The following is a 1,146,495-nucleotide window of genomic DNA, read 5'->3' on the forward strand; positions in this document are numbered from 1 at the left end:
GAAGGAGAGAAGGAGGAGATGACTGTTCTAATGTGGATTAGGATGACATCAGAAAAACTGTCTGTGCATTGATGCTGACACAGCAACCAGTTCGCCCAGGCTAGAAATAGATAATTGATACCATCCTTTGGGAGCTGCCATTCATCAAAGCCCTTTAGTATAACCCTAGAAACCACCAGTCTCTCCTTGCCCTTAATTTGTTTTAATGGAACACTTTTCCTGTCTCTTCCTGTATTTTTTAGCAACTCCTTGCAACCTTTCTTTATCCTCAGCACTTTAATAAGCTGCTGGTAACCTTGTTTGCAATTTGCAGTTCATTAGAAGTTTAGATGAAGGCCAGGGCAGCACTTGTGTGCGGGGTGAATTGAGCAGATATGTTTGATCTGAGCCTTGTCTCTGCCAGCCACTTATAGGTGCCACCTAATCCTGATGAGTCAGCACTCAAAGGGGTTTCTTGCTCTGCAACACTGGTGTCAGTGATGATAACCATCAAAATGTGGGGAAAAACCAAGTATTAGCTGCACAAACAGTACAAAGTTAAACATAACTGAGAAAAACAAGGGGCAGGATAAGACGAGGTAGGAACAAGACAAGTGAGCATTAGGGATGTACTTACCACACCCATCAGTTGTCACCAAGTTGCAGGTTGCCAGACTGAGTCCCAACTCCCTTGTTTCACATTCACCAAAATGCCCCTCAGTGAAGGTGATGATTTTTGGTGCTCCACTTCTTCTCTCTGACCTGCAGACTGTTCAATGCCAGGAGGCCTGCAGACCCAGAAATGTGCCCCTCTTCCCTAGAGCTTGGACCACACACCCAATCCTGCAACTGGGCTGGGAACCAAAAATGGAGGTGCATGAGCAATAAGATTGAGAGATTTATAGTTAAAAACACAGGGAAGCCTATCTTCACTGGGTACGGTACCCTTATCCTCTATACAGTGCCCAAATCGTATATACAGTGCAATGCAACTCCAGGCAGAAACCTAACACCCTTCTCAGCCTTTCTGGTTTCCACTGTTGTACCCCAAAGAGAACCTTTAATCACTGCGAGGAGGCTCAAAAGTGTGCCAGAAGGAACAGGGGCAGCTCGCACATACCCTGGAAGAGATATAGTATTTAAGCCTGTCACATGGGAAATGTCCTCTAATCTCTAGCGTTTCTAGAAAAGCTGTGGCTCAGCAGTTCAACTCCTTACCCATAACATCTGCTTTTACTTGGCAAAGGAGAAACTTGACTCCCCAGTCCATATGGTCAGAGCCCATTTTATTTGCCTGTGTCTTCTTACCCTGTTACAGTATTTCAAGGATCTCCAAGGTTCTTGCCCAGATCTTATCCAGCATCTCTTCTGATGAGGTTTCACAATGTAATTTCTGTTTTACAGTCCAAGACTGCTCCATTAAGATAGCACTTTCTGAGAGTTTGCGCTCTTGTTCATCTTTGTGCAGGTCCAGAGCTTTATGCTAACACAGGGGCTTCCTGTGCTTATACATAGACGAGTGCTGAGGACTGCAGCTTTGTACATTGAAACAGTTAATATCTTTATCAATGATCTGGATGAGGCGATTGAGTGCACCCTCAGTAAGTTTGCAGAAGACACCAAGCTGGGAAGAAGTGTCGATCTGCTCAGGGGTAGGAAGGCTCTGCAGAGGTATCTGGACAGGCTGGATCGATTGGCCAAGGTCAATTGTATGAGGTTTAACAAGGCCAAGTGCTGGGTCCTGCACTTAAGTCACAACAACCCCATGCAACGCTACAGGCTTGGGGAAGAGTGGCTGGAGAGCTGCCCAGCAGAGGAGGACCTGGGGGTGCTCGTTGACAGCTGGCTGAACATGAGTCAGTGGTGTGCCCAGGTGGCCAAGAAGGCCAACAGCATCCTGGCTTGTATCAGGAAGAGTGTGGCCAGCAGGAGCAGGGCAATGATCGTGTCCCTGTGCTCGGCACTGGTGAGGCCGCGCCTCGAATGCTGGGCTCAGTTGTGGGCCCCTCAGAACAAGAAGGACACTGAGGTGCTGGAGCGTGTCCAGAGAAGGGCAACAAAGCTGGTGAAGGGTCTGAAAAAAAAGTCTTCTGAGGCCTGGCTGAGGGAACTGGCGTTGTTTAGTGTGGAGAAGAGGAGGCTGAGGGGAGACCTTGTCGCTCTCTACAACTACCTGAAAGGAGGTTGTAGTGAGGTGGGTGTTCGTCTCTTCTCCCAAGTTACTAGCAATAGGACGAGAGGAAATGGCTTTAAGCTGTGTCAGGGGAGGTTTTGATCGGATATTAGGAAAAATGTCTTTACTGAAAGAGTGGTGAGGCATTGGAACAGGCTGCCCAGAGAGGTGGTGGAGTTGCCATCCCTGGAGGTATTTAAAAGACATGTAGACTTGGCACTTCAGGGTATGGTTTAGGAGACATGGTAGTGTTGGATTGATGGTTGGACCTGATGATCCTAGAGGTCTTTTCCAACCTTAATGATTCTATGATTCTATGATAAGATCTGAAATAAAGTTAATAATTGGGAAGGGATTCCTTTTTCTCCCACTGCTGCTCATAATGTTCATGCAACAGATGTACCAAACAAACTAAGCAGCTCCTATAATGTCAGCCATTACACGCTTTAGAGTCTTGTATCTCCACAATTTGCACTTCTTTTTTCTTTAATCTGCTGCACGGAAGTAACAAAGATTTAAGTACTAGGTGTAAACCTATCTGTCCTGGCAGAGTGGCTGGAGTTGTGCAGAGCCTCAGAGTTGAGGATCGCTGTAATCCACTCAATGGGTGGTTCTGCCTGTGGCCAAATGGATTCCAGATGTGAGATCATCTGTCATGCAGAGGGCACCCTTATTAGCTCCTTTTATAAGAAGTCCTTCTGCTCTCCTAGATGAAATACACTGTCATTTACCCCAGCATGTTGACTTGCCATTATGGTGTCGGTATGGAGCGAGCTCTTCTTTGGTAACTTTCAAAATTACAATGCCCCTGTTCATATATTTTTTTGGACTGCAGACAGATAATGTTGCTATTTTATTTATTTTATTTATTTTATTCATGATGCGTTTTTAAGCCTCTGCATGAAGATAATTTCAGTGTCCAAATACCTTTGAGAAACATCATCTTGGGTGAGGAGAGTTGTCTGGATTGAAGATATGCCATACCTGTGCTTTTAATTTTAGGCTTAGACCATTTATCAAAGAGCAACAAGCTGCCACTCTGCATATCTGTGTAACATGCTGGACAATCAATCTATTGCAGCCAACACCTTCATCCTCATTTCTCTTTTTATAAGGAAGGTAGGTTCTCATGCCCAGAGTTCCTCAGAGAATCTTATGTTACAGTGGGCAAGGTAGCTGTGGAAAGGGAAAACGTAAACTGCTTTCCATGTCCCCTGGGGGGGTCAGGTGTAACAAGTTTAAACTGAAACAGAAGAGTTAAGTTAGAGATGTCAGAAACCTGTTTGATAGAGGAGGGGACAGTGGATGGATGCCTACAAAGACTGTGAAACCTCTAGCACTGGCAGTTTGTCCAATCTGTTTCTCATCTCCCAGGAATTAGTTGGAGGCTAGCTCATCTGGATTTTCTACCAGGCAGTTTTTCAACTCTGCTTTCTGCTGTTATGTAGCAGCAGATGTTCAGATTCTGAATATTTTCCAAAGCTACCCAATTATTAGGTATAATTAACACCAGAATCCTTCGTCCATAAGCCTGCTTTAGGTTGGACCCAGTCCTATTCTGTGTTTACAAAATAAAATCTCAACGTGAAGATCATCTCTTGAAAAAGCAAGAAGCAATCCTAGCTCCCAGTCTCTCCCTGTGAGGTAGAGAAATACTTGTAGAATGCAGAAAGCAAGGAATATTACTAGAACAGGTAGCTGTTTGCATAACAGTAGCACAACTTAACACTTATAAACTCTTCAAATTTATCAGTGCTGAATTAATTACCAAGCCATATATCTAAACTCAAATGTTCAGGGAAGTGATTAATATTACTCAGAACTACCAGTTTATGGATCATTGTCTGTAATCGGGTTGTGGTAGTTCAGCAAGATCCACATTTCCTGTGGTTGACAATGGATTATTCACATAGGATGTGCGGCATAATTGAGTTAAGGTTATGGAAGCAAACATACCTTCTGGGATTTGCCCGGTCTGAGTCACATAGTTTGGTAAAGATAAAGTCACATAATTCAGGGTTATTTTTATGCACTTGTACTAAACAAACAGTATGGTCATGTGTTCTGAAGAACAACAACAATGTGATAGGAACAGTCTTGGTTCATACTAGGATCTGGTTAAATAAATCAGAAGTACAGTGCAGTGTTTGGGAGGTTTCAGTTTTAAAGCTGTTTCAAGAAACCCAAGAGGATTTCACTAAACTCTGCAGCTGCAAAGTGTGCAGGCAAACAGGATGCTGTTCTATCACCAAAGGAATAACAAACAATTCCAAAAGAGGGGGTAATTTAGTTAAATATAGCACTTGAAATAATATACTAAGAATTCACATCTTTTGTGGTCATTCTACCTTTTTTATGCAGTGGATAGCAACAAAATCCTCAAACTCCTAATGACTGCAAATGGTGTTCCCGTAAGAGAAGAAGCGAAAATTTGGAGATAACAGGCTGAAGGACGGCGAGGTGAGCACAGGCTCTAGGAAATAAGATAAAAATTTAAAAAGCACCCAAATGTCTGAGATCATTGCTTTGTCTGCTTCCTAGGCCAGATCCCTGAGGTCTTAAAAGCACAGCAACACTGAGAAAAATGTGCAAGACTCTGAGCACTGTGAAGGTGTTGATGGTCAGCGCATGAGCTTATTCCCTGGTTTAGTGCAGCCCGAGGACCAATCTCTGTTGTATCTAAGAATCCTTCTCTGACATCAACCAAAGCAGATGCTTCAGGAAGAGGGTAAGGACTGGACAAAGCAGACTCAGTTTGCAATCATTTACAGTTCAGGGACTTCCTGAAACAGTGGGCTCAGTATATTAATAACCCTCAATCTCTGTCTTCCGTGAAGAGGCTGCTTGAAGGGATGCTTTTGAAGCCGCATCAGCTTTTAGTTCCCACAACGCACTGTGGCAGGAAGTTCCAAAGTTTAACTACAGGCATGAAGAGTCACTTCCTTCTGTTGCTTTGAGCTTGTCCTCTCCTACTTAAAATTGCTGCTTCCCTATTCTTTTATTGGAAAATGCAATGAAAAATAAATATCCTCACCTTCTCCATGATATTCATTATGTTATAGATTTATCCTGGTCATGTCTTAGATTGAAGAACCTATCTAGTTCTTCCTTATGTCTAGTACTTCTGTACTCCTATCATCCCTGTTATTCTCATCTGAATATTTTTAGCTCTATTATTTCCTTTTAAGTGAGAGGACCAGAGCTGCACACAGGATTCAAGCTAGAAGAGCCATAAATTTATACAGTTGCATAACAGCGTTCTCAGTTTTGTTCTCTGTCCCTTTCCTGGTGATTCCTAACATCTGATTTGCTTTATTGACTGCTACTAAATGTTTAGCTGATGTTTTCATAGAACTATCTATTATAGCCCCAAGTTTTCGCTCCTGGCTGGTAATGGCCAGCTCAGGGCCACATGTGAGCTGAGGGCTGCTTTTCCCCTTGTGCGTCATTTCACTGTCCAGTCACTGAGGTTCTACAATTCTTCACAGTCTATCCTCATCTTTAATATCGAGAGTAGTTTTGTGTCGTGAGTAAACCTTGTCACTTCACTGTTTACTGCCTTCTAGCTCATGTATGAGTTTGCTGAGCAAACAGCACGTATCTCCAGGGGACGCCACTGCTGATCAACCTCTACCACAAGACCTGCCCATGAGCTCCCACTCTCTGTTTCCTAGGTTTTTTATTCATTCATTTTTTTATTCACCCAGGGACCTTCCCATTTACGCCTTGACTTTCCTTAAAAGCCTTTGGTGAGAGATGCTGTCTGCAGCTCTCAGGAAATAAAAGCTGGTTATATCAACAGGATATCCTTTATCCAAAGGCTTGTTGACACCTTCAGAGAACTCCAGTGGGACCATATGGCAGAACTTCCCTTTATAAAAGCCATGCTGACTCTTCCACTGCACATCATGTTTACCCATGTGTCTGCTAATTCAATTTTTTTAGCTAGTTTCTACAAAGCAGCAGTGCAATACCAATCTGCACTTAGCTTCTTACACTGCTGGAAGAGCTGAGACCTCACGGTAATCTGAAAGGCTGGGACAAAACGGCCCCCACTGGATCTGTATTTCCCAGACTGCAACGTTCAGGTGCCAGAAGAGCAGGAGTTGGGCTATTTTTTCTACAATTTCCTCTTGGTGTTTATTGTTGTTTTAGGTCAGATATACAAGTGAGTGCACGACACTCACAAAGCAGCATCATTTCCCTGTGTCAGGATTCCTCTACCTACCCAAAAATATTACAAGCAAAATTCCCTGCTGCGGTCAGTCCTCTCCACATTGTCAGAACTCTAAGATGAGCACTCCTCCCTTCAGTTACATCTCTAAGGGGCAGGAAATGCCTGTTTCTCACCGCGTCCCCTAAAAACCTGGGGGTGGGAGTCCTGCCAAATGAGGGGAGGAAGCGCCAGACAAGTTAGTTGCTGCCAGCCACCAGTTACAGTCAGTCCCCAAGGGAAAGTGCTTATTTAGCGTGTGCTGAAACGATTCTGTGCGGTGAATCAGGAACATGTTTATAGCTCCCAGACAGCCAAACCTCCCCCTCCCTTTTAAGAGGGAAGTTCACGCAGACAACGATCCGGCTTCCTCAAATAAGCCAATGTGAATTATTTCCTGATAATTTCAATGATGGTTTTTGGTTTTGAGGGTGCAGATTCATCAATCAATTTATCTGTGCACTGATTGCCTGGGAACGCAGGGGACTGGCTAAATCATCTAACCAGTCTCATACAGTTCTTCTTCTTGGGGTGGTGGAGTTATGACTTCTTTAAATTTTGGAAAATACTGAAAGCAAAATAAATTATGGAAAAAGAGCAGCTGCTAAACAGCTCAAGAAGGGCCTTGTGGTCATTTCCTCAAAAATAAACCACTGAAAGGTAAACAAGCATGCTTCCCTCTCATGAGGAGTACATTCATCCTTTTCTAGGTTTTAACAACTTTTGAATGACATGAAACACCAGCACTTTTGAGACTTGCATTGACTGCAGAAATCTCTCTGGAGCCCTGAGCTACCCCAAGGAACATATTTCTTTGACTCTTTTCACCAGACACATATTCCATTCATACAGATTCATAAAACCCATTCCCATATATTGCGCTGGGCTCACAGCACAAAGCTGACCTCTCTGGGAAGCTTGAAGAGGTGTAAGGGGTTTAGCAGACACCGGTAGGAACGAGCAGAGTGACTCATGTTACAGAGTGCTGCTGGCAGGAACACAGATGTGCAGGAAGCAAACCTTCGTCAGACTGAGTAATTCAGGTGAGCCTAAGCGCGACACCTGAAGGCACGTACATGCTGGGTGTCATGCATAAGGATGTGTAACCCAGTGTGTCCTTACATAGATGACCTGGGAAGCAATATTATGGCTTCCCAGTACTTTGAGTGCAAACCACGCTGTTCCCTGTCATAGAGAAGAGCTTCTACTTGCCTGAACCAAGGGAATCAGGGATGCTTGCCTGCCATGCCTCCTGCCTCTCTCCCAGCAGCCCTGGGATGCTCTTATACTACCAGATCAAGAAGCCTCTGGTTTTCTTCAGAAGGTTCCTGAGATCACCCACTGTGAGGGAAGATGGGATCTGTAGGCTGGCAGACCTCAGGATTCACTTTACTCTGCTGCTTCTCTTATTCCCTTAGGAAAGGCAGAGCTAGTCTAAATCCCATCTGATTTATCAAGACTTTGGACACCTAATTCCTCTTAACTTCATTAAAGAGTATCCATATCCTCTAGGAAGCTTTGAACACACATTTTGATTCAACCCATTCCCAACACATCAAGTAAAGAAGTGACCATGAAGGGAAAATAAAGGACTTAGGAAAATCTTAAACAAAAACCCCAAGCCTTCAAGCCTTATGAATTCAGAAGACCAAGATCCACCTACAACTTTGACTGTAGGTGAACAATGATGAGAATAAAATAAGTCATTTCCATGCTTTTTTTGAATAAATGGAAAAGCCATTAAAATAACATGGATCACAGTCTGAACAGGCACAGAATATCTGCCATGAAGATGCCACAGTAAATGGTCAAGGAATCTGAAATGTGAGTTGTCAGCAAAATTGCATCCGATACAGATTGCAATTGATACAGAATCTCCTTTTGGTCATTTATTCATACTCCACCTCCAGAGAAACAGGAGCAATGCAAAGTCTTTAGTCTCTTCTAAGCACTCTTCTCAAGCAGTCTTCCCAAAGTTAGTATAAAGGTACCAGTTATAAAGTGACACCTAAGAGAATTTGGTGCCTTGCCCGTTTGTTCCAGAAGATGCCCATGCAGGACAACCTCCTCCAAAATGTCCTAAAAGAACTTTCCAGTAGGTAAAAACCGAGGTAGTTTTGATAAGGAGGTTGATAAATGAATGAACTGCCTTATAAATCATTACGGTCCTACTTAGGAGAATATTGGATTAATTTGGTTTCCAATTTTAGACTTTTCTACTCCTGTGTTACTCAGTTTATGCTGGACCTGTACAAAGCATGCATTAGATGCACCAGCATATTGACAGCAAAGGAGAAAGGAGAATTTGAAATATAGCTGCTATGATAATCTCCTGTGCCCAGTCTGCTCTGTTCTTCCAGATACCTATTGAGATTAATTCCAATACGCAGAACAGTCTCTCCTCTTTGCGGTGCAAAGAGTTGTCCTTGTTCACTCATGCATAGAAATCTACCCTGAAAGCCAGAGGCAGCAAAGGAAGTTCTCTTATGGAAAACTCAATGTGTTTTCTTAAGATGCCATCTTCTGTCCAGCTGCAGGGCTTGTTGCACATCAATGGGAGCAACGCAGAGATGAAAACAAACAACCATGTGAAAACAAGCAGCAGTAGCAGGGGATAGATGGAAAATCCTGGAGCTGCCACTTAAATCCCTGTGTCATCAGGCTGTGATTCATCTCAGTTACACAGGGTTTGCTGTAGGAAAATCTGGAATATACTAGGCTGCACTGACTCTCCTCATGAACCTTGTGCAGCTGTAGACGATGAAGAGTACCTGAACAGCCATCACTTGGTCTCTGCTTCCAGCTCATGTTTGCTACTTTTTGCCTTTTGCTCAGTTCACAGTGAGGAATGTTCATATAAACACAAATTTGAAGGAAATGCCTAGGAAGTCGCTGCCTATGGAAATGCTTGTGGAAGTCATTTGTGAATATCCACAAAGGAGAGCTAGTTTTGGATTAACTTTGCCAGCCAGAGAAGATAAAGTTGACCTGTGATTCATGTGTCCAGTCAAAACTGACAGCACAATTCAGTTTAACCCATCTGCCATGAGCTGCTAATGGATAATTGGTAAGGCATGACTTACTGAAAAAAAACCTATGTGAGAAATACAAAATAAATGTGATGATAATAATAATAACCTGCTCTGTTAGCTCCTGAAGAAGAAAAGATATTGCATTTCTTGAACAAGTTTCAATACATCACTTCTCACACTGGTACTGAAGAGCAGCCATTACAGGATACACAGCTCCATAGGGGTCTGGGTAACTGTGATTTTATTATACAGTGGAGCCAACCTACCTTTAACCACTGCCAAGAAGGATGTCCGGCTCCCTGATGCTGTCCCTGACCCCAGCATGCATCCTGCAACTTCCATTTCACTGCACTGCTGTGTCCCTGACCCACACTGTGCCAGTCCAGGGAGCTAAACCAGCATAGAGCCCTCCCATGTTTATGCCACAGTGGAGTTCCCAGCGCCAACTAGCAGCCGGATTGGCACAACGGATGTAGCCTGGTGAGCCTGACCATCCTTTCCAACAACAGCTACCCATTAATTAGGATCAAAAATATGATCAAATCTCATTCTCAGCCTCCTAGTACCACCATGCCATGCAGAGAACAACAGTGGATGCCAGGGAAGAAGCAAAAGGCTGAAAGCGGAAGAAACATGCAGTCATGAATGACCGTGAGAATTAATTTCTGCCATAAAATATGGATCATAATATGAAATGTCTGAGAACCATCTCAAAATCTTGTCCTCTAGCGGTTAAAGTATTAGTTATGGCTTAACATCACCTGAAAGTATGTGAATGCCTCACAGCACAGGCTGACAAGTAGGGCTGCAGAGGTGGGGAACTTGCAACCTAGTTAACACTTGACAACACGAGGGCCACCATCAATAAAAGAGAACTGGGAGGGCACCAGGTGAAGCTCTTGATTGCAACAAGTACCAGCATGTGGCTTAGTCACAGGCATAATGTAGTGGTTTGCTAGACAGGAAGGAGAGAGGGCCTCCAGTGTCTGGCAGTGAAGGGACAGGGGGAATATCTGGCCAATCCTGTTTTAAAGTTTTCTGGAAGTTTTTCCTGCTGATTCGCTCCATGTAGATACGTGAGGAAAGAGCAGTTTCCAGGGAGGAGTCTGAAGGAAAAGGGGCTGCAACGCTCTCCCTGTTCTCAGCATGGACTTGCACTGCTGCAGGCTTTGATGCAGAAAGCAAGCGTACTGAATTAGTGTGCAGAAGTAGGGGGTGACAGGGAGACATCTGCTGCCTGAAAAACTGACCTGGAGGGACAGGGAGGGATGTGAGCAGCTGGATATGCAAGCATGTATCATATCGATTAGTGAATGGGCTCCTATAACTGTCAGAATTACACGCGGTGTCAATACAAGTTACAGAGAAGCACTTCAATTAAGAGAAAAACCAATAACAAAAAGACCTTTCTGTTCCTTAGAAATACTGGCAGGAGAGGGTTATTTCTAAATCGCTGCCCATACTGAGTCATATTGTTCACATAAATTTGCTTGGTCTGAAACAGAAAGTTCAGGAGCTGCCAACGGCAAAGCCAGCCATGGGTATGAGCTCATGAGAGGTTACTAGTCCCATGGAGTTAGGCTGGTCCCATCACAGATGGGAAAGGTCTAAAGAAAAGCTGGGGTGTGGGAAGAAGGTGCGTTGGGTGACCTGCTTCCATCAGACACAGTGCTGAGCCAGGGGCTTTTTGTGGTGATAAAGAACACCTCAGGGGGAGCAACGCAGCCTAATTATATATATAACAGACATGGTGCATCCTTTAAATGCTGCATCTCCCTCTCCAGCTTGCTGAATCAATGGTGTTATTCTGCTCCAAGCAGTACAGCAGGAGACCACTCGATGCAGATACACTTCTACATTCAAGACATCCCACAAAATAGGAGGCTTGCTGTCATTTCCAGAGATGACACTAAAATTCCATTAAACCCCCTAACCCATGCTTAAAGAGAAACTATTTAGGTTTCTCCTGTCTACTGTTAGGGATTAGTGTTAGGAATAATCATTGCTTCACACTTGCATCTCTCTACTCATACAGCATTCCCAAGGTGTATGCGTTTTTCATAGTCACCCAGTCTATGTTCATCCATTTTGGCTCTTAAATAAGCTGTTATATACTGACATCCTCTAAACTGAACCCAGAAGTGTTTACTGGACTGAAAAAGACATCACCAGATGGCTCCCATATCAGCCTAGAAGGATTTCTGTTCTTCAACAGGCGCTAAATGTGGCTGAAAAATCAGCAGGCTGTAGAGTGTCTGCATAGTCAAATCACCTCTAAGAGGCTTTGTAATTGCATTCAGTTCTGCTGTGCTGGAAAATGAGGATAATAAGCTCAATGTATTACATTTAAACTGGGGCTAGACTCCGTATAGAGTGGTAATAAGAAACACAGGCTGAGGATTTAAAGGCAGCTAGTGGGGCTTAGCACTTTTCTCAGTAGAAAAGGAGATGCCAAGCTGCCTTAGTTCACTTGAGAGTCATGGCCATGAACTCCTAAGTTTCCAGAAGTCCCCAGTGATGGGGAATCACCTATTTCAGATGGTGTAAAAGGGCTCAGTTCTGAGAAGTCAAGTCTTATATTCTTTCTAAAAGTCAGGCTTACATAGTGATCTTAGGGTGAGAATCTAACAAACTACAGACAAAAATCTGTAGGCATTTTCTGGACATTCAGATAAAAAAATTTTATTTTATTAGTCACTACCTTTAAGGCTACAATATTTTTTCTGATACTGAAGCTTTACTAATCATTAAGGCATCTAGTTTTGCCTTGCTTTGCTTCACTTTGATTTCTAGCTTTCACTTTCAGGCTCTGTGCACATGAATTACACTGAGGAGTGTCCTAACAGTTGGCCATACCACCTACCAAAAAGTCTTGAACATGTTTCCATGACCATCTTCTCTGTGTATCAAATTCTTTTCAACAAAACCTAAAAAAGACCAGGCCTTCTACTATCTTTTGTCCTTTTTTACCTCACTGGGGATGGTGCACTGGGTAGATAAGTCAGTAGTAGATAAGTCAGTGAGGAGATAAGTCACTCCACTGGGTTTCACTTTAAAAGAGTACTTTCCCTTTATGCCATAGGCTTGCAAACATTTTTTCTAGCTACCATGCCAGTTCAAGCAATCCCAACGTCTCTTGTGCTGCCCATTCAGTTGTGCTAGTACAACCTTCTGTGAGTTGCCCAATAAATCCTGCAGGGATCGATCTGGGATAATCATAACCTGACCAAACATTACTCCCTTTTTTCCTTAAAGCCCTTTTAACCTTTGTTGGGTCTTCTTAGCATGCCAGACTGCATCAAAAGGAGAAGGGAATAAATTTGAAAGTTAGTTTCAAACTACTTTTGCAAGTCTACCAGCTGCATTGTTGTATAGAAATTCAGTGCAAAGTCTAATGTACTCATTTGTCATCAAGCTTAGATCAGAGAACATGCAGCCCCAGAAACCCTCACTCTGTAGTTGCAGCCATGCTTCAGGCACTAAACAATTTTTAGGTGTCAGAGCAAAGACTCACAAAACCCTCAGTAAAATTGGTCCCGCCATGGATTCAAAAGCCCAGGAAGGGATGCTGAAGTCCTGCTGTCCCTGGGGAGGGCAAGGCATTTTGTATGGACAGCATGACACCACTAACACTGACCAGGGGGTGGATGGAATGAACCAACAGTAAAAACAAAGCACGTGGGTGCACCAGAACATCTCCCCTCTGTGCAGCCCACAGGCTGCAAAATGGGCCTCTTCTGTCAGCCTGGCTTTCAAAGCCTTATTCTGGGGCTCAGCACCATGGGGAGGAGTATGGTATTCACTAAACCTATCCTTAGCTGGTTTGTCACACTAAGCGCCCTCTCTGATCTTCAGTTAGGGACAGTCAGAGGAATTTTGAAGACAACTTTTCAGATCTGACGATGACACTTAGGATATGATTCGTCTCACCTCACTTTAGAAGTCCACAAAATGCAGGGTTGGGATTCAATTGCCTATCTAGGTACTAGCTACCTAGTTCCATATGTCTGTGTCACCCAAACCTCTATACAGGGCTGGGAGATGTGACACTGAACATACAGGAGACCTGCACATTCTGCAATGGCAGCCAGCATTGCTCTTGTCACCTTTGTTAATGCAACTAAATGCCACCCAAGAAGTCTACACTACTGGTCTGGGTACTTATTGTGGTTAGAAGAGGTCTAACCATTGGCATTAAGTGTAGGGTGTCATTCACCCAAATAAATGCAGGTGTCTTCTTCAGGAGATAATTACACCCTGTGTTCAACTGACTGGTGCCTCTTACCCTACTGATTACAAAGGTGACCTGAGTTCTCAGGACCCACACTGTAGATCCTCGTATAGTCAAACGAATCCCATGCCCAGGAGTTTTCAGGATGTGGTAGCTGCTTATGCAGGGTTTGCAGGACTGCAGCTGTACCAGGATCATTTCTTTAACCAGGAAGAATATGTTGGCTCAATCCTTTGGACCTTTCAGGTCACAGACTTTCACCAGCTGTGAAGGCAATAAAGATGGATGCTTCTTGTAATGGCCTTCAAAGCACTTGACAAAGATCAAAAAAAAGACTGTGCCTTGATCTAAAATAGTTGACTGAACTGGTTGCAAGTTACTGGGCCCAGTGTAGGACACTCTGAGGCCTTTCCTCCTTGGATGTCAGTGTAGAAGGTCTTCTTGGCCCTTTATGACTGCTGGTGGTTGTTACCTGACTGCTGCTAGCCCAGTCCCCTTAAAAAACTATGGGCCATAGGAGGTCAGGGTTCCTTCTGACAACCTTTGTCAGCTTCAACAGGACCAACTTCTGACTCATGTCAGTCAAACTTTGGCATTGGTGCTCTCGGTGGTTTTCACCTTTTCACATCTCCTTATATACTCATTTTCTCATCTGTACCATGTAAAACATTACAGGATCTCCCAATGCTCAGAAGCTACCTTTCCATCACAATTAACTGGATCTGAACTCTGACCATTAGCTCTTAACTGCAGGGTTTCCAGACACTCAGCTTTCTGTTGCCTAACACTTCCTTCAAGCTAGGTAGACATTTCTCTGTAAACCAGACTGTAAGTCCTTGCCCAGAACAAGTTGACTATTATTACACAGCCTGCATCATTCGTTTGCTTGGCTCATTCAAGACAAATCAAATAACTGGGTACTGGCTCATGCTGCTTGCAACTTAAATTAGAAAGAATAGACCTCAAGAACAACTGCAGTGGTAGGAAAAGTGACTATAAATAAGGAAAGGAAAATGTTTTTCTTAGAAACCTTTGTTCCACAGAGGGAATTTGTAGAAGCAGCCCAGGATATTTTTGTTGCTGCTTTTTAGCTTGAAATTTCATCTCTTGAAGCATTTACAGACATAGAGTGTTGTCCAATGTTTTTGCTGCAGTATGGTGATTGCTAAGATTAGCACAGTAACAGATCTTTTCAGAGTAAATTGCATATAATTAATAGGAAGCGGGAGGAAAAAGGAATAACTGTACTTTAAATGCAAGTTCATTTCTCCCAGAATCATAGAATGTCCTGAGTTGGAAGGGACCCACAAGGATCATCGAGTCCAGCTCCTGTGCCTGCATAGGACAGCCCTAAAATTCACACCATGTGTCTGAGGGCGTTGTCCAAGTGCTTCCTGAATATCGTCAGGCTTGGCACCATGACTGCCTCCCTGGAGCCTGTTCCAGTGCTCCACCACCCCCTGGGTGAAGAACCTGTTCCTAATACCCAGCCTAAACCTCCCCTGGCACATATTCCTGCCATTGCCTCAAGTCCTGTCATTGGTCACCAGAGAGAAGAGATCAGCACCTGCCCCTCCTCATCCCCTTGTGAGGAAGCTGTAGACCGTGATGAGGGCTGCCCTCAGTCTCCTCTGCTCCAGGCTGAACAAACCAAGTGACTTCAGCCAATCCTCGTACAGTTTCCTCTCTAAACCCTTCACCAACTTCATGGCCCTCCTCTGGACACTCTCTAGTAGCTTTATATCCTTAACATACTGTGGCACCCAAAACTGCACACATTGCTCAAGGTGAGGCCGCACCAGCACAGAGCAGAACGGGACAATCACCTCCCTCGACCGGCTGCAATGCAGTGCTTCATGCACCCCAGGACACAGCTGGCCCTCTTGGCTGCCAGGGCACACTGTTGGCTCATGTTCAACTTGCCATCAACCAGAACCCCCAGGTCCCTCTCTGCAGAGCTGCTCTCCAGCCTCTCATTCCCCAGTCTGTATGTACATCTGAGGTTGCCATGCCCCAGGTGCAAAATCCAGCACTTGCCCTTGTTGAACTTTATATAGCTGGTGATTGCCCAGCTCTCTAGTTTGTCTAGATCTCTCTGCAGGGCCTCTCTGCCCTTGAGAGTGTCAGCAGGTCCTCCCTGTTTTGTTTTGTGTCATCAGCAATCTTAATTAGTATTCCCTGAAGGCCCGCATCCAAGTCATTTATGAAGAGATTAAAGAGTACAGGCCCTAAGATGGATCCCTGTGGAACCCCACTAGCAACTGGCTGCCAGCCTGGTGTAACCCCATTTACTGTGACCCTTTGAGCCTGACCCGTCACCCATTGCTCACCATTGTATTACATGTTTATCCAGCTGTATGCTGGATATTTTGTCCAGTAGGAGACTGTGAGAGACAGTATTGAAAGCTTTACTGAAATCCAAAAAGATTACATCGACTGGCTTCTCTTGATCAGCTAGGTGGGTAACCTTGTCATAGAAGGAAATCAAATTTGTTAAGCAGGACTTTCCCCTCGTGAACCAGTGCTGGCTGGGACCAATGACTGCCTTGCCTTTCAGGTGTTTTTCAATAACTCCCAGAATAATCTCCATAATTTTGCCAGGCACAGAAGCGAGACTGACAGGCCTGTAGTTACTGGAGTCATTCCTGTTGCCCTTCTTGAAGATTGGGACAATGTTTGCCAGCTTCCAGTCAACTGGGACCTCTCCAGATTCCCAAAAGCTTTGAAAAATCATTGAGAGAAGTCTTGCTATGACATCAGCCAGCTCTTTAAGTACTCTTGGATGAATCCCATCAGGCCCCATCAACTTATAGGGATCCAGCTGGAGCAGTAAGTCCCACACAAGTTCGGGGTTAATTGAGAGTTTACCATTCCCACAGTCACAGTTCTCTAGCCCAGGGCTCTGGGGGTCCCAGAGCCCATCATCAGTGTTGAAGACCAAGGTGAAGAAAGCATTAAACTTCTCTGCTTTGTCTATGTCCTTATTTGTGGGGTTACCATACTCATCAAGTAACAGGCCAATGGTATTTCTGGACTGCCTTTTCCCATTAACATATTTTTAAAAGCCCTTTTTGTTGTCCCACACAGTACTAGCCAGCTTCAAATGGCCAGCTTCAACAGGCAGCTCAGACTCAGCATGGGCAGGGACAAGAGTGAAGGCACAGTTTAAAACCCAGAGTACCCACAACTTCAGCGAAGCCACTGAGGTGAAGGGCTCTGGAGTGGAGGATTGTGCCGGGGACTCTTCCTAAACCGGCAAAACCATGAAGGCAAAAGCACAAGGAGAGAGGGCACCCCACCCCCACCCCAGAGCACGAACGAGTGAGATCCTGATGAGCTGCAGCTCTGACTCACCGTGGGTCAGAACACAAGTGATGGGGCCAAACCCCCTCACATACAAGAGCAGCCCCCAGGGAGCACAGCCAAGAGGGCATGGCGCACAGTTCACCTGGGCAGGGTGCAGTCCCGCTCCTGGCTATAAAGGGTAACTCAGCTAGTGGTCATCGCCCCCCAGGAGAGGACCCAGCTATGGTTTCCACTCGCCCAAAAGCCATCGCCAGAAAGAATGTGGCGACCCAGGCGGAGCCCCCACACAACCATGCAGCTGTCCAGGTCTCCGGCTGCAGGGCGGGCCTGAGCCTGGCATTCGTACCGGAGGGCAGCAGAGACCACAGCTGCTTGCGGTGTAGCAGGCAAATCCCCTCCTGGCCTCCCTCATCTTCCCAGCTGCCCTTACACACCAGATATGGGGCTCTGGAACCTGAGGGCCAGGCAAATGAGGATGTAGGTGAAGGTCCGTCCAGGGGGTTGCCTAGGGAGAGCTGGTCAGCCCCACGCATTATGACTACCTCTGTTAAGAAGAAAAGGAGGGTAACTGTCATAGGCAATTCCCTTCTGAGAGGGACAGAAGGCCCAAGGTGCGGACCAGACCCATCCCACAGGGAAGACTGCTGCCTCCCTGGGGCTTGGGTCAGAGATGTTACCAGGAAACGCCCTGGTCTGGTAGGGCCCTCTGATTATCACCTGCCCTTGGTTATGCAGGTAGGCAGTGATGAGGTTGTGGAGCGAAGTCCAAGAGCAATCAAAAGGGACTTCAGGGCACTGGGGCGACTGGTTGAAGGATCAGGAGCACAGGTAGTGTTTTCCTCACTCCTGTCAGTGACAGGGAAGAACAATACCGAAATGAACAGGAAAACTCACCTGATTAACACATGGCTCAGAGGCTGGTACCATCAGTGCAATTTTGATTTTTTTGAACATGGGGAGGTTTACACTGCACCGGGTCTGCTGGCGGCAGATGGAGTTCACCTGTCTCAAAGGGGGAAGAGGATTCTTGCACATGAGTTGGCGGGGCTCATTGAGAGGGTTTTAAACTAGGTTTGGAGGGGGGAGGTGATATAGCCAGGACCACTAGAGAGGAGCTTAAGGGTGGCATGCCAGGGTTGGGGGTGAAACTGATAGCCAAGCTCAAGTGCATCTACACCAATGCATGCAGCATGGGTGACAAACGGGGGAGCTGGAAGCCATTGTGCAGCATAATAGCTATGACTTAGTCACCATCACAGAGATATGGCGGGATGACTCTTACAACTGGAGTGCTGCAATGGATGGCTATAAGCTCTGCAGAAGGCATTGGCAAGGAAAGCGAGGTGGTGAGGTGGCTGTGTATGTTAGGGAGTGCTTAGATTGTGTGGAGCCTAATGACGCTGATGATAAGGTTGAGTGTTTATGGGTAAAGATGAGGGGGAAGGCCAACAAGGCAGATATCCTGCTGGGGTTCTGTTATAGAGCATCCAACCAGGATGAAGAGGTAGATGAAGCGTTCTACAAGTGGCTGGCAGAAGTCTCACTATGAGTAGCTGTTGTTCTCATGGGGGACTTCAACTTACCAGATGTCTGCTGGAAATACAACACAGCAGAGAACAAACAGTCTAGGTGGTTCCAGGAGTGTGTAGAAGATAACTTCTTAACACAGCTGGTGAGTGAGCCTACCAGGGGAGGTGCCCTGCTTGACCTCCTGTTTACAGACAGAGAAGGACTGGTGGGAGGTCTGGTGGTTGGAGGCCATATAGGGCTTAGTGGCGATGAAAGAATAGAGTTCTCAATTCCTGGTGATGTGAGGAGGGGGGTCAGCAAAACCACTACCATGACTTCCAGAGTTCAGACTTGGGCCTGTTCAGGGCACTGGTTGGGAGAGTCCCTTGGGAGCCAGTCCTGAAGGGTAAAGGGGTCCAGGAAGGCTGGGCATTCTTCAAGGAGGAAGTCTTGCAGGCACAGGAGCAGGCTGTTCCCAAGTGCTGCAAGATGAACCAGCGGGGAAGGTAACCAGCCTGGCTGAACAGGGAGCTTTTGCTGGGACTCAGGAAAAAAAAGAGTTTACCTCTTTAGGAAGAAGGGGCAGGCAACTCAAGAACAGTACAGGGATCTCCTAGGTCATGCAGAGAGAAAATTAGAAAGGCAAAAGCCCAGCTAGAACTCAGCCTGGCCACTGCTGTAAGGGATTACAAAAAATGTTTTTACAAATATATCACAACAAAAAGAGAGCTAAGGGCAATCTCCATCCTCTATTGGATGCAGAGGGGAACATTGCCACTGAGGATGAGGAGAAGGCTGAGGTACTTAAAGCCTTCTTTGCCTCAGTATTTAACTGTCAGACCAGTTATCCCCAGGGTATTCAGCCCCTGAGCTGGAAGGCAGGGAAGGATCGCAGAATAAACCCCCCATGATCCAGGAGGATTCCAACATGAGTAATTACAGCCTTCTCCCCAAACCCTTTTGATGCTTATGGTCAATAGGGGACCTGTGCTAAAGCTGCACAGCATGTTGCATGATGAGCTTCCCTCTTCCATCCCGCTGAATCAACCACATTTCCCAGTGAGTCACTGTGTGTAGCAATAAGGAGGTATGAGACTTCACACCTGCTTCACTCAAAGCGTTTCTCAGCTTTTCACTTCCCCACACAGACATTCCTCCCTGAAGATGGTAGAGCATCACAGTATTGCCAGATGCACAACTCAGTAAAAGTACCGAAATAAATCATTGCAGCCAAGGTTTTGCTTAGCTGTTATTAATCATTAGCAATAGCTATTGCTAATTAATGTCATTACACATCATGACTATTAATCATAATCTGCTGATGCAAGACATATTGTGGCTCATAGATAAGAAAGAGGAAATAAGCAAGCAAGCAATAACCAAACCTGGAAATTATGATGGGCAGTGTCTGCAAATTCACATTGCAAACTTCATGCTACAAGCAAGCCAACATCCCTGCTTCAGTGGCTGCCTCTGAACTGTGTTTAAGCAGTTCTGCTCGTACAAAACCACACAGCACCAAACTGGGCATACAGCTTTAAAATATTATTTATTATATGACATCTTTTGATGATACAAGCTCTTAACCATGTGGGAATGAGATTTCAATTAAACTAATTGTCTCTTCCGTAGCGCTCCACTGCTCCCCCCACACCAAGAACACCCCCATGCTGCTCTCTTTACATCAAGGTCTTTCAAAAAGAGTTAAGCTGTTCAGTTCAGATACAAGCAGTTAGGCTATATGCAAAAATCACTGAGAAAATGAGCATGACCTTTGTTAGGTAGAAGGTACGCTTAGCTGACCCTAAAGATCCTTGGGTCCATGAAGTCTACAAAGTGCTACAGTGCAGCAAATTATTTGACATCAGAAGCACTGGGTCATTAGGATTTGTTTGTCATTAGGATTTAAACCCTCATTAATCACTTTTTTTTTTTTGCCTCATAAGGAAAGAAGGGGAGATTTCCTTCATTTTATGTTTTAATCTCAAGTGGAAAATTAAACGCAGGTGTCTGAAGGTGAAATGCAAGAGTGGAATCAATTCTGTAGCTCACAAAATTGATTTGCCTCAGACTTGAATTTGTAATATACCCCCTTAAGCAGGCAGGCAGGAGCTGCAAGCACTCCAGCACGCCTGCTTTCCCTGCGGCACAGGAGAGCTCACGTACAGCTTTCAGCTACCTGCCTTCATACTGATAAATGCAGACACTGCCTGCTCAGAAACAAAATCTCAAAGCACGGAGTTACTGGCAGTGGTTTAAACTGAAATTCACTGTGAGAGCAATCTCACAAAGGCTCGGTGCAAAGAACACGACGTATCTGCTAGCTTTGGGTCGGCAGACTCAGGGGTACCAGGGTGCCAAGGACAGTTGTATGGAGGAGAAGGTGTCAGTCCTCTGAAACAGAAGTATTTCTGCCGCACGTTCAGATGGTCACATCTCCATCTGCTATGGGAGAAAGGGCTGTTGGTCACAGTGGTGAGCTCATTAAAATGAGATCAATAGAGATTTAATCTAATGCTGAGGATTATTCGAAGTGGAATGCTCAATTAAGTGTGGAGAGAAAAAATGTTACACATCAAATGAATTGCCAGCTGATTCCCCTGCTTTATTTGGAATTTAGCCCAGTATTGAGAGGGGCTGACAAGAACTGTGAAAAACAGCTGATGCTGGGGGGGGTAGTGGTCAGCAAACACAACTTCAACGTGCCTCATCATTACTCAAAAATTTTGCAGCAAACTCCACAGGTACATAGTATTTGGCTAGGATTGTATACCTGCCAATTTCCACTTCTATTCACACCAGTGGCTCTAAGAATATTCGACAGCTGCTAAGGTGAGGATTTGCATAAATAGGATTTACCATGGCTCTTGGAAAATTGGAAGAGTTAAGTGCAATAAGCACTACAAAACTTGTCTTTTCTTTGCAGTTCTTCTGTAATCCTGGCCATTCCTCCCTCCTCCTCCACCCCCAAAATTGAAACAGCTGCCACCTCCCTCACCTCTCCAAGCAGTGGCCACACACAGGGACAAAGAGGATTCTGTTTTGAATGAAACATTTTATTCTCGAGGCATGAAAACGCAGTACCAGGCAGTAAGCCAAGAAGCAAGAAAAGAGAAACATATTCATTAATTAAAACAAGTATTGCTTGCTTTGAACTAATAAAATCATGTTAAAAAAATTGGAGCCATGAGTTCTCGGCCTCTTGAAGAGAACATGCTCCAGCCCGACCAGAGGCAGCGGCACAGCAAGCGCCTGCATTGCTGCAGGAGAGGAGAAGCAGCACAAGATGCATTCCCCAAACTTGCTAATTGGCAGGCACAGAGCCCTGTGCCACTTACAGAGAGAAGAATTAATCTTAACATGAACAGCTATGTGGCCTGTTGGCACAATATCACAGCATATTTTTTTCCCAGCAAGTAGCATTTAATCTTTGCCCAGACATTTCAAGGCAGAGCTGTCTTATTTCTCCCATTATGGCAGGACACCATCCCACGCCATTCCCTACAGTCAGAATGTTTGGGAGCCCAGCAGGATGAGGTCCAACCAACCACAACCTCCCTCATGCATCTTCCCTGCCTCTAAGAGCCTCACCATCCCTAAGGCTTATAATTGCCTCTAAGAAGTTCAGCAATTTACCATTCTGACTATTTCACCCAAGCTCCCACACTCTGGCCCCCTCTTCACAACCAGAGAGGCTAAAAACATCCCGAGGCTACACATTATTAACGGTGTATGAAGCAATGCTGCCTCTGAGGCTCTCCATGTTCTCTGCATCCTGGACCGAGAAAGGTCAAGCACAGAGTTATCTTCTGCAGCCTGTTACCACCTACCCATGGCCCTGTTTCTTTGCTATTTTCACTATTGTTATTACTATTTATCATTCTTATTATCATCCCTAATTATCTGTGGTCCAGGGTATGCAGCAGGAGTCTTCCTCCCACTCCCTCCATGCTGTTCAACACACTAAAGAGGGGATATGTTTTATACAGTGGTTCAAGATTGGCTGTGGAGTGTGGGAAACCATGAGCCAAATGAGTTAAAAGACCGAGCGGCACCTATGGCCATAGATTTCTCAAAACAACTGAGTTTGCTATGTTTTGTTGCAATTACCCACCAAGTGGGAACAGCAGTTTTACAGGGCCCCCAGCAGCAACCCCTCTGCTTTCTGTTCTTCTGCGAAGTTTTTCCAGGGCTTTTTGCAAAGCTTTTTGAACTCAGAGGGACAGGAGCCACCCTGTCACTGCAGCGGTTGCGTTACCCCATCTGGTCCCAAACTGGGGCAAATGCTTGTGGTATTTATAACGTCTCCTGTCATTGCCCTCAGGAGCCTCCCAACTGATCCCACAGACAACAAACTATATTGTTCTGTGCTTATAACACAGAAGACCGCTCTGACGGTCACTCCACATCCATGCCTCTGTAGCAAACTGGCAGAACAGCACAAAAAAAGAGCTGCTTTAAGATGAAACAGAGAGATTCAATGGAAATTTCCTACAAAATCTTCTCATATATTTATACAGAGGAAGAGCATCCTGCAGAACATACTGTGGGATGTGGGGCTCAGCATTCTGGCTTGCCCCAGGACTGCCTATGTCTGTGGGACCTGCTGGGCCTCAAAGAGAGCCAGCAGGGACTGTGCATCTAGCAGAAGAGCCTCTTATCTCCCCAACGGAGGCAAAACATCTCCCCACCAATGCTTCTGGTGTTGGCACATTGTCAATAGCTTGTAAAGCCTGGGCTATAAGCTCCAAATAAGAGCAGCATTTGAAATGCAAAAAAATCCTACATTGTGGAGTCAAAGCTCCTTAACCCCACGACAAACACACTCCAGATGTCACAGGTGTGATACTGTCTGTGGCTTGAATAGACGTGCAAAGGGAGTTTGGCAGGACCTACCATGGGGTGCAAAGAAACATTTGAGGGACTCGCTATGCTAGTGATGGTGAGTACAAAACCCAGAAGTGCTTTGGCTTTGTACAAATACAGCAGTTAAATACAAAGCAAACAGCATTCACTGGAGAAAAGGGTAAATGATGAGGAAAAAAAACCCCACATGATTTATATGTAGCATAGATCTGTATGCTTGGTGTTCTTACAGTCATAAATCCTACAAGACTTTCTATAATGCTCTGGCAATGTTTTGTCTCAAGGTTATTTTGAGGCTATTAGAAGAGACAGAGTGTGCCCAACTTCAGTGAAATTTGAAGCGGAAGACATAGAGTTGCTGGTGCAATTCCACCCCAACCACACCGTCACCTTGCGGCGGCCAAAGGGAAATGGCAGCAGCCCCAGTGTCGGCGTGCAGTCTGTCAAGTGGCAGGATCGATAGCATCATAAAGAAAAACCATTGTGACTGAACACTCCTGTCAAGCAGCCGAGCTGCAGCTAATGCTTCTGCTCGCTGTGTCCTTGCTATACCCAACATCAGGAGAAGCTTTAGAAGATGAAGACAAATGCCCAGGCCAGACATTTTCAAGGAGAAGAGTAAGAAGCAGAATTCAATCTGGAATTGGTGCAGAATCTGGCATGTCTGTGCAGCCCCAAGCACCCTGTGTTGTCTCTAGTCATGTAATTCTTTAAAAACAAGCAACTTTTTGCAATCATTTGCTGGCACTCCATGAAAAACAATGCCCCCTTCAATTCTTTCTTTCTGGACTTTTTATTGAAACCAGGCAGTCAAAAAAATGCAATTCTATTGGAAACAGGACATGAGGACAGTTTTCGCCTGTGTGGCAATTTTCTCCTTGCGATTTGCTCCCAGCGACAGCCTATTCTTCTCCAGGGCTTGAACAATTAAGGTCTCAAACAAAGGTGGGTCACACAGCTGGAGAAAGGATGCTTGAGGTCAGGGCTCCTTCCTTCCGGTAAGGTTGGTAAGATGGTTGTGTGGGTCGCGTGTTCCTGGGTGAGGCTCACCACAGCCTGTGGGAGCAGCTTCACCAAGCTCTGGAGGTGAAGGAAATACAAGGTCTCCTGCAAGGTGGGGTTCACAGTGCTCTTAGGCTTTTGGGGTTCGGCCTCTTGGGCTGCAGAGAGTCTGTCTCCACCAAGGTCCATGCCAATCCCAGGCTGACAGGCTCCCTCCATCACTCTAATCTGACTCCTCTACTTAAAAGGGTAATTTTGTCAGCTGCAGTCATTTTTAACTAACAATTTTAGACTGTGGTTTTTTTAAACAACATTTTCTAAACCCGTTCCATCCATTTAGGAAAACACACATACAGAAATACACAAATATATATTTTGCATGCAGCCCTGTACCACTCAATAACACTCTTTTTTTTCCCTCTGTGGACTCCATGCCCCTCTGTAACCTGAAAAACCCATTTGCCTACCTCGCTGGATACTGAGTGGATAAATACATTGAATACTTTGAAGCACGTCGGCCTGTTTTTTCCCTAGTCAAGGCTTAAACATCTCTGTACCACAGCTAGACTGAGGGAAACCAGTGAACCATGTAAGCTGAAACACTGTGGGGAGATTCAACTGAGCTAATACTCAATTCATTCAAAACATGTGGTTATTCAAAACTCAGGATTGAAAAGCAATTGATGATGGAACCAGGTAAAATTGGCACAATCCAGTGTATCTGTTTAGTTAAACTCCTATTTTCCCTGGCAAGGCAAGACACAAATGGCAGGGACTATCTTTGCTCTCTGTTTTTATTCCCTCCCTCCACTCAGTACCAAAAAGCTTTTTATTTTTGTTGGAAATCTTGTCTTGTCCTCCCCAGAGGCAGTGCTTGGTGCCTTCCTGCTGCCTCCTCCAGCTGCTCTGGAGCCTTTCTGCCTCCATCTCACAGGCGCAGACATTTTCATAAAATAGTAGCGAGCAAAACCCCAAACCAGCCCCCACAAGCAGAGGCATCTTCTGCCACGTAACTTGTACGTGTGAAGTTTCCCTTCTGCAAACCTTGCCACTCAAGGCTGATTCGCTCCGACCACAGCTTCCCATCCTGTGTGCTCTGCCTCCGCTTTCAGCAGTGACATGCGTTTACAAAGCTGAGAGAGACACTTTCCTTGGACATAAGTTTGAATTAATTATAGAGGAACTTTTCTTCTAATGCCAGCACAAGCCTTACTCTACAATTGACACGGTGGGACTCTGACTTGCAGATCTAATTCACTCTGAGCATTAAATCACAAAACAGTTTGGGTTGGAAGGGACCTTTAAAAGGTCTAGTCCAACCCCCCTGCAGTGAGCAGGGACATCTTTCACTAGATCAGGTTGCTCAGAGCCCCGTCCAACCTGACCTTGAACAATCTGAATGTTCAAACACTTCCAAATCAAAAGATACTTCTCTTCCCTGTGAGGGATGCAAACACAGCCTGAAAACTAAGGGATCCAGCTGTTCCTTACGCTTCTCTCACCATCACCAGCAGCAAAAACCCGGAAGCTGACACTCTGCAAATAGCCAGCCTCATGGCCCCACCAGCAGCCAAGAGCCTGGCAATATTTGCTTGTAGGGTGAAACATGTTTTCAGTCAGTAAAGCCAACAGACCTAGCACAAAACCAGACACACTGAGCAAGAAGATGCGCTTTTACTTCGCCACTGTTCTGCCTACACCAGCACTTCAAGGCACCAATGGCAGAAACGTGATACAGTAGAAAAAGCATGAATTTACAAACTTACACTTTCAGGACTATCATTTCAGTCCCTGGAAATGGGACTGAAATGGTGGGAATTCACCACTGACACGGTGGGAATTCAGCACGAGCCGAAGGCATTTCTCCTTACAAAGAGCATTGCAAGCCATTTCTCTTTTCCCCCACATTTATGGTAGAGCTCCCAGTTTCTTTTTCTTATGACGATCTTTTAACCCCACTTTTGCACGTCTCCAGCCCTTGCAAGAAAAATTGCCCGTGCCCTTGCACCACGCAGCATCTGGCTGTTGACACCCAAATGCTGTTAGCATCTCATTCATGGTGCAGCCTTGCTTGAAGGTTTGTCAAGGACCTTTCCAGATCTAAGACCTGTTATTGGTAAAATTGTCATTTTGAACTCAAATGGCAACGTGTATCTTCCCCAATGGAAGCTTAGTAATGAATTTGGCTTTTTGCTTTTGAGTTGTTGGGTTTGTTGAGAAAACAGACACAGGTTTTTAATTTCCCCGTTAATATTCTTTAACAACCTTTAAAATCTTTAAAGGTACCTTTAAAACAGGAACTTACAAGGGTTTCTTTAGGAGTTGAGAGATAGTTGGCTACTTCAGTTCTGTCATTTTGTAAGATGACGTGGTTCAGATGTGCATCGGAGCAGATTCTTGTGGATTCGTTTGGCATCAGCGTACTCTGAAGTCTGGATGTTGATAACCTACAGAGGAGATTTTGGCTAAAGGAATGGCCCAACATTAGGTGTCACTTTAGCTGTGGGTGGCTATGCCATTATTTGTAGATAAAACCCCGGACGCTTTCAGCTTGCACTCAAGGGGAGTCAGGCCAGATAACAGAAGTCCAAATGGTAGGAAAAAAAGAGATTTTAAGACTTTAATAGAAGAAGAATTTTTACCCCAGTCTCCATGTGTGCAAGCATGTGGGTATGCTTTAATGCTACCAACATCTAGTGGAAAATGCCCCAGTAATGGTAGCAATAAAGACTCCTTTGTGCTGATACACCAAGAAATCTCAGTGCACTGGTCATTAAAAAGAGCATCTCTGGAGCATCATCCTTCAGTTCAGGCCGGGAGGGATATGGAGGTGCCCACGTCTTTGCCCCTGGGAAAGAGGCAGGTCAGACTCCTCACCTGCAGCACTATTTGATATAAATATCCATTTTTTGGCAGCCACCTACAAGCGCAGAAGTGGCTCCATCCCGGCTTGGGACTCCCTCCTCTCCTCTTACACTTGCGTACAGCTGGAGACCAAACCGTGGGTATCCCATTCCCAGGGAACTGCTACCACAAAGCCATGTTTATTTTTCTTCCACTATGTTTGCAAGTGGGATGTTTTGGTTCTTTCCTAATTTGGAATATTTAACATATTTTTATTCTGATGAGAGAAAGCAGTTAGCTATTGCCATTACATCAAAAAACAAGTCAGCACCTGGCAGTTTTGGCCCGTGTTAGTATGTACTAGTAAATTGGCTGAAGAGTTGAAGAGAAATACTGAGCCACTGAGCAAAAAATCCTCCTTGCCTGCAAGGATGTCTTCCCCCATGCCTCTTTTTGATTGTAATAGCCCCAAAGCAGGTGGCCACTGAGAGGGCAAGACAGGGCTTCGCTTCTTTTTACAAAACAGAATGTAAAATGTAGTCACTTATGCTGGTTGGGGGCCGTCTGGTACTGTTAAATTTTTTAATAACCTTCTTGGCTGGAGCCAGCTTTCCCTTTGATGTGATGCTGGTTTCATTGATCAGCTATGGGGAGCTGAAGGGTTTTTTCTTTCCCTTTTTGTTTTGACTTTTGTGATACTACAGACAAAGAGCACCCATGCATTTCCCATGTCAGAAATATAACAAGTGGTGTTAGGCCAGAATAAGCGACCTTGGGTGTGTTTGGCAGTTCAGATGAGCTGATTCACGCAGCCACAGCTGAGATTTTTGTGCCAGCTATTTCCATGCTGCACTTCATGGTGTTTTCAGTCTTTTGGGGCTCTTCTCTCTTTCAAACCCAGGGTATCTGCAGAATGGCTTGTAACAAATCTTTCACTACCCCTCACCACAGTGGTTCTTCTGCACAATGATCATGAGGGATTTCTGAGCACACGACGTCCTACTGTGGGTCTGATTTCTACACCTGTAGAAGTAGAGGTGTGCAGTACTTTCAGCAAGATCAAGGCTTTCTTCCAGTTTTCTGCTGAAATAGATCTATTGACCCATTTGGAAATAGTCCTTCTGAAATGCTGGATAAGTCCTAAATGTCTTTTTATCCCTTCTTTCCCCGGGAAAGCACCATAATAACAGACAGATTATCCAGTATTATGTGTGAGATCAAGAAAAGGGCTGCAATTTGGGGGAAAAAAGACAAGAAAACTTTGGTTACCTGAGGACTCCTAAGAAATAAATTCATCTGACCACTTGCAAAAACTTTACAGATTTCTCTCTTTGATTTCCTTCATGATTTTGAAGACAGAAGACACAGTAATAAGTGCTCAGAAGGCTTCCCAGAGATGCTACAAGCTGTCGACTGAATTTCAGGCCAGTTTAGACATCACTCCTGCTCCCTTTCCAGAGCCCATCAATGTGTCATTCTTGGATAAGTTCAATTATTGGTGCAAAGGGAAAGAAACTACTTTCTCCCACTTTGGAATAATAATAAAATCCTAACAGTGAGCACTTAAAAAGCCGTTCTCCACGGGAGATGCCAATGTGCTCTGCAAAAGATTGTTTTATGGCCAGGGCAATGAAGACATGGGAAGGTAGTGACTTGCCTGTTGCCATTCAGCAGAGCTGAGACAAGGACATGGGTCCCCTGAGGAGGATGTAGTGGCATAGCTAAAGTCAGCTTCGCATAAAACCTGCAGCCTTTTCCACAATATTTTGCCTTTACACAGTATTTATGATTTTGTATTTATTTTTTCCCATTCTCCTCGCCTTCCCTTCCTATCTTCCTCCCCTCATTCGGCAAGTAGTTTCTTCAAATTATGTCTCCACGGAGAACAGACGTTTACTCACACTTCATGCCATATTTTGGGGTAGATCTAAATGTGCTCCACTTTCTCTTCAGGTGTCTGGGGCACCTTGGCAGAACTGACCATTTTTTCGCTCCCTGCCAGGATGCGTCTGTGCTCTCCAGGCAGAGCAGGAATGCAAGGACCGCACAGCTGCCAGGGTCAGTCAACACGTGGTCCCCGTCTACCTAGAAAACAGCAATCAGGAAACAACAGCAACCAAAGCAATGCTCTCTTGGCCCAACATCCTCATTACACATTTTCTCTTTCTCTAGTAGCATGACAGGGGTCCAGGACACAGAATTCCCATCTACTGACTCCAGCCTGGGTTTTGCTAGATCATGAGGCTCAACACAAAGGCAGAGAGCCTTTGAATAACGTTCCTCAAGCATATCTTGCTGGAACCAGTCTCTCCTGGCACCCTATCGAGTCTGCCGCCTGTGAAAGACAATGCTGTGTCACTCCAGAAAGCTGCATGGAACATTGAATAGACTGTACAATAAAACATCACCAGTGTCCTTACCAGCTTCTCACAGATTCAGAGGGTTTTTTAAAGGCAGGAACAACCACAGGCTCAGTTCCCGAGAGCACGTAGCACAGTCTCCTCCTCTAGCTCTGTTTTCAGCCCAGGAACCTACTCTTTAATTCACCACACTGTGCAGAACGATGCTGCATTTTAATCCAAAGCTATCAAGAGATGGAGAGCCCATGACTGGCCAGCTATCGTGTTCCCGTGTTTAAGGAAACTCTTATTTAACCTCCCAGCACTGGCTGCTGTCACACCTTTCTGCCCAAGATTAAAGAACCTCCAGTTACCTGGTGCTCCCCCCCACAAAGTGCATAAGCAGAGATACCAAGTCATCCCTTGGTGTTCTTTTGGATAAACTAAACAGGCGGAACTCCTAAATCTGGCTATGAAGCGTTTTCGGTGGGCCTCAGGCTGTCTCTAGCTTCTTCCGCCCACCTACACCAGCTCAGCCCAGCCTTCAATATTTTCTAAATCTGAACATGAAACCAGATGCAGCATTCCAGCCACAACAAGCAAATGCTCACCCCGCACTGCCCTCCAGCGTGCCCTGGCAGCGCGGCTGCTGTCACGTCTAACTTTGTGTCTGTCTGCTTTAAGGTAGATTTCATTTGTCCCAATCAGTTTATTAAGTCATTTATCTCATACTATGTGACATTCTCCCTTTTTAGCGGGATGGGTTTTTAATCAAAATTTGCCCTCTCACATCACTGTGAAACCGAGGTGGTTGGTCAGCTGGTAAAATCCTCTTAGAGAGCCCAACCTTCATTCTTTCATATTCTGCTTCAGCACTGGGAAATTATCCCTTTTGAATGACCCAATATATTCATTACCGCGTTGGTCCATCCTCTGCCTCTATTGAAACGGAGTCCCAGCCATATGTTCCTAAGATACCGTCAGCTTCCAACGCACAGACCAATCTGTCAGAATGAAATCTGAAATACTGTTATCTCATGTTGGGTGTAATATCTTCTGGGCTAGAAAATGATCACACATCATTTGAGAAACTTCAAAGAGATTTATTTCTGGTTATATGAGACTTCCAGCATACATCTTTATGACTGAAATCTCCCATTACCCGATATTTCTTACCATTTATTACAGATAAAAGCTCCAGGAGCAACTCACCTCTTAATGTGAACCCGTGGTCTCTAATCCCCTTTACAGGCACACACACACTCACCCCTCACTACACCCCCTAACTTCTTTAATGTCTCTATATTTAACAGCTAAACGGGTCACAGTCTCCTTCCCACTCAGCCTGTTCTCTTGGGCACACACTACTGTTCATATACAGGTTGTAGTCAGCAATTTTAACGCTCCAGTCAGATAAGTCAGCCTCTTCTCCCTCCATTTTGGCAATTATATCAAATTTCTTTTAATTACCAACTATTTGCAGTTCCTGTCATTGCCCACATTCCCCAGAAATGTGAAGAATAAAGGAGGAAAGTGCTTATAAAGCCACCGAATTTCAAGCCCCGATAACGGAAATCGGGCAGTTTGCTTGGGCACACTATCCGCCTCGATGGATAAAACAAATCTGCCAGTCACGTTTTGGTAGGTGCTTTTAGGCAAATAACTGCGCCAGCCCTGCTACGGCAGGCGGAGTGATTGAGGGATGCTGTTAAGCACTGTCAGTCAGTCATCTGGGGGATAGTAAATAAAATTCATAGAAGAAAAAGGACAAAGGCAGAGAGCAGCAGGGGACTCTATAGCATCTGCAGAAGTCATTCAAAGTCAACCTTACAGTGTTCTGCTCGGAGGAAGGCCCTTTGCCTTTGTTTGGACCTCCGCAGGAAAGGATGTTTACAGGTTGTGTCTTTTAAAGTACACCATGACTGAGGCAGAGGGCGTGTTTACATTTGGTTGTCGAGTGTTTTTAATAGCAGCACAAAGACCAAAAAATAAATTGCTGTAATGAGAAAATAAGGTAATGTCACTTTTTACTGATGCAACGAATTTTAGTGCTGCAAAGCTAATGGGTAACAGGGCAAGTCTGTCCCTGTTGAATTATACCTGGTGCAGTGCGTCTGCAGTGGTATTTGCTCACAAAGCTGAGTGCTGGCAGGTCCGCAGGATTTTGAGATGGAAAGACACACATGGTGGTACAAAACACCGCCTTACTGATGGCAGCGTTTTAGTCCAGGCACATGTAAGCAGGCCAGGGAGGAAGTGTAGCAGTAATTACTCCAGGAGTAGGAGGCAACCATTCCTGAAATAATAAAAAATCCTCAAAGTCTCCGAAAACACTATTCATACCCAGAGCAAGAGGAAAATGGGACCAGTTCAAAACAGCACTGCACCGTGTACTGGGATTCCTCTCCCTGGTGGGGAGCAGTTCCCCTTTGGGAGAGCAAAACATCTTAGAGACCCTCAGCCAGCCCAGGAAGGGTTAAAATCTCACTGCATTTATTTAGCCCAGAACTAAAGAAAATAAACTTTTTCATATCAAGCCACAAAACTCAGCACAAACAGATGCTGAGAGGGACACAGAACACCCTCCAACCATCACAACATGGTGTTATTCTAGAGTAGGTGGTTCCAGGACATTTTGGACTGTGGAGGCTAACTCCCCAAAGCGAACCTCAATGCAGGCAGGAAGAACATCTCCATTTTCCCCAATCAGCTACTAAGAGCCTGGGCTCAGCTCAAAAGAAATTGGTCTCGACTTAGTGAAGAGGCTTGTACGTGTATGAAACCCAAATGAATGGGCAGCAGGAACAGGTAAGAGGATTGGCAGTGAGGACTTTAAACAAGCCATCCCAGTGTTTTCATCGGGAGGGGCTTGTGTTCTGTTCAAAATTATTTCCTTCTCTTACATTTGTTTTATTCTCTATTTTTATACACCACTGATATGGTGGAGTCCTGCCAAAACTGGGCGTTAAAATGCCAAAATAAGGAGAGGCTCTGCCGGAGCCTTCCAGAGTCAGTAGGAGCCAGGAAGCAGGGAAGCCACAGGCACTTCTGCTTGTACACAAGTTCCAGGCCCAAAGTCCCAGCTCTGGAAGCTGGATTTTCGCTGATCATCTGAATTAAACCCATAATGGTCCATCACAGCTTGTAAAGCAGGTGCACTTTTACCAAGGATACTAATTGCCCTGGAAATAAGACCGAGAGAGCTGCAGCCCAAAAGTCCAAGAGAGTCTGAATCCCTGTGTGAGGATCCAACAGTATTAATATCACACAGAAGACCTTTTTTTGTTTGTTTTTAACATGAATACTGTCCTTGGCATCCTATAACACATGCTACATTCCCATGGGGATAAATGGAGGTTTGTTGCAGCTTTGACTAGTCTGTTATCAGACACACAACATCTAATTCACTGCGGTATTTCTACTTGTCCCGCTCCACTTGGACACACGTACTCCCACCATTACACCACTACTTTTAGCTGGGAGGGTTCCTATCTTCTTTGATTGCCTTATTTCCTGTAAAGCAAAAGAAAAGGGGATGATCTTGGTGATCGGTGTGTGGCTCAGCCCCAAGGTCGAGGCAACATATCTTGAGGTACCTTTCCATTTCGACAGGATGTTATGGTGGGGTTTGCCCACAGTAGCACCCAGTCTCTCTCCCTGGGTGCTCCTCTCATCCCAACCTGCGACAGCCAAATTCAACTCACCTGAAATGTCTACATCTGGATTCATTTTATGATTTGCTCTTTTAATCAGAGGAGAGAAGCAGGTTCACGAAGGATGTGGTTCACCTCATCTCAAATTCAGTGTCTGAACCAGCTTGGGGGAACTGCCGCCAGGATGAGTCTTTGCCCTCATCAGTGAACAGGGGAGTCCAGATACTCGGCTGGGGCTGTTCTCAGTGTAGAGGCCCACTTTTAGGTTAGGCCTGAGGAAAAATGTAGAGACCTTCTGCCCTCCAATCATCCTTGCTGAGCTGGGAAAAAAAGAATCTCAGACACAGGGTATGAAACATTTCCCTTCCCACAGCCTTTTCCTCTCTTGTCATTGAGAAGATGATATTTATATTCGCATAGCTTTTAGCACAAGGGACCCCCACTCTCCTTTCATCCTTGGGCGCTGCTATAGTAAAAATAATAAACAGTTGAATGTGGCAGTGGGGTTTGGGAATGATTCCAGCTAACATTTAAAGGATGGGCACGGTTATTTCTTGATGAATAACAGCATTTACAGAAGGCCTTTCACCCCGAGGTGCTTCACAAATTATAAACATACATCACCACATCACAGAACGGGCAACACAGCCAACTTCAAAGTTTCGGCTGGGAAAATCCCACACACAGCCCACTGCAGGGAGCGAGTCACCTGCCAGATACCAAAAGGCAAGGCAGTCCTGTGCAGAATGGAGGGTTTGCTGCTAGGCTAAAGGCACGTCCAAGCTGCAAAGCAGATCATAGGATCATCTTTCTCCTCTCTGGAAATTATTTGGATGGTCTTTGAGTGTCTGTATTTAAATGACGTTACTCCCTCACCGCCAAAGTTGAAACCATCTATGTTTTATTGTGTTTCAACATGTTTGCGAGGTCCATGTGACTGTTCGCCTTCATTTCCTCTCTGAACAAGTGTTCCTCTGTTTTCTTCACACGTGCTCGTGCCAGCCATCCCTTCCTTGCAACCAGCAGTCCTGCAACACCACACCAGTGCAAAGACTCAAAGGAGAAACTAAAAAGATGCATGTCTGTATAAAAATGACAGCTAAAGCAACCTTAAAAAGGATGATTCAGGAGTTTTAGCTGAGAGTCTGTCAGGGAAATTCAGCTGCTGGGACTTGCTTTTACACTTTCTGAAACCTTAGAGAGTACAAGAGCCTGAAACTGAGTGTGGAGGCGAGGAGCACGCCCTGAACGTGGGTCTGGAAGGACTTTGAGCTACCTGCCCTCGGTGTGCAGCCACCTTCCCTCTGACAGCAGATGCAGGAGCGAAACAGGAGCATGCCATACGCAAGCTGCATCACGGACATCTCACAGCATCACTGACCACCTGGCTGTTCTTCTGTCCATCTTCAGGGGCCTAGATGGGGACTGGCAAATCAAACCTCCTGCTCCAGTTAAATGACACTTTTAAAGAGGAATCACAGGATATAAAGTACACAATGTGTGTAAAAAGCCAATGGTCCAGAGAGAAACTTCAGCGTCTAACTGGCATCCTTTAATTTGCATTCACCAGTTTACACTGGGACTCTCTGCTTTCTGCAGTGCTCCCTGCCTGTCCCAGTGAAGATCAAGATGCTCCAGTGCTGGAGGTGAGGGCGGAGACTTTACAACCAGGAATTTTCTTCTGTAATAGGTAGCGCAATGCAGGTCCATTCACTCTCGGCTGGGGCAGACTGAATCAGCAGGTAGACGGGACAGTAGAAGGACACCATTACAGTCAGAAGTGAGCAGGGAATAATAAATTCAAGTATTTGAATGTAATTGTCTAAAGAAAAATGCAGATTGTGCAAAAAGAAAAGCTGCTCAGCAGCATAATTTATGAGACTACAAAGTAATCACACAAGCGAAATATGGGAAACCCCAAATTAGAGACATCTGAGCATCTAGAAACCATCTGAATACTTTCTCCCGCTCCCTAATTTCCCCAGTGCTCTGATTGCACAGTTAGTTCTGCAAGACCAGGTTTGTTTTCAGAGTGATTAACGATTAGCAGCAGCAACAATTTTTTTCAACCCCTTCTGCTGATCGAGGGAGGAAAAAAATGCAGCTCAGACAGAATTTCTGCCTCACGCTTCCTGCTCTCAGCAGGGCTGAACTCTCCGAACAGCAAAGGCAGCTACAGGTGGTCGCTGTGAGAATATTACCAGCAGAGGATTTGCACCATCTCACAACTGACCCACCCACTCATCCTTTCAGAGCTGATGTTTCTTTTCTTTTATTTATATTAATGGACTCCACCCCAAATAGTTTGCTGCATGATAAGAACTCCGATAATCTATTAACCACCTCGTGTCCGGTGGCTGCCCCTGTTGGAGTGAGGCTTTCCTGTCTTCAGGCACGCATTCCTGCAATTCAGAGCCTCCCCTAATTGCATTCTCGGGCATATTAGCATGAATTAAAGCCTGGTTGCAGAGATCTTCCTTTCTTATTTTGTTCCTGTAATGGTTTTTGTTCTGGCTGTTGCTGCTGAGTAATCCCTGCTCTGGCAGTCAAACTGAACCTGAAAGCATTATTGGACTTCACAGCAAACGAGTCCATTTTAGGCAGCAGATAAAGTTTCCAGTGGAACAGCATTGCCCTTGATGAGTTAACCTCCCTCTGCTCCAGTGTTTCCTGTTTTGTCATTGTCCTTTACGCTTTATATTTAAGTTATTTATAAGCATTAAATCTGAATTTAAGCTTTATATTTATTTATAAGCATTAAATTGGAATTTATGTACACTAAGAAATATTGACATTATAAATAATTTAATCCTAATAAATGAATAGAAATAAATAGGTATGGAATACTGAAAAGGTATCATTAGAGTCTGTCCTTTTAAATAGACAGCATAGAAGACATTATTACGCATTCTTATGCCAAGAAGTGAGACCATATCATGCCCAGACATTATCTCATTAACAACCTGTTCATTACCAAATCTAAATCCAGATTACAATTATTTAATTTTCTGTGTATATATAACTTGTGGGTTGTCTATCTTTTGGAGAAGGCAAGAGATCCAAGGCTACTGCAAATGCATGAATTTCCGCTGCCCCAGAAGACTAGCATATTCCACGGGTCCCTTCTCTGAGTTCAGAAGGTGTCTTTGAAAAGGACAACTCTGAATTACCCTCTTTGTATCAAAGGAAATGACTAAATTTGTACTGGCCATACTACTTCAGGGTAACCAAAGACATGTATCAGGACCTAAGCCCTACTCCATGCACCTCTAGCAAGGCAAATACCTTCGGAGCATATCATGTAAGATGCTGCTATAGCTGGAAAAAAGAAAGACAGTCTGATCAACCTTGTTCCTTGATAAAAATCACACCAAACACTCTGGGAGAAGAGGATAAACATCCTGCCTCAAAGTTTCATTCCGCCTGTGTTGCCCTCCAAGTGCCTGAGAAACCAGAGAGGTGCCGCACTTTGTCAATAGCTGCACGGAAGGCTGAGGTTACTTCCAACACGCTGGACTTTTTTTTAAACACCTTCAGCTTACAAGTCCTTTGTGAAATTATAAACAAGAGAGTCTCTGGTTACAAAGGGGTGGCATTAGTCCTGGGAAAACAGACTCTTGCTCAGGATGTTGCTCAGTGGATCGTATAACCGGCTTCTGAAGCGAGAGCCTGAAACACCAGCACTGTCTGCAGCAGCTTTTCACCTCGCCAAGAGCAAGGCTGCAGGGGACAGCAGGGGGCAAAGATAGAGCGCTGTACTGGTGTGCCCACCTTGCTGCAGCTACCCAAACAAGGCAGTGTAAGGCTGTGATGGGTCTCCCTGCACTACGCTGCTGGGTAGTGGGGCAGGTATCTCCCATTACCCCATTTTCTAATGCAGCTCAGAGGAAGTTCGCATTACAAGTTTGGCTGCTTGAATTGATGTTAGGCTTCTGTAAATGTGCCTTGTAACAGGACAGCATGTTGAAGTAACCAAAGCAAAACAAAACCACTGTAAAACACATTAAATCGATTAAGACTTGGATAACTTCAGGTCTCAACTATAATTATAACCAGAGAATTTTCTTTGCGTGGGTGTGTGTTTGGGGAGATCCCATGGGGACTGGTTCTTGGCTCTACACTATTGTATTTTATCAACGACTTAGGAAAAAAAACCCTTTAAATTATTATCAACAGATTTTTCAGATGAAAAAGGCTGGGAAAATGGTAAAAAGAAGGACTACAGGTGTCACTGATACAAATGGGTAATTGGTAATCTGAAGGTAAGCAAGTACAACCGGGTTAAGTCACAAGATTGGAGAAAGAAGATATTTGCCTGGTGGGGGCTGCAGCAGTTGCACGTTGGCAAGCCATGACCAAAAAAGGGTTGCAAGTCATAGTGAGTAAATCAGCTGTCCATGAGTTGACCCAATCTGTATATGTATAAGCAGAGGAAATCCAGGGAGGAGGATTACATTGTCTGCATATTCCCCCTTTCCCAAAACCACTGCCGATGCATTGTGCCCTGTTCTTGCGTCCGCAAAGCAAGCGGGAGGTTGAAAAGCTGGAGACAATTCAAGAAAGAGACACAAGAATGTACACAAGTCTGAGAAAGATGACTTGCAGGGAGAGATTTAAGGAGCTTAGACTATTTTTCTAGTCAAAAGAAAGCTAAGGGGTGGCTGGACACTGATCCAAGACCTCCAGGGAGAAATCCAATATCAGAAGTTGTCTTCAGTCTAGGCAACAGAAACGCCCCATGCCACCAGACTCAGGCTGAGTTCCCATACCATGTGCACACCTTGGCCATGTCCTGCCACCACAGGTGGGGAACACCCTGGCCTTTCTCTCAAAGAGAAATCCAGGTGTCTGGTCCAACCAAGACCTACGGCATGCTCTGTCAGCTCCTCCTATCTAGGCAAGCCAGGGACTGGGAGCCTGTTGCGCACCAGATTTCGAGTGTGAATGTGGCCAAAGAATTTGGGTCCGGGATCCTCCAGCTCTGTTTTCATTCTGTGGTTTTTGTCTCTGTTCTGATCCTGGTGCCAAAGAAATGTTGCATTGTTTGAGAGATGTAAATCTGGTGGCATAGCCCGTCTCAGAACAAGCACTTTCAGAGTTCTCATCTGATCTCTTATGAGAGAAGCTAAACCAAGAGGCAAAGATAGCAAGCTCACGCAAGAACACCGCTGTGTCCTTTCCCCCCAAATGAAGGAAGGATTATGCATTGACCAGTTTGAGCAAGAGCAAAATGGCAAGGCTGGAGAGCAGCAACACTTCGGAACGTTGTACATGACAAAGACATTAAAAATAACGGTTATTTACTGGGCCTGTATCTTGGCAGCATTTATTCCCATCATCCTACCTGCCCCTCTTGGAGACCTCTTATCCCATCACTTCAAAAGCCAGTAGCCAAATGTGACAGTTAAACAAAGGTCAGAAAGGGGTGGCTAACATCCGACTGACTCCGTCTGGCTGCACATACTGCCTTGAGTGCAGTCCCTCCCTTTTCACGTGTGTGGGTTTTCTTCTTCAGCTCTACTGGGAGATGGCTGGAAGCACAAAGAGGGGAAAATAACCGGTGCATATGTAGCAGGAACGATTTGTTCTTGGATTTAGAGCTGTCTGTGGACAATATGTCAGCCAGTGTTTTGAGTGAAATATTTGACTAATGATCCCTATGAGGAGTAAGGGATAATTAATGCCTGGGAGTGAAATACAGGGATATGGGGAAGCTGGAAGAGGGTGTAACAGAGTACTGTATTGCATGGCAGTGTTTGAAAAAAGCCCACACCATTGGAGGTAGCGTTTCTTGGGGGAACAAGCTGTGAAAAAAGTACACAATGAAGAAGAAGCTGGATGCTTTCGCACACTTTTAAAGTGTCTTTAACACATACAGGAATGTGTTAAAAACAACGTTCCTGTATTTTGCGAGCAATCACAATGCTAGCTGCATATTTTTAATTGCAGCAAATTATTGACTTGCACAAGCTTTACAAAACGTTGCTGAAACTCAGGGCATTCTACTTAAGAATAATTGCATGAACTACTTAAATATTCAAACACTGGTGAGTAAACAAGTATTTTTCTGTTTTAAGTTCTCAACAAATTGTTGCTTCCTCTGGCTGAAACTTGTGTTCACTGTAAAGACTACTTTCTTGTGGCACTTCTAAAAGCTTATGTGCAAGTGCAAGTGCAACATATAATTTGAGGTCCTTTTACTTAATTGCCCACACAGCTGAATTCTACATAACTCCTAAATTCCAAAACAGCAAAATCCGAGCCGTTTATTTTCTCTTCAGTGGGAACTAAGCTTTCTACTAATCAGTGACTGCAGCTGAAATGAATTCATCATCACAATAGTAAAACAAGAAGTGCATTCATTTAACAGCACGTTAAACTGTGCATGCATTTTAGCCCCTTTGCAATGTGGTTGCTATGGCATTTGTGGGTGGTGGTGAAGATGACAGGAGATTCTCAACATAAATGCCGAACCACGCTCTAATATATGTCATACTGACCTGCTATTAATTCGGTGGCTGCTCTTTTATCATAAAAAAAAAGATCAGCTCAACTTTCACTTCAAGAATGGATGCGAAATTCAGAACAGCGGTGGCTATTAAGAGTGTAAAGCACATGACAGAAACTTTAAAGGGTGGGGTTTTGTGTTGCTGGGGCTTTCTGAAACCACTGAAGGATTATAAGGAAATGGGAAGAAGTTGACAGTCACACTAAGAAGCTGGTCGGTGCATCGGCACATGGATTTAGTTCTAGCAATTTCATCTTGTCATAAAATGCAATGATTGTCAGAACCATATATGAACTTAAATATGAGGTTTTAGTTCCCTGTGATTTTTTTCTAGGTGGATGGGAAACCTTTAGCAGAGCTGGGTATTTCTTTCGTCCCATGCTCTTTATTTACAAAGAATTTGGAAGTTTGTTTTCCTTAACCTCAAGAAGAATCAAAAATGTCTTTTGTGGTCCTTTTCCTTGGGACTGTGCTTATCATCCTTGTGCCAGGGTCTGGGGCTTCTTTTTCAGCTGCAAGGAAGCTGTTCTCCATGCACGTGTCCTGCACATGCCTTTGTTTGGGCAGCGACAGATAACTGCTTTGTGCAATTGCCACTATTTCTTCAATTATAGAATCACAGAGTGGTTTGGGTTGGAAGGGATCTTTAGAGGTCATCTATTCCAACCTCCCTGCTGTGAGCAGGGAAATCAATGCCTTTAGAGAAGATTACTGGATATTTACACTTATATTAACTCTAACATGACTCTAAGACAGTCTTTTGAAATAAAATGTAATTATATAGGAAGCAGAAGGTATGGATTTGTGGTTTCTACTCCAGATTAGCAACCCCATGAGTGTCCTGTCTGGACCATCCCAGTGGCTGGTGGCTTCTTGTTCATAGGAAGGTGACACCCTTCCTGCAGGCACACATTTCTGAAGCCGCCCTGGAGGCTGGGGATCCATGGCCATTTAGAGAGTGCTGGCACTGGGCTCTTCCAGGGAGAGCAGCCTGCCTTCGACCTGAGCTTCTCTGATGGTCGCAACTGGCTGTCATATGGTGAGAAAGGTGGCGATTAAGACATTGCCTGCTGCTTGCATTGGCAAGAAAAATACTGCCAGAAATAAGTTCAGCAGAGGATGTGAAACTGGCTTGTAGGTGCCAAGGCTTGTCCTCTTCTCTTTCCCTGCATTGTTTTCTGCCCTGCAGATCCTGACTAAGGTCACAGCTGGCGATATGCCCGTTTCCATCAGCCCCCGACCGTAGAGCAAGTCTGAGCGGTGAATACTAGGACTATTCACAGAGAACATGCAGGCTCTCTGCACAGAGGCAGCCAGAGTTTCTCTTGTTCTCTATAAGCATTTCAGCTCATCTGGCATTTTTCATTCAGGAGCATTAACCCACAGTCCAATATAATAATGTACTATATGCTCTTAAATTTTTAATTAGTTACACGCACTCGAGAGCAAATGGTCTCTTTTTTTCCCCCTGATATACACATACAACACCTCTCAGCGTTAATGGGATTTACATGGGTTTATCAAGTGATAATAAAAGCCTAAATGTCAGCTTCTGCTAACATTTACTATGTAACTTCCTGCTCTCTCAACACACAGGGAGTATAACTATGCACTATTAAGTGCAACATAACAAGGAGAAAAAACATTTAAGGTTAATGCTCGGCTTTATCCATATCATTGCTGGAAACCCGTTACTTGCACAGTTCTTTTTGAAGTGTTATGACAAATCACACAGAACGAAGCAAATCAAAGCGAAAACTGATACAAAAGTCACGGATGGGTCTTTTCTCCCCTGCAAAAGGGCATGTCTGTACTTTGAAACACCTGGGTGAGCAGAAGTCTCTGTAGGAGTCTGCGTGCTGGAGGTTGCAGCAGCAGAAGGACTGTAGGATCCATGCGGCACCTTGCTCTTGCACTAAGGGGAATATATGAAAAAGACAACAGCAGCTGGGCTGATTTAATCTATTCTTATGTGCCTCCAGTCTCCCGTCAGGCAGGCGTGAAACAACAAGTCCTTCAGTGCTACTTTAGCATTCTTTGAGGCTGGAAACAAGGTTTAGTCCCAAAGGGTGGAACTCATCTCTCCCAACTTCAGCTGTTGGCAGCGTAGGTGTCTCCCATAGCTTCTTGTCCCTAAAGTGCCTACACCTTTCCCCCAAATATTAAGGAATAAAACCAGCACACCTGCAGTTTGGTGACAGCAATTCCACCAGAACCGTGCATGAATGGCCCTGGCTTCTCCATGATTTCTCACTACAAAGCTGTGGCCTGTTCCTTCCCCTGCAAGTGCCCTGGTCTTTAATGATGAGAAGAAACCACTACAAATGGGTGTGCACAAGGGCTTCTCTCACCCCTGCTCCATCCAGGCAGCTTTAGGGTAGAAAGGGCTACTTTACAAAATGGATTATTGAGCCACAGCCATTTCCACAGCTGTTCAAAACAAACAATTTTAAAATCTCTTCATAATGCCAGTATATTTTAATGCTTTGAGGGCTGAATTTTGCATTACGAACTTTCTGTCTGTGAAGGCTTCTCATGCAGCACGCAGAAACACACAGCCTGGATACATTTTTCTATGCAGTTTCAGTGTAAAGTCTCAATATTGTTCTTCCAGCCATTTCTTACGTGCCACAGCAGAGGTGACCTGTAAAGAGGAAACTGAATGGGAAGGGAGTACAGAAACACAAGCCATTTTAGTAACTGCTAATACAAATTCTAGCCACATGCTTAGCCGCCTCCCAAAGAAAATCAGATTAGCCTTAGCAATAACACCATGCAGATCTGTTTATTGGAAAAAATCAAAAAGGAAAACCTCGGTAGAGGGTGACCGCTCCAGGCTGAACTTCTGTTGGACAGATGCTGAGAACTGATCGCCCCTGGCACCCTGCAGCCAGAAGGAGTGACACGCACTTATTGTGCCACCATAACACGGCTTGATGGAATAGCCACGCGATTTGCTGCTGTTTATTTAGTGACCAAAGTAAAATAGGAGAGAGGGTTGGGTTTTTTTAAACTTCCATGTTGGAAAACTTGCCTGTTCTAAGGGGAATGTTGTGCGGGCTCAGCTGCAGGCAAATACAGCCAGAGGCATCCCACACACATACCAAGGCATACATAGGGAGCCATACACAATATGCAAACACCCTGAAATCCCAAATAAATATCTTGAAAATCAGTTGTGCTCCAGGGAAAACAAGGGGCCTGCCCACACACAGAATTAAGAAGTTAATTAGCGTTTAAATATTTCCTTGCGAGCTTTGGCACTATTACTGCTTCAATGAGTATAAAACTAGCAAGAACAAGTGACTATATGGCAGAAGAATGATTCTGGTTTTCAGTATGCGAAGATAAATGCTAAACAAAAATTATGCATGTAAACAGTACATGTTTTTCATTACAGCTTTTATACAGCATGATTGGGAACTGAGGGAAATACCTTTTTTTAAAAAGCATATTCATTTTGATCTAGCAGTGACCTTTTAATATGTTTAGGTCCCTGCAGGGGAGACAAAACTACTTGTGGTCTTCTGTTGAAAGGGTGAAGCAAAAAGGCACTTGAAGACCACATAAAAACAAGGATCAGCCATGGGGAAATATGTTTTCACCCTCTTAATATTTCACCAGACTTGATGATCTATTCATTTCAATACATTCCCCTGTATGACCTCAAGTTGGGACAGGGTTTGTTAGGTCTGCCAAGAAGACTCATCTGTCACCTCTAGTTAGAGAAGAATGGGGCACCTCTACTACAGCTGGCAGTGGACAGTGGGATGGAAGCTATGATTTTGTTTTGTTATCTCTTTTGAGTGCCACCAGTAGATAGCTTATATAGTGCTGGGGGAATGGAAGATGTCTAAGGCACCTCGCTGAGGAGAGGAGAGGAGAGAAGAAGAGAAGAACATTTCAGTTGGAAGGGACCTACAACCATCATCTAGTCCAACTCCCTGACCACTCCAAGGCTGTCCAAAAGTTAAAGCATATATTAAGGGCAATGTCCAAAGTTTTTTAACTTACTGGTTTTTAATTTACCTATAATCCAACTTTGCACGCTGCTTCTAACGGCACAGCAATTTCAGTGCAGGTATTGGAGCTATAAATTTCTCTCTTCAGGCCTAAAGGGACGTAGTTGTAAGCTAGGTGCTTCTACTTCCAGAAACATGACTAGCATATCAAAATGGAAAGATCCTTGAATACTAAATTTAAAAAAAAAAGCATGAGTGGTGGAAGGGTTTTCAGGCTGAAGTACTCCATGACCAGAATATGTGCTTACCAAGCTAAGAGTCTAGCAAATAGTTTTATGTAGGACCAAAGCTTTAAGGAACCATGCATCAAGGATGGAGAGGAAAATCATCACCACTTTAGCACTTACTAATTGCTGCGTGCAGTACAGTTGTGGCAGCCTAACATTTTACAGCTTGCTTCTCTAAACAGCTGATAAATGGTTTTGGTTTATGTGGATTCTTTGTCTAGAGAAGTTCACTCATATCAACAAGAATAAGATCAATGTTCCCCGAGCACAGCTGCAGCAATGCAGCTGGCTGCCATCAGTACGTATTAAACTCACCTCTCAAAGCTCTCTTTCAGCTTTGCCACTGACTCATTTTTCTGACCTTGAGCGAGAAGTTTTATCTGTTGAGGTACCACCTGGCACGCCTGCAGGTGGGAATCCTTCTTACCTTTCAGAGACTGACATCAATTTAGCTAAATGTCTACCTATAATGTGCTTTGAGCTCTTCAGACAAAACATCACAGAAGCACAGGTATTATTGAAACACACAGGTAGATGCCATGGATAAAACAGTCTTTCTGGAGACGACTCTCATGGTCTCGAGTGCCTGTATGCATTGTTTGCCCTTGGCACATTCTGGACACAAAGGTCTGTATGTGCTTTTTTCTTTCAGACGTGAAGAGGTGGATCATCAATGAGAATAATCCTTTGTTTCATTAGAAACTGGTGCTTCTATTTAGCTCTGAGTAAGAGGAAAAGTACATAAATGGAAGTAAATCTCAAAGTTTTTTCCTCCCTTCTGGCTTCTGCAACTGATATGCATGTTTGTGTGTATTTAGCTTACAACTTTTACCTATATTTAAGAAAACTGTATAATGGTTGAAAGCTGCAACATAGTTTTTTAAGCCAGAAAAGCTCCACAGCCCAGTTCCCAACGCAGCCCCTCAAGCATCTTTACTGATACGGTTATAGTAGCGCAGGGCTGGAGTGAAAAGCATGGAAAAAGAGCTACTAGAGAGCGTCCAGAGGAGGGCCACAAAGTTGGTGAAGGGTTTAGAGGGGAAACTGTATGAGGAGCAGCTAAAGTCACTTGGTTTGTTCAGCCTGGAGCAGGGGAGACTATAAGCAGACCTCATTGCGGTCTGCAGCTTCCTCACAAGGGGAGGAGGAGGGGCAGGCACTGATCTCTTCTCTCTGGTGACCAATGACAGGACCCGAGGGAATGGCAGGAAGATGTGCCAGGGGAGGTTTAGGTTGGGTATTAGGAACAGGTTCTTCAGCCAGGGGGTGGTGGAGCACTAGAACAGGCTCCCCAGGGAGGCAGTCACAGCACTGATACTATTAAAGAAGCACTTGGACAATGCCCTCAGAGACATGGTGTGAATTTGGAGTTGTCCTGTGCAGGGACAGGAGTTGGACTCGATGATCCTTGTGGGTCCCTTCCAACATTCTATGATTCTATGAATGAGAATACTTTGAGTATTCCTCTTGAGGACTCAGCATCTTAAAACACCGACCCAAAGGACTCTCCTTCATCAGGGAAACTGCAAGCCTGAGAATACTAAGGATGCTAAATCTATCTGCCAGAATGAACAATCCCCGTTCCCTGCGCAGTGCAGTGCAAAGCAGTGATGTGCTTTGCCCCATCATGGGAAGTGTTCAAGGTTGAGTTGGCCAGGGCTTTGAGCAATCTGGTCTAGTTGAAGACCCATGGTGGGGGTTGGACTAGTTGATCTTTAAAGGTCTCTTCCAATCCAAACTGTTGTGGGATGTGCACAGTCTTCAGGGCTAAACTATCTCTAGAGCAGACTGACACGCCTTCTTAGGGCTCTTCCCTGTTGCCATAAGGTCTAAATGAATTTTTTTTGAAGCTATAAAGCCTTTTAGCATGGTGTCAGAGGGCTGTATAGGACAAAGGGAGATAAACCTATAGAACTGCTTGCACAGTCCCCTGGGAGTGGTGTTTGAAGTGAACAAACCCAAACACTACAGCTAGTTTTTACTTCAGAGGGAAGTCTCTGAGTGACTCCCAAAGACAGCTGGGACTGGACTAGTGCTTTCGCATTGCAGATGCTCAAGGGAGAGGACCCAAAAGTGAATGGGGAACTAAGTTGTTTCAGAGGGGTGGAGACACCTTAAAGGGAGAGAGGGGAAGTGGCTGCTGTCTGCGGATACAGAGCAGGAGAAAAGAAGGCAAAGGAAAGAAAAGAACTGTTTAACCTATGGTACAACCTGGGGAAAAAGGAAAACACACATACCATCACAGACAAACGTACGGTGGAGTCTGAAAGAAGGTTTCTCACTTGTGACTGATTTACTACATACCCTTGAGTAGGACTGGAAAGTTAACTGTTTTGTGGTTGAATTTAACCAGTCGAGGATCAGGCTTGTGCCAGAGGGTGGCTGGTGATAGCAGGGCTCCACGCCGATGACTCACAAGCTTGCTTTCACTCCCAGCCTCACTCTTTGCAGGATGGTCCCAATCTATGTGCTGCTGTACTTTTCTCAGGATAGGTTCCCCAGGCCCGAGTATTTCCTTTCACAGAAATAATAATGAATGTTAAATAGCAGCATTTATTTTAAAATAAATAATAAATATGAATAAAAGCATAAGATAAAAGGCTTAGTCCTCAGTTGGGATGAATAGGGGCACTTCTGCTCACTTCTGTGGCCACATTATGGCAATGAAGGATTTAGTTCAGATAAAATCAATCACCAAAAAAGGACTTGATCTTCTTTTGGACTAGGAGTATCACTAGCTCCTTCCTTAGTCTGCTCTTCCAAAATACTGCTGAACAAGAGAGGAAAAAGGATGAATCATTGCAAAACTGCAAATATTTGGCTGGTTTAACAGTAGTAAAAGCCATTCTCCTATAGTAATCTCTTCCTCTGTGGGCTCACTTGGGTTTATTTTAGCTCATGAATGAATGTATCAAGTATGTCTCTTGAAATTCAAGACAAATACTTTAATTTAGAGCAAAAGGCAAAATAATGAAGGATTGTTCATCTATGTACCTAAAAATAAACACCACCGAGCCTGTATTGAAGGATGTCAAATATGCCACAGGTGACTTTGCAGTAATTTTAACACTTGACACTACAGCTGCAGTGTAAGACAGACAATGGAAGCCTAATGGACTCTAAAACAGTCCTCATTTATTGTGCTCAGTAGTCTAGTATTTGTATTATTTTTACTGAGGGGACATTGTTCAGCACAGTACCTTAAAAATAACACTACTATTGCTATTGAATTTGTCTTTTTAATTTTTGTTTCCCATGGCGTATTTCTCAGGCAGAGACTGACTGAAGCGGTGCAGGGACTGGATCTATCCACAGAAAAACTAGGGCTGTGACCTTTCTCATAATTTCCGCTAGATGTAAATAAAACTGCTCCAACTCTTCACCAGCCCTAGAGAAAGGGTGTTTTCATCTCTGCAGGGAAATTACAGATAAACTTGAAATTCCAGAAGCTCTATTGCCAAACTTCATGTAATATTTTATCTAAACATTTCTAGCTTTTCCACATGCACAGTGACTCTGCTTTCAAACAGTTCAGTGGTTAAACCTCTCAGGTACCGTATTAAAGGAAGCCTCGTAAGATAGTAATTCTGTGCACAAAACATTGGAAGTTAGCTTTTTTTTGTAACAGAGTATATTTAGAAGAAGTTAAATAATTGTTTTGAAACTTTTCAACTCACAAAGAAAATCTAACTGTAAGACTGAACACATGCATTTGAGATCAAAATAGCAACAACTGTAAAACTAATAACTACTTTTATTAAAAGATAAAGTTTTGTAAAAGAAGAGTACTAATTTATACCATGATTCAGTGGTACTTAAAAGACACTAGCATGTCGTACTGTATTACAGTTAGCTACAATTTGTCTTCAACAAAACAAAAACTTCAGCATTAATTTAATAAACCTCCAAGTAAAACAGGGCATGGCTTAGCAAACTGAAAATGGAACTGGAAGCTGGGTACTCTGAGGGGATTTTCAGTAAGTTGATTCTCTTCACCTATGAATTCTGGAATTCTTTAGAAATCTAGTTAGTTAGCCATCTTAAAACATGCTAAATTCAAAACTTCCCTAAAATGTGCTGTTGTTTTAATTTACAGCTAATAATACTACAGGCAAAGCCCACTTTCCGTACTAGCTACATACACTCTTTACATTTTCCATATGCATTTTTTTCCCCTCCCGGTAGCACGCTAAAATCATGTGTACATGCATGTAAGAACGTTATTGCAACATGCATATTATATTTGTGCACAAACCATATTATATTGCGGCAGTTGGTATAATCTGGTCCTTAACAAAGACAGTTGCTTTTCAGTGTATTAGAAAGCTTCTAATTATTCTCGAACTCTCATTTCTGAAACATTATAAAGATTAACAGAGACTGACAGACACCCTTTCAAGTATACGGGTAACCATATAAAACTAAAGCCTACAAGTGGTCTCTCGCTGTAGGAAGGGTGGGAGAGGTATATGTGCCAAGTAGCCCAGATGCTAATATCAGGAAGAAACACTGCAAACAGCACATGCCTCTTTGTTTGCCTACCCAGGCGTCTCAGCTGGTGGCTCTGCAGCTGCTTCCGAGTTCCTGAGCTAGTCACTGGCATACCTTGATATGCTCAAGCAGCTTTTTTTCCTTACTAAATCATAATAATGACAAAATACATAAATATTCCCAAAATATGTTTCCCAGGATATTTACATATGATTTCAATGTGAACTTAAGGAAAACAGCATTCTCTGCAGATACTAAGATTTTCCTTGGCACCTGGTTAGAAGGGATGGGCTTTATTTCTATTCCTGACATCAACATCTGTGAGTTTCTGGTTTCAGGCAAATTGCAGGGCTCCTCTCCTTACAGCAAAGGGGACCAATACATACTCCTACAAAGAATTTGCTTTTTAAGTATGAAATATCTCAAATGTCTTAATGGTCTTTTTTATTACATAGTTATTACTTATTTTTATTACAGTTTGGTTGCATTATCTGATTTAAATCATAGTGAAAGACAGCATCGAGCTAACTATCAGGAGACTGAAAAATCTTGACACCTGTTGCACATGCTTGGTAAATAAACAAAGCAGCTCAGACTGTAACTACCTTAACATAAACAGTTTAAAAAAAATAAGTCCGATACAGGAGCTGATCTAGCAACATCAAACCAAAATGGTACAGAAATCTTTGCTTCCCCGTTACACACAACTCCAGTCCTTCACTGAAACTGTAGGAGGTTTCTTCCAAGATACAGATAAGAGGATTGGGAAAACAACAACTGTATGAAGAAAGAAAAGAAACCCTGACTTACACGTTTTGTCTTCAGTGTTCAGGCAGCTTCAACCTCTTTTCTGAACCACTCTTAACTGTAACTTCCACTATCTTCCCTGAGCTATCAAGTTATTATGCCTATTTTACGAACTATAACTGGAGGTATTGAAAAACCAAATGACATTAAGCCCCGCAAAAGTTCATAGCAGAAAAAAAGCCCAAACACTGCACTGCTTCTTCTAACTTGTGAACTATTTGGCAGTTAAATATCCTGTATATGTATTCTGCGGATAAGTAATACTCTTACAAAGTTAGTATTGTGCTCTGCAAAAAGTATGATTCTAAATAAATAATAAGAAACAATTCACATCTGATTTACCAGGCTCTCTCCCTTCCTGCACGCCAAAGCAGCCAGGTAGCTTTCTAGAGAGGCAGACATCTGTAAGAATGAAATGTCTGACTCTTTCTAAGAGAAAACTATAATTTGGTACACTCATCTCTTGCTGTTCCTGAAGCCTTTTTCAATGCAGTAATTCTGTTATAAAGCTAAATAGTCATACTTTTTAAACCGGTTCAATAAAAATTGCTTTTACAGTTTTCTCTTTTTGGGGGGAGAGTAACATTTGCGAGAACAAATTCTGATTAAAAGCTGAATTATAGATGATTCAGCTGCTGTCAATTCACTTTTCTATAACTAATAGTGCCTTGATGAAAGAATGTCGGATTGCCACAAAGAACAAAAACCTTTGTGCAAACTGAAATGCATCTGGCTGCAATCCTTCTGCTATAGCAATTGTTTTCAGAATAAAGCAACCCAAGAGAAATATTTCTGTTTTTCAGTGCTTGCTACATCAAACCGAAATGGCAGACAACATGAGGATATATAAGAATAGAATTAAGGAATGTGATCTATTCTTCAGAGGTTATTGTAAAGTATGAACACATTCCTACATGTGCCACAATCAACCCATTTAGTCCTCCAAAGCAAAACACACTGATTTAAGTCAAACCACAGGTCTTCTCCCTTACCTTGATTTTTGTGTGTAACATTCTTCCTACAAAGTAAAGAAACTCAAGTGTGGTATTGAGGTAGTCAGATACAAAGGCACTTCACAGAACACCTCCAAAAGACACAAAGTCGTCGTGCCTGTACTGAGAAAACTAGCAGACAGAATTGTGTGTGTAACAGGAAAAAGAAGACAATATAGAAAATCTCTCTCCTTTTATACTGCAAATGCATACATGCCCGTGAATGTCAGCCAGCGTACTGAAGGCATAAAGAAGAGGATATCCACGAGTTTGACAACCCTGCAAAGAAAGTATTTTCCAGTCCATCACTGTCTTCTAAACATACGTGCTGTGATAATTAGCTCCATATTTTATCCATTGCAGAGGTTCTCTTCAAAAACTTTGTCCAAGAGCTGTATCTCTTCTCTGCAGAATCCTGAGTGAAAACAAATGATCAATTTTTAATTAGGCAACTGAAGAGCAAGGACCCGAACTCAAGAAAATTACAATCCTCTTTTATTCCATTTTTATTACAGCTTTTGAAGCAGCACAGGATGAAAAAATTAGAGGAACGACAGAAGCCTTCTACCTCCTGGCTGACTGAAATTTATGAGGTGACTTACTCAGTGGTTCCCAAGTAATGACTGCACGTAGACAATGGGGACTCTATGCAGCCACCCTAAAATGGATTCATACAGGTCAGCAATATCTTGCCTCTAACTTAAAGTCACTCTTTTTAACAAGATGAAAATAAGATAATAAGAGTAATGCAAGGGGATTGCCCCTGAAGCAAGATACAGGATAGGAGGATTTGCCCCACCCCAGAAGTAAGTGCTAGAGCATGTCTTGTTCTCTGTGTCCCATGGTGCAACACAGCTCTCCAAGCCAATGACACCTGGCCCAGTGGAGCGATTGGAGCCCCTATCCCCCACGCTTCTCTCAGAGAGGAGACAAGGAGTAAATTTCCAGGGCCACAACTTTAGCAAACTTGAGGAGAGCCCTGTAACTCAGAGGAAAGGCATATGGAACAAGTACCTGTCCTGTATCCCACTCCTAAAATCAGACCAAAGCCATATCAAAGTCTCCATGATTCTGGGGCAGATTCCAAGTTGACTGGTCACATTGTCTCGTCAGAACTCCTTCCACCTAAAATTAAAAATTAGGTTGATAATAAAATTGTAGATACTAGAGAGGAATTATAAAAATAAATAAATAAATAAATTACATAAAATAACTAAAAAATGCCCCAGAGACTGGAAAATAAAGAAAACATTAGAAGAATGAATATTCACATACAATCAAAATCATTCACTGAATATGAGACTGCTCACCAATGACGATTAATACACACAGAAAACAGTTTCCCTACTTAAGTATTTGGTTGTGTTTGAAAATAAATCTACAGAAAATTATTCTCTGATGTCGAAAATGCCATTTGAAGTGGCCGAAAGGATTGCAGAAAGGAGATAGGGCTTGCCATTTGCTTAGATGTTGGAAAAAAAGGTGAAAGAAAAAAAGACAAGTTTTCCTAAATGTGGTCACTGTAACCTTTTAGACAACAGGTGTTCAGAACATTAGCTAATCTTATCATACATGGATAAAGCTTAACACAGCCTTAAAATAAAATAAAGAAGTTAAAATATTCCTCACCAACCATCCCTGCCCTCCTCGCTAGCTGGACTGATGTCCCCTGGGCCCAGTGTCACTCTGTGGAGATCAGGAGGATTAGATCTATACATTCACATCTGACTGCTGTAAGGGTGTTGAAATTTGCATTAAGTACAAGAACTCCTTTGATCAAAACATTGCATACATTTTACACATCAAGGGGCTCTACAGAAAAAGTGTAAGCTTACCAAAGCAGCTGAAGGGATTTTGGGGGGGGGATTTGACAGAGATCAGAGTGATGACGCTACTGTCACAGTTCCTGCAAAAAGCTGACTTGATCTGATTAATGACAAAGAACCAGAACTGCGTAAGGCCAAAATTTAAAAAAAAAATCAGTTTTTTTAATACCAGTTTGACTAAATGAAAATATAAGGATTGTGGGTTGGCTCAGAACTGGAAGAGATGGAAGGCTCTATCTTTACTGGGAAAGCCACGCTCCTGGAATATAAGCACGGCAGCTCAGGCCTGGCTGCCCCACAAGCTAGCCCTGCTGATAGCGCATACTCCTGAACACCCTCCTTCTCTCCTGGCCTTTCTGAGAAAAGTGGGTAACACAGCTCAAGGCATCAAACTGGTTGAAAACCGCAGAGGACAGAGGATAAGTCAAAGAATTCAAGTGTTTCTAAATGTCCAGAAGAACTCCATCCCTTTATGCTGCTTGGTCTCAACAGAATGCAGTTTTAAATTATATGGTTTGGGTTGGCTCATCTACAAGTTTGTCTGAGGTGTGGTTGGCAAAAAAAAAAACACCAAAAAAAAAAAGAAAAAGAAAAATATATTTCTATCATGGAAGCCAAAATAAAATGAGAAAAAAAGAATCTCTGATGAGAAGAATGGCCCTTTAGGATAGATCATGAATTTTACTTCCCATGCCAACACACTAGGGTTGCGTCTGAGAGAATCCTGACTCTCGTGCTTTTGTACTGACCAGACACAGAATGAATCTCTCCTCTAATTTCCATTTCTTACTTGGAACCCATCTAACTAAGCCAACGTGGGACCTTTCCCTTCTTTCTGGAAATCAAAGCCACCACTCAGGGCAGAGATTTTGTTTGATTTTCTAGAAAGATAAATAAACTTCTTGATCCCATGCTTCCACCTAGTCACCGTGCTGAAAGGCCAGGCAAGGCAGCCTACGTTACCGTTAGGGTGGCAACGCTGCAAACGCACATCAGAAAATGAAGAAGCAGGTCTGGGAGGTTCCCCTGCTGCCATGTTTGTTTTTAGCCAGTAATAGCAAGGCAAAAATTGTCTTGTTTTTGTTTTGTTTTGGGTATTTTTGTTTCCTACTGGGAAATCTAGGAGGTTATTACCCTGCTTCTAATTAACACATTAACATTTGCTTTGGAGGTTTTAGTTAATAACAACTCATCAAGTGGGTCACCCAGCTGCTAATTAGTTTTTTCCACATCAAATTTTCTACCTGAAATTTTCTTCCTGATCCTGTGTAATTTTGCCTATTTTCCTTGGAGCTTTTCTTAAGAATTTCTTTGTGGTTTGCTTTGGTTTTTATTTTAGTGAATTAGAAAAACCTCCACTGGTAACTTTCCATTCAGCTTCTACTCCAGATGCTGCACAGAAATGCTAATGTAATGGTTTGCCTCTATTCTTTTTTTTAAAGCCAGAGTGAAGCAGAGATGTGTATATTAACATTGTTAACATTTTGGTGCCTTTAATTGTTCAAGTCTGTACATGCTAACCATGAGGCTGCACAATGTGGCATTATTCACTGTTAAACGTAAGACCTGATCCCTCGAGGTAAACCATGCCACTGACCTCACTGATTAAATAGGAAAACTCCCACTCGAGGAAATCTTGCAGCATAAGGTTTGCAGCAGATTGTAACTCTGACACAACAGGCATTGTCATTTTATTTCTATCTACTTATAAAATAGGTATTTACTACATACTACATACATGCACCAGTGTCAAAGGACTTTGTAGACTCCTTATGTACGCGGTGGAAGATCTCTTCATCTGGGGTTGACTGAAATTATTTAAAAAAAAAATTTCCTCTTACGATAAAGAATGTTTCTGTATATTTTGTGAAATATTTAACATCTTGCCATTTTCTCCCTTTTTTCCAAATCCCCCCACATTTGCTTGTCACAGTCTGAAACAGCTCCGCTGTTCAGAGCTACCTGTCTCTCATAAACCTGATCTCTGGTTGCTTTAATGAATTTTTACCATCCAGCAGAAAAGCTGAAGATGCCTGACTGCAGCTGTGCTCCAAAACACTGGACAGAGCTAGTTCGCTTTAGAGCCATTACCCCCAGCTCCATCACTTAATAAAAGGAAAGACAATAAATGCTACACTATAATGAAGTTTCCTACATTTTTGTTTGTACCAATGCAGCACAGGTTTAATAACCACTGTAAATTAAATGAGATAATGGCATGGACTGGACAAATAATACCATTACTATTAAACTAAATGTCTTACCTCAATATTAATAATTTGACAATAAATTATAGGGGAGAATCTTTTTTCCACCTACCAACAACTTCCATGTAGACTAAGCGAGCAAGAAAATTATTTTACTTTCCTGCGCAAGTTCTCAAGAATCAGAAGAAAACAAGAATCTTAGAAGACAAAGGTGCAAGTCATGAGTTATAAAAGTTTAGCTATATAAAGATTTAGGCTAATTACCTAGGCTCTCCCATAGTCAAGTGAGAAAAATAGGAGTAATCAGAGAGCGATTCACTGTATTCTCAGTAGGTAGGATGGATGAGCTTCTGGAAGTGCCTTTCTCACAGGCAATTAGTTTGGATGAAACCCTGAAGTTGGAGGGGAAAAAAAGGCAGCACCTAGAGACAGAGCAGAGATTTGAATCTGGATGCTTTATAGTCCCAACAGGAGACACGACTACCATCCTACTCACGTCTCATGAGTTTCTGCTGAAACTATAATTTTGGATGATCACGTAGCTTCTCATTTGACATCAACACAGCTCCCCTCTCCCAGCTGAAAGCTTGAGTCACCAGCTTTTATGGAACTTCCTCTACATTTGACTAAAAATTGCCTTCTGTAACGTGAGATTTCCCAGCAAGTGTTTTATCAAAATCAGTACGTCATTGAAGGCTTCTGTTTTTACAAGCATTTTGCAGCTGAAAGAAAGCAACAAGAAACCAACAAAAGAATTCTCACCAGGACCCGAAACAGAGATTTTTCAGGAAATGCTACAAACCATCAATGTGATATATTATTTTGGGCTTGCCTTCATCCTGTTAAAACCAACGGGAAAGCTCCCAAGGATTTCAGACAGCGTATTTCTTTTCCAGATGAAAAAGTGTAAATATTAAAAGACAGAGCAGAAATATAAGAATCAGAATATAAAAATAAAGCTCTGGCTTTATTCTGCTCCTCCATAAAGCATCCACATATCTCTTAATAGTTTTTCCACCTGCAAAATGGAGAGAATTGGTACATTGATGCTGCCCAGAGAACCTGCAGAGGATAAAGTTATAAAAACACAGGAATAGTGATTATTTATTAAAGCAAGGACATTTGAAAAAATCTAAATGAAACCTGTATATGAAATCAATAGGTTATACTACGCATGACAGAAAGTAGGTATTGCTACTTTCTTGTATGCGTAGGATATAGCCCTGGAGAGGAGCTATTTGCTTTTAGGCCTGTTCATCCAGTGAATAATGTGTGAATTTGAAAGCTCAAATACTGTCTCAGCTTTCCAGTATAAAAAACAGGGATGAACAAAAGCTGAGACAAAGGGGAAATTATTAATAATTGGGATCAAATGCTTGGAAGGGTGATTTAGTGCAATTCCCTCCATTGCTAACAACCATGTCATAAAGAATTGTGAAGTTCCATTTTCCCTTTCATTTTCCCTTTCCAGTATTTACACCACCCTTCCCTGTGTTTTAATCAGAAAATATACTCCTGTTTTACTCATCCATTTCCATCCATTTTTACTGTCCCAGTCCACAGAGGCATTCAATTTTTCCTGTGTATTACTGTGAACATCCTCTTTATTGATGTCTCCCAATGTTCTGTCATCAGTAATTTTAATTAGCACATTTCTACCTTTTCTGGCAAGAACTTCAATAGTCATCCCAAGACCAATAATTATAAAATAACTGAAAGCATTCTTCCTTCCTTCCTTCCTTTCTACATAGTGGTCCAGCTTCAGTAGAAAGGGTAGAGCGTACTTGCTATCCTGTCTAGCCTACAACCTGCTGGTTAACAGACTCTCCCAGGAGACTGACAGATTCAGGTATGAATCTCTTGGGCTAAGGAGGTCACCGAGTCTCCCATTTGTTAGTAACTACTGTAATGGCCAAGCATTTCTGTAAAAGATGGATAGGAATGCTGTACTGCTGTTGAGTTTCTAGGATTTTTATATGGTGCTCAATGGATTTGTATCATGTACAGAGCTTACCTGATGGATTGGCTCCTTTAGGGGCTTGGGACATTTTAGGTGGGATACACCTGAAAAACTGTATTTACAGTCACATAAATAAACATGTATTTACACGTTTAGCATCTCTCCCTTGAGTTTCCTTGTAGTGTCAGGAAAATTAATAAACATATGCAAGTTTAAGAGTGCAACTTGTCTTACCCTAAAGTCAACTACCCATGTTTGATCAGATGAATCGCATCCCAAATGCCATTGACTATATTGACTAGTTCTCCATCAACTACAAAGGCAGCCCAGCCAGCTCAGCTGCAGGTACGCTTAAACCAAAGCAAAATGTATCCCACCTCCAGTTTCCAGACACGCTGGCAACTTCCAGAGGTGGAGGTTCGGGATCTGCTCAAGCTCAGCCTGCCTGGGGCACGCAGAAGAGCAAAAACTGAGTTTAACTGCCACTAGAGGTAAGCAATGGATTGATAGGGACTTTTAAAATTACTAATTCAGACTTAGGTTATTAAATATACTCAATGACTGACAGGCGTGCGAACACTCTGGTCATGTGGTCATATGTAAGTTAATATGAAAGTATTTCCCTGAAAGAGAGTATCCCAGTCTTGAAAGAAGAGAACAACTGGGGCAACCGCTGCCACCGTGGAAATGGAGCAAGGCCAGAGGTCCCAGAAAAGGCTCAAAGCAAGCTCGTCTGAGGAGTTTCTGCGCCTCCAAGCAGCTGGAGGCCATACATGAAGAGGCAGACACCGAGGACGCGAGTTCGACCGCCGAGAGCCGCTTCTGAAAAGCGGGGTGAGGACAAGGGGTTAAACCTCCCCTCCTCCCGAGGCAACCCCCACCCTCCACCGGCCCTTTGGGATCTGCGTTGCCTCGGGGAAGGCGGGAGGAAAGAGCCGCTGCGGCCGCCGAAGGGACAGAATGCACCCCTCCGCCATCGTCGCGCCTGCCCCTGACAGGATTCGAGGCAGCGGCGGAGACTAACGGGCTCTCGCCACCTGAGGCCCGCACGCCGCGCCTGCGCAGGCGGGACGGGGCGGCTCCCCCACACACCCCCCCTCGGTTTGAGGGGCGGCAGCCTGACCCCCCCCCCCTCCATCCCCCGCAGCCATGTTAGTGTGGGGAGCGAACCGGGGAGGGAGGGAGAGGGCAGCCGCGCATCCCATGGTGCAGCGCGCCGGGAGGGCGGGGGAGCGGCCTGGAGTGGCCGGGGCGGGCGGGCAGGCAGGGAAGCAGCTGCCCGCGCCGCCGCGCAGACCCAGCTAGAGCGGGGCGGCAGCCGGGCGGGCGGGCGGCTTCAGCAGCCGGCGCTGGCGGGACAACTCCGCTGCTTCCGTTCCCCTCGCCCCAGCCCCTCCGCCCGCCGGGGTCGGCCGGCCGGAGGCGGCTGCTTGCAGCGCGGTGAGTGCGGGCGGCAGGGGCTGCCTGAGGAGACGAGGAGGAGGGGACGGAAGGGGGGACAGGCGGAGGGAGGCGCAGCGGCCCCAACGGCCCTAACTTACATAACGGGGTAGGGGGAAAGAGGAGGGGGGGCAGCGGCTCCTCCGTCCGTGCGTGTCCGTGTCTCCCCCCGGCTAGGGGTGCGGCGGCGGCCCCGGCTCCTCAGGGGAAGAGCTGCCCGTTTCTTCTGTATCATCGGGAGGGGCTGCCTTGGACAGCGGGGAGGGGGCACAGGAGACACCCTCCCCACGGGGCACGCGTGGGCGCACACACGTACACGCGCACCGGAGCCGCGCTCCGTGGGTGCCCGCGGCTGGGGAAGCCTCCCGCGGCTGAGGGCGCCCCGTGGCCGGGGTGTGAGCGAGGGGCTCCGGCCGGCCAAGGGGGGAGGCGGGGTGATGCTTGGGGGGGGGGGGTCCGAGCAGAGCCGCTGCCCTCCCCCGCGGAGGGAGCTCGGTTGGGCGGTGTTGGCGGAGGACGGGCAGGATGGGAAGGGGATGGGAGAAGAGGCGGCTGCGGGGAGAGGTCGTCTGGTGCACCGCCTTCCACCCCTCCGCCCTGCCCGCCGGGGAGGCTCGGCCCGCCGCCGGCCCTCCCTGCGCCCCGGGGCCGCGGCGGTCCGGTCCCACCGGATGTGGCGGGAGGCGGCTCGGGGTGGCGGGGCCGCGGCTCGGCGAGGCGGAGCGGGACGGTCCGCAAAGTAAACAAAGGGAAAGGAAAGGGAGGAGGAGGAGGTGTCCCCTCGCTGCCGGGGCCGGGCTGCCTGCCTTGCCCCTGCCTCTCTCCAGGCGTGCTGGTAAATCTGCGGTTGCCTCTTAGAGCCGGGGTGGGAGCGCAGGGGAAGTGGTTGAGGTTTCTTCTTTTTGTGCGTGTTGTGGTTTGGGGGGTGTGTGTGTGTGTTGGTTTTGTTTTTGGTTTTTTGTGGGTTTGGGTTTTTTTTTGGTTTGTTCTATTACTGCTCTCACTGGAGAGTGGGCTTGTTCGATCCCAAGAGAAGCCGAGCTCTCTGGTCACACACCCGTTTTAACCCGGGGACAGCCTCCTAAATTTGCGGGTAAGGGGGGGGCAAGTGTTCCTCAGCGTGGCTTTTCAGCGACCCGGCTGGTGCCACAGAAGTTGGATTAAATAGAGGAGCCTTTGCACCGCTTGAAGAAATGTGATATATTTTTTCGGTTGTAAACCCGATTTTGGAGTTTAGTGAGAATTGTACTTCTGCAGCTGTAACAATATCTTTCTCAAATCCCTGGGACTAATTTTGAAGCATATGCTGTATATTGCCAATTTTCACGTCCATTCTCCTTCCAAACCTCCTTTACTCGGATGATGATTTTCTGGAACAAGGGGTAGACTTTCTTTGATTTCCCTTTCTTTTTTTTTTCCTTGGCTGAAAGACTGTTCGCTATATTGTTTCTGTGTTAGTTGACTCGCAGTCAGTCTTATTTAAGTGCTCTAAAAGCAGACTGTATCCTGTAGGCCCTCACGCTCTTGCAGCGTCAGCCTGGAGCTCAGTTTTTGGTAGTTCGACTAGGATAATAGTAGTGCTGTAGTAAATGCATTGAACAAAAAGCTCACTTGAAAGGAGAAACACTTGGGGGTTCATATTGAAGGATTTCAAGTAAATGTTAGCTTAAAAGTGAAGCAGTACTGCCATGTCCCTTAAATTCAGACTCCTTTGGTTGTTTAATATATTCCACCCCCCCCCCCCCCGTGTTAATTGGGAAACTCCCACATTCCTCAAAGCTAATCTGTCTTTATCATCTCTGATTCTATTAAACCTGGGTAAGGTCAGGAGCATAACTAGTTTGGGGCCAGGAAATATTAAATGTTACGTAGTTATTTAGAACAGCTTGTTATCTTACTGATGTTGTCCATGTCCAAAATTCCACCACTTCCTTTCTCCACCTGGCTTCTTTTTGTTACCTCTGAAATCAGGCTGTTACCCTACCTCATATCTTTGTTGGAACACCTTTGCCTGTGTGCTGCGATCTGCAGATGGGGGCCACAGCCTTTGGATTCCTTAAAGCAAGGTTTATGGCTGAGATTATGTAAAGAATGTATCTGTGTACCTTTGAGATCGGAGCCCCTGCAATAAATTAATGGACCTAAAATCTGGGGTACTGTTAATAAAACAAAAAAACCAAAAGAGGGAGGAGACACTAGTTGCTGGGAAACATTTTCTCTCACATGACTGCAAACTCTACAGGCTGTTCAGCAAGAACAGCTCTGAAATAAATTTGTCTTTTGTGCTATTATGTCTTAGATCCAGTTTTTGTAGAACATGGCTTGGATTGATGTTTGTGTTGGTCGACCTTTTATTTTTCAGGAAAGGTAAAATGTGCACGTAAAAGGAAGATGGCGTAGTACTTACTTGTCAAAAGCTCTAAGCTTTATTCGGCTTCAGCCTTAGGTGTTGTTAAAAGTACTACGCATGTGTAGTTGACATAGCAATCAACTAGTAGTGTATTGGAGTACTTAATCCAGAAATGAATATTCTTATAATAGCACTCCTGTGTCTTAGATGCATAATTTGCTGAAATAGCTTTAAAAATTGTTTCAACCTCTAGATAGCTAGTGATGTACTTTTCCTTCAAAGTGTGTTACGTGTTGTTGAAAGGGCTTCTTTTTTTTTAATATAGTGGTTTACCATTAATGACTAATAGTTGAATAAGGGAGTCTTGGTTTTGTGAATTCCATGATGCTAATAGATGAAAGGGTGAAGAAAAGTAGGAGTGCTTTTTGGAGATTAAGCAGTAAACCCGGTGGCTTTGATGGTTTAGGAGATTGTCTTCTATTTTTTTAATGCACCTATAAATGTGGGTTTTTTTCACTAAGAGGGTAACTCTGGAAACAAGAAGTTATTTCTTGCCATTTGTAGAACAAAATGATGTGGTTTTTCTTGCCCTGGTAGGCATTGCTGTGTGTGGCAGTACGGTCTTTTGTATGGTATAACATTCATGGTAACACCACAGGCTATTCCCATTCCATTTATATCTCTTAGGATTTGTGGAAAAGTCTTTTTCACTATGAGAGAGAACTTTCTGTGTTCTCAAAGTGTAGTTTTGAAGTACATTGTCTTGCTGGTTGTTCTTAAATATACGTATATGTGTATTCACCTACAGGTTTTTGACAGCTACCTGCTGTGGTGTTTAAACAATAGTCACGTTTTGCAGGATATTGGTAACTATAAGTAGGTTGTAATTTTGCTGTAAAATCTGTATATTCAAATCTTATGTTTTTAGTCTTCCATAAGTGTTTGTCTTAAATTGGACATTCATGGCTTTACATTTGATGTATGTTATCGCATAAAGTACCTCTGTATTGTCATGTTCTGAACAAATTTCGATAAATTGGTAGAAGGTATTTAAAAAGGACACACTTGTGCTAGAATTCATACACCAGATCTTTTTTTCTTGTGTTACAACTACCACTCTTGGATGCCAGCAGTGAAAATATGGGGCTTATTTACTTCTTACCAGTAAGCTTTTGAGTCCTCATTTCACCAGCTGTCAGTGGACACTCAAGTGTGGGACTGATATTTAGGTCCATCAGATGAGGTTTCCAGACTAGAATAGAATCATAGAATGTCCTGAGTTGGAAGGGACGTACAAGGATGATCAAGTCCAACTCCTTTCCCTGCAGCAGACAACCCCAAATTCGGATTAAATCTGGTTTTCCTCTCATCTTGTGTTAGTGTAATTCTGAAGTTTCAGGTACCATTGCTGAGTGGCATGAAAACATGGGCATATTGACTTAATGTCTTGAAAAGGTTTTAATTAGAGGTCAGGATTTTGAAAACTGCAACAAACAAACCCTTACTCTATCACTTTGAGCTCTTGTGTGGAATGACAGCAGAAATGTAGGATCACTCTAAAACTTGTATTTTGAATGTACTTATTTAGCACCTGAGCTACAGTGATTCTTTTCTCCCTGAATGGTAACTTCTCCAGGATAGTTATTTTGTACTAAAAGCTGTCTTTTTTTTTTTTAAGTGTTTGAAAAAAACCCTAGAACTTAATGCAGATTAATGCAAGGTTAGAGTTTGTAAATTGTTAGCAATTTCAAGTGAGTAGTGTGATTTGTATATGACTGCCACTTGGGAACCTCGGAAGTCCAATGTGTTCTACCACAGCGTTCAATGAATGTGGTTTATTATGTCTGTTAGAAAGATGTGAAGTTGAAAGTATGGGAAATGAAATGGAAAACATGATATCCAGATAGATATCTCATTTTAAATAGTCTTTTTAGTGTAGGAGGGGAAGAACTTTGTGGAGATGATCAAGTAGATCTTTCAAAAAGCTCTTGTTTTTCATGTCTTGCTTTCCATATTCAGGCAGCTGTTCAAGGCTAATCAGATGAACTGTTGAAGAAGGTGGCTATTTAGGGACTGAACAGCTGAAAAACCTGCAGGTTTTGTGTTGTAGGCTTGAATTTTTATTTTCCTTATCCCATTCCTTTGTAACTTTGTGTTCTTTCTACCATGTACGCTTCCTCAGGTGGGAGTTTGTTGCTAGCACAGCATTTAGTGTTCCTGACACTGGGATGCAAGGCTTGCAAACAGGGGAACTTTTGAGTGTTAGGTCTTCATGAATAGAAAATGATTTTAAAAATCCCCAACAGCACATAAAAACCCCACAAATAGAACAACCAAAAGCACAAAAAACTTCAGATGGCTTGATCTGATTGTCTCTATTTGTATTAAAGCAGACACAAGAGAGACAGTTGTGATTACCCAGGTGGGTTGTGCTGAAAGGTGCATGAACTTTGAAAATATGCAAGGGGATGTTTTGAAAGCTACGTCAGAGGGATGTGTTGTTGGAGGGAGCTGACACAGGGAATCATGTATATGGAAGAAATGGTTTCAGAGATGACAGGAGAACCACGGAAACCGAATGCTCTCTGGCTCTGACAGTACTTGAAATTTGGAGATGCAGATCACTGGTGGTGTCGGTGGTTTGTAGATTAAGAAGAAATTGGAGAATAATTTCTGAAGTCTGATTTTTACAAGATTTGAATGCAGTCTCTGTCAAGTAAAAATCGGAATGGAAGAGGTAAATAACAAAAGCTCAAGGCAGCAGGCTTTTTTTGAGGACATCTGATGACTCATTTGCATCAGTGTTAATTGTGGGTACATCCAAATTTTCTTCAGATCTGCAGCAGTCCACAGCTGAACTGGTAAAATTCTCCTGTATTGGATTTCCTTTGTCCTCTGTGACTTGAAGACTTTTTTTTTCCCCACTCTCTAACTCTCTCTGCATTGGTCCTCTGCCTTTTTTTTATTATGTTCAGTGCAGAAAGGGCATATAGAAAAAGTTTAAGTAGTTTTTGGTAGCTTCCTATTGTGCTGAAATATAACTTCCCCCCCTCCCCGGGAAGGGTAACTGACAAGCAGTCAGCTCAGTTTCATTTTGCTTCAGGGTTCCAACTTCATACAGTGTAATATAGGTCAGTTTAGAGCATAATGCTTAAGATTAATCTTGACCCTTTCCCTGCCCATGGAACTGTAATTTAAATACTTTTAAGACCCTGGACTAATTTTCTTCCTTTTGACCTAAAATGTATAAGCAAGACATGTGTATTGGTTGTCCTGGAGACAGTAATGGGAGATTACCTATTCTTTGCCACTGCTATCATTCTAGATATGTCAATTAACAATAAATTCAGAAGCATTTAGACAGCGTGTATGTTAAGAGTCCTTAAATGAGGCACTTCTCATTGCCTTTGCAGAGATTGTAGTGACAAAGCCAAAGCTGTTCTCGCTGTTCGGGACAGCGAGATGAAGGTCAGAGGGCTTTACTGACTGCTAACTACCCCTGCTTCCTGCTGCCATACTTGGGGTTTTTCATTGTTTATCCGCACATGAAAATGTGCAGTTCCTGCTTTTGTTTTATTTCATTTTGGGGGGAGGGGAGAGGGAGCAGACCATCTGAGGCTATAACATATCTTTGGAAGACAGAGATCATTTTTCCTTTAGTCCCGTTAAAGTTCCTGGGAAGGATTCGAAGCATCAGATAATTTTATTTTGTTTATTTTTTTAAATATGGGAACAAGGAGCTGCTACTCTTTCCTGTTTTCTTGCTGCTAGGATAGCAAATAATTTGGTTGCAGAAGGGTAGCAGAAGTCTAGTTTAGCACAAGCTCGAAATGAGCTGAATGATATATTTTGAAGACCTGAATGCACCTCTTTAACCAGGTACATAACTTTTTTTCCCAGGCCTTTCTTAATGCTGCCAGGAGTGTTTACTGATATAATCCACAGGATTACAGTAGCCAGCATGAACAGTGGTTCATCTACATTTGATACTTAATTTCCTAGCATTGCCTTCAAGATCACTGCTACTGAGGATACTAGTAAGAGACTTGTAAATCCCAGTGTCTGAGTTACACCCAGGGGTGGGGATTTACATCAATCGATACCTGTTTCATTCTGTCTGTTGTAGGTTTTCCGTTCAGTGTGAATGCTGAGGCAAGTTTGTCCTCAGTAATACTCTGTAGCACTGAGATTCAGAGACTCTGTGATCTTTAAAAGAGAATATCCTCTTACTGATTTTAGGCAATCTTTTAAGTTCTTTTCCTATGAAAGATAGTGTAAAAGCATAAAATCTATTGCTACTTTTTTTATTTTTACCCGGGTATCTGTTCTTAATTTCCTTTTTTGGACCAGGCAGTCGTAATCTTTCTGTCCTTTGAGGGAAAATTTGTCTATGTTCTGGTTTAGAATATTGGAATTTCTATTGCCCACTTTTCTCAAGTAAAGGTTAATACAGAAAGGAGAAAAATAAAATTAGCGTTTAAAAGAGTACAGTTCCTTTTTATTTTTGGTTAATTAACTAGGGTGTTCCCCAACTACTTTTTCCCCTGCTATTTCTAACACACTTCAAGCAGAAATTCCTTTTGCTGGTGGCTGAGTGCTCTTGTGGTTCTTTTATACCTGCTTATACCTCAGGTTTTAGCAGTCTCCTCCTTCAGCCCCTTTGTTCCTTTACTGGTGCTCTTCTGTTGTGGAAGCTGTCCAAAGGCAGGGTTACTTCTTCATAACTGAGTTTACAGTCTAGGCAGCAGCACACAAAATATGTTTAACAGGTACTTTTATAGTTCAGTTGCTTGAATTTATTCTTTGTAGAGAGTTAAACTTCATGGTTCTTTATTTTATGTTAGTCCTTATCACCCTTTCTTCACTCTTTCCCCCAGCGAGTTCCAGAACTTGACAGGTATTCTTGTATTTTTGCCACTGCCTGGGACCTCTCGTGCCTGATACCACTGGTTTTGTTAACCGGTGGCGGAGAGAGGAAACAGTGATACAGCCACGGTATTGGAAGTCAGGAGGCAAAAATGTTATTTCTACCTCTTCTGTGGCTTATTTTTTTTTCTCCTTTGATGGCTAAGCTAATTTACCTGCTGTGCTATTGTTTATTCCCTTTTCAGATAAAGACAGTGCTTTACTCAGGCTTCATCCACTGGCATATAAACACATGGCCATTCTGAAGTGCTTTCTGTAGAGGGGCTTGAAGTACCCCTTGAGAGGGAAAGTAGAAGCCATGATGTTGGATCCAAGCTGTTCATATAAGCTGCCATCTTACTGCTTGGAATGAACCTAGGGATGGCCATCGTGATTAATTTGTGCTTGTCAGTGTGCTTGTTAACCTTTCGTGATGCAGGACTCCGCACTGCATTTGCATTTACTTAACAAAATGCAATTGCATTTTATTTTGTGAGTGGGAACAAAAGCTGGTTGATAATATGTATATAAAAATGCACATCCCTCTGAAATGAGCCACAAGTTGGAGGGTTTCTAAGTTCCATTTTTAATTGTATTGAAGACTTTAATTTTGCTACATTTTTAACTAGTTTTCTATTGCCAGCCTTCACCCAGGAAACCTTTTCATGCTGCTGATGTGTAAGGGTCTCTTCCTCACAGTGAAGCTTTCTGAAAATGTTACAAATTAAAGTTTCTGTTCTTACTCCTGTATTAGCAGCATCATTATGGGAATTCTATTAATTAAATTAATTAATGGCTAAAGAAGTAATTCTGAAGTTTTATCAGCTCTCATTTTCTATTTCAGGCTTAAGCACTATATCCTAGAGGCTTCTAGATTCCAGTTGGTTTATTAATTATCTTGTAATTTTCACTTTAGTTTGTATAAATCACAAAGCTGGCTATTTTCTGTACTACTTCTCGTGCCTCTCAAGTCCACAGCCTCTTCCTACGCCATATTCAGGGCATTTTGAATTTTGTTGTTCAAACGTCTGCTCAAAACGTACTTTTCAAGTTCTGCAAGAGCTGAGTAAGCAGCGATGTGCAGGTTATTGATTGACTGGCACTCAGTTTGCGATTAACCTTATTCTGCTGCTGCAGAAAAAGAAATGCTCTACTGTGGGTGTAGCAAGGGAGTAAATACTTGGAGTAATTGTTTTACTGAGTTCGGTGCTGGTGGGATTCAGTTAAAATGCTCTTTTCACTTTTGGGCATGGTACATTGAGAAAGGATTTTCTTCTCTTGGATGCTATTAGTAGCAGATCGGATACCCGGGCATATGACACACAAGAACTGAACAAATTAAGATGTTAACCTTATATCTCCTCATGGTCTTAAGTTATTCACATGCATTAGGCTTCTACATGAACGAAGAAGATAAAGGCTTATGGGGGCTAAAACAAGAAATAGTTGACTCAAATAATGGGACTGAAGACTTGGGTGGGTTGCTTGGGGAGGAAGACTTCTACTGTGAAGAAAAACAAACCATTGGACTGGATTAGGGAGGGGACTCTTGTCATTGACAGTCTCTAAGAACAAATAAGTCATCTGCAGAGAGGAAATGCTACATCTCCCTACCTCAGGAGTGGCAGATTGACAAGAGGACGTCGAGTCCTGTCCAGCAGTGATTTTAGTGATGCTAACAGGTGAAGAATGTGGGAGTATTATTTTCAGGTTTACACCTATAGTCAAAAGGTGGTTGACAGTAACCCCAGCAACTGATAGTTTTCCCTGAGCTCTTGTAAGCAAGTCCTCTCTATTTTCTTGTCAGCTACTGCCTGAGACTGTACAGCTTAGATGTAAATCTCTTGCAGGCAAAGCATCTTGTATTTTCTTTGTGGAATGCTATTCTCGGTTATGGCTGTAAAGGTCACGGGGGGGAAGATCCTTTCCATAAATGAAACTGTCATGCTGTTCTATAAATGCAGATGTTACCTAGGTATGGCTTGAAAAACAGAATTATAAGCTGGCTACTGATATTGGAACACTTAGCTTAGTTGCCATTTTGTTGTACACTTAGAAATTTAATGGAAAAAAACATGCAGGACTTCTAAATTGTGCAAGCAAGTTAATAAAGTGGCCTTAAAGGATGACTTTTCTTATTCCTTTTGGTATTGCCCTTTAATGACTATATTTTATTACATATTAATAAACTGAGCTTTGTTTTGGGAATAATAGGAACTTTTGGTGGATCTATAATTTATGTGTATTTTTCACTCTTTAATATGTTAGCTTGTATTTTGATGTACCAGTAGGCTTCCTCTTAACTGTAACTCAAATTAATCTGTTTTAAAGCAAGTGAAAATGTTTCTCAGCATTTTGTCATGGAAGGAGTAAGTCACTACTGAGACTGGGAAACAGAAGTAATATTTAGTGAAAATGTATATGGAGAGAAATGAAAATGTGGTCTGTATGCCTTTCTGTACTCAGTACAGCCTCTGCTGGAAGCTGGTATTAATGGTGCACCCTGCATTTGAGATGTTCCTTATGAAAGAGTAAAATCATTGATCGCTTTTTAAACACTATGTTAAAATTTAGAGGCAGAAGCTGCTGGAATGAACATTTTAGTGCTACATCTGGGCTTTCAGGGAGCCTCTAAATTGAAAGGTGGAGCTAAGAGTGTACATTTGTGCAATCTGCATGAACTCTTGTAAGCTGTTTGGAGCTGGGGAAGTAAGTCTTAAAAAAACCCCAAACAAACAAAAAACCCCTATGTGGTGTGGAGGCAAAGGGAAGCCTCTTGCTCATCATTTGTACTGAATTCTGTTTAATCAGTTACAAAAGCACCCAGTCAGACTAGATACTAGATCATCATTACCAGGATAATAGAATAATTCCAGATTTACATGGATTTCTTGTTTAGCATTGCCTTTGTAAATTGTGTGTTTTTTGCCTAGCAGGGGATCTCCTCCAAGGGGGAGGATAGCATTATTATTATATACCTTAGTGCATATATATATAAAAAATTGTTTTGGACATTTTAATTAATCAATGGTTATGAGAAAAGGTGAATAATCCTTTTATTTTGCCTGTGTATTCTGATGTACAGTTTAAGGATTGAAGTGTATTAGAGAAATGGGGGGGCAAAATATATGACATGAACTTCTCTTGTGGGAATATTCTGACTGTTTCTTCTCGAACATGTTGTGAATAGAGGATTGAATTTTTTACCTGTATTTCTCAGATTGTGGATGGAAACAAAACTAACATAGAGCCCCTGTAAAACTTAGTCAAGGAGCGGAATCAAAAGAAGAAGTGGGATCTAACACCAAAACTGCTGCTTTTTCTGTCTTCTGCCTAGTTTGTGTCAATATTTCATTTTTATAAGAAATCGAGTTTGTTCTCTGCATTTCATTCCCTTGTTCCTGGAAACTTGTTACCTACATCAAATTAATGAACAACCAAGTGGATTTCTTGAGTTGATTAGGCACCTTTAGTAGATGATGGTGTGCAGCATAGGCGATTAATTCTTAGATGGGGATTTAAATGAAGTGAAAGTTTAGTTGTGTCATAGGCTACAAAGCCACTGCTTATTCAGCCTTAGTAGAAGGGGGAGAGTTTCTTTGTGTGATGGCAGTACTGCTTGTCTCATGCTGTTTCAGTGCTTTAAACAGCTAGTTTCATGCCTTGCTGTCTTTTCATCAAAAGAGGAGAGGGAATTCTTAGATAGGGGTTATCATTGGGTTCATTTTACAACCAAGTCAGCTTTTTCTTCTCTTGAAGGCAAACAAAACCTTTAAACTGTTTCATAATCTGAAAAGAGTATTGAACACAGAAATTTCCCTTACTAGGAAACAAATTTTGGAGTTCTGTATTTATCTGTGTGGCTCTTGGGAGATAAATGTGGATTGCATTGAAGTTCATTCTTTCAAAAGTCTGTTACTTCTGTTGAGTACTACAGTACTCTCAAGTGGGAGTAGGAACATTGATCTCTTGCTTGCTGTAATATGACCAGAGAGTGGAACTGTGGGAAGGGTGAGGACTAGCAGCAAGTTGTGAAAATTAAATGTTCATAAAGCACACTTACTCTTGAAGTTGACAGAAGTGGTAAAATAAGGCAAGACCTTGTGGGTTGCTGAGTTGAGATCAGTTTTAGAAAGGCAAGATCAAAGATGAGATCAAGATAAGTCTTGACAAAGGATTTGAAGCATAGTCAAAACGAAATGGGTAGGGGCAAGCTGTGGTTCCCATGTGCATGTATTGTGAGTACCTAATACACAACTGCCACTTGAAATACATGATAGTTTTTTGGACTGAGTCTGTGTTACAGCAGTTTTAAGTGTTGAACTTGTGTTCCATGTTGTTGAATCTTTGTCTTTATAGCTGATTTTGTATGATGGCCCTCATGAGTAGGAGGTGAAAGTATGTATAGACTCCTTAATTTTGGGGGTATTTTTTAAACATGATATGGAAGTGAGATCTTACTGAAGTTTGCCTTTCTTCTCCCAGTGAATTTATAACAACCTGGTTGAAAGTTTCTGTAGAACTGCTACTGGTGCGGCTGGCAGTGGCCATATGGATATTTTGTGATGACATGCTTAGGATTTATGCTTAGAATCATAGAATGGTTTGGATTGGAAGGGACCTTAAAGATCATCTTGTTCCAACCCCCCCCGCCATGGGCAGGGACACCTTCCACTAGACCAGGTTGCTCAAAGCCCCATCCAGCCTGACCTTGAACACTTCCAAGGATGGGGCATCCACAACTTGTCTCGGCAACCTGTCCCAATGCCTTACCACCCTCAGAGTGAAGAATTTCTTACATTGAACCTGAATCTACCTTCTTTCCGTTTAACGCCATCACCCCTTGTTCTAGGGACCAGTGAGTCTATTTCAAATTCTGCTTTATGGACTGTGTTCTTCTGGTGTCCAAGCCACTAAGCAAAGTTAAGATAAAGTTAGTACTTTTATACCAATTATCCTGAAACACTAAGGGTGTCAAGACTACTAAATCTTCACAGCATTGTATCCATGTGTCATGTTTTAACCCCAGCTGGCAGCTAAGCCCCACACAGCTGCTTGCGGGATGGGGGAGAGAATTGGAACAGCAAAAGTGAGGAAACTCATGGGTTAAGATAAAGACAGTTTAATAGGTAAAGCAAAAGATGTGCACACAAGCAAAGCAAAACAGATAATTAATGCACTCCTTCCCACCAGCAGGCAGGTGTTCAGCCATCACCAGGAAAGCAGGGCTCCATCATGTGTAATGGCTGGGAAGTGAAACGCTATAAGTCCAAACATTTCCCCCCTTCCTTCTTTTTCCCCCAGCTTTATATGCTAATCATGATGTCATATGGTATGGAATATCCTTCTGGTCAGTTGGGATCAGCTCTCCCAGCTGTGTCCCCTCCCAGCTCCTTGTGCACCCCCAGCCCAGGTGCTGGTGGGGTGGGGTGAGAAGCAGAAGAGGCCTTGACTCTGTGTAAGCCCTGCTCAGCAGTAACAAAAACATCCCTGTGTTATCAACGCTGTTTCGAGCACAAATCCAAAACACAGCCCTGTACTAGGTACTGCAAAGAAAATTAACTCTATCCCAGCCAAACCCAGCACACCATGCAAATGGCGCCTTTGAGTTGGTCTTGAATTCAGTAACTGCTTTCACTGTTCTGGGCCTTTTCCTGAAGGCCATAGGCCGTTTGGTAGTAGTCTGTGCTCAGGGCTGTGTTGTGCTGTTCTTCTGCACAGGTTTCTTCTTGGTGCTGCTTCTGACAGTGCTTCAGGCCCATCTGTTACCCTCATTGCTCGAGGTGTAGAGAAACTGTATATACAGTTGTTTATGCAAGATACAGACGAGTACCTGAAAACCTATACGTGCTGTATATCTAGCAGGAACAATGTCGTCGCAGGTAACTTAGGTATAATTGTCTCATCTCTGCTAAAGAAAATATTACCTGGGTTCAGAAATTGCTGTTACTGTTCTTTGCCTGCACTAGCAGAGCTCTTGAAGTCTTTCCTGTCTACCATGATCTTTCGTGGAGTTTTCCTGTGACTTACTGTAGTGCCAAAGGGACATCATTGGAGACCGGAGTTGATCACATTAAATGCTTCATAAGGATAAAAATATTGCATTGCACTAAACTGTTTATTCTCTTTGCTGCTGCAGATCAGAGGTAGAAGAGGGAAGTGAAAAAAGTAATGCTGATATTTAGTGGCCCATCTTTAGCTTTATAAGGCTTGACGTGATGAACGGCTGTATTGAAATGGAGTGGAGGATCTGGGAGAGGGTTAGGAGAGGAATTTGTGAAGAGTAAATTGATGGAGTGGTGAGAAAAGAGCAAAGAGGACATTTTCTTGCAGAAGAGGATCAAAGAGCATTAAAGGTAGCTGAAAACCTAAGGAGGCTGAGGAATGAGCTCCACACCTAGAAGGTATTTTAAGATTTTTTTTTTTTGGATACTAGTAATTGGCATGTGTCTTCAGCGGTATGCTTGGTGAAGGAGGCAAACTGGAGAGGGAATGGAAATGATACTGGAAGACAAAACTTAGTTTCAGAGTGTGTGTGGAGGTTTAGATCTACAAGTAAGATGCTCTGTCTTTTAATTGAAAAACAGGATTATGTGTGATTTTTAAGAGGAAAATAAGGTAAGACAGTGTGATAGATAAAACTGAGTGAAAGATAAGGAAACAAAACTGGACCAAATAGGTGACTTAGAGATGGAAAAAGTCTAAAAAGGCATAGTTTACTACCACAAAGAAGTGCTAAACTTAATGTTTAAATAGTGTCAGTTCACTGAAAATCTTTCCCTGGTGAATAAAGGCAGAGAAATTTCAAAAGCTATGAGAAATTCCACTTCCTTTTTTGTTTCCAAGTAGATGTATTTGGGATTTTTTACTTCAAAGAAATAATTCTGTAAGATATATAGATAACTTTTTAAAATGAGAAGTTGAAATCAAAGCACAGTATTTTGCTTAGCCCAAACCACTTTTTAAGTTTAATGTCCTTTTGACCACTTTCAAAGCTTTCAGCATTTGTCCCAATTAGAATGATGTTTTAAGAAGCATTATGAGTTGTCAAATTTCAGTTGAGCATAGGAGAGTTCTTGTCACCGCTTGCTTCCAAAGTAATTGATGAATGAATTCAATCAGTAAGTAATCTGTGAGAACAAATCTTGGGAAGGTACGCCTGGAAATGGCCATCAGTGTAAGGGAGATGAAGTGATCCTGTGTTTGGATCGTCTGTGGCTGCATTATTCTCGTAATAGCTAATGACCAAAAGAGAGGCCCTTTATCTGTGCTCCAGGGTTGCCGTCCAACATCGAGTCACAGTAGCATGAGTTTGTACACTGAATTTTGCACACATGGGTTGTTCTATTGAAAAATCAGTGGGATAACTTGTGTGGAAAATTCAGTACGCTTGTAAATGTTTGCATTATTGATGCCTAAGCAATTAAAAGAATATTTTTCTAGTATTTGTTTGGTGCATTTTTGATGTTGCGTGTAAGTCCCGTGGTATAACACATGCAGTTATTTTAACAAATGCATCAAGGGTGCTATTGACTTAACTTCACAGAGTGAGGAAAAGTCATTACCGTCAGCCTTGGAAATTAAACATAGCTTTTTGCCATATCAGAAAATATCTTTAAGTCAGTAAACTGCGCAGGTTTCTCAATCTGAGAAACAGTCTAATGAGCTAGTTCCCTTTTCATAAAGGACTTGTCTTGATGCCGTTCCCATTGTGTTAATCATTGGTGTGTTCACAAATTGTCCCAAGTCATTGCTCTGAATATTTTTAGGGATTTAGTAGCCATGATTCTGGGGAAAGCTGCTGTTTGCCACTCAGTCCAGTGGAGCTAATGGGAGAGCCAGTTGAGTTAACAGGTTCTGTGTTAACTTTAGTATTTTAAGGCAGTGCCATTCCTCTTACCTGCCACCATAAAAGCAGTTCAAGTTCTCAGTGATGTTTTTCCCGATGGTATGGATGGGTGTTTCAGGTACATCTGTGGCTTGTTTCTGCAGTTTACATGTAGAAATTTAAGTATTTTGGTTTTCTTATTTTTCAGTTTATTATAGCTTAGATGAACACTTTAAGTAGGATTTGAGTGTTCTGTTTTCTATTAAAAAAATCTCTGCGGAGTTTCTATTTTTTGTGTTACTTTATCTCATCAGATTCTCTTGTGGAAATCTTTTGGTGGCCTTTGTGTGTGGGGAAAAACCTAAGTAGCTAAGGTGAACAAAGGTTCAGAAACAGTTCTTAAGAATGGACTTCTAAGTGCAAGCTCAGGCTTTCTACTGGTACCGCCTTTATGTCCGTACTATGTATTTGAGACGGAAAAGAGCAAAACCAACTGCAAAATCAACTCTATGGATTGCTGAGCTCTGGAGTTTTCAGTTAAATCATTTTCTTTAAGGAAAAAAAGCTACAACTCTTTCTGGACAGTGTATTATGTGTGTGTTTTGAGCTGTATCTGTGTGTGTTTGGTACTTCAACTAAAAACTGGCTTGGCTGTCCTGTAATGCACGTACCCTGAGGAAATAAATGCTTTTAACTAGTTCTTCCCACGCACATTTTTTTTTCCCAGGGAAGCACTCTTTCTAATTCTAGATCTGGATGCTGCTAACATTTTGAATCACTCGTCACGATTTTCAATACTCAATGAATTGTTCTTTCTATTAAATGTATGTTAGCTGTATGAAAGGTTCATGTCAGAATTCTTCTTTAACCCTCCTTTACCCTCCTTTCCAAAATATCAAAACTATACAACTTGTGAAATTTTTAGTTTACCTACAGGATTTCTGGCAACTTGCTTTTTAAAGTATCTGTTTTGAGTTCAAATGCAAGCCCCTGGCTTCTACTTCTACAAACTTCTTTTGTGTGTAGTGGTTTTTTTCTTCCTAAGGACTTGCAGCTAAATAATCTGCACTTCTAGGGTATGTACTGCTGCTCATTGCTTTGGAAGGTTATCTTGTCTTCGTTATAAGAATATCAGTTATTTGCTTTTAAGTTTTTGGATATTTGATTACTTTGTTAGGTCAAGCAAACATCCTAATCAATTCTAAATGTTTATTTCAGATTTCATGTTTCATCCTGTATTGAGCACCTGCTGCTGAGAGCTGGAAAGTCTACTTAAGGTATGTGGAGTAGCTAGTGATTTCACTTCCACATAGCATTTTATTCTGGCTAAAATGGTTCCTGTTGAAAATTTTTTTTGTTGTTCTTTCCTTGCAATTATTGTTGAAAATCCTGATTTTTAAACAGTAAGTGTTAAAACGGAATTTCTTGGGTTGTCTTTTTCCCTGAGTCTCCTAGAACTGGCCTTTCTCTGACATCCTATTTATGGCCCTTCCATTCAGCCTGAGGGGTACAGAGGTGAGTCGGCCTCTGCAGCAAGTAATTTCTTGTGCATAGGAGGAATTTGAAAGGTCTTTTCTCACCGACCAAAAATACTTAGCTGGAAATTGTCTGAACCAGACCTAGGCGCTGGCTTTGGAGCGAAATATTAATGATTCTCAATTTTCACATTCTGCTTTTCTGTAGTACGTAAAACTTGCCTTAAGCGAAATCTTTACTGTAGGGGCTCAAAAGTAGTTTTGCTATAAAAGCAGGAGTAGAGAAGTTGGGTAACCACCATATTCTTTGTATTACAGGAATCTATTTCTGGTCTCCTATTTTTTTGATTTCTTGTGAGCCCCCAGGGTTAGTGGTTATATTTGCAAACTTCAGTTTTATTTCTCAGTACACTTAGTATTTCTGACTTCTGCTTTTATTGCTGCTGACGTATATGGATGTTTGGAATACTCTCACATCAAGTGTGGCTAGGATTACTTGTTGGATCCTTTTTTTTCTGGTTTGGTGATAGGTTTTTCTTCCTTTTTCTTTCTACAGCCTTCTATGTGACTGGTGGTTTGAGAGCCTGTATTAGGTTATTTTTTTCTATTTCTAAGGCTCTGGCAGGTAACAAAATCATCTTTTGCTACTCCAAGAGCACTTTTGCATCTAACTTGCTAATGTAGAAAGCCTTATTTAAAACTTCCATATCACCACCTGTTTTAGATTACGTTCATGTTCTCCTCGCCTGGGCTGTGTAATGCACTTGAGAACAAAGGAGATGTGCCTGCTAGCATTTCACGTGCACTAGGCCCCTAATGGGATTTCGGACTGCTGTTGTGCAGTTCGACTTCAGAGTATTGCCTCTCCATGATCTCTCCATATTTTCACCTTTGGAAAGCAGCAGAGGGGCATTTAGTGTCTCCTGACTATCTAAATTTGCAGAGGTAGATGTCTTTATTCTTCATTAGCTTTTTTGCTTAATTACTTACTCATGAGCGGTCTGAATGTTACTCAGCCTTTCTTAAACCTCAGTTTTCAAGTTTAGAGTGACTAATTGCATCTCCTCTCTGATTTCTCCCTTCCCTTTTCTGGTATGGGGTGATGTTTGTTTGTATTGTGCAATTCAGTTTTTTTTTTTTCAAAGGAATTCCATCTGCTTTCACTACTTCGAAGAGTAAGTTGAATGGTTTAAAAAATAGTAGTCTTCATTTTGTCACCTAAACTGGAAAAACCCCAAAGTACTTCAATTTGAATGAAAACCACCTGAATTATAATTCAGATGGAAACCCAGACATTTTAAAAATATTTTCTGAACATGGAAAATGAGTAGTGTGGGAAATCTAGAAAACAAGGCAGAGGGCGGGGCCAAAACAGCCCCCCCCTTCAGTTTATCGTATGTAAAGGCCTACAAATTAGACCTGTAATTTCAGGTTTTTTATGCTTCCTTTAATTTTGTTTGACCTTTTAAAAGGAACAGCTATGATTGTCATGATGTCATAGGCAAGGAAAGCACACTTGCATGTTTTTTGAACTGAAGCCATTTGTTTTTTGGAATACATGGTTTGTGAAAGGTTGAGCTGAGTCATATCCTGGTAGAACTGTGACAACTAAGTATTTATTAGTCTGTTAGGTAAATATGTTGCAGTACCTTCCTAGATAAGACTTTATAGACAACCAGCCCTGTGAATAACAAGGCTGTGAAATACGATGGCAAGTAAGAAGAAACAGCAAAAGATCTTAAATGTAAATTGCAAGTACTTCTGACTTGTCAGGTGTACATTGAAGTATGTGTGTTTTCTGGCTAGGGATTTGGTAGGAGGGAGAGAAGTGCTACGTACTCTCTGAAACAGGTATTATATATGCAAATACTGAAATGACAGTTCCAGTGGAAATGATAGAGAAATGTACTGAATCTCTTGCTTACCCAGCTGCTTTATAAACTTGTTATTTGTAAGTTTTGTATTCATATTGCAAAAATTTAAGCTCTTATGTGTATCCTGATAGTCTTTTCTTTACGTGATCACATACTTTGTTCCACAGAATCACTATTTTTTTGGTACCAAAAAATACACTTGTCCATTCACTGTACTCTTCAAGCCCATCTCTTACAGAATGGATTTTTCCTGTTAAGTTTGCCCTGGTAGTGCTAGCTTTGCCCGTTCATCTTACAGGATTATTAATATGTGTTGGATGGAGTTGCAGAATTTAGGATCAAAGGTTTCAGTTGTAAGTCCCAGCTCAGACATGCCACTTTTCTGTTGTACACTTAAAATTTGCACTCAAAGCAGATCTCTCGCTGATTTGGGTAGCACCTGAAAGTACTTAGCAGTTCTGTATTTAACCCCCCAGATATCAAGGCATGTGTCCATGAAAGAGAACAGCATGGTGATTGCAGAAAGCTTGACTAAATGACTCTGCTAACATCATCCAGAAACCCTGAATGCATAGATGATGTTTAATTGCTTCAGCTCATAAAGCATTCTTTGTCTTCTTCCTGATGCTAATTATTTACTCTGATTAATTATTAGCGAATGCAGAAGATGTGTATCAATTGGCAGGGATTATGAGTAACAGTTCTGTTTAACTTTAATTCTGACTTATTCCTTAGGCCAGTCTTTATGCACTGAATTGGTGCAGGGGTTCTTGAGGTAAAATTACATGTAATTGTATGGATATTTATTGTGTTTTCAAAGATGTCGGACAGCCGTTGACAGTAGGTGGTGCTAGCACTTCCACCTAGGAAGCAGCTTCCAAAAGATGTTCTTCTGATTGTGTCCCTAGTGCAAGTGACATCAGATGCTTTCCAACTTTACAGCTTCACTTCAGTTGAAATTAAACTAGTATTTGATGAGCAACCCGCTTGTATCCAGCATAGCACTCATTGATCTGCCATACTGTTTTTAAATAATGTTCCTTTTTATCTCTTACAGTAAGAAACGCTTGCTTAATGAAGTCTTTAAAGATCCATGATTTCTGTATATTTTGGATGTTATGCTTGTAATCTTGTTTTAATACATTCAGGGCTCTTTCCTTCTTGATACAAAATCTGTTTGCACTTAAAACTGTAAAGAATAACCACTCTGTTCCCAAGTGTCAAGATAATTAAGGTATATGGCTGCTTGCCAGCAACACCTATGTGCTTATAGCTCCTCCTGGCTTCTGGAAGTGGAATTTTGCTGGGTTTGCTCTCTGATTTATTATTCTGGACTTTTGGGGCATTGGAGAAAGATTTACTTTTCCACCAAGGTTATGGTAAACTTCAACTTCTAACAGGGAGGCTGGGCTCATGAGTCCGTGCAAGTTCACCAGCAGTTCAGTCCGGAGCATGCTCTTCTCTCTGGCTGGGTTCTTGCCTGGAAGGGCTCTGTGCTGTGTCTGTGTTGGCAGGCATCACAAGAGTTTTAAAAGCAACAAACTTGAATGTAATGAACACAAACCATGCCACGTGGTGCCTAATGCCTTCCTGAACTCTGTCCTGGCCTTTGCTCAGCATAGTTGTTCCTCAGCCTGACCCCAGAGCAACTCTTGTCTTCTACATAGAAGTAACTGGGTTGGGGGAGAGAAACTTTAGTGCTTGTGAAATTCTCCTTAGTTGTCTCATCCCTCAGTTGAGTTTAATAAAACTGTTCAGAATATCTTGGAATATGTTACCAAGGTAGAATGAAGTAGGGTTTTAGACTTCCCTTTGGAGGTGCCAGAGGTCATCTGTACACCAAACCAAAAATTTGTTTTGGTTGCTAGCCCTTCTGGTAGATGTGAATAGGGAAATACAAAAGAGAAAACAAAGTTTGACTCTGTAAATAGTACTCCTTTTGTAATAAAAATCCTTGGATGGATCTGCAGTCATGCATTCTGATAATGCTAGGCATAGCCATGTAATGCTGCTGCTACCTTCCAGACTGTTTAAATCGCAGATTTCTGAACGATTGACTTCGGTTACGCATCCATGAAGCTTTTTCTGGTGCATCAGGGCATTAGCCTCTACATTGCAGCATTGTTTCAGCTTGGAAGTGTTAAGACCTTTTCACAGAATACATTCTTCTTGTCTTGGGGCAACTAATTTTTTTTTCTTCATCCCAGCCCTGCAACCACATACCTGTTCAAATCGGTGCAACCAAGTTGACATGTTCAAATCAGTAGAAGTAGTTCTTGTGTCTGAAGCCAAGCGTGCCTATTCGTGTGTTTTAGCTATTATGGTCATAGGCTCTTCTATATAGCTGTAATAAAGGTGGATGCAACCCATTTTATTGGTCTAAAAAGCACAACAAATTCTGCCTTGCTGTGGCTGTTCTGTTCCATCCCACTAGTGTGTATTTATCACTTCTCTAAAAATAGACTTTGAGCTCTTGGGAATGCAGGGTTATATTTGCAGTGAAGTTTGCTGTAAGCTCTGTTTCTATGAGAACACTTGACTTGCTCGCTGGTAATATATAATCATACTTTGATCCTGTATTTTGGTTAATGGGTTAAGATCTGTACTGCCTGTTATTCGCTGCAGGAAATACACAAGATAGTTTAATGCTGGCCTAGGAAGGTCTCTAAAAGCACCAGGTTATTTTGAATCATTCACCAAGAATACACAAATAATACCAAGAATTACACAAAATAATCAATGATAATGTGCATCTCACTGCTAGGTGGTACACTTTTTTAACTTTCCACTATGCCCAAATCTCAGGCGCTTGGTGCATCAACTCTGCATTGGTCTTGCACTTTGAAAAGTGTGTTACCTTCCTGCTTTTTTAAAAGAACACTTGAAGAATTTTCTGAGAGTGTCAAAAAGACAAATTTCAACCAGACCATAATCTTTTCAAGGCTTGAAAAGTTCAATTTGTACCTTGAGTTAGGCTTGCCAGGCTTCCTGTTATCCTTTGCGATAGTGTTTGTTATTGGTGTAGCATCTTCAGTTGTAATTGTAGACCAGGTGGTAATGAGTGTCCTTAAAGGGAATATTAATGGTTACAAACCTACTGACAAGTCATAAAATACTGTGGAAAAAATATTGGCCAGCTTGACAGGCAGCAGTACCAGCAAGTGACAACCCAGTGGTTGCCAAGGTTGGTTTATGTGTGCCGTAGTAAAGGAAAGATCTGAGTTATTTCCTGGCAGACGTTCATGGAGAACTTCCTCTGAAGAGAAGCAGTCTCAAGTGCACTTCCTGAAATGTGTTTTAATTAGCTGCACCTGAGATGCAGGAATTTCACTCCTCAGGACTTATAAATACTGTGCTGTGCTCAAAAGAGGACCTAATATTCTAGCTTAACCCTGATCAGCATTGTATAAAGTGAAAAGATTACTAGTCTCCCTTATGTTGGCACCCCTTGTTCACGAGTCCAACATTAATATTAAGTTTTTATTTATTTTTCCCATCCCTCAGCAGTCTGCGTAGTTCTTGTTCGCTTTTGATTCACAGATTTTCGATGGTGGTGTTATCTTGCTAGTAATCTCATTTTTGTATATGTGTGATTGGTTATTCTTACCTAGTTGTAAAGCTGGTAGAAAATCATATTAGAAGCATCTGATGTGATATTTTTTGCTTCTTATGTGTTTGTAAGACACATCGCTGGTTGTATGTGAACAGCCAGTATAAACGCCTTCAAATTGGCTGGACTCCTGTATGTCTAAATGCTTGTGGATAATCTGCTTTGCTTAGCCTCTTATTTCTTTGGGACCTTGAGTTGCCTAAGTGTTCCTAATGCATCATAGTTCTTTCGGTGCCAACATCTTTTGAAACTATTAAGTTTTGGAACTAATGCTGTGTTTTCATGTACTTGAATTTCATTAAATCCATTAACAGTAGCAGGAATCAGCAGAAATAGTGGATTATTTTTTATTATATTGTAACTGTTCACACATACTGCTATCTTGGGTATAGAGTAGATGGCTATCAGAAGTGTTGTGATTCCTTTTGTTTCTTTCTTACTGGTAGCTATGGATCAGTACTTTTTTTCTGCGGCAAGAAGTAAAACAGGCAACTTGAATTCCCGGGGTAAGATTCTGGACAAAGGCAGCTTGGACAGTGTTCTCTTACTATGGAGGATGAAGAGGACATGAGAAGGCAATGAGAGTCTATAACTGCACCCATAAATGAATGCATTAAATGAGATATAATGGTCTGTACCAAGAGGGAGCCTTGGTCGCTTAGCAGAAGTTATTAATAGTTGTTTAGGAACCGCTGAAATACTGCCCTTTAACAACATGTGGAAGGTATATTGTAACGCAGTCCGCTCCCAGCTGTATTGTGGAAGGCGCAGTCTTTAAATTGCTAACCAAGACTCCCATTAAAAAAAAAAAAGTCATTCCTTATTTTAGTGAAATAGTATTTAGAATCTGGAATGGAAAACGGCACTGAAAGTCAGGGTGGTCAACAGCACTCCAAGGTTGGCGTTCTAGGATATACTTGTATGTATTGTTAGCAGGTGGTCGTGTTGTCATTTCCCTCTTCCAGGATCAGTCTACTCGGTTTAACTTTCAGGATAGGATGATAAAAGCTTGGCAGAATCATAGTAGGTGTTAAGGTCCAAAGGAATTGAGGCAGCTGTGGTCATGTAGTACTTCCTTTCAGCCTGTTCCTTTATTCTAAATGATCTCTAAAAGAATTATGTCCAAAAGAAATGGTAGGCTTTTTCTCATAGTAAAATACTCGATGTATTTTAACTTTCTCCTCTTTCTGGAAGTTGTTCTGTGTTGTTTTGCGAGCAGTAATATTGCTGGGAGCCTGAACCCTATTGCATCATAATTATTTTAAGCAGAACAATTCAGGTTGCACTGCTCTGCCTCTAATGTATGCTAACTCTTACAAATCACCTTACATATGAATTTGAGTTGGACTCTTATTATGGTAATTTACTTTAGAAGCCTCTGTATAATAATTTCCATTTTTGAAAAACAGACAAGCAAACAGGATGTTAACTTGCGCCTCCTTTTTGCATGGTGTTAGGGGCTAAGTAGTAATCTTTCTTTGATAGCCTAAAAAGATTCCTGGGCATAGGATATATTTGTATCCAGCCTGAGTCCTTGTGCTTCTAGTTCCATGCTAAATCCTAAACAGTAGTGACCCTAAATTAAGGTGGTCCTTAAACAATGCCCTCTACGTCTTTCTTTAGGGAGGCTTTTTTGGGTGGCTCTTCTTCTTTTTTTTTTTTCTTTTTAATTTTGAGGCCTACTTTCTCCAGGATATCTTGCATAGATGTAGGTAGTCAATGAAGAATAGGACACTTGGTGGTGGTGGTGAAATCTGGGCATTAGTTCGGAGGTTTCCTGTTCATAAGGTTTGAAGAGAAGCCAAGCCAAAGCTACCTGGAAGGCTTGCTTTGAGGTGTGGATAAACATCTGTATGTGGTGTGAACAGGATAAGAGTTAGAGCTCTATACTAAATCCAGAGTCCTAGTGACATAAAAATTACTGAATCCTGATACTAATGCAAGGAATTAATGTTTTGATGTTGCTTTTGGTAACAAACACTTCGATTTGGAGACATAACATAAATGCAGCTCTCCCCTGGGAAGGAGAAAGAATGACACAAGGAAAACAGTAAGTTACATTGCTTAATATACTGATGATCTCTGTATCCATAGTGATGACAGCAGAAAAGCCTGCATAGAATGCTGCTGCCATTACTGCAATAAAGTTATACAAGAAGTATGACTAATATGGGTCAGAAGATGCTGTTTTAGCTTTTCTAACCAAAACTTCCACTTGAAGGTGTCGTCATACAAAGACAGTTTGTGACAGCTGTGTTCAGAGGACAATCACAGATCTAAAAATTAGCTGAAATGCACAATACAGAGTTAATTGTTCTTTTAGCCTCTAGTACCTTTCTAACGCAAGTTTTGCATCCCCATATTCTTAGTAGGCAAAGTGTGGAAGTATGAAGGTGGAGAGGGAGCGTTGCGATCAATCAGAAGGCTCATCTGATTTTAAGTACAAGGCTACGTAATCCCTTCTTCAATCAAGTTCCTCACCTGGTTTGTATTTTGAAAGAAAGTACTTAATCCCTAAATTTGCATTTGAACTGTAAAATACTTCTGTCAGGAAAAAATAATTTCTGTGGTATTTGGTTGAGTTGAGTGGACTTCAGATTTGTTACTTTAGCATGAAGTTCTTTTTTCCTTTCTGCAAAATAATTTTTCAAGATAAATGAGTGGGAACCTGCGAGCATTTGAAAAGCAGTTTGTAGGAAGCATCCAAAGTTTGGCCTCATGTTTAAAATTTTTGCTTTCCTAGAAGTTGTCGTTAATTATAGACGATTATAGAAGCTGAACAAAAGACTCGTTGCTTTTGGGGTTGGCCCAACTGTTTTTCTCAGCTCTGTTAAGTGGCAGCAATGCAGAATTTCTGCAGATTGGCACACTTCAGTTAATATTGGTTTTCATCTCTGCAGCATCCATGTTTTCTGTATAGCTGCTCTGATGACTGACTGAGGTCACATGCGGGTTCAGGAAATCCTGGTAACTTGTTGCCATTTCTTATTTTTACTTGTCTCTTGTATCGTTAAAATTGCCTAAAATGTGTTTTGAAGCAAGGACATGTCTTGATTTGTCTGCAATATCTCAGATTTCTGAAGAATGCATAAATCTGAAGGAGGGAAGCAGTTAGGGATGTGAGCAGCCAGGGACAAAGAAACCTCTTCAAGCCTACTTCATTCCCTGTGGTAGAAGGAGAAATACGTGGAAAAAATTTGCTTTTGGGTTTTCAGATTATTTAAATAATGACACATGTGCCATTTGTAGCTTAAATGGGGTGGTTATTATGAAATTGTTGTTAAAAGCAGGGGATATTACAATTATGTTGAAATATTCATAGTATATAGTATGGTATTTATTTCACTTTATGGTTTATAATATACACTTCGTAGCTAACTTCTGTTACATTTTTAACTCTTACGTGGACTGCAAATTAAATATTGATTTGTGCATTGCTGTTTTTTTAAGCTTCAAGGCAATTCTGAGTTGTGGTTAATTGATCTCCAACTCCATGCTTTAACACACAGTGGTGGTTCTGAAAGCAAGGCATCTGAATTGCAAATTACTGTATGTTTTACGCATGCAGTTCACATATTTAACCAATTTCACGAACTTGAGAGTAGCCTCTTTTGCCATGCAAGTAACTCTTTGAAGTGCTTGTACATTTGAAGGGAAAATAAGGAATAGAACAAAATAGGGAAGAAGATACTGCTAACAAGTTTTCTAATGTGAAAGTAATGTTATTTGCATGTGAAACATTGGGAAATTCCACACCCTTATCATTCACACTGTCCGACGTGTGGCATTCAATTTCCCCAAAACCCAAACATCAGACCTCAGTTTTCTGGAGCTTTCGGTCACAAACGCCAGTATTTAGCCAGTAATCAGGGCTGTAATCCAGTCCATGAATGCTGCCAACATAGGCTTCTGCTAGCTTATTCTCACAATTTATACATGTGAATTAAATAATTTCCATCATCTTTCATGACTTTCTTGAATGAGAGGATTTTTCCCTAAAAATAAATTTTCGTTGCTGTTGTATGAGGCCATACGAGTTATTTTTAATATTTTATGCTTCTTAAAAGCATTTGGATGCATGTTCGTTTGGTTCTTAATGAATGTTACAATTGATTGCCTTTCATTTGAATAACGTACCTACGTTTAAAGGGTGTTGGGGCGGAGGTCCACCAGGTCCTTAGTCTTGGTCATAATTTAAAAGCCCATCAGGAATTCTGTTTCATAGAAGGCAGCTGTTGAGTTCAGGAGTTGAAAAGAGCTGCTTAGTGCCTGGAAGACTTGTCTCTGGATGAAGATGAGCTGATAAAAGTTAACATAACACAGTGAGATTGTCTTAACTCTTCAGCAGGTAGAGTGAGGGTTCCTTGTTTGTTTGTTTGTCTTTGAGATGTCATTGAAAAAGCTGATGACAGGAGGGAGAGTCATGTTGGCCGTAGGTCATCAGATGTAGTAGGTTGGCTCCATCAACTAGCAGTTTATAAGAAGACAAGGTGTGTGTTAATGGTCTGCACAGAAGGGAGCACAGGTCACTGGAACAATTTTGTGCCAAAACTACTATATTGATTTATCCCAACTGCAAAAGCAACATATTTGCATTTCGAATGGCCTTAAGTTTAGGGTTTGGGATGGAGGCTGAGGAGACGATGGGGAGTGAAGTTCTGTGGAGACTAAATCTTGGAAGTCTAAACAGAGGTAAGATCCGTAGTTTCTCATTCTAACTTGTTTTTGTTGTTTGGTTGGTGTGGTGTTTTTGTTCTTCGGGGGAGAGATGGCGGACTTGGAACTTTATATTCTTGAAGTTTATATTCTTTAACTTCTTAAAAAGTCCAACAAGATAGCATTTTTATTCAAATTTTTCAGGAAGATATGTTCTAGATGTAGGACAGGTCAGAAAGGTAAAACTTAGGTGTACTTCCATTCACGTTAGTGCTTTGGAAAGAGGCCTCAGGATGAGTTGTGGCAAGTCACTGCTGTCTGCCCAACCTCAAAACTGCGCTTCATGATTTTTGGAACAGCGTCTAATCTGTAGACTTTGAATTTCAGGTTTTAAATTTTAGGGTTTAGGTAATTGCCAAATCTGTTGACATTTTCTACTGTCTAAAGACAGATGTGAAGATGTCTTCATTAGAAAAGGCTGTGTGTCAAAAACCTGAAGTCTTTCTTTTTTGGTCTTGCTTTTTCTGAGGTGACCTAAATCAGTTTTAGTATATTGTAATTGTACATCATCAGGATAAGCCTTTTTGTGTATATTGTCTGTAAGAGGTAATTCGGACCAGATGATGCCCTTCTTACCTGCATAGAAACTCCCTTGAACAGAAAAACCATTAGAAGTCACCACCCCTGACATCACACTTCCCCGCTCTCTACGGTCACGTTATTAGCAGTACTGTCTGTCATTACCTTGATTTCCTAATTATTTAGACTTGTGCTGCATACCATCTCTGTTATCCCCTCCCACACCCTTTTTGCCATAAGCTGGTTCCTACCAATTCAGCACAGAGGCAGAAGCTTCAAAACACAGCTGAAAGGAGCTGCCGAGTTCAGTGTACGTGCGTGATGCCCCTGAAACAGGTGCGCTTGGAGATTTGAACCATCCAGAGCACTAAGATGCTTCTTGCCAACTGGTAGCAAGGAGGTGGAGTTGGAGCTTGGGGGCGAGCCAGAATGGCTGTCAGGAGGCAGGTAAGGGCAGGTCGAGTGAGTGCCGTGAAAAGTTCACTGGTGTACAAGTACACTGGGATGGAGGGGCTGCACTGGTGGTGGTTGTGCTTTCTGCTTGCTCAGGGGTGTTCGGAATACTCTGACAGTGAGTATATGGGTGTTCGGGAAAGAATGCTTTATTAATATAATCAGAAAAGTTTCTCAATTTTTAATTTTTTAATTTGGTATTTCAAAAATGACATATTTGAGTATTTTAGTATTTTTAAGAAGGTAAAATTGTGTTGGAAGTGTCTTGTGATCTTGGATATCCTGTTAGACACGATGCTGTGCCACTCACGTCTTAGCCTTGCTTTTTAAATTCGGAAGCTTTCTGGCATTGCTTTCAGTTTTCCTTTGCACTGTAAAAACGAAGTGACCTTTACGGCTGCTGAGGCAAAAGTAAGTTTGAAAACTTAAAACCATCCGATTAGGGTATGGGATTCATATGGTTAAATGGGACAGCAGGAGGAACAGAATTGCCTGGTTTACCCCAAATTCTTCTAGGGGATTTCTGTGGTTTTTCTCTGCTCTATAGAAATAAAGACACACTCCTTTAGGTTTCTTCCTGGCCACATGACTTTTGTCACTGCTCTGTGATTTAGGAATTGGGAGAAAGGAGATAAATGGACTTACTAAAATTGCGTTCATGTGGCAGCAGGGTTAACATCCCTGTCGTTCAGGCTGAAAATAACTGTTTCGTTCTTTGAGCTTCCTCTGGTTTGCTCTGAGCTTTCAGTATCCCATTATTAAGAACTTGCACATTTCTTCTTATGTGGGGCCGCAGCAGAGAAATACAAAGTAGAAATTATTTCAGCATCAATGCTGTGACATGTTGTTAGCATATGCAGCCTGGAATTCCTGTGTACTGTCACAAATTCTTAATTTGCAGAATGATGAAATATTAACTGTACCAGAGCTGACACTGGAATAAGTATGTGCTACAGTTCTTTAATCTGATCTCTTTCTGCATATCAGCAGATGATGTATGTGTTCAGAAGTTCCTGAAATACTGGCATCCTCGTGCAATAGCTGGATGATTTTGTGCCAGAATTACTTTAATATTTTTGAGGAAATTCAAGTTCACGTGCACTCTGAACCTGTTTAGATCTTGAAACAGCTTGCACTGAAAATTAGTCTCTTTGTAATCATTATTGGAAATTTGAATAAGGTTTTTAATTTGGACCTTAAGCCATTTTCTTCTTATTTATAAGCTGGAACGCAAATGATTTTTTTGAGGGTTAGTTTTAAGACACCTTCACCAGCAATTTGAAAAGGGCAGATTGGGGAAAAGAGATCTTGATGAACTCAGTGTTGTTTCAGTATTTTGATTCATTTTTTTAATAAGCATTGCATATGTATTCTGCATGTTGTGGGAGATAGAAGATATTGTTACAATGTATACTAAATAACTTGGTGTGCTAAGGGGTACCTGGTGCTACATTATGTCATAATTTCAAAATTAGATCATAGTGTAATTAAAAAATATTCACCTTCTTAATGTTACTGCGTGAAACAGCCGTCAGTTCTGTTCTTCATAATCATTGTGACAACGTTTAATTCTTTCTTCTTACTCTTGTGGGATTCAGTGGCATCTGACTTTGTCTAAGTTGGCTCAGGAGCAGAGAAAGCTGGATGGCTTTTCTTCCCTTCTTTTGTGCCCAATAAATGATCAGGAAAGGAAAAGCCTTGTGGTTTTTATTTATTTTTTTTAGAGAATAGTCCTCAAATAATTTATCCTTGTTTGAAATAACAAAAGAGGTGAGTTGCCATTGTGTTTTTCAGGCATGCAGAATGGTGGGGTAGTGAATAAACTACAATATCAGTGAAGAATTTAAAAAGCTTACCAGTGTGTTTTCTTGGTTTAGGCTTTATTATTCTCGTTGCCATAATTTCCAACAGGTTATATTGTGGTATAAAACGCGTAGGTTTTACTGCCTTCCAGCACTCGCTGCTGCTGAGACAGAAGCACACATTTCTGTACGCTTCTTTGTGGCCTTGAATACTTATCTTTGTGCAGAAAATACTTGTTCGGAGTCCAACCTAGACAGGGCTGTACCAAATATGCTTATACAATTGGGACCTTTGTAGCCCTTTTATGTAGTCCTTTAAGACTAAACAGAATGATTTTCTTTATCTCTGCCAATGCATATTACAGCTAACTTGCTTGCTGGTAAGGAACCATTCTACATCAACAGTGTATGTATTCACCATTAGTGTTGTATTTTATAAATCAACAAGTAAGGTATAGCTGTACAAGTGTATACAATATGTGATCCCTCTGCATAAACAGAAAGCTGTTACTGGAATATTTTACTATGTAATTTTCAAGTGAAACAGCACTGTTTCTTAACATCAGGAGAAATAATAAATTTCAGACTTTTTTTAGTAGTGTAGATGCATTTTGTATTGGAAACTTTTTTTTTCTAGGAAGTCATATCTGGATACAAGACTATGGTAGACTTAAATTCCATTTAAAATAGACCTATGATACTCGGTAGTACTTAAATACTTATCAGTATAAGGTAAGTCAGAGTTCCTAAGGGACTTAGTGGTTTTTTGTTAAGCTAAGAAAGTAATGAGTGTGTTTTGTGAACAGCACTCCCATCAGGATTCCTTTCCCTGCTGCTGCCCTTAAAATTGGTCTGTTAATTATTTGCAAGGAAAATCGGTTTGACAGCCCTGAAGGCAGAATCGTTCGCTTCACAGTACAAATAGTGCCGTCGTGCTGTAGCCTTGGTGTTGCAGTGATGAGCTGCTTGTTGAAGAACCAGCTCCAGTTCCATTTGGATACCTCCAGCTCTGGGGCTGCCGGGCAGAGCTGACTAGTAGATGTCTCCTGTAATGTGTTAACTTATAGCTCCTGTATGGACCTCCAAATGTTCTTATACGGCAGCTTTCTGTCATTGTCTTCTGATATTTCTGTGGATAATGCATTAGCTTAAATAGAATCTTGATAAACATTGGGTAGGATTGTAAGGTGCTTTTATCTCTTCTGAGACAGCAGGGACCTGGACCCAGAACTCGTTCCGTTCTGACACATGCATTTATCCAACCTGATTTTGGGCAGGAACCTACACAGGACATGTAAAGTGTATAAAAATTGAGAGTTGTCTTTGCTGTCCTTCTTTCTCCCTAATACCTGTAGAGTTTGTCATTATTGTATGAAATAATATTTTTCTGAGATTTTACTTTAAAAACGGCATTTGTGGCTTGCGTAGGAGGCACAACTTGGGTTAGCAGCTGGGGAGGTAATTGCTGTGTTAACTAAAAAAACCACAGCTCTTAGACACAGTATTGAGTCTACAGACTGTAGAATTTGTAGCATATCTAATGTTTATCTGCCACCTAAGATGTAATGAATCTTAAATCTTACTGCAAGTATTTCTGGTGGTCTTAATCTGTTTCATGCCAGAGGCAAAGAGAAATAATGCATTCAATTTTGTAAAATTAAGTTTTTACTGTGCATTAAATTGATTAAATAGAGCAGCAGATTAAGGCAAAAATACTATCATAAATTGCAATTCAGGACCGATAGAATCTTAATGATGCCAAGCTGAAGTTTTTCAGCAGGTTTGTGGATATGAGAACCCGTTAATCATATTTGCTTGACTTTGTGTGCTACTGTATTAGAAGCAATCTATGTGACTTGCTGACTGTGCTGATACGGGTAATGGCTGTGTTTGGAAGTCTCAGCAAACAGAATATGGAAGTTGCACGCGTGTTGTGTTCTGTCAAGTCAACTGGGTCTCCTGTTTGATCATGTTCTTGAAGAGCACAGATGTGCTGGGGGTTTTCCTTTTACACAAACGACACTGTCTTTTGAGAGTCGCTCTCCGATGGCTACATGACAGAACCAATTAGGAGAAGAAAGCCTGTCTCATGTTGTGTACTGAAATTCTTCTGTCTACAGTCTTGTTCCCCCGTTCCCCCCCTTTTTCCTTTCATAATCTAGTTTTTGTCAGTCATCTCTCGGCTTCTTTGTCACTGTGTATGTGTGTGTTTTCTTTTGCTGTTTTTTCCTGCCTGTGGTTCTTCCCCACCTCACTTGTCAGCTTTTTTGCTGTCTTAATTCGTCCTCCGTTTCTTTTCCATCTGGAAAACTATAAAAGGGGGCAGAAGCAGAGGAGAAGCTGGGGGAAAGATTTTTCTTTTTCTGCTGGTGCATCTGCTTTGTGGGGGGGGCAGGGGGGAGGGAATGGACCTAACACAAATACTGCTATCCTGAAACAGAACAAGAAAAATTAGTTATGTCAGTTTAGATGAATGCATAATATATAGCTCTCTAACGACTCTTTTGCCCTTCACTGTTTTGTTGTTCTTATTTCTGTTACCCTTGAATTCCTATTTGAGACCTTGAGGTCTGAAACCTCTGTGTCTTTTTGGCTTAAAAATAATTACGTATGCTTCCACAATAGAAATAACAATGTTTGTTTTTATCTCCTTGCTAATTCTCACTGCCCTGTCTGCTCTGTTCTTTGACAAATAATTCATGATGGTTCTTGAAACAACATTCCTTTGTGATCTAGGTTTTGGAAAGCTTTTTTTGACTTAAAAGAAAAAAAAAAGGAAAAAAACCTCCACAACCCACCAGAATTACACATTGCAGCGTGTTGTGCCTCCAAAGAGTGCAGTAGTTGGAAGCGTTGTTATCTGTGTCTCCTGTAGGACATGTAAGAGTTGCTGAAATGCCAAGGTTACATTAAAGGAGTTTTCTCTGTGCCTGTGGTGGTACATCTACTGGAAGTTTGTCTAGCACACTGAGCGTGCTGTCCTCAGTTTTCTGTTATTTCTTACATCGTTAATATCTAAAACTGTCGTGTCTCGCTGGAGAACTGATTTCAGACTGTAGCTCTTGCTGCAAATGCCCCAAGCCATATGCTTGTGGCAGTGCCCATTTGCTGTAAAGGGATGTTATGCTTTGCTTTGAGAACAAGCCCTAACTGCAGAAAAATTTTTCTCCATCCATACCATCACTATTAGACTAAGAAAACACCACTATTCTTGTTAAAAATAGATTTTTCTCTTGTTTATTGGGGTAGATTTCGGTACGGCACAAAACTTCTGCAGCTGCTGTCAAGCTTGCTTTGAATGCCTTGCGCTAATCCCAATGAGGTCAATAAAATGTTTTATTTTTTAGGCACTAAGTCTTTAAATGCATGCAAGTGTTAAATAGCAATGGACCTTTTTAAAATGAAGTACAATATATGTGCAAAGATTATAATCTTCTGTTAAACTTTCGACAAACTACTTTGTGTTCTTTACTGGAAAGCTGTCCCTTAAATTCTTCCTCCCTCCCTCCGTGCTGGTTACACTGATTATCTTCAGCCTTCTTTCACTCAACTTGAATGTTCTGTAACATCAAATGAAAAAACTTAAAGCACTAATTCTAGCTTCTGAAAAACTGCTGTAACAATGGAATCCATGTGTGGGCCATAACCATGGAAACGGCATAATTTTACAGTGGTGGAACATGAAGGGAATGACTCTCCCAACTTTCTAAGAATTTGTCTTAAAAAAAAAAAAATCCATCCCCCAAAAAACTTGCAAAATACATTTTTCGTATTTAAACAAAGAAACTGAAAGGTTTTTGTTACATTGTTAGCCTGTTAATCTTTTTAACTAGTTATCCTTTTAAAAACAAAACCCCCTTTAAAAAAAAACCCACCCAGGAAAGCATTTTTCTCTTACATTGTGTTCTGGGATCTCCTTCTGAGCTATTTTTTAGTATTTTGCCTGAGGTACTTTCTTCTGGCTCTCTCCTGTTCTTGGTTGTATCCTTGGTGTTCATTTCTGTACCTGGAAAAATGTTTATATTTGGAAACGTCTACATTGTCTTGCTGAATTCCTGTCATACCTAGAGTGCAAACCAGCTTTCCTGTGTGCCGTGCTAATTTGCGTTTGAGTACAGGAACTATAAAATTGTCACCTTTTGGAAACGTGGGTGACTTGTGGTGGCACACTGTGTGTCACAAGTCTGTCATGGAAAATGACAAGGGAAATGCAATGACAGCAAGTAGTGGCGAGACAATGGGCATTTTCTGGAGGGGGGGAGGAAATTCTACTAAACCTATCACTTTTAAGAACAAGAACTCTAGTACGAATGAGGGAGTAGCTAGATGTGTGTAGAGTGCGTGTCTCAGCTTTCCCTAAGCTTGCCTGAGGGCCTGAATTGTCAGGTTCATAAAATGTCACAGTATTTCCATCAGGATTACATGATCACAGGTCAGAGTGCTGGAGATATTCCTGCTAGATCTGAACCACTGCCAGCACACAGATGTCCCTCCTTAAACATCTGAAGCAGTTTTAAAGTTTCCTGGGCTTGTTCAGAGTTAAACACGTCTCCTTTTGCTTATAAGACATTAAAGGATAAGAACATTCCTGTGATGTAGCTGCCATATTCTTAAAACCGCACTTCTGATTGAGTAGGTATTCTTATAGGTCATGTCTAAAGCCCATGACTGTCCTACATCTTCACAGAGCCATGACGGGGAGTTTAAGAACAGTAGAGATGCTGCTGGGTGAGACCAGTGATCCTCCAGCCCAGCAGTGTGCCTCGGTGGCAGCAGAAGGTGGTGTTAGCATTTGTGTGCCTGGCCCTGTGTTTTCTCAGCATCCCTGTTGTATCAGGGATGCCAGCTGGTACCTCCCTGACTAGTCTTTGTCATCTTTCCTTGTCAACCTGCTGTGAATCTGACAACTGCCTTTGAATGTGCTGATGGTACCTGCCTGCACACCCTTCTCTAGCAGGAGCTTCAGGAAGCTCACTGCCAGCTGTGAAGAGAGGCACTCTTAACCAGTTTAAGGCTGATTTCCAGTAGTTTCCTCAAATGCCTGCTACTACTCATACTGGCAGGATTTGATGAACAGTAATGATTTGTTCCCCCCCCCCCCCCCAGTTGTAAGCTGTGGTCATTCACTGTGAGCCTAATGCTCTCCCAGCTGAGGGGTCCCAGATTTTGTAGTCTGGCCTTCTGTGGCAGCTGCTCCATCCGTCGAACGCTTCAGCTGTCCTGCTCTAGACATTCTCGAGCTGCTGAGTATGCCTTAACGTGCAGAGACCAGAACTGAACACAAGATATGGATGCGTTATTATTTTGTACAGTAACATGTTTGTATGTACCATGTTTTCAGTACCCTTCCTAACAATACACAATGTTTTATTGCCTTTTTTGGGTCAGCTACTGCGCTTTGAGCTGATGATTTCAGAGAAAAGAGTGACTCAGGCTTCCTCCCACAGTTGGAACTGGAAAAAGTGCAAGTGTTAAGTGGTTAAGGAGGTATTGCTCAGAATATTTTTTCCCCTAGATGCATTACATCATGTCTATCTACGTTGAAGTGTATCCACTGTCTTTTAGCAACTTCCTTCATATTGTGAAGTCCTTCTGGATTTTTTTCCCCCATTGGCATGGCGTTTGTCTACCCATAAAAGCCTAATATCACCTGCAGACTTGGAAGATTTCACTCCCCCATTTTGTGATACTGAATAAAACCAGTTTTTCGAGACCTTACTCCAGGCTCTTCTCTATCTATACCTCTCTTCCCCATAGGCAAAAGGTTTACATAGAACTTGTGTAGCTATTGAAAATTAATTCTGTTATCTGAGTTGCTCGGATGCTGCATGTTCTGTAACGCAGTGTGTAATGAGACTGAGCCCACCTGCGCTGAGTAATGATTGAGTAATTTCTTTTGCTCTTCTAAACCTCTTTGAATGTAGCTTCCACCAAGACTTCTTCATTTAATATCGTACTCTTCAGTATGCCTGCTCTAAAATTTGGCTACTGGTGGCTTGATAGCTTTGTGGACATGCTCAATGATGTGGTGTAAATGAAGTTAAAATTTCCAGGTGCATGCTCTTTTAGTTCAGGGCAGAATTCAGCTGAGATGAAGGAAAGGACATGTGGATTACTCCTAGCATCTTAATCAGAATTCGGGTTTTTTTCTTCAATTTCAAAAACTAGTATTTAAGAACTAAGAGTGCTTTAGGAGGAGTTTCTCTTGGTGGGAGAGGGGAAATTGTGACTGGAAACTGCTGAAAGACTTTTTTGTACGTGCTATAAGCTAAGGAGACTAAACACTGCTTTTGATTTTAAATCACGGTGGATGGGAAGCAGAAGGCAGGTGTGAACAGCAGATTGAGGGCAGTGAGAAGAATGCAGCAGTTAGTTAACTACTGATTTGTCAATTTGCTGTCAGTTATGGAAGCAAATATAACCTGAACATGTTGCTGAGGTACAGGATGAGTTAGCTGACGCTGACACTTATATTGCTATAATAACATTATGCTCATGCATGTTTAAAGCTATTTGAGGTATGTCAGGTAAGGCGGTAATCGCATTGTAAATGTGCCTTGTATATATTTTGTCAAACATATAAATCTGGGGGGTTGGGGGAGTGTTTAGTGTCCTGTGCAGTACTTCAGTTGGTCATCTGGTTTTCCTTGCCTTAATTTTATGCTTCTTTTGTGTTGCAGAGGCAGCAGTTTGCATTAAAACTAATAATGGGTTAAACAGAACTTCTCAAAAAATAGAATATAGTCTGCGCACGTTTCCTGAGGAGGGTCTTGTAGCAGTTCATTCTTGGCTGTTTGCTAGTTAACCTTTTCAACAGACATAAATGAAAGCATTAAATCATTACTGCTGATACTTGCAGTTGGAGCAAAGATTTAAACAAAGATGATAAAGGACTACAGTGCAACATGGGTCTCCTACAAGATGGGGTTGTAAACAAAAGGTATGTGGTTTTTGGACACTGAATTTCTTCTGATCTGGCCAAAGCACAAAAAAACACCAGCAAGTTTTGTGGATGGAGGTGTCTGTCCTATAATGATCCCATCCCATCCTCAATTTCTTGTGACAGTAACAGATGAAAATTTACAGTTAATGGGGAATATTCAGCTGCTGCTGCGCCGAAGGCAAATGCGATAAGTATGTCAATAAGGGAAAAAACTTTGTTTAAGTAACAAAGTGGTATTTTTAGCGCTGTTATAATTGACTTACAAATATTGTGTCAGGTATTGGTGGCTGCAGATTGGGGAAGCTACTAAAAGCAAAAATAGTTTGAGCATCCAAAGACACGTAAGGGTGATCAATGGTTTAGGAAAAATGGGCCTTTACAGTGAGCCACTTCTGCCTCTCATTCTACAGAACTAATATTGGAAAGATTTGAGTCACCCTTCAAAATTGCCCTAAAATTGCCTTAATGGCAAATGATATAATAAAGGGCTGTTAATTTACAGCTCTGCAGACTGCTAAATTAGAAGCAGGTTAGGTTTAGGTTAGAAATAAAGGATGCACTTTTAATGATAAAGGAAAAAAATATATATGTGGAACAACATAACTTGTGGTTCTTGTAATCTTATAATCATATTAAACTCTTAAACAGCTTTTTCTTAGCGGGTGTGCTGTCAGAATGAATCCATTGTATCTCCAAGGTCTTTGCCCGATAGATTAGATGGTCATGGATAAATCCGTGAGTTTCTCAACAAATGTAATTTTAGAAAGCAGTGTTTTTGAAAGGTGCCTTGTGTTCTCTGCTTAATAATTTGCTTTTTAAAAAATAATTTAAAATTTTGACATAGACGATGAGATCTCAACTTGATTAAAGATTAGAGGACCATAATTTTGTTCTGCCTTTTTAGCGGAAAAGCTGCCTTTTTAGCCAGTCAGAGAATAGGAAGGGAGACTTCCAGGCTGTTGAATCCAAACTCAGAGACAACATCCTTCAGCATCAGTCACACAAAGGCTAAAAGCTGAATACGTGCCTGTATTCCTAACTGATTTTGGTACTGGTAGATAAATTAGAAAATTGCATCTTCTGTTGTGCCTGTGATACTTGTCATTCAGTTGGAAGGTTTGTTGTTGAACGACATGTGCTACTCTGCTTCCTGGAGACTGTGGTCTGTGGTTCCTCGTGTGCTGTGAGCCTTTTCACTGGGATAAGAGACCGGATCGTGAGCTGAGTGTCTGAATTCATTTCAAGGGAATACTGTTAGGTTAGAGTCAGTTCCTGCTACAGGAGAACAGGATTAAGTTTCTTGTGGTCCGCTGCCTACCACAGCTCTGGAAAGAGATCAGTGCTGCAGATGGGGTGAGAGTCTGAGCCTCTGTAGTTGTCCATGGAGCTGTACTCTCATTTTACCTTGAGGTAGGAACATGAAGCTCACAAAATATTCCTGTTTTTGATGATTAGATGTACTCTTGGAAAGAAGATGGTAAAGTCATGGCTCCATTTCCAAGAAAACATTTGAGGAAACTGCAATGCAAAGTGCATAGTTTCATAAAAACAAACACAGCATTAGAGATCTGCTAGCAAAGCATCCATAAATCACAGAAAAAAAAACCTATTTGTGTTGGGATCCACAAAGCTATTTGAGGACTATACTGCCCCAAAGCATCTCAATGGGTATAGAAGCAATAGTAGTATTCTTTCTTTAAAATATGTTCTTTTTTTGTTGTTGTTCCTCAGCGAATTCATGTAGGTAACTGACTTGGCAAGTTTTTTTTTTGGCTAAGGAACTTTCTTATTTTGTGGCACCTCTAATGTTGTTTCAACTTCTTTCCTGTTACTGTCATCTGTGTATGGTATTACAGAAACCTTGGTTGGAAAGGACCTCTTGAGGCCATCTGCTCCATCCTTCCAATATCTATTTGGGATAAAACCAGTTTTCCTTGAGAACTGGTCAACCTTTACAAAGTATGTAAAAGTTTGTAAAGAATATGGTCCAAAAATGATTTTTTCTTTCTGCCTATTTGAACTGACAGTTTTCTCCCTGCCTAGTAGCATGGTAAGACATGTAAGAATATAAACGCTGAACATGACAAATCTCTTGAAAGTATCAGTAGGAGAAGTGGTGTGTGAAATCTGATTTATTTTTAATTTCACTTTGAAGAACTACTTTGGAGCAGATAGGAAATGTTAAGGTTGGTTCATGTTGTACAGCTGTAAATGTTGTTTGTGTGACAGCCTTCACATGTGTTCAGGAAACTAGTTACAGGAGAAAGGTCAGTCCAGATCTGTCGCATGAGGGAATCCGTAGCAACAGGACAGCTACCCCAAATGCTCATAAGTGTCTCCTTACAGTCACAAACCAGATTAGGAGCCTAGCTTTTGGTGTTTTCTCTTCAAATCTCAGCATTGAATGACTTTCCTGTATAGAGATCTGAATGCTATGAAGTGCTTCAAAAAATGGGAAGGCTTTGCACAGTGAAAAAGGCACATTTGTAAGTGAAACCTGAAATAAGTAGCTACCTAAGTGTCTTAGTTTAATTCTCAGTGAATGAAGTTTTTAAAATGTTGCCAGAATCCCCTAATCTTTTTTTCAGTGTTAGATGTTAAATGAAAAACAGTATTTGGAGAATAAAGCTAAGAAGTTTCAAGCCAGGGAAGATTTGAGAGCACTGAGGAGACAGGGTAAATCTGAGGGTAAGAAATACCATCAAAGTTCCTGATGTGACTCTGCAGCTAATAAAAATACATGAAGGTGATGAACGCTTACTTGCTGTTGTGGTGTCTGGATACACAAACACACACAGAAGAGTGGATTTGATACTTTCATCTTTGCAATCGTGACAGTTTGCCTTATTTATGCTGTTATGAATTGGTATTTCTGTAGTGGCTGGTGCTTGCCGGAATTAAGATGCATTAGCCTATAGAGGACCTTGTGCTTAATGGAAATCTTTGAAAAATATGATACAAGTAACTTGCTAAGTGCGTTTACACAATTTTGAGTAGACTGATATGACCTTCAGGGTTCAATTTCTTTTGTCCTACTTGTTTTTAAATCTAGTGTGTGTCAATTAATCGTAGAAAACAGCCTCTCTTACACTAAATTGTATTAGAAGAATGTGTACTTGCAGGAAGCTGTTTGGTATAATTGTCCCAGAGGTGTAGCATCTCTTCAGTTAATGCACTTACGGAACTAATTTGCAGTGGAACATGGAAGTAAGAAATCATTACAGGGTTTGACTTCAATATAGTAACGGTGCTGATCTCGTAGGCAGCCCGTTTGCTTAGGCCCCGGTGGGGTAATGGGATCTATGTGAATACCAGCGCCTGTATGGGGAGAGATCACAGCCGAAACAGTGGCTCGGGTGTTGGGGACAGAAGCTAGAATACAATCAGGTCTGTCTTCAGTTAAAAATGTGTGTGTCTTAGCCGCAGAGCTTTCCCTGGAGGCGTTTGAAATTGCATGGCTAAATTCCTGGAATATAAATTAATGTTTTCTCCCGATCTATGTGTATACAATAATGTATTTTTCTTGTGGTGATGTTTACTGTTATTTTCTTGAAATCTGTTGTGTAGTCACACTTAACCAACTAGTCTGCTTCAGGGGTAATAAATGCTGTGATAAAACTTTCCCAGTACATCAAGAATTAGAAGAACATTTTAATGCAGCTTGTAATTTTTTGTAGCGACTTAAGTTCCATTTACACTTAAATAACACTGAAAATTTAAGAGATTAGTTTCCATCACTGTAGAAAGGTTAAAATCAAATGTAGTATTTTCTGCTCTGTGATTTTTAGTGTTTGTTTTTTTTTTTAACTCAAGTGGCTACAGTTGTTTGTATTGTATACCCTAGTGACAAGCAGGAATTTTTCTGCAACTTCATAAAAAAGTGTGCAAGAACTATCAAACACCTGTAAATACACAAAAAGTTGCAACATTTCTCTTTATTTAACTTTCCAAGTTAATTGTCACTGCAAAGTACTTTTCTGCCGGAAGAAAGCTCCATTCCTTATGCGCTGATCTGGATTCTGCGCAGAAGCTGTTGCAGGAGGAGACTTGAGGCTTTTCCTTCCTGCAGTTTATGCAGCTTCTTCCTGTCTGGTTTTTGCCTTTCTTATGTAAGAAGCTGGTTTGGTGGTGGTGGCTTTTTTTTTTTATAAAATGTACCTTAATAACTTTTTAAAATCCATATGCTCTCCCAGAACAAAGCATGCAGTGTTTTCTCTGCTGGGGTGTCCTATTGCTATTTTCATTTTGCATTTTAAGTGTGTGTTAAATTTATTCTGCAGTTTCATTGTCTCCTCGGAGAGTACCACAGTTCAGTTTTGAAAGTTTTAGCAGGCTGCCTTTAAATATCAGGTGTAACTCTCTTTGGTAGTCAAGTTTTATCATGTTTTGCAGCCACAAACATGGATTATAAATGAAAGCAAGCATGATGTTAAAACTTTCTTGATGAGAGCAGGGCTAATAAATGTATTAAGCCTTGTTATTTCTTCTAAGAGGTAGCAAAGTAGTGGCCATCTGCCCGCATAATCTATGCATCTGTTCCAGTTGCTACACCTATGGTTAAAGTTCAGTTTCCATGTGGATTTTGTACCCAATCCAACAATTTTATTACTCAACCAAGTAACTGCAGAATTTTTTTCTTAGGCTCAGTTCAGTTTCTTACTAATTTCTTCTACTAGTTCCCCTTTCTCATCTCCCCATACTTGTATTTGTTTCAGCTTTCGTTAGCCCCTTGATGTGCCCCCATGATTTGTCTCCAGTTGTCGTCCTTACAGACTTTTGAGTAATTTTTGCTTTCTGGTTCTGGTCTCTGTTCCGAACTCTGATCAGCACCTCCAGTCCCAGTTATGATCGTGTGTGCTCAGGTGACAAGTCGGTGTATGAAAAGCAGGCAGAAGGAATATAATGAGTTATAGTTTATATAATTGCCTATTCAGGAAAATTTAATGTATATGCATTTACACTCATCTTCCTTTAGGGTATAATTTTTAATATGATCTATTTAGACTCTGAGGCAGTGGTTCTTGTAAAGTTTATTGCAGCTCAAGACAGCCTTGGCATTTACTATAAAAAATGTTCAGCAAACGTGCCTCGAGCCTCAGGACAAAAATCACTCTCCTTTCTTTTAATATTATTTCTTGTGTTCCATACTTACCCATTCGTAAGCTTGGCTACCGTTTCTCTAAAGGTTTAAAAATAAAGAAAAACATACAATAATGTGCTTTTCATATGCAAAGACTAACTGACACTTTCAGCTTTGAAATTCCGTAGGTGATGATGGTGAAATCCGTATGCAACACTTAATTTGCACGTAGTGACCTGTATTCTGCTGTAGTAATGACACTCATTGCCTAGCAGTATAATCTTTGTCCTTCAGTTAGGTGGGTAGAATGTAATCTTGTTAATGAACAGGGTGAGACAAGGAAGATGCTTGCGATTTGCATGTGGCATGCCTAGCAGCTAGTAAATTGCTTCAAATAGTGTTTTACTAAACAAGTACAGCCTTGCAGAAAAATGATTAGGCCAATGCAATTTTCGAGCTATTTTTCTTTCTCTTTCTGAATGTATTCCTTTATCGTTACAGATATTTCAAGACCTTCCTTGCCAGCAGGTAAGTTCTCTTTCATTTATATCTTGATGTGGCAGCAGGCAGCTTTTAAGGGCTTGCTTGCAAGATTGTCATGCTTTTATATAATCAGAATATTGGTTCTTATTGGCACTGTCATGGTACTTAATCATGTGGGGATCTGAGGTCAAAAAACCTGTTGAGGTACAGGTTTTTTTGTTTTACATTTAAGAGTATTTTGACAAGGGGAGGAGGTAACCGAGATACAAGTATATGCAATTGTTATGTGTGTGAAAAGGTTAATGCTTGAAACGACTCAGCGCAGCTGTCAGAAGAACAGATTAGCAGCAGCCACAAATAGTGTTAGTAGTGAATCAGAGGGACAATGTGCAAGGAAATGCGGATGGGTGGTTTATGGGTGGAAGGAATCTCCCCAGATGTTATTGGGGAAAGTGATGGACACGGTCACTTGCCTGAGGGGTCACAGGTGACTTGTGCCAGAGCTGGAAATATCTCTCTGCTCTGTTGGACCCTGTGTCTCCTGTCGATGGTGTTTAGAGATGAAAAAAACCCCTAAACCCTAAACCAAAAGCAGCAAAAACCCCAAACTCCAAAAGACCTGATTTTTTTTAAAAATAGCATTTTTTTTGTTCATTGTTTGATACATTTGGTCTTTAACCAAGTATTAAGCTTTATAAATTCACTTGTGCTGTGGGCTCAAGTTGTGCTGTAGAGCTCAGAATGACTGTCTTCTGTTCCCCAGCTTTTTGTCCATCTATTCACCTTTGTAATGTGAATTCCAGAGTCATAACCATAGTGTGCTTTTACTCCTGGTTGAGCAAGTTTGGGTTTACATGTTTGTTTGTCAGGCCTGCTGCCTTTGTCCTCGCTGTGTGGGGGTGATTTCACTTATGTTTCATTCTTTTATTTCTTCTTACTGAGATATGCTTCATGTCTGTCCACAAAATATCTTTTCACAAATGAGTATCTGAAGTATAATGGTACTTAGTCAATATGAATCTGCTTCAGAGGTGGTTGCTCTTTGTTTGAATCAGATGGCAATTTCAGTTAAAAGTGTGGTAGTTGGTATGTTGTCTTTCCGCAAGTGGCTGTTCTGGAAAAATACAATGTTTGCTTGAAGCAGTGAAAAGAACTTTAAATGTGGAAAAACTTGGTGGTTTTTTTTCTTTTAAGGAAGGCATCTTAAAAATGATTTTGAGTGCTGAGAGTGGTTGTCAGGAAGGCAAATACTGTGGAGAATATTGGAAAAATTAAATGTCTGGTCTTTAGTCAGGCTGATGGGAAGATAAGGGGTGTCGTGGTTTTTCTGCGGCTCCTAAAAGAAGTGTGTGTGGTGAAACTTCTTCAGAGTTTCCATTTGGGACTTGAAGAGTTTGTCTGATACTGTGAATCTGAGTCACAATGAGATTATTCTTTTTAATCTGGGTATGTGGCGGGGGTGTCCTAATTGTATTTTTCAGCTGTGTTATTGAAGCATTGATAGAGGGTAAAAATTTGGCCAGGATTTTGAAATGGTAACCTTTTTACATGGTAAGGCAAGAGGCCTTTATAGAGGGTAGAAAATCTATATATCACAGGTTGCCTGTATAGCAGGAATTTGAGCATATTCACTGATAAGCTAACTAAGGAAATATGTTTTTAAAACATGCTTAAAGTACTGTCAAAAGAGAGGGGTGTGTCAAGTGGAGTCCCACAGAGGTCTGACTTGTCCTGTGGTATTACAGTATTTTCATTAATGACCATGATGACAGGCTTTATGTGCCTATTCAATCTGCCAGTAACACCAATATGAAAAGAGTTATGGGTACATTGGATTATGGGATTAAAATTCAGAAGAAATTTGATGAATTGGAGAAATGGCCAGGATAGGAGATATATTGCATTTGAATAAAGATGAGGTTCTGCATTCAGATGGGAAGTCTTAATCATCAGAACTTGCATTTGCAATAAGTAGTATTTTCTTATTTCAAGTTTTGAAAAACTTCTGATCTTTCTTCTGGTGCCACTTTTAGCAATAAACAATAGATGTCACTAGAAGTGCACTCACTTTTGCCACCTGGTTTTAGTACTCTAAATTTGCATAATACAGTGGGGGGTTTTGCAGTTGGGAGAAGACTACTTAAAATGGTCTTTATTACAGTGTCTTGTTTGAGGTTATATTGCATGTATACCACTGACTATAGCAAATTTACCAAGGTCATCCAGGACATTGCCTTTTCACTTTGATTTCACAGCAAAATCTTAATGTGAAGAAGGATTATTTGTGCACTGTTGGACCCATTAGTTGATTAGGTTGTTAGTTAAATCATTACTCAGGAGAGTTATCCTACATTAATCTGTATCACTGCTTTGAAGTCTAGGGGTAACTTGGTTTTTCACTACCTTATATCCATGGCCTCAATTACAAGCATAGAGAATTTTTGGAATGTGAAGCAGTAGGGACTTGGAGGGCAACTTGCTAAAATATTATCATTTCAAAGCCAAATAGAGAACACAGTATTTCTCTCTATACGTGAAGTTATCTTGGAACACCAGTGTGTTCACAGTATGCCTGGAGGAGTGAAGACTAATTTCCTTTGGTAGATGCAGTTAAATTTTGTCTGTTGGCACTGTTGGGATTAAAAACAACCCCTCCTGGATTTTGTCGCTTGCTGAATTTAAAACAGGTATGGCATCTGTGTGGTGCAGGTGACTTTTCTTTAGACTTGGTCCTCTGGTCTTAATCCTGTAGTACAAATAGGTATTCGTTATCACAATCAAGAAATAGCGAGAAAGCAAAAAGCTATACCAAACAACTATACCAGGTAGCTAGAAGAGAATAAAGAGAAATAAGAAATGAGCATGTAGTGGATTTTTGGTTAAGAATGGAATGAAACATTCCCCCAGAATGGAATCTTAGGCATGGACACTTGTTCCTGATGACTCTGTCCTTCAGAGACCATCTGGTGAGTCCAGTAAAATCTTGCTGTCCTAGCATAAGGTATCAAAAAATTGATAGGAAACCAGCATCCTTTGAGTATCTTAACTCCAGATACGCAGTACATTTTAAGTCCGCCTGATGTTTGTGTGCGTTTTTTTGACATACAATGTAAAACTTAGGTAAGCACCAGCCACACACAGTCATTGTTACCTTGAAATATTAGATGGCTTTGGAACTAGTTTAAAAAGTTGTTACACAATTTCAGCTTGGCGTAAAGAAGCTGTTCTTTCTGAAATTAAAAACACATCCCTATTCAGTCTTTCGTTAGGGTGTATGGCCTTGCTTCTTACATAAGGCCTGCTAGTGTTCCATGTAATTAAACCAGATTAATCTATTGGCACCTTCCACAGAAGCACACTGCCTCAAAACAACCTGCTGCTGCCTTTTTCTCTTACCTCCCGGATACGAGGTGGGGTGTTTAATGCTGTGATGTATAATTAGATCTTCCTTATCCTAGATCTACACCTGGCTGTGTGATGAACTTAAATATAGCAACTTGAAATGCAACATAGCTTTTCAGACTAGAATTAATAGAAAGTATCCACCCCATTGGGTTTCTTTAATGATGTTAAAAGATGGAGAATTAAAAATCAGTTGAGAAATTGCAGTAGGAAGAGTTGACAGAATTGAGGATATACAGAATTCTTAAAATAAACGTTCACATATATTACGAGGGTAATATCTTCTGCAGTGATTGTTCATGTAGCTGAGAACAAACTCAATAACATGAGCAGAGAACTGTTAGAGTTTCTGCTTAAAGGGGGGGAAGTAACCAACTGTGTAGTCAAAAGTAAAAAAGTACAAAATAGTGGCTTTTTGATTTGTCACTTCAATTTTAAATAAGTATGTACATGTTGCACTAAGATTGGAAACAGTTCCTCACATGTCAGAATGCATGATATGGTGCTTAAGGGATTACACAAGGGAACCTGCACTGTCTTTTTCACTTAAAAGTAGTATTTTCAGTAATCCTTTTGAAAATCACAATTTCTTTTTTGTAGGAATCTTTGCGAATTTTGTTAAGAATTCTGATTTTATTCAACAGTAAACTTAATGCTCACATATTTGTGATGGTTTCAGTTGTAAATTTTTTATTTGCACTTAAATTAGGAGGTCCTTTTACAAATGAATGAGGATGGAACTGAAAACTTTACAGTTTATGAAATGGTAGTGCTATGAAGCTAAAATAGCTGTCTACATGCCTCTTATGGCTCAGAAGATGTGAGAAGGCTTTACTACTTTTGATGAAAATATGCCTTATAATTTTAAATCTTTTCACTATCTGCGAGGTACGTGCTATTTCTAGACTTAAATACTGTATCACAAAACTTGTGTTACTACTGGATGAGATTATTGCTGACCAAGCTTAAATGTCACTTTGAGGAAGTTTCCCTTGCTAATTCTCTGCTAAAACTTTCTATTTTAAAATTTTATTGAGTAGGTTTAACAATCTAACCATCTGTACCTCATAAAATGCATTTTCCCATTGTCCTATACATCTGATACTTGGAAAAGCAATATATTTATCCTTTGTGAGCTATTGCTGTTAAGTATCGGGGCGGGTGTCTGTGTGTTTTGGGGTTTTTTGCATTGAACACTTTGGGGATGTGGGGAGATGACAGCTAAGGTCTTGACATTAGATCTATCTATTTGCAAGCCTTTCTAGTGAAAATTTCTATGCTTATTTTGGCTGCACTTTTGGCACTGCCTTCTTCCCTGCACTCCCATCCATATTTTACAGCTGATGTCCACACAGTTCAATAGCAACAGCATGGTTTGGTAAGAAGAAGGTAACATTTTTATCAGTGATCTTTGTGGTAGTGTTGAGGTGATAAGACCTATTAACCACCTCACTAAAATTTAGGTAACTTAAAATTTTTGTCTTTTTCCTTTAGAAATTGGTGTTCTTATTAATCTTTTGCTTGTAGTGGCTGGCCTTCACCTGGACTTCAAGCTGCTGATCACAACCCTTTGAGCCTGACAGTCCAGACAGTTTCCAGGTCATTTCACTGTCCATTTATTTAGTCCATACTTAATCAGTTTGTCTATTAGGATATTGTCATGGGAGACAGTGTTGAAAGCCTTGCTGAAGTGAAGGGAAGCAAAGTCCACCAAGCTAGTACTTTCACCATAGAAGTCTGTCAGGTAGATCAGGCATAAATCCCCTTCATAAATCCAGGCTGACTATTTCTGATCACCTTTTTGTCCTCATATGTTTAGAAATGGCTTCCAGAGTTATTTGCTCCATCATCTTTTCAGGAATGGAGATAAGGCTAATGAGTCTGTAGTTATCCAGGCCCTCCCTCCTTGCCCTTCTTGAAGACAGGAGTTCCATTTGCATTCTTCCAGCTGTCAGGAGCCTCCCCCGTTTGCCATGACAGCCTGTAAAATGGTTTATAGTTAAGAAGCTTGCCCTGGCTGCAGACCATTGTTTTTGTGGGAGTGTGTATAGGGATAGAGGAAAAAGGAGGAGATGGGGTAGAAGGAAAGAAGTTTCAATATAGAGTCTTGAAAGTAGGATTAAAAAAAATCAGGAGTATTGGGAATGATGTGGCACCCATAAGAACTGCTTTAGTCTGTTTTGATGCTCAAAGAAGGTGAAATTTGATATATTTATCACTTAATGGGGCTATGACATGATTGCATGAGGAAGTAAGGAGTAGGAGTTGAGGACATGAAAAGTCTTTCAAGTCCTATGTCTTATGCTCTTATAAATGTTGACAAGCTGGGTTAATAGTCTGTGAGTTTAAAACAAACAAATAAACAAAAAAGGCAATTCAGCACATTCCTCTGCTGTTTCCTGTTTGTAGTTCTGGCACCCAAGGTTTTGGGGACGTACACGCTGCTGTGAGGACTGTTTGTGCTTATTCCTATGCAGTCAACTTGAAGTGGAAGTGTTCCACTAGTCAAGGGTGCATCATATACAAACTGTATTACTTAAATATGTAGTATGTAACATTTTTTCATCTTTGTTCTAATTCATTGCTATTTTAGGTTAATTTGGAATTTTTTATCTGCTTCCTTAGAAATTAATATTGTAAATGATGTCTTCAGAATAGGAATTTTGCAGTTCAGAGGGATAAGGATACTTTTCCTAGGGAAAATTGTTCAACTTATTTTTTCAAGTGACAGAAGGTGGTGTGGGTGAGAACCAGTGCTGCTCCGCTCCAGATAATTCAAAGCTGAACTACATAACTGAAATCAGGCTATTTCAAGTTAAGTAATCTGCACATTTTCTCCATTCTTTTAGCTAGTGTACTTGATTTTATTCCTAGTTTGGAAAGTTTGTTTTAGACATGCTAAGATTGCATATATTCTCTCATTGAGGATGATGGACAAGAAATTTGAGCTTCAGTGTCATACGGGCACCTGTTGACACTCCTCAGCCAGGTTTTCCAGGAAGGTGTTTGTACTCTTCCATTTGAGAGGTGGGTAATTTATACCTCGCATAGTTAGGGGTGCAGGGAAGGGGGGTTGTCCAACACTTTATTTTAAACATACTAAGAGTTGGCATTCTTTCTTCTGGACGGGGGGGGGGGGGGGGAAGGCAAGGTTTTGGCAGAGCTTCTGGACAAAACATAAAAGAAGAAAACCCTGGAAATTGTTTGGGGGGAAGAAACCTCATAGGGCAGAAGCTATTGAATTTTATGGATTTTGATCAGTAGTAATATCAGAGGAATTTTAGGAAGACTTAGAACTCTGTACTACCTGCTGTCAAAAAATAACTTGTAGTAATGCTTTGCTTAGAACAGGATGCTTACTTGCTATGAGAAAAAGTTTACCTGTTTTGGAGTTGAAGGAACACAGACTGAAAATGGTTATTTGTGGGTTCTGTGCCATTAAATTTTTTCTTCCCTTCTGTTGAAACAAAAGGGGTGTCTAGGAACTGGCAGCTCAAGTTAAACTGAGGCAGTCTATAAATGCTCTTCTATGACTGAAGTGAAGAAGGTTCATTCCAGTGGCTGGCAGTTGGCAGGAAAAGCCGAAAGGGCATCGATGAGGGTTATTCAAGTAGTGTAGTTGATCTAGATCTAAAGTATAATGTTGTTTGGACTCCACCACGGTTATAGAAATGTGACATTTCTCATGTTTCTGCGGGAGAAACTAATTCTTGGCCTTGGGGAGTAGCTGTATGATGAATGCTGTTGCACTTCTCAAAGTGGAGGTTGCTGCTGGCTTGCAGTAGAGTGGTGGAGTGGATGCACTCATTTCAGCGGGTACGTTTGTAAAGAGCTGAGCGAGTGTCCCTGTTCTAGCCCAATATAGCAAAACCTGCTGGAATGAGTCATCCTTTTTAGCCAGGCCTGTTGTGACAGGACTTGGGGGAATGGTTTTAAACTAAAGGAGGGTAGATTTAGACTAGATCTAAGGAAGAAATTCTTTACAATGAGAGTGATGAAACACTGGCACAGGTTGCCCAGAGAGGTGGTAGATGCCCCATCCCTGGAAACAATCAAGGTCAGGTTGGATGGGGCTCTGAGCAACCTGATCTAGGTGAAGATGTCCCAGCTCACTGCAGGGAGGCTGGGCTAGATGACCTCTGAAGGTCCGTTCCCACCTAAACCATTCTATGATCCTGATAGTAGCAGAGTATGCAAAACCTGCTCTCTGTTCAGGTCACTGTTTGTACACAATAAGTATAAATTTCCAGTGCTGTAGTTGCGCATCAGCGGGAGAGGGTTGTTTTTACATTGTAAGACTGTGGCTGTACTTGCTTTAAGCGTGCACCTGCTGAGTTACCCGGGGACATTGTGTGGTTGCAAATTTTAGAAAAACTTCTGGAAGGGTATTTGGAAGTTCCTAATCGCTTATCAGGATATTTTTTTTTTAGTGGCGGTTTTTTTTAGTTTATAAAAGTTTTTGTGACAGGCAAGGTAAGGGGTGGGTATCTGCTAAGAGGACTGGAGAATGCATCTATCTTCTTTTACAGGAGAAAAGAAAAAAATCCAAGAGCAGAGCTAGCCTCGCAAATGGAGGACAGTGAGCTATAATCAGGGCATCAGGATGTTGTGAATGAGAGATTCTGTTGCTGCTTTGCAACACCAAACTGTCAGTGGCAGTCACTGAAAGTATCTTGTTCTGGTGCAGAATTACTTAAGGAAAACACAAAACTTTGAAGTAGTGCATAATTATGGTACAAAAATATGTTCTTTACCTTGTCCTGTGAGCAATATTCTGCTTATGCCCATGATGCATTCACTCTGTGTTTGACTGCTCCACAGAAAGTACAGTTTCTCCTAATTTCTGTAACTCCTTCAACTCTTGCCGTTCTTTCAACGTAGATGCATGATGCACTTCACAGCTTTCTGGGCAAGCTTCTGTTAAATTCACACACCACATTGGTCTCCTATTCAGTTAAATTTGCATCCCATAGTGTAGTGTCCTCAGTGTGGAAGCAACCTAAATGGAGCAATAACTGACTGAGCCTTGACGAGTTTTTCAAGATTTTTACCCCTTTTTGTTGTTGGTGGTGGTTTTTGTTTTTGTTTCTCCCTGTTGATAAAACACAAAAGGTATTGGAGAGAAAGGCTTTCCCCATCCCTCCGTTTTGTCAAGAAGTTAATAATTCTACAGTAGGTTTTGATGAGACTTGAAGCTTTTTTGGATGAGTGCCTTGGAGGTGCTTGCAGTAGTGTCCGAGTATGTTAGTACCTAAGGTTTTCATAGCAACTATGAAGTAAAGGAAGGGTGGGGATGACAGTGTTACTGAAAGAAAGATTCTGAAAATCAAGTTGGGTCTTGTGTAGCTGGTTTATATAAAATGTTAGTTGTTAGAGTGTGTTTTTTGTTCTGAGACCTGGGTTGGGAGTGGCTTGGGATCTTCTCCCAAAATACACATGAACTTGTTTGAAGTAGAACGTCACAGGCCACAGTGAACCAAGAGAAAAAACATTGCATGGCTGAACTTTTATCAACAACTTTAAGTTATGCCTAAAATGACCCTAAATAAAAGATATGAGCTTTCTTTTACTCTAGTTTTTACATCCTTGACAGCTCTTAATGTCAAGGATGAGCTCCGCTACTTTGCTTGTGTAGTTGGCTAACAACTTCATATTTGTGCAGGTTTTCTTTGCTCAGCAGATGACTAGAAAAAGGAAGTATTAAGGAAAATTGTAGATATTGTACCTAACTCTCTATTTTTTTAATTTTCAGAAGGTGAGGAATATATTTAAGAAAATACCCAAACAGCTTATATCTGTTTCCTCCAGGCCTTTCCCTCGTTGGTTGATAGCTGGGGATCAATAATTTGTACAGGAAAAACTGCAGAAGTTTTGTCAGACATACGGAAGGGTCAAACTTAAAAAAAAAGAAAAAAATCTGTTCTTGTAGCAGGCACGTTTTTTTCAGAATTTTATTTTAATGAGGGGCCAGAATAACAGAAATGGTGTGTTTAAACGCCTGTGCTTCCATTTGTGGGCTGGAATTACCCTTGAGTTGGATGTGAAACCTTTTAAAAATTCTGATGAAATTGTTTAACTCTGCCACAAAGATGTGTGTGAGATTGTCTTCATTTACTAATTATCCCTTTAAAAAGATCTTTAAAGTTTCTAGGTAGTCTTCATTCAGATTACTTGCTGGAATAGTTTCACATGGTTTTATTTTTATTGTTAGGTTTTTTCACAGCAATGTGAGAAAACTCTTTCTGTGAAAGTCTTAATATGGAGAAATACTGGATTAATAGGCTTTATGTTGTGATCCAGATTTATCTGCTTTTCAAATTAAAGCTATAAAGGCTGGCTGGGCCAGGGTGTAAGCACACATGGTTGTGGTTGGAAGTTTGCTCCACTAAGACACAAAGCCATTTTGCTGGAGCTTTTTGTGAAGTCCCTGCAGGATAAGGAGAAAACCAGCCACAGCCATGTGTGCTGAACTGCTAATGAAAACGTAGAATGCAACTAAGGCTTCTAGTCTCAGTAACACATTACTGATTAGCATTAAAATTGCTGCTGTCTGTTCCATGGTCAACTATGCATCCTCCAAGAGGAGGAGTAGAAGGTGTTATTGAAACTTGAGGCCTTATGATAGAGAAAATAAATGATAGAGAAGGGTGGGGGAGCCAAATGGTACAATGACATGTTAGAGGTAGTTGTGATTGTTGAGGTTTAGGAAGCATCAGTAACTGAATTATTGGTATTTTTATATAGAATTTATTAAGGAAGGGTTTTAAGTAGAAATTTGAAGGACAGTGATCAGGCTTTGTCTAATGAGCTATGTCCCTCAAAACTTGAGGGGGTGGAAAGGAAGTCTGTTCTTATACCCCAAGGCAGAATTGACTGGACTGAAGTAATTCCTCAAAGATATTTAACCTATTAAGATGGCAGTTTCACAGCTCCTTCTGCAATTTAAAATTTTTTTACTATGCTTTCATTTCAGGGTGCTTGAACTTCTCTGCCACCAGTTTTTAGTTTAATATGCTTTGCTCTCCATGTCGTGGTGGCAGGATAAGGCTTACAGTAAGGCTTACAGTTTTCCTCTGTTCATGCATTCACTGGTTTTTGTGTCTGATTGTCTTTAATACTGTGTCTTGGTTGAAATGCATCAAATGGGATTGTGGAGACCAATACCACAGGTTTTTTGGAAGTGGTACTTGACAGCTCAGTACCACGCAAGAGATGAGCTCTTGGCTCTGTCAGATGCTGTTACGTGCTGACAATGTTGTTCCTGTGATGTCTGGTAATGTAGGTCATTCAGGCTGCTGTCAGAAAGGGGTTTTTATAATGTTCTATCACTGCAAGACATTGGATATTTATTTAATACCTCTTCTCCTGGATTGGAAGAAGGGCTGTGCCCAAAGAGTCAGCCGTATCAGTTGATCTTGTAGATTTTGGTCTTGCCTAGTTTAATTTTTATAGGAGTATTCAAGAATGTGTCTTCAGCTTCAGCACAGCACTGCATTTTGTGCTTACGTTGTCCTCAAGTCAACAGATGAAGTTTAGCGTTCTTAAAGTTCAGCTGAATTTGGAGCTACAATGAAGAGGATGTATTTGTCCGCTCACAAATTCAAGTATTATAAAAGGGTGTGGACTGGGGATATTTGCAGTCTTTGAAATACTGAGTGCTGTTTCATGTAGTTTCACAGCTGACTAGATAAACTAACTTGAGCTTTATTTGGTGGTGAGCTCCTAGAAGCTTTTTTAAAACTAAGCAACATGTGCTTGTGTTTTGTGAGTGCTTTGATACCACCCTGCAGGTATGTTCATAGGTAAACATAACTTGTTCAACAGCACTGTGCTGACAACAAACTGTCTTCTGTAATTGGGAGAACAAATGAGGCTATTTAAGGTGGTGGATTTGGCGTCAAATAAAAGGTTTTGTGTTACCTGAAGATAACCTTTGATTCCCCATAATGGAGCATAAAATGATTGCCTGAGGAACTGCTCCTTGAAAGTTTATTGCTGTTCTCCTGAAGCAGTAATATAGGTGAAAGCTCCTGTAAAGTGAACATCCCTTCTTGGTATAAAATTGGGGGAGGGATTGATTAAAGTCACAGGAGTTGAACTTTCTATGGTTTAGAGGCTCAGCTACACCTGGACTCTAACAGAGGTTCTCCTAAACAAAACATCAAACTCTGTTTGAAATTTCTCATGCAACAGTTCTTAATCCAAATTACACGAATCAGAGAAGGAAAGGGGGATTTGTGTCTAACAACATTTTCTTGTTTTTTAAATACAGTAGTCTTTGATAGGCTAGGCATGGAATTTGTTTGGTTAATACAGCAGCCTTAATGCTTGTATTATAAAACTTTTAAAAGATGTTATGTAAAAATTAAATTTTAATTTTGGACTTCTTAGACATGAAAGGTATCAGCGCTGGCTTGTTGATTTGTTCTGTAACAGTGGAACTTTAAAATTAGTGATTTGTTTTTGCCTATAAATATTTATTTATAGGTAGGGGATTTATGCTACGCTCATCCTTCACTAAGAAACACACTGGTGGAACAGTTAACATTGTGTTTTTAAATATAAATAGAATATTGTTGCATTATTGTGAGCTCATGGATTATTTTTTAAGTTTGTAATTGCATTTAATGGTTTGGGAGTCTGAGGAATTGCTAATGTTATATTTGTGTTTTGTTATATTGTGTTTTATGTAACACTGGGAGTCTGAAAATGATGTGTGTTCTTCTGAGGTGCAGTGATACATAAATCAGGTGCAACTTAGTTGTAAATGTCTCTTCAGCACAAAGTTTTTTGGTAAGCTGTTGTTCTAACTTTGTATTTCACATATGGAAGAGAAGCAGGACAAGGGAGATATGTCCAGACTACATAATTTCTGGTAAATTAAGTGGATCCTCTGTGGCTGCAGACCTTTCTTACTCCTGTGTAACTGGTTATTAGGTAATGAGAGAGAAAGCAGCCCAGATATGAACAGACACTTAAGAGATTTGCTTGACCCATAAGCAACTTCATTTTCCTATATCCTTCTTAGAAGATGTGACTAATTATTTCGGGGGGTGGTGGGGTGGTTAAAGAAGCATCTGTGAGGTCAACTGATCCACTCAGGGATCCCTTCCACAGTACAAAAGTAGTCCTTGCAGAATGCATTATCTTTAAACAGCATCAAAGGGGTGGGGTCCTCCCCCTTCACATACCTTCTACTGTGTTTACCTCATAAACAGAACATTTTCCTCATAAATAGAGGAAGATTGATAAGGTCCGGAAAGGTTCTGGTGACCATTTTGGGATAGCTTTGTCTCACTCCTCCTGTCAGACCTCTTCTTTCTCCCCACTTGAAAGTTGAAGAGAAGCCGTGCAAACTGATAAGCACAGTGAGCCTGTCACAGAGCAAAATTATCAACCTTTATTTTGCAGTAAAACAAGGAGCAGGATGTGTAGGGTTCACTTTTTCTTCTCTTAGTTTTCCAGGTCTCCATGAAGCAGATTTTTGCCTTAAGCAAAAATTGTGGAATTTTGGAATTGTGAAGGAACTTCTTTGAGAAGTCTTGAGGATAGCAACAGTTTTGTTGTTTGTTTGGGGTTGGGTTTTTTTGTAAATAGCATAGAACAAGAAGAGGCAGAAGATTGGAATCAGTGCCCTAAGGAAGGAGTAATTTTAAACCATTCTCAGCTTCCATGGCGCTGACTTTATACTTTGCTGCAGTAAGCCTTCAAAAAGTAAATGGAAGGAAGTGGGAGAAAATGAGCGGGTTAGTCCACCCACAAGAAAATCTGCTACAACTTTCATGCCTGAAAATTAATAAAACCCATGTGGGTTTAAAAAATGGCTAGTCTTTATTTATGAAATAATAAAAATAAAGTGAACTTAGTGGTCCTTCTGCCATCTGTTGTCTTGCCTGCAGGGGCTAGGAGGCTGCATGCTGTCTGGTCTGCTGCTCAATGTCAGAGGATCCTTTGGGAAGGGGAAGTATGGGAAATTTCATTAACACTCCGTTCCTCCTTCTCTCCCCAACATGCTGCTGTGTTTCCCTTCCCCACTGCAATACTACGAATAGGTTGAGATTTGAAAATAAAAGCAGTGAATTCTGTCAACTACTATCTTATAATGTAGTTCAGAGGATAATAAGGCTAATTAGGTGACCGTGGCCCAGAAGGTGAGAAAGAGTTGCTTTAAATCTCTGCATATTTCAGGAGTACCTTAGATATATGGTACTAATAATGCTCACCAAATGGAGGAAGATAACAAATCCAGTATTGTATTGAATTTATGCCAGAAGAATGTCTTGAGCAGAGATCCAAAGTGGTTTATATTCTAGAATGAGTTCATGGTGGGATACTGGCATTGTCTTCTGGTCAGCTGAAGCACTGTAGTATGAATCTTGTGATGTATTTTCTTCTTTTCCTGGCTATCAGCTGCCCTGGGTTGAATCTAGGAAGTGTGAGCTCCACTCTGTCATACTCGTTCAAATCTCAAGCATTCTCTGAGCAAGAAATCTTAACACAGGCACCATTAGAAGTTCAAAATGAGGTCTAAATTCATAAATCCAAATTTTTCATGTGATTGATGGGAACCTCACAAAAGAACACTTAGCTTTACAGTGAAGGGATGTTTCTAGTAGTTTGCTTTGTGCCTTTTTAAAAAATGGATTCTCTAAGGTTTACTTCCTAAGTCCTCATTACCTTTTTCCTTCAGGAAAAAAATGGGCTCATCTAGTCTAGAGCATGGAATTAGAGTTTGTCCATATTGCAGAGAGTCAATTGAATTCATGGAGATGTTGCTTCTCAGTTGTGCTGAATTATTTCTGTCGGAGGACTGGGCTTTGGGTTTTGATCCTCAAAATAATATGGCATTTGCCTTTAAGCATTCTGATAGATAAAACTGATAGTTAAATTAGAACATCTCTGGTGGCAGTATAATGATGACAGAACTTCTCAGTCTTCAGAGATCCTTTGAGTTCATGAAACCTGTCATCCTTGTTCTCTGTTGTGCCCTTTGGTAAAGGGTGTTCAGGAGAAGACTGTATGCTAGAGGAGATGTGGGCAGAGGGGCGAGGATAGGTGTAGAGACCAGGTGATCAAAGGTAGGTTTCCAAGTCAGCCTTAGAAAACTTGAGCTTAGTGTAAGGTAGACTTCAGGAGCCACAATTCCAGGTTTGATGTCATGGCGATGCACTATTTTTCAATAGTTCCTGCGAACAAAGGAGATGATGTTTGTTTGACTCTGGCTGAAGGGAAACTTAGAGATAATCTTTTCCACTCTTAAGTATTACGCACACAAAATAATTATAGTAATTAAAAAAAAAAAACACCCATAAGGAACAAGCTGGAGAAAACGAAGATTAATGAAGATTACAGAGCAGTTCTAATGTTTCAAGAGCATCTTCGCAGAGTTCTGGATACAAACATGGAAAAGCAAATTAATTAAGATTCAGAAGATGGTCACATGAGCAATAAACATGTTCTAAAAATTAAAACAGTCATCAGGCACTCTTAGCTTTACAGGATGCTCTGCAGTTGTCTCGGTAAAAAGCATTTGTGGCTTTAAAAAAAAATAATTCTCCACTTTTCCTGAGGGCAAACTTGGTTTGGGAGCTCTCAGTTTTTATTGGCAGAATGAATGCAATGAAGAAATGTTCTTCTTCCATCTCTTATATCAATATGCAGATCTTAAAAGAAATGTGCTTGTTCTTCAGCATCTAGTAACTACTAGAGGGATAAACAGTAGCCCATGAAGTGGGCTAAGCCTATGAGTAATCAAGTCCAAAATAATAATGATGATGATGATGATGTTGCTCTGCTCTAGGCTGTAGTGCTTCGTTTTTGTCTTAACAAGCAAATGGGCTGCTGCCTTCTCTCTGTTGGAAGGAGATCTCTGCTGCTATGTTCATCTGGTAGCTGAGATGTTGCAGAAGAGGAACTGAAAATCATTTTATTCTACTGTCAAATGCTGCTTCAATACAGATCTGCCTGCTTTCTTCATAAAGTTTCCCAACGCTGAGTTTAGTTTGGTTTCTCAGGGGAACGAAACACAAGCAAGGGTCCTCTGGCTCTGCCCTGTTGCCCTTCCTAACACTGCATGAACTTGCCAGCCAGTTCGATCAAAATCTGATGAATAGAGATATTAACTGATGTGAAAATAATTGGTTGAATAGTGGAGAGATTCTGTGATGCTGTTCACTGGGGGAGAAACTGTAGTTAGCGCTCTGCTGATGAGATATGTGAGACACCCCACAGGACCTCAGTCTCCAGACATAACCCTAGAGAAAGCCAAGCTTCATCTGATAGGTATTTTAGATCTTTATTCTTGTTTGGATAAGCTTGAGTGGAAAAAATTATACAGCCTTTTATGTGCCTCCCAGTTGTACAAAACTGTTGTTTAACCCTTTATTCCACAAGGCTTTGTGATTTTTGCAGTTGAGGGCACAAGAGACAGGATCAGCCCTGCAGGCAAAATTAAAACAAAACCTAAATGCCTTGATACAATTCAAAAGCTTGTGACTCTTTTTTTTTTTTTTCTCCCCTCTCCCTTGCTTTCAAAAAACTGGTGCTGATATTCAGTAGCTTTTAAAACCAGGCTGAAATTGAGCAACCAAAGTCATACTCTCAGTGGAAAAGTCTTGATTTGAATTACCTTGGAGACAAAAATGCCATTTTTTAGCTGAGAACCTTGGCCTATCTGCTGTTACTGGGGTAGTTGGAGTGTTTTCTGGTTAGAATGTGTATTGTAGGGAAAAGGCCAGTACTTCTGCATGTACTTAGTATAAACTACTGCATTCATTTTTTAAAAAATAAATATTTTTAGTGTTGTATTTGATAGCTGTTAGCATCACTACTTACACAGTGAGCGCCGTGCAGATGTTATCAGTGTGTGTCAGCGTATGCATCTTACACAAGAACGAATGTTCCTGTTCCACAGTCCTAATTTCTGGCGGATGTTCTTTACCTCAGTAAGTGTTGTTATAATCTGATTGGCATTGCTTAAAACAGGCTCTTTGACATAAATGGTACTCAGCTACTTGATGAGCAGTATTTATAAAATGTTACAAATACTTGGTATTGAGCGTATTAGAGAGAGAACACTGGAAAAGTTACATATTTTGGGGGGTTGGGGTTTTTTTTTTACTTTGTGCCTTTTCCTCTGGTCTGTCCTTGCCCCTCTTTCCCCCTGGAACTGAAAGTTTGGGGTTTCTGACTTTCTCCAGAACACTAACTTCATGCTTTTGGCTTTTTTGTGCAGAAAAACTGATCGTGTTACTTGAAAGAAGAGAACAAGCATATGTGTGAGGGTTACTTTTTACAGCAACAAATAGAAATTCAGTAATTAACAAAAAAAAATAATCTCAGCATCAAAGAAGCACAGTTTATTTTGAAACAACCTACAGTCAATGTGTAAAATACTGGATAACTTCTAAAACTGAATTAAAAGAATTCTCATGCTATGTAGTACTTTTAGGCTACAAAATGAAGGTGAAATATTACAACAAGAAGGTATGTCCTTGAGAATGATTGTAATATTCATATCATCGATAAGGATGGTTGTAATGAGCAGGCAGTATCCCTTGACACTTGGACTGATAATCTATATTAGTCAAATCTGTTAAAAGTATAAAGAAAAATGTGAGTCCACGCATTCTGTTTATTAAAATTCTCCGTGGTGACGCACTTCGCAGTTGATACTTCAAGGATTTTGTTTGCACGCATAAAACTTAATTTAGGCCCTACCACTTAAACCTCTTGAATTTTTGTTTTAGCTAGTTTTCTGCAAAACACTTTATTTTTATGGCAGACGTGCAGGCTTTTTATATTTTACACCCTAAGGCACAGACCAAACCAACTCAGGGAAAACTAAAGAAGCATCTGCAGCTTTCCAGTTTGTAAGGAAACAAGACTTGCTCAAGGTCATCATGGAAGCCCGGGGCAGAGCTGGATGTGTAAAAGCAGCTTTCCTGCGCTGCGAGCCGCAGCTTGAAGGAGAAAGGCACCTATCCTGTGTCCGTGCATCTTCTGTAGGCACACAACTAAAATAATCTGTGTGGTAAATACTACTATACTGTGTTTTGCTGTATTATTGTAGGTATGTCTAATCGACCTTGTTGCTGGAAGTATTTGTCTGGCTGTGTAACACTTGGGCTTTGAAAATTTCAGGGTGGCGGGGGGGGGGGGAAGGGGGGAAGGCATCCAGGCATGTCTTCAGTTCCCTTTGGCTTTCTTCAGCCCCAGAAAGAGCTTTGTGCCTGAGCAGTGATGCAGAACATCTGATGGGCCTGGTTGTGGCCTAATCTCTCTCTTTTTTTTTAACCCAGTGAATACTTTTTCTCCTTCAAACATAAAAGAAAGGAATACTCTTTAAAAAAAAAAAAAAGGCAGCAACTGTATTTGTCAAGAGTTTTGACATACACCGCTGCAGTTCTGCAGCACCAGTGTATTGAGAAATGAAGATGGCAGTATTAGAGTCAAGAATAGTAATTAAACATATGCTATAGACGAGTGCGTGCTGCTACAAGTAGGCAGATAGGTTAAGTTGGAGGCTGCTAGCTTTAGATTAATTCCCTTTTGGTTATAGTCTTGGATAAGCCTTATGCCTTACTGCTGAGGGCTGGGAGTGAGAAAAGATTACTGTGGAATATATAAAGAGCTTTAATGATCTGTGTGTGAGTCTTGTTCCTGTTGATTTTTAATGCATATTTTAGCTGAATCAGTGGTTTATGATTTTTATGCAACCTTTTGCTAAGGAGTAAAATGAATATTTTCTGTATTTCTATATAATGTGCTGCCTGAATGTGTGTGTATAAACATTTTGTAATGTTTATCCTCACATTTCTAAAAGAAAAAACATCAAAATGACTTACAACCATTCTATGTGTGGCAAAGTTAAGAAACAAATGCCGTGTGGTGTGTGTGTGGATGGTGACCTTTGCCTTTTGGCTAGAAGTATATGAAGTAGCCCTGGTTTTAGAGGAAGGCTAGACCTGGTACTGAGTCATTAGTGGCATGGGCTGTGATACTTGCTCTTTTTGTAAGGCAGAGGAATGTTACTGGGGTTCTGTCGTTCATAATCCTGTAGCTGTGAAGTCAAGCAGGTGGAGTGACACGGGGCCTCACCCCAGTTCCTGCTGCAGCTGATGGAAGTTCTTGTGTGCTTTTAGGGTGGTGGGTGGTTCTTTCGGCACAGCCGTATGCAATGATAATATATTTTTGTGTATATATACAAGCAATGGCGGCAGTTGGGGTGCTTGGTTGGGCAAGAGTGATGTGGGGGGAGCAGCCGGGGGCGCTCGGCCGGGGCCGGGAGCCTGAGCCTAAGCCTGAGCCTGGGGCGAGAGCGACGAGGAACGGTCGGGGGAAGCACATCTCCGGCCCCGGCCCGGGTCAGGCTTGATTTGCAGCTCAGAGGCGTCTGTCAGTTTGGTAAACAGGAGGCTGCCGGGTGAATTGAACAGAAGGGGGAGATTAGCATATTAATGCCGCGCTCGCTAATCGCCTCCCCTCCCTCCTCCCCGCCTCCCTCCCTCCCTCCCGAGTGAAGGCCGGGGGACGGGCACCCGCGCTCACTCCCCTGCCTGCTTTCGCCCTCCTCGCCAGCTCACACCCCCGGGGAAAGGATGGTCCGCGCTTCCAGTCGCCGAGGCGTGAGAAGATGAAGCAGCGGCGCGGCCTCCCCCGCTCCCCCCCGCCGCTGCCGCCCGCGGTCCCGCGTCCCCGCCGCCCCCGCCGCCAGGTGAAGCCGGCCCGGCCCGCCCGGGGAAGGGTAGCGCTTCTCCTCCTTCCTCCCGGATCCAGTGCGTTCAAGCGGCTCCCAGCACCCTCCCCCGCCGCCCCGCAGGACGGCGTGCTGCCGGAGCACTGAATCGGGACATTGTATGCCGAGCCTTGGCGTGAACCTCTGTGCGGTCGTGTGTATGTGGTTGCTGGAAGTGGCAGGCCAGCAGGCCCCGAGGCGAGCAGGTGCTATCTATATGGAGAAAAGCGGCTGTAGCCCATTCCCGATATGCTGGGCTAAAGGTACATCTACCTTCTTTATATATATATATATCTATTCTTCCCTCCCAGTTTAATGGCTTACCACCTGTGGGTCTATAGGGTTTTTTTTCCTATCAACACAAAAAGTAAAGCTAGAAAATAAAATATTTTCATTCTCATCATGGGCTCGTAACGTGAAGCAAGTCTGCAGGACCTTCTTTCACCTGACAGCTGTAATGCTTCCCCCCTCCCTTTGCTTTTCAGAATTATCTGAAATGAAAGCGCACTTGAGCTGTTTGGTTTTTACATCCCCTGATGTGGGGATCTGAGGGCTTTGTGTTTGATCTTTGTATGTTTGAAACCACTGCGAGTGTAATTCTGCTTTCGCTTACCTTTTGGAAGAAGTAGTTTTTAAGTGGCTGATCATAGGTAGCGTTTACAGTGGACAACTTAACATCTTTTTACTTGATGTCTTCGAAGTTGCCACCCCTATTCACCCCCCAAAGAGACAATAACTATCCACAAAGCGTGCATTTATTACAATGAGAGGGTTTGACTTGAGATTGAGGCTTAACAATAATTAGATGGAAATGCGAAACTCATTCATGGGATTATCTTAAATTGCATCCCAGGACATTTATAATGTTATAAATTCCCCAAAGCTATCTACCCTGTTATAATCTAGAAGGTTTTTATGTGTTAGTGTTGTGGGTGAGAGTGTGTATATGAAGATATGGTACGGGGATAAAGCTCGAAATTCTGTTAGTAGCCAAAGAATCAAATCTTCCTTAGATGGAAAGCAACTGTAAAAGGTTGAGTGTTGCTGATTGTAAGCATAACTTTCCTCGTGTTCACTTTCATTTCAACGTACTTTCTTTTTTGGAAGAGAAACTGGCAGTGAAGTATTGCGTCACCATAATCTTGGATTACAGACAGAGGCAGTTACTTCAGAAGTTCAGGGGAAACGTAGCTGAGCTAAGGAGTTGGTAGGCATGGCTGATGTTGAGTAGTCTTGGAAAAATAACAGTGAATTTATTTAGAATTTCTGTTGTGTCGTTATTTGGCGGAGACACGAAGGAGCATTTAACACTGGCTTTGTCTTGTATGCTTTCTGTACCTTGCTAAACGGTTCAGGCTAAACTAGCATTTGCCGAACAATGACATACTACAGGAACAGACGCAGTAGAAATAACTTTAAAAAGAAGAAATCGCAGAAGTTGAACACCACAGCCTGGTAATGTCTCCTGAAGTTGCAAATCTGTCAGCTCACTTCGGAATAATAGTTAATAGATCAGTGAGTTACAGTAGCTGGAAACAAAGCTAAAACAAAGCTTTGCTTTGCCTTTAGGAAAACTTGTTTACCAGGAAGAGGTAATAGCGATGCCTACTCCTCCTGTGTGCCACAAATTGGATAACAGAAGTATTAGGTGAAATTGGGATTCATCCCCTTGGACTATTTTGAGGGTTCGAATGAAGGTACTTCTCAGAGAGTAACTTTGAAAAGTGGGGAAGAAAAATCTTTTCAAAGGAAAAGCAAGTTGTTCCCATCTGTTGTTAAGGCTGGTTAGTATTGGGGATATCGGTTTTCTCCCTCCTGCTGCAGCACCAGAGGATGACTACAGCAGGGCTAGCTGCTTCTTGCAGAGGATGGCTGCATTGGGCCAGCATAAAAGGTATCGATTACCCCCCACCCGCTCCAGCAACTAAAATGAGTGAAAAACAATCCCTTCCTCTCCCCTTGGTCGCCTGTGAAGTGTTCTCAGAATGTAACTTCGGGGAAGGTTGCTTATCCATCCTCCTCTGCCCTGAAATGGATAACAGCTATGTAATCTCTTTTTATTCCCCTGGGGGGGAGAAGGGGGACACCAGGAGTTGCATAAGAGGACAAAGGCATCAGCATCTTCGAGGCTGCCAATTGTGGTGACTTCGAGAAAGAGCTACATCTCAGCCTCCAGAAAATATAGGACAAATGAGAAATAGCTTGTGCTATATTTGGCGTTGAATGGTGGCTATTCCTTAGTTGATGAATACTCTGTATACTGTTCACCAGCTTAACCTTAGGGAAATGAAACGGATCTGGCCTACTTTGATAAGGGCTGTGAGATACCTGCAATCAAAGAAAGGTAATCTATTAACGAGAAACATTTAATTTGGATAGCTTTATTCTGGCACCTTGGCTTTTCTGTTAAAGCTTCAGGTTACCTGCAGCAGAGATCGAGAAAACATTTAAGTATTTTATAATATCTTAAAATGTGATCTTGATGTATATGTTTCATCATCCGTAACTTCTTTCTGAATAGTCCGTTCTCTATTTGAATGTGACAGATTGAGCTTTCAGTGTCTTATGTGTGATCTCATAGCAAATGTTTGTTCTTTGAAAATGCGTTGAAATATTTTCAGCGAGTCTGTTCAGAGAGTGTGCTTCTGCTTTTTTTTTTTGTTCTTAAATCTAAAGTCTTCAGTTGTCTTAGTGATGCTGTGTGCTGACCTAATTGTGGCCAATTCTGCATGCTCTGCCTGTAGGGCTGCATTGAACAATAAGATAATATTTGGGTTTCTTATAAAGTATTTGTGTAATCTGTATTGCCAGGTTTTGACTGCTTTCTACACTGAAGTCAGATCTAAGTAATGTTACTGAATTCAAGAATTTAGTCTGGATCTGCATACTCCAGATTTGAGGCTATTTTGATGGGCAAACAAAGAGAAAGTGTGTGTATTCTTTACCGGCATATTTATTCTCTGCTAGCAAGTCTGTATTTCTGTATTACTTCAGTAGCAATTGGCTGTTCCCCATGCGCCCCACCCCCCTTCTTACTAGGTAACTTAAATCATAAAATCTCTGGTTTAGTGGAATAAACAGCTTCAAGCTCGGTTACAACTTTGGGGGACACTGAAGTGGGTTTCTTGGTCCCTGAGGAGGCAGTACTTTTCTTCCAGCTAAGTACTGAAAATTTGTGCCAGTATCATACAGGGATGTTTTCTTTCTTACTGTAACAGTAGACCAGAAAGTAGTCACAGATCATTAAAAACTCTTCACTAACATCTCCAATCTTTGGTAAGATTATTAATGATATAATGTGTTGTACTTTGGTTTAGATGCTTTTACTACTGACTGACCTTTTTTCCTGAGTTTCACGTGGAATGTCACTTTAAGCTTAGAAAATAACTCTGTGAAATAAATGTAACAGTTAAGGTTAGTTGGATAGCTCTGCTCTATAGCTGTAAATTATCCACCCTCAGGAGGAAGTTTCTTGAATAGCTTTCATGTGAAGAGCTCTGTTTAATAATTTATGAACAATAAATTGATGTGATGTCGTTAAGTGTATGTCATGTGAGTAGTTAGTGAAGGGTGATCACAGTTGAATTCAGCTGTTCAGACTAACATGAAAAGGTCTATAGTGTCTTAGGATAATCAAGCCCAATTCACTCAAAACCTTGTCTTGATTTTAAAAAAAAAATTTAAGCCAGCTATGTTGTGAAATGTATTTAATCACCTGGGAAGGAGTTTTACCCTATTTATTGCAATCTGTTAGTGTTGCAATCTTTTTTTAAAGTGATAAGCTATTCCAAGTTAAATGTTTTTCCTTCTTTTTTTCCCCCCGATGAACCCCACTGTTTCAGGAGGCATGTTCAGGTGGAACCTGCTGGTGATCTGTTGAGTATAAGCAGGATAAGTTGAGTGTAAGCAACATAAGAGTTCCGTGCTCTTTCTCCTTCATCTCAGTCTCATAAGTCTCTACTGTTTTGCTAACACAAATACTTGGGTGATAACTTTCAGTCCAACAGACACTTAGATTTTTAGGTAACGGGTAGTCACTAAAAGAGACATGGTGGTAGAAACAGCATAAGGAAAGTTGTTGATACCATGAAAGGTAGGCAGGTAAATAGTCTCTAAAACAAGATTTGTTACTTTTTGACAGAGACACTGTGTATATAACATATACACAATGCTATTTTATGTCTTAGGAAATACAGAAAGCCCCTGTGCTAGCATGAGTGTTCTGGTGCATCTTTGTAGTGACTTTCGGTTGAGGTGACTGGAGGGAAGCACCCTCTCTTGCACTTTTTGTGGATCTTTAGATGTAGTTCAGGAATGCAGTGAAGTGCTTTTTTCTTGTTTTCTGAGGGTATAACAACTGGGGAAAGAGTCTAGTCTGTCATTTGACAGTCTGTTGTTCACTTACTACGTTGGCTGCATCAGCTGATGTGACACATCAACCATTTCCTTCCAAACCATAAATTTGTCTAAACTTTTGTTAAGAAGCCACAAGTGAATAAAGTTTAAGCTGTGAGATTTTCAAACTGTTAAGGCATCTGTTATTTCAATTCATATGTGCCTGTTCTTTTGTTGGAAATCTTTGTAGAGGAGAGAAAAACAGCGTTAATCTCAAACCACTAATTTTCAAAGGCAGTTTAAAAACAATTCCTGAAATGACTGTGTATATTTAAAAGTGGAAAATAGTCTGGAAAAGCAGGGGGGTTTCTTCCGTTCAGTGTTGCAGTACAGCGTGGGGAAGCATTGGTATTCTTCAAAATGTATGGGAAGTACGCAGCTATGAGAGTAACGATGCATTTCCATTAGGGTGATTTGTTTCTTAGTCAAAGACTACTGGAATAGAAGATGGAGCTGGAGATACTTTTTCAAAAAAAGGAAAGTGATTACAAAAAAGGTGAGCCCTGGGGGAGCATTTGGTGTTCCCCGTGTAATGGGCATGTATGATCTTATCAGTTGTAGCACCCAGTAATGAACCAGTGAACCAGCCTGGAGTTAAATTCTGAGCTGCCTGAGAAAAACTAAAACCTAGGCAAGGAAAACGAAATGTTTTAAAATATCCTTTTGAAGATGCATTGAAAAAGCTGAAGAATGAAGTCTGGAAGTTGGCATTTAAGAGAATGGTGCATTGATTGAAACAATGCATTTTTGCTGAAAAGTCAAACAGGAGTTTGTGGTCTTAATAGCTTTCTTATTCAGTTTATATTTGAAAGTCTTTTATCACAAGTCACATTGTGTGTGTGTATCTATGTATTTATTTTCTATATGGCATATATACACACAAGTACACACAGACTCACCATCATTTTCCTTACACAGTTAGTCTGGCAACAATTGGAGTATTTTGGAATTAGCATCCTTAGATACCGAAGACGGTCTCTTACCTGTTTTTGATGCGTTTTTATCGAATGCAATTCATTGGGCAACTGATCTTCATGCGTGGCTTTTATTGGAAGGACCATTGTAATGAAATAAGCTTTTCTGACTGCTGTTACATTTATAAGAAATAAATCAGCTTGTCTCAGTCCTTCTGCTTGCTGAAGTGTTGCTTAAATGGAATAGTTGCAAATTCATGTCTTGTAAAAAATTCGGTGTGGCAGCAAAGAGTATGTAGTTTTAATTAATTATCACTACGAAAAAAAACCCTCACTAGTTTCCTTAAACTCAGTACCTGATTACAATGAGCAAATTTGTATCTATTAAAAACTGGAGACATCTTAACATATACTGTCGCATTACCATAGGCAAGCCTGTACAAGCTGCTGAGTTGTAAACTAGCACAGCAAACAAAAGACAGACATAAGGAAATGTCTTTGTAAATGTTACATGAAAACAAGCCTAAGTACAGCACATCATAAATGTATTTGATTAGAGCAGTTATAAAAGTATTGCAGGATCGTTAAGACTTCACCTTGCAAAATAAATGAGATCATTGCAATATCTACTGTTGATCCATGTTTAGAATTATGCCAATTTTTTCTGGTCGGTTGTAAGGGACAGGGATTGCTGGGGTTATGGAGTTAACTGGTGATTGCCCAGCATTTGCCATGACTCTTTATTTACTGGCATACAGGGAGAGGCTTGGATTTTCCTCTTCTGATATTGAACGTAGCTTAGCAAAGAGGTTACAAAAAGTATTTCTGGGTGGAATTCGATCTGCTGAGTCATTTCGTTTAAAATAATCTGCAAACAAACTCCTTTCCCTGCTCCATTTGATAACCAAGGTTTGCTTCTTTGCCAGAAGAGAGATTGCTTACTACTTTTCCCAAGGACCATCACTGCTTTCCAAAATCATGTTTCCCCTGCCAATGTTTTGAGATCCATAAAACTAGGCACTAGGTTTGTCTTTTTTATTTAAATTGGACTCACTCTGTGAATTAAGTGTTGTCCATTGCTTTGTTGAGGAAGTGGCCTAAGTCTCCTCATCTTGAGTAAGTACAGCAAGAAAGTCAGTGTGTGACCTTCAGTTCTGCCATTACTTGGTACAACAGCAACTGAAGACACTTCAATGAAGAGCTGTAGAAGGTGTCATATCAACAGATGAAGAGCATAATAAACTGAAGCGTGGCATTTTGAGACTGAAAGCTGAACTTTAACTTCAGTTTGATGTGCTATAGAACTAAAATCTCTTTTTGTCAGAGGAAATCGAATAGTCTTAACCTCTTCTCTGCATACAGTGTTTGACAGTTCACCTTACGTTAGCTGAATGGGTGGCCCACAGGAATGTGGCAGTTTCCTTTCAGATTTGGAAGAGGTGCGGATACAATAACTTTAAACATGTCCAAAACAATGATGGAAAGCTTTTGCTTCTCAGCCTTGTTAGATGATCATCTTCACTGTCATGTTCCTTACAGTATATGACACCTTGGGGTTATCTGACTAATGATCAAAGAATGGTAATGCCTTCCTTTCATTGTATGCTTTTTTCCTAGTTCCTTTAAGAATTTGACCTAAGCCAATTCTACTTAAAATTTTCAGTAAAACCAGCCTTTTCTTCATTTAAACAGCACTACTTGTTGATTGAAGCTAGTCTAATTACTTCTTTGCTAGTATTTGGTCATGGATCCCCATACCGGTTTGAGTTTTCTCCTTTAATAAGCATATAAAGGTTGTTGTAGCAAAGAACTTTTTCATCACAAGTAGTTGCAGAATGAGTAATGGTCTGCAGTCCTGTTAAATCTTTATTCCTAGGGAGGAGAATGGTAAGGAACTGGATATATTCCTGAAGCTTCTCGGCTGTCTCCTGAAGATAAGGGTCAATAAGATGCAAGCTCTTCTCATAGGCTTTCTGCTGTTATGTTTGCAACTCAGCAATGCTCAGTCGTCCTTGCTGTTATGGGGAGATACTAGAAGGAACTGTATTCCTGAAATCCTAGTGTGTTCAACTCAAAGGGGGTTTTGTCTAGTCTGTGGCGTGATGGTTGGTGAAGATAAACTGAAGAATTGCGGCAATGATAGAGTAGAGCAACCGTTTCAATTTGATCACAACAGGTGATTCCCATACAACAACTTGTGTTGCCAGTTGACTTGAACAGCAGCTCTTTGTCCATTCAGGTGTCTGATTACAGTGGTCTTGAATCATACCCGCTGAATTAAAAGGTCTCTGGTTTATGGTAGTATATAGCTGTACCTGTCAAAATGGAAGCTTGTGTGTTGTAGGTATCCATCCCAACCCTTTACCAGAGGGTAAAGGTGCCTCTTGGATGGCTGGGAGTTGTGAATCTGTTCTTCACCCAATGGCATTGGCAGTGCAGTGCTAATTAGTGTGCCGCTTTTATCATGTGAGTGGCAAAGAAATCAATGCTTTGCACCCTAACCTGCTCAGCTGTTCAGAGCACAAGGCCCGCTGGCACAGAGGTGGGATGGGCAGACAGCAGTGGTGCCTGTCAGTTCAATACGTTAATGCCTTGTCAACTAACTGTAGGTTTTAGCAGAAGGTAGGCTTTTTTGTATGTGTTTCTAAATGCTTTCTGGTATTAAGGGTGTTTTTTGCTCTAGTTATAATGGGAGGACTTAATGCCTGGCGTTTTCTTATACAGAGGTAGGAGGATGTCACTGCACTGCTCCAGTTCTGCCTTTGAAATGAGGGATTTGCCCCTTTGTACTTTGCTACTAAGTTCTGTCAGCCACACTGCTTTTACTTTTATGTTTTTTCTATATGTATACACACTCTATAGAGTATATAATATAAAATACAAACTAAATAAATGGATACAAGGCATAATCAGTGCTTGGATAGGAAAACGTCCATTACTGATTCTTTCTTCCAGAGTCATTTTGGGAGTTGTTTGTGTTCTGGTTTGATCTGATATTGAACAAACTACTTGCTGGTTTTGGATGCACTTACTTAGTTTTCCTGAAACAAGCTGTGTGACCTGCGTCGGCCAGTAGTGTTGGGCATGATGCCTGAAGCACCAAGTTTGTACATCTAAACATAATTTTAAGTATCTTTTATCAATATGGAGATGCAGTAAGAATTTATTTGGAATATTGCTCTCACCTGTCACATCTCACTTCTTTTCAGAACTCTGGATGTGATATGTTTGTATAGTTTACGCTATAATTCAGTGATGAAAAACAAGGTATTACAGTCAGAACAGCAGTGCTTGCTATAGCTGTGGCTACCTAATACTTTCTGTGATAAACCCTCATTCAGGTTGTTTTCTGAACTTGGAGTTTTCAAAGTTCTTACTGTTTGTGCTGAAATCAAACTCTGGGATCTCTCTTCTCCAAAAAGGCTCATTTCCTAAAATTGGAAGAGAAAGTAGTTAATGCAATTTGTGTCCAGTGAGTTCTGCAAGGGAGCAGTGACTGTTAGGGCTGTGAGTGGGGATGAGCTGGTAATAAAGTAAGAATAATCTGACTTCAGAAACGAGCACTCTCATTACGTTTCTGTCCATCACCTTATCCATTAGTTAAAGTACTGTATGGAACAAGGTCATGCTTGCTATTCCCATTTCATGCTGTAGGAAAAGCAGAGCAAGTTACTTGGTTTGGCCAGAGGCGTGAGTAAACTATGCGGCACCTTGTGCCTTGTGGGAAGCAGTGGGCCAGGCTGTGTTATCGCTCAGCGGCACTGCCATTCCTGCCTCTGAGCAGTGTTATAATGGGCCCTTTCTAGCAAAATCTCCTACAAGAGAGGAAGGGGTGGGGGAGTAATGTATATTTAGTGTTTCTGTAAATACAGTGTATCTAATTAGAATTTTTTAAAATTAATACTGCTTTTTTTGTTTTACTACCCGATTTTTTTACTCTAAGATTTCATCTAGCTGCATTGCTGTTTTTGCTCCTCTACTCCAGTTAACAACCTCACTGAAAATGTATACTGTGAAGGACTGTTATGTAAGAGAGATTATTTTCTAACTGTTACCATTTTATTTTTGTTTCCTGGTTAGATGCTAAGTAGGAAATAGTCCTGGTTGCTAAACATTGACTGGAAAGTAGCAACAGATTTGAGAAAGTTGACATTGTAGTGCAGGGCAATGATGAAAATAGCTGTAAGCATCTGCTCAGTACTTCTTGCAGGGTGTTAGTTCAACGATTTAAAGAAAAGCATAGAGGGTTCCTTAGAAAATAGTGAGGAAGGAGGAAAAAAGTATGTTAAGCGCTTCTGTAATGCTGTGTCACTAGGCACCGTCATCTTTTAAGTGATGAATGTCATATACTGGCATAAGCCAGTGAAGATCGCAGCCTGTGCCTCATCCAGTCATGCATGTCCTTAACCTGAATGGTGATACCCAGCTCACTTCTGTTTAGAGAGAACAATGAAGTAGAGTTGCTTTTCTAAACCATGAGTGTTTCAGCAATTAAAGACAAAGCAGAAATGAGTATGTGTTGATCGCCAGCCCAGAGTGAAGTTCCTTAAAACCTGATGGCTGCTTATTTTGCTGATAGAAATGAATTTGAGGACTTGTTGCGTAGAAAGTCTGCAGCAATTCAAATATGTTATTTTAAAAAACTTTATCCAGTGTAGAGAAGCAATGGCAGACAATCCTGTTTAATCTAGCTTTATCTCCACTTTGGTTTTTTATGTTAAAATCACAGTTCAGCCAAAATATAACAGGCTGCCCAGGGAGGTTGTGGAGTCCCTTCCCTGGAGACATTCAATCCCTGCCTGGACACGTTCCTGTGCCCCCTGCTCTGGGTGTGCCTGTTCAAGCAGGGGGGTTGGACAAGATGATCTCCAGAGGTCCCTTCCAACTCCTGCCACTCTGTGATTCTTTGAAAATAAACCGGGATGGGCTTAAGAGTTTCAGGAACGAGTAAAATTCATCAAAAAAGGAGGAAACATACATGTTTGAAACTGGTTATAAGATGGGATCATATTTGGGCACATATTTATGAATACAGGAGACGCCTACCACTCAGAGGTTCCCAAAATATTAACTTGAGGATGACTACCTTCAGTATCTCCAGTTTTGGTATGCATTTGCAAAGCCACGATGGCTTGTGCATCTTCAGGAGACTGAGAAATAAGTCAGCTTTGAAACTTAAACTCACATCTTCTGCCTTTCTTCAGTATGATATTCAGCAATTCAGATAAGTTTAGTATGAACACGTGGTAATTGGAGATGTGAAAACAAGAGGTCAGGCCAGAAGTAGAAAGTCAAACCTCAACTTAAAATGGCTTTACTTGGCTGTTACGTGTGCTTGCCCATAGTGTGTGTTTGTGGATCTATGTTAGCTGTTGAAATGATGTAATGACTTATCTTAATGCTTCTTTTTTTAAGAATCAGTCACTTATGCTTTAAGCCAGTCAGTATTTTCCTGTTCAACGATAAGAACATAAACCAGAAGTTGAGTAAACTTCAATTTTATTTTTTTTTAATAACACTACATTTTGGGGAGCGGGAGCTGTTTCCTTTCACCAGCGTGGGTGGTACCTGGGCAGAGGATGTGACAGTTACCATTAATTTTAGTTTTGTTTCTGTTTCTATGGTATATGTCATGCTTCAGCACTGGAATAATCATATGAAGCAGGAGTTTATCTATAACTTTTTGAAACTTATTACCATAAAATTATTGGAGGGAATTTTTTTCTTTCTTTTTATTAGACTTTACTCGCTCTTTATATCTAGCCTCCACTCAGGTTATTAATATTGCTCCAGTTCTGTTGGAAATGGAAATAAAAATACTGTCTTGTTCCTTTCATCCATTGGGAAAAATATTTCTCAGAGCAGGCAGTAGGTAGGATGTAAGCTATTACCCTTCTGTTCTTGCAAGGACAGTCAACCTACTGTAATGCAATAAACTTGCTCATAAAATGTGTTCTTTGTGACCAAGTTTGCAGCTTTCAATAGGTTTGTAGGGCCAGGTCCTTTCAGGTGTTGAACGCTTCCTCCTTCCTTATCCGTGTGCTTATAAGCACATATTCCAGTCCTTATCACCTGAACATAAATATACTTGGGTATTCAAACCTGCTGTTCTCCCGGAAATCCATAGGTATGGCCATTGCTTTGCAAAATGAAGGCCATACTGAGGAAGGGTGGATCCTGAATGCCTTAGGTTGTTGATTTGGTAATCATGGCATGTTTTCTTTGACATTGGTGGCACAGTGTAATTTGGCACTGAATTTCCAGATGGACTATTATTTCTGGCTGTAAATACTACTTCTTTGTGTTCTTTCCCTTTTCTTCTTGCTCTGTCCAGGCCACAGCGGTGCTGTTTGTTTTATCGCTCTGAACTGTTTTGTTTAGCATGTAAGAGTAGATTATATAAATGTTATAATAACTTGATTTATAAGTTCAGAGCTTTCTGTCAAAACAAAATGTTCTTAAGAATATTCCCAAAGTAATTGGCTATATCTATCTTTAATCTTAATATTGTTTCATTAAAACAAACAAATAAGGAATTTAAGCCTCTCCTGTGAGATGTCCTGGAAGAATTGACGAACCCTAACCAAAAGATTTTCTTTGTAAATACTGTATATTGGTGTATACCTCTGTTTAATGCCTTATAAAATAAAACATCAACGTGAATCTGTAAGTTTAAGATGGAATTCATGCTGTGCAGCATTGTATTATCTTCTTTAAATTAAACTCTGAAAGAACAAATCTAGTTCTAAAATTACATCTTACTTTATTCTTCATTTTCCAGATGTATTTGGTTTTTTTTTTCCTGGAAACTTATCTGATTTATCAAAACTCTAATGTCAGATTCTTTTTATTTTATATCAAGGTTTTTGCAGGTGACAGAAAATTAAACCATTGGAAGACAGACACACAGGGAAAATAGTTGGAAAAAATTTTTAAGTCCTCTCCTTTTAAGTACTGTTAAAATGACTGAATTGCTGTGTGTAAGGGAAAATGGATGAAAGATGTTTTTAACAAATAATGTAGTACATCATAAATGTGAAGTAAATAGAAACTGCACCAAGTTTTTATTTAGTTTTGGTATTAGTTGTCTTTGTCTCTAAAATCTTTGAGGTGCAAGTTTCTTTTGATTCCTTAGAAAAAGAGGAGAATCTTCAGTTGTTTAAAAAATACCGGTCTCAGGTTTGGGGTGAAGAAGGTCTTGAACAGTTCAAGTTGGCCATAGAAACCTCAATGGAGAAATCTTGAAAGAAATGCAGTTTTCTGCCCTTTGGCAAGAACTTGGTAGGGGATAGTTTAGTGAGTAAATGGGGGAAGGCTGTGCTGCCACTTTTGCAGTGAAGGGTTTGTTCTTACACCAACAGCCTTTTTTGTATATCGCACTTTTGCAACGAAGAGCGGCAGTGAAAGTCTGTGCAGCTCAAGTTCTTGCTGTGAAAAAGACATTTTCCCCAAGAAGGGTGGAACAGTAGTGTTTTCAGTCTCTATTAACTGACATCTTAAATGAACAATTAGTGTTGTGCATTAACGAAGCAGAATTTACTTTTACTTCTTAATGCCATGCCTTGCAGTTAGTGAAAGATGGTGCCTTGGGGGTGTTTGTTTGGGGGGGGGTGGTCTTTTTTGGTATTTGAAGGGGTAGAGTAAAACCACCAGGTCTCATCAAGTATGCTGCTCTGTACTCCTGGCTGTATTAGTGAAATATTCTTCTATTTACTCTTCAAAGCGGGAAAACTAATTTCATTCTGGAGTGTGAAAATAATCAGCAGTTTATTTCTTCGGAGCAAATCTTATTAACCCTAAATGACTGAGATTTTACCTTTGTGTAGAAGGAATGCTGGCACTGGAGCGACAAAGCCCAGCAGCCAAGCGGTGTGTACGCTGTGTCCCACAGGGACAGTTCCTCATCATCCAGGTGGAACAAAAATGGTCTCAAAGCCTGACAAGCTCTGCTTTTGGCTCTTTGCTTCTCTCATCACCTCTTTTTGGTGTTTGTCATTCCTCTGAGTAGTGTTGTCTTTGATGGAAGAATATAGCTGTGTTTTAAGCGAGCTTTTTTTCTTTGAATGCCTGTCATCTATGAAACTCGTTTCACTTGCTCAGTGAAATATTCTGCAGCTGATTAAAAAGTAATGGACTCGTGTTTCAGACAAATGGTGAGCATCTTTAAAAACCATACTCCAACATTTACAAAATATTGGGAAATAATTAGAGGTTAGATGTGCTTAGGCTGCCGTCGACTGTGCCAGGCATATTTCACATTAACCTTTTTCCTCTACACTTCATTGTAGTTACTTGTTCTATCAGGTGCTCGAATGGATCTGGCCAAAAAGTTACTTTTAAGAGGTCAAGTGATGCAGTCTCCCTCCTCTTCAAATTCTGGTCCCCGGCTGAAGATCTGTAGATGGTGCCATGATAGTCGACTATCAGATGGTTTGTTGATTTTGGTGCAAATTGCAGATGCTCATCGCTGTCTGCCTTGTATCAGATGCAAACAAGCCTGACTTGTCTATCCTGTTCCCCAGGAATTTCATCAATTTCTGCCTATCCAAATTATTGGAATTAAGAACTTCATTGGTAAGAATGTATCAAATGACAAAACCTGCTCTGGAGCTAGAACTACTTTCTAAACTGTTAGTAAATGTTCTGCTCCTAAAACAATTACAGTTTTCCTTTGTTTGAGTAAACTAGGTGATTAGACTATTCTTTTTTTCCTTTCAGATTGTGCCTTCGAGGCTGTCAGTCAGCTCAAACACTGTCATCTGAACCCAAAGTCAGGAGCTGCCTCAACTTTTAATAGTAAAAGTTGCTAGAGATACGAAGTACTGATACACTTTTGCAAATGTATTTGGTATTTCACAAATATAGTTTCTATATCTTGTCATTCTTCATTCGCATGCATTTTTTAATACCATCAAAGTGCATGTTGCAAAACAGGGCATAAGATTTTTTGGATCTTTTTTTTTAGAAGATAGCTGTATAGGAGAAGAACATCGGATACTACAGCAGCTGTAATTGTCTAGTTTACAAACACTTCAAACTGAGAAATCACAACAAGATAAACTTCTTGTATTGCTCCGCTGTCAGGAAATAAAAGAATAATGCTAAGCAGCTCATGTATGTCTGAGGCCTTACATTTGGTCTATTATATACAATATTTTTAAGTCTGTTATAGAAACAAAACTTAAGTTCAGCAAAGCCATTACTGTAAAAACTTTATTTTTCGCGATGTGACAAATCTGCAGTTTCTGTTCTTTTTTTATTTAGTATGCAGGGTAAGGAGTAGAGATGACATAAGTCTGTTGGTGACCTAAAGAACCGCTCACCTTTGTTACTAAGGAGATGTACTAAGGCGCTTTGTAGATCAGCAAGGTCCTCCCTGGTGAGGTAGGTGAGGCACAGGAAGGTGAGCATTATTTCGACCAGGAAACTGGACTCTCATTTTTGAACCTGCTGCTGAACACCATAAAAGTTCAGTGACTCTGCCTTGAGCATGTTACTTGTTTTTCTCAGCAGCTCCTCTCTATTCTGTCTTCATGTTTGTTCCTCCTTCTGTCCACTCTGGCACTTTCTTGATATTTTTCTGTGCTATTTCAGTGTGTTACTGTTAAAGATTCTTGGTCTCTTCTTTCAAATCTGCCTGTTTAGTTTGTCAGACTTATCTGGGTACCAGCTAATAGATGGTAAATGGCTTTAGAGGAAGAGGAAAATGTGAGGTTGAAGTTGAAAATGACACTTGAATTTTTAAGATTGGTATTTTAAACAAATAATTTTTGCCTTCTGTAATTATTACAGTGGAAGATTCCTCTTCCTCTCCTAGCAGTTCTCTGCCCTCCTTCCTTCTCACTGCCTCCCCCTTGCCCAGGTATTGAAAAATCAGTAAATGCTATTTAATATTTTAGCATCGGAGGCTCAGAGCAGTCAGATTTGGACTGCAAATGGTCAGTGCTCAGTGCTGTACTGAAAAAGACCATTTCACCAACACAAAACTCACTCATTTCTCTAACCCTTTTGCGAGTGCAGAGGAAGATGGTTTCTATCTCCCATTGATGTGTTTATTCCCCCCCAAGATGTAGTCCAAGAAGAGCTGTGAGCCGACATAGCAGCTTGTAGCTGCCAAAAATGGGAAGCCTGCTCATCCCTACTACTGGCCATGTGCTTTTGCTGTTTACTTTGTGCTGGCTCTGGAGCTTTTTAGAGCTTTTCTGTGCCACTTCACCTCAGTTAAATGGACACCGCCCCACACACCCCAAACAAAACCAAACCAAACCCCCACCAAAACCAGGAAAAAAAGCTTGAACTGATTTCTTCTCTCTTAGTAAGTAAAAGCAGCTCAAAACTATTTAAGAAGCAGCAGGAGGCCACAGAAGGGAAGCAAGTGCTTGCATAGTCAGGAAGAGTGGATGAAGAAACACTTGGCAGGGAGGAAAGGGGTATCAAGCTCTGCAGCTTTGGCAGCAGCAAGGACAAGTTGGTTATATTAAGTTGGTTCAGCAGCCTGTGGTGACAACTTACTTGCCTTTGAAAAATTAACTCAAACTTCTGTACAAATATATTCTTCAGAAATAATATATCAATTCTGTAGCTTCTTACAGAGGCAGATTTGAGAAACCAGACTTAAATTCCTTTAATGATATTTGAACATTAAACTCTACATGAGAACTTGAACTGTGTGCAATAAAGTATTTAACACTTAAAAAACCCAAACCTCTAAAAATATTGCAGGAGTGATGGGCCATCTTTACATTTGGTTTTTTAAAACATACTTATAGGAACCCTTATAAGGATTGCAATACACAGTGTAGACTTTTCTAATGTATTCATAGATGTGGGGTCTTTTTCTAGGATTATTTGGTTTTCTGATTTCTTCTATGCAAGAAAATTGTCAAAATGTTGTTTGACTTCTTTTAGTTTTCTGACTTAATGCCCATCTTTTCCAAGCCTGGAAATCATCATCTTCCCCTGGCAACTATTGATTTGATAAATGTAGTCTATAAAACATAAAGCATGAGAAAGCTCACAGAGGTGATATGTCTGTATTTTCATCTGAACTTTCTGGAAGCATTATGGGTCATATTTCAGCTTCAACAGTAGAAGGAAAAGTTTAAAGTTTTATGGATGTTTTATTGTGTAAAAAAAAAAATAAATCGCATCCACTGTCTTCGACAGCATCTTCTGTTTCTGACTTTCAGGAGACCACATGAGCATGGCTGTTGCCTCCATTCCATCCTTGTGTTTCTTCAGCACCCGTTGCATTAAAGACTTTTAAAAAGTCTTTTACTCAGTATGGTGATGTGACACCATTCCTGCCAAAAAGACAGTTATCGCTGGCCTTTCCTGAGGTGAACAGGCTGCCTGTACTTAACCTGGAAAAGGAACATGTATGTCATTATATACGTTTGATAAGTACCCATTCATGTGCCTGTTGCCCATACCTTTCTAAATTTGCTGCTACCATCTGCCTCCATAGTCTCCTGTCCGCTATTCCTGTTAAGATCTTTTACCTTAAACTAACAGGGGATTCATTTTATGGTTCTGTTTATCTATCATTGTGGATTTTGTAAATATTGATCAAGTTCTTGGCTGGAGTCCCAGCTTTTTTAAGTTCCTCTCATATGGCTGCTGCTCTGCTCCTTAATTTTAGTTGCACTTCTCTGGACTTTCTGGACAGTACTCACGATGTGGTGGAAGTCTCATTGACTTTTCTACTCTACTGCACCTTGGGGTTAAAATTGAATAAACTTAATCCATAGTTCTCTGCTGGCAAGGGATTGACTGATTGATGCTGAAGATACTGGACACCCACCCCTTGCCTTTAGTAAGCAATGACAGGACCTCTTCCAAGTTACAAAGATCCTGAAGACCCAATTTCAGGCTAAAAATAATAATGCATTAAAATCCTGTATCCGTCGGTTGAAATAATTAATAATCTTTATCCCTTTGTGTTGTTTTCCCTAAAGCAAGCTCCTGTGCCAGTTTGCATGGGGGTTTGAGTGACAGTAGGTACCTCTGCCCTGTGAAATACTGCTGTGTGGAGAAAAGGAGTTGTCTGTAGTGTGGAGGGTGTATTGTCACAACAATATTCTGGTTTTGTGTGGAAATGTGTGTGTTTCCATACATATTAAAGCACACACAGTCCTTGTTGAAAGACATTGTTTTCCTATTTTCTCTCTAGCTACTATGAAGTACTTATTTTAAAATAAACCTAAACATATTAAGAGCACAGATTGCAAACATATAAAAACCCTTTGCTTCCTGAAGCTCATGTGCAAAGTTGTTTTAATTACCAGATCCTCTTGTAAGAGGTTGTGCTTTCAGGCCAAGTACAACTCAGCATTTAAAAAACTGTACATGTTTAAGTAGCCCCTCAGATTAATATTTCTGTATGTTGTAATAGGGACTGAAGGAAGGTCGGACTGATAGCTCTGATTGTATTGTTGGCTTATGGAGGTGTCTTGATTGTGCAACTCCAACTTAATTTATTACCACCTGCTGTTTCTGCACATGGTCAGATTGTTGTACACAAATTGCATATTTCATCACTGTGATGTGGTGGTGAATTGATTTATTGTTCCCAGACAAATAATTGAATAGAATAAAAATGCACTATAAAGTAACAGTTTCATCTTTATGAGTCATCTTAATACTTACCTGTGATCGAATATATTATAAAAAGATGTAATAAATTCTTGTGGAGGTAGTGAATTCTCCTTACTTAATTTCTTCAGGTTTTTCATAGTTTCTTGACCGTGAAGGTCTTCCAGTTATCGCACGTGTCCTTTGATACCTTGTCATGATGAGGGGCAGCATGTGCTGGTGATTTTGGATCTAAGTGAGTGCAGATAGATCTGTCATTACATCTGTGCTCATTAGCTAGTTGATGGCTGTCAAAGAATGTGTGATGACTGAATTTTACTAATGATTTTTTTCAAAATGTGCAGTGATTTGATTAGTTGATACTTCTGACTCCATTCCAAGTTGTTTGAAGTTAGATAACTGTCAGGAACTAATAAATACCTGGATTTGCTTAGGTGGAATGAGATAGGGTAGATAAAACAATGCGATTACTTTTAATGGAAGAGGCTGAAGCTGCTTGTGGCAAAAACTGTGTTGTAGTTGTTGCCCATTCATTGAAAAGCATGGTATAGCTTTGACCCAGATGACCCCTATCATGGGAGGGCAGAGGGGAGAGGAACACACACAGAGCCACATATACTGTGATCGAGTATTCTTGAGATGTTCCTGCATGATTTCTTCCAAAATCTGAAGTGACGAAAATGATGAAGCTTAATTGTAACAAAACCTGTCTTGCTGTAGGCGATTGAACCCAGCTCTTCTGGATTCCAATTAATTTTTTTACCACAGACCAATATCTTATCCTTCAAAGTATTAAGTTTCTCTTTCAGAGAACTTTGTTGAAGGAAGCCCTAAAGTAAACATGTTTCAGCTGGTTAATACCCAGTTTAAGAATGGCTTTTCCCTCCCTTGTTTCAAAACTCAGGGAAATAGCAGCTCAGTTGGAAATAGAATGTCTAATTGCAGCTCTTAAGGTTCAACTCTGAAGTCTCAACCTTTTTGATGACTTGTGTCTTATGCAAAGCTAAATCTTCGGCTGATCTGACATACGTATTGGAGATCGTTATAGAAGAAAAAAAAACCACCAAAATAGTTTTTCTAAAATCAGTTATTTTGTAAACAGTTATCAGTCTTCTTTCCCCATTTACTGAACCTTCAGGAAACACGGGTTCCGAACTTACTTCCTCTTCTTGTCAAGTTACCTGAGTGACAGCTTTCCTTTAAAATTGTGAATTCCGTATTTATCATTGCAATGCAAATGTTGAACCTCAGAACCTCTACTGTATTAAAGGTGCTTCTTTTTTCTAACTAATTAAACTCAAAGGTTCAGTAGCCCTGTGTGAGTAGAGATGAAAAGCCTTTGAGGGCCAAGGGTGTTTTCTTGGAGGCACGGGTTTTCAGAGCTTTTCAGTGTTGACGGTTCTATTCAAAGACTTAATGGAGTGTTCACTGGAACAATCCACGAGAGTCAGTAGCATACTTCATCGGTATTAAAAAGAACAAAGACAGTGAATGACCCTCCCAGTAGACGTAGACATGCAATGCACAGGACAGAAGTCCCTAGTTTTGTGGTGACAGGGACTATGCCCAAGAGAGGATTCCAGCTACAGTGGGATAGTGAGTGAAAGGGCAGAGAGAGGTCCTGGGTTTAGATTCAGCCCTATTATAGCAGGTCAAGGGGATCCACCTAGAATGAAAGCACTGGCAGAGAATCCATAACTCTTATTCTGCCACAAAGCAATATGGAATCATTGGTAGCAACTCCAGAAGTCTGGAGAGGGCCCTAGTGTACTGTTTTGAGTGGATTAAGTGTTTTAAATTGCCTTTTTAAGGCTATATCAAGTTGGTTTTTAAAAAAAAAAAAAAAAATCTTGAGCATCTATCTGCTCCTAGTTTGACGTCAGCAGAGTACTGGGACTTGGTGGTCGTCATAGTAGAGGCTTGCACTTGTGCCTGTGTCATGATCATGTCAGTACATGAATCCTGGAGGCCACCAACTGATTTCTCATTTCTTTGACCGTTAAATGCCAAATTTGAAGAAGGTATTGCTTCTGTTCTTTGACTAATTAAGCTAATTGTGCTTACTTTTCTGTCTTTGGGTGCAGTAGATGGAGACTTCAGGAGAAATGGATGCCTAGCTAAAGAATGATGTGGCTGGTGTTTAGGTCCTCAAACACAGCATAGAGCCTTGAGCTCTCAAAGAGCAAAGAGCTTTGATTCCTAGGGGGATCCAAGGGAATATCACAACTTACTCTGCTCTTCAGGAACTTATGTGAGGATGCTAGGAGGCACGTGGTACATGCCCAGTTCCAACAACCCCCAACTGTGAAAAACACTGGTGGGTTTTTTTTGTATGTGTGTGTGGAGATACACAGAAGCATCATCTCAAAAAGCTTGTAATTAGGAGAATTATTATGGTCAGCCTACATTGAACTTCCATTCAATCACTTCTACTTGTCTTGGAAAACACTTGAGCCAGAATAGGCTTAAGTAAAACTTTTTACAGGTCATTGATTTTTGTAATAGGCCATTGTCATGCAACATAACAATGTGACTGTTGTCATGCTCTGTTCCTCTTGAGCACTTAAGTGCCTTTGATCTAATGCATGGTTCTGGTTTTCATGAAAAAGTGGGATAACACAATGACAGTTAAAACTGTTAAAGGGGATGAAAAATTAAAAGCTTATAAAGTTCAATGTTTTGAAGTACAGGGCTGGGATGATATAATCGTTCAGTAATGTAAAACTAGGAAAGGGAGGCTTAAAGTCAAATGGTAGCCAAAGCCAAATGTGTTAAGCTGTGATGGTACATAATCAGAATACCTTACTTTCCATAACTGCCTCTCGTTCAGGTGTTTCTAGCTCTTAATTTCTGAGAAGCACACTTGCTTTATCACTAATTCTAATTTATTTTTTGCTTTTTAGTATTCTAGAAAGACAGTATACACTCAGTGTTTCTACTTACTTCCTGTAGTCCTGTTTAGAAGACCTTGTGCTATGGAGGGTCTCCATAGAGCAGTGTTTCAGTAAGTGGTATTAAAAAAAGATGACTTAAATTTGGACGGCTTACTTCACCCTCCTGTTTTGATGTTCATAGCTAGGGCTGCTGCCAGCCAGTGGTGCAACTTCAAAATAGAATTTTACCCTGATTTTTAGAAATGCAGAATTTTGACTCACTTCCGTGGCGCCTCTTTTTAAGAAAAATGCATCACTCTTGTTCTCAACAACTTGCTTGAGAAATTAAAAAGATCAGCAACAGAAGGCATAAGGGGAGATTAGTGTTTACTTGTTTCAGTGGTACTGAGGGACCACGGTGAAGGTTCAGAGTGCTAAGGAGAAGTGAAGCAAGCATCTAGCTGCATACCATCTTCTAATTAAAGCATATACAGACATTGATGTTCTTGTATTCCTAGCACAACTGATGTTTCCTCATTACTAATTTTTGTATATTAAGAATAGAAATCGGTGCCACCTCCAAAGGGAATCGCTGGCAGTGCAGATTATGCAATGCTACAATAAAATTGGGTTAAACTGAGTGTTTAAGGTATGTCAGGACTTAATCCTGTGGGATTCTTAGTGAGAATAATGGTACCATTTTGAATGTCACAGGATGGACAGTGCATGACATCTTGGAAAGTTTGAATTTCTTCTTGACAGTTCAGCCGGTTGTCAGTACTCTTTGAAACTTTTCCCTATTTCTTCATCCCAAGGTGCAGTGCTACCAGATTAAAAGGTTACTGCTTCTGTAGCACTTGTAAAGCACTTTTAAAAAAGTCCTTAAAACATCCTGCATCAGTGGCAGCCATACATGGAAAATGCCCTTGTTTCAGTTACTTCAGGTGAAGTGTGTATTTATTGATTGATTTTTTTTTTACTGAGATATGCTTGCTTCCTGTTAACAGGCTGAAGGTTCTGATAGAATCATAAAACAGTTTGGGTTGGAAGGGACCTTGAAAGGTCATCTAGTCCAGCTCTCCTGCAGTGAGCAGGGACGTCTTCAGCTAGATCAGGTTGCTCAGAGCACTGTATTGCTTTGGTTTGCATGGGCCTTGTAGTTCATGCTTTCTCCAAATTCCTCCTTCATGCTCCCCTGAATGTTTAATCTCCTAAAACACTGATATAATTGAAATACATTTTGCCGTGTTGGAAGCTGGCCTTGCAAATTTGTTTTGACTTTGGTCTGTATTATCTTGTTCATTTTCTAGTGTGTTTCTAAAATACTTAACTCTGCAAAGAAAGCAAAACTGTGCTTATCTCCTTTGAACTGTATTGAGACACAGGGTTAGTAACTGTTTAGGCAATATTTGCTGGGCGGAAAAAATGTTCAGAGAAACTGTCAGTACCAGGTTGTTCTTCCATTTCATATTGATAGAGCGAAATATTTGGTGTGTCAATTTAGACTAAAATAAAATCTAAGAACTCACTATTTAAATTTTTGTAATGTGGCTGGCCAGGCTGCTTTATACTTTGACCTGGAGCCCTTGATAAATGCTTTCGACTACAAGTAATGTACTTAAGAATACATATATATCTTGAGGAGAGGGGAGAGAGCAGTGACCAGGAAGGGATCAGAGAGGAGGCAGCAAGAGAAATAAATGCATTCTTAGATGTGGTCATAGCAAGTATTACCAAGTAGAGTGAATGTAGCTGAGGGTGTCTGAGGTGGAACAAGAGAGTACTGCTTTTTTTCTTTTGCTTTTCAACATCAGCGTTAGCTGAAAGAAAGAGAACAAGAAAAATAAACTCAGGAGAAAATAAACAGGGACTTTCCAATGTGGCTTATGGAAATAGCTAAAGTTATTGACACTTTCTGAAGGCAAAAGTGATGATAATAGATAAAAATACTCTTGCTCCTCTCTTCCTATGTTGGTCCCTAATTTGAAGTGTGTGTTCCGGAGGTGTCAGGAGATGGCATACAAAAAGTGAGGAACATGCTGACACTTAACACGGACTCCTGAAAATACAAGCTTTGTCATGGGGAACAGAGTTAAAATTGTACTTAACATCCTTGCTTTCTGTGAGGTTGAGATAGACAAGTTAATATTTGCAAGGTGAGCTACAGCAGGATTTAATATAAACTGTGAAAATGGATTGAGCTTGAAATTCATGAGATGTTTAGTGTCTGATGTGAGATGCATTATGGATAATTCTAAGGAGTTTAGAGTGTGGAGGAAATTCTTAATCACAAAATCGCTGAGGTTGGAAGGGAGCTGTGGAGGTAGTTTTGTCCAGCCCCCTTGCAGAGAGCAGAGTCAGCTAGAGCAGATTGTTCAGGGTTGTCTCCAGTCATGTTTTGGTTATCTCCATGGATGGAGACTCCACAACTCTACTGCAGTGTTCACCCGCCCAAGCAGTGCAAAAGCCTTCTGTTATGTTTAAACGGGCATTTGTCACTTTGTGCCCATTGCCTCGCATCCTCACAGTGCATCACTGGGAAGAGTCTGGCTCCATCTTTACTGTTCCCCAACAGATTCTTATACACATAGGTAAGATTTCTTCACATTGATTGGATATTAGGAAAAAATTTCTTTACTGAAAGAATGGTCAGGCATTGGACCAGACTGCCTAGAGACATGGTGGAGTCACCAACTCTGGAGGTATTAAAAGACATTTAGACGCGGCACTTCAGGGGATTGTTTAGGAGACTCAGTAGTGTTGGGTTGACAGTTGGACTTGATCTTAGAGGTCTTTTTCCAACTTTAATGATTCGATGATTCTATGATTCCCCTGAGCCTTCCCTGTTCTAGGCCAAACCATCCCAGCTCTCAGCCTCTCCTCGTGCGACAGATGCTCAAGTGCCTGAATTTTCTTTGTGGCCCTTTGCTGGACTTTATCCATCATGTTCGTGTGTCTCTTGCATTGGGGAGCCCAGCACTGGGCCCAGCGCTCCCGATGCCCCTCACCAGGGCTCAGTTAAAGGGAAGGATCACCTCCCTTGACCTGCTGGCAATGCTCTAACACAGCCCAGGAGACTGGTGGCTGCCTTTGCTGTGACGGCATGCTGCCAACTCATGGTCAGCTTGTTGTCCACCAAGACCTCCAGGTCCTCCTCTGCAAAGCTGCTTTCCAACCAGTCACTCTGGTAAAGCTGCATTGTTTATTAAGGATGCAAGTAACGTAAAGGTTTTTATTTCTTTTAATAACTTCAGTATTTTAAAGTATTTTAAGTCTTGTAGAATTTTTACACCAGGATCAGAGAAAGAAACAAACTCTGAATTTTTATTGTATTTTTTTATATTCTTGTATTTTAAACTAGATTTATATAGATTTTTATAGGTTTGAGTTGAGGTGGACCAGGTTATTTTGTGGAATTGTAACCTAGAAGGGGCTTATTTCATAGATGTCAATGCCTTCAATCCTGAGATGGGGATCAGAATACGGAGGTTGGGCAACATTTTAAACTTTCATCATACCTACAAAGGACAAAATGAAGTCACGGTGTGAACAATTACAGCTTGGTTCCTTGTCACACGGACTTGTTAACACAAGTGTTGTGAGCCATCTGCCAATGCCAGTATGAGGAATAGGGTGGTTTTTTTAATATACATTATCAAACTGTTAATGTTGAAGACATTATTTGCATTGAAAAGATTTCCCTGATGAGACTACTTAAACTTTTCCATCAGTTTATTAATCAGTTTTCAGTTAACTGATTTATTTTTTTATGATTTTCTTGACTCTAAATAGTGGAAATTATTTAGTTTCGAAGTACTTGGAGTTGGTAGTGAAATGTGACTTTGCACCACTAAAAGCCATAATACTGACTTTGCTAACTACATCAGGATCAAATATGGGGAACGCATGGTGCTCATAAGATGTCTCAGCAGGAGTCACAATGAGCAGCAAATGACTTGCAAAGAGAATTCTAGAAGGATTCAATTTGTTATCTCATCATTTTGTGGGGTTTTTTAGAAAATAAACCAGCATTTGTTATACATTCCTAACATAACTGGTACCGAAGTAATGAAAACGGCAGGTATTCAAACCCAAGTTGTATAAAGACAGAAAGGGACACAAAAAAGGTCAACAGTGCTTTTTTTGTTCTTGAGAAGCTATGAAGTGCAGTGTTGTTGGGTCTTGCTTTGGGTTTTGGTGTGGTTTTTAAATTTTTTTTGAATGAGATTAGATGACAAAGCTTTTTAAACTTTGTCCCATATACTTTCTTAAACCTCAGGTATTCCAGCACAGTAGAGCAAATCGTCTAAACGATAACAAGTATCATAGTTTGAACAACTGTAATATCTTAGCAGAGCTCCTTAATCTCAGCAGGCCAGGCTTGGCTACTCCACTCCACTCCACTCCCTAAGCTTAGAGTAAGTCTTTACAGTACTGAGAAACGTGTTTTTTGTAAAACCCGAGCATTTGGGGAACAATAATCTTTGCTCTCAAAAGCTTAAAGGGATGGCTGGCACATGGCTTCATGTACAAGCAAGTTTGAGCAGACTGGATTTTTAGACCATTAGTCCTCAGGGACATGTTTCACTAGATGAGGTTGCTTAAAGGCCCGTCCAGCCTAACCTTGAACACTTCCAGTGATGGGCCATCTAAAACTTCTCTGGGCAACCTGTGCCAGTGTCTTATCACCCTCATCATAAAAACATTTCTTCCTTAGATCTAGTCTAAACCTATCCTCTTTTAGTTGACTGTAGCTTGTTTCGGCTTCATAATAGCATACTACTAGTCTGTTTAATACCAAGAGGACTATAGCTGCTCTTTTAAACTGAGATCTGTAATGGCAGGATTACAAACCAATCAGGTTTCAGTTTAGAAGAACCCAAATAAGCATCCTAGATCTTGTAAAATAGTTGTTTAACTACTCTTGCATCAAGAGCAGCTACACTTTACAGAGTTTTGTCCTGGGGCAGAGTTTTACAGTCACATTATAAACTCAAACTGCAGGGGTAGTTTTAGTGGGAATGTTAATAGGTCCATAACCAGAGATAGAACATATGTTTCTGTACCCTGAGCTATCAATTTTATTGCTGTTTTGGTACCTCATAAAATAGGCATTGGGATTTTGTAAAGAAGTTGTAATGAGCTCAGAGATGATCAAATATTGAAGGAAAATGGCTTTTCTAATTTTGCGTAGTTTCCCCCCCCCCTTTAAAAACCTCTGACCCACAAAACCTTGTGAAAACTGACAATAGCCTGTATCTTGTACAGTCTGATGTTTGATTCCACATTATCCCTTCGATGTGATGAATATGAAAAAATTGTAATGTTTTGCCCCAAATTATGCTGCCTAAGAGCACTCCCGTGTATAGGAACTGATGTTTTCAGTTGCTCTTCTGTTTGCTGCTCCCAAGGGATGTAGGTTGTCCACATTAAGTCTGTGGTCAGACATCTTCTAAATGCTTGTTTCTATGTTTTCCTGTAGCCTTTCTCCCTGTTCTTTCTGCCAGATAAAGCCTGATGAATGTGTATGTTCAAGTTATATGCAAATTAATACTAAAGCAGGCTTTCTTTTAGTTCTCCTTTACTAAAAATCACTCATCTCGCTTTGGTTTGTAGCAAATTTTCTTGCCATTTGTGTGCATAAGCTTGAAATAAAGCTTAGCATTTTTACTAGTGCCTTTGAGGTAGAGTAAGTCGTTCCAAAAGAGACAGAACATAATGCAGAAGGGTTAAAAGTGACCCAAGTCTGAGCCTGAAAACTGCCATTTCCTTCCTAGCAGTTGCACTAAGTGAAAGGGCTTAGTCTGTGCCAGTTGTCCTAATGAAACTCCCTACCCTGCGGACATGTGGAGTTTCATGGTGGCTATTTTGACCTTACAGGAGAGGAGCCCTGCAGTTAGGAGCACGTACGGTCATGTTGGCTTGGTATTAGTGTGCCACAGGGTAGATTTTTATACCTGCTTCTGCTTTCAAGTCAAGGTTTATATGAAAACAGCTTGCAAGTTCCTTTGGTGAGGCTAAGTCCAGGGGGGTTCCTGGTGTTTTTGGGACCTGTATCTGTTAGTGTAGGCTGGATAGGAGGAAAGGTTTTAATGTGGGACTAAGGTTGGCTTGGTACATTTGTACTGATTGCCAGGAAAGAGAACAATAAAGGAAGGTACAAAAGCTATAATGGTTTCTTGAGTTTTCAGACAGAGGCAAGAGGGACATGAAACCAAGCTGGTGTTTGGGGGAAGGTCTCTCGAGGGTCAGGCACTGAGGGGATGTTTGGGAGAAGTGTCTCCTGGGCCTGCTCTTACCATCTTCCCTGAGGGCAGGACATTAGAGGCCTTTTGTCTGACCCAGTAGTGTCAATTTTAAGTTCTTAAAAGTTCTGTTAGATGAATGCAATTCAACCATTTATTCAAGAGATAAAGACATACTGCACAGATGGGCTGTTATCTTGTGGGTCTGAGTTAGGTAGATGCTTAAGATCATTATGTTAGACTTCAAGTCCTGTTTTTTACCCCCTAGCAAATGTCGTTATCTACAGTCTGAAGATTTTAAGCCTTGATATTGCCGCAGCTGGATTCCTGTTAGCTGAGCTCACAGTGTGGTTTGACACTACTGGTGAACTGGTATAATGGCTCCCCTCCTGCCCCTGACTACAGCTGCTTCTGTTTCTCTTCCTCTGTGCTTGTCTAACATCTGTGGTCACCTACTTCAGGCAACTGTGGTATAAAACTAAGCTAACCCTGAACACCAAATCACTTCTACCCCCAGAGAGTTTCCTGAACTGATTGTCAGGGAGGTCAGCAGAGCACTGTGGCAGGCGGCAGGTTGGTGGCTGAAGCTCTGCTGAGGGACAGCCAGGCCTTAGGGGAGCTCAGCTGGGAGCATGGAGTCTCTTCTGCCTTGCAGTGGAGTAAACTAAGGCTCCAGGCATTCAGTAGCAGTACTGAAGCAGTTTCACTCTCTTCCAGACCCCATTCACAGGCCAGCTTTACTACCAGAAAGGCGTTCAGAGTATTATGCCAAAAAGATCAATTTTATTTTATTTTTATAATCTCCAGTTTTTGAAAACTGCCTCTTCACTGGCTGCTTGCTGTGAGGAGGAGGTACAGAAATCTCAGTGCACTTGTCCAAGCCCTGGAGCAAAGCCCTGCAGTTCTTCACTCTTTCCAGCCAGCAGACTGGAATGATGCTTGAGACTGTCAGGCGAAGGGAGGAGGTATTGTTTGCTCTTTTTCTCTTGTACTGCATTGATTTCTCAGACACCATCTGCTTGTGGCTGACTAATTTGCAGCAGTAGCCAAGAGGTATTTTTTTTCCTTTGAGATGAAGGCTTATACCATGGTCCGTGCCTTTTGCCACCAGACTTGGAAATCACTTGGAAACCAGGCTAGTCGATGAGAAAACTTAGCCACTTATTTTTAGTAGTTGATGAGAGGAGGGACAGTGATGTTCTTAATGAATGATGAATTTAGCTCTGGATGGTTTTGAGTCGCGCTGGTTCCCAAAATAGCACAAAACAAGTGATGTGGCAATGACTTAGCATTAAACAGGAGAGCCTAGTGTTAGTGTGTGGCTTCTTAGTGGAAAGCCTCCAGTTCAGCAGCTTGGCTGTCAGGGTTTCCCTGTGCTGATCTTTAGAGGCTTGTTGCAGGACCAGACTTGGGAGACTTTAGAAATGGGAACTCTGTTAAAACTGGAAGGTGTTATTTGGTGTTGACAGCTTTGGAGGCCTGTGTCAAGTCACTGAGAAACCAAAAGAAGGTAGCCTTGCCAAAGATACTGCTTTTGTTAACTATTGTGTTGTTCAAATTTGGATCGCTTGCTCTGAGGGGCTTGCATTTTCTCTGGTAGTCATCTGGGTAGGTTTTTTATGTTTGTAGATGGTATAACTATTTTAGGAGAGGACTCCAAAAAAGGCGACTAAATGTCTTTTAAAAAATGAGTCTTTATGGATTTACGGTAAACACTTTGTATTAATCGGTGTAAGATTCAGGTATAACTAAAATTAATTTATTTTTGTTTCTCTTTCCTAGAATATGACAGATACCTAGCATCTAGCAAAACCATGGCAGCAGCTTACCTTGATCCAAACCTGAATCATACACCAAGTTCAAGTGCAAAGACACACCTCAGTACTGGGATGGAGCGTTCCCCAGGGACCATGGAACGAGTCTTAAAGGTTTTTCACTACTTTGAAAATAGCAGTGAACCAACAACGTGGGCCAGCATTATCCGGCATGGAGATGCTACTGATGTCCGAGTAAGTCTGTTTTTAGCATTCTCATGCCATCTTTAAGTTAAGTGTTAACTTCATGCTCAAAAAATGGGAGGTGAAAGTCTGGAAGAAAACAAACACAGAAGTTTAGTGGTTTATTTTAAATGAATCTTTACTTGTAACTTCAGAAAAAATCTGATATATGATTGTGTATTAAAGAAATAAGAACTCGTCTTATTTTTGCAGAATAGAAACTTGAAATTTAAAGCAGTGGTTGTCAGTCTAGATACCACTACTGATGTATGCCAGTTGACTTTTACCACTTTACACTCCCCAAAAGCTTGTGTGACACCTCATGGCAGGATGGAAGGGATGAGAGCTGGGATGAAGGTGACATGAAATGACACTTAACATATTTTTTTAAAAATGTATTAATGTATTAAATACAAAATGTGTGCATTTACATGTTTAAAATGTTTACGTCTAATGTCTTGTTTGGAAACTCATTCACCCACAGTGTGGGGAAAATTGAGCTGAAGTGTCTTTTCTCCCCCCAATAAGCCCCTCTGTTCCCTTCCAGCCCCGTAGTCACCTGCTGCTTGTATTTGTACAGTGTTGTCCTTCAGTTAGTCTATGCAAAAAAACAGGAGGATGGTATTTTTTGAAGAATAAATATCTGTATTCTTAGAGGTATGTGGAAAACTTATGTATGCATGAAAACCCAGTGTTTATTCTGAAGCATGCATTCCCTTTAATACTTGAGACCTTTACCTACCATTTGCTACATGTATTCTTTCAGTTTTTGAGGTGTTGTGGTATTTAAACTGAAATCAAGCTCAATTTAACATGTCAAATGCTTTTAAAACTTTGTGGTTTGCTTTTTTTATATTATCCTCCAAGAGCAAAATCTTGCATGGTGGTAGGTGGTGTGCGGGGTTGTTTTCTTCTGTGAGCTTCTTACTGTAGAAGCAGGTTCCCATCTGCTCATTCCTTCCCACATTTGTATTCTCTGCACAGTTCTTCAAATTTCACGATAAAGACACGATTGCAATCTGCTGAAGGGAGAGAGTTGTCAGAGTTAAGAAGACCTGTTGTCTCCTCTGCCTACTATTAAGTTTCCTTTGTGCAAGGGAAAACTAAGTAAAAAAAGGCTAAAGAGTTTTGAATATTTTCTCTTCCTTTCCTACCGTTTATTTTCTAGCATGGCTGCGTTTGACTAGACCTAAGAGCATTCCTAAGTGGAGGAGGTCTTGTGACAGTGATCATTGACCTGTGAAATCATTGAATTTTCATTGATGATGATCAGAAAATCTGTCTTAGCAATGTAATAAGCACATATCTGTGTTTAGGGATAACTTGGTGAGCGGACAGATTAGAGGTACATCATTATTGTCAATAGCATATGCTTATTTTACATGGAATAGGGTTTTTTGAGGGCCGCTTGAAACATCTTTGCCCCCAGCTCAAGTATAGTGGTTTGATGTATATCTAATGTGATTGATTCATTTCATGAAGTGTATTACTTGGTACAAGAGAAGAAAAACTATGTCTCGGAATGTTTTTAACCTTTGCAAGCCTCTCCTGTGGACAAATGTCTAGGGTTCTTTATATGGTACTTGAAATCAAGGTTATCTTTCCAAAGAAGTATGTAGAAACTTGAAAAACAAAAGCAAGAGATTACATCTCTGGTTTCTCCAGCTCAGAAATACCTGTGGTTATGGTCTTTAAGGATCTAAAACTTTACAGTCCCTGTAAGAAATTCAGTGTTGAGTTCAATTTTGAGTTACATGTCCTTGTTTTAAGCAAAAATATCTCTCTTCTTATAAAAAGTAGGATCAAAAGAACAGGCAAGTAGCAGTTCCTTAAAGCTTGCGTCAATTTTTAGTTTTCTAATATGCATGTTTAATTGAATGTTGTTTTTTTTTTTTTAAGTAATGGGACTTCCGTATTCTCCTTTCCTAATGAAGAAGAATGTGATGGGTTGCTGTTAAACTTGGTTCTTTTAACAAATGTGATTCCTTTCTTTATTTTGTTAAACTGGGACAATGACTGTTGAATGTGCAGGTACTCCATAGTAAAGATCTGGCACTGAAGTATTACCATGTCCTGACATTTATTTTAGAAACAGTAAACCCTTGTTGGAGTACAAGCCTGCATTCCATTGGAATGACTGCTGTTCGACCAGATTAAAATAGCCTTTAAGGTTTTTATGCCTTAGTTTTACCACCCCCCTCCCCTTTGTGGAGGAGACAGTCTTCAACAGAGCTTCCATTTCTTCTGAATTACAAACTGAGGAGGAGACTGGCACTGGGTTTGGCCTTTGGCTTGTTTCCAGGGAGCTCTTTAAGAATATTCAGAGGTAGATGTCTTTGAGACAGCTGTGCAATTAAAAGGAAAAGAAAAAAAGGTTTTTCACGACTACTCCCTGGTTAGCACAGCTTCTGGGATGATAGCCGAGGAACCTTTCCAGTATTCAAAGGAAGTTGGACCAAGTCGTCTCCAGAAGAGCCAATTAAGGGTATTTCTGCTGGTGAAGTGGAGGACTTTGTGGGATGTGTTAATACTAAGGGAAAGTAAGAGTGCAATTTTCTTTCCTGATTTGTGATTTCTAACATCTTGTGTTTCTAACAAAGTCGAGTTGGCCTTTGTCAATGGAAAGGATGTTTGACACTCAAAGAAGCGAGGAAAGGCCCTTTTTCCTCTTTTTTTTAATCTTTTGTGATTTCCAAAGAGTGGAAACAGTGCTTTAGCTGTATACATTATACACAAATCCTTGGTTGTGAGAGTTAACCCTTTTCATTAAAAAACTCATTTTGTTAACTCAGATGAGCAGAACTTTGCTTTCTGCAAGAGTCTCTTAAGTGGCCAGACTAAAGGTACGATTTCCTTGCTATTTGACTTGAAATATCTTTAACCGTGACAACACTGTGACTAGATGTAGGCTTTACTTTGAGGAGAACTTCTGTCTGTGGACCTCTGTTTATTCTGGATGGATTTAGTCCCTCAAAGACAGATGTTTCCTTTCAGGGATGAGTCTGTATTCTGCAAAGGATTCAAGAGCAGCATTTCAATTCTTGGAAATGCTTTCTTGGATTTCAAAGAACTGGCACGCTCCCTTTACCCCTTTTTTCCTCAGCATAATACTAAAGACATGCTTCACTTCCAAAAAAAAAAAGGAGGTTTTTATGAACGTGCTAACAGTGGTCTCCTACTGCGAAATGCGTATATAGCCGTGCCTTTGCCAGAGAAAGGAAGGTTGTTTATCTTCCCTGTTTATCTTGGTATGTCTTCATTTGGATGTGTTGTCTACGTGCATATTCACAGAGAGGGTTTTCCAGGGCTTTGGGGTTGGAGAGGATGCAGGGCATGCTCTGCCCTGTTCACAGCCTCAGGTGTGGCATGCAAGTAGGTAGGTGTTGCTGAGATGGAATTTCTTTGGTCTCAAGTGCATCCTGAAAGTAAACACTAGCATACCACCGGATCCTGATCAGCACTTCCAAGTAAATCACCTTTTTGTTTTCAGAAGATGGGGTTGAAGCAGAATTGTAACAGCCATATTTGATAGAGAAATGAATGCACTGCATTTAGCAGATTGAGGGAGTAGGGAAGGGTTGGGTTTTTTAGAAAACAGACATTTGGAAACCTTGCGTGAGCCCTTAGAGATGGCTTTCAGTGAAGTGCAGTTCTGCTCTGTGGTCTGCATTCCCACCCTAAAGGTGCCCAGCTTGCATCCATTACACCTTCTTTTAAACTTCTAACCTTTAAAGCTTATCCTTGATTCCTGAATAGTAGGTGTGAGGAGTAAAGATGGCATTATTTCTGTGGAAATAACATTAACATTAATAGCATTAAAACTTCTGGCTGTCAGCTTTGTCCTCATTTTTTGAGCTAGAGAGAAGCACAGTTAGAAGTCTGACAAATACCATGTTCAAGGCTGTTTTAGCCTGTTCATCATTCAGATGTCTTTCTCTCCCTTTTTTTATGCAGTATCTCCTCAAAATGTCAGCTTCTTTAATGTTGACAGAATAAGAACTCAAAGTTGAAGAAAACAAGAACATGATTAGCTAAGGATGAGGATATATCTAATTTAATGGGCCCAAAAATTTTTGAAGGCAAGGGGCACGCCTTGGCTGTGTCCTGTCCTTACATCAGGGAAAAAGACCAGGTCGAAGGCATGGCTGCAGGGTTGGAAGACTGGGTATTCCAGCCAGTTCCCTAATTTGAGATTTTTAGAAGCAGATAAGGGCTGCAGCACGTTCAGCTGAGACATTACTAAAGCAGTTTAAACTGCATTGCTCTGTTAGTATTTGTTGCTTGCTTTTTTCCTGTTTGATTCTCCCCTTCTGTGCATATCCAGTTTTTATCTTCCCAAACTGCTTGCAGTTTGCTTGTCTTAGTCCATCCTGTAGTGTCTGTATTTTATCCTGGGTTGGCTACCTGTTCTTGCAGTATTTCTGTTCCTTCCAGGTTTGTCTACATTAGGCTCTTGAGTTTTTGCAGGTATTTCCATGCTGTATGAATCATTGCTGTATTTTTACCCACTAATACAGGACACCTGAGTATTTGATTGGAGTTTGTGGTGGAGGAATGGAAAGAGCCTCTAGTGCAAAGGTCTACAACTCAAATGATGCCCTAGTTAGACAAGTATTTCTTCTGGCAGCAGTGCCAGCTTCCTTCTCGTTGTTTGTTTCCTCATGCTGCCACCTTAGTTGTGTTGGCATAGGTGTTGTGACTGGTTCGTGAACTCAGTCCAAGTTAAAATGAATGATTGTTGTAGCATTGTTTTTAATCCAGATCAGTTCTGCAGTCTTGTTAGCTGCATCGTCTTGCAGAGAATGACAAAATCAAGAAAACTGGAGGAAGAAAGGAAATGCCTGCTTATGCTGGCACTGCTCAGACCTGCAGTGTTACTGCACCACCAAAGAATAGCCTATTAAAAGGCTTATTTATGAGCATCCCTCATCATCCACTGCAGCATTCCTGGTTTCCAAACACTTCTGAAAGATATTGCCTGTCTTGAAAAAGGGCAAGAGGCGTGTCAGTCTGACCCTTGGTCACTGAGAAGACTAACTTCTAGCCACAATTCTATCCATTCAGCTTCATCTCTGTCTTCCAAGTCTTCCCCCTTTTCAAACCTGCCTTATTTTGATCCAATATCTGGATGAAGGTAGTGGATGCTGTGGCTAGTCTGGGGCAGAACTGTTATACACAATACTGATTCTGATTGACTACCAGGTAGCCAGAAGTTGAATGTGCTGCCTTCCACCTGTGGAATGGGCCAGATAAACCGCATTGCTTCCTGGTTCCTCCTAAACCAAGCAGATAGCTTGAAGAGTTATAGGGGATTGGGCATGTGGTAGGGGTGTTCTAATGTATCAACTGCTATCTGTAAAGGAGAAGGCAAACTTACTGTACAGGAAATTTTTTTGTCTACTAGGTTTCTCTTCCTTATGATTCATGTGATAATATGGTACAGGGATTCCAGGTTGTTCACATGAAGTTCTTTGACGTTCAGTGCGAAGAGCCTGTGAACACTAGCAGAACTCAAAACCATGCCAGATAATTATTTCTGGTGTTACAGAAATCTGCTGTATACAGCAATGGTTACATATCCAAATCTACTTTCTATATGTATAAAACAATATCTATGCTTTGAGGCAGTAGAATTTTTTGATGTGCAGAAGCAGACTGGCGTGCACATAAGTCTAACATCAATTAGATACATGTAGAAATGTATAAAATCAATCATGATCTAGCACGAGACCTAGAAAATAGGTACCATTTACCTTTTCCCCCCCCCTTTCCTTTTTTACGCTGCATGCCTACATGCCTTATAACAGGTGACAAGGGATGGTTGTATTTTTAGTTAATACATGCCTTCCTTCTGCAAACTTGAAAAAAGCCCCAAGAACTCAAAACTATGGACTTGCTAATATGAGCAGTATAAAAAAGACGGTAGACTGTGATATCCAGACTAATTGTAGCAGACAGAAATACCCTTGGTCTTTAGAATGCCCGTTGTGCTTGTGCAGAATACTCTTTATATCCTTGGATGAGACACACCTGTAAAATAACTTTTTAAGAACAATATAAACAGCTCTTTGACATTTTTCTGAAAACACCTAGGTCCACAGGTGGCTTTGAGTCACTTAGAATCATCAAATATCTCAAGTTGGCAGGGACCCATAAGGATCATCGAGCCTAACTCCCTGCTCCTCACAGTACTACCAAAAACTGAACCATATGACTAAGAGCATCATCCAGCTGCTCCTTGAACTCTGACAGGCCTGGTGCCATGACCACTTCCCTGGGGGGCCTGTTCCAGTGACTGTCCACCCTCTCAGTGAAGAACCTTTCCTAATGTCTAGTCTGAACTTCCCCTGCAGCAGCTTCATTCCTGTTACCAGAGAGAGATCAGCACTTCCCCCTCAAGTGAAGAGCACATCCTGCATTAGAGTTTACAGGCCTGGATCCAAGGAAACTCCTAGACTTCGCAAGTGCAACTGAGGATAGGGGATAGTGAGTTCTGTATGTTAAGCTGCTGGAAAACTAAACTTACTGCCAACATTTAAAATACTGTTATGTTTATTTAGGAAGCTATACCAGTGTGCAGTAGGATCAGAAGTGTGCTGGTTCAGCCAAGGAGACTGGAAAGCACAGCTATACGGGCTGTGTGTTTGTCAGTGCTGTCGGCGTGAGCTCAGAGGTTCCCTGTGGAATGACGTGCAGATGTGGGGAGGCACTGTGGGTGACTACCTGAGTATGGCTTAAGTGTGAAAGCTGCTGAGGCATATACGTGTGTGTTTTCCTTAGTTGATGGTGTCTGTCGGCTTGCACGGTGACAAAATCCTAGGCACCCGAACAACGTGTTTTCAGGCCATAGTGTCAATACATACTTGTTGCTGGGCTTCTGTGGCGGTGTTCTCGTTCAGCTGGATCAGTTCCCCAATCTAGTTTATCATGTGCTGCACAAATGTGTTTGCGGGGTCAGTACAGGAGAGAAACAGCAGCATGATAATGAGAAAAAGGGGGATGTGGGCTTTTCTCTTTCAATGTCAGCCATAGTGTCACCAGAGGACAACCTGTGTTTTGGTGTTGTGAGGGCATGGAGTTTTCTTTTATGGAAATTTTAAATTAATTTCCATCAGAGTTTTGTAGTTTGCTTTTGTCCAACTCTTCATTTAAGTTCTCCATATAAATCTCTCATCGGGAGTTATAATGCTCGATATATAAATAGCAAATGACATATTTGAAGTGCTTCACGAACATTAACACCATGTTCCTATGTCAGAGGTGCTACTTCGAGACTTTTTCTAGTGCAAGACACTTTCTCCTTCCTACTAAAAAGGGAAATTAGGTTTGTAGTCACACTGGGAGTATATTATTCCAACTTCAATTTATTCATAGTAGCACATCAGCTTTGTTAATTTACAAGCAAGCAATTAATTTTCACTAATTTACAGAAGCACAAGGTATTATTGATAGATACTGGGGGAGCCTAGAGTATCCTTCGCCTTTTGACATTTCTCTGGTCTGTTCTTGATTTTTCAGCAGCCTCCTACACACACAGTACTGTAAATTCTATTTCTGGACACATTCTTCTAATTTAGGACAAATACTAATCTATTTTTCAAATTAGCTATGTTGAATATCTGTGGTTTCTGTAGACAAATTAGTAAAAATGAGTGCTATCCAGTTTTCTAGCAACTGAAAAAGCTTTTTTTTTCTTCCCTCTGGGTTAAAGGGAGTGAAAAGTGACCTATCACTTAGCTATAATTGATGAAATTTCTCTAAGGGCTTACCATTCTTTTTTGCTCAGCTGTACTAGCTTATGTTCAGATGTATATGATAGAATCATAGAATGGTTTGGGTTGTAAGGGACCTTAAAGATCGTCTTGTGCCTCTGTAGTCGGCATTGGTGAGGCCATATCTAGAATACTGTGTTCAGTTTTGGGCCCCTCACTACAAGAAGGACATTGAGTTGTTGGAGCATGTCCAGAGAAGGGCAGTGAAGCTGATGAAGGGTCTGGAGAGCAGCTCTTATGAGGAGTGACTGAGGGAACTGGGGTTGTTTTTCCTGGAGAAGAGGAGGCTGAGGGGAGACCTCTACAACTCATTGAAAGGATCTTGTAGCGAGGTGGGTGTTGGTCTCTTCTCTCAAGTCATTAGCAATAGGACAAGAGGAAATGGCCTCAAGCTGCATCAGGGGAGGTTTAGATTGGATATTAGGAAAAATGTTTTCACTGCAAGAGTGGTCAGGCATTGGAACAGGCTGCCCGGAGAGGTGGTGGAGTCACCATCCCTGGAGGCGTTCAAAAAACATGTAGGCATGGCACTTCAGGGCATGGTTTAGGAGACATGGTAGTGTTGGGTTGAGGGTTGGACTTGATGATCTTAGGGGTCTTTTCCAACCTTAATAATTCTAGGATTCTATGATTCGTTCCAATCCCCCTGCTATGGGCAGGGACACCTTCCACTAGATCAGGTTACTCAAAGCCCCATCCAACCTGGCCTTGAACACTTCCAGGGATGGGGCATCCACACCTTCTCTGGGCAACCTCACAGTACAGAATTTCTTCCTTATATTGAATCTATATCTACCCTCTTTCAGTGTAATGCCATTACCCCTTGCCCTGTCATAATAGGCCCTGCTAAACTGTTTGTCCTCATTTTTCTTATAAGCCCCCTTTGAGCACTGAAAGGCTGCAGTAAGGTCTCCCAGAACCGCCTTTTCTCCAGGCTGAACAACCCCAAATCTGTGAACCTGTCTTCAAAGAAGCAGTGCTCCAGCCCTCGGATCATATTCAAATGTTAGCTCTGGAAGCCTAACTAAAGTCAAGGTGATTACAGTAAACAGCATTCAACTGGCATATAGTTGTGTGACTTCCTTACGGTTGTAGGTATTTATGAAAATTACAATAGACACATGAAATCTCCTTGTAGAAATTTATATTCATGTAGGTATCCTGTGTACACTCGAAGTGAAATCTTGTTCTGGAGTAGGCTTCTCCTGGAGTCAAGCTCTCCTGTCAGTAATTCCAGCTGTATTAATTTGAGGTCATAAGTTCGTAATCGTATTGAAACTGTGGTGTTACTTACCTGTGTTTTCCACTCAAGAATGCATCTGAGGGGGTTCATGAGCTAAGAGGGTGGTTGTAGTCACGTCTGAGAGATTTCAGATGTCTTTGGCTATGCTTCCAGTTAAAAGATTGCCATGACGTACCTCAGCGGGATGTCTTAGTCACTATTGTGCAGTGGTTAAGCAGTTAAATTGTTTGTCTGGAAACTTCTGATTAAGCATTCTGATCACTACCACGAAGGACATCAGGCGTGCTTCTGGCAAGGCCCCTCACGTTGCGACCATGAAAAACAGAGAAGCTGTCACCCATCCTGGAACGATGGCAGTGGCTTTGTTTGACACTCCAAATGTCTCCACTTGGTCTGTGGAGGCTGTCCAGAACCTGAGGAGATTCTACGTGTTGTTTACTACCCGACTGGAGTTAAATACACTGACCCGATTATGGCTGCAGTGCCAGTGTGAGTCTTGGAGATTAATCTTGTACTGTTTGGAAGTAGCAGCCAGATAAAACAAACCCTGTCCTGCTTTATGGGAACTTACTATACTGTTTATATGCTGTGCTTCCCCTGGTGAGAGTTCGTGTGGCTGAGTGAACCGCGCTGTTGTGGTGCTGGTTTATGTTGAGTGCAGGTGTGGCTCTAAATATTTAAAATTCACCTTCTCTGGTTTATTAATAAAACAGTAAATAAGCAAATAGATGTTTTACTTGTGAGTCTTCCCCTGCAGACAAGCCATTTTGTGTGTCTTAATTGCCACATCTCCTTATTTCTCCGTATTCTTTTTTTTTTATTCTGTGGTTTGTTAGCATCTGGAATGAGCTCTGTGGCATTCCTAAAAACAAAAAAGAAAGTGTTTCTTTTGCATAAAACATCACGTCTTCCTTCCTGGGTATACATCAGTTTTTAGAATGTATTTTCAAACACTTGCATTTTACCTCCTTTGCACCAATGCTGCTGTCTCCTTAATGTTTATGTTGAATTTTTTTTTCTTGAGTTGCAGTATGTGCTAATTATTTTCTTGGGGTGACACCAACTACCTGGCCAGAAGGAAGAGGGTACCTTTCATAAATAAGTTAGAGAATACATTTACTTTTTAATTAGTCATTACTTCTGGTTCTGTGGTAGGTTTAGAATTGAATGATGGTACAAAAGGGATAGAGGCTTAAAAATCTCATTTGCTTTTGGTGGCAATTAAGACGTCTGACTTGTTCAGTCCTTTTGAAATCCCAACCTGAAAATCAGAGCGATTGAGGAAAGAATCAAGCTGGACATCTCAGAGTAAATACTAATGGTTTCAGCTGAGCCTTATGCATCAGTATTCTTGGTGGTTCATGGTCACAGATAATTTTGCCTGAATGTTTTTTTTCTTTCCAAAGCCATTTTTTATCACAGCAGGCATAACTTGTTTAAGAACATGTACCCCAATTTTCATTATTAACCAACAGCATCAGAGATGGGGGAATGGATGGGTTTCCAAAAATGACCACTGCATGTCGTGGATGCTATGCAGGGTGCAGAAAGAGGTGAAAAAGAATGAACCTCCCCTGTTTGCACGCATATAGAAAAGCTGGCGGTTCCCTTCAGAGGAGAGCATGCCTGCCAAAATGTTAGGACAATCTCTGCTTAGTTAGTAAAGCCTTTGGGTGAAGAAGAGGGTTAAATGTGCCTCTGCCACTTCTGAGAGTACTTGGTGGTGGTTATGTGTTTCCCAGGATACAGGCAACTTCTTTGCAGTAGTTGATACAAAGACCTTTAAATACAGGCAAGAAACAAACTTAACAAATTTCTGTATGCTGTGGTCAATATGCTTAATTCAGATTTGAAGCTGTTCGCTGACCTGATAAGAGATCGTTGTCACTCACTGGGGAAGGTTGCAAAAAGTTAACTGCTTTAAGAGGAGACAGGATGAGTAACTGGAAGAGTTTCATTGAAGGTTGATGAATGACAGAAACAATGCTTGGCTCAGGAAATCCACTCAGCTAAAAATAGTCAGCGGCTGGGAGAGCACTTAGGGGAAGTGTCTATGTGCTTGCCTGGTGTCGCCTCTTCCCCTGGCATCCAACTGTGGCCACTGGGGTTCTTCCTTCAGTTGTTTTACCAATGCACCTGCAGCAGGGAGGTTACCTTCATTTGCGTCAGACGTTTGTCCCAGCAACTTGGGCACATTCTGGCTGCCAGGACTCAGCAGCCTCTGCTTGGTCTGTGTGGTGCTGCCAGCTGGTAATGCCACTTGAAAACTTTGAGTTGCCAGTGTGTTTTGAAGTCTTACTCCCACATGATATGGTCCTCCGCAAGCATCTTGCATGCTTTGTCATTTGTGTCCACCTTCCTTTAAGCGCAGGGCTTGTCATCCTCTCAGCAGGGGATTTCGGGCTCATGGGCATGGAAGGCGACGAGGGTGTTGGGAGGCACTGCTGGTACTGAAGTAAATGATGCTTCTGAGGATGCTCATACTGCTGCTGTTGGAGACAGGGTGCTGAGCTTGATGGAACCTCGTCTGAGTCAGGCTCTGTGAACTTACTAAACATGGCTTCTGTTTCCTTCTTGTAGGCTTGATTTTTTTTTTTGTATGTTTAACAATCCACTGTATTGCTTCTGGAAGATTATTTAAAGGTTTCAGTTTGAGAAGATCTAACAGCTGATCTAACAGCTCACTATCACCTCACCAAAAGCATGATTCCACTCCTACGTGTGTTATCTTCCCCCTCTATTCATATTTAGTGCTTCATTCTCTTTCTGCAGTTAGTTTTCTGCTTGCTTAATTTGCAGAATGAGGGTCTTAAACAATTTCCTTGGAACATAAAATAATAGATTTTAGGAAACTATGTTATCCTGTAAAAATACCTTTTGCCTGACTCACTCCAGTAGCCCACCTCTGGCTCTTGTAGAACGTATTGTTGGCTACATGTTGGTATTTTCTGAAATTCTGGGTGAGAATCAGCAGCTTGTGTATCTATGTATGTATACAAGTGTGTGCATATGTATATGTATGTGTGCATATATATGTCTGTGTATACACACACTCACACATGAGCATTTTTAGTAGCAAATTTCCAGACAGTGACAGGGTCAGAAGCAAATTACTATGAATTCCTGGAAGAAGTGTCTGGGAGCAGTGATAGCCTGTGCTCCTGCTGAGCCATAAACTCTGTACTGGCAGGGATCTGCCGCCTTGCAGAGAGACAAGCCTTACCTTCTACTGGGTTGTGAGGCTTTGCTGTGCTCTCTGTGTGATCTCCTGCTGACTTTCTAATCTAGATAAGAGAGGGACAGCCTGGTGTGCTGCACATGAGACGTTGCTAATCCATGGTCTACTAACATATAGCATTTTAGTTAGACCTTTAGGTTGTGATTTTTTTGTTTGAAAGGTTCCTTTCTTGGGCAAGAGATTCTCAAACTATAAAATTTACCTCAGGACAAACAAGTAGGACGTTTGTTTTGCTTGAGAACCTTCCCATATAACTGTCTCTTTCATCATTTTATAAGGGATCTGTGTGGAATCTCAGGATAAAATGAGTGGGGGGAGGAGGGAGAAGGAAACCAAGGGACTGTGACGTGACCTACCAAATCCTGGCTACTGGGGCAGTAAATAGGATGAAAGTCTTGAGGCAATTTTCCAACTGTAGATGAAGTGACTTTTAAAGGCCGGTAGTTGGGGTTGTTTTGGTTTGTGGTTTTTTTTTTTTGAACAAATATTCTTGCTTTCATCCACAAATCTGCTTTCTATATTTTGGCTTTTGTGTTATTCTGTTTTACATAGAGGAAATAGTGGCTTGATTCTGATAAGATGCATGGAAACATATTTGCTGGTGTTTTGGAAGCCATGCAGGTAAAACTTCAGAAATTGTAAATGTCTGAAACAGCTTACAGCTGAACATGTTAGGTATTCTTAATAAAGGTGGTATCTGATTTATTGCTTAGTATTCTGTATAGGGTATGACACTGTTACATTTTAAAGCCTTACTGTAGCATTTTTAGAAAAAAATATATTGTTTTTTACAGCTTGTAAGTGTATGTTTCTCTGTTTTAGGGCATAATTCAGAAGATTGTGGACAGTCACAAAGTGAAAAATGTGGCCTGCTATGGATTACGGCTCAGTCATCTGCAGTCTGAGGAGATTCACTGGCTACATCTGGACATGGGGGTGTCCAACGTGAGAGAGAAATTTGAACTAGCCCACCCTCCAGAAGAATGGAAGTAAGAGTATAAAGCTGTTCAGTGTCAAAATCGAGTCATATAAGTCTCTTTGCCTTGTCATAAAAAACAACTCTATAATTTGCTTTACTAAGAAAGATCCTCTTGTGGTGGAATAGAGACCCACAACTTTTCACATCAAAGAGCTGTAAGCGGTGAAGAATGCTTTTTGTTGTTGTAAGGGGTTTCCTGCAAGCTGAGAACAGATAAGTGTAACCCAGAACTTTGAGGAGGCATAAAATAGGAGCAGAAATCTCCTAGTCGTTTGTATCACACGTTTTGCAGGTTTTTGAGGACATCTAGTGAACCAGCCCCACCTCAGGTTTTGTCTCTCTTAAAAGTTTTAGGACAGGAATCCTATTCCTATTTGCGGTATACACACACTGCTGAAAATTCTAAAGGATGTATCTTGTTATTTAAATGAAAACAAGAAAATATTGTTAAGTACTGGTTACATTTAGATGCAGACTGAGTAGGAGAAATATAATTTGAAAAGAGTGAAATGCAGTTAATAGATCAGTTTTTCACTCCGCAGCTGTAAAACTTCTCAGTTGTAAAACTATTGGATAATGAGTTGAGGCCCGGAGTGATGAGTGAAATCTGCTTTCCTTCTAACTGGGATCTTCGGTTATTCTAGGAGCAGTGAACAATCGAAGGGTAACTGCAGAACTTGCTTTTTTTTTCATAGCCTTAACTATATTTGCTGAGATATTTTCATGGTACCAGTTAGTTGATTAAAAGTAGTAGTTGATGACCTGTGCTCTGTTGCAAGTTGAGTTTTCTTCAGCTTTTTAGCAGAGGAAGCTGATGGTGTACGCTTGGGAGAGGATGTAGGCTGGAGAAGAGGAAGGAGGAAGGGAAAGATTGTCCACTTTCCTGGTGAAAAGACAAGAGGAAGCTAAAATTTATTTGCAGAAAGACACAATAGTCTACTAGAGAAGATGGGCAGCTCAGATTTTTAAAACACCATTAAACCAAATATAGTACTAAACTCACGTGGGACGCCAGAAAAATAGATTACTCTGGCTACTAGTTCATTGTAGGGGATTTGTGCATGTTTTTCTGTGGTTTATGTTCGTAACTGCAATTTGTGCAAAAGTTGCTGCTTATTTTAAAGGCGTACACATATCATCTGCAGAATTACTGTAATAGTTCATACTTAATTTCTTGCAAATGGAGTTGTTACGTACTAGCAGATGTCACGGTTGGCATTCTTCAGTTTATAAATTCTCTTTAGAGGCCTGATTTTAGCAAATGCAACAAATTTGAATAAATCAGGAGTGCTTAAAACTTGTTTCAGATATGTTGCACGTTCTCTTCTGTGCATGTTATACTTTATTGTTTCTGGGACGTACATCAATATTTTTCCTTCCATACCATACAAGGAGTTTTTCATTGATAATACCACGAAATCACAGCTTAGGAAGCAGGGGATTCCTGAATCCTTTCCGTGATAGTAGTGCTGCGTATACGAGGCGAATAACTTATGCTACGGAAATTTGTTACACAGTGTACAAGTGTCAGTTCCAATTTTATTAGGCGGTGCAGCTTGCATTGTACACGTCGCAGAACAAAGTTAATCAGTTGTAAAAGCAAAGTTAGATGATTGTTTTTGAAGTTTGTGGAAAGGAATTATATAAAATGCTCGTGAAAGAGCTGTGGCAAGATGTAAATTATTCAATACCTTTCCAGAGTGTCATTTAATGTTTTATCAAACACATGCAGCCTGACATACCTTTTAAACCCATGGAGATTTACTGTGCATAATAAAAACACTGCTGTCATATTTGTAATACCATAACACAGAGTGTTTAAGATCATATGACAGTACTTGTAAAAATAGTTAGATTAGTAAAGGGAGAGAAGGCTTGGAATGGTTCTTATATTAAAAGCTTCCTACAGTGTTAATAAACGAATAACTTATCCTCATGTGAATTTTTTAAAAATAATCTAAACTAAAAGGTCTGTATATTCAGTGTTCAGAAATTAGATCTCAGGCATTCTATTCTCCTGGACTAATCCAAATACTAAGAGTTACACTGATTGTCAGTAGGTTGTACACAAAAGTTGCCAGAATAAAATCTGTCTCCCATCTATGCGGCTTCTGTTTGGTGGTGTGCTGTTTATAATCCTGCAGAGGATGGGCTAGTGAAGGGGAGAAATAGGGATATGACTCTGCTTCAGATGACATAGCTGTAATTAGAGCCTAGGAAGAGTAAATAATAGCAGACTGCAGGGTAACAAGGTCACCCAAAATTCTGTCACTTCAAATTTTCTTCCCTCTTCCTACGTCGAACAGTTCAGTTGCAGGAGCACACACAATTTAGCTTTGCCAAACTGCCAGTGGATAACCTCAACCATGTCGCAAATGATGAACAGGAAATCACTGCTTACTGGAAGTCTTCCTTTCTTCCCCCCCGCCCCCCCCATGTTTGCTTTATATACTACTTTGATCACCTTCTTGCTATAAAAAGGTTTGTATTTGAACTACCTTGGGTGGGGTTTTTGATTATTTGTTTTAAATAGAAATCAGTGAAGACCTAATACTTCATTTTTTCCTACAAACAAGAAAGATCGGTGCTAAAAGTCACATAGGAGCCTTTTATTGAGTGCGCTTGCATCTTCACTGTACATTTACTTTGGGAACGTTTGCGCTAGTTAACTGTATCAAACCAAATATCCTTCTTCCATTTTATTTTATTCTCTGGCAAAAAAAGGATAATTCTGTCCAGCATCAGAAAATTCCAAATGCGTATAAATCATGGTGCCAAAAATGATCAGAGTTCTCATTATTGGAACTGCTTGCTCATTTGTTTGAGGTAGTTTGTTCAGGAAATAAGTATTCTGGAGTCTGCTGTGTTGTATGTCACATTGGGTAACACTGTCTTATTTGTTTGAGTTATGCAGGATTTAGCACTACAGAAGCACTGTATGATTTGACTCTAGTTCCATGCAGTTGCTTTAGAATAACTGTAGTCTTCCAAATGCAGTCTGAGATAGCACTGCTGCTGTTAGGTTTATCTTGCAGTAGCATAAATGGCTAATTCTTCCTTAAGCATTTGCTTTTGTGAAGGCCTGTATACATGTGCATGCCAGATGATGCCAGATGACAAGTGAAATACAAACAAAATCCCAGGGTTTTTTTTACGGGAAGGCATGTAGAAGAAAAGACTGGCATGGATTTGCTTGCTTCGGGTTTCCTCGTACTGCTTGTGCTAGCTAGGCAGACATGGGCATGCGTTAAACTCACTTTTCAATGAAGACGTTAATCTTCACTTGTAGTATTACTGTTTTAATGATTTAATGTTTCCAAGGGCACGAGGGTGAAAGATTACAGAGCCTTGCTCCCTTAACCTTCATCTTTACCCTGTACAGCTGGGTGAACTAGGGTTAGTAGGACGTGGGACTCTTAAATCATAGCATCGACCCTGGTCACTTTTGATAATACTGAACCTTCAACAGCAGTCACAGCAGCTGTCCTTTCTGTCTCTTAAAAATGCTCTGTCAAAGCATTCTTCTGTCTGCTGGTCTTTTTTTGTCTCACAAGGGGAGAATCAAGAGGTTTAAGTAACAAATTGTTTCTCACTGGGTAGACATCTTCTGGTGCTATACTCAGGGTCTGTAGGTAAAGCAGGTCCTTGTAAGCAGGTGCCATTCATACTTTGGCTCTAACGGGCAGAAGATGCCCCAGTGCTTAGCAGTCCTGCACTAAAGTTTTGTAGCCGCGATACCAATGCCTTGGCACTGACAAAGGCCAGACCGCCTGCAGAATGATGTAACGAGTTGACGAAGTTGATCTAAAACCTCTGTACCTTTACTCTCCACAGTCCGTCTTCTCTCCCTTGCTTCTAGCTATCCAGTCCTTTCCCTTTTCTTCTCTGCACCTTAAGGCTTGTCTAATCCTTCAGCAAGCTGATTCAGTTTGTTGAATTCACACAAGGTTCCTCCTTTATGTGCCCTTTTGAATCTCATCTCCTTTCTGCTGACGTGAACTGCATCAGAACTTGCTGGAAGCAACTCGAGTGGTTTGGACTGGAGAGGTTATTTCTTTCAGTGCCACAAAATATTAAGAGTTGGATAACCCTTTTTTTTTTTTTTTGGCTCCACCAACTGCCCAGGTAGTGCTTGTTACTGAAGGGGAAGCTCCTAGAATCCCTCAGTAGTGTATGTTATGCTGTGGACACGTCACATCACCATACAACTTGTTAACTCTATTGATGCCTACCTTTCTGCAGGTCTGAGTGGAGGCCCATAATATGTGTCAGTGTGTGCATGGTAGTATCTATACTGCAGAATAGATGCAAAGCAGAAAGTAGAATAGTAGTGTCCTGGTTTTATCAAACATAAGGGAAGTGATCATTAGCTGGAATACTTGTTCAAAACGCGGACCTAGCTTGTGAGAAAGGGACTTGTCATCCCCATCAGTTGGCTGCATTTCAAAGACAGTAGATTTAGATGATATTGAAAATCAAGCCCATTCCTGAGTTGGCCTTTGGAAGTCAGCTGCTTTATCCCCATCGGCGTAGTCAGAGATTAGGTTATAAATAGGTAATGAAGGTCACTTCTCAATGACTGTCCCTTACCTGATTTTCTCATGAGAACCTGTTGCAATAAGCAGTACTTCTCATGGCTTCTCAGTTAAGACGACAAGTCTCTGGGAAAGAGAGAAATTGCATTTTTCTATATGTGGGTTTTTTTATTCCCAGAGCGTAAAGGTATACTGCATCCTTGTCTAGATCAGGGTGATTGAGACAATATTTATACTGCTGAAGGTCTGAGATCAGTTCCATGTGCATTTCTTCTGGCTTGAATGGTCTCTGTTGGCTTGTCGGATTTATGAAAAATTGGGAAAAAAGGTGGTGTGGAGTGGCTACTGGTATTCAGGCAACATTTGCTCTTAGTACATTGGGAGGCCAAATAAAGGATTCTTTTCATTTGTATAGTATGGAAATTCAACCCCATCTTTAGCATCCATTATTAAATAAGATATCTGAAACACATGCATTGAATCATAATACTTCCCTTTCAGGATTTAGAAGGTCCCCTTGGTCAGGCACTTGATACCCCTGTGGTGGGTTCACTGTGGCTGACTGCTGAGAGAGGGAGGAAATAGGATGACAAAAATTGTGCATCAAGAATAAAGACAGATCATTTACCAAGTATGGTCACAAGCAAAACACGCTCAAATTCAAGAAAATAAATTTAACTTATTGCCAGTTAAAATAGTTTCAGGTAGTGAGAAACAAAGACAAACATTAAAACACCTTCCTACCATTCCCTTTGCCCCAGACCCACCCCTTCACCCTTCCCTCCCGACTCCTCTCCCCACCCCGAGGGGCGCAGGGGTGGGCATGGGGGCTGCGGTCAGCCCATCCCAGCCCCTCTCGGCCGCCCCTCCCTGCTCCCGCGCGGGCCCTTCCCCGGGCTGCAGCCCTTCAGGGACCCCCTGCTCCCGCCTGGGCTCTCCACGGCCGCAGCCCCCGCAGGAAACATCCCCCGGCTGCGGCGTGGGGCCCTCCCCGGGCTGCAGGCGGGGTCTCTGCTCCGGCGGGGCCTCTGCAGGGCTGCGGGGGGTCCCTGCTCCGAGCCTGCACCGCCTCCTGCCCTCCTCCCCCTCCTCCTCCGACCTGGGGGTGCCTCTGCTGCTGCTCCCTCCTCGGCTTCCTCCTCCTGTGCCATGTTTTGCCTTTGGCCCTTTCTGAAGCCCGTTTCCCCCCGGTGCCCCCAGCTCGGCTGAGGGGCTCAGCTGTGCCCTGCCGTGGGGCTGCTGGAGCCGGCCGGGACCGGCTGTGCCTGGCACGGGGCAGCCCCGGCCTCTCCTCACAGTGAGGCCCTGCAGCCCCACTGCCAGCACCTGGGCACCCAATACAACTTCTTAGGGCAGGTACACTTCCTAACTTCTTATTCTTTGCCTTGAGATAACTGAAATAATTGAAAATCCCTTGCCCATTAACTGTTCCCCAGAAGTCCTGTCTTTTACACAAACCAAGTATGCAGAAGTCACAGAATCATAGAATGGTGGGAGTTAGAAGGGACCTCTGGAGATCATCTCGTCCAACCCCCTGCTTGAGCAGGCACACCCAGAGCAGGGGGCACAGGACTGCATCCAGGCAGGGTTTGAATGTCTCCAGGGAAGGGACCCCACAGCCTCTCAGGGCAGCCTGTGCCACTGCTCTGGCACCCACACAGGGAAGGAGTGTTTTCTCATGTTTAGGTGGAACTTCCTGTGTTCCAACTTGTGCCCATTGCCCCTTGGCCTGTCGTTGGGCACTATTGAAAAGTGCCTAGTCCCATCGTCCTGACACCCACCCTTTAGATATTTATAGGTGTTGATGAGATTCCCCCCTCAGCCTTCTCTTCTCCAGGCTGTATAAACCCAAGCGTCTCAGCCTTTCCTCATAAGGGAGATGCTCCAGCCCCCTCATCATCTTGGTAGCTCTCTGCTGGACTTGCTCAAGGAGTTCCACGTCCTTCTTGAACTTCTTAGAATATAGAAAGACAACTAAAATGCACTGGGTTATAGAGCCCAAAAAACTGCAAACAAGTAATTTTTTACACAGATTTGTTGTATTTCATATCAGTCTCTGCAGTGGCATTCAACAGTAGAGTTGAGGAGATATGGCAGAAGCAGGTGATAGGGAAGGCTTTGCTTTTCTGCTTCTGGACAGCGTGCTCAGGCTGCTTTCTCTCCCTAGCACTTAAACGCTTGCAGGGACAATTTGGTTTCTGTCTAAAATTTTACTGAATAACTGGCTATCTGCTATGTATTGTGAAATGTAAGCAGTGATCAGCAATAGAAGGTGGTTCTGTGTGCCTTCGAGTAATTTCTGAGAGCTTACTTTCAGTACTTAAAGGAGGACTGTAGGAAGGATGGGGACAATCTCTTTGGCAAGGCCTGTTGTGACTGGACAAGGGGTAATGAATATAAACTAAATGAGGGTAGATTTAGACTGGATAGAAGGAAAAAGTTTTTTACAATGCAGGTGGTGAAACACTGGTCCAGGCTGCTCAGAGGGGTTGTGGAGGTCCCATCCCTGGAAACATTCCAGGTCAGGTTGGACAGGGCTCTGAGCAACCTGATCTAGTTGAGGATGTCCCTGCTCACTGCAGGGGGGTTGGACTAGATGGCCTCTGAAGGTCCCTTCCAACCTAAACCATTCTATGATTCCAGTTAACTGTGACTTTGATTCTTTTTTTTGTTTATACTTCTCTGTGTTGTCGTATCAGAGAGTGGTTTGGTTTGAGAAGGACCTTTAAAGATCATCTCATTCCAACCACCCTACCACAGGAGGCAAAATCTTTCACTAGACCAGATTGCTCAAAGCCCCATCCCAACCTGGCCTTGAACTCTTCCAGGGATGGGGCATCCACACCTTCTCTGGGCAACCTGTTCCAGTGTCTCACCACTCTCACAGTAAAGAATTTCTTCCCTACATCCAATCTAAATCTACTCTTTTATAGGTGTCCTCCACCTCTCTTTTATATTCTACAGTCTGAAGACTTTTTAGTTTAAGAACATGTTTTCTGTGCACAAGAAGACTGAGCATGCATTTTCCTTTATGAAATAAACTTGCCACATTATGAAAAAGCTTCATTCCAAGTATTCCTAGTTTGTATAGTCTGTGTACACACATTTACAGTTTCTAAATGGTTTCCGTATTTTAATGTTTTCTGACAGGACGGTGTATTTTCAATGATTTTAAAGCAAAGAAGAATACTGCTGCTTCTGTTTGCGGTGGAATCTGAAGCAGCAGTAACTCCTAGTACCTCTTTATTAAACCCCTGTATAAATCTCAATTGCAGGCAGCCAAATCACTTGCTGAAAAGAAGCTCTTGTCCTGCTGAAACCAACAGATTGAAAATTTGCATTATTTGCTCTTACCACCACGAGTAGATTGTTAAATATACTTACTCTGGGGAAGGACTGTAAAGGGTTTTGTACTTGGGATGTGCTGTATTGGTACACCCAAAGGGATGAGGACATGTATTATCAGAATTTCATTGCAGGAGTGGGTTTGAGGAGGAAGCATGCACTGTGTCAAACAGCGTGGGCTCTGTTGTCTCAGAACAAGCAATAACAGCAAATGTAGGGACTGGATGCAGAAGTTTAGGGGTTGAGAAGGGGTACAGATTTGGTATAGGTCATGGATCAATGTTAATTTTGAATCTCCCACACTCCATGGTCTACTATTAACTTGAAAGATATGACTGTCATGTTGAAAGCTGGTTCGTTCAGCTTTTGCATTCATCTTGATAATGAAGGAGGAAGCAGGAAACCTTTTTACAGAGAAATGCCTTCAAAACCTTTTGAACAATTTAAAGGTGAATATTGCAGCACTTGATCAGAGAAGGAGGGGAGTCATGTCCCTTGAGTAAGCCCTTGTTTTGTTCATAGGATGTGGCTCCCTGGTGAGTAACACTGGTTGCCACTCTTACTTGGAGCAGTGGGATCTGTGTTTTAAGTACCATGCTTGTGATAAAAGCTGTTGTCTGGGTGTCATGTCAGTGATGATGGCAGCTCATCTGCCGCTGTCACCTAATTGGGGTCGTCCTTTCCATGCATTTAGACCGATAGCTTATCTGCTGCGAGTCTGATGCTTCAGTCCTCACTGAAGCTTTGAGAGGGCAGCAGGGTTTTATGTTTGCTTCTGTTACAGAGGTCCTTCGTAAACATCTGTATGAAATGTCAGGTACTGCATTCCAGTTTAGTTCTTTGCATAGTTGGAAAAGGAAATTTTCCCTTAGTTTTCTGAGTTTGTTTCAATTTTTTTCATTGCTTTTAAGAATCTTTGAAGACTTCTTTTATTTGTGAGGAAATCTTGATTATTATTTTTGTCTCACCAGTTTAATTCTCTTTTTCTTGATTTTCAGATATGAATTGAGAATTCGATATTTACCAAAAGGATTTCTAAACCAGTTCACTGAGGACAAACCAACTCTAAATTTTTTCTATCAGCAGGTATGTTCAGTTCAACTATGTTTTCTTTTGCTGGCATCAGTTTGGAAAATTCTGGCTTTGTTTATGTGGATAACATGTTACTGCAGAAACAGAAATTAGTAAAATTTAAGGTTGCATATATAAAGCAGAAGGGGCATGAAGCCCATGGTGTCTTTCTCCTTGAGAAGTGGTGAGGAATATTTTCCAAAGACAAGGTAATTCTGCAGTTGTCGTCTTAAGTCGGACAAAATTTACTGTTGTTCAGCTGGCTTTTTAGAATTATTTCACTCTTCATTGCTGAATTGATTTTTGTAAGTGCAAATAAGCCGGCAGTTTTGCTACAACCACGGAATGGTTTTTTTTTCCACTTACTAGGTAATTTTATTGATTTGAGTATCTCTTACTGATCAGTAAAACTGACTAATAGTAAAGGTTTCTATAAATTAAACACTTAAATCTTCATTTGTTCACTTAAATAATTTAATTTGCTTTTGGACTGTCAAGCTCAACATAAAACTTCATGGGGATATCTTTTAGAGGAGTCTGGGCTAGGTATCTTTTAGAGGAGTCTGGGTTAAGGTATCTCCTAACTTTAGGAATCCATGCATCTTAAACCTGAAATGCCTTGTTTGCTACACATTAGGTGGATCTTTTCCAGTGTCTGGATGGTGTGATGTCTGTGTTCCCATACTGAAATACTGTTAGTGCTTACCAAGCAGTTTGTGTTGCTAATGGTGACAAGTTTGTGAACCAGACATGTTTTTATGTCATAGATTTAAGCAATAGTTTATACTACTATATGGAGGATTAGTTTTAATCTAGATTATTTAAAGGAGTCATTTTATGGAGTACTTTCATGATAGAGATGGGGTAAGGTGGGAGTGAGGGGTAAGGGAGGAGGGCTTGTGAAGGCAGCTGAAATGGCAGAGCTCAAGAGCTACACCAGGAAAGCTCAGTTTTGTTTTTGAAATAGGACTTTTTTTTACCTGATGCATTTTGTTGCGTCAAAGGATGTTACTGAAACTCCAAAGGATTCTACCAAGGAAAACTATTTCAGTGGACTACTGTTCTTTTTGTTGTGTCTCTGCCCCATGCAAAAATATCCTGATCTTAGGGGGGCATACCATACTTCTTGAGCAACATCCCTTAAAATTAGCGTATAGCTGGAGCTGATCCAAAGCGTGGCACTCTTGTGCCCTTGTGAACAGGCACGTTTGCAGATGAGGAACCAGGAAACAGTAATTCTGATTAAATTTTCTTTTTAAGTTTCTAAAAAGATGAAAACATAATTCTCCACTCTGTCCAATATTTCAGCTGAAAGCAGAATACAGAATTAAAATGCTCACACTAATTTCTTAAGTGTCTTATATCTTTATTGTACACACACGTTCCTGCCTTTGGTAAATGCCTTTTAATTTTTTTAATGTGTGATGAAATTCTTGTATTGGTATATGATGGAGCTGACTTCTTAGAAGACAATTCTAGTGCAGTGCTTATCTGGACTTAGCGTTCTAGTTTAACTAATCTGTGCGACATGCTTGTTTCAGCCTAAAAATGTCTGGGTGTTGGTAACTTTTTAGTACTGCCAGGGGTTCTTCTAGAAACAACAAAATCATGTTCCTTCTTACTTTATCAGCAAATTGCTTTCTTTGTATTGGCTTTAAACATAGGAGATTTGTGTTTTCCATGGTGCAAATGTGGGGGTGAGCTCTGAAATAATTTCCTGAACTCTATCATTTACTTATCCAAGAGCTGGGAAGCCTGCAGTATCCTCATTTGTGCCTCAGAATGACTTCTTTCAAGCAAGGAATTTAAAATGCCAGAGGAATGTGGGTTTTTTTAGCATTTTCTGAGAAATAAGTTATTACTAAATTTGTGGAAGTCATTAGAAAAAGATACAAATGGCTCAGAACAGCAAGAAGGCTTATGAAGGTCAGCAGGAACTGATATGCAAAGATGACAGCTGCGTGTATCTGACGATGCCCTGAATCCTAGTTCTGTCATAAAATGAAAACCAAAGGTTCTTGTCTCCTCCTCCGCACACCATACCATTTTTTTCCTCTTCCCCTTGTCACCTTATAACGAGGTATTTAGAAAAATCCAGTTCTTCCGAAGTCACTGCTCTTCATTCTGGAGTGCTGCAAGGTATTTGGGTCTCTGTTGTCATGGAAATGAGGTGCACAACTTTTCAGAGCTGTCATTCTGGGTCCATGGTTCTGTTTTGCTGTAGAAGTGTCTCTTGGCCTTGTAAATAAATTAGGACAATTTCTTTTATCTGGTAAAGTGTTAAGGGATTCTCACTGACTTATGAAAAGAAGTCAGGAAAGAATTTGAGCAATAGCCCTGCATCATAAAACAGACCTAAAACATTAGGGGGATGTAGGAAAACAAGGAAAGATGATTTTTCACATCCTGTTCCTCTCTCATTGTCTATTCCTGCAGCATTTTAACATCCACTTTTGATAACCACACCTCACCTTCACAACCAGATTCATCATGTTGCATATAGGTGAGAACAACAGAATGTACATAAATCATACATGCACACAGAGTTATCTGGAGCTTTCTGCGCAGAAATAACTATGTTAGAGATAATGAATGTAGGACCCAGTTACAGAATTTTTTTAAAAATCCAGTGGAATAACACTTCTGTAATCAAATTGGGCTTTTGTAGATCTAAAACTCAAATACATTGCTGTCTTGTGTGTTACAAATGAGGAAAAAAGACTTTTGAGGACCAGATGCTGCCTGTGACTAAATCTGTCTTTTCAAGATGAGGCTGAGAACCTATTACTAACTTGGTGACATCTAAACACCTGTTGTCTGGCTTATTAAAAATATATAATGTCAAATTAAAAAGTTCATGGAGAAGGAAAAGAAACAAAATGACCTCTGTCACCCAATCATTATCCATGGATTTTGGAAAATGGAATTATTTTCTTGAATTTGAGTTGCAGAGCAGCAGTATTGTTGAAAAAGAAGATAAAAGTTTGAGTAAGGTACTGAATCCTCAAGTGATCTTCATCTTTCAGAAAAGCACTGAACATTTGTAAAGATAACAAAATGCTACCTTAATCGCTGTCAACAGACACAGTTTATTCACACAGTTAACCCAAACCACAATTGCCAGGCTGTTAAACTGAAAACTGGCACAGGGTTGTGACTTCACATGCATGACTACTCCCATTCACTTCAATGAGTGCATTGCCCTGTATAAATTGGTGCAAGCATTTAAGTCTTCTCAGCTTGGCCTTAATACATGAAATCTTTTCTTCTTAATTCTATTTTAAGGATGCTGTGACCTTTGTTTTGGATATTCTTTATTTTCGAGAGTCTTGAACAAATCAAGAACCTATGACCAGAACTGTTTGTAGGTTGACGTACAGCCGTTTGTAATCGGTGGCGGTCATTCTGCCATCTGCAGCGGGCGTAGGCTGTTCTAATTGGAACTATAAAAGCAGGGCACTTAATGAGACTTTTCATAAGAGTGCCCCTGGTTTGCAATCTGTACAGCAAAGATTAAAATTAGTGTGTGAGAGGGAAGGGAGCCACGCAACTTGTTTGTAATGTCAGAATTAGTCATAGTAATATTGATGCCATGCAGTTTGTTTAAGCATCTGTGTTCCAGGCTGCGCTTCAGCTTTGAGACTTGAGATGGGGGAGAGGCTGACGCTTAGGCCATTCCTCTTGACTGGAGGAGTTGTGTGGTCATGACATGTCAGTTTACATCCCAGTTGAGAGCTCTGATCAACAGACTTATGCTAGAACTGTATTTTTTTTTTTTAACTGGTCTGTTTGGAAGGTGTCAAAGGTAGTGAATGGCAGGTCTTCAGAGATGTAGTCTTCTTTTTTTTTTTTTTTTTCTTTCATTAGGTGGTGATACGTCATCAACTGTATTATTATTCCCCTGGGCCCAACTGCTTACAATTTCAGCTGAATTAGGCAAATTGGATCCCGCCCAGTGTTGTTGGAATTCTGAGGTTAAAGTATTAAGAAATCGGGAAATGCCAGATTTATGGTTGTCTGCACAGTTGGCAAACGCTTGCTGCACAGGTTTTATGTGCCAGCCTTCAGTTGTGTCCTGTTGTGTCGTACACCCAAATCTGAACCAAAGTGAACTCTAACCCCACTCCTAAAACCTTAAACATGGAGTGCTCAAGATAGCTGGGTAAAAATACTGTAAGTTAATCTTTATCAGTAAGTAACCTAATTTTTTTTTCTCTTTTTGTTCAGTGGACTGTTCTGTAAACCTCAAGAATAAAGATATCTCTCTCGTATGACTTTTTACCATTTTGCAAGAAAAAATCAGTAGAAAGAAGCATAAGGGTATAAAAGGAAAATTTAAAATTGGAGATTTTCAAGGAATTAAAATTAGACTTCCTATTTTTCTTGTACTTTTTGGGAGCATTTCCAGTTGCTTTAAATAAGTACTGGTGAAATTCATTGCGAGTGTCTTCCTTTCCCTCTGTTCTAGTGACAAGGCTGTTGGGAGGTAGAAATAAAGGAGACAGGCTTCTCTCTTTTCCCTTAATAGCTGAGTGAGGAGCGAAAGCCATATCAAGATAGAATACAGCTTTTAAAAACATTCATATAATGAGAATCAGACGTAAGCTACTTGAATTGCCTTCCTTTTATTGTGGGACAAGAGCCTGCACACATTTATCCTTGAATAACATGTTAGCCCCTGGTAATTGGAGATGGTTTATCCCTTGATGAAAAGGGAATAAGCATCTGTATGAGAGTGGGGGGGAAACCAGCTCTTAGGCATCAGCTGTTCCATTGTTGCTGTCCTTGTGCTTCAAACAGAATACTGTTAAAGAAACTTTTGGGGTTTTTAGTTCCTGCAGAACAAGAAAAAGTCATTTTTATCACCACAAAATTTTTCTCTGTGCTGCCTCATTTAGCCTTCAGCATGGAACTGCCCTGGAGGTGTACATGTATATAATAAAGGAAGACCATGGGACTGGACCGTGTTTTGGTTTTGCTTTTTAAAATGAGCCGAAGTCTGTGTAATGCATGAGAGAAGGAACTGCAAGCAGAGAGAGGGTGATCTCAAAGTTAGGGCAGGTAAATGATGTTCTGCAAAAATCCAGCTGAACTCCATGCCACAGGGGTTCTGTGTTTCACCAGGCAAATACAATGCAGGTTCATTTTCATAAGAAAACTTTTTAAAAAGAAACGAGGAAAAAAGTAACATTTGTTTTCTTCTTACAAAACAGCTTCTCTAATGGAGGAGGCAAAGTTTCCTGTGGACGAATGGTACTCTTTTGCTATCTCTGCAGTGTCAGTGAAGACAATGTTAATGCTAAAAATGTATTTCCTTAAATTAAGATTCTCTTTTATAATGTGGCAGAAAAATGCATCATGCAAAATAAATTCGTTTTATAGCACTGTCTCCCAACATGTAGGAAATTTGAAGTCCAGGCAATTACTGTAATAACTTAAATGATTAAAGTTTTATAAGGCTTAGGTGCATGAGATATAATTTCAAGCACAGGCTGGGAATTAGACTCTTTAACCTAATTAAATAACAACATCTCTTACACCCTAATAAAAATAGGAGACCTAAAGCAAGTGACTTTGACAGGAAAAGCTTTGAAGAATATCAAGGACATAGGGAGAAAACCTGGCATTGTTCCTGGTATTGGCAGCCTGATTAAAACAACAAATATAACAAAAAAAAAAATAATCTTTCAGGAAGAGTTAATGGTTGACACATAAACTGTGCCCTAAAGGGAAGTGGTACTAAGCATAAGAATTGCAGCTGCTTAGAAAGATATTTAAAAAATATATTTAAAAGGAAAAAAAAAGATAAAAATATAAATCAAACTGAACATCAACTGTCTGCTCATTACAGCTTGTAAAAGTAATTGAGATAATCCTTTACAGGGGTTAGTTTCTTGAAATTGCTGAAATTCATAATTCCTCATAAAGTACTAATTTTTTAACTATAAAAGTTACACACTCCCAAAACTATGCTGGCATTCTTGTTGTAGATCTTGCTGTGTGTCCTTGTGTAGCTGCTTTGGTATCGTCCAAATGTTCTGTGTCAAATGTCTGCTTTCTGTTAGCAGTGCTGTATGATAGGAATGTAAAACATACTTGTATTCCTAAATCCCTCTTAAATAGTCAGCAGAGCTCAGTCTGAAGAAGAATGCCTGCTTTGATTTAAAATTTCCACCTGTCAACCAGAGCGGTGAAAATAGTGCTTGTGGGCTTTCTTGCAGTCGTATGTGAATTAATCTTACTTCAAGATAATACATTTAAAATGCTTGGGACAGGTTTCCATGTACTGATGCGTGTGTATGTCTTTGTTAGTAATCTTGAACAAAATGTTATTCTGATGAGTGTATTAGGTTGTATATAACATGCATCAGACACACACACAAAAATTAATTCATGTCAATCCTTGGACTCATTTGTTCTGGAAAAGCAAAATTCTGTGTTGGGGAGGAGAAGTATAGAATTAGCTGTTAGCAAGGCATGCTTAGTAGGTTGAGTACTATATGGCTCCCAAGAGTACAGTCCTACTTTATCGAAGATCTGAGAGGCAGTAGCGTATATTGCAGTGACATCTGGAGATCAGCCCACTCGGACAGAAGGGATCGTTTTTAGCCATTCTGTCCCTAACAATGCCTCGTCAGAAGTTGATTCCCCCCCCACCCGATCTCTAATGCCCTTATTATTAACAGAGGAGCTTCCAAAACTAGTTAGAGATGTCAAAGTTCACCTCTAGATAATACAGAGACTGTGACCTTGGAAGGCGAAGAGGAGGAGCAGCTGAGGGCAGATGGCAAATGAATGTTATCCTGATACTGAATCAGTGCTTTTAACTCAACTAGAAAAGGCCAAAGCCTTAATTTTCCCTAATGTAGACTTATCTCCTGTAATAAGTCTAACACTATCAGATGGGTAAATAGGGCTGGAAACACATATGTGTTTCCCTCCTGTGCATATTTTAAAAACTACCATTATGATCATTAAGGTGGCTCCTAAAAACCCTGATGACATTAGAAGCATGCTTTGGGCTTTTGTGCATATGGTACTTCATTCAGAGCAGATGAGGCACGAATCTTTGAGGGTTAATTTTGCATAAGATTTCTGAAGCTGTAGTAATGTGGGTTGGGACCTTACTCTTTCAAGCTGATTGTTCTGTTTCTGTAGTGAAGAAAATTCATTGTCCTGCAGGAACCTGCTGTTGGTAAATGAGGATGGACTCTGCTGTGAAAAGCTGGAGGAGCCGTCTCCTTTTGCAGTTACAGATATAAGCAGTTATGTTGGGTGACTGTTCGGCATTCATCTAATAATGTCTCTGTCCCAGGGTATGCTACAGCATTTCTGTGGTGCATTTAACACTACAAGACAAAATATTTGAGATAATTATGTCTGAGAGGGTACCATGGAAGAGCTGTGTTGTGGATTGTGGTGGATTAGCATGTGGTACCCGCTGCAAGTGCGGAACAAAATGCAGTCTGGACAGGAGTACTCTGAGCACAGAGCAACCTTGTTCATTTTGAATGTGAAATTGTGGGGAAAACAGACGTGGGTGTATGCTTCAGTTGTTGTCTTGGTCATGTAAGTAGTTACTGAAGATCAGCTTTTCCCATGGATATATTGAGGTGTTCCGGACTTCCGAGTTACAGAGGTTGGTAAATTACAGGAATAATTTCACTAGACTTTTGTAGAACCGATGACACCAGAAGTGGTGTGTCTCAAATGAAGATCCTGATGAGCAGTTTCTGTGGTAGCTGAGAGTGAGCTGTTACATATAAAAACCAGACACCAAAATACCTTCAGGTTTTAGAAACTTGACTGTTTAAAAGCAGGTGTTAGAACACACCTGAGCTCTTAAGAAGGAAAATATATGAATAATTCTTGCAGATACAGGAAGGTTAAAAGGAAGGTTGTGTTTGTTAATATAAATGCCACTAAGTATGAGTACATAGCTTCTGAATAGAAAAAACACCAGCCAAAAAGTATCTGGATAGAGGAAATGATGTAAAGTGTATCTTTATTTTCCTGCTTCGTCAAACTATTATAACTAGGATTTTTATGCTCCTTACTAAATGGAGTACTAAAGACAGCTTGTTTCTTCGTTTGCTTAGCTAAATATCTTGTATGTTGCGGTCGTGATTTTTTTTGATTATGCACTTAACTTTTTAGGAGGTACTTTATCACTGCAGTGCTGTTTAAATGAAGATTTCAAAGCAATGCCAATTTGAAAAAAAAAACAGACTAAGTTGTGTAAGTAGGTCATAGACCTTGAAAGTAAAGCAAGAGAAATAGATTGCTTATTTTTAAACTGTCCTCCTGAAAAATTGGAGATTATCCTGTGGGAAATTTCTTGGTAATATTAAATGAGCTGGGAAAGCCAGTGTAGTGACTAATTATTGGTTTTGCCCTTTTTGAGACACCATTTGATAGTAATGTTGCTAAAGAATTTCCACAGTAGTTAGGCTTGAAAAGAAAGCTCAATAGAAAGTTTGATATTCTTATTTAATAATTTCTAAGGGTATAAACAAATTCAAACCTAAAAATGTATTTTTTAAGGCACAGCAAGTAGGTTTTTTTAAATCTGTAAACTCCTGGAGAGCATTCAGTACTGAGTTGAGAATTTTTTTATTCTTGTTCTTAATAAAGAAATTTAAATCCAGCATGGTGTTTTCATGAACTGCACTGGCAAGATGGCTTGTCAGCCTGAGTGAACATTTTTCTGAAATACTGCAGCTGCATAAAAAAAATCGTGTGCAGAAAAATGAAGCAGATGGCTTTTGAAAGTAGCAGCTGGTATATAAAATACGAGGCCTGTGATAGATTTCTTCTTAAATCATGTGTGCTACCGTAGGACTATTCTCTAATTTCTCCATCTTCACAAACATGGGCTTTCCTCTGTCTCCAATTTTTATTTTAAATTATACCAGCTGGGATTTGCTAGCCGTTAGCTAGGAAAGTGCCCGTTAGCTCCTAGTACATGTTGATAAGTTAGAAGTTACACCATTGGTAGTTTGCCCATTCAAGTGAAAAACCAAATACTTTCAAAATCTGGCATCAGGAGTGAAACCGGGCTTTTGTTTATGTGCCCGTCTTCCTTGTGGAAAAAGCTTATTAGTTCATGGTTTGGTGTTCAGCTCCTTCTTTTTTTTTTAAAAAAAAAAAGACTTAAGAGTATTTTTGAACTTTTAATGCTCAGAAGAGTAGAGACATAAGAGATTTTTGTTCTGGCTAACCAGTGAAGAATAGTGATGAAAAAGTGTTTTAAGATATTGGTGAGCATAGAAAGTAAAAAAACAAAGTGAATTGTCACTGAGTGTCAGGACATTAATATGTCAAGCAACGCATTGTGGCATAGGATTGTGTTGAACTTCGAAATTCTTCTTTGTTATAAATACTGGTGCCCTCTCTAAGCAGGTATTCATTGAACACAGGTTGGGCATGCTGGGGGGGCGGCAGTTTTATTTCGCCTCTTATTTTATCAGGATGTGTAAAAGACACTTTTTTCCTACCTGAGAGGTACCTTTATGCTTGGCATTCATGTTTTCCACATACTGCATCCCTTTCCCTGTAGCAGATTGTTCGTAGCTGTCATGACCAAGGTGTTAGCTACAAATGTGAAGCCTAGGTCACGTGTTGCTTCTTATTTGCCAGCCTGTGAATGAGCAAGGGCAAGTACAGTATTTCTTCTAACACTGATGTAGTGCTCATCCAGAAGCCTGAAGTAGTTTGTACTTCCATTATACCATCTTTAATAGAACTTAGACTAATCTTTCCCTCCCCCAAAGCATACACCTGCTTGACTGTAAAACTGATTTAAACTTATTAGAAGATGTACCAAAAAAAACACCCAAGGGAAAAGGTGCTTGAAATCTACACCACAGTTTGCAGCAAGAAATTATTTTTGTCTCTGTCCTCCTTTAAAATTTTTTTCCAATATATTTTTCTCTGGAAGTTCAGATGAGCACATACTTCTAGAATGCAAAATGGGTGAGCGAGTGTTGCAAGCGGTGTAAACCAAAGGGATCCACTTAAGACGTATTTTTGAGGTTTGTCACCAGATAAAACTTACATATGCTTTAAGCAGTATAACACTTGCATTCATAATACTAGTGTAAATCTAAGTGTTTGCCTTGTTAATTTTGTGCATTTTCATTGCTAAAACGTTGTGATCGAGAAGTATTTCAGATGACTGCAGGCTTCACATAGTCTTCATCGCTGCCAGAGCATCTGGTCTAGTATATGGTGTAACTGCAGTAATGCCACACAGGTTCAGCAGGGGTACTTTAAAGGCTTCGTGGGGTTGGTGGAAACCGGTAAGGGCTGCTGCTTTGCAGTTTCTTGTTTGGCTGGTTGGTTTTTTTGGGGTGGCTCTTTCAAAACCAGGTTTGTGTGACAAGTTTATATAAATCAGTGTTCTCTTACAAACTAGGTAAAATTAAGTAGCATCCTACAACTTTTTCCTGAATTTAGCCTTTGGAGATACCTCATTCTGAACAATTAAAATGGGCATCAGAACAGAAGCAGTGGTACTTGGTCTGCTTGAAGAATATATATATATCTTGATGAGACACTCTTCAGCCTTCCTCCAGGCATTGCATACTGTTAACTGAACTCCCAAGCTGGAAGTAAAGGTCTGCACATGCCACCAAGGAGGGCAGTTCTGCAGGTGTAACACAGGGTCACAGATAACAGTACCTCCAAAACCCACAGATTAGGATTCAGCCTCCCTCTTAACATACTCCTTCTGAACTCGTAGTAAACAGGAGAAACTGGTAGAATTCTTTAAATTTGTGTTTTTGTACATATGTAGGCTTTATGATCTCAAAAGATAGGACCTTTTTTCTCTTAAACAGACAAAAAATATTTCTCTCATTTAACTATATTAATAATAAGTAATTGCACAAACACAACAGACTTGTAGGAAAACTATCCAAGCAAGCACACTATTGCCCTGTGGCAGTGTGCTTAATTACCTTTAAATTATCTCTTGTGTCTCTTCCATTTAATATTTGTTCAGGCTTTTTCCTTAGGAGGTTATGCAGCCCGTGCTGAACCTCTTGCAAAACTCGTACCTAATCTTTGCACGAGCATTAGCTCATGCATTGATCTAATGCCATCTCAAAGAGAATAGTCAAGAAAAATTAAAGGTGATAAGAGAAGTTCTCATTAGTATTCTGGGAGTAGAAATTGAATCTGCCTCTCCCCCCACCCACCGACTTGCTGAAATTTAAAGAATAATGCACAGACAAGTTTCTGAAAAAAGCAAGATAAAATTAATTCCTTCTATCAACTTATTACCTCTGCAATCCATACAAGGACACTGCTGAATTTAATTAGACAACCAGATTATGGCCATAGGCCTCCTGAATCTCTTTGTATACCTTCCAAAGTTTAAACTCAAAAATAAATAGGTGTATATAATGTGTATGCAGTGCTTTATGATAATCAAGTGCAGCTATTAATTTTGAGGGAGGGTGTTATGCCTGATTTTATGAACACTGCTGTTAGTCACTTGTGGATACTGAAGGAGGGTGTTTTTTCTATGTTGCCCATCTCATTTCTTAGGTAGGTAAAGGCATTTTTATCCCACTCTTCAGGTTGAATAATGCAGTGAATTTGAAATACTTAAAACTCCATGTTACTGTACCAAGGAGCGTCAGAAACAACTCCTGAAACACCCCATACACACAATAAATCAGGAAGGCAGAGTCTCTGTTGGCTGAATATATGTAGCTGGAGCTGGAAAGAATATATGTAATTTACTCCACCTTTTTGAAATATCTGTGTTTATTCATCTCCTCTGGTCTGGGATGTGCCAAAGAACCCCATTTTTTCTGCTTGTCTCACTAACAAAATTATGCAGTCAAGTAGGCAACTGTCTGCTGGCAGCATTATGGTGAAAATGTCTCACTTTTGTCTTGCAAATAAGCTGAGAATTTGCACAATACATTTTTTTCTTCCAAATTGTTGGGATCAGGAGGGTTTTTAAAATTTTCATAGTCAAGTTCTGGTGCCTGTAGTTGCAGAATCAAACTGGGAAAACATGACCAGAATCTGTGAAAGCTCACAAGCCAGAGGGCAAGAGGAAAGAAGCTCCAAACTTCGCATGTTTGGGTAATGTTGCTTATTTATTTATGGAGTAGTAGTTACTTGAGGCTAGCAGCATTTTAAAATATGTTTGCATGAAACTGAAGATGTTCTTAAGCTGTTTAGTTTAACAAATGAAGTACTTCAGTACTGGGATCTACAAGGCAATGCGCTGTGAAAATAAATGAATACAAATTGGATCATGATATACCAGTAGCCTCAATTTAGCATAGTTTCTTCACTAGGAAGTTTTATATGTCAGGATTGGAAAGAGTACTTTGCTACAGTCAGTTCATCTCGGTGTCTGAATGCCTCAAGCAATCGGTGGATAAAAGCTCTGAAATTTCCTGGTGACGCAAAGTTCTTGAAATGGTTCAAAAAACTGAATTGCCTAGTTTTGAAAGAAAAAGGTTTAATTAAATATAAGAGAACTATCCAGTGGGTATTTGATTTGGGTGGATCTAAGGCAGGCTAGCTAATGGATTTTGTGAACGGGTGTATTAGTGTTTTAGGTACAGTAACTTGGCTATACATGAAACATGAAGGTGAATTCTCAGAAAAAAGGGTAGGAGAATGAAATTAAAGCTTGTATTGTAAAGTACAATTCACGTTCATTAAACCTCAGTACGGATGATAAAAACAAAAAGTAAATTGATTATAGTTTCTTTTTAACTTGCTACATTTCTGGAATACGGGCATCCATGTAAGAACTGAACTCACGTAGAATTTGCATTTTCAGTTTGTTTCTTACTTTTCAAATACCCCCCGTGTAGACCTGGAGACAGAGAGTACTGTTCCGTTGTTTGCTGTTATGGGTGCTTGTGCTGGTTTTGGCTGAGAAGAGGTTAATTCTCCTCACTGTGGGGGTCGGCTGCCTTTCCAGCTTCCCGCGCTCTGCCGCGTGGTGGTGGGGGCTGGGAGGGGCAGGGCCGTGGTGGGGGCGGCTGACCCCGACTGGCCAATGGCAGGTTCATTCCATACCATGTGACACCATGACCAGTGTATGGAGGGGGGGCAGCGGCAGCGCGGAGGCGGCGCGGCGTCGGGTCGGCGGGTGGCTGCGGCGCGTGCGGTTCGTTTCGGCGGTTCGTTCCCCCTCCCCCCTCCCCCGGGGCTTTGCGCCTCTCGTTGTTCTCCTTTACATTGCATTTCTGTTGTTGTTTCTTTTAATTTTAATTATTAAACTGTTCTTATCCCAACCCACGAGCGTTACCCTTCTGATTCTCTCCCCCATCTCACCGGTGGGGGAGTGGGCGAGCGACTGTGTGGGGCTGAGCTGCCGGCTAAACCACGACAGTGCTGCAGAAGTATTTTATGGAAATAACATGGCGGCCTGGAAATTACATTACTGATTTAAATGCTCTGAGCTTGGGTCTGACAGGTTTCATATCGCTACTGATGAATAGAAGCTCTAATCCTCTGTTTAAGTTACTACGTTGTGCCATTTATGGAGGCATCTAGACAGTAGTTCTGATTTAAAGTTAAACAAAACTTCGGTTATAGAAGGTTTTCTCTTAGAGGACTGCTATACCGATACTAACAGGTGCAGTTCTGCAGTGAAATGAAGAGTAGTTGTAAACGGACGCTAGTAGAGATTCTCAGAATCTCTGCATTTCTTGTCCAGTTGCCAGAAGTGCCCTTTCCAGGGAAACTTCTTCCTATTTTGGCACTTGGTGATACTGAGCAGCACAGGCTGGTCAGAAATGCCCAAACTTCTGGATTGCCAAATTTTGTAAAAATGCCTCCAGGTGTTGTAATGACTTTTGAGCACGAGAGAGATCAGGCTTCTGCAGAGAGTCCAGTGAAGGGTCACGAAGATGATGAAGGGCCTGGAGTATCTCTTCTCTGAGGAAAGGCTGAGACGTGGGACTGTTTAGCCTGGAGAAGAGAAGGCTCAAGGGGGATCTTACCAGCGTCTGTAAATACCTGAGGGGAGGGAGGATGGAGCCAGGCTTTGTTCATTGATGCCTGGTGCCAGGACCAGAGGCAGTGGGCACAAACTGAAATGCTGGAGGTTCCCTCTGAACATCAGGAAACACTCTTTTACTGTGAGGGTGACCAAGCGCTCGTACAGGTTGCCCAGAGAGGTTGTTGGAGTCTCCATCCCTGCAGATACTCAAAATCCATCTGGACGTAGTCCTGGGCATCTGGCTTTAGGTGGCCCTCCTTGAACCAGGGGGTTGGAGCATATGACCTCCAGAGGTTCCTTCCCTGTGTGATTCTGGGTGATTCAGGTGGGAGAACTCTTCAGTACCTTTGTAACATGAGGCAGTGTTTTACACCTGATGCTGAAGAATTAGACCTTAAATTCCCCCTGCAGAAAATATTTCTGCAATGCCGCCTTTGTCGAGTCTTACATTCCACTCATCTGAATCTGCTGTATCTTATAAATAAACAGATACTGTAGATATGCATAATGTGTGGTCATACAACTGACAGTTTTCTCTAATTTATACATGGTTGTTGCTAAAAAATTTCATAAATTAGAAGACATTTCATCCAGTAGAGCAGTGACCGTTTGCTTGGTTAAAACACAGAACTCTGCGGTTAGGGACCTTCATGGTTTTGAATGAAAATACAGAATAAAAACATTGTGACTTCCTGGAAGATGCATATATCTCTGTTTTTATCACTTAGAGCCATTGTAATTACCAAATCTATGGTGTCTGTGGGGTGGGGGTGGGGGGTTGGGAAGGGTGGCTCTTTTTTAACCTTTAATCAGATAAATCTTTGTAAATGTTACCAGAAAAACCCAAATAGAATGTTGTTTCATATAAGGAAGTTTGTTTTAATTGTAAGCATAATGAAGACAGACAATTATTAATTCTACATATTTTAATTTGTGTATTACTACCATGGGGATAGATGATGACTGCTTCTGTATGTGTATACAAATTGAAAACTACATGGTGGTGAAGGACAGTTATTTCTTCTCCTGTCTCTCTCATTAGTATTTGTAGGAGTTGAACTGAGAAGAGTTAAAAAGCTTCTTGTTTTGTTGAGTACCTGGATGAGTCCAAATGCAAGAAGCTTTCTCCTGATGTTGCAGCTATTGTAATAATTTATATTCTCACTCTTTCACAGTTTCTCAATTTTGTTCTTTCACATCTTTCAGTAACAAAATTTTTCATGCATTTCAGAACTAGGAATGTCTCAGGTATTTGTTGCTTTGTAGTCAGCTGTCATATTGATGGGGAGGGGATGCTGCGGTGCCTGCTCATGTGTTACGGGGAGGATACTGGAGAGGGCCTCCAGCTGTTGGAACTCCTGCTGTATTTCCTTATCTTTTAAATTATTAATTTCGTAGCTGTAGCAATAGCTTTTGTTACTTGTCATCACTCAAAAACATTTTGTGAAGTGTATTTCTTCCATAATGTGTGATTTTGAGTCAGGGATTTTTCTGATATTTCAGGACTTTCTGCAACTTTAGAATCTTAGGCTTTAGGATCTTAGTGGCAAGTTTATGATTGTGTAAAATAGAGGATAATGTGAGTAGTTAAAAGTTGTACTTCTGTAGAGATATGTCACTGGTAAAAAATGCCTGTTGCATAGAAGACAGGATTTGCATACTTAAGTTCTTGGGCACTAGTTCTGTTCTTTTGTATCGTCTTTTTTTTTTTTTGTAATAACTGTATAAATTGCTTACTTTGGTGTGGTGAAAGTATTACCTAAAAAGTAGGCATCAATGTTAGTAAATAAAACAGGCCCAGGTCACATGAGGAAGCTTTGACCCACCACAGTCCATCTTGTTGACTATTTCACATGCTCTGCGGCACAGCATTTGCACCACGTGCCACATTACCACTCCTCTAGCCTGCGCCCGAGCACAGCTGGGGCTTGTTGCATGGCAGCAGTGGTCGAGATACGCTGTTTTGGCCCAACTGTCCTCTTCAGGAGGGATGGCCACTTGGCCATAGCATTTGCCTTCAAGGTCAGAGCACACTCCTTGGCCTGTCTTATTTCCTACTGTAGATGGTAACCATCTAGTTACTCTTGTTTCTTCTTCTTGCTAGTTCAAACATTATTTTAAGTAAGTATGTAATATGATTTTCACATACTACTCTTTTTGCTTAGTGATATTTTTATTTTCACTGTAATGCATGGGCATTTGTCTTCTATATGCATGATTATACGCACCTACAAAATTAAAAACTATTGACCAAGATGGTTCAAGAATACAGCATACGTTTACAGATCTTGAATGCAGCTGTGACCATCTGCTCAGCCTCCTGTGAAGATTTTTATTATATTTAATAAAACATAGGCAATATTAATGTAGATAAGGAAATTTTTTTGAATCAAATTCATCGCAGTTGAAATGGGTTTCTTACAAAAGCACAGCTCATTTGTGGAGAATATGAACGTAACCTTTTTTTTTTTCTCTTTATGCACTGAAATTAGTCATTCCAAAAAATTAAACATAAGATGTACTTACTCTGTAGTTCTTTGGGCAGTATTTTAGTCTGTATGGACACTGAACTGATCTTTCTGTGATGCGTACCTACTTCTTTTGCTGTAGGTGAAAAATGACTATATGTTAGAAATAGCAGATCAAGTGGACCAGGAAATTGCTTTGAAACTAGGTTGCCTTGAAATCCGGTAAGCTGATAATTTCATTTATTATTCAACATGTTTCTGACAGAATATATACATTAATTTTGAACCTGCTTATAGTTCATCGATTTCTGACCAGCATAGCTGAAATAAACATAAGACTCTGTTGCTACACGGTAGTTTGAAGGAAAACTGAATAGACTGTATTGTAACCAATTTCTAGTGATTTTTAAATTAGCATTAATTTTAAAATTTTAATTAATTACATCTTGATACTGCCTTTTGGGTGAATTCTTCGTCTGAATAATTCAAAGGCCTGTAGAGTACAGCAAAGTATACTTAAAAAAATGCATCTGTGGTCTTATTTAGCGAATAGTCTTGTCATTGTGCATATATAAATCCTTCAGCTAAAGAGTAATTAAAGATAAATTGTACTACCTTTCCTCTCAGCATTTAGTCAATTTTTAATGTGCTATTTTCAAGTGATTAAATCTTAAGGATTCTTTTGGGTGTTTTTGGTGTTCCTGTCAACTGTATAGACAGCTGGAAAATAAAGATAAAGTTATCAGATTAAGTGATCCTTGAGAGAGCTCCCAGCACAGCTTTTGAAATGCATGTTTTGGTTTTTGCTAATTTATGGAGCGTTTCCAGCCTGAAACATTTGCTTTAGTTATGCTGTTGCCTTGCACAAGGAGACTAGGGGAGAAGTAAAATTGATAAGAAATTAATGGCAAATGTAAACTTGTTCGCAGAGAATGAAAGTGTCCTTTGAACAGTACTTTCCAAAACAAAATTTAGGCTTATGAAATTGCCTAGTTAGCGTAGGAGAACTGGATGTCCTTTCTGTAAGTCTTGCCAGTAGCCCCAGAGGAAACAAAAATTCTTTGTGTAACTGCAGACTCCTTACACACTTACAAAATTGTTGGTGCTGTATTTCAAAACATGTAATGAGTATGATAATCCATGATTGTTGAGTCCTGCTTTCCATGATGCTCATGTCGGGGCTCTTCAGAGCATTTTCATGAGATATTACTAGTAGGTGGCTACTGAGACCGTCTTCCCGTAACATTACTAGTCCACTTCCTCAGTGAAAGCAATGATCCCAGCCCTCTCCCAACAGCAGCTACTCATTTGTGATTCATTTATTAATTTGGCTTTTTTTTAAATGTGAACGTGTCTGAATTGAAAGTGTTAGTTTTCATCACTCCTTGCTTCCTCTGGTTCTCCCTGTTGCACGCACAGACATGAGTGCTGATATGAAGGAGGGAGATACTGTTGGAAGTAGAAGGGAGCTGCTGAAGGGCAGGTTAGATCACTTCTTTTGGTAGCACTGTAGTTAAGCTGGTTCAAAGTGGTTCTAAAAATGCAGTACTGCTGTAGTCCTGTGTAATGTTCCATAGATGAAATTATTTTGTAAATTACAACTTGATCTGTTGAAGTAGGAGAATAAAGTACTAATATTTCTATTTGAATTCATTCTGCCAAAGTTTTCTAATGTTAAGTCTGTGAAAGATTTGACTACATTGATGTTGTAGTTTTAGGCTGGATCATCCAATAATTGTTGCTTTCAAATATTTTTCCTGACTTCAGGAGATCCTACGGAGAGATGAGAGGCAATGCATTAGAAAAGAAGTCCAACTATGAAGTGTTAGAGTAAGTATTGTGCTCTAGCTTGAGGTTTGAACTGTTTCTTAATCAGGAACATTATATTCAGTTCAATCACAGAATGTTTCTGTTGTAATTTTTTTTTATTCCACCAAGTTTGTTGAGATCTTTGAGTACTTCAATATAAGCAAAGGATGATGAAACCTACCAAGGTATAGAAGTAGAAAGAGCACCTTTAACTCTGGTCCAGGGAAACAGGGTTGAAGCTGTTTGAACTTGATCATGAGGCTGCTCGTGATTTTTTTTTGCAATTTTGCTAATGTTTATGGGTTCATCAAGTCTAATAGGTGATTTTGTTTCTAAATGGTTTTCTGTGCATAGTTGCATTCTTCAGTTGTGACTCATCTGTGGTAAAGTTTGAGTTACTTACAAATGTTTGCGGTATTGTTTTTTCTTCTGATTGCTCAGTATGTGGATTTCCTGAATTCTGACCTTGAAGTTAGCAAGTTTATTATCTGTCTACGTATCACAAATTTTAAGAGCACCAAGATGCAGCCTTATACTGAAAGTATTTTGGTTACTTAATCCTGTTGTACAGTAGATGGATTCAGTCCAAACAATCAAGTCCTTTAGAAGCTTCAGGGGTTGAAAACTGGTTTTATTTGTATTAATTTAGTGGATCAATGGTTCATACATACATAAACCAATGATCTGCTCTTCATTACTGAATATCTCTGTGAAAAGATGCTGTACAGTTTAACATAAAATTGGGATGAAAGATTGGTGTAGCAGTGAAGTCTCCTATTTTTAATAACACGTGCTAACTTTTAGCAGTGTGAAATTAAAGAATTTGGAGGTGGAAGGTAGGATTTTTTTGTCACAATGAAGAAATTCACAAGGATTTTTGAGGATGTTACATGATTTTAATAGGTAAAGGTAACTTTAATGAATTGCCTGCTTATTAGTGTAGTGCTCCTCTATCTGTGCAGAATTTTTAAAGCTTTGTTTTCATTTGAACTTTTTTTTTTTAAGGACTTCATCCTTTCTGTCGGTAGCCACTAGTAGAAATATCCTGGTTGAGGAAATACATAACAAAATGAGAAAGGCCTAATAAAGATGAACAGGATGAGCAGATAGGCTGAAAGGTTGATAGGCCTTTATCAAGTTGGCTGATCAAGGTCTAAGTTGAGTCCAGCTGAGTTGATCAAGGCTAAAAGGTGATTTTAAAGAAGATTTGAAAGTACTGTGACCTGGAGGAATTCAGATCTCATGTCATCCTCTTTGGGAAAAGGGAACTTATGAGTTACACTGGTTGCAGTTTATGTATGTTCCAGCAAGAACTTGAGAAAGGTATTTTTAAGTCAGCAACTCATAAGCCACAACATTAGTTATTAGGTCAACAACTTTGGAAACTAGGAGCCAAAAGAAACACGGGTCATAACAGATGGCACAAAGTATTAATTAATAATTGGAACAGGTGAGAGTTCCTGGAGGACTTGGTATGAGGTTGCTTCCAGTTGAACAGTGACTTGCTTCTTTCAGTGCCTGTGTTTTTACAAGAAGTAACTGTTTTGGTAGGAAATAACTGTTGCTGTGAAAGACTGAGTGAAGCAAAACCCTGATATGCAAAATTTAACAGCTTACTGCCGTGCAAAATTGGACATGTAGAATTGTGCACTTCAAGATTATTTTTAGGGTGGTGATGTTTTTGATTTGGTTTTGGGGTTGTTGTGGGTTTTGTTGTGGTTGTGTTTGGGTTTTTTTGAGGAGCAAAATGTGGTTTTTATGGGATTTAGCTGGGAGAGATGAAGGGTAAAAGCACCTTAACGTGGCTATAGATAATTATAAGCTAGTAAAAGTCTGCAAAACGTGCCAGCAATCCCCAGAATGTACTTACTCAATCTTGCCACCTTAATACCCTATAAAGGTTTATCTACACAAGTAATATTTATTTCTCAAGTGAGGCCTTTTGTTTGTTTGGGGGGGGGTTGCTCATTTTAGTACATCATGAGGCACTTAAACAGCTGAGTGCAATTTTTAAATGGCAGTTTTTTGCATGTGGTGTGATTGCCTCTTGCCTGTCTTTGTCAGCTGTCTATTTGATGTATATTTGTCTTTGATCAGATTTTCATACAAGAGCAAATCTGGATGGGAAATAGTAGATAGAATCAAACTGTTAAGTAGCCTTCAATAGTTGGGCCTTCATGTGATGAAAGAAGAATTTTTTCATAATAAATGTGAAGCCTGTTAGCATAAAACAGGGATAATTACAAGTACAAAAATGGGAGCTATATGAAGGAACAGCTGCAGCCACAATTTCGTAAGAAGCATGTTAAAAGTCTATTATGTTAATCTAACATTACTTTTTTGTTGTAACTTCAATTGAGATGAAAAATAGAAATAAAGATATATGTTGCCTAAAGCTGCTTATCATTATATGACAAACTATCATCTATCTGTAGTTGGTATTTTATTAATCCTATTGAAGTTTCTACATTAAAAAAAAAAAATTTACATTTAAGCCCACAACTAGGATGGAGTAGATGAGGTTAAATACAAAGCTGTAGTAGAACTGTATGAACCAGGATCTCGTTACTAATTATCTCTTACTGGCAATCAGAAAACATGTCTGAGTTCTTAATCTGGAGGACTGAGCTGGTGTGTATCCCAGGTTGGCCGTTTTGCTCCCACATAGTGCAGCCTGCAAGGGGAGGGAAAGAGTCTGTAGGGTGGTGTGTTAAAACTTGGTATGTTCCAATTGCCAATGCTTATTCTCTTATTTATAGGTACCCATAGTTTGTTATTGAGCATGGCATTAAATCTGTATGCTGCTATGTTAAATTCTCCTTCAGTAAATGAATTTGCTGTCTCAGTTAAACACAGGATGTGCTTTATTAACAAGTTTTATTGAGAGTTGTGAAGAGTTGAAGAGTTGTGAATAAGAATTTACTCTGAATTTGTTACACACAGATCTGTACAAAAAGGCTACTCTACAACTCTTTTTAGGAATGAATTGAACCAGGTTGTCACAGCCATGTGCTGCAGTACTGTTAAAACGAGTAATACTGGAGTGATGTAGGGTACTTCATTTTTGAAAACACCATTTCTCTCTCAAATGCTTAATGCTAAACTAATATATTCCTTGTCAAAATGTCTTTGCATGTTATTTAGATGGTAATAGTGTGTTAGATTTATTTAACCGTGTGGGATGATAAACCGCATATAATTTGCATTTGAGAAGAAATGCATCAGAGGAATTAACATTTATGAAAGTTTTATAATTTTTCAGCTTACTGTCATCGCACAGATGCCAGTGTTCGCTGCTGCACATCAATGTTCTGCTCCTCTTAATTGAGGATGCTTTTAGTATGTTTTGTGAAATTTTATAGTACTTGTCGTTAGAGAGCTTTAACAAAATAACCTGTTTTATTGTTTTGAGTAAGCGTTTTGCGTTAATTTTAATATTGCCTTCCATCTTGTGCCGTTAGATAGCAGTGAATACATACAGCATATCTCAGGCTTGCTAACAGCTTTTCTGTTTATGTTCAAAGCATGCAGTCATGGAAAGCTTTCTTTCATATTCATTTCAGAAGCAGATAAGGGTTTGTATTTAAAAGAGGTTGTGACCTCTTAAATTTAAAGGAAAAAAGTCAGTAACACCTTTGAGAGGCAAGGATATAAGTCCTTTATCAATTTACATTTTTCTTTTAGTTTTTCCTTTTTCTCATGCAAATTTTTTGCTAATTCTATACAACTAGTTCACAGTCATGCAACTTTTTATGTACCTGCTTGTGTAATGATCTCCTGCTGCACTAAGAGATCTCTGGCAACTTCTCAGGCATCTTTCCTGAAGCTGATGTGTAGTTGTAATGACACACTAACATGCCATGGCTGACACATGTCAGACATAAGCTAGGTGAAGCACATCTGAGCCAGAAAAATACTTGATACTTATGGCTCTGAGTTTCAAACTAGGGCTGCAACCCTATCTCTGAGTATTGAGGTACTTGAGCTTGAGGTAATTCAGTTTGCAAAATCTGAGCTCACAAGGCAGGAGTATGACCTTGATTTACAGATGCAAAAATTGAAATTGCTTGCAATAAAAAGCTGGAATTTTAATGTTGGATGCTTACTATGAGGAAAAAGCGACCGTAGAAATGACAAAAGCTTCAATTATAGTGCTGTAATAGGTAGAACAGTAGTGGAATGGTAGTCAACATGCTAAGATGATATGATAAGTCCTTTCACAGAATCACGGAATGGCAGGGGTTGGAAGGGACCTCTGGAGATCATCTTGTCCAACCCCCTGCTTGAGCAGGCACACCCAGAGCAGGGGGCACAGGAACGCGTCCAGGCGGGGGTGTGAATGTCTCCAGGGAAGGGACTCCACAGCCTCCCTGGGCAGCCTGTTCCACTGCTCTGGCACCCACACAGGAAAGAAGTGTTTTCTCATGTTTAGGTGGAACTTCCTGTGTTCCAACTTGTGCCCATTGCCCCTTGGCCTGTCGTTGGGCACTATTGGAAAGAGCCTAGTCCCATCGTCCTGACACCCACCCTTTAGATATTTATAGGTGTTGATGAGATTCCCCCCTCATCCTTCTCTTCTCCAGGCTGTATAAACCCAAGCGTCTCAGCCTTTCCTCATAAGGGAGATGCTCCAGCCCCCTCATCATCTTGGTAGCTCTCCGCTGGACTTGCTCAAGGAGTTCCCTTGAACTTCTTAAACTGGGGAGCCCAGAACTGGATGCAGGACTCCAGATGTTGCCTCACTAGGGCAGAGTAGAGGGGGAGGATAACCTCCCTTGACCTACTGGCCACACTCCTTTTAATGCACCCCAGGATACTGTTGGCCTTGGCCCCAAGGGCACAGTGCTGCCTCAGGGTTAACTTGTCCATGCTTCCTTTATGTTGTATCTTCTATTCAATTGCAATAGTTGTGTATTAGAATTTGCCGTTTTCATGTTGTTGCCATCTCACCTGACTACACTCTGTAAGAATATTTTTTCAATATTCTTTAATTTATTAAAACATGTACAAAGAACACTTTTTCTTCTCCAGACTTCTCTGTGCCCAAGCCAGCGTTTCAAATAATACACTTACCACAGCAGGTGCCTGTTGGAAATGCGATGACCTTTTGAGTTTAAACTGAAGATGCTGCTATCCTGCATTTGCTGTGGAGTGGCTGTGGTTAGAATTTAATGGTGCTGTGTTTGTTACTCTGAAGTTGTCCAGGACCTTACTCTGAAAATCATTTACTATATTGCATGTGCTAGTTAATAAACTGAACAAAACAAAACCAAACTCAAAACGTGACCTTGAAAAAGAGTGATATAATATTGTGTAATGTTTTTTATATTAATGCTGTGTGTGTTTTTGTTTCAGGAAAGATGTTGGTTTAAGACGTTTTTTTCCGAAGAGTTTACTAGATTCAGTGAAGGTAATTATAGTTCCAGTCTGTTGTATACTACTTTAAAAAAATGTGTCAGAAATCAAAAGATTGCATTATCACTTTCCCCATATAGTTATAAGGGAATTGCTGTGCAATTGTGCTGTCTTGGAGAAAAAATATTGAATTGGTAAGATATAAATCCCCATAGTACAACTGTGCAACTGGCAGAACTGAGGTAGTAGGAATTTACGTGGCCTCGCTGAGCTACTGTGAGAGAGAAACACCTCTATCTGTCAAACTTTATGGCCAAAAGTTCAAAATAAATCCTCAGATCCTCCAGTATCAAATAACTTCCCCACCACCAAAAGAAAAAAGAGAGATGAGACTTCTGGAGAAAGCGGAAGGGGACTTGTAAGAAAACAGCATTTTAGCAGCTCGATAAACCAAATTCTGCTTTCCCTGTTCAAGACTATCAGACTCATTCAAGGAAGATTTGCAGTAATTTCTGCTTATGTTAATCCTAATTAAGGCTATAAATGTTAGCCGAATCTCGCTTCCATTGAAGCCCATATGTTCCCACAGTAAAAAAAAAAAAAAAATGCAAATTTTCCCCATCACATTTTGAAAAGGGGGATTAAGAATGGTCACTAAGTATTTTCACAGCTATAGCTGTATTGATATCAATGTCCTGGTGAAATATCTCCTACCATTCATGTGTGAACGTATAAATCATAAATTTCTATTTTGGAGCTGGTTTTGGTAAGCAGTGATGGTTTTATAGAAATAACAGAATTCAACTTCAGATTTAGAAATTTTCTACACTGTGATTTAAGATAAACAGAAAAGGTCTGTCATGAAGAGGTTTTGTTTCAAAAGACTTTCAAAAATCAGAAGCTAATGAAGTCAAGTGGATTTAAGTAATCCCTCTGCATTTTAATTTAAGCAATTATCTGAAACTGTATTCTCTGCTAAAGGGAGAAACTGTGGTGGCTCCAGACGTAAAAGAATGAATAACTACTCAAAAATTATATTATGGAGCCAGAAAACTGACCAACAAAGAAAACTCTTCTTTATAAATCATGAAATGGAGAGAATAGCAGGAAGAAATAGCAAGAATTGCCAGAAGGTGAAGCTGAGCAGAACCTTGCAAAGACACAAAAAAAATGTTGGGACATATGAAGAGGAAAAACAAGGGAAGGAAAAATGGGTCTGCTTTTTAATGAACATGAAATTCTTATTGTAAACAACCTAGGATTGGTTCAAATTATGAAATTACTCTTTTACTTTGTGAAGACCAATGGTTTTGAACTGGCAGGCAAAGGAGGGCTCCTGAGGGCCATGAAATACAGAATTATTACTCTCTATGAGTGAGGTAAAACTTAGAGTTTAGTGCAGTGATAATCAAGTTTGTTGATGTTACACATTTAGGAGATGCTAGCTATACAGAGGATATCACTCTATGTATAGGAAGACCAGAAGATTAGAAAAATGAAAATCAAAATATTTAACAGTGCAAAAGATGAGGTGATATACAGGGGTATAAAACCAGAAAGTTCAGCTTTATTTGGGGAGCTCATTCAAAAAATTCTAAGAAGTCAGGAGTTCAAAGACATCTATATATTAGCTCATCAGAGTGTCTGTAAGACATAAGATTGTAAAAGAAAGTGAGTGCTGTCCCAGGAGGTGTCTAGGGAGGTTTCTTCAGGAGGAAACGTTAAAGTCATTGGACAATGTACTATATTCATATACGCTGCAAAAAGTTCTGTTTATCCATGTCCAAGAAAAGATTAAGTCAGCCTAATTCAAGTCTAGAGGAAAAGTTATTGAGTCAACAGGCCTTCCATTTTCATAACTTCACTAGAGGAGAATAAGAAATGTTCTTGCATTTAGCTTAGTAAAGTAGTAAATGGTGCCTCTGAGGTGACATGATTGTAAGCTATGCTCTCTGTATGTAGGTATATCAAGTATATACATAATATACATAAGTATACATAGGACGAGAGGAAATGGCCTCAAGCTGCAGCAGGGGCAGTTTAGGTTGGATATTAGGAAAAACTTCTTCACCGAAAGGGTTGTCAAACATTGGAACAGGCTGCCCAGGGAGGTGGTGGAGTCTCCATCCCTGGAGGTATTTAAAAGAAGGGTAGACATGGTGCTTGAGGATATAGTTTAGTGGTGGACTTGGCAGTGATGGGTTAGCGGTTGGACTCGATGATCTTAAAGGTCTTTTCCAACCTTAACAATTCTATGATTCTATGCAAATGGCATGGGAGAAGAAAACCTGCTTACACTAAACCAATAATTGGGGGCCGAAAGGATGTGGGGAAATAGATATGTGCCAGATTGTGTTTACTTTGCAAATTAGAAGGCTTCCCTGTTACTCTAGAGCATGCCTGGAGCAAAAGTGGAGGAAAAACCCTGTTCTTAAGAAATATTTTAAGAGGAAATTCTCCGTGCATTTCCTTTGAAGTTGTCATTTACAGATATTTGTCATGAATGGCTCCCTTCTGTTACAGAAGTAGTGTGTTTTTCTAACTGGCTTTCTATGTTTGCACCGTATTAATGATCTCAAAGTGAAGAGTAAGTCTTCATTGTGGACTTACAAGCCAAATAACGTATACCGCTATGCATGGAAGTCGAGATGATGCTGAAACAGGCCAGGAGAACAAACCATGGGCAGAATAAAGTATATTTCAACAACTGAGTGGTTGAAATACTTGGGACAACTTGAGGTAGTAGATTTTCTTCTTTTTGTAGTGTCTTGCTCCTGGTATTTGGCAGGTGTTCAATTAAGGCTAAGGCCTTCAGTTCCTCTAATGTTGGTTTTCTCTGTGAAAAGGAATGTAACAGAAAGGTCCAGTGTAGTATGTCTGAGTCCTGACAGAGCCTGAGGCAGCTCTGGGAGGTCTCCTGACTGCCAGATGCTTTCTTTATCCTACCCAAGTATCTGCAACCTGTTAGAGTAATGATCCACCTGATAGTTGGTAAAAGGTTCTGTCAAAGTGACACAGTAATTTGAAATTACACTAAAATGGCACTGAAGGTCTTTGTTAACTTTATAACATAAAGTTTTTGTGCTGAGCTGAGGTTTTTTTTTTTCTTTGAACCCATATACGTGTAGTTGCAAATCATCATCATTTAGTATGTGGCTACGCACCACTCTTGGATCCCTGCTATTAAAGTAACTCTGTTCTGAACACTCATTTTTAAAAAAGTCTGGCTATTCAGAGTTCTTTAAAGGCTTACTAAAAATGAATGCCTAATCTGACTGGGAGTGCTAATGACGAAAGGAAGTTTCTATTTGTGTAGAGCCTGGACCTGTTAACAGGCAGCATGAAAGAATTAAGAGTTTTAATCCTGTTACAATAGGACATTCAGATATGTTTTGGTAGAGGAACAATGGTAATTCCTGTCTTGACCGTGACATAATGCAAAAATAAGCATGCTTTTGCCTTCTATCATTGTTGTTAGCTGGAAGATATATTAGAAATGGGTATTACTAAGGTTTTTTAAACCCGTTCAGTCACTTCTGACACGGGTCAAGCTTGGACAAAGGGAAAAATAATAGGATATGTTTGTGGTTTTGACAGTTTGGCACTATGGAATATAAACAGTGGGTCAGCTGGCCCTACGCTATTCACAGAGCATACCTGTGCTCTTAGGTCTCTTTCAATTGAAATGATTCTGTGATTCGTAGGACAGATGAGGAGAAGGCACTGCACTTTTGTCTAGATGAATTCTAGTGTTTAGAAACAGATGATTTTATTCAGGATTTTTCGTTGTTTAGTTTTGGGGCATGTTGAAGAGATTGCTTCTCAGATTCTGTTCTTATTTTCATATGTGTGGCACCCTTCCCAGGGGTTATACATTATATACAGGCAGATTGTTCACTTTTCATGTCTTACTTTAGGTATGCTTGCTTTTTTCAGGATATGTAATTAGGTATCTTCTTCTGTCCCACTTGTCCCAGATGTTGGGAGGATGATTTGTGCTGCTGTGGTTATTCCTACCCTGAAAAGAGTTAATAAAATGATATGCAATATAGTTAAAATAGTTTAGTTTAAATGTTTTATTTACTTTTTACATTAATTTTTTTATTTACTATTTAATCTTTCTATATGGAAGTTATTTTGCATGTTATCAGACTTAAAGCATTCACTATATTATGGATAATCTAAGATATTGCGTGCAGAGATTAAGGTACAGCTACAGCTGGCTTGTTACTACCAGATAAGAGAATGGTGTTTTAAGTTTAAAACCTAGTATGAAGGTGTAGGCTGCTGTGTTTTTGTGTTGGCACACAGTTAAGAAGTTGGGAGAAATGAGGAATATGAAAAAAAATAGTTCCTGCAAATGTTAACGTTTTCTTTTCTTATAATTTATTCTCAAAACATTATTAGTTAGATATTCCTTCTATAACATGTAGCAGAAATAATTTTGTTCCCAAGCAGAAGTTAGAAGGCAGAACTGTTACTTATAATTAGAAGTTTATTTTTTGTCTCGAGAATTGTCTGCATCTCATTGGTAAAGAAACTGTTGGTAAGTGACTGAAACTCTTAAAATGCACTGTCACTGATTAGATTTAAAATAATTGATCTTTAAACATTTTAATACACAGGCCAAAACACTACGAAAATTGATCCAACAAACATTTCGACAATTTGCCAACCTCAATAGAGAAGAAAGTATTTTGAAATTCTTTGAGATCCTCTCTCCCGTGTACAGATTTGACAAGGAATACTTCAAGTGTGCTCTCGGTGTAAGTAGAGGACTGTGACAGTCACCAGAATACATGCTGTAGTTATGACTCTAATTTTGCTTACTTTTGCAACTAATTGCTTGCTTAGTTCCTGTTTTGATGTAGAGAATATTTTATTTCATTAACAACAAAATATAGTAATTGATTTTATTTAGAACTTTCTTAGCTGACTGTTAAAAAAGGACCATTCATTACTAGGGTAAGAATTCTGCATTAATAAATGTTTTTATTGGTGCTTTGTTTGTGAATGTCAAGCAGTTTTTAAGTCGGTTTTGTGAGGAAGGGAGACTTCTCAGCTTCTTCCGTTTGTAAGTTTTCCTCTAATGCCTTTTAATCTCTACCACTTTTGAATAAATTTTGAGAAAGGGCCTTAAGTCTGCAAGCTTTGTGAAAATACACACTCAAGTAGAAATTAGAACGTCAATGTCCATGTGAAGAGAAGAGGAAATATAGGAAGTATGCAGTTCTCATGTAGACCTAAGATAAAACATATGGAAACGCATTTTGACTAGCAGGGATCCCCAGGAAACCAGTCATGAGGAGTTTTGCTACTTATAGAATTACTCGATTTTAATATATTGTTCAGAGAGTTTAAAAACTTCTAGAGATTAATTACTAAAAACTGTAATTGTAACAATGGAGGATAGTATTCCATAGCAAGGTCTTGTCTTACTGTTGAAATTTTGCCCTGTCTTTCTCCTTTGATTCTGAAGTCAAGCTGGATTATTTCAGTGGAACTGGCCATTGGCCCGGAAGAAGGAATCAGTTACCTTACAGACAAGGGTGCAAATGTAAGTCTATTTTTGTTTTCTTTTCTCGGTTACTGCCTTAACAACCATGACCTGTCGTGAACTGAACTTCATACAAATGACAAGTCTAATCTTTGACTTAAACACAGAGAACTGGGAGATTCAGCGTATACAGCTGTTACATATTAACTCATGATTTGGGATTGGAGAAAAATGCAGTTGAGAGACAGTGTCAGCCTTAGCACTGAACTTGGTGGCTGTTGTACCCAGTGAAGTGCTCACCTGCAGAATTTGAAGCATTAATGGTGACTTTTTAACAATGAAACATGCAAATTATTCTAAATCAGATGATCCCTGAGGTCCCTTCCAACCTGTGATTCTGTGATCCTCTTTCTTAGGAATGTATAAATGAAGAACTTGTTTCATTGTTTAGTGTTAAGCATTTGTGCGGTCATTACTGGCTTATTTGTTTACTTCGTACCCTTAATAGCCTTCTCGTTACCTGATATTGACTGTATTACAGTATTTCCTGGATGTTGTTCCATGGCACAAGGAAGTTATGTTCAGACAGGTTATTCTAGCAAAATGTTTGGGATCTTTACGTTCATAAGTTGAATGAGTGTCCAACTTACATTGAAATTAATTCAAAGGTAGTGAAAAGGTTTGGAGGTCAGGAACACATAGCCAGCTAAGAACGTACCTTTTACAGCAGTCTGGAGGTACGTTAAGTATGCTGTGAGTGCAGGTTCTTCGTGGGTAACCTGTTGAGTTTTCTGTCTTGGCCACCAAGATTGTTTCCACGAGGTACTTCAGTGTGTGCCTGGAGTTACTCAAGAGTGACCTCTGTAGGCGAACTTGGTGCTTGCTTTCATTTCACAAATACTGTGGGTATTGTACATGTTGTTAATCGAAGCCTAATGAAAGAAAGCAACAGAGGAAAAGATTTCTACAAGTGTAATTTAGAGATCGAAGTCTACACGTGTTTTTACAAGATCAGGGATAAAGGCAAAGTATTTTGCTGTAATTTTGAAATTTCCCCCATTTTTTCCATTGCCTTTCTGCAGCCAACACATCTAGCAGACTTCAATCAAGTGCAAACTATTCAGTATTCAAACAGTGAAGACAAGGACAGAAAAGGGATGTTGCAACTCAAGATAGCAGGTGCACCTGAGGTACGATACTGACAGTTGTGATAGACTTACTAGCTTTGGATTTCTTGGGAAAGGGTGGAGATTAGTGTACTCCTAATGAATATATTCTCTATATTGTGCTCTGGTTCTGGTTTGTAAATGAAAGTCTAATTCACTTTTGCATGTGCATGCGTAAGCTGGGGACTGCCTGTCTGTGTATGTGTACAAAGACTTCAGTTATTTTTAAACTGTCTTGCTCCTCCTGTAGGTACAGCCAGTGCATTATATTTTAACATTTTGCATTCTGGGCATTCTGCAGATGTTTTACATTTCTTGTTCTTTAAGGAGAAAGGGAAGTTGAGTATAAGCAGTCATCATTATACTAGTCTAATATTTTTGGGTTTAAAATAGATTTAGAGCTCACTACATGTTTTAGGCTTTGCATCAGGTGCTTTATATATTTTGATATTTATAAAAGTTTAATTTTAAAATGCTACACCCTAAAGAGGAAACGGAGTAATTTCACTTTTGTGAGAAGGGGAAATACGAAAGAGGGAAATTTTTTTCCCACATATTACAGGGAGGCAGAGCTGGAACTGAAATAAAATCTTTTCCTTGGTTCTATGCACTGGAAGAGTCACTGTAGTAGAGAAAGATTGAGGGCGGGTTGGCAAATTCATGCAGAATATGATAAATGTTGGTAGTATTAAAATTGTTAGTTTATCTGTATGTCTTTTATCTCCTTTTCCACTGTCTATTTTTTTATTAGTAGTATTATTATCTTTTTTGAAATTGGGAAGGTTTCTTTTTAGGGCAAAGAATAAGTTGCTGCAAAAGGGTGGGAAAAAGATACCACCTGTAAGAGTTTTAAGGAATAAGGAGCTACTTCAAAATTGTCATAGTTATAACCATAAAAATGATAGCAGTTGCAATGAGCAGTGGTTGACCGAAAGTTTAGCTAGCAAGCTACCTGATAACCCAGATTAGTATTACATTTGGGCGGGGTTTACCATCTGTGCTTTCTGAACCTCGTGTTTTAAATTCGCTACTGCATAAAAGGTAAAGCAAGAATCTGATCGTTCTTTGCTCATCCACATTTTTCTGTTTACTGTTTGCAAGCATGCTTAAAGTCCAGATGCAGTGACACAGCCGTTGTACTCAGTGTTTGCAACTACAATAAAACCTCTTTGTTGGTGCCTTGTTTTTTTTCCTTCTTTAGCCTCTGACAGTGACAGCACCATCCTTAACCATTGCAGAGAATATGGCTGACTTGATAGACGGGTACTGCCGACTGGTGAATGGAGCTACGCAATCTTTTATTATCAGGCCACAGAAAGGTAAGGAGGAGTTTCATCCTGGTAGTTGCTAGAATCATATCTACTGATAGATTATTTTGCATTTGAATAGAAGACACAAGTTATCAGCAAAAGCCTTACTTGGAGGCTCTTGTCTTTCAGTGAGGAACCAGCAAGTATTTTTGTTACGAGAAATGCTGATAGTAAATGTCACACCATCAAAAATTACTTAATGACTGATAATTTAGACTACTTTTCAGTGATCACTGCTTTATGCTATTCTAAACTTAAATAGCATAGGTAAATAATTGGTAATTAGAGGCACTCCTAACAAGTATGTGTTACCTTGAAATGTGATTCCCTAATATACAAGTGGAAATTCAGAGAGTTAGAGTGCATTTGAATAAGGTTCTGGCTAGTGATCATTTTTTAAGATTTCTGCATTCCTCCTAGATACCCAAAACTTGGGAGAAGTCTCCTGGGCTTTTCTCATAAAATAGAACTAAAGAGCAGAGACACATTTTGTAGTGTTGATCAGTCGTTTTTGTAGCAACCCACGAACTGGAAGCAGTGAGACCAGGGTGCAGGTACACCTTGCTTCGAAGAGAGAATTTTAATTAAATTTCATGAGATTTTTTTTCTAATTTCAGCCAGCTTTAATTATTGAAAAATGTCCAAGCAAAGCTGCTTGAGAGTGGAAATTTCTGTCCACCTGTACTTATCTTTACTTGTGGAAATTCATCCAACATTTTTGGTTTCTATAACAATGAATAAACTATTTCCTTCTTCCTTATTTGTAATAGAAGAAAGTACACAAACTATCCCAGAAGCTCTCCAATCTGAAGCTGAGTCCCTTGTTAGGCATGTTTTTGCTTTTTTTGTGCCACTAATTTTCCCTGGTCTGTAGTGGTTCAAATGGGTAATGTTATTAACATAGTTCGGGTCTTCTCCAGGTCCATATAGAGCATCCTGCCTGTGCATGACAGAAGAAAACCCACCTGAAACTTGGTTATTCGGTAGTGAAGAAATGTGATTGTAGGGTGTTAGATGTTTTGACAGCACTTAGTAATTGTTCAAATTACTCTTAAATTTGCACATTTGTTATTTCTGACCCTTAGCATGTGTGGCTACCCTTTAGCCCCAACACAAGCAGCTTTGTTAGAATTTGCATTAGTCATGCAACCTTATCTCCATGCAAAGGAAATCTTCCCTCGACAGAAATTCAGCTCCTCTGGCCAACTCAGTGCGCATCTCAGTGATGATGAACCGAAAGGATAAGCTAGCATCAGTGATAATGCTAGTTTATTGTTCTAAAAACAAAATAGTCATCACAAACCAAGATTTTTGTTGCACTGGTCTAGTCTATACCTGTGGGCGATTGTCTTCTGTGCCTCTTCTTTTCTGAAAAGTCATAGTTCAGAGTTTGTTAAAATCCTTGTTATTCACTCCCAAAACTTTCCATCTTTCCCAGTGGATTGGGTGGTTTTTAGCCTGAACTATAGTAGCCAAAGCTGAGCTTTTAAAATTGATCATATCTTAACACATTACCTCTCCCCACCTCTCAGTCACGCTAAGTTGATGGATAGCTCTGACACTATCCTTTGCTTTTTCTTTAGAGGCACACATGTAGAGTATGTCCAGTTCTTGCCACTTATGCCCTGGTGGTATTTCAGAAATGGGGTCTATTCAGTCTACGTTGCCAGTGTTATTACAGGCTTGCTCCTCTGCTATTAGAATGGCTTTCCTTTTCTTACCTTGACATAAATGCTCTTAACGCTGTAAAATACCACTGCCTGATGGTTTCCAGTTCTGTCATTCACAGCAGTAACTGTGAGCAGTCAAGGCCTTCACCAAGCCCTAGCTCTGTTCATCGAGCTCGCAAGCTTCCAGTGCTGTGCATTGTGGCACTGATCGTGCTCCAGTCACATGTGTTTCTGTTTCTCAGCCAAACCCTGCTCTGCTGCCCTCTGTGCTGGTCTCACCCAAGCAAGGGAGCAGCTCCCAGTCAAAATCCCTACCAGATTTACCATTTACTTCAGTACTTACTTGTTTCATGATGCATATGAACCTCTAAGATCAGCAGGGCACGTGGATCCTGACTTACTGCTGCTGTATGTGGCAGTAAAAGTTGAGCTACTCTGTTCGCACTTTTCCATCCTAATTGTTGCCTTCCTCTGACCTCACTTCCTTATCATTTAACTGTTACATCTTCTGTAATCACTAAGCTCTGTTAAGGGCAAGACCTCTGATTTTTCTATGTGTTGTACAGTACTAGGCACAGCTGTGCTCTGTGTGGTGGCTTGCCGGTAGGTGTGAATGCAGAATAAATAAATGCATTTAATGGAGTGTGTTTATTTGTGTGATAGTCTTATTGGTGTATTTGAACACAGAGCAAATGAGCAGTGATTGAGTTAAAGGGACATTATATAGCGCGTTGGGAGCACTCCTCTTTATGCAAACATTAAGAATCCCTCCAGTTAAAATAAATTGTGGGGTTCTTTTGATGAGGTTTCGTTTTTTGAAGTTCATCGCAATAGTCAATGTATTAATTAAACATTTTGTGGGAGAGCTGTGCCCACTATGATGTGCATTCCCAGATCCCTCCCACAGTGAGCTTTGATTATACAAGGCACATCAGAAACAAATCATGTAGTGACTCTTGATCCAGCAGATGTGTTTTCTCCCCTCTTCGAGCTTTCCCAAAGAGGAAAGAGTTTCTCCCTTTGTGGTAAATTTACATGTTTATTGCAAGTCTCCTCATAAAATATCCTTCTTGATTACTAAAAGAACCTGTGTTTTTGTGGTATCTGTCTCACTATCCATTAATGATCCAGTTTCTCTTAATTTGGTGAGAGCACTTGGTAATGGTTAAGACCTGGACAGTCTTTGGTATATTTCCATTCAGTTTGTTTTAATTTTCATAGATATTATGGTATACAGGTCCCTTTAGACCAATGTGGAATCTTTAAAATTAATATTTGTGTCTCCATTATCACACTTAACTCTTACAGTACAAATGAAGCAACTGATAAAAATGTAAACTGATAGTAAGCGGCTATTGACTGATTGGACTATGCTTAAGTAGCTTTCCTGTGACCTTATGTCTGGTGGCTGAATTTTTTATCTATTAATCTCTTTAAACAAGCTTTGGAGGTAATGAAAAATTCTCAAAACTCTTATAAAAAGGCTAAAAATAATTTCAAGCAGATGAGGACTGTATGTGTTGTGGTAAATCAAAATACTTGAGAGTTCTTTTCACATCTGGAGCCAGGGGTTATAGGAGTGGTGGAAGGTACTGGGCATACGTGTCAAGGTTTTGGTGGTAGCGGGGCAGCAGGGGTGGCTGCTGGGGGAACAGACTGGGGCTGCGCCGCGCACAGCTGCCTCCACATCATTCCACCCCTTGCCTCTGACACACACACACACACTTGATAATTATCATTGAAATACACATTCATCACACATTCTTTACGACTGTCACTTACATCAACAAAAAGTCCCAGCATTGAAAGATAAAGTATCATCGTCACAAAAGAGAAAAAAAGAAAAAAAAAAAAAAAACAAAACAAACCCACAAACCAAACCAATAAAACTCCTCCTTGTCCCATCAGCACTTTATGACAATGAATTCCCAACACCAGCATCCAGGCTCCCCGCAATTATTACAATTATTGCACTCCCTGGTATTCTCCAGTCTGACTTACGGCTGCTACCTCTTTCAATTACTGTTGCTGCCTTGACCTTCTGACACCCCACGATGGGCACCAAAAATGTGGGTTAGCCGTGGCCAGCAGCCAACCTCAGCTGCTTCTGCAGCAGTACAGAGGGAGAAAATAGGATGAGAAAATTAATGGGTGGAGATAAAGGCAGGTAGGTCTCTTACTAATGACCATCAAGGGCAAAACAGATTCAAATTGGGGAAAATTAACTATTACCAGTTAGATTAATTTGGGTAGTGAGAACCAAAGACAAAACTAGAGGAACAGCTTCCACACACACACACTTCTGCCCCATTCCCACCTTCACCCCTTCCCTCCCGACCCCTCTCCCCACCCCGAGGGGCGCAGGGGTGGGCTCGGGGGCTGCGGTCAGCCCATCCCAGCCCCTCTCGGCCGCCCCTCCCTCCTCACACCCCTCACTGCTCCCGCGCGGGCCCTTCCCCGGGCTGCAGCCCTTCAGGGACCCCCTGCTCCCGCCTGGGCTCTCCATGGCCGCAGCCCCCGCAGGAAATATCCCCCGGCTGCGGCGTGGGGCCCTCCCCGGGCTGCAGGCGGGGTCTCTGCAGGGCTGCGGGGGGTCCCTGCTCCGGGCCTGCACCACCTCCTGCCCTCCTCCCCCTCCTCCGGCCTGGGGGTGCCTCTGCTGCTGCTCCCTCCTCGGCTTCCTCCTCCTGTGCCATGTTTTGCCTTTGGCCCTTTCTGAAGCCCGTTTCCCCCCGGCGCCCCCAGCTCGGCTGAGGGGCCCAGCTGTGCCCTGCCGTGGGGCCGCTGGAGCCGGCCGGGACCGGCTGTGCCCGGCACGGGGCAGCCCCGGCCTCCTCACAGAGGCTGCCCTGCAACCCACTGCCAGCATCTGGGCACAGCCACACCAATATGATCATGCGTATCTTTTTTTAACTGAACATAAAATTGGGCAAAATGCTGTGGGTTTCAAATTGTGAAAAACAACATATGCTTTTACTGGGATGCTGTTAGTAACGAATTTTGACTTCAGACCTGCAAGGGTACTAATGAATGTTTTGTATTTTATTTGGAATATAAGCTGTAAACGGATAAGCACCAACTTGGGAAACACTGCCTGGAGTGAGCATTTTGTATCAAGAGAGCATGTAGACGCCTATAAAATAGGCTTTGATATGCCATTTCAACAGTAGCTCCATGCAGGTGGATTTTTCTTGAATTTTCTCCAGTGAAAGGGGAGGTGTCTCTAATACTACTTGATAGTTGGTTTTTATTTCTGGCTACTTTTTTTTTTTTTCCTTCCTTAAATTAAGCTTAATTTCCCAGTTTCCGCTGTCCATATCTGGCCCTCCACTTGACCCTGTGTCAATGGATATATCAGATTGTGGCTTAGGAGTGGTGCTGTGTGATGTTTCCTTCTCCACAAGGCTAAGCATGCATTGTCCACCTCTGCCACCCCCATCATCCCAGAGGACAGGGGCCCAGTTCTGGTCAGTGCATGACAGCATGTTGCTCTGCTGCTAATGAGAACAAAATCAGTCATGCCTTATGGAATTTGGCAAAGGACACTGAAAAGGAAGATGATGAGAAATAATGGGTTTATTTACATTGGACCCATGCATGCTGCCTGTTTTTCCAACCAATCTTGAAACAAACATTCATTTAACTTGGATTAGGATCTTTGCTTTTCTCTGTTGATCCCCATAATCTCCTCTTACCATTTTCTAGCCATCTTCAATTCTTTGAACCTTTGTCACACTCTGCTCATTAACTATATCATATTACTAATCCTCAGTTAACTACGTAATGCCACTTCAATTCACATTCTCCTACAAAAGGTGTAGAATAGGTTTAATATTAAGATGGAATCATGATTTTGTTGTGAAAGAGTATTTTTATGATGATCCTTGCTTTATATTTCGCACCAATAGGAAGCTGTTCAGTTAAGTAGGGACTTGGAATCATAGAGTCGTTGAGTTATAGACTGGTTTGGGTTGGAAGGGACCTTAAAGGTCACCTCATTTCAACCCCCTTGCCATGGGTAGGGGTATCTCAAACCAGGTTACTTAAAAGCCACATCCAATCTGACCTTGAACACTTCCAGGGATGGGACATTCACAACCACTCTGGGCAGCCGGTTCCATTGTCTCACCACCCTCACAATGAAGAAGGACTTGCAGGAACAGAACAGGAATCTTATGGTTAAGGAAATTTAATACTGCACTGGAATGGAACGTTAGATTCTACCTTTATCTCTCTTACATCCTTTTTGATAGGTAGCAATTAACTTCAGCATATGCTAGCAGTTGTCTCCTGTGATATTTCTCACTTGCTTAAGAATTTGGGGTCTATATTTGCAGGGGAGCAAAACAATCTGATCTGCAGCTGAGGTCAGTACTTCGAACGGATGAATCATTGTGGCCATGCAAATGTTATGAAATCATTCACTGATGTTTCTGAAGTCCCCAAATGTAATATTGATGTGCTCCATACACGCAAAAAAAAAAAAAGAAAAGAGTCCCTAGAGGAAATTAAATGTTCTATCTTTAGAATACAGTTTGAATAGTGTGCAGTTAATATGTGATAGAGTCACCAAGGGGAGCTGCTCTGGAGCCAGCCCGGTCTGCAGTGGAGTGGCAGATCTTGGCACACAGGGGTTTTCCTGAGGCAGGGAAGCACCAGAGCAGCGAAGAGGTCTGCCAGGAGGCGGTAGCTCTCATGGGAGATGCTGATAAGGTGAGGCGAGGGCATTGGCAAAGCAACGGTGGCCCATCCCACACCTTACAAAAAGCAGCGTCTGTAACGTGAGCGACCAGGAGTGCTGCCAGAAGAGTAAGGCGCATCAGCCAGGGCGTGGTGCAGCAGATTGTGTGGAAGGGCACACAGGAAGGGAGTAGTCACCCTACCAGCCAAGGGGTGAGTTCATTTGGTAGTCATCATCTTTTCAGTAGGAACTTAGCCATGGTATCCACTGTGTGGAAACATACGCCCTCTGTACTCACCGGAATGGATGTGGCAACCCAGACAGAGCTCCCAGGAAAATGTGCAGCTGTCCAGGCCTCAGGCTACAGGAAGTGCCAGAGCCTTTCACTGATAATGATTGGCAGCCATGAGAACAGCTATGTGAGGTGTGATCAGGTAGATGATCTGCTCAGCCTGTTGGCAGAGCTACAGGAGGAAGTAGAAAGGTTAAAGACCATCAGGGAATCTGAGAAGGAGATAGGCCAGTGGTGCCATGCTCTGCCCTCCCTGAGACAGGAACAGTAGCAGCCACCAGAAAAAAACCAAGATCAAGGAGATCCTGTATCCTCCTCCTGCCAGGCTGAAGGCAGTAGCTCAAAGGAAAAGAGTGAATGGAGGCAAGTCTAAGCTCAGGGCAGCAGGTGAACCCCCTCCTTGCCTACCTCGCCTTCCCAGATGCCTCTGTACAAGAGGTATGAGGCTCTGCAGGTGGAAGGCCAGTCAATGGAAGATATGGATAGCAGTCCATCTATACCAGTAGTGTTGCCAAGGTCAGAAGGGCCTATCCCCCTCCCTGTCAAAACTGCCTCCACAAGGAAGAAATAGACAGGTAATCATTGTAGGAGACTCCCTTCTGAGGATGACAGAGGGTCCAATATGCTGGATGGACCCTCTTCTTAGGGAAGTCTGCTGCCTCCCTGGAGTCCAGCTTAAGGACGTTGCTGGAAACTTCCTAGCCTAGTACGGCCCTCTGACTATTACCTATTACTGCTCTTCCATGTGGGAGGTGATGCAGCTGCAACGTGTAGTCCAAGGGCCATCAAAAGAGACTTCAGGGCCTTTGGAGGGCTAGTAAGGGGCTCTGAAGCACAGGTAATTTTTTCCACTCTTTCCAGTTGCAGGCAGCGACAATGGAAGGAACAGATGCACCCAGCCTATTGACACATGGCTCTGTGGCTGGTGTCATCACCACAATTTTGGATCTTTTTGATAATGGGATGGCCTACGCAGCTCCAAGCCCACTGGCATCTGATGGGATTCACCTTTCTCAAAGGGGAAGGAGGGTCTTTGCTCATGAGCTTGCAGGGCACATTGACAGAGCTTTGGCCTAGACTTGAAAGGGGAGGGGCTTAATATGAGGCTTGCCCAAGACAAGCTGTGGGATGACACGCCAAGGTTAGAGGGACAGGGTGCTAGCAAGGGCCCTCAGTCTGTGTCTCTGAGATTTGCTCGGTTCACTGGAGTACAGTTGTACAGAGATGAGCCAGGGGCTACTGAGGTAATAGGAGCCAAGTAGGGAACACCAGTGAAATGCCTCAAAGGAATTAAGGGGTGTTGCTCTAAGGAGGTGATATGGGCGACAACCCAGCTGAAGTCCCTCTACAGAAATGCATGCAGCATGGGCAGGAAATGGGAGGAGCTGGAGGCCGTTATACAGCAGGAAAACTGATAGAGTTGCCATGGGAGCTTGTTGGGATGACTTGCACAACTGGAGTGCTGCAATGGATGACTATAAACTCTTCAGAAGGGATAGGCAAAGCAGGACAGGCAGTGGGGTAGCCCTGTATGTTAGGGAGCATATGGATTATCTAGAGCTTAATGATAGTGACGATAGGGTTGAGTGTTTATGCGTAAGAATGAGGGGGAAGGCCAACAAGGCAGATATCATGGTGGGAGTCTGTTACAGACCACCCAGCCAGGATGAAGAGACAGATGAAATATTCTACAAGCTGCTGGAAGAATCCTCACAATCACTAGCCCTTGTTCTCATGGGGGACTTCAATCTACTGGATGTCTGCTGGAAATAAAAAACAGCAGAGAGGAAACAGTCTAGGAAGTTCCAGAGTGTGTGGAAGAAGACTTCCTGACAGAGTTGGTGAGTGGGCCAACTAGGGACGGTGACCTGCTGGATCTGTTGTTTGTGAACAGAGAAGGACCTGTGGGTGATGTGACAGTTGGAGGCTGCCTTGGGCACAGAGATCACAAAATAATAGAAGTTTTGATTCTTGGAGAAGGACAGGGGTCAGCAGAACTGCTACTTTGGACATCCAGAGAGCAGACTTCGGCCTGTTTAGTGACCTGGTTGACAGAGCCTATGGGGAGGCAGTCCTAAGGGCAAAGTAGTGCAGGAAGGCTGGGCATTCTTCAAGGAGGAAATCTTAAAGGCGCAGGCCATCCCCATGTGCCAAAAGATGAGCCAGTGGGGAAGATGACTGGTCTGGCTGAACAGAGAGCTTTGGCTGGAGCTCAGGAAAAAAAAGAGAGTTGATGTCCTTTAGAAGAAGGGGCAGGAAACTCAGGAGTGCTAGAAGTACATTGTCAGGTTATGCAGAGGGAGAAAATTAGAAGGGCGAATGAGAACTTAATCTGATTACTGCTATAAAAGACAATTAAAAATGTTTCTATAAACACATTCACAACAAAAGGAGGCCTAAGGAGAATCTCAGTCCTTTATTGGATGTGGGGGAAACATAGTGACAAAGGCTGAGGTAAAGGCTGAGGCACTTAATGCCGCCTTTGCCACAGTCTTTAATAGTAAGACCATCTGTCCTCCAGGTACCCAGCCCCTTGAGCTTGAAGACAAGGAGCAGAATGGAGCTCTCATAATCCAAGAGGAAATGGTTAGCAACTGCCATGCCATCTACACAAATACAAGTCTATGGGGCCGGATGGGATCTACCCGAGAGTACTGGAAGAACTGGCAGACGTGCTCACCAAGCCACTTACTATCCTTTATCAGCAGTCCTGGCTAACTGGGGAGGTCCCATTTGTCTGGAGGTTAGCAAATGTGACATCTATCTTCAAGAAGAGTCGGAAGGAGGATCTGGGGAACTACAGGCCTGTCAGCCTGACCTCAGTACCAGGGAAGGTTATGGAGCAGATCATCTGAGTGCCATCATGTGGTGCATAGGGGATAACCAAGTGATCAGGCCCAGCCAGCCAGCATGGGTTTATGAAAGGCAGGTCCTGCTTGAGTAACCTGATTGCCTTCTGTGGCAAGGTGACTGCCTTAGTGGATGAGAGAAAGGCTGTGGATATTGTCTACCTAGACTTTAGTAAAGCATTCTCCTGGAGAAACTGGCTGCTCATGGCTCGGACAGGTGTACTGTTTGCTGGGTAAAAGACTGGCTGGTGGCTGAGCCCAAAGAGTTGTGGTGAATGGAATTAGATTCAGTTAGTGACCAATCACAAATGGTGTTCCCCAGGGCTCAGTGTTGTGGATGGTTCTGTTTAATACCTATATCAATGATCTGGATGAGGTGATCAAGTGCACCCTCAGTAAATTTACCGATGACACCAAATTGGGTGGGAGTGTTGATCTGCTCAAGCACAGGAAGGCTCTGCAGAGGCATCTGGACAGGCTGGATTGATGGTTGAGGTCAATTTTATGAGGTTTAACAAGGCCAAGTGCTGGGTCCTGCACCTGGGTCACAACAATCCCAGGCAATGCTGCAGGCTTGGGGAAGAGTGGCTGGAAAGCTGCCCAGTGGAGAAGGACCTGGGGGTGTTGGTTGACAGCTGGCTGAACATGAGCCAGGAGTGTGCCCAGGTGGCCAAGAAGGCCAACAGCATCCTGGCTTGTGTCAGCAATAGTGTGGCCAGCAGGAGCAGGGCAGTGATCGTGTCCCTGTGCTCGGCACTGGTGAGGCCACACATTGAGGTGCTAGAGTGTGTCCAGAGAAGGGCAACGAAGCTGGTGAAGGGTCTGGAGAGCAGGTCTTATGAGGAGAGGTTGAGGGAACTGGGGTTGTTTAGCCTGGAGAAGAGAGGCTGAGGGGAGACCTTGTCGCTCTCTACAACTCATTGAGAGGATCTTGTAGCAAGGTGTGTGTTGGTCTCTTCTCCCAAGTAACGAGTGACAGGACAAGAGGAAATGGCTTCAGGTTGCACCAGGGGAGGTTTAGATTGGCAAGTAGGAACTATTACTTCACTGAAAGGGTTGTCGAGCGCTGGACCACGCTGCTGAGGGAAGTGGTGGAGTCACCATCCTGGAGGTATTTAAAAGACAGTTTGGATGTGGTGCTCAGGGACATGGTTTAGTGGTGGACTGGCAGCGTTAGTTTTACAGTTGGACTTGATGATCTTAAAGGTCTTTTCCAACCTATACAATTCTCTGTGCGATTCTGTGTGTAATTAAACAGCAAGGAAAATAATTTTGAATAGCTGCTCATTAATTTTGCACCAGTTATCTCAATTTAAAAGTATCAAATGATGAAGTTAACTTCGCAGTTTAATAAAGTTCTTTTACCAGAGGTTTGTAGTTTGTATCATTTCCTAAGTGTTTAAGCACAGCAAGCTACAAGTATCTTTTACCAGTAACACACAATTAATCAGCAGCATCTAAACCATTACATCCATTGCCAAATGTAGGAGCGGTGTTGGAATAACTAACAGTAGTATCATAGCTTGTTATGATTTAGAACATGGGATGCTCTCACACATAATGATGACAGCTGGTGTAGATTACAGCTGTAAGTTAAAGTTCTTGAGTCTCATTCACAACCCTAGGGAGGTCTGCACAGTAGTGGGCAGGACTCTTCCACCTGTTTCTCTAAGCTTGATGTCTTTTGCCCAGTTCCATGCAGCATGAATTCTTTAGTGTCATTCCAGTTGCTTTTTTGGGTACCTTCCTCCCCCAGTCCTTTTATTGCAGGCTGTCACCTTCAAGCATCTGATCTGATACTTGCCGGTCTACACTACCCTTCAGGATCTTTGTCTTTTGTTTCCATTCCCAAAAGGTATCATTTACCCTAACATCACAAAACCTTTATTTCCCACCTCATGCTTCTTGTATAATCTTGCTGTCCTTACTCTGCCCTCCAGTTTCAGGTGTTTGCTGTAGTCCCTTTGCCGAGCTGCTCTAGGTCACCTCCCAAACCTCAGGTCTTTGTTTCTCTTTCCTTCTTTTCTTTTCAACACCCCCATCAGACCCTGAGGTGCATGCCTCTTACTCTTTCTGCACTTAAGGTGGACCCACTTGTTCTTCAGTACTTTTAAGTTCCATTGAGCCCATCTTTTTATTCCTGTGTCCAAAACCACTGGGAAAGATCTGACTTTGTTTCTCTGGGCTTGACTTGGAGCATGTGCAGCCAAGTCTAGTGCTGGAGTCTCCTCACTGAGGAGGAATTTAGCCTTGAGGCCATATAAGAGCTCTGCTGAGCATGGCTGCACTGCAGTGGGGTTCCTTCCCCGCAAAAAACCCTGATAGCTTGACTAAAATTAGGCACACTTTCATTGAGATGGTGAAAGGAAACACCCATCTCATAGCAAATTACAGTGCATCCAGGCTCAAAACTATAGAGGCCTAGGCAACTTCCAAAGGGGTCTTTTGTTTTTCTTAAATATAAAAGGTCCCGTAAAAGGCAGCCAGGCAGCCTGTAGCAGAAATATAGCATGGAAGCAATAGACCTGGGCAGTGAAAGTACAGCTAAATTGTAGGGAACGGAAAATGGATCTCTGAACTTAACAGGCCATGAGTTGTTTATGACTAAATATTGTTTCAAATAAACTTAAAATCGTACTTAGGTTGGTGAGCCAAGCTGTGGTGTTCTACCTTTAGACAGCAAAAAAATTGTGACAAATACTGTAGTTTGGCATGCTGAGTGTGGCATCTGGGTATTTGGGCATTTCTCTACTCAGTCCTGTAATACACAAAGGTGAAACTGTAGTTTTCTTTTGTAAGGTCTGGAAATTTAAGGTATTTTAACATAGGATAAGAACAAACTGGAATTTATTTGATTTTTGTGTGATCAGTATATATCGCCATTTTTTGAAAGTGTGGCTTTTCCATTTTCTTTCAGGCCACTTTATCAGTACTACAGCAATTTAGAGAGTGATACCCATTTTAATTGCCCAGTTTCTCTCCTTCCCTTCATACTTCAATCTACTGTAAATTGTTGCTGTTTTACTGAAGGATTAGTGACTACCACATCATCCTTCCCCACCTGGATACCAACTGTCTTATCAAATCCAATAGGGAAAAAAAAGCTTGATTATGTACATCCAGGCTTTTGTTACACAGTACCATTATGAAAGGAAGATTGGCAAGTATTTAAAAAATAGTTTACAAAAAGCCAACTTCTTCTCTGGCTACTAAGCATTAATATTGTATAATCTCAACTAAATGTGAAATCAATATGATACGTTATGTGCTTTAATGGTTTTTTTCAGTTACCTTGCTTGGAAGTCCAAGTTGGCTTCAATTGTTTTATTTATATGTTGGCACTTAGCACATCTTGGAGATAAAAGAAAAGCTTTTATTTCTAGAGAGATGAGATACTGTCAGGTGATTTATCGTCGTTACTTGTTCAGAATAAAAAGAACTTTTATATTCTGTATCCATTATTCTCGCAGACAAGAGTTTGCTAAAAGGTCTGTGTCACTGGTTAGGAGTTGTGTTGATACGTTGCTCTAAATATATGTAAAGAACAGTCTTTTGAATCAACATAAGTTTCCCTGAGAGGTTGTGATGATTATAGTTTCAGCCATGTATGTATTGCACATTGAGAGGTTATTTGGAAACTTGAGAAAAATTTAATCCTGTTTTCTTCTTGTTTACACAGAAGGTGAACGAGCTTTACCATCGATACCAAAGTAAGTTTTATGCTTTCTTTTCTGATGTATTTAAAAAATGTTCTGGAAAATACTTTTGCTTAAGTGGCGCTTAAGGACTTTTTATACATGCTTAATTTTTATTGTTGCTTTTGGATTCTAGGACAAATAGCAGGCAGTCATTTAGGACCATGGGGCATAACCGACTGACAGCAGCATTAAGCTACAAATATGTGAGAAATAAAATCTGAGGAAAAAAAATGTAATGCATTGATCATATTTGACAGTAACAAAAGAAGGATGTTTTGGAAAATACTTGATTGGGATTCAGGCTATTTATTTTGAGTCCATGAGTAAATTTAATTATAGGGGTGGTGCTAAAAAGTTTTTGAATTGTGGTTTCAATCTGTGAGTCAGTCTATGCTCTTCCTATTTGTCCCCTTTTCTGCTTACATGAAGTACAGAAAGTATTTTTTTCACTTATCATAAATCTGTCACAACACCTTTATCTAATAAAATTTCCATACCGGGGCCAGTCTGAGTTGGGATCTCTAGGTTCAATGTAATAGAGAATACCATTTAATTAGTAAATACTTCTAAATCTATTTTTTAAAATAGACTAACGTAGAATAATTCTTCTCCAATAGTAATTGTGTATTTGTAGAAAATGCTAATCTATGTCAGGCAAATAGAGTTGCATTTTTTTCTCTTGCTAGTTTTATGGTGATATTGTATCTGAGGTATGCTGAGACGTGTTGTCTTCATCTAATAATTCTAATATAAAATATGCTAAGACACCTCTCTGCATTCTTCTCCTTCCCAAGCTTTAAGGTAAATAAGGAAAGATTTCTCATTTAACCCTGTTTGAACCAAGAATACTTCTTACCTTGGTGGAGTTGGTAGTCTGTAACGCAGTGGTACGCAAGGCCGTTAACTCTTCCTGCTGATTCTCTGTCAGTGGCTAGGTAGGTCTCCATCCTATCTGGCAAGTTGTGGCTGTTTCCCCTTCCCATGTGCAGTTTCTTATTGTGGCCTCCTAAACTCTTAAACTTCAGTCCTTTAACCAAGCCACTTTTCTTTTTTCCCTTTGCAATCTGACTGCTTTCTCTGTAGCCACATCCAGCCCCAGTTTATAGCCATGTCTCATCAGATTATTTTCCTTGAACCTTATCGGGCAGCGTCACCAGTATCCAGTAGCAAGAGATAATTGTTGAAAGACCAAATAAATTTAGCAGTTTATAGTGTCTTAGCTCTTCCTTTTTCCTTTGGGACACGGAGTGTGCCTACTTCAACCCAGCCACCTTATTCTGTTTCTTCCTTGGTTCCTGGAAGGAGTCCAGAATTATTATTACTACTTTTTAACTGTGGAACAGAATTCGTTCCTGAATCTGTAAGAAACCAGCCGCTTAGATACTAGTGGTTGCTCTTCCTTCACAGGTCGTGCTGCAGTCCTCGCTAGCCAGGTGGCTTTCTCATGGTGCAGAAAGAGGAGTTAAAATGCAAGGAGGAAAAGGAAATGAAAGCTAAGGCTGGAAGCTGTAAAATTGGTTAACTTAGTGTGCACTCGTATGGAAGAGGAAAGTCAGTTTTTACTTAAATAGATACAACTGAGAAACACAGAATAACTTCCTAATTACATAAAGTTTATCCTTTTTTTTTTTATTTGGAGGGATTTCTGGGATAAAATAAAGTTTGAAGGTAAAGCTTCTCCCCATCTTTGGGACAGTGCACCAAAACTGAATTTGTACGCTTGAGTCTGTTTAAACAAGGGCACCACGTATGCTTTTAGTCTGGTGGCAGAGGAGTGGGCTTTTTTCTAATATATAAAACGACTAGCCAATACCATCTTGCATCTGGAAAGATTTGTGTTTGCCAGATGAAATTCCAGGTTTCTGAAAGCATGAAGTGCAGTACTCTCTAACCATTAAAATCGTGTTTATATAATAATGAAAAAAATTTGGAATAATTCATTTCAGTTGCTGATACTAATGAACGTTTATACCTAACTGCATTTAATTAATTTAAAATTGTTGTACAGGCTAAATCATCTTACAGACAAAAACCCAATTCATACTTTATTTCCAATAGATAATACAGGAAGTAGAAGCACCGTCAGATTACATACACTGACAATATTTAGACATGTGTGGATTGATCTTAAAAGTTTGTAAAGCTTAGGTTTTGTTTTTTCCTTGAAGTTTGCTTGGTCTTTGTGAATCAATATGGTCATTAAAACGGTAACGCATTCTTTCCGCTCTTACTCCCCCAGATGGGTTTGAAATGGTAGATTCCTTTCTGACTTTTCTCCCCCTCAAAATCTGTCACTGTGGGAAATGGATTGGCCCTGCTAATTACAGTAGGTGCCCTGTTAGGGTGAATTCCCAGTGTATGTGACCGTGAAGAATGTACAGCATTCAGCGATTCCAACCTCTGTTTTACAGGCTGGCCAACAATGAGAAGCAAGGAGTAAGGTCACACACGGTCTCTGTGTCAGGTAAGGCTCATTAAAAAAAAAAAAAGCAAGTTTATTTATAAAGCTAGCAGATGTTTAGGCAGATTTTTCACTTGTGCTTAGCTTGCTTCTTGCTACATGGCGATTGACTTTCCCAAGACCGTAGCTGTGCTGCCTTTGTAGTGCAGTTTCTAAAGAGAAACTTTCTGCAGCTATCCTGTGTAGCGTCACTTGTGAGAGCAGGCAGATCCGCGCAGTAACGCAGGGCCAGAATCCTTCAAAGCAAGGCTGCTTGTCAGTATTTTCACTTGGCTTTGTCATGAAGTAGAGTGTTGTGGGCTAGAATTCAAATTACCTGAGTATGTGTTAATTATGAAGGAGCAGCTTTGAAAAGTGAAAATAGGCAATTAAATATTAATCATCACTTTTCAGAAAGAAGAAACTTAATAGCTATTTTTGGTAGCTGCTGTTTAGATCAAAGTACTTAATTTTTGCTGTCGAAAATCACAAATTAATTGAAGCATGAGCATGTGAGGTAATACATGTTGTTTCTAAAGTTTATAGGCTTCTAAGATTTCTGTTAGTTACTGTGGGGGTTTTTTAAGCTTTTATACTTGAGAGAAATTTTTCTTTTATGAAATCTTAAAACATCCTTCTGAGGGATTGATTCAGTGTCTTCATAGAAAATACATTTCTAAATCCTTATACATAACATTTATTAAGGAGATTTTCAGTGCAAAAGCATATTAATATTATGATATATTCCTATGGATTTCTGGTATTTGGCCACAAACTTCAGGAACCAATATTGTGACCCATTGGAGTGGAGTGTGTACCCCTGACTTGCAAGGAAGCTACAGCCCCACTTCAACATGTACATGAGTGCTTGGGGGCACATATTCAAAAAATTGATATGTTTCCTACAAGAAGGAGGAAGGATACGTAGATATTTACTTGATTTCCTACTTCTCAGATTTCTTTCCCTACCCTTAGCCTTTTTTTAAAGATGTTTGAGATTCGCCCTTTGGTATAGGAAGCCCAAGTAAACAGACCTTGTGCAAGGTAATAGATGAGAGGAACTGGAATTAAAACGTGTTTCAAGCTGCAGAGGTGTAATAGAGCTTCATCAGTTACTGTTACCCCTCAGAGTCAAATAGCAGCTCTTCTTCCTTCCGTACCTATCGAGCAGGCATGGTAGATAAGGTAGATAAGCATGATGCATGGTCAGCGTGGCTGTCTTGATTCTTACCTGTGTGGCTTATTTTAGCTGTTAGAAAAAGCTGAAATTTGAAGTGATTATTGCTGTGCTTTTTAGTCACTCCACACACACACAGAAAAAGCTAATCTTCAGGACAAAATAGTCGTATTCCCCTGCCACCTCAGATTTTCACCCTTTCAGTTTTTGTAAGAATGCCGATATACTTTTACTAGTAAAAGCAGTAATAAATACTTACTTCATGATCCTTTATTGCTGTCACTTTGACTTTGCTAATTTAGGTGTCCTTTGTTTGATGCATTTTATCTGAAGTAGTTTGTGTCTCAGAGCACAAACTTGTCTCTTCTCTACTCTTTTGAAGTAGTAGTTTGATATTAATGGTGACTTCAGTTGTAATACCACATAACTCTAGAGGTTAGGGTGTCACATAAAGGTGGATGATGGGCGAATGAGAGGTTTGCAGGTAGCACCACAGAAGTGACAGAAGTAACAGTGCTGGAGGTGATCTGGCTGGTCCAAGTAGATGTCAAGGAAGCTGTAAGGTGCAAAGTTGGCTCCAGTTGGTATCAGTTGGATACCAGAAGCAAAACAATAAAATTAGACAAGCAGATGCCACTCCCTTTCTTTCCAATACTGAAATCAAAACCAATTAGGTATTTTTCTTGTATTGTAGTAAGGTTTTGTATCTTTCCACAATGAAATAGTTGTGCTTGATTCTTGATTTTTGTACTGTGTTACAAACCACTGGAAACACTGACATAATACTGGAATGATTCAAGCCATTGCATTTATTATTCATTATCAAGGCTTATTCTTTTTAATAGCGATACACAGAACACTGATGTACTTTTTGGTGGTGGTGGTTTGGGTTTTTTGCCCCAAAATTATTTGCAATACATTGAGTGTGGCATGGATGTCAGTATATTAACTTTAAACCACAGACAGATTGTTGAGATGGAGCTGCGTGATAAGTGTTTTTTTCTCGGGAGGTGCTTTCTTTAAGAATCTTGGAGTCCCCAATGGAATCAACTTGTTATAAATTAAGTAGGTACTTCATGTAGATGTGAGGGAGTGTCACTGCTGTTGTCACTTGTAACTGATCCATCGGTATGGAACAACGGAGGCAACAGATGTACATAATGTTCAGTTAACCCGAGAGTTACAGGTCAGCAGAGTCTGACAGCTGACAGCATCCAGTGCAAAGCCAGCTGTGGATGATGCTATCTTGGTTTGCAGAATAAGAGCTTTTCTCTGGTGACATTTAAATGACTTAGAGCTAAAGGCTTCAAATAAGACGAGCTTTTAGAACTTACTGACAGCTGTAACGTCCTTCATGCCTTTGGTGGTTTAAATCATAAATTAACTGTGCTGTTTGTTTTCAGTGACATTGCTATCCTTTGTTTAAAGCTCTTCCAATGCTAAAGCTGAACAGCAAAAATCTGAGACACGTACTCGGCAGGAAAATTAAGCAGACAGACATATTTATAGTATTAGTACCCTTAGTTCTAAAGAAAAGTTTCACAGTGAGTTCCCCACCACACTTTGGGGAAACCAGCAATAGCCAAAAACCAGTGCAGAACATGATCTGGTGGTCTAAAGTTCAGGTATTTGTCTTGAAATTTTGTAGGTTTAAAAATAAGCCTGTTAATGAAAGACACCTTGTCTTTCTTTTTGAAATATTTATTAACATACCTTGAAATATTTCTGGTCTAGTGAAATGAAAACTTGTTCTTTCCAAGTGTTTCAATATTCCAAAGCAGACAAAGGTAGAAGGTTTTGAATACCATTTTTTTTTTGCCCGTGCTCTAAATAAAGGCATTTTCAAATTAGTGAAGGGTGAAGTTGGTTTCAGGAATCCAAAGCAGCAGATTGCTGGACCTGGGAGCCAAGAAGTGTTCTCTTACAGCTGTGTGTCACTGAACCAGGTTTCACCACACACCTCTTACTGCGTGCTTCTGTTTCTGTTTCTTCTGGTATTACTTGTTTGCCTCGCTTCTTCAAATTATATGTTCCTTGCAGTGGGCACTGTCTTTCACTGTGTGCAAGTAAGATGGCTGCCAGATTTCCCCATTTTTTTAAAGTATAGCAATAATTTCATCTTCAAATTTTACATTTGTGTGTGTGTAGGATTATGAATAAATACAAATAAGAAGCCAAATTAAATTAGCTCAATTTCAGATTTCTTTGGTATACCTATGATGTTTTCATTTCAGTTACTGTGATTCACCAGAAGCAATGAGTGCTTTAGCTACTAGATAGGTGGTTCCAACTTTCATCTCCTTCTCCCTCTACTTCTGTCTTTACATTAGAAAAGAATTCTTTGTACTTGGCCAAGAGTGTACGCTCAGGAAGCGGTAAGGCTGTTTCAAGGCTGTGTGCAAATAGTATATCAAATTTGTAAGAAGCAGCATACCAGTTTACTATCATTTTATTTACTAGATTTCCTCCTGTTCTGCTTGGAGTCACCTTATTAAAATGCTCTACTCCAGCCTAAAGGAACTTATTTTGGCCAGGAGTTTGTTTTGATATAGCAAACGCTAGCCTTAGCAAGGGGATGCACGTATTTCCTGATACACATATTTCCAAAAATAATAATTTACCTAGTCAATTATATATTATAAAAAGTTCTTCATAAAATGAAATCAATGAAGTCTTAGTTGACTTGCTCCCTTTTTACATAAATTCTAACACAGACGACTTTGGTTTCTCCTGCCCCATCCTCGCTTATATAAATACATCTAGAAAGAATAAATATGCTTTTGCATCCTTTGGCTAATAGTTGTGCCTCCTTTGCACTAGAAAATTCTGTGGACGTAAATAATTTTAATTGTAGCTCAAACGTTACTATACATGCAGTGCTACAGAGTATGACATTTCAGGCCCACTTGTTTCAGCGAGTATTGAACAAGCAGAGTATTGAACGAATCTTGGCAGTGTTAGGAGGTTTATGGTTGGACTCGATCTTAAGGGTCTTTTCAACCTAAATGATTCTGTGATTCTCAGCAGTCACTCTTGGCATATGGATATTCAGGTACTGCTGAATAAAGTAACATGCTTGTGGGAAGCTGTAACTGGAAAGATAACAGTAAGGAAGAAGATGAACAGGAGCCAGCACCAGGCATGTGCATGAAGGAGCTTTTTAGGGCTCGCTGCAGGGTTGGTCTTGGTTCAAAGCGAGTGCTGGCTTTGCAGCTTTAGTATGTGCTTATTTGGTGAAGGAAATTGAAAGGTGTTTAAAAATACGATTGCTCTTTCAGATGGTAAGGCAGGCTGTTCAAGCCATCTAAGTAACAGACCCCAGGACACGTGCCTTTAATAGGGAAATAGGCATCTTAAAGAGAAATGTGTTTGTCATCTCGTTCCCTAGCTGGCGCGGCTGTTGTTACTAACACAAATAGCATTTTAAAAGTCAAGAGGGTGTAGCTGTAAGTGCATGGCAATATGATGGCGTAAGTTTCTAATAATGCTGGTGTGCCATTGCCTCTCTGTAGAGGAAAAAAAGAAAAATTGTTTGCTTATAGTGACTCTGTAAGAAATTCTGACTGCACCCCATGGTTTAGGTATATCGCAGTAACATGCCCTGCAAAGGAGAAATCGGGTCTCTTGGAGAGAGCTTTCTTTCTGAAGGACCTGAAGGATTTTAGCATCCTGAAAGAGGGGCTTCTCAGAAAGTTTCCAGGTTCTGCCTTAGAATCACAGGTTTATAGTATGATACAATTACACTTAAATCACATACTGTGGTTCATTCCTGATCATGGCAGTGAAGTGGCATGAGAGTTCTTCTCTAAGGTGCTACTCATGTTTGAAATAGTTTGATCCTGTTGGAGATAGTTGCCAATTCAGTCATACCATTTAGCTGGAATATCAATTCGAATGAAAAAATTCCTCTTTTGAAGGCGATAAGCATGATTTAAGTGAGATTTTAGCATGCAGAAAAAAAATTACATGGTATAGTTTACCTGCGAGAGACACTTCCAGTAGATTACCTAGAACAAACTGAAATATAGCAGGAGCCAAATGTTAAAACGCAGCAAACAGGAGGGAAAAAAATAATAAATATATTCACCTGATTTCAGTATTAGAACACTCAAAAAAGTTCTTAATGAAGGAGACGTCGGCATATGAAAGGACCTGATGTATGGGTGAACGATACAGGCTAATCCCAAGCAAAGCTGTGAGCAAGGATGGAAAGACAAATACAATTTTATTTAATCGCTTCTGCTTGCAAAGCACAGTGCATGCTCTGTTTCATGATTCTTGAGCTCAAAATGAAGGTCTGCCCTGTGCTCAACTGTGAAAGAGTTTCTTGTGTAGGACTTCTGTTTCCTAGTTCCACTTGAATTAGTCAGTAGGGGAAAAAGGTGTTCTTTGCATGAGGTTGTAAAGTTGGGGAGTTTTTAATGTACTTTTTATCAAGTCACTGCAAACAGAGTAAATTTTTAAGACAAAAAATTGTGTCTTGTGTGCTTATGACTGTGACTGCTAGCTCAGTTATGTCGTACTCTGTAGCTCGCTTCTGGAAAGAAAGACTAACAGTCTTCACATAAGTTACACAGTTATACATTCAAATTAGTAAGTAATTGGAAGAATATAAAGGCTCTGAAGAGCTGTAGCTCTGCCATATGGTCACAGGACTGGGAGACATTCAAGCCTAAGGCTTACTGCAGGTTAATATTACAAACTGTGAGGAAGTCATTAGTCTCCAAGTTCACAAAGGGAGTTACTTGCTTCTTAACTCACCCAGCTATTCGGCTGATTAATAAGGTAATATAGTCTAAAACACCCTTAATGCTAATAAATTACAATATTTCAGATTCCCATCACAGTTTAAGAGACTGGTGGTGTTATCTTTTTGTATTTTAGACTAACTGAAATGCTTCTTTTCATGCATAAGAAGACCAGAATGAACTGGTGACAGCCGAAACAGATTTCTTCCATGCCAGTGCCTAGGAAGTTACTGCACTGATTTCATCAGTCTGTGTTGTTGGTAAAAGAGTTCTTACCCTCCTACGCTCCTCCTTTGTGAGCCGTTCATTTGATTTGAGCAGACACTTTTGCTTTGCTAGTAATAACAAAGTGGTATGACTAAAATGTTTCATGCAGTATTAGGTTTGGGGTTTTGTTGTTTATGTATAAACATACTTGATGTGACAACTGCATAGTGCTCATTTTATTTCAAAAGCCTGAAAACAAATAGATGTGTTCCTTCTGCAGATCTTTTTTTCAGGGTTTTTGCTCAAACTGGTTCAGGAATGGATGACTAAAATAGGATGGGACATTATCAGTTTCAGCCTTCCAGTAGTGGTTATCTGCTCACACAGTCCTAACCAGGAGCTCCAGTAGTAACTGCCCTCTAGCCTGGTCACTTCCTTTCTAACATAGTCTGTTGCACAGCAAGTGATTTGTTCTTTTTTATTTTTTTTTTTTTAACACAATACTTAGTATCGAGAAAAGGAACTAAATAAAAAAAGAAGTCCAGTGCAGTTTTCAGCAGCATTTCTGAGCTTTATGGTCATTGAGGTAGATGCCAGTGATATCCTGGCTGGAAGCCAGTGTAGAATGGTAGAAATCCTTTTAAGTAGTATTGATTTCAAGCAGGTACTCTTTAAGCTCCTGAAAAAGTGTTGGAACTTCTTTTTTTAACTTAGAATCAACTCTTTACCTAAATAAACTTTCGTTCGTAGCTAGCCTTGAAGATGCAGTAAGTTTAAGACAAAGCAGTCTTCTGTGTAGTCTGGCAGAAAAGTTGAACAAACTTTAGACAGTAGATCATAAAGGCAAAGTGTGAAATGCAGAAGACAAGTCGCACCGAGTATCACGGGCTATCAGGACATGTACATGATGAATTAAAACCACCTTTGTCATTTCGATGTGCTCTTCATATGAAATAGCTTTGTCAGGTTTCAGTCAGCTTCTGCTACCGATGTATCAATGTAAGCGTGAACAGCTTTTCTGCATTTCAAGCTTAAATTAGCTTTGTAGCCTGAGCAGACAGGTCAGGAGTTGAAACATCTCTTGCCTTTTAGATAGGTTGTGTTGCTTCCAGTGACTCTGTATCTGTTCTTCTGTTTCAGTACAGAGTATTGGATACCTTTATTCTCATTTCAGTACCTTTCAGTAGTCTCTTAAAATAGCTGTAGTATTTTTTTCTTTTCTTTCATACTATGAAGGTTTTTATGAATGTTACCTCACATTTTGTGGTAGAATGATAGCACTGAAATTTGTGCTACATGATGGTAGGAAGAGAAGTCCCTAGGACTGCAGTAACACGGTATACATGGAAATACTGATCCACTACCTTTGCACCTCTTTTAGCTTTTAGCTTTGAATCTGATAAATGTTCTGTCATTTTCAGTGACTTGTACATTTTCACAATCAATGAATGATTTCTGTTTGTTTAATCACCCCGGCAGTATTTTTTTTGTTGTTTAGGATTCTATGATAAATCTCATCCACTTGTTTTAACTTTGGATTAAAATTGCCATCTTAGCAAAGAATGAGTTGTACATAGTAGTGCGTTACCCATTGGATTTGCATGCATGAAATTCAACATGCAGCCTCCAGACCAGACAGTGATTGAACACACTTTGTACACCTTTTAAAAAAAATCCTGCATGTTATCCCTCAAAATCTGGCCACTAAAAATTGCGGGCCTGTGTATAAGGTGGTGCTTTTGTGTAAGTATGGCTGTTTTGCTGGTTCTTAAGTTTCCAGAATCTATGAAAAATGTGAAGTTTTTTTTCTGTTAAAAGGCAATTCTCCTTTGCTACCCTTCCTCCACTCCTCCCACCGCTGTCTAGTATGCTGTGCCAGTGTGCTGCTTCTGCAGTACCGGGCTCCTCTTTTACCACCTCTGCCTCCAGCCTGTATTACTCATGGTGGCTGGACCTTGCTCTTGAGTTTTGACAGGGAAGGACTACCAGCAACAAGATGCAGGTTTTTAGTTGATTGGCTTTTAAAACCACCTCTCACATTTCCTGAGATAAGAGAGAGGGAAAAGAGGAAAGCAGAGAGGAGCAAACAGATAACAAGAGAAACAAAAGGAGCAGCTATCCACAGGTTCTTAGGGTCCTCTTGTGTCCTTCTTTCTCACCTTGTGAAATCAGTTGTGGCTTCTTTGTATTTTCTCCTACTCTAAATCTCCCCTCCCGATAAGCGCTTCGCTAATGAAATGCAGCAGGGCAACTAGGAAAGGGGGCAGTGAGGACAGTACCATGGGGCGTTCGCCCAGAGCCCCTTGGTGAGCTAGAATATCAACTGGTAAGGCAGGTCTGTACTGGGGCTCAAACTCCAGTGGCAGATTTCAGATCATAAAATACCTCAGTACTGTATTTCAGTGGGACAGAGAAACTGTGTTTTTCCTTGTTCTATGTAACCCTGCTTGTGAAATACTTGTTTTGTGTTAAGTTCTTTTAAGGGTCCAGAAAGTCAATACGCCCATGTTTAAGTCTGATGAGTGCCACTTAAACCAGAATTTAGCCATAGAACAGTTTAGTAGAACTTAGATGGGGAGCTTGCAAAAGCGGGTTACCTTTCTGGGGTAGCAAATGTTCTTTGCGTTGTGAATGGATGGTATATACAGTTGGCAAAAGCTGTCTTTTTAATAGATTATAGTCTCACTTCTCAAAATGGAAAAAATAATAACTTTGCTGTAGAAAGGAATTTGAAGGAAAATACTAAATATGCTTTAGAGTTTCAACAACATTCGTATAACCATTCGCATATACAGAATTGTAATGTAAACCTTTATGTTCATTCATTGTAGATGTTTTCTCCAGTCTCTTTTATTTTATTTCCAAATAATTTGTTTCTGTTTTTCTCTTCCCTTTTCTTGCCTCTTTGTAAAGGAGTCAATCACTGTCAGCATAAAGTAAAGAAAGCTAGACGCTTTCTCCCTTTCGTCTTCTGTTCCCATGAGCCGCCGCCTAAGGGTACTGCACTGCTCTTTGTATAGGCTGCCTTATTAACCCAAAAGCTGAATATACTAATGCAGTTACTGGTTTTTTTTACTACTTTAGCCTCAGGTAAACAGAGTTCCAAGAATAATTTCGTGAAATTTCTGCTACCCCTTTCCTCCAATTGAATTGGATTTTCATTTCACAAACTTGCTTGTCCCCATCTTTATGGGGGATTTAGTTTTAAACATCATGTTCTACAATGACAAACATGTTAATAATTTCATTTGCGTAGCTGTGCAGCCCCTGTATACCCATGGGGGTTTTGGTTACTATATTTTTACTTCATTCTTGGACCCCTGATACAGCATGCTTATGAATGAAATAGAATAGCAACAATAAGCATCAGCTAAGATCACTTCAAATTAAATATTGAATACAGTGATGCTTTTGGCTGCATACTGGTTCAGCATTTGGTCTCGACCAGTTTGGCTTTGTTAGGGGTAAGAAGAATTGGAGTAATAGGTGCATTATTTTTACAACATTAATGCTCATTTTTCTTTTACTTACAAATAATGTCTAAAGTGCATCAGCTTGGGCTGTGGGTATTGGTGTGGAATAGGGTTGCTACTGTAAATGCGGAGTATGGTGCTCATTTGAACAGCTTCCCAGTAGAGTTGCTCCATTTGCCGCTGGTTTAGATTTCAGCTTTGTATAACTGCAGTATGCGCTGTGTGATTAATCCTCAGCTGGTTCTGTTCTTTACTCATGTTGTAGTGGTAGCGCAGGAGCGCATTTCCTTTGAAAGGGTGAACACCAGCTCTAGTTATCCAAAGTCATCAGTGTGTGTGAAAAGTCAAATTGAACTGACTCATCTGGCTGTAGGAGATATATTTTGTAGCGAAGTATTGACTTAAACCAGAAATTGGCATTTCTTAACAATGCATCAAAATAGTTCCGCTCCCAAATTTAATTTTTGTGTAAATTTGTGTTTGAAAGTCATTAACTCTGTTTCATCGTACAAGCTTCTTAGAACATATATTAGTCCCTTGGGTTTTAGGTGAGAAGTCTTAAATTCTGCTGCTTTTCTGGTTTCTCTTGAGTCAGGTATATAATATAACTGCAGTCTGAATACTTTTGGATTACTCATGAATTTAATAGTATATTTTCCCCTCCCCCTTCTCTGTCCCTTCTCTCTCCCCCTGTTTTTCTCTTTCCTTGCATGCCACCTGGATCTGCAGATGAAATTAGTGGGGACGGTAATATGTTTTCTAGTCTGTGTGTTACTAACGTGCAATATGCAACTCTTATATCCATATACCACTTAATGCACATTTCAGTAATAAATTTTATATGGATTTTAGTATTAAAAAGCAGTCTGCTTTGGACATTAGCCAGTAAATATTGTACTTCACAGGCTGTGCAACTAACACTTTCTGCTAAACTGCAATTGAAAAGGGAAACACTATTTCAAACACACAGGGATGTGGTATTGCATGCATTTGCAATGGGAATTCTGGCATGATGCAAAGAAGGTTTATAGGCTTGCAAGAGTGTCCATTCAGTTTGATTGAAATGGTTGTATCACAGCATTTTTTTGGTCGGGGTGAGATCAATGGATGTTACGTAAGAAGTGAATCTACTAAGTGATGCTTTGAAGGCATGGTAGCATCAAAGTGCTCTGTAGTCCACTACTGCTCCTTGCGTACAAACAAGCTGTACAAGATAAAGTAGACTGGATAAATGGATAAATTAATCAGGTTTCAGCTACTCAAACTGCTAATTTTAAAGACAGATTTTAATGTTTTTCTATAAAACTTTGAAATTAGTACAAAATATTTAACTTCTCCAGACTTCTTAGAAGTCTTTTTTTCTAGAAAATATTCACTTGCTATCCTCTGAAAACAAGTTGGGTTTTGTTTTTGGTGTTTTAAAGAGATTTTTTAGCTATTTTTCTAAACGATTCCATCTGATGTTGGAAAAAAATCAAAACTGCTACTGATAGTGTATGTATCTTTGTTCTTGTAAGTAGGAGGTACTAAAAGCACATAAAAGTATGCAAAGTAAGACGATAAGAAGAAAAAAAGATAACGTCTTGTGGCCTTCCTCTCAGTAAAATGTGAAGGGGGTGTATAACTTTTCATCTCCTTTCTCTCCTTCAGATCTAATCAAAGATAATACTACCCCAATTTTATTTTCTTAAACATTAAAAACTCAAAGGACATTTTTTTCTGTCATAAATTCAGAAGTTGTATTTTAGATATTAACCCTACATAGCTTTTTATCAGTGCTTATCTTTTATAAATTACAGGCTCTGATAAATGGGAAAAAATCATGAAAAGGGAAATTTCAAACAAGTGTTTAAGATCGTGGATTAGCTATTACGGATTTAATATCCTAAGATGTTTTTTTTTGTACTGTTTAATAAATGCATTCAGATTTAGTAAAGCTAAAATTGGCTCATTCACCTGTACCACCAACACTGTATCTTTGTCCAGAAGCAACCTATTTGTGTTTCCATCTAGAAGAATCTGGGGTTGACCAACAGGTGAAAAGGTTCAGTGCTGGTTTTAAAATGTGCAAGAGCGTAGCAGTAATGAGCCCTGTTTTTAAATCTTAGTATTTCTAGACTTATCAAGGGCCTTGAAGATAGAACATCTCCTGGAATCACTGCTTTGTTGTCAGTGTTTAGCTCTTGAGACTCCTAGGGCACATCCTTCTTGCGAAGCAGCCTGGAGAGCCTTGCCGAGCTGAGTTTTGCTTTAGACTCCACGTGGGTTCTGGAATATCTCTTAGCAGACGTAGTCATAGTCTCAGCAGACTTGGTAATAGTCTCATACTACACGACTCTAATCGTGGGGCAGAGACTCCATGTGAGAGAGGTCAGTCATCTTTGTTGAAGAACACTTTGAGCACATCACTGGTAATGCCTTGATTGAATTTTCCTCTAATTCCCAGAAACAACGCAGACATGTATAGGAATTATTTTCATATTCTTATAATAAATTCCTCTCCAGAGTGTTAAACGTGTAACAAAAAATATTTGTTTAGTTAATTGCATACATTTAATTTATTTGGATTAGCTACTGAAGACCTTTTTAGTTTCAGGACAGTTTGAGGCAAGATATCAAAAATATGTAAAGTGCTCTGCGGTGTTCTGATAATGCTTTTATTATGAATTAACTTCATTAATTTAAAACAGATGAACAAGCCAAGTCATTTATCACATTTTGTAAGCACTGTTCCATAATCTAATATGACAAATGTTTTTGTTTTTTTAACGACCAGTGTGGCACCAGTTCTAGTTTCCAAACTTCTTAAATTCTTTGCAAATATGTTTATAATATCTTTTGTTCAGTACATTTTTTTTTTACATAGATTAAGAACTTTCTGGTATCCTCAAATATTAGCTTGTAACAGTAGTTGGTATCTGTCACGCGTAACAAAAGGTAAAAACATCTTACCACAGTCTTTACAAGGAAGCAAAGTGATTTATCCCGGTCACATTGGTGTGACACTAATGATTTCTATCAAAAATACGCTTATTTTTCAGATCAAACTGGGCTTGTTTTCTACAAAAAAATTTAGTTTCTAATGCAGGGAGGAATAAACTACCAAGTAAGAGATTAGTGCCTCTGGATTATTCTGCCTTTTTAGAATTGTGCACTGTCTTTATAATTACTTGAATTTTCATTAGGTGACTCTGGTTTGCTCTGCCCTAAATAGAAATTGCCTAGCAAAAATTTAAATGGCGTAGAATTTCCTGGTTTTGTTTTTACAAGACATGGTGTATTCCTACAGGAGTTTGAAAGAAAAATAGCTTTAATTTTATTTAAGTAGTACAAAGTTAGGATCATAAAACTACATTTACTCACTGAAGTGTGTTGAACTTCAAAGGTTACAGGCAACCTGTAGTTTCCTAATGGTTGAACGTTCAGTTTGTATTAAAATTAAGCCTTTTGTTTGTGTATAATATTTGTAAGCCTTGCTCTGGTTTCAGAGCTGGCTTAAGTTGGTTGAACTGAGGGCTGCTGCCAAAAGGGATCACCCCATCCTTCTTTCCAGTTTCACTGTGGCTTTGTCTCATTCATTGTTCAGAAATCATACCTCTAGAGGTGATGCCAGGGAGTCGTAGGGATGTACATATGCTCCAGGGCAGATGGGGAAAAGGGGGAGTAAATAATGCCTTGCAAAGGTGGTCCAGTATGCGATCACCTGAAACTAACCATGAAAACTGGATTTGAAATTATTCAATTTTGAGAACCTCTCTATGCTTTTGAAGTTGGTGAGTAGAATTTAACAGCCTTGCAGTGAAAAATTATCTCACTGTTGTGGACTGGTTTTGTAACCCCCCAGAGGAATTTATCTGACCTTTAGGAAATGACCTACACACACTGGAAGTTCTTTAGAGCAAGAGAAGGACCTTCTGATGTTACTTGACACCACTTAAAGCATTTTGAGAACAGATGATGTAAAAGTCCTAAGTTTTAAACAGAGGAAGAAATACATTGTTTTTCAGAAAAATTTGAGAACTGGTTGTTTTCCAGCACTGTCCGTGAGAGGAAAATTGAGACTAATGCAAGAAAAATGGGCGTAAGGCGAGAGTGTGGCTGAAAAGATCTTTATACTCTAGATGACTATGGAAAATAACTTACTTTGCCACACTGACAGTAGGTAGATGCTGCCCTGGAACATCTTTACTGTCTGTTCTGCCTGTTTGACATAAAAAACTAGCAAACTAATATTCACACTTTATTGAAGGTAAAGCAATTTAATCCATTAATAATGTTTTCTCTTTACTGCAGTGGAATTTGCCATTAAAAAGATTTTCTTTTTAAGCCAACAGTTTAGATGGGTTTCAATTACAGAGCTTGAACTTTTTTGAATACAAATGAATCTTCCTTTTATTCCTTGTTGAATGCATCTATGTGACGTAGTATAATTGGCACTGAGGTCATTATCATACCATAAATTATGCATGAGCAAGTTTTATTCATGCTATTGTAAATGCGTCCCAGCAATGTTGAAGTTGGGGGTTGTGACATATCAGTCCTGATAAATTGGAGATATTGTTCTGGAGAATTGTTTTCATCTGCTTTTCCCGAAACTCTTCAATTCCTCCCTTTACAGAGACAGATGACTACGCAGAGATTATAGATGAAGAAGATACTTATACAATGCCGTCAAGTAAGTATGGTAGTTAACTTAGGAAGTTTTCTATCCGAAGGCTTCTCTGGTTTAGCAGGGACTGAATCTTTTGTTTCAGCTCTAAGTAATATGTATGCAAAGAAAATGTTCTTTATGATGTTGTGAAAACTCATAGATTCAGTGTTTTTCAGGTTCAGGTTTTGAAGCAAATAAAACCAAATTCTGTTTTGCTGCTGTCAGTGACTTCACAGTGAAATTTCTTTTACGTCTCAAAATGTAGATTTTATTTTTTTGATTGTGATGCTGAACACAACACTTAAAGAAAGAATGGATAAGATTTCTGTGCTAAGAGCAAACAATTTGGAAAGTTTCTGTGTATTGCTGTCTAACTGTCTCACCCTTGCTCTGTGACAGCCTCTCGAATTCCTTGATAGTCATCTGTACCACATGCAATTTTGTTAAAGATGAAAGACTTCAGGAACAAAAACAAAAATTCAAAGTTCTTCCGAGTCTTCATCTTTGAAGTCAAAAAAATTATGCATTAGCCACCACAAGGATTTTGTCTTATGGTATATTTGAATTATAACCTTAAACAGTTGAGGGTAACAAATTTAACATGAAAGTCTAATATTCTGATTTTAAAAGTTGCGTTTGTGAAATTACAGTCATGTTTTGGCAACCAAGGATTTCTCAAGATGTAGACAATCCGTTGATACACAGACCTGCAAAAACGTCGGGTTTTGTTAGTGTAAGAGGGGACGATGGTCCTAAACTGGTGCCGTGTTCTGCTGAAGAACCATGAATGGATGTAAGGGTTTCCAGAGTTTACCATGTGGCAGGAATGTTTCGTGGTCACTTCAGTGTTTACTACATCATTTCCACTACTGTGGAAAATATTTGAAAAACAAGAATATATGTTTTGAAAAACATATATATTTGAACATAAATATTTGAAAAGCAAGAATATATGTTTTCCAGAAATAAACAATGTGTTTTGAATGTCTTGCAGTAAGTCACTACATGATTCTACTAAAATAATTGCAGGATCAAAAAGTACTGTGATAAATTATATCCTTTGTATTTTTTAACATACTAACATTGTGTAGTTTTGGTTTTGGGTTTTTTTTTTCCTAATCTTTTCATTTAAATTCTCATGGAAGTAATTACTTGTGGGCCCAGCCCTGGATGATGCTGAACACTTAAGTATGCCTTCAATTCAAAGCCCAAGAGATGGGCTGTTGAAGTGAAATTCATTAAGTGCTTTGCTAGATTGAAGTGGACTCAAGTGTTCAGCTCTCAAAGGACTGAGTAAAGATCACAAGAACAGACCTGTGACTTCTGCTAATGTAAACTTAAAATTGCATCAGTATATTTCTTCATTTTTAAAAACAATGTTAAAAAATGTTTGTCCGTGTCTTAAGAAGCTATATTTAAGTAAGCATTTGATTTTTCTCTTAATTGCACTGCAGAAAGCTATGGAATAGATGAAGGTAACAGGAGACCCTTTACCCATCCCTGTATGCTTGCAATTTGGAATGATGTGGAATTTTTAAGTTTACTATTCACTTTCATTTAATATACATTATTTATTTATAGTTAAACCAGTTAGCTTTGGGATTTTAAAGAGGAAAATGCAGTACTTAAAGTAATTAAAAAGGCGTTTACCACCTTGTTATCCAGCTCTAGATGGCATTATTTCTGTAGTGTTAATGAAGTCAAAACCATTGGTCACGAAGTCCTAAGCTGGTTGATCACATTTTTTTTCTCTGAATAATACAAGTAGAGGTGAAAACATATACTGTACATGCTTTTCTGCTATTCCTGAAATATTTTTCCATGTCCACTAGAAAGTAAATTGCAAATGAAGTAATTCAATTGCAATTGATAAATGTTTTGCTGAAGTATTGATCCATTTTAATCAGTATATTCTCAGTCTGTTAAACAACCGACTTAACAAAATTGCATACGTCCACAAAACATCAATTTTACTTCAATTACACACTGTTAGAGGTGTAGTGCACTCAAAATTTTACTCTTTTATTTTATCTTTATTTGCCATGCTCTTCTTTCTGTATTTTTTCTTGCAGTTACCTCTTTAAAAGTTCTCCAGGCACATTTGATGGTTCCAAAATCTAAAATACCGCATAGTGGAGTTCTCTTAAACATACAAAAGGATGCGTGCTGAGGCTGTACTCAATATCATTGGTATTGCCCAAGGCTATTTGTGTTCTTTGTCTTTTACTACCTATAATTAAGGAGGATTCAATTATGTCTATTGCATTGAAATAAATAATGCATAGCAGTTAATTTAGCAAATTAGATTTCACAATTCCTTTTTCATTGCTTTGATTCAAACATTTGTTTAAGAGGTTTCCACTGTGTATATACAGCATTTGTATAGGTTGGTGTGAAACAAATGTTAATCTTAGCTATTCATATGTGAGACATTTGAGTGACTTACTTTGACTTTCGTATCTTGTGGAATATTTCTTTGCCCTTCATCCGAAATTTGGTGTTTTAAGTGCATTATATTCTTATAGCCAGAGATTATGAAATTCAAAGGGAGAGAATTGAACTGGGGCGCTGCATTGGTGAAGGACAGTTTGGAGATGTACACCAAGGAGTTTACATGAGTCCGGTAAGCCTCACTTCTGGAATGAAAATGAACAAACAATAAAGCTTCTAGTTAAATGAAAAAAAAATAATTTATTTCTTAGATGCCTTGGTCTAAGTCTTCCAGAACAAATAAAAATTGACTTTGTCATTTATTTTTCAGAATAATCAACATGTAAAGAATATTCCCCATATTTCAGATGAATAGAAAACTAGCTCAAGAGTAGTTTGTCTGCTCCTGTTTCCCCATTTTTTTAATACATCGGGAAGGGCATCAAAAGAGCCAAGTAAACTATTCAGGACTGAACCAAAGCCACTGGCTGAGTCGGAATTAGAAGTCATTGCTTTTAACACCAACCATACAATTTCCTCTTTTTTGAGTGTGTCCAAGCATGGTGAGCACACATCCCTTTGTCCATACTCCCCTACTGAGCGTTGAGTGCTTCAGAACATTTTCCAAAGTTTAAAACAGTGTTTATGAGTGTTCAGTGTGACTTGGGCTTAGGATGTGTTCAGTCCTGCTGCCAACTGTGTCAGGGTAAGCTAATCTAACTTCTGTGCTGAAATACAGAGCAAAAAATTGTAGTCTGTTATACTGGAAGGGCAGTAGCCTACAAGAGAGGGACAATAATGTTAAACAAATGTGTCTGTTTCTCCAGTGAGGATGTCACTATATTTATCATAGAATCATTAAGGTTGAAAAAGACCTTAAGATTATCAAGTCCAACCCTCAACCCAACACCGCCATGCCTCCTAAACCATGTCCCTAAGTACCACATCTACATGTTTTTTGAACACCCCCAGGGATGGCAACTCCACCACCTCTCTGGGCAGCCTGTTCCAATGCCTGACCACTCTTTCAGTAAAGACATTTTCCCTAATATCCAGTCTAAACTTCCCCTGGTGCAGTTTGAAGCCATTTCCTCTTGTCCTGTCACTCGATACTTGGGAGAAGAAACCAACACACACCTCACTACAAGACCCTTTCAGTGAGTTGTAGAGAGTGACAAGGTCTCCCCTCAGCCTCCTCTTCTCCAGGCTAAACAACCCCAGTTCCCTCAGCAGCTCCTCGTCAGACTTGTTCTCCAGACCCTTCACCAGCTTCTTTGCCCTTCTCTGGACACGCTCCAGCACCTCAATGTCCTTCTTGGACTGAGGGGCCCAAAACTGAACACAGGATTTGAAGTGTGGCCTCACCAGTGCCGAGCACAGGGACACGATCACTGCCCTGCTCCTGCTGGCCACACTATTGCTGACACAAGCCAGGATGCTGTTGGCCTTCTTGGCCACCTGGGCACACTCCTGGCTCATGTTCAGCCAGCTGTCAACCAACACCCCCAGGTCCTTCTCCACCGGGCAGCTTTCCAGCCACTCTTCCCCAAGCCTGTAGTATTGCCTGGGATTGTTGTGCAGGACCCAGTGCTTGGCATTGTTAAACCTCATACAGTTGACCTTGGCCAATCAATCCAGTCTGTCCAGATCACAGTTTCTCACAGGGAAGATTTCTCACAAAGAAGCTTGTGTTAATAAAGTTGCTACTTTCTCCTGAAAGAAAAGATGCAGAAAACTTTGGGCACTGATCCAGCAAAACCCCAATGCACAAGAGCCATCTCAATGAAACCAGTGAGGTTGGCGGGACTTGGCATAATATAGGCTGGTTCTTATGTGTTTTTCTACACTGCTGCCACAAAGATTAAGATTGCAATTTAAATGGATGAAAAGTTAAGTTTGTGGAAAAAAGCAAGAGAAAGCTGGAAAATTACTTAATTTCAACCAATTTCAAGCTAACAATAAACTAGTAATGCAAGTGTAAAATGAAGATTTATTTCTCATTTGAAGAAATTAAGTCTCTGGATTTTCGATAGATGAAGTAATAATTCATGTGGACAACAATCTAGTTCTAACTTCAGAAACAGTATTTCCCACAAAGAACTGGTTAGCGTCCTGGGCTCAGTGGGTTAAGTAAGTACTTCTTCAATGCAATTTTTAAGTAAATAAATACGGATAAATGTTATATATTTCAGACAGGTTTGAAGCCTCTTCTGATACCTTCATTTAGAAAAGCAGCTCTGATATATTTTGCATTAAGGGAGATCCTTGCCTTCCATTTAATCCTGTCCAAGTTGACAGGAGTACTTGAGGAGTGGTGTTTCACTGAACTTGGAGCACGGTGGATAAATCTAGTGGTCTGTAAAACCAATTAAAGACCCTTTTTCTTAGGGACTATTGTTTTGAAAATGCTGTCTCTGTTCTTTTTCTTGAATTGGAAAACAGATTTCATTCAATCATCCTGTGTCTAGTATAAGTTTTTTAAATGGCAATCTGCGGATTACTTTTATTAATAAAATGTTACTACATTTAAGACACTTGAATATGTGAAGGGAAGACAGAAAGGTGGTTTTATAATTATGTTTTAATGTATAAGTCACACAGTAACTTAAACTTTTGGAAGAAATCTTACAATAGATCAGTTACAATAACACAATAGTGTTTCCATCCTTGTATATATTCAGCTTGTGTGCAAAAATATAGGGGAGATTTCTGGCCTCTTGTTCTGCTAGCTCAGATCTGAATCTGAAATATCTCATCCCTGTTCATTGCATTTGGAAAGTTTCTATTCTAGTGACTGTGCAGCATCCATCTCTTCTTGAATGCGCTTACTACTAGGTATTCCTGAAATATCACAACCAGCCTGTATTTGTAGGGTAATGAATGTAAAATGTATGTAAAATATATGTATAAATACAGGATCCTATTGCTCAGATGTAAGGAATTCAAATAAGACTGTCTTTAAAGGCTGATATACTGTGGGATTAATCCAAAAGGGTCATTTAAAATAGTGTTTGCTGCTCAGTACACAAACTGTTACCAGTTTGCGGTATTCACTGTTTTATCTCCTTACCTGAAAACCAAAGATCAGCAAAACCCTGATATCAGGCCCTTTCCTATATTTATTTGCAAAATGTCTGGAGTCTCTGCTGGTTGCAGACACTGAAACTCTTCCTTTTGATGCTAATATTGGTTATGAGATTTTTCAGAAACTCTCTGTAGAGCACCAGGAGAGGGATTGGTCTGGCTGCCCTCCAGAGGTCTCATCCAGTACTGATTACTGAATCCTGATTTCAGAAGGGAATAAAATCATCTTAATTTACCACCATTTTTTCAGTCAGTTTATGGGCATTTTTATGTGTGAGAGAAGGTTTTAATTAGTATTTTCTGGCAAAGTCAACTTGAAGAGCAAATAGACATTTAAGCCTGAAAAATATAAATATTATTCTAATTCCGATAATGTTTTTCTGTAAAAATAGATTTAAAATAGAGCAAGCGTGAGCAGACATAGAACATAACTCTATGAATCTTCAGCTCTCACTGGCCTTAAAAACTAGGTGAGGACGTCCGTCAACACTGCGTAGCCTTTCGGGGAAAGGTTCATTTGTAATCTTCCCATTAAACAATGCACAATTCCCAGTTTACCAGTAGGAAGGAAGGCATACTAGTCCTTGAGCAGGCCTCCAGCTGCTTTCAGCCCATTAAGAACTTGTATGAAGGATATCATCTGAGTATTGTAGATTACTGTGAGGATACACTGTGTTGTAAAAATACCATTTTCTAAGTCAGTCATGGCGTTTTCAATATTAGCGAAGCTTGAACACCTAAAGCTTCTTTTCAGGAGAAAAACGCTTGCAGCTTCTCTGTGCTGTCTGCAATTTGTGGGAAGGGTATTTGTAAAACACACCAAAGCAAGAGAAGATGAAAGATGCCACCTGACCCAAGAGGCCTCCTTTGCGCTGTCTCAGTGCTTCTCATTTTTCAGTATTCAGAGGATAAGCCATCAGATGGTAAAATCTGTTTCCGATTTTGAATACGTGTTCTGTTCAGCTCTGTTTTAAGCCCTTGATATAACTGATTGTGAAGCTAATATGTAAAAATCTTTATTTTACTTGCCTTTGTAGTTTAAGTTCAAAATTATAGCCAGTCTTTGTTCTGCAAAAGCCACAAGAAGTCCTTTATTTGGCTTTCCAGGTTGCTTGCTTGCGTAAGTCAAGTGTGGGTTTTTTAGGTGTATATCTACTTGTTTCCTCTGCTTTTGCTAAATATTGTCAAGAGTTTACCATCCTCAATAACACAAAAAGTTTACAGTACTATTCAGTTAAACTTGCTGTCTTTTGTCATAATTTTTGTACAATTTAACATAGGAAATATTTGATGTTTTAAACTAGGTGCATTAGATGTAAATGTTGTACACTAGGTGTATTGATTATGATAATATTTTAATATTCAAGCTTTCAAAATGTAATTTCTTAACTGAAGATATTTTAGCTAATAGTAATTCCCTCTAAAGTAAAGCAGCTTTGCTAGAATTTTAAAGGATGTAGCTTTTGGTGGGCTGTATTTGGTGGGTGGTATTTCAGTTGTTTCTCAATAATGTCTTTCAGGAAAATCCAGCTATGGCTGTTGCAATCAAAACATGTAAAAACTGCACCTCAGACAGCGTTAGAGAAAAATTCTTACAAGAAGCCTGTGAGTATTAAAATACTTCTTTTGGGGTAGCTTCTGTAACTGCTCCTTGCAAAGACTGCAGCCATCTGTGCCAGAAACTTCTGATGCTAATGTGAATCTTTTATTAATACATTGCATGACCTTCTCCTCTTCTGCAATATGTGCCAGGAAGAGTGCTTTACATCCTTGCATTGCCTGTGGATATGATTGTATGGGGGTTCTTTGACTTCTCTGAGTTGAACAGGGATGTCTGACTCCTGTAAGACTTCAGAACCAGTTTTGGAATATTAAAGATCATAGAATCACAGAATCATAGAATGGTTTGGGTTGGAAGGGACTTTTAGAGGCCATCTAGTCCAACCCCCCTGCAGTGAGCAGGGACATCTTCCACTATATCGGGTTGCTCAGAGCCCCGTCCAACCTGCCCTGGAATGTTTCCAGGAATTGGGCATTGACCGCCTCTCTGTTCGTCTATTTCCTTCTTCCTCCTCAGTGAATTAAAAAACCCATAGCACTTGTTTCAGTGTATTACTTTAGAATGGTGGTTGTCTTTATTTTGCTAAAAATGTAATATCTAAGATCTGTTTTGAAAATTCAGATTTAAAAATGATGATAGAATGAACCAACTTTCTAAATAATTGCCCCCAAATATTGCATTCCCCAAAGGGTGCACTTCACACATGGAGGGAGTCTTTTTGTTGAGATGGATACTAACAGAAAACTTCTGTGTGTTGTAGTTATTGATTTCTCTACTGTTTGGTATGGCAAGCAAATTAAGATGCAAGACTTAGGCCTTAATTCTTGCCTATTATTGTCTGCTATTGTATATCTATAAACCTCGTAAAGGTATTGTATTATATCAATGAATTATTTGGTTATGGCCAGATGTTACAGTACACTTTTATTCCCTATTCCTTTGTTCAAGGATTTTTTTTTCTCCAGTTATTCAAATAATCTGTGTTCATAGCTAATGGCTTCTTATTTTTGGATGTCAGGTTTTTCTTAAATTACTATAATTTTTTCCATTACATTTCTAGCTGTTGGAAAAGTAAATACCATTGCTTATAGTAATAACTTAGCAGTCAAAGGTAGGCTGCTGTCTCTTAACAATGTAGAAAATAATTGCTCATTGAATGCTCCTTATTATGCTGTGAACTTGACAGATTAGGAAATGCCAGCGTAGCAGACAGATAAATAGTGCTTTTCAATTTTGATTTAATAGTTTTGTCATGTCTTCTTTCTTTTTTTTATTCTAATTCCCATCTGTTACCTTCCTCTTGTTTGCGTTCAGATTGCAAACTTTCTCAGAAGACACTGCCTCCTGGTTTTTAAGAGCACTCTTCAAAAGGCCCAGATCTGACATCTGGAGAGGCAGAGTTGGTTATGTCACTGAATTAAGAAATTTATTTCCTAATATTTTAATATTAGGAGCATTAAAATGTTTGTGGGCTTTAGTTGTTTGTTGTGGTGTAGTTTTCAATGCTGAAAAGACTTAGTATTGAATCTTGCAAGGAGGAACACCTCAGTATAGAAAGTAGGTGGAAGAAAATGTTTTTACAAGCAGCGCCTGTCTCTTCATTCCTGTCTGCTTTTGTGCGGCAGTGTGTAACTATTAATGCATTTGTATATGCTAAAATACAAACCACCTGGTTTGGGGAGATGTTTATTGCTCTTCCAATGGCTTGGGTTCATTCATCTTACCTCTAGAAGCTGGGTGGCAAAATGATGTAACAACTCTACTACCTTTTTTCCAACAATGGAGGATTTAATGTTTAAAACTGATAAGACCATATGATATGAAACTATTTGTGTTAATTGCCTCTCCATTGCTTTGATAATTAAAACTGTATTCCTGCTTCACTTTTACATCAATGAAGCAACTTTTCCATGTTATAAAGCATTGTAAATTGCATTGAGACAGGTTAGCACAAGAGAACCCTTAACCTAAATCTTTGGGGTTTGTTTGGAATATACACTCTATTTACCAAGTTTTTAATACTAACATTGGGTTCAGATAAACTAGTTTAGCAGTAGATACTTTTTCGAGGAGTCAGAAACAGCTTCCCTCTGTGAAGTTCCATTTACGTCAAAAGGGAAGAGAGGAATTTAATGATTTAGGAATCTAACATCAATTCTGTGTAGTATTTTAGCAGTTATTATTGCCCATTTGACATTTCACCACATTATTTATTACTTTTTATTAATGTGTTAAGCTGTGGCATTGATAGGGATGTTTGTTTTACTGATTTTTTTTCTGTATTTTTCATAACACATTAATATTTTAAAGAATATGTTCTCTTAAGTTTGCCCACATAAGTTTCTTCACAGGAGAATATGTTACTGAACTGTTATACACTAGGTCTTAGAAATATCATTGTCCAAGGATTTTTCTTGGGATTTGTGGTGTTGCAAGATGCTTGGTTAGACAGCTGCTGTGTACCAGTGGACAGAAGTAGAATTCAGAGGTCATCAGAATAGGAATCCAAAAACACCTGCTGCTTTTAGCTTGTGATTGATTAAAAGCCAAAAGATAGCATTTTTTATTCTTCTCCAATTTTAGGCAAATGAAGCAGACTTTCCAGTTTGGTAATTACCATGTATTTCTGTTGACACCACAAACTGTAAATGTAAAAGAGAGACTACTTCAAGATTAAATTAAGGGTGTTTCTCATCCATGTGTTGGAAGAGAAGAACTTAATCAGAGGACTGATGCTTCATTTCACCTACCAAATACACATCCCCAAAACATTATAAGCATTGAGTCAGTTGCCAAGGCGAGCAGCTTTGGTGCCAGCACAATCCACGGCAGAACGGAGGATAGTGGTGTACAGGGGGAATTCCTGACCTCGGGCAACACCAGGGTCACGGAGAGAGCCTCCAGGAGCTGGCAGCTGTCTTGAGAGTGGTTGATGAGGCTTGGGCAGGGCCAGGAGCAACCTTGGCCAACCCCCACATCCGTAAAAGGCAGTCCCTAGGGAGCACTTGCGACCAGGGCAGGCAAACAGTGTGGTGCTGCAGTTTCTGTGGAAGGGCACAAAGGGAGGGTGGCCTCCGGCAAATAGGCTGTTTCCTTCTGGGAGCCAGACAGAAATAGCCTCCTGTTGAAACAAAACAGTTTCCACCTGCTACAACTGCAAATCTGTGACTGAAACCCAGATGGAAGTGGTAAAGCCTCCTGATGTGGACACCTACACCCAGACTGACCCCCCAAGAACTGAAAGACCTGCCCAGAGCCAAAGTTGCATGGAACTCCAGAACCTCAAAGTCCCCCTAGGATCCGAAGGCAGAGGTGGATGTCATGGGTGCAAGTGTGCCCAGCTGGGAGAACTCCTCAAGCAAGTAGCCATGTCACAAGAGGAACTTAACAGGCAGCGTATTGTCCGGATATCTGAGCAAGAGACTGATATGTGGTATTGTGCACTGTCACAAGCTGAGTGACAGCACTGCCTTCAGACTCTGCAAAGGAAAGGTAAGCTTGTTTCCAACCCTGAGGTGACAGACTCAACCAACTAATGAGACAAAGGAGGCTGGACTCTCGTCTCTGCTCGGGGCAGGAGGAGGAATCTTCCCCTTCCCCTTGGAGTACCCCAATGGAGGTATGATGCCCTGGGGCTGCAGAATGAAGAGACAGGAACAGGCAAGACCCAGGAAAGGCCAACTACACAAAGTTGGTCCAACCACCCACCCGCATTAGAACCGGTGCCAGCAGAAAAGTGTGTAGAGCGTTAGTAGCAGAGACTTCTTGCTGAGAGGCACCAAAGGGCTCATTTGTCACCTAGACAGAATCTCCAGAGAAGTTTGCTGCCTGCTGGCAGCTCGCATCCGTGATGTCACAGAGATGCTGCCGAGCCTTGTAAACCCTGTGGACTATCACCCATTCCTACTGTTCCAAGTAAGGTCAGAAATGCTGCAATGAGGCGACTCAGAAATATCAAAAGAGACTTTTATGTCACTCGGAATGATGTTCAAGGGATCAGGAGCACAGGTGGTGTTCTCCTCTATCCTCCCAGCTGGAGAAGAGAACTTGAGAAGAAGGAGACAAATTGAACAGGTGAAAGACTGGCTGCGTAGCTGATGCCACGCTCAAGGTCTTGGCTTCTACAATCTTTGACATAACCTTTGAGAAACCGGGCCTGTTGACAGCTGACAGGGCTCAAGTGACCAAAGTGGGGCACGAGTGTCCTGAGCAATAAGCTGGTTGGACTTATAAACAGAGCTTTAAACTAGATTTAGCAGTGGGAGGGGGTGGTGTTCTATGTACTCAAGAGGCAGGGGCTGCTGAAGCATTAGGAAGCAACAGGGAAACACCTGTGAATTGCCTCAAGGGAATTAGGGCAAGCTCCTCTAGAAAGGGTATGTGGCTGACAGCCCAGCTTGAAGTGCCTCTAAACCAATGCACACAGCATGGGAAACAAACAGGAGGAGCTGGTAGCCACTGCCCAGATGGAAAACTATGACCTGATTGCTATCACAGAAACTTGATGGGGTGAATCGCATAATTGGAGTGCTGTGATTGACAACTATAAACTATGCAGAAGGGACAGGCAAGGAAGGAGAGGTGAGGGAGTTGCCTTCTGTGCCAAAAATGGGATTGATTGCACAGAGCTATCTTTGAAGAATAGCAATGCACAGGTCAAGAGCTTATGAGTGAAAGTTAGAGACAAAGCCAACAACGGAAACTTTGTAGTTGGTGTCCACTACAGGCCACCCAATCAAGAAGAGGAGGTTGATGAAGAGTTCTTTCTTCAACTGCAGGAAACATCACACTTGTAGGTCTGGTTCCTGATAGGGGACTTCAGCCAGCTGGACATCTGGAAAAGTGGCACAGCGAACTGCAAGCAGTCCAGGAAACTACTGGAGTACATTGAGGACAACTTCCTAGTACCAAGTGATGGAGAGCCCGTCCAGAGGAGAGGCATTTCTGGACTTGTTGCTCATTAATGCAGAAGAACTTAACAGAGGCGTCAAGATTGGAGGTAGCCTGGGCTGCAGTGATCACGTCCTGGTGGAATTCTCAAACTTGAGGGGTACAGGATGGGTAAAATTAGAGTAAGGACACTAAACCTCAAAAAGGCAAACTTCTGGCCATTTAGGGCACTAGTGCATCAATTCCTTTGGGAAACTGCCCTCAGAGGCAAAGGAGTGAATGAGAGCTGGGAGATACTTAAAGACATTTTTCATAGGGTCCAAGAGCTCTCAATCCTGATGTGTAAGGAGTTGGGCAGGGGAGGCAGGAGGCCAGCTTGGCTAAGTCAAGACCTCTTAGACAAACTAAAACACAAAACCAAAATGCATGGGCAGTGGAGCCAGGGATATACATCCTGGGGAGATTGTAGGGATATGGCCTGAGAGTGCAGGGAGAGGATCAGGAAAGCCAAGGCACAGCTGGAGCTGAACTTGGCTAGGAATGTGAGGAATAACAAGAAGGGTTTCTTCAGATACAAAGGACAAAAAGGGAAGATGAAAGAAACTGTACATCCCACCAACAGCAACCACCCCTACCCCGCCTGCCCATATGAGCAAAATGCAAGACCTGGCTACAGTTGACATGGAGAAGGCTGAGGCAATCAACAACTTTTTTGCCTTGGTCTTTACTGGCAAGTGCTCTAGCCATGCTGCCATTCACAGAATCCAAAGGCGGGGACTGGGAGAATGAAGTACTACCCACTGTCGGCGAAGAGCAGGTTTGAGACCATCTAAGGAACCTGAAGGTGCACAGGTCCATGGGACCTGATGAGATGCACCTGTGAGTCCTGAGGGAACTGGCAGATGAGGCTGCTAAGCCACTATCCATCAGATCTGAGAAGTCATGGCAGTCCAGTGAAGTTCTCAGTGACTGGAAAAGGGGAGACATAATCCCCATTTTTTAAAAGGGAAAAAAAGAAGACCTGGGGAACCACAGGCCGGTCAGTCTCACCTCTGTGCCCAGCAAGATCATGGAGCGGATCCTCCTGGCAACTATGCTAAGGCACATGGAAAATAAGGAGGTGATCAGTGACAGCCAACATGGCTTCACTAAGTCCAAATCATGCCTGATAATTTTAGTGGCTTTCTATCACAGGGTTAAAGCATTGGTGAATAAGGGAGGAGCAACTAGTGTCATCTACCTGAACCTTCAGCAAAGCATTTGGTACTGTCCTGCACAACATCTTTGTCTCTAAAAAGAGAGGTGGATTCTATGGATGGAGCACTTGGTGGATAAGGAATTGGCTGGATTGTCACACTCAGAAGAGTTGCAGTCAATGGCTCAATGTCTGGGTGGAGATCAGTGATGGAGTGGTGTCCCTTAGGGGTCCATATTGGGACTGTAGAATCATAGAATTGATTAGGTTGGAAAAGAGCCTCAAGATCATCAAGTCCAACGATTAACCTAACACTGCCAAGTCCACCAGTAAACCATTTCCCTAAGTACCACATCTACATGTTTTTTGAACACCTCCAGGAATGGTGACTCTACCACCTCTCTGGGCAGCCTGTTCCAATGCCTGATGACTCTTTCAGTAAAGACATTTTCCCTAATATCCAATCTAAACCTGCCCTAGCACAACCTGAGGCCACCATTTCCTCTTGTCCTACCACTTGTTACCTGGGAAAAGAAACCTACAGTCACCTGAGGTGATTCTCCCTCTCTACTTGGCTCTCCTGAGATCCCACCTGGAGTACTGCGTTCAGCTTTGGGGCCCCCAGCATAAGACAGGCATGGACCTGCTCGAGCAGGTTGAGAGGAGGGCCATGAAGATGACTGGGGACTAGAGTACCTCCCCTACGAGGACAGGCTGAGAGAATTGGGGTTGTTCAGTCTGGAGAAGAGAAGGCAGCCTTCCAGTACTTAAAGGGAGCCTACAGGAAGGATGGGGAAGGGACTCTTTATCAGGGAGTGTTGTGATGGGACAAGGGGTGAAGATCTTAAACTGAAAGAGGGTTATTTAAATTAGATATTAGGAAGAAATTCTTTACTGTGGGGGTGGTGAGGCGCTGGAACAGGTTTCCAGAGAAGTTGTGGCTGCCCCTTCCCTGGAAGTGTTCAAGGCCAGGCTGGATGGGGCTTTGAGCAACCTGATCTAGTGAAAGGTGTTGCAGCCCATGGCAGGGAGGTTGGAACAATATGATCTTTAAGGTCCTTTGCAACCCAAACCATTTGATGATTCTATGATCTCTATGTCTTATTGCATAAAATATATAGTGAATGCACTGCTGAGACTGAAAAGTTAATTAAGTCCCTGGAAAATAAAATGGGATGTGAACATAATAATTACATGAGATTTTTGTCTATGTCATAAACTGACACACATTTTTTCCACTCATTGAATTATACATACTGTTTTTTCCTTCCTCCTCTTCTAGTAGAAAGGCACAGGTTAATTGGTCATGCATTGATAGGTCGTTATGTTAATTTATGTTATGCTCAACTAGGGCAGAAAAGACAGAGCGCCTCACATGACTTGCACCTTCCACAGCAGTTCACTTTTTGCGAGCGAAGAATAGTAAAGCACTAGAACACTTAAAGCAAGCAGTGTTTCATACTGCCTGCAGAACATTAAATGACCAGATGTTATCGATTGCAAGCAGTTGTTTCAAGTCCTGCAGAACTGTGATTATATTTTCTGGTCATAGGCAAAATGCTTCTTAACCAACTTTTTTATTTTTATTTAAAAAAAATTAATTACATAACACACCAACTTGTTTCTTTTCCTTTTAGTAACAATGCGTCAGTTTGATCATCCTCACATTGTGAAGCTCATTGGTGTTATTACAGAAAACCCAGTTTGGATAATCATGGAGCTCTGTACACTTGGAGAGGTATGAAAATTCCTCGTGCAACTTTGGTCTTCTCTCTTTCAGCTCACAGATACCTTTACAAAAGACTGAGAAAATCACTTCTCGGCACTAACGCAAAGGCACTCTCCTCAAACATGATATCATACTTGTTTGTAGAATCATGGACTCAGAAACAGGAATGGCAGAATTTGACCTAACTCCTCCATGGCGGGAACTGCATCAGCTCATACCAGAGTGGTTTAGTCAGAGTTTTCAGAGAACTTCAATTGCTGTTCCAGAGTGAGAGCATGACCTGTGTCAGGATGATGATAATGCAATATCATTTAAACAGCATTTGCAAACATACCTTCTAGAAGTGAAATTATGTGGTAGATCTTTTGTTCTTCCTGAGTAATACTGCAGTTTCCCTGGGAACACTGAATTGGTTAGGGTTTTTTTCTGTACAGGTTTGCTTAGGGTTTTTTTCTGCAGCAGAGATCCTAGATAAGATGACTTTCCTCATTATTATGTCTTTCGGATGAAGGGTTTCAATAAATCTAGATCTCAGTTTTTATAATCAGTTTGTTTTCTTCAAGCTACATGTTTCTGAAAACGTGAGATGAAATGGTATTTCATACTGCATTGAAAGATAGTTGTTGTAATTATTAAACTGCAATATCTTGTAAAAGAAAAAAAGGGCAGAAAAACCTGTAGCGGAGAAGTAATTTTCTGTCAAAAAATGACAGACTTCCTTCCCAGTGCCCAAATCACTTTTCAAATTATAAGGAGTCTCTAGTGCCACCTTCCATTAGGTCTTAACTGCCTTATGCTAGGACTATAGCTTCTAAAAATTCTGCATTGATATTGGCGACTCTGAGCAAAATGCAATTGTTTTAGCAAATGTAGAATAAAATTAATGCTTCCGTCTGATCCGTGGTCAGACTGGCCACGTACTGTTTTGGTCTGATTTTATTTAGGCTGAAAACATGTGCAGTTCTTAAGAGAAGAATGCATAAAAAGTCAAGGAGTTCTTTACTCTGGAATGGGAGCAGCACGTGCTCTCAGTCTTCAAAAGGAGCCTGAAAGCAATGCACTAATTTGTTTGTTGGTTTGGTTTGGTTTTTTGTTTGGCTAACAGTTTTCATGTAGAAATAACTGCTTGAATTTAACCCAAAGCCAAATTTCTTCATAGCAAGTGATTTTTTTTTCCTCATCCAGCCTTAAGGGAAAGCATAGCCATTGATTCTCACATAAACTTTACAATTTGAGATGTGCCTTCTTCAAATTTATTACTTTTTTGTCCTAACTTCTTTCCTTTTTTTCCTTCTTTGTGCAAAAAGTTGAGATCGTTTTTGCAAGTAAGAAAATACAGCTTGGATCTGGCCTCTCTGATACTCTACGCTTACCAGCTTAGCACAGCACTTGCATACTTAGAGAGCAAAAGATTTGTACATAGGTAAGATTTTGTACGCATATATGTGTACGTGTGTGTTTTTATATGTAACTACTTGGAATCTGAGGGCATACGAGGTGTCCTACATTACCAGATTTTTGACTGGCAGTATTCTGGCTATTAGATACACTTGCTCAAGGGAAGGCAAAACACTTACAACACACAGTTTGATTCTTTGAAGCCTTCCTTTTGTGTGTCTTTTCCTTGACTTATGATGAATGTGTAGCAGCATTAGTTTGAAACTCCTGAAACCCACTTACTTATTTTATGGCAGGCTCTATACCAGTATGTCATTTTTTCAGATGCTGCCACCAAAATTACACCCTTTTCAAGAGTGACACCTGCTGGCCCACTCCGGCATTGAGTTGGAGAGGGTGCTGGGTTTTAATCATAGTAGCTTGCAGCTGAGTTGTTGCTCTGTGGTTACAATATTTTTGAAGCTGTAATATTCCAAATACAGAAAAGCAAAGCAAGGGCCAGCTGGCTTCTTAAGTAAAGAACAGGGAGAACAAAGTATTTATAATATACAAGCACTTGCTTAACCAGAAAGTGAATGTAAATTTACTTCTAGGTGTATTTTGAATTTCATTCCCTTGAATTTGAGCATGAGCCTCCTAGGGAGAGGAGACTGGCTTTAGCCTCTTATTGCATACAGTTAAAAGTTCACAGCACTCCAGTTATCATATACCATTTCATTTTGAACTTGAATGTCTTACTTGTGTTATGTTCAAATTCTGTATATGTGTTGTAGATATTGTATATATGAACACATGTATATGTAAGTACTAGGTATGTATATATACACAGATATGTCTATTGAAACACTGTAAATAACAGTCCCTTACAGTTGTTACAGATACTTGAATTTTGGCCAAGCAGCTGTTTATTTTAACTTTAGCAATCAAATTTCAAAATACAACTTATACTGTACTGAAATGGGAGAAAGTAGCACCACTACGTTTGCTGTACTTAACTGCTCAAAGCTAAACCTGTCAATACTTAGTCAAGCCTGCTGAAATCCAGAACGGACAGACACATAAGGTGGGTTGTCTCACCTGGGAAACTGCAAGAGAAAAATGCCCAGGTCTTTTCATAATCCCTGTGGCATCACTGAAAACCAAGCTCCTTCTTAGGAAGCCTCTTACAGGACTGAGACCTTAACCCGATAACTTCCCTTTGCAGGGTCAGGAGGCAGATTTTCTTCTTTCCTAATTGCCAGAAATTGTTAGCCTGTGATTTTTAAATAGATGAAGAATAAAACTGTTCCCTCTGATGTTGACATTGATGGTTATACTTTCAGATGACCGCTATTACTCATAAGGATCAAACATACTGCAGCATTTCTGCAAGCTTCTCAGAATCAATAGACAAATATGTAGTCATCTTTTTCTGTACATACACACCCAAACCATGACCAGAAAAATAATTCAGTCCTCTCAAAGGCATTTGATACTTCTGGGCTTTAATAATTTCTTTCAAATATTTCACCACTTTAAATTTTTAAACATCTCCTCTGTTCGGCAGGGATATTGCTGCTAGAAACGTGCTGGTATCTGCCACTGACTGTGTAAAATTGGGTGACTTTGGTTTATCCAGATACATGGAAGACAGTACTTACTATAAAGGTAAGTTGACACTGGATCCTTCTTGCAGGTCAGTTAGAGCACAGTTGCTTCTCACAATATTGAGTTTGTTCTCAAAAGGAATTAACCAGGTTTTCTTAGTCTAGCTGTTGTAATTGTATAAAAAGGCATGCTATTCAACAATTTAATAGATGGCAGTAAATTCCTGCATGTATGCCTAAGAAGAAGAATGACAAGGTCCCATTTCAGTTACAAAAAGTTGAAATTCATGTGTCAGTAAAATTCCACTTTTTAGGGCAAGCTTATAATGCTTTCTTTGCAATTTTTAGAAGATTATCCACATTTGGGGCTTGTTTGAGATAATATGTTGTTGGAGATATATTCATGGCATAATGTAGGTAACCTACAATGAGTTCAAGGTTACCTACAGATAAATTTTGAGTTTGTGCTGTCATTGTATGCCGCATATTTCAGATGCCGCTGGACTAAGGAGGTTCAGTACAAAAAAGTCTTTGAAGCCTACTTTTTTCCCCTCTTTGGATGGATTACTGATCTTAAGTGGCTCCAGCAGCTGTGAGATGTCCTGCAGTGCCTGGTAGATGGGAAATACAGCAGGAGAGTAGAGATTGCCTGTAGGGTGCCAAACAGTAGCATTTGAAATGTGGGGTATATTATGAAACCATGTATTCATAAATCTAATCTTCAATATATTTCTAGTTTCAGTCATATATTTTAAAATATCCTTTATCTGTCCCCTTACGCTACATTATGTTTCCGTGTTTCATGTGTCTTGCATCACTGTGAGCTACATATCGTTGTTTTAATTGCTGAGAGGAGAAGGGTAATATTTTTGACATGATCATTTCTTGTTGTGCTTTTGGGGGCTTTTTTGGGAGGTTTGGGGGATTATTTTGGGTTTTGTGGGTTCTTTATTCTGTTTTATGTAAGGCTGAACAACCTACCTTTTTTTTATGAATCATTTAAAAACACCTACTCCCTTGCTGAGGTTCTGTGACAGCTTCAGATTTGGTGCCAGTACCTTCTGAGCTGCAATAGTTGCATCTTGAAATAAAAATTAACTTAAAGGAGGTTGATCAGTCTGAATATTTAGGAAAAGTGCTGCTTTTCTCTCTAGATAGAGCTGACTACCAGCAGAACTGGTCAGACAGTGCAGAAATCTCTTGTTGATAGTCAAAGTGCTTCACTGGAGATGGGGTTTGCCTATGAATTATTTCACTGAGAACAAAATCTATGTTTAAACTCAGTAACAGGAATAAAAGCCTGCCTTGTCTTGCCTTCCCTGTAGCTTCCAAAGGAAAATTACCTATCAAATGGATGGCTCCAGAGTCAATCAACTTCCGACGGTTTACCTCAGCTAGCGATGTGTGGATGTTTGGTAAGTGAATACCAAATGGTGGGGTTTCTTAAGTGTTCTGTTGGAGAAGTTCAATGTTTCATTTTAACTACTGTAGATGAATCATTTCCAGATATTTGGCACTGTTGTTACTGTACTTTCTGAAAATACAGTTTCTTCCGGCACATTTTCCATCTCTGTGTTTTTCTTTCCTTTTTCTACTCAGTAAGCTTAAAGTTTCCTGTGGTTTTTTGGCCTCTGGTAAGAAGCTGACAGAAATGAAGGTACAAGGAAATTAGATCATAGTCATAACGGAGATTATTTTTTTACTGTTGCTTTTCCTTCTGATTTCTTTTCGTTATAACATCGTTATTGGCTGTTCTATTTTATATTTTCACTTTTTCTTTTCTTTTATGGTGATACATGTGCATCCTTGCTTAGTGCATAGATCAGCCTACATGATGTCCTGTTTCCAGATCTTGAATGCTGAATTCCCATTTAATTTGTCTTTCATAGCTCCTGCTAGCTTACAAAATATGACCAGAAGCTGAGTAAAAATAAGAGTAAATGGGAATATCCTGAAGCCTTGATCTTTTTTCCTAAATATGCAAGTTTTTACATGAATCTGATCACCTGTGCTCAAACTGGTACAAACAGCTGGTCTGGACAGACAGAACAAATATAGGCTGTATAAAGGAACAAAGATGATGAGACTTGAAATAAGAGCAGGGCAGACAAGTAAGCGTTCACCCTCCTTATAAAATAAAATTTGAATGTTTTTAAGTGAAGGGTATATGAACTTTAGCAGGTTTATAATAGTTTGAAGAAAACTCTAGTACAGTCAGAGTTAGAAAAATGAAGTGTGGAACATTCTGGCCAATCCTAAACTGACAGACCATTTTTCCCTTTGTGCTTTTAACATAGTTTCAACAGAAACTGTTTTATTACAGCTCCAGCACAAAAAATTTGGATCAATGCCAGTGCTAGAGCACCCTCAAAGTGAAAGTACACTCTACGTGTCGAAACAAGCCAGTTGGAACTAGTCAAAGGGAAAAGCAAACATAGCTCATTCTACCTCATAAAAAAGTAGATTTGAATATGAGCAACCATTCTGATTTAAATAGATAAAAGGTAGCTAAATGTGAAGCCAGGCTCCTGTGAGCCAGCTGTGGGTCATGCTTCCTCATAAATAGTTCAGTTTGATACTGCGTGTGTAATCCTACTGCACATTGCTCCTCTCTGCTGCCAGCCGGTAAGTCAAAACGGATTCCCCAGCTATACATTTCAGAAGAAATTGCATTGTTTGGCTGTACAAAATTGGGGTTTGTTTCTTTTTTTAATAGGTTTAGTTGACTGCTGACACTGGGGACAATTTTTTTGTGTGTCTTTCTCAGGTGTGTGTATGTGGGAGATCCTAATGCATGGGGTAAAGCCCTTCCAGGGAGTGAAGAACAATGATGTGATTGGGCGAATTGAGAACGGTGAGCGGCTCCCAATGCCTCCAAACTGCCCTCCTACCCTCTACAGCCTTATGACCAAGTGCTGGGCATACGACCCTAGCAGACGACCCAGGTTTACTGAACTTAAAGCACAACTCAGGTAGGGTTATAATTCTGAAAGGTTGTTTCCTTGTTCAGAAATATTTCTTTTCTCTGTATCTTTTCTTACAGTATTTTCTTTCCATGGAAAATGCAAGACGTAGGGTGTTAAGTTTTATCTTCAGAAAGCCAGGTTGTTGGCACTCTTGGAAATCTGGACCTTATCTGTTGGAGGAAATTAGACTAGGCAATAAATTCAAATAACCAGAAATACCTTTCTTTCCCAAGAAAAACTTAAGATTTTACTAGGAATTTGTTTATAATTTCAGCTATGTATGCTACAATCCTTGGGGAGGGGAGTAGAAGGAATTTAGAATGATTACTTAGTCGAAGATGCAGTGTACAGTTTTGGGGCAGAAATGTATTGTTTCTTAAATAAACGAACCATCAGGTGAGTGCTTTTGAAAATTATTTTCATAACGTATGGAGCACACTAGTTGCCCTGTGGCAGCTGTGTCTGTGCAGTTACAGAGCCTGCAAAAAACGCAGCGTCATTAACTAGAAATTCCTTTGCCCTTTGCAAACCAGGATATAGACTTATCTTGGAATAAATACGAGCACACACTTCTGAGACCAGTCTAAATTCACACCCTAGTTTATTCTGCAATAATTTATTTCAGTGTCCATATCTTCATTTCACCAGCCACAAAATGGGAGTGATATTTAAACTTTGAAACACTGCTGAGATATTTTGTAGACAAATTTGATATTTTTTGACCACCTTTGGGATTTTATGAGTGCTCAGTATCTATTTTGCCTAAGTCAGTATAAGCTTCAAACAATGTGTAGGTATTGTACACTGTAAATCCACTCTTGGATTTGTTGTAATTCATTGTGAAATTCTTCCGTTTTATCTTACGTCTTGTTTCAAAGTTGTGCTTTGTGGCACGTTTTATTGTCATAATACCATTTTGTGCTGTCACTGGATGTTCATAGTACAAGATAATTCATAAGTCGTTAAAAAAAGAGACGATTTTAATGTAATTGTGATGCTGTTTCAGAGTCGCTGTATAGATAACTTAGCTACCTTTAAGTTTTTTCCTGTTTCTTAAAGTCATACAGTTCTGCCGTCTGTTACTCTGGGAGCTCCTGTGTAGACTAAGAATTTACACAGCTAGAGGAAGATGTAACCCTTCTCACAAAGAGCTTCTGCTATTGACTGTGTGGAGTTAACTGCAGAGGAAGGAATAGTAAAGCTTGGTAGGGATTGCAAGGAGGAGATATGACACGGCTGTGCGATTTGGGTAATAGGTGGAAAATGGCAATTCACTTTGCTTTTCTTTTTTTTTTTCCTCTGGAAGAATAGGATTCTTTTTAATTTCCAGTCAGATTGTGCTGGTAACTTACAGCTGACTGGCATGGAGGAGAATGAAGTCCTGAAAAAATGAGGCTAGGAAGATGGCTATGGTGTGTAAACCCAGGCAGGGAGAGTATCTCAGGAGCAAGGGGAGAGTAAATCCAGAGTACAAGTAATTGTGTTGGGGGGTGAAATAAATGTAGGCTGTACCCAGAGAGGGAGTGATGGCAGCAACACTTGTAACAGCATGAGGCTGGAGGAGGAGAGGGCAAAAAAGTGAAAGACATGGAATGGTATTGCCAGATAAACGGGATAGACCAGTGCCCAAGACCCTGGCCCTCCTCAGAAACACACAGCCAAAGGGCGAGAACAAACACTCACAACATGCAGCAAGGCAAATTCTCGTTAGTTACAAACCAAAATGTTTCCGTGTGGGGGGGGGTAAGCTCTGAAACAGGTCACCCAGAAAAACTCTGGAATTTCCATGCTGGGAGGCTTTCGAACCTTGACTGGGAAAGGCTCTGAGCAGCCTGACCTCTCAGTGCATGGAGCCTAGCTTTACCAGGGGATTGGACTCCAGACCTGAGTCCCTTCCAACCTAAATGGTTCTCTGGTTCTAGATGAAAAATGCATTGAGGTGGGTGTTTTTTTGCTGCTGTAGTCACTGGAAGATTTGAAGCATTGTTTAGAGGACAGGCTCTCCTGGGGCCACAGCAACCTGAAATCCAGTTTTTACTCTCTTCTCACCAAAGCAGAGAGTTTTCTGTCACTCCAGACTGGTGACCTTTATCTCCTGGAAGTTAGGCAGCACAGTCGTCCTTAGGGCTTCTTTGTGCTGCTCACAGACAGAGTCAGCCTCTCGTTGGAGAGGTTGCCAATTCCCTTATGATGAGGCAATCTCAGGCAGCTAGGAAAGATTGTGTTTCAAAACTCAAATTCCCATGAACTTGCAAAAACAAGCCATTTCCCTGGTGGCCTTTTCTGTGTGGTGTTGCTGCTGCTCGTTCTGGATCCTATCCAGGGTAGTCCTCTCAAGCTGAGAGCAGACTCGTCGTTTGCTTGAAGCCAATGATACAGTACTGCAGCGTTCCTCTCTGGTTTAATGAGAAAAAGTCCATGGCTTTGGGAAAAAACTTCTTTTCCGCATCTGAAATAGCACTGATGGGAGCACTTCATGGGTTCTCTGTTTGTTATTTCATGCTTTTCCCATTTCATCTTTTAACAGCTTTTAGCATCTGTTTTGCACAAACTTTATTTGCAGCTGCTTGTGCAATGTGAAATTGCTGATTTTGGTAGAATTTATGTAGTGTTGTTAGGGTAGTAATAAGGCCTGATATTTTACAGTATTTGATCTGTCCAAAATGGATAGGGATGAGTTAGTCTTCACAGCATACACAGAAACAGATGGGTGGATTATGGCTTTCCAAATTCAATTCCTCCTCACACCCTAGGTCCTTTTTTCAATTTTGGGGGGTGGTAAAAGTGAGATTAAGTCAGGGAAGCGAGGTGCTACACTGCTGCTCTTGCAGCTCTGTCACTGACTGGGCCAGAATGATGATCTGTGGTATTTTAATCAGGATGCACGTGTTGCCTTGCTGATTTTGTGTAGAAGAGATTTTTAGTCTTGCACTACATGGTAAATGTAAGAGTCTCTTTGCAAAGAGTTTAATGTACCCAAATCATGCAGTGTCACTTTTCCAGCATTTCTCCTCAGAATGACTCCTAGCCACTTACTAGAACCATACATTTACTATACTGTATTTGTACACTCACTATAACCACAGAGGATCTCATACATGCATGTATTATTAAATTTAATTTATATTTTGCTGTATTCAATGTGCTGCAGGTGTGCCTTGCTAAGGTAGCACCAGCGTACTCAGGCTTTCCTATAAGTTGGCTTTCAGGCTTGTGCTTGTGAGCTGTGGTCCTGACTGTCCCTTTGGTTGGTAATTCTGTTAAAACTGGGGGTTTTTGCGTTGGAGGTTAAGTTGGATTTTCATTTTGAGCTGTCAGACTAATGTAATTGCATGACATTTTTACTGCATCATTGAATGAATTTTATATAAAGTACCTACCGCTAATGCTTTCTCTCTACTAAAAATAGCAAAATAAAGAGCAGTTGTATCACTGCTGTGGTAAGAGTGTGAGTCCGGCCCTCTGTTGATGCTGGTGAACCTGATGAAGCAGCACATGTTTTAACAGAGCGGATGACCCCACTAGCATCCCAGTGCTGCAGGTCACATTAAATACAGCTCTAAAAATGAAAGAAAAAAAAAAAGAAATAAATACTTATTCATGCTTTTAAAGTCTGTTTTTATGACAACAGTAAGATAATAGACTGGTGAGAACTGAACTTTTTGTGACTGCATTTGATGTAGGTCCTGAACCGTTACAAACAAAAGAAACAAAACCAATAAGGGCAAGGGTAGTTTGAGTCCTCTCCTTTTGTGGCATCCTGCCAAGAAAATATTTTAGCACATACCTGGAATACATGATGGAGGCTGCAAAACATTTCATTAGCCTTTTGGTCTTTGACAGTGACCATTAGGAATAATCTATGATCCATATGAAAGTGCTTTTAAATTAAAGCAGTATGCAAAAATATGTTCATCTGCATCCAGCTTTGCATTTCTGATGCCTGGAGACCACAGAGAGAAAAAAAGCTGCTGCTTGTTCAGGGTCAGCACTTACTGTAGGTTCCCACACCACCATAGCAGCAAACACTGGTATTGCTGTGCCTTTTGAAATGTAAGGATACCTTTTAGTATTTCAGATATTGCTACACTGAAGCTCCCAGTAAATGTAAAATTTGGTAAAATGTGAATTTCGGTAAAAAGATTCTTTGTAAATTAAAGAAGTTTATCAATTATGCAAACTTTTAATAGCTGAGATTCTTCATCAGACTTAACCTAGCCAAGAAGATGGTTTAAGTTTGACTGTACTACCTCAAGTTTTTCTAGGGAAACCATATGAATAGAAATACTTCTCCGCTTGCTCCTCTTTGCTGCTAAAAATATGTGCAGTTTGGGAAAATATGCCTAGATCTGACTTCCCTGACCTTCTGCAAATTCTAATAAACTATTCAGAGTACTTAAGCCAGCTGCACTGAGAAAAGGTCAAAAATATCTCTTGGCACGCTTTTACTCTCTCTATGGATTGGTCTTCCCTTTGTAAAAACAAAGATGTTTCTGTGAGCCATTTATACGCTTTGTGTTTTTTTTTCAAGTAATGCTTCTTTGAGGCATTTCTATTCTATATTCGTGTCAGCAGTACTCAAGGGCATCCAAGTACAAATTCTGCTGCAGCTGATCAGCCTTTGACCGGGCTACTTACTGGGTTGCTGGGGAAGGGGCCTCCTGGTGACACAGGCAACGAAAGAGCAGGGTGGGATGAATGAGAGGTGTAAGGCAAAAAGCTGAGCCTACGTTAGAAAAAACAAGTTGTTTCAGTAGAAATTTCTCATTTCCAGTGATATGACTGAAATTAATGGTATTGTATTGAATACCATGACACCACAGATAAAATGGCTCTGATAGCAAGGCAGATAGGTATTGGCATTTTGTTCCTTTTTATGGAAAAACAGGACCATGCTGTGATAAATTATACCCATAGCCCCAGATTGTCAATAAGCCATCTCTAAATTTAGTCAGCTGCTTTTAGCCAACTCCTGTCCTGTTCTTTTGCTCAGATTAGAGCAACTGCTGTATCAACAGCTTTGTTAAAAAAAATCTATATTTTATTCATGCAATGTCCGGGCAGATATTTTTGTGTTGTTTTGTTGTGGTTTTTTTAAATGGAGGTATTTCTTGAATGCATGTTGACTGATTCTCGTGCTACATAAAAATGCATGCTGAATATCTGAAGTGTGACCTAGCTGTAAAGCAGTGGTTTTTTGCTAGTTCTTCATGGGTTCAAGTAGGAAATCCTTCATTTTCCTTATTCTGAAGGAAAAGAGAGGTAAAATAGGAAGATTTTTCTCTCTCTTGTTCCCTCCATTAGACTGTAGCCGTGTTTCCGTGGTAGTTATATCAGGATGAGTTTTGCAAATAACTTGCCTGATTTTGTTTTTGTTCCACATTCTTGTGTTACTTCAGCAATGATGGATTGGAATTGCAGCAATACTTATAAACTTGGTTTAGTTGCAGTGAGACGAGATGACTTCTCTGCTTTTTAGAAGTGGCATAGATTTTTTCTTCTTTTTTTGGCTGAGTAAGGAAAATCAAAGTTCTTGTCTCCAACCCAGCAGGAATTTATTCTTGAAATAAGCAGTAAAGTTCCAAGATTAGAATAGATTGCTGTAGTTGATCTCATCCCCTGCATGAGTAATTCTGGATGGTTATTTAGCAGACTGAACAGGAGATGATAAACTCAGAACCTAGCTTTGTTTCTCAAAACTCCTGAGTGATAAAGAAGCTGAAATAGCTCCTTTTCAGGATTATCTTTACACTGGGGATATCAATATGTAAATAATCTGCCCTACTGACATCTCCAGAATATCTGTGAGGCATGCAGCTCCAACAAATTTGCAGTTCCCTATTTCAAAGCTTCATTCTGAGTATTTCTCAAATGGCAAATATCCAACATTAATAATCCGCACGGCAGAACTGGGAGGAGGCTGCTGTGGGGGCAGCAGTATCGCGCTGAACTTCAAACAGTCTTTTTAATAGTCAGAACAGTGGTAAGTAGTGAACTAGTTTTACTACTGTCTCGTACGTTGTTGAAAATGTAGCCTTTTGACCTGCATGTTGAGAAGCTGAGTGAATACTGTCAGGTATTTCTGTTTTGCTAAATTTGTTTGCTGAACGTGTTCCTGGTTAGACTAAAATGTAGGCGCTGAAGACATAGTATTTAAAATGCTTTTTGACTGCTTTGTTTAAAAAAGAAAAAAAGATCCCAGTGATCCGAAGCTCTGTTGAGTTTCAGTAAAGAACATTTTCGGTTTGTTTTGAACCTTTGCAGCAGTTCAGTAGGATATTTTCTTGTGAAAAATAAGTTTTCGTGCAAGTAACTGCTCGATTTATTGTCTTTGAGGATTGCTCTGTGTAATTACACATCAAAAGAACTCTTAACGTGTAAAAAAATTTTTGTACGAGATCAACCACAGCTTTCTAAAAACTTGATGCTGTTTCTGTTGTTAAAAGCATGCTGGTAATCCTACAGAAGTATTTCTTCCTGATACTGATTTTCAGAAGCCTAATAAGTAAAAGAAGTTTGTGTTTCAGTTCCAAATCACTTTGTCGAATAGTATTCATTAGTCTGAAAAATGTGGGAGTTCTGGGGAGAGGTTTGTTAGACACTGAACTGGAGTTTTACTTAAATATAATATGTTTTTCTTAGTACAATACTGGAGGAAGAGAAGCTGCAGCAAGAAGAACGAATGAGAATGGAATCCAGGCGACAAGTCACAGTATCGTGGGACTCAGGAGGATCAGATGAAGCTCCTCCCAAGGTAGCTAAGACTGCAAATTATATGTGTTTTAAAAACAAACAAAAAAAAAACTTTTTATTCCATTTATTTCTTCAAAGCCTCCTTTGACGGGTTAGTTCAAACAACGCCTTCTGGCCAATTTTGTCCTCATCTGGTAATACTTGCCTGAAATGACCCAGCTCTACTTGAACTGTTACTAGAACTGATCCATGCTGTAATATCACACTAACGATTTTCTGTTTCTTGTTGTTTAACTTGCAAAAGGCTACCACTGTTGCCACAGAATTGTTTCCTGGGCTTTTCTTTATCCTTCTTTCTTGTAGTACTCCTATGAAACGTTAGCTAGTGAGCTTTCACAGCACCGTGAAGTTGATTTATAACACATCAGTGAGGGGATAGAAATCAATTAATTGCATTTTCCTTTTTTGGACAGAAAATTAGGGGTTTGCTTCCAAGGACCTTATGTGTTTTAGTTTACACTTCATTTTGTTTCATTACATGTCTGTCCTGTTCGGATGTTGATGATGTATTCTGCAGCTCCGGTAGTCTAACCCCAGCAGTTGCTGAGCACTCTTTATATCTTGTCTGCTTCTCGTAGGAGTTATTTTGCACTTGGAATTTGTATGGATTTTGAAACTTTTGAAGAATTTTGTTTTTGTGCAGTCACCACTGTAATGTGGAATATTATCTGCGTCCTGATCAGTTTGTGATGAATTCCTGCAGCTGTATACACAAGCTCTGGTGCTGATAACAATTTCAGTAGTACTCATGTGGCACCTTCTGCTGCCCAGATCCCCCAACAGTCATAGGAAGGCAACTTACTTTTATTTTGTTTAGTTTCCCCATATCCAGGTTTTGCCTGATCGATTTCCGAGGTTGGTTCTACGTTTTGATAGCTTTATGCAACCAAAAAATATGGACAGTGTAATTGTTCCTTTCATTTTAGAGTTAAAAACAGCAAACAACTCATCAGCCTATTTAGTCACCTGAGATTAACTAGCAGGATTTGGTGTAGGTATAAACAGATGATGTTCTGAGTTACAGAACCAGATAAACTGCATAAATAGGAACAATATGCTCCTTAATTATGAAAACCTGTTTGAAGAATGCGTTTAGTCTTGGAGCTTTGGCGCTGATCCAACTAGAATAAACACCTTTTACTAATGTAATATATGAACTACACCGTATTAGAAATTACCATCATTAAAGCTTTGGGTGCGATGTATAAACTGAAACACTTGACAAAAGATGTGTTACGATTGAAATTGATTGAACCCCTGCATATCTTTTTTGAGGGGGTCAGTATGTCCTCACTGTATATGCGATACAGTTGTTCGGGGTTTTTTTTATACAGTCTTTTTCTGTAAAATATGGATGCGGATGGTAATGACATTTGAACAAGTTGAATTTCATAGATAAGGGGGTTTATGTATCTCTTTATTATCTAGTTTTCTAACGATGATAACTGATTTTTTTCTTCCAGCAATTCATGATGCAAGTTTCGGGTTTTCATAGGGCTTAAACTCCATTTTATTTATAAACTTAAACTTCTACATGTTCTCAAGTAATTCGCAGATGAAATTACTTGTATCTCACAGTGACTTCAGTTAGAACTGTAAGATAGAAAAAATGATGATAAAATACTGCAATCTCAAAGTAATGTGGTGGTCGCCTTTAACTGCCAGAAGGACTGAAGGAGCCCATTTGGAGAATGATGACATTTGGGGGGGGGTTTCCCCTCTTGGGTTAATTTTTCTCCTCCTGAAACACCCAGAAGCACTATTCCTTATTAAAAAAAAACAAATATACCTTTGGAGGTAAATACAAAAAAAAAAAAAAGGGACACTTCTGCTTGGAAGGTAAAAATATATTGTTCTGAGCAACATTTTCCAACATTACTTCTTTGAGTAGTGTGAAATCTCTGTAACTATTCTGGCAAAAGGATGATCTGTTCAATGTGTGCAGAAAAATGGACACCTTTTCATGCAATTCTTTATAATAGTGCTGTCCAGATTTCCGGGGACTTTTCTCATGTATTCCTGTGATTATACATCTTGTTTGTTTACATGTAAAGTATGGCCCTTCTCCTGAACGGAATAAAGCAAGATAGTCAGATAAAGACTGTCTGTAGCTGTTCTTAACCTCTCCTTTCTAATAGGAGCTAGTTCTGTCTTGTTTTTTCTTGGCTGGGAACGGGTTGCAAAACAAAGCACGGATAATGAAGCGACCATGGAGTTCAGAATATGATCAAAAGCACCTTCCATGTTCAGGCAATTAGTTACACAGAAGTTAATTATCAGAACTAACTTTAGTCATCAGAATAACACATGGAAATATTCATGCTAAACAAACCAGCTTGATTTGTGTTCTGACTGAAGCAAAAGTTCTGACCTCTGGGAACGGTCACAAAAGCAACAAATGAATAGCAAAACTTTATGTACTGCAGATTGTGGGCTTAGAAACAATGCTATATTTGCACCTGGAAACTGGATTTAAGAATTATGTTCTTAGCTGATGTCTTCTCTAGAGTTAGCACAGAGCAGGTCATTTAGTGCAAGCAATTAAATATGTATAAAGAATTCACAGAGCAAGCATTATTTATTGACATACCTAGCAAACAATTCAGCTGCTTCCATTTCCAAGTAAAAATGGAGGAAAACTTAATTTTAGTTGTTAAAAAAAATGTTAATCATTTCAGAATATTTATTTTGGGGGGAGGGGGAGGTTGAGCTTGCTTTTGTGGTACACCACCTGCAAATGTCTCACCAAGGAGTAATTTTCTGGTTATAGTTTTCTGTTTCTAAAGACTCTAAAAATTCCTTTACATTTACAGCCCAGTAGGCCTGGTTACCCCAGTCCGAGATCCAGTGAAGGATTTTACCCGAGTCCACAACATATGGTACAGCCAAATCATTACCAGGTATTACATTTAACACTGCGCATGTAGTTTTTCAAATGTGGGGTTTGTAACTCAGTCGCAGCTGGTGGGGTTGATTTACTTCTTATGTGGTTTATTTTCATTTGGTTCTGGTAAATGGTTTTTGGTTTACATCAGAACAAACCCCAAACTGAACCTGGTAGGTTTACTCCAGATGGCAGATATTTTCATACCTGATATGGTGCTCAGATTTCTAAAACTACAATGAAACACATCAGACATTTTCATGTTTATTGAAAGGATATGGTGTTCGTGTTAAAATTTGTGCTAAGCTATAAAATCACTTGCCTTAGAAAATGGCATTATCTAGTTGACTTTCCTTGGGCTTATTGGTACTCTGCTCCCTGATGATTCTCTGAAACATTTTTATTTTCCGTTGGCCGATACGCACCTTTAGATCTACCACATCGTATACCCACAGGTTTTGCTTTTCTTCCTAACACTGCTGAAGAAATTTAAAGCAAAAGTTTGTCATGAAAGTACTTAAAGCATTCTTGGGTTTGTTCAGAGCCACAGCCATATACAGCAGTCTCAGTCAAAATTTGTTTTTTCCATGGAGAGGGGGAGGTTTTAATTGTTTTAATGTGTACTTCAGGATCATTAAAACTACTTGGATTTTCCTGTAGGGAAGTTCTCAGGCCGTGCAGCTAACCACACTAATTACATGCTGTCACTCAAGACTTAAGCTCGTAAGATACACTAGGGGGTACATTTTTACATGGCTCTGTAGGGTGATCTGTGCAGGCTCCTATTAACTTGAGAATGAGCTCTGCATGTGTAGCTCTTACAGATGTATCAAAAGGTTTATTTTTGTTCATCAGAGGACTTTGATCTTCTTGGCTGCAGAGGTTAAAACATATTTTCTAATGCGGCTGGTTTGATAAGCTTCCTCAAATAGTTACAGTTATCCTCAGAAGTCACAGTTTTATTTCCATATGTTTCTGTATAGTTATAGTTATCCTCAGGTAGTTATTGTTATGTTCCGATAGGCATCCTCAAAGCCTTAAAGAACAGGTTTTGTGTCACATTTTGGCTTGGCTTCTTTCTTCTGTTGTTGCTTCCCCTCCTCCTCCTCCCTCTCAGTGACTGCTTGATTTGAGTTGTTTTTGTGCTATTTGCTCCCTTGAGAGGGGGGGGGAGCTATTAATTATGGGGAAGCACAGGTCTTACTTATGTAACTCTTCTTTTTTCTTTTTTTTTTTCTTCCCCCTAAAGGTGTCTGGCTACCCTGGTTCTCATGGGATACCAGCCATGGCAGGCAGCATTTATCCTGGGCAGGCTTCTCTCTTGGATCAAGCAGATTCCTGGAACCATCGGCCTCAGGAGATAGTGTGGCAACCAAACATGGAGGTACTGTGAACTGACACATCTGTTGTTGCACTCTGTACAGTAAATACACATTTTTATTATTTAGGTACATCTGGAGATTATTGTAGGAAAATTGTTTCCCTGGTATTTTTGAAATTGCCTTACTGCAGTGGGATGGGAGTCATGACCGATTTCTGTTCTGAAACAAATCCTCCTATGTGAGGTTGGGCATAAAGTGTACTCTTTCCACAAATTCTTGATGAAACTATTACTTGATCAGTAATAACATGAATCAAGTTACAATAACTTGAATCAATTATGTCAAGTAATAACTTGAAGTTCTTATCTTAACTGAGGGACAGCAAATATTTTGTGTTTGTTAAAAGAAGGCTTTTCTGAAACTTCTTGCTGTTAATAGAGATGGGAACATTCATGTAGAAATATGTAATAGCATTACTGTTTAAAAATACCTCTCGTGGGAGATGTCTGGCATAACTAAAGCATCTGAGGCTTCTCTATAACTTATCCAGAACAGAAAATGAACTCGTCTGCAAAACTGTTCTTGTGTTGTATTCCTGTTAGGTGCTTTTCAGCCTGTCATAATTGCACAGAGCTGCTGCAAGGAACATCAAATTAATTATCAAATTAATTCCCCCTTTAAACTTCCATCGGTTTTTTTTCTGTTCTTCAATATTTTATACTTTTTTAATTCCATTTTATCCTCCCACAAAGATTCACTTTGTGCAGCCTCTGTCTTAAATCCCTTTCCTCTCTAAGCAGTGCTCTGTTCCCTGTGCCTCTGATAAACATTTAAGTAGTAACTGAGGCTTACATGTTAAATACAGGCAAGCAGATAGGTGTCCGAGTCTTCAGTTTGTCTCTGCTTACTCTTGGCTGATGTGGCCATATAGTCTGCCATTGCAGCTTCCTGCCGTGCTGTTGTTGTTCACACTGTATATAGCTGAGGGTTGTAGGCTCAAGTAGTTCAACATCCCTATACATTATTGCTTGTAGAAACAACTTTAACTATGTGGTACTTAAATAAAGTGTTGGTGGAAACATATAGAATCATAAAATGGTTTGGGTTGGAAGGGACCTTAAAGATCATGTCATTCTAACCCCCCTGCTATGAGCAGGGGCACCTTCCACCAGTCCAAGTTCCTCAAAGCCCCATCCAGCCTGGCCTTGAGCACTTCCAGGTGTGGGGCATCCACAACTTCTCTGGGCAACCTGTTCCAGCACCTCACCACCCTCCTAGTGAAGCATTTCTTACAGAATCATATAATAGTTTGGGTTGGAAGAGACCTTTAGAGGTCATCTAGTCCAGCCCCCCTGCAGTGAGCAGGGACATCTTCAATTAGATCAGGTTGCTCAGAGCCCCGTCCAGCCTGACCTTGAATGTTTCCAGGGATAGGGCACCTACCACCTATCTGGACAATGTATATTCCTGTGAGCCCAGGTAGTGGAAGGAAGCAGTGGTCTGAGTTTCAGTGAATCTAAATCTGCCCTCTTTCAGTTTAAAGCCCTTGTTCAGCCACTATCAGCCCTTGTAAAAAGTCCCTCCCCAGCTTTCTTGTAGGCCCCCTCCAGGTACTGGAAGGCTGCTATAAGGTCTCCCTGGAGCCTTCTCGAGGCTGAACAACCCCAACTCTCTCAGCCTTTCTTTACAACAGAGGTGCTCCAGCCCTCAGATAATCTTCATGGCCCTCCTGTGGACCCACTCCAACAGTTCCATGTCTTTCTTACGTTGGGGGCCCCAGAGCTGGACACAGCACTCCAGGTGGGGTCTCACCAGAATGGAGTAGAGGGGCAGAATCATCCCCCTCGACCTGCTGGCCATGCTTCTTTTGATGCAGCCCAGGATATTGTTGGCCTTCTGGGCTATGAGTGCCCATTAATGAGTCATGTTGAGCTTCTTGCCAACCAACACCCCCAAGTCCTTCTCCTCAGGACTGCTCCCAGTCCATTCTCCGTCCAGGTTGTGTTTGTGCTTGGGGTTGCCTCGAGCCACATGCAGGACTTTGCACTTGGCCTTGCTGAACCTCATGAGGTTTGCACAGGCCCACCTCTCAAGCCTGTCCAGATCCCACTGGATGGCATTCCTTCTCTCCAGCGTGTTGACTGCACCACTCAGCTTGGTGTTGTTGGCAGACTTGCTGGGAGCGTACTTGATCCCACTGTCCATGTCGCTGGCAAAGATGTTAAACAGTGCCGGTCCCAATACTGACCCCTGAGGAACGCCACTCATCACTGGTCTCCACTTGGACATCGAGCCACTGACCACAACTCTTTGTGTGCAACCATCCAGCCAATTCCTTATCCACCAAGTGGTCCATCCATCAAATCCATGTCTCTCTAATATAGAGACAAGGATATGAATGCTTTGCATGTCCAACATAATAAGTTACAGCCAAAGTTTTCACAAAAGTTTTGGAATTTGGTTACCTAAAGACAATCTCAGTGAAGTTTGTTACCAAACTTGCCTTGGCTTCTTTAAGAATACTAATTTATACACTACTTGCTAATGATTTCCAGACAGCATTGGGATATGTTATATTCAGTATTGTAAGCTTACGACATGCGTAAAAACTTATTCAAAAATCATTAAAAATGGTTTTGTGACCTGCTTTGCAAGTGTCAGCTAAAACTGAAAAGCATATTTATTTTTGGTAAAAAATGGGTCTTGCAGCTTGTAAGAACTGGATAGTTGCATTATTGCTCAAGACCAAGAAAATGAAGTTGATAAATCCTTTTTTGTTGTCTGACTTAAATGAAATGCAATATATGAAGTGACAACGTTACTGAAAAACAGAACAGAATTTTTCAAATATTTTTTATTCCAGTGATTAGGAACAAGGCAGATAAATTGTTTGTAGTTGGAAAGAGTTTCTTCTGATGGTCTGCTTCAGTTTACAAGGAGTTGAAGGAACTCTGCTTGACTGCTGTTGTGCCTTTGTGCTTTTAAAAATCTGTTCTTTTATAAATGATAAGTTCTTGCAACTATTTATACAAATTTCAGGTTGTGAGACTGAATAAGCTTACTCTGTTTTGCAGGATTCGGGCACTTTGGATATACGAGGAATGGGCCAGGTTCTACCCACACATCTCATGGAGGAGAGATTGATACGACAGCAACAAGAGATGGAAGAAGATCAACGCTGGCTTGAAAAAGAGGAACGATTCCTGGTAATACTTTGTTTCATAGCGCTTCTTAATTTATTCTGATTTTTCTTTTTTTATTGCAGCTTGCTAAAACTGATCACTTCTGTGAAATGAGAGCATTTACTGAACGTAGGAGTCACTACCAAAATGTAGGTTTGGAAACAGTTTTTAAATTACGTGTTCAGCTAGCTATTACGAATACCCTGAACTGCTGGGTTTTTTAGTCAGTCTCACTTTATCCAGTTAGGTATTTATGTGTGGGAAGTTGTGGGTGTAATTCTGTGCCAATCTGGAGGTTGCCTGTTTGTTCTTAAGGAGATAGGTCTGTGCATACCCTACCCCTAAAAAGGGGATAACCATCAGCCATCTAACAACCCTGACTGTAGTAAGGGTGCAAGAAGAACATGAGTGGGAAGGAATGATTTAAGAGAGAGTTCTGTGAGGTGGGGAAAAAGCTCTGAACATCACCAGGAGGAGGAAGGAGAGATGCAGGGGTAATAGGATCTTCTGTTGCTGTTTCTCTGCAGTTCCATGTTTTCTTGTTGTCAGTGCCACTGGCGTATGTTTTTTAGATCAGTTCTGGCTTCCCAGTTGTCAAAATCCAAGTCCTATGTTAAAATTCTCCAACTCGAGACTGGTGGCTACAGATGCAGCAGAAGATGGTAGAAGCATCTATAGGCTCATGCTGGGGAGCCTATAGATGCCTGAGCCTCACGTGACAGGTGGATAATTTACAGCAGTGTGGTATGGGTTGTGACAAATATCAGTCGCATGTTTGGACTTAAGAAGCATATTTCAAGGAGTGTTTTGGTTTGGGAGCCTTTGATGTTGTACGTAGTTATAAAACGTGCCTGTATAAATAAATGCAGGTGCCATTGGTTTGTTATGGGAGGTAAGTTTGAATAAATACATTCTCTCCTTAAAGCAGATGATGAGAATGGTGTATGGTTTCTGTAAGAGTTCTCTGCACTGTCTAGAGCTGGTCTCCAGGAAAATCTTCATTGTACAGATTAATTACTTTTATTTTAGACACCAAGGTTGCTGGTCTTGGTTGTCTCACAGAATTTAACAGTCTTTTAGGGATCTTGAAGCCAGGACATTTAGTTTCTTGAAAATAAGAATTTACGCTTTATTCTGCAGGAAGCCAGTGGGCAGGAATGGAGAGCAGATTTTGTACGTAGATGGTGTTACCAAGACCTTATTCCTTGCCAACTGAATTGCCTTAGTCTCTCAGGGGTTTAGTTATGTATGGCATTCAGAACTGTTCCAAACAGCCGATGGCTGTGAAGACAACCAAGGTAGGATAAAACTCTGATAGCTGTTGAGAGCTACTGATAGATGCCCCATGTCCAGTACATGTTCTAGCAAAGATCCACATTGTGCCAGAATTCAGATGTGAGTTTTGATTAAAGGATGTTGAAGCTTGCTTTTGGCTGGTTTCCTTGTAAGTGCACTTGGGAATTTGCGGTTTGCCATTGGATGACCATAAAGAAGCCACTCTACCCAGATTGGTTTGTCCAATTCATTAGAGGCTGAAGAGGGGGAAGGGAAAGGAAAATTTCTTCCCTAATTTAGGCATTAGCTTTTCCAGCCTTGAGTGGCACCAGTTGCTTGTGACTTTCACAAGCCCGGGAGGTCAGATTGATCTATTGTGGGCTAAAACTTTCAAGACTGTCAAGAACTTTTTGAGGAATTCATGTATTTACTGAGGATGAGGCATTGTGATTTCAGGTGGTGGCACGAGATTGCGTGGGAACTTTCTGCAGAAAACTTTCTGAACTTTCTGACCTTATCTGCGGAACAGATGCAGTTATTTGTAGTGTTTGTTATTCTGCTTTGATTCAGCCTCTGGACCATTAGGCTGTTTGCTGTCCCCCAGTTTGCTGTTTGAGGAGAGACTTTTATTTTTCTTTTTCTCTGTAATATGGTCTTAGTACACATTTGGAAAAAAATTACTGTGTTTTCATTGTGTGTTAGTTTTTACTGTGAGGAGGCACCATCTCTATTGCCACCCCCTACTCAAAGGAGAACTAGCAGCGATGAACTTGTGAGCACCTATAGAGGTCTGTAGCTTTACCAGAGCTGGATTTGGTTGATGTAAACACTTAGAGGGTTTAAAAAGGCAAAAAAAAAGAGAACATCTGAGTGAAAGTAAGCATGAACTTAAATGGCCAAAATGGAATCTGTAAGACACTTCAGTTCTTTTTCGTTCTGCACTAACATGTTGACTGTACAGACTTTGTGGTTTATACTTGAATGCGTGTTACAGATTTATACACAGTGTGAAAAGCTAAGCAAGCTAATGATAGCCACAGGGTATATTTGAACCCATAGCAGGATGAATGTCAGAGGAATCTGCAGTTTATAGATGGGTATGTCTTGGAAAAGGAATGTGGTTTTCTAGGTTTGGCCCTGAAGAAATCAAGGTGGTAGAAGAGTCACCGTGGGGAGTCACTCTTGGAGGCCTTGCACATCTCCTGAAGGACATGCACAGTTCATACATAAGAGTCCAAACACAGGCCCAGTATAGAAATAATCCATGTATTACATGCCAACACTTCTTGCCCCATGTCGTCTAGTGAATGACTAGTGACATTTCTTCTCTTGGGAGAATGGACTTCCCTAATTTCACTCCAGGTGATTTATGGGGGAGAAGCAACCTGTTTTTTTCAAAATTGATGTCATGTCTTTCACTTCATTTGGGACACCTTTCTGCACCAACCTTTAGATTTTATTGCTGAAGATTTTGCTCTCCCTCCCCTGCTACAGGCAAGTTTCAGAAGAGTATTTTTCCTTTTGAGCACAGAGGACAATAGAAAGAGTAGAGCCAGATTTTAATTTTTAACTTATGCAACTATACAGTGTAGTGTTCTCATTTAAAACTGACTACTTTCAAAAGCTTCTCTATTTACACAGTCTTCAGGCTCCTGCAGTATATCTCACTTCTGTTATTGAGAATTGGACTCACAAGGGAGTAACTGCAAATCATTTCATGTAGGATGCTGCAACGAGAAGAAAAATCCTCAGTGGCATTTCTGTTACTACGGTTTTTGTTTGCCTGGAGTAACACCAAGTTGCTCATGGCTTGAAATTTATTGTTGCTTCAACGGGGATAAAATACAACTCAAAGCATGTTAATACGAGTATAAACAGCACTGATGCTGTGTTTGCTAGAAGAAACACCCCAGATGAAGAATTAAATTGCAGTGGCATTGGAAGGGAGATTTGCCAGTCTTCAGAGAGGTTGTTATCTGTGTAAGCAGTTTGCCCAAAACTGGTCCTTTGACAGTACTTGAAAGGAGATAGAAATTGTGTTTGCAAACTGCAGCCTTAACAGGATCCAGAATTGTGAAATTCTGCTGAAAAAAACAAGAAAACAAACAGATCTCTCTTCATGGGAAGCTCCTGAATGAAAATAAATCTGTTGTGTAAAGAAGTGTTTAACTGTAAATTGTACCAACCATATCCACTGGGGAGGTGAGAAGATAATTGATGGGGCATTGATTTTGGGGGGCTTTTTTCCCAGGACTGACACTCCCTCCCACCCTCTGATAGAAAGGGGATGTTGCACCCTAGTCTGGTAGCTTTAATGGACACTGATTAAACTTGTTGGCTTTCATGCTGTCTTGATAAAATTGCTTTAGATGTCAGCATTCCGAGGAGGGAGGACAGAAATCTCTGCATTATTTTTGAGGAAGCTGAAGCAAAGACAAAGCATTACTGCACTTAAAGCTTGATGCAGGTAACTATAGGAGACGGTCTCTGTCCAAGACATACAGAGGTGGAGGGGTGAGATGGCCGCAGTACAGACACATTACGTGAAACAAGTGGATGTCTGTTTGGCCTTCTACATAAGGAATCTTACTGTTAGGGTTTTTTAAGTGCTGCAGCCCTGAGGACTGAGTTTTTCACTCTTCATTTATACCCTGTGACGTTTAGACCTCAGCAGACAAGCAGAAACAAGTGAAATTAATGAAGTTCTCATTCTGCACTTTTCTCCTGAGTTGTTTTTGAATCATGTGGGTATTTCCACCCCCCAAAAAAATGAAACTGATGGAGATTAATCAAGATTTTACTTGTACATAGTGCATAGCGTATAGAAGCCGAGCGAACAGCCTCCATCCCCAAAAGCAGTGCTGCACAATTGCAAATGGCCTCTCTACTGCTGGCACTTGCAGCTCGCTGTGACTAAAAGATTTGGCCTGTTACCCTGCAGTCTGGCACGCATGCTGCGATACTTGTGCTTAGGTGTCCAGCATGCTGGCTTTCCTTTTACAGTATTTGCACACACAGAACATCAGCCCATAAGGAACAAATTACTCCATTAGGGCCACAGGATGTGTATGCTAATCTTCCAGCGCTGACTTCTTGTGTGTAAAATTAATTTTAAAACAAATCAATTAATTCATTGAGTTAAAATCATGTGTAAAGGCCCCCTGAGGATGGTTTCGTTTGTGAGTTTTGACAGAAGCTTGGAACTGCCAAACACTACCCTGATACTTAATTCTTTTTAATTGGTTCTAGGAGAGTATACTTTCTGTATTTTAATAAGAGCTCGACCCAAACGGAGGATCGCCTTTAACCACAGATAGGAAACCAATGGTGATGGTGATGCCGTGAGAGAGCCCACTGAACTGGTAGCGAGCTAGTTTGCTTTGCAGACGTTGTGGGAAAGAAACTGTGTCATACAGTGTTTTTTCAAGGTGACCTTTTAAGTTCAGCAGTATAATGGAGTTAGTGATTTTTATGCTGTAACTTTTGGCACTGTTGCTAACTTTCTCTGAACGTTTTGCAGAATGCTTTTCTTCTTTTGGGCCTGTTTAATTACCTGCTTCCTCATTTATATTTAGTTCCCAGTTGGAACCTTTCTTTGTGGCTGTGCTGATGTTACATGACACTGTTTTTAATTGTATAAAATAAAGATATGTATGTACATGCCTTTTAGTAACTCCTCAGCAGACAGAGCAGTGTTGTGCTAAGAAATTTATATAGCCCTTTCCTGTGATAGGTTAAGAAGAAATAATTCACATAGTTTCCTTATCATGTTTGGTTTTGTTTTTTTCTGAAATTCCCACATAGTTGTGGTTTTGTCCTATTTTGACACTGAGAACTGCAATTCAACTCTAATTGATGTGAACTGTTGCTAAAATAAGATTTTAATTTTTAGCCTGAGAAAATCCCACCAAGACATTACAATTTGGCATGTCCTGCAAATGCCAAGACTTACATGTTCTTTTATTAGTGAGTAGCCAGAAATACTGGAAATAAAGTAGGTTATGTTCCAGTTTGTCAACGTACACATCCTGTCTGAAAAGTCCTCTTGACGTTGCCAAAGATTTCAGATAGTAGACTGTTTATTAGAAAAAAAAGCATTTACTCTTGAAGGATTTTGATTTTCTGCAAGATTTTAATAGCATATAGTTCCCCCCTTAAATACGTGTCTGTAATGAATATAATAGTAAGTAGAAAAGACTTTGCTAAAACTTGTGATTTAGTTCAGTACAGTTGGCAGCTTCACCAAAAAAGAGTTTCAGAGCACTATGGTTTGTATGCTTGAGAAGTCCCCTCGTGCTATGGGTATGAAACACATTTGAAAATTACTTGTTCCTTTCCTGTCCCGCCAAGAAGCCCTGTATATCGAACGGTACGCCCAGTACCAGGGTGGGAGAATCATTCGGAGGAGTCTCTGTGGTTTTTGGGAGGCAGCCATGGAGGTGTAGGGCCATAGCAGGGACTGGAAAGATATAAGGGTGTGCTTTGGGGCTGTAAAATGGTGTGTGAAGTACAGGACGGGTCAGTTTTGGTGTGAGGCTTACTTTTGACCTGGAGAATGTTGCGTTAAACACATCTGAAGGATCTCCGTATTAAAAATTCAGCAATGCATTGCTTTGTAATGCCAGCACGAAGGGCTAAAATGAGAGCTCTTACCACTGCAGAAGCATAAGAATTCCTGCTAAATAATATTTACAATTACAGTGGGAGTTTGATCTTAGATATCACCTTTACTGTAAAATAGTTTGTCTTTTGAAATTTCCACAGCTATGCAAGTGAAAAAATCAGAGTAGCATTTACTAAAATGGGAGTTGTTAGAATTTATTAGACTGTCTAGTGACAGTCAAGTCACTGGAAATATAATCAGGCCTCTTTTTAGTCATTGGACACAAAAGTGTGTTGAATATTTCTCCATTGTTCCTTGTGTTCCTAACTATCAAGAGTTTTGATGGGGGAGGAGGAAAACGTTTGGAGAAGTTGAAAGGGCTTGTGTTTATGTATCACTAAAGACTTTCAGTCCTTATTTCTAAGATGAAAATATGCAGATCGCTGAGGTGCAGGTGGGTTGTGTAGCTCTACAGACTCCTCGTGGACCCTCTGGTTTGCCATTACCCATTGGCACTTGGTATCTTTGGTTTTGGATCAGGTTCTTGGGGATCCTTGGGCAACACCCTGCCTCCCATGGCTTCGCTTGCATGGGGGTGGACAACAGGACTTGGTATATTTGTTGGCAATGTGTGAAGCGTCTATTAAGTTAATAATGCTCATTTTAGTAATATTTTATGTGTATTTACAACCTTTCTGTGAAACGATTTTTAGACTGTAGCGAGGTGGTGGTACACTGTTCACGTACATGAGGTCCTGAAATCCGCTCATACACAGCACGTTTGCTGCTGGTGGTGACTTGGGTAAACGAATTGTTGCTGTGATTGAGATTGTGGAATTGGGCATTTAGATAGTTTAGATGCTAAAAGGGAGGACCTTGTTAGTGAGGTAAGGAGGGGAGGAGATGGATATTATGTCTATTAATTGAACTTTTTTCTTACAATACTAGAAGAAAATCTGTTATTTGGACTAGGATGTGTTTTGTGCTTCTGATTCTTTTAAAATGCTAGTATTTCATTATCTTTAGGTATCACTGGAGTCAGATTTAGGGTGCATTTCTACAGTAATAAATTGCTAAAAGTGCAAAAAGTATTAAAGACCCCAGTGATAAAACAGTCTCTGGCTATTTCCAAAGACTTTGGGAACTTCCCTGTCCAGAAACACAGAAAATGAAGGCAAATTGTGAACATCAGTGTAATAGAATTGAGGTTAGCCATATGCTTAGATAAACAGAGATAGCTATTTGCTTTAGCTTAAAAATATGATGAGAATCACGACTTAGTTGAGATATCTAATGAAGTGTCTAACATAACCATGTCGAATGAGGCTTTAATCAGAAAAAATTCCTTCATCATACCAAAGGAGATAAGCTGGGGATTTGTCAATGGTAGCTTTCATCATAAAATTTGTCACAGATTCCTGGAGGAACACTGGGAAATGGCTTGCAGTGACTGCTTCAGTTCTTCATGTTTAAGATGGGGTTAAATATTTCTCTGTCTAGTACAAGTTGTCTATTTTTAATCTGCAAGTTCTTTCAGGCAGCAACTGTCTCTGGCTGTGTCTCACTCAGTCTGTGGAAGACTAAATGAAAATCCAATGTATAAGCCCCCCTGACAGACTACCAGCACAAGTGGAGTATTTTTAATGATTAAAAAAATCAATATTAGTGTATCTTTGCAAGTTCTGTCTGCCCTGCTGGCTTTTTAGGGTCATTTAGCAGGGTAAGCAAGTTGGAATTATTCTTTAGTGCTTTTGGAAAGAAGGGAGGAAAGGGATCTGGAGTAGCTTCTAAGCAAGAAACGGATATATTTCTCCCCCAAAACTGACCCTGAAGGAACATGGGTCAATTTAGTTACAGTCAATAGTCACCCACCTACATTTCTCTAAATAAAATTTTTTTATTCTCATGCTGTGTGTGTCCATTTTATGTATATATACATACAGACATATGAAGGAAGTTGTATTTACACTGATGTAGATATGCGTTTTATCAGTTTTCATTAACTCCTCATCCAGTCTCGTACAAGAGTGAATTGAAGAGTCAGACAAATCCTCTTTGTTTCTATGTGCCAGAATTAGCGCACTAGGAAGGCACCCTCATTTTGCTGAACGTACTTCTTCAGATCAGTGTTAATCTTTGTTTCACATCCACTCTTCCTTTGTCCTTGCATGTAATTAATGTTGTCATTGAAGAATATGTATAACGTGGATTTTCTGGGGAGATTAAGAAAATTACCAGTTTCTGTCTGAAAAAAATTTGGCATGGCCTTATTTTTACTTTTTAAATCAACTGAGCCCCAGGTTCCTATATCTCATTTAAAACACATATAATAGAAATTAGTTTGTTGCTTGTATCAGGAGAACAGTGCATCTGGATGTCTTTATTAGCTTTCTGTATCCAAATGCAGTGTTTAAAGAGCTCCAGTAATTGGCCCCATTTGCAGGCTTGGAGAGGGAGCCAAGTACATATAAGCCGTCCTCAGGCAGGAAGCGGGAATTAATGCGCAGCGTTTCTCATCCCGCGGTTGAAATTTTGCTGCTGGGAAGCAAACAATTTAAAAAAAAACAAAACAAAAAAAAACACCACCAACTTTTGCTACCTTTGAGAAAACTAAAATGCAGGTTTTCCAATGTTGTGTTAGGGAAATGGTACTATCAATATTTATAACAAGCATTTTTACACGTGCACTGAGAATGGGTGGTTGAGAAGCAGTCGAGAAGGCTGCCAGGAGTTTCAGTAGCTGCAGTTGCAGAAGTGTGTAGTCGCAGCAGCGGGGGTGTATAGGCTGGAATGAAATGACATCTGTATTTGTCAGTGCAAATTTTTAACAGTATTTTCCTGTCTTTATGATGATTTTAAACCTAGGTCGCGTGAATCGGTAAGCAGAGTACGGAATTAAATGTTTCATTTTTGTTTTAGAAACCCGATGTGCGGCTCTCCAGAAGCAGCATCGACCGAGAGGACGGAGGTCTCCAGGGCCCAGTAAGTATGTGTGGGATCTTTCCATCTCCCAACTCTTTCTCCGGTTTCCTGGTAGAACATGTTGTACGCTGTCTTGATTATGGGAGATGATTTAAAGTTTTTGCTAAACGTTTCCACTATTATTACATGGTTCTGTAACTTTCCAAGAGGCTCAGCTTCTGCGGGCACAGCAGCCGTGGCAAACTTGTTCATGCAGCAGTTTGGGGTTTGGGGTTTTTTTTTCCCCCCCTTGAAGCTGCTGTTGTAACAAATACTAAAATGTTCCCACAAGTATGTTGTAATTATTTTTATAATGTTCATGTGCTGCATAATTGGGCCTTTTATTTAAAAATGTGGATAGTTTTCTGAAAGTTCTGTCAACAGGAAGCAGGATTAAAATAACTTTTGGAGTTGTTTAAATATCTGAAGGGTTTTCTCCCAAGGAATGTAAATGTTACTTTTGTATTGCCCAGAAATCTGTTTGGGTAAATGTTCCGCTATGAAACAAATGGAATAAACCCCATAGCCATTCATTTATTGCCAGACAACAGCTGCAGCTGTGGTATTCTTTCTTTACTGGCTTAACTCCTGTCTGTTTAACTAAAAACGTCTCTCTGATTGTTCAGTTGCCATTGGAATCTCTGAATCACACTGATGGAAGGGAGGGGTTAGGCTAGGGACTGGTAACGATAGAAACCTGATGCTTCATCTGTTTGTCCCCAGGGTTCACCTTTAAAATAGTTAATGTTTTAAATTCACTTTCTTAGTTCATTTGGGATGCAACTGTAAATTCCTAGTTTGGCTTCAGTATTTCTTCACTAGCTAAGAATTTAGGGACTCCTCATGCATTTGCAGCCAAAGTACAATCGTGAATGAGTACATGAATGACACACTGCCGCATGGTCTCTGGGGACATTCAGGTCTGGAAGCTGCTAAGATTTTTTTCCATTAAATTGGAGAAGACTATTAGTTACTGTTATGTCTTTGCTATTGTTGGATCTTCATACAAAAGCAAGTAAAGTACCGCTGCATTTTGTGCTACTCATGAAGTTGGTTTGAGATAACCTGAAGATTTTGAAGTCATGTCAGAGGTTTGGTTCAGGTGGTTGGCAGTGACAATGGCTTCAAAGTACAGCTTCTTGCAGCCAGCTGTTTTCTCTGACTGCTGCTTGATTTCAGCAAGATTGCCTGGGGTTAGAATAAAAAATACGACATCCAGATCCCAAATTGCTTGTAGGGGAAGTCCTGTCTTCCCAGACAAGGTAGTACAATTTCACACCCCATTTGAAAGAGTGTGAGGAAAACACTTGGTGATCATTGACAACATGAGTTTTAAAAGAAGCTCTAATTTGTGATAACTACATTCCTAGTTCCAGAATTTGATTTTGCATTTTTATCGTTCTCAATATATTCAGAACATAACTCTGACTGACTTCATTTGCAGTAGGAAGTGTCTAATGCTGCTGTGAGTCAATCTCAATTTTTCATCGAGAGGATGAGAAATAGGCAGTAGTCATTTCTAGGAGAACTCTGAATAAATAGTTCTCCAGTGTAACACAGAGATTTCTGTGACAGTGATGAGGACAGAATCCAGTTCACTGAGGTGTCATTTACGTCTTCCCCACAAAGTGACTTTTTATTTGAGCAGTCGTTGTGGTAGTTGGAACGGGAGCAGAAAGCACAGTAGCTCTGATTCCTGGTCAGAGCAGCAGCATCTGTGCAGTTCAGGGACAGTAAGAGGGAGGAGGAGTAATACACGATCCTGTTCTTGGATGTGGTGGTACAGATTAAAGGCTATCACACGCATTTCAGTATTTCCTAACTGACGACCAGATGGCTGTATAACTTTGTGCACACTCTTTTGGCATACACTTTTAACATGCAATTTTCTGGAAGTCAAAATGCAAGAATTCCTTCAGTGGAATTTTACTCTCCTCCCTCTCTTCCCTCCTTTCTTTCCCCCCAGAGTTACCAGATTTGAAATAGTCAGGTTAGCAACACAAATCAAAGTTAGTGACATGACTGACGGTGCTGGCAGAAAGCAGATGTTTTTTCTAACTAGTGAGGGCAGTTGTATGGCAGTATGCGAGATGCTCGGCCAGTGGGTTTCAGAGGTTCGTGGTGACAGCAGAAAGAGTTTCAGGGCTTTGGATCTTTGATTTCTACTCCTGGTTCCTGAAAGTGAAATTTGATTTTTTCAAGTCCGTATTTACATATTTGGAGTAGGCAGGGTGAATGCGGTCCTTTATTTCTAGCCATCACGTTTCCACTCTGAAGTATAAGTTGATAGAATATCACCTGTGAAGCTTAGAAGGACTTCAGGTTTCTCCCTATGCATTTTTATGGGACAGTACTTTCTGGAAGTTGTGCTTCTTGACACAGTTTTCCACAGCAAACTGGTAAGAATGAGCTTAAAGGAGAGTTAGTGTGGGAATTTTCAGTTCATAAAGTTAAAAACTGAAAAATTTTTGAGCAGCTGAAAGCAGGCCGCATGAAGTGCTAGGCAGCCTGAGCCATAGGAGCCATTGTCAGACCTGTCTGTCATTTTAAAACCGTAACATGAATTTCTAAAAATGGCAGGCTGAAGCTTTGAATAAATGCTGAACTACAATCATGAGTATGCTTCAAGTTTGTTAACGAGTTGGTTGCAAGGCATGAGCTTCTTGATTCAGTTCAGAGGATCTCGTGCAGACTTTCTGCATGCTGTTGGGCAAGCTGCTTGGTATCCTCACAGTCACGTAGCACTGAAATGTGGTGATGGTGGAGTTAGAATCTAAGGAATAGTAAGTGTACTGCTATTGTCCCTGTTGCCTGTGTGTGTTTCTGAAAACAGAAAATATGAGACACTCAAAAACAGTTGCTTAAAAGGTCAGAAAAGAAAGTTAATGAATTATTCTTAGACAGTGATTTAGGATAGCATATCATCAATTCATAGCTGAGGTGAATTGAAGCAAATCCTGTGCTTTTGTACCATTAAAAGTGAATCCTAAGCTGTCTGGATGTCACCTTCAAAGTGTTGAAAAAGCAACCTTCCTTAGGTCTGACACGAAGAATTATTCTGACTTTGCAGAAAATGCTTTTTATAAATAAATGCCTTTTTGAGATGTTTCAATACTAGACCTATTAAATTCTAACTGCCTTCAGTGTTTTGTTTACTTGCAATGCAAACTCCTTTAGACAGATATGCTTGCATAAAACGTGACTCTGTTGGGATTGGAATGCTTTCTATGACACGACAACTGCAAGTTTTGTGTAAAGTATTAATTTGCTTGTGACCAAACAGATTTTCATCTTTCATGGAATGATAGAATATCTCATATTGGAAGGAACCCATAAGCGTCATCAAGTCCAACTGCCTGCTCCTCACAGGACTACCTAAAACTGAACCATATGACTAAAAGCATCATCCAGATGCTCCTTGAACTCTGACAGGCCTGGTGCCATGACCACTTCCCTTGGGGGCCTGTTCCAGTGACCGACCACCCTCTCTGTGAAGAACCTTTTCCTAATGTCTAGTCTGAACGTTCCCTGATGCTGCTTCGTTCCATTTCCTCATGTCCTGCCACTGGTCACCAGAGAGAGATCAGCACCTCCCCCTCTGCTGCCCCGCTTGAGGAAGGTATAGACTGCAGTGAGGTCATCCCTCAGCCTTCTCTTCTCCAAGCTGAACAAGCCAAGTGACCTCAGCCACTCCTCGCTCCTCCTAAGTCCTGCCCTTGAGGCCTTTCACCATCTTGGTCGCCCTCCTCTGGGCACACTCTAACAGTTTGATGTCCTTCTTATATTGAACTGCACACCGTACTTGAGGAGGGGATGCATCAGTGTGGTGCAGAGCGGGACAGTCACCTCCCTCGACTGGCTACCTACGCTGTGCTTGGTGCACCCCAGGACATGGTTGGCCCTTTTGGCTGCCAGGGCACACTGTTGCCTGATTTTCTACTTGCCATCAACCCAAACCCCCAGATCTCTTTCCACAGGGCTGCTCTCCAGCCTCTCATCCCCCAGTTTTTATGCGTAAACAGGATTACCCTGTCTCAGATGGAGAATCTGGCACTTGGTCATGTTAAATTTCATACAGTTGGTGATTGCCCAGCTCTCTAGTCTACCCAGATCTCTCTGTAAGGCCTCTCTAACCTCAGTGGAGTCCACAGCTCCTCCTAGTTTAGTATCATTGGCAAATTTACTTAATGTACATTCGATTAGTGTGTCCAGATCTTTTATAATAACATTAAAGAGCACTAGCCCTAACATTGAGCCCTGGCGAACCCCACTGGTGACTGACCATCAGCCTGATGTAACCCCATTTACTATAACTCTTCAAGCCTGACCCATCAGCCAACTGCTCACCCAAGGTATTATGGACTTGTCTAGCTGTGTGCTGGACACTTTGTCCAGAAGGCTGCCATGAGAGAGAGTATCAAAAGCTTTGCTAAAATCCAAAACTACATCTACTGGCTTCCCTTGGTCAACTAGATGGATGGCCTTGTCATAAAAGCAAATTAAATTGGTTAAGCAGGACTTTCCCCTCAGGAACCTGTGCTGGCCATGGCCAGTGACTGTGTTGCCTCTCAGGTGTTTTTCAGTAACTCCCAGAATAACCTTCTCCATAATTTTACCAGGCACTGCAGTGAGACTGACAGGCCTGTTATTACCAGGATCTTCATTCTTACCCTTCTTGAAAATAGGGTCAACATTTGCCAGCTTCCAGTCAGCTGGGACTTCTCCAGACTCCCAAGACCATTGAAAAATAATGGGGAGACGTCCCACAATAACACCAGCCAGCTCTTTCAGTACCCTCGGATTAATCCAGTCGGGCCCCATAGACGTGTTCATCCAGCCTAAGCAGCAAATCTCGAACAAGTTAAGAGTCAGCTGGGAGTTTATCATCCCTCCAGTCACAGTCTTCCATCCCAGGGCTCTGGGAGTTCCGGGGCCCATAATCAGTGTTGAAGACAGATGTGAAGAAGGCATTAAGTGTTTCTGCTTTGTCTATGTCCTTATTTATGAGGTGACCGACCCCATGAATCAATGGACCAATGTTAACTCTGATCCTCCTTTTGCTGTTAACACGTTTAAAAATTTTATAAAAAAAAAACGTTTTTGTTGCCCTTCACAGTCTGGGCAGCTTGAACTCTAATTGAGCTTTGGCCGCATGAACGTTCTCCCTACAGTGGTGAGCAGCATCTCTGTAGTCCTTCTGCGTCGCCTGTCCTTGCTTCCAGTGTCCATACACTTTTCTTTTGCACCTAAGTTCTAGAAGAAGATCCCTGCTTAGCCAAGCCAGCCTTCTGCTCCTCTTCCTTGTCTTCCTACACTTTGGAATTGCCTGCTCCTGCGGTCTTAAGAGATGGCTCTTAAAAAGTGACCATCATTCATGGACCCCACTACCTTCACAAGCAGATTCCCAGGAGACCTTACTAACTAGCTCCTTCAGCAGCCAGTCCTTCAGACTGCTCTCCCCATGTCCAGGGTTGAAGTTTTGCTGGCAGTTTTTCTCCTACTGCCAGCAATTTGAAACTCAGCTGCTTCATGGTCACTGTGACCAAGGCAGCCACCAATCACCACCTCACCCACGAGTCCTTCTCTGTTTACAAACAACAAATCTAGGAGGGCACTTTTCCTAGCTGGCTCCCTTAGAACCCGCACCAAGAAGTTATCTCTCTGCAGTGTGCTTCAGAAATTTCCTGGACCTGTTTGAGTCTGCTGTGTGACATTCCCAGTTGATGTCTGGGAATTTAAACTAACCCATAAGGACAAGGGCAGTTGATCTGGAGATATCCCATAACTCCTTGTAGAACAAATCATCAGTGTCATCATCCTGGCTGGCTGGGAGGTCTCACACCTGGCTGAGTCCCACAGCAACATCTGCTTTGTTTGCTTTCCCTTTCATCCTTACCTGGCCCATCTCAACCGTGTCATCACCAACTGTAAGCGGCATAAAATCCAACCCTTCCTTACACAGAGTGCCACACACACACCGACCTCATCTGCCCTGCCTATTCCTCCTGAAGAGCCTAGAACTGCACCCCAGTCACAGGACCCATCCCACCAGGTTTTGCTTATGCCAATGATGTTGTAGCTCCAGGACTGGGCCAAAGCTTCTAACTCCTCTTGCTTATTCCTCATGCTGTGCACATCAGTATACAGACATTTCAAATGTGCTCCAGAGTACTGAGCACATCGTGGAGCAGACTGAAGGACCTCACTAGCACACCATCCCTCAAGCATTGCATCTCTAGCAGGCCTGGTTTTATCCCTTTGCCCCCCTACAAATCTAGTTTAAAGCTCCCTCGATGAGCCCTAACTCCTATGCAAAGATCCTTTTCCCCTTTTGAGGCAGGTGTATCCCGTGTGTCACCAGCAGGCCTGGTGTCATGTAGACAAATCCATGATGAAAAAACCCAAAATTCTGCCTGTGACACCAGTCACAGAGCCGGGTATTGATCTGCTGGGTCGTGTTGTTTCTTCCATCATTCCCTGCAGAACACTACTTGTGCTCCTTGTGGTTTTGATGCAGGGCGTGGGCTGACTTAGCCTTGGTGACTCCTCCAACAAAGATGAACCATCATCCTCGTCATTGTTTGGTACCACTTGCAGAGCCTCGTACCTATTATGCAAGGGCACCTGGGAAGGTGGGAGAGTCACGGAGGAGACGCGCCTGCTGTGCCAGGCAGGAACTTGTCGCCGTTGCCCCCATCCCTTAAGTCCCTGTGCTCAGCCAGGGGCAGAGGGGATGGGGGATCCTCCCTAACATGCATCCTCTCTGCCTGCCGGGCCTGTGCCAGGGAAGGCAGGGTGCGGTTCCAGCAGTCCGTCTCTCTCCCGCTCTCCCTGACACCCCTCGGCCTACTCGCCTCCTCCCGGAGCTCTGTCGGCAGCGAGGAGCTCCCCTACCCGGGCGCAGCTCCCCCAGGTGTGCTGGCTGCTGCCGCCCGGTACCGGCACACGGGCAGGGCACACCCTGCAGCCGGACACCTGGGCGGCAGCGTGTTCCCCCCGGAGCTCCGTCTGGGGAGCTGCGTCAGTCGTGGTGGGTGCAGAGCCTGGACAGGCCATGGCCTTCTGCCGGGTGGGTACCGTTGCTCCCTGCTCGAGCTGTGCAAACTGCTGCGCTGCAGTCTTTGCCCACCCTGCTGGCAGCACTCCTGGTCTCTAGCACTCACTAGGGGTTTCCTTTATAGGTGTGGGGGCTTGGCTGCTGTTGTTCCTGGCCCTGCCCAGGTCTCCTCCGCCGCTGTGGCACAAGCTGTGGGCTCCTGGTGGGTCTCTCCACTCCCCCGAAGTTCCCCCAGTTCAGGAAACCCCCCTGTGCACAGTGGTAGAGCGCTCTGCTGCCAGTCGTGCTGGCAGCGGAGCTGCTCACCTTGGCAACTGAGATTGGGAAGAAGGTTGTATAAATATAATTAACAAGGAAAGTCACTTCAATCTATCATTAAATACTTGCAGATGAGTAAGAAAATTGACCTTGACTAAGAGCTTTGCAACAAAACCAAAAAGTAAAGCAGCTTAGAAATCTGTTGGCATTATGGAAACCATTTAGCAGCGCAGAAATACCTTAGTCTTGTAATTGTTGCACTGCCATTTCTTCACCACCATGACTTCTTCAGTTCGATCTCTGAATACAAACTAAAAAAGATTGTGAATATACCACCACATTTGATTAGTAATGAAGGATAAACTGTAATGTAGAGGCCAGGTCTGTTGTGAGCAGCACAGAATAAATGAAAATTCTTTGCTTACTGTATAAGTAGTATACCTGTAGTTAGGAGCTTATCTAGTGATGGTGAATTGGGATGTGTTTTTAACTGTGGGGAAATGCGCTGAGAACTGACTACAGTCAGTGTTTGAGACTGTGCCGATGAAAGTTGTGAGCACTGTAATAACTAATCTAAATGTATATTTTATTTTATAGGCTGGTAACCAGCACATATATCAACCTGTGGGTAAACCAGGTAAGTGGTAAATTCACATGCCGTCATCTTGAATCCTTCATTACAAGTTTTCTAGCAGCAGTACTGCACAAAGACTTTTGCCGGTATTTTCATGCCAGGGTGGATTCAGTTCCAGACACATAGGTGTTTCGGTGCACTATTTGTTTCAACCCCCGTGCAGTCCCTGGAGATGTAGTCAGCAAAGCTGAGAAAGTGTTTCATCAACAGCGGGAAGTGTCTGGTGGAAGCTGAGTCACCGTGTAGGACTTCACCATGTGTGGAGTTCAGACATGTAAACCAAAAGTAGACACCTAAATTTAGGTTTCTCAAAGTGAATCACACCCAGGGTTTCTGCCATGAAGAAGTCCAATTTTCCTAGACATATGCAGCATGTGTCACCCCTTTGTACAACATATTTCTTCAGCAGAAATATAGATTAAAGTGTAGCTCCTTCAAACAGTGGATTTACTGTAAGACACATTAAGACATACTCTTCTTCTGCTAGTACAGTAAAGCACATGTATCCTTTTTAGTGTTGACAGACCAAAATTATGCAGGCACATCTGATATGTCGGTCCTTTAAAAAACGCAAATTGTTTCTGTTACCAGATCATGCAGCTCCGCCAAAGAAACCTCCCCGCCCTGGAGCCCCCAGCCATTTGGGCAGCCTTGCCAGCCTGAACAGCCCTGTGGACAGCTACAATGAAGGCGTGAAGGTACATTCCTCAGTGTCACATGAATCATGCTTCAGAAAATTAAACACTACCCCTCTGAGATAGTTTGCGGTTCCTGGAGTAGAGACCGTGGAAAGCAAAAGCAACTAAACTTCCAAGGAAATGTTGTCATGGGGCACACATGCACTGGCAGCTCTCCAGGGAAGCAGGGAGTTAACTGGTAGGCTCATATCCTCCATTACTGTGATTCAGCAAGTTCCTCACCTAGAACCTTTCCCAGGTGAGCTTATTTCTGGTTTGAAGAGCGTATGAGATCTCCTGTATGGACCCAGCAGCTTTGTTAAGCAGGAAGGAGCACACCAGGGTTCCGTGTTACTCAGGTGGTACCAAAGTCTCCTGTCCTCTGTCACAGAGAAGTGGGACGCGTCTGAACTGTGGTGCTGAAAAAAGCTCTTGCTGCAGCACCAAGGCGCCTAAAACCCTGCTAGCGCTGGGGAGCAAGGGCAGAGGGGAAATGGGCTCTCTGACCTGTGAGTGAGAAACTTTCTAATGTGCTGTTTCACCTCCAGTAAATAGACAATAAAGCCAAAAGTGAAACTTCACCATTTTCTAGCAGAGATGCTGCAGGGTGCTGTGAAACACAGCATCCTGTCCCCTGTTGCAGTCAGTGTCCATGGAACTGCTCCTTAGTATGTCAGTTACTTTTAAAATCGTGTCACTAGGTGTTGTTCTGGGCCTTTGGGACTCCGTTACCTTTCTAATCTTCAGGAAACAGAAACCCGAGTGACCTCAGGGCCTCCTGAGGGGAACCAGTGGAGCTATTTCTGATGCTAGCAGCTTCCAGCAGCTAGATATAATAGTTTTGGGGAATTCTCTGTCAGTAATACTCTAACAGAAATGCAGCTGATTTATTTATGTCGCTGTTTTATTATTTCACAACCTTTGCAGCTCCCCCACAAAGGCTGTTGGTCTGACGGCGGTATTACTGACCAGAGCATTAAAGCAGGATCACTCCTCCTGCTGCTCCCATTCTGTCAGCTGATGCCCTGAGCAGCGCCCAGGGAGGTGATGTATTTGTGTTCCAGCTACTTCCCAAGAGGAGAAAGATGGGGTCTGCATTAGAGCACAGGCTTCTGCAAATATACCGGGGCAATCCCTACAGTGGTGCAACAGCTAGTGCTAACGGTGCAGCTTCTCATGGAAGGAGGGGCTAATCTAAGCCCTGCCAAGCCTGCAGTAAAGAATGGGAATCCATGTTGTGGTAGACGCAGCTGTTGTGATAAGCAACATTTATTTTAGGTGGTTTAAGAAAATACAGAAAAAAATCCAGTTATTCTGACCACAAAATTCAAAACTTGCCATCAAAGCAAATATGTTTAGCACAAATTGATCTCAGCCCCTGCCTGCCTGTCCCACTCTTGCTCTCCTGTTCTGAGATTATTGGAATATTTAAGAACCAACATAAACAGACAGCAGTGGTGAATTTGAGCTGGATTATGTACTATAAACTGATGCCAGTGCTTTTGAAGCTGCCAAGCCTCAGAAAATGTCAAAAAGCAGTAACAGATGTTACTTGGCTTCTATAAAATGTCCTTTCTAAATGCTGACACTGGAACATGAAAACTGTTTTCTGAAATACATCCTTCTGACAACAAACAAACCTGAGCAGCCAAAGTCATCAGTAATAAGAAGTGAAAAAGATTCATGTACTAAATAGCTTCTTCAGTAGAAAATGAGGGCTGATTTTGTTTGTTCTGTCAAGAGTTTCCTGAAATTGGTTTGTTTTATGCCTCTTCAAGAAAACAGGCCATTATTTTTTAATAGTGTATAGCTTTGTTAATGTCTGCAGTCCTAAACTGAAGATTCCAGGGTTCATTTCAGACTCCCTTTTCTGTGCACCCATTTCAGACTCCCATTTCAGTCTCCCTTGTCTGCAGAATACAAATGAAAATAAGGGGATTTGACCTGCTTGCCCTCAGGAGCCTTTAGAGCATGCACCGGGCAATCCATGGTTTTGTGTTACTTGCTGAGGCAAAGTCAGCCGCTCCACACAAAGACACTCCTGACTTCATAGTCTGCAGAGCGATAGTGTGGATGTTGGGTATATAAACAAAAAAAATCCAGTGTTGAGAAACGCAGATGTCCATCCTCTTGAAACGTTAGGGCCTGGCTGGAGGAATTAAGGGGGCTGGCCATAATCCATCTAGAATGGGTTCTTGGTAGTTCTTTACCGCAACTGTGGTAAGTCATCGTGAACAGGAGCTGCACAGTTAGAAGACCATGTATTTCCTATCATGACCGTTCTACAGGAGAAAAAAAAAAAGTCAGAAAAAACGAATGCAACATTTTCTTAAATCTATTGATTGTTTGTGTAGAGGGACGAGGGTCACACAGGACATGCTGTTCCCCACCGTTGCAGAGGCCCTCTGCTCTATTCACCACTTTGCTGCTCGCCAGGCTGGCTTGCTCCTGTCAAGCTTTGCATGATCTCTTCCCCATGTGTTTAGTCAAAAGTAAGCATGGGTGCATGGCAAATACTTCCACTTCCTACGCGGGCACACAGCAGGTCGTCAGCACACAGTGGTGCTTCCATAACAAATGGACCAAGAGCTAACATGAGTGATTGCCGATACTGTTGAGGATGCATTTTTGTTGCAGGCTTTTTAACTGGTCTCTTATTGCTACACATGTTTTGGTTTTGGTTTGGTTTTTTTCCTGCTGAGTTTTATTAATACTGTTTTTCTTTTTTCCCTTCTTTTGGTAAATTTCTTTAACCTTCCCCCACATTCTGCTCAACCATAGCCATGGAGGGTAAGCAGTGCGTGAGCGTGTGTGTACGTGCCCTATTCCAAAATGTCTTTGCATGTGACTTTGCCAGATGACTGTTTTTAACTTCTCGATTGCTGAAACCAGTTCGAATCACAACCTTTCACCGGTGATTGAGGCAATTACAATGTGCTTTTTCCTAAGGTATTTTCTGAGCAACACACTAGACTGAATCTCTGTAATAGCTGTCAGTACCCACTTAGTGAAATGCAACAAAATTGAATCACTTCGCACTAAATCCTGCACTCCTTCCTTAGACAAAGTTTCATCCAAGTATTTTATAGTTTCATCAGGGCAGGATCTCGGGTGCTTCCAGTGAAACACTTCTGTAGGTAGGACCAGTTGTGAGAACCAGTAGTAACCCAGTGCAGTGGGCTGGGTCCCTAGAAACATTCCAGGTCAGGTTGGACGGGGCTCTGAGCAACCTGATCTAGTTGAAGATGTCCCTGCTCACTGCAGGTGGGTTGGACTGAATGACCTCTAAAGGTCCCTTCCAACCCAAAACATTCTGTGATTCTATGACTCATTTCATGCCGTGAGCCATCTCAGATCAACAGGGTGGATGTTCGCTCTGTGTCCAGTAGGAAATAAGCAATTTATTAACCTTCTGCTCCCACTGAGTGGTCACTTGGGCATCCCATAGTAGCGAAGGGCTGCAGGGGATGGGGATGCTTGTAGTTTTTCAGTTCAGGATACTGAGGGCCTTACAGAGGAACTTTTCAAAGTTTCTTTATTTTCTGACCCAGGATTATTTCGGGCTCTCTTGGGTTTAACTGTAGCCAGATCTGACTGAATGGCAGTTTTGCTTCAGTTAAGGACTACAGGATTTTTAACCTATTGGGTTTCTTCTGACTTATTGGAAACAAACTGAAAACACTTGGTGTTTCCCACCTGTACTGGTGACACCGTTTTTCTTAATCTGCTGTTTTCACTAACAAAACAATAATATGTACTGCAATATTCTCTCTTTACTATAGCAGTATGTTAACTATGTACTCTGACACTGTTTTGGAGCACAAAAAAACTTTCCGGAACGAGGGACCCGATACCTGTTGCCTTAGCAGCAGGACTTGTACTGAACCATTTAGAGGTGTCAAGTACTCTGTGCTCCTCGCTCCTCAAATTATTTTCTTCTCTGTTGTGGGAGCTAGACTGGAAGCTCTTCAGGGAAATCCTGGTGAAAATTCCCCAGTGTCATTCCACAGATCAGGTTCAGTCAGAAGAACTAAAGGAAACTTCCTTTAGATCCAAGTTCAAGCGTGCTCAGCCAGGACGGGGGACCCAGCTGGACCAGGTGGGGGTGGGGGGGGCTGTTGTGAATATGAGACCTTCCGGGCGCTCTGCAGAGGTTGGGAAGTTGCTGAGCCCCATCTGCTGGGGACAGGAGGTTAAACCACCCCTCTCTGCTTCCAGATTCAGCCGCAGGAGATCAGCCCTCCTCCTACGGCCAACCTGGACCGCTCCAACGACAAAGTCTACGAGAATGTAACTGGGCTGGTGAAAGCGGTCATAGAAATGTCCAGTAAAATACAGCCAGCTCCGCCGGAGGAGTATGTACCCATGGTAAAGGTATGGAGGGAATTCCTAAAATCACTGTTTTGTTTCGCTCCTGAACAAGGTCGTCAAGTGGCACAGGAGAAGGTTTCTGGAAAGTTGGAAGTAGAAAAGCTTTTTGTGTTTGCGGCGGGGGGAGTGACTTGTGGTTCAGGTGCTGGAGCGTTGGATACTGTTAACGGTATTGTGGGAAACGGTGCTTTTATACCCCAGCTTGCCTGTGCTTAGCCAGGGGCAGCGAGTTGTGCGCTATCTTATCTACATTCCGCTTTTTAAAAAGCACTTTTTTTAATTAACCCTTTTGGCATTTTGTTTTGATGGTGAAACATGGAATCATAAGTGGGGTTTTCTAACTCCCTACCCAGACAAGGGATCAAGTGTATCGGTTGCTTCCTGCACTCTGGCTACAAGTCCCTCATCCATTCATTCCAAGTTTTTAAACATTATTTTCTTAATTGCTTGTTTTTCTTAGGAGGTTGGTTTGGCGTTAAGAACCTTACTGGCAACGGTAGACGAGACCCTCCCCGTGCTTCCTGCAAGCACCCACAGAGAGGTACGTAGAGCTCCCCTCACCTGATGCTCAGGCTCTTACATTTCAAGTTAGCCCCAGCCAGGACCGCTGCCTGGACGTGTTTTGACTCACTAAGCAGCACGAGCCCTCACGTAAATCATTGTGAAATTAATTTTATTAGAATCCGTTTGCTGTGTGGACGCAGGCTTGTATTGACTTCAGTGAAGCCGCTCAAACTGGATGTAATTGAAGAGCATACAACACGTGCACATATGAAGTTGACATGAAAACCGTTAGCAGTGCTAACATGGAACTTAGTGCAAGTTTAATCTTTCATTAAACTACAGCTCACAAAGTCATTGAATGGGTAACTGAGCATAGCTTGGTGCAGCTGGAAGGTTTTGATGAGAGATCCTATAACAACAACCTAATTCTGGATGAGAAGTGACTGAGATCTTTTCACTGAAGTTCATGAGTCAGGAGTAAAACTGTTTTCCTTCAAAACCTTCAATGAGTGTGATAATGAGAAAGCTGGAGGATGGGTCTTTAAGTGCCACCTTAGAGAATCATCCTGACTTCAGCTGTTTGGTTCTGCTAAGTAACCTGTATCCAGGTTCTTGACCTGTTTTATTTTTTACTGCTTTAGAGCTACTTTAATAATAGTAATAAAAAAGGTGATGCTAATTAGGGACCTGGAAACCTAGAACAAGGTGTTAATTCTTCAACCTGGGTTCAAATTCCTTACCAGCAGTTTGGGTCTCAGTGCTGTTTATAAAGGCAGGCAGCTCAGCAGCTGACAAGGCTGCTCATGATGTCCACGCAGCACAGCAGCAGGCGCCAAGATTCCAGCAGCTCTGTGTGATGCCCAGAGAACTGGCCCAGCTTCGATCAGAAAGCTCAAGCAGGGGCTATTGAGGGCAGGTAGACAGCGCTGCTGCTCTGTAGTGGTGCTGTCACGGGTGCAGTGCTTCTAACAAGTGAGAGTTGACTGAATCTTCTTGTTCCAGATTGAGATGGCACAGAAGCTGCTGAACTCAGACTTGGCCGAGCTCATTAACAAGATGAAACTGGCACAGCAGTATGTCATGACCAGCTTGCAGCAGGAGTACAAAAAGCAAATGCTGACAGCTGCTCATGCTCTGGCAGTGGATGCCAAAAACTTGCTGGATGTTATTGATCAAGCCAGACTGAAAATGATCAGTCAGTCCAGACCGCACTAAGTACTGAGGGAAGAGTTTCATCAGACTAAGAATTCTGCTTGCGAAAGGATGTTATTTCACCTTCCACCAGCAGTGAGGATTAACCCAGTGTAGTCCTGGCTTGCCAGCGCCTCTTGCTTCAGCAGACCTGACTGACAGCTGTTGGTTCTCTCTCATTACAAAAGTTTAACCAAGTTTTTATCATAAGGCCAAGCTGGTCTGGGATTCAAAACGTGGCATTATCACAAGATGAAGTCTGTACAGAAGTCCTCGGGAAATCACAGCTATGGAGCGCACTTCAGTTTTATACCATCGCATGGGACACACTTAGCCTAGAGCTGCCACAGGGTTACGGTCTCAGAGCCAGAACCGTCCGAGCAGCAGATCCAAGAACGATATTGTGAAGTGAAGAATTCGGGGAAACCTCAGGGCTGAGAATTCTTGCCCACAGTATATGAACTATCCAGACTGGAATTTTTTTATTAGAACACTTACGTCGCAATATGCTAATCACAATTTACAGAGAAAGAATAAAAAGCTATATTTTCAAGACTTCAGTCATTTCAAGACAAAACTAAAGCCCTCTTCATCTTCCTGCCTTTTACTTTTATGTGAATGTGTGAAGCATTTGTTTGGAACTAGCTGTAGAACACGACTGAAAACTCATCTTTTTCACCAGAATAATGTGCCAGTTCTTTTGTAGCAACGTTGTTTTCCTTGGAAGCAAAAATGCTGCTTTGTACCAGAGCAATTCAGAGCTGCATTTAGAGTTCTGTAACCATTCATGTCCCCCATTTTTATATAATTTATAAAAACAGATTAAAGCCATGTTGAATATTTTAAACCCACTGTAGTTAACTAACCCATCCTTTTGTCTATCTTGCCTGGGACAAGTTACAGTAGAGCAGTGTAATTAGATTTTCCTTGGTTTTCCAGTTATGCCATCTGTTCTGTTAAAATAAAATCCACGCTCCCTTTTTGCTGTTGAGGGATATAAATTATTCTCAGGAAGAATATAATGAACTGTACAGTTACTTTGACCTATTAAAAAGGTGTTACCAGTGAAATTCTGGGTATATTATTTTGTGTGTGCATGCACTGCATAAGAAACTACTGTGAGTTTTCTCTGTGTAGAATTTTTCCCCCTACCCTAATCCACAAGCTTTTAAGAATTCACGTATGCACGACTTAATGGGCAATAGTACACAGCCAAGGGGGAAATCCAAGATGTAAGTAGTTTCCAGAGAGCAGTTTTTCCTCCAACTCTGGCACACAAGAACAAGTCAGTGTTCTCATCTGTGTAAGTGGCTCATTACTTGGTGTCACTCCTTATACTCCCCTTAAGAGTTTTTGAATTCTTCCATGGGTGTCTGCATCTTTCAAAAGACATGAGCTCCAGCATTCTGGGAACATGGGACAGTGCAGCAGGCTTCCATGGTGGGTCTAGAGGTGGAACAACCCTCCTACACACCTCTGGGGTCCTTCTTACCCACTTGAACGTTCTGCTAATGTGCAATTCTCATTTACTACTGTAGAATACACATTAGATAACGGCAGCCCTTACCTTGCTCAGTTGCTCAGGAAATGTCCTGTTCAAGAGTTATTTTAGAATGACATACTTTTATTCAGTTACTCCTTTTATATGTGAAGTTACACATCTTCCATACCAACCCTTCAACGCCGTTTCTGCAGTTTCCAGAGGTGCTCCCTTTTTCTGGAAAGGCAAAAAAATTACACGCCATACACAACCTAGGCTTGGTGCCCAGCTCACTCCGCTTTTAAATTAGATCTACTCATTAATAAATACTATCGCAGCCTCCAACAAGGGCCTTTGAGAATTTCAGACTGGGAAAAAAGGCTTCAGGCTCAACAACCATCCTCTGCTGCAAAGTGTGCACAATCCCTACTGTGCCACAGCCTGTAGCTGCCCCTGAACAGGTTAAATTACCCAGTACTAGAAGTCACCTGGCGGAAGCTGCACTGTTGCTAAAGCATTAAGAGCTTCACCAAGACACTGCAGCACTTCTGAATACAACCACATCCTGCACCTGCCAGGCTGTTACCGCATGCCACGCTCACCCGGGCTGCACTTCCGCCTTTGTCCATATGCTGTGAATGAGATTAGCAGCCTTACCTGTCACCGTGCTATGCCCACGCCAAGTGTGAAGATCCGACACAGAAAGTTGTAAAACCCTTGATTAACATGTGATGACAGTGGGTTTGCTACCTGCAGGTACCATAACCATCCTTCATCCACTCCCCTTCACATACATCCATATTAGAGACAAGAGTATATTTAAATGTTCTTTATTACAGACAGGTACAAAACTAATTAGTCAAAAAGACCAAAGCCCATGTCATCATCAGATTCCTCTGATTCTTCTTTCTTTTCCTCTTCTTTCTTCTCCTCAGCTATAAAGGAAAGAGGAATCAGGATTATTCCATTTTATCGGCTCTTAAGAGTCACATGTGACAGGTGATTTCACATACAATAATTAATGTCAAGAAGCAAGACCTGAGCAAGCCTAACAAGTTCAAATAACAGCCCAAGGAAACCAGTGTTTCTACTACTAGGAAAGTGGTTTTGTGCCTTCAAAATTAATTCCTATCAAATCTGAAAAGCTTTAAAAAGCAGCTGCTCTCACTTGAGCCATCACGAGGCAATGGTGATGACAGAAAGATCAGCCTTAGTTCTGAGCTAGTACTAATTCTATACACTGACTCAAAGTGCAATTCCAGCCTTTCTAAAGGTGAGGGTCTGTTTTGCTCTAAAACACCCACGTGCACACTACAAAGCACAAACCACGTTAAAATTGCAAGAGGAAGAGCCAAGCTGACTCTCAAGCTGGTAAGTAGCTTTTCAACCAAGTATTTCTTCCAGCTGAAGATGACTATACTGGGCACAGAAGCCCACTTACCAGGGGCAGCACCGCCCGCAGGCGCAGCGCCACCAGCAGGAGCAGCTGCAGCTGGAGCACCACCACCACCAGCTCCTACGTTACAGATCAGGCTTCCGATGTCGATGTTAGCTAGAGCCTGAGGAGAACAAGCAGCGGTAAAGCCTCGTTAACACGGGGTGCGCGGGGCAGCTTTGCTTCAGCCCCGTCCACCTGCCAAGTCACGCCACGAGCATGGCAATGCAACCACAGCATGACAAAGCGGCGACCTGCCTCGCTCCCACCAGCGGAGTCACCATAACTCAGGGCTTTTTACCTTCGTTAAAAGCCGCCTTTCGAAGTTACACGCGCATGGGCCTGCTGCCCGGGTGAGCACGGCCGGGGAGCCCCTGTTTAGGTGCGGTCCGCACCCAGAGCTCCCCCCCACCGCCACGGGGGCGGCCCCACACGCTTCCCGCCGCCCCTGCCTTCTCCCCTCGCTCCCGAGGGGAGCGGATGCCCGAGGCAGCCCCGCTGCGGCCAGCCCTCAGCCCGCCCGGCGCTCCGCCTCGCCCACCTTCGCGAAGAGGCCCGGCCAAAACGGCTCCACGTTCACTCCGGCCGCCTTGATGAGCGCGTTGATCTTGTCCTCCTGCAACGAGAGAGGCGCTCAGCAGCCAGCCCGGGCCGGGCCGGGCCCGCCGCGCCGCCCGCCATGCCGCGGCACGCCGCCATCTTGTGCCGGCGGGGCCGGGGCCCGCACTCACCGTGACGGTGACCTCGTCGTCGTGCAGGATGAGAGCGGAGTAGATGCAGGCGAGCTCGGAGACGGAGGCCATGGTGGGGGCGCGGTGCCAGTCGCCGGGGTGGGACGGCCTTAGCTTCAGTTGAAGGACAGAGCACCTTAGGCCGCCAGGGAGGAAAAGGGGCGCCTCCTCACGGGGGAGCTTTATAATGGCACCCTGAGCCAATCGCAGACCCGGCAATCTCAGACGCGACAGTGTCGTCAGCACCGCCGCCCAACCCGTGACCGGCAGGGCAGCCCTGGCCAATGCCGTCAGTGTAGCGCTCCGCCAATCGCAGCCTAGCGGGGGATGACGGGAGCGCCGGCAGCGCTCGGATGAGCGTAGCGGCGCCCGAGCGGACACGGCGCGCAGGCGGCTTCGTACGGCCTCCCGGGGGCGCTGGGGCTCCCTCCCTGCCTGCCTCGGCGCACCGCAGGGACAGGGTCGGATCCTGCCCGTGGGAAAGACCCTTTCCCTTTCCTGGCGGATGCGCCGCGGAGCGCTGCTGCAGAACCCTCCGCCTTAAAGATGTCTCCTCGTAGAGGTTTTGGGTTTTCCCCCCTACCCGCCCTTCGTGTCAGAAAAAAAACCCACAACATTTAAAAGATGTGTCGTCATTATGCAGAAGAGAGGGAGCACGGACTGTGAACTACCAAAAAAAGAAATACAATATGGAATACTTACCAGAGGTGGCACCATCGACATAGTGATTTACCACGAGGTTAACGTGGTGGACGGGAGTGGCTGGGAGCCACTCTGTGTCAGGCGATGCCCCCAGACCTTCGATGGACATACAAACTAATACCAATAATGTTGAAATACAGCATTGCTAACTTTTGTTAAAGTTGTCAAAAAAAAAAAAAGTTACTATGCACCATGTTCTGGATTTAATTGGTGTGGTTATTTAGGGTGTCATCACTTAAATTCACAATTTCCTGTAATGTCCATATGTAAAAATATGGAAAAAGAGGGGCAGAATGAGCCATTTGCGAAAATTTCACACTTTCTGACTTCTACAGAACTTTGTAACCTCATGATCTGTAGCAAATTCCAGCATTTCACTCTGAAAGATCAGATTATGAAAAATAAATCTTTTCTGATTTTCATGTGTTCCTGACAGATGCGCACTTGATGGACATCACTCAAGTCACGCAGGGTACAGGTCATGTGCCATAGTGCTTGCTCAGAGCCCTGGGACACAGGATGGATTTAGATCTTTGAGAAGGTGCCTGTAGGAAGGGCTGAAGCCATCACGCTTGATCTGTTGCTCTTTCAGCAAATAGAGTGAGTCCCCTGCAAACTGTGGTCCAGGTAACAGCAACATGAACAGAGGCGGTTCAGCTCAGTCAAATGCAGCTGAATCAGTCAGGACTGCGTATTTTTATTTTAAATGGTGACTTGGCAAGATGGGCATGTTTTTCATTCCTTCAGAAAGATGGGAAGTTGGTTTGAAAAACTTTTGTTGAAAGGAGCATGAGAAAAATAGTTATTTTGAGTGAGAGGTGGGTACTTAATCACAATACCTTCCCTACCAAAACTGAGCTTTATTTTCTATTTACGTGCAATCAACTGACTTCCAGACACCAGTGAAGTTACTTAAACAGCATTTTTTCACAATGTTGTTCATGTGAGCTGCTGTGGAGCCAGCCCAGTGCGCAGCAGAACAGCAGATCTCAGCACACCCTGGGGGTTTCCTGAGGCAGGTCAATGCCAGGGCAGTGGAGAGACTCTCCAGGAGATGCTGACGAGGCCTGGGCATTGCCAGAGCAACTGCGGCCACTGCCCTGCCATCTATAAAAAGTAACCTAGGGAGTGTGAGTGACAGCAGTGAGCAAACAGGGTGTGGCATGGCAGTTGGCGCAGGAAAGGTGTCATTGCCCTACTAACTGAAAAGGTCAGTTCAATTGGTGGTCATCACTCTCGTGGAAGTAGCTTAGCTATGGTATCCACCTGGCAGAACACCCTGTCCTCTGCACTCACCAGAATGGGTGTGGCAACCCAGACAGAGGCCCCAGGGAAAACATGAAGCCACGCAGGTCTCAGGCTACAGGGAGTGACAGAGCCTTTCACTGGTAAGGGATGGCTGCAGTGAGATCAGCTGTGTGAGGTATGACCAGGTGGATGAGCTGCTCAGCCTGGTGGCAGAGCTACAGGAAGAAGTAGAAAGGTTAAGGACCATCAGGTTGAAAAAGACCTCTAAGATCATCAAGTCCAACTGTCAACCTAACACCCCCAGGCCTCCTAAACCGTGGCCCAAAATGCCACATCTACACAACTTTTTTTAAACATCACCGGGGACGGTAACTCCACCACCTCTCTGGGCAGCCTGTTCCAATGCCTGACCACTCTTTCAGTAAAGACATTTTCCCTAATATCCAGTCTAAACCTCCCCTGATGCAGCTTGAGGCCATTTCCTCTTGTCTTATCACTGGTAACTTGAGAGAAGAGACCAACACCCAGCTTGCTACAACCTCCTCTCAGGTAGTTGTAGAGAGCGACAAGGTCTCCCCTCAGCCTCCTCTTCTCCAGGAAAAACAACCCCAGCTCCCTCAGCCGTTCCTCAGAAGACTTGTTCTCCAGACCCTTCACCAGCTTCGTTGCCCTTCTCTGGACACACTCCAGCACCTCAATGTCTCTCTTGTAGTGAGGGGCCCAAAACTGAATGCAGGATTCAAGGTGTGGCCTCACCAGTGCCAAGCACAGAGACACAATCATTGCCCTGATCCTGCTGGCCACACTATTGCTGATACAAGCCAGGGTGCTGTTGGCCTTCTTGGCCACCCGGGCATGGTCCTGGCTCATGTTCAGCCAGCTGTCAACGAGCACCCCCAGGTCCTTCTCTGCTGGGCAGCTCTCCAGCCACTCTTCCCCAAGCCTGTAGCGTTGCATGGGGTTGTTGCGACCCAAGTGCAGGACCCGGCACTTGGCCTTGTTAAACCTCATACAATTGGCCTGGGCCCATTGATCCAGCCTGTCTAGATCCCTCTGCAGAGCCTTTCTACCCTCAAGCAGATCAATACTCCCACCCAATTTGGTGTCATATGCAAACTTGCTGAGGGTGCACTCAATCCCCTCATCCAGATGATTGATAATGATATTAAAGAAGACTGGCACCAGCACTGAGCCCTGGGGAACCCTGCTCGTGACTGGCCGCCAACTGGATTTAGCTCCGTTCACCACAACTCCCTAGGCTTGGCCATCTAGCCAGTTTTTTACCCAGCCAAAAGCACACCCGTCCAAGCCGTGAGCCACCAGCTTCTCTAGGAGGATGCTGTGGGCGACAGTGTCAATGGTTTTGCTAAAGCCCATGTAGATAACATCCACTGCGTTGATAGTGTACACAGCACCAGGCCAGATGGGATTTCAAAAGGGGAAGAGGGCCTTTGCTCACAAGCTTGCAGGGCTTATTGACAGAGCTTTTAAACTAGACTTGAAGGGCAATAATATTAGGCTTGCCCATGACAAACTGTGGGATGACATACCAAAGTTAGAGGGACAGGGTGCTAGCAAGGGCCTCCAGCCTGTTTCTCTGACGTGTGTTGGGTACACTGGAGCACACTTGAAGTCTTACAGAGATGAGCCAGGAGCTCCTGAAGTAATAGAAGCCAAGAGGGGAACACCAGTGAAATACTTTAAAGGAATTAAGGGGCATTCCTCTAAGAAGGTGACACAGCCCACAGCCCAGATGAAATGCCACTACACAGATGCACGCAGCATGGGTAACAAACAGGACGAGTTGAAAGACACCATGCTACTAGAAAGCTACGAACTAGTTGCCATTACTGAAACTTGGTGGGACTAATCCCATGACTGGAGTGCAGCTATCAATGGCTACAAGCTGTTCAGAAGGGACAGGTGAGGAAGGAGGGGCGGAGCCATTGCCCTCTACATGAAGTAGTTGATAGAGTGTAAAGAGCTGTCCCTGAAGAATAACCACAACCACGTTAAAAGCTTATGGGTAAGAATCAGAGACCAAGGTAAAAAGGGGAACCTTGTGGTTGGAGTCTACTACAGGCTGCCCAATCAAGGGGAGCCTGTTGACAAAGCCTTCTTTCTCCAGCTACAGGAGGCTTCGCGCTGGCAAGCACTCATCCTGCTGGGGGAATTCAACAGCCCTGACATCTGCTGGAGAAGTAGCATGGCGAGCTGTAGGCAGTCTAGGAATCCTGGAATACATTGAGGATAACTTCTTAAGCCAAGTAACAGACAGCCCTACCCAAGGGGATGCAACACTGGACCTGGTGGTCACCAATGCAAGTGAGCTAATTGGTGATGTCAAGGTTGGAGGCAGCCTGGGCTGCAGTGATCATGCACTGGTGGAGTTCGCACTCCTGAGGGATATGGGTCAAGCAAAGAGTAAAGTTAGGACCCTGAATTTTAGTAAAGCAAAATTCCAACTGTTCAAGAGTTAGTCAGTAGGATCCCCTGAGAAACTGCCCTCAGGGACAAGGGAACAGAACAGAGATGGCAGATCTTTAAGGACACTTTCCATATTGTGCAAGAGCTCTTGATCCTGAGGTGTAAGAAACCAGCAAAGGCAGGCAAGAAACCAGCATGGCTGAGTTGAGACATGCTGGTCAAACTAAAGGGCAAGAAGGAAATGCACAGGCAGTGGAAGCAGGGACAGTTATCCTGGGAAGAGTATAAGGACGCTGCCCAGTTGTGTAGGGATGGGGTCAGGAAGGCCAAGGCACAGGTGGAGCTGATTTTGGCAAGGGATGTAAACAATAATAAGCAGGACTTCTACAGGTCTGTCAGCCAGAAAAGGCAGGTCAAAGAAAGTGTACCTTCCCGAATAGCAAGATTGGCAAACTGGTAACAACAGACGAGGAGAAGGCTGAGGTACTCGACAACTTCTTTGCCTCAGTCTTCACTAGCAGCCTCTCTTCCCACACCTCTCAAGTGGATGGACCACAGGGCAGGGACTGGGGAAGCAAAGTCCCTCCCACTGTAAGAGAAGATCAGGTTTGTGACCACCTGAGGAATCTGAACATACACCAGTCTATGGGACCTGATGAGATGCATCCCAGAGTCCTGAGGGAATTGGCTGATGTCGTTGCCAAGCCACTCTCCATATTGGAAAAGTTCTGGCAGTCAGATGAAGGCCCTGGGGATTGGAAAAATGGAAACATTGTGCCCATTTTTAAAAAGGGTAGAAAGGAGGACCTGGGGAACTACTGACCTGTCAGCCTCAGCTCTGTGCCTGGGAATATCATGGAACAGATCCTCCTAGAAGCTATGCTAAGGCACTTGGAGGACAGGGAGGTAATTCAAGGCAGCCAGCATGGCTTCACCAAGAGCAAGTCCTGCCTGACCAACCTAGTGCCCTTCTATGATGGAGTGACTGCATCAGTGGACAAGGGAAGAGCTATGGCTGTCATCTGTCTGGACTTCTGTAAGGCCTTTGACATGGTCCCCCACAGCATCCTTCTCTCTAAATTGCAGAGATATGGATTTGATGGGTGGACTCTTTGGTGGATGAGGAATTGGCTGGATGGTCACATCCAGAGGGTAGAGCTCTACGGATCAATGCCCAGATGGAGACCAATGACGAGTTTTGTCCCTCAGGGGTCCATACTGGGACAAGTACTGTTTAACTTCTTGATCAATGACACAGACAGTGGGATTGAGTGCATTCTCAACAAGACTGAAGATGACACCAAGCTGAGTGGTTGTTGTGGTTTAGACCCAGTCAGCAAATAAAGACCACACAGCTGCTCACTAACTCCACCTACACCAGGGGAATGGGGGAGAGAATCAGAAAAGCAAAGGTAAAAAAACTTCTGCATTGAGCTAAGACAGTTTAAGAATTAAAACCAAATACTAATAATGATGAAGATGAAGTTGTTGTTGATGATGATAATAATAATACTAATATGAAAAGAAAAATAACAAAAGAGAGAGAGGGGTGAAACCCAGGGGGGAAAAAACCAGGTTTTGCAACTGCTCTCCACCCACCAGCCAACACTGCCAGTCCATTTCCCTGGCCAACTCTCCCCAGTTAATATACTGGGCATGGTATCACATGATATGGAATGTCCCTTTGGCCAGTTTGGGTCAGCTGTCTTGGCTGCAACTGCTCCCCTCCCAGCTTCTTGTGCACCCGGCAGAGCATGGGAAGCTGGAAAAGTCCTTGAATGATGTAAGCACTACTTAGCAACAACTAAAACATCTCCCCATTATCAACACTGTTTGTAGCACAAATCCAAACCATAGCCCCATACTAGCTAGTAAGAAGAAAATTAACTCTATCCCAGCCAAAACCAGGACAGTATCCACTCCTTATTCCCTACCATTTACGTCATGCTGAGGTGCCACAGTATGCAATACAACCTCATTAACCACCACCACAATGATACACAGGTATCATTCCCTCAGCCTATGGACCATCCCTGTAAAATTTCCACAAAATGACCACAAGATGTCCATTGGGTTCCATCTATCATAACAGTCTTTCAGGGCAGGAGAGATGGGGGGGGTGTGTGGTGTTGGATTGTTGCATGCTGAAGTTAGTCCTTATTCCATCACCACTGCACTTTGCTTGGTTTAATCAAAGTTCATTTTTCATTAATTTGGGAGATTCCTACTCTGATACCATTGATATGGCATATAGCAACCATGGAAGAGATGACACACAGTATTATATAGCAATTAGCATCATACCATTCAGTTCACCGTCTATTTTCACCCAAGATCAAATCCCCTTATGGCACACATTGGCCTTCTCCATCCTCCTGCATCACCCACTAAGTGCAGTGTCAAGGCACTTGACATGCCTGGGGATGAGATGCCATCCAGAGGGACCTGGACAAGCTTCAGAAGTGGGCCCATTTGAACCTCATGAGGTTCAACAAGGCCAAGTACAAGGTTCTGCAACTGGTTTGGGGCAACCCCCAGTAATGATAAAGGCTGGGGGATGAAGGGATTGAGAGCAGCCCTGAGGAGAAGGACTTGGGGTTTCTGGGGGATGAAAAGCTGGACATGAGCCAACAGTGTGCATGCACAGTCCAGAAGGCCAGCCGTATGCTGCGCTGCATTAAAACCAGCATGGCCAGCAGGGTGAGAGAGGTGATTCTGCCCCTCTACCCGCTCTGGTGAGACCCCACCTGCAGTGCTGCGTCCAGCTCTGGAGCCCTCAGCACAAGAAGGACATGGAACTGTTGGAGCAAGTCCAAAGGAGGGTGACAAAGATGGTCAGAGGGCTGGAGCACCTCTCCTGTGAAGAAAGGCTGAGAGAGTTGGAGTTGTTCAGCCTGGAGAAGAGAAGGATCCAGGGAGACCTTATTGTAACTGTTTAATATATAAAGGAGGCGTATAAGAAAGATGGGGACAGACTTTTAGCAGGGACTGTTGTGATAGGACAAGGGGTAATGGTTTTAAAGTAAAAGAGAGTAGACTCAGACTAGATCTAAGGAATAATTTATTTTACGATGAGTGTGGTGAACACTGGAACAGGTTGCCCAGAGAGGTGGCAGATGCCTCATCCCTGGAAACATTCAAGGTCAGGTTGGACGGGGCCCTGAGCAACCTGGTCCAGTAGAAGATGTCCCTTCTCACTGCAGGGGGGTTGGACTAGATGACCTTTAAATGTCCCTTCCAACCCAAACCATTCTATGATAAATAAGTCAAGCTTTTACAAATAAGCTTGAGCAAAATTATTCACAGATTTGCAAAAAGCCTGAAAGCTTAGAATCCTGAAGTGACAATTTTCCATTACCAGCAAAGCATATCTAACAGCCTACTATTGTAATGCTCCTTCGTAGAACTCTGAGGATTTATTAGACCATTACAAGTAAAAACTGAGGTAGGCAAGAGGGGCTTGACCTCTTGTACCCATCTGTTCCTCATAATCAGAAACAACTCAAAGTTTCTCTAAATGAAGATTTGACACTACTTACTGCTGGAGATGATAAATGCAGAGTGTTGCAACACTTAACTTATGGGTGCTTGACCCTATTAGTGGGGTCACCAGCTCTCAATGTAAGCATTTACTTAAACTTCCTATACAAGCCACGGGGCAAATGTCTACATTTTTAGTACCTAACTCAAAGTAGCAAATAAATGCATCCTTCCATTAGGGTGTAATATCCTGGTACCTCACTGATGGAATTTCACAAATGACTTGTTGCATGAGCCTGCCTTGTCTGTCCCTCACTCCAGTGTTGCCACGGCCTCCCACGTGAAAGCACTTAGAGCTGTGCTGATAGGTCCATGAGATGATCTGACTGAAAACTAGTAACAGGGAAAAAGATTCCTTTTCAATCAAATGAACTTGCCAGTCATGGCAGCCTGGGAAATAAGTAACAGAAGTGTGCAAACAAACAACAAAATTATAGGCTTAATAGAAACCAGTCATAGTTTGCTTATGAAGGAAGTTCATATACAGTATATAACTACATTCCAAAGATCAGGAAGCAGAAACTGGAGTTTGTTCAAGGGCGTCAGGATCTCAGAGTAACTCCTACTGCAGCACCTCTGGAAATGTAGAGCTTGTCAACAGGCTAAAAAAACCTGCAGGATACCCAAGTTACGCAAATGAGAAAGACTCCCTCCTAAGTGGATCCCACACCAGATTACATTTATATATTTGAGGGAGGAACTGAAGATCAGAGCAGCCCACCTAAGGAGCTGCTCAGATAGCTTTTACTTTATGTCTAAAGGCACCACCAGCTAAGAAACCCAACAATGTTAGATTCAGCATCTGAAATGTCTGCTCTACTGAAAACATCCCGTGTTAAACAGAAAGTAACTTACTTTGCAGGATTTAAATAGTGGCTATATATCATTGCTCTCTTTACAGTAGAGGAGATCTGGATTCACTGGACTTGCAAATTCTCTGTATTCCAGAGATTCTTGTTGCAATTATCAGGATGTTTGGTGCTGCTGTACTGAAATTGAATGTATTTGGGGACAGTATGCAAGCATTCCTATTGCTTGTGGATATGAAGAAAGCTGAATGATGTGGGCCAGCTTTTTCCATTCTGCTTTAGTGGTGAAAATAGGAATGGAAATTTGTGTGGGCCCTAAAAGAGGGAGGAGGAACGCTGATAATGGTTCTGATATAACAGTCCTTAAGATAAAAATTATTTAAAATGTTGATGCATTGTTAAAAAATAAAACATGAAGACCTAATATTTAAATGTGACATTCACATAAGCTTAGGCTCTGGTTGGTGAAGATGTTAATTAAAGGACATTTGCCTACATCCTTGCTTCATGGCTGTCTTGCCGCATCTATTGAGTGACACTGATAAGGCTGCTTTGTAGGGGCTCAGAATAAAGTTATGATGAAAACAAATCACTATGTAATATGTAAGCTAAAACTCAGCTTTTCTGCTTCCCAAAGCTTTTTGAAGCCTAGCTGTCCAGTCAGGATTGCTGGTTAATAACACTCAAGTCTGAGGCAGACCAAAGGGTAAGGTCTAGAAGTTTGCAGTGATATGCACTTTTCATGTCTGACCCTGTAACTCTCTGTATTTTGTACAATCTGTTTAACACATCGCTATCCTTTTGGAGCAGAACAGTCTCCGTTCTAGATGAATCTATGGCAAATAGACAGGGGCTTAAAAAAAAAAAGTATACATGGTTCTGTGTATTCTACAATTCCAGGGTAGTGAGTTACTTCCAGGGTGACGTTACTGGGACCTGATCCAGAAAACCAATATTCTGCTTTAGGACAATAATAAAACTGTATTGCTGGCAAGCTGGTCTAGGATAGCACAGGATTGTCTTCATGGTAAACAAAATAAGTAACTCAGGTATGAACCGACCCTGAGGTGGATATTTTACACTTAGAAGATGGTAAAGAGCAGTGGCAGAGATTTGGCTGGATGTGCTTGCGCATTACTTAGCAGCCAAGAAGGGAAACCATCAGCAAGGTGCAGCTGAACTGAGGTGATGCTTCCTTTCTTAGAACAGTCTCTTCCCAGCTCTCAGGGATGCACTTTTTCAGTGACCAATAACTGAGCAGAAGTGAGTTATTGATGGTTTGGGGGCCCTTGCCTTCTGCCTGCACCTGTAATTTCAGGGCCTTTGCTGTTATCCCACAGTTAAACACCACAGCATGAGACAGAATCACAGAATCACAGGTTGGAAGGGACCTCAGAGATCATCTAGTCCAACCTTTCTAGGAAGAGCACAGTCTAGACAAGATGGCCCAGCACCCTGTCCAGCTGAGTCTTGAAGGTGCCCAACGTGGCCGAGTCAACCACTTCCCTGGGGAGATTATTCCAATGGTGACTGTCCTCACTGTGAAAAATTTCCTTCTGATGTCCAGTCAGAATCTCCCCAAGAGCAACTTGTGTCCATTCCCCCTTGTCCTCTCCACGTGACTCTGTGTAAAAAGGGAGTCTCCATCTTCTTTGTAGCTACCCCTTAAGTACTGGTACACGGTGATGAGATCCCCTCTGAGCCTCCTTTTCTCAAGGCTGAACAAACACAGTTCTCCCAGCCTATCCTCATATGGCAGCTTCCCAGTCCTCTGATCATCCTGGTGGCCCTTCTCTGGACCCCTTCCAGCCTGTCCACATCCTTTTTGTACAGCGGGGACCAGAACTGTACACAGTGCTCCAGGTGTGACCTGACAAGCGCTGAGTAGAGTGGGATAATGACTTCTTTCTCTCTGCTGGCGATGCCCTTTTTGATGCAACCCAGCACCCTGTTGGCCTTCTTGGCTGCAGCAGCACACTGTCCGCTCATGTTGAGCTTTCTGTCCACCAGGACCCCCAGGTCCCTTTCCACAGAGCTGCTGGTGGATCCCAGTCTGTGCTGCACTCCCAGATTATGTTTTCCCAAGTGCAAGACCTTATGCTTGTCCTTGTTGAACTTCATAAAGTTCTTGCTGGCCCACTCCTCCAGCCTATCCAGATCTCCCTGCAGAGCAGCTCTCCCTTCTGGAGTGTCTGCTTCCCCACTCAACTTGGTGTCATCAGCAAACTTCATCAGGCTACACTTGATGCTGGTATCCAGATCACTTATAAAGATGTTGAATAACATTGGGCCCAATATCCATCCCTGGGGGACTCCACCAGTGACAGGTTGCCAGTTTGAGAAAGAGCTATTTACCACCACCCTTGGGGTGCGGCCTGTCAGCCAGTTCCCCAACCACTGCACGGACCACTTGTCTAGGCCATAACACATCAATTTCTCCAGGAGGAGACTATGGGGGACCGTATCAAAGGCCTTGGAGAAGTCCAGGTAGACAATGTCCACCACCTGCCCCATGTCAACCAGGCAAGTCACTTTGTCATAGAAGGCTACCAGGTTTGTCAAGCACAATCTGCCTTTAGTGAAGCCATGTTGGCTTTTCCCAATCATGTGCTGCAATTGACTTGTGATGGTCCCCAGGAGGATTCGTTCTATAACTTTCCCAGGGATTGAAGTAAGGCTGATGGGCCTATAGTTACCCGGATCCTCCCTCGAGCCCTTCTTGTAGATAGGGGTAACATTTGCCTTCCTCCAGTCCTCAGGGACATCCCCCGTCCTCCATGACTTCTCAAAGATTATGGAGAGCGGCCTTGCGATGATGTCAGCAAGCTCTCTCAACACCCTCGGGTGGATGGCGGCAGGGCCCATTGATTTGTGGGGGTCAAGCTCCTGTAGTAGTTCATAGACTAACTCTTCCTTCACTGATGGTGGGTCAGTGTTTGGTTCAATTGGCAATTTTGTTCCCAAAGCCTGGGACCCTACAGTGCTGGTAAAGACTGAGGTGAAGAAGGTGTTGAGGACCTCTGCCTTTTCTGCATCGTTGGTGATTGATTCTCCTTTTCCGTTTAACAATGGGCCTATGTTTTCCTTCTTTTTCTGCTTGTGGTTGGCATGTCTGAAGAACCCTTGTACGGTATCCACACCCCTTACTACAAGAAAGACATTGAGTTGCTGGAGCATGTGCAAAGAAGGCCAGCAAAGCTGGTGAAGGGTCTGGAGAACAAGTCTTATGAGAGAACTGGGATTTTTTAGCCTGGAGAATTGGGGGCTGAGTGGAGACGTTATTGCTCTCTACAGCTACCTGAAAGGAGGTTGTAGAGAGGTGGGTCTCAGTCTCTTCTCCCAAGTAGCAAGTGATAGGATGAGTGGAAATGGCCTTGAATTGCATCAGGGGAGGTTTCAATTGGATATTAGGAAAAATTTCTCCACCAAAAGGGTTATCAACCATTAGAACAGGCTGCTCAGAGAGGTGGTTGAGTGACTATCCCTGGAGGTATTCAAAAGACATGCCGCTCAGGAACATGGTTTCGTGGTGGACTTGGCAGTGCTAGGTTAATGTTTGGACTCAATGCTCTTAAGAGGTTTTTCCAACCTAAATGAGTCTATGATTCATGCTAACACCTTCACCCAAAGGCAATGGTTTGAAGTCTTTCTGACTCTCAAGGGATGGAAGGTGTTGGTAGATGATCAGGTTGCCCTGATTTGTTTGAGTCACTGTTTATGTGCTGTTAGCCAGGACAGTCATCCCCTCCTGCAAGTGTTTTCCACTGCTTTTTTCAGTTGCACCTACTGTCAGGTGGGTTTTTTTTTTTAATTTGACAAAGCAACTGTAGACCATTAGGTTGTTTTCTCCAAGTTTGTTCACAAACAGGCTCAGATACGGTATTTGCTTCCCTTATCTCCTTTTTGAAAACTATGTTTCTCCCTAGCTATGTTTGGGTTTGTTGGTTTGTTTTTTTTTTTCCCTCCCCTGAAAACTGTGCTATTACAACAAACAACAAAACTGTTACTACTTAAAACTGAGATAATCGGCATACCTAACATATCCCCAATAGGTGGTGCTGCATCTTTGTCATAGTGTTTAATTGTAGTATTGTTGGCCCTGATCCCATAGAAAAGTTAAGTCTTGAGTGAAGTGGAGGTAGTAATCTAATAATAATAAATACTTTGGTTTTATTCTGTTTTTATAAATAAGTATTGCGATTCATTTGGCAAAAGAAATCAAGTGTGGCTTTGTGGCTTAATAATTAGGACAGGCAGCAAGAAAAATCAGGGTTTGGTCACTCTGTCATGGACTAATTATGATTAAATCAGTAACTGTAAAATAATAAACAATATGCGGGGAGGGGGCCAGAACCCTCAAAGTCTTTGTAACCATGTGAACACATTAGATGATAGAGTCATGGTCATTTTCACTTTTGTTCTCATCTCACTCATTTTATATTCTTTTGCAAAGCAGAACATAGAATATGGGAGAAGTCTAATGCACGCACTCCAGGATGACGTCTTAAAAGTTAGGCCAGGTGAGAACTGAAAAATGTAAGCTTAAATCCCCTAAGAGGGAAGAATAAAATTTACATTTTTCTGCTCTGAGTAAAATTTTTTGCCACTGTGTCATTCTTATCAATGACTAAAAGACGTTTATAAACTGTGAGTTTTTAAAATTAGTTTAATTTAAAAAGGGAAGGCTTGTTACTTAGATAAATGTATGCTTTCTCATCAAAAGAAAAGCTGTATCATTTGTCACTAGCCTATTTGTATATGAAATATTTACCCCAGATTGCCACTGCTGATACAAATGATTTTTAAAAGCCGTTCCTAAATACCATCTTTGCTTCCAAAATGATTAGAACATACTCAGTTTTTCCAAAGCTAATCATTTGTTCTTTGAGAGATATCAGTTCTGAGAAATGTCAGCTGGAAATCCAGCAGCTATAATAGGTGTTGTGTCTAATAGTCACTCAATTTTTTCTTTAAAGAAACCTGATTTTAAATGTTTAAGCAGTTCTTCTTGTACTACCATGTAATTGTTAATATAGCGTATAAAGAGCATGTATAAATGAATGCTTTTATAGAGCTTCCAAACCACTCTTTCAAACCAAACCTTTTCAAAAACTGAGGGGTTTTTTTGGTGAAATCACCCAGTAAGACATAATTAGGTTTCACTGTGCTCCAAAACATCGTCAGTGACAGAAAACACTAGAAATAAAGCAAGTGACATGGCCCAAAGTGAGCGTGCGTCCTCTTGAAGTGTGTTACTTCAAGAACAGAGGTAGATGAGAGCTGTAACTCTCCTCAGTAACAGAAATGTTGCTGGAAGTGTGCAGTAGCATGAAAATAGCCTGCAGGAACAAAAGGACTTCTACATGAGAAAACAGTGCTTAAATAAAGCTATTTAACCAATTCATTATTTAACTGATTGTGTAAGTCTGCCATACACGCAGCGATAAGCCCTTTTGCTTATGAACTGCTAAATCCACAGAAATCAGCTTTAAATCAATATGAGTATATTGCACTCTAGGATGTTCCAGGTATTAGTTGTTGTTTTAGGGATCTCTATTTTCCAGGGAATTTCTGAAATCAATCACAGAGTATCATGTGGAGCCCAAGAGAAGTGTGGGATATGTGTTTATTGCTTTGTGAAACCTCACTTTGTATTTCACCTATCTTCTGTTGCTTGTTAGCTTGTTGTTTTCAAACTGCCAGCAGAGTACCATAATCAACATTTTTTTTTCTTTTACAACTACGTGAGGTATCAGATGAAGTTCCATGTGGGTACATCCCTTCAGCAGTTAAGCTTCACTGACCATTTCAGGCCAGATTTCACAAGGAGAATGATGTAGAAAGGTGAGATGGAATTATTTGTGTTTATGTGTCCAACAGTCAATCAGTTTGGTTTTTGTCCATCTATAGGACAGAGAGGGCCATTTTCCTGGAAGTCTGTATTGAGCTCATTCCACATGTCTGCAAAACATGATCTGATGGAGGTTAGCTTCACTGCTGCTAGTCAGGGTGACCACATTAGTCAAGCAGACTTTTCTAGAAACCTGTCAGTGTATTTTTAAGCTCTTTTGTACTTAAATGCAGAAGGTCTAACAGGCGTGATAGTATGTGTAATGTTAGAGAGAGTTATCTTCCTCATCAGATTGAAGAGATTGATTTAAATACAGTATCAAAACCCCTAGATAGCGATAGAGGGACTGCATGGTTTCCTCCATCACTTCAGCATTTGGTACTATCTAATAGAGCAGAAAGGCCAAATTATTGGCCTCAGATAACTCTCTTCTGGCTCTTAGTTTTGGGGGTTTCTTCTTCCTCCCCAAGTTTTCAGGCTCTGGTAAGGTTATATAGCATAAACCAAAAATTATTGGTGGTTGTGCAAAAATGTTACCTAACTCCTCACAGAGTTAAACACTGACCCCTTTGCCAGCTCCCTTGTTTATCTTTGTAATTTTGCTAAAGCTACTTGGCTTTACTCTAGAACTAAAGTTGCCCCATGATTTTGTCCTTTATTTGTTTATAGTTACTGGTGAATCTTTACTTTTTAGCAACTTGAGGAGCTTCGAATGCAGACAAATCCAACATCATTCTAGTGGAAACTCTACTGGTGACAACAGTTTCAGGAACAGCACTCAGAGTGAAAGCTGAGCTGCTAGTAACAACCTTGAATATCTACAAGTATGACGCAAAGCGAAGAGTAAACATATAGTTGAGGTGACTTTGGAACAACAAGATGCTTCTGTATCGCTTCAGATATGAACTGATGAAGGAGGATATTAACTGATTTCACAAACCATACAAGCCATATGTTTGCCTCATCCTTTGGCAGATAATATTTACTGAAGGAATTCAGTTGACTTTGAAGGGAGTTGACTGGTTGTACAAAGCAGTAAGGTACCACACCACAGCTGGGTTTCATAGATACAACAAAAAGCAGATGCGGTATGGAGGTGTGAGATCCATGAGGTGACTGATCTGAGGTTTCCACAGCAATGTTGCCTTTGTCTCATAGGGTGTTGGGGAGGAATAAAAGAAGTATAACAATCAAATCTGATTTTCAAGTAAACAGGGCATTCAAGATCAAGCAGTACATCTAATATTGATGCCATTCCAGCATCCCTTTTACACACGCATAACTGCCTTGAACGAGAGGTAGTGGAGAGAGAACTAGAGGCACACAGTTATTTCACAAGGTCTCATTGAAAGATGAAACAAGTCTCCAGCAGTCCCGGCTGCAGCACACACTTTGTTTCAGCATGATTGTTGATGTTACACCTGCCTAAGGCAGAGGCTTGGCAAAAAAGGAAAAAAAAAAGCCATGGTTCATCTTGGTGGGTGACTCCAGGGCCTAGAAAGGCTCCTCCTGCAAATGCTTCGTGTCTGGTTAGCCACACCGGTAGGCTGCAAGAAGACCAAAGCACAACGTGCGTAGGTACTGACAGCAGGGCTGGGGAAGAGCTGTTCAGATCCAGTTGATGAAATTCGTGCGGGGGTGGAGAAGGAGGCGGCAGGAGGGTGGTCAGCTCCAACCGGCGGGCTGCAGACGGTGAGCGCGGCGCTCGGCCCGAGCTGCGGGGAGCGGGGCCCCTCGGGCGGCCCGGCAGCTCTCCTCACGGCCCGCCGCGGGCGGGAGGGCGGAGGAAGCGGCGGCGGGCGGAGCGCCCCTTCCCCGTGACCCCGCGGCTCCTCCCTTCTCCCCACGCACCTCCCCGCTCCTCAGTGCCGCCGAGTAACCTGGTTTCCCGGCGCCGGCCCGGCCCTCCTCCCTCTTTTCTTTTCTTTTTTTTTTTTTTTTTCTTTCCCTTTTCTTTCCTCCCCCCTCCCCTTCCTCCTCCTCCCCCTTCACCCGACAGCGTAGCCGGGGCTTGGGCTCGCTCCCTCCCCCCCTTCCCTCCCCTCGAGCTGCTGCCGCGGTAGGGACCTGGAGAGAGGCGCCGCCTCCGCCGCCGCACACGGAGACATGTACCCGGGAGCCACCTCCGCCGGACCCGGTGAGGCTTCGGCCGCTTTTTTTTCCCTCCTCCGGGCTTCCCCCGAGCCGCCGGAGCGACTTTCTCTTTCTTTCTCGGGGCGGCGGGGTTGGAGCTCGGCGGCCGTCTGCGTGTGGTGGCTGTGTGTCTGTCTGTGGGGGGGGGTACCGTTGGCGCGCGAGGCGGTCTGTCAGCGCGGGAGGCGGCACGAGCCCCCTCTGCGGCCAGCTCGGCGCCGCGAGGCTGGGGGTGGGTGGGTGGGGGGGTGGGGGGCGCGAGGCGCCAACGGCCGGCTGCGAGGCGTTGGGAGGGGAGGGGGGTGTCCAGTGCCCCCCCCCCCCCACCCCCCCCCCGGCCCCGGCTCGGGCCTGGCTGGAGCCGCTGAGGCCGCGGCCCGGCCGCGCTCGGCGAGGAAGGAGGGGTCAGGCCGCTGCCGCCACCTCGGGGAGGGCGGCGAGCGAGGCTGCGTGTCCGGAGGCCCCTTTTAGGGGAGGGTCGCCTTCCCCTGCCCTCCTCTCCCCTCCCTCTGCCGCGGCGGGAGGCTGGCCATGGCCTGGGGCGGGGGGGGAGCCCCAAGGCGGCGGGGAAGGAGGGGCGGGCGGGCGGAGGGGGGCGAGGCGAGGGGGCTGCTCCCCTCTCCCGGGCGAGGGGTCCCCTCACGGGGCTCTGGTGGCCGCTGCTGGGGCGGTGGGAGCCGGCGGAGATCTCTCCCCGCTCCCCTCCCCGGCCCGCCGCCGCGCCGTCCCCGGGGTGTCCCCTCGGCTGTGCGCTACGTGCCGCCTTCCCCAGGCCGGCGCTTGGCTGTTCCTGCCAACTCAGCCTCCTGCTGGCAGCGCGGTGTGGACTGGGGTCTCCATTTCCTCCCTCCCAGATCCTCGCAGCGGCTGCATCCTCCTGGGCTAGCCTGGGATACCCGTCTCGCTGTGCACTGAAGTTTCGGGCCGCTGTGGCCGTGTTTCGCTAACAGCGTGTTTGTCAGCGACTGTGCTGCGCTAGTTTGTGTTGTTAAGGTGTAGGTAAACTGGATCGAGACGTAGGGTAGGGCTGGCAGAGGTTAGCGGCTTCGTTAGATGTCTTCAGGCTCCGTCATGTAATGAAATCTGGCAGCAGAGGAAAGATGAATGTGGAGAGGAGAAAGGCTACCAACTCGCTCAGGGATGTTTAATATTATTTAGGGAAAAGATAGGTTAATAGTGTGGGAGTTTATGCAGTTAATATGGGACAGTGGTTTTTTTTTCTTTTAATTGTTGGGCTATTTCTGTGGTAAGAATTCTCATGTAGAAACTATGGTGTTTGGGTGACCGATACCTAGTTTTCTTCTATAAAAGTTTCAAAGTAAGTGGAATTTTATTTTATATTACTGTTTTCAACAGTTTTGCATAAAATCTTTTCCCTTAGAGGGATAATCTAGCAAAGTATAGCAAAATATAGGACCTGTAGCTGAGAGTTCTTTCACTGCTTCTCTTACGAATGCTTCTGCTTAAGAGCATTCGTATCAGGATCCACAGTTAGGTGCTGCCTTCTTTTTTCCGCTGATTCTCTCAGAGGGACGAGAATCAAGAAGAACAATCAGGATGATTGTTTTCCTGGTCAGCGTACAGCTCCTCTGTTTTTGCTTTCTTGCTTTTCTTTCTACAGTGCACAAAGATTTTTACTAGATGCACCAGGAAGATAGGTCTCTGCATCTGTATGTATCCAGACTGATGTTCAAGATTTTGCTTTCATGTGTAACATCATTTGCACGTTTCAGTACCAATAACTATGTATAACTGTTGATGTAATCATCAGGTGGCTTCTAGTGTCAGGTCCTCTTGCTGAGGAACAGGCATACTTCCAGTTTACAGGTATTCACGGTGCTCAGATTGTGCTGTTGTTGCTAAAGCTGTTATGTGCACCTCCTGTTGATAGATGTTTTTTGAAGTTATACATAAGGAGCTAAATCATTGAAGGTATTGCTGGTGTATGGGCTGAGAGTAGTTTTACATGTGGGAGTCTCTTTATCTTCCTTTATTTGCACTCTGTAGGATCCTGCCACCCTCCCTTTCACTCAGAAGACTACTTCCACGGCACCAGCGCTGGTGGCTGCTGTTTGCCCCCAGGGACCCATGTTCAGTGTGTAAGGGTATTTTCCCCTTACCAGCACAACCCTCTCTTCATCCTAGGCTCTTGATAGAACAAACACTACACTTTTAACTGAGTCCTAGGTTGCTGCATGTTACTGTTGTCTCAGGCTCCTGCTATTCTGCTCCCTCCAGCCAAGCTCATCTGTCTTGTTTACTTCCTAGTTTATCTCTGTGGCTCAGCCCTTTCCCCTTGCGCAGAGCTGGGCAGTGGTGATGTCTGTTCTGGGGTGTGAGCTGCAAGTTGTTCTCCACATCATGAGGCTCTCCGTTTCCTTCCTGTGAAATCATCCACAGAGAGCCTTAGCAGCACAGTGGCTTCTAGCAGTCCGAACAGCTTCCTGCTCCACGCCAAATCATAAGGCAGGGCATTTGAGTAGAGTTTTTTTAAGAGAGCGTGGCTGTACTGTGAACTAGTCTGAAAATGGGGACTGTCAACAGGATGCTTAGTTGTCTTGTGTAAGGCCACGTATGGCCTGTGAGCTGCCAGCGAAAGTCCCCTTCCATGCGTTAATCTGATACCTAGAAAATGAACATGTGCTGAAATCCTGTTCCGAGGAGCACGCAAGTAGTGTGGTTTACAACCATTCACTGAGCAGCAGCTGCCGTGAATGTCCAAGATCTCCAGCCTCTACATGTCTGTCAGCACATCCTTGACACTGCTTAAACTCTCCATTCCTATCTCCTGGGACTTAGATCTTGCCGCTGTTCGCTTCTTGGAACGTTACTGATGCATACGAGCTACTTTGCTCTGCCAGTTCCTGTCACCAAACTGGACACCGCAGCCAATCCTGCTCTGAGGGTGCCTGTGGTGCTGGCCTCCTGCCAAAGTAATCACTCAATTTTGCCACAGGGTTTGCTATTTAAATCTTAATTCTTTTTCTGGAAACAGTATAAAGCATGTTAGGAGGCCGTATCTGACTAATTTCAAAAAATTGCTGCCGAACGTGGAAACTTTGTTCAAACATGCTGTTACATCAGGAGTAAGATGTTTTTTCATACGAGAGGGGGACATCATGAAATCACTGTTTTCCTGACTAGGAAACCTATGATCCCTGTTCCTTTTTCCCCAAATACTGGTTGAGTTCCTGACTTGGTGTCAAATTTGCTGAAACATTGCACCCATACACCTTTTTTTGCCTTCAAGAAACTGAAAAGTAAAAAAAAAATAATCTGAAAATAGGAGGCAGTTGGTGTTGGTTGTTTTTGGGTTTTTTTTGTTTTGTTTTTTTTTAAAGAAAAAGAAGTTTGATACTGCTACGTTTTGGTATATCTTTTTCTAGAAGGACAGAAAAATGTCAAAGCAGCGTAATAACAATACTGTCATTCAGTTTAAAGAATTGATTAAAACTGTGTAAACTTCTGTAACTTACACTGCTTAGTATTAATGTATTTATAAATTCTAAACTTCACACACTATTGATTCTCTTTTTAATCTTTGAAAGGATATTTGATTTTTGCCTGCTACTCAAGGTCTTAATTTATTGTTGAAGCAGCAGTTGTCTGAAAAAGAGTGTCTTCGTGAAGGGGGTTATGGCTCTGCATGTAAAATATAACCTTTTTCCTAGCACAAGAAACAACTTTGAGCCCTCTATCAAACTAACAATACTAAGGTTATTTTCTCACTTGTCTTATAGTTGTAAGTTCCCTCTTTAAAATTGTTAATAGACTGTTGAAACTTTTAAGTCTTCTTGTTTTTCAGTGTGTGTACTTGTTTTTAACTCCCATACATCTTCTTGAAGATATGCAATGGTTGGGTGTTGACTGTCTTGAAGACTCTCTAGTCCTAAAATGTGGCGCAAAGGAGGGTGTGTGCTCATGCCTTACTTGGGGCGGTAGAAATGGCAATGTCTTCGTCTCGTGGAATTTTAACTCCACCAGTGCCTCCTTAGCATGTGCCCCAGTAGCAGCAAGACCTCCCATGAACCATTCTGTCAAGGGTCTGCTCTTCTCAGAAAAGCTTTTTGTATTCTTTTGGGGATGGATCTGGACCTGCTCTTATTTTGATACCAGCAGAACTAGCACAGAGTTACCCAGTTTCTTTGGCTTAATTTTAGACAGTAAATTATATTGAAATTCATTGTAAGCTGCCATACATAGAAGAGGAAGTGAGAAATTAATGGACAGCTTCAGCTCCCTTCCTTTTGGCGTGAGAATTTTTCCTTAAATTTAAATTGTGTTTGACGTTACAACCTACAAAACACAGTGGAACTTTTTCAAGCGTATTGTCATGGTTGGGATATCTTCCTAAGGAAAAAAAAAGACTGCATATTATTATCTTCAGCTAGCTGTGTAGTCTTAAGGTGGCTTAAAGATGAGGTAGTCATTTGATGAAAAGATAACTGATGTTATCATATGTGTGAACCAAACTTTCTCTTTTCCTTAGTGAAGTGTACTGTTTGCTATGCGAGAAGTGAAACTTTCTTCAGCAGTGATTTTCTTAATGACTATGCAGTTACATGGGGTTTTGTCCACTTATTTTTCCTTTGTCTTGAAATTTTTCACTTCTGCAGAATCGTCATGTACTCATACATACTTTGTGGTGTGTTGTAACTATATAGAAAGAGCACGCAGGAAGAGCCAAACTTTCCTGGCTTCCAGGAAAGTACTGCTTTCATAATTTGTATACCCTCTCCTGCACGGCTGTCACCACTGGTCTTCCTTTCACAGAAGGGTGGGAAAGGGAGTGGAATGCTTTAACTCTGTAAGAGAAAATATGTCTTAAATTATCATATGACAGTCTGTTGTTCTACCTGCTCTGAACAGTATAGGAGGGGAAGATTTGAAAACAGCCCTTCTAAATACTTTTCACCTTCCAGAAACTGCAGGGATCAAGTTGGTGAACGAGGTAAATTCCTAACTGCTAAATTGGCTTTGCAAACGTACACTGTTCTCACTAATTAGGAACTTTACATGCATAATGGAAGTCTTGCTCGTGTCAGCTAACCATGTGTCGACAATAGCTTTACAAAACGTATAGGACTTGTCAAAATTTTGTTGTGTATTGCTGCCCTTATTTCAAGTTTTAGCAGAATGCTTGGTTATATTTTTAGTAATGGAATTTCTAATACTCAGACTACCAGAAAATATTACTAAATTTGAAAATTAAGAGAAGTCAACCTCCAGTATCTTATTTTTGGTAAGTTATGAATTAGAAGAAATAGCTGGTGGAAAATATTACGTCGTTTTAACCATAGTGGCTGTGGGTAGGGTTTTGCATTGTCCAATTAATTTGCTTTAGAATCACGCAGTCTTTCTGATGTACACACAAGGCAGCCCACTATAATGTAAACTGTCTCTTATCCTGTCGACTAGGGAAGTGCTGCACTTTCCGATGCAGTGCAGGGGGTTTTTGTTCTCTTTTCCCACTTACTGTGTTACCCAAAATTGAACTTAAATGTTTCCTTGTCTGTTTTATGCTATCAAAATTGGGAAAGGTAAAGGACAGATCTGAACGGCATCACCCCCAGGTAGACTGGACTTGCATAGCGTATCTCATGTCTTACACCAGATTTGTAGTTTGTCAGTACGCTGCTCTCTTTGGCAGCCATTTCTAAGTAGTGCTTCAAAGAGACTTTTTAGTATTGTCCAGGAAGTGGGTTTTTTAATCCTCAGACTGGGGTGATGCCCACGTTTTGGTGTACTTTTTAATAGGTGGTGTCTTTCAGTGTGTTTAGTGAGCTCCGTAGGTCAGTGCAATTTATTTCAGCTTCTCCATTTTAATTTGTTTTGCTTTTACTATTCCCTTTTCAGAGTAAACTTAGTGCTTTTAAATAAAAAGTTTTAGTATGGGTGTTATTTCCTCTGTTTCTGTAGTCTCTCTTTGCATTTTGTATTAAGGAAAAATATTTCTCCTGAACAGCTTGCTTTATAGCCTTACTGCAGCTGTGAAACCATGTGATACCTGGTGACCAGGATTTCTAGAAAGAAAAGTTTTGGGTTTGTTTTGGTTTTGGTTTTTTTTTTTGGTAACTGTATGACTTCACAAAACTGGACACAGCCAAGGTAGAAGGAAACCATCAATTTAGATAGGAAAGTACTGTTGATAATAACATAAGCAAGTCAGTCCAAAGCTTTCTTCGATGGTTTTCTCTCTTGCTTCCGTCAGTGTTGTCTTTTGAATTCAATTCGGTTCTCATTGAGCTGTCCACAGTGCTGCCAAATTCTGTTTGTATTTGGGTTGTGAAACATATTTTTTTTTAAATCACAGTTGTGGCGAGAGTAGTTAATTCCCTCCTGCTGTAATTTGTCCCCTCTGTTTTTTGCCAGCGGTGCTCAGTTGTGTTTTGTCTTTGTTGCAGGTTTTAGTCTCCATTCAACCTTTGTTAAACAGGCAACTGAAAAATAACTCTTTGTTGCTGAAAGTAGGTTTAAAAGCTGTCCGTGTGTCAGCCTGTAGTTTTATGTTCATTGTAAGCTCGCCTAATCTAGCCCTGCTGCAGAAGGAAATGGTCGTGCAGGCGTTGGTGTGGGCAGCTGCCTTGTGCGCTCTTGGGTAGACCGATCCCAATTAAAACCAAGTCCCTTTTGTTCCTTGCCTTCATGCCCTCTCCTAGTTTTAGCTGCTTTGCTTCTCTGGAGGAACACTCATGGTAACACAGGTTTTGGGATCGTAGGGCAGGCTGAACAGCTGCCTGAAGACAGGACTTCTCTTTTGGTGTTAGTTCTGTCTTACACCACCTTAAGTTGCGTGTGAGCTTATAACGGCCTGAAGTGAAGTTGTTAAGACCTGGGTGCCAGTGTTAATATATGCCGCGATAGCTCTGCAGTCGTGAAAGTCTCTGTCTTTGAGAGAAGTGTTGAAATATTTAACTTTTCGGAGATACAGGATAACTACATGCATCTGCACTGTTTTGGGCTCCACATGTCTCTCCTAACAGGTCTTCTGGCAACAACCTGATTGCATTCCTTTGAACAAGTTGCTTTACGATCAGAATGTGGAGAATATGCTTCATGTTACCTCTTTCACCTGTGTGAAGAGTTAAATCACATAGCACATAATTCCATAAAATATGTACAAGTCTGAAGATGGTGTGTTTAAACAGTATGTGAATTTTATGTCTCATTATGTCACTTCCAACCTGTATTGGGGTGTGACTGAACAAAGGGGGCTGCAGAGCAAAAATTAAGTCGTCCAGTCTTTTGAGGAATAAACTGATCTCAGCATGTCACCTTCGGGAGCTTGAAAATATACTTTTGAAAATGTGTTGGTTTTCAGTGCAGATTTGCGTGTAGGGAATCAAGTTGATGATTTCGTATGTAGTCTAGAAAAAAAAATTGTAACTCTCTTCTGGCCAGACGAGGAGCTGACTTGGCAGGCAGTGTTAGGTACCGTGGGTGGCTCTGTTCGAGCTGCTAATGTCACAGATTGGAGCTTTAGAACTTTTTGTCTTAGTGGTGCTTTTTTTTGTGTTTTTAGTTCAGTCTTGAAATTTATGTTAGAGCTTATTAATGTGAGAAAATAATGCAATTCAAATTTTATTTTAGTAGTAGGAAGTGTGTGTGGATATGCTGCTTTAGGTTTATTTTAAATAAGCCAATTTTAGAAGAATTCCCAAGAGGGGAGGTTTCACTGGCTTAGCTAGATCAATCTAAAAATTGTTTGAAGTTAAACTTGTCATGGAGATGAATAAGGCTTTAAAACATAATTATTGCTGGGGCCTTGTTATATACCTTCTGAAACTTGTTTAGCAAGTGTTTACTATTAAAGGACAGGCATCTATTCATACGGAGGGGTAAATTCCTATCTAAATGTTGCTGTGTTCTTGGCTTTGCTTATCCTTTGATAATGAACTTATTTCATTGTCCTTTCATACAACTTGTGGTTTGCACTGAATGCTCCCTTTCTACTGTTTTTTTAATCAATCCCTCTGTTGGTTGTGCTCTCTTGCCCCATCATACTGCTTCATCATTTCTGAAATCTTTGCTTGCTCCCATGTGGAGGGCAAGGCTTTGGGAGAGCAGGGGTCTTCTCGTTTGTGCTTTTTAACTGCCAGTGAAGCATAAGGGTTTCTCAACCAATATTACATGTCAATTTCAGCTCTTCTGAGTTGAATATCTCTGTTGAGAAAGCTGATGAGAGGCATAGGTTTAAAAAGAAAACCCCAAAAACCACCAACCCTCCAAACCACAAACAAAACAAATAAAGTAGAGAAGAAACCCAAGTTTGGGTAGAACTGACAATACAGAATAATTAATATCTCGGTGAACCAGTACATTTCTTTTTGGGAAGAGCTTCAGTGTTTAATGAGTGAATGCTTAGGAATAATTTGTATGGATGCAGAATGTTTGCATAAGGGTGTGTTATTTAAAAAAGGAGAGCTTCATTCAGAAGGAGGAAATTTCCCACCAGGGCAAGGAAGTGAAGCTTTATTGTTTGGGTCTTGTTATGTGATTAGAATACAGTAGTGGTATTTTTTTTCTAATTGTTTCTGACTTGCAAAACCCCTTTAATGTAAAATTTCAGTGGAGGTCTAGGCCTCTCTGTAGGAAACTTGTATGTGCTTATTTAATTTACCTTTCCAGAATCCTTAAAATAATGCACAGACCTAAAATGGGAATTTATAGGACTAGGTGCCACATGGACTAAGGTTTTTATAGTGACACTAGAGGAGCAAATTAATTATTTCCAGAGGAAAGAAATTCGGGGTGGGGGTGGGGTTTGGATCACCCTTTAGTAAGATGCCATTATTTGCTGTCTCCTCCCATGTTGTTGCCATCATGACTGGGGTGGCACAGTGCCACAGCTGAGTTTTGGTTTTTATCACCTAATATGAGAACTTAAGTTGTTTACAAGAAGCAGGTGGAGGAAAAAAAAAATCTCATATGGGAGTTCTGCTGAAAGCCTACACCCTCGTCATATCTCAGTTATTCCATTATTATGAACCTGCATTTTACCCCTCTTTTCAGTGATGCTGAAAACCACAGCCCTATCTCTTGAAACCGCATTAGATACTATTGGATCACTTGCATGCTAAAGATGCTCCTATGGTGGCTTTCGCTATCTAAAATGATAAAATAAAGCAGAACCTCAGCCTTTAACTGTGAATTTCCTATTTTGAAAAGAAGCCGTCAGAGTGTTCATGTTTTTGTAGATTAATCAAGTGTGGGTATGGGGTAAGATTTCTTTTTCAAGGAAAGCATGACTTCTTCTGAGTTACAGCTCAACAGTTGGAGTTTTGTAAATCAAAAAATATTTTAGGCATGAAGGCAAATTAAAATTTTTATTTTTCGGTTTTACACAAAAATACTGCAAGCCAAAGTCTGTGGGGACATGAATGTGCTTGCAAAGGTACAGCGTAAAATACGGCCATTTGAGCTTATTTCTTTAATAAGCCGAGGACAAATTATTTCTGTGTTTCATTAAGCTGTATACAATGTGAATACCAGAGGGAATGGGGATTTGGGGCCTCTGTGGCACCAGTTTCCAGCTGGTGAGGCACAGCACACTGGAAAGAAATGCCAGCGGCAACAGAGTAAAGCCCAAGCCATTAGAGCTCTTTAAGCTTAGAGGAGCTTGTGCGCATGTGGGCGCCAATGTCTCTAATAATATAGAAGGCTGGAGGAGAGGAATGGGGTGTAGTGGTGAGGGATGTGGAAGGAGAAGGAAAGGAAGGGAAAAGTGTTGGCAGAAAGGTTGGGGGAGTGAGTGACATTACACTGAGAACTACAACTCTAGTTCAGGTGACTTTATCCAGTGTCAGCTCGTGAGCTATAACACAGAGACTGCTTCTTATGCTTTCTAAGGGAGGAAAAAGAAAAAAAGAAATACTCAGACCTCAAGTTACACAGGTAATGGAGTGTCATAGTGAGGTGTACAGTACTAACGGCGTTACTTGATGGCTGTTTGTGTGTGTAGAAGGTGTTGAAGTACATAACGTGGGGGACTGGGGCTAAGTACCCTTGCTGAGCTCAGTTCTGCGCCTGGCATTAGCTGGAATGACTTTATGTACTCTCCTGGGGACTGAATGCAAGTGCTTCTTTGTCTGATGTTCACACCAAGTAGTTGGATGGAGACTTCAGTCTGTGATTGAAGTAAATACTGTTGGAAGAGTCAGTACTGATAGATAAAGGAGTTGCACTTTACTAGCCTAAAAAAAAAAAAGCAAGCCAGGTGGGTTATGTTGCTTCATACGTACCTATACAGTCAGCTAATACAGAAGGAAGGGGAGCCATGTTTCTTAGCTTACCTAAATGCATTATTTCAGCAAATGGGGAGTAAGGGAAGGGTAATGTGGGATGAAGAATACAGATTTTTTTGGCCTTGCCTTCTCTAGGGAAGAAGCAGCGTGAAGGGAGGAATAGATGCTCTGGGTGGTTTTATTCCCCTCATAGAAGATGTGGGTATTCACTACTTAGGCCTTTAGGAGGGAAAAAGAACAGGGATTGTACTGAATGAAGGCATTGCTTTTTGCGAATGCAGAAAATACTGTTGCATTATTTATTTTAAATTGTTACAAAAGGCATCTGCAATTCGTTCAGCATCATTTTCTAAAGTATGGAAAAGTGAATGAATCATTATGGTCAAGTGTGATAAATAGCACCAAGAGCATTCTTCATTTCCCCCTTCATCGAGTCAAGGTTTGCCTGAAGATGGAGTTATTCTGTGGTTTGAATTCACATTTAACTTTAAACTGGGTTGCTGACTTGTGGGTAAGCCATAAGCATCCCCTCCATTGTTTGGATGAGGCTCGCTATTTGGATGACTTAATTCAACATTGCCGCTTGTAATTAAAAGCATTTCTCTCCATCCCTTAAGCAGGATTTCAGCAGTACTTTGTACAGTTCCACATACAGGGGTAGGTTAAGCTGCCTGGCTTATTAACAGTAAGGATAGATGTTTTACGCTCTGTACAGAACTCATGTGCTCTGATGGTGCTTTTTTGCCACTCGCCCCACTTGCCAGTGGCCAGTAGAGTGGTGAGAACCAGCTTGTTAGTATTTGAAAACTTGGAGGTTCACTTTGAAGGTCTAGGCTGAAAGGAGAATGTGGGAGGAAGAAGTACTAACACTTGGTGTCTTTTGCTAGTTGACATTGTCCAGAAGAAGCTTGTGGGCTAAAAAGAACCATTCTTAGTTTGTTGCCTGCTGCTTTCTGCTGGAGCATTGATCTCTTCCTCGTTGGTTCTCTGGCATTTTATTCTTGCATTCTTGCTTGAAATGTGGTCATAACTTACAAAGCAAGCTGGACTGATGCCTTCTGTCTCCCTTTTCATCTCTGACTGCAACACCCACTCACACCATTAGTGTCTGGGAGTGATTCTGGTCTCTGTGTGTCATGTCACTTCTGGCACTATGAAGAATCACGTATCTCTCTTACAAAGGTCAAAAAGTAACCATGATAACCAGGTAGCTGATTATTAATTCCAGAAAAATTAATCATAGCATGGTTTGGGTTGGAAGGGACCTTCAAAGATCATTAGTCCAACCCCCCTGCCCTGGGCAGGGACATCTTTCACTAGATAAAAGGGTTGATTTGAGAGTTAGCATTGTTTGAATTCTTTTGCAGTAAGTGACAATTATTTAATGAAAATTGGGGCTAGATTAGGCCTGTTGAACATAAAGAGATTACAGGTTTGAAGGCAATGCTGTTTATTTAACACTTTGACTCCTTGATAAGGTATTTAATTTCATACTGCAACACTAAGAAGGCCGAGTGGGATCCCTAAACTTCTCAATAGTCACGTGTGGGACGTAAAATATGACCAAATATGAGGACAGCTCCTTCATTTTTGCTCATCGGTATTGAAGCTACCTCTGATAGCCCACCTCAGCATATGCAGTGTGCTGTGGTTAGGAAGTGTGGTAGTTGCTCACTAAAAGACCAGAAGAAGCTTTACAGAGGGGCTCTATTAAAAACAGTGTGAAAGGCATCATATATGAATCCTTGACAGGATTCAGATTTTTTCTCATTTTCCAGAATGAGATAAAAAAAACCAGAAGTATAACATGTGCAGGAAAAAAAACAAGGAATGGAAGAAGGTAGTTGAGCAAAGTGTCTTTAAGGGTTGGCTTCCAAGTGTAAATGGAGACATACGGTGGTCTGGGATGAGCAGGTGCTTGAGAGAAGTACAGGAACAGTATGAATGCAATGGGGAACGGGGAGACCCCATCCCCGAATGATCTAATTTGGGATGATTTACCAGATGTGGGGTGATACATGGCAAGGAAACTAGTGACAAATATAAGACAAATGTTACCAGGTACATGCTGAGAGGGGGAAAGCACTCCGGAGCATGAAGATGGTAAAAATCCAGCCTTCGGATGTAGGAGAGGTAAACAAAAGGAGTAATTGAGCTTGAGTGTTAGAAAAAGAGACTGAGATCTGCATGGTCAGTGATCTCAAAGGATGGGTACAAGTGGCAACTTAAATCCATGGTCTGGAGCATGCGTAGGTGTGTACAGCTAGAGCGGCAATCTGTTTGAAAGCAGAAATGGGGCTCTGGGCAAGTAAGAGTTGTAAAGCATCATTAACAGCACTTTGTCTTTGCTACTAAGTAGAAGGACAAGCAACTTGAGAAGTTGAATTTTGTGTCCAATGACCACTTTGCATGCTGTACAACTTACTGGATCTTAGTTGATTTATAGGGCAATAAGGCTTTTACACTGAATTTATCCCTTATAGTGAATATAGATAAGGTTTACAGGCTTACCTCCTCCCTACCCTCCCCTTTTCTTCTGAGGACACCTTTAGTAATCTGTTAGCCCTCCACCCAGTCACATAATTGTCCTAATTGGTATAGCTAAGACAGCAAGTGGTTATAAAAGTTGTTCTAAGTAGTCTTAGGTATACTTTATTTGCATAAAAAGGTAAGAAGAACCATGTTTCCTTTCTGCTCTTTACCTGCTTCCATTCCTCCAAATGCTTATCAGGTTATTTGCCATGCTGGGCACTACACAGTACTGTTTTTCTAGAAGGTGCATTATTAGCAGAAAAACTCATTAAGTCCTCTGGCAATTGCATCTTAGTAAATAACCTTCAATAGTTGATATTTAAGATGATGCTGTAACAGGTATTAGATTTAAATGAAGTTCTCATTGCGTCGTCTCTTCTGCTTCCTTGTGGTTTGTTGAATTCTTGGGCATAATAGATAAGTCTGCTACCTTTATTTGTTGTGCATCACTGAATCCAACAGAGCTATAGCTTGAATGAAGAACTTCTAGTTTCCATACTCTAAAACATGCTTAATGAGCAGCACAGACAGATGTATGGGTTCCATTATAGATTCCTTTACCCCTGTAATATCACGGGATTATTAGCTGCAGCTTTGAGTTTTCCTTATCTCGTAGAAGACACTGCCAGACTTTTTCCTATCTTCCTCTAACGGTTCTTAACAGAAAGCCAGTGCTGCAAAAGTTAAACTTCTCTTTCTAACCCAGACTGTAAGAAAGCATGAAGACAGACGAAAGGTGGGGGTTTTTTTGTTTGGTTTTTTTTTCAGTTGGGTCCTAAAAGAAAAGGGTGAACTTGCTGTATTCCTTTTCTTGCTCTGACCATATCTGTACATAAATAAAATACGTAAAAACTCTGTGCAGATCAAGAATTCATATTGGATGTTTCCCACATTCTTTCTGAATTCCTTCTCTTACTGGTATTTGAATAACTATTTGTGGAAATCCTGTTTCCCCTGCCATGGGGTGTGCCCTCTCCAGAACTCCCATTCTCCCACTTCAGACTGACTCCCAAAAGGGGACATCACCTGTCTGCAAGCCCAGTGACAGGTCACCAAGGTGGCTGGGGAGGGAGCACATGACGTACCAGGAGAGGCGAAGAGAGTCAGGTTTGTTCAGCCTTAATAAGAGAAGGCTAAAGGGTGATCTTCTTCTCGCTGTCTGTAACTACCTAAGGGGAAGCTTTGGAGAAGATGGAACCAGGCTTGTGGCAGGTGCACCAGCACAGGGCAGGAGGCAGTGGACAGAAGCTGGAACACAGGAAACGCCAGTTGAGTATAAGGCAAGTTTATTTTACCACGGGGGTGATCAAACACTGGAACAGGTTGTAAGAGATGTTGTGGAAACTCTGTCCTCCTTGAAGATACTCAAAACTTGACCGGACAAGTCAACTCCCTTCCAGTCTATATTATTCTGTGTTCAGGATACTTGGCACCTCTACAGCAGCTGCTGGAAAAGTCTTCTCAAGCAGATGTGTCTGTTCCTTTGCCAGTCTTAGTTCTTTTTAACTTGATCATGATGAACACGTTTGCCATTTTTTTTTTCTTCCTGCAGTTCTGGAGGCAAAACAGCTGATCACTAGTTGAGGACAAGTTACTAACCCCCTTTTTTTTCCAAGGAGCGATGCTTCCTCTCCATGTCTGTGTGATGGAATCAGTAACTCACCTGGAGGCAGAAACAAATATGTACAGTGGTTGTATAGTCCATGCTGTCTGCAAGGCTGGGGTTGGCAAGCAAGGTAGATCAAATCAAGTGCTGCAGGAGAATTGAATTACACATTGAATTAAAATTCTGTATACTAGGATGGAGTTTGGCCTTTTATTAAATACTTGGGTATCAATTAGTGTATCTAAAATACTTTGAAAAGTGCATCTTTTGTTGTGCAGCAATATCTGAAAACACCTGTAGTGATGATCTGGAAGAGCTGCCCTGTTTGATAGGAGAAATCTTAACTGAAAGTAAAACTTCCAAATAAGGCGTCCTTCCTTCACCATAGTTTAATTTAGAGACTATATTTTTAGAGGAATGGTTTTAGAGAAACTTCCTATTGACAAGGTTGCGTTAGGTTGCATTAGCCCAATGCTAAAACATGCTTTGAGTTGTGAAAACATCTCCTGATTATTAAACACGCGTTAGGACTTGCCACACAAGGAAACTTATTGATATAATTACACTAGTATAATTATGCTTAGACGATTTCCTGTGTTGACAAGCCTTTAGATGCAACTAGTTTGGCCCCTTCTTATTTAGTAACTCATTAGGCCTCTGACTGCACGTTAAAATTGCATAATTCTTTGCTCAAAAGCCTTCAATATGCAAGTTTAGTGCTGACTGGCAGCGCTTGCAGGCTGCTGAGCCAACCAGTAGTTAAGCTTTAAAAAATGAAGGACAAAAGAAATAAATGCTTTAAGTCTGGGAAATGGTTATAAATTAAACGGTCCTGAAAAGTTATCATTACACAATTGTACAGATTTCGGAGTAGAGGAGCTGCGCAATACTCATTCAAAAGTGTGGCTCATTCACACCTTTTATGTACTAGGAGTGTCTTTGCCAGCTGACTCCTTGAGTCACTCTCTTATCTCTAGGTTTGATCCACAATAACATGCTGGAGTAGGAGCACACACGCAGACAGCATTGCGTTTGCAGTTGTGTTTTCAATTTGCAAAACTATATTTTTACTTAAGCAGCATTTCTGGGATTGTGCAGAGTTCCTCTGCCACCGCCTTTCCCCTGCCAGTCTCTTTTGACAGAGTAATTTTGCTTGATTATTAATTTTATTTCATAAAACTGCCATGAGACTCTTATTTTTCTAATACCTGTCTTTTTCCAGACTTCTTGGTTTTTTGGTTGAAATTACACTTCTTAAGATTGATAGCTACGAATGTTGAGTTTATGTAAATTGGATGAATTATAATAGGAAGTCTGTTGGTTTGGTTTTTTTCCCCTGATAAAAATAAGCCTAAAGACATTATGCTGGCACCTCATTATTCAATACCTAGCTTACCTTACTTCACACCTTTAAAATGGGACTCCGGATGGTCTCAATCATCATATCAAGGCTGAAATGTTCTCATTATTCATATTATCTAGCAAATGAGTGAGGAGCTTCTGATACCTATCATATGGATGTTCTGGTTTATTAGTCTTTCATCTTTCTTCTAATTCATTCTTCCCTTGACAGTGCTTTAAAAGTAAAATCCAGGTATGCGTGTAGATCTTCCAATGCTTTGAATGTCTCCAAAAGCATCATCTGGGTTTGTGAAGGAGTCTCTGAAAAACAGAAATGGAGCAAGTAACGTGTGTTAGGGTATGAATTTTGGCAGGTTTCCTTGGGCAGTGTGTCACCTCGAGCTCTGGTGTCCAGTGGTATCCTCTGTAACACACTTCACCACACTCAAAACCTCCCAGTAGGAACCTTTATGCTGTGAAAAGCCTTCTCTTCTCAGTACCGCTTGTGTCATGTTTGAAAGTGAGGGAGTGATGGGAATTATGGAGGAGTGCTTGAACAAGGAGTTGGGGCAACTGAAGCACTTTGAATGTAGTAACTGTTCTACGATTGAAGCTTATGTTTTTTCTCTAATAGAAAAGAAAAATAAAGCTCTATCCTTTCCTGTCAGCATCAAATTCACTATTTTGTGACTCTCTACACTTGACACCTGGTTGCTATAATACATTTACTCAAGATAGTTTGATTTTTGCATTCTTAATTTGAGGCAGTAGTCCAAAAAGTGCCTTCAGATCAGCAGTTGTAATACTTAGTTTTTTCCCTTGAAGTTCAATTCACATCCCTCAGTCCTATAGCTAGCGCATATGTATCTGTTTTATCCAGCAAAAATATAGGTTGACTGCTTATCGGGTCAATGCTGCTGTTTAATAAACAGTACTTATCTCCTTGAAGCAACACCCTGCCCTAAATAAGTTTGCCTAGGGAATTGAGCCAGAAATAGCTTGCCCTTTTTTTTTTTTTCTTTTTTTCAAATTGGATTGTTTAAAAAAAAAATCATTGAAAAATATGTTTAGATGGAAATAGAGGTCAGTTTTTCTGTGGGTTTTTCTTTCGCTGTCAGGCATGCAGTTTGTAAAACTCTGCGATCACATCTTTCCCCAGGAGTCCGTGCTCCTCCCAGTGTTTCATGTTATTCTCAGAACTGAATATATACCCTCACTTTTATTTACTGTTTGTCACTAAAAGTCCAGCGGAGCAATATGTGATTCTGTTGATCCCTGAACATTTACAGATACGGCTTTGTTATGCGCCTGTGAGAATTAGTAAACAATCCCATTTTAAAACAGCAGGAGGAGGATGTATTACTTAATTACAAAATTACTTAATTTTGCAGCATAAATAGCTTTGGGGGGGGGGGGGTGTCCCCGGCCATGATGGTGTCTTTGTACTTCCAAATCTGTAAGCTTCTTTTTTTTTCATACTTCGGAAAACTAGTTATGACGTCCCAAATCTGGCACAGAAGTAGGAAGGGCAGAGGAATTAGGATGTGGCATAGATGCAGATATGGATACAGATACAGAAATGCTAGAATGCATAAAAAATAGACATGGAAAGTTTGTAATATTGATGAGATAATCGTTGACCAGGTAATAGTGGTAAGGCTATACATAATGCCGGTAGAGTGCAGAGGGTGGATAACAAGAAGTGGAAATGTTAAATTACAAATGCCAGGAGCCTGGGCAGAAATAAAAAATTTTTGAATGGGTGGTGCTGTGGGGATCATGGAATGACAAAAAACAAATCATAGAATAACATTAATGACTAGGACATGGTTTTCAAATGGGAACATTCTGTTACAGAGAGATAGAAATAAAACGTGTGCAATGATGAGCTGTAAAGCATTAAGCAACAGACTGGCTGAAATCATAGGTGGGAGCCAGATTTTTTCAGGAAAATGATGGTAAACAGGATTCTAGTGGAGTAGAGGTAGATGGTTGGTGCACATCCTCCTGATCTGATCTGGAGGTGGCTGATGGAAACCTCTTGTCATATTGCAAGTATAAATATTTGTGGGAGTATTTTTTCATGTTACTTTCCAGCTGCAGTGATAATGCTATAAATAACTTTGTTAGTTGTCATATCCACAGCAGAGGGTTCTTTCCACTTAATGACACAGAAACTATGTGAATTTGTCATACCAAGCAAGGGGATATGGTGACTGCGGGGGCCACCTGTGGGAGTTAATCGCCTTCAGAAAAATATTTGAAGTAGAGGTCCTGCGAGTGTTGGGAAAAGATGACAAATCAACTTCTTAGAAGTTGAGATACACAGGAATTAAAAAAAAATCTGCCAAAGGTTAAGCAGAATTAGAGTCAGATAAATATTTCAACTTGCCTTCAGGGATGTAAATAGGAAAGGTCAGATGCAGAGGCAGATGGGCCGCTTGCGGTGAGGGCTGAGTTATGGATAAGAATCTACAGCTGTTGTGTGAAAACCAAAAGATACTTTGCTTCATTTCTCAGTACAGGTGTTGACACCGCAAAGGCAAGACAGAGAAACAGTAAGAATAATATTCAAGTGAGAACTGCTATATTGAAAGCAAAACGGAAGGAGTTGGTCTAATTCAATTAGGGAGACAGAATAATCTTTTATCCCAGAAACCTGAAGTTCTAGGTCATGGAAAAGCAAGTGTCTAGCAACAAGCATCTTTAACGTATTGATCAAGTTAGTGTTGGAGAATCACCAGCTTTAATGGCAATGTTTATGAAAGGGAGGAAAAAAAAGGCAAATTGAACTTCTGTAACGTGACATCAAAAGGGTGCATGCCTCACATATGTTTGGAAGACAAGATCTGAAACAAGCTTCCCAAACATAAAACAAAGGAGAAAACCCAAGATTTTTAAAAATAAATTAAATTACTAACAAAACCCCATATCATATTCCCAATATCAAACCAAACTATCTGGATGCTGATGAAATATCTGGTATGCTGAAGGACAGGCTAGTAGAACAGTAAAAATAAGTAAGGAGACACTGAGTGGAAAACTGGCCATGGGGATTGTTGACGGGTAGAGTGGGTTCATGAGGCCACTAAGGTTGGGAATGGTTTTATTATTTCACTGAAGTTCTCTGCATAAATGTTATGAATAAATACATGAAGCTTAATCATGGCAAATAGGAGGCACTCTCAGAAAAAGGAGGACCTGAGCCTCATACAGAAGCAGCAGGGTAATAGATATGGGTTAAAAAAAGTAGATATATTAAAGATCATGTAGCTGGGAGTTAACAGTGAACTGGGAGATCAGTCATAAACACCCAAGATGGGCATGCGTATACTGAGTGGTTACTGGGGGGCCAAGAGCTGCTGCTATAAGACAGTGGTACAACAACAGGCAAATGCAGTTTAGGGCTTATTAACATTTCCAATTGAGGGATGAAAACATCAGTGTGGTTGTGCTGGACCTTGATGGGACCTCGTATAGAGTAACACTTGGTCTTGTTCAGGAAAGGTGAGCTGAAAATGCATTAACTTGGAAAACGAATGGAAGATTGAGAAGATTGAGAAGCCTGGTTTATGAATAGAGACGAATAGAAGTAGTATAGCTTAAGACCTAAATAGGAATTTTGTTTAAATCTAAAAATACAATAAGGAGTACTTAATCTTCTTGAGGGTAGAAGGGCTTGGCAGAATGATCTGGGCAGGCTGGATCAATGGGTTGAGGTCAATTGTGTGAGGTTCAACAAGGCCAAGTGTCATGTCCTGCACTTGGGTCACACCAACCCCATGCAATGCTACAGCTTGGGGAAGAGTGGCTGGAGAGCTGCCCAGCAGAGAAGGACCTGCGGTTGTTGGTTGACAGCTGGCTGAGCATGAGCCAGCAGTGTGCCCAGGTGGCCAAGAAGGCCAACAGCATCCTGGCTTGTATCAGCAATAGTGTGGCCAGCGGGAGCAGGACAGTGATCGTGCCTCTGTACTCGGCACTGGTGAGGCCACACCTTGAATCCTGCATTCAGTTTTGGGCCCCTCACTACAAGAGAGACATTGAGGTGCTGGAGTGTGTCCAGAGAAGGGCAACGAAGCTGGTGAAGGGTCTGGAGAACAAGTCTTCTGAGGAACGGCTGAGGGAACTGGGGTTGTTTAGCCTGGAGAAGAGGAGGCTGAGGGGAGGCCTTCTCGCTCTCTACAACTCATTGAAAGGATCTTGTAGCGAGGTGGGGGTTGGTCTCTTCTCCCAGGTTACTAGTGATAGGACAAGAGGAAATGGCCTCAAGCTGCATCAGGGGATGTTTAGGTTGGATATTAGGGAAATTGTGTTTACTGAAAGAGTGGTCATGCATTGGAACAGGCTGCCCAGAGAGGTGGGGGAGTCACCATTCCTGGAGGTTTTCAAAACATGTGTACGTGTGGCACTTGTGGACATGGTTTAGGAGGCATGGTCATCTTGGGTTGAGGGTTAGACTTGATGATCTTAGAGGTCCTTTTCAACCTTAATCATTCTATGATTCTGTTCTGTGAAGGTCTGTGAGTGTAACCTGAAAATGAATAAATAAAAATGGAAGGCTGTTTCTGAGCGTTAGAGCATCATAGTTCTGGAACAGCTTTCCAGTAGGGAAAGTGAGAGTGAAAAATCAATGACTGATCTGTTAATGAAGGGGTGTGTGTTGTTTCTGGTGCTAGCAGAGGTCTGACTTTGATAACCCCAGGAAACCACACCTGGATTCTTATATAAGTAATGAGAAGCCTCCTGGGTTATTTCACATGTGAAGATTTTTGCTGCAAGTTGTTATTGTTCTAGACCATAGAAAACCTGAGTACTGATGCTGCAGGAGTTTTGAATACTCAAGTTGGTACTTTATGTACTTCTCCATGGATTTTTCATGGAATTCCCTAGATTGAAACAACCACAAGCAGCTATTATGCTTCTGCTTCACGTTGTCTGACCTATGGCTGGTGTTTGAGCTCAAGAGCACAGTAGAGCAGCAGTAGACTTATTTGCTCTGTTCGCTTTCTGTTTAAAGGAAGCAGTAGGATATAGTTTAATTCTAATACGTAGCATTTTCCAGAGACCTGTAACATGTAGGAACAGCTCCTGTGCTGTATTCCCCTCTTCGGCAAGCTGTGCAGTATGGTTATGGAGGCAAAATGTGTATAGTTGAAATGCATGCATTATATTTGCTTTACATACCTGTAACTCATCCAGATGTGATTGCAGTGGTGGTTTAGGTGGTAGTAACTCCACTTTATAGGTGTTTGCTCAAATTTCTTTTTGAGTTTTTGTTCAGTAATCAGGGTTAGGAAATACAGCAAGTGTTGAACCTGCGCGGGAAGAAGATAATTAGCATTCATGGACTCCTGATAGCAGTGGGGTTTTTTTTCAGTTTTTAGATTGTTTTAAAAAAGTCGCCGGTTCAAATGTGCTGTACTTCATTGGTCAAATAGCCTGTATATTTATTTAACTGTCAGTTTGATACAGCTGATGGCTACTTTGTGCTTTCTCTTTTTTCAGTGCTTGCACCTCCTCCACCGTTGCCACCACCAATACAGGGATATGCCTTTAAACCCCCACCTCGACCAGATTTTGGCACTTCTGGGAGAACAATCAAACTGCAGGCCAACTTCTTTGAAATGGACATTCCTAAAATAGATATCTACCATTACGAATTGGATATAAAGCCAGAAAAATGCCCTAGAAGAGTTAACAGGTAATACTGTGCTTTGCTTTTCCTCAGTTTATTTACATCCTTATTTTCCTTTGGAAATGCTGGAGCTGTGTGAGTGTGCCTGTCTTCACTGACGATTTGGAGGATATGTTTGTCTTTAGTCATTGTTTGTGCGGATTGCTTCCAACTTTGCATATCCATCAACAGGCTTTTTTTTTTTTCAATCCAACATTTCAGTGCTAATTGTCCCTTATTTTGATTGAACTTGTCAGCATCTTAAGATGCTGCTGATCAAAGCCAGTGGTGACAGATGGATAAACTGCATTAACTCTAGTGGAGCTAGGTCAGTATAAGCAAACTTGATAAATATAAGTCTAAGTATTGCTTGGTTACATACTGGAGTGCAATTGGCCGACAAGTCCTTCAGCAGGGAGTTGGTGTTACCAGCTTGTTTTCCCACCTTCCCCGACTGACAAGGGGAGGCAAAACCCATGTGTTTGTGCTGCTGCAAGAGGATCGTGGAGGGACTAAATTAGGTAAGAAATTACCCTTCATCAGTAGATTCTATATAAGGGAAAGATATGCTCCTGAACCAGATAGCAGGGTGAACACATGGATCAGTTGGCCAAGGAAACAAGCAATTAGGTCTTGCCTTTTGCATATGTGCCCTATTAGTCACTGTGTGGCAACCTCATTGACTTGAAGAAGAGTGGAGGTGCCAGAAGTGAAACTGGAGAACAAGACTTGGCACTAACTGGAAAGCACAAGTGTCATCATCATAACTACCTACATCGACTATAGAGGATTGGAATGGCATGTTTATATATTCAAGAGCAAAACCTTTCCTTATTAAAAAGGGTCACGTGGGTGGAATATGCAGTCAGGAACATCAACAAAGTACGGAGTGAAAAAAGCCACCCAAAAGCCAAAGTTTTTGTAACATGAATTAATAAACTGGAGTGCATTATCCGTTGTTACACTAAAGAGTCAGAAATTATAGTGTTTTCATAAAGCAGCATCACTATGCTTTGCTGTCCTTTTTTTTTTTTTTTCCTGTGATGATGGATTATAAATTTAATTTTTAAGCTAGTTGCTTTTAAAATTAAATTCAATTCTCAAACAGTGTTGTAAGTGTATTAAGCCAAACCCTCTTCTTGCCCCAGGGCAACCCTGCTGATTTCATGGAGATACTCTTACTGCATTGGAGCACTGTAAAGAATTTTCAGCAGTGACTTTTTTCATAGTGGGAACTATGAGACCTTTGCTTTCATTAACTGGTGTCCCTGCCACCAGCTCCATCCCTGACAACTAGCAAGCTGCTGACTGATGCAGATTGCCATGCCTCTGTAGCTCCTCTGGGAGCCAAGTGCTGAATAGCTCTAGTGTGTGTTGTAGTTCTGTGTGATCACCTCCGTTACGGTCCAGCGTGTGGGTGCTTGCTCATTAATGGTAGAGAGCATAATTATTAAATAATAAAGCAATTTTTTTCTCACTGAGAAGGCACATTATATTCAGTAGCAAGTTCTTTCTTCACTGACATCTTCTGACCTGCTCTGCTTTGTCTGGTTAGTCACTCCCTGTGTTGTGGTAACAGGACCAAGTATAAATCTATATAGATTAAATGCCTTTTGCAGTAAACAAAGATGTCATAAATGCATTGGACAGTGGTATGGTGCATGTTTCTCAGTGCAGTGTGGGAAGAATACAAATTGGATTAACTTAATGAAGTACATGTTTTATTTCTACTGCGTGCTTATTCCTGTGTGTAATACCCTGTAGATGTACCTGCCCTTACCTGCGCCTGGCTTTGTGAGCTGTGACCTTTCGGTCCTACATGCATACCTATATTTGTGTGTATTGTGTATATTATGTGTGTGTTTATATGTATATAGGATTTTGCAGGATGCAGATGTAGTCCAATTCTAAATGATAGGTTTTTTCAGCTGGCTTACACGTCGCTAGTATTTGGTTATATAATTCAGATGTATATTTATAGTAAATAATTTTTATCATTACTTTGTATGCTGTAACCTCTAGGAAGGATAGAGGAAGATTTTATTTTCATTTATGCTACTCCCTCATCTGTCCCAGCTTTGTTTTTCAGTTTTATTCTAGAATTTACTGTGGCTTGGACTATGACCCTGCAGACCCACTGCAGGGATGCGTACAGTGTACATGCCAGTTCCACGCTGCTGAGACGTGAGCTGGAGCAGGACTGGAAAACACGCAGCTGAGACAATGTGTTGCTGTGCCAAATTAATACAATCTGGCTACAATTCTCCACATGTTGCAGAAATCCCAGATCTCTTTGGATAGTTAGATAGGGAGAGTGGGCAGCGTCAGTTTTCTTCTGCACCGTGGATGCCCTCGGTTTAATTCATAAGGGCAGCTGGGACTTGTACAAGGTTCAAGATGAACTCTACTTGCAGTCGCTGGCCCCGTGTGCTTGGTGTGCTTGCATGATCTTGGTAGAATAGTAGTCCCAAAGGGCTGAAGTTAGTGAATTGATAAATAACTCTTCTTTTAACTTGACATGGAGGATGTCTCCACCCACAGCTGAGAAGCACCATCGCTAAACAGGGCTTGAAGATCTTAATTAAGTGGGAGTATTCATTTTTATATAAAGTAGTTCACAATTGGAAGAACTTGCTCAGTAAGAGAATGGGTTTTCCGTTGCTCAGTCTCTAATTCAAGGGTGAAAAATACCTCCTTCCTCTCACCCTCCAAATTATGTACTTGTTCAGACACTGCAGACCTAAGGCAGAAATTACCGGGTCAAGTTTTTATTCGTACTTCTTGGGAAGTCAGGCAGGTTTCTTTCAATGGTCACATCTTGTCTTAAAGCCTTGTGACACAGCAAAGAAAATGTCAATTAAAACAGTCTTCATTCTTTTCTTCAATGAATTCTGAGTTTCATCTCAGAATTTTGCATCACTGTAGGAAAGGCAGTTAACCCAGCACACAGATACAAGTCAGGGTGCATGAAATAGTCATCCACGGCTGCTCTGAGCTGAGACGTTGACAATGGTACTGAAGAAAGAGCATCCTGTGGTTTCCTTTCAGTTCAACTTCTTAATGCCCTTTTGCCCCAAGCCGTATGTTAAGGATCTTGTAGGCAGTGTACTAAAGACCACTGATATATTTCAGATTTTACAGCCTTGTGATACAGATAGCCTGAAGGATGTCTCTTTGGGCCATTTGAACCAAAGACCTTTGCCATCAAAGGGTGTTATTATTCCAACAGCCATCTCATCAGCTGGCGAACTGCTTTGCATGAACAGTGTGTAAACATTGTGGTTTTACAAGAACTTTGTGAGTGGTTACCTCATTCAAACAAACGTGCAACCTAATTCCAGCTATGCTTAAGTGAATATGTGTTTTCAATATGCACGGTCCCACTGAATGCGCATAGCCAGTTTTGTTGGATGGATTCCAGTTTTGTCGCATACATGAAAAAATTATGTTTAAAATAATCTTTCTCAGTGTGATGCAAAATGTTTGCATATCACTGTCACCATAGAACTATTGTCCTTACACTAAGGCTGTAAGCTTGGATAGTGATTTTTTTCAAAGCCTCTCGGGCTGCTGAGCTTTTGGTCCTCTGCAGAAAGGGCTGTAGGACAGGGGAGCAGAAGTGCCAGGAGAATACCAAGCACCTCTTCTTTTGAGCTTGAGAGAGCATGGGCTTTCGCTTTACCACTTTCAGTAGATCACAGGAAAGAGGAAGGAAAGTTTCAATCTGAAAAAGCTAAGAATAGCTGCTTTAAGAAAACAGTTTAGTCTGTGAAAAAGTTGCTTTAATTCAGATCAGTCAAACAAATCTTGCCTTTAATACCCAACAGTGGACAACCTTTTCATTTACCTAATGCCTCTATTCATGAATATTATAATTAGTATTCGCTTGCTACTTAACATCAAAAGTAAAAATTTGAATTAATGTAATCTTTTTGTATTTTCAGAGAAATAGTGGAGCATATGGTTCAGCACTTTAAAACCCAGATTTTTGGGGATCGCAAACCAGTGTTTGATGGAAGAAAAAACCTTTATACAGCTATGCCGCTTCCCATTGGGAGAGATAAAGTAAGTTTTAAATAGAAAAGTTTCTAATTTGAGATTTTAATGTAATATTTGCAAGGCCTTTCTAATAACTGATAGGAACTGATTTTGTATTTCTGGAGTAGATGTCTCCTTCTGTTGCCACTTTGATCAGGGTGTGGTTTGCTAGGGCAGATGTGTGATCCTGTTGCCATCAAAATGGTCACTCCCCTTTCCATATCCCGTCTCTCCTCCCTCTCTTTCTCCCCAGTCGTGTGGTTTCTGCTGGTTTGGTGAGCTGGATCAACCACACAAGACAGCGGACAAGCTCTATACTGGCACTAGGGAGAAAGTGAAGGCACAGTTGAGTTTGGGAAGGGGGGGCAGAAGCACCCCTCTAGGCAGCAGCAAGCTGTTGTGTCAGCTCATTAACCTCATCAAAACCCACTGTAAGCTGATTCTAACTATCCACTAGCTAGAAGAAACTCCTCCAACCCTCTGTTGGCAGTATGGAACCTCTTCCTTAATCCTTTACGGTGTGAGAGCCAAATCAATTTAAACTGCACAGGTTAAGATCTGCTAGCTTAGCCTTTTGGGCAATTGAAGAGGACTTGCATGTTCTGTTTACCAGCTCTGTACAGTGTGGTGACCTCTCTGGTCACTTCAGTCATAGCTGCAAAACGTACCCATGTCTGTGCCCATCAACTGGTGGAGCAGAAGGGACTGTGCTGCAACATGCTAACACACAAACTCTATAAAACAATTTAGCCTACACTTCTGTGGTCTAATATGAGACTGAATTTTCTGTGGCCTTTTTTATTTAGATGATGAGCACTTGAGGATACAGTCATTCTCGTGACTCACTCATACCACGGTAGTTCCCAGAGGTCATTATACCCTTCTGCTGTGGGTGCAAGGTGAGGCATGCACAGTTACAGGGGAGGGCTATCCGATCCTGTAGAAGCTGATGACAACCTAATTTGACAAAAGTAAAATATAAGTGGGAAAGGGAAGTACAGAGAAATGTGAAAACTTGCTTACGTGGTAAACCGGGAACAGAGCGTAGGTCTTTCTAAATTGAGTAGCAGTGTGCTACAAAATAGTTCATGCTATCCTTCACACTCTCATATTATACACCTATGCAGTGCTTGACATAGTTAATTGTTCTACCTGAATCAAGCCCTTAATGTCATATGTATAATTTTTATTTCCCCCAAACGTGTTTAACTGAACGTCATGCAGTAAAGGTCAGCCTCTGCTCCAGTCTTAATTATTTTTCATTAACTGATAAGCTAATGCCTAGAAAAACTATAAAGGAACCATTTGAAAGTATTAGAGGGTGGTTTTTTCACTTTTAGTTATAGTATTCCAGTTCCTACAGATAGGACATGCAAGATTGCAAAGTATTTGCAAAAGGTGGAATAATGATACTTCATGAGTGTCTCCTCGGGGTTTAAACAGGTCCCCTGGATGCACGCAGTTACCTTGTAACTATAATAACATGCCAAATTGTGGATGACTGCAATATATTTTATGGCAAATATGAAGTTCTGCATTTAAGAAGTAAAGGTAAATGAAAAATGGTTTATCTATGGAAGATAAACAAACTGGGATCAAAGTAATCCTTGGATCTAATGAGGCTTTTGTGAGATGCAAGTTGACCGTGCCCTGATTGGGAACTGGATGAGATGACCACCTCCTCCTATTCCTTCTGCCTGAATGCCTGCTGACCAAATAGCACTCGATTCTTGATGCTTTGGATTTTAAAGCTCACATATATTAAATCATAATGGTAGAAATGAAGTCTAAGGACAATGTGTCAGCAGGAAATGCCTTTGACGCCCTGATTCCTTCATGTACAATGTGGAAATGAACGTTGCGACCTACACCTGGGAAAAGGCTGGCTTCAGTGTTCTTGTTAACCATTTTGGGTGGGGTGGAATTATCTAGCTGGAGCGATGCTTGTTCGCAAAAGGTGGTCACTGAGGAGAGTGTTTTTTAGTGGAGATTGGCACAAGATGGTTCAGATAGTTTCATCTGTGGCTCACAGTTAGGCTTGCTTTTAATAAACCTTCTCTTTTTTTTGCCTGTTTCCCATGGGATATAGGACTCTCTTGGTTGTTCTGCCATGCATACATTAATATTATTACCCTGGAGGAAAGAGCTAATAGAGATAAATCTTCAGCTGGTTTAAATCGCACATTGGTAAATTTAGCTTAATGAGGGCAATTTTTACGTGGTGCTAAATTGGATTAAGCATGGTTTAAACCAGTGTAAAGCTTGTAGGTATCAGGACTTTCCTCCAGCATAATTAGATTAGGTTTCTTTGGGGTTTTTTTTTTTGGCTGTTCTGTACATAACAAATGTAGCAAGTTTACTGCACATCTGATTACATTTAGGATCATATTGAAAAGATTCGTGAACACACATAACTAATAGATGATCCTTAATCTTACGTGAAAGAAGACCTTGATTTACTTGTAGTGTGCATCGGTAGCGGAAGAGGTGATGCTAAGCAGAAGGCTGACACCACATTGCCAACGTGTTTGTTGTGGTTTTTTTTTTGTTTTTTTTTTTTTTTTTTCTTGTTGCTCTTTAACTTAATGTACTCTGTCTTCAACTCTTCTCCATGGTGGATGTTCTGGGGTTGGGGTTTTTTTTGTCCTTGCTGACAACCCTGCTTCTTTTATAACTTTTTCTATTACACAAATCCTTTTCTGCTTGGCCTTCATGGTTATCCTACCTTTTTTCATTCCTTCCTTATCATACCTTATTTTCACTCTTATATTCCTTCATTTCTTTAGACCTTTCAGAAGAAATATGGAATATGTAAATATTAACAGAATATTTCCTTAGTTTTTACTTGTACATATTGAGAAGAAAGAAGCGTGTAGGAGACTGTCAAGGTGTGAGGATATTAACGGTCTCCTCTTTCCTCATAGGTTCTAACAGCAAGCCCAGATCACCTCTAACTGTGGCTTTGTACTCAACTGCTGCGTTACTTATGCTTGTCCCTAAAATGCCCTTCTGCGATTAAGAGCTAGAGTTAAATTTTAACTGAACTTGAAAGTTTTCTCACCTAGCAAGGTTCAAGAACAACTGATAGATCTTAACATACATCTTAAGCAGTCTTTCTAATTAGAAAAACAGTAATTATGAGTGAACCCAATTTGATACAGAAATCCTACTGCTGTTCCCCATTGCAGAAGGAAAGTGTTAATCCTGTCGATGGCCACAACCCTACTGCTTTTGGCTTTGTCTGTTTGAGGTACTGCTAATGGCTCTGTACATGATAGAAGTGACCTCTTTCTTCCATCCATAGCTTGAGGGTTTCAAACAAGTTCATGGGAGGCAGGCACGCAAATATTTGATTGGAGACTGCATCTGTTTTCCTCTGAATCACGGCAAAGGAAAAGCTCTTAGATTAATATAGAAAAGGTACATTATATGTTGAAAACATGATCAAATACTTACGTAGTGATGCGTATATTTTATAGAGAAGGAACAGTAAGAATCCCCCATAAACACATGGTCAGGTTTAATTGTTATTACTTTTAAACAGCAATATATGCTGATTTGAATGAGTGAGTCAGACTGCATCAGCTACAAAGCCTGTTCTTTTTAAGAATGGCTTTCAAATTTTTCCACAAGCTTAATGATTTTTCACATCCCTACAGTAACATCCCTTTAATTTAGTTCCTTTAGCTGCAAAATTGTCAGATGTGTTGCAATTTAGCAATGGGTCTAGCAGATAGGTTAGTGACTGAGATTAAGATTTTATTTAGGTATTTGGGAATAGATAACACCTGGTGAAATCGTAGGAAATCAAACATTAAATTTGACTAGAGTTTATTCCTAATAGTAAAGTACATGGTAAAAGTCCCTTTTAAAACTACTCTGTCTTGAAATGTTTCATATTTTGCTTACTCTATCAAACATGAGTGTGTTCATTTGCCCTTAATATACAGTGGGATAAATAAAATGTTACTGAGGGACTTAAAATCTGTTTTGCAGAGCTGAAAAGAATATGTCATCTTGTGGATGTGGATTAAGGGCACGGTTTTTGGTCCTAACGTGGTTTTATGATTTTTTTTTTCCTTTTTTTAAACCTGAACTCTTCAGTAGTGTTTCATTCAGGTGAGATATTAAAGGAAGAAAACCTGGAAAGTTGGATTTAAACTTCACTTATTTGAGCAGTGACTCTAAGTCAACTGTTCTGAAGTGGGGTTAGACCCAGCAGCAAATGCTGTTTGGGCCAAATTCAGCGGTGTGAATTCACCATCACAGCTATGCTAAACGCAACAGATATTTGCAGTCTACCAATTGGAGTAGAAATTCTTCAATCCTAGGTCTTTTATTTCTACCAGGGACACAGATGATGCAACACAAGTAATCCTGTTCTTCATCTTTTCCCATTTCATTGTGGTGAACAAACTTTGTAAATTGAAACCAGGAGGGGAGAAAATAAAATTAAACCTTTTTTTAGATTAAGGGTACCAAAGTTGTTAATTATCAGATGAGTTGTGTATTAACAGTATCGGGAATAATAGAAATTGTGAAACTTAATTTGGAGGAGGAGAGAAGTTTAAAGGAAGATGCAGTTGAGGTGCGACAGACATCTTCCGTTCGCTGTAAACAAGATGTAAGTTGAAAACCTTTTGTTGGCATGGAGATAAAAAAGGCTTCATAGAAAGCTTCCAGCCTGTGTCAGCTGAAAACCTGTACCTTTATTTGTGTAGCTTTTAAGCAGAACTAACCTTATGGGCCACATTCAGACCAGCAATTATAGACTCCAGTTCCTGTTGCTCTCCCACAGCCATATGGCTCCTTCCTCTGCTCGAGTCTCCTAGTGAGTGGTGTTTGTACTAGAGGGGAAATGCGGCTGTAATATTAATTTTGACTGCCTCCTATAAATTGTTAACTTGGCTGCTTTTTTTTTGTGTATGAAAGGCTTATTATTTGTGTCTTTACTTTCCTTCCTGTTTTTTGACTGAAGAAGCTAACTGTCGCAAAAGACCAGATGATTGCATATATTAGTTTGCCGTTTACCCGTGTTGCTAGCCCACTAATTACAGTTTGTCTGTTAAGTGGATGCCTTTTATATTTAAATTGTAAGCTCCCTAGGACAGGAAAATGCAATGGTTTTGTTTATATCCAGCAGAAAGAGTACTCTGATCTTGTTATTTTTTGCAGTCACTCCCAGAACTTCTAGTCATTTCAGACAAGCCTTAGTTTTAGTCCGTTTAAGAACTTCTGTGCTCAGGCTTTCTTTCTTTTAATAAAGAGGAGAAATCAGCATTACGAATAATGGCAAGTGATCGGCTGAAGTAATTTATTGTAATAGAGTTTGCCAGTGTATTTTAGGCAAAAAATTTAAAGTAGGGCATAACATGTCAAAGGAGCACCCCTTTTTCCTGCCTGATAGCATCACTAGTACTTGGGGGTCATAATTTATTCTTTCTTTTGCATTTAAAATGAAGAGGTTTTTTGGGTTGGTGGGTTTTGTGGTGGTTTGTTGTTTGTTTGTGTCTGTGGGGGTGTTTGGTTTTGTTTTCCCCTTTGAAAGCTCTATGTGGATTTTATTTTCTCTCATTTGAACTATGTCTACAGTGATAATATATAAAGCACTCTGGCATTATAGAGAGTGAATAGCAGAAATCTGTGAATCTTGGCAGGTAGTGACAGACCACGTTTTATTTTAGGCTTGCAGGGGCTGATGTGAGCAGTGATGCATTAGTATGTGTTAGGTATCTAAAATCAGATTATTGGATCTTCATGGAGACCTCCCTGTTGATACGCAAGCACTTCCAAATTATAATGTTGCCTCAAGGAGAGAGGCAGATGCCAGTTGGGAAGCATGCCAGCTTTCTGAAATACACCTTTGGAAAGACCTAGCTGTAAAAAGAGGCTGTACCTAATGTGTGTTGTTTCTTCATCATTGCTTTTTGTCTCCTCCCATGCTTTATAGTGCTACTCAGAGGAATCCATCAACCCTTCCAAGCCCCTTCCATTTTCCCCTTTAAATGGAAAGAATCATCTTGGTTTGTTGTTTGGCATTGTTGCAGGTGGAGCTGGAGGTCACGCTGCCGGGAGAAGGAAAGGACAGAATATTTAAGGTGGCTATAAAGTGGATGTCCTGTGTGAGTTTGCAGGCTTTACATGATGCTCTTTCTGGTCGGCTGCCGAGTGTCCCGTTTGAAACCATCCAGGCACTGGATGTAGTGATGAGGCACTTGCCTTCCATGAGGTGAGGGGAAGACCTTGACATTGTTTAGGAGGTTGCATTGTTGTTTGAATCGCTCCAGTGGCTTTTTGCGAAGGATATGCTTTCATAGCTCAACCAAAATAATAGCCATGCTCAGCCAAGAGGCAATACGGTGCTTTTCTGCTCATCCAGTGGAATTATTAGCCTCCAGGCTGGACACAAGTCCCTTTCCCCATTGGTCTTCAGACTTGCTCCATGTTTGTGTGTTCTCACCTTGGGGGTGCCCTACCATCTCGCTCATACCCTGTTTCTCTGTAGGCCTCAGAGAAGGAAGTCCTCCCTGCATGGAGAGCAGCTGGAGGTTGTAGGCATGGAAGCGTGGTTTGAAAAAACTTGTTACCCTGTTCCTCTGTGTCCTTGGGCAGACGTTTATTGCCAATTGTGTATGAAGGATAGTGTGCTAGGGGGACATTAATGTCACCCAGTATAGCTATTTTTATAGAAAAGGAAAACTTGAAAATTATTTGTTTTTCTTCCAAGCAAGTGGGATCTATAGCATTTGCAGTCGAACCCAAGAGATACTGGATTTAATTCTGCCATGAAACAAGTTGCTTAAGACCACTGTTCAAATGACATTCAGTTGGAAATAAAGAACAAAGCTTAGTAGAGCTGAACTTTACCATTTTGAAGGGCTAAAACAAGGGAAATTATTTAAATGTATGTAAATGTCTTTAACCTTATATTACATTGACTTTATCCTCACATTAAGGATAAAAAAAAAAATCAGTTTAGTCAGGTTTTGCAACACAGAAAACAGCACAGACTAGTCTCACATCTTTGATCAGAGAAACATACTAGCACTGGTTTTGATTAGTTTGATATTAAGTGTGCAGTACTGCATTACCAAGATGAAAGATGCATCAAAAATATTTGATACATCAGTCATTCACCCACGCAGAGATTCCGTGGATTTCAGAGGAAGCTATGCATAAGTAAGGGGAGAGGTTATTACGTTGTTGTTTTAATAGGAGACATGTTTAATTATTTTCTTACTGAAGTGTAGCTGAATTTTTAATAGTACAAAAAAAGAGTTATTCCTGCTTTTTGTTTGAATTAGTCAGTGTACGACGTGGTTTAGCCCCAGTGAGCAACTAAGCACCACACAGCTGCTTTCTCATTCCCCCCACCCCAGTGGGATGGAGGAGAGATTCAGAAGAGCAAAAGTAAGAAAACTTATGGGTTGAGATAAGAACAGTATAATAATTAAAATAAAATAATAATAGCAGTATTACTACTATTACTACTACCAATAATAATAATAGGAAAACAAGGGGGAGAAGGGGAGAGAGAGAAAGAGGGAGAGGGAGGCAAAACCCAGGGGAAAAAGAAAACCACAAGTGATGCAAACGCACACCATCCACTGACCGACACCGCCAGTCCCTGAGCCACGATCGCAGTTTCCCCTGGCCAGCTCCCCCCAGTTAATATACTGGACATGGTGTCATATCATACGGAATATCCCTTTGGCCAGTTTGGGTCAGCTGTCTTGGCTGTGCCCCCTCCTCTCCCGGCTTCTTGTGCACCCGGCAGAGCATGGGAAGCTGGAAAAGCCCTTGAATGGTGTAAGCACTACTTAGCAACAACTAAAACAGTGTGTTATCAACATTATTCTCATCCTAAATCCAAAACACAGCGCTGTACCAGCTACTAGGAAGAAAATTAACTCTCTCCCAGCCAAAACCATGACAGTATAGACTGAAAATAAATTTAAATAAACACGACTAGTAACCAGTTTTTTAATGTAACTAGTTGGATTTTGAGAGGCATAACCTGCGTCCGGACAGGAACCTCAGATTATTAGTAATTTGAAACACTGCCATTTCTGTGCTATTGTAAACAGGAATTTGCATTAGTTATTGCTTTATTGCAAATTTTTTTCTTTTAATTTTATGATCTGAATTTATTTTCTTTATTGCAGATATACTCCTGTGGGGCGATCTTTTTTTACAGCATCGGAAGGGTGCTCAAATCCATTGGGTGGTGGCAGAGAAGTTTGGTTTGGCTTCCATCAATCAGTCAGACCTTCATTATGGAAAATGATGTTAAATATTGATGGTAGGTCCTATAAAAGTCTTCATGTTCCTTCTTTCTCTTTTAATGGAAAGGCAAAAATCTGGTTCCCTTTGTTGGATTTCCTAAAGATTTCCTCACTACTGTTGTAATATAACACTAATGTTTTTGTCTACAGTGTCTGCAACCGCGTTTTACAAAGCACAGCCAGTTATCGAGTTTGTATGTGAAGTTTTGGACTTCAAAAGTATTGAAGAACAACAAAAACCTCTGACAGATTCCCAAAGGGTAAAGTTTACCAAAGAAATAAAAGGTAATAATTAAATTACATAAAACTGCTTTGTTCTGTGTAATGATGTGTTACCGCTACACACTGGAAATATTCTCTATAGCAGTTGTCTTATTGGGAGGCAGATTATCACAAAGAACAGTGCATTTACTTTTTGAGCAAAACTAAGAGGCAAGAATCATTTTATTACTTACCTATATTTCAAGACTTTCAGAAGCCTACTGATGAATTTTATGTTTCAGTCTACTTGTCCTTTTTTCTTACTACATTGGTTAAGCTCTGTTTTGGTTTTTGGCAGGGTTTTTTGTTTGTTTTTTTTTTTTCAACCAGCCACATTTAGAGCTCAGGTATGCACAAGTAAATTATCATATATTAGAGAATCTGCAGTAACTGTATATGCACGTGCATTTTGCATGTGGCAAATATAGGGTAGTTTAATTAGCTTTGCCCTTAATGAAAGAGCTTTAGTGAAACCATGAAGGTGATATGCTTTACTCTAAGTGATAGGATGAACTAAAACTTTCTAGCAGATGGACGGTAATTTATTTTAGTGAGATCAGTTACTGGCTTGTGACTTGTGCAAGCTTCTCCCCTTTTAAGTGTAGGTTCTCTTGAACCTTCTCTTTTTTTTTTTTTTTGTGCCTCACCACCCCCAGTCACTTGATCAAGTGTCACGTTACTCTTTAGTGTTGGCATCTGAGAGCATCTCAGTGCAGAGGTACTACTCAGCTCTTTTCAGCATGTGGAGCAGCATCCCTTATTACATTAGTCCCCTTAAAAACAATTTATCTTCCTGAATGAATATTGCTTTATTGCTTTTAGAAGTTATACTTACTGTAGCGCTTTACTCGTTTTAAAGTACCCCCATCTCTAGAAAAAATACAAGTTAACAATTAGAAATACAAAAATTTCATATTTTTCACTTTTGAAACCTATCGGTAGGGCCAATCCCAGTTCCGTAACAAAGATACTCCAGTTTCTAATCTAATTATTTCAAAACTTTTACAAAGACTGGAATTTCATGTTTGTTTTTTTTTTAAATTACCTTATTTTAATTTTTTCCGATTACCCATGTCAAGATTTTCATATTCCAGATTTCATTAATAATTTAGCAATGTGGTTTTGCATACTTTGGTATATTTCATACATATACTCTCCTGGAAGTAAATCACAGTTACTCTAATATGTGATGACTGAATCAAAAAGTAGGATGAAGGAATCTTACTCTTTGTGTTCACTGAAGTTTTCTTCTGGAAAATCAAGGTGCTTCCTTCATGATATGCTTGACAGAAAGAAGCAAGTTCAAAAAAAACTTAACTCCGTAAATCTATTGTGCAGCTTCTTGCTTCCATTAAATATCCGCAAAATCATCTTTGCCCAACTAGAAGTTAGCAAGAAAAGTATAAATAAATCCTGACTTTTTACTGGTTGTAAATGTTTTGAAAAAAATAATCAGGCACTAACTTGCCAGCTGCTTTTTTCCATGAGGATTTTCATTCTTCAGCTAGAAGTCATCTCCAGTTTGCCACGAAGCTAGTTGTAAATTGAGGTATTGAGGTAACAGTTTATCTTTTAATGAAAATGCTGTGAAACAGATTTTGGAAATACTTGTGAAAACTTGATATTTATTGAAGGTTTCAAAATAGGTGGCACTTTGAGCCGTAAGAAATTATGTGGAAAGTTTAATATCTTGTTTGGCAAGTTATTAGTGGCTTTGACAGGCAGGGGAATGTGCGCTGTTACTCAGCAGCTGCCTGAGTTTACACACACGTGCAGATACGTGAGGAGTTTCTATCTACAGCTCCCTTTCCTGTTCCCACGCATTCAACTTCCCATCTCTAATAGCCCACCTACATCTGTTTCTGCCTAAGCATTAAAGTAATATGAATGAAAACGGTGCATTCAAGCTTATATTTGTGCGCAATGGTAAATTAGAAACTATTTTTATGGGTATGTGTGTTTTGCTGGTTTGGGGCGGTTAACTTATTCTTATAGAAGTTGTTGGCTTTCAGGTGGGCTCGGCTTTTGTGCCGGTGGGGGTTGCAACAGATGTTTGTCTTCACAAAGAAGAAAGCCCTGTGGCCTCTTTCCCATGGGCTCCTAGAGGCTGTATGGGTGGCTTTTTCTCCCCCAATTCATTAGTTCAAGGTTGGAGGTCTCACAGACACCGTATGTTTAGACATAAAGTATAAACAAGATTTTTGTTTCAAGGAAGTTGTGTGCCCTTTTTGTCCTCTCACCATCCTGGACTTGCTCGGAGGTACAGAATTGGAATTCACAGAATGCGTTCAGCTTTGCCTGCGAACTCTTGGGGCTTGGGGGTTTCGTCTTCTTTCTAGAATTCTTTGAACTTTGGCTGCAGCTCAGGGTTTTTGAATTTTAAGACTATAAATAGGTTTTTTGAGTTCTGTCTGGGATACCCTTTGGTGCTCTGAGAAGGTACTAAATAGCTAAGAGCTTTACTGCACAGATTAAGTGGTCTTGTGTAGCAATTAAGGGGGCTGACACCTTGATTTTAAAGAAAGTGATACATGTTTTCCAATTTTTAGGTCTTAAGGTGGAGATAACACACTGTGGACAAATGAAAAGGAAGTACCGAGTGTGCAACGTCACCAGACGACCAGCAAGTCACCAAACGTAAAGTATTTTGCTTTTTTTTAAGCATACATTTAATCTCAGGCTGGGAAAGTATCTTGCCTTTCTTACTGACATAGGAAAAATTGTTCTGTTCTTTACTCTGTAATGAATACCATGGCATTCAAACCAATTGCTTTGTTTTCAACCTGGTGGGGGGGGGGGTGTTATTTATGGATTTCTTCAGCGTTGGAAGAGCAGGGTGCTCTATTTGTAGTCTATGAGTAAAAAAGTAGTGCCTATTGGGATCAGCTTCTAATTTTGCTTATACTGAACTGGTTTTCCTCTGGAAAAAATTGTTTATTTTTAACCCTTAACCAGAGATTTGCAGGTAACTTGAATATGGACATATTCCCATTTTTAAGAAATAGGATAAGAAAAAAAATGGATACCAATTTTTTACAAGAAGATGACTGATCAGTATCTAAATCTGCTATTTAAGTGTTTGGGCTTTGTTTCGTGCTCTTTCACCGATGTATTGTATTATTTATGCCATCTTGATATAAGTATATGCAAACATGTGCATTTGTAATGTACAGAGAGACACAAATGCATTTCTGAAGCAATAATTGGTTTTGCGGCTCTCGTAGAAAGCTTGCTATTTTCCGTGCATGGCATATAAAATGTAGTACAGTGACTATCCCAAATAAGCAGAAAACATTAGTCTCTGTCTCTAAGGCACCCCCTCTTAGGATACTTAATTTTATAGCTTCAGGTATCAAGAATGTTAGAGAAGTAGCATTCTGTGGTACTGTTAGAAGACACACAGTAGTGGCAATGATGGAATCTTAATTATAGAATTACACTTCCATCATTTCAGCAAGATAGGTTTAATCTTCAGTAAGCTTAACTTGGGCCAAGGATTGTATTGAGTAAGTGTGGGAAAGTATTCTACGTAAAGTAATGGCTTATTTTTGTATTTCATTTCCAATAGATTCCCACTTCAGCAGGAGAATGGACAAACAGTTGAATGCACTGTAGCTCAGTATTTTAAGGACAGGCACAAATTAGTTTTACGCTATCCTCACCTTCCATGTTTACAAGTTGGACAGGAGCAGAAACACACATACCTTCCTCTTGAGGCAAGTAAACTTTTAAATAATACTGCATTCTGGGAATGGGGGAAGGGCACCAGAGGCTCAAATGTTGCCAAACAGTTTTCTGAGTAGCCAGCTTTAAAAACTGGAGTGCAGCAACAAAAAAAGAAAAGAAAAAACGGTTGCATTGTGATTTTAACTTCATTTGTGCGGGGATATTTTAGGTGTGCAACATAGTGGCAGGACAAAGATGCATAAAGAAACTCACTGACAATCAAACTTCCACTATGATTCGAGCAACTGCCAGATCAGCACCTGACCGTCAAGAAGAGATTAGCAAATTGGTGAGTGTTCCGTCAAAGACGTGTAAAGTGTAGTGATGGACTTAATTTTTCTTTTACCATGAGCAGATACTGAATAGTCTGTGTACTACACACAGGTTATAAGCTTGTTTTTAGAAGCCTTTCTCTATAAATTAGAGAAATTTATTCTCACAAAATGTTTTCATGGGGGTTTTTTGGTGCTTTATTTCAAATTTTGAGGCATCCGTGTATCCAAGTGGAATTAACAGAGGTTCTGGATGCATGGCATCACCCATATATAAGGGCTATGTGCCCAAATACCATTATCTTAGAAAGTTTTAAATCTCCTATGAAGAACTACTACTTCTGCAAGAAATATCTGATTTCTTTTTATTTTAGATGCGGAGTGCAAGTTTTAATACCGACCCTTATGTTCGTGAATTTGGAATAATGGTCAAAGATGAAATGACAGATGTGACTGGTAGAGTCCTACAGCCTCCTTCGATCCTCTATGGAGGCAGGGTATGTTGAACAGACACTGTACAATCTCTGATAGCTTCCATTGCCAGCTGTGATATGGTTGGTTTTAAGTGAATGATGCTGGGTCTAGTGGGATAAAGTCATCATAGGTGTCATGTTTAGAACTTATATTTATAAGTTTTGAAAGTCCTTAAATGTAATGGCTGCTTTGCATCTGCCTCAATTGCTTCTTTATTTCTGAAAGTAAACCTAGCTTAAAAATGTGTTTATGTAAACTTCAGAGGAAAATGTGTGTATTTTTCTTTCATATACTGTTTTTATTGTGTTGCAAGAAGCAAGCTGCAAATAGTGGTTCAAATCAATGTGAATGGAGAAGAACAGAGACAGCTTCAATTATTACTGTTTAAATTTTCCTCCCTTAACTCTGAAATATTCCTGAACTTGTGGTGGGCTTTGAGTGTTCTGGGTGGAGCAGCTGTATTTAGGACAACTGTCTTAAGGTACTATCACTATCAGCATGTTTTTCTCTAGAGCCATCTCTTCTGTTGGAGTATTTACAGATTTCTTCTTCACAGTGGGTTTTCAGATGGCCTTTCTGACAATCGTCCCACTGTGGTGTCTTTCAAAAGAACCTTGAGAAACTGCATTTTCTGCCAATCATGTAACATGTCCTGTTTTTATGCAAGATGACAGCTTTGATAGCTGGGATATCTTAATTTGTGAAGGCTTCTGGTGAACCTCTCCTAGAGCATGCGTTGCCAGCTGAATATAGTTCTGTCCCTATGCACAACTCAGACTGTTACCTCCATAAACCTGCCATGGGAGAGGATCTTTCGTTTTCTACCTAAAGCTCTTCGGACAAAATCAGGCAGATTAGCTCAAACCTTTCTTCACTGACAGGTTAAGATAACCCAGCTGTCTTTGCCTGATCCTGATTAGGGAGAGTGCTCTCATGAACTATTCTGGCACCAGGGGAACACAGAACAAGAGCTTAAGAGCAGATGAGTGATGGAAAGTCAGAGTGGGGGAGGTACTGCCTTCAGCAGACACAACTTTTTGCAAAATTAATTACCAAACTTGTGTGTGTGTCCTGAAGAATTCCTATAAATTTTAGCTGTTGCTGCCTAATGAGAAGGTAGACATCGTGGTAACTTGTCTAAAACATCTACAGGGTACTAATACTTATTAAGGTAATTAACATCACCAGAATTACTTTAGTCGTCTTGTTATATCCCTTGTCCTCTAGATAATCCATCACAGTAATGTCTGCTTGATAGAAGAAAAAAGTATTGCACAGGTCATAGTTGAATAGCTGATCATCTCTTGTCAGCTTGTTCGCGTTTTTTTCTAGAGTGGTGTGAGTGATACTGAACCACTATTTGCCTCTACTTAGTGATGTGTAAAATATTGGTACTACTTAAATTAAGTTGCTCTTGGAAAGTTCACTGAGCAGTTGTAAAGTCGCCATAGAAATGTATGTTCTTGTTAACATCACGTACCAAGCGTGAATCTGACTTATTCTCTGTACGTAATTGCTGTCTTCTGCTGATTTATATAACCAAAGGAAACCACCAACAATAAAAATGAATGATATGATCTTTATTTTTATGAGCTTTTTATTAGTCACCAGCCTCGCAAGCTGTCTTGCTACAGTGATAGAATGAGATAGGATAGATGTTTGAACAGTGGAAAGACCTGAGAATATAAAAAACCTGCTTGTTGGAAGGAAGCAGAAACATAACTGATCTTTGTTAGCGTGAATCATTTTTTGCATTAGTGTGTTCTGTTTTGTTTTGTTTTTCCTTCCACTTCCAGAATAAAGCAATTGCTACACCAGTTCAAGGAGTCTGGGACATGAGGAATAAACAGTTTCACACTGGAATTGAAATAAAGGTTTGGGCAATTGCATGCTTTGCTCCCCAGCGCCAATGCACTGAAGTACATCTTAAGTAAGTGTGTTTCATAAGATGGTGATTTTATTTTATTCTGTATGGAAATATCATTTCACTTATTTAGAAGATATATTTTGTTCAGTTGTTTAATGTATGGCAATACATCTTTTAACAGCGCTTTTGAAGTTCTGTCTCTTTGTTTTGAACAATGCCAATATGATTTTGATGCTAGCATCATGATGTCTTCCAAATCAGACTTGCCAAAAGCAATTAATACGATATGGCAGGTTTCTGACCAGTGAGGCCTTAGGACAGAGTTTAAGGTGACCAAAATGATATAATGACAAGCGTTTGTCCAGAGTGAAAGCTAACATGTATGTTGTTTTTAGTTCTTTTCCTGGTTATATGGAATAGAAGTATTCGTGCAGACCTTATTTAAAAGGAAAATTTTAAAAAGCAATCCAACTTTTGTCAAAACCTTTCTACCCTCTAGAGTTACAATAATGTGCAAGTTGCTGTATTTGAAGATGAGTAGGACTAGTTGTTTTATTGACTTTAAGCATTTGAATGAAACTTTCAAATTTGGTTTCTCTTTGGATGGAACATGATTGTTGAAAGACTTGTTAAAAGTGACATCTGCCATTCGTAGATCAGGGAAAGTGTGCATGCCTGTGTAGATGGATTGTCTAATTCCTTCTTTTGCATGCAGTTGCTTTCCCTTCATGCATGGGCAAGTGCAGCTCTCACAGCTGCCCTAGCAGGTGATTCAGCTGCTCTTTGTAAGGTGAATGCAAGACAGTGATTGTTCACAACAAAGGTATTGCCATAAAACTGTTCCTTTAGATGATTTGCCAAATAGCCTCGGAATTTTTCCCTAACAATTGATGAGCAAACAGTGGGAATCTTACCTTTTACTTTTCTTCCCATGGTGTAAGGCTAGGGGCTTGTTCTCTCCAGGTGCATGGCAGCAACTAAGCTGCCAGAGAATTTTCCCTTCCACACTGTTGCTTCTAGTGGAAATGCTGCATAGGAGAAGGTAGTCAGTTTTGAGAGATGTGTCTTCAACATAATGAGCCAAAATAAAATTATCTGATGGTTTAGATGGAGTTTGTCCTTACCATGAAAGGACATTCCTTCACACTAGGAGTATGGCTGCATCCAGTTGCATCTTGTTGCCTCTTGCTACATCTTGTCGAGCAAGTTGGAACTTGGCTGCTGTAGATCCGTAGGAGTAAACATCTTCAAAATTCATAAAAGTCTTCATGATCATCCTGCTTTTACCTCTCAGGAACAGGGAGAGGACCTTTCCTCTTAGACACCTAAAGGCTCAAAACTCGGGCCATTTCAGGCTTGCATGTTCTACCATTGACTCTTCCTGCTTATAGTGGCATGTGCCTGTTTTGCCAGTGAAAAAACTTAATGTGCCTATTTTCTGCAAGAAGCCACAAGCTGCAGGGCTGAAGCTCACAGACTGTTATGATTCATGGAAGGTAACAATGGGTTTGGAAGAAACTAAATCTTCACACCCTCTCAGTGGGTAAGACTGTACTATCTGGCACCCTTTGGTGAAGATGAGCAACTTTTTAGACACCTATGAGGGCATCCACTTCAAAATAATACAAGGGGCTTTGTCAGCGTTTATGTTGGTTAGGCGTTGCTACCTGGGATCACACGTTGATGGTCATTAAACCAAGTGCTGAAGGAGGACGTCTCTGGGTGCGTCTGCACAGGAGTTTTAGTTTGGATCACCAGTGAGTATTTGAAGTGATGGTCACCAGTTGCCATACCATGTTCTGTATCAAGGAGCAGTCTCAAGAGTACAATGTGGATTTATTTTCTTTTTTTAATAAAATTGAGCTAGAGGATGTCCTTCAGCCACTAATGGACGTTCAGCCTACTGCACCAGACTACAGCCACTCTCATGAAAAATCCCAGAAACACATGTAGCTTGGGTGTTGGTCCCTTGGCACCAAGTACTCTGCTCTACAGGTCTGCACTGTGACACCTCACTACTTGCTCATCTTCCCTTTGTTTTATGGGGATGGGACTTATGGATTACTCATGCACCACTGACTGCAGGGATCTAACCAGGAGAAGCCACTGATGAAGATTGACTTTGAAGATGCTTTCCAGACTGGGGATACTTTATAGAGCTCTAGACTCCTGCACTGAAGTGCTTCTGATTGTCTTGCTTATAACAGGCACAGTGTCTTCTTGGTGTCCCTTCAAAAGAAAAGATAGCCAAACACTACCATGTCAACAAGAGCCAGGAGGAGGAGGCAGGCTGCAACGTAGCATACCCAGCTGGCAGGGGGCCTGAAGCAGTCTTCGCTGATAAAAGCCTCTGACAAAATTAGGTTGTTGCTGTTTCTTACCAGTTCCAACAATGGGTGACTTATATTTGCACCATCCTTGGAGAAGGTTTGTCTTCACCTCCCAGATACACCTTTTCTCTGATACCTAGCAAGGTTTTTGTGTGCATTATTATTGATGCAAGACCAATTTGCTGAGACACAATTGCTGGTAACTTCTGTTGGTTGTTTTCCTTGCCAGGACAAAGGAGAAACCTTGGCCATTTCTGTAGTGGTATCACCACATGGAAGTATGGTAGAGCAGGCTATCCAAAATACCATCGTTGCAGTATTTTTGCAAAAAGTAATTTATGCTGTATGTCCTGTAGAAAGATCAAATAAGGGGGAATTTGCTTTGGAAATTGAGTTTTTAGTAGAGGTGTTACTTATGCATGTATTTCATCTTCCCCTTTCTTTCCTTTGGTGACTATGTAGGCACAGTCAATTAAAGATGCACTTGGGGTAATTTCCCAGGGTTTTGGAGAGCGTAACTCTGCAAGTTCAACAGGATTTTTCCATTAAAAATGAGAACAAAAAACAAGATGGATTTTGCTACTTGAGAATCTAATGTATTTATTTATATCCTTTAGGTCCTTTACAGAACAACTGAGGAAGATTTCCAGAGACGCAGGAATGCCAATCCAGGGGCAGCCGTGCTTCTGTAAATACGCGCAGGGAGCTGACAGTGTGGAGCCCATGTTCAGACACCTCAAGAACACTTATACTGGGCTGCAGCTTGTTGTAGTAATTTTGCCAGGAAAAACGCCAGTCTATGGTCAGTAAGTGCAAATCATGAGCATGTGTGTTTCAGTCACAATTTCATGTATTTTTAGCAATGTATCTGAATGAGAGAAGTTTAATTCTGGTTTAACTATATAAATTCCATTTAGGGAATGGGCTATAAATTAATTTTAGTCGTCTTCTTGTGCTGCATGATGTTTTATATTAAGACCTTAATTATTTTCTTTATTTTTGTCTATGCTTTTAATTTGCTTTTCCACATTCTTGCTGTTGGTTGTATTTGAGATGCAGTCTGTAAGTGAGAAAGCTAAACCAGAGCTTTTATGAAATTGATATGCAGTGGATTAAAATATACTTACTATAATTTGTGTGCTAAAAATTCCAAGTGATTGAAGAAATAATGACCTCAAGAACAGTGTGGCTTTTAGAACATCTTTGCTTTCACACACTGTCACCCTCTGGCAAAAAAACTTGAGTGACGGAGAAGATTTCTGCCAGTTAATTTTCCCTGTTTTTCTAGTTTTTAAGTCCTGGGCTGTGAGGACACAGATGCATGGAAGGTGAAAACTCAGCAATTTAAACTATTTTTTTTTTAAACAGATTGACAATTAGTGCATTTTACAGAGGACATACACGTAGGTTTTAATATGTTTTAGATAAACCATACATTTTGGATTCACTAGCTTGTTTTAGGCAAGACTGCTCATTTTTTTTCCTATCCTGCCTTCCTCCTTCTTTCACTTACCTTGCCTAACTGCAGCACCATCCATTATTTTTCTCCCATAGCTTCATGGACTCTCTTCTCAAATGGCTCAGATCTACCAAGCAGCTGTAGATTTGTTTTATTGAATCCCTCACCAATTTAATATAGCAGAAAATAATTTCCTAGCTTTCTCTTCCCAAGATTATCTCTCATAAAATAAAAGGAGAGATTAAAAAAGGAACTTTAGCGAAATAGTATGTTTTTTCCCTGTTGAATTTAGCCTTGCAAAGGAAGTGGCTCGTCTCTAATTTGTTCAATAGAAATTCAGTGCAAGATGACATTTTCACTTTTCCTGCTTGGCATTAAAAGGGGACTCTTTCCTCTGCTTAACCAGTGAGAGGATGTGGTACCACTGTCATCTGCTTTCCTTGTCATTATCTTTAATTATAGTTCTTTCTGTCCCCTCTAATCATCTCTTTATTTTCTCCCTGTGTACTTCCATACTCTTGCACTTTCTATACCCACAGCCTTGTGTTTTCTCCTCTTCTCACCCTGCTCCTCAAAAAGCCTCTCTCCCTCTCCTGTTGCACCGGGGGGTTGCATCTTCTTTGAGCCTGTCTTGGAGCCTACATTTATTCTTTTCCTGAGTATGGGAGTATGGCTCTCTTAAAGCCTTTAAGCCTCAATTTTGTTGTTAACAATTTTTACTAAAAATTTTACAAAATTTTACAAAAATTACTAAAAATTTTACAAAATAAAATTAAAATATAAAAAATTGTATAAAAACCCTAAAAAACCCTCTAAACAGAGGATTTCTTTTAACTTTTTGAATGGCGCAGTTCTTAGTGAGTTTGTTTTGGAGTTTTTTATGGGCCATCCTCTGCTAAACTTGCCACTTTTTATGCAACTGGTGGAACTGATAAACTGGTTGGCTAAATATTACTCAGCACATTACTATGAAGTTTGTGTTGCTAGTCCAGTGTTTAATAATGAAACAAGTGCTTGTCATCCTAGATTATCGACATGACCTACTTCATTAGCTAAAGGTTTTTCCATGCTGGTGATAAAACACTATAATTCTAAAATTATAATTACTGTAATTTTAAAAACATTCTTGAAGTAATGCAATAGCACCTTTAGCTATATTTAGGACCCAGTTACTGCGCTGTCGGCAGGTGGAGCAGTACAGAACTGGGAGGAGATTTAATGGAGGCTGGGGTTGGGTTTGGGGGTTAGGTTTCTTCGGCTTTCTTTAAGCCCAACGACCACTTTGCTAAAACTCTAGGTTTAGTTAATTGCCACTGAATTAGCATCTCCTACATTGATTGATTTGCAATATGCACATTTTTGTTTTGTTTTGCAGCGGAGGTGAAGCGTGTTGGCGACACTGTGCTGGGAATGGCTACGCAGTGTGTTCAGATGAAAAATGTGCAAAGAACAACACCGCAAACTCTGTCTAACCTTTGCTTGAAAATAAATGTCAAGTTAGGAGGCGTAAATAATATTTTACTGCCACAGGGAAGGTAAGCCGGCTTTCAAAGAGAAAGAGGGTATTGTATCAAAAACAGAACATGCGTCTTATTAAGATAACTGGATGCTTTTATCTGTAGTCATAGCACTGTAGTTTAAGTGACTCTTGAGACAAACTATCTGTTGGCTTCTAATAATAAATAGGCCTACAACAGTTAGGTTACAAAGACTGGAGAGGAATACTTATTCCAGATGAAATTTGTAACAAAAATACTGTTATTGTAATCTGACCTTTGGAGTATACAACTTTCATTTGAATGAAAAATGTGTAATATTTTATTTGCCTTGGGTTTTCAGAAACAAACCCCATCTGGAAGAGGAGTGCCTTTTCCTTTATAGTTTAACTGTGGTCAAGATTCTTCATTTTGTTGTATGTCTTAACTTACATAGGCTTTTAAAAAGCCAAAAGCTGGGAGTAGAAAACTCTAAGTGGTTTCCGGGTCCAGTTTACCTTGCAATTTCTCATTAGTATTCCATTAATAAATTTTAGTTATACTCTGACTATATTCTGTGAAGTCGCTTTGATACTATTGAATTCTGTATCTGACATGTCACTGAAGTCCTGCTTAAGAGTTGCGTGGGAGTGAAATAAATATCTTCTTATTTGTTTAAAAAAAAAAAAAAGACCCTGCTGTTAAAGGCTGTATTTGGTTTGTGTCTCACCTTAAAACAAATGATCTTAAATTCAAACTTTTCATCAGTTTTACTGAAAAATCAGTCACAAAAAATAGTAATGGAAGAATGAACGAAATATAGCTTGTTTTGCCTTACCTGTGCAGGATGGAGAAGGCTAGCATAAAGATATATAAAGCTACTTCAATCAAAATGAATAACTAGGTTTCTAAGTCAGTAACAAGATGGCACTTTTACAATTATTACATTTCAAGTTGTAGGGAGAGCTCAGGGGATAACCTGCTATGTTCTTGGGAGCCTGTTTCAAAGTCGTCAACCTTCTGGTTTGCACAGATAAGCAAATTTGCCTTAAGATATATTTAGGCTAGTCAGAAGGCAGCTGCTGAGGAACAATCCAAAACCAAATATTTAGTGAGGGGAGAAAAAGAACACATCATCAGAAGGGGTATATGTGTATCTTGTTAAATTCTGCTTATTGAACTAAATATACTCACCTGGATAATGTGATTGTTGGAGACTACTATTAAAGCAACTAAAAATCATCGTATTTCAAAAAGCGGCAGTGGGTTTTTTGTTGGTTTTTGTTTTGGTTTTCAAGAAGGAGTTAAAGATGCTACTGTGGATACAAAACAGAAACACACATGATATAAGTAGTTTTATGCTGGATTCATAAACTTAAGGTCTCTGTTAAGTGGCATGTGTTGACAACAGTAACATGACCAGAAAGTTGAATTCTGCTCATGATACCAATAAACTATGCATTCATTAAAATAGGGTTAAGTAAAGGGGGGGAATGTCACAACTACACACACCACCTAGGCATTCTGGAAAAGTGCAGCGTTTGGGTATTTAAAAGGGAACTCTTTAATTATTATTTTCTGTTGGTTGACGGGATGGGAATAGAACAGCTTTTTATTTGTATAATTGCATTGTAAGTTACATTGTTAAAATTACCTTCAAATTCCATTTTAGAGAAGGTCTGAAAAACAGCTGAATCCATCTACATAACCATTCCCCCGCCATGACAAAATTCTGGTAGCCTAAGATTGCCTGTTTAAAATTGTTTTATTGAGGAATAGAGTAGCGTTTTGGTGTTCCACTCGTAATGCAGTGGATTAATGTCTTAAAGCTTTGTTCAAAGTTTGAAGTCGTTTTGGTTTTGTTTTTGTTTTTTTAAATCTACTTCTAAGATAATACCTATGACATCCACATTTTTTGTGCTTCCTTACTATTGCTGGCTTTCTATTCAGAAACAAAATCATAGCATCTGTATATGTGCACAGTCCTTTAATTTTCTCAGATGCTATTTGATGCTAAGGAATCAACTTTTATTCTTTTCTATGGTCTAATTAATAAAGGCTGCAATTCTCCAAGTTAAAAAAAAAAAAGGGATTTCTTTTTTTTCATTCCTTTTTAACGAAAAGTAACAATTAGCTAGGCTTTAAAAATATGCCAGAAGTATTTGGTATGAGAACCCTAATCAGTACCTCCGTTACTGTCACAGTACAAGTGACCAGCTCTACGAATTGCTGACTGAGTCACTGCGAGTGCTATTTACTTGAGTTATAATGTGCTTTATTAAGCTTAAGCCCTGCTGCTTTTACAAATTTGCTTTCTCTTTATCAGACCGCCAGTATTTCAACAGCCAGTCATCTTCCTTGGTGCAGATGTAACTCATCCGCCAGCTGGAGATGGGAAAAAGCCTTCCATTGCTGCAGTGAGTAAATTGTGTAATGATCTTTAACCCCTGCTCTCTCCTGCTGCTCAGCTCTAATGCGTTTTATTACTTTCAATTTTTTTGCGGTCCATTTATTGACTGCCTAATTATAGCATTATAAATTATTTTTCTGCAGGAATCTAATGAAACCTTGGAGAACTTGCTCTGATACTAATTACTTAAATGTGTTTATTAGCTTGTAAAATGTCTGAGCTGCTAATACACAGAGGAGCTTTTCTATTAGCTGATATTTATCAGCAACCTGCAATAAGCTGATGCATGTTTAAACCTGCTTTATCAGCAGTTAAAAACGTAAAGAATTCATCCATTACTGATAGGGAACTAGGCTGGCTCAGCTGTGGCTTTTTGGGGATTCAAGCTTCCTGACAACACAAAATGTGCAGTAATCTCTTGGAAATGTACTCCTGAAATACAGGGAAAGGCCTTTGACTTGCTTTATGTCAAACACCTGTAATGGCTGCTCTGGCTTATTTAATAATGAAGATCTTTGGTGACAGTAAGTGCAGTATCTTAGCCTGTGGTGTTAAATAAACAAATATCTGTTTTAAAAAGTTACACGTGTGTGTCCAGGGAAAAGGGAATGGAGATGTGCTTAGTTGTGATTTTTGACATACAGAATTTGGATTTTTATTTTTGTCTGTCTGTTTATTTTTAAGTCCCATGACATTTATACAGTGTATGAATTTTGATGTTTCATAAACAGAAAAACCCTTTCCCTTGGCGAGCAGTGTGTGTTTGGTGTGAATATTTCTGTGGTGCCTTGGCATTTCAGTTTCATGGGTTCATCCGTAGTGTCCCAGAAAAGCACTTAGTCTTCAGGAGTTCAAATTTTGATGCTACAGTCCTAAGTCAATGGTTTCATGGTATCAGTGCTCCAAGTTGTATTTATTTTTTTAACTATATGTAGATGCAAATAGGAAATAAGTCTTTCAGATTTAAAATAGTTTTCCATTTCAGCAAGGTACGTTATCACAGTTAGACTGAATTCAAAGCTCTTCAAGCACATCGTGATTTTGACTACATCTTTGCTAGGTCAACCCCTTAGTTTACAAGCTACTGATAAAAAGATAGTGCAGCTATCTTCACGAAATACCTTTATTAAAGGGCTTTTAAGTTTAGTTTGATACTAAGCATTTTTTTCAACAGGTTGTAGGAAGCATGGATGCTCATCCTAATCGATACTGTGCCACTGTTCGGGTCCAGCAGCACCGCCAAGAAATCATTCAAGATTTGGCTGCCATGGTCAGGGAGTTGCTTATTCAGTTCTACAAGTCAACCAGATTTAAACCAACTCGTATCATCTTCTACAGAGATGGTGTTTCTGAGGGGCAGTTTCAACAGGTTTGGGTTTTGGTGTATTTTTTTTTTGAGGTTTTGATTATGTAGGTTTCTGGTAATAATGTAGTTTTATGTCTTTGGAACTATGAAAAAAGATACCCTCAGCAAACCTTCCCTCAACAAATTTGTTGGATTCTACCCAGAGGAGGGAAAGTGTTTTCAAATTTTTCATGAGTAGTTTTTTTTTTTTTTTTAAATTTCCCCTTTAAAATACTTTGCTTTGCAAAATTATAAATGATACAGTTTTAGCACTCAAGTTATGTTCATCATCTCTAGCCTGTTCAAGATATTTGTAAAACTGTATCACATAGAACTTGGACAGTAAAGAAAAACTAATTTTCCTACTTTTTTTAACCAGGATTAATATGCTGCATTTTCACACTGTCACTTTAAATTAATTCCCAATAAAATTCAGTGAATACACAGAATCGTGTAGGTTGGAGAAGACCTTTAAGATCATCAAGTCCAATCATAAACGGTGTCAGTTCACCACTAAACCATGTCCCTGAGCACCACATCCAAACGTCTTTTAAATACCTCCAGGAATGGTGACTCCCCCACCTCTCTGGGCAGCCTGTTCCAACGCCTGACCACTCTTGCAGTAAAAACATTTTTTCCTATTATCCAATCTAAACCTCCCCTTGAGGCCATTTCCTCTTGTCCTATCACTAGTAACTTGGGAGAAGAGACCAACCCCCACCTCGCTACAAGATCCTTTCAATGAGTTGCAGAGAGCGACAAGGTCTCCCCTCAGCCTCCTCTTCTCCAGGCTAAACAACCCCAGCTCCCTCAGCCGCTCCTCTTAAGACTTGTTCTCCAGACCCTTCACCAGCTTCGTTGCCCTTCTCTGGACATGCTCCAGCACCTCAACGTCTCTCTTGTAGTGAGGGGCCCAAAACTGAACGCAGGATTCAAGGTGTGGCCTCACCAGTGCCAAGCACAGGGGCACCATCTCTGCCGTGCTCCTGCTGGCCACACTATTGCTGATACAAGCCAGGATGCTGTTGGTCTTCTTGGCCACCTGGGCACACTGCTGGCTCATGTTCAGCTGGCTATTGACAAGAAATACTTAATTGTATTTATTTTGTTTGCTTACAAGTACCATATTTTATGAATTTTTTTTCTAAATATTTTAAAGATACTTACTTATGCTTTCCTTTCAAGTATTTTGATATGTAATTTAAAACATACAGAATTTACTCAACTTCTCAAAATCCAAGGGGAAGGGACTAAAGGTGAGTTAGTAAAATAAAATTAATAAAATAAGCTTTGTGTGAGCTTCTGATTTTTTCCCCATTTATCACTGTTTTTCACTGAGTTTTTAAGTTATAATTAACCCAAATTATTAATTTTTGTTTTATTGCACTTTCAGTTTTTATTGATGCCTGTAGTCCTGCATGAGAGTTCACAGAGCTGAGAAAGAGCATGCAGTTGAGCAATTCTGGATTTTTATCCCTTGTACCAGTCTGAAAAATAATTAGTATAGTCAACAGCCTAATTAAACATTCATTTGTATTTGGCAGTTAAAAAGATTTTGACGTACAGCTTATTAGTCCAAGCCTCATGCTTGGAGCTGAACAAATATGGAACCAGCTCTCACCTGGCTCAGGAAACGGGTGATCTAATTTATTCTCATTAAGTGAAGAAATTAAGGTTTGATCCTGCATGGTTCAACATCTCATTACTCTGAGTGACAATGCAAGATGGAACATGATAAGTAAGATTATTCTGTAGATAACTAAAAGTAATCTATAAGATAGCTATCTTCCATGTTTATCATACCTCTTTATGTTTATGATTCAGGTTCTTCATCATGAATTGCTGGCTATCAGAGAAGCATGCATTAAACTAGAAAAGGATTACCAGCCCGGAATTACATTTATAGTTGTGCAGAAAAGGCATCACACCAGACTCTTCTGTACAGATACAAAAGAACGGGTATGTTCTAACTGTGGCCGGCAAGTATCTAGCAGGCAGCCAAGTTACCTGTTACTGCTTATTTAAACAGTAAGAGACTTGCTTGAAGAACTACATAACACAGTGGGTGAGATCTTGCTGCCTGGAAAGGAAAACCTTCATTTTCTGTCCCATATAATAAACCGGCAAGAAGCTTTTATGAAACGTCAGCAGGATGTGCCTTTCAACAAGTTGGTTCATCCTTTTATAAATTCATCAAAGTTTTCAGGGTTTTTTTTCAGTTTTTTTACTGTCTCAAGATCCTCAAAGGTTGAGATTGATCTGAGTAGAGTAGGGTTTATAATGTATATGTCTACATCTGGAACAGTTACCTCGGGCGCTCTGTTGTAAATGGAGATCCATTTAGTATTCCCAACACACTTGAAGGCATGTTTCATCTGATTCAAGTGCTAGCAAGTTCACTGGTTTGGTCACCATTGACTGTAAAGTGACTCTTGGGTTACCAGCTGAGCTGTAGACACTGAAATCATTAGGTAAGGTGAAACCTGCACTTCAGGAATACTTTCTTTTCCATTAACGCTACTTTTAAGGTATCTTAGGTGTCTAATGTCTTAAACACATGGAGTTTGGTTTGGGCGTATCAAGTGTCACAGCACATCATTTGTAGTACTGGACATCTTGAATTGTTTCATGAGTGTTTCTTAGTTGTTATTGCAGGAAAAACATTTTTTTTTGATTCCAGCGTTCTGGGTGGAGAGGAGACCCCAAGTCTAGGATGGAGTCGTTGCTGTAAATGGAGAGTCCCTAATGGCCAACCTCTGTTCACAGATGGGGTTTTTCATGTTCTTTTTCCTTCTGTCAGGCTTCCCTGTGTCGCATTTGAAGCCCACTAAGCTTCAAGGCAATATTTGCTAACTTCTAATGCCAACATGAAGGTGGTTTTTATATTGATAACATGCTATGACTACAGTTGTTGAATTGTTTTAAAGTAAAGAGTATTTTTAAGTTCTGCTTTGAAAGAAAGTGTTTTTGAGGGAAGAGGAGGCCTGTCTTACAGCTGTGGATTGTCCTCTTTCATGTATAAATAAGAAAAGTTACAGAGGAATAACCTGTCCTGGAATGGGAAAGTGAAAAGAACTTGACAAATCAGTTAGAGGAAAATCTTTTTACTTTAATCAGAAGAGCTAATCTTTGTAGGTAACTTCTAAGAAGATTTTGCAGCTCATCCTTTTTTTCCTTCTAGTAGAGACACTCCAGATTTTCAGTTGAACAAAATTTCAGTTTTGCTTTTTCTTTCTTGACTTTTTACAGATTTTTTTTCTTGTGGTTTTTTTCCTTACTCTATAGAGCTGAAAAGAAAAAACTCAATGTGTGCCTTACTATATTTGCATTTGCTGTTCACACAGGTTGGAAAGAGTGGAAACATTCCAGCAGGTACCACAGTGGACACAAAAATCACCCATCCATCAGAGTTTGACTTTTACCTTTGTAGTCATGCTGGTATTCAGGTACAGCATTTTGTGTGTGATGGTAGCTTTCAAAGGTAACACTGGCTGTTGGTATTTCCTGTTCTTTACCAGGAGGCAAACGGTACAACTTCCATCTGTGTATTTTGGCTTTTCATCTGTGCCATCCACAGTGCTCTTCTGTCATTGTTAAAATCTGAAAGGAATAATGAAACTAAATCGATGCGCAGCACACCCTGCGCATTTAGTTTATTGTGCTTCCCTCCCGTCTGTGGGCTGCTTTGAATGGCAGTAAGGTATTTGGACTATTTTACAGGGCTGCCTCTTGTGTTAAATACTCTTGAAATATGCATCCAGTTCCTAGGAAACAACTAACACATTTAGATAGCACCGTTGTAGTTTCACATCTTCCTGTGATTTCTTCTTCCCAGTCAGAAACTATTTATCAAAAACGGTACTAAAAGTCAACATTTGATATTGTCTAAGAAAGTGTGTTCAATAGGGGCACAAGTTAGATTGGTGTTAGCTATTAATGTTTTGCCTAAAGCTACTTTATATGATGGCTTTTTGTCAGATCTAAGTTTCACAAGATGGAAGTGCGTTTCAGTAGGATCATTTAATTTCAGTAAAAGGGATAAAATTCTAGAAAATGCGGTCCTATCTAAAAATGCAAAGGGGTTAGTTATATGGGGAGCAAGGAGGGAGGTTGTCTGCATTTTTAAAGGAAAAAAAATTGCTGAAGTATGTAGAATTGCTCACATGATTTTTTTGAAGAAGTGGCCAGTTATACTGCAGTTTACCTGCAGAGGTGGAAATTTAAAGAAACGGTTTTGAAATACTGATGTCTTGTGTGATCTGCCTCCAGGGAACAAGCAGACCTTCTCATTACCACGTCCTCTGGGATGACAATCGTTTCTCTTCAGATGAACTGCAGATTCTTACCTACCAGCTGTGTCATACGTACGTACGCTGTACTCGTTCAGTTTCCATCCCTGCACCAGCATATTACGCTCACCTGGTTGCCTTCAGAGCCAGGTATCATCTGGTGGATAAAGAACACGATAGGTGAGTTGGATAGTTTTGAATTATTACAGAATTTGAAAGGAAGCAAGTGGGGTTGTTAATTCTGGGGTCAGTAGTATCCTCAGTTAGCAGCTTGAGGGTAAATTTGCTCTTTCCACAAATTATATTGTGAGAAAAAGTAGATGTTCCTGTATGCTTCTGTGCTTTTTGCTGTTGCAGAACTTGAGGGGTGTTTTAAGGGTAATTAACTTTTGACCATTCTGTTCGGAAGAAATGAATGATATAAAAATATTATATGCAAGGACAGGCAGATTAAATAGGGTTTCTCTACCTCCCCCCTCTGTTTTTCTCTCCCCCTCTCTTGTCTTTCAGTGCTGAAGGAAGCCACACTTCCGGCCAGAGTAATGGCAGAGATCATCAAGCACTTGCTAAAGCAGTTCAAGTTCATCAGGACACATTGCGCACTATGTACTTTGCTTGACATGTTTTAATGTTTAGCGACTCAGTACAATACGGAGTTGGATTCACGTGAGACCAGCTGCACTTAGACCAACAGTTGCCCAAGCTACAGTGACAGCCAGCAATGAGTGATGCATCTTAATTTTTTTTCCCATTTGCGAGAAAGCCTTCCGTCCAGAATTTCAGACTTGATTATGAACTGCATTCTTGTACCAAACCCCACTATTGTTGGAAATGTGGTTTGCCAAAAATCTCTAAGCTGCTTGGTATAAAACAGACCCATATTTTATAATTAAATCAAGAGCTGTGATCTCAGGGCTTAGGGACGAAAAAACAAAACAACAACCCAACCCACAAAACTCCTCGGTCAGTTTGCTATTCATTGAATTGCTTTTAATAATTTGGAAAGATCTAATTCATACTAAAGTTTGATGGGCTAAAATGCTGTGAATTAGCTTTTAATACAAAGGAAAGCAAAGCATTTTTTGACTATTTATGAAGCCTTGATTATTCTAGATGCATTTACAAAATTTTTATTTTCAAAAGAAAAGAGTGACAAACTTCTGGTTTTCAACTGTCTTATAAAGATTATCCTCTGTGTGTCTAAGGGCAAAAATATTTTCTGAAGCTTGTTCTTGAATGTTTTTATTGTGCTGCATTTGAAAATGTTTTTCATAGACTAAAGAATTTTAAAAAAAGAATGAACTTGTACCTAAGCTTTTAATAGGTCCAGTTAGATTGGCAAAAGAAAATGTGCCATTTCAAAAAAAAATTTCTAAAGAATTTTTTTTTAAGCATAGCGACAGCTAACTTTAGAGTTTGTCATACAGGACTGTGACACTTACTTTCCAAAGTCTCTAAAGAATACGGGTCTGTGGTGATAAATACAGTACAATCCTTTTTCACTGTTGAGTTAATGTAAATTTTATATATGTTTCACAGTATTAATGTGATAGACTAGAGGCTATTATTTATTTTTATTTACTAAGGAGTGCTCATTATACTTCTGTTAACATATCAAGAATGCTTTGGATTTAGAAATCAAAACCTTATTGTGGGGACATTACTATTCAACTGCAAAAATATGCAATTGACTTTGATGTGAGAGTTGAGATACGTACAGTGTCTGTTGTATAGCTTGTAACTTGTAGAAAGGCTTTTTAAGCGTGCACACAACATAGCAGGTTTTACCTGTGCAGTTCAGAGACGCACACGAGACCAACATCCTACATTCATTCAAGCACAAAACAATTGTATTTTATTTATATGTTGAATATTGGTGAAGCAGGCGCTCTAATAGAGGAGAGTGGCTCACTGTTTGCAGCTTAGACAGAAGTCAGAGAATCTATGCAGTAAAGAGAAATCTTAGGAAACTGACGTTTACTTATGAAGGGAGGCGAAACTCTCTTCATTATGCATAAGGTCAATAGTAAATATGAGAGTTTTGCCATTCTCTTAGGAGAAGCATTAATTAAAGCTGATAATTTTTAGACAAACGCTTCTGTTAGTTTGCACACTGGGTTCATAAAAAAACCATAATACATATGTAAACCATTGCACTAATTAATTATAACGCCACAAGCAGGTTTAGAAAAAAATGGAAAAAGCCCAGGAAACTTGTTTATGCTGACTCGATTTTGTTTGTTTTTCATAGGATAACTGAAATAACATGCTAAGAGGCAGGTGTTTAAAACTTCATTCTCTTCCACTGATTCATTTTGCTTCATCTCTTCCCTTTTAGCAGATGCTCAGTCACTGTTTTAAATACATTTACCTCTAGCCACTGAGATGGGCAAGTAGCTTTAACCAGCACAGAGGTCTGTGCCATATAGCAGAGAGACTATATAGCCAGTTGCTGTTGAATAAGCTAGAAAATGCCCAACCTTTGCTGCATAAAGAGTTTTAGGTACATAACTTTGTGCAAGTTCAGATCTTCTTTACCTTGGAGCGGTGTGTGTGTTGTTGGTGTTGTTCAGGTGAAATAACAATGTAAAATCTGTTAATAGATTAATTGTATTATTCTAATTCGGTGATTAGGCTGCTGGGTCAGGTTTTGTTCTTGGCCATAGTTATGTAAATCCAGATCTTAAATTATGCTGGCGTAACAGAAAGCAAATTCCACGTTGCTTTGTGTTGCAGCCAGGTTGTACATACCTCCCCTCAAGTACTGCTAAACTGCAAAACCTTTCCATGGTCGGTATGTTGCACTTCTCTGTGCGTTTGCTTTAGAGGCTTCAGTTTTCAGTGAAGGTTTTAATTTGGCAGAATTTTATATAAGAATTTTTTAAATGTGAATTATCCTTAAATAGGACAAAGATCAACCATTTTAAGACACCATTTAGTTTATTTGCTCTTCGTTATGCAGAGACCTCTTGGACGTAAAATTCATCCTCCTCTTTCCTCTCTGTGCAGATCTGGAATGAATGACTTTATACAGGTGGTCAGGTGGGGCGAGGAAGGCAGAATCTCTCTTGACCTCAAACCTTATTTCTGAAGCAGACTGTGGGACTTCAGTGCATCTGCTTTGGGATGTATTCTTTGGGCTGCAATAGTCGTTGCAGCTCCTTTTTGTGAGAAAAGGTGTATTAAGCAGACCCTTAATCTGAGAGTAGCTGTTGTCTGTGTATCCTCTTGAAATGAACGGAAACTTTGTGTAGCTTTCCTTCCCTGAGTATGAAGAACTTGGGATGGTTATATGCATTTCAGGCTAGGGACACTTTTACCTTTTACAGATCTTTTTAAGGCTCTAATACTGCTAATTCTTTATGGCTGGATTTCTCCTTCCTTTCTCCTCTCCTTTCACCGCCCCCCGCAAGTGGTGAATTACTGAATAATTTAGTGTTTTTCTAAAAAAATATTAGGTATATACTTAGTTGCTGGGCTTACAGCATGCTTTCAATCTTCCTGGGAATATTTTTAATATAAATAATGTATTCAGAATTGTCTCCTGTCAGGGCGGGGGAAAACCCAACAAACCCCACTATGAACACCTAAAACCTTACTCTTACTTTTTTTTTCTTCTTACCTCCCATGTATCTTGTAAGAACAGCGATATCTCAGGTAAACACAAAGCTCAAGATGTCTCTATGTCACACACATTCCTGCTGTTAAAGTCACAGTCGAGGTTGACAGTTATAACCACTAAGTCACTATGCAGCTCGGGTCAGCAATAACCAAATACTCATTACTCTCTGGCAGCCTGTGCAACGGAGTTGCGTGACTCCTGTTGCAAAACAGCGCTGGGCAGGACCTCATCCCTTGCATTCCTCTTGCTCTCCGTTATGTTCCTGGCAATGACGTTTTGCTTGAATTTAGCCGTCGGTGCAGGTGATCCTGGTGCTTAGCTGTCTGAATACTGATAGTAATTGCATGCTGATGACAAAAATATGTTATTCCTGTTGCAGGCATGAGCGGTATGATGGACAAACTGACCACTGCCATTACTGCGGTATTTCTGTTGTTTTTAAGAGTGTGCTTGAGAGATGAGCAGCTATTAATGAGTGCCTGCTATGGATTAGTTTTCTCAGAGTTTTTTTGTTGTTGTTGTTGAAATGGTAACACTATTGAAACAAAAGTATTCAAAGACTGAAGTAGGTTGTAGATTCTCTGTCCTTGAAGAGGTTGAAACTTGGCTGAACAGGTCCCTGCGCAGTCTCGGCTCGCTGGACCTGCCTTGGGCAGGGGGCTGGCCAGACATCTCCAGGGAGCCCTTCTGAAGCACGTGGTTCTGTAGCAACCCCCCAAAAACCAGCAGCAGCAAGTGCAAAATGCCTCCTGTTGGGAGGCAAAAAATAATATTGACCAAGATAAAATACTTAAGTTGTGGGGTTTTTTAATGTAGGAGATATAATGCAATAATTAGCTTGCTTAGTTTTGGAAATTTCTGCTCCAGTGGCTGAATATCATAACCTGTCCACTGCACCTCTTCTAGCACCCAGCAACAGAGTTGAGTCGGTCCTTAAGAGGAAATATGCTGTTGTGAAATGTTGGAAGTAGGTGGATTTGTCTCTGCCTTGTAGTTTGGCATTCAAGATAGCCCTATGCAATCTTAATACTTCTAGTTTGTATATATGCACTGATGTACGGAGTGAGATCACTTGTTTCTGTTAGAATTCCTTATTTTGGCTTGGTTTGGGTTAGAATATTTCATCAACCATATTTGGCTTGCTGAATTACAATCAATGATCTTCCATGCTACAGAAGCTTTGGCATATTAATTTCCTTGTTTCCAGATCTGTCAGGTTCTGGGTGAGCTGTTAGGGAAAGGTGTCATGTCTTAATCTGCTGGAGCCAGCATCGAAAATGGACAGTAAACTTTTATGCTTAAAACAAGAAATCCATAAATAAGTATTTTTGATCGCCATCCAGGCCTCCAGGCAATGTTCCCCTATTGTAAAAGCAAAAAAAGTTGTGAAGCTTTAGCTTTAATTCTGACTCTATCAATAACTCCTGTAGCCTTTCTCCATTTCAAATATTGTCATGTTCAGATGTTAGTAGGTCGTTTTTATAGCTAAGGCAAGAGAGAATATTTCCACAAGGCTTTTTAATTTTAAACTTTTGAATGGTAGGAGTCGGGGCTTAGGCTTTGTGTGCCCAGATTATGTTCTGAAAAGATTGAAGGTTCTAGTCAAGGTGCTTTAGAAGCTTTTATCTAAAGTATTACGTGTGCGTGCACAAAGTCTTTCCGTTAAATAGAAGATGGTAATCTGGAGGGCGTCGCACACTGCCACCAGTGTTGTTTTCTTTACTGCAGCAGCAGATACCTCAAATACAGTGGTCATGTGCATCTCGCCTGGAGAAACCCCGATCTTTCTCATGCCAATGGATCTCTAAAATGTAACTGAGAGCAAGGATAGGAGGAAGGTCTGCGTTAACACGCCCCCAGCCAAATTTAGTGGATTGCTCTGGGCTTTTTCTTTTCAGGAAGAGTGTTGCTATTCTGAGGTGAGAACAGATTGGTTCTGCAGGTCACAATTATTCAAAGATTCAAGTACTAGAAATGCAGGCCTGGGAACTTTGGAGATTTAGATGGACATATTTGCCTTTTGACATAATCCAGTAAGTATCTCTGGTGGCATAGATAACCCATAAGGGACTTCTTTTTTTCATTAAAGAGATCTTTTACACATGAAAGGAATGTAAAAAAAAGTTCTCACTCAGTGTTTTTTCACACTTGATACCAGTGTAAAAAAATCACTTTTTTTCCTCTTTTTTTTTTAATATTCTTCTCCTACAGTAGCATCTCTTTTTGTGTATTTGTCCTGCCAGTGTGTCTTCCTCAATTTGTAACGCAGGACAGTACATTTTTAAAATTTGTATATTACTTTTGGTAACATGCTTCTTGATGCATACATGCAGTCTTTTCTAAGGAAAACTTCAAGTAGAGAAGGTAATTGCACTGATTATTTTTTTTTTTTTAAACTCCCTTTTTACTGTAAGACTTCTTTTTGCATCTGCTGTAGCTGTTTAAAAATACTGTAAATAGTGCTGTGTATAGCAAATACTGAAACGCTGTGGATACCATTCCTTGTTCTTACATGTTTCGGAATACTGCCACATTTTACAGTATTGAGATATGAGCTTTGGTTTTAAATGGTGTTATACTTTCTGTTTGCATTATGGTATGAATCCAAGGGCACAGTTGTTTTATTACAGTGGAAATATTTAGGGTTTGTATTTATAAAATATTTCCTCCTTCTCTCCTCTATGCACATTTCTCCCACACTGTAAAGATACAAAGGCAGCTTTTAAGCTACCAGCGTGCTTGATGTCTGTGCAACATTCAGATGCCGATCTTTGATATCACTGTTAGATGACTAATAGCATTAATGTAGTATCCGGACTATCAACTCTAGCTGTCACATGTTTTCCTTGCTGCTTTCAGTGTCTGATTCTTGTGTCATCTGAAGAAGAACCGGTCTGTGTGGCAGAATTAGTGGAATAATAGGGACTTTGGATCCGAGCTAAAATGCTTTGCTCTCTGTCCCTCTGTGGGTGTGGGATTGTTGAGTGCGGTTCAGAGCACTAAAACATCCACTAAGGAATAGTGTTGCCTCTCTGAGTGCCCACATGAGAAAGCCATCAATCTCCTATCTGTCAGTAGTTGCCTTTTGCTCTGTAACCCTCGAGGACAGGAGAGACCCAAACTCCAGCCCCGTTGCCTAGCATTAAGATGTGAAACAGCAAGTTTTGCCTCCTGTTTCTGGGGGTTAATGACTGGAAAGGTGCGTTAATCCAAGATGGCTTTAATCTGAAGGATATGGTTTGTTTGTTGTGTGTGTGTGTGTGTGTGTGTGTGTGTGCGCGCGCGTGCTTGGTGTGGCACATAACCCATTTTATCTCATTTAGTGTTTCAGTTGCTTTTTCTGTGTTGTTTCTTTGCCTAAAGTGTTAATATGAATGTAATGGCTTGGCCAAATCACTACAAAAGGTGGTTTTGTAGTACTCTTTAGTTAGCAAGCAGATGCAGTTAAAGGCTACCTCCTGTGTTCCTCCACAGATGAATTAATTTTTAAAGTGAACCTACTACTAAGCAGCCAAAATACTCCCAAATGAACTGTATTTTTACTATTTTTTTTTTCTTGCTGGAGAACTAGCAGTGCCATACTGTGATCTTGGACGGCTGCTCGTCGCTCCTAATGTCTTCCTAAGGCGTAGATGTGGCTTGTGTTGATGCAAGGTATTAAGAAGGTATCAGAAATGGTGAGGCAATCGCACATCTGACACGTTCGCTTTTGTGCAGGTTGCGACTCCCTCTGTTACCTGTCCCGTCACTCACTGAGTTTGTATACTGTTGTTTCCAAATGAAAAATGTTTTTGTACTTTAGCTATTGGCTGAAAATTTTCATGTTTTCACTGAAAATGACGTGAAGGTGCTTGAAATATATTCAGAATCTGAGGCAAAAGTTATGTATTGGAATATTTTTTTAATGTCTTTTTTGATAAGTTAGCATGAGACTGTAACAGTGAAAATACTATGTTCCCTGCTCAGATAATGATAAACTTTAAAATGGGAGGGAGGGAACAACCAAAACAAAACACCAAAAAACAAGCCCAAACTTAAGTACGCTGATGTTGTGGCTATTTAGTGTCAGTTATGTGCAAAGCTTTGGCCGTAAATCAACCTTGAAATAAGTGCACGCAGACTAAAGGTGCTTTAAATGACCTGAAATGAAACTGTAGAAAACTGTGTTAATACATCGTATTTTGTTTACAACTAGTCCAAACAAGCTTCCTCATTTTATAATTAACCACTCTGCTGACAGAAATACTACCTGTTGAAGCATAATGCACTGGTGTGGTTTCATAGCAGTGTTAAGAGTTTTGTTGTTTGTTTTTTCTTTTTATTTAAAAGTATGTTACAGACATTGGCATCTCAGAAGTAAATTTGCTGGGATTCTATGCTACCTGCAATTTCATTATCTTAATCTTTGGGTGTAGACACTAACGAAGCTTGCTGACGGCAGGGAGGATTGCTGAAGTTCTGACTTTCTGGAAGCCAATTCTTGTTGAGCAATGGTGAGTGACTGTATAACTAAGCTCACTAATAACTGAATGGGGTGAAATCCTGAAAACTTTATTCAGTTCTCATTTATAATTTAACAAAGCTCCCCCTGAAAGCATGAAGGGTTTTGCTCTAGGGTAAATGGCTGCTTTTCAGAAAATATTTCACTACATCTTGCATTATGGATCCATAGACACTATTGACATTGCTGTGGCCTGGAAGGGGTTTCACTGTGCAGTCGTGCTGAACACACTTCTCTGGCAGCATATCCTTGTAAAATGACAAGAGCAACGTTGTGTGCTTTCTAGGCTAGGTCCGCAAACCCAAAGCAGCATCAGGAAGTTTAAGTGACAAGAGCGCCCTGTGCTGGGTGCTTGTCACGCTTGTATAGAAGAGAAACACCCCCTGTGCTATGCCAGTTACCCCATCCCTCATGGAAATGAGATAAGGAGGCGAGGGGAAACATAATCTTGCAAAACTGCTAATTAAGCACTTGTTAAGGTGACAGTTAAATAATACTCTCTTTGTTTTCCTTCTGGCTTCCCTGCGAGGGGCTCCCAAGGGCAGACAGAGCTGTGGCACAGCCCCTTGCAAATCCCCCACCCCACACACATCCATGGGCCTCTTCCCCAAAAGGGGAATGTTGGTGGGCAGTTCCCTCAAGGGGACTTCTGGTTTCAGCCCTCCGTATCACAGGGCATTGGACTTGGTTGGAGCAAGGACAGGGGCGTTCACTGAATTTGAAGGTGTGAGGTTGGCGAGAGCTAGTCTTGGGAGTGTCGCATGTGGCAGCGCGAAGAAAGTGGACCCACAGCACGAGATGAAGGCTGGCTGCTACCTTCCTCCTGTCTAAACATCCTCAAAAGAGTAATTGCCTTGAATTTGTCCATGCACTGCCTCAAGAAATGCATCTTAAAACTACCTGTGGCTACTCTTCAACCAACCAACCTACCTACCTATGTTGTTTTGAAGAGCCTAGTATTTGCATTACAAGTCTGTATTAAAGGGCATATTCATTTCTACATGGTTCTTATGAGTGCACAGATTTTAGTTTGGGCTTTTTTTCCCCACCCTTTGGACGTGCTGTTGTACCAGGCTGCTTTAGTTCTGTTGGTTTGGTTTTTTTTTTTACCCCCACTTCTTTAAGCACAACTCAAATACCTGCTGGAATAACTGCTGTCTAATCATCAGCAGGGATTACGTACATATATGATTAACCTGGGGGCAAGCCTAGGAATTGTGCCTGAAGTATAAACTGAAACTTTTCTGGCATTTTATGGTGTTTTGAGTGTGCGTGGCAAGCATGAATTGTGAAAAGGTCAGCAAGCAAGCTTGGGAGTTTCTAATCCCCTGGCTGATGCTCTTTGTATTTGCTTTGTTAGGTTAGATTTCCTGTTAGGAAAAAAAAATACATTTAATGTGAACTCTATTCTGTATTTATCAGCTTTTCCTGTTTTTAAATCCAAGAATAGAGGAAGCTTCACTCGTGCCAGTATACATAGATTGCACATTTTTGCTTGCCATGTACTTGACTCAGAGCAGATCTGGTCTGTGCGTTATGGACACCCCAAAATCTCAGCTACTTGATCATGTGCTGTGGGCAGGATCAAACCTATCGTGTATCAACCTAACACACAAAGGAGTTCATTTCTAGATTTCACCAAAGTTATTTCTGCATCAATGTGAGATGCCTGGATCCTGCTGCTTCTGTGCTGTTAAAAAAATTAGTTATATTGACGCTAATTTTCTTGCACCTGATATGTTTTCTCATGGAACTTAACAAGACCGAGCCCTTAAATTGCTCCTCCTTTACAAAAGACAACTTGATAATTTTAAAGTAAATAACGTGTCTCTAATTGCCTGACCAACTTGAATCTTTAACTGATCTGCAGTTGTCTGTCAGTGTCGGATCCCCAGAATGTCTCCTGCCAAGAGATTGTTGCATTTTTCCAGTTCTTTATTACCTGGTTTTGGGCAGTAGAAATAAGTTGAGTACATGGAGGGGAAGGGTTAGGTATTAAGTGCTTTTCCTTAAGGAATAATTACCAGTAGACCATTTGGGAAAGCAAGGCATTTTGTTGTGGGGGTAAGAAAGGGTGGGGGAGGTGTTAAAAACAAAAAAGCTACTAAGGAGTAAGTTTCAGAACTACGTATCTTGGAAAATCACATTTTAAATTAGGTGCAATGAGGATGTGTATCTGGCAAAGTTACGTGCTCTCCTGAAGTGTAGCCATTTGTTTTCTGTAATTTGTTGATGTAGCTTAGTAGACATTATATATATGTGGGGGTGTGTGTATATCTGTATGGGTGTATATGTATACACACACGCATGTTAGTGAAAGTGGGACTGTTTATAAAAGATATAAAGGCAGTATTTTGCAGGAAATAATAAGCACAATTTCTCTGGCTTCCACAGTCCTTCATTAGTTTGTACAATCACAAAAATCTCAAAATTCAGGGCAGTTCATCAGTCCCAGATTTCTGTGCAGCAAAGTGGTTAACTTGATCTAGGGAGGGTGAGATGGAAAACAGAATGTATTGATTAAATCCATATTTCTCCTTAATTTTGGTACATTGCAGATTTAACTGTCTAAAACTGTTTAAAACTGGTTTTAATCCTTTGTTTAATAGTTTTCAAATTTTTTTTATTTTTATAAAATAACTGAAAAAGAACCAAAAATCAATTCAGAAATTTCATATTGTAAATGTTCCCTTGAATCAAAATGTTTTTATGACCATTTAAAGTTTGCTATTTTTTGAAAGAAAAAAAGAAAAAGATATGCTGTTAAGGGCCTCATTTCAAGTGGTACTAAATGTATGATGACTAGTTTGTGTGTTGCATCTGTATTAAAACATATTGTGCTTGCAATATATAAATGATGTAGTGCTGTTTGAGTAAGACTAGCACTTGTAATACAAAAAAGCAGACACAGAAATGACTCGACTGACTTCTAAATGCATCAACGGCGTCATAGGATTTACTATGTAGATTGTAGGTGTCGCTTTACGTTACTCAAACGATGAGGTTTCACGTAGGTGTGCGTAGTTCAAATACATTGTATGTATCTTGCTAAGGTAGTTTAACGTTTGCATGATGCTGTGTGGCGATGCCGCTTTAAGCCTTAACAAAAACGATAAATTGGTCAGATTTTTCTCAGAGTATGCAAAAATACTGTTTAATGAGAGCAGGATGTTCCTATAAAGCCGAACTAGTAGTAAAGGAAGTCTTCTCACCTGAGAAAGGGAAACTTGCAGATCTGTATGCTGTGACTGACCTCTTTAGGCACTGCCTGTCACTGTTGCTCTACAGAAACTGGGCTGTCGGGCGTTCCTTTGGCAGTTTACCAAAAACAGGCTTTCGCAAATCTCAGCTTTTTTTTTTTATTGTTTTTTTGGACATATTCTCCTCCCTCCCCCTGCTAGGCAACCTTTGTGTGAGGGAGGATTATGATTTAACACTTAAATTTACATGGGGGGGAAAAAGCTGTTCTTGAGTTCTGTGCTTGCTTCAGATAGTGCCATTGTTTCCACTTCTTACGACTGACATATAATCCTTAAAACATTTTTAAAGAGGCAAATAAAGTGTTGGGGACCCAGCTTTTTTTTTTATTTTTTATTTCAATTTGGATCTACCTCATTTAAACAGTTGGGTGCTATTTACTCAAATTGTCGATGAGATTGGCAAAAGCGACCAAACTGCGTGTGATGACTGACCTCTTCGGAGGCGGTGTTCTGCGAACCAAAACCTCGGGGTTTATTCTTCAGAGACAACAATATTGTATTTGAGTTTTATTCTTTGTGCCTTTGTGTTTTTTTTCCCAGTGCATAACAATCAAAAGTCATATTCGTAATTAAAAACAGCAAATGGATTTTAACCACAAAGAAAAAAAAAAAAAGCCGCAAAACGTAGTTTTAGCAAATTTTAAAATATTTTCCAGTGTATCAAGTCATAAAATATACCGTATCACAGCAGAACTAGACAAAGAGGAACACCCAATAAAGAATTTTTGTTAAATATATAATCCCGACCCTAGGCATACACATCTCTGTGTATCTATCTATGTATGCATATATACACAGGCATAGAGTGCGCCATTTTGTGTGTGGGAATGCGTGTGTATATATAAAATGGAGGGATACACGTGTGAGGGTAAGGGAGTAAAATGTCATTGACTTTTCCACTGTTTTGTATGTAACATTTTACAACTGTGTAAGTTTTTCTACTCTATGAACCTTTTTTACTTAAAAACAATTCCTGTTTGGAAAATTTTCCGTTGTGATATGCTATCATTTTTTGAAGTATTAAAAAAAAATATTGACTTTTTACCAGTACCTAATACAGAGGGGGAATCTTTTCTGTAAAACTGTATTTAGTTTAAATATTAAAGAAAAATCTATATATGGAATTTTAAGTGCTGACATTCCATCGTGGCAGGACTTCAAAGCTGTTTCCTAAGGCTTTCTGCTGCAGAGACACTCGAACAAAAGGAAAATGCCTCTGTTAAATGTTTTTATAAAACTGCTCCATCAGGACTATACTTAAGCTATATTTTCTAAAGCCTAATCATCCTTTAATATGCTGCGTATAAATTATCAGCATGGTTGCACTTTCTCAGTAATAATGTATGCCCTGCAATTGGCTCATGATAAGGACTTTAGTTTTCTTAACAAAACAAATAGTACTTTGGCCAGAAGGTAATATTTATATAGGTACCTCAAGAAAAAAAAAAAAAAGAGCCTGAATATGCTGCATTTTGTTCCTTTAACATTTTTCATGTAGCATTTGTTTGCTTTTATTTTTTTTTTTAAAGTAGATTACTAGCTACCTGTTTTGCTTTGGGGGACCCTGGTAGCATTTCAGACTGTTGTTTTCTATTGATCTCATAGAATGTAGTATCCTTCCTTGGTTTCTTGCAGTAGTTTGGGATGGAATTTACCCTGCATTGTGTACGTGAGGGGGAGGGGGACCACGAGGAAATACACTTTACATAGACTTCAGGAAAAGGATACTATATTTCTAAAACAGACAATACATGTTCCTAATTCTTAATTTTTGGGTTTGGGTTGGTGTGTGGGGTTGTTTGTGGTTTGTTTTGTTTATTTTTTTTTTTTTTTGCTTGTACTGCTTTCTTGACTCTTTTCTCAAATATGAGTGTGGAGAGGGGCAGCTTATTAATGGAGGAAAACCAAACCGACCAAACTTGCCCTGTTGGTCAGTGTTTCGGAGGTGATAGAGAAGCGGCGGGACGTGGGCTTGGCCACGCTGAGCGCCGAATTGCCGGAATGCCGGCTTTGGTAAGAGTTGTGCCCCGCGTCGGAGCCGGATCCGCCCTTCTCTCTGACCACTTGCTAGTGTGGGTGCGTCATCTACTTCTTCGTTTCCGAGTCAGTAAAAATCTAAAAATGTGCAGAGATGGGGAATTTCTTTGTTGAGAACTGTTGAAGGAAGCTTCAAAGGCTGTGAAATTGAGCATTTATTGTCATGTTTTTAAGCTTAGGTGGGTCCTTTTCCAAGTTTGTTTTACAGCTTGCAAGGTAAAATAGTTTGCACTACTTTTGCAATAAACTCATGAAAAACCTAACAGTTTCTGTTTTGGTTTCTTACTGTATATATACAACTAATACTAAAGATATAGCATAGTGTTTTTCACCTCAAAACATAAGACTTGTAACAAGCTCAGAATGCTGTAATTCCTGACAAAATAATGATGTGAATGATATTTTATAAAGTTATTTTGTATGGTGTCAATTTTGTTTTGCCTCATAGTATGTCAATAAAATAAAATTCCTCATCTTTACAAGTTTCTGTTTGCTGTCTTTTTATTTAATGCAGCCATTTTCTGCAGTCACTTGTACCCTGTGAGACTGTTTTTCCCACAAGCACCCAGCTGGACCTGTCCATGCTCTAGATAGTTCTCCATAGTGAGTAGAGAAGAGCGGTGGGAGGACATCTCATGAGTGGGGAGCTGCTGAATGGCACGAAATGGAGAAATCCCAGGATGGGGGTAAAAAGTCCCTGTGTACTATGCAAATAGCAGTTATTTTTCAGCAGTGGTGCTGTGTTTTTCTCACTGCCAGAAGTCAGAATCGAATCTAAAATTACTGATTGCTTGGTCTGTAGCTCAGAAACAGTTATTAAAAGTCCTGGTGGCAGATAGGAGATTGTACTAGAGCAGAGATCCTTATGCTGTGCCAGATTTTGCACGGTCAGACTCTGATCCAAATTTAGTGTGCTGGTCTGGAGAGGTTTTTTTGAGACGAGAGAGATCACCTCTGTTGCCTGAGAGCCAACCCATCGCTCTCCCTTGCATTACACCACCCAGGTGCATTTCAGATGTTTCCATGGGCACTTGCTCTGTGCCCAGAGTTCCCGAGGCAATATGTGCTGCTCTTAACTGCGTGGCTGACAAGTTATAATCCTGGAAGGTCAGTATTTTGGAAACCACTTACCTGAAATCCTGCCTTTTGTTGCTTTCTGAGTGAATGTCTGCAGTGATCAGTTTTTTCAATAGAAATGAAGTGTTGTACTACAAAGCATCAAGTGAAGGGGGATATCTAAAAGAATTGCAAGTATGCCGAGGAGTTCCTGTTGGGAGCCCAACCCTGCAACCACAGATTAGTTTTACTCAATAATATGAAATAGTGTCACAGTCGCCACTGCCATTTTAGGCAGAGCTTTATTTTTTTCCCTTGTTTTTGAATTACTACTTTGAATTGGATGTGGTTTTGCTGTCTCAAGCTCTTGGGGAAAACAAATACCGCTTACTGGTTTTGATGGCAACAAGCTTTGGCGGATGCAAGGCCTTGGAGATGGCTGTGGCACATTTTGGCAGCTCTGAAGTCCCCACTGAGGATTCTGGCTGAATGAATCCAGAAGGGTCTTCAAGTTCTTGTGGCCTCACTAATTGACAGAGTATGTTCATCGTCCCACAGGAAACTTCTAAGAGGGATGAAATATGGTAATTTATACTTAGTAACCACAGTTCTTCTGTCATTTTGCAAGCTTACGAAGCTTCATCTCCTTTGAGCAGCCTTGGCTGGGTGGGGAAGGATCTCGCAAGTTAGTAGTGCAGGGGAAAAAAGTAGGATTATGTATATAATAATAGATTAATCCTGGGAAGCATCCCCTGGCCTGTGCTCCACTGTCTAAAATTCCTGAACACCGTTAAACAGGCCAAGATATCCCTAGTAGTGCCACCGGCTTCCTGCCTCACAGCTGGCTTCCCTGCAGCGCAGGAACATTCACCAGCTGCAAACTTTGCTTTTGCCTTTTTTAGTTTTCAATGTGTCTCGTAAGCAAAGCCGGCTGCTTTCCACCACAAGCCCCTGTTTAGGATGCCTGTAATTTTGTCAAGATTTAGCTGTTCGTAGTCAAATTTCCCATGCTAGCTATGGATAGATGGGGGCTTGACTGCAGCTTTCCAGTACCCGAAGGAAGGTTGTCCTAGGCATCATGGCATCATGTAGGAAGAGGCTGTATCAGCCCAGGCTGTGGTGGCCGCCATGCTCACAGTTGTGATGCGTGGCCTATAAGCATTAAGCTCCTTGCCTGAAAGGTTGGCAGGAGTAAAAAAAGAAAACCCTCAAAGTCAGCCGGGGCAGCCATGGCAAAGCAGGAAGATCACAGAGGCCCAAGCCATGCATCGTCTATTTGAGATCTTCAACAGCGGTGGACAGCTGGGTGCTGGTGGGGATGACAACCCCAAGCTGTAAAGGGAGAAGTCTGAGACAAACAATTTTCTTGCTTTCCCAGTTGTTTAAGCTGCAGAGTTTACTGGATGTTACACAAATTGCCCAGTTATAAAGTAAGACATAGTCTGCGTGCGTGCTTCATTTTATTCGATTGCTCCTCGGTCACTTTGGACCAGCCTGAGGAAGTGCATGGTAAATGATACAGTTTGTGGCTGGAGCTTTGTAGCAGCTTGTGAATGTGGCTTTTGATTTACTGCAAGGGATAAAGGTGGGCTGTATGTGGCTTAGGATTGGCACTTGAGATCTTACACGGCTGTCCCACTGTACTGCATAGGCTATTTGCACATCTGATCTCACTGGAAATGTATTTCCTTAGGTGTGTTACCCATTGTTCACGTGCTGGTTTGGCATTTCTGGTTGTGGAGGGTTGACCTTGGGCCAACTAACCCCACCAGCCATGCTCTCACTCCCCACCGCAACAGGATGGGGGAGAGAAAATAAGAGGTAAATCTCATGAGTCAAAATAAAAACAGGGAGGTCAAGGAGACTCAACTTGGGGAAAATTAATTTAATTTATTGCCAATTAAAGTAGCTTTGGGTGGTGAGAAACAAAGACCACCTCCTCACCACTCTTTCTTCCCTGTTCCACCTTTACCTCTTTGTTCCCGACTCCCCACCCCGAGGGGCGCAGGGGTGGGCTCGGGGCTGCGGTCAGCCCATCCCAGCCCCTCTCGGCCGCCCCTCCCTCCTCACACCCCTCCCTGCTCCCGCGCGGGCCCTTCCCCGGGCTGCAGCCCTTCAGGGACCCCCTGCTCCCGCCTGGGCTCTCCACGGCCGCAGCCCCCGCAGGAAACATCCCCCGGCTGCGGCGTGGGGCCCTCCCCGGGCTGCAGGCGGGGTCTCTGCTCCGGCGGGGCCTCTGCAGGGCTGCGGGGGGTCCCTGCTCCGGGCCTGCACCCCCTCCTGCCCTCCTCCCCCTCCTCCTCCGACCTGGGGGTGCCCCTGCTGCTGCTCCCTCCTCGGCTTCCTCCTGTGCCGTGTTTTGCCTTTGGCCCTTTCTGAAGCCCGTTTCCCCCCGGCGCCCCCAGCTCGGCTGAGGGGCCCAGCTGTGCCCTGCCGTGGGGCCGCTGGAGCCGGCCGGGACCGGCTGTGCCCGGCACGGGGCAGCCCCGGCCTCTCCTCACAGTGAGGCCCTGCAGCCCCACTGCCAGTGCCTGGGCACGGACACCCCGTGCACTGGTGTCTCTCAGTACCTGTAGCAGTTTTGCTGGGGACAGACTCTGCGTGACAGGAGAGGAAAGCTGAGAGGAGGTAAAGCACTATCAGGGGCATGTAGAGGGAGACCAGGGCAGACACTGCAGAAACTGAGGCAATCAGGTGCAATGAGAACCGCTCATCGGAATGATTCATCCTTCAGGCTTTCTTTGTGGGCCTCCTTCCTTAAAGAGCATGGCTCCTCTACCCTCCTGCTGGCTTTTTCTTTCTTTTGCTTTCCCTCCTAATCACATCTTTTGTCTGACAGTCAAAGGTAGCAGTTGCGTAGAGCAAGGACCTCCTAACTCATTCGCTGTGCTTGTTCCCACTCCCCCGGGGCACACCGCAGCATTTGCAGCCTGGTGACAGGGAGAAGGCAACAGCCAGGCCCAACACGACGACGTGGTTCATACCAGGTCTCTTCCCAAGCAGTCCAGGTCAGCTTAGGCTGTGCAGTTACTGCTTGGGCTACAGGGCCAAGACAGAAAGGCCGCAATCTGCTGTGGATGAGGATGGGTTGCAGGGCAACGAAGCATGGCAGTCTGCTGGTGCAGGCTCCTTGTGACTGGGGAAACATTTGCCAGTTGGGACAATAGCCCAGGTATGTGGATGATAAGGTCAAGCACTACGCTGGCTTTTTACCACAGCAGCAGGATTCCCCCCTTCAGCTGACCCGCAGAGGACTGACTATGATCCATCACGTACCAGTAAAAACATTTTGTGTTCAGGCCCAGGATCCCAGTGCTCCCAGCCATGTCAGCACAGGCACATGTACTGGCTCATGGCATCAGCGTTTGTCCTGGACCCACCAGCTGATCATGCTGACACTCTCCTTCCCAGGCTGGTGAAGTACGGGGCTGTAGAGCAGTGACTGAGAAATGCGTTAGGAATTTTTTTTTTTTCTTCTTTTTTTAGGGTGTCTAAAAGCAGAGGTTCTGCGTTACCTACTGAATGTCAGTGGTAACAATCTGTTGACAAGCTGAGTGGCAGCTGAACCAAAGTGCCAAAAATCGGGACTGATCACTCCCTGCAGAGTATGAATGATGGGATATAGTTACCTGGGGTTGGCTTCTATTTTGCACCTTTCATCAATATTGTCCGTCATAACCAACACCTGGCTCCAGGGCTGGCTTTAAAAAACCCAACACTTTCCAGAGGGCTCTGCATAATAGACAGTTGGGTTGGCTACACCAACACAACTGCTGGTGGACAGCACCAGGTCTAAAACTAAGCATAACTGTAATTTCTATAAACATGAGCTCTTAAAACTTACCATCTCTGATGCCTTTACCTCAAAATACGTGTAGCCAGCATAAAGACCTCTTTGCCAGGGCTGTCTGAGGTCATTGCATCATTGCTTTGTGACCTACGTAATATAACAGTGGGCAAGGTATTGTTTGACCTTAGCCATAGTACCTCTGAGTCAAACAATGCCAGCTCTGGGATCAGGCTATTCCTTTGCGACTCTTCAGGAGAATCATAGAATTATTAAGGTTGGAGAAGACCTTTAAGATCATCACGTCCAACCCTCAACCCAACACCCCCAGGCCTCCTAAACCATGTCCCCAGACACCACATCTACACGATTTTGAACACCCGCAGTGATGGTGACTCCCCCACCTCTCTGGGCAGCCTGTTCCAATGCCTGACCACTCCTTCAGTAAAGACATTTTTCCTATCATTCAACCTAAACCACCCCTTGAGGCCATTTCCTCTTGTCCTATCAATCACTAGTGACTTGGTAGAAGAGCCCAGTGGTTTATGCCCCCCCCCGATTTATCATGTTGTCCTTTACCCTGCTTATGCTACAGAATTACCATGCAATTTTGTGCTAGAATACAAGTACCTTTTTTATTCCCCCAAAAAGTTGGCAAGTACTAGACCCACCAAGTGTTGAACAAAGTCACGATTCATATATCCTACTGCAGGCACCACCCCCACTCCAAACAGGCAGCATTCCACCCTCGGTTTCCCACAGATCTCCATGCACTTTTAATAATAATATTTAAAAAAAAAAAAAACCCAAACCAACCCTTTCAACAACAGTATAGTTCTGCACACCCACTTGGGAATTTCTCTAGGGATCCCTTAGCACTCACTGCAGCACTCCTGATACAATTTTGATTTACAGTAACTTTGGGAAAAAAATTTTATAGTACAAAATACTTGGATCTTTCAAAATAGGAGCATTTCTTGTGTGGCTTGGTAGCTTTACTCCTCTGCCGGTCTCTGACCTTACCTGCCTAACGCCCGTTTTTGTTTTCTTAGAACAAATCTGAAGTATGCCAGGTTATGGAGCTGCTAGAGCTTTCCGCCTTGTGTTGTAAGAGCAGTTTCATGTGTCTTCAACTTAAGAGAAGCTGTTAGTATTATCCTGACAGGGAGGAGAGTTTCCTGGTAACTCTTTTAGACTATCATCCACACTAGGGTGTTGCTTGAGACCCTTCCCTTCCTGACTGGTTGAGGGCACTTTTTGGAGTGGAAGGCTTTGTTCCATAGTAATGTGCCCATGCTCACTTGGGCATTCTTCACAACTGGGGAGAGATCTTGGTCACTCCTCTCGCGCTCTGACCGTGACACCGTGCAAGCCTTAGCTGCGTATCACCAGAGACTGCTGGTTAACGCAGCTCAGGCTCCCAAGGCAGACTAGGTCTAGTGTCACTAATAGAGACTATTCAGAGCATCACTTAGCCTTTTGTCCCCCTTTCTTCCCGGAAAAATGAACTGTGAGCATGTTACGCTCGTACATGACTGAAGCTGGAAAAAACTATATAAAGTCTCCGCATCAATTGACCCTTTTCATAAAAAACATTTATTTTAAAAAGTTGCATATAAAGTTCTACACAGGACGGTTACCATTTTATAGTAAAAAAAAATCCCAAACCCCAAACAAAACCAAATGGAAAATCCAGCTGTCACTCACATGGTAAAAGGGTTGATCATCCTCAACAATCCACACTTAATAGACTTCAGTGTGCATTTTGGTAGAACACCATGGACAAACTGCAGAAGTAGAGCTCATTAGAGAAAAAGGTTCTAGGTGTGCATATTTACATCATTATCTAACACGTACTTTTTACCACCACAGCTGCAGAACCACATTAGCTCTTGGAATGGATTGCATCCTCTACCCTGTTTCTGTGCAGACAGGGCTGTTCAGGCTGCGTTACTGAGCAGCTGTTTTTACAGAAGACTTTTTTAATGGGCTTGGTCCACTGCTAATGCCCTGTCACTGTTCTAAAAAACCAATGGAGGGTTTGATCGGTTACTGGCTCCCCAAGGAAGCGGCTAAGGACAGTAGACACTATGTAAAACACCTCCCCTCACCTGATGTTCCGCTCTGAGGAGAAATGCAACCTGGGAAAGGACTCCCTTCTAGTCAGAGGGTGAAAGAGCTTTTGGACTGAAAGCTGCCTGTAAGAAATTTTAAATTTGAGTGATGATTGTCTGAAGAAATAATTTTAAGTCATCTGAGCAAGTTCTGCTGCCAGATCTACGTTAGCTCTTCTTACCCCTCCATGCTTCTGAGGGAAGAATTCTGTTCTTCAAGAAGTATAAAGTTCAATTTCTAAACTTCTTAAACAAAGCAAAAGCAGATGGCTCAGTATATAAATATATCCAGCATCTGGATTCTCAGTCACAAAAATAACATCCTTTATACAACAGAAAATGGATCAGCTATGAAGCAATTCTCTGTTGGTCTTAAGATCCAGCATCTTCATCAACAGTTTCATCTTCATCCTCTTCCTCATCATCCTCTTCATCATCTTCCCCCACTTCTCCATCTTGCTTCTCTTTTTCAAGCATTTTTAGGTATTTGCTAGCTAGGATCTTCTTTGGCAAGATATCTGCAAGGCAGAATTGTTTCTTTTATAGTCAGTTTGAATACTTACATTGCCTCATTAATACTGTTGCATCTCTTCCACTAATGAAATGAAGTCGAAAAGAGGCTTTGTTAAAACCATTGTTATTTAAGTGAATAACCAGGTAAGTTATTCACAGCTCTAAGAATAAGAGGGAATTACCCACTTATGGCACAAGTAACCAAAGATAAGGAATACATTGTATGACTGATTTCTGGCAACTGTCTTTACTATCTGCTCGTGTACCTTATTTATTTGATGTAAAATAAGAGTGCTCAATTACTCAACTGCCTTAGAAGATTCAATAAGACAGCTATCTCATTTATATCCTGTAAAAACATTTTTTCTGCCGTAAGATAACTGTTCATGGCAATAATGGACTCGAGACAAAGCAGAACTGTGTGCCCTGAAAGTATGTCCCTGGGGAACCCAGAGAAAGACTGGGCTACGAATATCTTATTCTTGACCTATATCCTATAGCTGAACGCCACAACAAAAATCCAGTTATCAGTAAAAAGTGTATGCGCACATGTGTGTACATAAATATATATGTAAAAAGAGAGAGGAACCATATATTGAACTGCTTGAGAAACAGAGCGTAGAGATTTAAATGTGCAATTTTGGGGCCACGTAACTTCTCCCATAAAGATGTGCTGCGATCTTGTTTTATAGGCTGAAAGCTTTCAGATGGAGTTTCTGGAATTTAAGAAATGCTTAAGGCAATATGCTGAGAACTAATTAACCTTGTGTAATTTTGAAGCACCAGAAAAATCCCCGTCCAGAAAGAAATGTGTTCTGTGATGGAGTTTATGAGTTCCAATTGAATGTTATACAGGATATTAATGACCAGTAGAATTGTGTCCTCACAAAACTATCCCATAAGAGCAAGATTTCATTTTCCAAATTACATCCTGAATTTACCATCATGCTATAGATACCTGCAAGGAACTGAAAGGTCTCACACTCTTCTGCAGTATGAGACAAGTCACTGTAAGTTAAAGCGTTCTTCTCCTTGCCTCTGCCATGTTTGTAGGAGTACGTAGCCAAATACTGAACAAAAAGCTCCTAAAAAATCAAAACAAAAGAGAATAGTCAAACTGTGAATTTACATATATAGCTAGCAGCTTTTCATCCCTATTTAAAGACACAAACGCCACATTTAAGTGTACATATACTAGACGCTTTGTGGAGAGACCCACTTATTTCGGAAGAGCTTACGGTCAGGATATAGACGCACCTCCTGGGGCACTGACCACAGGTTTGGGTTCTGCTACGTAACTTAATTTGTGCTGCTCTTCAGTACCTTCTACAGCGCAGCAAATGACACTTCGGATCAGAACGCAGCAGCACATCATTTCCACACCGGCTAATTTATAGGAATTGTCAGTAGGGGAAATAAGAACCTCCCGCATTGCTCCCAGGCTCTGGGACCTCAGCCGGACGGGACGGGACGAAGCCCAAGCCCCCTTTTGCACAGTAGGAGCCCGAAGCGTGATGCTTCATGGCCGCCGAGTGACGGACACGGGCAGGAGGGGAAGAGAGGCGCGGGAAGGGCCGCTCGCTGGGGACGTGTGGGCGCTGAGCAGCGACGCCGCGGAGGCTGCGGTACCTCAGGGCGGCTCAGGCCCGGCACGGCGGGGAAGGAGCGGGGTCGGCCGAGAGGGGAGGGAAGAGGGAGCCGGTACCGTGGCTTTGGCGGTGAGGAAGAGCGCGTCCTGGTTGATGCTGGAGACCTCCGGCGAGCTCTTCATGATCACGCGGATACGCGACAGGGGCAGCGACACCAGCCGGTTCTCGCCGCCGCTCAACCTCGCCGCCATCTTCCCCCCCCCCCCCCCCCCGGCTCCGGCCTTTCACCCCCACCCAACCCGGCGAGCAATGGGCGGCCACCGCGGCACGGCCCGCCGGGAGCTGTAGTCTCCGGCCGCCAGAGGGACCCCGCGGTGCCGGCGGCCGGCGGCGGCGGCGGGACTACAACTCCCATGAGGGAGGGCGCTGGCCGCCCGCCGGCCCCGCGGCAGGAGGCTACACCTCCCAGAGCGCTCCCCACTGCCTCCCTCGCTCTCCTGGCGGCGGCGGGACCGCCGTTCCCAGGGTGCACCGAGGGGCTGGAGGCGCCGCCGCCTCCCTCAGGGTGGTGCTTCCCTCCGGCGCCGCGGGTGGGGGCGCTGGGCGGGTGACCGCGGGCCCCGCTGGGCCCGGCCCCGGTTTTGGCGGGAGGGGGCCTCAGGGCTTCCCTTGCTCAGCCCCTCCGCACGGGCCTTAGCCCCAGGCTAGCACCGCAGTCCTGGGAACTTCTTTTTAACGGCAAATAGGCTCATCCTATATATATATATTCCAATTACAGGCCAGTGGCTACAAAATTGTTAACTCAAACTGTAATTACAGGCTGCTAAATATCTCCTTTGCTGTTGTAGTACAGCAGAAGGGAATGCTGTCTGGTAATCCGGACGCTTGTTGGAGGTATGTTGAGGTGTGGAGGGCACATGTAAACTATTAAGTGATTATGGTGCTGTGTCCTTATTATTAACACATTCCACGTATACACAGAGTATTTAATCTGTGTGTCTACTGTGTAGGTAGGTAACTTGTAACACACAGATGACGGTGTCAGGGGTTTTGTTGCTGCTACTGTTGGGTCCAGAAGCTTGTCTCTGCCTGTTTGAGTGAGAGCTGCTGCACTCCACCGACAGCGATTTAGCACTTCCAGAAATGACGACGTGTAGTTTCCATTTCATTAATAGCTTTAATGAAAATTTTACAATGCTTTACAAACAACATGCCCAATCATTTGTATTGGTAAGAAGTCTGCTAAGGCCACTAATGTGATTGCTACTTAGTATGAGAGGGAAGAATGGAGCTTTTCCATAGAATACAATGATAGTTCCCATAGAACTCAGGGCAGAAAGGGATGTACCCATAAAGAGTCATACTAAATGGCAAGTACAGGGAGTTTGTTAATTGAATATTACTAGCTTATATAGAATTTATCCAGTGCATAAGGACAAGGCTTTCCTACAGATGATACTGATTTATTAATAAAAGATAGCACCTTAAGCAGTTGTAAGCACCTTAGCGGAGGATAGTACAGTGATGTGTTCATCAGGATCAGTCCCAACATTGCTGTATTTGGAGTAATCTTCTACAGTTAACTATTACAGATAATCTACATCTCTTAGACTGCATAATTCCCTTGAGATTACAACTTCTGTAAAGCCATTCTGTTAAGTTATACCTGAAGTGAAGCATAATGTCCTATGATATGGATATCTAGCAGGCTCAGTTTCTTCCTTGATCCTTATCGTCTTGTGACATCTTGTGGAAACAGTTGACATTACTATGACAGTGAATTTCTTATAACTGCTACTGGGGTTTTTCATGGTTTCAACACATGTATAAACCGTCATTAAACTACCAAGATTTCTGAGGGTATTGAGCTATTTGGATATGGATTTAGGATCCATATAGATCCCATAGGATCTAGGGATCTGCCTGCAGTCGTTTTACTCAGCTGTGGACAATGCAGTTTAAGGTGGTCTGCGCAAACCAGGACTCACTCTTCGCCTCAATATCCTATCCCATTATCAGACATTTCCTCTTTTCCAGTGCAGTGCTCCCTGAAAGGCCACATGTGGGACAGCTCTGTTGTCTTCAGTGCCACCCTGGGCAGATGACGGCTTTCAGCTGATAGAGTATAGGAGCAGGAGCACAGCAAACTTAAGGCATCCCTCCATGCTGTGAACACAGCTTTAGTTTGCAGGAGAGAGAATCCCAGTGTAGCTGTATAGCATAAGGCGGGTGTGCACACAGCTTGAGAATACCATCATATTGCAATATTACTGATATTTAATACTTGAAAAAATTTTAGTAACTTTTGAAATGGCAAAATTAATTATTGTTGTACCAGTAGTGTAATCAAACCTGTTCCTAATTTAAATAAACAAACAAACCCATATAGCAGTTCATACTGAATTATTTCTCTTGAATCAGAATGGAATTATTATTGTTATTAAGAATTCTTTGTTAAACCTGACTGGGAACACAGGTAAGACAAATCTCTCCTCTGGTAAATTTAAAACAACAGTTTGCCTAAAAACTAATATGCCCTGTTCAGTATAGGGACTGTTTGTACTAATTACAAACTGCAGAGCTGTATCACATCTCAGTCTCCTTTTCTGCTCTCACTTGACTCACCACTCTGTGCTACAGGAGTCCTCCTTTTTCCTGTGCTTTGCAGACCTGAGTAAGAAACTGCTCAGCGCAGGTACTTTTATGCCTTTTGAGCTCCCTAACCAAATTAGGTCTAATAAAGGAGTGACCAGAGAAGCTGTTCTTGTCCTGTAGCGAAGATTTGTTACTGACACACATGAGCTTCCCCACAGCAATCCCATTTCTTCATTGCATAAATGTGTCTGGGTGGCGTATGCACATGCATAAACTACCCACAGGAAAAAAGGAAAGATGAGATTCCTTCCCCTGACCTCTCACTTCCTCACTGCAATTTGTACTCTCAGTGCAGTGCCATGGCTTCTCCAAGCTTCTCAACCTGTTTCATAGTTAGGGAGTTGGAGAGAAACTTTGGCACTCTCTTAGCAGTACAGGTACAGTGCAAGCTCTAGCAGGAGAATAGGAGGATGGTGTTAAAGCCTTTTCCTAGCTGCAGTCTCACCCTGCAGTCATCACCCTTTTAATTGGTTATATGTGAGGCAGTGTACATAAATTCCAGGTTACTGGTATGAACACTTAGCACTCTGAACCTGAGCTACACTGGAACAAATTTATTCATGGGCTGAATCTGAAGCAGAACCTAACTGAAGTAATGTACTAATCTGAATCCCCAGTTTACTGATTTTACTTCTACTGTCCTGTACTGAGTGGAAATACAGCAATGACAGAAGTAAAACCTGCTGCTCCAATAAATAATCTGCTTGAACAGAGACAACTTATTCACATGTACTAATGCGCTACCTGAAAGCAGAAAATAATGTTAAATCATTGAAAAGTACTCCTCTGTATTAGACCTTCTTTGCATGGTATTAGAAGTTAGAAGACAAATCATTATAAAACTGATATAATCAGAATTCCCCATGGAAAATAATCTGGAGAAGGTCCCTGCAGAACTCCCAAAAGTTACTGAGAGAAGTCAGCGTACTATTCAAGAAGCAGCAAGTAAATTATAGGAAGAGCGTGAGGCAATTCTACCTGCAATGAAGATCTTCCACTTTTTCCAGAGAGAATATGAAGACTCTAAATTTCTTGGCAAAGCCAAAAAAATACTGAAGAATACCTTCTATTCACACAAAACTAGAGCATAGCTAATAAGACAGGCCACTATGTTGCTGAGTGATATTTTAAAACTGATCCATGCACATTTAAGAATTTAATAGGCTAAATAGAAATTTAATTATTTATGAACTGTGATCACAAAAAAATATTGGAATTCACCATTATTGTATAAAGAACAGTGGATAAATGCTGGACTGGGGAAAAATCTGCTTGTTTCAGCAAACAACGGAAGGAGCTGAGGTCAGTCTGGCAGAGTGTAGACACAGTAAGTGAATAAGTATCGTAGAATCATAGAACCATTAAGGTTGAAAGAGACCTCTAAGATCATCAAGTCCAACCGTCAACCCAAGGTGACCATGCCTCCTAAACCATGTCCCCAAACACCATGTCTACATGATTTTGAACACCTCCAGGAATGGTGACTCCACCACCTCTCTGGGCAGCCTGTTCCAATGCCTCATCATTCTTTAAGTGAAGACATTTTTCCTAATATCCAATCAAAACCTCCCCTGATGCAACTTGAGGCCATTTCCTCGTCTTATCACTAGTAACTTGGGAGAAGAGACCAACACCCAGCTCGCTACAACCTCCTATCCATGAGTTGCAGAGAGCGAGAAGGTCTCCCCTCAGCCTCCTCCAGACTAAACACCCCCAGCTCCCTCAGCCATTCCTCAGAAGACTTGTTCTCCAGACCCTTCACCAGCTTCGTTGCCCTTCTCTGGACATGCTCCAGCACCTCAATGTCCTTCTTGTCCTGAGGGACCCAAAACTGAACGCAGGATTCAAGGTGTGGCCTCACCAGTGCCAAGTACAGGGGCACAATCACTGCCCTACTCCTGCTGGCCACGCTATTGCTGATACAAGCCAGGATGCTGTTGGCCTTCTTGGCCACCTGGGCACACTGCTGGCTCATGTTCAGCCGGCTGTCAACCAACAACCGCAGGTCCTTCTCTGCTGGGCAGCTCTCCAGCCACTCTTCCCCAAGCCTGTAGTGTCACATGGGGTTGTTGTGACCCAAGTGCAGGACCCAGCACTTGGCCTTGTTAAACCTCATACAATTGGCCTGGGCCCATCGATCCAGCCTGTCCAGATCCCTCTGCAGAGCCTTTCTATCCTTGAGGAGATCGACACTCCCACCCAATTTGGTGTCATATGCAAACTTTCTGGGGCTGCACTCAAACCCCTCATCCAGATCATTGATAACTATATTAAACAAGACTGGGCCCAAAACTGAGCCCTGGGGAACCCCACTCATGACTGGCTGCCAACTGGATTTAGCTCTGTTCACAACTCTCTAGGCTCGGCCATCCAGTCAGTTTTTTACCCAGCGAAGAGCACACCCATCCAAGCTATGAGCTGCCAGGTTGTAAGGGACTAGAAACTTGTCTCAACATTGTTGGCAAGCAAGTTTAACTACCGAGCCTGATCACCGTGGCAGCTGAGTGGGAGAGTTTAATCACCAAGGCAGCCCATTGAGTTCTACCAGACAGGAATGTGTGTCCTGTTGTCTCTGCACATGTGCCAGGGCCAGGGGTCGACTGACAACACATGTTGGGGCTTGGACCCTCTAGAACTTTCAAGCACCCTCTAGTGACAGTACTGGGCATGCACCCCAGTGCTGAGTGGGAGGCGTGAGTATGCAAAACAGTTATTGATTATGCAAGAGGACAACCCTATATAAAGGGGAAACCAGTGGCGAGCACGAGGAGCATTCTGGAACATTCCCTCTCCACCGGATTCAAAGATACATTAGATGCACGGACTGCACAGACCGACCGACAGACCGCATGGATGGACGGACTGACCGACCGCACAGACTGACCGCACAGACGGACCAACTGACCATATGGACCAACCACATGGATGGACAGACCGACTGACTGCTGCAGATCTGTGGTGGTAGCTACTGCAACACTCTCGCGCTCTCTCTCTCTGTTTCTCTTCCTCACCTTTTTCTCCCTTTCTCTGCTTTTCTCTCACATAGTTATGGTGGGCCAAATAAAGTGACTTGGCACTTGACTCCATTTTGAGTCTTAATTCTGTTTCCAAGAATGTAAAAGGAACCTAGTCATGATAAAACCTTGGAGTTAATCAGAAGTTAAGCCCAGCTGTCCCCAACCTCCCAGAATTATCTCAGGTCGGTTGGAAAGCAAGGGGGTTTAACCTCTGCCAAATTGTTCAACCCAACAGTGGATCATGACACAGCTTCTCTAGGAGGATGTTGTGGGAGACTGTGTCAAAGGCTATACTAAAGTCCAGGTAGACACATCCACAGCCTTCCCCTCATCCACTAGGCAGGTCACCTGGTCACAGAAGGAGATCAGGTTGGTCAGGCAGGACCTGCCTTTCATGAAGCCATGCTGGCTGGGCCTGATCCCCTGGTTGTCCTGCAAATGGCTGGTGAGCGCACTCAAGATGAACTCAGTACTGAGGTCAGGCTGACTGGCGGGCAAGACTGAGGCAAAGACAGCATTAAGTACCTCAGCCGCCTTCTAATCCTCGGTGGCAGTGTTCCCTCCCACATCCAACAGAGGATGGAGATTCTCCTTAGTTCTCTTTTTGTTGTTAATGTATTTGTAAAAACATTTTTTGTTATCCCTCACAGCAGTGCCCAGACTGAGTTCTAGCTGGGCTTTTGCCTTTCTAATTTTCTCTCTGTAAGGTTACATTAAAAGAAAGAGGTGCCTATCACAAGATGCATACTGTAACAGAAGAAATTAATTTCTGTAGTAGCATTCTTTAAATTTGCAATAGAGCAATATAGAAGCAGCATTTATACAGACAAGTTCACGACGAAGCAGAAGTATTTATTTTGTAATGAGAAGAAGGCTATTCTCAGGGAGCATTTGATGAAGTGTTATTTGGTGGGGATCAGAAGGTTGCATCATATTCAAAATATGAGATAAATCTGAGCAGTTGGTAAATTATATGTTAATGCACAAATGCAAACAGAAAATGACTGAATTGACAATGGTCACTTTAAGTTACATAAACGTTTGGAAGTTTCAGGTAAGGCTCTCAGTGTCAAAGCTCCTCCATTAGAATAGGTGGAGCAATGAAGATTTTCAAAAGCAAAAATAAATTAACGGAAGCGAAGCTTTTAGGCAAAGAATAGGATGTCTCATCTTCCATTTCCATTTTTGACAGATAAAAATTTAGGCAACTTCTCTTCAGATTCGCGCTACCACTTGGAATTGAGAATATTCCATGCCCTCATCTTGGAGGATCTCAGGACACTGAATAGTTTAATGGCAATGAGAAGGCTCTATATCACAGCATTTTCAGAGCCACAATCTAAATTATCTTCTAGAGATGATAAAATATTAGATATTCCAATGTACATTTAGTGGTAACTATCTTAATTGATGCAAGTCATATATTGTCATCACCTTTTTGTCTTGTAGGGAAGAAGTGGAAGAACAATAAGCTGCTGAGATAAAGTATGTCAAAAAATGTTTCTAAAGCCCTCTCTAACCTAGGCTATAGGGTAGATTCACGAATGATGCTGAGCATTGGCTGTGTTCACAAGACCAAATCTTCAGGGTGTTTTGGTATCACCAATATCACAACCAAATACAGTGTCAACATTTGCCACCCAGTTGGTACTCACATCAATAATGCATAAATAAATGTAGCAGTAATTTCCCTGTGAAAAATCTCCCTAGTTGCATTCCTGGCAAACTTCCATGAGAGAAAAACGGTTATTTTCTTTACTTAAAACTGTCTCCCTCTGCCCCCTCCATCCTAAATTTGGCCAAGTTTGAACATATATTGTCAGGGTATGCAGAGATGCAACAAGGAAGGCCAAGCCCCACTTGGAACTAAATCTGGCAAGGGATGTCAAGGATAACAAGAAGGGCTTCTTCAAATACATCAGTAGTAAAAGAAAGGCTGGGGAAACTGTGGGCCCACTGCTGAACAAGGTAGGGGCCCGTCCTGGTGACGCAGGATGCAGAGAAGGCAGAGTTACTGAATGCCTTCTTTGCTTCAGTCTTTACTGCTAAGCCTGGCCCTCAGGCATCCCAGCCCCCAGAGGTGAGAGAAAAAATCTGGAGAAAGGAAGACTCCCTTGGTTGAGGAGGATTGAGTCAGAGATCACCTAGGCAAACTGGATTGTCACAGATCCATGGGCCCCAATGGGATGCACCCATGAGTGCTGAGGGAGCTGGTAGATGCTGTTGCTAAGACACTCTCCATCATCTTTGAAAGGTCATGGAGGACAGGAAAGGTGCCCAACGGCTGGAGGGTGGCCAATGCCACTCCAGTCTTCAAAAAGGGTAAGGAGGACCCGGGCAACTATAGGCCAGTCAGCCTCACCTCCATCCCCAGAAAGGTGATGGAGCAGTTCATCCTGGAGGTCACCTCTAGGCATGTTGAGGAAAAGAAGGTTATCAGAAGTAGTCAACATGGATTCACCAAGGAAAGATCATGCTGACCAACCTGATAACCTTCTGTGATGGCCTGACTGGCTGGGTCGACGAAGGGAGAGCAGTGGATGTTGTTTACCTTGACTTCAGCAAAGCTTTTGACAGTTTCCAATAACTTCCTTATCGGTAAGCTTAGGAAGCGTGGGTTAGATGAGTGGACAGTGAGGTGGATTGAGAACTGGCTGAACGGCAGAGCTCAGAGGGTCATGATCAATGGCACAGAGTCTGGTTGAAGGCCTGTAAGGCAGTGTTCCCCAGGGGTCTGTGCTGGGTCCTGTCCTGTTCAACATATTCATCAATGACCTGGATGAAGGGACAGAGTGTCCCCTCAGCAAGTTCGCTGATGATCCCAAGCTGGGAGGAGCGGCTGATACACCAGAAGGCTGTGCTGCCATCCAGCGAGACCTGGAGAGGCTGGAGAGCTGGGCCGAGGGGAACCCAATGAGATTCAGCAAAAGCAAGTGTAAGGTCCTTCCCCTGGGAGGGAACAACCCCATGCACCAATACAGGCTGGGGGCTGAACTACTGGAAAGGCCCTGGGAGTGCTGGTGGGCAGCAAGCTGACCCTGAGCCAGCAATGTGCCCTTGTCACGAAGAAAGCCAACAGTATCTTGGGGTGCATTAACAGACGTGTGGCCAGTAGGTCAAGGGAGGTTATCCTCCCCCTCTGTTCCGCCCTAGTGAGACCACATGTGGAGTATGGGTCCAGTTCTGGGCTCCCCAGTTGAAGAAAGACAGGGAATTACTGGAGAGAGTCCATTGGAGAGCTACCAAGATGATCAGGGGGCTGGAGCATCTCCCTTATGAGGAAAGGCTGAGAGACCTGGGTTTGTTCAGCCTGGAGAAGAGAAGACTGAGGGGGGATCTTATCAATGCTTATAAATATCCGAAGGGTGGGGGTCAAGAGAATGGGGCCAGACTCTTTTCAGTGGTGCCCAACAACAGGCCAAGGGTCAATGGGCGCAAGTTGGAACACAGGAAGTTCCACCTGAAGATGAGGAAAAACTCCTTCCCTGTGCGGGTGCCAGAGCAGTGGCACAGGCTGCCCTGAGAGGCTGTGGAGCCCCTTCCCTGGAAACATTCAAACCTTTCTAGACGTGTTCCTGTGCCCCTGCTCTGGGTGTGCCTGCTCAAGCAGGGGCTTGGATGGGATGATCTCCAGAGGTCCCTTCCAACCCCCGCCATTCTGTGGTTCTGTGATAACTTTTCTTCCTCCTGAAAGGGGTGTGTGGCTTCCTACCATTGTATTCTTACTGAAGCCTCAGAGCTGCTCTATTTGAAACCTTTGGTGTAATCTGTGTCATCTTTAAGTTCTTGTTAAATCAATTTTTACACCAGTGTGCTGGTTTTGGCTGAGAAGGGATTAATTCTCCTCACCGTGGGGGGTCGGCTACCTTTCCAGCTACCCACGCTCTGCCGCGTGGTGGGGGCGGGGGCTGGGAGGGGCAGGGCCGTGGTGGGGGTGGCTGACCCCGACTGGCCAATGGCAGGTTCATTCCATGCCATGTGACACCATGACCGGTATATTAAGGGGGGGCAGGTTGTGGCTCGGGGGTGGCACGGCATCGGGTGGGCAGGCGGTAAGTGGTTGCATCGCATGCGGTTTGTTTCGGCGGTTCATTCCCCTCCCCCTGGGTTTTGTGCCTCTCGTTGTTCTCCTTTACATTGCATTTCTGTTGTTGTTTCTTTTAATTTTAATTATTAAACTGTTCTTATCCCAACCCACAAGTGTTACCCTTCTGATTCTGTCCCCCATCTACCGGTGGGGGAGTGGGCGAGTGACTGTGCGGGGCTGAGCTGCCGGCTAAACCACGACAACCAGTTCAAGGAATAATCTATGAACACATATGCCCATCCATAATCTTCAAATAACTGTGAATGCTGCTGATGTTACCTTGTTGCAGTGCCACTATCTTTAAGTCATAACATGCCCCCTTCTACTCCAATAAGCATTTTCACTGGAAAAATAGAGAGGGTGAAAAAGGTCCCATGCCAGAGGACTTGCAAACTGAGCCTGAGAGCAGTTTTTCATTTCCCTTGCTTTGGCTGAATAGCAAAGGTGGCAGGGGAGGGCTTGCAAGAACAGATCATACAAAAAGACTGTTTGCTTGATGATCTGTCTTGATGATCTGACTTGGGCAAAGCAGCTGTATGGGGAATGGAGTGGCAGCAGGTAGAGCTCTTCCATGGGGAGAAATGGTAGCATGTTGGAAGAGTTGGTGGCAAGCAGGAACATGTGTCTGCTCTCCTGGGTTATTGTGGAATTTAAAAAACCTACTGGAATGAGGAATAGGTTGTCAGAGGTGAATATTCCCAATTTCTGGTAAGCAGGGAGATATATATTAAAAAAAAGCATATATATGCATGTATATATGTATATAAAGTAAAATTATAAAAGACAACTCTGGTTGCTGAATGTTGATTTCCATAGCTGGCACATCAGCAATGTGCAAAGAAGTTGTTTGCAGTATGTCTCTTGTGTTTTCACATGCATCTGTAAAGCTAATAAATGTTGAGCATTTTAAAAAGAGATACCTAACTCTCAGGTGTCTCTTTAAAATGGTGTCTCTCCATTATTTTTCTCTGAGGTTTCTGACCTGTCATTGATATATTTGTGCTTACTGTGTTATTAAAGTAATTACTCTCCTAAAATGGGTTAAGACCTTTCATTTGCCTACATTTACATTTAATATTTGTGTGTTGCAGGTAGGCTTGTGATCCAAGTGACCCTTCCCAGGCTCTGTAATCTTTCCCCAGCAATATGCTTGTAACAAGGTCTCCCTAATGGTGACCTTTGAGGGAGCCGCATTGTCAATAATGCAAGTAAAAGACAATCTCTATCTAAAGATGGAATTAACTGTATTTTTTAATATCAAAAAAACTCCTGTATAACTACTTCTAAAATGTATGTTTTAGAAAATTTAAAGACTTACACTTTCTAAACTCGGAGCTAATGTAGCTCATTTTTTCCAATTTTTTGGGGGAAGGGATCCTTTGCACCACTTACGTGAGCTGCCTGTTGATAAATGAGATGGCAATGTTCTTTGAGTTGCCTGCATGAAGAATTTCACACTAGCAACAGCAAGTGCTTTATCAGACTGTCCTGTGAATAGAAGTCTCATAATTTAATATCATTGTTCAATTGATGATCAAGATTTTGGATTACAGAAAATCCCAGAGGGCGCAGTCATATATGGTGGGATCTTAAATGAGAAGAGAGGCAAATATGGAGAGGCTTGGCACCACTGCCGTTTGGCAAACAGTGCTGGAAGGACAGTATTTGGCGCCCAGAGCTGAGAAGTTGCAGATATGTCCTGTCAACTCTTGCCTGAGTGAAAACCAGAGAATACTCTGAGAATCCTGGAGAGCTGCTGTAATGAGGTGTGCCAATGCTTTTTTTTCTTCACCAGACCTAAGAACTGGTTTCCAAAGTTTGTAGTTTAATGGAATAAAATGTTTATTTTTCATTTAAATCCTGTCTGATTTCAAGAGCGATTTCAAAGGTATTTGGCAAATACTGAGATACGAGATGTCATTCTCACTGAGAACTGCTGCTGTAACTAGGATGTCATAGACTCATAGAATGGTTTGGGTTGGAAGGGACCTTTAAAGATCATCTAGTCAAACCCCCCTGCAGTGAGCAGGGACACCTTCCACTAGATCACTGTGGTTTAACCCCAGTCGGCAACTAAGCACCACACAGCTGCTCACTCACCCTGCCCCTACGCCCAGTGGGATCGGGGAGAGAATCTGAAAAAGAAGTAAGACCCATGGGTTGAGATAAAGACAGTTTAATAGGACAGCGAAGGAAGGGAAAATATTAATAATTATAATAAGAATATACAAAACAAATGATGCACAGTGCAATTGCTCAGCACCTGCTGACCAATGCCCGGCCTGTCCCCAAGCTGTAGTCACTGCCCCCTGGCCAACCGTCCCCCAGTTAATACACTGAGTGAGATGTCATATTGTATGGAGTATCCCGTTGGCCAGTTTGGGTCAGCTGTCCTGGCTGTGCCCCCTCCCAGCTTCTTGTGCACCTGGCAGAGCACGGGAAGCTGAAAGTCCTTGATTTAGTATAAACACTGCTTAGCAACAACTAAAACAGTAGAGTGTTAGCAATATTATTCTCATGCTAAATCTAAAACAGCACTGTACCAGCTGCTAGGAAGAAAATAAACTCTATCCCAGCCAAAACCAGGACAATTGGGTTGCTCAAGCCCCATCCAACCTGATCTTGAACGCTTCCAGGGATGGAGCATCCACAACTTCTCTGGGTAGACTGTTCCAGTGTCTCATCACCCTCATTTCATCCTTAAGTCCAGTCTAAACCTACCCTCTTTCAGTTTAAAATTGTTGTGCCTTGTTCTGTCACTACAGGCCTTGGTAAAAAGTGTCTCTGTCTTTCAGATAGTCCCTCCTGAAGTACTGAAAGGCTGCAGTAAGGTCTCCCCGCAGCCGCCTTTTCTCTAGACTGAACAACCCCAACTCTCTCAGCCCTTCTTCACAGCAGAGGTGTTCCAGCCCTTTGACCATTTTCATTGCCTCCTCTGGACCCGCTGCAACAGGTCCATGTCTTTCCTGTGCTGGGGACCCCAGACTTGAATGCACTACTCCAGATGGTGATGACTGATTGTTTAAGGTTATTTTGACCTTTAAAATAAAGTGTACTGAGATAATGAACTCTAGAGGAACCTCAAGGAAGGGAGGAAGGACATAAATTTAAAACAACTGACATATATCCTTGAGGATCAGTATTGTTTACATACCAGCTCAGCAAAATCAGCAAAATGTCCTAAACTGATGCGCTGAGGTTGAACTGTCTTCAGTATAATATTAAAACCCACATCTTACTAGAAAAGCCCCCTACTCAAATAAGACCCTTACTCACTGAGCATGCATAATAAAAGAAACTAACCAATGACTAGCTGGGAGCTCTGAATATTAGCTGTTACACATTTAACTGTATAAATACCTACTGTGACTTTGACCTGGTGTGCTTGATTTGTGGGAAACCACCAAGTACCCAGGCTTGTGCAACCCTGACATAAATAAGCAACGCCTCTCCTGAGTGTGTGATTGTTGACTCATTGCAAACCAGGCAATAAATCAATTTTTTTGACAACAGTGGAGTCTCACCAGAGTAGGTAGAGGGGCAGAATCACCTCCCTCGGCCTGCTGGCCACACTGCTTTTGATGCAGCCCAGGAAACAGCTGGCCGTCTGGGCTGCAAGTGCACATTGCTGGCTCACGTCCAGCTTTTCATCCCCCAGTACCCCCAAGTCCTTCTCCACAGGGCCACTCTCAACCCCTTCATCCCCCAGCCTGAACAGATACCGTTGGTTGCCCCGACCCTGGCGCAGGTCCCTGCCTTGGCCTCATTGAATCACATATTCTCCATGAGAAAACACCCTAACTCTCACACCAGGCTCATGCTTCTCAGAGTCTTCAGGATTTTTGCCCTTTAAACTGCAAGACACCAAAGACTGATTTCAGGATTTGGAAAAGATAAGAAGGCTTGCTGTTGGCCACTACTAAGTGTTAGAGCCTCTCAATTTTTCACTTAGACAGTAGAGAGAGATATTAGCAGGTGGGATTCACCTGCCAGTTGATGCTCGTTCCTTTTAACGACTTCCTCTTCGAGGACCGTCTCGCGTTTGCAGACACATGTGGTGCACCTGGGGAAACGCTGGGCGAGGCGGGCGGGCGAGCGAGCGACCGACGGCACCACCCACCCCCACAGCGAGGCGGCCGCCGCCGCCGCCTTACGCATGCGCTGCCCTCCCTCGGGGGGGCCGGCCTGCCGAGCGCCCATTGCCGTCAGTTCCGCCGCGCCCCGCCCCTGCCCGCCCCGCGCGTCCGGCAGCAGGAGGAGGCGGGGCCGGTTCCTGTCCCGGCTGTGAGTGCCCTCCCGTCCCCCCTCCCCCCCCGCGTTACCCACCCCACAGCCCGCGCCGGCCGCCCCTTCCCTCCTCCAGAGACTCGGCCCCTCCCTGCTGCCCCCACAACGGCTCCCCCGCGCCCTCCCCCCGCGCAGGCTGCCCCTCAGCCCCCTTCCTCACTGGGTGGCGGGTCGCCTGTGCCCTCCGCCGCGCCTCCCCTGGGCTTGGCTCTTAACTTCTCTTCCTTTCCCCCTCCCAAACTTCGCCGCGCCCGTCGTGGGGATCTGCCCGGAGAGAGGGAAAGCGGGGAAGCGGAGCGGCGGTGCCCCGGCAGAGCGGCCGCGCGGGGCGAAGCCCCCCACACCTTCTCTTCCTCCCTTCCCTCCCGCTGAGTCGGAAGCGGCGGGACGGGCAGCGGGGGCAGGGCTGCGTCGGGCTGAGGTGCCGCCGGGGCCGCCGTGCCCTGGGGAGCAGGGCGGGAGGGGAGGTCTGCGTTCGCGGGTCTTGGCGCGGCCAGTAGTTCTAAGGAGCCGCTCCTCCTCAAGTAGCTGCTCCTCTGCCACCTGCGCTCCTGACTCAAAACTCTTTTCTTCGTTTTCGTAAAACCGATAGTGTCAGTCTAAGCCTGAGCCGCGGGTGTTGTTTTTTTGGGGGGGTTTTGGTGGTGATTATTTTTTCCTGTGTACATTTTAAGAGGGTGCTTTGGAGCTCAAATCCGCCACCGGCATCTATGTGCTCCGGGAGATCTCAGGAGATGTGAGGGCTTAGCTATGCGTGTTTTCATTTAAGACGCAGCTACAGTACAGTAATCAATTTTAGATAGCTCAGGGGAGAAGGAATTCTAAATATTTAAATACAAAAGGAGAAAACATTGCCTGGTACTTCCGATGAATTGCATGTGTTTTGAGAAAATAATAACATTTTCCTTGAAAATAAGTGTTCTGGACCTGATTTTCCTCTGCCTGGCCATGTGCAAGCATTGACAGCTGTGTAAAGTTTGGCCATGCCCGTTTGGTGTGGGTTTGCATCCCACCTCACAGAGTTTTCTGTATTTCCCCAAGGCATGTTGTGGAGACAGACTGGAGAGCCGGAGTCTCAAAGGATGCCTCATCTGAGGTGGTGCTTTAGCAAGCATTTTATTTGTGGTTGTGGTAGGGAGAGACTCTTCTGCTGTCCCACGTGTTAGGCTGGCTTCTGTAGCTGTACAGTGAATGGGAAAACAATTCGGTTGAAAAAACCTAGTTTACAGATTTTTGTTTGTGGCCATACTGATACATGACTAAGAACGCTCCTTGTACACTGCATAACTTCCTCAGTAGGTTGCATGATTGAAGATGCAGTAAAATGATGAAAGAAGGTAACTATTGTAGCACATACATACAGGATGCAGAAGCATTTAGCATCAAAGTCCTGGTTTGATTCAGCAACTACGTGTACTTCTGAATGTTAAGAAATAATATAAATTTTTCTTTTACTAGCCTGCAGTTGATGCAAAATGAGTGTTCCTGACTACATGCAGTGTGCTGAGGATCATCAGACTCTCCTGGTTGTGGTTCAGCCAATTGGCATTGTACCTGAAGAAAGCTTTTTCAGGATCTACAAGCGAATTTCAGCAGTGAGTCAAGTTAACGTGCGTGACTCTCAGCGTGTGTTGTATATCCGTTACAGGCACCATTATCCCCCAGAGAACAACGAATGGGGGGATTTTCAGACACACCGGAAAGTTGTGGGGCTGATAACAATTACAGACTGTTCTTCTGCAAAGGACTGGCCTCAGACTTTTGAAAAATTCCATCTTCAAAAGGAAATGTATGGTTCTACTCTCTATGATTCCCGATTGTTTGTCTTTGGGCTTCAAGGAGAGATTGCAGAGCAGCCCCGCACAGATGTGGCATTTTATCCCAGTTATGATGAATGTGAAACTGTGGAGAAGAGAATAGAAGATTTTATCGAATCCCTCTTCATAGTGTTGGAGTCTAAGCGGCTTGACAGAGCCACTGATAAGTCTGGAGACAAGATCCCGCTCCTCTGTGTTCCTTTTGAGAAGAAGGATTTTGTAGGTCTGGACACCGATAGTAGGTAAGCAGCTATTTTTGTCAGCTTGCAGGGCCTGAAAAAACGTATGTGGCAATCACTTGCCTTTAGAGTAAGCCTATTAGAAAGGACAAAGCGTACTTTGTTACAGTAAAGGTCGTGCCCCTATCTTATTGTGTATGTCTGCTGTAATTTAAGAGAATTTAATTTGTAGTCTGACCATATTTAATGTTTTGAGTTTATATATATATATATGTAATTAATGAGGCTAATCAATTAGTAGGAAGAAGTCACAGGAAAGGTTTGGCAGATTCTGCTATGAAGAGACTTTTTGCTGAAAAGCCTTCAGTGGTTTCATAGGTTTAAATGGTTTATAGATATACAATACTAAATACAGTTAACACTGATAAAAAATAATTTTCTATTATGTTGAGTAGTATTCGACTAATCCTACTTATTGTGTTCTTTTCCCCCCTAAGCCTCTGTCTACTTTTTCATCCTATGAAATTGTGACCCTTTATTTTGGTGACTAAGTTCAGCATCTTTCCGTCTTTCATTTTTATTTAACTATTTGATATTCTTGACCAGTCTTGTTTTGCCACCATTCTTCTTACAACTGTTCCCTTTGGTTTTGTCGATGTTATAGTTTGTTATTTTTTCCCCACATCACATTTCCTCTTCCTAATCATTTGCATGCTCAGCTTTCAGAGTTGAGTGTTACATAGTTCTCGTACTGGGGATCAGTAATTCTGGCTTGCTAGCTACAGGCAGGTGCAAAGTGTGTTTGACTCCACTGTTTGCAGTCAAATCCAAAGAGCACGAGCTACTGTCTTCCTTTTGTCTCTGAAGAGTTAGAGGTGTGGGAGCCCTGTCAAAATGCATAGTATGCATGGGAATAGTATCTTTCACATCTATCTTGTAGTACTAGGGATGCCAGCAGTGGTTGTGTGGAAAAGCACAGAGGAATCCAGGCTGGGTTGTCCAGAGCTGTCCAGGCAGGTTTGTGAAGCTTTTGATCATGTTAGTCAGCTCTACCTGCTTAATTAGTCCTAGCTTTAGAATCTTTGTATAAGAATGTGATATACTGGAAGAAAGTATACAAAGTTTTGAATTAATTTGAAGCCTCTGTTAAATTATCCTGATTACTTGAAGGGCCAACAGTACCTTTCTCCCCTGCTCTAGGTCCTCTTTGCTGGTGAACAGAGCAAGCTGAACTTGCTCTGACTTGCTTATCCAATGTTGTTCCCTACCTGAGCTACTCTTTCAGTGTTGTGGTTAATCCCCGCACCATTCAGCTTTCATTAGTGGTGTAAAATATCATGTTATTGTTTTTGTACTCTGCATGGGTGGTAAAGTTTTGTAGACTAGAGGAGCCTTTTTAGAATCTCAGCTTGGATGAATTTTAGTGGAATGTAATCACCAAGATTTCCAGTTCCAATTAGCTAAGAAAACTATGGGTTCTGGCCGAGAATCTCAAAATCAGAATTAGTTGTTGTTCAGTTGTGTCCTCTCAACAGCATGCTTCCAGATTGTACTTTGGAAGTCAGTTTCTTACATAATTACTTATTTATGAGCAGTGGCTGTGTTGTAGCTAGTGGCGAAGTATTTCCTGTGAGGTTCTGACCTGGTGGGGAGCTCAGATAACAGGTAGTATGTTTGTCCGCACATATCCGAGAGGATATTGTATGCCGTTGCACTCAAGAGATGAAACAGATTTAGTGTGATGTGTGAATTCTTTGCAAAATGGAAGGTGTATGACCCTGGTTCTGTAAATATATGGATTTATACAGAGTTATGTCGAGTTAATGGCTGGGTCAGATTCGGGTCCAGCCTTGCTGGGTGTTTTGAATACCAAATAGTTTTTCAGTAAGTCTAGAACAACAGATAGACTTTAAATGTTTGCTGCACTTAACTGCTCAAAGAAAAAGGTGTTAAATATTCTAATCTTTCCTCTTTCAGTTCAGTAGTAAGAAAGTTTTTCAGCCTTATTTTGCTGTGGAGTTAGTACTTCTGATTGTTTTAAAACTTAGGATTTATGTATGAATAGCATAAGCAAGCTGAATTAAACGGTCTTCATATTCAGTTTAGTATCTTGGTGGCTAAGTAACAAGATGTTTTATTGCTTTGGTTGTAATAAAAGTTTTTTATTGTAGCATGTTCTTTTTTTGCAGTGACAGATTCCATAATTAAGGGGAAAGCATTGTTAAGTCATTACTGGGACATACAGGGCTGTAAAGGACCTTCCTCAACTGAGTCCAGTTTCTGTTTTTGCAAGATGCGATGTTGTATAATTCTCTTTAGGGAGGGGGGTAAAGGTTGTCCAAATGCACAGAGTGGATATGAGACCATCTGGTAGGGTAGCATCTGCTATTTTGTTGGTTTTGAGTCTGCTGGCATGAGTCTAAAGAATGAAATTTTAAAAATTGTTATTGAGATAGAGGCAAATGAAAGAGCTTTTTCTAGAATAGGTGGAAATTTCTAAAGGGTTAAAGGCAAAGAATGTCCCCTTACTCTTTTTTATATACCCTCTGGCCCATTAAAAAAAAAAATTTTTATATATAGTGTCTCCTGACCACCCTGTCAGTGTGCAACTGGTTAAAAAAAGCACAAATATTCTATATTATAGAGATGGAACAAAATGCACACTCTGTGTGCTTGTAACAGACTGTGTGTCTGTTTCTCTAGTTGCAGATGTCTACATAGGCTAAATAAGCATATCTTCTACTGCAACTTCTAAAATAGAAGTTAAATTTCATGGTGTGTAGCAAAGGTCTCATTAGATGCAGAGTGCAGCTGCAACCTTGAGCTGATGAACTGGGCTGATATATGGAGTGAAAATATGTTAAGAAGTTATGTGGGACACAGTAATTATGATCATGTGATTTGAAGACTAATTAAAACTACTGAATCTCTCTTGTATCTTAAACAAGACTTTTCTCCAAGCAATTTATTGTAAAACATTTAAGGTTAATACTTACGTTGTGATCAGGACTAGTTGCATAGAACTGCTCTTCTCTCTCTCCCCGTTAGTAAGATGCAGAGTTCATAAATTAGGAAGATGGATTATTATGGTGCATTTTGAATAAGATAATTCTCAGAAAAAAATGGAGCTGATCTTTGTCTTTTGCAGGTTGCTTGTATAATGAGCAGAAGAGATAATGTTACTGAGGTGACAATATACACAAAACCGCTTTATTATTTGTGCAGAAGATTTTTTTTTTTGCTGGTAGAAAACTTTATGTATGAAAAATAAGGAGATTAAGTCCAAAGAAGTTTTGAAGAGAGATTGTCCTGCTAATAGAAGTTGTAGGATTGGGAGTCTGACTGTGGATTAATTCCTAGAGCACTCAGCCAATAGGTGATCTTGGCAAATTTGTTATTTTTTCTTTCTGTTTCTTCACCTGTAAATTAGGTAAAATATTTCTGTGGTCACAGGGCTGCTGAGGGTAACTGAAAAAGTGTCTGAAATCAGTTACACTCGATAATTATTTGTAGAGGCTGGGAGACCGATTGAAAAGAAGGGAAATGCAGGTTCTTATGATGATACAAATGTCCTACACATTTGAAACTAGGATACATACTTGCCAGAAATACCAGAAATCCCATTTGTTTAATGTGTCTTTTTTGTTTGTTTTCAGCTAAAAAAAATAAACATACTCATGTATGATTACAAATCTACTTGGATAAGCTCATTTTAATGTTGTTTACATCAGTTTGTGTCTCAGGTTCTTTCTTTTTTAATACTGCTAAGGCATCCGTTTCATACTACTGAGTGATGAGAACGCAGGGCTCTATTTACAGATGTGCCTCTCTCTACACAGTATCGTAGATGGGATCTGTTCGCCGACTTATTGAAGTTTATGATATCTCAGTATGTGTATGTGGCTGTTAATTTTCTTTCTGTTCTCTGTCTTTCTAATTTTTGTTTTGTTCCTTTCTTTTTTTTCTTTTCTTCTTCTCTCATACTGCCCTGTGAGTTTGTTGTTGGGTCTAAAAAGGTAGGCTGTGATTGCGTATATTTAAAAATAGTTAGCTTTTTTCCATGTACTGCCTTTCCACTCCGCTTTCATTGCATATTTTAGTGTTGCTTTTTATATTTATTTTTCAGTACACACAAAAATAATTGCTGCCTGGAGCCTTACTACTGTGGTTGACCCCTTTTGGCGCATTTGGCAATTATATTTGGTAGCAATGCTGAATTTTTTTGTAGGACACACATAATTTGCTTAGGCGGCTGCTGGCCTCTGGAATTTGCTTTATTTTTTAAACTCCAAAGCCATGAAGCTGTTGCTGCCTGTGTTTGGTTTCCAAACTCAAAAGTTCTGGCAGTTGATCAAATGCCGTAGCTGTGTCTTTTAAGTCTGGATAATGTTATGATCGGTGATATCTGTAGTTCTGCATGCTAATTGGAATTAGTGGAATTTGATGGAAATTTTTGTTGAAGCATTTTGCATGAATACTTTTCCAAATTCATTTTGCATGTTTCTTGTTTTTAAATGTAGCCACTTTGAAATTTTGAGGATCCAGAAAATCCTTCAAACCTGTTGCTGGATGGTTTGTAGTGAAAATAAATTCTGTCTTGAAATATAATATTGTTGCTCTGAATTTTCTATAAAATTATCCTGACATCCTAGAAAAGAGTTGGGGATGGAAGGGTAAAACATGTATCCTGTACAGCGAATGAGGGTAGAAATGGAAAATGGGGTTGACTAGTGCTCTTTGGTTCCTAGAACAGGTTTTTTGTCCTCAAGTTTGAAATAGCAGTGGTGGTTCACTGATGGTAATGATTGTGGTGATTATTTGGAAGAGAACATAAAGAGCGCGTTAGGTACCAAATTAACACAACTAGCTTTAGAGAATAAGATTTTAAACTACTTTGTAGTCAACTGTATGTGTACGTGTGTTGAGGAGAGGACGTTTTGAAGAGGAGTTTGGGTGACTGATGCTATGGAGTGTTCTACGTGTGGTCCTGCATGATGTGGCATTGCCGCCCTTGAGGAGATTTCTGAGCACGTCACACTCCGGAAGGGGTTTCTGGTGCGTTTTTGGGTGAGACTTGGATGTGTATTTGAAATTTAATGTCTGAAATGATCTGGAGGCAAAAATAAATAGAAACAGCTCTTAGCAGTAGGGTACTATAAGGAGCTGGTCTAGAAAAAGGTTGTCATCTTATCCTAGAAAAAGTAGCAGTTAATTTATGCGGATTTCCTGTCATCCAATAGATTAGGATTAAGCAGTAGAGAGCCAAAATAGTAAAGTGTTTTAATAAGAAATAAATTAGAAAGGAGATGCTGATAAGCTTCTCACTTTCAGCTTTGTGGCCAGATTCTTCAGGCAAAGCTGTGAAGCAAAACTAGCTAGGTATTAAAATGAATAATCATAAAATGTTATGCTTTGATATAAATATATATATATCCATGTATGATTTTGTCCATTAAATTTGCACCCCAGTATGCATTGAAGAAACCATCAGTCACTTAGACATGCACGCTTTTAACGACCTGATATTGCAGATATCGTGGAGAGTGGTTTTTGTTTCAATGAAATCATTGGCTTTTGTCTTTTTGGACATACTTGCAGCAATTGGGGGGGGTGAAGCCTTACTTCATTGTACTTAATTGTAAGCGCTAAATTAAGATACAGTTTATACATTTGTACGGTGCAAACTTTATAACTAGAGAGAAAACGTTTTCCAGGAAGATGGTGAAGGCTTGCAGGGACTGTAGGAGATAGGTCCTCTCTTGGCACCACATTTAAGAGGCTGGAAGTAGGTGGAATGAATTCAGTCTTTGAATAATTAACAGCAAATTTCTTCATCACCAGGAATAAATTATGTGTTTGTTTATAAATAAGGAGAGTTTCTAAAAGAGAAGTGTTTTGTATGAACATCAATTGGTGTCTAAGTGAATAAATGCATTCAAACTTTGCATATATTAACATATGCATAAATCTGCAGCAACGTGAGGCATTGGGTAGGAGGAGCTGTTGGTGAGGCAGTATGACTGAAATGATTCCGGTATTAGTTCTGATGTAGGAGTCTGGCACCATCTCTTTTCCCTTTGCTGTATGACTCATACTTACAAACTTAATCGTACGCAATCTGGAAAATTCGGAAAAACACTTAAAAACAACAGTTTTGCCACAATAAGAAATGTAATTTGTCCATAAACATAGATTACTTGAAAGTGTAGTGAGGGGAAATTTGAAGCGATAGTATCTTTGAAAGGAATTATAGCTGTGTATGGAAACAACGATTCTCCAATTCCACTATTTATTCTGTGGGGAAAAAAAAGTTTAAAGCAATATAACAGTCTTAATTTCATTCTGGAATGAAGAGATTAATAAAACCTGATTTGTAAACAGTTTATACTCTCCTATACAATACTGATTCAAGATTACAAAGTAACTTTTTGACAGAGGTATTTCTTTATAACCCAAAGCTCAGGTTGAAGCCTCGGTAAGATTTGGTGCCCTTCCCTAGTTTGTGCAGAGCAGCTTTAGTTTTCACTTTGAATTTTCTTACCTTTTTTTTTTTTCTTAAAAAGATCTGTGAAGTACATGCTTGTTGAAAAAGGTATGAAATATTGCAATTTCTTGACGTATCTGAAAGATAAAGAACAACAGTCATCTTGTATTTAGCTTCCTTTAATGGTGTCATCTTCACATCAGTTGTGAATATGATGTGATCAGAAGTCTGAACATTCATATAGGAGTTATTTGTAACTGTTTAAATGGAGAGGAACAATAGGAGACATGCTTCTTCTCTCCTTTTATAATTTCTAGTTTTTCTTGTAGATAATGACACTGGTTCTGATTGCTTTTCTACTTAATTTTTATAAGGGCATTGTATGTGCTTCCATATATCTTCTCTTTTTAAATTTCTGCCCTCCATCCATATAAATCAGTTACTTCACCTTCTTGATGAACTCTTCCGTTTTTGAACCAACTACGAGGAGTAAGACATTATTTGGTGGCTGGTTATCCTTTGCACTCGATGCTTCTCTTCGGTGTAAAAAAATCCAAACCAAACCAAGAACCTCAAAAAGCAAGCAAACCTGTAACATGTAATTGTTTTTATTATTACTATTTATCTTAGCCTTTCTGCCTTAAAATCTAAAGGAAATAAATTAATCTGCTTATTCCTACCCTTATACTTCATATGTTCTGTCCCCCTTTTGATTGTTGTTTTCCATATTACAGATGTCATGAAGACGGTCTCTCCAGATGTGTTATGAGAGATTGTTTCAGTCGCACTTTAATGCACCTCTAGGGTCCTCTGGGAAGTTCTTTGCTGGGGAAAAAACCCCACCACCCCAAAAGCCATTTCATTCCATAATTGTGGAATTTCTCTTCCTATTCAGGTCTTGCTCTAGGGTATGAGAGTTCAGCACCTGGAGAATGGATTTTTTTTAAAGTTGTTAGGTTCAAATATGCTAGGTAATTTAAAAAAAGATATTCCGTTGGACTTAGTTTAATTGAAAAAGCATCACTGTACTAAAAGCTAAAAATGTAGAACTGACAGTCAATCTGAGATGATTCCACTTTTGGAAACTCCTTTTAAAGCAGATTCTTTGGAGATTTCATATATACAATAAAGAGTGACATCTACTGCAATTCTTTTAGTTAAAATTTCATTCTCAGGTAACTTTTAGTTTAACCCATCCAAAAAAATATTTTTCTTCCTTGGTGTGAAGTCTGGACAATGAAATTGTATGCTTCTCTATATATGTCGTAGAAAGCGTTGTTAGAACAGAAGGATATACTATTGGAGTAACATAGATAAATGAATAAAATATCAAAATTGACTTTCAATTTTTCTCTGAGAAAACGATTTTATAAGGTAGAGCAAGGACATTCTTGCTAGGGAATACTTTTGCAGGAGGGAGAACAAGAGAATTGCTGATGGACTCAGGAGAGCAGCATTGTTCTGAAGTGTGACTTAAATCATGAGGTGCTTTGAAAATCTAGTGTGTCGTATTTTGCGCCTGTTATGTTTCCTTAGGTGCAATTTATTACAAAAAATAAATAGTAAGGTTAGTGCCTTTAACGTATGGATTTGTGCCCAAGTTGCCTTTTCAGTTGTACCGAAGTGTTTGATTAATATTTTCAGTAGGACTTCCTTCACTGGCCGTGCCTATTTATTTTGTTTGGGAAAGAACTTCACCTTTTAATATGTAAAAAAAGAGTAGCACGAGAAACCCTGCCAGTACTTGCCTGAAGTGATAGTGGTCTTTCGGTAATCCTCCCTTTAAAAGAAAAAACGTACCCGTTTCAGGACCGTGACATCTATAAAAAGAAGCAGCATTTCTACACAAACGTAAACAACCCTTTACGGACGGCGGGAAGCCGACAGCGGCAGCAGGAGCGGCACGTGCCGCCTGCGGAGGGGAGCGCGAGGCCTGCGGGGCCCCCGCCGGTGCCTGAGGAGTTTCCCGGCCGCCGCCACCTTCGCGCTGTGTGTGTGAGGGACCGGGCGGCCGGGCTCGCCAGAGGAGAGCGGCGGGCGGGAGCCGGGCCCTGCCGGCCCTCCCCGCCGCCAGCACCAAGCGCGGGAAGCCGCACATAAGCGGCCACCAGAAGCGCCGCGAGCGAGGAGCGAGGGCAGCGGTTCGGGCGGGAAGGGCCGCGTGCCCTGCAAGCGATCGGGCTGCTGCCTGCTCTGCTTACCCGCAGGCTCGGCCTGGTGCCCGGACAGTCGCGCCAGCCTCCTGGTGCTGTGCGAGCCGACCCAGCAGCTGGAGGTCTCCAGGGAATTAGAAGGGCTGATGAGGCTGTGCTTTGAGCTTGTCAGAGCTCCCAGAGATGGTCCCTTGTGGGAGAGACCAGGCAAGGGCTGTGTTCTGCAGCAGGCAGGAAGGGGCTAGCTCACCAGGCAAGCCTGGCATGAGTGGAGGAAGCCACCCAGACAGAGCTGGCTATCAGAGTAGCTGCTAGACAGGTGGAGGGCTGCAAAGTCTGCACCCCTGGCTCTGGGGTGGAGGAGGGTGGAAGCTGCACTTGTGCAAGGTGTGCTCTGGTGGAGGAGGGCAGGCTATGCTGTATTAGGGAGGATGGACAAGAAGTACAGCATTACTTGAGGCTTTGCCAGAAGTACTAGGGCCCCGTGGCTCTGACCTACAGAGACTACTAGACAAATTGCTTGAACAGTGAACTGACAGCACCTTGGAGCAGGAGACACCATGGTCTCTCATGACCCATAGGAACAGGTTGTCACTTCCCTCCCCTTCCTTTTATGTACCAACCAGCAACAGATACAAAGCCTTGGCAATAGACAAAACCCATGAGCAAAATTTACAGGGAGAAGCCACACCAGTGGTGCAGCACATACTAGAAGCTGCAAAAGGAAGTGGCAAGTGCCAGTAATGTGTGACTGTTGAGAGGTGCTGAGGCACTTATCTGCTGGCCTGGTATACAGTCAAAGGAGGTTTGCTGCTTGCCAGGAGCCAAGATCTGGGATGTCACAGAGAGACAGTGGCCACAGCTAGGTAAAAGCACAGACTACTGTCCCCTACTTCTTTTCTATGTGGGCACCAATGATGAGGTAAAGAAAAACCCGGGCAAGGTCAGGCAGGACTCCAGAGCCCTGGGGGCACAAGTGAAAGGGACAGGTGCCTGAGGGATCTTCCGCTTTGTCTTGGAAGTCAGAGATCAGGGTGCAGGCAGAAGTTGATGCATCAGCCTTGAAGCCAGGTATTGATCTGCATGGTGTTGTCACTAGGGTTTTGGTTTCAATGATTTATGATGAAAACCGCCTATGGGGAGAGATAGGTTCCATGTATTGAGGAGAGGCAGGAGAATCTTTGCTAGCAGATTGGCCGACTTCATGAATTGTGCTTTAAACTAATGAACTTGGGATGGTAGTATCCAAACCTGACACCTGCATATTCCTAAGCAACAGGGTAGATGAGTGCATCTACAAGAGTAGTTAGGAATGTTCCCCAACTGTGTCTACAGGCAGAAATCCCAAGTTCAGCCACCTCGAGTGTATGTCTACCAGCACAAGTAGTCTGGGCCAAGAAACAGGAGGAACTGGAGCTCTGTGTCAGTCTGAGAGCTATGTTGGTATAGGAACCACAGAAAAATGGTAGGAATACTCACCTGGCTGGAAGACCACAGAGAATGGCTACAAGCTCTTTCTGAAAGATAGGAAGAGAAGAGGGGGTAGAGTTGTGCTTCATGTGAAAAAATTTGAATGTATGGAGCTGAGCTGTGGAGACCATGAAAGTTCTATCGAATGCTTTTGAATCAAGATCAGAGGGATCATCACCAAGGGGCATCTTAAGTCAGATATCTGTAACCAGCGTCCCAATTAGGATTACTTGGGCTGCCTAAGGAAGTCTCAGGCCAACAGAACATGTTCCTCATGGGTGGCTCCGATTGCATGGATGTTTCTTGGGAAAGCAATGCAGTGGTATGCAAGTTGTCCATCAGTTCCCTGGAATGCATTGAGGATGGCTTCTTGCTATGGATGCTGGACTTGCCGACTAGGAACAGTGCAGTACCAGATTTACTGCTCACAAACTAAGAAGACTTGCTTGACAATGCTATTACCAATGGTAACCTTGGATAAGACAACAGCAGCATTGTGGAGTTTAAGATCCTACTGAGCACACTGAAGTCCAGTAGCAGGACAAAGACCCTGGATTTTAGAAGAGCCAACTTCAATGTGCTCAGAGCCAGGTGTGAGAGGTTCCATTGGAAGCCTCCATGGAGGGCAAAGGAGCTTGTGAGTGCTGGGAGTTACTCAAGAACAGCGCCCTGGAAGCACAAGAACAGTCTGTTCCCCACTGAGGGAAAGGAAGAAGGCAGAACAAGAGACCCATCCTGTCTTAATGAGCTTTTGGGTGTACTTAAAAGAAGCATGCTAGCTATGGAAAGGCAGCCAAATACCCATTGAGGACCACACAAACCTTGCTTTGGAGGTTTTCAAGATGTGACTGGACAGGGTGCTAGATAATCTCACCTAAGCTTCCTTTCCTATGAAAGGTTGGACCAGATGATCTTTCAAGGTCCCTTCCAACCTCTACGATTCTATGATTGTTTTGTTTCATTTGTGACAAGGCTGTTAAAGTGCTCTGAAGTGGTCATTTAACTTTGTTACTCTATCTGCGTAAATGCTATGTAGCCAAAATATGTGGTGCATTGCTTTTTTTTCAATACATCCTCAAATTGTTGTTTCTTTTACTTTTGCATATTCTGCCAGTTAGAATTCATACTGGTTGTTTGCTCAGAGAAGGAGAGTAAATTAATGTTTATCTACTATTAAGGACGAAATAAAGTTGACTTTAGGTGTTTATTACCTCAAATAAGCATTTTCTGTAAATAACACTAAATTGTACCATTTATTTTTCAGACACTATAAGAAGCGTTGTCAAGGCCGGATGCGGAAGCATGTTGGTGACCTGTGTTTACAAGCTGGCATGTTACAAGATTCCTTGGTGCATTATCACATGGCAGTGGAACTTCTGCGGTCTGTGAATGACTTTCTGTGGCTTGGAGGTAGGATTAAGTGGTGATAGTGGCTCAAATAATTGGCTGCTGAAACCAAGTAAATCAAATGATCTTCTATAACTTTCCTTCTGTACTGTGAAAAGTAGGAATCATTTTGGTGATCAAAATCCAAATATGAGGTGTGACCAAGAACTAAGTAAAAAAAAAAATAGTTAATAAGATATGAGGAAGAAACATGTTTAAGAAAACCTGCAACATAAAATGTGTTACTGTAGTAAAGTATGTACTTTAAAAAAATTCTGCATCTGACTTCTAATGACTCTTTGGTAAGTGGTTTTTTTATTGTGGATTGTATGGATGTTTTAAAAATCTTTCCTGTGGGTATCTACTGTTAGGAAAAGATTTTTGCCTTTACATCAACCAAAGCCATTCCCACTGGTATAACTTCCTTTCACATTAGGTTCTAGGCTTTACCTCCCCTCTGCCTTTTCCTTCATCCTTTTCTTTTTTTTTATTCCTGCTTTTTCTATTTATTGGTAATGCAAGTGATCTTCCAGCACAATTTCTGCTTCTCAATTTCATACCCTTTCAGGACAATTGCTGTCTCCAGTTCTGGAAATCTGTTTAGCTTCCTACTGGCTCTGTAGATTACATATTATGAAAACCTTAACACCTTCTGACCTTCCACTTCTTTCCTTCTACTCTTCCAAAAGGTTAAATGGGTCAGGATTCTTCAAGCAAGAAAGGAGAACTTTTCTCCTTGTGCAGAACATGAAAGTATTATAATGACCATCTGTTGGACTACCAAATTATACTTACAGACTGATAGAATAATTTGGAATGGAAGTGACATCTGGAGGTCCCCAAGTCTGATCTCCTGCTCATATCACATCCGGTTAAATCAGGTTGCTCAGGGACCTGTCCAGTTGAGTTTTAGGTATATTTAAAGATGAAGTTCTATAATCTGTGAGCAACCAGTTGTTTGAAAAAACTGAACAACAAATCATAAATTTTTCCTACATTAAAACAGAATTTCCTGTGTCAACTTGCGTTGACCCTCATCTAATCACTGCACCTCTGAGAAGCATCTGACTCCATCTCTTCTGTACCTTCCTGCTGGGTGTTTAGAGACAGCAATAAGATCTCCCCTTAGCCTCTTGTTCTTTAAAGCTGAACGAACCCAGTTCTTGCTTTTCATGCATTATGGGCTCCAACCCCCTGACAATTTTGATGGCCTTCCACTGGACTTGCTTTGGGATGTTAATGTCTTTTGAGTACTGGGGTGCCCAAAGCTGGGCTCAATGCTCCAAATACAGTCTCTCAGATGCAGAACAGAGGGGAATAATTGCTTCCATGTCACTTGCTGGCTACACTGCAGCTGTTACAACCCAGTATGCAGTTGGCCACCTTTCCTGCAAGGGCCTACTACTCACTGCTGTCAACCTGTTGTCCACCAGGTCCTTTCCTGCAAGGCTGCTTTCCAGCCAGTCAGCTCGCAGGCTGCACTGCTGCATAGGCTTATCCCATCTGAGATGCATGAGCCTTTCTTGAACTGTGTGAGGCTCCTGTCACCCCATACCTCCAGCCTGTCAAGTTCTCCCTGCATTGAAGGCCTGCCCTACTGTTGTCCCTAATTTGGTATCACCCAGGAGTTTTCTGGGAGTGCTCTATGCAACCATCCAGGCTGTTAATGAAGACATTAGAGTATTGTCTCCACTATTCACCCCTAACGGACACCACTAGTAACGGGCAACCATTTGGACTTTGTACTGCTAATCATAGAATGGTTTGAGTTAGAAGGGACCTTGAAGTTCATCTAGTTCCAACGCCCCTGCCATGGGCAAGGACATCTTTCACTAGACCAGGTTGCTCAAAGCCCCATCCAACCTGGCCTTGAATGCTTCCAGGGGTGGGGCATCCACAACTTCTCTGGGCAAACTGTTCCAGCACCTCACCACCCTCATAGTGAACAATTTCTTCCTTATATCAAATCTAAATCTGCCCTCTTTCAGTTTAAAGTCATTACCCCATGTCCTATCACTACATGCCCTTGTAAAACGTCCTACTCCAGCTTTCCTGTAGGCCCCTTTCAGGTACTGGAAGGCTGTTATAATGTCTCTCTGGAGCTTCCTCTTCTCCAGGCTGAACAACCCCAGCTCTCTCAGCCTGTCCTCATAGGAGAGGTGCTCCAGCCCTCAGATCATCTTCGTGGCCTTCTGCTGGACCCCCTCCAACAGGTGCATGTCCTTCTTTTGTTGAGGGCCCCAGAGCTGGACACAGTACTCCAGGTGGGGTCTCAAGAGAGCGGAGTAGAGGGCTAGAAGACTCCCTTGATATGCTGGCCACAGTTCTTTTGATGCAGCCCAGGGTACAGTTGGCTTTCTGGGCTGCAAGCACATGTTGCTGGGTCATGTTGAGATGCTCATCAACCAACACTCCCAAGTCCTTCACCTTGGGGCTGGTCTCAATACATTCTCCGTCCAGGTTGTATGTGTGCTTGGGGTTGCCTCGAGCCACGTGCAGGACTTTGCACTTGGCCTTGCTGAACCTCATGAGGTTTGCACAGGCCCACCTCTCAAGCCTGTCCAGGACCCACTGGATGGCATCCCTTTTCTCCAGCGTGTCAACCACACCAGTCAGCTTGGTGTTGTTGGCAGACTTGCCGAGAGTGCACTTGATCCCACTGTCCATGTCGCTGGTAAAGATGTTAAACAGTGCTGGTCCCAATACTGACCCCTGAGGAACGCCACTCATCACTGGTCTCCACTTGGACATCGAGCCATTGACCACAACTCTTTGTGTGCAACCATCCGGCCAATTTCTTATCCACCAAGTGGTCCATCCATCAAATCCATGCCTCTCCAATTTAGAGAGAAGGATGTCATGTGGGACAGTGTCAAATGCTTTGCACAAGTCCAGGTAGATGATGTCAGTTGCTCTTCCCTTACCAACCAGTGCTGTAACCCCCTCCTAGAAGGCCATTAAATTTGTCAGGCGCAACTTGCCCTTAGTGAAGCAGTGTTGGCTGTCACCAATCACCTCCTTGTTTTCCATGTGTCTTAGTGTAGTTGCCAGGAGGATCTGCTCTATGATCTTGCTGGACACAGAGGTGAGATTGATTGGCCTGTAGTTCTCCAGGTCTTCCTTTTTTCCCTTTTAAAAAATGAGCATTATGTTTCCCCTTTTCCAGTCACTGAGAACTTCACTGGACTGCCACAGCTTCTCAGATCTGATGGATAGTGGCTTAGTGCCTTCATCCACCAGTTCCCTCAAGACTCATGGATGTATCTCATTGGGTCCCATGGACTTGTGCACTTTCAGGTGTCTTAGATGGTGTCAAACCTGATCTTCTATAGTGGGCAGTTGTTCATTCTCTCAGTCCTTGCCTTTGCCTTCTGCGACTTGGGTGGTGTGGCTTGAGCATGTGCCAGTTAATGACTTTTTTTTTCCTCAGTCTTCTCCATATCCTGGGTAACCAGGTCTCCTGTTTCCCTCTGGAGAGGACCCACATATTCCCTAGTCTTTCTTTCATCACTTATGTACCTGTAGAAGCTTTTCTTGTTGCCCTTGATATTCCTGGGTAGATTTAATTCTATCAGGGCTTTAGCTTTCCTAACCTGATCCCTGGCTGCTTGGACAATTTTTCTGTATTCCTCTCAGGCTACCTGTCCTTGCTTCCACCCTCTGTATGATTCCTTTTTGTGTTTGAGGAGCTCCTTGTTCATCCATGCAGGCCTCCTGGCGTTTTTGTCTGACTTCCTCTTTGTTGGGATGCGTTGCTTAGGAGCTTGGAGGAGGTGATCATTGAATATTAACCAGCTTTCCTGGGCCCCTCTTTCCTCCAGGGCTTTATCCCATGGTACTCTGCGAAGCAGATCCTTGAAGAGGTCAAAGTCTGTTCTCCTGCAGTCCAGGGTAGTGAGCTTGCTATGCACCCTCCTTGGTGCCCTAAGGATCTTGAACTCCACCATTTCATGGTCATTGCAGCCAAGGCTGCCTTTGAGCTTTGCATTCTCTACCAGCCACTCCATGTTGGTGAGAACGAGGTCCAGCATAGCATCTCTCCTTGTTGGCTCCTCTGTCACTTGGAGAAGGCAGTTATCATCACTGCTTTCCAGGAACCTCCTGGATTGCTTGTGTGCTGCTGTGTTCTCCCTCCAACATATATTGGGGTGGTTGAAGTCCCCCAGGAGGACCAGGGCTTGTGAATGAGAGGCTGCTCCTATCTGTCTATAGAGGACCTCGTCTGCTTGGTTTTCCTGGTCGAGTGGCCTGTAGCAGACCCCCACTATAATGTTACCTGTCCCTGCCTTCCCTTTAATCCTGACCCATAAGCTCTCGTTCGGCTCCTCATCTGTCCCCAGACAGAGCTCCATGCACTCTAGCTGGTCGTTGACATAGAGGGTGACACCTCCTCTTTGTCTCTCCTGCCTGTCTTTCCTAAAGAGCTTGTATCCTTCCCTTCCAACACTCCAGCCGTGGGAGCCATCCCACCATGTATCCATGGGGCCAATAAGATCATAGCACTGCAGGTGTGTGCATGTCTCTAACTCCTCTTGTTTATTCCCCATGCCACGTGTGTTTGCATAGGGATTTTAGGCTGGGCCCCCGATGAAGCTGACTTACTGGCTGGAGTGGCTGGAATTCCTCTGTGCTGCTCTTCAGGTGCTCTTCTGCCCACCTGTGATCCTTCTCCAGGCTCTGGGCATCTATGGCTGGCACTGGCATCAAAATGGTAGCAGTGGGATGGATTGATGTTCCTCTTCCCCAGCAACTTTAGTTTAAAACCCTCTTCACCAGCTTGGCAAGTCTGTGGCCAAAGATGCTCTTCCCCCTCTCTGACAGAGGGACCCCATCAGCCCCCAGTAGACCAGGTTTTTCAAAGCAAGTCCCATGGTCTAAGCAGCTGAATCGCTGGCACCAGTCCTGTAAGCATTTGTTGATTCACCAGATTCGACTGGCCCTTTCAAACCTCTTCTCTTTGGCTGGGAGGACTGAAAAAACTACCTGGACTCTGGAGTCCCTTACTGCTGCTCCCAGGGCTCTGTAATACTTCTTGATACTCCTCAGACTGTTCCTGCCTGTATCACTGGTGCCCACGTGAAACAACAGCCGCCGATAATAGTTGGAGGACTGTACAAGGCTTGGTAGTCTCTCAGTGACATCCCCAATGGGAGCCCCCAGTAAGCAGCACACTTCTCTAAAGAGTGCATCGGGACAGCAAATGGGTACTTCCATACCTGTCAGAAGAGAGCTGCCTACTACTGTCACCCAGCTCCTTTCCTTAGTTGTGCTGGTTGTTATACAGGGAGCAGATCGGGCTGCCATACGCAGCTCCAGTGGCTCTCCTGGTGTGATGGGTCTTTCCTCTTCAGTCTGCAGAGTGGTGAAGTGGTTTCGCAAGGGCACTTTAGGCTTCGGGGGAAGTCTTCCTCCTGCCGGTCCTTGCTGTTGCAATCATTCTGCATTATTAGCTCCCCTCTCTGCTGTGTGGGCTGGTGGGGGAGTTTTTGGCTGTTTGGCTGTGGGCCCACTGCAGTCTGTGCTTGGATCCAGCTAGCTAAATTCTCCTCAGCCTCCCTGACATTACACAGCCTTCTCACCACCTCCTGCAGCTCAGCCACCTGCTGCAGGGGGTCCTCTACCTGGGCATGCCTTTGGCAGGCAGATCTGCCGGCTGTCCCTGCCTCAGGAGAAAAGTCTGGGCACTTCCTGTGGTCTGAGGTGTGCAGTGCAGCCTCTCCTTTCACCAGCTCCATCTGGGTGGAGGCATCAGCCACTGCTGGGGTAGATGGTGCAGACCCCTCAGCCAGAGCTGCAGCCTTTGCTCTCAGATGAGTGCCCACTATTCTGCCTTGAGGGTCAGGTGGAATGAGTGCCCTTAACTGTGCAGATGGTCACAGAACGCTGCCCGGTTGCTGTGCTATGTATACTTCAACTCTTCCACTTGGCCAGTGGCATGCCCCTCCTTGCATGCCCTTCCACGCAAACTGACTTGCCATGCCCTGCTTGCCTGCCCTGTTTGCAGCGCTCCTGGTCGTGGCACTCCCTACGGCTGCCTTTTGTGGGAGTGAGGGGTGACTGCTATTACTCCTGGCCCTGCCTGCTCCTTGTCAGCCACTCCTCTTGAATGCTGCTGGCTCCTGGCGTGTCTCTGCAATTCTCTGGGGTTTCCCCAGCTCAGGAAACCTCCCTGTATACCACCATCCCTTGCTCTGCTGCGGAACGCACCTGCACTGGAGCTGATTGGCTCTGTGAGTGACGGTGGCAGTTACACCACAGTTAGATCTGCTGCCATTACTCCTGGCCCTGCAAGGATCACAGTCCTTTGAGCCTGGCTGTCCAGCCTATTTTCCACCTACTTCATAGGCCAGATACCCAAATCTTACCTCATCAGTTTGGCTGTAAGCGTGCTATGGGAGACCATGTCCAAAGGTCTTGTGACAGGCAAAATATACAACATCCACTGCTGTTCCTTTTTACAGTGAGCTCATCATCTCATCATAGGAGGCACTGAGGTTGCCAAGGACTGATTTATCCTTGGTAATCAATGTGTGCTGTTCCCAATCACCTTCTAGTCCTTCATGTGCTTGGAAATGGCTTCTAGAATGATTCCTGTATAGCCTTTCCAGGGAGCTGATGTTGAGCTGCCTGTAGACCCTGGGTACTTCCTTCTTGAAGAAGGGTATGATGTTTCTCTTTGTCCAGTAACTAGAAACCTCCCCCAACTGGCATGGCCTGTTGGAAGTGATAAGAGAGTGGTCACACTGGTCAGCTCTCTTGGCATCCATGGATGCATCTTACCTGGTTTTGTAGATTTGCGTCCAATTGGATTAAGTGTTTTGTATGTCTGTCTTCGTCTGCTGTGGCTAGTGTGTACTCTTACAGACTCTGCCAGTGGTCTTGGGGACCTGGGAGGTCTGAGGGTAAACCTTTCCAGTGAAAACCGATAAAAAGGACATTAAGTATCTCAGGCTTTTCCATGACCTTTGTCACTAGGTCTTCAATTTAAGGTATACTTTATATTTGAGTAAATAGACTTTACTACATGACACAAGGGCCACAAAAATGATCCAAGGGCTGGAGCAACTCTCCTACGAGGACAGGCTGAGAGAGTTGGGGTTGTTCAGCCTGGAGAAGAGAAGGCTGTGGGGAGACCTTATTGCGGCCTTTCAATACTTAATAAAGGGGAGCTATAGGAAGGATGGGGGCAACCTCTTTAGCAAGGCCTGTTGTGACAGGACAAGGGGTGATGGTTTTAAACTAAAGGAGGGTAGATTTAGACTGGATAGAAGGAAGAAATTGTTTGCAATGAGGGTGGTGAAACCCTGGCACAGGTTGCCCAGAGAGGTTGTGGTGGTCCCATCCCTGAAAACATTCCAGGTCAGGTTGGACAGGGCTCTGAGCAACCTGATCTAGTTGAGGATGTTCCAGCTCACTGCAGGGGGGCTGGACTTAGATGACCTCTAAAGGTCCCTTCCAACCCAAACCATTCTGTGATTCTATGATACTTCAATTTTTGCACTTACATCTACTAATCTGTTGGCTTTTTTCTTTACAGCTGCTCTTGAGGGGTTATGCTCAGCATCAGTCATCTATCATTATCCTGGTGGTACTGGAGGTAAAGTTGGATCTCGCAGGGCACAAGGAGGTTCTTTTTCTGCTGAGGCAGGCAACAGGCACAGACCAGGTATGGACGGGATTTCATTTTTGTTCTGTTTGCCACCACTGAACGTCTGAAAATTTCCTCCTAACTCTGTAAAATTAAGCCGATGACAGGGTAAACTGGAAGGGTGGGTGGGAGGGGAGAGCTGTGTCTCTTTTTAAGTTTTTTACATGAATGACTTTTCTACTGCTTTGGTATTAATGTCAATGTGTGCTTTGCATAGAGTTGCAAAGCTTTTGACCTCTTCATCTGATTGTTAATAGTGTCTGTGTTCATTTGAATTTTGCTGAGGAGATGCAGTTTTCATAGAGTACATACAACGTGGCAGAGCTGCACATATTAAGAATAAGTTAGGTATGCTTATTCAGAGGTGTTCTGCAGTTCTAAAGTCAGTATTTAATAAACAGATTTGATTAACTAAATACCAATAAACCAACATAAATTTTAAGATTTAGTATACTTTTTCTATACACTCTGGTTGCATAACTAAAATGATGATGATTGTATTAACGTTGGTATGATAGACATTCTTTGAGCAATGGCCTGCTTTAAACTATTTTAGGAATTATTAGGAGAGTAACAGAGAGAGAAAAAATAGAAAATATCATTAAGTCTGTGGTTCATCTGCATCTGGAATATTGCATGCCATTTCAGTTTCCTAGCTCAAAAGGGTGTTCACGTTCCCAATCTCCCATTTTTCTACTGGAAGGAGGTTGCAGGTTGGCAACAAAGTTTTTCTTGGTATGGTTTCTGTACAACAAATAGCTGGATAGCCTAGAACTCTAAAGTTCTGCAGAAGAGATGGCTGAGGAGAAACGTGAGAGTGCTCTATAATATGGTGAATGTTGTGGAAGAAGACGGATAGCGATTGGAGGTTCAGTGCTTCTTCCAGTAGAAGAACTGGAGGACATTGAATATAGCTAAGAGATGGAAAAGCAAAGGAAAGGAATTACTCTTTATCCAATTTTATAGGTATGATGTGGAACACCATGTTAGGAGTTAATGGATCTGACTGCGTGATGGAGGCGAGGCTGCCACAGCTCCGTGTCCCCGGTCCAGCCAGGTGTGAGGCTGAGCTTGCATTCCCGATGGGCATACACGAGCACGTGCACACAAACACACACACAATATGTGTGCACAGAGCTGGCCACACAGTCAGAAAACAGCGCTCATAAACGCAGACAGCACTAACAGCCTGATCCTGCTCCCCTCTCTGGCTGATCAGGATGAATGTCTGTTAGTAGTACGGATATTCCCAGTTGCTGGTTTTAGTCGCTCTGTCCAGTATCTGGCTGCTGGATCGCCAGGTGTCACCAGCTGCTGGCACCTGGACCTACATGCGTCCGAGACCCAGAGCCCCATTCCAGTTGTTGATACTTAGAGTTACATGCACACAGGCACTTCCCTTATCCCTCTGTTTTTCCATACTTGTTCCTCCCTAAACTGCTGTAATTCCTCCTTTTCCCTGCGTTTGATTTGTCCCCTACACATTCCATAAGGTATCTTGTACGATCCCAAGATGTTCTTTCCCTGCCTCCCGTAATGAGTGCTGTGTCCCTACAGGCATTAACCTCCCACAGTCTGTCTGTAGGGTGACCTGGAGAGCTGCTTGTGTTAACTCATGTTGATGCGTTTCACCCCCAGACAGCTCTGTGGGCCCTGATTAGCTTATTGGGGTTCAGCTGGCACTTACTATTCCTCTGTGCTCCTTTGTGTTTGTGGAGATGAGCCTTTAGTCACAGAACCTAACAGCAGCTACACAGTGTTAAGGCTTCTGAAAGTTTCTTTGGCTTCTGGAAGAGGCTGGCTAGGGTAGTGAAAGAAAAATATATCGATTATTATAAGCTAGACAGGCCTTTGGTGTAACCCAGCACGGCTGTTTCTATGTATATACTCAGGTTCTTACACAGTGCTGAAACAGAAGCTGGGTTTCAGTACTCGTGTGTGTAGTGTGATCACAGTGAATTCCTTCATCTGAAAATACTAACCACCCATCATCAACCAACCGTTCATCTGTAAGTCACAACCTAGTAAATACTTGCTTTGTATTCTCTTTATTACAAACTGTGGATGTTGACGCCAGGTAATTGTGATAGTAAAATTACCTTATTTCATGAGAGAATACTAATTTTTCATATAATATCTAGTCATTAAAATCGGTGCATTTGGTCCCATGACATATGAGTGCATTTTATGTTGGCTGTCAAGGTGAAATTTCACACAGTTATTATTAACCTTGGTCCACTTTTCCACAAATATTTAACAGTGGGATTGCAATCTGTTTGTAATGGGTACTCCTTGTTACTAAAGAAGGTAACAGGTCACAGCTATCAGGATAATTGAATAAAATATATTTTGGGTATATTATCACTGCTTCTCTCTATAAGTTGTTTCACAATTCAAGGTCCTGTTTGCAAACTTTCAGCATAGTCGTATTTTATAAATGTTTTAGTTTCATTTGACAAGTTTTTTCAAAGGACTTTTGTGTGAAGAAAAACTGATTACAGGTTTCTTTTCATCTGAAAGGGATGACAATGTTACTTCATGGTCTATTAGATATTGTCCCCTAACTCTTCTAGTGATCTCTTAATGTTTTGAGATCTGAACTGCAGAAGCCTGTCTAGCCAAACAGCTGCTGTTGTGATGGCTTTTTCCTATGAGGTTTTCTGAAAGTTTCTTTTCAATACCTTTTTTTTTTTTTTTTTTGACTCTGCAGGGCCTTTCCTTTAAAATCTCTTCAAACTGTTCCTTTTTTTATAATCTACTTTGTTATAATTAATTTTGTGAGGGCAGTATTTAATCTGGGGAACAAATTCCAGTGTATCTGGGATAAGGCCAAAAGAAAAGGGGATTCCAAATTCTGCGCAAATCCAGAAATGCCATACTTGGAACTGACATTCAATTGGTGCCTACTTTTGAGGCATATAGATGCGAGAGTTACCTTTATTGCTTCCTGATGTGCCTGGAATTGCACCTCTTCTTGTGCCTGTACTTCAGCCTTGACAGGACGGGGTTTCTTGGTACTGCCTTTGGTGCCCAGACCCGGTCAAGAGAAACATCCTTCTCTTGAATTTCCTGTGATTTCCACCATTTGGCATTTTTAGGCTATAGCACAGGTCCTGGCTGCTGAAAAAAATGTTGTCGTGTCTGCTTTATACCAAAACATCTTTGGAAAGAGAAGCATTAATATTGTCTCTCTTTGTATAATATAGAGCACAAGCTTTAGATCATCTTGTTGTTGAGTATCAGGAAACTTTCTGACTGTAAAAAGGGAACTTTGACATTTTAAAGAAGTTTGACTTCTCATGTTCCTAAAACGTGGTGTTTGTTGGGGGAGAGCTTTAGGCTGGGTCCCCTTGAACAGCTGGATTTGTCTCTGCAGCCTTCAGTGTAAAAAAAGATTTTGAGTTGCTTAGTTCCTATTGGCCAGGAACCTGGCCATGGCCTGTCAGGTGCATGATTTGTATGTTGAATAAGCTGAGTTTAGATTGCCTTACGTTTAGCTTACAGCTGCTTTGGATTTCTCTGTTGTATTTTATTTGTTTGAAGTGCTAAGCTCTTAATTTTGTTGCCTGACCTTCCTCTTTCTACAAGCAGAATTAGGACACCTGAGTGAAGTGCTGGAGTATCTTTTTGATCTCTTGCTAAATCTCTACTTCACTAGTCTAGACTCCGAGCAAATCAACTGAAGGGAGGCCCTGGCTCACTCAAAAAGTGGTTGTTTTTGACTGCTTAACCCTTATTCTTAATTTTTTGTCATGTTTAATCCAAGTTTAGGGCAACAAGGCGTTATATATCTGATAATCCAACTTTGCAATGCTCTTGGCAACTATTTTATGTGAATAGTCTGGGTTGTTGGGTTGGCATGACTCAATTATTCAGAAAATTTGATGGAATGAAATTAATGACAATTGAAAAGGGTACAGTTACTTGAAAATGTTATTCTAGAGTATTGTGTAGGTTACATGAGCTCCCCAGGGACCTGATATTAAAATATAGTAAGTGGATTGTGACGGAAACTTGCCAACTGAAACAAGAGTAAAGAGAAAGGATAAAAAGGATATGGCTTTATATTATACACTGAAAATTCTTCAGTTCTTTTTGATGTGTCTTAATATTGCAAGTTTACAGGATTCACAATTGTTTTTTAACAAAATGAGATTTAACATACAGTGACTACTTGAATTATAATTGGTAGTCCTCCAAAATAGCGATGATGATCCTGATAAATCATATAGCTTTGTTCAAGCCTGATGTTAATTATAAAACATTGTAAGAGCTTATTTTGTTGGCTGTACTTGAGGCTGAAAAAAAAATCATTTTTGTTCCTCCTTTTAGGGGCACAAGAAGTTCTCATTGATCCAGGTACATTATTTTCATGCATGTTTCCAAAGTCTTTTCTTTTTATTACTTGCATTTGTTTTGCATTTGTATATATAATTACTGCCACTTGCCAAAACTAGTACTGATTCCCGATGCTTCAGGTTTTGGCTATAAATCTTGAGGAAGCAAAGAGACTGAGGGGTAACTGGCACAAAATATACGATGTAGTTCCATGATTGTGTCCCTGCAAATTCTAATAAAGATTATTTTCTTCTCATGAGTGGTAAGGATTTCTAATTCTTTTTAACCGACAAACCTGAATGGTCACAAGTAGTCGGGTAGTGTTACGGTGTTCTTTCAGTTATCACTAACAAAGATTTTGCACTTAACCTCCATAAAAACCCCAAGGTGTTAAGGACAGATATGCTTGTTAGGATTCTTTAAGGTTGGCAAACATATAGAAAAGCTGCTTTAGCATTTGAGCATGTAAAATAACATATTTCTGAATATATAGAGGGAGTAGAAAGTATCTTTCACAGTAGTTTTTAACTGTCTATTGAGAATTAGGTCCAGCTCTGAAACACAAAGATTTCTTTGCCATCTTCTTAGAGAAACCTCTTAGAGAAATAAATTACCATATAAATTTAGGCATGTAATCCTGCACATTAAGTAACTCTCAAAAAGGTATAGAGCCTTGCCCAAACCTTTGAGATATGTTTTCAATTTTATTATGTTAACTCTGCAATAAAATTAAATTCTTAAAGTAAAATTTTCATGTTCTTCGTAAAACCCTGGGTTTCCTTGGCTTCTATTTCAGATTCTTATCCCTTCAGCATGTAAAGAATTTTTGCCTCTCACCTCCTCAATTATATAGCAAAAGCAATTTCTTACTGTTTTGTGAGCCTCGGGTAATTTTTTTTTAAATGTGGAAGGCTCAGATTTGGTGGCCTTTGTTACAATGTAACACTTGGTTTTCTGTGATGAGACAGGGAAGAGAAATATTTGTTTTGAGTGATTGGAAGAGAAGGTCACTGTTATAATAATTAGTTCATAAAAAAATTGCACTTATTTCTTTTTCTTAGGTATGCTTTAGGAATACAATTTTAAAGTAGAACAAGGAATGATTCAGAAGATTAAAATTGCATATTCAGATGTGGCCATAATCTAATTTTAGCAGTATAATATTTTATTCATGGTCTAAATACTCAGATAAGTGTACAAGATTATGAATATATTTGTTTTTTACTAAACAAAATATTATTTCCTGTTTGGATTATTTCCTGTTTGCTGGTTTATGATTGGATCTGTTTTTTATTTGTACTCTTTAAAATAGCATAGTAAAACAGAGCTCATGTTTTCTAGGTAGGGCATGCTTTCTTTCTAGGTAGGGCAAGTATTCTTTGTATATGCTTAGGTCAAATCTACAGCATATCCTAGTTTTCTTAGACGTTTAGTGTTTGCTAGAAGTCCTTCTGCTCATTTATTACTGTGTTCTGTTCTAGGTGCGCTGACTTCAAATGGTATAAATGCAGATACCAGTACTGAGATAGGACGTGCCAAGAATTGCCTTAGTCCTGAAGACATCATAGATAAATATAAAGAAGCCATTTCTTACTACGGCAAGGTAATCCTACTTATTTTTAAGAAACTTCACTGAAATTCTTGTGAATAATGAATTGCTGTGGTTTTGATTTCAGAGGATCTTTTAAAGCATGTGCAATAAAGTTTGTAAAACATATGATAATGGAAGATATAGAAATAATTTATACTGCTGAAATAAGTGCTTGGTTTAGAGTCTGGGAATCTCAGAACTTTGGTCAAAGACAGCACCTAAAACAGCCACGTGCTGAGTAAACTACTTACTGTGCCTCCTAGTACCTGCAGGTTTGGGTTTAATTGCCTTATATTTTTAAAGCACTCTAGCAGAAGTGTTAGATATTTCAAGGTTTGTTAACTGTTATGTATGTTTATGGTCCTTAATACACATGTCATCAACTCCAGAGATGCTTTTCTGCATTGTGTAAGCTGAATGTTTATTTACTGGGGGAATTCAGGTGTTTATGAAGAGGTTGCTGGTGATACATACGATTTTACAGGATTGTTTGGGGAGGCTAGTATTTAGAGCATGCAGAGAGGTAGAAATGTGAAGGACGTATTCTTAAATGAGGATTTAGAAAAATGAAACAGGTTTAAGTTCTACGGGAACATTTTTTTTTTAGACATTTGTGCAAAGGCTCAGCGCATAAGATAGCAAGGTAGCTTAATGTTTGCATTCATCATATGGAGAGGAAAAAAAATGATTTCATACTGTGACATTAGTGGCTCAGTATCCACACCAACGTTAAAGATAAGTTTAATTGTATTGCAGTGTAGCTATTTATGCTTTAATAACCTTTTAACTTCATGTGTTTCTCATTTGATAACTGAAAATGTCTTTAGACTGAGCTGTGTAAATATAATACGGCATTTCCATGTCTGTGTTGATGGGAGATGCTCCAAATGAAACAAGATAAATGGTGTGCATGAGTTAATTTATGATCAGAAGCAATGAAATGTGTTAGTTTTGGGGGTAGTTTCAGATAAATTTGAATCCATCAGTACAACAATAATTGTCAGGTATGCATTCAGCTTTTTATGTTACCTGAAGGGTAAGCTGCTCATTTAGAAAGAGTATTTCTTTAGAAGGATAAAATCATTGGACTTTGTGGAGTTAAGGCAGGATATTTATGTTTTGATTATAATAATACACATTATGCTCTTAGCAAGTAAAAACTATGCTTCACTTGCAAATAACAAAGAGCCTTCTCTTGGAACTGATCTGTAACTGTTCAAGACAAGCGTAGTTAGCTTTTGTCTGTCTAAGACCTACAGACAGAGTAACTCCTAGCTCTAATGCTGAGGAAGCAGAACTTTCTACGTATTTTTTATGTTATCACTGAGCTTCAGAAACTTTTGCAGCACCTGCTAAAATGGATTCGATCTCCAGGGATTTGTTTTTGCTGAGAGAGGTGCACAAAAGAGTAATATGTAACTGCTTTGGTGGAGTAACTCTTGCATTTTGTTCTGAGCTTTATTTCCTCCATTAGATTGCAAACATGATAAATACCTGAATGGAGTTTAACTTCAGCAGGAGACAGTCCGACTCAAATATCCATTATCAGTATTGTTTGAGGAAATAATTAGATCAGATTGTCTAGAAAATTGCCTGTGTTTGTTGTCCAAGCTCAAACAGATCAATGCACATCTACATTGTGTCCTGCCTTTCTTAAGCAAGCTGAATAATGTAACTGAAAGTCATTTACAGAAGGGGTTTTGTAAATAGATATGAGAAAACTAAGAATGGTTTGTAATTCACTTGTCATCAGTGATAACTGTTTTAACTAAAGAGAACATTACTTTTTACTGATGCAGTAAAACTTTAGTAAAACTGAAGTTCTGTTGCTACACCTTCCTGTGCTGTATAACCTATTTAGTAATAAGTAGAAGGCAAAATAAATTCTTCATTTATCGTGATAGAACAGTTCTAGGTGGAGAAGAATTACTGTAGAACTGACCATTTTGCTTCCATACCTATTACAGTGTCTTCATTGCAGACACACCACCTGCACCCACCATATGTATGAGGTTATCCAAAATGATACTAATACTTCCAACTTTTCTCCTTGTCTGAACTCTCAGACTGAAGCTGTGCTGTGTCTCAAAATAAGAAAAGGGAGTGAAGAGGCTGAAAACCGTTGTTTTGTATAATAACATTTTAGATGACACCTTAATTTTCAGTTGGGCATATGTTGATAATTTAACAGTATAGTCACTGGCATTAAGGAATCGCTGGGTTTGGAAGATGTGACAGCTGATTTATGTGTTCAGCAGAAATACTTGTGAAATCTAACAGGTGCGATACTTCAATATTATTTTAATTTTCTCTCTCTTCAAGTACAAGAATGCTGGTGTGATTGAACTGGAAGCCTGTGTGAAGGCAGTGAGAGTCCTTGCAATACAGAAAAGGAGCATGGAAGCCTCTGAGTTTCTTCAGAATGCAGTTTATATCAACCTTCGTCAGGTTAGTGTGGAAAATCCAGTTATTTTTCTCCTCTTGTTTGAGAGTGAAAGTGAAGTTTGAAAGTTACTTAGATTCGGGGACTCCAGTTTCTTCTCTTTATCACTCACTACCTTCCTTCTCACTAGGACTTGACTTCTGAGGATTTTCGCATCTGTGAGTCTGGTTTAAAAGGTATTTAGAGTTCATCTGAAAACATGAGGACTTAGTCTGAGATTAGAGACTCTATTGGTTATTCTCTCTCATGAAGAAAAAAAATCCCATTGTTGTTCTATTGTGATGTTTTACGAGGGAAAAATAGCTGCTTGGGACAGATCTGCAATGGATTTTTTTTTTTTCTTGATCACATCTCGTTCAGTGAAACTGAGCAAATCAGGAATGGCTTGTTGCAAAGAGTCTGACTAGTGTTGTTAATTTAATTTTTGTTGTGTAGTGCGAAGTCTTGGTTAGGCCGAATCAGAAAGGAATTCAGAGGAGAAAATCACTATTTGGAACTGTGAGAAAAATACTCAGTTCCACAACAGAACAAGACAAAAACTTCATCAGTGTCTCAAGGTTGATGTCACTGGTTACAGAGAGACTGCTGTAGTTGAAAGAATTTGTAAAAAGCTGTTAAGTTTCTTACTCTTTCCTTTTTTGCTCATTATGTCTTGGCAAGATCAGCAGTTTAAGTCCACACCATTGAGTTTATTACGCCCAGAGCACATTTATGAAGGAGGTAGAATACTTTCTTTCATTTACGGAGAATCCTTTCTAGGAGTCAGTTTTCTAACCTAAATTTTCTCTAAATGAGAAATTAATTAATTGATAAGCTATTATAAAAATCATCAGTTTTGTTGCAGAGTACCATAACTGCTGTAATCCTTGCAGTGCTAAAGGTCTTCTCTTTAATTCTGTAGTCTGTCTTTTGCTGGCAGCTGCGTAGCCTTTCATGTAAACTGTTGTGGCAGTATTTTTCCCTTGTTGTTCTTGTGCTGTTATTCTCGTGGCCTGCAAACTCCGATATTGTTGTTACGTTGTTTTTCTTGTGGAAGCAAGTACTGTCATTGTGAGAATCACCTGTTCTCCCTGACGCCACTGATGTTGCAACTTGCCAGGTATATTAGAGTTAAAAAAAAAAAAGACTTAGTGAATGGCAAAGTATATATGTAATTTAAATAGCTGGTAAGTATTACCTAATAATACAAAAGCACAAAGCTTGGCAGTTAGTCAGCATGCAACACGTGCCCTGACCAAAGCTTGTCCCAGCCAGCTCTAACGTGTCCCAAATAGAAACAACTAAGAGTTTGAGTGGGTCCTGATGAAACGCAGCTAGTGAAAAAGAGTGGTGAGAAGACATCATCGTTTTTGTCATCTACTGTGTTGGAGAGAACCAGAGAAGGGTGTTCTGGAGACCCTGCTGCTTTTCTTCCTAGCTGGCTAGTCTCTTTCTCTCTGCTTTTTTTGCCCCTAAATGAACTTTGAACTTGAGATATGCCATCAGCTATTGACCCCTCAAATGAATCTTTGTGCGTGTAAAGCATGCCTCAGTGTGCGTTGTCACACCAAATAAAATATATTCTATAAACGCCAGATCTCCCACTATCTGGAAAACCTTGAAATAAAGATCAGGTATATTACGTATTTTTGTTGTAGCTCAGTCAGAATTTAGGGAGTTAATGCAGGTATCATCTAGCAACCTTCAGCTAAGTGTTTGACACTGTTTCCCACAGCCTTCTGAACGAACTGGCAAGATACAGACTGGACGGGTGGTCTGCAAGGTGGGCAGGAAATTGGCTAACAGGCCGCGCTCAGAGGGCGGTGATCAAAGGTTTTCGCTCAGGCTAGCAGCCTGTCACAGGTGGGGTCCCTGTTGCAAATGAGTGGAATGCACCTCACTCAAAAGAGAGAAGCAGCAATATGTTTTACTGAAGTCAGTGAATTCAGTGGAATTTAACGAAGTTTACCAGGGGTTTGCCGAGTTTTATTAAGTTTGATGGCAAGGTTCACCTTATTAATTACTGCATGGAAGAAACATACAAAGGAAAATTGAGTTAAAATCGAGTTAGAATGATTCACACAGAGACTGGAGATGCAAAACGGTAAGGAAGAGACTCCCGTTTAGTCGTGAGGTTCAGAGTGGACCCCCTTGCTTGCTAAAGTCCTTATGGAGCCTAGGTGCGGTTATGTCCAATCTTAGTGTCAGACTTGGACAACGGTTTGTGTCTAATGGAATTATCTATACAAAGTTTATAATAATTGCATAGCTACATGGATTAATAATGTTTTATTAATATCAATTGAGCATGCTGTCAGTCACTTACTGAGGATCTGTTGCGAGTAAGGGATCTCTCTGCCTTGGGCAAGATCTCTTAGTCTCAGGTGAGAAATGTCAAACCTGGAGAAGCATCCCTGCTCAGGGGAGGAGCCCCCTGGTGTGCAGTCCAGCTGCAATTGAGGGAGAGCTCAAATTGGACTTATCCAGAGATGTGCTGTTGGTAAAAGGTCTCTCTGCATCGAGGAGCCACATTGAGAGGTGTCCCAGCTCAAGGGGAAATCACGGTCATGCAGCCATGCTGCCTAGAAGGGTGAGCTCAAAGAAGGCTCATTTAGGCTATCATATTTATGGAATAAAGTGGTTGGCTCATAGTCAAAATATGTGTGATGGCAAGGTATGCGTGAGACTCTTTGTACCTCCTTTCTTTGTTCCTTGATAAATGAGTCTTGGAAAAGGCACTCGCTATTCATGCATTAATGACATGATCCACGCTCATATGCATCAATGCACACTGTGTCACTCTGCTCCTTTGTGGGTTTTCAGAGAACAGATTGAAACTAGAGGAGTTCTCGGCCCAACTATGGCTCAGGCATTTGCCTCCTTTGGAGCCTGTACCAAAAAACTCCTAGTTTGGTTAAGAGCTCAGGTTCACCCGTCACAGTCCCCCAGGGATTGGTACTGTGCCCCATGTTGTTCAGCATCTTCAGAAGTGATCTGGATGATCATTCCTCACAAGGAGCCACCTGGAGAAGACAAAGGCCAATTGGGTACAAATTGCAATGGGAGAGGTTTCATTGCAATGTATGAAAAAAAAATAATGCAGTAAGACAAATCATTCACTGGAACAACCTCCTCAGGGACATAAAATCATAGAATCATTAAGGTTGGAAAAGACCTCTAGGATCATCAAGTCCAACCATCCACCCAACACTACCATGTCTCCTAAACCATGTCTTGAAGTGTCACATCTACACATCTTTTGAACACCTCCAGGGATGGTGGCTCCACCGCCCCTCTGGGCAGCCTGTTCCAATGCCTGACCACTCTTTTGGTGAAGAAATTTCCCCTAATATCCAATCTAAACCTCCCCTGTTGCAGCTTCAGGCCTTTTCGTCTTGTCCTATTACTAGTGACTAGGCAGAAGAGACCAACACCCACCTCCTGCCCAATTTGGTGTCATCTGCAAACTTACTGAGGGTGCACTAGATCCCCGCATCCAGATCATGGGTAAAGATAGTAAACAAGACTAGCCCCAAAACTGTGGAAAAAACGCTTGTGACCGGCCACCAACTGGATTTAGCTCCATTCACCACAACTCTCTGGGCTCGGGCCGTCCAGCCAGGTTTTTAAGCAGCCAAGAGCACATCTGTCCAAGCCATGAGCCGCCACCTCCTCTAGGAGGATGCTGTGGGAGACTGTGTCAAAGCCTTTGCTAACGTCCAGGTAGACACATCCACAGCCTTCCCCTCATCCACTAGGCAGGTCATCTGGTCACAGAAGGAGACCAGATTGGTCAGGGAGGACCTGCCTTTCATGAAGCCATGCTGGCTGGGCCTGATCCCCTGGTTGTCCTGCATATGCCTGGTGTGCGCAGTCAAGATGAACTGCTCCACAGTCTTCCCCAGTACCAAGGTAAGACTGACTTGCCTGTGGTTCCCCGGATCATCCTTCTACCCTTCCTGTAGATGGGCATCATGCTGGCAAACCTCCAGTCGCCTGGGACCTCCCCTGTTAACCAGAGCTGCTGATAAATGATGGAGAGTGGCTTGGTGAGCACCTCTGCCAGCTCCCTCAGTACTTTTGGGTGGATCCCATCTGGCCCCACAGACTTGTGAGTGTCCAGGTGGAGCAACAGGTCGTAAACTGCTTCCTCCTGGATTATGGGGGGTTTGTTCTGCTCTTGTCCCTGCCTTCCAGCTCAGGGGCTGAATACCCTAGGGATAACAGGTCTGAGCGTTAAAGGCTGAGGCAAAGAAGGCATTAAGTACCTCAGCCTTCTCCTCATCATTGGTGGCAGAGTTTCCCTCTGCATCCAATAGAGGATGGAGATTCTCCTTCGTTCTCGTTTTGTTGTTAATGTATTTGTAAAAACATTTTATGTAATCCCTGACAGCAGTGGCCAGATCGAGTTCTAGCTTGGCTTTTGCCTTTCTAATTTTCTCTCTGCATGACCTAGGAGATCCCTATACTCTTCTCGAGTTGCCTGCCCCTTCTTCCCAAAGTGGTAAACTCTCTTTTTTTTCCTGAGTCCCAGCAAAAGCTCCCTGTTTAGCCAGGCTGGTCGTCTTCCCCACCAGTTTGTCTTATGGCACATGGGGACAGCCTGATCCTGTGCCTTTAAGGCTTCCTTCCTGAAGAATGCTCAGCCTTGCTGGACCTTCAGGACTGCTTCCGAAAGGACTCTCCCAACCGGTGCCCTGAACAGGGCAAAGTCTGCCCTCCAGAAGCCCATGGTAGTGGTTTTGCTGACCCTGCTCCTTACTTCGCCAAGAATTGAGAACTGTATCCTATCATGGTTGCTAAGCCCAAGCCAGCCTCTGAACCTAGTTGAAAATGCTCTCATGAGCAAGAATCCTCTTCCCCCTTTGAGACAGCTGAACTCCCATCTGCGGCCATCAGGCCATCAGACCTCTCTATGATCAAAAAATCCAAAATGCCTCTGAGCCACATTGTTAATGAGGTTAGTTTTCCCGTTCCTTTCAGTAATTTTCCCTGCCACTGACAGGAGTGAGGAAAACACTACCTGTGCTCCTGATCCTTCAACCAGTCGCCCCAGTGCCCTCAAGTCCCTTTTGATCGCTCTTGGAATTCTCTCCGCAACCTCGTCACCACCCACCTGCACAACCAAGAGCGGGTGATAATCAGAGGGCCCTACCAGACCAGGGAGTTTCGTAGTAACATCTCTGACCCAAGCCCCGCGGAGGCATCAGGCTTCCCTGTGGGATGGGTCTGGTTGGCATCTTGGGCCCTCTGTCCCCCTCAGAAGGGAACTGCCTATGACAATTACCCTCCTTTTCTTCTTAACAAAGGCAGTCACAATGCATGGGGCTGACCGGTGCTCCCTAGGCAACCCCCTGGATGGACCTTCACCTACATCCTCATTTGCCTGGCCCTCAGGTTCCAGAGCCCCATACCTGGTGTGTAAGGGCAGCTGGGAAGGTGAGGGAGGCCAGGAGGGGATTTGCCCTGAGCAGGGACCTGTTTTCATTCCCACCTGTCTCTTAGGTCCCCTCCATCTGCTTGGTGGCGAGAGGGTAGGGGATCCTCTGCTCCTTGTGGAGCCTCCACCCGCTGCCTTGGCCCCAGGGATGGTAGGGTGCGGCTCCACCAAACTATCTCCCTCTCACACTCCCTGATGCTCCTTAACCTTTCCACTCCCTCCCTCAGCTCTGCCACCAGGCCGAGCAGATCATTCACCCGGTCACACCACAAGCAGCTGTTGTCTCTGCTGCCCTCTGGTACGAATGCCAGGCTCAGGCCCTCCCTGCAGCCGGAGACCTGGACAGCTGCATGGTTGTGTGGGGGCTCTGCCTGGGTCACCACGTTCCTTCTGGTGATGGCTTTTGGGCAATTGGAAACCGTAGCTGGGTCCTCTCCTGGGGGGTGATGACCACTAGCTGAGTTATCCTTTAGAGCCAGGAGCGGGACTGTGCCCTGCCCATGTGGAATGCTGCACCATGCCCCTTTGGCCCTGCTCCCAGTTGTTTGTGTTCCCTGGGGGCTGCTCTTATATGCAAGGGGGTTTGGCCACCATCAGTCGTGTCCCGGCCCATGCTGAGTCAGAGCTGCTGCTAGTCAGGATCTCACTCGTTCCCTCTCTGTGCAGGGTTGGGGCTCTGAGTACCCTCTCTCTCCCTGTGCTTTTGCCTTCAAGGTTTTGCTGCTTTAGGAAGGGTCCCCTGGTACCATCCTCTGCTCTGGAGCCCTTCGCCTTGGTGGCTTTGGATGGTGGCTGGACATGGTGGAGTCTGTGTTGCTGGAGGTTTTGTAGATGCTACTGCACAGGGTGCTAGGTGATCTTACCTAGACTCCCTTTCCCACAAAAAGTTGCACCAGAAGATCTTTCAAGGTCCCATCCAACCTTGGCTGTTCTGTGATGTATTTTGTATCACTGAGTGTACCTCTGGTTTGCACAACATGGGAGATCAAACTAGATGATGGTACTCAGTCGGCGTGTTCAAGAAAAAAAAAAACGTTAAATTGGATAGTAAGGAGCATGATGATTTTTTCTCAAGTGGTACTGATATTGACTGATTTTTTTAAAATTTTATTTTTAAACCATATTAGTAGTTTGGTTGGGTCTTTTCCACTAAATCTTCTGCTGTACCTTGTATATGTAATGATCACTGACTCGTTTTCTGATGCCAGCTTGTTGTGGTTTAACCCCAGCTGTCAACTAAGCACCACACAGCCGCTTGTTCACTCGCTCACTGCTTTCCAGCGGAATGGGGGAGAGAATTGGAAGAGTAAAAGTGAGAACACTTGTGGGTTGAGATAAGAACAGTTTAATAATTGAACTAAAATATAATAACAAAAATTGTAAGGAAAATAAGAAAAATAGAGAGACATAAAACTCAGGAAAAAAAAAAGTGATGCAGTTGCTCACCACCCTCCAGCTGACACCCAGCCAGTCCTGAAGCAGCCATCACTTCCCCACCCTGGGGCCAGCTCCCCCAGCTTATACACTGAGCACCATGTCATATGGTATGGAATATCCCTTTGGCCAGTTTGGGTCAGCTGTCCTGGCTGTGCCTCCTCACATTCTCTTCTGCACCTCCTCAGTGGCAGAGCATGGGAAGCTGAGGTCTTGACTGGTTTAAGCACTGCTCAGCAACAGCTAAAACATCAGAGTGTTATCAACATTGTTCTCATGCTAAATCCAAATGACAGCACTGTACCAGCTGCTAGGAGGAGAATCAACTCTATCCCAGCCAAAACCAGGGCACAGCTGTGTCTGTTGTTATCATTACACCAGTGTAGAAGATCAGTATATAGTTGCTTTAAAAATAAAAAGCAACAAACCGACACCTTGACAGTATTGATTATTTGGGCACTGAGGCCCACTGCTGAGCTGTGAACCATTCTTTACCTTCATTGATTTCAATCAAGGATGACGTTCATCCAGCTCATAACTGCACATCTACTACTTTGTCATTTTCTCAGGTGGAAGTGCTTTTAGAAAGCATTATTATGAGAAATAATAGAGTATTGAATGAGAAGCAAGATAATCTTTCCAGTGTTAGGGAATGAATTTTCCATAAAGAGAGGTATGGCTGGGAATTATATTTACAGCTCTTCAAGATTTAGTCTATATAGCATGGAAGCAGCTAACAGTTACACTTATAATGTGGACTAACTCAGAGGAGGAGTCATCCTGTCATAGGTTAGGGAAACAAACTGTAGGACGGTGTTTTTCTCTTGCAGGTAGATAGAACATCAGCACAACCAGTATTTGACAGCCGAAAAAACACCTCACAGGATAAACTGTATGCCTCGCATAAACAGGAAAACTGGTTTCTTTCCATATATTCAATCGCCTACCCAGTTGAGTAACATTACATAATTGGTGTTTTCTGATTATAGGAGAGCTGCAGGGTGTGCTGGTTTTGGCTGAGAAGGGGTTAATTCTCCTCACTGTGGGGGTCGGCTGCCTTTCCAGCTTCCCGCGCTCTGCCGCGTGGCGGGGGGGGCTGGGAGGGGCAGGGCCGTGGTGGGGGCGGCTGACCCCGACTGGCCAATGGCAGGTTCATTCCATACCATGTGACACCATGACCAGTATATTGAGGGGGGGGACAGTTGCAGCGCCAGCGCGGAGGCGGCGTCGGGGCGGCGGGCGGCGCGCGGCTGCGGCGCGGGCAGTTTGTTCCGGCGGTTCGTTCCCCCTCTCCCCTCCCTTCCCCCCCCTCCCCCGAGGCTTTGCGCCTCTCGTTGTTCCCCTTTACATTGCATTTCTACTGTTGTTTTCTTTTAATTTTAATTATTAAACTGCTCTTATCCCAACCCACGAGCGTTACCCTTCTGATTCTCTCTCCCACCTACCGGTGGGGGAGTGGGCGAGCGACTGTGTGGGGCTGAGCTGCCGGCTAAACCACGACACAGGGTAATAAGACTTATCTTGGCATCCAGTCAGGAGCAATAAATTGTAACATCTAATTAAAAAGAAAGTGAGATTATAGAATTTTAATATAGTAAGGAATAATTAAAAAACAAATAAAAAGCTACCCTCTCGAAAGCCTGTCTTGAAACAAACCTGTGGAAAAAGTGGCTCAGGTGCTTCGATAGTGAACTACTGCCTTTGCAGGTGCAATTGCTGACTTGGTTTCTTGTAACAGTTTAATGAAAATTAAACGAAAATTAACCAGATGGAAAGAGGCTGTGCTGCAGGTGTTGGCTATTTCACACGGCCACCTGATAGGCATTAAGCTTTTATGGATTTGTAAGGTCAGGAGAGATGTTTGTGAATACTACAGCAATGGTCTGCAGAATGCCTGCTCTAGTCTTCCCAGAATTGATTACTTGGAGTATCTGTGTGGGATTAATTTTTTTTCCTTTTAAATTCTTGGGTGGTAACATGTAACTGTTTGCGCTCAGCAAAAATGCAATTTTGCTGTCTTTGTTGCGATGAAAAAAAGTTTCCTTCAACTGCAAAAAATATTTGAGTAGCTTTGTGGGCAATCATTAAGCAACAAGATAGATAGCAGTGTTAAAAACTTACTCGGATAGGAGAAAAACAAAATCTTCTGAGAATCTGTTGCCTCTCTGATGGTTCCAATTATTAATAAGCGCTCATGTCTACCTAGATAGTGTGACCCTCTCTTCTCATCTTAAAAAGTGGGTTTCCAAGGCTGTGTGAACACTGACAGTATTATGTATTCAAGGAGTAGCTTTTAATAATTCTTTAAGCTTTTCTAACCTCAATACGTGATCATGCGCTCATGCCCTTTTTAATTCTGCTGCCGGATTTTTTCATTATGTTAGCTTTTAAAAAATGATGTAAATGGGGAAAAAACCCCAAGGTGGAACAGCTTTTTTTCTCCTACAGTAGGTTACTTTAATCTGACCCTTATGTTCTTTCTGAATGATAGCTTTTGGGGATTCTGATAAACTGGTTTCAAATTGTTCTGTATTTTCTTTTTGTGCCTCCTGTTCTTTCCAGCTGCATTGATTCATGACGGGGTGCAGTTGCCTTTGCACAGCTCTTGTTACAGGAATTGGTCATTTATATAAATGGGCGGTATTTTTGCATTGGGCATTGTCTTGTGTTGTCAGTTCTGAGGGAAACAGCAACTTCAGCTTCAAAAACTGTCTGAAACTTTCTGAAATGATTTGGTAGTCTATCTGTCTGTGTCTTTTCATACCCTAAAGTACTAAGATTTGTACTATCAGATAAGGTCGCGGTGCCTTCTCAAAACTGTAGGCTTCTTTGAGGTCTCTCATATCAGTATGTCCAAAATTAGAAGTGACTTCTGAAACAGACTATTTTTTTGTAATTATTTTAGGATTTAAGTGACTAAAAGATGTTTTGAAACTTCATTTATAAGACCTAATTATTTTTGTAACGTTAATGAGTGTGGCTAGCGTCTCCTTTTTACTTTCTAATGCTTTATGTATCTGAAGTTGAACGCACAGAATCCACTAATTGATACTTTCAGTTTTGAAGAATGAGTTGCAGAACCGCTGTTTCTGTCCTTTAGTGCTATTTTTGTATGAAGTTTGTCATTTTAAACGCCTTTGCAAAACGTGTTAGCAGCTTTAGAGTAATTTCAAATATTTTGTTGCGTTTGGTTGTGCATCCCAGTTATCGAGCACTAGGTGTCAGCATTGGTCCACCTTCAAAACTCAGTAGTGCCTGTTACTGGGGTGTAGACTTGAAGTAGTTGATAGCTTCCAGAGTTTCTGCTGCAGTTTCTTCTTGGCTGTCTGATTTCAAAGCAAGATTGTCATTCAAAGCAGAAGGAAAAGGATGGTTACTTGGGACTTGTGCCCATATATTGATAAGCTAAAGAAGTACAAGTTGGTAGTAACTCAAGAAGTTTGTTTCAACTTAAAGCCTAACGGGGCTTAACCTTTCACTAAATCCTTCCTCGCTAGTCGGCAGTATGTGTAGTATCATGGAAAGAGGATTTGGGGGTTTACAAGATCAGAGACACATAAAAATTGAGACAGTAGTTTCTTTGCTTTCATAGCCTGAGATTTCAAGATTCATAATAGATTTAATCTTAAAGGGATGAAAATGTTTAACTTGGTAATTCAATAGATTTTGGAAGTGGTATATTTTTGCGTTCTTGTTATGCATAAGAATATCATGTTGAATATCTTCCATAAACCGTGGAGCTGTTTAGCTGTTATTGACTGCTTTAGCTATTTACTTGCTAGTACTGCTGACAAATAATGTTGCTAAGGAACTCTGTCTTTGCTGCTTTTGTTAGCTGTTGAACTTGAAGCAAGCTTAAGTTCCTGGCAGCACCAGCTGTCATGACTGACTATATGCAAAATCACTGGCCTTCTGTAGTGTTGGAGATGTCTACTACATTTTTTTCCCTCCTGTTATTGTTGTTTCATATTCAGATACATGCCTTAAAATCTTGATTAAAACCAATCCTTTTATCTTTTCCCTTTAAATTTCAGCTTTCAGAAGAAGAAAAAATCCAGCGTTACAGCATTCTTTCTGAGCTTTATGAACGTATTGGTTTTCACCGAAAGTCTGCTTTTTTCAAGCGTATAGCAGCAATGCAGTGCGCTGCCCCCAGCATCCCAGAGCCTGGGTGGAGGGCCTGCTACAAATTGCTTTTGGAAACTCTCCCTGGCTATAGCTTGTCTTTGGATCCTAAAGACTTCAGCAAAGGTAAGTGTCTCTGGGAAAGTATGCCTTAGCATAGTCAGTCACTCAGCTGACTTTCTAGAACTCATTTCCTTGAGAGATTTCAAACTAAACCCAAATCATTTACCTGCCTGAAACTAATTGTGGCAAATTGACCAGTTCTTTAAAACTGTACCTTCACTTTTCCTTAGTGTTGCTTTTAGTAATTTCACATTTCTGTGAGCTACTGCTGAATGCATTGCTGTATTCCTCTGTTTGCAGTAAATAATTATGTATTATTTATGAAAGCTTTATTTCCACTGCTTCAAAAATGTTTTTTATTATATACTTCTCAGTATAAAAAAAGTCATATTTTATTTTTGAGTATTTATTCAATTAAAAGTGCCTCCAACTTGTGTGTTTTCTTTTGATATTTGTTGTTATTTGATGTTATAATCAAAGAATGAAAGATTCTTTCAAATATTTTTGTATATAGACACACATACATATGTACATGTAATTATATCTTTAAGGTCAAATCTGTCACATTTTTCCACAGATTAGATCAGGGTGATGTTATCTGTAAGACCAGCATTTGGTTAAGACATTTCAACAGTTTGTAGATCCTATATATCACTTAAATTACTATTTTATTGCATCTATTAAAAACCAATGCAAAAATAGCCCATGAGAACACATGCCTGTTCTTGTAGCTGTTAAATACCGTGTTCACTTTCTGCAAGCTATATGCTGCTTGCTGCTCTTCCTTGGGTAAGCTATATTTGAACAATTTTACCAATGTTATCTAAGGCTGTATGTAAGGTAATAAATAAAAAAGTTCTCTTTATTCTAATATACTGGGCCGCATTTTGCCTTGAAAGGAAGAGCCAGCTAATATGCCGCTTGGGCCCTCCTTTGGAGGAAACCTTTCCATGTAGCCCCAAAACTGGCATTGTTTTTGTATAGTAGCATTTTTGGGGACTATTCACTGAATGGTGTAGCTGCAGGAGTAGAGCAGCAAGGAATGATGATGGAAAGGAGGTGGGGTGCACTGGTAAGAAAACTCTGAACCAGTTTAAATATGAATGAACAGCAGCTGGAAGAGTATTCTCCCTTTTGTGAGCGTACATTGAGTGTCTGGTGCTGGGATTCCAGTTTGAAGTTGTCTTGTAAGTTCAGGTGTTTCTGTATCACATAGTTCCAAGGGCTGTCTAGTGAATTCAGTCAATGGAGAACATGGAAATACTCAGCTGACCGGCCACTACATGGTATTTTCCAGGCTGTCTTAGCTGCATTTGTGATTTCTGTTGATGAAATAGGCATGTGAACACCCTGCTGAATGTGGGGATACTTAGGTGGTTTTTTTTATTTTTATTTTTTTTAAACTGGTGTGATTTTAGCAGTCACTGAAAGAAGCAATATGTGAAAGGAGGCAGAAAATGCCAAGTGGACTAGACAAAGTTACAAAGGGTGTAGGAAGAGGGAATGCACTGGAAACAATATGGTGTGGCCAATGATGGAAAAGACGACTGGGATGGGACTGGTTTGGGAGAAGATGTTGTAGGAGTTCTGAAGGGACTGATGATTACAAAAAAAAGTGACGTCATTGGGGTTTATCTTTCCTTTTTAAGTTACCTTTATGTTGCACTGAAGTGCTTTGTCAGATTTTACCCCTAGAATGGCTTTTTCAGAGAAATATGAAAAGATGACTCTAAACGGTAAGAACTGCTTGATAAGAACAATATTTCACACGTGAAAAATAATGAGACTCGTGTGTGCAAAATACATGCTCTCAAAGTTTGGTTGCAGTAAATATTTCTCAAAAAGTTTGCCAAAAGCTGAAGGGTAATATTAGAAGGAATGCTGTTTAGAAGATTATGAAGTATTGGCTGTCTTGGAATATCTGTTATTTAAAAATGATTGCTTTTGCTTACTACTAACAGCAGGTTTAAGTTTCATGAAGAGTACTGCATAATATGTTTTTGAAAGAAAAGTTACATTATGATGATCTATGTATTGTTACCATAGATACTTGGCAAATATGAACTATTTTATAGTCTGAAACTTAGTTTTTAAAGACTGAAAATTAGGAAATGTGCCTCGTGTCCTGGAGTTTTATTGCTTTTTACTGACTTGTAACAACCAGAGAAGCATTTAGAGAAAGTATCTTTTGCTCGACCTTCAAGGAGAGTTAAGAAGTACTTGCTTTGGATAAAAATGAAGTTTCTCTATGAAATTTCATGTGAATTTCTTGTTCAGAGAGATTTAAAAATATAAAACTTTAAAGGTTGGTGTATCATTTTATTTTTAAATTCATGGAAAGTGTTCATTTACTGAATTCTAATCATAGATTGATTAGTTGATAGACAAGCATATAGAACAAAAATTGCTTTCACATTTAAATATTCAAGCAAACTCAGAAATCCTAATTTTTCTTTTGTTTTGACTACCAGATTTAGTTCCATTGAGTGATTTTTAGATATATATAATTAAATTACTGCTTAGTATATAAAGAAAACCTCAACCAATTGGTTTGTGATGACTTAGAGCTTTAAAAAAATTGACTGCTTGCTTTACAGGAACTCATAGAGGATGGGCTGCAGTACAGATGCGTTTGCTTCATGAGCTAGTATATGCTTCCAGAAGAATGGGCAATCCTGCCCTATGTGTCAGGCATCTGTCTTTCCTTCTCCAGACCATGCTGGATTTTCTTTCTGATCAAGGTATGATTTTTAAAAAAGGAGATATCTGCACTTTCTTCTGTCCTACGCTGAAATAATGTGAATTTGTTTTGAAATATATTTGATTTGGGAAGTAACAGTGAGCACAGAAGTTAGGAAATTCTGTGTATGCATGAGTAATTGACAGTAATCAATCATGTATTCAGTGTTATTAGTTTTAAATATTACAGTGTTCTGACCTTGATATGCAGTTTTTAAAATAAAACTGTATTGAATGTTTTCAGTCTGTAGATTGACTCTCTCAAGCCTAATGTTCTGTTTCTTTGGTAAATATTAGGAATACGATTAAAGGGCTTAATTTGTATGTGGATTTTAAAAAAAAGTATTACCTGAAAATACTAGCAGCCTTCAAGCCTTCATAAGTGCTATTAATGAGGAGATTGAGGGGAACTGAGGCTGAAAAGTAAACTCAGAAGAAAAGAGTGTACTGTAGTTCAGAGTGAATCTACTGTGAGCTTTCTGATGAAACATAGTCTGGATACAGAAGTCATCTAAGGGAGTAGGTGCATTCCTTGCCCCTGTGTTTGAGACAATGAATCGAATTCAACAGTATTTAGCTAGGGCTAGGCTTAAGTGTCTAGCAGTAAAATAAATTTCTGTGGTTTCTTTCAATTTGTGTCTTTTTTTTTTTAATTCAACAGTAAACTTCAGTGGGCTTTATTAAATTTGTCAGTGGATAACAATGGAATAAATGTGTCTGTGGGTGATTTTCAGAAATGGTAATGATATGTGTGAGGACCCTTCTCGGGGCGGGGGGGACATGTAGCACTTAAAAAATCACCTGGAAAAGCAAAAAGTGGCAAATATTCTGTTTGTATTATGTTTCTTAGAAAAAGTATTTCAGACAGATTTCTCACCCAGAATAATGAGACAGAATTAGTGATGAAAGATTTTAAAAATGTTTTTCACTTACAGTAAGCTAGATAAAAGGTGCATATTTTTCAGTTATTCCCCTGTTTACAATAAAGAGGATGGGAGTAAAATGATCCAGGCTTTCCCTCTCTCTTTTCTCCTCTAGTAATGGCCAAGTGTCTCCCCTTGGTGACTCCTGCAGCAAAGAATTTTGCTGGCAAGTTCTAGGTTTTTGCCTGCCAGTGAATTCCCTCTGTTTAGTGGCTCAAATCAGTAGTGGAGAAAGGAGAGGAACTGATAAACTGGAATAAATTATCTTTCTGTCTGTAGATCTTACTTGCTGTTAAAAGGGCCTTGGATTTTCCTTTTAATGGACTTTGAATGAAGCTTTGTTGATTTACGTATGGAAGGTTTGGCTGAAGGCAGGGCTTCAAGCTCTTCTACTGCACATGTCCATGTATGATATTGCTAATCCCTAATCTTGAAAAAGTTTGAAAACATAAAGAGAAAAAACTTTTGTGTTTCTTGTCTTCAAACATTAAATGTGTGAGTAAAGCTTCCAGTTTCATAAGACCTATGGTAACTGTGATAGTTAGTGTCTTTGAAAAATCAAACTAAATGTTCTCCAATGTGTTTGAAGAGTAGCTCAATCTTTTTCTACTTTTCAGCTGAAAACATCCAAAATAGAATTTACTGTTGCGTTTGAAGTCTTTTATTGAGAGCATGTTGCTCAGGCACGGTTAGTGGTGTTCCAAACGAGCTAGAGTGTGGATGACAGTGCCAGAAATGTATTTCTGGCTTGTAATTTTTTTTTTGTAATTCTTCTGAGATAGATAGTGTAGTTCAGTTGAAGTTGAGATACTGGGACTTTGGAAAAGCGAAAAAATTTATTTCTTCTTCACTTAAAGTAGAAGTTTGGAAGATGAGATTTAGTAGTTATAAGAAAAGATCTATTAATTAGAAGCTCTTGCTTCTGTTCACGGAACACGAATGCATAGTCAAAACCGGTTTGTGCTTAAAACAATTTTTTCTTATGTTTTAATTGAAAGATGACTTGATAATTATTTTAAAACACAACTTTTGTATATGTTTACTTGAACTACAATTTCCAACCGTGCAGCCTGGCAAGTCTGAGTAAAAAGTATCATCAAGTAAATGGGAGATGTCAGTCATTATTTAACAACATAAAGCTAAGAGTCTGAATTAAAATTAAACTATTTAGTTACATAAATATGCAAAATGCAGTCTTCTGCTTAGCAAAAAGGTATCGAATTCTGCATAAAAACTCTCTAATCTCAAGCCATTATGTTTTAATGTTAACACGCTCTTGAGAATCACTCTTTCTTTACTTAAGAAATAAATGTGCAATTGCAAAGTTGCTTGGAATTAAATCTCTCTCTTATGCATAATGCTTTTTGAAACATAACACTGTGTGTACAGCTCACACTGAATTTTATTTGGGTAAGGTCAGATACTTGGGAAAAACCCCAATATTTTATTGTGGCTCTGTACTGATAATATCCATAGTACTTAAAAAGACCGTAATTTGTATTGTGTGAACAATTCCGAGTTAGCTTTTCTAAACACAGAGTTACTTGGAAACAGCTGTTATCAAAAAGTGACTGTCCAGACAGAAACCACTTCTAGAGAGCATGTGCGTCACCCCTGCAAGCTCACATTCTTTCAGATGTTTCCAGCTGTCATTTTTGCTTCTGGTGGCAAGGATCTCAGTGCCTTGAGATGACCTTTTCTCACCAGACATGGTATGCAGTGAAACTAGGAATGCTTCATTCCTTTTTTGGGGTAAGTTCAGTTCATTAAAGATCCTCTAAGCTTGTCTGTTTTATTATTTGGGAAATAATGTACACTTTTCAGTGCTTCTGGGTATACCTCTCCATTAAGATCATCCTGTCCTGTGACTGCTGTTGCGCTTTAGTTCTTTTCAGCCTTCTAGTGAGAGGCTTCACATGTGAGATCTCTACTGATCTGTTTGTTGTGTACTTAAACTACTGACTCTATGATGAATTCTGCCTTGCATGAAACACGCAGAGGTCATTTTTCATCTGTTGACCAGTGTTCTGGACCTTTTTATTCTTGAGGTGAGCGACAGTAGGTGATGGAGAAGGACAAGATCTAGAAGTACTTCCTGAAACATGCTAGGATGCCTTCCTGTCATTCCTGTGTGTGATTGATGCTTATATCATTGGACACCACTGTTAGTTCCAGCTGCATCCTTTGTTACGAGACTTTAAGAGGCTGGTTTCCAAAGCAGTTTGGCAGGGGTTTGAGATTGTGGAGGCTAGTGTGAAGGTGCGCGTTGGCCTGTTGACATCAGTTCTACCTGTTGGTCCTGGATAGTCTGCAGGTAAAAGTGGGAAGACAAATCAGTGTTCCTTATTTTTACTTCTCTCTATAATGGCATTGGTTTTGGGCACAGCCTGCATGATTGTTTGGTGATCTCTTGGGACACTTCGAGTGCTTCTCCGGCTGTCTGGATTGTCAGCACAGGTACTGCTACAGCATTAGCATGGCATTTGGTGTCTCAAAATGTTTGTTCTGCTGCTCTTGTCATTCCCTAGATTAACACAAATACTCTCTTTAGAAACAGAACCATGTTGGCTAACAATTTAAAGAACAACCATGTGGCCTCTTATGTATGTACGTGTTTACCTTTCAACACCAGAAAGAGACTAGTGAATATCATGTAATTCAGAGACTGTCTGAGACAACCTTTGCATTTAGTCTTTTCAGCAGCGGCAGTGACCAAAAAGAAATAGGCTAAGTTCCACAGTCATGACTGCAAAATGTCTGGCAGCTTGGTAGATAAGATACACTACTTGTTCCAGTTTGTTGTTCTGGTTAGCAGGGCTTCTTTGCTCACTGAGTATAAGATTTTGAAAAATTTTAGCTTATTTATCTTTCTACTGATGTCATGAAGAAATTTGTTTTAGCCCTAGCAAACTAAAAATGATATCCTGGGCTGCATTACAAATACCCCTTCAATAGAAGTGTGCCCTCCCCAGAGTGGATACTCATCTCCCTGGCACAGGTGTTGATTCTGCTGAAAGACATGAAATCTTTAGTGAAAGACTTAACTTGTTATGACACTTCTCTTCAACCAGAGGACAGACGAGGGCCTGCATGTGATGAAGGCTTAGGGGGTTTCCTTGCTGTAGCTGGATGTTTTATCTGCAGAAGCAAACCTTGTCAACAGAATTCATCAGTCTCCATGAGGAGGGATTTCTGTATGTGAATTTTCATTTTCAATATGCCTACTTTATATATCTCCATACAGGCATTGCACAGGAAATAGGATGGATTGGCTGAGATCGTTACTCAGTCAGGAATTGTTTTTGTGGTTTATCTCACATGGCGACTGCATGCCATGGCTGCGCTTGGTCAGTGGGATGACGAAAACATAGCTCTACCTAAGAAAAAGGTTTCTGTTCCTTTCAAAGGTCATGAGTTGAATTTTTGGAAATACCCCTAGTTCTCTAAATTTCATTGATGTGATTTTGAACTCCATGGTGGCAGGATTCTATCCCTACTTCAGTAGTGGCTACTACTTGGCACTTCAAAATTGTGCAACACATTGATCTGTGCCGTGCAAAACTTAGAAGTTTGTTTACTTAACTTAACTTGGAAGTTAAGTTTGGCTTAAAGCTGTTTTCTCATGAAAACAATCTCTCACTTTCCACAAGATAGTTACACTCAGCCTGTGCCGAGATCATCCTCCCTGATGAAGAATTTCTGCCAAAATTTGTGCTGAATGCTATTTCATTTCCCCTCATCCCCTAGATCAGTTGTGATGGACCTGTCAGTGTTGGCTGGGCAAGCCACTTTGATGCCTTGACAGCTTAGAGTTGTTGGTAGTTGGAGGACCACGTACTGTGTGCCAATAATCTGAGATTGCTTTCAGAACCTTTTCATCCTCCTTTCAAGATTGCTGTCCTCAGTTGATGGCTGACATGTCAGCTGCCGGGGTGAGGGCTGTGCCTTTTCACAGAAGCTATGAGCTTTATCTAAGAAAAAATCCCCAAAACTTGTTTATCTTTAGAAATTATGGTTAAGCCTGGACTGATCATAATTTGATCATGTCAGACGTGGTGTCTGACAACTCTTAAAATATGACTTTCTATCTCGCAGCTTGAAAGAGGAAACTATGAAGTATTTTACAGACATTTCTTATTTATAGAATGGATTGCATATGCATTTACTTGGTGATATTTAAATTTCAAATTGCTATGTAGAAATATAGGAAATAAGAAAGAATATTAAACTGGGCTCGTCAGAATTGACAGCTAGACCAAAAGTGAATGTGTAAATGCCCTTAAGTGTAACCCTTCTACCAAGCCTATATTGGCAGCAGTAAAGACCAGACTCAGTTTCTGAGGACCTTTACTTAAAACATTGTCTTTAAATTCTACCCAAACAACTGGGAAAATGAAATTAAGCTGCATGGGCACTTGGTAAGTTATACTTCCCCACACAGATTTGACTAAATGGCATTTCCCTGGAGAAAGGGATAAGAATAACATATAAATCTATAAATGACCGCTACTCTAGAGCGTGGAATAATTTAAAACTACCTCTTGTTTTGAGGGACTGCTGGAACAACTTGTACGTATGTATGTTCACCTAGCCGCATCCTCTTCTCTTATTTGTGTCTTGCTATGACTTTCTCATTTTTCCCTGTTTAGACTGCTGTATAAAGAGTTCTTGAAAGTTTCAGCTAATTTTCTTCAGTATGAGCTGGTTGCTCATGGTTGCTCTCCTCTACCTATTCCCATAGTGCTCCTCCTCTTTTTTTCTCCTGTTATCCATACTTAGGTCCCTGGAAATAAGACTATAAGTATCAGAAACAAAATGTAGGATAAACAAATATGAATGCCTGATTTTAAAATGAACAAACCACCTTGACAATAGCATTAAACTTTGAAAGGAGGAGATATATAAAAGTAAAGAAGCTAATTGGAAGAAAGTTAAAGTAGTGACATGTTTCCTGGTAGTATGGAGACTGCTTGAAGATGTCATAGAATCATAGAATGTCCTGAGTTGGAAGGGACCCACAAGGATCATCAAGTCCAACTCTTGTCCCTGCACAGGACAACCCCAAAATTCACACCATGTCTCTGAGGGCGTTGTCCAAGTGCTTCTTAAATAGCGTCAGGCTGGTGCCGTGATGCCTCCCTGGGGAGCCTGTTCCAGTGCTCCACCGCCCTCTGGGTGAAGAACCTTTTCTTAATATCCAACCTAAACCTCCCCTGGCACATCTTCCTGCCATTGCCTCAAGTCCTGTCATTGGTGACCAGAGGGAAGAGATCATCGCCTGCCCCTCCTCATCCCCTTGTGAGGAAGCTGTAGACCGTGATGAGGGCTGCCCTCAGTCTCCTCTGCTCCAGGCTGAACAAACCAAGTGACTTTAGCTGATCCTCATACAGATTCCCCTCTAAACCATTCACCAACTTCATGGCCCTACTCTGGACACTCTCTAGTAGCTTTATATCCTTAATGTACTGTAGTGCCCAAAACTGTACACAGTACTTGAGGTGAGGCTGCACCAGTCATAGCAGATTCTCAGTAAGTGCATTCTTCTCCTCCACAGAAAAAAAAAAAAAAGTGTAGTTAAACAGCAAAATAAATGCAGTCAGGGAGAAGAAAGTTTACTGTATAGAAGTGGATCTTGTGTCCAAACATGGCAAGTAGAAGGGAATGTCAACCCTTAAAAGTTAAATGAGGAAGGGGGAGGAACCAGCCTCTGAGCCACGTGTTAATCAGGTGAGTTTTCCTGTTCATTTCAGTATTCTTCCCTGCCACTGACAGGAGTGAGGAAAACACTACCTGTGCTCCTGATCCTTCAACCAGTCACCCCAGTGCCCTCAAGTCCCTTTTGATCGCTCTTGGAATTCTCTGTATAACCTCGTCACCACCCACCTGCACAACCAAGAGCGGGTGATTAATCAGAGGGCCCTACCAGACCAGGGAGTTTCGTAGTAACATCTCTGACCCAAGCCCCACGGAGGCATCAGGCTTCCCTGTGGGATGGGTCTGGTCTGCATCTTGGGCCCTCTGTTCCCCTCAGAAGGGAACTGCCTATGACAATTACCCTCCTTTTCTACTTAACAGAGGCAGTCACAATGCATGGGGCTGACCAGCTCTCCCTAGGCAACCCCCTGGATGGACCTTCACCTACATCCTCATTTGCCTGGCCCTCAGGTTCCAGAGCCCCATACCTGGTGTGTAAGGGCAGCTGGGAAGGTGAGGGAGGCCAGGAGGGGATTTGCCTGTCGCCCCAAGCAGGGACCTGTTTCCATTCCCTGCTCCTTCTGCTTGGTGGCGAGAGGGTAGGGGATCCTCTGCTCCTTGTGGAGCCTCCACCCGCTGCCTTGGCCCAGGGATGGTAGGGTGCGGCTCCACCAAACTATCTCCCTCTCACACTCCCTGATGCTCCTTAACCTTTCCACTCCCTCCCTCAGCTCTGCCACCAGGCCGAGCAGATCATTCACCTGGTCACACCGCAAGCAGCTGTGGTCTCTGCTGCCCTCTGGTACGAGTGCCAGGCTCAGGCCCTCCCTGCAGCTGGAGACCTGGACAGCTGCATGGTTGTGTGGGGGCTCCGCCTGGGTCGCCACGTTCCTTCTGGTGATGGCTTTTGGGCAATTGGAAACCGTAGCTGGGTCCTCTCCTGGGGGGCGATGACCACTAGCTGAGTTATCCTTTAGAGCCAGGAGCGGGACTGCACCCTGCCCGCGCAAAGTACTGTGCCCGCACCCTGTTTGCCTCGCTCTGCCCGGGGGCCGCTCTTATATGCGAGGGGGTTTGGCCACCATCAGTCGTGTCCTGGCCCATGCTGAGTAAGAGCTGCAGCACATCAGGAGCTCACTTGTTCCCACTGAGGGGTGACTGGGGTACCCTCTCTCTCCCTGTGCTTTTGCCTTCAAGGTTTTGCTGCTTTAGGAAGGGTCCCCATGTACCATCCTCTGCTCTGGAGCCCTTCGCCTTGGTGGCTTCTGATTATTAGTTAACACAATGTTCTTGAATTAAAAACAAAACAAAAACAACCCTTTTGGTAGGAAACAGTAAGTGAATGAGATTATGTTGTTGAGGGAAGAGGTTACTAGTCATGTGCTTTTGTCTTGGAAAACACTCGTAAGCTATTAGAAAACTGGCAATATCACAATTTGGTGCTAAGCCAAGGTTATTTAGAAGAGTTTATAGAAGAGTTTATATATCACTTGATTGTGATATTGTTTCTTGAGAATGGAAAGTAAGACATCCTGTATTGGAAACCTTTTGTTAGAAGGTCTGCTTATGGAGACTGTCACAAGTAATCCCCTGAAGTGTGTGTAATGTTGGCACAATTCTTTGCTCTATAGCTTCTCTCCTTTTGTGCTGCAATACTTGATAATACAGATGTAGCCTGTCAGCACTTTGCAATGTTTCAAAGTCATAAGGAATGTTATTTCTTAATACTATGTTTAATTTAGGACAGCATTTCCCCATGGGTCCTCTGTAGCATTTTATTTTTAGAAAAGGAAAAGTTATTGATCTCAAGGGCTGAAAAGTATGAAGCTTTAATCTGACAGAGACTATAATGCAAATTAAAACTTGATATAAACTTCTGAATTGATGTTTACTTATCTGACACTAATGAACTGGTCGTAATGCACTGCATTGTATTTTAGTTGACAAATTACCTGCAAGTTGTTTTTGCCTAACCAATAAATCTTTCAAAAGGGAACAGGTTTGGTTGGTCTTATAATATTAAAACTAACTGATCTCAGGATGGGAACTGAAACCTTCAATATCATTACCAGGGAATATTTATAGCAGCATAGTAGCTTCTCAGCCATTAATTAGAAATCTTTTTACAGCTTCAGCATAGCGCCATATCTTAAACTAGTGTATATGTGTGTTTATATATAAAAACATAATTGAACAGACTTTTCACCTCATGTGCATGTATAGCAGTGGCACAATATGGTGTTGTCATGGTTTAATCACAGCTGGCAGCAAAGCACCGTGCAGCCGCTTGCTTGCTCCCCTCCAGTGGGATGGGGAAGAGAATCGGAAGAGTGAAAGCGAGAGAACTCGTGGGTTGAGAGAAAGGCAGTTTACTAGGTAAAGCAAAAGCCGTGCACACAAGCAAAGGAAAGCAAGGATTCATTCACTCCTTCCCATGGGCAGGCAGATGTTCAGACATCTCCAGGAAAGCAGGGCTGCATCATGCCTGGGAACTTGGGAAGACAAACTCCATCATTCTGAACAATCCCCCCCTTCCTCCTTGTTCCCCCATCTTTATATGTTGAGCATGACGTTATATGTTTTGGAATATCCTTTGGTCAATTGGGGTCAGCTGTCCCAGCCATGTCCCCCCCCCAAACCCGTGTGCACCCCCACCCTGCTCACGGGTGGGGTGAGAGGCAGAAAAGGCCTTGATTCTATCTAAGCACTGCTCAGCAATAAGGAAAACATCCCTGTGTTATCAACACTGTTTCGAGCACAAACCCAAAGCACAGTCCTGTACTAGCTACTGCGAAGAAAATTAACTCTATCCCAGCCAAACCCAGCACAGGTGTAAGAATGAATATATTAAAAAAACCTTGAATGTAAATGCTTTTTGACACACTGTAATAAAATACTTCTGAGATTGCACATGAAGTAGGAGGAAGCTTCTTAGAAGCCACTTTTCATACCGTGAATTTTGCAGTTTTCCATCTAGTTCTGTGTTGTCTTCAGTTGTGTACTGTAAAACTTCAGCACTGTCACATGCTCCTGTTGCTGGGAGTTGTTCGTCTGCCACACTTTTTCCTGCCTCTTTTAAAAACCCTTTTTCTTCTTTTAATTCAAAATAGTAGCATCATGGTAAAACTTGCTGGGCTTGTTTTTTCTTTTAAAAATCTCTCTGGAATTGGTGTTAAATAACTTCAGTCAGACTGCTTCATTAAAAAGGTGTAATTTATCTTCCTGAAATACAAGTCTTTTAGACTGTGTAGAAAGTGAAGATTGCTAAGAGGAAAACCACAATGCCTGTATGTGTTTAGCTGTTTCAAATAATGATCTGCTTATCTTTGTGCTCCTTGAGTAACTCTGGTTCAGATCCCAATTCAGTGAATTTATTACTTTTGAAGTGGAATAAATAAATGAGACTGAGTAAACTAGCAGCAGCAATAAAAGATTTAAATTCATTTGCATAGCACAAAATATGAAGACCAACAGTTTTTTGAGCCTTAAGTTATATGAGGGAAAAGCACTGTAATGTAAATGAAGACTGACCCAAATTGTCTAGCATTATAAACAACCCTGAAAGTGTTTCACACATGATTTGCCTTTTAGACTTACGTGTTGGTGAGGTACTGACAAAAACTCCAGCCAACACCATACCCAAATTCTTAGGTAAAACAGCAGATCAATCTTTACAGTAACCCAGCACTGTGCCCTTGTGACCAAGAAGGCCAACAGTATCCTGGGGTGTGGCCAGCAGGGCAAGGGAGGTTATCTTCCCCCTCTGTTCCGCCCTAGTGAGACCACATGTGGAGTACTGTGTCCAGTTCTGGGCTCCCCAGTTGAAGAAAGACAGGGAGCTACTGGAGAGAGTCCATCGGAGAGCTACCAAGATGATCAGGGGGCTGGAGCATCTCCCTTATGAGGAAAGGCTGAGAGACCTGGGTTTGTTCAGCCTGGAGAAGAGAAGACTGAGGGGGGATCTCATCAATGCTTATAAATATCTGAAGGGTGGGTGTCAGGATGATGGGGCCAGACTCTTTTCAGTGGTGCCCAACAACAGGCCAAGGGGCAATGCGCACAAGGTGGAACACAGGAAGTTCCACCTGAAGATGAGGAAAAACTCCTTCCCTGTGTGGGTGACAGAGCAGTGGCACAGGCTGCCCTGAGAGGTGTGGAGTCCTTTCCCTGGAGATATTCAAACCCTGCCTGGACATAGTCCTGTGCCCCTGCTCTGGGTGTGCCTGCTCAAGCAGGGGGTGGGATGGGGTGAGCTCCAGATGTCCCTTCCAACCCCTACCATTCTGTGACTCTTTAATAAAATGGTGCCTTTCTTTATGACAAAAGTTTCCATTAATTTGTATAAAGTCATTCATGAACAAAATGAATTTTCTGAGCTGTAGCTCAAAATTCCTATCTTGATGTAGTTACCTCTGATTTTTGAAGAAGCCTGATTTGATCAATTGAGGGAAGAAGATACAAGTGTTCAGATGAAGACAAGTTGCAAAGATTGTCGTTCAGAAAAAAGATTACTTGGGGGAAGACATACTTTAATTGGCAATATGAAGACATGAAGAATTTGTGCTGTATTTTTAAAAACGAAGGAAGAAGGTATTTTAGGAGGTACTATATTAACTATTTTACTAAAATTTAAATAAATTTTATCTGACACTTAACAGACTCAGTACCACTCTCTTTAACCTAAAGCCAAATGAAGGTGCTGGAATCAAGCTGCTACTGAAAGTAGCAGTTTGTATATAAAAAGAAATATCTATGTTTAAAAGAGGATCATTCATGTACTTGGTGAACTCTCTATATGATGACCATTGAGTACGGCTGGATGTGCTAAGAAAAGAAGAACAAGATTTAGGAGTGAAACTGAAGGATTGGAAAACTCAACTCAACTGTATGTGAGTTGAGAGAGCTGACATGCTTTTGCTCAAAGTTTTCAGACAGTTGTCTAATTTTTTAAACAGTTAAACTTGGCCTTTTCTCAAGCAAGAGTCTCTTTGTATCGCTAGTGGTGGCACTGAAACTTGGAATCACGATAATCCTCTCTGGCCAAATTCCTGCAACTTCGCAGAACAGTATATTGGTAAAAATGTCCCACAGAAATTAGGATGTTGTTCTTGCCATCTTCTGTCTCCGTGTGCTTCTTCCGCCCAAAATAGAAACCCAGATGTGTTTAACAGCTATGCCATCGTATCAGTAAACTTTTACAAAGCCTGCTTTGCTCAGAAGCAGCTTTGCAGCAGTCCCTACCTGTTTTGGTTTGTTTTGTTATGGAAGTTATCTGTGCTTAATTTGCTCCACTTTATATTAAGGTAGGTCTTCTGGTATTTCTTAACATGAAAAAATCATTAATATTGTTCAGTGGTTTACATATTGATTTTGTATGTACAAAATATATTTTTGTAGTGTTCAAAGTATGCAGACATCTGAAGTTCTCGGATGCGCTGGAGAACTAGATACTGAAATTTTAATGGTATGCTTAACTCTGACTTCAGCTTTGTCAATTTTTCATGAGATTTTATCTACAATTTTTTTGTGCTAGCTGTGAATTTCGAACTGACTGTGACTTAATGTGTACACATTCCATCTTACTAGAAATTTTGTAATAGAAGACTGTGATGTGTTTAATCAATCTCTTCCCATTCTCCCTCTTTGAGGTGGACATCTTAGAAGGAGCATACATTCTGCTTCTAGCAGAAAACTCTTCTATCTTTATTCACGCTGAAAAGATTATTTTCTTTCCCCCCGTTCCTGCAAAGTTAGTGGTAAAGCTGATAATTTCTTTTTCAAAGATGAGCTATTACGCAATAAATAACTGAATCCTTTTGCTCTCCTTCTCTTCTTTGTGTGAATGGAGCCACTTTCTTTGATATTGTTCATGATGATCTGTTCATGAAAGTGGGTCTAGCTCTCTGGGTAGCATAGATTAATTATTTTCTTTTTGTGCCTGCTCTTTTCCATGTCAAACTTTGAATTTTATTAGTTTTAGTCTCCACAGTATTTATTTAGGGATTTATTTTGCTTGATTTCTCAAAGAAACAGGATTCATATAATATGCTGTCTGCCGGTGCCTTTCTGGTTTTCCCCATAAGAACAGGTTTTGACTCTGTTGACAAAACGGGGTGTGGAGAACAGATCAGAGATGTTAATTTTGTTCCAGTTTCATGACACTTGTTTATACATAGAAAAGGGAGATGTTAACAGTGCCCTGAAGATGGCAAAGAAAAAAAGACCACTGATTCTCACTTGCTTTGGTCATTTTGTCATCCAGCTGGCCACTCGGCTTGCATGTCTCACTGATGGCCTAATGAATATAGTTAGGAGCCTGCAGTATAGCCGTTCAGGGCAGTATAATAACATAGGTAAGTGCTGAGATTTATTGCAGTAGAGAATACTGGAACAAAAATCCAGCATTCCGTGTGTTGCTTTCAAAGCAACTTGCTCAGGTATCAGATCTTTGAGCAGTCTGAAGGCGTGTGTACTTGCTCCATGTATTTGTCAGAAAAATATTAGAGAAGCAGTTTGTTTACTAAAACTGTAGAAAAGGCTGTCTTCTAATACCTGTCAGACTTAATGTAATGGAAAAACAGGTGATGCGTGCCTGAAAATTAGAGGAGACCTACTCTGTTCTGCTGAATTAAACAACTGAAATACTGAATTAGTGGATTGATCGTGCAAGTCTTGCTAAGGCACTTCACTTATATTAGCTTGCTTGTGGTAGTGAAGAGTGATGTAGTGAGTATACAAACAGGGTGCTTCCTATCCGTCTGCATCTATCCAACACTAGAGTTGAGGGACTACCCGAAAGGTTGTGAAGACCTTTGCATACATGCTATAATCTAGTGTTTATCTTCAAGGTAAGAAGTTTGTAGTGGTTACTGTCTATGAATACACAATTTTTATTTCAGCTTTTGTGAGGGTCTTAATGTATTTTGTGGCCTTTTTGAAATTCTTTTTTAGGTTAAAGAATAGAATCATAGAATGGTTTAGGTTGGAAGGGACCTTCAGAGGTCATCCAGTCCAACCCCCCCTGCGGTGAGCAGGGACATATTCTACTAGATCAGGTTGCTCAGAGCCCAGTCCAACCTGGCCTGGAATGTTCCTAGGGATGGGGCATCGACCACCTCTCTGGGCAACCTGTGTCAGTGTTTCACCACCCTCATTATAAAAAATGTCTTCCTTATATCCAGTCTAAATCTACCCTCCTTTAGTTTAAAGCCATCACCCCTTGTCCTGTCACAACAGGCCTTGCTAAAGGGGTTGCCCCCACCCTTCCTATAGGCCCCCTTTAAGTACTGGAAGGCCGCAATAAGGTCTCCCCAGAGCCTTCTCTTCTCCAGGCTGAACAACCCCAACTCTCTCAGCCTGTCCTCGTAGGAGAGGTGCTCCAGCCCTCGGATCATTTTTGTTGCCCTCCTCTGGACCTGCTCCAACATCTCCATGTCCTTCTGTGCTGAGGGCTGCAGAGCTGGATGCAGCCCTGCAGGTGGGGTCTCACTAGAGCCGAGTGGAGGGGCAGAATCCCCTCCCTCACCCTGCTGGCCACGCTGCTTTTGATGCAGCCCAGGATACTGTTGGCTTTCTGGGCTGCAAGCGCACTTTGTTGGTGCGTGTCTAGCTTTTTGTCCACCAGTACCCCCAAGTCGTCCTCCACAGGGCTGCTCTCAATCCCTTCATCCCCCAGCCCGTATTGATATTGGAGGTTGCCCCGACCCAGGTGCAGGACCTTGCACTTGGCCTTGTTGAACCTCATGAGGTTCTCACAGGCCCACCTCTCCAGCTTGTCCAGGTCTCTTTGGATGACATCCCATCTTTCTGGTGTGCCAACTGCACCGCTCAGCTGGTGTCACCTGCAAATTTGCTGAGGGTGCTCTTGATCCCGCTGTCTGTGTTATTGATGAAGATACTAAATAGTACTGTCCCAGTATGAGTAGACTGCCCAATATACTGCCTCTTGATGGCAGTGTGATGCTGAAGATCTCCCTGGCAGCAGACACTGACTTATTCTCCTTCTCTAGTTCTCGGAGGGCTCACTAAGTAATTTTCTTTTTTTGTTGTGAAGGAAATATCTGTTTGTGGGTGCAGAAACTACTGTTTCTATTGCTTTTTCTGCTGCCAGGCTGACTTTTCTGTCTTGTTACATGTTACTAGTAATTTATTAAGGACACGTTTGACTGTTCCTGAGAGAATTGCCTGTGCCAGCCAGCTGGCCTTTCTCAGGGGCTGACTGCTGCAGGAGGTCTCCTCGGGCTTCTCCTTTGTGAACATTGTTTGCTGTTTTCAAGGGGGGAGGAAAAGCTCAGCGAACACAAAGAACCCTGGGTACTATATATTTTTGTTAAAACTTTGATTCTGGGCTTATCACCAGGGGAAATTTGAAGTCAGAAGGCTTTTAGCTATCTGTTTCCCAACTTCCTTTTTCAATATTTTAGCAAGTTGCTTAAGGAAACAGAAGGTTTTTTGTCTTCCAGTGTAACTGGCAGGTCAGACATAAACTGTTCCCTTTCTTTGTTCTACTTTGCTGTAGGTTGTTCTGCAAGGGACACAATGACTTGGTCAAAACAAGATCAACCAATTGTTTGCTAGAGAACAAATGTTGAATTTTTAATATTTGACTTAGTTTTTAGTGGGTAGTGACTGAGACCAAGTGCAGATATTTCAAATTTCTTCAAATAGTGAAGTTGAAGAGCTGAAACGTACAGTTATAGCAATTGGGTTCTGATTTTCTCTGTTGTGTGCCAAGGCATGAAATGCTGTTTGTGTTAAATCACGGTAACTGAAGTGCTTAAAAATGTTAGTCTATGACTGACCTTCTTTTCTGTCCTGGTCTGATTTTCCAATGGCTCCATTTCTGTGAAACACGGCTTCATATTATTGTCAAACTAGCAGGAAGACTTTTTCACATTTAATAGCTTTCAGTCACAAATGGTTTCTAACCGTGCAGCCGAAGCTTTTGGATTTTTGTGTGCTCGTATTAGAAAAAGGTTTGAAGCAGCTTTGGGACAAAACCGGTGTTCATTGTGGTGACATGAAGGAGTTAAGCAAAAAATTACCACGAATATTGGTGGACTTGCAAAATTTTCTGTTGTCAGAAGCAGCCAAAAGAACAGTAATGAAAACAATTTGGTATGAAATGGGGAAATTGTACCATGAGGGTATACTGCACAAACTGAGGGTGTGTGCTGCAGTGGCGATACTGATTGTGGCTTTGTTCAGCTTTTTTTGGTTTAGCTGTTCTATGATCCTCATCTTTCAGTGAGTCTGGAGAGAAACTGGAGGAAAAAAAAAAAAAGTGAACGTAGTTATTCCAGATCAGAAAATAACCCATAATTTCTCACTCAATAATTGAGTCTCTGTAATACCTACACAAGAGTATCCAGTAGCATTTCCAGCTGCAGTGCAGGCTTTTAAAGCTGTTGAGGTGAATTCACAGGTCAAAGGATGAAGTGGTGCTTGCTTTCCTGTTGCCGTATACAAGTATGAAGACAGTAGGTAGGCAAAGACCTCCAAGAATAACTGTTTTCTATCTCTTCTTTGCAAAGAGAAAGGTAAGTACTAGTGATAACTGTTTCAGTCACAGACAGTCTTCTAAGCTATGGGTCAGGAGACTTCGTTGAATAGATCCTCCCAGGAGTTTGGTGCAGTTTCTGATTGTGCCAAAATACGATGACAGCCAGGCAGCTGCTAGGAAAATTCAGAGCTGTTTAAAAGTGGCAGTCTGTAGTGGGGTTTTGGCAATTCTTAGGCTTTGCAAATTTGACTAAGCAGAGAAATTAGTATCATCCATTCATATCACAGAGGTCAGGTATCAGAAGCGCAGAAAGGCTCCAACATTTGCTTTCTGAAGTGCAAGATCATGCAGCTCTCGCTCTTTTGCATCATGAATACTTCTTGATATGTCCTGTTGATGTAGATTCCTTTAGCATCTCAGCTGAGATGCAGTGTGAAGTAAAAAGTCATAGAGCTGGTGGCTTGGCAGCAGCATGTTTTAAACTGCATTTCATACAATATCAGCATAGAAAAATGCCTTGTTTTAGTCTTGTATTTGCAGAAAGCATGCTGAGCTTCTGCTGTGAAATAAAAATGTGACATCTATAAACAAATTCTTTTTGCAAGTGGTGGCAGCATGCTGTCTTTGCATACAGTAATGGACAGTGTTTAACACTAGGAAATGAAAGCCAGTTCTTCAAAATGACAGACCTCCAGTTTCAAGCAGAATTAAGTGCATGCTGTAGTGCTGTCTTCATCGTTCTTGGTAGCTGTGATGCTTTCCGTTTCCGTGGATTCTACTTATACTATGTGTCCTTGCTCACATAACATGGCAAATAACAACCTGAATGCTGTAGACTGAAATTTTTATGCAAATACTCAGTCTTGAACCACTACAACTCCTGGCTGTACTACACTGAGCTGAGTGCATGTGTATGTCTTATAACCTATTTTTGGGAACATTTCCTACACGCAGTTAAAATGCAGTGAGGAGAGACGGTTCAGTGAAGCATGGACACAAGGAAGGCGATTTGTCAGTCATGTGGCATTAATTTTGTAGTGAAGGCGATTACAATCAATGTTTATTTGCTTTGAAAGAGTATGTACTCATGGCCCTAGTAGCTTATAAACTAAGCTGGATTGATGTGGGCAAAATGTGGGCATCAGTAAATGTTTGTGCCTTTCAAGGCCCAAGATAGTGTTTCGGGCAGTAGCATGGTTTACAGGATATGTTTCTCTCACATTTTTCTCACTCCTCCCTCTCACAGCTGTGACGCAGCATTTTTTACCCTTTCTTAAGTATGTTACCACAGAGGTGCCACCAGCATAGCTGATTGCCCAGCTCTGGGCAGCAGCAGGTTCATTTTGGATTTGGCTGGAACTGGCTCTCTCCAACATGGAGCTACTCCTGGCCTCTTCTCACAAAGACCACCCCTGCAGCATCCCACGCTACCAAAACCTGGCTGCATAAACCTGATACACTTGTCTGAGCAGTTTTTTTTTTGGAAAGCAGTATTTGATATCACCCTTCTGTTTTCTCTTTTGTTTTATCCTTGAGTATTTTTATCTCTGAAGTGTTTTCTAGAAATGGTTTGGTTATTGAATAGTTATTTTTATTGCTAGCACATATATGGAGGAATGCTCACGGTGCTTTCAAACAATACAGGTCTAAGACTTTTCGGCTATCTCATTCTCCCCTCTAAACACACATTCTTAGGCTTATTTGTGTTTGCAGACTCCCATTTCATCAGAGAAATATAGTTTTGTATTCAGGCCATATATTTCCAGGTAGACTTTTTAAAAATAATTGTTGGATAAAATTAATAAGCATTTGTTATACATTATTGAAGATAACCCAAAGAATATATGTTTGTTTGAATGTTCTTGTATTTTTAAGCAAAACCAAAGAAAAATTTTCTTACCAGTTGTTATGATTTACTAGTATAATGTACAATTATTTTAAAAATTAGGTAGTTTTAACACAAGGTAACATCAAAAGTAATTTGTTTCTCTTCTTTGCCTTTGGTATTGTTTCAGCTAATGTTTCAGAACAAGGCTTGTTCACATAATAATGCTATTATTAATAACCTTAATATGCTCGAAGCCAATTGTGTTAGATGTGTAGATTTACTAGATAAATTTTAGAAATTTTTATCCTGACAATGAAAAAATTAACAAAAAGCAGGTATAGACTGACACTTCAAAAATTCTGAGAAGTCCAGAAAACTGTCTTGCTTATGGTCACTTAATTATATTTGATCCATCCATTAAGGCTTCTGGAGCAGAACTCTAAGCACAAAATTAGTTGGCGTTCCATTAGAGTTATTTTGTATAAATAAGAAAAAAAAATAGTAAAACTTTAGGTTATAACTTAAACTTTTGTTACATGTAAGTTTGAAATAGTTTTAAAATTTTACTTCAAACAAATTTATTTTCTAGAGAAGAAAGATGTAACACAGAGCTTGGAAAGCTACACAGCAAAATGCCCTGGTACAATGGAATTCATCACTCTTCCAGATGGTTTGAAGTTACCTCCTGTTCCATTCACCAAATTGCCTATTGTGAGGTAAGACTCCAAAATACAATCTTTAACTTTGCCACAGTACCTGTCAAGTTTTAAAGGATACTGGAAGAATGTAGTCTCCTCACTTTACGTAAGTTGTTCACAATAACATAGAAAAATGTCAAAATGTCAAATTGATTTGAGTTCTGAGGCAAAAATAGAGCCTTTGAGCTGAAAATACGTTCTGTGGCCTTTAGTTTCAGAATGAGAGAGTTTTTTTTTTTTCTCCAAACTGTCATTCAAGAGCTTCTGATACAATCAAAGAAAAGTATTTTGTAGTTGAGCTGAGATTTAAGTTAGATACCTGATCATACTGAAGGTCCACGAGTTGGATGCTGTCTTCATCCATGGAGCCTGGTACTCAGCTGGAACTGATGCCTTTTGTAGCTGTTTCTTTCCAGATGCTGTGTTTTCAAGCTGGCACCTTCACTGGCCTACTCTAAATCTATGTTCCTTTTTGTGCCTGTGTGCCAATGCACATCATGCAGTCCATCCAATGAATAACACCTTGTTTAGATTAAAGCCTAGCATGAAGTATTGGAGAGAGTCAGAGAGAAAGAAAACAGCCATTGGGCATCAATAATAAAAGGCTAAAAGAAAATCTTTGTCAAGAATTGGCTTTTTGAAGGAAAGATAATTGCTATCCAGAAAAAATATGGTAGAAGTTATTGAAGAGTTCTCAGAGAGATTTGAGTTCTCAGTGGGATGTCATCAAACATTTCATGAAGCAAGAGTTGAGGTGTCACAAAGAGATAATAAACCGTATAACCAAAGAGTGAAAATTATATTTATTTTCCCATTATTTTTAGTCTCTAAAATGAAAATGAATGTTTTACTCCATGACCATTTGTCATGATAAAACTATTTTTACTACATTCTCTAACTTCTTCAATTTTTTTTTCCACATTTACTGAACAAAGAGGCCATGTCTATTTGCAGTGTATTTAACGTAATAGGTCTGTTCACACTAAAAATTTGTTGTGTAGGAGGTGCTCGCTTAAGGTACAGGTTTGACTGGAGCCTATGGCTGTATGCAGTCAGATGAAATTGTGTGTGGAATCAGAGTGGTCACACCGTTTCCAGTAGTGTCCTGGAAACAGTCTTTTTTCTGCTGATTGGATCAAGTGCCAAGCTGTGGACTGACCAGCCACCTGGGTCACCCCACTTTTAATGTGTGCTCACAGGGGAAAGATGCTTTTTCCCTGAGGTCTTCCAGCATTGTCCCCTCAGTGGATTCAGTTAGCACTGACAAATCATCTAGGATGACTTTGCAGACACCTGCTTTGTGTTGCCAGTTCAGTGGTGCAGTGCATACTTTGGCATTGAAGCTGGTATCAGCTTCTTTGCTGGGAAACATGGAATGTGGACATATGAGCCCCAAACCTTAACTGGCAGAATCAAAGCTACGTATTACAGTGGGAAAGTTATTTCATAGAATCACAGAATCATAGAATCATAGAATCATTAAGGTTGGAAAAGACCTCTAGGATCATCAGGTCCAACCGTCAACCCATCACACCCAGGCTTCCTAAACCATGCCCTGAAGTGCCACGTCTACACATTTTTTGAACACCTCCAGGGATGGTGACTCCCCCACCTCTCTGGGCAGCCTGTTCCAACACCTGACCACTCTTTCAGTGAATTCATTACGAGTATTTTAATATAACAGTAATACCAGTAATTTATGACCTTGGTGTTGGATTTATTTTCACAAAAAATCTATTAATAGAACTAAACTAGTCATATTTGTCTATCTTAGATCGTATTTCCAGTCAAGACACATAGGTAGCCACTTCCAGGTTTTTGTGGCCTAATTCAGATATCTGCTTTAGGATAAGCTGAATTACTGGAGCTTGTGGTCTGTATTGACTTATTTTCCATTGACCCTAAGAATGTCCAATGGCAAGTTCGGGTAACTGTGTCTGTGTGGTAGATGAGTTCCCTGGTAAGTACATTCTGAAGGCAGGTCCCCAGCCAAATACGTGAAGGAGGCCTGTATTTCTTCTCCTGAAAGTTTTTAGGCAACAAACTTAGTGCAAATTTTAACCTAGCCTTTTTTTTGTGTGTGTGTGAAAATAGTATTAAAAAACCCTGAAGTTAATTAAGCAAACTTGGATAGTCCTTTTTAGTACTTGAGTTATGTGACTGTAGAGAGAAGTTAGAGCAAAAGCTTCAATGAAAATGTTTTTCAGGCAAAATGCTTTCTTTTGAGAGCAAGTCAGCCACTTAGTGCCTCTTGCAGATCTCTATTCTAGGAGTAATCTTGGTGTTACACAGTATAAAACCAAAACTACCTTCCTTAATCTGACTGTATATGGTATCTGTCTGCCTTGGCTGTCAACCAGGTGCAGAAATGTGACGCTAAAGGTCCCTTGAGTCTAACCCTTAACTTGTGCTAAAAAAGTAGTTACTGTGTTTAGCTGTGAAATGTTAAATCCTGAATTAGTCTTAGGTTTTTGCTTTTTGCTTAACCTTTAAACCACGGAGGAGGTGGATTGTAATGGATGTAATGGATGTATTCCATAGCGCTTTTTTGTTTTTCATGCTGAATATTGAAGAAAATTCATGTCTGGAAGATACGGGAAATGCTGACTGAATCCTTTTTTATAGGAGTCGTGCATATAGAGGCCAGTCAAAACTTTGGCAACAGATTACCAAGACTTCAATGGGAAGGGCTCTGCCTCACTTAATATGTTTTGTATGCTGAGAGAAGGGGACAAGCCCATTATATTTACTTATTATTCCTAGGGCTAGCTTTAAGAAATTGCTCACCATCCAGGTGCTTCATTTACACTGTCAGCTTGCGCTGACCCAGCTGCGCTTGGAGTGTTGAAAACAGTTGCTGCTGTTTTGCCATGCGGTGAGGAACCTCATATCAACATTATGTAACAGCTAAGAATTGCTGTTTGTGCTCCTCCCTCCACCCCCCTGCCCCTTGTATTTTGAAAGTTCTATAAAAGCCATAGTGATAAAAACCCATAATCCAACAAAATATTAGTTGTGTCTAAATATAAAGCCTGGTTACATCTACGCAGTAGACCTAGTGTTGTAGAGCTGTCCAGCTAGTTGGAAAATAGCTGTGCTGCAGGACTGCAGAGCTCTTTGAGCTAAAACGTTAATTTTTGAGACATAAATTATAAATGTGTGGATATGTGGTTTTGATCAATACTGAGTAACCTAAGCTTATGATTCAGTCCATGTTAGAGCCCTCTAGAAACCTACACATTAACTGATGATGATGATGACTTCTATTTACTGTTGGCATTTCACGGTCTACTAGTTTTTAATCCATTTAATGTGGGGTGCTTATTTTGGATGCAGATTTCTTAATCAAAATACTGTAAAACATTGAAATGCCACAGTGAAATCGGAACATATTGCACTGTTACCTTTTTCTCACGCACACCTAAAAGCAATAGAACGAGATTTGGCTTGGCAAAATCTTTATGTTCCATTACTCATGTTAACTAGTATTTCATGTCTAGCTCTCCTTTATTTAAGTATGGTATTCTTCATACTCTTTTTTTTTTTTTTTGTGTGTGTGTATCCTGTCTTTGAACTAGATGCGTGGCACATTATTGATGTGCATTAAAAATTATCATATTTTTATGTATTTTCTTTTAGCCTTTGGAATTTTGTCTTTTTTTGGTTTGGTTTTTTTTTTTTTTTTCCTCACATTTCACATACTGTAGTACAACCTGGAAAGCTCCTTGGTGAACTTTTATTTCTTGTGATGAAGCTTCAGAATTTAAAAGCGTGTTGCATTGGAAAGTATTTCATTATAGCATACTATGAAATAATAATCTAGTATTTCCTCAAATAAAAAAGGAAAGAATTTATTGTCTTTTGGTTCTAATAGATGTGCTCTTCCCATTTTCATGACTTACCTGTGCTGAAACTAATTTTCGTAGTAATATACTTGAAAGAAGAAAGAATTTTCTTCCTTTTCACCACTGGTGTCTTTTAGTTGCCCTTATATACTTATCTTACTACTATAAATTTACTTGGTGCCAAGTTTTTCTTCCCTTGTTTACTTAGTAGAGTTAGGGTTATAAAAATTATTTTCATTTCCCCTCTAAGCAAGGTTGTTTTTAATTAATATGACTTTTCCAAATACAAGATTCTGGGTAGCTAGTGAAATTATTTTGTATTCCTAATTGTCACTCATTTGAATTCAGTCAGACTGGGCCAGGGGCTAGAAAATGTAGGTTACTGAAGCTTTTCACACAAAGGAATTAAAAACTTTGCCATGTGCTATGTGTGACCTGTGAGGGTATAGCTGTCTAACATGCAGTTGAAGAACATTCTTTCCACTGTAATGCATTACTATAAAAAAGGTTATCCACCAGTATTTGTAAAAGATTGATGGATAAATCAAAGCACTTCTATCCATATATAAAATTAAATTCCTTTTTATTAGCACTTTATCAAATCTAATGTTTGTTTCCTCAAATAAGTATCACTCACATGTTTTGCTTTAAGTTCCTTTCTAATTTGTAACAAAATTCTATCAGAAGAGGTTTCAAATTATGAAATATTTAGGAATCTGTCATATTTTCTCTCTGCTCCTCTGGCTTGTTGTCTGTTATTTTGCGTTTGATTGTGATGCGGACACTAAGTATCACCAACAGGTAGTACACGGATGTCATTTATTTCTTGTTCCAAAATGCTTTTAGTGTTATCTAGTAACTTCTCATCAGGTGTTTTATATCACAGAGTTAACTCTTACAGCTTCATTAATCATAGAATGGTTTGGGTTGGAAGGGACCTTCAGAGGCCATCCAGTCCAGCCTCCCTGCAGTGAGCAGGGACATATTCTACTAGATCAGGTTGCTCAGAGCCCCGTCCAACCTGACCTGAATGTTCCTAGGGATGGGGCATCGACCACCTCTCTGGGCAACCTGTGTCAGTGTTTCACCACCCTCATTGTAAAAAATGTCTTCCTTCTATCCAGTCTAAATCTACCCTTCTTTAGTTTAAAGCCATCACCCCTTGTCCTCCTCCACAGGGCTGCTCTCAATCCCTTCATCCCCCAGCCCATTTTGATATTGGAGGTTGCCCCGACCCAGGTGCAGGACCTTGCACTTGGCCTTGTTGAACCTCATGAGGTTCTCACAGGCCCACCTCTCCAGCTTGTCCAGGTCTCTTTGGATGACATCCCATCTTTCTGGTGTGCCAACTGCACCGCTCAGCTGGTGTCACCTGCAAATTTGCTGAGGGTGCTCTTGATCCCACTGTCTGTGGGACCCCTGAGGGACACCACTCATCACTGGTCTTCATCTGGACATCGAGCCATTGACCACAACCCTCTTGATGTGACAAGCCAACCAATTCCTTATCCACCGACAGCTCACCCATCTCTGCAATTTAGAGAGAAGGATGCTGTGCGGGACCGTGTCGAAGGCCTTACAGAATTCCAGACAGATGACATCCATAACTCTTCCCTTTACCACTGGTGTAGTCACTCCATCATAGAAGGGCACTAGGTTGGTCAGGCAGGACTTGCCCTTGGTGAAGCCATGCTGGCTGCCTTGAATTACCTCCCTCTCCTCCAAGTGCCTTAGCATAGCTTCTAGGAGGATCTGTTCCATGATATTCCCAGGCACAGAGCTGAGGCTGACAGGTCAGTAGTTCCCCAGGTCCTCCTTTCTACCCTTTTTAAAGATGGGCACAATGTTTCCATTTTTCCAATCCCCAGGGACTTCACCTGACTGCCAGGGCTTTTCCAATATCATGGAGAGTGGCTTGGCAACGACATCAGCCAATTCCCTCAGGACTCTGGGATGCACCTCATCAGGTCCCATAGACTTGTGTATGTTCAGGTTCCTCAGGTGGTCACAAACCTGATCTTCTCTTACAGTGAAAGACGCTTTTACCTGCCTGGTGTCCGTCTTGCGGTACATCATCTACTTGGGAGAGGTGAGGAGAGAGGTTGCCAGTGAAGACTGAGGCAAAAAAAATTGTTGAGTATCTCAGCCTTCTCATCTGTTGATACTAGGTCACCATTCTTGTTCATCGGGGAGTAAGCTTTCTTTAACTTTCCTTTTCTGGTAGACATACCTGTAGAAGCCCTTCTTGTTATTCTTTGCATCCCTTGCCAAATTCAGCTCCAGCTATGCCTTGGCCTTCCTGACCCCATCCCTACACAACCAGGCAGCGTCCTTACGCTCTTCCCAGGATAACTGTCCCTGCTTCCACTGCCTGTTCATTTCTGTCTTGCCCTTTAGTTTGACCAGCATGTCTTGACTCAGCCATGCTGGTCTCGTCCTTTGCTTGCCTGATTTCTTATACCTGGGATTGAGAGCTCTTGTGCTCTATGGACAATGTCCTTAAAGATCTGCCATCTCTGTTCTGTTCCCTTGTCCCTGAGGGCAGTTTCTCAGGGGGTCCTACTGACTAACTCCGTGAAGAGCTGGAAGTCTGCTTTCCTAAAATTTAGGGTCTTGACTATATTGCTCACTTTTCCCATATCCCTCAGGAGTGTGAACTCCACCAATGCATGATCATTGTTGCCCAGGCCGCCTCCAATCATGACGTCACCAATGAGCTCACTTGCAATGGTGACCATCAGATCCAGTATTGCATCCCCTTGGGTAGGGCTGCTTATTACCTGGCTTAAGAAGTTATCCTCAATGCATTCCAGGAATCTCCTGGATTGCCTACAGCTCGCTGTGCTACTTCTCCAGCAGATGTCAGGGTGGTTGAACTCCCCCAGCAGGACGGGAGCCTGCGAGTGCGAAGCCTCCTGTAGCTGGAGTAAGAAGGCTTTGTCAATAGGCTCCCCTTGATCAGGTGGCCTTTAGGAGACACCAACCACAAGGTTCCCTTTGTTGCCTCAGTCTCTGATTCTTACCTGTGAGCTTTTGACCTGCTCATGGTTATTCTTCAGGGACAGCTCTTCACACTCTATTGATTTCTTTATGTAGAGAGCAATGCCTCCACCCCTCCTTCCTCACCTGTCCCTTCTGAACAGCCTGTAGCCATCGATAGCCACATTCCAGTCATGGGATTAGTCCCACCAAGTTTCAGTAATGGCAATCAGTTCATAGCTTTCTAGCAGCCCAGTAGTTTCCAGCTCCTGTTTGTTTCCCATGCTGTGTGCATTCCTGTAGAGGCATTTCATCTGGGCTGTGGGCTGTGTCTCCTTCTTAGTGGAAGACCCCTTGTTTCCCCTGAGGTGTTTCACAGGAGTTTCCTTGTTGGCTCCTACTACCTCAGAAGCCCCCAGCTCACCTCACAAGACGTTGACTGTGCTGCAGTGTCCCCAGCACGCCTCTGGGCAACAGGTTAAGGGCTCACACTAGCAGCCCGTCCCTCTAACCATTGTGTATCATCCCACAGCTTGTCACAGGCAAGCCTGATATATTCCCCCTCCCCCTTCGCCTTGAGTTTAAAGCCCTGTCAGTGAGCCCCACAAGCTCCTGAGCGAAGACCCTCTTTTTTCCCATTAAGAAAGATAGCTCCCATTTGACGCCAGCAATCCTGGTGCCGTGTAGGCCATCCCATTGTCAAAAAACCCAAAGTTGTGTCAGTGACACCAGCCGTGGAACTATGTGCTAATAGATAGGGTCTGCCCGTTCCTTTCCACATCACTGCCCACAACTGGAAGGAGGGAGGAAAAAATAAACTGTGCCCCAGATTCCCTCACTAACCATCCCAAGGCTCTGAAGTCTCTTTTAATCACCCTTGGGCTATGTACTGCATCTTTATCATCACCCACGTGGAAGAGCAGTAACGGGTAGTAGTCTGAGGACCATACCAGGCTGGGAAGTTTCCTAGTGGTATCTCCAACCTGGGCTCCTGGGAGGCAGCAGGCTTCCCTATGAGGAAGGTCAGCCCTGCATATTGGACCCTCTGTTCCCCTCAGAAGGGAGTCTCCTACACCTATGACCCATCTTTTTTATCTTGTGGAGTTGGTGGTAACATGAGGGGTAGGTGTTTCTGATCTTGGCAACTCCTCTGATATAGATAGATCGGCACCCACATCATCCACTGACTGGTCCTCCGCGTCTAGAGCCTCATACCTATTGTGCAGGGGTGTCTGCGGGGGATGCGGTGGGCAAGGGAAGGGTTCTCTTGCTGCCCTGATTGTGGACTTGTTTCCACTTGTAGTTCCCCTTTAAGACCCTGCCTACATCCTGGTGGGGGGATGATACTGGATCTCTTTGATCACAGGCTCTTTCTGGTAGTTGACCCTGTTCAGGTTTCCGGGAGGTCAGAGCATGGTTCCATCAGTCTCTCTCTTGCTCGGAGTCGCTGATGCTCCTCAGTCTATCTATGTCCTCTCTTAGCTCTGCCACCAGGCCAAGCAGATAGTCCACCTGATCACACCTTACACAGTTGTTCTCTCTGCTGCCATCTGTTTCCAGTGCAAGCTGGTGGCCTCCCTGCAGCCGGAGACCTGCATGGCTGTGTGTTTTCTTGGGAGTTCAGTCTGGGTTGACACATCCTTTCTGGTTAGTGCAGAGGACAGAGCCTTCCGCCCGGTGGATGCCATGGCTACGCTCCCTCTCACCAACTGAACTTACCAAACTTACCTCTTGAGCTGGGAGAGAGTGTTATTTAGTATTTATCAGTTCATTTTTAACACAACCATATCTAAAATTATATTTACTCAACAGATCTGTGAAGCTCCTGAACCTCCCAACCAGTCTCCGACCTCACAAAATGAAAAGTCTACTTGGTCAGAATGTGTCAACCAAAAGCCCCTTCATATATTCTCCAATTATTGCGCACAGTCGTGGGGAAGAACGAAGCAAGAAAATAGGTAAGAATATTTTGCAGTATTTGCCATTGTTTTGTTGAATTAGAAAATCTTTCTTGGTCAAGGAAAGCAAACCTGAACATGACTTTCTTGTATTTGAAATAATCAGCTTTTTAGCCTGAAGTTCCGAAGGAGCAAAGCTTTGTTCTCCATGGGACAGTTCCAAATTCAAAAGAGCAAAAAAATCTCATAGATGATAAAACTGATTTTCAGAGGAGATAAACTGGTATTATTTCCTTCTCAAACAAAAGAGAAACCAGGGAAAACTTAGTTGTGACACATTCTGTTTGGCAGCAGCCAGGTTAGCCAGGTATCATGAGCGGTGCCCTGATCTACATGCACTGTAGGGGTTTCCCCTTTTCTAATAAGGGTGTCATCACGAACATGAAGAAATTAGGATGAATGAGCTGCAGTTTCTTGGACAAAAGATGCAAATCCATAGGAAATTTGCAAAATCCATTTTTCAGCGAAGCCACTGGGGTGAAGGGCTCCAGAGCGGAGGATAATGCTGGGGGACCCTTCCTAAAGTGGCAAAACTGTGGCAAAAGTACAAAGGCAAAAGTGCAGGGAGAGAGAGGGTACCCAGGCCCCTCCTCCGCCCACAGCAGTAACGAGTGAGCTCCTGACGTGCAGCAGCTCTGACTCAGCATGGGTTGGGACATGAGTGACAGCCAACGAAGACCCTCATGTACAAGAGAAGCCCGCAGGCAGAGCGAGGCCAACAGGGTGCGGGCACAGTACTTTGCGCGGGCAGGGTGCAGTCCCGCTCCTGGCTCTACAGGGTAACTCAGCTAGTGGTCATCACCCTCCAGGAGAGGACCCAGCTACGGTTTCCAATTGCCCAAAAGCCATCACCAGAAGGACTGTGGTGACCCAGGCAGAGCCCCCACACAACCATGCAGCTGTCCAGGTCTCTGGCTGCAGGGTGGGCCTGAGCCTGGCATTCGTACCGGAGGGCAGCAGAGACAACAGCTGCTTGCGGTGTGACCAGGTGAATGATCTGCTCATCCTGGTGGCAGAGCTGAGGGAGGGAGTGGAAAGGTTAAGGAGCATCAGGGAGTGTGAGAGGGAGATAGTTTGGTGGAGCCGCACCCTACCATCCCTGGGGCCAAGGCAGCGGGTGGGGGCTCCACAAGGAGCAGAGGATCCCCTACCCTCTCGCCATCAAGCAGGAGAGGACCCAAGAGACAAGGCAGAATCGAAACAAGTCCCTGCTTGGGGCGACAGGCGAATCCCCTCCTGGCCTCCCTCACCTTCCCAGCTGCCCTTACACACCAGATATGGGGCTCTGGAACCTGAGGGCCAGGCAAATGAGGATGTAGGTGAAGGTCCATCCAGGGGGTTGCCTAGGGAGAGCTGGTCAGCCCCATGCATTATGACTGCCTCTGTTAAGAAGAAAAGGAGGGTAATTGTCGTAGGCAGTTCCCTTCTGAGGGGAACAAAGGGCCCAAGATGCAGACCAGACCCATCCCACAGGGAAGCCTGATGCCTCCGTGGGGCTTGGGTCAGAGATGTTACTACGAAACTCCCTGGTCTGGTAGGGCCCTCTGATTAATCACCCGCTCTTGGTTGTGCAGGTGGGTGGTGACGAGGTTATACAGAGAATTCCAAGAGCGATCAAAAGGGACTTGAGGGCACTGGGGTGACTGGTTGAAGGATCAGGAGCACAGGTAGTGTTTTCCTCACTCCTGTCAGTGGCAGGGAAAAATACTGAAAGAAACAGGAAAACTCATTTGATCAGCACGTGGCTCAGAGGCTGGTGCCATCGGTGGTATTTTGTTTTTCTTGATCATGGGGAGGTTTCTACAGCAAGAGGCCTGCTGGTGTCAGATGGAGTTCAGCTGTCTCAAAGTGGGAAAAGGGTTCCTGCACGCGAGTTGGTAGGGCTCATTGAGATGACCTTAAACTAGGATCAAAGTTTGAAGGGGATATAACCAGGCTGACTAGAGAGGAGATGTGGTGGGAGGCTGCCTTGTGCTTAGCAACCGTGATAGGATACAGTTCTCAATTCTTGGCGAAGTAAGGAGCAGGGTCAGCAAAACCACTACCATGGGCTTCTGGAAGGCAGACTTTGCCCTGTTCAGGGCACTGGTTGGGAAATCTTGAGGGTGCAGGAGCAGGCTGTCCCCAAGTGCTGTAAGATGAACTGGTGGGGAAGACGACTGGTCTGACTGAATGTGGAGCTTCTACTGGGACTCAGGAAAAAAAGGAGAGTTTACCACTTTGGGAAGAAGGGGAGGCAACTCGAAAAGAGTACAGGGATCTCTTAGGCCATGCAGAGAGAAAACTAGAAAGGCAAAATCCCAGCTAGAACTCGATCTGGCCACTGTTGGAAGGGATAACAAAAAATGTTTTTACAAATACATTAACAACAAAACGAGAACGAAGGAGAATCTCCATCCTCTATTGGATGCAGAGGGGAAATTGCCACTGAGGATGAGGTGGAGGCTGAGGTACTTAACGCCTTCTTTGCCTCAGCCTTTAACACTCAGACCCGTTATCCCCAGGGTATTCAGCCCCTGAGCTGGAAGGCAGGGACAAGAGCAGAACAAACCCCTCATAATCCAGGAGGAAGCAGTTTATGACCTGCCGCTCCACCTGGACGCTGACAAGTCTGTGGGGCCAGATGGGATCTGCCCGAAAGTACTGAGGGAGCTGGCAGAGGTGCTCACCAAGCCACTCTCCATCATTTATCAGCAGCTCTGGTTAACGGGAGGTCCCAGGTGACTTGCCGATGTGATGCCCATCTACCAGAAGGGCTAAAGGGTGGATCCAGGGAACTACAGGCCAGTCAGCCTTACCTCAGTACCAGGGATGATGATGGAGCAGTTCATCTTGAGTGCACTCACCAGGCATGTGCAGGACAACCAGGGGATCAGGCCCAGCCAGCATGGCTTCATGAAAGGCAGGTCCTCCCTGACCAACCTGATCTCCTTCTGTGACCAGATGACCTGCCTAGTGGATGAGGGGAAGGCTGTGGATGTGTCTACCTGGACGTTAGCAAAGGCTTTGACACAGTCTCCCACAGCATCCTCCTAGGGAAGCTGGTGGCTCATGGCTTAGACAGGTGTACTCTTCATTGGGTAAAAACACTGGCTGGCTGGCTGAGCCTAGAGAGTTGTGGTGAATGGAGCTAAATCCAGTTGGTGGCCGGTCACGAGTGGAGTTCCCCAGGGCTCAGTGTTGGGGCCAGTCTTGTTTAACATCTTTGTTAATGATCTGGATGAGGGGATTGAGTGAATGACATTATGTTGCTGGAGTGTGTCCAGAGAAGGGCAACGAAGCTGATGAAGGGTCTGGAGAACAAGTCTGATGAACGGCTGAGGGAGCTGGGGTTGTTTAGCCTGGAGAAGAGGAGGCTGAGGGGAGACCTTCTCACTCTCTACAACTACCTGAAAAGGGGTTTTATTGAGGTGGGTGTTGGTCTCTCCTCTCAAGTAACAAGCAACAGGACGAGAAGAAATGGCCTCAAGCTGTGTCAGGGGAACTTCAGATTGTATATTAGGGAAAGTGTCTTTACTGAAAGAGTGGTGAGGCATTGGAACAGGCTGCCCAGAGAGGTGGTGGAGTCACCATCCCTGGGGGTGTTCAAGGGAACTGTAGATGTGGTACTTCAGGATATGGTTTAGGAGACCTGGGGGTGTTGGTTTGATGGTTGGACGTGTTGATATGTCTTTTCCAACCCTAATGATTCAATGATTGTATGATTCTATGAAACTGGACTATGGTAGTTCATCATGCAGAGAAATTTGTTTTTAATTTATTGTTGATTAATACTGTTAGACCATTGGGATGTTAAAATTGGTTTTCAGTTTATCTCTTTCAGGAGAAAAAAATGCATCTAGCTGATATCCTATTATGATTTTACTGAAACTCAGAATGATTAATAGTCTGATTAGTCAGTTTTTCTTAAATACAGTTCAGCAAAAATCAGAGAAGCCTTATAAACAATGTTTAGAATACTACAGTATTTTTCTGCTAGAGGATTATTTCATTTATTATAAATCTGTTCAGTGCAGTAATTGTGCCTTTCGAAATAGATTACAAGTCTTGTTTCTATCATGGATTAAGTTGCAAATATTGGTAGATTTTTTTTATTGGTTTTGTGTATGTGACATGCATGATAATTTTTAACGTAAGCATTAGTGTCAGTACAAAAAGGACTTGCCTGGCTGTGGAATAAATCTGATTGTAAAAACTTGTATACAGAAATTTGTAGAATGGTGTTTATATTAATTTGGGTCCTTAAGTTACTGTTTTTAGTATCGTATAATCACAAAAAAAAAAAAGTAGAAAAAAAATGTACTTTGAAAGGTCATCAGAATTTGTTAGATTTATGTATCATGCCTTGGATTGTAAGATACTAAGCATTTAGCAGGTCATTGTCAGTAATCGCTCCATCTAATTCTTCAAATAGGTAGGTCAGGAATAAGTTAGAGCCAAAACTTTTGAGTAGCACGTGCGCTCCTCAGCACCTGAACTGCATTTCCTGTCCCCTGCTCCTCGCCCCTTTCCAGCATGAATGCAGATGAGAGTGGTGGGGATCGTTCTCCAATTCCCATATTCTGTGTTTGTCTCGTTAGTGGTAGTGTATTTGCATTGCAGTGTATTGCATTGCTCTCTGTGACTCCGCCTTTCTTGCCTCTCTCCTTTTTTACTCTTTCGACGGTCCTCTGTCATCTACTTTCAAAATTAATTTTCTCAGCAGCGTAGCAACCACTTGGCTTCTTCATCTGGATTGTGCCTGGCCTGTGGAGCCAGTACTCGGAGGATCTCTCTGTATTGTTTCTTCATTGTAACCTGTGAGCCGCAGGCTTTTTCCACACAGTCTTCTAGGTTGGATGTTGGATGTAATCTGCCCATGCTGTCGATCTGATTATGATGATATCCCTCTCCTGGAGAAGAACATGCACATTTTCTATTTTGTTTTATGATGATGCATATTTTTAATAAATAATTGAAACATGAGGAATTAGGAAGTACGCAGAGGTATGGATTATTGTCTGGCAGTTTGGATGGCCATGGTTTGCTGAAGTATTACTTTGATTTCAAAGGCAAAGGACAAGAAATTAAAAAAAAAAAAAAAGATAAGAATTAAGTAAAGAAGAAGAAATTTAAAAAAATGTAGATTTGTGGGAGCATCTTAAAGTGCTTTCTCGTTGAAGAAATATTTCTTTGGAAAATGGCTCTTATTATTTCTCTTAATAATTTGTTTAAAAATTGATTCCCAATTAAATTTTCAGTGTTTAATCTCTCAGGTATACCTTGTCATGTTTTTTTCATTTAAATAAAACCTTATTGCTAATCTTGTCAGACAGTTGTATTATGCAGGATTCTTGTTCTGTGCTGGCTACAAAAGGAACCTGCACTTTTTTAAACAGTTCAAGTTAGGATTTGTTTATGTGCCGTGTGTGCCATAGGAGTTTTATATTATCCACAGCAGTTCCTCCTTTTAGGTTTTTATTTCGGCAAAGGAGATATCTGAACTGCTTGTGATCCTGTAAAGCATTTGTCTTTTCAAGTATATACAGAGTACATTTACTTCTAAAAGCCTCTAATGTTTCATTCAAAGTTTTGCAAACAAAAGAATGTAAAAAATGAAACCAGATACTTCCTTTGCAAGAAGCTGAGAAATTTAATAAACTTTGAAACTAATGAGAATATTTTAATGACATGTATTTAATTAAAAACAATGACAATAACAAATGAACTGTGTTTTTCTTACATGGAAATATATAAGCCGTATTTTGGTTAAATTACTGTTACAGCACAGCAAATCAAGCCCTGCTGCCAAACCAAAGGGAAACAAAACCCTTTAGAAAGTCTTGAGGAAATGTTCTCAGCTTTCAGCTTGATAAGCTTTTCTGATTGGAAGCAATAAATGGGATAATTATATTCTGGTTGAATTGCTTTAATAGTACGCCAGTCATGAGAAATAAACCTACTGATTTTTGACATAAAGTGTTTTTTTTTTTTTGTTTTAAAGCGCTGGTAGTCTCAAGCAGCAAGAATGTATAATATGGTTCCAATAGTAAATCTGGCAACTAATGCCATACCTATATTAGATGAGATAAATATAGCTCTTTACCTAGGGCCATATAACCTGATTACCTTTCCTTTCAAAACTTTTTCCCCCAAGGAAGCAATTCTGTAGCGTTGCCCTGGTGTCTTTTACATGGAGTAGCTAGATCTTCAGGAAAGCAAACCAGAGGCATAGTGAGATCTCTAGAAACAGGAGTGTCTTTTTGGTGGTGGTAGGGAATAGTCATGTTTTCCTGAGGGAATGAGATGATGAGATATATTTATATGTGTATGTATATATTATTTTTTCCCTCCTGCAAATAAATCACAGAAAAGCCCAGATTGGAAGGGACGTAGAAAGATCCCCTGGTCCAACCTTTCATGGGAAAGGGAGCCTAGATAAGATCATCGAGCACCTCGTCCAACTGCATGTTGAAAAGCTCTAATGATGTGGACTTCACCACGTCCCTGGGGAGGTTGTTCCAGTGAATGACACATCTCACTGTAAAAAATTTCTTTTTTATATTGTGATGAAATCTCTACCAGTACCCAAACTTGTACCCAATTGGCCTTTGTCTTCTCTAGGTGGCTCCTTGTGTAAAGGTAGCCTCCGTCCTCTTTGTAGCTGTGGAATACTGTGGTGAGATTCCCCTGAGCCTTCTCTTCTCCAGGAACAGACCTAACTCCTTCAGTCCTTCCTTCCTCATTAGGCAGGTTCTCCAGCCCTCCTCTGGATCCTCTCCAGTCTGTCTGTGTCTTTCCTGAACTGTGGGGAACAGAACTAGCCACAATACTCCAGCTGCGGCCTGACAAGGGCTGAGTGGAGTGGGATGATCACATCTCCGTCTCTGCTAGCAACGCCTTTGTTGCTGCAGCAGTGCATTGCTGACTCCGGTTCAGCTTGTTGTCCTCCAGGACCCCAGGTCCCTGTCAGCAAGGCTGCTCCCAGCAATAGTGAGATCCTGGCCTGTACTGGGCTCTTTGGTTATGTCGTCCCAGGTGCAGGACGTTACACTTGTCACAGCTTAGGACACTACCACCCCAAGTTTGTTCGATTAAGCACAATTCACCAAGTCAGCCAATCTGCTAGCGAAGATTCTCCTGCCTCTCCTCGATAGGTGGATGTGTCTCTCCTCAATACACTGTATTCGTGAAGGCCATCCCATGATCGTAGAAACCAAAACCCTGGTGACAACACCAGCCACAAAGCCAGGTACTGATCTGCATGATGCATCAGCTTCTGCCTGCACCCTGATCTCTGACTTCCAAGACAAAGCAGAAGATCCCTCAGGCACCTGTCCCTTTCACTTGTGCCCCCAGGGCTCTGGAGTCCTCCTGATCTTGCCCGGGTTTTGCTTTACCACATTGGCGCCCACATGGAAAAGAAGTAGGGGACAGTAGTCTGTGCTTTTAACTGGCTGCTGCTGCCGGCATCAGCTTTCCGCCGTTTCAGTACTCTTGTAAGGAGGCAGTTCAGGGAGTGTTGCACGCTGAGGGATGGATCCCATCTCAAAAAACTAAGAAATGAGCCCAGAATCCTTTCTTTTTGGAAGAAAAGACAAATTAAAGCATCAGATAAAACAACAGTGTGTGTTTATTTAGAGACAGTAGGATGAAATCAAGACTTCCCAAAATATTCTTCTGGTAGCTTGACTTTTAAAAAATCGCTTTTTATGTGGTTGCATTGAAAGCATTTTCAGAAAAGGCATTCCAGTCTTGTGGTCGTTCTTATATGGAAATTCATTTAGAATGACTGAAGTGCCTACTTTGCCACTCTTTGCCACTTGCCTACGTTGATATAGGTAACCATAACTGGGCTTCAGTGCTTAGATACCTTTGAAGCTCTGTACAATACCTCTTCAGAGGAGTAACTGATTCCTTTGTGGACTGCAGAATGTGTAAGACATTATGGACACTAATAAGCAGTTAAATAAATTTACAGAGCATCTCATACAGTTGTGCTTTTGAATGTTTTGTTTTAACCAACAGTTTTGCTTTTCAGGTTTCATAGTAGTATAACCTGTTAATATCTTGGAATGTATGTTTTTAATTTCCACTTGCATTAATTGGAGTTAAACATTTGCATTAAGTATATCTCCCTTGAGCTCTCCAATATTGCTCACAAAATATAATCAGATAGTAAATGATTGTGAATGTACAGTCAGAGTACAGATGGTTTCAACTGTGAACCACAATCTTAATAATCCTTTTTTTTTTTTTTTTACTGGACACTTTCTAATAACCTAGAAAAAAGTGTTAGTAACGTATGTTAAACTTTTTGAGTAAACTAGTAAAAGTTAATTCATGTATCTTATAGATTAGCTTATAGTCATGTTTTATTTAACAACTACAGTTAAACCACCTTTTGTTTATTTGGACTGCAGGCCCTCAGCTTGTATGGAGAACCTTGTCACATTCAGTTTTAAGTCTGAACATCAGGTGCATGTGGTTAACTGTGAGAAATCTGGAAGGTAGACAGGATCTTGTGGGCTGAAAAGATAATGAAGTGCTGATGTAAAATAATCTTTCTGCATTGAACAGTTCCTCAGAACTTGTGTCTCTGCTGCTGACCTCACTTTCATAAACTTCTCGTCTCCTTAAATTAAAAAAAAACAACCACCCACATTTTAAATGTGGCAGGGTGAAGTGTCTTTAAAGTTGAACCTTTGTTACTTGTAGTGAGATGCAAACTGAAAATACAGCTTATTACCTGACCTATTTTTGTTCATTGTCTTTCCTAAGTATTTTCACAAGTTACTAAATAATTTGCTTTATCATAAAGTCTCCATTTTGTGAACCTCAGAAAAATCTGAATCTGTAGATCCTAGTGTCATCTTCCCCTCCCACAGCATCTCCCAAACTACTCACTGTTTCCCAAAGAAAATTAGTTGGAGGTAACTAAGGTGGCATCTTGTTGGTGAACAGTTATTTCCTTCTTAATTTAGAATGATCTTTTATTTACTCCGTATCATCAGTTGTGTCTATATTAAGATTTGCTTCCATTATTTTTAATTTCCTTCCTCCTGTTGTGTTTATTCCTTATCTGGTTGATTTTTATCTGAGTCTTAATTATCCAAGGCAATGTGTACTCTGTACCTAACTCCAAGTATGTAGGCCTTTAAGTGTTTAACATTAAGTCTGCATTTAAGTACTGTTTTGAATTGATGCCTGAGTTAATTTTGCCAATGTGATGTTGGCACACTGGGTCTTTGGAGCGCTGTTACTGTATTAATGAACGATTCCAGTCCTTTAACCCATTGCTTTGCCTGTGATTTATAGCTCATGTCTCACAATGCACTAGAATAGGACTTGGGCTGTGAAGATTATACAGAGATGTTAATTTAGAACATAAAGAACATATAGCAGTCTGACAGTTCAGCTGATGCTACTTTTTTAAACCACTATGATTAGGTAATTCTTGCATTGATTCTATAATCATTTCACACAGATTTCCAGTGGGTCCAGGGAGATGTATGTGAAGTTCAGTTGATGGTGTACAACCCTATGCCTTTTGAGCTCCGAGTAGAAAACATGGTATGTATCTTCCTAAATCTCCCCTTTTTATTATTTTTTTCTGAAAAATTTCTCAGTGGAACTTTCAAATATGGTTTTCTATAAATAAAATAGTTTAAAAATGTGTTTAAGCCAGTACAACCTCAGTTTAACAGTGTGGTACTGTCAATTTTCTCATATTTGTTGGTAACGAGGTATTGAAACGAAAAGTCTCTGCCACTCAGAGTGTTTAAATGCTTTACCATTACTGACCTGTAGATCAATTCTGTACCTTTCTGCATTGACTAGAACCACGCTACATAATTTACATACACTGGTTTTCAAGTAATAATTATATCCCCAAACCTAATAATTAGTGTATACTTACTACTGTAATTTAAAAATCTGTATTCATCCTAGCTTTTTAAATTCCGATTTTGACCACATTTTTAAAAATCCAAGGAATTTAAATAGTTACTTCTGAGAAGCTTTACTTTGTAATAGAAGCTTCAGCTCACAGGTCTGCTGTTCCCAAGGGTGTATGTTATTTGAAAACACCGTAAGCTAAAATAATCAGGAGGGAGGAAAAAAAGGCTAAAATAGCAGAGAAGCATGTAAAGTTTGAAGGATCAAGCCCAAGCCATCTACTGCTTGAGGCGACTGTATGATATTAATTTTGTGGGCTCCTGCAGTGTGTCCTGAAACAAAGTAAATTTGTTTTTTTCCCCCCTCTATTTATGCCAATTTTTAAAAATAATGTTATCCATTTAAAGGTTAAAAGTCCTCTAACTACCAAACCAACATCATCTCCGCTCAGTCCTAATCCAGTGCTGTCCTTTATGTTCAATATTTTACCTTTAATATTGCTTTAAAAAATAAATCCCGTCTCTTAAAGCCCATTGTTCTTTTAGGCTAAATGAATCGGCGTATATTTATTTGCTTAGGACTTTTGGTTTTTTTTATCGATAGATCTACTGCAGTGGCTAGTCAAACAATTTGACCTAAATTACTGATAATATGCAACATATAATAAAGTGTTTTTCCACAGGAAATGAACATGCCCAAAGATTGTGCTTATAGCATAATAAAATTCATTCCTGGAGGCTAATGCACTGGTTTCTTCAGCAGCATCTAGTCTAACCCTCACAGAAGTATTCCAAATTGGTAGGAATGAATAGAAAAAGTAATTGTAACGCCGTGCATGAGGAAGGACCCTATATAGGAATTGATTTATTTAAGAACGTTTTGATTTATAGTCTAATTTGTATTGTGTAAGTAATGATGCAATTATATATTTAAAAAAACTGGGTTTGGATAATTTCTTAATTAGGAAATTTCTTATGAGTGCTTACATACACTTAAGAACTCAGAATACAGTTATTTGCCTAGATGTGCTCTTCATCCATTCCCTGAGCAAATTAATTGTAGTAGTGTGAATACTTCTTTTTACTGGTAACATCATAAAGTTCTGTCTTTGAATTAATAATGAATTTCAGTTTCATTGGTAAGCAAAAGAGGAAGCAGGCATGCAAACTAGATACAAATAATTGAAGTGATTAACGTAATTCTTTAGTCAGTGCTCCATAAATAGAGTGCTTTGAGAAATTCTGCTGTGCGGTAATGTCATCTCGTTGGTAGAAATTACTTGATTTTGCTTGATTTGTCTGTGGTATCAAGACTGTAGCCAGCAAGTTGAGGAAAGTAATTATTCCCCTCAATTTGGCATTTGAGAGACAATGTCTTTAGAACCGAGCCCAGTTTTGAGCTCCTCGTACAATAGAAATATTGACATGCTGGTATCGGTCCAGCAGAATTGCCAAGATGATTGGCGGGCTGGAGCATATGACAGATGAGGACAGGTTCAAAGAGCTGCATCTGTTCAGTTTCTAGAAGAATACTGGGGTAATAATTCCTATTGCTTTCCTCGATCCCAATCTGGGAAGGTGCAGTGGAAATGGAGCCAGGCTCTTCCCAGAGGTGCCCAGCGTAAGGGTGAGAATCAGAGAGCACCCTGCAGCAATGGAAAGCTTGCCTAACAAAAAATACCCTTTTTCCTATCACAAGGGTGATCGTATACGGGAACTCGTTGCCCAGAGAGAACGTAGGATCTCCATCTTCAGAAATCTTTGAAACTTGAGTGTATAGGACAGTGAAAAACCTGAACTACCATCAGAGTTGGCCCTATTTTGAGCAGTGGGCTGGGCAAGAGGACCGCCAGCTTCTCCTTCCAGCCTGAATTGATTTTCCAGTCTCATCTGTGAGCTTTCTAGCATGTGGGAATAGTTATTACTTTACCACAAGAATAAACTCTTTTGTTTTTATTTTAATAATTCAAAACGTTGTTTAATATTTTAAAATGTTTTATTATTAACATGTACTCATGCCTGCAGTCCGCATGCTCCCTTCTTGTCTGATTTCTCATGATGTATCACATTCTTTCATATTACTTGGTCTCACAGAATCATTCTCATAGCAAGCGTATTCTTTCCTGTCATTTAGTAGCAGTTTCAGCTTGTTTGTCTCACAACTTTTTTCCTTCTGTCTGACTCAGCACCTTACCTTTGCGGTATGACTCCTCGCTCAGGCTTGTTTCCAGTGGCTGGCAGTTCTCTCTGAGTTCTCCATTGCTTGATTTCCTTTGCTTTTACCCTTCTCATGTTTCACCAGTCATCAACATGTAACTGTCCTGAAATATATAGTCTTTTTTTTTTTTTCTAATTTTCTCTTTCCCTTGTCTTTCAGTTCATGATTTGTTGTTCTGTTCGCTTACTCATTTCATGTAAATGAATGCTGGAAGCATTGATCCAAACTTTTATCATGATACCCTTCCTAATGTGTCTTCCTGTTTATTATGGCTGAAAGTTGTGATGGCAGACAACTAGTACTGAGCACAAGTTGTGAGGCAAATGTTTCCTCATGGAAGGGCTTCTCTAGCTTTTTTTATTATTTAAAGTATTCATGCTAAGTACATGTAGTTTAGTTGACGTACGCGTAAGTAAAAGAATGAATTTCTAGAGCTGACATGAGACTGGCGAGACAAGACTTTGATCAGTGTTGCTCAGACGATAAGCTCCATACAGTCTGAAAAGTTGATTTTTTTGTTGTTTTATTTAATTGCTCTCAGAGCTCTTTGCCCATCTTTTGTTGTTCTTGCTCTTTATTCCCTCTCATGCATATTCATGATTTGGGACTCTATTTAGATACCTATTCTTCATGCATGTCCCACTTCTGTACTACTTTTCCTAATTCATGTTTTTGTTTCGTCGATGTAGTTAGAAGGCTGATCCATTGAAAGGTGCAACAGCATCTGTAAAATGACAAACAAAAGTGTTTAATCATGGAATGTGGAGGTGATTAGGTCCAATAACTGTGTATTTTAGTCAATAAGCGAAGTAGGAGAGATCATAGGGGTGACCAGATGAAGTGCTTTAATAAAACTTAGTGGGTACCTTAAATCAACAGAGTGAGAGAGAGACAAAAATGAGCCCAACTGGCTTTGACTGCAACGGCTTAGACAGAATATCTTTCCTATCCTGGTGGTGGAGCTGAAGTTAACAGGAGATGTGATATTCAGCTGTAAATAAGTATATATAACACTTTACTTTTTTTCCCCAGGAATATTGATTTCTGTATAGACTTGTTCAGGTATGTGAATGATAGCTTCTATCTCTTTTGCAGTTATTAAGCCTTTTTTGTGTCCAGAAAAAAATGACCTTCAGATTTCAGGCCTTCAAAAAACCCCAGAAATTCTGAGAAATCTCTGATGGATTTAGTCTGTATCTTGGGACAAGTGTTTAAGGCAGTAAATCATGGTACAGTCTAGTGAGATCTACTATTAAAATAAAATGCACGTGAAGCTGCACTGTAAAGTGTGTTAAGTCCTCTGAGATTTTTACTTTTTCTTCTTTGTTTCTCAAGTTTCATATTAAAGAGAAAAAAAAACCTGAGAAATTTTGAGGCTTATGAATTCTTTGAATCACTTATTGAGTGAAACCATTTTTTCTGCACTTACTGTAGAAAATATAGCTGTGGTTGTAAGGCGGCTACAATATATACTGAGAAGGGTAAACTGTATTGAATAATTGAATAATATTGAGAAACTAAAAAATACTACGCCAAAACACAGGGGAAATGTAGTTTATAGTATTAAAAGCTCATTATTCAAAAAGAAAGTCTTCTGTAGTTCTCCTTCTGTTTGGAATGTTGTGTTTATTTGAAGACAATTTAAGTGTGATAGTTTGATTAATGATGGTAGAAGAATGGCTGTTATATTTTGTTTTTGTAAACTTCAGTCTATACTAGACCAAGAGCTGTATGTTGATGTTTAAAAATACCATCTAAATTTTTGATAAATCTTTATGTATAATCAGCCCATAATTTAGCTTATGATCTTTTAAATTGTTTCCGCAAACCGCTCCTTAGTGAGTTCACATCTTTGTGCTGTTTCTGCCATCTTGAGAAAATATTTACTTACTGATAGATGACAGTTAATTGAAGCTGTATTGGGCAAGGATGTAGACAAAGCAGGTGAGGGCGAAGGATAAAAAACCGTGTTAGGTGTTTTCTAGGTCTGCCTAAAATAATCTTACTAGAAACAGTAGGGAAAAATTTCCTTTTAAATAAATACTTGACAGTTTTTGTGTAAAGTATTTGACCACATTGTATCAAGTTTGTTCAATGTGAAAACTACTTTGGATGGCAGCGTTACTTTACAAAAAGGGTAACTGCATTTCAGGATTGGTAAGTAAGCCTAAAACAAGCAGTTACATACTCCTGTTGTTTTAACAGCATCCCCAAATGCTGCCATTTATATACAAGTTCTTTTGTTTCTCTAGAACTAAATCGAAGTTCGAAGTGATTGAAAGACATGCCCTGATAATAGCGTGCATATATTCACTTAAAATAAGGTAGACGACTGAAGGGAAAAGAAATCTAACACTTATTTCCTCTTTTTTGTTTTTTAATATTTTTACTTTTTTTTGTGTGTGTGTCTGATGGGTTTAGGTAAAGGATATGGCAGTATTTCAGCTTTCATTTGATTGTCACTGTTAATCTAAAAACGTTTTGGGCACCAGAGGGCAATGTCGGGCAAATATTGCCGAACTCTGCTCTCCAGCAAATAGCAATATTGAAACTTGTCTTTCAGACATACTAGATATGTCATTGTCTTTTACACTTACTTGTGTGGGTGAACTTTTAAGGGTGAGTATCTTGATTTCAGTCTATGTCTGGAACTCCGAAGCCTAGTTGAGGTTTATTCTTGTGTTTGTTTTTTTAATTCCATTTCAGTGAGTTTTAATGTTTTCTTAATATCTTTACTTTTAAAATCTTGAAGTTTTACTGAATAGTAAAACTCTAATAGTGAGAGAAATGAATGCTGTATTCTCCTTCGTGTGATAATACACTTGAGGCTCTTTTATTTCTATTTCAGGCATAGCATGTGCTTAGTGCAGGTGTTTTGGCATTTCCCTTAAGTTTGTTCTCTAGAGAAGCTCTTTGTTTTCATGGTTTTTGTTGTTAGAGAAGAGACCAAGAATGCATTCTTAGTGCATTACGAGAAAAATACATTGTGCTGAGTACTTCTTTTGCTTCAGCAGTTATCTGTGATCCACATGCTGTGTTTGTGATCAGCATGATCTAAGGTGTCATTTTGATGTAATTTCAGGGGTTAGGGACCAATGTTCACTGTATATAGCCACTTTTTTTCTCTACTGTTATTAAATCATTTTAATATTAGCAATTTCTCGTACTAGCAACTCTTCTTTCTTGTCCATAAGCACATGCATATTTTGGGTGATTGTACTCCAGATGCATCTGTGTGCCTTTTTGATCTTGATGTTTGTCTGGATTTTGTCTGCTGTTACCATACTCAGTTTAATTCCTTTGGTGAGAAAGATGCTTTCTCTGACAGCTGGGTTGCGTTCATTGCTTTTCCTGAGCCATGACCATTAGCCTTTAAAAATATTACCATTGATTTATTTAATTCTTCGCAGTTCATTTCCCTATTTTTTCCCCTCCACAGTTGAGATCTTTAGTTTTTTCAGGTTGATTTGGCTCTGGTCTATTCTAAGCCTCAATTCCCTTCAATGAGGGAACTCACTGGTGTCATAGATCAAAACTCTCACTGGGCTGTGAGGTTTTGACTGGCAGTTTTAAGGTCGTATGGCAGCCTGCGTATGTGCACGCTTGGCTACCTTAGATGCATTTCTCAGCACTCTGCTGGTTTATGCCCTGCCTTGAGGTTACATTTTCCTTTACAGGAACATAAAAGGCTTTCAGGGAAATGTCCCCCCTCAATCCAGCTTGAGAGTGGAGGATGTCTAATTGCTGGGATGTATTAAGTAAGAGCACAAGTCCGGTATATATTGCAAGAAGTGAAATTAATGTATGAATCTATGTCCTGACGTCCAGCTTGATTACAAATGGGAGGCAGAGGAGTAAGAAAGTGGGAAAAAGCTGTATTTACTCATTGCTTCCCTCTCCTCCTTGGAGGAAAACTGGGCTAATTAGGACCCTGTCGTAATGAGGAGCTTCCCATATTTCAGAAAAGTGACCTGAATATGGTTTTGCAACGATGTTGTTATTTCTTAGTGATGCATGTGTGTTTATAGGCATTTGATACACTGGCTAATTTGGGGGGTAGCTAGGAATGGAGAAATAACAATGTGGATTAACTGTTACAAGGTAACTCCAGTGTAGTATTAGGGGAAAGTCTGAACTGGAAAGGCTTTCCAGTTCAACCCCTGCATGAATTTACCTAACCCCTTCTTAGAGACTGCCACTGAGGGGAATTCCAAAAATCCCTAGACAAACATGCTGGGATGGTTAATGTGGAGTTGGCTCTGCTTCAGAGTAGGAAGATGAGTTAGTTCTGTTTATGTACACTTGCTATAGCTGATGCTAAACGAGACATTGGTGGGGTTTTTTGTCATTGATTTTTTTAAGTCCTTGGATGAAAGTATTTAGTTGAGGTGAATCCTGAATAATTGAAATGTATATTTGACCAAGTGATAGTTCAGCGCTTTTGGGACTGAAATAATCTTACAAAGCCTTCTGCACCTGTTTTAAAAGTGAGTTTCAGAGCGTTTATGATTTGCTTCAGCCAAAGCAAAAGCGGAATGATTATGATGAAGACTGAGGCTAAGCCAGTACTGAAGTGTGAATGTTCACCCTATTTCTGTGGGGTGAATACCACCAGAAAGCTTCATATTCAGTCACATGCAATCATTCATGTTGCATCATATCTAAAATTAGTTTGTGTTATCTAGTTATTGCAATGATTATAATTATTTTGATCTCTTTACTCTGAAGTATTGCACGGTATATTTCCCAAGAGTGCAAACAAGGGCTGCTTAAGCTCCCAGCTGCATAAATGTACCTGTTTGAGAAGTAGTGACCAAGCTTGCATTTATGAAGTGGAATAAAAAAGCATCAGTGCTCCGATACGTTGGGTGGTGAATGCACAGGAGTTCAGAATTCATTTCTGCTTGCTTTTTTGTGGATTGTTTCAGACAGCTGAAATCTCCATGTGAAACTGAGGGAAAACTAAAATTTGGTAGAAGTGAGGGTGTGACATGGTATTTTCTTACAACCCAAGTGAAATGACATTGAATTTTGTGCAATATTAGAGAACGATAACTCACTAACACACCTTTCCACAAAGCAAGAATAGCTTTGATTGAATTAGGTGTTGTCTCAACAGTGTCAAGTCTGCAAAGAATTAATCACTAGAACGAAAGGTTTTTTTAGCTTTTGAGTATATGATAATCTTGACTTCAGACCTTCAGTAGAAGAGAAATCAAGAACCTGACAAACATGTCTAGTTTGCTTTCTTAAGCTTCTGGTGTGTTTAGGACTTTGCTGTTAAAAATCTCAGGTGCAAAGCATTTATTTAGTCATTATGTAGTGTGTACATAAAAGACAGTTGTTTGTTAATTTTCCAGAAGGCACGCTGCCTTCTGAGGAGGGAAGAAATTCTGATAACGGCTTTTAATTTAGTTCAGTCTTTGACTGCTAGTGGGTTGATTTTGGTTAATATCTAGGAAATGCATGAAGAAGACTTGCTGGTGGTTAGTCCCAATGCAAATCGGGCCATTAAGACTTAATGTACAGGAAAGGTCAAGTTTCAGTCATTGGCTGGGTTATTGCGTTGGTGCCATTTGTGTTTAAGTACTTGTTATACAAGTATCAATTTTCCTAATTTCTAATTGAGAACTAGAAATGTAAGAGGGCTAGTCTGCCTTTTACAGCTGGCATGAGTGTTGGAGGTGCACCACTGAAAACCCAATTGAATTAAATCTAGGCAATCAGATGTTTTCAAAGGAAAGCAATGCTGGTATTCTGGCACTATGCAGGTAACGCTGCTGCTTCTTAAACTTCTTGTTGAGTCTTCAGTCTCTTTGTGGTTTTCTGTGGCTCAGACCATGAATTTTTTCATCTGCCTTTACAAAAATAGTATCTACCTCTTCCCTAGAGTTTTGAGTTCCTGGGAAGCATCCTCATGGAGCTGAGGTTTAATCCAGTTGCACTTAGTGTATTAATGGATGGAGATATTTGGATGGCATCTTTATTAAAAAATAAAAATAAAAATCTGTGTGTATAGAAAAGCAGCTGGTAACTTAGACTTACGTCCTTTGCAATGTTAACTTTCTTGCTTGTAATAGTATGTTCTGTGTTCAGGCATCCTAAATTCATTAACCAAGCTTAAACCCCCCAACAATCTGCTAAGGACAATAATGCTGTGTTTAAAAGTTTTTGAAAATAATTTTTTTCCCTTCATTTCTTGTTTTGTCCCATGTTTTAAATTTAGGATGCTAAGATATTTCTCTGACATACACTAAGGGAGTAAATCATACAGTCTAACTGCAGGCATCTAGGCTTGATAGAGGGTCGATTTAGCAAAGTGGACGTCTTATTTCAACTCACTGAGATGCTTAGGTTGGATAGTAAAGCTAGACTTGCTCTATTATCTGTAAATACTGCAATTTTTTTTCTCCCCATAGATAAATACTTTCTGTCCAGGACCTTTAATTAAAGCTAAGCAAGAGCTGCTATTGGTGTTTCATTTCCACTGCCCAAAATACAAGCAAATATATAAGTAAGGTCACAGGTACAATTAAATGTAGGTACAAAACAACACCATGCAGATGATACCACTCATTCTTTTTAATGTGCTTGGGTATAAACTTGTACTGGTTTGTCACACATCGTTCCCACCACAGATCCCAAATACAAGCCTTGCCGTAATTCTAGAAGGATGCTTCAGTCACTGAAACTTAAACACCAAAATAACTGCTATAAGCAAACTGGAATAAATTGTAAAAGTTTAGGTGAGGTAATGCAAAGGATTAAAATGTAAGTATATGTCATAAAAATGTAAGTGTATATCATAAAGGGATTTATCTATGTAATATGACTTTTTCAGGGTCTCTTGACAACAGGAGTAGAATTCGAATCTCTTCCTGCAGCTCTTTCTCTACCTGCAGAATCTGGTCTCTACCCAGTAACTCTTGTTGGTGTTCCTCAAACTACTGGACAGATCACTGTCAATGGTAAGGGATGTCTTCAGTCATTCTCTTCCTAGCAAAACAACCATGTGCTTTACATCTCGGTGGATTACATGTTTGTATGACACACATATATTTGCCACTCTGAATCCTCCTCAGTAAGTAAAAGAAAAAACAAAATAATAGAAGAAATCTGTTTTCTATACTAGACTTCATTAAAAACATAGCCTGAAAAATCGCTCGGTTGTAACAGCAGTAATGAACATATATTTACTATATCTCGCGTATGAGAGGAAAGGCATAATGAGCTCAAACTCCCCTTTATTAATGCTTTCATTTGGAAAGCTGCTGAGGAGGATTACTTGAACTTTTTTATGAGAATGCAGAAGATAATCTTGCAGTTCGTTTTTCTTAATTAATCGTGTTCATGTAAGATTACAGAATTTTTTTGCAGATTGCTTCTGTAGAAACAACTTAACCAATGTGTGTAGTCTGTTGCAGTTGAGATATCATTTCATTAATAAGCCTAAATAAAATTGTGTTTGTAGTAAGTAAAGAGAATTAAAGAGCTTTTGTAGAGAACGAGCAGATCAGTCTCCTAGGAAAGGAGGTATATGTGAAGATGATAAATTCCACAAGAAGTAGGACCAAATCATCTTACCAAAACACAATTTTAGGTACGTGTTCCTGGAGTACAGAGTTAGAGTACAAGAACCATTTTGATAAGCACCAAAAGAAGATGGCTTTGAACTCGAAGAAACTGTTCTCACTGTGTTTTTCTTCAGTGCTTTTGTGTCTGCTCATAAAATGATTCTTTACTTGATTTTTTTCCTCCCCCCAGAAACCATTTCAGTAAATACAGAATAGCATCAAAGCATTCAGGACATTTGTGCTCTAGTTGTTGGCTTTTAGTTTCACATACTAAAAATGTATTGCAAGTAGAGGAGTTGATTTCTGACTTGGCGGCTGTTTTTGTGCCAACATATCAATTTTTCCTTCAAATATCGCTTGTATATATTGCCTGGTAAGGAATTGGTGTAGAGGTACTTTCCTACTAAATTAAACTTTCAGAGGATAAGCTGTGTGTGTATGCACGTATGCATATATATACTTCTTTTTCCTAATTCACTTCCTTTAGGATTCTTTTTTTCCTTCGTTTCTGGATGCAGTTGAGACTGTCAGAAAAATATTTTAGAGGAAATAAGGAACTGTTAACATACACTGAAGGATAACAAGTTTTATGTGCATCACTGGGTTAGGTGATGTCGTATAAAATGGTGGTCTCTATTCTATGGCTCATCATGTTGATCTTGTAAAGGATTCTACAGAACTTACCACAACGTGTGGTAGAAATCATGGACTCTTATTTTTTTTTTAGTTTACATGTCGCAGATAGAAAGGCATATAGGTGTGTTGTTTGTATGTTATCATGTAGTTATAAATGGTATTTAGGGGGATTGAAAACATTTTCCCTATTTTGTGTCCTGAGAAGATTCTTCTGTAGAGGTGGTGGTGGTTTGGGTAGCAGAAATACTGGTACGATCGGACAAGTAAGCTTAGTTCTTTTTGACCTTTCACGAAACAGAAAAATTCACAACATACTGGTGTTTTCTTCTAAAAATCAGGTTACCATACTTCAGTTTTTGGAGTCTTCAGTGATTGCCTTCTGGACAATCTGCCAGGAGTGAAGACCAATGGCTGTACCGTTGAAGTCATTCCAGCTTTGCCAAGGCTGCAGATCAGTACCTCCCTTCCAAGGTGAGAAACGGAATTAAATGAGGATTTTACTTGGTCGGATTTAAGCATTAGTCACATGCTGAATAAAAACTCCTTCATCAGAGTATATAATCAGTGCTTTAGAAAAACAAGACTTAAACTATATCTGTGCTATTTACTTTAGAATATAAATCTAAGGTTTTTGTTTTACTGCTTGAAACCTTGGAATTCTATAGAAAATATTTTGAGATTTAATTAACTGAGGGAGTGTAATGGTTATTCATTATTAAAGTCATAGTTTTAAAAGACTGAATCCTTTAAATGTTCATAAAATCTTGAAATAAAGAGGTAGTCCATGGAACAGTGTAGGTGTGAAAGGGCGCCTCTGGAGTGTATCTGGTCCAGGACCTTGCTCAAAGCAGGGCCAGCTTTGACAAGTGATAGGCTTAGATCAGGTTGCCCAGGGCACGATCTAGTTAAGTTTTAATATGTCCATGGGTGGTGTTTCCACCACCTCTGTGGGAAATCAGTTCCAACGTCTGACCCCAGTCACAAGAGTAAAAATCACCCCTTCTTCTTTTTCTCAAACTGAGCAAACCCAGCTCTTTGAACCCGTCCTTGTAAGTTGTGTGCTCTAGCCTCCTCATCATTTTGATAATCCTCTTCTGGACTTGCTCCAATATATCAGTATTTCTGTTGTTCAGGAGGGGCCCAAACTTGATACTGTCCTACAGAAACAGTATGTTTAAGAGGTACAGGAAAACTCAACTACAATGACTTCCTTATACACACACCGAAGTAGTAGTGTGGGTTTTTTGTGGGTTTTTTTTTGAGCTTTCTTTTGTGAAGAATGTGGCTGACTAATTCCACGATTTTAGAGCGAGCTGGTAAGGCACTGATTCAGTTCAATTTTGGAACTTTTCAAGGCTCAAGAGCATTCACCTACTAAGCTGCATGTTGATTATTGTATCTTGGAGTCTTCCCATCTATCTACTGTTTTGCAAATAGTTGTAAAATTACAGAGTTTCACTTTTTTTTTTTTTAATTTTTAAAAATATTTCTTTTAGCTATTAATCAGGAAACAGCATTTTGTTACTTACTGCCTTGATAGGTCAAGTACTACAGGGATTGGTCTGTTGATTGGAAGATCTAGGCTCCATTTATGACCCTTAGTAGGATGATCATCAGTACTGTATGACAAAAAGAGATTTATATGAATAGATACATACATTTTTTTGGTGTGTTCTTCAGCGTGGTTTGCTTAGTAAGGCAAAGGAACCAGTTTGGTTCTGATTTTTGCATAGCGAATTCTACTTTTCTAATATGGAATGGGCTGTGTCAATGGCATTGTATTACAAAGATATAAAAGTAATATCCTGATGAAGACAGCAAAATAATGAAACGCTGCGATTGAGTTACATGTTGGTAAATTCCCTATAAAAATTCTGCTAGATACAGAGTCTGTGTGGTTTAGCTGTAATCAAAACTAATATTGGGTAGCTAAACTTATGAATATATTAAAGAAAATGATGGGTTTGAAATACAGAAGGAATTGCAGATATTCTTAAATGAGCATAATATCAGCTCTTTTTTAGATATATGTTCAGCTAATAATGTGCAACGTTAACAAGATTTTCTTTGTGCATTGGTGTGCATTTACTTTTTCATTGGTGTTAAATTTACTCTTAGTTTCTTCAGATGGTTTAGTTTCAGTACTCAGGTCTGGTAACGCCCTGGGAATTCAGATGCGCTCCTGGCTACCTTGCAGCATGCCAGAGCGGTCTCTGTTAACCATTGCTTACTCCCTCTCCCAGCCTCTACAATATCAGCAAATTGCCTCCTGCAACTCCTGTCAACAGCGTTTTATCCTTCGGGTTCTCCAAAGGATGATGTACTTCTAAAAGACAAGGTGAAAAAATGAAAGAATGAATGTTCTTAATTTAGAGACGGCAGGGTAAAATCTGAATGGGATTTCTATCCTTGCATCTTGCTGATTTGCTTTATGTTTACATTTCCAGTTTTGGGCCCCTCACTAAAAGAAGGACATTGAGGTGCTGGAGTGTGTCCAGAGAAGGGCAACGGAGCTGGTGAAGGGTCTGGAGAACAAGTCTTCTGAGGAGCGGCTGAGGGAATTGGGGTTGTTTAGTATGGAGAAGAGGAGGCTGAGGGGAGACCTCCTCTCTCTCTACAACTCCCTGAAAGGAGGTTGTAGCGAGGCGTGGGTCTGTCTCTTCTCCCTAGTAACAAGCGATAGGACGAGAGGAAATGGCCTCAAGCTGCGCCAGGGGAAGTTTAGGTTGGATATTAGAAAAAAACTTCTTCACTGCAAGGGTTGTCAAACATTGGAACAGGCTGCCCAGGGAAGCGGTAGGGTCAGCATCCCTGGAGGTATTTAAAAGAAGGGTAGACCTGGTGCTTGAGGATATGGTTTAGTGGTGGACTTGACAGTGATAGGTTAGCGGTTGGACTGGATGATCTTAAGGGTCTTTTCCAACCTTAACGATTCTATGATTCTATGACTCCCATCTTACCAACATTTGATATTGGGCACTATTCTTGATAGAAAGTCTGTTCCTGACAGAGCCCATTACTTTTTATAGCTGGTTGTCTTTGGAACCTTCTACTGGAGCTGGGCTGACTTTTCTTAATTTTTCACCAAATTTATTTGATTTTGAAGTATTTGAGATAATCTTGATATTGTATTTATTGCCCTGGTTCTTTGAAGGCGAAACTGCTAGTATGTAGGAAGAGGTTTGTTTGAAATGTCAAAAATGTATAGCTGTTCATAATTTCTTCAACAGTGGATTGATCTAATAGTAATTTTGGGGTGATAGTCATTTTGGCAAGAACAATTCCAGGCCTTTTTAGGCATATTGTAACATCTTCTTAGAACTGTAAATTTTCTTCTTATTGATCTGTGTTATGGAAGGTCAATGTAATAAACTCAGTTTAGCAGGAGCTGTAATGAAGTGGGTTGAGGAGTTTATTAGTATATATTTTATCATTATATGCATTTATAATTATAACTTCATATGTATCATAAATATAGTATATAAAAATATTACACTACTGAGTAAAACTCTTGATGGAAGAAACCTAGAAAGTAAGAAAATTGAAGGGAAGAAAATTACAAATTTATAAGTAAAATAATGAAAGACTTCTAATATGGATAAACTTGGAGAAATATCTGTCATTTTCACAAGAACCAGAAATTTTTGAAGCTGCATGCCAGGGTGCTGGGTATTACAGGTTGCTTTCCTGATGAGTACTTTCTAATACACGAAATGATTGTGCAAAACTGTTAAGCTCAAAGTCTTGTCTATGGGCAAAAAGGGGTGTAAAAAGCTAGGAATTTACTGCTTGTATCTTGACAGTCTGATACAGGAATCATTATTAATGCAGATGCAATTTTTACAGAAGAAAGAAAAAGAGGGAAAATATACAGCAGAAGATTCACTAATAAATACACTTAAAATTTTTATACACACACTTTGTATTTTCTACCTGTTATCCTGGTGTTCTGCTCACCCTCCCACTGCTCTTCTGGGTCCTGAGCTTGGCCTTTTCAGTCTGGTGGTAGAGCATTGTCAGCATCAGGAGACCTTCACTGAGAGGAATGTGATGTTGATGTTTTTTCTTTTTCCCTCCCTCAAGAAAACACTTGAGGCCATTTTTGTTTGCTAGCATATTTTTATGCCTTGGGTTTTTTTTCATTGAAGCTCCAGGCTACATAGCGGTAAAATATATGTGGTGCATTTTTGTGTGTTAGATTCTTGTTTTCTTAGTTACCCCTGAAAACTCTTTTTGTCCAGGTCCAGGTCTGCATTTCTTTGACCTTTGAATAGTTGTGAGGTCTCTGGTGCTAAGCATGTGCCCCATCTCTTACCATCCCACACCAGTAGTCCTTTCCAGTGAATCCTGTGTGTCCACACTCCACCTTTTGTAGGTTAAGGTTCATCCTTATGATGAGGAGAAGGCTGAGGTACTTAATGCCTTCTTTGCCTCAGCCTTTAACGCTCAGACCCGTTATCCCCAGGGTATTCAGCCCCTGAGCTGGAAGGCAGGGACAAGAGCAGAACAAACCCCCCATAATCCAGGAGGAAGCAGTTTATGACCTGCCGCTCCACCTGGACGCTGACAAGTCTGTGGGGCCAGATGGGATATGCCCGAAAGTACTGAGGGAGCTGGCAGAGGTGCTCACCAAGCCACTCTCCATCATTTATCAGCAGCTCTGGTTAACAGGGGAGGTCCCAGGTGACTGGAGGCTTGCACCCTCAGCAAGTTTGCAGATGACACCAAACTGGGTGGGAGTGTCGATCTCCTCAAGGATAGAAAGGCTCTGCAGAGGGATCTGGACAGGCTGGATCGATGGTTGAGGTAAATTGTATGAGGTTTAACAAGACCAAGTGCCAGGTCCTGCACAGCAACCCTGTGCAACACGACAGGCTTGGGGAAGAGTGGCTGGAGAGTGGCCTGGCGGAGAAGAACCTGGGGGTGGTGGTGGACAGGTGGCTGAACATGAGCCAGCAGCATGCCCAGGTGGCCAAGAAGGCCAACAGCATCCTGGCTTGTATCAGGAATAGTGTGGCCCGCAGGAGCAGGGAGGTGATAGTTCCCCTGCACTCAGCACTGGTGAGGCCATGCCTCAAATCCTGTGTTCAGTTTTGGGCCCCTCACTACAAGAAGGACATTGAGGTGCTGGAGCGTGTCCAGAGAAGGGCAACGAAGCTGGTGAAGGGTCTGGAGAACAAGTCTTCTGAGGCTCGGCTGAGGGAGCTGGGGTTGTTTTTCCTGGAGAAGAGGAGGCTGAGGGGAGACCTTCTCACTCTCTACAACTAATTCAGAGGAGGTTGTAGTGAGGTTGATGTTGGTCTCTTCTCCCAAGATGTTTGTAACAGGGCAAGAGGAAATGGTGTCAAGTGTGTTAGAGGAGGTCAGGGGAGGAAAAATGTCCTCACTGCAAGATAGGTCAGGCACTGGGACAGGCTGCCCAGGGAGGTGGTAGAGTCTCCATCCCTGGAGGTGTTCAAAAAACATGTAAGTGTGGCACTTCAGGGCATGGCTTAGGAGGCCTGGGGGTGTTGGGTTGGTGGTTGGACTTGATGATCCTAGAAGTCTTTTCCAACCTTAAATGATTCAATGGATTTTGTTCTATGACTTCCACTTCACAGTGCCTCTGCTGTCATACCAGATCTGTGTTTCCATCATGGTGCTAGCTATAAGTGTCTCATTCTATCTATTAAAACTGCTTGTTACTACTTTTTAATGAAAGTAACGTTGTGCCAAAGGGAGGTAACTGAAGGAAAGCAATAGGTGTAGCCACCATGTCAGAAGAAAAATTGGTGTTACAGCTACAGTAAATCATTCTAAAGTTGCAGGCAGGTCAGAGAAGTTCAGAGCAGGCACAGAATCATAGGATGGTTTTGTCTGAATGGATCTTTACAGGTCATCTAGTCAAAACCCACTGCCATGGGCAGGTACGTATTTTACTAGATTCGGTTGCTCAATGCCCTGTCTGACCTGACCTTGAATGCTGGCAATGACTGGGAATCCACAGCTTCTCTGGGCAACCTCTTCCAGTGTCTTACCATCCTCATCATAAGAAATTTTTCATTATGTCCATTCTAAACCTACCGTCTTTTGATTTAAAACTGTTGCCCCTTGTCCTGTCACTACAAGCCCTGGAAGAAAGCCTCTCTCTGTCTTATAAAACCCCTTCAAGTATTGAAAGGCCACAATATGGTCTCCCCAGAGCCTTCTCTTCTCCGGGCTGAACAACCCCAACTCTCTCAGCCTGTCCTCGTAGGAGAGTTGCTCCAGCCCTTGGATCATTTTTGTCGCCCTGCTCTGGACCCGCTCCAACATCTCCATGTCCTTCTGTGCTGAGGGCTCCAGAGCTGGATGCAGCCCTGCAGGTGGGGTCTCACCAGAGTGGGTAGAGGGGCAGAATCCCCTCCATCGACACCTGCTGGACATGCTGCTTTTGATGCAGCCCAGGATATGACTGGCCTTCTGGGCTGCAGTTGCCCGTTGCCAGCTCATATCTAATTTTTCATCCACGAATGTCCCCATGGCAAACCTCAGTTCTGCGGTCTTGGAAGTTCAGAACAAAGCTGGTGGCTACACGGTACTTAAACAATAATTGAGATGGTGTTTCATTGAAGAAGCTTTATTATAGAAAAGGGTGTGTTAGCTGAATTAGTTTGGGCTCGTGTTTCAGATGTACATTTATACAATAATTGAAAGTACCATTTGTTTGGCTTATTAATATGCAATTCCTTGATGATGTTGTCTGAAAATGAGGGTAGAAAAGAAATGTCTTCTTTCCTGTGACTCCAAATGCCCAAACTTCTGAGTGCTGCAGTGGTAACAATACATGACAGTAAATTTTACATGATAAAAAAATAGGTGTTTTAAGTATTTGTTGCCATAGATGTGTTCTGAAAGACTAAAATCTGGTCTTGCTTGTGGATGGTCCTTATCTTGTGCTAAGGAACGATAGGATAAAAGGAAGAATAGCAGAAATACCTGCCAAAACAAGTTACTGAAGCTGAGTTTCCCAACAGATTTATCGCTCGTTAATCTCAGTAGCTTTTGCCCTTGTATCCTTGATCTCTTCTGACCACTTTGCATTAGCATGAAAAATACCATCAGGAGCTGAACTTCTGCCCATCTGTCTTGTTCTGCAATCCTTCTTCCCTCATTCATGTTCTAAAGAGTTTGTTTATGTTCACTATTTCACCTTTCACAAAGTGAATTTCTGCCAGGGTCCACCCCCATGGGGGTTATGCCCTCTGCTGTCCACTAAAACTGCATTATCTGAAGTCCTGTATTACTTCTTCCTAGTAAATTCAAGCTTACTGTTCAATTCTCCTTTATCCATGATGTCTCATCATAGCACTGTGCATATCTGCTGTTTCAATAATTGACTGGTTTGACACCTTTGTTACATTAAAATGAAATGCTTGATAGTCATTTAAATAAGTTCTCCTGTTTCTGAAGTTTTAGATGCCCATGTGTTTCCTCTAGCACACACAACTTGTAGAAAATTTCTTGTTTCCTCTCTAAGGTGTTTTTACAATATATTGCTCTACTAAGTATGTCTTACCTCATATTTCAGATACTGTTTATGATCCTTTTAGAAAACAGTATCTGGGCGAACAACTGTGTAAAACAGTTAGTGCTGCTTATGTGTCATTAAAGGTGTTTCTGTCTTCATTCCACATACATCACAGAATCACACAGAATCCCAGGTTGGAAGGGACCTCAGGGATCATCCAGTCCAACGTTTCTAGGAAGAGCACAGTCTAGACAAGATGGCCCAGCACCCTGTCCAGCTGAGTCTTGAAGGTGTCCAATGTGGCTGAGTCAACCCCTTCCCTGGGGAGATTATTCCAATGGTGACTGTCCTCAGTGTGAAAAATTTTCCTCTCGTGTCCAGTCAGAATCTCCCCAAGAGCAACTTGTGTCCATTCCCCCTTGTCCTCTCCATGGGACTCCGTGTAAAAAGGGAGTCTCCATCTTCTTTGTAGCTACCCCTTAAGTACTGGTACACGGTGATGAGATCCCCTCTGAGCCTCCTTTTCTCAAGGCTGAACAAACCCAGCTCTCCCAGCCTATCCTCATATGGCAGCTTCCCAGTCCTCTGATCATCCTGGTGGCCCTTCTCTGGACCCCTTCCAGCCTGTCCACATCCTTTTTGTACAGCGGGGACCAGAACTGTACACAGTGCTCCAGGTGTGGCCTGACAAGCGCTGAGTAGAGTGGGATAATGACTTATTTCTCTCTGCTGGCGATGCCCTTTTTGATGCAACCCAGCATCCTGTTGGCCTTCTTGGCCGCAGCAGCACACTGTTCACTCATGTTGAGCTTTCTGTCCACCAGGACCCCCAGGTCCCTTTCCACAGAGCTGCTCTCCAGCCAGGCAGATCCCAGTCTGTGCTGCACTCCCAGATTATGTTTTCCCAGGTGCAAGACCTTATGCTTGTCCTTGTTGACCTTCATAAGGTTCTTGCTGGCCCACTCCTCCAGCCTATCCAGATCTCCCTGCAGAGCAGCTCTCCCTTCTGGAGTGTCTGCTTCCCCACTCAACTTGGTGTCATCAGCAAACTTCATCAGGCTACACTTGATGCCGGTATCCAGATCACTTATAAAGATGTTGACTAACATTGGGCCCAATATCCATCCCTGGGGGACTCCACCAGTGACAGGTTGCCAGTTTGAGAAAGAGCTATTTACCACCACCCTTGGGGTGCGGCCTGTCAGCCAGTTCCCCAACCACTGCACAGACCACTTGTCTAGGCCATAACAGAGTTTGGGAATGACTAACAATGTAAGATGATGTATCCTCACTTGTGATTACAAAGGTTTACTCTCTTTTAAGGTTTTTTCTACCAGTTAACTTTATTCTCACTTTTGTAATTTTTTTGAGCTGATCAGAGGCAGTTTGGGCTTCAGGATCTTGCAGAAGACTCTCACCCTGGTCTCTCCTACGTAGCGCTCAACTTCTTACTCTCCTCAGTTTTATTTTTTATTATTTTTGTTTTACAGTCAGCTCTTGATACTCATTGTTACTCAACCCTAGTGTTCAAACACTTGGCAGATCACATATCACTTTTTTCAAGTTTGCTCATTCTAATGACCTGCCCTTGCTTTCTTGCTCTTTCCCTTCTTATGGTTTTTGCAGCAATTTTTAACAAGGTTTCACAGTTAGGTTTCTATATTTTTATATTGTTTGAAATCTGACTTGCCTTGTGCATCAAATACTAACGTTTACCTCAATGATTATAAAAAATGCCCCTGGCTAGAATGAGAATTGGAAGTGGTATCTATTATCTTCAGGTTGCAGAGCAGTAGTTTCAGAGTCTTCAAAGAACAGTCAATAGAATTTGGTAACTTGGACAGGCTTTTAACATGTTTATAATAATATTTTGTTTGTCTTTGTGTCCCATTTTGTAGGTCTGCTCATACACTGCAGCCTTCTTCAGGGGATGAAATCTCCACTAACGTGTCTGTCCAGCTTTACAATGGAGAGACCCAACAGCTTATCATTAAGTTAGAAAATATTGGAACAGAACCACTGGAGAAACTGGAGGTCACAGCGAAAACAGTCAACACCAAGGGTGTGTATGCTGACTTATATTTAGAAACAATAATGATCACTTTTTCTCTGATAAAAGGGGAACTAGTTGTGTTATACTTCTTTTGGGTTAGTTTAGAATAAATATCATAATCCCTGTTAAGGAACCGGACTAATTCAGTTTGATTTTGTTGTAGGAATATAGAAATGAAAGAGAATGTATGAAAGACATTGTAGAACCATCTGTGTGTCAAAGGGTCACCTGCTTTTTGGAAATCTAGATTTCATTTAATGTTACTTAGGGGAAAAATTCCTGAGGCAATAACTAGTAAAAAGCAAGAATCTTGGGTCTAAATTATTTTCTCCTTATGTCTAAATAAATTGATCAATTAATTAAATAAATTACCATTATCAATAATGTTGTCCTGCTTGAGGGAGTGGAATTAAATAAGCCTACCTCTGTCTCACTAGTGAGCAACAAGAAAAAAAATGGGATAAAAGACTTCAAAAAACAAGGCAATAAATAAAATAAGCTATTGTGAGTTAAAAGAATAATTGAAAGTATGGAATAAACACGGTACATCTCCTGCTTCCAGTTATTTCTCCTAAAATATTCTGTACGTATTAGTAGTAAAATGTAGTCTGATAGGTGAATCTTCTTTTTAGTTTGTGATGTGTTCTATCACTTTTGGTTTGTCCTCTGAGGCTTCATTATGAAAATGATATTAACAGAAGAACTGCAGATGACGGGCAAAATAATCTTTACTTACAATAGAAATACCTTATTTTGTTGCAGGTTTTGTGCTGTCAGTGCCAGAGTATTAAAATGTGATGTGATACCTGGTGATTTTTGTTCACTTCAGTATTTGAGCTCATGGGTTTTTTTTCAACAGAGTATCCTCTTCTCTGTGACCTATGAGGAGTTGCCAATCATCTAAGAATAGATTTTCAGCCTGAGACTTGTTGCCACGAATAATTTTAGAAGCTGAGACGTGTGATGACTTACTGTTCTTACTTCAGTAATTCCAACGTGCTCTTGCTGTGCTAGGTGCTGTATGTGTGTGACAGAAATGGAAATGCAGCACGCGTATGAAACAGTGACGTTTATGTAATGAAAATGGATTAAATGGTGGAATATATGAGCCTCTGAATCAGATATTAATCTGACTCTTGGCACATAACATTACGCAGTTCATTGGTTCAAAATTTTGAAAAAGAGACTCTTTTCAACTTTAAAATCATCATAATCTCTCAGTTACAACTTCTGTTAAAAGGGGGGGAAAAGGAGAAAAACTGATACGTTCAGGTATGAGTTCAGTAAAACTTCAATTTTACTTCATCCTTCATTTTCCTTCTCTATAGAAAACTTATTATGAACCCTCTTTGTGTATTTGACAGTCTTTTAGGTGTTATTAAGCATGATAATAATTGTCTTTATCAGAAAAAGGGAAATTTCTGTTGAGTAACTTACAAATATGCATACTCAGAAGAATGCGACACTTAAATCTCCATTTCAGAAAAACAGAAACGAGAGTGAGTTTATAGAAGCACCAAGTGATATGTTTTCGGAGCGTGTGAGAACCATGCCATCAGAATCAGAGAATCATAGAAGTGTGCATGGGCAGGGACCTCTGGAAATCACGTGATCCAACCTTCTTTTGAAAGTGGAGCATTAGTTTAGGTTCTAGTACCCCTAATACCACTCCTGCTGCTGGAACGTTTCGATTGGTGCTCAAAGCTTCTTCCAGCATCTTCAAGCAGTGTTCCCATCCCTTCATGGAGACCTTAACGATTCTCCCGCTGAAGGCATCCTTCAAGGGGCAGTCTCCACTTGAACAAAATCTTTCTTTTCTGGTTCTTTGCCTTTGCGCAGACTCATCTGCTTTTTGCAGAAGTTGTTCCACTCCCGTTTCCGACTCTCTTCATTGGCTCCATCCCCACTGATGTTGGGTCCTGCCAAGCAGAGTCTTCAATTTCCTGCTTTGTCTCACAGAAGTGAAATGCAACCCTGTATTTGGAACTGTGTGCTCCAGATAAGCCATGTTATTAGAGGAAAATATACACTTAAATAAGTATGACTTTTTACATGACTGTCTGCTGTGGGTACAACGAAAAGCAATGAAAAACGCTATCCATGGCAAAAGAACTAATAGTCTACATTAGGCATGTAATAATTATGCTATTTCAAATGTGATTGCCCGTAGGTCTTGCAAAGGATGGACCTTTGCCTTTTTTAACAGACTCTCTTCCATTTTAGTTATTCTTGTAAATTGATACAAATGTGTAAGGATGGACTCACGGTACAGTGTGGCATGGGACACGGGATTCTCATGATCAACAGGGAGCAGCTCAGTTTGGTCAGTGGATACTACATGCATGGAAATAATGTGGATATGACATTAAACCATGTCTAATAGCGACACAAACTCTTAACCTGATACGATATATCAAGTTGAGAGCATATGCAGACACTTATGAACTACCTGGAGTGCATTAAGAAGTTGTTGCTTGGATGTTCTTTGCTGCTCCTCAGCTGAAATGTGCATGTGGTTTGACCTACTCAAGGTCTCCTTGAAAGCTGTTAGGCATCTTCATCTGCCATGACCACAGCTTGCCTGTCAACTTGTGGGCCCATCAGAAGTTGTTCAGTTTCAGCCAAATACAAAGAGCTTTCAATCATCTTTGGTTTCACCTGATTTGCTTTGGTTCTTTTAGTCTTGGCAGTTTCTCGTAAATCTTTTGCAGCTGCTGCATGCACACCTGTCTGACCTCCAGTTCCTTACCTTCTGCTTCTGGGGCCACAACTTTTAACACAAGGATGAGTGCTGTAAAAGGCAACTGTTCTCATTTTTTTGTGTGCATTACTGGATGGGATTAGCTGTTGCAGTGCCGTGACCTGGCCTCCCTCCTTCGTTACGTTAGCTATAGCTGTCAGTTTTCTTGAGGAAGCCCACTTCTTCAGCATTGTTTTCAATGGTGTCTTGTTAATGCGAACCTCTGGAGATCAGGCTTTCAAACTTGCCTTTTCTTACTTCCTCCCTTCTGTTTCTTTCAGGTGCAGCTCTTTAGCTTTTCCTCTCTGGCCCTCACATAAATGAGCAGAAATTGCAGCTCACCCTCTGCAGTTCACAAAGGACACCACAAGGTTTTCAAGTCCTTTAGCAGCCATGCGTTATGGAACAGATCCTGAGGCAAATCAGCAAAAGGAACTTGTCATGCTGCCACTATAAACATGTCTCTCATGTCTTCTAATGTCCCATTGCACCATTCTGTCTACCAGGCTGTGCTATCTGTAGGCTGGACATCACATGCATATTGTCAAGGTCAACTCTGTGTCACCTTATATTGTCCCTCACCGGGTCAGATGGTCTAATACTTTTTTTAGAACGATGACATGTGCAAAGGGGGATGCCTTTCCATCCTTTGTCTCCAGTCAGCTCTTGTCAGAGGCTTGTTAGGTTTCATTTAGGGGGTACACTCTAAAAACCTTGATAACCCAACTGTTTGATCCACTCAGGGGCAAATGTGACACTGATGTATTCAAACTTGGAGCACGGAGAAGAGCATGCCAGACATTCTTATCAGTCTCGCAGGTTATTAGGCTCTAGTAGTGAGCACCAGCTGCACACACTGAATGAACTCGGATGATGAAGGAAAACCTCACTGACCTTTCTTAGAAGTGATTGACCTCTGGAATTTAAACAGAGATAAATAAATTCACCTGTCTAGCTGTATTGTTCCCATGGTCTTTCAACACATCTGCTTGCGGTCTCAGCTGTTTAGCGGTGCCAGACCACAAAGGAAAAATCTACTGGAGGTCCAGAGAACCCATTTTAAGAACTGTGAAATCCTGGAATAGACCTATATAGCTTTTTTTGCCAAACAAAACTGTAAAGTCTTACAGATTGGAATTGGGTTATGTTGCATAGAGGGCTGTGAGTCCAGGCAAGCTTTTCTCCTGGTAGGAGAAAAGGTAGGACAACGAGGAGTGTTGGTAATCCAGCTCCAGTCTAGCTGCCGTGGTTTTACTCTTCGGGTTTCTCAGCACAAGTCTCTTCCTCTCTGCCCACACTGGCTGACCAAGATCATGATTTTGTATGATTTTTATTAACTCTTTTTTCCACTCATAGGATAAATGTCAAATGGTTCATGATTTTAAAGCATTTTTTTCTCCTTTTAGGGATACTTGCTAATCGTCTAGAGGAAACTGCTACATACATTTACATTGTAAAGAACAAAACAAATCATGCAAATTCATTTCTGTCTACCAAGTCTGAATTCAAAATACAATCATAGAATCGTTAAGGTTGGAAAAGACCCTTAAGATCGAGCCCAACCACTAACCTATCACTGCCAAGTCCACCAACTAAACCATATCCTCAAGCACTACATCTACCTTTCTTTTAAATACCTCCAGAGATGGAGACTCCACCACCTCCCTGGGCAGCCTGTTCCAATGCCTGACCACTCTTGCAGTGAAGACATTTTTTCTAATATCCAACCTAAACTTCCCCTGGCGCAGCTTGAGGCCATTTCCTCTCGTCCTATCGCTTGTTACTAGGGAGAAGAGACAGACCCACGCCTCGCTACAACCTCCTTTCAGGGAGTTGTAGAGAGAGAGAAGGTCTCCCCTCAGCCTCCTCTTCCCCAGACTAAATAACCCCAATTCCCTCAGCCACTCCTCTTAAGACTTGTTCTCCAGACCCTTCACCAGCTCTGTTGCCTTTCTCTGGACACGCTCCAGCACCTCAATGTCCTTCTTTTAGTGAGGGGCCCAAAACCGAACACAGTACTCGAGGTGCTACCTCACCAATGCTGAGTACAGGGGCACTATCACCTCCCTGCTCCTGCTGGCCACACTATTCCTGATACAAGCCAGGATGCTGTTGGCCTTCTTGGCCGCCTGAGCACACTGCTGGCTCATGTTCAGCCACCTGTCCACCAACACCCCCAGGTCCTTTTCCTCCAGGCAACTCTCCAGCCACTCCTCCTCAAGCTGCAGCATTGCATTGGGTTGTTGTGACCCAAGTGCAGGACCTGGCACTTGGCCTTGTTGAATCTCATACCGTTGGCTCCAGCCCATTGATCCAGCCTGTCCAGGTCCCTCTGTAGGGCCTTCCTGCCCTCCAGCAGATCAACACTCCCACCCAGTTTGGTGTCATCTGCAAACTTACTGGGGGTGCACTCAATCACATCATCCAGATCATCAATGAAGATATTGAACAGGACTGGCCCCAACATTGAGCCCCAGGGAACACCGCTCATGACTGGCCGCCAACTGGATTTGACTCTCTGGGCTTGGCCGTCCAGCCAGTTTTTAACCCAGCGCAGAGTGCACTTGTCCAAGCTGTGAGCAGCCAGCTTCTCCAGGAGAATGCTGTGGGAGACAGTGTCACAGGCATTACTAAAGTCCAAGTAGACAATGTCCACAGCCTTCCCAAAATATTCTGGATTGTCTCCCCAATTCAAAAGAGGTTTGTTTTTCCCCAGTCTCAAAGGAAAACTAATACTAATATTAGTAAACTGCCTACAAGCTGATGAATAGTTAGTGCTTTTAACCTTGTAATTCTAGTGTGCACACCTTGCAGTCCCTCATTTTAAAAAAAGGTGGTGGATACTCTGCAGATCTGCTAAATCCACAACTTTCATTTTTACTAGAATTTCATGCATTCGGAGAAGTGAAGATGTATGAATGCCAATGCCTATGCATTTAGAACTGACAGTTATTTTGAGGTCCCGTGCATTCTGCTAGGAATATATACTTCAGCTGGTGAGGCATCAAGAGTTGGATGTGCAGATTACCATAGAAGTCTAAAGAGCTTTGTTGCCTTGAAGTACATCAGATTCCTGTCTTCAGGTGCCTGATCATACTTGCATTTAGCGTACCTTTGTGCGCATTGAATTCAGAGACGTGGAGTACTCTGGTCTCATCCTTCTGTGCTAGTTGAAAACTGCTCTTGCATTCGTATTTCCTTTCAACTGCTCAACTTGAGAAGCAGCAGTTGTTTTGGTTATGTTCTACCCAGAATTCACCTTTCAGCTGTAGTCTGTAACATTTTTTTTCTACTTTGTTTCCTTTTGTCCTTACATTTAAACTCTTTCCCCCAGTTTTCCAAGTGTTTTAATTAATTGTAGTGTTGCTAGTGTCTTACTGGACCTCCAGGCTGAACTGCATCTTTTTATCCTCCTGTGTTTTTTTTTCCCAAATCTGTGTTTGTCAGGAATCCACAACTGTGCTCAGAACATTGTTCCATGTATATACAGTTTCTCTGATGCTTTAAGTTCAGTTGCAGTTTTGAGGCCTTCTGCAGATCATGATGCTATGGTTAATAGAGGATTCAGTCCCATCCTGTCCCATTCTCCTACAGAAAGACAGAGACACAAGAATTTAAGAAATGTCCTGCTAGGGCTGATGGTCCTTCTAGCTCAGTAGTCACAGGACATCAGGGGATGCTGCTTAGGGAGAGCATGTACGTCTCACCACTGTTGTGGTGTTTCTGCTTGCTCAGCATCTGTAGTTGCTGTACATACATACTCCTTTTTAAGCAGCCCTTTGTGGACTTGCCCGTGAGTTTGCCTAATCCCATTCTGAGGCTGCTGGTACTGCTTGCCTCTGCAGCTGCCTGTAGCAACAGATTCCAGAAGTTCACTACCAGCTAGGTACAGAAGTGCTGTAGCTGTTTAAATCCCATCTCCTTCTAGTTTTACCAAGTGCTCCCAGTTCTCTTTCCAGGGAATTTAGTGAACAACAGTTCTGCATTCACTTTATCTGCCATCTTTGTAATTTTTGTAAACTGCAGTCATCTTCCTCTCAGCCTTTTGTTCAAACTGAAGGGTCCCAGCATTTTCTAATCTTGCATGGCAGCTGCTCCACCCTATTCATCATTTTAGTTACCCTTCTTTGGACTGTCTCTGGCTCTGTTACGTCCTTCTTGCAGTACAGAGACCAGAACTGCAAACAACACTCTGGACTTGAGTGCACCACGGCTTTACGCAGTGGCAAAATGCCCCTCTTTGACTTGTTCTCAGTATCCTCAGTATCTTTCCTAATGATGACCTACGTTTTGTTGTGGTGGTGGTTGCGCTTTTTGTTTGGTTTGGTTTCATTTTCTTTCTGTTGCTGTTCACAGACTGTTGATTCCAGAGGACCATCAATGGTGATGCTAGGGTTTCTTTCTGGAGTTGTAACTGCCAGTTCCAAGTTCAACGCACCAGGCATGGCTCATATTCCACCCCCATGAGGTGCACTGTTTTACCTTTTATATACGTTGAAGCATTGAAGTCTATCTTTTTGCACACTCACTTCCTTTCATAAGGTCCTTTTGAGTTTCTTGCCTTTGACACTACTACTGCCCTAAATGATTCTGAAACCTAGTCAAGATAAACTCTCTGGAAATGAATCTGATCAAGTGATGAATTAATTTGCAGAACAATTTAATGCTGATAGCCTTAAACACTGTTATTGAAAGAAACGTCTTTGTCTACACTGTTGTTCTATAAAGCATTTTATGAAGGGGAAAAAAGAGATTAAAATCTTCGTAGCTCATAAATTCTATGCCTTTGCAATCTATGCAGTTGAGATATTAATGTTCAAATATACCAAACACTAAATACACATTGCTAGTCTAGCTTGAATTTGTTCCAATTTAAGTTATTTTTAAATTCATCATTTTAGCGTTTTGTTTGTTGAGTGGCTATCTTACGAGCAACTAGTTTTGAGAAAAATGGTAGCAGTCCTAATACATGGTGTTCTGTACAAGAGCGTGATTTATGATGATGGGAAGGTAAAAACAGATTATGGCTTCTTATAATGTTTTTAATAGCCATGAAAAGTTAAATACCCAAACACAGAGTTAAATTATTTCAGTAAAGAATTTTATAGTTGTGCGTACGTTAAAATAAATTATTTGGGTGTCTTTTGAAAGAGATTAAGTTGGGAAAATGAGAAACATAGCAAAAAGCCAGATTTACCTGGGAATTTAAGATTGAAAAGGATTGAGGAACTGAAGTTCTTGGGATCTCAAAAGATTTGCTTTTCTATTGAGTTTCTCTATGCCAACTGCCAGTGTGGCTTTTTTACTTTGGCAGACCTTAAAATCTGTTAGGAGCTAGAGTGGGTTAGGGTAACCCGGAGTTAGATTGTGGGTAAGCTATTACATGGATTGAAGGATTGAAGCCCTGTGCCATTGTATAATTCATGGTAATAATGGTTGCTGAACGAGGTGAAGAAAAGATTATTAAACTATAAACCAGTGTCAGATAAACATAAACTAGATTTGTCTCTACAGTTTAACTTGTAGCTTGAGCATTTAGACCTTGTCTTGTGATTACAGTGTTAAATTAGAGAGCATCTGCAAGACCTGTTCTCACTTGGAAAGCCTTTTCACTCATACTATCTTCAAATACGTCTCCTACCTAATGAAAACACATTTTGGAAACAATTTTTTCTTTAAACTGAAGATACACTCAGGTGCTTGGGGTATGTAATTCTTCTTTGCTTACACTGAGGAAAAACATCCCTTTAGCATATTAGTTTTTTACTTACCTGGAAAAGGGTATAGAGATTGCGGTACTTGTTCAGCTACTTCTTTTCTTGAAAACAGAAGAAATTGGGACAGTGATATGGTTACAGCTAAATCATTAGAGGAGATGGAAGTGACTTGAAAAAAACAATTATTAGGATTTTTTTTTACCTCATTTTGTTCTTATAAAGAAGTCTATAATATTGATTTGATGTGGAAAGACACAAGACAACAATTGATGGTCTGTGAGAAAAATATATCTCAGGCAAAGCAGTTATTGTTTAGATAGAAGTTAATGGAAAAACAGTAACTTTTTTTTTTCCTTCCTTAGATGAAGTTGTTTCTGCCCAAATCAGCAAAGTTTGGACTAGAATTTTAATTACTTTGTTTGAAAGATCCTTAATTCTAGATTCCATTTGTTGAGGCAGTCTTCTCACCCCATTTTGTCACACATGGATCTTTGATGATGGTTTTGGAAAGGCTCTGAACTGGCAGCACACTAACTTGCTCTTAAATACAGTAGCCTGGTATGAAGTAGAGATGAACTGTGACTTTCAGTGGTCCCCACGTTATGCAAGCAGTGCTCAACTGGTGTTTAAATGAGCCTTTCGAAGAATTCTTCAGTGTACTGTGGAGATAGTGTGCATTAATACAAGAAATTAATAAATATATTTCTAGGATTCTGCCAGTCAAACCATCATGGTTATTTTATGTATTAACAGACTTTTCTGCAGTGTTTAACATTTTATGGTCCTGCAAATATTAATGAATTTATGGATGTGATGGGTTGACCCTGGCTAGAACCGAAGACCCCATCCAGTTGCTCGCTCACTCCCCCTGTCCTCTCCTGCAGCAGGGTTGGGAAGAGAATCAGCAGGGCAAAAGTGAGAAATCACATAGGTAGAGATAAGGATTGTTTAATAAGCAAAGGAAAGAGGAATTAAAAACCGAACCAAAATGGCATCTTATGGCATGGAATATCCCTTTGGTCAGTGTGGCTCAGCTGTCCCAGTTGTGTTGCCTTCTAGCTTCTTGCCTGCTGCTGGCTGACTCTCTGGCACGGCAGAGTGGGAAAGGAGAAAGCCTTGATGGCACACAAGTACTGTGCAGCTGTAGCCAAAAAGCTGGTGCGTTATCAACACTGTTTTAGTCACAAATCCAAAACACAGCACCATTCCCGCTGCTGTGACGAAAATGAACTCCATCTCAGCCAGTCCCTGTACAATGGGTTAGAAGTGAAGCACTGAGAGATTAAGTGATGCCCGCCCCCCCCTTCCCCAGGATCATTCATGAAGTGCATGAAGGAAATAAGTTATTAGCAGATATTTCTTGTGCCTATTTAGTATCTGAAGTAAGATTAATTCTGGCAGAAGTCACTCTGTTATTGTACCATTCTAGTATATGGCAACCTTCTGTCATTCCAAAAAAAATTTTTTTACCTTGCATAAGGTTCATAAATATCACTTTTTTGATGGCTTTTGCTGAAGGTACTTGAATGTCTGTCACTCTAGCTTTTGGTATACCTTGGAGCTTGAAATAACACATAACTAACTCACCCTTCTTCCTGAAGCAGACTTAACCCTCTGCTCCTCTTTATTTCAAGGTGGATCTTTTGATGTTACTGGAGAACTAAGGAGACTGAATAACTGGATAAAATATCTCAATGTATTGATGAGCAATAAATATTGGGGTTTTTCTCACATTATCTTCTGGCGAGAGAGGAGCTAATAATGGACCAATGATAAATAATTTAGCAAACATCTTTTAACGCAAACTAATGCTGTCTGGCAGCATTCTTAATGTTTAATACTTTGTGCTTCTGAGTTTTGACAAAGGACTTTATTTTATAAAAAAGTATGAAAGCCGGTAGTCTTCCTAGCCTTCTCTGTTGCTCAGTAAGTAACTAAATAATGGTTACAGGTGCTACAGATTGTAACTGATTTATTTTGGTGCAATATTCTGATGAAATGTTTTTGTGTTCATGTGAAATTTCCTGAGTTGAAGTCTGCATGATTTAAAACTATATGAACTTCAAGATCCCCTTCAGGCTCTATTCCAAACATATATCTAATGCTGCCTGTTGTGCAATATTTTTTTTTCTGGTAGTGGTCTTCTTCACTTAAATTCATATTTTGAGCTTTGTAATCTCCGTGCTTCCAGGTCAATGTCAGTAATCTCTCTAATATCTTTCTAGGGTTACATTAACTTGTAGTGCCTTAATTGTAAACATTTCAGGATTTAAACAGAAGATGAAAAATCAGTTAATACTCTCTACAATAGGTATAAACTTAAACTTGCTTAGCACAGGGGTTATGCTCATGAAATATTTACTTGTCTTCATACAGAGAAGCTGTATGGGGATTTCTTGAGTTGGAAGCTAGAAGAGACCCTCTCCCAGTTTCCTCTGAAACCTGGAAAGATTGCAACATTTACTGTAAACATTAAAGTGAAGCTGGACTTTTCGTGCCAAGAAAACCTCCTGCAAGATCTCAGTGACGGTGAGTTTTTAATTTCTCCTTGCTTAGTATGGTTGTATGTACTTCTGAGAAACACTTATCTAGTTGTTGTGCCATTCATTCTAAAATACGGTGCGTGATGTGGCTGTGAGTTTCCATAGTTGTGTCTTGGAATGCAAAGACAACTGTTCCATCAGCTGTATGGATTGAAGACTGAATTTTTGTGACAGCTATGGGCACTGTAGTCCGACCAAACTTCCCCATCATGAGACCTTGCCCTGCTAGCTTTCTAAATCTTTCTTGGCAGAGAATGTTTTTGATGTGTCTTTTCGTATCCTTATCTTACAAAGATAAATAGTTTGCAAACATCATTAAAGGGAAATAACGTTATGTTCATAATTTTGTTGTCCAAGACTGCAGTTGTGCCTGACTGCAGTTTTGCCAGAAGTGACGTACTGCATGGAGGGTGTCACCCCCCTCATGTTTGTACTGTAGAGAAAGTTTCACGTGCTTAAACTCATTGTTTCTTTTGAATAAAAAAAACCCAAACAATGTTTGCTTGTATTAGAATTATCTGCAATTACAAGTACCAGATACTTGTAATAAGGACTTCCTTTTTATAATAAACACACAGTCTCGCCGGAGTATTTGCTCTACTCTGTACGTACTCTGTATTTTTTCAGTTGCCTGATACATTTACACTGATTGAATTAACTAGACAAAACAAGATATTCCTATATTTTTTTAAAAAAAGGTATCATTATTATTTGGACTGTTTCCCAGGATCCAGCTGCAGGTATACATTATCAGTATAATTAATCTTTAAAAAATAAGTATTTCTAGTATAAAAAAACCACAACGAACTTACATGCAGAGCTTCTTCCAGTTGAATAGGACAGATTTCTGTGAGTTATCTTGCAAATGCATTTAGACAGAAATTATATTAATTGTTAGTAAAGATTAAGAGACTACTTTGTTTTTAAAACCTCCCTGGTGTAAAATACATAAATTATAAAACTATTTTAGGATTTAACTGCGCAAGACCCATAGTGTTGCTACGAGGTGTACTTTAGAACTTTTCGATAAAGCTAACAGTGGAGGAAGGCTGATATTATTGTGAAAACACAGCTGCCAAGGAATTGAGGCTTTGAGAAATGCCCTTGATAGGAAATGTAATTCTGTACAGCACAGATCTGTGCCTCAGATTCACAGAACTGTGTGGGGGAAGCAGATCCGACGCTAACTGTAGGATGATTTTACTGTTTCAGGAGCAGATGATAGTGCATTACTTACAGATCCCTGAACTCTTGGTCCTCAAGTACCCCGTAGATGACCTCTATTTTCCATGTAAATTCCAATGGCTTATTGCTTGCTTATTTTATAAGAACTTTTATTAGATCATAATTCAACTCAGTATCTATAACATTGTATGGAAAGGGTACAAGCCACTGGATTAAAAATTTAAATAATTTAAATTGAACTTTGGAAACGTAGCTTTTATTTATTGACAGATTAACATTAATAGGAAGGAAATCAGAGGCATGGAGTGAGAAGGAACGTGATCAATGTGATCAGTATAACTTGAAAAATAATTATGAAAGTCAGTATTTTAAAGGCTGGACAGTGCAGTCTTTAGTGCCAGTTCTATTGATTTTATTTTTGTAACTTCCAAATATATATATATAGATCTATAGTCACACACACACACATATATATATTATTTTCTTCATTTGCCCTCCAAAAAGCTTTAAAGGCACTCTGAAGCTGCACTTGCCCAGAAGTTTTTCAGATGAAATAACATACAAACAAACTATTCTATAGAGGGGAAGATTATACACTTCCTTCTCGGTATTGACATAGAACAGGTGTGGGATAGTGGATTTGAGCCTCTGGTTTTTTAGCTGTATCTAACCTTTATGCGACCATAGGAACAAAATCTTGTAATGACTTTTTTACCTTGTTATTTCTGCCTACCGCTTCTTTGAAAGGTTGTGTAACTGAAGCCTGGAAGCAGTTCAACCTTTTCTTTTTCAGTGATGATAAAGGAGTAGATCCCATTAACGTTTCTTTAGAACTTTAGTATCTTTGGGTGCCAGGTACTGTGTGTACTTTGAAAGTATTATTAGAGGTGCTATTATTATTATATACTCTAATATTATTAGAGTACATTGACATTTTTACTTGCTACTCTAATTTTTCTATATTGCTTTTAACTTTATAAATATTGTACTTCCTAAAGAGGCAGGTGTCCTGGTTTCAGCTGGCATAGAGTTAATTTTCTTCCTAGGAGCTGGTATAGTGCTGTGTTTTGGATTTAGGGTGAGAACAATGTTGATAACACACTGATGTTTTAGGTGTTGCTGAGCAGTGCTTACACTAAGTCAAGGACGTTTCAGCTTCTCATATTGCCCTGCTAGTGAGGAGGCTGGAGGTGCACAAGAAGCTGGGAGGGGGCACAGCCAGGACAGCTGACCCCAGTGGGCCACAGGGATTTTCCACACCATATGACGTCACGCTGAACAAAAACTGGGAGGGTTGGCCAGGGGCGCAGGGCTGCTTGGGAACTGGCTGGTATTGGTCAGCAGGTAGTGAGCAATTGCATTGTGCATCACTTGTTTTGGATATTCTTTTATCATTGTTATTATTTGCCCTTCCTTTTCTGTCCTATTGTCTGTATCTCAACACACGAGTTTTACGTTTTTTCCGATTCCCTCCCCCTCCTGCTGGGGGAGTGAGCAAACGGCTGTGTGGTGTTTAGCTGCTCGCTGGGATAAACCATGACAGCAGGTAAGATCCTGATGTGAAGAACAGTAAAGAGCTAGAAAAATCAATGGCAACTATGACATGACTTTTAATCATATGGCAGCTGTGGTACCTTTTACTTTTGAAGACCAGATTTACAATGATGATCAAAATACTTCTGTCTTTTAAAAGTAATGCCCTTAGCAGGGCATCTGTTACTTTGATCTGTTTTCATTTGCTGCTGAAATTGTTTCCTTTTATGCTGTTTGTAATAAGGACATAGTACAGAAAGGATAAATTACTGATGTTTCTGATGATACACTTACCCAATTGGAAAGTAAACTAAGTTATCAATCAAAATCGCTGATCTAATTCTTGTGTGTTGATGGTATAGTCTCGTAAGGAAAAATGTTAGATGTTCTTCTAGATTAAAGGAAGCAAAACCACATGAGTGGCTGTGCATGATCAGATCAATGACCGTCTAGTCCAATATCCTGGCTGTGATAGTGGCTAAGAGCAGATGCCTGTGGGAAAATACAGGGAGAATCATGAACGTACGTGCTACTTTCCTTTAGGCTTTTGGGTTCCAACTGTTATTAGCTTAGGAACTTCCAGAGCCTGATAAGTTTTCTCTGTTTTTAGGCATCATTAATCATCCTTAGTGGGTTTCTCATTCATAAAATTCTTCATTCTCTCCATCAGCACTGTACAACAAACATACTGTGGCAAGAGGGATCATACCTAAATTACTTCTAGCAGCTTTGCACCTACTGGTGCCCTTCTGATACTATCTGGTTCTTGTATTGCAAGAAACAGCTGACAGTACGTGTCCTAAACATCTTACCTATGCTCACGATTTTATGCATTTCCTTAGGTTGCTGCCACAGCAGTTTCTTTCACAGGCTGCATATTTCTAACTGGCTTAGTTGGCCCTGTTACGGAAACTGTTCCATGCATTGATTAGCCTCGTTGCCCCTTTTGAACCCTTTCAGTTCAGTACGTTTGAGGTAGGCTGTACACACTACTTGAAAGGTGAGCAGAGTATTTCTGTAGTGACCTAATGATGCTCTTTGTTTTGTTTTATATTACTTTATAATAATGCAATAATGCACAATTTGTCTTTTCCTTTTTTGACTGTTGTGGAACATGATGTTCATAGATTCATGAATCTGTGAACCATAGCTCCAGGACCTTGCTCCTGAACAGTGATGATATGCTGAGAGTCTCTTGTTTCACATATAAGTTTAGGGTTGTTTTTTTCCCATTTATTTGTACTGAATTTCATTTGACATTTTATTGCCCAGTCATAAATTCCGTAAGGTCCTAGCTGTGATGTCAGGAACGTGCCATTCTGTGTCTCTTGTACAGGCTTCCATGCTGGGAATTGGGTTTATGCAAATACAACCTAACAACATGCCAGACAACACTGCAGAAGAATGTGCATCCTATTAAAGCATCTCATTTAGGGTTCTTGTGACAACCTGCATTGCCTTGGTTTATTGTCTTTGGAATTAATTACTTTGCAAACACTTTGAACAGCTGGGCAGCTGTTCTAGAGACACTTCGTTATGGGGATTAAGAAGACCAGACTTATGTCTTGAAGGCAGTTGACCAAGATTTAGGGGTTCCCTGTAGGAGATCTGTTTGGTGCAAATGCAGATGAAGTTTTGTATCTCCTGTCCCTCAGCTGGGTGGTTCAGGGCTCCTACATATGTTCTTGGTCTCTGGTCAGGAAAGTGTCTGTATTTAATTTGATTTTAAGGTGGTTGCACTAGGGAAGACAGAAGGAGGCACTCTAAGCATAATGAATTCTCCTTCCTGGTCATTATACTTTAACTTCTGAAATCCAGTATTTCCCTGATGCTAAATGGGAAAAGAACAATAGCTGCTCTTTCTGGATTGCATGATAAATGGCAACTTGCTAGTGGGAAGCAGTCTTTTAAAAAAAGCCTCTGTTACATGAGGATAATGTTTTGCAACGTTAATGAATTAATCTGTAATGAGTACTTCATTATGTAAAATGTTAGTGATCATTCATTCTGTGCATAGGGAACCTAAAGACAGGTGCGAGAATATTTGAATTCGTAAACTCATCAAAGGAACTAATTAATTACGAGCTAAGAGAGAAGCAAACCTATGCCTTAAGTCTCTCCTTTGCTTCTCTGGGGGAGAAAAGGTTGCAGAGAAATAATAGCATATTTCTAAAAGCAGTGATCTTTAATATTTTTTAACGTTGGTATGCAAGACCATTGTGTGTTCCATACTCACTTTGTTGCTTTTCTGCTTAAATGTCTAGATTTTACCTACATAAAAATGTTCCTACACTTATATATAGCATATAGATAATATATTTCTTTGTTAGAAAGATACCTGGGTTTGAATTTAAATGTAGCCTTGACAGGTCTTCCGAAAAACTAAGTAGCCTAGAGGACTCTATTAGTATGACTGTATTACCAGTGATGATGACTGAAGTCCTCAGAGGTATTTCAATATGATCATTTACATGTTACTCTGCTTGGTTGCCTTTATTACATTTAATCATTCCGAATATTTTTTCAAAGTGACTTCATTTCTAAGAAGATTTCTTCCTCTGCAGTTCGAAGATGTCAGTTTTCATTTTGGTTACCCTGTTAATCTGAGTAAATGAGTGGGGTTTTGTTTGTTTTGATTTTGTTGTTTGGTTTTCCTTTTGAAGTATAAATGCTTCTGTGTCCTGTGTTACTTCAAAAATATTCTTAATTTTTTGAGAACTTTTCTTACAGAGTTCTTGAATTCCAGCTTCAGTGCTTACAGAAGATAAAGTGCCTTTTTCTCCTCCAGCTGCCTTTTGATCTAGATAAATAATCTCATTTAATAATTTGACTGATACAGGGTAGGCTTTTTAACATTATACAAGTGCCGTAGGACCTTAGCCTACATCAGTTGTACCAGCCACTATGCAAACATGTAGAACATGTAGTAAGAGGTGTTTCAGGCCCCAAAACTTTACAATCTAAATAGGTAAAACAGACATGAGGCAAATAGCAATTAATTTATGATTGGCACATACAGGCTAATTAACCTGCCATCCTGTTACAGTATTTCCTTGCTGAGGCACTTTATTTCAGCTTCTAATGTAGTATGCATAAATAATCTCAGCTTTGATTATTAATTTATTTACACTTCATTTGCTCCCTTTCATTGTATTCACCCTTATTCTAAATTTAACTTCCAATTCCACTTTAGTTAGTTCACCAGCCTTGGGAAGGAATCCTTACTTAAACTGCATTTGCTATTGTTAAGTATTATTAGTCCTCATCAAAAATGTCATGGAGTCTCAAAGAAGTGCTTAGTCTGCTATGTGCCATCTGTGCCCTGCTCCTGGGAGCCAGTTATGCGTTCCTAGGAGCTTTGCCTGGAGTAGTGCTACCTGTGGTCTCTCATCTAATAGTCTTGAGCACGTCTGTGGGAGAGGGAAGGAGCTGCATCTTAACGCCCACCTGTAGCATGAAGGGTGAAGGGGATTATATTGCCTGAAACTCTATCTACTCTTGTGTTATTCCCCTTTGTTGCAGCAGACAGCAAGTTTCTACATTTCTGCCTACTTTCAGCGCAACACAGGCCTTTTTTCTAGGAAAAAGAAGGCATATTCTGGTTTGGCAAGCGTACTCTCTCCTATGTTGTTTTTTTTCTATTTTTTCTGCATGCTGAAAGTACTTTAAAACTGGTACAGTATTCTCAGGAGAGGTTGCCTACCAAGAAGCTTTTTGTTTTGAACTTTCTATCACACAATGGATTGAAAAAATAAACAAATGGGTTGAGAGGGCATTTAGTTTTCATATTTTATGCTCAAGTCATGTACTTACCAAAAACTCTGACATATCTCTTGGGTTATTATTTCATACTGTGAAAACACTCATGTAAGAAAGAAGTTACTATAATGTTTTTATTTTGTTTACTATGTGGTGGTTAACCTTGACTAATGGTCAAATGCTCCCCCTCCTCCCCCTACCCCCTGCCTCAGTCACTTGCTCACTCCCCAGAACAGGGGAGTAAATAGGATGAGAAACCTCATGGGTTGAGGTAAAGACATGGAGATCACTTACCAGTTCCTGTCATGGGCAAAACAGTCTTGGCTTGTGGAAAATTATATAACGAAGTGCCAAATAAAATACAGCTACGTGGTGACAAAAAAAAATAATTAAAACAACATCTTTCCGTCCCTTTCCCCATTCCCAGCTTCTCCCCTTCACTCCCCACCCCGAGGGGCGCATGGGCGCTGCGGTCAGCCCATCCCAGCCCCTCTCGGCCGCCCCTCCCTCCTCACACCCCTCCCTGCTCCCGCGCGGGCCCTTCCCCGGGCTGCAGCCCTTCAGGGACCCCCTGCTCCCGCCTGGGCTCTCCACGGCCGCAGCCCCCGCAGGAAATATCCCCCGGCTGCGGCGTGGGGCCCTCCCCGGGCTGCAGGCGGGGTCTCTGCTCCGGCGGGGCCTCTGCAGGGCTGTGGGGGGTCCCTGCTCCGGGCCTGCACCGCCTCCTGCCCTCCTCCCCCTCCTCCGGCCTGGGGGTGCCTCTGCTGCTGCTCCCTCCTCGGCTTCCTCCTCCTGTGCCATGTTTTGCCTTTGGCCCTTTCTGAAGCCCGTTTCCCCCCGGCGCCCCCAGCTCGGCTGAGGGGCCCAGCTGTGCCCTGCCGTGGGGCTGCTGGAGCCGGCCGGGACCGGCTGTGCCCGGCACGGGGCAGCCCCGGCCTCTCCTCACAGTGAGGCCCTGCAGCCCCACTGCCAGTGCCTGGGCACGGACACCCCATATGTAATATTAAGTATACTTCTTGTTTCTTTAGAAAACAACAATAAGCAGATTTGTACTGCTACTGAATTATAAGTGTTTCTTCTGCTGAGAAGAAGCAGTTTAGCCTAAAATCTTACGCTGTTTTGCATTGCACAGGACATTGTATTGCCAGTTACCTGTAGACTGCCTTGGAGTACAAACTTCCATGGTGTCCTGGCTTCAGTGGTAAGGTTACTTAAGGGTTTCCTTGCCACAGAGTTTGAGACCACCGTAGTTGTGATGCACCTGTTGAAAAGTGTATATATTTTTGTCACCTGGATCAGGTCAGTGATCCTTGTACAACACAGTGTTGTAAGGGAGTTGTGTATTAAAATGGAAAGGAAGCTGTCCTGTGCAGCTTTTTCTTCAGTGCTTAGTTATAAATCTACAGGTTTAACTCAGTAAACTTCCTTTCATTCAAATACGAAATTGTGTGGGATTTTCTGTGCAGTGTGCTGTGAAAGTGGCTAATGAAGTTAAACTGACAATTTACTTAACATTTGAGAGGAGAGAGGAAATGCCAGTGAGAGGTTTTGCTCTGTTGTGACAGCAGTGACTGCGATGTTCGAAAGGCAAGCTGCGTTTTTGCAGTTACCATGGAAAAAGTGTTGGTCATGTGCTGTTACCATGGAAATATTCAATGTGGATTCTAGAAATTAGGAAGATTTCTGGACAGAGTAGAAAGGCAATTGTTCTTTTTATAGTGAAAGGCAGCTCAAGCTGTTCGACATCATGGTTTGACGAAAGAAAACTGGGGGATTTAGCATCTTCAAATCTCTATACTTCATGAGAGAAAATAAAATGTATGAAGTCTGAAAAAATATAAACATGAAATAATTTCAAACTTCCTATGAACTGCTTCATTGATGGTCTGAATTTTTCAATTCCCTGTTTTCTTCTGCATCATTAAGTTCTGCAACCTACCAGGATTTTAACAGAACGTGTTTCCCCATTCTGTGGTGACTAATTACTGCAGAGGAGCTGGACAATGTCTAACCTACTTTCTTGCCTGGTCAAAGAACAGGAAAAGCTAAAGAATTAAAAAAAAAATTGCTAGCAGCAGAACATTAAGGTTTTTTTGTCCTCTAGCAGAGAAGTCCCCTTTCACAGGCAAAGTTGTGAAGGGGTGAGTCGTTTGCAGTATAGCACAGTGCCTGGCTCCAGGCTCTGTGTTACATGGCATGTTTGAGTTCCACAGACTTGAAACAGAAAGTTCGACCACTCAGTGGTTACTTTAGACTTTCCTCTTAGCCTGAAGCAGAATCAATGTTTACTTTGCTATCATTCCTCCTTTTGTAGGTACAATATAGAGATTAAAAAAATTCTCTCTTTCCTAGAGAAAAGGTTTAAACCAACCTTTGCCTTTTTTACCCCCCCTAAGAAAATGAAAATCAAATGGGGTTTTTAAAAGATAAAGCAATTAAGAAAGGCATTAGTTGTATGTCGATGATGTTGTTTTAGGAATTACCTATTCCTTTCTCAAAGAAAGGAAAACTTGGGCCTTATGTAAAATGGAAGATCTGACTAATGCCATACAATTTTTCATGCTTGTGTTTTTTCATTATTTTGCAATTTTATGCACTAATCAATGTCAACTTTTGTTCTAAATATAGAATTGGTGAAAATCGTTCATCAGTTTAAAAAGAATTATTTTTCCTCAGGTAAAACTTTAATTAAAAGAGTGGATTTCAAAGCCTGTTATCAAATAGATTTATGATCAGTTTTGTTGGCAAGCTGTCTTGAACTTTTTAGTGTATTATTGCCTCAAATCTTAGGCTAATAAGTATGTTTGCTTTAATAGTAGTTGGCTTTTAAGAGATGCTAAGAGCTGGTCTAGGAGTGGTTTGATACCTTGTTATTTCTTGTGCAAGTTAGAAATAAAATACCTATTAGTCCATACAAAAGTCTTTCATGCTCTCATCTCCCTTCCTTTTCCCTGGTCTTCAAGGGCTAGATTGCTGCATGATTTAATGTAACTATATTATAAGAAAAAGGCTTTCTTAATTTTTGTTGAATATTAGTAAAAACTACTAGGTTTAGCTGCTGTGTTTTCCAGTTTTCCAGGATAGTCTTATAACTCATATGAATGTCTTCCCATTTGTAGCTACCATGGTCAGACTTAAGCCTTCTGATTTTTTCATTAGTTATATGCTGCTGATTGATTTTTCTGCAGTGGATCCATGCGAAAGAAACATGTTTTAATGTTTAATATTAATAAACACTCTTGATTTGAATGTTCATAGGAATTAAAAGAAGAATTCTAACAATGAGGAGAACCAGGCAATGCTGCGTATGTTTCAAAGTGGTACAATGTGGACATGTTCCCTTCATGCTGTGGTTGCTCTCGGGTTTTTTTTGTTAGTTTTTGTTTTAATGTGTAAGTCATTAGCTAGATAACCTGGAAAAGATCAACAGTGAAGGTGAAAAAAGAAGGTGAAGTGGGGTTTGGCCTAGATGACACTTAAAGGTCCCCTCCAGCCCAAACCATTCTATGAAAATACTTGGATTATTATACAAGCTAATAATGAAAATACAAACCTTTGGAATGTGTAACTGGAACTACTGTTGCTGGTATTTAAGACATCATGATGCTTTATCTTTGTTGTTCTTATCTATGACGCCATCTAAAAAGTGGAACAGGTATTACACCATATATTTCTCGTAGTTTGATAAGCCTATGCGAGTTACTTTAATGGCTGTCCCTGCTACTAAACAGTCCAAAGCAGTGTTTGCACATGGATAAACAAATCTATGCACAGTAAGTTTTGACTAAATCTTGGTAAAGCTGCATTGCACCAGCAGGGTGTTCTCAACCTGGCTGTCCTGCTCTCCCCCAGTAACTGATACAACAGGATATTCAGTGCGTTGGCAGTATGCTTGAGCAAAGATATATCATTGGAAAATACAGGGTTAGTCTTTCACTTTCAAATTATTTCAGACTGTCCATTGAGGAATGCTTGATCTGTGCTGGCTGTCCGAAGGTGGCTGGAAACTAATCTGACCGGCAAAAAGTAGCTCCATCAGGTGGTTGGCAACCCTCATTAATTTAGGTAGACTGTAAATTGTGTGGTTCTGAAATTCATTAGGGGCTTTGTTGGATTTGGATCTTGCATCTAATGAAACTCTAAATGCCTGGTCTTAAATGTGTAGTATATAATGTCTGATCACACAGAGCTTTTCTTCTGTTCTTATACTGCCTGGTGTTCTCACTTGTTTAGAATTGCTGGATTTAATGACTAAAGGCTGTATCAACATAAAGATGATGCAGTAGGAATATATTGGTAGAAGGACTTGGTGCTAAAGCTTTTTACATCACATTGTGGTGTGATTCAGCTATTTTACCTGCGGCCTGACTTACTGTAGCCCTCTGGATAAAATATCCCCTCCAAGTATGTGATTCAAATTTGTCTGAAGGTCTGCTTGTTGGTTCAGACTGCAACACCCCTGTTAGGGCTTGGCGTACGTTACCTGTACTCTGGGATTGAAGTCTTTTGTTTTGTTTAGTCAAAAAGAACCTAGTTTGCATGCACTGAAATTGCTCTGCAAACCCAATTAAGTGGGGATGATGAAGAGATTTGCTTCAAAACCGTGCACCAAAACACAAGGTGTGGCAAAGTCCATCCTAACTGTTGCACAAAGACTTACACATAATGAACATTAATCATAAATGAGACAACTTGAGCTGTGGGTCGAGGGGGAAAAAGGCAATTTTTCATGCACTCCACACAAAAATTGATGCATATATTTTATTTAGCTACTACATATTTTATTTAGCTACTAGTTCTTTTGCTTCTGTGTGAAGGTCACCAGAACCATCAAAATAATTTTCCCTTCCTTAAAATTCCCTTCCGTTAAAGCACTAAGAATTGTTTCTGTGAGTTGGATCACTCCTTCCACTACTTCAGTGGTAGCATCTCGTACCATCTTCAGAAGCGTAGTGCATTGGCCCTTGGAGAGCCAGTAGTACACTGTGGTGACTGCAAGAATGGCATTCTGGACATCTTCACTCAGCTTCCGGCAATCCTCTGCAGAAGAAGAGGCCTGGAGAATGTCATGGTTGAACCCCAGCCAGCAGCTGAGCACCACAGAGCTGCTCACTCACTCCCCCTGTCCCAGTGGAGTGGGGGAAGAATTGGAAGAGTAAAAGTGAGCAAGAAACTTGTGGGTTGAGATAGAGAGTTTAATAATTCAAAAAAGAAATAATAATTTTAAAAAAGTAAGAAAAAGAGGAAAAAAAAACCCAAGAGAGGAAAAATAAAACCCAAGAGAGACAAGTGATGCAAATGAAAACAGCTGCTCACCACTGACTGATGCCCAGCCTGTCCCCGAGCAGTGACCCCCTCACTAACCTGCCTCCCCCCTAAGTTCTGTTGTTGAGCATGACGTCATGTGGTGTGGAATATCCCTTGGGTCAGTTAGGCTCAGCTGTCCCGGCTGTGTCCCCTCCCAGCTTTTTATGCACCCCCACCCGACTTGCTGGTGGGTGAGGAACAGAAAAGGCCTTGACTCTGTGTAAGCACTGCTCAGCAGGAATGAAAACATCCTTATATTATCAACCCTGTTTCCAGCACAAATCAAAGCACAGCCCCATACTAGCTACTGTGAAGAGAATTAACACCATCCGAGACAAAACCATTACAAATATACGGCATCAGGTTAGACTTTGCCCATGTGAAGTACATCGGTGTATGTGAGTACATCTTTTGCTGTAATCTGTAAAGGTTATTGACCACCTAGGAAGTGAATGCTCTGGTGTGATAGAGCAGAAGATGTTGATGATGGTTGGCAATGGAAATACTAATTTCTTGATGAATAGTAATCTTTCTTTTCACCTTCTTTTTTTTCATATGAAGTAAGTTAATGGTAAATTAAAAACTTGGGTTTTTTTTGACTAGTAACCCTAGAATCAGAATTTTCAAATCTAGTATTTATTGTAGTGTTGTACCTTTAAGGCTGGACTAAGGTGCATTTTAAAACTAGTGAAGGAAATTGGAAATAAAGGAATATAGGAAATGCCCTTTGTTTTCTCATTTGGATACCAATGAAGGTAACCTGAAGGAAAACCATTTCATGCTTCATCTTGTTCATCTTGTTTTTCTGGTTTCTTCGTATGAGGAGTGTATCTGCAACAGGTCCAGATTCAAGGTCATCTATGGAATTGGAATGTGATACTAGCAAATATAATTTCATAGGAGCAACTTCCAATGAGGAAATATGTTTGGGTTTTGTGTAATATCTTGGTGTTTTCTGCATGTGTAGATACATGTGTCTACTGCGATATATGAGGTTTTGCTTGCGTTTAATTGATGTTTGTGGGTTGCTGTTGGTCTGCACAGCGTGCAGGAACAAAACCCTGCTCTTCTTTGGACTTTGGATGTAAATCTAAATAATAACAAATCATTAATAATTGTGAACCTAGTTTTAATGTCTGTGAAAACTTTATTTTAATTTTATTGTTCCTCTGACTTTTTGAATTAACAGTAATTTTCACAGGTTTTAATGCTTGGTGCTTAGAATGCAGCTTTGGTAGGTTGAGAAACCCAAATATGCTGCAGTGTATTTACCTTCAAGTTATACAAGCTTGTCAGGAATAAAAAATACTACTAAGTTGTCATATTGTCTTTTATTGCTGTACTGTATGCCAGTACACAGGCTGCTAGTAAATACCAAACTGAGGACCTTCCTCTAAGGATATCTGTCAATTTCTATTAAGCTTTTTGTTGACTGTTACAATGTAAACCTTAATTTTTATTCTTTGTTACACATGACAAATATTTTCTATATTTTTATGTCAGTTGGTGGTACAAAACATGACTTTATTTTCTTTTTCACAGTATACACTTGAAAAAGGAATCCTCAGGCCTCATACTGGAAGTTAGTTTAAAGATATTAAGCAGTTGATAGAGTCACTCTCATGGAAAAGCACAAACTTTTCTCTTTGTTATTTTCTAATATTGTAAATATTAAAACTAATATTGTATTATTAACTCTGACATCTCTGTTGTGATATTTCAAATGCAGTTACCTTCCTGTGACCTTCAATGAGTTTTAGGTGTATTCCTATTTTGGGTTTTTTGGCTTCTAGAGAAAAACAGAGCAAAATAATCCTTACTTTTGTTTTGCCTTTTTGTATAAAATGTTAATATTTCTTTTTGTATATTTTACCTCCCTTTGATAATACAGATATAGATTCATTGGAATAAAACATAACATTAAACAAGCAGAAGTAATTTCATTTACTCTGTTTCCAGATGGAATCAGTGTTAGTGGACTTCCGCTCTCCAGTCCTTTTCGGCAGGTTGTCAAACCAAGAGTAGAGACTAAACCTGTTAATCCACAAGAAAGCAGCAAAGCTGGTGACTTCAGTCATGTGAAGGTAAGTAAGTGGCATCAAAATAAGTAAGAAATGTGGTTTTCATTCTGCTGTGTTATGGTTTGTAGTGGGATTAAAAAATAAAGGTTTCTTTGTCTCATAAATATTTCCCTTTGCTTTTTTTTTAAGAACAGCTTGTTGTTCTGTGTTTGGATTGATATATTAGAACAAACAAATGAAAACGTGAAACAAGGTCAGGCTAAGAGTAGAAATCGTAAAGAGTCGGTTATCGGTGTGGTATACTCAAGCAACTGTCAGTCCTTTACCTCACGTTGCTTTCTTGTGCTACAGACTCTGTAGGAAGGTGCTTCTTTATGAATTCTTGGTTTTCTTATATTAAAACGTACGGAAGGATTTGTACCTTCTGAATGTTTTGGGATCAAAGTCTCATCTTCACACTTCCAGTCATAAGCCTTTTAGAGGTGTTCATGTAAGTAATAAATCAGAATAGTCAAGAGAGCGAACAGAAAAGTAAATAATAGTAGCAGGATGAAAGAACAATTATGTAGGCAGAAGCTGCACTGTGCTTACTGAGAGCGAGTCTCCTTTGGAGTAAGCTAATGTTTGTTTTTCTGTTGAAGATCTTGCCTGTTATAGATGTAAACTTCCTGTTTTGAGCAGTGAAGTAAGAATAAGCTTCATACTGGCCAGGTTTGCAGAAGATCTAATTTAAGAATAAAATAACAGAGATTGTCAAAAATGTGCTGTAGTTACTTATTGGCCTCTTCCATAGCGCTGGTGAATGTTTTGCACGCCTTGTGGTATTTAATACATTTCCTACGTGGATCTGTGTTCTGCATTAATTTATTCAGTCATAATTTAGATGGAGTGTTGTACACCGCAGTATTTGGCTCAGCATGTCTTTGGCCAAGAAGCAAACCTAGGCTTTGCTTTTCTCAGTAACTTGCTTCGCATGTGAATTTGCTTTCTTCCCAGGGAGGTTATTTACAATTCTGTTTGACCAATAAACAGGTGATGCTATTAATTTTTAAGTGTGTTTCTTTTGGACCATTAGTACTGCTAATTCATCATAATTTGTTTCTGCAGTACAAAAAGGATGGTGACAGCATATGGAAGATGATAAAAAAATTAGTAAATCCTTTCTTTGTACTTCATGACATAGCAAGGTGGTTCCCAACCGCTCATCAATATAAATCAGCATGACTGAGGAAACAGTTTGATATTTAAGTGGGTAAAATGTCCAGCATTAGTTTTTAAATTTAGACTTTGTGTAGAATGTCTGACCTATAGACACTTCTGAGTTATGGAAGCAAGGGGAATGTTGTTTTGAAATTGGACTAAAAATCCAGAGACACACAATTCTTTCCACCAAATACATGAAAAAACTTTTTGGTGCACTTTTTGATTGTCAGCCAGTTTCCTGGCAACCAAGAAGTTGCGGGTTCACAATGACTTATGTGATGGTATTACAAGGATGGTGGAGAGCTGTAAAGCAAGAGCTTGGGTTTTAACAGCATGAGTGAAACAGTCTGGTGGGAATGCGCATGCTTGGTTATGTTGTTAGGTTTACGGACTGAATTTTGATTTAATTAATCTGTATTTTGTGATGGAAGGACTTTGCAGGTGATCAAAACTGTGTTCAATGGAGAATACACATTCCAATAGCATCAAAGGGTTTCTTGCTCAGTGAATTTATCTGTGTATTGAGCCTGACTTGTACGACTGCTGTACAGCTCCCATAGCGTGCCCCAAATGAAGAATTTACTGTGTTAACATCTATTCTAAAACAGGCTTAATCACTAACCTTGCACTTTTTTTAATGTTTAGAAGAGGTGATTTATAGAGGGTGCAAAATAAAAATCAGGGTGTTAAAATAGCCAACAGGTTAAAGCTCTGGAGGAAGTCTACAAAATTATGCTTCTAATTACTTTAATTATTACCATTCTGATCACATATTTCCAGATGACATCCATGACAGGAAAAATATGACTTATATTTTTGCAGTATTTATAAGATTGGTCTCTTGTGGATGGGGAGAGAGAAAACCACAGTACGGTATCACAATCTGTAGGGTGATTTACTGCCATGGCTCACTCCGTTTAAACAACTGTCCATTTCTATAACTTCCATTTCTATTTACCACGTTAATATACTCATAAATAATCTTATCCCAGCTTGTCCCAATTAAACTACTATAAACCAGTCATTTGTTCGACCTGGATTAAAAATGCTCATGAGGTTCAGAACTATTTAGAATATCTAAGAAGTATTTTTTGATTCACCAGACTATCCACCTAATTAAGTCTCTGTGTACATGCACATATGTAGTTGGTACTGAGCAAACAACCAGAAGAAGTTGCCTGTAATAACTGGAGAGACTGCCTTTGTCTATTTAGATGACTCCATTACATCTGACTACTAGTCATTCCGAGATAAGGTATTATAACCAGCTCTTTCCTCTGCTGTCTACATTGTTTGTCTAATACTGTCAGTTTATTTCTGTTCGCGACTTCTCTCTACTTTGACAGTCCTCCTTAGTAGGAAGAAACGTAGAAAGCACCAGTAGCTTAAAATAAAAGCTAGACAAATAACAAACTATCAGGCAGTTATAGTGAATAATAGTAAGTTATTGAGTCAATTAAGCATTTAAAGATATAATTAGAATGTGTTCTGGTCCAGTTTTCTGGGCTGGCTTCTCAGGAATTTGTGGTGGTTTTGGTTTTGACTTGCTTGGTTTTAGACTGGGTGTCTTTCAGAGTACATGAATATATGTGTGTTGTCAAATGCAAATGCTTTTACTCAGTAAGATCATTGTTGTCTAAACTGTAGCAAGCTGGGATATACACAAGAGAGATGATCAGAGGTTCCCTTTGAATCTGGTCTCAAAGCATTTGTTATTTAAGAATCTTTTTGAGTCCCCTAGAACCTTCAAAAAAGATACTTCAGTTGCCCTCTGTTGCTGCAGAACAATCCAGCGCCTGTGGGCTGTTGCCTGTGCCCTGCGCAGTGCTGTCTGGGATGATCGCTTGATTATGTTTTAAGGTTTATCTTGTAACAGTCAAGCCAATTAAAGTGGTTTGACAAGGACTAACGTAAGAAGCAACTGGGAGTTTTTAAGTTAAGAAACAAGACTAATCTTAAACAATTTGTATGTGCAGTGAAAATGCTCTGCTGTCATTATTCATGATTTAGCAATAGGTGTCTGTTGTGAGTATTTAGGAGCAGTAGTTATTTTTCAGTCCTGTATGCTGTGCATAAGCTAGTCTTCAAATAGGGGTGAATTTTTGCAAATCAAAATTAATGTAGATCAATGCTTCTCTTGTGGCTGATTCTGAAACGTCCTTGTTTGGATATTTGTAGGTCTTGATGCTTAAACCTTCCCTCCCCATTTGTTTGCTGTACAGTTTTTATGCTTCAGTCTTGGATATTGCCAGTAGTGCAGTTGAACTTCTCTGCAATCTACGTTTTCAATTTTGCTACAGGCTGTCTTCTAATAAACCCGTCACTGGCTTCTGGAAATGACTGCTATAATGTTCCCATAAATTCAGTGTAAAAATTGCTTTATGACCTCATCATAAAGCTTGCTTATACCCTCAAGCTGAACAGAATATCCCGGTGTAATATTATGTTCAGATGTACTCTTTTCGACTGTTCACTACTGAGTACTTGTGGTAAGCATTGTCTGAAAACCTTGATCGTTCTAGGGTGCATCTGTACAGCAGAGTGAGTTAGCCCCTGCTTAGCTCTGCATTGCTGTGGTTATGCTCATACATGAAATAGCCTGTTCTAAGGCTGAATCTGTTACTTTTTGAGTGGCACTGCAGTGTCTTTAGATATTCAACTATTCTATGTCTCAATGCAAAAGCTGCAGAGAGAAAATTAAATAACATAATCTCTCAGCAAACAATGTGTTATTTTTAACCTAGGGAATTCTGTAATGGTTTTCATGCTTGGAAGCTACAATTCTTTGGTTTAGTCTAGTTCTTATCAGTGATGGAAGAAACACATTCTTACTCCGTGCCACATACTATGGAATTGAGGCTTAGAGATCAGACGGATCATGGAAATTTGGTCCTTAAAGTCACAGTGATTTCTGTCACATAATGGTAATTCATTGGGAGTTCCTATTTGTCAAATGGTGAAAAGGTGAAGTATTCATCAGGATATCTGGGTTCTGCATAAAGTCCATGGTTTCTTTGGAGTATATCTTCTGGGATTAAGAAATGCTGCATGACCCTAACTAGACAAGAGACAAAATCAAGAGTTGAAATGGAGAAGTCTTTTAGTTGGGTGAAGAAAACTTTGAAAGCATACTGTGGATTTTTTAAAATGTTGGTTTAAGCTGTTATACGTAGACATTGATTACTGGCCAGTTGTATGGCAGGCTGAGGGCTGGTTTATAATTTATAAGGACCTTCTCTGATTTATTTATTTGTTTTGAAACTTCTGTGTTGAGGAGAAATTGCCTCTGCATACTGAACATGAGCGGTAATTCTACAGATTCAGCTGCAGAAACTGGAGAGGTTTAAGTAATCTCATGGAACTACTCTGTTCCTGCACTATCAGTAAATGGTAGGAAGTGTTAAGCTATGGTATGTAGAGCTAATCTAATTTAATACACCGCCTTTAGCGTATCTTTTCTTATTTAGTCAACAGTGTATTAAAATGAGGTACAGGCCTTAATTGGATTTTTTCCATGCAGTTCTCAGGCTCTGCTCTTCTAATACAAAAGTGTGCTGTTCATTGAGATAAACTTTATTGTTGATGCTTTAAGCTCAAACTCCTTTCACCCATAAGCCTTAAATCTATTCTAAGTTTAAACCTTTAAACAGAACAAGTTGGATTTTTTATTTTTAACTTCTAAATAATTCTGGATCCTGCTGAAGTTAGTGGGGATATTGAATCTACAGAGCACAACTGAAAGTTAGATCCCTTCTGTTTGGTTGGCTAACTGTGAATTTAGGAAGGAGATCTTAGGCACAAACATATAACCCAAGTTAGATGTTCTACTTCCACACTGTCCTTTTTGGAATTCAATACAAGGCTTGTAAATTCTGTTCTCCTTCAGTATTTACCATGGCGTGCCTTATGAAGGAAAGAGAAAAGGAAGACACAAGTCTCTGTCTCTGTTTCCCTAATAACTTTGAAGCTTGTGAAAGAGAAGATAAAAAAATCTCAAAGCTCTTTGACTTCCCAAGTTGATTTTTATAAAAATTGTAAATATAAACTATATATATATTTTATAATTAATTGACATTTGTGAGATAAGTGCCAGAAAGCCAGTCACATTTCCTGAAGTCGTCTTAGATTGGAGCCATGAGCTAAATTAACCTTTGCCAGGTCAGCAAGGTGTTTTTTGCTGCCTTCTTGGGCAAGAATTACAGTTTCCCTTGAGACAAAATGGATAAAAAAAGTAGAGTTGTTCTGCAAAAACAAGAGAGAGCTGGATTCTTGGTAGTTTGTACCTGCCTGCCAAATCTGATTACGATCTGGAATTGGATGAAAGCCTGCCATTTTTGAAGTAGTCTGGGTCTAAATGCTCTTAACTTTCCTTCCCTGCCCAGTTTGGCATTGCGTATATCACTTTAAGAGCTTTTGGGTGCTATAAATAGTTGAGTATTCAGCACTGTTTCTGCTCACCAACCCTCTTCCTCTTCTGTGAATTATTCCATCAAGAAATGAACACTCTGTTGTGCCCTAGAGAGGATTATACTTCAGAACATGAAAATATTTTACTAAAGCTATTCTCTAGAGCCATGGGAAAAATAAATTTGCTACTCCCCTCTGGATTTGAATAAATTCAATTCATTCATCTCATCTGTTATTTTACATTCAATATTATCACTGTTGTAGCTGCAGTTTCGTTTCAACACATTTTACAGCTAGGTACTTCCTATTTTTGCCATTTTATTTGACATGAAAGAAGCATTAAAGATTTTGTATAGTATTGATAGAAGAACTGTGGATAGATTCACTATCTGCCTGTCAAAAGCACCATTTTCTCCAGACGTTTTTTCATTGTCACTCAGTAAACAAGAGATGATAGTCTGCTTAGACCCAAACAAATGTTTCATCAAGGGTAGTTGCAGCAGGTACAATCTACTATATAAACCACACTTCATCTTTCTTTCTCTCTTGTCTACAGATGAACAAAGAAAAATTAAAGTTGACGTCAACACAATAGACAGAGTTATGTGAACAGCGATAGACTTTGCAGTCACGAGAGCTTCTTTCCCTGAGAAGTGATCCATGGCCATCATTGGCCCTATTACTCAACTACAGTAAAATCCAGTTGCTATAGTTAGGACGTGTCAGTATCTCTTGAGATGAGCAATTTCTGGTAGTTTTTCCTCAGCTTGCCAGACTACATTTGAGTCATTAATATAGCCAGTGAGTGTCAACAGCAGACGTCATCCATGTATATCTGTTACCTCTGTTTTGAGTGTTCCAGTGCTGTCACATTGAAAATATTTCAGACAAAAGGAGTTCCCTCGGAGCAGCTGTTATAGCTTGGAAGGTAACGGTAGATGAACCCATATGGGGATGGGAATATCCTGAGATCACTGTGAAGTCTGGAAATTACTTGGCATTGTTTATTGTGGTAATGCCTAAGAAGTGCTCTCTCTAAATAGAACCAGCAGTAGGTGGTTACTTCCATAATAACATTATGATAAGAAAGCAGCAAATCTTAATATTGAAGTGGGCTTATGTAGGAGGGCATTGGTTGTGTAGAAAGTGAAGGAAAAAGTACAGGGGAAGGTGACTGGGTTAAAGTAATGGAGAAAAATAAAAGATGGGCTTATGTGAAGACATGCTGAGGTGGAAACTTGAAGGAGAGAGAGGGTTGCAACAAACATTTGGCATAGGGTGGTGAAAGTCCAGTCAGCTCTGTAAGAAATTTTAAGAGTAATTAGAAATTGAGATATTTGTCTGAATGCTCTGCTTGCATTGGATGATGCATTTCCTTACAACAGCTCTTCCAGAAGACAGAGATCACCTGCAGCCTAGAGCTGTCAGAGTGGAAACTGCTATATGCCTTACTATCAAGTGTCATAAATTCAGGATACCTCTGGATATATATACTTCAATTTTGCTCTTGTGAGTTCTGGTGTGTTTAGTTTTCCTCTCGTAATGAGAACAGATGAGGTGGGTCAGACAAGGGGTTTAGACCAAAGACCACTCTTTATTTCAGGTGCCTGATTTATTTTTTTCTCAGTCTTTGTACATTTTTATGACTCTTGGTGTTGATCCTCTGGCAGTCAAGAGTTGCTGCAGTAGTCCTCATGATTGCTTCTGCCAAACGGAAATGTTTCAGCACCAAGAGTTAGGAGTGCAGTTGATCAGCCCTCTGAAGACTTGCTCTGCTTATTAGACTTAGTTCACAACAATGAACTGCCTTTATCAGTACTTAGCCTCCCTGCTCATACTTTGGATTTCATCTGAATGTCCAATTTAAAGCGTTTCTTCATCTCCTCTGCAGGTGGATTTTGGTTCATTGTACACTCTCCTAAAATGAGAGTATATCATCCAGGTCTCAATCAGAATCCTGTAGCAGATTGGGTATCATGCTATGCTTCAGCTAATAAACCTTCTCTTTCAGCAGTGCTTATTTCATTCATAGTGCTATACTACTTTGACTGCATGTCCTCCTGTTCTTAAATGACTCATGTTCAGTCATATCAGGTTTTGGACAGTGAGCTCAAGTACATTTATGAAAAAAGCTGTAGGTAAAAGTTAGAAGATCTGGTTTACCCCTAAGCTCAGAAAATCTTACTCTGCAAAGTAAGAATTCTTCTGGAATAACTTACCAGAAAATGTGGGAGAGAATTGCATTCTGTTGTAAGTAGAGACTGTTTTCAAGCATTTGATATTTAGATTTCAATTATAATAGAAATTCTTGATATTCTGGATATTATATTAACTTTATGGCTGAATGTATTGCCACACTTCATCCTTACATGGGTATTGATAAACACAGAATTTTGCTGTGCTCATTTTTACTAGGCTTATGATGATAATTTCCAGCGTTTTAACTTAACCAGAAGTGTGGAATTGGCTGGGGATCTGCTCTGGTGGGAAAACGTGGTGGCAGAAGCTGAAATGCACCAGACAGCAGAACTGGGGAGACCAAGTGATAGGGCAGGTCTGTTCAGCTGGAAGGTTCTCCAGTCAGTGCCTACTTAAATTGATCCAGTGAAATTGTTCATGTGCTTTTGAAAGTCCAGTCAAGATTTTAATTCAACCTATGTGAGTGTGAGATTAAATGCAGTGTGTTTCATAGAATCATAGACCTCTAGGATTATCAAGTCCAACCGTCAACCCAACCCCACCATGTCTCCTAAACCATGCCCTGAAGTGCCACGTCTACATGTTTTTTGAACACCTCCAGGGATGGTGACTCCCCCACCTCTCTGGGCAGCCTGTTCCAATGCCTGACCCCTCTTGCACTGAAGACATTTTTCCTAATATCCAATCTAAACCTCCCCTGATGCAGCTTGAGGCCATTTCCTCTCGTTCTATTGCTAATGACTTGAGAGAAGAGACCAACCCCCACCTCACTACAAGATCCTTTCAGGGAGTTGTAGAGAGCGATAAGGTCTCCCCTCAGCCTCCTCTTCTCCAGGCTAAACATCCCCAGTTTCCTCAGCCGCTCCTCAGAAGACTTGTTTTCTAGATCCTTCTCCAGCTTCATGGCCCTTCTCTGGACGTGAAGGTGCTGCCATGTAGGTGTCATGTAGGTGCTGTCTTGCCATGGTTAACTGTAACCTACCTTAAGGATGTTATTGCTCCTGACACTTAGAGCGAGGTAATACCATTTAATGAAGAGTATCAGAGAGAATTTTATTCAAATCTTTAGATCCGTGCATAGAAGAAAATGTTACACAATATAAGATTAGAATTTCAGTGTAATGTATAACTTGCATCAAACAGTTGGAGAAAAGCTGAATTGTATTAAAAGTGATTTCTTACGGGTTTGGATTATTCTCTGTAAAGCAAAATCCTGAATTCAAGTAATAGCTGGAATAATGCTGTTTATTTCGTTTTGAAAGTGCTGTTATTTCATCTGTTTCAAAATCCTGTTGCTCTTTAGTATGACACAAAGTTGTCCTAAACTGAGTATCTGTACATTCTGTTTAGTAGCTTCGCGTTTGTGAGTTGTTCCATGGAAGTTCAGTAAAATTCATGGCCGCATTTTCATTTTTAGCTAGATATTAAATTCTCAATCACTTTAAGTGTGCTGTGGTACAATCAATATTCTGAGAACTTGCTTGAACAATTTTTGTTTTACCGTAATTGAACTTGTGCAGTTCCATAGGTGCCTCAGCAACACTTAAGGGCTTTCCATCTGCAATTTTCCAGCTTGCCTTTCACCTACAGCTTAACTCACCCTTTTCTTCTCTTTTCATCTTGTAGGTTATAATTTATAACTCCATACTAAGATGTCTTCACCCTTATCCTCGTAGCTGTTTGTAACTTTAGACCCTAGTAGATAATGTAGTAGGTAAATCACATACCAAATAAATACTGCTCATGTCTTGTTTACTTTTTCATATCTCTCTTCTTCTTGTTTTGCCCCTGAAAATAAGGGAGACTGCTTTGTTATAGCTCTGGAAAACCGCTACATGGAGGAAATAATTTTTCTAATGTCTGAATTAGTCAGAAACGTAGGTTAATGTGCAACATCGTGAACACACATTGTACTTCCTTTGACTTAGATCCTAACAATGATGTTATATTACTGTTATAAATCATCCCCTGAAACAATAACAAATGGCTTACCGCAAAAAAATCATTCTCATGTGATAGACTTAACCAAACGAGCTTGTAAACAGTCAATTAGGATAAAAATGCTGTTTCTTCGGAAGAGTAGTTTGTGAGAGAGGAGGCATGCTCTCCAAGTTACGGAAACTGGAACAGTTACTTCAGAAATGTAATACCACTTGATGCTGTGCAGGAATTGCATCCTGGTCATCTTCACATCCAAACCTGCCCGTTTAGGCTTTCATTTCATTAATAGGTAGTGGTAGCAAATAGTGTCTCCATCCTAGTTGTATTCGTGTAGCTGCTGCTATGAGCACTTCCTATTTACTCTTCTTGTCTAGAGCCAAATACCAATAGCCTCTTTGAATATATGGAATAGGATGTAGATAAGAAAAGGGTAATTTAGGTTCTTTTTCCTCTGTTTGGAGCATTTTGTTATGATTGCTAAAATTGAGTTCTTACATAATGAAATGGTCAAGTTCAAAATGTAATGATCTAGAAATTTGCTGCCGAAGTTGGTTTCAACCTTATGTTACATTTTTGCTTAAATACTGCTCATCCTGCATATGGTCATCTCTTCTTGCCAAAGGTTTGATGGAATGTTTTTGAGATTCCATGAATTTTATCAATTTAATCTTTTCTTGTGGTTTTTTAACCACAGGGACCCAGTGAATTGACAAATAATGAAGAATAGCTTTTCCACAGGCTGAGATAAATGCCTTGTACCATATGCAGGACTTCGAGTATATCCTTGATTAGTTTGGAATTGCTCAGTTTTTATTCTGTTCTTTTAAAAAATATAGATCAGTTATTTTTCCTCTTAATTTGAGAATAAATCAATCTTCAAGCAAGTTTAGTTTCTTAAGTTTTCAAATAACTTTCTTCCTGAAATATTCTTGATTTCTCCGTCACAGGCACAGATCATAGTTACTCATGGAGGTGCATTCTGATTTGGGGCATTTAGCCAATGGACTCAAAGTGCATCTTAATAAAAAAGAAGAATCTTTAGACTGTAGATCTTCTGTTTAGCTAGAAGTGGCATTCTTAATAGTTACCTTACCCAGGAGTATGAGAAAGAGAATGAAGTTTGGTCATCAGTTACTCTGGGGACTTCAAAAGTGTAGGTCAAGTGGGGTAGTTTTCCGCAGAAGAGATTGGAAATGCAGAATGCGATAGCTGTAATTGATGCCAAGCCATTTTTGAAAGGGCACATCAGAATCTACTTTGCCAACTTCATTTCACCTAGGGAAGCCACTGCATAATCATCACAGCAAGCTCCGCATTTACTGGTTATGGAGCAAACCAGGTTTTAAATGTCATAGTTTGCAATTTTTTAGTAAGATGGTTTGGACTAATATTCTCATTGAGGGATTGCTTAAGAGGATTCCAATTTTATTTATTTATTTGTTTAAAGCTTTCTACTGCTATCAGTGAAAACAGGCATTAAATCTCAAGTTTTAATGCAGCTTTACGTCTTAGCGTAGTACCAAGAATAATGTTGTGCTAACTTTGTCATTGATCAATGTCAAAGGCTGACTCTTTGTTAGGGTGAGTAGGATGAGTTTGGCTTTAAAAGCCTTAAATTTCCAGGAGATGAAAATTACCTAAAGTTGTCAAAAGTAGGGGAGAAGAAAACCTAGTACAAGAGGAAAAAAAGTGGGGCTTAAATAAATAAATGCAGTTTTTAATATTGTGTTACACGGAATAGATCCATGTTATAACTCTTTTTTATTTTTTTACCACTTTATGAAGCTGGTTTCTGTGCATTGCCATTAAAGTGCTGTTCTTACTGTATATTGCAGTGACTGATGATGTGAGAGAGAAAAAGCAGTTGATGAAAAAAATTCTTATATGAAGTGGGGAAAGTGCAGGAATTTGGAGATGCTGATCAAATAGAGTGTAATTTCTTGGATTTTTCTCTATGATTGTTTTTGACCTGATTTTCTGCAGGTGTAAACTTATAGTAAATGAAATTTCTAATGTAACTGTGTTTAAATGGAATAAAAATCTTGTTCTCTGGTGGTAGAAGATGTAGAGAAAAGTACTATGACTATTACTGTGGAAAAATTGATCCTTTGCACTGGTGCATGTTGTTTGTACCTAGAATATTTGCTGTGCCCCTTGACTTAGAAATCTGGTTTGATGATGTATTAGTATAAATATTACTGTTAAGTGATTTGGATGTGCATCAACCGTCTGTAGCCGTTAAGTACAGTGAATAATATATCATTCTCTGCAATTACATTTGTGAAGGTGGAGCACTCATAATGACTAGCTAATTTTAAACCTGGGACACTTAAAACATATTATTGATTTAGCTGAAATAGGTCTGAGCAAGAGGAAGCACCACAATTAAAATACATGTTTTTTAATAAAGTGATTCTCAGGAGCAAGGAGGCTTCTAGATTACTTCATGGCAGCAGCTAGTTTATACAAATTGTATTAAGTGTACTTTCAGTTATGTTATATCTTTGTATAAAATGACTAGCAAACTGAGCAGTGCATTTCAAGTACTGTACAAGTAACTTTATAAGGATTAAGACATTCTGTAAAACTCCACCCATTTTTTGTTAGGCAGAATGCAAATGCAATAGGCAGTTTTATTACTATTGCTGCCATTTGATATAGTGGCTGACAGTCCAGAACAATGAGTAAATGCCTTGCTCAAGATCACAGTTAGGAGTATTTCTGATATAACCACCAAATGTTCCTTACTGTGACTAGGGTGAGAAACAGGTGATGTAATCCTGTTTCTTAAGGACCAAAAGAAAAAAAGTCTAAAATCCCGCATTCTTCACTGCTGGAGAAACTCAACATGAGATTCTCTCTGCTCAGTATCTTGATACTTTTTCTAAAAGCTGTTTCTAGATTTTGCCCCTTGCCCGATGCTCATTTCCTATAGGTTCCTATGGCTATTTATTTTAATTCCTCCATGTTAATTTCTGTTGCACCTTAATATATTTTTCTACCTCTTGCTTGGTCAGTGCAGCGCTGTGGTCAATTCAAACCCTCTCCCTGAATTTACTGGTTGCTTGGTAGCCACCTGTGGACTATAATCTTAGTTTCTGCTCCAGTCTAGGATTGAGGGGAAACAGCTACAAATGGAGAGCAAATGAGTTGAAATACAAAAAGATGGAATGTTATACAGATGCTGCAAATCCATTCTTGTAGCCTTGGTGAAAACTTAGTAGTGATGATGCATCTAGTCTGACTCTGATAAATTTACCTCAGTGGTTCCAGCATCAACCCAAGAATTCTGAGCTGAAACATGCATCTCTGGAAGTGATCCAATTTTATAAAACTATTTCAGTGGTGGAGAACTTTTGACATCCTTCTAGCAGCTACTTTAATGGTGGCATACCCATGTCATTCAAGAGTGGATTTTATCATTAGCCTTAATTTGTCCACCGTCAGTTTCCACCACAGGGTTTTGAAGCAAGTAAAGGGCCTCCTGTCCTAGGTATCTTTTCGCTACTTATTGTAAGTGAGCTCATGTGAGACCAATTATTTTTAGAGTTTTATTTTGAACTTTTGGGTATGACAGAGATGTCAAATTCAGGAGGGAGAACACTACCTTTCCAGCACTATTATACAGCTCAGTGATGATTTCCCAAAAAGTGCTGGTTTTGCTATTCAGGCTGTATCTTTGCAAAGTTTTAAAGTTTTACAAATTCTAATGAACATTTTTTTAATGTTGCAGTTTTGAAACTAACCTTTTGGGTTTCCTTTGTGGTGGTAATGCAACTGTAATGCATAAGTGTAATGCATAACTTCATCCAGATAATTTTTCTACTACAAAAGGAGTAAAAAGCTTGATTGAATCATAACTTGTTCTTTGTAGTTGGCATCCAAGTGTGGCTTATCATCTCCCAGTCTAGATGGAATTGAATTGGAATGTTAGGCAATTGTTAGATGTTTAACTGAAAAATTATTTTTTAAAAAAAGTATATCATGTTCTGTGTCACTTAATTCAGTGAGTATTGCTCAAAGTGCTTGTTTTTCAACAAGAAGACAGTTGAGAAAATGAAAAAGCTGTCCCCAAGTTTGAGCATTATAACCCCGTGTTTAACTGAATAATTACTTTGACTATGATTTCTGTGGAGGAAAAACCCCAAACCCATCGAAACCAAAAACCCTAATCCTCAGATGTTAGTGTAGTGGTAGCTCTGCTCACCTTACCTCTTCTGTGAAAGTCACCATCTCTAATGGTAACCCAGCAGCATTTTCTCAGTGCATGTTTTGTCAAGACTCTTGGTATATAAAGTTAAAAGAATGACAAAGAGTACATCGACATTCTTTCTTCATACACAATGTGTAGCCAGGGGACCTTTTCTCCCCCTGAAAATAAGTAGTGATGACATAACTGTGCAAAACAAGACATGGCATCTCTCTGCACTGTGCAGCGCCAGGCTGAGTCCTGTTGGGTTGCATGTACATCACACTAGGCTCTCCTTGTTGTGGCCTGGAGCAGTAAGGCATAAGATGGGGTATTTATTATCCAGGATCAAACTTCTAGGGAATACTGGCTGAAGGAGAAAGGGAGAAGGAATCCAGACACCAGCTTAGTATTTTTACTTTGTGAGAAGAACACCTTCTGCATTCTGGACAAAGTTTACAGATGCTTCTTTAACCTCTGTTACTGTGATATCCATCTCCCTCCGGGGAGGAATGTGCAGGAAATGTGCAGGAAATGATACCGGAAGGACAACATGATGGCAGCAACCTGCGATAACTCTATTTGTCCTTCAGAAGAGGGAAGAACTGTCATGACTGCTACTGTCCAGTGGCAGAAGAAATGGTCCAGATCAGTTCTGATGCCTGGAGAGTGTCTCCCATGCACAAGGAAAATATGGAAGAGCAAGGGCCATTTCATTGATGTGGAAGCATCTTCTTCCACTTCTATATCTATGTAATAGACTAGACCAGGCTAGACTAGATTATTGCACTTGGAAGGGACCTACAACGATTATCTAGTCCAACTGCCTGACCAATTCAGGGCTGACCAAAAGTTAAAGCATGTCCAAAAGGCATTGTCCAAAGGCCTCTTAAATGCTGGCAAAATTGGGGCATTGACCACCTCTCTAGGGACCACCTCTCCAGTGCTTGATCACCCTCTCAGTAAAAGAAATGCTTCCTAATGTCCAGTCTAAGCCTCCCCTGGTGCAGCTTTGAACTATTCCCATGTGTCCTATTGCTGGATCCCAGGGAGAAGAGCTCAGCGCCTCCTTTTCCACGTCCTCTCCTCAGGAAGCTGCAGAGAGCAATGAGGTTGCCCCACAGCCTCCTTTTCTCCAAGCTAGACAAGCCCAAAGTCCTTAGCTGCTCCTCATAGCACATTCCTTCCAGCCCTTTCATCAGTTTTGTTGACTTCCTCTGGAAACATTCAAGGACCTTCACAACCTTCTTAAATTGCGGGGCCCAGAACTGCACAGAGTACTCAAGGTGAGGCTGCGCCAACACTGAACACAGTAGGACAATCCTGTCTTTTGAGTGGCTGTGCTTGATGCGCCCCAGGATGTGGTTTGCCCTCTTGGCTGCCTGGTCACACCACTGAGTCCTCCTGAGCCTGCTGTCAGCCAGTGCCCCCAGATCCTTCTGCAGGGCTGCTCTCCAGCCACTCCTCTCCCAGTTTATACTTGTGCCCCCAAGTTACTCTGTCCTAACTGCAGAATCAGGCATTGGAATTTCATCCCATTAATCATGGCCCAGCGTACCAATCTATGTTTGTCCCTGTGCAAGGCCTCTTGCCCCTCAAGAGAGTCAACAGCACCTCCCAGTTTGGTATCATCAGCAAACGTGCTCCATGTCTCCATTTGTAATGTCAGGCATGCATACCTCTGCCTCATCCTTTCACTAGTATTTTCCTCCTTCATAACACTAGCACGTGTCCAGCTATTTCTAGAAGTGTCTGGGCTGGGTAGGTTAATATTCTTATAATTAAGTTCTTTGAAGCTTTTCTGCCTTTTGTTTTTTTTTTTTGTCTCTTCTCATCTCTCATAGTCTTTTCTACTCACTGAAGTGCTTTGCCGTGTACAGAACTCTGGCTTTCTTTTTCAGGAGTCTTGCCATCTGTTGAGTACCTTGTACTTGCCTAATGTGCGAAAGTACGACTCAGCTCATGTTCTCTTTTCCTCATTTATTCAGCGTACAGGCTTGCCACCTTACTCAGAAGGAAGATCAAGCTGTATGAACATTAGGCTTTTTAAAGATATGTAGAAGTCTATCAAATGGGAATAGAAGTCAGTCTGTAATTGAGATCGTAGGGCTTTTTTGTTTTACATCTTAATTTTTGGCTTCCTTCAACAAAAAAATCTCCCTATTTCAAAATGCTCACAATGTGTGTGTTCTAGACTACGGTATAATGAGGCCATACAGTTTGGAGTTCAAAATTCAGTTTTTCCTCATGTATGTGAATATACTCCAATGTGAGTTAGCTGAGAATCACCAAAATAGTGGGTGAGCATAAATTTACTTTTAGAATTTTTCCAGCCCTTTATTAAAAAACAAAGGAAGTTTTAGGTAAGCCAACTTCTTTAAAGTTTTCGAACTAACATATACTACCTTTAATACTGAATATTTTCTTCATCAAAAGTGTTTTTTCCCCCAGTTTGTTTAACAGTGTTATAAAATATCTGATCTGGTGAACGTAATGCATTCTTACCAGGCTCATGTCCCTCCCAAAAAGGACCAAAAAGTAAAAACTTCCTGGAATCTTCTCAGTGAATGAGCATTTAATTGCCTTCAAAAGAGTTATAGAGTCTTTCTGTGTGTCTCAGGAACGAGGGAACTACTCGGCTGCTGTTCAGTGTGCTTTCCCAGCAGGCAATCTGGAATCTATAAAAGTGAATCTTGCTTTTGGAAACCAAAACCTTCAGGTCAGAGGAGTGGGAAACAATGGAAAATACGCTTTGTAAACTTGCTGTCCGAGACAAGAAAAGCTTTTTGGAAGAAGTTGAAAAGAAAAATTCAGAATGCTGCAAAACGAGGAACTCTTAGTCCTTTGTGCTCAAATGGTTAAAGTCTCCACTGTAGTGAAATGCTTCATTAAAATTCTGTCAGCCACACTGAAGTGTTGGCCTTGGACTAACCTACACAAATGTGATGGATTGGCACATGAGTATCTTGCAGTGCTACGTCTCTACATGATTTCACAGTTTCTCTAACATCTTTTCGGATTTCTTTATCTTTTTTTTTTTTCCCCTGCTGTATTCCTCCTTTGAAGGAATGTACATTTTATTCTCATCATTTAGTTCCTGTGTTTTAAAATTTTATTCCTTCACATTTGCATGGCTACTGTTTGGAGTTATGGTGGGCCTTTGATTTTTCTGACCATTAGATAAGCCTTGAATTTTACCTCATCATACAGCATAAACTGAAAATTTTCATACTCTGTGAGACCAGCTTGCTGGTTTATATTTTATTGCTATTTTATGAATTAGGAAGACCTTGAGGAACAGTAGCAGATTTTAAGAAGAGATTTGCATATTATCCTCTGGGTAACCGGACATGCATTTCCTTACAGCTTTGTCTGTGGGTTTTGTGTGGGGCTCTGTTTGATTGGAAAGTAATGAAGTGGAAAATAGGCACTACAGTTTTAGAGTTGCCTTGCAGGTTTCTCTGCAGCATTTATCCTTGGGGAGTAGGTTCAGAACTGGGGTGGCTGGCTGTGGTTGTGGAGAATATCAAATGTGGATTTTCAGTAGAGGCCGTGAGAGCACTGGGTACCTGGGAGCTGAGGTTTATCTGGGGAATTCTGACGTTAAAGGAATATGGATAGAGTGAAGTCTTTTGTTAAATGAATGTTAAGGTGATGAGAGGTATCTGTATGTCTTTAAGGAGTACTGTTCTTCTGTAATATATTTTCTTATTTTTTAGTAAGAGAAACAGGGACCAAAATTGACAAGACAGGAAGAATAAGAAAGGCTTTTCTGTTCAGTGTCACACAAATCGGGCTATAGCTTAAGTTTCGCTCAATACTGGAGTCCAGTACATCCAAGGTTCCTTATTTGAGTAATGCTGTGTATATGGTGAGGCAAGGGTACACCGCTCATTGAACTAACAGTGTTAGGATGATGCTTCTCATCCACTCATTCAGTGCAGGTACTGTTCTGCTGTGTGCTTATCCTTGCTTTGCCTAGGTTAACTCAGCAGCAATTGATTATAGTGTGAATAACTACGGCTGTGAAGAAAATAAACAGGAAAGACACTGAAATTTGAATATTACCTGCCTTTTCCTTTATATCCTGTGACAGTGTCCAAGTTCTTTAAAATTCCCCAAATTCCCTGCCACTAACACTTCTTCAGGTCTTTGTATCAGTTTATGATCATATAAGCTATGGCAAATTGCTACACTGCATCTTTAATAAATATTCAGGGCACAAACTGAAAAGAAACCTATGATCTCATAGAAAGAATTAAGATTTTTCTGCAGCTGGAGGTTTTTCTCTGTAACCTAAACAAAAAGATTGAACTGCAAATAAGCATAACTGAAATGTTACCATTTTCCCCCCCCCCGATTGCATAATTTTGTTTACTTGCTTCTGGGTAGGTTTTCATTTTTCCTTTACTTTTTCATTTAGAAACTTAAAAGAAGAGGTTGTGGCTCTGAAACTTATATAGTTCTGTATCACTGTGGTGATAATAATGTCATGTTAAAAATGTCAACAGTGTCAATACAGCCACAGGTAACTGTGTCTGTTTATGTCACTGGCCTTTTGAAAGCAACCTGGCTGCATGTGTGTGATGTGTGTGTCGGTGCTCATTCTTGAAAACATAGTGATGCACCTGCTCTGAAATTCAGTCAGGAGGACATTTCACTGTTGTGGCAGTCTTGGCAAGTGTTAAATGCATTAATCCTTATGCCTTACCAAAACTTGCATGCTGTTTGGATAAAATTCAGCTTAAATTATCACAGCATCCCAGCAACTTCTGTTGGGTTTGGGTTTTGTTTTTTTTGACTGGAATCTGAGCCTATCTTAAAGAAATCTGACTGAAAGTCAAGCCTCTTAATGTGTCACCAAAATGAAATTTCCCCACACTTCCCCATGAAGATAATGGTTTACTTTTTTAATAGATTTCCATTAATACATGGCTAAAGATAAGTTCAAGTTACAGAAATAATTAATGGTAGCTAGAGATGGCACGTATAAATTAACTCATCTCTTGTGCTTCAGGGTAGCCAGGTCTGAGAGTATTTTTTTAAAAATTAGAATCTTAAAGGATACCCAAATTCACTGTGCTTTGAAACCTGCAGGTTACCTGTCCTACCACCAACTTGTGATAGATTTTAAAGAGACAACTCTAGAAAAATGGCTGCTGGGAATTGCCAAGATTTGTGACCTACATAGAATTATATCTTATGTTTTTATTTAAGAAATTTATGTATAAACTAAGCAGGATTCCGAATATGAATTTAATATTGCAAGGAAGGAATTTGTATTTGATCTAAACAGGAATCTCTAACATAATTTAATATCACAAGGTAGATTGAATTGTGAATGACAAGCTTCTGCGTCATCAATACATGTAAATATTTCATCTGGATGATTTACTCGTATTCTGTTGAAAGGAGTTTATTTTTCACCTACCGCATACAGGATTACTTAATTTAAATAAAATGACCTCCGTTTATGTAGTACCCAGGGTACACCTGTAAGCCTATGTATTCTACACTTAGACTTTTCCTTGGTGATTCAAATATTTGTAAGATCGCTCATATAAAAGTACAGCAACACAGTCTGCAGAAAGAAGCCCGAAGAGAACAAGGCTTTATGAGCATGAAGTAGGTATATTTGAGTGTGTACAGTGCTTAGGTGTGTAGCAGAGACATTTGGACTCATTTTTGGAGGGATATTAATGAAGGCTGCCTGGTTAGTAAGCTGAGATTATTGCTTGATGTAGTCTCCATGTTCTCTTGCTGTGTCCTTTCCTTTTTGTCATGTAATTATATGGTATATTCCCTGAAAAATTGTACTACTTTCATTAAATATATGTATCAGTGCTTTTAGTGTTCTAATCTATGGCTGAGGTTCTGAGCCACATAGCAACAAATAACTTAGAAATTGCAAGATAAAATTAATTCATTCAGCATTGTGAAAAATAATTTTAAAACAATTAACGCCAGTTGAGATTGTATACAAGTAGGTAGATTTAAAAAAAATATAACTTGCGTTTATAAATGAAACTGAAGATATTTTAGTCTTAGTTCACTTATATTTGGAAAAAAAATACCGTGACTCTTCTACTACTTTCAGCTGTCGTTTTTGTCAGTTCTTAATTTACTTCTTTCTAAACAAGCTTACAAATTTGTTCATTTAAAATTGAAAGTTGGCTGCTGCTGTTTCTGTTTAACACATGCTTGAAAATGTGCTACTTTTGAAGATGCTTATTTAGGTGGAAGCTTAAGTCAAGCATTTGAATGTGTTTACTTTCAGAAATCTGCCTCAGTTCTCTGCCTCACTAGGTCTTCCAGTGTTCCTGTTTTCTTGTTTTAACTTGAAAGTGGAATAAAAAACCAACCACCACTATTTTTTTCATATTAATTTGGGGACTAGTTTTATTCTACTGAGTAATAGATTACATGAAGTTATATATGTATAGTTACATATAGTTGCAGAAAGATTCTTCTCACTTTCTACTGAGAAGTCCTGAGAAGCTGTATGAATCCTTACGCTGTAAGAGTTCTGTGAACTGAATTTTTACCCTGTGGTTTTGTGTTGAATGTTCTAATTATGAAAGCTTACTTGATACATCATGGTTGGGATGCGGCAGTTTGAATGAAGCTTTATGGTAAATTTCTCTCATTGAGGGTGAATTTCTTGTTACAACTTATAGTTTAGGGACAGCAGAAGTCCTCTTGGCTTAACACAGCCATTTTGGATCGAGAGTCACATTTTCAAGATCTTACTCAGCCTGATTCGGGGCACTATACTCTCTTAGGAGGCCACTTTTCCATTTTAGTGAGGGCTGCTCCATGCCATTTTTCATCCAAGAACTTCAGGGTCAAAGTGCTGAATAGGGAAAAATGGAAAGACATTTTTCAGAATAAACAGTGTGTTCTTGTAGTTGTGTTATCATCTTTCTGTATTTCTCTTGAGTGATCTGCAGCATTTCTGTGGCATTTTTCACCGGTACATGAAAAAGTCTCAAGGATGTATGATGCTAGTTACATTCTACATCATAATCATCACCATCAGAGTGGAAAACATAAGCAAAAATATGAAATTATTTTAACTTTCAGGTTCTAATTCATTAAGGAAAATGAGGAGTTGCATTACTGAGTCTTATTCACTGGCTAGGAGCTGCACAGCACAAACGTGAACAGTGCCTAAAATACAGTACAACTGTAGATCTAAGATGAGGCAGAAGAATATAGACAGCTCAGGAAGTGCAAGGAAACATACAACTGGCATCTATTTATTTATCTAGCTGTTTATTTAGAAGACATCGTTCACAGAATCAGACTCTCAGAATGGTTGATGTTGGAAGGCACCTCTGGAAATCATCTGGTCCAACTCCTTGCTCTATCAGGGCCACCTAGAGCTGGTTGCCCAGGACTGTGTCCAGACAGCTTTGAATATCTCCAAGGATGGAGACTCCACAACCTCCCTGGGCAACCTGTGCCTGTGCTTGGTCACCCTCACGGTAAAAAAGTGTTTCCTGATAGTTAGACAGAACCTTCTGTGTTTCAGTTTGTGACCATTGCCTCTGGTCTGGCACTGGGCACCACTGGAAGGAGCACGGCTCCGTCTTCTTTGCCCCCTCCTTTCAGGTGTTTATATACATTGATAAGATCTCCTCACATGTATTGTGAGGATGTCAAAACTTAGGGGCAAAACTGACAATGGTATAGCAACAGGGAAGAGTGGATGAAGTGCAAGAATAAAAATCTCTGATACCTGTGGCTACAGGTTTGTTGAGAAAATCGTCACATATGCACATATACACAAACACAGAGTCAAAAAAGGTATAGTCCAGAGGTGTCAGATTGTCAGGTGCTGTCTTTTATTGCGCTCAGAATCTTTTTTTTATGGGCAAAGAGAAAGTACACCTTACATATCCAAGCCAATAATTTATTATTAGTACAGTGAAATATTAACCTTTTAATCATTATTAGCCCAGATCTAATCATTACAGAAAGAATAACAACACAGTTCAAATTGCGATACACTGACTTCTTAGCATGAGGAAAAGAGATAGAAAATACGCTCACCCTTTCGCTGCTACTCTGGCTGTAAGAGACCAGAGTCTCTTCTGACTTCTGATGAATTGTAATCTACTGGTGTCCTTCACTGGGAGGGATATGATGTAGATGGTTTCTTCTCTAGAATACATTTGGGGACCTTTCTGTATGTTTGCTACAATATTTTTACACTTACATATTTTTGCTCTTTCTTCAGTGGTCTGCAGTTCCATATTATGTCCAAAATCACCATATATGGTATCTTTTACATCTGTTAGAGATTATTAATTCTCTTCGTTACCCCCAAAATGGTGGTTTTGGCCAGCTCTGTGTCTGCATTTCTTTATCGGACTGTTAATGAGTTATTTATAGCCTTTGGAGTTTACAGTGTCAAGCATGTATCCCATCTCTTGTCATGCCATGCCTATGCTTCTCTGTGCTGCCTCCACCGCTCAAAGCCCTCCATCACCATGCAAGACCTGTATTTTTTTACATCACCTTCTTATTCATAAATATCTCATTCTACAAAGAGTAACTGCTCCCTACAACTGTCTGTATAAAACTGTGGTTCTACCAACAAAAGTAAAACAAATTAGGCGTAGTATCCTGATCGACTGGACTAATTGTTGTGGCAGCTGAACCTTATAAAACAAAGTTTTAACCAGGTCAAGAAAAATGCGGAGCAAGGTGGGCAAGCCTCAACCCTGGGGCCTTGCAAGCTCAGTACAATGCAACAAAACAATTTCTGGCCCATGACTGGCTGGGCAGTGTGGTGTTACAGGACTGCCCAGCTTGGGTGAGACAAAGTTTGCTTAGATGTACACGAGGGAGGTGGACATGAGTTGCAGTCACTTCTCTAATGAATGTTAATTCAAGTGAATAGAAAATGATTCTGTGGCACTCTAGAATATTAATTCAAGAGAATTGCTATTCCTTCAGAAAGATCGGCTCTTTTTGCCCTCCAATTTATCGAATAGTTGTACATGCTTGTTGTTGTCAGGAACAGGTTATATTACCTGTTATAACCTGTTATAACCAGGTTGTATTCAAGGTTATATTATCCTTGAAAAGGAAAACTGGTATCTTTGGACATGAACTGCTTTCTAGAAAACAGTGAACAATGGTAAAAGTATTAATCGATTTATGGAAAGAAAACTTCACTAGAAATTATTGACCAGCATAGTATGTTCAGAATGATTCTACTTACTGAGTGCGGAATCAGAGCAGTTTCTTGCAGTGAAACTTTCAGAAGTGGTGGCTTTTGGGTTTTGGCAACAGCCTTTCCCATTTCGCACAGTAGGTAGCGTGCCTGCTGAAATGTCTTACACGAAATGGGACATAACAATGTCTTCCACAGGGAAATAGGAAATAGTTGTTCTGTTTGAGCATCTCAGCTGTTTTTCTTATGGGATAGGTAGAGCATTTTGTTCCTACTTCAAAGTAATATTTAATACTTTGGAAGTAGTATTTAATGTTTTACACATGTGATTCCTTGTGGATATATTTAATAATAGAAGAGATATTGGATTGGAAATTGAGGTAGTATTAATCATCACAAGCACCAACGATGTGAATTCATTTTCTAACTCAGCAGGTACGCACAGTTTGTTTCATATGAAGTTGAGATGCGATTATTCCTACTGAAAACCTTAAAGAAATGTGGTATTACATGGCATCTTTTTATTCAAGAAGGAAGGAGAGACAGAAGTCTACTTGTAAATTTTGTTCGATAGCTATCTTTTTTAATGTAACAGTTTCTGGTTGAACTGTTTGCACTGTCTTAACTTCCAGTCAGGTATTACTCTTGCAGAATGCCTGTATTAAGAAAAAATGTCACCAAGTATAATATGGTATTTCCCTTGACGGTCCTCTCTTATAGATATGCAATATATTATAATCTTTTATTTTGTTGTGGGAAGGAGTGAAGGGTGAAAAGCGATGGGAATATTTGTTGTGAGTCTGGGGAAGGGGAAAAAATAAAGGTCAACACGAATATGAGAAATCTTTCTCCTGTATTGCTGTCATCATCAAAGTGTCAGAGATAAAATATATAAAGAGCCTGCGAAGTCTATTTGAATTTTTCATATGTGAACACAATAAGCTGATCAATAAATTTTATACTTGGTATTCCGTTTTATCTTCACTAAGTTTATTTATCTGCCACCACTTTTTAAATGAAAGCTATGGTAATTTTAGCAGCCGAACTGGAAAAAACCAAAGTTCAGCAATGTGTGTCCTTGCATAGCTGGCTTTTAGAGGCCAAATTCCAGGGAAAAGCAAACAAAAAGCATATCGTTCCATTTGTCTCGATCTTGAGATCATGCTGTTCATTTCCATCAGTAGCAACTTTTATTATTTTACAGCAATATTCATATGACGTAGTGGTTAAAGTCCACTATGTTCCTAGTGCACATGTAAGTTTGCAAGAAGAACATGCAGATGGGAAATGTTGAACCATTCCAGTTCACAGAGAATCGTTTCTGTCCTTGTCCTCAGATAAAACTTAAGAGAAGAGGAGGGGGTTAATGTAGGGGAATGGATGACATGAGGTGGTTGGATGAGCCTAAAACATACCATCTATTTAAAATGTATAAGAGTATAAATAGTCACCAGATGGCACTGTGACTGAAATTTAAACAAAGCAACCACAAATATAGTCAGCTAGATCTTGGAATAAATGTTAGTTTTCTCTCAAGTTGTATCAAACAGTGATTTTTCTTTTTTTTTCTCTGTTGAACTTTAACTGTACCTTTTCTTAGCTTCAGTAGCTAGCGCTTAGGAACTGCTGGTTTATCCAAGCAAAAACATTTATGTAAATTGAGCCATCCAGTTGATCCTTGCTAACAATTCATTTTAGACTATCTGATCAAATGATAATAAATTCGGACAACTTTTGATATTCTGCTTTCACGTCTAAGGGAATACATGCAACAATTTATTTGAGGAAAAGAGTCATTCTGATCAGAGGCAAATGCTACTTGACCAAAGATTTAGACTGGAACAGAGTCATAAAAGTAATAATCACAGTATTCTGTTTAAACTTGTGGCAAAGTTTAACTGGAATGCCTATCAAACCCTTTACTGCCCTTGGAATAAAAGCAATTCTGAAGTAGTTACTGAAGTTAAGTGGAACAAAAATTACTTTCTTTTGCACAGATTTTTAGTCTAATTTTTGTTTTATTTGTAAGAATCAGTTCCCTAAATGATGTTTTAAAAGAATGCTACCAGTCCAGCTATTGCTCATTCTAAATGGCTTATTTTGTCATGAATTTTCTGTTTGAAAAAATACCTAAGCAGATCTGACATCGCTTTCCTGTAGTCCTAAGCATCACACTTCGACTGGTTGAGTAAACATCTTAGTGGCAGTAACATCACTTGGCAGACATGCAAAAATCCTAGAGAGAGATGGAGTAGTACCATCAGTATTTACATAATTTTTCAGAAGTTCAGAGTTGTAATGTATGTTCTGTGTTCTAATTCCTGTGTGATACATCTACAAAAAAGATTGGAAGTGTTTAAACTTCAAAGAAAGAGCAGTGTGTAGTTGATAACAGACAAATCTGAGTAGAAGTGCTAATACTTTTTGCCTTGCAGCCTAAGTTCATGGCAATGATCAAGCTTTGGTCCATATGTTTGATGAAAACACCAGTTCTGATTATCCCAAGAACTGAATTTCCTTGCCTGAATATTAAAGTCTCATACTATAGTATAGTTTACTTTTTCAATATTTAAGTTTTATATGGCGGATTACATTCTCTTGCCAAAAATAAGGCTTTAAGAGGGACACAACTGATAGAAGTTGTTCTATTTAAATTGTAGTTCATCCTCAAATAATCTCCAAGAAGGAGAAAAGTGTAACATAAACCTTCTCTAAAACTGATTTTCATTTTGGCTGGGAGATACTTTTTCTTTCCTAGTGTCTTGGTTTTGCTTGCATTTGGAAGTACTCATCAAAGGTCTTCCTTTACTACTGACAGCACAAATTCAGTGCACTTTAATTTCTTACTCTTAGTGTAGGCAAGACCTGTTAAAACCCTGTTACTGAAACTTAATACACACACATACACTTCTAAAATAAAATTAAGTACTTATCTTACACCATATTACTCCAGACAACAGTATAGGCTGGGTGCTGACTGGCTAGAAGGTAGCTTTGTGAAAAGGACTGGGCGGACAACAGATTGAACAGTAGTCAGCAAGGTGTGTGCCTTTGCCATGAAGGCCAGCTCCGTACTGGGTTATACCAGAAAAGGTGTAGTCAACAGGCTGAGGGAAGTGATTCTTCCTGTCTGTTCAGCACTTGGGAGACCAATGTGCCCAGTTTTGGGTTCCTCAGTATAACAGAGAAGCGGGTATGTGTGAGTGAGTCCAGTGGAGGACCGCCATGCTGGGGAGGGCAGCTGGAGTCCATGACTATGTGGAGAGTTATGAGATGGTTGGGTTTCTGCAGTCTTAAGTGGAGATGGCTGAGGGAGTTACATGATGGGAGAGTGCAGAGCGGAGGGGGACAGATCTCAGAAGTGCACAGTAAAAAAATAATTACAGAATCACAGAATGGCTGAGTTTGGAAGGCGCATCTGGAGGCTGTCTAGTCCAGCCCCCTGCTCAAGCAGGGCTACCTAGAGCCAGTTGCCCAGGACTGTGTCTAGATGACTTTTGAGTATCTTTGAGGAGGGAAACTCTGTGGCCTCTCTGGGCAACCTGTTCCACTGCTCAGTCACCCTCACAGTAAAAATGTGTTTTCTGATGTTTAGAGGGAACCTCCGGTGTTTCAGTTTGTGCCCATTTCCAATGTCCTGTCACTGGGCACCACCCAAATAATAAGCAATAGGCACAAGCTGGAACATAAGGAATTGCAGTCAAATATTAGGAAGATTCTTGTTCACATTGAGGGCTCTCAAACAAAAAATGGTTGCCGAGAGATGTTGCAGAACCTCCATCTTCAGAGATATGTTCAGAATTTGACTTGATGAACCCCTAAACAACCCACTGTAACTTAGCCATGCACTGAGCAGAGGGTTGCCCCAGATAACCTCCAGAGATTCCTTCTCAGCCAAAATATTTTATGATATGTGGCATTATTTAGTCTGCATGCACATCTTTTGTTTGTGAAGACCTTTGCCATTTGTACCTTTTTTTTTTTTTTTTTTGAATGGCCACATTTTCCAGTGAACAGTTGCTTATTAGGAAATCAGCAGTCTGTATTTTTATTTGATAATTTGAAGAAATGCAAACTTTTCCTTGGATAATAAAGAAAGCTTGTTTGTTTTTCGTCAGCGGACCTAACTGGCCACAATGGTATTACTGCACTGTTATGAGCTGTGTTCACGAAGATTTTGAATTAAGATGATGGAAATACTAAAAGTAGCAAGTGAAAGGTTTTGTGAACGCATGCCTGAACTCATGACAACTGGATTTAGAAATCTGTTTTCAGAGAGTTTTCCTTTATTCCTATTGAATGGTAGCTCGTGCTTGTTAGTAACAACTGCGTAACCATCATTTCCTTGTTTCAGATATATGGAAGTATATTAGAATGAAGCTGAGCTCCAGCAGCTCAGGCAGATGATCTGTGTGCTGTTGATTGCCATGTGTTCTTTTATTTTTCCCTTGCAAAATGATTTTGGATTCTGCCCTTGCTTCATGTACTTTGAATTCTAGGCATTACTTCATGTTTTATAGCAGCCTTTTCAAGATTTTTACTGTTGTGCTTTTATTTGTAGTGTTATAGAGAGGAGGGGAGGTCAAGAAATGTCATACTGTCTGTCTCCTGTGTGCCACAGATGTTCGTTTTCAGCTTCATGCAGAAAAAAATTGAAATTCACTATGTGTATGTGACAAAGTGTTTCTGAGGACAAGTGTTCAAATGCAATATTGTCAAGCTATTTTTAGCCAACTGCTATCCCTATAGTGCTGTTTAAAGATTCAGCTCAGGCTGCTAATAGATATATTTATAACCATTCTGTCAACTGCCACAGCATGAGTGCTGTTACAGATGATAATTCTATTCTTGGAAGCAGTGCCATGGTTACCATTCCCCTAGCTGCTCAAATAGAAGCTATACATCTGTATACACTTAGTAACATTTTAATATACTAACATGTTTTTACACTGCAAGAAAGAACAAAGCTAGACGTGATATTAAAAGAAATAATACATGCAGAAAAGCACATGAAATAATTAAAACCAGTGTATTTACTTGTTTAAGAAAATACAATAACTTCTTTAATATTACATATTCTGAATCCTGGGTGTGAAAGAAACTGTATGAGGGTTTTTAACTATCATTTATTTCTAATGTAAGCAGTTTTAATTTAATGGGTTTTGTTTCATGTCAGATTGCTGATGTATAGACACTTAAATACAGTATGAGTGTGTGTAGACATGCTTTTCGTACTGTAAAAAAGTCATTATGCTGATGAGGGTGGTGTTATGCCTTCTAAGAAATTCAGAACTTTACTAAATTAGATATTCATCTGCTTAAATGTGAAATTTGGTATGAAAAATTTCACATGGCTTTACATATGTGTGCTGTGCTCCAAGCACGGGTTCATGAGATGCTCTTTCCTTCGGAAGCCTCCAGCAGTGGCTTTAGATGACTACCTGGCATCACAGCAAGCACCTGGGACTTTTCTGAGGCTGGGCATCATGTAGAAGCCTTGGACACTCTTTCATTTGGGCCTAAAACCCAAGTGACCGAAGGTCCTTCAGCTATTCCCATCTCTGACTCTTTCGGGTAAATATTTGCTAAGTGATAATACAGGGTCTGGGACTCAGCTGTTTTATTTGCTTTCTCTAAGTACTGAGGAGGCTTTAAGTAAGTGTGACTGGAATTGAGGACACTTTGGCCCACATTTGAATAAACTGTGTTTCTATTGGCTGCACCATAGTGTGCCTGCAGCACTGCAGCATGCCTGACAAAGAGACTAGAGAAGAGAGTATAGAGTTGCATGGTAGAGGAGCTGCCAGGGCTCTGGAGCGTTTTTTTGTTTATTTTTGTTTTGATTTTGCTATTAGGTTTGCAGGGAATTGGACTGTAGGGCCATCGGTAGTGGTAAAAGGCTCTGGATAACGACGGTGATACAGGTTTTGGGATGATGTGCTATCATCCACCATGCTGGGAAAGAGGTGACTCAGTCTAGTTTTACTCTTTTGCTTCTGTGGCGTTGGGAAAAGGGCTTCTGTGAATCATGGACAGCAGCGGTTAAATCTTCTTTGTGGAAAGATTTATATTTTGAAGGAGATAGCATCAGTGTTACTGATTTCTTCAGCTGTGGGAATTACCAGGTGAAGTTTTAAAATAATCAAAAGGAAGTTTGTTTTCATAACGTGCTTAACTTAAATTGTAGAATTCATTGCTACTAAATGTTAGGAAGGCCAGAAGAACAAACATGTTCAACATGGAATAAGAGAAATGGAAAACTGGGTTTGACAGGTAGCTACGGTCTGGATGACCCAAATACAATGTCTGTGCTAAACATTTTGTTGCTGAATACTAAGAATGACAGTGATGATGGTTTTGTTGCCTTGTTGTCACGTTCCTCCTTAAACAGATACTGCTGCCCGTTGTAGGATGTAGAGCTACGTGAACGTCTGGTTTGTTCCAACAAGATAAGCCCTCTATTACAAAAAAGAGCAGCAGGGCTCCATGTAGCCAAAGGATTTTGTTAGAAAATAAAGAAATGTTCACAAGTTGTCCAGTATATCAGAAAGCATCTTATTGATGTATCTGAGATACAAAAGCCAAGATTGTTTGGTTTGGCTGCTCAGAGGAAATTTTCTATTTCTATTCCTATTTTTAAGGTTTTTCATACTTTTTATTGGTCTGTTAAGTGGGTTTTGTCAAATCTAATGAATTTGCTGAGCAGTTTAAAAAAACCCAATGTCCTGGCTCATTACTTAAGAATTTTACTTTTTGTACAATTTTCAGTAAAGCTTTCAAAAACCATTGATGTAATGTGGATGTTTTTATGTAGATGATAAAGCAATTACTAGTTTTACTAGTTTTCTTGAGGACAACTTTTGTTGTAATCAGTGCAGGCCAGTAGTCTGTGTCTTCTAATTGTGAAGGTGATGAAGAATGAACAAATATGAATCCAGATTCTTTTTATAGGTTTGCTCAGTTTTTGCACCCAAAATGTGAATCTTACTGCAACTTGTCTTTCAGTTTATTATTGGCATTGTGACGTACCTGATTGTGTCGACAAATGAAGTGGGTATCCAGCTTCTATCATGATTGCAAAATAATTCAGGCAAAATGGTAGTAAAAAAAAAAGAGTCTAAAATCCAGTTTGAGATGGACTGAATATGGCTGAGTATGCCCAGAATATGTACTGCTTATAATTTTATGTGGTTTCTATGATGTACAAGAGTCTTAGGTGTTGGGTAAGGTGGTGTATAAAATCAAGAGAGCAAATGAGAACCTTATATCCTGGTTTTGCACTTGCCTTCAGATGGAGAAAGCAGGAGCAGGAAAAATGTCATGCCAGTGGTTAATAGTGATTCTACTTCTATTAAAAGGAAAAGTAATTGATTTGCAGTAGGAAAGTTTATACATGATGTATACCTTAAAGCATATTACATCTGTGAGGTTTACTACTCTTAGTTGTATAATGCTATTCAAACTATATTATGCATTATGGTGAAGGTGACTGTGATTAAAGCTGCCCATGTTCCAAAAGTTCTTGAAGTAAAAGTATAAGAGGATGGTGCAAAGTAGGGTTGTAATATCTGAACTACAAAATTGTTTTTAAAATGAGATAGGTTTATTATCACGTTAGATTCATTTAATAGGACAGCGGGAAAAACGTGTATGAAGGAACAGTTGAAATCAACTTTATTGGACAATTAAGAACTTCACCGCATTAGTTGTTGGCTTGTCATATATGTGCGTGTGTAAATTACTGGAGACATATATAGATATACCTCTCTCTGTGTGTGTATGTATGTATTTGTGTATGTATGCACCTAGAAACAAGTGGGAGAACTTGGTGTTTGGTCTTGGGCATGTATAGAAAAAGACCGAAAAATGTTACAGTAAAAACCAAACATTTGTAAAGATGATGCTACAGAGCATGAAAAAATGTGGTTGTAAAGAGGAGAGCTTTGAAGGAAAGAATTACTTTATTGTTGAAAAATCTTCCATAGATGCCATCCAGATGTGAGTTTTGAAGTGATGCATTTTCTTTTTTGAAGTCTGATGAAGAATATGGTGTTTTTCATATTGAAGAGGAAGAAGCAGATTTGAGACTGGTGACTCAGGAAGGTTCCTGATGACTGGGGAGAAGTTAATGTGCCCATCTAAAGGAAAGAGATGGAGGCAGAGTCAGGGTTGCATTCAGGCTGCTCCGCCTCATTGCAGTTTCTGAAAAGATAACGGGGCTTTTTCCAAACATGTGAAAGACAAGAACGTAACTGAGCACAGTCAATGTGGACTTACCACCCTCAGCTGAGGCTTGACCAACCTGATTGCCTTCTTGGATGAAATGGCTGGTCTTTTGGTGATACTGAGGCTGATATCAGCCATTATCAACAAGCCAGATGGTGGAACAGAATGTGTCCTCAGCAAATATGTGGGTGACAGAGTGTTGGGTAGACATTATAAGTGGTAGGGATTGTGTACAGAAACCTGTACAGAAATCTTGGGAAACCTGAGGCTGGGACCAACAGGAATTTCAGAATTTCAGAAAGAAGAAATGCAAAGTTCTTCTGATGAAATGATCTTTGTAGTCACAGTGGATGCCAAGTTTAACATGAGCCAAGAGTGTGCCCTCACTGGCCGTATGGCACAGCTGTTCTTGCCTCTATATACCGTGGAGTATTATGGAGTCCTTTGTGGAGGTAAAGCAAGTTTGATCATTGTTACATTCTCAAACACATTTCATCTACTTCCTCCTAACATGCAGAAATTGCACTGGTTTTATGGCTTAATAATACTGTATTAATAATGGATGATATCAAGCATGAGATCTGTATTCACTTTCACTGGCCATAGAGGCGGCTGCCAGATCTCCACATTACCTTAGTGTTTGGCAGAACCAAGCTTTAATTATTCCCTTTCTGTTCTCTCCCAGACAACTCAGTTGTTTGAAGCAGTTGTTTCTTCTCTTCCAGAAGTTTTCCCATGGAACTTTTTAGATTCCTGCCAACCTTGCCTTTTATGTGAGACTGCAAAGAAGGTTGTGACAGATTGGTTTGCAGTTTCATCAATATGCCGCTAATATTCATTTTTACATCTCCCTTTCATGAAACACAGATGGTCAGGTTTTTTAGATGATCAGTGTGTGACTGAAATTGGGTTTTGGCTAAGAGCTTGTTGGCTGAAGCTCATCCTAACTGAAGCAGATGACACAGGTTGACTAAGGGGAAAAGATGAGAGGGTAGGATTTTGTATCTTCAAGAAGGTGTAGCTGCATTTAGTTAAGAACTATAATGCTTGGATTAGACTGGTGCTTTTCCTTTTTGGATATGAAGAAAGAAGAGGCATCCAATCATATTCCCTAATGTTCATCTAAAATGCATTTGTCTGCTTTTATTTTACTGACGAGATGCTGGCTTTGGCTGATGATGTCAAATGTCATTTTTGTGGCTTTGTCTTCAGATGTATTGAATTCCAGTTACCAAGAGTGTATCTGTGACATAACATGTCCCTTCCTATGTTTAGTGTTCTGCATAGAACACGTTACATATAGCCTTTTGGAAAGAGCATTACCTTTCAGAATGGATTTTATTTCTGTTTGGAGTCCTAAACCCAACTTCATTTGCATCTGTGTATCTCAGTTTCCTGTTCTCTGGACTGAGAACAGATAGAATTCTTAAGATATGGTTTGTAGATTGAGCTGCTGTCATTCATCTTCTGCCTGGTATATTAGTTTGTTTCTATTTAAGAAATAATAATTTCCATAGCTCAGTTATCAACAAACGTGCATGGCAGACAATAGTGTTCATATCCACATTGTACTGGGATGTTCTGTTAGATGTTTTTTGTAGTACTTAAACAATTAAATGCCTCCAAGTCTCAAGCAAATACCTGGGAGAACCCCTGTATTTGAATTAAAATTTAAAAAGAGAGAAGTTATATAAACTCTGTAAGTCTAAAATATTATTTAGTCTTTGAAAACATTACTAATTTCATAAACGGGTAGCCAATTCCATTTATTGGAGCTGCACATCAAGAATTCCTCCCACGTGTGCATGGAAATCATGCATTTTTATGCAACTCTCACTTAAATTTACTTTATGTGTACTTAGACAAAGTAGAAGTTTAATTTGCAAAATATTCCTTGGCAGGCGTTGTCTAGTTTCTGTGGTGATTTTTTTGTGATCTGTTTAAAAACTGGTATACAACATGCAAAATCATGAAGACAATTCTAACTTTTAAAACCCTTTTTATTTCAAAACTATGGACAGACAGGTTGCAGAGAAGTGACATGGACAGCCATCAAGTGATAAGCAGTTGCAGTTTGCCGGCTCGGCCATAGGTGGGAGAGCTTCTACTTCATCCTTCCATCCACTATGAAAGATATAGAGTAGATGTCCTTTGGATGAGAGAAAGATGTATACTCTGAGGGGTGGAGTGGCCTTAACTATTCTTTTCTCCTTTCTTTTTGGTTGTACTAGTAGGGGATTCTGGTACTGTGTAATTTTACATAAAATTAACAGCAATTGGATTTTTCTATTGTAACTACAACCTGTGTTGATATGTGGTAGCAAATATGTAACATACATGAATGTGGAAAGCTTTCCTTTGTGTAAAATATAATTTTGGTAGTCTGCTGCTTTTTTTTCTTTTTCTTTTTTACTTTTCCTTTTTTTTTCTTTAAAGAAAATGTCAATGGTTAGAGATGACCATCCTATTTGTCCCTCTCTTTCAGAAAGTCTTATAGACTAGTATTTGCTTTTATCATGGCCTTTAAATCTTGACCTTAACTCTTCTTCCGAGGGATCAAGTCCAGTAACTCCTGAAAGCTGTGGAGCAAATTAAAGCCTCTAGTACTCGGTCTTTAGGAAAGAGTAAGGAAGGACGTGATTCTCACCCTGAAGATGTGGGCCATATTCTTGGATGTTTTGTCTAATATCACAAAGGCCTTTTTCTTCGCCCTGGTCTGCTAAAGAAGATTGATGGACTGTTAGGTCAGATTTCTTTGAGGTCACCAGTTAATGGATTTCTCAAAATTTTTGCCTGCGTATCCTCTGATAGTGACATTTAAATTTTGACATCCACATCCTCTCTTCCAGAAACCTTGAATTCCCTGCTACATATCTTTCTAGCAGAACTTGGCGCTGTTATATTGCGAGAGAAATTCTGCAAATGATTGGTTGTCCCACTGTCTCATTCCTCATAGTTTCAAGAATCCATCATTAGGAAGTTCTTGTTTGTCTGAAAATTTGTGGCCAGCTCAGCATCTATCTGCTCCATCGATATTTAAGAGAAGATAATTGCTACTAGACTCCTTGTAAGGACTCATCACGTTTTTTAGACTGTCAGTTTTAGGATCATTAGTGGTAGCACTGCTGATGAAAGCTGAATGCTCCATTTTGAGAAAAAGGAGTAAGCTTCTTCAGAAAGCTGTGAGTCATAAGTATAAAGAACTAATTTTTATAGCCTTAACGTAAGGACATCCATCTTTCTTCTTGATAAAAGAGCAGCCAAGAATACTCTTGTCTATCCAGCAGTGCTGCGTAAGCAGATCAGTGCAAGGGGTATTTGTTTTACCAAGGTAAAAGTAATTGCTTTGACATACAGCAACAGTGCTTTTTTAAGCAGACAGAAGGTGCTACAAAGTTAGAGAAAGTAGGCCTTAACAACATCTGTGACAAAAAATTATCCCTTTCACACTCCAGAAATCTGGATCCATTGTGTCCTGCCATGTTACCTTCCTAGCGGTTGCTGAAAGTTCTTTGTCTTCTATTAGGAGAAGGAGTGCAACTGGGAGAGGTCTTTGATTTGTTTAAATAAGGCTTTGTCCACTTCTTGGTCGGGCAGTCTGTATTAAAATGTTCACCGTAACATTCTCTTGCTGGTCTCCCCTTTGATCTTGGCTGGTTGTTCTTTCTGTAGCAGAGCTCCATGTATTTCAGCCTTCGTATTCAATTTTTTTTTTCTCCATCTTGTCTGTTCTGTCTATTCTTTCTCAGAGTGCCTGTATCATTTATTGCAACACTCTGGCTGTGTGAGCTATCCCACTAAGTCTCTGGAATCCCAAAGACATTGTAGGTCTATTTATTGCTAGGCAGAGACTTCTAATTACTTTCTCTTTTTTCCCAAGATATGTACATTTGTCTACAGGCTCTTGTTACGAGCCCCTGGCTGCACTGCTTTCTCAGGGGCAATGCAAAAGCCTCCTTTGATACTCTGTTCTGTGCTTGTTTTCCATCTACTGTCCAGTCGTCCGCTTCTCTTCAGGCTTTGGTCTCCCTCCCGCAGTGAACCTAGCTTAGAAGCATTCCTCACAAGTGTAGAGAGTTTGTTGGCAAAGTTGTGCTTCCCTTGCGTTGTCAGGTGGATTCTGCATCTGTAAAGTTGTTCTCATTCCACAAAGATGTCCTATAGCCATAGAAGCCGAAGTCCAGCTGCCAAAACTGGCTGTGTTGCCAGGTGGTGATCTGCTGGATACACCCACTTCCACCAGTGTGTCTGTCCTCCTGAGTGGCAGGATCCAGGGGAAGCAACGTCGTGTGGTTGCCAGTGATTTGTGGTCTAATTCCCCCTTGGTAGCATCATTTGTGCCACAGGAGTGAGAAATGGAGGGTAATGATTAACACCACCTGAGCCTTAGCAATCTTTTTGGCATTCCCATTCCGGACCCATAGCAAGTAGTATGTCTCCAGGCAGATGGCTGCCTCTGTCCTTCCCAACTAAAAGCTTTACTACTACGTGCACAGTTGAAATTCAGTAAAACTGTTTTGTTACAGACATTTACTAGGGTATCTAAAGCAGCGCCGCAGAGATATGTGGGACTTACCATCCTGTGAGTTGCCAAGCAAGCCCTTAATTTCCCCTAGACTTGACGTGTGTATTTATTAATGCAGTAACAGATGACCAGATATGTAAACAGTCGGTATAGAATAAGTTTATATTTAACAATAGCAGAAGCTGTGGAGGCTCCACATAGCAATCAAAGATTTCCAGTTTAAAGGTTATAATCTAGTAGTGTGGAAAATAATTTGTAGCAAGCCTGATATACTATAACTTTTCATGCTACTTGGTTTTCTAGATTGACATATATATACACACACACATATATATACCCAAACTTTAAACAGTCTTGTTTGTGGGGCTAGGTTTATATAATCAGTAAGAATATTAGGAAATTCCCATTTAAATGCTATTTACTAGTTCATTTTTTCAGAGAAAACTTTCATGTGGTATTGCTTATAACAGAAAATGATAAACTTGAAAAAAGTAATAATCCATTTTCTTAGTTAATGAAGGCAAGATGATGAGAAAATGCGTGCATTGTGCATTGTGCATTGTTTGCAGGCTGATACTTTCCTGAGCTCAGTTTTGGGGATCAGTAAAATGACTCAATTCTTAAATCATATACAAAGTTAGGCTGAAGTTGGCAGTAGTTTTAAGAGGTCATATACTACAGTCTCCTCGGAAATATGACCTTGAATTTCTAAAGATCAGCTTTTCAAAAAAGTGAACATTTAAACCTTGGTGTGGAGATTCAACTTGTGCTTGTATTTGTAATTCCATATAACAGTCTTCGTGGTTGTTACCTACTAGTTTTGTGATGTGATTCTTGTCTTGTTGCAGGATTACCAAAAAGAAAGTCTTTACCTGCTGTTATGTTTCTTTTTTTTAATTAATTGTTTGGCTTTCCTGTGTCAAACATCCTTTAAAACAAGGTTGCTGAAAAGAGGGCTCTGAATAAGGTGTAAGAACACCTCTACTTAAGAAAGCTTCCTCTAGGTTGGTATTGCATCCCTAATATGGGCTCCTTGTAATGGAAGTTATTCAAGGAAATAATATGAAAAGATGGCATTTAAAAAAGTGATTGTTTTCTGCTCCACTTTTTCAGGTTTCAGCATTTAGTTGGTTCCTGGCTTCGTTAAGCAGAGGGTGTAGCTGATCAATCTTGTTTAAAACCTACCACTTGGGCATCTTTTACATGAATTTTCCCAATCCCTTTCTGAGTTTATGGCCTCTTGCTGAAATTGGTTTTTTTTGTGTGTCGAATATGTTGCCTGCCAAGTAATTATTTCAGATATACTCCCCCCCTGCCCATGGTAGCTTAATCATTCCGTATTCCTTTTCTGCACGGCGTTTATTATTTGATAGATTGTGTTCATATTGCCTTTCAGTAGTCTCTATCTACCCGACGAGTCTTAGTCTATTGAATCTCTCCTTTTGGAACTTGCTAACTACTTAGCAGGTGTTTTCAGAGAGCTACACAGAGTGATCAAGCTGTAATTTATAACCAGTCATTCTGTTTAAATACTTAGAATATATACTGGTATTTTCCAGAATAAATTGATTTGCATTTGTGGTCACAAAATTTTGTCACTTGATTTGCCACTCATGCTGTCAGTGATGCTGGTTTCTCTTCTAAACTATTGACTTTCAGCGTAATTGTTGTGAATAATCAACTTCACCAAGTTATTAGTAAAACTTTCCACTCCTCAGCACCCCCATTGTCTGGTCATGTGACTGTATCACACAGCGTCCGATGAGACAGGGCCACCTTGAACCCCATGGTAGTATTTCCCTACGCTGTTTGAAAAGTGTCTGTTTGCACCTATGTGGTGTTTATTGTCTGTTGAATCGATTTTCTGTGAGGAAAACCTTTTCTCTTATCCCATGTACCTTGGTTCCTGAAGTGCTTTTTAGAAAGCTTTTGGAAAATTTTAACGTACTCATTCATATTGACGTTGACTTCCTTGGAGAACAGATTTGGCAGATGTTGTTTCTGACTTCAAAAAACATTTCTGATGTATCGCTTCAATCCATTTGTCCCCTAATTTTGTTTTCTGTTATGGTTCCTGCCCATTTGCCCAGTATAGAACTAATTTAGAGATCTATAATCTCCTTTATTGTTTCCTGAGAATCTCCTTCCTTTAAAAAGAAGAAAAGGCACATTAGACATCCTGTTTTGCAGATAGTTTATACGAGTAGTTCATCGGCCTGGTATGTGAGTTCCTGTGGGTCTCTAATGTGAATACCACTGCAGCAATTTAGAATTATGGAATCATAGAATGGTTTGGGTTGGAAGGGACCTTTAAAGATCATCTAGTCCAACCCCTGCCATGCATCTTTCACTGGATCAGGTTGTTCAAAGCCCCACACAACTTGACCTTAGACTCTCCCAGGCATCCGCAACTTCTCTGGGCAACCTGTTCCAGTGGCTCACCAGCCTCATTGTAAAGAATTCATTCCTATCTCCAGTCTAAATCTACCCTCTTTCGCTTTAAAACTGTTGCCCCTTGTCCTGTCACTAAAGGCCTTGGTATAAAGTCTCTCTCTTTCTTATAAGCTCCTTTTGTGTAATGAAAGGTCACATTAAGGTCTCCCCGCAGCCTTCTCTTCTCCAGCCTGAACAACCCCAACCCTCAGCCTTTCTTCATAGCCAAGGCGTTGCAGCCCTTGGACCATTCTTGTGGCCCCCATTGGTTTCTCTTCTCCTTATTTGTTCTAAAATTTACTGACCTTCCAGTTTGCAGGAAATTCTAAAGATTCATCCTATGCAAAGGAAGTTATATTTATTCTAATGTATATAAAAAGAAAAAAACATTGCCCATCCACTGGGTGGTATGTCAGTCACTGAGAGGTGTGCCAGAGAATTTTGATGCGTTTATGTTGACAGCCTTTCTTCCTCTTTACCTCTGTGGAATATGAATGCCTAAAAAAATGCTATCAAATAATGTTTAAAATGCTGTGTACTAGAAATGCTAAAAACAGTTTTGATTTAAAACTTGCTTAGAAACTGAGTTTAAAAATTAGAAACGTGATTTGCTTAGGTGGTGAAAAAGTAAAAAGAGGAATATTCTTAAAACTTCAAAAAAAACCTCACCAAAAAAACCTTACAGACTTTTTTGTGCTCAGAATTATCTGTAAGGAAGGGTATTTTCTGACCTAATTACGAATAATGGAAATCACAGGGAGCTAGTGAAAATTCCTTTTTGCTTGCCTGTTCTTATGGGGTGTGTATTGCTCTACCTTTTAACAGTCTTTGTTTGCATACATCGATGGTAACAGTTACAGTAGGAGCACTTTTTTTCAAGAAAGGCTTGAGGGAGAAATGCCACGCTTGTCAGTGAATGATAAATGTATTGAAAAAAGGTTAATTACTCTCTGATTCACAAAATAGCTGAAAGCACAGATGAATGCACCATGGAGACTAACTTTAAAGCAGGATCAGAGCTGACCTTAGATGCTGGAAGGAATAGTGAAAATGCAGATTTCTAGGGTAAGAATTAATAAAGTAACAGGGCTGTGGCAATGTGCTGTATTTGAAAAGCTTTGGAATCTTCTGTATAAGGAGTAATATCTTTTTCTCTCATATTTGGGAACTTTTTGTGTAGGAACGATTAGACAAATACCAGTTACATCTCTGTATGTATTTATTAACAGCATTATTATACTGTATCATCTTGAAAAGTCTGTATTTTTCCACTGTATAGGTTTCGTTAATGAAATAATAGGTAAAAAAGACAGTGTCTCAGCCCTAGATAAGCATTTATGTCTTCAGACTACTCAGAGTGTTAATTCATTACCCCTTAGAAGTTAAAATATTATTTTTTTCTTTTTGATGAGAAAAATGTGCTAGCTAGTTATGGTGCTTGTATTAGTCATTCCCTGGCTGAAGGTTGTAGAATTGGTAGTTAACGTTATCAGTAACATTAGATTTTTCTGTTTAAATATCAGATTCATGAGCTGCTTCCTGGTACTTGATGTATCCTTGATCTCATGAATGTTCAGCATAGTGATATGTTCAAAGGTTAGAACTTGAAAAATTGCAGATTTCCTCACAAACAGTAGATTACTGATGTGGAGACAGCATTGCTACAAAATGTTTCTCATTATACTTTACTCTGACTGTCTTCTTTCTTCTCATTAAGAGGCAAGGTTATCTGTTCTGTAGCTGCTGAACACATTGATGTTCTTTTTGCGGCTGATATCTGAAAGTCAGTAAAACCTAAATTATTTCAAAACTCCTGGTTAACAAAAAGTGAATGTGCTGTTCTTTTATGTGTATGCCATTAAAATAAAAAGGCGTCAGATAATAATAACACTCTGTGATAAGGTGTTTTATCAGAACCTTTTAAAACCCTTCCTATTCTGCCTGAAGAGAAAATAGATTTCTAGGAGAAAGTACGATTTCAGTTAGCTTGTGCTCAGTTTCATTACTGACTTCTTAAATATTCCAAGCGCAGTTAATAAATTTTCCTGTCCGTGTTTGTACAAGAGATGCTAAACAAATCACAGGAAATAGAGCTGGGATGGACTTTAAGAGAACAGCTAGTCTCTGTCTTGCTGCCTTAAAGGTCAGGTTACAGAGAGGTGATGCCTAGGCCATTCTGGAAGAAGATCTGGTGATGGAAAACCCACAATCCATATTTAATAATCTCTAGCCTTTGCTGTTGTGGAAAGCTATAGAAGAGTTTTCCCTTTTTCTGTGCTAGCTCTTGCTTTTTTTGGTTTTCCTACTCCCACTAGAAACTGTTCCTGTCCTCTGTGCATCAAACTTGTAATTACGTAAAAATTGTTATTTGATCTTTTCCATCATACCTTTTTGAGTCTTAGAAGGGAGGAGAAAGGACTCTAGGAAATAGCTAAGGTTTTAATTAAAATTTGAATCACAAGTTCATTTTTTGACTTTAGGAGAGACATCTAACACTGTCATTTCAGGGAAACTACAAGGAAATGTCCCTCAGGACAAGAAGGACATTGAGTTGTTGGAGTGTGTCCAGAGAAGGGCAACAAAGCTGGTGAAGGGTCTGGAGAACAAGTCTTCTGAGGAGTTGCTGAGGCAGCTGGGGTTGTTTAGCCTGGAGAATTGAAGGCTGAGGGGAGACCTTCTCGCTCTCTACAACTCCCTGAAAGGATTTTGTAGTGAGGTGGGGGTTGGTCTCTTCTCTCAAGTCATTAGTGATAGGACGAGAGGAAATGGCCTCAAGCTGCATCAGGGGAGGTTTAGATTGGATATTAGGAAAAATGTCTTCACTGCAAGAGTGGTGAGGCATTGGAACAGGCTGCCCAGAGAGGTGGGGGAGTCACCATCACTGGAGATGTTAAAAAATCATGTAGACGTGGTGCTTGGGGACATGGTTTAGGAGACACGGTGGTGTTGGGTTGATGGTTGGACTTGATAATCCTAGAGGTCTTTTCCAACCTTAATAATTCTATGATTCTAAAATATAATTTTGAAGAACTTTTGCTATATGTGGTTGAGCATAGCTAGATTGATTTCCTGGAGTGGAGAGTGTTTCAGTTATAGTGACCAAGGTGTTTCAGATGGAAGACAAAACTGAATTTTACAAAAACAACGCTATATCTAAAAAATGTGGTCTGTATAAGAAGCAAGACTCAGGCGACTTCCATGGATTAAAAAACCTTAAACCAGCTTCTGATGTTCTGTAGATGTGTGGTTGGTTTGGCAAAGTTTTAGTCTCAGAGTGACTTCTATTATAAGTCAAATAGAATTGTATGATTGTGTGGTTTTTTGCCATCAACTGTCAGGTGTACTAGTTCATGAAACTATGACAAACTGATTTTAGCAACAGTAAAATTCTTAAAATTTCTGCAATTATGATACGAAAAGGCTTGTAAGCGATAGTCAGAGTAAGAAAAAAAGGCAATGAGCACTACTAGCATACAGTTTGAAAAAATATCGTCAAACATCTTCATTTATGTGTGATACAGAGTTTAGAACACCTTTACTGTCTTGGATGCCATGCAGTTGTCATTTATTTTAAGGCTGTATTCAAAAGGGCACGTGTTTTTTTTTTCTTTAGGCTTTTCTTGACTGAAGTACCTTATGGCAGAAGAGTCACAAAGCAATAAAAGAATTGAAAAAATACATGCATTTTATAGTGATTGGAGTGGAAGAAAAAAAAAAGTAATTTTCTTCGTCCCTTACATTTTTTAAATTGCTTCACCAAACTGCAAGAGGTGCGAAGCATGTCAAATACTGTGCATAAAAAAATGTGATAGACTTTGTTAATTACCTGGCAGAGTAGTACGTAATGCTGACGTACGCAGTACTTGGCAAGAAGTGCACTGTGTATGTTTGAACGAGGGAGACCAATAACTGTATTGATTATGGAAACTCAATTCAGCACGAAGTCCTTGGAATAAATAATTTGGCCTTTAATATATGGATTAATTATTCATTAATTCCATTTCACTCTTGTTTTTTTTTCAACTTCCGTGATCAGTTTCAATTGCGTTAATCGATTACAACTTGTAAAGCTTCACAACCAAACAGGCATACGAAATTGGGCAATACTTTCTCCCACTTTCCCTTCCCTTTCTTTCTTTTCTATTCCTTTCTTTCTGAAGAACCTAGATATTGTTTAAACGAAATGTTGAATGCATCAATTTTTACACAGAGGTTCCTTGCAGAGATGAAGATGGCTAAGCATGAACATAGCGGTTGCCTATATATATATTTTCAACTTCTGATACTTTGAGCAAGGCCAGGTTAGTAGTGTATACTGAAGATGTGTGAAGATGCAGGGTTTATTTTATTTGTATATGTTATATATGCTTATAAAATTTATTTTTACTATTTGTGAATGATTTAATACATACGCAGCACTAGTTCTGTTATTTTTGCTAAAAATTGGCATATTGATGGAGACATTTTAATTCAAAGAAGACTGATTTTTTTTTAATTTGAAGTAGCAGATATACATGAAACTGGTTATTCAGTTTGCCTGAGCAGCTATCTTATTAAGCTGTCACCTTAGATAGAATATATTAAATGATTTACTAGAAATGAAAACATTTTTTCATAATTACTATTAAAGTTATAAATATTTTAGAAGACATTATAACCCATGCACTCTGAACCAAAAAGTGCCTTTGGTAAGCCAGTAATTTTTAAGTCGCAAAGGTTTTTATAGCAACAGCAGATATGTTTTTTAATGAGGTTGGAATATCGAATAAAACATTCTTAAGCTTGAAATCTCTTGATGCATTTGATAACGTATGAAGGAAAGTCTTGCTTTTTGTGGTGGCTTTGCCTTTTCGATGTTTTCTTGCAGGGAGGAGAGATTTGATACAAAACATGTCAAACTTCTCCAGGTGTAGCCAATGAGATTAGTGTTTCTGCAGAGTTTTAGGCTAAGCTATATATTTTAGTGTAGGTGTTAATCCTTTTACATGTTAAGCATTTTTAACTTTGGGATTATATGAAGGCACATGGTGTCCTGTAAAGTCTTCCCAAACTTCAGCAGTTGTCTGATGTGCTTGTCAGTTGCTGTTGTTCCTGTATATAATTACACAAGATAACCTAGAAAAACAGATAACTTTTCCTGTACAGCTACATGTTTGCCTTATGTGCACAGTAATATTAATGCAGCCTTCATTTGATTTTGAGATGTAAAATGGTGATAGCTTGTTGGTTTCTAAGAACACACTTAGGTTTAGTGGACTCAGCTGTAATATTGTGCTCACAATTGACATAACTGATTAGATTTTTTTTTTCTGGTTGCTGAAATAATCAGGTACATAGTTATTACCACGAAGAAGCAAAAAGTCTTTCAATTACTTGTACATATAACAAATGGAAGCTCTCTTGAGATTCTAGGTATACTATAGAAAAATTAAAATTTTGATTAAGCAGGCTTTGAATAGAAAATATCTAAATGCACATTTGTAATGTGGACTTTTGGGCACCATGAAGTGCTTGAGGCTGGAGCCTTTGTTTAGACTAGGTAGTGTATATAGACGATGCATACCCCATGTTCTTTCTGCGTAGGTGCGTGACATATGTGTGATAGTGTTTTTCTGTCTTGGACTTTGTACCTCTTGAACTCCATTGAGTTGGGATGGAGCATTCAGTTGATCCTCTGCAAAAAGCCTGTTTGCTCTGGCTCTTGGAATATGATTTTTCACAGAAGTTTTCTTTGATTTCTGTTCTTTATTTATTTATTGTTCTTTTTCTTTTGTTTTAGCTCAGTGACTTACACTGCTATTCTTTCCTTTAATGTGGTAGTTGTCTCTGGGCCGTAACTTGACAAGAAACGTCCTTTGTGTGAGTGATCTTAAGGCCTTTTACTTTGTTTTTCTTTCAATTTTGTTGTCCCTTTGGCAGTTTGTACTAGTGTTTTTTGAGAGAGGACTAATTGGGAGATATACTCGCATTACCTTATATTACTGTCACTACAGTTTTTGGAAACAATGTTTATTGGCTATGAGATTGCCTAACAAAAGCATAAAACCCCAGTTTCCAGATCCTGTTCTTGTCTCAATATTGTATTAAGTCTCAATCTTTTAAGACGCACATTGACTTTGTCATACATAATAATACAGTATCTCTCCATTGAACAGGAGACAGGAGTAATGCTTCAAAATTAATGTTCTGGCCAATTCATTGAGCCTTTTTCTTTTCTGCTGCTTTGCTTTGTTTTTTTGAGACTGCATATTAACATACTGCTTCCAGTGCAAGACTGAATGGCACTGCTTGGGTTTGGCCTGTACAGTATTGCTTTAGGCTGTGATTTCTGCCGAGCAACGTGCCATGCCACAATTTAGCAAACTTAATAGGTTTGGGACTCAGTTTACTCCAAAATTTTAGGTTTTTGTAGACAGGAAAGGCTAAGTAAACACCAGGCCTAAAGTACAGGATTGGCTGTGGATAAACTAACCAAACTGTTGTTTAGACAACAGGTATTTTTTAAATATAGCATGACAGGATGAGAACATTAATTTGATGAGTGATGTAATTAGATATTTTTTCAGTAGCCTGGTTAGTGATTAACCACTGTTAACCGAGTATTACATTAATAATATTCCAGGTATTGGTTTCATTGCCTGAATTTTAAATTTCCTAGCCATGCTGGACTAAGGGAACCAGTCAGAAAAACCTTGTTAAGAGTGCATATGGACAGAAGAGTATACAGTTCTTGAATTCTCTTGTTCCTTTATCTAAGCTCACTGACAAACACAAAGCTGTTTTGCAAAGTCCAAAGTTCTGCAAATCTGAGTATCTGATTTTGAAGTCATACTTTCGGTATCAGGGTGACCACCACAGATATAGTTGTTTTGCTTTCTTAGAATCATAGACTCATTAAGGTTTCAAAAGACCTCTAGGATCATCAAGTCCAATGGTCAACCCAACCCCACTATGCCTCCTAAACCATGTCCCCAAGCACCACGTCTACATGATTTTTGAACATCTCCAGTGATGGTGACTCCCCACCATCCCCCACCACTGGGCAGCCTGTTCCAATGCCTCACCACTCTTGCAGTGAAGACATTTTTCCTAATATCCAATCTAAACCTCCCCTGATGCAGCTTGAGGCCATTTCCTCTCATCCTATCACTAATGACTTGAGAGAAGAGATCAACCCCCCCCTCACTACAACCTCCTTTGAATTAGTTGTAGAGAGCGAGAAGGTCTCCCCTCAGCCGCCTCTTCTCCACACTAAACAACCCCAGCTCCTTCAGCCGCTCCTCATAGGAGTTGTGCTCCAGACCCTTCGCCAGCTTTGTTGCCCTTCTCTGGACACGCTCCAGCACCTCAATGTCCTTCTTGTAGTGAGGGACCCAAAACCGAACACAGGATTTGAGGTGTGGCCTCACCAGTGACGAGTACAGGGGCACGATCCCTGCCCTGCTCCTGCTGGCCACACTATTGCTGATACAAGCCAGGATGCTGTTGGCCTTCTTGGCCACCTGGGCACACTGCTGGCTCATGTTCAGCCACTTGTCCACCAACATCCCCAGCTGCTTCCCCCATGGGCAGCTTTCCAGCCACCCTTCCTCAAGCTGTAGTGCTGCATGGGGTTATTGTGACCCAAGTGCAGGACCCAGCACTTGGCCTTGTTAAACCTCATACTTGACCCATCCATCCAGCCTGTCCAGATCATTCTGCAGAGCCCTCCTACCCTCAAGCAGATCAACAGTCCCATCCAATTTGGTGTCTTCTGCAAACTTACTGAGGGCACACTTAATCCCCTCATCCAGATCATTGACAAAGATGTTAAACAAGACTGGCCCCAACACTGAGCCCTGGGGAACCCTGCTCGTGACCGGCCACCAACTAGATTTAGCTCCATTCACCATAACTGTCTGGGCTCAGCCAGCCAGCCAGTGTTTTTACCCAATGAAGAGTACACCTGTCTAAGCCATGAGCCGCCAGCTTCTCTAGGAGGATGCTGTGGGAGACAGTGTCAAAGCCTTTGCTAACATCCAGGTAGACACATCCACAGCCTTCCCCTCATCCACTAGGCAGGTCACCTGGTCACAGAAGGAGATCAGGTTGGTCAGGGAGGACCTGCCTTTCATGAAGCCATGCTGGCTGGGCCTGATCCCCTGGTTGTCCTGCACATGCCTGGTGAGTGCACTCAAGATGAACTGCTCCATCATCATCCCTGGTACTGAGGTAAGGCTGACTGGCCTGTAGTTCCCTGCATCCTCCTTCCGGCCCTTCTCGTAGAACAGTGTCACATCAGCAAGCACCAGTCACCTGGGACCTCCCCTGTTAACCAGGACTGCTGATAAATGATTCGTGTAAATATCAGGCCAGAACGGAAGAACTCCTTTGTGGACCTGAAGAAAGCACTATGAAATTCATCTTTCCTAAGTGGTGCATAGGTGTGTTTTATGAGTCTCAGGTGAATGAACTGCATTCGCAATGAATAAAGCATTAACGTGCCTTTTTAAAATAGCTATAATAAAAATGCAAAATGCTTGTACAAGGAGATGTCATACTGCAGAGCAATCGGTTTCACTGCCGTGCTGCAAATGTTCAATATAATGTGTTAGAAGTGTTAGGAGTGCACTAACAAATATATTCAAAATTTGTTTATAGTCTTTGTCTTTAGCTCCTTCTTTTACAAGTCAGTTTTTTGTACCAGGAGTAAAATATTTGGTTTGTTTACTTATTTACATATTATTGAAGTGTTTGACAGGATAAGGTGATATTTATGGAAAACACAGTTAAGTTTACTCGGGGAAAAGGTGTATCTGATATGTGAGGAAGAGCGAGCTTACCAGCGAACCGCTCTAAAAAGTAGAGCAGCTTTAGTGAAGTTCTTGGAAGGATGGCTTTTATCTGCGTGATATCAAATGGAAGTGGTAGAGTGTAAGTCTGAGGTGCATCAAGTATAGAATATTAGGCACAAAACAGAGTGATGATCTCTTCCCTACTAAAGGAAATCAACCTTTTGCAATATTACATTTGGTTTTAATTTATTCCAAAAGAAACACGATGCACTCTTAGTATTTCAAAGTGTACAATATATCTATAAATATACTCTGGAGACGTATATAAACCTCTGAGAGAGGGCTTTAGAAGCTTTTACAGCAAAATGATTGTAGTTTGAATAAGGGCTGTAGTTGGATGTGAAGTGCTGTAGCACTGTTTCAGTGGTTACATGTATTTTTCAGATCAGCGATAGGTTATTTTAGTGGGATATTTTATATCACCAATGGCAGTTGAAGATGCGTCTTGAAAGCAATCTCAAGTAAACAAATTTACTAAGAAAATATTTTCTTATTTTCATGGTGTACTTCCTATACTTTTTGAGATATAGCATATTGAATGGCTGTCTTAAGAACTGTAGTGTACGTGCTACACTTTCCTGTTGTATTTCAAACAGAGAATTTTGTTATTTTTTTTATTCTGGCCTTTTCTTTCCTTATTACAAAGTCCTTGCTTTGCCCCATTTTTTAAACAATTAAAACGTCCTTCTTCTACTCCAGTGCCTTAATGCCTGCAGTTGGTTTGAACTTGTCAACTTCCTTATTGTGCTGGTTTTGGCTGAGAAGGGATTAATTCTCCTCACCGTGGGGGGTTGGCTACCTTTCCAGCTTCCCGTGCTCTGCCGCGTGGTGGTGGGGGCTGGGAGGGGCAGGGCCGTGGTGGGGGTGGCTGACCCCGACTGGCCAATGGCAGGTTCATTCCATGCCATGTGACACCATGACTGGTATATTAAGGGGGGGCAGTTGGCGGCTCGGGGGTGGCGCAGTGTCGGGTCGGCGGGCGGTGAGTGGTTGCGTCGTGTGCGGTTTGTTTCGGCGGTTCGTTCCCCTCCCCTGGGGTTTTGTGCCTCTCGTTGTTCTCCTTTACATTGCATTTCTGTTGTTGTTTCTTTTAATTTTAATTATTAAACTGTTCTTATCCCAACCCACGAACGTTACCCTTCTGATTCTGTCCCCCATCTACCGGTGGGGGAGTGGGCGAGCGACTGTGTGGGGCTGAGCTGCCGGCTAAACCACGACGCTTATCTGAAAAATGCCAGTGATATGAAAGTACCACTTTCTGTTTTGTCACTTCTCAAGCTTTCCTAATGTGTGAAATTTTACCTTTGATATTATAGCCTTAGCTCTTCTGAGAAATGAAACAAATCTGTCCTATTTTTTTTTATTTTGCCTAATAAGTTCTAAGCAGATGTGTTGCTTTGACTTCACCCATTTTCAATGGGTAATGTTTTAGGTATTTTTTTCATTCTTGCACCTGATGAGTCATTAAAGTGTACTTTGTAATAATTTTTTTTTACCACTTGTCTTGTTTACTTGTTTTCCTCTGGTGTCGTATTTCTCCTGTGTCTGTGGTATTCCTTATCTGGTAAGGAATATGGAAGAGTTATCCTCGATTCCACTGTCTTGTGTGTGAAAACAGAGATTATGCACATGTAGTAGGGCTTTCTTTGGCCAAAGTGCAGAGGGCCACTACACTTAACAGGAGGGTAGCTTTTTTTAGTAAATAAAATCTGCACGATCTAAATTAAAACTCAGATTTCATGGGTTAAAGAATGCAGTCTGCAGCATGTGCCTATGTCTGTTACCAAAGATCCCATATACTTTTCAGCCTAATTTTCAAAAATTTTCTCTTAGCTCTCCATTGCATTTTGTATCCTACAGAAAATTACTTTGCTGACATTTAAAATTGTCTACAATCTGTTGCTGTTTATCTCAGTGACCTTCTAGCTCCTTATATTCTGGCCTGAGAGTTAAGGTGTAGTGTAATTTGTTTTGGCGACTCTTAGACATTTGAAATTACTGAAGTAGTTAGTTGGAATGTAATGATCCAAATGAAATTTGGCCAAAACGTGCAGGTTAACACTTCTCGGCTTGCAAAAACTATCAGGTTTTAAGAATGGGGATCAGAGTTCCAGTTTTATGTCTCATGAGAAGAATAATGCTTTCAGCAATGTGGTTAAATGCTATACTAGGATATAAAGTCAGGGCCTTGTCCTAAAGAAAGAGTGCTACCTTCTGAAAAGTGAAGGACTTCCTTTCTGTAGGCTTTTGTTTCTTATAGACTTTTAAACTATATACTCATTTTTTTTCTACAGCTTCAATTAAATTCTAAAATCTTTCTGTAACTTGGCCCCCTTTTCATTCTGTTTTCTGCTTCCTGCAGACTTCCACTACTTGGAATGTGCAAAGCCTCCATTCTTAATAAAAATCTAGAATGTGAATAGTTCCTTTAAGTTTTGGAACTGGTAAGGGTGAGTACAATGTAAATGGCACATTTATTACAGTTCACCACCTATATTTAACTCAGATTTGATGAAGTTTCTGACAAGCTGCTTACATTTAGACCAAGTCAGCAGTTCTCCATGATGACACATGGGCTGGGACAGGAGAACAAATCATCTGAAAAGGACAGAAGATAAAGGATTCAACGGCAAGACGTTGGGAAAGACAATTTAAAGTAAATATTGAAAGGAATATTGTTGTTAATTTTAATCTGTCAGTTTGACATCTGTGAAGTGCTGAGTGCTTAACTTTTTTGGTTACACAGATATAATGACTGAAATGAGCAAAGGTGTCGAAGACCCAGAAAGATTTAGTTCTTTGCAGTCTTTATGAGTACAAGGATATATTGTTTTAACAAAAAGTTAAGATTCTACATGCTGTATTTTATTTATTACCCTTTTTGAGTCTCTATTATGATCCTCAATCAGAACTTCTGTGCTTGTTTTTCTGGTTATTTCTAGTATACATGTTATTATTAACAAGTACACTAGACTCTGTCAAGAATTTTTAAAACCTGTGACATTGAATGAATTTAATTCATAAAGATGAACAAATTAGAGGAGAAGAGAGTTCACATTAGAGTGCTCTTGACTGTCTGAATGTGTTCTTTGTAAGGCTAATATAAGACCCTGTTTGAGGTCTAGTAAGAAGAAAAGTCTAAATGAAAATTATGTTTTTATAGACAATTCCCGTGTGGTGGGATGACCTCATCTGGCTGCCAAATGCCCCCCAGCTGCTCCCCCCTGCAACAGGATGGGGAGAGAATAATATGTAAAAGTTCATGGGAGGTGATAAGGACGGTAACTGGGGAAGGTAACGGGCAAAACTCGGCCTGGATGTTGTCAGAGTGTGGGAATAATTGTGGTGAATCTGTTGTTGTAAAGCGGTGAAGGGACAAGGGTTGGTGTTTTATTGTGTCTGTAAATAACCCATCTTTGGTGGTGGTGTAACAATGTTGCTTTGATTTTGGTGCAGCGCAGGCCCTTCCCCGGGCCTGTGCCATGTTTTGCCTTTGGCCCTTTCTGAAGCCCGTTTCCCCCCGGTGCCCCCAGCTCGGCTGAGGGGCCCAGCTGTGCCCTGCCGTGGGGCCGCTGGAGCCGGCCGGGACCGGCTGTGCCCGGCACGGGGCAGCCCCGGCCTCTCCTCACAGTGAGGCCCTGCAGCCCCCACTGCCAGTGCCTGGGCATGGACACCCCATTCATTCAGTAAACAGAAAAAATAACATAAAAAACCTTCAGCCAAGAAATAACTTCCACCCCAAATTTAGATGCTCATTTTCCCCCACTGTGTTGACTGTTTTCTTGTCAGATCTTCCAGATAAAATTCCTTAGATTCTCAGGTTGAGCAGACATTAATGGTGACAAAACGAATCCTTTGTGAGGTGATGCAGTAAAAAACATCTGAGAGCTACTGCATATGTGTGTAATTAAAACATTAAAATATTGCTATGCAAAACACTTATTACAACATCCATCATGATCATTCAAAGGAACTGTTATTTTAATAGCAGAATCAAATTTTACTTCGTGTAGCTGTGAATTTAACAAGCAATTTGCTGTTAAAATATTTGGAAAATTTGAAGGGAGAACACCAGCAGGTAATATTTTGAATATTGGGCTTTTTACAAGAAAAGGTTTTGTCTTTTAAAGATAGGATTTTGAAGTATCACACAGAAAACCAAACTGCAGTCCTTTCTCCTGTTTCTGGTGCTCTCCTCTGCGTGGTGCTGTGTATCTACAGCAGTACAAAGCTGATTTTTTTTATTTTTAGTAGTTTTTCTATACGTTAAAACATTTGACACCAACTTCTTAGCTTGATTGAAGCAGAAGAAAACATTCCACATCTATAGATAAATCAGCAACCTGGAACTTTGAATGCATGAATGTCTGTCACATCTCATATGTTTTGACTGATATAATAGCACTTAAAAGCGCAGGCAGATGAGTGAGTTCCATTAATAATGAGTTAAATTATATTAGGTTAATCCTGAATTTATTACCTATCAGATAATTCCAGGCTTAGAGGTGAGTGCAGGACAGGTATTCCAGAAGTGGGGAACGCTTACTCTGTTGTGGGATAAGGAAATCTTTTAGATAAGTCTGCAGATATTTGAGCTTTGAAGTCCAGTACTGTACTGTATCAGACCATTCTCTTTAGAATAACTATAAACTCCAGAACATTACGTTACAAATTCTGTTACCAGAATTTAAAGTTTCTAAATAGTTCCTCTGCATTAAAATGGCAGGCATTTCAGTGAATGCATGGCAGGTATTTTTGATGGTGGTATAGTGTTATGAATTAGGAAAAATTTTAAGCAAACCAGATTAATAAATCAACCGTATCACTGAGTAACACTGAATTTCTTTGTTAATAGCTGCAACAAATAACACAGAATTCCAAGCATGATATTTAAGACCTAAGGCAGAAGAAGGTCATGGTGAATTGACACTACGGCCTGGTCGGCATGATGGTTCTGATTGTAGGATCTTAGGGGATATTAGAGAGGCTGTGAAATTTGGATACAGTAGTAAGAGATGACTCCAACTGTTCTCTTGTAAATTGGACCAGTGCTGTACTGGGACATGAGTCAGACTAAATTTGCTGACATGCCTGTTTCGTGGAGTAGTCAATTAGAAAGCCAAAGAAAGTCAGTCAAACATGTAGGACCTAGTTCAAAATGTGAGGCTGAAATGCCACCTTGTAATAGTGATCTTGGTATGCTTGGATACAGCAACAACAATCAGTGAAGTAGTGCACAGCTTCTTAAAGCTATGTAAAGCATATATTCATAAGAATGGGAAAAGTTATTGAAAAGAAACAAAGCATCTGAGAGTTAAATCTTTGTAGGTAGCATGGAAACTCTTTGAAGGCACCTAGTCAGAAGAACAGAACAAAAATATTTCCACAGGAGGAGCCTATTACCTGTCAAGAATGACTTGAGAAGAGGCCAAAAGACATTGGCGTGTCTAAAGAGTAAGGCAAAAGAGCGCATCAAAAGCAAGATGATGTATTTCAAAAGTGCCCTGAAAACATTTTTGGTAGGATCCAAATTTATGTGGAAAATAATGTGGTACAAATAAACAAAACTAATGTTACTGTCAGCAAGAGAACCTCTGAACTAAAGCATTGCAATGGTTAAATTGTCAGCTGTAGTTTCTCACCTCCTGCTTTCAACCATCTTTATGCTTGAGGATTGATTGATAGATGGCAAGAATGATGCCAGTACTTTCTGAGGACTCCAGATCTGGGACTCTGCGTACTGTGAAGCCTGATGTCTCTATTGGACCCTTCGATAGAAATTGTAATACAGAATTAGTGGACACAGGAGTGTGTCTAATATACTGGGGACAAGGCTTTTTTATTTCTCTTTTGAAGTCAATGCTTCACAGTCCATATGTTCCACATACTGGAGTTCTTTGAAGATGTGAAGAAACACTTGAAGGAAGGAGATGGTGAAAGTTTTTCTGGATTCAGAGAAACATTGAACAAGATCAGAGAAGAGAGGTTCAGTGGGGGTTACTAAATAAATAGAATTCACCTTTGTTTCGACGAGTCTCATAGTATTTGTAGCTGGGAGAGTAGGTTGGGAAGTATCTTGTGTGTTTGCTCTGTTCTCTAGACATCCTGTTTTTGTTACTGTATGTGGCCACTCTTACGAGTATAAACTTAAAACAGCCTTTCTTTGCAGACTATACCATTGGTGAAATCTTATCTTAGTTATGATATCAACTCTTTGCTTTTAGTTTATATTTAGGGAAGCTCACTTAATTTAGGTGAGCAGATGTCTACCTAGGGAAAGCCTTGGACATGCTGCATTATGGACTTGCTTAACTGAAAGAAATAAGAGTAAATGACTATTAAAAAGCCACTGACTTAAATATTTTTGAAGAAGATGAATCCTAGCAAGTACTGAGAGATAGAGAGGAGCTGGATCTTCTGATGCAAAAGATCTGAAGTAAAAAACATCTATTTTTTACAATATTGTACTAGTCATTAACTTTTTAAGATATGGATTTGTATGAGAACTGTTAGTGCAAGCCAGTTTTTATTTTTGTTTTATATTTGTATGTTCATGCATTGATTCTTGCATCAAGCATTTCAAAGAACCACTTCAAAATATGGGAATGCATATAATGTGGCATTATAATTTTGAGAGAATCAATGAAAACATACAGCCACTTCTAGCACATTTGGTTGTTTAAGTTTGTATTATAATATCCACTGTATGGAAAATGGCTAAACCCCCTAATTATTCTCTTTCCAATTACTAAGCTTAAGTTGTATGTTGTGTTCACCTTCCTTTATCTTTTTAAACTAACATATGAAAAAGTAAAGGAATTTAATTTGTATGAAGCAGGATAAAGGGAGAGCAAGGCCTGAAACATCTGAGTAATGTGGGCAGAGGGTGAGTAGTGTATAATAATTTGCCATATATTTGCTCTGTAGAACAACATTTTTTCTTGACATCATTCATAAAGCTGTCATACCCACACCACAATAGAAAAATACTTCCCTCTACAAATTTTACAATATCTTGCAAGCTTGTTTGACAGAGCACATGACAGGTCTATCAAAACTGGGAGTCTCCTGTGACAAAATTCAAGACAAGTGGCAATCCTGTAAATGGGAAAGGTGGAATTTACGTATGTCAAAAGCAACCCCGTTTTTATTTAAATTTCTAAGGGTTGTCTTATCACTTTTCCTTCTTCTTTTTCTGTCTATAGGATTTGAAATACTAAAATGAGAAGCACACTAAAATGCTGTCTAGCTGCACTATGCTTTTAAATAATCTTACTCGAACACTTTCTTGTCTTATCCTTGGATCTCTTCCTTTATCTCATGCAGTTGGAAAGAATTAAACTAGAGCAAAATTAGGAAATAAACTTTAAAAAAATATTCTCCTTGTATTTTTCCCCCCAAATGTTAGAGGCTTATGGTCAGTGAAACAGATAGCTGAAGCCTGACTTGCAGACTGCTGTATGCTGACAAAGGCTTGTGAGTTCTACTGCTTGAACAGGTGCTCTGATGAAGCCAACGAAAAAAGAGCAGAGAAGCAAAAGGCAGTGATGGACATAGAGTCCATAAATCAAGCACAAAGCTACATTGCAATGCCTGAGGACATGAGTGATTTATTGTTATTAATTGAGGATATATTTAGAATGGTGCAGAGTGTCGTCCATGGCACTTTCTTAGTGTAAAGTGATGAGGCGGTAGCACATGTTGATTATAATACTTAAAAATGCATAGTCATTCAGCTGTGTTATATGACCCAGCACAGATGTCTTCAGGTGAGAGTAGCTGTAGGCTGTGTTGCTTTACAAGGGTATGGCTGGGTAGTGGAGAAGGCGGCTAGAAGGTCTGCACTTGCGGTGTCTTGGCTGCTGCGTGCTGAGTTGTTCTGAGCCTTCTGGAGAGGGAGAGGTTTTTGCTTCTGGGGAAGCAGGTCAGCAGGCTTGAGAGGGAAGGAAGTTTTGCAAGTGAGGGCTGAGAAGGGGGAAGAAGGAATGGCTGAAAGGATGGGAGCTCTGCCTTCAGGAAGCCTAGATGTCAGCAGCCAGGGAGTCTCATAGGAGCAGCAAGAATGGATTGTTAGCTCTCTGCATCATAGAATCATAGAATGCCCTGAGCTGGAAGGGACCCACAAGGATCATCAAGTCCAACTCTTGTCCCTGCACAGGACAACCCCAAATTCACACCGTGTCTCTGAGGGCCTTGTCCAAGTGCTTCCTGAATATCGTCAGGCTGGTGCCGTGATGCCTCCCTGGGGAGCCTGTCCCAGTGCTCCACCACCCTCGGGGGGAAGAACCTGTTCTTAATATCCAACCTAAACCTCCCCTGACACATCTTCCTGCCATTCCCTTGGGTCCTGTCATTGGTGACCAGAGGGAAGAGATCATTGCCTGCCCCTCCTCATCCCCTTGTGAGGAAGCTGTAGACCGCAATGAGGTCTGCCCTCAGTCTCCTCTTCTCCAGGCTGAACAAACCAAGTGACTTTAGCCGCTCTCTGCTGACAGAATGGACTGTATCTATATTACTAAGTAACATGGCCAAAAAATGCTGATTTTTGAAGTGAAACAGTTGCTGCTAAGGATAGGATATCTGTGGTACCAATGCTTTTGAGGAGGGATGGGGGATTTTATTTTAGACTGTCTCTAATCTGGTATTATAGATGTGAATGCCTAGTAGTGAATGGAGTGAAGGGATCTCTGGAGATGGCCTAGTCCAACACACCTGGCCAAAGCATGGTCAGCTAGAGCAGGTTACTCAGGGCCACATCCAATCAGATTTTGAGTATCTCCAAGAATGGACACTTCACAAGCTCTTTGAGCAACCTGTTCTAGCATTTGACTATGCTAACAACGCTAAAGCTCTTCCTTATGATTATAAGGAATTTTCTGTATTTAATTTGTGCCCATTGCCTCTAGTCCTTCCATGGGAACCCATGGAAAGAAGAGCCTGGCTCCATCTTCTTTGCTTCCTCCCATTGGGTATTTATACACATGGATAAGATCTCCCTGAGCCTTCTCTTCTCCAGGCAGAACACTCCAAGCTCCCTCAGCCTCTCCTCAAATTCCTCAGTTGTCTTCATGACCCTGGGCTGGACTCGCTCCAGTATGCCCATCGCTCTCATGTTCTGGGGAGCCTAGCACTGGACACAGCACCCCAATGGCTCTCAGCGGTGCTGAGCAGAGGGGAAAGATCACTTCCCTTCACCTGCCAGTGATACTTCCTAATGCAGCTCTTCATAATTCACCCTGGGGTAATCAAGTTTACATACTTCAAGACAATTCCACAATGTGAACAAAGACTCGGTAAATAAGAACAAGTAGGAGATTGACCACGAAAGGATCTTCCTGATCCAGACAAACCAAATCCTGAAAATGCACCCATAAAGACCAACAGTGGATTGGGCAGAGTTTGCATGAAGTCACCAAGTTGAACTGAGAAAACGTGAAAGAATGTAGTAGGCAAGGGGAACTTATTTACAAAGCTTTAAAAATTCTCTCTCATTTGGGGTGGTTTGTTGGTGGTTTTTTTTTTGTTTCTGTTTTTTTTAAAATGGTACCTGTTCTCAGAAAATTATAACTCTAAGGGGTGGAAAGACAGGCTTTTAGGGGAGAGAAGTCTAGATAGATTTATCTCAAAATTTTGGCTGGCTTAAGGTCCCATCACGATTTTGTGGTTAATTTTATCGTGCGGTATTTTAAACCAGGATATTTTCTAATATTTTGTGCTATTGCAGTTACCTTGGCACAATTTTAGTACCAAATATTTGAAATATTATATTGTTGTGGTTCAGCCTCAATTGGCAACTAAACACCACGCAGCCACTCGCTCACTCCCCCCACCCCTGTGGGACGGGGGAGAGAACTGGAAGAGCAAAAGCACAAAAAAACCTTGTGGGTTGAGGTAAGAACAGTTTAATAATTACAATAAAAATAATATTTTTAATAATAATGATTATGATAATAATATCAATAATGAGAATATAATAAAATGGAAAAGGGAAAAAGGGAAAAAACCAAAACCACAAACGACACAACCACTCACCACCCGCCGACCGACGCTGCCCGGCCCCGAGCCGCGATTGCTGCCTCCCTCCCCTGGCCAGCCCCTCCCAGGTAACACACTGGGCATGACATTACATGATATGGAACATCCCTTTGGCCAGTTTGAATCCGCTCTCTTAGCTGTGCCCCCTCCCCTCCTGGCTTCTTGTGCCCCTGGCAGAGCACGGGAAGCTGGAAAAGTCCTTGACTAGCACAAGCACTGCCCAGCAACAGCCAAAACATCGGTGTGTTATCAACATTGTTTTCATACTAAGTCCAAAGCACAGCACTGCACCAGCTGCAGTGAAGAAAATTAACTCTATCCCAGCTAAAACCATGACGTATATATAACTCTAATTACTTTCATTTTTCAGGACTCATTTGGATTTCTTGTTTGCTTTGGAAAAGTTAAATTCCTTTTTTAAAACCATATAGCTTCTTTTTTCCTCTGATTTGCGTTGAATGCAGATAGGTTGCCTTAGGCAAACAATTACAAATCAACCCTCAAGCAGAGTCCTTAGGAGTAATTTACACTTCTCCTGTATTAAAGCTGGGAGGCTTATATATCTAAATGGAGTTCTTATGTGTCTTTGTTTCAGTAGGAAAAAGTTACCCTCATGTTACCTGGTAAAAATAGAGCATAAGCTGCCAAACAGATTGTTTACCATTTGGCAGGATAAAATTAAAATGTTAGAGATGGACAAGAACAACTTGATTCTTTATAACCTTATTACTTTTTTAAAACAGGATGTGACACGTGTCATCTAGATGCAAGAAGAATTAGTCAACTATTTATGCTTCATTGCTGCTTGACTTTGAAAGCAAGTTTTACCTCCTATTTATGTTCTATTAAAGGGGGTAGAGTACAAATTTATTGGTAAACAGTTCTTGACTTTTAAATGTTACAGTTCCTAATTGTATTCAGTAAAAAACTATGTGTAATGAACAGGGATATGTGTTCGTAATTTCTCCTGGTAAGCAACTCAAAGGCATGAGTCTGTGAATCGGAAGGGATCACATTTTGTAGCAAATAAGAAATTGAGTCAACGTGATTTTAATAATTTAGCTGAAAAAAAGTAGGGTGGGTGTAGGAGGACTTCTGAATGGCTGAAATTGTGTATTTTGATACTTAAATAATCAAATCTAATTTTCATGTAATTACTCCTGTCTTCTCAAAAAAAGCCAACCCTCCCCCAACAAACTAAAGAAAAAAATTGATTTGTTTTTGAATGAAACAAAGCACTATCATTCATCTTGAATAAATTTGTATAGAAAAACAAAACCACTGTTCTATCATAATTTTTTAATTGCCTTTTTTTTCAGTCTCTTTTTTATCTCAAAACTTTGTATGCCATACAGATTTTCTAAGAATAGGTTACTAAATTTCTTTTGTCTGTTGACTATTGTGTAATTGAATGGGATCACACCAAAAGTTATTCCTGACTTTTAGCCAGTGTTGCTGCAATAACTGGGAAGTTTTCGGCCTGTTGGCAAGCAGGTACGCCAAGCGCAGTGTCCCAGTCGGCTGTGGGAAGTGAATATCTACAGGGGACGGAGCAGGTCAGGGCTCTACTCAGTTCTACGAATGGCATGCTCCTCGAGTCCTGTGGACTTAGTTTGTTTTCACAGAACTGCTGAAAGCAGGCTTTATTTATTATTTCTCCTTCTCCTTCCTCCTTCCTCCTTCTCCTTCTTCCTTCTTTATTATTACTATTTCTCTTCTTTGGATAGAATATCCTTCTTTAGGCTAAATAACTAATGGTAGGCTATCAGGTATATTTTATACATTTGCAGAAGTATGGGAAGGCGTCTAACCCTGTTGTTTAAAATTAATCCCTCTGCATTTCATTGCATTCATGCAGCGGTTTTGTCAGTCGACTGACAAATGCGATGGATAGATGTTTTGATATTTGTTATCATGTGATTATATTAATTTGCATTTATATGTTTTTTACATTGTGCATACATTAGCTTGCCTTTTGGTGATATGATTATGGAAATGTTTACCAAAAACAGTATTTTTCTAAGATTTGCAAGAATGTATTTATAAGGCATTCTTGTTCATTTTACAGAAATCACTCCATTTACAGTGATGACATATTTTAACAGATAAAATTTCAAAAGGTAGTTTGCTTAATTTCTAGACAAAATAGGAGCATTATGATGATATTTAACAGTAACCCATTAAAAACACATTCTAAGTATCATTGTCTGTAAGAACAGGTTGCTCGGGGATGTCAGTGCACTGTCTAACCAGGAACGTGACAAGATTGTTGAGTTGCGACTTTCAATAAATATAGATATACACAAATAGGGTTCTGTGGAGAAGAAACTTTGAGATTGGTGCATGATCTCAGATCACACCTCATTTTTCTCATCTCTCGGTAAAAAAATAAGTTGTCAAAGTTGGGCTTTTGTTTGTGTTTGTTTTCCAGAATCAGTCATTCATTCTTAAATAAGGCGAAGACAAAATCCACCTACGCATCAGTTGTGAGGGAAAGAGCTATTGTTCAATGCATGGTTATGTGAAATAGTTTTTCCATATAAGCTGTTAAGAATTAGCACTCTTCCCAGTTATCTGATTTTTGTTGTTTTTTTTTTTTTTTTTTTCCCATAGCGCTCTTATTTCTGTAGAACATAACGGATGGTCAAGTGGAATTCACAGAAGCAGGATGGTTTTGGCTTAGGATTTAATCGAGTATGAGTAACAGTTGGAAAAATCATGATTATTTGTCTGTTTTAAACCTCTGAAGTTATGAGTCACTGTTTGGGAGTTTCCTGCTGCATATTTATGAAGTTCTCTGAGTGAGCTGACTCAGTGTGTTTTTTAAATAAGCATTTGTAATCCTTTTAAATATGTGCTAATGACTTAGACTGGAAATCAAGTTAGCATCCCTAATAAAATCGAAACAGTGATTTAAAACTCAGGCACCAGTACCTTATATCTATCTATTATAGGTAATACTATTTCATAGAATCATCTCAAGTTGAAAAGGACCCATAAGGATCATCTAGCCCAACTCCCTGCTCCTCACAGGACTACCTAAAACTAACCATATGACTAAGAGCATCGTGCAGATACTCCTTGAATATGTATGTATATGTATATAAAACGTAGACATACATATTTTGCAAAAATTTTCTAAATGTAATGATTTGTTTAAGCCATTTCACCACTGGGAATCCCTAGAGAGTAAAGTGGTCATATGAAAAGGAGTCTTTTGCTGAAGTTTTATTTATGTGTAAGCAGTTGTTGGAAGATGGGGGAATATGTTTAATGTTGTTGGGCAACAATTTCCTATTCTCAAGGTTTTCTGTTCCTGCTGTTAGTAACTGGAACACACGCCTGATTTATTAGCATATGATTGTTTTACATGATTTTACAACTTAGATTCTGGATTTAGGTTTGTCAGGTTTCCTTCAAGAAAAGATCTGAATCTGTTGATTAGTTCTCTTATAATGGCGAGTTATGACCTAATAGTCTTGACCTCCAGTTGACTTTTGGGAATGTATTTTGTTGGAGGGGGAAAAACCCAAAGTAGCAACATACATTAAGGCTTTTTTTGATGTTAGTTTTGTAGGATGTTCTGTTACCTTTAGAGCATAATTGATCTGTGTGAAGAATACAAATGTGTAAATAATGGTAGCTCGAAAACAGTGATGGTCCAAGTATCGTCCAAATTGCGAGATCATACTGAGAAATCAATAACAAAGGCATACTGCGGGCTGGTCTGGCATACGCTGTTCAAACTGCCAGTGACTAGCCCTTTGTAAATCTGTATTTCTAAGAAAGCATTTTGTGATGCCTTTCATCTGCTTTAAGACCTTTGCCTTTGTAATATTTGTCTGTTTTCATTGTAGCATCACAATTTAACGTGTATGCTCAGCCTTGCGGAATCTTTAGCGCAGGTGGGACGTGGGGTGGGCAATGGTGCTGGAGCCAGTTGGCACAGCCCATGCTTACGTGGCTGAATTATGGCAAAATGGGATCAGTGAAAAGAGGAAATTAATTTTAGTGTCATAGCTACTTCTGTTTCATATCTGCAATTATCTTCTTGTGTTTACTGAAGAGCTAAGTCCAAATTCCCTATGTTGAGGAAAAACATTTGAGGAAATAACATACACCGGGTTTATTAAGAGAACTGTATATTTTAATAATGCGAGTGAATGCTGGGTTGCTCGGTGCATGAGCTTTCAGATAGCATGCCCAGTGAAAGGAAGGAGATACATTAGAATGGAAATTGTTGCCATTCTACAAATCTAGGACCTGATTTCTAGCAAAACTGTAGGACAAATTTAATTTCTGAAGCATTAATCCCTGAAAGCCAATTTAACTATTTTTTTATTCTGTTAGTTTTTATCATCAAATTAAAGAGTAGGAATTTGCAATATTCATCCCATATAAAACTCATTAAATCAGTGATAAATTTAGCTCAATATCATTACTGGTTTTGATTATGGTTGTGCTACTAGAGCCTCTATTTCCAACCCAAGCAGCAGCTGAAAAATCTGAAGCACTCAGTCTTCCATATTTACATGTTAATGGCTATGCTGAATAAACAGATCTATTGATTAAGTTGGTGAAGCATTCTTGTTTAAAAACCTCTTTCTCCGCTTGCTCCTACTTTTAAACAATCACTTAATTGGGCTTATCCCTCCTAATCACAGGAATTCCTGAAAAAAATTAGGATTGTTTAGCACAAGAATATCAAAGAGCTCTCATGTAAAAATCTGATCTCTCAGCTTCAAGGATTTTCTGTGTGTTAGTAAATTTTTTTCTGATTTGCTGGATGCATTATTTGTTTTTAAGGTACTTCAGCTATTGCAGAGGAGGTTTTGTTTTATCTTTTGAAGGTGTATCGTTTTTGTTTAGAGTACAATACAGCAATATGAATAAAAAGTATATGAATGGTGAATGGAGCTGGATTCTTCAGGAGACTGTTTTGACAGTGAACGGATTTGAGATATGCAGGAAAACATTTGTACTTTTTGTGTGCCCTTTGTAGGGGATGGATTTGTGTGTTGTAAAAGAGAAACTCTAAATTTTGCTTGCTTGGGGGATGGTGATGGTCTTGGACTTGTGTCAGACCATACACCCACAGGGGAATGCATGTGACTATTCCCTTTTTGGAATATAATCTTCATATTTTCTGGTGTTTTAAAAGTTTGTAATCTTTCTAAAAGTCAAGTTTTATATTGCCATTGGGGAAGCAGAGTAACTAATACAATTACTTCACCCTTATTATTGGTAGTATAATAAAACCAGAAAGGTAGCAGCAGAGTTAATAAGGTACCTATGTTGGGATACTGTTGAAATTGTTTTTTATGAAGGGCAGTCATGGTAAGGAAATCTGTCACAATTCTTTGAAGCTCATGCTGACCTCATGAACAAAGGGAAAATCGTTCATACTGCTTACTTGATTCCTAAAACACTCTCCAAAAGACTCTCTCAAAAGGCTCTTTGAGAGAAACAAATATGCTGTGAGATAAAAGTAGAGGTCCCATCATGGGTCAAGAGCCAGTTCAAGGTAGGATAAATGACCCATTAACTCACTGAAAGGTGGTCGCCAGCCTAAATCATAGGGATCTGTATTGTGCCTGTCTCATTCAGCATGCTCAGAAAGGATCTGAATATTGGGGTGATTAGGATTGTGTCGAAGTTTATCAAGGGCAGCATATGTGAAAACCAACTTTTAAGGATTACAGGCTTATCCTTTGATAGAGATGGGTTGTTAAAACTTGAGATGAAGATCAGTATTGATCCACGTGTGCATTGTAAAGTAATGAACATGGAGAAAATGCTGTCTTAATTCCAAATACACAGTAATGCGCTCTGAATTACCCATTGCCACTCAGGACAGAGGTCTTGGGTGTATGAGACATTCTATGAAGATGTTAGTTTAATTTGTAGTAGCAATGCAAAAGGCAAACAGAATATTAGGAATAACAGAAAGTAAAGGAATAGAGAACAAACCAAAAAGTTTCTTCTGTGTTTACCCCACTTCATGTGCAGACTCATCCCCTTGTCTCACAAAGGACATGGTGGAAGGGAACAGAGCAGGGTTGTGCTGGTGTTGAGGAAGTGTGAAACAGAGTAGAAGCATTTGGCATGAAAAAATAAAACTGAATAACTTCACTGTGTTACCCAGAGGCCTCAGGTTGTTGCATATGAGCCTATTCAGGCTTGGTGTTGTTGCTTTGCTTCCCTTCCTGGGTGGGGGGTTGGAGAAGAAAACTTGCGCTCACACTTGCAAACTTTATCAGTGTCATATGGCTTTCTAAAATTCTCATTTGCTTAACTCAGAATATATACTGAAAGATAATACTCGATTGCTGAGTCTGCAGTAGCAAGCTGTGGTGCATAGCGATTAAAAAAAGCAGTGTGCTTGCTCTCGAAAGTGAGAGATGACCTGCTTGTGGAGGAGCAGCAACACTGATCAGATGTGTCATTCTTAACTGGGGCGTCACTTGTGCAGCACTTGCTTTTGTTTTTTTTCCTGATGTTCTTTCTGGGGTTGTGACTTTTTTTATACTATCTTGTTATTTCATTTATGATTTTATGACAAGTGGGGTGTTTAAGCTGGACGCATGTTCTTTGCACCATTATGCCTAAGAGTTGATTTTATCCTCCTCTCACGGGTGTGTTCTTTCAGTGGGAAGATATCTGCCGGCATCTTGTGCCTTTGCTCTTGGTCACCCTGCCTACAGGGTGTACATGAGTGGGTTTCAGTGAGGAAGTACATTCAGTGATGCTTCTTTACAGCAACCAACGTTACACAGCCATTGCTGGGAGAAACAGTCTGAGTTGTTGGTCTCCACATAGAGAAATTTCCATTCGAAGGGCATGTGTGTGTGTGTGATTTGTTCATCAACATCTATCCTTGTGTTTACTCACCTTTTTTACCTTCCTACTCCAGAATCAGGGCAGGATTTCAAAATCGGCGAAGTTATTGAGGAACAGGAGTGATAACTTGCCCTCCATTCCTTCAAGTCCTCCAAGAGCAGAAAGCAGGGCTGCCTAATTCCCTAGCACATGTTTTTGTGAGAGGTTCTGCAGTTTAGTGTCAGTAGACAGAAAACCCTCGAGAGGAATGGTCCACATAAAAGTTACTTGTATTTAAATTATTTTTATCTCTCATCTGTATCTCAGCCAAGAATGAAATTCTGTGATGGCTGCGGTCAGCAGTGCTTGTGTCTAAGTTGATGGAGGTAAAACCTTTGAGGCAGTTAAGAACATGCATCAGCCATTTGGGCGTTCGGCTGCAATAGTACTGCCCTGGAGGCCTGGATGCAATTTGCCTTTAATTAAAGAAAGCAGAAATCTGTGATTAATATTACAAGAAGGGTTATGTATTATATTTCCTGAATATTTCCAGAGGGGAACTGAACTCTAGGAGGGAATATTGTCCAGAGGAATAATGCTGTATATTCCTATCTTTCTCTTATCTTTTGGAAGTAACAATTTGTGTTCTAGCTAAAAAAATGCACGCAATATAACTTGCGAATGTGTGGCTGCAATAACCATTTAGAAAGTGCAATGTTTAATGCAAGAGGAATGCTTTTCAGTAAAAGATTGTTGTATATTGTATTTTATCTGTCCATCTGTATGCCTGTTTGTTAGAATGACCTTTGATTCACTCTATTCGTTAATGCAGAATGACTATAGCATGCTTGCCTTTAAACTTAATATTATTCTGCTCACATCTCCATTCTCATTATAAACACGGCTATTTTTAGCTAGCACAGATTCAGAATATGCCTTGTAAGCTTAAGGGGGATTTATTCAGCTCCTGTGTGTATTCACTAGAGATTCCTTGCTAAAGCTTTCTGATTTAGAATTGGGGAGGGGTAAAATGTACTATTTAATTCCCAGCATATGCCTGCAGGAGCTATATTTAGCTTCAGCTACTTGTCATCGCCATTGTGCTATTTTTACAAAGGGATGCAGCAGTTTCATTGTTCAGGGGCTTAACTAGACATAAATGTGGATGGATGAGCTAGATAAACATTGGTGTGCTGCAGAAATTGCTACTGGAAGTCAGTGTGTTTGCAGGAGGTGTACTCGTACGGCTCTAGAGCATGAACACAACAGGCACCTTGTTCAATAGACTGGTTGTGTAAATTCATCTGATTAGCACTCGTGCTAAAAATGATATTTAATTTTGCATTAGACTGGTAAAGTAGTTTAACAGGAATATAACAATGTGGCACAGTTTATTTAATTGTTTAATCAGTTATTAAGACTTTTATCATAGCTTTTGTAGTTGCCATGTATGTTTTTAATGGAATACAGAGGAGAAAAATTAGTATGGAGAATGCTTGCTGCAGTTCGGTCCTAGAGAATGATTACATATGCACTACAAGATGATTACATATGCATATCCTTTTTATAATGCATGTATCAGGACTCTTGCTATCAATTACTATGCTATTTGGTGCTTTAAGGAACACTATCTGCTGGGAGAGTCTCCTTTTCCTATTTGGGGAAAATTAGGCATTCTGCCTTGATCGATTAAGTATTCCAGTACAGTTAGATCTGCTTCATGATTTGCATTCAGAGAAATGCATAGGTATGTCCTGTGTTTTCATGGCTGTTTAATTTCTCCTTAAAAATACAGAATTTATTTTTTAGCTAAAAAGAGAAAAAAGGGTGGTGTTGTGTCATTTATAAAAATACAGATAACCTAAAGCATATTTTGTGTATCAGAAAAATCAGACAGCTTAGCCATAAGTGAAAAGACTAATATTCTCCAGTAAGAGAGAAAGCAATGACTAAGTCTCTTTTGCAAAGTTGCACGATATCACTGTGCACTCATTCCCTCAATTAGTTTTATGTAAAAATTCAATTTATGATGTAATTTACTTTTTATGAACCATGATATAGTGTTTTCTACAGGTAGAAAATTTTGTATATTGTTGTTTGTGTATTCCACTTCTGATCTTCATTTCCTATTCCGGACCTTTCTTGGGCAGCCTAAGATTTGTGCCAGATATGAAAAACATCAGGGAAGAATGATTTGTTTTCACTTTTGGAATAATACTCAGCTTGAAATAGAATCATCGAATCATTAAGGTTTGAAAAGACCTCTAGGATCATCAAGTCCAACCGTCAACCCAACACTACCGTGTCTCCTAAACCATGTCCGGAAGGGCCACATCTACATGTTTTTTGAAGACCTCCAGTGATGGTGGCTCCCCCACCTCTCTGGGCAGCCTGTTCCAGTGCCTCACCACTCTTGCAGTGAAGACATTTTCCCTAATATCCAATCTAAACCTCCCCTGACGCAGCTTGAGGCCATTTCCTCTCGTTCTATTGCTAATGACTTGAGAGAAGAGACCAACCCCCATCTCACTACAAACCTCCTTTCAGGGAGTTGTAGAGAGCGAGAAGGTCTCCCCTCAGCCTCCTCTTCTCCAGGCTAAACAACCCCAGCTCCCTCAGCCGCTCCTCATGACTTGTTCTCCAGACCCTTCACCAGCTTTGTTGCCCTGAATAACAACGAAATAAAGCTGACTAATAATGAAAATAAAGCTTATGAGGTAAGGCTTGGTGTTCTCCTTATCACAAATGACATACTCCTCATCCCAAATGTCCAGTATTTCAAGTAAAGGAAGGTGTAAGCATTCGAGGGAATGATGTGAATTACTGCATGGAAGAAACTTTGAAGATACCAGCATCCAAGTCCCTGTGGTCTGAGTTTTGCAGTTAGAGGACCCACCCAAAGTGTCAATGCTAAGAAATGTGTGTATCTCAGAAACCATAAAGTATGTTGTAAGAGCATTCAGATTTCAGTAATGCTGTTCTTTGCTTAGCTCTCCTCAACAGGGAGCAATAGAAACACGATGCTAGTGACATTTAGTTGGAGTTGTTTTTTTTTTCTATTAGATTGGAGTTTTGTCCTCCCAAGGAGAATTACAGAATTCTGACTAGTCAGCAGTTTATCTGCTTTTTCTTTTTGATGGTCTGGGTGTGTGTGGTTTTTTATTTTATCCTCCTGACAACAAATGGGCAGGAGGATATTCAGCTTATGTATGTAAGGGTACCCATTCCTTCTTCGAACACTGCTGTTAAGCCTTATTTTTATATACAGATTTTATCCTTTCCAGGTTACCCTGCAGAATTATGGACTGTAGACTCAGTGATTTTGATAGCCAAATGAATACATAGGCAGAGATTTGTGCATTTCTAAATGCCAGGACTGAATTTTTTCATCAGAGCAACTCAAAACATAGACACAGTTTTTAATTCACAAATTGGCCCAAGGACTGGAAGCTTGATGTATTTGTGTCCTGTCTTCCTTGGTTTCAGCTATGGAGGCTTTGCCATTTCCCTCCCAATGCTCACATTCTGGTTGTTCCCTGAAAAAAAATTCAAGTGTGTTCAGTGTATGAGCCGTGTTGCTGGAGCAGCATATCCCACGTGCTTGGAAACAAAGGCTTGCGGTCTCCAAGACTGGACCTTTTTGAGTTTGGTCCAGTAATGCTTAGGCCAGATAATTTTGATAGTAAAGACAGGAAATTGAGGTATGGAGACACATATAGAAAGAAGGATAAAAAATTTACTCTGACTAGGGCAAAAAAACTCTGCTCTATGATTAACTGTGTGCTGTGGGGTTGGGGATAAACCACGTAGCTTCTCAGCATGATGAAGGTGCGTGAGTAGGACTGGCCTGAGGCAGCAAGGAGCAAAAGAGGGCTTGAATGCACCGTTTGGAACTGTGATCTGCAGCCTGAAGCTTCACAGAGGCCCTGCGGGGCTGTGGGAGTATTGACAGCCCTGAGGAGAGCTCAGCCTCCTGGCTCAGAGGCGGCGAGGACGCTATGGAAGGGCAGAGGCCAGGAGATGCCACCGGCACTGCATCACTGCGCCCACGAAGGCAAGGCTGCGCAACGCTCTCTGTGTCAGCAGTGCTGGCGCTCTGAGCACGCTGCTGGCCGGCCATCTCTTTGCTGTTACTAGCATATTTATTGCCAGGGTTACCTGCTGGTGTTGAAAAGAGTGTGGTTGATTTGAGAAACTTGTTTTCTCTTTGTTACTGCCAGATAATGTAATTAGTTACAGTTAGGCAGCTGAAATTCCTGATCCCTGATTTATTTACACAATCCTCAAAGCTCTTAAAAGAATTTAAGCATGGCAGCTGATAGAAGAAACTGAGAAATTAATTTTGTAGAGAGAGGTTCTCTGGTGCCTTTTGTGAGATCGAACTGATGAACTGGTACATTTTTATTTCTCTTTATTACTGATGAATATCACTGATTGCCCATCAGAGCTGAATATGGGAGTGGAATGGTCAGAGAAGGAGAGGAAAGAAGGAGGGAGGCAGATAGAAAGTTTAACCAAAATGGGGTTTATAGGCTGTTTAAGGAAAAACAAAACCCCAAACCTGCAAACAAAAGGCATCTAATGAGAAAAAGGACTAAAAGTCAAAAAGAATGGCTAAGCCCTGATGAATGCATGGAGTGTGCCCTGCTGATGCTAGTTTGCATGAGAAGCAGGAGATCAGGAGCATGATGGATTTTGGAGGAAAACGTGTTTACTGTTGGACAAGTAATTTGATTTTTTTTTTAAAGGAAGGTATATTTGAAGATTGCACACCTAGAATAAGTTCTTTTTCAAATTTCAAGCCCTAATCCCATGAGATATTATGCTCATTAGTAAGAGTTGTTTTCTATAAACAGTTCAGAAACGAAAATGACTGTGTTCTGAATTTATGTATTTTGAGTCTGGTTTTCTATATGTTAATGGGCAGCCTACGATGATGTGTTCTGGTATTTCTGTACATTTATTGCAGTCAGTATCTGCAGAGTCTCAGGAGCAAACTGCCTGTAGCTAAGTACTGGCATTTCGTCTTGTATTTTAAATGCTGAGATCTACTTAGTGTCATTTTTACTGTACTAAGGGAATTTAGGATAGATCTGAAAATGCAGTGTATGTGAGCCTCTGTTACAAAGTATAAATTGTTAATTTAATTATGGAAAACACTGATAATAAACATTTCATAAATTAACGTTCCAGTTTTGGGAAAAAAATGAGGACAAAATCTTGCGTTGCTTTCTGAAACACAAAATGCAGTATGTGTGGTGATGCAGTACTGTAAGAAGAAATATTATAAAACAGAATCTTCTGGTTCTTCCAGTAGCAAGATACGCAGAGGGATAAAATCAGAGTTATTGCTATTGCTAGTAAAATTGCTTAGGAGTAAAGAAACAAAGAATAAAGAAACAAATCTACTCAGCAAAATAGATGATGTAAGAATTAAACCCATGAGCTTCTGACCTGAACTTTTTCCAACCGTGTAAATTTTACAAAACCAAAAATGTAGATGCATAAAACTATTTTTCAGCAGTGAAGGGGAAAGTATATGAACTTTATCAATCAATACGAATATTGATTGTTTACTCATTAACAATCTATCACTATAAATTTGAGTTTTCTGACTACTAATTCACCTACTGTGTGCATCGTTCTCATTGTTGGGGGTTTCTTTGTTGTTTATATCTAATGTTGCTGTTCAGTAATTATTCCTGATTTTTAAAAGAAAATGACTCTTAACCTTTTTTGTATCTTGAATGATTTTTTCTTAAAAACCAGTATGATTATGGGAGTTGCTAATATTAGGTTAAGCTAATATTTTGTGGTGTTCTATGGAATGATTATCTGCCTTTACATACAGCATGTAACAATTCTATCTCTGCAGGTGGATTCTTATATCCTTGAGTTATAGTTACCTTAACAAGTTCTCGGTCTAAGCCAATTTTTTGACTGAAATAGTGTTCTTTGCTATACGTAACTTTAAACACTTTTTTGGGGTAAAGCTTCTTGACTCTGGTAGTCAGTCAACCCCCTTACTTAAGAACAAGCCTACAGAAAGGATTGAGCACTATATTTAACTCCCCAGCATGCGAAATCCCCTTAATCACTGCTCCTTCCCCCTTCAGTTACATGTTTCTTGAGTCATTAGCGGTTTTGGGGAGATCTGTTCTCAATCAGCCTCTGCGAAAATAGTGATATTCTGTAGAACTGTTTGGAAATACTCTTTAGATTTTACTCTCTGCTTCTGGGTAGGAAGTACTATAGTAGTAGTTCAGTAGAAATAATTGATCTGAGTTGTAGACTGTAATTGGTAATTAAAATCAGTATATGAAAGGTGTTACTATTCAGACAAGGTCACTGCTGAGGGATTGGCAAGAGGGGACTAACAGTCGTCATTTAGGTAGGAAATTTTAATGCCAAATGTTTTGCTTTTCATTAGTGGCGTGATGTTACAAAAAGTTCTAATTTTGCATTTAATTCTGTTATGAAAGTGAATATGGGAGGGATTTCCCCAGCAGGCTGGAGAGAATGATTTTTTTTTTAAAAATACTGGTACCTACACTATGCGGAAAATATGTTTGAGGACAAAACGCATGAGAGAAACCAAAATGGCAATTTTTTGATAGTTCATCTGTAAAACATCTCTTGTCAATATAGTAGGTGGTATTAGTGTCTGGTGCCATTGGTTGAGTCTTGTCATCTGGAACTTACACTCAGGAACTCTGTTGTTTCCTTTTCTTCATCAATAGACGGAAGGACCAATGAAGTAGTAAAAAATATATCATGCCAAAGTCATCCTATAGGTTAAACGTATTTTTTTCTGTTAAGATTCCAGAATGCAGATCTGCTGAAAAGCAAGGTTCTTCCCCCTAGTCCACAGATGTTCTGAATTCCAGATGTGTTTGGTTAACAATAGGCTGCTTTTCCTGGCTGCCTGCCCCGAGAGGCCAGTGTACTCCTTCCTTCCTTCCTTTGCTTTTTTATGGATCATCCGCAGGCAAAGTTATGTTCGTAGTGACAACCTGACATTTCTTTTTGGTCTGCAGTGATGCAATTTGGTGAAATCTAATAAATTCTATTGGTATTTGTAAAGATGAATAGAATCTGCCCATCAGTCTGTTATTTGTGTAGGTTCAACAAGGCCACTGGAGTAAGTTTACAACATTATTTAAATCGGGGGCTGTATCATTTGGACCGTTCTTCTCTGCAGGTGCTGTGGGAGAGAGTGGTAGATTGTTTTAAGTTGGAGCTTTGTAAGCTCATGAAATCGTAGGATTTTTTTTCTATCCTAAAGATAGAAAATCAATCTTTCATATTGTACTTGCAGTCTTTTTCAAGGTATGTGAGTGTAGAGGGGTTTAAAGGAGATTGAATTTGGTTTTTTTTTATATCCTGTTCACATTATATGAATCCTAAGCAACAAAGCTTTCTCCGATCACTTGAAGGCTCCTGAAAAAATTGTTTCCTTCAGTCGTGCTCCCCCCTTACACATATGCCTACACTCCTGATGTAGAGTCTGCCTCATGTTTTAACTTTGTGCATGTGTGTATGTTCCTAAGAAGCCAGAGAAAAAAACAAAGGTTTGGACGTTCTGTGGTTCTCAGAGATATTAAAAATCTCTTACGTCTCTAGTATTAAACATCCCCAGGTAGATCTTACATTTTGGGTGAGAAGAGATGTTCTCCTGTTGTCTAGATTAATAGCAGACCATCAGGTTTCTTTTCCCCAACCTCTACCATGGGGTGGGGGACACACAGGGTCACCAGCAAGTTTTGTTTGACAAACTCCTCACTACAACAGGGATCAAGGTTATGATGATGCCCTTAAACCTTCCTGCTCATCAACGGCATGTAATGGTTGTATTATTTAGCCTTTTTCTGGAGGGTTTTCATTTGGAGTTGGATGTTACGAAGGGTTTTGCATCTGGAATGATAATGCTCCATGACCTTTCAAACCAACATTTATTACATTTGCCTTTATACGGGACTGGGCTCATTAATGATGCAGCCGTGTGCCATGGCCCTATGTAGAATAAACCATGGATCCATGTCACAGCAGCTTTCCCAAGCAGGATACTGAGTGTTACAGCAATAATGCAGAACATACATAGCTGGGGTTTTCACAGACCACCTAATTGCAACTGAAGTCCATTCTCACATTACGATGTAAGTAGTGTCAGATCCCTGTACTTGTGGAGTTTAGCTCTGATTTTTATTAAATGGTCCAGCTAGTTAATTAGAATGAAGTATGTGTTGAATGGGTTTGCACTTCTTTATTTTGGTATTTAATATTGATTAGCTTTCCTGACATATCATAAACTGGAGTTCATTAACTACAGATTAGGAATTGACATAAACAGAGTAGATGGTATGTCCAGAGCTCCCAGTGAAGGTTTTTATTTGTATTATAAGGTGACTCTCATGAATTTTAATGAAACTAAATTAGGAGTTGGAGTTAGGGCACTTTTCTTAAAAGAAAACTGGAAATAGGCAAAACATTTAAGTGCACACAGGCAGTATTAAACATACAGCATTAAACTTTGGATTTTGGTATTCTTTAAATTGCTGGTTTGTGGCTATTTTAAGAAACTGATTGTATCCATGTTTCTGTTCCTTCAGCCAGACTTAGAAAGAGAATGGTATCAAACGTAAATATTTTTGTAAGTTAGAAAATCTAGAAAATCCTTAGATTGTCCGGTAGAGCTTATGAATAAAATGAACATGTTTCATAAAATGTTTTATAAATCTTCAATTGAAAGGGAAAGTACTTTTAACAGTCTGAGGATTGATGACATCTGATAAATATAATTGGCTTCCTGGATAAGTTGTTGTCTTGGGGTTTGGGGTGGGTTGGTTTGTTTGTTTGTTTGGGTTTTTTTTTAAACATAAAAAATGAGCTAAAAGCTAACCCAAGAGGATATAGGCATTGCCTCTAAATTTTTTTAAGAAACCTCTGTCCTTCTAGGCATAGGCTTCAGTGTAATATTGTAATGTCCAATGTTAGGGTAGAGGTCTGTCTCTACCTGTCCTTGCTCTGAGACTTGGCCATAGCAGGTGACGGGGGGCTGGAGAAGGAGCTGAGAAAGAATCCAGTGACGCTTCCCAGATTCTCGCCTTGCTTCCAGAGAATTATATTTCAGGAATATAATGAAAGAAGAAGTGGTGTGTAGTCTCTTTGGATGAATCAAAGGTTTGTTCTGAGCTTGAACACTGATGATGATGTGGGCACTTGTATGCTGGGAAGCTTCCCACCTGCTGTCTGTTAAGGAAAAGACACAGAGCCCAAAATTTCATCACAGAAGTAAAGGCTCAGTACTACTTGGAGTAGTGAGTGCGTAAGACTAATGCTAAAGAATCATCCTCATTTTTAATATTTGCTAACCAATCATGTTTTATAAAATGAACATCAAATACAGACAAGGTTCATGCACTAGATCTAGTCAACAATTGTTTTAATCTGTTAGTTAATGGCAATGAGCGTATGTTTACAGTGACTTGTTAAGAGACCAGATGCTTTTAGTTTGGTATAATCATTATCTGTCCACGCTCAAAAACTTTAAAGGTTTTCTGTTTGATTTTGAAGGTAATAAAGTGCTGAATATTTTTCAAGAGTATGAAAGAGCATGTAATTTAATAAACCTTGAACTCTTCTAAGCAAAAATAAGCTCATATTTTTTTTTCTGTGTATTATGGAGAGGAATTATATGAAGAGAACTCCAGCTGAATTTATTCTGTACCCCTTAGTTTTTGAAAGGATTAGGAAAAAAAGCAACTGCATAAGATGCAGTTATTTGTTAGATTGCCTTTTTTTCTTGAGATAATAGAACGGATGGGTTAGGAAGGCAGATTCTTCAGGGTGTAAAAACTTTGTTGGTAATCACTTCTATGGTCTGATTTAATTGAACTTGTGAAATGCACAGTAATGAAATTACTAATGAGTAATTTACTTGTACTTCCCTAGACGCTGGAAGCCATTTTGAATTTTAAGTACTCTGGTGGACCAGGACACATTGAAGGATATTACAGGAACCTTTCACTAGGCCTTCACATAGAAGTAGAGCCATCCGTTTTCTTTACGCGTGTCAGCACACTTCCAGCAACAAGGTAAGCCTTGTTTTGACTCGTATATTTGACTCATTGTCTCTATTATATCGGCTGTAACTTGAAGACCATGCTGGAAGCTTTCAATATCATCAGCAACATGCAGGTAAAGAATTATGTGAACAACTTTTCAAAATTCCTTGGTTAGGAGTTTAGCCTCCTTTAACTGCAGACTATGGTTAAAGCAATCCATGTGCGTTGGATGATTTGTGAGGTTCAAACATCTTTTCATGGTGGTTTATTTTACCAGGTACAGGATATCTCTTGTTTATTGTAAAATTTGATTACTTCTTTCTATATATCTCATCGTTGCTTTGTTGTCTTGTGCATTACATTGTTCTGTGTTTGTCTAACAGAATCTTACCCAAAATGCACATGTAAATGATTGTCTTTGGATGTGAGGAATAAACTGTAATCATTTTCTCCTCTGGTGCTAGCTTTCTCTTGTAAGCCACAGAGTAGTTTCACATATCGTAGTGAGCTTTAAAAATCATGGCAACGCATGATGGTGGTCAAATGCCATAACTACTAAATTCCGATTGCCTAAAATTCATCAGCAACTGAGTGAAATCAGTTTTAATAACTATTTGTTTTGATAAAATATTTGCTGCTAAATACACAGTTCCTATTCTGTTTTTTTAAAAATTCATTTTATATTTATTTACATACTGCTTAAGCAAAGCAGCTTTTGCAAAAATGAATTCTGGAAGTTAATGATTTTACCAATCCTTAATCAACAAGTACTTGTTAATGTAAGTTCACCTGTGCTAGTAGTTAAATGCTCTACAGTCTTTAAATATTTGGTCTGTATTCAAACTCTGGCACTTCCAGAGGTGACCTTTGAATAGCTGTCATTCAAAAGATGAATAAATGAGCTTGAGTTTGCTGGGAAGAAGGAAGATTGAGAATAGACTTTGTTTCAGTGCATGAGTACTTCTGAGGTGTAAATATCAAGGAGCAGGAAGTACTCTTTTAGATGAAGGATTAAGTTAGTACAAGGAAAAATTGCTATGAATTGGACAGGAATATGCTTTTATTAAAAATCTCTATGTAATAATCAGCTACCGACTGCCAAAGTAGCAGGATTAGTGAAAAGAAAGCCAGTGCACATAGTGGGGGCAAGCATTTTGCTTGGTTTAAAGTTTGGAATTATTAAAGTTTGAAATTACAGTGCAATTATGTACTACTACTACTAATAATAATAATTGAGAGTGAACTTTTAACTGATCCAAGAGATTCCTGCTGGTCCTAGGGCCTTTTTTTGTGTCAGACTTCAGAAATAAAACCCAAAGATAAGCAAGAAGGGAATATAAGTCTAGGAGATACTGGAAGTATATTTAATTTTCAAAGGAAAGAAATAAGACACCAGTATCGTACCATTGCAAAAATGCCAAAAGATGGATGGACAGCAGCATAGCTTGCAAAACATGAAGTGTTTGTTTTGTTTCTGTGAAAAAAAGAAGTAAAGCCTCAAGCAAAGTTACCATATCTAGTTTGGAGCTTGAACTTAGAGAAAGGTAAAGAAAAATGGACAGTAGAGAAAGTCTAGAGCAAGAAGAGTGATAAATGTGACTTATGCTAAAGCATAAGTTTAAAGAAACTCTTGGTCTTGCTGAAGCCAAAGGGAGGACTGACAGAGGACTTAAGTTTTTAGTTACATAAATGGCACAGCCAAGAGGACCAGTATCTGTTTTTCACAGCAGGTAATACAGTAAATAATGACCTTTGCATATAATGAGAGAAATTTAGATTATGCAAAGATAATGAGCACTGAAATAGCTTTTGTAAAAAAATATTTTAAAATGAGACAAGATTGTCTCAAACTGAATTTTGTTTAATGCGTAGATTGTGTCCAGCTCTTATACAAGAGACCTGAAACTGTGTGGCTTTATTGGTAAGCAGGTTTGTCAAGCATTTCACTTCTTGAAAGTGTAGCATAGCAAGCATCTTTTTATTCTTTTAAGAGCTGTTCTAGTAAAGGGAATCTAATACTACCTGAAAAGTCAGAACACAGTATCCAGAACAGCTGTCTGCAAAGACCCAGGAACCTTATTAATGATGTTCAGAGTTTCATCCCTGCAGTGGCACATTCTTTGGCTTTTGTAAGGTTTTCAAGGTTTAAAAAGCGATGTCTCTTTATCAGCCTGGAAGTATCACAGCATCTGTCTTAAATAGTTTTCAAGAAGAATCATTATATGGGTTAAAATACTCAGTTTGCACTTGCTATTTGCATGCATAGTCCTCTTCATTCAGTGTCAAAAATGTCCATTGCACTCTATGTACACTTCTAAATGGACAGCACGCCTGCTCTTTGGTTCGCTGCAGTTTTTTTCCTGTAGTCACAGAGCAGCTTGGGTGTGAAGCTGCGAGCCTTCCCTAAAAGCTTCAGATGCAACATGATGCTTTTATTTGAAACTCTTGTTGGTAAGCTGGCTTTTTGTGCTAGGTTTCCCCGGCTGTGTTTTGTGTAAGACAAGGTTATTGTACACCTGCCTTGTCCATCTATTCTCAGGAATTTGCTATGTGGGGAAAGTATTTAATCCTAAAATCTTTAAAAATAGGTTGAGGGGCTAATTCAAGGGAAGAGTTTCTGCGTTGTTCAGCTGTGTACTGTTTCACAAGTTTTACAGGAGCAGGTGCTATATGTAGTGGCTCCAACTCAGCCAAGTGCTTCAACTCATATTGTATGCATTTGCTTCATTCTTTGCCTGTTCATCATACCGATCAGCATTTAAGTCAGTGGAAACTTTATTTTAAGTGATTTGCTGATTGGAGATGTAGTTAAAGATATGACTGCTTTTAATTAGAGTGCCAAAAAGCTTTACTGAGTTGGGGGGAAACACTGTAATATTTAAATTTCTTTCAGAAATGTTTTATAGCAAGGCCTGTCAAAAGGCTATTTGGATATTTTCTTTGTTATGTTAGGTATATATTGTCTGCTAAGTCATGACTGCATTTTGCGTTTAAGTGCTTCTTATCTCTTGCTGTTTGTTCTATACTATTAGCTTTAGTGATCAGTAACACCACTGCTTGCTCCTGATCTTCCCAGTGTTCATTCTCTATCAGAAGTCATGTGTCATTCGATATTACGTTTGAGAGTGAAAAATAGTGGAATTATGTCATATTCCAATCTGCTAAGGATAAATATTTATCATTAAATAAAACAAAATGTGTTTTTTGATTGTTGATCATCTCTACCAATACCTGAGACTCGATGTCAGCAAATTATGTACTTTTACTTGCTCAGTTAAAATCTTGAATCTGATTTCCTTTTGATTTACAGCTGAGATTTCATTGCTTAAATTCTATCTGAGGCACTGAGCTATTTTTGTTTAGCCATTATGAGAAACTGTATTTTATAATTTACCTCTCAGCTGTCATTTCAAAATGAAAGTTATCACTGCTTTCATTTTCTGGATTCAATTTTTTCCCCTTTCTGTTATGTTTTTATTCTTTTTGTTTTACATTTTACCTCAACAAAAGTAAAAAACAATAGCTTACTAGCTGCTGGGCTTAAGAAGTAAAAGCAAAATAATAAACTTTGAACATCGATTCTTCCCTTAGGAATTCACTGAAAAAAAAAAAAAGTTAATGAAATCACTCCCCACCCCTCCCCCCATGTAACTTAAAGATTATGGTTTATGTAAAAGTCTTTCAAACTTAATCTGTATTTGACAGAATCACAGAATGGTAGGGGTTGGAAGGGACCTCTGGAGATCATCTCGTCCAACCCCCTGCTTGAGCAGGCACACCCAGAGCAGGGGCACAGGGACGCGTCCAGGCGGGGTTTGAATGTCTCCAGGGAAGGGACTCCACAGCCTCTCTGGGCAGCCTGTGCCCCTGCTCTGGCACCCGCACAGGGAAGAAGTTTTTTCTCACATTGAGGTGGAACTTCCTGTGTTCCAGCCCATTGCCCCTTGGCCTGTTGTTGGGCACCTCTGAAAAGAGTCTGGCCCCATCCTCTTGACACCCACCCTTCAGATGTTTATATGCATTGATAAGATCCCCCCTCAGCTGTCTCCTGTCCAGGCTGAACAAACCCAGGTCTCTCAGCCTTTCCTCATAAGGGAGATGCTCCAGCCCCCTGATCATCTTGGTAGCTCTGCTAGACTCTCTCCTGTAGTTCCCTGTCCTCCTTAAACTGGGGAGCCCAGAACAGGGTGCCGTACTCCAGGTGTGGCCTCACTAGGGCAGAGCAGAGGGGGAGGATAACCTTTTAATGCACCCCAGGATACTGTTGGCCTTCCTGGCCACGAGGGCTCGGTGCTGGCTCAGGGTCAGCTTGCTGCCCACCAGCACTGCCAGGTGCTTCTCAACAGAGCCGCTTTCCAGTGTTTCAGCCCCCAGCCTGTACTGGTGCCTGGGGTTGTTCCTCCCTAGAGGCAGGACCTTGCACTTGCTTTTGTTGAATTTCATGAGGTTCCCCTCGGCCCAGCTCTCCAGCCTGTCCAGGTCTCTCTTATTTAGCTGCTTGAGCAGATATGCATTGGAAATATCACTGAAACAGCTGGGGATTTTGGTTTGTGTTTTGTTTTTATAAACATGTAGCCAACTTATGTCTTCCACTTGTGCACAGGTTTCTGCTTTATAAGGAGAGGTTTCATTAGCTGCATCTTCAGAATATCTTAAGATGCATTTAATCCCGACAAGAGGTCCTTTTGACCTTTATCTGTGCTGGTCTGTAGAGGCATCCGTGGTTAGCTTGATGCAGCCCTTTAGATGCTGCAGTGCCTAATCTGTTGCCTAATTCTGATTCAAAGAGTAGCTCTGCTGTCGGAAGAGATGATGTTCTGTCAGTAAATGGACGTAATCTGCTTTGAGGTTTTTCACTGGGTATATCAACCTATGCTCACTCAGCTACCTGCATCCGAAAAGACTGACGGAACAGCCTTGTGCTGGGAAATTGTTTGCTGCTGATCATGTTACCTGTAATCCTTGATTCTGCTTGTTTGTGCTTGCCCGAAGCTGATTGTCCCGTCATGCATAATCAAGAACATAGGAAAGCAGCCCAGGTATAAGGTATAAGAGATAATGAGTTAATCTTGAAAGTTTTCCCAGTCTGACCTACAGCTCACTGACCTGCAGATCACTGAAGTCTTAGAGGGCTTCAGGGATCTACTTGCTTCAGTGTTTATTTACCATAAAATGCAGATAAATGTATATAGTAAAACTGTATTTATTGTCTTCTGTAACTGAGCATACCATGTTAATTGATTTGTTATAATGTCGTAGCCCTAAAAGTGCTGGTGTGATTCCAGGCCTCCAAACAGTTCAGTTACCAGCAGATTATAGACTGCCAGCAAAGATCTGATGATCTGATCTTAGACTGCCAGTGGAGATCTGATGCTAATGGTGCAGTGTAAGGGAAATGTTCTATTGACGGTTTCATAGGATATACCTCTTCATTTTGACATACTGTTAACTCTAAGAAAGTCTGCTGTTGAAGCTTGTGCTAGCTAGATTGTCTTGAACTATCTCTTTTATACATGCTGGTTCTCTCAAAGGCATTATCTGCCAGTTTTAGCGGGCACTGGATGTTCTTCCTGATTGCCTTTCTCAAAGAGCAGAGAGCATGAAAAAATGCCAGAAAAAGTACTGCTTCATTCCACATATTTGGTAAGAGTTCAAGTAAGGCGTTGTCGTGGTTCAACCCCAGTCAGCAACTAAACACCACGCAGCCGCTCGCTCACTCCCCCCACCCCTGTGGGACAGGGGAGAGAACTGGAAGAGCAAAAGCACAAAAAAACCTTGTGGGTTGAGGTAAGAACAGTTTAATAATTACAATAAAAATAATATTTTTAATAATAATGATTATGATAATAATATCAATAATGAGAATATAATAAAATGGAAAAGGGAAAAAGGGGAAAAACCAAAACCACAAATGACACAACCGCTCACCACCCGCCGACCGATGCTGCCAGGCCCCAAGCCGCGATTGCTGCCTCCCTCCCCCTGCCAGCCCCTCCCAGGTAACACACTGGGCATGACATTACATGATATGGAACATCCCTTTGGCCAGTTTGAATCCGCTCTCTTAGCTGTGCCCCCTCCCCTCCTGGCTTCTTGTGCCCCCGGCAGAGCACGGGAAGCTGGAAAAGTCCTTGACTAGCACAAGCACTGCCCAGCAACAGCCAAAACATCGGTGTGTTATCAACATTGTTTTCATACTAAGTCCAAAGCACAGCACTGCACCAGCTGCAGTGAAGAAAATTAACTCTATCCCAACTAAAACCATGACAGGCGTGCTCTGCATGCTGCGAGGTGCCCCTTGGTCTCCCTGCGTCCCTTGCTGTTGTGCCATCAGTACAATACTGTCTTAAATAAGAGCCATCTACAAAGGTTGGAAAATCTCGGTCTTGCTTATTACAAAGGTGGTGAGATAGTCTGCATTTGCAGATGAAGTCAATCTGCAGTGCAGCGGGGATGCTGCCGTCACTTCAGGAAGGGTCAGAAGCCAGATATGTAAGAATATTCTTATGTGTAAATTCTACAAATTCAAGATGATGAACAAGGTAAATTTTTACAATTTTTTTTGAGGCAGTGGAGTTTTATTCCTGTCTTAAAACCACCGTACAGCTGAGGAGACATCAGCTGCAGATCTCTTTTGGCAAGTGCAGAGGCTCAGAATCTGCTCGTGTAATTGAGTCAGAGGCAAAAAAAAATAGAACTGCAGCAGGTCTGACACTGTTGAATTCAAACTGTCACTTCATGTAACTGTAGGTTCAAGTTAATTTTCCTTTGTACCATTAATGTATGTCATTTAATGAAATGCTTCAGTTTTGTAAAGAAGGCATCAGTTCATAATAAAGCGCGCAGCGTGCTCCCCAGTCTGAGACCTTCCACTGCTTTGTATTTAATGTTAGGATCCAGTTTTTCCAACTTGGTTTCACTGAAGTGTTTGGAGACTGAAAAACAACAATCTTGACTATGTTGAGGGTTCTCAGGAGATCCTCAGTTTGGTGGGTAGAACTTCGGGTCTTAATGAAGTCAGACATAACTTTCAGAATTTCCATTCCAGTCTCCATGGTTGCCCACATTTTCGCTACAATAAATTGCAAGACAGCCTCTTCTGCAGTGTCAGGTTTGGGTTAGAAATCCTGGTCGTTATACTTACAGATCATACAAGGGAAGGAGTAGACAGCATGTTTCTTTGGCCATGTTCCAACAAACATTTTTGTTAGGCAATAGAAGAGTTCTGTATCGTTTTTGGAAACACTTCTTGGTATTTTCTATCTGAGTTTTTAAATTAAATGTTCACATTTGCTACATTCAGAATGAGAATCAGCTACCTACTGACAGGCAGCTGCTCGTCGTCTTCTGTTCCTCAGTATTTCAGTGTTTGAATATCATAGAAATTTGAAGGGTGGAGAAAGAATCTTTTGGTTGGGCACTGTTTAGTTTGGAGGCAGGCTAAGATACGACCTGTTTAAAATTAATGGGTGTTTCTACATGGAGAAAATAATTAGTGTTAAATTCACTGTTTTGTTAATGAAAAATAGTCAAAATGGAAACCAGGCAAATTCAACTACAAATAAAGCTCTCGTTTTGATCAATTAGATTTAATAACCGTTGGAAAAATCTGTCAAGGAATGGTTTTAATAAACATTTTTCTCATGTTTTCAGGACTGGATGTTTTTCTAGAGTATATTTATCTGTACACACACCACTGAGCTCAATATAGATTCTACTGAGTGGGAACCCATGACACGTGGGAGGTTACATCCAATAGTTAAATCATCTTGCTAACCTTAAACGCTTCTAATGGTATAATGTTGCAGTGAGTTCATGGAAGAGCAGCAAAAAGTAGCTTACAGATTGAGGGAATTAATTTTTGAGATCAAAATGTTAAATATGTACGGTTTGGCACATGAAGACGTGAGAACATAAATCTGCAAATAGTTATAGATGTGCTGGGAATATTTAGCATAATTGAAAAGGTTTACAACTGGGAGAAGTCAGATGAGGACAGTTCTTGGAATATGTGAAAAGACCTTTTAACAATAAGATGGATAATCTGACTTAATCATCTAAAGTTAGTCTCCAAAGCTTCATTTTTAGAGAATTTAATCAACGTTAAATTGAATTAAAGAAACTCTATTGAAAATACAATAGCACCAACAAAGATGCTCCAGATCATTGTTTTGCTATGTTGCTCTTTGTGTTTGTCAGTGGATTTTGGAGAACAGGGTTGTCATCTGGCACGCCATGGCCTGTCGTCATTGCCAGTGCTTCTCTTCACTTTCCGGTGTCCCATTTTGAGCAGGGATGCCTGTTTAAAGAAAAGGGAAAAGAAGGAAACAAAAGCATGGATGTGAGAACACTCCATGATTTCAGTTGATGGGGAAACTGAGCTAAGTCAGGATGTAGAGAACTTGCCACCCCCCCACCTCCCGCCCCGAGTGTTTCTTGTTTAAACTGACTTTAAAACTAAGCTAGGAAAAGAACTGCAGTAAGATTATTCACTGAGTGAGCCGTCATTAGAGCATGGCAGCTGCATCTGGTTTTAATGCTGTGTTAAATGTTACCAAAGAATATCTTCTGCTGTCATTTCAGAGTGGATTGGAAGAGTAATCACAATACCCCTGAAAGAAATCTCTAGATCACAGTGTAATTGTCTCTGGCCTTAAGTTCCCATGGCCCCAGTTTTGTGACTGTTTTTGGAAACATAACTGTCATTGTAAGACTTTAAAAATACAGCATGATGAATCATGCCACCAACTTTTGTCTTATATCCTGAATTCTGCAAGAGAGGACAACAGAAATTAATTTAGACAACAAATCTTCAAGACTCTGTTGAATTAACTCAGTTTTCAATAAAAAAGAATTCTTATTTTTTATTGTTTGAAATGAGTCTTGACTTAAACTTGCGTGTTGTTCTGAGACCTGCAGATTATAAATCAATCAACTGAAAATGTTTCCTTATAATTCTAGTTTTTACCTGTACAACCTTCCGATATATAGACTTCTGTGTTACTTGTAAAAGAAAATCTTGAACATGAAATTTATGGTAGATTTTTCTAAAGGAAACACCATGGACATATATGGAAGATCATTGAAATGGAAAATGTTTGCACGTTGTGATTTTTAGTAGTCTTCCACTTAGGCTCTGAAACTGTTTGACGCAGGCTTATTTCCTTTCTATTAGCAGTCAAAATAACAGATGGAAGGAACAGTAAAACCCCTTCAAGAACTTCTCTGTATCCTAGTGTCTATATACAGTCCAATACAGCTTTAATTCATCTTCATTTAATTTGGACTTCTAACATAATGCAATAATCTGTATCTCATTCAGTTCAGAAAAGAAAGAAAAGATATTTTGTTTGAGGTGTCTACTGTATTTTTATGGATATTTTTTTATTTTATTTCCTAGGGCAATGAAATTTATATGATCCCCCACTCCCCTAGGTATATTTTGACCAATTTCAGCCAGCTTCAGGGAAGAGTTAAATATATTTCTACAGATTGGTAACTGGACGGAGAAGAGATATCCTAATTTATGTCCTAGCGAGGAAAGGCAGCAGGGTACTCAGCAGTTACCTGCTCTGTCCCCTGTGCCAGTTGGCATGGATGAGCTCAGGGCCAGCCAAAAACATTGCGCTGCCCACTGTGGTGGATGGACAGTTGATGAGAAAGCTGTGGGTAGTTTGGGCGGTGTATGATGAGGAGATAGGAATACAGCTATAAGGGAGCTGAGATTTTTGTGGTGAAATAGTGTATTTCATAGAATCATAGAACTATAGAATCATTAAGGTTGGAAAACACTTCTAAGATTATCAGGTCCAACTGTCAAACCACCACGCCCATCCCTTCTAAGCCATGTTCTTGAGAATGCAGTTCTTGAATTCTCTTGTTCCTTTATCTAAGCTCACTGACAAACACAAAGCTGTTTTGCAAAGTCCAAAGTTCTGCGAGTCTGAGTATCTGATTTTGAAGTCATACTTTCGGTATCAGGGTGACCACCCCAAATACAGTTGTTTTGCTTTCTTAGAATCATAGAATCATTAAGGTTTCAAAAGAACCTCTAGGATCATCAAGTCCAATGGTCAACCCAACACCACCGTGTCTCCTAAACCATGTCCCCAAGCGCCACGTCTACACGATTTTGAACACCTCCAGTGATGGTGACTCCCCGACCTCTCTGGGCAGCCTGTTCCAATGCCTCACCACTCTTGCAGTGAAGACATTTTTCCTAATATCCAATCTAAACCTCCCCTGATGCAGCTTGAGGCCATTTCCTCTCGTCCTATTGCTAATGACTTGAGAGAAGAGACCAACCCCCACCTCACTACAACCTCCTTTGAATTAGTTGTAGAGAGCGAGAAGGTCTCCCCTCAGCCTCCTCTTCTCCAGACTAAACAACCCCAGCTCCCTCAGCTGTTCCTCATCAGACTTGTTCTCCAGACCCTTCACCAGCTTCGTTGCCCTTCTCTGGACATGTTCCAGCAACTCAATGTCCTTCTTGTCCTGAGGGACCCAAGACTGAACACAGGATTTGAGGTGTGGCCTCACCAGTAACGAGTACAGAGGCACCATCCCTGCCCTGCTCCTGCTGGCCACACTATTCCTGATACAAGCCAGGATACTGTTGGCCTTCTTGGCCACCTGGGCACACTGCTGGCTCACGTTCAGCCACCTGTCCACCAACATCCCCAGCTGCTTCCCCCTTGGGTAGCAATGTTACCTCTCACATCCAATAGAGGATGGAGATTCTCCTTGGCTCTCTTTTGTTGTTGTATTTGTAAAAATATTTTATGTAATCCCTGACAGCAGTGGCCAGATCAAGTTCTAGCTGGGCATTTGCCTTTCCAATTTTTTCCCTGCATGACCTAATGAGATCCCTGTATTCTTCTCGAGTTGCCTGCCCCTTCGTCTTAAAGTAGTAAACTCTCCTTTTTTTTTCTGAGTCCCAGCAAAAGCTCCCTGTTCAGCCAGGCTGGTCGTCTTCCCCACCAGTTCATCTTGTGGCACTTGGGGACAGCCTGATCCTGTGCCTTTAAGACTTTGTTCTTGAAGAATGCCCATCCTTTCTCGACCCCTTTACCCTTGAAAGGCTGCCTCCCAAGGGACTCTCCCAACCAGTGCCCTGAACAGGCCAAAGTCTGCCCTCTGGAAGTCCATAGTAGTGGTTTTGCTGACCCTGCTCCTTAATTCTCTGAGAACTGAGAACTGTATCCTATCATGGTTGCTAAGCCTAAGACAGCATCCAATAACCACATCTGCCACGAGTCCTTCTCTGTTTGTGAACAGAAGGTCAAGTGAGGCCCTTCCCCTGAGAGGCTCACTCACCAGCTGTGTCAGGCAGTTATCTTCCACACACTCTAGGAACCTCTTACACTCCTTCCTGTCTGCTGTGTTGTATTTCCAGCAGACATCTGGTAAATTGAAGTCCCCAATGAGAACAAGGGCTGCAAATTATGAGACTTCCGCCAGCTGCTTATAGAAAGCTTCATCTACCTCTTCATCCTGGTTGGGTGGTCTGTAACAGACCCCCAGCAGGATATCTGCCTTGTTGGCCTCTCCCTAACGTAGCGGAATTCTCCACAGCCTCTCCTTCCTTGCCTATCCCTTCTGAAGAGCTTATAGCCATCCATTGCAGCACTCCAGTCATGACAGTCATCCCATCATGTCTCTGTGATGGTGACTAAGTCATAGCTATCCTGCTGCACAATGGCTTCCAGCTCCTCCTGTTTGTTGCCCATGCTGCGTGCATTGGTGTAGATGCACTTGAGCTGGGCTATTGGTTTTCCCCCAACCTTGGCACATCACCCCAAGGCTCCTCTCTAGTGGGCCTGGCTATATCCCCTTCACCCTTCCAACCATGCTGAAAGCCCTCTTGATGAGCCCTGCCAACTCATATGTAGGAATCCTCTTCCCCCTTTGAGACAGCTGAACTCCATCTGACACCACCAGGCCCAATGCTATATAAACCTCCCCATAATCAAAAAAACCCAAAATTCCACCGATGGCACCAGCCTCTGAGCCACGTGTTAATCAGATTAGTTTTCCTGTTCGTTTCGGTATTGTTCTTCCCTGCCACTGACAGGATTGAGGAAAACACTACCTGTGCTCCTGATCCTTCAACCAGTCGCCCCAGTGCCCTGAAGTCCCTTTTGATTGCTGTTGGACTTCTCTCCACAACCTCATCACTGCCCACCTGCACAACCAAGAGTGGGTGATAATCAGAGGGCCCTACCAGACCAGGGAGTGTCTCTGTGTTTCACTGGCTTCTGTCCTATATATTCCAGAATAATCCATGAAGAGTGATGAAGAAGATATTATTTGGGTTTTGTGGAAATGGGAAACTGTGTAGTAATACCTATAATTTTCTTAAATGCTTGAAAGTCCATATGTATATGGAATAAAACTAGGTGGTTTAATTTTGTGTGTGTTAATGTGAGATGATACCATGCTATTTCAACTGATGTTCTGGAGGAAAAAAAAAAAAACAAACCACAAAATCAAAACACCCAAATACAAAATGACTTTAGATGTGTTTGACCCAAACTTTAGACAGGAGCTAGTAACAGCAAGATGACCCCATACCTCTTAAAAGACTAGGAAGCCATTGGTTGACCCCGAACATTGTAGGAAATGTTGGAGTTCTGTGCCTTCTCTGAGATGGATGGTAACTGTCAACTACTTAACTGGGCTTACAGGACTCAAAATCCACTCAAAATGGATTTTTTCCCCAGTAACGCACCCTGTTCCTTCCCCTCCAAACCACCAAACATTTTGTATAAACTGCTATGAGGTGGTTGGTAGTGTGGAAAAGTAAGAAGAAATTTGGTAAGTGTGGGATACTTTTTCCCAGTTCCAGGAATCAGTGGCTTATGACTGGTATTTCTCAGCCAAAAATTTCAGTAGGCCATGATGGTATATAATGTAATCACCTTTATATCCATTTATTATTTTGAGTGTTTTAAGTTTTTAAAAGCTTGCATACTTTTTATTTAGATTAATTTATCTGGTATGGAGGCTAGGGTTTATGGTCTAAGATTTAGTCTATTGCCTTAAAATCCTTAAAACAATATGACAGTGGAAATTTCTCCAATAAAGAGCAGAATTTATGCAACAGGTTGCTGACTGTACTTATATGTAGTAATTCAAGAAAATCATACTGGAGTTCCTTTAGCACACTTGCATGATTATGATTTGCCTCTCAAATCTCATTTACTGACACTTTGAGATAGGTTCTTTAATTCCTGTCTCACAAAGGACAGGCTTCTGTGAGTGTGCCTGTACTAAAAATTGATATGAATAGTTAATTTGGTTTTCTTGCTAATTCTTTGATTTCCAGGAACTTTCACTTTCACCCGGATCATAGCTCAGAATCATCAATTCCACACAGACCTACTGATAGTGGCATGTTAAAAGAAATCTAAAAAAAAAAAAAAGTTCAGATCTTCAGCAAATTGCTCTTTAACCACTTGAGGGTTTCTTTTTTCCTTTGTAACTTTATTACGGTGTTACCTCTAATTTTCTAGAGCTGATGCTTTGTCTTGGTTTCCTGACTTGGATACAGTTTCCAGTATTTGAAGCTTGGTGTTTTAATTAAAATACTTTTGTAACCTATAATTGTGTTTGGTTTTCATTGCTCTAATAGTCTCTTTGATACCATCCTGTATTTACTCTGAACATGTAATGGTATCTTCTTCTGCAGTCTTAATGTTACCGTCAATCTTTTTATCCCTGTATCTTCTATGTTTTCAAAGTACTGTAATAATTCTGTAACTTTGGTTTTTATTAATTAAAGATTTCCCTGGAGATTTAACTTAAAATTTACAGGGAAAGAATTATTTCCCCTACATGTCTATTTTGTGTAGTGTTTCAAGAGGATAAAATAAATGTCATGATGATGAATAATTTTCATTGCCTAGCCCAAAAGTTCATATTTGGGAATTTTTAGCATTGGTTAGCATTGGTGTTTAGTCCTGAAGGTCTTCTGCTTGTGTAGGTCTTTTACACTTATGGCATGAGTTGTTTTTTTTACAGAACTTTGGTTCTGGTGCCAAAAGATATTGCACGAGGCTTGAATGTTATTCCACACTCTTTTTTGGTTTTGCTATTGGATAAATAAACAATTCCTTCTGTGTTGAATTTTTTAAACATAGTGTTTACTAGAAGTCTGTCTTGCAGATGAAAAATTCATATCTACTGGAGAGGCAGAAGTTTGCTGTCTCTTTACAGGTCTTGTTGCCCTCTTCCAATGAGGAGATGGCAGCCAGGCTTTTTTCTAATTGTTTCTTTCTCATTCCTTACTGGTAACAGTAAGCCACCGACTCAAATACTGCTCTTCCAGTTATTTCTTTCTTGCGAGCTGTTAAGGAAGGGAGTTTCCAATAAAAGCTATGGCTCCGTATTTGTTCTAAATTCTTAAGTTTTGACATGTTTGCTTCAGGCACTCGGCTACCTTCGTGCACTCTTCTCTATATTCAATATTCATTGACGTTTTACCCAAAGAGCGTGAAAACCCTTAAAAAATATATATATAAAGCCTCCACCCCCACTTTTGCTTTTTCCTTTTGCTACAGGACATGTTAATGTCCCCAGGCAGTGCTTGCTCTTGATTTAGGGCCTGATTGCATGGGACGTTGCTATTACTTTAGTGACCTGAATCTTAACCTCTCTTGCTTGTCCTAAGAGGGTTCCTATCTCAAGGGTTTGTAAAGCAGCAGCACAGCTCCTCCTGTATATGCTCTGAAAATGATACCTTGATTTTCAGGAGAGAGTTGTATTATGAAAGAGAGAACATGCTTCCAAGGTAGAAGAGCAGTTCTTAAACTCTTGCACCTCTTGAGTTTAATTGCTTTTGAAATGGCTGGCATTTGAGTTGTAAATTATTATGCCAGAGGGTAAATACATTGGGTTGCCTGAACCACACAGCTGTATCTCACTTAGTTTGAATATGCATATCGTTTGAAGGATGGATCTGACGACTCTTGCTTTACCAACATACTCTTCTTTGTTCCCTTTTGGGGAGCTTCTGATTTCAAGTGACCTCTCTCAAATTAATGCTGCTGGTGGGTTCTACTTCTGGCACTGACTACAAGTTACTTTTCCCTACTTATTGATTCCGATAGCAATTAGATGGGATGAGGTGATCCGTAATCTCTGTACAATGGCTATACACCTTGATACTGTAATCCACAATGAGTCACCTAATATCGTTAGATGTGCATTTAAACTTTGAAGTTATTGATAGCTAAAGCTAAATTGTATTGATGCTTAAGGCTGGGTTATTTCTCTGTTGTTAAGCAGCTTCTTAGGAAGTTTTGAATTTCAGAGTAGGCTGATGACGTGTTATTGAAGCTGTGTGGTTCTATTTGGCAGTTTGGTATCTGGTTCTGATATTTTTCTGTGTGCATTATATTATAATCAGTGAATGCTGCTATTTGTGCTTAGTTTCACAAGGAAGAAGAGTTTATAAATAAGAATCAAAATTTACAATAAAGTTTCTTCTCTGTAGCTTTATCATTATTATTTCCTAAGGTTACCAGAAACACGGTTGGTATATTTATACTGAATGCTTCTAGGGAAATTTGGATTTGAAGGATAGTAGCTGACAAATGTAAGGTTTTCTGTGTTTGTCTTTCTTACAGAAGGGACAGGGTTTTCTCTCTCAGAGTAGTTGGTGTAATGAAAAAGTACTCTAGTTGCCAGCTTGCTTTGGTCTGTAGACAAACCAGCTATCGTAGCAAATGGAATTGCTCCCTGACACTGGGCGAGGATTTAAATTTTTGCTTGTAATTTTGTTTCTTAAAAAGATAATGTCAAGGTAATTTGAAATAATAAAACTGTTCCATGTGAATGCTCAAAGAACTGAAAAAAATCTGTGACTTTTCCCATAGAAGTGAATCGTAAAGCTGCAGAGTGAGAATATGTACAGGTGATCAAATGCAATGGGGCTTAATATTGTGCAGGTTGTAATTGTCATGGGACTTCTTCTTTTCAGGATATAAGCTTCTGTCTAGTTTCAGTTAAAAATTAAACAGTTATTAAAAAAATTGTTTCTAGTAGAAGAGTAAGATACTCTTGTAATTGGAGCAGGGCATAAAAATATGTATGTGAATGCATATGTATTTATATTTATGCATATGTATTTATATCTGTGTATAAATGTTCATTCTGAAATTTGTATAATAGTTCTGTGGTTGTTATTGAAATTGTGCTATTCTTGTTTCCCGCCCATCTGAACAGCACCCGGCAGTGCCATCTACTTCTTGATGTCTTCAATTCTACAGAACATGAGTTGACCATCAGTGCTAGGAATAACGAAGATTTAATTCTGCATGCTGGGGAATGCCAGCGGTAAGTGCGTTCAGTATTAAAACAGCCCTGGCTTTAACCCTATTATTTATTTATTTATATGCAGTTGATGATATTGGGGGCCTAGTTTCCTTTTTAAACATTGTACATATGTCAAAGAATGTGAGAGTTTTACTTTCTTTAAGGTGCGTCGCTGAGGCCTAGCAATATCCCATGAATTTATTATGGCTATGAATCTAGTAATACCAATAATAACAAAATACAGAATAGTTGGTTCTGAGGTATATGGGTGGATATAGCAATGACCCATCTCGTTTAACTCGTTTTTATAGAATGTTTTAATATAATTTTCATGTGCTCTGAACATAGTTCTGATGTTAAAACCTGATCTCACTAGTTCATTATCCTTTCCCAGTTTTAAATAGTATTTTCTTTATGTAGTTTTCCAGCCATTTCATCAGTTTTTGTAGAAAAAAAATACAGGAAAGAAAAATCGAATTGACAAAAAAGCAATCACAATCTCTGTGGAAGAAATATTCTAGATTAAGTAGGCTGTTACGTATATTGGTTCTTACAACCCTACTATGGTTATGTAAAAATCATTTTGTATCAAACTATAACCATTATTTCCCATAATATATCTACCTAGGATTCCTGCTGCTGGCTGTACCCTAGGTTGCTTGGTTTATATCCTTCAGATGATCATTACATCTAGATGACACCATTTTAATCTTAAAAAGATGAAACTGTGAAAAAGGAACTGTTTCTGTTTGGTCACGGGCTATCTACACAGTTCTCTTTGGCAGAGTTGTGCTGCAGTCTTAAATCATGCAACTGATAACTTCTTTGAAGAGAGATACTTTAATGTCTTCAAATCTCAGCCTGAATATTAAGTTCAAAGTAAAAACACATCAATTGCAAGGCATGCAATTGTCAAAAAGAAGTATAGGAGACGTAACAATAGCAGTAAATTTGAAATGCTTTTTGCCTTAGTGACTCTGAAAGCACAACCATGAGGAAGTACTCAAGTACTCAAACCAAGGCTGAATTTTCTCAATTTCACCTTATCAAGGAATGGACAAAAATACCAGTAACATACAGTGTTTCTTCCTTTGATTTGCAGAGAATGGGGTTATTTTCTTTTTTTTCTTAAAGCAGCCTAAATACTCACCAAAATGTTCATGTTCTTCTCTGTACTGTTTTGTAATTCTGATTTTATGCCTCTTGCTTTTTCCCACCATTTTTGTAGTCGGTAAACTCCTTGAAATTTTTCACTCCCAAGTTTTGGGACAATATGTAACAAATAGAAATAATGCTACAAAGAAGGCTGTAAAATTACTTTGCAGCTTCTTGATTGAATTACTTTTATTTTCCTATGGATTTAATAATTTAAGTTTAAATGCCCTTAAATCGTTATATTGTAATGGATATAAACCCTTTCAATAAGTCTTTTGAAACAGTCGTTTATCAAGACAGATTGTGTATTTTCTGCAAGTATTTAAACCTTTTAAGGATAGTGATTTTTATTCTTACTGCAAAATATTTTATTGTTTTACCCTTGGTTAGGAGCTGCACTGACTTTTCTATCAGTTTGAAACTCATTTGTTACCTTTTTCTTGAACAAGAAGTGCTTTTAATTGTAGCAATGTACATATAGCTCCTCTGCTGCTTGGAGTTTTAATTTTTATTCTGATGGATCTACTACAGAAACTTAAGTGGAATATATGCTGAGCCTTAAAATTAGCATGCTCCTCCTAGCGAGGTGCTTTCGTTAATCTTACACACACACACACAAAAAAAAGTCTTCCCCCTTTTTGGAGCAATGGTCAATGGTTCTAGGTCTTTCTTTTTTAACATAGGACAATCGTTCTCAGGAGTTTGCATTTGAACCAAGTGTTTTCAGTCCAGATGTACAAGGCTTTTCAACAAAGCCTACTCTTAGATTCTCCTTTTATAATTTATTCTTATCTTTGGACATTGATTTTTTTTGTTAATATCTGATGAATATTTAAATGGAGGCTCTTCAGTCAAGTTCAGGTTTTTTTCCCCTTCCCTGTACCTTCTTGATTCCATCCTCATTCTTCAAGTTTTTCTCATTCCACTTTTATTTAAATTATAACTTTTTTGCCAGCTTTGCTCACTCTTGCTTCCTTTTGTAATTTACTCTCCCTCCATTCATCACCATCATTTCGAAATCTCCTGTCCTGACAAAGTGTAGATAGCAGGAAATTGTTTTTTTCGTTCCTGTTCTTATTGCTGGAGACTCTGTTTTCATATTCTCTGCCTGCAGACCTACAAAGAAGGGTAATGCTGCATCCTCCTCCCTGCTTGCCTCTTTGCTTCCTACTTTGCGTGTTTAGAAAGTAAAATAACTTGGAAGTCTCTGATGTGTTGCTTCTCTTTTCTATATTATGGAGCTGTTGCCGTAGAGTAGAAGTTTTGCCCCCCTGTGCCTAGGGAGAGGGAATTTGCAAGGGATCTGCCATTGCTTTCATGTAAAATGAAGAATGGCGATGGAAGGCTTTGGATGCTGCGCTTATCAAAGCACTCTCCTTAAAATATTTGATTTATAACTAAGGTCCACACATGACTGTGGAGCAGGAAGTGGGGAGGGTGTAGGAGGTGGAAGCAGAAATGCCCCAAAGAGTCTGGGTTCAGCAGCAGATCTGTACTGGCACTGCCAAATCTTGCTGAGCCCATGCAGGGCAGTTCCTGGTATCTGTCTTCTAGTACTCGTATTGTTTGGTACATTCCAGCCCCCTCCTGTTCTCTGGCTTATTTGTGTTTATGTAAAATGGTTCAAATGCATAGAATATTACACGCCCCTTTTACTTTAAGGTCTTAAGTGAAGTTTGCTGCAATTAACTTAGAGATAGGGGAATAATAGCTTTTACAATAACATGCATGGAGTATGAAAAATGGTATACTCTTTAAGGAAAAGTGACATCCTTTAGGGCATTAAAATACTCTATGGAGAATACATGCCTTTTTGTACAGCAAGATTATTCTTGCTGACTACTAAAGATTATCATTTTAGCTTTCAGGGAACCTTAAGCTTACAATTTACTGTAATTTTTCAGCCATTGATTGGGAATATTTTGTGTGTGCGTTGTAACTGCTCTCAGATACGTATGTAAGCAGTGTTTCTGAGAAGCAACACTCTTTTTCCTCTATTTTAGGATAGAGCGATACATGCTTTGCTCCTCATCATTTTATACTAAGAAATGATCGTTTGGGCTCAGTGATTATTTTGTTCACTCATTTTTCTGTCTTTTATCATTATATTTTCTTCAGACACACGAATTGAAAGGATCGGCCTTTCATTTTTTCCCTGTATCCCAAGATGTTACTTAGTGATTTTCATACTCCCCTTTGTGGTTTTCATATGGTTTGAAATGTTCCTTTGTGTCCCATTATGGGACACTTAGTGATGGGCTTTACTTTGAAGCCTTTTGTCCTCAGAAGATTGCGGTTGGGAGGAGAGAGAACTAAGACTTATTTGGAGGAAAGAAGGAGAAGAAAGTAAATTTGGCCTCCCTTTCCTGTGAGGTGACATGCCGAATAAGAAGGGCAAAATTTTTGGAGGTTCCTTCAATGAAATCCTGAAAATATCATTAAGTTTCATTATAAAGCTGCATTCAAAATCAAATTTTTTTTTTATGCTTTACATCTGCAAGAGTTTTTCTAAGTTTTAATATACACATATACCGGTGTCCTGGCAAAATGTTGTCAGAGAAGTTACTCTACTGAAGTTCTGGCTGCAGAGAGTGATGCTGAGATGTTGGCAACATCTTCAGTTAATAAAAAATATGTTTGATATACCACACTGTGGTGTCAACATGTTTTGTTAATCTATCCTGGTTGAATATGCTTCGTGTGGTGATGAGGGAGGCGAGGTCTCTGATATATGCTATTGGAAAGTTCAGCCCTCAGATATTTTGCTCGCCTTGCAGAGCCTCCCGTCTGGAAAGCTGTTTCTTGAAGTAGTCAGCTGCACACTGCTGAAGGGGCTTTGCTGTGAATGTAGAAATGTTTTGAATGTAATCAGCAGTAAAACCGAACTTGTTTATCACAGTCACGTGGCATTCAACAGGTTGTTCTGAAATGGAAGAATATAGCAGGCAGCTCTGGGAGGGGGATTGTATTATGTATGTTCACAAAAAAGTGTTGCCACTAGCAATGATTTTAATTTATTGAAAAACTTAGGTATGGTAATTATTGTGTTTCTTACTTGATTATCAAACCATTAAAATTAAATTTCATGACAACCCTCATTTATGCGTAAATCACTTCATAATTTATGGTAATAGATGTTATCTTATTATGTGCCCCAGGATATCTCATTTTGTACAACATACCCTGCAATGCCTTTACATTTCTATTCTGTGCACGGTGTGTCTGGCATTCGGGAACGGCGAACATCATCGTCAGTGGAAGATTTATCATGGTGATGGTCTGAGTAGATCAACCCTCTCATCTATCCTTGTGGTGCGGCACCACTGAGTTGTTAAAGTCTTCCATGTATATGAGACTCCACAGCTGATGGCTGTAGATACAACGCTTTTAAACATTGGAGTTTTCAGATTGTTTTGGCCTTGGTTGAGAACCGTGGGGATTAAAGCGTGGGACAGCCCGGGAACGGGACGGGACTCGGGAGTTAAGAAATGAAGAGCAAACAGGACCTGGCTAAGAACAGGCTAGAGAAAAAGGGTCAAATGGTGGCAGTCATGGAGGAGCTGTGAAGGATCTTTAATCATTCCCAACCAGAGAGGATATCTTCTCCTCTGGATGCTGGAATGAAATGGAAAATTATTAGAGAGTTGTATTTCCTTGGGAATAGTAAGTAGCCCTGAAATTTCTGAAGAGGTGTGTCATGGTACAGGCCACCAGAGATAAGGCAATGCCTTTATCGGTAATTCCAATGGCAGAGGCTTTTGTGCAAAATTTGCAAGTACTGGTGATCCATGGGATGCTGATGTAAAATAATGTGGTGGATTTTTATTTTTTTAACTATGCTGCATAAGAAAAAATAAGCTAAAGAAATACTACAGTAGCAAAGTCAACACTCGGAAGTTAACAACTGCCAAGCCCCTTTCTGGGTTGGCAGTTCCTGCCTTTTAGCAGGGTTATAGGGTTAAATGAGTGAGTTTACTTACTTATATATATTCACTATACTAAGTTTTTTGGGTTTTTTGTGTTGTGTCAGCAGAAGTGTAGGTGTTCCTCTCAGTTTTGTTAAGTAAACTTTTGTGTGTGTTGTCTTCACCTATTTTTAAATACTTTTTTTTTGTTAAATTCTAACGCGTCAGAATAATTAAAGAAACAAATTATTATTTTCATTCTTATACCTCTCATCACATAGTATGGTGTTTCTTTCATCCATGGAAAGTAAAGAATTTTTTAAAAGTCCCTTGTGTGCATACTGTTAATGAGGGCCATCGACTACTGCTTAATTATTTTATTTAAACGGGTTGGTTAATTGAGCTGTGAAGTCTCTGATGTGGAATACTCCAATTTCTGCAGTGTTAGCTAACAATGCACATACATACTGAAAACATTTTGAAATAAACCCCCTTCCAAAAGGTATAAGAATTGAAAATTCTGCCCCTTTTTAAACCATAAGTTCCCTTAATAAATTTATTGCCAATGTGTAAGTAAATCTTGATTGTTATTTCTCATAGCTGCCAAGTCAGAGTTTAATTTGTGCTTCTGTTTATGACAGGGCATGTTGTCTGTATGAAAGATTAATGATTTTTTTTTCCTTACATTGCTGTATGTTTTAAAGACAAAGCTGCTACGACTAAGGCTTTGCATGCTGTCATCGAGAGAAAATATAATTTCACAGCAATATCCCTTGGTCTTCATGTTAAATCCATGGCAAGCTGAAAGTTTCTGAGATACCTTCAAGTCAAATTAAAAAATATCTAAGGTCGTATTGACTAAAACATGAAAATCACCTGCTGTTTTCAGAGTAATCATTTTTATTTTGTCTTTTACTTGACATTTAATTTTTTTAAAATCTTGCCTTTTCTTACTAATAGCCAAATCAATCTTTAAATATACTACATAATTTTGGGTGAATAATCAGTAATGTTCAACAAAGGAGTTGGAAAGGAAATGCTTGTTTGGGTAGGAAAGGGTGATATATCTAGCACTGGTCAGATCCACAGTATGATCCAGTTCTAGTATTTGTATTTCTTCCAAAGCACCTCGCAAAATTTGGAGGTGTTACAGGAAGAATCTGCAAAAATTTTAGGCTGAGTAAATAATTAATAATAAAAAACCAAAGACCAATAGAAAGAATAATAAAGAGCAATTTCATTCAGGGAATTCCTGTGCTGAAATGGGGTGTGCTTCCCGTGAAGAGCTAGTCCAGATGCTCTTCCAAGGTCCCTTCCAACCTTGGCTCTTCTGTGATTCTGATTCTTTGGTAACGCGCGAAGGCATGATGGGTGATTGCAGGGTAGTTACGAGGCCTCGGTGTGAGTGTACTGCAAAAAACCAGATGTGATCTGGGAACAGGACAGGCAAATGGAAATAGGGAATAAAAAGTGAGAATTATGACATTCGGTTCTGGTCACACATATATGGGAAAGAGGAGATCAAATGGTAGAAGGTGCAGATAACTGATGAAAATAATATAGACATTGGCTTTGGTTTGAAAAGAGCAGTAAAATTTAAAAGGGATTATTAATGCATTCTATGAAGTCGGGCAGAGAAGGGCTCTCTTTTAAAGGTTAAGGGAGCTGAGGACACCAAGAAAAACTGAGCTTTGAGCTGTCTGTGAGTACAGCTAGAAATGAAGAGATTTCCAGACCTCAGACATCATCAGCTTGTTCATCGGTCTCGCTCACAGGGAGTGGAGGCAAAGAACCTGGCTGCTTCCAAGGTGTCCTCAGCGGAATTGCTAAAGACCTGCCTGCAACTGCCATACTTTCCACCAGGAAGACCTTTTCCAGTGTTCTGTCCCTGTAATTGATGATGGGAAAGCAAATGGCCCTGTGGGTTTTACAGCAACAAATACATGAATGGACGCCTGTTCCTCCTCCATTCCCTCCCCAGTACAATATCATCCTTTTGTTCTGAAAACATAGTTACGGTGTATTTCTATAGGCAAAGTGCAAGAGAATCGCTTTCCTATGATTTCCATTTGAATTTAGCTTTTCTGTTTCTGACAAAACCACACATATTTGGAACACAGATAAACCTGCCTTCTCTAATTGCTGGCAGGGAGACTTTCCCCTTTTCTCAGGTTTGTCAGTGTAAGGTGTTTCTCCTCTCCCCCAGCTTCATTTGGAAGACTCAGTGTATTCCTTATATGAATTGGAGGATGCTACACTGGGTAGGCAACTGGCTTGGTATTATATGACTTCTCAGAGATCCTTCTCTTCTTCCCACTTCTTCAGAAGTAGATCTAAGCAGTTTGACTGTTTTTCTAAATCGGGGGTGACTAACTCACTGGATCTAGCCTGCATAGCAATTTTCCTGACCTCTTTGAACATTGACTTGACCTCAGGAGACCCAATTTGCACTATTTCTAATATTTTGTGTATGCAGCTAGGGAAACAGGAGGTTTGTGAGGGCCGGCCAAGTTTGTCTCTGACAGGATTTATTAAGTTTAATAGGGTACAGCATAAACATGGCTAGATAGGTTGGCCCTTATACAAAATATCAGAGATATAGTACGCGTTTGCTATCCTGGTTTTAGATGATCTATAAATCACTCGAAATCCAAAATAGTCATCTTAATTTTCCCCTTAAATCATAAGTAGATCACAGGCTATAGGAAGTGCAGGGTTCAAAAACTATCTCTTGAAAATGTCAGAATAATGATTTCAGAATTAGATTATAGAAATTATTTTTAAAAAGAGCTCTTTTTTTTCCCCCATAGAAGAAACCAGACTTTTCCCTTCCTTTATTTCTTCAATACTTGGAAAAATTATTTATTTATTGAATTTTTTGGATGCTAGGCACATTTGTGGAAGCATTTGACAAAGTGTAGGCCTATTAAAAATTTGGCTGAAGTGTTAATATTTTCTAATTGGGTTTTCATTTTTGTGCAAGACATGTAGAAGAATAAATAAGTATGTAAGAAAATGCATAAATGTTTCTTTTGTTAGATAACAATGGAGCAACAAGCTAAACAGGAAAAAATACTGCTTCCTGAAGGAAGTCATAGTTGAAATGGTTGTGCTTGCCCTTAATTCGCATGTATCCAAACCAATAGATTCATATTGTGGTTTTAGAAAAATCATATTTCAGCATTGATGAATAAGGGAAAAAAGTGAAGAATGAAGGTGAATGTGGCATCACCAGCAGAGCTATAGAAGTCATTATCCCACTCTACTCAGCGCTTGTCAGGCCACACCTGGAGTGCTGTGTGCAGTTCTGGTCCCCGCTGTACAAAAAGGATGTGGACAGGCTGGAAGGGGTCCAGAGAAGGGCCACCAGGATGATCAGAGGACTGGGAAGCTGCCATACGAGGACAGGCTGGGAGAACTGTGTTTGTTCAGCCTTGAGAAAAGGAGGCTCAGAGGGGATCTCATCACCATGTACCAGTACTTAAGGGGCAGCTACAAAGAAGGTGGAGGTTCCCTTTTTACACGGAGTCCCATGGAGAGGACAAGGGGGAACGGACACAAGTTGCTCTTGGGGAGATTCCGATTGGACACCAGAGGGAAATTTTTCACACTGAGGACAGTCACCACTGGAATAATCTCCCCAGGGAAGGGGTTGACTCGGCCACATTGGACACTTTCAAGAGTCGTCTGGACAGGGTGCTGGGCCATCTTGTCTAGACTGTGCTCTTCCCAGAAAGGTTGGACTGGATGATCCCTGAGGTCCCTTCCAACCTGGGATTCTGTGATTATGGGATTCTGTGATTATCAACCCTTCACTGGGCATTAGTCCTCTTATTGGAATTAAATAAAAAATACCCATATTCACAGGAATAAATGATCCAATGGAAAATTTGGGGTTTGTCTATTTTTTTACTAGTGGACTTTCTGAAAAGTGAAGGAGAAAGGTGAGTAGTAGTAATCAACATTGGTTTTTCTACCGATGTTTGTCAATATTTCTGTGACATGGAAACTGAATAAAAAACTTCTGTTTTGTCCTGAACCTACTCAGCGGTCAGCATACCTGAGACAGGCTGTTGCTCTCTCTCTTCTTTTACTTAAGTCTGAGTTAGAAAGCTAGGAGTACTATGAGAAATGATGATGGAGAACCACAAGGTAAAAAGAGGTGCCATGCAGATGAGCACAGACAAGTAGGGAGGTGCATATTTGCAGCTCTACTAGTATAGTCGGTGTAGTCCAAATTTCTGTAAGACTTGCTTTGGGGTCTAAATTCAAGGTAGGCTGCAAACATTTTTAATTCTGAGGTTATTTCATAATTCTTTCTTATCTAGCTGAATGCCTGAGGTGTGATAGGCGAAGGGATGTGTGCTGTGCTACATACACTGTGTGCCTGGATGGGAGCCGGCTTGCAAAAAATAAATATCACTTGCATGTTGCTGGGCTGCAAACATGAGTCTTTGTGGCCAGCTTCCAGGTTAGCCCTGCTTTGAGTGAGGGGTCTGAACTGGATGACCTCCAGAGGTCCCTTCCAACCTAAAATATTCTTTGTTATGAAAATCTACCTACACACTGAAAAACTTACTCCTTCTTCCCAAAGCCAACAGTGTTCGGGTCACATGCCCATATAAGTTTGTTCCTCTATCACTTTCTTTTGTCCTCTAAGACTCTTTATGTCTTCTCAACATTTGTCCTAGTCTATCTTCCCCCACCCTCCTCCAGAGATTTAATTCCTTTCCTTAGCCTTTCTTCCTTTATTTTTCTGCTGCTGCAGATGGCATAGTGCCAGTTTATGGTAAGGCTCCTGGCCTCCAGACTCAGGTATTACTTTAAGCAGTGTGTTACTGGGGGTAGCACGTATTTGCACGATCCTCCTTCATAGGTCTGATTAGATGCATTATTTCTGTTCACTCGTGCCTAAAACCTGGTGCCTTGTACGTTCATCTGACAGATGAAAAATTGCTTTAATATGGTATTTGGAGACACTGAAATGGGGAGTGAAGGGTATCTGGGTGTGTAGAACCTTCGGAGGTTGTAGGTTCAAATGGTGAAGATAACTTTTTAGTCCATTTCCTAATTAACCATCATCTTTATTTTCAGGGGAGAACGTACCTAACACATTTCAGGACATTTTTGTTCATGCTGCCAGTAAAAGAGTGAGCATTTGGGTAGAGGTACAGCTCCAGGTCACACCTGGTTTGATCGATATCTGTAGATAAATAGATTAATTTAGCCTATAGCACTATCTGGATTTAGGAGCACTTGCTGTGTTTTGTGACTGTGGTGACATGGTGACTGCATTAATGGGATGAAAGAAGATTGTCTTGAGTGGCTGCCAGTTATGTCTGCTTTAATGGACAAAGGATTTATTAAAGTTACACTCTGACGTTGCACTGATTTGGCTTTCTGCCTGCTCTCTGATGTTCTGTAAAAGATCATGATGGTACAGCGTAGATCTCCTGAAGTTGGAAATGAAAATAACCAATTCCTATTAATTTATTTTAGATTATCAAAAGTATAATTAAAATAGCTTTTTTATGAGTCTTTCCTTCAAAGAGAACAGTCATTTAAAATTAGTGCTTCAGCAGCTTGAATTTATTCTTCAGTCTTGACATCCATTTACTTCTTCCTTCATTAACTGGAAACAAAAGGTAAAACAATAGTGATCTGAAAAGATCACTGAAAGACATTAAGTAAATGCTATAGTATATAAAGCCTGCTTTGTATGACATTTTCATTTTGCAGTTATAAAGGTGTATCCAGAAGTTGGTTTGAAGTGGAGTCTTTGTTCTCTTTTTCTCCTGATGCCACTATACTAACGGGGATCATTGACAAAAAGTTGAAGCCTTCTTTGGAATAATGCAAGGATTTATAGATTCTTAAAACAATATTCTGATAAATTTGAATGCAATGGATGATTTGTCCTACAGAAGTGTATAATCTTGGCAGGTAATGGGATGGGTGGTGTTAAGTCCATCATCTCTTCTCTTTGTCCACTCTGTCTCTCTGCTCCAGCCCACTCTTTCAATGGCTGGATCTTCCCAAGGGAGAGTTCTACCCACGTTAGCTCAGTATGCTCTTAGTCACCAGTGCAGCATTTGAAGCACGTTTGCTCAGTTTTAGAAAACACATACTGCTTCTGATTTGTTTTCTTGCAGTTGACAGCTGTAATAAAAATGAAGAATTCTGCTCTAGCTTTGGATTTTCAAAGAATAATAGACAGTTCTCAGAAAAGATCATTGAAGTTGTTTAATTTTCTGGCCCTCAGAAGGAGTCTAACTTGAGGGAGAGGAACTCTAAATCTGAATCCCGTAGTACTTTGATTTCTATCTAGTGCGGTAGGTGTGTTTAAAGCTTCTATATATACATTTTTTAAATTACTCCTTGTCTTATATAGTGCTTTCAGGCTATGAAAGATCCTGACATTATTGAAACGATCCAGATTTAATATATTGAATTGTGAGTACCCTCAGGAAAGAGGGTGACTTGTAATAAAGAAAGTTAATTACAGGTTTCTTTTTTTTTTTTTTTTTGTTCTTGTGTACATCTGCATCGGGTAAGTGGGCTGAATTGGGAAAGAGTAAGCAGGGTTTTATGCAGGCAAGTTGTAGCTCATAAATCCACTGAAGTTCTGTTAAGGAGCTAACAAGCTTCTGGGTAAGGAAAATATAATTAATGTAATTATTGACATATGGCAGAGTTCCCCACCAAAGGCTGATAGAGAATCCAGGCTGCAGCTGGGTAGGAAGGGAAAGTTATTAACTGGTTAAGAGAAAGGTGACAGAGGAGTGAATGATCACTTGTAGAAACCAAGTCATGACCAGAGCCTTTCTGGGACCTGGGCTGGGCCCTGAGCTGCTCAGCATCTCTGGAAACTGTGTGGGAAGTGGAGCAAGCAGCAGGCTGGGAAGGTCTCTGATAGTAAACTCTGGGCCGTAAAGGGAGAAGCTGACCACAAGGAATTACAGAAGGACAAGGTGATAAATTGGCAGGTGAACTTCAGTCTTAATAAATCCAAAGTGATGAACAGGCTGGAAAAAGAATTCAAACTTTAAATAGTGAATGGTGAGCTCAGAGCTGTCTTTTACCTCTTAGGAATTGGATGCAGGTTTTAATACATCTATGAAAATGCTGCCTACAGTTCGATAGTAGTTGAATACAAAACAACCATCTTTCTGAGCAGGTGCATTGTATCGGCGCAGGGTAGGATGTTTTCACTTCTTTGGTACGATCTCACCAAATGAGGAGGTGATACCTGAAACCTATTTTAAGTTGAAAGGATGTGCTAGGAATGAAACAGTTGCAAAAGGGACCTGATATGAGGGAGGAATGTAGATGCTGTTACACTTGAGGGGAAAAACAAGAAAATAAAAGTAGGCATATATTGTAAATGGAGGAGCAAATTATAAAACTATTTCAAGTTTAATAGCCTGAGATGATTGGTAGTATTTTATTTTTTCCTTTCAATTATGGGGTTAATGTTTTATCAAAGTGGAAACTGGTTTATCGATTCTTATCTTCACAAACTAAATTATTTACTTCTTGGTGAAGGTTTTGCTGTTTCCCACAGAACCCTTCCATACCTCCCGAGCAGAAGGTTTCTGGAGTGTTCCCACACACACAGTTAATGCAGGATTTGCACTGCTGAAGTGCAGCTTTAAGTAGAGGAGCTTTAGTGGGTTGAATCCTGTTTGTTTGGGGATGGAATAGAGATTTTCCTCACTGATGGCAGGTGCTCTTTCAGATTCTTCAAATATTCTTAAGATATTTCTCTGTTCCCCAGTCACTTATTCTCTTCCTTTCAGAGGCTTCTTTCCCATGAATGCTGCTGGTGCCAATCAGCTAGTTGTAGGTCTGTCCTTTAACTGAGAGGGGAAAGCAGTGGACGAGCAGGAACAACAACCTTTGCTTTAATATTTTTAAACTCAGCTGAAAGCATTATAAATTACATGACAAAAGTAAAAATTATAGTTTGTGTGGCTTTAATACAATTAAAATAATTTTTCCTCTTTGCTGTTTAAGTCTCCAGAAACCAGCCTTGTTTTGGAAAGAAGCTACTGAGTCATTGCTTGCATGAGGAAATCTTTCTCTCTAAATTACTCCTGTTGTAAGAGTTTACTAGGTCATCTGTATTTTTCCTGAAGTGTTTATTTGTTGTCTTTTTTTAGTTCAAACAAATATATGTCAACTCCACAGAACACATGGCAGAATATTAATTCTGTTAAGAGTTGCCGTGAAACATGTGTGGTAAAATCCCAGCCATGGATGTATTTCAGCTAAAACCTTTCCCTTTGACAAATGAGGGCCTAACACATAAATTATACATACTGATCACCAAAGCTTCCTTCCAGGGTTACTTCATCAGGGGATCTTTGTTGTCAGCCCTATCTTCTATATCAAATGGTGTTAATGAGTTGTGCATCTCCTGATGAGTTGGCAGAGCTTTCACAGCTTCAAGGAGATCTAACACCTGCTAATACCAGTGTGAAAGCTTGGCTGCTAAGTTGCCAAGGCTACATTTAACCTATTTAAATCAGAAGCTACCATTGATCTGGTTTTCGCAGCGTGTTCTCTTGAGTGCTTTGGTTTTAGGAGATGTATTATTTAAAGAAAGATTTTAGTATTTAATTCGCAGTGTTTAAAAGGAGAGAAGCTGCCTTTTCAGGATTGATAAAGGTAACAAAATACAGTTTAGTAATAATTTATTGATAATAATTTCTGAGCTTATAAAGAAGATCCTCCTAGTAGGATTCTTCTATTACATGATGATTCAGTTTGGAATGAACAAAACCAGACTCAATCAAGAAGAACCTTCAAATGGTATGAAGAGGAAGTTTTAGTGAACTATATCTGCATTAACAGAGGGCAGGAGCAGTGAATGACACTGTATCTAAACCAGGTGTATCCCTGTGGTTCCGGCATAGTCAAATTACCACCTTCAGCTTGCCCAGGTGTTGAGAATGGTGGTAGTATTGAACAAACCTTTCCATCCACATGTGTAGTTTGAAATTGTAGAACCATAGAATGGTTTGGGTTGGAAAGGACCTTTAAAGATCATCTAGTCCAAACCTCTGCCATGGGCAGGGACACCTTCCACTAGATCCGGTTGCGCAAAGTCCCATCCAACCTGACGTTGAACGCTGCCAACGACGGGGCATCCACAGTTTCTCTGGGCAACCTGTTCCAGTGTCTCACCTCCCTTATTGTAAAGAATTTCTTCCTCATGTCTGATCTAAATCTACCCTCTTTCAGTTTAAAACTGTTCCCCTTGTCCTGTCATGACAGGCATTTGTAAAGTCTCTCTCCCTCTTTCCTATAAGCTCCCTTTAAGTACTGAAAGGCTGCAATAAGGTCTCCCCGGAGCCGCCTTCTCTCCAGGCTGAACAACCCCAACTCTCTCAGGCTTTCTTTACGTGAGAGGTGTTCCAGCCCTCCGACCTGTTTTGTGGCCATCCTCTGGACCTGCTCCAACAGGTCCGTGGGTCTGTCTCGTGCTGGGGACCCCAGAGCTGGGCGCAGTACTCAGGCGGGCTGCCAGGAGTCACAGCAGCACACATTTTGTTGTTTTTTCACAGTCCTGGAAAAGATGTTATTTAGGGTCCTGATGGGAACTGTGGCATTTTGTGTGCGCAGTAACGAGTTAATGCAGGCTTGTCTTCAATGAGGGTGCTTGTGGTGGCGGTGACAGTCCAGGTTTGAAATTGGCTTTTTTTTAGTAAAAAGTAGAAATGGAAGTGAAATGGACTTTGTGTAGAGAAAGGAGAAACCTTGTTTTTTCAAGCTATTCACACTGAATACACATTTGTGTGTATTTGGGAAAAGTACCAGACGTATATCTGAGACAATTCCCAACTGGTAAAATATTGTTTTGTAAAGACAGCAGCTGCACATGGTATTGGCAAAGAAGAGAATTTATACTTTTTTTTTTTTTACAAATATTTGTCTTAGTTTCAGCATGTTGTGTTTCACAATACAGTAGAACTATTATTTTACCGTAAGTCCTGTGGCTCTGTCTTTTTTGGTACCTAGGTGAAGCGTTTCACCTTTTGCTACTTGGAGGTTTTGTACGAGTTGTGAGCTAAATTTATTTTGCGAGGAGTAGACGAACCATGGGTAGTGTCTGTAAATCTAACCTGTTCAATTTGAATAAAGCTTACGCTGAGGTCTTAACAGTTCAGTGACTGAAGAAGTGGAAAGAGAATACAAAATTAGAAAAAGACATATATTAAATCTACTTGTGTAGCAGTTTACTTTCCTGCTGCTCTTTGAAAAAAGGGGGCAGGGAAGAAAACAGTGTCTTTAAATAGCCTGTCAGGCTGCTGCTGCATCTACTTCCTTGTGTGACAGATACTGCATTTCTCATTAATGGTACCTTGCAAGTGCCTGTGGTTGCCATAGTAACTATCTCTGAGCCTTATACCTTAAATTTATCCTGACAAAGGTTATTGTGGCAATTCCTACTAATTGGCTTTTTTTTGCTGCTGCTATTTTTAACTCGTCCCCTCCTCCTCTATTTAAGTTACAGATCCTAAATGGAATGAATTGGCAGAACGGCTGTTGGTGAGAATATGCTTTACAGGGCAGGACTAATTGGCAGCTAAACTCTGCGTTTTGCTCTTCAGTGCTTGGTCAGAAAAATCTAAATCATAACCTTCAGTGGTAACTAAAATATTATCTGTTTTGTCCTTCAAATGTTTTGAAATGAAATAATATAGATACTCTTGACACACGGTTTTGGTTTATTTAGGCTTCTACTATTGTTTATTACCAAATATTAGTTATGTTGTTTATTACCAGATATTACTACCAGCAGAGATATGGGGAAATAAGCCATATCCGGAAGACCTGAAGAGTTAATTTAAAGTAAGTTTCTAATAAACAGAAGATTGCACAACAAGAAGAGTTAGCCTTGTGCTATTTAGCACCTGGGACCGGTGCTATATTAGTACGAATGTGGTTACTGGGCATCTGCTGGTACAGCAGGTTGAATTAAAAAGTCATTCATAGACTGATGATATCATTGTTTAATTTCCTGTAGGTGTTTTAGAGGACTACTGCCACAACATTTCCAGTGGCCAAGAACTCTCAACTTGATTGACTTCAGTTACATTTTTTCAGGCTCAGGACTGAGACAGCAAAGCAGTGACTTGATGAGCAGTCCCACAGTATGCATTTCATGGGTACAGAGCAGCAGAGAAGAGAAGTTACAGCGAGAACGGGGTGCTGTCAACCACTGTAACTTTTGGTAGTGTGGAAGGAGTAGTTCAGTTCTGCTGAACAGCAAGAAATGCGATTGCAGCTATGATAGGTACAACATGGAGCCATAAAGAAGGCAACACGATAGGAGTAAATCAAACAGCGCCATTAGAGGAAGGGAAGGGGCAGAGGATTCTCAACTTTTCAGTAAGGTGAAGGATACAGATACACATTCAACCCACTCTTTAACAGTCAGTTTCTGCATGGCAGAGTTCACCCAAAGGTGCAGCCAGCAGTCATTTGACCTTCCTCTTTCTTTTGAGGCACATGAAAAAAAACTCTTAAAACTCAACAACCTTTAAACATCAGACTTTCTCGATTTAATATCTTCAGTTCAGCTTTGATCAGCACTTAAGTTTAGGGCACAGCAAACTTAAAAGAAGTAAGAAATGTTTATTCACAGTTGACTTTTTTCTGAGACGTTAGGGCTGATGCATTCAATTGCTTTGAAGCCCAAGAATACATCCACTAGAAGTTCGTAGAACAATTTAGTTTTCTTTCCATGCTTTGTCAGAAGGAATTTACAAGGACTGTTAATTCATGTCTGGGAATGGAAAGTTGCTACAAAGCTATTAAAAAAAAAAAAAAAAAAGAGATTTGGGAATTATATACCTCCTCAAGGGCTGTGCAGGAGTAAGTTTCATTCAGCATTGTTTTTTTTTCTGGTGTATAACTTTGACCAGTAGCCTCTTTTTCAATACTAAAATGAAATGGAAATCTCTGGAAGATTGTAATTGGTTTTTGGCATTTTTAATTCTCCTCCTTCAACTTGAAGGATAAGGTGGAGGACAACTTTATGCTAAGTAAGTGGACAGGATTTATATCTTGTTTACAGTAAGTCTGCCTTTCATATAATTTAAAATGCAGGTAACAGCTTTGTGGGATACGAAATTGGTATTTTGTCACTGTGAAGCCAGTTCAGTGTGCTTCTCTAGAAACCTCATTCTCTTTCTGTATGTATTTGCTGCTTCAATTCCTAACACACTGTTGAGCTTTCTAGATATTCCTATATTCTTCACTTGGTATGGCTGAACAGGAACAGAATTCAGGACTGACATTTGCTCATTTTTTGGAAACTTCAGTCATGTAATGTAACAGGTAGTGAACTGGGATAACAAAGCCCGTCTCACATGTTTTTTCATCCATATGCTTAAGTATGTTATAAAAGAGGTGTGTGTTGTGATTTGGGGCCTGAGAGGCAAAACGGTAAACAGTTTTCTGGCTGTCACTCAGCAGGAAAGTGCCAAGAGCAGAAACACAATCTGCCTTTCTGGGTTGCTGTAGCTGTTGCCGTGAGCGCTGCATTCGCTGCCCTGGCAGCAGCTGAGCCTGTACCGTGTACCTGAGTGTAGATATATATACAGTGATACCAAGCGCTGGGATGTGTAAGGAGCAGCTTGAATATTTCCAGAAGTTTTTACTTTAAATACATCAGCAATAGTGGTGTGAAATGTAAATGATGATTTACAGTCACACAGAAAATTACAGCATTGGTAAAGACAAATAATTTCTTCCTGTGGTCAGTCCTGGAAATGCCAGAGCCCTGTTGGAAATCTAGAATTAAATATGGATTGAAGAAAACAGCATTCACAAGCTGTTATAATTTCTCAAGCATTTGCGGCATTTAAATTTAAATTTTATATAGCAAATTATACTCATTTGCTGCATGAAAGAATTTCTAGCTGAACACCTACTGAAGAGTTTTTCGTCTTGTGTTGACTTTTCTATTGTGCTGACCATTAACTATAATTTTTGTTCTTCTCAGCAATTTTATATCGTTGTTTTGTTTATAAATCCGTTGACAATGGGATGTCTTTTTCCTGTGCATGTGTTCTCTCTGACACAAAGTGATTCTGATCAGCACTTAGGTTCTATACTTGCTGCTGCAGGAATTACAAAAGATTAAGGAATAATACAAAGTTATGGAAAAAGAAGAAAATACTAATTCAAGTTGCAGCAGCAAATGTGTTCTGAGATCTTTCACTGAGGCATACAGAATGCATCTAATACGTCATAGTAATTTTATTATTGTTTGGGGAACTATAAAAATTATTTTCGATACTGTGATAGAATATAACGCATTGTACTGAACTATGAACTCCATGTTTTATTCTTCATAAAATACCGTGTCACCCCAAGACCACTACATTCAGTGCCTTGTGCAATGCCCCAGAAAAGAGGTGAATAACAGAAACAAAAACCTATCTGTAATAATAAGATTGAATCCTGACTGATTCCAACCAGGTAGTACAGTTTTGGAAATACTGCATTTTCTTGACCAAGTAAGTGTTGGAGTATCTTGATCAATGTACATAACAAAGCAGTCTTGGAGTCTGGCTTCAGGGGGCAAGACTTTTAGGAAGAGCTATTCATGATAACCCAGCAGAAGGCTGGCCTAGAGTGGAAACCACAGGAAAGATTACCTTTTACTAGAACATTGACCAAATCTTTGACAAGCAGAAGGTGCTGAAGCAAAGTCTAAGGTAACAGAGAGTTTCAATGGGAGTTAGTCATATACCTGATTTTAAAAGAATTTCAGTTAGTGTACAATAAGTGTTTAGTGTGATTTTTCAGAATCTGCTCTGCAGTCTCTATTAAACCCTAGATCTAGATAATTCCAGATAACTAAGCAGACATAGAAACTGAATGGAATGCTCATGCAGTTAACACATTTCTGTGTCTTCCTGCCATACAAATCTAGTTTATGAATGAGTCACCATAAAAGGTTGGTGACAGCTCATGGAGGGTAATGGTCTAACAAAATCTGCAACAGAAATGAACTTGTTTAAAGTGACATTAAATTTAATCTTCATGCATTAAAATATAAATCATAAACTCCTGACAGCTTGAGTCATTCAAAATTTTTTCTTTGTATTATTGAGGCCAATAAATACTGTTTAAATACTCAGGAAATTTATTTAAGACCATCTTGGTTTGGATGTGAATGCTCCATCAAAAATACTAATGAAATACGTGTTCACAGAATCATTCACAGAATCATTTAGATTAGAATGGACCTTTTGAAGTCAAGTAGTCCAACCCCCTACTCTAGCAGGGTCGTTTAGCACAGGTGCCCAGGATCGTGTCTAGTTGGCTTTTGCATGCCTCCATGGATGAAGATTTTACAACCTCTTTGGATAACCTGTTTCAGTGTTTGACCATCCTCACAGTAAAAAAGTGTGTTCTCATGTTCAGATTGAATTTCCTGTGTTTTAATGTGTCCCGTGCCTCTCACTGGGCACTGCTGAGAAGAGTCTGGCTCCCTCATCTTCATTTCTTCATTTCATATCATATATTTATACACATGGACGAGATCCCTCCTGAGCCTTCATCTCTGCAGGCTGAATGGGTCCCATCTCTCTCAGCCTTTCCTCATATGAAAGGTGCTCCAATCCCTTAATCATCTTATTGGCCCTATGCTGGACTCACTCCACTAAGTTCATATCTTGTACTGGATAGCCCAGCACTGGACCCAGCCCTCCAGATATGTCTCAGCAGTTCTGAGTAGATGAGAAGGATCACCTCCTTTGACCTGCGGGCACAGTCTGCCTTATTCAGCCCAGGAAGCTGTTTGCCTTTTTTGAAATAGAGGTGCATTACTGCCTTGTTGTCTGCTAGGAAATCAAGGGCCTTCTCTGCTTTCCAGTTGTTTGGTCCCCACCATAAACGACTGCCTGGGGTTATTCCTTCCCAGGTGCACGACTTTGCACTTCCACTTGTTGAACTTCATGAGATTCCACTCAGCCCATTTCTCAAGGCTGTCAAGGTCCCTTTGAATGGCGGCACGACCCTCTGGTGTATCAGCCTCTTCCTCCAGTTTTGTATTATCTGCAAATTTACTGAGGGTGCACTCAGACGCATCAACCAGGTCATCAATGAAGATGTTAAACAGCATTGGACCCCAGTATTGACCGGGGGATACACTGTTGGTGATTGACTTTGAACTGAATCTTGTGCTGCTGATCACAACCCAATTGGCCCAGTAGTTCAGCTGGTTTTTAATCCACCTCTCTGTCCACTTATCTAACCCATACTTTGTCAGTTTGTCTATGACGATGTTATGGGAGACAGTGTCCAAAGCTTTACTAAATTTGAGGTAGAAACAACAACCGTTGCTTTCCCCTCATCAACCAAGCCAGTGACCTCATTGTATAAGGCAATGAGGTTGTTCAAGCATGGTTTCCCCTTCATAAATTCATGCTGACTACTCCCGATCATCCACTTGTCCTCTATGTGTTTGGAAATGCTTTCTTCAAGGAAAGCGTTTCCATCACCTTACCAGGGGCTGAGGTGAGGCTGACTGGCCTTTAGTTAAATACAGAGCTAGGTATTTGCAATATACTCTTCCATTTTTGAAAGCACTGCCCCATGCATTCTTGTCTCTGTACAAACATTATTACTCTATGATACGAAGTCGTACTGTAGACATCGCATGAATTTTAAGTGTGTTTTTGATGTACGGAAGTTGGTTTGAATGCTATTACTATTGGGTGCCAGACCTGGTAAAAGTACCAGACCACCGGGAAGAAAGCTCCCTCGATGGACAGAAGAGTGCAGCCTCTCCAAGGGGCCAAAGTGTTGGGAAGACTTTTCATGTTTCTGGGTACCTCCCAAATATTGTACAAATTGACAAAAGCTGAAGCTCAGGACTTAGCTCTGATTAAATCTGATTATTTTACAAAAAAATTGCTTAAATCCTGTAAAAAGTAATTAGCTTTATGTGCTGCAAAGCCACACATACTATTTAAACACTGTGATTTTATTTTCATTATCAGAGCCTGGAATCTAGTGGTTATGGCAAGGATTAGTGTTCTGCCTGAACTTTTCAAGCTCCCTTTTAAAATCTGGTTTTCTAACAAAGCAAGTTATATGCAATTGCTTTTTCTGCTCTCTCATTGCTAAGTTTTGAATTCACCAGTAAATTGAGGAATGGAGGTCTCAAAGATAGATTTACTTCCTAAAAGTTCTGTCAAAATCATTGATGCGTAGAGGGGAAAGAAATTGCTGCCCTTATTCTGGGAAAGATGCAGAATTTTGTGAATGTATATTTGATTTGACACCTGGAGCTTTTTGGTTGTTTGTCAGAGAACGTACGGAAATCACGTGAGGTTAGGGATAAAGAAGAGTGAGAGAACACAAATCCTTACGAAACAGACTTTATTATTCTTTCCACTTATGAAATAACTTATTTGACTAAAAGTAGCGTTCCCTAAAATGTCTCAGAGGGAAGGAGTTTGTGCTTCTGTTTTACCTTTGTTAAAAAAGGTTCTGAGTTTTTATCTCCACCTGAGATAACTTGTTATATTGTCTTTAAGCAATATAGTAACTTGACAAAGAGCAGAATCCTAGTATTAAGGCTACTCTTTCTGTTAAGGACTGAGTTTTTAAAGATATGATTCTTTTAAGGTGCTATGTGCCTTCTGCTGCCACGTCTTTGAAGAACAGTTTTAGAAGTCCAAGCATTTATCTCCACTTCTGATGGGACTGCATCCTGAATGATGAAAGGAATAGAGAGGTTCCCCAAAGAGCAGCTGATGAGTGAGTTATGCAAGATGAGGGTGCTGAAAGTCCTCCCCTAACTGACAGTGATCCAGGAAATATGGTCCCAATAAAAGTTGGTCCTTCTGAGGTCCAACCTTATGACTTTTTGCCCCTTATTTTTCAAATCTTGGTCTATTAAAAAAGATTTTTAGGAGGATTTGTTTTGGTTTATGGAAATTTTTTTTTTAGTTTTTTGCCTTTCAAAGATAACATAGTTCCAATATTCAGGTTCTTTGAGCTGCTCTATATCACTTTTAAAGATGGCTTTGTTGGTGTTGCTGATTGGACATGAAATCTACCCAGTCTTTTTGCCTAGAAACTGAAAATCAGGTGTTATTTTCCCCACCTCATTCATGGGTTTTCTTTATGCTAGCAAAAACTCCTTACTGTTTTTGAGTATCTAATGGGAAATTTTCATGATGATCAGATCTTCTCACAATCCCGTTGGCATCTCTATTTTTGTTGGTGTGCTTTCTGCAATTCACTTGAATCTATTCTGATCAGGTCTGAAATGGGTCAGAGACTGGTGCCTCACTCTTTTGTAGAGTACATATATACATAAATATATATCTATAAAAATATATTCACAGCTGATTTTTCACACTGGAGGCTTCTGAAGCTTTTCATCCTGTATATCCCTTAACTTTCCTAGCCTTCATTTGAGGAATGTTGGAAATATGTTGGAAAATCAGAAGTTACTCGTTCAGTTCAGAGTTTTCTTCTACTGGTATATGGTAATTAGAAACTAATTAGAAGTTCATAACTAAAAGGTCAGTTTATTAAGTGTGAATACATTTGTAATTTTCAAATTACGGTGGTGGTTGTGCTTGTGGTTGATGTCTGATCTCTGAGACCAAAGATTATTAGGGTCTTAACTATTTTTAAATTCTAAGAGATATCATTGCTGCCTCAGTACTGTTAAAATAAAATTTGGGTTGGCTTTAAGTTGTTTTGTACCCTCTTTTCAGGTAAAATATTTTGCTTTGGTTTATTGAATTAAAATTACAAATAGCTTATGTCCATCTGTGCATGAAAACTGAATAGATGCTGATCAAGAGTAAAATACATGGATCTAAAAGAAGTTAACAGGGTTTCAAAATTACTTCATTTATTAGAAGATATTTGTTGCACCCAAATTACAGGTAAACCTTTCAGGCAGGATGTTAGAGGAACCACAATCATTAGAGATATATTTTCCTTCAGTGATGGTGAGATAATACTGACAGGTATAGCATTACACAGTACCAGAGTGATCAGTTCTGCGTACTTTATCCTTATTTGGGTGTGGAGAACTCTGGAAGTGTTTAAACAGAAATGGTAGAAATTGTAGGATTTATTCCAGGGATGTGGGATTCCATTCCTCACATTAGAAAATTTAACCCAACAGGGTATTCGCTGTTGTACTTCAGTTAAAATGATTGCATATATAATGAAAAGTGAAACTGAAGAACACAGAATGTAATTTTTTGTCAACCCTCAGGTGTGGACGATCCCACAGTACCAGTGTGCTTGGGCACCTTTAGGAGTTTAATCTGTGTTAGGGTCTCAGTTCATGTTGGGAAGAGGAAGAGGAAGAGGTTTTGCAGTCCTGATCTCCATACTGTCTTTTGGTGAAAGATTGAGCCTTGGTACCTCCACTGCACATGTCACAAAAATGATCCTGTCAGATCCAATTAAATACGGATTTAGCCGTTATCCTGTATGTAACTGCAGCCAGTAGGAAATTGTTTCAGTAGAATTTATAAGAACAGGGCGCATACACCGAATCTGAAAAAAAGTTGTAATTTTCTATTAACGTATTTAACTGTGATGAGCTAATCGAACAGTTAGATTGAAGCATGTTTAGCTTTGATTTAGGCTCCCAAAAGTTCTGTCGGTACCTGGCAAGCCTACCGAGTGATCAGCGATGCCTTGCGGACTACCTGTGGGCTGCGTGCTGCATGTCAGTTTAGCTCCGTATCTACTATCAACAAGACTGATGCCGAGAAAAAGTACATAATCACAATTCTGTAGCTGCAAATACATTGCATTAAAAACTAACAAGGAATAGAATATACTTTTATGAATCGACTGAAAAACAAACATGCTGAGAGCTAATCACTTGGAAATTTATAATTTTTCAAGTCTGGTTCAGTTCATACAAATGAAACCTATTCACATCTGAGTGCAGCGGCTAATCTGTTTACACAGAAGTAATGATCTTGCACAGAAATAATGAACATCTACAGGGTTTTAAAATCATTTAAAGTAAATAATACATATTATGGTAGCATTCTGTTGCTGGTCTGAGATTATCTTTTTTTTAATCATCATTTACTATTACACACATATTTCGTTGCACGTTTTTATTGTTTTTCCTTGCGTCTGTTCAGAAATAAGTCTGACAAGTTTCCAAACCCAATCTTGTTCTCTGAGTGTTTAAAGCAAAACTAATTATCGTCAAAGGTCTTGAATAAAGTATAGAAGATGCTGATAAAGAAATAAATACTTCACTTTTCAGAAACAGTTTTAGAAAACAGTGGCAACATGCACAAGATAAAAAAGCAGTAATACGCTCAGCCAGAGTTCTCTGACGAGCAATACCAGAGCCTCTGCTGTCATTAAACTGCTTTTGTACCACCCAGGTAAGCAAAGAGGGTACAGCACTGCCTTTGGCCAGCAAGTGAATAGCGTTCTATTTTAAGAAATGCCAAGTAGACAGTATGATCTTTGGGGTATTGTCTCTGGGTAATGGATTAAAGTTGGATAAAACCCAATTTTTCAGACAGGAAAAAGTTGTAATTAAGCAACTGCCTAATCAAAACACATGGGTTCAGGGCTGACCTGGCCTGAAGCTTAGAAAATCAGAGGACCTAAATGGTCTACAAACTTAGGACTAAAATGTGTCCCTGGCCAGGACTGAGGCTGAAGGAAGGAGACTGGGAGGTTCATGTTGAAAACTAATGATGTGACAAGAGCAGGGGCAGAGCTTGAGCTAGGTTGGATGATTGGATCAGAACTGGAAACTACAATTTGAGCCCAACAAGCCTGACATAAAAGCACAGCAAAAACCAAAGTTGCCACAAATCAGACATTTCTAGTAGGAATGAAGTGTTGTTCTCTCGCTTGCAATGTAAATAAAAAGTAGCAAGGGTCAGCTGTGTCAAACACAGCACAAGTATTATGGACGATAATGATGCAGAAGTTCAGATTTGATCTTGATGAGATGTTTGTAATCCTTGTTAAGACTGTGAAATGGAAGAAGCAAGGATTAGGCTGGAGAGTGTCAGAAACTGATCTAAGGAAATGAATTTGAAAGTTTGGATAACACATTTAGTCATTTCAGATCTAGGCATAGAGATTGTGTTCGGGGATAGAGAAGATAAAGAGCTGGAATTTCTTAGACTGGAAAGAAACTTGCATTATAAGGAAACAATCTAATAAAATGTAGAAAGAAAACAAGTGAAAGAAGTGAGAAGGTAAGAACCTACATTCCTGTGCAACAGGAAGGTTAGTGTTGCTGAAATGACAAAAACATCAGAGGAGAGGAGAGTTCAGGAAAGAAGAGTTGTTCTTAGTGTGTGCTTAAAAACACAACACTCTTGTTCCATAGTGCTTGTTAGTATGGAAGAGAACCAAGAGGAAAATTATGCGTATCACCTCTCCAGTTCTCAGCAGTAAAATTATCCTCTCCCTGCTGCAGACTCCCCTCTGACATACACTAGAATCACAGAATTGCAGAATGGTAGGGCTTGGAAGGGACCTCTGGAGATCATCTCATCCAACCCCCCTGCTTGAGCAGGCACACCCAGGGCAGGGGGCACAGGACCCGCGTCCAGGCGGGGTTTGAATGTCCCCAGGGAAGGGACTCCACAGCCTCTCTGGGCAGTCTGTGCCACTGCTCTGGCACCTGCACAGGGAGGGAGTTTTTCCTCGTCTTCAGGTGCAAGTTTCTGTGTTCCAACTTGTGCCCATTGCCCCTTGTCCTGTCATTGGGCACTATTGAAAAGAGCCTAGTCCCATCCTCTTGACACCCACCCTTCAGATATTTATAAGCACTGATGAGATCCCCCCTCAGCTGTCTCCTGTCCAGGCTGAACAAACCCAGGTCTCTCAGCTTTTCCTCATAAGGAAGATGCTCCAGCCCCCTGATCATCTTAGTAGCTCTGCTAGACTCTCTCCAGTAGTTCCCTGTCCTTCTTGAACTGGGTATTTCCAGAACTGGACACGGCACTCCACATGTGGTCTCACTAGGGCAGAGCAGAGGGGGAGGATAACCTCTCTCGACCTGCTGGCCACACTCCTTTTAATGCACCCCAGGACACCATTGGCCTTCTTGGCCACAAGGGCACATTGCTGGCTCAGGGTCACCTCGCTGCCCACCAGCACTCCCAGGGCCTTCTCAGCAGAGCTGCTTTCCAGCAGTTCAGCCCCCAGCCTGTACTGGTGCCTGGGGTTGTTCCTCCCCAGGGGCAGGACCCTACACTTGCTTTATTGAAAGAAGACTGGGCTTTGTCTATGATGTGGTTTGTGTTTATCTGCCTTCTTAGACTCTATGTTCCTCAGGGTAAGTCTGAGTCATCCTCGAGACCTTGGTCTGCTAAAGCAATAAAACATCTTTCTTGTCTATAAAATAAAGGTTCAATTTTGCATGGTGTGCCAGAAGAGCGATTATATTTGACAGTTTCAATATTTTGATTTCACACCGTGCCCCATTTTGAATTGCATCTGTCAAGGTAAAGGAAAGATTTGCTCCTACAGAGAGAATTGTCTGTAAGACATGATAGTCTTTATTATGCCGCTGAGCAAATTTGTGTATTTGTCTTCAGCTTTGTCTTCAGCGGGCAAAAAATCAGTTTCATTTTGGCTATGATTAAAAAAAGAAAGAATCAATAAGGAATTAAATGGTCATAAGTCAGATAAGGCCTGATTATGATGGAGAATTGTATTAGTTTTCTACCTTTTTTGCTAGCTAGTGAAATGAAAGTGCGAGAATTAGAAGTAAAAGTTACAGGAAGTAAATAAAAAGAAATACCCAAATAAGCTGAATACTGTGATTTAATGTTTGGGGTACATGGCCTGGTCTTTTCTGCTTGCACCCATCAGTACTAATTAATTTAAAATAACTTGTTTTGAACATACTGGTATAACCTCAGAAAATTGTTTTAGATGTATTGGCAATTTGCTCCTTATTTCTATTGTTTTATCCTTTTACTTTGGAGAACACTTATTACAAGTTGTAGTGGCGTCTAGGTAAAAGTAATAATGAGGCTGGTCAAGGACTTGATAGCCGTGATAAAGACAGGGCACTAGTTAATTAATATGACATTATTTATACTCTTCAAGCCTTTTCAGACCAATGCAGATTCTCTCAAGTTTTTTGTTGTGAAGTCTCTTAAGAATCCTCCTGGTTTGTCAGGAGAGTGTTAATGAAGGCAGACAGTGTTTTGGCCTGTTAATCCAACAGGAGCTGCTGCTGTTGAAGGAGCGGTCAGGCTTCTTTGATATACTTGGATGTAGAGGGGGATGAACAAGAAGAATCAGTTAACACACACATTTCAAGCTCTGGTTTAAGTGCTGAGAGTAGCGATAAACAGAAGGGGACACTAAAGAAAAATCTGCTTTTATGACTAATCTTTGAAATATTTCAGATTGTGGAGAGTTTTGTGAAAAAATTGATTTAATGGAAAGAAGTGTATAAACTAAGGAATACTTTATTTTTAAAAGAAGTATTTACAACCATTTAACATCATCCTGAAATTCACTTCATTTCCATAATAAAAGAATTACAGATAGTTACTGCTATAACATGGAGCATTTTGGGGAATGAAGCTCAAGACCTTGAATTTCACCAAGAATCCTCAATGAAACTGTAGCAGAGGGAAAGTATGGATTTGATGGGCTTTTAGTAGTTTCTGTTTCTGAAGTGGTTGTTGTCAAGTTTTTTGTGATACTAGAGTCAGATACATGCTCAAAAAGAGAACATGAGACTAAGAAAGAAGCTTTACAGTTCTGGTGGAGGAGAACTGTCTGCTAATGAAAAATGAACGGATACCACATACTGAACATGCTATTTTGAGTTTATGTAGGTATTTTATAAGTGCTGCATGGTGAGCTGTTGCAAGATAGTCAGTAATCTGAGAGAACAATCAAAGAGGATTTGCTGCTTTTTTTCTGAATCCAGCAGAAAGTCATCCCTGAACCCCAGTTTAGGAAGGACTATGTTATATCCCAAGTCTTAGTGATCCAAGATGCTGCCAGAAGATAAATGCTACTGAGCTTAGATGCACTAACTTCTATGACCTTCTCAAATAAAAAGAGAATAGAATTTTTACTGTTGCAGCAAAGTCTTCATCTATCTGAAGTTTAATGATGCAAGGAGTTTGTAGTGAGGCGGGGGTCGGACTCTTCTCCCTAGTAACAAGCGATAGGATGAGAGGAAATGGCCTCAAGCTGCACCAGGGGAAGTTTAGGTTGGACGTTAGGAAAAACTTCTTCACCGAAAGGATTGTCAAACAGTGGAACAGGCTGCCCAGGGAGGTGGTTGAGTCTCCATCCCTGGAGGTATTTAAAAAAAGGGTAGATGTGGTGCTTGAGGATATGGTTTAGTGGTGGACTTGGCAGTGATAGGTTAGTGGTTGGACTCAATCGTCTTAAGGGTCTTTTCCAACCTTAATGATTCTATGATTCTATGTTTCATCTGAGCTATCTTGGTGTATTATGATTAGTTTTACTTATGACTCTCTGAACCAGCACCCTCCTCCTTGCTTGGTAGAACTTAGCACTTCAGGAGTTGGAACCCAGTTTCCTATTTATTAAGTACTCTATAAATAATATGCTTTATTGATACAGAATGTTGTTGGGTAAATTAGCAACCTTAAAAACTGTAGTAATTAAAGGCCATAATAAAATACAGTTCCACAATCATTGTGATGATTGGGCTTTGCCATTAAAACTCTCGTTAGGTTAAGTTCAGAGCTCACTTTGAAAGCAGCTTGGCGATTCGGAACAGCATACCTGTACAAGGTTACTTGTCTTCGTGTTATCTATTTATTTGTCCCTGGGTGCTAAAGTGCTGAATTCTGCAGACTGTGTTTATCAGATGTACCTACTGGGTTGTTCTCAGGTGTTGACCTGGAATATGTATTATGTCTGTCTTATATTAATTCTGGGTGCATGACGAAGCCATATATAAAAATCAGCATTATAAAATTCCTTAGGGGTTCCCTATTGTGTCTTGATCCCCTTCTCTCTCTCTCTCTCACTTATTCCCCAGTTTAACCTCTGTTTTCCTCTTACCCGTTTACCTTAAGCTGCTCCCCATCTCAAATGAACAGATTTCTGAAGCAAAAGAAGGTCTTCCTTTCTTTCCCCCCCCCTCTCCTTTCAGGTAATATTTTGTGTAGATGTTAGGAATAACCAAAGGTTGGAGATTTCCTTACAGAGAATTCATTTATATGAAATTAATTGAAACAACAGTATGAAATGAATGTACAAGAAAACTTTCAGGTTTTGTGAGGGCAGAGATAATGAGCACGAGATGATCCCACAGGTTCTTGTGTACATTTCTCTTCCACTGTGTTAACATGTTTTCTGAACTAACTATGCCTTACACAAGCAATCTTTCAACTACTTGAATGTAAAAAAATACCAAACAAACAACCCAACTCTGCATAACTTCACCTGATAAATAAAAATGATCTCATTTTGCAGATGGCATAAATATTTATTCCTGCAGAGCAATCTTCTAAATGTTTTGTTCTGTGTTTTTCAGCCCCTTGAATGTTTGGGAATATTTTATTTATTATCAATTGAAGATTTTTTCCCCATTGCTTTCTAATTATTTATTAGTAAACATAACCTGGAATCAGGAACTATTAGAAGACAGACATTCTGGAATAACCTTCAGACTGGCTTTTTGCCCTTCCAGTATTCCTAAGTAGTTTGAAGGCAGAATTGATAATTTTATGAGTAAGGTTACAGAATCACATACTCAGTCACAGACTGCATGTAGACTGCCCAGCCTCTTTGAGTAACCTGTTCCAGCATTTGACCACCCTCACAGTAAAAACCAAAGGTTTCTACTATGTCTAGATGGGATTTCCTGTATTCTGAGTTGTGCCCGTTGCCTCTTGTCCTGTCACTGGGTGCCAGTGAGAAGGGCCTGGATCTGTCTTCTGTAGTCCTTGCCCCATCTCAGGTAATTATTCACATGGATTAGACCTTCCTGAGCCTTCTCCTTTCTGGGCTGATCCATCCCAGCTCTCTCAGCCTCTCCTTGTATGACAGATACTCTCATCTCTTAATCATCTTCATGACCCTTGGTTGGACTCGCTGCAGTATATCCATGTCTCACTTGTATGGGGGAGCCCAGCCATGGATACCTGATGTGTCTCAACAGTGTTGAGCAGGGAGGATCCCCTCTCTTTGACCTGCTGGTGTTGCTTTACTGAATGCAGCTCAGGATGCCGTTGGCCGCCTTCACTACAAGGACACGTTGCTGGCACTTGTCCATCAGGACCCCCAGGGCCTTTCCAGCAAGCCGCTTTCCAGGCAGTCAGCCCCAGCCTCTACTGGTGCCTGGGGTTATTCCCCTCCTGGGGCGGGACTTTGCATTACATGATATATTGCTTATTACAGCCAGAAGCTGGAGTCTGTGACCTTGGCGAATCTTTCCAGCTATATGTTTTAATTCGACTAAAGAGAAGAGTAATGATCATACCTATTCTATTAATTTATGTTTTATCTAAGAGTTTAAATTCAACCTGTAGCTGAAGTATTTTCTCCATTGATATAGGATGCAGTGTAGCCTCCGAAGCACGCATTTTCACATCTTAGGAAGTAGTGATGCAAAAGGTCTTTATTTCAAAATGCTGCTGTATTTATTTTAAAAAGGAAGCGCAAAATGCTGCACATTTTTGCATTGCCTTAGCTTTATATTCAGTGAAAAATCAGTCAGTTGTTGACTGGGATACCAGCTCCAACCTCATTCCTTTCTTTTCACCTCTCCATCTTTTTCAGTGGTAGTCCTTCCTCTTCAATATATACCTTATTACTTTGATCTACTAGTCTAAGTTATAGGTATGGTGTTTTTAAGAGACTGTCATTAGAATGCAACAGAGTATCTCCTTATCACAAATGTGATGGTAGATCATTTCAAAACTATCGTCAAATGTTATCAATATTTCAGTTAGAGTTTCCAGTTTAGAAGTGTATCTTGACTTCCAGGAAGCGCTAGATAATTCAGACTATGTTTTCCCTATAAGTAATTAATCTGTAGTTGGGTGGTACCCTAAAGCTTATCTGTGGGATGCTGCAACTTATATTTTCTTCTCAGAGACAGTGTTGTGTTTTAATTTTTCTGTCTGTCTGTCCTGACTGCTGCTAGTGTTGCATTAACCTCATCTGGTATTTGATAAATTCTACCAATGAAGAAAGGAAATGGAAATTTGACATCTTGTGGAAAGTGTTGTTTTCTGAGTTCCTATTAACAGTACATCAATTCTTTTTTCCTGTTGTTGTGCCCAATTAGATAAGTATCCACAGAGCAGGGCCGTTTATGCCTGTTGCATCAAGAAAAAAGATTTATTTCAAAATATATTTGCTCTTTTCAATGTTCTGTTAAGATTTCCATCCACATAAATATGTAATATTTCTTACTTTTAATACATGGTCAGTCATTTTACTTGAACCAATATCATAATCAATAAAAAAAGGTACATATTTTGATCAGGCATTATTAAGCAGGTGCTGCAGACACTTTGTCCTGAAATGTGCTAGAAGAATTTTGTTGGTATACAACAAAAAATCTAAATTTATTTTGACATGCATCAATGTTTGACTGTATTGTCCTTCTTCAAGGATGTAACAGCCCAAATCACCTCGTATAATTTAATATATAATTCTTAAGGCATTTCATAATTTCTCTGAGGAAGTTATTAATTCATCCAGTTGAAGGGAGATTCTTAAAATAGAGAGAAAAAGCTGTTTTAGGGTTCATGACTTGTTTTAGGTTGTATTACCCAAACTGAACAGATCTTATCAGTAACGTTGAAAATGAAATATAATTACTAAGGAAAGTAGCATTTCTGTACATAACTTTAGCTGAAAACATGAAAGAACCTCAGGACATGATGGTGGTAAATCTATTTTTAAAAGAGAGCATTGCTATTTAATGAAATGCTGAGCCCAGGGAACGCAGTCAAGGATAATCAGAGGCACTTATCACCTTTGACAGGCTGCAGTATTTCTTATGGCTTTGTTTCAGCCTATGACTTCGTATGCCTGTAATCAAATATTTTCTATGCCCATTTCTAGGGAAAACATTAAAGTTTAAAAAAAGCATAGTAAAAAAAAAAAGTATAGCTGGAGGGGATGCGAGAATGCTTGAAACATCAGATTTGAAATATGTACACTCCTTAAATCAGAGGTTCAAATCCCAGGTGGATTGACTTAGTCCTTCATCTTTTGCAAGCTAGATAAACTCAACTCGATGCAGAATCTTTGAAGTCCCTAAATTGTTGTATCAGTGAATCACTTTACTGGTGTTCAGAGCACACTTATCAATGGTGGTGTTAGATTGTTTTTCAAGGTCTACAAAGAGGAGCTCTCTGTCTTGTGATACGATATTCTACCAGGTGTAGACCTGCCACAGCCAAAAAAAAAAGAGATTTCTCAAGGAAGCCTGAGCCCCCACCATTATCACTGTTTCCACTGTATTTTTCAACTCTGAGAAGCATGAAGTATGTTAAAGTAACGGTTGTGATACAGCTGATTTAGTTTCCATCAGGAGTTGGAGAACAATCCATTAGAAGATCTACATGGACATGTTTCTGATGTAGTGTGATCGACATTGTACATGTTCTCTGCATTCATAGTAACAAGGCGTGCTGGAGTACGCTGAATTGTTGAGAATTACTGGTTTCTGCCTTAATGTGTCTCAGATACGTTTATCTTTATTCTCCTTTAGTACATCATCAGTAAACAGTGGAAAGGACACGCGCCAAAGTTTAATTTCAATTAATACGTTAAAATAAGTATGCTCTGAACACCAGTAAGGTGGTTCACTGATGAGAACCACGTATTCGAGATTACTCCTACATCTCAAGCCATTTTAGCTTGAGTATAACTCGCTGTAAGTTGACACTGAAAAAATGTACTGAAATAACTGTGAACTGGTGGCAACATTTTCATATTTGTCAATAGTATTTTCCTTATTCGAAGCTCTTTCTAGAGCTTCAGTTCTTTGCGTCTACTGCTCCTGACCTTGTGGGTAGGCAGCTTATTTTTAGACCCTTTGTGAGCATATTTATGTGACTCTGACTTTTTTAAATTTGAAAAGCCAAGTAGCTTTTTATAACATTGTTAAAGAGGCAGTGGTCATGGCTCAGTAGTTAAAATTGAATTCTATTTTGCACTTAAAAGCTGAGATTTATCCTTTTAAGCCCTGTGCTGGCTTAATGATTCAATGCAACTGTATGTTTGCTGGGAAGTGGTTTCTGGCTGCGTGGATTTCTCCCTTAAAAAGAACAGGTAAAGCTTGTACTGTGTATCATCTTTATGCTCTTTTCCTGTTTTAATGGGTATTCATTTCTGACATTGCAGGTATTTTTGAAAAACAATGCAATCACAGGATAAGACCAAAACCCCAGCTATACATAAAATAGCCTAAGGTTCAAATGTGCTGATTAGCAATTTAAACCAGGGGGGAAAAAAAAGATGCCATAATTATCCCCACATTAATCACTACATTTTCAATAAATTCAGAATTAAAACAGCCCAGAGAAAGACTGATGTGTAAGGTGCTGGAACAGGTACAGTTTCACCATGCAGTAACTTGCATTTCGTCTCTCTAATTTTTTTTCCCTGATGGAATTGAGAGAAGCTTGTCTTGGAATCTCATAAAATAGCTTGCTGCTTCTGCACACATTATTTGATCAAAGTCTAGGATCTTCAGGTATTTTTCTGTTAATGAAAACTGGCTGTGGAAATAATGCTTTATAGCATCTCCCTCTCTTCTCTTTGTTTAGTTTGCTTTTGATGCATTTTTTTGTTGTTGTTAAACATAGTTTTTCTTTCTCTTTGAGTGATTGCCCATGCACACTTTCTTACAAGGATGTGTGCATTTCCAACTGCTTGCCACCAAATACTTTAACTTCTCCTGTGCTGAATGGACTAATGCTCATAAAATACGTGGGTACCTCCTGAAGGACGCTTCATCTACCTGTGTCATTCTTTGCGTGACATCGCAGCTGCATTTTTCTAGCTTCCTTGTTGTCCCTTTTAGAATATTGCCTTGCTTGTGTTTTGAGTGCTTAGACAAAAACATTTGGATGTTGACTTTGAAGCTGTTGGGCTTTGAGGGTCTCACTTGTTTCAATCTGTTTCTACCTCTCAATCTCAATTTTTCATGTGTGATCCCAAAGCATGTAGATATTCTTTTCTTGATTTCCTCTTTTCAGATGAAAAAGACAAAAAGTTTCAGAATACTCCATCTTGAGGAAACACTTTCTGTCATGAATGGCAGAATTACCTTCTCTGTTGCCTTATGGCCCCGTGGGTATTTACAGTGTGGGGTGGGTCAGACCTCAGTCAAGCAGCCTTTATCAGCCATAACAGAAGGAGAAAAGTAGTCGTCATCTGCTTACACTGTGAGTGTTTCAGCCGTTGACTGCTTCCTACGGCCCTTTGTCGGGTCACAGTGTTCTGCAGTGAGCCCCACACTGCGCAGTTCCAGGGAAATCCCAGTCTTTCCCTTGAGCTTCCACAGCATTAAGACTTCCAGGACTTCCCAAAAACGTCTTGGAACCTTATTGGTAATGCAGTTACCTTAGTAGAAGTATAGGATCTATCTGCGCCCTTGAGATACCTGGAATTATTCCCATCCATAACATGTTATTTACAACATACTTGCTACAGCCGATATGCTGAATTAAGGCAACGGCACGTCATTACTGTGTCACATGTTGATGCGATGGGCACGTCCTGCAGCTTTAGATACTATTTTCTCAGAACTGTAAGAGACGAAGTACTCTGCCACCAAGAAACCCCACTGTGGAAGAGCTGGAGATCTCCAGGGAGATGCAGTTCCTTGTGTTTAATGAATGCCTCTGCGCTCAAACTAACTTTACAAAAGCTGTCATTTGTCCTCTACCCCCCTAATTGGGCTTCAGCAAGGATCTGTGTCTTTACAAGGGGATCGTCAGTCTCCCTTATCTGCTTTGGCTGCAGTTGTTGATACAGAGCAGTAAGGGTCATTCTTATGGCACCCCAGATCTTTGTTAGGGGACCATTCTCTTTGTTTCCTCCCTTGAGTTCAATGGGTCTTTAAATACCTGTGTAAACACCAGTGCAGGGTTCTTTCTTTATCTTGAAGTAAATCCCACTGTTAGATCCCTTGCCAGTAAGAATAACTACTTTGCCCACTGGCTTTTCTCCATGCTTCTCAGAAATGTTTCTCATGAAAGCCTGCTTAGACACACTACTAAAGTATTCCCCACTAGGTTTCCTCTCATTTGAGAAGAATGGAGCTTTAACTCAGCTGTTTTCTGCTAACAAAGAGGAAAAAAGGACAGATTTATTCTGAATTTCAGAAACTGGCAAACAGTTTTTGTGGTTGAAGTTAAATATGGTAACTGGTTGAAATATAAATTGATCCCTTCATAAGAACAGATTTGTTTCTATCCATCCTATGAGGGGGGGTGCGTTTCCTATTTTGCATGTTCTTGTGTAAATATAATCAGTTTGTCAAAGGTCAAGACCACTATCAGCACAAGGGTGTGTAGTTTGGATTCTCTGTAATTCTCAGGCTGTTCGTGGAGGTCTCCGCACCAGTAGATATGTACACATCAAGTTAAGTAGAGTTATTTTTTATCATTACTTCAAACAGGTACAAAGATTCCTAGAGATGATTGTGCAGCTGTTTCACTTACTCGAGATAATTTGAGCCATGCTTTTTCTTTGATGATGAGACATGGCCAGCATCTGTAACGATGAGCCTTTCATCTTCAGCCCTACCCTGTTACGGTTTTTCCCTGGTTAGGACACAAAATGTCTGATGCTTGTAAGTGCTTTGGAGCTCTGGGCTCGTTTTATATCAGCAATAATCATGTTGCAGGTCTCGATGGGTACTGATAGGACTGTGTGATATGTAGTCAGGAAATGAGTGTAAAATGAAGCACAAAGCATTTTGAGTTGTCTGAGTCATTTCTGGCTTCCAAAGAGAAGAGCTAACATCCAAGATAATCTCCTCTACTTAATTTTCAGCACTAAAAATGTCTGGGATTTCATTTGTGTTGGACACCAACAAGAGATTTGGCTCTGTTGTGGGTGCTCTGCTGGCCCAGATCAGATGTGTTTCTGATTAACAGATTAGTGTTTCTAAGTCACTGATTTGTGTTCCTGATTCACTCAGTGTAACTAACGATGGATGCTTCCCCCTGGTTCCAAATCTTTAAAAATACCTTAGGAAGAAGAAATTGAAGCTGCTCCTGAAATTATATTCATATTATTGTGACTAAGTTTCCAAAGCTGCTTGGTCTTTCAAGTTATAAAATTGCCCCAAAGTTCAGATCAAAAGTGTATGGTCTGGCGAGCATCTCTGCGCTTACCTGAGTGCCTCACGGAACTACAGCAAATTTACCCATATCAGCTAGATGTACTTTCATTGACAGCAGGAAGAATCATAGAAACATTAAGGTTGGAAAAGACCCTTAAGATCATCAAGTCCAACCGCCAACCTATCACTGCCAAGTCCACCACTAAACCATATCCTCAAGTACCACGTCTACCCTTCTTTTAAATACTTTCAGGGATGGTGACTCCACCACCTCTCTGGGCAGCCTGTTCCAATGCCTCACCACTCTTGCAGTGAAGACATTTTTCCTAATATCCAATCTAAACCTCCCCTGATGCAGCTTGAGGCCATTTCCTCTTGTCCTATCGCTAATGACTTGAGAGAAGAGACCAACCCCCACCTCACTACAAGATCCTTTCAATGAGTTGTAGAGAGTGATAAGGTCTCCCCCCAGCCTCCTCTTCTCCAGGCTAAACTACCCCAGCTCCCTCAGCCGCTCCTCATCAGACTTGTTCTCCAGACCCTTCGCCAGCTTCGTTGCCCTTCTCTGGACACGCTCCAGCACCTCAATGTCTCTCTTGTAGTGAGAGGCCCAAGACTGAACACAGGATTCGAGGTGGGGCCTCACCAGTGCCGAGCACAGGGGCACAATCCCTGCCCTGCTCCTGCTGGCCACACTATTCCTGATACAAGCCAAGCCAAGACATAAAATTTGTCTCCTCTCAACAGTGGTGGAGAGGCCAGAGACTAATTTAACACAGAGCTTAATGGAGTAGAGTGCAAACTCTTAAGACCTCCAGTTTAAAAAGTCAGCTGACTTTTTCCTTTTATCTGTCTCATTTTTTATTTTTGAATTTAGTTTGGATATTGAGAGAAGCTGAAGGGGGTGAGGGGAATATGCTGTCTTTTTTTGGGTAATTTTCCAGCAGCACGTGGGTGGGTTGCAGCTTGAGGGAAGTGTTAGGTGAGGTGGTGAGGGTAAGGCTAAAAAAGTAGCTAATGGCATATTGGTGAGTGTGACCAATAGCTAAACGCTCAAGTGGGCCACGGCATCTTAAAAGATCTTCCAGTTTTTGGTGAATAGCCTTCCTTTTCCATATTTATAAATATCTTAAATTGTTCAGTCACTGGAGTGGAAGAGCATGATAAAGGGTGTCATTATAGTCTGGACCACGTATTATCTACAGGATTGTTAACTGAATTCTAATTACTTGGCCAAATTCTGGCCTTCCTTTGTACTTCCTCCTCTTCTGGGCATAGCAGAGACTTTGGAAAAGCCTGTTATTGATAGTGATGAATGGGGAAAAGATCACAAACATTAATAACCTGAGTGTGGGTATTAGAAGACTGGAAGGGAGGAATTAAACGATAAATGAAAGAACTTTGATTTGGAGTCACTGACCCGATAAACCATAGGAGAGTTTTTTAGAATGTAAGGGCACATTAAACAAAGGATTATTATCCGCCAAGTTAACTCAGTTTAATCAATGAGGATTTATGGGCAGGGCTCAATTTTTGTCAAAAGATTTGCCTATATTTTTGAGAAAACTTTTGTGTTATGAAAAATCATTTCAATTATTAATAGAACTGAGATTGAGAATAGATGATTTCTTCACTGAAATAAACAGCGTACGTCAAAACACAAAATGTTTTGTTCCTTGAGATCAGTAAACCTACATCTCCTAAAGCTGTCACACAGAAAGAGTAATTTCTTTTTTTAGAGAGGCTTATGGCAATAAAGATCATGGAACAACCAAAATTTTTACCCTTACAAAAGAAACTGCATTATTAAATCCACTGAACTTTGTAAGAAATGGGAGTAAATGAATGCAGCAACATCTGTAGATTTAGTAAATATTTTATCATTATTAATTCCATGCACTTACAAATATTAAGTTTTTTTTCCCCCCTTATATATTTGATATCCATTATTGTTGTAAGTGTTGTCTTTTTAGCTGCTTGATCAGATCTTACTGTTTTGGATCCTGACATGAATGTAACAGTTCAACTGCATTTTCCTCCCTGAATTCAGCTTAGATTTATTCCTAAGCATTACACTCTATATTGTGTATTATTCATTATTCACTGGAGGGAAAAGCAAAGTATGTATGGAAAATGAAATGAAAGGTGAAAGTTAAGTTCAGAAACATAAAGATAGGAGAGCACAAGCGTCGTGCTTGAAGTCATGAGCCGAGGTCCTGGTTTTCATTTGAATTTAGACTTGTTAAGTACTAAAGTAAACTTAGAAAGTGAAGTTTGTGTTAAGTCTTTGAGATGTCTTTTAAAATATCCATGGGCTCAAATAACAGGTTGTGCTGTGTTCTGTAAATAATGATCTAAGCTGCTTCTTGCTAGTGTATTTTGTATGTACTCATGAGCAGCCTTTACCCCGTCTCATCCTACAGCAACACTGCCATGCCAAGCGGTGTCAGGCATAATAGATTATTGTGCTTTACCAATATTTCCTTTTTTCCCCTTGATATATTGGTGGAAAGCATATCTTAAGACGAGCATCACTAGTGGTTTATTTCAGCTGTCACTTATTTTCCTTCTGAACACACAGGGACTTGAGTAGGAGAAGACTCAAGAATATTCAGAGTCATGACCTCTTTAATATGAAATGGAGAATTTAATGAAAGTGAGTGTGCTGGGTTTGTCTGGGATAGAGTTAATTTTATTCACAGTATCTAGCATGGGTCTGTGTTTTGGATTTGTGGAGAAACCAGTGTTGATAATACAGGGGTGTGTTTGTTACTGCTGAGCAGGGCTTACACACAGTCAAGGCCTTTTCTGCCTCTCACCCCACCCCACCAGTGAGCGGGCTGGGGGTGCACAAGGAGCTGGGAGGGGACACGGCTGGGACAGCTGACCCCAGCTGACCCAGGGGATATTCCACACTATATGACGTCATGCTCAGCGATAAACTAGGGGGAGGGTTGGCGGGGGGGTGCTGCGCAGGGACTGGCTGGGCATCAGTCGGCTGGTGGTGAGCAGTTGTTTTCATTTGCATTACTTTTTTTATTGTCTTGTTTTATTTTCCTTTTTCCTTTTTCCCTTTTCCCCTTTTCCCTTTTTCCTTTTCCCATTCCCTTTTCCTTATTACTATTGTTATATTTCAATTATTAAATGGTTCTTATCTCAGCCCATGAGTTTTCTCACTTTTACCCTTCCGATTCTCTTCCCCCCCATCCTGGTGTGGGGGAGTGAGCGAGCGGCTGTGTGGTCCCTAGTTGCTGGCTGGGGTTCAGTCATGACAGTAAGCTATGGAGTGATTAGTGAGCGCTGATAAAATGGTGACATCAGGCAATAAGTACATATACACAGGCTTTAATTGTGGAATTTAAATCTAGATGAGGAATATTCTTACGTCAGTACTCCTTATTGTTTGTTTCCCAGGCTGTTCTATGTGTGTACAAGTCAACTTCTTTTGTGTATTTCTCTTGTATTTTGCTATTAGGTCTCCTTTTCTGGAAAGAACAGGCCATCTGTAATTCTCAAGGAGACCTTCTTGTCTTTTATCTGGCGTTATCTGAGAGGCTGTGCAGGCTGGACTCCTGTACAATGATATTTTCAAGCACACAGTGACATTAGACAGTTGGTTATGTCTGTACTACTTGTCCTGAAAACACGCTCACCAAAACAAGCCCTGGGTTTTGTCTTTCCTATTGCCTCTTGCTGTTCTCAGCGCATCTGTCAACCACACAAATTCACGTAGTTTTGATCCCTTTGTGCACAAGAACTGATTTATACAAATCATTACCATTTTAAAAGATTAAGCATTTTTAAAAGTAAGCTGTTTGGTTTTTTTGATATATTTTTTTGATATTTTTTTCCTAAGGGGATTTAAACCATGTGGCTTTTCCATTTTCTGCATTTCCATAGTGTTCAACTGAGAAAGCAAATCACTTGATTTCCTTTCCAAGTCTTCCATTTTAGTTTGTGTACGTGTATGACAGAAACAATAAAGTGATATTTCCAATACTGAAATAATGATAATGGTTTAACCAGGGTTTCTAAGTCTGCTTGGCAAATGTTTTCCAATGGATAGGAACTTTCTTGAGGTAGAAGGTCACAGATTTGCTGTCGAAATGGTTTTGTCTGAAGAAATATAACATAAAAAGGGATAGGTAAATGTGGGTTATTGGGAATTACTTGAAGGAAAATGATGATTAGGCTTAGGGCTGAGAGGTTGTCCCAGGTCTGTGAAACTGTTTACCTCCTCGTTTGCAGAAAAATTGCAGAATTAATTTAGTTCCAAAATGCAACTTGCACTTAGAGCTGTTAATCCATATCTGCTATTCTGATTATCAGTTTGGTAAACAGTTACTGGTTGAACTAAATCCTGTTGTTTTATTCTCAAAATGGCGTGAAGATGCCTTACATTTTGATAAGTTTAGACAATTTTCAGAAAGGAGAGGTAAGTGTTCTTTCTCCTCCTCCTCTGGCTTCTGTAGCCCAGGAGAGTTCCTTGTATCTGCCTTTTGGAGTATGTTTTCATCCCAGCCCGCGTTCCAGCTCCTGAAGAGGCTGCCAAGGGCTGGCCCAAAGGTGCCGTGCAGTGGCACGAGGATGGGGCTCCGGGCACTGCTGAGCTGGTGCCTGTAATGTACAAGAGTTTGCCTCAGTGCTGAGAATGGCTAGGGATGAAGAGCCCGTGAGCTTGTAAAAGAGAATTTTTGGCATTGCATTTTTTTTCCCTCGCTGCATTATTCGTTTTGATGATGTTCGTGATTACAAGCCCAAATTATCCCTGGTTATTGTCACTCACATTACAGTTGGTGATTAAGGTGGTGATTTGATTTAATGATTTCCTGCGTTCCGTGATAATGTATGGATTTCTGTAAGAGAATAGTCAAAAAAATGTGTGTAGGTACCTATTTGAAGGATATTACAGCTAAAAAAAAAAAGGAAAACTACTCTTTTATGACTTTGTACTCAATTATGTGTCATTAGAGCCTTGTGTATATAGGAGGGAATGCTGCTATTTAGCCTATTTCCTACCACCTGGAAGTAACCTGATTTACAATTAACAAAACTGCTCTTTTTAGTAATATCAAACCTCTTAATGTACTATTTTATCGACATGTCATACAATGTGTCGTGTGCTGATTAAAGTCAAGTTCTGTCCTTTTTGGGGAATGAGTCTAATGTAGTCTAGTCAAAGAATTTCATTTAATTACATGTGTAATAGAACTTTCTGCTTTTTACTTAATTGGTCTCGCCTACGTTGTTTCTGCCTATTAGATGATAATTTAACAATTTCCAATTTGTATATCCCTGAGGGAGGCTCAATGGGAATAAATGGGAGTAAAAAAATCTCTGCAGCTTTAATCCTCGATTTACTGCTTGATGGCGTCTCTTTTTTAGTTGTATGGAAGAAAAGAAATGGAGAACAGTAAGCAATAAAAGGGAAACATTTTGTATAAAAAACCTAGTTTCAGAAAAAAGCAGACTGTGTAATCTTTGCTTAGTATATTTACAGTATTATTTGCTTAGTATAGGATATAGAAATCCAATCTTAATAATATATGCTTCCAGGTTTTGATATTAACATGGTAATCCATTTATACCTGTATAATTGAATAACTCAGCAAATTAGCACACTGGCAGCATGGGGGCCTCTCAGCTGTGAATGGGAAGGTTTCTAAAGCTGCTGCACAATTCTGGGGTGCAATATACCTGGTACCTGATAGCACTGGCTTATCATTTTGGGATGATCTGACTCTGGGATTTGCTACATTAAATTGTTCTTTGTGGATGGGAAAGAATTTTTTTATTGCTGTTGTTTTGGTAAACTGTTAAATTGACCTAACACTGTGTGTGTGTTTGGGTATGTGTGCCCCTCTCTGTATTTTTTGGGGGCTTTTGGCTTCTTTGCAGGAACTGGGAACGAGGTGGGACTTTTTTTAAAAAAGAAAGTTGGTGATCTATACGCAAATGAATTTCAACTCTGGAAGTGAAAATATGTTGATTTCCCCCCCTGTAAAGGTGGAGAATAAGACTGATTCCTAAGCTGGGATTCAATTGGAAATGGATGCCTAAGTCTAGATATGCCTACGTATGTTTTTATTATAGTCAGCAAAATCTAGTCAATGAGTGGAAAGTGTATGAAATTTTCATACAAGACATCTCAAATAATTATTTTCCATTTTGGTGCCTTTGGATTTTACCTTGCAGCTTACATTTTTTTAAAGGAAAAATTGTCTTGCAGAAATTTGGATAGCATCATCTTCTGAGCTTTTATTATCTATAAAGGAATGCTACAAAGAAAGAGAGATTCACAGAATTTTGATTAGAATTTTTTTTAGTTCATAAAATCTTGATTTAGATGAATGAAAAGACTTTTTCAATTTCTAGATTAAAAAGAAATGCTGAAAAAAACCCACCTTCAACATGTACATATTTTAAAACATTACCAAGGTTTCTCAATAATAACAAGTTGCATTTTTACTTGAAATAATTTTCTCAGTTTAGGAAGCACTGAAAGGATTAAGCTAAAACATATATTTTTAAAGCTAGACATTTTTACAGCATTATTTCAAGTAGACATGAGTGAACTACTTAAATGAAAAATTACAGCACTCCTTAATCCTTTCAGGGTATTTCTCATTTTAAGAAGAAAACTTTCTCTTAATAAGCATGAAAATTTTGAAAAAGTTCAGTAGTATAGTTAAAATAATACCTTCAGTGTGTACTTTTAGTGGAAAGGTCATAATTTGGGGGTTTTGTTTTAAATTGTTCCTCAGCTGGGGGCTTTGTCCTTGCCATGATACCAAGGGTGCTCTGGAACTCTATCAAAGCCAAAGCGTCTTTATCTCGGACACCATTAGTTGACTGCATATAACTTGTAGTATTTGTAATCCTCCTTCCCTCCAATTCCTCCAATGCATTCTCATATAAGAAATTTAAGTATATGAAAATGATAAGAAATGTTGTTTTATTAGTAGCACCGAAAATCCTGGTTTTACCTGTGAGTTCTTTTACATGAGCTGCATATTCTGTGAAAGCTTCCTAAGCGTGACTTTGCTCACGGGTGAAATTTTCCTTTCTAAAATTCAAACTACTATGTTCAAACTATTTCTGAACCATAGGAAAGAAGGCTCAAAAGCCCTTTGATCTAGTTGGATTTTGATGTTTTTTTAAAATTTGTTTTGGTTCTTTGAAGATGGTTGTGTTGCTGCCTGGACATTAGGCAGGCGTGCAAACAGGGCTGCGCGATCGATTGTCCGCGTATAACGTGTGGTCTAGACCATCCTGATTGACTGAGGTAGGTTAATGCGGCAGGCAACTGCTCCAAAATGAGTATTTTTCCATATTAATAATTAAATAAATACTGATTTTCTAGCTGTAATGTTCAGACCTAAGGCTCCTTGCCATTCGCTTTTACTGCCCTTTCCCATAGGAGCTTGAGCTCACGGCTCATTGAATAAGAGAGCAACTGGTAGGACAGTTATTTGATAAGATACAGAAATTTCCAATTGGGAAGCTACAGCAGTTGAGTTTTGCCTAAAATAGCAAAGTATTTTAGAGCAGCGCTCATTTTCTGGTATACTAATCAGGCAAAGCAGACAACTAATGCAACACAGCAATCTGTGGGGCAAAATGTAAATCAATATAAACATGATGAGATACAAGAAGAGACAGTCCTAGCTCCGCGTATTGCTGAAGTTGGATCCAGGGCTGCTAAAGCCTGAGTATAATTAGCAATAGAAGCAACGCCTTGGTTTGTTAACCATTATTTCCTGGGCAGGGGGGAGGTGCTTTGAGGCTATCACATTAACGTTCATTTAGGATACAACAGTTGAAGAGAACTAAGAGAACTGGTAAGGCCAACATGGTCTTTCAGGCTGCTGCACTGCTCAGTGGGAGAGTTTGTTTTCTGAAAATAGCTTGTTTCTGAGCAGACTTCTAAACACATGTTTAGGTCTTATTGGTGGAGGAAGAATGGAAGAACTTAATAAACTTCATATGCACATGGTGTTTTTGAGAAAAATATTGTTTAGGTGAAAATTTTGTGTATGTCTGCATGTGGGTGAGATGTGTATAATTTTACTTAATAGTGCTGAGCAGTTGACTGCTGTGGAACCTGTACACCTCAGGAGAAGCTTCCTCACTGGGAGCTAAGATTTATGGAACATGATTAAAGCTCCTTGTGCCCCCACTCATGGTTGTGAACATTATTCCTGGTAGTAGTTATAAAATAAGCTCTGTAGGTCAAAACTCATGGACCACATTGCTACAGTGGGAGGTGTTCACTGTTGTACTGGTGCTTTGGTTTCTTAAACTGATTATGTCCTGGTTCTCCTCCAACTTTATTCTTTCACAGGCTAGTTCAAGTATGGTGTCACTTGGTGGGTTGACCTTGGCTGGATGTCAGGTGCCCACCAAAGCTGCTCCATCACTCCTGTCAGCTGGTGAGAGGGAGAAAAATACTACAAAAGGCTCGTGGGTTGAGATAAGGACAGGGAGATCATTCAGCGATTACCATCATGGGCAGAACAGACTCGGCTTCAAGAAAATTAATTTACTACCAATCAAATCAAAGCAGGATAATGAGAAAGAAAAACGAAAACATCTTCGTCCCACTCCTCTCCTATTCCTGGGCTCAATTTCACTCCTGAATTCTTTGCCTCCTTCTCGTCAGTGTGGTGAAGGGGACAGGGAATAGGGGTTGGGGTCAGTTCATCACAGGTGTGTGCTGCTCCTTCCTCCTCAGGGGGAGGACTCCTCAGGCTCTTCCCCTGCTCCAGCATGGGGTCCCTCCCAAAGGAGACAGTCCTCCATGAACTTTTCCAGTGTGGGTCCTTCCCATGGGCTTCAGTTCTTCATGAACTGCTCTAGTGTTGGTCCCTTCCACGGCTGGTCCCTTCACCACAGGCTGCAGGAGAATCTCTGCTCTGGCACCTGGAGCACCTCCTCCCCCTCCTTCACTGACCTTGGTGTCTGCAGGGTTGTGTCTCTCACATATTCTCACCCCTCTCTCTGGCTGCTGTTGCCCAGCAGTTTTTCCCCTTCTTAAATAAGTTATCCCAGAGGTGCTACCACCATCGCTGATGGGCTTGGCTTTGGGCAGTGGTGGGCCCATCTTGAGCCGGCTGGCATTGGCTCTAATGGACATAGGGGAAGCTTCTAGGAGCTTCTCACCGAAGCCGCCCTGTAGCCCTGTGCTACCAAAACCTTGCCACGTGAACTCAGTAGAGTCACTCACAAAACTTGCTTCTAGGACTTGAGAATCTGTAATAAAGTCTGCATGACTGCTTTATATACCAAAAGAATGATGAGGCTGTGGCAAAACACACATTTTAAAGTCCATGGACTGGGTGAACTTGAATACAAGACTCCTCAAGGAACTAACCAAGGGGCACTCTCAACAGCTATTGCTTTTTTAAGAAATCCTGAAAATGTGAAGATCACACATGTGATAGAAGTATACGAGGTACACATCTAGGAAGGGAAACTGGGAAAACAATGACTTGGAAAAGAATTAGGTTATCACAGTAAATCTTCTCAAAGTGAGCTTTTAACTTTTACTGCAGTGCTCTGGGAAAAAGGGCAAATGTTATTTTTGTATATAAAGAAGACAACAAGCAAGTGCAATGTAAATTAATGTTTTTAATTTACCTATGTTTTCTTTTGAACTTTCTGCCATATAAAACAGTACTGAATATGAAAATATACCTTTTGAAATTTATTTTTCTGATTATTAATATTCCACTGAGAGAGAGGTAGGAGATACAGTATGGCTTCATTTTGGATACTGATCGGATGACAATCCATTTGTAATTCAGCTGTGAGAAATAAAGGGAGGATATTCAACTCAGTCTTCCAAGTATTATCGTGCTTATGCTTTTCTAGATTTCCTAATGGAGTGAATGTCTATGGCTTATTACTCTCTTCGTGCACCCTATGGAAGTTTGTGTATTTATAGAGTAAGCTATTACCATTATTATTATTATTTTAAATCTAGTATTTCATTAAGTAGTTTTGCTGCATGGTGTTTGCCATAGAAGTCCAAATTCTGTAAATGGACAAGTGAAAAAAGATGCAAGTTGAAGTTAACTGTTAGGCCTCTTCATTTCCAGTTCATGGGTTTCAGATTTGGCATTAGGAATTAAAAAGCCAGATTCTCAGCATGCGTAGTATAATCTCATTTAAACAGAGGATTTATGTAGCTAAATATCTCTTAGCACTGCTCCATTTTCAAATATTATGTTATATACAGTGGAACTATTCTCTTCTGCTTTAACTTTTTACCGTCTGAAATGTTGTGGATCAGATAAGTGTAAAATATTGAATTTTACAGAGTTCAGCACTCTCCTTTGACTTTTATCTCTTCTTCAATTATTTTAAATAAATAATTAAGTTCTTAATGCAAATTTTTTTCATTTAATTGACCTTTTTGAGATTAACGGAATAATTTATCTTTTGCTCTGCACAGTTCAGGTATTAAAGCAATCCTTTATGAAGTCTGTTTGAGGTCAGGAGGAGACACCATTACTTACGGGTCACTTGAGAAAGTTATTTTTATAGATGTATTTTATTGAGGTCAATGAAACATAGACTGCACTTCTAAAGCAGTGAAATAATTAGAAGTAAACACAAGGTATATGTTAGTTTGGATTACTTTCTCATTTTCATTGAGTGATATATATGTATTCATCCGCAAGCGATTTGATTCTTTAGGTCTGTCTTTGCTTATACATTATTATGCACTGGAGTGTCACTACTCTACCGTTTTTTATATCAGTTGCAGCACTTGTATTTAGGGTAGAATTATGTGTACCTGAAACATAGAATCATAGAATCATTCAGGTTGGAAAAGACCCTTAAGATCATCAAGTCCAACCGCCAACCTATCACTGCCAAGTCCACCACTAAACCATATCCTCAAGTACCACGTCTACCCTTCTTTTAAATACTTTCAGGGATGGTGACTCCACCACCTCTCTGGGCAGCCTGTTCCAATGCCTCACCACTCTTGCAGTGAAGACATTTTTCCTAATATCCAATCTAAACCTCCCCTGATGCAGCTTGAGGCCATTTCCTCTCGTCCTATTGCTAATGACTTGAGAGAAGAGACCAACCCCCACCTCACTACAAGATCCTTTCAATGAGTTGTAGAGAGTGATAAGGTCTCCCCTCAGCCTCCTCTTCTCCAGGCTAAACAACCCCAGCTCCCTCAGCCGCTCCTCATCAGACTTGTTCTCCAGACCCTTCACCAGCTTCGCTGCCCTTCTCTGGACACGCTGCAGCACCTCTATGTGCTTCTTGTCCTGAGGGGCCCAAGACTGCACACAGCACTTGAGGTGCGGCCTCAGCAGTGCCGAGCACAGGGGCACGATCCCTGCCCTGCTCCTGCTGGCCACACTATTCCTGATACAAGCCAGGATGCCATTGGCCTTCTTGGCCACCTGGGCACACTGCTGGCTCACGTTCAGCCATGACGTTATAAAAACATTATTACTGAGACTGCACAATGGTAGAGTCAGGTGAAGTTTCTTTTTTTAAGTAGGCTTGTCTTATGCATTTTTTTTTTCCTTGTGAAAGTGAGAACAAGAGTATCATCCTCACTTCTAGCTTTTCCTGAAATGTAAAGTCATTGACTATACAGGGACTATTCATATACATGAGCATTTTACATAAGTAGTAGTAATACAGTCTGGCTCTGTGTCCCCACTGTCTACTTTATATAAAAAAGGAGGATGAACAGGAAGCATAATATTGAATAAAGTCTCCAACTGCCTCCTTTCAGCTTCATTATGGAAACAGCTTGCAAACTCATCTGTGGATGATAGTACTTAAATAGGTAGTTAGCCATGAGGAAGAGCTTTTGTGTTCCTGTTACATTGTTTCTTCCTAAAGATAATTGAATAAGGACTATCTCTAGATTTTATTCTTCCAACCTAAGCAGCAGTATTTTATTTACTTAATGAAAGATGAAATCTAGTTATGTTAACCAGATTGCTGCTTTTCTTTTAATACCATGCCTGCTTTTAACCCTGTTTTATTTGGTGACTGTGACATATTTAATTTCACTTGATAGATTCATCCTCTAATAAGAGATGAGGACATCAAAAGAGCTGAGATGCATCACTGAGGGAGAGGGTACGCCTGGGACCTGCCCGCTCTCCTGCCAGGAACGAGGGCACGGAGCAGGAGGCAGGGGTTTATAACACTACAGGCAATACTCCCTTACTGAATTCTTCACCTATTAATTTTATCTGCTACTTGCCAGTTCTGTGAAACCGTTGGTGTTGCTTAAGTTTAGCTGGCACTGCTTTAGGAAAGAGGGATGTGCAGGGCCCTCGCTCAGGACTAGTCACGATGCCATTTACAGTTTGTTTTTTTTTTCTTGATACGAAGGCCTTTCTGTTGTGTATTTTGTTGTCAGGACAGAGTACTATTCCCAGTCAAGTCGAAGCCCATTTTATGAGAAGTGGTGAAATGAAATGAACTATCTGGTGTATTTAATAGTTCTGTACTGTTACTTTAATAGGACTTTAGATAACTGTCATTGAAATGTCTGCTGCTCCATCAGAAGGTTTGTCATTTTCTTCCCCTGTAAGTCATCCTGACATGTGACGTGAGATGATACCGTGCAGGCATATCATCAGCATTGCCAATGAGCTGACCTTTTCCTCTTTATTCACTTAATTTGTATTTGGATAATTTGCATCCCTGTAACGATGCTTGGTTGTCTGAGTAGCTGTCACAACGGCTTGGGCTCGTTTCATGACAAAACCCAGTAGTTTCAAAACACGATTGTTTCATTATTCATGAAAACTTGTTACTTTATCCCTCCTCCCACACAAGGAAGGTTAGCCAGAGAGAAATAAAACCTGCTTTGCATTTGCAGGATTGGCTATTTAATATTTTTACATAATGCAGTGTTTTTATACAAATATCTCATGATTTATTGAAAACTCTCCTCGTAGGAAATTTGGATAGCTACCCACGAGGCACAGAAGGTTAAAATGAAATTCTAGTCCCTTTTCCTGGAGCAAGTATATGTTTAAACTTTTGAGTTTTAAGATCTTTTGTGTTTTCCCTGATATGTAATTACTGTGAAGGGCAAGGTACTGTGTGCACAGTTACCCTTGCACAACGTGAGCCATCCTTAGCCGTTTGTAAGAAACGGAATGCCTGTTTCAGTCTGAATTGACTTTTTTTTTTACTTCTTTCTGTATAGATTCTATAGATCCTTGTATATTGTAACAAACAAGGACAAATTTGGTGAGAGAAGTGCAGAGAACTCTTGACAAGAGGCACAGGTTGTAAAGTAACTGTGGGAAGAAGTGGAGAAAGACTTTTACGGCTAAACTGCATTTCAGTTTCATTATTTTGATGCACAGCAGAGTGACAAAGTTGAGTGATGCTCAAGAGGTTGCCTTTCACTGCCTTCTGCTTCTTTTAGGATAAAGCCCACGTGGTCTGTACAGATGACTTAAAAACCAAAAAATCCTTTTTTTCAGTTGGTGATTTTAACCCAGTGTGCAGCTTATCTATTTTCTCCTTCAGTCAATGGGCTTCGGGAATTATATGTCCGTTGGTTAATACCTCACTGGTGAAACGCGTCTTTTGAGATGGGAGAAATCACCATATTAAAAGTGAAGCGAAGAAGCTGTGTTTGTGTAGGGGTAAATTTTTAAGGCTGAGTGACTGATTTAGGTTATGGTATTTATTTGTGGGTTGGTTTTTGTGTGAAGCCTTCCAATTTACTGCACGTTCCATAGGCTGAGGAATAAATACTAAAGAAACATTATTGATAAAAAATGCAGAGACAAGACTTGATATGAATATTTTTAGCACAAGAGGAAGCAGAATACTGATGATAAAATGCATATATGTTTAAGAAAAAAGGCTAGGATTTTATTTTGTCGTGCTGTACCTCGAGTGTAACTCTAGTCTTGAAAAAAATTATTTTATCTCTGTTTTTTGCTTTCATATATTCTGCCTACAGCTGTATTCGTAATATTGTTTTGTGTGATACTTTTCTTGCCATAGTTCTCTTTTACTCGGACGCCTTCACTTTCTGGTTGGCAAGTATGTTGTTGGGGGTGGTTTTGCATCTTCTCATGTGACATGAGGTGTCACTGTGCTAAACACACTATACACAGTATAAATAAAACCATGGTTAAAAAATCTGAAAAATTAATAGAGGGTCTGAGTCCTAGGAGTCCTATTTACTAGAGTTTTTCATTGCTTAGAGCTTAATAAAAGTTATTTCAAACAGAGCTGGACAATGAACTGTTGTTAAGAGTAATCTAGGCCGTATTCCTGAAGCTGATGTGGATTTATTGTAGAGTATTGGGGGAAAAAGTGCTTACATGCATATTTAATTTCCAGGAAAAAAATTACTGTATTGCCAGTAATGATCCATTAACAGAAGACTGCAATCTGAATGCCCTCAATTAGTCAGGAATGTTTTTCTAATATATCATTCACTTAGAAAAGCGTGCACAAGAATTAGATGAGAGCTGTTCTCCAGGTCTGTTGGGAGGCAGATTCTAAGTACGTTTGACTGTTTGGAACTAAGATAATTTGTTGTTGAAATATGACTATAGGTAACTAACTGCGAGTATTTATGTGAGAATTTAAGCAGTGATGTGTATGTAATAGAAATCAAGTACTGGGTTTGCATCTGCTCGTGTAGCGCAGAGTGATGAAGTAATCTCAGAAACAAAGGCAAAACTGATTTGTAATCTTCCAGTTGCATCTCTGTCTTCCACATGCATTGCCCATGCAAAATCTGGGACACTCAACTGGCATTTGCAGAATCGAATCATACTTCAATGCCAGTAAGAGTTGATGTTGCTAGTCATAGTTTCAGACCTGATATATTTTTTTTAAATCCGCTCTATCGATTGTATCTATGTGTTTGTCATGACATTCTCTATTTCTGCTTGATCCGGCAGTTACTGTGATACACTTTTGTAGCTCATGTTAGCTTTTTTATATGCCCAGCACTAGATGGTCTTTGCATGCTAATGAAGAACTCCTAATGATTTCTTGCTGTAGAAAAATACCCAAAACAAAAACACCCCTTAGAGAGGAATAGATTAATTCCTCTGCCTTTTTTGATTTTTAAATGTGAAGATCAGCAAAGCTGCAGAAGAGGTGGCTTATAGGAACAGTAATTGTGCCACCTCTGTCTCAGTGCTGTATTTGTACTTTTTAATGATGAAGGTAGTCTTGAACATTAGCAGCTTCTCCTGAGATGTCAGTTTGTGCTCAGGGTGAAGCACGATGAGCCTGTTTGAATTCATCTTTCCACAGTAAACTTCATAGGCTCTAGATTATTCCTTGCTCTTGTAATTGCCGTGTATTTTCTCCCGGTTTCTTTTAGGGTCAAGATTCTCTTAAATTAATGCTAATTATAGAAAATCTCTTCTGTTCTGGGGGGATTTCAAAGCCCTTTCTTGTTGACTTTTGTTACTAGTATTTTCCTTTTAGCAACATTTATAGAATATGTTTCCCTCTTGATTATGTAGAAATAGATAAAGGAATAATAGCGATCCTGTGGTTTTGTGAAATGCCCTTCCCATACCCCGTCTTACATTGTAGGTGTATTTCATCATGAATGGTTTTCAAAGCTGTTGCTTGGTCTTCTGTTTTCCTTAAGTGCAAAGTCATCTCAAGTGCAATGTATTTTAATTCTTCCCTAATTATTTTTCTATTTCAGACGATTTGGGAAATTAAAGCTGTTTTGGCAGCACAGTATATTAGATCTGCTATAACCACATTTCATGTGATGAGAGCTGGTCTAAATTCCCTTTTATATTCGATTAGTGTTTCTAGTTTAACATATAAGTATTTAGTATGTATTATAGCCTAATATGTTTAATTTGTTTTATGCCTTACTGTACATTTAATAAAGCAGTTATTTAACCATTTACTACCAATGAATTATGATATTGAAATTAATATTGCCTGCAATTCATGAAGGTACATTAAGCAAGATGGAAGATCTTCTTCAAGAAAATGACAAGGGCCACATTTAGGCCCTAGTACTGTGTTTATTTTGTCTTTCCTTCCTGAGTTTTGTAAGGAAATTTTTAAACAAAAAATTAGGAAGTTGGCTTGTACAACCGATGAAGTGCATATGGCTTTCTACGTGTGTTACTGTTCACTTCAGGAGACACTTTTGTATATACGATTTTGCTTCACTTGTGTATAGGTTGGGGTTAATAAACTTTAAATAGTATGTTCATCAGCACTTGGCCCAGTCTTGTTGCTTTTTTTCAGCAAGTCTTAAGCACGCCAGGAGCTTTGACGTACCAAGGGTGAGGGCAGATGAACCTCTGCGGAACCACAATAAGGTCAACTAGTTGCAACTGCAAAACAGATACCTTGTGTACCACTCGCAAAGGCGTTAAGATGTTGACTGATGATTTGTAAAAAATGTTACCATCTCTAATAGGCTTAGACTTCTGCTTTCAGGAGCATAAATCATATGGCTTCTATATCATTAGTATACAGACTAGATGCCGCTGAAACAAATATACTAATATTGTAGTGCTTGGTTTCGCATTGGTCTGCATTTTCTGCAGAAGTAATATCTGTAAAGTTGTCTTAGTAAAAATCCTGTTTTCTTCCTCTTTCTTCTCCCTTTGCCACAGGATGGCTATCCAAGTTGACAAGTTCAACTTTGAGAGCTTCCCAGAATCTCCTACTGATGGGACACAGTTTGCAAATGCAAAGCAGCTGGAAGAAGAAAGGCAACAAGCAAAAGGTCTGGAGATTAACAGCAAGCTGGATATTTGCTGGAAAATTATATCCTTTCATAAATACTTGCTTTAAAAATATATAAATAGATGCCCTATGACACATTTTATTTTATAATTCAACTCACTTTATGTCAGTGTTACTGAAAAGAAAAGTAATTAGAACTATGAAGCTTATCATAATTATAGACTGTTTAAGGTTAATTGTGCTGTATATTATATAGACGATGCTTGGGTCTTACTATAACGGCTTTTTCTGAGTCATTGAGCCTGCCACAAACCCTGTGTGTTTCTCCCAACTTGTAGGAAACTGAGGAAGTGTAGTTAAGATTGATGAGTAGTAGTTTTAGAGGGTCAAATTTTTCTGTTCTCCCACACACTGAGTAACTGAAGCATGAAGAAATACATGAAGCTGGATTTAGACAGTTTTTATATATTTAATTAAATTTAAACAAATCAGAACATATTAGAATAATTTATTTCCAAGTCCTCTTTACAGATTTAGTAATATATCTAATGTGGGTATCCTTTTTAAGGGTTAGAAAGGACTTGTGTGATGAATTTTCAAAACATAAAACCTGCATAATCATTCTATATGCAGTAAATACTGCCTTATGATTACTAATAAGAAATTGCATTCAATTTAGAGTTAAACCAATGGTGTTTCTGTAAATGTAATGATTTCCATAAAAAATCCTGTGCTTAGATTGCCAAAAATACACTCTTTCATGATTTTCATCAGGGAAATGTTCTGTGCAGCCAACAGCCCCCCAAGCCATGTGTTGATACTCAGCATCTTCCAGGAGATTTATATTTTTCACTGAGATCATCCTCAAATTCGCGTGATAGTGGGTGGCAGGAAATGAGAGAAGAGTGGCAATCAAATCGTGGTTCATCTTTTTGTACTTTTAATTGTATTTTTATCTAGTGATCTGAAGTTATTTTTCATTACTAATTATTAAATTAACTGCACAGGATTTGTCAAAGGCAAGATTTGAGACGTAAATGAGATTCTTAGTACCTGGTTCTGCCCAGGCTCCCTAAGCAAGATTACAGGAAGAGTTACGTTTATGCAGAAATGTCAATATTTAACCAGAACTCACTCAGAAAATTTCTGTGGTATGGAAAGATATAAATATTCTTTGATAGCATAGTTGAATTGTTACACTGGAATTGAATGCATAGTTGTAATAATTTTGTTGGGGTGTAAAAATACATCCCTTTGCTTCCTGTTGCTGAGCAACACTGTTTACATCCATTGTGTTCTGTATTTAAACCCAGTTTTGATACCAAAAGTATCATGGCTGACATATAAGTCAGTACCTTAGAAAACCAATAGAACAGTGCCTGAATTCTGTGTGTTAAAGCCAGTGCAAGCGTTAGTTTCTGTGCTTTTAGGATCTGTTATGAATGTTCTCTTTGTTCCTAGAACTAAAACTATTCTAATGAGAGGCAAAAAATTGCACATGTGCTTAAAAATTCTTGATGAAACGTGTACCTTGTTTTCCAGATTTCACAGCCCTACTAGAGTCAGTCTTTCTCATCCTTTTACTTCTTACAGCTGCATTTAGATGTGAACCAGTAAAAAAAAAAAATCTCTCACTGCTGCAAAGTTTGAGGAACTTTGTTTCTGAGACATCTGTCCTCCCACCAGAGTAATTTGACACTGGCCAGCAGAGTTTATTTCAGACATACTGATGGACAGACACATGGAGAAATGGATGCATAGCTTAACCGCATAAGCCTTGCTTTCCTTCAGAAGCCAGCCTAAATGCAGCCAAGAGATAAAAAGTATTTGCAAAGATACAGGGGGATATAGTTGCTTATATTTCTTACTTAGAGAAGGCATTTTTGGGAAAGTCTTTTGGATGGTAAGACCAAGTGATCTCTTTGGTGTCTGCCATCTCTGAGCTCTCCAGCTACCCTTTCTCTGCTAAGTATATGCATGAGAAGAGGAATGTGTATTTTAGAGGACACAGTTCAGGCAATTTTGTTATAAGTAATCTTATAGTTTACAAGGGAAGGGCTATGTTATTTACCTTGCAGTTCCTTAAGTTCTCACTGTATTGGTTGATACCACATGGAACCATAAACAAAGGCTTCAAGTGCGTGGATTGCATTGACTGCAGTGAAAAGTTAGTTTCAGGAAACCCCTGTGAGGGCCAAATATAGTTCACAAAGGATGAGGATTTCAAGTTTTCTTGAGGAGCACCAGAAGTATTTTCCAGTATGGGAAGTCCATTTTTCATGGCTTTATCCATTGAAATATTCAGTGTTTCAAGTGATGAGATTTTCAGTGTTTCATTTGTCAAAGTATTGTAAAACTTGATCAATTTTCATCTACTTTTGGAGGGCTGAAAGTAGGAGGCAGCATATTATTCAATTCAGCCTTTGTACATTTTTGATAGAACGAAAATTATTAGGAAAACAGACCTTCTTATGAGAAGGCTTACCGCCATGCCATTTCAATTAAGAAAAATTCTGGAGTAATGTAATTTAGTATAGCTTTGAGATTATAGGTGTATTGAGATCATTTAAATTAAGAACATGCTGTCTTGTTTTTTAGCATCTGTTAGGTGGCATCTGGTATTAGCTTAACAACTGGGGTTTGTTTTAACGCAGGATTTGAACAGACGGAGCACATGTGGTATTAAGGTGGCTGATATTTTCAAATTATGCTTTTCTTCATATTTCCTAAATATTTTTAGATAAGGTTTATATTTTCTTCAGAGACTTATGCATTCTGACTCGTGGATCAAGGAATCTGTGCTAAGTGTCCTCTGAAGTTTCTAGAGTGCGCTGTCTGTTGCTGAGTGCTTTAATATTTTAGTCTTTTTACTGATACTTTGTACTTGACTTCCTCAAAATCTTGAGTTAAAAATGTCATGTTACCCATGTGGAAGATGAAGGGCACGTTAAACTTCTCTTTGTGGTATTTACACATTCTATGTTAGACCCACCATAGATGATCATTCTTCAAAGTATTCCATTGATTTGTGTCATCTACATTTTGACTTCAGAAATTCAAATATTTTCAGAATTATTTCAGAGAATTTGGTCACATGCAGGTGATCCTCACTTTTAGGAGAATAAGTAAGGATTTATCAAAGTTCAGATGGCAGAAGGGATTTTTCATAGGAAGCATAGAAAGGTTTGGCTAGGGGTAGCATCAAGAAGTTATTTATGCTTCAGTTTTATAACTATTTTAGTTTGTCATAACTTTTGCTGCTGCTTAAGGAACAGTCTTTCTCTGTCCTCTTGCTCTGAATGCCTCTTGTCACCCTCCTGAAGGTAAGAACATCTTTGCCAGCAGGCTTGCTAGCCTAGTAATCTAGTCGCTCTGAGATGGTGGAGTTTAATATTCTGAGGAAAGTAAGGAACGCAAGTAGCAAGGTAATGACTCTGGACTTTAGGAGAGGAAACTTTGGGGATCTGATAGGCAGGACTGCACAGGAGGCTGCCCTCAGGAGCACAGGGTCCAGGAAAGCTGATGCACCTCCAGGGGCAACCTTCTCAAAGCCCAAGAGTTGCAGCAGTCAATAAGGTACATCTGACGCTTCAAGCAAGGCATATCACAAGGTAACTGTAGCAAGTTGCAGCCAGGTAAATTCTGGTTAGGTACTAGGAAAAATACTTTTCACCGTGAGGGTGCTCAAATAGCAGAACAGGTTGACTGAAGGTCTGTAAAATGGTTGTCTTTGAAGCTACTGAAAAATTCTGGTCAAGGCCTTGAACAGCCCCATACAATTTCAATATTTTCTGTGCTTTGAGCACAGGGTTGGACAGTGGCTCTGGAATTGCCTTTCAATATAAATTATTCTGTGATTTGTGCAGCCATGCAGTGGGCTGGGTCGGAGAATGTTGAAAAGTGAACTCCTTTTCTTCCCCCCGTCTCCTGCTCTCCCCAGGTTTGATTGCAGCCAGAGGAGTTTTCTGACGCACTGTGAAAGAATTGCTACTTCAGTGAATGAGACTATAATATTTTGGAGTAATTTTCTTGAAAATATTCTAAACCTGGCCCTAACAGCCAGTAAAAAAACGAGACTTCTGGTGCCAGCTTAAATATCGTGTTCCATTTTTAACTTTTCTAATAGTTACACATTTGTTTTCTTACTTCAGTATTAATTTCTGTGATTTGCATGAAGCCTGTCCTATTTGCAATGTTTTCTTACATTTTTGAAAATGTACTCAGTTGAATTGTTCCTCAGTTTTTTCTTTTCTGTATTTAAGCCTAATTAAGCCAACATTTTTTTTAAAGCACATTTTCTTTCAGTCATATTGCCGATGTTGTTCTGCAGTATAGCTATATTTTTCTTGATATGTGGGATCAAAAGCTGGAAGCAACACTTCAGGCGAGGTGTTTCATGGAATAAAAGTTTATACCTTCCATGTTTCAGATCGGATGCTTGCTCTGAGAACTAGTCTTGACTTCTTTTGCAGGTGTCCCATGTCTGATTGATATTTTGGCATGGTGCAGCATAACTGACTGAAAAATTATTCCCAACTTCCATTTATAGTTTTTTTGATTCCTTCCAGGGTGATACGTGGAACTTTTCTTCATTGAATTTCATCTAAGTGATCTTCATAAGTTTGAATCATTTATTAGGTTTGTGAACACTGACATCTTTTTCAAATACATAAATTTTAGGAATGTTTTTGCATTTCATCATGTAAATGGCCAATCAGAAATTTGAAATTATTATGTATCAGAGAGGACCTTGAGTCATCTCATTTGATATACTGTCTGGGCTTGACAGTAAACCACTGATAACTGTTATTGAAATTTACTTTTCTGTTTGTCTATTCAGCCTTTGATTACTTCATCTTGATCATAATTATGAATCTTCAGTTATGAGAACATTGCATGTTGTGCGACTTCTGTACATCAGTAAAGATTTCCTTAGGAATACTTCAGTTGGAGGAGCTTTACATTTCCATGCAGCTTCTTAGCATCGACAATTGTTTGCGAAAGTAACTGTTCTTTAAGAACCTCAATAACTGCATGTAATCAGTTTTAATAATAAAGTACCACAATAATAATCAAGCAGAAAGCTTAAAGTATGTCTAAGGCTACTGCTATAAATAAACTGTGATCATTAATAATTTAAATTTGTTTTTATTAGTATAATTTTTATTTATGAACGTTTGCTATTTTGTTTATGATTGTGTACATGTTTCCACCTGTATTTATTTGCAAAGGAACTGAGAAATATGTTATTGAAAAGAAATCTTTTTAGAGGGATACAGAGAGAGAAAACATTAGTAACTTCACATCAGAAACTATTTTTCAAAATCTGTTGTCTTTTTAAGCAGTAGATAACATGCTCTGTTATAACTGTGGGTGCCCAGCTACACATTAGACAATCAAGATAGTAAAAAAGACCAACGTTTTCCTTGGGGAAATAACTAGTTAATTTGACTGTCATTCAGGGTTTTTGGTATGAAACAGTTTATATCATATATAATCTGTTCCTAAAGAAACGTGAAATGAAGGTGTCTACTGTGAAAAATTAGGGTTTGTTTTTTATTTTTCTTAAACAGCATCTGGTGGCTGTGTGTTCACTGCCTCTGAGGCCCCCATTGAAACTCATCTGATTGTTCAAATGAAAATGTCTTGAACTGCCACATGTGAACAGTTGCACTGGAAACTGGAAGTCAACTATGTCAGTCCTGGCTGATGCATGTGTTGTGAATAACAAAGACTTGACTGTTGGAAATGAGGCCTGGGTCAACAAAGGGATTCAAGAATCTGTCTCCTGTGGAAGATCGGGATTATAATCACAGTGAGATTTCAGCAAAATGCTTGGAGGTTTAGTTAAGTAGACAGATTCTGCAAGGTCAGACTTAACTTTGGCAGTCTGTGCTTCCATTTATCCGTGCAGTTTTTTTCAATGACTTTTAAATTCTGGACCTTACACTTTTGCCATTTATCCAGTTCCACTTTGAGCTAAGAATGAAAGGGTTTGTTGGCACCCCCTGTTCCAACTGCTTTGCTTTCATTGACTTCTAAAGGCTTGTCTTAGAAAATAGGCAAACTCATGAGTTATGCTTTTCTGGCTTTTTGCTCTGACATTTCATCACTGCATATTTTGGTTGCTTTTCATCTCCAAGGTGATGAGTTTGCTACAATGTTCAGTTTGTATTTGCACAATAATGAGCAATTTTGTATAATTGCATGATATACAGTCAGGAGACAAGGATCAATTATATGAAATTCAATGCTATTTGTGTCCATTAGGAATCGTTAAGACTATACTGACTATACTGAGCTTCTCTGTCAACTTCAGCCATTTTTGTCTTTGAGTCTGCTTGGCAGCAGGGCTTAAGCTGGACTAGATACTCCGAGGGCAAGATTTTGGTTACTGGTTAAACTAAGTACTTTTGACGTGATGGAAGGTACTAAGTACTTTTTTGATTTGCTAGCAAGGGAATGAGTTTGTGCAGCTGAGGCATTTACATTATGCTTAAGTCTATTTTGTCATATGTATGGGGCAGCCTGAATACTTCTCTGAATGCCACTGGCCCTGCCAGGTCTTCCTGTGGAGTAAGCTGAAGGCAGCGAGGTTACATTGACTGTAGAATAATTTAGGTTGGAAGGAACCTGTTCAGGTCTGGTATAACACCCTGCCCTGCAGCTTGTGTCCATTGCCCCGCTTTGCATTACTGTGCTCCCCCAAGAACAGTCTGGCTTCATCTTCTCTATACCCTCCCACTATAATAGACAGCAATAAAATGTCTTCTTAGCTTTATTGTCTTCTCAAGGCCAAACAAACCGTATTCTCTCAGTTTCTTTTTATATGTTATATGCTCCAGCTCTTTAATCATCTTGGTAACCCTCCGGGGAACTTCATCCTATATTCCTGTGTCTTGAACTGGGAAACCGAAACTGGGCACAGAACTTAAGAAGTGTAGGTATGTCTTTTTTTTATTAGTTGAGGTATAGCTATGCATAGGTTTTGCACCCAATCTAAGAAGCAGTTGGCTTCAGAAATAATGTGTAGTTGTGTAGAATTTGAAATTGCGAAATGTGTTTTCCTTATGAATACATGGATCTGCTTTGATAGCATTTACCAATTATAAAGTATGGAGAATCACCTATTTTATAGTCATTTTATAATGGTATCAGAGACATTATGCTTTCCATGGAGCTTCAAGCAGTAAAAATTTGTAATATTCCACACACAGCTGTGAGCCAGTTGTAAGTAAATTACAGCTCAGTTAGTTTAAAGTTACAGTTAATGGCATCCACTCTGTTTTAAAACTTCTTTTAAATACTGCCTTTTTATTAGTGTTTTCTCTCACTTATATTCCTTACATTAAAGTTATGATAGCATTTATTCATCTGCTCTATCTATGAAGTAATCCAAATTTCATATTCTCTATCCTATAGTTTGGTTTATGGAAACTGTTCTGTTGTGCTGATGTCCTGGGTCTTCGTTTTCAGCAGCTATATTTTTCTAAGGTGTTATTCTGCTGCCTTCAGTTTCCCAAATACATTCTGTTCTTCAATGGTGTTTGTGGCTTTCAGACTCTTCGGGGTTTGTGAATTCTTCATTTGTAGTGCTTTTAGGGGGGAAAAAAAGTTTTCCAGGGTATGATGAGAATTATTTTAAAAAAATTGCAGGAATGCTATACAATGTATTAACTTTCCTCTTCTATCATCTTGAGTTCTCGAGTCTCAATCACTAATTGTTAGATCTCGTTTTAATCTGAGGTTTCAAGACTTTTCTTTTAAATCTTCTGGAGAGCCTGTTAAATTATGTCCTGTGGTAGAAATTAGTCATCTGCAGAACTTGTTAATTTTCTTTTAAATGACACAGATGAGAACATACTTTATCAGTCAGATGATGTGCCTCTCTTTCCAGAGTTTTGCAGAAAAAGGACCGATTGTGTTTAGGAGCTGTTTATAAAAGCCCATGTAGTCTTCTAATTTTTTTTTAGTCTATTTTTGAGAAAGATGGTTCCAGTACTCTTGGAGGCCTTGGTTGAAACCTTGATCAATCTTTCTAGGAGCTTAGCCCTTTATTATTGTAGGACACCACTTCACCTATGGTTGTTTCATTTGGAGATTACAAAGTTAAAAATGGAGTTTTTTCAAGTCTCAGAGCGGATCCCACCTCTCTGTATTTTGATTCTGTGTGATGCTCCCGTTCCGGAGAGCATGAGCCGAGCTGTAAAGACAGTAGAAGTTTTGCCAGAGGTGTTCCAGTGCGAGTACACAGGCGCTCATATGCTGCATGTACGTCCGTGAAGGATCTGTGCTTGTTCTGCCTCCGCTTCTTCCTCTCAACGGAGCCGCCACAGGGGCGTCTTGTGCTACTAAATTGTGCCAAAGCCAGTGAACGCAGCTTTGGCCAAATACAAGATGGTGCCGACATTTGCACGTGCTTCAAAGCCCTTTGTACTCAGTGTCTTTCTGAAGTCAGGGCATTAGAAAAATGAAATCCAGTGCTCTTCGTTTAAGCGGATACATGTTATCTTGGTTGATGCATCACACGTGAAATTATTCTTAATTTTTTAAAATGGAAATTATTATCTTCGTGTTAATTGCGTAACCTGTTTTGAAGCCCTTTAAAAATAGAGAATCTGGTTTTCCCAACAGTTTATTTCAGTGCCTCACTGTTCTTAGAGTAAGAATGTTTCCTATTTTTCTTCCGTTTCAGTCTGAGCTTGTTGCTGAGCTCAGAGAGCAGCGAGTAGAAAGGGAAGCTTGCAGGTTATGTGCCTGTACGATTCTGGTATGATGTTTGCCCCCGATAACGACACTGGCACTGCATTGTCTAACGTCCCTATACCTCCACTGAACTGGCACCGAGCCACTGTTCAAAGCTATCCTAGCCCAATTTTGTTCCCTTTTGTATTGCCTTATGAAATTTTATCGTTTTTGTTTTCAGATTGCTTTTAATATGTCATTTTGAATTCTGATCCTGCACCACATAGTTACAGGTTTGGCATTTTTACAGCTTCCAGACTTCTTTTCCCCTTCTGTTTTACTATGGTTCAGGTACATTTTACCTTTGCATCTTCATATTTAACACTCCTCAGTGGAGTTTTTATATTGTAAAGGTATCACCTCCTTTAATTATTATTGTTAGCCAGTTCATGGGTTTATAAACCAAATACGTAACATTAACCTTTAATGAATCTCTAGCTTGCAGTTTTGATTTGGAATAATAGAAGTTGTATGTATTACATGCTCTTCTCTCTGAAACAAAATTTTCCTTAATTCCAATTTACCCTTCCTTGAAGCGTGAAGGGGAAGCAAGTGTGGAAGGCGTTCTTAATCAACTGGTCCTGGAGCATCTACAGTTGGCTCCTCTCCAGTGGGGTGAGTAATGTCGAAATCTAGTGATGATCTTTTTAGAGGATACACTGGCTTGTAATTTTTAGCAGCATGAGAATGATAATGTTTTCATTTACTGATAATCTGTGATACAGAAGAATTTGCTAGGAATTTTATTTTCCTTTAGATATTTTACTTAGCTGAAGATAGATGTAGAATTGATATCTATTTTATTTGAAGTATCACTGTTCAGTGCTAGTAAATGTGAAACCTGAGTATGCACTCTTTCCTGCAATTTGCAGTCCCAGTTGTGTTGGATGAGAGGTCACTGCTACTTCATTTTCCCTTTGCCTGATGATGTGTGTTTTTAAAGTAATTTCTCTGAAATATTTTAGTATGGAATTGTAATATACTTTATGGTATATCGCTTATCATGATCTAGACATTTACATTGCTAACTTTATAGGTACAAAAAAGTTGGTACTCTGTGTAGTAAGGAAGACAATTTCTCTTAATTTTGCATGCAGAATGATGTTCCAACGATGAAATACTGAATTAATTTAATTTGGAGGAGTTGTAATAATGTGACTTCTGTCTGAGGTTCTTAATAAGGCTTGTTCAGAGGCTTTGAAACATGGAATGTTTTATCCCCAACACTTCTCCTCTGTCAGTTTCAGGCTTCAGAAAAAGATCCAGTTCATCAGAAAATTGTTTTCAAAGCTTTTGCTTTTAAAGCAAATTTAACTCCATGCTCCTTATTTTAATTAATTTGATGACCTAGAGAGGACCGTTTTTAAGGAACAACGAGCCATCACTATTGTCTGTGTTAACTATTAAAACTAAAATGATCCCCAGCCCTAGTATTTGTCTATTCTGTTAAATGCTTGTGTTTGTTTCAAGCATGTGGACCGTCCTCAACCCATGTGTTAAAACTTGTAAGTACTTTGTAGATGAGAAGATTAAACTGGTAACGGTTTAAAGTTGTTTCTTATAAGCCTGTCAAACTTTAACCATAATCATCTGTCTCTGAAATCATGCTTACCTGGCCTCTGTTCTTCAGGGGATTCAAGGATTTGGTAGCACTTGCTTGTGTGACTGGCTTTGGCCATGATTGCCCTGGTCCTCATCAGTAAAATGAGTTGTTGTGTCAGATGCGTGTTGAGAGCTCAGATAGGTCACTTGAGAGTCGCCTTAGTTCTGCGGAGAGCCATTGACCTTCAAAACATTTGTAACCTGGGCTCTGTGTTTGGCACTTTTGCATGGGAGATTGCCTTGTGAATGAAAACCGTAGTCTTTTCCTTTTCATGTTTTCTTGGTTTTCTTCTTTTAATTTTCTTTTCATGCCAAATTCCACTATTTTGTTAGTAAAAGAGGCTTTTAGAGTCATAGGATTGTGTCTGGTATTCCTGCCTAAATGGTGATGCTCATAGGTACTCTGATGCACTAGCTGGAAAACGTGAATGTAGCACTGATTTACCATAAAATCTGATTGCCCGTGGAGTTGGTAATTTCTCAGGTTGTTGCTTAATTCAGTTAAAGAATCCCGTTTACTTTAGTTTTCAGAATGTATGAACACCAGGCAAAACTCTGTGATATTTTCTGCCTCATAACTGCAGAGTTTTCTGAAGCACAATCTCTTGGCTGATTATGGCCTATATGTCAATTTTCGGCATTAAATAAAGCAGGGAAAGGGAGATCCTCTGGGATCACAAATACTTGGTTTGCCACAACTTATATATGATATGTCCTCTTTGAAAGTTCTGGTGGCAGAAACTAGTGGTTTTGCAGAAGGCTATTTTTATGTCTAATATTTTCTCAATCTGAAATGACTACTGCATGTATTATCTATTTTGTATAATACAAAAATATGTCCCTGTAGAAGCCATAGCTCACTGTGGAGATTATTGAAGAGCACATTTTGATTAAATGCCTGATTTTACTTGAAAACAAAAGCAAAAAATGAAAATTAAAAACAATTGAGACATTTTAGTTTCTTTTAATTAACCGTAACTTTGAATATTCAGCAGTTAAATCTTTGCTAATTGGTTGCAAAACATTGTAGCCAGGTAGCCCTACCTGGAGTCATCGTGAGGAAAGCTACTACCTCCAGAAGGTGCACCCTGGCAATCGAGGCTAATTTGGGTTGTATTAATCTGTGGGATGGAGGAGGAATTAAAAGATTGTCTTCTACAGTTTGGTGGGTGGGAGTAATATGGAGTTGTTGGAACGTCTGGACAATCAAGAGCATGTGCGTGTGCACGCGCCTGTGTGCACATATATTTCAACAACGTGACGTGTTGTCTTTCAGAGTTCAAATTGTCTTTCAGTGCCAGAATGTATTTCCTGTTCAACACTTACAGGCATGGTAAAGTGTTACGTGTGTCAAATCATCTAGGATGTAATGCGAGTTCTGTCTTCCCTGTGTTTTTTTCCTTGATATTTTGAAGAGGTTGACCTTAACTATCTTGTAAGAATCAGCTCCTGTAGTGGTAGTGGTCTGTACTGAGTACCAGTGAGATAAACTTAAGAAAGCTATCTTAAAAATTCTTTAACTATTAACATTTCTACTAAAGGAGATCTAGAAGCCTAATACATATAATTAATAAGGCAGTAGTCTACAGATTTTCTTTTCTTGTCCTGCCTCATCCAGTATTTTGATGTCATTGATGAAAAGGTTCAGTAAAAATACTGTAATATAATGGTGTCAGATCTTTTTTCTGTTAATCATAATACTGTACTCACAGCCTTGCTTTGCTTTTAGTTTTGCTTTTCTGTATGTTAAGAATAACTTGTGTTTTAATTTGAGCCCTTTAATATTAGCCATCATTGTAATATAATCTTTGCATATATTGGCTGAAAATCTTGCCTTAGTGTTATGCAATAAAATTGATTCTATGATTATTCAGGCTTTTGCTATATTGATGGTAACACTGAAGGGTTTACTTTGTTATAAGTGCTCACACTGAAACATGAATGAATATTTAACAGAGTTTTGATTAAAAAAATGACTGGCTTTTGTTCAAATTTGTAAAAGCTGGACTTCAGAATTCCTTTTAAATTTGGCATATTTAATTCATATTACAGTTAATATTACATTTCTAAAATTATAAAAGCATATTGAAATAATTTTTCATGTAAATTTGACAATCTTGCCTTTTTTTCATTAAACGGAAGACAAAGAGTAGAATTAAAACTTAGTGGCACTGAAGTTTTGGTCTGAGAGTCAGAAGTCAGCTCTGAAGGTTGTCAGATAGAGGAAAAAAGTGGCTTTTATTGAACCGTGTTGGTTGTGAGTTCATATAATTAAATGAGGGGAAAGGTATTTAAACCATGAGGAACCATAAAAAGAAAATATGTCAAAGGCTAGAGTGAGAGCTCTTAATATGGTGTTAAAATTGATTTTAAGATTTAGTACATCTCTGTAAAATGAAGTTGTCTATTAGGGAGGTTAGTAAATCACACATAATTGCAAGCCATAATCTTGTTCAACACCAGCAAGTTTGATGTTCTTTAAAATTTATGACATATTTTCTTTTTACTGCTGGGCAACAAACCAAATGTAGGAATAGATGCGGTTTTAAGGTGAATATATTAATATCCTCAAATCAAGGAAACATAGCCTCCAAAGTTTAATGAGGAGAACCAAGACTCTTCAAAGGCATATGTCGTGCAAGTTCCGTGGCTGGATTTGAGAATGATGAGATGGAGGCATTTGTAGTTGCTGGCTGTGCGATATTTTTTCAAACTTTATTTGATTTATGTTGCTGAGTTTTGCGAGCAAGCAAAATTCTGAGGCCAAACACTTATCAGTTTGATGGTGCTCTTCTGCATTTCATAGCAAAATTATCATAGGTATAAATGCTGTGCACAAAATGTTGTTATTGAACTGGAAATAGACTGAGTTTGAAATAGACTGTTGGTTGAACCTGGAATAGGCTGGACTCAGGGTGTTCCTACATTCAGATGAGAAGTACCTCTTAAGCGAGAGGTTCCCAACACTTTGCATGCTCTACACAAATTTCACAACAGAAACTTACAAGTTCTCCGACATAAATCAAAATAAGCTTAACTTCCTTCACTGCCTGCAACCACCAGGTAAAAACATCTTTTCCTGATGATCCTCATATGTATAAAAGTGAAGATGTAGTAGAGAAATTTGATTTAGGAATTTAGAACTGTAGACAAATCTAAACGTGCCAAATGTTTTCATATATTGGGCAAACACCTAGCTTTTCCTTCTCTGTAGAAACTAACTGAATAACTGAAAACCAATCGTTAACCTGAACTCCGAAGACAGTATTTGTATTAATGCTCTAAACACCATACATCGGTAAAGCATCACCATGGGCAAAGTCCAGAAATAGCTTTTTGTTTTCATTCATTCTTTTATTTCATTCACTCATTTCCTTCATTATTCGCTTCTTCGTTCATAATAAACATGAATTTCAAGACAGTTCATAACATTTAAATAGGTCATGGATACCATTTCACAAACGTTTCATTTGCTAGGATGTGACTGAAGGGAGAACTAACAACGGTGTTGCTGAATGCTCTCCAGATCATAATTAAGAAAAATGATAGTTAGTAGCCAAAGTGTTAATTGCTCACTTAGAGGTAGCGATTGCTACACATTTTGTTGTGGGTTCACGCTAAGTTGTGTGTCTACCTGCATCACGTAGGCATACTGTAATTAGAGAAAACTCAGAAACTCAAAATTGAAAGGTGGTTTTAAATTGTCCCTCGCAGGTAGTTGGAATCAATAGAAGAGGTAGATTTAAAAGTATTTTGAAGTGTTTTATGAGCATGCGGTTCATGACAGCTTGTTTGGAAGTCCTGTCTGGTTAAGTTTCACAAAACATCTTATGGAAGCATTACTTTTAAAATAAATTATCGTAATAATTCATTGTATGTTTTAGAGAGTGTCAAATCAGAATCAATTTTCACAGCTTATATATTTCATGGATCTTAAAATTCATTGCAGAAACTACTCACCCGTTTTATTTTGCATTTTCCAGTCTGACTTTAGACCATAATTAAATCTTTCTTTCCACAATTCATGTGATTAACTCTTAGGGATTGCAGCAGTGTCAGATCACCGCATCCTGAATACAGAGCATGTTTTGGATGCCATCTTGACACCCTGACAGCTTGTTGTCTCCAAGGACCTAGTTAAAAAGAGCCAGATCTCTGCAGACGTAATGATTGTTAACAGTTTTGCTTTCGTCAGGGGAGTCCTACAATATTGCTCCTGCCCTATGTTTGAAATTCCAAGGCTTTCTTGGATGTTTTTTCAAAGAATACTTTTAATGGGCAACTGTAAGGAAGTAGTTTTATTTTCTCTTTTAATAAGCAAACCCCTCATAGGCCCGTCTCAGAAGCATGTAGATTGTATAGATACAAGCTTGGAAATACGGAGAGATCAGCAGGGTATATGAAGGTCTGCCTTCAAAAAATTATTGATGTTATTCTGTTAATTCCTCAAACTAAAATAGTCTTCAATTATTTATATTTTAGAGTTACAGTAGATTGGATCATTAGAAAGATGAAACCATGAGCGTTAGCCAGAAATTCTCAAGAGTAAGCTGTCTATAAAGTAGAGAATCACAGTCTGATTCATTGAAAGACCAAAACTGAGAAACATTCTGGTGGTAAATGGATTTTACTAGGTAACCGACCTTTCTCATCCATTTACAAAAATCTTCAGGTTTTTTATTTGTTATTTTTAAGATGCAAGAGAGGTGGGAACACTTTCATATCTTAACAGCTTGTGTGAGGGCTGTTTTGGAGGATATTTTGGCAATGTCAAACAAGCAACACGCTTTAGTTACTGGGAAGTGTTAAGGACTGGGGTAGTACATTGAAAAAAATGGACTAGCTTGATAAGACTAGGGCATCTGGCACACGGATAATGTTCTCGCATGTCAAAACATGCTATTGTGTGATATGTTTGAATCAGCTGTTGTTTCTAATTCCTACTGAAGCCTTGGTTACTCTAAACTGAGAGGAAAAGCTTGTAGAGAAAGGGTTTCAGACATAACTGGCCCAGTAGTGATTTCAAAGAAAAGATGCTAAGAATAATGAGAACACCCTAAAGTGAAAATAAAGTAACAAAACTTCTATGAGTTACATCTCTATCTATATCTTTACAGACAGGTTGAGACAGTTTGGGTGGAGTGCCAGTGGTTACTTCAGTTCAGATTTCTGAAAGAACTCGTAGCTGAAGCTGCAGGTCCAGCATTTCTAACAATGCAGTGAGAAGAGGCAGGAGGGAAAATGGAGTAACAAATACTAACGGAGCTGTCTAAGTATTGGTCTAGTTTCACCAATGTGAATCATTAGTGATTTTTGCTACTACACAGAATCACGGAACCATAGAATGGTTTGGGTTGGACAGGACCTTCAGAGATCATCTAGTCCAACCCCCCTGCCATGGGCAGGGACATATAGATCAGGTTGCTCAAAGTCCCATCCTAGCGGACCTTGAACACTTCCAACGACAGGGCACCCGAGGCTTCTCTGGGCAACCTGTTCCACTGTTGCACCACCTCATTGTAAAGAATTTCTTTGTTATGGTCAATCTAAACCTACCTTATTTCAGTTTAAAACCATTACCCCTTGTCCTGTCACTATGGGCCTTGGTAAAAAATATCTCTCTGTGTTTCTTATAATCTTCCAGTAATCTCAAAAACCAGAGTACCATAAATGAAATGGCTGAAATGTCACCCAGAAAAGAAGGTTATCTGTTCTGAGACCAGTAACACAGAAATCTGCCAGAAGTTCAGCTGTCTGAAGCCATTGGAATGGATTTAGTGACGTGTTACTCTGAGCTACCGGTGTAATTCAGCTAGGAAGAAAGGTGTATGTGACATTTGTAGAAGTGTCTAATGGAACCTCACATGGGAAACTTCTTCTATAAGAAGAGCTCAAATCAAAGTGGAATAGGAAAAAGGAAAGTTTTGGAGGTGATCAAAGAATGAAGACTTATTGTTGGGTTTATGCTGTGGAGATACTACCCTGAATAAAATTAGATCAATTCTCAAAAGTTGGGTAAATCTGGCAGTTGAGTTCTGTGTTCACTGCTGAGATGTCTAATACAGTCTTGTTTGCTTTGAACTGCACTTTCTCTGAGACCGATTTCTTTTAATTTAGCAACATCAAGAGTTGACTGATCTCCAGAAATCCATCAGAGGATGGGGTCTCAAGGAAGGAAAAATCCTGCTGAAGTAGGGCAGCTTGCCATAAGAGCATACTGAACAGAAACGGGGTGTTAATAAATGCAGTCTAGATTTTTTTAAAGACCATTAAGGTTTTTGATGCAATGTTACAGCTGGAGAAGAAAGTACCAAATAATGGTGTTTAATCGGATATGAAAAGGAGAAAAAGAACAGGACATTGTGGTAGCAGGAAAATTAATTCTTCCAAGCTTGATTCAGGCACATGTGCCTAATACATTTCATTATGTTGAGTGACTGACTTTGTTTTCAATATCTGATTTACAAAACCATTGTATTTTTAAAGCAAAAAAACCCCCAACCCTATGCATAGTTTATTTCTTTATAGGAATATCATTTACGACATTTCAGATAAGGGATAACAGGTGATTGAGGAACACCATAATGATGATAAATTGTTACACAGTTATGCAAGGTGATTAATTTTCTAGGTATTGTTAGAAGTAAATTGAATAATAGATTAATTGAGCATCTAAATTAAAAAATGAAAAGCTATTGAAATAATTACGAAAATGGGTTACACTTTCAAAGCCAGGTGTGAAGATAATTGTAAGGGAGAAGACTGAAAACACAAAAAAGCTGTCTTGTAAACCACTTGCTGAAAAGTGTCACTGAATCTGCAGAGAAATAGATTTCTATTACTTTGATGGACACAGAAGATACCATTTGAATAAAAATTTAGAAAAATATGATTCAGCTTGTGGACAGTTAAAAAAAGAAAACAGGATAAAAGATCAGAAGATGTATGTGTTAACAAAAGAGGCAAGAAAGATGCTTTGATCAGTCAGGATTTTAATTACCCAGCAATTAAATGAATTGTACAGTTAAGTGTGTAGAGAATGAGAAATGGAAAATATGCTAATTACAGTGGAGGAATATTCCGAATAGCCTGTGTAGGACAGGTTCAGCGTGTAATTGGTTTCGGGCAGTAAGCAAGAAGGGAGGCCTTATTCCAGAATGCATATGATGAGCTTTCCTTATCTGGCTTCTGACGTTTTTCAGCTTTTGTTTTATTTCCCTTGAAAAAATAATGCCTGTGCTTGGAACGGAATGCCATGAATGTTGTAAAGGAAAACAGTCTTTTCACTGACTGCATTGTGCTTTGGATCAGACTCTTTTTTACTAATAAAGTGTGTCATTTGACTGGACTATTACATCTTCTCGGTTGAAGTGCAAGCGTACTCTGTTGTAGTTTGAAGTTTGTACTTAATCACGTCAAATAGAAAATTTTCCTTTTATTTTTGTATTTTACTAAATGCAGAATTTTCCAAGTCATTGCAGGCATTGTCCTTCCACCCCCATGTGTTTTGACTCATCAGTTAAGGCCAGTGTGACCTATCATCAGCAAGTTTTCCGGCAAACAGACGTTTTGTAGGGAGGGAAGTTGGTTTAATTTTGAGTGTTCATTCTGAAGTAGGCCTTTATTTCATCAGGGAAGCAGAAGTGAATTAACAACTGTAAAGAACATAAATCCACCTCAGTAAGCCTTGTAATACTGAAATTAATAGCTTCCAACTGTCAAACCCTCAACAGGACGAGCACAGACCAGAACAGACAGATTTGTATGAGGAAATAGAAGCTTTGGCTGAACTCCTTGCTCTTTCATGTTCTCGCCTTTTCTCCTTTTTAGTCTCCCTCTCTCAGAATTGGAAGCCAATTCTCTATTTTTTAGCATAAGAGGGTTTTTTGCCGTCTTATTTTTCTCCATTTTAGGATTTTTATTAGCCTGTTCCTTCTCCCCACTGTCTCTTTGGTAAAACAATGCCAGAACTTGATTTTACTTTTGTTCTTATTCTGTATCCCAGACCTTTGTATTAAGCAATCATAATATTTTTTGAAAAGAAAGGTTGTACAGTGTTAGGCCAGGAAAAAAGTTAATTTCATTTGATTGACTTGAATCATTAACTGATCTGATTTTACAAAGGCAGCCAGTCAAACAGAAGATCTTTCCTGAGCTGTGATTCTGTGTGCTCATTGGTACTGTATACTCAGTAGTGAACTTAGACCTTTTATTTAGTATCTGTTTCCTTATTAGACAGAAATTCAGCCTCACTTTAATAACATTTCTGATTATCTATGGCTACATTAGAAAAAGTTACAGAAGGAGCTTTTTTTTTTTTTTTTGCATCTTGGGATATAAAAGAGGAACTGAACAAGTGTTTTCTGTAGGGTGGCTTTGTACAAAAGGGCTTTCATCAAAAGATACTCGAGTTGTTTTCTGTTACGCATTACATTTTGTGTAGTGTTGTATAAAGTTGTGGCTCAATAATATCAGACATGTACAGGGCTGTTAAAGAACTTTTACATCAAGGCCAGACACAAGAGATGAAATAAGGAAGAATCTTAATTAAAAATGTTAGTAGTATATAGAAAGGGTAAAATGTCTCGGCGGTGTCTGGAATTACACAGAGAGAAATAATTGGTTGCCTCATGTGAAAACTTCAGGAAAGAAAAAAAAGGCAGCAGCAATCCTCAATAATTAAAAGAAGTGTTAGGGGATAATTGCATTACTGTGCTCTGATAAACAGTCAACTGTCAGTTATCTGACAAAATGATGGGGTTGGGTTGTTCAAGCTAAAGGAAAAGCCCAGGGATTAAAAGTGTTGGAGACCATAAAACAGAAACTTCAGAGCAGAAATGGGTGCCACCAGCCCTGAATGGTTCTGGTTGGAAGTCTTCCAACAGCGCTCCCAGCTGTGGGAGCTTTTAGTCCATTTGTTTTAGTGGGATGTGAAGGCTCAGAGTTGGTTTTATGCTGGACCCAAGCTCCAGACTCCAGCTGGAGCACTCCTGAGTGGGGGCATCAGCAGCTCAGATCTGGCAGGGCTTCTTGGCTTGGGCTTTGCCTTACTCGTAGCTCACATGGGTAGACTGGGCAAAACATGACTTTGCACCTATACATTAGGCCACTTTGATTCAGAGCCCTTGTTTCAAATATTTGTAGCTCACTCATTCTGCCCAGAAATTGAGGCCCAAGCATAAACTCTCCAAAATGGAGGCAGACTCCATAGGGACAGGCGTCCACACTGTGGGTTCCTTCATGGCATTTGGCATCACCTCTTCCTTCACTATCACAGTTTTTCCCATATATGCTCCACTTCCAGAAAGAAAACATGCAGGTTTCTCTCACTACTGAAATTGCCAAAAAGTGGTAGTGAAACAAAGAAAATTAAAAATGAGTGAGAAATGTAATCTAAGTTTTGAGATTTGGATGAAAATGAGATCAGTAAACAGCTCTCAGCTGGAGTGAACATCCTGAACTTTGCCTGTTGAAGAGGCAAAATGACCTCTTCTGGTTTCCTAGCGACTATAATTTTGTATAACTTGCTGGAGCAACCAGTGAGTTTCTGCACATCTGTTCCTAATGAAGGTGTTAATCAGCAGCGTGCTCACTATTCGCTATTTATGAACTATTTTTGTTAAACAGTTAAGTTGTATTTGAAGGAAATGATTTCTGGTTGTGGGTATTTGATAGACAGTGATTTGTATTGTCCGCACATTGTTTTAAATTAATCTCATAACATGAACTATACATCTTTGTTATTTAATTCAGAAGTAGATTGCAGAAGGTGTCTCAATATAATTTTGTTTGGAGAGCCTTTTGTCAACTTATCGAGCTCCGTCTGAGAACCTTGCTGTGAATAGGAATTTCAAGATTAAATTTATTTGTGACTCATTTCCAGTGCTTTTGTTCTCATGTCAATATTGTTCTTTAGTTTAAATAGCTTCTCTCAGTCTCTGATGTTTGTCTTTTTTTTCACTCTCTCTCTTTATTTTGTGCATTTTGAGACAGCAGCCGGGACTACTCCTAGTCTCCTTGATAGCGTAGTGGGGCTTTTTTATTGCCCACCCCACAATTATCTCAGTAGCGTCTGTCTGCATATGTTGAAAAGGGTTTTTTTTTTCTTAGATCTGGAGTACAAGATTAGATCTTCAGTAGGATCATTCCTGACACAGATCCTTAGTGATCTCTACCTTAATGAGGGAAATCTGTGCTTTCATTGTAAACACTATCTATTATCCCCTATTAATCACCAAAATTAGAGTGAATATTTACTATTTCACAGAACATGATGTAGGCTATTGAAACCAGCATTGCCTCTCTCACAAACATTAGTTTGAAACTGGCAATGATGGAATAAATTCAGCTTATTAAACCTTCTGGCTCATTTCAAAGTTTATATATTAGGACCAGGGTGAATTTTATTGATATGTGGCTACAACACAGTGGTTAGCAAGTTGCTGCTGTCTCCCTAGCGTAGCAGGATCTCTAAGGTGGATAATAATGTAATCACTCGAAGTAAATACACAATAATTAAACGACCAAAACTTTCAGAAGTTAATTTTGATTATATTTCAAGTTTCAGCTACTCAACGCCATGACCAATAGTGTAGTAAAGCAGTATCAGGCCTTATTTCTGTCAAAGATTAATATCATATTGTAAAAACGCATCTATACTATTTCAAATGGAGTACAGTTTGTCCGTTGATGTGAAATTCCTGTGTTATTAGTTTTTTTCATCACTTTAAAGTCTTTCTTAGCAAACAGTAAGGAAGATGCTCCACATAATGTTGGGAGTCATTTCTCCAAACAGCTGGAATGATGTCGTATTCACCAGGTCTCTGACATTCTACTGGCTGTGCTGATGATGTTGCTATAGAAGATAGTTTCTGAAGAAAAGGCTCCTTCCTGCTGTCATTTGCCCTGATGCTGAGAAAACTGTCCATTTGTGGCGGTGAACCTTGCACCTGCATAGCTGTCTAGTAAGAATTGGATTGATGCCTGCAGCTCGATCACTAAGCGGTCAGATATATAACAGCTTTTTTTTCCTATTATCTAGGCTTGTACTCTGAGTGACAAAGTGACATTTGTCTCTCCAGATGACCTGTATTGACCTTATGAATGTAGGATCAAAGACATGTTTCTTGTAGTATCTGTTGGTATTGTTAGCTGGAAATTCAACAATTGTTAGGAAACACAGATACACAGATGAATGTCAAGTTTAGATTGATTTTCATTACACAATAATTACAGTTTCATCACATGCACGTGCAAAATCTTGGAAATCAAAATGTATGGGATGTCCATAGCCAAGTGTTGCCTCTGTGCCCCGTGCCGGACACAGCCGGTCCCAGCCGGCTCCAGCGGCCCCACGGCAGGGCACAGCTGAGCCCCTCAGCCGAGCTGGGGGTGCCAGGGGGAAACGGGCTTCAGAAAGGGCCAAAGGCAAAACACGGCACAGGAGGAGGAAGCCGAGGAGGGAGCAGCAGCAGAGGCACCCCCAGGCCGGAGCAGGGGGAGGAGGGCAGGAGGGGGTGCAGGCCCGGAGCAGGGACCCCCCGCAGCCCTGCAGAGGCCCCGCCGGAGCAGAGACCCCGCCTGCAGCCCGGGGAGGGCCCCACGCCGCAGCCGGGGGATGTTTCCTGCGGGGGCTGCGGCCGTGGAGAGCCCAGGCGGGAGCAGGGGGTCCCTGAAGGGCTGCAGCCCGGGGAAGGGCCCGCGCGGGAGCAGGGAGGGGTGTGAGGCGGGAGGGGCGGCCGAGAGGGGCTGGGATGGGCTGACCGCAGCCCCCGAGCCCACCCCTGCGCCCCTCGGGGTGGGGAGAGGGGTCGGGAGTGAGGGGGCGAAGCTGGGAGCAGGAAAAGGGGCAGGAAGGTGTTTTAAATTATGACTTAGTTTCTTACCATCTAAATCTATTTTCATTGGCAATAAGTTTCATTTTCCCCAAGTCTAGTCTGATTTGGCTGTGACAGTGACTGGTAAGCAATCTGCTTGTAGTTATCTGGGCCCATGAGCCTTTATATCCTTTTTTCTTCCCCTGTCCTGTTGTGGAGGGAGAGTGAGCGAGCAGCTGGGTGGGCACCTGGCAGCTGACCAAGCTCAACCCACCACAGAGTGTTCCTTCAATATCTGGATATTCCCTTCCAATTATTGTCTTTTGGGGAGGTTGTAGTGCAGTTCCTGCCATTTCTTGGAGCCAGTAACACTCAGAAATCTCTGCAAAAGCAATAGATACTACATAACGGTAAAAAATATGCTAGAATGACCCCCAGCAAGGAATGAAAATGAGACAATACAGTATTGTTTGCTTGTGAGAAATTATTTTGGCTTCCTAGCTGTCACAGTACATAGTTTTGGTACAGGAGGTCCATTCAGAAAGCTGTGCATAATTCATTCAAGTACAGGTGAGCAGAGGTAAACCAGAACTGTGGCATGTAGCAATACATGCCTGACAGGGAGGAAGCAGTTTGTAATAGAGGTTGGTGATGATAATCTGGAAGCTGTTCTTTAAAAGGCATGGTGGCAGACAATGACATTCTTCTGTTATTTTGAGAGAGTGAAAAAATCCATCTATTTGATCACCATGCAGAGCTAAGCTTCACAGGTTTCCTCCTGTTCTCGTAATAAAGTTTTTCTTAGGCAATATATTGTTTGAGATTAAGAACAACTCTCGCATACTGTATAATATCATGCTTTATCCTTCTTGTTCTCTTTTAAAGTATCTTTTGTTTTGCATTGGTGCTGGAAACTTGGTAATAATCCAGTAGTGTTACCTGATTTATGTAAAATACCACAGATGGCGTTTACCTCTATCTTTCATCTGGAGTTTCAGTCTGTGGAGCTGTTTGCCATACGGCATGCCACAATAGTCAGCAAATCTTTAGTCAAATTAAGTTGGATAGTTCGATGGTATGAACTCGCCAGAAAATTTTTACGTGTCTAAATTTAAAGATGAAGGGCCCAAAGTATTACAGAAAACCAGAGATCTCATGTAGCCCAGGAACTACTTTTTATTCAGGTCTTGTTGTCTGTAGATACGGACTAAAACATTGGTCCACTGGATTTTGGGAGCAGGTTGTCTGTGCCTTCAGTTATTTCACCTTATAGTTTACTCTTCCAATTAAAAACTCACTGTATTCTGTGTGAGATAGTGGACATTCCTCAGTTGCACAGATTCCAAATGTGACCCTTGATTGTTCAGTTATTTTTGTTTTCCATGAAAGTTCACGCTAACCACGTGCATATTCCCAGTATGCCAGTCTTTTGGATACCATTGGGTAGTACTGTTGGATGGTACTATTTATACCCAAGCTTGCAGTAATAAAGCCTTTGAACTGCCTTTAGGAAGAAGCTTTAAACTGAAATACTGTAGTGATGACTCCTATGCTTTTCCTAACCTGCTAAAATCTAGAGAGGAGACTATATGAAGGGCTCCTTTGAGCCCTGAGATAACACTGAAGAAACAGGAGATGTAAGTGCAGCTTCAAATATTTTCACTGCTGAAGTGGAATTGCCCTGAGCATTTCACTAGAAATTAAATCTGAGTACACGGTATCTGGCAATTAATAGCAAATCAAAACTATCTTTATAAGCAGTGATTAGACAGTCTTTAATTGTCATTACTTCATATTCTGATGGCAAAGTGAATTTATTAAAGTTTGCAAACACTGAAATAAACACAAGTAAATATTTTGTTCAGTAAAATCTTACTCATATGTAATAATGTCTAGGTGAAAAGTCATTTGGGACTCTTTCTATTTTGAAACAGGGATTAAAATGAATCGGAGTCATCTTGTTATTCATTAAGTAGCTCACTCCTGCTCCATAATAAATAATAAATGATATGATGGGAAGATTCGTCACTTGTTAGTGAAATTTGAATATCAGCAAGTTAGTAGATACAAATAAAAAGCAAGCTAATGTCAGCATAAAATAACTTTGAAACTTTCTAAAGCCGTATGATGAAGATCAGGATTGGATACCTTCTACTGCCCAAGAAAGTGGAAGTTACCGAGATCTACCCGTAGAGCTGTGTCCTGATTTTTCTGTTCCCGTACCCCACTCAAGCTGGCTATAGTTGGCAAGAATATAGAATATTTCGTTTCTTGGGCTTACCCATGAAACTGGGTGATTTTCAAATGTTCAGATAAGCGTATTCTATAAGATCCTTAACATGTCAGAAATAGCTGTGTTTTTCTTCCTTTCAGCCCCTGTTAGAAGAGAAACCTCATGGGAGGTCAAGGCATTATAAATAGCTATACCTTGATTGCCACCCCCAACCCCCCCCCCGCACCACCCCCCCCCCCCAAAAAAAAAAAAACCAAGCAACAAACAAAACCAAAAACCAAACCCCAGCCCACCCATAAAATTCCACCTGAGATCTTTACCCCATTTCTGGGGTTAAATATCTTAGAACTTTTATGGGAGATCCTGGCAAGTGGAAAGGACGGTGCTGTCGGTAGAAATGCATCTTCCAGTCTCCTCTCTCCCCATCCTCCCCTTTTCAGTCGCCTGTGTATGGAGGTCTCTTACTGAAGCCAAATCATGTTTGTGATTTTGAAGATGTGTAGATTAAAATATTGTAGGCTCTGTTGGATGCCTGAAAGCACCAACGACACCAGGAAATTTATACTTTACCCTGCTAATTGTTGGAAAATATGAGCCCTTGATTGGTATGCAATTAGAAGTGTAACATTCTGTTAAACATATCACACAGCATATGGCATGTTAGTAGCAAATCCTCTAATTTAAAATGAAAAAAAGTATGTAGTTCTGCATATTAGCAATTTTTGCAGAGAATCAAACTTTGCCATTTGTCTAAATGTCAGAGGGGAAGAAGCCATCCTTAGTTATTCTGGCAGTCTAAATTTGTTTTATGTGTGATAAAATTTGTGTTCTCTAACAATAAACAAATATAAAAGAGGAAGACCAATAATGTATTTAAACGTGCCATTAGTTCCAACTCATCGAAACTATGCCTTCTATTAAAGAAATAATCTGAACTACCTTACCACATCTGCTTTAATTCAAACAGGCTAAAAATGCTGAAGCACAAACATAATTGCAGAACCACAGAAAAAGAAGTCAAAGGGCGAGGAGTGGAATTCATTGATGGTGCATTGTTTTGTCCATCAAAAGCATAGAATGGATCCATAGACAGATGGTCCTTTTTTAAAAACCTCAGTGGTCTGAAGGCTTGATATACCCTCTAGTCTTCCAGTACATGTCCTCTGATTGCCTGATTTTTTTTTGTTGGGGTGTTTTGGAGTAAGATTTTCACATGTGTTCCAAGGTGCTGCAAGGAACACCTTTCTGTTACAGGCTGCAGTTTTGCTTGCCTTGCCCAGGGATGACTAGTACTTAGGTGACGTACTTAGCCCATTTCTAAAGCTCATAGTAAGCACTGCTAACTGTAGGCATGGTCCGCTGCGAGATGGGTTGGTAGTTCAGGCTAAGATGGGAGCAAGTAAACTGCATCCAAGTATGAAATAGTTCCCTTTCACAGTGGCTGTGCAGGGTTACTGAGTGTCTTTGAGTACGGTTAGTCTTGGAGGGGATTGCATTTCATTGATTGCACATGCAACACAGTTTTTATCAGTGAAGTTTAAAAATCTTTGAATGCTTCAGGTACGTTTTTGTTAACAGGCTACTCGACAAGCTTGTTATTTCTAATGTGTGTAGATGGTCAATTTGTCTCATGTTTGGCAGGTAACATCTATCTTCTTCCTCAAAGTTTCTGACTTCTGAGTCAGTCTCACTGTTGCTATGTTAGGATAGCTCACCACTTAAAAAATGTGGCTTATTTCTGCTTTAATTTACATCTTGTCTCCAGTCTTTTTCCCATGGCATAGTATTTGTGAGACATCGGTCTGATGGTATATTTGCCAATGTATCTCAAAGTAACCTCCTACCGCTGGCTTTATTAAGTGTTTAGCCTGAAATGGTAAGTAGGTTTCTCATTCGGCTTGTCTCCTCATCGTCCCTGCCTTTGTCACCCTCCTACTTCAGTCAGAGAGTGACTCTTACCGCAGTGTAGCCGAGCGCTGCAGAGCCGCAGCCCAGCCCTGTGAGAATTTGCGTCCCTGTCTTAAACCGGGCAGGAAAGAAAATTTTTCTGCTCTAGCAGATAACTGATCATTTATTATGCTCAAGTACTGACATCAGTTGTCGTGACTTTGTACTTCATTTTGACATTGCATTATCCAGTCAATTCGGCGTTGAACTGGAGAAAATGAGAATAGTAGCCGATGCCTCAAACTGTTAATTTTATATCAAAGACAGCTCTTCAAAATGTGGCACGGGGAGGAGAGAGTTCTTTTTCATTCTGCTTTACTCACCAAATTACACAGGTACTTTGGAAATCTTAAATCTAGTACATTTAAAATCAGTTTGTGCTACAAAGCTTGAGGTTTGGTATTGGTTGTTCCTGTTGTGTGTTGTAGCCACTAATCCTTTTAATGAAGAGCTTTTAACATTGAAGAGATTCTATTTATAGTAAAGCCATTAGAGCATAAAGCTCCTCATTGCTATTCTGCAGCGTGTAGCTGTAATGTTTGTCAGTGGAGAAAAGATATTTTTAGCTGCAGCATTGAAAACCGAGGCTGAAAGGTCAAGAATCCTCACGGGGGTATGTTCTGCTACATCAGTGCTATCACACAGCTGCTGTTTACTCTCTTATCGTTCTTCAGTAATAAGAAGATTTTTTTATTGTGACACTAAAGGTATAAAGCATCAGAAGGATTTTGTGCATGAAGTGAATACTCGGGGAGGGATGATGTATCCAATCACATTAAATGTTCTACTTCTCCTTAAGTGAATGATTTTATTTTCCCAAAGACTATCTCAATACCTATTCGTCACAAGATTCATTCTAGGAAAGTTTTTTATTAAAGGGGTTAAGACTTAATGCAAGCAAAAGGCAATCTGCTGAAATAGCGAAGGATTTTAAGTACATGCTATTCTGCCTGACATCTACACCATTCATTTCCTTAGCAGCGTACTGCATGAACGGAAGATATAATATGAACGTGAAGTTTGCCAAAGAAAAAAGAGCCTGGAGATTTCTATTGGTAATCTGAGGAACAGAATTGTGGGTGGTGGTGATTATATCTGCTACAGGACAGCTCATAGCACACTGGATAGGTACTCAGCAAGCACAAAAAAGATCATGTGGTCCTATTGTAACAGGATATGATAGATGATATGTAAAAGGGAGAAGGGAGAAAGGAGGGGAGAAAAGGGGATAATTATAGGGATACAAGGCTGCATATATTAGCTGAGGGTACAATGTGGAGGCTTCAGAGGGTTTTCTAATATCTTTATGAAAAAATCAGGGGGAAAAGAGATTAATTGCCACATTGAGAAAATTAGGGCTGTATGATCAAAGGAAAGGCAGAGAAGAAATGTCCTGTTGACAGATGGCTTATAAAAATGAAAAGATTTTCCAGAGGATATGAGTCTGGAGTTTTGTGCTGCTTGGGGAGACACAGGCACTGTCATCATATTTTAATAATAATAAGGTGCTGTGTAACCCTTCTTATTCACCAAACATTATGTAGCATAGGAAAAGTATGAGTAAAATAATACACTGATAGGTACACTTGCTTCTCAGGTGATAATGAGATTAATTGTACTCCTCCTCTAAGAATTTCTTCAAGGTCTTGGTGCTGGAGGTTGTTCTTATCTTCTGACACATGGAGTCCATTATCACATACGTTTTAAAACAGGAAATTATTTCAATTCTACTCTTTCATCATACCCAAAGCAGTTTTTAACACCATCTTTCTCAAGCTTTCTCTATAGGCAGTATTTGACTTAGTCCATGCGGTTATAACCATTACGTTGTTCTGTCTGCTCGAATCGTGCCAGGCAGCAGCACAGAGTGAGCACACATTAATAGACAGCTCCTGTCCCCAGGATCTCGTACATAAATAAACCAGAAACTGAAGGATTGTCAAAAAAGGATTGGAGAAACTGAAGAGATCTCAATTCTACAATTATTTTTCTTTTGTAATCGAAGAGTATTTAGGTAAATGGGCATTGGCTGAAGGGAATGACAGAGAAAAGGAGGGTGTGGCTTCATGAAAAGACAAGACATTAATGGCTTGTTCCTACCAAAACCGACAGATGTTGCTTAGTCCCATTATCTCTCATCTCTCACTCTTCTGTGAAAGAAACTCATGTGTTTCTGGCTCTGTCACTTCATGGCACAGTGACTCAATTCAGCTCACTAAAACAGCAGGGAAAAAGCCCGGAGCGGGGTTTGGAGGGGGAAGTAGTTCCTCTTTTTTGGCGGGAGGGGTCAGGTTAGGAGGTTCAATCAGTATGCCTTGTCACGGGGGCGGTGAGTGCTGGGGCAAAGGAGCAGCTGGCTCATGCAGTGAGGAGCCAGGGGGGCTGAAGAGGAGGGCAGGAGGGAGCCCAGCTTCTCCCCCTCCCTGCTGAGGTGATGAGCTCTTAATTTAACTTACCATCATGTGAACCATGGGAACAAGTCTGAGGAAGGCCATGAGGATCAGGGACCATAGGTGGAGGGAGGCTCAATTATGCAGGAGGAACCCTGTGTGAACAGCCAGTCTTCATGTGGAAGAGAATGTCCTGAGAAGGGGCTGTCAGAAGCTGTCCTGACGCCGTTCAAGGGCTTGGCCCATCCCTGCTCTGACTTCTTAAACCTACGTTGGTATCTGCTCCTCATAGCTTTAGGTCCTCTGGTGCCAGCGTATTTTTTTGTTTCTATTGATCTGTTGTCTTCAAATATGCATGACTTGGAAGAAGGAGGATGCTACCTGGAGCTTAACACTGACGTGGGAGGTGGTTGCTCATACGTGAGATATGCACTTATTATACGGAATGGAGGAATTTATTCTGAATTCTTGACTTCACGGTGTGTATATATACACACTTTCTTAATGAAAGAGAAACTTTACAAACATCAGTGATGGATTTGATATATTGGGAGAACTGGAAGTGCCTGGGATTTTGATGGTAGCACAAAGATTTCTTTCAAAAGAAAGAATTCAGATGATCTTTGTTTCTTCCTGTAACTGCTAGACAGAAGGAATCAGTGGAGAATATGATAAAAAATTATGGCAACTCATAATCCATTATCTTAATTGCAAACTAATAAGTTAGTTATTTACAGCTTTCATAGCCTGCAGAAGTAGTCATGGTGTTTGTGGGGGGGGGGGGGAAAAAAAGTTCTAGGTCACAGACTGATCAAATAAATAAATAAATAAATGATTGATTGATTGATGGCATTTGGTATGCAAATGCATATGATTTTGCTGTTCTAGCTACTAGAGTATTGTGGAAATCCTGATGTCTACTCTAACTTTCCTCAACTTCCCTAGTTAATCTTGATGCTTTTTATACTCGCTAGTCCTGTGAAATTCCATGTAGGTTTGCTATATGTGCTGCAGATATATATCCTGCTTTCTCAGACTGTTTAATTCTTATTTGGGCTTAGACCAGCTTTAATTACTTTGATGGTGGTGTCTTTGTTGCAATTTCACAACCGCTATGATGTCTTTTTTTTTTTGTGGTTGCTTTTTTTACAGTTAGTTGTTCACATACTACCTAATTTGCTTTATTAGTTAAGCATTCTTGGGAGAAACAAAGGATTTTTTTTCTTTTTTTACCAACAGTGGCTTTTGTTAGTAAATGTAAAGGCAGCTCTTTTGGAGTCTAGTGGGCTAATGTTCCCACTTTGTTGTGCATTGGTGTGAAGTTGAAGACGGGTAGATTTTGGTAACTATTGACATTCAACTTCGCTGTAAATTTGTAAAATTCAATGCAAGTCAGTTACTAAAACACTTTGTTTTCATTAAATTATCCCCTGGATCTCTTCTGTGTGCAGAGATAGGTTAAAAATAATTGCAAGGTAGACGTGCTGGCCTTTATTGACATAGATTCAGCGAACATGCAGCAGTTGACAGTTGCCTTTTACTAGTTTCATATTTTCACTTTAAATGCATAGTTGCTGTGAGAGAGTGGAAATGTCAGAGCCGTATCTGTAGTGAAGACAAAAATACATGCTTGTAATTACTGTTCTCTGAAAATGTTTTTTTTTTTGTGAGAGATGTTTTATCTGTTCTCCTTTCTGCTGCATCTGAGACTTGCATATTCTTTTCTTGATTTGTTTGTTAACCAAGGGGAATTTTTATCTTCGTACTCATTTTTTTTTTTTAAGATTTATGGTGCGCTTGCCTCTAATTCGAAACTTGGCAAATTCTAGAAAGTATGGAAATGTGACCTAGTTCTGACCTCATATACCTATGCTGCATTTTGTAGCGATGCCCCTAGCACGTTTGATGGCTCTGCAAGGCCTTTTATTTGCAGTCTGTCATCACAAAATGTATTTGGCTCCTGGTTACTATATAAAAGGATTAACAATTCCTGACACAGCTGAAGTTTCAGTTTAGGAATCTCAGTTTAAATCTCTTTGCAACAACTGAAATATCAAGGGTTGTTATTAGAGAAAGATTGAGTCACTCTGAGAGATGTGTGGAGACTTGTGCAAAACTGTATGTACATCGGAGAATCTCATCATTTCAGCTGCAGCTTTTCTGGCTGGTACAGAGCAGTATCTGGAGAGTTCAGTTTATCTACTTGAGCTAATCCATGGCTTCAGTTTATTGTATATACAGAGCCTGTGCTGTAGATCCAGTTCAAATTAAAATGAAGTACTAGGTCTTAGTGTTTCACTCTGCCCGAAGCAGTAGTTTTTGATGGTAGCAATGTGGAGAATGCTTCTGCAAATAAAGCTGCAGGCAGTGGCTAACATTTTAATTGTCCTGTCCTTTAAATTTGCTCAGTTTGGAGCCTTGTCGATGCTAATGCTGCCTCTGTAATGCAAAGCTGGGATGACTTTTGATTCCAGTCCTATTTTGTTAAGTGGATGTATTTTACGTGTAACTAGTGACTTGCTGCTAGTGGATGGTAAGTATAAGTACTGACTTGGTTTATTGTCTGTTTAAAGCTCTCATGAATCCCTTAAACAGTCTTAAGACACGGTTTTGCCATGATTTCCTGCTTGTGGTTGGGTGCCATTCAAGATTTGGAAGGAATTAAGAGCTACAGGCAGCCCCATCTCACTGCATCTCTTTCTGTATAGCATTTCAACATTTGGGATCTGGTGCAATTTATGTTAACAAAATCCTAAATTGGGATACTTCAGGGTAAAACATTTCTGGAAATGAACTTTGTTATTCTTGCTGTCAATTAAATGACTAGGTCTCAATATAAAAATCTTCCTTTTTGTTCAGGATTCTGACTTGTGTGTTGTTGACATGCCGGAAATGTAGATAAGATGTGATAAAAGGTACTGTTACTGTTGCCTGCCCACACACATAATTTGTTTGCTGCATAAATACACCTACGGGCTTGTTCCATACAGAGGTCTAAGTAACTACATAAAAACATATATTTGCTTTGTTAATTCACAGATTTTTTTCTGCGATATATTCAACATAAACATAGATAAATAAGCCAAGAGTTCATCAGGGAAAACCATGTTGCTGCCAAATTGCATTACAGTAGGCCAAAAAAATTCCTTCCAAAACATTCCTCAGCGCTTCTGAAGGGAATACCTCAACCAGCACATGCGACTTCTAAATAATCAATCTGTTCCGAGGGAATAAAAGTTGAAGATGAAAGAATAATTTTGCCTTTTCACCCAATAACTCTGAGTCTAGGAACTGTACAATGAATAATCCAAGCTGATTTTTAAAAACATGGAAGGAGAATGTAGGTATGATGTGGGGATGCCAAAGCCTGTGAAGATGTCTAATTTGGACATCATGCATTGCATCTAAGAACAAAGTGAAATAGGAGCTGGAAACATGACTACGTAAGCAGATAGCTTCTTTGATAGCTCAAGTTTCTAACTAGTTCCCAGAAGAAAATGTTGCAAAGTTCTCCCACAAAACTGCTAGAGCTCCTCTTCGGTACTGTGCATACCTGAGGAAACATATAATTACCAGTCTCTGCAACTGCATCGCTGACCAAGGCTCCAGTGGCATTTTAATAAAATAAATTATCAAGTCTGTTTAACTGCAGAAGCAAATCCTATCTTCATGATTTTATCTGGTTCCTTCACTGAACTCCTTTTCCTGCGTCAGCTTTCCAACTCAGCTTGTACTAATATGCTCTCCAGCATCTCTTCAATTTTTCTTGGCTTGTGTTGTCCTGAGCTGACGGAGCTAAAGTCTTGCCGTTCCCGTTCTCTCCCAGAGTTCATGGGATGACGTGGAAGATCTCATTCCTTCTGGCTCTGGATTAGAAGTCCTGAAATAGTCAAATGCGTATCTTTCTCTGAGGGCAGGATGAACTTCTGACTTTTCTTTTCTGGCCAATATTATGTTTATAAGGCTGGAAGCTGATTTGGAAGCTGATTTTATTTATTTATTTTTCAAAAAACCACAAACCTTGGAGAGCTTGATACCAGAGAATGGCATTTATCTAGGTAAAAAGTTTGTTGTAACTTTTAAATTGTCCAACTGCGCTTGTATGAGGAGACAGTTGTTTTCACTCTGTTGCTTACCTCTTGTGAATTTATGATGCTATTTTTCTGAGAACACTGAAATGTTTCTTATCATCAGTGAGGGAATCATATCCCTGTGAGAAGCTTAATGTGCATATTACATATAGACAGACTAAGAAGAGATCATTACTTCGCCTCAGGCTACAAAATAAGACAGTAATATAGTGGGAAGCTCAGTCTCGCAGCCTCCCGGTTTAACCAGTGAATGACTCATTTATGATACTGGCTCAAAATGCACTAGGAATGAATGATGGTGAATAAAGCTTAGAAAATGATTGGTCCGAACAATGTCTCCTATTCAGGGCTTAATAATGTGTGACTTTCACGCCAGTTTTGAAATTAGACTAAAACTATGGGACTATACTTTGCTTCTGGCAATATCCCTGATTAATAAGCAAAGCAAATGTTTTTCTACACTGAATTACTTCCAGTATCTTTATTTACACATCAATGTCAGAGTAGTCCTTTGCTTGTAATTTGGCTGTTTCACAACTCTTGTTTTGTTACTCTCTTTAGCTCCCACTGGCTTGGCAATGAGGTGGCATTAGGCTTATGTCCTTCTGAATGTGAAAACTTCCAAATATGCTCCTCAGCATAACAGGAATAGTTCTGCCCAAAGACCTTCCTCATCCTGGAATTGCAAGAAACCACCCCTAGGAAAAGGTTTCATTTGTAATTGCAGGTAGAACATCCACAAATCTGCTCCCAGTTTATTCCAAGCCCAGTTCAGTATCAAGGCTCTGAAGAACTTCAGCTGGGATTTCAAATTCCTAGTGTCCTCCTGATCCTGCAGCCCGCTGCTTTCCTTTTCCTTTCTCAAGTGTAGTTTGAGGAGGACTTTTAATTGACCTAAATTAAGGGCTGCTACGAGGGAGTGTCTGTGCCTTCCCCTCTGCCCGGCTCTGTACCCCTGGGTTTTGGCACTAGAGTTTGTATAGGTGCCGGGTAAGTCAAATTAAGGAGTTGATCTCTCTGAAAACAGTTTTCTTCCCTCACTGCCAAGTCTTCCTCCAGATTATTTCCTCAATTACTTTGTGCATTTTTACTACTGAATTTGTTCCAGCTTTGCCTCTTGCCAGACTTCCCTGCACTGATTTAACACACCAGTCCAACAGAAGACAAACCCAGTGAGAAATGCAGATAGTTTTCTGTAGTGTTAGTGATTGGAACCGCTGCTGGGAAGATCACCTTGACTGTTCTGAGAATTGAAGGCTCGGATCCTCTGTTCCCCAAAAGAGAGAGGAAATAGTTTGCTAAGGAAGTGGAATCTCCTTCATCCCTATCCCAACACTTCTTTATGTGATCCTCATTAAAAACTGTGTCTTATGACCGATGCCCTTCTCTCTGGGCTTCAGCGCTTCAGCCTTAAGACCTTCCACTGCTGGAGTACTTTATAATCCAAGGCTGATTCTGTGCATATGAAACCCTATCGCAGAATATCCTTTGACATATTTTGGTATATAACTATTCAGCTAGATATTTTAAAATACGAAACTCTTAAGAATTGACTGCTCAGTTCTAACCGGAGTTTGCAAATTATCTGATGAAGTTTCATTTTTCCTCCAGAGCTGTATGACTAAACGCAAGGAGGGAAAACAGAATAATCATCAGTGAAAATAACCAAATAATGACATAATAATCACAAATGCAACTGAGAAGGCGGTATTAATTATTCATAGAGGGTGATTTATCTTAAAACTTACTGTTAGACCGGCAGCTGAAATAAAGGCAGATGTTTGTGCTTTGTCCCAGAGGGCTGGAAATACAGAATTGGAGGAAAATTTGATACCCGCATAATGACCTGGGGGGGTGTGGAGGTCTGCGTAGTTGTTATGTGTGAATGATGTATGTTTTGAATCACAGATGGAAGCACTTTTTTTCCAGTATTTGTGCTGTTTCTAATTTCTTCTGTATGTTGTGTAGAGACTGCACTGTAACATCTTTCATTTAGCACTCTTGCTGCATATTTTGGAGCAAATATTTACGGGAATAAAGACAAATGACAAATGCTATGTGTTAAAATGTTAACAGATATTTTTAAATTATGAATTCACTTCTAGTAGTTACATTTCACTTTTGAAGTGCTTTGCAAGTGCACTTAAATACCACAAACCCATAATTTCAGAATGCAAAATTTAGATTAAAGGTGGAAGCACTAAAGCAAAGCAGAGTGAGAAGGAGGAAATAAATTTATGACAAAAGCTTGAAGTTACAGGTCTCAGGACACCTGGTTTTGTCTTCCGTCTTTATTGAAAATTTATTGTGATACTTTGGGTAAGTTGGCTTTGTTTTGCTTTTGTTGAACGGAGTATTGTGAGTGAGCTATGGAAGTTTTAAAGTTGAAAAGCACTAAACGGTATGGTACGGAATCAATACAGTGTAGCTGGACCGGACCTGTGCCATCACCTGGTTCAGACCCCGCTCAGAGCAGGGCCAATCTTTGTATTAAAATGAAATGCCAGGTCAGGCCAGGTGTGAGGGCTATCATCCTTCTTTGGCAACTTCCCCAAGGTCAGCCCATGAGTTAGGGGCAGGTTTGCCTGCACGCTTCCTCTCCAACTCTGTCTTCTGGTTAACTTGCTTATAAATAGCTGTAAAGGCCTCTTATGTGTGCCGTAATTTTTCTTCAGTAATTACATTAATTCTGTTTAGAGTTTAAGGTTAGGTGAAGGACATAGGGTTATGATGAGAAAAGGGAAAACAAGTTGTGAAAGTTAAATAGCTTTAGTAGAATGAGAGCCCTGAACCTGTTGCCTCTGCTTCAGATGTCAACAAGATGCAAGATAAATCAGAAAACCTTGTTGGTAGATATCTGCTTTCTTTTCATGTCATCTTTACTTTTAAAAGAATATGTATTTAAAATTTTGATCAGTGGTTTAGCTTCTCAGCATTTCTGTTCATCTGGTTAAAGTATAAGATACCAGCTGTGTTTGACATTGCTGTAATGTGATCTTTCTTTCTAAAAAAACCAAACCAAACCCCAAATGTGTATGCGGTGCTTATTCTACTGATCAGCATGTTTATGTGAAAATAATCCAGATTTACCTGAGCACATTGGGAAAAGTTGTGGTATTTACCAGTTACGTGTTTGTATTTTTCTCCTTGTCCTTGAGTTTTGGGATGTGCACTACTACAAATAGAGTTTATTAATAGATATAAATAAATCATGCAATGCAACATAAGGGAGCCAGCCTAGCTCTGCTCTCTCTCATCATAAAATTTTCTGGTCATCTTGTGCTTGTACTGGTGGTGTACAGAATTGCAGCAGGCACCGAGGGATGCGCAGGCAGCTCTACAGAAAAGTGATGCTGTTTGCCTGCCTCCGACACTGTGCGGGTATGACCTTTGAAGATTTAGGTTTGGAGTACTTTTCCTGTTTTTTTGATGGGGCTTATGCCTGGTGTTGTTGGGACCAATATGCCGTAGCTGCTTCTCCTGTGGAAGTGGTCAAAACAGAACAGCTGGCCTTAGAGAGTGATGCAAGAAAGATGGTCTCCATTCAGTTCTGCTGTTCAGCCAAGAATCTGATCCTGTTGGGATTAAAACATCTGGAATTATTTGTCATTATTAAATAAAGTTATGTGCCCTATTGTGCTTTGCTCAGGTTTTGACAGTACTAACTCCTAGCGTTCCTAATTCTTATCTGGGCTATGACAAAATATAATAACTTTTTATGTATTTTAATTCACATTCTTCCTGGGTACCCTCAGAATGTTGCCTATCAGTATCTCCATCTTGGAGATTGTAATGACTTTTCTCTAACATTTTCTTCAGAGAATCGGTGCTTTTCTGGAAGCTTGTTGCCAAGCTAACTTCATTATGCTATTATTATTTAGTGTTTTTTTTCCACTAAAGAACACTAGAACTTCTAAGAATTTAATTCTGTGAGAGTGGTTGACCTTTCGTGGTATTGAAAACCCACACATTTGCTTTGGGAACATGGTTTTATTTTATCTGGAGGACATCAGTCTGGAAAGACTAAGAACTGCTTGAAAATAACTTCTTCCAGCTACTTTTGTGTATTGACGCCTAAAATAAAATTGCTAATAATTACCAATGCCTCTTCACATGGCTTAATAATAGAACCTATGATAGAACATCCTATCAGCTGAAGATTTCATGTATCATTTCAAGAGAGAAAATGCTCATGGAATTTTAACAGCCTCGGGCCTTGTCAAAACAGGCAACTTTTAAAAATTTAATTTCCTACTGAAGACAATAGTTCATTTCCTTCAGCATTAGCAGTATTTGGATCACTGACTGAAACACGCTGCTGACTATTATTCTGAACCAATGCACACTCAACCTCTTATCTGTTAGCTAGACTCAAGTGCGTGAAGATGTAGGAAGAGGGCTTTTGGCTCCCCAGTATGTACATTCTTTTGTCCTTTTCTGCAAAAATAATTGTGGAATTCTTCATGCCCACCTTGTCCAGGAGCATACTACTTCTGTGTATGTCAAGTAAAAACGAAACATGAGATGAATGGGTGTATGATCTCCTTGAAAAAACAGGATTTTACTGCATAATGAATTCTGGAGGAACAATTATTACTGCTATTAGTACTACCTGTATTACACTGCAGAACAGATGATGATGATGATTATTATTACATTGCAGCACAGATTTCTATTCGTGCCAGCAAAATCAAAGTGACCAAGGGAATGAATTAAAATGGGTATTTGCAAGGTTTAGTTGTCTTTGCTCCTTTACCCAAATCATCTTGGTATTCATTCGAGGAGGTACCTATTTTTTGTTTCATCTTTCACATTTTTCTATAAAATGTGTTTGTTGCAGTTCCTATTTGTAGACACAGTTTTATGTGTTTGTATTTATAGCCTTCCTATTGCACATGTGTTTATGTATGTGTACAAAAAATTTACTGAGGCTGTATGCAGGTCAGTTTTGTTTACATGAGTAGTGTGTGATTCTGCAAAAAATATCAAATTTGGAGGTGAAAAAAAGCTTATGGACAAGATTATGGAATCCAGGATACAGAAACTTGCTAATTTAGTCTTTGAAGACACAAGTGGTATTTTCACACTGCATCCACTTGCTGAATATTCCATAAATAGACTTTATTCATATCCCCCTAGGAGAGACGTGGCTGCAATTTATGGAAAACTCATCATGCTTCATGAAAGAGCTGAATGCCGCAGCTTTAACTGAAGCGCACTGGTTCATAAATGTTGCAATGCTATGAGCAGTGTAAAAGTAGACTTTTTTTTTTTCCTTTCTGGCAGGCGGTATGATTTTATTGCTTGAAGATGATTCCTACAGAGTTCAAAGAGAAAAAAAATGAGCTCAATGAATTCTTGACAGAATTCGATGCTGACTAGTAAAAAGATTTTCAAAATAATCTGACAGCCTGATTGACAAGGTGTGGTTTCAGTGGACCGTGTGCTTCTGTCGCTTCTGCTCTGACCTGTATATGGTGTCGCATTGCAATCAAGTCCTCCATTCTTGATTTGCTCGTCAAAAACTGAAGTTCAGGGAGAAACGTATGCTGGGGCCCAGCTCTGGATAGCTGCAAAACCTAGCGCTTTCATACATTAATGGTGGTATAAAAACTGATCAATAGAAAAGAAGTTTGCTGTGTAGTGATACTTTTTTTCTGAAGATGAAAGGTGTTAGTCACAACAAATTGTATTCTTTCCTTATACCAGCAAGTACGTACATGCTGAGTAGAAACACTACCATGGTGAAACTGGTGCCTTTAGTGTCCCTGCAGTGTCCTTGGCAAAGTGCTTGATGGATTAGCAAGAGAACGGTCCTATTACACAGATTAGGGGCACCTCGTTCGTCATAATAACACTTGATTGTGGTCCATTGTTATTTACCATTCCGTGCATACAAAATGAAAGTTTTAATATAGTTATATTAAAGCCATATTTTACAAAAGGAAAAAGGCTTCACTGCAGTTGTAACTTGCTGGTTTTGAGTTTGCGAAGCACCCCCAGCTCTCTGGTAGGGCCCACAACCTCAGGTTCTCCGTACTTTCTGAGGCCTGGGTAGACACCAAGGATTCTGAGCAATTTTTGAGGAGGCACCAACTTTCTTAGCCCAGATCTCATGTGTTTAAGCGTAAATGCCCCTACATAAACTGGATGTGGGAGTACAGATGGAACATAGAGAGTGTAACCTAATAACGCTTTAAATGGGATATAGCCCATAACTGGTTTTCCTCATTCCTGCAACCTGACTCCCATCTCTGCTCCTTCCAAAGCTGAAAATAGCCTAAATACTTCCTGCAAAGAAGGTGTTGATGTTGGATTTTGGCTTTTCACTAAATGGAACAATCTACAGTATCAGGAAGGTGTAAGAAAGCCCTAAAGGAATATTGAAATAAATGAAAATTTCAAAGGAAGAACTTTTTTTTTCTTAGAAAGTAATTAAGAATCGTGACTATTTTGGTTACTCTGCAATGAGCAAATCCTTAAGGAATGAAAATATGCTCTAACTAGCTGATTAGCAAATGTATAAAATACATAATGCGTGTGATTAAAACCTCTGTATTGCTTACTTAAGCTTTACAATGAATTCTACAAACATATCTAAAGAGTAGTTCATAAATCCTATAAGGTACACTTACCATCTCTATCAAAATCTGGCGTAAGCACTGTTGAGAATAAAAAAAAAATGTTCAAAACTCAATAGGAGGTTCGAAATACAACAGAAAGAAAAAGGTATTACTTAGACCCTGAGCAATGCAGGACATGATATTTTTGCTTAGAATTGCCTTGTATCTGTGATATTCTAAATATTCTTAAGCATGCTAGAGGTGTGTGACAAAGGATGAATGGGAAGGCAATACAGAAAATAGGGAAGAAATATGGAACTTTAGTTCTAAACCAGTAACAGATTGTTGAAGGGGTTTCTACTTGATTTATTTTAATATTTTTAGAATAGATTAGTTAGGATAATTTTACTCTCTTTTCCTGAAAACCTTAATAGGCTCACCATAAAACAGAGATTTTACTTCTGTAATTGTGAATCTGTGGGTGAACTAAATAATGTGATCCTTTCAGTACTAACACTCAGAAATAAAGTCAGCAGATTAGCTTATGAATTCTTCTGCTGAATGTATGAATTACATCATAATTAGAGGTTATAATCAAGTCTTAAATAAAGTGAGTTTATCTAAATAATACATGTGCTGCAAATGCTGTTAATATGATATTTTTCAATAACCTGTTTCTTGAATGATGGTCTCTAGGTCACTTGAAATACCCTTCTCACCTCTTTGTTTGCTGAATTTTATTATATACCCTAGTGATTTTCCAACTCAGAAATAGAAAAGGGCCAAAATGATGTTATTGCTGTGGGTTTTGTTGCTGAAATTTTCTCAAAGCCCTTGAGCAAAGTGAAACTGAACCAAAATTGGTGGCATTCATCAGCCACAGTGAACAAACAGGATCACTCTACATCAGAAAGAATTTTAATGTTTCATTACAATCTGTAATTAAGTACCCGCTCGTTCCTCATCTCCCTCTCCTCAACCTATTTACTTGGCCATTCATAATACTGACATTTATGCTGACCTGTGTTCCTTAAAATTACTGTGTAGGTCTTTAATTCCATTTTCCAGATTACCCTGAGGTGAAAATTTTTGCTGTTCTCTTCAGTGACAAAGGCTGTTAGAAACACCAGCTAGCCTTACACACCCTTAATCTCAAAATTCAGTTCCAAAAGCTTCAGAAAGAAGGAGTACTGAACAGAAGAAAGGGAAAGTCACATAAAACCCCAATGTATAATATTTCAGCTGGAGGGAAAGAAAAATCAATTGGATGTTTTCATGTGTTGTGATATCTGAAATCTGATGTGATGCAGAAAATATCAGGTATGGTAATTCTGCTTTAAGAAGGGGGTCGATCTTGTAAATCATAGGAAGGAAGAAGTTTCATATATATATAGGTTTAAGTTCCCTGACAAAGTAGCAAATAAAAATCAGTCTACTTACATTTGAGATTAAATTCAAAAAGTAAACAGTAAAAGACACAAACTTGAAGCAAATAAAATGTCTAGACATTTCTGAAAATCTCTGTGGTTGATTTTGATCATTTAGCAATTTCATTCTATACTTTTATTATAATAAAAGCATAATATTTGATAAAATAAAGTGTGATAGAAATGCAACCATAAGTTTTAGATTCCCGAATGCTGGCATGCTTGTGGCCTAAAAGCTGCCCCAAAGTGGCAAAAAAAGGAAGGAAGAAGAAAAGGCTATTTTCTTTCCCTGGTCAAAATGAATCATGGCTCTCCTTGTGATTCCTTCAAAATGAATCACTGGGCTCTCCTTGCCCAGTGCAGCACTTAGAGCAGCTGCTTCTGGTTTTGACTTTGGTGATTCCGAGCAAATTAAGTTTGGAAGCCCCAGATTTTGCCTTCTTAGTGTAATTTAATGCATGGAACTCCTTTTGAGCCGAAGTATGACCAACAGCAGATCCATGAGAACTTGCAAATTCAAAAGTGTTATAATGGAGATTTGTAAGAGATGTCTTTCAACCCAAGAGGAACACAATCATTGCTTATTTCAACAGAAATGTAAAAATCTGCAGAAGCTGATAGGGTTTGCGCATCTATTTCATCACTAGGCTGGGGAATATTTAAGACCTTTTAGGCTTACAAGGAGGTTTTTTTAACTATACACATCAACCTAAATAAAAGCCTGCCATAGGAACAACTACCAGTTTCAAATCTTAAATTTTATTTTAAGATATTCAGAGTAAGACTTTGGCTACAAACTTTGCTTTCGGGTTTATTCTGTGATGCAGAGAAGCTTAAAAAGAGGTTTGTGCCTGTTAAGACATGCAAACCTTTTTGACTGTAACACTTCAAGTTGATTTTAACTTCGTGTCCCGCCTGCAGAATACCCTGCGTAGCACATCATGTCTAGTCAGGACCGCAGCGATGCACTTCAGTGTGTGGATCAGCATACAGCAGATAGGAGAAGGAATCTGGGAAGTCAGATCATTCGGAAAACAAGCAGTGATCTGATTTTAGTTCAGAAATGTCAAGTTATTCTTAATTTTAGATGCTGTGGCATTTGCCAGTTGATGAGATTATGGAAAACTTGTTTTCATGTGTTGACACTTTTCCCCTTATGGGCCACTTTCAGTTGTGCATTGCAGTTTCCTGAGTTTAAAACCATTAGTAAGAGAAAAATGTGGAAATTTATTAGGAGTCCACATTTTGGAGTAGTATTGAAGATGATATGTATTGAAATGATTAATTTTCTTCACTGTTAATTGCAAGAATCCATCTGAATTTAACCAACTTTTTATTCCAATTTGGCAGTGCATCCGTACATGATGGCTGGCACAAGTGTTTTTGAAAACACAAATCAAATTGATTAACAAGCTTTTAATCCCAGGGAGGTATTTTTTTCTGAAGACCTTTTTCCCCCACTACTAACAGCTATCAGTATTTTAACAAATATTCTCTTTAAATGCAATATTATACAAGTTTATTAACATAGAATTTTAAAAAAATAATTTTGCAATGCCTTTTTTACAAAATCAAAATAGATGGTGTTGCACGTAATAGAAAATAAATATATTCATTAGAGTATGAAAATGGGCACTCACAGCCCAGAAGGCCAGTCATATCCTGGGCTGCACCAAAAGCAGCGTGGCCAGCAGGGCGAGGGAGGGGATTCTGCCCCTCTGCTCCGCTCTGGTGAGACCCCACCTGCAGGGCTGCGTCCAGCTCCGGGGCCCTCAGCACAGAAGGACATGGACCTGTCGGAGCGGGTCCAGAGGAGGGCAATAAAAATGATCCAAGGGCTGGAGCACCTCTCCTATGAGGACAGGCTGAGAGAGTTGGGGTTGTTCAGCCTGGAGAAGAGAAGGCTGCAGGGAGACCTTATTGCGGCCTTTTCAGTACGTAAAGGGGGCCTATAGGAAGGATGGGGGCAACCTCTTTAGCAAGGCCTGCTGTGACAGGACAAGGGGTGATGGTTTTAAACTAAAGGAGGGTAGATTTAGACTGGATGTAAGGAAAAAATTTTTTACAACGGGTATGGTGAAACACTGACACAGGTTGCCCAGAGAGGTGGTAGATGCCTCATCCCTGGAAACATTCTTAGGCCAGGCTGGACGGGGCTCTGAGCAACCTGATCTAGTTGAAGATGTCCCTGCTCACTGCAGGGGGGGTTGGACTGGATGACCACTTAAGATCCCTTCCAACCTGAATCATTTTATGATTCTATGATTCTGTGATGCAGCAATATTCATGGTAAGAACTGTTTAATAATTGCATAGCATCCACCTAATTTTATCAGAGAGTCTTTATGGTGCACAATGTCTTGATAAGTTTCTTAAATAAGGGTATCCAGACCTCGAGTCCTTTTGGGGTTCTGCTGGTATTTGTAGGGGAAAATTCTGATATTTCATGTCAAAAACTTCCCAAAGAAATCAGGAGCACAGCAGTATAAGTCCTTATCTACCAGCTCCTCGTTCTATGCCTTATCCCGCAAGACCAGCCCTTCTCTCGTTTTATTGGAAAAATTGCTTTTTGCCCTTATATTTCTTGGAGGAAAATTGACCTTTAGGAAGTCTCCCACTGCTTCCCCAATTTATAAATCACTGACAGTGTAGTTCTTTCTACCCTGTGTGTAAATTGGAAAGAGGCAGCTCTGTAGAGACAGATCCTGAAGGAGACCTGTAATAAAATCAGAATTAAAACGAGAACCAGTCTCACACTTGAACTAATTCTCCTTTCTTAGGGATGCTCGTTCAGGCATCTTATCCTGGTGGACACTGAGCCGCACTGTGACTTGCATCATCTTGGGATTTTTTGTTGGCTATATGCAGTCTGTAACTTTGCAGCAAAACTGTCACAAAAAGTATTACTACAAGCTGTTCATTTTACTGTTTCTGTGTGTACCAAATTCTTTTGTGATATACTAGGAGAGTTTACCTTCTATGCTCTATTGCTTTCTGTGTCCATAGTAAAATAATAATTTGTATGTCCACATCTTTGCCTATTCTTCCTCTCATAGGAAGTGAGTTGACAGAAGAGAAGTTGAAATTGGAAATATTAGTAATATCAAGAATCAGTTCCTCCTGAGTTAGGTTAGAAACCACCCAGGGCTGAGGGCTTGTGTATAGGGGATGTATGGGTGAAAAGGGCATGAAGAGGTGCTGCTGTACCGTGCTTTGTACTGCCTGTGGGAGCAAAACAGCAGGTAACTGTGTCCAAACCTTAGCTTTTAGCTCATCCCTACATCCTTTGGCATTTTTTCTGCTTTAATTTTTTGCCATCAAACTTACCAATTTGGTAAGTTTATCAAATGAAGTTCAATCTAGTGGCTTTGTCCAGGACTTAAATCTAGGCACCTGCCTAACTTCAGGAAACTGGGGACAACAGAGTCATATTTATTATGTAAATGATTCACTGGTGAAAGGTTACTTTTTCTTCAATTTAACATTCAGTTTTTTCCTCTGATATTTAAGTTAAGCAAAAGGCAGCTGTTTCACAGTCCGAACATGCTGGTGTTAAACTAGCAGCCTACCAGATCTTTCACTTTAATAAAATTGTTTGGAAACATCTTACTTTCATTCAGAACCTTAATGAGAGACCATGTGTCCTCTGCTTCCTTCTTACGTCACCTACATCTGCAGCCAAGTCCAATGTTCAGGCACTAGTGCGACAGCGGCATAAACCACTGCGATGCCATGTCCCTGTGGTACTTGTGAACAAAGTGAGAGAGAGAAAATAAGTGTATTGGTTGCAGATTTTAACATAAATTAAGAAAATGGGAAGGACTCACAGAGTCTTTATAACATATTTCTGGATGAAAAAATGTGCATTGCAAGAAAATGAACTGTTGCCCCAGCTGCTGACTATATTTGTATCAGCAACTCGTAGGTGCAGGTCTCAGATAGGAACTGGGTTTGCCGAAATTTAAGATTCCATAATGTAGTTTGCAATTTCAAAATGAGGAGGGCTGTTAGGAAAGATGCTGATTCTACAGTGAATCAACCAGTACTTGAGATGTGGTTGAGACTTCCTGGTTTTATTACAGGTCCAGTTGCTAAAGCAGTCCTGTTACACAGCTCTAATATGAACTTACTTGTTCAGTGCTGGTTAAAGAGATTTAGCTGGGCAGCGGTGTTGAGTCCTTTAAGGGGCAGAGAAAGATTACTCCTCTGAACGAGAAAGGGGTTCAATTTGGAGACCTTCCTTCTGCAAAGGGGGACAGGGAGAGGGTCACCTCGCTGAAACTGAGGCTGCTGCAAAAAGGAGGAGAAACTCAGCCAGCCCCTGGACTCAGATGGGAATGGGCTGAGTCTGTTGCCACTCAGAAAAGAGAAAGAAAGAAGAGCAATTGCAAAAGGCAGCAAGGTTTGTTTTAACCTCTATTTTCATTCTTTCTCATTTAGTTGTTCTGAGCGAACTCTTATTTAAAGTAAATTTCTAGTTCATATTGTAGGAAAATGTAGTGTTGGTGGTAATTCCGCTAGAAATTCTGAGGGTTGTGTCCTCTCTCATTTCACATGCATTTGCAGTTCTATTTGTCCTTGCTTTCCCCGCTAGCTCTTACAACAAATTGGGCTTTTACTGCTACAACATATTCTTGCAAGTTTACAATTTACTATAGTAATATTTCATCCAAGACAAGGAATTTAGACTGAAGAGGCTTTCAGGAAAAAAAAGATTCTTCTCTCTATTGCACCCTTGTGGGTCAGTGTTCAGTCCATTCCCATGTACAAAGCAACCCTTTAGAGAAGAATTCAAGTGAGATCTATCCTAGTTCAAGTATCATGGCAAGGTTTTCTACAAAAGCATCCTTCAAGTATTTTTTAGTTGCTTTTTAACCTCTTGAAAGAGGATGTCTTTGATAGTGGCTGAAGTTGACTTTCTTTGGCCAAAATGTTTGCTGCATAATGCTGAAGTTTTTAGGTAGTCGTTAGGTGGTGCTGCTTGCAGTAGTGTGCCGTGCAACATGTGAAGGACTGCAGAGGTGATTTTATTTTGGTGTCAAGTAACTATCCTCTTGGTTCATTATTAGTGATTCTGTACCTAGAAAAAGGTCTTAAAATACTGGAAACCTTTATAAAACTGGTAGTATTTTAAACAGCATACATGTAGTCTGTGTGGCCACTTGACAGCGTGAACAAATAGGATGGTTATCTCGGCAGAGCTTCCCTTCAGAACCGAAGGTTAACAGCCAGTGTGTACGGCTGAGGTACGAACATGTGCTTTGAAATTCGGTCTTGCCAGTGGTATATTTAATGGGTTCGTATTCAACCAATTGTTTCCCATCAGACCATTTCTCAGCTGTGAGATTGATCTCTTGAGCGGTGATTATGCCTATACACCTGCGTTTTACTCACGTACCTGGCTCAGGAAGCTTGACACAAAGTCTGACCTTTCTCTGACAGGCAATGTAGAAAATAGGGGGATTCTTCAAACATTAAAAAAGTATAATTTTCTTCTTTCCATGTTAAAAATTGCACAACAGTCAGAGAGCACAGTACCACTCCCAGATCCATTCTAATGCCATTACCAGTTAGGGAGATGATAATACAACACACGTACAAAGTTCTTTGGCAACGTCTGCAAAAATCATTTGAAGATTTTTTAAAAAATCAGAAATTTCCAAAACATTGGTGAACTCAACGTTAGGTTACTGTACTGTACTGTCCTGTCCTGGCTGGCTTCCCTACTCCTGAATTCATGTACCAGAGTTTTGACATCAGTGGCAGGTCCTCTGCTTTCAGTTACATCCTGACACTTTTTTCAGTACAGGAGAGCAGCTTTACCCACACTGCTACAGAAGCCTCACGTCTGAAAGCTCGTACTGAACACACCGAGCCGTGCAGCTGCAGCACTGCAAATAAAGAGGGAAAACAAAAGAAAAACAAAAAAGAAGAGAATAAAAGCAGAAAAAAACCAAAACTACTTTTTGCATGTGTGTGTTATTGGAGCGAAGCCATAGCAATACGATTTTCACTGTGGAATGGGGTTTTCAAAAATTGCCATTAACGTTTGGGACCTCTGAGCAAACCTTCCCTGCAGGGGTGCTGTATACGACCTCTGCATGTCTGAATTCCAAGAAATCATCACTATTAAGAGAAATTTTAGTTGTCAGAATTAGGCTGGAAGATGCATGGTGAAGAAGACTAACTCTGTCCCAGCTGAAACCACGACAGTTTGTTGACAAGTTGCGTGTGCTGTTTTGTACTAGAAACATAAAACGATGTCACCTGCCGTAAGCGTCAGTAGAAGTACAAACAACGGTCCTAGAAGTCAAGGGATGGGCTGTGAGTGCGGGAGCTGGTTCAGACTCTTTCTGTTTAATGCATGCATTAAGCTGGTTTTAAGAGGGATCAAGTAAAGTGCTTGTCCTAGTTCCCAAAGCAAATACCAAAATATTCCTGCTCATAAAATATAAATAAATTATAAATATATTTTTGTACACATCCCCGTGAATGTTCCATTATATTATGTGTTCATCTATTTTTAATTATTTTCACCTTGAATTTGTCAGTGTTTGCGCTGCTAAGAAATGTATGCTCTTGCAAGGGGAAAAAGGAACAAAAAATAGTTTTCAAATGTTAATTGCAAACAGACATGGATGCGATATACATAAATAATGGAAACCGTTTTTATTCACTGGTTTCAGACCACCAGTGTATTTTAACGAGGATTTTGGTAGCGATGGGAATGGATAGTTTTGAAGTTGAACAATGTTGCCGGGGGCTCTGATGTAAGTAGAGAGATCTGGAGACACAAAGCAGGTGGTTCTTGTGTACATTAATTCAGTCTTTCTTAAGCTACATGTCAACTCCTTCAGTTCAAGGCTTTGTGACTAGATAAGATGGAGGAGGGTGGCTGTCAGTGCCCCTGGCTTTGAAGTAAATGTCAAAGACAACCACAGTTGTAAAAATAGTAATTGCAGAAAAAAAAATCACATCCATTTATCAGTATGGGATGTCAAAGGGAAAGTAGCAAATCTGCATATGCGTTGGCAAGTTTGCATAGCACAGAAAAAGGGATTATTGCAGAATACGTTACGTTCTCTGCATCCTAAGTTGTCCGAAAGGGACAGGATAAAGAAATGGTAGTTTCATTATGAAGCAGTCCGGTTCTTAGCACTTCTAATAAAACCCAAATATCCAGTAAAAGCTCAGAGGAGCTTTAATGCAGTGCTCCAGCCACACAGAGCTGTTGCAAGTTGTGTCATTTGTGTGAAGGGTGAGATGGCTTAAAGGAAACAATACTTTCTTATTTAAAAATCAATTTTCATAAGACCTGGAAGAAGAGCGTATAATTTCAACCTGTTTTCTGAAGTATGAATTTGTAACGCTATTTTTAATTATGACGAATGTCAAGTGACAGTCTTTCATGGTCTGACAGTGCTGGTGGATGCTTCCCCTGGTGAAGTGATATTTTTCTGGGGAAACATGTAGTTCTGCAGATTTTTGAGGTTGTTCGGTGATCTCAGCTCCTGAAATAGGAGTACCCTTGTCTGCTCTACAGGTTTGGAAGTCATTAGTTATCCTGGGTCATTGGGCTTGTGTAGACAAAGCAAAGGTTAAAGCTGATGTTCTGTTATATTTAAATATGATGGTCTATTGTGTGTATTGTATGAAGTCTTAACAGTTTGTAACATACCCACGTAGTCTCAGTCGGAAAAATCCCATAGTGGTTTGCAGGATGCTGAACCAGTGACTTGAAGCTGTCATTTATTGGTAGGATGAAAGAACACTTAATCTGTGATTTTTATTTTGCAAGTGTTCATTAGCATCATGAATTCCCCTTGGAGCAAAGAACGAAAACAGAAAACGTTGAATTGAAAATATGTCATAAGGTGGAAAAACAGTTTGAAGCTAGAAACGTGAGGTTTAACAGGATGCTGTAGATGGATGCTTTGTGTTTAGTGCACATGACAATACTATGATTAACCTACTGTAGAATGTTGAGGGAAGAAACCTCTGGTCTTCAAATGGTATCTCATACATGGGCAGAAAGGTCACCATTAGTCACTGTGGAAGGGAAATTATCAAAAGACAGTTCTGTAAGGTTTCTTTCCCAGATTTGAGCAGAATATTGGCAAATGTGACCTCACTCTGAAGCTCTCCTTTCAGAAAAATTTGCCTGCTTCTTGTAGACTGCCATTGTAATGACCAGTTGTAGCATTTTCTTTAAGACATTGAAAAACGTCCAAACTGCATTCATTCAGTAAAATAGCTTAGCTAAGTGTATTTATTTTGAACTATTTATCATAGTTCATAGCAACGTGGGTCTAAATAAATGGGATTTTGTCATGATGAAGTGATAAATGAAATGCAAACTAGATCTTTAAAAAATTTAAAGCATAAGAGAGATATAATTGCAGTAAAATGCATTGATAATAAATACTTTAAAAAGAACCCCCAAATGAATATACAAGATCTATCATTGATAACTAACAGAAGGTATCTAGTTAGTGCTAATTTCAGCACAGGAGGAGAGAGCTGGCAGAAAGCCAGCAGAGGAGAAGTTTCAAGTCCCGCATCTTGTCTCTAGGGTTTTTTATTGGTTATTAAGTGGAAGCTTCAACATAGATTTAGAAAAGTACTTTTTATGATGTTGGTATGTTGTTTTTTTAAAAAGATATAGGAAGCATTTTTCCTTTTATTGTCTCAAAATAATCTTTTTCATTTGAGCCCTGGATGAAAGAATAAAACCGAACACAAAAGTTGCTATGACTTACAAGCTGGACTTCCAGTGGTTCGGATCTGAACCAACTCCGATATCTCCCATTTCAGTTTCAGTCACTTTAGAAAACAAAATGAAAAGCCCGTAACAGTTTATATTTGCATTCATGTAACATTATCTTTGCTTTATCTTATGTACGCCAGAGTGCTCTGCACAAATGATACGGAGGCATGTCCTCTGGCCGACGTTGTAACAGCGTGTGGGAGCAAAACTGTGGTGTGCACGGTTTTGGGAAGAAGTGCAGATGTGTAGGGGGGTGAAGCTGTAGCTGTAGTAAGCCTGCCTGGCCAGTAGGATGTCTAGGACTCTTGGGTACTGTGAAGAGCAAACCTCTCTTATCATTAGATATAGCTATTATGAGCCAAATTAAAAGTTGAACTTGAAGTATGGAAATTAAAGTATTTTTTATTAAAATACACTTAACATGCCAGAAATACAGTATATATTTAAATTCTGTAGACACACATGTAACCCAACTTTTTTGGCCAGTTTTCCCCTCTCAGGTTCATGACTTGCTATTCTTCACCCAGATCAGCTGTTTGGAAGGGATCTGAGAGGTACTTCACACTTTTTCCTTAATCGGGCATGAAGAGAAGGGTGGAGAACAGAAGAGACATGGGGATGCATTTTGCCCTGCCTATAGCCTCCTGCAACCTTGCTAAATCTCTCCCTGAATGTTATCCCTCTCCTGTCGACTCTAGACTCTAACCCCACATTTTCATTATATACATTTTTGTCATTCATTCACGATCACCACAGCTGTGACAAGAAAGGAAACATGGTCTGCTATTGAGTTTGATGAGCCTAAATGAAAAAAGAGGAAAAGATAAAAAAAAAAAAGGATGAAAGATTGAGCTAAGAGATATTTTTAACTTTTTATATTAACGTGGCTACACTTTTTTTGGAAACGTGTCAACCAGATTTGACCAAGGACAAGAGGTGACATTTTGGAGATGTAGGAGGTTTGATTTCTTTTTTTCTTGGTAGGCAGGGATGGAGTGGGGCGGTTGAAAAGTGAAGCAAATCTTGTCTTTCTAACAGCATAAGAAGTGTTGGATTTAGTAGCTAGAAGATGGCTGCTTTCTTCTTGCCTTTAGCTTAGTGGGAGAAACAGTGGAGTTCCTCTGCTCCGTAGCATTCATTTTTCAAGAAGCTGTTGAGGACATTATACTTCTAAGATCTCTACTCAATGGTTGAAATAATAAAAAGTATTTTAAAAAAATCACTGTAAGGGGACAAATTAATATGGAGACTGTGTGATTGAATAAACCTTGGTTTATTTTGAAACCTGATACACATGAGCAAGTCTGAGCCAGATGCATAGAGATTTTTGCCTTTTTCCTCTGCAAGCATTATCATCAAACTCAAACTTAGCTGGATTGCCTCCATATTTTCCCCCGGCCAATCAATTAGCAGAAACATTAATTTTTTATAAATGTCACACTGTTATAAAATTACTTTGTGTCAGTTGTTTTTCCCCTGGAACTAATTCTTATAGTACAGGGAGAAGTACTAAAGTATATAATTTTTTGGATCGGAACAAGATTTGTTAGAGTAGGATAATAACCGCATGCTTTTAAACAGATGGGATGTCATTTATTTTTTGGGGCCTGCTTTCTTTCATCACAAAACATTTAATAAAAAATATGACTGTTTATCAGTAAAGTTTTTCTTCCCACCCATCCTAATGAACTATCGCCATCACGTGTGAGAATCAGATTGCTATCACAGGTTGTCCTAAGCAAGTATCGAGTGATAAGTTCTTTTTATTTCTTACTAATCTAATGAAAGATTGTTGTTGGGTTTTTAATGGTCTTGCAGTACGTTAAAGTAGTGTTACTTCTCTTTTGCTGCAATTTTTGCTTTGGGTAGGGGAATGAATTGGGAGCAGAAAGATGTCTCAAGATAGATCATTATGGTTGACCTCTGAGATTTTATATCAAAAGTGTCAAGTTTCCTTCATTAAGTTTTAACCTCTGAGATGCCAATTAATGTATTTGGCGTTTTCTTAAGACTACAGTGGAATGTACTGATCTTCCTGGCATTTTACTCAATTTTTTTGTAAATTTTTGCTGTTGCAAGGAGATGTTAAGAAGACACATGCTATAGCAGACTACTGTGCTCTTGAACACTCTGGAAGTATCGGAAAAACTCAGCCGGGGACCAACACTCAATGCTTTTCATAGACCTCCTTTAACCTGACCATGCAGTGCTGAAGAGTTTCCATCAAAAATCCTTGCCTTGAAGATGGACTTTCTCAGTATTCACTAACAAAAAAATGAAGTTTCCTTTCCCTTTGGGTTTGCAAGCTCTGCTGATTGAGCTGCGTTATAGGAGACCTGTGCTTGTGATGTGAATCTGTAAGAATTCCTGTTTGCTCAATAGTTAAAAGTGTGAGTAGTATTTTATAAAATGTTTTCCTTTCTTCTCACTTTCATCTGAATTTCTGCCTCAGGTAGGAGTTTGCAGTTTCTAAGCTCTGCTCATAGAGATGATGTGTGTACAGGCAGAAACAAGGAAGTTCTTAATTCTGCAATAACATTCCCAACTTCTCAATATTCTCATGCAAAGTTTGCTCTACAGTGAATGTAGAGCTGCACTCAGATTTTTCCTATAATGAGGCCTAGGGAATCCCAGTTTTTGAACTAGGATATGGCTACGTGTTTGCTATACTCCTGCTTCTTTTATTTTTTGTTTCAAACCTACCAGTTAAAAGACATTTCGTACTTTTTACTAAGAATCTGGTTAAGATATGGCATTAAAAAGAAACTGTATTTCAAGAATACCTGGCAGCTCTCCTGGTACTTATTTGCTTTCAGATAAGGTAGCTGTATTTTGCTGTCGTTTGTTTAGAAAATAAAAATCTGTGTCTTTTTATATAGTGCTTTGTTCAGGTATGGTGTATCGTGTTCGTTCTTTACGACAGCTATATCAACTTGAGTTTTTGTGAGGGTACATAATTGGAAAAGTGGGCTGTTAATTGTACACTCAGCGGGTTTGATCTACAGTCGTTGGCAGACAAGAAACATTGACTCACAAAAATATCAGTGTTCCTACAAAGCCATTTATTACTATCTTTTTTAAAAGAGTCTCATGGCAGAACCATAATGCACTGCACAAAAGGAGACATAAACCTGAAGCCCACCAAGAATGAGCACTGCAGTCATACTTTAAAGTGGTCAACAACCTATTTCCTGTGATTGGGTTGTAAAGAATATAATGTGTGTCATTTTTCTGCTCTTCAGAACAGCTAAATTTTCTGGGTGGAATTGTTGTTTGGCACTTCCAGTGAGTTTTGTATGCGTGCTGCTCATCAAACTGATAGTAATACAGGTTCTGATATATTGTTATATTCACCACATCATTTGGAACTATTATAGAGAGTAAAACTTTTGAATTAAAAAAGAATAATCAAAGGCATTAATATCCCTGAACAAGGGGATAAAGATCAATGAGCAGGAAGCAGTCAAATAGAAATGTCTAGTTTTTAAGGAGGAAGTGGCAAGGCCTATGGAGAGAGAAGAATCAGTAGATAATGTATGTGGGGTATTTAGTAAGGTTTTGGACATTCCTTCTCATGACGCTTTAAGCTGAAGAAACATGGTTTAGATTACTCTGCTGTATGGTGAATGCAGAACTCATTGCAAAACCACCTATAGAAAAATTGTGGGTGGTTCTTTGTGAGACTGGAAGGATATGTTGAATGGAGCTCAACAAAGAGTGTTTTCATTGCCAGCCCAGGTGGTGGACTAGAAGGCATTCTTATTAAATTTGCAGATGCAAGGAAGCTGGGAGAGATTGCAAGTGTGTCAGAATATGGAATTTAAATTCAAAATTACTTGAAGTACTGGACTGAAAAATATAAGAATTCTTATAGGAACAAGGACAAACTACGAAGTTTAGGTGGGAACACTTTATTAATTCCCAGTGTGTCTTTCCAGTAGGGTACAGCCTAATTATAGAGAATTCCGAGAACAGTCATGGTTGTGATTAGACATCGATAATACAGGGTTTTTTTCTTTATTGCTGAGCAGTGCTTGCACAGAGTCAAAGCCTTGTCTGCTTCTCACCCCACCCCACCAGTGAGTGGGCTGGGGCTGCACAAGGAGTTGGGAGGGGACACGGCTGGGACAGCTGACCCCAGCTGACCCAGGGGATATTCCACACCACGTGATGTCATGCTCAGCACATAAAGCAGGGGGAAGAAGAAGGGGAGAATGTTTGGAGTGGCAGCGTTCGCCTTCCCAAGTAACTGTTACGTGTGATGGAGCCCTGCTTTCCGGGAGATGGCTGAACACCTGCCTGCCCATGGGAAGGAGAGAATGAATTCCTTGTTTTGCTTTCTTTGCACCCACAGCTTTTGTTTTACCTATTTTCACTTTCACTCTTCTGATTCTTTTCCCCATCCCACTGGGGGGGAGCGAGCGAGCGAGTGGCTCTGTGGGGATTAACTCCCTACTGGGGTTAAACCCACAAGACCTCTGCTGTAAAAAAGAAGAGAAGGACAAAAATGACAGTTTATTTGTGTTTCTGGGTAAAGCAAATCTTGAAATAAAGTTGCAGGAAAAGAGATTTATACAGGGTATTTGAAAAAAATAGTAAGTTATCACAAAGTTATGGAAGAGGTTGCCTAGGGAGGCCATGGTGGCTTTACCATGGAAGCCTCTGAGATCCAACTAGGCAGAAATGTCTCATGAATGATTAGGTGTTAGAAGATCCTCTTGTGGGAAAAGGAGATGGAGCAGATGTCTTCTTCAGGATCAAGATCTTCTAATTTTCATGACAATCTCACAATGTTGCCATATGTGGTACACCAGAAATTTATGTGATCATCCATCCTCACCATTTTAATTGGTGGGTGTGTGTTCAGGCATATAAACTTGTCAAGCTGTATCCTCCATTGTTGATGAGTGAATAAATTAGATCTTTTATTTTTACATTTATGAGACTATAAAGGCTTCCCTCGCCTATCAAAACAGAAACTTACACATTTACTAATGGGTTGTAGGAAGCAAATGAAGCTTGAATTCAGTTCTTTTCATTTTGACAACTGTTATTGATATGAAGTGTAATGAAAACAGCCTGTCTGTTGTTAGGCTTTTAGTTATTTGGTATGCTGTTTCCAGCCTTTAATTTACAAGGATGAAATAATTGACCTTGTATCCTTACAGGGCTGACTGGGAATAACTGACTGCAGTTATGTTTTATTTAACCGGTAGCGCTGTGCCATTGAGAATAAATGGATGTGTGTCTTTAATAAACATAGACGATTCTCCGGTTAAATGTTGTCCTAGAGATTTTTGGTACTTGATAGCCTTCTGATTGCAGAAATACGGACTGAAAAAACCTCGTGAATGATGAGCAACGATAAATTCAAAGGAAATGAAGCAGAAAATATACATTAATATCACTGCTGCTGAGTTTAGGTTCTCATGGTGAATATAGAATATTTCGCTTTACTGTCCCACAACTGAGCCCCGAGTGTGAAATAGCATGCTTTTTGGTGTAATAGATGAATTATTTTAGTATAATTATCGTTTTCTTCAGTTGGGTCTGATTACCACAGAAGTTAAAACAACTTAATTCTTATGGCGTACATCATAGATATGAGTATCCTCTGAAGAGAGTCTGAGGATAAGTACTAAACATAAGTAAGCCTTGCAGAGCTCCCAAGGACATAGCCACGGCATCATAGCAATTACTGACTTTTTTTGTTGCAATTAGGGTCAGATTTCTGTCAGATTAACAAAATTGAGTTGCATGTCAGTTGTATCACAGCTAAATTTTGGTGAGAAGATTACATGAGCTCTGCGATTGACATAGTGAAGGATATGACCTGGAGAATTTCAAACATCATTAAAAACACTTCTTGCTGACAATAACTTGACACCTCCCCCTCCTCTATACGCTTTTTTGAGCTACGCCCCATCCTGCTACTCTGATGCACATGTCTTGTTCGGGTATGTCTAATCAGAATTTACATGTAATTATTTTTAATTATTAATTTAGAGAGTTATGTAAACAGTGGGTTTTCTTGGATAAGAAAGGTTATTGGCAGCTGTCAGCAGAGAGTTTTGCTAAATTTGCTATGAAGAACGCCTAGCATAGTCACTTGGCAAGGAATAATCTAAAACAAATTAAAAGGCTAAAGAATTTGACTTGAAGCACCAAATTGCCTTTTGCCCGAATTGCCATTTGCCATTCCATTACCCCAGCATTATCACGCAGCTTTCATTTTGACTCTTTACAAACTCTCCACGTTTCTGACTGGCAGTTTAATACCAGCCTTTCACATTGCTCTGCAACAACCTCACTTGCTCCAAGCGCCTTTCATCGTGCCCTCATGGGTTTGGGGTTTCTTTGGGGTTTTTTTGCCTCCTGCTCCTAAATACTCATCATTGAACTTCCCACCTCTCCTCAGCTTGCTGCTGTACACTGTATTTCCTTCTTTCTGTGCTTTTTTTGCCATACCTTTTTAAATGTTAAGAAAGACAACACAGGAGTAAGAGATTGGTTCATCTGATACTATTGCGGGTGCCTTGCTGCAATATTTGAGGGCTGTGTCGCTCTTGGTGCCTCCTCTCCCTTGCTCCCTAAGACAGTGACCTATGCCAGATTATTGTCCCTAGAAGAGTTTATTTTCCTGTTTAAACAAGCAAAGCCATATTGGTTAACGTGTCGGTAGTTTTCTACTTCTTGCCATGCATCTGCTCTTCCTCTTGGTTAAAGTCTGCCTGGTCTCTTAAATCCTTGCACAGTTTTGCAAACAGATTTATTGTTGAAAGTATATTATTAGTATGGTGCCTAACACAGAGCCTCTGGGTGGCACCACAACATGAATAATGATAATTATAATGAGTCGAGTCAGCCATTAAATCACTTCACCTTCAAATCTTGGCTACATGTGGAAGCCTTTTTTATTTCTAGAGCTGACTTCTTCCAAATCTAAAATTCATTACTCTCTGCATTTTTCATCTCCACAGACATGCTGGTGCTCAGAGAAAATAGGGCCACAAAAAGAAACTGAAAAAGCTTTAATTAAAAAGCAAATAGCATTTTTCGGCAGGGAGAAGAGGTGGTGAGATCTCCCTCAGGCTTTTCTTGCTATAAAAAGATCCTTCTATTTTTGTTTCACTTGCCTTTTAAAATCCACCACCTACCTTATTTATTCATCCCCACTTGGAGTTTACTGATCCAGTTGTAAGAGAGGTGTTCAAAATTAGCAGCTGTGCTGTGGCAGCCTTAAGGGGTATGCGGCTCCCTTCTGCAAACGCAAAATTGCAGGCTCTGCACATTACTTGTATGGCTACTCAGCTGCGGGGATGAAGCTCTAATAGTGTCAGTACCTTTTATTTTCAATATTTAATTGCCCGGTGTGTAAAGACAGATTACTTTTGGCAATAAGTGGAGCAAGTAAGATGTGGGGGGCGTTATTTTTTCTTTTTCAGAAAGACCAGGCCAAGAGGACAAGTGAAATGCTGTGGTTACCATCTCATTTCAATTTTCACAATTTTGTGTGAGATGGTATGGGTTAGCGATTCCATTACTGATACTCTGGGGAGAATTAAGAAGGTCAGCATACATATCTTTTAAAATATTGTTAGCTTCTTTGAATAAATAATGTACTCACCACATTTCCAACTTTGCAGAGTTGCCTGAGTTGTTGTAGAACTGCTCTGAAAGCCCCTTTATGCAGTTTACTCTTTTGTATTCAAAATCAAAGCAATGAAAGCCCGTTATAATTTATTAGCTATTTGATGACCAATTTGAAATCAACTGTGATCTTTCTTTGTACTTCACAAGAGCATATCTTGTTCTGTTATATTTAGCTGTAATTGGCATTTTTTATTTGCAGTCTTAAGAAAATGAAATGGTGAGGTGGGCCCTGGGAGCTGATTAGACCCTCTTAATTACTGAATGTTTGTACTCCTGGGAGACACTTGACTGTAGCTGTGGCAAAGGGGAACTTTACCCTGCTGCTCCTTTTTTTAATTATCTTTGCAAAAATGCAGCAACTAACCTCTGCTGAGCTTTCAGTCCTCCATCCTTCATATAAATAAAAAATGAGAATTATTTTCTTGAAAGCATTTTAATTTCTTCGGAATGTTGGACAGTGTGTTTTCTAAGTGCTTCCTCAGGTGTCGAACGGTTCTATGTACTGGAACACGTCATCCGTCCCATGGTGCAGTTTCATCTTTTCAGAGATGAAATCCTGAAGGTTTTACTTCAGTTGGTAAGAGTTTGATTTTTGGTTGAGTGACAACAAGGATTTCACCTTTGATGTCACATGTTAAGATGGCTTAGCTATCAGCTCACGTAGTGGATGATGTTGCCTGGATTTAGGGAATAAGATGTCTTTAGTATTTTTCTTAATTAGCATTTAAATTTATTACAGTGTTATACTGTGGAAAAGTACTATGCAGAAAACGTGTAAAACTTGCTTATTCTTACAATGTTGGAGTTGCTCTGAACTATACTGACAATACCACATTTCTCTCTGAAATTGTGCTTTATGAAATTCAGGAGTGACATATACATATCAACTGTAAACGACAAGCTACAGCTTGATCTGAAAACCATAGTGCTTTTCAAATAATGCTTGGGGGTTTAAGGATTTCTTTATTAATAGGCACAACTTGATTGCTGCGGGAAGCTCTGCTCTTTGTGTGAATGTTTAAAATGTCTCTGTGCACAGTCTCTTTGAGATAAGGTCTGACTTCAGAAATATGCCTCCTTATGGCTGTTTTGGAATGGAGAATTTGCCCTTCAACATTTTCCAAATGGCATGGACATTAATTATGAACACTCTGTTTTTGAATAGCATTAGCTCTGATCAACCAGTCAATCAACCAATCTTTTCTTCTACATCAGGGCTTTTCTTCATCCTCCTAACTAAGGGCTGACTTGGTCCATATGCTAACTCAGAATATGCAGTGTGATAAAATGGCAGCTGGAGGTGATTTGACACCCTATTTTTTATTTTCTTTTTTTCTTAGCTCATTACTTATGATAATCACATATAAGAGGCCTCCTGCATTTTTGTTAGAACCTAGACGTTAGGTAGTAATCCTTCAGAGCGGTCTCTACATAGCTGGCTGTTTTGCGTTTGAGAGAGTGTAAAACCATGAGAGTTTGCAACTGTATTTAACCTTCTGCCATCAAATTTATGACTAAAACTTCAAGGCTAATGGTTTAAAATCTTTTAGTATTATAAAAACTTTTGAAGTCGTCCATTTTATTCTAGACTTTTAGGTGCTTTTTAAGTCTTCGGAGAGACATTATCTTCCTCTTGTCTGGTATGCCTGAGCGCCTCTTCCTCTAGTCCTTTAATACGTAATTATTAGTGGTTGCAATTAAGTTTGCATCTTGATTGATGTTCTCTCATTAAAGACTACTGATAAAATGAACTCTGTAACTGTATGATGAACAGTGTTGAAACAAGTGACTGTTCAAGTTGGAAACTATACCCAGGAATTGTTGAGTAATGGATAGGGTACTTCAGCAAGGTCTTTTTCTTTTCCACGTTGTAAGCTGATTGACCATATTCTTACCATATAAATAAACTGGTACTGGATGTGTTGAATGATACTGTGATTTTTATGAATAGAAGTAAGTTTGCTATGTTACTAGATGGAAATAGTTCAAATTTCACTCTTTTAAACCCCTACTGGAATTCCTTCATAGTGAACTTGGATTTTCAAAGATTATTTCAGGTTGAATCATCAGATAAGAGGCTTTAGGTGTGCCCCAGAGTTTCCTGCTTTTCATTTTACTGCCTAATAATATGTATTTTCTTGGCATTATAAAGTTTTTCTCTTACAGTTTGAAACAGACTATTCTACATATACTTCGTTTTTTTTCATAGTCCCTTTGTTTCTAGCTTTTTAGGCTGTGTCCATCACCTTTGTTATATCAAGCTTCTTGTCTTTTTTCTCTGCCTAGCAATCTGCCTTTGTGTTTATTTCTCTTCCAGCCAGGCCATTGCCTGCTTTCCTTGTGACATTCAGATCCCCTCAGAAGATACATTTCCATTGTGATGCCGACAAAAATGTAGACAAATTATAATGGTTCATTTTAAAGGCATGTATTTCTTTTAAAGGCATTTATTAAAATGGGGAGCATAACCACACTGCCTGTTTTATTTATACACGTACCATTCTCTCTGATTCTTTTCTGGTTTTAAATGCCTAAATTAGCACATTGGTTGAAGAAAAGGCAAAAACAGGAATTTGAGCGGTCTCCGAGGAACTGATTTTTAATTGTCGTCTTTCTGAAGTAGTTACCCACAATATACCTACAAATTGTCTAAGCATCTAAGCTGAACTGCAGTAGGAGAAACAAACCCCAAAATCTTCTTTAGAAGAGTGTTTGCAGGCCCATTAGGTGTTAGCAGTACTCTAAGACTTGAAAAATGATACTTTAAAATCAGCCTCTCTAAAAATATCTACTATTAAGGAAAAGGTGAGGAAAGATAAAGTGTCAACAGAAGTTAATGATGCGTAAGGTATCCATGTTATTAAATGTGTATCACAAGTTCAAAATTTTCTTGGAAGTTGTCACAATGGAAGTAGAAAGCACCAGAATTTTATATCAGTACTTTAAAAAAGTATGTTTGACTTGCTGGGAACAGGTCTGTCGTAGGCTTCAGCTGTTAGAGTTGGAGACTAATAACAGCATTTCTTCCCAGTGATGAATGACCACTTAGATTTTCCTTTCAGTTAAAATTACTTTGGTGTAAAATGCTGTAGGTTTTAAATTGGGAGAGGAGACTATTTATCCAGCTCTTGCTATTTGTTATAGTTCTCCTTTAATATTGCATGGAAAAATGATCCCCTTTACACAGAAACAGATTGTAAGCATTAGACAATTTGGTATCGTAAACTATATTTCTGCCCTTAAATATTCTGTTGGGAAAGAAGAAGTGACCGTCTGAAGTTCTCCGTGAGCAGAAGGATCTATCTGTGATACCTGAAGTTCAGAAAATTGAATAGGAGAGTAAAAGGATCACATAGAACTCGAGTGCTTAAACTAGGAGGAACTGTGTGGTAACTACTTAGTAAATCAAAAGTCAGAGCCTCCTTTGCAGACAGAAGGAGGGAGGAGGAGGATGGGGGTTTGTGTAACATGTCCTTTCAATTTTCCACTTAAAGGATGCTAGTTCACCTTCTGAGCAGTTGGACCCTTTGGCGGGCATTTGTTCACCTGCCCCAAGAACCGATGGGAGCAGCCGTGCAGGCTCTGCCCTGCAAGTTTTCTTCTGATGGCCCTCAGTTGCCTTCTAACCCCGGCTGGTGGCTCAGAAGGGAGTGTAAGGAGCAGGGACAATACAAGGCAATCCTTCCCTTCCCGCATATACATGTCCAGGATTTACGTTCCCAGCTCCTGGGAACGAGCAGGTTCAGGACTTTCTCATCTGCAGCTACAGTGAATTTAATAGCTGCTAATGGGGTTATGCTACACAAATCAGCCTCATCTTTTTTTGAGCCTCTATACTCTTGGCCCCTGTAGTATCCTGTGGTGGTGAAGTCCCACAGTTCAGCTGCGCTCTCTGAAATGTATTTTCTAGGGTTTGCTTTACCTTCGTCACTCGATAACTTCATTTGTGTCCCAATTGTGTCATGTGGAACTGTGAAAGAATTGCTCCCTCATCATCTTTATTTTATGTTTTGTAATTTTATACATCTCTATTGGATCCTATTTTACCAGCTTTAGAAATACTAGTTTTTTCTCATGCTAAAAGTGCCGTATTTCACCTTTTTTTTTTTGTCACCCTGTTTTTTTCTTGTTCAGTTCGCTTCGACATTGCTTCGCCTGCGGTGCCTGAGCTGGGGGCACACCGTGGATTTCTGTACAGTAGCACACTAGTGTTTTCTCTCTTACTTTCAATCCTAGTCTTTATTAATGTCTTACGAGCTGTTTTCTTTTGTGTTGTCTGCTGAGCACTCCTTTTTCTTATAGTTCTCGTAGAGCTGTCTACCACATATCTGACATCTCTTTCTGGAGTGGTAATAACTAACTAAGAACCTGTCGGTGCTTACATTGTACTTCAGACCTATCTGCCTTCCTTTGCATTTCAGCTGCCATTTTATCCCCCCATCACTTTGGTAGTTTGTGCAATGCTACAATTTTTCAGAGTAAGCGTTTGATTTTGATTATTCTGAACAATTTTCTGTTGTCAGCAAAATTCATCCCTACACTAGTCAATCATGTGTTAACCTTTTCAACTGCACAGGTCCCCTGTGTGTTTCCCTGCTGTGGAAACCTGGTGAGCTATATTTTTAGCATACTTCTAGACTTTTTTTCCTGCAATATGCAAACATCTTTCTCTTTTAGAAGCTTTTCGGTGATCCGGATGTAAAGAATTTAGTGGTCTTCTCTTTGGTCTTCTGCACGTTGCTCTCAGCACCATCATGTTACAACCAAGAAAGAGCAGGGACTTCAGGAGGGGTTGAAGGGGTTGAAGTAACCTCCCTTCATCGGCTCTGTTGGAGCAGATGGTTAGGACAGAGGATCGTTGCATCCTCACGCAGGTTAAGAGAGGTCTGCGTGACCATGGCCTGTACAGCCCCTCTTTTGTGGATTAAATGAGGATTTAAGGATGAATCATCACCAGCCTTGAGGAATTGCTCATAAATGCAAAATGCCACTTTTTTTTAGGAAAGTTTATGAAGCGATGCAATGAATTTTTGCTGCAGCCATTACTGTGTTGTGAATCTTTAGACAGAAAAATAGCAAGCAAATAACTATTGATCATCTGATATTCCCCATATTTAGATGCACATTAGTGCAATCTCCCTTTGTCGGTTTGCTCCGTGGCCCGAGTCTGGCCATCAGAATGAAATAATGTTGACATATTTCAGTTTTATGATCCTTTTTTTTTTCCAAAATCAAAACTTGTCTGATCAGTGCTGCTATATTTAATATCCTTTGCTGTATTTCCTTAAGTAGTATGATAGCGTATGCTGCCGTGGCAGAATAAAACTCTAGAAAACATAATGTATCAAAAGTTTATATTGAAATATTTTTTATTAGTATTCCAGCAATGGATTTTAATGGCCACCGTGTGAGCTGTTTGCCAGATGCATTGACATATTTAGACTGCTGATTCTTTTTCTTTGTTTAAGAGAAAGCCAAATTCTGTCAATCTGAGGAAAGTTCCTACAGAAATGATGGCAGGCAGGGTGCCCTCTCTTCAACACTCCTGCTTTGCAAGTGTGACTGCTGTGGCATTCTAGTACTTCAGCTGCCCACATACCTTTTAAAGGAGACAACTCTCAGTATTTCTACAAAAATTAAAAAACAATTGCGAAGAACGTTTCTCTGTTATCAGGCAGAGCTGATTACGAACCTGAAGGTGACCGTGCTGTTCAGAGCCAGAGGTGTTTGAAGTATTAGAGGTTTATTCACATTTATTTCTATCAAGCCTTGATGGGTAATGACAACAGGGAAAGGTCCAGTTTCCATACAAGCTATCCAATGAATTAGCACTCGGGCTGTCTGCAGAGCTGGAGTCAGAGGCCGTGCTGGTCCTGCCTTTGCCGCTGCTGTTACCTTTCCTAGCCACAGTACAAATTCGTTGAATACAAATTGTTATGGTGTTCCTGCAAGTAGATCAGGCGTAGGGTAGTGATTACTCAGCATGTTCTTTACAAGCGAAGATAAGGTATTACATGGCAGGTACTTATCCACGTATAGTTAAATTCCAGGAGTCTCACTGAATACGTGAAAAGCTGTACGCACTGGCTTTTCTTTCATTGTCTACTTTTTGGATAGGAAGATTTAAGTGGAACCCCTGCAGGCTCTGCTTATTGGTATTAGGGGTTGAATTTATGTCTTCTTGAAAGTAGCTAAAAGTAAAACTAACAAAAACTGCATGTGTGAAGTATTTTTTATGCAAAAAATCGTTATGTATGATGGTTCATTAGAGAAATGTCCACATTAATTTTGAAGACTGGTACATTTCTTAGAATTTCGGCACAGAGAAACTCCAGTGTGGAAAGAAGTATTTTGAAGTTTATTAAGTTAATATAACATTGTACCTAAAGCTAGAGAGCTTTTCTGTAATGTGAAATGGCACAGAGTATTTAATGGCTGTACATTGAAATTGTCCGGGACGGCTGGTGTGAACCGCATGCCGTTGGGACACACTTCTGGCAAATCGCAACTGCTGTTCATGTTTGCAGTGAGGATGTTCTGATGCTACCCTCTTCTGTGCTTGTTACTTTCCCTAACGCTTGATTTTGGTTTGCTAATACATTTGGTTACTCTCCCCAGTGCTCTAGGTTAGGATCTTAACAGACTGAATAAGCTTGGCAGGGTTTTTGGACTGACAAGCCACAAAGAAGATTTTGTAGAACAGTCTTGAATCAGGGTGGGTTTTATTCCCCAGTTGTTTCTTCCTCTTGTATTGATGCTAGTTCAGTCCTTTCTCTTTTGAAAGTTGTGAACTCAGCTCTGTAGAGCTTTTGAAGGAAGGATCCATGCTGGATTTGAGGGGAGAAAGCTTCAGCAGTAATTCCGAACTCCTCTAAGAAAAAATCTAAATGGGTACACAAAATCATGAAAGCACCTTTTAAGGATTAAATAGGAAGAGAGTGCAAACATGGTATTTTTTTTAGACGTACATCAAATGAAGACATAAGACCCTTATTAGAGAGGTGCAGAGACAAATTAGAGATGACACCTTTCTGGCATGGTAACAGTTGTCACTTTGTAATAAACGATTGAAAGATTTATAGCTTTTAGAGCTATTTATTACTCTGTAGACTAAGACTTGTGAACTACTTGTTATGCTGCAGGTCAGACGGACGTGGTGCTGTGGGTGTGATTCCTGTTACAGATGCAGTTGGCACTTTTCTTCCTGGTCCTATTAGCAGTTATTTTCTAGCAGTTTCACTCTACTGTTTACTCAGTTACCGTTAGCTGAGTTGGCAGCTCTTGTTTCCCAGGACCCAGTGCAGTATTATGTGGCTGCAGAATTTATTCTAAAATTACTTTCAAATGCTTTCAAGTCCTCTTTTTTTTTTTTTTTTTCACCAGTCTTGTTGCAGAGCTACAGTTAACAAACCTCATTGTAGGCATCCACTGGAAGTAGCCTTGTACTGAGAAAAGCAGCAATGAGGCAAGAGGGAACGGCTTATACTGGATATACCTGTTATCTCAAATTGAAATCACAGCTTGGAGTAGTTTCCACACTTCTGGGGTAGGTTACCCATTTCTAGGTACTGCAGAACCATCCCTGCAGTGAATGCTATTGCAGGAAAGCATATACTTTTCTGGAAGGTAGCTTCCTAAAACCCCTTTGTCTTGCTCCACGTTGCACGCAATGTGAAAGAGCAAGTAGGGTAAGACAGGAGTGGGGGACATGCTACTGTGGTTTCTTTACCTTCCTTCAAATCACAAAACCTGTATATTGAGTTGTGCAGTAACATATCATCAGTATTTCCAATACAGTCTATGCATTTGTTTGCAAAGACGACCCATAGCACTTTCGCAGTGCACGGGGTTGGGTGTTGGGGGTAGGAGATGCTGGCCAATCAGAGGGGAAGCCATGCAAGATTGCCTTCTCTAAAATCCTGGCAAAAACATCACTGTCGTGACATTATTTATGCTGCATTGCTGTAATATACAGATAAGTGTTTAAAAAATAATTTAAAACAATTAAAGCCAGCATTTTGAAATCTATAGTTAGCTTAGTGCTTGGATATACCAATATTTGAGTACCTAAATAAATAGTTTTCAATGAAGCTAAATCCCAGTGGCTTCCATTGACTCAATAGTGGTTGTGGCTAATTCAGCTGCACGTAGCAGAGCTCCATGCCATTACAGATGACTTGGACTGCTTAATTCATTAAATTCCAAACCTCAGTGAAGATTCAGCACTTAATAATGTTTTTGCAGGGCTGGATGAAATTAGTTTGCACTTGCATGTTGGTTTTTTGTTTCCTAATACATTCAGAAATTAGTAACCATGACGTATCCAAAGACCCTCAGGAGAAAGCATCCTGAGGAATAGCGCTTTAGAGCATGGGATGTGCTTATTTGTTTTCTGGCTTAGAGTATATTCAGTAGTGGTTTTCTCAGAACTTTCTGAGACTTCAGAACCAAACTGTAAGTAAGAGAAGAAGATAGATTTTTGAATTAGGATAAGTCTGTAAAGAGTGAAGGGAGGGATTTTTCATTAATTTTATTAGGATGAATATGCATTTAGACATAGATATTAGAGCCGGTGCTTGCAGAAACCTGCTAAATTTGCCAAGGAGCATTATCAATTAACATAGTTAATTAACAAGAAGCTATGTTAAAATTAGTTTGGGGTTGGAGAAGGGGAGAGTGAATTGTAATTAGAAAAAGAAATCACAGCTGCTATTTAGGGAACTGGTAGGGAAGTTTGCAGGTCTCGCTGTCGGAAGCAGCACTGCATTGCGGCTGTGCCTCGTTCATTCACTCCATTCTCAGTTTTCTAGGAAAGAGCTACGTTGGTATTATGTATCACGATTTCCAGGCAATATTGATTACCCTAATCAAATTTAACTTTCTGCAGGCTAACATAATAATAAAAAAAAGTCTAATTTTTGGGAACTTCTCAGAAAGGTGAGACTCTCAGTGTTTCTTGAGCGTCTAATGTTCAAGAAATTATGCTGATTTTCTCCAGTTAAGGATTTGGATCCTGCTGAGTAGAATTTGCTCAAAGAAAAATGCCAACTTTCCCAGCTTGTATTACCCTGCATACTGCTACTAAGCAAAGAGGAAAAATCAAGGCATTTATCTTTGCAAATTGAAATGAGTTTCGTACTAGAAATATATGGAAGTTACCCATGAAGAAATGAATGTCTCAAATATATAATTTTATTTTCTCAGTGAAAAATAAGCTACAATTTATTTGTGAAAAGGCCTGATGTTAGCCCAGGGAATTTTCAGGTCCTTCTCAAATATATTTCTTTATTTAAAAAATAAAATTGGGCATATGGATAAGGATGTGTGAAGCAAGATTGAACCTTATGTTCGCCGTGGCACAAGGAGGCACATTACCAGTAGTCTACATTATGAAGGTTTTAACAGGATAACTATTCCTATGGTGGTATAGAGGATCTGTAGTTTATGCTGTCAAAAATTGTCCTTTCTTGGCTAATACAATTAAATTTTATCACAAGAGGTACCAAGCGTATCTTCTGCACATAGGGGAAAGGATTTCCTGCTGTGCCCTATGGTCAGAGTTACAGAATCACAGAATGGTAGAGGTTGGAAGGGACCTCTGGAGGTCATCTTGTCCAACTCCCTGCTTGAATGGGGTGCACAGGACTACATCCAGGTGGGTTTTGAATGTCTCCAGGGAAGGGACTCCACAGCCTCTCTGGGCAGCCTGTGCCACTGCCCTGGCACCCGCACAGGAAAGAAGTTTCTTCTCATATTGAGGTGGAACTTCCTGTGTTCCAGCCCATTGCCCCTTGTCCTGTCGCTGGGCACCACTGAAAAGAGCCTAGTCCCATCGTCCTGACACCCACCCTTTAGATATTTATAGGTGTTGATGAAATCCCCCCATAGTCTTCTCCAGGCTAAACAAACCCAAGTCTTTCAGCCTTTCCTCATAAGGGAGATGCTCCGGTCCCCTCATCATCTTGGTAGCTGTCTGCTGGACTTGCTCCAGCGGTTCCCTGCCCTTCTTGAACTGGGGAGCCCAAAACTGGACATAAATATGATACGTTACAATACGATCCATTCAGCTTCAAGAGAGAGCAAATTCCAACCTTGGTGTTGAGGCAGAAACTTGATTAACAGAAATACATGAGACCTGGACAACTGATACTCTGGTTTCTCCAGCCAATGCTGTTTTGACCATCTTGAGGTGAGGTAGTCTGGGTTTAGGTGGTCAGAGCTTTCAGGTTTCCTTTCTCATGCACCATTCATCATTACGGTTCAGGCAAATCCAAATCTTGTGCTCCTCCTATGTCCCTTGTGGATGTGTACTCTGATCCCCCTTGGCCTCACTGTACCTATTTGAAGTGTATTGAGTATGTAAGTACACCTAAGCTGTAACACAACTGAAAAAATTCATTACACAAACCCAACATCTCTACTACTTCCCTGCATAAAAGCTTTTCTGGAGGTCTTTTTTAACACCAGCAGTTCACCACCTAAAGGAGGTTTTTGTGCCAGTAAAGACCAAGGGTGGAGTAGACATGAGTTAGCCATGCTACCACGTCGTCTTTTTTAAAGAGGTGCTGGCAAAAGTTTTGCAGTATAGGTCACACATTTTGATATCACAGAATCATAGAATGGTTTGGGTTGGAAGGGGCCTTTAGAGGCCATCTAGTCCAACCCCCCTGCAGTGAGCAACTAGATCAGGTTGCTCAGAGCCCCGTCCAACCTGACCTTGAATGTTTCCAGGGATGGGGCATCTCCCACCTCTCTGGGCAACCTGTGCCAGTGCTTCACCACCTTCATTATTTATCTTAATACATAAATAATATTTATATTATTTAAATAGATGGGACCCAGCCAACAAAGGAATGGGACCTTCCATTTGTGCCCAATCAGTTTATAAATAATGTCAGTGAGGAACTCTGTTGTAGATCTGCAGAAACACTACCTGTGAAGAGCTCTGGTTACTGTATTTATAGCTTAAGTACATGGATGAGGAGCTGTCTGATGTCTCTGTGGCTTTTGTGAAGTGCATATGTCGGTAGTGAAACTAGCTCGGTGTCTTTTAAACACCTTAAATCATTACTTATTGCTCTGGTTGCATTCAAGAAAGGTTAGAAGAGAGAATATTTTTACTCTTTCTTTAAAAGATTTGCTTTTTAGTTTAACATAACATTTATTTGACTTTTTAATGCAGTCGATACATCCTGAAAAGGTCTGTATGTACAAGCAGTTCTATTTAAGGAATATTAGAAATGACATTAATAGCAAATCTAGTAGCTTCTGCTTCCCAGTCTCCATTAGAAATCATGATCCTTTGTTTTTGCTGACATAATTACCTCCATATGAGCCAGTTCTAACAAGGCAGAATTAAGAGTTCACATTATAAATGAGCAGCGGGAACAGATGGACTGAGAAAATAGTCAGGTTTCATGCAAATATCAATAAAGGTGATTAGGAAAGCAATAAAAGCATTTGGCTCGTATGTTCCTTCGTATTAATGAAGACTGCCTAACTGGAAAGGTCTTGAGGCCAGTTGGAGGTCCGGACAGTTAGATGTTCTGCTTCTGTACCTTACAAAGTCAGGTTTGGTTAGTGAGAAGGCAGCACTGCCCTGAGTGGTGTCACGCTGCCAGGCCCAATATTAAAATTCATCATTTTCACAGATTTGTTTAGCTTAAGGGCTGCAAGCGTTATATTTTATCCAGTGAAACAGATACTGAGGTGAGGAGCTTAAATTTGATTAAAACACTGCTGTGACTAGGTAAAATGGGATTAGGACCCGTTTTGCCTCTGTTTCAGTTTTCTGGTTTATGAACCCCCACTTGCAGATTCCCCTGGCTGCAAGCCTTCCAGCCGCGCCTCTCTCCTTACTCTTCCTGGAGGTATCACTCTTCTGCAGTGCTTTGAGTTTGTTGTTTGTGGAGATGCTGGTGCACTCCCCCATTTCTCTGTATCATAGGGATCTATGCCCTTTGGTAGGTTTGTTTGTCCTGCATTTCCTCTCACTTCTGTAACTGCCAGAGACAGAGAGGAGAGCGGCAGAGCCTCTGGCAACATATAAGATAGGAAACAGCTGGAATATATGTATCAGTTGTATAGCACATGCCTACATATTCCTATCCAGGATTTTTTGGAGAGAAGCGTCATTGTACATTACGTAGCATTTGCTTGTTGACTCACATGCGCTCTGGGCTCATTGGAATATCGACACACACGTTTGGACGATATTCGTGCGTGCTCGACAGGTGCTTTGGCATTGCCGCCCCAGGTAGCTGGTGCGCACACGCACCGTGGGCTGACTTTATGGGCGGCCCAATCGAGCCAGTAGCTCAGATTCGCCTCTCAGCTCTCTGGAAAACTATCAGAAGTCCTCAGAATTTGTCTGAACATAATTTCCTAACAGTATCTGGGGAAACTTAGGCAGCCCTTATCTACATCAGAGGGCTAAGATCACCTCCCTCTTTTTCTCACATGCTCTGAGCTGCTAAGAGTCACGCCAATGTAGACATGTATTTTATGTGGGGGATACTAAGTGTATGTGTAAAAAGCTATATTTACTTCGAGAACAAAAATTATTCCCCAGTTAGATAAATCATACTGTATAGAAAGGCAGCCAATGATTTTGTTCTTATTTCTTATTTACGAACATTTGGAATAAAGTAATTCTTCCCTTAGAGTTCAGTTAGCTAACTTCTTTCAGTTGTAAATGCAGGAAATGCTCATTGCTCTAAGGAAGTCCTTAGGCAGAGTGAGGTGATCCAGTAAGATCTTTGATGGCAGTAGGTTCTTCCATTGTGTATTTTAGGTTTATCTTCCTGGAAGAAAATACCTTATGACTGTCCCTGACTCTTGTAGCTATTTCCAGCTTTCAGTGGTGGCTCTTGTGATGAATTCAGAGAGGCCTTTGAAAAGTAATACTATGGAGTATTTGCATATAGTAGATTTCTTGTTATCTTTGAATCACCTTGAAATACGGTATATTTAATTATTTTTTCTTCCACTTAATAACATTTTTTCTTCTCCTCAATATTAACAGTGGATGTAAAACCTTGGCTGTAACCTTGGTTTCCTTAGTTTTGCTGTAACCATTAAGGATTCTAGCCAGAACCCACTCTCATTTTTTTTTTTGCAGTCTGCTCTGGGAGGACAGGAGAGCTTTCTCAGCTAGAACCAAAACTTCATGCATTTCACTTAGCTTTTGATTGATTTTGTTGCTGCTCACTGTTGGTACTGTATTGAAGTTATACTTTTATTGTTGTAAGCTCCTGTGTGCTATGGTGGTTGGCAATCTAGAAATGTGTTAAATAATATTGATTTTTTTTTTTCCCACTTGGCAAGCATTTTATTTTACTCTGTCTCTAATACTATTTTAAGTATCATTTACTGGTTTTATTTTCTTTCTTATTTACGACTTGGCATCGCATAGAGCAAGTGCCTGGAGAGAAGTCCTGAGAGAGAGAGAGGATTCTCACAAGAATATACTTTCCAGTTCTGATGCTAACTGCCTTTAGATAACAACAAGATGAGTTTGCATAGGATATTCCTGTGACATTTTGTCGTGGATTAACCCTAGTCAGCAACTAGACACCACGTAGCCTCCCCCCTCGTGGAATAGGGGAGAGAATAAGAAGGGCAAAGTAAGAAAGCTTGAGATAAAAACAGTTTAATAATTGAAATAAAATAATAGTAACAATAACAACAGCAACAATAGTAGTTATGGTGATGATGATGATAATGATAATAATAATAATAATGAAAACAAAAACAACAAAAAAGAGAGAGAAACAAAACCCAGGTAAAACAAGTGATTCAACTCCTCACCACTGGCCGACTGATGCCCAGCCTGTCCCAGAGCAGTGATTGCTGCCCCCCGGCCAACTGCCCCCAGATTATATACTGAGCATGACATCATATGGTATGCAATATGAGGATGCTATGGGAGGCGGTGTCAAATGCCTTACTGAAGTCAAGATAAGCAGCATCCCCTGCTCTCCCTTCATCGACCCAGCCAGTCACACCGTTACAGAAGGCCATCAGGTTGGTCGAGCACCATCTTCCCTTGGTGAATCCATGCTGACTACTTCTGCTAGCCGCCTTCTCTATCCATTTGGCCAGTTGGGGTCAGCTGTCCTGGCTGTGCCCCCTCCTGGCTTCTTGTGCACCCAGCAGAGCACGGGAAGCTAAAAAGTCCTTGACTTAGTATAAACTTTTTCTGAATTGTCTTTGTTTGCCTTATGAAGGTATTGGGGAAAGGAAGGCTGTCCTTCAATAGGGGGAAATAAAGATTTTCTTTGAAGTGTGGGTCCCACCTCATGCTACAGAAGTTGTTGCTGCATGTTAGAGCCTTCCACAGCATTCTTGTGGTTTTATCCTGAGCCGGAAACCTGTGCTGAGCAGGAAGCCGTGCCAGGGAGAATAAGGCACAGAAAACAGCTGGGTGATAAAGCTGTGGTTTCCAACAGGGGTTTTCATCGCAACTATTAAGGGAGCACAATGGCCTTCTCAGCTACGGTAATTGGCTCCTTCTGTTGAGACTTTTCTTGAAATAATTGTGGGAGGTTAGATTTTAAATCAAAAGAGGTTAATGTGGTGCTTTGTTGTTACTGGTTATTTGTTTTGCTTTTGCTCTGTACAGGTTTGCAAAACTCTGAGTTGTTTCCGACAATTAAATGTTTCTTTAACAAACAGTGCTTCTATCCCAAATTTTGCACAATTGTTGAAGCGTTTCATTTCGGAGGAAAAATGGAGATGACAGGTCAGGCTGTTACAGCACCTCCTCTGAAGCTCTGTGTCTGTGTGTGTGTGAGCCCCATCGTTAACGCCCCAGGTTAACTGTTTTTCCTGAAAAGATTTCTTTATTCAAAAATTCTGAACAAAAAATTCAGTCAAAATTCCAAAATTATGGAAACATACTAGCAGTTCTTTTTTCCCGTTAGAAAAGTCTGTATCTTGCTATGTGGAAAGGGGTAAAAGGGGGAGCAATTAATCAACTTCTGATGAATTTATTTTTCTGTAGGAAAGTAGGAAGGGATAGAAGAGGGGAGTTTGGAGAATGCTTGGAAACCCTTCCATGGGGGCGTGACCACTCACATTTTTCGCTTGATTTTCCTTCCATGAAGACTGATGAAACCTGACCTTGGATCCAGTTCTCCATAATTTGTAGTTAGGTGAATACATGAATTTCCAAGGGAATGGTACAATACGGGTCTCCCTACAGACAAAAATAAAACAGCCCGTATTTATGAAGTCAGCTGGTATGGCTGAAATCTTAACAGTTTATTTAAAGAACAGTATTCCCAACAATAATAACATAGTTTGAATTGCTATACACATATTCTATATATATGTCTAAATAGAATCTTTCTTTGCTGTTACAGTCATCCTTCTCTTGCCCTTCCGGGTCCTAAGGTTGATGTTACCCATATTCCTGAAGAAGAAACCAGGAGTTGGAGCAAGTTATTAGCATCCTCTAGTGCTTCCCACCACTTGAGGCTGTTTTTATGTTTTCAGTTACTCTTTTTCTGCTCGCTGTTTTTTAACTGGTGTGCAACTGCCTGATGTTTTTTGATCTCTCTTTGTTACTCCTAAACCTGCTTTTCCTGCTCCCAGGTCTGGATTTCTTTGACCTACCACTGATGAGTTGTTTATGGCCCTAAGGTCTCCAGTGTCAGCTTGTGGCCTTTTTCCTCCCATGCCTGTTGTTGTCCACATGGTATCCCATGTTCCAGCTTTGAAAGGCCTCTGCTACCTTACCAGGCTTGTGTTCTGTGCTATATCATTATCATAAAAACTACTACATAAATACTCATACTCTTACTTCATTTTACTCCCCAAAATTACTTTTTAGTAGTACTCTATACAAGTTATGGTTATAACATACAAAGATAAATAAAACAAAATAGGGTTAGCCACCGCCCATTAGGAAATCTGCTGATAAATTAAAGTAGCTAAAATGAAGCTTCATGGAGCCCAAGACAAGATGAGACTGACTTGCCTGGGCTGCAGCACTACGATGGACTGATGATCTTGGTAGAGCCTGAAGACTGAAAAGTCTTTACATTGTATATGGAAGTTTGGACCCTCTCTAGAAAAGACCTTTCCCAGGCTATTTTGGCTGGGAATTAATGTTGATGATTTTGGATGTCATCCATGGCAGCAGCAGCTCTCTGCTTTTTTCAGCATGCAGACCACTTTGAGAAGTATTGCTATGGGTGTTGGTACTCATCGCTTCCAAATCCTGTTTCTTTAATAAAGACCCTGTGGAAAAGTGAAGCTGGAAAGGACTGATGCCATTTCACCTCTGAATGGCACTGTCCATGATTGACTGCAGGTATAGGCAGTAGAGTCAGTTGTTTAGGGGAGCGAAGCCAAAAGCACCAAAAAACCCAATCAAGACTCTACTCCATCCTTTGTCAGGCCAGCTGTGTCACTTAGGGAGAGCCCAGGGGTTGTGGAGCAGTGGCTGTACTGTGAACGAGGAGACCTGGGGGCAGATAAACCTTGGCTGTCTGGGAAGCAGATAAACCTTGTCCTGTCATCCTTAGAGTGGCCATACTCTGAGGCATGCGCTGTTGGGAAGCCTTGAACCAGTCGCAGCTTTAATCTGTTTCAACTACTGAGGTTGACATTTGTTTTTTCTCTTTGAAGGAGGTACACTTTCCCTGCATTTCTATGCATAGACACACTCTCAAATCTCCAGGCTGCCTTTTGCATTTGAAAATTAAGGAAGCCTTTTTGCTTCCCTCCTCTAGGATAGCCAGTGGCACCATGAACATTAAACATGGGCAAATTCCGGCTGATTTACAACTGTATCTACCACATCCAATCTTCATCACCTTGTCTTTTAAAATTTGTATTACTTCATAACACAGAAATAGTCTGGGTTGGGTTTTTTTTTGCATAGGTTAGCATTAGTTGATGTGTTACAAATTTATCTCAATCATCTGAGTAATAAAACAGGCATTTCAAATCAAATATGTCTCATGGATAGACTATCTTACTGAGCCCTAATATTATGTGTGGTTGGCTATGAAGGCACTGCTTGTACCAGTTTGTAGCATCACATCTGTGTAACTTACCTTCTAGTTATATTGATGCCATAACGTACATCTCACTCCCTTTTACTAATGCAAATGGAACCTTTTTTCAGATCCATTACACAGCTTATTTACAGTTTTAATGAAGGCATGTTGGGGGATTTAAACTTTGGAGATAACGTTCATGCAGAGTACTATTTACGTCTAGTGCTATGGTCGTATGCATGACAATTTGCAGATGAATGTAAGACGTGAAACCTAATTCATTGATGGTCTAAACTGAATACGATGCAGGGTTCAGCATTGGGGCAGTAAGAAATGTGAGATGGTAAAGCGGATGTCAAGGTTACAGTAGTAAAATACTGTGGCAAAGGTGTATTTTGGTGTCCATTTCGATATCAGTGACCTGTGTTTCTAAACCAGACCTACCCCTTGGAACTGTCAATAACTCCCAATGTCTGGATGAGACTTTATTTTAGAATCTATTTAATAACCTAATTCTCCTCACTCAATTGATTTCTGACCTGACTTTCATTCTTGATTCAGATGGTTTCCTTAATAGCTTAGCTAACTACAGTTGCCAGTAATTGATCCTTATTAAATATTTTTTTAACATATCTCAGCATTTTTGCCACCCATCTGCTTTTAAACTGCCCATTTGTGTGGATTCTTTGCATAAATATTTTGTGGCTCATTTGATTCTCTGCATAATTAATTAATTGCTTCTCACTTAGTTTTCTGCATAACTAATCTACTGCCACATAATTAACAAACTCTTTAATTCCTTATTAATTATTTACTGTTCTTTTGAATATATGAATTAATTGACTGTTGAAATTTGCTGCTGTGCTGATTTGACATCTAGTTAATTGTTTTGATTAATCAATTAATTAGCTGCTTAATCTCTGCTTGAAAGTATAACCCCATGACTGCCTGGCAAATGTTCTAGCACCCTTCCCCATTCTCTTCTCATTCAGTGCTATTATCTCATCTGCATCTGGATGCTCAACTTACTGTCCAGGCACACGTGGACCTTTAGGGCTTATAGGTGTCCCTCCTGAGAAGCCATCGCTATAACCCCAGTGATGCTCCTTATATCTCTGATCTGCCTCCAAAAGTGGTTTCTTGCACGAGACACACTGCTCATACACTTGAACCTCAAGAGAGATCCAACTCTGCTTAGTTATGCCAAAACGAAAAAGGGACAATCAGGAAGAAAAGCATTAAAATATTGAGGAATGGAAATCCATGAGGTAAATGTGATACAAGGGCAGACCTGGAGAATTATACATTTTTATGGCACACAGGGTGAGGGTGTTTCAGATCACAGAATCACAGGTTGGAAGGGACCTCAGGGATCATCTAGCCCAACCTTTCTAGTCCGTCCTTTCTAGTCCATCCTTTCTAGGATGCAGTATAACTACTGAAGGCATTTGTGGTAAATTGATGTAGCTGATATAAGTTCCTGGAGCTTTATATTTATGTATAGCTCTTCCACTAGACTTACTTGTTGAGGCCCTTTTTCTCTGGTTTTTCACTACAGAAGAACTTTAGCATAAAATAACCTTTTTCTTCACACTTTGCTTTATTTATGGGCTAATCCTGGTCTTAAGATTTCTCAGCTGGTTGCTGTAGAAACTGCTGTTCTCTTCGGGGACAAGCCCTTTGAGAGGGGTTGCCTTAAGAAGTAGTTTAGTGTTATATATCACGAATATGCCAACAGAAAACATGCCCAATATTATGAAAACTCCTTCAAAATAGAATTTTTTTTTTAAAGTTTTCCACAAGGTGTCAGCTGCTCTTTGAAGGTATTAAATTGTGGTTTGTTATAAAGGTGGAAGTGTAAGAAGTGAAATGGCTTTATCAAGACTGAACCGTGAAACATGGGGGCTACATTCATGTCTTTAAAAGTAGGTGCTAAACTGAGATTACATTGAACAGCAAGAGAATAACCAGGTCAGAATCAAAATAGGTTGTTTTTGTTTTGACGGGTGCTCTCCTAATTTATCGTCTGATGTTGATCAATCTATGGACTTAAGAGTGAGAGTGGTTTCCAGAAATATAATTTTTTTGGAGCATATGAAAATGCATAAAAACTGTTATCAGTGAAAAATTTTAAATACATGGTATGATAGGTTATACTGTTATTTTAAAAGTTACAGTATGCATAATATGTATGTGATAATATATCTTAAAAGGACCATTTAGTGTGATCACGTGTCAGCTGAACCATGTTAGACAGTAAAAGGCTGGAGCTGGCAGAGCAATTCCCTGTATCCTAGAAGCGATACTGCACTGGCTGCCCAGCTCCTCCTCCTCCTGCGTGCCATCGACTATGGCAGCTCGGCCTCCATTCACCAGCATGGGACCATAAACACTGAGTGCGCGTGGACTAAATTTAGGTGTCTTAATCTTGAGCTGAAGCCTACCTGGAGGAGGACATTGGAGAATATGCAGAAGTTGTTAATACTTCAAGGGAGAGGATGCAAGAGTCTGCTGATCTTTTTAATCTCAGATTTCTGTGAAACTGATTATCCTGAACACTTGCCAAGAAGAGATGCGAGGCAATACGCACAACCTACTAGCTTGCCTTTTTGCTCGAAGTGTAGAAGTAAAGAATTTAAAGTAGTTTGCTTTTTCTTTGTTTACCTTTGGCAAATTAACTAGAGGCGTTTCTGGGGCTGGTTTACAATGTATTGAGTCTAATTCATAAAGAATCTGAAACAGTTGGATTCCCTGAACATGGAGTGAATAATAATGAAGCCCAAAAGATGAGGTGGTTGTTATTCCTCTGATGCTGTTTAATTAGTCTGTGATACAGCGAGTGTGCTGCAAAGTATGGATCATCTCTTAGTCAATACGTATCTCTGAAGAATGAAGCTTTTACTCTTAATTTTTCCAGGCAGGGCCTGATACAAAAGCTATTAATAACTACGATCAGCATTAAGCATATAAGTATTACATTTTAGGGAGACTGTTCATATGATGAAAATTAAACATTTAAAGTTATGTAACTCAGTGGACAAAAACCCTAAAAAATTCAAACTGGAGATTTGTCACTGCATAAAAAAATATTTTGAAAAGAGGTACAATCTGAATGAAAAATGAGCTTTTCAAAAAGCTAAAAAAAAAGCAGGAGATGTGTCATAACATGATATAGGAGAAGTATGTAAGGAAGTGATATAGGTGAGAGAAAAAAATTTTATTCTCAGGAAATATATATATGTATATATTCATTGTAAATATTTCTTAATAGTGAGAAAAAATATATGTCAACGACCCAATGGTCTATAGGAATTATTAGAGGAGGTGAAATAGCTGAGCCTGCAGGAATATAGTTCTCGTTCAGCTCTGTCTCATTGCATTTTTATGTCAGCATAAATCCACTGATTCAGTGAAATTCAGCCCACACCTTGATTTCTGTGTCTAACTGAAGCTGTGCAAGCAGAAGCCCAGACATTACAGAGTTCCTGTTTTATTTACTGCTGATAGAGCATTATTCCAGTGTGCTACAGAGGATAACATGGTTATTCCTTATAATACTTGATTTTTTTCAATTAAAACTTCTTCCCTGGATTCCTATACATTTAGCAGATCTCTCTCAAATTTAAGTTAACTTTCATAATAGTGTATCCAAATTGAATTTTAGGATTCCTCTCTTCAGTTTTCTTCCTTAACTGTAGAAGAATCCCGTACAAAAATGCGATTACCCGGTTGTTTAAAAATCTGTCACAGTCATGACACGTTGCTATTGGTTTCATCAGCAGAGCTGGGAGACAACATTTCAAATAAAGCCATCTAAAACACTGCCTTCACATGTACACAAACATGTTGAATACTGAATGATCTCTTTTTTAAGTAGTGTTTACCTTACCTTATCTTTCTTACCTTACCTCCTTACCTTACCGTATCTTTCTGCTAGAAGCAAAACTTATGAAAAGAGGTAGAATGTCAAAGATAGATGTACCTTGTTGCAGGGTTAGGCGTGTTACCGTGTGTGTGATTGAGTAGTTGCTGTTGGCAGAAAGGATGGAGGCAGAATACCAGAAGCCATTGATTTGTCATGGGTTTGTGTTGCACCTCAGCTTCAGCAGTCTGTTTTTTAATGATTATATGTACTTGCTAACGTTTGAAAGCTGTAAGAGGGGCTGCAGTGTTTATACTAGGAGTATAGCAGCCTAAAAATTAGGTTGGCATTGTTTTAGCAAAACTTTGGAAGAATAACTGTAAGTGTTAAATAGGGAAAATTGGCTTCCTTTGCTGCTTTCTCTTAAATTTATAATTTGTTTAGAGTTTTAATTTATTTGAAAAGAAGATTTTGGGAGAAGCTTAATGTTCGACAGCCCCGTACTTTAATTACCCAGTATTGCGTTTTGCTTAATTATAAAACAACACATGAAACTTTTTGACATTTCAACAAAACAGTACCAGCAGCTTTCTTTTAAAATCTAAAAATCCACAAGAAAAAGCAGGTGGTGAGACATTTAATAATGCTCAGTCATTTTACAAAACTCCTTCGAAAGACAATGGAGTGCTTTAATGGATAAATTAGAAATAATTTAGCTGTTATTATTTAATTTAAGAAGCTGAACAGCGTATTATTTTTATGTCTGTGTATGTACCTCAATACTTTCAGAAAAAATAACAGAAGTCTTTCTTTGAATTCATCTTAAATTAGCCCAGTGGTGTCTTACAGCTTTCCAGAAAGCAGGTTGTTGCCAATACAAGCGACCCAACCGGATCACCTTTGCCCTGCTGCATTTGAGCATTCAAATCAGGTAAAACTGAAAAAAAAAAAAAAAAAAAAAAAAAAGGCCTATATTGAAACACGAAGCTTGGTCTTAGAGGGTTTCTTTTGCCCAGCTCTTGTGCAGAGCATTAATTACCAAAACTAACACTTGCCTTTTCATTGCAGTTACAGCTTAGATACTCCCCATGATTCATTTGTATGATAGAGGAAGTAGCTGGGTTTCAAACCTGTGGAATAAAACAAAAACACTGGAGCTACGTCTTAATTGTAATGTTTTGGTAGACTTGTGGTTTGAGCACTCTGAAGGGACAGTGTGCTCATCTATATATTAATAGAAGTCAGAGTAGACTTCTTCCAGGTCACTTCTGTAGGACAACTAATATTGCGTTTGATTAAAAAGGTTCCAGAGTTACACTTGGTCCTGACTTGAGCTTCAAAAGTTGGAGAAATCAGTTTCCCTTTAATTCCTCTTTCCCACTGTCAGTTGGGAGCCACAGAAACCAGAATGAAATTGCTCTTTTAAGGCAGCATCAACCGTAACTCCGAGCTGCCTAGTTTTCATGGGCTTATTTATAGCTAAGATTACCAGAGGCTCCAGAAGGACATGGAGCAATGTTGGATAACAGTAGCTACGCATAAGTAGTGTTTCTGAGAACTTTGCTTGCATTGCTTAAAAAGATAAGATGAAGTATGTAGCAAAACTTAACACCACAATGAGCAGCAGTTGAGTTCTGCTCCTCCTGCTCTTTGGCAGCAGCTGCCTCAGCTACAGAGAGTGCTGGCAGCACAGCGGGGTCTGTCTCTCCCTGTGTTACATCTCATGGATGCACCCCTGTCTTCTGCCCTCATGACCCTCTTCTGTACATAGCAGACTTCACCAAGAAAGTTACCTTTGAGAAAATGAGGGAAAAGGTTCAGGAAACAACGCAGGACAGAAGGGCTGAGGGAGGATGCTTTTGACAGGGAAAGGAAAGAAGATAAGTTGGGAAAGAGGAAGAACATGGGGATTTAAGAGTTTTCACAACTTGACCATGTGTTATATATTACCTTTCACAAATAGATCTGCTTCCTAAATAGTTCTACTATTCAAAGCATGGTGCTAACGTTTAAATTTCCCTTGATGATAACATCTGGCCCTCTGATTACTGTCCTATTAGCTGACAAATTGGAATTTGAGCCCAGAGTGCATGGTCGCAGCTAAGTTTCAGTAGCAACAGCTTGTTCCCCTGTCTGAGGCAGCCTTCTCGCTTCAGCAGAGTCCTGGGCTGCCAGATGTTGTCTTCGGTCTGAATCGTTGACTTAGTCCTTAACAAATCCTTGAGTGTAACACCATGTCCCAAAGTCAGTGAGTGCCAGCTTGTCCGTGAGGCACATATTAAGTGACTAAAATGAGTTTGGGAGGATCACAAACATAATCTTATCCTCCTCAATAATTAAGATAAATTGGGACTAATTAATTCTGATCTTTTAGATGAAAACTTTATTCTGGGAGCACCTTGCTTGAATTAATCCAAATATGAACGTTTAATCTGGCCTCATTTGTATGTGGCAAGCAGATACCAAGATTATCTGGGTGAACACATGGATAAAGCCAGTAGCATTTAGGCTATTGACTCTTTGATTGAGAATTGTTCATTGTTAAATATAGAGCGGGTGCTCCAATGCAGTGATGGAAAACCCAGTTCTAGGTTCACTCTCCAACTATTGCTCTCTTGCCTTGGGCACTCTCTTAGTCTTTATCTTTAGAAAGTGTGGAATTCCTGAAAGGTTTATTTGAAATCAGGAGGATCTGTGGGAGAGAGTGAAAGCATCAGGGCAGTTGCATCTTCTTTGGTCTTCCTAACAACCTGTGCGGTCTGCTGAAATAGGAGAGTGAAATAAATTGCTCTGTTTCATTTTGTTCTGTGATTTGCTTTGAGGAAGCAAGTGGCAGTTAGTCCAATCATTAAATATTTAGTAGTATCCTAACTCATATAAAGCGTAACCCTGACCATAAATCGTTTCTGGCACTTCATGAAAGGTACTAGAAAATAAGAAAGTCTGTGTGTCAGAGCTTGTTTTCCTCCAAGCCCAGTGCAGGGAAGTAACCTGTTCCTTCTTGCTCAAGTGCCTTCTCTTCTGGAGCACTTGTCCCAGGCTGGCTGGAGTGGGTCACATCAGAGCTACCATCTCATTCAGACAGAGCCTTGACAACATTTCTGCTCTCAGCTTCTGCTCACCAAACAATCAAGATGTACCCTGACAAGAAATCTCAACAGAGAAAAACCTGAATTCTTTTATACATTTAATACACAGTGTTTTCTGGTCATAAATGGCCTGAAAAGGATGTGTCTTTCTTTGACATATATAATGACTATAAAAGGATTTATAAAAAGCCTGGCAAAATAAATAATGGAAAATTCCAGAAGTCATAACATGACTGCCACATCTTGACTTTTTTTTTTCCTCCTTGCTTTTCATTCCTCTTCTGCACATCTACAGCATCCAGGTTCTGATAATACTGTAAAGTTTATAGACGAAAATGTAGGAAGTGATGGTTAGTGTATTGGCAAGTCTGAACTGCAGCTTGTAAAGTATTTAATATTTAAAAGTTTGCTTCTAGGAAAAAAAGACCACTATACATCTCTTTCTAAAAGCACTAAGTTCAGCTTCATACACTGCTAAGAATTAGTAGAGAAAGTTTTTCCAAATAGGTGTTGTTTAGAGAAATGTTTCATGCTACAATTTTTATTCCAGTCATAGAATCATAGAATCGTTTAGGTTGGAAAAGACCTCTAAGATCGCCAAGTCCACCACTAAACCATGTCTGTAAGCACCACATCTACACGTGTATTAAAAACCTCCAGGGATGGTGACTCAACCAGTTTGCTGGGCAGCCTGTTCCAATGCTTGACAACCCTCTTGATGAAGAAATTTTTCATAATATCCAATCTAAATCTCCACTGATGCAGCTTGAATGCGTTTCCTCTTGTCCTATTGCTAATAACTTGGGAGAAGAGACCAACACCCACCTCGCTACAACCTCCTTTCAGGTAGTTGTAGAGAGCGACGTCTCCCCTCAGCCTCCTCTTCTCCAGGCTAAACAACCCCAGTTTCCTCAGCTGCTCCTCATAAGACCTGCTCTCCAGACCCTTCACCAGCTTCGTTGCCCTTCTCTGGACATGCTCCAGTAGCAAAATGTCTTTCATGTAGTAAGAGTCCCAAAACTGGGTACAATATTCAAGGTGTGGACTTGGGTATACCTAGGGTATGAGGGAAGGTCATGTGGGAATGTGGGGGAGTCACGGAGGAAACGCGCCTGCTGTGCCGGGCAGGAACTTGTTGCCATTGCCCCCATCCCTTAAGTCCCTGTGTTCAGCCAGGGGCAGAGAACGGATAGGGAATCCTCCGTATCATGTGTCCTCTCTGCCTGCCGGGCCTGTGCCAGGGAAGGCAGGGTGCGGTTCCAGCAGTCCGTCTCTCTCCTGCTCTCCCTGGCACCCCTCGGCCTACTCGCTTCTTCCCGGAGCTCTGTCGGCAGCGAGGAGCTCCCCTACCCGGGCGCAGCTCCCCCAGGTGTGCTGGCTGCTGCTGCCCGGTACCGGCACACGGGCAGGGCACACCCTGCAGCCGGACACCTGGGCGGCAGCGTGTTCCCCCCGGAGCTCCGTCTGGGGAGCTGCGTCAGTCGTGGTGGGTGCAGAGCCTGGACAGGCCGTGGCCTTCGGCCGGGTGGGTGCCATTGCTCCCTGCTCGAGCTGGCAGAGCTTCACACCCTTCCTGCTATGTTAATTGCACCCTTCTATGTTAATTGCTGCGCCGTGCCCTGTTTGCCCACCCTGTTGGCAGTGCTTCTGGTCACTAGCATTCCTAAGGGCTTCTTTTATCCATGTGGGGGGGCTTGGCCGCTGTTGCTCCTGGCCCTCCTCAGTTGCTGTCGCACGAGCTGTGGGCTCCTGGTGGGTCTCTCCGCTCCCCTGACATCCCCCCAGTTCAGGAAACCCCCCTGTGCACCACACTAGAGCGCTGGGGCTGCTGATCATGCTGACACTGGGGCTGCTCACCTCGGCAACTGAGTGCTGGTTGTGATTACACCACGTGATAGAACAGTGCAGTTGGGAGTGGAGGAGGAAAGTAGCTGGTGGGAGGCTGAACACCCGTATGCTCAGTGCCTCTGCCTGAAGGACAGCTTCTTGGTAGACAATAGTAAGAAAGTAGAGATTTATTTCAAAAAACCCTGGAGAGCAAAGGTGCAGAAAGGTATAAAAGCACCACATGAGACAAACTGTCTCTTACTATAGCAGGAAGATGAAAATTTGAGCCATAAAAATCCAGGGAGGATGAAGAACATATTCTTGGGTAAATTATCATGCAGTCAAAAGTGGCCAGTTTGTAGTACCACAGATAGGACTTCCCTTGGCTTTCTTCCTTGCATATAAAGCATTATGGAGAAGTAGTTTCCATTACTTCCAACACAAATATCCTTTCTGAAAGATGCCTTATTTAGGTTTTTCCTTAAACGGGCATGTTGTGCATTACAGAGCTGCTAAATTGTGTTAGCTGCAGCTTAAGAAAACTCAGCTGCTGTTTGGCTTTCAATTCCCCTCATGATCTGAATGTCAGTTCCTGCTGTTTTGGGATTAGAAATAATCACTGCTAAATAGAGTCTGCAACGATGAATTTATTTAATGACTTTCTGGATGATGATGGAATCAAAATGGAATTTGTTTAACTTCCCATAGCTTTATTTATTCTTTATTCAAAAAAATCAAGACATGTATTTGGTTGAATTAGTGAAATATGAAGACACAAATCAGAGTGTTCGAGGTACCCTTTTATAGAACAGGCAAGAAGTATTACTTTTGAATTTTTGTCACATGATTATGAAAATTCTCATTGCAGTACTCCTGAGAGAATACGGTAGTCTTATTAGGAGATAGCTGGCTTTTCCAACTTCTTTAAATAATTTGAGAAATGTGCAGATGTTAACAATGTCTGCTGCATCAGGGATGTAGCTTTTACTTTTATGCAGATAATTAATATTTGGCAGGAATATCAGCCAGAAAGTCGTTTGTTTTGACATTGTCCATTAGGATGATCAAGCTGAATTTTTTTCTCAAGATTTTAGGTCTTCTCAGAATATTTCTTCCATCCTTGAGCCCGTTCTTGAATCGGGATGATTTTAAATGGAAGAGGCAGAGCAAAGCTGCTGCTGCTCCAGTTCACTGATAAATATTCAGGCTGCCTTTTGTAGCTGCTATGTACAATAGGAATAAACTAAAGTACACGGGTTTAATGCTGTTAAGAGCTGTTACTTTGTTTGACTCCTTTTACTAGGAACTTCCAATTTTTTACTCTCCTTCCAATAGGTGACCTCACACTGCTCCCCAAAATATCTCCTAAGGTGCAGTTACCCAGTGGATATTTTATTCATAGACAAGTTGACATCAGTAACAGGAACCGCTGGTTGCTTTCCTGCTTATTTTGGTATTGCATTTTAGTAACACCCAGTCTGGCAGCATGTAATGGCAAGTAGCTCAGTACCTTTGGCTTTTCTACAGTGTCGTGTTTTATAATTGTGTTTCGGCAGAGTTGCAGAACATGCATGTCGTTATTTTAGCTGTTAATTAACAGTGGAAGCAAGATGTGCAGTCAACTACAGATTTAACATCTAATTTGAAGGTGGTAAAGTTATGCTTCAGTTTCTGCAAAAGACTGGAGAAGGAGTAATAGGAAGTTTTTATGTTTTACCCTTCCGTCAGAACCCACACACTGAGATTACAGGAAAGGATGTGAGCATAAATAAAAGAGCAGGAAAACAAAGAACTCCTCATTGTGTTGGAAGTTAGCAACCCAAGAGATTTTCTGAAGGCTCTGGATTTTAAAAGTTCCTTCAAATAATGGTTTAAGACTTGCTGAGAGCAAAACCCCACATCTCTGGAAACTCAAATTTGAGTAACTGCTGGTTTTGGCTGAGAAGGGGTTAATTCTCTTCACTGTGGTGCCTGGGGACCTTTCTGGCTTCCCATGCTCTGGCACATCAGCGGGAGGCTGGGAGGGGCGGAGCCACAGCCGGGGCAGCTGACCCCAACTGGCCAATGGGATGTTCATTCCATACCACGTGACACCATGACCAGTATATTAATGGGGGCACTAAAGCAGCTCAGGGACTGGTGGCGTCAGGTTGGTGGGTGGTGAGTGGCTGTGTCATGTGCAGATTGTGTTGGTGGTTCATTCTCCTTCCCCCGCCCTGGGTTTTGTGACTCTCATTGTTTTCCTTTCCATTGCATTTTTGTTGTTGTTATTTTAATTATTAAACTGTTCTTATCTCAACCCATGAGCTTTACCCTTCTGATTCTCTCCCTGGTCCCACCAGTGGGGGGTGAGTGAGCGGCTGTGTGGGGCTGAGCTACTGGCTAAACCACAAGAGTAACAGATGATGATACAGAAGGTCACTAAGGATCTAATGGTCTTAGTTTTGTTTACATGTTAACACTTGTTTATGTTTTTAGTTAAAGTAAGCTTACCACTGATATCAAAACTATAAAACCGAGATAAAGCGGTGAGAGGATTCCAGAAAGAATTTGGGGTTGAGAGGAGGCTCCCAGTACCAATGTGTATGGCCATGAAAAGGAATCTGTGGTTCCTCGCAGAGCTCAAGGTCTTCTGGGTCGGTGCCTGTGCATGTGAGTGGGAAGAGCTCTGTTACCTATGGATCAGATGAACTGGGGTTTACTTTTCAGAAAATTAAGATTATTCTTCTTTTCCTATAAGTATTTCTTGCAAAGCTGGCAGTCCTGACCTGGAGTCCTAGTTGGATTTGAGCATCTTGCAGAAGTAGCATCAGTTGAATTAGTTGTGTGTATGCACCAGCAAAATGGCTTTTTGAATCAGTGAGTAGAGCTTACTGACTCTGTGAAAATGTTAGGGATAGGTGATTGAGTGTGGTTCCTTTTTCTCACTTTTTGAATTACTTGCGAAGTTAATTCTTCAGGTATTCTAAGAGTTTGTTCAGTTCCTCAGAGCTAAAGAATAGCTAGTTATTTTAAACTGAGATCAACCTATTAAACTGTGTTAATATATGTGTGTGTGTGGGTGTATTTGTACAGCCAATAGAATGCCGTTTCATTCAGTATCGTTTCCCCTTTCTCTTCTGGTTGATTTGAAGCTTTGCAATCCTTTCTGTTTCAAAAGCAGAGAGCAAATAGACTCTCAGAGAGGGAGAGAGAGAGGGAGGTGGGGGGGAGAGAAGGTTGTAAGCTCTTCTGCTTGCAAAGAGCCCTAGCTATGTAGCTTGTGTAAACCTATCCCGTAGCTGAAAACTGAATTTTTCCTTCAAGTCAGAGAGTTGTTATTCACATTTCCCTCAGCACAACCAGGACCAGATTTAAAGTTGCCAGAAGCTGTGGGAATGGGTTTTTTTGGGTTTTTTTTTTGGTGTGCTTTTTTTTTGGGGGGGGTGGTGGGGTGAAGATCCAGCTCATTTGGAAGTGCTGGAGTGCCGAGCTCACCTGGAGAAGGTACAAGCACCAGGCCAGCAATTGCTGGAGCAATGCCAGCTCCCCTCCGAGCTCTCCTGCACCCTCACAAGTCCAGCACACAAGGTTAGAAGGATCACTTCCCACTGTGATGCTGATCCCCCTGATTGTCCATTAGTTGTCTTTGTCAAGCTATGTAATATTTTAAGATGACTGTTGTAATTAAGGCTACTATTATTGTTACTTTTTAGCTGGTACTTTGCATTGGTGGGAAGAACCTGTCCTCAACCATCGCACATTCTTATTTTCCTCATTTTCTACATGTGCTTTTGCACCAGATATATGAGAAAACACGTCTGTCTCACATCCATTTAACATCACTAGGTATGATACAAACAGCAAGCCATAAGGGAAAGGATAGTCATAAGAACCCCTCCAGTGCCGTGTGCCAGGGTGCACTCACAAATTCCTACTGCATTGTGCAAGCAAATAATGAGGAGACACTCTATACCACCCTTCCCTACAATAGCTTCTACTGTTGTTTCCAAACTTTATCAAATAGTTTTTTTTTTTAAAGTAATCAGTTTCAAATCTTGATGGTTTGAAAGAAAACGGAGGTTTCGGCATGTTCTTGGTTTTCCTTCTGCACTTGCAGTGGAGTAAATTGGAGCCTGTGTTTGTATTTAGGATCACTTGATTTTCCTGTACTTTCATAAAGCTAAATAAAAGAACAGTTTTAATAAGCTGAGTACATTATCATTACATTATGACTAGTGCTTTGTGCAGGCTTTTTTCCAGATAGGTATTAAAAGAAGGTTCTGGGCTTAGAGCGTTTAAGACAACAAGTTATGGTGGAAGAACTCAAAGAGAACAGACTTCTGAGCTGGTCTTTCATTAGGTGACAGTATTATTTTATCTGTCTCTGCTCATTTTTTTGCTGGTAGCCATTTGCTATTCTGAACAGTTGTGAGACGTGCCTTGTGTACCACGTTAAAAAACCAAACATGTTAGTCCTAGATTTTAAATCTAATTTCCTTTGTAAATTGAAATGGTCTTGTTTGCACCAGGACATAAAGAGTTTGCACAGCATGTGGGTGCTGAGTCTGTCGTCTGAGAAGCCAAAAAGTACTTTGCTTACAATGAAATGTTGCATTATCAGACCATGTCTTCTCGCTGCTGGACAAAAAAATCTCCCTGGTTGGTCACTCAGAGCTTTTTTAATGGTACAAAAGGCCATACTCAGACACTACTTCTGCTTTGAAATAGAAGAGATGCTCCTGTCTGTGTGCTCTTGCTGACACTGTGCTTCATTTCTTGTATGGGAGATAGAGGTGAATCAGCCCATGGCGCAGCTCCGCTGTGGCCAGCCTGAGCACCAGGAAAAAGATTAAAGCTACCTTTGGGGTGTGTGTGTGTATATATATATAAAATATTTATTTATAGATTTATTTATACATCTATATATTGCACTCCTGTTACTTCTGGGATGGTGGTGTTGACCTTAGGTATGAACTAAGGCAGTGGCAGCCCAGTGGTAACCATGTGGTTTCACAAGCGCTCAAGTAAGCAGCGTGCTCTGCTGGCTGGAGGGGCAGGTGTTTTTCCACAAGAATCAAGCTTCCTGCGGGAACTTTCTTTGCTCATGCAATTCCTATAAATATATTCTGAAGAGAGATGGTTTAATGACTTGAATGAACATCTTGTATCCTACCTAGGAAAAATGAGATCTGAAGATTTAAAATCCTATATTTTTGATATTTTGCTCTTGAATAGCATTTCTGTCTTCAAAATAGTCCCGAGACTCTGCATAGCTGATGCTCACAATATCTGGGATGCAGCTGCTACGTTGAGTACTGCTGGGAAAAAAATAGAGAGAGTTGGCACCAACTTTAGGACTCCAGAACTGTCCCTTTATTCCTCTATTCTCCAAAAGGAAAAGCGGGAAAAAACATTTACTTTCATGTGATAGGCTGGATATTTTTGGTACCTATGAACCCCAGTTCCTTCCAGAGGTATGAGATTACCGGAACAGTAATAAAAGATGGAAGTTTTGTTTAACTCTCAGCAGGTGGATGTACGGTGCCCCAAAACAGTAAATCACCTTGAAATCACAGTTAGGCACAGTCAGCACACTGCTGTCACAGGCTGTACTCTCAGAAACGGGAAACAAGATGATAGCTCTCCTTGGTTCAAAGCTGAGGCTCAAACTCCAAATGTTTCAAGGACTTCATGTGAATTTGTGAATCTATTATGTGCAAGGTAGTTAAGGATGCTTGACACTTCATAAAGGCACACTGCTATGCCTTAAATATTCAGCCTCTAAGCTAGAAAGAAGTTATAATAGAAATGCCACAAAACTCAGGTTCTTATCCAAAAAATTAAAGGGGAAAACAACGAGGAAAGAGGGTGGAAAAGGCTGAATTTATAACGTGGGCTGCTACTGATCCTAACGCAGACTGCCAGTTTGAATTTGGAAAACTTACTACAACATTTGAGAGACCTGTTTCATCCAGTCTGGAGGGACAAGGACACCTGATGCTGTTGTAGAGAGTGGTCTGAGCATGATCTTAGTGAAAAGGATTCTCCTCCAGATTTTGGAATCACAGGAATTCCCCATAAGTCACTGTGTAAAGCTGCAGAGCAATAAAAGACCAAATAAGCCTCTGTTAAAGAGGCAAGCAATTTTTTTTCTTCTTCTACTTCTCTTAAAACAGTGAACTTTTTTCATGTTAAAATCTTTTGGAACCTTGAAGAACTTTTTTTTGTTTGTTCTTTTCTCATGTGTGGAATGTGAATCAAGGGTTGTGCTTGTAGCTGTTGTGTGGTGCACCTACCTCAGCTGTCAGCTGCAGGCTGGAGTGAAGAGTGGTGTTTGTACTGTGCTCACTGCTAATGATAAAAAAATTAAAGAAGGATCATATAATCCAACAAGAAAAAAAAATACATACGTTCTGTGACTATTCCATGGACTGTTCTAAGCTATATGGAAGGTACGGCACAATAAGCTTTGATAGCTCTGCTATGTATTAAATATTAAATATATAAGGTAGATCTGAGAGTATTAAATTTCATGATAAACTCTATTTCTGAACTGTCATATCCCTTTATGCCAAACCACATTTTGTGGATCACAGTGGGATGAAGTGGCTGCCATCATTGTTCTTTTGATGTGCACAGCAGAAGTACCTTTTATGGGCTCACAGCTCACTACCAGTTACGTAGCTAAAATTTTCTGGCTGATTTTGGTCCTTGCGATAGCAGGGAAATAATTGTGGATCTAACCTAAAACTAATAACCAAAATCACTATTTCTTGTTTTCTCAGTTTAACTTCCTCAGCTGCATCTCTTTGCTGTTCAAAGCTTGATCCGTTTGCAGGAAAATATATGGGTCCTCCCAGGGGAGGCAATGCAAGAAAAACTACTCCCACTGATGGTGCAGGGCAGTTTCTGCAAATCATGCTCCAGAGAGCCTGATCCTCTCCCTTGACCTACAGGGAGACTCAACTCCTAGCGTGGATCCTCAGGCGCATAATCTTTCACATATAATGATTTTACTTGCGGATGTATTTTATCTAACGAACTCAAATGAAATGGATTTTGTTCAGTCATTAAAACTTAAAAAAGCAAAACATCTCAAAGCCAAACAACCAGCCTTTGGAGATAAGTTAACTGTGCTTGTTTTACAGCAAGAAGCAAGTTCTTCAGTGTTGAAACTTGCTTGCCTAAGGTCCAAATTAACTGACAACAGATTCCGAACCAGGACCTAGAAACACGGTTTCAAGGCTCGAATTACAAGCTGGAAAGAGAAGAGAGTAGTTGTCTTAAGCTATTTTATTGCATTGCATCTTTGACCTGAACATAGTCAAGAAAAATCAGCATTTTCCATAGACTTCTGGAGTTGTCTTTGTGGGCGGATGAGAATAGCCTGATTTATTTAATGAAGCTGGTGGCATGAAGTAAATGCTGTCATGGAGTTTGTCACCACATATTGGAGGGAACGCAATGATTTCTAAAGAGGCTGCTATTTGCACATTTATTGACCTTTTGGTGGAGCGTAGCTACCAGTCCTTTTGTGATGCCAGGTTATTTTATCTGTGACGCATCATGTGTTTCCTCCTTAATCCATTTATATGCCCGAAGCATGGCAAAGCAGTCTGAGTTTTCTGGCAGAAAGTGGCATTTTCTTTCTGAGTTGGAGCATTCACCCATTATCGTTGCCATGCTAAAAGTGTCTGGTAATTAAGAACTGATGTAAGTTTGGTTATAAAGAGCCAGCGGGTTCTGACTGCAGGCTTTAAGGTTGTTACTTCACGTGCTCTTTCCTTCTAACATAAAACTGGGAGAGTCTGAGTCTACTGTTCAGTGAAGGAAACACTTCCCAGACACTCAGAGGATTCCAGTAAGTCACAAAAGGCTAAATAAGAGAATCTCTATCGTTGTTCTTGACAGCAATAAAAGACAACTTATGATGTGTTTTGGCTCGTGAATTTAAAACACCAGTGGAATTAAGGAAGCCTCTTAGAGTGTTACCAGAATGATGATTGCCAGTTGCAAATTACAGGGCTTTTTAGATCTGCTTACTGTGGACTTTGAAGTCACTTACAGAAAGATTGACTTGATGGTATATTTTCATGTTGTTAAACTGCTGCATGTACAATATAATGAGTCCCTAACCTTGTTTGATCGAAGTGAATCAAGCAAACTTGTTCAAGTCCTTAAAGTCTCATAATTTACAAAGTTGAAAAATGATGTTAAAAATAGAGTCTAATTGAGGTACATATTGCCATTTCTGTTTCTTCATGCTCCACAAAGCCAATTAATTCTCTCAGCAAACCAGAATGTGTGACAGGGAGGAATTGAGCACAGCCCAAGGGTACTCGTATCTTTGAAGGTTTATTTTTGGATGGGACGCAGGCAAGAGGCTTTTGAGCCTGTGAAATTTCAGAAGTATCTAGGCAGTCGCAAAGGCACTGAATGCCATTGATGTCTGAAATCTGGGAGATGGGGATGCTGCCTCAAAGGGGAATCTGAGAGGTTGGGTGGGCGTCATGCTTCGTGCTGGTGGAGGTTCATTTGGTGTTATAAGTTGACTAGCCTTGCAGATGTTAGTGTTTGTAAGATCAGATACTGTAGCAAAATCAGGTTTTTATCTTGAGTAGGCAAGCACAGGGGTTTTATGTGCCACATCTCTTTAAAGGGGCTTGGAGAGATGCAAACCTTCTCTTAGAGGGTCTCCAGCTGCCACTGCGCTGCTAGAGGGAAAAGGAGGCTGGTCTAGGGAAATCCTTATCCAGATGGTTGGAGGAGTTTTGTGGCCCACATCAGAGTGGTGCAAAGGTTATAACATTAGCGAGAACTTGCTGCCTTAGAGGCAAGTTTTTTAGTTTATTTTTAACATTCATAACTTCCAGATAGCTTAGGTCAGGCCTCCTAACTCAGAGCAGAAGGCCAATAAAATATTTCAGCAGTAGCTCATTAATGGCATGTGGCATCATCTTAATGCTTTTCCTGCTCTGAGAATCCGTTTTTAAAAAACAATCCCATAAAACATTAGGCTTGCACTCAGTTAATTAGCTGAATTCAACAAGGGTATTCTAATAAATATTTGCTTTCTGTTCCTCTGTGTCTGTTACCCGTAGATGTTTGCATGAAAAACAGGAAAGTTGTCTTTTTACAGCTCACAGAATAATTTCTTTCCTACCTGGCAAAAAGATATTGGTCTTTGTAAGTAGAATAAAACAACCAGTTGCTTCTTTACCCTCTGGTGCTCTTTAATCAGTTTGCCATCCTGTTTTCCAGCCAGGGTTTTCTTAGTACTACCAGTCCGATACTCTGAAGATAGATTTTTATTTTTTGCTAGTGTATCCGTAAAGCGCCTTGAGCACAAAGTCATTATCTGAGAGCTACAAACTGGAATTGATCTGATTTAGGCTTAGCATAATTTCCATGTCTGGGCTGACCTGAATGTTATTGTCCAACAGGTTTCTGAAAATGTCAAGAGCCAGAGGGGAGGTGCCAGTGAAATTGAACTTCTTCCTTCCCTCGGAGTAACTGAATTTTAAAGTCCTCAAGCCCTGTAAATAAAAGAGAAAAATTGGTAATGAGAAAGGGAATTAATAGGATAGTCTTTCACACGATTTATATAGCTTTCAAAAACTGTTGCATTATTGTGTTTAAAAGTGCTGGTCTACAGCACTTTCACACTCAGAAGATAAGATTAAAAACTCGAAGGGGCAGCTCTGGGAATTAGAAGCTAGAAGAGCTGATGGATTTGAAATGAAATAAAAGCTGCTATTGGGGAAAATTTATTTTGAAGCTAAAATAGTGTGGCTGCCAATAAAGTATTCAGAGGGCTCAGATGTTTACCTCAATATAGATGTCACATTTCAATTTAGTAGACAAGTACTTTTTTTCAGCTACTGTTGTCATTATGGAAATCAGCTGAATGAATCTCTGCCATGTAATACATTATAGAGTAAATTGAAATCTGAGGCGAAGTTACCGTTATGCAGATGTGATATCCTGTTTGGATGCATGTGCAAAGTCATGTCATTGCAACCCCCTGGAGTATGCTGCACTTGGATGGGAAAAAACTCAGCCAGAAGTTAGAATGGTCTTTTAATTAGAAGGGAGAAAAATGAACAGGCACTGATGCATCTGCAGAGCATCTGTCTCTATTAAAGATTTCTTTTTCGGGGAAGCTATTTATTTTAAACTTGTAGCATTTATAATGAAATACAGCTTTGCAGTGAACCTTATTTTAGGGAAACAAGGACATAAGTTCTAGTATCAGAGATGGTGTGTTCACTCTTCATGCCTTTATAATGTATTTCTGTCTCTAAACTCCTCTCTCCTTCTTTCTTTCAAATGTTCTCATTAATTCTTGCTGTGAAATATCTGAATTTGTAGGCAAATGTATAGAAGTATTGTCTTATTCATAGCTTTACTGTGCAGTTAATGCATTGGGGATGAGAGTAAGTCGATTGCTTCTGAAGTAAGGTACCGCTGCAGCATTCCAAGTTTCTACAGCTTGCCAGTTTTTACCAGAAGGTCTTCTCTTTGCATACAGTTCTTAAAAAACAAAAAACAAAGAAACAAAAACCAAAACCCAGCTTTCGTACTATTTTTTTGTAAGTTCCTGCATGAAAACTCATGCAAAAGGGGCCAGTGTTGCTGGAGTAAGGATGGGGATGCTAATTATTGTATTTAATTGAATCTCTGATCTTTTCATTGGAAGCTTGCTTTTTTTTGCCTGCAATTTGCTGTAGGGAGTTTTTGCTAAGAATAACCATCTCCTGATATTGTTGAGTTGTCTGTCTTACTTTTTTATTCCGTTAAAAGAGCTTTAGAAGTTTTCTAGGCAAACAAATTGATTGTTACACTGCAGTGTAGGAGGATTTTTTGTTGCATTTGTTTGAAAATGTTATTGCTCCTGGACCATCATTGTTAAGCTAACAAACTTCTGTAGTCCTTGCTCTGTTTTCTGCTCCATTTGCACCTTTTTTTTTTTCCTGACTGCATGGAAATAATCTACAGTAGTGTTAAAAGGAAGTTAATGAACAGAAGAGTGCTGCAGGAATTAACAGAGCTGTGAGTAGGAAATGCATATTCTTAGAAGAAGTTTGGTGTCAGCAGAAGCCAGGATCACAGGAAGAATTAGTTCTTTTTTCTTTTTTTTTTTAAAATTTGTTCTCAGCCTATTTATCTACAGTATTTAGTACAAAAGGAAACAGAATAAAGCTTCTTCTACCAGTATTTCCAGGAAAAAGAGTTTTATTTTTTGCCCATTTAGAAGTGAAGTGAAGCAAAAATATCTAAACAGATTGGGGCTAAAGATTTTTAAGCTAACCTATTTTTTCTACTATAGAACTGCTATGCTGTTTACTAGTAGTTAGCCTATTAAGACCATACAGAATACTTAAATGTTAGAAAGATGTGTCTATAGATACATTATACAGCTAACGTTTCCATAGATGCTGTGGAATACATCAAATACATGCTTTGCAAAGCCCTGCATACCTGAGCCCAACTTCCACCTACCAACAATGTTCCTCCAGGGAACTCAGCTGCATTCTTAATGAGCCGCTGCAATACACACAGAAGCACAGCACGCCACGGAACGGAAGGGCCCGTTGACCGTAGCTGGCGATTGCATACAGCCCTACATCGGAATATATAGTGAAATAAATAAATCATTGCAGCATATGCTGGAAGAGGGAAACTACCCTCTCTCCTACCTTTCAAACACCTCCCCAACGCTGGCAGATGCGTTACCAAATGGAAACCTCACGTCAGTGCCAAAAATTAAGGACAGAATACAGCTTGCTGGTACTTCTTAACAGTGATCATCGATGCTACCTGTAGAATCATGAAATGAGTCTTTTAAATGTGTATCCTCTACTGCGCGTTTCTGCCAGTGAGCACAATGCCTTGTGGAAGGCTGGGGGAAGAGGGGAGATGAGTCGCGCAGCAGAACTTCCTCACAAACCGTTGGTCGGGCAGGAGCACTCCTTCATTAGTGGGCGAGTAATTATCACAAACCATTTCCTTACTCCTGATTTCCAAAGAGGTTCCACAAATACCTCCAGAAGGAGAACCTGAGTGCTAAAATTCCTGGCAGCTGGTGACAATAAAGTTTTCTCTGAGGTAGTGGTTTTATGGCCCATTCCAGGCCTCAGCGAAGAGCTTGCCTCTTTCTCCTTTGCAGGGTCTGACTTAACCCCTCACCGCAAGCCCTGTTGCTGCACCCCTACGCTTTGCTGGGGCTTGCTATCTTCTTTCAGCTAGTCTAATCGAACATACTTAGATTCATTGAGACCAATTGTGTCTACTGTGGCCAGCTTGCAGTTGTCCGTTGTTTTCTGAGGACCACAGAAGAGGAAGTTTGTGTTGTAGAAAGATATTGGTTGGTCTTATAAACAAACCGTGTCAGCCTACAACTTGCATTCTAGTTTCAGACTTGGTGGAAGATTAAACATGTGGAGCTCTGCTGCTAACACCAGCGCAGGACTGCTGTAGACTTTGGAGAAAGCCTTTGGTGTGTCGTCTTGGTTTCTAGCCCATTTTCTTGAGGGGGGAAAAAAAAAAAAAAGATGTTATCTGTTCTGTTTAGCCCATTTACTTGACTGGTCAGGAAGATTGTTACTCAGAATGAGTTTCAGCATGTTCCCCCTTCCTCAGCCACTGCTTAGGGAGGCTGGAAGGGAACTGAGGGAGCTCCAGCCGGGTTTCAGGGTGGGGAAGCTCTTACTCGGAGGGAGATCAATCAGAAAGGGCATGTGGAAGAGGAGAACATAGGTTTTTGTTATGGGAGAGTGACATAAGACTTGAATCTGCAAGAAAAGAGCAAGAAAATTCATATTCCCAACCTGTAGATATCTTCAGTATAGGTTTCTACACCTGAGGTTGTGCAAGCTCTCCCTATGGCCACTGGACATTTGTTTATTGGGGTTGAGGGTGCTGCTCATGGAAGCATCTGCTTTAGCAGGAACCATATCCTAACTCTCTACTGACTGGAAAGGGAGAATTTTAACTTTTAACTTAAAGCAACCTCAAAATATGACCATAATACTGTAACTTGTTTTAAGAGATGTACCTGCTGTAGGTGGTCAAATGAACAGATGTAGCTTCTCTTTAAGTCTGTGGAAACTATAAACTGAAGGGCCACTTTTTTTAAATTTCAAGACTTTTTTGGCATTTTGTTCATTTGCTTTTACTTTGGCAAGGTAAGAGGGACCAGCCTAGTGACCCAGGGTGCCAAGTAAGGACCGGAAGAGGTTTGATATCCTTCCAGCACTTCTGCCCGTTTGAAGCAGCTTCTTTCTTCCCTCTGCCTGAGTTTATTATCTTTGCTAACAGGAAAATAAGATAGACCTAGTGTAAGAGTTGTATCTCTGTCTTTGCTTGGCTTCGGGGTCATTCCCATAAGCTGTGATGCTGGAGGACTGTTCTGGTCTTGTACCTCTGGCAGCTAAGGAGAAGCACCACAGCTGCCCAGTACAAGTCACAGAATCATTTAGCTTGGAAAAGATGCTTAAGATCATTGAGTCCAACCATAAAATTGCCATATTGATCATGTATACTTCTACATTGGTTTTGAAAAGGCAGTGGTTGCATGGCTAGTTAAATCCATTTAATTATTTCCTTTCCACCAAGTTTTTGATAATTTTTGTGTATTGCCTAATCTTAAATAAAGTAATTTGTAGATGGCAACATCCCCTGGAGCCCCCATTTCTACTGTTTAATGTTTTTTGAAAAGGTACATTTTATTGCTGGTTTGGTGTTTTGTTTTGGTTTTTTTAAGTTTGAATATTGATCATATTGTGTTATTTGGTTTTTGCCTGAATGATTTTCAAGTTGGAAGGTAGCCCGAAAAACAACTTTAAATTTCAGGAAGATGACAATAGTATGTTAATCACAAGGACTCCACTGGCGGCATTGGGGTTTTTTTGGTTTATTAATAGATTTGTGTAAATCAGTGTTACCAATATTACAATGCTAAACTATGATTGGCAAAAATATTTTGTATAGTGAAGTTGCCCAAGCATGTAAAAAAAGAAACCGTCAGGAACCCAAAAGAAGTCAGTTAAAAGCTCCTTAAATGTCCAGAGGAGTGGGGCTTTCTCTTCACAGTTCATCCAGGAACTCTTCCTCTATTCCACAGTCACCATTTTTCACTGTCAACTGCAAGAAGTAAGCAGGCTTTGCTTTAACACCCCTGTGAACACAAGGAAACTCCCCAGAGAAACTGATGGTACCTTTATTGCTTAGACATCTAGCTGTCCTCTAAATGTTGCATCCAAGCCTTGAAACTCAGCATGTCACCATGGTTTATGTCCTGGCTCTTCTTATAAAGGTAGGACTTGATAAGAATGAAGGGAAAGGCAGAATTGTTTTATAGTTTATGCAGTCAGTTTGTAGTGTTTAATGTGCTTTGGAACCCCTGCTAGAAAAGTCCTTATAAAATGTAAAAATTCTGGCTTTAATTGCTTTGTCAAAAAGCAAATAAGGTGGTGAAGAAGAGTATTTATCTGATGGCATTTACACCTAAGAGGCCAAGAGGACAAACTGAATATTTTGTACTGGAAAAAAGTCAAAATAAGTAAAAAAAAAACAAAACACCAAAATGCTTCTGAAGTGCTTATTGTGCCTCTTGGGATCTGCAAGAGAGGCATGGAACAAGACCTAGAAGTTAGCAAAGTCTGATTTTAGATTGAATTAGTAGGTGTATGTAGGATGAAGCAACATGAATGGTACATGTAGGTACACCGTTATATTCTTATAGCCTGGCTGCTCATCTGAGGGATTTATTTGTGCTGTGGAGAAGCTAACTTCAGAAAATCAACCTCTCTGATAACATTTAATGGAATCCAGGTGGTTATGCAAGACAGAAAACAGAAAACCTAAACATGTTGTCATAGGTAAAAATAGGGATTAATGGTCCGATGCGTTTCATGCTTCTTCGGCATGCGTAGCTCTGAATTACTGCGATTAGATAAGGGGAGTATTTATTGTCTCAACACAGGTGAAGTGGTTCATCTCAGCATGTTACTCTCAAAGCAGTGGTGCCATCTGTTTGTAAAATGTTACATCCACCCCAGCATTTCTCCAAATAGGAGTCAGTGCTTTAGAAAGGATATCATTAATGACTCAAAGGCTTCTTCAGTGAAGCGATCACGAAAGAACTGATAAGAGAAGGAGAAAGTCCATCTCATGGGAAATCTCACTTTGCTGTGGTTGGGTCAACCATGCTTTAAATATTTAATACTTCCCAGAATGAGGTGGAAAACTATATGTCATCTTGATGCTGTGTGACACACGTAGGCAATGCATATACACAAGGTTAATGGTACATGCTGTACTTGCACTCTTGTCTTGCAGTGCTGTTGTATTCTTTGTATTCAGTTTTATAGTGTAACAACAGAAAACATACTTGGATTCAGAGTAAGTCAAGCCACTCTTTCTTGGAAAAAAAAAAAAGGTTTTCTGGGTAGAAAAACTAGGCATTGTGGGTAGCAAATCTAAGCATTTGCACTGCAGGAAAAAACTTGTATGCCTTAGGCTGTCAAGCAAGCTCTACCCTCCAACCCTTTGTGTGATGAATATATTCTGTATTCTGAAGCCATGGGCATCAGTCTGACTCCCTGGAAATTATTCTCATGTCCTGAAATTTTCAGTCCCTGTTATCTGAAGGAACTGGCAGTCAAGACCGGAAAACAATTCCTGTGCTTAGATTATGTAGTTTAGTCTTCAGTCTTGTGCTGTTTGGTATCAGAAATAATTTGTATATATGACAAGTGCCGCTATCCCTGGTTGTTATTGTGCTGGTATACCTGGTACATAGTATTGTCTGTTTCTAAATAGACCATCCTCTCATTCCCACTTGCCTTCTACTAGAGATTTTCTACTACTCTTCACCCTGATGCCATCCCCTGTTTGTTCTATGGATCTTCTTCCAATTGAAATTCAGATGTTTCACCCCGAAGTCTATTTCTTCTTCTTCCCTTGCTACATTGTGAGCAGCATGCCAAGATTATGAGAGGTGGTGAACTGAGATGGGAGACTTTCATCTGAACCTCAGGTGTGCTGGTATGCGGATATTCGTAGCAATGCTTGGTCTTCTCCCTCCATAGGTGAGAGCCTGGACTATACCTATCTCTTCATATTTTTATGAAGTTGTTCTGGTAGTTCGGGTTTTACTTTTCTTGCTTACAAGAAGAGCAGAGTTCAAAGTCCCCTTGGGTGTATCAGTGGTGTTTCAAACAGGCAGAAAGTAAGCAGGCGTGGGAGCTCTGGAGATCGCTGTAGCACTGCTGCCCAGCAGACGCTGCAAAACAAGTGCTGCTAAGGAGCAATGGAGGTTTTGTTCAAGTACGGCAGCAGTGAGCGCAGCAGGGTGGAGGTGGGTAACCTGGCCCTTAGCGCTGATTTCCCATGCATGTCAAAAGTTTCCAAATTAACGAACTTTGAACAAACTATGGTAGAGTTGGGCACATGATTCATAAAAATCAAATGCAGGCCTAGCGTTTGCAAAGACAAACCGCCAGCTTGGAAAGTCAACAGGGAGGTATTTCACTGCACAGATGTTATTGTCCCATGAAATTACAAAGTTCCTTGAATTGTCTGAAGATATGTGATGTGCTTAAAAACCCCCTAACTAAAAGCCGAAGCTATCTCCCAGACTGACGCAGCACATTCTGTATAGAGTAACCTTTGCTACCTGGTCTAGTCATAACAGCAAAATGTAAGCAAAGCTTTTGGGAAGAAAAGAAGTAATTGGTGAATTCATACTAGAGAAGCTGTTATGGACCAGCACCTTCTTGGTGATGAGAATGGATTTGCCCAGAGAAGTGGGTGGGTGGCTTGACTTGGCCTTTGGGCAGAGGCAGTCTCCAAAAATGAGCTTGTACGCATGACATGCCCCTTGCTATGTTGGAAAATGCTTAATTTGGATGTGGTAGGTTTTAAATAGATAATTCTGTGAAAATATTCTCTTTTTTTTTCTTCTTTTTTTTTTTTTGGAAACGAAAATAAAGCTTTAATTAGCTTTAGAAGAAAACAAAGGCCACAACATATGTATTCTGAAAACACACAAGGGAAATAAGTTGCCTGTCATGGAGAGAAATGAGAGAACCATTTTCCCTTAGTTAATACAGTAAAAAATTAAAAAAAAAAAAAGTCTACATATGGATTTTTTTTTAATCTAACCTTGATAATGTTAGATTGGAAGAACTGGATGAACTGCACATCAAGCTAATGGTAATGATAATCCCCAAAATCAATCCAGAAAATACCTTCCTTATTTAGTAGAAAAGTCTTAATTGGGACATTCAATGAATAAAACAAAATTAACCATTCCGTCTCCAAATATATTTTGAAAGGAGCATGTATTTTCTCACTAAGATGATTTATGGGAGAAGGGATTTCATTTAATGTCAAGTCTTTTGGCAGTTATCTCAGCTGAGAGCAAAATCCAATTCTGGCACATCTGTACTATGAATTCAATTGCTATTCATTGCATTTATTTGTATTTTTAGACTGATGTCCTGTGGAATGAGGCTTTCTGTGCTTGCGCTTATCTCTTGTCACCCCCTGAATTTTTAACCTATTGGGTAACCTAAACCAAATTTAAAGAGTAGAAGAGTACTCAAGTGTAATTTAAGGATCTACCAGTTTTACCAAAAACTGAAGAAAGAGACCCCAATGTTAGCAAACTTGGGAGGAGTCTGGAGAATTTGCCTGTTTTGTGTCATGTGTGGCACCAGCTAATTTATAGGTCCAAATTAACCCCAGCACAAAAGCACTAAGCTTTTGCTTAGTGAAGGTGACCTTATGGTGGAGAGGAGTGCAAAAGCAGAGCACACGTGTACCCGGGGAACCAGGCTTCGGCAGTTCTGCTGGTTGCTCTGGTGGTTTTTTGGCATTACTTTGGCAAGTTATTTTTTTGCTCAAAGCAAGCTCTGAACAAACTGCTGTGGCAAACAGTGGCCATCTGGTGTGGACACCTGAAGTGCATCAAGGACTGTTTCACCTGCCCACAAGTGAGGAAGCCTGTGGCTATACTATACTTTCTACTCGAACTCTCATTTGAAAAACCAGTTCACTGTGCTGTTCTACTAGATGATAATTTTATGTTGTTCAACATAAAGACCAGTTATTGTTGTGGGCAAGTGCTGGACAAAAGTATTCCTTAAAGCTTGGTCAGTAGTATCAGATGGTAAAGTACCTCTCTGAAGTGTGTCTTTAAGTACCTTCTATACCCTACTTAAAAATTGAGTAAACCCCATAATTTATAGCCTTCTTTAAAAACTGGAAAAATCCACAACAGCATAGTTTCAATGATATGGGGGTACGTGCCAAGAATGGTCTTACTTGGTACTATCCTTCAGTGCTGGCTGAATGAGTTGGCTTTGCTTCCTGATGCTCCTTTGTTGTAGGAAGAGAACTCAAGTTCATGGGGGAAAGGAGGCGTCAGCCTTTACAAACCAGTACAGGATGATTCACCATGCTTGAAAGAGCACAGCATCAGAAAGAGAGTTCATTAGCAGGAAGGTGAGATGAACAAATGGTTTGTTGTGGTGGACATCAAGTACAGAATAACAAACAGTATCTGCAGTTGTTAGCCAAAACAGTTAAATTTTATTCTTTGCTAAATGTTGCCCTTAAAAAAACAAACTCCCAAAACCTCATCAGTTATTTTGAATTTCGGTAACTGAATTCAAGCTTCTACTGAGATGGCAGTAAGCTGTACTGGGCTGGTGATGTACATTAATTTCTTGGCTGGTGTAATGAGGCGTATAGTTCTCATGCAGGGTCACTCTGGGCATAGGAAATTGTGCCAGTCGGAAGTGATAACTTGCATTCTGTCCTGCCCAGGTGGAATTGCAAAGATTTGGCTGCACCAGCCCAGGCTGTAGCCAAGAGCTCATCATGCATGCAGAAACTTGAAAGATCAGATGGTGCCTTATGTGACTGGCAGGGGAGCACAGATTAGTCAGGAACAGATACAGTTCGTATGTCAGCATATTTTATGTTTCCATTCTTTATTCTTGACTTAATCATTCAAATCCATTGATATCTAGCGTACCATCTTCTGCTTATTTCTTCAGCTTATTTGCCTACATTTTAAACTTCATCAGTACTGCAGTCCTTTTACTGCTGTGCTCTTGACACAAGCTGAGGATGCATCATTTAGCATGATCCTGTGTTTTGGTTTTTTCAATGAAATGACGACAGTAGAATGATGTATGTTGAGCTAAATATATCCTCAGGGTTTAAAAATGGCATTTGGTTGGACATATGGGGCAGTGCTGTACGACATCAAAAGTCATATCTTAAAAGACTGTGTTTCTTCATAAAAGTAATAGATTTTTGGCAGTTCTCAAGGGGTGTTATTTTTTATACCAATGTGATCTTCACAACATGTCTCTTTGCGGTCCGACTTGCACTGTCATACGTGATAAAAAGAGGTTCCAAACCATATGTCTAATACTGTAAGGACATTAATATAATCTACAAGAGGTCTTTACAAACTAGAACTAGTTTTAACAGCAAATCAGTATCAATACCTGATAAAGAACTTGATCAGCTGTTCATTGAAGGACCATAAATTCAGGCTCTGATTTATAGAGATATTTTATTTTCTTGCCTGACTGGCCATATGACTTTGAGCTGTCATTGAAGAGCTCCTTTGCTGGAATCAGTGATTTAGTTAGACACAGTGCAATATGCTTTAGGTTAGTAGAATTTTTCCATAGCTCAGTTTAACATAAAAATGTAAAGAATTGTTCTTGTCACTTTTGATAGTGTAATGAAAAGAATAACTTGTTTCAAAGGCATTCCATGTTATTGAAGGCTAAGCACAACTCGCTATTTTGAATACAAAAAAATTGATGAGCAAAAAACCAAAGCATAAAGCCATCTGCCTGTAGAATCTAAACTTACACTTTTCAGAAGACACTTTGTGCTTCTTCTCATGGGATGCACACAACTGGTGCCTTGCCCCTGTTCAGCTGTTTTTGAATCAAATTAATGTGTTTTTCTGATATAATTTTAGTATGTAATTGTGAGGGATTTTCTTATTGACTGGTGGAGCAGAAGATTAAATGCAATGTGGAGGTGCAGGGTCATTCCTTGCACACTTGTGTACAGCTCAGCCATACTGGGATGTGACAGACTGTCGACACGTGCAAAGTTATTTGGAAATACTGCTTTGGCCTGTATTTGAGCTACTGAACAGTGATGAAACGGGATGGATAAAAAAAGCTTTTTTCTTGCGCAATGTAGAATCTACCCCTGAGTGGCTAAGGAGAAAGCATATCATCCCTGGGAAAACAACATGGCATACTTGAAGTGCAAAAGCATTGAGCTGAAGACAAGCGCTCATGTGCTCCTGGCTGGGGAGGGCAAAGACATGATGAAAATATGGAAAGAAGGAAAAAAAAAAGACTGTCATTCTCAAGAAAAGTCTTGCTTTCCCAGCCTGCTTTAACTTGCAATAACAGAAATAGTTACTGCATACTCTGGTTGCCTGGTTGGTTGGTTTAGTGTAGCTGGTACGATGGGTTCACCTTAAGAGGAAGCAATTGCAGGAATGGGCAGGAAGTAGACATTAGCTCTTCTGGGGTTGGCAGCTCTCATTACTGTGGTTGAAGCCACGTTTAAGAGCTCTGAAGTTCAGCAAAAGAAAAGGTGACTACTGGGTGAGTGAGATACAGTGCAGCCAATACTGATTTATGTTCACCCAAAGACATGTCCTTGAAAGGGACACCTGTGCCCAGCTGATTGCCCCAGGTAACAGTTTCTCATACGTTCCTCTCTCCTTCCCCTTCCTCTGTCATGGCACTCATGTTCTAAACACTTGTATAAGGATTTTGTCTACTTTAAATTTCTGCCTTTTGAAGCAAAATGAGGGGTTTTGCTATTGTATATAATAGATTTTTAACTCCTGTGCAGAGAACAGGTCAAAATTTTATTTTAGTTGTTTTGTTGTTTATTCACATGGAAAGGGAAGAGTGCAAACACAGTCAGGGCTATCCATTTCTAACAGCAGATTGAAACCATGATCCAGTGATGAATTGAGAAATCATTTAGTCCAACTTTTATCTGATGGATTTTCCTGTGATTTGTTGTGCTTAGGGACTGGGGGAAGAGGAAGCAGGAAAGCTTTAGCATATGGACTAAACTTAATTTGTGTGTGCTTAAAAATGGGGAAAAAGTTCTCTGTCAGCCTTTTTGTGGGAAGTTAGAGAAGCCCCTGGCATGTTAAGCAAGCTGTTAAGATTACATAGTAATGAATAATACATGTGTACCAGTGGAGAGATCTCACTGCTGATTATTTAAGTGGGTATTTTTGTGGCCAAACTACTTGTGACTTATACAGAGAATTTCTTATTATTAGCAGAAGCAATAAAGAGAAGATTGGACAAAGTTGTTTAATGGTTTGGGGTGATTTGTTATAGGAAGTGGTTAACCACGCTAGTTGCATGGTTTTTGGAAGAATGGCCGTATGCATTTGCAAGCAAAATTTTCATCACGACCCGCAACGTAGAGATTCTTCAATTTACCTGGCTCTGAGGAACTCACCTGGAAGGTAATACCAGCATTCACCTTCTGAGCCAGCGATGTGGCTTGTGGCTGGGTTCCCTCTTAGCCTGTATCCAGCAGATTTCATGGGTCAATGAAATACAATTCCAGGCAACTCACATGGGAGGAAAGAGATTTAAACATCTTTGGAGGACAGGCTGCAATTCAAGTGTTTCTGTCCTCTTCACCCCATGGTGTCCTCACAGTCAATCACAGCCATTTTCACTGTCTTCGCATTTTCCCTTGAGGAATTGATACTTTTTGATCCACAAATATGGAACAGATGCACCAGAAGTGCGGGGTTCTCGATAGAGAGTTTTCATGCTGGAGAAGGTGGGAGAGGGAGACTCCCAGATTTTGGGAGTATCCAAGCGATTTGAGGAAGCAAGGTAGAACCAGTTCTTCACACTGTGACTCTTTCTTTAGGAAGGCTGACACTTGCATTTTACTCAGAAACAAACCAGGATTGTGGCTTTCAGGGAAATAAAACTGCTTTCCTGCTGTCTAAAAGGATTTTGCTCTCAGTGAGGGGCAAGATTTAAAGATGCACCTGCCACCTCCGTGTTTCCTCCCAGCTGAGCTTGATGTCTCCTCCAAAACTTGACTGTGGAGTCCACGCGACAGCAATGTCATCTGCCCAGGTGTCCTTCACTTCCCAGTTTGGGTGTGAGGCTTCAGCTAAGCTGAAGTTTGGTGGTGAGAGGGAATGTTGTAGCATCTGTTTCTCTTTGTGGATCCAGCTGTACTTGCCTTCTAGTACTACGTCAAACAACAGGACTGACCTCAGGCCTGTGTTGTTTTTTTTTTTTTCATTTATTTGGACTTCTTTTAAAAATAAATGTGCATACTTAAATAACCAGTTGAAATACTTTCTTTTAATATGCTGAGGGTGCAGTTTTCTTTTACTTGCTATATCTCTTTTTGACTCATGTAACTCTCAGAAAAGAGAGAAAATATATTATTTAAGAATTTGATGTTATCGTATATTGATGACAGAAGCTGCGGGTGCAGGAGCTGGGCAGTCTGAATTACTCTCTTCATGACCATGAGCAGTACAGGACACACTTCCTTCATGCAGCAGTGACAGCATCCCCCAATTCCAGTTCAAGAGGTGTAACTTGACTTGTTCCACACATGCATTTTGCTTCTGGCCTTTGTGCTTGTGAAAAGCTACTGCTGTGTATTATTTCACGTAGGGGCTATTAAAGAGCTTTCATTCCTCATTCCGAAGGGCTGTGACTCCACTACCACAAGTACCAAAGATCTTGAGCGTTCTCAGATATGTTTACTCAGATATAGAAATATATCTGAGATATATTTATTCAGTGTTGGCTCATTACAACGAGCTGAATTCAGTGTATTGCCCAGGCATTGTGGACAGTACAGGATGCAGGATGTCAAACAAGACAGAGAATTCATGTCGTTGGAGAGATTCATATTGGGGTGCTTCAGCTGCTCGTAAATGCTATTTATTGGCCCCACTGACACACTTTGTCCCCTTCCAATTCATGTGACCTGAAATCACTAAAGTTAATTTCCTCCCTCGTATATTTGACGGTATTGAACACTTCACACATGGGCACTAGTTCACCCCCTGATCAGATATCAAGAGCTTGGGCTTCACTTTCAGAGGTCTGTGCAGCTCTTACCTCTCAAGCCAAGCTTTATTTCCTCTGCTTTGCTGTCACCCCCAGTCTCATTTTTTCAGCTAATTGCCTCCTTTCTGTCTCTTACGTGGCCTCTAGCATATATCGTAGCTCTGTTTGGCTCATATTTAAGTTCACGTAGGTTCCTCATCAGGACTATTTTGCTTAAATTGGGAGTAAAAGGGTTCCTTCCCTTTCCTAAATCCTTGTAGACTTGACTGCACCTCAGGCAAATCCTATACCGATTCTTATTTGCTTGCACCTCAGTTCAGTTTGTGCTCCTCATCCCTCAGCTTTTGTGTTACTGTTCTGCTTTTGGTGCCATAGAGCTTCAGAGGTTCTGAAGCTCATTTATATATTTGCTTCATCCTCAAGAGTGTTTGCATCAGACATCATCTTGTTCCAGCAGCTTAAGATTTATTCTGGTAAGTTGGTTTTCTTTAAATGATAATCTTATTGCTAAGTCTAAGTCTTATTGTTAAGTCTAAAATACACTGCATGTGATTTTTCTCTCACTCTTTAGAATAAGGACCCCAAATTCATTCTAAGATTGTATCTTGTAAATATGTCTGTGACCAGGAGCTGGAAGTACAGTTCTTGACAGAGATATGGTACTTCGGCGCTCATTGTCTCTGTTTGTCATCGCATATTATTCATAGCGGAATAAATGTCACCTTGGTTTGCCATAGTTCGTACCATCTCTGCCTTCTTCAATTTCCACCTCTTCCATACATCAGAAGCAATGCACAAATAAAAGCAGTTTATAAATAGAATGACGTGGAGATAATTAGTGGGACCAGGGGAAGAGTTTTCAGCATTCTTGAGACTTGGTTCATTGGTGACTACTAGATTTTAGCTCAGGAAAAATAACTTTAACAAGCGTCTTTGCAATCTCTGCCCATCTCTGCTTGCCCCGGGAAATGCATTAATACTTCAGAGCTTTCATGTGCTCATCTGTGTCTTGCTTTTGGGGGAATTAATGGAACTTACCGTGTAATTTCATTGAGCAGATATATTGCTTTTCTGTCTTATTTAGGTTCTATTAAAGAATAGAGGAAGGCAAAAGCTGTGCAACCTTGTTGGGAACAGAGATTGTTAAAGGCACAAATGTTCTAAGAATTTTGTCATACTAATAGTTTATTTAAAATAATATGTCAACTATAATGGAACCATGACATTATTAGATATTGAATTTTGTTTGTGTGCTTGCACATTATTTAGAGTAGCAAGTCTGTGGGATTTTTTTTTTCCTTTTCCTTTGGGAGTATGCTAATGCGAGGGTCAGAAGTAGAAAATAATCTTCATCAGTAAATATACTGTAGAGAGATGGAGACATCACAGTTAGCTCATTTTGTAACACAGGTTTAAATGTGGATGACCAAAAGGATGAATTTACATCAAACCCTCAGATAAGATTTAGGCATGAATGTAGGAAAATAATAATATTTTTGGGAACGGTAATAATAGAGCCAGACGACCTGCCTGGTTAATGTCCTCTGTGGTTTTACCGATTGCATTGTCCCCCCTGACCTTCCATATTACATGTTTGTCTGTTTAGAGCAGCCTTTTGTGAAAGGCTGGAAGAAGCATTTTCTGTGGATATTGTTTTTTTATATTTGTTTTGGATATTCATGAAAAAGTTTGTATGTTCATATAATTTAAGCTTCCATAGAGTTGTAGACATTTTGGTTGACCTATGATGGTCATCTAGTCCCATCTCCCATTCAGAGAAGGTCTGTGTCCAACAGTAGATCAGGTCAGATGTCACTTGTCTAGCAGGGTGTTAAAAGTCTCCTATACCTTGATCTCCATCCTTCCGAAAGCCAATCTGACCCTTCTGAAGGGTTATTAGATTATCAGTTCTCTGCTAACCGCTGATTGGAGTTTAGTGGCCGCCTGTATGAGGCCAGCCGCGTCATTTGAATTTCCACATTTCAGGTCCTGGAAGGCCATACAGTATGTAGCGGGCACAAAGTAATAAACATTGAATGTCTACTGCCAGATTGGAGCACTAGCAAGGATTTGATACAGCTGAGAAAGAACCAGATATTTGAAGAGACAAGTCAAGTCCTAGGCTACAAAAAACCTGAGAAAATAAATCCAAAGCTCTTCCTTGCAAAAGCTTCCTTGGTTCCTGCCTCATTAGAAAGTCATGGTGGTTTTGTATGTGGTAACCGGTGGTTAGTATGTTACCATGAAGCATATTCACCATTTTTTCACACAGAACTCTACTTTCCGTTGACCTGATTTTGCTTTCTAGCCCAGTTTTTCTCACTATGTGTAACCATCTAGACTGCGTCTTCCAAGAAAAATGTGTTCATCTGTACAATAGGGCCTGGGTGATGGCAGTTGGTTGCCAGTTTTAGTCTGCCATAATGTAAGAAGGGTTATATAGATCCACATACGACTCCAGAGTCATCAGCTGTAATGGGAAGGATGAGGAAGAAAGTCATCTGGCCTTGACCCCCTGAGAGCAGAGTGTGGTGGCTCCAAGAGGGGATGCAGCAAAGTTGTTCTTGAACTGTACTGGGGATTGATTATTGAAGCAGTTATTTTCAAGGACTGGTATTTTCAAAGACTTTGTCGCTATCTGACAGCTGGGTTATACTTATGTGAAAGCACCTGTTTTTTGTCAAGGTAACATGCCCCAGGATTACTCGGAAACATTATTTTGTATTAGGTGAACTTCCCTTGGCTGTTGGTGGATTGCGCTTATTTGCACTTACCCTGAAAGGTAGGAAAAACTTGTCACTTTTAGCTGCAGCAAGTTGCCAGCATCCTGTTGACTTGGAAGAAGTAGACTTTGAAAGCTGAATCCGGCCCACTGTTCAGTGCTGCCTGCTTCCCCCCTGGTTAACCGGGGGCTGACTGGGGTGCTTGTAGGTCATAGCTGCGGTCTTTTGAAAGCTAGCCACAGGTTGTGGTTAGAGAAATCAATTTTCCTCTAGCAATATGTAACAAAGTGAAATACCTCTTGCAAAAGCCCTCTGTGATCTGTAATCATTCTGCTTGTCTGAGCTCCTAGTTTTGCTGTGCTGGAAGCAGGAGGCAGCACTTGAGACTTTAATTTTGTGCTATCAGGAGACTGCAGTGACTTGACCAAAATGAAAAATTATGATGAACTTGGAACCACTGGACAGATACCGAGAAGAAGCAATTGTTAACATTTCCAGATTATTTTATATTTAGAATCTGAATAAACTAAATCCAGGGTGAAGGATTACAGCAAACCTTTCAGATGGAACATTGCAATAGTCGTTTCTGAAGAGATAAAGAAACTGTATTTCTGATAAGGTCTGTATGAGGAACCCTCGAATCCTTCTACCATTGCAAATGAAAACTCAGTTTATAAGAAAAAGGGTAATATAAAAAACACTCCCTTATGTCATAAACCTTAGAGAGCAAAACATTTTCATAGCCATTCATAGCCATAATGTGTTCAAAGCACCACATGTGCTATTTGTAAATTATGTTGAAGCTGGAGAAGATTAATTTGTGCAGCTCCTGACTGTGCCCGACACATTAGACAGAAATCAGAGTTTTCCACTGACTTCATTTCTCCCTGTCTGTACTTTTGATGTTTGCATTTCCTTTAAGGTAAACTGTATGTCTGGATCGCCTGACTTTCTAATATTTGGAGTTTATTTGGTTTATCAGTACAGACTTTTAAATTTACTGCAGTTACCAAAATGCCAAAAAGGCTTCACTTTGTCTTAGCTCTTATTTGCAAGTGCAGAGCACATTACGGTGCATTCCTGCGGTACCATAAAGTTCAACTTTTAGCAAACACTGTAAGCTTTTATTTGTAAACATCTTACTGAAACAGCACTAAGAGTGAAAAATTTGAGCGCCACTTGAACTTCCACTGGAATATAATGAAAAATGAATGAGCCTAGAAAAAATAATAGGTATTGACAATTACCTCTTTGTCAGATTTTCCCCAGAAAATCTCCTTGCTTTGCATGCTTTTTAAAGAAAGAATAAAAATGTCTTTTCTTGTCCCTAGTCCGTATCATTTAATCATTGCTTGTTGTGTACCAGCTCGTAGAGTATCAGTTATAGTTCAATAGCTTTTGTCTAGAGCTCATTATCTGTAATTGAATGTATGCACCAAGCTGAATATGTTTATTTGTAACTTGATAATTAAGCTGCTGCAGACACTTATTCTGGGAGAAGGGAGGAGAGGAGACAGCCAGCCTGTTAGCCCATGCTCTGGCCTGAAATGGGAAAAACGGGATGTGCTTGAATGTGATCAAAGTTCACCTCCCAGCATTTACAACCACTCTTTAAATCTCACTGGGGTTCCATTTGTTTGTTTATTAATTTTCCTGCCTCCAAACAAAGTGGGCACCGAGGAAAAGGGACTTCATTATTCTTTTCATAGATTGTGTTGTTGGCCCAGATGTTACTTAAAACCAGTGTCTTAAGGTTGTTAAAGACTGATGCTGCCCAATGTTTACCACTGTTAACTCCTAATTTTAATATACTCTGTGGGTTAAAGAGTCGTGATTTCACTAGTTCTTAGGCAAAATGAGAAGGATGGGCAGGAGCACCTTTCTGTTGTTACAGCTGATACCGAAGTACATTAAGCTTCTTTTTACTAAGAACAAGTTTGATGCGAGTGTATTACGTGTTGGCATTTCTTGGTGATGAAAATGAGAGCCTACTGACGTCTGGTAGCCATGGTTGCTAAGATTTCAGGAAGCACAAAAGCAGGGATGAACGTAAAAGTCTGTCTTTTGCAGTTCCTAATTCCTTTCCTGTGAGGTTTTGAATAAATCAAACATATAGAGCCACCTTATTTTTTACTAAATATATCTTAGTTTGCTAATGCTTTCTCAGAGCAGACCTGAGATGACATTGTAGAATGTAACAGCTTTGGTTTTGCTCCAGTTACTCTTATGCATTTTTAAAACTAGAGCTTGTTTGGTTGAAATTTTATTTTCTGTCAAGTGTAAGAGCTGGTACTACATTATGTCCCATTAATCATGTTTTAAAAATAAGTCCAGATCCTGAGAGGAAAATCGCTTCATTGACTGTCTAGGTAACAAAACAGGAACAAAAAATCTTGCCTCAGGAAGAGCTACAGTGCTGCAAGGTCCTGATCACTGGCTGTATTCTTGCAAGGTACCGAAGGGCACGTTTAATGTCTGCGTGTAAGTTGTCCTTCCAAAGCCAGTGGGACCAGAGATTTTATGAACCTGAAAGAAAAAAGATGACATGACTCTTAGAGGAGTCTGGTGCATGGGAGATGAGTCTTTCTGTTGCTGAATTTGAAGCCATCCTTGTACTCAGGTACGCAGCGTACGCGAGAGAATGATCCGAGTTTCTATCACTTGGTGAACTCCTAGCTGAGGTTGGTTAAATGTATCAGGTTTGCTTTACAGAGTAGTCAACCTTAGTAGTATCCTCGTAAATTGTAAAACATAGCAGAGATGAGTATTTGAAGATGGGACCGTGATCACTGAAATCTCACTGCCAGGCTTGCCAGGCGGTACCGGAGTTGTTGGTTCTGGAGTCTGCAGCTGGTTTTGCAAGCTAAAACGTGTCCGGTTGCACCGATACAGGAGGTGCTGAAAACAGCCAAGTAGCATCCGTGTGCAGAACATCTCAAAATGGGACAGTTTGGAATCAGGCTGAACTCCTACCTGTGCTTCTCATTAGCCAGTTAAAAACTGGTTTATGATCTGTACTGTCACTCTTCATGAGTTTATTTCACAGGAGCAGAAAAAGGCAACAAGTCGTGAAGAAGCAGATGCTGTGAAAGCAAGCAGTTGTTGTAGAGCACGTGACAAAAATTGGTAGCATTTTTTGCTTAGAATTTATGGTGCACGCCTGTATAAATATACACATACACAAAGATATTGTATCCTAAGGCAGGAGTCATTACCTAGGCTTGGTTTATGTCCTGCTTGGTGTGAGGTGTTGGGTACACTCAGCTGTATCAGCTTTTATATACGCCTTTGTCATCTGGGTACTGCAGCTGTGTGTGATGATGGCTTTGGTCCCCCAAGTTTTCATGACAGGACTGCTTTCTGCCTGTTTTCTTTAATAACTGTTGTTTGGGGATGTTATCTTTGTGTCTTGATGTAGGATCACAGCTCAGGGAGGATTGTTTTGAATCTTGCCAGCTTGTCTTGGTATTTACTCTAGCTTTTGAGAAAAAATGTACCCAAAAGCCATTCTGAATGAGCGCATCTTTAAGGACATAAATGCAAAGAGCAATTGTATGAGGCTGCAGACAGTTCTGTGGTTGAATTTATTCACCTTTTCCTGACACTGTTATTAGGGACCCCAAAATAGGCGTTACTGTTACATTTTTATGTTTATAATCCCTTAGAATTAGTGTTATATTGTGGAAGAAAGCGGAATATAAGGGAGAAATAAATAGCTGCCTCTAAATTAGCTTTCTTCCTTCGAAGCTATGTAAGTCGAGTTTCTGCCTGGTGTCTTTGAAAGACCATTAAAATCATCCATTTGATAAGACACTGTGAAAGCTCTTTTAATTCTGAAAGGTTGCCTTAATGCAGAAAAAATGAGCTTAATATATGAAATGATTAAAACGTCTGGATTCATAGAATCTTTGAGTATGGCAGAATTTTTCCTGGAGTGGCCATTGCATCATACTGCTATAAATTATTCAAATGCCTAGGAAGATGTTTTCTCCACAGGGATTTACCACCCTCACTTCATCCTGTAATGTACTTGCTTCCTTTCCACGGTATAATTTCAGTTAGAAAGAGGAGTATCTCTGAAGGTCATCTCATCCACCCTCTGCCTGTAGAAGTTCACCAATCCTTGTATATTTTCATATATAGTAGAAGTATTGTGCCAGTTTAAAATGATGGGTAAGAAATCGGTTTTCTTACACCTGGATTTCCTCAATGTTGTTTTTGCTGATCTTTTGGAGAACTCCCCAGTGAAGTGTTTTTCAGCAAGTGTCTGTACCTTGTGGCTTTCTTCTAGGTTCTAATGTTCCCCATGCATTAAAATAGTTTTGAAGGTTACTTCTCTGTTCATTTCAGTGAAACCTGAAAGACCGTGGTTTTGCTGTTTAGTATTCTTTTGTGCTTGGAAGTGGGAAACAGTTAGGATTTATTTGTGGGTGGGAGGATCTTAGGAGTTAGCCTGTGGTGGATTTATTTTGCCTGTTTGAATACAGTGAAAATAATTCACTGAGGGGTTGCTGAATGCTCAGAAAAAGAGAAAAAAATAATTAAACCCTTTGAATATTTTCTCTTTTCACAGAGATACTGTCTTAGAGACAAAGAGACAAAATGACACAGTTCTTAAAACCATCCCACCCAAACACGACAGCGTCTAAGCTGAGTCAACAGTAGAAGTATGTGTGAAGACCTATATTGTCCCTCTGTATATACCGGCATACGCGTATGCGTATTTGAAGTTGTATAATTCACATGTCCGCTTTCCCAATCTGATTTCTTATCCTGTGCCTTACATTCATTCTTTATCGCATACCAGTATTTAAGTGCCAACATACACTGTTTATTATACAGTGATCTGTCATGGTGTGGTAGCAAGTCAGTGGAGCAACCGCGTCTAGCATCATCTATTATCTTAGACTATAAAAATCCAAGAGTATTCCTGAGCGGCGCTGTCTGTTTCCATGTTTTCATTTATTGTCAGCTTGGAAAGGCATCGCAGGAAAGGGGTGGTGGAGCTGCGTTTGGGGTAGATTTTATGACTAGGGAGAGTTGCCCTGAAGTCCTTTCCACTTGGAAAGGAAGCAGAGCATGCCGCAGCGGTGCCCTTCGGCCTGGGACCTCTCTGACAAATGCCCATGGTACGCAAAGGAATCGAGTGTGATGGTTTCTAAATTAGATGGTTTGAGTCCATGAGGCAGCAAACTCAAATCATCAGACAAAATGCTTGACCAGTTGGCTTCATAGGCATCTCATAGCCAAATATTTATACAAAAACTGCTTTTTTTTTTTTTTTTTTTTCCTTCTGCCCAAACATATGCACTGGTTTTGTCTTCTTGCTAACAGGGCTAACATCTGTTGCTGAAAATTTATCCACAATTGAAATAGGGTTTCTTGCCACATGTTTCCCCTTTTGCTTAAGTCCCAGGCAGTTATTAAGTCTTCACAAACATAAAATCTGGTAGCAACTGAGCCATTTTTTAGTTTTCATAATTACACTGAATAACAGTGAAATTTGGACCTATTTGATGACACCCGGATGGGCTTTTTTGGCTGGAATATATCACCTGTGATTCCCATAGTGAGTGCTGGTGATTAACCACCCGCTCTCTGACCCTCTCCCCCAGAAAACCCGAAGACGTCACAAACCAAACTTAGACCCTGTTCTGGCCATTTTGGTCATAAATTATGTAAAGGACATTTTGTGTCTCTTGCTGTGCATTATGGGGACTGAGCAGAACAAGGTCCTCCATTTTGATCCGAGTGTTCGAATGGATGTTGCAGGCTGGGACATGGCTGAAGAGCATTTTCAAATGGGAGAGAAGAGCAATTTCTAGATCCTCTAAGCAAAGTTGGGGTTCTTCCTGAATTTCTGACAAACCCGAAACAACGCATTCCGTGTCTGGCTAAGTTTGGATGGCTTTGGTAGGTTTGTACGTGTCAGAGTTTACAGCACATTTTCCAGTCCTTTTGGAGCAACTGTCTGGATTTCTCTTCTTGCTTGAAATGCAAATGTTAAGATGTATTTGTTGCCAACTGACAGAAAGCAAGAAAAATTATTTTAGGAGAAAGAAATCAAGCAAGCAAGCTCAGCCATTCATTATTTAAATGACAGTGTTTCATGGCAATTTTGTCTTGAAATAACCTTCTGGTTTTGTAAATTGTGCAGCAGTTTTTCGGTAGCCAAAACTCTATGTCACTCCCTCAAAACCCTTTGTGATACATGCATTGCTATCTCAGTAATGGAAAGGTGGGAGCAGATAATTGGCAAATAGTATTAACCAGCAGTGCGTTCCAGCGAGGGTAATGAGTCAGTAGTTTGCTTTCCTAAATGCATGTTGGTATCCAAGCAATTTGGCAACCCTTTAGATTTGACCTGAGAAATTAACTGGAAGAGGATTTTTTGTGTGTCCCCAGCTTCAGTATCCCAGAGTTGTCTTTCCTGTCCTGCCCTTCCACCCAGAAACGTGGAATCGAGAGGTTATTCCTCACCAGTACAAGGAAGTTTGTTTGTTGGCTCTGGCTCTTTCGTTAGGATGACTGTATAGATGGGCATTCTCGGTGAGGATTAGTCCCTGAGCTGAAGTCACGGGGTGTGCCAATTTTTGAGGCTGCCAAGGTGTTTCAGGAGTAAGTTAGAAAGTGCCCATGTTGTACGTTCAGTACTTTTTCTTTGCTCTCTACCTGAAAGAAGTACCTTTAAGTAGATTCAAATCAGAGAAGATATTGCAGTAATTGTTTCCAAATGCCCCATTTTGTGCAGAATCAGTTGCTTTAAAGATACGGTCTTTTACACCTTCTCTGTTAGAGATGGTTGGCCCTTTTTCCTCCTTTTTATTACCCACCAATATTTCATGGGTACCCTTAACATAAAAACAGAAGATTATTTAAAATTAGGGTTAATTTTTCATTAGCAGACCATCAAAGAGCTAGTGGTACACGCAAAACATGTTGGTTCTCCCTGAGCTGCTGGTATCCAAATATTGTCACAGCGTACCTACGTGCAGCCACCTAAACACTGCTTTTGCTCAGGTTTTGAGGCAAAATGTCTGACTTTCAAAGACACCTTAAGATAACAAAACAATTGCCTTAGGACTCCAGTCATCTTCTCTTCACAGATGGAGTTCTTCTGCTATACCCAGAGGAAACTTTTCTTTTGTTCCCGTCTCAGCTGTTTTGTGGTCTCTGTGATTTTTCGCTGTGGTCTTTCAGCTTACAGCAAGTTGCCATCTGCGTTATTAGTGAACCCTCTCCGACTAATCTCTGTATCTGTTATGATATGGACGAGCCCCATAAAAGCCCTCATAAACACTTACGGTGTGAGAGTAAAGGGCACCAGGCGAGGGCTTGTTTAAAAGGTGTGTTGTATTTCTCGTGCGCTAGTTTTCAGGCTCTCAGTTTGGGAGTTGTTTAGTGGAATTAATATTATTTTATATCCGACTAACAAAAAATTGTCACTTGTTATTATTTCTTTAAGTAGGCATTCATTCTGATAAATTTGGAGGGGAGGACAAAGCTCCGATACGCCTGTGTTAGAAACCCTGGTTATCTGTGATGTCTCTAATGCTGGCACAGTCCTTACTCATCACTGTTCCCTACATTATCAGCCTCATTTTAATATGTTATCATAGATATTTAGAGGAAGACCTTGCTTTGACTCAGCTGTTGAAGAGGAGGAATTGAAGCTGTTGCTCTCCTGGCCCTTCCTGGACTCAGCATGGGAGCTGCCTCCTCTTGGTGTGCAGCCCTGGAGCAGTGCCAGAGTATTTACCCACGGAAGGTGATAATAAATAGTGTTTGTGCTGCACATTCAGGTGTTGAGCAAAGCAACGCTTAATATTGGCTTCAAGAAATATTACAATAATAAAATTTAGCAACCATGTTTGTTATATTTCACGATAGCGCTATGCAGAAGTATAAATAAAGAAGTAGGCACGCTGAAGAAAGGGAGGAGATGGCCGTTAGGCGGAGACCCTGCTGGTACGGTTTGTACCCAGCACCTCAAATCACAGCTGTGTCGTTAGTGGGGCCTCTAGGTATGGACACCATTCAAAAAAATTAAATAATCTTTGTCGGATAGTATCTCAGTCATATTAAATCAATGTTTCATGACTCTACACAACAAAAAGCTATTATTGTCTGTGGACAAGTGGGCTGCATTTTAGACTTAAAAAAGGAAATTAAATTCATGAATTAGTGATGATATCCAATTTTATGTTGTCTTTTCTTTTTTTTTTTTTGTCCTGATGCTGAGATTGTGTTATTAACATCTTACACAGATGTATCAGAAAACACCTGGTGTTGCAGCTTAACCAAGTGAATGTTTAATGTTCCACAACAACATGTGACTACGGCAGGCAATGAAAAAAAATTAGTCCGTTATTGGCGAAGATACAGATACAATACATTTCCTTCATGGAGCGGGAAGGAAAAACGCCAGCAAGGATGATGAAGACTTTCTTAATAAGATTTCTGTTTTCAAATATTCCACTTCAGACCTCTTAATAAAATGAATGCGTTAGATGCACAGAGCTAAGATCACTGTTGAATGAGATTATACTCTCGTCCATTTAATAATGATGCACTTGTAGGTTTTTTTCCTACCTTCTCTTCTAACTTTTTAGTGCTGAGCAAATGTTGCTTGGATTTAAATGGCTTTACTTTTTTTTTTTTCCTAAAGAAGCTTTCAATTTATGTCATCTGAACAGTACCTCATCTCACAAAAGGCTAAACATAATTTTTTCTAGTCATCTTGTGACTTCAGAGTATCTGTTTACTGCAGAGGCCACACGGACAGGAGCCTTTTTAGGACAGCATTTGAAAATTAAATTTAAAGAGAGCATTTTGGTTTAATTTGCTGGGTCAATTTGTTTAAATAGGCAATAATCTTGTATTTGTCCTGGTGAGACCTTGGACAGAGAGTACATTTGGGCATCATTTTTGATGCTGTAGAATATAGCGATTGTGCTAATAATTGCTGGTAAACTGATAAGTTTATGTATTTTTACTCAGAATGACTGATTTTTGGCTTATGTATTATTTGTGATTGATTGCAGGTTGCCTATTCATTTTCTTTCTGGCTGGGTTATGGAAAGAGGAATTACTCTTTACTTCCTTACCCCCCTCTGTTCTCAGCCGCCTCCCCAAGAGATCAGCTCCAATCTCGGCACCGCGTGACAGCAGTTGTGACAGGCTAGCCTATTTTTGGAAGTCTGTCCCCACTCTTTACCCGGTGGAAAAGAAAACCAAGTTATCTTGAAAAATTAATCCATCTGGAAGAGAAGGAGAAGCTTCACGAGTCACTCGCCACTCACTGCTTGGGCTGCAGTTTTGCTAATTATTTCTTCAGCTTGTGTCATGGGATCGGAGAGGTGTGCACTTCACCTGGCAGTGATCACCTGCCCTTAAGCTCTGCAAGAGCCCTTCTGTTCGGTACGGAAAAAGAAGCAGACTGAAATACAGCATGGAGCTGCATGGATGTTGTCCAGTCATGTCTTATATTTCACACATTTCTGAGCTGCTTCTGCAAAACCAGAAATACTACCGCTTGTCGCCAAGGAACAGAAACAGAAGTTCAGAATTTGGCAGTTAGGGTGGAAAGACTTTTTTTTTTCTCATTTATTTTGCCCCTTTTTTAGACTCGGCAGGCTCTATAAGTAGCAAGATACTCGCAGTGGGGTAACATCCATAATGCTGTTCCATGTGAAGGAGGAACTGCTGTGTGCTTAGCAATTACATCTCTTATTTTGATATGGTCTCCTTATAATCGAACTGCTACATCTCTGTGCATTGCAAACCCAGCCCAAATAAGGCAGATGTAGCCCTGGAACTTCCTCAGGGTTATAAATTTAAAAATATAGAGCAAATGCTAATGCCTGGTAGGGAAAGTATGGCAGCAGAATTACGTTGTCAATAGATAGTTTATATTGTATCAAGAAAGCAAGAATATCAAGTGTGCAAAACTATGACCAAAAGGGCTTTCAAATTCTCATTGCACGTTGTCGGTGACCCTAAAGCTCAGGAGCATGCTGGGCAGCTGGTGATAGTTTTGGTCTCCTGCAGCACTATTATTTCGCTTTCTCATAGGTGGTTATTACTGGAACTTTAAAAATAGTCTCTGCTGTCTGTCTAATCTATTCATTTAATCTTGTTCTAGATGCTTTGCTTTATTTCCTTATATATGATGCGAACACCTCTGTACCTACACTTTATATACCTGTCATCGCTAGACTATCAGAACCTTTCCCTGGAAAGTCAGTGCTGAGTCATCCTCAGAAGGTGCTCGTGCTCCCCACATCAGCTTGGTATACAGGAAAGTAAATATCCAAAATACCATTAATGTAAGGAGCGCAAAAGGAGTGGGCAACACTTGGCCATTCAGGGCTGATTCTGTATTTTTCAAGGAGGTCTGAGGAAGCCGTGTCGTTTCAGGCTCCCAAACCACAAGGCACAGATTTATAATGTTAGTTGGCTAATGAAGCAGATGCCATAAAACCTGCAAAATGAAGTAGCTTTGGAGGCAAGACTGTGATACCTGATCACAATGCTCTGTTTACATGGAAAACATTTCCTGAATGTGGATTTTCCCCTGTCCCCTTTAAAAGATAATACTACGTGGCTGTTTCTGCCACCTATACCAACTGAAGCTCAAAATATACGTGGGCATATCTGGTTAGAGCGGGTTGAATTGAAATTGAAGTCGTAAATTAGTTTATAGCTACAGTAATGCGTGTATTGATTCCTCCAACTTTACCACTTTTTCTTCTCCTTTATACATCCCAAATAAATACATGCATATGTTACACATTTTAATCCTTCAGGGTTAAGACTGCATGAAGACTATCGCTCACCTGATTATATTCACCTAGAGGCTTTCTTTTATTATCATCGTGTGACATTGAATTCACACTTCTCTCATCTAAGCCTTCATTACCAGAAGGGGATGCCCGTGAGTGTACAGGTACACATACCACGTTTATACTGTTTCATACCAACAAGCGCAATGCACGTGCACGCTGCATAAATTCAGACTGACGCGGCCAGCGAAGCAGCCCCACGTGTTTGCAGGTCTTTGGTGTGCGTCCTACATGGTCTGTGGCACAAACTACGGGTATATATATAATTCTGTGTATTTTTGAGACCTTTTATCATACCAGTTAGATGTTCTCATAGAACAGAATAGTTTCATTGTGGAAGTCAAAGAAACAGGAGAGCAGAAAAAGATTTTAAGATAACTTTTGGTGCGTATATGCGTGTGCGTGTGTGTGTGTGTATGGATTATCCGTAATCCATACAGTAATACATCAGTAAGGGGCAGCTTCCTTTGGCTGTTGCATTCCTTCTGCATGGTTTTCTGCATGAAGGGAAAATGTTTCCTTAATTCTACCCCTCATCTGATTTACAGAAGAGTAAGCATAAATAGGCCTATAAATTGATGAGTACTCTTTTATACCCATCACCACTAGGATGCAGCATTTTTAAAATATTCATTTAAAGGACACGTGAACTAGGGAAGTAATGAATGGGCTGTGCTTCTGGACTTTGTCTTTTCATATGCTAAGTAGTAATCGTTAATCAGCATTGGTATGTGGTACAACATCAGATAATCAGACCAAAAACATCCATCTGCTTCTCTTGAAGTGAATCATCGTTCTAGCATCCTTGCTCTATATCTTCTGCAGGAGAAAAATGAAACAAACTTCTAGCATACAAAGGGTTTGCTTATTCTAAATGAATATCTAAGAGGAGGAAAAAAAGAGGTGAAGCGATACAGGTATGTATTTTTATATAAATATATACAGGTATACATTTTTATATAGGCTGGCTGATGTGTAACATTTTCTTTACGTCCTTTTTATCAGTCCACCAGAAATAAATGGTGCTTCTCCACACACTGGCTTGCCTGGGCATGTGGGGAAGCATCTGTCCCTCGAAGTTTCACACTGCTCTTAATTTGTATCTTGACCGATAGACTCCAGCCATGCAGTTTTTCTACGTGGTATACTTTTTTTTTTTCTGAAATATGAATTAATTTAATGTAACGGTATATATTTCTGTTAACAGCTTTCTGCACACAGAGATCAGCAAATCATTCCTTCCTTTTTGGCTGTATGCATAGATTTTATCTTTTTATCTGCTTTTCTCCAGACATGTAGTCATATTGGCCTGAATTTCCTAAACCAGTTCTGTGGCTATAAAATATCATGACAAATTTCGAGTCAGTCTATATTTGGGAACACAGAGCAAGTCCTAGGAAGTTGCTCTGAACTATTTACATTCTGTTATCCTTCGCTTACGAAAACCATTCTCCCTGCATGAGGTGAGGGGTTTTGCCTTCACCGCTCTGCAGTTGCTTTGAGAATGAATGCTACTTGTAATGTGTTTTTTATGTTATCAGTGTTCTTTTTTATTTTTTAAATAATTGTTTAAGGCAGATGATTAGGATAGTTCTGGTTCTGTATTACTAAATGGGCAATTAAACCTATCAACTGCAAGAAGTTCCAACAATTAACACTTTACATGTAGGCTTGCTGACGGTCTGATTGCTGTAACAAAAATATGACCCACTTTTTAGCCTTTTTTGAGGGTGTTTGATTTTGTTCTGCATGAATTTGTGCTCTGAGGTTGTCATTTGCCAGGTTGTAGCACGAGTGGTGTGAAAGGGGCACTTTACCCAGCAGCTCCTGCTGTGCCTAGTCCAATTCATACGCAGTGTCGATTGACAGCCTGGATGGAGTGTCCCAAAGACTCTCCTGGGTTGTTCCTGCTATAGAAGTGATCAGATTATACAGAAGACATTTGTTAATAGTCAATAGAAACTTTCCTACAGAAATTATTATGCAAACAGTCTTTTTTATGTTGTTAAGATACTACAGAGATGTTTTGTATCTAGTCAAGGTATATCAATAGTGATAAATCATGTATGTGCTGGGGTGGTCACAGAAGACCATGGTCAGGTGGATTAAATAAATGAGCAAAAGTGATTTGAGGAGTTTCCTGACTAACTTGCACAACCTCCAAAGAGAAGTTTTGGAGAAAAAGGAGGCAAAGTCTTTATGTAAGAATGTAAGTTTGAGCTGATAGTTTTGAGATCTGTGCAAGTAGACGTGTAATGCGGCTCTGCGCTCAACTGAGGCGGTATGACTATCACTTGGAGCAAGCGCGAGAGTCTACCCAAAGCACCTGGCAGAAGATATCTGGTTTCCTCCTCTCCCTCTGACCTCCCTTGTTCTCCAGCAGTGTCTCCTGTTGGGGTTCCTTCACTGTGTCTTGCCAGGACTAGTGCAAGTCTATCTCACAGTGCATTTGAAAATGCAGAGGAAATCTCACTTTTGCCAGCCTAAGGTTAATTCTCTTTTTGGCCAGAGCTTGTTATTTCTATCCACAGGCGTGTTCGTCTGGTTCTAGTGTTAAACACTTAGCCTCCTTTTGTTCTTTTTTTGTTTATTGTAGTCTTATTTAGATCTAAGGCAATGCTCACATTTTTTGTTTTCAAATTCTGCTATTTCAGTGGCTTTCCAAGGGCTAGTTATGCATATGATTGTAATTCTGCAAATCTGTGTCACTGAAATTCCAAAGCATGCAAATTAAAGTGCTTCCATACGGCCACCTCGGTTTTAGCGCGTTGTTAATTGGGAGAGGAAGGGGTCTGGCTGGATTTTTTTTTTTCCCATATGAACATCCATCTGTTCTATGATTGTCCCCATCTCCATGACTTTGGCATCGTCGTGCCTCGCTCTGGCACTTCTCCGATTGTAAAAAATACTTCTTTATAGATTTGGTCGTTATACTTGTTTCTCTTTGATTACCAGCTTGCAAGCTGATCAGTGTCAAGAAACTTCCATAATATTTATTATAATGCAGAGTAAATCAATATCTGTGTAATGCAACAAGAATATATGCATTAAGATTGTGAATTATGGTGGTGTCTCTGATGTTGATTAGTGTCTCTGGATTGTAGCCTTTCAGAAGGCTGGGATGATGCCGACTGACAAAAATATAAAAGATGTAAAAGAGGTGGTTCATGTAATTTTCCTTTGCCTGGACTCCCAGGTAAAGAGAACTGTTTGCTGCTCATGTCACTTTTTAACAGGGTAAACCAGGGTGCTTTATGCTAACATATCTAAAGCCTGCTGTGTAAGCCCTTTATTTTTTATTTATCTCAAACCTGGGGGAAAGACTCCATTTCCCCCCATGTTAGTCAGAAAGCTTCCATGTTTACATTTCTACAAAACTCATCAACACAAGCGAAAGCACTAATTTCCAATAACCAAATATCACAATGTAATTGTGCTTTGTTCTCCTGCTCTACAGACCATCGGTCATGAAAACTAAAATTACATTGATCCGCTTACATACTAGCGTGGAGAGAGCTGGCTGCTGTTTAAGTTAGCTGGAGTTACTGTACGAGATATAATAAGACGATGAAATACCTAATTTCACCCAGTTACCTAAAAAAGACCTTTATGCCACTCTTCAAAGCTTGCTCATGGCTCTGCTTTTCACCGTTACATCTGCTGACTTGCGTGGCAAAGTGGTTTTTCTGCTTCTTATTAGTCAGGACCCTGGAAGCCAGTTCACCAAAGGCAGCCACCTAATGCCTGTGCGTCACCGTCGTGAGGTTTCTATAACCTTATTGAAAGGGCTGTGCTGGGATTGTTGAAAAACCTGCCCTTTTTTTCCTTTTGATGCAGTTAGCTGTATTGCATCCATAGCGACATCTCATGTTATAAGTACTAGTGGTGTTCTTGCCGTGTTCCCAAGAAAAAATTGGTGTAAGGGAATGGAGGAACTATTTAAGTGAATAATTCATTAACATTATATATTTTGTTAGCAAATCAAAGCTGTAGAAAATCACCTGTGTTTGGAATGTGAGGACATGGCTAGTGACATCTCGCGTTCAGCCTTGGATCAGTCCTCAGACTCGTGGGCAATTTTCTCCTGGCACTGTTGTGTCTGAGGAATGGATTTCTTGCCCCCAAAGTGGCGGTGTTTGGTAATATTTTGGGTGCCTTGACAGCAAATCACTTGGAGGCATTAACACCTGTAGGGCTGTGCGATGTAACTGGTGTAGAATTGGGTTTGTGAGATCTTTACTATTGGTGATGCTATGTGAGGCGATAATAACGCAGGTTGACCTTTAGATGCCTTTTAGAACCCGGGTTGATCATGAAGCACTAACTTTTAGCAGAAGGCAGAATTGATGCATGAAGTATGGCATTATGGATGCTTAGCATGGAAAGCCATAAGGCTATTTTTCTAGGAATATTTTTCAGAGCAAAGTCAGTTTCTCATCTCCAGTGTCCTTCACATCATGCACTTTTATTAGGTATTCAGAGAACATGGGGAAGGCTATCCCTACCCTGCTAATTTGGTCTCTGATCTTTCAAAGGCTTTCTTACATCCTTATGTTTATTCATGTAAGTTCTTCATTTGACTAGTCTGGTTGCAGAATAAGAGATGCATAAATAGTACATTTTGAGTTTATTATGCAAAGTTAAGGAAGATAAGGGAAAGTATGTATATGTCATTGCAAGCTCATTTATTTCACAGTGTACTGTAGAGAACACACCAGCATGTTCTACAATGAAATTTATCCCTGTGCTGCTGGTGGTACAGAGGAGTGAATAAAATACATTTGTTATAATAGATCATATTAATACTGAATAAAATAGCATAGGGATCTTGTTATAGACACTGGGGCTGCAATATAACCCAGGGTAATATGTGAAAAAGTAACGTTTATTATTAAGTGTAATTTATTATTAAGTATCATTTTATGCTGCATTGAAAGTGACAAATATTTGACACGTTCAGTTAATAGGTCTAATTAAAATTCAAGATTAATTATGAAGATGAGTAACTCTCCTTCATCACCTTGTAGGAACAAAAGACACTTATATATTGACAAAGAAAAGATGATTAACCCAATAACATTTCTTCATTCTGAGGGTGGTGAGGCACTGGAACAGTTTGCCCAGAGAAGCTGTGGATGCCCCGTCCCTGGAAGTGTTCAAGGTCAGGCTGGATGGGGCTTTGAGCAACCTGGTCTTGTGGAAGGTGTCCCTGCCCATGGCGGGGGTGTTGGACCCCGATGATCTTTAAGATCCTTTCCAGCCCAAACCATTCTGTGATTCTGTGTATCAGAAGAATTGCAAATATTCCCTTACAGGAACAGAGATCATAAATATTAAATTCTGCCTCCCCCAGCAAAAGGGAATGAGATTCAAAGCAAATTGGGTTTGCAGAACTGCTGCGTTTCAAAAATAAAATTACTTAAAAATAACTGCAAGTGCACTCGTCAAAGCGGTGAACCATTGCTTCAGACAGATCAGGGATGGTTAGAACAGGGCAAAGTATTGGAGTCTTACTCTAAATTTTAACATGTTATTGAAATATAACTCAGATGTAAAACAATAAACGTGGGATTGGTTCCCTGGGTTAAGTTTTGAGTATTCATCCCATGGTCATGTAAAAAACTTGAAAGAGGGTATTAGACAACTATCCTAATTTCTTCCACTGTTTCCAAGAAAGTGTCAACACGAGCTGATGCATTGTAATACGTTGTATTTATAGGTCAATTTAGCAGCTTTTTCTATTAAATCTTGTCAGGCTCTGTGATTTACATGATATTTGTTCAGCATGCCTGTAGCAGATATGACTGGGTAATCTGAAATATGAAATGTGTTAACCTGTGAGTTGAGCTAAAGATAAAGCTGAATTAGGCTAATAACAGCTTAAAACAGCCATATGTTTCCTTTCAACTTTGTAGACTTTCAATCTTAGATATGTTTTAGCCTCATATAAAATACAAAACGTTATTTCTTTGTATGTACAGCATGTTGTTCTGAAGGGTCACCTCCAGGTCTTCAACTTACAAGTAGGAGAAAAAGGATTTGGGTTTTAATATGTTCTGAAATTCCAGTTTTTGAAAGATGTCTCCTTCTTGTACTTATTCTGACAGTCACTGGCATTTAGCTTAGATTTTTAATCAATCGCCAGACTTCACAACTGGTTTAAAACAACTAGTGTAGTTGTTTCAACTCCGCAGCTTTTTCTGTTGGGTCCTTTGAATTAGCTCAAAATAAGCTATGAGCACCGCAACTCTCACTCCATTTTATGTGTAGACAAGGCATTGCTGTACCTGTCATACAGAGAAACTCTTGAAACTTGTCTGAGAGAAGAGTGCGTTTTGGCCAGGATTCAACTGCTTATTATCAAACTTGACAAGCAGGTTCAGCTTTCCAAAGCTGCCCTCACTTCAGTGACATCTTTGGTGGTTGGTGTGTCCAGTCTTCTAGCGTGTGCTGCAGTCAAACTATTTTAAATGTAGAATTCTATTGAGTGCCTTTTTCAAAAATGAGTACTATTTTTTGCTCATAAATGACGAGATTCAATTTTTAGGAGTGATATTTGGGGCAGTGTCATGCCTTGGAGGTCATGCCTTGGAGGTCATGCCTTGGTTAATGACGTCTCATCATTGCTATTCCTTTTATCCCAGTTTTCCTACTTGTGTATCCCACCAGTTTACATATTAATTCCTAGGGAAACCCGGATTAGGGGTTCATTAGACCTTGCTTCATCCATGACAGTAAAAGTTTGTCTGGCAATGTGGAATTACTAGTACAGCTACTAGACTGGGAGAAGGCAAGGTGCAGATCTGAAAGGGGCTTTCTTATTTTACAGGTTGAGTGGTTCTTGTTTCAATTTGGAAGTCCCTGCTGGTGACTCCTTGAAAAGCTCTAGGAGTACCCAGGTGTAGAGGTCAAGCTTTTTGCGTCACTCCGAAGAAATATTAATGGCTAGAAAGTGTAGAAAACTGAGAAAGTCCCTCCCCCTTGTTCTCTTTCCAATAATGAATTTATCTACAAAATAGCCTTCGTTTCATTGTCTTTATTAACAGCCAATTAATGTTTTTATTCCGATTAGCTATGCCAGCAGATTTATATATCTCAGTCTAGATACGCTTGCTATGTTCGGCCTGTTCATCAGCACTTAGAGTCTAAAGCGCATGGGCACAAAGATTGGCTGTGATATCTGGTATAGAAGCTGTAGAACATAATTAAGTTCCCACAGAAAAAAAAAAAAAAAGCCTCTGTTAGCTGTCTCATCTAACGCCTAGAGGTAACCCTTAAAATCATACATATTTGGGCTGTGTAAATGGTGCTTGTCAAAATGTTTCTGTTGAGGGGATGTGGGTTTTTTATGTGGACAAGATTACTGCTTGGGCGCATTAGCAGAGCACTGTGCTTTGCCATAGGCGGTGCAATAAACTTCCAGACCCTGACTGTCACAGCAGAGGTACCGATCTAGGGTGAATTTAGATTGCTTTTCAACACATGGCTGTGAGATCAGATTGGAAGAGCCCAGGAAATTCTTTTTAAGTGGAGTGTATCTGTCACCCCACTCATCCAAACGTATTTGCGTTTCACATAAAAACGTCCTGTAATGTTAAGCAGTAACTACAACATATTTCTTGGGTAAGCTGTTGCCTGGTGGCATGTGGTAGATTTGAATAAAATAAAGATTATCTGCAGCACAAATAAAACCAAAATGGAAATCCCTTTGTTGGACACAGCTGTGCTGCAAGTTGTTAGGATATCTTGTGTGACGTTGTCCCCACTTATTTCTGATGTACATCATTTATGTCAGGGGCTAATGGTCCCTCAAGTGTCCTGTATCTGTTCAGGCCATCTCGAATGGTTTCCCAGGTTTTTGCCAGCAATGATTTGGAAATTTGCTCAGTGATAGTGACTCTACATTGGCATCCTTCAGCCAAAATGGAAAATCTGATGGGTTTACTCTCTTATTTCATGCCATAAAAGCCTTTCCATTGTTTCCTTGTAAAACATAGGACCTAGCCTTGCATCATGGCGTGACACCAGTTTAAGAAAATATAGACCGCCAACCTATACAGGATCACCTCGTTAGCTTCACTGAGACCTTCCCAATCCAGATGGTGAAAACGTTCTTACAGGAGATTCATGAGACTTGGTAGAAGCTGCCTTCTCAGGGTCTTTCAATACAAGGCCAGTCTTGTGGCTCATGGGATCATTATTGCTGTTGTTCTGTTTTGCTTTAGGATCTGAGGAAGAGCTTTAGATGCCTGTGTTAGCTAGTTGCGGTAGTTGGTCTAACCAAAGTGATTACCTCTTTTAGAAAACTTGCCCCATCAAAGAAATTCTTTATTCTTAAGGGGGAGAGGCCCAGCTGTTGTTGGAGGCTGTCACCCAATGCTGGAAGTTCAGTGGGAGGAAAAAAAAAAAGAAAAGTATGGAGTTCTTAATCTGCAGATATGTTTAACGTCATTTATTGCATTCTGGGGCAAAACAGAAAACTTGCATGTTTTCCAGCGTAGACAATTATAGGCTGAACAGGTGAGATTGCAAGGTCACACTGTTAGAGAGGAACATTTGTGAGGGATGACAAATGATAGCTTTCAGGCACTGTTTCACTGTCGATATTTTTTGTGTTAGGTAGCAAACACATTTAAACCCCAAGCACATTTAGGTCTTTTTCAAAGTACCTTAAAGCAGAGTTAGGCTGCATTTCAGATTTTGCAATGCATAGTCCAGTAAATTGGCTACTCTGACAGATGGCATTGAGATATGCTCTTAGCTATGAGGGTTTCTTAGGAAGAAAGTTTTCAGCAAGGAAGAAGCTCATCCCTTTTGCATTTGAAAAGTTTGAAAAGGCTAGCAGCAAATAGAAATAACCATTGGTGTGTGCGTTTCAGTCCCTCAAAAGGGCGCCTGTAGAGATGTATTCCATATTTATTTTTCATTTTTCCTTGGAAGACATTGGAAAAGGAAAGTTTTTATCCAATTTGGGTTATTGTATATTTTTCTTAGGGTGATTTTGTATACTTCCGCAGGAAGGTTTGGTTCACAAAGAGTCAGAACATACCTTCCCTAAAACTCTTAGTAGGGAGATATGAGAAGATCACAATTTCTCATTTTTAGGCAGGGATGTGAAGGCACATTGAAAAGAAAGCGGGTTTTCATTTATTTTCTAGTCAAAAGTGATCTGAATTTTTCAGAACTGAGATGCCCTTCTGCCACTTTTGTTCTCTGTCTGGTGCCTACCTATAAATAACAAGCCATTTTCTGCATTTTCCTGCTGAACTTCTCAGTAGCATTCCCCTATGTCTGAGCCAGTGGGATGTCACATCTCAAAAAGCCTCACCCTTAGCCTCCTGTGTTTCCATCCAGCAGGTCTAAGGCCTTCATACAAATCAGAAATACGTGTCCATAAGTTACACTGAAAAAAGAAATGTTCTCCTAGAGCACTTAAATATTTCTCTTCTCTTCAGCATTTTGGGGTCTAGAAAGAGGAACGATACCAAAATCTGTTTCAGGTGAGACCAGAGGTCCCACCCCAACCTGGTATCCTTTTTCTGACAGTGGCCAATAGGATGAGTCTTTTTCAGGGAATAAAATGTTAAGTCGATAAATAACGCTTTCCCAAATGTGTGTCCTTCTAGTTTTGGAAAACCACATCCTAGGCACTTTTTGAGCCAGAGGTTGTATCCATAGTTTTCTGTTTATCAGGTCATGCTGAACTTTCTCTGATGGATTTATCTAATTAGTCTTTGAAACCAGTTGTACTTTTCAGTGCCTATATTACAGCGAGTAATTTTTTATGCATGTTTTATAGCAGCTAAAAGGACCTCCTACAATTACCTAGAGGGGTTTTTTGTCTACCATAAATCCTTTTCTAAGTGCATAAATCCAATTAGTACAGCTTTTATTCTATCTGTTGACATTTTGGTAAACATCTCTGCATCAACATTTTTATCAACAGGTTTTTATAACAAGCTGCCATTATTCCAGTTTCTAAGTACAACTGTTCTTAGTTGTGAGAGAAGGAAATACTTTTACTTTGCCAAATTTTGTAAAAGAAACCTACTAATAAAGATTTAAAGCTCTTTTACAGCATGTAAAATTCAGGTATGAACTCATATATAATTGGATTATCCAGCCTTATCCTCTCATCTTCTTTTTCTTACTGAAGCTGGTGTCAATCCATAGGATGGTTGGTTGTCTTTTGTGTAAAGGGGATGTATCTGTTCCACATAATCCTTTATAAAACATGTCCAAAGTCTTTTATTGTTTATTCTGAACTAGTTATCAGATATTTCTTGCTATTCCTAATGAATTGACTGGCTGTATTGTCCCTTTTTTCCCTTAAGCTTAGCATCCTATTATTTTCTCTACTTTGTCTTCTGCTGTAAAGAGACTTGGTTTCTCTCTCACTTCTCTATTTTCTTTAAAAAGTTGTAGATCTGCTTGTGCTTTAATTCCAGGGCTAATGAGATTTTCGTCAGATAGCATTCACTCCTTGGTTCTTAGGATTGGAAGCTTTATCAATTAAGGGTGCTTTTCATCACAGCCATGCTGACGTCCAGTCACCGTTTTTATGTGTTTTTTCTTTATCTTTTTCTTCTAGTTCTGAAAAACCTGTTCATAATTTTTAAGGGGCGCCAAATAAATGTGTGCTGAGTCTCTTAGAATATTACTTGTTTTTTTTTATTTCCAGCCTCTTCACCCTAAATTCGTGGGTGATCTTGAACCTACAGCATTCATTGTATTTTGTACCAGCCAGAAGGGTACATAAAGGGCTTGCTTTAATATTTAATAGGATCTCTCACCTGGAAGCAGTCTTTCATGCTTTTCTTATCCTCCATGTTCTCTGTAGGGCACCTTTTTTTCTTTTTTTTTTTTAATAATGATCTTTATTTTACTCGTCTTGTCTTAGTTGTAGCTTTTAAAATAAATGTAGCTTAGAGACTGTACTTCCAATTCCTCCTGTCTCCTTGATTCAGTTTTGGAGGTACAATTTCTGATCTCAGCTCATCAGGGACCTCTCTCCTCACAGAGGCTGTTTTATGTCTCTTCTTTTCTCTTCTGCATATTCTGTTTCCCACTTGAGCAACCATATTTTATTTGCCAAATTCCATGTGGTATGCAGAGCTGTGATCCTCCCTGGGAATGTCTTTTGGGGAAATAACACTTATAATTACTCCCTTCCGTGGAGTATCTGTTTCATAACCAGAGGAGTAAAGGTAGGGAGTGAACAGGGAGTGGAATTTTTGGAAGATTTTGCCATCTCCCCCTTCAAACTCCAACATCGCGCAGTGACACTGTAGGCTCCTGTAGGCTCCCGCAGTGTTTCTTTTCCTTTTTATAATTTTTGCAAGTTTAGCATAAAGGTAAATTCAGAAATTTAAAAAAAAATAACTGTTTGGATGCTGCTAACAGACAGTTGTAAAAGGTGGCTACCAGAGAGTGTGTGTCTTATGGATTTTAAAGTACCTGAACTTGCTTTTAAATTGCCAAGCCATGCTGCCAGTGTTCCCTAATATTACGATTAATATGTATCCTTATAAACCCCAAAGGAAATAGTAAAAGTTGTCCAGGTAATGATCTCTGCAAAGGAGAAAAATAGGAAGAGTTTTTAGAAACCAGAATTTGTTCTTGTTATAAAGCACTGGTTTTAAGATTATAACATGTTACGTGTTTCCACTTTCTATATAAAGCAATTTGTCCGGAAATTCTTGAGCTTCTCCTGTAATGAAAAGTCCCATAATGGAAAACCTTGCAGTAAGAGATACTCTGCAGTTTCATCTGTGGAAGATTGAGAGAGGATAACAGAGGAGCAATAAGAACAAAAGTGAGGAGAAAATAAAGGCTGTGGGTCTGGTGGCTTAAAGAAGGGGCAAAGGGCCACAATATGAAATGAAATCCGGGTTGCGTGGCAAGGATCGCTGCAGAGCCGAGAACATGCACATGCTGTTGTTAGATGTGACGTGTTGGGCGGGAGGGGAGGACTCCATACAGTGAAAGCTTATGTGTCTTGGGAGGAAGGGAAGAATGTTTCCAGACTATCAGACTAGGAAGATAATTTTACCAGCTGTGATTTGAACAGGCTGGAAAGGAAGGAAGCATATGGGAATTGGATGCCAAGTAGGAAGGAGTCACAGTAATTGAGGCAGGAGATGGTCAGGGCAGGGATGAATGATTTAGTCGGGCTGGTAGGAATAGTGTTTGATATTCAGTAAATTGCAAAGCGGGGAAGTGATGTGACCCGCTGAGCGTCCAGATGCTGCGCTGAGGGCACAGCAAGTGGCAGAGCGGATGGCAGTATTGCGAGGCTGCTTGAGCACGAGGTGGGAATGGAATTCCCAGATGTGGGAAGAGATGTGGGAGGGAAAAGAATTCACCCATTGCTGGAGTGTGATGTGCCCTCCTGGCTGTGAGGTCTGGGAGACCACGCAGCGACGTTTGTGTTGAATTTGCACGCTAGCTGCATAGCAGTTGCTGCTAACTCGTGAATGAGTGCGCTTGTAGGCAAGGGGAGAAACGTGGGGGCAAGAACATGCAGATATTTTGTGGGTGGGAGAGTGAAATGAGAGAGATGTTGAACAAGTGCTTGGAGAAGAGGTTGAAGTTTACCAAAACTTATATTCACACTCTCACCCCATACTGCAGCAAAGAAAGAAGCTTTTTAGTGACATCTAATACTGTTTACTCCAGCCGGTTTTGATTTTTTAGCAAAGTAACCGTATGCTGTGTTTTCAGCTGGAGGGAAGTGACATATGGTGGTGTTTAATAACTGAATTTATTTTAGAGGATCATGTAACATAATTGCCCTGGAAGTACTGTACATACTGCTTAGCTGCCTCTGAGAATGAAGGACAGTGCTTGTTTCTTGCCTGCAATTGTGCTGTTGTGCTACCAGATAGCTGTGAACATCAACAAGTCAAATAAGTGACGTCAAATGATGGAGGTGACTGTGGAACCATTAATATCTGGGGAGGTGAGAGATTTTTCCTGGCTTTGTCTCTGCTTTTCTTGTCAACTGGTTGTGACCATTTGCCAGTCACGGTGAGACCAAGTTAAGGCACATGATTGTCACTGGCTGCAAGCGCAGTAAATATATGCCCAAGCACTTTTTATTCTTTACTCCTCTTCGTCCATTAATACTTCTATTTGTGAAAACAGATGGGGAAAAAAAACTTGACGTTTACTCTGCTTGTCCTTCCTGTATCTACAAATTTTTTGGAGTGAGTTTTTGGTTAGGCTCCTTTTGCCCTGGCATCATTCTTTTAACAGGGCTGGTAATTGGGAGCTCACAGGAAGGCATTTGTAGGACTGCTTTGGGCAGCATTTGTGGTGGCAGAAATGCTCTCCCAGTGTGGCTCCTGCCCGCTGCTTTATCTGTCATTGAAAGACCCTGTGCAGTGGGGAGAATCTCCCGCTTTATTCCCAAAAGGAGTAAAATGTCTGAGAGCACTGGGACTCTTCCTAGTGTGAGACCCTGTTGATATTTTTTTGGTCCTGGAAAAAGAGGCTTTTGTTCCAATTGGATTGTGCGAGTGCATTGTTCATGAATATATTTTAAAAAATCTTCATTCTGTTTCTTCATAAGATTGAACGTGAGCCAGAAACAGCAGGACTGATATTCTGCCTTGGTTAGATATACATTTATAATCATATTAGCAATTTTGTTGTCATATTGGTTTTCACTTCCATTAGTACAAGGCGTTCAGATGTTTATTTTCCTTTTGAGTTATCTGAACTAAATTATAATTTAATAAATGCAAATAGCTGCATAAAAACAACATTAGGACTGAGGGAGGAGAAAAATAAGAAATAATTAATATAGAGGTAAAGATTCTAGTTTCTCTCCTTCTCCTGCTCCCACAGGGTCCCAAAATAGGCATTCCCATTGCAGAGTCTGCTTCGGTTTTTACCATGTGAGAAATTTCCCTGTGGAAGTGACCACAGTACGGTCCTTCCTCACACTGCTCTGAACCAAGGAGGGATGTTATGCAGTTTGTCAAACAGTTTCCCACCCTCGTGGATTTGTGTGCTTTAGATATGATACGATATGATATATGATATGATATATGATATGATGTTATATTATATTTATATCATATCACAGAATCACAGGTTGGAAGGCACCTCAGGGATCATTTAGTCCAACATTTCTAGGAAGAGCAGAGTCTAAACAAGATGGCCCAGCACCCTGTCCAGCTGAGTCTTGAAGGTGTCCAACGTGGCTGAGTCAACCCCTTCCCTGGGGAGATTATTCCAATGGTGACTGTCCTCACTGTGAAAAATTTCCCTCTCATGTCCAATCGGAATGTCCTCAAGAGCAAATTGCGTCCATTCCCCCTTGTCCTCTCCATGGGACTCCATGTAAAAAAAGGACTCTCCATCTTCTTTGTAGCTGCCCCTTAAGTACTGGTACATGGTGATGAGATCCCCTCTGAGCCTCCTTTTCTCAAGGCTGAACAAACCCCATTCTCCCAGCCTATCCTCGTATGGCAGCTTCCCAGTCCTCTGATCATCTTGGTGGCCCTTCTCTGGACCCCTTCCAGCCTGTCCACATCCTTTTTGTACAGCGGGGACCAGAACTGTACACAGTGCTCCAGGTGTGGCCTGACAAGCGCTGAGTAGAGTGGGATGACTTATTTCTCTCTGCTGGCAATGCCATTTTTGATGCAACCCAGCACCCTGTTGGCCTTCTTGGCTGCAGCAGCACACCGTTCACTCATGTTGAGCTTTCTGTCCACCAGGACCCCCAGGTCCCTTTCCACAGAGCTGCTCTCCAGCCAGGTGGATCCCAGTCTGTGCTGCACTCCCGGATTATGTTTTCCCAGGTGCAGGACCATACACTTTTCCTTGTTGACCTTCATAAGGTTCTTGTTGGCCCACTCCTCCAGCCTATCCAGATCTCTCTGCAGGGCAGCTCTCCCTTCTGGAGTGTCTACTTCCCCACTCAACTTGGTGTCATCAGCAAACTTCATCAGGCTTCACTTGATGCTGGTATCCAGATCACTTATAAAGATGTTGAATAACATTGGGCCCAAAATCGATCCCTGGGGGATCATAATTTTTGTCATAATTTAGCATGGTATGCTATGCTATGGTATTCATTGTATTGTATTATATATTATTAATGCTATTAATGGCAGCAAATAACTTCATTCTTAGCCTTCTACATCATGCTTAGGTCCATAGGTCCTTAAAAAGGTAAATCAACTTTTTTAGGGACCATAGTGGAGCACATAATGTTGCTTCTACAATTCAACTTTGAGTCTTTAGAGCCTCCATTAGTACATGTGGCAGCTACTTCTTCTCATTCAGAGGGAAATTCCTAACTATATTTGAAACTTCTAGGTAATTATTTCTGGATAACCATTTGGCTCTATAATGTGTTTTTCCAGTTCTGAATTATATCTGCAATTGCACTTATTTCAGGGGAAGACAATCCTTTTGCTGAGCCCTCTCAGGAAAGTGTTTTTACCAGCAGATACTTCAGGAAGGAAAGGCAGAAAATCAAAGGCATCCATCTCTGTGTCCATTAGGAGCCCATTACCCCTGTGTTACAATAGGTTATTTTAGCTTTTTGGCTGATAGAAGAAGCAAATAAGAGGAGTAGCTGGCTGCTGCCGAGGAATCACCCCTTCCATCCTTTCCTTCCCTTTCCTTCAAGAGAAAATGAGAAGGACATTATGAAAGATAGCATCTATATCTGTGAAGGTTTCACCAGCAGTTCTCGTAGGCATGGCTGGCGGTCAGTACCACACCATACGCATTGTCTTAGAGGAGGGAATAACTACGAACTGCTTGCAATGACACCATGGATGAGGCTATACTGGTTTGGGGAGGAAGAGAGTTTAACCATGTGTACATGAGACTTGCCATCGCTCTTGCCTGCCTGGTCAGTTTTATTTGTTTATACAAATTTAGTGTTTGAGGCTATCAGAGCTCCTTTAGGGAGCTGAATCTCCAGCATCTTCCAGGAAAGATTCATATGTGACCTCTTGGAAAGAGAAGACCATAAACTTAATCTCCAGACTCCCTGGTGGGGAGATTCATGGCCAAACACAAATGACTGGAGTTTCAGTAGGAGAAATGAGCGAAATTATATGTCCTGGGAAGTACAGGAGGTCAGAGAAGAAGAAGATATAATGTTACCTGTTGGTTCTAATGTCTATGAATCAGGGACAAACCCTCGAAGGAAACATTCATAAATCTGAACTAGTTCCCCTGCTCAATTTATTTTAAGCCAAACTGACAGGTTGGTGGTTGGCCTTTTCGCATCACGAACAGCAGCACGAAGAGAAGTCCCTTCTCTCCACTTGTATATCAGAACCTGAAAAATCAGATTATCTTTGCAGAAATTATAAATGTTTCTGCCTGACATTTTCCCACTGATCTGCATGGCTACATAAAAGCCATGAAAGAAGAAAGACCATGCATATAATTTCTTATTTCCTGACTTGTCTGGAGTTTGCATAGCTGGTTAACATCACATTGTACTGTTTGATGATGCTATGTTATGACGGGCTACTATTTCCCTGTCCCTTTCTACCCAACAACAACAACAACAAAACCCTTAAAAAACCCCTCAGAACCAATCTACCATTTGACAACAAAGAGGCCCATAGGGGGGTTGTTGGATGAAAGGCATATGACTGCTATAAGCTGTAAAATAAACAAATCAACAAATCTATTCCACTCAAAACAGGGTTTGTGATCTGAGTTGTTAAGAAGAAAGTAAATAATAGGTTTGCATTCATTTGAGAGACTTCTTTTTTTGTATAAGCATCCAAGAAAATGAATTTTTTTTTAACTAACTCAGGTAATACTCTATGAAAGGAAGATGTTTTCAATCAAACAGTAAGGACAAGATTTACAGTACTTGATGTAGATGTCTGTATCTAATCTTGTTGTACTAGGCTGCCTTTATACAGAACTGATAGTAATAGCACTTGCAAGGTTTGAGTTGCTTGGCCTATATAGTTGTCTGGGTCAGGACCAAAGAATGCCTGTGTCTCCCCACTGACCTTAAAGTGAGTGTAGGGAGATGTAAAACTGGTGAAAACCAGCTACATTTGCTCAGCTGAATTCACAGAATCACAGAATGGCAGGGGTTGGAAGGGACCTCTGGAGATCATCTTGCCAAGCCCCCTGCTTCAGGGGGCACAGGACCGTGTCCAGGCAGGGTGTGAATGTCTCCAGGGAAGGGACTCCACAGCCTCCTTGGGCAGCCTGTGCCCCTGATCTGGCACCCGCACAGGAGAATAGTGTTTTCTCATGTTTAGGTGGAACTCCCTGTGTTCCAACTTGTGCGCATTGCCCCTTGGCCTGTTGTTGGGCACCTCTGAAAAAAATACGGCCCCATCCTTTTAACACCCACCCTTTAGATATTTATAAGCATTAGTAAGATTCCCCCTCAGTCTTCTCTTCTCCAGGCTGAACAAACCCAAGTCTTTCAGCCTTTCCTCATAAGGGAGATGCTTCAGTCCCCTGATCATCTCGGTAGCTCTCCAATGGACTTGCTCCAGCAGTTCCCTGTCCTCCTTGAACTGGGGGGCCCAGAACAGGGTGCAGTACTCAAGATCTGGTCTCACTAGGGCAGAGCAGAGGGGGAGGATAACCTCCCTCGACCTGCTGGCCACACTCCTTTTGGTGCAGCCCAGGATACCATTGGCTGCCTTGGCCACAAGGGCATGTTGCTGGCTCAGGGTCAGCTTGCTGCCCACCAGCACTCCCAGGTCCTTCTCAGCAGAGCTGCTTTCCAGCAGTTCAGCCCCCAGCCTGTACTGGTGCCTGGGGTTGTTCCTCCCCAGGGGCAGGACCTTGCATTTGCTCTTGTTGAATTCCATGAGGTTCCCTTCAGCCCAGCTCTCCAGCCTGTCCAGGTCTCGCTGGATGGCAGCATAGCCTTCTGGTGTATCAGCCACTCCTCCCAGCTTGGGATCATCAGCGAACTTGCTGAGGGGACGCTCTGTCCCTTCATTCAGGTCATTGATGAATATGTTGAACAGGACTGGACCCAGCACAGACCCCTGGGGAACACCACTAGTGACAGGCCTTCAACCAGACTCTGCGCCGTTGATCATGACCCTCTGAGCTCTGCCGTTCAGCCAGTTCTCAATCAAACACTGTCCACTCATCTAACTCACACTTCCTTAGCTTGCCTATGAGGATGTTGTGGGAGACAGTGTCAAAAACCTCGCTGAACTCGAAGTAAACAACATCCACTGCTCTCCCTTAATCTACCTAGCCAGTCAGGCCATCATAGAAGGCGATCAGGTTGGTCAGGCATGATCTCACTTTGGTGAATCCAGGTTGACTGCTTCTGATAACCTTCCTTTCCTCTACGTGCCTGGAGGTGACATCCAGGATGAACTGCTCTGTCACTTTTCCGGGGATGGAGGTGAGGCTGACTGGCCTATAGTTGCCCAGGTCCTCCTCTTTCCCTTTTTGAAGACTGGAGTGACATGGGCTACCCTCCAGTCCTTGGACACCTCGCCTGAGCCTTAACTCTGCCTTAATTATTTCCTGTATTAAGGAACGAAGCTTTTTTCCTAGTTCTCTGAGTTACAAAATACAACCTTGGAACAGCTCCAACCATACAGCATGCTTTAATATGATATAATGATATAAATCTTTATAGTTATTAAGAAGTCAAGCAAGGTTTGCACTAACTAACAATGTTGCTTTACATCCTGCTAACAGTCATTGGCATGTATGCCATGCCAGAGCAATACTAGTATATAAATATTTTAATGTTTAATGATATATGGAAACACTGCATATAAGCTATAAATGAGGTAAGATTGGTAATACCAAAAGGCAATATCATTGGAAGAAATCTATTTAGATAGTTGCTTTGTAAATTAAGCTAATTTGGGGAATGTTTATTGTCACAGATAAAATTTCACAATGGAATTTGTTTCTAGGAAACCTGGAACACTGTGTAATATTCCCCAGTGCATCTGAGGGCAGCGTTTAAGGGACACACAGTGAGACTACTAAACACTGATATGTGAACAAACACTTGATTCACCAGTTTATGAGTAGGAAGAGCAGAACCCTCACTGGTTTCATAAAGATATCTTAAAACTCCAGTATGTTGCATTTAAAGGATATTTGAAAGTTGCAGGTTAGTTTTATAGGATCAGACCCATGACAAGACCCAAAGCAGATGGATTGTTTAATACACAAAATTGAGAGGAGGAAACGATTTCGAGTTTGCCTTGAAATCTGACAGCACAACTACTGTAGTTTGCCCAGGGAATATTAAACCACTAATTTGTTTGCTGAAAATGTGAAAGTAAATGAAACTGGCTGCTAAACCATTGATGTTTCTTAGCTTTTCTTTGTCCCCTTGAGGTTTGATCTTCAGAGGTGTTGGTGTTATTGCAGGTTTGAAATTGAGTAACTTTCTTTGTCACAGTTTATTTTAAACTGTGTCCCAGAAAATTAATGCTACTCAGAGAGATGATTTCCAAAGCAAATGACATCTCCTCAGGTGAAGCCTCTGTGGACAGCTCTGTAGGGCTCTTTCTAAAGCATTCCGAAAGGTAGCTGTAATGTATGATATTGAATTTCTATACTTTCATTAAGTAAGAATTTTGCTTTTAGTTCCTCTGTAATACCTTCTCCCCATTGTTACAACTTTGCTTTTCTGCACTGTGTGCTGTGCATTTTTATGTGATGCAAAGAAATGTAATTAAGAGCAAAAGGAAAAGGAAAATGCTTCCTATTAGAAAGCCCGTGTGGTTGAGTTGTGCTGTGTGGTAGGTCTTCTCGCAAGAGAGATGGTGGTTGTCCCGTCACTGCAGGGCCTTTGTGGCTATTTAGGAAAAAAACAGGAAAATATGGACCAACCCTTTTCTGTTTCATATGCTTGAACTCCTCAACCTACTTCCTAAAATGAAATATTCAGCTAAAACTGTCTGGCCTCGTAACTTCCTTCACTTGCTTCCAGTTCACTGCTCAGCCTGGAATTTTTCCACCTCTCTCACTAGGCAGAGTATCTTACCTGACGCGTTTGGCCACTAGATAGTTCAGGTAAAATAACATGAAATTATTGATCCAGGACATTATTAAAAAATCCCACAAAATCAACTCCAACCATAACCCCCTCTATTCTATGCATTTAGCACTGATCAAGTGGTAAAGCATATGTGAAAACAGAGTATGCCTGCTGAGGAAAGTATTACAAGAAAGCATACCTGTGGTAAGGAGTTACTTGGATTTCAAAGTAATTTCTGGTTTTGAACAGCTTTTGTGAAATTTTAAGCGAATTCATTAGCAGCTTCTAAATGGACTGCATGTCTGCAATATTTGGGTTGCCCTTCTGTGGGATTCTCCGTGTTCTTGTGGCTGTAGGAAGGATTCTTGCACATGTTGAGTGAGTAGTTGTGTGATTTAATAGAGTGTTTTCCTCCTTAATTCCTAAGGTTTTTTTTTTTTCCTCAGGAGTTAGCATGTGTCTGAGTTTTACTGGGCTTAAAATTGCTCTCCTTCAAAGGTTCATTTGGTCAACAGGCCCTGCAATGTACACCAACTGTAAAGTGTTCATTGTGAGTAACAGCCTCCTTCCACCAACCTAAAATAGCCCTGCTCTTTCTGTCCATGCCTATGAATCCTGGTGAGGATTTTGAAAAGCCAATAGGCATAGATATAAATTGTTCCTATTTGACAACGAAAATCCCATTTGCATCTTCAAGCTAGACTGTATTTCCATGTGTCTATCTCTAATACACAGAAATAGTTTTAGTTATAATATTAGGAAAATAATATTTTTTTACCTTAAAAGAGAGAAGAAAAATAAGGAGAAACCTAAAATATAGATTCTGATTTTTGAAAGTGTAAAGTTAGTGGGAAAATAAATTAGAGAATATGATCCTTGAAAAATGGCAACATTACTTACTTATTTTCCCAAACTCCTAAGAAGTTAATTATTATTTATTCTTTCTGCTAGCACAGAACCTATAAATACTGATAATCCTGCTGAATAACTAGTGCATTGCAAGCAACAGGACAAATCAGGAGAATGTGTCCAGAAATAACCATCTGTGTAAAGGATGAGACAAAATAACTGAATGAGTTGGGGAGGGTTCGAGAAAACAAGGAGATGCTGTGGTTCACCATGACAGGCAGTGACATCTAAAATGTCAACACCGCTACCCTTGAGAAACCTTTGTCACCATCACACCAAGGAAATGCTTTGAGAGTAAAGCAACATAACTCTTCTAAGAGCCAATGGGCAGCATGAGCAACAGCTTGAAAAAAATTTGTTTTTAAATCAAACAGATGGGCGACGGATGTTCTCGCACGCCTGCTAGAGGTGAGTGCAGGCATCCAGTGCAGAACGGGAGAGGAAAAGACACGGGAGGACAGACTGCGGGAAAGGCTGAGAGCAACAAAATGTGGCGGGCATTACATTTCTGTACTTCTTATGCGATGGTATGAAGTCAGAATTCATTAAAGCCTTTTTATAGGTACAGTAGCAACACCATATGGAATATTTCTGTCTTGGCCATGGCCACATGACAGTCTCTGAAGAATATCGTGTATTCAGTACGTAGTCTGTGGCACTGAAGCTTTAGAAATATGTGGAAGGGGTATACGCACAGTATTCAATGTATCTAGTAGTCAACTACTATTGAGTAAATTCTGTTCTCTTTACTACTCAAAGGAGTACACAAGCAATTAGTTTCTGAGGAGGGGTGTGCTGGGTTCACTTTGGCCAACTGCCCTCCCCAGCTGCTCTCTTACTCCACCACCTCAACAGGATGGGGAGAGAAAATAAGAGATAAAGCCATGGGTCAAAATAAAGACAGGGAGATCACTTGCCAGTTACTGTAACTGGCAAAGGAGACTCAACTTGGGGAAAACTAATTTGGTTTATTGCCAGTTAAAGTAGATTTGGGTGGTGGGAAACAAAGACAAAAACTAAAACACCTTCCCGTCACTACCACCCTTTTTTCCCATTCCCAGCTTCACCCCTTCCCTCCAGACCCCTCTCCCCACCCCGAGGGGCGCAGGGGTGGGCTCGGGGGCTGCGGTCAGCCCATCCCAGCCCCTCTCGGCCGCCCCTCCCGCCTCACACCCCTCCCTGCTCCCGCGCGGGCCCTTCCCCGGGCTGCAGCCCTTCAGGGACCCCCTGCTCCCGCCTGGGCTCTCCACGGCCGCAGCCCCCGCAGGAAACATCCCCCGGCTGCGGCGTGGGGCCCTCCCCGGGCTGCAGGCGGGGTCTCTGCTCCGGCGGGGCCTCTGCAGGGCTGCGGGGGGTCCCTGCTCCGAGCCTGCACCGCCTCCTGCCCTCCTCCCCCTCCTCCGGCCTGGGGGTGCCTCTGCTGCTGCTCCCTCCTCGGCTTCCTCCTCCTGTGCCATGTTTTGCCTTTGGCCCTTTCTGAAGCCCGTTTCCCCCCGGCGCCCCCAGCTCGGCTGAGGGGCCCAGCTGTGCCCTGCCGTGGGGCCGCTGGAGCCGGCCGGGACCGGCTGTGCCCGGCACGGGGCAGCCCCGGCCTCTCCTCACAGTGAGGCCCTGCAGCCCCACTGCCAGTGCCTGGGCATGGAAGGGTCCTAATTATATCAAGAGTTTTAACATTATTTCATAAATGGATGTTGTTGATATGTTGCTAAATAAAGAAGACACTAAATACAGGGTTTTCTACCTCCACATTTGCCTGTGGGCACTTGGAGAATTTCACAGCGGGGCATCGTCAGCATCCCCTCACATGTATTTTATCTGTGGAGGGATGAATATGAGAGCTTCTAATTACACTGATTTGAGGAGAGACTACTGAACAGCATACCGTTAAGCTAAAGAATGGTTTTTCTTTCTGATTTTACTATACTTTTTAGTATGTGATCGCGAGCTCCTTCAGTAAAGTTTGTTTATTAAGTGTTAACAAGCAGACCACATTGCCATAGTCTTATTAACAGACACCTGCAACTTCAGAAAACCCAATATATTTAATGTGCTGCTCCTTAACATGACGTGTGAGGCCCAACCCGTGGGAAGTAACCACTTCCATCCCCATCCCAAAATATCCCCTTTCCAAATACGCATTCCAGGGAGGCATAAAGGAAAGGAAGGCTTTCTATATTGTCATTACACTGGCTGCGTTAGGTGTGGTAGAGCCCATTGGTGAATTAACCTCTTCATCCTGAACAGAAGTTAACAGCGTGGAGGGGCAGCCTTGGGCTAAAACTCCTAATCTGAATTTTGTATCTCTAAATAGACAAAAGAACTGTCTGCCTAAATATCTATAAACTTAGGAATGTGAATAAATCAAAACGTCAGTGGTGGTCTTGTTGCTGTTATTTTTGATAAACATCAGAATACTCAAATTCTACCAAACCAGGGAACGTTTGCAGTTCTTCATCACTTGAAGCCTGTTTCGAAGAATGAGATAAAATAAGAACGCTAATGCAAGTCTTGGTGCAGATTGCAGATCTGGGGCTGAAACCATTTCCATTTTTCAGTTCAACTAATTGGTTTCCAGTTGCCTCTTCCATTTCAGTGCACCCAAATGCTCATTTTCAAATCTGGAAGCAACTGCATTGCTAACTCTATAAAACAGAAATATTTTTGCTTGGCTTGTTGGTGATCTGAAGCATTTTTTTGGTATCAGTGAACTTCAAACTATTTATGACACTGATAACTAGAGTTACTTGATTTACGTTAGTCCTACAAGATATACACTTAAAAGGTTCAAATTGGTTCCTACTCTACTGTTGTAGCCATGTCATGGAATAAGTTTGTCCCTTGAAATTACTATTAAGACAGGACAAATACCTTAATGCCAGGAATGTTTTAGATTTAAAAGAAAATTGCATCTGGGAAAGATGCCACCCAAATGGCATGGCATGTAGGTGTGTCAGTTGCATGTGCTTGATGTGTACCTTTTAATCATCTATCCCTTGCCAGCCCAGACAAAGAATAATTCATGGATTAGATATGGTAAGCTGTGGGCATTTTTATTTCTTTCTTAAATGTTTGCATGCCAAGAAAGTCACGTTGATTTGGACTAGAGGTTTACCCCACTGTTTATGTTTTCAGTTTGTCAGGCTGAGCTTGTGTATGCCCATCCTTCGCGACATACTCCATGCCTACTTGCACCATGGCGCTGTGTATGAACATCAAGAGTTCATACTTCTTGAACCTGTGAGTTACTGATTCCATTTTCAGTAACATCAGGAGAAATAAAACGCATCAATTATGTTTGATATATTTCATGTAGAAGCAATGTTGAGCACTAGTAACATCCAAGGTGGTATTAACCACAAAAATAAGAACAGCACTAATACAGTTTATGAGTTGAATATTGTTAATGTTTCCCTGAAGAAACTTTTACATTTTTGTTTGCCTGATTTGTGATGCTCTCCTCTTTAATTTTAATATTACAGTTTTCTCTTTTCCTTGCCTACGTGGAGAATGTCTGAGAAAACCCTTTATGTTTATTTGAGCACTTAGAAGAATTAATGCTGGTTTACTCCTCTCAAAAATAATTACATTTTACAATTAGCTAAATTTTACTTTAGTTCTTCTATCTAATTGTTTATATGGCAGCAGTACTAAAATTGCCATGGTCTTTCATATCTCCTCTTCTCTGAGCTGGCCCATGTTCATTACAAAGAAGCCCCTGGGAAAACATTAACCAGCAAAATTTCATTGTTCAAAGGCAGCACACATCATGTACAGTGCATTAAATTCAGTCATTTTCCAGTTATCTTGTATAACAGCAATATGGAAAACTTGATAAAATCTGAACAGGGTAATCCAAATATATATACATATGAAAAAATATATACTGTTAGCACATAGTCACTTGTAAGTTATTATGTTTCCTTTTTTGTAAAGTAATACTTTTTAATACAGATTTTAAAATGTGATGTGAAAGCTATATAAGTTCGGAACATATGAAAAGGCTTTGATGTACTTACATCTTCAGACCATCACGGTTACACCAATCCTGTTGTTATAAAGAAAAATAGCTACAGTTTTGAAAAACTAAATGGATTCAGAAATGCTCAGATTACTGGAAAAATTTGTTAAAAGGTTTGGGAGGGAGTTCAGTGTATTTAGTTTTAAGAAGACAAGGTTACGAGCTATGGGTTACAACCTATGCATATCTTTTTGAGAAACAGAAAACTGGTGATGGAAAGAAAAACTGGTGATAGCAAAGACAGATCCAGCAGCTGGAGACCGAAGCTAGACAACATTCGGACTTGAATTGGGTAGCTCTTCTGAACAGAGAGCATAACTCTCTAATCATGGGAGCAGTCACCTGAAGGGCAATGGCCTTACCATCACTCAGCACTGATGTTGCTTTAAAAGTCATTCCCACGTGAACACAGATAAATTGGAGGAATCTGGTGGTGTGTGTTATATAGGTCACACTGCAAGTTCTGAGAAAACCTGCTTTCTCTCTGAGTTTCGGCTAATGTGGGTGGACGTGTTAGAGATGGTGCAACCCGTAGAAGTGACAGTGTGATTCGTGGATGAGGATATTTCGTTGATCTGGTGTCAGGTCTCCTCAGGGGTGTGATTACTCTCTGAACTTAAATGTTTTGCTAATACTCCTAATGCCCTAATTCCTTTATGTGTAATAGGCAGACCTACAGAACAGTTACTGCCCACACCATGAGAAGATGAAGTTCAGTGAGCAGGATGAAGTGTGTGTTCCTGTTCTCCTTTTCATTCCTAAGTAATACTCTTGGTATGAAATTATTGTAGCCAACATACATGGGTAGTCATTTTTCAAAGTGACAAGCTTTTCTGCTCTGCTCTCAGGCACATGATTCATCCCATCGCATGACTTTGCAAATAAGCATGCTACAGCTTTTTTTTCAATGCAAGCTTAATGCCATGGGTTGAGTTTTCCAGAGGAGGTTAAAAAAGCCAATGCTTATTGATGGTAAGAATTGTGCCCATTATATGTCAAGACCTGTTGTAAATACAGTTTTGATTTATCCATTCTATTTTATTTTCTTCCTAAATTGAGATTTCCTTCTATACAAGTCTGCAGTGATCAAAGAGAAGAATGTAGGATTCCTTAAATTTTTTTTCATTAACACCTCATTGGAGTTAGTACAATATTGGAAGAACTTCATAAGAATTCAGACTCTCAGTTGGTTATTGATTCCATGCTACCAGTGAGCCTGCTTTCCTTAAAACTTTGTTGTTACTCTGCATTTAATTTGTCTTAGTTGCTGAAAACAGTCCCAAGATTAGGATGAATAAAATTAGAATGTTAAATACTTAAAAGGAAATGGTGGGAATTTAAGCCACGGTTTTCTTTTCTTACAAGTGGACAACCAAGTAGAGCAGAAATGTCCTTTTTGGATATAAAAAGCTTGAGGATTCTTCTTGGTAGACATTGGTGTACATCATAGTTGTTAATGTGAATAAAAATGACTAAGACCTTGAGAAGCAGTACTCGTGCGTCACATATGGGATCTCTGTTTTGCAAACAGAAACCTGTAGCAGTGATGCACACATTTAAATATATCCAAGTGTCTGTGAAAATAGTTTAAAATGTTTTAGTATGTGGATTTATTACTGCTATTTGAATTTATATTAAATGCAAAAATCATTACTGACCAACGAATCATAATAAAATTCATACTTACTGGTCTTTACTAATCAGTGGTAGATGAAATACTGTGTTTTCTGTACATCGTGTTGTCCATTCTAAGAATATCTGAGATACTGCTATGTTACAAGCTCCAATATTGGCTTTTATGAAAGGTACACTTCAAAAAAATTTACAGCAGTGTTTCTACCTTCAAATCCCACATCTGGGCTAACCGTGATCAGCTTGCTACCATGGAGCGTTAAACAAGAAATCCCAACTACTCTCCAGAGACAAAAGGTTGGCAAATGGTGACTGGCTTCCAGACATACTGGAGAAGGGAAAATAGTCTCTTTGTAGAGATACAGAGAAAAGAAAGAAAGATTTTATATATATATTTTAACAGCTGCTTCTCTTTTTCAATCTCTAATTAATTTTAGCAGGAATTACCCTCTTGCAAGTCTCCTTTTTCTATGTAATATTTATGTATTTGCCTTACAATCGAGGTAGAATGGTGATCCCAACAGTAGGAGCTAATAATCATGTATATTAGAAGATACACTGAATTTGAAATTGATTTTTTCAGAGGAAAAATACTATAACTGTTACTCTAGTCTTAGATTTGTGCTTCGAAGTGCTAAGTCATACTGATCAGCATGGGTTTACTGCATTATTTCAACGGTGGAGATAATTAAATGAATGATGACTAAAAGAGGACATTTATATGACATTCAATTATTTAACGATGTAAACTGTCAAAGTGTTTTATTCCAAGACTCTAAAAGCTGAATTTAGAATCCAATCCAGTGAAGTCTTTGGAATTGAATTTTTCATTAGCTTTAATTACTTTTTTCAATGGTTACTGTATGGGTCATCTGCAAAATGCAGTAATTAAAGCACTGGTGGTAATTATAACTTACAGAAAAAAACCTGAAACTGAGTTTGAGTATAACTTCTTTCTCTATGCCGCAGGACTACACCAAAGTCAGGTATGGATGCTTTGGTTTCAGTTACCTCACTTTCCTTTCTATGGTGGAAGCCATTGGGAAATAATTGCTCAGCATTATGAATGCCTTCCACCACATTATATTTAAGGTTCTGTTGAGGTTCTTTTCTAGTCAGATTTTAAAATAAGCTCATAGTTGCTAATATCAGAAGTGTGTTTCTGTGCCAGACAACCCTCTTTCTCAGCCCTTGGCCATTCTTTATGCACACAGTCCCAAGTATTTGACCATTAATAGATGTGTGAAAAGGAGTAGCTGCCCATTTTCCCTAGAGCCTGCATCCTCCCTCACTCTTCAATCTTGCCTTTAAAGGGTATAAATATCAGTACGTGGTGTAAAGCTCCTTACCTCAAGGAAATTGGTGTATGTCCTTTGATTCAACAGTCTTCAGTGATTCAGATTAATTGATAATCTTCAGCGTATGTTTTAGTTTTGACCCCCAATGGTTTATTGTCTTTACAATCCTTAGCACTGGGGGACAGTCCAGTGGTTAGGGTGCTAGACTAAGGCTCAGGAGATCTTGTTTTCCAAGTGCTGCTCTGCCCTACTGAATGAACACAACTTTCTATGCCTGTAAAAGACGGGGACATCTTCCCCTTTGAGGTACTTCGAGCCTGGCAATGGAAAAAAAAGAAAATAATTTTTAAAGGCCCTTTTATTATTCTTTTACTTTGGACTTTGCTGGGAAGCAATGCACCTAACATATTCTCTTAAATATACTCTTACTCTTAGGCTGATTTTGGTCTGTGCCATTTATTTACTTTGAGTGGGAACAGTCGCTCAGTGCTATGTACCTTGGTTTATGTCTGTAAACCAGGGGAGGTGATTACTGAAGCATTTTAAGTAGGGGTGGTCATAATTAGTGCGTGTTAAATGTCCTTCAACATAGTGTCAAGGTGCACATGAAGTGATTAAAAATGAAAGCAGTGTTGCTCCTACTAGAATAACTTCCTGTTTTGCAGCAAAATGTCTTATTTCATCATCAAGTACAGCGGCAGAAAGACGAAGGGAAAAAGAGGCTGTTTCTGGTATTATGGGCTGCTGGCCTGTTGAAGATCTACAGCAGTGGCCCAGAAATGAACTATCAATTGAGGTGATAAGGTAACCAGATTATCGTGTTCGAAGATGCTTTGAGATCCATGAATATGCATAGTGTTCCCTTTCAAGGATTAACTGTGAAGTGAGAAGGTATATAACATGCTGGTTGGATAGAATAGAGAAAGCTAAATGCAGCTGAGATTTTTTGTGTTTTGTTTTCTTTCTCACATCTTGAAAAACAGATGAGATCTGTGTTGTTTGTTTCATTGGTGTGTAGAAGTTATAAATGTCTTGGCTTTCCTTAGGAAATACAGTTATTGTTTTGGTTTTTTCCTGGGGTTTGAATCATCTGTTAAAGTCACAGGTCCTTGTTTACAAATCAGGATCCCATATGTGAAGCAGAATTGCAATTTCTTGGACATTACTTTTATTTTTGTTCATATTTTTGCAAAGCACTCTGGTCTCGGGGAAGGGTATTATTAATACTTCAAGTTTTAAATGTTTTAGTACTGCGTGGCTTCCAGAATAAGTGCAAACTCTTTCCTGGAAAGCCTGTTTTGAGTTTATAGTAAAAAGGGATTTAAAGTTTGCAGATGTTCCAGTTTTGGAAGCAGGCCAGACTAGAGCTACAAACTTGATTTTATACCCTATAAGGGTAAAGAGATTGGCGAGTTTATACCAAGAATACTTTACTAACAGATAGGGCTTCTCTTCAAAGAAAGCTGCCAATTAAAAAACTCTCTCCGCTATTTATCTATGTATTTTCTTCTAAAGGGCAGAAGTCATGGGCCCAACTCATGTTCCTGGTGAAGTTAAAGGGATGTGCCCTTCGTCAGCATGTGACGTTGTGGTTGGGACAGGGTTATTATTCTGCCTGTGTGTCACTAAGCACCCGGGAGCCCTACTCTGAAGATCTGCCTCTGAGTCTACCTCAGGCAAGAGTAAATGGAGATCTCGCCTGAGGAATGACTGACTATTTCATGTAGGAATCCTTAGGATATAAAGCGATTTGTAGTAAACGAAGGGGATTTGATTCCTCATAAAGTGCTGACACCAATTCCCATTGGCTCTCCCAGGAAGAAATTATTCCTTCTTGTCTGAGCTTGTAAAAGTAAAGTCTGCAGACCCTTAAAAATCCTGTCTTGTACCACTGGCAAGCTGAGAGGGTGATTGCCAGCTTCTTTCTGCTGGTTGGGAGGGAACAGTTTGGTGCAAAGGAGCATTCATTAAAACACTTGATGCGAACCTGAGTGGCATTTCAGAAAACTAAGAAACTTTTGGAAAATAGGTAAAGATACGGAAAATTGCTATGGGCCTTATGTTTCATAGATGTTTTGTGAAGAAGCGTTCAAAAGGCTTTATACCATTTTCCAGCCCTCGGTTGGAAAATTGAGTTTTGTTAAATGCCAGGTTTCTTGGGACTAAGGCAGAAGAATTAAAAGGGAGTATTGCTTGGGTTTTTTCCCTCTCCTGTCCAAAGCAGAAATCTTTCTGCTTCCAAAGCAGAAGATGAAGCTCTTTGCCTTCTTCTGAAGTATCTGGTGCAGAGGTAGTGTTGGACTAGACAAGTCTTGTGTGCAGTTCAGCATAGTGATTTCCGCAGACATAAACTACCATGAAATTACATTACTGATCTATATGAATAGCTTCTGCCAAAGCATTGTATCCTTACGATGCTTTTAAAAAGCATGGTGCCCTTAACATGTGTGGTTTAAACTTACGGCTATTGGCTACTCCTGTCGCAGCAGGTAGGAGGATGGAAGCACAGTTCCTTCTACTCTAAGACACTGGAATGTAGTGGATCTGGGCCTTAGCTGTGAGCAACTGAAGATTACAGATCTTGGTAAAGAATACAAGAAAGGATGAAGATACATATCACAACACCAATATTGCTTACCAAACCTGTCCAATACTTTGAGCCTTCTAGATTCCTCCAGCAACTAATGTATATGTCATTTTGGTGGTAAAAGAGGAGCTTTGACAACAGCAATCTCTATTCATGTACTGAAATGATAGGTTCCTGTAGACAGAGGATGTAAGGATGAGTGAAATTTCAGGTTTCTGGGAGGGAGATTGTTACAGTTGCCCATCGTGACAGAAGAGACTTTAAAGAATCAGCTGAAAGCTCCAGCTGAAGTGTTTTTGTCTGGATAATGATAGGTTCAGATCTACCTTGCAGCCTAGAGCCCCTTTTATTTATTTTTTTAAACTGAATTGCTATCAGAAGGGAAAAAAGAGCGTTAGTATCCTTGTGGCTAGTGTCCCCAGTGGAGGCTGCCTTGAGCAACCTGCCTTCGTCTAAGTTGTGATTTAGTCCACCTTTGAGAGAACAGCAAGCAATTCCCGAGGCAGAGCTCAAGGAACAGTGGCAAGGAATGCATATCAGGGTGCTTAGCCAGCTCTTCTCCATGGATTTGCTAGCATATGTGCTCAAAAGGATGGAAAACAAGACAGTTTTGTGAAAATCTGCTGAAAGTTATTTTGGGTAGAAAAAAACCTGCCCCGGAACCCTTCTGTTACTGTGCCCATAGTTGAAAGAGTTTTTTTGGCCACCAAATTCTCAGATAAAGAAGTTTGAGGTCTAATTGGAACCTCAGCTCTTTGGGATGATTTTCTCCTATGTAAGTACAAACTGTCAAAAGTCAGTGTTTGAAGTGTTTGACGTCTGAAAGCTCTGCTTTCACTTGATACTTGGAACTGCCTTTGAGCAAATGTAACATTGTGTTCCCTTTTAAACGTATAGATTTAGATATGTAGGCTCTTAATTTACAAGGTAAATGCGCTCTGCAGTTATGATTGTTTTAAATCTATCTACTAAATTATTTTACTTGCTTTCAGACTGTTCTTTAGAGATATTGTTTGTGTTTTCTGAGAGAATGATGATCGAATTTATTACTATGTTCTCTATAGCAACATCAATTATTCCAATAAAGGCCAAATAAAAGGAGCTATTTACTTGTTTTCTCAGACAAAGACTTGCTGGGACTTTGAAGTAGCTCAGATGTCTGTATCACAGCAAGCCTCTGTAACACAATGGATTCTCATGCTGCCTTCACATGTGTTCCCACACTATTCAGTAGAGAGGTCCATGAAAAGGCACTTGTTGGTGCCCTGGAGACTAGCTCTTTGTCATGCTTTTTGTAGACCATTTCCCCAAATAATGCAGTTCAATGCAATGAAACTTAAACTAGGAGTCAACAGCATTGAAAATGGTTTTGGTATTTCCCTGAGCGAGTGTCCCTTTGGCAGGAGTGTCTTTGGTCAGCTGGACTAAAATAGATCTGTGGCTGTTGAATGTGAAAAACTAGGAAGCTCCCTGCTTTTTATTTTGAAACAAGAAAGATAGTTGTCTTTCTGTTGGAGTTTACAGAATCCTCTGTAGAATAGAGAGGCACACAATGAAGTGCTTTTAAAGGACGGAGAAATCTCCATTTCTGCTGCGATGAGACAATTCCATTCTGTATGAAAAGAGGGAATAGAGGCCTCATCCAATGCATGTGCCAAGTGGCTACTTAAGGCTTAAGCGTAAGACAAGATCACCTCGCTGATTCACTCGGGCTCTGCTAAGTTATCACTTTTTATCTGTTTATTGCATAGCTGATTGCTTGGCATCAAAGTTCCACAAGTGACATTTCTCAGATGTCCTTTTTTAAAACTATGAGGAGAATGATAATTAACATATTAGTTGTTTAGATTTTTTTTTCCTAAGAAACTTTATTTTCATTAAGTCGGTCTCACTCATACTCTGACCATGATTTCCCTTAGCCTAAAACAAGGGAAATGATCTCCCCGATTTAATATTTTCCTTTGATTAAAATTGTGTAATCATGCTGAGAGTAGCAACATGTTTTACACTTTTTTTTCTTTATCTGTACTGCTCAAAGGGCTCCATAAAGAGGCAGATGGCATTAACACCATTTTGTAGATAAGAAATTGAAACAGAGAAGGAAATGCCTTTCCTAAGGTTTCACTCAATTGACCAGTCTGGTGCCCTCTGTGACAATATAATGCCATTTATCTGTAAATAACTCAGCTGAATGCTGGTGAATGAGATTATTTCATGCTTCAGCTCTGTCTCTGGTGATTTAGCTGTATGCTAACTTAGTCTTGCTTTGCAGACAGTGTGGGCTGTGCCATGTGAGTGGTCCTAATGCAAGTAAAAGAAAAACATACGTACTTAATTTTGAGCTCTTTTTTTTCACCCATGATTGTAACAAAAAAAACACATCTTTCTAGAAGAATCACAGTGAACTGTAGCAGAGAGGTAAGCTGCTAAAATTCTCCAGAGTTCATGCCCATGCATTGAAGATGAAGATACAAGGCAACTAAATCTTGAGAGGAAACGCTGTCATTCTGAGAAACAGCCCAAGAAATGACACCTGAGGGACATGGATGTCCAGCAGCACCGCTGGCAGTACTGGGGGTTTCTTTAGCCACCTTACTGCTGGTTTCCTTATAGCAGTGGAAGTTGAGATACCATAGTTGTACCAATAGCTTTAAGCCTGGTCTGGAGCTTGCTGTTAGGTGGTAATTGTGGCACTTGGTTTCCAGTCATGAAGTATTTAATGCTGGTAAAGCATCTTTGTCCACAGTATCTTCCAAAACACTAAGATGAAACAAAACTTGAGTTTGTCCCACTTCATTAATTTCTGGAAGTAGGAGCTGAAAAGTTGGAGCTAACAGTACCACAACAGTACGTAATGGGTGGCTTGACTCTCTTCAACTTTTGATGAGTTTCTGTTTGTAGGCAGCTGCGTGAAGAACTGCCGACTGTACAAGATTGTTTGTAAAAAAGGACTTCAGTAACGTTTTACAAGTTTTCAAAGGCAACAACTATGATAAGTGTTTGACACCTAAATTCCATAGCCAGGCTTGATTAAAAAAATCTCTATCATTTGACTGCATTTACTCACATGAAGAAGAACTGTTCATGGTAACCTTGCTGTAGCCATGATAGTCTGATAGTCTACAGATATAAATGAGGTAAAGTTTGTAAGAAAAGGCCATCCATTACTTCTCTCTACAAACCCTTCATTCCCATTAATATGGATTCCTGTTCCCTCTATTACAGAAAACATAATCATGCACCAAAATGACTGTTCCCTTTAAGCTTTGTCACCTCAGGCTTTACAGAGTTATTTTGTTTTGGTTCTCATTTAAGAAATTACTCAAGTACTGTTTCTAAAAGAGGTTTGGAATATTAATTAGGTCCATTAGGTCTATGCTGAAGCCATCAAATTAATTTTGCTTCTGTCCTATGTAGATATGAATCTCAGCTTCCTGAATTGACAAGGCTGTTACATTATATACAACCCATTGTGTCCTGGAACTTCTCTATAATGCATTTATAGTACTTATCTACCCCAAAGAAATATTTCTACTCATTTAGGATAAGTTTAAAACACTTACTTTGCAGATGAAGACAGTGTCCTCTGTGTCTTTTTACTTCTAGTTTGTGGTAACGGTCTAAACCAAAATAATAAATATATTCTTATTTAAACCAGTCAGAATTCCTGGACATTTAAAGCAAAATGAATCAGAAATTCTGCATCTTTATTTCTAGTAAAAGTGCTTATTTTATGTAGAGTCCAGCATACAAACTGAATCTAAAACAGTTTGCGAAGTTGAATAGGAACAGACAGGAGGAGAATTCATGTCCTTGGTTTGTTTGAAAGAGGCAGGACTGTGTGGCATTGGTGTCAGAAGTCCATTCTGATCCTACCAGAGAGATGGGTATGACATTAAAGCTACCAGAAGACATTATGACAGGTTTGTATCCAAGGCCAAAAAGGACGATAATGATAACAACTGGTTAAGGAAAGCATTATTCATGCTAGCCAAAAAATGCGCATAAAAATGTAACCTGTTGTGCAAATGAATGAAATTATGAGTTTCAACCATTATTGCAGCTTTCCTTGTAAAGGAAATGTGGAACATGGGGCTGTTGTGCGTTTTATGAGGTAGGAAGGATTAGATTTTGTCTCAGGGCTCCTTTGGTTCATGTTTCTGCAGTGCCTTTGGCTCTGAGTAGCCTCAGGGAATTCAGATCATTTGTGTGCACCAGCTCGTGCTTCACATTTCCGTCTGCTTCACATACAGCTCGGAAGTATCTCAAATACCCACCTAGGAAACCTGATTTGTTTATAGAAGTAACATGAGTTGGGAAGGACAGATCTAAAATCTTCCTAAAAATTATCTGTCCCTGTCTCTCATTTGGGATTTGCTAAGGGGAGATAAGCAGTGATTGCTTGATGACACTGGAGGTTCTTACAGTTTAGTTAATGAATGACTGTAGATGCACTGAGAACCTCTGATAAAAGATACCCAAGACATAGAAACTATACTTGTCCTAATGTTTCACTGCAAGGACCCTTTCTTCAAATGAATATCCCTGCGTTAATATCATTGTCATGATAGTCAATTACAAGTCCGTATGGTTCCTCTGTAATTCGGTTTTCTTTTCTAAGTGTTACCTTAGGAAGAAATTACTCCAGTTAGGTTTTTCACAGCCAAGCTGTAACTCTAAGTTCAGCTTAAAGGAAGCTAATAAAGGAATGCGGTAAAATGATGCGGTTTTATGTGTGATGTCGGGAAATATAGTGTAATGAGGATTTTTCTCTCAGAGGGAGGAAAAATAAATGTGCCGGTCTGGAGCACAAAATAAAAGAGGTTTCCATTTCAAGTGAGGAAGAGATAAAAAAAATTCTGAAATGGAAGCACTTTACAGAGCTCTGTACTAAGGAGACAAGTTATCCAGTGGTAGGAGATATAAACAGGAGCTTGTCACTGATGTCTCTTCTGAACAAGTCATTGAACTGTGCCTTGATTTCTTCATCAGCAAAATTAAACTAGGGGCTGGCATTTTGGTTCAGAATATTGTGATGATCAGAGGTGAGTAAATTTAGGTAGCTTTTCAAACATGTTTGCCAGTAAACTGAATTTAAGCATCCAGATAATTGCAGCTGATACTAGTAGTACATTAAATTATTTTTATTTTGTATGTTTTCCTTTAAGCAATCAAAACCAAAATAATGTACAATTTGATTTAATGTCTTAAATGTTTCATACTGTCTTTTTCCCACAACCTTTGATGTTAATTCTGAAAACAAATTTGTACAGTTTCTTTTGGGGGATTCAGGGCTATGAGGCTTGGTTTTCCCAACAGCAGATGGATTTTCATTTCTTTGTTCCATTTAATTTGCTGTTCTTACTAACCTGATCCCTGAAGGTATGCAGCAGTCAAGAATGCACCATTCCTTATTGCTTTCCATTCCCAGTGGTAAAGTAGCCAAATACATCTTCACTAAAAGTTGTTTTCATACAATAAAAACCAAAGAAAAGTTAAACATTACTGCAGAGACACTTCCTTCAGAAAGCTAGAGTTATCTGCTAGGTGAGTGACCAGAGATGGATAGATGTCTTTAACTTTGTGAATGTTACAACGTTAGAAGTCTAAGATGAAATACAGCTGTGTCATGAGCTCAGTCAGCATTCAGGAGATGAATGCATCCGTCATTGGCCTTGTGATTAAAAAGCATAAAATGGCATAAATCCAATAAATTATTCCAGAAGTTTATGAGGTTTTTTGCATCTTTTAAATGTAAAAACGTAGAGTTTCCTTGTGACAGGGGTTAAGAAATATCTCGGTGAACTACAGAGGAATAGATTCTCTACTTAAAAATTATGATCCATATCATAATGAATATATGGCCAAAAAAAAAACCACAGCAGTAAAGGAAGACAGCCAAATCCATGGGAAAAAAAAACCCTGAAAACATGCCCAATAATACATCCAAGACAGTAGGTGAATTATCAAAACCAGAGCATAAAAACTGAGCTGGCTTTAATGTAAGTAAATTGGGTGTTTGAACTAACAGCAAGAACTTAGGTAAGAGAGTGCTCCAAGGTAAAGCGGTGCTGCTCTGCCACATCCAGCTGTGTCCGCACTGCTTCCAGTGATTTTTATTTTGACTTTTTGCTGACGATGCTTGAAAAGACTACAGTCTCCCCAGCAGGAACCTGGTTTTCCTAGACTGTATGAGTGCAATGTAGATCTTAACATAACATGTCCTATGTGTTAGTTTTGATTGGAAGAAATAACAAAGGCTTTCTGATCCCCATATCTTTTGAGATAAACTAACAGCCTGTGGATTCCTGCTATATGTATTAATGTAACATGAACACGGAAAGGCCTTTGGAACTGGGACGAAGCATCGTCCTGACTCTGTAGAAGGGATGTCCAGAGTGGAAATGAGAACAAGTACAGCATGAATTAGCTATTTGGAAGTTTTGGTCTCCAGGCAAAATGCTGTTTGGCAAAGAGCACATTTTTAGTGCAGACTCAACAGTCAAAATTAAGGCATTTGAGCCTTATAAAATAATTTCATTGTTTAATGTTCAAGAAATGCCAGTTAGGAATTACGCACTGTCTGAGCAGTGCTGCTAGAGAACTGCGCGTGTACGTGTCCTGAAAGCTCTGGTGACTGAAACACATGTGGGGAGGTTGTGAGAAACATCTCTGTGTCTTCAGTGTAAGATTTTTAAGGAAGTACATGCGGTGATATTAGTAGTATTTGGCACTTACGCATTCTTACATATTTGAGGTATTGTTCAACCATTAAGGGATCCTCATGACATGTCTGTGAACGAAGAATAACTGCTGATAAAATCACACTCTACAGCTTAAAAATGCATGCCTTGGTCTTTGGGAAATTGCCTATCTCTGTGTTAGTGTTAGAATCTAATTATTTGAGCTGTGTATGTTGAGGAGCCATGAAAACCTAGTTGGCTTCAAGGAAAAAAAAAAAGAAAGAAATTAATAAATAAGCCCCAAGGCAACAGCCCAGTATGTTCATTGCTACAAATATAAATACATTTAGCAATATTTCTCTCTTTTTTCCTATCTTGTTTTCATTGTACTGGATATCCTCAGATCTTCTCTCTGTATTGAATTCATGGCTTCAGGCAGTGTGTCTGCTGCAGTGTGTTAAAGATGTGAGAAGGAATTGGGGTGAAAGCTTGCTAGGACCATCTCCAGTGCAATTCTGATATCTTTCATTCAGAAATCTAGACAAAAATCCCAGAAATACCGTACTGTAGCAGAATGGTTTGACTTTTTATTTTATACTGTTCCTTTAGCAAACGAGAAGTTACTGTCATCCCCCGCTGATTTTTGCTGCAGCACTTCCCTGTTCCAGTTGCAGAAAAGCATATATTTTTGTTGTTTAGGGGCATTTGCTGTTTAATGCCTTGAAAACCTTGTGTGATTTGATTATTTTAAATTTAGTGTCACTGCTGCAAAGTGAACTCCCTGGGCATTCCTCCTCGCCCTCTCCTCCAGGGCTGCTCCACGCAGCTCGCAGGTCTCAAACCTGGTGATGTCTAAGCCCCTGGTCACAGACAGCATGTCTGGCGTTGCTGGCAGTCAGAGGAAATTAAAAAGCTGAAATAGAGGCCAGCAGAGTGTATTACACCTAATATTGCTTGCAGCTTTCAGCATTACTGCCTGTGGCCGGTGAAGGGTGGTTACCTGGCTCACGCCTGAAGATCCTGAATTTTCCCTCTAACACCTTTGAGGAATCACAGCTTCAGCACGTGTGGTCTCACAGGTGATGACAATGTTTTCAGGGCTCAGCTTTAATAAAACAAAATGCTACACAATTGGAATAAATTCTGTCTGGAAAATACACTGAAATTTTGTTCAGCTGGACCAGTTCAGATCACTCGTGTACTTCCTCTGTTAGTCAGGAGAAGCATTTGTTTAATACTTCTCTTGAATGATTTTCTTGAATCCCCCCCCCCCCCCAAATGCTTTTCTGGGGGGAGGGCAGTGAGTCCCTCAGAGACCATGTGCCTTCTTATGGATTTAGTTAGAAATTCTGTTGCTAGGAAGCCTGTAAAGAAATATGTGGTATGAATAACATGAATACATACAGTAGTCCTCAAATAGCCCTATCTGTCACGTGTCAACATTTGTTTATGGAAATATCCTTTTCCAAATGTCAGTCTACTTCATTCAAAACTTCCCAAGTTTGCTGAAAAATTGTCATCTTCAGCGATGCAGATGAGTCCAAATAATCAGCTTTGACCTCAAGCAAAGCACTTTTATTGTTGAGTTGCTGCATTTCTGCTTTAGCTTTCACTGCCTTTGTTCAGCTATATGTGTAATTTATTCTTTCTTGAAATTTTTTTCTGTTACAGATTTCATAATTGCAATTTAAGCATTAAACTGGGACAGGGCAAAGATTAATTTGATTTTAATTCATTTTTTAATTGTGCTTTTCTCCAAAGCTTGAGTTACATTTCTCTGTGTATTTAGAGTTGCTACATTGGTCTAACATAAATATTAGCCAACTTAAAGCTCCATATTACTTTTAACCTTCGGAAATTCCTCTCTTCAGTTTAGGAAGACATTTCATTTCTGTTCACTGTGAAATTGGCACAAATGAGCAAGAACAGAGTTGTGCTCTTAATTCCATATGCGTGGCATTGAATCATTATTCTTGAAGGCATTTATGAATTACCCTTTGAATAGGGAATCTAGTTTTCAAAGAAATTCATGGATTTATTGTTATCTCGTGTCAGAGATGTGTCTGTATTTTCTGTGTTCTGTATCTAGACTAATGTTTTCTGAGCAAGTGCTATATACTGCCACATAGGGTCACAGGAAAAGTTTAAACATCTGTGCTGGAAACAAAAATAGACTGGAGGATCTGGAATCACAGTTGTCACCATGTTGTCCCACTGTCCAGATGTGCTTTGGATCCAATTTGGGATTTAAGTTTACAGCGGGATCCACATCTTTGTTGCCAGGAACTGCACGTAAAATAAAATGGTCTTGTACTCTGTGGATTAATCTCATTATTGGCACACTGCTAGGTTGATAATATGTGCCCATGTTGGTTCTTAAAAAGTTTCAAGGTTTAATGTTTCTGCCCATTAGGTTCTTATGGGAAAGATGTGCCCATTGTACATTGCTTGCTTTCCTGGAAAGCTAGTTGGGTCAGGACAGATAACAATGTCAGCAGCAAAAAAATTATGCAAGTCTTGACAGAGCAGAACTTACTTGACTTCTAAATTTGTCTGAAGAATTAAAACAGCAAAATGACAGTCTGTTCCGATAAAAGCCTGTTGAATTTGTACTCTCTCAGAGTTCTGTCACTGTAAATGTCTGTTTTGGGCAATGGCGCTACCTACCTCTTGCACAAATTGGAGGACCATGAGGATTGGGGTCCTTTTCGTTCTCGTGTTAGCAATTGTGCTGCTCTTAATAAGAATAAAAATTCAAGTTAATAACTCTTTGTTTCAAGGACAGGCACAGGCAGTGTTTAATGCTACCTTCTGAGGTTCGTAGTCTCACTCAAGTGATACCTCTTTGAAGGAGCAGACTACATCTGCCAGCTCTTAGTCACATAACAAGGCACTAACTGCTGTGTCACACCATGATCCTGATACGCCTTCCTTGGGTTTGCTTTGTTTTCAGTAACAGTATTTCAGGAAGATTTTTAAGAATTTCAGGGGCCTTTTGATGAGGAGCGAGAGCAGATACACTCCGAAGGCCTAAGGGTACAGCGATGGCCAGTGGCTCCACCAGGGCCAGGGAGCCACGGTGACGGCGAGGCACGCAGGAGTGCTGAGCCAGGATGCCGGGTGGCAGGTCAGGATTGGGTCCGGAGAAACAGCCCAGTGAGTCCATAGCCATGAGGCAGCTCCAGGGTCAAGCCAGGAAGCCCAGGCATCAGGTCCAGGTCTGGATCGGGGAGCCAGGAGGCCGGGTGCAGAGGTAGCTGCTGCACAGCTCCAGCTTGAAATCAGTTCTGACATTTTTATTGATTTCAACCCTTTCAGCACCTTTCTTTTCTGCTAAGAACAGCATCTCGCAGCATCCCGGCAATGCCACGCCCCTGCCTACGTGCATGTATGTGCCAAGCATGCAGTGTATGGTGGAGCATCAACGATCATAGCAGTAAACAGAAAGACTTACAGGAACTGTCCAAAGGCAGACTTACAGGAACTTCAGACAGGTCGTTTTAATGGATTCATCGCATTATTTAGCCATTGTGGAGAATCCTAGAAATTAATCTATTCCCCAGCAATTTAAGAGCCATTTATTAAGGTGTCACTTGAGTGGATTATTCTTGCCTATAAAGTGTCAGCTAAGCACCTATGGCCCTGCATATGGTGTTTCCTACTTGGTGACAGCGATGAGACTTTCTGATGTTAGGAATTTGAATATGTACTAAGCTTTTATATAAGTACCAGTGTAATTCCTGTAAGTTTCCTGGTTTTTATGTGCTGCTTTGGGTACTGGCAGCTTTAGTGATTTTATGGGTAGTTTACGCTGCCACTATGATGTTAGAGCATTTGGAAAGATTTTGGTGAATCGTTGCCCAGTGTTATGTCCTTCTTTAACAGAAAAGCTTTTCTTGGTGGAGATGAAGAAATAATGAAGGAATCTACACTTTCCATATTTATTTAAGATATGAGTATATTTATTTATTGAGCAGGTAATCAATCAGATTACCTGTACAGTATGAAGATACCATCTCAGTGAACCTTCCCTTTCTTGATAAGGTGGCCTTCCATCAAATAGTAATATATAACATTGCAGAGCTGCCTGTCCAGTAAATTTTACTGCAATCCTGATGATGTTTTAATAAGGTAGCTGGGAGTTACTGTGTTTTTACACTACATTTGATACTGTTTTACACTTATGTTTTGAAAAAGAGAAGTGAAATAGGTAAGGACTATTAGTAACACTGTAAGTCAGAAACTTGTACAGTAAGTGCTGGAAATGGGCCCAACTACTGCCGTTGTATATCCCAGCTTAGCCTATTCTAACTTTGCTCATGTTCGTAGTGTTTAGGCATCAGCAATGAGTCGGTGTTTTATGTTCCACATTAACAAGATAACTGGAGCTTTGTCTAATGTTTCTGTGAACGAGTTTAGGGGTCTGTTTTTCTGGTAGTTGAGCAAAGAGAACCTAAACAGGAAGATGATTTTAAAGGATTTTGGGGAGTGCAGTTTGGGTCAGCTCATTTGACTCCTTGTGCTTGCACCATGAGTGCTGAAGCGATATTTTTACATTTCCTTTTCCAGTGGTTTTATTCCACGCTACTGGTTATGGATTTCCCCTCAGTGAGGTGCTGAGGGTTTGATATATGAAAGAACCTCTTCTCCAAAATCCATATAATACGTGTGATTTGCTTTATGCCTTGAACCTTCTGTTTGGTCATGTGTACTCGTTCTAGAAAGATGACAGAAAGATTTCTACTAAGAATCAGGTGATAAATCAGGATTGTACTTTAATTAAGGTACATGCAATCCTGAATTTTCTCAAGTGTTTAACTTTCCATACTACTTTATTCTAAACTTAGCGGCGATCTGAATGGTGGTTTTTTTCAGCAACCAGGGTGAGTGGAAATACTTATGTAGGTGGCTGGCTACGGGGTTTTATCACATCTCTAAAATAGAAACAATATTCCTTTTCATTTGTGTGGAGACTCTTGCCTGAGGATGTTAATGCAGCTTTATAACATTGTTGGGAAGGAGAAGAACATTATTAAATCTAGTCTGCCAGTAGAGTAGATTTAGTCACACTCCAGCAGAGAGAGAATACCCCAGTGGGGAGCAGAATCATATTTTCCCCATCTCTCGAGTTTAGAGCTTATATCGGACAAAGTCACATGCTTTTGGTGGCAGATACATATTTATTTGTAGTTAAATAAGGCTTTTGCAGCATTCATTCTGTCTCATCGATATCGTCCATCAAATCATAGCAAACTGCTTGCAGATCATGAGGATCAAACTGGGACTAGTGTACACAAGCCTATGCCATCCTAACACAGCGATTCTCCATGTTTTATGCAGCAATGAAATCTGACTTAAATCAGGGGATGTCTTTTGTATGGTATGAATAAAAATAAAACAGTATAGCACTTCCAAGACTTCCCTTTGAATCTCTGAGAAACCGATAAGCGTTGTCTCATTCGTGAGTCAAACCTCATGGCAATCCGTTTACCGAAGGCATACACAGGCTCTGTTATGAAGTTTTAAAAGCCACAGTATGGGTTTATCTTTGTTAATCATGAAATAGAGATTAGCATCCTCAACTAATGTTAGCTGGCTGATGCTGTGGGTAGTTCCCTTTCAGAAATGTATTTCTTGTTCTTGCCTTGAAATACCTTTTCCACCCCCTTCTTGTTTTTCCTCACCTTATATTTCCTGTTTGATGCATAAAGACTGACGGAAGTTCGTTGATTAGACACTGAGATGATACTGCTTCTTTGGTACATTGGTCCTGGCAGCCCTGGGAAAAAATCCTTTCCCTGGTGGTCTTGTCCTCTTTCTTTCTTTCTTTGGAGGTATATTGGTCAATTTTGATGGAAGACAGCATCTTAGCTTTGTCCCTGTAGGTTTTCCCTGTGGTCTGGTAACTACCATTGTAATTACGGTCAAGTGGAGCATATAACGAAACAGGTAGAACACAAGCTGTTTAAGGCATTTGCTGAAGACGTTAAGGAAAGAGCAGGTGGAAATTGATTCTGTCAATAATTGCCTGAACTTTTTCAGGACTGACAATACATGGAAATAAAGTGACAGGGTGTAACACAAGACCGCAGAGAGAGAGGATGGAGGGCATGGTGGGAAAGGTGGCATCGGAGGCAAGGCAGGTTCAAGTGCTACTGTGAGCTAAGCCCCGTGCTTCAAAGCGCTTGGCTGTGTGCTCACTCCGTAAGGCCAGCCAAAAAAGCCTGCTTCATCTTTTTCACTTTCTCTGCTTTCTGGAAAATTCACACAAACTGTACCTGCCTTAGAAATGTCTCCTTGTTTGTTGACAGGGTTTATAAATAGATGTGTTTATGTGGCAGTTGATAAAAAAAAAAAAAATCCAAATAACAAACTTACTGTGTGATGAATTCTACATGCTTGCCTAAGGAATCAATATCCTCTTTGATTTGCACAGTATGGATTCAATTTATATGTGCTGAGAGAAGCAGGAATGCACTTTTCTAAAGGAAACAAAATGATTCTTTAAGTTGTTTATATAGAGTATTTTATTTGCAGATGAAGAATATCATGTGCAAGTGTAATGGATCTGTCAGTTGCAAATGATTTCTATGTATATAAAAAGAGATCAAAGATACAACCTTCTTAAAATAGACCTCTTTATGTAATCATTATAAAGTACCACCACAGGCAAGATAAATAGAGGCTTATCATGGTGATAATATACTTAGAATGTTGAGTTCAAGCCTAATAAGGAAAGTATTTTGCTATTATTGCTGTTCATGTATTTTAATTATTTATAAGTGTACTATCAAGAACAAGACAGGGGCTTCATCGATAAAAACATTTAAAAAGCTAGTATCTTTTTCCTTTTCCTTTCTTAAAGGTTTCGACCAGTATAATTTTGTGCAAAATGCTTTATGTGGGCTATCTGATGTCAGTTCAAAGTGGGAAGGAAATGAGAATAATATAACAGAGGTTTGAGTATTTGACTCAAGTGAAAGGATCCAACAAGTAAATTAAGTTAAAGCATGAAGCATCATTTCAGTTGCTTTTGCTGGGGAAATAAGGTATGTGCTTTCAGGTTGTGTTTTATGAGCAGCTTTATAAAACCCTTGTATAGTTTCAGCAGAGATGAAGAAGTCAGAGTTAGGATCCTGGAAGCATCTTTGCAGAAATCTGAACTTGGTTGTATAGAAGCAGAAATTTACTGCTGTTTATATAAGTTTCTAGGGCTAGAGACTGAAAAGAGGAAATCACTAGTAGAGTTTTTAGTTCACCCTGTTACCGGTATAGAAATGTTCAGCAGAAGATCCAGTAACTAGAGGCACTTCTGCTGGTTTCTGCCTCCTCTTCCCCAAATGAAGCAGTTGTTCAGTGCAGTCTTTTTGTCTTTTTTCTTTTTTTTTTTTTTTTATCAGTAGTCATTTAATTATTATTTGGCCAAGCTGCACTTACTGCAGTGTCTTTCATACTAATTTAGGCACTCCAGCTTTTGAATGATGAATGTTGACTGTGCTCAGAAATCTCGTTGAACCTTTCCAGCCCTGAAATGTGCTGAAGTGTATGAACTGGTTTTGATATGAAGTCCACTGTGCTGAAGAGGAATATCTAACATGTGTCTGGACTGGGCTAAGATATGTATTCTGTAAGCAACCTGGCGGCCTTGCTGTCTTGGCTGGTTGTAAGGCTGTGTCTGAGTTAGCCTCTGCTGTACCTCTGGGGGCTCTGGTGTTGCTGCTTTCAAAGTTTTTCTTTCCTCTTGAATATCTTTTTTATATTATTCCCCCTCACATGTAATACTTGCTGTAACACTAATTCTGATCACTCTATATTCATACCTGGATTTTAACCTTTTTCATCCTTTCCATTTCCAAATGAAATTATTTCATTTTAACTAAATCCAGGTCCAGCATTTGCCTCACAGCTCTAGCTTTTATTAAACAACTTACTGCCATCTACAATTACCACTTCTTATCTGTCCTTGGACCAATTCTTGTATATAAATAAAAAACTGAATTAATTCTTCATTTCAAGTCTAGTTAAACTCACAGTGGAGAGTGCTTCGCCGGAGTTCAGAGAGGCAGTCAGATGTCCCGTGTCCTCTTCATTCACTAATTTGTGTAGGTTGATCAAAAATTGTTTTCTGCATGAAATTAAATATCCTGGAAGACAGGATGGTTTGAAAGCTGTGTGGCAAGAAATGTTCATATAGAAATTAATATTCAGTGTGGAAGAGAAATTGGCTGTTAATTTTCACAAGTGTTTTATCATGGCAGTAGTACTTTAATACAGAAAGCACTTCATAGATAGAGATTGAGGAATCGTCCTATGCCTGATGAGAACCTGTCGGTAACACAGCATCACAGAGATGTGAGTGTGATGGGTTATATTCCTGCATCCTTATTAGAACAATTTACCTCAGAACTGGGGAAAGACCCTGGCAGTGGAAATGAAAGTGGGTTTATTGCACAGAGACGTGAATTTGTGGTTGGAAACATTTAGGAACCACTGCTACAAACTGCCGTGACTATGCATCTTTCTCTGCAGTTACCTACTTGCAAGGGCCAAAAAGATAAACCAGTTCTTCTAACAGCTTTATACCTTCTGGATGCTGTCTTGGCTGATCACTCTGTGATGGCAGAATTTGTCTCTCTCCAACATTGGTCTTAGTCTTCTATCTGATCTTCCTTTATAAATGCACCAGAGGAATACTGTGATATATTGCCACTTGGTGGCTTGATGTTTCAGTCATTAAACCTGGGAATGAGCAAAGCATTGTGTCAGCAGCAGTGAAGGATGGGCATCTGCGCGGGTCTCCTGAGAAGACGGGGGAAGGGGTGTGTTGTCTGCACAGACTCCTGAAAATTTGTCTTGAGATCCTTGAGGAGGTGCCTCATCTGTGAGTCAGACTGGATCATCCCAACAAAGCTGCTGTCTTGAGAGGCTACGAGAGGACATTAGTCCATTTGGGTTTTAACTTATGACGGTGCTATCCCAAGTCTATTGAACCTTTTGTTGGGGGAGGTAGAAAGGTGGGAAGAGCCAGACATACCAAACACTCAGGTTGGGTAGGTCTCGTGAAAAACTTATTTTTTCAAGAAGAAAAATTCTATTTGAATCTAACTAATGAAGATTAAAAAAAAAAAATATAAAATTTTAAAATTTAAATTTTTTTAAAAAAAATCTTGTGTAAAGGGAAGCAAAAATTACAAAAATTGTTGATTTGATTTGCATGTTCTTCAAAATAAAAATAAAAATAAAGTTTGGCCTCTAAAATGTTATGGAAGTGAAAGCGAGACTTGCCTGCGTTAAAGAAATACTCGGTGGCACATGGGATTAAATATGGATTTCCTTTCCTGGATAAGTGGCCAAGCCCTTCTGCTGGTCAGATACCTGCATATACAAAGTTCTCTGTATCACATAAGGAGGGCCTGGCGGAGATGTATTTCAAGTCATCCGCTAGCCAAGCGGTTAACGGTCTCACAAGAAGTGGGAGACTAATGGAAATCCCGGCTTTATGTAGCTGGAGTGGGTATTAATGTAAGTAATTAAATTTGGAGCTCTGTCAATTTTTGAGAACTGAACTTTTGAGACTCTGAAACAAAACCTGGCCTATTCCAGCCCCTCCATGGAAAGATGACTTCTTTCTTGGAGTTTATTTTTAATGTACTCTTGAGAGCTAGCAATGGGATTTCTGCCACTTTCTCAGCTGGTGGTTTGGAGGCTGATCTATTATTTCCAAGGTATGTTTGCCAGGATCTGAGATGGTACTCAGAACTTTCCTGTTCTTCCACATCCTCAACTCAAGTTATAGCTACAAATTTCAAAGGTAATTATAGAGGTTCTGAAAAAGCAGAAAGAAAGAGTATTTTTAAAGCAGATGGGCTACAACCCTTCTCTGAAAGGGAAGAGTGAGGAAAATTATCAATATTTCATTTGGAATAATGGAGAGCATCCCTGTTAATGGTGGATAAAATATCCAGATTTGCACTCAGTTAATGACTCTTCATTTTAGTATTCGTAAAACACGGAAGTATTTCAATTTCCTGTGTAATTTGCGTAAACTTTGGGCTGAACAGCATTTGGCAATGGCCCTTCACTTACTGTGAAGGTTTCTTTTGATCCTCTCTTGAGAGGAATAAATCCACATTAGGAAAAGCTGTGGGTACTCATGGTTCTCCCTAGCCAAGTGCTAAAGCATTCAGCCTCACAGCTACAGAGATGAACCGAGCTATAAACTGTGGATACAAAGCTGTGCTGTAAAGCACTTTATAACCTACCAGCACAATGTACTATTTTGTAAAGCAATTTATAGCACTATTCAAGCCTGGCCAGAGAAAGCACATTACCACCTTGCAGGTGAGAAACATGTTTTAAAACATGGCAGTCAGGACAGTTTTGAATCCTGCTGTAACGAGAGCCCTCTGAATGTACCAGAAAGATGCTCAACGTACCTTAAGAAAGAGGTGTAGTCTTGTCTGTAGTCTAGGGAGGTGATATTTGATGAAATTGCATCTGTACTTCCTCATGTTATTTATATCCAAAGATATCGCCTTCTATGCCTGATATAATCTCTGTATTATCTCTGGTACATATAGTCTCCCCCAGGCTTCTCATGAAAATGAGGCATTTATGATTTCCCTGGAAAATTACATTTTACCTAAATACATCCACACTGATTACAAAAAGTGCTGCAAAAATTTTCACATTTGGGGTTGCACAAATGTTTCCATCCTAATTCCTTGACTGCAGCATTAAACGTTTCTGAATTTTCCCTCTGAGGGGTATTTTTTTCCCATCCTGATTTCTCCCTGAAGACGAATACATGTTTTTTCAACTTTGAGTAAAAGTTGTTCATCTGCTTTTAAACAGAATGGTAGACAGAAATATTATTTTTGTTAGTAATAAATATGCAAAAGCAAAGACATCTTGCAGCTCAGGTTATGTCTTTGATTATGTGGTGCACTGTCACCCACAGCTTGAATACCTTGAGAGTCTTTAAGGGATAACTCAACTTTTAAAGGGTTAAGCAGAATTTGTTTGTGGTATTAGGATAGTTTCTCCTTGCTTAACTTTTGCATTTCCCCTAAAGAATGTTTGCTGCTGGCCAAAAAGAAAGCATATAGATTTTTTTTTAAACTGTACATTATTTAAAATGCAACTGCATTTGAAAGGAAAAGGCTTTTGGGTAGAACTTTCAGCAGTTCAGTAACGACATTGTATAAAACAACGTCACCATGAGTCCTGTAGTCCACAACATGTTCAGAAAGACAGTAGTTTGTAGAAAGCGACCCAACCTGTTATTTCTTTCAAGACTATTCAGCCTGGTTTTCCTGTATTAAAGTACCACCTTAGAGGACTGCAGAGAGAGGCTTGGTCTAAGAGTTTGTTTCATTAAATGTCATAACAATAAATGCAACAATGTTGTTGCAGAAAAGATCTGGGCCAGGTAGTGAGCTCAGTGCTGCAGCTGAGATTTCTAATAGGAAACCGTTTGGTTTTGATCACTGGCAGAGTGCTCAAAATTGACAAAATGCTTGGAAGCTACAGAATTAATCCTGATTGGTATTGCTTCACTCTGAGCAAAGGGGCCAGCAAGGAGATTTCTCTGTCTCCACAGGAGGAAAAAAGCGTATTTGGCCAGCCAAGATGACTGGCGATTGCAACTAAGAAGAAGCATCCATGCCAGTGTGCCATTCCTCATGTCTGTTAAAATGTAAATGAATGAATTATTACTTCACTTCTGAATCACCAACAGCACATGAAGTCATAAAGGGGGTATGTATTTTGAGTTTTGGCAAATACGGATGGAGAAGGAAATTATTTGCCAAATTTACATGATCTGCCATGGCTGAACCTTTCAGTTTTTTCCTATTGAGCTCTTGTGAAGAAGAGCAACCTTTAAAAATCAATAAGTGCAGTAATGATAAACACAACAGCAGAAGGGAAAGGAGGAGAGGTTTGTTTAAAGGAAGACTTGGCAATCATACAGGAATGTCCTTAAGCAAAATGTAGAAATTTTATGTAAATCAGACCACTGCATTTAAACCCACTTGAAACAGAGAATAGAGCCCAAGCAACTGAAAGTTAATTTTAATTTTTAATGATAATGTTTCTGAAATTTACTGAGCCAACTTAAGTGAAGCCTTTGCTTTTCAAAAGCAGTATCTACTTCGTCCTTGGTACATAGTAGAAAACTTCTCTGTGCCTACTGAGAGAAAGCTACAGCGATGCTTGTTGCTGGCACGCGTCTACCTGTCTGGTTCAATATCATCAGAATGTGACTGAGGTTCTTGAACAAGTTCTAACAATAAAAGCAAATCAGCACCTTCCAATTTCATACATTGAATTCTTTAAAGTATTAGGGGGAAAAAAAAGAGCATTGGAGATGTATGTTGGTAAAGCAGAGGTATGGTATAACAGCTACTGCAAAATCCAGTAGATTTACGTGCCCACAATAGTTGAAAAGGAATATCTCTAGCTAAGTTATCACAAGCATATGTTTTCTAGCACCCTACATATTTAAAGTAGAGCCTGGTTGTAAACTCTTACATGAAAATGATCATCAGTCTAATTGGATAGAGGGAAAAAAGCACTGGACAACGTGAATCAAAATGAGGTAGATGAATGTTCTGCACAAAATCACCGCACACTGTACAAGAGGTGGGGTGATGCGGAATAAAGGGGCTTAGACCAAAGAACAGAGTTACCATTTTGGACACCTGAGGAAGGAGAAGTGAAATGGATGCGATGGGTTTCGAGGGCAGGGTTGGGTAGTGGTTTCTGACGTTGAGGAGATCACAGACAACAGGTGTTGACATCTGCAGAGGTGGGGAAAGAGCTCCCGATGCTTCCACACCTCTGCGCTTTGGTGTGCCCAGAAAACGGGGAGTTTTCTTAGAAGTCAATCAGTAGCTCTTCATAAGAGTGAACGGGGCACAGAAGGAGCCTCTAAAATGCGTGGCTGAGTGGAATAAAGATGCCTTTAATCGGTGCTTGCTTTTCTGTATTGTGTATAGCAGGCATGGAAAGACAAATCCATTCTCGGATATCTGAGAGACTCTGAAGTAAAAGTAATGTGCAGTAGTTGGCATGGCTGTCTGACACAGAGAAGGCTTTGAAGTATGTGCTTCATTTGCAATAGGTTGGCGTATTTTCACCCAGCAGAAACTGGCTTTTTGTTCTCTCTCCAGTCCCTTCATGTAAATAGATGTTAAATAACAAGAACTTGTGCCCTTCTCCAAATTATGGGAAAATCTAGGCTATTGCTGGCAGTTTGATGAGAAGTTCATACGTAGAGTTGTTTCCAAGCCCCAGGGATGGTGAGGGTTCTTCAGGCAGTGGTTTGGGTGCAGCCTTCAGCTCCCCTTGCTCAGCTCTCTAATGGGGTAAGTCCGGTAGAAATCAGATGCTCGATCCCAGATCAAAACACGCCATGTTAATCCCCATGTACCACAGGGGGCTTAGAATCGGTTCATTAATCCTGTTAGCTAAAAACTACTAATTCCTTTCTCCTCTTGAATGGTCTATTGGAGAAAACTTCTACAGGCCCCATGTTTGAAATAAAGCTGTGGCATTATAATTTGGGGTTGCTATGGTATATTTTTGGTAAATGATACACTGAGGAGCTGCTTGCAGCATCCTTGGGGGATCCAAGGGCTGTGAACACCTCTGGAGTGTCTTTTCCATTGGCCTGAGGAACCCCCATGTACATATGTGCCTACCTACTCCTTCACAAGGCATTCATGGGGTCCAAAATAATTCCCTAATGAAAAGCAAGCTAAAACCTATTACTGGCAAATTGTTGTTTCATACCATGGAAATTACTAAGCCGGGGTGTGCTGATAGCTTGAGTGCTCCTCGGTCATGTTTCGTGTACCAAATTAAATGTGCTTTTTGACATTGGTTAACTTCTCTTGGGTAGTTTTGTCTACTTGGAGCTCTTCAGTGAACACCAGACAGAGGTAATGAACCAGTAATGTTAGAGACTAAAAACTTTGGAAGTGGTAGAGTATATTTTCTCCTCACATTACATCATTGGTGTGCCTGGGCAGAGATTTATGGTGTAGGCACTTGTCACTATGGAAGTAAGCAAAGGCCACTATATTACACCATGAAGCAGGCTGGAAGGCTGCAGATTTTACTCCTTAGATTAGTGGTTTTAGTTATTGCAAAGCAAAGGAAAAAAATGCCTGAAGCCTATAATTGAAGCCTTTGCACTTCTGCAGTACATCAGCTTGTATTACTTTTGAAACTTGTCCCATTACTGTTAATGGAACCTGTTCATAAAATCTGTTTCCCCAAATGCTTACCAGAAAGAAAGCATCGCACAACAAACCTCATAATTATAGAGAGATGTCTCTTTTCTTTTTTGTACTTCTTAGTTTATTTGTGCTTTCTCTATTATATAGAAACTTGGAAGAGAATAAATAGGAAAAAAACATATGATAGGGGAAAGGCAGAGAAATTTGGAGACATAGCCAAAAGAAAAAAGAAGTGTTTCCACGTATGACATTTCCAACACTACCATATATCCAGTTATCTTATAATCTGTCTCCTTGTTTATAAAAGCATCACAGTCTTGGCCAGAAGATAATCGTGTTCCCCAGGACTCAGTTTTGAGGCCAATCTTGTTTAATATATTTATCTGGATGAGGAGATTAAGTCCACCCTCCATAAGTTTGCAGATGACACCAGACTGGGTGAGAGTGTCGATCTGCTTGAGGATAGAAAGGCTCTGCAGAGGGATCTGGACAGGTTGGATCGATGGGCTGAGATCAACTGTATGAGGTTTAACAAGGCCAAGTGCCGGGTCCTGCACTTGGGTCACAACAACCCCAGGCAGCGCTACAGGCCTGGGGAGGAGTGGCTGGAAATCTGCCTGGTGGAGAAGGACCTGGGGGTGTTGGTTGACAGCTGCCTGAACATGAGCCAGGAGTGTGCCCAGGTGGCCAAGAAGGCCAACAGCACCCTGGCTTGTATCAGCAATAGCGTGGCCAGCAGGAGCAGGGCAGGGATTGTGCCCCTGTACTCGGCACTGGTGAGGCCGCACCTCTAATGCTGTGTTCGGTTTTGGGCCCCTCAGTACAAGAAGGACACTGAGGTGCTGGAGTGTGTCCAGAGAAGGGCAACGAAGCTGGTGAAGGGTCTGGAGAACAAATCTGATGAGGAACGGCTGAGGGAGCTGGGGTTGTTTAGCCTGGAGAAGAGGAGGCTGAGGGGAGACCTCCTTGCCCTCTACAACTCATTGAAATGATCTTGTAGCGAGGTGGGTGTTGGTCTTTTCTTCCAAGTTACTAGTGACAGGATGAGAGGAAATGGCCTCAAGCTGCATCATGGGAGGTTTTGACTGGATGTTAAGAAAAATGTCTTCACTGAAAGAGTGGTGAGGCATTGGAACAGGCTGCCCTGAGAGGTGGTGGAGTCACCATCCCTGGGGGTGTTCAAAAAATGTGTAGACATGACACTTCAGGGCATGGTTTAGGACGCATAGCAGGGTTGGGTTGGCAGTTAGACTTGATCTTAGAGGTCTTTTCCAACCTTAATGATTCTGTGACTCTGTGATTCTATTCTATGGTGGACTGAAGGAGGGACACTTGATCTGAAAGTGCGGATCTGTGCCTTGCACTGGTGAGCTCCCCACCGCAGCCAAGATGCTCCAACTGCTTTTTCGGGTCATGTCCCGAATGGTGTGCAAAACACATACTGAGTAGAGCAGTCTGTAGTGAAAGGCTGTTTTAACAATATACGGGAGGTTTTACAGTGTTTCCAGTGACAAGATATTCCAGATTCTCTGAGGCTTTCGATTTGACTGTCAGCCCAGTGTGAAGACTTTGCAGGGCTTTAAAATGAAGGCTAGAGACTGAAAGAAATGTGAAGAGAAGGAAGAAGAGGTGTTTTTGTAGCCAAGAACTGAAGTACTTGCCCAGTGCTGAGCTTTCCTGGCAAGCCAGGCCTGCTCAGCCCAAAGCACAGGGAAATTAAAATACCTCCTCGTGACTGACATGGATTTATAGCTCTCCATCAGTTCTGTTTTAGCTCATAAATATCCTTTAAATACCCTTATTAAGATACATACCTTGGATAAAATTGAGCAAATAATAAAATATTGCAAATATTTAGATAAATTAGAACTTCTTCATTTAATTACTCTGTGTGGCTGAAGGACAGTGAGAACAGACAGAATTTAAATAGGATGAACTGAAATGTAGAAGCAAGTGGAAAGTTTTTAAATCTCCCTTGTCAAATACAGAAACTCTTGTAATATTGATCCCTTGCTTTATATTAGTTTAAGTGGTAGAAATGCCCCTTATGAAAATTTATGAAAGCACTTTGGAAATATCTCTTCAGTTTTCAAGACCTAGCTGTAGGATTATTGTTACCATTGATTATAATTTAAAGTGACTCATCTGCCTTCCTGTATGTTAAGGCATGAGATCTCTTCATTTTGTACACAGATCCACTTCTCAGCTTGCGGTTGATGAAATATGTACCCTTTGCCTTAAGAATAAAGAGGCAGCATGAAACATTAAGCATTAGCTGCAAAAATAGCTTCTCCACTGTTGTCTTTAGGACTTGCTTTGTAGAAAATTGTTTCTTTTCACTGCAATTTTGTTGTTACAAAGAGGTAAGATAGCGGCACATCGAGCCGTAGCAGGGCAGTCCATTAGAAATTTCTCTTTGATCAGAGTAAATGCGTTACTAATTGCACCTTGTCTTGTCACCCAGAGGACGGAGGCCCTTCAGGATGCAGTGGCATCTGTCCTTTTGAGTCATGGTGTGGCCTGATAGAAATCCTTCCGCTTCTAATACGTGAACGAACCTTCTTGGTTAAATGTACCTGCAAAATGGTAGTGATAATTGTTACCTAGCCAGGAGGAGTGTTCTGAAGTCTAATTAGTGAACGTTTTCGTTTTCATGGGGGAAAAAAAAGATGTACGAACGCTGCTTTGATTTTTCTCATTTAAGACTGTATCTATTAAATCTGCTATTATGGAATTGTTCTCACTGCTGTCACATATGGGATCAGTAATCTGCGAGGGCTTTGCCATCCCGAAATACTGTGGGTCTTCACCAGCCATAAGTACAAAGGCTTTTTCTCACAAATAAGGAAAATAATGCTTCAGAGCCCTTTGTTTCCTTTCAATAGGATGTTCTAAAGGGAAACTATTTAAAATAGGGATGCAAAGCAAATCATAGCATTCAATAACAGCCTCATCTTGCACTGTTAAAGGATGGAAGTAGCTTTTTCCTGTAAGTTTGCAAGGTCTGCTTGAGTAGAAGTGTTTCCACGACAATGTTACCTGCCTTTCTGACAAGCTTAGATGATTCTGTCTCTGATCTGTCTTGGTTCTTTTTGGTCTTTTTTTTTTTTAAAAAGTTTCTCCCTTGTCAGTATTTTGGCTCTTCCTAGGTAAATTAGACTTACCACAGCAAGCCTCCCAGTGGACTTCATGGACCCTTCTTCAAAGCGGCTTTCTCCTTATAAATATTCTCATTAAAGTACTTAGTTACATAAATTATAGGTAAGCTTCACAAAAAAAGAACCCAAACCAAACCAAAAAACCCAACCAACCAAAAACCCCAACCCCCCCCCAAAACCCCAAATCCTACACGTTTTCCTCCCGATACTAAAACATCTCTCAGCCTGATGTTCTTGGGGGAGCCAATCTGCTGGTCAGAAGTGTTACAGCCTGGTCTCTGCTGTGTTTCATATTGAGCTCTATTAAAAATATCTTCCCTAAGGAAGACTCTTTCCTGATTGTCATATACTGGGAAAAATAAATAAAATTACAGCCAATAAAATTCTAGCTATGATAATATGAGTAGTTGAAAAGGAAGAATCAGTGGAAATGCATTGTCGTTGCCTTCCAGACTGAGATTGTGGTACAGAGCCAGGTAGGGGGCTAGCCACTGGTTTTGGCCCAGTTTACCGTATAATCACAGCAACCCATGAAGTGTGTTGTCACTTAATGCAGCAGCATGACTGGGATTTCAGAAATATGGCCCTAGCTTCTATTTTGAGTGGTTAACTGTAAGAAAAAGTAAACGAGACTTTCGCAAGTGACTTCCCTGCCTTCTCCTCTCCATTCATCCTCTTCCCCCACTGCAGTTCAAAAAATCCATCTGGGACTTGGTTCAGTTGCTGTAGCCTGATTATCCAGCACATGCTAATGAGGTGTGACACTGGGGCACTATCTGAGAAAAGCCTGGTTAAACTAAAGTTATCCTGGTGTTTAAGTTAATTAAGTGCAGGTTTCGGTGAGGAGAGGATAAGATCGCGGGTCTGTGCCTGTGTTCTCACACACTGCCCCTTTCCATCTTGTGTGCATAAAATAATAGATGGGCTGATTTTTACTTGCTGTTGATTTAATAATCTAATAGTATAGTGGCAGAAGACCTTCCGACCGTACCTTTACATTTGGGAACAGGAACAATTGTGCTTTGGGATTTCATTCCCAGAAACCATATGCTGTTGTCCACTATTTCGTCTATGCATTTATGGTTAGGAGTATCTCTCCTGTACCTTCCCCTACTGAAATGAAAGTCTTGCAAAGGCACCTAGAGACTTAGTGAGGTGATTATGGTTCCAATTTAATTGTTAGACAGGCTGTAATATTCTTATTATTTAATTATATAATTAACTTCCATTAATTTCTTAAACCATTAAGGAAAAAGAAGTATGGTTAAATATTTGACCATAATTTTGACAAACTAATCCTTGCCTGGAGCAGGGGCTTCTCTTAGCTGTTCTGTCCTTCTAAGATTATGCAAGCTCCTCCTTATTTTTAATTTTACACTTGATTAATTCTACTTTGTTTATGAATTTGTTATTCGCGGCTGACTCCCCAGGATGCTAATTGCTACTGTAAACTACAGATACTGCTGAGCTAATGTATTCTGAAAATATCAGGAAAAGAAAGGATGTCATGAATGTACAGTTCAAAAATGAGCCACTGATTTGTAATTTTGACTTCTTTCCAAAATTAAAAAAAAATAGATCCCTTTTTCTATGCTTCTTTTGGAGAAAATGACCATCTCCACTTTATTTATATCTGTGAAAGACAAGAGTGGATCTGGTAAAAAAAAGAGGGTTTTTTCTGTATTTCTTCTTGTATTTGATATGTTTTATTCCGTACTTATTAAGACGACAGTATGACCTCACATATCCCAGTCGAAATTTCAAGGTTATTTAGACTATAATATTTAGGAATTGGGTCCTGGATAAAGTCTTCATCAAAGTGAAAGGAATATGAAAATTGATGGCATCAAACATACGAATTCTTTGCCTTGTCCTTTTGTTGCTGTCTTTTTCCTAGTGAAGAAAAGGTAAAGTGATCACTGGAGTGCAGATTGGCTGTAAGAAATTTTTTAACTCACACTGATTTTCCCTATTTTATTTAGGTTTTAAGGTGGCATCTCCTTTTCCTGGTTCAGAATGGATTTTGTCTGCCTTCTCCACCTTTCCCCAAAATACGACTTGTCCTTTACTCCACCCTCAACCAGAGCCTCAGCTTCATCCTCTGGGCAATACTGAGGTTTTATTTCTTTCTTTCTTGTGGCTGGACAGTGAATTACTATGTGGCAGTAAGAGTACTAGCCTTTTCCCTTCTTTACTCTTCATTAAATACATTAATTAGCACGTCTCTGGCTTCAGGCTGCTTTTCTTTGTATTTGAAGCCTACTAAAGAAACACTGGTAATACTTTATATGTCAGATTATCTCAAATATTTAGACACACGTCTTCAATATTTGACTGTTTTCTTCAGGTGAACATTGATTAAAGAAAGAAAAAGGGTGATTAGACCAAATGCAAGATCATCCTCCCCAACAAGCCCTCTGATACAGGATGAGTTTTGCTCTGGCTCATCGCAGGATCCCTCTTGCACCCACACTTTGAGAGTGTTTTGAGATCAACAAGCAAACAGTTGCAGTTAAAAGCATGGTGTTACAATGGGGAACACATAAATTAGTTGTAAAATACATGGAGATCCTTATAGGAGTTGCTTAGATGGCCGTGACTTTCCCCAGTGGCGTTTATAGAGTTTAACAGTTAGGGCAGCAAAATACTTGCCTGCGGGAGCAGACAGCCCTGCCATGGTAGTGTCTGCCGACTGCAGGGATGTCATTTACAGCCCCGAAGAGCTGTGCTGGGCCGTGCCACGTTTTATCAGCGAATTACTATAGCGAAGGTGCAAATAGCTCACTGTGCTGCAAACAGGCGGTGCAGATTCTTCCTGTTGCATCTGGAGAGCCTGCAGAAATGTGATGGGTCAGCCTGAAAGGCATTGCTGGCCACTCCGGATTTCCTGCAGTTTCTGCCAATATCTAAGCAGAACACTATTTGCGACGTTTGTCCCAGATCTGGGGCTTTGCGCTGTGTTTTCATGCTGTGTTTGGGCTGAGACTTTGAATTTTCATTGGGAAACATGAACATGCTATAATATCCTGAGGACGTAGCAATTACCTTAATAGATTCTGCTGTCTTATTGGGTGGTCTAGAGAGCATTACTTGCCATCCCTTTCTCAGTGTTGCCTTCTGTAAAATGAAATATTTACTACCAGACTCCTGCAGAGTCTTCAAAATAGTGAAAAAATATTGTATTGCATATTAATGCAGCATAATAATAGCAGTATTCAGAGATTAGAGGCTGGCTTAGTTTGTGCAGAAGAAAAAAAAAAAAAGGTTATTTCATTATCTTTATTTAATCTTGCAAATGGGAAGTCTCTGTGGCCTAACATTCATCTCCCTGCCTCTGGGTTTTTGTTTAACTTCGGTCCAAATGAGCTGATTTCCAGACCCTTGCTAGCTGATCCTTCATTTTTATGATAACCGGGTTCTTGTGGCTTCTGTCCTCCTCTCCTTTGACACAATGTAGTACTTTGAACTACGCTTCTAGTAACCGAATGTGGAGCTTGCAGGTACTGAAATCAAAGCAAACGTTAAATGAGGATGTGCCCAGTAACTATTTAACTTGATTAGCATTTTGACTGCATAGGGAATCTGAAAAGTGCTTGATAGATGCAATACAAGGCTTTGCAGTGGCAGCAAAAGATATTACTTTAATGTCAGCACTAAATAATATAATGTTGATACTGTTGTCAAATGTCAATTTTCATTGCTATTTTTCAGTGCAGCCTGATTGCTGGAAAATTAATACATCACAGGTTCAGAAATTCTTACAGCTTTTCCATGAAAAAGTAATCTTTGGAGACAGTATTCTGAAGAAAGAAGGCTTCTGCACCCCAGACACCAAATTTTAAAATTAATTCTTAGGTTTTATTCATTAAGGTCAACAGGGAGGGAGTAAATCTCAGACTTTCAGATTGTAGGCTATGATTTTGAAAATCTTGTGATCTGAGACTGTTGCTTAGGAAAGAAAAGAAGCTCTCTGCTTTGTATGCTTAATGAAGTATCAGACTTCTCCTAAGAATAATATCCTGGCTTAATTAAAAAGTATTTAACCAAATATTTAAATCAGAGCAAATGTAGGAAAAATAACAACCTGATTTAATTAGAAAGCAGTTAAGAAATATTTAAAAGCTGCAAATCTGAGAGGTGAATAAAGTATTAGAAAGTATGGGCTCCTATCTTAGAAACATCAGAACCGATAACTGTTTTACCCCTGTGGCCAATAAATGTCTTTGTTCCCACCACCAAAAACCTCTGCCTTTGTATGGACACATCAGGCACCTACAATAGATTTTATTTGAAATGAAACTGAAACACTATCTCCTCCGGTAGCAGCCTTGCTTAAATGTGCTTGTGTCAGTTGTTTGCGTACATACATTATAAATATTTCTTCAGTATATTTTATTCTGACATAATTCAATGGCTTGCTTTCAAAGTACAAGTGAATATTAGTCTACTAAATTGCATTACTACTTGGGAACTCCCGTTGGTAGTTTTTCTTAGTCATTAAATATACCACAGCAGTCTAATGCTGCATTTTACTTAAGCACAGCTAAGAAGCCTTTATTCTCTGAAGTGGGGCACAGGATCCTCAGCTATAATGTGACCGCATCAGTTTCCACAGATGGAAGGAAAATTTCAGTTTCTTTAATTCAAGACAGTTTCAAGGTGAGGCCATGATTTGTGTAGCTATGAATCTCAGCAGTGAGGTTCTTGATCAGCTTTTCTTTGATGCTTTCTTGAAATGTGTTGGTGATGAGGCACCCAAAAGCCAGTTTGCTGCTGGAGTCAAGGTGCAGATCTGTCATTTCTGAAAATGACACTGAAAGAATGTCAAGTCAGGAAAGTTAAGACTGAATTGCAAAGTCAAAACTTCAAGGAGTTAGAAAATGTAAAAATTAAAACTCCTTCTATGAGTTTGAATCTTGATGAATAGTCAAGCTTTTTGCAGGCCCGACTCATTCAATGATCTGACACAAAATATAGATGTGGGCCCTACCATGGCTTCATGCTAATTCCTGAAGGGTCTAGAGAACAAGTCTTATGAGGGGTGGCTGAGGGAGCTGGGGTTGTTTAGCCTGGAGAAGAGGAGGCTGAGGGGAGACCTTCCTGCTCTCTGCAACTCCCTGAAAGGAGGTTGTAGCGAGGTGGGGTTTGGACTCTTCCCCCTAGTAACAAGTGACAGGATGAGAGGAAATGGCCTCAAGCTGCGCCAGGGGAAGTTTAGGTTGGACATTAGGAGAAACTTCTTCACCGAAAGGGTTGTCAGGCACTGGAACAGGCTGCCAAGGGAGGTGGTGGAGTCTCCATCCCTGGAGGTATTTAAAAGAAGGGTAGATGTGGTGCTTGAGGATATGGTTTAGTGGTGGACTTGGCAGTGATAGGTTAGCGGTTGGACTGGATGATCTTAAGGGTCTTTTCCAACCTTAACGATTCTATGATTTTATTTCACACATTCAAACTCCTTTATGAGCAGAGTTCATAGAGGCCATCTGTAAGAGAGCTCAGCAAAGCCATTGCTTTGCGTGCTGCGATTTTCCCCAACTCCCTAATACTCTCTATATATCATGACATTTTGTTTGACGTTCCTTACTTTTCTTTCACTTTCTCAAATGTAGACTTTTATGTTGAAAACCTCATTGCTGTGAAGCTGACAAGGGCTCCTGGGCTTCCTTACCTGAGACTAATTGTGTCCATGTGTGTATGGGGAAGCACGTAAGGGAGGACTGGATATGCCTGACAGTCATCCTGCTTTCTTTTCACTCCTCTGACATTGCTGAGACCTTGCCTACACGTGTTCTTTTCCCTTCTGGAATGGACACACTACAGATACGGTCCTTAAGAGAGGCTTAGATGTTAAGTCTTTTTACTTCCCTGTGTATACATGCAAAATCGTTCTATTTATTTGTGCTGTGAAAGCACTTTGTACCTCTGCTAATTGTTTTTATCCCTCCCAAAGTTATCTTGTCAAAAACAGCATACTTCCCTTCTGCCTGAACTTGTGAAAAAGAGAGGAGGAGGAGAGCAAGCAAATCAAGATTCCTGCTGACTCGCATGGCAACAGTGCTCTCCTTCCAGCTGGAATTAATCAATTGTGTAGCTGTGTGAATCAATTTGTCTGCAGCATGCTGTCAACTTATTATTAAGAAAGTGAGAATGAGTGCTAGATGATCTCTTGGAGCAAATGACTGAAAGGGTTAACTACAGCCTTGGTACTCATAGAAGGAAAATAATGGAAGAAATGTCTTCTTGATATGATGCAGTTGTGCCTGGGGATGCGCTATTGGGCCAATAGACCACACTATGGAGTTCCTTGCAATCAGTGCCAGAATATTTTTCTCCACCTTCAAATGAAGAATTTTATGGCTTTAAGTGAATATTAGGAGAATATGTTGATTTAGGTCTCCCATCAGTTTAGGGTTAGATGTTAAGCTACACATTTGAGCAAAAAATACAAAACCAAGGAGCACTGGGGCTGAAAGGGGACCCAAGGTTGTTGACGACGGTTGCGTCTGTACAAGGCAGCATTTTAATCTGTTACCTTTTCAAGCTGCAAAGGCTTGTAAGGAAATTGGGAGTTCAGTGAGATGAGGCAAATGGGCAGAACTGGTCACTGGAACCAAAACCATTTCTTGCTGTTCATGGGGTCCCTCTGCTCTTATGCAGACAACATGGCTTGGTGATGGTTGTCCTGGCACTTAGCTACCACGGTGAGAGGTGCCTTAGCAGCGCTGTAGGAAAAGACATACGTATTATGAATGAACAGGTCATGGCATTTTGTTGTTTCATTTTGGGTTTGCTCAGTGCATGTACAAACGTGGCACTTTGTCTTCCCCCTCCAACTTTTCCTCTGTTTTGTAATTGATCATAGAGGAAAATAACACCTTACTTTGTACCTTAAATAGTTATGGTCCCCATCTATGTCTACAAGGAAGGTAAACATAATAAAGAAGGCAACATAGGCACTACAAAGACATAAATGACAGCTGAAGGAAGACTAGTAATTTTGGAGATTCATGTGGGAAAATGTTCTCGAGCTGCCGTTACCAGGACATTGCCATTCTTGATTCAAAGATATATTTTTTAGCGTGTACCAGAAGGTTTCCCACTTATCCCAAGATAGTACATTAAAACTCGTTTCATAACTGTCATTATTACCTCTGGAAGAAATTCTTAGAAGTCCTGTGGTGTAGGAATAGAAACTAGATGGATCTCCACAAAATCTCTTTGGAGGGGATGCTGACTATTCAAGGCTATTCAGGTGATTCAGACCTTTTGTTAATAATGGAAAAACCTGTTGCCTTAAACAATGAGAATGACACAGCAGAGGAAAATCAGCCTCTTACAGCATATAGAAAGCAATTAGAAAAACACCTCAATATTTTATACCACATGAAGTTATGCAGTGTACGGCTTCTTTGTCCAACAGCTTATTGTGCCTCCTTTAAAATATAATAATTATTGTAATCAAGTGTTAGTGACATTAATGGTATAGAGGCATTTTTCATGTGTGTCAGTAATTCACCAGAGCTGGCAGAAAACCTTTTATCAATCACAATAAGTATAATATCATCAAAGGCTGGGTAATGAGAAATAAGAGGAACTTCAAGAAAAATTGGAGGCAACAAAAACTTGTTACTACTTCTCAGCTAAGAATATATCATTTTTGTTTTTAAAAAGGTGTTACTACCAGAAGGGGACTACAGATTGGCCTCTTTTTTTTCTCTTATGTAGATAAAGAAGGATGTTTTATGTTTAAGTACTAGAAATACAGCATTGTTCCATACCCTGACACTACAGGAGCTTGTTCAGCAGGTGCCAACCATGTAGCTTCGTAAATGGGGACACATAGGTGCCCTCTGACTTCATCAGTGGCTTATACCAATGTCTTCAAAAGAAAACCCCAGAGACTGGTGCAGACATCGTGCATTTGCACTGGCATCTTTTGCAGTCAATTAAAAATACTGTACTAGAAATGAATGTAAAATGTCTCTACTAGGAGGTACTGCTTGCGTGTAGGATATAGGGCAGAGCTTATGCTGTAATATTCAGTTAAAAGACATGTGAACCCTTCAGATTTAAGCAGCCTAACAATTTGGTTAAGGCTCCTCTGCTAGCTTGTTGTTGAAAGTCTACGTGTTTTCCCCCATTTTGTTCATGTGTGATGCTATTGAAAGCTTTAGAAAACAGCACTGCTAACCAAAAGCAAAGCATAACATTGCAAAGAATAAAACAACTGTTAAAGATACGGAGACTGTCAGACAAATAACCTGGCAGTGAATGTTTGCTGATATATAGGAAAAAGCCAAGAAGACCTCTGAAATACTGCTAAGAGAAATTCAATTGATTTTTTCTTTTTTTACTACAAGAGGTTAAAAGTCCAACAGGCATATGATTAAAAAGTGATGGACACGAAGCCCTCTAACACCTCACGGCTGGCATGTAGTGTATGAGATTAAATTTCAGTGGCGAAGAGCAGATAGAAAAATATTTAACTGTCCGTCCATTTTGATATCTGGTGGCTAAGGCTATCCTTCAGCAACTGAAAAAAGCAGATTGGTTATGATAGGTTGATGGCTTAGAAAAGTTAATCTAAGTGTATGATCTTTTTTTCTGTTTCATCTGAGCGAGTCACAATAGTTGAGACTACGCTTGGTTTGCTTTAAGCATGAAATACTTCGATGGCTTGCATTACACTGAGGTGCTAAATTGATTTATAGATTAGAGAACAAGATGCATTTTGGTACCAAATTGTATGAAATCAAGTGTTATCTTTACCCTCTCTAGGTTCCTGTTTCTGCTGTGCTAACTAAACCAGACTAGTTTGGAAGTGCAGTTCCTGGACTCCTTTCAGCTAATTTTTCTTTTGACAGCTGTGCATCTTCAGGAATTAATGAACATGCTTTGGCTGTATTCAAGAAGTTTATCTGTTTCTAGGACAGCGCATGAGAACATGCTGAAATTAAAATGCCCTTAAATTTTATTATTCCATAGTGGTTTAAATAAACCTGTAAGTTTAGCTTGTGCTTAAGCATTGTTTTGACTGTAAGTCCTTCCCTGAATTTTTAGTTTTAAGATTTGACTACTTAGAGCATGGTTATGTCAGAGCACCCCCAATTTCTTGGCTGACAGCGCTCTTCTAAATTAAGGAGGAACTTTTGTCTTTGCTGTGCAGGTGAGGAGCAAAGGGAGAGAATTCGTGGTGTGCCGCAAGGTGTGCAAGAGTACTGTGGCAGGCAGGGAGTGGAGCCTGGGTCCCCAAGCCCTTGACTACAGCAGTGTCACTAAGTTTTGAACTGTGAGCTGCCTTCTTGATTCATTTCTTTTCATGCAGCTACTTAGTCCCACTTGGACCAAAGAGTGAGAACTGACTTTTTTGGTATGAACATTTACTCCTCTACTCTGATTGAGGGCAGACAGAACGTGTACGGCGAGTACGAACAATTGCAGCCAGCGCTCGCAACTACTTCTTATCTCAGTGCTGGATAATCCTGAGCTATGGCTGACTAGTACTGCTTTTTCTTAAGCTTTATAAACCCCACTGAACTAAATGTCTGAGTTTCCTGGGCTAGCATTTCTTAGCCCAACTCTGAGCTAAACCATCCTTTTTCTCCAATTACAGGCCTTGGCATCGGTGGTTTTTATAAATCTTCTTTTTCAACATTTTTTTCCCCATGGATAAGATTGGGATATTGAATGACTACCTTTCTGTAAGCTAATCTAATAACGCAATGATTTTCAGACTCTTAGGTACAAAATGAGAGAAAAGCCTCTTTAGACTTCCTGCCTAATAAGATTTACAGTGTTTTCTATTAACCACAGACATAGTTTCATTCCTAGCTCGGAGTATGTTCACTTCCCAGTCAGGCTTCCTAAATTAATGCCTGATTCTTTTTCCAGCAGTTTTTCATCTCTTTTAGTTGGCACCAGTCGCAGGCCACTCTTGTCACATTTTACCACCCCTACTGCAGCGCCGGCCAGCTGCTGCTCCCTGAGCTCATCCGTTAGTTCATCCCCACCTTTCTCTCCTTCATGCCTTTCCATTGCATCCTGCCTACATCTGCCGTCTCTTGGCAGTAGCGACTTTCAGAGCTCATCCTAGCCTTTTTCCATGGCCACTGGTATCTGAGAAACGAATGGCCTATTTTGTTCAGTTTACCTTGTTTAGATAAAAGCACCTTAGAAAAGGTAAGCTAGGTCCAGTAGTCTCTTGTTTCAGATAAGGCTCTGATTTGTTTGTGACTTTTAGGATATCAAATATTGAAATTATAGCTTTAGCGGCAACATTAAATTCTGTAACAGTCAACTTCTGTGTCCTGTGAGATTTATCTAGAAAAAAATACCAGGTGTGTAACCTTAATTTTCAATTATATAATCAAAATGACATAACTTGCTGATATGTATTTTAATATATAAATTTTCAGATATGAAAATGCATTTTTTAGACCAGATCCTAATTATATGAATAATAACCAACACACCTACTCCACTTTTCTTCATGTAGGTGGTTGTTAGAGTGCTCTCCAGCAGAAAGCCTATGGTTGATTTACTTCTATTTTATGTATTTCCTACTTCTTAAAATGAATGCTTTAGACTTTACCTCAGTTTATCTTACCTTACATCTATTTAACTGCATTGGCTTCAACAGAGTTAACCATAATCTTCATTTATGTAGGAGGTAAATTGTGCACATTTAGCTAATTCTCTAGGTGTCTGGGCTTGAAATGGAGTGTAATGGATCTTAGTCACTGCTGTGTTTTTATGCAAACTGTTAAAACAACACTTTATTTGCAGGATTTCCCAAAGCAATGGAAAATAAAGAAGGTCATGAGCATGCTTTTGGCTACAGAAATGCAAATCTAAAATATGCTGATTTCACAGCCCTGGGAGAAAGGAAGGAACTTTAATAGGATCAGGGAAACTCCAGAATATCAATGGCCAACAAACATATCCAGTTGTGACTCCTGACTAAGTATTTTCTTAATATTTTCTTAATTTCTTAATTTCTTTTTTATTTTTATTTCTGTTTTCCATATGAAGCCGGCATAGGTTTAGCATGGTCCCTGCAAGTGCAGTTCGGAAGCAGCAGAGTGTAACTAAATAGGGAAGATAAACCAGAGCACTTTGTCACTCTCTTGTTTTAATACCAAACATAAAACAAACCCATAAGTAGTGCATAATATTCAGACAGAAAGATGTAAACACAAGCTGAGGATGAGTCAGCTGGGAGCGGACAGGTCGGGCTCAGAGGGCAGGCCGACGTCGGGAACGCTGTGCTGGGTGTCCCCCTGCAGGCTGCCTTTCAGGGAGAAGTAGGTGAGACCTGCTTTGGATGACTGGAAGAAGCCTCACATGGACCAGCACTGGTCCTCATGGGGGACCTTAACCACCCCAAAAAGTGCTGGAGAGACAACAGAGCAGGGCACAAACAGTTCAGGAGGCTTCTGCAGTACGTTGGTGGCAGCTTCCGTACAGAGGTGATCGAGGCGCTGGTGAGAGGGCTCGATCTGCCTGGGCATGACATTTTAAACTAGGAAGAGCTTGTCAGGGATGTGAAGGTCGGGGGCAGCCTTGGGAAGATGGAGTTCAGGATTCAGATGAGAAAAACAGTAGCTTCACAACTCTGGATTTCAGGAGAGCAGTTTTTGACACGGTTTGCCATAACATTCTCATGACAAACTGATGAAGTACGGACTAGAGAACTGGACAGTGAGGTGGACTGGGATCTAGAATCTGACAATCTCCAGTTCATGCAACAAAGCTTCAGAAAGCCCAGTGGTCCTCTCTTTCCCTGCCTCTTGTTGGCAAGGAAGAAATCTGGAAAAGGACTTGGGTATTATCCAGTTCACTCCTGCCCACTGCTGAGCTATTCACAGAAATTCTTCAGAGTTGCACGAGGAACTATAACTTCATGCAATATGATTATATTTGGATAAGGAAAAATAAGGAAACAGCTGTTAGCGAAATCTCTTGGTCCACGGGCCAGCCTGCTGGAAGACCCACTGGGTATAGTTATTTAAAATGACATAAAACAATATAGAAAGCATAACACAGTAATGGAATGAGAGGATATAATTTAAGTTTCGCTTAGCAGGGGCAGCAGCAGTGCCTTCAGACCCATGTTCTGCTTGCAAAAGCCACAAACTGTTTTCTACCTCTGCTTCCTGTGTGATACAGAGATTTACATACTGCTTTTTCCTTCTGAGAGGCGGCATCTCTCTGTGGCAGCGCAAGTTCAGACATAACCATCCCTGCTTCCACTTCACCTCTGTCTTCAGACTGCTCTCCCCGGCTTTAACTCCCATTTGGTTTTAGGTGCTGCCTTCTTTCTTAGTTGGCAATGAATATTTTTATATTCTTCTATTTGTTTTGAAGAAGTCTAGGTGAGGTGTTTGCTATTCCAATCTCACGCTGTCTTATATTAGCGAACACCCATCGTTCCCTGTTTACCAGCTTTTGTCTCTGCTGTACAAGCATTGTTGGATTGAGATAATCTTCTGGGGAAACTAGTCTGCCAAATGAGTAAATATGGGAGAGAGTAAGCAGTGAATCAGTTTTATGAAAAGCTCTGAGTCTGAGAAGATGGAAAAACTCCTAGTTCTTGCAGAGCTCTGATTGGATCTCTCCTCCCTTTTGCATTCAATACAAGCCAATATGTATTTGAAGTCTCGTTATAAAGTGTTATATTTAAGGAAAATCTTTGGGAAATTATCTCCTTTTCTGTAGACAACTTTTGTTAATGGCTATTTTGACCCAATAAAATCAGGTCCCTGCCAGAGACTTCCTGCTTTTCCAAAACAACTCACTTGTCATCTATTTTATATCTATGAGATCTAGAAAAGCTATAATTTCTGCTCTTGTTTTAGGCTTAATGCTTTGTCTTTGTCTTCTCTGTCTTCCGTGGACATCTTTATGAGTATGTGTTACCCCAGACTCCTATCCCCTCCCGCTGTTTGTCTTCAGAAGATGACTGAGGAGTAAGAATGTGATGAAAACCATGAGGGACTGAATATCTCTCTCAGGCGAGGGACTGGTTCCCCCTATTCCCTGACTTACCCAGGCCACTCCAGTTAGAGCCACTCTTGTCATCCACTGCTTGGGTCATTTCTATGCGCTTTAGTTGGAGTTATTTGCATTCACCCTTCACATCCTTCACTACTCATCCTCCCACCCAGGCTTTCCAGCTTTGCCCTTCACTTCTGCTAGGTGCTCCTTTTTGTCAGGCTCTTTCCCCAATTTTGAGAACAGCCTTTCTCTCTCTTATCCCACAGTAAGCCCCAGCTCACTGCTGTCTTTCCTGTGTCTCCCACTAACCATTGCAAATGGATGTCCTTGAGTCTGTGGGATTTATAAGCATGTTCAGTGAAAAGATACCACTCAATCTGATCTCCCCCATGTTCCGGGAGCTTATCTGTCACTCCTTGCTAATGCATTGTGCTCAACAACTTCAGTTTGATTGTAGAAAGGCACTGGTCTTTGCATGAGGAGGTCAGGATAGGAGTAATCCCCCTCTTCCCTGCCTAATTTGAACAACTTCTGCTCCAGCTTCCAGCGGTTACTTTTAGGAACGTGTTTCTCCACTAGATCAGAGTCCTTTATTGCTCTTCACTTCCTCTCCATAGAGATGGATACTTGCACACTAATCAAGTAATGTTTTAAATTCTTTTGATAAGCAAAAGAGATTAAGCTTTTGAAGACTGTCACTGAAAGATATTTTCTCCAACCTTCTGTTTTTTTTTTTCTTTTTTTTTTTTTTTCTCTTTTCTGCCTCCCTGTTCTGCATTCAAAAAGGGACGCTAGAATTGCATTCTGGTTTTAAGGTTGGTCTTACAAATGGTAAATACAAAAGTAATTTTTTTTCTTTCTGCTTTTTGCCTGTTTATGTGTTTCACAGATTTTTTAATGCAACTTGGCTTTATAAGCAAAACTTACTTATTTCCTGCAACTCTGCACATGCAGGAACATTGGAAGGGCCTTTCAGGGTTAGACTACAGACTCACTGGTCCAGGATCCTGACAGCACCCAGTGCTAGATCCTGGGGAATGGCATAAGAATAAAGTGAGCAGAGCAATTCATAGCAATTGCCATAGCAGTTCATGGCTCACCCAAGAAGTGGTGTTGTATTTAACAGATCTCAGTGACTCTCGGTCCTTTTGTCCACTCAGGTTTTTTTTTGAACCCAAGGAAACCTTTTACGTTCGTACCTTCGCTTGGCAAGCTTAGCTGTGGGTTGTATGGCAAGGCATATCCTTTCTTTGTTTTCAGTGTACCACCTGCTACTTCTGTTTGAACTTCCTCTGCTGCTTCTGACAGAAGAGACCGTGAACAGTCATTCCCTGCTCACCTACTCCATGTCACTCATGATTTTATAGGTCTGTATCGTAAGCCTCCTATACCAGTTTCAAACTACCAATTTTCATGGCAGGTCTTCTGCTCTCTAAGAACAAGCTTTGTTGCTTGAAGAAACACAGATGTATTCATTTGTATGTGTTTGTATCACAACACGTGCTTTTTTGAATGAACCGACCCCTCTGAGTGGTCTGCACAGCCCTTAACAGCTCCCCTGTCCTCTTTATTTATTATTATGTCTGTGCTTGCTAAGAAATAAAATGGCTGTAATATTATTTCTGTGCAATATTTTCTTCATGAGCCTCTTTTAAAAACTCTGACATTCTGCCTTTTTTATACTTTTTCTCCCAGACAGGTTGACAGTAACCACAGCTCAGTAATCGTAATGTTACCTAATTAATTCCAGCTTGCAATCTTAGATACTTTAACAGGATTAGCCAAATAACAAATAACATCGATCTATTCACAATCATTTTGCGATGAGCTTTCCTACAGATCTTATAATGTGAAGGATTGCTATAACTAATACTTATTAAAACCTCTATTAATTCCTCTCTTTTAGGGAGGCAGATTAAGAAGTCTTTAATGTAGCTCCAAGGCTTCAGGTGAACTGAACCCACTGCTATGCTGTCGCTGCAGTTTTTTATTTTGCATACATTCTTACCCATCTAAAATATCAAGGGTTCGCTTTTACATGGTAAGAGCAGTTCTGCAACCGCTGACTTGTATGGAGAGGATCAGTTACGAACTTCTTGTTGGGAAAAATGAAAAGCTAATCTTGTCTCTTTTGCCTGCATCATCCACTGGCACAAAGACAACCTCCCAAATGAGTAGCCTGTTCCATATGCTTGGTCTTCTAAGCCAACAGCATTGCATAAAAGGGTTTGCGTGGTGGTGTGTTTTTTAACATTGTGCTGGTGACAATTTGAAAGAAACCAACCTGCAAAGTATTTCATAGTCCTAAAAAGAGTCTTACAGTGAAAATCAGGTTACTTCAGTTCTGTATTCTACTACAATAACAAAAATCTGATTAAAAGACGAACAGAAGGAAATAATGGGTAATTGCTTGGCACTGGTCTGTTGGAAGTGTTCAGAGTGTAACGTTGAGTGCACCTTCCCAAGAAATTACATAAGGAAATGAGAGAAGCTATCTGGAGAGATGCAGGTTTTTGCAGTCGTAAAGAGGTGTCATCCTAACCTGGTAATGTCAGCAATGTCAGGGCAGGGGGAGGGAGGGAAGAATGAATGTTAAAAAATACTTCCGGTATCTTTTCAGCTGCTCATAAAATTTAGTCAGAGCGAATGGTGGCCTTCTTTTCCCAGCTGCTTCTAATGGAATTTATTCTTCAAATTAGGATGTTATTTGTGTTTCTGAGGATTTTGTATTTCAAAACAGTGCAGTTAGGAACCATGTAGGAGCTGTATCTCTTCTCAGTCAGCCTTTTCAGAGGCAGCTGGGTAACTCAGTGCTTCCTGGGACACCTTCAGGACCTGCATTATCCAGAAGCACTGAAGGTTCACTTAAACAGACTGTTGACTCCAATACATGTGAGTAAGCGAATGGGGATGTTACCAAAGAATAATGCAGGTTCTGTGCTGTGTTTGCCTTTTGTTACGATCCTGATACAAATAGGACTAGGTGCCTTTAATTAGTACCTGTACAAAACCTGGAAGAAACGTGTGTAGAAACTCGGAACCATCCCTGCAATATTCTGAAAAACGTATGTGGAGCCTGACCATAGCTCACTGCAAAAGTGAAGAGAGAAGAAGAGTAGCTGATATTTGGGTGAGTAGCTGATATCTGGGGGAGACAAAGGTTTACCAGTACTAGCAAGGAAGGTGAAACACAAGCTTGATTTGTAGAGCTGTTGTGAGTGAAACCACAAAGTTTAGTATTTCAACAGTCACTGTCAGAACCGTCATTACTTACAAACCTCACAGGATCTAAAGATTTTGTGTACTTTAGAAAACATCATTTAACCATAAGCTACATCAGCATTATGATTTTGCCCTGCTTTTTGTAGTTTTCTTTAAAAAATGTGACTTCTTATGAGGAAGATGGGTGATGGGACTCGATACCATTACTATCCCAGGTAGCGACTTCTGTTATGACTTTGAGAAGGTGATTTCCCTTCTGTGAACAAGAAAATAGCACATACATTTTTAAAATAATTTGAACAGTTGGAAAAACCAATTGGTCTGTTGATCCAAAGTCATACGCCAATTTGAGAGTGGGAGTACGCTTGTGTCTCTCTTGATACTCCATAGCAAAAATAGATGCTGTGAGAATTAAACTTATAGTTAACTATTGACAGTTTAAAATGTTTCCTACACAGGGTCACAGAGGGACTGTTTCCTCGGTGCAACGAAATGTGTATCAGTGTAATAACAGAGACTCAGACTTGCTCTCCCACTTTTCTCTTAGGTCCCTTACTTCTGCTTTACCGGGGGAGGGGAAAAATAGAATACTTTTTGTATAAGCTCTTTGACTAAATTCCCATAAATAAGGGCTAAGAGTGAAAAATGAATTATTCTTTCTCCAACTTTTCTCAATCCTGTCACATACATATAAATTCATACTCTGGGAAATAGCACACTCTTTATGCAAAGGCGCTCCTCTTTTGAAATAAAACCAATATATTTTTTAAACATTTCATAAGCAGCAGAGAATTTTATTACCTCATGCTCCTAAATTCAGCCGTTAATTATTTATTTGGAAGTGTTGGGTGGGCTACCACAATTAGCCTTGACATATTAAATAAATAGTTTTTTACAGTAATTGGTGGTTGATGCCATGCTGCTTAGAATAGGTTTCAATATTTCATTCCTGTCTTGCAGCTAGCTGTAATTTTTAATTTTGTAAAACACTTTAGGACACCGTAAGAAAAAAATAATCACATTACAAGTGAGAAGTGTTGAGTAAATTTCTTTTACAAAAATGCACCCGTTATAAATTTAGCCCTTAATTGGTAGCATTACAAAGTGCTGAGATGGAAAACAAACAGGAGGAAACCTAATAATCCGTAACGTCAGGAGCCTGCACCTGCAGCTCGGTCGTGGTCTGCTTGCCAGTTTGCATGCAGGCTGTTGAAGAGGTAGAAGCTTTCAGTAGTAAGACAAAATAATCTTCAGATACTCTGTGCCTGTGGTGGAAAGGTGTCCAGCTGAGGAAACAACAGGTAGGCAATGACCTTTCAGTTCTTATTTACTTTTGCAGTCTCAGCCAAAGGGCTTTCCTGTGCTGTCGCTTCCAAGGCAGCAGGGCAAGTCATCGGTTCTCCAGGTTTCCGTTCTGCCAGGCTTCATGCTCTCCATGGGCAAGCTGGACTCTGCGTTTTATCCAGTCTGTTGTTTGCTTTCAGCTCTAGGCAGGCAACTTGGGCTTCTCACATCACAGTCAACTGGATGGAGGAAAAGTCCCAGCTCTGGCTGCACGGTGATACAGCTGGGCTGTGCAGGTATATAGATCTGGCTCTGTATCTTCTGGCTGACTGGAAGATGTCCAAGCTAAAGGACTCCTTCTCCTCTCACTCTGGGTCCCCTCACAGAACAAGGGAGCGGCAGGATTTGGGTTTACATAGCAAGTCTACCCATCCAGGAGCTCATTTGGCATTCCTTATGCTGCCTCTCTCCTTCCATCACCATCCAGGTAGTCTGTACTTTGAAAGATGTACAAGGATGATAAAAAGGGCACTTTGAGAGTTTTACTGTATCTCAGGCTTTCATACCTCCAGCAGGGTAAGATGTTATTGATATATCTTCATTGACATGTTTCTCGGGGAGCTTCAGCACTCTAGTTCTTCCTGTTTTCCCTCGGCCACATCAACTTCAGACACTCCTTCCTTTCAGTTTAGGCATGAGTTCATAACGTGATACAGTTGTCTTTTGTGGTGGGCCCTTCCAGTAGCAGGTTCCTCCCAGTCCTTTCATTCCATGTTTGGGTCCAAGTTTCAGACAATTCCTCCTGGCTAACTTACCAGTTTGAAGCGCAGTTTTGTCTTCTGAACAGAGATTGTGCTGAATTGAACCTCTGACCTGAGGTTCTCCAACCTTTCCGTCTCCAGGGTGCTGCTGATTGTTCTCTGTGGATGTTACTCAGGCAACTGGCCACAAGCTTCTATAGTGGAAAATGCTGAGACTATAGTTAAAAGTCCCAGAACAATCATTTTTATACTGAGAGTCTGTAAGTTGTAAAGCGCTGATTATTATTATTATTTCTGCTCTTTTCTGCTTATAGAAAATGCATTTCAAAGGCAGCTTTGAGGGAAACCATACACTGTTACTCATGGGTGCACATTTCCAAATGATGGACTTTGTGCAAGGTGATCAGTGTCTCAGTTCTTCATTACCATCCCTCAGTGGTTGGCATTAGGGCAGCATTTTTAGCCCTGTCTTCCTTTCCTTCCTAATTGGAATTCTGTTTCATTACCGTGTACCAGTACTTAAGGGGCAGCTACAAAGAAGATGGAGACTCCCTTTTTACACGGAGTCCCATGGAGAGGACAAGGGGGAACGGACACAAGTTGCTCTTGGGGAGATTCCGATTGGACACCAGAGGGAAATTTTTCACACTGAGGACAGTCACCACTGGAATAATCTCCCCAGAGAAGTGGTTGGCTCGGCCACATTGGACACCTTCAAGACTCAGCTGGACAGGGTGCTGGGCCATCTTGTCTAGGCTGTGCTCTTCCTAGAAAGGTTGGACTGGATGATCCCTGAGGTCCCTTCCAAACTGGGATTCTGTGATTCTGTGAAATATGTCATAATTACTTTGTGAAAGCCATTGACCTTGCTGTGTTTAAATTTAGTATAACAATATTCTGAGAGTCTGAGAAGAGACATGGACTCTTTTCCCTTGTATCACTAGATTTCTTCTGCAGTGCCTTGTATAGCCAAAAGCATATTTTATAAAGAGCAGCCAGATTTTGAGGTGGTGGTTTGTGGATGGGTAGGGGGAACTGTATGGTAAGAGTATCTAATATAATAATATACAGTAGGACAACTGTGTAGATTCTCCTTGGAGGAGAAATGAACTTCTTGGCTTTCCAGAAGGCCTACAGTTTTCTTTTTTCATTGTTCTATAAGAAGTAAAACGTTTTGAAGGAGAAGTTACGGTAACACGTGTGATGTGGGGAACTGTGACAGACTTTGCTGCTTATTCTGCACTTCTGTGGGGATAGTCTGACCTGGAAGGATTCCTCTTACTGCGAATCCCTGCTGCACCAATGATCTGTGATGGTATTTCTGTAAGAAGTTGCTTAGTCAGTGGAGGAAACAAGAAGAATCTTGCTTTTGTTCCTCTTTAGAAGTTCCCAGTCAATTACTGTGGCCTCTTACATTGAGTAGTTTCTCTGCTGCCTTTGCGTACTAAACTGCCCTTTTCAAGGGGATGAACTTTTTACAAGATAAACTTGTGAACTGACTCTGACAGAATATACTGGCAGAGGTAGGCCTTTTTAGCCTTTTCCTGTTCCTTTAGGCATCTGTATAAATTCAGACAGTGGTTCTTTATGTCATAATTGGTTGCATTTTAACAGAAGTTTTAACTGAATCTTAATAACACTTTTATAGTGGTAAATACAGGCAATTATATACACAGGTCAGGAAACTAGTCACCTGTCCATTCAGCCTGTCCATTCTGCCTAGTGCTCTATGAATGTTTCCTTCCTAAATGGAATCAGTTATCTAAATACTTTGAACGCTCCCTCTGAATACTCTCCTATCTCTACCCTAGCATTGGTAAAATGCATAGTGCAAAGTACCTACCTAACAAACATCTACCACTTGTAGATAACATTGGTAACCCAGTGCCTCATTAAATAAAGTTGGTTTTGTCTACTCAAAATCCTATGGTAGTAGTAATTACGGGCTATGGTGCGATGCTTAGCGTAAGTCTCAATCAAGGTGCCCCACATTTTGTCTGGTGTTACTATTATTGTAGAGCTCCAGCCTTCTTGCTGTAGGCACAGCATGCAGTAACAGAGATGTAGTGAACCTGTCATCTAAACACCAAAAAAAGAGACTCTGGTTGTTTACAATGAAGAGAAGAGGGGAGATGACAAAGACGAGCATGATCTGCTCTTACTGCCGTGTGCTCGTGGCCTGGCACAGGCATTTGGGTGAGAAATCTCTGAGACTACTGCTGTGAACGGGGACAGCTGTCACTGCAAAGGTTTGCAAGACTGTTAGTTTTAATGCAAGAAGGAACAGAAAGATGAATGAATTTCGTGAAAAGCTGATATAATCTGTCTCCAGTGTCTCATATCTATTACCTTTCCACTTTTCTGTAACCACTTGAGAATGTATTTCCCAGTAGGCTAATTAAAATCCTCCTGTGACATCCCATTCTCTCAACAAACTCCAGTCTCCCTGTGCGATGATTTGATACTGTCACTGGGAGGGTAAGTTTGGATTGTACTGATGGGATGGCGTAAACATAGGCTTTGATGTTGGCCTGGTTTTGCTAGAATGTGACCGTATTCGTTGGCTTTAAGAGCATGTCTGAGAGGAAAGTAATGTAAAAGTGATAGCAGCAAAATTTAATAAAGTTGGAAGAAAGAAAATGCTGTGCCTGGGACTACCTGAAGAGACAGACACGAACTAAAATGCAGCATATTAATGAGGACTGCAGCAGTCTTCCTCATTCATCTCTGAACCAGGCTCTGCAAACTCCTGTGCAGTCTGGCTTTCTGCACATAACTCCATTAATTTAACTGAATTTTGGGGTATCCCCAGGTAGAAAGAATGATATATTCTTTTTCTTAATAAAATTATCAGTATTTTTTAATAGTGGGTAGTAGCATTTTGGGCTAAGGCAGGCAAAATTCTTACAGTAAATCATGGGATTTGCATGTTCAGTTAGTTCCTCCGGTGTGTTGCGTTTCCCTTAATGTGCTAAAAGTTAAGCTAGAGGTCACAAATAATAAAAAGAAGGAGGAATTTTTCTTTCTTCAGGTATGCTCTAATTGTCAGGCCTCCTGTATGTGGTAGAGGGTTGGTCCTTTGGGGAGAGGAGAGGTCATTAATATGTTGGTGTAAGCTCTTTAAAATCTCTGGTTTAATTTTTAAGGCCTCGTGACCTGGCGAGGTGTATTTGTGTGGCCACCATATATGTTTGATGGGGAGGATTACCAGAGTAAAACTGACAGCCTGAAAAATTGTGTAGGCTCTGCTTGTATTTCCAACATCTGTATGATAAACAGAAATGACATGCAACTGGACCCCCCCAAAAAAAAATCACTCGAGGCTGCTCAATAGCATAGCCAATTTTTTTTTTCAGAATGGTGTTACACATATTGAAATATGTTTTATGTGAAGAAAGCCTGATTTCCTGTAGGAATACACTGTTTTTTAGAGACTTAATCTCATGGATCACTTTTATGGTTTTCCATTTCTGTCCTTCCTCCGTAGTCTAAACAATAAGTCTTGTTATCCACAGGCGGTTTGTGTTGCTTCCTTGGGGTCCCCATTCTGGGGATTGCTTTTTACAGGGTTTTATACTGCACTAAAAATGAAGATAAAATAAACTGTCCAGGTGGGGCTTTAAAGATATGGACTGTGGAGATGCACAATCTACACACGCTGTGAACCGTTTCTGATAGTCCCGCAGCATTATAAGGGAAGTGCACTTTCTTTGTGCTTTTCTACCTTGGAAGCCGAGTACAACAGAAAACCCTTTTCTACCATCGTCATTGTTGCTTTCATTTTAAACAAATCCAGGACTATGAGAAGGGTGCAGGTAAGGGGAGTCTGCCAGCACAGATTTAGGCCATAGATAGGACCTCCCAATCCAGACCGTCAAGAAATCACTGTAATCCCTGTCATGGGTTGTTTCATCTTCACGGCTGCTGAAGTGGTACTAAAGGGATGTGTGTGAGAATAGTTTCTGTGATGGTTCACACAGAACTGCATGAATACATCTCAGCATTTTCCGTCTGGGTCCTTGACTTGCTTGATAGTGATTTTAAGTCAGTCATTTAAAGATCGAAGTCTGCATATTGTCATTACTAAGGCTCCAAATGCCCAGCTCCGCTCTGACAATCTCTCTATGTACCTTTATGCTTTAAATGGAGGCTTGAAATGCCACCTTTTAAAATGCTTCCTGACTAATAAAAATTTAAAATCTCATGATTGTCATAAAATTGTATTCTCAGTTTCTCAGTAGTCAGTTTGCAAAAAGAGAGGGAGCCATGATGCACTCCAGCAGGATCCTGATCTAGGTTTTGGGGGACCTAGACCCTGAAGCAGAGCACCTGTGTCCATCAGCCAGGACCAAATCAAGAAGCACACCTGAAATTATGTGGCCTGTAGGTGATAATTCACATTGTGGGTGCACAGAGAGCGAACCTGAGCCTTATGATTTGCTAGAAACCTAAACTGTGTTACTCTTCAAAAGCCATTTAATTTACATTAGATCATTTCTTAATGTAAGCAAATGTCTCTTTGTACTAGTAGTATATTCTCATAAGTGCTAAAAATCTTGCTTTTGCTTGGCAGTGCATCAATGGTTTAAGTACAGTATGTTTCAAACAAGGATAATAGCACAAAATGTAGATTCTCTTAATTGCGTGTCAGGTCATACATTGAAAACCCTGAAATCTGTAGCCAACTATTGAAAGCTGTGTATGAAATAACATAGGTGCAGAGAGCTATAACTTAAAAGCCAAAGATGGTTTTATTTTCAAAAGGATATATAGGTTCTTTGACAATGTTAACATAAAGATGTTAAGATGTACAGGGTGGGCAAGTTGCTCAAGGGAATATCTCATGGATTTTAATGCCTTTCAATAAACTATTCTCAGCTACATTCACAAATATTGAGCAGTAACTAATTAATAAAATGATAGTAATTGAAGAAGTTAATAAGTGACTTTTTTGATGATTACCACTACATCTGTGCTCAGTTGTTTGACGAGCCATCATGGGCAGTTCCTTTCAGAAGCTGCATTCGCCCAGCTCTTATTCCAGTGCTGATTTAGAGGAGACTGCAATAATCTTTTACAAGTTTATTTTACAGTCTGGTCAAAAGGTTGAGAGCTAAAGCTTAAATTGATAATGTTCAAGTGAATGAAAGCATTAGGTGAAATATAAAGCTTTACTTGATAGACATATCTAAAAAAGGGGAAAGAAATGTCATTTGAAGCCAAAAAGCTTGTCAGTAAAATTTCTAGCGAGTCAGTTCTTCACTGAACTTCACCGAGTGCGTAGGAAGATGAGCTTTTTCTATCAGTATTGCCTCACTTCAGCCATCTCTTTGGCAATTTCTAGAGGAATATGGGTTTGTAGAGACTGTATCAGCAAACTGGATGGGAATTGCCTGGTGTACCGCAGTGGTTTTAGGCTGATGTGTGTCTTGGATTAGAGGAGCCATGTTGGCAGATAAGCCATGCTGGGAGGGGAACCACAGAGGTCTCGGGGTTCATAACTCTTGTTTGCTTCACGAGCCTGGTGCTTTAACGCTACAAAGCAACACGAGTGGAGAAATTGGAGAAATTTACTACCCTGCTGCTTCTAAGCATCCATTTTATGAGCACACAGGGTGGTAAATTCTCCCCCTTTCTATTCCTGCTTCTCTTCCCTGGCTGTCCCAGTGATTTGTGGGAATTAATTATTTTTTAAGTTATCTTTTAAAAAAAGTCATTTTTAACTTGACAGTCTTCCTGTCGAGCATGCTTGAGCAGAAGGGACCACATAAGGCACTTGCTGCTACTGAACAGATCAGAAAAGATGAAAGTGGGGAGTTAGAAATCTAGTGTGTTAAAGACCTTGGGGTTTTGTGTTGTTGTTTTTCGCAATGATTTATTTTTTAAATAAACTTTCTGACTAGAGCAGTGTTCCAATGTCAAAGACTTATTTTTTTCCCTTTAAAAATGCCTTTAAAATAGTAAGCAGTGTTCCGCTTGCCCGTTAATCTTAGCCAGGGTCTTCTACAAAAGAAAAGATACATGAGAAATGCAGTCTAATGGAATACAGTTTATTTGGTGTCTTTTGCAGCAAACACAGCACAAAATTTTTACAGAAAAGAGACTTTCAAGTTTTCTGTGTCCTGCAGAAGGGGAGGAACTGAGGGAACCATTGTTAGATGAGAAAAAGCATATCCAAAATCTTGCCACAAGAAGAATAAGGATAAGAAAGAAAATATCTTTTATATTTTTTTGAAAAAGTTGCTTTTCTGTTTATTATAGGTGGATGGGATCAGCATATTATTTCATAGCGATACTAAAAGATGTTCCTGACTGATAATCTAATTTAATGCTTGATCAGGGAGCCTCTCCTACTGCATTCTCGAATCCCTAATTAAATGTCAGGTTGTGTTCAAAGACCTTAAGGGATTGGCCACTATTGATTTATTTTAAAATAGTTTTATTAGTTGTATTAATAATGATATTCTGTCTGGCAACATGTGCAGCAGTCAATGAAATCCTCACTCGTTTAGTTTTCTTTTACTGTGTAGTAACCTGTTTCCCCTAAGCACTAATAGAAAGCACTCTCTAAATAATCTTTGGCCTTCGGAAAGAAGAGACCCTTTTTTGCAGTTAACATATCCTCAAAGTATTTCCTGAAGCAGAAGTGCCTCCATTTTAGAGTGTTTTGCCTGTTGCACATTTCCCTTCTCATTTAACAGGATATTAAAAAGATATCCTTGAGGGCAGGCAGTAAAATATAACAGGGGAAAAGTCACCCAAAGAGCAAGAGGATGGCCTTTGAAGACCTAATTCTGCAGGAAATATAGAAGAGAAAAATTTGCTTTCTAAAATGTCATTTCAGGAATAAGAGGTTTTAATCCTTCCCCCCCCCCTTATTTTTGAGCCCAGCAGTGCCAGTGTTTCCCCTGCATGGATACCACCTGCACCGGTTTTAAGATTTTAGGATACTTTTCTTAATATTCTGGCTAAATTGTAAGGGCCCAGAATGCTACGGCTTAAAGTTATGTCTAATTTTGGGTTGTGCTGCCAAGGCCTATTTTAGCTTGTGGAAAAATTAATAGGCCTCTGTTTTCTCAAAATGTCATTACTTTTTATAGCTTTGATATAAACGTTCCTGTCTGATCGTGTTAGCACAGTCCTTCTAACTCCGAAATAAAGGAGTGTCAACAAGGACTGCATGTGTAACCGGGGTCGGCTCGAGTTTTAAGATTGATGGTGGCTGGTTTGTCTTCACAAATCCTTTCTCCTTAGTAACAAATACTTGTTCCACGGTGTTGTTAATCCTTCAATTTCAATGAAAGTCATCACACTTCTTTGTGTATGAGTACAGGAAAGAAAATAGTGCACGGGAGAAGGCATAGCATCCATGCGTTTGCCCTTTTTTAATTGCTTTAGTTCACCCAAGCAATTTAAAGACATTATTGGTGCTACAGCATCAGTTGTTGAGAACTGCATGTCTAATTCTAGTCTCAAAGTTTTAGAGGAGGCTATTGAAAATGTTCATTTTATCTTTCTTCCTAAAATTTCAGCTCACTTTGATATTATTGTTAGGGAGATGAGTTATCGGAAATGTTCTTTCACAGATGAAAAAAACCCAAAGAATTTCTCTGGGTTGAATAAAAGCTTTGCTTCCCTGGACACTTTAATAAAAAAAGAAATGAAGGTAAGGAGGGGGAGAGGAATGCAATATCCCAGCTAATTCATCACTTAACAAAATAAGCGAATAATGGAACTGAAGTTGTTTTGATTGTCCAAGCAGATTAGTCAATAGAACAGTGACATTTCTCTGACTCACCAGTTAAAATTAGTAAAGGAGTTACGATAAATTGCGTATATGCACTAAAAAACCCAGAAACTTTTCATTTCATTTTTATACTTTGATTTTTCTTTCCGTTTTCTCCTACCTATATAGAAATAACATTCCTTGGGGTGCTATTCAGGTGCTCTGTTATTATGAAGAAGTTGTGTTTGTTTCCTTATTACTGTTTTCAGATTGCCTTTTTAGGAGATTTTCACTAGAGATCCCTGTGTGGAAGACCTGTGTATATGGTGCTTTATAGCCTCATATATTCTGTAAAAATCCCAGTTGCTAAATTTGGATCAAAAAATAAAGACATGTAGGTATGCCTCTTTGCTAAGGGCATATCTTTCATAAAAATGGAACATGTTCCATGATCCCAGTATGAAAATATTGCAAAGAAATGGGCAACTCTTGATTCAGTTGCTTCTTTATTTCAAGGTTTGAGGATGGATGCTGCAAGGTGCTAAAAGTGTTGGGTGGGGTTTTTGTTGTTGTTGTTTTCATTTTATTTTATTTTTTGTTTTCCCTTTCTGAATTTGTGTTTCATAGACCACCTCAATGCCTCAGGAACTTCTTAAAAGCCCAAAATAAAATAAGTGCTGTTTTTTTCTGGTACGTAAGTGACTGCACAATGAAAAAAGGAAAGGTAATTTTACTTTCGCCGCCCAACTTACTGTCTCAGTGAGTCTTAAGAGAAGGGGCACAAATACTTGAAGAGCTACCGTTCCTTTGTTACTCTGCTTTCCCGATCACGAGAGCGCAGTCCTTTCCCATACTTTGTCAGTGAATGTTTCCACAATGATTTTGCTTTTCTCTTGAATATTCTAAAGGAATTAATCTAACTCTGGATAGTCTAAATTCAGGAAAACTTTATAGTTTTTCTATCTGTAAATTCTCTGTTAAGCTTTTGTTGAGGTCATTAAGACAAGGCAAAATTGAGGCAAAATACTGAAAACAAGATACTATTATCACAAAAACATTTTCCCCTTTCATGCTCTATTGCTCTTAGAGTAAATCCTTCTCTTTGTCAAAAGGTTGTTGACTTAGCGAAGCATGCAAATGCTTAATTACGTACATTTAAAAGTACAATACCAGAAGTCTCACCTGTAGCACAGTTAGAGCCATTGTTCCCCAGCCTAGCCCATTGTGAAATTATTATCTGGACTAACTAAATAAAACTACCATATTGATTTGTATTTGTGATCAGGTTTGTGTCTATGGGCTGGTCTTCATAAAGCTTTCTGTCACTAACCGTGAGTTCTGGAATCTGCCGCCATTACCTAGAAAAGACCCTGTTCTTTGGTCTCTATTTTTTCCACTTCAAAAGTAGGATCGATTTTCTAAAATCTTTTGGCTACTGAAACAACACTGCAGCACGATGAGCTTACGGTGCGCAGCGGGATGCATAGCAGGGGTGCTAGTTTTCAAAATGATCTAAGCATGGCACAGTGAAATAGAGGCACAGTTGCTGTTACACAGAACAGTAGGTCTGTAATTCTCTGTGTGCTTGCTGTTGCCCTTTGTATTTTATTTCTCAGTTCCCCAGAGTGAAAACTGGGAACAGAGTTGCAACAAATCTGCTGCTCTTGGTCATACTGAGGTCCTCTGGCTGCATGGAAGCTGCAGAAGCTCTTTTAAAACCAGAAGAAACAGGGAGGCCACCTCATCTCTTCTCTAATGAGCAGTAGGTTCTGGGTTTCCTCCCATCCCTCCATTTCTGGAGTGCTTACAGGTGTGGATAAGCAGTGCCAAGTATGAGTTGTACCCCTCTTTCTCTCCCCTTGGAAAGTAATGATGTCTTGATAGCTCTCCCTCCCCAGTTTGGGGTCATGTGCAAACTTGCTGTGAGCACATTCATTGCATTCAGTCTGCCTGGTGGAGATGGGAGACAATATCAGCTCCACTACCGACACCTGAGAAACACCCCTGGTAACCACTTGTGAAAAGTTCAAGGTCAGTAACAGTACCCTTTGGCTATGGTCAGATCATTTCTTTATACCCACGGAAAAAGAGAATGGCTATAGCAAGCAGGGACTCTTTTTCCCTTGAAATAAGAAAGTTCAATTCTTAATATCAGATTTTTCTTGAAGGAGAATGTTCTTTGCTGCTTTTTATATCAATGTAGAATAGAATTATTACATAAGAAAAAGCAGAAAAGGATCATTCTTGTAATTTTCTGTATGTAACGTGATTATTCAATTTTGTCCTAATAGGCTTACCATTGCCCCATATCTATTTCACTTCAGCTGCAAGAAGTCAAAAGATGTTCTGCTGCAGATATTCTAGACAAAATGCCCTTTCGAAAACCATCTTAAAATCTCACATATCCACTGGTATGGAACTGCCAATACTGGTCCTGGTCTGCATAATACTGATGTATCCTTATGCCTGTGAAGGATGAGCTCGCCGAGCCTCAGACGAGTTTCATTGCCAAAAGGTTATGTGCACTTAGCTGAAGGATTTGGGGAAACAGAAGGGGAAAGGCTTCAGCGTGTAGCTGCGGCCTGGAGAACTGCCCTCTCCTTATCGCAGCCTGTGATTCTTTTCACTTAGATCGATTTAATAAACCAACAGATACAAATTTTCCTTACTGCCAGCACAGCACAGCCAATACAAGAGCGAGAGCTGTGCGCCTGCTCTGCTTCCGCGATGGGCGGCGCGGTCGCCGGCTCGGTTTGTCTCTGGCGTCCGTGGTGCGGGGATGAGGATGGGCAGCCGGTGACGAAAAGGACATGGGCTGATCTTTTGGTGCACCAGGCTGAGGTCGCAGGCTGAACAATACGAAATATCTTGTTTTGATTTGTAAGCCAAATGAGCTGAGAAGGAGGCCCGTTGGGAGAATAGCTCTGAAACCACGTAATGCCACAGCCGTGCGTGGCTTTGATACACAAAGGCAATGCTTCTCCCTTTCCTTTATAAACATATTTTTCAAATAGACCAAGATGACTTTTCTCCTCCTAATGACACCTCCCAGACAGCTGACTTTTGTGGTGCGGTGAGGATTCAGCTAGAGGAAATCCTCCTCCCCTTGCCCATGCCTACAAGCGATATCGTCTTCTCCTAGGAAAGCGTGTGTGTGATACATCTGCCCACCTCCCCCCCCGGGAGACCGGTCAAGGACTGACTTGGCTGCCCAGGTTTTTGTGGCTGCTGCTGAGCCGTTGTGCTCCAGCATCCAAACCCAACGCTTGGCTTTTTAATTTGTATTGTTTCAGTGCAGTCAAAGGTGCTAAATAACACTGCTCTGCTTTGAGGAGTGCAGGAAGATCATGTTAGCTTCAGCCTGGGCTGGTTAATCATTGATGGAGAGGCGATAGCTCCCGGTCCAGCTCCTCCTTCCCTCCCCTTGTTTTCATTCTCTTCCCCGTATGAAACTCAATTAATATGCTACATTATTTCAGGACAAAACCTGATCTTAAAATATGCAAAATAAAGTTTTCAATTTTATGTCTTCAGTCACCTTGGCAGGGGGTATTTTTAGCCCTATTTCCACATAAATATTGTATCATAAAAGGGCTGATTAAAATGAGGTAACATGACAGCAATGGCTCGTAGTGAATGGATATGTTATTTGTCCTGTAGAAAGGACATTAGTGTAACCTTGCCTGCAATCCTGCAGCGTGGTTCCCAGTAAGTTATGTGCCATCTAACCTTCCCTGAAATTTATTCCTAACAATTAACATGTAGATTATCAACGCAGAAGTCTTTTATATTCTCTTTGGAGCTGGGGGTGGCAAGTAAGCAACCTTACAAACAAAATCCAAAGTACCCATTGATAAAACTGGAGATGCATAATTTAGAACTTTTAAAATTCTGGATTTTTAGCAGAGTAAAAGAAAAGCATGGAAAGAATTTGGCAGTCAAAAAAAAAAAAAGTGAGCTTTTTGTTCTTTTTTCAAAGGAGTTTGCCTTCACTTGAGTAAGGCATTTAATTTCTAAAGCAGATACCTGCTACAGTGTGAGCCTATTATTTTAGAAAAATGACAGAGTGTTATCTTCTGTGTTGAAGATATACAATTAACCCATGAAAAATATTCCTGGCTTAACAGTACCTTCACTTTAGTAGAACATTTTTCAGCAACAGATCTTGAAGTACTAAACAGAAGACATTGGGGTCATCCTTCGCACTTGATGGGTGGGGAAACCAAAGCACGGAGCGAGCCCAGCATACCGGTGGCATGGCTGTAAACCAAATCAGATTTTTCAGAGTTCTGCTCTGGCACTGTGTGCTCAGTAGTATCACTGGCATCGCGTGCTGAGGGACAGCGAGGTCTGCAATTGGTCATTTCCTATTTTCAAGAAACATCAAGGAAATACTAGAAATACAAACTGCATTTGAAATCTCTTTACAGAACCTAGTGCCAGAGTCTTTCACCAGAATAGCTTTCTCCTTTAAAGCATCCTGCTTCTCTTCTCTCCCTTCTTTTCATAGACCTGATGATTGAAATGTCTGAAGAATTGCTGTGGTCATCCTATCCCTAAATATCACATATGTTACTACTTCTCTTCTTAATTTCTGCGCTGCACCCAGTAAATTCTCATTTTCAGAAGGATACAAGATTTTGCTCTGAATTTTCCACATCCTTTAATAATCAACCACCCCTATGATTCATCTTTTATTTTCCATTCTAATTTCTCTAGGTTTAACCTCTGCCACTGGATGTCATTCTGCCTTTGCTAGAGTGGAGCACCTTTCCAACATCAAATAAATGAACGTAGCCTCTAATATCAGTTCCCTCAGCAGACAGTGACCCAGGTGGTGTTTAATTTTTTTCCCGTTCCGCCTTTCAGTTTGTGCCCAGCAGAGTCAAAACCAGTTGAGAAAAGGACACAAACCTTTCCTTTTTCTGTATTCAGTGGGAAAAGGCTTTGAGAAAGTCCCCAATGTAGTGAATTTTTCCTCAAAACTGTGACTTGTTTCTCTGCTGATTGAGGATTTTAAAAAGGCCGAAGGATATCTGCGGTCCTAATGACAAACAGATACATGTACGTTGTGCGCTGTTATCAGCTGCTGTTACGTTAATGATTGATCTAACTAAGGCTGTGGCTTGTTTCTTCAGCTCGGGTGTAAGCTAGGATTGCTCTAGCTAGAGCTAGAGATATGTGGGCTAAGGAAAGGGGTCTTCTGTCTAGCAACATAGGCAGGAAGCTGGTTTTTAGCTTTATTTCCTAAAGAAGTTAGTGTCTGCAATGCTCTCTGTCTATATACCTGTTCCCAGTAATTTTTCAAGACAATGGTTAATTTCAACAGTGTTTGAAATAGGAGAGAAATCTTAAAAATTAGTATATTCCTACAGGTCAGCAAAGGTGAAGATCTCAGTGGGTTAGAGATGGTTTCTTGTACCCTTGAGGGGGTCACAGAGGCTGGCTGGGAGCGATGGTGCAGGACATGGGACGGGGGGCACAGCTTTTGCAGGAAAATGGGCATTTTTTTTCTTCTCCTGCTTGCAGGAAAGCCTGCTCTTGGGGTACACATGGGAGGGCATCATGCAAGGGAATGGCTGCTGCTGCACATCCCGTTGAGGCTGCTGTGGGGGGAGCGAGAAGGATGAATTTCCTGACCGTGTGCTGCGGTTTTGAACACGTAGTGGGCGACCTGTTGGCTGGGCGGGCAGATTTAAGGCTTTCAGCCTACGCAGCAACTGGATGCATTTTAGTGCAGATTTTGTTTCTCTGTTTCTGTCCTTTCATTCTCTTTCTGTGAAGGAAGAGGTCTTTGCGGGAAAGGTTTCATCTAACTCAAAGTTTGTAGCCAGTGAAGCCAGATCATCCTCGTGCTAATTAAGGCTGAGGCTCCTGGTCGGGCAATAACGTGCGGTTTCTCTTAGCACAATTCGTTTTGCTCATTTGGTTCGACACAGAGGGAAGGGAAGAGGGTGCCAAAGAGATGGTTAGGACAAGCTGTTTGTATCTGGTCTTAAATAGGAAGCAGTTTCTCCATCCTTGATTTCTTTCTCACTTTATTTGAGCTATATTAAGTGCATGTTATGCACAAGTTATTTTCAGAAAGTGGTAATTATATTCAATTATCTTCTTCCGGTATTCTTTCATTTTCTAATGTATTCAAATGCTGGTAAGATATTGTCCAGACAAGACGATGATAAAATCTGATCATCTGTTACTGTTTAGTAATGAAAGCAAAATTGGAAGATTGTGTAGCAACTTTAAAAAGGGTACTTTGACAGTTTTTATTTTATTGGAGTTGTTCTAGTCTATTATTTAACAAACCATCTCTTTATTGCTTAAAGGAGTGATTGCAATATTTCACAAGGAGCTCATTTTTCTTCAATTTCCATTCACTTGTGCAGAGTTCTTCTGATAGCTTTGTGCTCTGCTTCTCATGCTAATTCCTTTTACAGCAGCTGCTGGAGAATCTTAATGAAATTTGGCGTTTCAGGCCCCGTCACTGCCTGCCACGTACAGCGCAGCAGCACAACCTGGTCAAGCATACGCGTTACCACTTCAGCACAGGCTGGTAGTAAATCTGGCCACTTGGCTCCTGAGCCTGCAAACCTTTCCTCTAAAATCCTTTATTTATACGCATACCCCATTTTTAAGTCACTGTGTATAATGCAAATACTATAACACCTCTTCGGGACCAAATTGGTATTGCAATGGCCAAAGCTAAATGTTTGTAGCAGAGGGAAAACACGTATAATGCAATTACTGCTTAATAGTGGTAGAACATTGCTGCGGTTCTTTACCAAAGACAACCACCAGTTTACTCTGTGGTGCTATAAACTATTCTGACATTTCAAATCTAGTGAGTGATATGGTGAAAACTTTATTAATTCACCTGAAAATCAGCCCTGATTTGAAACTCCTGGCAGGGAGTTCTGCAGGTTAATTGAATTAGAGTCTATGCGTAGTGCTTTAGCCTATCAATTTCTATCTTTTAGTTTTTTTGATAGATCTTTTGCTTGTGTAGTCAGGAGAAAATGAACATGAGAGTCCGAACAGCTTTCTCATTCTTCTTCTGCTGTTTGATCATCAATGTTTTTTCATTTCTCCTCTGTAAGGAATTTAGTGAAAGAGTTTTCTACGTTCCTGCAAACACAACAAGGCAAATTTCATTTAGGCTGCAAAGGTTTGTTAGGTCTAGCTCCAAGCTGTTTAGCTGGGTGAAAATAATAGTCTTATTTTCTTTACACTTGTAGATATGTATGAAAATATATACTAATATGGATGTTTCGCAGGCACATGAAATTTTGGAATTTTACAGTTGCTGATTTACGGTGTAGCAAATAACTTATATTTGCTATGCAAGCTCTAGAGGAACTTTTATAGATGTTAGAAATGGAAGGTAAAGGGGTGCCCTCTCTTAGTATATCCTGTCATTGTCTCTGTAGGGCAGCTCTTATAAAAGGGGTATCCTCTATCTATCCCCTAGCATATGCCAAAAAGCAGCCCTGAACAGAAGCGGGCAGTCAATAGTTTCTTCATTCTCAATCCGGCTTGAAGGCTTTGCCACCAAAGAGCCATATTACACTCAGTGCCCTGTTTCTCTTACCTGAAAGACAAACCCATTGCAGGGGGCATTTAATTGCCTGCCCGCTTTCGGCTCGGCTGTTGCTGTATGTTACTCTTAGCTGTCAGTTCTGAGGCTCTGGCTTTTTGAAAACAAAACAAAAAAAAAGAATTTTCTCTTATGTACTGTGGTCTGGGGGATCCGTAGGTTGGTGTATATTGACAGACAATATTTGTTCTTGCAGCCACCAGCCTTCAGATACTGCTTTCACTATAACTCTGTATTCCCCACCAGTATTACTACTGTTATTTTTAATATTTATGCTGATGCTGTACTTGTCAGGTGGACTCTGAGCAAGGTGCTCTTCCCAGGACCTTACTATACCTTACAATGTCCATGTAATCAGCACATGTTTCAGAGTCAAATTTTACTCTTGCATACACAAAAGTGATATTCACAGGCCTTCCTTGCGCAGACTCCCCTGCTTTACTTCAGGTAGACAGAAAGGTGTTTAAGGCAGAGTGTGTTGTCACGTTTATCCCAGCCTGTTCCCTCCCCTCAGTCCCCAGCTCTGTACTCATAGGATGTCCATTTTGCACTCACAGATTGATGTAACTTGAAAATTGTGATGTAGAGATGAGGTTTTCCTGCCCTGCCCTGAAGGTGAGCGTGGGAGGGGAGAGTCGTGCTCCACGTCCTCAGCGGCTTTTGCAAACCCGCTCAAGGAAGGCAGGGGATGTCTACAAGCAGAGTCTCAGCGACGTGCGCAGTGTTGCAGTGTTGCCACAATGCTCAGGAGCAATTCTTGTGGATGGTGAAAGGCACTTTTAATAAAAAAACAACCATTTACAGCATGCTTTTTTTGTGAGAAGCTGGGTTGCCACTGGGGTAATCACTCTAATGGAACTGGAAAAGTATCATGCTACAGTTGCTTTCATATTTATGTGGTGCTCTCTTCGGCTATTATTTTATTTTTACTGGGTCCACTGTTGTATTTCCCAACCAGAGCTAAGCACTCCTGAGCCCTGGGGATTTTTGCAATTATTGCCACTGACAGAGCAAACAGGAGCGAGGAATATAAGCTGTTGCTATAGAGGCTGTATATAACACAATACCTGTGGAGCACTGGGCATAATAACTGTAACATGAAAAATGAGCTATTGATTCTCTGCCCACTTCTAGGGAATGAAAAATTTCCTCCCAGTCCGTAAGCCATGTGCTGACAGCATCGTCCTCCTGAGTGCTTGTTCGCAGAGGTCTGACTCTGTCCTCCACTCACCATGTAGTTTAGACTAATGAAAATGCATGGGTGTTTGAGGAAAAAGCTTGTTTAGCGGCTGTGCAGTGTCACCCTTGCAATGATGTCACATGCAAGACACTGTTTTGACTTTGGTGGGTACCAGTCCTGCCTTACACCATAGGGAGGAGCGAGGGCTGAGTCATGGAAAGCGTCAAGCAGGAATTCTGGCACCCTTACTCATTCGGAGCGCTGTTTCAACCTCTGCATACTTGCACTATGTCCTACTTGATGCAAGCAAAGATGTCACGGTTTAAGTGGTTTTAGCCTGATCACACAGGAGATGTTCAGGAAAGATTAGCCCCCAATCCTGTGTCATAAGTAGAGACAATACAAGAAGTGATCACTCTCATCCTCACAAGCTAAAATTCAGCTGTTTCCTTTGATGTGATTGACTCCTTAGTAATGCTGCAAATTTTCCTTCTGCTTCTTGTTATCAGGATTTTCAGCAGTGCCCACTACAGGTTTGCTTTGACCTCTTCTGTGTGCAGTGGGCTGGTGGGTGATGGCCCATGGACACATCTACCATGAGAACTGGAATCAGTCTTCCTTTCCTAGACATCCCTCTGGTTGGTTTTAGGTACCAATTGTAGGGCAAATAACCCGCACAAGGCAGTATTGGTTATTTGTGGGCAGCTGAAAGAGAAGCGCCATGTGGATATCAGTAAAACTTGGCTGCTTGTTTCACCGGCATCAGTGCCAGTGTTTTCTTTGGTTTGCTTCGTGCAGATTTGGGACCTTGTGTTTCGTTTGGAATTCTGCTCGGGACTGAACCCAAGCTTGGGAAACGACACTGCCAAGTTTTCTCTGGTTTTGTGTCAAGAGCAACTTAGGACTGAAGCTGGAACAGAACCAGGCACGTGACCTAACTCCTATACTGCCTCATACATTGAGGAAAGCCACTCTTGTCTAGCCAAAATGGAGTCCAGACAGGGGGTGTTGTATATTCGTGATGTAAGATTCAAGTAAAATCCATGGACGTTTTTACTCTCCCTTTTATTCTTGGTCTCACAAAAGAACATTTGTGGAATGAACCTTCAACAGGAATGTTGTGAATGTTGTTTATTCCCCTCTCCATTTCTGAAGTAGCGCATTGAAGGATGACTCTGCCCTTTTCAAGCGTATGGTTGAAGGAAAAGGATGCGAGAGCAGCAAGCGAAGCCCAGTGGTTGAATGCCAGGTGCCTGGAGCTGCTGCATTCCCGTAGCCTTGGGGACAGGTCCCCAAAAGCAGCATCTCACCCCCTCTTTGAATACTGTGAAGCGTTCTGCTGGGTGCTGTGCTGAAGGCTGTCACCTGAGCGTGATATATAAGAAGCCAAGTAAATTGTTTGGTGTGTCAGCATTTCTGTTAATCCGAATAATTAATAAGAAAATTGATTTTTGGACTGAATTCCTCCTTCTCTCAGGGAAAGAAAGGATCTCACTATAGGTATCTTGCTCTTTATTTGGGTATTTCTGCACTGTTTGTCACATACCAAAACAGGCATTGCGAAAGAGGATTGGCATGGCATTTTTAAACCTGTTTTCAACAAAATCCATAGCATGAGACACTCAAATGTGAGCGGTGGCTCCGTGTAACCCCAAAAACAGTGAGGAGGGGTTACACAGAGCCTGGTACAGACTGCTCTGTATCTGCAAAGACCTTTTGTGTCCCGCTGTTACCTCCCCATGATCATTATCCCTTCATTGACTCGTGCCAAAGCATCTGAGTGCTGCTGTGCTGAACGTTTCTGCCTCGACGCTGGGTCTCCAAAACCAGAGAGCCCTTTTCATGGTCTTCTGCTGAGCTCTGCTTCCAGCACAGAGGGGACGCCTTAGGCACGGGCCATTAGGTTTTATGTCCCTGGCTGTAGCGCCTGTTATTTTTCCTCATGCAAATTATCTGTGCTGTTGACAGGAATCAATTTGCCCAGATTGGGAAAACCAAGAGAGATGTTTTAGGGTATATTTTTGTTTTGGATGGAGATCCGACTCCCACCTATTCATAACTAACAAGTTTTATTTTTAGCATTTGGATGCAGAGTGATAAACAGGCATGGGAAAAAAATAACCAACCTCAAACTCTGTTTTCAGATGTATAGAGCTATCACTCCATTTCATGGAGTTTCTGCTATCTGTTGTCATATCAGTGCATGTTTCTGAGCTCTGTGCTGAATCAATCTATTTGCTTTCCCTCTTGGGCTGCCTTTCAAGCAACACCTGACCGATGCTGATCAGCCGAGAGAGATGTGATATGCGACCTACCCACTCGACTTACAGCAAATCAGGCTCCGCACAGTCTATTTTTAGAAGTCCAGTTTCTGTGTTAAGCTCCTGGAATTCTGTGTTTGCTTCATCTGGAGTACGACAAAAAAAAATCTTGTGATTAATTTTAGAGGCAAAGCTCCTTGGAATAGAATTTGGTTTAATAATGGAAGTGCATTAAAATTTTATATGAGAAATGGGAATTTATGCTTCTGGGAACTAAAATTTAAATACAGTCTACCTGAAACAGACACTAAGGATGTAATAAACACAAGATTCATGTTGAACGTGTGAGCCCTGTTGAGGTCTCCAATCCCATCCTGCTTAAAAACCTTTCTGCGTAGGAGCTGGTTACCATGCTTCCCACTCACAGCCGCCTTCTATTTTCTAGCCTAAGTGAACACGCTCCTCCCAGGTTTTTCTTGTTACTGTCTTCAGACCATTTTTCCCGCTGACCTGTGCTGACTCTCAAAGTGTGGCCCAATCCCAAACCTGGTGTTTGTGCTGAAACGCTGCAGGCAACGGAGCGATGCCCGCCTGGACTTCCCCGCGTACGTTAGTACAGCTCAGCGGGACGTGTGGGGATTGCGCTGTACAAGCCACTTAAGCCTGGTTAGCCAGTCCGCTAGCCGAGAGCCTTCCATGAGCTGCCCCTAAGCCAAGTTTTTGGGTGGGTTTTTTTTTAGCTGCTAGATATTTACATTTGCATTCTCTTGCTGAAGATTAGTATTCTGTCCTCATCTTCAGTGAATTGCATTTTACTGAGTTTTGGGCTGAATTATTGAAATCCCATTGACTTTTAATTCATGCGCTCCAAATTGTCAGTAGCACCTTCCAATTTGAATCAGTTTTCCTTTACTTTTTAGATTTATTTCCCACCCATACCCCGAACTTACATTGTCAAGGAAAATATTGGCTAGACCTCAGGACTCACCCTCATGGGTTTCACCTCTGTGAAATATTCTGAAATATTTTGGCAAAGATACCGGATTTTCAATGATCTCTCTTTGCACACAGATTTCCAATTATCTTTAAATCATGTGCGTTACATACAGATTATGGATGGATGGATGGATGGATGGATGGATGGATAGATAGATAGATAGATAGATAGTGAAGTGCCATGGAAAAGGCTGTCATTGCTGTTCTTCTGGAAGCAGGAAACTCTCTGATTATCAATAATTATTTTCTGGTTCAACCCTACTCTGTAGACCTGCCTCAGCCAGCCTTTGAGCTCAGAGCAAGGATTTAAAAGCAGATAACGCACAAAAAAGTTATATCTGTGACAATATGAGACAGGGCACCCTGAGGCAGTAGGTATTTTTAAAGTTGGGTTTAAGAAAATGAAAAAAGAGGTGATGTAATTTGATTCTGGGGTCTAAACACAGGGCTGAGAATCCAGAGCCTTAAATCTTTACACCTGGCTCAGTGACTCGGCATTGCAAAAGGGAAATTGTGTTCTGGATCACATTGTCTTTCTTTCTTAAAAAGATGTGTGTGGGCAAAGTGCACTAATTTACCACTGCGAAGGCATAACATTTTTTAAAATTACATGTGCCCACACAAGTTGAAATGGAAACCATTATTTTAATGTTAAGTGTTAGCTTTTTTTTTTGTTACACTGCAAGGTCTGGATCCTGCACTCTTTTCCAATGAGTGCTGGACTTAAATCAGCTTTTGGGCTCACATATCAGTCTTCTTTTTTCTTCCATCTTTGATTCCAGTTTGCTTCTTGCCTTTTACAACTCTTCTAAAATCTGTTCAGTTTTTGCGTTCAGCTTAATATACTCTCCCAGTATTTAATTTGTTGGAGGTTAACAGCATTCTGATTGAAATTTCCATCAGCTCAGAAATAGTATCAAAGGAGAAAATGATAGATGGGGGAGATCTAGGGTATTTTTAAATCTAAAGGGCTAATTTAGAATAAATGCAAAACGGGTATGAACAGCTGCCCTAGTATTTTCACAATAGCCAACCAGATGCCATCTGAAAAAAAAAAAAAAACAACCCTAATATCCTAATTTCTTTTTACACTAAAACATTGGCAGGTATTGGTATAGAAGGCAAACTAACTCATTTGAACTAAATTGGGCAGTTCACACCGAACAAGAGGCATTCATCTGCAGTTGCATAAAACATGGTACAGAGACCCCTGGATCCTGGAAAGCAACGTGTGAAATTGCCTCAGAACTGTGCGGGGTTTTTTAGTTAAATTATTGTTTTTCTGCAAATACCACCCACTTTTGAGTTTGTTTTTACTGAGATTTTTCTGCTCGGCTCTCCTCTCACTTCCAGCGTGCAGGCTGGAGTAATTGCACCTAAAATTTGGCAGCACAGGACTGGGAGTAAGGAACATGCTACTCTCTACTCTGACCAGCCTCTCGATAACTCATTTGGACATGCAGAAAGTTCTGAATATTTGCCCGGAGATGAATTTGGGGTTTGCCATGGCAGCAATGGTTTGCCGTTGCCATGGTGGTAAGAAATTTGGTCGTGGTTAAGACTGTTGTCTTGAAAACCCTGGAGATCTGAATCCTCTGTAGATGTGATTGCAAAGGGACTCTACTAAAGGATTTTCTCTGCAAGCGAGAGAGCGAGAAACCTTTGGGTGCCAAAAGTACCTTTTTTCTGCTGTATTTTTAGCATTGATCATGATCCAGTAAGAACAGGAGGGAAATGTTGGGTAGGATATACCAATTTGTTTTTGTCTTCACAAGGTATTATTTTTCTATACCTTATGAATATGCCCTGTGTGTAGCTACATCCTCCAGCCTAGCTTAGTCAAAATCTCTCTGAGGATCGGTCCTTCTTCCACCCCTGACTATGCTGTAGTCGGTTGTCAGCTCATTTGGGTTTTGTTCTCCGTAATATATCCACCTCAAAACACTCATCCTGTTGCTAAGAGCACAGTCTGTTATCAAATTTGGTCTCTAGATAGGCAGACACAGTGAATGACTGGCCTGATTCAGCTCGGTTAATTCATTAACTACACAGATGTAAAGAAGTTGCACAAATATATTATTATGGCAAGTGACACCAGAATCAAGCCTACAGAAAAGCCGTCCCTACCACCGTGATTGGAAGGTTCAATCAATGCATGGATTGAATAGATTCCATTAATAGATATGTGGGGTCATATCCTGAAACTTAATATCAGGAAAATTCACTATGGTTGAACTTCTTGAAAATTCAGTCACTTCCTAAACTCAGCGTTTGATTCAATCCCATTTCGTGAAGAAAATTATTTTAAATTTAATTGGTTAGTACAAGTCACACTAAGGATGATGAGGATTAATTGTCATTGTGTACGAGCTTTTTTGATCTGCCAAATGCCTTTGCAAAGAGCATCACATAAGAAAAAAAGAAAAGGCACTAGGAGATCAAAAGAGGAAGGAAAAAAGAGGCCACTATGTGGTCTTTGAGATTCCCTTTTGTAGCATGATTTATTGGTCTCTCAGTTTTGTTTCAGGCCCCAGCTTGGAAGGCAGTAGCTTATAGTGCGACCACGCAGGCTGGGTTGACAGAGATGCATGTTGGATCTGTAACGTAGAGAAAGCTGGAAGGGTGGCTGAGAGTTCAGGGAAATAAGGCAGCCTTTCTCTCTCTCTCTCTCTCTCTCTTTCTTTCTTTCTTTCTTTCTTTCTTTCTTTCTTTCTTTCTTTCTTTCTTTCTTTCTTTCTTTCTTTCTTTCTTTCTTTCTTTCTTTCTTTCTTTCTTTCTTTCTTTCTTTCTTTCTTTCTTTCTTTCTTTCTTTCTTTCTTTCTTTCTTTCTTTCTTTCTTTCTTTCTCTTCCTTCCTTCCTTCCTTCCTTCCTTCCTTCCTTCCTTCCTTCCTTCCTTCCTTCCTTCCTTCCTTCCTTCCTTCCTTCCTTCCTTCCTTCCTTCCTTCCTTCCTTCCTTCCTTCCTTCCTTCCTTTCCTTCCGTCCTTCCTTTCTTCTCCTTCCTTCCTGTCTGTCTGTCCGTCTGTCTGCTTTTTTTTTAAGGAGCTTGTGTATAACCTCATGCATTTGCTAAACTATTCATTTTCCTTACACCAGTGAAAGTTTATATCTGCTTGCTTTTATTATATTTTTGCATTACTTGCTACTTATACAGAAGTCTAACCTTATGTCACTGATTTATCTTAATGACCGATAAGCCATAAATCAGCAGCAAGGTAAACAACTTCCAGTAGTATTGCCGTGCCTTGATATTTATCTTTACGTGGATGTGAAGCAAGATGAGTTACAGAAACCCCACCTACACTTGCAACACCTACAGGTTTCTCAACTGTTTTTATGCCCGTGCTATCTGAAAATGGATTTGGCATTAGAAATGTGCCTTCACAATATTGGTTATAATAAAAAGGCATCTCACTGAATTACTGTAAAGTTGTGACTGTAGGAGTTTGTGCATAAATAATTCTCTTGTACACTATAGGTGATATTTATCTCCCCTAATTTGAATTGCCTGAAAGTCCAGACTCTGTCCACTGTGAGCAGAGTGAGATGAGTAGTCCCAGCGTAATTCTTCCCATCCTACAAGAACTGCCTGAGATAGGTGGAACAGAGACACCTTTGGAAGCATATTTATCTCCATGAACTTAGAGAGAATCTTGCTTTTACATGGCTGCACTTTGAGGAGATGAATCTTATTGATGGGAATGATTGTATTAGTACTGCATCATGCTTTATATGTAGAAGACATTGTAATAGTACTTATTTTATGGGGTAGGTCTGGGGAAGAATGATATGGTACCTGAGTAAAGAACTCTCCTGTGTGGAAATGCACATATAGATTCAGTAGAAGTTAAGGACAGATCATCAACTCTTTTTGTCACAGGTCGCTAAGTGTCACTCAACTACATTATTACCAGCCTGAAGATATTAGGGATACATTTTGGACATGAGAGGGGAATTTTTCACAGTGAGAACAGTCACCATTGGAATAATCTCCCCAGGGAAGTGGTTGACTCGGCCACATTGGACACCTTTAAGAGTCGTCTGGACAGGGTGCTGGGCCATCTTGTCTAGACTGTGCTCTTCCTAGAAAGGTTGGACTGGATGATCCCTGAGGTCCCTTCCAACCTGGGATCCTGTGTGATTGTGTGATTTTTCAGTCTTCCAAATATTCAAACATGGGCTTCAGGCAGAAAAAGCAGCAAGAAAAATCCTAGTGCCCATGGCCCATGTTAAATTATTGTGTAGGTGGAGTTCCCGCAGGAGACCCTACCCTCCCATCTTCTAGAGAAAGCTGAAAAATACAAAAGGATGGGGGACTCAGTCTGTGCTCCAGCATCACTGTACATTAAAAACAGCGACAGCTGTCTCACACAATGCCCTCCTGGTCCATTTCTTCCTGGTTTTTGTTAAGATGCAGAATTTGTTGTTGCCTTCCGAGCTGCTCGGTGTGATGCCCCTTCAAGGAGAGGCTGCGCTTGCTCTGTGCGGCTTGCTCTTCCTTCTTGATATTCCTAGCATGGCTTTGTATGGGATGAATAAGTTGAGGAGGCAATTCAACTGGAATTGTTTGAAGCAAAGGGTGATTATGATTTTCCACGGTGAATGTAAGTCTTGGCATTGTCAGACAATAACTCTTCCTGGGTTCTTCTGATAAATTGGCTCGATCATGGCTGATGAGTGCTGTATAGCCACAGTGGCTGTGGCAGCGAATCCTTCAGAATCATTGCAAATGTGTTCGTCTCCGAATAAAGAGATAGAGGCATTTTTTGCAGTGAAACCTTTGCGACTGATGCCACAGGCTGGTTTGGCATAACTAAAAATTCACTGTGTCCATTTTCATTCAATACCTCCTATTCAGCCTCACAATGTCCCTTTAATGAAACCATTTAGGAAAATTATTCTATTTTGCGGTAATACTGGCAGGCCAGGGAGGTTCATGCTTGTTAAGGAAACTGGCTCATACACTGACCAAATCATTGCTGCAATACTCTCTTTGAGAAGGCATTTACCATTAAGTGTTTGTTAGCACAGAGAGAACCCAAGCTGTTTCTAAACCTTTGCAAATCTAATACTGAGAAGTCTTATCTAGAATATCTTTTTAGGAGGCAAACTCGAGCTATTAAGAGGCCAGGATATTGTTAGCAGAGAGAAGAAAATAAAATACATGCTGAAAAGGGAACATAAGATTAAAGATAATAGTTCTGCTGGAGGGGGTCCCTTTAGGCAATCATGAGAAATAGAATAAGGTTTGTAATATTCTTCTCTTTCTCTCATAGCCCAGAGAAGTCTAAATGTGCAAAATATTTTTAATCTCGTTTTCTATTTTGAGAGTCTGTTTCACAAAGTCATTTTTATACATCCCAGTATAAACACTGCAGCAGATTTAAGAGGGATTTTGTGTCTGTCAAAATTAAGTGCATCAGTCTGTGTGCGAGGCTGGGAAATGTTAGGAGGCAATCATAGTGAAAAACAAACATACAAAAAAGGCAAACATCAAGTATGGAATAGTTTTATGTTTCGGATAAGTGACTTTATTCCCAAGGCTGACTAATGATGGAGGAGAGAGAGGTTATCCGGTGGTTATCGCAGACGATGGATGATTGGGGCTTTGGGGTTTTTTCTTTGCTGACTCATTTTCTGGCCTTTAATGAGTCAAACTCTGTGTCATTGTAGTCTGTAAAAATGGGTGTCATAAGGATGTGTGTCCCAGAATCATTCTGAGTGTTAGCTGACATTGGTAAAATATTCTGATATTTTTGTTTGAAGACACTAAAATGAAAATAGCATCGCTTAGAGAAGCACCATCTTTCCATGTGAACATTTCTGCATGGAACCTTACTTTTATGGACCTAAATATTTTGGATTTTCTTTGCTTTCCCTTAGTTTTCATACTTTGTGGACCATGCAGAAAGCTGAATGTTTCCACTGATGCATTCAGCAATGCCACGCGAATCTGACATTTGTATCTCCTCATGTTTCTCTTTCTTTCTCCAGTGTGAACGCTTGTATATTGAAATTTAAGGTTTATCCAAATTGAGCTTTTTCCTTGACAGTTGCTGTAGCACTGCTTTCATATACACCGTCAGGTCTTTGGGAGGGTAAGTTTGTTAAGTCTCTCTCCCATGAAAGTCTGGGACAAAATTCCACTGATTTTCGGTAGGGCAGGATCAGATTCAATATTAAGAAAACTCCATTTCCTGCTAATAATCTATTTTGGTCTCCAGACAATTTGCAGAGTTGCCTTTAAAACAGATGTCTAAATCTGATCGTCTGCTTGTTTTGTTCTCTCTAAATAACCTGCAAAAAATTACATTTATAAGGTTCAGTCCTGCAGATTCTTATCAGCATTGTTGCTGCTCATTCAAAGGTGACCCTTTGTATAAATAAGGATTACTTCTTAAAATAGAGGCTGGCGGTATCAAGCGCTAAAATTCTCACAGCCGTTTGTATTTCAGACCAAACTTCACGTCAGTCAGCTGACGACGTTTGCTTTGACTGCAGCGAAGCCTGGTAAATAGAAAGCAGATGAATTAATACTGAACTCGTCTCAAACAGGAAAGTTTGAAGAGATGCTACAAGAAAAAAAGGGTCTTAGGCAAGTCGAGAACATGGCTTGAATGAGAGAGCATATCTCCTGTTGGAGGGCACTTGGATTAGATGGTCAGTAATACTTAGTGCAACACCTGCCTATTCTAAGCAGTAGTCTGTAAATTGTATTAAGTAGAATATAAACAGGATCTAGAAATGATATCCAAATAGAGATTACATAATGCAAATTAGGAGAAGTACTAATAAAGAGGGATAGAAATGGTGAAGCAGAGACATGGCTATGGTACGGGTTCCAGGAAAGAGGAGCTTCAGTGCTGAGCATTTCTTGCAGCATCTTTGATGAGATTTTGAGAGGTTCAGAGCTGGGCAAACACAAATCATAGGAATAAAATTGGCAGAGATGCGGGGCCATATTCAGACTGTTTTTCTACAGAAGCCTATCTTTAGCATCTGAATTTGAGAAAGTGATCAGTGATTCAGGCCACCTACAATCCAGTGCTGCCAGACCCTGCTGTCTGCACTGTCATTGCAGAAAAGCAGTCATGATACCTAAATTAGCTACTGGGAGCAGATTATTCTGAATACAGCCCTGAATTGAGGAATGGAAGAGAGTTCTTGTACTGTTTAACTAAAGAAGGCTGTTGAAACAGCTGGGGACCCAAAAGGATGAAAGTATGCATATTGCTTGGCTCTGATTTCCTAATTTAATAACTATGGAAGAATGTGAAAATCTGCTTTACTTTAAGGTAAAATTTAGGGGGAAAAAATATAAGGAGAAAATAGAAAATAATGGTGGTTTCTCCAGTGCCCCTGCATCTTTCGGGCAAGGATTTAAAGTCATACACAAAGGGAAAATTCGAGGTATTCAGGGAGGAACCTTAAAACAGAAGAAGTGCAATGAAATGGCAACACTGCAGCCTGTAGCAAAAAAGGCCACGTAATTGCAAGTAGGATTTTGTTCAGCTGATACGGTGATTCCGGCAAACATATTTATCAGGAGTCATGTATTCGCTGTTGCTCTTTATCTTTTTAATATGGTTGGTTGTTACCAAGGTGCTTTTGCGTTGTTTTTCTTTTTGTAGCTGTAGTTTGGTTTTAACTCATTGCCACGCTATAAAACTTTAGCGCTAATAATAATTACAGAGAGATTTTAGTTGTCCCATGTGGGTCCATTATGCTCATTCTTCCTTAGTTTGGTCCCCCCCCTCCCCTTCTTTATCTGGTATGTTGTGCTTAGAGCTGTGTACAATAATGCCTAATGAATTTTATGGGCAAATAAAACCTTGTGCAAATCAGAGAGGAGACAAAGTATAAAGGGTTGAAATGAGGCTGCTTCAGCTCAGAAGTGTAGAAGAAGCTAAGAAAATTATAGAAAACCTGTATTATGCAATTCTCTTGCCTAGCTCTGACAAAGATGATTTTTAGCCTCCTGATTTAAAAAAAAAAAATAAAAATTTGGAAGTCAGTGGGTGGCTTTTCTAATGGCTCAGTGGGTTTTGGCTGACTAATACTCTGAGTCTTAAAGAATATGAGCAAAGTACTGTTGTTATCTGTCAGGGAGGACATGATTACTCTGCCCAAGAATTAAGCAACGTTTAGGGTGATATTCGCTTGGCCCGATGTTGGGTGTCTACATGTGAGCTAGTCCCTGAGCTTATGCCAAACCCAGGGGAAACCTTTTCAGATATTTTTTTTACCTGCAGTGGGGCCCCTGAGGTCAAGGAAATGAATGCTGCCAGTCTCTCGATCTCACATTGCTTAAGATAGGTATGAAAGATCTGCCTGGTTTTTAATGATGTAACATGATGAGAGTCCTTCTGGTTCTCCCCTGTAAATGGAAGGAGTAAGGTGGATCGGAAGGCTCCGGCCATGCTCAGCTGCAGGTGAGAGCTGTGGCAGTAGATATCTGCCTCTGGAATGAGCCTGCAGGTGGACGGGTGTATCCAAGCCTTGACCGTCATTAAGAAATAGTGCTGAACTTCTATCAAAAAACCCCAAATTATATGAATGGCATTCACAGTGCTGCTGCTCTCACTTTCCAGGCAGAGAAAAAAAAAAAAAAAGCCAACCTTGTCAAATAGCAAAACAAAGAAAGATCAAAAAGTTCTTTCTCATTTTGGGTTGTTATCAAGATAAAGGTTGCTGTCAAGAAACCCTAAGGGCTTTTGGCATTGATTTTACATGGAAGGTTTGGGGAGATTTTGTTGAAAGGCAGTGGTAAATAAAACACATTTTATGATAGATGGAGTCGGAGCTCAAAAGTCTCACTGGAGTCCTGTATGTCGTCTTTTCCTTGCCCACTGGGCCAGCATCCCTGTCTGGGAGTGTAAAATGGGCAGCTAATCGCTTCCAAGCAAGCCAAAATTATATTTTCTCAACCCAGCGGATGTGATGGCTGGTATTTCAGACATCAGTTCATGCACTGTGGGGGGGCACATTGTGTTTATCATTAAGTGTGGAAAAGAACAATTAAGTATGCGAAGTATTAAGTAAGACTTCCAGATTTCTCCTCAACAACTTCCCAACATGGGCAGCTAGATGTTTCCCACTGAACTCACTGCCTGACAATGCTGGTTTTTGTGATGCACGGGAACATCTTTCACTCAGCAGTTTTATATGCTAACTTTGTTTTCTGCTTTAGCATTTTGGAGAGCTTGACATTGTGATGTGCTTTCTCAACTCAGTCAATACATTAGGAGAAATACCACTCAGAGGTCATAACACGCTGTTCCATCTGCTCTGTCCTGGCCTATATCCTCAGCTGGATTTGCAAATCGGGTCACGGACATAAATGTTACATGGGAGCCAGAACATAGGAATTACAATACCAGGTCAGAGCAGTTGTCTGCCTCGTCCGGGGTTATGTCTGGCAGAGTTGGCACCTTGTGCCTCAGGAGAAGGAGCGTGCTGGAGAGCAGGACCATATATGTGTTGGGAAGATGAATGGTGGTTTTGTGCCTTCATACCTCTGTGTTAAGGGCTTACTGAAAGGGACAAGAATTCCCACATGCACTGGCCTGTGGCGATCTGCCCTGTGGCATAACTTTGTGGGAGCAAAACGAAAAATAATACTGTGTGATCAGTCCTCTCTGGAAAGTGAGAGTGAGCGCGTTTGCACCTCTGACTTTCTGTCTCTCTTTTCTCCCTCTGTCTCCCTCAATGTCTTTTGAATTTGTTCACCAATTGTTTTTTGCAATTTGATAAAGAGGTAGAGAGCTCAGTGACAATGAAATCCCTGCAAATCTGTGAAATCTGGGGGAGGGTAGAGAGACTTTAGGTGAGGGAAGGGCACTAACAAGCAGACTGGAGTCTGGGCAAAAACCTTTGCAGGCACCACCAAGCCCTTATCACAGAAGGTAGAAATGTCCCTTGAAAGGGGCTGCTGGAGGTCTCCAGTCCAGCCTCCTGCTCAAAGCACCAAACTGCATCATGTCAGCTTTGCCTGGGCTGAGTCTCAAATACCTCTAAGGCTGGAGATTTGACAGCCACCCCGGATGACCATTTCCAGCACCGCACTGCTCTGCAAGTGAAGAATCTTTTCCTGATGTCCAGTCTGAACCTCCAACTTGGGGCCATTTGCCCATGATGGAGAAGCATTTGTCTCCATCATCTTTACAACTCTCCTTGGAGTAGTGGTAGGCTGAGATTAGATGCCCCCCTTAGCCTCCTCTTCACAAAACAAGCTGATGTTGAGTCAATCAATCACAAGAAAAAGAAGTCGTAGGCAACCGATGCCTTCAGAATTACTTTTTCTTTTAGAAATGGGAAGACAGAGGGATGAGAATTAGATGTTTCTGCACTTCCTGCAAAAATGTATAAATGCAGCTCTGCAATGCATTGATGTCTACTTTTTCCTATAGTACTTGAGGAATAACAGCTATTGCTACAAGAACTAATGCTTTCTTTCCAAACAAATGATAAAGTATCTTACCTTAAGTCAGCATTAAAGAACAGAAATCAGTCACCTATCTGCCTGCATTTTGTATTTCATGAGAAGTTCAGATACTCTCCTCTCTAGTGCAGTTTCAAATCAGTACCTCATTTGCAGAGTTTGTGTAATGCCTCATTGAGCTACCGTAGTGTTCCCTTAATGTTTGCGAGTTTGCATTTCAGAGCTGGGTTTTAAATAATTCCAAAATTGCAAACTTATTATTGTTTTGCTGTTTCTCCCATTGCCTTTCAAAAAATCATTAAAATATTTCCATCTTATTTTTGCATGAAGAATTGTAACAGCTGTTGGTTACACAGGAAAATCAAGGCATCAAGAAAACTGGATAATGTAAACGAAATTTAGAGATTTGCAGTATTTCCTATTAAATGTCAATTTACATTTTTTTTGGCCAGTGGTGGGCTAGGATTTAGCAACTCTATCTCATTGCAACCTAAGAAGTTCCATGTGGTGGCTTGTCTATTGGTTATCCATAAAGCTGTACTCTCTCTGTACTTCCACAAAAAAAAAGAGTGCTTCGAACACAAGCTGCTGTGGTTCGCAGCATTCATCGGGACTGTAGTAAACTCATGAGGTGAGCACAGCTAAAAGAGGAAGCCAACAGACGAGCAGTTTCTGTGCAGTCCTCTGAGATCTCCTGTGAACTTTTGGGGCTGTCAGACGACTTGGAGCTCTTCAAGTATCACAGAGTCATAGGGGTTGGAAGGGACCTCTGGAGGTCAGCTTGTCCAAACCCCTGCTTGAGCAGGCACACCCAGAGCAGGGGCACAGGACCGCATCCAGGCGGGGTGTGAATGTCTCCAGGGAAGGGACTCCGCAGCCTCTCAGGGCAGCCTGTGCCCCTGCTCTGGCACCCGCACAGGGAAGGTGTTGTTTCTCATGTTCAGGTGGAACTTCCTGTGTTCCAACTTGTGCCCGTTGACCCTCGTCCTGTCCCATCACCCTGACACCCACCCTTTACATATTTATAAGCGTTGATGAGACCCCCCTCAGTCTTCTCCAGTCTGAACAAACCCAAGTCTCTCAGCCTTTCCTCATAAGGGAGATGCTCCAGTCCCCTGATCATCTTAGTAGCTCTCTGCTGGACTTGCTCAAGGAGTTCCACATCCTCCTTAAACTCGGGGGTGCAAAACTGGACTCAGCACTCCAAATGTGGTCTCACCAGGGCAGAGTAGAGGGGGAAGATAACCTCCCTTGCCCTGCTGGCCACACTCCTTTTAATGCATCCCAAGACACATACTACAAACAAGTATGTTAGGGTGCTGGCTGCAGTTGGGAAAGGATAGCTATAGCAAGCCTATCTTCCAGCAGGCTCTAGCAGCTTTTAATGAGCTGTGCCAGATATTCATGCTCAGAAGGTGCTTTGAGCTTGTTTTTTTCCACCTGACTCCTAGTTAGGGAGGATCAAGCACCCTTTCAGCAGGTGCTGTGGAGAAGCCTGTTCAGCTGCTGGCCTTAAACCACAGCTCCCAGATGCAGCAGTTGGTGCAGAAGTGGTCCAGAAAGAGATCAACTGGTTCTTCTTCAAGACACTGAAGATACAAAAGCCTGAACCCACAACTGCACTGAAGGGTGTGCTGACAGTCTGTGCTTATCAGGTTGGGAAATGAAGACTTCCATGGTGGCAGGAGGCTTGTGACTTCTGGCCTCAGGAGGAAGGTTCCTGCTCCACCTGCAGACCTGCAATTACAGAATAGCTTCGGTTCCCTGGGTGCAGGTGAGGGTGCTGGGAGCTCTGTCTAGTGAAGCATCTGAGCCAGCTGAGCCTGTCAAAGTGTCCTGCTCTCTAGGGAGGTTTCCTGCTTACCAGGAGCTCAGGCCTGGGATGTTGTAGACAGACTACTTAGGCCTGTCCAGCCCTTGGACTATTATCCTCTTCCACATGAGCACTGATGATACAGTCAAGGAAACCTGGAGCATATCAAATATGGCTTCATGGTTGAGGACATGTGGCTCGGATGGTTTTCTCCTTGAGGGGGAGGGCTAGAGAAGAAGTGGATGGATCCTGTAGGTCAGCAGCTACTTGCACAGATGGTGTCAACAACAAGGATCTGGCTTTTATGACTATAGGACCTTCTTTGGGGATTAAAGATGGCTACAAAGGGACAGGATCCCCTTGACCAAGTGGGGCAAAAACATTATAGGAATGGCAGGGGAGGGCAGTGATGCTCCTCAGTGGAGTTACTTTATGTGAGAGTGCAGGGGGAGTGCATGGAGCCCTGCTTTGGAGCTGCTGATGAGCCAGCTGGGTGCTGATGGTCATGCTCACAGGTCAGACCAATGCAGGTGGTGCCATGGTGGGTGTTTGCTACAGACCACCAGATCAGGAAGAATAAGACTCGGCCTTCTTCAGACAACTGGAGGAAGCCACCCTGGAGAAGAGAAGGCTCAGGGGGATTTTATCCATGTGGATAAATATCTGATGGGAGGATGTAGAGACAGAGCCAGGCTTCTCAGTGGTATTCAGTGAAAGGACAAGAGGCAACGAGCACAAACTGAAATTCAGGAAATGCCATTTACACATAAGAAAACTTCTGTGCAGTGAGGGAGTCTGAACTGGCGCTGGCTGCTCAGAGAGGCTGTGGACTCTCCATCCTTGCAGCTATTCAAAGCCGGCTGCACGTGGCGCCAGGAAACCCACTTTAGCCCACTCTGCTTTGAGCAGAGGTTGGACTAGGTGATCCTCAGAGGTCCCTGCCAGCCTCAATGATTCTGCAGCTCTGCAAGAAACCACATTTTTTGCTTTCCTCTACATCAGCGAAGCAGCACACAGCAGTGAGGAAGACGATACCTGATTTCTGGGGATGTGCTTGGAGTTCCCTTAAAGACACGAGTGGGAACGGTTTGCAGCCCAGCTTTCCCAGAGCATATTTTCTTAGAGCAATGTAAATTTTCATGAGTGAAATAATCTACCTTGAATTGCTTAATTATTGGCAATAAAAGAAACCACAAGGCTGACCTGCAAATTACAGGGATAAAAAACTAAGTACAGGTTTAGGCTTCACTGAAGCTTTGTTGAAACTCTGTAGGTATTCCAAGTGTATGTTTAAGACTGTCAAATGAATAAATAACAGCTACTTGAGCCATCTACTCTTTTTAACTGCAATTAGTGGTACACTGCAATCTGCTTTCTGAAAGAATTGGAAATCTTCCAAAGACAGAATAGGCCACAGGATTTTGGTATAGTTGGTAGGGATGAAGTGATATGATATCTTTGCAGAGTGGAGGAAGGAAAGACAAAAGGGAATGACCAGGCAGATGCTTGATGGTAAATGTCTGGATTTCAGCTCAAGCTGGACAAAGGGAAAGATTTCACAGGCTCATAGTCAGTGAATAGCTGGTGTTACTTTTAAAGCGATACTTTGAAGGCTTCTTGAACATCTCTTCTGAAAAGAACAGCATAAAATGGATAATAAATTTGTGTATTTCAGTATTAAATGATATTCAGTATAGGTCACATGCTAAGTGCTCAATTCCAGTAATTGATACATTATATGCAATTAAACATAGTTTAGGACAGGTAAGTTTAGCACCTACAGGAAAGGTTTAGAGACCATTCAAGGAACCTAGGAAAAGAAGCTGTTTGGTTAAATCAGAAATGGTAACAAAGGGAAAGTCAGTGTCACATGGTAAACTTAGTTAACTGAAGAAAGGCATGTTTTGGACTGAAGACAGCCCTGGAAACAAAGTCTCTTTAGATCCAGATATTCATCCAACTTACCTGCAGTCAGAAGCATGTTGGGTGGTAGATTAGATGGCCAAAGACTTGGCCAGAGCAGCTGCGATAAAAATAGCGGTTGCCAAGTGCTTCAGAGCTGCCTTACAGATAAATAGGGTCAGTTCTCTTCTGCTATGCCAGAGGAGGAGGTCCATTCCCATGCTCTGCCTCTGGGGCCCAGGATCACGAGCAATGAAATGATGTGAAATTGTGTATGGCAGTTTTGGCGGGTGCCATTAGCATTCTGCCAGTTTGCAGCAAAACTACAGCTGTTCACTGAATGGCATGCCTAGTCTGTGCCCTCTCCTTGCACATAGTGCAAATTGCTTATGTGTAAATGGTGACTCATCCCTACAGCCTCTCTCCTACCTCTTGTTTCTCCAATTGCAAGACCTAGCCAACGCTGATGCAAAGACCGGCAAGGTCTCCTTTTTTCTTGCTTATCTTGCATTCTTCCACTACTAAGTCTGTCAGTGACGGATCACTTTCTTTTTCCCTTGAGCCTGTGTACTGCCTTTTTGGCCTTCATTTGCAAGATAATTTCAGGGTCTCCACTCTTGCGCCCTCTCTGTTCCTTCACCTTGACGTCAAGATTTCATCTCTTTCTCTTTTTCCTCTTGTCAGCCCCATTTCATGGAGTCTGCTATGTGGGGGGCTATACTTCCTTGTCTCTACTTTGTAGATTCCTAGAAAATCCACGTGTTTATTTATTTATTTATTAATGTGTTGCTTTGAAAGTCAGCCATAAAAATAGATACACTATGGAACTGCAGCTATTTACAGAAGCATAGCAAATAATATCCTAAACCTATGCCAAACAGGTCTACTACAATTCACCCTTCCCTATTGAAAGGGAGAATTGTCCATGTAGCTAATGCTTGTGGGAAAAAGAAAGCAACTTCAAAGGAGTGATGAGTCTGTTGGTTGTGCTGCTGAAAGAGAATATACTATGAATGAAATGAAAACAAACCTCAAAAGGTGACATTCTCCTGAAAAAACAAACAAACAAACAAACAAACAAAAAAACCCAAAATACAATTGTTTTTCCCAGCTGCAAGTAAAGTTGTTCTTTTGCTTTCTTGAAGTTTGGAAACAATTACTTACGTATGTTGGAAACTACTTTGTTGCTCGAGGTTGCATCACAGTGGACAGGGCTGAGGGGTTCAGGGGTCCTATTCCCACCTATATATCTGGCGTAGAGTATAATGGTGACCCAATTGTTTCACCTCTCTGTGAAATGCTGCAAAATGCCTGTTTCTCACTGTTAAGTCGGGCTAATGATACTTCTTTCATTTGTAAAGCTTTTTCGGTCTGACTGGAGAAACAAGCTATGAAAGGTATATATCCTTGCTGCTCTTACACAGCAAAGTACCTTGAAGGCTTCTTGTAAAATTTAGGAGAAGACACATCCATGTGTATCTAAAGTCAGCATGAAACGTTATGGCTGTAATATTGATACCTAAGAATCCAAGTAAACTAGAGTTGGTGCCCAAAGCACATTCTTATGCTTTATGTTGCTGGTTGTTCATATGAAGAGGATATTTCTTCTGTTACCCACCATCCTCCTTCCTTAGCGTAGAGCTTTTTAAATTGCCAAGAATAGAAATGAGTACATAAATGAATGTATTTCTAAACCACCTTCCCCTTCTTACAGAATTTAAAATGAGGAGGTTATTTCTGCTATGCTATAAAACATGTGGAGCTGCAGTGGTTTTGAGAGGCTTCAGCACCATAAGCTTTCCTGTTAGTTTAAGGGTATATATGGTTCTGTTACTAGGCCACTATAGCATCTACCAAAGAATAATGAAAAATAGTCCTTTTCTTTTATTTCTCCCAGGCATTGTATTTGTATTACAGTACAGAGTGATGTGATCTGATTACTTCAAAGGCAATCTAACTTTGAGCTCCTTGGGTTTCTAAGCATTTGGTCATCACACATTGGTCTCTCTGAAGGTCTTGCGTAATGATGTTGCCATCAGAGCTTTTATCTGTGGGTTAAGTATTTTAGGGAATTCATTCAGAGCAGCTCTGCTGCCGAGAGAGCACTGACAATCTGTTTTTCTTTTCTGCCTTGCTGTTTGCTTCCTGAGATAGCTGCATTTTGAGAACTCTGTGTGTGTCTAAACAAAAAGCTTGGTCATTGTAAATGTATGCAGGTGGACACGGAAGGCTCTGCACTGCGACCTCGTTTTTTGAGGAGATCCTTAGGGAAATATATGGATGGGTGGAAGTGACATGCTTATCAGTACATTGACTTTCTGGAGGAGTTGTAGGTCAGCCTCACTAAACCCGGGATCTCTTGAAAAAGATTACTAAGGAAGAATATTTCAGATGTGTTTGCTGAAAGGACCTGCATGACTCTTGGCATTGTAATCATGTGGTAATCTTAGCTTAAGCTATCGGTTGGCATTCCGTGCAGATTTGCAGTGTGTCGTCCTCTGAATAATGGTTGAAGACCTCAGTCCTGGTTATCCGCCTCATGTCTCCACCTTCTTTATTTGCCATTTTAGCAGAGAGAATAAGACTTCAGTGTACACAAATACAGCCTTCTGAGAGTTAAAATGAGCTTCAAATCCAAGTTAATGTTATGTTACTAGGGCTAATAGTGGTCACATTCCTCCCTGTGACATTAAGGGAGTCAAAGCTGAAACTCATTTATAATTTGAAAAGCTACAAATCCCTCTGCTTTGGAATATGTTTTCATTGTTAGATTGTATCTGTCAAAACAGAGAAGTCCTATACGCAATTGTCCAATGCATGAATTGTGGATCCAGGACAGAGGACTGCAATCCCACATCAGGATGTTTCTTTGCCAGGACATGTGGTAATGTTTTCTTTTTTCAACCTTTATGCCTGCGTATTAAGCAATGAAATAATTAAGAAAAAAAATAAAGAAATTATTTTGAATGGTACCTGTAAAGAAGTGAGGCGTGATGCTCTCCAAATAGCTTTTTCTTTTCAAAAGTTAAAATAAAAGTTAAAATTCGTAACTGAAACAATGTGACAGACCATAACTATTAGTCAAATAATTTCTGAAAGGAATGAAGGTTAGGAGATATGTAGTCTGGTCATGCTAATTAATTGCTTGCAGTTGTGCCATAAATCTGTCTGAAAGCAAAGAATTTGTAGAGTTGCCTCTTACGTTGGTTCACAGCTATTAGAGATGAGATATAATAGCTGGAAAGTGTTCGTACATGTCCTTTGTAAAATGGGAAGTGTTAGTGTCAGTTCTTGTCTTGGGTTCGACGGATCTCGTGAGCTCATTGCTTGAGTTATTCTGGAAAATATTATTTTTTCAGTTTAAAAAAGGACACAATAGTCAAAAGACCATCAAACTTGCATGTTGAACTTTCAGAATTAGGGAAAGCTGGGTTGAAAAATGTATCCCTTGTGTTGTTTATGGAAGTAACAGCATTGAATGTGGTGCTGCTGGACGGTGAGTTAGGAATAGCGCTGCTCCTTCTGACTTTTGATTATTAATAAAAAGTGTATCTGCTAGGAGAGAAGGCTTGGACAAGCATGTACTGGCCTGACCAAAGGTCTGAGACAAGAAATCTCACTAGCAAAGTTATTGAAAGCCTCTCTTGGCTTATTCCCCTCAGTAAATTAAGTGACAGGAGATGATCTCCATGTTTTCCCATAGCCCTACCATTCCTGAGTGTTTAACTCACTTAATTTGAAGTTTCTCGAGTGGCTTTGGTGTAGCTGGGGAGTCCTGAGGAACCAGGCCGCTCTGACCTACAGCCCTTGCAGCAATAATAGGCTGCACATGGGACTTAGGAGGGAAACCTTCCATATTTTGTGGTGCTGGAAATGGGACTACTCAGTAAAGGGCACGCAGAGGGTATCTGGATAAAAAGTCTTGACTACAAATACAGAATACATTACTTTACAAAGGTTATAACTTGCAGGAATTTGGGTCGAGCAGGAGAAGTATCATGCTTAACATGCAGGCAACTGTACCTCCCCAGCCAAATTTCAGACCCTAACTATAAGACCTGAAAATGCTAGAGCTGATTAGGAAAAAATATCCGTGCAAATTATAAGATCATCTTAGAAATTTCTGAGTCATACTAGATGCTATACTAAAAAAAAAAAAACCTGTTGTAGTTGTGCCCGAACTAATTAATCTGAACGGTGAAAGACAGAACTGGCATTTTCGGTCAATATTTATCCAGAAATATTGAAAAGAAAAATCTCTGCTGTCACTCAGACCACTGTATTATCAGAAGAAATCTGTGGCAGGATTCAAAAAGCAAAAACTAACCAAAATATAATCCTCCTTTTGGAGAAAAGCAATTTAACATTTCGTAAAGAAAGTAACTTCACTTGGGGGGTGAATCTGCAGCCTATCAAGCCTGCCATATCATTTTAAAATTTATAACTCTCATGATTAGAAAATGTCAAGATAATCAAAATACAGGGGAAATTGCAGCCGCTACAGTAAATGAATGCTCTGCAAGTACTCGGATTATGCAACGCTGTAACATCCACATAACAATCCTCACTTTTAAAAGACTTCCATCACACACAGTTTTTTGCTTACCCATTGCTTGAAGATAGTGAAGATTTGGGTGTGATTTCATAGTTGATCTTAAAAGCGAGTTATTAAATCCCTTTACATTTGATACATCCGATGATGAACCTGCGCTGCAGAGAAAGTGTCACAAAGTTTAATTTCTTTTGTGCTCAAGCCTTCCTTATAAACTTGCGTGGGTAATAAAATTATAATCACATATTCATACCTCTTTGCAAAATAAATGTAATGATACTTTGTATTCCCTCGGCACCAGCTCTCTTAAGTTCTTCAGGCACTTCATAAACATTAATTAAGACTCGCACCTCTGTGTTGCATAAGTGCCATACTGATCGCCTTCATTGTTTTGTAAAGTGTCTGCCATATTTTGATTACTCCAGAGCCGCTTGTTAATATTATACACATCAGTAAACTGAGGCAGGGCGGTTAAGTCGCATGATTAAATTCTTGCAGCAAGTCAGTGATTAAGGTTGGGGTTGCAATTAAGAGCGTTTCCCTGTTGTAACCACCTATGGGGACTTCAAAGCATTTTCAGTGATTTAAATGGGTTTCTGTGTTGAAAGAAAATTAATTCGTAACATTAATACGTGTAGGATTGTTAATGCATTGTCGCTTGGTATCTCTTGAGGGCAAACGTGTGACAGTAGGGCAGCCACGAACCGTACCATGGCACCCATTAAAGGCTCTTTTCCTATAATAAACTATAATAGGCAGCTCTCCGCAAACATAGGCTGTGCTTTATTATGGTGAGTCTATGGGTCATTTATGACTAAACTGACACTTTTCCTCTTGGTCTTTAGCTTGCAAAGAGTTACTTTTTCCTGGTTTTCGAGCAGAGAAAATTGTACCTTCTCCTGGAATTGGCGTTTCTCTCCTCTCTTGCCAAAGGCTGTCTTATTAACTCCCATCGACTTCTGTTTCCTGTCATTTTCTGCTGCTTTTCCATCTGAAGGAAGACAGTGGTCATGTGATAATTATTTTCTTTAGTAATTGCCACAAAGCCGCTGAGTGTTTCCTAATTAGATCAGGCAGCGTTCATGGCGAAACCTCAGAGATGCTGTCCGAGGACGCAAGTTTCCTTCAGATCTCGGTAATTGAGTTGTACAGCCTGTGCTTGTGCAACCTGAGTTTCTCCCTGCAGCTCTTGAAGGAACTCTTGAAGGAGGTTGGGAATAGTGATATTTAAAGAGAAAGAGCAAAAAAGCTTAACTGAAGAAGTAAAATAATGGGGTTTTTCCCCCCCTCTTCTTTAAATATGACACAGTGTGGAAATCTGCTCGGCTGGATCTCATCACGGTCTCATTTTGCAAATAGCAAACTAGAGCTAAAATAATTCTGTATAGGTGAGGATCAGCTAAAAAAATTGAAAACTTAGATGGGTTTTGGGGCAAATGGATAAAACTTACCTGGGGATTGAAAACACTGTTTTCAAATATACAGTTATTTTGATATAACTTTACAATAACTTGTAAAGCTATTTTGAAATAACTTTACAAAATGTTCTAAATAGTCCCTTATTTTGCTGCTGGAGAGCTGTGAAATTATAGATCGTTGCACCGTAGATGAGATGTTAATTTGGAGGAATCTGTGAGCAATATAGAATTGCTGCGTACATTCGGTGTGCTGCTTGCTCTCATTTTTATTAGTCAAAATGAACAACAGGGTGGTCAGCACGTGAGAGTACCAGCAGTGAGGATGTTCCACTGACAGGATTAATGTTCATGGCAAATGCCAGAAGCCATGGGAGAAATGGGAAAACTGCCCTTTATCTAACATGGGGGTGGGGGAGGAATATTCTCTTTGCCCTGCTAATTGTGTTAAGAGCACCTCCCTTCCACCTTTTTGTTTACTGGATAGGAATGGGATGCTTACCCAGATATAAACCACCAGGGCACCTGGGGGGCTGTGATCTCGTCCTCCCTTTGACCGCTGCTGTGCGTTTCCCATGCCGTTTTGGCACACTGGCTGCTGGCACAGGATTACAACTGCCTGAGAGGAGGTTGTCGCGAGGTGGGTGTCAATCTATTCTCCCAAGTAACAGGCGCTGGGATGAGAGGAAATGGCCTCAAGTTGCACCAGGGGAGGTTTAGATTGGATATTAGGAAAGGTTTCTTCACCAAAAGGGTTATCAAGCACTGGAACAGGCTGCCCAGGGAAGTGGTTGAATGACCATCCCTGGAAGCATTTAAAAGACACGAGGACGTGGCATTTAGGGACATGGTTTAGTGGTGGACGTGGCAGTGTTAGGTTTACGGTTGACCCAAAGGGCTTTTCCAACCTAAATGATTGTATAATTCTATGAAATAGTTCTCTGCACTGTGCAAGCATCATTACAAAGCAGAGTGGGAGGGAGGGTGAAGCTTGCTTTATCCAGTTTGAAGTTGAGGTAGGTCTTCTACCATCCCTCAACTCCATATTTCCCTTGAAAATTGTGGTTTTAATTGTAGATTCTTGGAAACAGTCGCAGCTGATCAGCTTTTTGGATTCAGGTCTTCCATTTAAAACCCGCAGCAACACTGTGCTCAGGCATTTGGGGGGAGAAAAGGCACCTTTTTGCAGCATGATGTTTCCTTGAGCGCTCCCCATTGTGTGATGGTCAGACCCTGTGCAGCTTGGCTTGTGACTCTTATTGAGCTTTCAAGTCTACAGGGCTAAAAATTAATTTAATCCTTAAAAGAAAGGGTTAAAAATTGAAAGTATCACTTAAAACAGGACTGTGAAGTTTGCGGTGGTGTTTATGTATTGGCAGGTGAAATACTGGAGAAAAAGGAAGCCATAGGTTAGTCAGGAAAATAAGATAATTCAGCTTTATGTTAATAGCTGTGTTTAATAATAATAACAACAATTATAATTATACCAGATTATACTTTTCTGCTATGATGATAAAAAAACAAAGGCTGGTTTTCGAAGTCTGGAGTGATAGTTATACTAGTTGTTAAACCTTTCATTCGATGAGCTACTTAGTGTAAGTGCCTTCATGGAACACCTAAAAATTACGCTGGAGCCTAAGCCCCAGACAGGCAGAACAGAGCTAGTTATTTTGCTAAAGAAGAGGATGAAAAGGTAACCATCCCCTGGAAAACAGGCAAAAAGCTAGGAGAAAAGCATGAACTGTCTGCTTCTCTCCTATCAGTCCTTTTGCTCTAATGGTTAATGATAGAAAATGCTACTGAAGGACACCAAAGGAAAGTAACCTTTTCTTTATCCAGCAGGTGATGGAAAACATTGCTGTCATTTCCAGGGCTTAGTGGGTTCATTCTGTTCGCCAAAATTTCACCCTGCCGATGCTACGTATGCAATATAATAACGGAGGAAAGCTGTTGCACGCTGCACAAAGAAGGGACACGTATCAGCAGCACAGTTCTGCTTTGGTCTGTTGGCAATGTGATACAGTCATCTTTCTCTCTTAAGAAAGATTAGGAGCAAACTCAAGAAACATGCTACTTCTCACAGACAGAAACCTCTGTGATATATAGGATGGCAGAGCTTCTGTGTATTAGCAGGGCTTTTTTTTCCTTTCTCCAGATAGAATTCACATAACTAACTGAAAAAAAATACAAAGCCTGGTTCAACCTGGCTGTCCAGCAGAAGAGAAGATAAATATTTCCAAGATTCTAAAATATATTGTGATAAAAGAGACCGGTGGCTGGATTCTTCCCAGTGTTTTGTGGTCTCTCTGCCATTCCCAGCTGTTTTGCCAAATAGATTCTCCCCAGATTCTGTAAGATCATACACATATTGGAGACAAAATTTTAAGTTCTCACCTTGATATGAAGCTGGCATTCGCTTAACCCGGAGTGACAGAACAAACAAACAAAAACATTAGGATGCTTTCCTGCAGTGTGTGGCAACAGTGAATGCAGCTTCTTAAACACAGCCCATGACTCAGGATGCTGTTTGCAAAATCAGGATCAGACGAGTTGGAATTGCTATCCAAATTCTGCCTGTCAGACCGGTTTTAAGGGTTGGTTGCAAAAATAATTGGCCCTGCATTAAAATTCAGGAAGTCTGAATTGATCCCTTTGATTTTCCAAAGATAGGTGAGCATCTTAACTCGTGTTTGGGGCATAGGCTTCCAGCTACAGTCTGTCAGGCGTATCTTGAAAAAAAGAACTTTTTTTTTTTTTTAGATACTCTGGACACTAGACTTTTATCATCATGAATAAATGGATTTTTCTTTATTCAGAATGTATCAGATCTGTTTCATTGCAGTCTCCAAGTAAAAGCTGTCATAATTGTTGCTGTAGACACTAGTTTTTCTTTAAAAACCAGAGTATTGTTATTCAAATGCTTGCTGTTCATGGTGTCCTAAAACCGAAACATCAAAGCAATGACCATCTTAAAGAAGGTGCTGAAGAAACACAAAGCAAAATGTAATGTTATTTTCTCTAGGCTGGCAATACTTTAGATGCGGGGTGTCCTCTAATCTTTCAGGGCAGGTAAAGTCATTAAATTACACATTTTGAGTGTTTAGAAATGAACCTGAAATGTCTTTCTATGTGCTGCTTTTACAAAAGGGAGAACATAAGGTCCAACTCTGCACTAGAAGCCCATCATGCCTGAAGTCTTCCAGGAACAAGGCGAACGGAAAGACTTGAACTCAGCCTTGCTTCCTCTGTGCCTTGTAAGCAGAATGAGAGCAACCGTACTGAAATCATTTACATATGTCAGCAAACGTCTCTCATATAACAGGGCTGAAGAGGCTGGTAATAAAATAAAGTAAGGTAATTTAGCAAAGAGACAAGGCGCTTTGGTTTTCCCCTGGTGGTTAGCGATGACTGTGGTTTTTCCTGCTTTGTTTAAGTTGCTAAGGAACCTTATTTGCTCTTGAATCTATTTTTAATTGACCCAACAATGAAGAGTTTTGTTACAGGAAAATGCTTTCTTGAATCTAGATTTGTGAATCAAGACCATTCAAAGAAACAGAGTTCATTCGAGGCTGAGATGTCTGTCGTTTTCAAAGCAACTCTTCAGTCCTTGAGACAAATGTTTAAAAGTAAATACAGACTGTAACAGACTGAAGTTACATTGGAGATTAAATGTGGCTTGAGGGTTTTCTGTTGGAAAAATGAGATGACTTGTATCTTGAGCTAATTCAGGTATAACCACCAAGAAAACTAAAAGGAAACCTAACTGCGGTGGGGCTGCTGGTGATCGCAGTCGTGCTACATGGTCTGACTTTTGGGATATGTATTTAAGTTTATGTTCCCTTTGAAATAACTTTTGCCAGGCTTACAGATTTGAGATTTTGATGTATTGCTGTTTCACTTAGACCATCTGTCTTCTGATATCCTGAAATGGTATTTCTTGTAACACGGTTCCTATCAAAGTGGTGGTATTATTAAAAATCAAATTTCATCTTTTTCTTTTTTTTTTTTTGCCAGGCAAAGCTGCTTGGCATCAACAGTGTTGGTAAACAAACACAATCAAATATTCTTCCCGTACTGCATTCCCATGTGTGTTTGCTGAAACTGCAGCTCAGATGAGGTTGGAGGCAGCAGTTCTACCTGACTGCAGACAGGCACAGCAATACTTCCCTTTGCGCTCAGTTTGAAGAAAGCACAGGCTTGACAGGTAACTTTAGCTAAGTCCTGTCCAAGATCCTCACATCGGGGATAAGTTTGCTGTAAGACGAAGCACATAATTTTCTTGAAAAAAAGAAACTAACTCGATTTTTGAGAAATAAAAACCAGCACGCCTTCAGGTGCTGGTGCATGAGCATTTTGAGACATATTGTATAAAGGCCAAGAAATTCTAAAGAAGATACGCAAGATTCTTCTTGACCTTTTGGCTTAGATCACATTTAATATCAGATTAATTTAAGACATCCTGTATTCAGGGATGCATTCAGTAATCTAATAGGCCTTCTCCATTTTTAACTGCCCTAATTGTATTTATTTTTAAATTCTCTGACATTCATTGGTTTTTCTGACAATTTTAATTTATTCTAGTAGATTTTTCTAATGTCTTCCTGTGCCGGAGGGTAGTGGAGGCTGGATATATTAGAAGGATACCAACCCCACGTGGGAGTGGAATTATTTCGTGGCTAGAATGTAGGCTATAACTAAGAGTAATGGGATAAAATGAAGATGGGAACATTTAGACTGAGACTTAAGGAGCCTCGACAGTAAGATCTATTGAACGGTGAAGGTATTTCCTAGAGGATATGGTGAAAGTCTCATTATTTTGAAGTTGCAGCTAGACTGGATAAATTAGAAGAATTGCTGTACATGGAGCATTCATACACTTACAGTTGGAGATTGCCTCTCTTTTCAGTCTAAATTTTGGCTATTTCTCCTCCTTTGCTTTGTCCAGCTCCTTCAGTAGGAGGGGAAAGAATTAATGGAAAAGAGAGGATGCTGTATTTGAATAGAGGATTACCTGAGAAAGCTGTACTGCAAGAGACATCTGTAGCTTTTTCCAATAGAATGAAGCCACCAGAGATTAGATTTTTCTCCATCTCTACCTGCTGGGGAGAGAAGTGCTATGACTGTTCTCTGCCTTGCTACCCAAAGAACTAGTAAGACTAGTTGTTTTAATTGCTAATATCATTTAAGAGACACAAAAAAAAAAAAAAAGCAGAATGCAGAACAAAAGATCTCTTCCTCGAGTCACTGCGATGGCATCAATAATACGATAAAGGTAAATTTTGGTAGTTATTTTGAGAGACATGCCTTTCTGAAATGCTGAGTTTGATTCTCTCTGGGAACTTGGATTATGACGATGAAAGTGTAATGCGGCAGCACGTGGATGTGGTGGGATCTGAGCACGCGTGACTGTCAGCACTGCATGCGCATACCGCAGAGAGCTCTGCTGCCCCAGCGAAGCTGAGGCAGGTGCAACAAGTGAGCAAAATACTTGATCTGCAAGCTTGGGGAGAGAAGGTCTGGGAAAAATCTACTATGAAAGTGTATGCAATGGCCAGTAAAAGAATTAGTGGTCATTTCTTCTGGTCATCTCCCAAGCCGTTATCTTGTAGTAGTGTCCCCAAAAGTGTTGTGCTGGAAGTGCTGTGGGAAGTAAGGGCTCATTGCTACCTTGTTTGGAGAGGCCATCACAAGTGTAACTGGCATTTTAGGAGAAGGCTGGAGATGAAAGAGCATTTGAGACCAACCTCGGTGGCAGGGCAGAGTGTGAGGAGGAACAAGGCCACGGTCAGGGATGGAGATGGGGGCACAGCTCTAAGGACCACCAGAAGTAGCAACTGTGACTTGTCTTGCAGTGGAGAACAGGTGTTCAGGGACAGGATCCAAAGGAAGTGTAATATGACCAGAATGGTGGTCCAGGAAATAAAACCAGGCTATTTTGCCACTTTGGTTAAGCTCTTTTGAGTCTTTTCCTTTGAGCCCATTAACTAGCTAATGTGTAGTGATTGCTGATTTATGGTACGCTAGATATGCGGTATCAGCTTTAAGTAGGGAAACATTTCTGAGGCATCCGTTTGGGTGCTGCCAATTTAACAGACCTATGACAATTGTGTAGTGAAGATAACAGAGAGAAATGTAAGAAACCAACCAGACAAGTAAACAAATATTTAGGAATTTTTGTCTCCCTCTAACTTGAGAAATCTTTTTGAATAACCATTTCAGAAGTATTGGGACTAATCTCATACACTCACTATTATGTTCTTTGCTACAGGTCTCTTTCTGCAAGGCGATACGATAACTTGAAAAGCAACAATCATAATGCCTGTAGTATAAACAACCTGCAGACAAACTTGAGCTACTTTATTAGTTAACAGCTTTATTGTTCTCCCTTGGAAATCTCAACAGAAAGGCCATTCATGTGACTGCCCAGCAGGAATTGCTCAGCTGCCACCAAAAATGGCAGGTGGTTTTCCAGGGCTTCCAATACAGTCTGTGTCATATTTTTATTCTACCCAGGGCTCGGTGCGTGGGCAGCTGGGAAGTGGTGCTTGCTGGCTTTGATGGCAATTCACACTATGGCCAAGCAATAAAGAGCTGTGCTTGCAAATGGTCCAAGAGAAGATTACAGTCCCCAGTCCCACACAGTGCATATTCTCATACAGGCTTCAAGTATTCAGGACTGTTTTGTTAGGATGGTAAGCCTAGGTAAAGTAAATTGTTGCTCGGTGTTATTTACAGGCGAATCAGATAACAGAACAAAGGTTTGTGTAAATATTTCAGTGGGCTGCAAGAAGATGAACCTCGCACTGATGTAAGATGGATTTTCCAAAGTGATTTTGCCATGATGTCTTCCAAATGGTTAAACCACGTCACTTTCAAATGGGTGGGTCGACGGGCAAAGGAAGCTGACATGGTAAAAAGTGTATGATTTAGCTGCATTTGTAGATAGCTACCAGCAAATGATAGTTAATCAAATAACTATCTTAACTACAAACCTGATATCTGGAGTAAGTGATCATTATTTCTCTATAAACTTAGCAGATGTGTACATGGGTAATTATACATAGCATGCGTTCAGCAAGGTCCTAATACCAAATTTAAAATAAACACAGGAGGCCCAAATGCCAAAGCCATTCAGAAAGTGTACAGGTCATGTATATTGAGTGCAGTTATCTTATGTGTCATAAAGCTGGAAGGCCCTTCCCTTCTAGACCATCAAAATGGAGCCAGGAAAAAAAATTATTGGAAATTACCCCCATGGATCCCCATCAGAAAGTGTCACTGTGAATTTTTGACCAGGTTAATAACTGTTTACTCACAGAAGACATGACTACAGCTTATATTCTGTTAACCAAACTACAGCTTACATTTTATGAACCACAGTCATGTTCCTCGGTTGGAAAAAGGTTGACTGCTCTGTTAAATTTTTTCCACATTCTCACTTCTCTGAACTTTTTTAATCATGTTTTCTCATTAGCAGATTATACTTGATTAACTCACTCGTTTAATGAGGTGCTTTGGGATGGTAAAGACAGCAGTCCATTCTGCTGAATTACTTCGAGATGATAAAAAATAAATAAAACTTGTAAGTGCCAATAGATCTCCTGTTGGTCTTTACTGGTAGTTGTTCTTTGATGTGAAAGAATATTCAATTCCAGCTCATTTCCCCCTTCAAGAAGCTGATCTTCAGGTTGTTGTTAATAACAAGTGTTGGCACACTGTGGCAGATACTGGCTTCTTTTCTTAGGCAAATACTTAAATTAAGTAAGAGTAGGTCAAGCTTGCCTGATTTTCAAGTAATTAACAATTCTATTAGGTTTTTATCCTACTTTTTAGAGAGAAGATAGTAATATTAGTTTAAATTAGATCTCGAAGAAAAGTGTCTGAGGAAATGGACCTTTGCTCTTACAAAGCATTTTTTACTCAAGGCTACCATGCTCCGGAATGTAAAAACAGAGCCTAGCTACAAATAAAAATGGGAAAACAAAAGGATGGATGCTACAGTTGGGTTTTGTATGATTCAGGTCATTAAAGACAACTGGAATTGATTTTTCCTGTCAAAGACAATGATTCACAATTTTTCTATAATTTTTCAGTGTTTTGTTTTCTGGGTTTGTTGCTTCTGTACTCATGTAAGAAACCTGAGAGTAATGTTAACTTTACTGCATTTTATGGTAACAAAGGTCGTGGCTCAGTGTTTTTCAGACAGGGGGTGAGTTCCCATTGTGCTGAAAGGGCGAATGTTTGGAGTTCAGTGTGCTCAACATCTGCACATCACTTCAACAGCTGGCAAACCCCTTGCAGCGCAGCTGCTTTCTATTACAGCTGCATTTCACTGAGACAAAATGAATGTGGCATCTGAAAGGGCTCTCTGCATACATGGAGGTTTCACTGGTCGTTATGTGACAAAGTGATTATTTAAGGACAGAGATTTTCCTGTTTTCATACAGTGCCTGGTACACTGTGGTTGCTAGCAGAGGCAAATTCAAGGGACATTAAGAAATGGTCAGAAATGGAGAGGAAAACAGGGAAGAAAAGATAGCAACAGTCTACATCTGTAGGTATTTATTCCTGAGTTTCTAAAATGCTCAAACTTAACTTTATAGATTTTAAATGCTTTTTATAGTTTTGAATGAGATGCTTCACTTTAACAGATTATCCTACTCTGATAGCCATTTAAGACTGATGCTATTTTTAGAACCCTTTCGAAGTCAAACCTCTTGTGAAGGTGAGTGATTTTTCACCTCTGATTTTTGTTTCATTTGTTTTGATCAGGGATACTCTACTGACCAATTTGGTATCTAAATCTCATGAAAACTCATCCTGCTTTTATCATATTAGCATGTAACTATGTGCTTTAATCACTAGATATGGCTCAGGAACCTCAGTGATACCTTTATGGAAGAAGTAATAACTGGGATTTGGCCAGTGATCTTCCCAAATTACCATCTTATGATGTCTGTCATTTCTCAAGAAAGGATTTTAAGAGGTTCTTATTGAGTGGGCGCAAGCATGAAATCTCTTCAGAGAAAAGGCCCATGAATTCTATAGTAACAGGTGATTATATGGCTATGGACAGGAGGCTGAAGCCACCTGCATTGATATTGTATTCCAGTAATAATGTCTGACACTATGGGTCAGGACGTTTTGTTGACTCATACGAACATCTGTGAAGACTGGATGCACCTTTTCCCTCCCTTGAAAGCATCTCTTCTTTGAATCACCTTTGCCAGGTCGGGCTAGATGTCCTCTGCTTCTCCCCACGCACGTAGCGCAAGTGGCTCTCTCTTCCTTGCCCCAGCCTCGTTTGTTCTCAGATCATCTGGGAATACCATCTTTATTTGAAGAGCGAAGTAAGAGCGCTCAGGATGTGCACGAGCACATACCGGCAGGCGCTGGCATTGCGGCCTGCTGAGCCCGGTGCCAGCACTGAGCTGGTGGCCCAGCTGACCAGCTCCCTGTTGGAGCGCATGGGCTCATGTTGCAAGTGTTCCACCAGTGAACCTCAAGGGAACTAAGACTCCCAACTGAGGTTTCTTTAAGCAACCTCATGGTCAGGTGCCTGAACGTGAAGATCTTCTAGGAAGTGACTGCAAGTTGTTTTCTTCTTACTCCCATCCTGACGTTTGACATCCATTCTGAAACTTTAACCTAGGAACCACATCACGTAGTTTGTATTCTCTGAGTGAGCTCAGCTGTACACCCTGCTTCACAAGGGGGGCTATAATATCTGTTCGGGACCTGTATGGAAATGTAGTTCAATTCTATTGTTGCTTGTTACTTCTTCCTCATAGCTGTTTATCCAGTTGTCATGTTCTCCTGTGGTCTTGCCACTAAGCATGCTAATGCCATTAATGGAAATGGATGAGGGAGAACTTCGTTTGTTTTAGAGAGTTTTCCAGGAGAGGGCAGCCATAGTTAATTCTGGGTCAGTTCATGTAGTACAATGTGAATATAGATTACTGGCAGTGTTTGGCTGTGATGCTCTATTGCCCAGCATGGTTTGTGTGCTTAGTTCTTGTAATTTGTTCTTTTGTTTGGATTGCAAGTGCATAAAAGATAGACTTTTTCACAAATTAATGCTGGAAAAGACAAACCACATAACAGAATGGTTAACTCCCAATGCCCCGTACTTGCTGAAATCGCAAATGCTCCTGGGAACAGTTTCCATTATGTGTCACTGTTTGCTTTATATCCTTTCCAACCAGCTCCTAAGCTTTACTTCACTCTGTTACTTCAAAAATATTTCTGGAAAATCATAGCCCAAACTCTTGCTAGAGACGTGAAAATTTCAGGAAAAAAAAAATTCCCTTGCACTGGAAACTTTCGCTTCTTTAGAAGTTTAGAAAAGATCAGGACAAAAGGATCCTCTCTCCTCTCCTGTGTTACATAATGAGGATAGATACAAAACCTCTCTGGGTTTGGATGTAAGGACGGTAAGTTAGCACTAAGGGGCATATCCCATACCCGCCGTTTGGATACTCATCCAAACAGCGGTAACGATGTGGATGGCATCAGGAGACGTTTTTTTAATGCTGCCCTCCCTCTTGCTTTGGCAGAACTGCTTCTGGGACTGGGTTGGCAACCAGGGCCCCTTGACGTGCACCCTCAGTCTTTGTGTTAAGACTGCAAGGAAAGTTGCCTTTTTATATGAAATGCACAGCTTCATTTTCGTGGATCAGTTCAAAACAGCAAAAGCCATTTTCTCCTTTCCTCTCTTTTTTTTATTAAAAAAAAAACCAACCCAATTCTATTTTCCTGCACCACCAAATAAAAACTCCATGAAATACCTTTTCCCAGATCCCTAGGTAATGCAAATCCATGGATTTTCATAAAGTTAAAAATCTGGTCCCTGCAGGTACAGAGGGCATGGGGTTTGGGAGGATTTTTAGTTCGTATTTTGTAGGAGGAAACAAGGTACAGTTAGTATCACTTTGTGTAAATCCACAAAATTACACATGAGCTCAGAGGTACGGCTAAGGAAGCCATACAGTCTTTCCGTATGTTGACCTTTGAAGACTTTTAGCTTCAGTTTTGTCATCTTGCTATGTTCTACAGCCTCTCTTAATTTCTTTGCCATTCCCCTGTTGTGTGTCAAACATACACCTGTAATGTTGAAATACATAAACCATGGAAAGATTGCACCAGTGAGAGCTCGTCAGACGATGCGGTGTGGCTCTGCCTGCCATGGAGGGTGAAGAGTTAATAATTTATCTTCTCTGCTTATGCGTCTATGGGTCTCTAGAAGGTAGAGCAGACACAATACTGTTTCTGTAGATGGGCTGATAGCTCTGGCCGGTCTGCACACGGAGGCTTGTGCAAATAATTCTTAGAAAAGAGACCTAATCAGCCACCACACTACACTGTTTTTCCCATAATTGCATCTGTCTTTTAAAAGCTGAAAATAAAAGGACAGAATCTGACACCTGCTCATTGCTCATTTTTCCTGCAGCTCGGCGGGCTGGAGCACAGTTGCAGGGTTTAAGGGAGGAACGGTTTTGCCACCTGAATGGGCAATTAAAAGGAGAGGGGTTTGCAGGAATGCTTTGCAGCACTTGACAGGTGAAGCTCAAGGCATGGCTCGCAGCATCGGGTACAGAGAGGGTTTAATTTTTTACTCTCCCTAGCTGAACACAGTGTTTCTTTTCTTCTCCCCCCACCCCGATATTTAATTCGTAGTTTTACTTAAACACAAATTTTTCATCCTCTCTGCACTCCACTGTGCTGATATCTGATGTCTCCCTTGTTTCAAAATGCAGTGATGGGGAAGAAAGGGTTTCTAGGCTCTTACTTTAACTCTTTTATCAAAGAATTCTCCTTTAAATGGCATTATTTTTATTTCAATTTACTTTTCTTTATGGTTTGGTTTCCTGTTATCCTCTCCCTCCCTTCTGGCATGTCCTGTATATCCTCAGGTTTTCCGTTCAGTTTAGTGTAAGACTTACTCCTGTAAGGAGCTGGTACCCCAATGAGCCAGCATAGGGATTTTGAAAGCTTACAATTAAGATGGTTTTCCTCTATCTTCTGGAAGTCGCCTTCCCCTCTCAATTCTGTTGAGTAGCTTTTGCATTCATTTCTGCTCAGTGAAAACTCCTGACTGCTCTTCACAGGACAGGCTAACTCCTTCCTAAAATGTCTCAGCATCCACATTTGGAAAACTGGTACAGTGCTCACTGCCTTGCCTCACCAGATAGCCTTGAGATTTGAGATGTACAGATACAGATATTTTAAATTTATTTAAGGTTATTTCTTTTATTGTTTCTAATTCTCTAGCAGTGCTGGCTGGGCATCCCAGGAAAACAAGTCTGCATAGTTCTAGGTGCCATACAAATTGTTCTGCTAAACTCTTAGGGCTGTGAATATTGATGTCCCTAATAGCTTATAGTCTAGTATTATATATACACATATGTGTGTGTGTGCATGTATGTATTTTATATATATATGCTGTAGAACTATATAAGTTATATGAAAAAAAAAATGTTAGCAGGGAAGAGGAATAGGGAAAACGGTGTAACAGTGTAATAGGAGAGAAGGAGCACTGCACACAAGTTGTAGCCCATAGGTAGCGATGAGCACAACTTGCCACCTCTGCAGCAACCAGATAGCAGGTACCTGCGAGTATTACTGCATGACCTCAGCACCAGCTTTCAGCTAGCACAGAAAAAGTATGTGGGGATGTAGCCTAGGCTGAGCTTTACTGCTAGAGCTAGGAAGTAGGCAAGCTGGGAATGATGTCTGTGCAAGGTGCCATGTTATAGACCTACAGGACGATCTTTGAAGCGAGTAGAAGGGCACTAGTTTGGAGGTGTCAAAAGCAGAGATGAAGAGATTTTAATTGTTAAGGCTCATAATCCAATTAGATCTTAGACAAGGGTTTGGCAATGTAGGCAGAGCGAAAAGGTCACATTCAGAGAAGTTTTACAGAAAGTGGCATCAGGATTTAATCACAGACAGGAGGTGTGAGTCGAGAGGCGATCGAGTCAAAGAGAAAGCCACAATTGGCAGGAGAGTCTGATTTGATTTCTGAAATTAAAACAGGTATAGAGAGGAAAGGATTTCACGAACAATTTAGGAGCTCGGTTTTGAGCACGGTCAGTTTAGCAAGTAGTGAATTATTAACAGAAAGATCTCAAAGAGAGAGGCCTAAAGTTGTTTGGGTTGATGACTCTAGGCTTAAAGATTTCTTGTTTTCAGTAAGTTTGATTCTTATTTGTGTTCACATCCTATCTAACAAGGAATAATATGGATTTATGTCACCGAGGATGACTGAAAACTTCCATCTACATATATCTATTAGTGCGGTTCATGGCATGTGGATTCAAATTGGATTTTGAGACAGGTCATGATGTACAAGGATGCAATCAGAGTTAAGTCACAGCACCATAGTAGGACTTGATAGTTTCCAACGCACCTCCACCTGGAGTACTGTCTCATGTCTTAATGCAAAAGCGCCAGAATGAACTAACCATACGTAGGGGAAGTAGTAAAAATTTAACTCAATTCACTGGTAATTAAAAGAACTTAGAGTCATTAGGCTGAAATATGCTGTGACTGAAATTGAAAGACATTTCATTAAGAATATTCCTTTTAATGTGCACCTCTGCTTTTGAGCAACTCTGGCCTGTCGACATCAGCCACATATAGTCCAGTAACCACACGTCACATCTTTCCTGTACATAAAGTGCTGTGATACAGCGTTTGTACCTGGCGTTGTTTAATATCTCTCATTTAGCTCAGGTCATTGCACTTCAATCATGGTTGGGCTAAAGGAGGCCCGTGGGGCTCAGTGTCCTAGTGCTCATGTTTACACAGTTACCGAAATGTGGTAAATCATCTACCTGCCTGTTCATAGGGGGTTATATATTATCTTGTACCAGGCTTTGGCTGCTCTACGAAGATAGAAAAATTCTTATGGCCTGGACATCTCATGTAATATTTCATAGTTTTTTTTGAAGACAAGCATGGAAAATGGGTCATAGACCCATCATTTTTCATTAAATAATCAGTAACACTTTTTTTTTTGCTTTCTTCAAGCACCTTGTCTTTATGTGTCTGTACATCTGGGCATGGAGATACCTGCTGTCTCATCTCTCGTCTCATCTGCATTTGGGTTCCTTCTGCTTCAGATGGTGCATAGTATATTTCATCCTACCTGAGCCCCAAATACTCCTCAAATATGACAATTACGCTACACATAGGAATAGTTTAAGCAGCAGTTTATAAAATAGCTACCTGTGAGGTATGATCCCTTATCTATGTAAGAGTCCGCAGCATCACTCTGTGCCTGTTGAATAGATAATGCAGAAAATAACTGTTTCCACTTGAAACAGCAGAAAAGTTTCCACTTCCATATTGCCATATGCAGTGAGAGTTCAGGTAAGTAGATCATGCGGTGAAATCACGTGTTTGACTTTGCATGCACAGAATTGAGTACGGGAGCCTAGTTTTTTGTCTCTGCTGTTAAGTAAGCATTGCTTCTTTTGTGCCATGTGGTAGCTCACTACTATGTCCATAGGAAATGTGCCACAATCATGACCTTTATCACTGCTTCCTAGAGCAGGTAACGCTCCCTGGAGATCTCCAGTCTATGTAGTGTCTAGACTAAACCAGCTTCAAGATTAGACAGACTCCCAACCCCCGCACACAAGGGCCACAGACTCTTTTTACCATTAACTTTTCAGGCACAAGTCAGAAACTCTCACAAAGGTTACATGAGACCTTTAAAAACCTCTTCTGCAGGGGGAGAGGTTTGTCTCGCATCCATCATTGCACATGGCAATGGCAGAAAGAAGGAGAAAATTTTAAGTCTCATTTGAAACCAGTGAGGAATAAGGTGATTTGCTTTTAGTAAGCTGTAGGTTAAGCTATGTTTTCCATGACCTGCAGTGGTTTTGCACAAAGCTGCCAGTGTACAAAAAATAGCATTATATGATATATCCTAGTATGGATTAGTTTTGTTTAAATGTAATATAGGGCTTTTTTTTCTTCCTTTTTTCCTTTTTTTTTTTTTAACAAGGCAGGGTGAGAAGGCTCTGAAAGTACTCCTGCCACAGACAAGCTATAGAAATAAAGTTTTCAATAACCTAAAATAACATGCAAATCCTGGGATTGTGGAATTTCAAAACACAGGCATACACTGCATGCCAGCCTGACCTTCTGGCTGTGTAGCAGATAATCAAAAGAAGTCTTCTGCAAACCTCCTTGTGATGAATAGATAAAAAGGGGTTGGCCCACATTCAGAAATCAGACTTTTTAAGCAAGCTGGAGTTACGTCATGGAATATTTTAAACTAAGGCAAAAGGAGCTCAGGCTCAGTGGAGAACACAGAGCTTTGAGAATTTTGAAGTTTTAGGGGTCTGCCTTTGAGCATTTATACTAGGACTGGCCACAAGCAGTACAAACTCTGAAGTGATCTTCACTTTGGTAGCAAATTGGGCAGATCACCAAATGCCAGGTTATCTTGGCTGCCAGAGGAGAAATGAGACAAGCAAGTGCTGTCCGTGTGCCAGAAATTTCACAGGGCAGGAGAAATGTCTATTGTTTGTTGTTTTTAAGATCCCAAGTAAAAGTTGGAGGCAGCCAAACCCCGGAGCACTAGACACGTTCATGCTTCTCTTTTCAGCTAGCGTGACCCTGGTATTTAGAGTTAATTGAAGAAGATTGTACTACATCTAAATGTTTACAGCCGAGATCAAATAGCACTGAAATTGAATGCTGATCATGTGTCTGCCAAGGATAGATTTGGAGATTAAAATTGGACATAAACATTATACCGATTTGGAGGAAGAAAGCTTACCCAATCTAAATGAACAAGGTTGCAAAATCCTTTTGCAAGCAAGTCCTCTGGGGATGCTGCAGTGTCCTCGGTCCGTTGTCATCACAGGGTTAAGAACAGACACAAACTCAAAACAATTTGGCAAGAACAATAATGGGACCAGTCGGGATCTGTCATCAGCATACTGGCCACTGCAAAAGAGTGATTAAATAGGAAGACACAGACAATTATCAAAGACTAATTGCTTATTGTTGCTAGAACTATATTTTAAATGTGTTTTTCTTTTTAATCGCTTTTGGAGCGAATAAAGTGTCCTTAATTCAATTGTGAAATGTTGGGAATGGGAAGTCTGCCAGGAACCAGGCAGCTCAGAGGTCTTGTGAAAGCAATTGCCTCTTTCGCTAGCCTATATTCATGTTCAGCCATCCCATCCTCTGCCAACTTTCCTATTTTCAGGTCCGTGCCCCTGTGTTAGCTGAAGGTCTCTGGGTTGCTGGTACTTGCAGGAAGGTGCAATAGTTTGTTCATATCTTTTCCTGTATTTTTTATTCATCCCTGTCCAAGGGCCTTGACCCAAAGCGGAGCTGAACTCTTCAGGTCCATAGGGGGTTTGGATCAGCAGGCTCTGAGTATAAGGGCACTTTCCAGGACAGGGCTAGCAGTGGTTGACAAGGTGAGATATTCATGTAGTTTGAACCTGTTACAATACAAACATCTGCATACCTCTGTGCTCTGTCACTAGTGACTGCAATGAAATTATGCAGGGGATGGATTTGGCTCAGTATTGTGTCAGTATACCAATGAATGAACACGAGGATGTTATTCTGAGTTAAGATGCTCAGGTTTGGTGTGAGGAGCAGATGCAAACAACGTAGAGAAGGTTTTATGCAAATAGCTATGAAGCTCTCATGTTATTAAATAACCATTCAGCATTTTCATCATAAGACTGACAGGGAACACAGTTTTTATATTCATAGAAATATCTTTTGTATGGATGTATTCAGCTCTGAGAATACTGCAGGACCTCATAATGGACAAACAAATGTAACCAGTGCTGTGTCTCTATGTGTAAATAATTTGCATGAATGGTTTAGAAAACGAAAGGGAACTGGTCTGCATGAGGGAGAACAAGTGGGAAGAGGGGGATGGAATCAGTGTTTAGGTTCATATATTGGAGGAGATACATAAGAAAATTCCAGGAGCCTGTTGTCTCAACAGAACGCCACGTGTTACCTCACCACTGGTCGCTTTTAGTCGCTTTTATCATGACTGACCCCCAAATAACAGGCTGCTAAAGCTGTTGCTGACTGTTGCAACATGAGAGGAGGGCCGGGGAACTTGCTTGTTTGGAGACAGGCAGGATCAGCTTGCTCTGTACACAGAGTTTGTCTGTAGTACAGGTTTTTATCTCCATTCTGATCTTTCTTCCATCTGCATAATATGTAAGATGAGAAACAGACTGAATTGTTCAACGTATTTCTAAATGAATGATTAAAAAAAATAATAATTCTCTTTGCATTGTTAAGTTCCTTGCAAAATCCTGAACAAACATTCTTGCAGAAAAGGACAGGGGGGGAAAAAAAGAGTTGTTCCAGACAGCATGGCTGGCCCTTTCCTTGCTCTTTTAGGGCAATTAGAAGTAAAGCTGCCCAGGGCAGACATTTTAATCAGCACTTTAGATTTGGTAAAGACAGAGAAACTGAATCATTTTGTGAGACTTTCACTGCAGCAGCTCTGGCTTGGGCTTTTGGTCTTTGGCTTTCTTCCATCGAAGTACCTGATGGGCATTATCCAGAGACGACAGCATTGTTGCTGCTCCTCTCCCCTTCTCAGACCACTGCTCCCCAGTTCACAGACCAAGATGGGTAAAACTAATACTTTGAAACAGTTCTAACAGCATAAAAAATCATTGATTGACTAAAATTCCCCTAACTATTACAGTACAGTGAATGAGGTGTGCTTTGCTGGGCTTGAAGATCTCTTCTACCTCTTATGTGAGATGTGTTTACTCATTTGGGCATCTCTTGCCTTGAGTTTTGTTGACCTACTTGTTTGTGCAAAGCCATGGCTCTGTGAGGTGTTTGCTCGAAGTCTTGAGACAGGTTCCCTGCTGCAGCGAATGGCAGAGACCAATGCATCTGCTTCAGTTCAGGATTCACTATCAGATTTAAAAACAAATATCCGATGGAAATTTCTCCGCCCCCTACTGTAAAGCACAAACACCCTGCCTTCCTCTGCAGCCTGTTTTTTAAAATCAACCCAAACTTGAGTGAGGAGAGTAAACATTGCTGGAGTGTGTGTTTCCACTGAGATTAAACATGTATTTGTATGCGGCTTTCCAAAATTAAACTTTGACTCCCCAACAGGGAGTTGGGTGCAGAGATGCAATTAGCCATGACTCAGGACTCCTGACGTACAGGTGGGCCAATGGGTTGCGAGTGCTCACACAGAAACTTGACAAAGTAGCAAAAAGAACTTACTGTGCGTTAACACGGGCAGAGTAAATAACAAAAAAATGTTAATAATGTTTGGTATTTGTTTCCAAGCTGCTCCTTTGGGTGATGTAGACAGAAGTGCACCTGGCAGGTGATGATAAATGATGTTTTTCTTGTGGAATAGTGGTTGTCTTCCCATTAGAAACATTCATGCCCCTTTCTTGAGTTTTGAGATCCTGCAAGGCAGACACTATATGAAATCTGATGTATAATTTTCATATAATGGTCTCCCAGCCATTGTGGTGTCAGTAAACATCATATATCCACTGGCCATGGATTTACTTGGAAATACTTGGCCAGTTTTTCCAAGTAAAAGGTGAATTCATCGAGATCTTAACAGGCTTGGCCAAGGCCATCAGTGAAAAAGCAAGGCTTTCCAATTACCCTTCTGACCCCTTCTTTCGATGATCTTAAAGGTCTTTTCTGACCTAAATGATTCTATAATTCTATGATTCTTAGTGGCTTGTATCATCCTCATCCTCTGCCTTCCAAAACGTATTGGACATTTTCTCCCTTGGTACAATAATCATTTAGGGAAGGTCCTTGAAATGAAATATCCCGCACCTCCTCAGAGTGATCCCGTGCCTGTTCATGGGTGCGTGGCAGAGACTGTCTTTCTTTTTTTCATGGCTATCAAGCATTGCAGGGTACTGTTGGCACCCAAGGATGCCAACATAGTGGACATGTGTAGGTAAATGAGCAGGAAAGGATGGTGGGGTAATAAAATAAAAAGCAGCATTCTGTTGGCTTATTAAAGTACTTTAAAAAGGATTTAATTTTTAATTAGAAGGAGATTGCTAGGTCTTTGTGGTTTTTTTGCCCTGACAGCCAGAGATTACACTTCCACTTTTTAAATGTAATTTATATATGCTGTTTGAATTAAACGTGTTCCTTCTAATTTTCTGAAATACTTTTTCTCTTGTATCTGAATCTTTGGAAGATGGAGATACGGCCACTACTGTCTTCTGTGCTAGCGTCTGTGTCTTCTGATTCAGAGCTACTGTATACTGAAGCCAATAATGATTCACTCTCACAGCAGTGGTGTGAGCAGTCTCAGCTTTTTTATGCCATCTGTGTGAGTGAGCTGAATCTGCAGAAATGGGACCCTGTACACATGGCTTTTCCTCTGTTCATGGATGAAAATATTAAAGCAAATCCGTATGGTCCATGAGATGTTTTCTGTGTCAGGAAGGGAGTAAAACTGCCTGTCAAACCAAGCTGTTCTCTCTGATGAAAGGGGACTGTTTTTAAACACTCCTTTCCATAGTATTTTGCACGCCAGCTATGTCTGTTTTCTCATCTGACATCTCATTGAGATCCTTGGCTTCAGTACTGCGAGAGGGAAGGGTGTGCTGGGAGGGAAGGAAATTATCTCTCAATATGTACACAAGCACGTGCACACACACATGGTCTTAAATCAATCTTAAATGAATTGAATTTTTTTAGGAATACAAAAGAAAATTAATCTGGTTGAGCCAGAATTAATTGCTTCCCTTTTGTTTGGATTTTCTGTTTTCACATGAAGATATTGGGAAGCAGCGCTCTGAGCTATTATTAGATACAAAGGTGGAGGCAGAGGGCAAAGGGTTCATTTACAATTCCTACAGCAGAGCATTGAATTTTAAAGGTAAAGGCAAGTTGATGAGCAGCTTGAAAATAAAGATTCATCCACTTAACTTACTGAGTATTTCTGAAGGTTCATGCTGGTCTGGGGAGCTAACTGTTCCTGCAGCTCTCAGACCCGCTGGCTGGAGGAACCAGAAAAAAAAGATTTTTAAAAATTTTTTTAAATGAAAGCGCTTACCTTGCAGGAGAAGCTTGAAAACATAAACTGACATAGAGCCATGAATTATAAATGCATTTCTTTTGAAGGAAGCAACTGGACTTCACTTCGGTGGCAGGAGGCTGGGAAACACAAAGATTATGTGCGCACACACACACACTTTTGTGTTTTGAAAAATTAAAGTCAATTAATCCCAGATAATGGGCCGCCATTATAACCATTACTTCACCTCCATGATCTTAGGGCAATCCTACAAGAAGCAATTTGAATCTGTTGGGCAGGAGAGCCCATGACGTTAGAGTGTGCTATTGCAAAAGAAATACAATGCCAAACAGTTTTTCTAGCCCTTTCCTAAAACGCAGTGGTGATTATAACTTCCTTTCACAGAATCAAAGAATGGTAGAGGTTGGCAGGGACCTCTGGAGGTCGTCTGGTCAAACTCCTTCCTCTATCAGGGCCACCTCGAGCCAGTTGCCCAGGACTGTGTCCAGATGGCTTTTGAACCAAGGATGGAGACTCCACAACCTCCCTGGGCAACCTGTGCCTGTGCTTGGTCACCCTCACTGTAAAAAAGTGTTTCCTGATGTACAGAGGGACCCTCCTGTGTTTCAATTCGGGCCCATTGCTTCTAGTCCTGTCTCTGGGCGCCACTGAAAATAACCTTGCTCCATCCTCTTTGCCCCTCCCTTCAGGTATTTGTAGACATTGGTAAGACCCCTCTGAGCCTTCTTTTCTCCAGGCTGAACAGTCCCACCATCTCTCTCAGCCTTTCCTCATAGGAGAGATGCTCCAGGCCCTTAATCCTCATCATGGCCCTTCACTGGACTGTCTCCAGTATGTCCATGTCTCTCTTGTACTGAGGAGCCCAGAACTGGACACAGTACTCCAGGTGTGGCCTAACCATTACTTGCGTTGCCAAAAACTGGGCATCTCCTTTGGAAGGGAAAGATCTTACTCGGGGGCTGTTCCAACTGGGACACCGGCACGGATTTTGGATAGCTGCAGCTTGAGCACTGCAGGGTTTCCTTGTGCTCACTCTGCCAAGGCTCTTGTGTCTGGGAGTTGCTGCTGCATTTGGGCAGCTTTGGTCATGGAGGAGTGTTCATCTGGGTAGCTGAGTTTGCTGACCTGACCTCTGGAATGAATGTCCCTTTCTGAACTTGTTTCTTCTTTGGCACTAGCTTTGTTTTTTTTCTTCTTACCCAGTTGCTGCGATAAGGCTTGTTCAGTTTGCCAGGCTAAAGGGCGTCACTAGAACACGCATCGTTTTGTAGTTGTTCATCTAAGGCAACAAAACAAAAATAAGTAAAAAAGAAAATCGCTTTCATTAAAATGTTTTTTATCTTCTCCTGAAGCATAAAAAGTGTCTTTTCTTGAAGAGGGGATATTACTAATGTAAATCTGATGCTGTTGGCAGAGGAATTATATGCTGTATGTCATAAGGCAAGCAACTGAGGAGGAGCTGGAGTGATCGAAATGCCTCATGGGTGTATGAGATTGTGGGGATAGGTATTCACACAGAGATGCTTTCTTATATGTGCCCAGGGCTTTCTCTTATCTCTGAACATGAACCTGTAGTGAAATAGAAATGTTCCTGTATTAATAGTGCATCGGAGATAACCCTCATCTGAAAAATACAGTAATACTGCACAACTGGGAACCCTTTCAGAGCAGGGAATTGGACTTGCAATTTCATAGTGTGTTGGTAATGAAACATTTTGGTTCTGTATAAGCAAATGGGCAAGGTTAGTGGACACATTACTCTGGCTGTCATTGTCCCAGCAGTAACCAATTTAGAGGCTTTATATTTTCTGCTACCCCAGTAAGGGAAAGAAAAGTAGAAGGTTAAAAATAGAAACCCCAGAATGAATTAAAGCGCAGAGAGTGAACAAGCTCGTAGTACTACTGTATAATTTTAAAATCCCTTTTTTCCTTATAATCAGGACTTTAATATATGTGTTACATTGCAAATTCTGGCAGTGTCTGTCCTGCTCCAAAAGGTCAGATCCATGCAGGAGGATTTATTCTGGCTGTAAGATGAGAACATGGGCATCTAGCTCTGGATCTACCTAGCTACCGTTTGCGTTGATTATTTCAGTTTGTATTTCCTTTCACTTATTGCTGCTGATTTGCAGGAGAAGCATGAGAAGTTGTTTGTGGCTTTGGCCTGCAAGGGGTGAGGTTAAAAACGTATCTTTGAGTGCCCGTGTATAGAACATAACTGGGTTTTTCATAGCTTTTTCAAGAGCTGTGGACAAATGCCAGACCTTCATAAACTGGTTGTTGCAACTAGTTTCCCTGCAACACTGCACCATTGGGTTTTCTTTCCTAAGGTTAACCGTCACGCACTCTTGGTTTCATCTAGGTTACTTTTTCTTGTTGAGTTTTGTATCAAGATTAATACAGTTTCTAAAACAGGAGTCCAACGTAATGTGGAATTGTTTTCTTGATTTGCAGATATCCTCGTTGACGGCAAGCTTTGCGACTGCGATATCGTGGTGGACTGCAAAGTGGGGGACCCCATCCCGCTGGAGGTGAAGCTGACCAACTGGAGCAAACACAGTGTGGGGCCCTTCGCTCTCACCGTGACGCCCTACCAGGATTACCAAAATGGGGTGCACAACTACGATCTGCAAGATGCGATCACCTTTGTGGGATCCAACACCTTCTACATCGACTCAGTAAGTCTTTCTGGCAAATGGATCATGATTCTGGATGACATGCGTTTGCAGAAAAGGCCTTCATTATTCCATTGTGCATTTTAAGGCAGATTGATTTTTGGAAAGCACCATGATTATGGCAGCTATTGCTAGAGGTGCTGCGAGGTTTGGGGATATAGAATCATCTCTCTGAAATGGCTTAAGACTGTAATTTCCTATCATTTAAACCAGTAGTAAACTATAAGAGACAGTAACTTCTAGTCACTCCAGATCTGACTAAATGCGAATGGGTAACCCAGATGAAATGTTTAGTGCCATATTGCCAGGCCCGCGAGCCATCCAGTGCAGCCTGCAGTAATAGATTTTAAGTAACTTTTTCTCTCTAGTCCATAAGAAATGTTTCCCAGGCTGAGCCCAGGAACTCAGCAAATCAGTTTGAGTCAGGTCCTGAGGAAATGCAACAGACTGCAAGAATATGCTAAGCATTAATGACCAATATGATGAGCTGGTTCATCTCCTTGTTGCTTAGCATACTCTGATAAAACCATAATGAAAAATAGAAAACATGCTTAAAATGGGACCAAAAAAAGTCCCTTTTTAGAACAACTGAGATTTTGATTTTTCTCTCAAATTCTTCTGCAAAAAATTCAAGTCTAGGAGCTTTTTGCTTCTGAGGCAAGACACTGAAAATACAGATAAAACTACTCTCTCCCACATCCTTCCCCTAAAAACAGCAACAACAAAAAAGCAGGAACGAAGAACATACAGACAGTACTGCAGAGTGGAATAAGTAGTATTTCTGGTAACTTATAAAATAAACATGAAGCAGAGGGTGAGTGTTTGGGATAGTGCTTAGGACCTTTGCTTAGGTCAGCTCTTTGGATAGCTAATAAAATGTACCTGTCAAAAGTGAATATTTAAGTGAACCTTAGTAAGAAGGAAATTAAAGGCTAACCACAGGGAGCATCACCATGCATATTTTTCAATTACGCATCACAGGGAAAAAAAATTTCAAAAAGCTAATGAGTGTGGAATATACCATCAACTTGAATTTTAATGGGGGCTAACTATATTCTTAGCTGAATAATTTAAATATGTCAACAGAAATAATCAAGAAATGGCTTTCTTTGACTCTCTTTCTGACAGTGTGGATTTTTTAATCAGAGTGGCGGTGTTTGGAAGCCCAGCTGCCGAAGGGTCTGACCCTCCAGGCTAATGAGGGGAAAGGGAGATGTCTGCATGATGTATTCTTACCTTCTGTTTGAGTCTCCTACTGGGCAAAAAGTCAGGAGGTCACATCTCTTGTGCCTGCCCAGGCAGCCTTCTCATAGGTTACGGTCCCCGCTTTTGCCCCGTTGTTCAGTATTGTGACATTTCTTCTGTAAACACAGTCCCCAATAAGTTAAAAATAGAGTTGTTTTCTGCTCTTTGTCCTCCTGTTCATCCAAAAAGGTGAAATGAAGAAAATGTTGACTCTCAGACAAGAAGGGTTACATTTCATGGTATATAGTATTGGTACTTGTCCTACACAGGCTCCCACAGAAAATGCTTAGTCATATTTCTTTGAGGCATAGAGTCCTGATCATGGAAGAAAATTCTTCAGTGTATCTAATGCTGTGAGAGGCCCTTTCATCCCCCGTAATAACTAGTTCAGTAAAGGAAAGAAGATTTCAGAAAGCCGCACCTGTTTCAGGGACAAGAAGGAAGTGCTGGTTTGTGCATTTGGTGAAAAAGGGAAGAACGAACATATTCAGAATTGTGTTCATGCTCTGAGTTTGGCAGCAACTCAGACAGACACTGGTTAAGAAACCGAAGCAGCTCATGGTTGGGTGAGATGAAAGAGAATCCGAGTTTCTCTTTTTTATAAATGAAAGCTGAGGCACTGGAACAGATTCTCTGCTGGTGTAACTCAGGGCTGCTCTGTCAGAACTATTAAACATGTGCCCCTTATTTTCATAAACCGAGGGCACGAGCTCACGATTGTTTTACTTGTTTAATGGAGGTGGCTTGAGATGCTACCATTTCCCAGCTGCTTGTTTCTGCCCCTCTGTGGGAAGACGCTCCCCTTTTGCTCACCAGACCCAGCGGGAGAGGTGCTGTGAGCATTTGTTTTTGTGCAAAACTGGCCAGTTTAGCAAAAACTACATTCGTCAGCAGTTTAAGCTAATTGGGCTGACTTTACACTGGCACTGGCAAGGAGGTGGTGACATGATTTATTACACTGCCGAGCTGGGTGGGAGGAAGGATGGACAACTAGCATATGGTTTGGCATATCAGTAGCGTATGGCCAAGAACAAGTGGGAGCATCAGGTATTACAGCAAGAGGAGATACTTCTCACACCCTGAAAACTTGGTCTGTTGTCATGCTGATGCAGAAACTACATTATTGGTGCTCAATTGAACGTGATTTCTTTGAGGGAAAAAAACCAAAACCCAAATCCCCTCTGCTTTCCTCAATGTTCATTTCAAACTAAGCCCAATGCTCAGCAAATCACGATTGTTTTTGTTTGCAGACTAAAAAGTTTCAAATCAGTTTCTGCTGCAATCTGGAAGACAGGCGATATATACAGGAATTTCCAGCATGCACATGCTGCTTCGCAGTATGAATATCAATTGTTCAAAGGGTAGAAGTCATACGATTTTGTATTTCTCTTTCTTGCAGCTTGAAGTCCGGGTTAGATGATTTATCTTAGAAGTAACGTAATGAGCGCTTATTCACCTTTCTGTGCTCTTACTTCAATTCAGTGCAGCAGTCTGGGTTTGTGTCACACAGTGTCTGCTGGGATATACTACTTCAAAAAGCAAATTCTTTTACTAAAAATTTTAAAGGCTATTGAGATATTTTCATCCATTTTAAATTAAGTAAAATCTTTATTTTTAAGCACAACTTCTGATTTGGTTACCCTGACCTTTCTATGGCTGTACTTAACAGGAGAAGTTACTTCGTCGGTTATCACTTAGTAGACATTTTATTCAGTGCGGGGCTTTGAAACATGAGATAACATGGTGGACCCGCACCCTTTAAAATATGTTGCATTGATTTATTTTTTTATTTCACTTCACAACCTGAAGTTTAGCCTTAGCCATATTATTAAAAATTCTTAGTTCTTACCAATATTTTTTTTTACTAATTAGTTGATCAGAGTTGCTTCTTGCTGAGTGAAAAACAAAAAATTTATCTTCTATGGAGATTCCTGTAACTACCAGCAATTCGTCTCTCTTTGTTGTTCCTCCTTTTGCTATTACTATAATCAAGCAGGTTTTTTCCTGCGTGTGTTATCACGCACTTGCTCAAGTGGTTGGTAGTGGGAGATGAAGAGAAATTCATTAGTAGATGGTCATTTTGAATCAGCTCAGAAGCTATGATGAACATTTGCTCACTTCTGGCAGGTCCTCTGTGGCCCATCTGGAACAAATTAGTTTTCTTGGCACTATTTTACTCACACTGTAAACTCTTTGGGGCAGCGAACAGTAACTGGCACTAGCCCTAATCTCCAGCTGAGCTCCCTAAGTACTACAGCAGTATAAATAAGTAGTAATTAGTTCTAAGCAATCACAGTCCCACATGGTAGCCTGAATCAGGGAAAGATTAGAATGGAGCTAGAAACTTAATTTTTCTTCTCCCTCAATGGAACAGACGAGTAATGTGGGCGGTTTTTTCTTGATTCTTCAGTCATTTTTTTTTCTGGGCTAGAAGCTTCCCATCTTTGGTTTCCATGATTTGGTGGGATTTTGGTGAAATCTGTTTCAACTCTGACTCAACTCAGCAAGCCTGTATTTAACAGCATCCCAGACTGGTACAACATACAAGCACATATCTAGGCGGTGACACTTCCACACCTGTGTGCTGCTAGATCAAATGACAATACAAATTTGGTCTAGAAGTGGCACAAGTATGTGATCTTCATGTTTCTTGTAGGTTAGCTGGATCGTGCTTTGCAGTCAGTGGGATTGTGTGTGCTGTCAGCTACGGCGGGAAGTGTCTGACTTGTGTACACATGAACAAGTCACCCTAAGCTCCCTTCACAGGCTGTGGAGAACTAGTCATCAGGGTTGATGGATATTTTACTTCATTCTAAATTTGAGCAGATTAATCCTTGTGTTGAACAGCTGGCTCAGATGTGGACATCCACTTTACAGATGTTTGGGTGGATTCAGTTCCAGACTGAGACATCTGAATGAGTAGGTTTTACATGGATGCTGGCCAGCTAAGCTCCCATTAGTCAATGGAGATGGCGTCTGCAGCCAGTAGAACCTGGCTTATGCTAACATAGACATCAGGAGTAAGAATCAGTTGCCTAAAAGTAGGTGTCTACCATCATTTACATGCTGTGGGTATCCCAACTGGCCTCCACCTGCTGCCAGAAATCCTTTTCTAAATCATCCCATAAATCCTGCCAGCTCTGTGCAGATGTCTCAGTGCCGTAGGTCCTCCCTAATGTCACGAGGTGCCTCTGTTAAGCAACTGTATCCTGACTCTATAGGCTGGCCAGGTAGACCACTATGTGTTTGCTCCACTGGCTGCATTGACTAGATGTCTTCTTACTGCAGTAGGAGCTCGGATACCTATTGTGTCAAAAACACTTAAATGTAGGTAGTTTAACCTCAAAATTAGTCCTGTGCCCAGTATACCAGTTGGGTTGGATCTGGCCTTCTACTGACCTGACTGCTGCTGATGTACTTGTGGTCTTCTGAGAATGCTTGTAGGCAGCCCCCCTTCTGAAAGGCAACCTTCCCTTCTGAAGTTAGTTACTATTTCGGAAGAAACTTCTTGTAACTTCTGCAGAGCCACTTACATCTCAACAGTGCAAAGATTCCAAGCTACTTGTACTTCCCTGTTTCTTCCCCAAACCAGAAGCGTTGATTAGAGTAGTGGTTGTAGTAGTGGTCATGCAGATGTGGATGGTCCCCAAACCATGACTGTTGTTGCCTGGTCTGTGCATACTGTGCGCAGGGGGATGGGCTACAGGCAGAACTGGACACATACCACTGCCTTCCTTGCTGGCTTTTCCCATTTATGATGAAGAAACTGATGACTGGTGTAGAGACTTGTGCTGTAAAGGCAGGAGGAACGAGCAACCATGTAGGCAGGACTTCAGATGAGTGAAAAGGCTGTGTTGATGCTGATATGCCTGAAGCCACCTTCCTGATTGTCAAGTGTTCTGATCAATGCTGTTACAGGTATTTCTTCATGGTGTTGCCAGATTAGGAAAAATGGACTGGGAGCTTGAAAAAGGTATAGATCTTGAGGAGGCTTCATTTGCTGTTTGCCTCGACCCATTGCTGGCATTAATGCCTGCCTCTGTCCTTCTCTGGATGCAAGGCCACATCAGTTGCAGTGAGGTGGAAATAAGGCAGGCAGCCCCACAAGGAGGGGAAGGAAGCAAGAGGGGAGATGGCTTGATGTTGTTCTGCATGTCCAGACGCAATGCCAGGGGGCAAGAACTTGCACCCAGCGAGGAGGGGAGATGCCGAGAACAGGGTTCAGGAGAACAGCTGTGGCTGCTCTGATCACTCACGTGGATGATACGATGCTGTTACAAGATTGCTGTAGGTCAGCAAAAGTGCTCAGCTCCAAAGGCAAAGGGAGCCCGGGCTCTGCCAGCTCTGAGGATGTTGCTGCTTGTGAACAGCCAGGCCCATGTGCAGGAGCAGCAATTTAGGAAGGTTCAACGAAGAAGCCTGACATCCCTGGGGACTATACAGGGTGCATGTCTGCTGGCTAAAGGACCCAGCAATGAAGGTCCAAAAAACCTAGAATAGGAGAAAATGGAAACAAGTAGCTCATTCCCCTCACATCTGAGAGCTACAGAGAACCTTCCTCACTGGAGGCGGTGGCAGGTAATTTTCAGCTCTGGCATATTCTTGAGGTGCCCCGCACCCCTGGAAACTTCTCCTAGTTGTTCGTCTCCTCCCTCTCCCCCACCATGGTCTAGTCATCATCCTTGTTCTTGTCTTCCTATGCAATGGCAAGATGCCCTTCAGCAAAGGGCATAGACACTTTCCCACTTAACACCCCATTGTTGATGTCCCAGCTTACCATATGACCACATTTTTTATAGTGGGCAAGAATCATGATAACTTGTCTCAGAGCCTTAGCCTCATCCCTTCACTGTTCCAGGTGGTAATGGCCCATCGGTTCCTAGTGATGTCCCTCGCAAAGGTTTTCTCCCCCTGGATCCAATCACGTCCAGCACAGCTGGATGGCTCAATGCTTCTGGATCCAACACCAGAGTTTCTGTTGTGGTTGGGCTTGGGTCTAGGCTTGTACGTCATGCTGTCATTTAGAATCAACGCTGGACTCTGTAACATGATGGACACTGAGGTGTTTGGAGATGACCAAAGAAAGGCCCATTACCAATGAGTATTCAAGCAAAAAAAGAAAATACATGGGCACAAGCCTACCCGTGAAACTAGGGATGACCCTGTGAGTATATATTGAGTTGGTGGTTTCAGGGTCCAGAGAGCAGAAAGGAACTGGTAAGATGCTCTTGGCTGAGGGAAGATGAGTACTGAGGAGCATAGGTGCCCTTCATTGGGTCTTTTCTGCTGGGAAGAAGTTGCCTCTTCACAATTTTTTGAATAAATTCCATTCAGTGGAATGGCTTTGTGGAATCGGCAATTCCGTGTTTTTGCATTTACAGCAACTTTAATCCAATTCTAGACACCCTGAAACTGGATTTAACATCTTGTGGAAGCAGATAATAATTCAAACATTATCAGTCGTGAGGTTGTTAAAGTTAGAAAATACTTAAGAAATGATGGACTGAGATATATTATTTGTTGTAAAGATCTGGATCGTAAATGGTTTTGTGATGAATCATTTGAGATGTATAAAAGTAGAAACAGTGTGAAGTCTGTATTTAATTTGGCCAAGATAAATCAGGGTGACTACTTTTCATGGGATGTTTCTTGCTAAACTTAATTATTTCATTGATAGTGCTAAAGAATCCTGATTAGAATTTGCAGTCAGATTGTGTCTGAACAATAAGTGGGGATGAATTTAGTTATTGCTAAGTTGTTAAATGGTGTTTAACCACATGTTTAACATTAGTGCAGAGACATGATTTAGGCTTTTAATATAGATGTGGATAAATGCAGTCTAAGGAAAGATTTTGGGTGACCTCTGCCTTAAACCAACTCTGTTCTGGAATCAGTGACTCCTGAGGATCTGTGTTCTGGTTTAAGCTGTGCCACAGCTTTGCTGCATGAGAGAATAATACAGGATTTAATTTTCAATGCTCCAATTTTACTATTGCTAGAAAAGGGACAAGATCTTCACTCCTTTTTGTGTGAAGGCATCACTGAGATGTGAATCTGGAGTACTCTGAGAACATCTGAAGGAACTACTGAACTGCAAAGTGCAATTATTTGGTTTTGTTGCTAGTTTCATTATACTGATTTTCACATTGTCTTTTCCAGGTGAAGCCAACCAAAGACTCTGTGTATTTTGGAGCACTTCTCTTTCTCTACACAGGCGATTTCTACCTGAATATCAAATTCCATGAAGACAACTGCAGCAGGGAGCTGCCTCTTTCCTGGTTCTGCCTTCCTAGTGTTCACATCCGTGCTATGGAGCCTGTGGTCCAAACTAAGCTGTAAATGTTTTGTGCGCTGTTTGATTAGCCACAGTGCACAGAAACGTTTGGCACATCCTCTGCTTGACCCCAGCTTGTTTCTGTCCAACCCGAGGCCATAGTCCCTACTTTGGAGGAACAGCTGAACACTTTCTGAATTGGCTGATAGTCATTTGGGCAGCTGCTTTAGCTAATTTCAGAGAGAGAGAGATTATAACTATGCTAGAGTTTTCCTCTGTTTCCAAAAAGCCTTTGAAACTGCTAATATATGCATTATACTTTCATATACTCTATTGACATCAGTGGGTTTGAAAGGGTCTTGAGGGCTGAATTTAAGAGGGCTGAATTTAACCATGTGTTTGAAGGTCTCAGTTCCAGCTTGAATAATCCCATTTTAGCATGTTTCAACAAGAATTCTATATCTGTATGAAATTCCTCCTGGCTTACACTGGACCCATGGCATGTACCCTGGAGGTGTGGTTCTCTCTTAGATTTGTTCACAAGCTTGTTCTTGTTCATTTGTTTGCTGAGAATTTGGTGTCTTTGGTAGTAAACAGCAGTAGTGATGCTTTTTTCCAGTGTTACTGAAAGTAGGAATGGCAAATATGCTTCCAGTTACCCTCTTCCTCCCCTGAGCCCAGTGCCACTTGCTGCTGGTAAAGTCACTGCCTTTAGTTTGGTAGATCTGTGAACAAGAAATGAAAGAAGGCAATGAAGAGCTGGAGAGGTTTGTCCTTGAGAAAGAAAATAAGCCAATGTTTGGGTTGCCTAGGGCTTGCCTGTGAATTTGGGCTTTCACAGTTCTGTTTTATACAACTACAATTGCCTGAAACATTTGCAGACACTTGAAGACCCACCAGAATTAATCAGCTGATCATTAATATAATTTTGCCTGAGTTTCTGCAAACTCTTCTGATCAGATTTTTCATGCTAATAGACTGGGCTTGATTATGTCGTCCTTTTTTTTCCTTCTTTTTTTTTGTTGAATGATTAAGTTCAATTATTAGGCAATTAAGGCCATGGAATTCCTGACCATAAAAGTAGTTGATGGATGTACTGAAAATTTAGGCTGTGTTCTTTCAGAATAATGTTTTTGTATACAGAGACCTGCATATACCCCATGGAAAGCAGGGAGGTGTCTTAGCTGTATGATTAATATATTATTTCATGGCCCATATGTTTCAAACCTGTCTCAATCTTCTCTTAAATTTACATCCTGCAGCTCTCAAGTTGGGTGGTAGTACATTTTCAGGATGCACTAAGATGTGGCAGAGGTGCTCCAGTTAGCTCCAGTTAGCTCTGTACATGCTAAATCTACATGCACAACAACCTCTTTGCAGATTTATTTTGTTTGCTTAGGCTTCATCCAAATGTGGGCACACCACTTCATGCCCGACCCGGTCCGTCCTGCTCAAGCTGTGGAGCACAAGCCCAGACAGCTCATTCTGGCTCTCTGCCCTATGCCCAGTTGTACTTTGAGATGTGACTGGTGTTTTCTGTAGGAATAACAGTGCTCAAGACTCAATTCATTGCATGTTTGCAGAAGACTGTAATGTATTCATCCTAAACACTTCCTATAGTTCCCCTACTTCGAGGGAGCTATAGCTATAGCACGATAGCTATATTTCCAGCGTATGCAGGGTATTATCTCTAAAAAACTGTATTGTGGCAATGTTGTCAGTGTTTGCTCTTGCGCTGTGGCTCCGTATACAGCTTTGAATGCCAGAGTGGAAGTCTTCAGTCTTAAACTGATGGAAATCTGAGACTGACTGAAGATTTACTTGCAATGATGTACTGCTCTGTCAGCTGTCAGCATGCAACGGCCAGTAAGGAAACTGTTCCTTCGATTTGCACGGTGGTTCTGGGCCAGAGACACCCACGGACAGAGGGTCCAAGCAGCTGAGCTGGGCATGGTTTTTGTGTTAGTGGAACTTGGTTGACCAGTTTGTGCCATGAGGCTGAATTCTCTGTCACTACATAGGCATATATACAGAAAAATAAGATCCCGGGAGAGCAGGAATTAAACCAGTTAATCTCTTCTATAAAAGCTGCTTTTGACATGTGTCTCTGTACTGTTACACAACACTGTTGCAGTGAAATCCAAATTGGGCTTTATTCAGTATTCCCAGCAGATAATCTGCAGATGCTAGGAATACAGCTAAGGCTTTGGAAGGACCACATTACGTTTGAAACAAAAATGTTGTGAAGCAGATGTTGTTGCAGTCAGGATGCTTCAGCTTACCCAGCTAAGGGATCATTTCCTAGTTTATTTTTAAGAGAGTTCTCTGAGAACAGAGGATACTGTTCTGTGAAGCCTATACTGGGATGCAGCACTCCTGTGCCCTTTGCTTATAAAGAATCCTGATCCACAGCCTGCTGAAGCTGTTGGAATGGGAGAGGTTTTATTATAACAGAAGTAAGCTGCATATTTCCAATATGCCATTATAAATCTGCCATATGTGCTCATAAATATAAGTTCTTATGTGTGAGCTGACCCTTAATGGTCTGTCTGTTCATTATATAGTAGACTACTCTGTCCCTTGTCAACTTTGATGCTTAGTTGCTTTTGGCATTTATGATATCTTTCCCAATTTTCTCACACTTCTACTTGTCTTGGTGAGCGAGATGAAACACAAGAAGTTCTTCCTTCTGGGGATCATTTATGACTTGTCCAGAAGGAGAATGTTAAAGCGTCAGTGTAATTTGGAGAAGGGTGAGTGGAAGGTACTTGCAATGAGAACACTGCGTCGCTGTTTGTTTTCTTTCTAATGGAAGCTTGCACTGGGATTGCTGTCAGGATGGGTCCTTGCAGTGCTTGAAAAAAGGATGATACTTTTCTGATCTGCTCTCCTTTCTGGAATTGAAAACTTGCTGAACCACCCAGCTATTATTCACGATGAGCCAAACTGCACATTGTTACACAGATGTAAATCTGATATGATCCCACTTGAATTAAATCATTCCTAATTTAAATCACCATTGCTGAGAGCAGACATTGGTCCGGTATATATGTGCATTGGAGAAGCATAAGTTGTGTAAATTATCTGTCTGAATAAATACTTATGTGCTATTTACACCTCTGCCTGCCTCTTCTGTCAATAATTCTTGATAGTGCTCTTGTGTGTTTTTACTGGTAATAATGTCTCTTGATGCTGCATTCTGTCTCTGAAAGAATGTATTTGATCCTGGAACTGAAATTTCAGCTTCACTCAAACTTTGTTTTCCTAGATGACTCAGAGCTGCTGAAAGATGTATGCGCCATAGTGTGGCTCCTGTGTCAGTGTCCATTAACTGTCAGCTGAGGGGAGAGAGATGCACTCACGTGAAAGGTTACTTATATCTCAGAATATTGACAATGAGGGTGGTGAAACACTGAAACAGGTTGAGGGTGCCCAGGGAGATGGTCGATGCCCCATCCCTGGAAATACTCAAGGTCAGTCTGGACTGGGCTCTGAGCAACCTGATCTAGTTGAAGATGTCCCTGCTCACTGCAGGGGGGTTGGACTGGATGACCTTTAAAGGTCCCTTCCAACCTGAACTATTCTATGATTCTATGGCCCTTTCCATCCTCTACAGAAACAGCTCAAAGGCTGGAAGGACCATTTATGGAAGTGGTATGTCTGGGAAGACCGATTGGAAGCACTTGTTTTGTGTGCACCATCTGATGTCATGGTTTAGCAAGCATGGTAGTGTTGGGTTGATGGTTGGAGTTGGTGATCCTAGAGGTCTTTTCCAACTTCAGTAATTCTGTGATACTATGATTCTATGTCCAACCCTGTTTGAGCTCCTTCTGTCAAACAGCCCTGAGGCTCCTGTGTTTGGGTCCCCAGTCTAGATGCTCTTAAGCTTTCCTTAGTGGGTGCACACTCACTTCCTTGGATCCTCTGACTCCCTTCCTGGGTGCGGGCACTTTGTCTCTCACTGAAATGGGACTATGCATCCATCCTACCTGCACTATGCACACTAGAACAGTGCTGTCCACCAACTCCATGGGATGTTACGCATACCAGCTAGAGCTCTGGGCTTGCAATTCAGCTGTTTGGGCACAGGTGGGATTTGAAGGCTTTCCTACAGGTACGTGCTTCGCAAAGGTTTGTAAATGCTATTGCTCTTTCTTAGTACAGAAGACATGTAAATCTGGACAACTTTCATGGTCAGTGTTCAATGATACATATTTACTTCTGCTGGTTAGACCATTCTGGGGCTTAGATCAGGGTCCTTGTGTTGTCCAGCATTTTAGCTCTTGGTTTCTCATCTCTCTTTTTCATCTCAGCTTTTCTGGTTTTCTTTGGTTGGTTCCAACAGAATGGATTAACAGGTCCTTTTCTTTTTCTGTTTCCTTCCTCTGCATTTCCATCAGAGCCCTCTCAACACTTTGGTCATCTACTGGGGAAAAAAAAATTGCTTCAAACCCTATTTCTGTTGTTAAACTGGAGTTCAGCTCTCATATCCTCTCTTAAAAGGACCTTGAGATACTTCAGTTGAATGGGACCTTGTCTATTTTATTACCATCTGGTGTTGCTTGTTGGAGTGATACTTAGGCTACTACATTTATGATGCATCAATTCCATAACACCAATGGGACTTGTGCTGTATGCAGGTGATGTGTCATTTAACAGGTATTGATTACTTCTTTTCCTTCTGTTCCTGATTCAACAAGGTATCTAAGCAGGTGCCTAATGTTAAGCACATTAATAGACCCAGTGACTGAAGCTAATTCTGTCACATCTGCCTGAGGAACTTGCTAAACCTCTGTCCAGATGCACAATCTGCATTTGAACCTGCAGGTTTGAGTTTGAGGTCCCGTCCCATTATGTTGCATTGGACATCTTATTCTTGGATCACCACTGGCTTGCAGGAACCCTGGCACAAGGAGAAGACACCTCATCAAAATCAGGCATTGTCACTTTAATACATGAGGGATAGACATATAAAACAAGTCTGGGAGTGCAGAAGATCCTCCCAGACCACTATGTCCTCAGTGTATATCTATATCAACCAGAGTAATGAACCTTGGAGGCATAAATCATACAAATAGACTTGCTTGGGAAATTCCATTATACCCAAAGGCTGTGCCCAGTAGCTGTGTAATAGATGAGACAGTGTTTGTCCACCTCCTGCTTGCAGTTCCTCTTCCAAGTGTTCCTCTTCCAAGGCCTACAGGAAAACTCCCCAGGAACTGCTCAGAAATTATTTGGCATAAGGAAAGGCGTATGTTAACAATAAGGAATTACAGCACCGCTTTTGAGATGAGGGACCCCTGGAAAGTCTGAAGGGAAGAATTCGTTATGGCCCAACGTACTCTGATACCATGATTGAAGAGGGCTGATTTCAGCCCCTTTTCAGTATGTATCCAGTTAGAACAAAAAACCGTAGACACTGCCAGAAAGAAACCAGGCCAACTATTGAAATAGTTTAACAATGAGCATCTTGTTAATGGCTATGAGGATGTCATCACTAATCTGTGACAGAAACAGGGCCCTTTGCTATCCAAAGTCTGCCCGTGTTCTTACAGAATCACAGAATCCCAGGTTGGAAGGGACCTCAGGATCATCTAGTCCTACCTTACTAGCAAGAGCACAGTCTAGACAAGATGGCCCAGCACCCTGTCCAGCTGAGTCTTGAAGGTGCCCAACGTGGCCGAGTCAGCCACTTCCCTGGGGAGATTATTCCAATGGTGACTGTCCTCAGTGTGAAAAATTTCCCTCTGGTGTCCAGTCGGAATCTCCCCAAGAGCAACTTCTGTCCATTCCCCCTTGTCCTCTCCATGGGACTCCGTGTAAAAAGCGAGTCTCCATCTTCTTTGTAACTACCCCTGAAGTACCAGTACACGGTGATGAGATCCCCTCTGAGCCTCCTTTTCTCAAGGCTGAACAAACCCAGTTCTCCCAGCCTATCCTCCTGTGCCAGGCTTCCCAGAATGGTCCACGTCAATGGCTGAAGAGATGCCATGGTCCAGTTTAAGCATCCGCCTACCACCTCCTTTCCCACCAGCTCAAACCCAGAGCACAGAGCACAGCCATTCCCTCCCATCCCTTTGCCTGATTCACCTCTTCACGTGGCTGCACCAGGCTGAGCCCTTGCAATAGGTTTGGCTTGAAAAGGGGAAAGAAAAGGCAGGGGAGTGTTTTCCCTTAGTGTGTGTACACACACGTGAGGGGGTTATCGATGTGCAGCTCAATCATTGCACAGACTGTTGAAGCCTGCGAGGTTGCAGCATCCCTCTCAGACACGTTTGCAGTGCTCGTCAGGGCAGCACAGGGGTAACTATGCAGTGGGAGGAAGGGAGGGTAGAAATGCAGAGAGAAATGGTACAGGGCTACAACCAGAGACACCTCCGCAAGGTGCCTGAAGTTAACTGAGATGAATCAAGGCCAGCTGGGTTATGTAACTGCCACAACATTAAAAATAGGTTACGCTGTATATTAAGATTTCATTTATAAATTGTTTATAAAGCATTCATAAATGTTAGATGTTCTAAGCACGTTATGCACATGAATGCTTTGTGTTCCAACGTTATCGATGCCTGTATATACAGCAGCTGCAGGTGTTATAGATGGTTAAGTCATAGCTCTAGAGACCAACAGTTCAATAGAAATATACAATAAATGATTCATCAATCACTTAAACATGTATTAAGCATTTATGTGTTCTTTATAAATGGAACCTTAATATGAAGTGTGACCTTAAGAAGTGTGAAACAGGGAACTTTTCCCCTTTCATCTTTTTTTTTTTCTTTCTAAAAATAAATTAAAATACCACTCAAATCACCAGCTTAATAATGATTGTGATTTCCTTCACTGCTGGCTTGAGAGAGGCCCCGGGCTCCTGAGAATTAAAAAGGGTTCATGGAACAAGTATGGCATTTGGATGGACTCCCTTCTGCCTGCAAATATGTTTTGTGTCAGTTGAGGGTATGGGCTCCAGGGGTGAAGAAGGAGGTCACCCCAGAAGGATGTCACCTTGCCAGCCTGGGTGTCTGCAGATCCCTGGAGGAAGCACAGGAGCACGGGTACACGTGAGTGTAAAGTAAATAAAGAGCAGAGCGGAAGAGCCATGAAATGAGAGTTGAATAGGATAATTTAATTCATTAAAATAAGCCCTACAGCCAGCTGTGGGCATTTGCGTATATGGAAGATGTCACCAGAGAAGATGGACCCCCAGCACAAGGCAAAACAGGTAAGAGGTTTCTCCTTCCCTACCATGGCATCTGCAATGTAATAAAAAAACCTGGGGGAGGGTGTAAAGGTGCAAAGCCTGCCCATCCCATCCCAGCTCTCACTCCTTTGGACAGCTGAGCCCCTTGAGACTCTTTTTTTCAGTGGAAGAAATACAAGATGCTCCTGTCTTTCCACACTTGGCTGAAGTCCTGGCCAGGGCTGTGTCTTTCCAAGTCCCTTGAGGAGGGCATTGCAGGGACCTAGCCCAGATTTGTAGTAGATAGATATTGGCCACTTCCATGTGGCATCAGAACGAAGCCCAGTGATAATGAGCGTTTAAATTTAGCACAAAATAAGACAATATATGCAAATGCTTGGGAATATTGGGTAAATCTACCAGATTTTCCCTTTTGTACAGCTCATCAAATGTTGCTGCTGTTGGTTTCAATATAAAATCATGTCCTCTAAAGCTTGTGGGCCATCCATATTGGGGGCTTGGGGTCACACAAGCTCTGTTGGGAGAAACAGGAGAGGTCAGTGATGTTAACACAAGCCTCTGTATTTAAAACCACCAGATATGAACAGGAGCCACATGACAAGCTGTTGTGATGGTTCCTGGGCAGTCATCTGTGCTTCCCAGGAAATCCACAGGGAGAAAGGGGCTTTGTGAGGAAACACCCACCCGGCATCAGAAAAGTCATGTTTCCAATATGAAATGCCTATTTTTTTACCTGTGGCTTTAGAGAGGCCAAGGTGAATAGTTGAGATGGAGACATCCACTTAGCAGACCACGGTGTTTGGGTGAGATAAATCCCCCTGCCCTGTCCCATCAAACAGATGACGTTAGCTAACCTGTTTAAAAGGACCCAGGGGGACACCTCTGCACGCAAACTGCATGAGCACAGGAGCCTCATTTCTCTGGAGGTGGGCAAGAGCATTTCCATCCCCATCCAGAGTGCAGTTCCACGGGGGCCGGGTTTGTACATGGGCTCTTCAGCGCTGCTGTGCTACAAATACCAGGACTGCGGCTTATTCCCAGTATTTTTCCTTTTCGCTATGCACACTATTGGCCAGGTGCACAGTGACCTTCCAGGCAAGCAGGGCATCACGCGGCATGTCAGCAAGGGGCCACATGATTGGGAAATACAGGTCTCCTGGGGACCACCGATGTAAAATGTCCGGGGGAAGAGGGAAACCTGCTGCAGCTTTATTTTGGCTTTGTGCAAACCTGCTCTGATGAGACCCTCAGCTGAGAGGCACTTTGAGCTGTTACTGAATTAGCATGGTCATATTTTCCCCTCTCTCTTTTCCCCACACCCCTTGCTGCACTGTAGATAAGGCGGCAGTGTTTTGGCAGATGGGAGATGGTGCTCTAGCTGTTTGCACATATAGGATGCTAATTGAAATGTGCCACCCATCACCGTTACCGGGGTTTAGCTTGCCTCTGCTCATTGCACTGGGGACATCGGCTGGTTCTTTTGGTGGCAATGCTGGGCACAGAACAGGCAGATGCCTGCAGTCAAAACTGAAAAAGCCGCTGCATCGTCAGCCTTGCTTCCCGCTCTGTTGCAAGGCTCAGTTCCAAACCTCGTTGTTTTTTCACTGCCTCTTTAGATTTTCAATTTCAGGGAATTTTTTTCTGACATCAGATTTATTTATTTTGTAATTCCTCACTTTTCTTTGTGTCACTTTTCTGCAACTAGACTGTACCGTTTTGTCCATTTGACCTAACACTTGGTTTCTGGGTTTGGAGGGGTCAGGGAGAGTCCCGGAGTCTGTGCCATGGATGAGTCCATGAAGTTTTCAAGTGCATCCTTTGCCTGCTACAGGCTTGTCCACCTCCTGGCCTGCTCTGCTGCCCGCTTTAGGTCAAGGTTAGGCACTGGGAGGAGAGTAAGAGCCCTGGCTGGCTGGGCCCTCCCTTCAGACCTGGCACATCTGGTTTGAATTAGCCCATGATACCGTTGTCCTCTCTTCCCTTGTTTATCAGTCCTCCCACCGGCTCCTGACCACCACACAGGCAAGGCTGTGATTCTTGTGACCCTGGTACATTGGAGAGGAGGGAGGAGGAAAGGAGGTTTAGTATCACCTTACTATCTCCTGCAAAATCCTTGTTTTGTTGCTTAGTGACAACCTTTTTATACACAGTCCTAGTGCTACATGTAAAATACTGAATGCGAAGCACTGCCGTGCAGCAAGAAGTTAAGCTTCGCTAAATGCCACGTCTGCCTGCACAGCGCTGGTGATGTGGTTCCCAGTTCCTCTTCCAAACGCTAAAGGGGACAGCAGGTCCTAGCACTTCAGATTGTCACAGCCCCCTCAGCTCCCTGGCAGCGTGGCACTTAATCGAAGCGGTGGTGGTGGTGGTCTCGGTCTTTTTGCAATATTTGGGACACCCCAGTTAATGCGGGTGCCCGGGTGGGTGGGATCTGGGGGCAGATTCAGGCTGACTAGGAGGACAGTGTTCCTCAGACCACCCTGCAGAGCCCAGGAGTGCAAGGCAACTGCCTCACACACGTAGGTACGGCCTTGCCAGCTTGCCTCAAAGCTTATTTTTACTCCACAGTCTTTCCCAGGAGGAAACACTTCAGCAGCTCTATTCCTCACTTCCACCTGAAGATATAAAGATGACTTCTAACTGTTTTCAAGCCTCTGCCTTGGTGATACTATAATTCACATTAAGAGAGGAGGCCCTGGAGCTACAGGCGGTCCAACCCTGCGGTGACAGCCGCAGTGTGTACCAACCCCAACGACTCAAGCAAGAGAGCATGTTGCCCAGCCACATGCCCTTCCCTCACCATGTGAACCTTATGCACCTTGTGCTTGGGGGTCCAACAAAAGCAATTAGAATAGAATAGAATAGAATAGAATAGAATAGAATAGAATAGAATAGAATAGAATAGAATAGAATAGAATAGAATAGAATAGAATAGAATAGAATAGAATAGAATAGAATAGAATAGAATAGAATAGAATAGAATAGAATAGAATAGAATAGAATAATAGTTTCCGTTGGAAGGGACCTACAATGATCATCTAGTCCAACTGCCTGACCACTTCAGGGCTGACCAAGTTAAAGCATGTTATTAAGGGCATTGTCCAAATGTCTCTTCAGCACTGACAGGCTTGGGGCATCGACCACCTCTCTAGGAAGCCTGTTCCAGTGTTTGATCATCCTCTCAGTAAAGAAGTATCTGCCTCCCCCGCCCGCAAACCAAGCAATGTGAATTAGCAACAATCAATGAAGCAAGATCGGGCCACCCCCTCCATAGTAGACGGCGGCAGTGAGGCGTGCAGTGGGTTTTCTGTGCCTCCTCAGCATCTCCTCTCTGGTAGGAACGATTAGCGGCTGCTCATTTGTCACTAAGACACAGATCTGGCCTCTGGCTTGTGACCCACCTTGTTACTGGTAACTTGATGTGCGAGTTAAACCAAAACCAAAACAGTGGTAAAATCCCCGAGCTGTATCAGAGAGAAGAGCTCAGGGGTGAATGGCTGGTTCAATCAAAACGAAGCGGCTACTGTATGAAAATGCATATTTCACACACTACCTGTGACTGACAATGCACCAAATATATTTTGGATGGTCTGCCTTGCTAGAAAACTCTGCCTGATCGACTGCAGGGACTGAAGTGGTTGCAGCAGCCTTGGCTACACCAACACAATATTCCATTTTTGTCTTGTTTGATACCATTTCGTACAAGGCGGCACACTCTCAGCAAAAGCTGCATTGCTATCCTTATAACAAAAGAAAGATTTCCTCTCATTTTAGGTGAAGTCTCCATTTGCATTAAGAATGCCCAGGGGATGTGGCTACATGAATATGCTTTATCTGAGGGAAATGTTGAGCAGGGTTCCTGGTAAGCCCCAGCTCATCTGTCTCAGAAAAAAAAATAAAAAGCCAAGTCAGGGCTGTAGCATCACAGTTGGCCTTTTTTTCTTTACTGCCACGCTGGGCAGCAAACCTGCACCTGCGATGGTGCACAGGAGGGCTGTAACAGTAAGAACATGCCTCTGGAATGGATTTAGAGATAATAAGAAATCATCTTAATGTGACTGTTGAATGTACAAGGGATCCGGTAATAGTTATCACAGGTACACTTTCATTAACTCCCTTTAATTTAAAAGCTCATTGTTTGCAGCAATCTTTTACTGGCAAGAAAAAGTCAAATCAAATAATAATAATAAAAAAAAATCCTGCTGAAGTGCAGTGCTGCTGCTTCCCCCAGGAGCTGTACAGCACAGCCTGAAATCCGTCTGCAGTGATCCCTCCAGCCAGATCCCAGAGCCCTTCAGTGGGCCAGGCGGGCACTGCCAGTCCTGCGGTGCCACTAAAACACCCTGTGTCATCCATTACCCCCTTATCTCTTTAGAGCAGGGACCCACGCTCGCTGCGTACAAACGGGGTTGGGTGGGACCTTTCCAGCAAGCAAAACACAAATGACAGCACCTACCACGTCACCAGAGCGGCAGCTTTTCCCCGTGCTCCAGGCGAGATAGCGAGCACAAGCCAGGCTTGCAGCAATAATGTTCCTCCACCCAGGAATAACCCATGTTCATACCTATTGGGGGAAAAAAAAGAAAAATGAAAATAGATGGTTTAATACCCAAACCTAGTATAATTCTGCAACAAACCCCTAAATTATATAATCATGATGCAATGTAACTCTCCTGAAAGTTAATAAACTCTTCAACCTACCCAATACATTAGCTGCACAACTCAATAAACGGAGAAATCAGGGATTTCAAACAAAAGCCCGTAACTTATGAACCTTGTGATTGCTGAGCAGGGGGAGATGGACCATTGCTTCAACACAGCGTCGTCCCCCCCTTTGCTCCTCCACTCCCCGCCCTCCACCCCGCAGATGTTGCACTAAACGCTGGCAGGGAACAAGGAGACAAGCCGACCCGACTACGTGTTGGTTGACTTTTCAACATCTTGCTGATCTCTGCTCCCAGTTTTCCTGCGAGTAATTCAGCTTTACGAAAGCCTTTGTACATATTCAGGCATTTCAGAGGACAAATGCTGGGAAGGCTGTAGGAAATTTCGGTGCTGTGATGGAGCGGTCCCGTGGCTGCAATAGGAAATGCCTTTACTTGCGGAAGCAGGATGAGAGGTGGGGACACAGAAGGGAAGAATGGTTTGGTTCAGGAAAGGTTTATTAGAGGAAAATAACCCAACTGTTAGATGCTATCTGTGTTGTGAATAATATACATTTCCAGCTCAGTTTCAGTGGAGGACCCCGCTTCATAGGGAGTGTGGTGTAACAGTGCGGTGACCTTTGGGGACAGCTGGGGGTTTTAGGGCTAAATGTGCCATAGCTTCTTTGCTTAATGTGTCCCCTCACCTTGTGGCTGAGACTTCAGTTGCAGGTGAATTATTACGAGAAGCCATTGTTATGGGGTTAACTAACAGGGTTTTTAATTAATGATCAAACAATGGTCAAATGGTAATGAATTGATGATTGAATGAAAACTGAATGGTAATCAAATGGTTATGAAGCAACAATTGAATGCTAGTTAAACAGTGATTTGACACTGATTTGAAAATTATTTAAATAATTTAGATGGTGATTAGACACTGCTTTAAACAATGGCCAAACACTCTACTACTGACCACACTTCCAATACTTAAGCTATAGCTGGATATATATAAATGTTGCTAGCAATCAATATACTTTTAGGCCCAATGTAAAATACCACTTACCTCATTCTAGATATCAGATGCTAGGTAAGGGGTCTCTCAACCTCGAGGATTAACCCTGAGAGGCGTCCCGGCTCAAGGGGGAGATCCCCGCCGTGCTGCCTGCTGCTGTGTAGGATTGCTCAATGGGCTTGGAGGGGCTACAAATTTTTATAGCGTAAACCGATTGACTCGTCGTCAACCGCACCACGCCCACCCACCCTCCCACCTTTTGCGCATGTGCAGGTGTGCAGCTGTAGCAGTTTTGGTTTTGCCTAGTCCCAGCTGGGGCTGGTACTGTTAGCTGGGCTGATTTCAGTCAGGACCACTTACTGGTGATGCCCGAACCAAAGCACTGTTCACTCAGAGTGGGGGCATCTGTCACAGCTTCCCGTGCTCTTTCTGCTCTGAGCATGGGTGAGCACCAGATAGCACAGCTTACGGTAACACTAACAAGAGGGAGACAAATGGGTGAAATATATTAAAAGAATTTGAAATGAGGAGCCAGAGAGACAGGTGGGAAAGGAGGAGCAAATAAAATAGTACCTTGGACTTGATGATCCTAGAGGTCTTTTCCAACCTTAATGATGCTATGATTCTACCTGCATGGCCTGTGGAGAGAGGTGGGCCTTTGTGGGCTGAAGCTTGGCTCACAAGGGACCTAGCAGGCAACCTAAACCCAAAGTCCCAGGTGATGGGCTTCCACCAGTTTTTCTCTAGAAGCTGAATCCTATGCAAGACAAAGCTTGCTTGGAGGGAGAGGAAGCTCAAGGTTTAACAGGGTTATGGCATGCACCCAGGAATGGGTTACTCCTGCCGTCCCCAAGGACATGTGTTAGGGCTGCTCTGACCCTGCTTCAAGACCTGACTCTGCAAAGAGATTCTGTGCCTCCCTGCGCCACTGCTGGGTCTCTGGCAGGACCAGAGCTTGGATGCTGGGGCAGGAGCAACTCCAGCCCTGCGGGATGGATGCCCAAGTCCAACAGGGAAGTGTCTGGGTTAGGCCCTCTCTGAGGTGGGGCCATCACTGAGCTGGGGGACTTCTGGGCTCTGATTTCAGGTGGAGACACAGCAAGTCTTTTGATATCTTATGTCTTTTTTTTTTTTTAAAATTGACCTACACAATTGATTTACAAGGGTGCAATTTAAAATAACCTGCAAGAAGCTTTGGGGGCACTGTAGGCTAGTCAGCTAAGGATAAGTCTGAGTCTTGTTTTCTTTCATCCTATCCATAATTCCCCCTGCCACTCCCACAGGATGGAAGGACACACTCAGAGCAGACAAATGGAAAGCTGGTGTCTTTCTCCACCCCACCACAGAAGGTTGTAGATGCTTCCAGCTGGACCCGCCCAGAAAAAGCAGGAGTTCCAATGCTGGGAGGTTTTATGGGGTAAAAGAGGAATGCAACCGTACTTGTGGTTATCACAGGGGAAGGAAACTTGTATGTGTGAGTTTCTTCTGGATACTTTCTCTGAGATGAATCCTGGACATCTCCTTGCCCTTGGCTGGCCTTCACATCATCACTAGCTTGAGCAGAAGCTCACATGGGCTGAAGCATGTGGGATGTGGGGCTTCTCTGGGCAAGGGAGAGCTGAGATGTCTTCTTCCTGAAGATGAAAAGTTGAGATGAAATGAAGTGATGATTACTCTCTGTCATGTATCACTTTGCAGGCAATGTCCCAGTAAGGTAAGGGTTCAACATCAGTGAGGCTTAATTGACTGATAGATGAAGCAATTATTTTATGCTAAAAACAGTGTCTGGAGAAAGGACTTGGCAAGGAAATCTGGGTCACAAACTGAACCTCTCCATGCTGCATGAAATAATGATCAACTCAATCTGGACTTTACTTCACATGCTGGTGCCCTCCCAGGGCTAATCCGGGCGTGGCAGCCTGAAGGATGCTTTTATCTCCTCTCAGCACTTGTGTTGTTTTCTCACCTCTCCTTTTTGGCTCGTTCACAATCTGGTTTAGCTGCACCTTCCATCTGGAGTGACGATGTTCCCTTTGCAGTTGGGTACCAGGACCCTCCGGTCCCACAGGCACAAAGAGGATGACCCTGTATGGAGAAATGGCAAAGACCAAGCTGCAATAGGGAGGCCAGCAGGGCCTGACCCCAGTGCCTGAAGAATGTGATGTCCTCTGACTGAGAGGCTCTGGTCTGCAGGTTGAGCAGAACCAGCATCTCAATGGAAAACAGCTCTGAGAAAGCCTCTGTCTTTGTGAAACCCATCCCACCAAGGGTCGTGACCCCACAAAGCATCTCAATATAGGAAATGGCTGGTCATCCAAACCCTTTTGTCATAACCTCTCATAATTTCCCTGTGGTTTATCAGACGCCACAGAGCCATCAGGTTTGGTCTCCACAAAGTGGAATTAAATCCCCCTTCTCTTGCAAGGGGCTCTGTAGGGCACAGCCACCGTAAGGCTCTGAGTCTGATTCACCTACACCCAGCTTTTCACCATCCCTCCTCTAGTCCCAGGTTCATGTGGCAGCCCTCCAGCCCAAGGCTGTCCCTTGGTACATAGAATCATAGAATTGTTAAGGTTGGAAAAGACCTCTAGGATCATCGAGTCCAACCGCTAACCCATCACTGCCAAGTCCACCACTAAACCATATCCTCAAGCACCTCGTCTATCCTTCTTTTAAATACCTCCAGGGATGGAGACTCCACCACCTCCCTGGGCAGCCTGTTCCACTGTTTGACAACCCTTTTGGTGAAGAAGCTTTTCTCTAATGTCCAACCTAAACTTCCCCTGGCGCAGCTTGAGGCCATTTCCTCTCTCTGCAGGTGGTGAGGGATGATGGCCTGTGAAAGGACCTTGCAGGACTGCAGCTCTCTAAATACTGATTTTTGCAGCAAGAGCACCAGTGCTACCAGAAACTCCTGCAGCTTTTGGGTCTATTGAAATATCATGAGCGAGGCAAGAATCACTGGGTTCCTCTGTAAAAGCTGGAGGAAGCCTGTCCCCATGCAAGGGGCAGCTGGCACCTGGATTTTTGTCTGAGCAAGCCATAAAGGGTTTCTTAGCCTTGCAGTGTCTCGTTCATGAGCTGCAGAGTGGCTGGCACACATGTCTCAGCAGGGTGAGTCACACCTGTACTGAACGTTTGAACACAAGGCACTACATACAAATGCTCTCGGGTGTTTTTGGCAAGCGGCTTCATCCTGGTACCCCCTTTGCATCTTCCCTTAGCTACAGCACCTTGTGTAACTGAGAAATATGGCATATTTATCCCATACCTCAGGCCGTCTCTATGCTCTTTCACTGTACCTTAGAAACCAAACTTCTATTCTTGCCAACAAATCGCTTTCAGACGAACGGAGGAGTCTGTGGTAGCTTGGATTTCTTTTCTTTTTTTTTTCTTTTTTTTTTTAAGACATTTTTTGCAATCTAAGAAAAGACTTGAGGATCTATTTTTAAAGATTATATCCCCCTTCCACCCACTGCACTGCAACAACTGAACACTTTAGCTTGATGAGAATATTAGTAAAGCAGTCACAATCTGTAGGGTGCACTTCTTAAAACTACGTTGCATAATGGGACAAGCGCTGAGCATAACACAACAAAATGCAATGGGGGCTGGGATTTTCTGTAATACGTGAACTAAAAAGACATGTCTTCAGCCAGGATTGATCACCAACTAGTTTGCAATAACCTACTCCCTGACCTTTCCTGCTTTATCTCCCCAGTTTTAAATACATCGACCCTAGAGGCATACTAGAGCACAGTTAATACAATGTTTTGCAGGAAATGTAACTGCTAAAACAACCTCTTTCTCCTCCTTGGTATATTTTGGTATTTAAGGAAACCAATAAGTGGCAATGAAAGCAATGATACGCCTGTAAGATTATTTGAAAAGTGCATTTTTATCATTAGAGTCTGGGGGAATTGCATTAGCACTAATAAAATCCTATAGGACTTCAGTGAGGATAATAACTTTAAAATGTTGTTATTAGTAGCATTGTCAATTCTATTCTGAGATCTGCAGTGCTAACAAGTTAGACATAAGAAAAAAATCCATTTGATTCAGAATCATAGAACCATATTCGGTGGAAGGCTACTGATTTCAAGGACAAATATAGCACTTTCTACATTTTATTGAAAGCCCATGGGACTCAGCCACCCACCCGGGTGTACTGAGTGATTAATGCTGGTCATGTGCTAGCTATCCCCCGAAAATGTAATCACAAGCTGACCATTTTTTTTCAGCACATTTTTGGTGATTTGATTAGGAAGCTGCATGGACTTCACAGACTCAAAGGAAAACACATGGAAGAGGAGTTGAAAGACAAAGGTTGCTGCTAGGTAAGGATGTTCTTGGGACCTTGGTATAACCAAATATCTCTGATTAAGATTCAGCTTTTGCAGTGCTTTAGGCCTCTGTGTGTTTGCCCCTATCTTAAAACAAGCGGGGCTAATTTGGTGAGGGTAGATGAGGGAATATGGCCTTATTCTGCGCACCTTTGTGCAGCTAAAAGAAATAACATCAAACTTCAGGTCCACAGAACATGCAGGGGAGAAGGGGGAGAAAAAGGTGAAGATTTGATATTATGTTTAAAATTTGGAAAAGGAAGGTGTTCGTTCGGAGCTGAGCTCCCCTCTTCAAACAATCACTCTTTGTGCCTGCCTTGAGATCCAGCAAGCAGGAACCATTGGATAATAATAATAATAAAATAATAATAATGTTTATGTAGCTCTTTGCATGAGCATAAAATGAAGCACGTTGAATGGCGAGTGTGTGTGACTATGCCTGCTACTGAGACGGGGTAGAGGAGCACAGAAAAAGCTTTCTCTTTTGATTAGCTAGCAACCACAGCACCACCAAGTCCTGGCATGGATGCTCTCTAGCTCACTGCTTGTTTCTGGTTTCCTCAGCTAATCTGCGCTGGCCTGCAAGAGGGTCAAAGCTATCTGCTTGTTTGGGACAAGGTGATAAATGAAAGATGTTGTCTTCTTTAACAGCTCCCTGTCTTTCTTCTTTCTTGCCTTTTTTGGGGGTTTTGTTTTGTGGGTTTTGTTTTTTTAAGGGCTGGAATGTGACAATGATAACTGAGATAACTCTCTCCAGCAGGTGTTAGATATAAAAGTCTAGAAAGAATCTTGTGAGAACCAAGAGGTGGGTCTGAATCAGCCACAGAAAAGCCACAAGTTGTTTGTCTGAATATCTGCCGGCCTTATGCTGGCAACTGCAGGAAGCAGAAGAGGAGACCATGCCTGCATGTGTGTGCAAAACAGTTGATGTGAGAATGGAAGCTTATCCTAATTGACTGAATGAAAGCAAATTCAATTTGTCTGGCAGCATGTGCATGTTGGCTTCAGTTTGCCTAATAATGGTCGGAGTTTAACACTCTTACGAAAAGAACTGGATTCCAGGACATAATGCCTGGAAGTTGATGGGGCACTTCACCCATGAGATGTCTGTCCCTGTCTGAGGAAGCAACTTGGGAAGAAACACAGAATACAAGATGTGGCAGAGAGTTCCCAACTTCTCTCTGTTGTGTGGCAACTAGTTTTAAAATTAGAGAGACTAACTCTGTCAAACTTAAAAAATGGGTAATGTTCAGAGGTACCCAGACAGTAAATGGTCTTTGGCACTTTTTGGCTTTGTATGGGCTGAGATGCCATTCAAACATGTTGTGTTTGGCCTGGACGACAGGAGAGAGGGTTTGACAGGCCTTCAAAGTAGCTGGTGTTTTAGCCTGGGAGCTTAAAACAGGGTGAACTTACACAAAAATCAACCTTTTGTTGAGTCCTGCCATTCACAGTCTCTCTGAAAGCTACTTGATTTGGAGGCAGTTATTTTGCTGTTTTCTAGACTGTTTCTCCTGGACATGGTTCCTCGTTGCTTCCTAAGCATTGGCTGGGATTTTCTCACTAAACAAATGTCTCCCTCGGTGCTTTCCATGCCAAATCCCTTCTCCATCACTGCTCCCTTGCCCTCTTAGAATCATAGAATGGTTTAGGTTGGAAGGGACCTTTAGAGGCCATCTAGTCCAACTCCCCTGCAGTGAGCAGGGACATCTTCAACTAGATCAGGTTGCTCAGAGCCCCGTCCAACCTGACCTGGAATGTTTCCAGGGATGGGGTTTCCCCTGCTCTTCTGGGACCCCATTCCTACCTTCCACCACTCACCACCTTTTGGATACTTCTCCCCACTATGGCAGGGACACAGCACCAGCTAAGGACCTTTGCAATGCAACGTCTCTCACCAAGTAGCTTTTTATGTGCACCATGCCCCTTGCCTCCAGGCCTTCCCAAAGACACCGCTCTCCCAGTCCTCTCCAGCCTTTCCTGGCCATCCCACCAGCACACATTTTGCCCTTCTTGATTTTCCATTTTTCACTGCAGTCATACAGAAATCCACCCTCTTCTCACTTTATGTCCAATCGGTGACTCCCCTGGATCCTGTAGGTGGCTTTAACATTTCTAGGTGGACGTTTTGTAGGCACTCCACTCTCAGACTGCTCCTCCTCGTTCATTGCTGCTTCTTGAATAGAAGAATATCTCATGCTGCACTGTTGGCTGAGATGGATGATTCAGGACTTTTTGTCTTCTCTCTGCCCAGTCTAAAGCAGCACTGATCATCGCACCACTTAAACCCACAACACAGGTGCCATGCTTGAGTTGGACCATCCCTCTCCCTCGGATCCCTGCCCCCTCCAAATGACTGGACCACCACGCTGATGCACTGCTTGCAGTGACAGCTGTATCTGACAGTTTTCTTTACTGCCTGTCTGAAGCTTTTAAGGTATGTGAAGGAGACTCCAGCTCTTTGCATTTGTGGTGGGAGGTGCCTAGAACAGTTTTGGGTTCCATTTAAATAATAGAGGGCAAAAGATTATTTCTCCCTGATGCACAAAGTAAGGGACACCTTGCAAGGAAACTCTCCTCTCAGGAGATGGTCAGCAAAACATCTAGAGGGGAAATGTGTTAAATCCCCAAAAGCAGAGCTGCACTTGGTGTAATAAGGCATGGGTCCACTTAAGTCAAAGGAGGAGCACAGATTCAAACCAACTGAGTCTCCAGCACCTGCAAGACTTTATATGGGCTTCAGCTGAGACTGGTTGTGCACTAAACAAACCAGCAGTTCCTAGCCAGGGGCTCTGGTTTTTTTAAAAAGCAGCATAACATTGGGAAAAAAGTTGCTAAAAGTGACACAGAAAACTCTTGCAGCAGGGAAGGAGCCATGCACAGGCTCAGCTCCAGCAGGGGATTTTAGCCAATTATTGCATCTTGCGTGAGATGAAGAGGCTTCTGAAGCATCGCGCGGCCCAGCGTGGGGCCTGGGGAAGGTGCCATGGGGAACAGGACATGCCGATGCCGTGCTGACTTCAGCTTAGTGGAAACATGATAGAAGCAGAATTTCAGCTGCTCATCTCTTTGAGATTACCCTGTGTCACGGGGTGCTGATGAGACATGTGTAAGGTAGCTGCTGTCAGGGATCCAGAAGTGAGCTGGGTGCGGTAGAATATATCCAGAGCTGTAACTGAGAACCAGAGACAGTCTTGCTAGTACTGACTCCTAAATATTGACACAGGAGAGTGAGAGATAAGCAACCAGTCGCATCTATTGCTGCTTAAGAGATAGAAAAGCGTGTTCAACACTGACAAATTTGCTTTTTTTTTTTCATTATTCTTTTTTTCCTAAAGCCAGAGAAGCTGTTTCAAAACTATTTCCACAAAATTACAAGAGGCTGAGAAATGGAGTTGAACAGAGGAGATGGCTGTAATTTCCAGCAAACCCAAGTAAAGAATTGTTATCGACAAGGCTCCTGCCAGACCATTAAAAAACCCCAGCAGCCATTTTTTCACTCCTGATATTGTGCGAGATAACGGAGCCGGCAGCAGTACGGACAACTCCTGCCTCATTACTCTGACACTGTGCTCAATAGGTTCAAACAAGTCGCTGCTGAAGATGGGACCAGAGGGTCTGCGGGGACTGACTGATGCACAGGGGCCACCCAGGCAAAGCTGGGGGTTGCAGGAGGCTTCTGCTGGCAGGTCTGTGTGGCAGCCAGAGACCAAAACCATGGGGTGTTGCAGCTAAAGGATAAGAGGGCCCCTGGCTCTCCCACTGCCGGGATGACAGAGCTGCTTCTTTCCTCCTTTGAAAAACAAGTTTCTAATCCATGAATAGTCTCATCCCCTCTAATTAATGGTTTAAACTCTTCATAGCTCTTCTAGTTACTTTAGTGAACTGAATTCTCTGAAATTTCATATGATGGCTTAAATTCTTTTTAAAGTCCAATTTATTAAGAAAACCAAGGCCTTTCTTAATTTTCTAGAGGGAAACTCCTGTGGGAGACTTTGGTGGAGGATGAGCCTGTGTAAGGACAAGGTTTCTGAGTGATGGCCAGAGGGGGAAATGCATCACCTGTGGTCTGTGAAACCACCCCATCTCTGACCACATGGATTTGATACTGCACCAACTGAAATTATGGAAAGCTTTCATTGCCTTCAGTAGGGTTAGATTAAATCCCTAAGGAGAATGGTTTGGAGGCAGAAGTGTGGTCCTTTCCCTTTGATGTCTCATTAGGATTCCTTCGAAAGAGTCTCAGACAAGCGTTTCACTTTTAAGCCACAATCTTGAAGAAAATTCAGATCAATAGTGACGGGATTGGTTGCCCTCACCTGTGTGATCAGAGGGCTTCCAGACACGGACAGATAGGCTCAGGGCACCTCGCTTCTTAGGTGTCCGCACCCTCCTAACCGGAGCCTTTGTTCTAGGATCAGGGGTGCAATGAAGATGTGGCTGGACCTCTATGCTAAATTATCCTCTCATCCTGTAGGTGATCCAATTAAGCTAAATTTGAAGAGAACCAGAGAAGTTCATGCTCTGCCTTGCTGTGCATGAAGTCAGCAAGTTAATAATGGACTTTGCTCTCTAAGGCTGTCAGTCTGTCTAGGGCTGGATGGAAGAGATTTCAGACTTTTTTCTTTTTAATGGCTTAGGCTGCTTTCAGACACAGTGCATTCAGGTTCATTTTCAGCTTGGAGAATGTGAGCTTAAGCTATCTCTGACTTCTTTGAATCTGTAGAAATAAGAATAAAACATGACCCTTCACATCCTCAATGGCTCAAACTGAATTGAAGTAGATGATTATGTAAGGTTCAGAACAGGTTAGCTACCTCCACTGTTGTACTGACAATTGTCTCCCTCTCTACCCCCACCTCTTTCCTACTTTTCCTTCCTCTGTGCTCTGGCCAAGCCCAGGAAAAATAGATATGCCAGAAAAAACCCCCAAAACCTTTGATTATACACATTCTTACCCAAAACAGAGTGGGAGTACTAGAAATCCAGCAAGAAAATATATTCTCAGAGGCCAAGTGATCTGCATAGTCAACAAAGCTTAGGAATTAGTGACTGATATTTACTGTCACTTTTGGTTTTGTTTGTTTGTTTGTTCATTTAAAGGTGAAATGTTTGGGGCAGCCTGGGCTGGACTTATTTTTGTCAATAAGCAGATAAAATCCTTTTCAACAGAGAGAGACACTGAAAAAAATCACTGCTGTGGTGCAGCCCTATCCATCTATGATGAATACAGTCTACAGATCTGATTCCACTGTTGAATGTTAGTGTTCCAACACAATTTATTAGCTTTCTAACCATTTTTGTGTCACCAGGAGACCCTGGTATCTGGGATTAATCCATAATAGCTTCTAAAATCTGCTTGTTGCATACTGGTTGTTTCTACTGGTTCTTTCTAATTCCTGTTGGAACACTGGTGTTGAAAGGATTTCAGTGCCAGTCTCAGCCATCAGAGATCAAGACAGCCCTTTGTGCAGTAAAAGGCTGGAGCACTTTCTACTGTTCCATTTAACTAGAAGTCACTCTCCCTGGTTTTTTGTGGCAGAAAATCAATGCCATAATAGCTATTCCTTTTTGGCAAGAGACTGATAACATTGGCCAGCACCCAGAATAATGCAAGCTGGAGATAGAGAGTTTTGCCAGTGTACCTTAAACCTCCTGACCTTCAGCATCTCAGGATTTCCAGCCCTGAGAAGAGAGTTTTTGGAAGAAGAGATTGATAATTCTGCCTGGCTGTGAGATGGTGTCCAAGAAAGAGCCCCAGTGGGAAACTGAAAACCTCCTCTGTGTTGCTTCTGCTTTCACAGTAAGGTAAATAATAGCTGATGCCACTGGAGCCAAGGGAACCGACGACTGAAACTAGGGCTAAAGACAGCGAAATCAGTCCTCCTAGGCACAGCCTGGCTCCAGGACTGCACTGTGTTGAGTTTGCTCACAAATGTCTATTGGATGAAAACAAGCACGTGCTTGGTGGGATTTTTTTGCCCCATGGATCGGCCTGTGTTTTTGAGAGTGACTCCTTGTGGGTGCTGATATGCTGTTCCCCTGTGGGGTGCCAACTTTGGGGCAGGCTAGCCGAGGTGTCCTTGATGCTCCAGGGCAGTCGGACTGTCTGACCCTCGCAGACTGTCATAAAACTGCAGTTGCAGTTCAGCATCTCTTGCCTTCCAAGAGTGCAACTTGTGCTGATTTTACCCTGATTCACCTGCTGTGTTGCTGATGTGCCAAGGCAAACTCACCCAATTCTTCAGACTTCAGACATTTTACTTCTTGCTGAACGGGAGGGTTTGGTTCACTAGTCAAAGCACGGCTTTGGGAGCCAAAAGCGCTGACATCAGAGTCTGCCTTGAGCAACTCCATGACCTAGTCCCAGATGCTCTGCCTTTATTTTCCCATCTGTAAAAATGAGTTTACAAATCCTCAGCAGTCCACCTTTCCAAGACTGTTTACTAACATGCAGAGCAGTACTTTTTCCAGTTTACTGCTCACTTGACTTGCTTCATGAACTAGAGTGGGCTGTTGGATGTAATGATGCAAAAGAAGCATTGCCCCAGGCTGATCCCCATAATATAATTCCACCATGAAATATGACTTCTGAAGAGATATTGAACACAAGGATACTTATGCATTGCTATATCTTTTCACTCCTTTCAGCTTAAAGCTTGCAGTCCTGTTGTCTACAATGCGGCTGCTGCTCTAATCCTTCACGTATTACTTTCACTTAATCTGAGAAAATTCCTTCAAGGGAATATTGTGTTGTGCATCTGTATCAATTCTTCTTTATAGTGAATGAAACGATCCTGCCCACATGCAAACAGACTTCTGAGGAGTGAAAGGGTACTGTTATTTCATAGGTCTTAGGCCAAGTGCAGCTATTAGAATTGTTGAACCTCATCTTCTGCATAGCCAGACTCTTGAATTTTACCAAGAGATTTCTGGATCAGGGAATATTTTTATACATATAATTTTTTTAAATCTCTTTTTTTTTTTTTTTTTCTGAAAAAAAGCAGCAGCAGCCAGCATCTCTTCAGACACAAGTGTTAGGGAAAAAAGGAGAAGCAAGACGTTAGCTAAACTGGGAAGTGACAGTGTACCAGATGTATCGACACTAATGTGCCTCTTTGGAGTTCATGCCTAAAGGCTTTGTGTGTGATGAGAAATATATTTGGGTTGGTTGCTGGAGGTGCCCTTAAATTATTAAGAGACAAAACAGAAAAGGGGCTTTTCATTTTCTAGCCCCATTAACTTGTTTCACTGGCCATGACAGACTAAAAAAGAGGGTTCAGAATTGAAAAATCAAGGCTCAGACAGCCCTAAGTTTAGTCATCATTTTCAACCTTTTGTTGCGTTTCACGTTCCTATCTGTCTGGGTCCAGTTAGCAATGCCACTTTATTGTAAAACCCTAAACCTCTGGCTGCTGCAACAGCCTTTTTATAATAAAAGAGGGAAAACAGGGCATTTTCAATATGTCTTTCTATTGATTTTGTGTACGTGTGAGAGAGAGAGGGCAAGAAAGAGGAAAAAACGCAATTGTGATAAAATAATAATACAGTAGCAGTGTAATTTTAGCTAAAAGAAAAATGTTGAAGGGGAAAAATACTTCTGGCTCTGTGAAGTTCTTTGACACAGTCAGAGACATATTTTGGGCTAAACTTTTTAAAGTGGAGATTCATCTCCATCATGTGTTACCTTTTATCTATTCAGACTTCATTTTGCTTGCTGTTGCCCATTCATTTAGCCCTTTGCTCTTTCCATAGATTTCCAGATCACAGAGCTTTTTTAGAAAGGCAAGACCTCACCCCGATCTTGTGTGACTCTGTAATTACTTTTCTTTTTTCCCCCCAAATTGAAAATAAACCATTTCGTTGCATGCTGCAGACCCTCTTGGCATTCCTCCATGGTACAATGAACTCATGGCTCAACTCAACCTGGTACTGGTCAACATAATGGTGTGTATCTATCAGCTCTGTTTGTCTTTCTACACCTCTGTCCCCTTGCTCCCAGGTATTGACTGAACGTTGATAAACAGATATCAAGCTTTGGGTCTCCCAGTTCTGAAAATAATAGCCTTTTTCAAAAGAAAAAGTTATATTCGCTACTTACTGTGGAAAACATCACTAGTTACAATGAGATGAGACAGGTAACAACTTCCCAGGCTCAGTTAGTAATGCAGGCTGTCTTGAGGTCCATGATCGTTTTTGACAGCAACCTCCCGACCGATGCCAGTAAAAGAACAATATCCCATATGAAGACTTGCACTTCTGGAGGAAAACCAAGTAAATCAGACACATCTGCTTTCATGAGTTCTGTGCAATGAGGAAGGATGAATTCGTGCAACTAAATGCCTTGCAGAGTAGCACAGAGGGCTCAGGATCCCTGCAGTCCGACATATTTTGATACCAGCAAGGCCTGTAGCAAATAGATGCGTGAGGACACTAGGTAGGACCTCTTGCCTTGGGGCACAGGAGGGTGTACCAGCATTTTCAAAATCAAGGTTAGTGAGACAGTGAATGGGAGCTACACTGAAGACAGAGAGATGATGAGATTCATGGTTAATGAAGCATTGATTCAAAGAAATGGAGGTGACCTTTTCTTTCTCTCTGGCAGGGAAAGTTTGCTATGCTCTTCACCCACATCTTTGGACATCTTTTCTATATGTTCCCTCCCATGGCCTCCCTACACACACATCAAAGGCCTACATACAAGATCGGTCCTACTGACACCAGCTGATGTGTACGTAATGCATATAGGCACATACCCTAATGAGACTAGGAGCAAGAACTTGGAAAGCCTTGAATGAAGAAATATCAGGGAACAGTTAAGCCTCGGAGGAAGTGTAGGCAGGCACAGAAAAAGCAAATGCTGCAGCAGTCATCAGTGGTCAGATGCCTGGGGCTGGAGAACAGCACCTGCCTACCCATCCTGAAATGAAAAGCTGTTTCAGGGCTAAATAAAACTAAAGACAGCAGTTCCATAGGTGGGTTCAATGGTAAGTAAAATCTCCCACAAGCTTTCAAGAAGCTGGACTTAACAAAGTAAAAATTATTTATTTATTTTTTAAACTATGTTCTTTCAGGCTAAGAAAGGTCCTTAACTGTGATAACCTAGGATGATCTTTATCCCATTATTCACATAATAAACCAGTATTACGTCTGCCCTGTTAGCAGTTTGCTCAGTACACGGTGTTTTAAAATACCGAGTCCCACTCATTTCATAGGTAACTTCATCACAGGTATTGGAGCAAAATTTTAAAGGTGCTGTGAAAGAAAACCTGGGCAATCAAGTATAGATATACTTGAATGCAATTATAGCAGCAAATGATTGTGTACCAGTGAATCTTGGTTTAATCTAAGCTATGCAATCACCTTCTGTACCCTTCTCCGTATCTTATTATTAACCTCTTGCCTATGGAAAAACCACTCTCAAAATGAAGGAGCAAATGAAAGTAGTTCTAATGTTAGGCTTTAAATCTTAGCTGGGTCTTTATTCAGGGACAAGCACAGTCAGAGCTGACAGTGCAGCTTATAAAGCTGCCTAACACTTTCACTTCTATATGACCCCTCTTTTCAAAAGTTTTGCCAGGCTTTCATACAATCATGGAATAACCATAACTGCTTTGGCTAAAATATTCTGCCTATTCCTGGGCTTCTATTTTCTGGGTTGGGTTTTTTTTTTGTTAGTTGGTTGGTTTGGAGGGTTTTTTAGTATTATTTTTTCTCTATGAGTTAATTTCAGTAAAAATGATTTGGCTGTAAGATGTAACAAGGAATGGAAAAGCCTGCTTGTTTTACCCAGGTCCTGAGCTGAGCATCCAGATGTTCCACAGCAGACATGATGTCCCCCTTGTGCCAGGGATGTGCCTTCTGCTACTCATATTAAAATTCATCCCCATTAATTTCAGTTATGAGCTTCTGAAATATCTGTTTGCACATTCTCAGTAGGGATATACTGGAGCCTGTATGCTACATTTTGCTACGATGCCACCCACCATGAGTGTGCTCTACTTCCTCATTATACCTCTTTGTTGGTAGGACTGAGTGTATAACTATCTAAAACACATATGGCTAAATGTGTTAATCTACAATGCAGCCATCACTATCTCCATTTGGGAAAGCCACCCTTCATTTACAGATAGTGCAGAGCTGAGCTGTATGGTCAATGGAGGATATGACACATTTCACCCTACCTCTGGTCAGATCTCTCCTGAACCCTGAGCCCTCCATGGGAACACCACTAGCTCTCCATGGGAGGTTAAAAGCTCCCGTGCAGAAATCTATGTTGTGGACAGGTAAAGCTGAGATTAATTTTGCCTGAAGTAACTGATTAGTCCAGCACTGTAGGGATTGAGCAGTGACATGTCCTGGGAATCTGTCCTAATCAAATATTTAGAGGGAGAAATTACATTTGTTTAGTATCATTTCTGGGTAGAACTTTTGATATTAGTTTTTCCCAAATTAACTCAAGCTACTAGGGATTTCAGGCCCATTCCAACTTCTCTAATGGAATGAGAAAAAGAAGAAATAAACTGCAAACCTATGAAAGTATCAAGCTAGCCAGATGCAGTGAGGTGCCAGTGGAAATTTTATTGTGCAGGGATTAAGAGCAAAAGGAACAATGCTATATAAACTGACATTTTTAAACAAAGACTCATATTTCTGTGATAGAAGAAGTCTCTCCCAAACAAATGCAGGTAAATTTTTAAAAAGGGAAAGAGTTTAAATATTTGAAGAATAATTATGGAAATTGGTCTGGGAGGAAATATAGGACTTGGACTCACATAAACTCAAGTGGGCTTGCCTACTGTTAAAATAGATGTCTTTCAGGTGGCAGAATATGACAACCTAATACAGGTATCAGTTTATATCACGGCTCTGGACTTCCTAGACTCAAATTCTGCTGATGCTCTGGTCTGACAGGCTTGTTAGATTAGCTTGGATATGCCTTACTGACAGCAGGAAAGCCTGCAGGTAGTCACTCTTTGCATATGCACTGAGCTTCCCTCCCCCATTTGCATTCATGATGGACATTATCTAGTGCTCAAGAAGCTAAAATTGCAATCCAGAAGAAACTGGTGAAGCACCAATAGTGTCTTAAGACTCTAAGTTCTCCTTTCTCCCCAGCCTGCTAAATTAATTTTAATTCCTTCCCCAGCTTGTGACCCCTGTGTGAATTCCAGAAAGAGCCAAGCATGGGGATGGTCCTCTCTTCCCCAACAGGCAAGAAAAGCAAGAACTGCAGAGATGGTAGAAGAAATTGCTTTCACTGCAAAAGCTGGACTGAGAAATGCTTGCAGAGAAATGCTGTTCCTTTAGAGGTGGACATACATCTACTCCCTCAGCAGAAGAAATTGCTGTTCTTGGCCATCCCTCTCCACAGCGATACTTCCTAAAGACCAGTTAAGGATGACAGTAAAGAACGGGCAGATCTGTAATTCTGAGAGAAACTGAGGATGCAGATACACAACCAGCAGATTCCCTGGTCTCCTGATATATGCCTTGTGCTCTCCTGGTTGTCATCTCCTGCATGCTAATGATGTAGAAGCTGGATTCTCAATAAGCAGCATCTGCAATGTAGCGAGAGCCTTGGAGCAGCGATCTTTGGTGACGGACGGTGGGAAGCTTGACCAAACTGGTAGCCTCTGTTGCAGCTTCTGTGAACTGCTCATCCAGAAACTTCTCGGCTGTTTGTTAGCTACTGCACTTGAGAACATGACTATCCCTGGTATTGCTGAAGAGCCTGTTTACCGCTACAACCCTTAATGGGATAAAGCATGTCTCTGCTGCGTGTTCTACCAGCCCTCACTGCAAGAGGGAGGAGGGAAAGAAAGGGGTAGGGCTTTGCTCCTGCTTCCTTTTTCCATTAGGAGAGTTGGGAGGGAACCAGTCTTCAGTTGTGAACAGATACTGCATGGGGGTACTGTGGTCTGCCAGTCCCTTCAGTATGTCCACACCTTGCCCTAAAAAAGAATGTGGAAAGGCTTGATGATTCAGTAGCACTAGCCAGTTCTAGGCATTTCCAGCAGCCGAAATAGATTCATCAGTAACTTCATGTTTGTCATTCTAATATTGCTGCTGGTAACCATGTAAGAGATCATCATGGCTTTCAAGAGTTTGTCCAGGGTGCCAAGGAAGGAATGGAAAGTAGCTGCTGATGCATTTTATTTCAAAGTGCTTTTCACTGGTGGCATCATACACTTGGAAGATCGAGGACGAATCAAGAATGAAGCGGATTGCTGCAGGTGGCAAAAGATCTCACTTATTGGTCACAAGTGAAGGATGTGTCTCTAACACCTACTCTTTTCTACTGCAGTTGTTACCTGGTCTCAGGCTTCACAGGTATAGGTGAAGATTATTTATTTCTTATTTGTAAACTTGTAAAAAATGTGCTGTGGTGTTTCGGGAAAGAAAATTAATAGTTATGACATTGGAAGACCTTGCAACCTCATTTAAATATGATGCTCAGTGTGAGCAGAGCAAAGAATAGGGGTCCTAAGGGTGAGGGTCAAAGAGGTCAGAATTTGTGGTAAGCTGGTCTGGTGTCTCTGTGTGTGCGTATATCTATGTGTGTGCGTGTTGCTGGTTCTCTTCCATCCATGAAATGGGCTTCCAAAACTAATGAGTTTGGCTAAGAAAGACAGGCTATAGTCTTCCTATCTTTTGAAACGGGGGTGTGTGCTGTCCACTCCCAGAACACAAGAGTGCCTTTGAATGAAAAAATAACTCTGTGTGTCCGTTCACAAGGAATATAAGTTGCCTTAAAATGTATCCTCTTCTCTGGCTGCCAGAGAGGACTTGCTCCCCTACTTGCCATTTGATCTTTTTTGTAGCTCTTCCTACTATTTTCCTCACTTTCAGGCTCCCTCATGCATCGAAACTTTTCTTCATTCCTTCACTGTCCCTCTGATTTCCCTACAACCCCTTTATCTTTTAACACAGATGTTACCCTGAGAATGAGAAAGGGATTGACCTCACCAGCAGGGCTTTATCCCAGAAGATGCCATACCACTGCGGAGAAGGGGGTCCTCTCCAGCTGGGTGGGAAATTGTAGCTTAAAGGAAGTCATCACATCTCCTCCGTTCCCTGCCAGTTGAGTCAGCAGAAAGGATCTGCATAATTACTAAGTCTCACAGCTGTCAATGTACTCATAAGGTTATTTTACAACCTAGGGAGTCCAGGTAGGTAGAAAATATTCTTTTGATTTATGGCCCTGAGACAGTCAGCTCATAAATTAACGTTTGTGTTGGCAGCTTCAATATGTGCCTTTTACATTTGAAGGCTGCAGGTAGCAGAGAGTGACAGGAAGGCATCAGACTAAGATGTGTAAAACATACAGAAACGGTGTTTATTTTCAATGTCTCAACTGAGAAGGCATTTCACTATGAGTGTTATACCATGGCTCTTTAAATGCTTTATTATTTATAGACATAACTTGGACAGTACTGAAAGCAAGATTTCTGGGTGACAGTAAATGGTGAGGAGAGGTAAATAATGAAGAACAATGCAGTTAGACACAAAAGGTCTTAGATCATTTAAGTAATTGGGCAAAAAGATGACAAATCCAGTTCGGTGCAGATAAATGTAGAATAATGAGTCTTGGAGTAAAGAATATAAAGAGAATATGTTAACTAGGAGAATGCCACAGCATACAGACTAGCAAAGAGAGCTGGGGAGCTGATGGAGAGAAATCTCCTTAATGCTCAGATATAACTGCTCCTGAATGGGTGGAGTCACAGAGGAATAAGAAAAGGGTCAAGAACTGAATTTTTCATGGACATAAAAGCCTCTTAGGTTATCTTGTCCATCCCCTTGCATCAGCTGAGAGACAATTCTTTCTGCAAAGAGCCCTATTGTGTTGAATTATGAGGACTGTCAAGGTGATTTATAAGATAGATTTAGTGAGAGTGTGAACATTTTTGCTAGCCAACAGAAAAAGCTGAACGTTTTGGATGAGATTCTGACCTCCCTGACACAGATGTAAATAAAGTCACCTGTACAATTTTGAGCAGAATTTCTCGTGCTATACGGAAGTATATACACATTTATTTATTCTCAGAGTTGCACTCTTACCCCAGGCTTTGCAATACTGGGATTTTAGCTACAGTTGCAGCTGTGACAATGCAGAATCTGGGGAAGAGAGGTTTTCTACCAGGGAAATTCATAGGACCTGTGAAGCCCAAGCTGACTGAAGACTGGTGATTAGAATCCTATTCCCTCTCTTGTATGGCTGGTGCATGGTGACCCAGTTCAGATGTTGATCTGGATAAAAGGTTTTCTACTTCTCAGCAGACCCACTGACTTCAGAAGATATTATTAGAGAGTGAAGAGTAGGAGTTGACTCTTGCAGAAAGAATAAAAACATGAAAAGCAAGAATTAAAGCCCAAAATTGTAAGCTTAAAACCCCGTGTTCAACTCCCACTAGAAACATACACATTTTTTCTATCAGTGAGTATTTGACACCAATGTTTTCCAGATTCTTGAAGTTCTGCTCTGTTCTTATTCTCTGTTGCTGGACTCTGCTCCAAAGTCCATCTGGGATCCAGAAAAAACTCTAAATCCTTTCCCTTATCTGGGAAGCAGAAGACCTAGGTTCTGATCTTCCTACAAGGGCTTGTCATACACTTCACGTTTAACAGGCACAGAAGCAGTGAGAGGAACCCAGATCTCCCCTTTCCCCAAGAAGTCAGAGCAGACCCTAGTCCTCTTGTGCTTCTGCCCAATGGGTCAAGGAACGTGCTCCTTTCCCCTTTTGACACAAGGGGTGAAGACTTCTCCTTCTGAAGCTTGGATTTACAGACATGGGTGAGAAGCCTCTTGCTCTGAGGGGGGCACTCATCTCTGCATCTCTGTTAAATAACAGCTAGGAAAACTGTGAGTGGTACAGCATTGCTCTAAAATGGAAAGAAACCCCTGCTCATGTCTTTTGGAGGATAGACTATGTTGCTTCTTGAGGGAGGGTTGAAGGGCTTTAATCCTTTCTGTTCTGAGAAGATGGAGGAATCCTTCTACCCTGTGCTGGGTGAAGGAAGGATGAGAAAATGATGCAGCAGAACCCAATCTCCCTGTACAGTGCCATAGGAAATCAGCACTGAGTGCTGGGTCCTGGATCTCAGATGCTTAGGCTCCTGCATACTAGGGAGCTGTTATGGTGCCTGCATCTTCCCATGAAAAGAGCCCGAGATCCACAAGTGAACTTAGTGCAAAACTAATCTAATCAGAGCACTGACATTTTGTTAATTCAGCCTTGGAGAAACTTACCTCTAAGTAAACAATATCTGCAATATGCTTTTTTTTTTTTTTCATGTCAATGAGGCATCTATTCTACTGCATTGTTCACCTCTGTCAGTTCTCATTTCCAAATGTTGCTGGGGGACCAGGAAAAGCTTACACCGTTAAACACAGGCCATTTAAGAAACTAACACTCAATTGGCATTTAAGATGTTAATTAAAAGGTTGATTTCCTGATCTCTTGTTCCTCTTCTCTTTTCTGTTTGCATCAGGTTGGGCAGTACTTCTGAGGGGGTAAAGCAGAGGCTGGGTGAGGTAGAAGTTAAGTGGGATGGAAGCAGGACTGGTGTGCTGCTGGAAGCAGGCTATGCACATTGCACTACAGTGGGCACCAAACAGCTCCTGTTGTATAAATGGTCCATTTTAACAGGGATTTTCCAAGAGCTGTACGTAAGATGTGCAAACTGGAGGCAAACCCTTGATCCACCACAAGATTTCCAAAACACCATTGCAAAAGTACTTCTGGTTTTGTTATATTGTCTGTAAAACCTATACACATGCAGACAAATACAGAGCATGTATATACAGCCCTTCCCCATCTCCCATGGGCAGGATACCAATAAATGCATTAAAACTCTCTATATGGCACTTAGGGGCATGGTTTAGTGGTTGGCTTGGCAGTGTTAGGTTTATGGTTGCACTTCATGATCTTAAAGGTCTTTTCCAACCTAAATGGTTCTATGATTCTATGATTTCTGATAGCTTTGCCCTTGGGGCCTTTAAAATGCTTGGGAGAGATTTTTGGAACTTAATTCCTTTCTCTAAGAGATGGGCTCTTTCTGTAAGGTTTTGTTTGTGAGGAGACACGACTCAGCTGAAACCCACTTGCAGTTTTGGTGTTTTGTAGAAAAAGAAGTTTTCTTTGTGACGAAGTACTGACTTTCTGGAGCAGTACTGAAATAATGCTATTTTGTTTATTATTCTTATTTTCTTTCAAAGCTGGGTTACCATCTATTCCTAATAAAGCTTCTAACAAGCCTCTGCAGCAATCTGTTTCCTCCTGATGCCTTGTTCGCAAGGCCCTTGAAGAGTGTGACATCACATTGGCTTTTCCATATATAAAGGAAATGGTTTTGCTGCTCTTTGATCTGCTATAGGTTCCAAATACCTTTACTTGGGTATCAAATGGATGCCCGTGTTTAGTTACACGATTATCCAGTATTCACTTCACCTTTTTGACACTCCAAAATGTCAGATGCTTCAAGATGACTTCCCGTTTTGAATACAAGGCTACAGAACTTTCTCTTAAATTCTGATGTGTCTTAACAACTCTAGGATGCTGTTGTTTTAAGTGCTATATATGGCTTTAAAATAAAATGATACCCTGCTTAGTACTAATGAACAGCTCCTAAAGCCTACCAGCTATATAGACTAAGATAATTACTGTTCCCTCTGATGGGAAATCTCTGGCTGTAGCCAACCACAGAGAGAGGAGGATGCTGAATAAGCTTTCAGGTAGGCAGCTATCATCCCAGCTTGAAAATTTGTCTTCTTGTGAAGCATAAAGAGCAATTCCTGACATGGGGTATGAACAGGCTATGAACCCTGGGTTTCTGTGGGCGCAGGAGAAAACCTATCTGATGAGCAAAATGGAGCAATTCTGCATGAGGTTGTTGCTAACTATCTATCCTTTTCTCCATCAATTAACCCTTTCTGCAGTGCTGCAGAAGGCATTCCCCTCTTTTAGAGATGTCCCAACAAACATATAATCTCCAATACATAATGATATTCATATAGTCACAGCCAGGATCATATTCCACCAGCCCAGACTGTTACTTGGAGAAAGAAATTCCACATTTGAAAGACACAGTAAGATTCTTCCTAAAATAAAATATCTGTCTGAGATGTCTTGGTGGGATGACATATTGTGCTGTGGGAGCAGGAGCAAAAGAGAATTGAACACAGAGGGATACACAAGGTAGTAATTTCTATAGGATATGTGTGTGTCATGTAGCACATTTTACTGGAAAATTAAGCATGTCTCTAGCAACTAACTACTAGGGCCAGTTCTGTAGTGGAAAAATGGTGTTATTTCCCTTTAATTTTTTGAATCAAGAGTAGATATCTTTCCAAAAGGCATGGCTTATTTCAAAGAAGAAGGAGAAACTGAATGTAGCATTTCCTGGCTGGAAATCATGATAGCTGGTTACAATAGTCCCCTCTCAACTTGAAAACCCTGGGTGAAGTCTTGGCTTCAATATAACAGGAGAGGATGGGATTTTACCACATCAAGTGATGCCGTCTACATCCAGAAGATATACGCACATAACTGTATTTTATATTAAATCAAAATTTGAAGCATACTTAATTTGTTTTGTATCAGTCATTACAGGAAGAACTCCAGAATCAGCTTCAAGAGGGAAATACAACACATGTTTTGATGGAAAGGTGTCCAGCAGCATCCCAGATGGCCCAAGATAGCAGTTGCTGAAATGCTGGAGCTGAGTCAGAAAGGCCAGAGGATACCATCTATAAGCCTTGCTTCTGAACTTTGATAAGAGGATCAGAGCAGGACAAGTAGTACCGTCGTGGAAGAGGAGCAATGTGGGCTGATTTTTGAAAGAATGGGCTGAGATCAGCTACACCGCTGCATTTAGTGTCAAAGCAAGCTTTCTAAGCCTGGGACTGCAGTAGGACATACTATCATGGATTGGCGTATTAACAGTAATGGAAATTACTATCTAGGCTTGAAGGAAAGTGTACCAAATGCATTGTAAAGGTAGTGTGTGTACATAGTGCACATACATAAAAACAACAAAAACGGTGTGCATATATAAAAACAAATTTGGTTTGCATTGACTATGTGGTGTTTTAAACACCTGAACACGAAATGCATGTACATGGGGCATTTGGACTGTTGGCACCTGTTTTGTATAAGAGCACATGGCACTGAGATCCAGTGAAAAGGGGACTAGACAAGGGCTAAATTCAGCAACGGAGACCCGAATTTTCCTACAGGCTTTGTTGAGATAACTTGACCTATGGAACCATCTTGGACAAAAATCCATGTAAATCTGTGTCCCTCATCTTTGCAATCAATAAAACAGGGACATTGTAGCATCCTCTGTGAATGCAGTGAAAACTACAGTGACCAAAACCTTGAATGTCAGAGTTAGGATTTGTGGTACATGGCCTTATGGGTGAGTAAAGGACATACTCCTCACTCAAAAAGAGGATTAGAACCTTCTTGTGCCTTTTACTGCTCCAGCAGGACATTGCTATTGGTGAAGCCTCTGATTAAGAAGCAGTACTTGAGAGATAACAAATTTTCAGTGATTACCATGGGAACCACAAATGATTTCATAAGGGTGGAGAAATTATAAAAAGTTCTAATTGAGCGAGGATGAGGCTTAAAACAGTTTCTATGGAAACCAGAGGTGGCATCCAAAAAAAGTGTGTGTACTAATCTGATAGTCTGATTGGCAGGTAATTGGTTCAGTGTTGGAGTGGTGGAAGTCTTGGGATGTGAGATGAAGTGTCCATCACACAAATATATAAAACACATCATCTTCTGAAGAGGAGCTGGAGCCTCGAACTCTTTCCCTCCCAGCAGAATACGCTCATCACCCAACTGGTGATTCATTTTCATTCTTGTCTCTGTGCTGAGTGAATCTGGTTTGGTTTTTTTTTTTTTCCTTCTTTTCTTTTTTTTTTTTTAATGTGGAACAACTTCAACAGAGGTGATGGATAGACCCTATCCAAAGTGTAGAAATCATGAGAGTGCTTTTGTGGGCAGCAGGAGATAGGGTGCTTTTATGGATATCAGATGTGGCCTCCAGTGTCCTTCTTCTCAGACAAAAAAGAGAAATGAACACAGACTTCCAGCGTTCAGCAAGCACTCTGAAGAGTTGCATGAGATACTTGCCTGTGTTTTCCAGGACTTCAATTTCTTCTGACTGACTGGCTAATATCCAGCTAAGCTCAGTTCACGGAATTACAGAATTTCTGAAGTACTTTTACTTGTCAGATCACAGCGGAAATCCCAAAGACAAAACGTCCTGTGTGGCCTGTGGAGGAACCTACAGGCATACAATAAACCAGCTAACCTAGTATTTATATCTACCAGAACCTTTTGATTTTAGGGCAAGTGGAAAACTGTTGTCATGACTTTTGGGGAAGATGTAGGATGAGCAAATCCAATCTTTGCTCTCTTTCATAGGGCTACAGCCCAAGTACATTACAATATCCTTCATCTTGATGCCTGAAGAACGAAAATAACATAACACTGTTGTCAGTAAATTAGATAAATAACAGGCCTTTGGCCAGCTGCAAGTTGCTGAAGTCCTCAGCAAAATCTTTGCCAGCTCAGTGGTTTGGCAGACACGTACTTTCCTCCAGTATTCTCTGAGCTCACCAGATTCATTTCTCCATTCAGCAGATGTAGACAGAAAAGCCTAGCATTTTGAAATATTTTACAGATCTAAGGTGGTTTGAAAGAAGATAAGCCTTTCTGCTGAAAGACCTAGGAAGCTGGTCTGCAATCTCTGTGACACTGTGGTTCATGCCCCCCCACCAATTGCTATTGATAATCATGATCTAAATGAAGTATTGCAAAAGTATAAGGAGAAAAAGCATCCCTTTACTTAGCAAATATGCATTTGGAGAATTTACTTTGCCCATTTTCTGATCATAGAATTACCAGTGCCAGCATGGTCTAGGCTGGAGCCATCTGCAGAACAGCCACCCTTCCCACAGTCAGCGGCCAAACTTTTAGGCAAATTTGTATCCACAATGGCTGCTATATCATAAGCCCTGTATGCTCCAGCATAGATTGATTTGAAGGAAGGTACACAAAGGTACTCAAGGAGATCAGGAAGATTTCTTGCTCCACTTTTGGTCTGGCTGTTTGAAGCCTGGGCCAAGTTTCACTCTGTTTTATATATAGGACTAAGGTTAGGTGAGTCTTACACATACCACACCTTTGCAGAACATTGAAATGTCTGCCTGGATAATAAGCTTAAGCTGTAACCTTTCAAGGATTCTGCCTTTATAGTATGATAAAAAAGGTTGTTTTCCATAGACTGAAGGGCTCAGAGAAGCTATGAGGATGGTGGTGGCATCCATTTAAAGAAGACTCTTAGAGTAATGCCACATTAGCAGGCATTATGCAACTGACGGGGCTCTCAGGTCGTCACCCTGCCTTGTGGTTCAGTGAATCCATTGCTGCTTGTACCACACATTCTTTTTAACAGCATTTCACCAAAATGGGGCAGTGAACTAAACAGCAGCTGAAGAAAATGACAGGAGATGTAGCTCAGTGCTAGAACACCCAGGCTCCATCTTGCTCACTCAGCCTAGGTAGCCTTATTGCTGTATTTTTCTCTTAAAAACAGTGCATTTTTGAATTTTCATGTATGTTTTCATTCCTATTGCCACCGGCGGGCAAGGAGACAATCAGAGAAACACACTTGACCCAGCCATACTTCTGGTTGGGTGCTTGCACATCTGCTGTTTTTCTGATACGTTCACGGGCTGTGCACTGTCCATCATGAACCATGGAAAATTTTCCTGGCAACCCAATCATTAATCTGATTTCATTTCATTTCCCTTCTGATCTTGCAATTGTACTTCCTAGAAGGGCATGTCTATGTGGGGGAAGGTGTGTAATCACATGCTTAATAGAAAGCAATAGTGAAAGTTTCTGGTTTACACAGGTGAACATTTCTGTGTGGGTTTTGCAGGTGGTGCTTCATCCTTTCCAGTACAGCGTGCCAGTAGTTTTAAACCCTTCTGGAGACTCTCTTATCTTTTCTATGCCAACAAAATGTTCCACTAGCTACAGAACTACCAGGGTTCTGTAGCTGCAAAAAAAGGCAGCAATCCTCTACTGTAGTGAAGCCAGCATCTACCACCTTATGTGGGATCAACACGCGAGAATAACCACTGGGTCAAGATCAGGTGAGCTAAATGAAGGAACTTTTGTGGGGCTTAGACAGGAGGTGCTTAGCCTATGGAGATTACGGATGTTTGAGCACGTGCAGAGCAGTTTATTATCTCTTAGGAGCAAAGTTCTGAGGGTAGAATATTACTTTGCATGAAAAGATAACTATGCTGTTCTGTAGGGGTCAAAAATACAAATTAGATATTGCAAAAAGGAGTTGACAACATAAGAGAACTTCGTCATACTTGTGTGTCTCCGCACTGCTCGCATCCTGATGACTGCATGGAGCCTGTCCTGTTTATCTCAGAAAGGTGCAGTAGAACTGAAAGGCACGGAAAGGGTGACACAGCAAGGGATAACTGTGTGAGGGATGATTAAAAGACTAAGATTCTTCTCCCTCAAAAGGGAACAGCAGAGGAGGAATTTTAAAGAGGCCTTTTAAAACCTGAGCGGTATGGAGAAAATGAAAGAGGAGAGTTTTCTTCATGTCCTCCTTCAATACAGGGACTAGGTGATCATAACGAAACTAGCAGGCTGCAGACTGCAAGTCCAGAGCAGACAAGAGGGTACAGTCCCTTGTGTAATGCATAATTAGGCTGTGAAATATCTTCCCATGGGATGCTGTAGATGCTGAAAGTTTACATGGGTTCAGGAAGTGATTAGGCAGATTCATAGAAGAAAATATCTGCTAAGGCCTATTAAACACATAGACACAATGTCTGGGTCAGGAGTTCCTAGATGACAATTTACAGAAGCTGAGCAAATACCAGCACATGCTGACTCAGTTCTTTCTCTTTCTTAGGAATACACTTCTGGCCAACGCCAGGGATGGCATAAAGAGCTGAAAGAGATTTGGGTCCCACCTGGAAAAGCTGTTGTGTCATGAAAAGAAGTGGAGTTGTGCAGGGATCTCGCTGTGAGGAAGAGAAGCTCAACATGGAAAGTGGAGCAGAAGAAACTAACACAGGACAATGAGGATCCACTGATGAGAAATGCAGTTCAGGAGTACCAGGTAGGTCTCAGAGCATTGTTTACTTTTGTTTAAGATCAAAGTCATAACCTCAACTGCATTAGAGCCCTTCAGAATTCTTTGCAACATGGTGAATATACAGTCCAATAGATTCATATGTGCTGCAATTTTTGGAGCTCAGCTAAAGACATATTCAAAGACCCTGGTGTTCAGATGGTGGGTACTCATGTTCTTGTTCAGTAATATCATGAAGCCCATGAATAACCAGGATCCTGTGAGGAAATTCAGCTGAAAGGAGTTCACATCCAGATGTTTGTCTGGTCTGTATATTCAGTGAAGAAGCTTCTTTTTATTGTTTGTTTTCAGCTCTCTTTAAGATGACAGTGCAGCCTGTGTGCCCCAGAGTACAACTTCATGCTTTTTGGCGTCATTAAATAAGTTCTGGGGGAGAACAGGGTAAAAGAATTTTTGAGATTTAAAGTCCTCATGTAATCATGGCTTACATAGAGCATGTGCATTTAAAATACAAACCCAGACTTGTTTATAGTTTTGGTATGAACTTAGTTATGTAGGCCTTAATGAGGCCTAATGGGGCCATTATAGATATTTGTGCAGATTTAAGCTAAATGTAAAGAATTTGGCTTTTTATTAAAAAAAGTAAAAAAGGAACATCTGTGTCCACTATAAAGGTGATGATAAATCAACCTTTAAATTAAACAGTGCCAGTTCTATTTGCAGACATGCCAAGAGTTACATGAGAGTGAAGTTAATGTGCATGTTCCTGAAGACTGCTTACAGTGATTTGCTTGCAGAGTTTGCAAATACAATGATTTGCTCATTTGTTGCGTGACAGTTAATACAGTAGTCTGGCTAATATATTAGCCTCCCTTCCTCCAAGCGGAGAGGTAAGGTAACATTAATGGAGTGCAGGGAACAGGCAGAATTGGGAGAGTAATTTGCCATCAATAATTTATCTGATAAATGTTATCCTTCTTTATTTTTCCTCTGTTCACAAACTGTCCATGACTAGTCTATGATCAGAATTATGCGCTGAACAATTTCTGCCACTCTGTCTCCATCTATCATGAACTTTTTTCTATGAATGTATGATTGACAAAGGTCAAGCAGATTTGACTACACACATATGTTACATGGATTGTTTCTTTCCCATCATTGGATGGCAGGAAATCTCAGAGTAAAGCCTTCTGGAAAAACAGTTGTAAAAACAAATTCTGAGGCTGCCTGCTGATTGATTCAGTTATATTTTGCTGTTCTTTTTAGCTTTTCAAAGTGCATTACATGTTCCCTTCCAAAAGATGTCATTCACAAAGAACTTGGTAGCTCTTCAACTCAAAAGCTGAAGAAACTCATGAGCTCAAGTATAGAAGCCTTCAGATCCATCTTTCATGCCATTTAAAATGAATAGAATTGCTCTTTGCCTAAGCACTCTGGACAATAAATTCTTCTTACAAATATATTTTAGAATCAGGGATTACTATAGATTGGGAAGGGCCTCTGGAGGTCCCTAGCAAGGCTCATTTCAAAGTTGGGTCAGTTTGCTTGAGGTCCCCTCCAGCTGAGTTTAGTGTATCTGAGGATGGAGATACCACTGCTTCGCTGGGTAACCTGTTCCAGTGCTTAGAGATCCTCGTTGTGAAAAACATGTCCCTGCAAATAGCTGAAATTTATTTCATTGCAACATGTGCCTGTTGCTTCTTGCTCCTTGTCTTTTCATTTTGCACTGCTGAGAAGAACCTGGTTCCGTCGTTTCTATAAGCACCCACTAGGAGTTAATAAAGTCTTCAGCTTTAATAAGGGCAAATATGAAAGACTGGAAGCAATACTTGTCTGTATAAGGTTGTGTGCAAAGGTGAGCTACTTATACAATTAATAACTGTGATGTTATCCTTGCTTCTAATGACAAAACTCATCAGTACAGATGCCATTGAGGTAGGACACAGGAAAACATAAAAGTAAAGAAAGTAAACAGAGACATATTTAATGAATAGGACAGTTTCTATGTCTGTAACATTTCTCATTACAGCAAAGTTCTCCTTCTCCCCTCCAAACCACCCAGCCCTCACCCCAACTGCCACTTTTATGTGTGCATACAGTTCTCACATAACCTGTCTCAAATATGCATGACTTTCTGCAATTTGCCAATACTTTCACAGCAATAAAAGATTCCCATCACAGGATACATCACAGGAAAGGAAGAAAAACCACCACGTCCCATTGAAACTGCAGTGCATTTGTTTTGTGGGAAGTAAATCTGCTCCACAGGCCACACCATATGCAATGTAATAGCAGGATAAATTCAGAGTGGTTTCCACAAGTCACTGTAATGATTGTAATTGCCAAGGAGGATTTGTCAGATGAGATTAGCATAGACATTGGGGATATACAGTTACAGTATCATGGCCTTTAATGGTACCAGTGGTACAGAGCACCTGACTATTACACGCTGCCTACTTGCTGATGCTGGAGCCCTGAGAGACAAAGTTTCCTAATGCGGGTTTAGGGCATGTGGGTGGTGGTTTTCCAGCCCCCTGAAGTCATTATGAACACTAATTTAGGTGTCCAAGGGGCTTCTCATCTCTCTGTCTCAGATGCCTTTTCCCACATTGGGAACAGCAGGACCCCAGTATGGTCATTAATATTCAGAGTTGTCTGTGTGAAATTAGCTTTACTCTTCATGGGGCACACTTAGAAAAGGATACCAAATCCCCCAGAAGGCACGCTTAGTTCAGTTATTGTTATCAGTACTGAGTCATTCATTTCTGAAAAGGAATGATATACCAGTATCAAGTGGTTCATTTTTGCAAAGGCAAAGAATAAAACAACTGTTAAATACCAAAGCCCTTATTCTCCTGTGTGTGCTAACCTAGCCCTTCAAGGAAATTTTCAGCACATGTGTGTCACTAGTCAGACCCATTCTCATTACAGTACAGCTGGTTTAGTGCCTTTCCATAACCCTCATAGATCTCCCCTAGGCACTGAGTCAATACAGTAATTTTAAATGAACTGCCCTATCCACCTCTCATATTAGGGGTCTTGTGATAGGTCTCATGGGGGAAAAGGAGGTCATGGGCAGAGCAGTGCTGCTTGCTGGCTATTCGTGGGTGGGGGGATGTCTATTGACAATCTTGAGTCTGCTTTAACCAACACCACGAGCAGACAAAGGGCCACCACTAGGAGCAGGAGGGTATGAAGGCAGGTTAAAGCTATCTTGATTCATACCAGATGGTTGTTGTGCTGAATTCAGACATCTGGAACAGAAGCTAAGACAACTTGTGTGATATTGTTGAGTGGAAACACTGGAATACTTGGTCCCGGATACTTAAAATACAGCAACTGGTGTAAAACATTCTTTTCCAGCTCAGTGGTGTCAAATTATTTCAGTTAGGTTCAGAGCTAACTGGTATCTATTCCAGCTGATGCTGGCATACGTTAAGTGCTGGGCACCTTCATTGCACTGTATGCTGATGTTAAATTATACTAAAAGAGGGGTTCTGTTAGCAGTCTGGCCATTGACTTTAACGAAATAGCTAATTTGATCATTTTAATTATGCGTTGAGGCAGAGCAAGAGCATAAATGTTAAAATATCATTTCATGCCAGTAGAGAGAAAAGTTGACATTTACCTAAATCAAGGACTAGATTGCTGAGAATGAAGGAGAGAGATAATGAGCAAGTGCAAAGGAAAATAGGAATGAAAAGGTGAGACAATCTGAAAGCTGACAAGACACTAGAAGGACATGACCTGGAGCCAGAGATGGGTGGAAAAGCCTTCAGGCGGGAGAAGATGAGAAGTTTTGTGAAAAGGTTTCATGTGCTTCTTTAGTTAGTGAAGAAGAGTCTTGGTGTTGGAAAATGAAGCCTCTATTTCCTGCAGTTCCAAAAAAAAAGCATTGGATATCACACACACACCCCTCCCCCCCAGTATCTCTGGATTCTCTTCTGAATGGAATTATTTCTGCATTTGTAAAGCTAAATTTGATCAAATTCCCACAGGAAGAGAAGCAGGCACACAGACTGCCTTTTTTATTTTTAAATAAATAAAACCATACTTTCATTGTGAGAGGCTAACAGCTACAACAGACTAACAACAATGTTAACAGAAAACAGGTTTCTAAGAGAGAAAGAAAAATGGGATTACATAATCCCTTCAATACCAGAAGCAGAGCAGAATTACCAAAGCACTGCAACTGCAAACCATTCCGGCGCCAAAGCACCTCCTCCTACGCAGGTTGAGTTCTTTTGCTTTAGCCATTGATTAGGTGTGTGGCCTTCACATGAATCATCTAAAATCCCTAAATGAACTCATGGCGTTGCTGAGATCAATGAGAATTTTACCACTGGTGCCTCTTGGGGCCAAAATGCTGGTGTAGAGTTTTGAAAAGGGGGTGTAAGAATATTTACTGACTTTGCAGGGATGTTAGTCACTCACAATTTGTGTTCATTTAGCACTTGGATGGCCATGGTGCTATGAGGAGGCTGGCTATGTTTGAAGATTGATCAACTCCTGCTTTATATACCTTATGCTACAGGCAGATTTTTCCAAGCTTTTTTTAATTAAATTATAAATTATTTTTGTCTTTATCAAGAAGAAAATCTGTGACCTGAATAATTGTGGTGAGCTGTGTCAACACCTTTGCCCAATACCTGAGAGGTCAAAATCACCTTAAGAGCTGGGGCCCGGTACTGTCATTCCCCAGTCAGCCTTTACATGGGTCTGGGAAAGTTGCTGTTAATCAGTATCTTCACCAGGAGATCCTGAATGATTTCTGGTGGAAATACAGAGCTGGAGGAAAGTTTCTTCGTAAGTAATTTCTCATGAGAACATGTTTCCTCACAAAGGAAATTCCCTGTTTCTAGTAAATTTTGTAGCAGTACTTTAGAAAGAGAATCCTTGCCTCACATTAAAAATTTTTGTTCTTACCAATCCTGTAGAGAGAAATTCCCTAAGATCTTACAGTCTAGAAGACTGCTTTGATCTTATATTAAAGATATATAATATCTGACAATTTTAGTGCTTTAGCGTCTGTGTAATTTGACGCACTGAATGGATTGGGCCAAACTCTCAGCAGGTGTAAACTGACATCCGAATTTCCTCCAGTTTCCGTCAGCTAAAGATTTCAGTATGACTCTGAGATTAGCATGTAGTGGTTTGAAATCTCATTTGTGTGGGCCTGGCCAGGGAGCAATCTCAGGGAAATCTGGTCCCTGTAGGAACTAGACTGAGGTACCTCGGGAGGCAGATTTAGCTCCTGTTTATAGCCTTTGTGTCCGCGTTGCTTTTGACTGAGGTTTCTGATCTGCACAGATTTCCTGTGTGCTCCCGGTCAATGCTGTAATTCCTCTAAGATGCAGTTGTCCGTAAGATGAGGATAGTAATTCAGCACTGAATTTCTCCTCACTCAAGTGATGCAAGGAGAAATCCATTAATGTGAGGCATTTAGGTAATAGAGTAACGGTGGCTCTGAGCATCACAAATACCTGGGTCTAGTCCTGCAGAGGGATGTACTCTTATATTTATATGGAATTAAGAGCCATGGTTTTCTACCTGCTACCAAACCATTTGATGTTCTGTGTTGAAAAAGCACAAGACAGGGAAATAAATATCCTAATTGCAGTTCCGGAAAAGAATCATGTGGAAATAAAAAATGGAAAATTGGAAAGTGCTGTTTTAACTTCTGTTGTCATTTGCTCTGCCAAGCTATGGGAAGGTTTTGAAAAATAAAAGTGTTGTTTTGTGGCTCCTGCTCTACCTCTGCAATTATCTCCTCTCCTTTGCTGTAAAACATCATGACAGTGTGGCAGTTAGTAGTGATTTTTACATAGAATTAAATTCTCCCTCCTCAGGTCCCTCAGACCAGGTCCCTCAGACCAGGCCTGGAGCTCCTGTCTCATTCCTTAACCACACAAGTTTTGCTGGGATGGATTTAATGACATATTCATAATAGATGCTTTGTACTGAATCCTAAATGTCTTTTCATTCATTCTCAGACCCTGCTCATGCAAACTCCCAGTGAAACCAGCTATTTCCACCAAACCCAGACTTTTGATTTGCTAGCTCTCAAGACACACAGAGAATCAAGCATCTGTGCCATGTGACGTTTGTGTATGGCATCAGGTTGTAAGATCTTCTTCCCTTATATGAAGAAACCGAGGCTCAGAGGAGTGTGGAGAGTTGCACCATGCCATACACTCATCCTGTGCAGAGCCAGGAACACAGACCTATAGTGGCATCCCATGAAGGGCATCCGGAATTTTTTGCTTGTGTCATGGCAGAAGTGATTTTTGCTGACAACTTGCATGAGCTGGTGGCATCAGGGGTCAGCAGGCAAACTGAACCCAGGAAAGTGAGAGGCATGGACACAGGAATGGACTCAGGAGAGGAAGAGCAAAATAAACAGAGCATGAGGGCCAGAGTAACTGCGAGGTGGGAGTAGAAGTTGGACGATGGCGGGGGATGTGATAACAGATGAGGCTGCTATAAGAAGCTTCAACTATTAGTAGTATATCAGTCTTCTGTTTTCCTTAGCAGTGTGCTGGAAACTGTGATGAATTCAGTCTTGTGTAGCTCGTGGAAAGGCAGCTCTACGTACATTTGAAATGCAGGAGATGCAGCAATCTGAAGTGGATCTCAGCCCCTGTTTAATCTTGCACACCTGACATTTACTGTTGAAGGAAGCCTGCAGCAGAAATAGAGTGCTGGTTTTTTTACAACGTTTATATGAAAAACATTCAGTCATATGCCCTGCTGTTCATACAGTTGCTAAGAGGATGAGATTGATAGGAAGTGGTTTTATGAAGCTATCAAGCAGCTTCATATTTAGGGCTCAGATTTCTGCCTTTTCAATCTGCCCAAAACAGGCCTCTTCAGGACTTTTCAATCTGCCCAATGGGACTTTTCAATCTGCCAGAAATTATTATCCTTGCCATCGTTTTTAGGTAAAACCAAAACGTCCCAGCCCGCTCCTTCCCCATCTCCTTTGCCTGACTCAGCAGACCAGAAATACCATTTGCCATTTTTTTGTAGCCTTCTGACCTGTAACTCTTGCCTGTTATTTAATGTGGCTTTAGAGCAGGTTCAGTGAGGAAGAGCTCAGCAGCACCCCGAGCACACATGCTGTAGAACCAGGGCCAGCTCCAGCCACGCTACTTGGCCAACGCTAACCACAAGCTTTTTGCTGGCCGAGCAACATTGCCCGGGGGTATGAGGAGGTGCGAACCGTGACTGTCTAGCTATGCTGGCATCAGCTCCTAAAAGCAGTGTATTATATGGCTAAAGCTGTGTGCTGCAATCAGACAGCTTGCTTTGCTGATGGGGAAAAAGCTACTAAGCTTGTGCAAAGCTCTGCTTTGCAGGCAGGCATCTGCGGATATTTGCAAAGATGCTTTGCCACTGTAGTTAAGCAGTAGGGAAATGCATCTACTGTAGACATAAAATTAATCCTGGGGAAAATCTATTTAAATGGCAATTTTCCCTCCTGAACAGTGTGTCCTGAGCAGTCTTTTCAGGAGAACAGCAGGAAGGATTGTTTGGGTGGTGTGTTAGGGTTAATGCCCCTCAGCTATCAGCACACACAAAAGCTCTCCAGCTGCACTCAGGGAGGCTGGGATCAGGAAACTGAGGAATTGGTGGAGGTCTGGCTCTTTTGTCCTCACACCATCAGCTTGACATACAAGCACAAGCAAAAGTCTCTGCAATGTTACATCCACGTGAGAAAAATGCCTTAGCAAGAGATGTGCTCAGAAATCTTCAAGGCATGATGCCTATTGGAAGCACAATTCGGGGCTGAGAGCCCACTTTATTCTGCCAGTAACTTCACTGAAGAGAATGTGCCTTTCCCAAGAATCCCCTAGATTTTGAACACTGCATGACAGACTATCTGCCCCTCTGGGGGAACTAAAATGTGGGTACTGTCTGTTCCCTCCTCTACTTCGTTGCCTTCAAGAAAAAAAGCCAAGAGTATTCATCCAGAGTCTCCAGACAGCTGGAAAAGCTGCAAACACAGCTGAAGTGGCCATCAATAAATATTTTGTGCAGTTCTGACTGCAATTTTTTTCTGCCCCGTGCCAAATGGCTGATTGCACCGCCCATCTCCCTCCTAGGCCCTCATCCTCAGCTCCTAATTTCTCTGTCCACTTCCTCCCTCAGTCTCCCACACCTTCTTTCTAGTCTACTTTTTTCCCCCCATCTAGATTAGATCCCCTGCCTGACAACCGTCACTGTCATACTCTGCACTCTCTTCATGCATTCTGGCCCCACCACTGATCTTTTCTGTCTTGCACATGCAGATTTTGAACCATCAGTGGCAGCCATCCCTAGTCTTGGCTGATCCTTCAAGATGGCCTTACTGAACCTGGTGAGCAGTCAAGCATCTCTAAACCTACCAGGAAGCGTAGTTTTTCAAATCCTACCTCAGTGACTTAAATGGAGTGTGGATTGTTAAGTAAAGCCATGGGTCTCAGAGTGATGAGATGCGACACCATGCAGGTATAAAGGCAGCAGCACCATGGCATTGCTAAGTTGTCATTTTTAGTAGCCAAGAAAGACAAAACTGCAGAAATTCTCACTCTATTTAGGTATTATTATAAGCTTAGTCAGTCAGACTGGCCTGTACTGAACAACTATAAAGAAGAAATGCCGTCCCAATGCACTGCTGTAGGATAGTGAGGATATGACCACTTGCATTTGGTTCATCCTCTGCCACTAACCCATTTGTTGGGCTTGTAACTATATAACAATGCTGTACTTCAGAGCAACCATCTGCAAACTGAGTATAGTACTTACTGAATCACAGGCATGTTGTGAGGCTTCATCAATCAACTGTGGTTTTAAAAGGACTCTCAACTCCTGGCCCAAAAGTGTAAATCATCATAATTTATGTCCTTGTTAGAATTTTTTTATATGAGTCTTTGTCCTATTCTCTTCTCATAACAAATGTACACCAGGTCAATTCTCAGTGGGTTACCCCTGATTTAAATGTGTGTAACAACAGAGCTGAGAATCAAATCCCTCATCTTCAGGCAGAAAAAGGCTCTTAATACTGTAGCCATTTATGCACCCTTGAAAATGGAAGCTATTTAAAAGCTTTATTTGACTTCAACAGCAGGAAAATGTTCACCTCACTTTCCTCAGCATCAATCCTTTTTAAAGCGTGTTGTGTGTTTACAAGCTGTCTTGAGCACTGAAATTGATTTTAGAGCTGGGCAGTTATTAAAGGTTCATTTTCCCTCCCTCCTCCAGTTTCAAAATAAGTGATAATATGAGGTGGTGGGAAATTCTCTCCATGAGATGGTACTGCCTTTGCCCTGACTCTCTGAGTTTCTCAGGAAAGGTTTTCACTAGAGCATATATCCTGCTTGATCTCTACAAGTAAAGCTATAATATTCCTTTCAAAGAAACAGTTTAGCCTTGTGTTTATATACATGTTGGAATTTATTTTGGAAAATAGCTGTAAGAGACTCCGGCACAGCTAAATGTGAATGAATTAACTGGGGTTTAAGCTACTGCTATGGTCTAACTTCTATTTCAACACAGTCAGATACAGTAAGAACAATATTTAGCATCCATTTCTTAATAACTAGTTAGTCCAGCCACTGCCTGATTTTAGTGAGATAAAGCTGACACTTCCAGCATGGTTGTGGAGAAGAGGGAGGATGCTGTTCTTCCTCTTGCTCCACAACAGATTGGCTTGTTCGGCTCTAGTCTGTCCTAGGTAGATTCCAAAGCTGCATCCACAACTGGAGCATTCGGGGATTATATTGGAGTATTCAGGCCTTGGACCACTGGGACAGGTTTGCAGGAGATGCAAGAGGAGGCAGTGGGGACACCCCACAGGATGTCCATCGTTGTTTGTAAAATATCTAGACTAAGGCTGCAGCTGGATACCCCACCTGCCACAGGCTTTCTCTCTGGCTTTGGTAAATATCTCTGTTCCCTACCTGAAAAATGGTATATGCAGGAGGAAAATGTTGGTTGGAATAAGTTTCTTCATTACTGGGAGGTGGTCCGGTCATAAATGATGGGAATAGAGGCCAGAAAAGGTATGTTAGAACAAAATGCACTCTGAAAACTACAGAGGTATCTGAAGGGTGAGTGTATTCATGTGTCCTCAAACAGGAAAAAAATAGAAGGAGGTGTGGAAGAGCCCATTCAATCTCTTCCCAACAAAAAGGATGTGTATACATCAACTACTTATTCAAAGGAGAGAAGAGCTAGGTCCTGCTGCTCAAGCAGTCAACACAGAGAAGTAAGCTTAATCAGCACATCTTATTCAGCCTTCATTTAAATATTCCAAGTAATATGGAGTCTTTTCATCTGGACAAGACAATTCCACAGTGAATAGTCATGGTAGCTCCTATTTTCCCTTTACAGTAGCATTCCGTTAATAACAGCCGTAGCTTATTGCAGTAGCCAGGAAGCCCCTTGAGCAATTAATTTCCTTCTTCAGTCATGGAATTAATAAAATGCACACTTCCACAAATTCATTCAGAAGCTGTTGCATCAAAATATAGTACCCGTTACTACAAGATGATGTCTCTCCCAGCGCTCTGGATCTTTGCAGCTCAGTTAACCTTTGGTGATGATGGAGAAGGCTGTACCAGTACAGGGATTTTCTTTCTACTTTGCCAGGTTCTCTCTGAAGACCTGTTCAGTGGCAGTGTTGGTATGCAAGGTAGTCACCTAAAGTACACATCAAATATTACACTGAGGCATCAGCTGCAGTAAATGCAAAAGTGACAGTCACACTGTGAGTATTTGGTAATCTACAAACAGATCTGGAAGTCATATTGGCTCAGGAAACTTACGTGGAGTCAATTCAGTAACAAATGCATCAATAATCAACACCTTTCCTATATTAATTTCTCCAAGGCAGCCTTTTCCTCTATAGTGTGCCTGCAAGACGTGCATACATTACTGTCAGTGACGGATGCTGTCCCCTTAGCTGCTCATGTTTAATGAAAGCTTTGCGCCTATATATAAATTCTGTGTTTGAGTGAAACATCTTCCGAATCCTTCACAGCAGTTCTGGAAGAGACCTTTGACTTAGATACTGAGAAGTGAACTCACCCTTTCCACCATGCACAAGCTCTGCAGAATAAAAATGATACATGAATATAAAAATAGAACAGAAGAGACTATTTAGGTTGGACCAGATGCTCACATTCCTGCCACCTAGGCTGATTTAATAGTGAATTCCCTGTAAAAAGAAATGAGAGTGGGAAAAATACGAAGCGTAGGTCTAATCCTGTTCTTTTTTTCTCCCATGTGTGAACTTGCTTCACACAAGCACCCTCTCCCTAAGTCAATGAGACTCTTCGTGCATGTTTTCTGTCACTGCTGATTATTTTCAAGAGGACTGTCGTGTTGCAGGCACAGAGGGGATGGAGGCAAGAATTAAAGCACCAGTCCCCTGTTCTACCTTCTTCTGCATAAACACTGCTTGAGGAAGGGAATGCTGTCGAATCGTGTGAGACCTGTCTGAGTGTAACCAATAGAGGTTGCACTCCTTTGAACATCAGTGGGAAAAAGGTTCAAAGAATAAAACGAGAGCTGCACAGGGAAGGTTCCCTCCTCCGTCATTTTCCTGAGCTACTGCTCTAAGGACACAGGTGTACTCACCTGGTAACCCAAGCTCAGCTTCCTCTCGCAGTCAGCCGAGTGAGTTCATGGTCCACAAACACTTGAGTGACTGTGCAAATGCACGCAGCTGGCGGAAGCAAAGGACATGAAGAGAGCTTGTGAAGGTAAAGGGAAGTTTGGCTCCTTACAACCCAGTCTCTAATGCTCGTGATAATCTTTGCATTCTTGATAACAGCCTGATCCAAAGGCCACCAGAGCTGATAGATAGCTATGAACGGCTTTGAGGCAGGCATCGCATTTTTAAATTGAGCCGCTTCCCAGTTCTTAAAATTGCAATGTTTACCACGGTGCTGCAGCTGCATCATGAAGGACAGTCTTCATTCATGGTCAGATCATTTAGTGAATGCGTTTTGCAGACTTGCAGGGAAGAATTTTTACGGGGGACCTCTGGCGAGATATTCTTAATCACTGAAATTGCAGTGTTTTTCTTATGCTTTGCCAGTCTCGCTGGGTGTTGGAATTGCTACAGATCTGAAGCACTCCTCTCATGAGAACAGTGTGGCAACAACCACTCCTTGTGTGTGACCACCTTTCACGAATAATCTCAGTTTGCTCTCTCTTCCAGCACAAAGGCTGGGGACCATTGAAGGAAGCCTGGTCTGAAGAAATAAAAGGGAGTGCTCTTCCTGCTCTGAATAACAGATCTGTTGAACTTGTCCTTAGGGGAGGATGAGAATTTTTGCTGAGGATGCAAAAAGTTTAGCTGGATTCAGGAAGAGAGAGGACAAGTGCTTGGGAGAATGATCCATCATGGGTCATTAAATAGAGCAACCACCTGAGGCTCAGAAAATCCCCTGAATTAAAATAGTCTGAGGTTGGGAGTGTATTTAAGGAGCTGAAAAAGAATCACACGTACTTGTTCTGTTCTCATTTCTCCCTCATGTCTTCTACAGCCTCTGCGGAAGAGAAACTTCTGGGCTAAATGAACCTTGGCTCTGAACCAGAACTGCTGTTCTGATCATCTTCATGCCACTGTTTCGAGAGAAAGAAAATGATTTCTTGATAACCTGTGTAGAAAAATAAATATAGCAACTCTTTTTCTTTCTAGTTTTGATCATGTTTTTCAGTTATTTTACTGGTTTGGGGCATCTTTTTTCTTGTCTGGTTTGTTGTGACTCCCATGGTTCGGCTGGAAGATGGCTCATGGATTGGCAGCTCTCAGCCCCTTCTTGCCCAGAGAGAGATCTTTCTCAAGGAGCATCTCTGACAGGTCAACAGGAGCGACAGCAGAGGTCCACAAAAGTAACTCAGAAGCCAGTTGCCCTTGCAGCTACCTCTTGCCTTGGTTACAGAGTAAACTCAAGGTAAAACAGGAGAGCTGCTATAACACAACAGCACCCACACACTCTTCCCTTGAACGTGGGAGACTTTGAACTCTGGCTGGCTTCTTGTAGAGGGAGTAGGCGAAATGTTGGGTTAGCACAGCTGTCAGCAGCCAGGGCAACCACCACGCAGCTCGGGGCTATCTTCCAGCCGGCTTGCTCTCCTTCAGGTTAGACTAAACTGAGAGGAACTAAGATATGTGCTGACACTTTGCGTTAACCTTCCTTTTGGTGACTAATCAAGGTTTGCTCCTTCAGTAGCTCTGTTAACAACTGTCCAGCTCCCCAGTCAGTCACTTTTCCACAGAATAAAAGACTAAGTTATGGAGGAGAAAACTTTTGTCCAGGAAAGGTATTTTTAACCATTTCCATAGAGATAAAAGCTCTTCACTGATCCCTTACCCCTCCAATCCTTTCCATGCCAGCTTTAAAAAGAGATATTTTCTAGATTCCTCATCTTCACGGTTTCCTTTTCTTCCAGTCATCCCGTACACCCCTGGGTCCCGATCCTGCACTCAGGCTGACAACGAACTTTCTGTCCCTGGGTGTATGTGTCTCTGCCTTGCACTTGGGTGATGCCAGCTCAGCCTGGCACTCTGGCAAAGCCTCTGAGCTCAGCCATTGATCATCCTGTTCAACGCCAATCCTTCTCCCTGAGGTTTGCGGGACTGCTGTGCTGTAAATTGAATGATTGAAGGACACTTCTCTTTGGACATTATTTGCTCTGTGGTTCAAATACAGACTTCTGCTGGTGAGTCTGGATGAGCAAAGGCTGGTCCTCAGGGGTGGATACTTTCTCAGCAACAAGGTCAGCAAAAAAGAAAATCCCAAATTCTTGTAGATGTAAATAGATGTTTAAAAAGTGACTGTGTCTCTTCTCTAAGCAATGTTGATACCTGTGTAAGTACACAGAACTACAAATATTTCTCATTCCACAACCCCAGCAAAATGCTAATATTCAGTTATTTCTCCAGAAAGTGCTACACCAATCTGCGGCTTGACACTGCAGCCTGATCAGAGGCAGGCTGCAAGCTCATGGCCGTGCCTGCACCCTCCATGGATGTCACATGGAACAGGCTGCCCAGAGAGGCTGTGGAGTCTCCTTCTCTGGAAATATTCAAAACCTACCCAGACGTGGTCCTGTGCCCCCTGCTCTAGGTGTCCCTGCTCAAGCAGGGGGCTGGACGAGATGACCTCCATAGGTCCCTTCCAACCCCCGCCATTCTGGGATTCTGTGATTGTGTTACGCTGCTCTGTGCCCTGAAGTCCCATGGAGACCTTGTCCCTTCCCAGCTGCCCACAGGCTCCGCTTCGACCTCACGCTAACCACCACTTTCCAGCTAAAGGTTAATTACTCCAGGGGACATTTCCATCCAAGCTGTTGCCAGCAGGTTGCAATCCCTGCCTGAGTGCTATTTTTAGACCAGCTCCTTCGTTGCTATTGATCCCAGTCACCCTCTGTTAATTAGATACACACAACACACACAGCATTTGCAACTCATTTATCAATTCCGTTCAGCACCTCCCTCCCCTGAGATGTAATATGGAGCCCTTCTTGAATCATGCTATTGATCTTTCCCAGCAACTTTGCTATAGGATTCTTTGTGTTGCAAACTATTTATAGATTCTTCTCCTTCTCCTGCTCTCCCTTAGGGAATTGGAAATGGGCAATGGTAATCAGACTTCTATTTTTAAGGAGTTGATCAAAAGCAGATATTTCCTCTTTTCTCCTTCTTTCCCCTCCTTTCCCCTGTTGCTGTTATGTACAGGCTTCCTTTGGCAGGTGAGACCTTCCTGCTCCATGTGGTGCTGTAATGATTCTGGTAATGCTCAGGTGATGTGATGCAGAATTTGCCCTAGGTGAAATCTTGTTTGCTGAATTAATGAAATGAATACCTCCTCCTCCCTGCGTCCAAGAGTTTCACAGAAGGCTTTGTGACCTCTTTTGTCTGCTCAGCCTGAGGTGCACCTTTCAGAGGGCTTCATTCTCGGAGACTGCCTTCTCAGCCTGCAGATTTGATCCATTTGCAAGGCACTGTGTCCCATCGTGCCCTTGTATGTCAGGAAGGGCATCCAAAGGCCTTAGACAATGTGTAGTCAGGAATGAAATAGATGGAGTTGCTTTTAGGGATGGAGGATGACAGTAACAAGCCCTGGGGTCCCAGGATTTAAGAAAGACCTAAATGAGGGAACATCACCTGAGGCTCAGAGAAATCAGAAGCAGTTCAGTCTTCATTGAGTAAGCTTGAAAATCCCTGCTGTAACACAGGAGGGGGCCTAGGGTTACCATGGGCAGGGTGATACCTGAAGGGATGACCCTGCCTCAGGGAATACATAGGAGCAGCCCCAAGCTTCCACAGTGGCACCTGATGCTGAACATCTGACAGTGAAGTGGGAGAGGTTTGTGACCAGAGGAGCTGGGGAGGATGTGGGGAGGGGCCCCAGAGGCCCTGGGTTCGCAGTGGGCCTGGGGCAGCCATGGGGATTGCAGCACCCCCAGCAGCATGATGGCTCAGGAGTCATGGGGCTGGGCCGTGAGGAGCAGGGCTGGCTCCTCTGAGCCAGTGGGAACATGGCACCGTGTGTGCGTGTGTTGTGTGTGAGGATCTGTGTGTGTGCCTGGGCTTGGGGAGGTTGGGCCTGTGTGGTGTAAGTGGGCTGGGGTGTGGTGGTGCAGTTCGTGTGGGAACGTGTCTTGTGTGGGGGGCTTTTGTGTGTGTGATGCTGTGGTGTGGTTGGTTGGGGACTGGGGGGGGCTGTGGTGCGGGGGGCTGCGTGCGCATGGTTTGTGCGTAGGGTGCTGTGGTGTGGAGATGTGGTATGTGGGGCTGTGTGCGCAGGGGAGACTGTGTGAATGGAGCTGCAGCGTGTGCGGGGATGTGTGTGTGGGGGCCATGGTGTGACCTGTGATGAGCAGGGGGCAGCGAGGGTGCAGTGCTGTGTGACTGCGATGTATGGGGCTGTGGTGTGTGGGGCTGTGTGTGTGTGGGGGGCCATGGTGTGACCTGTGATGAGCAGGGGGCAGCGAGGGTGCAGTGCTGTGTGACTGCGATGTATGGGGCTGTGGTGTGTGGGGCTGTGTGTGTGTGTGGGGCCATGGTGTGACCTGTGATGAGCAGGGGGCAGCGAGGGTGCGGTGCTGTGTGACTGCGGTGTATGGGGCTGTGGTGTATGGGCTGTGTGTGTGTGGGGGGCCATGGTGTGACCTGTGATGAGCAGGGGGCAGCGAGGGTGCGGTGCTGTGTGACTGCGGTGTATGGGGCTGTGGTGTGTGGGCTCTGTGTGTGCATGGGACTATAGTCTGTGGCTTGGTGGGTGTGTAGCTGTGGTGTGTGTGGAACTGTAGTGTGTGGAGCTATGTTTTGTGGGGCTGTGTGGCTGTGGTGTGTGGAGCAGTGGTGTGCGTGGAGCTGTGTGCGTGTGGAAGGGGGAGCGCATGATGTGAAGCCGTGGTGCGTGGGGCTTTGTGTGTGCCTGGAACTGTGTGTGGAACTATGGAGTGTGGGGCTGTGTGTGTGGAGCTATTGTGCGTGGGGCTGTGTGTACCTGTGGCTGTGGAGCAGTTGTGTTTGGGGCTGTATGTGTGGCAGTGGCATGTGTGGAGCTATGCTGTGTGTGGCTGTGCTGTGTGGAGTAGTGCTGTGTAGGGAGCTGTGGTGTGTGGAGCTATGGTGTGTGGGGCCGCGTGCGTTTCTGTGTGGTTGTGGTACGTAGAGCTGTGGAGTGTGGGGAGCTGCGCTGTGTGCACTTGTGTGTGCGTGGGGGGGCGGTGGTGCATGGAGCTGCGGCGCGTGAGGTAGACCTCGGCGCGGGGCCGCGGGGCCGCTGTCCCCCGGGCGGGCGCGGCGCTACCTGAGGCGCAGCCCGCCCCGGCGTGGGCGCCGCCCCGCCGCTCCCGCCCCTGCACGGGGTGTGGCGGCTGGGCCGGGGGGGCAGGGGCAGCCCACCTGTCCCGGCCGTTACCCGCTGCTCGGCTCGGGGGCGGCAACGGCCGGTGCGCGCTGCGCCCGCCCCACTGCGGGCTGTCCCTGAGGGAGCGCCGCGAGCCCGCCCCGCCGCCACCGCCACCGCCCGGCCCCGCTCGGCGGCCGGGGCGTGGCCAAGCCCCGGGGGAGGCGGGAAAGAGCCGCGCCGGGGGAGCCCCGCGGCTTCTCCCTGGCAGGGCGGCGCCGACGGGGTTAACCCGCTCCCCGCGGCGGGCCGGGGCGAGCTCCCGCCTCCCGCGGCAGCGCCGGAGCGGGCGCACACACACACACGCGCACACACACGCGCGCGCAGGCGATGGCTGAGGGGCGCGGGCTCGATTTTCCCCGAGATGATGTCAAGAGCCTGGGAGAAGGAGGAGGAGGAGGAGGAGGACGGTTGCTCTTTTTCTTAACGGCTTTGTTCTAAAATCTTCCTAAATAAAGCAGCCCCAGCCCCGAGCGCCGGGGGAGCAGCCGTGAAAGTAGCGCTTTTTTTTTTTTTTCTCCCCTTTTTTTCCTTTTTTTTCTCCCTCCTTAATTTTTTCTCCTCATCTCTGGCTTTGTGTCCGCCTGGGGCCGAGCCCCCTCCCCTCGCTCCCGGGCCGCTCTCTCCCCGGGGAAACCGCCGGCTTTTTTCCGCTGCTCCCGGCAGCCCGAGGCCGCAGGCAGCGCCCGCCGCCGTCCCGCCCCGCCGTTGCCCCGGGCAGGTGCTCAGCCGCTGCCGGCGCGCCCGGCGGGCGCCTCCCCGCTGCCCTCCCGCCTCCCCCGCCCGCCGGCCGGGGCGGCTCCGCGCCGCTCCTCCCGCTCGGCGCGGCTCCTGCGGGGCGCTGGCTCCCCGCCGCCAGGGCCACGCCGGCGGCCCGGCGCCCCCGCCTCCCGCCGGAGCGGCGGCGCGGCCCGCCGCGCCCGGGGATGCTGCCCCCAACTCCCCGCCCGCCGCCTGACACCGCCGCCGCCGCCGCCGCCCTCGCCACGCCGGACGCCGCTCCGCGGCCACCTGCAGCAGCCCGGCTCCCCGCCGCCCGCCTCGCACCGCGGCGGAAGGAATAAAGAGCCCAAGCCCGTCCCGACCCGCCCGGCCGGCGCTCCCCAAGACAGCCAGGGCTGGGGCGGGTCGGGCCCCCGCGGGCCGCTCCCGACGGCCGGAGCCCGGGCGCCCGCCGCCCCTCGCCCCCTGCGCGGCCGCCCGCGGATGGGCGCGGTGCCGCCGCCCGGCCCCCCCCGGCCCCCCCGCGCCGCCTGAAGAAACTTGGGACGGCGGCGGCCTCCGCCTCCCCGCCGCGCCCCGCCCGGGCTGCGGGGGACCCTTCCCCGCGCCGCCGCGCCAACTTCGCGGGGGGACCCGCCCGCCGCAGGACTCCGGCCCGGGGCCGCCGGCCCCTCGGCGGGGCGCCGCCCAGCGCCCCCTTCCCGCGGCGGGGACCCCCTGCCCCTGGCCTCGGTGCTGGGGAGGAGCGGGGGTGCCCTGGATGGCCCTGCGCACTGGGACGGCTTGGTTTGGGCAGGTCCTGCGCAGAGTTTCCCGGCTCCAGGGCACCTGGTCCCGGCGCTCCAGCAGCCTCCTGTGCCTCTCCTCCTCCCAGGAGCCCGAGCAGGCGGGCGGAGAGCGGCCGCCGCCGCAGCACAAGCTGCCCCGGAGCAGCGGCAGCGGCGGCGGCGGGCGCCGCCAGCCCCCCCGGCACCTGCCCCCCTGCTGCGGCTGCTGCGGCCTGTCGGATCCCCGGGCGGCCAGGGGGGGACATGGTCCCCTCACTCGCCCCTTGCTGGCGGCCATGAAGAGGCAGAACGTGCGGACCCTGTCCCTCATCATCTGCACGTTCACCTACCTGCTGGTCGGGGCTGCCGTCTTTGATGCCCTGGAGTCCGACAACGAGATGCGGGAGGAGGAGAAACTCAAAGCCGAGGAGATCCGGCTCAAAGGAAAGTACAACATCACCAGCGAGGACTACCGGCAGCTGGAGTTGGTGATCATGCAGTCCGAGCCGCACCGGGCCGGCGTCCAGTGGAAATTTGCCGGCTCCTTCTACTTCGCCATCACGGTCATCACGACCATCGGTGAGTGTTTCACCTCGGGGAGGCCGGCTGGGGCTGGGGACAGGGCTGGGGCAACAGCCTTCCTTGGGGGGGGGGGGGGGGCACACGACGTGGCATGCAAAGGGTTAAGTGCCGGGTGAGGTTTTCTGGCTTCCCTCCCATGTTATGTAATTCATTGCTCTTCAGGGGCACTTGTTGGACTTTGTGGTGTCCCGCACCTCTCCCCCTGGAGATGGAGCCTGTGTCCCCTGGGTGGGACTGGAGTGGAGCAGGGCTGGCCTGGTGGGGGAACTGGTGCTGGCCCGGTTGCTACCATTAAGCTGTGGCTTGGGTGGCAAGGAGGAGGGGGGACGAGGCAGGGTGACGCTTTCCTGGGGTTCCCCTCAGGAAGGAGGCCCTGTTGCCGTGCTCCTCCTTGCACCTTTGCTTGTGAGACATGGGGAAAACTTAGGCAAAAGGCAGTTGGATGAGGATGAAGGCGATGAGGGCACGGGAACTGCATCAACTGGGAAAGCCCGTGGTGGAGCCCAGCATAGCCCAGCTTTTGCAAACTTTGTTTTGGTGTTGGCCAGGGCTGTAGTGGGGATTCCCACAGCTGTGGTCCCATTGCTGGGCCTGTCCTGGGCATTCCCAACGTGTTCCTGAAGTTTTTATTGCAGCTGGAGTATCTGATGTGCCAACAGGTCGCAGTCTGCGTCCCCTCTTTGTGGGCGTGCTGTCTGACAGGCAAAAAGACCCCCGCTGTCACACCCGTGCTGCCCAGCTTCCCAGACATGCCGTTTCCCAGGACGGTTGAGGGACAGTCAGTGGACACAGCCACAGGCTGTCGTTCTGTACTTCTCTGCTTCCCGCAGTGAAAGCGGAGCGTTTCACATAAAGTTTGCTTCCCTGCTGTAAAAATAAATACCACGATAACTAGAGGCTGCAGAGTGCGCACAGAACTGGGCTACAGCTCTGGCTTTGGCTTGATGAGCTGGTTTGTTCTTCCTGGTTTTGTGGTCAACAGAGGGGATTTACTGAGGTGGTCGATAACGTTTTTCTCCCAGCACTTCCAGACGTTCCCCCCTAACATCTGGGGAGATCTGGAAAAAACCCTCGAGCTCAGTGGCTTCAGTGCGTTATGTTGAACAGGACCCCAAAGACCTCTTACTAATGCAGAAGGACTCGATCTTTTTGCCGTTTGGGGCTTGGTACAAGAAATTTGTCCGCTGCCACCTGAAGATACTGACAGTTTCAGCAGAACGTGCTGTCGCTGCCCTCAGAGCAGTGTTTACTTCCGTTTGTATTTGACTGTGTTATACCCAGGGCAGTAAAAAATTTCCTTTGAGGGACAGTAGAAAGCCTGTTTGCCCTTACAAAGGTGAGATTTTTCAGGGATAATTTCCTCATCTTTTCTGTTATTAGATATATTTATATAAAATGCATATATTAGTAGGCTATAGAATATAAAGTAGAATGTAACTTTGGCTGATGATTTCCTGCTCTTCATTACGATGTCAGAACTCTCCTTCCTCCTTTGGTCACTGATTCTCTCTCCCTCGATCTGTCTCTTGTCATTTATTTGTGCTAAGCGAATACTGGACTGTCACACTCGCCTGGAATACAGCAAGGCTTCCACGCACACGCCTCGGTACTCACGGTGCCCTGTACTCCCGCCTGAGAGGTGGCCGCAGTACTTTCTCTGTTCTTAAGCTCAGTGACAGGTAGAAAGAGCTGGTTTTACAGTCGTTGACTGGTTTGATTGTGTTTTACCTGGAAACGAGTACTGCTTGCTTGGGAAGCTTTAGCATTTTCTCATGCAAAGAGCTGGGATTTGTTTAGGGAGCTCGGCACACCTCAGCGTGCAGAGGACAGCATGCGTTTCTGGAGGCAGAGGCGCTTTGGGATGTCAGAATTGTTTAAATTTAAAATGTGTATAGCAACTGGGAACCGCTGGGAGGAAGAGCGATAATAAAGAATGGTGCAGAATAACAGACATTCTTTAACGATTGTTCATTTGGGAAACTCTGCTCCAGGAGGATATGTGATCCGTCCTTCAAAAGTTTATTAATAGTTACTCTCTGCATCTTGCCAAGCGCACAAGCGCACTTCTATTTTGTGTATCGTCTCTTCAGTAATAAAGTAGCTTCGTGATGTTAGCTGATCTACTGCTAGTCTGTAAAAGTGAACATGAAGGTGTTTCTTTAATTTCTCATTTATCCTAAAGGAATTTGGTTCAAAGGGGGGAAAAAATTACTTTCTACATTTAAGTTCTGAGGAAAATAAGAGAAGATTTCTTATCTATGTTTCTTGCACGGGGAAGCGATGTTACGTGTTCATATTAATCCTTTGTCACTGACTGTGTGTACGCTCTCACATACATTTCCTTCTCCCCCGAAACCTTCCAGACGGGCCTCAAGAAGCACATGCAGTGGCGTACGCGCTAGTGAACGTGCTTTTAGTCAGTAGGCGCTTTTGCAAAAGTGCATCTGATCAACTGTCGCAGACTGATTTTTAAAAGAGAGTGAATAAAACCTGTCGTTGCCTGGTCTGGAGTTGTACGTCTCTCTCCACAAAACTTCAGAGAAGCGCAGGAGGAATCAGCGGACCCCAAAGACTAGCAATATGCATATGATCGCAGCCTAATTTATGTCTAACTTAATTGTTTGCCTTGACGCCACGTCTGAAGCGATCACCCCTTTACAGCGTTGATTTCAGCTCCTGTGGCTTTGATGTGCCCAGAGGCGTGTGCCGCCGGCCGCGGGCCACCAGGCAGCGGCGGTCGGTGGCCCGGCGGGGCTGGGCCTGGCGGGGCGGGGCGGCCCGTGGTGCTGAAGGGACAGCTCCGGCCTCGCCGCCCGCCGCTCCCGCCCCGGCGGCCTCCGCGCCCGGCGCTTCCCGGGAAGACACCCGCCGCAAGACCTCTTGGGACGGGAGCTTGAGCAGCTGAGGGGCTCCCGTGCGGGGCGAGGCGCTGAGGCTTGGGCAACTCTCGCGTTTCCTCTAATCCGTGGCATTTGGCTTATATTGAGGGATGGTGGGGGGTTCTTGCTTGCTTGTCAAGCTGAGCGCTAAGCAAAGAAGCGAGGGCTGATCAAATACATGGAAACAGTTTTTTTTCCACCTGTGACACAATTATTTTTTCAACTCCCCAGGTGCAATGTCACTTTTTTCCTATGTTTTGAACTGACCCAGCAAAAAAAAAATAAAATTTAAACAACTGCAGGTGCTAGAACTTTTGATGACTCTGCTCTTAAAATCCAATAGCAGAAGAAAAATACCCTGCTTTCACAAAGTTTTGGTCATGTTTGAATTCTGTCAAATTTTTTAGGTGATCAAAAAGAACTAATAAGCTGTTCTTGGCTCTCACCAGTTGCTGAGTTTACTTCAGGTGTGTTCTCACTTCAGCGTTAGCTAGTACAATTTCCTATCCATTTCCAGTTACACAGCCAAAAGATGACAGAGACTAATTTAATCAAGTTATCCATCCAGCCATTTGTCTTTTATGAGATACACTGTAGAATACGCCACAGAGTTCATTAAGAGTCTGAGTGTGATGAATGAAAACACAAACTTTTGAAGATAAAAGGTAATTCCTAGGATTCTTACTAAGTTTTAATGCCCTTTTCTACAGGTTCTTAAGAGTGAGTAAACTGCTTCTATGTAAGCAGGTGTCAACACTGTCAAAATGTGTTATTGGTATGGATATCGCTCCATCATTTAGGCCTTAAAGGGTGATAGTCATACTTGATTTAACACCACTGAGCTCTAGTAAACACTGAATATTTCTGGAGGCTTGTACAGAATGTAAAGAACTGAAAGCTGTTTATGTCACCCTAAAATAAACTGAAACAACAAACAGATTGAGGATTTTTATTTATTTATTTATTTTTCCTGAGAAGTGACTGTAAGGAGAGGAAAATTCAGACAGTGTGTGCTGTGAATTGCTAGTCTCTTTTTCTAGCTTTTAGGCCATTGTATTCCATCTCAAACCTACTACAAGCAGTGACTGAACTATCGTGATGAGCAGAGACAAAATATATTTGAAGATGTGGTACAATACCTGTAGTGGTAAATGGAACGTCCACCTATTGACAGCTGTTGGGCTACTGAGTAGGTAAACATTCAGGAACTGTCTACCTCCAGATGAGGAGATGGCATACTTCTGGCAGACAGTGGCCTGACAGGGAGTTTGAACCTGCATTAATGAACTAGGCAAACACACGCTTAAATCCATTTCAGGATAGTGGTTAAGTCTCCATATCCTTTTTCTGCATCATTTTACCCTCTGTAAATTGGGTAGAAAAATACTCAGCTGGTTGTGTTTTGATGTCTCTAATTTAGGTTAGGAAAAGACACAAGTTTTTTTTTACATGTGAATTATTTTGTCAGTACTGTTCCTTCTTTAAGATCAGCCTCTGGTGTTTTGAGTCTGCTCTTGGTTTTTGATGGATGGTAACATTTAAAGGCAGTCCCTTGAAAAGCTATGAGTAGGGTGTCATGGCAGATGGACAATTTGCAATGGAAAGAAAGACAAGAAAGGAAGAAAACAAGACGTGGAAAGGGAAAGATAGAGAATAAAGACACCAGTGCTTTGGTCAGTTAACTGCTACATTCATGACTTTCCAGGACCGTGAAGGTCATACCTCATAAACAAACAAGCACAGAGTAGATTAATGCCCCTCCATTATTAATAAACTCAGGTGAAAGTAGAGAGAAAGATTTTCAGGTGATACGAATGCTTGTAGTTGCACTGAAGTAGTGTATCTGTTCATTCACACCATCTGAAGCTTCAGCGGAAAATACTGCCTGATCAGGACTTGTGATATCTGTTGGTGGTATCTCCCAGGCAAGGAGGAGGTCAGCTTCAGTGAGCCACGTGAAGATGAACTGTGCATAGGATTTTGCTCCTCTGCGTAACTAAAATACTCTGCAAGATCTTTTCACGCTATATTCTTTGTCTCTTTTTTTTTTTTTTAAAGAATATCCAAAATAGTGTTAACACAGAGAGGACTTTGTGGCTACTTTGCTCTCATGTTCATAGAAACAGGTTTTTGAGTTCTTGAAAACTGTTTTTGCAATTATACCTCACATTACTGCCAGAGGCACATTAGCAAAAGCTTTTTAAAAATCACTCATAATCGAGGCAAAGATACAGCTCAGGCTGGTGCTGAACTTGCCGCTGCATGGCTTACTGGCAGTGCAAATGCAATATCCAGTAAGAGTCTGGAAACAGTTTTCGGGAAGCAGTGAGAAGTCCCTAGCCACTCAGCTGGGATTTTGGTGTCAGCAGATTTCCTTCGCATCACCAAGCTTGAGATTAGTGCTTTTTTAGGATTTGGTGCCCTTTGATTTCCTCCTAACTATTCATAACTTCTTTCTTTACCTGAAGCAAGTGAGATTTAGATTAGGCACAGGGAAGCTCTTTCCAGCTGTCAGGGTGGCTGCGTGCTGGAAGAGATTGCCTACGGAGACTGTGGGATCTCCATCATGGAGCATTTTAAAAGAGTTTAGACAAAAATGTTTCAGGAGTGGTTAAGTTATAGCTGGTTTTGCCTTTGGATAGGAAGATGGACTGGCTGACCTCTTGAAGTCTTTATCAGCCGTATGTGCTATGACTTTCTGAACCTTTTTCCACATTTTGAGCTCTAATAGCTCCTGGGCTAGCTTTTTTTTTTTTTTTTTGAGAAAACCAAAGACCTTTGAAATTCCATTTTCTCCACTATATGGTCTTTGCTTATTGATTGTTTTTCTATGCAGTAAAACCATTTATGTGCCTTTACAAGTGTTGGCATAGAAATGTCTGTGTTTGTCCACTGACAGAGCTACAAGTTAGAGGTGTCGGTGAGTCTTATGGGAAAGAAGTTAGCTGAAGAAGAAAATTATCCCACTGATTGAGGGGTGGCAAGCAGAAATTTACAGGGCAGAATTGGGAGGGAGAGGAGGTGTCGTGGACTAAGGTCAGAAGTTCAGCTGTTAGCTGTGGGCTTATGCCTGCTTTGACTAAAAAGAATAAAAATCCCTTTGCCTTCTCTGGGAACAGCATCAGAACTATGAGGCTTGAGCTAAAGGAAAACTGATTAACTTCACTTCACTGTGAACTGTTGCTGTACTGATTAACTTCCCTTTTGGACACCATGGGTTTTGGGACAGATGCTGCTGGTCTGGCACACAGCAAGGACCAGAATGCTGTTGTCTTCCCTTGAAGGCAATCTGAGCTGCAGTGCTTAGTTCCTTCAATGCCGGAGCATATCCTTTCATAAGCGCTGAAAGCCATGCTCATGACTTCGAGCTGGAGCTCCACAGCACTTTGTATTCAGAATGCTGTCCTGACATTAGGTGATTCATCTTCACAACACCTCTGTGTAAAAATTACCCTCAATTTAGAGACAAGAAGATAAAATGACGTTCTGAAGATTCAGGTTGGGAACTATTTCTAATTGCCAAACAGCTCACTTCTCTCCCTTTCAGACCACATGGCTTTAGTTTATAGGCAGATTAAACAGTGAAGATGAACCAAAGGCGAAGATCCTTAATGAATTCAAGGTGATATTAGCAAACTCCTGCAGCTGAGATCTTCTGACATGCAATAATAGCAGAACCTGGAGCTTTATTACATGAAGAAGCATACACAATTCTGGGTAATTATCTCTGTTATTACTCTGCGTCCTCTGTCAAAGGCCCTTTAGGTTTTCAGGTACCCAGTTTCTATGACTTTCACTGAAGATCCTTGACTGGATTTAGATAAAGGCTGCATGAAATATCCTCTTCCCCTGTAACAGATGCTAGCAAGGACGCTTGCTGGTGATGCAGAACTAATCAGTAAGAGTCCTTACTGCTTCTAAGTTGAGCTAAGAGGTTACTGTGGACTTGCAACAGATGTTTGCTATGTGAAGCAGGCCTGTTCATCTCTTTTTGGCTTGTGGATATTTTTGAGTGAAGCCACGGACTCTTTCTGAAATGTCACATACCTAGATTGCTGTGACGCAAATTAGTTTGAATTCATTACCTTCTCTGGGTTATAGTCCATGGAATCTACTGGCTTCAAGTTAAAATGTATGGATAGAGTCCTTCCCCCCAGTCACCTATACCCTGCCAGGGGTCTGTGACTTGATTAGCTACAACTAACATTGATATTGTTGGTGTTGCAGCTATGGCAGTTTCTTTGGTTAAAGTGAGAGGGTCTATGGATTAGGGAATGTTAGGCAAAAAAAAAAAAAAAAAAAGCAGCCCAGAAATTAAGGCCATATCCAAAGTCTGTTGTAAATAATGGAGAGAATATTTTGAGTCACTGTAATTTTGGATCAGGCCATTATTTGACATAAATTCTACAGTGCAAGGAGCTATATTCTATAGCAAACCAACTCCTGGAAAGTACCTGTAATAGCAGTTTTCTGGGTTGGTTTTTTGGTGTTTTTTTTTTTTAATAATGAAGCAAACAGAGTTTGTGGGGTTAAAGCATATGTTGACTTTGACATTTATACTGATTTTTATTTTTTTAATTGAAAGTGAAAGGCTAAACTACCTGTCCACTGCATACCTTAAACTTAGAGCAAAGGGAAATCGTAAGGAAGAATGTTAATGGGTTTTATTCCATTTATTTATTTTGGTGGTGGGTTTTTAAATTTTATTTTCTTTCATTGCTGCCAGACAGTTAACAACCTCTTCTGATCCAACCTCTTCTGAATCTACTAAGACACCCTTTATTTTCTTTTTTTTTTCTTTAAGTGTATTGCACACTTACTTAATTTCTGCTTCGGGGAAGAACCTCCTAAGTTTCTTCGCAGTTTTTTTCTTTTAAGGAGTTAAGTGACCATTTTTTTTAATATCTGGCCAATTGCCACAAGAGGCTTATGCAGTCATCGGTTGGTTAAAGGGTTCAGTACCCTTTTTAACTGCTTTCATTATGGAGATGATTAGGGCATGCCAGTGAAAGACATCTCTCTATTAAGGACTGGTGTATTTGTTACTAGTTAGGATGATTAGGAGGGAATAGGCTGTATTGTCCTTTCAATTCCCTGCACCAGCGAGAAAGAGGAGCTTCAGAGAAAAGCAGGCAAATAGTGGGGTTAAAAGGTATCTGATGGGAAGCTGATTGTCTTCTTGCTCTCCTGTCACAGAAGAGCATCGCTCCCTTCGCTAGCTGTGTGAGCCTTCTCCAGAAAATTTCAGAGAGCTTTAGGGCACAGATTGATGAATGAAACCTGCAGCAGCTCTCTCTAATTGTATAGTGCAGGAGATTAGCTACGAGGAAATGTTCGTAGACTCCCAATTTAGGGATATTCTTGACATACTGAAGGGAAGGTAGAAATAAAAGAGATCTACTCCTGAGGCAGTTGGCACTGTCAGCAATTTCCGATGTATGCTACCATTAACTCATTACAGAGGTGCTTTGGGTGCAGATGGAATATTTTATTTCTTCCACCCTTCTTTCTTTTGATGTCCTCTAGAAAGGATGTCCTCCTTCTATGTTTAAACCATCGCAGGCCATTGCTATAGGAACCGTATCAGAAATGAACTGTTTTAACAAACATGTGACCACATGGAGTTTTGAGTTGCCACTTTGCTGCATTTCACCCCAATCTGGAACTTTTCAGGACCAAACACAGTAGGAAAAGGTGCTGAATACTCTTGTTTCAAAGGTCTACACCTCCGTTACTTGAACTAATGAACAGTTGCTGTTAGAATCATAGAATCATTTAGGTTGGGAAAGACCCTTAAGATCATCGAGTCCAACTGTTAGCTGTTAATAGTGTGGACTGTATGGTGAAATAAGTCTGACCTTACTCAGTGAAAACAGTGTTATTGGCACTAATAATCTTTATCAATCTGCAGTTTGGTACCTAGGTTAACTTTGCTCTGGAAACTAGGGGACCTGCAATAAAATGAACTCCAGCAGCAGGAAGGATGTGGAACCCTGGCTATAAGGCTCTGCATGCAGGCAGATATATAGGATACTGCATCTGAAGTGTTTTAAAACTGTTTATTAAATTAAGATGATTGAACTTGCCATTACAATCTTGCATCAGAGAAACACCTCATACCTACAGAGGTCACTTGAAGTTTCAGTGCATCTCAAGTGTTTTTCTGGCCTTTGGGAACTTCATGGGCTTCCTGAGGTAGAACAGGAGTTTTAGAAGAGTTCCTTACAGGATAAAGAATATAGCATTTTCTGCTGAGGACTAGAAATGGTAGAAAGATGCCCTTTCAGCATTATTCATGATTGTTACATATACTAGGCTGTCAAAAAAAATTGGATTCCCCTAGACTGCCAAAGAGGAAAATAGCATATTTTTGGATGTGGAAGTCCGTAGACCAGTGTGTGGGGAGCGAGAGTGTCTCCCAACATTTGAAGGGATCTACCCACCATCACTCTACCACATCCTCCATAAAAGTCCCTGACCTACTGTTTGTTTGCTTTTGGACACCAAATATGAGTTGGTATTGCAGTCTTTTTTTCAGTATTACTTAGGTGTGTTAGAAATAAGACAAAGCTAGTTCTAGGCAAGTGATAGTGAAAACAGTGACACTGGATCTGTGCCTTTGGAATCACCTGGAAATCCCAGATATCGACCTGAACCCTTCAGTTGACCATTCAGCTGCTATATTAAGAATTCAGTGATATTCTCAAACTCTCTTCTTCAGAGTTTCTCCCCTCCTTTGCTGTTTCACGGGGGAATGAACATCCCAAAAAGAGGAAGATGGTAGCTGTTCAGTGTGTACTGATGCCCTATCAGCTTTTGCATTCTTTTCTGGAATTTTTGTCTAACAAATAAATGACCAGTCTTCTGGCAGCAAAGGCTTAAGCTCATGATTTTTTCTTAAAAAACATCCTGCTTTGTAGTAAAAAGCCTGCTATTTAAAGGGCACTTTTCAAAACAATTAGGACTTTAGTAGCAATGTGTTTGCCATAATGAGTGCACTCTGCCAGTCAGAGGAAACCACATAAGCTGATACCTACAGCTGTAGGCCAACAGAGGCAAATTAGCAGTGTTACAAGTCAGTTCATGAATGTACTGCCCATCCAAGAGTTTTATTTTAATGCTTGAGAAACACTAGACGTGATTCAGAATGGTTTCAATTTTGTTTTCTTCCCAAATATCCACCCCAATTATATTTTCATTTAGAAGCCTTTGTACCCCTCCTAGGCTTGTAATAGCTTAATCTGTATGGGTTTCATTCAGCTCCGGTTTGACTTGTTGGACTAGCAGCAGAGATAATTTTTCATAAAGCCTTGGTCTTGCTACGTTGCTGTTGTATGAAGTTTGAAGTCAATGTCCTTATGCTGTAGGTAGGTCAGCTGCTGGCATTTTGGTATGACACAGATTTATTTTTTAAAGGTTTCAAGAGGTTCTTCTTTTCTCGAGGTGGGGCACAGTAAAGGCTGGTGGTACTGAAGAAGTAGATGCGTTGGATGCAAGCTTGGCTCCGAGTACCTAGTGATAGGTATCACAATGGAAGTTGCTGTCACTTGAGCGTATGTGATCCTGATTTGGATGACTAGCTGAAACGTGACTGCAGGTTGGGTGACGAGCAGTTAAAAACGATTTCCATCATCTCTTTGAAAAGAATCCAGCCTGGGGAGCTTTGCAAATCTGATCAAAATCACCGTCTGTTCCTGAAGCACTTGGGTGTGGTACAGGGAATAAGAAAAGCTGTTAAACAACAGCAAGGGAGAGTTAGTGTGGCCACAGAGAAAAAAACTTCCTAGCAATGATACTAGTGAAACCCTGAAATGCATTGCCTGGGGAGGGTGTAGGCTCTTTGCTATGTCATGAAGAACAGGATAGACAAGCATCTGTCAAGAATAACTTATGCATACTGTCCTGCCTTGCGGCAAGGTAGGGACTAGCCTCCTCCGGCCTCATTTTTAATGGTTCTGTACACACACAGGCTGTTTGAAGTTTGTCTTGGATCTTGCTTGGGATCTAAGTAAGTTTATCTTGTCCTTTTTTTTTTGCTGAAGGTTCCTGCTTCCCTGAGGGATTATCAGTGCATCCTACAATTTGTGTCTCCAGCTGAGTATCTGGATAAGAATCAAACCTCTTCTTTAAGCAGCAACTGTTCACTGTCAGCAGTGTCACCAGTTTTTTATGGCTGCTGTTTGAACAGCTCTACCAGTGGCTGTTGCAGGGAAAAACAAACACGCTGCCTATCGTTAAAAAAGGGACAGGAGAGAACATGGGGAGTTAATGCTCAGTCAACCTAAATTTGATACTCAGGAAGATATTTGACCAAGCTGTAAAACAATCAGCGTGAAAGTACCTGGGGGATAACAAGGGACAAGCTGGAACAAACGCAAATTTTCCTTGAGTAACTCATGTTGGACTTCTGTGAGTTGTTTTTTTCATTAGAGTATCTGGCCTAGCTGATAGTGGGGGAGCAGTAGATCTTGACATTTATTACATACATGGCATACTAATAGCATTGAATTATCATAATTACAGTAGAAAAAACATGGACTGGACTGAATTACAATATGCAAGGTCTGGACGCACACGCACTGTGGACTAGAGAGGTCGCACTGTGGCTGGACTTAACTGCACGTGTGAAAAGCACATACACTGTGCAGGTGGTTGTAAATGGGGCAGAAAATACAAACCTGATTGGCCCCTGCTAAATCTGCCACCAGGTGATTTCACAGCTAGATGAAAAAAAAAAAATTGGAAAATATTTATCAGTAGTTTTCTGTCAAATTGGATGGACATAATATGTACAGTCTTACAAGGGTCTGTCTTGTGGTTGGTACTATTCAATTTTCCCATTAATGGCTTGGCTGATAGAACAGCGAGTACACATTAATTGTGAGAGGGGTGGCTAGCACGTCGGAGGGCAGGAGCAGAATACAAAATGATTTTGATAAATTGGAGAAATGGTCTGAAATCGATATGATGAAATTCAATAAAGACAAGTGCAAAGTATTACACTGCAGAAGGAAACATCAAATGCACACATAGAAAAAATGATATGAACTGACTAGGTGCAAGTACTGTAGCATCATGCTGATAAGGTGGGTTGCAGTCTAAATATGAATCTATGGTATGAGATGTTCAAAACAGTCAAGCGTTGGATGTAAGTCACAGAAGACAGCTATTCTGTTTTGTTGGTATTGGTAAGGCTTCAGCTTGAGAACTGGGTCCAATTTTGGGCACACAGTGTTTTAGGAAAGGAATAGCAAAATCAAAATGCTAAGAGAAAACTTGACCTGTATTCAGTGTGAAGTGGACAGAGGTTGTTTAGTCTGGAAAAGAAATATATGAAGGGTGGAATAATAACAGTCTTCAAATATGTGGAAGGTTGTGTAAAGAGGACAGTGATAAGTTTTTTGTACACCTCTACCCAAGGTTTACTGTTCAGCACAGCGGATGTAGGTTCATTGTCAGCTGTGAAAACAGCTGTAACATGATCTGCAGGGAGCCTCCAGAGTGCCGGTAGTGGGATATTTTTCTGAATGGGTTAGACAGTTGTCCAACACACATGGGCATGGTATACTTCAGCCTGCCTCAGATCTGAATGGACTAGGTTACCTGTTGAGGTCCATCCGAGCCATGTGTTCCTGGGAGTGGGTGGTTGGTAACTGCTATGCAGGAGCTGACCGATGAGTTGAGTAACCCCTAAGTGATGGACTGAGGATCTAGGCATCCTGAAACAGGTCAAATAGTTTACTGAGGTTTCTCCCAGCCCTCAGCTTCTGGGATTAACACTCTATGGATGTTTCTGAGTACTGTGCTAAATGTACAGCAACATTTGCTCTCTGACTTTATTATGGTCAAGGCTGAACTTGCCTTTAGGAGAGCTGTTCTACTAGAACAGGCATCAATATGCATCTTGCAACCTCCTCTCATTTTGCATTTTGGGTTACAAATTCTATCATGCTGAAACAAAGAGGTTTCTCCTCTTTCCTTAAATCCCATGCATACAAACCAGTAATTTCCATAATACAGACAATCATCCAATCTGTTATCTTGGCAGATACCAATGCCTTTCTACTTTGGAGGAAGGAAATCTATCCCATAATACACCTGTGCAATATATGGTGATGGTGATTTCGTTGCTAACCCCCGCAGCAATCAGTTTATGCCCTCAAGCATGGGATTTGATTATCCTTGTCATTATCTTAGCTACAAATGTTATTAGCAGCCATAAAATTGTCCATTAAAGTGAGAGGAATTACTTGCCTGCACCAAGGGGAGAACAGATAATTTACTACAAAGATTTTAAGCCCAAATGCACTTTTTTTTTCCAGAAGAGCCCTCTAAGCCTTTGTACAGCCTCCATTTTTGTATTTCACGATGTGCTCTTCCCTCCATGGGCTTCAAGTCTGGATCTTTATACCATAACAGTGTGATAGACACGTGTCGTTCTTGAAATAACCCCAGAGGCAATGACCATATAGTTCCTCATGTTCTGGAAGTGCAGGTGCCCAAATTTCGATTGGGTTCCATAATTTCTAGACCACAGTGTCGGTCCGGGCTTCATTTACACGCAAACAATTCTGGATGCCTTGGGCTGACTTGGCACCCATGGACTGTCTGTATGTCACTGGTTGAGTGTAGGATCAGCTGATCTGCTCCTGGCAGGGTAATTTTTATAGGTTTTCTTGATCCTGCAATACTAGGTTTTTATGAGAGAAAGAGATGATGTATCACAGGGGCCAAGAAAAGATGCTGTGTCTGAGTGGGTGAGAGCCAGGGTAGTGTCTGAAAAATGTCTTTGTCTTCACTGGGACTGGCTGATTCATTCCCTTCCCACCACCCTGTTAATTCCTGTTCATATATCAGTTCACCGTAAAGCTGCTTTTTTATTCCCATGTGGTATTGTGTTCCCACCCCCTTCCATCAACAGGGAGTGGGAGAGACCACCTACAACTTTCACAACAGACAAAAATGGTGGATCCTGACAGACTAGGACAGATTCTGGTCACAGTTGCTCTCTGTAAATCCTGTGGAACTTGGTTGTTTTGTTGTATTTGTTGACTTTAAACTGAGATGAATGTGTGCAGAATCTGGTCTGGAGAGCCTGTATTTTGAAGGAAGCATCCCCTCCTACTCACCCAACAAATTCACACACACACAGTATAGCATCAATATTAGCTCCTCTAGCAAATGGAAAATGTGGCAGTAGCCTGAAAAGAACAGAAAATGTTCTCAAACAGGGCTTAAAAAAGTAAATAAACATCATATAACCAACAAAATCAATACAGTTCCATATTAGCCATTACAGATATCTCTCTTTGTTTCCATCATATGGCATATATTTCAGTGCTGTGGAAAATGTGTAACCCAGGGGACCTAATTTCAGAACTTGGACATGGTATATTAAATGCAGGGTCTGGGATAGAAGGTCTGGCAGAGATTGCTGTTAAGTAAGAGAAGAGGTTTTCCCCCTCTAGCCTCCGAAAGAGCATTAACTGAACCAAACAAGTGTAAATATTTATCAGAAATGGCTACATATTCATGGGTGTTGCAATGTTATTAGAAACAACTCCTCAAAAGCTCTTTTCTCCTGAGTCATCTCTACTGACTTAAAAAATGACTTTGCAAGAACAAACCTGAGGTTCAGGACATCCAAGAGGGGACAGCCTTTTAGCTTTCTGCATTCTAAAAGCTTTATATTCCTCAGCTGTTCTTCTGCTTGGAGGGAATCCTAGACAGAGGAATGTCCTTATGCTTTCCACTGTATGGCTCATGGCCTTCTTCCTTTACTCTTCATGTCTTCCAACACAGTCAGTAATATCCAAGCTATTCTTGTGGGCTTCTTTCTATTGAATTTCTTCAAGCCAAGCTGCTCTTGGTGGCTGAAGGCACTCCCTCTTCTCTTCCTTTGAGAACTTGATGGCCCATTGATCCAGGAGGCAAAAGACAAGCTGTGGACTAAGCAGGTGGTTGATGATCTTCCCGACCAGAAGACTGTGTCATCAACCCACAGTGGAAGTTTTGTTAGATTTGGAAGTTGTGTTAGATTTAAAAGTGACCCAGGGCCATTCTTTGGTTGCCTGCCTAAGTCACATAGTATTGGGGGAACATCCTATGTCTTTTGAATGGTGACTTTTGCTTCCATTCACAGTGCAGAGCTCTTTGCCAAGGAGAGGCTGGCAAGTTTTCCTGCACAGCACATTGGTAGAGACTTTGAAGAAGAGGAAGAAGCTGGAAACGTCTATTAGGACAAAATGGACCATTGCTTGGAATCCTTCATTCAGGTGATTTCTTGAAACAGAAATGTCTGGTTTTGGTGGTCTTCAGTCTCCTAATGTTTTAGTTCTGTGTATCAGAAAAGGTGTGCATGCTCACTGAGGCTGCTGGAGAGTCACAGGAGCTGTGCTTCACTGTGCTGCTTTTCTACAAGAATGATAGAATTATCTGAAATGTAAACTGATAGATAGATAAACAGATTTTTTTCTTTCATATGTAGCCTTTTAATGTGACATAGAATCATAGAGTCATTTAGGTTGGAAAAGACCTCAAAGATCATCAAGTCCAGTTCCAAGTCTATTACAAGTGTCCATAGGCCCCCTGGGAGACCCACAGCCTTTCATCTTGAAGGGGAGACAGAAGGCTTTTGCCTCTCCTCCAGCTTCTCCTTCACCTCTCAACTGCAGTGCTTGATGTCGATCTTGTTGCTCAGAGTGCCTGCAGCATGCACGAGACCTGGGGCCTGGGTTTCTTGTCTCTTTAATGGCATTCTGTGAGCTTGTGTCCTGAGACAGACAGAAAGATCAAAGGCTGTGCAAGTGCACTGTCCTTGATTTTGCTTACACCACTATGAATCGATTGACTTCACTGAGTTATGAGGGATTTACAGCTGGGGGAGAACAGATTCTGACCTAATGGCTCCAAAAGAGTCTTTTCTTGGATGAGCAATGTAATTAGAGCACTGGAACAGACAGATTTTGTGACTCATCTGTGGGTCTGCAGTCTTTTCTTTGCTTTTAGTAGGGTGTTCACTAATGTCACCACGCTTTCATTTCACCTGTGGGCTCATCTAATGATGGACCAACCTTTGCTTGAGCAGAGATCCCTATTCATCTGCAAAGCATCCTCCAATCTTCACGTCACTATACAAACTTTATTTACTGCAGAGCATCCTAGGAAGGGACGAGCAAGCTTAGGGACAGAAACTGGGGTAGTAGAGAACTTCCACTTTCTTCCTTTGCTACAGTAAAGCAGAGGGTTAAAAGAAATAGGAGATGTGAGGCAGGGAGCAGGGAGAACGGAGTGATGACTGGGTCCACTTACTAATCCCAAAAATGTGTCTTAGCAAGGGGCAAAATGGTGGAACACATGTGCCAACCTCAACCTGCTTGATATATCCAGCTGGAAAGCAGTACGTGCATTTTGAGATGAGTAAAGCTCCTTTTCAGAGCTGACTGGGGGTCTGGGGATGAAATATTTTTGTCAGAAGATACCAATTTATTGAGACTGCAAGGCATCTCTTTGGGAGACTTTGCTGAGAATGTTCCCCAAGTTTGGGGAAAAGGAGGTAACGGTGCAAGAGGGACTAAGCACATGTTTGGGATGAGTGGAGGTAAGCATAGTCACAAGGCCCGGCTTGTCTCCTCCAGGTGTCTGGAGGCTATGCTGAGAACAAGGGCCTGATGGAGAGGTGGCGGCACCGAGGAGGTGGAGCTGGCTTTGGCTGCCAGTTCTCTGTCGGTCTCAGTGCAACAGGAATTGGAGTCAGGGGCCAGCTGTTGCAGTTTGGCTGGTGGCTGTGGCCGTAACAACAGTAGGAGAGTTGTGTCAGGGCTGAGCAGGCAGAAGCCTCTACCCTGGTGCATACATAGTCCCACCTCTTTCTCACTCATCTCTCACTTCAGCAGAGCTTGAGCTGTGAGACCTCTTCAGCACTAGGGCTGTTGCAGTGGCAGGCAGCAGTGGCCTTGCTTTGGTCTGGCAAAGTAACAAGGAGACACTAGTTTAAGGAAAGGGTAGGGAGACAGTAATGCAATGGATTAGAATTTAGCATGGGATGGGAGAGGTGGTAGAGACACCATATCAGGCATCACTGAGGGTTCCTCCAAAAAGATTAGAGGCCATTGATATAGGGAACCCAATGGAGGTGCCTGCCTTGTGTGTAACCCTATCCTTTGTGCCTGTGTGCTGTCTTCTGAAACCTTCAAGATACCAGGGTGTATCTGCTCCAAAATCACAACCTACTGCAGCTATAGCTCTGTTAGCTTTAGCCTTCCTAAGTGGGTTGCTGCTGGTGTGGTACAGAGCACAGATTGTAAGACCCACCTGGGAAGAAGGTGAAATATGCTGAATTGTGTGCCTCACCACTTGGCAGTGACAACAGCACAGCTATATCTGCAGTTGGATTTGATGTTGGTTTTCTTCTGATTTGCCACTCACTGAAACTTAGAGCCAGTCATGATGATTGGTCCTGTCCTTGGATTTGAGCCCTGATGCACTGGGCTCTGTACCAGCATGAAATTCAGGGTAATTTCAAAAGTGTCTAGAAGACCACAGAACTAAAGCTCCATTTTCAAAAGTAGCTTTTGCACTTAGGAGACTAGCTTCCAAGCCAAGTAAGCTCATACCTGCCAAATACGGGTTTAGAAAACAGGTTGGTTGGGGTGGGAAGTCATTGAAGAACATGTGAAAAAACATGCCTTTCAGGACAGTCTAAAACAAAGGGGTACGGGTGCCTGGTAACTCCGAGTCCTCTGGTAATCCACCTCTTCAGCTACCTGTAACACAAACTTCCCTTGGAAGATTTTCCTCTCCTGTTACTCCTGAGGGAGTAAGTCACCACGTAAAGTACTAATAAAAGGTGCAGTAGGTGCTGGTCTGATTGTATATAGAAATTAAAACTTCTTTTTCTGCATGCTGACTCATGAGGCACCAAGTCCTGTTGATATTCACAGGAGCTTGATAAATACCTCTAAAACATGAGAGTAAGTCACTGCCTTCAAGAGATTTCTGTTGCTTTGAAACGAGACACAAATGAATGCAACAAGTAATAGGATGGAAGGAGAAGAAATAATGACAATAATAACAGCTATGTTCTGCTAATTGCTCTCAGTTGCCACCGTCACTGACTAGATGAAGAATTTATCCCAGTAAAAATACTGGCCTCATGGGTTATTTCAGGGACATCTTTTGTGTCCAAGATGCTGTGAGAAACAATGCCTGGAGGCATTTTTTTGAGAAGCCAAAAAATGCTAGTCACAGCTGGCACAAATGGCATTGCAGATGGGGAAGTGGGAGATGAGAAATGGGAGCTGGGAAAGATGGAGCAGGGCTGCGTGGTCCTGAAAAGCTTGAAGATGTTGCGGGAAAAGGAGAAGTCAATAAAGAGGGAAGGGTGAGGTTCCTGAGGTGTTGTGCTGCTCAGAATGGAAGTGTTGACATTGGTTCCCTCTGACCTTTTTTTTTCAAGATAAGTGAGGATATCCCACCTGAATGGGGTGGCCTGCAGGTACAGAACGTCACAGCTTGTGCAAGTGCTGTTTAGAACAGTTATGTCTTGATTGACCTGCAAGTGGGAATTAGACTTGGCTGAGGGCTTTATGCCTTGCATGGTTGTGGGGATCTAGATGCAGGATGCACTGTCCTTTCAGAAAGAGTCTGAATCTACAGTTTTTATTTTTTAAGCCTCCAGATACGTTCCCAGGCTATTTGCTGTGCACAGCTATCTGTAATATGGTCTAATACAACATAAGAGGTTCACAAAATGCAACGTAGGCAGGGTTCAAGTGTCCCAGCACAGCGTTGCCTCACCCTACGGGCTTTGTGTGTCCCCTACACTAGGTTTAGCATCCTAGCGTCAGCCTCATGAGTAGCACAGCTCTTTTTAATGGCCACCAACGCTTTTCACCAAACTTTGGGGCTAAAACACTGGTGGGAGAGCTGTAAAACTCTTTCACTCTTCTGACCTGTGGAGGTGTTTGGCTGTGGAAGCAGTCGTACCTCAGCAGGATTAGACAATGTCCGAGTAGAAATGTTACACCCATGGCGCTGAAGCGAGGTTGTCGATCAGTAATCTGCAATCCTGATTTTCCAAGTCTGGATACTTCATAATGACTTTGGCTGGATTTGTGGACACCTTCTAGCTTTGGCTGTCTTGAAACAGCCCTCCAAGGAGGGAAGCTGCTATCACAGATGTGTGGCAGATACGCTGATGCTCCTGTTTTCAGTCTGAAAAGTGGGGGCAGGGCCACGTAAGCCTTCCTGGAGCTGTTCTCTAGGTTAAACCATGTGCGGGGAGTACTAAATATCGTTGTTATTACTTGTGTGACTGAAGAGAGCAAAATTACCTCGGGGAAGAAGGAACCGGCCAAATCCACTCTCCTGGCCGCACCGCCCCGAAGAAGAATTTTGATTGTGAGCAGCACAACTCCAAGCTGCCGAGATGTTCAGCTGCCGTCATTGTAATGCTGAGGCAGACGTGCTGCTTCCTCTCCGGATTGTGTATTTTGAGCACGTTTCAGTAGTGCTCTGAGTTAACATTTTTTTTCTCTTCCTCTACAGTGCCAGTCATTGCCTTTTCTTCATTTTAGTGATTAATTGCTCTAAATACTCCTGCTCCTGGACTGCGGGAGTACAATTTCTGAGCTGTATTTCATTTGAACTTGCTATGCAAGTACAAGCGAACTTGGGGGAGTGCACACACCCACGTATTGCTAGGTAGAGATGGTTGCCAAAAGGACACCAAGTAAAAGAACAGTTAGTTCTTAAACAAGGGTATAATCTAATAAGCCAAAAAAGAGAAAATTACATACTGGAATCTTCAGTGCCTTCCCCCTCCCCCCCCAGTTTCAAAATTTACAGCTAGTACAACCCCTGACTGGAGCAGTGATTTAAATATATATAGGCATCTGTGCTTCTAAGAAAAGGAAGTGTGTCTGTTTGGGGAGCTGTGTGGAATGAGTTGGTGGATCTCAGTCCAACTTCTGGCAGCCAGGTTTTCACATCACTCAAAGCCACCCCCTCGCCCAGCCCCCCTCCAGGGCTCGTGCCAAGCTCTTCATCTCTTCCTTGTATGAGCCCACCTGCCTTAGCACCTTCTGCAGAGATGGAGTGTTTCCCATTTTCAGTTGTGGTCCTTCTGGGCTGGCGCTGAGACACGCTGCTGGCCTGTCAGCCCTGCACATGAACAGTAGGGTTGGCTGTCTCCTTGCTCTCTTCTCCCATGTGGACGATCTTTGGCACATTGCTCCCCGTGATCCCCATGTGTTAGACACTTCTAGCCGTCCCCATGACTGGTTTTGCCTGGCATGTGGCATCATCATTTCAGCATGCTGAAAAGAGGCCAACTAGAAGGCACATTGCTGCCTTGTGTTAGGACCATGGCACGTCCCCTGTCATAGTGAGGACATGCTGACGCGCGCCTCTCCTGGGTCTGGGGTGCCAAATGTATCAGGAGCACACATGTTTTCTGGGATGTGGTAGGACAGCACTTCTTCACCGCTTCTATACCCTGGCTCTGTGTTGTTACAGGCAAAAAGCTTCAGGACTTGCAACAAATTTAGCAGCTCAGAAATAAAAGGTTATTTTGTGCTGCCAGGAGGTTACAATTTCCTCCTCAGCCTCTGGGTGGAAAATCCGTGTCTTGCTGCTACCCTCCTTCATCTGTTCTTAGGATGTCCATTGCCAGGTCCCTCAATCTGGTCTTGTTTATGTGCTGCCTTCCAAACCTCACTGTGCACGTTATTTCTTACAAAGCTGTTCGCTGTGCCTGGGTGTATGTAGCTGTTTAACGATCCTCTTGTGCCCCTTGAAAAGCACAACAGCCCTTTCTGATGAAAGCGGCACTCTGCAGGCTGAGTGCTTTTACCTTAACTCAAAAACTTAAAAGGAAATGTTAATTGCTTTAGTGGTGTTATTGTTGAAAAAGGCACGCTGGGCAGACTGGCTCAGAAAGATGGGTCCCGGTGCTGATAAGGGAGAGAACAATCTGTGCAAGTCTGTGAAAAATCAGTGGTGCCCAGGGCAAATTCAAAAGTGGAATGGAAATATCTCAGTGATGTGCTTCCTTGTTGCTTTTGTGTGGAGGTGGCAGAACTGACTGGCATCTCAGGGCTGTGTTAACTTCTGCGCTGCTTTGTCACAGACTCTGAGCTTCTTCGGTGTGCTGCCTGTGCTGCTTTTCTCTGTCATGGCAAGTGGCCAGCTGCAATGGAAATGCAAAGGGGAGAGGGAAAAGAGACTCTTTAGGGAATGCTTTAGTTACGAGAGTCATGAAGGATGTGGGCAAGGTGTGTGCTTGCTCGTCTCCTAGACCCGGAGATGCTGTGGATGGAACAGCACAACCAAATTCAATATTCCCTCAAGCCGGGGGGGGATTGAATACATCAGGAAAAGGTGACCCAGCTCTCTGGGAGCCCGCGTTCAGAACCAGGTCATATGACCGCAGAAACATGAGGATGTCCCAGCAAGTTCACTTTCCCAGCTTCCATCTGCCGTAAAGCCAAATCAACATAGCCTTGTAGTTGCTGATGGTTTGAGATTTAGATGACGTGTCTTTGTGTCTTGGGCTTGCTCTCTTTGGTGTTCAGGTGACCTAACCTATACTCTTCTGATGCCTCTGCTGTTCTGTTGTTTGGTTTTTTTTCTTTAATTTTCGAGCTTTTCCAGTAACAGTTGCATTTTTGCACGTGTGCAGAACCACCCCTCTCTTATCATCTCAACACCTAACACACATTTAGGCATCCTTGGGATCATAAATAGAGGTTACATGAAGCAAGAGGAGGTAGGGAATGAGCACTTTCCACCGGTGCTGTTAAAAATGAGCCATTCTATAGAAAAGGATCCAGCAAGAGAGAGTACAAGAGAGGGAGCATGTGGTGCTGTAGCATGGTGATCAGATGAGGAGGAAGTCTTTGACTCTGTTTTTTGTCTGCACTAATTCTGGATTTTTTTATTTCATTAAATACTTTAACAGTTGTGACAACCACATCTCCCAAGCCCCTGAGAGAAGGTTTTTGATTTTACTCTGTGAACTTGACACATAAAGCACAGGCATTGCTACACCTTTGTTGTTGGTGCTCGAGGATCTTACTGCTTCTAGCCCTTAATCTCACTGTGTCTCTGTTTCCTACAGGTAAAATAGGCATAACAGTGCCTCCATCTTCCCCCACATGTGCCAGCTACGCTAAGAAAGAATCCTTCCTTTGTCTCTTAATACATCTGTGCAGTACATAGTATATAGGTGCTTGGCTGGGGTTTTAAAAGCCCAGCTCAAATCCAACAAACTAATGTGCTATTTCAATTTCTGTATGCACCTGTTATCGTTCTCCAAATTCCTGGATTTTTTTTTCTTTTATGAATTCATGCTCATTCTCCCCAAAGAGGTTTTAATGGGCAGAGAGAATTAAGGTAGACAGCCTGTAAAATCCAGACACTTAAGAAAGAGCAGCAACTGAAATTCTCATCTCAAGTTATCGCTGTACTGTGTTACTGCTTACTCTACAAAGTGCTGCTGTGAGCTGTGAGAAAGCAGCTGGTTTGTAATACTGGAGCTCGTTGGTATCAGGTAGAATCAGAAATGCCCCATTGCATGATGTGTTGTAAGGGTGCTCTTCCGCACAAGAGCATGGTGGAAACTCCTGTATCAGAGAAACACCTACTGTCTTATGTGGCCACAAACTGGCTATAAATGGCATTTATTTAGCAGTATCTCCAACTCGTACTACAAACTGCTCATGAAGATCGCCTATAATCAGTTAATCTTAGTACTGGCTGCTGGGTCAGGGATAAAACAGCAGAAAAAATGTCGTAGTAGACAAATGGGAAAGGAAAGAATCTGTAGTTTATAGAGTGGGAAATAAATTGGCCTGAGCCAATCTTGGAAAAAAGGTAGCCTTATGCTCTGCATAGGCTTCCAGGCAGCCAAATCATCCCCTGCTTGTTTTTTCTTGCTCTATCATTCACTGATAGACTCACTCCCTTTGCATTACTGTTCTTTTTTTACTGTATCTCAAGCCACACCCCCGCATTTACGCTCTTTTTGATCCTTAGCCCATGTTATGTCTATTTCATGGAATTTCTGCCAAGGATCTGAGGCTGTAGGGTTTTACAGCAGGCAGCTCTTATGTATCAGAACTGTTGCTGGTAGGTGAACAGGGATGGCTGTTAAAAAGTGCCAATTAATGTTTTTTTGAACTATTCAATAGCCTTCAAAACTGGGCACTAGCCTGAGACATCCATAACATTCCCAGAAAGACCTGTGCTTCTGGTTTCACAGGCAACTGAGGGTATTTAATCCTAGCACAAGGTAATGTTTTTCCTGCCCTGTGACTTTTCACTCACGAGAAATGCAGACTGTGGCAGCGTGGTAATAGCGCTGCGGTAGAACGTAGCTGCTAGGGTTTAACACCACAGTTGTGATGGTGTTTGCGTGGGTTTTGCCTGGTTTTCAAATCGGTCTCTTTTTCTGCGATGGTCCTTCTTTGTACTTGTCATTGCTCCAAAGAGAGCAAGCATTCAGGAGGTGGATGGACTAGTCTGGTAATAAAGATAGTGACTCGGGTGACATTCACGTTATCGCTCTGCTAATGGCTCAGTAAGGTGCACAGAGAGGGATAGGTCCAAGGGAGAGAGAAGGAAATAGTGTTATTGGAAGCCTGATGGTGGGGTGCCTTCGTGAATGGAGCTGTGTCACTCTAATGATGGTGCTTTTCAGCCTGAAATTTGATCTGGCTCCTAAGAAATGCCGCACGCCAAAAGTGATGTATTCCCAAGCAGGGGGGCAAGGGCTGAATCGACACTTTTATTAAAAAGTATAGGAAAATTATTGTATATTCAGTATCTGTCCTCATTGCTGCAAGGGAATCCAGCTGCGTGTCCCGTGTGTCTCCCAGGAGAAGCAGCAACCCTCTCTGCAGTGCTGATGCTGAGCACAATCCCAGTGCAATCAGTTCAGCTCCTAAAGTGAGTGGGGGCTCCTTAATATGTCACTGCAAAATGCAAACTTCAGAAGTGCATCCTGAGATCTGCATCCCTTGGTAAAACCTAAGCAGGGGGAAGGAAAAGAGAAGAGTGAACGTCTTGTTCAGCTCAAGTGGTGAGGACAGGTCTGTCCTCACCAATTCGCTTCAGATATGTGTTGTAGGCAGGAGAGTGACTGCTCCCCACACTCTGGAACAGTTGTTACTGCTGTGCAGCCCTGGAGGGTAATCTAAATATCTGTCACAGCATTATGGCTGCTTGAGGAAGTTCGCTTTTTTATCCCCTTGTGAGCCAGGTAACTGAAAAGAACCTGAGAAAACTGTACAGTATTTTAAAAGCAGTGGATGCAGTCACAGGGGTCCTGGACACTGGGGAAGGCAGCTGCCAGGGGGGACCTGGTGGGTAGACGATGGCTCCCCCAGCACATACCCTGGGCTGTTGAAGTAAGAACTTCATTACGAAAAACTTCAGGGAGGCCAGAATTGTGCTTCAGCCAGTTCGAAGCCATCTAATACATTTTCCAATATCCTGTGAGCGGGAATAATGTAACCGTAGTGCCTTTTCTTTCATCCCTGACATTCATCACAAAGACGAAAGCAATGATGTTGTGACTCAGCCAACCTGAACGAGTCTGACAGTTTGTCTCTCTGATGGGTTGGGACTGGGTTGTGATACGGAGTCATTTACTCTTAGTTGGCTTTCAAGCAGTAAGGACTTCAGAAATGTCCCTGGTGAGGTAGGGATGAGGGCACTTAGCAAAAGCCGGTTCTTATCTAACTGACAAAAAAAGCTCTAAGAAGCTTCTTATTCCTGGTAGAAACGTAACATCGACACAAAGAAGACGGAGTTGGAAAAATGCCTCATTCCAAAGTGTGTTTATCCATGGTAAAGTGTTTCTATAAAAGGCATCTTGGGACTCCATGTTTATTCCCCCTCAATGACTTCTAGACTGGGTTTGCTTGATTTTCAAGTCAACATTTTTTTTTTTTTTTCCTACTGCCAACTGTATAAACCCAGCTGGGTTCTGGAAATCAAACAGTGCTTTCTCCCTCACGACTGTCGCCTCCAGTAATATCCTGCAATCAGCACATGGGAAACAGCTTTATTGGCGATACGTGAGCCAGTTTAGATACCAGTTCATTCCCCGCTGCAGTGGCCCTATCGTGCTAAGAATAGTAAAAACCCGTCCCTCTAAACAAAATCAGAAGACCTAATTTGGAGACATGTCACCTTGAGAAAGAAGGGGCGGCTTTTTACTTCGACATGGTGGTAATTCTGTATTTCTACCTTTTTTTTCCTGTTTCCCACACTCTAGTCAAAGTTCACTGTGGTGAAAAGCTGATGCATTTGTGCCTGTTTGGTAGTGGAGAAGAAGAAAAGCCTGCGTACATACGTATTTTCCCTCTTTTCGGAGGGTCCAGTGAATTTTTCACTTGCATATTACAGAATCTGTAGGTTGGGATGTGCTGTGTCCTGAAGGCAGCAGCTCAGAGAGTGATTCCCAAAAAGGAACATGCAAAGGTGGCATTAGGTTTCCGTTTGTATCTCTGGGATTTTGGGTGGATGTCTGGGCCAGTTACGGTCTTCAGCGGTGTTATGGGGAGGGGAAGAAGGAGAATGATTTCTGTGAGTTGCTTCTGATGCAGCTCTAAATCCATTGTACATGTCTGAGGGCTCTCGCTCCTGATTTTGCTCCCAATTTTGGTTCAGGTGAGCTCCGTACATAGAACCACAGAATGGCTTAGGTTGGAAGGGGCCTCTGTTGGTCCTCAGCCCAAGCCTCTCCTCAAAGCAGACCCAGTACTGAGTTAGGTCAGAGCCTTGTCCAGCTGCATTTTGATCACCTCCAAGGCAGATTTTTAACCAGCTGGAGATTGTGCAGCTACTCTGCCCGTTCGGTGTTGTAAAGATTTTTATCCTAATACTGAACTTCGGTTTCTTTCTCTGCAATTTGTGACCATTGCCCTTCATTTTGCAGTGCGCCTCTGGGCATACACGTCTCTCTTCTCTTAACCTGCCACTTTCGTCCTTACTGATGTAGCCTGGTGTGGTTGGCCCTCGCTGCTGCAAGGGCACGCCGCTGGCTCCTCTTCAACTTGCTGTCCAGTAGCACCCTCAGATCTTTTTCTGCAAAGCTGCTCCCTCACCAGTCCTGATGATTTTCAGGCCCCTCACGACTGTTACCAGCACTTGCACTTCCAGAGGATCACAGGGGCAAGCGCAAGGGACCAGGAATCCATCTAGGTGACTATCAGAAAAAAAAGAATGGAAAACCTTCAGCGAGCGATCCGTCACCAAGGAGCAGAGCAGAGCTACGTCCTTTTGTAGCTGGAGTGATGTTTTTTTCCTCCCTTAGTGTAGACCTGCTAAAAAATAGCACAGTGTCAGGTGTAACAGCAGCGTTACAATTTGCAAACATGCTACGTGAAGCAGTTAGTGTGAGGCTGCGCGCCGGAGCCTACAGGTTCCCCGACTGATTTCGGCTGAATCCTTGTAGATGTCAGACAGTTCTGAGAGATTACATCCGTAATAAATAAAATCTTTTTCTGAGAAAGATCACTTTCTTTGATGGACTGTTCCTGTGTAGGCCCAGCTTTTGGAGCGAGCTGCTAATTTTTAGCCTGCATTATGTGTTTCATAAATTCCTTCACTTCTTGCTAGTTTTTCTGCCTCAGGTAAAGTGTCCACATCCCATATTTACAGCCTATTATAAAGTCCTCACCATAGGTTATATGTAGTCAAACTATACATTTATTTAACTATTTTAATCTCCCCTTTTTAGTCAGTTCTTCCCAACATTGAAATAATTTCTCATGCCTTTCTTTGGATTTCCTTATCTTATACAATTAGTGATCGTCCCGTTCTGGGTCAGAGAGTACTACAGAGAAGCAATCACAGGCAAGCTTTTCTCCTCTTTTCTTCACCAGAATGTTCACATCAATTATATTTCATCAGTGATTTTAGTTTTTCATTTTGCCTTCCCTGATGAAAGTGTGAGTATAAGAGAGGTGCAACTACATCAGCAAATACCACATTGGACTGGGGACTACTGGAACCAAAAGCCACATCTATAACTTAGGCTGAAATGGGGGAGCAACATGCTGGGCAGCTGCTTTCATATTTCCCTCTGCTCTTGGAAACAGGGCTTTTCCCAAGCTCAGGTTAACTAATATGAAAGACCATCGCAGCTAAAAGCCCAAAGTCAGACCTGCAAAGGGGATGGGGACGGGAGGGTCATAGATTCTTTCACCCATGGAGTCAGGGGATGCTTAATGTATATTCCCTGGTAGGCTCTGCTGAGCAAGAGGTGTTCAAGGAGCTGTGTTTCACCAAGGCATATGAATGGACTGCTCTACTCCTCAGTGATAATACTGCTGGGGATAGCTGAGATGGGCACCGAGTGTCCAAGGTGGAAGATGTTGAGATTAATTAATTCAGAAGCTATTCAAAATGCCTGAGGCTCTGAGAGATCACACTGGAGCTGGTGGAAAATGTGCCACCAACTTCAGCATCGCTGCTGGTACTCATGGTGGTGCCTGGGATGCCTCGGCCAGGGATCAGGCCCTCGCATGCGTGACCCCAGGCACAGGTACAACTGGTAGCAACCCAAAGAGATGCTGTTGTTGAGAGCAGCGTCGCAGGGCCTGATCCGGGTTTGCTCACCCCTGGTCTTTATTTTCAAGCTAGCTGACAAAATGCTGTGAAATAGATACCTGCGTTTCCAAACTGAATTTCCAGGGGAAAAAGATGCTTGTTTCTCAGCAAGAGACAGACAATGGGGAGAGAAGGCTGTTTCCCTCCCCCCTCCTAATTTCACAGCAGAGACAGCGAGATGGAGGCAGCCCCGTGGGGGGGTGAACTGCGGTTCCCGAGCTCCCCCCAGAGGCTCGCCGGTGCCCCGCTCCCCGCCAGCCTCGGCAGGGTTTCAAAGCCTCTTTTTCTTATTTTCCCACCTCTTTTCCTTTTATTTCTTTCCCAAAGAAAGCCGTAGGTAAGTAAAGCATTTCTGATCTTCAGCACAGATGTGTCCCCCCGCCTCCATTTCCCTTCCCTGCGGGTGGATGTTGTTTGAGAATAAGGCGTCCACCGTCGTCTGCAACGCAAAACCGCGATGCCGGGTACCTTCTGAGCAGTCAGTCATTAAGCCTGTTGCAGATAACAAAGAAAAGGAAAGAAACCCCTCCGTATTTTATTTTAAACAATTCTAACGGCTTTATTTTTGGTGTTAGCTTTTTAGGAGATTCTTCAGGTTAAAAGAGATTTGCAGATGGGTGAGCGTGTACAAACACTTCTCATTCAGGCTGTCTGTTTTAGTACAAGCCATCATTGGAGAGAGGGTATAGAAGGCAGAAGGGACACTTGTGTGTAGAACTTCATGGGATGCGGTTGTACTTGGGTTTTGTCTCGTGCGACGTTTGGGCGTCCTCGTATTGGATGTTCCTGTTGACTCTGGATTCCTGGCCAAACCGAACTCCCAGTTTCGGGGAGCGCAGTCTCGTGTCTGTAGGTAACGCTTGTTCCTGGCTGAGCCCTTAGAACTTCTGCAGGTTTGAGGGATGTGCTTGATTAAGATTGTGTTTTTCTTCTCATATCGTTGGGGAGTTTTGGCTCGATTCCTCCTCCCATTCCACTTCTCTTCCTTTCTTCCCCAAAAGGGTGGGTTATTGCAATAAAGGAAAATGAGCCGCAGAGAATAGCAACATCAGTTAGACCGCAGTGTGGGGACTGTTTGGTCAACCTTGAGAGTGGGTGCTGTTGAGGAGAGGGATGATACAGGCATTAAACTGATGTTTTGTAGGGGCTTTTCAAATTACATGGGTTTCATGCAAGGGATTATAGAAGGAGGTGTGAATGCTTTGTCAGTACTCATCTCCCAAGCCTGTGTTATGGTGTTTGGTTAACATGATGGTGACATTTCGATGGTCTCATTAGCCTCTCTGAGATGAAGGAGGAGAAGACAGAAAGCTTTGCGTTGTCAGCAAGGCCTTGGCCAAGTCCTCGTGAGTCAGTGAACTGAAAGCAAAGTGCAGTTGGGGAGCTATGGGGATGCCAATTTATTTGTAGAGAGTTCCCATTTCAGGATGGTGGCTTTTCGACTATCCTTTCTCAGCTTCTATTTGTTTTGCTTGACACTCTGTAGACAGAGTCTTTTCCCCTTTTAAATTTATTATGTATTCAGCTGGGACACACACAGACTGACAGATTCACTATTGGATTTCTTTTTGGCACCTGGGCTAGATTTTTACAATGGGCTATGTACTTACTAAGGATTATTTTCTGGTATTTCCCTCTTCATTTTATGCAGTCTGACTGTATCTGTCTTGCTTGAGCACATGCTTGAAATCATTCACCTAATGTGATTCAAGTCACTTAACTGGTTGTAATGGGCAGGGAGTAGCATTTGAGGTGCTTTCTTCATGTCTGGTGAGGAGTTTCTTCACTTAACAAGTGAAGAAGCAAAGTTTTTTATTCCAGACTTGAGGCAGAGTGGGAACCAATGTCAGACCATTTGGGAAGTCTGAGCTCAAGCCCTGAGTAACCCTGTGAGTGAAAATGTGCTCAGGATACTTGCATGTTTCATGTGGCAAGAAGAGGTTTTGTGGTGGAAACTGCTCCATGCTGTGTGTGTCACCCAGAGTAAATCTCGAAGGTGCTGTCAGGGGTTCTCCATCAGCATGAGAGGACAGAGTAGGTACATTTTCAGCCGTTATGTTTTTTTGATCAATGGGATTTATGTAGGAAATTTTTGTCCATTTATGGCTTGAATGCTAAAGACTGGAGCATGTTCTTCAGCAACTGCATTTGGTGTCAGTTCGGCTCCCCTGAAGAGCTGCGCCCTGGGGTCACTGCAGCTACTGGTCAGCAGAATAATACCAGTGGACATCAGAGAGGCTTTGGCACCTGTTACAATAAAACATCTACTGGAGCAGACATAAAATCGGCTGGTCTGACATTTCTTACCAACAAACCTGCCACCTTATCCGTGACCATGAAGCTCAGTAGTGATGGAATTGGAGTGCCTGTCTTTTTCTTCTTTAAAGTATTATTTAAAATTTTTTGTAAATGATAAAAAATTAACAAGCTTTCAGGCAGTGATGTGCAAACAAGAAATAAATAGCTGGTCACTAAGGCCTCCAAATGCCATGAGTAGTAATGCTGTGTTAGATTAAAAGGACAGTAATACCATGTAGAATCTTTTCAGGATGTGTAGATCTCCTTCATAATGAAATATTACATTCAGAATGTGCTGTTTGTTAGCCAGCATTTAGTTAAATTTGACCTGTTTAGTGACTATGAGACACCTAGAAAATAAAAAACCCTGCACCTCATTGAATGTGTCAGTAAGTAAATACAAATCTTCTTATGTTCTGGTTAATAGGTGTTTAATAAAACAGGGTAAGCAATTGCTGCTGTTATACTCTTCTTTTAGACGACTATAAAAAAGCTAAAACATGGTGGAAAATCCAAATGCACTGCTCCTGTCTCAAGGAGGTTTTAGTACCAGAAGTAATGAGAAAATGTACACCGAATTACATCTTTTAAGTATATAGTCAAATACGTGTTCAAGATGACCAGAGAATTCCACAGGAATGATGCAGAATTAGATCTCTGTTGGTATTTTGTTAAGGTAATGAATTTTTTTTTTTTCTTCACTTTCCAGACCATAAGGTTTCAATAAAAGAAAGTGAAATTGAAGAACAAAAGCAACATTCTCATTCTGATGGAATTGACTCAAATAATCAATTCCCTTGTCTGAATCATTCAACTTTTCATCAACAGATTCATTTCTCTTCTTTTTTCCTTTGATTTGACTATTCAGCAAAGCCACTACTTTATCATAATCATAAGAGACCATTTTTAGTATCTTCAGCAAAATGATGTTTGGTGGGAAAAGGAGATGAAATAGTGAATCCTAGTGAAGACAAACAAAGGTTTTTTCTTGTTTTGTTTTGTTTTGTTTTGTTTTTTTAGTGAAGGTGCTACCAAAATGTTAAGTGAAAGTTATGAGATGTTTAAAATTGAAACAATACTTGCTGTATGCTCGTTCGCTTGGGAGCATCAGTCAGTCATGATCTAACCTCCACACCAAACCCTCAGTGATTCACATCTCTAGGGCCTTGTGGTTCTCCACAGCCACCTCCGAGCTCTCACAACTTTACAACAGGGGGAAACCGGCCAACTAAAATCCACATAACTCTCATTTAGTACTCATTTGTTGTTCTTTCAGACTTCCCTCTGTTGTAGTATCTATTGAACATTGTTGACAATTTTCCAGCAGGAAGGAGGGTGAACTTGTATTTGTGGTGTTGTTAGAAGGGGTTTAAGGTTCCTGCTACACCTCAGATTGTGGGAGTCAGTTCTGGACATGAAGAAAGAGGGATATACCCACTCCTGAGTGTACTATGAACCGGTCTCAAATATGGGGAGAGTACTTGTATAAGCACATGCTCTGACATCACTGCTTGTAATGTAAACGTGTGGTTAAGTCATCGCTGTCTTATAGTCTGCATCTGTTGGAACCATCTGTCTAGCTCAGGAAGTATCCCAGGTCTTACAGCTGTATCCCGCTGAGTCCACTGTCAGCGCTGTAGAACCAGTGAAGGGACCTGGGAGCAGCTAGAGCTGCTCTGTGCTCCAGGAAATCTGCCCCTGCCTATAACAAGAGCCTCCTCTACCTGCAGCAAAATGAAACTACTGCTTAAAAGCTGGTAGGAGGTTTCTCCTGGAAGCTATGCGAGAAGTCAGAACTGCCAGAGTAGCCACACTGGTGGTGTCCTGGCTTTTCCTCTCTAGAAAGATTTAGACAGCCAAACCTCCCTGAAAGGGTCAGTCCCTGACCTGACAGTCTGGTTCAGTGGGTAGATTTGTGGTAGTGATCCTCTTAGTTTTACTCTTTCTCTCCTTGGTTTCCTCCTCTAGCTACAACAGTAGCCACTGCCTGCCTTCCTGAATCCTTGCTGAGGATTATTCAGGTAATGTTGGTACAATTCTGTGGGATTGAAGAAATACCTCCAAAAGCACTAATTGTTAACCAAAGTGATGAAATGCTGTGGTGCACAATAATTCATTTTTTTTCCAGGAAGAATTGGCTGGTGGCAAATTAGCTAATGTTCAGTACAACTCACTCAAAGGTCCTGCTTAGCCGGGTTTATCAGCCATTGAATTATTAGCCCATCATATTGTTACGTATTACACAATGAAGCCATTGAATATGCATCAGCAAAGCCTCTATAGCAAGACAGGATGGGTGTAATGTGCTAAGTTGCCGCCAAGCCCAGTTACCACGTGAGAACACCTCTCCTGTTCGGTGGCTGCCAACCGTTTTGTTGCATGTTCATGGCATTTGCTCCATTTAAGTGGCTTTGCTATCCTGTTCCCCACTCCTGTTTTTGTGGCTGTGCTGCACAGCTGTAAGCAGTGACAGGCATGTTCAGAGGTTGTTTCAGCTTCAAGGTGAGGTTAATTGTCCTTTGAAGACAGGGCTGAGGTTGGGGGTTGGCCATGCTCAGCAGCACCGGTTGCTGTCCTGACTGCCTCCACCATTTGGGTGGGGTAGGAGTAGCAAGCCTGCTCTGTAGCGATCTCCCCCAAAACTGTCCTCCTACCTCAGTCTTTCCCTGGCTTTCAGTTTGGTGTTCACTGCTGAAGAGCTCCAGCTTGGCTTCTGAACAGAGAAACCTGCGCAGTCAGGCTTGTCCGTACCAGCTTTTCCAAGTCAATGTGAGATGACCCATATGATGGGGCTTCCTCCACCTCAGCCCTCCTGCTGCTGGTACAAAAGAGGGATTAGGCCCACGTCTGATCCTCCCCGGTAATCTGAGGCCAGACGCGGTCTTTTCTTTCAAGAACAGTTGCTGAAAAGATTTTAAGGATGTTGTCACAGCTACACTCATGGGCAAATGGAGCAGTTTGGCTGCTTCAGGCTGTGAAGGTTTAATTGAGCTCTGAAGGAAGGCTCGATGATGAATTCAATCTTTTCCTGACGGAGAGCAAGGTCTTCCACAAAGAAATTCTCCTGGTGCTTGCCTTTTCTGTGTGCTGGCCGGACCAACCCAGGACAGGCTCTGACCCAGGCCAGGGCAGCTTTTGTGCTGAGGAAGGGGCTGTTCGCCCTGCTGGAGTTAGTGCCCACAAGCAAAGAAACGATATTATTTTCTGTTCACCATATGAAAAAGACATTCAGAGCAACTGAACTGCCATTTTTTAATTGCTGTTACTGTGTAGCTAGAGATCGTGAGATTTGCAGGTTCTTAGTCGAAATGTCATAGCAAGATTGTTCCTTATAATCGTGTAAGAAGAAACAGCGTATGTGGGAGAGACGGGCCAAGAGAGAATAGTTAATCTGTTTTCCTTAGTAATATAAGGATGACACGTGTATTAATTTTGGAGCAGACTGTGCAGATTTGTCATAGGACCTCATGGGTCTTACTCCTGAGTAAGTAAATACTCAAACTCTAGCATGTTTCGAGTCTCAGGCCAATTTTTCAGCTTCCTTACTACCAAAGGTACCTGGCTGGTCCACCCCTGTAAGGATTACATTTGGACATCCTGAGGGGCCAATGTACTTGGAATCAATTCCCCAGGATTTCTGCACAGTAAACACCTCTTAAAATGGCTTTTGAAGAATGCCTTCAGCCCTGTGTTGCTGTTGGTAGGTTTGGCAAAGACATCCTCAGCAGCCAGCAGTGCACTGGTGGAACAGGGGTTTGTGGGATCCTCCTGAGATGGATGAAGGCTTTACCCCTGAGCCTCAGAGAGCCCGTGACATCTTTTGGGCTATGTCAAAAAGTGCTCCCATGGAAAGGGATCTTTATGCAGAGTGTCATCAGCTGACCTGGGTTTGTCTGTGCTTTGTGAACTGCAGAATTTGAGTTGTTCTGCAAAATAGTATGTTTTTGGTTGGTATCTGTATTTTTCTTTAAATGAGGAGAGAGATATGAAAATCTCATAAAAAAAGAAAAACCTCCCTTTTTTGAGCACTTTGGCAAAACCAAGAGGGTCAGATGTCTGGGTAACGACCATAACGGCAGGATGTTTTTGTGAATTAAACTTTTGGGAATTTCTAAGGTACCAGATTTTGTTACTTACTATAGGGAGATGCTTGTTGAGAAGATACTTGTGCAATCACACAATCTTTCCATGAATTTAATGGGAATTCAGAGAGGTCTCGTGGTATCAGGTCGATTTATTAACATACCCCCAAACCTCAAGTCTCCCAGAGACTTAATCTTTTTTGTTTCAGAGATCCTCCCTTCTTGTAACATGTCTGTAAACATTTTCATTCAGACGTAACTAACCTGACACCAACACTAAGGTTGTCAGAAGCATTTAAACTAGGAAAGAGTTATTACAGAATTCAAGCTTGAACTACCTGGGGTTACAGGAAGGCACAGAACTAGGCATGAATTACAGTGAAATAGATGTGAGGTGAGCGATAGGTAATATTCTTGGAGGCTTTATGATTCCAGGAAAGAGGGAACTGTGAAATGGAAGGTCAGCCAAAATTAGAGACCCTTCAGAGAGACTAATAAATCTGAGGGGTGCTGATTAGTGCAAAGTTGTGAGTAGCTTCCCATCTTCTGTGCAATCGAGGGAGAAATCTTTCTAAACCAGTGCATGCTAACTTGGTTCTTACCTTGTTCTATCATTTACACAGGCACAAAAGGTGACATAAATCTTAGAGGTGTTCTGTTTTGGTAGTGTTTTACCAACCATCTGGACAGATACAAACGAAAGCAAACATCACGGCAGCTTTACTGAGTTTTGCCCTGTGACTGTGGATTTCATTGCGCAGTTTTGGGTCTCAATTATTTTCCGTTTCTCTGACATGATGAAATGCAAGGAGCCTAAACCAGGCATAGCCTCATCCACACCAAACTTAAACCAAATCTAGTGCAAAAATGAACAGGCTAGTGCCTGTGACTGAAGCTTGTGGACATCTCATCCCTTTTTATGCTAAAATGGCACTGGGAAGGGATTACCTCTCCCGTAGGAGATCTGGGATCATGTTGTGCTATAATTCTTCCTGGTGATTTAGGTACTACATCAAATAATGCTGTGAGTAGCTTATTGCTTGGAGCTAAGGCTCTCTGTGACCTTGGTGAGGTTAATCCTCATGCATGCTAGTGTGAAAACAGAATCCAGTCCATATGTTCAGCCTTGCATGTGGCTCTGGGAAGTGCCATGGTTGGGTTCAATATTAGAGTCATATTGCTGTCTCCTTGGGTAGATGGAACCTTGCCAGGACTGGAGGGGAAAATGTTAGCTGATACTCATGAAAGCAAGGACATTCATGATTTTTCCTTCTCCCACCTAGGTTAGACACCTGGAGAACCTGAGGACTTTTTTGTTTTGTTATGTTTAATGAGCAAAGAGATGGAAAGATTGATTTTGATTTAAATGTCAGATGACAGAATTATAGCCTTGCCAACGCCTTGGGTGACCTTTTATTTTAAAGAAGCACCTGCATGAGAATTGGTACCCACAACAAAGCCAAGTCTCAGAGAGCAAAATTAAAGTGACTCTATCCAGCCAGTAAATGCAAAGCACAAGCATGCCTGAATCTGCTTCAGAAGCTTCAACTTCAAGCTGCAGGATAGGGGTGACAGGTTTTCCTAATCCTCTGACTCACATACCAAATTGTTCTGCAAAGCCTGTGAGCCATGGGATGTATCATTGTCCCGGGGAGATGAAGGGATGGCAAGATTCAGGAGCAGTTTACAATGGGAGAGGATGGTGGTTTCTCAGTTGTATTTTCTTAAGGGTCAGCCACTCATCTGGCTCTGCTGGGTAATCTGATGGGGCTGGTCTCAAAAGTCCTGGCTAGTCTCAGGGGTCCTGTGTCCAGTTCTGGACTCCCCATTACAAGAGAGATATGGGCATACTGGAGACTCCAGTGAAGGACCACAAGGGTGATTAAGGGACTGGAGCATCTCTCCTATGAGGAAAGGCTGAGAAAACTGGGACTGTTTAACCTGAAGAAGAGAAGGCTCAGGGGGGATCTCATCAATGTATATAAATACCTGAAGGGCAGGTGCAAAGAGGATGGAGCCTGGCACTTTTCAGTGGTGCCCAGTGATAGGACCACAGGAGGGTTCATCTGAACACTTTCTTTGCTGCGAGGGTGACAGAGTGCTGGCAGAGGTTGCCCAGGGAAGTTGTAGAGTCTCCATCCTTGGAGATGTTCAAAAGCCATCTAGAGATGGTCCTGGGCAACTGGCTCTAGGTGTCCCTGCAGGGGGGTGGGGCAAGATGGCCTCCAGAGGTCCCTTCCCACCTCAACCATTCTGAGATTCTGTGATTCTTTGTAAAACCAAGGGTTCAATTTACTGAAAGCTGTGGCTCAGCTGGCCTTGTTCCTGAAATGTGAATGGCCCTTGAACTATTCAGCCTGCCTGCTACTCAAAAGCCAAAGACTGGCCCTGACTTGTTTGGGTTAGAAGTAGACCTTGCCAAAACCCAGATTTTAGCTATTCCAAAGGAAGGAGAGCATGTTTCACACCTGGCAACCCTTGCAAGGATAGACCTCACCCAGTGTAGAGAAGGAATTACATCTGTCTAACCACAGCTGTAGGACCACAGCAATATCTTTTTTGAGAAATCTCTGGTAGAGGGTATCTCAGTTTCTAGACCTCCACTTGGAAACATGAAGGTAGCCCAAATTATGGGACAAGGATGCACAGGTTGGTGTTGAGGTACAGGCTCTGTGAAGCAATATTTCATTGGGCTTTTCTTCCATAAATGGGCTTTGATGGAGAGAGTTCCCTGCAGAGGGGGAACCCAGCAGCACCTCGGGTCTTGGTAGCGGCAGTGTCCTCATCCGAGGGGTGAAGCTGCAAACTCTCAACCTCCATCCCAAGTGGGCTTGCTGGGAGCTTTGCAGTGTACCTGAAATAGCAGCGCAATGTGACTGACTCACCTTATGCGCCGCTGAAATGCCATGCAATGTTGCAGGTGACCCAGCAGGGGTTAAATAATATCTGCAAGCCCACTGATGTCTCCTGGAGAGGTCTGAACTACTGGCACCATGTAGCACAGCAGAATAATAGGAAATGAGTTTTTATGGGAGGGAGGGTAACAGTAAAGACAAAAATCCCTTCTAGATCAAGAGGTTAATACAGGCCAGGCCAGTGAAGTGTTGCTGATAGAGGTGTGGATAGCCCATGGAAAAACCACAGGCTAACATCGCAAGCCCCTGTTGGACTGCAAAATGTGCCCTGAGTCTCCTGAGCCTGTGATGCCATTGCAGGCAGTAGATGCTGAGCCTTTGCAGAAGAGCGAGATCAGGTGCTGATGGTCAGTCTGCGTTCCCTGCAGCATTCTTCTAGGATCTGCTGATCTCTCTGTCTCACTCAGTGTCAGCCTGAATATGGCTGGATGTCTGATCCATTTTCTCTAAAAACACAGAGCTGGGGCCTCACTGGAGGGTTGGCAGAGAGGTGAGGGTAACTGGTTTCCATGCTGGACCTGCTGAACTGTGGGATCCACCGGAAATATGACAAATGCATCTAATCCTAGAAGATTCTAAATATCTCCCATTCCACCTAATGCAGGGGTCTCTTTGGCATAGCAGTGGCATTGTAACTGCTTAATATTTCTTTATCTTCATTGATACTTTATCTTCCTTACAAAATTGCTGAGCATGCTTCTCTTTATCTGAAGGGAGGGAAGACTCACCAGCTCTGCTTGCTTAGATGAATACTAACCAAAAGTGGCTAAAAGTTGTTGTTCTAAGGATATATATTTAAGACCTTACGCTTTGTCTAAGCCCTGGGTGACGTGGCCAGTGGAAAACTGAGGAATCTCCCAATGTCTCAGTCCCAAAGAGCTCCCAAAGAGGAGAGGCTGGTTGGAGGACCAGGCTAAAAATTAACTCAGCTGTGTCTTCCTCCCAGTTATGATCCTGACTTGCTGTGATGGTTGTGTAAGCACTCTCCTCCCCCTCGGAAGCAGAGAGCTCACTGTCTCGCCAGTGTCAGAAGGTCTGATTGCCTGGTGTTTATAAAATGTTGGAAATCCTCCAGTGAAAGGCTGAGTGCTATTTCACTCCTTTAACAACCCACCATCTTGCATGAGCTGTAACCCCAGTGACAACTGTACGTCACTCTAACTTTAGGCCTAATCTGATTTAAACCTGTTTATACAAAAGCAAAGAGAGAGATAAGGAGAGTTGATTCCATACATACCTACTCAGATTCCCAGTTTAAAGACAGTGTGAGTAAACAAGGCATTGGAACAAATGGGGATTATAAGGCTGAGCAGGGTCTTCAGAGCATGGTCTCTAGAGAGCCCGTTTTCCCCCCATAGAAGAAACGCAGTGGTAGTGGGAATCTCATGTCGCACATCTCTGGGCGCATGTCTTCATGTGCTCTTGGAGACACAGATTGTTTCCACCTCTCAGAGATGCAGCCCTCTCCACCGTCTGCTCCCTCACCCATGCACTATCAAGCCATGACAGAAAAAGCCAAATCCAGCTGATGCTTCGGGGTCCATCAGCTGGTGACCTACACTCACCAGCATTGAAAATGCGGTGGTCTCCAGCTGGTGTGCAAGGCACTAGCACTGGAGATTTTGACCATGCTGCTTGGCAGAGGGGTAAATAGGTACAAAGGATACAGCTCAAGCCAACTGTGTTCTTATTAGCGATCTCCAGCCCTGGTAGTGGTCAGGTAGTTTGTGAAAGATGGAGTATCTACTTGCAGGGTAAATCAAACAGATAGATGTCAGACATCCAGCTGAAGAGTCTCCTAACACATGCTGATTGAGTATTGGCTAAAAAAAGCATAGATTGCATGGCTTCCATTGAACTTTGTGACTGCAGACCTCAAAGATTTTACTGCTGGAAGTCAGGGGAAAACTTGGGTACATAAAACGGTGATATATCAGAGCCTGAAAGGTTTTTGGATTTAGTGGGGCAGTGAACAGCATGGAAACAAGCCCAAGCATTTCCCTTTCTTCCATATCCCTTTCTCTCCCCCTCTGCCTTCAGCTTTTGTGCTTTGCCATAAGGAAGTACTGAGGGAGGCTGCACAACGTCACTTTTCCTGAGACAAAGTCCCCAGCTGTTGGTTTTTTTTTTCCATTCTGTGGACACAAAATTTCCTATGACAATAAATAGATGGTGGTAATATGCTCCCTCACTTATCAGTGAATTAATGTATAAAATTGAATGTGAAACACAGCATTCCTACTGCTGACTTGCAGTTTTGCAGCCAGGCAGCCAGAAACTATAGCTCCCCTTTCCATAGAGGTGGGGACCCCTCCTACTGGCTTCATTCATGTAGAGGTGATCAGGCTTCTCATAAAGTTTTGTGGGCTTCCAAGTGATGCATCATTTTCAAATTCATTTCCTGCTTGGGTTAATAAACAGTTGATTCGTCTCCTTCTTCCTAGTTACAAGCTAGTTGCAATGACTCTAAATACTAGACCTTCAAGGTGAAAGGGAGGCGATCATGGGCAATAAACAGACTACAGAGGACTTCAATTACTTGTTTGCATCAATCTTCACTCCAAAGCTGTGTTCATATTGAATTGGAAAGGGTTTGATCTCTTGGTGAGAAGAGATTTGTGGGAGGGAATCCCTCTCCTCTTCTGAGTTTTAATTTCTGAGTACCATTGAACTATTCCCACAAGCAAAGCTCTGTGAGCCAGAGTATTTCTGACATAACGTCTCCCCTGTGCGTGCATCACATCAAAGCAGCTAAAAGACTATCCAGGCACTGGGATTGCAGGTAATCCAGGATCCCGTTTCAGAGCGTTTTTCCTTCTTTGCTCAAGCTTTATCAATTGAATTATTAGGTGAAGGGAGGGCAACACAGAGACTGAGAGAGCGAGCCAAAATCGACATGGCATTGGCGCAAATGGCTGCAGCGCGGTAAGATGCGCATCATGGGCATATCTCTGCTGTACCCCACTGAAGGTGGCTGGGCACAGGATTTTGTCCCACAGGAGAGGCCCAGATCAGGACAGTGGTGAAAATCTAGATGTCTTGAAAGAGCTAAGCAATTCAGTATTACATGGGAGATGCATAGCCATGCTGTTTAGCATCAAAACCAGTTGGAGAAACAGAACAATAATTCAATTAAAACAGAGGGGGGTTTTTTTTGTGACTGAGCTCTTGACTTCGCTATGCTTTGCTTTGTTGATTTCATGCTGTTTGCAACCATACTGAGAGCCCAAATAGGGTTTGGGAAAGCATCTTCCAGTCTCCAAAGTCCAGTGATGATTAATTAATTTATCATTGATCAATGATTTTCCAGTGTCGTGTGTGGCTTCTCTAATAAAGCAGTTACAAAAGATCATAGACATGGGGAACCAACTAGGAACCAACAATTAGAAGTGAAGAGTCAGAGAAAATTGTTTGTAAATAACTTAAGGTCTATCTGCCAAGTGCTTATAAACAATCAATACATTTAAAGAAAATTGGGATGGTTCCCAAACATTCTGCTAACCAAAATGGGGCTTTATTCATAATAAATACTATTTATGATGAATAATTTGACTAGGGAGGACTGGAGAGAGGCCAATGTATCCATCTATTTAATAGGAACTATGGGTGATCCAAAGAATTATAGACTTCTCAGTCTTATTTCAGTTGCTGAAAGAATAACAGAGAAATTAATTAAAGAAGAGGCAATAAAACACCAGGGTAAGTGTAAGCTGAAAGCAGCAAAACTCCATAGATTTTAAGAATAAAATTCTGCATGCTTTCATTCATATTTTCTAGAGTCAAGGTAGGACTTGTTCCTTTCACCAGCATTTCTGCATCTGCTAAGGGGTGCGGACTTTCACTCAACGTAGACAGAGCTTAGCGCGTTGCCACCTAATTTTTGCCTATATCTTTGAACACTGCAGCGCTTGAATACAAATAATAAGTTATGTCTCTAATGTTAATAATCCCTCAATTTATTTGAAAAGATTAAGAGCAGAGCAGGGAAAGGATGTCTGGTAAATACAGTTGATTTAGATTTTGAAGATGTTTTTGCAAAAGCACCTTAAAAGGAGCTATTAATGGGATTTGGTGACTAGAGGGAGAAGGAAGGCAAAGGCATTAGCTTCAGCTGTGGTGAAGAGGAGGAAGAAAGACGAGGGCTAAGAGTTCAATTCTCAGCATGGGAAGAGGTTAATAACAAGGTCCGCCCAGAATCAGTTTCGTGAGGACTAGTGAGGCATAAAAGCAACTCCATAAAGGCCTCATAAACAGCAAAAATCGTCAACATGAATTTCAATATAGCCAAGCACAAGGCAGTGGTGCTCAAAAGGAGTGATTTAAATGCGTCATACGTGTTCATGATTTCTGCATTCATTTTAACCCTCCAGACCTAAGGACATCATTGCCAACAGCTGAAAGAAGGGATTAGCACAGCACACGGCGGGGGCTTGCAGTGGTGAAAGGACCACTCCGTTGAGTTACGGAATGGGTGGAGGAAGCTCGGTCTAATAATAATGATGTGGCTAATAATAATCTGATTAAATAATCCTTCATCTGTACCACCTGCTGTATTCAGTCTTGATCACCCTTTTTTTGAGAAGAAGAATGGTATTGCAAATAGGAAAAAAAAGAGACTGATCAGCAGCATGTGGTTGTTCTCTACAGTGAGAAGGGAAAGAGATGGGGTTTAATCCATAGGGAAAGAAGATGAATAAGTTAGACATATTTGACAGGGTTAATACTCACAGGGAAGAGCTCGTCTGACAATCTCCTGTTTTGCTTTTTGTCTTTTATTCCTTTTCATGACGTGATGAGTAGAGAGAAGTACAAAGAAAGCTAAAGGTATTTTGTTTCAGAGGGGAGAAGTGTTCAGAGGCTGCACGAATCATAGAATCATAGAATGGTTTAGGTTGGAAGGGACTTTTAGAGGTCATCTAAAAGTCTCAACCCCCCTACAGTGAGCTGGGACATCTTCAACTAGATCAGGCTGCTCAGAGCACTGTCTAACCTGACCTTGAATGTTCCCAGGGATGGGGCCTCCACAACCTCTCTGGGCAACCTGGGCCGGTGTTTTACCACCCTCATTGTAAAACATTTTTTCATTATATCCAGTCTAAATCTACCCTCCTTTAGTTTAAAACTATTACCCCTTGTCCTGTCACAACAGGCCTTGCTAGAGAGGTTGCCCGCCATCTTTCCTATTACCCCTTTAAGTACTGGAAGGCCACAATAAGGTCTCCCCACAGCCTTCTCCAGGCTGAACAACCCCAACTCTCTCAGCCTTTCTTCAAAGGAGAGGTGCTCCAGCCCCCTGACCATTTTTGTGACCGTCCTCTGGACCCGCTCCAACAGGTCCATGCCCTTCCTGTGCTGAGGGCTCCAGAGCTGGACGCAGCCCTGCAGGTGGGGTCTCACCAGAGCGGAGCAGAGGGGCAGAATCCCCTCCCTCGCCCTGCTGGCCACGCTGCTTTTGGTGCAGCCCAGGATACGGTTGTCCTGGGCTGCGAGTGCCCATTGTTGGCTCATGTTGAGCTTCTCATCCACCAGTATCCCTGAGTCCTTCTCCACAGGGCTGCTCTCAATCTCTTCATCCTCCAGCCTGTATTGATACTGGGGTTGCCCCAACCCAGGTGCAGGACATGAGAACTCTCTCAGTTTGTGGACCTTGATGGGGAAAGTATTTCTTGGAGGTAGCTTTGTATTTTTGTAATGTGTGCTTATAGATATGTACGGATATACATATATTTTAGATAAGGATCTAGTGCTTTAAGGATCTAGCACTTTGTTGCTCTAAAGGAAAGAAAATGTCCTGGGCTGTGAACTTTCAAGGTGCCTACTGATGTCAAACTGGGAATGGAAAGGGATGTCACGCTGTGGAAATACCACTTTGTTCAGAAGTGCTACTATATACAAAATCCCTTGCACACAGCAGCGATTGCAACATGAATTACCTCCTTCCAGGCTGCACATGGTTCCGATTTGATGGCAGTTTTGGGCTATCTAGAAGTCACCAGTTCCCAGTGTGTGGTGTCCCGGTCTGATCTGAAATGAGTTGGGCAGGAGTGGGAGGCTTTGCCTGTGTATAACTACAGCTGGGAGACACCCAGCAGTTTGATTTAGTCTCAGGCTCAGTCTCTGAGCTCATTTGAACCCCAGGAATGAAACATGGACAGGTCTGTTCATCCCAGCTCTCGGGCAGCAAAGCTCCAGATCAATTTTCCTGAAGAGGTGCAAAGTGAAATCCCTCCAAAACTGAAGAGCGCATTGAGAAATTGGCTGTGACCTGACACTCCTGTGTATGCTGGCACAGGCTGGGACACTGCTGTGCACGCATGTGCTGGTGTGGGAGGGACACCAAGCTCCAGGCAGCTGCGAGATGCTTGCCAATGGGTAGGACTGCTGCTGTGAGTGAGATGTCAGTCCCCCCACGCCATCGATGGGGATGGGTTGCTGGAGGATTCAATATGTACTGTATTATTCTCATTTTTCCTGAAGCCGCTTGATGTGCATGTTAAGATGTGACCACCTGAGGCACCTCATATGTCTGTTTTGCCCCTAATGGTGCTTGCTGTCCCAGCCTTATGCTAAGTGGAGTCCTCCAGCTGGTGCTGAGAAGTCATCTGCCATCCTCTTGCCTCACCTCCTTTCTCTGCAGCACTGTTGTTATTGCTCTTAACCACAAAGGTAGCAAATAGGACAAGGAAGGTCTAGCTGGATGCTAAATAAGTGCTTAAGACATTGATCAAATGCGACACAGGGATCACATCTCCCTTTGCTTGAGAAGGCAGAGGAGTGCTCCATCCTTTAATTATCACTGCAGAGCTGAGGCACAGAAAATGTCCTGGTCACACCATGAAGAAATTCAATGCCAGCAACTGACACTGGCTTTGCTGGATCACAGCCCTGGGTGTGATCTTTATCAAGCCTGTCTTCTCTCCTCCTCCCTCTTTGTCACCGAGCCTCATTTGCATCATGCTTAGCGTTGGCATCCACATGTGCTACGGACAGGTCAGGTCTTTCTGGGGTGCTCTGTGGGGAGTGAGCCTCGCTTCAGGGCTGTTATGCAAATTCATAACAACAATGATCCAGAAATAGTAATCCTTAATCATGGGTAATTTCTAAAATGAATCAAACACGTTCTTTTCTTTCCAGTGAATAATTCTCTTAGTGCTGAGCATTAGTAATGATAAGGACTTTCTAATGTCCCTACACTATGTTTTTAAAAGGCATTGGTCTCTCCTTTTAATAAATCCCCTTTGGAAATGTTCTGTTTAATTTGAAAACCTTAGAAAAAAAAGAAGGATCTGGTGGAAAGCAGTCACTGCCGTTAAGCCTTAATCACATCAAGATGGTTTTCGTCTGCAGATTTAACGCATGTGTGTGGATGTGTGGCTCAGACCCTTCCTTAGGCATGTACTGACTTGATAAGGTTTAATGGCCATGTCAGTGATCCACAGATGATAGGTCACCGGGAGATGGGGCATTTTGAAGCTGCACCTTTCAATCCATGCTGCTGTGCCTTTGGGGGGTTTCTGAGGCAGCCACAGGAACCATCCAAGAAGCAGTGATTTTGTACCCATCCTAGAAACACCGTGGGCAGTGACTTTCATCATACCCCTGGCCTTTGAACAGCTCTGAAGGACAGCTTTAAACTGCAGGAAGCTGAGCAAAATCAGAAAGCCAGGAGAGGTAATATTGAACCACATTGTCCTACGCTGATATTTCTTTGCTAATTAGGGATAAATCTGCTGTGGACCTGCTGAATGAGCCTACAAGTAAATGTATGAGCATAGTCTGTCCTGGACACACTGTGGAGTCAGTGGAGGAATGCCAGGAGGCATCTGGCTGGAGATGTCTGCCCCAAAGTGCTTGGAGACTAAGAGGGGACATAACTAAACTGGGCTGGAGTGAGATGGGCAGTCACACATGTGCAAAGTGTGCGCGTGCCCTCACTGTCAGGATCACAATGCTTTCAACTAATATTGATCACAGAATCACAGAGTCACAGAATGGTAGGGGTTGGAGGGACCTCTGGAGATCATCTTGTCCAACCCCACTGCTTGAGCAGGCACACCCAGAGCAGGGGGCACAGGACCGTGCGTGGGTGCATTTTGAATATTTCCAGAGAAGGAGGCTCCACCACCAGTCTGGGCAGCCTGTTCCAGTGCCCCCAGATGTACGTTCCTACCTGCCCTTTTTCCACATACTGTAAACCTCCTTCTTCCATTTGAGTTTTTCTAAAAGCTCTTTGCTCATCCATGTGGGTGTCCTGGCTCCTTTGCTTGACTTCTTCCTCATAGGTATGCACTGATATTGAGCTTGGAGGAAGTGGTACTTGAATATTGAACAGGTCTTTTAGAGCCCCTACCTTCTAGAGCCCTAGCCCATGGGATTCCTCCAAGCAGGTCTTTGAAAAGCCCACAGTTGGCTCTCCTGAAGTCCAGGGTTGTAATCCTACTTGTTGCCCTGCTTCTACCTTGCAGGATCCTGAACTCCACCATCTCATGGTCACTGCAGTCAAGGCTACCCCCAACCCTCACGCTCTCAGCCAGACCTTTTTTGTTTGTTAGTATAAGGTCCAGCAGCACATCTCACCTCATTGGCTCCCCTACCACCTGTGTCAAAAAGTTGTCCTCGATGCTCTGCAGGAACCTCCTGGGTTGTGTGCGCCTTGCCATGTTGCTTTTCCAGCAAATATCAGGGTGGTTGAAGTCCCCCATGAGAACCAGGGCCTGCTATTGTGAGGCTACCTCCAGCTGTCTGCAGAAGACTTTGTCAACTTCCTCTTCCTGATCAGGTGGCCTGTAGTAAACACCCACAACAGTGTCATCCATATTTGTCTGCCCCTTAATTTTCACCCATAAGTTCTCGACTTGTTCTTCCTCCACCCCTAGGCAGAACTTGGAACATTCCAGTTGCTCCCTCACATAAAGAGCCACTCCCCCACATTGCCTTGTTAGCCTGTCTTTCTTAAAAAGCGTGTAGCCATCCATGACAGCATTCCAGTCATGCGAGCTATCCCACCATGTCTCTGTAATTGCAATCACATTGTGGCCCTGCGACCGCACACAGATCTCTAGTTCCTCCTGTTTATTCCCCACGCTGCGTGCGTTGGTGTACAGGCACTTCAGAGAGGTAACTGAGCCCACAGGTTTCCCTGGAGGGGTGCACGAGGATCCACTAGAGCCATACACACCCTTGAGGTGGTTGATCTTTCCTTACCGCCCTTCTACTGTTTCCTCCTGCTAGTCTAGATGAAAAAAGCACAGATTTTTTTCCTTAGAGCTGTGACCAGGCAATACCAAGGGAGGAAAGTTTAATGAATATCATCAGGGCTCAAAATGCAGAAGGGCTGTCAAGGGGAAACACAGATGCTTGTGGCTCTACCGATGATATGGTAACTGGATGTTCAAAATGCCTGTACCCATCAACGTGCCAGCTGCCCCGTTGTGTGAGGAGACACGATTTCATGCAGTTCCCCACTGATGTGCCCACAGGACATGTTTGTGAGTGCTGTGGTTGTGAACACTCAGTCCCATCTTCAGGAAGATAGAATTACACTCAGGAGTTCCTGGCACTTTTAGTCATACTTCTCCCATAGGATGCCCTGACCACCTGGCACAGTAGTTATTTTGCAACTTATTTTTGGTAAGTCAGAAGTAAGAAGGCGTGGAATTAACATCAGAAAACCTTAATCCCTTTCAGGAATGTGTTTCCCCAGGATTTGAGAGCTTGTCCCAATGTGCAGTGCCTGAGTGCCAGAAGTCCATTGCCAGGGATGCCACGCTTCCTGCTCCTGCAGCGTGGTTGCACTAATTACCCAGCATGAGCAGCTGATCTGGTTTTTTCCCTCTGTTTTCAAGGCTGTCCCACAAACAGCAGTGAGAGCTCTACATGGGGATGCAGCGTTGGATTTGAACTCTAGCTCTGTGTCTTCATATAGTTCACTCTTGCATGAAGAATATGTAGATATGGGAGATGTGGCCTTATGTTACAGGCCCAGAAATGTGAGTCTGAGCTCCCGTTTATGCCCCTACTGAAGCTTAAGTATGTTTCAGGGTGGTGTGAAGAAAAGGACCCTCATCTGAAGAGCTGATGATCCAGATGGACAGCATTCAAAGGCAAGGGAAGCGAGGGAAGTGAATATCCAAACCAAGAGCTGAATAGGGAAACTTACTGTCCTTCTAGCCTGTCCAGTATTGGTTTGATGTTGGTCTCAGTGCTTCGGTCACCGGAACTGGTAGCCTTTGATAAATAAGATGTAGTAAAGTGGTAACTACCGCTGTTTAAAATTGAGGACAGGGTAAGCAGTTTATGACAAAGTCTTTTAATGGGATTGACTTGGGTTTTTTAACATATTCCTTCAGTTATCCTTCTAAAGCATGGGTGCTGGACAGATGTGTATTTGGCAGCAGTAAAAGGGATGGACAAAGGCAGGCAGGTAAAACGTATGGTTGGGGCGTGGGTATCTTTTAAACTGAAGTTGTGTCTGGAGATGTTTTCATATGAAACTGTGCTGTTCCCCATCCAGTGTATCAGGATGCTTATCCTCCTTCCCTCTGGGATAACCCAACTAATTTTACAAGTTTGCTGCAGTTAAAGAGCAGCTGCTCCTCGGCTTTCCATTTGCTTCTCTGAGCTGCACAGAGCGTGTGGGTCATGGGACAGGCCATTCCTGGGCAGTGCTCTGATCTTCTCTCAGTCCCCTTGCAGCTCTGTTCCCCCTGCCTGGGATTGCAGTCCCTGGGGGATTCATGTAGGTTCTCTGCCTGGGTCTGCTCCCTTCCTCCTCTCACCCAGCCTATGATGACGAGGACCTCTAACTATGCAGAGTTAGTGGGTTAATTTGACTGAAAATTATCCTTTACCTGATTTGGATGCTGTGCAAGACCCAAAGTGGCCCTATAGGATGCAAAAGACAATTACACTCTTTGTGGGAGTTGTGGGTTAAGTAATGCATGGGGGCTTAGAATTGCAGAAGGCAAATTTCTATTGACAAATTCTTCCTTCTCGTCCTCTAACATTTGTTCTGTGCGTGCTCTCTAACAGAGAAACTGTTCTGCAAACATTATAGAGAGCTGTAATGTATTAAAATTAGGTTTAGATTAGCATCCTCCCACCTGGAAGTCCAGGTGCTTTACTTATCATGAGTTGAGCTCTCTGGAGCTTGGAGACAACCATAAAGCTTCTGTGAACATCCTTAAATAGCTGTTCTGCACATATAAATGCTGCTCCTTTGAAATCAACTACCTAATTTCCAGAGCAAGTGATATGTATTGCTGTGTGTAGCTCTCTCTTTCCCTGGGTATGAATTGCCCCATTCCTCTGTTGAAGAGCATGGACCAAGGCCCAGAGTGGCAGTTTTTCTATTACATAGTTCTGTCTGGTTGAATTTTCCTTCTCCATTTAGTGGAAGGTGCAAGAGGGCAAGGGAGAAGGAATGCCATGTTGGAGGAAAAAAAGAAGGAAACAGCGCAAGATCTAAAAAATAATAATCAGTAGCAGTCATTCGGAGGTATCCAGGTAAGGTGGTGGAAGGGTAACATCACAATGTATCACTGTTCTTGTGATCATCTGTGTTATCCTAACAACTCTCCAGCTCATCACAGGGGTATCCTTTCCCCAGGTGTGGAGTATATGAATTATTTTTAAGGGCACCTGGAAATCTAAGCTGTGTCTTCAGCTGGTGTGGGGTGGCATAACCACATAATCTCTGCAGAGCTCTGTGGTTTTATTCCAGCTGAAGTTCTCATTTACTGTCCGATTGCCCTAAAACGCCCCACACGTTGGTTCAAAGTGGTGAGTACAGAGTGCTGCATCCAAGGGAGATTTTAGGGAAAACAGAAATAACACAAAACCGGCTCGTCGCAGCTGGCATCCCGCCAGGATGCTGGGATTAAGCTAGCGAATGCTTATAAACAGTGTGGCTGGCCCTGGTTGTAGCTTTCCCCTTAATCCACGCAGCGCGGTTCCTCCCGAGCAGCCTCCTGAGCCTTGGGGTCAATACTGCTTCTGAGGAAGAAAAGCTGCCGATGAAGGGGCTGGTGCCTGGTGTCCCCTTATTCTGGTTTATGTGTTGGGAGGCTAATTGCAGAAAGTTCCCAGCTTGGGGCAGGGGAAAAGTGGAAAAGACAGATGGGGAAAGGATGATTGGATTTTGCTGTCAGCCTGAGAAGGTGAATAGTTGGAGTGTGGAGTTTATTGTGAAATGGAGGCCTAACCCAGTGCCCTCTGAGATCAATAGAAAGCCTCCAACTGGCTTCAGAGTCTGTTCTGAGCAAGGGGAAGATCATGGAAATAGGAAAGCAAAATGATAACAGGCTTCAGACCTGCAGAACACACACTTATCCTGGGCTCTGCAGAGATGCAATTACCTGTCTAGGCTCATGGAGAGACAAAATAGTGATGTTTGCCTTAAGGGAAATGATTTAAAAAAAAAAGATAAAAACAAAAACAAATAATGCATTCAGGGGAATTGGATGGAGGTGTTTGCAAAGCATGAGGATTAAAGGCTTGGTTCTGCCTGTTGCACTCCTGCCCAAACCTGAGTTTAGAAGCAACGTAAAATAGCACAAGCAGCAGAGAAGCCAGTTCCTACATTACAAGGAGATGGTGGGTATCATTAGCCAAAATATAAAGGAGACTAAATAAAAAACAACAAATAACTTGCTATTGTAGCGTCAAAGAACTGGAAAGATTTGTTAGAGAGTATACAGGAGGGAGCAAGCCCATGCTGGCAATAAATTGAAGACAGACAGGTTGTTTTGGGAGTCTTCAGTCAACCTGGTTATCTTTTGCACATATCGACCATCTCCTACATGGGGCTTCCTATAACTATGGTAGAAAACCAGAATAGTCCATGGAGTACACTGAGGGTGTTGCTTTGCACACAACACCTGAACAGTGCCTGGTTGCTATGGTGATGGGCACTATAGAAAGCATTCATATGGATTCCTTGACAATTTGTAATCCAATAGGGAGGGCCAGTGGTCTGAGAGGGGGTCTTTGCCAGATGGATAGCCTCTAGAGAACACCTCTGCAGGGACTAATGGGTCTTCACTGGAGACCTTTGATTCGTATGTTGAATTTATATTCTCTAAAAGAAACAAAATGAGCTCTGAACACCTGACCTCTGCAGCTAGGGTCTTTGGTGGCACATGGCTGGATATTGGCTCAGAAGCTTATGGACACTTGAGTTAATACCCTGGATTTTAAGTTTAGTGAGGCCTATCAGGTATTTAAACATGTATCTGCTTTTAAACAGCTAAATCCATTATGTAGGTGATACTAATATCCTTGAATAGCCAATGAACTGGGATGAGACTCACAGAATCACAGAGTCATGGAGGTTTGAAGGGACCTCTGGAGATCATCTAGTCCCCAGCTCAAGCAGGGTCAGCTGGAGTGGGGTTGCTGAGGGTCACATCCAGCTGGTGGTTGAGTATCTCCAAGGGAGGGGATTTCACAACCTCTCTGAGCAACCTGTTCTGTGTTTGACCACTCTCACAGTAAATAAATTTCTTATGTTTAAGTATAATTTCCTGTATGCCACCTTGTGCCCATTGTTCTGTCAGTGGCCACCACTGGGAAGAATCTGGCTCCGTCTTCTTTACATCCTCCTGTCAGATATTTATACACATGGATAAGATCCCCCTGAGCCTTCTCTTCTCCAGGCTGAACAGTCCCAGCTCTCTCAGCCTCTTCTTGTGTGACAGATACTCCCATCCCTTAATCATCGTGATGGCCCTTTGCTGGACTTGCTCCACTATGTTCATGTCCCTCTTGTACTGGGGAGCCCAGCTCTGGATGCCTTGGCTACAAGCACTGTCCTTTGGAGACCATTCACATTGTCCATCAGAAAATGATCAAGGGAGGTGGGATCTGGACCCATGTGTCCCAGCTCCCTGCTCTGACAGCGAGGGTGGGTTTTCTAGCCAGGCTCAGAGATGGTTCCCTTCTCTGGCTTCTCTTCCTTGCTGTAATGATTATCAGAAGTGGAGAAGTTGATGAGTCACTGTCTTGTAGAGCAGTGCAATTTTGTGTGGAGTGTTGCACCAATCTGCCTACCTATCTCAGGCGAAGATTTATTTATGGCGCTCTCTGAAATGATACTGTAATATCCTTTTCTAGCCCACATTCTCTCTGGTGCCTGCTCACTACAAGATCTTTTTTTTCCCCCCAATGTGTTAAATAAGATTGTAACATATTGAGGTTGAAGGGAGCAGGATATTGTTAGGATTTTTATCATCAAATTACTACTTTAAGCAAACTGGAAGTCCCTGATCAATCATGTAGAGCACAGTGTACCGGTCCTGGCCTTGACGTCCTCTCTCCTCTCAGAGCCCCAGCAAGACTCAGCAAGGATCCAGAGGTTACACGAGGTAAAGGTGGCAAACATATTGGTGTGAACAGCTGCTCCTGTGCTGGCTCCTTCACTCTCAGGGAGAGTTCAGAGGCAATAGATTTGTCTTAGTGAAAATTTCTCCTGCTTGGTAAGTCATGCTTCAGTAACGTACTTATTTGCCAGGAGGCTATTTTCAGTTTATGCCCATTCCAACATGGAAAGCACATCTCCCCGCTCCTCCCCAGCCTCTTTGCTCTGCCCTGGCAGGGCTCGAGGGGCTGGTGGAGGCATCTGATGCTTGCAGGGAAATGTGGGTACTTTGCCTTTTTCTTCAATGCAGCGTGAGAGAAGTGATCTGCTGAAGGTGTCTATGGCAGGCAGAGCTGGCTGACCACTAGTTTCTCCTTGTCTGCGGCAGGCATGAAGGTGGTCGTCACATTTAATTTTGATATAAAATTAGGATTCATTTAGTAGCAAATTCAGTGTGTTGCCTGGCAGGGGACCTGCACTGCCCTCAGCACTGCGAAGTTTAGATTGCTAAGTGCAGGTATAAAGTGGTACCTTTCCTGCTTCAGAAGTCCAACATCTCTCTTTCTACAGTGGGCTGGTGGATGCCTGGCAGTGATGTTCCTCTTACCTCCTGAAACACTAAATTTGCCTTATTTTGACTCATGCTGTCCTTGAGTCAGTATACAGAGGCTACTCCGTCTAATACCCAAAAATTAACCCAGAGGGGCAGTGAAATAAATGGTTAACAAGAAGGGCAAAGGAGTGCAGAGAGATGGAGATGAAACAGATGAAATGGGATTATCCAGGACAAGTTGTTTCGGTTTGCTGCAGGCAGATGAGTCACTGGTGATGGTGGCTAATGTAGATTTTGAGAGATGTGCGTCTTTTTTTCTGGGTGAGATTTTCAGTGGAAAATGTGGTTTAAATGTGGACTAATGTCAAACAATGCAACAGGGACAGTAAAGTGCATATGTTAAACTGAACAGCTCTGCAGCCGGCCACCCGGTGAAAGGATTGGTGGATTATTTATTGCAGATTATATGACAGGGGAAGAAATCTGGCTCATCGGGGGCTAGGGAAAATAAATGTTATTCTCCTGTCATGGTAGGTGCTGAAATCAGTCTGTTACCTCCTGTTACCTCTTTTGATGAGCATGCAAAGCAGCCTGTTGCTCGGTGGATGAGGCCAGCTTTTTAGAGTTGTAGCTGACTAATTTTGAGGGCAGCAATAACTTTTCTGGTTAGGAACTTCAGAGCATGAAATGTGTTCTGCACAGATCAAGAAAGGTGACATCCTTGCCATGTAAAATATTGATTAGCCATTATGGAAGTATTTTTACATAAAGAGAGCTTCTTTGAACCATCAGATAATCGTGCTACTAGAAGCATAATACTTAGACAGACCTGCCTTTTTTTTCCTATTTTGTGCAAAATTTTGACCTCAGTAGGTTTCAGGAGAGATCACCTGTTTTACACCCGTATAGGGCTTGACACTGTTTCTGTGTCATGTAATTCTGTGCCATTATGAGGATATTGTGTCTCTACTTCCCTGCGGACATGTAACATTTATCAAAGTCCAAAACCATGTGTTGGGAATGTGTTAGCCAGGGCAAATTTAGTCCTGTACTTAGCATCCAGTCAGCGACACTGCTCCCCAAACCCTTCTTAGACCTTTAAGCGTGGTTGTGGTGAAGGTTCTGCACACACAGTCAGTGCCCTTGGTAACTGATTTAGTTGGCCCAACTTTTCTTAAGGCAGGAAAAGATATTTCCTGCTTTGAAAAAACCAAGTCATTTCTTTGCTCATCTGCCAACATCTGTTGGTGTGTGCCAGTCGCAACTTATATGTCTTAATCTAAAGTATACCATCCTCTAACACCTAACACAACCCAGGCCTAAAGGGACTTGGCTCATGCCCATGGCCTTTGGGGACCGTTGCTGTACAAATGATTAATAGTGATAGCATCTATGCTGTGGCCCTCTGTGGCTGTTAATACCAACATCTGGCAGGTTTTGGCAAGAGTGTGGAGTGCTGAAGGTTGCCTTAGGGCCATCCTTGTTGCGTTACATGGTGCAGGTAAGTGCTAACAAGTACCTAAGTAAGTGGAGCTGGAGAGATGTGACTGATTTTTTTCCAGTGGAGGCACAGATCAGAAATCCAAATCTATGCTATGCTATCATACAGATAAGTTTTTGGGGGACTTTATGTGCAAACTGATTGCTTTTTACTGGAGAGACATTTCTTCTACTATAAAGAACTTGGTGGCTGGTACCTGACAATGGGGTTCATTGCATGCGGCTTATAAAAATATTATTTATATATCAGCAAAGATTAGGGACCTGAGTCTGTTCATACCGAGACAGCTGTGAGGTTACCAAGCACTCAGCATTATGAAGCGATTTGGTAAATCTGAATGAGATCAGCAGTCATTGTTGAGAGCAGCCTAAAAAACACTACAGATGAGGCAATCTGAATGCAAGCTGGATAGATGGGACGTATTGCTTTATGCAAGAGACAGTCATATGGAGTCAGGACATGGGCAAAAAGCAAGGATAACCAGTTTAGGAGACAATTAGGCTGTGGCTGAGCGGAAGGATAGTTTTGTGATTTAAATGCCGGCAGAGCTGTCAGATCGGGGTTCTGCTCCTAACTCTGCCGCAGGCTCTCGGGCTTCTTCATTTGCTATTGATGCTCTCCCCTGCTGTCATGGTTTAACCCAGCGGGCAGCTAAATACCACACAGCCATTCACTCACTCCCCCTCAGTGGGGTGGGGGAGAGAATTGAAAACAAAAGGTAAAACTTGTGGGTTGAGGTAAAGACAATTCAAGAGGACAAAAAAGGAAGGGAAAATAACGATAAAAGAATATCCAGAACAAGTGATGCACAGTGAGGTTGCTCACCACCCGCCGACCGATGCTCAGCCAGTTCCCAAGTAGCAGCCGTGTCTCCCTGACCAGCCCTCCCAGTTTTTGTTCAGCAAGATGTCATGGTATGGAGTATCCCCTTGGCCAGTCTGGATCAGCTGTCCTGGCTGTGCCCCCTCCCAGCTTCCTGTGCGCCTCCAGCCTCCTCGCTGGCAGGGCAGTGTGAAAAGCTGAAAAGTCCTTGACTGGTGTAAGCACTGCTCAGCAACAACTAAAACATCAGTGTGTTATCAACATTGTTCTCATCCTAAATCCAAAACGCAGCACTGTACCAGCTACTAGGAAGAAAATCAACTCTGTGCCAGCTGAAACCAGGACACCTGCACACCCTTGTTTCTGCTTAAGAGCTGCTGAGGTGCAGGGATGGCCATATGGGGGGCAAAATGTTTTACTATAGACTGAGTTCATTGTAAAAACAGTCAGGTCTTGGCTGAGAGAGAGATGCTGGCGGCAAGGCAGGTTCCTATGGTATCTATAGCTATATATGCATATATATGTGTATATATGTATTTATATAGCTACGTATGCATGTGTAGCTGTAACACTGTCATTCTTGCCTCTGCCTATTACAGATTTGGAAGTACTCTTGAGGCGGTGATAGGGGTGGTAGAAACATAGCTGTACCCTTGCCCTCTACTCCCTGATCTCTCCTGACGTCTCTGGCTGGCCATGGAGAGAAGATGAGGGGAGCTGCAGCGGGGTCTCCAGCAGGCTAAAGCAAAAGCTGAGACTGTCTGCTTTATAGAAAAAGGTATTGTGAACCAAGGAGTTGGTGGCCTCTTCGGTAGAGGATTCTGCTCACTATCATCATCTAGCAGAACAGTGGCCCTTTTGAAATAACCCCTGGTGTGTGGCAGACCCATATTGGGAAAATAGATCAATTTCCTGCTCAGAAGGCAGTATTTGCCAGCAGGTTTTATGCCAGTGTCTGAGTCAGTGTTCTGCACGTGGGGAGCTTCTGGGCTTCCTGATACAGCCCCCGTGGCCAGTAAAGCCCAGTGGCGCAGGAGCTGGCACTGGTTTTCAGAGGTGGGCGCTCTTCCTGCCACTGATCACCAGCACCATAGAAGGGCTGCAACTTTTCTCACAATGACCTCAGAAAGCTCAAAGTTACTCGTGCTCGTTTCAAGCACATGGAAAACTCTCTAGGATCACAGAGTTTGCTGTGGAAAGGGGGAGGGAAAGGAAGGGACAGATAGGAAAGAAAGAGGCAGGCGGGAGAATATAAAGAGGGCAAATGCAGGACCGACTTGGAACCAGTGGTGGCCAAACCTGCTAGCCAGAACATGCCAAGGGGAAGCATAGGTCATGATCAGCCATCAAAACATACCTGGTATCCCTTGCCAGTCATTTCTCCCTGGGAAGACAAAGTAAATAAGAGGCTAACTGACTTCATGTCATCCCAGGAGCCTCAAGCACAGCATCATGAGCTGATGTACACCATAGGCTGACCTTCTCTACCCTGACTCAGACTTTGTCCTCTCTTGGTTTGGAGCCCCTCTCTCAGATGGGCCAGAGAAGATGAGACTGCCAGGAGCCAGAGTGTGAAGGGCTCGACAGGCCGAGACGACCGCGTCCTGCATGGCCAGGAGCAAAAATGTATGTGACATGGCTCTCCAGCCGAAAAATGAGAAAATGCGAGGAGCACTGTCCCTAATTTGTCAGTCAGGCAGAGCTCTGGTGATGTGAGGAATGGGAGGTGACACCCCGTGGCACAGCCACCGTTAGGGAGAAGGATGGCGTGTGCATGTGCTCAGCCCTGCTCCGCATCAGTGGGGCAGTTATTTCCTACTGGTCCCCCTTCCCACAGATGTACCAGAAAAGATGTGCCAAATAAGCTGAACTAGCTGTTTGACTTATAAAAAACAGTGAAATAGTAATTTTGGCAAAGAACAAGCTTTCTGAAAATCAATTACCTAAAATTCAACCTCCGGCTGGGTAAAGTCCTGTGGATTCCAGTGTAGTGTTTGCATTGCCTGATGGATTTCTTGTGTTGGGGATGGTTCTCTCCTCATTTTAATTATGGCTGCTTTCAACAAATATGGCAAGGAACACCCTTTAAAACCAAGTCAGGCAGCTCTTCCCCATGCAGCTTTCAAATATGGGCAATGAGGCCATTGATCCTGTCACCTTGTAACATCCAGAAATCATAAAATGAGACTCATGCTTAAGTGGATTATGTAGTTTTGCTCAGCAGCTTCATGTGGAGAGCCGAGACCATGAGCCAAGATTTCTGGTTCCCTGCATAGCCTGTTGGCAATAGCTGGGCTCTTCCGCAGCTTGTGACATGGCCACCTGTCTCATTATTTGGTAGAAAGCTGGGGCTTCCTTTCAATGCACCTTCCTAGGGACCTGTCCTGGATCCCTCCCACAGAGCTGGATTTCTTCCCTGTTTATTCTTTTTCTGTTTTCTTTAGAAGCTTCAGTCTTCAACTCCGCACAATGCAACTGGAAAGATGCTACACAGATGAGCTTAGAGACTGCAGCTTGTGTGTGAATCCCCCTGGACTCTTGGCATGACCTCCATCTATGCTGTAGGTGCTAGGAGACGAGTAGATGGCTTTGTGCCACCATATAAAACATGCAACACACCCTGCAAACACAAGCATAGTGGGGAGACACAATCACCAGTACAGCACTGGGAAGAAAAAGGAAAAGACTGAAGCTGTTGTATGTATTAAGAAAGGGGAGTCCCCCGCCCATAGCTTCAGTAGGGGCAGATATTCAGACCTGGTTATGCTGTTAGGAAAAACAAACAAACAAAAGGATTACCAGGAAGTGCACAAAAAGCAGTGGGAAGGCAATGCAGAATACCAGTAGAGGGTTAAATCTGGAGAGCTTGTCCAAGGGATGAGTAAAAGGGCTTGTTCTACGTAGCTACAAAAATTTAATGGATGTAAAAACCGAAGAAAGTGGGGAATAAATTGCGTTAGTCAGAGGGCATGGCACTTACTAGTAATGGGGGGAAATTATGGAAGGTTAAAATCCAGGTTGAGTACAGTACAAATTTGCAGTCACATGTGTTAGTTTAGAAAATAACCTCCCATGGAAACGTGTGGCACTTAGTTGGCATTTTGTAACTAGGTAAGTGCACAGAAGGGATAAGGGTGAATGGGCATCTGGACAAAGGAATGGTGTGTGAGGAGGTCTGGAGAGATATGAATGTGTGCGAAGCTGTGTTGTGAGGACGCATTGGTATTTTGACCATAAATAATATGAACAGAAGAGCTGGGAGAGTCCAATGGGATGGCTTCCCAAGCAGTTATCCCAAGGAAGACTCTTACGGGAAAAAATCACAAATCAGCAGGGTTTACTGAGTGTTTTTATGTTCAGTGCTTGGTGTTCAGAGATCCCATGACCATTTTCACTTATTGATAGTGTCGTGGTTTAACCCCAGCCTACAACTAAGCACCACACAGCCACTCACTCACTTCCCCACCAGTGGGATGGGGGAGAGAATCGGAAGAGTGAAAGTGAGAAAACTTGTGGGTTGAGATAAAGACAGTTTAATAGGTAAAGCAAAAGCCGTGCACACAAGCAAAGCAAAACAAGGGATTCATTCACTACTTCCCATGGGCAGGCAGGTGTTCAGCCATCTCCAGGAAAGCAGGGCTCCATCACGCGTAACGGTTACTTGGAAAGACAAACGTCATAACTCTACATGTCCCCCCTTCCTTCTTCTTCCCCCAGCTCTATATGCTGAGCATGATGTCATATGGTATGGAATGCTTGACATATGGTATGTCGTGCTTGACAAATCTGGTGGCCTTCTACAACAAAGTGACTTGCCTGGTTGACATGGGGCAGGCGGAGGACATTGTCTACCTGGACTTCTCCAAGGCTTTTGATACGGTCCCTCACAGCCTCCTCCTGGAGAAATTAATGTGTTATGGCCTAGACAAGTGGTCTGTGCAGTGGGTGGGGAACTGGCTGACAGGCCGCACCCCAAGGGTGGTGGTAAATAGCTCCTTTTCCAAGTGGCAACCTGTCACAGGTGGGGTCCCCCAGGGGTTGATACTGGGCCCAATGTTATTCAATATCTTTATAAGTGATCTGGATAACGGGATCAAGTGTAGCCTGATGACGTTTGCAGATGACACCAAGTTGAGTGGGGAAGCAGACACTCCAGAAGGGAGAGCTGCTCTGCAGGGAGATCTGGATAGGCTGGAGGAGTGGGCCAGCAAGAACCTTATGAAGTTCAACAAGGACAAGAGTAAGGTCTTGCACCTGGGAAAACATAATCTGGGAGTGCAGCACAGACTGGGATCCACCTGGCTGGAGAGCAGCTCTGTGGAAAGGGACCTGGGGGTCCTGGTGGACAGAAAGCTCAACATGAGCGGACAGTGTGCTGCTGCAGCCAAGAAGGCCAACAGGGTGCTGGGTTGCATTAAAAAGGGCATCGCCAGCAGAGAGAAATAAGTCATTATCCCACTCTACTCAGCGCTTGTCAGGCCACACCTGGAGCACTGTGTACAGTTCTGGTCCCCGCTGTACAAAAAGGATGTGGACAGGCTGGAAGGGGTCCAGAGAAGGGCCACCAGGATGATCAGAGGACTGGGAAGCTGCCATACGAGGACAGGCTGGGAGATCTGGGTTTGTTCAGCCTTGAGAAAAGGAGACTTAGAGGGAATCTCATCACTGTGTACCAGTACTTAAGGGGCAGCTACAAAGAAGATGGAGACTCCCTTTTTACACGGAGTCCCATGGAGAGGACAAGGGGGAATGGACACAAGTTGCTCTTGGGGAGATTCTGATTGGACACCAGGGGGAAATTTTTCACAGTGAGGATAGTCACCATTGGAATAATCTCCCCAGGGAAGTGGTTGACTCGGCCACGTTAGACACTTTCAAGAATCGTCTGGACAGGGTGCTGGGCCATCTTGTTTAGACTCTGCTCTTCCTAGAAAGGTTAGACTAGATGATCCCTGAGGTCCCTTCCAACCTGGGATTCTGTGATGCTGTGAATATCCCTTGGGTCAGTTGGGGTCAGCTGTCCCGGCTGCGTCGCCTCCCGGCTTCTTGTGCACCCCCAGCCCATGTGCTGGTGGGGTGGGTTGAGAAGCAGAAAAGGCCTTGACTCTGTGTAAGCCCTGCTCTGCAGTAGCTGAAACATCCCTGTATTATCAGCACTGTTTTCAACACAAATGTAAAACACAGCCCCGTAGTAGCTACTGTGAAGAAATTTAACTCTATGCCAGCCAAAACCAGCACAGGTGGACAGGCACCACAATTCCCGATTTGTGGAGGCAGTAAAGAGAAGACTTGGAAGGTCGAGACTCTCTGTATACACTTAGTTGGTTAGCAGCTGCCCTGAAAAAAAATTATCTCTTATCATTTAGGCTTTTCTGTGAAGCGTAGCATCTCTGAATCTCGTATCTTTTTTTTTTTTTTTTTTTTCCCTTTTCCAGTCGGTACTGGAACCTGCTGTACCAAAGTGCTGCTGGGAAGCTGACTCTTGGAGTGGGGGTAATCTCCACCTGAATCACAAGAAAGGGTATACCTGTGAAATTTACGTCACAACTTTTGAGATTTTTTAAATGCTTTTTAAAACTATTTGTAGCTGTAGATGGTTCTCCAGACCCAAAAGGAGAAATGCCTGAGTTCTTTTCAGCAATCACACTGGCAACTTCACCCAGGAAACAGCAGCTTTCTTGACTTCTTATGGTACCTGTGTTACACCCAATATGAAGGAGCTGCTATATTCTAATTTACAGGCAGCCACAAAGTTCATGAGTTCATTCATTTATTTTTCATCCATGCACTGAGCAGGAGGCAGCCAACAGCTGTTGAACCAGGGTCCAGGCAGGGAGGGAACGGCAGCAAATCAGAGATTACAAATAAGTCCCTCGTCCAGTTGGAAGTGAGCAGAATTTCCAGATGAACAGGACAGAGACAGAGACATATGTAATTGTTGAGGAGGTGGTCCCTAGCTAAGAAGTAGGTCTAGCGAAGAGCCAGTCTGGAGCTCCAAAGAGATGTCCAGAGAACCACAGCCCTTTTAAGTCTGCAAATCTTGGAGCAGTTTTGAATTCGTCCTGAGACAGAGAAGTCCAGTCGTAAGAAGAGACATTATGTTTTCTTTTCTTTCCCTGCTCATTTGATTTTCCTGTTTATTCTTAGCATCACATACAAAAGAATCATTTTCCCAATCTCTTTAAAGCCCCAGGATCCAGTTCTGCTCATTCTTCATTCTGTATTTATTTAATATGTGCAAGCAGAATTTGGTTGATGAAACATGCTACTGAACTGAATGAAGCCATCGCAGGAGAAAATGGGTTTATTTTTCTCCTTAATGACAATTCAGATAAGTAGCCAATGACTCCTGGAGGATTTTGCATTGAGATCATGGAATTACAGGCAGCTCTCCTTCCATAGTTCCTCTCAAAGCCTCAGCCTTGGTCCTAATATCTCATGTTCCTGTGCTTTGACCTCTTGGTACCAATGATGTTATGCAATGAGATGCATTTGGGGCTTGGAACAAAGCGTCCAGCATGGCCTCGATGTTCAAAGATCCCATGTTGATTTCCAGACCCACAAATGTCATAAAAACATACCACCCAAGCACCACACCTCTAAGCCTGAACAAAACCGTGTAGCCATGCCCTTCCTCTCTGTCTCTGTGTAGTATTGATTGATAACAACAAAAGAGGCAGTATTTCTGTTACCTAAGGCCCATACTTGAGAACAGTGGTCTCCAGATTAATACCTGGAAAGACAGAGCCTCGAAGTCCATGAGCATACAAAGGTGCTGGCATGATGTTGGTGCAAAGACAGGCTTTGACATACATACAGTTGGCAGCCCAGATACCGGCTGCAGTGTGATGGTCGGTGGTTGGTGTCATGGTGAACAGACCAGGGATTTAACCAGCTACACAAGATTAGGTTAAAGAAAAGCTATGTAGTGTTAAGACTTCTAGGACTGGCCATTGAAGAGGATATGTAACACACAGTGGTATGTCTCCAGATCTGTATGTAACTATATCTGACACCCTTTACTGCTTAACTTGCAGGCTTTGCAGGAGCAAATATCTTAGGCATGCAAACAGCAAGATCTCCTTCCTGCCTGAGATGGGATGCTTTCTAAATTGGTTAGCACCAATTGCCTGTGTTTCCTGATAAGCTAAATAACTGCAGTTGGGATCCTCTTCATGGAAATTTCCGTACACCCCTTGCAGAGAAGCCAATAACCAGCTGTCAAGCAATGAACCTCAGCCCAAACATCCGGCCAGGGTGGCTGCTAAATGGGTATGGAGGGAGTAATGACTCCATATCCACATCCACCTCATGCCTCTGCATGACGGCAGAGTTGCAGGGTTGCATGACTGCTTACACAGTGGGCTTGGGCTGCTGCAGAGTGGCTGTCCCAGCTAAGCAAGAAGCTCCCAGGTAGAGATATGGGAACTGCTGCTGCTGGACTGCCCATAAATTCAGCCCGATTAGGGATGGAGAGGATGTCTTCTTTGTTTGGTTCCCATCCCTTTTTCAGTGCAGAAGTGGAATGAAATGTTGTGATCATCAGTGCTGGGCTATTGTAGCTCTTCCTTGGTGGTCAGCAGTCTCTAGAGGTGGTCTTGCCTCCTCCAGTCCTGACAGCGCTCCCACGAGGTGGGGGAGCAAAGCAGGGTGAGCGTTGCTTTTGTCACTTACCACCTCTGCAGCAATACAATTTTTATTGCAGCTTTGTTCTTTTTTACCTTGAAGCATGGGCTAGTGTCTCCTGTTTCCCTTATGCTACTCAAGGAATAGTAGTGATGCTGTATTTGGAGTATTTAGAGTAGAAGTTTTCAGTTATCTAATCTGCAGCTTGAGAGAAGTAATATATGTCATTCAGGAGTATAGAGAGTTGTTTTGTTATTATTTTATTAAAAGTGCATTTTTTGGTAAAGGAGATCCTTAGCCAATAATCAAATAAGAGAAGCTGCAGATCATTAGGAAAACAATAAAGGATCAGACTAATGACTCTTAGGGCCTCATTTGCTCTCCAGTTAATTAAACAGACAACACAGATGCTGCTGCTGTTAATAATATCATTCAATTACTGTGCTGCTAAGTATTATGGTCCCTTTGAAACCATTACCCAGTGCTGATTGAGAAGGGGAACTGTGAAGGGCTACTTAGGGGACGATAAACCATGTCTCTTGTAAAGGGGGCTGAAAGCAGTGTTTACTGGAGACACTAGGTGCTCTGGTACAAGTAGGTGCAGGGTTGTTTGAGGTGATGGAGGAGCTGAAGGGCTAATCTGAAAAGCTATGCTCCTACCCCAAGTGTGCTGAAGAAGCTCAGAGCAGCTGGTTGGGGGACAAAGGGAGGCATTTTTGAGAAGAAGGGGCTGGGGAGGAAGGCTTTTTGCTTGTGGAAAGAAGAGAGTGTGTGTGTATAGCAGCTGGGAGATGGATGGTGAATAAAAAGGAATTGGAAATGGAACTGAATGTATCTCAGCACTCCAGAGTATACTAAGTGTCTCTCCAAGGGGGACAGGGGATATCATAAAAGCCTCATTGAGCAGTGCAGGTAATAGATTCACTTGTCTGATATTTCCACTGTCCTAGTTTGAGGGTGAGTTTAAAACCCAAGGCTGGCAGTAGAAGACCTTATCTCAACCCTTGGGACTTTATCATACTCAGCTTTCTCATCCAGGCATTGCAGCAACAGGGAATATCAAGCTGAAGGAGCAGAACTCAGCATGGTCCCAGGTGGCTCCTCACGGCACAAACCCGCTTCCCCCAGCATCCCAGCAGTGTGGTGCACAAGGGTGTGAGAGGGCAGAGGATTGGTGTTGAAATAAAACCTGGACCTTCCCCAGAGTCCAGATGTCTCCTTGCACCCTTTCCTCTGTCCCAGTCTGTTGAGTATCTCTGAGGGCCAGAGATTGCTTGGGTTTTGTTTGCTTTTTTTAAAAAATTGTTTTTCCTTTTCCCTCCTTTTTTCTGTGTTTGCCTGTGCAAAAGCAGCTTTTGTCATATTTATCTGTACTGTGGTAGCAGCTGGAGACCCTGGCCAGGGATGCAGGAGGACTTGTATGCCATGATGCTCAAGCTGGCAGGTAACAACAGTCTGGGGCTAATGGTCTGTGTGCCTGGCACTTTCAGCTGTTCTCTGGTCCCCAGGAAATGCCTTGGGTCGTGGTCGTAATACCTTAAGTAATATGAAGAAATGTGCTGGAAAATGCTTGGCAGTAGCTCTGTGTAAGAAAACCACTCCTGTATTGTTGCACTGACATTTTGAGCACGGTGCCGAGGAGTTTGCTTCTGTGTCAGGCTACCTTTTTGCAGGTTCTCAGGGTAAGTGAGTGAATATGAGGGTTTGGAGTGCTAATACTCCATCTGTAAGGAGGTATGGCAGTGTTGGGGGCTGCACTGCCATGTGGTGACACCAGGCTGCATTGGAACTGGTTTTGCTAGCTGCAGAGGGATCCTTTCCTGGCCTCTCCTGGAACACTGTGCCAAGATCAGAGGGCTAAAAAGATGTATGTTTGTGCGTGTTTTTGCCTATGATACAAAACAATTCAACCCCAAACTGGTAAGAAGGGAAATTATTTTTATACTCAAACTTGAATTTATTCATTCAGGTTCTCCTTTGTCACTATCTTAATATACTCTGCCAAAATGATTTCAAATGGCTTTAATCCCACAGACACCTGTGCCTCCACTGAATTATTGCCTGAGCATTTCAAATCCAGAACACATGAGACTGTTCTGGCCCCTGGGACTTGTAGCGTGACCTGGCAATTAGCATCTCTTTGCTCTTCAGCCACGAACAAGGTATGAACTTGGGACCACGCTGGGATCTGAGACCTGGGCATGCACCAGCATCTCACCAGCCCTTGGGCTGGAAGGACACCATGAAAGACCAAGGCCAACCCAGATCTGGTGGTCTTGCCAGGGGGTGGACCTGCTACTTAGTCCTCAGACTGGGACCATCCAGGTGTTCTCAGCAGCTCCAGCTCACCAGGGCTATGTAGCACCTCCTTCTGGAGGGTGGGGAAGTGTCTTGGTGGCCAAGGCAGTGGCCTAGGACAGTGCAGTATAGGGCTGAACCTCTCAGGATGTGTCCTAGCACTGTGGCAAACTCAAGCAGAGAAAAGTTTAAATAGGAGGATACAGTGAAGCAGTAGCAAAGGAAATTTGGACTCGGTTCTGCACTTAAAACACGGTAAATTGGGACTAATGTCAGTCAGGGGAATTAAATGCAAGAACAGTCCAGCCCCTTGCGATCGCCACTGCTGAGAAAGATTTATTGTGAATGAAATCATTCTCTGGGGTGCTTCGGTGTAAGCAAAGTGTCTCCTCATTTCCGTACAATTTGTCTCTGCTGGCACTGATCTGTCGAAAGGCAGCTCTGGATCTCCTTCGCATCAGCAAGATGAGGATCGGCCTTGCAAGGCAGGGAAATGCTGCTACGCTCGCCCAGTCGCTCCGGTTGCGTGAGAGGCAGGAAGGGGCTGGGGTTGCGTGGGTGAGCGGGGCCAGGTCTCTGCTCCATGTCTGGGGAGATGGAAACCTCTCTGGGATATAATTTTCCTTGTGTTTCAGCTCTTTCCCAGCCCCCTGGAAGGAGGCTGACAGCCTGTGCCGCTGAAGACACTCGCCTCCTATATTATCAGAGATGCTTGGTGACTGTGCAAACCTCCTCGATGCTCCCGTGTACTTTTTGGTGATATCAGCTATAGACCCCTCCTTTATTACAGATGCATTTGTGACTTGCTAGCTGGCTTATCTCTTTATCTTATTCTGCTTCTGTCCCAGGAATAGAAATATTAATTCAGATCAGCCCCACTGTGAGGAGCTCCACATGTGCTCGCAGGGACAGGACCTCTCTCCAGCAAGTGTCTGGCTTTGGCACCCCTGCCGCTTGCCCGGCCACCATCCCATGTCTGCAGCCTGCTGAGATCTGTGGATCGCTGCCCTTGCCTCAGCTGCTGCTTCACTTACCGTTATTGTACCAAAGGCTTGTCTCGCTCATAAGCTGCCACAGACATCTCTAACCATGACGATAAAACACAACTGTTAACTCTTTCTCGTCTAATCCTCTCCCATCCCACACAATGTGTTGACATTTCTTATTTAATCCTTCAGCATTCCTCATTTGCATGAGGGATTCCCTGTGGGGCGTATTAATGAATCTCACTGGAGTGCAAGAAGAAACACACCTGCATTTATTTATTTATTTATGGTATAGGGATATTTGGTTTCTACATGGAAGGGTGTTGGGGGTTGTTCAGGACTTGTTACGAGTTCTCTGTCCCAGTTACTGGTCTCTGTCTGGACTTTGCCTGAGCGTTAAGTAATCTCCTTTCTGCTGAAAACCAAAGCAATGTTTTCTTCCAATGTATGGGTCATCCCCATCCTAGCCGTGTTCCCTAGCTGCCTTCTTTCCTTACACAACCAGAGAACCCTCTTCTTACTTGTTTTAATGTTCATTAGGCAGTTCTCATCTTACTCCTACATATAGAAACTTAGCAGACATGGATTTGTTGATTTGTCCTTTTCCCACTCCTTTTAGAGGTCCCTGTCTATTGTTCCCTTGCAAGAAGTATTAACCGTAATCTTGCCATAAGTTACAAGATCTATTGCAATAAGCACTATTGTTATCTAATCCTTGTATTCTTTGTGCATTTGTCACTGAGGAATCTCAAACTGCTTTTTTATCGCCCCTGTGTTCTTCACACCAAGTGATTCAATTACCAGTCCCTTTAATTTTTCACCATTGCACTTCAGAAATTAAGGGCTTGGATACCTGCTTTTGCTTATCCTTCTTTTTAATTTAAACAGTAGTAGTGAATATTTGGTCAAACACTTTTCGGTAGTGTCCCCACTGTTGATCTAAACCAAGTATAAAATAGAATTGCTTTTTGCTGGCTCCGATGCTATTTCAGGGGCAAACAATTCTGTTGCCTATTACATCCACGAAGGACTGAGCTTAAGTGTCGCTAGTAACAGTAATTCTCCACTTGCCATCTAGAAAATTGCAAAATGACACATTTCCCAGTATTATTTATCTTTCTAATAATTTCCCAGAGATCTCTTGTCGTGTCTGGATCCAATGGCAGAGATCTGTAACAGCTTCCCAGAAAATGAATTGTATTCAGATGGATTCTGTTATATGCATGATCTCATTTTTTAAATCCTTATGAGCTACCGTCTTATTCACCTGCACTGCAGTTTTGTTGTTACTGCTTTTATTTCTCTCTCAGATCATATCCCCCAGTACTGTGTACTGATTGTATCACATTCCTGTTATCACAGAAATACTCTGTTTCACATCTGGTACCAGGAGTTCTTGTTCTTCCAGGCATTCACGTTGCATATCTGCCATTTTCCATGGGCAAGTTTTCAGCATCTTTTTATTTCCTTCTCACGTTCTTTTTCTCTCTCCTTTATCTTTCTTCATATCCTCCTTTCTCTGTTTCACCTCTTTGCTCTGCTCATTTAATCTCTTTTTCATACCCTTCCTCATCTCATTTTGCTCCTTCCCCACTCCTTTCTCTTTTTCCTCTCTCGCTATGAAATAGCTCCCATGTCCTTATAAATCCATTTGCTCTTCTCTCCCTGCTTTAGGTTAGCCTACAAAAGAGTCGTAGGGAACCACGCTTTAAAGGCATTTAAGATGTGCTTACTCTATAAAATATGGGGCACGCTCGAATACACTGAATCTGTCTCTGCTAATGTCCCGGTATGTCAGCGGGAGTTAAGCAATCAAGGTCGGTGCAGTTCAGGGCTTGTGTGCACACTGGATTACTCAAAGCCCTGCACATAACGACACTTGTTACCCTGCTGGCCGTGTTTAACTATTTTGCTTGTGTTCCCGAATCCTGATGATTTTTACACTGAACTACTCACTCCAGGCTACAAGTCAAGGAAGGAGAGGATGGGTCCAGTCTCGGAAATAGGGGAGAGGGTGTTAGAGCTGAGAAATGATGAGGAAGGGGGCATAAGAAGAGGCTGGAAGGTACTGAGGTTGGAGAGGAGTAATGAGAGGGGAAAGTTAAGAAGGTTTGGGAGGAACCGTGGTAGTCAGGGTGGGATAAGAAGGGCCATTCAGGCACCTGAATAGCGCTGGACATGGTACGCTGGCCACGACAAGCTCCAGATGTGTGCTGTATTACATTTCTGCATGTGAGGGGAGGGAAGGAAAGGGGGCACAAAGTGGAGAGGAGAAGATGAATGAAGAGAAAGGCAAGGAAAGGGACTGAGAGTTACAAAATGTACAGAGTGGGCTGGAAGTGGTAGAGGGGCAGCCCCAATCTCTCATGCATGCCTTTCTCATAGCAGGAATCCATTGTTCTCCTCCCCAGTGCCACCTGGTTTCTCAGGGATGCCGGCACCACCTTGACGTTGCCTGCCTGCTGCGCCCGATGAGTGCGGCTCGGCCGAGCCCTCAGCACTCACTCCTTGGATCAGCATCAGCAGTGCTGGCAACAGCACCAAAGTAACAGGGTCAGCCGCTGGCAAGCTGCTATAGTTAAAAAACAAAACAACAACAAAAAAATTATATACATAAGAAAAGGAAAATGAAGCAATGATGGGTTGGGCAATTAAGCTAAAAGCATTTGAGAGTGTAATCCAGCTCTCTCTATCAATAATTCACGAGTCCAAGATCAGTCTAATTGATTGAACACCTTTCACAGTAGTCAGCCACTAATAAGACAAATGAAATGTCTTTTTTATTGTCAAATCTCCATCTCACATTCACGCAGGCAAAATCCTGCAGGGCTTTTCATTTGAGGAGCTTGGGTATTTTTTCTCTTGATGGAGATAAATTGAGGGCCAGCGTCTGTTTTTAAACATCAGTAAATTAAGCCAGTCTGCTCCTTTGGCTGCAGGTGGGTGGAGGAACAGAGCTGTGCTGAGCAGGATTCACACGTAAAACTTGTGTGGGTCATCAAAAGTTGAATCCATTTCCCAGGGGACGTGTTATCACTGTGTAATGATTTGAGTGCCTCGGACACTTGGCCTTGACAGACTTCAGAGGACTACAGATCTTACCCTAAAGCCAGTGTCTCTTACCTCTCTTCCTCTAAAGAAGAACCGCATTAGGATACTTGCTTTCCTAATAGTAGTATTGATGCTTATCTTTTGACATGGCATAGATGTTTAAAGGGAGCTAGGCTTTTCCAATTTATGTGAGCAAGCCATGTCGTAGGTTGTGAGGAGAAAAAAAGAAAAAAAAAAGGTGGGTTGAAACCGTTCTGTGTTTTATAGCTTTCTTCCAAAATCATGCCAAATGCAGTGATTTGGGGGACCTCCATGATGACAAAGTAGGGCACGCTCAGCAAATTTGCTTGATTTTGTTTCCTTTGGACCATATCCCTGAGTAGGGGGGAGATTGCCCCAGCAGGATGGAGCTTGTGGACACCAGCTCTGGAGCATTGCCCATTGCTAATCAAAAGCTGATTTGGAGAAGAGGTGAGACTTGAATTGCTGCCCATGTATATACAAGTGCCTATCTGCACGGTGACCATCTGTGTGTGAGCAAGGCTTCTTTAAGCCCAGATACTCACCAGTTATGCTAACACATCCTCTTGTATGCACAGAGGCTCTGGGACTGGTTTTTTAGCCAACATTAATCAAAGTAGCTCCTCTGGGGCATTTTGCTGACTTATACGAGCCGAAGATCCAGCCCTGGGGTGAGGAAGCCGCTCTGATTATGATGTGTGCCTGTGTGTTTCATTAGGAAAGACCGCAGGCTGTGTGCACGCTCCGGAGTCCCCACCGAGTTAACCTTTTCGCTGGTGTGGCACAAGTTACCTTCTGAACAAACCCAAAATCTGCAGATCTGGTAGCGACTTTCCTCGTTTGCTATTATTACATGAGCTTCCCTGTGGCTTGGCTGGGGAGGGAGGGAAGGAAGGGAAGTGCCTAAGAGCAGTTTCATTTTGCCTGTATTACCTTTGAAACATTATATGATGTGTTCAAATGCTTGATCTAACCAAGTAGTAGTTGTTTTACTTCCTAATCTAATAACTTCATGATGTCTATCTCCTCTTAGTTCTGCTCTAGCTTGACTGTGAAAATGCCATTTAATTGTGTTCTTGTGAAAACTAAAGCCCAGTAGCTTTGCCAAGGATAGCTAATTTTATAATGCACCATGCCAGAATTAATCCTGTCTGCAAAGATAAGGCTGATGGTTTATAGTTGGCAATTATGGTCATAGAACAACTGTTGTATAGGGTGGTTATAGGCTATGAAATTCTTTTAACTATTGTGCAATGCCTATGGAGGCATGTGTTTGCCATAGTCAGGACAGAGAATGAAGGGGCAGATGGGAATGAAAGTAAGTTGGCAAAACTGAGGAGGGAAATAACACCAAAGAAAAGGGGGATAACAACAAACGAAAACAGTAGGTAAAGGCACAAGAACAGCATGGGAGCGACGTATTGGTGGAGCAGGAGAAGAGGAATGGATATGGCCACCAAGAAGGGAGAGGGCGTGGAAAAGAAATAGAAAGAGACTTATGGGAGAAATAGGGCAGAAGTCTATCTGAGATTCAGCGCAGCCAAAGAATATATTTCTTTTTCTTTTGAAGGATATTTTTAGATTCTCTGTCTTTAGGCCACGTACCTCCTATCTGCCTAGTAAGAAAAGCAACTTCGCCACCCAGTAGATGTGCTGATGCTTACTGGAGTCTTCTCCCTGGGACAGGTTCTTTCAAGCTGAGAGCTGGTCTTCTGCAAAGATAAATAAAACATTGCCAGGTTTATAGTTCCGCTGCTGCTACACAGCCAGGAAGTCAGGAGGTCTTCAGGACTCAGAAACAGCTTCAGCCTCAGTGTGAGCACTTGAAGCTGGTGACAACAGCTCCATCAAATAACTTACCTTTTTGCAAAGCAAATGAGACCCAGCAGCAAATGAAGTAGCAAGTCTGGAAGTGGAGTTGTTACTTCCAAGACTTCCAAGCAACCAAGCAAGCAAATAAAGAATAGCTATCGATCTGTATTGGGTTTACGTGGCAAGGTTCTGTTAGCCAGGGGCTGCAGGGGTGGCTTCTGTGAGAAGCTGCTAGAAGTTTCCCCTATGTCCGATAGAGCCAATGCCAGCCGGCTCAAGATGGACCCACTGCTGGCCAAGGTTGAGCACATCAGCGATGGTGGTAGCACCTCTGTGATATATTTAAGAAAGGGTAAAAAATGCCATGCAGCTGGTGTGAGAGAGGAGTGAGAATATGTGAGAGAAACAACTCTGCAGACACCAAGATCAGTGAAGAAGGAACAGGAGGAGGTGCTCCAGGTGCCAGAGCAGAGATTCCCCTGCAGCCCATGGTGAAGACCATGGTGAGGCAGACTGTGCCCCTGTAGCCCATGGAGGTTAGCGGTGGGGCAGATATCCATCTGCAGCCCATGGAGGACCCCACACCAGAGTAGGTGGATGCCCAAAGGAGGCTGTGACCCCATGGGAAGCCTGCGCTGGAGCAGGCTCCTGGCAGGGCCTGCAGCTCATGGAGAGAAGCCCATGTAGGAGCAGTTGGCTGGCAGGACTTGTGGCCCTGTGGGGGACCCACGCTGGAGCAGTCCCTGAAGGACTGCAGCCTGCGATAAGGACCCATGCTGGAGCAGTTGTCGAAGAACTGCAGCCTGTGGGAAGGACCTACACTGGAGAAGTTTGTGAAGGACTGGATCCCTTGGGAGGGACCCCATGCTGGAGCAGGGGAAGAGCATGAAGAGAAAGGATTGGCAGAGACAAAGTGTTGTGGACTGACCACAACCTCCATTCCCACCCACGTGCACTGAACAGGGAGGGGGGCATAGGAGAGCTGGGAATGAAGGGGTGAAGAAGGAAGGAGTGGTGGGGAAGGGGTTTTTAGTTTTGTCTTTGTTTCTCACTATCCTACTCTGTTTTTAACTGACAATAAATTAAATTAATCTTCCCCAAGTTGAGTCTGGTTTGCCCCTGATGGTGAGCGATCTCCCTGTCCTTATCTCAAGCCGCAAGTTTTTTCATCCTGTTTTCTCCCCTGTCCAGCTGAAGAGGAAGGGTAATAAGAGAGACTTGGTGGGTACCTGGCAGCCAGCCAAGGTCAACCCACCACATAATTATATATATCGATTCCCCGAAATGTGCAGTTGAGGAAACTTGACTTCTACAAAATTGTGCTAAGATTTCTACTGAGGGTCCAAACTTGAGCATGTGTCTGCAACTCCAGTCCCAAACTAAAGTGTGAGATAATCCAACAGTGGAAGCAGAGGGTATGCATGGGAGGGGTGGTACAATGAAGGGTTGTTATGTCTCACAGACAAGAACTCTAGTGGACCCTCAGCTGTGCTGCTCCTTATTTATATAAGCTTCAGAGCTTGCAAGTGAAGCTGAAACTGAGACTTAAATCCCTTCAGGAATGGTTCTGGAGGATGTTAGCCAGGGTTTTATCCAAAACAGTTTTAAATAATCCTCCTAGTGAGTTTTTCCCCTTGTCAAACAGTTTAATAATTTTTCTCATTTAACATGGCCTTTTTTTTTTTTTGGGGGGGGGGGGTGAGGGGGGTGGGGAGTGGGGTGGAGAGGGGTGGATGTCAAACACTTTGTCCGATCTGTATTCTTCATGACTAGGCCCTCTCCCTCTCTGGTATCCACATCTGGAAAGTGCAGATGGCAATTTCCAGTGTCAGAGAATTGTGACTAATCATGGACCATCTCATGTTATTCTGTGTCATTTATGTAGCTCCTGCCACTGTGGGGTCTTGGACCACAACGGATGTTGTCAGGTTTAAAAACTGTGCAAATGATGGTTATGACTGCCCAGAAATGTCACATGAAGTATTTTGTCAGTCTGATTTCTCAAGCTACCTTGTATGGGCTATTCAGGGATGAAATAAAATTAAAAACACCTGGTTATGATATTAAAATAATACAGGAGGGCACTGTTTTCCCCCAGCAAAAGAGAAATGGTGAGGGGTGGAGGTTTGAAAAAGTTTTGGTAAGTGGCTTCCCATTTCTTTCCATTCAGTTTGTCTATTCCTGTTGGCTTGGAGTAGAAAGCTGAAGTGATGGATCGCCCTGATTATGCCTAGTCAGGTGCATTAAATGGTGTCCCACTCTGCTGCCTCCTGCAATCTTGCTGCTTGGTGTGCTTATCAGGGCTGACATGGGAAAGGTAGGTGTCTGTAAACAATAAAGAAATAAAAGGGGAGGTGAAAGATCTCAGACTGGTCTCAGCAAAAGGATTTGTTGGCAACTGGAAATAGATTGAGGAGATTAAACCGAGTCACTTTTAGAAGAACTAATTGGAATATGCCTGTCAGCTTCAAGACTCAGTAGCACCCATGAACCCCATCCCGCTTTTCCTGGGTCATTTGTTGGAGAGATGCTTGCAGTATATGGAATGTTTCTTTTTAGCATCCATCTGTTTAATGCTTACATAGAACTTTGCTCAAATGCTTGTCTTTAGTTAAACCATGAACTCGTGTACTTGAGTTATAGTGCTGTGAGTCCATAGTCACCAAGAAAGATTGCTCTATTTTCATCAGTGTGAGACAAAATAAGATCCCATGGATTTTCAGTACTGCAAACCAAAGACAGGTAGGTTTGAGATGCAGTACTTATTACAAGTTTTGTGTCAGGGCTGTCTACAAGATCTGTCTAAAATAGTATGAAATAGTATTCAAAGTCTGTACTAATGGAGCACTGAATTTCTGTGTTTCTGTGTCTAAATTTGGGTTGTTGATGTACAAGAAAATTGAATTCAAGCTGGAAAGGTGCAAAATGCTGTGAAAGTGAAACTGTCTAATGCAACAGACTAGCAGTGGCTGTTTTATTCATCCTAGGAAAAAAGCCCAGGCTGGTGAGATATGGCTGATCTTTATTAATCTATGGGAGTAGGGAAGACAAATGGGCAGGATTGCTGCTTGAGCTAAGGACCTTGCTTTTATGAGAACAAACAGACCATGAACAAGTTTGGATTGAAAATAGGAAGACTTTTAGCTGTAAGAGCAGTGAGTTTAGGGACAGCCTTACAGCTTGATTAGTGGAGACAGAAGGCCTAACTGAGGTGGACCTCCATCTATTTAGGAAGGAGTTTTTCACTGCATGTGAACTCAAGTTCTGGGCTTAATATATCTTAGGCTCAAGTTCCTAAAATATCTGACTTACCTTGGCCAGTTTCTGCTGGCTGGAGTAGCATCCTATGAGAAACACCTCTGGTTTTGTTTTGGTGGGCAAAGGCACTGGCAGTCTCTATGCTCCTGGTATGTGCTTGCTCCTTTGAGGTAAAAGTTGCTATCAGAAAAAAAGATGAGGTGGCTTCATACATAAGTGCCAACCCAGTGAGTTAGACTGGTCTAGCTCCAGTGGTGTAATTACCTTGATACTGCAATTCAAGCAAATCTTCCCATAGACAACCCTGAAGGGTGTTGCAAAACTTTGACCTTCACATCAGCTCAGCTCTTCTGTCTTCACAGTGCGAGGATAAATGTACCTCAAAGTTAGTACTGGCTCAACGTGAAACTGAACAGGACAGTAGAGCTGGGCAATATATTTCCATTAACTTCCGTTCAACTTCCAAAATGCTTTCTCAATAAGAATTGAACTTCTTGTTTCACAGAAGCGTTTTGGTTGAATTATTTCAGTTTCTCAAAGACAGTCGACAGAACACACGATTTATAAAGGAAAATTGAGAAATCTCTTTTTGCTTGTATTTTCAAGCGTAAGTCTGTTCTGGGAGTAAAAAATTGTACGTTGGTAACAATAAGCTCAAAGCAAAGCATTTGAACAAAATGGTTTTTTTTCTTTTTAGTTTTTAATGAAATACATGTACCTTTTTGACGAAATCTATCTATAAATCCAGTTGAATCACTGCTCGGTCTATATGTGATGTAATGGGGGAAAATATGATGGACTAACTTTGGCTGTTAGAACACTGAAGCCAGGTTTCAGTTTTTAAGGCTGCTGCAAAATTAGAGTGTCTGCAGGGAAAATAGCCTTGGCCAAAACTGCAGCCAGCCAGAGTCAGAAGACGTGTTTGGAAGTGCTTTTTTCAGAGAAGGGTACGACAAATGCTGTAACTGGTGTCAAGAAGTCTATGATTGCAAATATCTAGAAGCAGGAAAACTTGTGTCCATCTGGGTAATTCCTTACTGTGGTCATGAAGGGACAAAGAATGAGAAGCAAAGCAGAGGGAAGAGGAATTGGTGGTTCCTCCACATTCAGCTGTTCACCTCCTGAGACACACACTGCCCTGGAAGAAGCACTTCTGTATCTGTCTAACTTTGCCTAGATCAGACCTTGTACCACCTTATCTGTAGTAGTAAAACTGATGTCTCCTGATTGATTTGCTGGCATGTTTTTCTAGCAAGGACTGAGGTTGAGCACAGTGGGAATTGCTAACCCTTCCTTTAGCTCTCCTTTTAGATGGGGAAGCCCTGGTTTCTCAAACAGCTGAAAGGAGAATCTGCTCAAAATACCATGTGCCTATTAGTATTTTCTAAAAGTTTGAAAGACACCCTATTTTTCTTCCTCACGGGAATAGTCTGCAGTAGATACAGCACAAAATAAAAATAGATGGGCGAGCGAACTCATGGCAAGTTGTCTGTGCTCTTCTGAGTCTTTTAGTTGCATAGAGAGGAGAGTCATAGAGGCAAAATGCAATTGCTTCAGTGAAATCACAGCTGAACCACTTCTCTAAGTGCCACTCTGTGTCTCTCACTGGATGTGCTGCGTTTTACGATACCAGCTCTGACAGCATTTGATGTCACACTGATTTGCAGCCAGAGCTCTGTGGCCTGCAGTGGATAATGACATCACAGGTACAGAGGACGTGATCACTACAGCATTAACGATTTGAGCCACTCTGCCGCGTGCTGGCTTTCGGTAATGTTTGTTTAGCAGGGTTTTTGTTGAGATCCAGCTTCTTAAACCCTGGCAGAGTCAGCCTTAGAGCACTGTCTGGCATTCAGCAGGTCTGAGAGCAGAATCCTGTTAACCCTGTGAAGGCTCAGACTTGATGTGGTTTTAGTTTGAAAAGAACTAAGCCTTTGAACAAGGGGAAATCAGAAAATTCTCATGCTCCTTTTCTGCTGTCAGAACAAGGTAGAGGAAGAAGAAATCTATTCATTTTTGGTCTCATGGTTAAGACATGAGCCCCTACACTTCTTCCTGAAGTATTTTTCCCTGATCTCCCAGAGTGCTGTTTGAATCATCCTGCAGGTGGTGAGTCCTTCATCTTCCTTCCTTCCTCCTTCATGGACAGGTCTCAGACCATTGCCAATAAACTGGGAGCAACCAAAATCAGTTACAGAAAACTATTAAAATTGCCCAAGAAGGCTATTTATGGAGGAGATTGAGGAAAAATAATGCTTATTGCAGTCACATACATACAGTAGAAGGAGCCTTTGAGATGTAAAGAAAAGACAGCATCAGGAAAAGTTGGCTATACAATGAGGACATAATGTTATAGTGATGACCAGTCAGATCTACATACCCAAAGAGGACATTTTGCAGTCCGGGAAACTGATAACCCTGCTACCATGGTCCTGCATCTATAAGGTCTGTGCAGAATTCTAGCAAACATCCTGGAAGTTTCTGAAGAGCAAGAGGGTTCTCAAACAAGTGCAAAAAAAAGTGATCGCATAAGGAGATGCTTCTGAAGAGACATTTAAAATCTCAATCTAGGTATCTGTTGTAAAACACCTATTGTCTTCCGTCTGCAGGACTCTGCACCAAAGAGCTCTGCTTATAGCTCATGTTGACTAAGGGATGAAGCTGTGGCTATCTCCAAGAAGTGTAAAAAAGCAAGTAATGATGGAGAGAAATGAGGTGTGTTGGACTGAGGACTATAAAAGAACACTGTGATAAAAGACAGCATAAGAAAAATACAGGCTGTGTGTCAAAAAAACCTTCCTAATAGCTGGATCTGCTAGACAGGGGAATAATTTCCAAAGGGAAAGAGCAGAAACCCTGTTATTTCAATCATTTAAACAAAAGTGGACAAAGCCCTGGAGAATATGTTGTAGGGAACAATCATATGCCGGCCCCTGGGAATGGATAACATGACCTGATAAGTCTTTTCCTAGCGGTTGCTACGATTCTCTTCAGATTGAGAACTTGTTCTGGGCATGATTTGTCTTGGGACTAGATGTGGTGTGAGCCTCAGGTCAATCCTCTGTTTCAGAGAACAAAATGGAGAGGAGGAAGGGGAGGAAATGCGTGCAGGGATAGTCAGAAATGGAGAGCATGGGAAAATGTTGATTCAGAAGGGCTACAGGGCTTTGTGCAGTCAGGTATCTCAGCGCCAAAAAGATGTAAAACACGCTCTGGTCCAGATGCAAAGGTTTTACTCTGAGCTGGTGGTGTGCAGGCTTCAGAAAACCTGATCATATGGTGCTTACCACAAAGCTCCCAAGATGTATGAACTCAAAGAGTCATGGTCAACCTGCTTGTCCTCAGCCTTCGGAGGATTGTTTTTCTTGCTGTTATGGGAATCCAGCTTGTTGGCTGATCTGTCTTGCTGTGTCCCTGTGATGCACACATGCTCTCCTGGTGGTATGCCTGGCTGCTGATTTGTACCACTGTTGATTTCTTCAGAAAGGCGGCCAGGCTCAGCTGCAGTCCAGGGAACTGCCAACTACTGCCCAGCTGGAAATCCCCAACAGAGCTGCTGTTGGTTTCGGGAGGAGCTGGGAAATGATATACCAGAAACGTGGCTGAAATCACCTGTTTTCAATACTAGTCTCCTCACAGAGCTGGAGACAAACCTCTTCCCTCTTCCCAGACTCTTTTCTGAAGCAGAGGAAGTCACAGAGTTGAGATAACATTTTCTTGTCTGGACAAAATTAACTGGCAAGTGTTGGCATCCTTGATTTCCTGGGGGGCCGCACCCCAGGTGGCAATTACCTCGGATGCTCTGTCATCTTATTCAAAAGAATTGCCCGTGATTGCAGACCTCTCTTATCTAAGCTGTAAAAGTAGAGCTGTCTAAGTTCAACAAGAGGAGGTTTGAGGTAAGCATGTCTTCTGTGTCATATAGATAAGCAGTAAGATTGTCAGTGGTTTCATGTGGCCATTTGAAAATTTCCACTTTCCCTCATTTACTTTTTTAGTAAAACTCTTTATAGTGTAAATTTTACACAGAACAAATGGAAAAGGTTCATGTGCAACAGAAAAAAAAGAACACAAATGCAGAATTCTCAAATATGTTGTTTTTTTAAAGCAATATTTTTCAAGTTTTGTCTTTTGCTAGAAACAAGTAAATTCTTGAGCACCAGTAGTAGTCAAGCCTGGTTTCCCGTGCACTCCAGAACACCCCCCAGTTCTCTTGAACCCTAATCTGCATCTTCATCCTCACAGGCAGATAGGTATTCCATCACAGGCTGTCTGATAAGGTGACAAAGACGTCCTATTCCTGCACTTCTCTCCCATGCCCCTACATCTTACCCCACCTTGCAGGACCCCCAGGTCCTGTTTCTTTCCTGTAACTGGCCAGAGAAAGAGCTGATCGTATTGCAGCTGAGTCTGCATTATGTGTGTGTTGATTTTTTGGCCCTTTTATGCATATTCACAGATTGGCCAGATGGCAGGCCCAGCAGAACAGGTTAGTACCAAGTTCACATTACAGCTTCTTCTAAGTGGTGGAAATTGGTGAGCAGCTTCAAAGCAACTGGGTAGGAAAGACAGATGGGCAGAGAAATAGATAGAGGTGTCTCATCCTTATCAAGAAATGAGAACAAAACCAGAACTATTTAGAGAAAGAAGAGTTTCTTATGACTTGGTTTAAACTTGTAAACCTCCTTCATTCAGTAACCCGGTGGGTATCTGCAAGGGCCAACTGTTGTGACCAAATCTGTGCTTCCCTGTTAGCCAGAAGCAAGATCTCTCAAAACAGGGGAGCTGTGTCCCAAGGGGTTATAAGTTCAGGAGGAATACAAGATTTTTTCATGGAAAGCAGAGAAGGCCCCAGGTCTCTGCAGCTGTGGGGAGGGTGGAAACTGCCTGGGCACACACCTCTGCCAGGCACACTACTGAATGAACAGCACTTCCAATTACTCTGCCCCAATGAACTGAACTGATTTGTCCCCTTACCACCCACCCCAGGCAGGCATCCAGCAGCACACAGGGAAGACTATCCCATGTACATGCTGGTGGTGGAGTCCAGGCAGGGAAGGAGGAGGAAAGCCCAGTCTAAGCAGTCTGAGGACCTCTGAAACAGTTCTTCAACATGTCCCACGGAGGTGACTTTACCAAAAGCCTTACTGGGACTGGAACATGTTATTTGCCTCGATCCTCTAAGAATCCAAGAGAAGTCTTCTCAAGTCAGTCAACTTCTTATAGGGAACGCCTAACTCTGTTATGTGTGATCCCTAGATGAAACCATGTAAACCTGAAGTCCTAAGTCTTACCCTGAATCAGAAATGGGGATGGCGGCGCATGACTGTGTTTCAAAAAATTAAATTGTTGCCTTTGGACCACTAAGGTAATCTGAGAAACATATTGTCTTCCCAAGCTGGACCCACAGGAGGACTACCCAGAAGGCTGTCACAGCTGATGGCCTCAGTTCTTGCTCCATCATGGCTGTAGGCGTTCGGGGCTGTGTTATTAAGCAGTTGCACAAGCACGCTTGATGTTGTAGTTTTCCTACGCTTGTATCTTCCAATGGGACATGGTTTAACAATCAGGAGGGAACTGATGCCAACAGGCAGTTTGGGCAATGCAAAGCATTCACCATGTAGGTATTTACTGCAACTTTGTGTGGCTGGACGAGAAGCTACAGGAAAAAAAATTAGTATGGGTAATACTCCGGAGCAGAAGGTTCAGGTTTCATAAGGCAGGAGGTATTGTGTGATGGCTGCAGGCCAGACCAATGGAGAGAGTGAGGGAATGTGGTGGAGGGATGAGTGGCATGGAAGCTGGCGTTGTGCTGACTCAGCAGCAATTTTCAGTCTTCTACATTGTTTTGGATGAGACCTTCAGCTCTGCCTTTGGGCTGTCATACACTGAGTTTGCTGACAGGCAGTAGATTCAGCATGCCTGCTGAACTTACAGAAATCACTGTGCTGGGGGTAGTTTCTGAGGCCGAGGCAGTTGTCTGTCCTGACTCAAGATGCGCATGGGTCGGGGCTGGCCTCCCGCCTGCAAGAAGACTGGCTTTGGCTGAGCCTTCACCTGCCGGTCAGCGGATCACAGAAAGAAGCCATTTCTTCACGTCCTCTTTTCCTTGCTGGACACTGCCTGTGCCGTGTGTGTGCCTGCCCAGCCAGTCAGAGCTGGTTGTGAAGCTGTTTTCGCTGAACATCTTGAAAGTTTGGTTCCAAGATCAAGAAGAGACATCTGTGCTCATGCTGGGGAGAATAAATTGAGGGAAATCTGCTGTGTCTCTACTGCCCAGAATAGGAGGTCTTCTGCAGGTCTTGATACAATGCAAAGTGATGAGAGTAATTTCCAAGGTGGCGTGGCCTTACCCCTGCAGTCAGGACATGGAAGGAGTCATAACAGAGCAGGGATGAGCTGGGGTAAGAGGCTGTGCCAATCTTGTAGCAGGGTTTTGGATCTGAGGTCGCACCTGGGATTGGCACATCCTTCCTCCTCTCACACAATGCCCATGACTTCACAACGTGGGATGATATCAACCCCTATTGCTGTGTGCTCCTGTAAGGAGCCATGTCCCACACTTCGACCTGATGCTAGAGACTGTCTTTGAGCATGGAAGGGGAAGCTGTGCAAACTAAGAGAGATTATTCAGTTCATGTGAGATCGGCTAACAAGGGAATGAAAGAAAAAAGGAGTCCTGGAGATGTTTTGGGAGAAAGAATTGGGAGAAAGGAATCCTGGCAGCAGGATTCAGGGAGAGCCCAGACATCTGGGAGAGAGAAGAGGGAGCAGTCAGCAGTGCTTGTGTGCCAGGAGGCTGGTGTAGTTACATGGCAACTTCCATCCACGTACAGCATCATCCGTACTGTGCTCTCAATTTCCTTACAGAAGAATGCCTTTGTCCTGGTAAATAAGTTTACTACCAGTTAGTTAGATGAAGTATCTTCCTGATCCCTACTGAAACTTCTTTCATCTGCACCGCGAAGGCCACACTGTTTCTTCTCCCTGCTGAAAGCATGAGCAGCAAATCCAGCGGAGAGCCAGCCTGTTCTTTGTGGCAGTTTCTCTGACGTAGGTGGACCTCTGAAGTGAAGTGTGTGACATCAGGAAGATGTTTTAATCTGAATTATGCGTGCCCATCTGAGTAACAGGTGCCTTTATCCTCTTTTCATTATCTCACGGCCAGGGCTGCTGCCAGCATGAGTAAGAAAGGTTTGAGTCACAGGGATGGAGTAGTTTATTTCTTTCCAGAAGCTGTTGTCAGAGACAACCAGGCCCAAATGTCCATCATGGGCATGAATGATGTGTAGATGAATGAATGAAGGAACCTGCTCCTGAGAGAAATAAAGTATCCCTCATGAATAACGCAGAGTGTTGATTCAAGACATCTAAAACCTGTTGTACATTGACTGTGAATGTGAATGAGGCGTAGCCGCTTTGCAGCTACACACTGGCCTGAACGCGATCTATAAATAACTTACCACTGCCGCATTTAATTTTTATTTTTTAACACTGACCATGTATTTGGCTTGGTACCAGTGCACTTCTGGAGACAAACCTCTCCCAATTTCTGACATAGCCTAGTGCTTTGCACCATGCAGGCTCCTTCTATCCTACGAAGTAGAGCAGAACCTGTGTTTTGTAAGACACGAGGCCAGCAGAGACGGCATGGAGAACGCCAGTAACAGCTAAACACACGTACTGCTCCAGAGTGGTGCTTTGCTGCAGTGGTCCCTGGCCAGTGTTAACCTCCACGGGTGGACCAGGCATGGACTTTGCCTGTGACAGTGCTGGTTGGTCCAGGGTAAAGCCATGACAGGAACTGTGCTAATGATATAAGATTGTGGACAGTTGTGGGTTGGTAGTGGAATCGATCCCTTGTCCCAGCTCAGTTTGCTAGAGCAGATGTCGCCTTGCAGTACTGGAGGTGGTTACTGTGTAGATGCAACACACTGTAAGTATTCAGGATTTCTTCCCCTAATGTTTTATTTTTGTTATGGATTTACTTATTCCAGGCAGTCTGCATCATTGCAATAGCATTAAGTTGCTTATTGAGATCCTTTTTGCACCAGAAGCAAAGCATTAAAGAGAATTTGGGTTGGAGGGCAAGACAGATGTCCTGGGCCTGTCTATACCCTGCAGCTAGGCATGGTGCAAAGATCACTGTTATAGATCTAAGCAAGCTGGTCTGTCTACGTGAGGCTATACGGTGCCAAAGATATTTGCTTAGGGCTTGACTGCCGGCACGGCATTTTTGTTGATAAAATGTCCATAAAATCATGAGTGACGCAAAGAAGGGGAATAGTCTCATGTCTTCCATAGAGTAGGTGGGGACATCAGATGATAGTAATGGGAGAGAAGTAAAGACACGATGGTGATTTTTTTAAAGAACACATGGACAATCTATGGACTTTCTTGCCATAGGATGTTCAGGTGCTAAAAGTTTATACACGTTCAAGGGACAATGCCCAAGCTCATGGAAGAGAAATCCATTGTGCATTAGTAAAACCAGTGAAACCATATCTGGCTTAGAAAAACGCTGAGCTCCAAATGATGAAGCTGGGTACATGAATACTTGGGGGAAATGTCACATATAATTATATAATTCCTACACTTTTCCCCAGCCATCTGCTTGTGGTCACTGTTGGATTCAGGGTAGCTGTGCACAGTGTTCCACTGCATGCTATAGCTGTGGCCTGGCAGCCCAGCTCAATGTCCCTTTAGAAGTGAGAGAAACCTATTTGGGTTGTCCTCCTGGATGGCCCTCATATGGATTGTAATAAGGAGTTTCTCTTTATGTTTCATCTGAAAGGCACCATGGAAAAATAGGCTTTGAAAGAGGCTGAGTGGGTTTTCCCCAGGTTTTCATAGCTATGGCCTCAAGCTGTGTCAGGGGAGGTTTAGATTGGGTATTAGGAAAAATTTCTTCCCTGAAAGAGGGGTCAGGCACTGGAACAGGCTGCCCAGAGAGGTGGGGGAGTCACCATCCCTGGAGGTGTTCAAAAAACCTGCAGACGTGGCACTTCAGGGCATTGTTTAAGAGGCACGGTGGTGTTGGGTTGACGGTTGGACTTGATGATCCTAGAGGTCTTTTCCAACCTTAATAATTCTATGATTCTATGATTTTATAATCCGGCAAACAAGAAAATAGTATTCCCTTTTTTTCTAGAATTACATATAGATGCACATGGTCTTTGAGAGTTTTTCACCAGAGAACAGACAAGGCCTGGAAAAATCAAAGGCAGGGAAGACCTCAACAGAGTACCCATTTGGTGTCAGCCCTTTCTTTCTGACCCTTTTCATTCCTTGCCTACACCGCCCTGCAGTTCTGCTTGATGTCTGTAGCCCAGCCCTTCCATAACTGGAAGGAGACGGCTTTGGCGATGCATTGATGCTCTGCAGTCCAGAATTGGAGTAGCACTCTGAGACATGACATTTCTTCATGCCAAACTATTCTTCTCAGTGCCAACCCGGATGAGCTCTGTCTTGAAAGCCTAAGCAGCTGGGAGGTATTATGAAAGGGAGAGTACTAATGACATCACTTCCAATCAAGGTGAGAGTTATTTTGACTGTCCTTGATCATTCAAATTATCTATCATTAAATATCAGACAAACCTGTGCGTGCTGTGGTCATATTGCTGTATTGTGGGACCTCAGCAAACTGGAGTAGTATAGGTAATATTTACCTAGGTGTGGTCCAATGTAAAGCTCCATTTTTACCTTTCTTACTGTTACCTCAGCCCCATGGCCTGTTAGGGGATGCATTTGCTATACCTAATTTTAAGGTCTTCTGTTTGATTTTTCTTCTTCACCACAGAAGAGTGAGAAATACCAATGTCATGCTTAGCCTTTCTATTTCTCTTTTAGCTTTGTGTTTCTTATGCTTCACATGGAGTCATCACTTTATACTCTGGTAAAGGGCAGTGGCATTCTTGTAGAGGCACTTAGGCTGAATTTTGGTAGCTGAAATCTGCTACCAAGGCAGTTGCTTCTGCTTCTGCCTTGACACAAGTAAAACTCAACTACGTGGAGACTGACCCAGTGCACTGCAGAGGGCTATTTTCCGGCATTAATGATCCTCTGTGTCCCTCTTCCCCTGGCAATTACTGACCTTCTCATTTTTCTCAGAGGCAGTCTCTGATGTTAAGAAGACAGTGGTTTGTTTTAAATTTGAGATTTACTGAACTTCAGAGAACATGCACTTGCTGGAGTTTACTTTTCATGTATTGCTCTCTGTATGGCAGGATAGATTCTGTAATGCTAAAGTTATGGAGAGTTAAGTCTGTCTTTGGTGTATTTTGAAACCCCTCATTTCAGAGCGCTAAAAGCAATGACTGAGGTGCCTATTATTTAAAGCCATATTGTACTGGAGAAATATATATGACTCTGATCCCCTGTACTTGAATCTGTTTGTAAAGTCTTACTACAGCTTCATGAATAAAGTACTTTCTTTACCCCAGCTTCATGGTGAAAATACGGTAAAAGACATTTATCTGATATTGTGGAAAGTCAGTATGACATGGGGCAGAATAGAAATCAGAATTTCTGGATATTCTGTCTACCTATGTGGATAGGAGAGAAATTATAGCCTGTGTCTGTGCTTTCCTTTCTGTAAAACAGGGATATGGATATACTCCTATCTTGTGGGACAGCTGTGAGTCCCAAGTTAATTACAAAGTCTGTGACAAATCTTAGAAATTCAACTGGGGATAGTGTGTCAGCATATAATATTAATGTTTTATAACCTCCGTAAACTGTCTCTGTGGATACTTTTGGAGAGAGGGATATAGTGATATCAAAAGAAATCTTTTTTCACCCCAACCATTTTCTTTAGAACCCAAAGTGAAAGCTGTTTCTACCAACTGCCATCTCTGCAACCATCTGGAAAATCACATTTTCTGAAGCTTTCCTTCTCTTTATCAGCTGTAACTAAAGCTATAAAATGGGAAGATGTCCCTGGTTTAATTAACACCCCTGTAGTTCAAAAGCTGATCTTAGTAATGAGAGGCAATTATAGCCTTTATTGAGGGACAGTCAGGTGGAACAAACCCAGCATCAATCTATTGAAGACACTTCCCTTTCCAGCTAATTTGGAAATGCTTTTTTATGATGAACAGGCTACCTGGCCCAATACAACAGGTGAATCTCTTTGTTTTGTAACCTAAAAAGAACTTCCTGTTTTGATTTATGTGCTTCTTTGTAGACTGGTTTTTGCATCCCATCCATCTGCCAACAGCTAGCAACTGAGCTAAGGAAATACCTGATGCTTTTTGGAGGGCATTCTTGCTGGTTTTCTCATTTTCTTTTCCTGTCCACTGTTGCTTTTCATCTTGAAGGTTGCCTGGTGTTCGTATTTTTGTTCTAGCAATACTGCAGACTCTGTGGTGCTCTCACATCCTCAGGGCTATGCAGAGTTCTGATCTCTGCCCTCAGAAATAATGGGATAGAGCTAGAGAAGGTCCAGGGAAGGACATCAAAGGCATGTGATTTCTGCTATATGAGCTAAAAGGGCTGTGGCTCCAGTTCAGATGGGAGACAACTGAGGGCAGAGGTAAAGCTGAGTTTAGCTGAAGTCATGCAGGTGATGGATAAGGTAGGTACAGAAGTCTAATAGTAGAGCTAATGGGCTTTAGCTGAAACAAGGAGGCCTTCTTGAAATTATGCAATACTTTTTTACGCAGCAGATGGTGAACTTCTGGAGTCTGTTGCCACAGGAGGTTAGGGCAGTAGGCAGTGTCAACACGTTAAAAAAAAATAAGACAAATTCAGAGCAGCAGGTCCATAACCTGAGTCTAAAGGTGTTGGGCAGGGATGAGGCAGTACAATGGGAATGGTCTGCAGAGAATAGCCATGCTCTTCTAGTCTGCCTCAGTAGTATCTCAGGTGCTGTCTAGCTTCTGCTCTGTAAGCATGTGGGTCTGCTCTATGCCCTGTGTTCCATCTGCCAGCCCTCTATGGATATCCTGATAGCTATGGGGTCTCAGATAATGTTAGGTACCTCTTTCTATAAAGCCAATCTAAACCCGCAGTGTCTACACTGCAGGCTCCTACACTGGAGCTAGTCACTGAAGGTGGAGCTCTACTCATGATTAAGACACCTGCATTCAGCTGTTTGCACGTAGTTGTCTACCTGTACAGTAGGTGTCTAAATTCTTTGGCAGTCAACAGATGTCTAGTCAGTCTAATGGGGACCTAATGAATACAGTCAATGGAACAGTCAGTACCGTCCTTTCATCTTGCCATAAGGTAGACTTGGGATGGTCAGTTAAATAACTCACTACTGGCTGTTTTCATTAAATCTTTATTGACTATAATGGGAGCTTGGGCACCTAGCATGCACACAAGATACCAAAATTTAAGTATATTAATCCTGAACTGAGTTCTGTCCCTAGACTTCTGTTACAATGTCTGTAGTGAAACGGGCACCTCCTGAGAAGAACTCATTGACCTGCTTTAGACACCTAGGTGTAGATGAGATAAACTGCACCTGGGAAGTGCATATTTCTATTCATTGGCTTTAAGGGGAGTCTAGGTAGTGGTATTCAAGTGATCAGTGCACACCGAGGCCAGGTGAGTCCCAGCCATCCCATTTTGGAGACTTTGGAACTATCAGTTAGAATCTTAGCTGTAAGAAATGTCATTTTTTAAAGCACCGTGATGTGAAAAAGTGAAATTGTAATTTCAAAACAGACACACACACACACACCCTTTATGGTTTGATTTATAATAAAGGTTTAGCCATGATTTTACTATCTGTAAACTATGCTGCAAAACATGCTACATCCTCTCTTCCGGATTAGTTTAATACCCTAACAAAATTGCCTTTGCCACACTAGCTGAAAAAGCTGTAAACTATAAAACAAGATGGTAAGTTGTTTATTCTTCAATAATTAAAGATAGAGCAGGCATTAAACCCCTAAAGTCCTATGGTGTTCCAGCAGTGGGTGGCTTTCATAGCGTGTCTAGGAGAAAGGTTTGCTCAGTATGGAAGAGTTTGGAAAGGAATTTCTTTGGTCATTGGGTCTGTGGATGTTGTTAACTCTGTGCTGCCAGCGGACTCGGAATTTGGATGCCATCAGTGCACTCTGGTTTTGAGACAGGGCAACACCAACTCCTCTCAAAAATACTGTAGGCAAGTCAACCTATTTCCAATGTTTCTGCTATTGCACGTGATACGGGATGGATGTGAAATTTCTTTAGGAAATGAATGCGATATAATCTTGTTTAGGAGACTGCACAGTTCTTTGAGGTAGGATGGATTGGCCGTTCTTTTGTCTTTCCCACTCCTGTGTGTGCAACTTTGTTGTTCTGTGTCTTGTTTGCTTCGGATGGAGGATGTGGGCGAGGAGATAGGAAGATTGTGTGGCTGCAATGTTCCTGGAGCTTTGGATCTGGCTCCAGCATCAGTGTCTCTGCGATTCACATGGCTTGCATGAAGGGGGAGCTGTAGTCATCACCTGCCTTGCTGACTGTCCTGTCTTTTCATTCCCCCTCCCAGGTTATGGACATGCTGCCCCAGGAACGGATGCGGGGAAGGCCTTTTGCATGTTCTATGCGGTCCTGGGGATCCCACTGACACTCGTCATGTTCCAGAGCTTGGGCGAGCGCATGAACACCTTCGTCAAGTACCTCTTGAAACGCATCAAAAAATGCTGTGGGATGAGGAGCACCGAGGTGTCCATGGAAAACATGGTCACTGTGGGTTTTTTCTCCTGCATGGGAACACTCTGCATTGGAGCAGCAGCCTTTTCCCAGTATGAGGAATGGAGCTTTTTCCACGCTTACTATTACTGCTTTATAACATTGACTACGATAGGGTTTGGAGACTATGTGGCCCTGCAGACCAAAGGGGCCCTTCAAAAGAAGCCTCTCTACGTGGCTTTTAGCTTTATGTACATTCTAGTGGGGTTGACAGTCATTGGGGCATTTCTAAATCTGGTTGTTCTCAGGTTCTTAACCATGAACAGCGAGGACGAGAGGCGGGATGCCGAGGAACGGGCGTCCCTGGCTGGGAACCGCAACAGCATGATTATCCACATCCAAGAGGACTCCCAGCATGGTCGGCCACGGTACAAGGCTGAAGTAACAGACCTTCAGTCAGTTTGTTCCTGCATGTGTTACAGGTCCCATGAGTACACCAGCCGGGTGGTGTCCCACCAAAATTCGTTCAGCTCAAAGCTGAACCCCCAGTACTTTCACTCCATCTCTTACAAGATAGAGGAGATCTCGCCAAGCACATTAAAAAACAGCCTTTTCCCATCTCCTGTCAGCTCCATCTCACCTGGGTTGCACAGCTTTACAGATAACCACAGGCTGATGAAAAGGCGAAAGTCCATTTAAAGGGATTTGTCTTCTTTTGCTTTCCTTGTTTTCCCCAGTTCTCTGTTGTTTTGGGTTTTTTGTTCCTTGAGTGAGACGGAGCGAGGCCAAAGGGAGTAGAGAAAGCCAGTCCTCCTCTGAGACTCAGCTCTTGAGCATGAAGCATGGATTATTACTGTTCCAGCAAAGTATGCCTTACATTACCCCCTTGGTGGATGTCAGAGGATTCAAGGTGACGTGAAGTGGGTACCAAATCCAAAGTTGCACACACAGCTGGGAGCCTTCATGTGCCAGTGGCACTCCTGACCTAATAAACTATTTTCCTCACGAGCAGGTTGCAGCGTGCGTGCGTGCTTGCGTGTGTGGTGGGCGTGTGCGTGTGGGCGTGTGCGTGCGGGCAATTCCACGACTAGTGCCATGTGACAAAAATTAAAGCATCAGGTATTATTTTTTTTTTTCCCTTGAAGCAATTGTGTTCCAGCCTGCTTTTAACTTTTAGATTGCTTCCAAAAAGAACGGGGAGGGTGGGAGGGGAGCCGATTGGTTTTATTTTTTGCCAAGACAAGCATGCGCCATAAGCAGTCAATATACCAGGTGTATCATGATAAATTTTTTAATGCTAGATTTTAGACTGTATTAACATTAAAAAAAAAAGGCAGGAAAAGATGGATCATTTTAGCTTGCCAGTTCAAAATTTAGAAAAAAAAAAAATAAAGCATGCACTTTGTAAAACTGGTATGCATAATAAAAACAAAGAAAAACTAGCAATGGAATTAATAATCAAAAGCAAATAATCCTATTGATTTAACTATATTTACTTTTATCATTTTCAACTGTTCCAACAATTTGAAAGTGGGATTTTTAAGATAAATTGAGAGAATTGTTGGAACTAAAGAGTATTTTGTTATTTTAATTTTTTTTTTATTATTATTATTATTATTATTATTATTATTATTATTATTATTATTATTATTATTATTATTATTATTATTATTATTATTATTATTATTTTGTGCAGCAATTACCTGCATGAATAGGAACTATATTTTTTGGAATGCTTGGATTAGGATGGGTATAAATAGCTGGATCTATATTTTTTTCTGATATAATAGTGACAGGGCATTCCTTCTTTTAAATAAAAAAATAAACATGATTGTCTCTAAATGCTTTTGATTTGTAAATAATGGAAAGCCTTTGTTGGTCTCAGGAAGAATTCAAGGGACAGTATCTTGTGTTTGGCTCACTGGGAACTTGTGAGATTAGATGTGGTATTGCTTTTTTGCGAGGCGGAAAGGCAAAACGCATTTCGCAGTTAATGGGCAAAAGCACTTTTACTCCAGTGTTTGCAGGGTAACATTGGGAGTGATTGCGTTGGCAAGTCGTAGTGGAGGATGTTGAGACCATGTCATAGAGTTGTTCCTTGGAGGTTGTCCATCTCTCGGTTGTTCATCTGGACCAAACAGACTTTACAGAACCGAATTAGAGGCCTAATCCAGCTCCCTTTTAAGACAATAGGAATTTGCAATGATTACATGGGATTTAGTGCTTTGGCAGATTTACTTTTGATTTGACAGGGGTAGGACTGAGAGTTTTATGAACCTGCACCTTTGTCTCTGATTTAATCCTATCTTTTAAATCACCGTCCGTGTTAAGCTGCCATACAAATCCCATCTTTTTTTGGCACTAATCACCTCCTTCTGATTCAACCATCTTGTGCTCTCAGTGTAAAAGCAATAATCTCTTTTGTTTTCTTAAATTAGATGGTGTGTTCTTGTACAAGTCCCAGCTCTGAGCTCTGTGTGCTGATGGATGTTGATACCCTTTCAAAGAGGCATCTATAAAGAGTATTAATAGGGAGGAATGAGGAATGTCATTCCTCCTCTGTTCGTTTCTCCCTGGCTTTAAATTATTAGCTATATCAGATACGTTCATGTTCTCCTAATTTCCATATCTGTGTTTCAACAAGGAAATGAAAAGCAAGTATCCATGACATTGACTCCCCTATGCAGCTTCCTTTGGGATTATAAATTTGTGTGGCATGAAAACCTCCATTAAGATTAGTAGAAGAAATAACTTAGGATTCTTAACGAGGATGGATGAGGATGGACTTTTTCTGCCTAACGTACGGGGATAACATCCTTCAGCACAGTAGGACAGCACGCTGGGTGCATTAACGCTGTGCTGCTGGTCCCATGTCCTAAGGCAGGTGCTGATGGCAGAGGTACTGAAGCAAGGGTACCTAGAAAAGCAGTTTCAGGATGTGTTAAACCACCGCAGTGATTGGCATCTAGAAGCAGGTTTCCGTGAGGGTGACCCACGGGGTTCACAGTACTGCCTAGATTCACTTTTGTAGTCTTTGCCTGTGGCATCCCAGAAGTGCAAATAAATGTAGGTTTCTTTTCCTGCTAAGGAGGTAAGAAAAAGAATGCCTGGAAAACACACTTCTGTATTGCGTACGACTGCTGGATGTATTTGACACTGGAGAAATGCAGGAGAAGTTTGGGATTTTGCAGAACTCGAGTGAAATTCTCTCTGCCTACCAAAGGAGAACTGTAAAAGGACTTTCAGCAAAAGAATTTAAACAGTTTTGTGAAAACATATTACATCATATAAAGTATTGGTTACCTTTGTCCTATTTTTCCTTCAAGAACAGAGGGAAATTCTATTTCTGCTGCATATAAAAATAATATTTAATGTCTTACAAATCACATTGAACTCCAGAAGTTCAAAGCTGTTACATACTCTAGCTAATTTTTACTAAATCTTCCTTCTGGAACCATAAATGAAGAGTAAATTTTAATACATGGTGTATTTAACCAGGGGAGAAACTGACCTTGGCATGTCATGGGTTATCAGCCACTTAGAGTCTTTGCATTAAAACTCAATAGCTTTATAAAAGCTCTGCTTTAGCTTAGTCAAAGTTTATGGACATGGTTGAAGAAATCTATGTGTGTCGATATGAAGGAGCCAGAGTAGGTGTCCATAGTGACACTTTTAAGTCTAAAAGCTGTAATGACTGTGTATGTGGGAAAGTGTTCTGCTAAAATGTATCTGCATTGCTTAGGATTTTAAAATATGTTTAATTATTTTTATTTTCTGCCTGAAGAACCTGCAGTTCTGTCCAATCTATATTTTTGTTACACCCAAGATTTTGAAGCGGCAAGGCATTGCCTTTGCAAGACTCCACGCATTGAGATGTTTGCATGAGCTCTTGCAGGACTTTGCTTTGTGAGCAGCCACAAATGCGAGGACCCTCATGAGTACACATCAGTACACCAGGCTAAATATGCTTCTCTCTTTCATTGTTTTTTGGTTCTTCACTGATGTGTGAATACTGACTTGGGCTGCCTGGAGCTGGAACAGAGGGTATCGTGCAAGGGAAGCTTTTGTCCAAGGTTAATCCCAGCTTTTCAGTTACACATGAAAAATCAGTCAGTGAAAGGTGAGCTGATTTTTGCCTGCTCTGTCTCTGACTTCTTATTGTCCTACATGAATACCAGCTTTCCTCCCACAACACTGCTTTTCACAAAATATTTTCTCTGGTACGTTATTAGTTTTGTTCCACTTAAGACACTATTTCTTTCAGAACAACCTCTCTTACTTGCTACTTGCTCTTTTGAAATTCAGCTAGAAGCAGGTAGTAGTGGGGCTGCTTATGACAAGGCATCCTAATACCCAAAATACCTAACCTGTGTTTCTGTAGCACACCCATATCTGCTATCACTTTGTGATGCACTTGCATTCCCCAGAGTCTCATTTCCCCTACCCTTCCCGATTATTAAACATTAGAAATAATAATAATAAATCAGATTAGACTATTTGTGTCACACTAATGTGCTCCTCATCAAAACAACACAAATTTAGCTCCCTGCTGTCGACTTCGATTATATAACAACCCTATTATCCTACCATATTTCGTATTATCATCAAAGGGAAAAATCAGTTTGATCAGTGAAGCACCAAAAAAGCTTTGACTGAGCATACTGTGATATGGAAACAAAAGAGGAAACTTAATAGAACAATGCAGGCACAAGTCTCCTCTTGGTCTTCGTTACTGCATAAGGAAGATCCTGACTGATCTAACTGGGGCTGCCTTGCCAGAACTTTGTACATATACATATGCTTTACAGGGAGGACTGTAATGGGACAGCTCTAGAAGGGGTGTTTGGCTGTTACTTCAAGGGTCCAAAATGCATTCTTTGTTGTTAATGAATGGAGGTGATGTACAGTGACCTTCATCAGTAGAATCCTGTCTGGACTCCTCTGTAACAGCTCATTAGGGCAAAATCAGCAACATTAAAAAAAAAAAAAAAAAGACAAGAGAGAAGTGGCCACGTTAATCTACTGTATTGTAGGTTGTCTTGTTAGTTTCCTAATGCTTCGATCAAAGAAATGCCAGGGCAGTAATCAAGATTATTGTGATTCAAACCTAAGCAAGGTAATTTCTTGTTTTCTCTGACAAATTTGAAAGCTTTTGTGATGCATCATTTGTTGCTAAAAGCTTAAAAAAACCCAGTCAGTGGAACCAAAATGGAGGATGAAAGTGTTCCCGAATGATTTGGTGTGTGCAAACCAGAGGGCAGGGACTTGGGTGGATGTAGCTTTCACTTGAAGTTTATGTCCTCATTTAGCTTTATGTAATATTCCTGTTAATATTAGGATCTAATTAAGACGGTCATTTAAAATCTTTATGAGGAAGCCAGACCAGAGAGATGTGTTGGAGTGTCTCCATTACACTAATGTTATAGACTTTTTAATGCATATTTCAACAAGACACTTACTGACTGGAATATTGCACAAATTACAATGACAATCACACCGCCACTACTTTCATCAACTAGAGGTGCACAGCACTCCCAGAACTGAAAAGAAAACCCCTGCCTTTCTGACCAGTCTGCCTGTCACCTAACCTTAATATCAAACTTTATTTAGGGAACTTCAGCAAGATAAAGTGTATAAAAAGGATGAGCCATCATAACAATACACCAAAATCAAAACAAGTAGAATAATGACATTGGGCATGGAGAAATTGATTACGGATGGAAGGTGCTCTGGGACTCTTATGCTAGTTAATCTGAGCTCAGAGGCTGAATTAAAACTATGAAAACTGATGGTACCCTTTGCCAAAATACAGTTTGCAATTATTTAAGATGTAGGTAATGAACATGGCAGAGGAACTTTCACCCAGAAAAGTAGTAGGAGGGCAAAAAGAAAGATGGAAAGAAAGAAATAAATTGTCAACAGCAGGGCTCGTTATGTTCTTTCCAGTTGAAATCACAGTGAGGTGATGCTGAAGACTGTTGTGCTTTGATATGGGTAGAATCAGTCTGGGAGACTGACCGACCTCTGCTCAGTCAAGATCTATCAAGTGTTTCACTGATTGCTGCTGGTAAGGGGATTCATGGAGTTCTTGATCCTCTGGTCAGGTTTTTGCAGCTGTCTTCACTGAAATCAGGATTTTATTCAGCCAGCCCATCCTGAGCAGTGCTGGTGCCTGTGATAAATTATGTTAAGTCATGCTATTTCCTTTAGCACTGCTCCTAAGTGCAAGGGCTCAGTAGGATGTAAGCAAACTCTTCCTTTCTCTAAAGCCTGGAGTGTCAGAACCTTCCTCTGAAGGCAGTGGGTGCTTTTCTAAAGCTAAACTTGTTCAAACTGGCCCCAAGTCTTTAACTGTAAATTGTTCCGTGATTGTTACTCTTATTTTTTCCTTTTCCTCAAAGTAGCTTCTCCAAAGCCCTTGACTGATTCTCAGTCAAAGCATATTGTCCTTTGTCCAAATGTCCAAGTCCTGTACATGCACACATCAATATTCCTTTTGGGGAAAAGTCCAAAATAAAGCTTTGAATTGAGGAGCTTTCAGCATTTGTGTCCCTCTTTCACTGGGAGCTCCACAAAGATTCTCCTTGTGGGTGCTGGAGAATGCAGACATGGGAAATGCATGATGGTTGGGTTTGCACATAACCCAGGTGCTGAGCTGGCGCTGCCGCTGGTGTTCTGGTGCAGCTGCTGAGCTGGCTCTTGCTGGACTATTTTCTGAAGTTGGTGGGTTTATATTGCTGTGAAGTGGCAAGCTACAGAGCAATCAAAACACTATGAGGCTATTTGTGTTCTCACGCAGATTTCCAGTATGGTCACCCAACTGATTCGGGTGCAATGCAATGAGTCCTGATTTGTACTCCTTTACTGAAAGTGGAATGTGAGCCTTTTGCTGTTTGCTGCTAGGTACTGTATCAGTGTGTCCAGCTAGTACTTACCATGAACAAGGTTTCCTAAGCCTAATGGAGAGCAGAAAGACCTTCAGACAAGAGTCAACCTGTATAATTCATTCTTTATGGAATCCAGTCATCCAAAGCTGTCTGCTAATTTTAGGCTGGAAATACTATCCCTGGAGCCTTCAGCCTTCATTGTATCTCCTTATGTGAATATTGTAATTAACAAACATCCCAAAGCCCTCCCTCACCTTGCTTTCTGACCATGTAAGGAGTGCTGCCATACATTAACACCCGCAACAGATTGGGAGGGAGAAAGGAAAAAGAAAGATTAATGTTGCAATTTCATTTGTAATTAATATTCACAGTTCCAAGCTGTGTTGTCTTTTAGTTCACTTTGAGAAATGCAGAGCAAACAACAGCATGATAACATTTATCGTAGCCGGCTAATTCACAAGTGGAGCTAGCAAATATAATAATTGAATGCTCTATAATGCATCTTCCTCATGCGTGAGCTCTGATGCCACTAGCCTGGCTTTGATTCATTGTTTATCTGGGCTGTGGAACAGCTTGCAGTAATTGCTGTATCCAGAGCACTCTACTTGAGGGTAGAAGAGAGATCCATTTCAGACAGCAGCCCTCTGGCCTTCTCCATATGCCCTCCCCAATTTCCTACCCAGACATTAACTCATTAGCTTGCCATTTCATAGACGTATGTTCAGACCCAAGTTCACCACATTCTGTACTTTCCCCCATATCTATTAATGAAAAGCATTATCCTACAGAACTGCACCCTGGGGAGGGAAATGTTCCAGTCTAATTACTACTGACAAAAGAAATCTACAGATTGATTAAAAACAATATACAGGGAATCAAATAAGAAATGCAAAGCACATAAACCTGCGCGGGTGAGCTCCACTTCTTCCCTGGCCGGGATGCAATGCATTAGCCTGCGAGGAGAATTTGGGAGCATGCTTGTTTGGGAGAAGGCCATCAGGCGAAAGGGCAGAAGAAATTATATGAGCAGGCAAAGGGACACAGTGGTTTGGCTCATTGTCTGTAGATCATTGGTAAAGGTCCGTGGCATGGTTTCAAATTAAGGAAGAGCCATGGGTCTTCCGGGGTTAGTCTATTTGCCAGTATCCTCCCAAACAGGAGTGGCAGGAGGTGTGAGAAGGCTGGACCATGGGTGGTTCGTGATGGAGTGGATTGTCATTGGTGAGACCACATTACCAATGTGTGTGTCAGGCAGGAAGCATGGAAAAATGTGTCTTCTAAAGCGCCTTTCCTCTACTATTCTTTGGAAGAGATCAGTTACACCATCCCTCCTATTGCCTGCAGCAAATCTCTACTGTGGCTTAGAAAGATGTGGATTGTGGTATCCTTGCATGTCTTTGATAGCATCTCTCCAGAGCTGTGCCATAGAAATGTGTGGGAAATGCTGAGCTCCTCCAGCTGGGTTCAGGAGGTCACAATATAGCAAAGAAACCTCTTCATATTGACTGAGGTTGGACAGTTTCTACATGTCAAAACATAATCAAAATTGACCTTTAGAGAAATAACATGAATTCATTATTGCTGGCTCTCCCTACAGCGTGGGTATGCAGCTCCTTCATCATAATTATTGTTAAGAGGCTAATTAATCTGATAACAGTATTTAATTAGATTAGCTGAAGTAGAGTGTGTAAATGGTTTTGGCCTCCCAGAGTCTGAAATCGCAAGTCTAAAAAATTATTTCCAAAAGGCCTGTTTGGTAATATCGCTGCTGACGTGGAGGTCATGCCATGACTGTCCCATTGACAAGCATCATCTTGGCACATTGAACTGGAGCTGGTCATGGGAGTATCTGGAGAAATGTTTTTAGCTCAGATCCAATATACGCAGTGAGACTCTTAATTCCTGCTGAACTAAATAAGTGCTTAAATGTCTTTGTGGAGATAGGCTTGGGGCCTGATTTTGTCTTACCTGTAGAAGAAAGAACCTGTCTTGTGTGTCAGAGAGGTGGGAATATGCAGATGGATGAGCAAGGGGCTGTATTTCAGGATGGAGCACGGTTCCGGTACCCATTTGGTGCAATGGCCAGAGTGTCTCAGCTGTGCTGTCTGGGATAGATTATGCTTCTAGGAGAAAGGGTTGCAGGATACATTTCCAAACACGTCTGGACCACCTGGGGAATAGGGAAGATACAGCTGAGTTTCTGTGTCACAGGCTGGATTGATGAGGGCACTGATGCTATGGCATATCCTTCTCCCAAACCCTCTCTGAGCAAGGTTAGAAAAGGCAGAGCAAAAGATTGTATTTCTTCCTGGCCTCTGGGTGACAGCGGACAAGGCTGGTTTCTAACTTGCACACTGGGCAAGAGCTCAGGGCAGCATTCTCCTTCGGAACCAAGACAAGGAACTTTGGTGACAGAGCCTTCAGACAGCCATTTTATCTAATGTTTCCTTTAAAGAACCTAGCACATTTCTCTGGGCTCTCTGATGTGAAGCCCTCCTTCTGAGAGCCCCTTCTGAATGGTGATGTGGGTGAATTGGAGTTTCTAGTTCAGCATGCAGCAGTGGGCCCATCTCATTATCTTCTTCATACCAGTCACCCAAATAGATCTGTGGGGCAGCTTACAGCTATTCATTGCAGTTGTGGCCACCAGAACCTGGCCAAATTCTTCTGATTGCTCTGGCAGCTGTCGTTTTGTGAAAAGATTGGCCAAGTGCAACACAGGAGCAAAGACATATATGTGAGATCCTTTTAGCAATGTATAGTTGTTGTGGTTTTGTTTTTAATCTTCACTGTACATTCCTTTCATGCTCTTGAGCATCTAAGCCCCAGTTGCTGTATGGTCACTTATCTTTCCATGTGACTTCTCTTTTCTTTGAAGAATTCCTTACTGTCACACACATTTTCCAGAAAAGATGGATGCTCTATTGCTCTTTTTTTAGCATATCTTTTCAGTTCCCAGTGTGCAGATATTGCAGTCAGAGGCAGCAGTAGGAAATTCCTCTTCATCACTGATACGGTGCCCTTTTTATTCTCCTGGGAAGATTAGGACAGCAGAGTCTGATGTGGTCACCACCAACCAACACAACTGCTTGCTCAACACAACTTAGTGTCTCATGCCAGTTTACCTCCTTTTTGACTGCTCAGCTGTATTTACATCGTGGCAGATACTTTCTCTATAAGGTGTTAGTGGAGGAATTTTATTCAGATATTGGAGGACAAGCATACTACCTGCATAACAAGAGAGGGATCCCAGTGTCCAGGTTCCAACAGATTTAAGACTCTATTAATATGGGTACCACTCTGAGCACTGGTCTTTTGGACTTTAACATTAACAAATTTGGTTAATCCACACAAAGTTGGTTTGGGTGTGAGTACTGTTGGGTTTACCCCGAATGAAACAAGGATTAGTATATGCTTCAGAAAGAGTCCTGTCTACTAGAAACCTTTTTAACAACTAATAAGCAGAAATTATGAGAGACTGGCTCATTCTTTAGAACGAAAACCTAATCTGTCTTTGTTTTACAGAATGTAAATTTTCTATAATATGCTATACAACCAATAGTCCATCTGTTCCTTTTTGCAAGGTCAGGAGTGAACTGTGGAAGAAAATAATGTTTTCTTTTTCCTCTTCCCTTGACTTGTTAAGATTTGTGTGGCTGTTTGTTGCCATTGAGGAGTATTGACTAAAACTTTTAATCCTAGTGATATTACGGCAAAGGCAATTATTTGGAGCTGGATAGGTCAATGGCGAATGGGAGGGGGGCTTAAAAGTTGTTTCCAGTAGGCCAAAAGAATGTGGATACTGTCTCTTCAAGGTGCAATTTCTTACTTCAACAAACTGTTCATCTATGAGAAACAGGGATAAAAGTGTTCAATTTGGGACCTAAGGAGTTTATATGGAAATTCTTGGATTTCTTCCAAACACACATACATGTTGAAATTAAATTGTGATTCCTACTTTGGAGACTGAGCCTTCCTGCTCAGACAGAAGCGTGTGTGTATGTGTGTGTTTGTGAGTGTGTGTTGATGCTATGTCTCTTTTGGATCTCTTGACACTTTTTGGTGCATTTTTGTACTTCTTTGAATGTGCATATGCGGACTTACCGATGGTGTATTGACGGCATTCTAAAGGCCCTCAACAGCCTGAGATAGAGCAAAACTCTCTAAATTTCTACCCTGGTTGATATATTTTCTGTGCAGCACACAGAGCGTTAGGAGCACGGTCATCTAGAAAGAGGAGCTGCTTGGCGGTGGAGACTGCACTGGGAATTTACCTCCTGGAAGCTGCTCATTTCAGACCTCTAACTTCAACTTAGTTGTTGAGCTGGTCCTAGCAAAGGAGAAAGAGCAGGTCATAAGCATCAAGATGAGATTTGTTAAACCAGTGATAACTTGATTACAAAGAACCAAATTAAAGACTCTTTTGTGTTTTCATTTCTTTTTCTGGCCTTCTCTGTAATGGGAGAGGATGCCTTCACACATGGCCTTAGAATGCCGTACTGGAGTTAGAATGCAACAACAGTCAAATGAAAATAAGATGTATTGCAGCTTACATAAAGAATGAAAACTGTATCACACAAATGTTTACAAGTCCAAGTAGACAGCGAACCCCTGTACAATATGTAATTTATGCAAGGGATTGCATCTTTCTTTTGTAATGAATGCACTAAGCAACCCTGTATATATTTTACAATGTCTTTACAGAGAAAAAAAAAAAAGAATCATTTACTGTAGTGTTGTAAAATAATGCACTTTTCTAATTTTTTCATTAAAAATCCTATGGCACGTTTTCAAATGTATATTGTTTCTTTTATATTGAATGTGGAAATGTTAACTTCCTGTAAAATTGCACTACAGAAGTAAAATCCACTGATGGAACTTATTTTGTTAAAGAAAAGTCCCTTGACAACCCGCAGATGTTTATGATTATGCGGTATGTATGTGTGTGCATATATGTGTATCTAGTGTATATGTAATGTATATATGTATATGCACACACACACATATATCTAGTGATATGTGTATATATATAAAATGATATAGGTCCAGATTTATATATGATTGTATTAATATAATATCTATAGATTGATAGATATATAGATATGTATATATATTCATACATACACACAAGAATCACAATGTACAAACCCCGAAAGGATTACTCATTAAATTTAAGGGGGGGGGGGGGGAGAGAAAGATGTCATATACAGAAGATATTTTGCATTGCAATAAAAGCTTTTTTGACAAAAGTACGTGCAGAGTGAAGTATGAACCTTCATCAAATACCCAACCATGCTGTTCCCAGAAGAGTGCAGTACAGAATAAGCAAAAGGGAAGTGCTCAGGGGAGGCATAAGAGCAGAGTCAGTGCGTGGTGGACTGGAGTTAGCTGTTGAGACTCCCCCCACCCTAACTTTGTGGAGCGGAAGGGCAAGATCTTAGGATACCAAAGGGAACAGCATAACTTCTCCTGACTTGAGGAGATTGACCTTTCACTCACAAAATTACAAATCTAGTGCTTCCTAGTGAAAGAAGGGAAGAGGGTCTCAGCGCCAGTTTTAGCTGGCGGGTGTCGCCGGGAGGCACGAGCCCGATTTGTTTGGGCTGGAGCATTGGGCAACTTGTACTGTTGATGCCATCTAGGTAAGCCACAAGTGAAGTCAGGTACAGGACCTGACTTTGTCCTTGTGATGTGGTTTCTACACGCTGCTGCCCATGAAAGAATTCTAAAAATTTCCAGAGCTAATATTTTCTATTTGAGAAACAACAAATCAATAAGAAGAATCCCCTTTTTTCTCTTCTTTTTTTTCCTGATGATGCTATGGCCAGAACCTGATTCCAGCTGCATACTGACAGAGAATGAGAGGTTTTGTATTTCCTTCCAGCAGCCTTAGTGAAAGAAAATTTCTACATTACCGGTGAGAATAGTTAACCATTAGAATAAAAACCTAGTTGCAGAAAACTTGCCATGACATGCAGTGATAAAGCAGAGACCAACTTCTGCCCTCTTACAGGAAGAAGCCATTGCCTTAATGCAGAAAGTACTTGGTAGAAGTCCCTGTTCCGTATAACAAGAGTGAGATTACCATGTCGTCATAGCCTTTGTCTGTTCTTGCTGTGAATGAGACTCACAAATGAGTGAAGAGCCAACATAGCCTGTGTGTCGGGATGCAGTCAGTGTTATATATACCCTATATTTAGTACCTGGCCTACAATAAAACAACAACAACAAACTTCATTTTCTGGTGGTGAAGGCAGGAGTGCTTATGGCACAGCAAGGAGAAAAAAAACCTTTAACAATAGAGATAAATATACCCAAGCAATCTCACCTGTGTTTCCTGTGCTGCATGAGATACCATCTCTGTTAGCAATAAAGATCAACAATTTCTTTCTTTTTGGAGTGGTATTTGCCAGCATATTTTATCATCTCTATTTATCCAGCATGCACAGACAATCCAAAGTGGTGTTGAACCCCATCCACCCCTTCTGCAAGCAAAAAAACCCCTTTCAGAGTAATTAATTAAGCAATCAATAATACAGGCTAGAAGGGCACGTTTTAAATGGCTCCAGGTAGTGCCGCAGCATGCCCAGGAAAATTTTTTTAAGACCTTGTGTGCTGAACTTTTCTTAACAACCACAGGAATGTTAGACTTCAGGGGATGGGGGGAAAAACGCAGGAAAAAAACTCCAATCTTTCATCTATAGGCATATAAATATCTTTATAAATCTGAATCAAAGTCACAGATGCCTGATTGTTCAGGGCTTGGCTGCTGCCATGTGCCCGGGTCCCGTCTCAGAGGACGAAATAAATTAATCATCCTGCAGCAAAATGCAAGGGCCTGCTCAGTACACATCAACTGCTTGGTTGACAGCAAACAAAGTATTTCAGTCGCTGGAAATGAGTTTGTGTCTGTAATCCTGCTGTGACCAAATCTCTGCATCTTTCTCACCTAAGGCAATGTCTTCAGTTCAGCTTGCCAGTTGTAAAAACAGTGACTTTTGAGAGGGGACAAATGAGGGAATTGTACTGGAAGCATACAAAATAATGAGCACTACAGAAAAGGTAAATGAGATCTTCCCTGTTGTGCTTTCTCGCTCTCCCAGGACAAAGCAATACTCAATTAAACAGAAACCAAAACATTTAGAAGTGAGAGGAAGAAATATTTTTATTTCCATTGTTAAAAAAATGTTTTTATGAAAACAAGAGGCTTATTTCTAGGATCTTCAGAGCCAGGAAAAAATGTTACTTCATTAAAAGGCAAAAAACAAAAGCTCTGGAAGACCTGCAATCAGTGTACGAGTCCAAGTTCAGCCACTGAAGGCGATATAAAAGACTAGTTGCTGCTTGTATTCAGACTATCCTTGGCTCCAGCATTTTACTGCTGGGAAATTTTGACTGTTGAAGGAAAGGAAGACAATGTTCCTATAGATGAAGTCAATGTACTGTGCCATTTACATAGAGGCAATTAATGGAAACTCTTGGCTTTAACACTTGATATGGATTCAGATGAGCTGCCCTGTCTCAGCTGCCCTGTCTGTGGTTATTTATTCCAGGTCTGGCTGGGATGGGAATGTGTTGCTTGGTTTCTACGATGGTGGAAATGTTAGAGATAGAAACTACTAGCCTATACCACCTTGGGCTGTATGGACTCTACCTGGAGGTTAATCTTTCCCTTCTACCTCCCAGCCAAGATTGAGGGGAAGAAAAACCTTCTTTGACAGCCACATTGCTTCTACATGCCCCATACACTAATGGTCTTGTGACACAACAGACTCCTGTTTCACACTGGAAGTTCAGGTCATACGGATGAACTTGGTATTTCCAAAGGGAACAACCCACACCCGTGACGTTAGACTTGGGTCTGAATAAAAGGCAAACATACGGTATGTCTCGTTCACAGGGAATTTCAGACCTGACCCTTGACCTGTTTCCACGTTACACTTACCTGGTGGAGTGGACCTGTGAAAAAGGAGACACTGGACCGCTGGTGCCATAGGGCAGGAAAAGCATCTCCTCAGTGTGTCATACCATAGTCAGCTTAATCTGGTGTCCTTCTCTAGACAAAAGCCAGCAGCTGACTTTTCAAGCAAGGCAGAACAATTTACACCATCCCCTGGTGGCCTGTGCATCACGACCAACAGCCTTTGTCTTGTGTTTCACTGTTGAAGTGTCTGATAAGTGTTACCAGTTGCATTTTGAACAGTAGGATGCAGAGACAAACTGCAAGTTGCTGACACATCTGTGGAGTTTTAGGACAGAGGTTTGCTGTGTTGTACATAGAAATGAGAGGAAAAGAGGCCAACTTGCAATGTGAGTGACTTGATTTCAAACTATGAGTTGCCTTTTGATGATGCTCACATTTAGTGCTATTGCTGTGCTTTTCCGTCATTATTTTTGCTTCATAAAGTGTAAGAATTTCCATGTTTTAAAAGGGGGCTGCTAAGTATGCAGTCACCCTGCTCCTTTAAGATTTCTTTGGGAATGTGGTCCCTGTCTGTCTTTGATGATTGAGTTGAAATAATTTTCCCAAAAGTTAAAAAGAAAGATGCTGAAGATGAAAGATGGAGCAGAGATGGAGCAATAAGGCAACCTCCCTCCATTCTAGACTCATGTTGCCATTTGAAACTCTGCATAGTACAAGTGATCCCAGCTTGTATTTCAGGTTTAGTCTACCTCTCCCCACACTGTGCATGGTCTCCAACTATCTTGATATGGCTTCTGCATTTCAGAATAAATCTGATATTGGGTCGCTGAATATATATTACTGTAAACAAGGAATATTTGGATTGATGGGTTAAATTAATCTCTAGTTCGGTGTATGAGCCAAACTGTTGGGCAGGAGCGTAAAAGCCAACATCACTGAGATAGGACTCAGCTGAATACAGACATGATGAAAAAGAGGGTAGAGCAGCAACTAATAGAATCTGAATTATTTAACTAGTCAGATTTAACAAGAGAGCTTACCTCAAGTTTTCAGCATTACACTAGGCAGTTGAATCTAGGCATAGCCTACACTGGGGCTGAACTTTGCTTATTTGAGTCAACCCAGCAAATTGGTGCAAGTTATAACAACTTGCTAATTCTACCTGTATGGTTGTCCTGCCTGAGCTACTCACACTAAGCAGGTAGATCTCAGCACTGTTCACATCACCAACAGTGTGATTCTGCTCTCCTTGGCTCTGATTTCGTGCTCGTGATACACTTCTCTTCCTAATGCTAATACAAGTTGCCTATTTTTTTTTCCTTCCCAAAATGTCTGCAGAAAACATGTTTCCATTCATGTTGTAAATTTGCCTGCCCAGAAGACGTGGTCACCAAGGAAGAGCCCTCCTGCAACTATAAAACATATAGATGGTGGATGTGGATGTTAATAGCTTCTGGCTCATTAGCACGAGAGCAAGTATCCGTGGGAGGTAATTGCTGTAAGGGTAATAATGTAGGAAACATCCAAACCATCGATCTCTGTGTGAAGGTGAATCCCCAGGTGCTAAATCACTTAAATTAATCACCCAGTGCTGTTTCAGGCAATGATAGTGTCTGTTCCCTCGAGGGAGAGGCATGGAGAGAGAGAGAGAAATCTAGAACGCAAATCACACCGTGTTTGTTGTCCTGCAGACATTCTCCGCCTCCTTGCAACAGCTTGTAGGCCAGTACGGCTTTGCAGGATGTGGTCTTGTCAGGATTCCCAAATGCAAACAAGTCAGTCAAGTCTGGAAGATCCACTAACAAGAAGAACAGTTGACCAGGTGCTGTTTTAGTAAAAGGGAGAGCTCTGGGACCCAACTTGGTAAGTGGAGACTTACCAAATGCAGACTCTGCAGATTGCAGTTGGATAATTTCAAGATGATTTTGGCCTGCCTTTGGGCATTTAAATCCATGCCATGTTGATATCAGAAGCAAAGTTCCCACCATTGAGTAACCATCTAGTTTCTTGTAGCAAGTGAGTTTTCAAATTTGCTATTACTTCCTCGTGCTCCTTGAGATAACCTGGTAGGGTCCAGAGCTGAATAAGTTGTAGAGACAGAAGGATTCTGTAATCTTGAGCTCCATAAAAAAAAGCATTATCTTTTGTGCCTGGGACTTTAGTGGAACAGCTGAAGGAAGCAATGGTCTGGAGGTGTTCCCAAGCTCTCCAGACTTCACACAGCCAGAGAGATAGCACAAGGGTTCACATCCATCATGAAGTTAGTGTCTTAACAAGCTGCTGCATATCAGGTGAACTGTAAAACCTGGCCTTCGGTCTCTCCTCAGCCCATGGCCATGCTGTGTGGAGTTTTCCAGTCAGTTGTGATGGAGTGTGTGTTTCTGGACAAATACACAGAGAAATTTATTCTACCTAACATTTATTGGGGAGCTATCTGGCCTGCACCACTCCAGTTAAGTGTCTGTAGGAAACTGACATACTCCTATATCCAGTCAAAGACCTTTATACAGGAAAGCCAGCTCAAACCCAGTTCTGGTCAGGATCAGAAACACTCTTTCCATTTCAACTGCTGCTAGCTCTGAACAAGCTTGGGAAGCCCAAAGACAGTTAACAAGCCAATCTGAGGAACCAGCAGAATTAAGGAGCAGCAGAGGGGGAGGTGATGATCTCCTCTCTCTGGTGACTAGCATCAGGACACGAGGAAATGGAAGGAAGCCACGTCAGGGAATTGGACATTCGGATTGGACATTAGGAAAAGGTTCTTCACAGAGGGTGGTTGGTCACGGGAACAGGCTCCCCAGGGAAGTTGTCATGGCACCAGGCCTGTCAGAGTTCAAGGAGCATCTGGATGATGCTCTTAGTCATCTGGTTTAGCTTTAGGTAGTCCTGCAAGGAGCAGGGAGTTGGACTTGATCCTTGGCTCCCTTCAAACTCAAGATATTCTATGACTCTAAGGTGGTTTTAAACATGCGACTCTTCAAGGCAGACTCAGACAGACTGGGAAAAATGCCTGCTATTCTTACTTTGGTCTTGTGATTGTGTGTTATTTTGACAGCAGTTGTGCTTAATGACAAGCAAGAATGGGACCATTCAGCTTGGCATTTTACACGGACAACTTTGAGCAAAATTGTTCCCTCAGAGTGTTTATAATCTAATATGCTAATGTACACCACTCCCCTGGGAGAGTTACCATGAATTAATGGGGAAAAGAAATACCCATATACTGCTGCTCCAGTACACTAGGTAGTCATAAGAAGGTAACTCTGCTGCTGCTGACACATGTATGGAAGGCACCACAGGGATGAAAAGGGTGTGAGAGGAATTCTCCAGAGCAAGTGAAGAGTCAGCACCTGTATTGTGTGTCCGTGCCCACATGGAAGGGGAGGGCAGGAGGTGCTGCAGCCCTGCAGAGGCCCCGCCGGAGCAGAGACCCCGCCTGCAGCCCGGGGAGGGCCCCACGCCGCAGCCGGGGGATGTTTCCTGCGGGGGCTGCGGCCGTGGAGAGCCCAGGCGGGAGCAGGGGGTCCCTGAAGGGCTGCAGCCCGGGGAAGGGCCCGCGCGGGAGCAGGGAGGGGCGGCCGAGAGGGGCTGGGATGGGCTGACCGCAGCCCCCGAGCCCACCCCTGCGCCCCTCGGGGTGGGGAGAGGAGTTAGGGGTGAAGGTGGGCATGGGGGAAAGGGGGAGGAGGAAGGTGTTGCTTTAGTTTGTTTCTCACCACCCAAATTTACTTTAAATGGCAAGAAATTGAATTCATTTTTGCTGGTTTGAGTCTATTTTTCCCATGGCAGTAGCTGGTAGGTGATCTCCCTGTCTTTATCTCGACCCACAAGATTTCTGTTCTTATTTTTCCACCCTGTCGTGTTGAGGAATGGGAGTGAGAGAGCAGCTGAGTGCGAGTTTGTCCTTTAGCCAAGGTTAATCCATGACAGCAACCAAGTGGAAAAAGCCCTAAACAACTTGGTCTGATTTTAGTGTTGGCCCAACTTGAAGCAAGAGGTTGGGCTACAGTCCCTCCCAGCCTGAACAAGACTGTGACCCTGTGTTTGAAGGAGACACCTGGAATCAGGACTTGTCCCATACATATAACAGCAGTGACACAATGGCAACTTAAACATAGTCTCTCAATATCAGCAGTACTTCTCCAGAGACAATAGATCTATCGTTCCAAATGGACACAGTGGAAGATTTGACCTGATGTCCATGAATTAGGAGGAAGCTTAAATGAAGCATAATTGAAGCACATTCAAAATAAATCTCCTGCAAAACATAGTCTTTCATGGACTTTTTCGTAGCACCCTGGGCTTCCCTGGTAATGATCATACATTCATAACCATCTTCCACCAGGACCAAAACGTTGTCCATGCAGCTTCACTGCCTCCCAGGGAGAGCTGTGTGCAGGCTCTGGTAGGTAGACATTAATCATTCAGGGCGGTGAAGTGACGGATGGCTGAGTGAACAGGGCACAGTGTGCTTTCATTCTCAAAGAAGGCTGTGATAAGCAGGAGCCAGGGTTGTAAGGACATGATTATTAGTGTAGCTGTCTGATTACCAGAGAAACAGCAACAGAAAACACAATCTGGTTGCAGCTGCTTCCCGAGCTCCTCTCCCCTGTAACAGCTCAGGCAAAGGCGAAGTCATGCAGGAGACGGATGGCCCTGCAATGGCTGCAGCCCCATGAGTTGCCCGCAAAGCAGTGTTATATGGTGAGCAGGGTGGAAGACAGATGGAGCTGGGTTGTTCCCTCTGCTTGTAGAGGAAGAGGAGACCCTGTACATAAGGACAGTTGCAAGTCAGCCTCTCCTTGCCAACCCAATCCTGACTCCCTGGAAATTCATAAAGAGGCATAAGCTTTTTGACCACTGGCTTGGGAAAGGGCTGGGGAAATTAGGGGCAAAGAAACAGCTGCACTCATCAGTGTTGCCACACCTTGCCTGTCACGTGGGAAGCTGCCAGAGGCTCAGTGGTGGGTCTGGACTATCTCCTCAAGGCAGGGGGAATTTCCTTATGTACCACAACACTGATGCTAGTACAGAGAGCAATACCCTACCTCAGAGAGACAGGTTGTTGGCAGGCAAATGTCTGCGTCATAAAAGCAGCATTCAGAATTCTGCCAGAAGTTTTCCTTAGTGGAAGTCTCAATACGGTGAGATCAGGGATGTGAAAAAAGAAATAAGCTTCCTTCTAGCCATCGCCCAAGATGGACTTAGGTCTCTGTTGTGGCATATAACTTGAAGAGAGACTGAGATCCTTTACAGACCTCAACAGGCAGTGGGGAGAAATGGTGCCATACACAGACCCTTTGCCTCCTCCAGCTAGCTGACTTAGATGTAACTGCTTATCTCCATTGACTTTATCGAAAACCATGCTCTGGTACCCCTTATTAGAAGGCAGTCTTAATAAATCACAGTCACATCAGCTGGGAGGCTTGTGCTGCAGCCCCTGCAAACAGAGGACTCAACTCTCCAGTTCAGTGGTGCTTGACTCGATTCACAGAGAAAGTGACTACAGAGGGTAAAAATGATGCTGGTGTGTTTGAGAAGACTCTCCTACACACCCCTATCATATGTAAAAAATGACCTTTCCCAAAATATAGCTGGGAGGCTGTGTGACTTATACAGCCTAGATTCTCTTCCCGCAGCTGATTTCATGGCTCTGCTTGTCTCTACGACATGTTGCCTTCCATTTTGGTTCAGTCTGTTCTTTATCTGTGCCCTCCATGGCTGAAGGACAATGATATTTCTCATCTACTTAACTTCTGGACATGCAGCTACATGAACTCATGCACCACCTCTAAGGATGCTTCTGTCGGCATATGCCATGGCAGTGATTTAGAGCTCCAGAAGAAAGAAAAGAAACATTTGCATTTGATTTTGAATAAGCAGATGGTACATAGCTTGTTTTATACCGCAGTAAATTTTGAAGTCCCTACTGAAAAATAAGAAAAGCGAGCGTATTTGCTTTTATTTCAAACTTTCCCTGTTTCCATGGCAATATCCCGGTGAGGTACCAAGAGTAGATGCTGGGATATGAGGTATTAAATAGTTCTTTTTCTCTGCATCATGAAAGGCAATGCTGAGATCCACGTGTAAAGAAAAGCAAGTCGGGAAATGATGCAGGGACATTGAAGAATTATTACACGGAGGATGAGAAAATTTCAACACTCTGAATCTAGAGAAGGATAATCTAGATTTGTCCCTTTGTTTTAGCCCAGTGCAACTCAACTGATTTTCAGTAGAGTGGTACCAGCACTAAAAAGGTGGGACCATTCCCATATTATATGGGTGGTTATGGAGAAGCTGGAGCGAGACTCTAGTTGAAGCTGTGCAGCAAAAGGGTGAGCAGCAACAAACACAAGCTGCAGCTAGTGAAATTCCCATTAGGTACCAGGGGAAAATGAATCATGATGAGAATGGTCAAACACTGGAACAGGTTGTCCCAGTACTAACCTTGAAATAATCAAAGCCTGACTGGAAAAGCTCTTCAGCAGCTTGATCTAACTTTGAGGTTGGCTCTGCTTTAATCAGAAGTTAGATGATCAAGTTTTACTTCCAACCTATTTTTTTGTTGTTATTTTATGATTCGCTGTCACAGGCACTTCAAGAAGCCTCCTTTTTCATATTGAACTGTATGTTCAGCCTATTCTGTATTTAAGGTAACTGAAATGATGCTCCTTCTGTTGCATCCTTTTGCAGATCATTCTGCAATTTCATAGATTTTGCTTATAGTGAATAGGTAAGCCAAATTTCCCTGCTCCTTTCTCCTCCTTTTTTGTGTTGCCCTTGGCTGACACGTTACAGGACACTTGACTGAGCTCTGTATTTACTATTTACTTCAATAATTGGAGACCTTTGATACTACAACAGCCAGACAAGGAGACACCTCTTCAAATAAAATGTGTTGCCCAAGCACCACTAGCCAATTGCAACAATATAACAGGATCATATGATAATTCACTTTGGAAGGGACCTCAGGAGATCATCTAGCCCAGCCTCGTGCCTGAAAGAGGATGTGAGGGAAGATGATTTTTACAGGCTTATGGATTCAGGGAAGGGTGTGGAGTATCTTAGAAGAGTCAGAGGTCCTGAAATTTAATAGGCATTGGATTGCCTTCTCAGTAATAGTGAAAATATGCATAGTAATCTGTTGTACTATTAGTAGTTGTAGTAGTAGTAGTATGCATTGAAATCCTGACCCTTTACATGAAAACATATCTCCTTAGTAAAATCTAGATGAGGAAAAAAGACAAAATGGAGATTAAAAGGACTATAGTAGACTCATTATTTCACAAACTGACAAATTACATGACATTTTTGAAGGATGCATATTGATCACACAGCTGGAAAACACACACACGCTCTCTCCTCAATCCCAGACAGTTCCCATAGGTAAGACTGCTCTTCTCTCTAATGATATTTTTTGTTCTCTGAGGTGCGTGTTTGCCCCAGCAGCATTTGCAAAAGCTTAGGATCCTTCAGCAATGAAAAGGGTAAGGAGAGGATATTGCCTGTGACTTGGGAAAGAAATTGAGATCTCTTTTTTTTCCCTGTCCGTACATGGCAAACCTGAAGCTTATTGTTTAAATGGGTCACAGCCATGTATATCCCATTCCATTCCGTTTTTTCCTGTTTACAAGTTGGGTCAATATTTCAAGTGGCCGAGATTTCAGGAACACTGTTTCTGCTGTTAATGATGAAGCAAATGAATGTATGAAAATCTCCACAGCACTTTGTAAAGGCATCTGTAGCTTTTTCCTCACTGCAAAGTCTGTGGATCAGACCTTACTCAGCCCCTACAAATTCACCTTTAGTGATAGGCCAGCTTCTGTAATAACTCTGAGCTGGCTACCGAAAGGAAGAGAGCTGAGTTTCTGAGTTCTGCAAGTCAAAGACTGTCCTGCTACGGGGCCCAAGAAGTCTGGTGTATTCCTAACCCTTTGTTCTTGTTCTTACTGTACTTAATTTATTACTTTCATGTTTTTATTATTATATTCAGTTTTATTTTATTGATGTATTTATTGCTGGTTGAGTATAGAATAAATATGCTTCTCTAACACAATCTGGATTTTTCTAATGAATGTACAATGTACCACTTCTCCAAACATAGCAGGCATCAGCGTCTTTGCTCAGCTCACAACCTCTTTGCAACCAGTGCCACACCGCATTTCTCCTTGTTTCTCTCAGGGTCATACTGTCAGTATTTCTCTTGCTTCCCCTTCTTTCCCACCCCTTCCATCTGCCATCCTGTGACTGCTTCTGTTAACAGAGGCCTCTCCCATCAGTCCCTTGTGAAATAGCCACTGGTTTGTGCTTTGAACAGTGACTCTGATGACTCAGCCTGTTTGCTTCTTTAGTTAATCCTGGAAGAAAGCTGGTTGTGATGCTCACCACCTTCCCAGCAGTTCTATTTAAGGGTTGACAGAGAGGGCTGTGAATGCAGCTTTGGAAGGAGAACTGAAAACAAACAATGGCATTGATTATAGTGAATAGTTTAAATATAATCCGAGCCTGCCTGCCCAGAGAAGGAGGCACTAGCCAGGCTTTTGGGTTTTAACCCAGCACAGGAAAGGCTAAGGGATCCCCATGGGTCTAACACCAAGGGAGTACAAAACAGACTTTTGGCCTGCAGAGTCAGGAAAGTGAGACAGAAACACACTTGGCACAGGGCATCTCCTAATACAGGAACAACGCCGCCTTCTGTAGTGCAAAAGAAACCGCAGCTTGTGAGGTGGGCAGTGATCCATGACACGGGGAATGTCTGAGTTCTGCAAATCATTTGGCTGAGACCACTTAGTTGTTGAGAAGAAATTCAGAAAGAGCGTGAGTCTTGTTCCAACTCCAGGAAAGGCATTTGTAGATTCAGCTGACATCCACTGGGATCAGGCCAGATCCCGAGGCTGGGTATGTTTTAGCAAAAAGCACGACTGAAAGTGTTTGGCTAGACAGGTCCTGCTTGAACACTGACCACCCTCCAGGAGTACCCCAAACCCCAGACAGCACCAACTGTTCGGTAACTATTTAGGAAAAGAAATGGTTTCAACAAGCACTTTCTTCTGTAGCAACAGATGGCTTGAAGCTGCCACAAGTAAGAATTCCTAATGAGGTCCTTCTAGGGGAGCTCCTGCAAGGGCAGAGGAGGGAGAGAATTGTGCCTGAGATTCACAAAAGTGTTCATCTGCACTCATGCTGCCCTCTTTGACCAGCTGTAAGGGGAGAAGCAGAATCTCACTGCCTCCTTACAGATGTTAACCTCAGTCAGCAAAGTCAAGCCAATGAGACAAATACAAAACGCAGCAAACAGTTTTTAAAACAGACATGAGCTGTAAGGTGGCTCGTTTTCAAGGTTCATTGTTAGTAAATTTTTGTGGCATGTGGAGAACTGGGATGGAGCTTTCATATTTGTGAGAGCAGTGACATGTGAGTGAAGCACTGTGCAGAGAGCATGAGGCAGAGACACACTTTTGCCATCTCTGTTGCAAAATCTCAGAAAATCAATACTAATAATATTAACACGCAGGGATGCTGAAATAAAGTGCATGCACCGGGGCTGTGATATTTAAATATGGTATTTTCAGTGAGCAGTAGAGGATAACAAAATATGATAGGGAGAGCAGTTCTTAGATCCAGAACTAATAAGGATCTTAGACCCCTGAAGTTACTTTCTGTGATATCTAATTTTCACTCTTCTGGGTTTAAGAGTGGAACCGAGATGTCTGGCATGAGATTTCTGGGTGTCCCATACTATGTAAACAATCCCAAACTAGGAGGTGTATTTGACAGACCTCAAATTAGGTGGAGTGTTGCCAGCAGATCAATTGAGGTGATCCTTTACCTCTATCCAGTGCTGGTGAGACTCATCAGGAGTGCTGTGTCTGGTGCTGGGCGGCTCAATACAAGAGAGACATGGGCATACTGGGGTGAGGGGGTGAGTCCAGTGAGGGGCCACAAAGACAGTTCAGGTATTGGAGCATCTGACATATGAGGACAGGCTGAGAGAGTTGGGACTATTCAACCTCAAGAAAAGAAGGTTCGGGGGGATCTTATCCATCTGTATAAATATCTGATGGGGTGAAGTAAACACAATGGAGGCATCTTGCAGTGTCCAAGATGTCCTCGGTGGTGCCCAGCAACAGAACAAAAGGAAATGACAGAAACTGAAACAGAGGAAATTCCATTTAAAAATAAGAGAAAACATTTCTGTTGGAAAGCGGGAGGTTGGCAGGGGTGGGGGGCAGGCTCTGGAACATGTCACCCAGAGAGTTTGTGGAGTCTCCATCCTTGGAGATATTCGAAACCTGAATGAACACAGCCCAGAGCAAACTCCTATAGCTGATGCACAGCCCTACTGACAAATTAAACAAATGAGCTTTTAAAAATTGGAAATTACAGTAAAGTACAAGAATTTAGAGAATAAAGACTCTTTAAAAGAAGTGAGATATAAGAAGGTACCCACTGGCAAATTATGTGCCAAAGGATAATGCCCACAGAGCTAGTAATGGGCTGCTCTGCCCTCAGTGTTCAAAGAACTGAATGTCTCTGTCCAGCTAGACTCCAGGGCTGAGCCTCTCTTCAGACCTGTTGGGTTTTTTTTTTCTAATTTAATTCCCATATTTGCTACAAAGAACCTCACCAACCGGGGTGCCGTGTGATTTGGGGTAGGGTGGGACTAGCATGGTTCTGCTGAAGTTTCCCTCAAAACAAGAATTAATGGATCGTTTAATCACAAATACCTTAACAGCCCAGCATAGGCTTGATCAAAGTCCAATAGTAGGCCACACACATCAGTACCACTTATTTAGCTGGATAAAATGTGGTTGTCAATTTACATGGCTCTGGGGAACCTGAAGATGAATAACGAGGCGTCGCTCTGGCATTTGACTATAGCTGTTTCAGGGAGGAAGATAATTTTCTTTTACAGTGACTTAATAATTTATCCGCTGACCACAGGAATATTCATTAAATACCTTTATTGACCATCTGGGCAAACAGAAATTGCACTAGGCTATACCAGAAGACATTACTCCTTTGAATGCTAGCAGGACCATGCCACGATGTGGGGATAGGATGCCACAACCCTCCTCTTGACTGAGTAGGAAATCCTTGGATGTGAAGAAACTGCAAACTTAAATTATAAAAGAGCGAAGGGCTCTATGCATGGGTTGCCTTTTGTGAGGCAGCCAGATGGTGAATGGGTTGTGCGAGTCCTTGAATAAGAAGGCTGAGAAGCATCTTTCAGCTTATTAGCTGAATCACAGAGTGTGAAAGAAACTTTGAAACCTGCTAGACTATAAAGTAGCATATTTATAGAAGCATCTCTGTGAACTGTATTATCTATTCCTACACTGCTTACTCTCTCTCGTATTACTACTATTTGCTCTTACCTTAGCCCAGCTTGAAATAAAGTGATTTAGAGATAATGGGCTAATACCAAGTCTTTTCATCCTTTTGCCATGCCAGCCCTTAAAACAAAGTTGCTCAGATACTCCAACAACGCTCAATTCCCATAAAATCACAAGGAAATGGGAATGTATGTCCCCTTACACCCCACAGGATGCCTGGCAACACGGCTCTTGGGAGCAAGGAGAATCTCCTCATGGCCAGTGTTAAGCCAGAAGGTCTTTAATGTACAGCAGACCCTGGAGCTTTGTGCTGAGACCATGGAGTTTGCAAGTGCTCTAAGGTAACACTACAGAGACATAGGCAACAGGTTGATGCGGCAAGAACAGACTCATACCACTAAGACTGTGTCCTGAGGAGATGGTCTTCACCCTGGAAGAATGGCTTGGCCCAGAGCCCAGCTGCCTGGGTTATGGGTGCAGCCCACGAATAATCTGGGTTTGGAGAGGCTACAGTTCATTTACTTCAATTTGCCTGAGCACCAGCATCAGCAACTGCAGCACTTGCCACAGAGACAGTCCTGCTTTTTTCATAATCAATTTTGTAGCAGATATTGTTACCAGTAAAACAAGAGTAGCTGCGCTCATCAGGCCTGACTATGGAGGTATATGCTGTTGGGTTTTTAGATCTTTCCCTAAGTATCTCAGTACTTTACTTCATCATAGAATCATAGAATCGTAGAATTGTTTAGGTAGGAAAAGACCCTTAAGGTCATCAAGTCCAACTGTTAGCCTTAAGACTGCCAAGTCCACCACTAAATCATGTCCCTAAGCACCATGTCTACATGTCTTTTAAATACCTCTAGGGATGCTGACTCTACCACTTCCCCATGCAGCCTGTTCCAGTGCCTGACAACCCTTTCACTGAAGATATTTTTCCTAATATCCAATCTAAACCTCCCCTGGTGCAACTTGAGACCATTTCCTCTTGTCTTATCGCTAGTAACTTGGAAGAAGAGACCAACCCCCACCTCACTACAACCTCCTTTCAGGTAGTTGTAGAGAGCAAGAAGATCTCCCCTAAGTCTCCTCCAGGCTAAACAACCCCAGCTCCCTCAGCCGCTCCTCATAAGACTTGTTCTCCAGACCCTTCACCAGCTTCATTGACATTCTCTGGACATGCTCCAGCAACTCAATGTCCTTGTCCTGAGAGGCCTACCTCAGGGGGGTTGGGCTTTCTTCAAGCAGGAAGTCTTGCAGGAGCAGGCTGTCCCCAACTGCCACAAGACAAACCAGTGGGGAAGACAACCAGCCTGGCTGAACAGGGAGATTTTTCTGGCACTCAGGAAAAAAAGGAGGGTCTACCACTTTTGGAAGAAGGGGCAGGTAACACAAGAGACCTCGTTAGGTCTTGCAGAGAGAAAACTAGGCAAGCAAAGCCCAGCTGGAACTCAATCTGGCTACTGCTGTAAGGGAGTACAAAAAATATTTCTACAAATATACTGACAACAAAATGAGAACCAAGGAGAATCTCCATCGTCTATAGGATGCAGAGGGGAACATTGCCACCGAGGATGAGGAAAAGACTGAGGTAGTTACTGTCTTCTTTAACAGTCAGGCCAGTTATCCCCAGCATATTCAGCCCCTGAGCTGGTTGGCAGGGAGGAGGAACAGAATAAACCCCCCATAATCCAGGAGGAAGACGTTTATGACCTGCTGCTCCACCTGGACACTCACAAGTCTATGGGGCTGGATGGGATCCACCCAAGAGTACTGAGGGAGCTGGCAGAGGAGCTCACCAAGCCACTCTCCATCATTTATCAGCAGTCCTGGTTAAACAGGGGAGGTCCCAGATGACTGGAGGCTTGCCGATGTGATGCCCATCTACAAGAAGGGCAGGAAGGAGGATCTGGGGAACTACAGACCTGTCAGTCTGACCTTGATACCAGGGAAGGTTATGGTGGGGTTCCTCTTGAGTGAGCTCACCAAGCACATACAGGACATCCATGGGATCAGGCCCAGTCAGCATGGCTTCCTGCAAGACAGGTCCTGCCTGACCAACCTTCTATGACAGGGTGACCTGCCTAGCAGATGAGGGAAAGGCTCTAGATGTTGTCTACCTGGACTTTAATTAAGCCTTTGATACTGTCTCTCACATCCTCCTCCTAGAGAAGCTGGTGGCTCATGGCTTGGATAGGTGTACTCTTTGCTGAGTAAAAATCTGGGTGTTGGTCTCTTCTTCCACGTTACTAGTGATAGGACGAGAGGGAATGGCTTCAAGCAGCGTCAGGGGAGGTTTAGATTGGATATTAGGAAAAATTTATTCACTGAAAGGGTGGTCAGGCATTGGAACAGGCTGCCCAGAGAGGTAGTAGAGTCACCATCCCTAGAAGTATTTAAAAGATATGCAGATGCGGCACTTCAGGGCATGCTTTAGGAAGCATGGTATTGCTGGGTTAAGGGTTGGACTTGATGGTCCTAGAGGTCTTTTTCCAACCTTAATGATTCTATGATTCTATGAACTTGAACACAGTGTTTGAGGTACAGTCTCACCAGTGCTGAGTACAGGGGGACAATTACTTCCCTGCTCCTGCTGGTCACACTATTCCTGACACAAGCCAGGATGCTGTTGGCCTTCTTGGCCACCTGGGCACACTGTATAATGCCACGGTATAATGAGTAATTGCTTGGGGTGGTGGGACAGTGCATTACTGGTCTCTTCTGCCAGGCCAGTCTGCTCCAGACTCAGGCCTGGAGCACGAGGTTTATAAACAGGAATTGAGAAGTGCTATGAAAGTAGGAGTGACCTGGTTACTGCAGAGAATTATTACTTTTTGGTTGGTTTTTTTTGAGATTTGTTCTCTTAAAATCAGTCATGATTTTTAAAATCAAGGCAAAAGCTACTGCTTTGCAGAAAACATCTAGAAAAAATAAAAGAGTTGAAAACTTAGAACTGAGGGACTAAATCTCTCCCTTGCAGGCATCCCATGAAACCACATGGGATCCTGGTCTTTTGGTTTTGAATGTCTGTATTCTGCTGAAGGCAAAAGACAAAGCCAGATCTCCTGGAGCTTGGGCACTGCTGAGCGAAGGGTCTCAATCCATCCTAAATAATAGCTGCAGATTCAATGGAAAGAAGCATACCTTGATGTCAGGAAACCTCCAAGTCACAAATTCTATGTCTGACATGATTTTTGTAGGTCCCTACAGAGACTAACACCTTCTGATCTGGCCCTTTGTTTCAATTCACCTGCACCCATGCAAACAGCAGAGGAGATTCAGCAGTCTGTTCCCTGGGGTCACGTCTGGTTCCAGGCTTTTGAATGTCAGGGTTGACAGTATTGGACACTCATTCTCAGTTTCCACACCTTGTTATGAGGTGCCAAGAGGATTTGAAGAGGTGTTTGACCTTCAGTGCTTGCCTTGCCAACCTACCGAAACAGCTGAGGTTTAGCTGCCTGAGTGAAATGTGAAACTCAAAATCATTAAAGTCATTTAGTTTAATAATTCAAGCAGCAATATAAGCAAGGATGAGAAAAAGCCACGACCTCACATCCAAAGTCAGATTTTGGATGTCTGGGGATGCAGAAGTCTGGACTACATTGGATTTTGTTCCCTCAGTGAGTGTTTTCTGGGCAGAGCTGGGCTTTCTGCCTGAAAAGTATTTTTTACACAGCCAGGACATGGTCTAGTTCTTTAAATGCAGTACAGATGTCTAAGGATTCATCAGTACCATGTCTCTCACTCCAGCTTGTTCATTTGCAACTTGTTTATCTCCCTTCTGCAAGACAGATATTCAGCTTTTGCAATAGGAGGTGGCAAAATTTCCCCCAAAGAGCCAAACTCAGCTCTGGGAAATGGACTTGCAGCAACATCCCTGCACAGGGCTGACAGGGGGGAAAAGGTAATTTCTGACTGAGTAGGTGTTTGAGTTACTGGGGGATTTAATTTTTTTTTCCTGAGGACTCCCCTTCTGTGGAAGTTATTTTTTCACTTGCAGTCAGTCTGCAGTTCAAACATGCAAAGTGCCTAATACAGATAGCAGTATCCAAGTCTGCTGCAGGTATTAATGGATAATTGAAGCAGTAATGCAAATGAACCGTGACCATCCTCCAGTGTGTAACTGGGTGATGGCCTCAATTCTACAGAAACTCACAGAGCACCAGATGATCCAAGGTCTATTGGGGAAGAAAAAAACCCACCCACATACACAAACATAGATTCTGCCTTGTTTTAAGACCTCCTGAAGCTTAGAGTGAGATTTGAATGGAAAATATTATTTCTGAAAATAATAACTTCAGTAGTTAAAAAGACATATAGGAAGGCAATGCAATATCCCTGCGGCTGCAGATAACCTTCCGGGACTTACACCTGGGACAGAGAAGGTAAAGCATAACTCACAGACAATGGAGAAAGGATGAAAAAAAAATCTCTGAAAAGCTTTCATCAAAGAAAATTGAATTTAGGGGATGAATTTGCCCCATAAATCTAGGAGTAAAAATAGCCAAGGCTGGCTGATAGTGGTCTGAAAAATGAGTTCAGTTAGAACGGTCACAGCTGTGATGGATAGGGGAGCTGCTTCTTATCAGGTCAGGCCAGTAATGGAAAGGCAATGGGATAATCATCAAATAATTCTTTTTACTACCTATCAGTTACACATAAGTGGTTGCCTTACAGAACCAGTTAACTGGTGACAGTAAATCTGAACAGAGCCTGTATGCTCCAAATGAGGATCTCCTTGTGGTCCTCCCTTACTCGTTCAAGTGCATTTTGTTTTTCCATCTCTGGTGTTGCCCGTGCTATCTCTGACTAAGTGCTGTTGCCATCTGATAGTGTCTTGGTACCTATGGGAAAAGTGCTAGAGATGCCGTACTAGTTTCGAGCAGACATGCATCACCAGCAAGCCCCCCTCTCCAGACTTAACTGGTTTCGCCAGCATGACTAAGCTGAGATGCTTTAAGAGATTTATTTTTCAGATAAGAGTGAAGTTGAAGTCATGACTATGGCTCCTAAGAATAATGCTCTTGTTACTATTGTTATTGCTACTGCTACTGCTAATACTAATGCAGGAGATATAGCATACCTAGTAGCGCTAATGAAAAAGCAACAAGGAATAATAACAATGAAGACATTTCTCTCACTCGTCCTGAGCCCTATAACTTCCCTGGCAAAATTAAGAATAATAGCACTGACTCTCTGGTACCATCTGGCCTCGGATAGCTGCAGCTTATCCATGCAGGAGTCTCCTGGGGAGTCACTGTGGAGCTGATGATCTTTAAGTTTGATGACCCTGTGGGTAATTTTTGTGGGTGATGCAGAAGATGCCTTTAAACTGGGGGATGAAAAGTGTGGGTGGCTGTACGTGTGAAGAAAAATAGGCTAGTGGAAGAGGCTATGTTTGCACTATAAGCAATTACAAGCATGTTATTAGAGTCCAGGGATAAAATTGTGACCATGGCCATGTTCACACGGATATGCAATATGTCTCTGAACCTCATTTACAATTTTCATAGCAGAAATGATGCCCATATAGCAAGATACCTGGTTGTTCCCCGTGTTTCCAAGTTGAAATACACTCCTGTTTTGTAAAACATTGACCCTTATAGTTTTCTGGGTCAACTATTATGCTGAGGCATGGTGTATACATAGAATAGCCAGGTTTTCTCTGGCCCCTTGCATCTACTGTTTTCAGTTTAAAGGAGGTAACACCAGAACTGGGCAGAGAGGCTACTGGTATGGCACAGTCCCAATTGTTTCTGTTACTTAGGGTGGTCTTTAGAAAATAAACTATCTTTCAGCCTAATGGCATATTCTTGGTCATGACAGGGTTGCATCCACCAATGAGGTTAGCAAGCATCTGTGAAGCAAATGGAAACCTGCAGCCATGCTCTGTGCTCCCTGCTCTCCTCAGCTGCAGAGGAGAAGACATTGACCTTTCTCACTGAACAGGGACTGTCTTTACTTTAGTGCTTAATAACTTGTTCAGTGGAGTCCTAATTTTATTTGGGGTTTACATGCTGCTGTATTGTTTATACAATAATTGTTCATAAAAGGGAAATGTTCACTTCTTCGTCCATCTCATTCTCTTTTTAACACAAAAAATATCTGCCAAAATAAAAATACTCACCATTTGGTTACTAGTGACGTTGTCTTTGTAGTTTTCATCAGTAAATCCTCATCTTCAGAGCTTCAGCTATTCACAAAGCTTTGCAGTTTTCCTTCCAAAGCACGACACTATTTGGTGAAGTTTGAGCCAACTCATGAGTTTAATTAGTTATGTGACTTAAAGGAAAACATGGTTGCAGTTTCCTACATGCCATGTCACACTGAAAGTCTGTCAAATAGGCTGTGGGGGTCTTCCAAGAAGTGTTTGCCCTATTATTCAGAAAGCCAAGGCCTTTTGTTCCCTTCAGTGGCAGCTTGACTTAATAATTAATACTTAGCACTATGTAAACATGAGTTAATGAATCCTCACACTACCCCAAGGCTAAGAATTAGTGCTTCCCTTACATGAAGGGGGACACTAGGCCACAGCAAGCCTTGTTGTGTCTTCTCCAATTATGAAGGCCCCAGAAACTTCAGGACTGTGATGTCCCTATAGAAGAAACTGGCTTTGGACAACAAACTGAAACTGGAGGGGTTTTTATTCAGGGACAGTAACAAGAAACACTGAGGACAGTGGATCTGTACTTCTGGACCTTGATCTTCTTGTTGGTGCAGTAGAAGGCCATGATACCCACACTTTCCAGAAACAGGCAGGAATTCATGCTGCCGTGAATGGGGCTGGCTAACTTAAATTCAGCTTCCATGTCAAAATTATTGTTAAGGGACCATGATTCTCATGGCAGCTCCTCCCTGACCTTTTTGGAAGTTTGATGTCATAGACTGAGATACATAGTGATTAGTCAGGCTTGTCACTCTCTCATCTCATAAATCAAGAGAAATGATGGATCCTTGAAAAATTCAGTAGTTAAGTGCAGGTGCCAGAGTAAAACAGAATATAGCACTCAGGTCAAGGAGAAACAATCCAGGTTCAAACAGAGGAAAACTCAGTCAGATAATAATCCCATGAGCATTTCCTTTTAGGAATACAAGAGACCACCTGGAGTCTTCTGCTCCACAGAATAACTATGTGGAGTTTACAAAGATACAGATAATGCCAACAATATGTTCCTCTTCTCTGCCCTTTTCCACACACCACGAGCCCCTAAACATTCACCAGTGTTCCTATACCATAAGGCTTTCAAAGTGTAAATGCCATACCCAGAATTCAGACCTACTGGTATGATAAGCAGGTCATATCTGGTCCCAGACACCTGCTCCATAGTCTTGCTTTGGGCTAGCTCTATGAAGGGGCTCATCAGCTGAAGCTGGCAGGCAAACACAGGTTTTTTGAGCATGTCTCTGTAGGAAACTTATGCTCTCAAGGTACATAGTTTAGGTGAGGCCTGATCAGTGGTTTTCAGTATGCTGATGTTGCTTAAGCAAAATCTTGAAGTGCCTGCATGGATAGGAGGAAAACTGGGTGTTGGTGGTTTAACCAATTCACTCAAAGCTCTGGCAGAGCCAATGACTTCCAATCTTCCAATATCTTCCTGGGTCTGCACACCTAGCTGGACATAAAACTGAACCACAGTTGTGAGTCTGTGCACTTTCATCCTTTTTTCCAATGGTATCAAAGGCTAAAACACTGTAGCCAAAACTCTCTTATCAGGCTGTGGATGACTTTAACCTCTTAGAGGTCAATGCAAAGCTTGGCAGGGAAGGGATTCCACAGGAAGGGGAGGCCTCCTCTTCAAAGCGGCTTAATCCTACTAGGGAATTGCTTCTGAGCCCACTGCTGAAGTCATCCAACCCAGCCCGCTCAGCACCCTCATGAGGAGTAAATCAATGGCTTAAGGATCTCCCTGTGACTTGGGCTTCTCCCCAGTGACTGCAGTGATGACGCAGCAACAGCAGCTCATCACTGACTCACTCCATCGACATCTCTGAGAGAAGCAGGGGCAGAAGGGAGACCTGCATTTCCTTAATTTAAATTCCAGATTTTCTGTGAAGCTGGCAAAGCATGCCTGAGACCGTCTGCATGCCGTGCAAGAGAAGCCTTCGCACTAGCTTCCTCTGGGAAGCTGCCTGTGGCATCTAGCACCCCTCTGAGTCAGAGCTGGCGGCTCTTCTTTTTGTTTGTTTTGCTGGACATAGACAAATGCATCATGTGGGAAAATGGGAAATGAAAATACATTCAAAGGATGGTCACTGGCACAGCGGTGAATGCCATAGCTTTTCACACAACACAAGGGAAAATAAGACTTAACAATAGCGGCATTAATAACATATATACATGCCAAAACACCACATGCAACCAGAAACAGCTGCATGTTGCAGAGTCTTCCCCAGTTCTCTGTGGCAATTGTCTTGGGGTGTCTCATAAATCACCTTTGTCTGAAGCTGAATTTAAAAAGGCCTCTACTGTCAGTCCATGTGTTACTACGATGTTCCCAATACTCTGGTTCCTTGTCTGCAAAACTACCATGCAGCAGCGCCTCCTGGAATCCTTATCTTGGTGTCTGACACAGTTTTGTCCTGAACATGTTGTGCCTTTGCAAATTATAATCCGATTTGAAAGTGATACTTATCTAAAGTGGGCTAAATGACTTACAGTTCGTAATCCTGGACTTCAGTACAAGCGTAGGCATCAGACACACAATATCTTTCTGTCCAGAATGTAGTGTTATAATCTGCCAAGGGCCCTTATTTGGGAGAAGGGATTGAATTCCTTGTGTGTAGCACAGACATCATCACTTGCATGATCCCCTAGCTTTCAAGTCATTTCACCAATGACTGCTCCATTTCTCAAGCGGCTTCTACAGCTTCGTTTCTGTGCCTGATCCCAGGAGTTTTATTCCGCTGGTTCACAAAGCATTACAGCAGCAGACTTCATCATCAAACCATTGGTGACACCGATGTCTCAGAGTTCAAAGCCTTACCCAGCTCAGGTGTCTCTGCAAACAAACTTCAGCCAAGGGCTTTTTGAATAGAAAGGGTATTGTCACACTCGTCAAAACAGGATGCTTCTCTATTACAGTTTTTTTCAGTATTTTCTGCAAAATGTTGTTCTCATCCATTAATGGAAGTTGTGCAGACCTCCATACATGCACTTTGTTAGTACAGTGGGCAAGCATTTGGAAGACGACCTCGGTGTGCTGGTGTTCTGACGCTCCACACCAGCTTTTGTTGTCACCAGGTGGATGATACAGTCCCTGGTAGGGAAACTGTCACTGGTGGGGGGTTGCTGGTAACTGGCCTTCGCTGGTGTACAAGCTCCCGTGAGAAAAACAGTGACCCTGGGAAGAATCTAGAAGGGCAGCAGATAAATTGTGGCTAAGTCTGTCTACACAGCCATGCACTAACACTGCACAGATTGTAGTTCTCGAAAGTATTTGCTCCAGGGCAAGGAAATGTAAAAACTGCATTGTGAAAAGAAAGCAATATTTAGCATTTGGAAGGCAACATCAAGTATGTTTGCCTATAAAGACTGCAAAGTAGAGGGAGAGCAATGCAAGGCTGGAGCAGACAGGTGAAGAATGATGAGGTGGATCTGGGGATTTGGGTTGAAACTGTGCCTTGCTGCATCCAGGAAGCCTCGGACTGAGCAAGGACCTGCTCAGCATGAGGTCAGAGTCCCAACACATTACTGAGTGCAGTCACCTGCAGACACTGCTGAGTTTAGCTCAGTGAGTGCCTAAGCTTTAGATAGACACTGGATTAGCTTGTAAGTACATTGAAATATTTTGCTATAAAGCAATACCCCTTCCAAATCTAGACAACCTTGAATAACCTTTCCCAGGAAGCTCGCTGCCTGCTTTTGAGTCTTTTCTTCTGCAATCTGAAAAGAAGTCAGGTGTTTCTAGTTCTAGACTGACACTGTCCAGACACATAATGGAAAAAACGTGCTTTGTTTCTGCTCCTTTGATTGTGGCACGTAAGACATATTGAAACAGGTCTCAAAAAAGCTGCACTGAAGAGGAGAGGAACAGAATGAGGTTTTTTTGCCTCAAGTGGCTCCTGAAATGAATTTGTCTTCCTTTGGACACTGCGCTTGTGGCAGTATATACTCTACCGCCTTAGGACATGGGAATGACCTATTCTGCTTGTGAGACCCAATTTATCCCTATTTTTCACCACTATATGAATCCCTGAGGGGATGGCTTCCTCACCTCCTGCAGATCCCACCTCTATTTTCTAGTGTTACCACCATGCAAGACATCAAACTTCAAACTAGTTGTTGGGGAAAGTCTTGTTGAATAACTAGGTAAGAGTAGGATGAAATCCCAAATTTTATGGGGTTTAATTTTTATGGCAAGCAGATTTGATTCCTCCAAGGACATTTGCTTGACACCTTTAGATTAGAATTTGGGAAATAAACTAGCTGGAGATTAGCTCATGGTTTGAAGGCAAAATGAGATGCCATTACCAAAAATGCAGTATAGGCAGTCTCTGGAGATGGGAGATGTCAGGTCTGTATCTGGAGGGAGATTTGGAGATTGTGGTTAACCCGTTCAAGGTTTCAAGGCAAAGCTTAGGACAGCTGTATTATTCATGACTGGCTCTTATACTCCTCATTTGTTTGTGCCACAGATTCTTACGGAAATATTATGAGTTAGAGAGTTATAAAACATTTTATGGTCTGCACATCCCGCTATAAATCCAGGTTGCCTTAGTTACCATCTGGCTAACTGCACAGGTGAGGGGAGAGAGAGAGAGACTGAGAGGGAAACAGAGAGATTAATACCAATACATTTTTAAAATCTCGAAAGATCTTGTGAATTGTAATGTTGTGATATGATAGAAAGCTTTCAAGACCTGCACAATACAAGAGGACTATGAAAGCAAAGATTCAGACTGGCAGCTCTCTGACAAGATAACGAACACGCTTATGGGTTTTTTATTAAGAAAATCATGAATCTAAGCCTGAATATTGCTGAATCAAAAGCTTTAGTGAAGCTAATACCTAGCCCCTTCTTTAACATTTTGGGTTGGAGAGCTGTGTCTTCCCTGGTAATAAAAAGTGCTTCAGCCTCTGATTGTGACAGCAGGTGGCATGGCACAACTTATATCCATATGATTAAATCATCTTCCCAACTCTCTTATCCAAACTGTGTATTGGGACCAGTCTAGTCTATGCTGCCTCCCTACCCTAACAGTTAGGCTGCACTGTCCTGTGAAGTAGACACAGGCACTGTCCATGTTAGTTATAGACCAAAATCATGCCATGGTGTATCCTGGAGGGCAGGAAGGCCCTACAGAGGGACCTGAACAGGCTAGATCATTGGGCCAGAGCCAACATTATGAGATTCAACAAGGCCAAATGCCAGGTCCTGCACTTGGGTCACAACAACCCCAGGCAGCGCTACAGGCTTGGGGAGGAGTGGCTGGAAAGCTGCCTGGAGGAGAAGGACCTGGGGGTGTTGGTTGACAGCCGGCTGAACATGAGCCAGCAGTGTGCCCAGGTGGCCAAGAAGGCCAACAGCATCCTGGCTTGTATCAGCAATAGTGTGGCCAGCAGGAGCAGGGCAGTGATTGTGCCCCTGTACTCGGCACTGGTGAGGCCGCACCTCGAATCCTGTGATCAGTTTTGGGCCCCTCAGTACAAGAAGGACATCGAGGTGCTGGAGCATGTCCAGAGAAGGGCAATGAAGTTGGTGAAGGGTCTAGAGAACAAGTCTTCTGAGGAGCAGCTGAGGGAACTGAGGTTGTTTAGCCTGGAGAAGAGGAGGCTGAGGGGAGGCCTTGCCCTCTACAACTACCTGAAAGGAGGTTGTAACAAGGCGGGGGTCGGACTCTTCTCCCTAGTAACAAGCAATAGGACGAGAGGAAATGGCCTCAAGCTGCGCCAGGGGAAGTTTAGGTTGGACACTAGAAAAAACTTCTTCACCAAAAGGGTTGTCAAACATTGGAACAGGCTGCCCAGGGAGGTGGTGGAGTCTCCATCCCTGGAGGTATTTAAAAGAAGGGTAGACGTGGTGCTTGAGGATATGGTTTAGTGGTAGACTTGGCAGTGATAGGTTGGCGGTTGGACTCAATGATCTTAAGGGTCTTTTCCAACCTTAATGATTCTATGATTCTGATGACTAAACAGTAAAGACTGATGCAGGATAACATAGTCCATGCTCTAGTCTGATTTAGTGTAAATGGATGCACATGGAGAAAAGACATCTTCCGAATACTTTCAAAAGTGGTATGGCTACTTGAACAAAGCAGAATGGAAGGATGGCACTGGTATTCCTGTGAAGTTGTGATACAGTTCTCAGTCACATAATAGTTGATGTTTTTCTTAGAGCAAGTTCCAGATGCCAAAATCAACAGCAAAGACTTGATACTCTCAGCCTTCCTTTGAAAAGACAAAGGAGAAGATTAAATCATCTAACCGTATCACACACTGTCGTGAAGGAAAGCTTGCATGAATGGAGGTCCCCCTGTGGGCAGAGGGGAGAGCATTTCAAAAAAGCTCTCATTTTAAGTCCAGCTTTTAATCCTCTGAGAACAGACTCATTTCTTTGTGAGAAAAGCAGTACAGCTAGCAGATTAGATGCCTCTGACTCCTAATGCTTTCTTCATTCAACTGCCCTGTGTGGTCACGCTAAACCAAAGTTTGCTTTTTCTTGTGAGACAAAACGTGCCTAAGAAGTTTGGAAACAAAACCAGAAGTGTCTGTCCCATGTCTGTTATCTGCACTCTATCTGGAAAGGTAGTCATGGCTCATTAGGCCCATGGATAAGCTTTTTGGTTGACTGATACTGAATGATATGATCATATAGGTTGAGAGCTGTGTATTGACTTAAATGGGAGTCTGAGCCTCCAGGGAAGCTGAATACAGATGTTTTCAGTCACTTTTCTCTAAATGATACCCTGGGGATCTTGGATATTAGTGATGATAGCTCCTAACTGTGTCCTAACAAAAATAGTTTCTCTAAATTAGAATGAGGAGAATGGGTAGAAATCATGACACATTTATTTCATTTTTAGTCTGAGTTTGTACTGAAATCAGTAGGAAATACTGTACGGACACACTGGCTGTTTGTTAGTCAGTATCCCCATAACCCTTACAAGTTTTAACTTCATGGCCAGTTTCAACCAAATCTAAAAGAAAGTTTGAAATGTCAGATCTCAATTTCCCATGTGTATAGGATAAAAGATGCTAGTAATGCTCTGACTGAAAGGTTGTAGGCATGGTAACTCCTACTAGAGGTAGGAGAATTCATACAGGAATGCAACGGTAGGACATGAGACCCACACCTATTGGCTTCCCACTCAAAGGCCTACTAGTTTCTAAATGAGGTAGCAGAGGATAGGATCCCCTACACCAAAATGGATGTTGGGAATAATAGGAAGAATTTGTTTGAAAATGAATTTTGGGGGGGATAGGAATGAGCTGCAGTGTTTCAAAAGAAGGCCTATCTTCTTACATGAACATGTTCAAAGCAGTGGCTATACTATTTTATGTCAGAGGTATGAAAGGTTTGGCCACCTAGATCAGGTTCTAGCTGGTGTGTTCCATCTCACTAGAGTTCTTTTGACTGTTCATGCCCAAGCAATATTTGCTAACTCACTGTGGTGGGTTAAGCCCAGTAGAGCTGAGCAGACACAGCCACTTGCTCACTCCCCTCCAGTGGGATAGGGGAGAGAATCAGAAGAGTGAAAGTGAGAAACGTTGTGGATGAGATAAAGACAGTTTAATAGGTAAAGCAAAAGCTGTGCACACAAGCAAAACCCTCTTTTGTGAAACCTGCTCTCAGGCAAGCATGTGCTTCTTGGGATAGTAAAACCAAACCAGCTCCTTTGGTAACTGTGCATGTTGAAAGCAGAGTTACTGAGATACACCCAGGGACAGAAGACTAGGACATCAATCCTTACTCTTAGTTCTGGCATTGAAGGTGTGGTTCCTCAGGGCTTCTTTTTACCCGTCACTGCATCATGAATGCAGTCATAACTTACCTGTCTTATATGTTGAGACTTTCTTAAAGAAATTATAACACACAAGTAGTTTTTAAAGTGTAACTAAGAAATATTTATTCTTACTCATCACTGAACTAGGTGGGACTAAAGATTCGATTGGAACACAGACGAGTATAAAATAGTCGCCAGCACTTTCTCTATGGGCCCCAGTTTCCCTTGCTGATTTGATGTCTGAAATACATTGGACAGGCATTTTTTTCTAGCAGTGTTAAACATAGATGAGTAATTCTTATGGCCTTTAAAAATAGTTCAGGCAAAGAACTACCCATCTGCACAACTAATGCTCTTATAACCACCACATCTTGAAATTGCCTGGCTTCCTTTAAGGGCTCCTTGTTCCAGTAATTGAAGCTTACTGAGACAATAAACATAGCAACGCCATGTCATTTCTGACGGAGTGAGGGGCTCAGAACTGGTTAGTGTTAATTTACTCCTTGAGGTGGTTTGAATATTGACAAAAATATAGTGTTTTGCTGTTGCTGTTTCAGTTTGCTGGCTGAGCATTTCTTTAAATGCTTACTGCCTCTGCTCAACAATACAAAAGCAAGATTGCTTTTTATTGCCTTTCTCTCCCAGCACAAGATCGTGTCTGGGTCTCTTACAGACTTAGCTAAGTTTGTCAATCTGAGAACTTCATCTGTAATTTGCCAGGTGCCCTCGGCCATATTTCTTGCAGTACTCCTCTGTCTCCCGGGAGAGGTGATCGGTTCACCCTTAGGAATGTGAGATGACAAAGGACCAGCAAGCATCCCCCTGTGCAGGTTCTATGGGGGCTTTTGATGTTGTGGTAGGTGGGCTGCATTCTTTCCCTTGTGTCCCGTTCACAGTGGGACTAAGACAGCAAGCTGCAGGATCCCAGGGTAGTGGTACTGCTCAGGGAATTGTATTTGCTCTTCTGGGGGCTGTTCTGCCCCAACCTTGTCCACTACTCATTCCAGTGCTGTTCCCTTCCCCTACCTGTTGTCCTCCATTCCCCAGTATTTCCACTCACAGCCTGGTTCTTGTCTCTTCTGCTCCTCTTGTCTGCCTGGGTATCAGCCATCCTGCTTTCAGTCCCATAACTGTCCCTACCAGCCAAAAGAAGCAACCGCTGGAAAAATTTAGCCCATTCTTCCAAAACCTGGGATGGAGCATGCTTGCTAGACTGAGAGTTTTAGAAGAACCTAGAGAATCTGTGCAACGTATTATGCTAAAACTGCAGTTCATCAAGCACAAGGAGAATGGACAGGACACTGCAGATAAGTGAGGGGTGGAGATGAGCATGAAGGTGTTAGAGAATCATCACGAAAAAAGTGAAATAATGACTTTAAATCTATGGAAGACTTGCTTCCTTAGATTTACTTTAAATTACTTTAAATCTACCTCATTCCTTCAAACAGCAGAAGCAATTTTGCTGAAATTTTCTAAGGACCCTCCTTTTTCCACAATCAGAACACACATTTAAGGGAAAATATTTAAGCCTTCCAACCTCCAAGATTGCTGTTTGTAAATAATGGTTGGGGTGTGATAAGAAACTTTCCGTTGATCTCAACGCAAGTCGAGGACAAAGAGAGAAGCCTGAGACAGAAACACAAGGGACAAAGAGGAGAGATCAGTCAAAATGTGTCAGATCAGTGAACACATGCAGTCCTGCCTTGACGGCTCACTTTTGCTTGTTTTCCTCCAGCAAAAAAAAAAAAAGTGCCTTTTTGTGCTCTGCAAGTACAGCCTGTGTATCACTGAAGATGCTGAGAGGGGGAAGGGAAGGCTCAAAGAGGAGCTGAAAAGCGAAGGGAAAATTCCACTCATTATTAATTTCTGTGCTTGGAACTTAAAATTCAAGGTTCAAACTTCATTTAAAGGGATATGGTTGAAGCTTGGGGATATTCCTAAGGGGTTTCTGCATATGGAGATGGATATGGGTGCCTCAAAGCACTTGCAAAAGGACCTAAGGAGGGTGGGTACCTAATCCTCTGCAATTCCCTTCTTAGGCTCTTATGTAGATCATACTGAGTTCCTATCTCACATCGTAATATGCCTTTGTAAACTTTATGTAATCTTGTATTCACCAAATTCCTTTGCTTGGTTATAAAGCAGGCAGTTATTTGCAGCAATACCCTATGAGAAGAGCAGATGCTTTCAAGCAGCTTTTCCCCAGAATAATTTCCATTCTATAAACTGTTTTATCTTCCCAGTAATAACAGCAGCCTTGTAGGAAAAGCAGAGCACCATGGCATTGCTGATACTGAGCATTCCCTGTATTTGTGCTGTACTGGGGCCAGTATGATATGAGCTGGCTCTCACTTTACCCAACATAATTCCAACCTGGTATTCATTCACCAGCCACTGAAGTTTCTTACCATGACATATTCTTATCATGCCACTTCTCTTTCTCACTTCCCTCAAAAAAATGAGCACTTCAGCATCCTGCTGTTCTCTACTTTTGAAAGTCTGAATCCAGAAATTATGTAGGTGCATCTTTTTTTTTCCCCTCGCTTCATTGTTTGAAATGGCAGAATATTTTTTGCTGAAACTTTAAAGATATATCTATCTATCTATGTATTTATACCTCTCCCCATTTTGTAGCCTATTTTTAGATGCTGCTGCTGAGTACCATGAGCTACTGCATGTGAACAATGCATTACAGCTTGATATATATTGCCTTTCCCTTGTTTCTCATCTTCTACCGCAACTGTAAAGAAGAATGTGGCTTGAAATGAAGTAAATCTCTGTAACTCACTTTATGATTACTTGGAAGAGTCAATCAGTTTTTCAGAAAAGTTGTAATTGATTTCATATAAGAAAGTAACTCCCTAGCTAGAGGACTAAGTAGAGAGAAGTTAGTTTTATAAGCATATTGTATTTGTTTCTTTATAAAGCTGCCTGAGTCTCAGACATTGCAAAAAAACCCACTGCTCAAGCAAAATAATAGAAAACAATGCTGAAAAAGCTTCTTAAGAAGCTACCTAATTACCCCTTTGAAAAATGCCAAAGCTTAGTAGATGTTTCTCTGTTCTCAGTCATTCATCAGAACAACTCTGAAGCATTAGGTTACAAGGAAAGGGCCCAGTCCCTCTCGTGCTCTATGAAATGTGTAGAGCCTTTGGCAGGAGCTTTCACTGATGAAATTTCATGTGATTTTTGTGTTTTTACTGCCCCTTTTTCCTGTTTACCTGCCTCAAAGCTTCTTCCTCTTCTACAGCCATGAAACAACTATGACAGTTGGGGAGACAGGCTGAAACCTCCTTATTCTACTCTGTACTGGTTTTGGCTGGCATGGAGATCATTTTCTTTGTAGTAGCTGGTATAGTGTTATGTTTTGGATTTGTGATGAAAACAGTGTTTGTAACACACTGATGTTTTAGCTGTTACACTGCTGGGACAGCTGAACCCAACTGACCAACACCCAGCCATATAACGTCACACCCTATGACACCACACCATATGACGTCATGCTCAGCAGTAAAAGCCGGAGGGAAGAAGGAGAGAGATGTGACATTTGGAGTTATGGCATTTGCCTTCGTAAGTCACCATTATGCAGAATAAAGACCTGCTTTCCTAGAAATGGCTAAAAAGCTGCCTGCTGATGGGAATTAGTGAATTAATTCCTTGTTTTGCCTTGCTTGCACACACAGCTTTTGTCTGTCTGTCTACTAAGTTGTCCTTATCTCAGCTGTGCTGGTTTTGGCTGAGAAAGAGTTAATTCTCTTCACTATAGCACCTGTAGTAGTCAGGGACCTTCCCATCTTCCCATGCTCTGCCACGTGGGCAAGAGGCTGGGAGGGGCGGAGCCACAGCCAAGACAGCTGACCCCAACTGGCCAATGGGATGTTCATTTGGTACCATGTGACACCATGACCAGTATATTAACCAGGGCAGTTGGTGTGTAGGGGGGTAGTTGTGGCTTGGTGAGTATCTGCATTGTGTGCTGTTTGTTTTGGTTGTTTACTCTCCTTTCCCTGGGTTTTGCACCTATCATTGTTTTTCGTTCGATTGTGTTACTGTTTTATTTTAATTATTAAACTGTTCTTATCTTAGCCCATGAGCTCTATCCTTCTGATTCTCTCCCCTATCCTGCTGGTGGGGGAGTGAGAGAGCGGCTGTGTGGGGCTGAGTTGCTGGCTAAACCACAACACAACCCATGAGTTGTCTCACTTTCACCCTTTTGATTCTCTCCCCCACGCCACTGGAGGTGAGTGAGTGGCTGTGTGGTGCTTAGCTGCCTATTGGGGTTAACCGATGACATACTCCCTGTCTTCCCATGCTTTCCCCTCTGTGAAGCTCTGAGTAAGCTTAGCTTTGTAGAAGAGCTGTGATGGCTGTGAAGGTGTGAAGTGAGGAGAGGCTGGACAGGTGTTGGGAGAGAGAAGGGTCAAAGGAATCTTTGCTGGATGTTGGACTGGGACTTCAGTGTGGTTGTGCTGAGTATGACCAGAAGCTACTTTGCAAGAAAGTGGGGTAAGAGTCTTTTTGGGGAGAGAACAGAAAATTCACTTTGCCAGAAGAAAAACACAGAATGATTGGAAGGGACTTCTAGAGATCATCTTGTCCAACCCCCCTGCTTGAGCAGGCACACCCAGAGCAGGGGGCACAGAAACACATCCAGATGGGGTTTGAATGTCTCCAGAGAAGGAGACCCCACAACCTCCCTGGGCAGCCTGTGCCACTGCTCTGGCACCCGCACAGGAAAGAATTTTTTTCTCATTCAGGTGGAACTTCCTGTGTTCCAACTTGTGCCCATTGCCCCTTGTCCTGTCATTGGGCAGCACTGAAAAGAATCCAGCCCCATCCTCCTGACACCCACTCTTCAGATATTTATAAGCATTTATAAGATTCCTCCTCAGTCTTGTCTTTTTGTAGGCTGAACAACCCCAGGTCTCTTAGCTTTTCCTTGTAAGAGAGATACTCCAGTCCCCTGATCATCTTCATAGCTCTCTGCTGAACCCTCTTCAGTAGTTCCCTGTCTTTCTTGAACTGGGTGGGCATTGTCTTCCTTGAAGATGGGTGGCTGACAGGCAGAAGGTTTGCGTGCAAGTTATTTGTGTGGAAGAAGGTGGGACTAGGTGGTCCCAAGTTACTACAAAAAGGTGGCAGATTTTGATCTGAAGCAGGGCTGAAAGAAAGAATGATGACTCCTTATCTAACCTGCATAGAAGCTTCTCCTAACTCCCACCACCACCCTAGACATTCTCTTGCAGGTTTCTCCATGTCACATCTGTCAGCCTTGTGTGGTTATCCTAGAGTACTTCAAGTGGCTCTATACCCTTACTTCTTGGCAGCTGAATTGCTTGCTTAGTCAAAAAGAACAATTCAGCTTATCCTAGAGTAGCCACTTACTGACTGGTCAGGCAAATAGCTCTTTTGAGTCTGGCTGCTGTACTGACTAGATTACAATGATAGTGTGGGCTTCTACCATAGCTGTAGACATGCCTTTCCCAACGGGGGCTTGGTCCCACGTGAGATGTCAGAGGACAAAGGAATGACAGAGGACCCTGCTGTTAGCACTTCTTGGTGCTCTCATCACATTAGGTCTGGAATTCTGATGGTGTGTCTTTCCAAAGCTGCACTAAACCAATTACTTCTAAATAAGTCCCTGTTGCAAGCAGCCAGCATCCTCAGTCCCTGCTTTAAGGCCAGCTCTCCCATTCTTAATCTGCAGGAAATTCTTCACTTAGTTTCTTAAGGAATAAGGATGGAGGCCACATCTCCAAATGGTAAACCTTATTACTTGTTTTCACAACATTCTGCAGCCTGATCTGTGAGCTGGCCAATTCTGGGATCTGGCTGTTCACCACAGGTCAGGTTAGATGACCTTCAAGAGGTGATTTCACAGCCTCTTCACTTTCTCATCAAACACTCCTGGCATCTTTTAGGAAGGCAAGTTTGCCAGACCCCAAAGAAAGCTTTTAGCTCCCCACTAAGTCCCTCCTACTTTTTAAATATTTTAAGTGTGGGCATGAAAACTGCACACAGCACTACAGTTTTCTCCAGTGTTCTATGTATAAAAGTAGGTAATTCTTCCCTCCTACTGCTCTTTGTGTTCCTCTGCTTATACATCTTATGCCTAAGTGGAAAAAAAGACAGTGATTACACCAATGTAATCTCTCAGCAAAGTTCTTAATGAGTGTTCCTTGCAAAGAAACAAAGAAATGGGAAATATTGTTTTCTTCTTTTCCTTCTGCAATATGCCAATAAACATTGCTTTACACATTATCAGCAGTATAAATCTAATCCTGCTTAGAAACACTTCTTTAAGAGAGAAGAGCCAGAGATCAAAATACATAAACACTTGATGCTGGGTCTGCAACCATTGCTTTACAACAAATGATAAGGGAAAATAAATCCCCCCTATTTCTCCTCTCAGGGAATTAACAGTTTTTGCTTTATGACAGATAAAAATATTTTTGATAACCTTGCAACAAGGAATTTGGTGTGTGAGTCTTAAAACTAATGCAAGACAAACAACCTTCTCTGCTTCAGGACTGAGTGATCAAAGAGTGTATCTGAAATACCTCCAGTGCTGCCTGGTACGATTCCATTCATTGGTGGTTCACACTTTTCATATGAGTGTAAAAAACCAGCAACATTTAATGCATTCATATCCAGTCCCTTTTTTACACTTCATTTCCTGTTCTTATTATGAAGCATTGTCAGACAACTAGATCTCTGTACTTCATGGTTCATTAGCACCCTTTCCAAAACACTCACAGGGTTACAAAGTGCTGAGGCAGACTCACTATTTGCACAAACACACATATATGCGCATACACACAGAGGCTATTTAGACTGAATTATTATTCATAAATTAGTCTTAATTAGACTGTTCATCAGTCTGAGAGATTATGCTCCCTGTTAAAAGTAGCATTAAATTACTTCTTAAAATTCATTACCATAGCTTGGTTTTCATGTGTGTTTTCCCTCACAGTTTCAAAATAACACTCTCTTTTTGCTGAAACAGTTGAGATGATTTGGCATTGCCCAGCTTGGCATTAACTCCATAATCCTGGCTGCTCCTCCAGGCAGGGTTCCTCACCTTGCATAAGGGGGGAGCAATTATGGGACAAGATCTTATTGAGTAAAACCAGCTGACAAGGAAATGAAGCTATCAGGATCTGACCTGGCTTGCATTCCCAAAGGTTTCATACATGTGATTCCTCACCCATATCTTCTATATCGTAGGCGGACCCTTGTACTTCCAGTGGTCTCTTTGAAAGGTAGCTCCTGTCTTAAGGAGAGGGTTTAAATGAATATTGTGCCAAGACACTTAGGTCCTGAAGAGGAAGGGGATTAATCTGTCCTCAGCATTTCCCATTTCCTAGCATGGGTGCCCTTGGCTTTCATGCCAGATATTTATAGATCCTTTTCAGAAAAACCTAAATCTCCTTCCCCTCTGCAGGGACCCTGAACACTTATCCAAGGTGCAAGGGTTTTATTACAAAACCACACAGCAAAATAGGATTTGCCATCCTGAGTCTCACAGTGGCTGACTGAACCTTTGGGAGGTCTTGGCTGGACAGAGAGGGTCAGTGCATAGGGTGGCGGGAGCCATTTCTTTTTCCTATGGGCTGTCTCATATAATTTAATGCTTGCTCTTGAGTTCACTTCACAGTGCAGCTGTTTGTCTGCAAGTAGTCCAGGCTCCTGCCTCTGAAAATGGATCTTTGGATCTGGCATCTGCAAAGGCTGCTGGATCTTCCCACCTTTTTCACTAGAGAGTATCTGTTTCAGCTGGGCAGTTTTTGCTCTTCTCCATGTTTCTTAACAGACTGCATCATCAAATGCTTTATTATTTTGCTTGTGACACAGTAAGGCAAGAGGCAAGAAAGCTCAGAAAAAAAAAATACAAGCAGCCAAAAAGAAGAAAAGACAAAACAAATCCTCCCACCAAGGCAGAGATCTCATAGCTCATTTGTTTCAACTTCCAACTTTCACAGAGATTTTCCAATTTGCTGACGTTGAAAAGTACATCAAATCTTGGCTGAGGTACAAGATCTCACACATACCCTTTTTCTTTTTTTAGCAGAATTTACATCTACAGCTGCACAGGAGACAGGTAAAAGAGCAGGCAGATGAAGCCTGCCCTTCCCAGGGTGGGGAATTTGCAGCACTGTGATAAATTTCAGAGAAGGAAGGAGAGTTGTTTCCTTTGAGTTTCTGTTGTGTTGTGCTATTAAAAACCATCAAAGCTAATTTCCTTGTCAGAACTGTGAGGGAGGAAAGAGACATTGCTAGGTTATTTCCTTCATTGCTATCTTTTCTTCCCTTGGGATTTCAATATCTGTGATCTTTCTTGATGATGTCCAGCTTGTCTAACTATGATATTGAAGTGTCCTGCCAATCTATTACCTCTTTTTAAAGAGGCCTTCTAGGTACAAGGAGGACCAAAACCTACTGTCAGAGTGTGTTAAACTTGTTTTTTTCTCCACTTGAGAACTACTTTAACAACTTGCCATGCATCCAACTGAACCTCAGCAGTACAGCAGGAACCAAACAGTGGATAAACCAAATTAAGGGTCTGACTCACAGTTGCTCAGGGGAGCCAGCTGAGCTGTTATGACTGATCCTTGCTGCTCAGTTCAAGCAGTCCTTGTCCACATGCAGAAGAGAAGGACTTACTGTGCAGTGGTTGCCCACCTTGCCTCACTGCCATACCCATGTGATGGGCTTCAGGGGGCTAGCAAAGGGCAGCAAGCTTATTTCCTGGCTAAGAAGCAAACTTGTATTATTCACGTGTGCTCGAGGCTTGTATGGCTTTTGCTGATCTTAGCCTGCTGAGGATAAGAGCGCTGTGACTCTAACCTACTGACTCAACAAGGAACTCTAGAGTTTATCTAGCCACCTGAGCCTACAGATTGAAGAGGTGAGATGAAACCTGCCCCACAGACATATCTTCAAATATCCCAAGTTATGAATCTCCTGTAAGATCCATGAAATGTAAACTTCCTCTAATTATGTAATTTTCCTTCAATTTGTTCAGCTAGTATCGTACCCTTATAATTGATTTTTAAGCTAAAACAGACTTAAAATGCTCCTTAAACTTGAAATTCCTTAGTCCTATTTTAAGAATTTTCTTACGTGTATTGCGTTTCTGTGCCCAGGCACTGGCAGTGGGGGCTGCAGGGGAGATCTCTGTGAGGAGAGGCCGGGGCTGCCCCGTGCCGGGCACAGCCGGTCCCGGCCGGCTCCAGCGGCCCCACGGCAGGGCACAGCTGGGCCCCTCAGCCGAGCTGGGGGCGCCGGGGGGAAACGGGCTTCAGAAAGAGCCAAAGGCAAAACACGGCACAGGAGGAGGAAGCCGAGGAGGGAGCAGCAGCAGAGGCACCCCCAGGCCGGAGGAGGGGGAGGAGGGCAGGAGGCGGTGCAGGCTCGGAGCAGGGACCCCCCGCAGCCCTGCAGAGGCCCCGCCAGAGCAGAGACCCCGCCTGCAGCCCGGGGAGGGCCCCACGCCGCAGCCGGGGGATGTTTCCTGCGGGGGCTGCGGCCGTGGAGAGCCCAGGCGGGAGCAGGGGGTCCCTGAAGGGCTGCAGCCCGGGGAAGGGCCCGCGCGGGAGCAGGGAGGGGTGTGAGGAGGGAGGGGCGGCCGAGAGGGGCTGGGATGGGCTGACCGCAGCCCCCGAGCCCACCCCTGCGCCCCTCGGGGTGGGGAGAGGAGTTAGGGGTGAAGGTGGGCATGGGGGAAAGGGGGAGGAGGAAGGTGTTGCTTTAGTTTGTTTCTCACCATCCAAATTTACTTTAAATGGCAAGAAATTGAATTCATTTTTGCTGGTTTGAGTCTCTTTTTCCCATGGCAGTAGCTGGTAAGTGATCTCCCTGTCCTCAAGCCACAAGGCTTCTTATCCTATTTTCCCCCCTTCCCTGCTGAAGGAGAGTGCGAGAGCAGCTGGGTGGAATTTTGGCCCTTAGCCATCACTAACCTGCCATATCATGAGAAATTGATCATGTGATTAAAAGCATCTATTATTTTTCTTTGCTTCTTAGACAATATCTTTCCTTACAAGTACATGTGCAAAACTCCAGTAAAATTGCTCAGTGTCAACTCTCCTGTTGCCAGCAAAACCCAGAGTTTCCTCAGTGTCCTATGACGTAGTGACTGAAGATCTTTGCTGTATTAATGTAAAGGCACCAGGAAAAGTGAAAGTTTGCTGGTAAAGCAGCTTGTGTAGAAAGACATTTAGACTTCATGAGGAATGGCTAGCATCACAAATGCTTTTGAAAACATGAGTGACTGACACACCAGTGAGGACTGGTTGGGAACAGCACTGGTGAATACCACAACTTAGTTCCTCAAATAGGGGCTATCACTGCTAGTCACCTCGACTATCTTTGGGAAATGTTAGAAAGTCTGAATGTTGTTTCCACAGTGCCCTTTCAAGGAAATAGTCCCGTTAGGAAAGAGCATTGAGCATTACTGTGACCCTCTAAGTACTGGAATAGGTTAACTGCTGCAGCTATCTCTTTGTTTTCTGCTAATGCAGTTTCTTTGCCTGACTGGTCACACTTTCAAAATCAAGGGACCACATCCTTATCTTGGCCATTTATCTGACTAGTTTTTCCCTGCAAGCCAAAAAAGGATCTGTGATGGCCAAAGTTACTCTTGAAAAAGCTAGAAAACGTTCTATCAGAATGTATGGTTTTCCTTGCTCAGCTCTCCACCCCAGCTGGCTACACAGATTAGACAAGGTGTTCTGAGAGATTGAGTTGTCACTTCTTTTAAGCAGAGGAAGTTAAGGGCAAGTGGGAATCTAAGGGGCAGAGAGGTCTCAGTCATGCCACTTGTTCCTTGCAAGCTATATAGGAGATAACAGCCTGGGAAATGTGCTAAGCTAAGCTTGAAATTGTGCCCTACTCCACTCCTGGTTTGGACTTAGCAGCAAAGGCAACACCATCTAGTTGCCTGGTTAAAGGCATCTAGGACCACTTCAGAGTCCCTAAGGCATCCTTCCTGAAACTGCCTGGCCTCCAGGTCCTGTGGCATACCTGTGCAGTCATCTTGGATGCCACTGGCATCTCAAAAGTCACTACACATTTTTTGGCAACTGAATTGAGGCCAAAGAATCAAAATGGCAAAGTGTGTATCTTCCACTCAGGCTTTTCCCAGAACTCATGCTTCCACCTCCAGATTTTAGTATAAAAGAAATAACAATTTAATCTTTTCCCAGTGTTCAGATTAACGGAGGAGTTTAGTATTACTAAATAGACAGATTGATAGCAATCTCAGTAACAATCAGTGGAAATATCTCCATGACATTGATTTGAGAGGAGCCTGACTGTGGTTGCATGCTCCATGGAAAGGTGATTTTGTCTCTGGCATAGCAGTGCCAACAAATGACAATGATTAAGTGCTGAGCAATATGCTATAGTCCCCTAAAGGAATGATTGGACAATCTATTTAAAACCAAGATAAATGGAAAATTGGAGTAACCACTGTGGGGAGGCTCACGCATTAACAGTGGAGTGACTCTGTCATGCTGTCTGGAAGTCTGCTGGTCTCGTACTGGTGGTTCTTCCTTTGGCTGCTTTCTGGGCCAGCATGGCGAAGAGCAGCTTGAGACATGCAAACACTAAAGAAAATGCGAGGAAATGAAAGCCACAGTGTTATTTTCACTGGGGGCCAGTAGTAGGAAAAAAACATTAGTGAAGCAGAGGATAAGGTAGAAGAGCGTTAAGCCCAGGAAATTCCCCTGAAAGTGAGAGAAAGGTATAGGTAAAAGGGGAATAGTATGCATGAGAATAAGATAGGAATGAATATGAAAGACAGGTTAGGGCTTGGAGAAAACCACTAAGTGGAAGGATTGGTGAACATGGAGCTAAGCTTTGTGTTAGGAAACCTAAAAATTCTTACCAGTTCAGTCACAATTTGAATATATCATTCAGGTGAATTACTTGCTTTCTCTGGACATCTAATTCCCTTTCTGCCCTTTATCTACCAACCTTGAGATGTAAGGCCCACTATAGCAAGGACCTGGTTCTGTAGCTGTATGAGGACTGGCACAGTAGAGTCCTAAGCAGTGACATAAATAACAAGGAGACACTACAGCTGAAGAGGAGCCTACCTCTTGGAGGGATCCAGGATCCAAAGCAAGCAGGGGGTGGGTTAGAGTGAACAAAAACAGCTGGTTGTAGAGGGTCCCTGCTTTGTTCAGTGCACAAAGATCCCTGATGAACTCATGGATCAGGAGTTGTCTGGGGCCTCCAAATGCAACTGTGACCCTTGGCAATAAACCAAAAGAGTTCCCTTTTCCAGAGGGGCTTCAGAAAGTTGGGAGGGAGACAGTTTGCTTTTTACTTACTTCCCTGGTGTTACTTTTCCATGTTTGCTATCCAAGTAGCTGTCATAAAGACATCAGAAAGTCACTGGATAAGGAGCAGCACCTCTGGCAGAAGGAATGGTGGGGCTTACCTGTGGAGAAGTCTAAAGATGACTAAATGTGATGACAGACTTTCCTCCTGTCTCTACTTGTGCCCCTTCCCAAGTCCTTTATGCTGAAGCTTGCTGTCCACCTGTATTCTAGGCGTGCTCTGGCTGCCTGGTTCATACGGTTTTAGAAACCTCCTGATGTGAAATAATAATAAACAAATGAAAGGTTATTGAAAACATTACAGGCCATAATTTTAATAAATGTTGGCTCTTGTCACTATGTTCTCTAGTATTTATAGTTTTATATACTGCCAACAGATCCAAGTGTTTTGTCTTTTTGACAAACATTTCATGCAATCATAAATTAACTCATTTTTCAGCAAAATCTGACATCAGCAGTTAAGCTGTCAGTACATAGAAGCACTAGGGTTGGCAAATCCTCATCTCATAATGAAAACAAAGAGCTTTAAATGCGTCCCAGACAGTGAGCTAAGTGCACCCGGGCTGAGTCTGCTATTGCAGGCCACATTGGTCACAGATCTGACAGGCAGTGATTCTACAGCTCATGCATCAACCAAAACAGCTCTCACAAATGTTGGCCTTATTAATAATCCTGCACAGGCATGCAGGAGCAACTCCTGGGTTTTCGATGAAGCCAGGGAACTTAAAGCCTCTTCTTTGTTTCTTGCTGGCTTGTGTTGAGCTCCACGCGTTGCTAGTTCAGATCTTAAGAGAAGTTCTGTACTAGGTGGGTGTTTTTTGGTTTTTGTTGGTTTTATTTTTTTAGATACAGTGCTAATAAACACAGAATACAGACTGGTAGAAGATTAATTTATCCACTTGATGCTGGGATTTACCCACTTTCTGACTGAGTAGGACACTTTGGGCAGATAGATCTGCTGCCACCTTTTTTGAGGGAACTGCAGAGGAGGAGGCAGAGCTGCCCTGAGCTACGTATAAGCTCAGGAAGAGCTTTGTTTATAGCCATAATCCATATGAATCTTTCATTCTGAGCAAAGGCTGATGCTTAAAAACCCTCAATAGTTTAGTCTCATTAGCTGTTCCATTTCTCAATGTTCTTGAAGAGAGGGCTCCTCCACAGACTTCCTGGAGTGACATCCTGCCTGCAGAAACCTGACTAAGCATAGTGCTGTTAAGGCACTCCTCAAAAAGGGGAAACGTTTCACCCTTCCAGCACCCCAGAGCACAAGGTGGAAAACACGCCTTATCTGCACAGAGATGGCAGATGAAATTATGGCAACGAGTGGCTCCTTGAAGGAGCTGGGGCAGAAGGCAAGAGCGAGAACATGTACCAGGCTACTACCAGCTCAGTTGTAGTTGATGTGGTATGGAGGCTGCTGAAAGAGCACGTGGTAAGCTTGAGAGATGTGGGTGCCTACAGACTCAGATAAGTCATTCCAGCAGTCTTGATATAAACAGGTATCACCCAAATTCAGACTTGAAGGTCTGAGATTAAAGGTCAGCAGGAATTTAATCCCAGTTCCAGGCATACATCTCTTACAGGAAATGGCTGATGTTAATATCAGGAAGTAATGTACAGAGAGAGCACAGCTCACATTGCCTGGACATCAAACTGCCCGCATGTGTGCCAGACCCGGGATCTACAGGCATGCTAATGGGTTTCTTGGGAGACTGTTTTTCCCACTCTGGGTGTGGCACTGCACCAGCACGGCTACGCATTTTCTCCTAGAAACTGATTCATGCCAAGATGACTGTAAGCAGGACAGAACAAATTCAGTTTACTGGTGCACGCTGAAAGGGACTGGCTTTCATTTAGATTGGCAAATCATCTAGGTCAAGTTTTAGGAGACAGTGTGAAGGGTTGGTGACAAGACTCCACTTGTAGTTCATTTAGTGCCCACCGGGTAAATGTACGTACTTAGCACCGTCTTAGACATTCTGGCACGTTCCACCTGGACATGAATATTCCACGGGACCCATGTCATATCTGTTCATGTCTAGGACATGGTAGGGAGTTTTACAATGTTTGCAGAACTATATGATACCTGAAGGTCCATAATGAAAAAAATTCACTGTACTTTCAAATGACTGAGGGATTTGTGACCCAGGAAAATTCTCCACTGAGGAAAAGGTTTCTATAACCCTCTCTTGACTGCAGATTTCTGCTTGCATGAGGAAGAAGAAAGTGCTGGCTTCCTGCTCTGGGAACTGGTATTGAGCATTCCCCTCATGCATTTCAGGAATCAACCAACAACAGCCTCTGTGGATACCTTTTGTGGTTTCCAGCCTGTCTGTTCAGGAACTGTTTGTGGCAGTGGTGGACGTTTAATTAAAAATAGACACCATTCAGTTTATATGGAGTTAACTATTAAGTAAAAAAAAAAGTGCTTATGCTTTAATAAGTGTCAGCCTTCAGATTCGCTAGTGACAATAAAAGCAGTACCATGCCGATGCCTTGCATTTTTTGTTCAGTGTTCCTGCTTCAGCTAATGCCTACTTTAATTCATCATATCTTTTCAACATTTTGGCTTTTCTCCCAGGCAGGATATGTTTGATTTTTTTTTTCTAAGAGGAATAGAATATAATAGGAACCATTTTTGTTTAGTTGCAGTGAAATATACAAGGAGATAAATAGTACCTAAATCAATAAAGGGTGAGACCACAGGTCCTACTGTTCAAAGATTTAAACACCACTTATTTCTCCATTCTTCCAAAGTGAAAAAACTGTGATTCTTTAATAATTTGAAAATGGTTATAGTCATATGTTCGGATAAGGCCTTTGTTTGTTTACCAGTGCCTCTAGTGTGTTGTGTTCCTCTTGTCTTCACTTGTTTAATACAAAGCCTTTCAAGATCTTTTTTCTCAACTATTTTGCTGCGGAGTGCATGCAGTATACTGTATACTTTATACAATATAATGCTCAAAGCGCCACTGACATCTTACTTACTGAGTTGTAAATGAAGAACTTTGATTTTTGCTTTGGGAAACAAAGGAAAGCAAGATGGAAAGCAGGGTGCAAGGATAAGTAATAATTTCTTCTAGGAGAGCTAGGCTAAGAGCAGATTTGGCAGGTCTTCACAGCTTTGGCTTCAGCCGTTTTGGATCTTCTTACCACCTGACTTGCACTCTGGGCTTCTAGTGTTGACTTCCCAAGAGGAAAACAAGAGAGGAGTGCAAGAAAGATGTTCCTGATAACGAGGTTTTGGCACTAAAGGAATGTAAGAAAGGTTAGGCTGGCTTGTGTAGCCTTGTACCCTGTCTGCTCCTTAGTAATTTCTGTTTTCCAGTAAAGTGAACTACAGCTAATTTTAATACTGCTGTGGACTCAAACTTCCCACTGGAGACTCCAGGCATTGCGCAGGTATTAACCCAGTATCTTAACACAAAGGGTCAAAACAAGTGTAAAAGTCATAGCAAGAAACAAGGATGTATCCTGGTATATTCATTACCATTTCCCTTCCACAGTCTAGAAAGAGTGGTAATATTTAGAAACAGAAATGGCTTTAAGTCTCACAAACTGATTTGTTTTTACCACAGCTTGGTGGTGGGTAGAGTTATGGGCTATTTCATAGTGGAGAAAAATAGAAATGAGACTGAGACCCATCACAGTAACACACATAGTGGAACAGTAAGGCCATTCTCCAAACTGTTGGACCTTTACCTTTAGGGAACCCATAGACATTCAGAAATCTTCTCTCGGAATGAGTCTGAAAACACCAAAGCAGCTGGAAGTGACCACTGGGCCAGGTCAGATCCAGCTCTGCTGCAAATTCAGCAAGTCAGATGAGCAGCTAGAGTTGCACCACAACCAGGAGTAAGGATGCTTTCTAAGGCAGTGATTTCACCTTCTCAGCCAATAAATCTAAGCCTGGTTGCTTAATTGGTTTCCTACATTTTGATATATCTGAGCAAATGTTAGTCACATATTCCTTGGTGCTCTGTTAACTGTAAACATGGGGAGGCCTTAACTGTTTGTCTTGGAAATCCTTGCAAATCCATCCATCACAATCCCAGTCACCTCAAGCAATTATTCTTGAGTATGTGTTTAAATGCTTCCCTGAAATGGGATTGTTTCCTCAACTGGACTCAAGTGGCTTATCTAAATGCAGACTGTACTGCACTGCAAGTTCACCCTTCAACAAGTGGTTAAAACTTGGATTAGTCTAGACTGTTGTAGTCTTTACACACAAAGGAGTACAGCAATAACTAGAAATCAATTGGATAAGGACTTTTGATTAAAGAACTGGTCACACCAAAGTAAACATACAAACACCGGATTGGACTACGTGGTTCAACAAGTTCAACTCCTTAGAATTATAAACAAGTGTATAATAAATGTGTAGTATAGAAAAGACTATAAAACATTTATTCCACCTGCCTTCACAGGCCAATAAACCATTTATAACAGCCGGTGACAAGACTTATAATCAAAAAAACACATGCCACCGCTATAGTAGAAGACCAAGGACTTCGCCATGACATCCTCCAGTACTCATAGGAGGCAGGCAGTGCAAAATGCTACAGACAAAGGCAAAAATCCAACCCCAGCACTCTACAACACTCTGATCTGAGGGGCATATGCCTTTCCCCAAGGATCCAAGCGTGTCAGTGAGAATCACCAGCAAGATCCAACTTATCACCTTGCCTGTCTGTAGCAATCTGCAGTGATTCACAGAGAGGTAAAATCTTCCCTTAAAGCATCTTAGGAGACAAATTATACTTAAGAAGGAAACAGTTCCTCCATCATCTCTCTATGTAGCTGGCAGAAACCCTGAAGAATGACAATGACATTATATTCAATGGTTTAGGCTTCCTTATCGTCAGTGGCATTACCTGAAAGCATCAGCTGCTTCAAAGGAAGTGGAAAGGAATGAAGTTGGCATCTAAAAACGAATGAGAGGATAAGAGGGGTGTAGGGTGGGGAAACCTACATTTGACATGTAGGTCCAGATCATTTGAATTTTGGGGTTGTCCTGTGCAGGGACAGGAGTTGAACTCGATGATCATTGTGGGTCCCTTCCAACTCAGGACATTCTATGCTTCTATGATTTCTGGTCCTCCTATAGTATGAGTATACTATGGACAGATGCTGCATGAAATAGGGAGGAAATAAAGGAAATAAAAAGACAACATACTCTGGCTTATGTGGAGATAAAACTACTCCATGTCCTGCAGGGGTAAGAGTATGGCATGGCCATTTGAAATGGTCGCATATATGTATGTATGGTTGCTCAAATGTAATTGCAAACACGCACCAAAGACATTTAATCAGGGCAGAGACAGTCTCAGAAAGTTCCCATCAGTGAAATATCTTCTGATTGCAGAGGTTTATAATGAAGTTAATGAGAATAACACTTTAATCATAGATAGCTGCTGTTGTGGAGAGTATCATAGCCACATTATTTAGGCTGGGTTTTTACTCTGACAAACACAAATTTAGATCATAACGGTCAGATGTTTGGTTCCCAATTCTCAGCTGAGTCAATTAAAAGTAGAGAGTAGGAGAGTTCTTTCTGAGAGATGAATGAACCCAAACTCTTTTGAAAGACAAATCTTTTTTGTTCACATCTCTACATATTGATTTAGGAACTTAACAGTGGCTACTGAATTTAAATTAGGAGCCAAAAGATACTGCTCTGCTTTATGAACACAGTTAATGAATTAAGCTTCCCAGTATGCCCTCAAGGAAGTAACAATCATTATTTGAATTTTAGAAATGCAGAAAGCTAAGGCCAAGTAATCTCTGAAGTATCCATCAATGTGCCTAGTTCAGGATACCTTCCTTTTGGTTTTCCAGAGGCTTGTTCAGCATTCTGTTGCCAGTAGGTGCAAAAATTAAGCCAAAGGACAAGATCTGGAAAAACACCACAGGCACTTCCACAGGCACTTCTCTGACACTTTAGGTGCCAGAGGATGAGAAACTGGATATCTGTGCCCCCTGCCCTGCCACACTGCAGGGCAAAAAAAAAGGTATCTAAGATCCCTGCAAACACAATGGGGAGAGGTTACCACCCCATGGGGCAGACACTCACACTCAGTCTGGCATTAAACAACCAAGTAGTGTTTGAGCAGAGAGGAGTGTGTTCAAGTGCCCTCTGTAGAGTCCATGTGTCTAAATCAAGCATGTAGCTTAGACACCTCCCTCCCCTTGGGGTCCCTGGCTGAGGGAAACACTGCAATGTGAGGAGTTTTTTTTCTCTTTGAAGACGATACTGTGACGCATGTGTATGTAATGAACCAGCGGTCAGAACCTCATCCAGAGCACTGTCCGTGTTGCCTCTTCAAATATCACATCACTGAGAAGAAAATCTTATCAGATTGTTTACTTAAGATCTTTTACTGTTCAAAGACATACGAGACACTGGAATAGAAGTTGAACAAAGGGGTCCTAGTTCTACCTCTGTTTACATACTTTTAAAGATTATCTAATATGATACATGCAGAGCAAGGGCTGGAGAGAACCTTCCTTTCAACACAGAATCCAGAATCACAGAATCACAGAATGGTAGGGGATGGAAGGGACCTCTGGAGATCATCCCATCCAACCCTGCTGCTTGAGCAGGGACTCCTAGAGCAGAGGGCACAGGACTAACACTGTTGAGTCTTCCAAACAGCACAGCCAGGAGACCAGCCAACATGGAAGAACTGATATACCCCCAGGTTTAAGGTGGGTGCTGGTCCTATTCACATGTTTCGTAATTAAACCTGAAGCTGTAACAGTTACGTCTTGCACCAGAAATATGTGCCAAAAAGAAATGCAAGGAAGATGTTGAGCTGGTAGAAGAGGGTCATCTTGCAAGTGCAGATGCATTTTCTGATAACTATAAATACATATTCTGAATGTTATGTGTGGTATCTAGATTTCTAGAAGTGTGGCAGCAAGGAAAATTGAAGTTGTAACAGGAAAATCTGAAGGGAAATTGAAAAAAGTTGGAAGCATGCATGCTCACTGTCAAACGAGTCAGCAGCTGTTGTCGACACAGCCCATTACTCATTTGAATGATGTCCATAGAGTATAGTTTCAAAGAAGAACTCTTTAAAACTCTAACAAAAGAAAACACTCGGAGGAAACATTTTTGTTATTCACGAGGTAGACAGAAGGCATGGAAGCGCGTATTCCACAACTTGTTTCAATAACAGCATCTTGTGGTTTTCCCATGCCTCAGTGATGATACCGATCTACTGCACAGGAAAAGGTTATCTTCCCAGGGCCTGTAAGTCCCTGCTAAGGTTAACAGCAGTCCTTTGGTAGCATGGCTCGTCCTAAGCACAGCAAATTTAATCCGTGCCAGACTCCATTACTTATATTTTTTAAAGGATCTTTTAATAGTGCACATTGCAGCTGCCTACCTTTTCCACACCACAGTGCAACAGAAAAGGAAAAGCACTGAAAAGATTTCAAAGTCTTCTTCCAGAAATATGCCACTTCTTTGATGAGAGCGGTAAGAAGTATGAAGAACTCAGTGTTCCTCCACAGCTGTCTGGTTTGGCTTTCACTGTTGAGCTGACATCCAAACTTAAAGACCTTAATCTTGAAATTCAAGGTGAAGGGAAAACTGACACAAATTATTTCATCAGTAACTGCTTTCAGAATGAAGCTTGGGCTTAGATAACCTAGTTCAACACAGACTTATTTTCTCTATATTTCAAAAGAAAGTCAAAGAAGAAATAAACTTTCCTAAGATGGTATAGTCAGAGTATTTGGAAAATGGTAAGGAGGATTTTGAGATATCACTTTCGGTCTTCAGCTGCCACATACTCACCTCTTTGCTGGCTTCTCGGTTGCTAGACTTATATGCAGAATTTCTAATCAGATTGGAAGTGTCTTGAAAGTAAATGTCAGTGACCTGAAATGGAAATTATAACCTTGCAAACAGATGTGCAATTAAATGCACAGCCACGTCAACTATATTTTTAGCCATTACTGGAAAAAAACTCTGCTTTCTCTTTCTAAGTGGAGTTCCTTTTTGATTAAGTGCATGTTTTAGGTCCACACATCTAAGCGAAGCTGAAATTTCCATGATGAAAATATTGAAGTCCAAGTTCAGGTCTGTCTTGTCAGACGACCTTCTTAATGACTGCAGACAAGTAGCAGTGACACATCACATATCCTGAAAGTTGGCTGAGAATATGCAGTGCTGGAGTTCTCGTTATCACTTCTCTGAGAACAATTTTTATTACAGTGATGGCAGTAATATGCCTTTAGCTCTGTGACTGAACTGTATTTTTTAATACAGTCTTGTGAGAAATTTAAAATTATGTAAAAATGAGTTAATTATTAGCTACATATTATTTTAACCTCCCATTCTTGTGCAAAGTGCAGGTCTTACTGAAAATTCTCACCCTGGCATTGACCCCGAAGGAGAGCACAGTGGAGGCATGCCCCAGCCACACAGTGCAAGCCATAGAAGAAATTTAGAGGTATCCACAGTTATCAGTGTTGAAATAGATTTATTGGTGCTCGACCTGGACTGACATTTCCATATAACCATGCTGGGGTTTGTGAATTTCCTGGCTTGCCTGAGGATCTTTTTTCTGCACTTCATTGTGTGCTGTAGTTGCACCCTTGTCTGAAATGTGTAGGTGGCACTTGGTCAATAAATAATTGTTCTTCTAATCTAGTTCTCTGGTTGGTTGAAATCAATGGGGGGAAAACACCCAAACCCCTCACAAAAACCTGTGGTGTGGAGAGCAGTTAATGTGTCAGTCAAGCGAGCAATGCTGCCTCCCTGGAGCAAGCTGTTAGAGCTGGCCACCAGCAGTCAGGTGGTGCATTTTGTGGACATCCTTGAAAAGGTGTGTCTTGAGGAAGAGATCTGGAGGAGATAGAAGTTGTGACTACACACTTCAACACGATGTTCTCTTCAGTAGCAAAATGCAATTTAGGAGGAGAAACAGATGTGACTTGATTGGTGGGTTGATGTGTACAGTGCAAGTACCTATGGCTTGATCACAGTGGCTGTACCCCTTTGTTTTTTTCCATGGCCTGGGGAGTAGCTGTCTAAATTCTTCAGAACAATAGGTTTTTGTTAACCCAGCTCATTTTTGCCGAGATAGGTTGAGGTGCACTGATACCATCTGCTCTGCTGACAGGTCTGAGGAACCACTAGCATCTATGGAGGAGGAAGCCTGGGCTTGCAGGGGTGGTAATGTCTACCTGTATCTGGGAAAGCATGTTACTGAAGGCCCCAGGAGGTCAGCAAAAACTTAAACTCTTTCTGATCACCTTTGTCCAGGGGAATGACTCAAAAATCTCATTTTTTCTGTAAACAGGAATTTGTATCTGTATTAACATCACCAGAACAAAAGCAAAGCAGCTTGAAATAAGACTCATTCTGTCTCCTGAATGCACAGGCTACACAGCCAGTTGTCAATGGCCCCTCCAATTTGACAGCATCTATTGTTCTCATCTAAGCATTCCATTAATTCAAATTTCTGCCAAAATGGGTTAGTCACTCCTGGCTTCTCCTTTAGAAATTGTACCAGATTAAAAATGCCTCAGTAATGAACACCTGAGTTTAACCTCAATGCTGTGATAATGTATTGTGACCATACATTAGAAACTATCGGATAATGCATTTTACATCACAAAGCAACTTTGCAATAAATTATGAAACAGCCCCATCATAAAACACATAAACAATGATCCTTTAGATGAATATGCCATCGATATTTTGTCATTTTTATTATGTTTCATAGCACAATACATGGCCATAAATATTGCTCAAATGACTAGCTCATGACAGGCTGTACAGCAATACTGTACCTTACCTCTGTGCGGATGTAGAAGCAATCATAGCTTTAAACCTCCTTTGAGTAGGGTCTGTGGAGGACAGTGGCTGGCCCCTGCTATAAGGTAGAGTAGCTTCCAGCCATTGCACTCTATATCCAGCACATGTAGAGGTGAAGAGATTGATGTATTTCAAGGCCCTTTATTGTTCTTGCCTCTACATGGAACTCTTATTTTTATTACTAGCCTGGATATCTGTATGTTTGTTCTAGATCCTGGATTTCCCCTTCTAGATCTTAATTTCCCCCTCCCCCCCACCCACCCCCCCCATATTCCTTTCGTTGACTTTTGTGGAGCTACTGTTGACCACAAGACATCAGGATCTCACCAGAGAACCAAAATATTAATCCTAGCTCAGGTAAATTGTGTCTTGTGATGTTTCTCAAAAGAGAGAGTAGGAGCATTGACTACAATTCTAAATTTCTGTTAGAGTGGAGACATCTGTCTGCTTTTGGTCAGGATTTGTCAAGTGTATTTTCTTCACAGTATAGCAGAAAGACACATTGTAGAAGGTGAACATATAGTGATGGATATTTTATTGTCTTGTAGTGTCTGGAAGAGTTGAGCACTGGGAACATAACCTGGGAGATTACTCTTTTATCTGAATATTCTCTCTCCAAGGAAGAGCAAGCAACAATTGTTGGAAGGTGAAGTTCCATGTAAATTAGTACTGTACAACTCTTCAGAATGTATTAGCTATTTCATAAAGAATGTACTAAAATATAGCCACTGCCCCAAAAGTGTTGCATTGGAAATAGCCTACACACAACATTGCTGCTGTTGTCATTATCAGCAACTGATGTGGTCTTTTCACAGCAGGGCTGATTCAGCTGGTCTGCCTGCTCAGAGAGAGGACGGCAGGTAGAGCTGCCCCAACTTGTCCTGGAAGCTGGTGAAATATTGACCCACTCATTTATTCTAGGGGGGAAAAAATTACTTTTAAGGTAAGTAAACACCTTTTATTGATTCATCCTGATTCCACAACCCTTATGAAGGAGAAGTGGAGCTTGAGAAAGGTTATCAAATTATCACAGCATCTTCCTGGTTTTGCACTTTCTGCAATGCAAACAGATTGGCCTTGCGCATCATTGTCCTAAGCGTTCCTGAGTGATCTCATTGATATAATTCTTTTCCCACATGCGGATTAGAAAATGTAATTTAGACGCATTTGAGTTTTCAGAAGGACAGTCAAAATAGGCTGGTCAGCCTTATGCGAACAGGGATTCAGGTAGGTGCGTGCTGAGCGGGAAATTGCTGTGGGACAAAGATCCTTGAAAGATGTTGTGTGACTGCCTGTTTTTCCTGAGTCAGGTCTAACATGGTGCTCCAATTACATGGTAATGGTGAATGCATATCACTGTGCAAGCGTGACCCTTTTGTATGCTAAGGTCAAGGCAGCAAAATCCCCTGTGCTTTCTGCAGGAATCGTGTTCTTGGCCGTTCTGTGCTGATGAAATTCCAAGGCTTTGTTATAGGAAAATAAGCAAGTGGAATGGAAAGTAGTTTCTCCAGCTTCTTAGCATTAAAACATGCCTGTCCCCAGTATGACTCTCCCTAGGTGCTGGCATGTTTTCCTTCTGGTGCAGCGTGCTCTGAATTATTAATAAGCTTCCTGTTTGACCTCATCATTAGGTTTTTATTTTACTTTTTGATTGTAGTGACTAAATATAACAATAAATGATTTAAATAGGAGACAGAAATAAGTGTTAGAGAAAACAAACAGCCTCCCCCCTGCCAAAATGCTGAGTGGCATAGCAGTGAACGGTTGAAAGAATCAGATTTAATTAGGGTTCCTTTCAGCACTGAAAATTCCATTTATGCAGACTATTAAAATAATCTTCTGCATTAATACTAATTTACATCATCAAAATAGCACTTCATCTATTATTCATATGGCATTGTAATTTCTCCTGACTGAGCGGGTGAAGTGTGGTAAGGCTCTTCTGCTAAATACTGCATAGATATTAAGATATCAGTAATGGCTTAGGGTTTTATTCTACCACATTAGATATCCCACACAGTTTCTTCTCTTGTCTGGATCTGTGTAATGACCACTGAAAAGGATGTAATAATTATTACACTCTTTCTATGCCCCTTATGGCTAAAGGGTCTCCCTGTCACAGGCAATCTTGTAAAATCAGTCTCCCTTTGCCCGCTGTCCAAGCGCAGCCTCATTCAGGGGAGGGTGTAGGAGCTGTTTGAGCAAGAGAGCAGCTCTTGAAGGAGAGCAAAGAAAAAATCTCTTCTCAAATTTGAAGTACAATAGAGAACATTGATGTGCAGAGCACAACACAGCTGGAATTTCATGCAGTCTTGTTTTGGAGATGGCAAACTCCTGCTTTCTGTACAAAACCAAGTGACTGACGCTAGTTTGAAGCTTTCACTCTGTGGCGGGTTCTCTGTGTGTGTGCGCGTGTGTGTGTAGGTTGTTGGTGTAGCTCCCTCTTCCCAACAGGCATCATGGCACGCACCTACCTCATGCTGCACTACATGCCAGGCTGGGGCCTCTGGCTTTTTGCGGAACAGGTGCTAATGGACATAATGATATTTTCTGAGCCTGACTCTCATTATGCTAAGAAGACAGACCAAAGTTGTCTTTAGACTATTCTGGCAGTATAGAAGGTCTTTCAGCAGTGTAGTTTTCATCTACTTGAGATCACGGCTCCCTGAAATGTTTACTGGGCAGATTCTTTCTTCATCTACACACTTCTGAAGTGAAAAGAAAAACTTCTAAATCACCAGTTAAGCAGAAACTTCCCTGATAACTTATCTATTAGGCTGATAAAAGAGTAGGCAGAGATATTTGAGAATTGACTGAATTGAGCATCAGTTTATATATCCTGCGTCAGTGGAGGGGAGGGCAGATGACCTAGTAGGACTTTTATGTTCTATGGTGGAGTGAGTCACTCTTCTCCTACTGATTGATACAAAGGAAGAAACAATTGTCTACAAAGACTGCTGCTAATCACTGCATAACAAGCTGGAGGGAGGAAGGGAGGTAGGTGGGATGTAATTTTACTTTTGACAAAGAAAGAGGTCTGAACAGAAGTTTCATGTGTCTGTTGGAGATGAAAAAAAGACCTCACATGGTATTTCTTGGCTTTGGGACTGAAGTGGCCTTTCTACTGCTTGTATGACTCTGCAGTGTTTAAAGAGCAATAATCATGTAGACTTGGAAATCAATAACTAAGACAAAATCATTCCAGCCTCAATAACCCTAAATATCAGAAATCTTATAAAAGGGATTATTTTTTCCATGAGTTGAAAGGTCTTGCTTTATTACCCTTGTAGTTTTATTAATCTCTATAAAGCTTTTTGTTGCAGCTAGGCTGGTGTTTAGTAATTACTGTTTGTCACATTCTTGGCTTTTAGAATATATTAAGCACCGTAGAGCAGATGTACAGTAAAGTGCAGCTAAGCCTGACTGGTCATCATGAAACTGCCTGTGGGAAGGATACTTCAATAAAGATTTGTGTGGAAGCACCGTAAACTTGTGGAAGCAGATTAGGTTTTCAACGCACTTAGAAAATTACTAACTAATATGTGTGTCCTGGTTTCAGCTGGGATAGAGTTATTTTTCTTTCCAGTAGCTGGTATAGTGCTGTGTTTTGGATTTAGCGTGACAATAATGTTGATAACACACTAATGTTTTAGTTACTGCTGAGCAATGCTTACACAGAGTCGAGGTCTTTTCTGCCTCTCACCCCACCCCCCCAGCGAGTGGGCTGGGGGTGCACAAGGAGCTGGGAGGGGACACGGCTGGGACAGCGGACCCCAGCTGACCAAAGGGACATTCCATACCATATGACATAATGCGCAGCATATAAACTAGGGGAAAAGCTGGCTAGGGGTCTGCTGCCGGGGAACTGGCTGGGCATTAGTCAGCAGGTGGTGAGCAACTGCATTGTGCCTCAATTGTTTTGTATATTCTTTTATGATAAATATTATCTTCCCTTTCTTTTCTGTCCTGTTAAATTGTCTGTATCTCAATCCACAAGTTATACCTTTTTTTTTTTTGATTCTCTCCCCCATCCCACTGGCAGGGGTGAGTGAGTGAATGGCTGTGTGGTGTTTAGCTGCCTGCCGGGTTAAACCGCAACAGTGTGTTATGGATAGATTTCCACCACTGATTTCTTGCTGCTACATATGATCATAATAACGTAATAAAGACCTCTGACAGAGTAAAAATTAAGCTTCAGAGTGGATTTATATGATTTAAATGAATATAATAAAGAAGAGATATTTTAATGTGCTCTGCATTATCTCTCACAGTGTGAGTTCTGTCAACTTCATGAGTTCATTGTTAACTTATTGATGCATGGCACCATAGTAACAATTAAATCAGGGTCCTCAGGATAAGATATTCTGCATTAGTTTATTGATTAATTGGTCTTTATAGCCAAGACCTTACCACTTCAACAGAGAAGGTAAGCAGGTAAAAGATGTTTGAAATAAGTTTAGATGAACAGCTGGGTATTTGTAGCAGAAGATAAACAATGACCTTTCGCTCAAGGTCTCAGAGGATGTTTGTGGAAAACAGAAGTGGTTACTTGGGAAAAGAGATCCAAAGTAGGTGGTAAAGATTGGTTAAGGTACTGGGTTTCCCAAAGTTTGGTTGGCTAAGAGCTATAATGACTGGACAGAAGGGAGCTGTTTTGGAAAAGTAGAGCTGCCTTTAGCAAATGTCAATATCTATGACAGGGAGAGCTTGAACAGATGGTTAAGCTTTCCCTAGCCCATTTTGAGAAGTTTCAATGACAAGCTGAAGGACCATGACCTCACATTATACTCAAGATTCTCTGTGAATCTAAGGATTCTACTTTACAGCCTTTCCAAAAGTTTCAACATCAGGTTGCTAATGTAAAATAGGCCCATAAAGTGATACATCTATATATATAAACACACTGGAAACAGCAAAAAAGACAGAATTTACAAGTCACTGTCTCATCAGGCACTCTGACCACAAAAAGGACACCCAAGTTATCCACTCAAGTGTTAAGCGGGAAAATGCTGCATGCTAATCTTCATATCCCAGTTATGACACTTAAATGTGTTGCTATTTTGCTAGTGTAGCAGCTTTTAGAGCCAGAAGTAACTATAGTAACTTTCCAGCGTGAAATGCATAGACCAAGAGATAGGACATGCTTTAACTGATTCTTTTTTCAAGCTTATTATCTCTCCTTGAGCTGTGATGTAACTTTCAGAAAAACATCCAATATTGATTTAAAATTTTCCAGTGATAGAAAATCCATCGTAGCTGTTGGTAGGTTGTTCTGATGGTTAATTACCTTGCCTGTTGAAAGTTCATGACTTATTCCTTGTCTGAGCTTGTCTAGACTAGCCTAGATCTTTCTGTGTGATTGCCTGTGAGATAGAGGAATGTTTAATTCACTTTTCAGTTCTCTACATAATAACTGGTGGGTGGCTTAAGTTACCTATGTGATCTTCCTAATATTTTGATACCCATCCTGAAGTGTAGAGACCAGAATTAGAAGGAGTAATCCTACAGCTGATACCTTACCTAATTGAGAGGCTATATAATATCTGTTCATGCACTCAGAAATCCTCAAATTTATGTATCCAGGAGTCACATTAGCCCTCATGACTATGTTACTCTCAGAAGTCATGATTTTTTCCAAAGTCACTAATTTCTGAGAGTGAAGGGGTTAATAGATTATTCTTTATTCCTTCATGTATAACTTGACAGTTGATAAAAGCGTAATTTTTGTGTGGCTTCTTTGTTAGGTAGCTCTGTCTCAGTGACCTCTCTTTCCAGTATTATCTGCTTAGAAAGCTAACTAAATACACACTCTGTTTGCAATTACATGTCAAAGGCTATCAGTCAACCAGTTGTAAAAAGTTCAACATCTACATATTCATTTTGTATCCTTCTAGTTTTTTGTACAAGTTCTTTTTGGTGTAAAGTCAAATACCATAGTGATTTCTACTGTTTTGACATTATTGTCTTTTTCATCCAAGCCTGCAGTATCAGGAAAAAATACACTATACTATTTTAGCGAAATCTGTTCTTACATGTGAATTCTGATTTACATATTGCCACCTTTAATAGCTTATTAATCAGTTCTCATATTAGGCAGGCTATTTTTTTTTTCTCAGGATAGATGTCAGACAGAAATTTAGTCCTGTAATTACCCACATTTTTTAAAATATTGGGTCATATGAATTTTATCACAGTTCCTTGGAATTTTCCTAGTATTCCAAAACATTTTGCAAATAAATAGATCACTACCTGACCAAACAGATTCTCTTTTAAGGAGCTTGGAGGCAACAAATGTGGACCAATGGATTGAAAGTGTACTAATTCTGTAGCTAGTGTTCAAAAATCCACCAAAACCAATAGTGGTTTTTCTTATTACTTATATAAAGAACTTGACCATGCATAGCTTTTTAGCATAATAACTTTGGATAGTTGCATTAACATACATATCGTTCTTTAATGCCAAGGAGGATGGTCCATTATGGCATTAATAGTTCAGAACAGTCATGGTTTAATGATCAGGTGCTCTGCTATATTCCTCTTGTGTTCCTAATACTTTGTTCATAAGGCGTAGGCTGCAATTCTATGTACCTTCATACTGTAGTGATGGTAAAAGGAACTGTGGTTAACAGGCAGTTAATAGATATTTTTATATTTTTTCATTGTTAATGTACTTTTTATTTTATTTTATTGATCAAGTATGAATCAGAATAAAGTAATGAGGTTTTAAATGGTAGGTGATGAATGTCATGCAAACTAGCATGACGTAAGCTTTAATTCCCAAGAGAACAAGGGAAACAGGTCAGCTGGTCTAGGCACTACCCTGAGTTTTTAATAGTTTGTATGTATTACCTGCTATGAGATGGGGTCAGATACTCCTAACTGTAATATTTATTTTTTAGTTCAGCAGATAGGTTTAATCATTTGTTTTCTCTTCAGTTGCTTAGTACCTTGAGAACAGTCATCACTTGGTATAAAGCAAAGACAGATACATCCTTGATCAGAATAGGAGAAATGTGAAACTGTGTGGGAGCTCCCACATGATGTGACAGGGAATGTGTTTGCTGAAGAGAAAATAAATAGGCACCATTAGACAAGTTCCTCTGACTGATTTAGACCAGCTGAGCATTTGTCCTTGATTGCATCTTTACAAACTAGTTTCTTTCTTTCTTTCTTTCTTTCTTTCTTTCTTTCTTTCTTTCTTTCTTTCTTTCTTTCTTTCTTCTTCTTTCTTT

General features: G+C 41.3%; 6 protein-coding genes and 3 long non-coding RNA genes across 23 annotated transcripts; 5 read left to right on the top strand and 4 right to left on the bottom strand.

Annotated features, from left to right (window-relative positions):
* Positions 1–41,099: 41,099 nt before the first annotated feature.
* On the bottom strand, positions 41,100–52,609 carry LOC135311839 (uncharacterized). The gene is made up of 5 exons (XR_010371362.1): positions 51,824–52,609; positions 51,209–51,319; positions 50,195–50,609; positions 46,209–49,172; positions 41,100–42,299 (listed from the first exon to the last, which is right to left on the bottom strand). It is a non-coding gene; the product is annotated as an uncharacterized LOC135311839 (long non-coding RNA).
* A 4,802-nt stretch (positions 52,610–57,411) lies between these two features.
* Positions 57,412–291,060, top strand: PTK2 (protein tyrosine kinase 2). 6 transcript variants are annotated; one of them, XM_064442021.1, is made up of 34 exons: positions 57,412–57,627; positions 73,929–73,987; positions 99,684–99,710; positions 147,607–147,833; positions 160,897–161,063; positions 169,932–170,019; positions 186,599–186,678; positions 188,224–188,286; positions 193,621–193,675; positions 198,246–198,386; positions 199,100–199,177; positions 200,200–200,307; positions 201,485–201,602; positions 214,765–214,795; positions 217,195–217,247; positions 227,558–227,575; positions 231,447–231,503; positions 234,005–234,102; positions 238,514–238,598; positions 246,277–246,377; positions 247,676–247,791; positions 249,313–249,413; positions 250,678–250,767; positions 252,120–252,324; positions 258,961–259,072; positions 261,885–261,971; positions 263,205–263,339; positions 266,352–266,483; positions 275,257–275,319; positions 283,211–283,250; positions 283,839–283,945; positions 288,143–288,298; positions 288,756–288,836; positions 289,802–291,060. In XM_064442021.1, the coding sequence occupies exons 4-34, from the start codon at positions 147,639–147,641 to the stop codon at positions 290,012–290,014; spliced, it is 3,174 nt and encodes a 1,057-aa protein (XP_064298091.1). In that variant the 5' UTR covers positions 57,412–57,627; positions 73,929–73,987; positions 99,684–99,710; positions 147,607–147,638; the 3' UTR covers positions 290,015–291,060. The 6 variants fall into 6 exon arrangements, 5 of the variants coding, with proteins under 5 accessions (XP_064298091.1, XP_064298093.1, XP_064298092.1 ...); XM_064442023.1 differs by lacking the exon at positions 57,412–57,627 and adding an exon at positions 58,330–58,462; XM_064442022.1 differs by lacking the exon at positions 57,412–57,627 and adding an exon at positions 66,081–66,573.
* Positions 197,392–203,464, bottom strand: LOC135311840 (uncharacterized). Its single transcript, XR_010371363.1, has 3 exons — positions 202,929–203,464; positions 199,836–200,049; positions 197,392–197,638 (listed from the first exon to the last, which is right to left on the bottom strand). It is a non-coding gene; the product is annotated as an uncharacterized LOC135311840 (long non-coding RNA).
* Positions 291,061–292,284: 1,224 nt separating the features above from the next.
* On the bottom strand, positions 292,285–293,808 carry RPLP1 (ribosomal protein lateral stalk subunit P1). The gene is made up of 4 exons (XM_064442024.1): positions 293,637–293,808; positions 293,447–293,521; positions 292,912–293,029; positions 292,285–292,405 (listed from the first exon to the last, which is right to left on the bottom strand). The coding sequence occupies exons 1-4, from the start codon at positions 293,706–293,708 to the stop codon at positions 292,326–292,328; spliced, it is 345 nt and encodes a 114-aa protein (XP_064298094.1). The 5' UTR covers positions 293,709–293,808; the 3' UTR covers positions 292,285–292,325.
* Positions 293,809–309,740: 15,932 nt separating this feature from the next.
* Positions 309,741–377,876, top strand: AGO2 (argonaute RISC catalytic component 2). Of its 2 annotated transcripts, none has more exons than XM_064442025.1 (19): positions 309,741–310,350; positions 331,575–331,770; positions 335,688–335,808; positions 341,826–342,010; positions 343,947–344,083; positions 344,217–344,351; positions 346,877–346,964; positions 347,896–348,052; positions 348,232–348,342; positions 348,700–348,822; positions 350,596–350,729; positions 353,614–353,798; positions 355,831–355,990; positions 358,257–358,347; positions 359,515–359,709; positions 361,510–361,644; positions 363,030–363,131; positions 363,955–364,154; positions 364,485–377,876. In XM_064442025.1, exons 1-19 carry the CDS (start codon positions 310,320–310,322, stop codon positions 364,591–364,593), a joined length of 2,595 nt encoding a protein of 864 aa, XP_064298095.1. In that variant the 5' UTR covers positions 309,741–310,319; the 3' UTR covers positions 364,594–377,876. The 2 variants fall into 2 exon arrangements, with proteins under 2 accessions (XP_064298095.1, XP_064298096.1); XM_064442026.1 differs by having other exon boundaries at positions 341,829–342,010.
* Positions 377,877–383,814: 5,938 nt separating this feature from the next.
* On the bottom strand, positions 383,815–386,718 carry CHRAC1 (chromatin accessibility complex subunit 1). Its single transcript, XM_064442027.1, has 3 exons — positions 386,570–386,718; positions 385,823–385,949; positions 383,815–384,869 (listed from the first exon to the last, which is right to left on the bottom strand). Exons 1-3 carry the CDS (start codon positions 386,702–386,704, stop codon positions 384,724–384,726), a joined length of 408 nt encoding a protein of 135 aa, XP_064298097.1. The 5' UTR covers positions 386,705–386,718; the 3' UTR covers positions 383,815–384,723.
* Positions 386,719–400,396: 13,678 nt separating this feature from the next.
* Positions 400,397–935,072, top strand: TRAPPC9 (trafficking protein particle complex subunit 9). Of its 9 annotated transcripts, none has more exons than XM_064442029.1 (23): positions 400,397–400,496; positions 401,958–402,558; positions 413,867–414,012; positions 421,526–421,654; positions 425,969–425,995; positions 427,456–427,577; positions 429,888–430,013; positions 440,896–441,112; positions 443,647–443,790; positions 462,325–462,451; positions 471,070–471,215; positions 480,682–480,767; positions 490,150–490,276; positions 491,857–491,989; positions 500,906–501,069; positions 511,894–512,046; positions 525,804–525,928; positions 599,812–599,954; positions 616,152–616,262; positions 669,266–669,419; positions 678,608–678,698; positions 924,219–924,442; positions 931,844–935,072. In XM_064442029.1, exons 2-23 carry the CDS (start codon positions 401,975–401,977, stop codon positions 932,021–932,023), a joined length of 3,459 nt encoding a protein of 1,152 aa, XP_064298099.1. In that variant the 5' UTR covers positions 400,397–400,496; positions 401,958–401,974; the 3' UTR covers positions 932,024–935,072. The 9 variants fall into 9 exon arrangements, with proteins under 9 accessions (XP_064298099.1, XP_064298102.1, XP_064298100.1 ...); XM_064442032.1 differs by lacking the exon at positions 400,397–400,496 and adding an exon at positions 400,527–400,920; XM_064442030.1 differs by lacking the exon at positions 400,397–400,496 and adding an exon at positions 400,949–401,595.
* A 14,009-nt stretch (positions 935,073–949,081) lies between these two features.
* LOC135312275 (uncharacterized) lies at positions 949,082–951,588 on the top strand. Its single transcript, XR_010371842.1, has 3 exons — positions 949,082–949,151; positions 949,918–950,066; positions 951,422–951,588. It is a non-coding gene; the product is annotated as an uncharacterized LOC135312275 (long non-coding RNA).
* Positions 951,589–989,273: 37,685 nt separating this feature from the next.
* KCNK9 (potassium two pore domain channel subfamily K member 9) lies at positions 989,274–1,078,611 on the top strand. The gene is made up of 2 exons (XM_064442037.1): positions 989,274–990,291; positions 1,076,854–1,078,611. Exons 1-2 carry the CDS (start codon positions 989,706–989,708, stop codon positions 1,077,693–1,077,695), a joined length of 1,428 nt encoding a protein of 475 aa, XP_064298107.1. The 5' UTR covers positions 989,274–989,705; the 3' UTR covers positions 1,077,696–1,078,611.
* The last annotated feature ends 67,884 nt before the right edge of the window (positions 1,078,612–1,146,495 follow it).

Source organism: Phalacrocorax carbo, chromosome 2 (genome assembly GCF_963921805.1).
Source record: "Phalacrocorax carbo chromosome 2, bPhaCar2.1, whole genome shotgun sequence".
Lineage (NCBI taxonomy): Eukaryota > Metazoa > Chordata > Aves > Suliformes > Phalacrocoracidae > Phalacrocorax > Phalacrocorax carbo.

Bases quoted from the DNA above. Each gene is read 5' to 3' on its own strand.
- PTK2 (XM_064442018.1), top strand. From the start codon at position 118,925: ATGCCGAGCCTTGGCGTGAACCTCTGTGCGGTCGTGTGTATGTGGTTG. The intron at 201,603-214,764 runs GTAAGGAGGAGT...TTGTTTACACAG, and splicing joins TATTATCAGGCCACAGAAAG to AAGGTGAACGAGCTTTACCA. The intron at 259,073-261,884 runs GTAGCTAAGACT...TTACATTTACAG, and splicing joins CAGATGAAGCTCCTCCCAAG to CCCAGTAGGCCTGGTTACCC.
- RPLP1 (XM_064442024.1), bottom strand. From the start codon at position 293,708: ATGGCCTCCGTCTCCGAGCTCGCCTGCATCTACTCCGCTCTCATCCTG. The intron at 293,522-293,636 runs GTGAGTGCGGGC...CTCTCGTTGCAG, and splicing joins ACGACGAGGTCACCGTCACG to GAGGACAAGATCAACGCGCT. The intron at 293,030-293,446 runs GTGGGCGAGGCG...TGTTCTCCTCAG, and splicing joins GGCCGGGCCTCTTCGCGAAG to GCTCTAGCTAACATCGACAT.
- AGO2 (XM_064442025.1), top strand. From the start codon at position 310,320: ATGTACCCGGGAGCCACCTCCGCCGGACCCG. The intron at 350,730-353,613 runs GTAAGTGTGTTT...TATATCCTTTAG, and splicing joins TGCACTGAAGTACATCTTAA to GTCCTTTACAGAACAACTGA. The intron at 353,799-355,830 runs GTCAGTAAGTGC...TTTGTTTTGCAG, and splicing joins AGGAAAAACGCCAGTCTATG to CGGAGGTGAAGCGTGTTGGC.
- CHRAC1 (XM_064442027.1), bottom strand. From the start codon at position 386,704: ATGGCGGCGAGGTTGAGCGGCGGCGAGAACCGGCTGGTGTCGCTGCCC. The intron at 385,950-386,569 runs GTACCGGCTCCC...TTGATTTTTTAG, and splicing joins TCCTCACCGCCAAAGCCACG to GAGCTTTTTGTTCAGTATTT. The intron at 384,870-385,822 runs GTATCTATAGCA...TCTGCCTTGCAG, and splicing joins GACCTTTCAGTTCCTTGCAG to ATATCTTGCCAAAGAAGATC.
- TRAPPC9 (XM_064442029.1), top strand. From the start codon at position 401,975: ATGAGTGTTCCTGACTACATGCAGTGTGCTGAGGATCATCAGACTCTC. The intron at 501,070-511,893 runs GTGTGTATGCTG...GTCTTCATACAG, and splicing joins GAAAACAGTCAACACCAAGG to AGAAGCTGTATGGGGATTTC. The intron at 616,263-669,265 runs GTAAGTGCGTTC...CCTTTGCCACAG, and splicing joins CATGCTGGGGAATGCCAGCG to GATGGCTATCCAAGTTGACA.
- KCNK9 (XM_064442037.1), top strand. From the start codon at position 989,706: ATGGCCCTGCGCACTGGGACGGCTTGGTTTGGGCAGGTCCTGCGCAGA. The intron at 990,292-1,076,853 runs GTGAGTGTTTCA...TCCCCCTCCCAG, and splicing joins CACGGTCATCACGACCATCG to GTTATGGACATGCTGCCCCA.